Source organism: Ambystoma mexicanum, chromosome 5q (genome assembly GCF_040938575.1).
Source record: "Ambystoma mexicanum isolate Mex_15411 chromosome 5q, UKY_AmexF1_1, whole genome shotgun sequence".
In the NCBI taxonomy this organism is placed as follows: domain Eukaryota; kingdom Metazoa; phylum Chordata; class Amphibia; order Caudata; family Ambystomatidae; genus Ambystoma; species Ambystoma mexicanum.
In genome coordinates this window covers 1,076,988,947-1,077,842,467 of record NC_090933.1, presented here as the reverse complement: position 1 = coordinate 1,077,842,467, position 853,521 = coordinate 1,076,988,947, and the positions used below count along the sequence as shown (strand labels likewise).

At 47.4% G+C, this 853,521-nt stretch overlaps 1 protein-coding gene across 1 annotated transcript; it reads left to right on the top strand.

The window, feature by feature from the left end:
- Nucleotides 1–67,976: 67,976 nt before the first annotated feature.
- Nucleotides 67,977–818,300, top strand: ATAD2 (ATPase family AAA domain containing 2). Its single transcript, XM_069621583.1, has 28 exons — nt 67,977–68,296; nt 115,162–115,391; nt 156,126–156,169; nt 224,405–224,633; nt 224,713–224,833; nt 269,227–269,317; nt 271,421–271,603; nt 278,578–278,698; nt 293,855–293,965; nt 294,118–294,226; nt 302,409–302,524; nt 352,940–353,114; nt 353,209–353,297; nt 437,354–437,513; nt 474,330–474,420; nt 504,694–505,008; nt 547,538–547,676; nt 565,530–565,716; nt 571,938–572,123; nt 612,630–612,765; nt 641,302–641,498; nt 641,783–641,942; nt 667,051–667,173; nt 702,617–702,760; nt 720,435–720,851; nt 744,903–745,033; nt 770,642–770,770; nt 818,096–818,300. The coding sequence occupies exons 1-28, from the start codon at nt 68,132–68,134 to the stop codon at nt 818,129–818,131; spliced, it is 4,335 nt and encodes a 1,444-aa protein (XP_069477684.1). The 5' UTR covers nt 67,977–68,131; the 3' UTR covers nt 818,132–818,300.
- The last annotated feature ends 35,221 nt before the right edge of the window (nt 818,301–853,521 follow it).

Sequence of the window (853,521 nt, the reverse complement as noted above, 5' to 3'; positions counted from 1 at the left end):
TGTTTACATCCAAAACCCTCACATCGGGTACTCTCTTGCACGATAAAAGGCATAATCGCATTGCCATTTTGGCTGACAGAGCCTTTCTGGATAAATCCATGTTGTCCGTCCATGCCAAAAACAACCTCAACACCTTATCGACATCCCACATTTGGGAATACATTGACATAGGTGGTTTTAAGAGTTTTATCCCTCTCAGAAGGCTGCATATCACAGAGTGTTCTCCAACAGCTATCCCCTCTACTCGAGGGTGACCCGCTGAGATTGCAGTTCGTGCTGTATTGATGGTTCTATATGCCCTCCCTTGCACCGCCAACGGCGCTAGAAAATTTGCTACATGTACTACATCTATTCCAGAGGAATGCACGTTCCTCTCCATACACCAACTATGCCATTTTGCCCATGCTGATCAATAGGCCTTCATTGTCCCTCGGGCCCATAACTCCTCAATAATGCATTCAGCCTCACCTTATAAGCCTGGCCTAGCCCAGGAGCACCTGAAATTGCCCATGCCATCATGTTGAGGTTGCCTGCTCTGGCCAACGGGTGACTTCCTCCCGTGGGATCTGGCAGGATTCCTCTTTGGGAGAGCTATCGGGTTGTCTTGAGCCATCTCCAAGAGGTTGGTGAACCAAGTTTGGCCCCTCCAATCTGGAGTGATCAGTATTAGCGAGGCCTTCTGCCTCTTCGCCTGTGCCAACGTCATCACTATCATTGAAAATGCCCGACATGGGCCCCACCGTGCCATTAGTTCTTGGAATACTTCTACATCCAGCTTCCAGTCGCTGACGTCCCTGAGGAATCTGGAGTTTCTGGCAACCACTTCATTCTGTCGGACCGGAAGATATTCTGCTGTCACAACACCTGTCTCTGAAAGCATAAATGCCAAATTTCCTTCACCAATTCTACTAGCATTTTGGATCTCATGCCGATCAGTCTGTTTATGTATCCGACTGCGGACACGTTGTCCATCTTGAGGAGTATGCAACATTGCATCCTCTCCTGTGTCCAGCATCTCACTGCAAATGGCCCTGCTAGTAATTCTAGGCAGTTGATATGAAGCTCTAGCTCCTGTTCTCACCACCTGCCTCCTGTTGACATTGCTCTGCATGAGGCACCCCAGCCCCATCTGCTGGGATTGTACTCTATTACCAGGTCTGGGGATGAGCCAATTATTGCTCTTCCATTCCAGGCTTCCATATGCTGGACCACCACTCCAGTTCCACTCTCGCTTCTCTCGATATCGGAACCTCTTGCTTGTAAGATAAGTGCTTCCTGAGATGCTGTATCTTCAGTCTCTGCAGGGCCCTCTAATAGAGTGGGCCTGGAAATATAGCCTGAATTGATGACACCAACCACCCTAGCATTCTGGCTATCTCCCGTAAAGCCATCTCCTGTTTCGGCAGGGAGTGTCCTGATCTCTTCTTTGATGCTGTTCACTTTGCTCAATGGTAACCTTAGGGTGCCCCGGTTTGTGTCTACGACGAAACCCAAAAACTCCATGGTCTGTTCTGACTGTTATTGAGACTTCTCCCAATTCGCCAAGAAGCCCAGTTGTTGTAGTAGATCTATTGTGATCTCCACCTGTTTTCTTATCAACCTTTTGTCTTGACACATTATACATATGTCGTCCAGATATATGATTAACTGGACTCCCTGCTCCTTCAGGGAACTCACCACAGGTTTCCTCAATATGGTAAAGCACCATGGTGCCGATGCTAGCCCAAATGTGAGACATGGGAATTCCCATGCCTGATCCCCCCCACCCACCCACAAATAAATTTCAGCAATCTTCGGTGCTCTGTTGCAATGGGTATTGTTAGGCAGGTGTCCCTGAGATCAATCCTTACCATCCAGTCTCCCTATTGCAATATGTCTCTCAGGAGGTGAATGCCCTCCATTTTGAAATGTCTGTATATTATGAATCTGTTCAACTGTCTTTTGATTGATAACTGGCCTCAGTTTGTGTTTTCCTTTTACTAAAAACATTGCTTATAAAGCTGCCTGAGGTATCTGCTACCTGAACAATGGCTGCTTTTTTCTCTAGATGCCTTATCTCTGCGTCCAGTAGTAACTGATCTCCTACGCTCTGTACGGAGGGCCTAGGCTGCCTCGCTTGCACTGTAAGGGTATAGAAATCAATATGAAATCTCTCTACTGTGCCCAGCTCCCACATATCTCTGGATATCGGTCTCCATTATTCTAAGCATTGTGCCATTGCACCACCTACTGCGGGTCTGTCGCTTATTTTTTGTGTTTGCTTGCTTGCGCATGCTCTCACCTGTGCTATGCTGTTGCCTTTCGGGGTGCCGCCAGCCTCTGCCTCTTCCCCTCGAGGGGAAGAACGGGTTGGGTTTGCCGTCATCCTGTTCTTTCCAGTGGCTCCTGTCGCTGTAGGACTTGCCATATGAGTAGTGGCTGGCAGACCAGACCATGCCTTTGCCAGTTCGCCCAAAACCCTGTTTGCCAAAGACTCTCTTCAGCGATGCCTGTGATTTATTTAAAGCAGCAGAGCTATTGGCAAACCTAGTCAGTTCTTTTATGAAAAAGTCCCCAAATAGTTTGCCTTTGGCAGCAGCAGCCACCTCGGATGTGTCGAGCTCACTTAGTTTGGGGCCACTCTTGACCAGTATGGACCTCTGTCTTTCTGCCATGATTGCACTGTTGGCGTTACCCAGCAGGCAGATGGCTCCCTGATCCCACCCTGTCAAAATCACAGGGTCAATGTTCTCGCCTTACTCCTTAGCTTCCTCTGCCATCTGAAGGATCTTTGAGATTGGCCCCACAACGTCTAACTATCCTGACATGAGCACCAGGATCTATCCAGACCCTTTGTATTTTTTACATCTTTCACATATCTTCCCATAAAGGTGATCATCATTTCGTTTATCCCAGGGGTTTCGGCAATCCCTCGGGCAGATGTGGCCTCGGACACTCTTCTCCGAGTTTGTTTCTAGCTTCTTTAGCTAGTGGCGTCCTGAGCCTATTCTTCAGGTATGCTGCAATTTTTGTCGGCGGCTACCCCTCTGAAGACTATGGGTGAATGTGGGAATCCGGGTCAAAATCATCCCCGTTATCCTCATCAATCTCCATGGCCTTTCTTTTCTGTGTCTTACATCACTGGAAGATGTTATATTCTCCACCTCATCCTCTGTGGATTGTTCCTGCCAGTCTTGGTCCTCCTGCTCATCCGAGCTGCTCGGGGATATGTCTTGCCACCTGCTTTCCTTCACACTCAACCTCACTGCCTTCCTCTTGCCACCTTTCTTGCCACCTTTCACTTTCTTTGGTGTGCCCAGGGGGGCTTGGGCATCTCGTGCCTTACAGGCTTTTTTTCTTCCCCTTTCTCCCAGGCTCACCTGCTCCCCTGATCTCCCCCATGCCTCGGGAGAATGTCAGCCAGTCCTCCATGAGGGTTAACTGCTGAGAACTATGTCCCAGACTAGCTCGCATCTCTTTCTGAATTACTTGGCCCATGCTGGGTTGAATTCCTTTCTGGCTTACATGAGCTCTGCCCTCTTCGCTGGAGCTACTCATGTTCCGTGATATAAGGGTTTTAAAAACACAGTAGTCTTGGGCCTGTTCCCATCAGTAATTATATTTATGTGTACAGGCAGTGTAAGGAACTCTTGGTGGCAACAGTAAAGACATACACAAGTGATCACGATTCAAGGGTGTTTATTTAAACAATATGCAGGTTGGAACAACGCCTAACCTAAACCTAAATCTATGATGGGAGCAAGCTCCGACCATCAAATGAAAAATAAGGCAGTCCTTGTGGCGTCTTATCAAAGTAAAAAGCCCTATACTAAAAAAAAAACAATTGCCAAATCCTTACAACTAATTACAGAAATAGTGTGGGTTAGGGGTTTCAATAAAGAAAGACGTTTTCACAAATAATAAGTTAGGATGTGATTGCCAAGGCTCTCCCTTCCCCGCATTTTCAGCACAGGACAAGGTGGGTCTCCTGAGCACAGCACACACTCGAGCTTTTCCAGAACGAGCCGACAGTTCCATTCCAGCTATCAGGTTCCTTCGATGGTTACATCTCTTTTCAATAAAAAGTCTCTTGCCTTTGAAGATCTGATTTTTTTCAAACAAACAAACACAATATTCTGTTACATGTATGGCTTTGGGTGACAGTCTCACCCCTTGATCCCCCTCTTCCGGGCGCAGACCTCTCACAGTCGTACTCGACAACTCAGTTAAACAGTTCCTTTCTCAACAAACTTTGGGTGGTGCTTTTCAACCCTGTATCTCCCTCTGTCGGACTTTCCACCCCAGTCAACACACTTCTCATGGAAATTTAGACTCTTGCACTCATAAGTCTTACTGTCTTTTCAAACAATTCACTGTGGACTTGCCTCCACCGGGTTCACTCCTGTCAACACGATGTTCATGGGACTTCAGATTTCATCCCCTCTCGTTAGCATCCCTCTGCCAGGTTCACTCTTGCCAACTTTTACAATGCACTGCTCATGTACTACTTTTACCATGCGGGATTCGTCTCCCAATCATCTGTCGGTCAAAGACTTTCGACTGTACGGAGGATTTGACAAGACCCCTGTAGGGCCACTTTGACTGCCTTTTCCTAAGGCCTCCTGGTTTCTGTAGGTCAATAGCAGGGTAATCGCATAGAGTTTCTCGAGTGAACATCCACGTGGTGTTTGATTCTGCCTTGCTGGCTTTCCCCATTTCTTATAACAGTTCTTGTTCATTCAAAGTTCAGTTAGCTGCTTGCTACTTTCGTTTGACACAGTCGGTTTCTTTGTAGGCTCACCCCTCGACTCACGGGCTCTGATGAACTGCTTTGCTTTCTTGTCTGTGAAGTCAAGGCCGGTACCATTTGGCAATGCGTCTCTTTGGCCTGGTTGTCAGCGGAGGAGATGCCCAGGTACCGTGGACATCTGCTGCAGCACGCACTGGCTATTGTCCATGGTCTTACGATTCCTTCTCTTGAGGCTTCACGGGTCTCTGTCGATAAGGGCATGGTCACTTCTCCCCTTGGTATCCTCTCGACTTGTGCGGTCTGCCTTGCTCGTCCTGTGCTCTTGTGCTGCACCTTTTATCCCGGTGGGGAAGGGAAAGGGCTCTCAGGTGGGTGTGATTCTGATCAATTGCCTGACTTTGCCTGAACCCTTGTATTGGGACATGTCAGGTAAACGCCTCTGGTATTAGTACGTTGTCTTTCGTGTTGTGCCAAAGTGTTCTTGTCAGAAAAGGAGGGCAGTGTTTTGGAATATCCTACGTGGTAGGATGGGGAATGGTGTTTAAAGAAGGGTGATACCGCGTCTTACACGTCAGTGTCCCACTCTGACTCTGCATCCTGGATCCAAAAGCGATGGCTGTGTCTAGGCCACCTGGATGACAGATCCTTGGGGACCAGACAGGGAGACACCTTTAGGTTTCTCACAGCAGTATACCAAAATAGTGCATCAGGGTAAATTCTGTTACCTCAGCTGCTCAGTATAATTTGGGACGGTGCCTGTCACAAATTTATTTGACTAATTGACAATTACTGCCAGGAGGGGTCACTGCCCCGTTTGCGCGCTCCTTTCAGTCAACCTCCTTGAGGTAGTAATGCTCCACACGTTATCCATGTGTGTATGCCGGTAATACTGATTTACTGTAAACTTGCTTGCACTCTCCGAAAGTGCACTCTCACTTTGTTTGATCAACAGTCACGGAAGCGTGATCTGAAAGTGCTGTAAGCTTTTGAACCCTGCCGCGCTAATATCACCTTTCCATGACCACTATGCCCTCAAGCAGCTAGGCTGAAGTGTTGCGGAAGTCGGAGCCCGAGTTTCGACTGGATCGAAAATCACTACTCCGGATATGCTCCGCCTTCCCTCTCACACTCACTGCGCTTGCGCCAGCAGTAACTCCTTGCGCACGCATGGCTTTGAACAATAACAAATAAACACTGCTAACGGAATATCATATAATGCAACAAATGTGAAAGAAGGTATACTTAACTTGCTGCCCAAGCAGCAAAGAAAGAGGATGGGAACAGGAAGATCACAGTTTTTATGGGACTGAATAGGTGTTGATTGGTCATAAGAGACACGTGTTTGGAAAAGGACCAATAATATATGAACTACCAAAGACTCAAACCAGTTGGGAGTTGTGGTTTAAGTTTTGTTATGTATATATTATTGTTTTTTTTGTTTCATAATTTGTATTATTAATCATGTTACATAGATACAGAAAATGTGACATGTGAAAAGGGAACAGTATTCAACCAATTAATAATTAAAGGAACAATTAATATTGACTGCACAATTTAAAATATACAAAATTGCTGTAATGGTAAATGAATATTATTCGATATATGAGGTCACACAAAGGAGACAAACAACACAGAAGACGATAGGAAAGATAGCGGGAGGGGTAATTGATATGAGCATGAAACATCAACAGCAATGCTATTCACTATTAAGTATAACATGAAGACATTCCATTTCTTATTGAATGTGTGCATGGAATTAGAAATGTAGGCATGATATTGTTCAATACAATGGGTAGAGCAGATGAAATTCCACCAAGCAGAGAAAGACAATTTGGAGGAGTCTTTCCAACTGGAAGTAATATTATGAAATGCGATGTTAATAAACAAATTATATAAACATGGTGATTCAACCGATTGTAAATATGGATTGACAATAGTTACAATCATAAGATTGCACAGTGACAATGGATCTTGAAAATGAAAAATCTTTTGTACACATAGCCAAACATTTGTCCAAAAGGAATGTACACATTTGCAGTTATATATTAAATGAAGGAAGTCAGCATTCAGAATGTGGCAGGACCAACAATTGTTGTGCAAGTTAGTAGTAACTTAAGCAATTCTGGAAGGGATGCAGAATGCACGGTGTAGTATAAAATAGTGTATTTGAGTTAAGTTAGCTGCAACAGATGTGGAATAGTATAATATCCAGATTTTGGACCATGTGTCTGGAAAGGGTTAGAAGTTCCATTCTACTTTCCATTGCCTAGTGATATTGGAGCTAATTAAATTGCTAGATTGATTGTCATTTAAGAAGATATACCCTTTGTCGTCTTTGATGGAGGGTTTATAGATTAATGAAGCTAAAAGGGGTGATGGGGACTTTTGAATCAATGAAGGTAGTGATTTTGTTAACGATTTGATAAGATTTCGATGAAAAGAGAATCCGTTTCAGGGTTATGATATTGGTGACTAAGCTATGCGAAAGTTATTTCTATAGAGTTATAGAATAGATGTTTAATAAGCTTGATGCCTGATGAGTACCATCTGTTAAAGTTGTTAAAATTAGATTTGATTGGAAAGGACTTATTAAACCAAAACAAAATGTTGTCCATATCCACTGAAGAGAAAGAACTAGCAAGTAACTTACCCAAAATGGATTTAAACTAATGTAATGAAGGGTAAGAAGTGATGTTAGGCCAATTGGAGGCGAATAGAAAATGAGAAAGGTAGAGGGGGAACAGTATTAGCCTCAATATTGATCCAATTAGGATTATCACAAAGAAGATTTTCAAAGTAGATAAATGAGGTTAACTGCTTCAGTATAAAGGCTTTATAATACAATTGAAAGTTGGGGAATGTTACTCTACCAGCATATTTAAGAAGTCTTAATTTATTGATGGCGATTCTTGGAATTTTTTGATTTCAAAGAAATTTAAGAAGTAATGAGTCCAGTTTTTTTAAGAAGTTGGCGTGAATAGCTACGGGAATCATTGACAGAAAATAAAATATTGTAGGGCTAATAATCATTTTGATAGCGTCAAGACATCCCCACCATGACAAAAAGAGTGGAGTCCAACCGGAAATCATCTTGTTAACCTTCTCTAATTTGAAATTAGTGTTAGGTGTAACGGTAGTATGGATGTTTTTGTCAATATGCAGACCTAAATATTTAATATATGCGGGTTGCCACGTCATACCAAACTATGGTGTGTTAGATAGGGTACAGGAATTAGTGAGAGGCATGACTTCGGATTTGTCCAGGTTTAATGTGTATCCTGATACCTTAGAGAAATCATTTATAGTATTGATTAAGTGGTGAATTGAAGAGGTAGGGTTAGAAAGATACAACAAAATGTCATCAGCATAAGCAGAAATCGTCTCTTCCATATTTTTGACAAAGATACCTCTTTTACTAGGGTTAGATTTTATAATCTGCAGGAGCGGTTGTAACGCTAGCTTAAACAACGAAGGAGAAAGTGGGCATCCTTGGCGAGTACCGCTCCTTATTTGAAAAGGGGAGAAAGGGAGTTATTAATGAGGATTCTAGTGGAGGGAGAAGAATATAGGATTTAGACTAGGTTGATGAAGGGCGGAGTAAAACCGTGCCATTTTAAGGAGTGTAACATAAAGGACCATGATATGATAGTTTATTTATATAGCGCCTATACACAATGTGTTTCAAAGCGCTGACCATGAGATACGGTGAAACGCTTTTTCAGCATCTAAGGCAAGAAGGGCTAATGAGTCATTTGATTTTCGAGAGTGTGATGAGACATTAAATAATATCCTAGTGTTGGATGAAGCATATCGATCTTTAATGAAGCCGGATTGGTCAATGTGGATACGTTTGGGAAGAAAATTCTTAAATAGTTTAGCTAATATTTTTGTGAACATTTTCTAATCAAAGGTAATAAGGGAAATGGGTCTATAATTTTTGACAAGTGAAGGATCTTTATCAGGCTTAGGAAATAATATATTTATTTATTGTTTGCTTGTTAGGCGCTTATACAATAAGAAAATACTGTTTCAAAGCACCCACAGGGCAGGGAGCGGGGCGATGGTGGGAAATACATTACAACACAATATTTAAGAGCAGGGGGGAAGAGGGAGAGGGACAAACCTGCTATGCCCTGCAAGTATTCAGAATGTGCCAGTGCAGAAAAGAAGAGGGAAGAGGGGATAAGTTCCTGGGAGTCCAAGCTTGTGGGTGAGCCATAGACAAAGTGCTAGGAATGTTGATTGCTACACAGCATGGGCAACGGGAGGTGTAAGTGCGAGCCTCCAAAGCAGAGGGTGTGCAGATGCAAAGTGCTTGGATAGACAGGAGCTGGGAAGAATTGGTGTGGGTGGTCAAGGCCCCGAAGATGCATACAGGCCAAGGATGCCGATTCAGCAACTGTGGGTTTGGCAGATGAGAGAAGGAAGAAAGGAGGAGGAAAAGAGGAAAGTCTTAAGGAGCTTCCAGAATTTTAGAAGATCCTGCCCAAGGCGCTGGGGGAGGGGGAGGCTATTCCACAGGAGGGAGACCACAGAGGAAAGTCAGTGATCCCCTGCCCTCTGTTTAGCAAAACGCTTTACACAGAAAGAGTTGGTGCCAGAGGAACAAAGTGGTCTAGAGGGAGAGTGTTTAGTGAGATAAAGTTAAAGATAGTGTGGTCCTCGGGCCCAGACAGCCTTGTGGATGATGCAGAGGGATTTGAATTTAATTTGTGCAGCAATCGGGAGCCAGTGAAGACTTTTTAGTGCAGGAGAGATGCAGTCCCTGAGCTTAAGGCCAGGGATATGTCTCACTGCCCTATTTTGGGTAAGCTGGAGGGGTCGCAGAGTGGAAGAAGGAAGATTCAGGAGGAAGCTGTTAGAGTAGTCGAGTCTAGAGAGAACCAGGGCTTGATTCGCATTGAGCTTCTGAGGGAAAGTGAGAAAAGGTCAAATTCCTTTGAGAAGGAAGAGCTGATAGTTGGACTTCTTGGCAATGTCCTGAGTGCGAGAGAGGCAGGAAAGAGAGGAGGCAAAGATGACTCCAAGGTTTCTGGCTTCTGTTGAAGGTGTAGGGGGAGAGCCCAAGGAGGAAGGACAGAGTGAAGGGAAGAAGGAGGGAGCAGGGGTCCCAATGGGAAGGATCTAAGTTTTACATGCGTACAGGTAGATATCATTGGATGCGCACCAGGACTGGATGGCAGATAGTCAGTCAGGGATGATGGGGGGTGCAAGAGGGTTAGCAGGGAGTCTGAAGAAGAGCTGTGTGTCATCTGTGTAACACTGGAAGTTGGAGGAGAAAGAGGAGATGAGGTGTGCAAGGTGGATGTTAAAGAGCCAGGGGGAGAGTATAGAGCCCTGGGGGACACCACAGGTGGAGATGGAAGTAGGAGAGGAGAAGAGGTCCAGGACGACTTGGGAAGAGTGGTTAGTAAGGAAAGAGGACAGCCAATCCAGTGCCCGTTCCGAGATAGCAAGTGTATTGTGGAGCCTTTGTATGAGGATGGAATGGTTAACTGTGTCAAATGCAGAGGAGAGATTGAGAAGAATAAGGGCAGCTGGGGAGTTGGAGTCCAGAGATGGGAGCAGTTCTTCACAGGTGTTCAGAAGAGCAGTTTCCGTGCCTCTGGATGCTCAGAATCCAGATTGATGGTCGTGGAGGTCACCAACAAGTTCAGTGTGAGAGTTCAGTTGGGGCAAGGACAACTTCTCAAGCAGCTTCCACAGGAAGGGGGTGATGGGGATAGGGCAATAGCTGGCAGGGCAGGTAGAGTCAGATGATGGTTTTTTCAGGAGTAGGCACACAAGGGAGTGCCTAAGGGGGGAGGGGAAAGATCCAGTGACAAAAGAGTGATTGCAGAAATCAGCGAGAGCAGGGGCAAGAGAGCCAATGTTATCCTTGATGGTCCTGGATGAGCAAGGGGAGACCTGTTTAGAAGAGACCTTCATGGAGCGGACAACTGTGGTAACTTCTTCAGGTGTGACAGGAAAGAAGAAGGGGGAGGGGTAAGGGGCGGGGTTGTGGGATGGGCTGTGAGGGAGTGTAGAAAGGATGGTCAGAATGTCCTGCGTTTTGGTGGTAAAGTGTGAGGCAGGTGTATTGCAGAGGGCCTGGGAAGGAGAAGGGGAGGAGACTGCAAAGGGTTATTTTATTTGCACAGATGGCGAGTCTGTATTGCCTTTGGAGCAGGCAGTAGGCCAGTTTGTCAGAGGATGAGCCTGAGGTTAGCCACTTCCATTATGCTGCAGGTTCGGTGTCGTACCGCTTTGAGGCAGGTTTCAGACAGATCCTCATGACTGGGGCAAGAATGTCAAGAGTGTTGCTGATGGAAAGATGGAGGTTGCGGAAGGCAGAGTCAGAGGTAGAGTCAGAGGTGGGTGAATGAGGGGGTATGAAGGTGGAGGCGAAAGGCAGCCGCAGTCACTCGTTTCATCGGGCGGATGTTAGTGAACAAGGTTGGTGGGACTTTTGGGGGGGCCCAGAGAACACCCAGAGGAGAGAGTGGTCTGATCAGGAGGGAGGGGTGACTAATGGGGCGACTAGTGGGGGGAGACAGAGAGGTCAGAGTGTATGAGGACATCCAGAGTGTGTCCAACTGTGTGGGTTGGCCCGGAAGGGAGAATGGAGAGGGAAAGCGAGGTGCAGATGTCAGTGAATAGTGTGGATGCAGAACAAGGGGAGGCCGGTAGATGGTAGCAATGGTCAGGGCGAAGGTGGGAGAGGTGACCAACTTGCAAACCAGGCTTTCAAAAGAGGAATAGGGCTGGGTCGGTAAGATGGAAGCAGGTTAAGGTAACCCTCCCGCCAGTGCGGTGAGGATGAGGCTTGTAGATCTTGAAGCCGTCAGGGAGGAGGGAGTCAAAGGCAGTGACTGAGCTGGCATTGAACCAAGGTTCGGTAAGAGCAAGAATGTCGAGGTCAATGTCTTCAAGAAGGGGACAGATGTCAGAAGAGTGTTTGTTGGTTGAGTGGGTGATCAAGAGTCGCCAGGTGGAGATGGTTAGTGCTTTTGAAGGTTTTCTGAGGTGGGTTACAGGGGCGTGGTACACCATTCAGAGGAGGGAGAGAGAGAGTAGAAGGAGGAGATGCAGGCGAAGGAAGGAAGTTAATGAGATAAGGCAGGAAGTGGTCAAAGAGAAGGAGGTTAGGTTGTGGACCCTTATCCAGAATGGTGCCAGTGTGATAGACATTAAGAAGCAATGTGAGGATGCGAAACCGGCTAAGAGGACTTCCACTTGGCGCCACTCTTAATAGTGGAGTGTGTGTAAGGAGAGAGCGTGGCAATGAGATAGGGGGTCCAAAGATCAGGAGAGGGGACAGAGAAAAGGATATCAGTGAAAACCTTTCTAGAGGAAGTACCGCATATATATGTATATATATATATATATATATATATATATATATATTATATATATGTCAGTCCATACCATATATATATATATATATGGTGAGCCCCGCCAAAGGAGCCACAACTATGGCCAATTTCTGTAAAGTGGGAATATAATTGAAATAGTGTTTGGTAGAGTAAGTCGATTAATGTTTTATAAAAGTCGATGGAAAGTCCATCTGGACCAGGGGCTTTGCTATGTTTAAGGTCTAGAATAGCTTGTTTCATTTCTTGTAAAGAAATAGGTTCATTAAGGGAGGTGACATCAATGGAGTGAATAGAATTCTTGTTTCTTTCAAAAAAAGTGGAAGGTTTGGGCAATTTAATGGATGGGTCCGAAGACGACAGGTTGGATTAGTAATCTTAAAAAGCTTTAATAATATCAATTTGCTTAGTCAATCTACTACCATCCAAGGTTGTAATGTATGTAATATGTGATTTATCTTCTTTAAATAAGAGGCGAGAATTCCTCCTGCTTTGTTAGACCCACTATACCATTTAGTCTTGGATCGAAGAATGGTATTTGTGGTTTTATTGGTACTTAATTTGTTAATTTGTTAAATTCGACACATTTGTACATTAGAGAATTGGCAATATCAGAATTGGGGTTATTATAATAAGATCTTTCAAGGTTTTTAATGGATGATAACTCATTATGAATGGACTGTCATTTTTTGGAGGCAGTAAATTGGATAACAAATCCTTGCAGGGTAGCTTTGAAAGCATCCCGGTTATTGTGTACAGAAGTATGTTCTGGGCGATTATGGATACAAAAATCATCAATAAAAGAATTAGTTTTTTCAATGAAGAAGTTATCTTTTAGAAGGAAGAAATTATATTTCCATCTTGGGAAAATTTAGAGATAGATGCCCAACCCAAAGTGGTAAGAAGATGCTAATGGAGAATTAACAAATATGTAGCCTATTCCAGAAAAAGAATTGTGTGGGAGAGAAAAAGTATAGTCTCTCATATCTGGATGCAGAAACACCAAGAGTCAATCAAATTGAGGCGGTTTAACATATTAAGGAAATTATTGCGAGATTTGGAATTAACAGAATTGGAAGCAGATTTACGGTCCATAGTGAAGTCATACACTTCGTTAACATCACCATATAAAATAAGTCGTTCAGCATTTTTCTGTATAAGTTTCAGTTTGAGGTTAGATCAGAAAAGGGGGTGCAGGGCATTAGGAAAAAATACATTAACTATTGTAAGTAACTCATGGTGGCAACAGCAATGACAAACACAAGTGATCACAGTTCAAGGGTGTTTTTTTAACTTTATAATGGGTGAGATAAACACGTTCTCTAAACCTACATCTAAGATGGGAGCAAGCTACAACCATCAAATAATAATAAGATAGTCCTGGTGGCGTCATGTCAAATAAAAAGGGCCTATACTAAAAAAAAAACAATTGCCACTCCTTACTGCAAAATTACAAAAAGAGTGTGGGTTAATGTTCACCAGAAAAGAAAGAAGTGTTCACAAAATGAAAAGTCAGGAGGCTATGGCTGGGTCTCCCTTCCCCAAGTTTGAAGCATGGGACAAGGCGGCAAAGCACACTCCTTGGTCTCATCAGCACGAGGTTCACAGTTCAGTTCAACGTTATCTAAACATTCAGAGGCTAAGTCTCCTTCTTGCAAAAGTCTCTTGCCTTAGAAGGCCTGCTGATTCACAATGACAAACAAAAGTTCCTTCACTTCGCCACTATGATCCCCCTCCGCCGGGCTCGGATCCTCCTTTCATCTTGGGCTTCCCTCCGTCGGGTTCACTACGGCCTTTCTTTAACACAGTTCTTGAGTTGGTAATTTTCATCAGAAAGCAGGGTTTTCCTTCCCCTAGTTTTCTTTCGGCATCCCTCTGTCGGGTTCACACTTGCCTTATTCCACAGTTCACAATCTTATCAGAAAGCGGGGTTCCCTTCTCCTAGCTTTCCTCTGCCTTTGATGTCTGCTGCTTCGCACGCCAGCTGTAGCTCCCGGTTTTATGATTTCCCTTTCGGAGGCTTTGCAGGTCTGAGGTGAAAAGGGCAAGGGTAACTCCCCCTTCGTAGGCCTTCCAGGTCTCACCGCCTTTCTTCTCCGTTTGAACTGGCGGTTTGGTTTAGCTGTCTCCTCATGCGTTCGGCCTTGCTCGAAGTGTGCATTTGTGCTGCGCCTTTTATCCCTGTGGGGAAGTTAAAGGGCCGTCGGGTGTGTGTGGTTATTGTTAATTGCCTGACCTGTGTTTTGGGGCATGTCAGGTAAACGGCTCTGGTGTCAGTCCATTGCCTGTTAAAGTGCAAGAAAGTGTTTGTGTGGGAAAAGAGGGGGGGTGGGTAGAGCTTCTAAATATCCTACAGGGTAGGAAGGGGAAAAGTTGTTACGAGGAAGGGGATACCATGTCTCAACCTCGGTGTCCCACTTAGACTCCCCGAAGACCCCTCGCCCAGGTGATCCTCCCCCACTGGTTCACCCCCAGGAACTGGATCCAATAGCGATGGCTCCAGGTGTGCCTGGGCCACCTGGACAGATATCTCGGGGGACTAGCGGGTAAGACACCTTCAGGTTTCTCACACTATAGATACAGTATTACCCAAATTGGTCGTTTAAAATAGACTGTATGGTACAACTGGCCGAATTTGGCCAGTACCATTTGGACGTTTTTAAACAACCCATTTGGCTAATCACTATCAAACACGGGGAGCGGGGGTTGCAGGGGTGTCCTCTGCTCCCCATGTTTGGTAGTGATTGCCTTTTGGGGTAGCCGGGGTGTCCCCCGCTTTCGGAGGTCTGGAGGCGAGGGACCAAAAAAAAAGAAAAAACACAAATGATGAAAAGCGGGCCCTGCGTCATCGGATCTGACCCGCATAGGAGGGACGGATCCGACGCTGCAGGGTAGCAACAGTCACAGATGGCAAAAAGGTAAGTTGGGGGTGGGTGGGTGCATGCTTTTCATTTGGGTGGTTTTGGGCGTGGCTAAATTGGCTTTTCGGCCGAATTGACCAAAGTCAATTCGGCCGCGAACAATTGTGCCACGTCCAAAACGCATACCTCCATAGATATAGGTAGATTGTTGACAATTGCTTCGATAACGATCCTGCGGCCTTCAGAGTCCTTCCCTTCACTGACAATACAGAAGGCCACACGCTTATTGATCAGTATAGAAAACCTCCCTTCTTATTCAGTGCATTTGAAAATAGGATATGTGTGATCCATGAAACTTTCAATTTATTATTTTCGCTGTGGCTGCTAAGGTTAGTCCCTTGAAGTCATGCAATGTCAACCTTGAATTTAGTAAGTTGAGAAAGGACTTTACACCATTTGATGAGATGGTTTAAACCCTTAACATTCCAAGTGATAAGTTTAATAGACATAATGTGTCTATTAAACAATTCACCCAAATGATATGACCTTAATAAAAGGAAGGTAACTGAATATACATAGGAAATATAAGACATTGTATTAAACATAGAGCAAATGCAGTGTTAGCCTCCACGCACTGCAGCAGTGTAAGGATAAGAAGTATAAGCGGGTAAGTAGAGGAGGAAGGGAACAAAGACATTGGGAAAATGATACATATAAAAAAAGAAATGATAGTGACAGAGTTAATGTGGAAAGATGGAAAAGCAAAAATAGGATAGTTAAAAAGTAACCACATAAAATAACAGTAGTAGCTGATATCATGGGAGTTACAAGGATGCAACGATGAGCTGAGCATAAGAGACGAGAGCCTGCTAACAGGAGACAAGGATATCTAGCAATAATATAGGAATATTAGGACAGTATGCAAAGTGTTAAGTTTACCATGAAAGTGTAATGCAAAAAAAATGAATTTGGTATGCAGCTAATTTGCAGAAAGTCACAAAAAAAGAACAAGTCAGTGGATCTAGATTGAGCTCAAGTTTGTAAGGCTGTGAGAGCAGGCTCCATATTTTTAATAGGTGGCCTAGATTTGTCTCTGGATCCACAAGAGATGGATGAAGAATCCTGGAGAATTGATGAAGCAGGTCTATTTTGTGTAGAACTAAACTTGCTTAGTTTGTTCTTTTCTCTTTTATACAAGGGTTGTACCGAAAGATGGCCTGAATTGCCGGCGAGAGATGTTTGTTCGTAGGAAGATGATGTTTCCATTGGAGCAGATTGAAGCGACTGAAGCAAGCTATAGAGGTCAATAGGATCAGTACATTCTTTGGTGGGATCATCCGTAATAGTGAATATCATTTTGGCAGGATCAAGCAATCCATATATGATACCTGATGACTTCATGAGGGGTCTCAACTCTAGGAATTGTTTTCTTTTGGCTTGGATAGACTTTGAAAAGTCCGGAGAAATGAAGATTTTGGGACCCTGAAACATAATAGGGGACTTTTTCCTGGCAGCTAATACAATCTGGCATGCTTATTGATGTCTGAGGAAACTGGCAATAAAAGGTCTTAGCATGGAACTGTTGGAAGAGAACCTAGGTCTTATCTGATGGGCCTGTGGTAATTCCCAAGGGGGAAAGGTGATAGCTAATGTTGCAGAAATCCATTTTGTTAGGAAGTGAATGGCGTCTTCTAGTTCTATTTTCTCAAAGTCCATAGAAGCCTAGGTTGTCTCGATGGTTTCTGTCTTCTAATTCTGTGACTTCTAGTTCTAAATGAAGTATTCTTTGTTGCATGCTTTCTAGATCTTCCATTCTGTCCTCAACCAAAGAAATTCTTTCCTCAGCTTCATCTAGTCTGACTGAAACCATTTTTATATCTTTAATCTCTTCTTGAATATTAGAGGACTTCGAGTCAAGAGTGCAAATTGAAGAGCAAATACAACTTAGCTCCTCTAATATTTGCTCCATAAATGAGTTTAGTGAGAAATTTTCTAAAGCAGAAGCCTGTTATTAGTATTATCCATATTTATAGGTAAGTATAAATTGCCTGGGTTTATATGCACAAAGTTATCAATTAGGACGATTAAGCAGGCCTCAGCGTAACTTCTGAAGCCAGGGAGTTGTGTGATCCGTTGTTCCAGAAAAACAGACAGTGGAACGGTATAATGAGGAAAAGGCTACCAGCGGGTCGCACCTGCAATGCTGCAGGCTTGTAGTGGGTGAGGGAGCACTATTGAGTCGCTTGGAGACAGTGGAACGGTATAATGAAGAACAGGCTACCAGCTGGTCGCACCTGCAATGCTGCAGGCTTGTAGTGGGTGAGGGAGCACTATTGAGTCGCTTGGGGTCAGTAAAATGATTACCTCACAGGAGAGGAATGGCGTATGTAGGGCGCTCTTACCTACAGCGTAGTTTATCCCAGCCAATATTCTTTGCCACGCCGTAGGGCACTCAAAGCTTCTCTAGCCACCACCAGCCGGTAAAATATCTTCTACTGGGTCTTCCAGTTGGAGCATCGTAGTGAGAATCAGCTGCTCCTGAACGCCGCGGCTCCCGTCACCAATGTCGTGGTAAGCGTTATATATTGCACAAAACGCTATGGAGAGGCATTGAAGTGCAGTTGCTGCTGTTTTAATGTTGCAGCATTACTTTTATGTGCGATGAGTTATAAAATATTGTCCATATTTTAATTGAATCTCTATCAGAGAGAGCTCTCCGCCTATGCTGCAATCTCCAGTGCTGCCTAAGCCACGCCCCCATATATTGTTGTTTTAATGTGGGGCTGCTCGAGAAGTAAAGATGTGAGAAAGCATGATCCGAGCCTCTGGGTCTTGACATAGAATCTTAACACTCAGACTCTTTGTGTTCAAGCAATATTTCCAGAATGCATTATGCCATCCACAAAATGCACAAAACACGACAGGAATGTTACATACACATCTCTAAATGTTTCACAATAGATCAGTCCATGTCGTATAGTCTCTATTCGGCTTGTTAGGTCACAATGTCTGCATATACGTGCCTCCTCAGGAATCTTTAGCTCAGGTCCTTTGTTGGAAGGCTACCTAAGCATAGTAACAATACAAAACACCTAGCTTCGGGTCAGGGGAACAGAACCAAATAGTGCTTTGTTTCCAAAAATTGATCATTTAGTTCCCGGTAAGACATATACTGTTTCAATTTCCCCAGATGGCCATAGTTCTCGATCCAATCAAACTCGAAAATGTTTTATTTTCTTACAGTTCACGCTGGATATTAAGCTCGGTTTCTGACCAGTTGGATATCCATCTTATATAGAATATGGTTCTCTTAAGCCTGACCTGTCCTATCAGAGAGGTCAGACCAGGTTCTAGCCTTATACCAGCCATGGGAGCAGGCATTTCCACAGCCTGCCCTTCAATACAGTCAGCCATTCCCATTTCTCAAAAGCTGTACAGATAGATTCTAGCCCATAGGTTACTGCAAATCAAAAGATATGTTTGTACATGAGTAATGTACCTTTCATGCTAAAGCCAGCAGTCATCTGGGTCAGTTTACTAATCAAACATCCAAGCATAATTGCTTTCCTTTTCTTATCTGCAACCAACTCATCCAACCCCGTCTTTGGTGTTAAAGGCAGGCAAAGATGGCGATAGATCTCCGTTTGCTCAAGAGCACTAATCATAGTGTCTATTCTACATAAAGTTGGACAACATTTACACAGAGGTCGTTTTCTTTGGCATAATGGCATACTACATGAATTGAACGTTGTATCCATGATAGTGTGTGGTCCAGCAGGACGATGTAGTCTGCATAAAACGATATTTATGGAGGGGCTATCTCCATCTCTGCTGGGAACTGGAGAATAGTAAGAACAAACCCAAGTAGGAGTTGTTCCCAGGAGTTATTATTTACAGCCAATGTGACTTAGTCGCTTGACTGGACTGGCACCTCAGACACTATTTTGAACAACTCTGCTTGAAAGAATGAATGAATCAATCTTCATGTACATGATAATAATAAGGCAACTTTGAACAATTCAATTCAAACCTATTCATACAAATGTTCAAATGAACTTAGAAATGTACTCCCTGCAACCACAAAATGTAGCAACACATGTACATAAGGGAAAATAAAACACACGAGATTTAAACAACACACAATATATGTTCAGAAATCCAAGTGGACAAAAAGATGAAAATAACAGAAACATCCTTGCAAACAGCAAGGGATGTCAGGAAGCCACACCGGGCTTCAATCGTACCCCTTTGTCAACAATTCTGACCCTCTAAGTAAACAAAAGGGCTATGACCCCCTATGCTATAACTATTCTAGGGGAGGAAGGGGAATGTACCAACACCCTACTTGGAACAAAGTGCCCATGTCTAACATATTCAGCTACTGTGATGCATATTTTTCAATCTTTATATGCAACTAATGCAGCGATAGTCATGCATATTAACATTAGTCATTTAAATGGAGCATGTGCATGATACGAGTAGGGCCCTAGTGGGCATGCAAGGCTCCATGAAATTCTGGACTAAGCTGCCTCTCTCCCTGATGGGCAAATCAGCATTATTGAAAATGGTGGTGCTGCCCGACTGTTGCACTTCTTTGTGAATGCACCATATTATATACCACAGTCCTTCTTCAAAACGCTGGATAGTGTTAGTCGAGGTAGCACTTTCCATGCTACACAGGCCATATGAAGAGGGCGGCATCAGGGTCCTGCGCTTTGATTTATACTATATTGAGGGACAGCTGCAATTTGTGGTGGACTAGTTAGCAGATTACCAGACTTCGGATACATTGATGTTGCAACCAGTGGGGTCCAAGTATTACCTAAAGGAACTGGTGTGGAATAAGGAGCCCCGCAGGGAACAGGGATCGTACTTAGTGTCGTTGGGCGTGAGGATGCGGGATAGAGCATTAGTGGTAATAGGGTTTACAGACCCATTTTCGGTGAAGGTACCCTTGATTTCAATAACGGCTAACTTGTTGCGGGCGCAGCAAAAGATACAAGTACACTGGGAACCCCACGGAGGGGCTACAATAGTGTTTTATTGCAGGAGGCCTCATTTATTCCCTTTGCAGCGTTGGCTGACCACACAGGCTTGCACAAAGGCCAATATCTGTTGTACAACAAGAGGGAAATAATTTGGAGGTGGCCGGCATACAGTGAATTGAAAGAACAGCATGCCATGGTGGATATTTTGTATGACATAACGGAGCGTGGGCACACTATATCTAGGATATATGACTTCCTGTTAACCAGTCGGACTTCCACCACCATGGGAGGAGGACCTGGGTGCCCCTTTTACAGATGCACAATGGGCCGGGGTGCTAGTATATCACAAGAAGGTGTCGCGAAACGTGAGATTGCAACTGAGAGAGCTACAGATCACACATAGAGCATATATGACGCCCCCAGAGGATCTCACGGTTCCCAGGCGCCATAATGCAGGTGTGCCCTAGGTGCAAAGGGGAGGAGGCGGGCATGCGCCACATGTTCTGGACGTGCTCTATAGTGGAACAATACTGGCCGGGGGTAGCACGCAGAATAAATGGGGGAGGCGTGGTGTTGAACGTGGAGTCCCTGGTAGCAGGACGGCTGGGTCATTTCCCACGCCTGAAGAGGTGAAACATATTAACAAATTGAAGGATCTGGCGTATATCCTGGAAAAACGCAGAATTGCTATGGCATGGACGTCTCCCAGAGGCCCAGATGTTGACGAGTGGTGGCAGGACATGAAGAAATGGGCTGGAGCCGGAACAGCAGGGTGGGGAGCTGCAGCACAGCTCAGTCATGTAGAAAACAGAGAGGCAATTAAGGCCTGGGAGGCGGTGTTACAGGCCCTGTTCGTAGCACAGTCTAGTGAAGGGGGGAGGGGCGTAGAACCCCAGTAAAGCTTGAGGTCATGCACTCTCATTAGTAGGAATAACATAGACGCTGGATAAGGGGGTTGGACATGTGCGTAGGGAAGGGGTAGCGAGGGTGAGGGGAGGGGTGTTAGGTATAGAGCTAAGTAGTAAGGTGTGTTTAATATTGCTGATATTGCAAAGAGCATTACTTTGATAAGATATTCTTATTTGTTGTTGTGTTTATATGAAAATTAATTTAAAAATGTTAAAAAAAGAAATTAACATTAGTCATTTACAGGACACATTCCAAACGTTTTGTCGATCTTAAAACCTTTCTGCCTTCATCAGGACCGAGGAATACATGACCCAGGAAAACAAAACAAATGGTCCCAGATGTAATTCAATGGCGATATCCTCTATGAGGAAATCTGCAAAAAATGCACAATGGGCCCTGTCGGGGAGGACACAACGTGTCCAGCTACTAGAAGGATGCGGGCAGCATTGTCGTCAATTTAAATGCAATGCACGAAAAATAATATAGAGGGCGTTGCTCATTCGAGGATGCATGAGCTCCCCTGTCTGCTGGGAAGCTTGCAAAAGCGAAAAGTCTCTTAGATTCCAAGCCACGTCACAGGGGGCTGCAGTGTGAATCCTGCAGTAGTCCTCCTCTCCAAGCTGTCAAATGTTCCGCCCTAAGGGGTGACGAGATGCACACAATGCAAATCCGAACCAATTTACTGCATAAGACAACCATACTAAGCGGCAATTGCCAACTTTTGGGGAACAGTTATTTACCATGTGCAACCTTTCCGGAAAGTGTGCCAAATATATAATAAAGAGCAAGGGGGCAAGCATGCACCCTTGTTTTGAAACCCTTATCTGTAGGTATTTTGTGCATGCATGCTCCTCTGGCACTCAGGGGGACTCGCACACTGATATCTGGGTGCGGTTGTATCACCAAACTTAGAAGGGTTGGACGTGCCCCCTACGTCCACATTTTCTGCCACAAGCTGTTTCTGTTACCTGTATCGACCACGGCTTGGAAATCGATGTATGCCAAATATAGGGGAGGGCTTTCAGTTCCTTTGGCGGCTGAGGTCAGTAAGTTTAATACTAGTAGGTTATAGAAGTGGAGCATCCCTTACGCAAGCCCGTCTGCAGGGGGCTTAATATCTGCTTTTGCTCTAACATCTGCTTAGCTCGCATAAGAGCATTGAGGTAACATCTAATAATGATAGAAGCCTATAGTTTTTGGGGTCCGGTCTTGAGGTTTTTGTTAATAGATTGGTACCAATATGGCTTCTTTCCAAGATGACAGGACGATGCCCTCCCTGCATATCTTATGAAATAAAAGGGCTAATATTTATGTCCAGATTTTACCACTTACTAGCACCATGTTTGACAGTCCATTTGGGCCGGGTGCCTTTCTTTTTTAAGGTTTTTTATCGTGGCCAATATCACAACACGTTACAACTCAAATCCTAAGCAGACATTACATTCATACAGATCTTTCACTATATAGCTAACCTTCTTTTCAGTTCCAGTCTGCAAGAAACCAATATGTACACACCATTCGGTCTCACTTATGGGATTTAGAAGGGTCTCCTGGTGGCAGTTTCTGTACTGTCTTACTAGCAGTGGCGTCGCCAGGAATCAAATTTAGGAGGGGTATAGAGGGGGCCAAAGACAAAATTAGGGGGGCACAGACAAACGTAAGGGGAGAACATGGTCACTGCTCGTCTTAGGTGGGGGGGCACAGGGTTTCACAGGGGGGCCCCGCCCCCCCAGACGCCCTCCTAGAGACGCCACTGCTTACTAGTGACCACATCCTCAATGTTTCTACCATGCCCTGCCATTGAGCTCCAATGTAGTTCTCCTCTGTCTGCTTAACCCAGTTTCGATGTCTACATTTTAATTTCCTGCACATAATAAACATTTCCAACGTCCCTATGTCTGAACTTCTTATCTGTCGCAACTGCCTTCTTAGTAGCCATTTGGCGTCTCTTATCTTGCTGCCATAAAGATAATTGAGCGTCTTACCATCCCTAACACACAGAACTCCTCGTACTTCTTTCTGAGCTGTGAAGTCCTTAATCCAACCCTCCATCTCATTGGCCGTCACGGCACATATTTTTTCCCATTTCTAATGACATAGTTGTGCCACACAGCGACTCATTGCCGATATATTGCTATGTGACCAATATACGATATACACCCGTTACATTCAACTTCACCATGTTGCTCATTTTCAGGCTTAGCAACCATTTCTAAAGTTAGCTCGGTAGGAGAATGGTCACTGAACGGTGTCATGCTAACTTAATTTCTCTTACATTAGCTATGTACCCATGACTCACAAAAAATAATCTAACATTGACTTCCCAACCGCACTCTGCCACGTATGATCGCTGGGCAATTGCCAAAGGTTCTCTTGTTTAACATAAGTAGGTCACAGTCGGATAGCTACGTCCCTGAAAATTCTCTTGGCTCTGATACTGCTAGATTTTATAAAAGCAGTTTCTTCAATGATCATGTTGTCTCTACAATGGGCCATTGCCATTGCCAGTCATTGCCAAGGATATGTTCACTATATCCTTCCCCAGCCCAGTCCAGAAGAATGAGCAGGCGCTTCAGAAGATGATCCTCTAGGTGAGTGAGATCTGGCCTGAATCCAAGTTATCAGATGCATGAGCACCCCACATTTTAACAATATAGACTTTCAGTAGACTCAGCACAGAAAATACAGAAACAGACAATGCATCATATATTTGTTGCAGCTGTCCCAACTGTTATATATGTCCTGCAATGTACAGAACTTTTTTTCTTAGGGTGAGTAGAGTGACCAATCAAAACTGCGGAGCTCAACTTCCATTTATTTGCTCAAAAGGGTTTCTTACTGAACCATTATAAGACATGCTTCAAATTTAAAATTGTGGACATTTTCATGTTCCCATAATGCCCTTTGCTTGTATGCAAATTGCCAGGATTGGGTTCTATGAAGAGATACTATATTGCATGACCTAGCCTTGGGCCATGCCTTTTGGCCCCTGCACACATGGCCCCACTCCTTCAAGGATGAAAGGGTTCCCCCAGTAAATATTTTCCATTTCCAGAACTGTCTGCCTTGATGTCTACCCATTTGATCTAGCTCTAGCTCTGATTAGTCGGACAGATCTGTTAAAAAGGGAATAATGTCACTCACTCCATGATAGTTTCTCTACCTATAAGTCATTGTTTTTGTCTCTGTGTTCTTTTTGGACTGTCTCCCAGGTTCACTCTCCCTGATCAGGTTGTTTCTGGCGGCAATGGCTTGTGGTCAGTCATGACCATGATCAGATGGCCGAAGACATATAAATGGAAGTGTCTGCACCCCAACAGGACAGCCAATGCTTCTCTCTCTGCGACTATCACTGCTCAATAGCCAAGAGTGATTTGCTGCCATATGCCACTGGAGTGTGTACTCCCATCTGCCCCAGTTTGCACCAATACTTCCCCCAGACCCACTAGGCTAGCATCCACCCATATCTCTGATGACTTCTTCGGGTCAAAGAAGGCCTTAGCATTCCACCACGAACACTGCCTTTGACTGCTCAAAAGGCTGTTGCGCTGACGTAGAGCACGAGTACGGCAATTTTTTCTAGAGCAGAGCCCGCAATGGTTCTGTGATGGTCACCAGGCTCAGGACGAACCGCCCCCCACAGACGTTTACCATCCCCAAGTGGCTGCATACTTCAGAGGGGTTGGATAGCGGCTGTTAGTCCTGGATCGCTGCCACTTTCTGTGGGTCAGGAGCGATAACTTCCCCATGAAACACAAACCCAAAGAAGTGATCTCTGGACTGCAAAACGTAGCACCTTTGTCGATGTAGTTTGAGGCCCTTTTCACTCTGCGTTGAAACACTGCCGTGAGAATTATTATGGGAGTCTTCCTAAAGTCTACCAACGGGTGGGACTCCATAAAACTATCCATTGGTATACAGGCCCCAACTCTAAGTATAAGTCTGTACTACCCATTGGTTTGGTAGAATGGCAGAGCAGCCAGGATTATCTTATGTGGAGGAGGTGAGCTGTAGGTTAAGTACAGTGAACTCAGTAAAAACATAGGGCCAAAGTAACTCGTACACACTTGTAGTTATGGTAAAATAGACATTTATTTAATGTACACAAGGCAAAGTTATTTTCAGGTATATAAGTACTAATAAACTACATCAGCAATACTTGTTCAGGTGAGTAATCCACAAGTAATGGAATGTACCAGTCATGAACACAGTTCAAAGATAAATCTGTTCACTTATTAATGTCACTCAGACAATGGTCTGTTGTACTGAGAAAACATGTTATTCAGCCCCAGCAATAGCAAAAGACTACTGTGTAATACTTGTCAATGATTCCAATACTTTAGCAGCCCTTCCCTAACAAGTTAATAGTTCTTCAGTCACTTGAGAGGGGGCGGGAGGTGTGGGTGCAAAGTCATGTGCAGTAGCAGAAAAGGTACAATTCCACAGGATGATACTTCAATTACTTTCAAGTAGGATGCTTTGGTAGAAATAAGAAGTTATCAGGGGGCCTTGGAAAGGACTCCCTATAGGAGCACAAGCATTAGTGCTGGGCGATTGGTATGGGTGAACACCCAAACACTCGATACAGCACTCCAGTAACACAGGAGCGACAATTTGGCTTTAGGTAACTACTTCTCCAAGCCCCACAGTACCTGAGGAGGATTGAAGAAGATGCAGCTGTATTCTTTCCTATGCCGCAGCGGTGGACCCGGTCTCCTGTTCTTTGGTCGTGGTGATGAAAGGAGGGACTCTGGAAGGGATGTCACAGCAGCAGTCAAGAGAAAGGACCCAAAGCAAGGAATTCTTCATACTGCCACGTCGGTCTGTGGTTTTGGCACCTTTTTACAAGCTCCAACAGTGAACGATCATTCTCTGGAGGTACAACTGGAGCTCACCAAAGTTCTGGGAGGATTCGTTCATGGGAAGACGATGCACTGCAATTTGGTTGGAGATTCCCTGGTATTGGTGGTATGCAGCCCTGGAAGTCACATCACATTGGGGGGTGGCTCATTCAGCAGGTTATCCTATGGCTAGTTGTCCCACCAGCCAAAGGGAAGGAGTCGTCTTCTTCTAAGCTCCTCTGTCGATTTCAAAACGGGGTCAGGAAAATAGTGGTCTCTTTGCGGTTACTGGCAGGGTCTGCCGGCGTCTCTGGTCGTCTCCTGCTCCGGATTTTCTGTTCCAGTGGTCGACTTGCCTCCTGCCTCAGGAACCTCACCTTTTATCAGAATTTCCCATTCATCCTCTACCAGCTCTCCCTGCAGATTACAGAAAGGGGTGGGTGCCTGTCCAATTAGGACAGCTAGCCCCCCAGTGGGAACGGTTTCCTTTCAGGCACATCAGCAGACAAAGGATAGCATAGATTCGGAATACTCCCATGCTTCCTGTCCTCACAGACGGACTGGAGCCTCGGCGGGCTACATAAAGGGTTAACGCCGAAGACAACATTCAGATCAAGACCCCTCTCGCAGGATGGTAGATGAACCACACAAGAAATGGCAGGGAAAAAGGAGCCACCATGTTGGAACATAGGTGACCCTCCTGTGCATAACCACAACAGTGAATAAAGCTTGTGGTGGAAAATTGCACAACAGTCAGTAGAACAAGCCCACTGCCACCAGCTACATACATAGGGTTGTTACTGTAACTAAAAAGTTACAGGAGCAGAGAGAAGGGGGTTACTAGGTATTCCCTCAGCACTCCGCATAAGGTGGGTTGTGCTGATCTCTCAAAAGGAAAATCTAGGGAGGATAAAAAGTATCCCCCTTTCCTTAAGAACAGTAGTTCTTAAGGAAAATAAAATAATATAAAAAGGAGAACCCAAAGGGCTCCCAGCAACACTGCACATAGGGTGCTGTGAGCTGCAATAGTGAAACACATATGCCTTTAAAAGGTATGGAGGAAAGCAAGACTCCATAATATAAAATAAAACCTACAGGACAGGGTTCCCATGATTAGAGCAGAAAAGAATGAATGCGGGGGATAAAGGTTCCCCTCAGTCTGGAGAACAAGAAAAAGGTCCAATAGTGCTGGGGGTCTCACTAGGAGAGGGGATTAAGCATACAACTGATAAATCTTGCTAAAAAGAATGCATAGATGTTTTGTTTTGGTTCTCGACTAGATGAGGACATTGTCACTCACATTGATGACTCCCCTCAATCCCACCAGCACAGCCTATTCAGCGCGTATAGTGTGCTGGAAGACTTCAACGGCCGATGATATGCCAAAACTCAGTCTTTTGTCCTGAAACAGTCTAATGTGGGATGAGAATGTTGTGATGGAGCGCGACTCTTTGCGTAACAAGACTTGGTGATAGCCAGCCCAGAGATATATGCTAGAAAACACTGCTGCAGCCCGTGGGCCCGCCAATATGTTGGCGGGTGTGGGCATGGGATTGCATCTCCCTCCTGATAGCTTTGTTTGGGAGCTGCATGTCTATGCATATGTGCACTTCGCCTGGCTGTTTTGGCTTGGGTTCATTCACAATCTCGGACACCCAGGGCGCCAGGCTATGTATCCTTTCGATAATGTCTGCCTGTTCCATGCGCAGGAACCCTTCTTCCACCATTTTCCGCAGATGAAATGGAATGCACTTGTTATGCAGTTCGATGGGCTGAATGGTGTCATCGACATGCAGTCTCACCTCCTGGCCCTTCAGGCACCCAATGCTCTGGAACACATCATCATGTTCCTCACATAGCCAGCCTACATCTGTCAGGTTCACAGGGAAGGCAAAGTGTAAGAGTCTGAGAGTCTATGCTGTGACACAGCTCAAGATCGTGCCTTTGCTTCTTTGGTGGCATAGAAAGTCACTGGAGTACTCGTGTGGTCATGTTCCACACCCACATGAACTTGCCCCTGTACGTGTAGATGCTTATCCGAGGGTCAGACAGCCTTAGTAGCGGGCCCAACTGGAAGTACAGGGCTTAGGGCATCACGTGGACTGAAGCCCCAGTGTCGACTAGCACTGCAACCTGGGTGGACAATATGGTCACCTCACAGCGGGGCTAATGTTGTTTGCCCTCGGAGGTTAGGGCCAAAAGGAAAAACACCTCTTCCTTGTCGCTCATGTCCAGCGATGCAATTTCCACCGCCGGGTAGGTCTCGATGAGCAATGCACTTTCCGCTCCTGTATCATCCTCCATCGCTAACCTCGCCATCCTCCCCCGGTGGGTCGTTGTTGTCTTGGCTCCACCACACTAGGCCATGGTACCCGGCAGACGTGCGCAAAATATCCAAGTTTCCCACAGCAACCACATTGTTACCGGCCAGCCGTCGGCATTAGGTAAAACCCCTCTGCAGAACGTGCATGGACGTCTGTCTACCTCAACCCCTTTGGGGCTGCTGCAGAGCCTGAGGCTTTGCCTTTCTTTCGCTGGTTGTCTTCTGGGGCGATGAACTGATGGCCTGCTGCGGCTCTTGCACTTTCAGGCTCCAATGGCCTCCTCCATTTGTGTGTTCTGTGACATAGCTAGTACTTGAGCTCCAGGATTCTCAACAATGACAGTCATGCCTCTTTTAGCCTCCTTTAGAATTTGTTTCTGTAGCTGGTTGGAAGAACACTTCTGGATGATCCGACCACGCAGCTACCTTTCGTTTGGGAAACCACATGTCCAAGCCAGATGTCTTAACCTGGTGTAGAAGGCATCCAGGGATTTGTTCGTGCCTTGCACCGCCTGGAGTACCTGGACGCGTTCGTAGTCCACATTCACCACTGGAGTGAAGTGGTTTGTCAGCGCCCTGTCCGCTTCATCATATGACCCTGTGCCCTGTGGGAGAGTCTTAAACAGCGTGTCTGTCTCCAGCCTTTCCTGCCATAGCACCCACGTGAGACCTAGCGAAACAGGGGGCCCCAACATGTTGAATTCCAGACCGAGACAACACCCATGTACCTGCTCCCTGGCGTCCTGGATGAGGACACAATGTCCTCCTCTTCATCACCTTAAATCGCCTGTCCCTGTACATCCGGAAGGGTGTGGTCAGCACACACCTGGACACAGGACGTGTCCCCCTGGCTGGGTCACGTGATCTTCTGCCCCTACCCGGCCACCCCTCAGGGTCTGGGACGTCGGGCCTGGGCAGCGTCTCAATAGCCATGGCATAGGGTGGGTCCTGGCACTCTTCTATGCCAGAACCGCGGCCAGGGGTGCCGAGGTACAGCCTTGAAGGGCTCTCTCCATAACTCACTTGTGCTCAGGCAAGTGTCGAGAATGTCTTTGGTGGGTGGGGCCTGTCTGTATGAGCAATCTCATCACTGAAGCTGTAACCAGGCCTGTTCCCTCGCCCCCTCAACCAGAGATGGTGGCACACCTGCCACCAAGTTGTCGATGCTCGGGTGAGGCAACAGCTTGCGAGTCTTCGTCTGCCGCTTGGTGCAGGCCGCTTGCTCTGCCGACGAGTTGTCGTGGGCGCCGGTTTCCAAGCAGCATAGGTTAGGGCACAGAGGCCCCGGAATGTTGTTTGATCAGCACCGGTCACCCTCATGGAGCCACTGCTGCCTTACCACCAATTGCTTGTAGGATGCGGGGGGAGAGTGCACACACACAATAATGAAACACACGCTCAGTGTTTGCCTAGGACGTAGACTGCTGCCCTGGCCGTAAGATGCCAGTCCCTTTTATTATGTTTGTGACGTGTACCCAAGTGCCGTGTGACGTCACCACAGTTGGCACCTTTTTAAAATGGCCGACCCTACTAGTTGCCAGCGCCTGGCATTCAATGGTCCGATGTTTTAAACTTTCCACGGCCCCCTCTGGTTTATAAGAACTCTGTGTGGTCTTTCATTGGTAGCTAGCTGAGCACACGGACCTAATGCTGCCATAGTCTCTAGCAGGTTCAAACTGAAAAACATGAATGTATCTATTTAAAGTAGTGCCTGATCAAATATTGGTAACGCCATAAGATATTTTTCAGCTTTCGTTTTCTTTTCCAAAAGCTTCACATTTTGATTCAAATCCCACCTGCCTGCTTTTTGTCACTTTCTGATCTGCCCATGTCTCAGGCCGCACTGCCTGCAGAATTAGACACTTTATCTATTGCAGTCTGGCCTCTCCGTCCATAGTCGTCTTCTCATCTCGGATACAATGCCATCCTTTCCAAGTTCCATTTTCTTCCAGCCATAGTTTGTATATACTCTGTATATTCACTGCAGTGGAGACGCTAAGGTTGAGATTTGATTTTGCTAGAGGTGTTCCATCCCTCTGACAACAACCCCACCACCCCCATAAGACAGTCCCTCCTGAAATATATGTTTACTGGTTGTGTATTGTTTAATATTATGTTGCTTGTTAAGTGCTACCCAATGGTTTAAAACATAATAATGCGTATTTAGTCCAATTACTAAACTGGCAGTCTACATAGAAACCCCTCCACATATGCCAACATGCCTTGTTGGATTTAGGAGACACTAGTCAAATCCTGTTTTTTTGCTGCATTATTTATGCGTCTCGCTCTTCGTGTCTCACTCTCTATTTGTGCCCCATCCAGTCATGTTCTTGCCCTCTCTTTCTCTCTCTGTGCAAGTCCTTTCTATCTTTCCAAGCATGTGTCTTGGGGGCATGGTTTGTGGAAATCACTCAATCAGTGATGCCAAACAGAAGCTCACTATATTGGTGTAGTCTTAAACCATTCAGTGCAATTTTTATTCTGTCAGCCAGCCCTACAGATAAGGAGTGTACCTGCTACTTTTACTTCATACAAATAGGCAAAAACTCAGAAAAATAGGGAGTACAAATACTGCCAACAAAAAAATGAAACAGACGCGTAGGAGCCCGTCCCTCTGCTTTTACCCACAAAGCTCCATCGATTGATTTGAGCTAGTAGTACACGTAGGGCAATAGGAAGAAACTCTACTATGACTGTTTGATCCGAAGAGGAAAACTGTATCTTTTAATGTTCATGAAAAACGAGTTCCAAAGAAATATTTATGACAAAAACATTTCTGTTTTACAGTTAAAACATTTGTTGTGCTCATAAAATACTCCCACTGGGAATGGGACCTACTTTTTTACTCCCTAAAAATAATTGTTACTCCCAACTTTAAAGCACAGGGAGTACAATAGTCCCACTTCAAAATCTTACCCGGAGCACTGCTGTCAGTCTAATTCAGCCATCTCTCATATCCGAATCCAGCAGCTAATGGAAACCACTGACGATTTCCTTCCCGGGCCCCATAAGTAACAAACAAATTGTCCACTTTCTGAAAACCATCAGTCCTTACAATAAATGCGAGCACCGCCCTTACCACTATACTCTCATCACTAAAAGACACACCGGAAAATATAGTTTGTGCTATGGTCACCTGCCAAAAAGGGATTGTGTGGCACCTAATTGCAGCTTGTTGTTTTGCACAATGTTGGGCACATTTGAATAACCACATAAAAGGCAAACCCTTTCTTTTTTGGTGTCATACTCCACATATCCTGAATATAAACGAAGTTTTAAAAAGTTTGTTTTGTGTGTTATTGTGCTCACAGAAGGCACATTTGATAGGTAATTGGAACTATGTGTGGGCTTTCCCTTTAAAATTTCTCCGAGTGGCAATCACGTAACATTCACGCATTAGAAAAGCCACAGCTGTTAACAAGTCATTGCCAGGCCGTTCTTACGGTACTGGTCATGCAGGGGTATCCCGGACCCTTTATCGCAGTCTGTCCTCCCACGAAATCTCTGGAGGAGATCTCACAAGTGACAGGCTAAAGCCCAATGAGCCAGACACGGTTGCACGCCTGGTGAGTGCACGTGCAGCTCTGCGGTTGCACACACGGCTCTCCTTTTGTTCTGCGGGCCGGAGTGTGGAGGAGACATGAAGGGAGTGGGACAGACATTGCGTGTGGGGGAGAGAGGAGACAGCAGGCATAGCTTTCTGCAGTAAAGGCTGCAGGAGCTCACTTGTTGATTTTCGTACACGTTAAGGACATGTGTTCCTTAAACATTTAGATCGCATTAGATAGCAAAGGAATGTGTCCTTCGATCCCCCGGGAAAACAAATAAGGAGTCAGGCAGGTCAGCCAGAGCGAGGGTCACACAGGGAGAGGAAGGGTAAATACAGCCGGTCAAGGGGGAAACATGCAGCTAGCAAAAGGCAGGGGGGGGCGAAAAGGTCGGAGCTTTCAGAGAAAAATGAAGAAGCTGAACGTTACATTACAATAATGCATGTAGCACAGCCCCATTCCACCCTCCTCACGTGTGCCTACTACTGGACCTAACCACTCCGTGACTTCCACTGTTTTCATGAATAGGTTTGCTTCCATCTTGTAGTTCTCCACATGCTGTGAACCACACAGCCTCACCTTTTGCTTGACTAGTATCGCCTTCTCCTCGAGTTTGATGTCATGCATATATTCTTCTAATGCTCCTATCAATGGTTTAAATGCCTTTTGGTATTTTTCCTGTTTATTGTCATCACTTGTTACCTGGCATTTGGATCCAGTTTGATGCCCAATTTCCTTTGGCGTAGCCATCTCAGTATGGAATCTCCTTTCTACTACATACCGGGCCACACATTTTCCTATCTGTAAACGTTTTCAACTCTTTATATGTCCTATGAGTTCAATTGTGCTGTCCCCAAATCCTCTAGGGCTGAAGTTTACCGTTCAGTGGAGGTTCTTTCCATAGTATCTGCCACTTGCTGTGCACTGTTTAATTCACATAGCCTCCCTTCAATGGGCCTCATTACAAGTTAGCCGGTCCGGATATAGCAGTGCCAGTAAAACCGTACCGACACCGTTTTCCGGACCGTCTAACTACGAGCTCTGTAGCCGTGTGTTGGTACACCTGCCAGGTCTGACCTGGCGGGCGTAATGCCACATGGCCACAAATGGACACGGAAACACCGGCACCATTACAACATGGTGCCGGTGTTTCCACTTCCTCATTTAAATTATATTACCTTTTGTTTGAGGCTGCTGACCGAGCTAGCAATATCAGCATCCAAACTGCCACCATCCATCCATCAATTATTGGGGCCAATCCCTCTCTCTACAACAAAATAAGGTTCTCCACACTTGCTTCAAAGGGGGGCGGCCAGAGTACCACCAATTTCAAGAAACAAACCAAAATAATCCAGGCCAGGTGATGGGGCAAATCCAAGTGTTCCAAAAGTTCCCCCACATCCCCAAAAAAGACTAAGTGGCAAATCAATGGGTTCCTTCCTTTAGGAGGATGTGGCATAGGTTTACTCCAGCTGCTGACCCACAGCTTTCAGGCAACAAGATGTTGTTGGGGTCCTCCTGCTGGCTGCCTTCTAGTGGTTGGCTTTGGGGCACTCTCCTTACAGTTGGCAATGACTCCCTGCCAGGCTGGGCCAATGGTTGACACTTCAGGGTGGGTCTGATGCGCCATGGTGGGGTTTAGTGGAAAAGAGTGGCCCTACTTTCACTTTTTAACCCCTGCTCCTCTGTGTTTGCTCTGGAACCATTTTCCACCCAGACTACTACTCTGATATGTCCTTCCTGTGGCCTAGTGCAATTGTGCCCCATCGATCCTCCATCCACACCTGTACTCTCCCCTGGACATGCATGAACCACCCTATCCTTTCTACCTAAGAGGGTGGTTTCCTGTTCTCTCCCTGGCCTAAGATGATTTGTCTCTAGCCCCTCTCTAGCTGTTCAGTCCTTTAACCAGGTGGTATGTCTTTTTTTCCTCCCACAAACCACTAAACACCTCTTCCTTCTGTACTCCTGCTTTGCCTCCAAGTCATTTCCTTTCTCCTCTCCACACCAAACTTCTCCTCCTGGTCCACTCTTCAATTTGGTCTCTACTACTCTCTTTTCTGTAAAATGACTTCAATCCCTCCCTCGTACATTTGCAAGATGGTATCACCTTCTTTCTTCTCTCCAACTCATTCTCCTCTGTTTTTCTCTCCCTACACCATATCACTCTCCTCCAATGTCACTGTCTAAATCCATTTTCTATCATGTTCAACTTCCCCCCCTTCCTTCCAGATGCTGCCTGTTTCTTTCCTCTCCCAGATGATACCCCTCTATCTCTGCTCCTAATCAATTCCCCTCTCTCTCTCATCTAAGCAGCCAGGAACTCCCTCCTGCTCCACACATCTATTACACCTCCCTCTCTAAAGGGACATGCTCTTTTTCCATGCCAATCGCCCTGTCCTCCCTACACCGTGCTCCTGCCTCCTTACCATGCACCAGTTTCTCCTTGTTACTGGTGTCCACCGCCACACTCTCCTGCCAGGTTCACTGTTCTCCTACCAGCTCTCTGAAGGCTTGAAACTGGCTGAGTGGGCACCTCCTTCCAGAACACTTGCACATTGGGGCATCGCCACCACATATGGGCCAGTGACCCCCGCTGCCCGCAGTCTTTGGGGCACATGGGGGAAGCTCCTGCAAACATCCTGGACAGCCTCTGGCGATCCCGATGCCACGCCCATCAACATTTTAAAGTTATGTTCTACCGTGGAGGTGAACAAACCGCTCTGGAAGGCCATTCTGTAGATTCGTGTCCATTCCTCCACTGTGATCTCCTCCCCCACCAAATCTACCCACTACCTCTGGAATGTTTGTCTCCCCTCCAGACTGGCCTCATTCATAGCTCTATATATTCTGGACAAGATACCCTTTCTTGTGGTGGATGCATCAATCACTGTTTCCATTGTTGTTAACCCTCTCGTAAGAAGGCCTTCCCATTGTGTGTCTGTTAAAATGCCCTTGACGCAGAGGTTTTCGAACACTGTGATTGAATAACTCCCCGGTACCTCCCTACTGCCTCCACGTCCAGAAAATCATCCTCCCTAAATAATTGTTCCACCCTTTCAAGACCCATATCTGACCATGTCTGCGAGTTGGCCAGCCCCTGGCGCCCGAGGAGAAATGGGGGGGCCATATACCGATCCCATAGGGGAGGGTCATATGGAGTACCTACAGGGCGCCTCAGCGACTGGTCAAACTGACCAAAGAACCCCAAGGGTGGGACCTTAGCTTTTCCAGGATGGACCGGACTGGGGACCAGAGGTAGTCCCTCAGTTTCCGTGGGTGAGCAGCCAGATCCTCCAAGAAGGTCCAGTAGGTCCCCAATTCGTCCCTCATGTGCTCTAGCATCACCCTGTGTTGGGGCGTCTTATAATATAGACGAATATCCGGAAACTCAAACCCCTTCTTATCCCTTGGGCGGGTCAGGGTCACTATCTTCACCCTTGGCATCTTATTTGTCCATATACATTTGCAGAGTTCTCCCATTACTTCTAGGAGGAACTTCTCTGGGAGTTGACTCAGGATTGCATTGAACAGGTATAGCAGTCGGGGAGCACATTCACCTTTATGGAGGTCATCCAACAATACCACCTTAGAATGAGGGGGTCCCACCTGTTCAAATCCGTCGTCAATTGTGCCCGGAAGGGGTCATAGTTGGCCGAAACCATCTCCTCCAAGTTCCTAGTCACCCGGATACCCAAGTACTGAATACCCTTTTCATCAATCCTCATGCCTTGGTAACACTGTTGTCTCTCGAGGAGGGGGCTATGCTCTAATATCGTCACTATGCACAATTTTTCTACATTAATCTTCAGCCCCGAGAGACAGCCATATTCCGCTATCTGTGCCATTAGCGCTGGGAGGGAGTTTTGGATATTGGTGAGGTAAGACAGAATGTCATCCGCAAAGAGCAAGAGTTTGCACTCTAGGTCCCCCCCCCCCCAATACCCCTGATTTTCTCATTGGCCTGTATCGCAATTGCCAGCGGTTCCATTGCTAGGGCATAGGGTAGTGGGGACAGGGGGGAATCCTTCACTTGTACCTCTTGTTAGCATAAATCTCTTTGAGAGATCCCCATTAACACTCACTCTGGCTCTGGGTGTGTTATAGAGTTCCGGTACCCAATACAAGAAGTTTGTCCCCAAGCTCCTCCTCTTCAAGACCTTCATCAGAGACACCAGGCACGCGTCCTCTCCCCCCCTCTTGAGCGCAATGGATCAGGTTTATAGCCTTTTGAATATTATCTGGCCCTTGCCTCCCTCTTTTTAAAACCTACTTGATCTCCATGTACAAGTTTCGGCATTCCCGCCTCTAGTCGTGTTCCCAACACTTTCGCTAGGATCTTAATATCACCGTTCAAGAGAGAGATGGGTCTATAAGAGGACCACTGCATGCACCGTTCAAGAGAGAGATGGGTCTATAAGAGGACCACTGCATGGGGTCCTTCCCCTTCTTCGGGATCACCACGATCCTGGCCAGTAGCATAGTTGGTGATAGGGCCTCCCCCGCAGGCAAGCATTCAACACCTTTACTAAACATGGGGCTATCAGTGACCTGAATAGTTTGTAGAACCTCAGTGTGAAACCATCCTCCCCCGGGGCCGACCCTGACTTCATACCCTTGATGGCCTGCAGGACCTCTACTACCGTTATGGGAAGCTCCAAGTTGTAATCATATCCTGGGGGAGCCCCAGGATGGGCAGTCCCCTCAAGAATTCATCTATCTGCGCCTCCTCGCCCCTCCATTCTGAGGTATAGAGATTACCATAGTACCGTGCACATTTCTTCCCGATGTCTCTGGGTTCATGAACCTCTCCGCCCCTCCTCAGTTCGTATAGCTTCAATGGTTCTCCTCCTCCTCTCCTACCTCAGCCTCAATGCAAGGATTTTGTCCGCCCTGTCCCCTTTCTCATGATACTTTTGTTTTAGGAATGAGAGTTTTTTTTCTCTGTGTCCTGGGTCAATAAGGCATTCAATTGTGTTTTATACCACCTGAGCTCCTTCGCTTCCGGCGGGCTATGTACTTTCCCTGGGTGCCTCCCGGCTGTATCTGCACAATTTTTGCCCAGAGTTGACTTTTCTTCTCCCCACTCTCTCTTTTCTTCTTGTAGCCTATTTTTATCAGCATCCCCCCAATAGTCGTCTTGAAGCTCTCCCATACAAATTGGATCCCCACCTCTCCTGTGCCATGGAAGAGGAAATACTCCTTGATTCCCAGAAACAGTTCCTGCTGCACTTCTTATCCTTTAACAAGAAGTCATTCCACCTCCATCACTCCCACCCCGTGGCCCATAGACCGCCTCGTACTCACCATAACTCTCACTATGTCATGATCAGACCTTGGGATCAGGAATCCCTGAGATTCCAAAACCCGCTCCTTCAAGTTCGAGTCGACCAGCATTAAGTCTATGCGCGAATACGAATTATGCACGGCGAGTAAAAAGTGTATGGACTGTCACCATCCTGGAGGGAGTCGCTCAATACTAGAATGTGGTTCGCCCGTTGGAAGCGATCCAAGTCTCCCGCCTTGGCCCTCACAGGCCCCCCTTCCTACGGTCCCTCAGTGGATCTAGCACCACGTTGACGTCTCCCCCAACCACTAGCTGACCGTTTGCAAACTTAATCAGTTTGTCCCAGACCTCTTCCTAAAAATCATTTTGACCTACATCTGGGGCATAAACAGACCCAGCGTTAGCTTGGTGCTGTTAAGTTGTCCCTTACTAAACACGTACTTCCCATGAGGGTCAGTCAGAGCTGATTCCACCAAAAAGCCTAGTCGTGCAGAGATCAGGATCATGAACCCCAACCTTTTCTGCACACCTGAGGCCACAATCACCTTCCCCGCCTCTCTGGCTTGTAGTCGGAGTTCCCCACCCCTCTGACAATGTGTTTCCTGGAGACACATCCAGTCCAGTCGTGCCCTCTTAAATTCCCACAGTACGATTGATTGCTTACACTGCAAGTTGAGGCCCCGTATGTTGAGGGAGCCAATAATCATTTCAGCCTGCCCAGACATCTCCCCGTTCCCCGGACTTCACATTACTCCCCCCAAACTCCCCGAGACAGTAACCACAGCGGGCCCCTGCTGCCAGGGCCCTTGAAATAGCAAACCAACTTTGGAACATTGCACAAGGAACAGTACTAAACTCAACCAATCCCACCTCCTCCCTCTCCCCCCACATCATCCAACCCCGCCCAGTTTCATCACTGTAGACAGGATTGAATCACTGAATCACCAAATCTCCCCCCGGTCCCCAGACCCGCTCAACCCACCTCTTTTCCTCGAGCCCCCTTCCCTCACTGTGCGTCTCATGAAGAAATGAAACACTCCTCCCTTCCCTACTCATCCCCCTCCCCCGACACCTCATCCCCCTGTCTCACCAGCTGGCAGTTATCCCAACTCTCAAGAACGCCCTGCCGAGGGGGTTGCTCAGTTTCACAAATTTCCTTGAGCCTGGGATTTTATGCCGACTCAGCCCTTTCACATGCCGCCGTCTATCGCTGGGGCTTGTCTCCACCCCCTCTGCCATCGGTTCACCCACTCCCATCAGTTCACCCATGGCCCTCTGCATGTTGTCTTCCGTTACCAGTTTGTAATTATGACATCAACTTAAAAGGATATGGAAAAGGGGAATCCCCATCTGTATCTCACTCCCTTCTCAGTAAGCCATTTCATGAGGGGAGCACATAGACGTCTCTTTGTCAGTGTGCGCGGAGATATATCCTGGTAAACGGAAATGTTCACGTTGCCCAGGGCAATCATGCCCTGTCACTTTGCTTTTTCCAGGATGTTTTGTCTGTTGGGGTAGTTGTGGGAGCGCACGGTCCGACCTCTGTACCCTCCCTGCTACCCTGCTCTGTTTACCCTTTCAATTTTTGGTTCATCAATGTTCTCATCTCCATACAGGACCTTCGCCACCTCATGGATAGTTCTCCGCAGGTCCCTTTCCGATTGTCCCTCTCTCTTCGGGATCCCAAAAAAACCTCAGGTTATTTCTCCTATCCCGGTTCTCAAAGTCGTCCATCTTCAGGGCAACTTCCCCCTCCCTCCTCCCTCCTCTCCAGTTCTGCAAGCTGCATGTGCATCTGGGTCTCCGGTCTCTCTAGGGAGGTCTGGTTCTTCTCAACTGCCTGGAGTCTCTCATCCATTCTATTGATTCTAACATTTATTTTGTCCACTTTTCCTCCAATGCCAGTTCTCATTCCCCTTATCTCCTCAAGGAGTTAGGTAATGTCTTTCTTTGTGGACATGGCGTCACCCCCCCACTGCTAACATGGTTTGTTCAGCAATGTTACTCTCCTCTGGGCACAGTTAGTGTTCCCACTTCACTTACTGTATTGTGATGGGGTACACAGTGTTTTGTCTTCCCTCGGGTAGGACCCCCTGAAGGGAGGCCCTCTCCTAGGCGGGCAAACGCCCCCGGATCAATCCCGGGGGCCACCACCTAGCCTGCTGTTTGGATTTTCCAGTTATCCGGGGCCTGGGAAAGGCAGGGGGGCCACAGATGCCTCTTTTTCCTTCTGCCTCTACTGGGGGCCCCCACCTCCTCCAGCAGGGTTGCAGCGCCGAAAGACCCCCTCTAAGGGCCCTGTGTGGCTGCAGCCTTCACTGGCCTTTTTTGTGAGTTCTCCTGCTGTTCCTCGTTCCTCACTCCCCTCTCGAATGATATCACCGCCGTGGAGGGGAGGAGGGGGCCATACCGAGTTCTACCGAGGTCCCGGCTCGTCCCTCTAAGGCCTCCCTACCTCCTGCACCCCGCGGTGCTCCCGTGATATTTCGGGCTGCCTCTGTGGTTCCCTCAGCCAGAAGGATCACTTTCACTTTCCCACTGGCTGCAGCCACACTGCAAGCTCCGCTGTCCCTGGTCCGATCAGACCCGCGTTTTGACCGGGGTACTGCCTTGTGTCTAAGAGACACCTCAATCTCTACTACCTCCATCCATGGGGGTCCAAGTGTGGGCTCAGGCCACTTTTTCCTTCGGTCCGCCATGCCCCCTGGTGGCCTCCGGATCACTCCTTCTCAATACAATTATCATCTATCTCCAAGTGTTTTACTCTGCACTCTTAACAACAATACTCCCTTCCTCTACTGCTTCTCCACAAGACCAATATCCAGTCAGGACAGCTTCTCTGCTCTCATCTTTAAGATGACATTTCCCTCCTTTCTCTGAAGCTCAATATCCCCATCATCTTCCTCCCAGATAATGCCTCCCTCCATCTTCCTAACACGATCTCCTTCCAGCTTCCTCTGACAAATATCTAATTTCACCTTCAAGCAAACAAAATCTTCCTCCATCCTCCACAGCAATATCTCCTTTGGTCTCTAACACTCTCCTGTACTGCACTACTGCTATTCCTCTGTTCTAACAACAAAGTCTCATTTTCAAACAAAATTTCTTTTTCCTTACCACATACTAGTGTCTCCTGACTGACTAGACTAGCGAGTTTTTAAAGTGTGGCCTCTCTTCCCCTCGGGCAGATTTAGGGATTTAGGGATATGGGTTGCACCTGTGTAGTATGAACTATGTTGTGTCTTTGGATTGGGCAATGTGGGTCGGAAAGGGATTGGCCGAGGTTACATTAAGGCCTGTCACTATCTTTCAATTTCAGAAAGGCAATGGACATGAGTGAGGTCTCCTTCCCTTCCCCTTGATCCTCTGCTGGCATTGCATGATTTAGCCTTAGTTGTCCTGCTGTGTCAGCATGTACATCTACAGTTAGAAACTTCTCTGGTAAATATCTGCAACTTTGCTAGCAGGATAGCATTTGTTTATTTCTTCCTCAAATGGAAAACTTGAGTCAACGCCCCATTGTTCGAGCACAAGTTTGCATCCACTGGACTGACTGGGTGAGTATGGCTCATTCATAGAAAGGTTTCCCTGCGCATTGGTACCAAATAAATACGTTTATTTCCTTGGTCGTCTGTAACTTTGAAATGTTGCAAGTTTGTTGCCTTAAAGGGGAACGCTTTATTTTCTATGCTGGGTGTCTGGGTCTGGCTGGAAAGAGCTGCAGGCTCCTTCCATGTATGGGGGTTTCTACCTTCAACTTTCTCTAGGACTGGGGTTCTTGGAGTACCAAAGGGGCCCATAGAGGGCAATGGAAGCCTGTCTGAAACTGTCCTCTGAACATACAGGGGACATCATCACAAACCTAACATGCTCCATGACTATGAATTTAGTATGTTCTCTATAATTGTGATTCTCTCCCTATCCAGTGCATCATCTTCTGTGTGTATTCTCCAATAGCTAATGAGACCCTTTATTGTGAACTGATTCTATGATAATTTCTTCAGGTTTCATGTTGTGTAGTTTACAGAACAGAACAACCACAATTTGCTAATCAATTGTATTACTGTCTTTAATAGTTTCTGAGAAATAAAATAATGAAATGATTAAAAAATCTAAAATCTGTGTTAAACTGTTTCGTTTCCAACACACACTTCTGTTTCTGTTTCACAATGCTTTAATGAGCAATAATCTACTTTATTATACCAGACACCAACATCGCGGCCATGATCATCAATCTATTAACATGAGATACATTTGAGTCAGATTATCTGACATTGAGTGAGAGGTACAATAAGTATTAGCTCCCAAAATTCTAACAAAAACAAAAAACATTGATTTTATAATTGTAACAATCATATAAGCCAACAATTACCTTTGTATGGTATCAAAGCAATTCGTGAATTGTATGTGCACTAAACAAATCTGCACATAAAGGTTTATGTAATAATTTGGATAAACCAAATCTGGTATCTGTTAAACCTGGAACTGAGACTGGTTAATTGCAAAAATCAGATCTAAACAAAGGAACTTTATATACCGTGGAACACATGGCAACATGGCTGTTCTGGTTGACATTCGACTAAGCGTTTTTTGTTTCATGTTGCAACAAGTGTTCTCAAAGCATCATCCCCACGCCAGTAAAATTTCATTAGTTTATAACTAAAGAGAAATACACGGCATAGGAATTTATGCATTAAACATTTTTCCTGTTAAATGGTTAACAAGGTAGAGGAATAACTGGATTAAACACTGGATTACCATTTCCTGCTTCAAGGTAAAAACGTGGTTTTAGGACTTATTTTTTAAGCTAGTGCTCATATACACGGAGCACTTGCTGTTTCACTAGCAATTCACTAGCAATTCCCAGGGTTCTGAAACGATACCCCTGTATGTCATAACAATCATGAATAAAAAAGCTTTATCATGGCTACATTCTCACACACCCACACGTAGATAGATATATGTATGTGTATAAATGCATCAGGGGGCAAAATTTGCACTCGCCACTAGCAATTGTAAGGAACTCATGGTGCAACAGTAAAGACAGACACAAGTGATCACAGATCAAGGGTGTTTATTAAACTGTATGTGGGTTGGAAAAACGCCTAATCTAAACCTAAATCTAGGATGGGAGCAAGTGTCGACCATTAAATGAAAAATAAGGCAGTCCTAGTGGCATTGTGTCAAATAAAAAGGGCCTATACTAAGAAACCCATTGCCAAACCTTATAACTGATACAAAAAAGAGTGTGGGATTGTTTTCATGAAAAGAAAGAAGTGTTCACAAATAATATGTCAGCATTTGGCAGCTTGGATCTCCTTTCCCCACATTTTGAGCATGGGTTAAGGTGGGATCCTGGAGCACAGCACACTCTCGAGCTTCCCCCTGCACGAGACAACAGTTCCACCTGCAGCTATCAGGACCGTCGATGGCCAAGTCTCATTTCTCTTGAAATTTTCTTGCCTTCGAGGGCCTGACATATTCAAATAATAAAACAAAAAGTTCCTTCAACAAAATTAAAGTTTGTTTCCTGATTTCAGTTAGGGTGACGATTCTTCACCCCTGTGTCCCCCTCTTCTGGGCGCTGACCCCTCTTTACTTTCAGCCTCCCTCCACCAGGTTCACTATGGCATTTCCTTCCTTCACAATGTCTTTTTAAACAGTTCCAGTGGACATCCCTCGGCCAGGTTCACTCTTGTCAACACACTGTTTCTTCTGACTTTAGACTTGCTCCCTTTTCGTCAGTATTCCTCTTCATGGTTCAGTCTTGCCAACTTCACATTTACATTCGTTTTGAATGTTTGCGGAATTCACTTTAATTGCTTTCTCACAGTTCTTAGGTCAAAGGCTTTCGACTATATGGGGATTTTGCTTGACCTCCTTATGACCACTTTGACCTATCCTGGCAGCTCTCCTACGGCCTTCTGGTATCTGTAGTTTTACTCAGACGGGGATCGACCAGAGTTTCTCGGAGAAGCCCACGTTGTGCCGGTCCCCTTCTGCAGCTGGTCTCCCCTTTACAATGTTACAGGTCTTTACGCTTTTTTCACTTTGCCACTCTGCGACTTTCATTCACCACAGCCCGCTTCTCATCGGCTCTCCCCTCAACTCACTGTGATGAACCACTGGGCATTCTTCCTAACTAGCGTCAAGGCCGGTACCACGGAAGCAGGAGTCTCCCTCGCTCCAGCTTATCAGCATCGCTATGCTCCATGTACCGTTGACATCTGCTGCAGCACACTTGGGCTATTGTCCTCTGCCTTATGATTTTTTAAGCAGAGGGTTCACAGGGTTTTGTCAAAGAGGGCAAGGTTGTGTCTCTCCTCGTCAGCCTCTCGATGTTTGCCGCCTTTCTCCCCCTGCTCCTGAACAGCCGGGTCTCAACAGCAGTCTCGTTGTGTAGTCTGCCTTGCTCGTACTGTGTTCTCTTACTCCACCTTTTATCCCTGTGGGGAAGGTAAAGGGACGTCAGGTGTGTGGGATTCTGACCAATTGCCTAGCTTTGTCTGACCCTTGTATAGGGACATGTCAGGTAAACAGCTCTGGTGTTAGTTCGTTCTCTGGTGTGTTGTGCAAAAGTGTTTGTGTCGGAAAAGGAGGAGGGGCAGTGGTTTTGAATGCCCTACGTGGTAGGATGGGGAAAAGGTGTTGAAAGAAGGGGGACACCGCGTCTAACCCGTCAGTGTCCCACTCCCACTTCCCGAGGACCCCCCCATCCACGTGATCCTCACTCACTTGTCCACCCGCCGGAACTGGATCCAATAGCGATGGCCGTGTCCTGGCCACCTGGATGACAGATCCCCAGGGACTAGCTAGGGAGACACCTTCAGGTTTCTCACATAATTGACTAGCGATATTTGACTCTTGGTGAGTACGAAATTGTATGCTACGTGCATGTATATAATTGAGATGGTAAGTGACATTTTATGGCTAGCTAGTAGCTTGCAAAGTATTGCCACCGTATATATGTTGGAATGTAGAGGTGTTGCAAGGGGTGTGGGGCAGAGAGTGGTTGACTGCCCTATCCCCAACAACAGAAAAAACGGAGGGTGACTAAGGTTGCTTATAATGAGTCAACCAAATGTAAAATTACCTTATGAGGGTCGTTTTGAACATGTGGAACCACCAGATAACTATCATGCATTTTTTAGCAGACCCATTTCTCTGAGGAAATTTCAGGTGCGATTCTTCTGTGAAAAGCTCAAGACAAGAAATTCCTAGCTAAGGCACATGTTACCCTATACTAATAATGCTCATTGCAGAATTGTGAAATAGAAACAGTTCAACACAGAATTTCAATTACTTAATTGGGTATTTTCTTTCTCTGAAAATATTAAAAACAGTAATAAAATAATGTATGGCCGCAAAAAAGTGGTCTGTGCAAAACACCTAGTTTGCAATAGAAATGAATTTAAATTTTGAAAATTAAAGAAACCATTATCACTCAAATATATCAGATATATTAAATATTTTTCAAGTACCTACAAAAGTATTGTGCACAGCTGCAGAAGGAGCATTTTAGTTTTTCAAGAATAAAATTAGAATTTGGAACAATTGGCAAAATGGCAATAATTTAGAAGCAAGCAACAAATGGAATATCCGTCTACAAAGCGCCTGTCCCCATCTGCTACACATTCATAGTCCTGTCAGCTCTTCCAATGATGGAACCTGCTTGCCAAGAGCTCAAGGTGCACTTCTTAACCAAGTACTCACTGGGGAACTACTGTCGGCCTTAGGCTGGCATGCAGTGACATTTCTGTCAACACCTGCCAGATCCAAATACAAAGTTGAGCATCTGTGTTAGCCACCATGTATAGTGATGTGGAATGGTGGTGGTGTTGGAGCTACTGCCAGAACCACCTCTAAATTAGACACATACAGTTGGTTTTGCAGAAGGAGCTGGATGTTGGTCTGATTTTGCAACAGTCCCAACGCATTCCAAAGTTCTGCTGAAAAAATGCACACTATTGCAGTGCAATTAGTCAGGGCTCAAACAGACAAAGTGCAAGATATAGAGTGAATATTGTTGTTAACGTTTATGGCCTTGCACCCTGTTTGCATCAACTTATCACAAGGCAAGAGAACACAGTAGTAGTATTTGCATCAAGAAATTGAAGCACAGCTGAGCGAGTCTGCTCAGGCAAAAAGTGCAAGCTTGATCCAGGGGACCTCTAATCCAGATTATGATAAACAAAACAGGTAATTTGTGCATGAATTGGAACTGTGTGCCCCAAAAAGGTATAGCTACACCTTTATTTTCCACTAACCCAAAATGAAAGCATTTTCTGCGGAAATAAGAAGGCAGGTTTTCCCAGCTTAAGGTAAATGGTGCCCCATACATCATTGTGGAATGGGCCTTGTACATTAGCAATTTGTGCACCTCTGGCAGTATGGCTGGGTGTATGTTTTGGATGTGGAATTTTATTTTGAATGCTGTACGATTCTGGGGCACTGTGAGGTTCCTGTGGCAGCAGTTGCCAAGACTGAGATTCAGACTTGCGTGTCAATACTTCATGTGACTATTTTCTCAGTTTCTTCCCTTTGGAAGTATGCAGAGTACTTCAACAGCTGCAAACCATATCTATGATGACAGTGACACTGCGATTGTCGGGTGGCTCATGGCAGGCCCCCCAAGTTGTATGACATAATCAACCAAAGAAGTGCCTTAATAGGTGGCTCAGTGGGCCCCAGTCATATATGCATTCAAAAGTGCGTTTGAAATTTAACATCTTTGCAGTTTGCCTTACCAGTAATTGGATTTCACGATTTGCACATTCCTGGAACCGTGGTGCAGCGCAGCAATTATGGGGAAAGCAAGACTGGTGAAGTGAGAAAGCAGGCGAAGGTTTAGGTAAACTGTCATTGTCTTAACAAAATAGATAAGTTGCAGGAAGCAGGCAGAGGAAGTCACTCACTGCCGATCTGTGCTGGCTCACAGCTATGCTGTGCCCCTACACCTTTCCGTCGCCTGCCCCGCTGCATCGTCTACACTGCGCAGGGCGGGGTCAGATCCTCATACTGCATACTTCAGTTTCTTGCTACAAGATATAATCCCTGGTATACGTGGTTAATTGCATAATCACGAAACCTGCTCGTCATCCTTCTTCCTCTGGTCGGTCTGGTTGTGACCATTGGTTGGTGAAGGCAATCGTCATTGTAGATGTTACTTTCGTTGTACGAGATACAGTGGTCCTCTTTGACTTAGGGAGGGATGTGATTAGTCCGTTCTTCCGTTTCTGCAGAACTTTCCCCATTCTGCTTTAGTTCGGTCTTCATTTCTTCAAGTGCATCGTAATTGATTATCTGATTTGAGTGATCAATCCTGATATGTTGGTCTAAGGCTACTCTTCATTTTAGGTTGGTGGAAATGTTCATATCTTTTTTCTTTGTATTTCTTTTACTCTTCATGGTAGGGCTTCTATGATGATTCATTGATTCCAACGTCTAGGAGCTTTGACCATATCAGAAAGGAGTAAGCTGGCCAACCTTTTGAGTATATCTTGTATCAGTAAAATTTGAACAGATTGTTAAGTCACCGATTAGCAGGCTTGTGTAAGGGCCACTAATTCAGCCACCTGTGCTGACATCAATTGGGGCAGTTTGCCGCTCTCCACCACTTCACTGATTGCGCTTACCCCATACCCAGAGACCACCTGCCCATTTTGATTTCTAAAATATGACCCGCCAACAAAGTATTCGAGATCTGGGTCTGGCAGGGGTACATCGGAGAGGTCTGTGTGGGACATTACCAGACTGCACGTCACAGACACAATTTCACCCCACACAATCTTGTGTGGCTCTTGGTAACAGTGATGCTGGGTTCACACAGAGCTGGGTTCACAACAGTGCATCCAGTCAAAGTTCGATTTGATAAATTTAGTGAAATTATTTCATATTTGCTAGCTCTTGAGCGACATATCTTGTGTTTTTGTCTTCAATAATAATGACACCACTGCATGTAGAATAGCCAATTCAATGTTCTCACTTTGTTCAACTACTAAGGCTGCAGCCGCTACTGATCGCAAACAGGGCTGCATTGCTGCCTCAAACAGTTCTAACTCCATACAGTAATATGTAACTGCTCTATGATGGATCCCATGCTTCTGAGTAAGGGCAGCCAAAGCAAATCTCTTTCTCTGATGACAATACAAAATAAATCCTTTTTTATTTTTTAATACATCGGGCAGACCCAGTGCGTGTGTCTCCGCTAACCGCCTTTTTACTCTTGTGAATGACTCTTCTGCCTCTCGCGTCTACTGCAATGGTTCGATATTGTTCAATCAGCTATAGTCTTGGAGTGGTTTAACTATTTCGGCAAATCCAGTGATCCACTGCCGGCAGTAGCCTACTGCCCCTAGAAAAGCTTGCATTTGCTTTACATTCCGAGGTTTAAGTAGATTATAAAAGGTCTCTTTCCGTGAAGCGGACATCAGCCGACATCCCTTCATTATGTTATTTCCCAGGTAATGCACCCTAGGAGCGCATAACTGTAGTTTCTTCGAAGCCTTATTCCCCTTTCTGCCAACGCTCTTAACAAAACCTTGGTGTCTTCTTTACAAGCCTTGTATTCGGGAGAGGCGATTAACAAATCATCAACATATTGTAACAATACTGACTTCCCTGGTCATTTTATATCACTAAATCTTTCTTCAGGTGTTATAAGATGAGGGTTGGGGACTCTGTATATCCCTGGGGCAAGCAGGTCCACTGTGCAAGAATGAAAACCGGTACTGACTATCCTTGTGTATCAAAAAAGAGAAGAAAGCTGAGCATAAGTCGACCACTGTAAAATGTGTTGCTTCTGGTGGAACACACAACAGTATGGTTGCCGGGTTTGCCACCACAGGAAAGGAAGCTATCACCATGGCATTAATAGCACGTAAGTCCTGTACAAAATGGAATATCTCCTTCCTTGGCTTCTTCACAGGAAATATAGGAGTATTGCATATGCTACTAGTCTGAACTATTACTCCCCGACTCTGGAAAGATTCGATGACTGTGGTTATCCCTTCTGCCGATTTCGGCTTCAAGGGATACAGGGGTGTCTGTGGCAATCTTTTAAATGGGTCTACTTTTATCCTTACAGGTTCAGAAGTGTGTATATCTCTTACATCGTTATCATGGGTGGCCCTCAGACCCCCTGGCATAGAGTCAATCAATTCCTGTATATCTTCCGACTATTGCTACCTCTACCACTTGCCCCCCTTGTCTCTTCCCTTAATATAGCCATAATTGCAACTGCATTGTCGGAGGGTACACTTGAAAAACACTCTAACCAGAGTGGAATAAATAGTGCACCTCATTTTGCACAATAAGTCTATTTGCAATAAATTCACGGGCGATGTGGAACTAGAACTAAAAGGAAAAGCATGCCGATTGGTAATGGATATTAAAGTAACTGTAAGAGGCTCTGATACCTGGTGTATGACTGTGGAATTCGAAATGCGTAATGCTCTTACTGTCTCCCCTGATGGAGGGACATGAGGAAATGTATTCATTCTCAAAGCAGGTCGGTTTGCCTCAGTATCTACCAAACATGGTATTGATAGCCCCTGAACCCGACACTGTACGTACCGTCCCTCCTGATCATTGATGCTTCCAGAGTCTCTTCCCGGCTGTCAAAATCCATTTGGACCCGTCCCTGCCCTCTTGGGTCACCAGGGACTGCAGGATTAGTATTTGGGTTCAGAATCTGGGTCTGTTGGCCCTGCGGGAGTGGTCTGTCTCTGAATCTACCCTCCTGCCTGTGGCATCTCTGCATTCACGATAATGCCACCTTGTTGCTGTTGTCTCTGGGGATCTACGTGGGCACTCATTTGTCCAGTGTCCCTCTCATTTGCAATAATTGCAAATTAACGAGTTCTGTATCATGGCTATAGGAGCCTGCTGATTATTCCAATTTCCCTGTAACTGCTGACCCTGGGCTCCCCATGCCTGTTGATCAAACTGGCCCCACAGTCTTGGTTGCTGTCCCCCATATCCTCCTTGTTGCATCCGATATACTTGCTGACCCATCTGGCCTTCACCTCTACCTCTTGGTCCCCTACCAACCCCGGCCCATATTCCTTGGATATCGAGCCATCCCCTGGAGCTGTCCCCGAAGGCTCTGCATCGGCAGCATAATTATTTTGTTGTCAAACGTTTCCTTTCTTTGTTCTCGGCAGGCACCGCAACGATTCCCCCCTGCCACTAGCTCCGCTTAAGGCTTGGTCTGCCAGCCTATGCACACATTTTTAAGCTGCATTTGTATTTTCGGAAGTAATACTGCAACAAATATGTTTTCATTAGCTTCCGATGCTGCAGCTTCCAGTTTTGTAGAACCCGAGTGCTGAGTGAACACCACCTTCAATCTACCTAAATAATTGGATGGAGATTCACTTTTATTTTGTTTACAGTTTGATATCTTTGCCCAATCCATTTTTCTAGGGCATACATCTGTAACTGTCATCACTATTCTTTCCCTTGCCTGTACCGGGGTGTCCCCTGTGCTGGGTCGGCAACTGGCCAAGTTGTCTTTTCCACTAGTTGCTGTCTTACCTCTGGTGGCATCCCTATTCTCATGAGTTGGTCCATGTCCGCCCACGATGGGTAATAACAATGCATTACAGTTTGCGGTTCCTCTACAAATTGTTGTGGCTCTTCCCTTATATTGGGTAATTCTTTAGCCAATGTCCTAAGATCCCCTAGGGTCCGGGGCACATGGACACCAACTACTCCTTGGTGTTGGTCTCTGCCCTCATAACCCAAATTGTACTTGTCTGACGAGAGCCTGATAAACGTTTGAGCCCATCTTGTATACGGCACCTCCCCATGTTGTCATGGGGTAGAATGATGGTGGCAGCCCCCTTGGCATCTGTGCTCCTACAGACCCTACTCCACTCATTCTCAGCGCCCATTTTTGTACTTCTCTGAGCCCCGCGCCTGTTCGTTGTCTCATACTTGTGAAAAATCAATTACATCTTCTGGCGTCTCACTATCCTGGTCCTCTTGACCCTTATCTGATTTCTCTGGTCCCTTCGGACTTAACTTCTTCAGCATCTGGGGGCATAACCAAGCCCATCTCTATCTCTTCTACCCCTTAAAATTTGTAATTGTCCCCTTAGTCGGTCATTAGTGTCCTTCAGATCTCTAACCTTTCCGTTGCAGCTCCTAGCTGGGGCTCTTCCAGCCATGTAGTGAATGCTCTCCACTGTACTGCTGGTGTCTTAGCCCCTTTGTTTTCCAGCGCCCTTCTAAGGGCACCTAGTTGTCCATATTAAACGTTCCTTTAATTGGAAATTGTGTGTCTATTTTGTTGCGTTTTGATTGCTGTTTGACCATTTTCTTTTCCCTATTTAACTCTGTGTTCCCTCATCACTTTCTCTGGTAACCAAGCACCCCTGCGCTATACATTCTTTTGAGTCCACTTTTTTGCAGTAATGAGAGGGAAAAGGGTTCAGAACAACCAAAGACACTGCAAAATGGCCCCGACAAGGATAAGGGCACTTGTCATACATGCATCCCTCTGTCCCTATTTACTTCCTGGGTTTAGCCTGTACCCCCCCACCCCCCCCCCAACAGTTGAATTGGACTTCAAAAAGAATACTTTCAGAGAAATTGGACATTATTTTTCGTGTTTGCATTGTTGAACTTTTTGTTAAAACCTTGCTGTTCGAGAAATACTGTTAAGAGAAGAACATAATACTTGCTTTCATGTCTTTAATAGAATCATAACTTTCCTGTATGTTAGTATGCATAATCTGTATTGTCTCACTTTTGGAATGTGCACTTTTGGAATGTGGCATTGGTCCCTATGTTCTTTTTTTTTTTTTTTTTTGGCAAGAAGTAGCAGTTGGTAGAGTACAGGTTACAACAACGAAACACTACATATTGAAGCATGAATGATACAGCAAGGGTTATACAGAGGGTCATATGCAATCTTGACAACAATTGATTACAATAGAAGCATTTATCGTGTGGAGTGATCCGTCCCCTGATCCGGAGAAGGGGGGGATGACAGTAGCTCCAGGTCCACCTTGCAGTTCAAGTAGCTGAACTGTCCATATGTTTCGGGGGCGAGCATTACTAGGCAGCATGTTAATGTAATCCCCTTCACAGGATTGCGTCCAGGTGAGGGCCTTTAGCCACATTTCTAGGGAAGGGGGGGATCTGCGCTTCCAACATTGCAGGATGCATTTCTTAGCCACAATCGCCGCCACATTCAAAAATGTAGCCACCCGCTTCGCCTCAGCCCCCTCCCATAGCCCAAACAGAAGAGCCAAAGGTTCAGGATCCACACAGAACCCAACTATTTCGGAGAGGGTGTCCAGCACCGCCCTCCAGAACGGGGCCAGCGCCCCGCAGGACCAGAACATGTGTGCGTGGTCTGCTTCGTTAGATTTACATCTCTGACAAAGGTGGGACTAATCTCGGGCAAATTTCCCAATCGCGTAGGGGGTGTAGTACAGGCGATTGAGCATCTTGTATTGAATACACCTGACTCTGGAGTTAAGAGAAACCTTGCGAGTATGCATGCACATTTTGGTCCACATATCATCCGTAATGTCTAATCCCAGGTCACGGCTCCAGGCGTCCCGAGCCGTGTGGGGGGGTTCAACAGCACGCGCCATCAACATTTTATACAAGGAGGATACAAGACCTCTACCACCAGCGGAATTGGCAATATAGCAGACCTCGGGGGACTCAGTGGGTTCATCCGGATATGACGGCCACATGTCATGGACTGCCGCCCTAAGTCGGAAGTATTGCAGCAGCTCCAGTGAGGAGCTGGAGTGCCCTGGCCTCCAAGTGTCTGGGTGATGAATTTCCCATCAGGGAACAGGTCGGAGAATGATCTATATCCCAGGTCGGACCAGTGACGCATGAGGAGTTTATCCTGTGTGGGGGTGAGGCCAGGGGAAGCCATTTGTAATATGGAGGGGAGCCAGAACCAGGCGAAAGAATCTGCCGCCATGCCCTTATGGTGGAGGCCACTGGATCAGCAGGGGCCTGAGATCGATAGAAGTGAAAAAGGATCAAGGACATGACATTTACCTCTTCGGTCGCCAGGATTTCAAGTTTAACATGTGGGTAGGGGTCCTGATGATGGTACCAGTATGTAGCGTGCTGGGCCTGGGCGGCTATCCAGTACTGGGTGAGATCGGGTGCACAAAGGCCACCTCTCTCGTAAGGCAGGGTCATATGCTGCCACTTTCTGCGTACGGCCCCCAAGTGCCAAAGAAAACGGGCGCACCCCGCGTGCAGTTTCGCAAAGTACCGATTTCCAGGCCAGAGTGGAACGTTAGCAAATATGTACAGGAGTTTTGGGACAATTACCATTTTTATTAGGGACAGTCTCCCTGATAATGAAAGGGGGAGGTTTTGCCATCTCTCCATCTTGGTGTTAGCATATTGTGCGGCCGCCCCATAGTTATCGGACAATAAGCAGGATTTAGAGAGGGCTACCTGGACCCCTAAGTATTTGATGCCCTCGGGTGCCCACTTGAGAAGGAATTTGCAAGTAGGTTGGGCGGTTGTGGGAGTAAGGGGGAAGATTTCTGATTTAGAGTAATTTATGGTGAAGCCCGAGAATGTGCCAATTTTGATAATTTCCAGCATGATCAGGTCGAGGTGGGCTCAGGGGTCCCTAATATATAAAAGCACATCGTCGGCGTACAGTGATATAATCTCGGGAGTATCACGCAGGTGAATCGCTTAGCGCACGTGGTTGTTTCGTACACTGTCAGCCATGGGCTCGATGGCCAACGCGAATAACAAGGGAGAAAACGGGCACCCCTGTCGTGTCCCCCTGTGCAGGGAGAAGGGAGCCGACAGGTGAGAGTTAACCAGGACTCTGGCTACAGGGTTAGTGTATAATAGTCTGATGCAAAATACCATGTATGGACCTATCCCCATCTTCTCCAGAACCGCCCACAGGTATTGCCACAAGACCATGTCGAACGCTTTTTGGGCGTCCAGCGTAACGGCCACAGCGTCGGCTTGGGGGTCAATTCTAGAGATGACGTTAAATAATCTCCGAATGTTTAAGGCAGTGGAACGGGCAGGGACGAAGCCGCTCTGGTCTGGGTGAATCAGATATTTCATGATTGGGAGGAATCTATTTGCTATGATTTTAGCAAAGATCTTGGTGTTGGTGTTGATAAGGGATAGAGGTCTATAAGAGCCGCATTCATCCAGGGGCTTACCCGGCTTGGGGAGTAGAGTAATAACAGCCTCGCGCAAGGACCGAGGGAGGGCAGAGAGACGCAACGACTCCTCCCAGACCTCGTGAAGGCGTGGAGCAAGGAGGGCGACGTGCTCCTGATAGAACTCAGCGGTCAGGCCATCAGGTCCGGGGGCTTTACCCTTAGGGAGAACAGAGATGGCAGCGGTGATCTCGTTAAGGGTGAAGGGGGTGTCTAATTGTTCTTTGGTGGCCAGAGATATAAGGGACATTGGAATGCGGTCTAGGAGGTCGTCCAGATCCTGCGGGTTGTGCTCTGGTTGCTGGGCATAGAGGGCTGCGTAGTAGTCTGCAAAGGTCTCAAGAATGGGGAGGTCCAACCAATGTCGCAGTCCGTCATTGTCAATGATATTATCGATCCGAGCTCTACCTCCCTCGGCGCGGGCGAGGCGAGCTAAGGTCCGGCCCGGCATCTCACCTTTGCCATATTTACAGGCCTCACTGGGGCGGGCAAGGTATTTTATCTCATTGTGGGCGAAGGTTTCGAACCGGTCCAGCTCAGCTCTGATCTGTGCCAGTTTGGGCGGAGAGGGGGTAGTCGCATATTCGCGCTCTAGCTCCCCAAGTCTGGACTCAGAGCGGTGCAGAGAGTTTCTAATGTCCTTCAGGACCCCAGCCTCCCTGGAGATACACATGCCCCTGATGAAAACCTTAAAGGCCTCCCATCTCACCCCATCCGTTGTGTCATGGCGTTTGTTACTATCAAAAAACGAGGTGATGTCTGCGAGGATGTCAGCTTTAAAGACTATATCGTGCAGCGCGTCTGACTTAAACCGCCAGTGAGAGTGCTGGGGGGCGGGGCGGGTGCAAAGTAATGTCCAACGTGATCGGGGAGTGATCGGAGAGTGTGCGGGGCAGAATCTGTGTGGTAAGTGTTTTGCCCATGAGCCCGGCGGAGAGAAGGAAAAGATCAATCCTGGAATGACTGTCATGTACAGAGGAGTAAAATGTAAACTCTTTCGACATTGGGTGGAGTACTCTCCAGGCATCCACCAGACCGGCAGTGAGCATGTGTTCATGGAGACGTCGAGCGGCTCTGGACAATATTCTGGGTGCAACACCGGATCTGTCCAGGTCGGAGTCCAGAAGGAGATTCATGTCCCCCCCAGATGTTGGGAACCCCAATATAGCTCAGGAGGATGTCGAAGATGTGGTCGAAAAAATCAGGTACATCAATGCATGGGGCATATTTGTTGACCAGAAGGCATTCTGTGTTAGCAAGGAAACAGTGAAGGATCACATATCTGCCCAGGGGATCTATATGGCTGGTGCGAAGGGAGAATTCCAGGGATTTGTGAATCAGAGTGAGGACCCCTCTGGATTGTGAGGAGAACACAGTGTAGTATTTATTGGGACCCCATGCCGGGGCTAAAGAGGACAACAATTGTGCGAGAGCATGAGTTTCTTGTAAGAGAAGTATTTTGACCCCGTGCCTCTGGGCGTATGCCGTGACCCTGCGTGCCTTTGTGTAGTTGCTGAGCCCTCTGATGTTCCAAGACATTAGCCTAATGGCCATTCAGTAACAGTTTATGGGGGATCCGAGTAATGTGCGTCATATCTTGTTGAACCAGTGCCGGCCACCAGTACCGTGGCCAGAGGTGTCACACCAACAGCTACCATTGTCTCACCATTTTTGTAATTAAAACATCCCCCAACAACACCTCCACCCTCCCTCACTGCCTCCCCCAACACAGCAGTGCCCGAAAACCCACCCAAGGTTCCATGGCTATTGTGCCCAACCCAACGGGGCCGGACCAGCCCCCACACCAAACAGGAGAGCAGCCAATGAACAAAACAAGCCAAACTTGGCATTGCAACTGCAGCGGGGGAAACTGCTGCCGTGAGCCCGATAAAAGGAATTGAACGGTGTAGTACGCCAAATAAAGTACAGCAGTGACTGAGTTAAGTCTTAGGGGAGACAGCATGGCGGGGTACGGCAAGTAGGGGTTGTAGGAGTAGAGGATCACATTGGAGGTACAATATGCCGTAACCCGTGCAGCTGTGGCCCATGTTGTGTTTCATAAAACTTCACAATGCGTTACGACAATAGGTGAATATGCAGAGGAGAGAACACATGAGATTACAAGAGAATGCAAATGTCAAGCGTGGTAAAAGTACCACAATGATTCGAGTAACGGGTACATGGCAGGCTGGCTCAACCCTCATCCACAGGGTCACCATCCGGGCCAGGGCCGGGCATGTGGGCCTCAATAAATTTCACAGCCTCCTCAGGGACCGTGAAAAAGTACAGTTTATTACGGTGGGTGAGCTTCAGCCTTGAAGGGAACAACATGACATATTCAACTTTCCTCTCTCTGAGCATTTTTTCACACCATTAAATTGTCTGCGCTCCATTTGAACGCTGACCGAGAAGTCTGGAAAGATGCGAATAACCTCGGAATCAAGTCTCAGTTCCCCTTTTTCTCGGGCAAGCCACAGAATATGGTCTCTATCTCTGAAGCTGAGAACCTTGGCAATAATTGGTCTGGGGAAGTCGCCCGGCTTGGGGGGCGGGGCCAGTGAGCGATGGGCGCGCTCAATAGTAAAGAAGGGGGAGAGTTGGTGATCGCCCAGGAGGTCTCTCAGAAGGGTCTGAACTGCAAGTTCCATTTTGCCTTTAAGAGCTGTCTCGGGAACCCCCACAATACGGATGTTATTCCTGCTATCTAGATTCTAAATCGTCGCACTTCGCCTTGACCTGTTTCATATCTCGCACCAAGTCAAAGACTCTGTCTTGGAGCATGTGTACCTCATCCTCAGTGGCCCAGTTTCTGGTCTCGGCCTCCACCAGCCTAGTGCCATGCTGATCCAATTTCGTACGTAGTGAGGCTACATTGGCGTTAATATCATCTAATTTTTCATGAAATGACGCGAAGTTTTTGGCCATAGACTCCATGAGTGTCATGAGGTCCGGCTGAGGGGAACAGGAGAATGCATCCGGGTCGTCTTGAAGAAGAGCAGCCCCAGCCTGGTCTTGCGTGGCGAGCGATTTGGCGAACTTATCCATTGCCCCAGCCCTGTTGGCCCCACGTGCTTTGCCAGACATCTTTGAAGACATCTTTGAAAGCGCTTGAGTAGGCAGAGAGTGTGTTGTAGAAGGACAGCAATAGGGCCCAGGGGGTTTGTAGAGGGACTGGGCCCTTCATCAGCGATGAGTCGGCAACTGCCTAGGAGGCAGGAGCACTCCCACCCGGCGTGCTTTAGGGCAGTGGGCCCACTCTGTGAGCGAAGCGAGGTGTTCCAGCGGCAGTGCGGCCAGGGAGGGTCCGTATCCTGCGGCGCCCACCTCCAAGCCAGGAAGCCCAGGCAGAGGGAGCCGATAATGGAGGGCAGCGCAGTCAGGGGCGCCTGGTGCACCAGGGCTCAGCAAGCATGTGCGCAGACAGGAGAGAGGAGATTAATGGAGCACCCAGGGTGGCGCCAACATCAGGTGAGCGGTCGCAGGGGAAGCTGGTGTGCGTGGGGGGCCACTATCCCTAGTGGAACGGGACAGGCCCAGGATCAGGGAGACACAGACGGGCTCAGTGCGCTGCGAACCGCTCCCCCAACCTCCTCACCTCGGGACACTGCGGGGCGAAGTGCAGATGACCATCCGGGTGGTGGCAGGCCTTCCACCTGTAGCTGTGGATCCAGGAGCGGGGGCCCAGTCAATTGCAGGAGCAAGAAGGCGAGGCGGCTCTGGCATGGCCACCAGTCCCAGCAAACTCGGCGGGGATGACAGGATGTTGTCTGCGCGGGGGGCCACTCCAGCAGCCCCCGCTATATTCGAAGCGAATTCGCCCGTTCGGGGGCCGGCGCCGTCACCGCCACCCACTATCAGAAGCGGGCTGGCGGGAGAAGGCGCGCTGACAGGCCAAGATCCGAGGCGCACCCTCGCGGGGAGAGCGGGGGTGCGAAAAGCAGCGCCTCTTGGCTGCACACAGCGGAGAAGTCCCCCAACCTCCTCACCTCGGGACACTGCGGGGCGAAGTGCAGATGACCATCCGGGTGGTGGCAGGCCTCCCACCTGTAGCTGTGGATCCAGGAGCGGGGGCCCAGTCAATTGCAGGAGCAAGATGGCGAGGAGGCTCTGGCACGGCACTAGTCCCAGCAAACTCGGCGGGGATGACAGGATGTTGTCTGTGCGGGGGGCCACTCCAGCAGCCCCCACTATATTCGAAGCGAATTCGCCCGTTCGGGGGCCGGCGCCGTCACCGCCACCCACGATCAGGAGCGGGCTGGCGTGAGAAGGTGCGCTGACAAGCCAAGATCCGAGGCGCACCCTCGCGGAGAGAGCGGGGGTGCGAAAAGCAGCGCCTTTCGGCTGCACACAGCGGAGAAGTCCAGGGCAGAAGGGCGGCGAGGGGGGAACCTCCGTGCCTCAGGCGGCCGCACGCCACGCTGGCAGATGGAGAAGCCAGGCAGCCGGCCGCCGCCGTAAAGTGATCCCTCGGAGGGCGATGGGGGGGATGGGCAGCAGAGGATTAGCACGGCCCAGAGGCCTCAGCCGGCGGTAAAACAGTCCCCAAGCACCGATTTCGCCCCAAAACAGGGCAGGATGATGTGGAGGCGGCGGGCAGCAGAGTGCTCAGAGTCTCAGCAGCAATAAGTTTGTGGAACCGCTGATTGAGGCGGATTTGGAGCTAACGGGCCACAGAGCGTCAAAGCTAAGCGGCCATCTTGCTGGCTGCTCAACAGCACCCCCCGGTCCCTATGTTCAACCTCCATCCGTCTTTGGTGATGGCCGGCCCAATTTCTGCATACACATTGGCGAGTATTCCTACAACACACTCATTTCATTTATAAGGCTTCTACACTGTTCTCCTTTGCTGTAAATCTTGACATGCAATCCACTTGGCTGTTTCCATAATCCATAATCATATATATATATATATATATATATATATATCTTTTTTATTGTTATATCATTCAATATTTAACCATTATAACAATTTTTATTGGTTTTACAAACAACAAAAAACACCCCCGACAGTGTAAGTTACAAGCTTCACGACATCATGTACATTTACGTGTATTTGTCACTGCCATCTACTATCCCTACCCCCTTAACTCGAGCCTAATCCCCCGCCTTTTCAATTGTCATACCACAGGAGGCACTCCTGTGGCACTCCTTCAGTGACCCCGGCGGTGTCGTGTTAGCTTGGACTGGACTGGGTTGACCCAGATAGTGTTATGTTACTTTGCATTTATATAGCGCCTTATGTACCATTGGTATGGTCTCAAGGCGCTGGTAGGTTGAATATCCTCGGGAACCGAAGTTCAGGTCAGAAGAGGGAGTAGAGATAGTCAAAAGGTGCGTGTGAGCACTGGATAGGTGTGCAGCTGGTGCGGCATTCGTGTGATAGCTGCTTCTTAGCGGTAGGTGTGGAGGTTGAGGGATCAGGAGTATGTGTTCGTTCTGGCAGGTTGTTATCCAGACCGATTTTGGCTGCGTTAGGCCTGAGGAGAAACACCTAGGCTGGAGGGTGTGTAACCAGCAGTGTTTAGTTAGAGTGATGAGGAGCATGTGGCAAATGATGGTATGAGAACAGCTATACCGAATGGTGTCATAGTATCGCTGTGTTCTATTTGAGTGGTGGTGTAAAGGAGAGAGTAAGCGTGGGGATGTGAATATGGTGGTTTAATTACGTGCTTGAGAACGAGCCCACTCTAATAGTTCCATGTATTACGTCTGTTCCAAGTACTCCGACAGTTTCAAGCACTCCAAACCGTTCCTTTCAATGCTCTTTAAATGTTCTATCCTCTCCAAACCATTCCATGTAGGTCACGCCATTCTATGCACTCCAATCAGTTTCATGCACTCTAATGCATTTGCAACCGTTCCATGCACTCGCATCTGTTCCATGCAATCGCATCCGTTCCATACGCTCGCATCTGTTCCATGCACTCCACCTCGTTTCAAGCAATTCAACCTGGTCCAAGCACTTCAACCGTTTAATATACTCCAATCAATTTATGCACTGCTCGTTCATTCGTTTTAGCCACGTTATCCTTTCTCCATGCATCATCCATCCACATACGTCGTCTTCATACGTTCATCCACTTAGCTGGTTCCACCCATTTCACACGTTCTATCCACTTCACTCGTTTCACCCACTTCACTGGTTCCGAACAGATCACCCGTTCATCCACCTATTTCATTTATTCTGTCATTTCACCTGTTCCACCCAATTTACCCATTCTACATCAGTTCACCCGTTGTATACACATACTTCACGCATTCTTTCCACATAGTACACACTTTCCTTGCACATGCTTCACCCGCTCCATACACATACTTCACCCGACACACTTGACCCTTTCCATCCACATACTCCACCCTTTCCATCTACATACTTCACCGCTTCCGTCCACCCTGTTCACCGGTTCCACCCCCTTCATCCGTTCCTTTCCATCTACATACTTCACCACTTCCGTTCCGTCCACCCAGTTCACTGGTTCCACCCCGTTCATCCGTTCCACCCACATACTTCTTCCGTTCCACCAATTTTTCATGTGATCCATCCACTTCGTCCATTCCAGCCACATGCTTCTATCCACACTACTTTTGTCCACATACTTTACCCGTCTCGTCCATATATAACACCCGTTCTTCCAGATCAGACCTCCGTTCCTACCATCTACTTTACCCGTTTTCTTCGCGGTACTACCCTTGTTCCTTCCAACCACTTCACCCATTCCTTCCAACCACTTCACTCATTCCATCTTTATACATCATCCGTTTGCTCCACACTCGACATCTGCTCCGCTCCCTACATCCGCTCCTTGCTCGGGCATTCTACACCCATTTCTCGCTCTGCATTCTACACCCACGCCGCACTCCACACCCTCACCAAACCCTACATCCGCTCAACACCACTGGACCATGCATCTACTCAACACCCTAGATCTGCTCAACACCCTACATCTCCTCCACACCCACTCTATTCTATTATCCGCACACACCCTACATCCGCACCACAACCTATATCTGCTCCACGCACTCGTCCGCTCTACGCACTCATCCACTTTACGTGCTTCATCCACACCGCCGATTTCATCCACTCCGCTCACTTCGTTCATTCTGCATTATCGGTTCAGCCTGTGTCACTTGTCGCACACACTCGATCCGTTCCATGCTCTCCGTCTGTCCCATGCACTTCCCCATGTCCTCGGATTGTTTATTCTGTACTTTCCATTTATACCATGCACTCATGCATTCCATTCCATATGCATTCATCCATCTCCTCATTTTTCTATCCTCTTCACTTTGTTCCTTTCATCCATTTATTTCAACTGCTTTCGTACAACTTATTCTTTTATCCACTTCACTGCTTTGATCTACTTTGTCCTTTTCAATCCATTTTACTGCTTTTGTACACCAACTTATTCTTTTTATCGACTTTGCATGTTTGATTTTCTCTTTATTATTTTATACTCATTCTATTTTGTTTGTCCTTTTTAGCTAACTAATAGTGGTTATTAGTTTCCGATTTCTCGCTCGGATCATGATGCTGCATTGCTTTTTATGCTCAAGCATTTGACAAAGTCATTGCGGTGCTGTTATCCAGTTTGAGTTTGGGGGTGGTTTTAGGGGAAGAGCCAAGTTTTCAGTAGTTTGCGGAGAGACAAGAGGTCTTCAGTGAGTCGGATGTGGGGTGGGAGTGCATTCCACAGCGTGGGGGCCAAGGCGAGAATGATGATCCGTCTAACCTGACAGTTTGTTTTTGGTATGACTAGGAGGCCAGCTGAGCTTGATCTTAGAGTATGTGCAGGGTGATAGGGTTTTAGTTTGTTTTGAAGATATTGAGGTCCGGTTTTATGCAGTGCTCGGTGATAAATGCATAAGGTTTTGAAAGTCACCCTTCGGGCAACCGGAAGCCAGTGCAGAGTTTTGAGGGCTGGGGATATGTGGTCTCTTGGACCAAGCGCTAGTAGCAGTTTGGCTGCAGCGTTTTGTGCTCTTTGTAGTTTAGTCAGTTGGTATGCGTGGACTCCGAGGTAGAGGGGGTTAGCATAGTCCAATCTTGATATTAAAATTGATTGGACCGCGGAGAGTCTGTTGGGAAAGGAGAGGTATGGGAAATGCGTCTAAGAGTTTTAAGGTAGTAGTGGCAGGACTTTGAGATGTTGACATGGCGCGAGAGTGTTAGGTCAGAGTCTAGGGTGCAACCAAGGTTTTTTTACAGAATTGGATGGGGTCGGCGAGTTGCTTATGGCAGATGGCCCGGGTAGTGCGTGTGGAAGAAGTTTGGTGTTGCCACATACCATGATTTCGGTTTTGGAGGGGTTTAGCAGGAGGTGGTTTGTGGTCATCCAGAGCTCCATGTCGAGGAGGCAGGAAGCAAGGTCAGGTTGGCAGTTGGGTTTTGAGTTCAGGAGTTTTAGAATTAGTTGAGAAATCAGCGTAGTTGTAGCACAGGATGTGTGAGCGATTTATTTGTGGGAGGATGGCCATGTAGAGATTGAACAGGAGGACTAATAGCCATGCTCCTTGTGGTGGGACTCCTGTGTCAACTGGTCGGGCTTGGGCAGAGTAGGTAGAGAGTAGGGTTATTTGGGTCCTATTTTTGAGGAAGGATGCTATCCATTTGAGAGCGGTTCCACGAATACCTAGGGAGTGGAGGCGGTCAAGGAGGATTGAGTGGTTAATTGTGTCGAAGGCGGCAGATAGGTCAAGAAGGATTAATGCGGCGCATCCCGCAGAGTCTGCAGTGTTTTTAAGGTCATCCCAGATAGAGGTTAGGGTAGTTTCAGTTCCGTGTCAGGCTCTGAAACCTGATTGAGCGGGGTCTAGGAGATTGTTGGTTCCGACAAAGGCATTTAGTTGGGAGTAGGCGGTTCGGTCAAGTTTGGCAAGGAACCTTGCGTTTGAGATAGGGCGGTAGTTTTTGGGCTCGAGGGAAGGTTTTTTATTAGAGGTTTGACGTGAACCGTTTTGAATGCTTCGGGAAAACACAAGTTTTCTCCAGGCTACCAGTGATCCTGCTTCATCATCCACCACCCCCCCCCCCCCATTAGCCGCTTCGTACCACACCACCAGGACTTTGCAAGCATCAGTGGGCCCCCCACCCCCCCAAGAGATCTCACGAAACAACATGTCCTGCTTCTATGGTCCAATGAATGTCTAGCGGCATTTGAAATCCTGTCATAGCATCTGGGTGGTTGTAAACATGACATACTTTGACACGGTAAGAAGCACAAAGTTTATGGTGAACGCGAGCCTGATGGGATTAGGGCCATTATGGCCCTGGTTGATGAAAATGCATCCCAACGTCGTCACCTAGTTTCATATGCGAGTTGAAGCCCATCTAAAATGGAACTAGCATACTCCCAGGTCAAAAAGGAGAGTTTAGTGGTGGTGTGGGTGTGTGAACATTTCCACCTATTTTTGCATGAAAAACCTTTCACCATAATAACAGATAATCAGGCATTATTATTCATTAATGGCAACCCTCAGTCGAGGATGACCCTGTGGATAGTGAGGTGGAGCCTACGATTACAGGTCTATGAATTCAACATAATCCACTGGCCAGCAAAGGAGGATAATCCTGACAATTTCTTAAACTAACAGCTCCTGAAATCCGAGATCCGTGAACCATCAGTGGCAGAAAGATATATTCATTATGTGGTACACCAGGCCACTCGCACATGGGTGGATAGCTTACAGCTGCTACAGGAATCGGAACATGAGGTTTGTATTGTTGAGGGTCTTAAGAGAGGGCAATGGAAACATACAAAAAAGAATACAGAGTACGAATCTCCAGACGTTCAGAATGACATCAAGAGTTTCTTACTGGTGAAGGAGGAGCCTCCTATGTGCGAGGAGGGGCTACTGCTAAAAGGAAATAAATTCATCATACTAACAAAGCTAAGGTGACAGGTGGTGGAGTTAGCACTTGAGACATTTGAGCATAGACTCAACGCACTGGCTACTGAGGCAGAACGTGTGGTTCCCGCAGCTTGATGCTCAGGTAGAGGAAGTGCTTAAGTTATGTCCCACCGTCTGTGTCACAACTCCCCAGATTCTCTCCAGATGACACCAATGCCCGAGAGTCTGGGAAGAAGTGGCTATTGATTTCTTTGGGCTAATAGATGGTGGCCCTTATATGTTGGTGGCCGTGGATGAATACTCAAAAGATTTCATGAAGCACAGATGGTGGCGTCCAGGAATGCTCATTCTCCAGCATTGGATCTTTCATGGATTCACATGCTTAGAATATTCCCCGTCGTCGGGCTGGGAATCCCCGGTACATTATATAGACCCTTTCCCGTAGGAAAACTTTTTCGACGCTTATGCGTCCTATCCACCTCGTTTTTTATCATGCGTGCCTGCACCGTCAGGACGTCATGATATAAATACAGGACCCGCCCCCGCGCTCCCTCAGATTTCAACCGTCTTTCAAAGTAGTGGGATCCTCGTGATTACTGCTAGTGGAAACTAGGTTGTTTTTTCTGTTTCGCTTCGGCGACGTTCATATTCTGGAGAATTATCCCCCAATGAGCCCTGCTGAGGCCATCTGCTTGCATACTGATGGCATTTCCTGTTGTCCTTCGTCGCGAACCCATGTCGGGTAATTCTGGTGGCCCCGTACTGGGCCAGGCAGGTGTGGTTTTCAGACCTACTACACTTGGCGGTGGCGGAACCGATGAGATTCCAGAAGACCCCCGACCTTCTGTCTCGACAGGAGGGTGTCGTTTGGCATCACAACCCGGACAGCCTCAAGTTGACGGCCTGGCTCCTGACTTCGCCGAATTCGGTCGGCTAACGATTCCGGAGGACTGTCGGCGTATCCTGCAAGCGGCAAGAGCGCCTTCCACAAACGCCTCATACATGTACAAATGGAGAAGTTTCTGTCAGTGGTGTGAGGATCAACCAGGTTTGGCCCCGCAATCGATTAAGCCGGAACAGCTCCTTCCATACTTGCTGTTCTTAGCTCAAAAGGGCCTATCGGTATCGTCAATAAAAGTACACCTGGCCGCCATTTCCAGGTTTACTCGTCGACGGCATTCGGCACCATTGTTCAGCGACCGCCTGATTAAGCACTTCCTTAAAGGCCTCTTTCGGATTTTCCCTCCAGAGAAGAAATTTCCGCCGGAGTGGAGCCTCAATCTGGTCTTAACGTCTCTTATGAAGCCTCCTTTTGAGCCAATGTCATCAGCGTCTCTAAAGTTTTTGTCGTGGAAATTGGCCTTCCTGGTGGCCATCACTTCAGCCCGACGTATTTCAGAAGTTCAGGCTCTAATGGTAGACCCACCATACTTACGATTTTTCAAGAACAAGGTAACCCTTGCTACTAACCCACAGTTCATACCGAAAGCTCCTTCGGTGTTCCATAAACACTCCTCTATTGTGTTGCCTACGTTTTTTCCAGAGCTATGCTCGGGAGCGGAGCGCATGTTACACACATTGGATGTAAAAAGGGCTCTCAAGTTTTATCTTCATCGTACGCAACCATTCAGAGAAACGAGACAACTGTTTGTGGCCTATGGTTTGGGTGCTAGAGGAAAAGCCATTTCAAAGCAAGGACTGTCAAGATGGGTGTCATCTACCATTTCGTACTGCCATTCCAGGGCAGGGAAGCCTCTTCTACGACGACCAAGAGCTCATTCAACTAGAGCAGCGGCATCGTCGACGGCACTGTGGGCCGGAGTCCCTCTGGGGGACATCTGCATGGCGGCTACCTGGGCGACTACACACACCTTTACCCGCCATTACTGCCTGTCGCAGCAACATGCCGAAGATACCCGGATGGGACAGGCGGTGCTCCGACACCTATTGCAATAAGGTAAGCCCCGACTGAGGGGTTGCATCCTGTGGAATTTATGACTGTATGTGGTTCGTTTTCCTATGTTAACAATTACTAATGTATACATGATCATAGGGAACGGGCTTTGCGAAGAAAGTATATGGGTTTGCATGCACGCCTCCTCTCTTGTGGGTGTACTGCTATGTAATCTATTCTAAGCATGTGAATCCATGAAAGATCCAATGCTGGAGAAGGGAATAGTTTCATGGATTCACATGCGCCCACCTGCCTCCCCTGAACATGCAAACCGGTTTCCCCACTACTTTGGGGGCCGAAATCTGAGGGAGCGCGGGGGCGGGTCCCGTATTTATATCATGACGTCCTGACGGTGCGGGCACGCATGATACAAAAACGAGGTGGATAGGACGCATAAGCGTCGAAAAAGTTTTCCTACGGGAAAGGGTCTATATAATGTACCGGGGATTCCCAGCCTGACGACGGGGAATATTCTAAGCATGTGAATCCATGAAAGATACCAATGCTGGAGAAATGGAGTTACAGGTAAGAAACTATTCCCTTATCATGCTTGCACTGGACACAATGTTCACAGCGTTTGGCGTTCCATGCATGGTTAAATCAGACAATCGCGCCCCCCCCCCTTTATGAGCCAATACTTCCACTTCCGCAGAATACATGAGGTTTAGGCACAGAAGAATCACCCCACTGTAGCCTCAGGTGAATGGGACCATGGAGAGATTCATGGGCAATCTAAAAAGAGCACTGTGGATAGCGCATTTGACCAGCAAGCCATTTGAGTAGTTGCTATATCAACTATTGCAGGCTTATTGGAACACACCACAGAGGACTAGGAGTAAATGGCCCTCAGAAGTCACGTTTGGGCGCAACATAAGAACCAGGACACCATACATACCGAAGCCAACGGAAGTCTGCAAGAAGAGGAAAATATGAGATATTGAGATGGAAAAGCAAAAGAGAAGACGGAGACTTATGCGGATGCCAAGCAGGGAAATCATGCTTAGAGGTTGGTGATGCAGTAGTTTGTCAACCTATGACTCTAGGATCGATCAACTAAAACAAACCAGCACACAGTGACTGTTTTTTCCAAACAAAAGCTACAAACAGCACAGCAAAGCTTTCTTGGGCTTTTCACTTCTCAATCTCACTAAGTAACCCATCCCATCCCCCTTCCTTTTCAGATCCATCTGGGCACATGGAGACCATGAAAATGGCAGTGGTGTGCTGCAGAAATCACAATAAAATAACAGCACAACCTTCCATGCAGACCCTCTGGTGATCATTCTGAAAGGGTTTGATGGTGTTGGCGGAGGTAGACTGTCGGCAGGTGACCCGAAATGCCTCACATGCCAAGAAGTGGGGGAGGGAGAAGAGTAGAGGAAAGTATCCCAAAGGGACAGTGAAGCGGACACTCCAGATTCAGATGCACCTTACCAGGGTGGTGGTGAAGATTCAGAGAGTGATACAAGGGAGGACTCAGTACTGAAAAGGAAAACTCAGAAGCAGTTGGGAACACAGGAGTATTATAAGTCAAAACAAGGAGAATTGTCCTCAAATGGACTATTCAAGAACCTGATTATGGTAACCATTATTTACCCACACAATGAATTGAGTTACAGGCAGTTCGGGGCTAAGTCCAAACAAATGAATGTGACAGAACTTTTAATATACAAAATATACAGTTTTATTGTATTTTGGAAAAATTAATTGTCCATCAAATACAGGGTACTTATTCTATTATGAACAACATAATACAAACTGAAATAAACACATGGAGAACAGGGAACACAGTTTCCCACATAAATTGCCTATTTGGAAATAATTACACTTTCAAAAATGCTGTCTGGATAACCCTCTATCTTATAAAGACATGGAAATGAGAAAGAAAAACCATCCCCCATTCAGGTACTAATCTAGCGAATAAGGGAGTTGTTCGGAGGACCAGATGTAGAATGCCAGTAATAAATTGTTACTTCACAGCCTAAAGACACATCCCAGGTCGAGGACTGAGCTGGGAGTTTACCTGGATCGGGAATGATAGCCAGATCTGAAAGACCTAAAAGAGCAAGGGCCAGACTCCCAGCCCCCTTGAAGATATTGGGTAATGAGGACTGGTGGTTTAACTGGGGGAGGGAGTGGGGTTGTGCTTTCAATTGTTGGTTTTCTCCTCATTATAGCAAAGGGTGGGATCCGAGGGAAGGAACCAGGAAGCGACATAGGAGGGAAGAGGGAGTTGAGACAGGGCAGGCCACACGTCAAGAATAGACATGTTTATCCATCCCTCTATGTCTACACCTTATTCTAAGAAGGGGCACTGTGTGGGCAGACAACGGAGCTCAGTGGAGGTTCCACTGAGCAAGGCCACAACAGATGGAAACATTGTAACCCAAGTACATGTAGACTTGTAAATGCTTCGTCAATAAACCGATACCACCACCGAATACCGGAGGCAAAATAACATACTGGCGAATTATGTGCACCTAAGGCACACACCTGGATTCCTAAATCGATATTTATCTTTCCAGATGCAACGAGCAAAACGCGCATGTAAATTACAAGGCCCGGTCTACTAACTCGGCGATATAGAAGATAATAACAATAATACAGTTGTTTGCGGTTGAGAAGGGAGTTTGCATTATTTAAGGGAGCGGTTTGTTAACTTCCGCACTCTCTCGGTGTACAGATACAGAGTGCATAAAACAGCTACTTCAGAACGCGACCACCACGATGTACTTGCTAACAGCAAAAAAAGCAGCACTGGCGTCTCCCATCGCCACCGACGCCCGAGCCCGGCCAGGGGGGCAGCTGTACCAGGAAGAGAACGTCCCCAACCGCTCTATTTAAAACCTCCCGAGGCGGTGGGCGGGGCCACAAGCCATGGCTAGCCAATCCGCGCAGCGCGAGTAGCTGCTTAGAATTACACGCGCCCAAAAAATCTAAAAACAAGGTCTCACAAAGCTGAGTCTTCTTCCGCGGGTCAAGAACGGAGGTGGGCGCGATAGGCTAAAGTCCAACCTGAGGGTGGACACGGAGCCGCGCCGGTGCAGAGCCAACCCGGTGAATGTCCCCACGAGGCCACCGGGCGGAAGGTTGGGTTGAGGGGTCTTGGTTCCGGGAGGCCTGAGCGCACTATTTTGACGTGCGCCGAAGGCGGGATCAGTGCGCTGGGAGGGCTGCCGGAGCAGTGGCGCCAGAATTTGTAAGCGGCGAGTGGGGTGTCGTGGCGGGAAAGAGCTTCATTTCTGTCCGATCTTCGCGCGGACCCGTACAGTTAGCCCTAGATTTCGCGGACGCGGTGCCGCCGCCATGGTCCGGTTGCGCAGCTCGGCTGGTGGGGGAGACCTTGAGAGCCTGGACACGAGCTCAGAATTCCTAACCCTGGAATCTCCGAGGAAGAAGCAGCAGCAGCCGCCCCCCACGGGCAAGAGGGATAGGAGCGGCACCCGCAGCGGAGCCAGGGGCAATAACACGGTGAGCACACTCCCTCCTCCCTGTCAATGCTGGCAGCCGAGAGGCTGACACGACTGCCATTCCATCCCCACGACCCTCGTCCAGGGAGCAGTTCTCAACCAACCATGCCCCCCCCCCCCCAGTTTCTTCACTGCTCTCTGGTCCCTCCCTCACCAAGAGCTTGGCCAATTACCCCCCGATTGAAAATAAGGAAGCTCGATCCACTGTTAGGTCAGTTACATTATCACGTGGTACTGTTAGTATGTAAACATACATGTCACTGGTACACACAAAGTCGCCTACAAGGGACCTTCCAATTCTCGGTTGTCGTGCAACTGGTTCTGTAAACACACTACTCAGCCTCTCCTGTGTGCAGTTCCCTCTCCTGTGTGCAGTTCCATTGACCAAAGTGCCCTGGGTGTCAGGTTTAGTGGTGCCCCCTTAATTATGGTGTTTGTGTGGTGACATTGTAGTATGTGTAATACCTTCGCAGTCCGTTTGGCATGTTTGATACACTGTATGGCGTGTTCACTGTACGGCATACACTGTCCTTCCTGTTATCTGTGTCAAGTATACACAACATCGTTGGGACGGTAGCAGGTGTAGAGAAGCAGGCATGACGAGGGGGAGGAGTGTCCTTCCCATGACGAGTTCAGAGGGTTAATACTGCCTGTTCATCAAATAGAATAATAGGTATGGATTTTATTTTGGGTACATTCTGGGTCTGATTGGTAATGTAAACAGAGAGCGAACTTACTAACTCAATTTTCAAGTTATGCACAGAAAGCACGTGGGTGGTTATCTTTGTGTTCTAACTGTGATTAACTGTGACTTTGGTTTTGCCCATTTAACAAATGTCACTAGATGACTTGTTAATCGCACTGCCAGCTTGCACAATAAACGAATGTCTATCCCAATTAGAAATGTCATTAAGAGGCAGTTAAATGGAAATACTGAATGGCCACCACTGGTGTACTGTTTATGCATATTGCCATGGTTGCTGTTCTAACCGACAACAGAGAGCAACTTAGTCCAAGTTATTTCGTTGTGATCAACGTAATCTTTCTTGAAATTGTCATCTAAGTTTGCTACAGCGACGGCACCCTTATCGCATAGTTGGTTTCCTTCCCAATCGCACGTGTGTACGAGGTAGTTGCCTAAAAATGTACACTGAGCACTGCACCTGTTCTTCACCCACTAATGTCTTGTCAAGTACAGAGTGTAATCAGGAGCGCAAACATTTCCGAAAACTAGAGATATTTTTCTGTGCTATACGGCTATGGAATTGGTGGCTGTGATTGGTCCTCTCGGTTCCAGATGATTACCTGGTAGTCAATTCTTGCGTGTTTCTTGGAAAGCCTATTCATGCTGGTTCTGGGCTGATAGATTTAGCAAATGAATGCGTGCGGTTTATCCAGTTGTCTTGTGTTCCTATTTAATTAAGTGCCAAAAGGGTGTCTTCAGTCACTAGTGAATGCTTTCCAGTATGACATTTTAGATTTACTTTACAAAGTATCTGTGTAATCGGATCCAGCCAAGGTGTGAAATGCAAGTAATGCAGGAGCGTAGTAATATAATTCTCTCTGCAATTTAAATGCGTTAAAGTAGGTACAGGTTTTTTTGGTCTTTGTATAGCAACCCTGAAAACATATGTCTGGTGCAAATAGTTTTTGTAGCCTGCCTTAAGTGGCAATGATGGCATGACTACTTATCTGTACCTTCCTCTTGTGTACTACTAAGAACAATGGGAGGTAGCTACTTCTGCCTGCCACACCACTCGCATCTTTTTTGGGTCATCAGTGCATACTAAAGCGTTTTTGATCGAGTTAAGCAGTCCATTAATTGTTGGTGTTAAATGTGTGATAGCTTATTCAAAGTAACATTAGCTATTTTTTTGCTCTACATGATTTTGTAGACTGTTACAATTTGGAGCCTCTTTTGCCTATTAGTAATATTGATTGTTTCTTATATAATATCACTACACTCGGCATTTCTTTTAAAGTTGAGTATTTCTGCCTGATCTTATCTGAATGCCTTTTGGCTTGTCCCCCTTCCATGTCAAAGATGCAATGCTTTAATGTGAACTTTTGTTAATTTTGTCCTGCTGTTTTTTTCCTTGGTGATGGATGTGATCAAGAGTTCAGCCCCTTTGTATTTGTTTGCTGGCAAAGATGCATAGTACTATCACACTATGGCACAGCAGAAAAAATCGTGCAGCCCTAATGTGTTGTGTAAATCTACTTGACGCTGTGATCTACTTGCAACAAGTAGTCCTGCAAATAGTGATCTGTCTGCTCTTAACTCTTTAACAGCATTTGCCACTTTTTAAATATTTTGTTCTTCTGGATGAGTCGGCAGAAATTTTGTTTTTCTCATGTTGCATAAATTCATGGTGTTTCAGAGAAATTATGTTTCAAACTCGTCATACAATCTAATACCAAGAGCATGGATTTGTCCAGCACATTTTTGCAGTACACGCTGCATTTTCCCCCAATTTAGGGTACACCTAATGAAAATGGATTCCCAATCAGTTTAAGAAATGCATCCTATTTACTACTTCTCTACAGTCGTACCGTTTTTGGGATGCTACTTGATGCGGTATTCCTGCAATGCTTGATCATTTCAGATATATATTCAAGTATTGGTGCTGTAAAAAAAAAAAGTATCATGCAAGTGGCCTATAGTGCTATTAGGTCTCCTGAACCGCCAGTAGAATTTATAACTACTTGTGATGTTCAACCGTTTTGTCCTCCTTAGAGTGCAGAATTAATTCTTCTCAACTGTTTCCTTTATTAAAATATTCCATTTTAGGGGGATCTCACTGCCAAAACAAATACACTTGTGAAATTATGACTTGCTGCCATTCATGAATTTTTCAACATTGTCATGTCATCCCATCCCACAAAATTTTTATTGTTGCGTAAGACTGTCCTTGACTTGTCAAATGGCCTATTTTTTTAGTTCTTTCTTTCCTGGACACATTGCATTTCTCTTTTCCGAGCAGAATTTGAATACTGCAGCTTTATTCTTTCGTGTTTAAAAAAAAAAAACAAAAATCGAATTTGTGTTAAGCTTCCAGGTTGCAGCCATACCGTGCAAACATGTTTGCTTCTTCGGCTCGACCAGCCAAATACATTTGCAGTGCTCTCACTATATGACTGTTCCATATTACAAGAATAATGAATCTATAACTAAAAGCCAAAAGTGCAAAGAAATGTACAGTTCACTTGGCTGTTAGAACAATTGATCGCAAAGTCACGGTTTATACATTATATTACAAATGTGATATCACCTCTTTGAATCGCTTTCGTGCATGTTTTGTTGACGTTTCCAGAGGGGTAAAGCCAACTGAATTGATCTATTTATATGGTCAGCTGATACAGGTCAGCTGATACAATTGGCAGGATATATGCAAGTTTGCTAAAGCACTTCTTGACTTACAGTCCAGGTTGGAAAACACTTGTTTTCCCAAGTTAATTTTGGGAGTCATTAACCATTGCAGCATCTGGCCCGCCTGCAGATTATGTTGTTGGAGCATTCAAAATGAAGGAATGTGTTGTGTAGAAACCACGTGACGTCTACTTCTGAAGGATTTCAAATCTTTTGCTCTTCTGTTCACGTGATATTCTTTAAAAATGTTACTGTGGATTTAGACCATTGTAAAAAAAAAAAAAAGTGGTAGGATAATTTCTGTAGTGAACAATTAGGCTTGTATTGTGCAATGTTATCGACTGCAAGTCTTCTGTCGTGATGTTCTTGATAAAGTCATCAGTGTTGCATGAAGTCTTCATTTTCATCGCATCAGATGTGCCCTCAAAGAAATCAACTGCAGCACAGTACATCTTCCTTTCACAACGTGAAGTAGTACGTTTTGTGACCGAAAGACTACTGAGCTGCAGAAGTACGTGGATGTCCAGTTGCTAAGCTGCTTACTCGGCCCTCACACTACTATAAACCAACAGTGATCCCAATTATAAAGGTGAAATGGGAACAAATTAGAGGTATACCTCCATCTCCTTTAGCGTTAACATGAGCTGAGTGCAGGCTATACTCTCAAAAGGAGTGTGAATGTGGCTCTGTAGCCACCCAAACAGCATTAGTACAACAGTCCAAAGTAAAAATGTTCAATCAAGAATATATACTTTTTTCACTGAAAAATATAGTTAGTTAAGTTGACCAGAATTATCGTAACAAAACCCTTGAAATTCTGCAGATGTGAGAGGTCCTGACCGGCTTAACTCTGCACGCTCCCATTGTATGTCTTTGGGACTCCCTTCTCTTGTAATATGTATGTGCTCATGGGCTTTGCCACGGGAACGCAACTAGTTAAGCCGGTCATGCCACATCAGTGAATTTCAAGGGTTTTGTTACATCGTTTTTTTTTTTTGTGCCACTGATCCTGGTGTCCACTGTATATGTTCCCTCAATATGTTTAACACCCACTAGGTGACCACGATCTTCGGCCCTGGCCCTTTCCATGTCTTTCGTGGCATACTAGCTAGGATACAGGTCTGTCCTCGCCAGACCATTTGTTGAGCTTGAACGCTGACTGCTTGCGATCCCATACTTTTTCGGTCCCCATGGACCAGATGCAGGAACTCGCCATGGAGGTTGTTGCCCTAAAGCATGTTGAATCGTGATGCCTTGGTCCAGGAAGCTCCCTTCGCCAGGTCAAACGTGGAAACATATACAACTCCTAAAATACTCTTGAGAATTCTTAGATGCATGTACGGTGCATTATACCTTTTTAGACCCTTGTTATACACTGCCATTGTGCGAAAGTGAGGTTCTTAATATCTTGTATGACTGGAAAGACCATGGTGTGGGCTACTCCTTGGGTAATTTCTTCGGATCCCTTGTTGGACCACTATGCAGGGTGTGTATTTATTTTTAAACCACCTTCAAAGCCATGTTTGATCGACCAGACCAAGTTTATACAATCCAATAATCCCTTATTGGTTTTGACCAAGGTACAGAGGACCTACTTTTCTATAGAACCAAATTCAAGCATCTGGCCGATGAATCGGGGTGATCCGAGTAGACCTGTTTCACACTATAACTGAGAGGTTTACACAATTATTTGAAGGATGCTAGTGTTGACCCAGTTCCTTTTCTGCTCTTATCCCCCATCCTTCAAATAGACTACCTACTGCAGGAGAGATGCTCCGAGAAGCAGAGCAAATGACAGCTGTTCCTGAGAGCTACTCCTGGGATGACCTACCCTAATACATCGACTGCAGCGGATCCCAAACCAATGCAATTGGGAGCAACAACACTATCGCCTGAAGAAAGAAACCTGACGTATAAGGTCTATGTATGTATTGCAGTTTGAAGGACCATTTGTTTAGGGTGTCTGCGCTTGCACGGAAGCATGGAAATGCCAGCTCTCGTTCTTAAATGGTGCAAGGAAACGGCTACAAATACACTACTCCACCCTTTGTGTCTACTACAAGCCTCCCTCGGGCTTTATTAGTACTGAGCCTAATGTTTTCTGCCCAAAGGAACCTGTGTGGAATCCCTGACTCTGCTTGTCTCCGGTGCTGCCAGGTTCAGTTGTTTATGTAGAACCGTTGGCCCACCCACACAATATATACCTCAAAGCATTAACGGCCTAGTCCAAGCCATGGAAGCAATAGATATACAGCACTTATTCTCTAGTCCATTGACTGAACAGACACTCTTGATAAGAATGGACATGACGTTGGTGAACATACCAAGTGTCTTTCCTTTGATTGGATTATGGCTGCACATTTTCCAGTGTACTTGTCTTAACCATTGCTACAAAGACATTACTGCTTCACTAACGGGGCAGCAGGAATACTCTTTCTGGGGTCTGAGTTTTGCATACAACGCTGTTCCCTGGATGGTTCTGATCTGAGGAGGTCAAAGCCTTTCCGACATTTGATCAATCTTTCGTGTTTCTCCCATCTCCCGGGTCCCTGCAATATCAGGTCTTTTGTGATGTTTGCTCAGGGGAACTTTTAACACATTTACCACCTCATCATCCCGAGTAGAGTGCTACAACCCCAATCTAAAAAGTGAGTATGTCTCTTGGAGGAGCGTCAAGTTATTTAGTTCCGAAAAAATGACACAACTGAGTTCTGTGGCCTCAACCATTTCTCCATCTTTGATAAGTACCCCCTACCTCTCATTACAGATATTCCGGAGGTTCTCCGCGGTGCTTCAATCTTTTTGAAACTGGACCTCTGAGGGCCTACCACCTTATTCATAAAGTGGAGACTTGGAAGACAACATTCAGGACCCTCTTTGGGAACTTGGACTATCTTATAATTTGGTCTGATGACGGCACTGTATTTTTTATGGATCGTATATTTTCTGGCATTCTTTAACAATACGTCATTGTATCCCTTTGTTATTTTGGTATATTCCAGGCACTCTATGCATGTGAAGGAAGTGCTTTCGCGTCTTGAGGCAACATAAGTTGTCAGCCAAACCTCCGAAGTTCCATTTCAATTGGGATGCTATTTAGAATATTTCCTCTTTCTCTGGGATGTCCATGGATCCGAAGAACGTCTCTGCGATTCTGCACTGGCTGTTGTCCTCTCCTATAAACACATCCAGGGTTTTTCTTGGGCTGGCAAACCTTTACTGTAAATGTAAATGGCTGCCCATTACACGACTGCTTGTATGGATCTTAAGATCTGGTTTGTTCGAGCACCAATGCTATGTCAACCCGACAATACTTGCCTGTTTAGGACACGTTCCATGATGCCAGCATTTCAACCTTTTTGGCAGGAATCCAGTGCTACTAATAAATGGCAGCTACAACACAGATATGGTTGTTTATTCCATGGACAAAGAATCTACATCCCTGCATTGGAATTACAAAGCAAGGTGACCAGCCACTAGAGAATCGTGGCAAAGGGCAAGCACAAGGGATTGCAGACCACACTAAACGCTACTGAAAGCCATTGTTGGTGGTCAGCCTTGTCCTCGACTGTCCAAGGATATGTACGGTCTTCCAGTACTTGTGCTCAAGCGAAATGTCCCAAACTAAGGTCAGTGAGTTTCCTCTATATACTGACCTTAGCAACCATTCCAAGACCAGTAATATCTACAGATTTTATTGGGGGTCTGCCACCTTCATATGGCTTTGCCACCATCCTGGTTACTCTAGAAATGTTTACTAGACAGGCCCACATTTTACTGTTACCCAAGGTGCCTACATCAGCTGAAATGTTTTTGTCTGACATTTTTCACTTACATGGATTACCATAGACTTGTATTCTATTGTGGGACCCAATACGTGTCCCATTTCTGGGCCCCGTTATGCAAATTCCTTGGAATAAAAAGCACTCTCGTCAGGATATCTCCTTCAAAGCAATGGCAGCACAGAAAGAAAGAGCTAACCAGACACTAGAGCAATATTTGTATTTTTCATCAGTGTGCAAGGTGACAGGGCCTCTATTCTATCGGTAGCAGAATTGTCGTTTAATAATAGTAATAATAATTATCCATGCATATAGTGCTATGTAACCCTTAGGTGCTGGAGCGCTGAAATACCCATTGATATTATTATCCCACAGAATGGTACTCAATTTATTGACCTCCCCGCCCCCCTGAAGGATGAAGGGCAAAGTTGGACTTGCAGGCTGCACACAGATGTCAGAAACTAATGCTTAGCTTGCTGTGTTATCTGTCCGGCTATAACGCCACACATGCTTCAACTAAGTTCAGCCCTTTTTACAGCACTTGGTATTATCCTAACGTATTTCTTACGATAGGACCAGTGCCAACTTGAATACCTACGGTGGATCGCTGGAGCATGGGCCACCAACAAGCTCAGAACGACGTTGTTAAATTTCACTCTGGCCCTCAGTGCTGCATAGGAATATGCTGACCGTTGACAACCGGCACCTCCCTATGCTATCAATGACCAAGTATGGTTGTTTTACAAGGTCCTTCTGATAATGCACTGTCCAATGTGATGAGTCTGACGATGCCATCACTCTCCAGATGTAGCTTCTCCTCATGTGGCCAGTGAACGGCACTTGTACCTGATCCTGGGAGTGGCTATATGAGGGAGGAGACCCTCAGGGGTGGGGGGGGAAGAGGGATAGCGAGACCTTGTTAGATAAAGACACATGCCCCCCTAACCCTTTTAGGGATGTTCCATCTCTTCATTAAGCCCTAATGGCATATTGTAACCCTCTTCCCTCAAACCCATGCCAGATCTACTTCATAGAGTCTCCAACACCAGACAGGGAGTGATGTGTTAATACATTTTTTGTCTTTTTTTTTAAATTTATTTTTATTCAGTAAAATTGTTTCAGTTGAATAAACAACTTTTTCAATTATTTACTTTGTTTTCATCACAATATTCACGATCAACTAGTAGAAATGCAATTAAACATAAATTAGACATCACACTTAGTGTAATACATTAAAGTAGAGCTGCAATGAAGATTGCCTTATGCAACAAATTCTGCTGTATCAAAGAACTTATTCTCACCAAATAAAATATAATTCAGCCACTTCTCCTTTTTCAGAAAGATCCATTCTCATCAGTTTACCACATTTTAGGTATTCCAACAAACTGTATTAGTTTGAGCTCATGCAGAAACTGCGCGATGTCTATGATTAAGAGAGTATTAGAGGTATTAAATATTGATTCCCATAGTTCATCGTGAGTTAGTGACTGTGTTTAAAATGTCTATAGAGGGAACGCCTCCTCATGTCTAATAGCTTTGTGCAGTCGATCAAAAGATGTCTCGTTGTCTCAATTGATTCAGGCATTTCACAATAAGGGCATACTTTAGATAACTTTAGAGGCTTATTCAGTGAGGCAAGTTTGTCTTTCGTAGGAAGTAAGTTGAACCGAAAACATAAAGCATCCGCGTACCTTCTGTCTGGAAATTTGATCAAATATTGCGGTATAACATTCATCGCATGCAATTCAAAGGCGCCCAACTTAACCGCTTGATGCACTTTAATTTGATCCATGGTGTTTATCCAATCGCTTCTCCATAATTTTAATTTAGCCTTGTCCGGAAATTCGATTAGCTGGTCTAAAGAAATATCAGCTTGCTGTAAGATTCGGTTACATGTTTCTTTCCATTGTAGAAGTGGTGAAAATAATGGTTTGTTTAACACTTTTTTGATTAAAGGAAACCGGTTTTTACTTGCATCAGTCGAAAGTATGGACTTCCTATAGAGTGCTAATATCAGCCAAGACACTGAAGCATTCAGGGAAATGAGACCCAATTCATGTCTTATTAAAGAAATGGGAATACAACTGGGTACTGGAAGGATGCGTTTCCAGAATATACCTTCCAACACATCCCTTTTGACTGCCATGGAATTTCTTTGTTTGGCTGCCATATACTATTATTGGCAACACTTTCTGTAGATAAAACATTCTAGCTGGAATGATAGAAAAACTCCTGTAGTTACCCTGAATAGCGAGTAACCCCATTCGGGCTGTGAGTTTGCTTTTGTATGGAAGATCTAACGGATGAGTATTTATGTTCACACCCAAATATTTGTACTCATACACTTGGTTCAGATTGCTAGTTCCCAAATACCACTTGAATTTAAATTCATCTGATGGTCGGTGGTGTTGAAAAACTAGGATATTCGATTTTAGAAGAATTAATTATCAATTTGTTCACCTCAGCATATTCATGTAAGGCAGATAATTTTCTTTGGAGACCAATAGGTGTTTGGTCTAATATCAGATCATCAGCATACAACAGGTATGAAATTTCTTGATTGTCTAGTTTTGGTGGAAATGAACGGACAGAACTAAAGGCGTAATGAACATTAATATAAAAATTAAATAGAATTGAGGCAAACGGACATCCTTGTTTTAATCCTGAATTAGTTGCTATTGCTTGTGATAGCAGGCCATTGGATGTCAATTTGACTCTTTTAGTTGTGTTCGAATAAAATTTAAATATTAAAAATCTAATATACAACGGACACTCAACATCGTGAAGTTTTTTCCATAAGACTTGTCTTGACACTGAGTCAAAGGCTTGTTTAAAATCTATAAAAGCAATACAAATTGGTTGTTTTGATTGCTTGTTCCTTTAAAATAAATGGGTTTTGCATTGTTCCAATTCCTGGTACAAATCCTGATTGATTAACATCAAGAAGATTATTATCACAGAGCCACTTCGAGAAATCTTTCAGAATTAATTTAGCGAAGATCTTACCCGGGGCGTCGAGTAGGGCAATTGGTCTGTAATTGTTAGGATCCGACCGATCGCCTTTTTTAAATATAGGAATTATAATCGCCTGTTGCCATGAAGGTGATATTTGTCCCGACTTAATGACTCTGGTAAAGATCATGTTAAGCATAGAAGCCCACATCTCAGGATTTGCTTTAAGTATAGCATTTGTAAGCTGGTCAGGACCAGGAGCTCTCTATGAACTTAATTTCTTAATTAGAATATCCAATTCATCGAATTTGAGATCAGTTAGAATAGGAACATGTGTGATCTCAGAGCTGAACTCTATATTAGACTTTTGGAGAAGTGATTGAAAGTGAGCTATCCAAACAATTTCTGAGATGGGGTTCAGTAATATGAATCTGTGAGCAACTGCGGTTGAGGAATTAAGAACTTTCCATATTTCTCCAGAAGATTTACTCATTAATGCTTTTAACATATTTTTCGCTTGCTCTTGTTTGTGATTTTGATGTGTTAATAATTGAGATGAGGAAGAGGCAGGGATAAATGAAGGTTACTCCCACTGAGATCCATTGCACGCTTCCATAACATTATGCTAAAACGTGACCGCAACTGAGAGGAGAAAGAGGAGCAGGACAATGAAGATGACGCAAACTCTCCGGTCTAGTCTTTGGAAGTTGCTTTCTGCATGAAACTTTACATTCACGGTAGCTGGCAGACGGAGAGAGGAAGAAGTGCAGAAACTGGGTAATGCTGCTAGCTGACAGCACGCCATGGAAAGCGAACCCCGACAGTGTGAGAGGAAGCCGAATGACAGAGGGTGTGCTGCCTCTGTCAGTCAACAGGAGCCGTGCAAAGTGGAACCAAATGTGGTGAAGCTTCAGCGGCTGACAGGATGCACGCTGTTGCACAGAGGAAACTAAAAGGCGCAAGAAGCATTTAAAGCACCTGGTAAGCTCAGGGAGGACAGACTGGTTACAGGGGTGCCTAAAAATCCATACCGCTCCATGAAAGTAACAAGAGAAACACTGAATGAAACCCGTGAAGGGTTTAGCATGGTCTTAAGCCATACCACAAACTGGTCGCTGGGACCATACCTGAAAAGAGGAAATAAAAGCAGTACACGTGCGAATGTTGAAACAAACTTTGTGAAACCGGAGGTGATAAACCAACAGCAAGCAAATGGAAAGATATCTGCACAAGCTCTGGCATGGGGCGGGGGAATGAGGGGTGGGGGAGGTAAACCGAGCAAAGTAAAGCATTTGAGAGGAACGGAAGGGTTGAAAGATTACATAGACGTCCTGGCATGAGTATACCAGGCAAAATAAAAAGGTGTGTGATAAACTACAGTGGAAGAGAATCTCCAGCAAGACACATGCCCTTGAGATTGTGAGTTGTTTTCAAGGTGTAGAGAGAACCTGGCAGGGGAGTATACCAGGTGACCTGCGAGTCTGGGGTCCACACCCAAATTACGAATATTGGAAAAAGAAACCTATAGAGGATTCATGCCTTTTGGGATTTTGAGTTGTCTTGAATATAAGGAGGAATCTTGGAAGGGAGCCATCTCGTGGAAACGCGAGTGCACAGAGAGGAGTTACCCTCAAGGAACCTGCTTATTCTTTGTTTGAACTTTTGCATATTGGTGGAAAGGAAGCTGGGGAAAGGAGGCATTCCCTGGAGCTACAAACCGTGTACATATGACTTTTTGGTTTGACTTGTAACTTTTTCTGTTGGTGGAGGAAAAAGGACTCGGGGGGGGGGGGGGGGGGGGGGTGGGGGGGGGGGAGTCATTCCCTGGAATTGTGGATATACCAAATATCAATTCCATTGAATTCATCCGTGTTAGCCCGGTATCTGGTCCATTGGAAGGAGCATGCTGTCGTACACAGACGCCAGCACAGAACAAATCCTGGAGGTTGCACTTAAGTCGCCACGCCACTGCTCGAAGCTTCCAGTCACGACTGCTCATAAAACCATACTAGCCCCAACCAAGATGGCACCTGTAGCGTGCGGCATGCGCAGTTTACATTTACCTTCCAAGGTGATGGCGCACATCCACATTGCACCTCCCATTCCGGTGCTGAGCCGATATTCTGCTGGACTGCCTGTTAGCTTCGCGTCGCAACTCCAACTCCAGGTATTCCTTATCTGTTTCCATGCCGTTATTTTCTTTCCCTCATTCCTCTGTCCTTTTTGTGCTCTCCTCTAATCCCGGACCTTCCTCCTGTGCCTTTCTGCTTGCCACCACAACGGAGACACAGGTTCTAGATGAAAAAGTGTTGTGGTACGAAGGGTGTAGATCGATGGTTACCAGGGTTGGATTGAGCTTGGGTCGATGACTAAGCTGGTGGTGGTTTGAAGCGCTTTTTAGAGACGTGGTCCAAAGTCTTCAGCAGTGGCGAGCTTCATGGCAGACTGCCAAATCGCCATGAACAGCTGGTGCAGTTTAGCAGCAAGCTGGTTTAAGGAACAGAATCAGCAGAAGTGATTCGAAGAAGTGCCAAAAAAAGCACCCTGGGTGGTCCTGGTCAGTGTTAGAAATTTAGGGGAGCTGGGAGCTATTTAGCTCCTGCTTTTAGCCTGGTTAGCTTGGCATCAACCGCTACCAGGAGCTACTTTTTGTTCCCCCGGGCCAACTGATGCCAATCAAACACACCTATGTGAATTTAACTGTGCATTTGGGGCACTTTATAAATGAGCATTATAATGCATCTTTATGACATTTAAAGCATACCGATTCATAAAAAATAAGCAAAATGTTTCAATCTATATTGAAGTTAGATTTGCTGAGCGGTAGGTACTAGGTCCTGGTTCCCCAGTGGTAGCTCCTCCTCCCTGGTTAATGTCAGATACTCAATAGCTCATCTAATCTTAATTTTGACCCCTGTAGGTGATTGGAAGGCGTGCAAATTGGTTGACATTGGTTTGATGGTGGTTCGACAGAGTAAAATGCTAGCAACTGGCTGCTTTGCTTCTTCTGGTACTCTAAATCCCAATTGAGGGATTCTGCGACATGGTTGGTCCTGGTTCTCTTCACTCCCAACCTGGGGGCAGTTAGCAAGCAGCTGCAGGAATCCTTCACCTCCAGTGAGGAGTCTGGGCCAGACTGCTGGTAGAAAGGCAGGTCTTGCTCTCAAATCGGTTAACGCCCAATGTTCCCTGGGTATGCTTAGGGAGCATAGTTTGCCTTTGTGCAGTAGCACATTTTGAGCGTTCTGAACGCAGAATGGGATTACCATAATAAATGATCTCAGACCCAAATTACTGGACAGGCTCCAATAATATGGCAAAATAAAACTTTATTATCAGCTCAATAAAGTAAGAAATGTGGCGAACAGATTGTAGCTCACACACACTCATACCTTTCGGTTACACACAGGCTTTATACCTCGATGTGCGTCAGCTATGACGTCCTCCCAAATGGCAAATAAAACCTAACGGACGGAGGGATTGGTTAGGGGAACAGATATATTTTCACCCTTGCCCGCATTTGAGGCTGGCTGCCTGCAGTGTACCTCCCCATCCACCACGAGACTCCTGGACCAGCTGTAACATCGAGCATCAAGAAAACCTTTAGGTAAGCCCTTTTGACCTTTGCACAGTTCGAGGGGTGCATGTACCCTAAATAGAGTGCTGATTTCTTTTTGAGCAGTGCAGATCATTTTTGGGTAGGATTTAACCCTGTGTGCGCTCGCAAGAACTTCGCTGCAACACACCTGGGCCATACGTTTCTGGGACCTTGCATCCCTCCAAAATGGCCACCCCATACAATGGACACTGACAGATTGTCACTGATATCTTTTTGCTCCCCTCTCCAGATCTCTGGACTCCTCATCTTATCACCACTCTCCTCGCACACCTTTACCCATTAATGGTGACACCAGATGTGAAATGCTCTTAGCGGGCTTCTCAACATCCACGTTTATCTTTAATGTCGATCGCAATGGCACCATCCTGGCTCTGTGTCCTCAATCCAACCACCTCCTTTTCGACCGACTGCTGTCTATGAACTTCCTTCCCACACCTGGTACTCCTTGCTCTCTGCCCCCCCCCCCATTCATACGACTGGTGTACCACACCCCTGTATACCTCTTTGGAAACCTTTCAATGGCGGTGACGTGTTGCATCTCGCCACCCCTTATGCAAGCTCTACTATCAAACACTCTGCCGGCATCTGCCTCCTCCTGGAAGACATTGACCCAGATAATCCTCGCTCTTGCTGCGACATGGTTCAATGTCCGCTCAGTCACTGCTTTTGACTCCCTTCTCCCTGATGGTTTTAGTATCGTTTCCAAGCCTCGCCCTAACAGTGCTGGCGGCTGAGTGTCCCTGTTCTTCCCGATCTTCCATGTGTGTCCCTTCTTCCCTCATACCCACCCAGCCATACTCTTCCTTCGAATTGGTAATTTCGCCCACTTCCTCCATGACCATTGCCACCATCTGTCTCTATCACCTGTTGCTCTCTGAATGGGCTGGCTTTGCCCCCTCTCTCCTTGCATCTACCTCTAAACTCCTCCTGGGTGACTTCAACATTCACCTTGACTACTCAATCACAGGTTCCACTCTCTTCCGTGACCTCTGCACCTTCCTCTCCCTCTCCATCCTCCCCTCTGGTTCTACCCACTTGGCTGAACACATTTTCGATGCCTTGATTCATACTGATCTTTTGCTGTCCGCTCTGCTCACCATCCCACTCCCCTGGTCCGACCACTCCCTCCTCTCACCTTGGCCTTCGCTGCAATATGACCGCACCTCCCCCATCTGCCAACCTCGTTCATGGACATCAGCCTGATGAAAATTTCAGCTGCTACCTTCGCATCCACCGTCCCTCACTGCACTGCTCTCAGTAACCCCCATCTTGCCATCACTAACACTCTCAACATTCTTGCCCCAGTCATGAGAAGCCGCCTGAAACATGCCTCCAAGCGTAACGCCTGGTACGACTCTGAACTTGCAGCCCCGAAACGCATCTACAGAGTTGCGGAACAGAAGTGGCTTACCTCAGGCTCACCCTCTGACATTGCCCTGACGGACTGGCTTGTCGCCTTCTCAAAAGGCAACACCGACTCTCCACTCACTCCAAGAAAATGGCCCACATCCAGGCTTGCGTCTCTGGGGCATCCAACAACAGGGCTGAACTCTGTAAGGAACTAGCCAACCCTTCCGCGGTCTCCGCCCTCGCTCTTCTCTCCCATGCCCTCTGCAATGCATTGGCCACTCCTCTGTTAAAACTCAGGACATCTCTGACCTCCACCACCCCCCTGTCCTCCCGCCACCTATGTTCTCCCATTCCCCCTCTGCCTTTCTCTCCTCCTCTCCTATCACGCCCAATGAGGTCACTAGTTGTCTGCTCTATGAAGGTCTCCGCCACACAGGTCTCCCCCAGTAAGGACAATATCTGCTCTTGCCCCAGCACTTGCTGATTGTTGCATCACTCCTTTACTACTGGGTCTTGCCCCCTTTCCCTCAAGCACTTTCTTGTGGGCCCCTCCTGAAAAAACCTTCCGCAACCTCCCCACCCCCCTCATGTCTAACTACCGCCACATCTCTATCACTCTCTTGTAGAAGCTGGCCTTCTCCCATTTGACCCAGCATACTTAGCTTGTCGGTTGCCTACATGACATCAAACTGGATTCCGAGCACCAAGAGGCACGGAAACTACTCTCCTGAACACCTGTGAAGAACTGCTCGCATCTCTTGATTCCAAATCTCCAGCAGGTCTCATTCTTCTTGATCTCTCCTCTTCATTTGACACGGTTAACTCCCTCATCCCCATAAAACTGCTCCACGATAATCTTGGTATCGCTGACCGGGAACTGGACTGGCTGACCACCTTCATTAATGACCATCCCTCCCAGGTTATCTTGGGCTCTTTCTCCTCTCCCACCTCTTACCCCACCTGTGGCGTTCCCCAGGGCTGCAACATTTCTCCCTGGCTCTTTAACATCTATCTTGCTTCGCTTGCACACCCAATTTCCTCTTTCTTCCTTTTTTTTCCATTGTTATGCAGATGATGCTCAACTTCTTCAAACTACCCTCTGATTCTCCCCTGCCTCCATCATTCCTGCCTATCTGCCACCCAGTCCCTGCTCCCTCCTTTTTTTGTTTTTGTCCCCCCCCCCTCACTCTGGCCACCCTCTATGGGCTCCCCCCTTCTCCTTAATCTGAAGCCAGAAACCTTGGATTCCTTTTCGTCGACTCTTTGCTTCCTACCTCACATTCAGGACGTTGCCAAGAAGGCCCACTTTCAACTAGTCCTCAAAGGAATCCTTCCATCCTCTTTCCCCCAGAAGCTCAATATCTCGAGAGCTCTGGTACTCTCTAGGCTGGACTACTGCAACAGCCTCTTTCGCAATCTACTCTCTTCCCCCTTTACGTCCCCTCCAGCTCATCCAGAATATGGCTGCAAGATTTATCCTTGGCCTCAAGTCCAGGGACCGTATCTCTACAGCCCTAAAATCTCTCCATTGGCTCCCGGTTGCTGCAAGGATCAAATTCAAATCACTCTGCATCACCCACAAGGCTGTCTGGGGCCAGGGACCACACTATCTACAACTGTCTCACCAAATAATCTCCCTCTAGATGTTTACGTTCCTCTGGCGACAACGCCCTGCGTGTCAAGCGCTTCTTATTATACATTTTTGTTTGACATTTCAAATTTTACAATGAAACATTTTCCCTCTGCTTGCCCCTCCCCCTTGCCCAGCTGGATATCCACCCCACTACCCCCGAATCCCCTTGCATGGTACACATTTAAATGTTCAGAGAATCACTGAATGCCAAGAACACAAAAGTGCTGAGGACCGTGTTGAATGTTGGTCAGGTTGTAAAAGGTTAAGTGCCTCAGCCCAGTCTTTTGAGAATTTCAATCTCCTTGAGTCATATAAGTAATATATTCACATGCAACAAAGTTCCAGATTCTAGATAGCCATTCAGCCAGTTGCGTTGGGTCTTGATTTTTGTGCTAGCCCCAATAAAGCTGCCAGTTGTAATATAGCAAATGTTTTACGTTTTTGTTTCAGGCTACGTCTCATATTTGTCTCCAAGATCAACAATATTAATAGTGCTAGGTTTTATAGAGCCAAATATTTTCTTCATACAAACATCAATTTCTTTTTTAACTTGGTTTATTTTTGAACAAGGCAGGATGACCATTACACAACCACTTGCAACATCATTAAAGCATTTTAAGCGTGTTAACCCCCAGACACTTTCCCGTCCCCCCCCCCCCCTCCCCCAAGTCCGGGCTCCTCCCTCCGGGGCTGTCTGTCCCGCGCCCCGGCCACTATATGTCCCTTTCGGGGTTTTCTTGGTCCTTCAGGGTCCAGCGAGTGTTAATGGGTTTATAGGTCAGGGCTGGGAATCGCCGGTCATATTCCAGAACTGGGGCCCAGATGTTCTGCAATCTGTGTAGGGCACACTCTTTTGCCGCCGTTACCTTTTCCGCCACCAGTATGTCCCAGAGTTTCGTCCACCACTGGGCCATAAGGGGGTCTTCTGGGGACTTCCAGGCGCGGGCCAGGGTTGTTTTCCCGGCTAGTGGACACTGGGTCAGCAATTTTGCTCTATTGCCGGCCCATGGGTAGATTGTTGGGATCGGTGCTCCCAGCAGGGCGGGATCGCTGACCCAGTGATTTGCGCAATGGTCTCTAGGCATGTCTTCCAGAATTGCTGAATCCGTGGACATGTCCACCACATGTGGAAAAAAGTGCCTGGGTGACCGCACCCTCTCCAGCAGAGGTAGTCCACTTGGGGGTTCATGTGAGTCTGAGGGGCGGGTAATACCACCGTAGCATGATTTTGTAGGCGCTTTCCCTGTTTGTGATGCAGGTGGACGAGGTGTGCGTCCGGGTCCAGATGTCCGCCCATGTCTGGTCTTCTATCGGGTGACCCAGGTCCGCTTCCCATTGGGCCATGCAGCGCGTTCTTGTGCTCAGGAAGTCGCCTAAGAATCGCCTGTATAGGATAGATATCTTCCCGTGGGCCGGGAGGTCCCTGAGTGTCACTTCCAGGGCGGTAGGGGGGGGGGGGGGCATTGCTGCCTGCAGAGTTTGGGGGTGTGTGCACCAGTGACGCAGTTGAATATAAGTGGATCTGTCTCTTTCCTGGAGTTGGAATTTTTCTTTACATTGCTCGAATGTCAGGGGTGCCCCCTCCCCGTATAGCTGGTCTATGGTTTCAAGGCCGCCGTTTATCCAGTTTTGGAAATTGCGGGGGCTCATGCCAGGCGAGAAGGCCGGGTTAAAGAAGATCGGGGATTGAGGGCTCAGGCCTCTCAGGACCACCTTCCGTTTTAGCGCCCAATCCCAGGACTTTAAGGTGTGATTAGTTGCCAGGAGAAGGTCTCCCCAGTGTGTTCGAAGAGGGGGTGGGATGTGTGGCAAGAATCGACGTGGTAGCGGTATTCGTGACTGTTCCAGCTCCACCCATCTGGGGCGGTTTGTGATTGTCTGCCATGCGTGGATTTGCTCTAATTGGGCTGCCCCCTGTAAGCCTGTAGGTCCGGGACTCCCAGACCTCCCAATTTGGAACCCCCAATAGCGTTTTTAGGGGGATTCCCGCCGCCTTACCTCTCCAGATAAATTTCAACATCTTCCTCTGTAGATTTCGGAGGGCTGGAGCGGGGATCGCCACTGGGAGGGAGGCGCAGGCGTAAAGGAATCTCGGGAGGAGGTTCATCTTGCACGCTGTTATGCGCCCTAGCAGCGGGATCTCCTGTGTGATCCATCGTTTCAGGTCACCTTCCAGTTCCCCGAACAGCCGGGGAAAGTTTGCCTTGTATGTGTCTTTCGGGTCCGCTGAGATATAGACCCCCAGATAAGGGATCGCCCTTTCTTCCCAATGGGTTGGGCACATTTTAGCCAGTGGTTCCCTTTCTCCCGGGGTGAGGTCGATGCTAGGGCCGTAGACTTGGCGAAGTTTACCGAAAAGCCAGAAACCTCGCCATAGCTGTCTCTCTTCTAGCGCGTGTCGGAGGGATGAGCTGGCTTCTGAAAGCATGAGTAAGGCATCGGCATACAGAGCGGTTTTATGTTGCGAGGGGCCGACCCTCGGGCCTTTGATCTGATTGTTGAGTCCGATTCTTTGGGCAAAGGGCTCCATGGTCAGGGCAAACAGCAGTGGGGACAGCGGACAGCCCTGTCTAGTCCCGCAGGTCAGGGGGAGTGGGGCCGAATGGTGTCCATTGATTCTCTGGAGCGTCTTCGGGCCAGTATAGTTAGCTAGTACCATTGATTGGAATGTTGCCCCAAAGCCGAAGGCCCCCCAAGGTGTTTTTCATAAACGTCCAATCCACCCTGTCGAAGGCCTTGGTCGCATCTAGGGCCATTAGGACCAACTTCTGGGAGTTCTGGGCAGTAAGGCCCACCAGGTTAAGAGTTCTCCGGATGTTGTCTCCTGCCGCCCGATGTATGATGAAAGCTGCCTGGTCTGGCTGAATGATCCCCGGTAGGATGGGTCCCAGGCGGTTCGCCAAAATTTTGGAGTATAGGTTTGCATCAATGTTCAATAGAGAAATCGGCCTGTACGAGGCTAAGTCTTGTATGTCTTTCCCAGGTTTAGGCAGGAGGATGGTGGTCGACTCCTGCATCGAGGGCATTGCAGATCCTGTCTCCCTGAAGGAGTTAAAGAGTGTGACCAGGGGGGGGGACCAGTTGGGGCCTAAATAGTTTATAGAACCTTGCTGAGAATCCATCTGGGCCCGGGGCTTGTGTTTGAGTGACTTGATGGCCTCCTAAATCTCCTCCTCTGTGATGGGCGCCTTCAGCCCCTCCCTTTCGGTGTCAGAAAGCCGCGGAAGCGCCGCTTTACGTAGGTATTCCATTTGTTGCGGTTGGTTTCGTGGATTGGCCGTCATGATCTTGGCGAAGTAGTCCATCGCTAGCTGTTGCTTTTTGGATTCCGAGAATTGGGTAACTCCTTTGGGGTCACGTAGGCCCGTGATAAAGTTGGTCCGTCTTAGTTTGGCCAGTTTGGCCACCAAGATTTTACAAACATCAATTTCTGCCCAGTATCCTGCTAGAATCGGGCAGTTCCACCACACCAGTCCCCAGGAGCACCACATTGTCTCCAGCATTGCTCCGGTATAGATGCTCTGATTTTATGCATGCAGGCCGGAGTATATTGTTGGGTTAACCGTTTATACCAAAATTCCCGTATTTGCGTAGAGCGAGTGGATTTGGGAATGTCTTTCCATAGAATGGGAGGGGCTGTTTCCGAAATGTGTTCTGTCAGCGTTGGTTGTCATCGTTTTCTATAGTGTGGGGGTTGTTGGGGAGACCTAATTTATGATTTTGTGTAGGTTTGATATTGGAGCCTTATTCCCTGGGTAAGTGGCAGATTTTTCAAATTAGGTTAACTCCCTGGTTGCTACCTGTTTATTCGTGGGGGTCGGGGGAGCAATATTCAATGCTGGACCTGTAAGTACTGAAAGCAATCGGATTCATTCTGTCCCAATTCTAATTTGCATTGGGTAAAGGGCTTCAGGTCTATGCCTTGAAACCAGTCATGTGCAGCCTGCCTGTTACCATTTAGTAAATGCCTGAGGATCGAGGCCCGGTGTAAACTTGGAGGTAAGAAACGGCGGCATAAAGGGTGAGGGGGTGAGGGGAATGTCTTAAGTCGATATTGCTTAGCCGCAGTAACCCAAACTTCTTCTACTAGGCTTGTAATCCTACTCTTATTCTTATGGATGTTAGGGGGTCGATCTCTTTTGGGAAGCCATAAAATTTCACCAAGCTGCGGTCCTCCTAACACATGTTCCATCTGTAACCACCGTTTTTCAACATCTGCACCCCACCAGTCCTTATTCAGAGTTGAGCTGCTTGATAACGCTGTGAACCAGGCCTCCCTTATTAACGGGAATGGTTAAAACCTGGTTTTATTGTTCCATACATAAGCAGAAATAGTTTTGACACATTTTAAAAAGGGGGGCGTGACTCAAATCGAAGTGCGTGGAAAAAATAGTGATTTAGCAAGGATAATCATTTTCACCGCATTGATTCCAAGCCAGGAGGTTAACGGACCCCATTTCACTAGTTGGTTCGTAATGGCTTGCAATAGGGGCGGATAATTAGCCTCATACATCCCGGCTATTTCAGGGGTTATGGTGATGCCCAATAATTTAATTTGATTTTGTGCCCAGCTGAATTGTTTGAGTTTGCAGTGACTGTACTTCATTAAGGAAAGAGATATATTTTAGGATTTTCGACTTAGAAAGATTAGTTTTAAACCTGCCACCGCACCAGATCTCTTTTGCTCGCATTCTACTGCATGCAATGTTCTTACCGGTTGAGATATCACTAGCAACATATCTGCATAGCCTGTAACCTTGGGGCCCCCCTCCCCCATTTTATTCCTTCGACATCTCATGTTTGTCGAACCCTAGCAATAAATGCTCTAAACATATGGCATATAACAAGGGTGACATCGAACAAGCCTGTTTAGTCCCTCTTTGGAGAGCAATGGGGGGAGAAAGTTCAGTTGATCAATCAACTTGCTACCGGGAATTAATATTTTACCTTTATTTTCTCTATAAACTGCGGCATGAAGTCCATCTTGGCCATGGCCTGGAAAAAGAAATGACCGCTTGACCCGGTCACAAGCCTTTTGGGCATCAAGTGACAGTAGAACTGCTGATAAATCTCTTTTCCCGACCTTTTATAAGCTATGGCAGGTGTGCCTAATATTGTCGTGAGTTCGACAACATTTTATAAAGCTCGATTGATCTGGGTGTATGATTGTGGGAAGTAAGTGTTGCATTCGATTAGCCGAGTACATTTTAGCGTCAGGATTGATAGAACGCTAGGGTCCGTGTTGGGCTTCGGCAACAAAACTAGTTTTTCCTCCTCCATAGTTGGGGATATACAGCCTGACTTTGTAAACTTATTATATAGAGCTACGAGCTTCGGATCCACAACCCTGCAGTAATTTATAACCCTAATTACTACTTCTCGGTTGATATCCTTCTTAAGGTTTTCCCGATCTTCTGCTGCTATCCGGTAATGGTAACTGCTTCTAAATTGTTCGTCTGGATATTCGCAGTGATAAAGAAGGTATGAAATTGTGAAATATTTGAGGAGTTTGCATTACGGTGCCCCTTTCAGGTGATTGGATCGACTGAATAGTTTGTGGTGCTATTCTTTGGCATAGTTGTCCCGCTAGCAAGCGTTATGCCCTATTGGCTTTGACATAATATATCTGCCGAAGATGTAGAAGGGATTTTTCAGCCTTTTTTGATTCAAGCAGATTTAACTTGCCCTTTACTTTTCTATATGCTTTATCAATGGAGGGGCCTACTTTCGGTTCTGTGTTCCCCATTATTTGTTGTAGTTCTTGCTCCAATCTTTTGTTTTCGTCTGTAAGCAGCTTGTGCTATGAAGACTTGGCAAAGTCGATTTATAAACGCATCACAGGTTACATTTATGGAAGTTTCTTCCATCATAATAATTCAAAGAACCCAGCAATTTTGCTTTCAATTTTTCCCTTCAGTACAGAGTTCTGCAGAATTTCAGTTGGAAATCGCCAAGCCCATACCCTCTGGATTGCCCCTACAATATTCTATAATCAAAGGTGCATGGTTTGAAAGCGTGATTGCCTGGCAAGTGATTTGAGTGACTATTCAGAGAAGTGGTTTCGAGATCCAGGAGTAATCCAATGCGGGAAAAAGACTGGTGTACATTTGAATAGTAGTATATTGTTTGGTTTCCCCCATTAATGTTGGCCAGACATCCACCAATGTTAAATGTAAAAACTTTTGTTTTAGTGTTTTGGAAGGTACCAATTGCGTCGAACGGCTATCGGCACGCCGATCGCAAGTGGTCCCAGGCCAAATTAAAATCCCCTAGCATCATAATTTCCCCCCTCGCTAAAAGCATCCAATGTGTTGACTGATTTTAAAAAGCCTTACTGGCCTGTAACGGGAGCATAGATTGAAGCCACCGTTCTCTTTGGGCCTATCCCTCTTTGTGGATTTTTGTTTTGAGCGCTTTACTATGGGGAGCGAGCTTCAATGCTATCGTTACTCCTGTGACCTTTCCCACAGCGTTTGCCTGTAAGACCAGTGGGTATTGTTGCAGGTGAAATTTATAACTATCTGCCAAGCATGTATGTCTCTCTTGGGGTGCCATTAAATTCGGTTGGTGACGCCCCAAGAGCTTCTAGATTCCTGCGTTTCGCTGGAGCATTTAGACCCCTAATGTTCAACGTTAAACACTTGAACTATCCCAGTAATTCACTAAACACATTGAATCAGAAGATTGTACAAACACTCCCATTCTTGAGCTTCCCATCAAATACCATGCACCCCCCCCAACCCCAACCTTCCCAATGGAAATACCCAAACAATGTCCCCTGGTGTGAGCCAGGGTACCCAACATTACCCGGGGCACGAGATCCCAGTCCTGACTCAACTTTACTCTCAGGGCAACGTGCGGGGTATCCTAGTACCACCATCTGTTAGCTGAACAGATGATTTCCAAGATGTTGTGCCCCGTCTCTTCCTCCAATTATGACTATTAGTTCAATGCTTGATTCATTTGCTGCTTGCGATCTTGATAGATGTTTCCTTATTCTGGTGGTTTGGTGATTGGTACTCTCTCGCCTTCCAGTCCTCTTGTTTCACTTTCTGCTTTCTCCCATGGCGCGATGCAATCAACCACTCCCATGATTTAGTTGGTTGAGCCGAACAACCATTCTCTGCGTTCAGATGGGCCTTCCTTCTTATCAATTTGTAATGGGGCCATGCCTGACTCTGGTGAGGTGATCCTGTGCGGTCTACCTTCTAAAGAAAAAATAAATCCAAAAGGCAAACTCCACTTGATCCTTTGTGATTGTAGTGTTCTGAGCACTGGCTGCATTTTGGTCTTTTTTTGGAGGGAGATCTGGTAGAGATCCTGAGTTGGATCTCAATCCCGTTATAATTGATCGTGGACTGCTCCCGGCCTTCCTTAGTATTTGCTCCTTCTGTGATTATGATTGCGAGTATGACGTGCATGCTGCCAGGACATCGTGTGGATGAGCCCCCGGGTCATTTCTTTTCAGGCCAATTTTATGTAAGCGACCCAATAAGACTGTGGAGGTCTCTCCCGGGATCAAGAATGCTCTTCCTAACACTGCAGGAGCAGTGCATCGCCCAGGAGAAACTCCTAATGCAACAGGCTTCATTCTACAATTGCAGTAATTTTTATCTCCACCACTGTGGTTCGTGCTGGGCTAGCACCCGTAATAATACTGCTCCCATCGGCAACTGTAGTGCAGATGATCCTTCTTGGATCATCCACTGTGCGTCCATCAGTGCAGCGACCTACCATTATGAACCACAAGCTTCTTATATTCTAAGATGGCCGTCCGCCAAAACAAAACTGCATTACCTATCTGAACTTCATGCAAGTCTGACGACCAGATGCTGATTGGCTGATGCCCACCTTATCAACAGTCAACCAGAACCGGCAGGCATAAGCCGGCCCACCCCACGAAGGCTCATACACAAAGGCAACCCCTGTCCCGAGCCTGTCTGAGCTGGGAGGGACGAGGGGACGAAAGAAGGTATGTCTCTTAAACAGCACAGCACCTTCGATCTGCCTACTCTACCCTCTCCCACTCATCTAAGGTCTTATGTACTTTCACAAATGCTTGTAAATCTTGCGGCGGAAAGTAAAGCTATCCACCTCGCCCATTTACACTGGTGTCACGCCCCAACGCCATGTCCGCTCATACGTGATTACAACTACTCGGACCGCACTATCTCAACAACACTAAACTATAGGCTACAACACCAAGCCCGACGTCGGATATGGAGAACTTTGACATAAGTTGCCAGCATACAGCAATTAGATCTGTGTTGAACTACAGAGCACCCTGCTAGTTGATTGATGCTTCCGATTGCCGAAAATGCTTTATCTGTGTACGTGTAAAGTGCGCATGTTGACTGCCGTTTACCTCAATTGTGCCACCAGTGTGAATCCTGTTACGCACTATACTGTTATAATTATGGAAAGTAAAAAGCCTAGATAATCACTGTATGCCTATCTAGTGCACTTGAGCGGAAGTGTATTACTACGTTGCCATCACCACTATCGCTCCTTCTGTGTAAGACGCTAATAAGCACTCAATTGTCTCAACATTATTTACACGGCCTATGCACGTTACTGTACCTGCACTACTGCATTGCCTATATTGCCTAGTATTCCACTGCATTTGTCTTTGTACTAATACAGCATCACAGTATAGCAGTTGCTTAGTTTTGCCACTCGCTCTCACTGCATTCAGTACCCCACTATCTCTACTAAGTGCTTACCACCTTATCCTAACTTACTCAGGTGCTACACCAAACCATACCAGTAATGCCCCTAGCCAACCTGTTTACTTGTGACTACTTATACTTGGCCAAGTACTCCCAAAGTAAAATTACCCCATATTCACTGCCAGTACTCCTCTTCATAACTGATTAACGGTACAAGCCTATTTGACCTGAATGGAACCATTCTAGTGCAACTAGCCTATCGTGTGTGTATATAATCTTGCTAATCTGGGAGTAGACTATTTGATTAGCGAATCCCCCCCCACCCCAATGTGGTGAATCAGACCACCACCCAGGAAGAATAGCCTACTTTAGCCCCCATGTGTGTGCTATGCGGGACTAGCCCACCTAAGCTGAATATAACTATGCTATGTGGGACTAGCCTATTTTGATTGGCTATTTCCCTAATGTGGTGAACTAGACTACTACCTAGGAGGGACTAGCTCACTTTCTGCTCCCTTGTGCTATATTAGCCTATTTGATTGTTTTCTGCTTAGCACCTGCCTTACCCTTGCCCTTTAGCCCTTCTGATTGGCACAACCCTCGTCCCCCCCCCTTTGAATACCAAACACTGTAGCCAAACAGAACGATGCACACTAGAGAGCTCCAATTGCTCAATTTACGACTATCATTCCTTTACAATATCATAATAATGGTCTTCATCAATTTGATACCATGCCCCGGCTCCACGAGCCTAAGATAAACTGAATCGGACTCCAAAACCGCCATCTCAATAATTACTCTACCGACATAGATTGATATCGGCCTCAGAAGCCCTGCAAGAAACACAAAACCACACAAATCCCCCTCCCCCTCTTCATACGAGGACCAATCGCCGTAAACGCAGACCACTCCCTCCTCGAGGGCAGAACAATAATTCAACTTGGGCTTCAACGACCCTGAGGACAAATGGGCACATTACATTAAAGCAATCCTAACTGAACATGGGTAATGGAGTCGATTGACGCTGACCTTCACCTTCTGCAACCTAGTGTTAATTTCACATAAGTTCACTCATCATTGTAGATGTCGCATTTAGCAAGCGAGATAGAGGTACACACTCCAACCTCTATACTGGAAACATGTAATAAAGACTCTTTCGTACAAATGCGCCAAACTTGTCAAATAGGATCTCCAAATTAAGGATTTATTTGTGAGTGCCCTTCATGGTGACACGTGTTTCGGCAACATTAAATAGTGCCTTTCTCAAACCAGGGCTGGTAAATATGTTTACAAATTTGACATTGTAATTCGTCAAGTGCACAAACGAAAGAAAAACAGTAGATAATAAAGATTGACATTCATTTTCATAATTTGCCAATAATGATATTATGCATGTCACAAGTTAATTAATGGACAGAAAGCATAAGGAATGGGCGAAGGGGAGGATGTATAAGGTAAAGAGTATGCACAAAGAAAAAAAAAGAGAAAAAGACAAAATGGAAATAACGGTCAATAAGAATCATCATTTTGTTTGGGAATTATTTTTATATGTAACGTTCTGCACTTATATTTCTGAACTATTACTGTTTTCAGTTGGTTGTCTTACCACGTACGGAGTTCAATAATGTAATGGAAACCTAATCTTATATTCGTATGCTCTTGCTTTCCAACATTTGCATCCAAAATGTACGTGATAATGTCTAAAATACTCAAATAGTTGTGTCTCAAAGTACACTTAGTACCAATCATGAGTACTTCAACTTACTATGGGCAATAAACCTTCCAACACCATTTTAACATGAGTTGTACTAATGTTACCTGTTAACATGATGCAACTTGATAGTATCTTTCCGTCTGTTCTGGATGTATTAAACGGGTTAAATCCCTGAAAGGAAATGAGTCTTATTATATACCTTATTGCGTTATTTTATCCTCGGCTATTGGCTGATGTTGCCTGCCATTTCGGAATTTTATAAATAACTATAAGCGCATTGTTATGCATGAATGAATGTTACTGGAATAGTTTGACTATTTGAAAAAACACTGATACTATTTAGACAATGTTGCTTGCTTTCAGAGCATTAATGTCACATATTGCGTAAAGCTGCTTCGTCGTAGGCTGCCCAAAAACGCTAATTAGAACTTTTCATAACATCCGCGAGTGATGCAGAAAAGCCATGTATTACAGCCGTATACCGCGACATACGCGCGTGCACTCAATATCCAGTGTATAACCATCATAAGGTGAACACGCTTACCGTATCGTCGGGGGCGTCCAAGGTATAAGGATCAACCTGTATCCTGGCTGCATCGATACTTTTATGAAAACTCTGTGTTCGTGTTGATGGCGGAAGTTATGGCAACAATGTAGTCCTTCCTTGATTGCCATGACCCTGTCGGCCATCTTTTGGGCTACCTAGTATGTACTTGAATGGCAGAACGAGTTTTCATACTGCACTGTTACTTTGCGATCAGGTTGATAAGTGTGCACATTATGATTCATGCCGGTAATAAATAGAATATAAATGTGCGTACATCTTGTATTACTGATACCCATTTTTAATGTGTTAAGTGGCAACATTTTATTTCAGATAATCTTAGCCTTGCAATGTTGTTGTTGGTATATCGATAATTAGGACCTAATTGTCAAACATGCATAAATATAAATGCAATGTGCACTTGTAGGGGTCACAAGCTGTACGCATGTGAAAAGGAGAGTTGCAATCCACTCTCAAAAGCAGCTAATGCAAAACTCAACTGAGAAGAGCACAGCCAAAAGACAATGAGGCAAGTACCCCACGTCTCACCATTACCTCTGGTTTGAAGAAGAGTGGTCCAGCTGGATTCTGTCCCTTAGCAGCGGTGCAGACCCTGGGTTCCAGAGCCTCAGTCGTGGGGACAAGAGGGAGTATGTCTGGAGGGCTCCTGCGGCAGCAGTTTGGAGGTCGTCGCAGCTACGGGCTCTTTTCGGATCAGCAGCACTTCACGGTTTTCCGGGCATCGGTAAACGGCACTCTCTCGAATACCGGTTGGGTCCTGCACTCTGGTGAGGGGACTCAAGCTCTGGTCATCCAGCTTCTGGGGGTGTTCCTTGGACTCTAACTTTTGGCCGGATTTCAGACGTTGCACTCTACTATGGATTTCTAGACCCCTGGCACTCTGTTCTTGCAGCAGCGAAGAAGTACAGCTAATCTGGAAAGATGGTCCGGTGGAGTTCCTCTCGGGGTTAGTTGGTCCCACTAACCCAAGGGAAGAAGTCGTCCCTTCCGGAGCTTCTTTTGTCAATAGGAAAAAGGAGATTCAGCACAGCAGCAGGGCTTCACCGGGCAGTTCAATGGTCCAGGAGGATGCAGCAACCTTCGTTCGCGGTTTATTCAGGTATCCCTCCCAGTGGTCGACTCTGCTTCTAGTCCCCAAACCCTCTCCTTTTAAGCTGGTTTCTCCCATTTCATGCACAGCCTAGGCTGTCAATCGGACAGCAGGGTTGCTGTCCTGCAAGGACAGCCACCCAGCCATTCAGGACTGATTGCATTCATGCACTCCTAGAGACAAAGGAGGAGTTTCGGAAACCTCCCTCACCTCCTGCCTTAATTACCTGCATCTGAGGCATTTGTTGACCCCCTGCATTATGTTTGTGTTGTACCTTCATGTCGGTTAGCACCAAATATTTTAGCCACAAGTTGGTACCAAGAGGGATGATTATAGGATTGACTAACCAAAGATTCTTTGCACATTTTTGGAAACAGCAAGTGGACAATCTAGCGTGTTTGTGTTTGTATAGTGTCAAGAAAATGAGCCAGTGTTCCCTCTTCCTTGTGCCATCTAAGGGAGAGGTGTCCTAGCATGTTCTATGTTACTATGTACATTGTTCATTGTTCTGGCAAGGTGTTCCCGCTGCTGTTCCCCTTCAGCGTGCAGGCTTCTGTGGAACTTCAGGAACATCCACAGATTCCAGAGGTTTGTGAGCTGGGAGGTTCCAGCAGATAGCAGTTGGAGATGGGACCAGAAACTGCAGGAGGGATGGTAGCTCCCGGGGTTTGCAAGTAATGTCCTTTCCTGTAACTGGGAGGCATGAATAAACCTACAGCTGGTGTGAAGTGGCTCTTCGTCATTCGCCCATTTGTGAGTGGTATAGTGCATCATTTAAAAAAAAAAATGAATGTAAGTTATCTTCAATGACACCTTTATATAACTGCAGTAACCTTTGTGACTCTGTAAATGAGCTTTCAAATTGACTCCCAAAGGGAGCCATTTTAGAATGAGTCTTTAACACTGTTTGATAGTAACAAGATTGGATTGACTGCAAGCCTGACATCAAGTGAGGTGTTTTTATTTTTTTTTCTCAAGCACTTGGCGAAATGGATGCATTACAAATTCATAGAAATGTGCACATTTTTCCATAACCATGTACTTGCAGAGAGTAACAATTTGAATAGAAATCTAATTGGCTAGTTTCATTCCACTGCTTCTTTTACATGATGGAGTAGTTTCTGCCAAATAGGTTTGAATATCAGACCATATGTCTTTAGGTGGGCTGCCAGGCGGTAGCAAGGTAACGCATGTCTCATCCATACCACTAGCCCAGATACACTGTCTTTCTATTTCCATCTCAACCGTATAGTTCTCTTAGCAAGGAGTAGGCCCAGATTCAGAAATCTGTGCTTGTCACTTCCATTTTTGCCAACGTAGCCCAATATTCAGTCTTGCAGGGTTGACTCCAATTGTTGGCTTGCTATCGTGGAGAACTCCTGGCCTATCGCAGTCTAGTATTCTTGCAGTTTTGGGCATTTGGGCAGGCCATATGTGTATTAATGTGGTATTCTTGCAGCGACATCTGAGACATACACCCTCCCTATCTGTCTGAAATCGCTGTGGGGTGGTAGTGTCACCTATTAAAAAACGTAGTGTATTAAAAAACGGTAGTTGGAGTTAAGCGAGGTTCCTTAAGCTGATCTGCACATCGCTTTCCAGTCTACAAATGTGAATTTGAGCTGAAGGTCTGTACCCTAGTCCACCCTGGCTTTTGGCCCAGTCTGTCATATTGCTCTGTGCTAGTGTGTAAAGAGCATAGATGCTTTTCTTGCATGCCGTGTTATTGACTATGTATGTTAGACATGTATGCAAGGCCGTTTCCTCTGGGAAGGATGGCCAGTGTGCTCTAAATACAGCCGGCATGGCTGTAGGGGATGCTGTAGGGGATTGTTCAAGCTATGTCTTGATGATTTCCCATTCCATGAAGTGGCCTTCTGGGTATAAATCTCCCAAAGTTAGTATGTGAGAAGCACGCCAAGTCTCTACTTTGTCATCCATAGTGGGGGCCAGTGTTGGCGTCCCTACCCCCCCAGCGAGGAGGCACTCTCCTTCTGAAAGGAAATGTGGCCATATTGCATCACTACACGACCCAGTCGATTATGCATAATTACAGTACTGCTACTTTAAAACGCTCTTTTGACTCAAAGCTTTACAGTAAAAAGTAGGTTAGTGCATCTAAATCTCATAGTTTCAACTATATTTCATTTAATTGGGGAAGATGCATCACATTGACGAGTGACCACTTTTGAAACGGCCAAATGCTTTGGTGTAAAAGCTAGATATGTGACATGCTCGTTGCATACATCTGTGCAACTGGTGCTCAGCCCAAGAGCTGATCCCATACTCTTTGACGTTCCATCTTATCACCAGTTGCTTTATACCAGCTCTCTGAAAGTGAGATGGCAGAAAACTGCAATGCTCCCCTCCTTTTCAACTTCCCAGTTCTCTGCTTGCTATGCTATCCACTCTGCTTTCTCTTTCTCTCCTCTTATATAATGATTGCGGAAACATGTAGTTAGCTTTGTACAAAGTAGTGATCAATGGTTCTATTCAGACTGTAAATCTACAGATCTGCGGGAAAGCCTCAAAAGCTCGCTTTGCTCTATGATCATGATTGCATCTTAAGTCGCACCTGCGCTAGAGTGCTGGCCAAACTGTTTTCATAGCCTTTTTATCTTATTTGTTTGTGTACTTTCTTGCAGTTAACCTTTTACATTTTACAGACGTTCTTCCAGGGCTTGCAGTCTACTTGCCCACTCAAGTAGTTTTCATGAAGGGAGAGTATTTGCTGAAGATGTTTGCTACTTTTATTGTGGGGAGTTCTGTTATTATTTGGTCAAGGCTGCCCCTGGCTATAGATGAGGAAATGTCATTGTCGCCCATTGCTTTGCCTTCCTTTGGTTTGTTCAGCATGAAACTTGTATTTAACTTTTACTTTGGTTGCAGTAAATATCAAATAGTTTTCGCTGTGAATGGCTGGCCTCTGGGTGGCAGCAATTTGCCAAACCTAAAGTGGGTTTGTCGTGACATGCACCACTTGAAATTTGTCTGTTGCCATGGGTTGGGTGCATTCTCTTAGGCCGAGTAGGTAAACCAAGTTACTCGACTTGCAGATCTAGCAGAATTTTAAAGAATTTGCCAAGCCTGACTCATCTCACTAATGTCTTAAGCGGTAGACAAAAAGCCATATTGACCCTAGTTTTATATTTTGGGTACAAATAACGGCTGTCATTAAAAATATGAGTACAAGATTGCTAATCAAATGGGCTGGTTTGCTAATCAATAACGTTTTAATTGGCGAACTCTGCTACTCAATTTTTTAAAACTAATTTGTGCCTCGTGCGATGAAGTTTGCTGGGTGTCTTTGGGGGGAATCATAGTGGCCTATATTTACTTGGAGGCTATTGTCTATGTGCAGTTTATGATTTCTTCATAGATATGAATGGAAAATGATGCACAATACAACTCCTCCTTTTAATAGTCTCCTTTGTGCAGATTTTGTTATCTCAAAATTCCTCAAACATCGGTCAGTAGAAGCTAACCACCTCAGCAGCACATGTATTGTTTTGTATCCTTTTCACGCTATTGGCCAATGTACTCAGTCCTAGCTTTTTTTTCTTTCTCGTTTTGTTAGCAATTGATTTTGTTTCAATTGAACAATGGAACATTTAGTAAATCTCGCCAGTACTGCCTGCTGTACTTTCAAACTTGCATTTCATCTGAAGGCCTGCAATCTGATGCCCTATAAGCTTCATGTACGGTTGTACTTTTCGCTTATTCTGCCCACTTGACTGTAGGGGTGTCACGGTATTAGTTTTATGACGGTACAATAACCTTCTTGCCAAATGACGGTATATCATGGTTATCACGGTATAGCAGGTGGAGTTAACTAATCTTAACAAATATTTTCTAAAAGGTCATAAATTGTCAGATTTTTCATCACAAACAAAACCAGGCACCCAGGGCCAGAATTGGGCTTTTCAACATACTTTCCACTGAAATGCCACCCCTTGCTTCCACCAAACACAAACACGTGTGGAGAGGAGGAGGGGCGGGGGGAAGCCCTGCTGCGCCTGGCAAAGCAAACTGAATAGCTTTTCTTAAGTGGTCATTTCAGCTTTTAGCCCCCCCCCCATTGGCTACTGGTGAAGATGAACATGTTGCCATCTTGATAACCTGCATGCCACAGATCATTGGAGTCTGATGGTAGTATACGCTTGTGCGCATACACACACACACGCACTCTCTCTTTACGTTGCAGCCTTTAGTTTACTTGAGGGCCAAAAGGTGTTCAGTAATCACGGACATGTTACTCTTTGGTATGGCAGCAGGGAATACCCACAGAGATGAGTAAATTTCGCACTGTGACTTATTATATGTAAATTCAATGATGGAACCAGGGAAATCCCCCATTGTCATATGTTTAGAAAACATTATTCATTATAAATATATAAACCGCCAACCCAAAGTAAACCCTTTTCCTTCTTGGCACTGTATTCTTCCTATTGCTAACATATTGATTTTGTGTCAGGCATGTGTGGTTTATGGAATGGCATTAAAAACTGCTCCAACTGTAACTACTTGGCAGACGGCACATCCAACAGTGCAAGACCAAGACTGCGCAGCACTTGCTTACTGCAGCCTTTCCAAATCAGATTGAAAAGCACACTTAACGGTATGAACGGTATACCAGTATAAACAATGAAGAGTAATAGAAGTAGGGGCAGCTTGTCTATAATGGCTGACTTTGTCGAACTGCCAAGCCAGCCCAGTGAAGGCACTCCCTCAACTGCAACAAGTAGCCATGGGAGTGCTCCTGGGCTGATCAATTGGGACATGTAAGGACAATGGCATTTTGCTTCCTTAGCCTTGCCCATTGGGGATGCAGACTGGGGTACTGCAGTTCTGAATGGAGGAGTTGCCACACCTGCGCCTCCCCGCACATTCAGAGCTGCTAGGGTCTACTCCAGGGGCATCCCGGCTTCTGCACGCATGTGCCAGAACCAGGAAACTCCCTGCTTCCTGTTCAGTTTGTCTGGAAGCCAGCGAGCTGTTGCACGATTGGTTATGTGTTATACCTCTAGTTAGGTTACGTTTTCTTCCTGTGGCATGGCATTTTTACTGGGCAGCAAGGGTAAAGTAAACGTGAGTGTTATTACGTAGCTAGACTGTACTACATTGGTGCAGCTATGCTGGATATATTTTCTTAGTGCGTAAAGGCTTTTCTTCCCTCCTTTTTTACGGACTACATCAACAGAAACCTGTATCTTCTGGTAACTGACATATATTTGTGCAATCTGCATGGACATGTAAAGAACAGCCTGAAATTAAAATTTTACTACCCTCTATCGTGGGCAAAGTAATCCATGAAAATGTGTGTGAATGCTCTGCGCTGTTGGTGAGTTGCACCAATTGGATTTGTTTTAATTTGTTACCCTAAAAAAACCAAATGTAAAATTTATGGCATTTGACACAATTTTTCACAAATGCACAAAAGGTGTTTTATTTTATTTCTATTGACTTTTTAATACAACATAACATTTTTTAATTCCCCTCCCCCACACCCACCCAGTCTTGTCTCAACCTTGATCCTGTGTCCTTTTTCGTTTCCTCTTACCTCCTTGACTTGTCCTTCTCCCCCCAGTGTACTGTCCTCTTCATGGTCCCTGCGCTACTCACCCTGTTGACCCAAGGCTCCAATGTGGATGGTGTACCTTTTTTGAGTCGTATCACTCCCTACCGTCTCATTTTTCTCAGACACCAAGCTAGAAACTTTCTGTAGGAATTTCATTACTAGAGCCCAGTCTGTCAGAAATCCCTGATGATGATCTCCTTGTAGAGAATAAGTAACGCACTCTAGTGACGCCAAGTACCAGACCTGTCCCACCCATTCATGTTCTGTGGGGATCCCTTGGTTTCCACTTCTGTGCCACCCGTAGAGCTCTTGCCATCATTAAGATCACATTTACATTGCGTTGCGCTTTCATTGGTAACTCCCAGACCCAACATAGAAAGACCTCTACTGCCGTCTCCCTTGACCGCCAGGGTCTCTATCGCTTCTTGGATCTTTTCCCGGAACGGTTGGATAAGGGGACATTCCCACCAGATATGGCTCCATGTCCCTTCTGCCCTGCACTTGCACTCGCAACAGTTTTTGGGGACGGTATGCAATAATGTATGGAGTTTAACCTGGGTGAGATGCCAGTGACACATACTCTTTAACCATATCTCCTGCAATTGTACAGACCTAGCGAGCTTCGGGATATTCACCCACAATTGTAATGACTGTTCCTCCTCGAACGGGTGACCTATTGAGTCCTCCCAATTTGCCATATAGCACCTAGTCCCTGGTTCCTCTCCTTCCTTGATGTGACCGTAGATCACCCCTACTAGGTGTTTGTCTATTGGGTCTGGAAAAAATACATTTTTCAAAGGTTGTTCGCTCTTATTGCAGCCTTCTTAATATCTGGATTTAATAGCCAGTGTCTCAATTGGGTATATCCCCCCTCTTCTCTGCCATTAAACAGTCCCTTATTTTATGACATCTGCTGTCCTGCCATTTGCCAAACCCCAACCTCTTGCCGGACAGGGTAAATTGATGGTTGCAGAATATCTGGGGGAACGGTGACGGAAAGGTAGTTGGCCCTGCTAGTTTTACTGCTTCGTCCCAGGAATCTCCTACCAAGGACCCTATTTTACTGCAATACATGTTATGTGGCCTGTCTCTCTTGGGTTGCCAGAGCACCTCCTCAAGACACCCCCCCCCCCCCTACACCTCATTATCCATGTCTCTCCAGTTATTGTCCCGTCCTAATCATTTTAATCTGTGTGGCTAGATAGTATACCCTAAAGTCTGGTTCTCCTAGTCCACCCTTCTTTATTGTCCTAGTCATCACTCATCTCATTACTCTGGGCTTTTTATGGCTCCATATGAAAGATGATGTATGTCTTTGGATGGCTCGGGGAAAAGGATTTGGGCATCTTTGTTGGGAGTGTGATAAAATGATCTAGAAGCTTCGGGAGGATCAGGACATTAACCATTCCTGTTCAGGGTATTGTTAACGGGCCCCATTAGTTTAACATTTTCTTAATGGCCTTGGGGGTTGTTGGCGGCTGTTATGCTTTTGCTTGGCCACATGAGGAGAACACTTACGTTTCTCCAGCCCCAGGCAAAACGAGTTATTGGATGCAGACAGGCAAGAAATCACACAGACTAATTGTTATAGTAAAAAATGAAGATGGCTCGTTATAGGCCCTTTATTTGCACAATATATGAACTTAGCATACACAAACATACACTTAGATATATAGAATTAGATATAAATTGCTTCACCGTTAGCAAAGGCGCAGAAGACCCCTTTATCTTGGCTACTACGGCACTGCTTAGTCCCAGAGCAGATGGACCCCGGTAGCATGTCTTCGCCCTGAGGCGAGCGTCCTCCCTCTGCGAGACTGCATCACCCGGGGGTCCAAGTTCTAACTAACTTTGCCACAAAATGCCCTCTCTTTTGTGCAGCATGTCCCTGCCCTTCTCAGTTGTGTCTGCCTTCGGCCGAAGAGCAGATCACAAGTGGAAGGGGCTGAGAGTGGGGGGGGGGGGAAATCGGGAGTGGAAAACCCCCACACCCCTCCATTCATTCCCAGAACCCCTTATCGTGCACCTGCAGGACGTTCAGACTCCCTTCCCGTATTCGTCCTTCAGTGGACAATACCAGAACTATTCTCCACAGCAAGTCCTACTAGGAAAAAATATTTATGTAGTTGTGTGACCTTGCTCTGATTTCGCTACTGGAATGCTAGTTCATTCTGCGAGACTCGCGGAGACGCAGGCTTTTATTAATGATGGGAGATGAATGTCCAAAATGGCTGCGCACTGACGCCATGTTCTAGCTTGCATTACACTCCACGCCTTGGACACTCAACTACCAAAACCTGACAGGCGTGTAGGGGACACCCAAAAATCGTCGAACATTCTCCACAAATTATGAATACATGAAGCACAACAACAAAAATAAATCACTACCACAGCAAACATCCAAATCAGTGCAGAACGCAGTGCTTCAGGAATCCATGCAAACAAGTTCTCACCAATCCCCATCCTGATCTTGTGTTACTTGAGCAACCGTGTCCTTTATAACTTTTAATGTTTTTCAGTAGATTGGGAGTGATCACCCAGGTGAAAACACATCCCTTCTATCGTTTCACAACCCAAATTATGCTTCAAAAACAATCTATAGCGGCTCTATTTTGTAAGATGGCTTATCTAAAATGTCTAATATCCAGAAACAATTCAGTTAAAGCTTGTAAGGTTTTATTAAGCCCTTTAACCACCAGACAGGCTAACTTAATCATGGTTTTATATCCCCCAGCCGCCAAGCCCCAAATCTCGATAATGGACATAGCTAATGCTAATACCTCCATTTCAGAGAGTAAATGCACTTCAGAATTGCAGTCTGGCGCTAAGGCAGTATATGAAGCAGCATGTATAGAACGACCAATTGTAGGTTTTAAAGGATACATCATTAAAACAAGGCGTGTCAAAGCGCATGGGCCACCTGAAATGTTAGCAGGAATGTATGCGTAAGTGAAGTTTCCACAGGAAAACTACCAACCATGGGGAAGTTTTACATGGTTCAGGTGGCTAGCAGTGAAAACAGTAAAATTGCATATCATATTATTTGAAACATCAACACATAAACACTTATAGATCTTGTACATAATCGTTGCTCATAAGCAGTCCGTTTTACATTCACATTAATCTTTAGCTGCTGACACTTCCCAATGTAAAACTGATCACAAGTCATTTGATAAGACATCGGCTGTAGCAATGTCATGTGTCCTGATACGGGTCATGTTTCTCCATTTGTGGATAGTGTCAGCACAGAATTTACAATACTCGTATACTGAAAAAGATTTCTGGATATCCGATTGCTGAACCAAGGAATCATTAGACAAGACTCCAAATAACTGCTTTGAAATAAGGGCAGGCGTTGTTGTAATGGCCACAAGGCATGTGGAGATCAAATCTGGGGATCTATGCACATCAGTGGAGCAGAAATACGAAATGTTAAACTTGCTTGGCCAAATAGACCCACACGTTCTCAGGCTGTCTGACAAGGGCTGAATAACCATGATGTGAAAAGGACGCCGAAATCCCAGAAGGGGGTAAAAGCAAAGCATTGTCGCTGCCCCCGCCGTTTCTGTAATGCGCCACGATAAGCTGCAATAGACGCATCCTCTGGCATAACACTGGTAGGCAGAATCTGTTTTCATCTATATCCGCCTTCCACTTGGAGAATAGTGGTCTGCCACATCACCCGACATGTTTCCGGACCCTCCCGAATGGACTCCACCGTGCTGCACAAAGGCACTCGGCACGCTCATGATCTAAAACATAAGAATTCAAGTTATCAGAGGAGTACATCACTCGCGCAAATAACATTTGTCAGCTGGGGTATGGCTAAATTTCCTTTTTATCTGGTTCCATAACCAGTACTAATTTATCTTCCCCCAGCTGCGATTACATCCACTGGAAGAGGTGCACCAGTAGGTTTCTCGACCCATACATTTGCACTGGGAACCATCGCATCTGATGAGACAAAACCCTTGTCCCCGTGATTAGTTAGAACCGTGGGTGGCACCCCTTTCTTCACCATGGACAGTTTTATAGGTACTAGAATTAATTGGGCCACTCAAACTCCTTTATGTATCGGTAGCATTTTCTCACCACTGTTAATTCGAAAAATCTTAATCACACCCTGCTAGTCTGCATCCACGATACCTACCACCCAACACCTGAATGCCTTTCAATGCTAAACCCATCTTGGGGCAATTAATCAGATATGTGCAGACAGAATCTGTACTCTAATCCCTGTATCAATCACAGCAATACCTCATAGGTTCAAGACTAATTTCTTTGCTTGCATACAAATCCACCCCAGCAGAGTCTGGAGTGGAATAAGGGGCCAATGCATCGGGGGATATTTCCCAATACAACAAATTTTCCACAGCTCGGTTTGGTTTAAATTGCACTGTTCGCAATGGGACGGTTAGTCAAAATTTGAACAGCTTCTAAAAGACGTTCTCGCCAACCTTTCAAAGTACCATCACCTGTTTTGCACAATTGTTCTTTCAATAATCCATTCATTATCTCAATTAACCCAAAAGCCTCTGGGTGGTAAGGGACGTGAAAAATCAATCCGATACCTTTTTTCTTGACCGTATTCTAGGACCACTTTCCCTTTAAAATGAGATCCGTTATCACTTTAAATTTGCAAAGGGATGCCGTAGTATACGGCCACCTGATCCAATAATTTTATAGTATTCAATTGGGTAGCTCCTTTTTTTACTTGGTAAAACCACACAGTAAACAGGATACGTGTCCACAATTGTGACTCATATTGACATCCTTTACTAGTAGGCATAGGACCAATGCAATCGATCTGCCAAATCTCTCCAGGTAATTTACCTCGCTTTAATGTAACATGAATAATGTGAGGGACTGATCGACGTTTCCTGTGCTGACATGTTGGACATTGCAAGATTATCGTTTTCTCCATTTCTAACAGAATACTAATTCATCTGTCGTGTGCCCACCTGATAGTATCCTTCTCTCCGAGATCTCGACTTTTCTGGAGGGCCCATTTTGCAATTCCCTCCAAATCATCCTCCTCAGCCCTTGTGTCCATGACTGCAACTTTTGCATGTTTGTCTGCAACAGAATTGAACTACTGTTCCAATGAATCTGTTGCGCAATGTGCATCTACATGATATGCTGATGCATGCTACTTAACTATGTATCATGTATATCGGCAATGTCTTGCTGCAATTCTTTTCCCCACACCTCTCTCGCATGCATGTTGCACCTATTCTTTTTCCAAGTCGGGGACCATACTACCAACCCATTTGCCACTGACCATTAATCAGTATAAATATGACAACTTCCAGATGTTTCCTGCTTCAAAGCCTGATGCACAACATATAATTCAGCGAACTGACTACTCTTCGCTTTCCCTGAGGTGGCTAGCATCTTTTTCAGTTTGGGATTGTATGGCACTGCTTTACAGTGTCTTTAAATCCCCACATATTTGGGTGCACCATCTGTAAACCACGCATGCTCGACTTGTTCATCTTGTTGATCTGATAATTCTCCATACGGGATCCCCCATGTAACTGGAGATTCCTCAATAAGCAAATCTCCCTCCGGCTCAGGGTCTGAGTGAAACTCCTGCTACTTGCTCATGCAATTTTGCCATGCCACCTTTACCAGGCGTGGCACGAACTTGAATGTATCATTTCCACTTTGATACTAGCCTCTTATGCATGACCGATTCGGTGTGTCTTAGAGGAGCTCACTGCCCATTGCATGATTCGTAATTCAGGTTGAATCAATAAATCATGACCCACTGTCATTTGTTCCATATCGGAGGTACTCTGCCTTTCCTCTCCTTCCCCCAGAAGCTCATGGTCTCCCAAGCTCTGGTTCTCTCTAGGGTGGACTATTATAACAGCCTTTTTCTAAATCTACCTGCCTCTACTCTCCGCCCTCTTGAACTAATCCCGAACAGGACTGCAAGACTTGTCCTTGGCCTCAAGCCCTGGGATCATATCTCCAGCTCTGAAATCTCTCCATTGGCTCCCAGTGGATGCAAGGGTTAAATTCAAAACCCTCTGTATTGTCCATGGCTTTCTGGGTTTAGCTCCAAAATACCTTCAGCTATCCCTCCGCAAATACCTCCCCTCTCGAGCTCTTCGCTCCTCTATCTCGAACTCCCTCATGGTCAGTCGTTTTTCAAAGAAACGAACAAACTTCGGCTGGGGCCTCTCTCTGGAACAGCCTCCATGCCACTCTAAAACTTGACGAGAACCATCTCCGGTTCTGGAAGCACCTCAAGACCTTCCTCCTTTGCTTCTGCCTTTGCTCCCCCTCTCCCCTGCTGATCTGTTCCCTCTCGGCACCATGCACCTGGGCACCCTCTGTCCTCTGGGTCCAGGTACCTGCTCACCCTGCCACCCTACTGTACTGCCTTTGGGCCACCCCTTGCACTGGGGACTGTATCTGTACCCATACAGCCCCCCCTCCCCCTTTTCTTCCTGCACTTATCAGACCTACCCGGCCTGCTGCCTTAAACCCAGCACTTGCCAATTGCTGGCTGCACTACCACCGTTTGTTGCCTTTATTTATTAATTATAGGTTTCTCCTTTGCTCCGTACTTTCCACTTCTCCCCCTTCCATTGACTTTTCCTTTCCCCCCTCCCCTTTTCACTTGCGCGTTCTCAATGTCACTGGACCTACTAAGATCGTTGTTTTGTTCTCCCTTGTTCCCCCTCCCTTACCTTGTTGCGCTCTGAAACACTTGTGTACGAGCACAATAGAAATAAAATATCAATATCTACGAGTGCCCAGTAACCTGCCAGTAACTGCTTTTCAATGGGAGTATATCTGTCACCAGATCCAACACTGCATACCAAGTACCATCACATTTTTGTACATTTTCAATCAATGTCGCTGCATTCGGACAACGGAGGAGTATATTTATTTAATTCACGATAATGAACTGTCAATTCTGTTTGTACCGTCTGTTTTTTCAATAGGCTAGAATAGGATTGTTCAAGCTGTGGTCACTGAACGCAACACCCCAGCTTCCACATAACTTTTGATGGTTTCCAAAATTTCTTTCTGCCCACCGGAAATCCAATATTGTTTCATAGACGCTCTTTTTGTGGCTATCGGAAACCTGCACCCGAGGCATTTTCAATTGTCCAACAACTACGGGTGTACAGGTAAACGCACTCGCCCCAAATTGGTAAAATTTACCTCCTAATCCAAGGGCCAATCCCTCTAAAATATCAAATACAAAAATATATTCAGTAAGGGGAACAATTAACACCTGATGTCTCTTCAACTGACCAAATTTCATGTCAATTTCCGTTTGGACCGCTGAGGTTTCCTTATCTCCCAATCCCGTAGATGTCGTCCCTTAAATCTGGAAGGATTCCCCCTGTATTAATGAGGCCTCCGCCCCGGTATCAATTAAAGCCTGCACATCCTGTGTATTTCCTGAATGCCAAAATAATTTCATTTTCACATGAGGCTGTCTGTCCACCTTAACATGGGCTGTCTCTACCGGAGTTTGACACACATCCTGTTCGAAGTGTGTGTGTGTGTGTGTGTGTGTGTGTGTGTGTTTTTAGATTCCCTTTCCACCATCGCACTCCCCATCTTTCGTAGGTCGGCTGGGAAGGCACAGATTTGTCAGAGGACTGATAGTCCCCCTCCCCTCGGAGACGGACCGAAAGGAACCTCCGCCTTTTTCAGCTTATGTACTTCCTGTCGCTTCACTTGCTTATACCCCTCCTTCCCATCTAGGCCCTGTTTCTTATACAAGTACATTTCTCGTGTTTCAATTCCATCAGTATCTTCTTGGGGCACTCCATCCTTTAACAGGGCCAGAAACATGTCCTTTCTCAACACTCGAGAGTCCCTACTGTCGAACCTCCCTTTCTCTAGGTCGTTCATCTGGCTTTTCCCATTCTCCTAGATCTGCCAATTGTCTAATGGCATCTACCACTTCATCAGTTATTTTGCCCGTTATTCCTACCAATAGCTTCAAAGATATACCTTTATATGCCGGAGGGGCATTTCGAATAAGGGCATTTTTTTGTAGCAGAAACTGACCAGCCCCATATGCTCCGGGGTTTCCATATAAATGGCCTCCTTCATAACATGTTCCCTAACTCTTTGAACAGCTTCCTGCAACATGTACCATTTTGTTATCATTCGTCGGCCAATCCGACGTAGCCTGGTACTTGTGATTACATCCTCGGTACGCTAACTGTAAAAGACATGTCCCTCGTCACCATTAGCATCCCACTGCTGCTCGCTCAGCAACCGCCTGATACTTATCTGCCTTATGATCTAATTTCCTTTGGAGCGGCTGCATTAATGCATTTTGTTTTTCCGCAACAAATTCTTTTTCCAATTTTTCAACATTTGCTTGTAATTCTATGTTCTGTTGATGCATTATACGAAAGGCATGTATTAAAATCCAACCCCTTCTCCCTAGAGCCGAGCATTCCTTACACTTCTCCATAGAAACTTGATGCAAGCATTTCTCCACTTTAGCTGGGCTCGCTTCTCCTATACTTGTATCCCACGTCTCACGTAATCCTGCTCCACATGCCCAGGTTTGTACTAGTTTATCGTATGGGCTCTTAGTCCAACCTGGGATAGTTCCCTCAGGACAGTCTCTGCCAGCGGAGCTACCCTTTTTTCCTAAATAGGGAACTCATTATATCCAATGGATGTTATACCTCCCTCATGTTAAAAAAAACTTCGAGAAAGGCACACGCATACATCGTTTTCTCCCCCATTACCACTCTAAAGGAAGAAAGACAAAAGGGTGGGTAGGGGGTAGGAGTCATTTCTTTTTCTCACCGTTCCGAATCCAAAACTTTACCTTTGACAATAAAACATTATTTAGCAGGATCCTGTGGCATCAATATCGGCACAAAGACTGTGCTCCCAGCACCAACATGTTTTGCTTTTGCTTGGCCACGTGAGAAGAACACTTGCGGTTCCAGGCAAACAAGTTATTGGGGACACACACACGCGCGCGCACGCACACACGGTCTGAGGCGAAATGTTCTCCCTCTCGGCGAGACTGCATCACTTATGGGTCCAAGTTCTAACTAACTTTGCCACAAAATGCCCTCTTCTTTATGGGGGCATGTCCCCGCCCTTCTCAGTTGTGCCTGATTCTCAGCCGAAGAGCAGATCACAAGTGGAAGGAGCAGAGTGGAAAAAGGCCAGGAGTGGCAAATCCCAGCGCCCCTCTCCTCGCATTCATTCCCAGAACCCCTTCTGCACCTGCAGGACGCTCCGACTACCTTCCGGTATTCGCCCTTCAGTGGACAATACCACAACTATTCTCCACAGCAAGTATACTCGGCAACAATATTTATGTAGTTATGTGACCTTGCTCTGCTTTCGCTACTGAAATGCTTTTTTATTCTGCGAGGCCTGCAGAGGCTTTAATTACACTGATGGGAGATGAGTGTCCAAAATGACTGTGCACCAATGCCATGTTCTAGCTCGCATTTCGCACAAGCATTACCACAACGAATGAGGTTTTTGATCTTTTTGGTGATTCTGACCCCTAAGTGTTAGTTGCCTGCCCAGCTATATAGTGAGACCCAGTTCTTCACCCTCTGGTATTGTTGGGTTTGGTATCCAGTTAAATTGTCGCATGCTCATTTTCGAATGGCATTTTGTCAAAGAAATTTGCCCCGAAAAATTATTCCGAATCTTTTCTTTTTTTTATTTGATTTTTTTTTTCCGGTTTAGTTAGTTAAAAAAAGTGTAAATAAAAAAAAAAGGGTTTAGGGGAGGAACCCCCCAATACAAAAATAAAATACAAAAACACTTGAAATTTTTCCCCGGCATATTTCTGTTGATAAAAAGGCATTCAAAAATGTGACGCTCTTCGTCACTATTCCGTGGCGTTTAGCACCTCCTGATTTGTGCATATTGATTCTCGGACCTGCCACTGCCCCAAACTGATGCACCTCACTGGTCATTGCTCTAAGGGATTTTTCTGGACCTGTGAGCATGAATAACCTATCATCTGCAAATGCAGCTACTTTATGTTCCCTTCTCCCGAAATGGATTCGTTATTTCCCTGTTTGCCCTCACTATGGCCAACAGCGGTTTCATATGGATTGTGTATAATGGGACAAAGGGCAGCCCTGTTTTGTCCATCTAGTTACCCGGATGGATCCCAGACAGATGACCATTTATTGTCAGCGCAGCGGTTGACTGGTGTAGTTCACCTTTATCATAGCTATACATTTAGTTCTAAACCCCATTTCCCCCATAGTATGAAATGGAAACTGCCACTCCACCCTGTCGAAAGCTTTTTCAGCATCCAGGGCAATAAGAAGGGGCGGGATACATTTCTTGTTACTTTTTCTACCATATGTGCAATCCTCAGTTTTATCGCCTGTCTGCCTACCTCGAATTATGCCTGCTTGGTCTGTTGTTTTGCAAGAAGCTGGTCCAGGTGAGATGCTAGGATGTTATTTTAGCATCTATATTAATTTTCGATTCGGTTTATATGAGCCACAAATGTTCGTGTTCTTTTACCGGTCTTTGGCCGTAATATATCCTTTGCCTCCTCCAAAGTTGGCGTGAGCCCCCCCACCCCTTGACTTTCTGTAAAGGTTTTGTACAAGTCGGCTGTAAAGTGCCTGGAGATTTATTGATTGGCAAGGACACTAGCTTTATAGACCTCCTCTATTGTAATCATTTTTTCTAGCTTGTCTTTCTCATGTACAGCTATTTACGGGTAGGTCCCATTTATCCAAATATTCTATTTGGGACTGCACAAAAGGATTGTCTCATTTATAGAGTTCTTTGTATATAATTGGAGAATTGGCAGATTGTCTTGGGTTTCTGAGCTCTCGCCCTCTTTCCGTTTTAATCTTTAATATGGTTCTAGATTTTTCCTCTGTACTTAATAATCTTGCCAAGAGACAGTCCGCCTTATTTGCTTTTATTTAATTCTTCCGTTTGAGGTATGACTGTGAAAGCTCTGCTGCCTTTGTTTGTAAAATGTGTAATTGGCCTGTAGCTGCCCTATATTCCATCCTTACTCATTCCCCCAGCTCCACTAGCACCTACATCCATTACATCCATACGAGCCATAACTTGTTTTAATTTATCTTCCAGTTCCCTTTTCAGGAGTCTACTTTCTCTATTTCGTCCGGCTTTTATGCCTATAATCTTTTCTGTAATTGTGCCCTTAAACACTTCCCACAGCATAGGCTGGCTCGTATCCCCCTGTTTATTATATTGAAATTACTTCTCTATAGCAGCTCTGATCTCCTCTTTAAATATATATGTGGGGTATTTCCACTTCCGTAGCCCCAGAGAGCCTGCTTTCCTCAATCTAAGGGATACAGTAGAAGCATGAACAGATAAAGCCATTGCTCCCACCTCTACATCCATGACCAGACCCAACAATGATGGTGACCACCATATATAGTCTATCCTCGAGGTCCTATGAACATATGAGTAGTAGGTATAACCTTTCGCAGTGTCCCTCTTTTCCCTCCATGCATCTTCCAAGGAGAGCCTTGATCTACTTGTGTTCCTTCGAGGGATTGCCCTCGGAGTGTGCTGTCCCTGACCACCTGTCCACCCCCGGGTCCCAGGCCATATTAGTCTGCCAATATTATTTGACCATTGGCAAAAATCTCTAATTTGACCAGCATTGCCTGAATAAACCTGCCTTGTCTGGAATTGGGAGCATGTATAGTAGCTAGTGTACACTTCCTCTTGTCACTGAAGGACTAAAGCCAAATATTTCCTCTTGGTATCCTTCTCAGAGGCCATCAATGTGAGGTCAAAGCTGTTATAAATAAGCTATCAACACCCCTCCCTTCTACCCCGTGTTGTTGGACTGGAAAATGTGTCGGTATCCCTTTTATCCCAAGTTTGTTTATCTCTGATGTGTGCATGAATCTGCACAAATCACCTATCCAAACGCACCAGAAAACTCAAAACCAAGCCTTAAGGATAGCTGCTGGAGCCCCACCCTTCACAAGAACATCGGACCTGCATAGAGAGCTGGCCATCGAGGATGTTGGATGAACATCTAGCAAAGCTAAACCAGAATTTCTGCCAATGATTTGATCAGAATGCAAATCCTTTTGACAGCATCCACGGCCTATCGCTGAACTGACCCTGTCAAACCAACTCCATTGTGGTGATATAAAACGAATCAAGAAGCAACCCAAACGGTTTCTAAGCTTTCAACCAGAACATTTGGAGAGTCTCAGCCTTGGTGTCCATAAAGCCACGGACAGATCAAAAGACAAAGAATTGGGTGTCCTTCCAATTTAATGAAGTAGAAAAAAAAAATTCTACCGCTGCACTGTGATCTAGAAAGCAAAAAAAAGTATCGTAGTTGCTACTAATGGCATGCTCAGCGACCTACTGTTTACTTGTCTTGTTTTATCCTGTCTTTTCTGTTTGGTCAAGTGTTGCCCATGTGTTTGATATGCTGTAGGTGATTGCTAGAATTTCGGTTAGTGCTGAATATAGTTTGAGTAAACCAGTTCTTCTGTAGAAGTTTATAATACCCTTTTCTTTTATTTTTTCTTTTCTTATTCCCCAGGATGACTTTTCTGATGAGGAGAACTTTGATAGGCCCGCTTTGCGGTCCCCCAAGAAAGTCCTACGTTCCAGCCAAAGTTGTTTGTCTACTAATGAAAATGGCGGGCATGCATTGAGATCATTACGGAAAAGGCCTATAAATGGGCAGAACTCTTCCGACTCTAGTTTTGATAAAAGCCAAGAAGCTCCCACACGTGCAGAGAAGAAAGTGGAGGGGAAACGCTTTACCAGGTAATCCTACTTTGAATTTCAGGCTAAACTCTGGACCATGCCGTAGGTCCTAAGTTGATTCATGCATGGTTTTCCTGTTGCAGACCAGCTTCAATTTTGATCAGCATCCTTGAATTTCACACTCTGGTATCTAGTTGCTACCTGCGAAACTATACATTGAATAAATCATCCTATTTATTTTCTGTTTTTAGCTTCATTAATTAGACATGGCTAGTTTCTATTTGTTAAAATGCAACCACCCAAGGGGCAGACATTCAAGTTGTAACTAACTACCCAGCCATCAAAAAGTCACTTGCCACCTGAAATCTATATCTGGCCAAAGCACAACATTTCTTACTCGCCAATAGTAAACTTTCACTAGCCAACTGCAAGTGCAAATTTTGTGCCCCTTCTACCAACATTTGTCACTTTGGAGGTTTCTGTTTGTATATAATGGATTTGAAGGAGTGAGTTGGATAAATTGTATACTGAATCACTGCAAACTAAATTGCCTCTTTGCAATGTTGCTGGAATAGTGTGACCCGATAGGGTACAATTGTATTTGTGGCGACTCCCAAAGAGTCTGGTTTAGTTCGAGTTTAAAGGCAAATAGGCCGTGGTTGCTGTGGTATTGCCTGCGTCCTGGCACATGGTTTGTCTGGGAACCAAAACTCCAATGTTCCCAGTGGGTAAGTTGTCGAATGATTTGACAAACCTTGTATGTTAGTGGCCCTGGCGGGTGGCTTGTTAACCAGTTGTTGTAGCCATTAGTTAGTTAGATCTTGGATATTGAAATAATGGAGCTAAACTCCTGACTTGTCAACAGTGAAGGTTTTAATGTTGTGATACACATGAAACCAAAAGGCCTAGCGATTGGCTAGGTACAGGTGAGAGGGGAGCCAACGCGTGTTTTGACCGTAGTGGTATCAAGGCAGCACGATGATATTTGGTCCTGTATAGTGTTGTAGCGCCTGGTGATAGCTTCCCAAATCTTCTGGGGGGGGGGTGGGCTGGTTAGCCAATCTGAAGAGGTCGAATGGTGCTCCGTGCTGCGGTGTTCCGACCCTGTTGTGTAGAAGGTACACTTTTTCTTGATTAGGTTGTCCCCACCCTCTGAGGTTCCACCAAAACCCCCCCACCCCGTGCATTGGGCTGACTTTTCTATGTTTTTTTTACTTTGTTTTTCCCTCCCAGCCACCAGACCTAATTCAAAGCCCGACTGAGTGGCTCTATCTTTTTTGCATTGCCTTAGAAGTACCTATTGACACCTAAGGCAGGATACCTGATGTGGCCCAAAGAGCACCCCCTGCCACCAGTTAAAGATGGCGCTAGGCCGGTGGAAGCTTTTTCCTTTGTGTGGAATAGCGGGGGCCTTTTTTTGTGTGGGTTTTTTTTTTAAATTTTATTATTTTTTGGTTGTTCTTCTGCATCGCTAAATTGAGGTACCCTTTGTTTTCCTGAAGCAGTCATTGGTTATTCCTTATTGAAGGGTGAAAATATGCAGTTTCAAGTTACTACTTCGCTCGGTCTCCACATGCACCAAGCACACCATTTCTTACTCTAGCCGACTGCAAATGTTGATGTCTGCCTTGCTCTTCTTTTCCTGACGCAAATGATTGTCTGAGATAGAGTGGGTTCCCTTTCTTTCAGCCTGGGTGTGCTGGGGGGGGGGGGGACAAGGGGGAGGGAGTTGTTAAGCCGTTTGCTGACTACCCCTCTTTTTGAAATAATACTTGGTGTGCGATTGGGTGCAGTTTTCACTCGATGCCTCCTGCGGGGCTGTACAAGTAAACTAATCCCCCCTCCCAATTCACTCACCTGATCTACTGCTTTAACTCTACCTGCCCTTCTGGAAGCCCTGCTACTCGGAAGGACTGAAGCTTTACACCCACATCCTTTAACATTCCACTCAATCCATGGTGAAGCTATTCCTCTCCAGAAGACCAGAAGGTACTGACTGTTGCTCCTTCATTCTTGTCCAATGGACCACCCATCCGACTCGAAGATCCCATCTCCCTGAAGCTCCTGACCATACCTGCATTTGTTGGATCCAGACATGAGGACCACTTTGCTGCTCAGACCCTGAAGACTCTGCCATTTGGCCTTAGTTTCTTCATACCGGGGCATCAAGCAAGTGCCTTGGTTCTGTTCCCCACCCACCATCCATCCTACCACCACCTGACTCCGGGTCCCCCACCCCAGAAACGGGAAGCTCTAGGTACCTGTGCTGCGGTGTCCTAAAACTGTATCCCCCGTCTTGTTGCTGTGGGAGGCTCCTCAGCAGTGTGCCTCAACAATTACCTGGGCCAAGCAGACCCCTTCCAAATCCATAAAATGCCAGATCCTGAGCACAAAGTTGACTTCGCCGACTACCGGAGACTGAAACATCTTTGCGTTTCTGCTCCTCTGACTCAAATCCTTGACCTCGGAACCACAGAATTAGTAATATTACTTCCCTAAGTGTGTCCTCGCTGGAGCAGTCTGGTTACTTGCCAAAGGCCACAGTGCCGCCTCGGGAAACCACAAACCTCCTCTAAATGGTTTCTTGGACGCAGGGTACTGTTCTCCCCTCTCGCCAGTGCTGCTGGTGAGTCTTTTCTTGGGCTGTATCTAAATCTGTGGCAACTGTGGATCGTGGGATTCAACTGCTTCTTCCTGCAGGGTCAGCCTTTCCTTGTGAGGCTAGAGAGGTGAGGCCACTACGCAATATTCCCCCTAGGGGTGGCTGTAAGCGGAACCTCATTGGGAGAGACTCCCCTCTTGTGGACAAGGACTCCCGCTCAGTAGAGTAACTTACTAAAACCCTTTCTCGTGGACCAACTGTAATATAGGGGCTTCAGAACAAGCCACTGTTGGTTATTGTGCCTTTAGGACCCAAGATTCAATCTGAAGAAATATCTAGTTTTACTACTGTGAAGAATGAGCTAGTAATACTGATTGCGCAGTGGTTGGAAGCCAACAGTACTGCGACGAGTAAGAAAGAATGAGCAATAGAGTTCCCAACTAGAAGAGAAAAACACGAAGATCATAGTCCATCATAAGAAGGAAGGATCACTGTCAAGGGGAAGTGAAACCTGGGAGTTTTAAATCTGCAGTGTCGTGGAAGCTGACCAAGACCTGGAGTGCCTCAGCCTGGAGGAAGCAACCAGTTGTGTGGAGGAAGAGCTGAAAGAGCAGAAGGCCAAGGAGAACAGGAAGCAAACCCCAAGAGAGCTAGTCATGAGTGGCAGTGTTGACCCATGAGAGGTGGACACTGCAGTATGGCAACAAAGTTGAGAGCGCTATAATGCTGTCCCCGCGGAGCCACACAACGTCTGAGTGAAAGCCGAAGCCATCCTGACTTCAGTCCCTATCCTGACTTCAGTCCCGGTGATGCCAACCTGTCTGGAGCATGGTAACTGGGAAGACGGGAGACCCGGGAAGGATCACGTGGATAAAGAGTACCATCAGCCTACTCGTCCCAGTGAATAACCAAATATCAAGAGTCAGAATCATTCAGGGACATACCTACATGTTCCATTGAATGGCCTAATACTAGGAAGGGTGAAACCCATCACTGGAATCTGCTAACTCCACAGTGACACGAGGGAGAACCAAGAGAATGAGCATCATTACAGAGCTATTTTACTTGTCTCAATAATACACAAACTAGTCAAGAGGAACTATTAGGTCTACTATATTTGCCCCAAAGAGAAAATCGGAAAACCAGGCAAGGAGAGTCCTGACATCAGATATGTTATTCATAAGGAGCTGAAGAACCAGAAGAATATGGAGAACAGGAACAAAGTAAAGGGGCATCTTATAGTAGATATTGAGACTTTCAGTGACACTTAAGAAAACACTAAGTCAGAAACCGAGACGGCAGGGCAGGAGACGTTTACGAAGGGGAGTCAAAAACTCCTAGAGGAACTGTACAAGCTAGTTCAGGAGATGGTTTTTAGTCATCTGAAAAATGATCGCCCAAGGCTGGAGAAGCCTATCCAGGAGTCGCTCTCTTGGGTTTTTATTTTTGGCTTAAGTGGTAGGGTCAGTGTAGGTTCGTTTTTGAACAGGCAGCAGACTGTTTATTTTGGACTGCACAGTAGACCACTAGCACCCTGGTTGGTTTTGTTTGGCAGGGAAATCCCCAAATTAGGGATAGTAAAGCCTTTTTACTTATTATTTAAATATCAAATGTACAAGAATACCCAAAACTGCTCTGTCTCCTGACCTACAACCGTACCTTCTTTCACCAGGAGGTTCTTCTGTTGCTTCAATTCCAGATATGCTCCTTGGACCGTTTTGTGAAGGGTAACCTTTAACCGAAAGCCTGACTAAATCTACAAAACTGGTTGCCCATCGTATCTCTGAAAACATTATGCGCTCCATCCCTGATCGTCCTTTATGACTGGACTGCCTGTTCCTCCTTCATTGAACAGTTAAAAAAAATATATTTCTCAAATCCATTGTCTGACCACTCCTGCAGCTGACGAAACCCTTGCCTCGCTATGTCCATGGGGGGGGTCCAGACCGAGGGAGGATAAAGGGCATGGCCACGTCGACAATTAAGGCCTGTCTGTTTTCCTGTATAGGGACTATAAAACGCCCAGAGTCTGAGGCTTCCTTAATTTCTGGGACACCATATGAAGTGGGGCCCATAGTAAATCTCTTATCTAGAGGACCTCAAATCTCAACCTAAAAAGATAAGTCCGGGTGCTCAAATAGGATCCTCAACTGTGCAGCTTTCTAATCATGCTGGATATCTGGGTAGCAAAACATGCCGCAATCCCTGGGCAAAGTGACAGTTGAGTGTTTAATTCTGGGGACTTTATTTTGCCTAATAAATTGATTCTGCATACTCTGTAATTCTCTTAAAATAACAGTCTGGGATAATCTTAGACAAGGGCGAGAAGATTTTGAGCATTGACTTTCATGTGAACGGATATCATCTGACCGCACCAAGAGATCATCTGAGGGTGTTTGGGGGGGGTAGGTGGGGTGGGCATAGTAGGGAGAGGTGGTGGGAAGCTAGGTCTTCAGAGTCTGCGGCATGGGATCATAGTTAAAAGAAAATCGGATCTCTCTGGAGCTGAATGCCCAAATACGTGACTGCCAATTTCTCCACCCCCACAATTCATGAAATGTAAATCTTTCACCATTAAGTCGCAGAAAAAGTAAGTTAGAACATTAAACCATATCATGAAATATAAAAAATCCTGGGGGTTATGCAACCTTTGAATTGTTATGATGTATATGATTATAATATACATAAACTTCATTTATTGAATGAGACGTTAGTTGAACGTTGGATTAAAAAACTGATACAATTAGTTGATCTCTTAAATTATAGGAAGTATTGTTTCTTATTCATTGAAAACATTTTGAAATCTGACTGAAAGTTCCCTTTCAGTTAATTTAGGTGTGCAGGGGACGGGAGTGTCCACTATAGATGGGTAAGGCAGATACAGGCGAGGCAGTAAAGGTTGAGAGTAAAATTTGTATCAAGAGAATGATAATGTTATTTATATAGCGCCTTTATCCAAAGCGCTTTACAGCGCACATATCACCCAACCGAAATTGGTTCTCATTTATCGACCTTGGAAGGATGAAAGGCTGAGTTGGCCTTGCCGGGATTCAGACCTGCAGATCATGCTCCGATCGCAAGAGGCGAAAGAAAATGGGAGTCGAGAACAGAGAGAAAAGGGTAGAGTGTACAGTAGAGATGGAGGTTAAAGACCCCAAGTAATACAAGAGGAGTAGGACTAGGCAAGATATGGGATAGAAGATGATCAATATCATTACAGAAAGAACCAACCGGTCCAGGAAGACGATGAACAATAATAAATGAGATGGCGTGTGGTGTAGCAAAGATTTTGTATGTAAATTCAAAAGAGTAAAGGGGAATTATAGGGCGAGGTATAGAAAAGAAAGAAGGATGATAGAGAATGCCAGTGTACCCCCCTCCCTCCCACCCGCAACTAGTGGCTTGGGGGTGGTGGGGTGGGGAAAACGAACAGATGTCGTAAGAGTAGCAGCAACTGTAGTATTATGGGGTAAAATCTAATTTTCAGTAATACATAGGAAATGGATGTGGAGTTTTAAGGAATATGTCCAAGACCGCAGTGTATTTATTGCCCAATGACCTGGCATTCCAAAGGGCCAGGTCAATGGTGGCGCTAGTATTGCAAACCAAAGGATAGATGAGATTGGAGTAAACACGGGTACTTGAAGGGCTTTCAGATGACAGCGTGGATATTGAAACCAGTACCTTGATGGAAAAGCTGGTGCCAGGAAATTATTTGCCTGTGTGTTGATGGGAAGAAATTAGGATACAGGGTGTCGTGGCTACAGCCGCGTGTTGCCGCCGTGGACGGCCATAGACAGTACAGTGAGGCAGGGGGGATGGCCAATATTTTCTGGTGTTGTCAGGCAACGCAACGCAACTGAAGTTCCTCCTTGTTCCGGAGGAGCGGCTGACCACGAGATGAGCGGTGTAGTTGTCCGTGCCCTCACAATCTGGGCTGATGGTGTCAAACACAGAAAAGAAGCTGTCAGCACAGCCGACCGCACGGCGCATGCAATCACCTCAACAAAGCAGAGCTACCACATTTCAGGGGAACAAGGCCCACAGGCTATTGGACTCCAAATTGAAGTCAGGAACGGAATTGCATGCTTGCACGCCCCTCTTAACACAGACAAAGCAAAGAAATGTGAGGGAGTGGACACATACTTTTCCTAGCTGATGTCGGCTGGCTCTACAGACAACGCACAGCAAATCACACAATATATTAAGCAGGCTAATCTCCCTAGACTTTCTGACGAGGACAGGGTGCCCCTGGAATCACCTCTTCAATAAAGCTCCCAGTCCAGACGGCTACCTGGCCCACTTCTACAAACAATTCAAAGCCTTCCTGAGTACCCTATTAATAAATCTGTGCAATTCATTCCTAGCTTCAAAAACTGACCCCCCACCCCCCCCCCCCACAATGGCAGAATTGGCAATGATTGTCCTCCTCAAGCCCAGTAAACCGGTGGAAGTGTAACTTGTATCGTCATATTGCCTTGCTGAATGTGGAGGCGAACATATTGGGTAAGATCTTTGCACAGAGGCTGTCGGCGGTCCTACCCATCCTTGTATACCCGAATCAATACGGCATCACAAAAGGATCTATCCATGATAAAACTCCTAGAACACTAGGCAGACAGACCAAATTGGCTTTCTTGCTGGTGGCGCTGGATGCTAACCAAGCATTTGACAGGCTGGAATAGGGTTTTCTCGTGGACCTTTGTAATATCTGTTGGATTCAGCCATAATTTCAGAATGTGGGTCAGTCATTTGGGCGGCTCCCTTCATGAGGATTAAAGTTGATGATCACACAACCAATTTATGTTAAAAGGCGCATAAGTCCAGGCTGCCCTCTAGCTCCCCTCCTATTTGCCATTGGAATGGAACATCTCGCAAGCAATATTAGCTCACACAAACCCTTCATGGGATCGCAGTGGGTCCAACCACCCATAAAATAGCCCTTTACGCAGATGACATATTACTATTCCTTAGTACCACAGAGCAATCACTTCCTCAAATGATGGAGAACTTGAGGTTTTTGGTGGTATCATAGTTAAAAGAAAATAATCGTAACTCTCTATATCCCACGGCACTGAATGTTTCAGAATGAACGCATGGGATAAACCGCCTGGAGGGCGAATAACCCCTGCAATGGTTGAGTAGATCTCTGGAGTATCTAGGAATACATGTCACTCCATGCAGAGCCGTCCTCACTTCTTTTTCCGTCAACAAACTCTGCTCATTTGGCCAGGGAAGGGCCATTGCTCTTGGATCCCAACCATCTGGGTGGGGATGCGAGGGAGGATCACCTGGGAAGGGGAGACTTGGGGATGTCTTTGGGTGAGACACAGTATCCCCAATTTCCATTCCATGATGAACACTCAATGCCAGCTGTATTTATGGGATATTGCTACCCATTTCCCTCTTCCAGGGATACCAGAATACATACTCGACACAGGAATACTAGGAAGAGGGCAAAGGAGAGGTCCATAGACGAGGCATGCTATCCCCCCTTTTCTAAAGAGAACCAACCTTACACTTCCTTTATAGGCTATTGTAAAATTTCCCCTCATTCAGAGCATTGTAGTATTCAGATGAGAAGGGGGCCAGAGGACTGTTGTAAGGGGGAGGCATGTCCCAATAAATGGTCCGGCAAGTACAACAAAGTGTGCACACCTGCAACCTTTTCAATGGTTGCAGGTATATAAAAGGAGAGGGAAGCAGCAGACCAGGGAAGCAGCAGACCAGGGAAGCAGCAGACCAGGGAAGCAGCAGACCAGGGAAGCAGCAGACCAGGGAAGCAGCAGACCAGGGAAGCAGCAGACCAGGGAAGCAGCAGACCAGGGAAGCAGCAGGGCTGGAAAGCGTGGCCATCCGAGGTGGAGCAGGCAGTATATGGGCTGGGAAAAAGGGCGCTGAGAGAAGTGAAGCTAGGAAGACGGAGAGGCCATTGCAGGCCACAAGAGGGTTTGGAGCTGAGCGAAGCCCATTGCTGTGTTGCCCATTGGAAGTGGGGAGCACAGACGCTGCCAACCACTGCAGGAAAGATGGAGGCTGCAAGCTCTGCTCGCCAGAGCTCCTTGGGTGGGAGGGAGGGGTGCGAACAAGCACTTGGAGACACAAGCAGTGGCTGCACGCTGGTGAGTGATGGGGAAGGTTCACTCGGGTCTGGGCGATCCAAGGGGCGTGGTGTGGGTGACGGCGAATGCCGAACAAGCAAGAATACATGATAAAGGGGGCTGGAGACCAAAAAGTGAACTATTTAATACCGAACAATTCGACCAGCATGTAATCTGTTTGAATGCTAAACTGAAGGAAAGATGAGAATACCACATTAATGAAACTGAACGTGATGTGCATTTACGAACAAAATGTATTTAAAGAGAACATTTGCAAATGAAGTGAGAATGAGCAAAAAAACAACCCACTATTGGATAGTGTGAAAGTGAAGTGGTAACCAGGAGAAATACCACGAAGAAAGTGTGTGATAATCACATGTTGACAAAAGCCATTAAAAGTGCACCAGAAAAATAAGTGGACTTACTGTTGTAAAGCATCATGGGTTATCAGTTGCATGACCTTTGATGGGTGGACCGTGTAGTCTGACAACTACACCTAAACCGAGGAACCCTTCCTTGGAGTAAATACACCAAGAGAAGTCAAGAGGCTAAGGCTGGTCGGCCTAAAAGTTGTTCGAGTGATGGAAGCAAAATGTAAACTAAACAAGTTGTTTTGACTGTGAATTTGAAGCCTGAACTGTGAACTTCTTTAGCGCCTATACACCAACTTGGGGAAGAGAACCCCGAGACAATCATGTGGAACTGTGTTGTGATTAGTGAAGGAAACCCTGAGGTCCTTTTGTTGGAACTGTCTTGAAGTTGGGGAAGGGAGCGAAGGGCAAGCCTGGAGCTGGAAGTAGCTCAAAACTTTAGTTTGAACACAGTTTCTTTCATTACTGACATCCCTACACATTGTTTAGCTTTAGTTGTGAGGACAAGTATGTTTTGGACAGACTTTTAAGTTGCACTTACTGACTTAGACTATCCTTAGTTTATTTAGGTAGGGAAATCCCACCTTAGAATAGGTCAAGTTAAGCCAGACATCATCCTGGCGTTTGAGTTAATAGACTGTTTGTTGGAACTTGGAATCTGTTGCCTGTGCTTTGCTTCATGATGCCTTCACAGGAGAGATGGTTCCCCTTGGAGATCTCATGGCTAAGACGCATACATTCAGTTAAGATGAATGTCCTGCCAAGATTGTTCTATTTATCTTCCTATTGGCTTTCCTGCAGTTCCTGCTCATGAAGTATTCAGAAGATTTTCAGGTTTATATGGGGAGGTAAACATCCCAGGGTGTCTTGTAAAGCTCTTTTCCGGCCCATAGCCTTTGGAGGGCTGGGTGTCACAAATGTACATGGGTATCTTAAGGCAGCTGTTCTGGCACACCTAGGGAAATGGAGGGGGAGCCATACACATTCAGGGTGGCCATGCATGGAGCAAGCACTCTCTTCCCCCCCTGATGTCACCCTTGCGATTGAGGAGACATGAGCGGTCGCAAGGCGATTCACTCCTGGACTCTGAAGGAGACCCCGTTCTATTGGGTTGCAGCCCATAGATCCTGGGACATGCAGCCGGGCCTGGGCTCTTTCTCCAGTTTCAGGGAACCCGACCTTTGCTCCGAGACTGAATCCAAAAGCATTAAACCAATTGTTTGGGGGCACACCTGGCCAGTTCAGAGACTCTTACAACCGTGGCCTTTGAGGATTTTAAAGCTTGGTTTCCCTACCGGAAATGGACTACACTACGCCCCACCCAAACCATCTCCTTGCCACAAGTATCCTAGTTTTAAACCATCATGTATCTCGTCTGAGGGTCCAATAACGCTGGGGCAGAGGAGAAAAGAAAACCATCAGGATACACTACGCGTGACCTACATAAGTACCCCTTGGGACATGTCGCCAGTAGTGAGCGATGGAAGCCCCACCTAGAACAAAACCTGGATAGAGCTGTCGGCGGATCCGCCTCGTGGCAAGTGCATGTTTGTACAACATACCTTTGCCATTTAGTGCTCACCCCCCACCTCTTTTGCTTACTTTGTACTAGCTTTAAGTACTATTTGCTGCAATAATTATTTCATCTGTTAAACTATTCAACATATGCATTCTTTGTTTTAAAATTGCAATAAAGTTGAGTTTAAAAAAGATCTGTTCAGAGTTAACATCACTGAATGAGACCAGACTGAGTTTGTAATAGTGTTTTCATTTGCAATTAATTACATTTGTAAAGCGCCTTTTGCCAACGGCGAAATAGTATGCCACTTTGTAGTTTTAACACATGTAAAACTACACTACCCATTTTCCCTGTCCAGTTTGTAGTTGCCATGCTTAAAACGTATCCAATACAAACATTTTATAGTGAATTGGTCCTGGATTTAGATCTCTTTAACTTTTTGAAAATATAAATGCATAAAACAACTTTTTGATCAAAACTTGTTTTCTTAACGTTGTGAGGAAAACTATATACAGAGGTATTCACTAACAGTTGTACAGTCAACACCTCTCATATACATGATGCTGTTGAACATTGTCATCCTATTCTAGGGTTTTGGAAAAAGTGATTGCCCAATTTGCCTGTTCAATCTATGCCTGATCAATATTTCACACATATTTTGCGATAACCTGCTCTTCTTTTTCACATAATTGTCGTCCTCTCCAGAATCTAATAATATTCTACAGTGAAGGATGTACTGGCAACAGTTAAATGTAGCAAACGCCACAACATTTCGTACTTGTTCACTTCTGTCTGTTATCATTAAATATGCCTAAGGGTTCTTAAACATTTCAGAGTCTAAAACCAAACCAGCATTCATGAAGACCTGTAGGCTTGGCTTTGCAAATGTAGAGCATTGATTTTGTTCTTTGATGCCTCCTTTGAACTTTCTACATCTACAAAATGAGTTCTAGCTTCATAGTGTAAGGGAACTGCGACCTACTCTGCCAAACGGACCTTATCACTCAATGACACTATTTCCATCCATGTTGTATACCGCCCTTCGGCCCTATCCTCACATTCGAAGACTACCTTATGCGCATTATGGGCACTGACATTAAACCTACGTCTAGATCCATTTTACTAGGGAACCTGAATCTGGGTTTGAATGATGCGTCTGACCACAATGCCACTGCGGCTCTCTGGGATTCGAACACTGTATTAAAGATCCCACACATTCCAAGGGCCGAACAGCACTTGTTGAAGGCCGAACAGGGCTTTCAACAAGTTCTGATTTTTGAGGACAAAGCTCGTTTGCAATGTTTTATGGCATTTTGTGTGTCCTGGGAACAAAATCGGGATCCATTCCATGAGTATCCATGGCCAACACAAGTCAATGTCAGAACTTTCACAAATTCAAAATCCATATCCTGGTATATTGGCTTGGCCACCCTTTGTTTGCCTCGTTTTGTAAAGGCTATGAGGTAACTAAGCATCTCAAATGTTCCTGCAGTTTTTGCTTCTTCCCTCTTAACGTTCTCGTTGTGTGCAAGTACAGTCTAGTCTTGTTCTGGCCTCCATACCATCTATGCTGAAATGCAACCTTTTTGGGCCTGTACTTTAGGCACATATTATGGAACACCTCAAAATCTCCACTGACAGAATTCCGAGAGTCCCTTTAGGTCTCTTGAAAGCGTTTTATCATACACAATCTCATCAAGTGCTTTGTGTGTAGGGGAACATGGCACCAACCACTTCTTGCATTCCTGCTCCCTCGATAAAGGTCAGTGTGCACATTCGTGAAAATTTTGGTTTTCTGTCCATGAGTGTACGTTGGAATAATGAACGCCATTTTTCAGCTAGAGTTTTGGAGCTCCACCAAAGATGGTTGCTGATAGACTGACAGCACTTTAAAATATTTTCAGAACCCCTTTTTATTTTATTTTTTCAACCAGCAGCTGTAATTTTTTTATTGATTTGGCAACGCACCATGCATCAAATTGATGCTGAATATGTGGAAACTGCTCCCGTATGGCCTTGGCTATTGAAATGTGCCTGCCGGTGGCTATCGGGTCTATTTGCGTTCTCCTAGTTTCCAGATGTTCGATGGATTTAATGAAACCATGTTTCTCCATGGCCACAGATGATGTACTTCAGAGACCTGCACGATCACCGAACTTGCAATTATTTTCTTTTTACATTCCATGTGTTTAAAGTTGTATGTGCAGTACTTGGTGGAAAATCCTGGACTGTCGCACTGTACGTCGCGAGCTAGCCTGAAATGTTTGCCAGAGAATGTACTGTACATTGACATCTGTTCGACTTTCCAGGCATGACTAATAGCAGGGAATAAGAATTCCCTTTTGATATTTGTAGTACTGGGTATTCTGGAGGGAGGCACAGCTGGCCCGGATTTGGGCTTGATGCCTTGCAATACAAGAGAGACTCATTCACTAATGGCTCCCCGGAATATATTGCCTCTTAATGTTCACATTTCAGCATTTGTATAATCTCTAGTAGGCAGCTGTCGGATACTATGTATTTTTGCTCCTTTTAATAGCCAATCGCCCAGCGGTACTGTGTTTTGTGACTCGACAGTGGTGGACAATTCCCCTAAACTAGGCAAACTGAAGTCGAGATCTTGAGCAAAATCCTCAGTCAATTACGTTCACGCTTCAGCCTCTGTTAGTTCAGGCTGTGATGTTACCGTATTAATTGGAGAAACGGGTAACATTGAATGTTTGTGGGGTGGAAAAAGTTTAGAGGGGGGAACATTTTTTAGAGGGTGTAGATTGTGTCAAAGGGTCTACGAGCAATTGAAATGAATGGTCATTGTCTTCAGTTTCATCTGGTCGAGTTTGCACAAAGTAGCAATGGTCCATGGTAACTTTGTACGGTTTCCAGGTGAGATTCCATTCATTTTCTGGCCCCTGGACATATGCATCACAAGTCTGAATATTGAGTGGACCACGCTGCGCCTCAAATAGTAGTTAGTCCATTGTGAAATCGGTTTGGCAAGCGACATCTTTGGTTTCAGTTGTCTGTCTTTATACGCCTCTTCCTTCTGGGCCTCTATAGATTTTTAGAAAAACATGCTCAATGTTTAGCACACATACAGAAGATGGGATTTTCCAACTAAAAATATTACGACTAAAACATCCACTTAAAAACTTCACCAAAATAAACAGGTTCGTTCTTTACCCTTGTTTACTTACTTTGCTTCGAAACCGTGACCTTCTCTTGGGCGACCGCAACATTCAGCTGAAAAAGTGTTTTTGTATGGTGTAATCGAGCAAATTTCATTTCCATGCAAACAAACATAACCAACTTGACGGACTTGAAAACATTGCAACATTACAAAATTGTATTCCTAATGCAATGTGATGCCAAATTGAATTTCATGTTATGTATATGTCTGGTCCCTGTGCCTCTTCTAATTCCACATCTTGTGTACATTCCTTGAATAATCTTAAAATCTTTCATCGCGCAGAGCATTTCCGCACAAAGTACTTTAAAATGATCCCGAACCATATACTATAAGGTTTGTTGTTGCAACACAAATGGAACATTCGTATGAGCATACCCTCAAACAGTGTACATGATTTGGTCATAGGCATTCAAGATTTCACCTGATAACCTTCTGAGATCATCCTGCAAAAAAGTGATTTATGTCGGTTTCAAAAGTAGTTTGCTTTGTAATGTTTCCTTTGTAATCTATTCTGCATTAGGGAGGAAGTGTAACGTTGGACCCAAAATCAGAAAAGTTTGAAACCGTGAAAGGTTACATGCATTTCAGTCTCAAAGTATATCCTTTGTGTCATTTACTTTCATTCTAGCAAGGGAACTGTAAGTACGCATACCTCATACTCTGGACCTGTTGCGAAACTGATTGTAGTTCCAGCATCCCCCTATAAGCACAGTACTTGTTTTAATACGGATGAAAAAGCGCAATGAAGCTAAAAAAATGAGATGCAGACGATGTAGTACTTGGTGGCACACCCATGCATGCCACTTTGCACGTAGTTCAATTGCATATGAAGGACTATAATTACTTGATAGGTGAGTGAGGTTGATGTTGACTCTGGAAAAGTAATTGATGCAGAATCTTGCTCCTTCATTTTCAGCACATTCGAAAATAGTACAATGAAAAAAGTAAATTTAGTATTAGAAATGGGGCCACATCCAACGCTCTAAAATATAACTTTGTGCAAGTCGGTAGGGCTCACCATTGGGATACTAGACATGACGGTGGTTTTGTCACTGATGGTCGGTGCTTCCATTAGTGTGCACCACGTAAAGCATATGTCGACCAACACATCGAAAACATTATACAACATTTAACCCTTTAAGTGCCATGGGTATTTCTCCCCAGTGCCAGGGCCTTTTTTGGTGATTTTGGTATGTGGCCATTCAATGGCTTGTAACTTTTTTGTTACATGAGATATCTCGGCCAAATTTGGCTCCTTTTTTTCCCACATGTAGGCGGTCGTAACGCCACCCAGGAATCCCAAGTTGCTGTAGGGGGGGTGAGAGAAAATAAGGAAAAAGTGTGAGAATTTTTTTGGGTTTTTTCAAAAAATGCCAATAAAATGATGTACAAAGAAGCCTGTGGTTTTTTCCTTGTAAGAGCTAGGAACAAATGGTTTGCTGTGCTGAGTTCCCCAATGTCGTGGCTTTCAGGAAAAGGTTGAGTGGAAATGGAAAAAAATTATTTTGATGTGGTTATCAACCGTTTTGTGAGAGGTAGGCGATTTTTGCCATTTTTGCCAATTGGACATGCATGGACGGAATGCAGGAAAAGGGCAGGAAAGCCAAATTGGAGGACAGAAGGGCATATATTTCTGAAAAGTAGACAAAATTCCAAGTTTAGGAAGGGGTGATTTGCATAGGTCAGGCAACAACTAGGTAGGGGAAACTGCCATCGAATGGGGGAAAAGCGGGAAAATGACTGAAAAAAAAGGTATGTGTTGGACATGGTTGGCTTGGTACGGCAATGGCTTCTATGAATTTTGAGAAAAGCAATGCTCCGCTACATTCCCCCGACTCTTGCAGTTAGGAGAGCATACAATTTTTGTTGTGTTTTTACAAAACAAGCATTACCACAAGCCAAACACTGAGCCATGGTACACAGGAGTTTTACGCTCACGGCCTGACCAGACGCACTTAGCATGTATAAATTGGGAAAACCAATGTGGTGAGGAATGGCAGCCATACATTTTTTGAAAGAGCACAGGCAGACCTTTTCAAGAGTAGGTGACTTGTGCAGGTTACAAAAGTGTATGGTGGCTAAAGCAGCGACTAAATGTAGGTCACATTTGGGAAAAGAAGGGGTTGTGAGACAAAGGGCACCAGCAAATGGGTCAAAACGTTATGAAAACCACACAAACACAACACATGGCCTACCGTCCCGCGTTCCCACAGGTGTCCCGATGAAAACGGTACCTCACATGTGTGGGTGCACCTACCTGGCCGCCAAGGGGAAAGCCTAAAACACAAGTAACCCCAAGTCTGTTTGCAGAGGGAAATCTCAGACATTCTGCCGACCGGCACAATGTACAGATATGGGCCTCGGGTGTCCAAGCCACCAAGGAAAACAGGGAATCCCATGCATTTCCGAAAAGAGGACACCCGTGGGAATCCGCAGAGGTATGATTTGCGCACATCGCCCCAGAATTTATTAACCAGACACCCCCGCAAAGTCCAAAATGTGCCCCGGACTTTGCGGGGGTGTCTGGGTAATAAATTCTGGGGCGATGTGCGCAAATCATACCTCTGCGGATTCCCACGGGTGTCCTCTTTTCGGAAATGCATGGGATTCCCTGTTTTCCTTGGTGGCTTGGACACCCGAGGCCCATATCTGTATGTTGTGCCGGTCGGCAGAATGGCTGAGATTCCCCTCTGCAAACAGACTGGGGGTTGCTTACGTTTTCGGCTTGCCCCTTGCCAGCCAGGTAGGTGCACCCACGCATGTGAGGTACCGTTTTCATCGCGACACCTGTGGGAACGCGGGACGGTAGGCCATGTGGTGTTGGGGGCGTGTTTCGATGGGTGCGCCAAGCTAAATGTGCGGAAAATGCGTTTTTTTCCCCCACATTTCGGACTTGGCGGGGGTGTCTGGGTAATAAATTCTGGGGCGATGTGCACAAATCATACCTCTGCGGATTCCCACGGGTGCCCTCTTTTCGGAAATGCATGGGGCTCCCTGTTTTCCTTGGTGGCTTGGACACCCGAGGCCCATATCTGTATGTTGTGCCGGTCGGCAGAATGGCTGAGATTCCCCTCTGCAGACCGACTGGGGGTTGCTTGCATTTTCGGCTTGCCCCTTGCCAGCCAGGTAGGTGCACCCACACATGCGAGGTACCTTTTGTCGGGACACCTGTGGGAACACGAGAAGGTATGACATCTGCTGTTGGCGACGTGTTTCGGTGAGTGGACACAGGGAAATGTCTCTGAAATTGGCCGGAAATGAAGACAATTCTCAGACATTTCGCTCTGGCCACCCACCGAAACACACCGCCAACAACACGTGGCCTACCTTCCCGCGTCCCCACACGTGTCCTGATGAAAACGGTACCTCACATGTGTGGGTGCACCTACCGGGGGCGCAAAAGGAAAAGGGTAACCGACTGGGAACCCCAAGCCATTCGCCACTGCCCATTTTGTTCATGTGGGCAACCTACAGATTTGGGCCTAGGGTGTCGAAGCTAGCAAGGAAAACGGGGAACCCCATGCATTTCCCAAAAGAGGACACCCGTGGGAATCCACAGAGGTCTGACTTACGCAAATCGGCCCAGAATGTAATACCCAGAACCACCAGCAAAGACCCACATGGGAGAAGGGTGCCCAAGGCCAGGGATATTACCGCCGACTTTGCTGGAGCCCTGCGTTACAGCTTCTCCCCACCAAGGAGTCTCGGCAGTGTGCCAATACCTCCCCGAAGGGAAAAGCTGTAATGCAGCCCAGCCGCAACTCCAGGACAGTTGGAGGTGATCTGCCCAGACGGGCCATTCCCACCCACCCACACCACCAACAATCCAGCCCCAGTCTCACCCACCCCACTGACAGTGGGCCCTAACCATAGAATAATAAAAAACAGTACTCCCATAACGTTGCAGCTGCTCGGGTAGAAAAAGCTGTAAACAAAACAAAGAACATGTTACCTACGGTCACACTAGCAAAATGTAGCCCTCCCCGGGGGCAGATAAGGGGGGGGGGGCTGTCCTGCACTCCTCCCTGGGCTCAGGCGTCCGTTCCTAGGAGCAGATATCTGGTCCCAGGGAGGGCTGCATGACTTGGCACCCACTCCATTGCGGGTGGGGGGAGGGGGTCAACGCCCCATCCCATTAGAAAATTCCCTGACCCTTTGGGGTGCCCCACCGCCCCTCCTAAAAGGCGTTCCACCATTTTCATTTTTTTCCTTTGGTAACCCAACTCCCCTTGGTGCAGAGGGTCAAATTGGTGTGCCAATCTGGCGCCGGGGTGCCCAAACCTTACTGCCCCACCCACTGGGGGGGCCTGTCCCACCATTTTTGGGGGCCCTCTCCCCCCTCACCCCAAATGGCTGGCAGGGCCACCTCATGCAGGCATCCCCGGGCCTCCTACAAACAGCTGTGTGAGGTACACCCCACCTCCATTTGGGGTGGGGGGGAGAGGGCCACCACAAAAGGGGGGGCAGGACCCCCAATAGATGGGGCAGTAGGGTTTGGGCACCCTGGGGGCAGATTGCCACACTAATGTGGCCATCTGCACCAAGCGAAGTTGGGTAAACAAAAAAAATAATACAAATTCATAGGCTGCTTTTTAGGGGGGGGGGCTGAGGGGCACCCTAAATTGGCAGCGAATGAAGTACTGCAACGGGGGTTGGCCCTCACCCCCCCCACTCCAAATGGAGGGCCCCACCTCATGCAACCCTCCCTGGGGGCCGATATCTGCTCCTAGGAAGGGGCATCTGACCCCAGGGAGGGATGCAAGAGGTGGGGCCCCCCTATCTTCCGCCAGGGAGGGTTGCATGAGGTGGGGCACTCCATTTGGGGTGGGGGAGGGCTGAGGGCCACCCCCCGTTGCAGTACATCATTCGCTGCCAATTTAGGGTGCCCCTCAGCCCCCCTGAAAAGCAGCCTATGAATTTGTATTATTTTTTTGTTTACCCAACTTTGCTTGGTGCAGATGGCCACATTAGTGTGGCAATCTGCCCCCAGGGTGCCCAAACCCTACTGCCCCATCTATTGGGGGTTCTGCCCCACCTTTTGTGGTGGCCCTCCCCCCCCACCCCAAATGGGTGGCAGGGACACCTCATGCAGGCCACCCTGGGACTCCTACAAACGGCTGCGTGAGGTACATCCCACCTCCATTTGTGGGAGGGAGAGGGCCACCACAAAAGGTGGGGCAGTACCCCCAATAGATGGGGCAGTAGGGTTTGGGCACCCTGGCGGCAGATTGCCACACTAATGTGGCCATCTGCATCAAGCGAAGTTGGGTAAACAAAAAAAATAATACAAATTCATAGGCTGCTTTTTAGGGGGGGGGGCTGAGGGGCACCCTAAATTGGCAGCGAATGATGTACTGCAACGGAGGGTGGCCCTCAGCCCCCCCCACCCCAAATGGAGGGCCCCACCTCATGCAACCCTCCCTGGGGGCCCCCCCCTTCCTGGTGGCAGATAGGGGGGCCCCACCTCTTGGATCCTCCCTGGGGTCAGATGCCCCTTCCTAGGATCGCGTGCCCTGCGCCCGATCCGCGGGCAGCAATGCCTCATATGTGGTGTCCTTGGAAAGGGGAGAAAGTCCCCTTTCCAGGGACACCACTTTTTGATCAATCCCTGGTGGTCCAGTGGGCCCCAGGGCCCCAAACCACCTCCCCTCGATTTCTTTTTTATTTATTTTTATTTTCACCCCTGGGGGCAGTGATTATCTGCCCCCAGGGGTCTCTGGCGCTGTGGCCCCATGCCTTGGGGCCACAGGGGGAGGGGGGCCGCTTACCTAGTAAGCAGCCCCCCCGCGTCACAAACGGATCTTCATTTGATCCGTGACGTTGCTGCCCGCGGATCGAGGCGCCCTGCGCCCGATCCGCGGGCAGCAATGCCACACAATTGGTATCGTTGGAAAGGGGAGAATCTCCCCTTTCCAACGATACCTGCCTTGATCTCCGGCTTGAAATACAGCCGGAGATCGAGGCTGACAAAGAAGGGAACTCACCTTCTTTATCCACCGCAGCAGCCGAAAATGGCTGCTGCGGTGGATTTACTTTCAGTTTCACGCTGTGAAACTGAAGGTAATCCAGCCCCCTGGCAGTGAGGGGGGCCTCCCCCTCACATAGCCCGGGGGTTGGATTACAGTTTTGAGCGATCCCTGCTTAGCAGGGATCGCTCAAAACAAGGTGCCGAAAAGGACGAGCTATCTCGTCCTTGGCACTGCGTGTGCATGGTCAAGGACGAGATACCTCGCCCTTGGCACTTAAAGGGTTAAGGGCACTATGGCAGTTTTTGCTAAGGGTAACATTTCACTGATTTTATTATAGGCTCCCGAAAACAGGGATAGAAGTATACTAAGGTGAAACATTTGAACATTCTGTTGAATCTGGTAACTATGGAGTAATACAACTTTGCTGTTAATAAACACTGAAAGCTCTAAACAGTTCATGAAGTTACCTTTTCAATACAGTACTTTAAATAAATCGAGCTCATTGAGAGTACTTATTTATGCAATCGTCCTACATTCCAGGAAACATAACAAATTCATCGTCCACTACTCGCCTGATCAGTGTGTGCTGAAATTGAGTCAGAATTTCATTTGGAAGCAATTTCCAAAGAATTCTGGGTCGATGCTTTTTTGTGTACTTTGATAGTACATATCGTCGGTAAAGTGAAGGCTGCAGAGGCGGGATCGATTGGCCCTCACGTCGTCCAAGACAGCCTGCGCTCTACTTTCAATCTCGTCCACTGGAACACTGTAATTTGTAAGCCATCTTCCTAAAACAATATCCTTCGAGAATGCATACAGGACTGTGCCCTGAGTTAGGGCATGACTCACAGAAGGGCAACCGATAACGATACATGAAGGCATTCTTGAAGTCTGATCTGTATAAAAAATATAATTATAACAAATACTGTATGAATGTGAATAAAGGAATTCTAACACTGCTTTGTCTGAAATAATTGTTTTAAATAAAGAAAACCTGTGTAACCTAGTCAAATGAGCCCAGCGATAACTTTCGTATAGAATTGATATACCGCAAATCGTAACGTGTTACTCATCCGTTGAACAAACTTACAAGCATCAAAAGAAAACATGCTTGCAAACGTGGACCACGAAACATTCCATTCTATTACAATGCACAGTGATGCAATGTGCTATTTACTGAGATAAAAATACATCAAACATTCGATAATGGAAGTCTTTGACATAAATGAACATTACAATACTGGGTACATTAGGTGGAAATCAATAGAAACTTTCAGAGCCGGGATCGATGAACATGGGGGGGGGGGGGAGTAAATAGGTGACCTACCCTTATTTGGACGAACAAATGAGCCGATTCAGCAAGCAGGGGAACAAGTAGCCATTTAACAGGTATCCGGGGAACAGGTAGTTCAATGACAATATACCTTGAAGATCGCAGAGATGTTCTCCTGGTAAATGACATGGTGTTTTTAAAGGCTTAGAATAGTGGGTGTGTATGTGAATGTGTGACGTGTTCGTTGACACCTACTCAGCCTCGATGCCAATGTTTCACATCTGCCATACCCACCAAGTCCCCTTGCGAGCGCACAGGCCTGCTCGTACAGCCTATAGGGCAATAGGGCCAGGGTTCAAACGCAAACTCCTTGGATTTTAAACCATTTATTTTTTATGAAAGTGGTATACTTTTTTGGCCTATGTGTGCCAGCTTGATGAGTTACTTCAATATGCAGCTAGTAGTAGTGAACATTGTTGCTGAATATATATTTTTTTACATGCACAATTTGCATCACATTTTCATCAAAATACTCACCTTTGTGTAATATTCAATCCGTGCCCGAAAAGGAATAGCGACTGTGTGCCACGCTTTCATTGGTGCCCGAGACAATCTTATGGCTCTGTACGACCCTGTTCATAGGTGCCAACTGCCATTGATACGAGGGAGGAGAATGGATGGGGACGAGGTGAGCGCAGAAGGCCCGGAACACTGCTCAACGGAAGTTGATTGCAGGTATGGGGTCTTAAAGAGTGGAGTCTGGGGAAACTGGGTCTGGCCTGGTCATGTGGACAACAGTGATGATGGGCCTGGAAGGAAGCTGCCAGCAAGCGCTCACCAGACAAGATGTAGGTCCCCAACACATGGACCTGAGAGCCCACAATGGGGCCCGTCGGTGAGCTAAGGCGGGCCAGTTCCTGTTTCATGGTACAAGTGACCAAAAAGTACAGAACTAAAACGCTGCACACCTGTTGATTTGTGACAAATGCAGTAAACTGTTTTGTTTTGGCAATAAGTCTGTGGCTTCTATTAAACCTAACAATAATAAACCAAAGTGTCTGCATTATTTTGTATGATGCGTAATACATATTTTCAATGCTACAGAGAGGCTAGCTATTCAACAGCTTGTGGCACCTTGTGCGTCCACACCCTCCCAGCTGCCTTTCGAGCGCATGGTCTTAGGTGCGATCTGCCATTGATACTGGGGAGGGAGATGGATGGACTTGAACAAGGGAGTCTGGAAACACTGGGTCTGTGGAGGCCATGTGAACAATGGTTGCTGTGTGAAATAACCCTTTGAGGTGCACATGGTGTTTGGCAACTAGTGTTCCACCTACCCAGCCCACTTGGGAGCGCATGGCCATAGGCGTGAACTGCCATTGAGATTGGAGGTGGGGGTGGATGGGCATTAGATGAGCGCAAAAGCCCGGAACACTGCTGAAGGGATACAAACATAATTTTATTGCTGGGGCTGGGTCTTGAAGAGGGGAGTCTGGAGGATCCCTTTGCGTTGTACATGGTGTTTGGTACTTTGGCCGTTTCCACCCATCCCGTACCGGAGGGGGGGCACTGGAGGGGGGATGGATGTGGACAAGGTGAGCACAAAAGGGCACCAACCATTCTGTCGTGACCCTCCTGGACGATTGAGCGTGTTCTTGACTCACTGAAAAATTCAAACAACTATTCGTATGTTCTCATTTGTATTTTATTTCGTTTGGTGATGGTTGATGGCACAAACAAACTACATATTGTATACTTGAGGTTGCAGCACAGTTTGTGAAAATCCCCTGTATTGTCCGCTGTCACTGGGGAATTTGACGGGAATGGCTCGAACGACACTGATGGGTATTACTTGTCGAACGCGTAATCCAAGCATCCCATAAAGCCCCTATGTAAACGAACAATGGACCACCAGCCTGTACCACCTGTGAAAGGGAAACATACATATTTTAATTGAATGAACCTGATGAAGTGTACCACTTTATTTGAAAATTAATCCTAACTTCCATGTCATAGTTGCCCTTAGAAAAGTAACTTTCTGGAAAAATGAACTTGGGCTTTGAAGTCTTGACACATTACAAATTCAAGACCGAATGGTTTGGGCCCTAGAGAAATATTGTTTTTTAGTTGAAAGTGAAAGACACGTAAGCGATGAACACTGTGATTTCCAAAAAAGAGGGAAATGTATGTATTCAATTTACAGTCTAAATTCAGTGATCGATCAAAGTTATGACAATGTAGGAGAAAAACATGAAATGGTGGTCAAAATGACATCACATCTAGAGTATACTTACTCGTTATTTGGATTGCGAGTGAGAACTGTTGCGCAAAGTTCATGCATAAGCATCATCATAATCCTCAACACGCACCTTGTGAGGCAGGCTCTCTTGAAGTCATGCAGCTTGGTAACACATAGCAGTGGTGTCTTCTTCGGGTATGTAGGCCGAGCATCCAGCTTTTTCTTGGCAGCAGCAGTTCTCCACCTCAGTTGGCATGACCTCGCAATGATTGCAGGTACACCAGGTTGAAACGTCTTCCATGCGACTAGGCTCAGGCTCATGCTCTGGTGATTCATCTTCCCAAATATCTTGCTATTTTCCCATAGTTTCTGCATCTTTATCTTTCCATTAGTTCCACCTCAGAATACTCAGGCTTGTACTGGTAGGGCTGTATTATTGCCATTATACGACAAATATTAAAATTAAACGCAAGTAACGAGTGAAATCAGTTCTGCTAGTGTTGGTACCTGTTCAAAGGAGCTTCGTACTAGGAAGATAGCTGAACAGAGCAGAAACGAGTATCGGCGATCTAAACTAAATCGAGTGAAACGATTGACAAAGCAACTCCAATATTGTCTGATCAGAAAGGGTCTGTTTATACTTGTTGATGAAAGAGGCGTCCTGGCATTTCCATGGAGACATGTCAATAGCTTGCGCACAGGCAACGTTGATATGAGACGTGCATTGGCCTTGTGAAAAGGTCTGTGCGCGTCTAGTGATGGTAGCTTCAGGGGTGGGAGATCGGTGTTCTTGCCGCGAGCGCACTTGAACTTGGGGTGATGCATAAATGGATAAGATTAGCACAAGATACTGCGCCCAACCTGTTTTCATATGTGTAAAAGTGAGGAAAACCAAGGTAAGATGCATAGGAATTTTTATTTTTTAAGATCGATTACAATATGCTTATAAATACATGCCGAACGATCGGGACAATAACATTTTTGAACTTCCCCTTTAAAGCGCTGAAAATGTTATGCCTTTTGCATTTTATAGTTTTGCATTCAGGTTGCGGAGGAAAATAAAGGTACAATATTTTGCCCCAACATGCTGCTATACGGATTTACATGTCATGATGTTTTACTATACAATTTGTGTATTTTGCAAGTGAATGCTATAGGACAGTATTATTTTAGGTCTTGACACCCAAAACTTAAATATTTGTTCCAAGTAAAGCGTGGAAGAAGGTGCCGTGCCCAAATTGCAGAGTTGGTTAAAATCCCTGCTTTGCTGTTTAGCCTAAGTGTGTGATCCCAAGCAAATAATGCTGTCTCACCCTGACTTCAATTGCAAAAATTGGAGTGCTTATAAGTGTTTACGTTTACACACTTACAATAGCACAGTTTTAATACGTGTAGGGACAAATTGGTGTACCGTGGTGCTCCTCTGCTAGTGGCTCCAATACTGTCACATAGAATTGCGTTATTGCTGCCCTGGCCCTTCCCCAGTCTCGTAACACTTGTTTTGACAGGCAGATAGTCTCACCAGCCAGTCAATGCACCAGAGAGTCTAGTATAGCTGTGGTAGTACCAACATTACATTTTCTCCCCTGTTGCTCCCAGCCACTGAAGTTGCTTGCGCCGTCCAGAGTACTGCCCCATACTCTGTCCTGTTATGCTATGATATTGAGTCTTACATTGCACACCGTCTGCCATTTTCACACTTTCTAGGACCTTCAGGATCTGCAAGAAGTGGTTGTTTTCAGACTTAAAGGAGAGAGTTAACAGATTGTAACACATTGAAGCTGCACTAGAATAGTCTTATTACAATGAGTAAAGAAGTGATGCCCCTACACAAGTAAGTTTGCCACTCCTCCACCATCTCTGAAGTAAGCGCCTCTCCCAACATTGGAAGGGTTGGCCCCCACCTACATTTTAGCCTAGGTTCACTCCTTTGATGTGCGCACTTGCTTTTTGTTAGGCAGAGAGCTGAGGGAAGCCTGTTCCTGAGACTGGCGGTGTTATGGTTTTACTGTGTTTGTTCAGCAAAATATACTTGAACAAATGCAGTAAATCTTTAAAGCTGCTACTTTCAAGAAAGACTCCATCGACCTCTATTCATATTGTGCTTTAAAATATATTTGATAGTTGGTCCCCACACCAGACCATGGGGGCAGGGGGGGAATGGAACAGTGGGGGCGGAGCCTCAACGTGTGCCCCAATTAGTTCCTGAAGTGGCCCCTCCCATCACCACTTAGGCCCCCTAACCCCACCCCCTGAAATTTAGGTTATGTTGCGCCTCTGATGCGCATGCCTTAGTAACAGAACAATGCCATGCAACATGGGATTGATGCCGGCACTTAAAAGCTGGAGGAGTCCTGCATTAAGTGCAATATTATTGGTAATTGATAAATGTATAGCGAAGTATCACACCCCCCAGACCTCACGGAGTTTAGCCAGAAGTCCAGTTGTCTGGCTTGGCGGTATGTACCACATTGCCACATTAGAAATTGTGTTGGAAAGTCCTTGTAGTTTAGGCTTCATGGAGTGGATCAAACATCATTTCCCCTCCAACCCCCACCTCCTCCCTCATCACCCCTAGACCAGCCTAGTTTTTATGTATGTGGTTCTACAGTGACTTAAGCCCACCCATAAATGTATACTGAAGCACCCGGCATTCACGCTTTTCTGGTAGCAACATGTCATCGGGAGAGTCGGCGAGCTGAAAGCTGTTTCTAACCACCCATAGATAAGGTGGAGTTAAGAACACAATTGCACCAAAATGTATATTCATGTTAGCCAAACGGCAAACAGTCTTGCATGCTGCAGATTCACCACAGACTAGATAATGGCTCTGTAGCCTAGGCTCTCCAGATAGTTTGAACTACACCTCCCAACAGCTCTAGCCCATATAGTCAATGGTGAAGGATTATGGGGTCCATAGTCTAAAATGTTTCGCGAGCCAGATGTTTCAGACTCCTGCACTAGATTAAAGGAGTGCATTCATGTTTTATATGGATTAAACTGGACCTAGTCAGAATATACAGCATGTTTGTGTGTAGCCAACTGGCTGAACCAAAGATGATGCCCATCATTTAGACTGGTACTGCAAGATGTTTGGCCCACATATCCAAGAATGTTCTAAACAAGCAGCTGCGTGATAATCCAAACACATTCTACCAGAACAGGAGCTATTGTAGTGTTTGTTGCACATGCACTACTAGACACTACCTACAGAGCTGCTGCTTGAAGTTTGATACACCTATTCATTAAGCACAGCAGTTTAGATGCACAGAATGGCAGATTGTAATACTAAAACCTCTTTAATTATGTACCTACCACATACGCTTCACCAAGGTGGGGAGGGAGTGGCGTAGGAATGCTTGTAAAATCTATACATGGCTTGTGAATCTAAAATAGATCCCCCTTTTAACTTAAATCCACCCCTGGACTGAACTGCTTCAACTGTCGACACCACATACTCAACCTACGATTTCGATTTTGGATAGGGTTTGGGTCAAAACATTTCCCTTAGTTGTCCATAGTTTGAAGAAATGGAGTACAAAAACTGCTGAACTAATTGATCTAGAACTTATTAAAATGTTAGCTGGTGGATTCTGTGCCTACAGCATGGATGGTCATCCTCCAGACAGTGTTGATGGGGCCTGGCTGCAGGTTGTACCTAGTGAGCCATTTAGCTGGGATTACTATACCAGTGTCCACCAGGTTGCCATGCCTGTGGGCTTTGTTCCCTCTGGCATAATATCCACTGTGCATGGCTGCAGGCATACTCTGGGTGCATTTACGATACCAAAGGCCAAACCATAGGCACAGGTGCAAAGCCCATTAAGAACTGTGGTTGTTGTTTTGGCCCAGCACATCTTCTATTGTCACTATGGTATAGTAGAACTAAGAAAGTGTGCCTAATATCACTGTGGTATAGTTGAATTTACAAAGTGTGCCCAATAGCGTAATAGTGGCGTGGTTGAGTTATGTAATGTGCCTAATAGCATCACTGTGGTATAGTTGAATTTAGAAAGTATATCTAATATCGTAACTGTGGTATAGATGAACTTGAAAAGTGTACCTAATTAGCCTCACTGTGCTAAAGCTGAATCTAGAAAATGTGCCTAATAGCGTCACTGTGGTATAGTTGAATCTAGAAAGTGTGCCTAATATCACTGTGCTAAAGTTCAATCGAGAAAGTGTACTTAATGGCGTCACTGTAGTGTGCCTAATTGGCGTAACTGTGGTACAGCTGAATCGTGATATTACAACCAAGCCCTAACTCCGCCCATGCCACGCCATGAGTCCATCCTGCCCAGCTAGGTCCAGAGAAAGAGCCTGACTCTGGCACTCCTCCCTCCCCCTAATTGCCTTCCCCTCCTACCCCCCCTCCAGCACACTCTCAGCCCACTCCCTATCCAGCTCTCCAGTTAGAAAAACCCTCCCATCCCAAACCACCCCACCCTCCACCACGCTCTCACTCCACCCCCTATCCATACATCAAGCCAGAGGAGCCCAATGGCGAGCCGACCATCCTAAGACCCCTGTTCCTCCCATCGCTTCCATCCACCCCATCACGCCTGCACCCCCTTCCCCACCAGTAAACCACCCACCCTCCCAGACCCACCTAGCCCCGCCACCACTGCCTGCCCTTTCCTCACGTCAACTCCCTCTAATATCCTCCACCGATCCCATACCTTCTCCTCCCTAAAAACTGCACGTCTTCCCCTGGCAAGAACAGTGGCCGCATCCCCATCACCATCACCCTCTGACCCGCCCCCTCACCCTCTCACACACACCAGGTGCATTAAAAATCCTTGAAAAAAGGAAACCGACCCGGTCTCCTTCCATGTCTCACTACTCCTCACCCCTGCTATCTCGACCCACCACCTTAATCTCAAACATCACCACCCCCCCGCTTTGAACCCCACTCCATTGAATTTTCACCATCCACAACTAGAACCCCTAACCCCCTACGCTTCACCCTTGAACTCCCAGCCCCAAATCTGTCTTCCAACTGACCACCCTCACACCCGTCCAACCCCACCCTCCCCACACCCACCTCCTCCACCGCCCGCCTACTCTTACCAACCTCCATCGACCAACCTGCCTCTTTCACCTCCCAGATACCACTCACTCCCCTTCCCCCCCTACCACCACCCTCCCAGCCACTCATACACTCCTCCCAACCACCACCCCTACAGCCCCCACACCCTGCCCCTGTGCCGAAGTAAGATGCATCAATTTTAATGCCCGATCTGTAGCAAAAAACACACAGCATCTTTGTCCTTCTCGCCTCAGACAAGCCAGACCTGGTCTTTATCACAGAAACCTGGTTCTCCGACAACTTTGCCCCTATCGCCCATGAAGCCTCTCCCCCCCCCCCCCCCCGCACTACTCGCTCATCCCACTCAACCGATCCTCCAGACGAGGTGGAGTAGAAATCATTTTCAAGTCACACTTCTCCGTGTCAATCATAGACCACCAGACAATTGTCCCCTCCTGTGAATCGCTTCTTGTCAAAATATCCCTCCCCCAACGTTCTCCCACAGCTTCCTAATCATCTACAGACCCCTGGCTATGACAGACAATTCTCAAGCAACTTCTGTGATGCGATAGCCACCATCCAAATAAACCATCCCACCCTCACTCTTCTTGGGGATTTCACTATCTGGCTAGACATTCCCACCAACCCTATGGCCCACTCACTGGTCGACTGCCTAGATGCGCTTAACCTCCGCCTCCACATAAAGGGCCCAACCCACTCTAAAGGACACACCCTTGATGCCATCTTTAGCTTCCATGACCAGATACATCGAAGCCCCCTGCACCCATCATCTGGTCCGATCACTTCATTGTGTCTTTCACCATTCGCTCGCCCACCCGCCCCCATACTTGAGATAGAACTCCCAAATCAACGCAAATGATGGAAGAAAAAATAAAAATCCTCCGTGACCTAGCTGACGCTCTGCTTCAATCTCCTCCCTCCAACCACCCCACACAATGAACCCCTAACCACTGACGCCTTTGACTCATGGCTCAACATCTCATTAATCCTGCTCACCCCACTTGCCAATCCTCCGCCCGCCGTGGCCCATATCCCAGATGGTTTACACCAGAACTGAAGTCTGCAAAACAACTGTAAATCTCTCGAATGAAAATGGTGGAAAGATAAAACCAACCTGAGTAGATCCACCCTAGCCAGGCCCAATCGCCACTAAAAAGCCGAAATCCAAAAAGCAAAAAAGGTCCACTACAACTCTCAACTGTGAAAACCCCAGCAAGGAACTTCACAAAATAATTTCTGAATTCACCAAACCAACCTCTACCACCACCCAAACGACCCCATCTCGGTCACTCTGCAACTCACTCTCTCTCCACTTCTACACCACCGCTCTCGAAAGAGCACATTCTCAATAACAAACTGGCCCTCATGTCCCCGCCATGTAACCCACCCACCTTACCTGTCGCCCTCCCGCCCGCCACAACAATTACAAACCAACCCACCTTCGACTCATTCACACCAATATCAACAGACCAATTTCTCAAACTTCTCTCTGCCCGGAAACCATCCAGATCCCCCCTAGACCACTGCCCTGCCTCAGTCCTCAAAGAAATATTCTCATCTACTTGCGCAGGAGAATACGCACAAACCATCATAAATGACTACCTCTCCTCAGGAATCTTCCCAGACGCCTTCAAAACTGATCATGTCAAGCCTCTTCTAAATAAAATAACCTTCCTTCGACCCCAAAAACTACCGCCCCCATCTCAAACACCAGGTTATGATATATTTTATTTCTATCGCGCTCGTACACAAGTGTTTCAGAGCGCGACAAGTCAAGGGAGGGGCACAGCGGAGAACAAAACAGCAATCTTACTAGGCCCAGTGACATTGAGAACGCGCAAGTGCATGGGAGAGGGGGGAAGGGAAAAGTGCGAAGCAGAGGAGAAACCGATAAATAAATAAATAATAGAGGCAACAAACAGTGGTAGTCAAGCCAGCAATTTGCAAATGCTAGGTTTAAGGCAGCAGACAGGGTAGGTCTGAAAAGTGCAGGAAGAAAAAGGGGGGGGGCTGTATGGGTACAGATACAGACCCCAGTGCAAGGGGTGGCCCGGAGGCAGTGCGGGAGGGTGGCAGGGTGAGCAGGTACCTGGGCCCGAAGGACAGATGGTGGCCAGATGCACGGTGCCAAGAGAACAGATCAGCAGGGGAGAGGGGGAGCAAAGGCAGAAGAAAAGAGGAAGGTCTTGATGTGCTTCCGGAACTGGAGATGGTTCTCAAGTTTTAGAGTGGCAGGGAGGCTGTTCCAGAGGGGGACCCCAGCCGAAGACCCCCAGCTCGTTTCTTTGAAAAATGACTGACCATGAGGGAGTTGGAGGTAGCGGAGCGGAGAGCTCGAGAGGTATTTGCGGAGGGATAGCTGAAGTTATTTTGGACCCAGGCCCCAGAAAGCCTTGTGGACAATGCAGAGGGTTTTGAATGTAATCCTTGCACCCACTGGGAGCCAATGGAGAGATTTCAGAGGTGGAGAGATGCGATCCCAGGGCTTGAGGCCAAGGACAAGTCTCGCAGTCCTGTTCTGGATTCGTTGCAGAGGGCGGAGAGTAGAGGCAGGTAGATTTAGAAAGAGGCTGTTAAAATAGTCCAAGCTAGAGAGAACCAGATCTTGGGATACCATGAACTTCTGGGGGCAGGAGAGGAAAGGCAGAGTACCTCTGAGGAGGAGCAGACGGAAATTTGACTTTTTAGAGACCTCAGAGATGTGGGCGGAGAAGGAAAGGGTGGAGTCAAAGATGACCCCAAGGTTCTTGGCCCTACTCCTACCCCCACCTGCGAGGCTAAGGGAGGTCGGCCAGAGAGTGAGGGGAAAGGATGATGAAGGCAAGCCTGCAGATAAGGTGCATACTAGGCCTTTTTACGCATGAAAATCTTGTAAATATGACAGCTTTATTATATTCCTCTGTGCATTTACACACAGGTTTAGAGCAGAGGGCAGTGTAAAGGTCAGGTTACTTGACAGAATCCTGAAAGCTTTGAGATTTTTTAGCTACATGGATGTAATTACAAGCCACCTCTGAAACGGAATTCATTTCTCTGAAGCCTTTCAAAAAATGAAACTGCACACTGATAAAAGGAATGTTTTTCTTTTTTTCCATTCAACTTCAGAAGCACTGTCCATATTTTCCTAGAATGTTAGGATTGTATAATTATTAAGATGGAAAGCTAAGTTGCAATTGAGAATTCATATTTTGTAACAAATCATGCTTTTGTTTCCAGTGAAAGCAAACCATTATTGCATAATTGTATTTTGTTCCGGTGCTGTGTGCATGATCATGCAGAGGTGCATCGTTTTTACACTTATAATTTAATTTAACATCTAATTTTATTTATTTTTACATTTATGTAGCGCACAGACAGCCCAGGAGCATTACTGCGCTGTTACTTGCTGCAAACTTAGTTACAATATGCATAAGTTAAAACATTTGAGCGCAGAGATGTAGTACATGTGATACATAACATGACGAACATAGTGCAGATATGTGGATGTCGTGGCAAGGGTGTGGTGATCAGGCGAATAGGGTGGTTTTCAAGGTTTTGCGGAGAGTGAGGGTTCAGCTCGCAGGGCAGTGGGGAGGGCATTCCATTGCAGGGCAGCTAGGTAGGGGAAGCTGGCACCACCTGCTCTTGCTCTTTTTTACCATGGGTACGGTGAGAAGGTTGGCATAGGGGGTCCTAGTTGGTCTTGAGGATGAGGCAAGGTGGGTCCTTTGTGATAGGTAAACTGGTGCAGCGAGGTGAATGCATTTGTGGGTGAGGGTCAAGGCTTTGAAGATAATTATAAAAACAGTGTGTAAAATGATGACTATGCACAATCTAGTTTACATCCATTCAACCTTGCAGTCAATGGGGTACATTACTATAAATGATCAGTGGCAGCAGAGTCTTTGCTCAAGGGTGAGTGATTGTCATTTCACCAATCACAGGTGTTCTAGCCACTCAAGCCTTCAAGAGTAAAATTACAACATCCAAAACCAGACTCCAGGAAATGCAAGCACGGTTTAAAAACAAATTAAATTTACATTGGTAATTGAAATAGAAACTCAGCAATACCTGTCCCTGTGATAATCCAGATAGGTATTTAACTATCTAGCGCTTCAAAAATGGTTCATCCAACATCTAGGTACTGTGATTATTATACCTCAGTCGATACTCAGTTAACCGACCTGAAGGATGTTAGCCAATAAGATAGCTCAGCCGGTTGAGCACTCATTGCAATCTGTGCATGATCTGTAGGTTGCAGGTTCGAATCCCGGCAAGTCCAACTCAGCCTTTCACTCTTTCGAGGTCGATAAAGGAGTTCTGACTTTGGTTTGGTGATAATTGTGATAAATGTTCTATGTACAGCGCTTTAACAAAAGCGCTATATAAATTACCATTTGACCATTAGATTAGATATAGAATTCAGCATGGAGTCCTTGCCTCTCTGCACTGTTGTATGATAACATTGGCATACCATTTGGTAGTAGTAACTCCAGGAAATGAGGACTTTCATTAAACATCACAAGACAATTCTGCTATCGAACCTCAAAACACACAATACAATTCATGTTTGCTTTATGTACTTGCCTAGGTTTTTGTGATTTCAACATTTAAATATATACAGGAGAGATCAAATGGCCAGACCTTAGAGAAATAATGAAAGTTGTTTTCTGCTACAATGCAGAAAGCTGCCCCATCGTAATGATTTCCAGAGTTTTTGCACATGTCAGCCGGATGTCGCATACATTTTACTCTCTTGCAAAAGAGAAGATATTTCTAATCTCTTAAAATCCCATTTACTCTCAAAGTTTAAAAATAGGGAGTAAAATACTCCCACCTCCAAAATGTTATCTGGACCACTGGGTGAAGGTGTGCCGATGAGGAGGATCTCTGTCTTGCTGGCATTCAGACAAAGATCATTGGCGGCACACCAATCTTGAATGGCAGTTAGGCAATCGGAGATGAGAGAGGGAGAGGTGGCGGCAGAGGGCAGCCTGAAAATTAGTTGAGTGTCAGCGTAGCACTGGAAATTTGAGCAGAAAGTGGCAATGCAGTGTGTGAGAGTTGCCAGGTATTGGTTGAAAAGCCAGGGCGAGAGGTTAGACCCCTGGGGAACACCACAGGTAGAGAGGAAGATAGATGAAAGGAAAGACCCAAGTTGGACCTGGGAGGGTCGATCTGAGAGGAAAGAGGTCAGCCAGGCCAGAGCCTGATCAGTGGTACCCAGGTTTTCACGGAGATGGTTGAGCAGGATGGTATGGTTGACAGCGTCGAAGGCAGAAGAGAGACCGGGCTTATGGCGCTCTATAAATGTGTAAATAAGTAGCTTCCCCTCAGCATTAATACCTGTTCTGCACATAGTGCATCAATTGGCATCATGTTTTATGTGTTCCACTCCCGGCTCCTAAATTTCACTATTTTCAATTAATTTTGTATATCCTCCAGGCTAATTAATCGGTCCTCTGATTTGGATGTGTGACCTTGGATACGGTTAATCAGACTGAGGCCTTAAAGATGGCTGTTGGTGTTGAACCCTGACTGCAATTTGAACACTGTACCAGAGTCAGGTTAAACAGAGACGCCGTTCAGAGACGCCGTTCTTTGTCGAGGAACTGCGCCTGCAAATTAGACTGATTCTGAATGTTTATCAATTTAACTATTTCTGCATGTTAAATCCAAGGGAATCCCGTAACTTTCCTTCACTGCTTTACAATGGAGCACTTATTTGGAAGAAATGTATCTCGTTATTGTGTTTTTTTTTTTTCTTTTCCAGCATCACTGTCCACTGAAGGACAGAATTGGCTGTGCTTTTACAGTTGAAAGCCCACTCACCAGACATTTGAAACTTAATTGTAACTGTTCTGCTTAGTTTTCCTTTTAGTGTATGCTCACCTCCCCAATTGGTGATGGCAACTTATGAGCCATGCCAAATAGTTGTATGGCGAATTCTTCACCGCTATAATGGCTAACCAGAACGCTCCTCCATTGTGTTGCTACTTTCTGATCAGTATCGTAAGCCCTGCCTCTTAATGCTAAAAATCTTGGTACAGGGTTCCAAGATGGCGGCCGGCAGGGACGAACATGTGTGAGGTAGCTCCATCCCTACTGGGGCCTCATTCGAAGCAGACCGTAAAACAACGTGCTGAGGCGAGAAATCCAACCCCAAGGTATGCAGAGCAGCCGGTGCAAGCCTTGTTCAAGCTGCACCATTCAGGGACAGAAGAGCACTGCAATGCTGGCCTGTTGCCGGGGCGAATTGGCCCCATGCTCAAAGGTCTGCCAGTGAGACACTGCGGAGAACTGCAGTGCCGACCACTCGTAGGGGATTATCAGTGTGTGCCCCAGTTGAAGTTTGTATCTAGAGGCCCCTCCGTCTGACTAGAGGTGGGAGCAGCTGGCGGTAGGGCAGAGGAGAAGGAGTGGAGAGGGGGAGAGAAGCCGCACTGACCGCAGGCTGCGGTCGGTGGAGCAAAACATCGGGGGTACTCAGCAGTGACTTTGGGAGAGACCATCCACCCCCCCCCCACCGTTGATAGCGCATGCTCTGAGGTGTGGCCACAACCAGCACAGCACGTCTTAGAGCCACAGCACGAGCCAGTGGGCAGATTTCATAGAGCTCTGGAGAGGGTGTACACTCATCATTTGGTGCCTGCAAGCTAGTTCATTGTTTGGCTTGCAGTGCTGGGCGGAGTTTGAATACAGAGGTGCTCCGGAGAGGGTGTCCTGTAAAGGGGACAATATTTTATGGTCGCATGTGAGGGTGCCACAGACATAGTGCTTCATCATTGCCCCCACTGGCGGTTGGCCCAGGGTAAGTGAAGGGTCCCGGTCAGGGGCAAGCACCTACGTAGGACAAGGATCGGGTGCACACACATAGTGGGGATCGCAGGAAGGCTGGAACTGGAGGAAAGCTGGGGAGGCAGCCTCAGAGCCAGGACCGAGGTACTGAATTCCCCAAGGCGCAGCTATACATTAAAATCGGGTAAGGGGACGGGTCTCGACCTGGCACGGCCCACCGACAATCGCTAGATCGATACTCTATGGTCCCCATGCCCAAAGTCAAGGAAAAGGCAGGGGCTACTGGGCAGAAAACCCTCCGACACCAAGAGAACAGCATCACAAGACTCTTGGCCCCAGAGGTGGTACTGCAGCTAGGAGCTGGTCCAGGGGACCTAGATGAACCGTGATGGGCAAACCTCAAAGAATCTTCAATGGTGGTGCGTGAGGATGACCTGCAGCAATGGTTTAAAGAATTTCAGGATCAGTTCATGTTGACATTTCAATCTCAGTTTGCACAACTGAAAGAAAAGAAGCAGGTTATGCAAGAAATAAAAGTAAATGTGGCAAAATTAGAACGACTGGTGGACACTACAGAAAGGGCCCTGCAAGAGATGGTGGAAGATACAAAAAAGGATGAAACACTGGTACATATTATTGGCCGCCTGTCTCACAATCTAGAACTCCAATGCGAGAACCTAGAGCACAGAACCAGGAGCTCTTATATAAGGATTAAATAACATGGCAGAATCCATAGAGGAAAAGGACCAGAGGCACACGGCACAACTACTATTCGCCAACCTGTTGGGTGGGGATAAGGAGGTGTTTCACCTTGACTGCCTACGCATAGTGGGCCCATGAAGGTCTGATCCAGGGGCTAGACCGAGAGACGTCTCGTCAGCAGTTACTTCCTTTGCCCACAAGGAGCAGGTATTAAAAGTGAAATGCACATCTGGCCTTCTTTTCACCTGGGAATCATCAGCATAGGACTATGACCTGCTACCAGGCACTGTAGATCCTACAACTACAGGAGGATGAAACCTACACTGAACAGACTAGAGTGGTGTAGAGGACAATTAGTAAACCGTGGGAATGGAACACCGTGCACAGAGTAAAAAAAAAAAACAGGAAATGAGCTCTATCAAGTGGGAAAACCTATGGAAGGAACTTATTTTTTATTTGAAGTGGCTGCCAGTTGCCGAGACAATGAAGATATAATGGGTAGAACTAGAGCAAGTGGGGAGAATCAGGGAAGGGATGATATGTGCAAGGCCCAGCACAATCGAATGGATATGCGGCACATAGCGACCACAATTCAAACAGTGGTCCATAAGGAATCCAAGGTGAGGGATAGTATAACCTGCAAAGCCTCTGGGATCATTGGAGGGCCAATGGCGGTGGACCTATATGTCCGGCGCATGTAGGAACTCTGGCTCTCCCCAGGGAGGGGGTAGGGAATTTGGGAGGGGAGGAGGGAGGTAAGGGTGGAATTCTTATAGGGGATGGGATAGTTGGGAAGTTAATGTTAGATTGGGGGGAGGGAGTGGGGTAGGGATGGAACAGCCAGGGAGAACAATGGAAGTGGCAACAGGGAAGCGTGGGATAGGCAAAGATGCGACAAATGTACCAGAAAGATGACCATCTCTAAATACTTAATGTGCGTGGCATGAATACCTTTGTTAAAAGAAAAGAAATTGGAAGCATTTTTTAAGGGCCGAAAAGCCAGACATTGTAATGTATCAAACACATGTGCGGAAGAGGGACAGGGGGAAGACTCAGAATTAGAGGTTACTCCCAGATATATTAGGCTAACGCTAGGAATAAGACGGCATGGGTACTCGTAGCAATCCATGATAGGCTGCAAGTGCAGCTCCAGGACTCGCAGGCAGACACCGAGGACAGATATATTTTACCGTAGAGTCCTAGGTATACACATTGGCCACAGCATATGCCCCTAACATAGGACAAGATAGATTCCTGCGGGGAATGCTCCCGCAACTTGAGGGATTTACTAAAGGTCACATAATATTGACAGGGTATTTTAATATGGCATGGGTCACCCAGGAGTACTGGAGCACACGAGCTGCTCAGCACATACAAACACTGTTGAAAGCACCCAAGCAAAAGGTGGTGATGCTGGCACTACACAACGTCTGGTGGAAAGTCAAGGGGCAAACAAAAGGGTATACCCATCACACTCGTTCATTTTTCCTTCTCCAGGATTGATTACATTTGGGTCACAACTCCTATTGGGAAAATTAAAGAAATCGACCTGGGTGCAATTTGATGGTCTGATCACGCTCTGCTAAAAATAGGGTTTGACCTGATGGGCAGCAAAAGAGGGTTTATGGTAGGGGAGGGGTTCCCATCCGATATGTTGCACGAGGGAACATGGACATATGACATTGGATGTGGGCCTTAACACAATTTGGGATGAGTTTAAGGTGGTATTGAGAAGTCTGTTAATAGTCTTGAAAGCTGAGAGCAGCAAAGAAAGCTGATGGAGAAGGAGCTTGATGATCAACTAAAGACAATAATGGGGAAACTAGCTAAGAGTCAATAGAGCTTTACAGAGTGCTGAAACACACCCAGTGTGTTAGAATTACTCCATACGAAAAGGGCAGAAACCTCTTTGTTATATAGGAAACAGCAGTATTATACAGTATCAAATAAGGCAGACCGTTTGTTAGCAAGACAACTGAAAAAACAAAACGCTAGCCCATACGATTCTTAAATTGAAAGGAATTGATGGAGAAGTGGTCACAAGCAATCTAGCCATGTCGGCAATCTTTGAAAAGTGTTATGTTAAACTGCACTCTACAGATAAGCCAGATGGGGGATAAACCAGAAGTCTATATAAGCACAATCCCATTACCAAAAATAACCTGTTTGAGAGGGAAGAATTGGAGAGGGAAATTCAGGTACGTGAAATAATTGAGGCAATTAAATCCCTACACCTAAAATAAAGCTCCTGGACTGGACGGATACCCAGCAAATTTCTCTAAAAAATGTCAATCCAATCTGGTTCTGTGGCTTGTTAAATTGTACAATTCATTTAGGTCAACTGAGAATATAGCCAGGCCAATGAACGAGGCTGCCATGGTGGTGGTGTTCCAGAAAACTAATAAAGATCTGACACGTAAAGGCTCGTATGGACCTATTGCATTAATAAATATAGATGCTAAGAGTTGTATGAACATTTTGGCGAATAGGTTAACGGCACTCCTGAGTTATCGGGCCAGATCGGTCCGGGTTCATACCTACGCAGCAAACTCATGACAATATACAGGGATTTAATAGTAAAAACGGCAAATACACCATGCAGCCAGCCTTGTTGGTATCGTTTGCAGAAAAAGCATTCAACCGCATAGACGTAACAATGGAATATATGGGATTTGGATCAAGATTTCTTTAAATGATATAGGCCAACTACCAAAACCCCTCCATATGGTTAGCCACCAACGGCACACTCTTTAGAGGTATTGACATTCGGCGGGGCACGAAAAAAGGATGCCCATTGTTGCTGCTGCTTTGCCATTTATTTTTCTCCCCTGCTAATCAGGTTGAGGGTTACAGATCGGGTTAAAGGGATACATATGACTGGGGAGGATCATAAAGCTATAGCATTTGCAAATGACCTGCGATAGCAGAGCCGGAGACGTCATTACTGGCATTAATGGAGCAACTGGACGCATTTGGGACCGTGGTAGGGCTGAAGATTAACTGTCCATCAACAATTCTGAATTTGATGGTCCATCAGAACAATGTAAAGCAGCTAAGAGTTCCCACTCAAATTAAACTGGCACCTGCAGGGATTACGTATCCTGGAGTTAACATTACCAAACCATTCAGGCAATTCTATAGTGCTAACTATCCTCGATTGCTACAGAAGTTAAAAGCAGATTTGCATAGGTAGAGCCCTCTATTGGTGTCATGGCTGGGAAGGGTAGCAGTCCTTCTTCCAAGACTTTTATATTGCTTCCAGGCTGTACCAACACTAGTGTCAAAATCCTTTTTCTGCTCTCTTAATAAATTGGTCTCCAAATATGGCAGAACCAACCCCCTGCAGATTGCTATGAACGTCACAAAGGCATCAAAACAGCAGGTGGAATTGGGACTCCCACATTTTCGCAAATACTATGAAGCGTCAGTTTTGGGTGGTGAGGGAATGGTTAACCGGAGGCATAAAGAAAATCTGAGCTAAACGGGATAGGGCAGTGGCGGGGACGCCCTTATCAGGCCTCCTGTGGCTAAGGACTATAGACCACCGAACGTCCATATTTGTAATTGGTCTAACAACTGACATGGGATTCAGCGCTAGAAAGGGGGGCTCTTTCTATGATCCCATACCCTTTCTCACCAATGTGCAACAATCTGCAGTTTCTGCCAGAGAGGGAAAGGTACTTGTTTGGAGCATGGCGGCAGGTGTGATGTTTGAAACTTCGAGATATGTATTGAGGCCAGAAGCTTAGCTCCTTATAAGATTGTAAACCATCTTTAGGGGTCACGGAAGCTGATAATAGCTGCTATTGTCAATAGAGCCATTGGTTCTCCAACCCCAGCAGCAGCCTGTCAATTAACTCGGGATCAAGGAACATATTATCTTTTTACATATTGCTTAATGCAACCTCAACATTGGTACAATGGCGATGCATGAAGAGGTGAGAGGCCACATTTGGGGAAGCTAAGTCTATGGAAAGGTGGGAACATCTTTGGAGCAATAAACCAAAGCTAACTCGATCCATACAACGCCGAGAAATGTGGTATAAAATAATGTACCAGTGGCACTACACCCCGGAAAGGCTTAATGTGAGTTATCCCTAAACTTCACCAGAATGTTGGAGTTGTACGGTAAATGGAAGCTGGAGCCATGTCTGGTGTGATTACCCGGTACTTTTATCATTGTGGCAAGGGGTTACGTCGTAGATTAAGACAATTTTTCAAGGGGTGCAAAATGCAGACATGAGGGTATGGTTATGTGGTTTGTGGGACCCTGAGTGAATGAACTACACTAGGAGGAAACTGAGCGGGTATATGGTTCTTCTTATTGCAGCATGGTTAGTAATTGCACAGAAATGGAAATAAAACAGGCACCAACAGAATTTGATTGGTTACAAAGGGTATGGCATTGGAATGGGTAACCTATATGCTACAAGGAGATTGAGCAAACGTTCAAGAATGGGCGTTGTTCTGTAGCACCTTCAAAGTGATTATATGGTGCAATGGTGCCCACATAAACTGAGAATCCTGGACATTTTGTGAATGGGTGTAAAATGGTTGACATTCCATGCTTCAATGGGGGAAGGATCCTGTGTGCTTGATTTGGTCATGGGGGTTTGCAACGGAAGGGGTGGGGGGTTAGTGTAGAGGGAGTAGACATCAAAATTCATTTTTTCTAAATTTAAATCTTGGCATCGTTTTGTTATCGTACTTTCTTTTTTAACTTCTATTCTTGGACAAGCCAGGTTTGTTGTACTAAAGCTTACTATGCGCAAAGTATGAAAACTGATGCTTAATGATTGAACATTTCTTATTTTTACATTAGTTCAGGCAGGTTCCAGAACGTTATGGATTTAATGTTTCTTACCAGTTTGCGTTTCAGCACTCTGCATTTAGTGCGTTTATAACAATTACATTTTGAAAATAATTTTAATCGTTTTTTAGTATTGGGTTGGAACATTTTTAAATCGTTACAAATGTAAACATGTATCCCTTCTATTTTTCTAGGTCGAGGTTGCAGGCTGATGCCCAAACAAACGGGGATTTAAAAGGTAATTTGGAGACAGTGTTTTTTATTTTATGCTCTGACATTTGCACATCTTCAGATTACTTTGGGTTCTAGCATTCTGCATTAGCATTTCAAATAACCATTTGTAAATGGCTAGGTAACACTGACTTCAGACAATTTGTATTGTATATTTCTATAATTTGTATGCACCTTATCGCTATTAAAAAGGGGTTTTCATCCTAACTCTCAATACATTTATAATATTTACCGAAGGTGAATAGGATTTTGCACTTGAAGACCCTGAAACCTTTTTAGCACTTTTGAGAACATTTTATGTAAAAAGTAGCTCAAAGAAGATGGATTTATTATTTGGAGTTTGGGCTCAAGGGCTGACATTTTGGAAAAATCAGCCCATCTGTGTTCAAAAGTAACAGCTATAGCTTCACACAACTGATCAAGCTGTCTAAATGAGTGCATACGCCAATTGGTTTGCAGATTTCTTACTGTTGGGTTGAGAGTTGTGACTAATGGAACTCAGCAGTGAGCCCTATGTGCAATACATGTCAAGAACAGTTTCATGTTTGAATCCCTATTGTGGACAGATTTGAATTTCATATGTACAAATTCAGAGTACTTCTGTTAACAAAGTACTGATTTCTTTGCAAATCGCTACTAAGCCACATTGTGCCACCTGTCCAACCCCCCCCCCCCCCCTCCCATCTTTCTTGGGTGATTCACAGAATCTGAGTGATTTAGTGACTCACTGATTTCAATTGTTTATATATGAAATATTGTACCCGTTTCTTGGATGTACATTTCACCCCACTTCTACTACACAAACTGTGAGCCTCTCCCCCCTACAAATCATTGCACATTTATACTTTAAATAACGAGAACAAGTGAAAATGGGCAGATCAGTGGCACTTATCACAGTTTAATGTGAATTTGGGATTTATGTGGAACTCTGTTGGCCATCATAGAACTGTAGACTTTCTGCCATACCACAGGATTGATGACCTGGAGAAGAAAGGGTGTGGTACCACCAACAGCTTACAAGTCTGCACAAGAAATTATTTTCCAATGTAGGAAAACGACAACCAAGTTTCTCCTATATTTTAGCTGTTACGTGAACGGAGATCCCTCTCTGTGAGCAAAAATGATCATTAGCCTGTCGTATTGAGCACATTTTAGCCGTGTAAGCCTGCATTGTGGTACCCCGAAAGTGTATTTTATTAGCGTGGTATAAATAGTAAAGTATGAATGTTGCCTACGTCCTCTTTATGTGGGCTGGTTACCGACCAGTTTCTGCAAAGGGTGAAGCAAATGGCTCAGATTCAATTATCTACTTCTAGACCATGTTTTAACAAACCAGGCATCAATTTAATGCTAAGAAGTTCAAAAAGAAACTAATTCCCCCTATCAATTTTGGTGTAAAAAAATAGAAATTCCCCTTTAATGGTATCCAAAGTGTGGATAGTAACTATTATTTATTTGTAGTTGGTTATAACATAACCTTTACTAAATCAATTAAATAAATGGTTTCAAAAAGAAAACAGAAAATTTAAAAAGCTTAAAAAAAATCATATTAATAATCTCAAATATGAAGTAAATTAAAGCAAAAACAGACCAACTCAAACTAAACCAGACATACCAAACCAATCATTTTGTATCCAAAATCACAGTACTCATTGAAACAAAATCTAAAACACGTCGAGGATGATAGTAAACATAACAATCCTAAGATATATACTAAAAACCCACGTAGCACCAAACACATAGTAACTATATCTCATTCCTAATAATACTTTGTGGCAACTGATTACGGCCCAATATTACATTTTCATAAAGTATTCAAACATTCACGTATGGTTGACTTGGTTCCTACTGTGACATGATTATAATACTACAATCTAGCTGCATTTCTATTCATCCACTAATACTTCATTATCACTAGATGTTTAATTTACAGGTGTTGATCAAGAACCTAACTACGGCTATCTGCAAGGAATTCCGTTTTCCATGTAACATTTGCCATCATAACCTATCCAGATTGACATATTCAGTATTTGGTACAATTTTTTGAAGCATTCTATCCGTTCATTTCTCAAGGTCTTACAATCAATTAATAAATGCTCCAATGTTTCAATTGCTCCTACAGTGCCACAGAACCTACACAATGTTCGAGGCTCCGTCCTTCTTTCCCGGATGTCAGTAATTTCACGAGTTGGCCACACATTAAATCTAAAATGCATGAACCTTTGTTGCAGACTTTTGTGAGGAAACAGGGTCAGGTTCGGCTCCAGGGTCCCCCCTCGCTTGTTGTAAGAAACAAGTTGTTTATAAAGACGGGTTTCTAGTACTTTCCCCGTGGTAGCACTCCAATCCATCCAGTCAAAGTTTTTGGACCTTAACCGGATTGAAGATGAGGAGGTCCGGTGCAACTCCTAATTTATTTAAATATTCCAGGCATTCAACTTTGTTTTAATAAGTAGCCCGAGATAGTGGTATCACTACGATAAACCCTTCCCAGTAGATTGTACAAAGTGCCCTTCTGTGTAGTAAGTAACTTCCGAAAAAGTGAGACCCTTCGCCACATGACCGGGTTTCCTATGGATGCGAGTTCGAGGGGATTGTGTGCTCCGACGTATTCCACATCTATGACATGTAATGTCCACAGCTGTGCTGCTTTGGAAAATTTTCAGCAGAGGGCTTCCTGCGTCGAGCCGATGTCCCTCGAGGGTCGATGTCACTGGATGTTATATATAGGATGCACAACGCCTGTAACCTCAGTTCTGTTTTTTCCACAAACGTGTTTGCTTCGAAATCTCGGCACGCTCGATTCTTCTCTTCGAACAATGTCTGTCTTCCTCTACTAACCCGAGGACGGGCTTTAAAAAATATCAGGACTGCGGTTCAAAAATGTCCATCACGGACCCGCATGACCTATGCCTCTGGTGCCTTGGTGAAAGCCACGCCACGGACGACTGCGATGACTGCCAGCTCCTGACGTCTAAGTCCTTGCGGGAGCGTAAGGGGAAATTGAAGGTAGGTAGGGTGTCTAAGCCCGGTAAATCGAAGTCCGCTGGGCTTTCGACCGATGACTCGAGAGGAGACTCTCTGCGTTGGCGAAAATCCAGGAGGTCCCGGTCTAGGAGTGGTTCCTGCCATTCCTCTGCCTCGTCGAGGCATTCTAGGAAGCGCCGTCACAGGTCGCCGTCGAAGGAGGAGGACTCCGCCAAACTGTTGACTATTGTCCCAAGTCTTCGTCGCCAGCCCAATGGGATTCATTCCGCCAGCAAATGTTAGCGATTTTTTCAGTGGCAAGGCACAGTTCCATCCGTGCCTTCGAAAGAAGCTGGCAAGGAACGGGCTCGGTCCACCACTCGCACACCTTTGGGGTCAGGCAGTCGGCGCGATCCTCGGGAGCCGTCTAGGTCCTGTTCGGACAAGGACGATCGCCATAGCCGTGCCAGGTCCCAGTCCTTGACGCTATAGAGACCGTTGAAACCTGTGAAGCCTTCGAAGAAGGCGTCAACGCCATCGGTGCTGTGTCCGTCGAAGGACTCTCTCGGGGCTCTGACCTCGAAGAAGTTGTCGGCGCCTCGGTCAACGCTGATTCCCTCAGCGCCCACAACGCCGTTTGTGGAGGAGTTGCTGGAGGTGCCCTTGAGGGCTGTGGAACCTCTGAGGAAGGCTAGCAGTAAGTCTGTGAGGCCTCTTTTTGAGCCCTTCTATGTTCCTCCTCCTAGATTGGATTTTTTCCAACCTTTGCAAGAAATGTCAGAGGTTGATGAACTGTCTGATCAGGAGATGGACTTGACTGTACATCCTGAAGTCCCCGATGACCTTTTGTCTGGGCACAGTCAGATGGCAGAACTCTATGACGCTAGTGGCAATGACGCTAGTGGCCTCGACACCTCTCCGGAGGTGGAGTTTGGGCGGCCTGGGGTGCATGCGGAATCTTCTATCGGTGTCTCATGTCTAGGGTGACTGAGTACTTGGGGTGGTCTGCACCTCCTGTGGCGTTTGATCAGGATGATTTGACGGATATCCTGGATCAGGGTCCGTCCACTGACCCAGTATTGCTGTTTCACATGGCTTTGCAAAGGAGGGTGGCGGCGTCTTGGACTGCGCAAGAGAGTCTGCCGACTGTTAACAAGTAATTTCCGAAAAAATACCCCCCATCCAGTAGTGACTCCTGCTACTTATCAGCGCACCCTACTCCGGAGAGTTTGGTGGTGCAGGTGGCTATGGCCACCTCGAAGCAGGCTGCGTACCCTAGCATCCCTCCTGATGGGGACAAGTGCTTCGATGTTTGGGCTAGAAAGGTGTTTTCTGTTGGGAGTATGGTGTTAGTCGGTCAACTCCATTTGTGCCTTGGCGAAGTTTAAACACTCTGTGGAACTGTGAGTCTTTGGCGGCTGAGCATATTCCTGAGGGGGAGGAAAGGGATGTCTTTCTGGCCCTCGTGCAAGACGGCAAGGATGCTATGTGTGAATCCCTTCAGTCTGGTTTGGACACAGCAGACAGTCAGCCGGTCCGTGGCTGCGAGCACCGTGATCCGCAACCACGCAAATCTGCATAAGTCGGGGTTTGCCCCAGATGTGCAATCACGTCTTCTAAACATGCCCTTTGATGGCGTTCATTTGTTTGGCAGCAAGGCTGACGAGAGCCTTGAGAGGTTGCAGACCTCCAAAGCTGCAGCAAAATCTTTGAGCGCTGCAGTACGGCAACCTCTGCTTTTTCGTCCTAGGACAGCAATGTAGAGGAGGCTCCTTTCAGTACTACTCCTCCTTTGGTAGATCGAGAGGGGCTGCCAGTCAAAGGGGTCAGTGAAAAAGTACCAATGGTGGTCGGGAAATCGTGGTGCCAAATCCGGTCGGGCAGTTGCCTCTTTGCCATCAGGCACTGCCGCAGCCGCTGCATCTCAGTCATGAGGCCATTTCCCATGGTTCGCTGGTTGGAGGCAGGCTAGCACAGCATCTCGGAGAATGGCATACCATTAATTCAGATGCGTGGGTTCTGGATACCATAGCCCACGGCTACTGCCTTCCCTTCCTTCAGCAGCCTCATGACAATCCTCTTGGGAAGCTCTCTTTTGAATAATCCGGATCCGCTCCTTGCACAGGAAATCCTATCCCTGCTGGAGAAAGGTGCCATAGAACTGGTGCTTGTGGCGGAGAGGAACAAGGGATGGTATTCCCCATATTTTTTGATTATCAAGAAAGACGGAGGGTTGAGACGCATCATGGACTTGCGTTGGTTGAACAAACCTCTCCAGAAGGACAGGTTCAATATGGTTACTCTTTCTTAGGTCCCCCAGGCCCTCCAACTCCAGGATTGGTTGGTGTCTCTCGACCTCAAGGACGCGTACTTTCATGTGCCAATTCATCCCAAGCACAGGAACTATCTTGAGGTTTGCGGCTGCCAACTCGCACTTTCAGTTTCGGCTCCTGCCATTCGGTTTGACCTCCGCCCGAGGGTCTTCATCAAGCTCATGGTGGTGGCGGCAGCCTACCTCAGGCGAGGTGGTGGGGGGGGATTCACGTCTACCCCTACCTGGATGACTGGCTGATCACACGTGCTCTCCCGAGCAGGTGTTGGATCATCTCGGTCTCACCTGCCGCACCCTCCACAGGCAGGCTTCTCCCTGAATTTCAAGAACTCGCATTTGACACCTTCCCAACAGCTCCAGTACATCATTGCTATACTAGACACATCCCTGGGGAAGTGTTCTCCTCCCCAGGTCAGGGCTCATCACATTGTGCAGATGGTGGAGCAGTTTCAAAGTGCCCAGTGTCTCCCGGCTTTCGATTTCCTAAGGTTGCTGGGCCTCATGGCATCCTGCATTTTTCTGGTAACGGAGGCCAGACTGCGGATGAGATCTCTGCAATGGGCTCTCAAACTGCAGTGGTCCCAGTTCTCGGGCAAGATGTCGGATCCTGTTCAGATTCCGTTCTCGGTTGCACAGGATCTTCTGTGGGGGGCGACGAAAGGACCCTGCTGAAGGGGGAACGGTTTTGGCAACCATGGCCGGAGGTGATGATTGTGATGGATGCTTCCCTCTCAGGATGGGGGCTCATGCCAACGAGCTGACCGTCAGCGGTCTTTGGTCTCCGTCGGAGTCCAGACTCTACATAAACCTGTTAGAGCTGAGAGCCATCAGGCCTGCCCTGACGGCTTTTCTGCCGACTGTATGGGGGAAAAGTGTTCTGATCATGACGGACAACATAGTGGCCTTGCATTACCTCAACAAAAAAAGGTGGGGCAGGGTCACTGCCGTTGTGCAGGGAGGCGATGCAGCTCTGGTTCTGGGCCATCGAACAAGGTCCTTCGATCTCGGCAGTTCATCTGGCCAGAGACAATGCGGCGGCAGATGCTCTGAGCAGGCAGAGCGCAGTCTCTCACGAGTGGGAGTTGGCTCAGGAAGTCCTTCTGGAGATCTTAGCCTTTTGGGGAACCCTGCAAGTGGATTTCTTCGCCACCAGTGTCAACCGGAAGTGCGAGAGATTCTGCTCAAGGGAATTTCCTCCGAGAGGAGCCTTAGACGCGTTCGTGGTGGATTTGTCATTCCCGCTGCTGTAAGCGATTCCTCAAGTGTTGCGGAGGTTCGAGACCTGCCGGATCCTTGTGGCTCCGGATTGGGCTAGGAGAGAGTGGTACCTGACAATTCTAGAAGGTCCAATCTGTCCTCCACAATGCCTATGGTTTTGTCTTTTCTGCTTTCTTTAGCCCACAAGGGCCTTCAAGTGGGTACCATTAAGGGTTACCTGGTGGCGCTGTCCATATTTCAGTGCTCGCCTGAAGAGTGTTCTTACTTTGATACCTTTTTTGATTTTGTAGTTTCTAAAAGGGCTGACAAATGTGTTTCTACCAGCCCCTTTCCGGGTGCCGGTTTGGGATTTGAATTTTGGTTTTGAAGTTTCTGATGGGTGCTCCGTTTCAGCCCTTGCACTCTTGCCCTTTGAGACTGTTGACTTTCAAGATGGTGTTTTTAGTTGCGGTTACTTCCGCTCGCAGAGTGAGTGAGTTGCAGGCACTTTCGGCCAAGCCACCCTTTACTGTTTTCCATAAGGACAGGGTTGTCCTTCGGGTGCGGCCTTTTCTGCTGAAGGTCGTGTCTGATTTTCATTTAAGCCAGAAGGTAGTTCCAGCGTTTTATTCTCCTCTGCATCCTGGCAAGGATGAGGAGAGGCTCCATCGTTTGGATCCTAGGAGAGCTCTGAGCTTTTACATTTCACGGATGTCCCGGGTCAGAGGAGATCAGCTCTTAATTGGTTATGCTGGACACCGGTTGGGCTAGGCTGTTGCCAAACAGACCATGTCCAGGTGGATTATCCTCACTATTACTGAGTTACCGTTTGGCAGGTAAGGACCAGACCCTCTGGTAGGATTACATGCTCACTCTACTAGGGGTGTGGCTACCTCCACGGCCCTTCAGCAGGGTGTTCCTATTCTGAATATTTGTGAGGCAGCCACATGGGCTTCTTTACATACTTTTGTCAAGCATTACCCCCTGGATTCAATCCACAGGCAGGATTTGGCCTTTGGGAAGGCGGTTCTTTATTCTGCCATTTGATTGGGTATTCTAAATTTCTAAATTCTTTTCCCACCTCCATAGTTAGGTACTGCTTTGGGAGTCTGTCATAGACGCGGAATATGTCGGAGGACACAATCCCCTCGAAGAACAAGTTACTTAACATATCTGGTAACGTTCTTTCGATGGGATGTTCCTCCGACGTATTCCACATCGCCCTCCCAACCTGCCCCTCTGGAGAATTTCCTATGCGATTGCAGCTTAAGCTTCCGCAAGGCTATCTGCAGTCATACTGGCAGGAGATTTGTGCCACACGTTCTGGGGAAAAAACTACAACTGAGGCTACGGGTGTTGTGCGTCCTATATATAACATCCAGTGACGTCAACCCTCAACGGAGGCCCTCGAGGGACATTGGCTCGACGCAGGACGCCCTCTGCCGAACATTTTCCAAAGCAGCATAGCTGTGGACATTACATGTCATAGATGTGGAATACGTCGAAGGAACATCCCAATCGAAAGAATGTTACCAGATATGTTAAGTAACTTGTTCTTCTAGTTCATATCGTACTGCGGCCAAAGGAACACACTTCGGTAGGCATTTGAATACTGACCTCAACAAGCATGCTTCATACTTTGGTAGTTCTATGGCCCACAGGGGAAGTAACTCCAGACCATAGCAAAGCAGTGGTATTGTCTTGTGCTTATAATAGTGCAGGGTTGGCAAGAAGGAAAAGTTTCCACATTTTAAATCCACCTTTTTTAACTGCACCAGTAGGGCACTAACTTTTCCCTCTAAATAATGCCCGTAATATGCTTTCTGTCCCCATATATGGGGTACCCTAAATATTGCAAATGTGTTCTGACACCAGTTGTTCATGGTTCAGATACCACATATATTTATTTATATAAGGCCTGGGATGTAAACTAAGAACCATCTTTTTTTTGCATTGATCAGAAGACAGTTCTGAAGTGTATAGTCTACAAATTTACTCCACAAATGTTGCAATCCTCGTGGGGTCTGATCGAATAACAGTCATCCGCATATGTAGTCCAGCTAATTTGTACTACCTTCGCCACTGGGGGGGAGGCGAAAGCAGTGCTTTCCAATACTTCACTAGTGTCAAACATACAAATTGAAAATAGTAGGCGCAAACACACGCAGCCTTGTCGAAGTCCATTTGTGGCATTTATGAGCATGGATAGGATTACAGAGTTAAGTCGCACCTGCAACGTGGACCCCTCATGCAGGTAAAACCGTATTGAGAGTAAGGCAGATGGCATACCAATTTTGTTTTAATGTCACCCAAAGCAGACTTCTGTCCATGTAAAAAGACAATGTAAGGTCAATCCAAGCAATATAAATGGGTACACTACTAGCCTTCAAGGTTTTTTCTTGCATGAGATTTATCAAAAGGCCCCCCAAATATGTTCCCACGCTCTTCCTAAATCCAAATTGAAACCTATAGAGTATATTCACCCATTCCTGGATGTGGTTCGGAACAACACCGGAAAATATCTTCAGCATCCAATAAGGCGATGGGCCTGTAGTTTGTTGGGTTTGACCGATCACCTTTCTTATATATTGGTACTATTTAAGAGAAGCGCCAGGATGCAGGGATATTCCGGGTCCTTGCTATATCTTTAAATAGTGTATATAGCATGCCCACACTTGAATAGAATTGTGAATGTTGGTATGTCCACACTTGGATAGAGTTGTTGACCTGCGTCGCATCTGGATAGGACTTTGAATATTAGCATGTCCACACTTAGATAGAATTGTGAATATTGGCATGTCCAGACTTGGATAGAATCTGTGAATATTAGCATCTAAGTCCACACTTGGATAGAATTGTGAACATTGGCCTCCAGACTTTGAATGTTGGCATGCCCGCACTCGGGTGAAACATGAAGGTTAGCATGGCCACACTTGGATGGAATTGTGAATATTAGCCTGCGTCACATCTAGATAGGATAGGACTTTGAATATTAGCATGTCCAGACTTGGATAGAATTGTGAATATTAGCATGTCCACACTTAGATAGAATCGTGATTACTAGCATGTCCAGACTTGGATAGAACTGTGAATGTTAGCATGCTAAAGGTCAGGAAACCCACTAACCAATAAAAGCTCAAATTCTTCATACTTCTCTCTCAAAAACTCTCAACCATCTCTCGCACAACAAGCCGCACACACTTCACAACACTGCAACAACACATAAGCCGGAGCAACAGCACACGCGGACTGACACCGATTCAATACCCGCACCAACGATCAGTATCTGGTGTATACCGAGCTGAAGCTGCCAACAGAACACCACTCCTCTCACTATCCTACTCCCTCGTCACCTTACTAACCCATCCCACCTTATTTACAGATCTGCCAGAGCGCCTGGGGACCAATTCCGTTGGTGACGGTGCGCAGTACAAATACCTTTAACATATATAGAATTTCTGACCACAATTCACGGTTTCTTTTAAAGATAACGTTAGCCAGCCCATTTGTCGCGGCGGCCCTAGATGACGATGCCTTCTGTATCAAGGTTTTAATATCCTCCTGGTTGATTGCAAAATGCCATGCTGTGTCAAGAATGTGCATGGGGGGCTGCCCATTACACTTTACCGGGGTATATAGTGTGCCAAAATGTCCTTCCCATTGGTTCTCCGAGATGGCAGTAGTCTGCCCAGTAGGACCTGGGGATATTTAATAATTTATTAAAGCCCAGAATGATCTGGAGGTGTTATCCCTTTGGGCAGAAATCATGTTTTCACCGTCCAGTTGATAGTGTCGCAGAACGCCCCTTTATCTTATTCTTCCATTTATTGTTTGTTTCTTTTTTTTTTTTGCAACTTTTTCCGAGATCGATAGATTCTTTTTACACAGGTGTCTAAGCTCCCTCGATCTACAGTTCTTAAATTGTCTTACTGTAGAGTCATATGAGTGTATGTGATTAGTACTGCGGCTGCTAGCTCCTAAAGGTGTCGCCGTATTCTTATATTCTGTATATAATGGCAGAAAACATCAGTAGTTTAGAGTTAACTTCTTCCCAATATTGGAAGTATTGAAATCCGACAGGAAGACTGTTTGTCTTACACACATTATCCCCATGCCAGACAATTCTAGTTTTGGCTGAGTGGACCCTGAGTGCAGTCGGGCATAGTGCATGATTTTCTAATCCCCCTCCACATTTCAATTCTAAGGTCCTGTGATCACTACAGGCAGAACCTTTTTATAGTATACTCAATTACCAGTTGCAATGGGGATTCTGAGAAGAAGATATGATCAACTGCACTAGATTAATCACCCCTTGACCATGTAGTATGGTCAATAGTATTACCCATAAAGTCTCTAGCGTCGTAAAGATCCCATTCATCGAAGAAATTGCCCCAGTCTGCCCTGCATCGTTTTCGAAGTATGCCCCATAGGTAAATTGGTGCAGCTATTTTGGGGATTCAATATTATCCCTAATTCAATATCTACAGCTGCATTATCACTCTCTTGCCATGTGATTTCAAAATCAAAATCTCCTACCACCAAAGTCATTAATTCCGGGCAGATATCCTGACAATCCTCAAAAATGTTCCAACAAGTACAATGCTTCTTTTAGGTCAAGCTTTAGATTCATATATATATATTCTGGGCTATATAGCCATCCAATGCATATGACAGAGTTAACTACGTCTCCTGTAGACAAATAGAGCTCCTCGTTAACACTGAAAACATTTTGGGGGAGTTTTTGAGAAACCAATGGCCCGAGTGTTCCAACACACCAGGAACAATTTACCAAACTTGTTAACTATTAGGCTTTATTTCCTGCAGTTGGGAGATGGAATCAGAGTGTCAGTGCCAACCACCTAAGACTAGGTTCATTCAAACCGACCCCATCAGTGGACCTTCCATCATTGCATTTGTTTCTTTCAAGTTTCTATCCCTAAAGTCTTCCATTTGGGTTCCCATATCAGATGCACCCCTTCCTGCATTTTGAAGGTCATAGCCAAATCTATGAAACCACTCTGCCTCTTTAAGAACAGCCTCATATATAGTATGCGAGTAAAAAACTACCCGTGCAAAGTCGTATCTATTTGGATGAACATAGTCTACAAGCTTTGTCGCCTGAGGAGATTAATGAAAGACTAGGAATTTCGTTAAATAGTGCCAGAATTCTGCCATGATTTAACGTAATCGAACCACCATAGGAAAACATAGTGCAATATAATGCTTGCATTGTCTGGATATCGAGGGGGTCTCAGTTGTAATTCCTCCCCTGAAGTAGTAATTGTAGAATTCCTCACAATTTCAATAATCAAACTGGGGAGTGGTGGTCCAGTTAAGTGTTGAGGGGGGGGGTAACCTGTTCTCATTGTCACACTGCCAGGCCCAACAATGTTTTGGGTTATGGGTTTGTCATTTCTGGGCTGCATGGTTAAAACCTCTCTAGGTTCTTACATTAGTATTGTAGTCCCTCTGTTTTTATGGGTTGGAGTGCTCACAATGAGCAGCTGTTCATTGGGTACCTCAGGGTGTTCATCCAACATTATTCTCATGACCTTCCTTATAATCCGTTCCATCACCCCCTTAAACTCCAGCTCATGTTTATCTTCACACCACGTATACTGTTAACTCGGTCCCTCCAACACACACCCCTCCTTCCCAGGAGAAGCTGGAGTATTTAGATATTTTACCATACCAGAACCATTCATTTGTGCACACTATCACCCAAAATACTGGGGAGGGTAACCATGGATTTTCCTCTACCCTCTGCCTTATTTCCAGGGTGAGAGGACTTGTTGTCTTATTATTTCTACATGGTGTCGCTTTGTCACATGTTCAGAGGTTGAACCCCCGACATTAATTTAATTTTTCTGGTATCATTAGTAATGTTCGTACCCGATGGTGAGATTCCGGCTTCAGTATTTCTCGTCAAATCAATGACTGGTTTCTTTGGGAAGACATTTAGGAGGCTGCCCTTGGCGCACAGATCCACCTTAGGTGGCGGAGGGCCTTCATTAGCTATTGAGAGAACCCTTATTCTTCAAATTGTCTTTGATGGTATTACTGGCTAGGGTGCCCCCAGTACCCCGACACGCAACCTCATCTTCCCCATCAACATCCAGATTTGTCACTGTATGCAGGGTCATGATATCTTCTTTAATCAAATTTCACCAGTTCTTGCCATTCTTATTTACACCTTTCCCTTGCTTCATTTTATAGTTTTTTTGGGCTTTTAAAAAAATTATTTTGTATCTCATTTGTTTTTAGGATGGGACGACCATCATGCCCTTCATTGCTCCCATTCCCTGGATCATTTACCTTTTTGGAGCATCTGTGGTTTGGGGCAGTTCCACTGGCACTTGTGTAGGAATTACTGGCCGTAATGTGTTGATGTCAACAGTAACCCCCTCCCTTGTATTAAGCATGCTTATTTGTTCTGTGTTTGTTCCAATGAAGCATAGCACTTTCCCAATATTTCCACGAGTGCATTTTTGCAGTTCAACAGCTGTAATTCTATTCTTAAGCAATGTTGTGTGTGCACAATTCAGCTAGCATTTGGCTATTTAGAGTTTCGGCAGTCCCCTCATCCCAGTTGTCACTACGTGTCGGGTCCTAAACTGAGGTAATTTCCCACTCGGCCTCTCTACCTGCAGGATATTGTGACAGAGCAAGTAAAGAACGACCTATTTCTAATGGGGGAGAACCCCCATCTCTACGTTCTCATTGCCCTGTGTGGGAGACTCGGTGCACTTTAGATTCTTCACCCACACCCTCTCCCTCCTTCATATTCATCATTGCAATATCCATAGTGGACGGTGGAGATGGGGGAAGAGGTAAAGTGAGGGGCATTTTCATGGTTCCACGCACCGGGGTAAATACAAGTGGGGCGGACAAAATATCATAAGCCTGAAACCCTGCCATCGATTCCTGTTTTGTTACGGGGCCAGTCTTAGTATAGGTATATTTTATGTTTGTTGTTCTTCATAACACTGTCAGCAACATATACTACCAAAGCCACCAAATAAGTCAGTTGTGTTTCAAGCTCTGCTGAAGTATTTACTTGCCTAAAGTGGTAGTTTTAATACAGGCTGTTACCCCAGGAGAAGTAGATGACGTGAACGCACTCAATAACGATGAGGTTTCAGCACAATCCCCATGTATTGCATGCAGAAACAGACTAGTGGCGAAGAATAAACAATTACTGTCTGCATGTTGCCATTCTCACCATTGCCTTTTGCGCGCCGTGTTGCATACCTGGCTTTAGAAATTTTGAACGCTGCGTCCACATAGTAACAATCCAACCCAGTTTTTCAACATAAGAATAGATATATACTTATGCCTGCCCCCAGTCTAACGGCACAACAGCAGGCACACTTGGAGCACACAGCACCCAATACTTGTAGTGGTCCGGGGGGGCGGGGTAACAACACGCAAAGGATCTAGGAGGAGAGTTGGGAGAACGTACAGCGTTCACAGTAAAGCTAGTCTGGGAGCCCAGCACAAACTTCCCACCAGCACCGCACAGAGTTCCCAAAACGTGCTCACTGATATATGGGCGTTGCAGTCTTTAAAATGTTTAACCACCATTCGATAAGGTATGCTTCCTCTTGTCCTACAAAGTCACTGGGCATAAACGTTATCCAGCTACACTCTGGCAGGAGTCCACAATCCGACAGAGGTGCCCAACACAACAGCAGGCACACTTGGGGCACACTTGAAATGCCTAGTAACAATCGTACAAATAGCAAGCACCTGAACAAGAAAACAATCATGTAAAGTACGTATAGGTAAGATTTGTTGTTTGGTAAATCTCACAAACCCAGTTAGTGAAACAAAAATGTTGCAATCAATGAAGGTAATAATATACACAATTGTGTGTTTCTGGACTGTCCAGCCCCTTCCTCCGGGATATGCCCTCGTTTTTCATGAAACTAACCTAAATCGTAATGTTGTGTTTATAACAAATCCTCAATTTGCTGGTAAAACAATTTTCAGAAAGCAGAATATACTACCCAACCTTTAAATTTACACTTTTGCAGGAAACGCACCATTTAGCATGAACAGATCCACAAATACAATTTCTGCCTGTTGAATACTAAAAGGGTCAAGATAAATGAGCCATCTCAGAATTAATTATATATAAAACCACCACCAAACATATAGTGCCATTTAATAACCAGATCTACCCAAGCCTAGAAATAGAAATTCAGAAATGAACCGCAGCTCTCTGCCTGTTAGATCACTGAAGAGTAAACAAGAAGTAAAGATAACCAATAAGAGATTTTACATCCCTAAAAGAAAAAAGTATGCCTTATGGAGAGAGTCTGATCTGAAGCTGACCGGGAATTGCTTTGAGTAAGTTATTAAATATAAGCACAGATACAAGGGCAATAAATTGGCATAATTTCACAGGCAAAAATAAAAGCCTTTAGCAGAAACTGAGGCTGAGCTTACTGTTACGATCAGCAAGCCTGATGCTGTAAATTAGTAGTGCTGCGGAGCTAGTCCGTGGACTGCCAGCTTCATTACCAAGTAGCAATGAACAGTAAATTGCTTGAACTTTGGGTTCATTGAACCGAAGGATCACAGAGCGGTCTAGCCACCATGTTAGAGGGGTGAAGGATATATTAAGAATAACCCCGAATCAAGAGGGGGAATCGTATAAAAAAATGTCAGGTAACGCAAAAAATCAAAGGACCGTTAAACATAAAATGTACTCAACAATAAAAATAAAATGTACACAACAAATGAGAGAAAAAAAAAGCAAAACAAAGATTGGCACTCTGGTGCCACCGTGATGGGACACGCTGGGTGCCCGCCTCCCTAGGGAGCCAGACATCACCCACTTTAGTGGCACATCCAAGCAAGACTACAAAGGGAACCTGGAAAAGTATGAATTTAAATCTCAACCAAATGTCGAACTAAAGATCAAAGTGGAATTTTAAAAAAGGAGGTACAAGGTACCACACACTACAAATGAATAAAAAAATGAAATGAACGAGAAAAGAGAAATAATTTGTATTCAGCGTTGGCCATTAACATTCTTAAAACATCAATAAGTAACAGATAACGTTTGTTTAAAACCATAAAATCCTTATTTTAGAAATGGTCTGCCATAGATTTTGAGACCCTCCTTGACAAAATTACAAATATCAGATTCAGGTAATTAAAATTCATAGCAGTCATGGTATTCCTAATTACCAACTTAACAAAATGGTTAATGAAAGAGAAAATTATACACGCTATAAAGACAATATGTAAATGAAATCAAACACCTTTGGGTGCCGTTGCAGTGGGGGGGGGGTGCCGGGTGCCTGGTTCCCTGGGCAGCCAGGGATCCGGCATCTTTCAGTAAGGTAGTAGTAGATATGATCAGTGTCTGTATGATCTGCTCCATATATTTTGAAAGTGGCGCAAGTATACTATCCGTAGCTGCCACGATTGAACGACCAGGAGGGTTGATTAGAAACGCATGAATCTTTGGCAGTATGTAACAAATGTGAGTAAGAGGATCCTGGATGTCAAAAAGCTCCTTGTTTTAGCCAAAATTAGTTAATGTGCTGCTTGTCTAATATATCTTTGATAAGCTTATTGTATGACTTGTGTATGATCACACTGCAGTGATATGTAGGTATTGATGTCACAAAGTTGTCTTTCACATTCATGAATGTATTCCACTGCATTGAGTAGAACCAGGGCAACCCCTTTATATGCCGGTTTGAATGGTTCTACGTTCTAAAACCGAATCCCCAAAATACGAATTACAAAGCACACTTGTTCGCATTTTTTAATTCATGTTTTGGGGATTTTCTTTTTCCTGGCCATGTAATGTATGCGTGGGGGGGACACCCACGCAGCCCATAATATCGAACTAGGGGATCGGGAGACACTCCAGCAACCCCTGCTCCCCTTGTAGGGTATTATGGACTTTTTTTCTTTTGTTGGTAAAAGCTCAAGTTACCCCTGGACCTAGAACGTATTGATTTGAAGTTCTCTAGAACCTTTTGCTCAAAAATGTCAGCCGCTCTGTTGGGCACAGGTTGGTAAAATTAACTTTTCGGCATAAATTCAAAATATTCAGTCTTTTCTTCCTCTAGTGAGGAAGAAAATTCTGTTGTGGCAAATAAAACTTTAAGCCTAATTTTTCCATGAAATGTATGTAAGTCAGTGCATTCTTGTCGCAAGGCTGTATCGTGAGTCATAACGGATGATCATCCCAAGGACCACGTCTGTTGCTGGAATTTCGTTACTTAATTTTCAATTTTTGAGACATTACATTATTATGGGAGGGTTGCTTGCGGGGCAGGAGTTTTTATTCCGCCCTAGTCTGATAAGGGGAGCATTCTTTAAAAAAAAATGGACGTTGTCGAAGTTGTAATTCTCAGTCGTAGGAATAATCTCATCTGGGGCTGGAGTTGACCTCTCTATGGTAGTAGTAAGGGAATATTGTGCGTGGCGGAAGATTGTGCACGGCTGGTCAAAGTTGCTACTGTTGGTTATGGGCTATGTGGACCTTATGGCACGCTAAACTAAAATAGACTGAACACAAGTCACAAATTCGAACCCACACTCTCCAGTGGTGATGCATTTCCTGGAACAAACGCATTCAGTGGCGAAATTACATATTAGAACAAGTCCAGCTTTCCAAGAGTTGGGATCTTGAGCGACTATTACACCAACGCGAAACCTGATGTATTGAGACTTTCCTCTCTTCACCCCAACAGCGTGCACTTGGATTTTGATCTAAACTGCTTTATTTGATATTGGTTTATTGTATTTGCAGATGCTGCAATTTTTTGTGTTTCTTGCTTTAATTGGTTTAATGTTATGTTGTCAATTCTTATATAGCGCACGGTCACCCGTAGGCATCATGGCGCTTAAGGAGAGAGCAGACACCTAGGAGCATTAAAATAAATGAGTTTTGACCCTCTTTCTGAACTCAAGATAGTTGGAGATTTTTCTAATGCCAGTGAAAGTTTATTCCACAACTATGCAGCGGCAATCGAAGGCTCGACTGCCTACACATTCACGATTGTATCTTTTCGGCTGTGGCAGTTGCAGAGCGAAGATTGCGGGTGGGGTAATAGCGCGTACATTTGGCTAATATGGATATTCCACTCCCTGGTTATGAAAGGCATGATGGACGATACACAAGGCCTTTAACTCCACCCGCTGGGCCACTGGGAGCCAGTGCAGAGTCTGAAGCACCAGAGAGATGTGAGCTCGGTAAGGAGTATCGGTGTCCGCCCGAGCGGCTAGGTTCTGTAGTAGCTGCAACAGTTTTTTCAGCTTCTTAGGTTGGGCCAAATATAGAGAATTACAGTAGTCTATCCGCGATAGTACCAGGGCTGCAACCACCGGGGGACGCAGTGGGGCCGCAATCAGTGTCGGAACCTTCCTAAGAGTTTTTAATTGTAAGTGGCCGGCTTGACAAACCGCCGTAACCTGTTGGTCCATAGACAGAGATGCTGATAACAGGACACCCAGGTTTTTAACTTTCTTGACCGGGGTTGGTAAGCAACCCAAAGAGGGGGGCCAAAAGGAGGACACCCAAAGTGTAGGATTATGACGGTAACCCATCACCTCATCCAATCCCCCCACCGCCGCCAGACATCCCCGCAGGCACGACACCTCAGATTTATCAAGATCTAATCGAATTAATATCTGAGTGTCGTCGGCGTACGAGTAGCATCTGACGCCGAAGGAGCATATGAGATGCACCAAGGGCCAGATATAAATGTTGAACCGGATAGGCGACGAGGAGGAGCCCTGTGGTACCCCACAGCTAAGTGACAAGTAGTGGAAAGAAAGGGGGAGATTGTGAGGGTCTGTGTAGGATCCGCAAGGAACAACTTAAACCAGGCTAGTACCTGTCCTGAGATACCAAACTGGGCAAGGCGGGATAGCAGGATGGAGTGGTCGACCGTGTTGAAGGCCGCTGATAGATCCAGCAGGATCAGTGCCCCCACTCTGTGTCCACCAACCTAGTCATATCGTCCAGAACAGCGACAAGAACACACTCCATGCCTCCACCAGGACGGAACCTGGATTGTAGCCAATCCAAAAGATTAGTAGATTCAAGATGGGAAGAGAGCAGGACACCAGTGACTCCAAGAGCTCCAATGTCACTTTGTAGGATCTTGTGTTCATGACTACTCAATGCCTTTTTTATTCATTTCTTTTTCTTTCCCCGCCCTCATTTTATTCCCTTAAGATGTGTAGGTACTAGTTTGTGGGTTAGTCAGTCATTTTTTTTACCGCTGCTGATCACTTAACCTTTTCACCATTCCCTTTTACATTTTCACTTTGGACCCTCTTGATGCTTTCGATTAAGTTAAGGTGGGCTAGCCGCTGTTAGGGGTGATGCCTGGCTCCCACTGTGACGGCACACAAGCTTTTTCTGATTTCATTTACATATTGACTTTATAGTGTGTAATTCTTTTCTCTTTCTGTCATGATGCCTACCCCCGGAGCATCAGGCCAGGCCCAGCACCCCCAGAAGCAGGCATCATGCCCTCGGGTAAAAGCCAAGCGGCCCCTTATAGGGACTCTTTGGACTCGGTCCTGGCCCCTTTGGCGCCAGGCTCATGTTGGACATCAGTCCCGGCGCCATAGGTGCCAGGCTCATAAAGGGAGGTGTTTTGTGCACTTACCTGATGCAGACCATGCTGCACGCTTCAGGCCTCCCTGAGACCTGAAAGGGACTATTGTTTCATGGGGACTATTTTTTCACTCTGGCGTGGCCAGGGAAGGATACATACCTAGTTGGGGAAGGATACATACCTGGGACTTCTTTGGAGGCTATTTAAGCCATGCCCAGACAGCAGCTCATGCTTCGCGTTGTTCTGCTTCCTGCAGCTTAACGCTCACCGTGTCTGCTCCTGCTCCTGGACAACAGCCACGCCCGTCTTGAACCTGGAAGACCTGCAAGGAAGGAAGAGAAGAGAAAGGTGAAAACCAAGGATTATTTCAAGCTTCTTACCTGCATCCGGAATCTTCTCGCCAGCATCCCTGAAGGAAGACTTCAATTTAAAAGCAGCGCGTTGCTCGCTGCAGCGCCATGCTTCACTCACCTGTCCTGTCCTGTCCTCGAGACATCTCCCGGCTCTATCGCGGCTGTCGGCATCGGACGCCACATCTCTGCACCTAGGGGAGAGAGGAAGAAACAAAAGGTGAGCAGAAGGACACACAGAAGGAAAGCCTGATTAACAGCCATAATACTTACCGGCTTTTCTTCCACATTTCGGGTAGGCGCCGCCCCGTTGGCAGGTACCGTACCCCGGCCCCTATGGGGAAAGGACTAGAGACATTTCAGAGGAATGATAAGGACATCTAGAGGGATCACCCTCATTACTACTCACCTGGGCAGGTTAACCCCTCGACGCATCGCCTTCATTCTGCACCTGAAATAAAGGACAGATCACAGGTGAGAAAGACAGCATAAAGGGGGGCCTCACTTGAACTTTGAACTTTCATACTTACGGCGCATCGCTCAGGAAAGTCAAGTGGATTTTGCCAGCGCCATTCTGAAAACCAGTGAAGTAACTGGACGAACGCGCGCCCCTGCACCAGAAGCAGGATGGAGAGTTCAACCTTCCAAACCATAAGGTGAGCTTAAACCGGGTTTGGAGGAATAGAGAGGAACGGAGGGGGGACGAGGGGGGCTAGCACACCATTGTGCAGACTGTTAATCCCCTTTCTCATCTGCAGAAGGATATTCCTACGGGCCAAGGAAGCACGATTTGGAGGTCCTGTCCAATTGGTGTTCCGGGTCCTGCGCATCACGCTAGAAGGTGCCGCAGTAATCCAGACTAGATCAGCGCCCCCGTGGGAACCAGGTGGGCGTTACAGAACGCGAAGCCTCCCTACAAATTCCCACCCAGGGGCTATGGAAACTTCCGAAACTGACCAGTTGGCCCAACTACTGGGGGAATTACGGGCCGAGGTACACGCCGCTCGTCAAGAGACTAATGAGAAGTGATTGTAACAAGGGAAAGGACTGATGACCTGGCTAAACAGCTTTTGCAAGGTCAAGCTGGACAAACTCCTTTACCCGGTTCTGGGGGGAACCCCACTCCTGTGGTTTCCAGTAACCCTGTGCTGATTAATCTACCTGCAAACATGCCGCTGGCCCCACCCGAACGCTTTGCTGGGGACCCCAAACGATTCGCTGTATTCATGAATCAGTGTCGTTTGCACTTCCTATGCAGACCCGGGGCCTTCCCTAATGATCAGACCAAGGTAGCCTTTGTGTTGTCATATCTCAGCAGCTGTGCTGCCGATTGGTCAGTCCCACTGGTAACTCAAGATGACCCGATTCTTCGTGATTTTCAAGGATTTCAAACAAGCATGGAAAGGTTATTTGCTCGACATTCCCAGGGACAGCCTCTGGATGACGAACTTCTATCTCTGCGACAGGGCAATCAAGACCTATCCTACATTGCAACCTTCAATAGACTAATTGTGGAAACTGGTTGGCCAGAGGATAAAAGAATCACGTTATTCTATCGAGGTCTACGCGGAGAACTTAAAGATGTCCTGGCACAAATTGTAAATCCGCCCCAAGATTGCACTGAATATATAGACTTAGTGGTCCAGTTGGATCACAGGCTGCAAAACAGAAAAGCAGATCGGTCCAAGTTTGAAACCCGGGTGTGGGCCAAAACCCACGCTAACCCCAAGGGGGCTGATGCCTCGGAGCCTATGCAAATCAGAGGAGTTAAAGGACCCCTAACTCAAAAAGAACGGGAAAGAAGACGACAGATGCAATTATGCCTTTATTGTGGGTCCTCGGGACACTTTCTACGAGATTGCCCGGTTAAGCCGCCCAAGAAGGTGGTAGGAGCCGCTGATAAAATCCATGGAAACTCTGTATCGGGAAACGACCACGCCCAGAAAGCGTAGGGGTCCACTTGCCGAGCCTGAAAACTAACTCTCAGACCTCGCATTTCATTGTGCCAATGGTCCTCATAGATCCGGAACAGCCAAAACGGTTGCATGCTATAAAGGCATACATTGATAGCGGGGCTATAGGAAACTATGTGGATCGAGAATTGGTCTCTAGGATAAACCTCCCTCTGCGTCCTAAAACCAGCAAAGATGTCATCACCACTGTAGATGGAACCGAAATTGCCTCTGGACCGGTAACACATTCCACAGCTGAGGTGACACTTGTAGGTCCGGATGGCCATCGGGAGGCAGTTGTGTTTGATGTGATCAAGGCTCCACAGTTTCAGCTTATTCTCGGAGTCCCATGGTTAGAGACACATAATCCTCGAATTGATTGGCGAGCGAAGAGAATAACCTTCCCGGATTGTGCACAAACCTGCTACCCAGAAAATCCAAAGATTGATCTAGCATCAGTAACCTCTGTCCCCGTGCAACTACCTCCAGAGTACCAAGACTTTCAGGACGTCGTCCAAAAGGAACAGGCCAACACGTTACCTCCCCACAGATCGTATGATTGCCAAATCGATCTGGTGCCCGGTGCACAACCCCCTTGTAGCAGGATTTATGCCCTTACTGAACCTGAGAATCTGCATTTGAGACAATATTTAGATCAATACCTCGCCAATGGTTTCATTCGCCCGTCAAAGTCCCCGGCATCTTCAGCTTTGTTCTTCGTGCCTAAAAAAGAGGGCGACCTTAGGACTTGTATCGATTACCGCGCATTGAACCAGATAACTGTTAAAAATCGTTACCCTCTGCCTCTGATCCCTAAACTCCTTGACCAGGTGAAGGACGCTTGCGTATACACCAAGTTAGATCTCCGGGGGGCTTATCATCTGGTACGAGTAAAAGAAGGCGACGAATGGAAAACGGCCTTCCGTACAAAATATGGACTATTCGAATACCAGGTGATGCCTTTTGGGTTGTGCAACGCGCCTGCTGCCTTCCAATTCTTCATGAATGATGTCCTTCGGGAACTCATCGATGTCTGTGTTATAGTGTATATCGATGACATTCTTGTGTACTCCTCTTCGGAATCTGATCACAGAAAACATGTCGGGGCCGTCCTAGAGAAACTGCGCCAGCACAAACTGTTTGCCAAGCTGGAAAAATGTGTTTTCCATACCACCGAGGTTGAGTTTCTCGGATTCATCCTGACACCTAAAGGGGTCCGAATGAATTCACGAAAAGTGGATGCCATCCCCAAATGGCCATCACCTAGTTCAGTGAAAGGTGTCCAAAGCATGCTTGGTTTTGCCAACTTTTATCGCAAGTTTATCCCGGAGTTTTCACGTGTGGTGCAACCCATCACTGCACTCTTGTGAAAAAATAAACGTTTTGAATGGACCAAGGAAGCCGAACAGGCCTTTTAGGAGTTGAAAGCTAAGTTCACGTCCCCACCTATTTTGAAGCACCCGCGTCCTGATCTCCCATATATAGTCGAAACCGACGCGTCCAGCTTAGCCATGGGAGCTGTCCTGTCTCGGAGAGACCCTGAAACCAACCAACTGCACCCCGTAGCATTTTGGTCCAGAAAGTTCTCACCGCCGGAGATAAATTATGCGATTACCGATAAGGAACTATTAGCCATTAAGTCCGCCTTTAAGGCTTGGCGGCATTATCTCCTCGGCGCCCGGCATACCATCACCGTGATCACTGATCACCGAAATGTACAATATTTAAAAACTGCCAAGGACCAATCGTCTCGACAGCTCCGATGGGCTTTGTTCTTTGCTGAGTTCGATTTTGTAATCGCCTACCGCCCCGGTTCTAAGAATGGTAAGGCGGACGCTCTATTCCGAATTGGAATGGAAGAAATAGACACAAACTCAGAACCTGTGCCGATAATTCCCGAACAAAGAATTTTGGCAATAACCACTTTACAAACCCTTGAAGACATTCAAGCACGAGTAAAACAAGTCCTGGACTCTTCAGCCTTGCAGGATTGGATCAAAAAGGGGTCTAACTTTTCAGTCAAGGATGGCTTACCTTACTTCCAAGGACGCTTATTTTTGCCAGAAAAGGAATTGCAAGAACTGGTTATTTCCCGTCATCATGACACCCTGATGGAAGGACATCCTGGCATTGCCAAAACTGAGGAAAAGGTTAGACGACAATTCTGGTGCCCTTCCTGGCGAAAGGATATTAAATCTTTTGTGATGTCCTGTGGAGTTTGTGCCCAAAACAAAGGTCAAAAGACAAGACACGCCGGTCTTCTTCAGCCCTTAGACATTCCACCAGCACCTTGGCACACCCTGTCACTAGAATTTATCACGGACCTGCCCTCTTGCAATGGTTACAATACTATTCTGGTCGTGGTGGATTTATTTTCCAAAATGGCCCACTTTATTCCGTTGAAAGGATTACCTTCAGCCTTTGTTCTTGCCAAGGAATTCCTCGAATATCATCCGTTTGCATGGATTCCCGTCCATACTAGTCTTCGATCGGGGAAGCCAGTTTATTTCTCATTTTTGGAAAAAGTGTTGTCAGCTGGCACAAATCGACGTAAGACTCTCGACCAGCCACCACCCACAGACCGATGGTCAGACGGAGAGAACGAACCAGACCCTTGAACAATTTCTACGATGTATGTTGCACCAATCGGAGGGTAATTGGAAGGATATTCTGTGGGTAGCTGAATATGCTTTTAATAACTCGATACACTCTGGAACGGGTCAAAGCCTCTTTTTTACCCTATATGGACATCACCCGGGTACTTCAGACTTGGACTCACCTTCGAGCCTTGAAATGCCCGCAGTGGATCATTTGCATTCTACGATAACTCAAGCCTTCAAGGATGCAACTGCACATTTGCAACATGCGAAAGAGAAATACAAAAATAATGCGGATCTACATCGAAAGGAGGCGCCTCCGTACCAAATTGGGGATCAAGTATGGTTGGCTACCAAACACTTATCGCTCAAGGGACCTCGAACTTTTAATCCAAGGTATTTAGGCCCTTACTCAATCAAAGCTATAATTAACCCAGTAGCAGTCAAGCTCGATCTACCAGCCAACATGCGGATTCACCCCGTTTTTCATGTGTCACTTTTGAAACCAGTACAACCAGGAACCAGATTAATAAAGCCACCAGACCCAATCCTGATAGATGGAGAGCCAGAATTTGAAGTAAAGAACATTTTGGATTCCAAAAGCTTAAAATCAAAGCTTTTCTATCTAATTGATTGGAAAGGGTACGGGCCTCAGGAAAGGTCTTGGGAACCCAGTGATCACGTACATGCACCTCGGCTGGTAAAAAGGTTCCATCGGAATTTCCCAAACAAACCGAAACCTCCAGAAGGAGGGGCCTTGGGGGGGTGGGGGGGGGTGCTGTCATGATGCCTACCCCCGGAGCATCAGGCCAGGCCCAGCACCCCCAGAAGCAGGCATCATGCCCTCGGGTAAAAGCCCAGCGGCCCCTTATAGGGACTCTTTGGACTCAGTCCTGGCGCCTTTGGCGCCAGGCTCATGTTGGACATCAGTCCTGTCGTCATAGGCGCCAGGCTCATATAAAGGGAGGTGTTTTGTGCACTTACCTGATGCAGACCATGCTGCAAGCTTCAGGCCTCCCTGAGACCTGAAAGGGACTATTTTTTTCATGGGGACTATTTTTTCACTCGGGCGTGGCCAGGGAAGGATACATACCTGGGACTTCTTTGGAGGCTATTTAAGCCACGCCCAGACAGCAGCTCATGCTTCGCGTTGTTCTGCTTCCTGCAGCTTAACGCTCACCGTGTCTGCTCCTGCTCCTGGACTACAGCCACGCCCGTCTTGAACCTGGAAGACCTGCAAGGAAGGAAGAGAAGAGAAAGGTGAAAACCAAGGATTATTTCAAGCTTCTTACCTGCATCCGGAATCTTCTCGCCAGCATCCCTGAAGGAAGACTTCAATTTAAAAGCATCGCGTTGCTCGCTGCAGCGCCACGCTTCACTCACCTGTCCTGACCTCGAGACATCTCCCGGCTCCATCGCGGCTGTCGGCATCGGACGCCACATCTCTGCACCTAGGGGAGAGAGGAAGAAACAAAAGGTGAGCAGAAGGACACACAGAAGGAAAGCCTGATTAACGGCCATAATACTTACCGGCTTTTCTTCCACATTTCGGGTCGGCGCCGCCCCGTTGGCAGGTACCGTACCCCGGCCCCTATGGGGAAAGGACTAGAGACATTTCAGAGGAATGATAAGGACATCTAGAGGGATCGCCCTCATTACTACTCACCTGGGCAGGTTAACCCCTCGACGCATCGCCTTCATTCTGCACCTGAAATAAAGGACAGATCACAGGTGAGAAAGACAGCATAAAGGGGGGCCTCACTTGAACTTTGAACTTTCATACTTACGGCGCATCGCTCAGGAAAGTCCAGTGGATTTTGCCAGAGCCATTCTGAAAACCAGTGAAGTAACTGGACGAACGCGCGCCCCTGCACCAGAAGCAGGATGGAGAGTTCAACCTTCCAAACCATAAGGTGAGCTTAAACCGGGTTTGGCGGAATAGAGAGGAACGGAGGGAGGAAGGGGGGAGCTAGCACACCATTGTGCAGACTGTTAATCCCCTTTCTCATCTGCAGAAGGATATTCCTACGGGCCAAGGAAGCACGATTTGGAGATCCTGTCCAATCGGTGTTCCGGGTCCTGCGCATCACGCTAGAAGGGGCCGCAGTAATCCAGACTAGATCAGCGCCCCCGTGGTACCTTTACCTCCTTTTTCTTTTTATTTTTTTTATTCCATTTTGCTTTTCTTGAGTTGGACATTTGAGATTTAAATTCATATTTTTCCAGGTTCTTTTTTTTAATCTAGTTTGGGTGTGTCACTACTGTGCGTGATGTCTGGCTTCATAGGGAGCCGGTCACCTTGCATCTCCCATCACGGTGGCACACGAATGCTAATCTCTTTTGATTTCCCCTCTTGATTCAGGGTTATTTTTGATATATCCTTCACCTCTCCAACATGGTGGCGAGACCGCCCGGAGATCCTTCAGTTCAGTGAACTGCAAGGTCACTCAACTTCCTATTCCTTGCTACTTGGTAAAGGAGCTGGCAGGCCGGGGACTCTCTCCATGCCACTACTAATTTACAGCTTCAGGCTTGCTGATTGTAATTTCAGACTCTGTTTCTGCTAAAGGTCTTTATTCCTTTTTGAAATGATGGCGATTTATTTATTGCCCATGTATCTGCTTAATTGAATAGCTTACTCAAACAACTATTGGTCGGCTTACCCATCTGACTCTCTTCGTAGGTTATTATACGTTTTAGGTTTGAACGCTTTTTTGGCCTAGTGTGCATTTATTATGAAAACTCCTTTTTGGGTGCTCTTTACTTCTCGTTTACTCTTTAGTGATCTGACCGGCACAGAGCTTTGGTTTATTTCTGAACTTGTTTTTCTAGGCTTTTGTACATCTGGTTATTATAATGGCACTATAGGTGTGATGGTGGTTTTAGATATAATTCACTCTGCGACTGTTTATTTATATTGACCCTTTCAGGATTCAATGGGCAGAGATGGGGATAATGTGTGTCTGTCCATGCTAAAAGGTGGTTTTCCTGCAAAAGTGTACATTTTAAAAGTTGGACAGTCTATTCTGCTTTCTGAAAAATGTATTTTTACAATGCAAATTGAATATTGGTTATAGCACAACATTAATATTTGTGTTATTTTCAGGAAAAATTGGGGCTTGGCCCTGAGGATGGGGGATTGACGGTACCGAAATGCGTTGGATTCTGCATATTACCCCCATTGGTAGCAAAAATGTTGTTTCACTAACTCTGTGATTTACCAAACTACAAAGAATATTACTAATAAACCCTTTCACACTTTTGTTATATTTGATTAATCTGAGTGCAGTCCCCTGCCCTGTTTTTGTACCAACTAGTTTCTACCATTGTGTGGCTTAATAATTTTCTTTCAAAGGTGCGTTTGGCTCTTACTATGTCACCTCCATTTCCCCCACCACGCAATCCCTTGCCTCTAAAACTGGCTCTACCCTACACCTCATCCTATCCCCACTAATTCTAGCTCATTCATGCCTCCAATGATCATCCATACCTTCTGCTGGGGGGAGAGGGGTGCGGCAGGGTGTTAAAGGACCCTTGTGGTAGTCCGCCTACAACCGTGTAAACCAGGGCCAGTTATCACCCAGATGGTGAGGGAGATGGTAGGGCCCTAGAGCTGAATCCCCCAATCCCAAACTGTGCCTGATTTGCCACCTAATCCCTTACACCAACAATGCAGCGTTCCATTTTCACTTCCAGACTGCAATTACCAGCATGCAATTCGGCACAGAGAAACCCAGAGGACTGTGGAATGGAGCCGCAGTCGCCCTTTTACCCGTGAGGAATCAGAGTGCATCCTCACTTCTTTCCCCAGTATATCATCCCCACAGGTGGGCAGGGAAAGGCCGTCTGTATTGGATCCTGACCCTGGGGGAGGAAATATGAGGGAGGATCATCTGGTTGGAGGTAACTTGGTGAGTGGGGAATGGGGCACCCTTGGGTGAGACATGGTCCTCAATTTCCCTGTCACCATAAATCCAATGTCCCCCAAGCCTTTATCGGCCGTTGTCAATCCCTTCACTAATTTTCCTGTAAATCATTCCCATAAACACACCAGGTGTGTATATACTTGGACGAGGAAGAAAGCAACTAGGAACACAGTTTCCCAAACCAGCAATGAGCAGTCTAGTCTTTTTGTAACCAATAAGCCTGGCGGGAGTTTTAAAAGCAGGAAGAATGAAGAACAAGGAGACAGCTTTGGAAGCGGGTAACAGGACTGCTGTGCGAGAGCAGACCTCTCCAGGAAGGCGGCGTGACAGTGTTTGAGGAACCAGAGAAGATGAAGTGGGCAGTGGGGTTGTAGGCAGCTGGAGGCCGCTGGCAGAGTACGGAAGAAGTACCAGTGTAAGTAGGAGAAGCTGCAGAGTGAGACCTGAGCTGTGAGGGGTGCATTGTTTGCATGAGCCAAGCCGCAGAGAGCCGCTGTGGAGACGAAGCGTGGAGCTGCCCGAGAGTGTGAGTGTGTTCAGGACAGCCAGAATCCTCGCTGGAACACCGTAAGCACCGACCGGTGAGTCTGCCTAGAGAAAGGGACACCAGGAATGCAGGCGAGCATGTAAAACTTGCAAGAAAGTATCTTGAATACAGATTTAAATGAAAGCAAGTATTTTTAACTTTGAGTACCGATTTGAATGAAAGCAAACCAGGTTGAATACCTGAAGGTTGTTTTGTGGAATCAAAGGAACTGTGCAAACATTGGTAAGAGCCACATGGATCTAATTATGAACTGTGCAGCTTGATAGAACAAGTATTGACAAGAGCCATGAAAGTATGTGAAAGTGCTACAAGAGAATAGTGGCAAAACAATGGTAAAGCATTTTGAATATAAGTCCAAACGCCAATCTACAGGAGAGACGGAGGCAACGTGACCATGAAGTGGGAGCAAGAAAGGTGTGTTGGTTGTGTGACCTGTAATGGGTGGACCGTGTGAATCAACAACTGCGCCGAGACAGAGTTCACCCCTATATGGAAAAGACACTTAAAGCACCACAAAGAAACTTGTGATTGATTCAAAAAGTGAGGCTTTTGTTATTTGAAAGTAAGGAGTTGAACCCTATGACCTTGGTGAAAGATTATCTAGACAGAAGAGATGGGAAGGATCCCATGGAATTTTTGAAAGCTTGTGGAAGGGAACCCCTTGTTTGAGCTGTGAACTATTTGAACCTTAGGGAGGGGAAACCTTTTGAACAGGAGATGGATGAAGCTCAGAACTTAATTCAAACCCTTTTTGAGGCTGACATCCCTACACGTTGTATACAAGTAGATGTGAGGGCAAATACAGGTTTTGGACACATTTGCTTTGGACTTCCTGACACAGACTACCCTTAGTTTTATTTGGGTAGGGATCTCCCATCTTAGTTAGGGCCGTTTTTAACCTTCTTTATTTTAAATAAGTTTGTAGCCCAAACCTTTAAGTGCACTGTCTGTGTTTTTTCATGATGCCTTCACATACCACACACGCTTCCATGTACCTGGAGTAATGTTAGAAAGTGTGGTGGCGACGTTATATGATAATATGCTGTGGTACCCATCTTGCCCACCATGAGGTACAATGGGAAGGCTTACGGGTGTCGCGACTACTGTCGGGGGGGGGGGGGGGGAAACCATGGGGCAAGAGACCCTCCTGGGTTCATGGATGAGAAGAATGTCCACGATCGGGACATCCATATCCTTCCGAAAGCATCAAATCAAATGTCATTTACCTGGCAAAGGGGCTTAAACAAGTTGTTTATCGACTACTTTGGTGTATCAAGCAATTTATTGGTTAAGACTCTAGTACTCGAAGGCTGCAGCCCAGAGGGTCTACCTCCTTGCGTCTTGAAAGACGACTTGCTTTTGGGCCAATATACAAAAAAAAGTTTGACCATGTTTTTTATTATGAAAGTCATTCCATCATCATGGCTTGCTGCCATTATTATTCCCCTCCACTAGAAAGGTCCTATTGCAGATCCATCCAATTATAGGCCCATTGCCATTATGGGTACATCGGGCAAGGTATTTGCGATTCTCATTTTAAATGAACGTGAACGTCCTATTTCTTCGCACAAGACCCTTTCAAGTTGGGTTTTTGTAAATCCATGGGCACCGCTAAACGCAACATTTCTAGCACATCTGTTGGAGACTTCCAAAAACACTCAAGGAGGCCCTATTTATATGGCTGCACTTGACATGTCCTCTGCTTTTGACAGTTGTCAGAGTGCATCTTTGGAATAAAATGGTTTCTTTTGGTATTCCGTTGCATATTATAGGTCTAATTGGGATGCTTCACGCTAATATTAATTATAGAGTTTTCATTAATCTAGAGTGATTTTTAAGAGATACAATCCCTGCACCAGTGGGTGTTAAGCACCCAAGGATGCAAGCTAGCATCGATTTTCTTTAGCTTACAGTTGTGATTTAGATAAAATATGGAATACTGCGGACAACTTTGCAGTAAAATTGGGGGGGGGGGCTTATGGATTCACTGGTTGGCATTCGGCGACAATGTGAATTTCTTTTTTACCATACCCCATACAGACATCAGAATAAACTACGAATATTTTCCTCATATGCTGACAGGTGCAACTTGCAGATAAACCCTACTAAATCTAATATAATTATTTTTACGAATATAAAGAAAATGCAAACATTTAAATGGTTTATGGGAAGCTTTGAAATAGAGCGCGTCCTGTCGCTGTGTTACTTTGGTTACAATTTTTTAATCAAGCTTGTTAGCAATGCGGAAGAATTCATTGAATATAAAGGTTGCACCGTTGATAACTCAAGAGTTCTCAATCACAAACATTGTACATTTTCTATCAAGCCTGTTTTGGAATTTTATACCTTGAAAGTGGAAGCCATTGTATTATCTGGGTTGGATTTGTGTTTGTTGGATATTGGGAATATTCTGAATTCACTGCAAGGCAGGATATGGAAAACTGTTCTTGGGTTATCCAACTCTTTGCAAAATGTGATTTATCCTGCATGAACTTGGTCTTAATACTTTAGCTGCTAAACTTCAATGCAGGATGCTTGCTAATTCTACTAAAATGGTTATGCCAGCCAATTCACTGTATTAACATGTGTGAAAGATCCTCGTACACCGTATGAGGATCTTTCACACATGTTAATCAATTGTCATCCAGTCTCAATTGTGCAATTTAAGCGTAGAATGGTAGCCTTATTAGCACGCATAGAGATGACGCCTCTTGATCTTCGGTGTAGTGAATCCGTATATTTGCGTAGTTTATTATGGATGCAATGCATGAGGGGCCAGGAGTAAAGCTTTGATTGTCGCCAACTTGCTTATTGCATATGATTCAAGTATAACTGACTAATCGCGAAGTGGAGGACTAATGTCTGTTGCAATTTACGCTCTGATATATGCTGCAGAGTCAAATGCCTGTAAAGAGAAACTAAGCTAAAATGAAAAGAACCTTTTTTCAATTAAGGTGTCTATAATAACATTGATTTATTCTTTTAACATGTATTTCAAACAATGAAATTGACAACAGATGATTGGTGCGCTCCAGCAGTTGATTTTGAGTTCTTGATTATAGTCAATTCAAAAATAATTTCTTGCCAAGCAATCCTTTTCAAAGCAATATTTATTTTGACAGCTGGAAGTTCTGGCAATTGCTCTGTATTCCTTTCATACAAAACAATTATTTGTTGCATTTGATTCAAAAGTGGGTTTTTCAAACTTTTCATAGTATTGTTTTTGTAATAACTGAAAATGTTTGCTATTCAAAATGCCATTTCTAGGCAATGAAAAACTAGATGGCCCCTCTACACGTGTTTCTCCATCCAGTTAGGATGGTTAATCGGGAGGGTTATGATCTAGTTTGATCGTATTCGAATTCAAAGGAATATTGTGGCCTGCAAGTTAAGGGAACAAAAAATGATAAACTTAAATTACTGGCTCTGCCTATAGGTCGGCTCTGCCTATATGTCCAATTTGCATTAAAGAGCTGCAACAGTAGATGCACAGGGTAGCTTGTGTATTACTTACTTCAAAACCACATTTTGCTAATGTTGATCCAATCTGTTAACTTGTGATCCTTAGTACAAGTAATATGCCGTTAGGCTGATCTCTCGTGCTTTAGGCTTTCCTTAACAATCTTGGCAGTCATTGGCCCACTAAAAATAAACAATGTATTCAGCCAAGCATTGTAAGTCCCTATGTATGTTGGGATTATGTGTTGAATGGTCCTGTTTCTTACCTTGAATTTATGAGTTAAAGTTTCCTGATCTTTGTTTCCTTGGCCGCACGCGAGATCCGATCGTTGTAGACAATGCAGATTGTTAAAAAATGGCTGGCTATTTATATGCGTCATCGCGCTTTTGCGCGATGACGTTGTTGCGTGCCGTGTTGTGCAAGTGTGGTGACGTCACGACTTACATTGCGTGAGCACCATTCTTGTGTATGGCTATATTTTAGTTCTAAAGGACCCTATGGTAGCGATACTCGCCATATAGGCAGAGAATTCTTATATAAAGACTGTGGGAACCAAATCTGCGTGCAAATCTACTTATTTTCTATTTTTAAGGAACATTGAATTAAATATAAACATGATATATATTTGCTCTGAAGGTTTTTTTTCTGTCATATCTTTAGTAATTTCAGTAAGTATTGAAAAATGCTCAATTACAGGTTATAATAGTAATTCACAACATTTTTTTTAACCCAATTTCACTTTTGTGCGCAACAGTTATCTTCATATTAAGCGGGTCATGCAAATCATTCATTGATTTATCCGAGAAAATGTCCTAATTCTGTGTCAAAGTTCAATCCGCTATTGCAGCAGTCTAGATTGCAAATCAAGATGGCTTCCCTTTGACGTAATAATTTCTCTCTGTTCCCACCCCTTGGCGGTGATCAAACTATTTCCAAGCCAAGGAACCTGATGTCCTCTGTGCTGGCCTCTTTCCAATTCGAAGTGCTTATCCAAAGGATATCTAATGTCATGATTTTTGATCGTTCTTAAATGCGCTGATATCCTTGCTTTTAGTGCTCTTATTGTGCTGCCCACATATAGTTTCTTACAGATACATTCTATGGCATAAATTACATGATTGGAGTTACAATTTATAATATCTTTGATTTCAGGCTTTTTCCCATTCGGTAGATTTATACTCTTCTTGCCATTCTCTGAATATTTACAAAAGTTACACATTCCACATTTATAATTGCCATTAGTTTGTCCGTTGTCCACATTGTTTGTCTTCCTTTCTGGGCTGATTCTCGTTCAAAATGTGAAGGGCATAGAATCTGTTTTAGGTTTTTTGCTTTTCTGTTGGTTATGCTTGGTCGAACATCTTTTTTGATTTTATTTTATTTATAAAGCGCAAAAACCAGGCCCAACCGGGCGCATACTCTTAGTAGTTAAAGTGAGTTACGAAGAAATACAGCATATATACATGTACCGAAGGGTACCATTAACAGCGTATAATACAGGGACAGAGCAGAGAGAAAATGTATATTCAGTCCTGTACCCTACATGGAGTCTGGACTGTGTCAAGGTCTCATGAGTCTTGGGAGAGCAGCCATGTTTTAGCATTGTTCTTGAAGGAGTGGAATGATGGTTCAATTCTGATAGGTGTGGGCAAGGTGTTCCAGAGTTTGGAGGCCAGGACGGGGAAGCTCACCCCACCAGCTTTTTGGAGTTTGCATCTAGGCAGGTCGAGTGGCGGTGTGGCGTGAGAAGCAAGCGGACAGGTAAGGTGGGGTGTTGTTGCTCAGACATTTGTGAGTCAAAGCTAGGGTTTTCAGGGCAATTCTCTGTTTTACTGGGAGACAGCGTAAGTCCGATCTGACGGAAGAGATATGAGAGCGTCTCGGGATGTTTAAGGCTACCCTGAAGGCATTATTTTGTACAGTTTGCAATTTATTAAGGTTAGACTGACTGGTCCCTAGGTAGAGAGCACTACAGTAGTCGATTCTGGCCATAACAAGAGTTCTGGCGAGTGTGATACAGTTGGTGGAATTTAGGAAGGGTCTACAGGCAGTGATAAGTTTGCAGGTATAGGCCGAAGCTGACCTAACTGCATTTATTTGTCTGTTCAGAGAAAGCGAGGAGTCAAGATAGACCCCTAGCGTCTTAGTATCTTTGGAGACTTTAATGTCATTGCCGTCAATAATGAAGGACTTGTAGGTTTGGTCTAGTTTGTTGAGCCGATGATTTGATCCAAAAAGTAAGAGCTCAGTCTTATCGTTAAGGCAAAGTTTGTGCTGTGCCATCCAGGCCAGGATGACCGAGTAAACATCGTTAAGGGCTTTGGTGTCAGCTGTGTAGTCTCCTGTGATGGGGATGAGTATCTGGGTGTTCTCCAGCATGGGGTCTAGCATGGATTCACATGCTCATGAATATTCCCCGTCGTCAGGCTGGGAATCCTCGGTAAAGAAAAAACCAGTATCAGTTTCGTTTCTGATCTGTCTTTCGTAGTAATAACCAATCACTGGTCTCTGCGTCATACTGACCACAGCCAATGACTGCCCTCTACCTAAGCACCGCCTCTGGCAGCCATCTTCAGATTTTTACCGCACGTTCATGTGTTGGGATCCTCGTGCTATTGCTCTCGAGCGTTAGTGCTATTTTTTCGCGCTTTTTCACAAAAAACTTCGATTCTTTCGATCAAAAGAGCCTCAAGCTCCACCGATCCTACATCCGATCAACGGGGACCTGTGTCGGATTCGTCTGTGCCCCTCAAGGGTGAAGATTTCGTCGAGCTACACTTCGGAGGACTCCAGAAGCTTCTCAGGCCCGGTCTCGGAGATGGCCCAGGAGAAGGGAAGCTCGACGCCCGGAAAGCTGTTCAGGGTCTGCCCTGGATGCCAGCTGCAGAACGTCTTTAAGGAGGACGAACACTCTTTCTGCCTTTACTGCCTTCATGAGGACAAAACGCACGTGGAGAAGGACTGTGCGTTTTGCGGCAACATGTCGGAACGGACCATGAAGGACCGTCATCAACGTCTCGCCAACTGGCTGGAGGGTAAGAGCCCGTCTGGCGAGAAGAAGAAGAAATCCGAGCGGTCTTCTAAGACCTTTGAGGGCGCCCCGGCGACGGGGGCCCAACATAAGGCCAAGCACCGCGAGTCCGCTGGCACCGGGAGCGCCGAACGGTCGGGCTCTACGGGCGCCAGGCAGGGCGCACCCTCCCCGGCACCATCAACCACGAGCCAACGCTCTGGGTCGGGTAAGAGGAAGGCCGAGCACCCGGCGAAGCTCCTGGAGAGGCCCCGGTCGAGCTCTAAGGCAGAGGAGGAGCGTGGCAGTGCCCCCTCCCTCAAGGATAAGGCGGTGAGCGCACCTAAGGTGGTGAAGGCCTTGATCCATCCGACCAAGCCCTCTATCGAAACGGTCGCGGCGGCCCTGGCTCAGCCTGTGGAGGCTGCACCAGTGGTGGCGACCTCAGGGCCCAGAATCTCCCTGCCTCCTCGGAGGGAGTCTTCTTTTGTGCCCATCGATAGGACCCCCGTGAAACCCTCCGTGGGGAAGAAGGGGGGGGCAGGGCGTCGTCGTAGATTCGGCCTCAACCTCAGAAGAGGAGCTGATCGAGGTCTTAAGCCACGGCCTAGGCGTGGAACAAGGCCAGCCCGTCGGAATGGACCCCGACGCAGGTGACGACGACGACATCGTCGAGGATACCGACGGGGCCCCTGCTCGCCCGTCGGATTCCCCTCTGCCAGCGCCGCAAGACAACTCGGCGGCCATTTTGTTGGCCATACAGTCCTTATGCACCGAGATAAGGACGAGGCTACCGTTACCGACGGAGGAACCTCTCCCGTCGGGGGATCCAGAACCGGGACCTTCTGGTGTTCCCCCCTACCAAGAAAAGAAGGATCCATCCACCACCTCCTTTTCAACCGTCGCGCCCCGTCCAGCCCTCCTCCCCGTCCACCCGAGGGGATGATACGGGGACTGACACGGCAGCGACGGGTACGGACGACGAGGCATACGACGAGGAATTTCCGTCGTCGCCTCCCACCAGGGCTTCTCCGCCCGACGAGATCGGATCTTTCCACTCCATGATCTCCAGGGCTTCCGAGCTTTTCCAACTCTGCCCTGAGGAGAAGAAAAAGGAAGGCTTCCTTTATCAGCGGCGCGAGGCCAAGAGGAAGACGGTCCTCGCAGTGCCTCTGTTGGACGACATTTGGGATGAGGGCCTTTCCCTCCTCAAGAACCCTTCCACGACGCCAGCTAGAAGAGACCGGTACGAGAAAAAGTACCGGGTCCCGGACACGGCCCCCCTATGCCTCCGGGCGCAGCCTACCCCGGACTCCGTCGTCTCCGCGGCAGCCAGGAAGAAAGCGGGGGGGGGTGCGGCCTCCACATCGACTTCCCCGCCGGACGGCGAGGGAAAGAAATTGGATGCTATGGGACGTAGAGTCATCTCGTCGGCAGCGACGACGATTAAAACGGCTTGGCTATCGTGGCCCGCTACGACAGGGAGCTCTGGTACAAGATAGCTCCCCTGCTGGATTTTCTGCCGGACGACAAGAGGGCGGAGGCCCTTGAGATCCTGCAGGAAGGTGAAGTGGCTTCGGACCACGCCATCACCGTGGCGACGGACATCGCCGACACTGGGTTCCGCCAGCTGGGCAACAGCGTTTGCCTTCGACTTCGTGGATGGCTCAAAGCTACGGACTTTCGGCAGGACGTCCAGACCAGAGTCCTGGACATGCCCTTCGACGGGAACAACCTGTTAGGGAAGACAGTGGACGATTCCCTTCAGGCCATCAAGGCGGATACTGAGACGGCCCGGGCCCTTGGAGTCCTGCAGCAACGACGGACGCCCTTTCGGAGCGGCGGAGGCAAGGGCGCCTCCAAAGGTTCCGGCGGCGGTTTCGCTTCCTACCGTCAAGCGGCCCGCTCGTCGTCGCAAGAGGCCTACAGAGGACGAGGCAAGTCTAGCGGACCCCGCCGTCGTCGCCAAGGAGGTCAAGGCGGCAAGGCCGCGTCCAAGCAGGATTGAACCGGCCGTGGGGTCGGGCCCCCACCGAAGCACCCCGGTGGGAGGCCGGCTGGCGGGCTTCGTCAGCGTGTGGGAGTCCATCTCCACCGACCTTTGGGTGCTGGACGCCCTGGCCCGGGGCCACGCGCTCGAGTTTCAAAGAAGGTGCCCACGCGTCCCCCCCGTGGCCAGGAAAGAACTTCACGTCCCGCAACTTCTCCTGGAGGTAAAGGCGATGCTCAGAAAGGGCGCCATCGAACTCGTCCCAAAGAGGCTTCGGGGCTCCGGAGTCTACTCGCGATACTTCCTCGTGAAGAAGAAGACGGGAGGATGGCGCCCCATCCTATACCTGCGACGGCTGAACAAGTTCATCAAGGCGCAGAAGTTCCGGATGGTCACCCTCCAGCACGTCCTGGGTCAACTGGAGGAAGGAGACTTCCTATCGTCGTTGGATTTGGAGGATGCCTACTTCCACATTCCCATCCTAAAGGGGCACCGAAAATTCCTCAGGTTCGCGGTCCAAGGGCGTCATTACCAGTTCAAAGCCCTTCCCTTCGGACTACGGTCGGCACCCAGGGTATTCACCAAGTGCCTCGCACCGGTGGCGACGCAGCTGCGCCGCGAGGGGATTCACGTCTACCCCTACCTGGACGACTGGCTCATCCGCGCCAAGACGAGGGAGCTCGCCGTGGCCCACACGGCAAGGACCGTCCAACTCCTCACGGACCTGGGATTCTCCGTGAACTACGCCAAATCCCACCTGGTGCCCGCGCAAGTCGCACTGTTTCTGGGAGCGGGGCTCGACACAGTGTCCCTTCAGGCCTCCCCGTCGGAGGAGAGGACCAGGACCATCTTGGGCAAGGTGCAACGGATGTTGGTGGCCGACGCGGCCAAAGTGAGGTCCATCAAGTCCCTCCTCGGGATGATTCATCTACCTCATTCCCATGTGCAGGCTCCGGATGCGCCCGTTGCAAGAATTCCTGGATGCGCGCTGGATCCAGACGACTGGCAGCTTCGAGGAAAGGATCAAGCTCGACGAGAGTTTCCGACGAGCGATACGGTGGTGGGGCACCCGCGCGCATCTGACGGCGGGCATGGACTTCCAGACCCCAGCCCACCAGGAGACTGTGACCACGGATGCCTCCCTGGAAGGGTGGGGAGCGCACACCGAAAATCTGCACGCAAGGGGACTCTGGCGCCCGACGGAGAAGTCCCTGCATATCAACGTCCTGGAGCTCCGTGCAGTGTTTTGGGCCCTCAGGTCCTTCCTTCCGTCCCTCAAGGGCAAGGTGGTGAGGATCTTCACCGACAACACCACCACCATGTTTTACATCAGGAAACAGGGCGGAACCAGGTCCCCAGCGCTGTCCAAGGAGGCGCAGGACCTGTGGCATTGGGCCGTCGCCCAAGGGATTTTTCTGGTGCTGTTTCATCTGGCAGGGATAAAAAACACCATCGCCGACTCACTCAGCAGGGAGCTGCGCTCGTGCCACGAGTGGGAACTACGGCAGGATCTGGTGGATCGCCTCTTCCGACGGTGGGGCACACCCCAGATCGACCTGTTCGCGACGGCGACGAACACCAAGTGCCGGAGGTTCGCCAGCAGGTTTCCCCAGACGAGGAGCATGGGCGATGCTTTCTCGTTCCCCTGGGAGGGCCTGTTCCTCTACGCGTTCCCTCCCTTGCCTCTGCTAATCCGGCTCGTCAACCAGCTCAAGAGGTCACGGTGCAGGATGATCCTCGTCGCACCTGCGTGGCCGAGGCAGATATGGTTCCCGGACCTTCTGGACTTGTCAGCGTCCCTGCCGATCAAGCTGCCGGCGGACGCGGATCTACTCTCCAGGGAAGGAGGCGCCATCCTCCACCACGACCCGAAGTCGCTGAACTTGCAGGCCTGGCTCCTGCAGCGCTAGAGTTTGGAGGATACGACATACCGGCCGATTGCAGAGAGGTTCTTGCAAAGGCCAGGGCGTCCTCGACTCTTAAATGCTACGGACACAAATGGAAGAGGTTCTCTGTCTGGTGCCACGCACAGAAGATTAACCCTCTACGGATTACGGCTCCCCAAGTACTGCCGTACCTGCTGACGCTGGCCAAAGCTGGTCTGGCACACGCGTCCATCAAGATTCATCTTGCTGCGATCTCCCGATACACCAGAACCACGGGGCGGACGTCCTTGTGGTCTCATCGTCTGGTGAAAGAGTTCATGAAGGGACTGTTCAGATCGTTCCCGCCGGTGAAGGCCCCGGCCCCGGCGTGGGAGCTCAACGTGGTGCTGACCAAGCTCATGGGACCTCCGTTCGAGCCTCTGCACTCGGCCCCGTTGAAGTTTCTATCGTGGAAAACAGCTTTTCTTGTGGCCATCACCTCCGCACGACGAGTGGGAGTGATCCAGGCCCTTTCCTGCAAGGCCCCGTACTTGACTTTCCACGACACGAGGGTAGTGCTCAGGACGCACCCCTCCTTCATGCCCAAGGTACCGTCGGACTTCCATCTCAACGAACCCTTGGTGTTACCTGTGTTCTTCCCGTCGCCTTCGTCGCCGGCTGAGAGGACTTTGCACTCGCTGGATGTAGCTAGAGCGCTGAAGTTCTACGTGGACCGCACGAAGGGTTTTCGGAAGACGTCACAACTTTGTGAACTTTGGACCTGTCAATCAGGGGAAGGCTCTCTCGAAGGCTTCCATCTCCAGATGGCTCTCCGGCTGTATCATGTGCTGTCACCGGTTGGCAAACCGACCGCTGCCTGGCCGTCCGAGAGCCCATTCCACCAGAGCGATCGCAGCTACCACGGCGTTCCTATCTGGTGTACCCCTGCTGGAAATATGCAGGGCTGCTACGTGGAGGTCGACGCACACCTTCACGAAATTCTACTGCGTCGATCGGGATTCCAGGGAGGAGTCCAGGGTCGGCCAAGCAGTGCTGCGCAACCTGTTCGCCTGAGGTGAGCCTGGTGAGGAGGTAAGATGCTTAATGTTGAGTTGATGTGATGCTTAATGTTGAGCCTTTGCCACCTCCCGTGGTTGTGCATGTGTGTACTGCTATGTATTCTTTATTCATGAGCATGTGAATCCATGCCAGACCCCATGCTGGAGAAGGAACAAGTTACTTACCTGTAACTGTTGTTCTCCAGCATGGGTCTGGCATGGATTCACATGCGAACCCTCCCGCCTACCCCTCTGCGGCTCTTCACTTGGTCATACTGCCACTTCACGTGCTTCCAAATCTGAAGATGGCTGCCAGAGGCGGTGATTAGGTAGAGGGCAGTCATTGGCTGTGGTCAGTATGACGCAGAGACCAGTGATTGGTTATTACTACGAAAGACAGATCAGAAACGAAACTGATACTGGTTTTTTCTTTACCGAGGATTCCCAGCCTGACGACGGGGAATATTCTTGAGCATGTGAATCCATGCCAGACCCATGCTGGAGAACAACAGTTACAGGTAAGTAACTTGTTCCTCGTCCGCGTAGTTAGTGTAGCAGACACCCAGATAGTCAAGCACATCGAAGAGGGGCTTGGTGAATACGTTATACAACGTAGGGGATACACACACGCCTTGAGGAACGCCACAGTGAATGGGGGAGGGATCCGCTGATGCCAGTGGTGAGAAGACCCTCATGGATCTATTGCTCGGGAATGAGTGGATCCAGGCATTGGCAGAGTCGGAGAAGTGGGCTGCGGATTTGAGATGCTGGCAGAGTATTTGGTAGTTGACCAGATCAAAAGCCGCGGAGAGATTGAGGAGAAGAGCTAGCTTCCCATTGTCCTTCAGTGACTCCATCTGAGTTTTCAAGTCGATCAGAGCTGACTCCGTGCCATGTTTAGGGCGGAACCCTGATTGTCTTAAGCCCAGGAGATTGTTTAGTTCGAGGTAATCCTGAATCTGCAGGTAGGCTGCGCGGTCCAGGATCTTCAGCAGGAATGGGACCGTAGTGATGGGTCTGAAGTTAGTTGGGATGTTAGGGTCAAGGGAGGGTTTTTTGAGGAGTGGGATAACCCATGCATCCTTTAGGTTGTCGGGGACAATAGCCGTCTTGAAAGAAGCATTTATGAATGCTGTAATGAACGGGGCTAGCTCATGAGATGCTTCCTTGATAATCGGTGCTGGGCAGGGGTCGCCTTGGCAATTGGAAGGTTTTAAATTGTTTATGATGTTTACTACTTCGAGAGTAGTGAGTGGGGAGAAGGAGAAAGGTTCATGCGGATAGGTGAAATGTGTATTAAGTGTAGGTGTGGTTGGTCAAGCTGTAGGGATTTCCGTTTGTCCCTGATTTTAGATTGGAGGGTAGCAATTTTACCCAGGAGTGCTGACTGAATATTGGTGCACCAAGTGTTGTCTTTGGAGCAAGAGTCAGGGGGGCTGCAGGTGTCTCGAGTTCCTTAAGGATATTAAAGAGTTCCTTAGTATTGGACTGGGCTGACATAATGCGGTTATTATAAGAATCTTTTTTTGCCTGGAATACAGCTTCTTATTTAGTTAAGGGTGGCTATCGGAAGACTGTCATTGTGGGCGTCGGAGTGGTGACTTCTCCAGCGTGACTCTGCTGTGCGTTTCTCTTTGCGTAACACTCTAAGCTGGGGAGTAAACCACGAGTTAAGGTGTGCTTGTTGTTTGGGTTTCCTCAGTTTGAGTGGGGCGATGGAGTTGATGGCTGCAAGCGGTGACTGGTTATACATGTCGGCTATGTTGGTGGGGTCTGAGCAAGTGTCAGGAGCGTTTTTTAGTGTGGGAAGGATAAGGGGAGTAGTTTCTCTGTCGTAATGTTCTTTTTATATTTCTAGTGAGGGTGGCTGGGGCGACCAAAGGCATGGGTGGTGGGGCTGCTTCGATGCTGAAAGTGATGACATGGTGGTCAGACCACAAGCAAGGGGCGTTTGAGATTACCCTAATATTGCAATTGGTGTCACTAAGGCAGTCAAGGGACCGCCCTTTAATGTGGGTGGGTTCCTGTATGTGGTGAGTGAAACCTAAATCTGTTAAGGTATTATCTAGGTCGAGGGCTGCAGGATCATTAGGGTCTTGGTGTCCTAGATTGAGGTCGCCAAGAATGATGGTTTGGGAGTTGGATTTAGCATTGTTGAGTACTAACGTAGAGATATCATCCACAAAGGATGTGGGTGGACCAGGGGGTCTGTATATTAGGTGGATGGTAGCCGTTTGGTTAGCTGAGTCCGAGCTTGACAGAGTAACTCTGCAGTTTCCACCTTAGTGCTTGGGATGGTTCTAAGTCCTAATGAGTTTCTAGCGATGAAAGCAATTCCTCCACCTCTCGAGGTGCGATCACATCTGATGATGGAGTAATCAGTGGGGATGGCCAATGAGGGTGCCTGGCCGGAAGCCGCGTGCAGCCAGGTCTCGGAGATGGCGATGAAGTCAAGTTCCTGAGTTTTGATGAGATCAGCAGTGTCCAGAGCGTGCGCAGCTAGGGATCTTGCGTTAATCAGGGCAGCTTTAATTCAACCAACGTTGCTTGATGAAGCTGTGATGGTTTGAGGGTGATGGGGCGTGGGTGAGGTGGCCGTTTGTGGAGGCGGGCTGTGCGTATGAGTTTTGAGGTATGGGCTCAGGTACATGGGGTGTCCCTTCTTACCATAAGTCTAGATCCTAATCTTAGGTTTCTAAGAGTGATAGGACATGGTTGGTTGGGTGAGGGTATTTTGGCAAAATGGTCGAGCCATAGGGCCGGATCGTTGAGGTAGATGTTGTGGTATTGAGGTGCAGTACTTTGGTAGGTATCAGATCTGTTAGAGGTGGCCATGGATGAGGTGTGCAAGGAGCTAGGTGCAGCTAAGTTGGGAGGTGGCAGGTGTGACGACCTGGTAATTGACCACACAGAGTAGTACTTGTAATGAGAGCAGTGACCTTAGGGAGGACCAGCGTGGTAGCATGTTACCGAGATTAGAGAGGAAGGGCCGCTGGGTCTGTGAGGCAGTTATAGGTAAGGGTTACAGGCACTATTTGGCTAGGCAGTGCATGCTCTGTAAGAGCAATGCAGGCTAATGAGTTTAAGACCGGTTAAGTCTACTTATTCAGAGTCAAACAATGGGGGTGCATCAGATCAGGGTACACAGGCAAAGCAAATACCAAAGCTTGCATATACATTAGCATGTTGGGCAGGGAACAATGCAGAATGCAAGAAGCGTGATCTAATTGTAACGGTGCAACAATTCAGGCAGAGAAAACATTCTAGTGTTGGCAGCAAGTATTGGCAGATCAGGTAAATGTCAAGTTGAAAGGCACGGCAGAGTAAGGCAGGTACCCTGGAGTTAGCTTAGATCATGTGGACATGTCTTATGCGGAGCGGTGCAACATATGCAGGCATAGATCAAGGTGTGGCGCAGCAAATTAGGGAATACACAATGAGCGTATCAGGCAGGCAGAGTAGCATATATCATGGAGCTAACAAGTGAGCCCACGTTGCGGTTCTGAGCAAGAGCTCAATCATTTCAAAAGCGAGCATGGGGTTGGCAGCATAGTAATTTCAAGGCAAGCACAGGTGAACAAAGCTGAAAATGAAAGTGGTGCCGTGGTCATGCAATGGGAAGGTATGGGCTGGGCGGCAATGAGAACCGACATAGGCAATGCAAGCAAATAAGGCACTGAAATGGTGCAATCACTTGGTGGTAAGCAACCGCGAATAGGTAGCGACTAGGGGCTCAAATATGCAGTCGGCTCAGTTGATTAAAGTCAGGACGCTCGTAATAGATGTGCAGACTTAGTACAGAGGTGTGCATAGAGCACGTTGCCACAGCTCGTCAAGTGGCGTATGTGATTATATTAGCATAGTAAAGGCGTTATCAACATCAGGATAAATGGTATGTCAGCTAGTTCAACAGGCAGGATAAATGCTTGTAGGGCAGTAGGCACAGAGCGGACAACTTGTATAGCTATACTAGGTAGCAAGCTTGTGGGAATAAGCATAGCATTCGGAAGTGCTGAAATAGTTGATAACGTTACTAGTCTTACTTTCAGGATGATGAGAGCGCTAGTCCATAGGTTCACGAGGAGGAGAGTCAGCTGTGTAACCACAAGCAGGGATTAGTGCGAGGTGAAAAAGGGCATAGTGTCCAGGCGAATGGCGAGTAAGGCTGAGGACAGGCTAGGGCAGGAGTCAGCCTCGTTTCACTGGGACTTGGTGAGAGTGGGCCGGATTCGCCTGTCGGCTCCCGATAGGTAACTGAAGAAGGGTCCCCAGCCAATCGGGACTCAGCAGCGTCTGCTGGGTGGATTAGGCAGTGGATGCCTCAAATGGGTGTTGGGCGGCCATCTTTGAGTGTGCTGGGCTCCACATGGTGGGCAATGGTGGAAGCATGCACACAGTCGCAATTTCGGTCGGAAACACAGTGCCAAAGCAGATTTCAGTTGCAGGGACAGCAAGGGCATCTGGGCATCGTAGCTGGGATATTGTAATGCAGAGAATCCGTTTTGCACAATTTGGAGGTGCGCTTACCGGAAAAGGTTGTAAAATTCGGGGTGCCTTCCCTTTGGTAGACCACTGCTCCTGCAGGGTCACGGGAGCTCCTGCTCCACTGAAGAGGAAGGGGAAAATCTATATGGCTCTTTAAGTCGCTGTCTAATCTCAATAGATGCCAATGTTTTTTCAAAATGTTTTCCAAAATTGTGGTCTGCACTGTATGATATGAATCTCATTTTGTTTTGTGATTCCTTCTTTTTTTCTTTAGATTTGTTTTGTAGCAGTTCGTTTCTCGATGGTTTCTTAGTTTTTGAATATGCTTTCATCAATTATGTTTTTTCATAGCCTCTTGCTTGGAATTTAATAGCTGTTTCCACATGTTTGGTCATTTCACTCTCCCGAGTGCAATTTCTTTTGATCCTGATAAATTCTCCTAATGCTATATTGCAGATGATGTGTTTTGGATGGTTGCTCTCAGCATGTAGTATGCTATTTCCTGCTGTGGGTTTTGTGTAGTGTTGAATGAATTTTATTGTTGTCAATGTAGAGTTCCAGATCTAAATTTTTTATTTATGCAGGCTTTCTTCCGTTAATTGGAGATTGTAGTCATTCGTATTCAGAAACTTGTAATATTCTTTCGAGGACTTGACATCTCCTTTTCATATGACCAGAACGTCATCTATGTAACGTCCCCAGAAGACTATGTTGTTTGTGGTGAATGCATTGTGGGTCCAGGCATGCTTTAGTTCATAATACCCCATATATGTTTGCACAGGCTCCATGGCGGTTCCTTGCCTTTGCTTGTACGTTGTGTTGTTGAATAGAAAATAGTTATTGTTGAGTACAGAGTTGAGCATTTCAAGAATCATATTATTCTGATCCAGATATGATATTGATCTTGCTGTGAGGAAATAGCTTGTTGATTCCACCCGTTTCAGGTGTAAAATGCTTGTATACAGTGCGGCAACATCAACCGTAACCAGTCTGAAGTCATCTTCCCAATGAATATGTTCAAATGTGCTTGGTATCTTGTACATATGATGCTAGACTGGCCTGTATTTCGAACAATATTGGGTAACGGTGCAGAGCTTTTTGTTTGCACAATTATGTTACAGCAAACTCAATTTGGTAGGATGACGTTGTTCTATTAAGGACCACATGTATAGATTACATTGCACATTGCTAATATGTAGTTTACATTGTTACTTATAAATTAAGTGCTCATGTTGTGTATTGGTATAAAGCATATGCAATACTAAACTTTGAACGGGAAGGAGTGATTGAAGAGTGTTGTATAAGTTTTAGGAGAAGGACACTCACAAATCGAAACAATTTAGCAAAATGTTATTATTTTGTGTTTTAACATATCCGATGTTTGTATAGTGTTTTTGTTATCAATATTCATGTCAATGGTTTTTATACTTTTTGATATGTACTCGATTCAGTTATTGTGTGTTCTGTTTTGTAAAGGTTTTTGGTAACCGTATACAAATAATAGTTACTCCCCGGCCCTTCCCACCCCCGTGTAATGCCCTGTCCCAAGGCCAGGTTTCAGGCCAACGTCTATGGAATCTTCTTACCAACCTCTGGGAATGAATATCCTCCTCGGCCACCCGTGGTCTTTCCTCTGGGCTGTACCCCTTCCAATCCACCTTATACGGCAACCTTACCCGTACCACTCTAGAATCCAGAATTGTCTGCCCTGTGTACTCCTCACCAGAACCTTCAATACTCACTGGACTTGGCATCTGTTGTAACCTAGTACCCTCTCTACAAGGCTTTAAGAGATTTACATGGAAGGTTTGATGCACCTTGAGACATGAGGGTAACTTAACTAACTGGGGACTGGACTCGCTCGATCACAAACTGACCTATGTAATGTGGACTGAACTTGTTTTTCCTCTGAGCTATATTCTTAGTGGAAAGCCAAACCAACTCTTATACCCAATTAATCTGGAGCTGCTCTACGCTTGCAGACGCTGAATCTTTTGTAACTTAACTTACTCCTCTGTAAGGCCTTCATAGCCCTCTTGATATTCTCTACCGTGGTATTCTCGCCAAAGAGGAACCAACAGCCGGCCGTCAAATCTGGATGAAGATTTCCTGCTTCTGTAGGGTCCTCTGGATACACACAAAGTTTTGGCCGGGTTCGCACTTCCGAAGACGATGCACTCGATGATGATCAGGGGTTCCCGGGCATTGGTATTATGCTGCCTTGGAAAGTCACAGCAAGTCGGGGGTTGTGCCAAAATGAAACTTGTCTCAAGGCTTCTTGGTCCCACTAGCCCAAGGGTGGAAGTCATCCCGTACGGGTCTTTCCAGTTGAAATGAAAACATGGTCCGCACAGCTGCAGGGCTTCCCCAGACACTTTGTGGTCCAGGAGGGTGCTTCTGGTGTCTCTTCATGTCTTCGTCTGATGTTGTCCTCCAGTGGTAGATTCCGCCTCTAGTCCCAAAAACCTCACCTTTTTAAGCAATTTCCCATTCTCCAGCATTGGATCTTTAATGGATTCACATGCTGTGAATATTTCCCATTGTCGGCTGGGAAACCTAGGTAACTTTGACATGGCATTTTCCAATGGAAAATTTCGGCAGTCTCCTATCCACGTCCTTTTTGTTTGCTTTGGGCTGCACCAATAGGATGTCTAGTATAAATAGCCCAGTCCTTGCGGCTTTCCTTCAGATTTCAACCGTCTCCAAACTGTTGGAATCACCTTGTGTTTTCTCTCATGAGAAATTGCTCCTCTTGTTCTACACATGCTTTCGCTGGTTTTCTTTCCAGGCCCAATATGTCATCTGTGGGCCTGAAGAAATCGCTGTTTAGGCCATGTGCGACCTGCAGCCTAAGGAATGTCTACGATAGGCATGCGGACTGTCTTTATTGCCTATATCCCAATCATTCCACAGACAACTGAACTTTGTCAAGGCTACTTGCAGAAGACTCTGAAGGACCGCAATCAGCGATTGATTTGCTGGCTAAATGAGCGTTCTTACCCCGGGTCGGAGGTTTGTTCGGCCTGCAGGGCCAGTTCCTCTACTACGGCGAAGGTGTCGTCTTAGCTCCTGAGGACACGGTCGGCGGACCCTCACCGCCCCCACTCCTCTCCAAGAAGCAGCGCACGGCAGGGCCTGCATCGGAGGTGGGGAACGGCGGTGAGTGTCTGGCACCATGTCGGTGCATCAGAGTAGAGGGTTGATCCCTCTCAGAACAAGGCTCCCACGGTTGAAAAGTCAAAGTCTGAGTTCCAGGCTAGAGAAATCACGACGCTGTCGCACAAGTCCTTGGCGGCTGATAAGGATAATGATATGATATATTTTATTTATATCCCTCTCACACACAACTGTTTCAGAGCGCGGCAAGGTAAGTGGAGTGGGGAGAACAAAAACAACAATCTTACTAGGCCCAGTGACATTGAGAACGTGTAGAAAAAGCAAAATCAGCCTTAAGAACAGTGTTACCACCCCGAATTTAGGAGGTAAAAAAGGTTCAAATTAGAATGAACCGAGATGCTGCAACATAGGGATGCCACAGCGGCTGACCTGGGCTTGAACACAACTGAAAGTCGAGGCCCTACAGTAGCGCTTTTCTGTTGCAAAAAAGGATGAAGGAAGGTTTATTCGATTAGAGTAATGTAGAAGTTTTATTCTTTGAAGAATGGAATAGGAACAAATAAGAACAATTTTGAACAAAAAATGTAGTTGGTTCACTAGGCAAGAAAAAAAGAAACCAAGGTGATCCATCCTGATCTAATTGTATCAGAATGTTCTAATGTTCGTGATTCTAATTTAAATAAAAAATATTTGAGTCACAAGTTGGAGTTGACTCTGTTCCAAAAGTTAAAATGTTTGTGATTATTTTTTAGTGAAGATGGTCTAAATCACAAGTTGGAGTCGACTAAGTTCCAATCACTTGGTGAAGTGTTGAGTCGTTCGGTCTTGTTAGGCGATGCCTGTTTGGGCAGTGGTCCTTGGTGAGCAATAGCCGTCAGTTTGATAAACTCGCTTTTACCTTGTGGTCCTTGTGCGTGTTAATGAAGGATTGTGTCCTTAGCAATTTGTTGAAATTGGGTTTTTTTTTTTTTTTTTAAATATATTTTATTGGCATTTCTTAAACATTAACATTGGACTCAACATAGTCCCAAACTTCCCTTTCCCACCCCCCTCCCTCCCCTCCGGTATTAGTGTCTCTGCGGTTCTTCGAGTCCCATGTGTATTTCTGATTCAGCTTGTAAACATGTCTAGAATTCTGATGTTATGTGGGCACCATTGGAGCATGTAGTCACTTTGCAGGAATTCTATGGTGTCTCCCCAGTCTGTAGCGAATCTCTGTCTGTCCCCTTGGAGGTTATATGTTATCCTTTCCATCGCCACGTATGTCCATATCCTGTGGAGCCATTCTTGCGTGGTCGGGGGGGTCTTTTGTTTCCAATGTTGTGCTATTGCCAGCCAGGCGGCTATTAGGAGTCCCATAAAGTTACGTTTTTGTGTCCTGTTAAGTGTTTTGTCTGTGGGAGCCCACATGCCGCACATCCAAATCTCTTCTTCTAGGTTAGCCGTATCTTTGAATATTTCTTGCATCTTTTTTTTGACTTCTACCCAGAACTGTTGTAGCTCTCGACAGTCCCACCAGATATGTCTCCAGGTGCCTACTGAGTCACATCCCCTCCAGCAGTTATTTTGGGTTGTCGGGAACATTTTATGTAACCTTTCCGGGGTGTAGTGCCATTGGATCATCACCTTTGTCCATGCCTCCCTTGTTTGAATTGCTCGCGTCCACTTGGGTATTATATACCACAGATATGTCCACTGCGTTCTCGGGATTTGTTTTCCTAGCGTTGTTTCCCATTTTTTCATGTAGTACCATGTGATGTGTTCTTCTTGGACGTTGATGAATTTGTAAAGGGAGGAGACAAATTTCTTTTCTCCCGTTTGGGTTAGTATGTAGTTCTCAAACGGGGTTGGATCTCTGGTCAGTGCCTTCGTGATTCTGGGTGACATGAGCCAGTGGTGGATTTGCTCGTACTGATATCTGTCCTTCTCCGTGAGGCCTAGTATATCCTGGCAGTCTGTGAATGATCTTATCTGTCCACCCTCAAACATGTCGCCCACTTTCGTGCACCCTGCGTTTCTCCATTTCTGGAATGTGCCTTTTTCTACCCCTGGGGGGAAGTCTGGATTGTCGAACATCGGGATGAATGGAGCTGGGTCAATCGTGAGGGTTTCTCTTTTGGTGGCTCTGTCCCAGATGTCCATTGTGGTGCTCAGGATTTCGCTTCTCTCGATGTTTTGATGCCTGTGTGTGGGTCTCTTCCATAATAGATGTTGCAGGTTGGATCTCGCCACTGCTCTGTCCTGAGCCATCCACCATTTATCTGATGTGTCTGTGATCCATTCGTGTAACACCCACAGCTGTGCCGCTTCGTAATATTTCCTGAAGTGTGGGAGCGCCATCCCTCCGTCTGGTTTTTGGGCGGTTAGCGCCTGTTGTGAGAGTCTTGGTGTCTTGTTTTGCCATATGTATTTTGTGATTAGTTTTGTGAGTGACTTGAAAAATGATGTTGGGACTCTTATGGGGAGTGCTTGGAAGTAATAGAGCAGTCTGGGTAGTATCGTCATCTTAATGACCGTTATTCTGCCCCACCAGGACACTTTCAGGGGGTTCCATCTGTTGAGGTCTGATTTGACTTGTTCCAGGAGTTTCGTGTAGTTCCCGGGGTATAGGTCTCTTATCGTGGGTGTGAGGGTTACTCCCAGGTATCTCACTCCTTCCTCTGCCATTTGGAGACCTAGATCTTCCGTTATCTTGCGTGTCTCCACTTTGTCTCCGGCCAACGTCATTACCGACGATTTCTGCTTGTTTATTTTGAGGCCTGATATTTCTCCGTAATCATCAATCAGTTGGATAAGATGCGGGAGCGTCGTACTGGGTTCTGTGATGGTCATCATCATGTCGTCTGCGTAAGCTGCTGTCTTATGAATTAGACCTCCCATTTCCATTCCCTTGACTTCTGGCGTTACTCTGATTTTTCCCAATAGTGGTTCGAGGAATATTGCATAGAGAAGGGGCGACAGGGGGCATCCCTGCTTCGTACCCCTTCCTATTTTGATGGGGTTTGAGAGTTCCTGATTGACTGCAATCCTAGCGGTCGGTGTGTTGTAGATGGCTCGGATCATGTTTATGAATTCGTTCCCCATTCCCATTTTCTTGAGGGTTGCCATCAGCATCGTCCATTCGACTCGGTCAAATGCTTTTTCTGCATCTAACGATATTATTGCTGATGGGAGTTTCATAATGCCTGCCTTCTCTATGAGATGTATAATCCTTCTTATGTTGTCATGTGTTTTCCTGGTGGGGATGAAACCGGCTTGTTCCTGGTGGATTAGCGTGGGGAGCAGCGGCGCCAGCCGATTCGCTAGTGTCTTGGTATAGAGTTTGGCATCTATATTGATTAGGGCTATCGGGCGGTAGGAGCTTGGGCTCTCTGGGTCTTTCCCCTTTTTATGAAAGACCAGGATCTTTGCTTCGTTCATCGATGGGGTAATGTTATTTTGTAATTTGAAGGTGTTGAATAAGGTGGTCAGATGTGGGATTAGGGTTTCCGCATATGTTTTGTAAAATGCCGCGGTGAAGCCGTCCGGCCCCGGGGCTTTATTCTTTGGCAGGTCTCTGATTGCCTTCCTCACCTCTTCTGGCGTTATTGGCGCATCCAGGGCTTCTTTCTCTGACGGGGATATTGTTGGCAAGGAGATGTCCTTGAGGAAGGCCTCTTGTTCTTGCTCGTTCGGGTGTTGCGAGGAATATAGGTTCTGATAGTAGATTCGGAATACTTCTTTGATGTCTGTTGTTTGTGTTTTCTTTGTTCCTTGTTCGTCTTTTATGGTTTGTATCGTTTGTTCCTGCCTTTTGCCTTTCAATTGTCTTGCCAATAGTTTGTCCGCTTTATTGGATTTCATTGCATACCAGTGTTTCGTATATAACAGCTGTGTTTCTGCTCTTTTAGTTCTGATAAGGTCTATTTGGCTCTGTATGTGTCTGTATGCTCTTTTGGTCTTTCTGGAGGGGTTCTTAAACATTTCTTCTCTTGTTTCTTCCAATTTTGCTTCAAGTTCTTCTTCCCATTTGTGTGTGATCCTGTCTTTTTGCGCTTTTATAGCTATTATGTGTCCCCTCGTCACCGCTTTGAAGGCTTCCCATGTCATGCTTGGGGAGATTTCCGGGGTGATGTTGTCCTCGAAGTATTCCTCTATTTTCTCTCTGATGGTTTCTTTCGCTACTGGGTCTTGTATCACTTCCGCAGGTAATGTCCATCTCCATAGGTTCGATCTTTTCGCAAATTTTGGGAGTGAGATCCACAACGGAGCGTGATCTGATAGCGAGGTATTGCCTTTTTCGATGTCTTGTATTTCCCCTACTAGTGTTCCCGTTGTCCAGATATAGTCTATCCTGGAGCTTGTATTATGTACATGCGAGTGGTAGGTATATCCTTCTGTCGTTCCTTTGAGTCTTCTCCAGATGTCTTCTAGAGCTAGGTTTTGCATTGCCTCCTTTAGCGCCTGCTTGGGGGATCCTTGCTGGGAGCCTTTGGGGTTCGAGCGATCTTCTATGCGGTTCCATGCCAGGTTAAAGTCTCCGGTCAGGATTATCTCTCCCTCTGCGAATGGTTCTAGTTTGTTTATTGTGTCTTTGATGAAGCCTTCCTGGCCTGTGTTAGGCGCGTACAGGGTGGCTATTGTAAGTATGCGGTTATGTATCTGGGCCTTCGTGAATATATAATGGCCTTCCTTATCCGTTAGTGTCTCTTTGATCTTTACTTGCAAGTGGTTTGCAAAGGCAAGGAGTACACCTTTCTTTTTCCCTTCATTGTTTGATTGTAGGATTTGCTTGTAGCCTCTTAACCGGAAGTGGCCTCTCTTATTTTTCTGTATGTGAGTTTCTTGGAGGGTGATTATGTCGAATTTTTCTCGGTGTAGGAAATGTTCTATTTTCTTTCGTTTCACTGGTGAGTTCAGTCCTCTGACATTGTACGTTAGGATTTTCAGCCCCATTCTTTTTGGTTGGTTTGTTTCGTAATATTTCCACCTCGTGGGACTCGACTGCGTTCGTTGATACCGGTTTTGGGGTCCCTTCCCCTTTGAACTTTCCCTATTATTTTCTCCCTCTCCCACCTCCCCCCCCACCCCCCCAACTTTGTCCCTGAGGAGGGCACTGGGCCCTATGGTTGCTCTGGCGTTGTGCCTTTGCTCCATGCCCTCTAACTTCTCAGGGGTAACGGTTTGCAGGGAGTCCTAAACCCTGCTTGTGGAGTGGATTCCATGGCCGTCCTCCGGCCCGGCCGCGCTTGTGGTCGCCTCCTGCTCTGGCTGTCTTAATTTGCGGATAATGCCTTCCCCTCCGGGTGGTTCTCTCTCGTGTAGAGGGGTTCTAATGTCTCAGCATTTTTCTGGTTTGCGTGATTGGAGTCTCGTTTTCCGTTTCTCCGTTTGCCAGCCCTTCGGTTGTCTCTTTTGCCTTCGGGGTTCACTATCGTTTGTGGTCTCTGGTTCCTGGTCTCCCAGGATCTTAAGGCCGTCCTCGCAATTCGTTACTCGGTGTTGTCTTTCTTCCCAAGTGAATAGGATGCCGAATGGGAATGTCCATTTGTATCGTATTTGTTTTTCTGAGAGGATTTTTGTTACCTGACTCATTTCTCTTCTTTTTCTAAGCGTTGATTGGGCTAGATCTTGGAATAGCTGGATTTCTTTCCCGTTCATTCTTATTTGCCCCATTGTTCTGGCCTTCCTAAGGATTTGTTCTTTCTGTGTATATCTTGTCATGGCCACAAGTACGTCCCTTGGGCGGGATCCGGGTTCTCTTGTTCTGCGGGGCCCTACTCTGTGTGTCCTGTCTATTTGGATATCTTCCTCTGATCCCTCCTGTATGATTTCTTGGAACACTTGTTGTACTGCCGTTAGGAGGTCTTTGTCTTCTATTGTTTCCGGCATGTTTTTAATTCTGATGTTCGATCTTCTAGACCTGTTCTCCAAATCCTCGCATTGGGATTCTAGTTCCTGTGCCAAGCGGGCGAGTCTGTCTTGCGCTTCTGCTTGTTGGAGTGCCTCCTCATCCATGTTCTGGACCGTCTTTTCCAGATTGTCTGTTCTCTCTCCGAGATTTTCTATATCCTTTTTTAGTTCCTGTACTGCTTGCTTCATTTCGTCCTTCATGTTGTCAAATTGAGCCTGGGTGGATGCGATGAACTGGTCCTGAAAATCCTTGAACCAGGATTTCATATCGTCCCTCGAGGCCATATCTGCGTTTTCTACTTGTTCCGGTGTGTCGCCTCCTTTATGTTTTTGTTTGATTGGACGTTTGGGTAACGAGTGTCCCAGTCCCCAGATTTGGGTCAGATCTTGGTCTCGTCTGGGTTTGCCTTTTTCTGCCACCGTTGCTTGTGATCCACTCTTCGTTCTGGGCTTTGACATGTGTTTGGGCCTCGCTTCTGAGATTCCTTTAGCGGGGTTCTCCTTAGCGGTTATTCGTTTGTGTTGGGTGCTCTGCTTTCTCGTATTTCCCCCGTGGTCTCTGCTTCGTTTTTTCTTTCTCGGCTTTTTGTTACTTGCCGTGACCCGGGTTGGTCCCTGCCTGATGGCCTCCCCTTTTCGCGTTTGCGTTGTGCTTCTGCTGACTTTTGCCAGCCCGCTTTTCTGCCTTTTGCCGGGGGGGGGGAGGGTCTGCCGTGGAGGTTCCCTATCTCCCTCCCGCTTTGGGTGTTGCCCGTGGATTTGTCTCCCCGTCTTCCCCTGCCTCCACGTGTCTTTCTTTTTCCTTTGTAGTGGATGGGGGGGGGTCCTCGTTGCCGACAACCTTTGTGGGGGATATCTCCTTCCCGCTTCTCCCTCTGCCTTCCCCCCGCCTCGTACCTTTGATCCGTTAGTTGCTCCGGGGGCTCGAGGGCCTGCCGTTCTCCTCTTGGCCGCCGCGGGCTCCTCGCTCACTTCACTTCTCTGGGTTCGCTCAATTCCTGATGTGGGGGTGGGTCTCGCTGTCTGGTCCCGTCCTTATCGGTGTGCTTCCCGGCGTCGGGTCGGGGGCCGATCTTGCGCTTGCGGGGTGCGCCGGTTGAGGGAGTTGGGGAGCTTGCTTCGCTCCGCTCCGTCTGGCTGTGACTCGGCAGGTCTCCCTCTTTCCGCCCGGACTGGTTTTTTCGGCGGGAGTCGTGCCCCTTGATGTGGGACGATTCCTTGCTTCGTGCGGGGGAGGGGCAGGTCCGGGCCGGCGTTCGAACACTTTTGATGTTCCCCTACGTTCCGCAGCTTGTCGGAGGGAGGTTGTTCCCCCTTCCTCCCTATCTGGGGGGGGAAGTCTCCTCTCTGGTGTCTCGGTAGGCTCTCGAAGTGAGGTGCTTAATGTTGCGGCCCGAGCCGGGGGACGGAGCTACGCTCACGCACGTCCGCTCCGCTCGGCCGCCATCTTGGAATCCTGAAATTGGGTTTAATAGCAGTGGGCTCTGTGTTTTGAGAAAGTCCTTTTGAGATGAGTTCAAAGATGTGATAAAGGTCCTCAGGTCTATTTGGATTGATGTTTGTTAAAGTGCAGTAAGCTCTGTATAGGTCTTTGATAATAGGAAAAGATCCTCAACACGTGTTTCCCCACCGCGTGGTTGCGGTGGTTCGTCAGAAGTAAATGTGGGTATTTTGAAGAGTTCCAATTTGCTAAAGGCGATTGCTTACTTGAGTTTTAGGTTTCCATTATGTACATTGGTTGTAAGTTCTGAGAGGAAGAAATGAAGTTGCAAAGTGTTGTCTTGCACACTCTTATTTACAACAAGAAAGTATGTAATTTGGGAACTAGACAGATTATACTTGGTGTTGAGCATCTTTTGTCTCTGGGTGTTCAAATGGTCCAAGAAGACATGTTAGGGTTATTGCATCTGTTGTTGGTCCCATGTAATTCCAATATGGTTATCTAAAAGGAATCGATTAAATAGTGTGTTTTTTAAGATGTAAACGGGCAATGCTGAATGCATGAGATACCCTTCGTGACAAGATGTTAAAAAATGGGTCCAAACTAAGTCTAGTTTGCCTTATGGTTGTAGGTAAATTATGAGTTGGAAGTATCAAGGTTTCAAATGCCTAGTGTCGGTAAGAAAAATAGGAAGGCTAAATAAATCGGCAAATTAAGAAAGAGCAAAGCTTACCAATGCGTTATCAGGCCTAGTCACTCTCGTTCGTAGGAATGGGATATCTGCCATATTGTGTGTGTGTGTGTGTGTGTGAGAGAGACGGGAGCAGTATTTATAGCGCAAGAGTTGTACGGCAAGATAGCGTGCGCGTGGTGACGTCATGCGTCATCGCTTAGATACTGAGGACGTCATATGTCCAATAGTGGTCTGCCATCTTTGAGCGGTCAAAATCGTGATGTTCAAATTGTCACGAACCTTATGTTGCATAAAAGAAGGGGGTGGGGGCTTTGTTAATGATGCATATTGGCAACATGGCTCAATGATGTGTATGCGTGTATTTGGATTAAAAGCCGGGCGGTCTCGCAGTATGTAGAGAAAAGGGGCGATATCTAAAGAAGGTACTAATTGAAAAGGAAAAGATGTAAACAGATGTTTTGCATGCAGTATAATTGCAGAAACTACAGGTTGACATGGTCAGAGTTGTGTTTGTATTTATTTTGAGTGAGTTGGGTCATACAAAAATATACGTGGTGCAAGACATACTCTTATGTTCATATTAGGTTATGGCTGGTGTCAATATTTTAACTCGGTGAAAAGGTTGAGAGTTGAAGGGAAGGGGCACTGGATAGAGTAATAGGAAAGTTGAAGAGGTGATGGAGATGATAGAAACAGTAAATATTATTGGATTGGGTTGTTCAAAGGAAGTGACATAACTCTTGGTCTGTATTCAAGCCGGTATTGCAGGTGTCCATGAGGCAGATCCAACGACATTGAGAACGTGCAAGTGCATGGGAGAGGGCGAGAAGTGCATGGAAGAGGGAGAAAAGGAGAGTGCGGAGCGAGGAGAGAAAAACCCCATAAATTAATAACTAAGAGGGCAACAAACCATGGTAGTGCAGCCAGCAAGTGGCAAGTGCTGGGTTTAAGGCAGCAGGCTGGGTAGGTCTAAGTGCAGGAAGAAAGGGGGTGGGGGAACTGTATGGGTAGTGAGGCAGTGCGTGAGGGTGGCAGGAAGAGCAGGTACCTGGGCTCGGAAGACAGAGGGTGGCCAGGTGTATGGTGCCGAGGGAGAGCAGAATCAGCAGGTGAGAGGGGGGCAAAGGCAGAAGCAAAAAGGAAGGTCAAGTTATTAAAGACTGCGCTCTAGCATTGCCACCTTTCATTACAGCCCTCATCAATGCATCCTTCACCTCTAGCTCTGTGCCTGCCAACCTTAAAGATGCCTGGGTATTGCCACTCGTTAAGAAACCCGCATTAGGAAGTGGTGCTTCCGGAACCGGAGATGGTTCTCCTCAGGTTTGAGTGGCAGCAAGGCTTTTCCAGAGGGAGGCCCCAGCCGAAGACCCAGATCTACCCCCAGCTTGTTTCTTTGAGAAACTGCTGACCCTGCATGAGTTAGAGGAACGGAGGGCTCAAGATGGGAGATATTAGCTGAGGAATAGCTGAAGGTATGTTGGACCCAGGCCCCAGAAAGCCATGTGGACAATGCAGAGGGTTCTAAATTTAATCCTTGCATCCACTGCAGTGCGGGAGGGTGGCAGGGTGAGCAGGTACCTGGGCCCAAAGGACAGAGGGTGGCCAGATGCACGGTGCCAAGAGAGAACAGATCAGCAGGGGAGAGGGGGAGCGAAGGCAGAAGAAAAGAGGGAAGGTCTTGAGGTGCTTCCGGAACTGGAGATGGTTCTCAAGTTTTAGAGTGGCAGGGAGGCTGTTCCAGAGGGAGACCCCAGCCGAAGAAAGAGATCTACCCCCAGCTCGTTTGTTTGAAAAATGACTGACCATGAGGGAGTTGGAGGTAGCAGAGCGAAGAGCTGGAGAGGGGAGGTATTTGCGGAGGGATAGCTGAAGGTATTTTGGACCCAGGCCCCAGAAAGCCTTGTGGACAATGCAGAGGGTTTTGAATGTAATCCTTGCACCCACTGGGAGCCAATGGAGAGATTTCAGAGATGGAGAGATACGATCCCAGGGCTTGAGGCCAAGGACAAGTCTTGCAGTCCTGTTCTGGATTAGTTGCAAAAGGTGGAGAGTAGAAGCAAGTAGATTAAGAAAGAGGCTGTTGCAATAGTACAACCTAGAGTAGCAGGGCTTGGGAGATGGTGAGCTTCTGGGGGAATGAGAGAAAAGGAAGAGTACCTCTGAGGAGGTGCAGTAGGAAGTTTGACTTTTTTGATACATCAGCGATGTGTGCGGAGAAGGAAAGTGTGGAATCAAAGGTGACAGAGGTTCTTGGCCTCGCAGGTGGGGATAGGCGGCGGGCCAAGGGAGGCTGGCCAGAGAGTGAGGGGAAAGGAAGGTGATGGTGTGCCGATGAGGAGGATCTCAATCTTGCTGGCATTCAGCCAAGGATAGTTGGCGGCACACCAATCTTGAATGGCAGTTAGGCAATCGGTGATGAGAGAGGTGGAAGAGGTGGCTGAGGGCAGCCTGAAAATGAGTGTCCGCGTAATAGCGTACGGAATTTGAAGGCAGAGATGGTTAGATGATCTCTAGTGTGGTGAGAGGGGATTTTTCTAGTCCGTCTAGCGAAGAGATGGGGGGGGGGGGGTGCAGTGTTAGTCAGACATTTGAAACCGAGGGATACCGTTTTGAGAAGTATCCGATCGCTGATTTTTAACTGGTCTCTTCTGAAGTTGGAGATGTGCTCTCTGCGGTGTATGTTATGAGCTGCTCTCAGGGCGTTGTTTTGTAGTATTTGAATGTTATTTTTGTTGGCGTCTACATAAAGGGCATTGCAATAATCTAATTTAGACATAACTAATGCAGCTGGCTTTGGATAAGAAGGGTCTGCAGGCCCTGATCAGTTTACAGGTATAAGCTGTAGATGAAGCCATGGAGCCGACTTGTTTTTTTTTTGTGTTAGTGAGGCGTCAAGGGAGAAGCCTAAGGTTTTTACCTCTGTTACTACGTTGATAACGTTGCCATCAGTATTGAAAGCTGCGTAGCCGAGTTTCTTCAGGTTAGAGTCGGAGCCCAGAATCAGAATCTTTTTTCGTCATTCAGGCAGAGGCCATGTGAGGCCATCCATGCCTGAATGAGGAGGTATATCCTGTTTACCAAAGCACAGTCTTCGTCAAAGTTGCCCGATAGGGGTATGAGGATCTGGGTGTCATCAGCATAATTAGTATATGTGGTCTGTCCAGTTTGTTGAAGAGTGGCTTGGTAAAGATGTTATACATTGTCGGAGAGATGCATGAACCTTGTGGAACGCCACAGGTAATTTGGATTGGGTCTGCTGAGGCTGAGGGGAGAACACTCTCATTGTACGGTTAGCTAGGAAGGATTGTATCCATGGTATGGCATCACTTAAGAAATGTGCAGCTGATGCTAGGTGTTCGCATAATACAGCATGATCCACCAGGTCAAAAGCCGCTGATAGGTCAAGGAGGAGTAGCATAGCTGTTTTACCTTTTGTCCTTCAACTCGTCGATTTGTGTCTTTAGATCAGTTAAGGCAGTTTGTCCCATGTTGTGGTCTGAAGCCGGATTGGCGTGATCCTAGTAGGAAATTGGCCTCAAGGTAGCTTTGGATTTGGAGGTAGGCTACCCTGTCCATGATTTTAAGTAGAAATGGGACCGTTGTAATGGGTCTATAATTGGTGGGGATGGCTGGATCTAGGGTCTGTTTCTTGAGTGGTAACACCCAAGATTCTTTGAGTTTTCTTTGGTTATGGAGTCTAACCAACTCCATAGGCAATCTTTTACAATTGTCACAAAGCACCTTCAGTGCAGTGAAACAGGGTAGTCTTTCAGATTTCCCAAAGATTAAATACCTTCTCTGGGATCAACTATGGTTTCCCAGAACAGTGGAGTGAAATTGACTTCGCTTAGCCCTGTAAATTTCTAGACCCAGCACACCCTATCTTATAATAATAGTGCTGGAGGGGTTACTTAGTATCCCCTATGTCTAGTTACTCATGTAACAGTCAGATGCTACCCTTTCCTCTCAGAATGGCTGGTGGCAGTGGTTTTACAACAAACTACCATCACTTTTCCCGACCGCGAACTATTTGTAGCTCCGGTAACGTTAAATCGCGGGAGCCATGTTATTCAAGATGGCGCCCAGCCATCGTTGCTAAAAACAGGTCCTGGGCGTCTTTTTTCGCCATTTCTTTGTGGAAAGGTCCTAGAGTTTTTCTCTGCGCGCCAAACCAGGTTTGGTCTTTGTTCATTCGCCTTTGGCAGGCTTCAGGAGTGAAACCCGCCTCTGGCTCCAAGTGTCTGGGGTAGGCAGGAAGCGAGGGAGGTGCCCAAAACTCTGTGCTTAGTCTCCTAGGAGACCCAAATGTATTCTGTGCTAGTTAGCTGGCTGACTGTCCGGCAAGGACAGCCACCCTGCTCGGTGAGTGGCAGCTGGGCTGGAATTAATGGGAGAAAACTGAATAAAAGGCGAGTCTCCTGGCTTGGAAGGCAGTTGACCACTGGAACGAAGGAACCGAAGAAGAGCTTGAAGAGGACGGCTGCTGCAACTCTTGGACTGTTGGATTGCCCAGTGAAGCCCTGCTGCAGGTCCGAATCGCCAAGTTCACATCGACCGAGAAGCCCTGTTTAGGACGACTTGTCCCTTTGAGTTGATAGGACCAATCAACTCCCAAGTAAGCCACTTGGACACCCATCTCGGAGCTGGTTGCATTTCCTCAGTGCTGCAGAAAACCGTATAGCCAGGGAGAGGTACACCAGATTGTGTGCGTTGCTTGTAAGCTGGCCAAAAGCGTTTGGAAGATCCTCCGGACTCCCACGACGTCAGACCGACCGAGCTTGACCCTCCTCAGCTGAGTGCAGGACCTCGGAAGCAAGGACAGTCCACCTTGACAGCCAGGACTAGCGCTGTTACCAGTGTGGTAGTTGAAACGCGAAACAGCCACTGAAATTGAAGTTTGCCAGTTGCGAGCTTTGACCCATCCCAGTGCAGGAGTCCCCTGACATCCTCCCTCTTATCCCCATGACTGAGGACCAGGAACAATGAGATCTGCCGGAACAGAAGCCATCTGCTGCATCTTTTTCTTCATTATAAGGTACTGTAAAACAAGATGGACAGAACTTACCTCTCACTGTGAAAGTGCTTGAAACTTCTGCAACTCACAGGCCTAATCAGCTTGTGACAGAACGATTCTTCTTTTTACAAACTACTTCTAAGAACTTGTGCAGAGACTTTTCTGTTTAACCACCAGAACTGCTTTATCCTATCCAAGACTTTAGCCCATTGACTTTGGCCTAGCTTATTGAATTGACTCTTGTGGTGAACTCTTAAGTATTTGCACTGTCTAAGAATAATTGTATTCTTTCATTTTCTGATAACCTTTGCCTTTTACTTACTTTTTAAAGAGTGTACAGTATTGAAGTATATTTGTGTTACTATATGATTGCCTCATTCTAATGAGTGTTTTATAATTGAACTGATAAATTATTAACTGTTATAGAAGAAACCTTGAGTGTAGGAGTCTATTTGAATACCTGTAATTGTGAATATTTGTAACTCCACTACTGCTCATATTTCTCCTCATGAGATGAGCCTGGCTGCTCAATACGCTACCAAAACTGTGTAGTACAGACTTATACCAAAGGTTGGCTTGCTTACATCTGTAGTCCTAGTTGTGTGTAGTGTTCCCAAAAGGTACTGCATACAAACTTTGCTTAACAGTCCTTAGTGTGCTTTTCCTTCCTTTGGTGCCAGGCATTAGCCATTTGTAGCTGGCGGATCTTAGCAGACTTGTGCAGCGGCGCTGGCGTGTGGTGTTTCAACTGCCAAGCGTTGGGTCTGGAGGGGACTGCCTAGATGCAGCTCGGTAGTGCTTGGAGGGATCCCTTGAGTGAGACCATTTTGATTGGGAGGTCTTGCTCCATCTAATGGTAGAGTGGCGGAGTGGTGGCGAGCCCCCTCCCATAGTGGAGCGCGTCTATAGCAGGTGGTGGAGTGGAGTGCTGGATGGGGCATAACACTGGGCTGGTAGTGATAGCGGGAGGTGGCCCGGCAGTGTTCCTTGTCCGGGCCCAGCCACCACTGCTGCTCATCAGGTTGCGCACTGATGTGCGATCGCCGGGGAGGAGTGGTCACCCCGAGTGCCCATGAAGAGGCGCTTACATTAACCAGTGTTGGTTGGGGGTGCCCATGCAGACAAGATGAAGCGGCCACCCTGAGCTGCTGAATGCTCCCGGGGCAGAGGCAGGTCGGAGTGATTGGATCCGTATGCTGCCCCGGGGAGACTGCCCATGCCATGGGCTTTGTGTCCTGTGGCCACGAAGTGGTGGAATTCGCCTGGGCGCCGGCTATGCTAACGTGACTGGATCGGTGGGCTCTGGCTGTCCGATGCGTGCTGATAAGGCGTCTTTGGGGAGAGCTGCTGCTCATGTCGCGGGAGGTTGCAGGGTGCGTGCCCACCTCTGGATAGCCCTGCCGTCTGCCTCTGTTCCTGGTTAGCAGGGGTGCCTCACGCTGGTGCTTCTCTATTTTTGCCGTTCTGGATGGCGCAGCACTGTTTCTTTATTGGGATGAGTGTGCGGGGTTGGAGCTCAGCTGGCCACGTCCTCACTCATCCGTGGCCATCTTGGCATCATCGAGCTGTATTTTTAAGTCGGAGCTGGTGCCGTGCTCCGGGCGGAACCCTGACTGTCGCAGTTCAAGACGATTGTTGGCTTCGAGGTGCTGCTGGATTTTTAGGTAGGCAGCTTTATCCAAAATGTTAAGTAGGAACGGTACAGTTGTTACTGGGCAGTAATTGAATGTCGGGTCTAATGTGGGTTTCTTGAGGAGTGGCGATACCCAGGCATCTTTAAGGTCGGCAGGCACAGAGCTAGAGGTGAAGGATGCATTGATGAGGGCTGTAATGAAAGGTGGCAATGCTTGAGCGCAGTCTTTAATAACTTGAGCTGGGCAGGTGTCCCCTTGACATCGGGACGGTTTTAGTCCTTGGAGGAGTTTGACCGTTTCCAGTTCGGAGATTGGGTGGACCTCAAACTGTTTGATCTGTGAGGAATCCTGAGCAGGTTTCAGTTCAATTGAGTCTTAGTAGACTTCAGTTCGGCAAAGCTTGTTTCTTTACTCTAAGAGTTTATTCTGGAGACCAGAAATGTTGGTAAGTAGGGTATTTTGTATATTAGTGCACCATACAGTATCAATGGTGCAATTCGAGGGCGTTGGGGCTGAAGATTCTAGTTCTCTTAATATGGTGTAGAGCTCAAGGGAGCCCGGATTTGCTTTAGCAAGTATCAATAAAGGCAGAGTTTTTGGTTAAAAGTATGGCCTGTTTGTAGGCTTTGGACACTGAGGTAAAGTTGTCATTATTTGAAGGTGAGGGGTCCTTTTACCAGCAATCTCAGCAGCTTGCTTGGATGATCGCAGTGATTGAAGGCTTGGGGTGAACCAAGTGGCTTTTGTTTTCGATTAGTCAAAGGAGCTATTTCATTCATTGTTCATAGAAAGGTTTGGTTGTATAAGTCAACCATAATAGTTGGCTCAGTTGTTAGGGTTTGGACAGTTGCAAGTGGTTTCAGTAGCTGGAGTATGCGGTCGGTTGAGACATTTGGAATGTTTCTAGAACAGGTTGCTGGGAGGTGCCATTGTAGTAGGTACCTTCACTTGATTATTCCTGGCTAAGATAAATGAGATATTATGGTCTGACCACGGGCAAGGCTCATTGGAAAGGATGTCTATATTACAGTGAAGGTCTGCTAACCAGTCTAGGATTTGCCCCTTCTCATGGGTAGGGCTAGATATTTGCTGGGTGAAGCCGAGAGCTTCAATAGCGCTTGTGAGCGCCAGGACACCTGCGTCTAGATGGTAATTGAATCCTAGGTTTAAGTCGCCTAACAGCAACATTTTAGAGGATGGTTTGTCGAGAGATCATTTTCAAATTATGAAATGGGCACAGGTGGTCTGTAGATTAGATGTATGGCTGCAGTTGCATTGTTGGGAAGTGATAGTTTTGTTGATGGCAGTCACCCCATTTGCAAGGTGAAGTTGTTTGATTCTCGAAGAGGGAATGATTGCTACCTTGCCCCAAACGCCCCCCAAACCCTTGGCATCTTGCCTATCTTTCTTTTGGATAAGAGTAGTTGTCGGGTATGGCTAAGGAAAGGGCAGGACCTGCTTCTGCTGCATGCAGCCAAGTTTCTGTGATGGCTAATGGGTCAAGATCATTCTTGAAAAGGAGGTTGGTGATGTCCAGGGTATGTGCTATGAGGGACCTAGCGTTGATTAACGCTCCCTTAAATGGTCTGGGTAATAGGTGGTCAGTGGGTAGTGTTTTGAGCTGAGGAGGTTGGTGGGTTAAGTGGCGTTAAGGCTGCTGTTGCAATTGGGCAGTCTGGGGCTCGTAGGGTAGCTTTGGTGACAGTATTGTTGGTCTCATATATCTGGACTAGTGCCGTATGGCAGTCAGGCAGCGAAGGTAGCGCTATGGTGATGGCATCCGCTGTCAGCTTTACTTTTAACTTGGCTAGTCTAGGATGTGGTGGGGCCTCTTGGTCCGTGTAGCTATGATGGCAAATTATTTTCGGTTGGTCTTTTGCAATAAGCAACATACAAAAAAGATGGTAGGTGATTAATCTGCTACAGATGTCATGCTCTGTGGTTCCATTTCTAACATGGGCACGTTGGATGTCCTGATTGGAAGTGCTAACCTATTCTGAGGCAGCATTGACTGTAATACCATAGGAGCAGTAAGCTGCATCCGCATAGGTACTGGCAACAATGAGACAATATAGTGCAGCGTTGAGTTTGATAACAGGGGGGGGCATCGTAAGGAACATTTACATTATTTGAAGTTAGCATCAGGTGATAACGTGTTCATTGCATTTCCTTAGGTAGCCCAAGTTACTTTCCTAAGTTTGTTATGGTAAGTTCATGTTGAGTAAGATTTTCATATCAATGATTTTCCTGACTTGTCAACCCCAGAACCTTTTGGTTTGACTAGGTAACTATTTTAGCTTGTCCTTGGGTGAAGGGGAATCTCCCCCCTCTCACCTAGTCTTTTACTCTTTTTATGGGTGACCTTTTAATGTCTCTCGATAGTGTATGGTTGAAGTTAGTTTACGACAACTTTTGGGCTTAGGCTGGGTTGCCGCTATGGGCTCCCCTGTTAATTTCTTTCATGTGGTTGGGAGAACTACAGTTCCCAAGTAGTAAAGAGATTTCAACCCCCTTTACATTTTATATAGTGAGCCAGCACTACCCCGCCTTATGTGGAGTGCTGGGGATATAATGTATTCCCTTTCTTAGCTACAATTGTGAGTTTTACATAAATGGCTTGTGGCAGTGGTTGTACCTTAATGACTTTTAATCTTCTTTGCTCGCAGGCTGATTCTGCCTCGGTAATGCACACAAGGGCAACAATTTTCCTAAAATGGTGTGCTCCTTCTTTTTTTGCCATTTCTTGTGTTTGCTGTTTCTGAGGTAATTCTAGGCAGAAACTATCTCAGTGGCTGTTTGGTCTACAGCGGGAAGGGGTAGGGGGGATCCTGTGGAGTGTCTGGAAATGGCAGAAGAGAGAAAGGAGTCCAAAACCTCCTCCCCCACTTCTTATACACTGCTACACCTGGTTGTGACTTCACAAACTAGGACAATAAATGGCATTTATATATCACTAGTACACTTTGTAGATTCTGAGGTTTTGCAGAAAGGTAAAGGGAAGGAAAAGGGTTACAGGTTCTCCTAGCATGTGAGCACTTGAATCTTCCAATGAAGTCTAGATGAAAACCTTTCCCAGCAATAATAGTTAGAAACCAAGTCATCGCCTATGAGGGACAGTAAGTATCAAAGTCAAATGGACTAGAAGTGTCTGCAGGGAGCCAGGACAGCCAAAGTCAATTGGATCACAGTCTATGGAGCTGAGGCACTTCTTAGATATCAGTCTTGCACAAAGTTAGAGAGTTTGTTGAAGAAAACTCACTGTAGGATCACAAGCTGTTACACTTGTGAAGGGTAGAGCTGAAATCAACTCTAGCAAAGTGTCTACTGCAAGTTTCAACTGAGAAGAATGAAGCTAAAGACGCTGAGGTAAGAACCCCAAGTCAGAACAGTACCTTTTGGTTAGAAGAATAGTGGTCCAGCTGGCTTCTGTCTGGTTGCAGCAATGTAGATCCTGGGCCTCCGTCGGGGAGGGCGGATGTCTGGAGGACTGCTGCGGTAGCAATTTTGGAGGTCGGCAGCAGCTACGGGCTCCTTCAGGTCAGCGGCACTTCGCGGTTTCAGCCCTCGGTAAATAGCACCACAGCGGATCTTGGATACCGGTTGGGCTTCCTTCACTCCTGGAGTCCTGCACTCTGGTGAGGGGACTCAAGCTCTGCTCGTCCTGTTTCTGGAGGGTCCTTCAACTCCTGGAGCTTCTGGCCGGATCACGACTCGACTATGGATTTCCTGACCCCTGGCACTCAGTTCCTGCAGCAGCAAAGTAGTAGTCAGTTGGGGAAGAAGGTCCAGTGGAGTTCGTCTCAGGGTTAGTTGCTCCCACTAACCCAAGGGAAGAAGTCCCTTCCGGAGCTTTTCTTGTCAATCGGAAAACAGAGTTTCAGCACAGCAGCAGCGCTTCACAGGGATATTCATAGGTCCAGGAGGATGCAGCAAGCTTTGTTCAGTTTCTTTGTCGGGTGGTTCTTCCCAGTGGCCGATTGTCTTCAGTCCCAAAACCCTCACCTTTTTTAAGCATGTTTCTCCCATTCATGCACAGCCTAGCTGTCTTAAACAGCAGGGTGGCTGTCCTTAAAGGACCGCCAGAAGCCAAGCAGGACTGGGTACATTCAGGCATTCCTAAAGACAAAGGGCATGGGAGTTTCGGGTACCGCCCTCACTTCCTACCTTTCCCCCGGGAAAGGCGGGTTTCAGTAATGAAGACCGCCAAAGGCCAAACTAACAAATGGCTCAAACCTGGCTCAACGCACAGAGTAAAACCCAAGAAAGACCTCACAAACAGAAAATGGCGACAAAAGAAGACCAGGGCCATTTAGACAAAATGGTCACCCGTGGGTGCTATACTGCAGCTGATGATTCAGCATGCGGTAGAAAAGCACAATGGTATGAAAATTAAACCATTGCCACCAGCCATTTAATGTAGTGAGGGTAACGTAGAAAATGTTACATGAGTAGGTAGGTTAGGGGCTACTAAGTAATCCCCCAACACTCCACATAAGATGGTGTGTGCTGGAGCTACAAAGAGAAAAGGTAAGTAAAGTCAATTTCACTTTACTATTCTTAGTAATAGTAGCTCACGCAAGAAAAGGTATTTAAACTTTGAGAAATCTAAAGGATTTCTGACACTGCACTGCACTGAAGGTGCTGTGTCACCATACAAAAAGTAGATGCCTATGGAGTTTGTCAGACTCCAAAAATAAAGGAAACACATAATCCAAATCAGATCAAAACACATGAGAGAGTGAGGAAAAAGGGCTCACACGCCTCAGGGTTAAAATTTAAAAAGTCCTAAAGTCCAGCAAAAGAGCTGGGGCTCTCTAAGGTGGGAGGAATTGAGCACTAAAATGAAAATTCTCTGTAATGGTCTTTCGAAATATTACTGAAACTTTGTGGGCATCCTGCTGGACCTCAAGAGATGTGAATCAAGTCCATAAAGTCCTGTACCTTGTAAACGACGAGAATCCGACTAGCAATATTCTGTCTTCTTCTGTGCTCCTGAAAAAAGGCTCCATATCCAGAGCTGCATCCAGCCGCCTTCCGTGATCCCTGCTGCAAAGGTCCTGCCAAAGTCCTGTCTTCTAGACCAAGGAATCCATCAAGCAGGTTTTTGGCTGCATATCCTTAAGTCTTCCTGCTGCAATAAGTCTTCTGTGCTGAGTTGTCAGGGGTATTTACGTACCTTTTAGTCTCTTGCGATTCCTGTGTATCCTTGAGGTGCTCATGTGATTGGGAGTTCTCTCGTCCAGTTCACCCATGCCCACTGTTGAAATCCTCCTAGGGTTGCTTCTCTGAAGTCCCTGGACCCTGACTAACTTTCAAAGTGAACTACTTGTTTGCCCTGTCTTCCTCAGGAACTCGGACATTTGCCTGCAACTGAGCCCCATCTCACCCTGCCTACTGCTGGCTCCTAGACCACTAGGGTCCCTCTGCCTATGAGAGAATCTCATGTACTAGAACTGGGAAGGGTTAGATAATTTAAAGGGTCTTCCTTGAAAAGTAGAAGTGTTGAAAAGTATACTTACTTGTAAAAGAGTTTGTTGGTAACTTTAAACTGAGTGAATATTTACAAAATGTTACTTATCTTGGACGTGTTCTGCCATTCTGAAAAGTGTTTGGATAGGATTTACATCTTACCTTGAATAAGCTGTGTGCGATTTTAAATAATTCTCTAAGCCTTAATTTCCTTGCCATTCTAATAGCAAGTAGAGTGAAGGTTTACTTACTCACCTGTGAATTGGGTTCCCCTTGTCCCAAAAGTAATGCTGTTGGTTTTACTTTAGTATTCCCGTTGGGATAATTGTATGAGTGTCCCTCTTTACTACTTCTGAACTGAACATGAAGGTGAAATTATGAGCCCAAAAGTTGTAGGAGACTAGAACTTCAACCATACACTATGGAGAAACATGAACAGGTAACCCTTAAAAAGACTAAAATACTAGGTGAGAGGGTGAAAAAGACCTAGGGCCGAGGTAAAATCGTTACCTAGTCAAAGCAAAAAGTTCTGGGGTTGACGCATGTCAGATTTACCGTTGATATGAAAATATTACCTAAGATTTGTGTTGTACATACATTGTTGTATTTTCTGGATCAATTAATATTTCTGCTTGCTTTGTTGTAGATGAAGAAACTGCGGAAGAAACCATTGAAACTGCAGAAGAAACCATTGAAGACAAGACTGAAGCTGATATTCCTGTTTCCAGGTGCCTGAGGACAAGAAATGCAGAGAATGCTGGTAAAACGTCCCATGGAGAGAATGGGGATGTTGCGGTTCGCCGAAGTGGTAGGCTCAGGAGGAGCCGTTACACCACCACCAACCAATCAGTTCTGTTTGATAAACTTATTACAAAGTCAGTACACTTTTCTTTTTCTTTTTTATCTTGTCGAAAATACTTGTGCCCCTTTTCTTATATTGTAATATTTTTGAAGCACGGCAGAAGCTGTACTTGCGAAGATGGACGACATGAAGAAAATGCGTCGGCGCAGGATGAGGGAACTGGATGATCCTGGCGTGTTCAATGATACCGAAACTTTCAATGACACCGAAGAAGTAAGTTAATATTGCATTATGGTAATGTAGTGCTGATTCTAAACCTTACATTGGCTTGAGTTGTGCTACAGGTGGGGATGAAGTTCTGACCTCATGGTGTTGGGAAACAGCACCTTTCCTTCCATTTCAATGGACCCCAGCACTTTTTGCTTCTATTTTGATTCAGGCCTTGGGCTTCACTACACTGGCTTTTTGCTCATCTGTCATGGGGAAGCCGACATGTCCTTCAGGCTGTCTGTTCTGGGAAACATTGCTTCCCTTAATCTTGTTACTACGTTTTGGAAACTTACCACTTTATACAATGATAGCAAGTTACCAATGCATCTTACAATGCAGTACAACACTCAGAGGATATGTGGTTAGTGTGTGCTAAAGGGACAAGCTAGTGGCAGCATTTACTTTCTGCAATTTTTTTGGTGTATTTCATTTAAGCCTTACCGCGTTTGGCTACTAACTGTGGCTAGTGGTCAAACATGGCCATGCTATGAGCTTTTTACACCTGTTCTTTGTCCTTCTTGTCTTTAAACCTTCTTCCTGGCTTGTGAGGCCAGGAAATCCCTTACATGGACTTCCAGTGCTTGGGAAAGCAGAGGCTTTTAGCAGGCTTCTGGAGGGCCATGGGAGTTTGCTGCCAGGAAGTGGACTGGGACACTGGTCCCATCAACCAACTTGTTTCAGTGTCCTGAGTCGTATGCATGAGTTTTTCCACCATTGGTGCTGATTGGACCAGATCTGTCATTGGCAAGTGGGAGTTTTAGCGCTTACCTGGCTTTTGGGATACTAAGAGGACCCCTGCACCCACTCTAGAGAGATCCTGGAAGAAACCAAGAGGCCCAAGAATTCTGTCCACTTACAAGACTTGCAAGGAGACCGTGGACCCGTTGGAAGGCCTTGCGACCAACTTCTGCTGCTGCCCTGGTAGAGCCCTGTCTTTTGGAAGATCTCTAGCAGTCCCTCAAAGGAGCTGCAACCCTTGGGTATGGAGGGGAATCATCCATTCTCAATGTCTGCTCGGAGTCCTATGAAATACCCCAGGACCGCCCAGTGGCTGAGCAGCTCTGAGTTTGGGCTACAATGCTGGAGACCTCGCCGCTCCGAGTTGACGCCTGGAACTTGAGGGATCTTCAGCTTGTCCTATAAGACTCACCACTGCAAAATGTTGTGGTCCTAGCATCAAGGGGACCTGCCATGGGAGGTTAAGTCTGACTGCGGCAAGTGAATCCCTTTGCGTCGCTATGCATCGGTGGCCGTAGTCAAACTGCTTAGCTGCATGTAGTCCTGTCCTGAGAGTGGCCCTGCATTGAGTTCTTTTGCATTTTTCAACTGGAAGACCTTCCACCTTGTTTCATATGCATTTCCGGCAGGGCAGCTATGGGGAAGCCCCCGGGCGACATGAGCGCTACCCACACCACTTCCAGCAAACAGAAGTCCAACCGAGACTCGACTCGCACGTTGAGTTCTCGGCAAGAGGCACGTAGAGAACGGTCCACCGAGTCGGTGTCCTCTGGGCATTCGCCTCATGACACCAAGCAACCCTCCACTGTTGCTAAAAGTGCCTCGCTCCCCTTAGTGACTGAGGTTTGGTCGTCGGAGGACGATGCCGACCTCTACCCACAAGCCGCACTCCAGGAGTCGGTGTCTGCAGGCAGCAGCAAGGCTGCTACTGAATCCCCGACACTCTCCAGAGACAGGGACTCTACCCCTGAATTTCGACGCCAGGCATCGAAAAGCTCTGATAGGGCCCAAAAGTCGGGGAAGCACTCTTCCACCCACGGGGAGGGGGGAAAACAACGAAGTAAGCAGTCCCAGCCTACTTCCTCTCCTAAACTACATTCTACTCCACCTAAACAGATGGACAAGTCTCAGACCCCTGTCCTTAAGACCCCTGTTCAAACCAGTAGGTCTAGTCAGGATAAAACAGAGAAAGCACTCCAGGAAAGAGTTATTCCCAGTTCAAAGGAATGGTCCAGTGAGGACATAGAGTAATAAGGATGTCATCATTGGCAGATTTATATGCCAAGAACCTGGAACACTTTCTCTTATACACCAGAAGGGTCAACTCCCTCAGGCTCAAAGGATCCAATACCCCCAAGTAGGAATTCCCGGGGTGAAGCACCAACTCTAGCTTCAAACCCCTTCTATATACTGTCCTATTCTCAGGGGGAGGGGGAGGGGGAGGAGGGAGGAGGAGGAGGGGAAAGGGAGGAGCCCCACCCTGCTGGCTAGTTACAACTGCCATCAATGGGAAGAAGTCGCGGCTCTCATAGACTCCGCCCCAGAACCCTTAAAAAGCCAATTGGCACGAGTTTTGGCCGAGGGGAGAGCAGTATCGGGTTGCATTTTAAAATCAACCTTTGATGCCGTGGAAAACGCTGGCAGATTAATTGCTGAAAGCACGGTCATCAAGAGGCATGCTTGGCTACGGCAGTCTGGTTTCAAGGCCGAGACCAAGCATCATTGATAGATAAGCCGGTGGAGCCGGATCTGTTTGGAAAGGCGGTCGAGGACGCACTAAAGAATGCCAAGGACGAGTACGAGACACTCAAGTCCCTAGGGCAACTAACCAACAAACCCCCTAACCAGAGAGGGAATGGCAATTTTCCTCGGCCTCGCGGACAAAACTCCCAAAGAGGCTTTAACTATTCCCAAGGCCAGGGTACTACATGGGACACTAACCAGCAGTCTACCCAGAGTTATGGCAGGGCTAACAAAAGAGGTTGTGGTAGGGGTAGAGGCAGTCCCAATAAAGGAGGGGGCACACCTACACCAAAACAGTGACGCTCCATTCAGGGTCCCTTCTCGCGCATCCCCAGTAGGGGGACGCATTTCCATCTTCACCCAAGCTTGGGAAGGGATCACATCAGACAGATGGGTGCTGTCCACAGTGTCTGCAGGATACTGCATAGAACTCCTAGAGCGTCCCCGAAACCACCCTCCACGACAAAGAATACACTCCTTAGACCACCAGAAGATCCTACTCGAAGAGATCGAAATTCTTCTTGCAAAGGACGCGATAGAACTCATCCCGGGACACCAGGTAAACAAGGGTATTTATTCAACTTACTTCCTTGTGCCAAAAAAAGATTTGACAATGCGCCCAGTATTGGACTTACGGCCTGCAAACAAGTATGTCAAGCCCCAAAAATTTCGCATGACTACTCTCCAACATTGGATATGAAAGATGCCCATTTTCATATTTCCATGTTCCCAGCGCACAGAAAATATCTGCGCTTCAAGGTGGACAGTCAGCACTACCAGTTCAAGGTACTGCCCTTCAGGATAGCCTCGGCTACAAGGGTATTCACCAAGGTACTGGCGGTGGCGGCGGCACACCTACGCAGGGAGGCAATACCAGTGTACCCTTATCTGGACGACTGGCTCATCACGGGGTAGACCCCAGGACAAACATTCAAAGAACTATCGACCTCCTCTTCGAATTGGGCTTCTCCATAAACGAGAAAAAAAATCAAGTCTGGTGCCCAGCACCTCCAAGCTGTTCTAAATACTCAAGAGGGGGTTGGCTTTCCTTCAGAGGAAAGAATTCGGAATATACTACTGCAAATTCCGCAATATCAAACCGGTCGCCAGATAACAGTACGCAAAGCAATGCGTTTGCTGGGCATGATGGCGTCATGTATTTACCTAGTCCCCCACGCGCGCCTGCACATGCGTCCCATGCAAGAATGGTTGGCGAAACTGTGGTCTCAGGCAAGTGGTCAGTGGGACGATCTAGTGGTCGTTTCGCCAACACTTGTACAAAGCCTCCACTGGTGGACAAGAGACAATCTATCCAAGGGGAAACCCTTTTACGATCCCGAGATAGTGGGTAGTCACGACGGACGCATGCCTGACAGGATGGGGAGCTCACCATCTCCACCACACAGCTCAGGGTTTCTGGTCTCACACAGTGGCCAAGAATCACATCAACCTGCTAGAGCTTCTGGCAGTTTTCAGAGCACTTCAAGCGTTCGAGCCCCACCTATTGAACCTGTCGGTGCTGATCCGGACGGACCGCACGACAGCCATGTTCTACCTGAACAAGCAAGGAGGGACTCGTTCGCCAAATCTGTCCAGACTTGCCCAGAAAATTTGGATATGGGCACTCAGACGGAACATCTTTCTGTCATCTCAACATGTTCCAGGGGATCTCAATTCTCTAGCGGACGCTTTGAGCAGAGATCCCCTTCCGGAGGAGCACGAATGGTGTCTACACAGAGATATCGTAGAAGATCTCTTCTCTCAGTGGAGTTTCCCCACTATAGACCTATTCGCCACAAGCGAAAACAGACAGTGCCCAGGATTCGCATCCAGGTTTCCCCAACCAGACTCCCTGGGGAACGCCCTGTGGATGAACTGGTCAGGGATGTTTGCGTACGCTTTTCCACCAACGCCTCATCGGGAAGGTGGTGAACAAGATGAACAGAGAGTCAATGACGCTAACCGTGGTTTCCACACCTATCCAGACTCTCGGTGTGCGATCCCATCAAACTTCCGGGCTGGTATAACCTTTGTCCCAGCACCAAGGTCAGAAGGTGCATCCTCAACCCAACTCCATGAACCTAGCAGCATGGCTCCTGAGGTCATAGTTTGGACATCTCAATTTACCACAGAGGTGTATGGACATCCTAAAAGAGTCTAGGAAACCGAACACGAGGCATTGCTACTTCGACAAATGGAAGAGATTTGTTATCTGGTGCCAGTATAAACAAATCAACCCAGTTTGATTGCACTCCTTCCACAATCGTGACATACATGCTCCACCTGCCGGACGCAGGGTTGGTTTTCAACTCACTAAAGGTGCACCTGGCAGCACTGTCAGCGTACACCACCTCACATAGCAAGGTGTCGTGGTGGAAGGTACCCGTGGTTAAAGCCTTCATGGAGGGAGTAAAGAGACTTCATCCTCCTATATCTAACCCACCACCAGGATGGGACCTGAACGTGGTGCTATCTAAACACATGGGCCCCCCATTTGAGCCCATGCATAAGACCAGTCTCAAACACCTGACCTATAAGACTGCCTTCTTACTAGCCATTACATCCATAAGAAGGGTCAGTGAAATTCAGGCTCTGTCAGTGCAGGATCCTTTCTTTACTATTCATAAGGATAAGCTGGTTTTACGGACACACCCTAGGTTCTCACCTAAGTTTATTTCCAAATTCCATGTAAACCAGTCCATCGAGCTTCCGGCTTTCTTCCAAAACCCACAAAGCTCGGCTGAGGTTAAACTACACACCCTAGATGTGCGTAGGGCGGTCCTTTACTACGTAAACAAGACCAGACTGCTTAGGAAAACAGATCAACTGTTTGTCTCCGCAGCCACAGGCAAAGAGGGAAATCGCGTCTCTAAGGGTGCCATCTCCAAGTGGATTGTCAACTGTATCCAGCTGTTACTCTCCTTCTGACAAAACTTTGACTTTTACGCCCAGAGTCCACTCGACAAGAGGCATTGGGGCCACTCTGGCTTTCATTGCAAATGTTCCCCTTGACACCATTTGCAAAGCAGCTACTTGGAGCTCTATTCATACTTTTACTCAGCACTACTGCATTGACACCCATTCCAAGACAGATACTCAAGTGGGACAAGCGGTTCTAAGACATTTATTTGCTCGTGACCCTTCTCAAATCCCACCTCCTAACACTGCTCGCTAATCTATGCACAGCATGTGATCTAAGCAGATTCCACAAGCCTCAGAAGGGATACATTACTCACCGTAATCATATTTCTGATGCTTGTATCTGCTTAGATTCACATGCGACCCACCCTTCCTCCCCTCTGAGAGAAGGCGCATGGATGCTTGTAGTCTTACCTTATCTATCTTCTATCTGCTTGGATCATCTGTACTCGCGCTACTCCTCATGCTACCTCATGTCAGAAAAAATACAATCTGAGGGTCCTAGACGCGTGGGGGATCATGGGTACAATGGACGTCGTACTAGGGATAGTATTACTGGCACGCCCTGTGTCGACGCCCAATTTTCGAGTTTCGAAAAACAAACTGTAATACTCTGCAGCTTCCACTAGATGTCGGCCTATGCACAGCATGTGAATCTAAGCAGATACAAGCATCAGAAATACGATTACGGTGAGTAATGTATCATATATATATATATATATATATATATATCTGCTTAGATCACATGCTTTGCATAGGCTGACATCTAGTGGAAGCAGCAGAGTATTAAATTCCAAAAGGGATGTTGACAGGGCATGCCAGTAATACTGTCCCTCGTGTGACATCCACTCTACCCACGGTCCTTCACGCATTGAGGTTCCTCAGTTTTTTTCCGCCAACGTAGACGGATGCTATTTCACTGAGTTCTCCTTTCAGCATACCACCATTGATTTCTCTTTCTTTCCTTTACATTTGACATCATTGACTATCGAACATCGACAGTGGTAAAGAAACGACTGTCGAAGACTCGCATCGACGGATCCGTCTGCATTGGAAGGCTGTTCCGGGCTTTGGTCCGTACAGTAGGGAGAGGGGGAGGACATGATTTACCCCTTTTCGTACACTATTCTCGCCTAGCTGTGGTGTCTATCCATTATGGCTACAACCCCTTTCAAATTTTGCCCAAAGCGCAACAAAAAATTCCCTTGGGTCGACACCTGGTGTGTAACCTTTGTCTCCCTCAGGATCATGTTGACGGGACCTGTCGAGCCTGTAGGCTCTTTAAACCCAAGATGTTAAACAGACCCTCCAGAAAATTGCGGCATGAAATGGAAAATTTTGCGGCACAAAAAAGAAAAAAATTGCGGCACACAACTGCGTTTTTTGCGGCATTTTCTAATGTTGAAAAATATATCATTTAACATCTTTTTTATCCTAAAACCAAGTAATTGCAAGGCTTTTGTTAGTGAGGAACAAAATGTTGTGTTCTGTCTGGCCACGCTCTGTAAGACAGCCAGGTCGAGTCACCACACCCTAACATTTTGGATTGTGGTGGGGGAGTGGGGCTATAGCCTGATCAGCTCCATGGAAATGATGCTGCGCCACTACTTCCAGCAGACAAGTGGAAAGCAGATAAACAGATAGGCTTGAATTCAAAAGTGTAACCCTGGTTGAAGCCCATAGGTTTGCTTTTCGCTTGTCTTATGACCCCAGGAGAGAGGGGGAACAACTCTACACTTCTCCATGGAAGGAATCCGTGAGGCCCAAGACACAGGGGCAATGCAGTGGCAGTAACTGCAAGCCCATAATACCTAGCCAAACAATGAACTCTCTTGGGTGGTCATCATTCCTTGGTTATGCCACCCACACATGGTGACTTAACACACCCACAAACAGAAATGACATCACAACACTACCAGGGGTCAAGTCCTACAAATTAAAGTGGGGGACTCATCAACAAATGCAATGGCATGTGATGTCATCAGAAACTAGCATATCAAGGTGAAATAAGCATATATCATTAAATTGGCTTTGCATAACCACCAAAATTGCACAGGACGAATGGCATTTGCCTTTCATAAATTTAAACACCCAATTTTGTGCGTAATTGGTGTCATACAGCCCAGCCTTGATTGAAGGCTGGGCTGCATGATACAAACGCTCGTAGCTGTATTCGTTTCAAATTGCTTTACAATTTTTGTAAAGCAATTTGAAATGAATACAGCTATCAGAGTCTTCAATTGGAATCATGCAGCCCAGCCTTGATTCAAGGCTGGGCTGCATGATACAAACGCTCATAGCTGTATTCGTTTTCAAATTGCTTTACAATTGGTATCATGCAGCCCATGATACCAATTGAAGACTCTCGTAGCTGTATTCGTTTCAAACTGCTTTACAATAATTGTAAAGCAATTTGAAACGAATACAGCTACGAGCGTTTGTATCATGCAGCCCAGCCTTGAATGAAGGCTGGGCTGCATGATACCAATTGAAGACTCTCGTAGCTGTATTCGTTTCAAACTGCTTTACAATAATTGTAAAGCAATTTGAAACAAATACAGCTACGAGCGTTTGTATCATGCAGCCCAGCCTTGATTTCAAATTGCTTTACAATAATTGTAAAGCAAATTGAAATTAATACAGATACGAGAGTCTTCAATTGGTATCATGCAGCCCAGCCTTGAGGCTGGGCTGCATGATACCTATTGTAGACGAGTGGCAGAAAGCATTAAGTTTATGCTTTCTTTTCCGGCACTCGACAGGAAAGTAATTTACTTTCCTGTCGAGCGCCAGTAATGAAAACAGTCCAGTGGCCTCTTTGGGTGCTCTGAGTTGGGGGCAGATGAGCGGACAGACCAGTGCTTACCTGGCTACGCTTCACCAACTCTGTCAGCTCGGCAGGGCGGGCACTCAAAGAGCCTTGGAGGTGCCTGGGGTCACAGCCAAATGCTGTGCAGCTCCCAGGCCTGCGTGACCCTCCCCCAATCCTGGGCCTGCAACGCAGAGCCGGAGGTGTTAACCCTCAAGCTGCTGCAATCAGCAGTCAGCTGTGTTCGCTCTAAATCATTAAATGAGTGCGAAAAAAGACACACTAAGCCACCGTGTCTTTTTCGCGCTCATTTAATGATTTATAGCGGCAATTGCGGGAAATGGCAAATTTTGCGATTATTTTGCAAATCGCAAAATCGCCATAAGGTGGATGGTCTGGTTAAAGGACCATTTAACCAAGTGCTGGGTCCACCACGCCATGCAGGTCGAGGCCACCATGGACGTGGAGGGGACTTTCAGCGACGGCAGCAATGCCACGTTCTGCAAAGGCGATTGGGATACTTCAGTTTCTCAAGCGCAGGCCCCCCACCCCATCAATCGGGCCGGCTGCCTTGCTACAGGGACGACACCTGGGGGCAATGGCACTCGCAACCCCTTCCAGTAAGCACACAGCCGAGACTCGACCTGTTTGTTGAACAAAGGCCCACGCACAACTTCTAGGGAGAGGTCCGCAGAATCGCTGTCCTCTGGGCACTCGAGGTCTAGATTGCCACATGACGGGCTTGACTGACGGAACAGACGTCGTGACTAAATCCATTACCGAACGTCGCACGTCAGACGAGATTTAGGATTATTCCATAGCCGAAATTTGACTAGCTTCGTCAAACGGTAATAAAAATCCTATACAGGCGTGACTTGCCCATTTGCTTAAAAACACCCCAGAAGGCCTAATAAAGGGGAGGGAGTCAAAGAAGAAGTATTCTGAGACCCCTCACTGGGAAAGGTCCCATAAAGACGAGAGTAAAGACTCAGAGGATTCCTTGTCTTCAGCCATAAAGAAAAAGTGCCTGCCTTTTCCAATGCCAGCCACTACTCAAGATCAGGGGCTTCCATTGGACCCCATGTCCATTCCTAGCTCTGCCCAATGGAAATGTGAGGATATTGATAGGGTCATGAGAAGGATGACCTTCATGGCAAACTTTTTTTAAAAAAAGACCCTAATTACTTCCAGAGTTTTCAGTCCACTCCTCCCACTACGGCGCCCTCTAGTTCTCAGGTCCCTGTATCGCCCACTGCTACTCAACCACAGTCAAAGAGGTCTTGCCCTGATACCCTAACTATTCCATCGCAGCAAGACCCCTCAGTCATTGACATGTATGACCCGGACACTCACAATGAGGACCTCCTATGTAACCCAAGAAGCCGCAGACCCTTACTATGGTGGTGATGATGAAGAGCCAGACATCTATAAGAGCCAGAGCCTCTCCTGTCAACCAGGATCCTCCTGTGGCAGATTCTCCTATAGACAACCAGCCACTATTAAACGACATGCTCATCAAGGCAGCTGAGCACTTCCAGATAAAAACCCAGGAAACTCAACAAGACAAAGACTTTGTTGACAACATTTTGGGGGATAAGAAGGCTGTCACTCTGTTCATTCCCCTCCTGCAGTCTATTCAGCGACAGATTCAACCCTCGCTAGAAACACCCAATAGTGTTAAACCTTGAATCGAGATGCTCTTCTGACCTGCTCCATCAGACCCGCTCTATATCCGGGGACAGCTCAAACCTGACTCTCTTGTAGTTACAACAAGGAAGAGAGCGGGTACACCCCTAGCATCTTCTGAAGCACCTCCGGACAAGGAGAGCAAGAAGCTGTACATGATGGGGAGAAAAGTGGCTTCTTTGGCTGCCTTTCAGGCAAGAATAGCCAATAACGCCACTCTTCTGGCGAGTTTAACTGCCATAAATGGGATGAAGTATCGGCTTTATCAGCCACTGAACCCCTTAAGACCAATTTGGCCCTGGTGGCTGCAGAAAGCAGGGCAGTTTAAAGCTGCATTTTAAAGAGTAATCTGGTCGTTGCTGACAACGCGGGCAGGATTATTTCAGAGGGTACAATTAAGCGTCATGCTTGGTTACGCCAGTCCGGCTTCAAGCAAGAGACGCAAGCCACACGTCTAACATGCCAATTGAGCCCAACATACTTTTTGGAAAGGTCATTGAAGACGCCTTGGAAACTGCTAAAGAATACGATCCACTGAAGTCGTTGGGCCAGCTGACTAATAAACCCACTGGCCAGAGAGGCAATAGTAATTTTTGTCACTCACGTGGACAAAATTCAGAGGGGTTCGGGCTACAATCCGAATCAAGGTGCATTCTAGTGTAACAATCAAGGCCAGGACTCACAAGGTCACCCAAGGGGGCAGTGCAGATCCCGCGGCCGGGGGAGGTCTTCCTCATCCAGAGGTAGTACCACACCACAAACACTAACTGCCCGCTTCAGGTGCCCTCCCAGGTCTCTCCAGTAGGAGGGCGTATTTCAAACTTCACCCAACCATGGTAGGGAATCACCTCAGACAAGTGGATGCTATCCACTGTGGCAGTTGTGTGGAGCTCATCCAGTGACCCCCGGAACCATCCCCCACGCCAGAAGACTCACTCGAGGGAAGACAAACGCATCTTACTCTAGGAAATCGCAATGCTGCTCCAAAAGGACGCCATAAAAATCAACCCGGCCAACCAGGTAAACAAGGGTATGTATTCAATCTACTTCCTTGTGCATAAGAAAGATCTAACAATGCACCGAGTATTAGACTTACGCCCTGCAAACAAATGTCAAGCCACAAAGGTTCCGCATGACTACGCTACAAGAAGTAATCCCTCTGCCAAAGCGGGGGGAATTGCATGGCAACATTGGATATGAAGGATGCTTATTTTCATATGCTGATTACAGGGGAGACTCACCAAGTTTAAAGATAAAACCATCAAAGAACTATCAACCTTTTCTTTCAATTGGGCTTCTCAATAAACGAGATAAAAATCAAGCCTAGTGCCGAGCACTACCACAGTTCCTAGGAGCTGTAATAAACTCAGAAGAGGTGTTGGTCTTTCCATCAGAGGAAGAGTCCAAAACATGTCACTGCAAATTCCTCATCAAGTTGGCCGCCAGATAAACGTACGCAAAGCTATGCATTTGCTAGGCATGATTGCATCTTGCATTTACCTGGTACCACACGCGCGCCTGCGACCCATTCAGGAGTGGTTGGCGAAAGTGGTCTCAGGCAAGCGGTCAGTGGGACGATCTAGTGGTTGTTTCGTCAACACTAGTACAAAATCTTTGCTGGTGGACAAGAGAAAATCTGTTAAACCCTTCGACGATTGTCACAACAGACTCCTCACTCGCCGGGTGGGGGGCTCATTAACTTCATCACACAGGACAAGGTGTGTGGACTCTTGCTACGGCGCAGAACCACATCAATCTGCTGGAACTTGTGGCGGTGTTCAAGGCCCTTCGAGGTTCACCTAGTGACCCAGTCAGTGCAAGTCCTCACCGACAGCACTACGGGGGTGTTTTACATCAACAAACAGGGGGGGGGGGCATGTTCTCCAAATCTGTCCAAGCTAGCGCAACAAATTTGGAAATGGGCACTCGGATGGAAAATATTCCTAACGTCACAGCATGTTCCAGGGGAACTCAACTGTCTGGCAGACTCACTGAGCAGAGATCTCCTACCACAGGAACACGAATGGAAACTAGACACAGGGGTCGTAGAGCACCTCTTCTATTGTGGGAAAACCCCATTGAGCGACTTGTTTGCTAGAAGCAAACAGTCAATGCCCAGACTTCGCTTTCAGGTTCCCCCAGCCAGGCTCCTAGGGGACCGCCGTATGGATTTACTGGTGAGGGAAATTTGCTTACGCTCCCCCCTAACCCCCCCTCCACACCCCCCCCGACTTCTCTCATTAGCAAGGCGGTGAAGAAGATCCACAAGGAACAAGTGACGCTCATCCTAGTTGCTCCTATGCGGGCAAGACCACCTTGGTTTCCACATCTGCGCAAACTGGCGACGTGCTATCCCATCAAGCTCCCGTGCCTGACCAATCTACTCACTCAGGACGGAGGATTAACAGTGTGTTAAGATGGATTTCTGAACTCTGACCTGGAGAGGCAGAGGTTCAGAAGGCCAGCCTAGTTTCTTGGAACAGGGTAACCTCTGGACAAGCCAGACCAATCAGGGTAGCGATGGAGTCTCAAGAGGGGTGAGGGTGACGGAAAGACCTCAATGAGCACACAAAGCAAGGACACTTACAAATTACTCCAGGCAGGTGTTATATTAAAAATATAGACACATTTATTACAAGGTGTCGGGTAACTGAAGTAGTTGGATCCTGCAGGAGTGAAACTGGCCCACCTAGCCCCCTAAGCCTGCCTGCTCAACAATCCTGCTTCTTTAAAACTATTGGCCAGGCAAACCCAAGGGGAAAGGGGAATGGAGAAAACAACAAAAGACAAGAACTCCCACTGCAGGTACTTCAGACAGTCTTCTCGGAAAGTTTTGACTCAGATGGGATGTTCCTAAAAAGGAAATACAACTTTAAATGAATCAATCTTCTGATCACTACTGACTACTCTCTATTATATTTTCTCCATTTACATTTACCTGTTGCCTAAGCTTGATTTGCCAATAGGCTGCTTCAGAAAGATGTATGTTGACTGTAGATACTTAGTGATATCTCTTCTATTTGTCTTTCTGCTCTCTTGATCTCTTTAGTATCTGGTAATCTTTTTCTTTTAATAAAATATACCCAACAAAAAAATATTGTTACTATTGTCTATTATACCTATTGCCGTATGCTCTAGGAATCATGTACTCTATAAATATGTGTAGGTAATTACCTTTGGTATTCTGAAGAATCTTTGTAAAATATTCAGCTGTAAACTTTTTATACTCCAATTTCACATACGGAGTGCTTTTCAATAAATGTCTCTTGCTACACATGTATTTCCTCTGAATAAACTCTTAATTTAGGAGGACAACAATTGCTTGCAAAACGCTGTCCTTAAATTGTGTTCTCTTCCGTTACGAGCAACGAATAAAAAATGAGGAAAAACAATGAAAATCCAAAATGGCCACGACGCACGCGCAACGTTGTTGGGTCCTTTCCTCTAAAATCGCGCTTGCAAATCCACAGAAATAGGCGACGCAGGCTCAAAAACAAACGAACCTGAAGTTAGTTAAATATATATTAAGAATTAAGGTTAAATGTTTAAAACACGATACGCACCGCGCGCCTTATTAGTATTAAAGAAAAGATAAAATGTACACAAAAATGAGTTGCTGAACCTTCTTAATATATTGTTCATTAAAGATTCCTTGACTATTTCTTAATAAATAATATAAGGATTCTATTGTTCAAAAAACGAAATGTTCAATTAAAAGTCTTTAATTTACATTTCAGAATTATTAGAGTCTTCACTTAAAAATTCAGACGTCCACTTAGCTTATCAATGTTCATGGAACTAGACTCTTCTCTGGCTCAGCAAACAGAATCTCACTGGAATTCTTCTTCTGCAGACTTCTCCTGTTTCTTAACTACTATTACTACTATATTATTGGAACTCTTAAAAGGATATTATTCACCTTAAAAATGAAAACTTTAAATGAATTTAACTGGAGCTAACTAATATATGACCTACTCTGATGCATACTTTAATGAAAGGCAGTTGAGAATTGTTATTAACATTCTAATGACATCACAATGCTGCATGCTGTGAACTGAACCAATCACTGTTGTGAAAATGTTCCACCATCTTGGCTTGGGGGCATTTCATCTTTCTAATTGAAAGTTAGTTAAGGGAAATAGAACAAACTAAAAGAAATGCTCTATTCACAAAACAGAATTTATTTAATATTTCAACCACCTTCCCTTTCTAACTTTCCTGGAATGGTATTTGACATACCCTATTCTCCTAAGAACCTTGTCAAAGTGAGGTACAAAATGTGAGAACCTGACACAAGGCCTTTGTAACATCGACCATAGCAAAGAATCACGATAATACTAAAGTAAACCAACACATCACCATCAATACAATATATATACAAGACCACGGGGGTCTAAGGAGTTAGGAGCACGTAATATGTAGACCACCTAGATGGGGAGGAAAACAGGCAGTGCAAGTAATCATTAGACCCAGTTCGACATCTGAAATACACCTAACTAGGAGGAAGTCCGAGCCCTACGACGAGAGGAGCCTTATGCTCAAAATGACCTGCATGCGCTGGTGCCAATGGACAAAAGAGGGCCTCTTCAAGGATATCGGGCAGTTCAGAAAGGTGAATGAAGCGATGCAGAACAAGTCCTCGCTACTCAAGCAAGGCCACCACTTGTGGGCAGAGGCAGGGTGAGAGTGCGGGATAGAGCCGCTATTTCGCAACAGCGGTGGAAAAGAAACAGGCTCCTGCGCGAGGGGTCACCGGTTGGCGTATGGACTACTCACCAGTCCCCGACGTAGGCAGACCCAGACTTCTCCAGTTCATTTCATGTTGCTGGCAGGTTCAGCTGCGATGATCAGGACGTCTCGACGCCGTGTAGATTCTGCGTAGCAGGATGCAGGGTCGAGGGTGTCCCAAATGCAGCGGACGTGCGCAGGTTGTTACCACAGCAGGGCAACACAGTAACCGTGTTTACTCTGGTCGGGGCGCACTCGTGTCACTTCAGACCTGGGAATGCCAAGTGTACGAATTTGGTGTGAGGGTGCCGTGGACGCAGAGCAAGCAGTAAACCAAGTTTCGAGGGCTTCCCCGAAACGGCGGCGGTGACAGAACAAAGCGTCCTGCGTAAGCTGGTCAGCCCACTGGTTGGCCCAGGGACACTTCCGAAGAGGTTTACTTGCAGGGTTTGATGAAGGTGCCGGGAATAGTTTATCCCACTATTCCAATGGGTCGAAGCGTCCTTGCAGACCTTCTAGGACGATCAGATGCAGAGGGGTCTCGCAGGACGACAGCAGTTCAGGGTGCCAAACCTTCAGCGGGTCACCAGCGGTTCCTTGACTCAGCTTCTTGTTGCAGGATACTTGGCTCCTTATCCCTTGTTCGGTGTGAACTTAGGAGATCGACATGGTAGTGGTGTTTTCAGCCTCCTCTCATCCAAAGTTCTCTTGGCACCAAAACGGAGAGGGCCCAATCGGAGATCTGCTCACAAACACTCACACCATACGTGGACCTATCATGGACCACGGTGGTCCCAGGCATTCAGGACACTCTAGACTCTCTGGCACCCAGGATGTGTATTGGGAACAGACATCCCAGCCCACATCCTGGAGGCACACACAAGGCATGCAGAAACCTGTGAAAGCGTTGTTTTGCGGGAAAGTGCATGACCAAATAAGGACTGCCCTGGGTCGGCTCGAACTGGGGGAAGGTGAAGGGGCAAGACGGTCAGCGGCCAGGACAAAGAACCTCGTGGCATGGCCATTTTGGAGCCAGGCCACTCATTTGAGCCAAACGCAGTAAGCGTGGATAACATGGCGAAAAAGGGTTCAAAACACAAGAGAAACGATGGCTGCCACTAGTCCCGTCCGTGACACACTTGCACAGTTCATAAGTCCAGTGAGAGTTTCTAGGGCCTTTGGAATGACTAGAGACCCCAAGAGCGTGGTAATGTAAGTTACGGTGCACTCTTGTTTCATGTTGCACAAAAGCTGCAACATGAGGAAAGGACTAAGGGAAACAAAGTCTCCCAGTACTGACTGTCTTAAGGGCATGTCAGTTTCCCATAAGAATTGAGCGAAAGCCCAGAGGAGTGCGGCGGAAACTGCGCTTCTCTGGCAAAGTCTAGATCGGGGTGTAAATCAACAGCAAAAAGTTTGGGGGTTGCCACATGGAGGGAAAATTACATACAATATGAAATCTTTCCTAACACAGTGCCCCCTCAACCTCACTCATTGAACTTGGCAGCATGGCTCCTGAAGTCATAGAGTTCGGACATCTTAACCTACCACAGAGGTGTATGGATATCGTGAAGGAAGCACAAAAGCCTAAAACTAGACACTGTTATTTCGAAAAGTGGAGGAGATTTGTAATTTGGTGCCAATCTAAACTAACCCCATAGAATGTATCCCATCCAAAATTAAATGCTCCCCTTGTTAGACTCAGGGTTAGTATTTAATTCTTTGAAGGTCCACCTGGCGGCCTTGTCAGCTTACACCACCTCGCACAATAAGGTATTATGGTGGAAGGTGCCGGTCATCAAGGCAAAACCCGCCGCCAGGATGAGATATCAAAACAGTACTCGCTAAGCTCATGGGACCCCCTTTCAAGCCGATTGTCAAGTCTTAAACACCTGACTTACAAGACTGCCTTCTTAGTGGCTATTGCTTCCATAAGACAAGTTAGTGACTTGCAAGCATTGTCGGTGCAGGATCCTTTCTTTGTCATACACAAAGACAAACTGTCGTTACATACTCATCCTAGGTTCTCTTCTAAGTTCATCTCAAATTTCATGTGAATCAGTCCATTGAGTTTCCGGCTTTCTTCCAGAACCCAAAAAACTCAGCTGAGGTAAAACTCCTTACACTAGATGGAAGGAGGGCGGTCCTTTACTATGTAAGCAAGACCAGACCGCTAAGGAAAACGGATAAACTGTCTGTCTAGCCCCAGGCAGTGAAGGGGATCACATTTCCAAGAATGCCATTTCCAGATGGATAGTCTGGTGCATACAACTGTGCTATTACCTGTCAGACAAGACATTGCCTTTCACGCCAAGAACTCACTCCACAAGAAGCACAGGAGCTACGCTGGCATTGTTAGGCAAAGTTTGTATGCAGTACCATCCTGGAACACTACAAAATGACTACAGGTATAGGAAACCCAACCTTTGGTATAAGCTTGTACTACACAGTTTTGGTAGCATGTTGCAGCCAGGCTTATCTCAAGAGTAGTCCATGTGAGCTGTAGGGGAGTTTCACAGAGATCCAGTGACAAGTATTCAAATAAACACTTACACTCAAGGTTTCTTGAATAAACAAGTTATTTGTCAGTTCGAATAAGCCGTCAGAAGGGGGGCAATATAATAGCACACAAATACACTTCAGTACTGTACACTTTTAGTTTCTAAATCAGTAAAGAGCCTTTTGGGATGGCCCACAGTCAAAACCTACACCCTCGGGTGACTTCTATACCTAGGGTGCTGGGCACATTAATATTGTACTGTTGGCATTTAGAATACTGTTATAAGTTGGCAAAAGGAAAGGGTTATTAGAACAACAAGAGACCACAAATATTCTTAAGCGAGCAAGTACTTTTGGATCCCTACAGCAAAGTTATTCAGTATAACAGGCTAGACCAAAGTCAGTGGGCAAATGTCCTACATAGGATGAAGCACTGGTAGGTAAGTAGAAAAAGGCTTTACACAATGTGTTAGAAGTCTTTGAAGAAAATAATCAAATGTAGGGCCACATGCCCTTAGACTTGTGGGTAGTAGAAGATGCAAGCAACTCTACAGCAAGAGGTAAGTTCTCTCAGACTTTGTACAGTACCTTTTGATTTGATGAAAAAGTGCAGCAGATGACTTCTGTTCCTGTGCAGCTCTGCAGATCTCACTGTTCCTGAGCCTCAGTCGTGGGAACAAGAGGGAGGACTTCTGGGGACTCCTGCACTGCAATTGGACGGTCACTGTTCGCAACCAGAATTTTTCAAAACAGCGGCTGTTCAGTGTTTCAGCTCCTCACGTCTACCGCAAATGGCACCAATGCGGTTTCTGGCTGTCGATGGATTTTCCTTGTTTCTGGGGTCCCGCCCTCTGTTGGGGCTCAGGCTCGGTCAGTCCTTCTTCCTGGGAGTCCGGAGGATCTTTCTGAAGCTCTAGGCCTGCTTAAAAGCAACACACACAATCTGGTGTTCCTCTCCCTGGCTAAATGGTTTCTAGCAGCAACTCTGGAAATTGAACCAGCTCTGAGAAGGATGTCCAGATGGCTTAATTTTGAGTTGATTGGTCCCACCAACTCAAGGGGAGGAGTCTTCATTGCAGGGGCTTCTGTCGATACGAATTTCTAGTTTCAGCACAGCAGCATGGCTTCACCGGGCAAACCAACGGTCTAGGAGTTGCAGCAGGCGTCCTCTTCAAGGTCGTCTTCGGTTCCTTTGTCCAGTGGTCGACTCTGCCTTCCAAGCCAAAATCCTCGCCTTTTATTCAGTTCTCTCCCGTTCATTCCAGCCTATCTGTCAATCGCCCAGCAGGGTTGCTTTCCTTGCCGGACAGTCAGCCGGCCAATCGCTACAGAGTGCATTTGGGTCTCCTAGGAGACTAAGCACAGGGAGTTTCGGGCACCTCCCTCACTTCCTGCCCACCCCAGACACCCCAGAGCCAGAGGCGTGCTTCACTCCTGAATCCCGCAAAAGGCAAAGCAAACAATGGGACCAAACCTGGTTTGGCGCGCAGAGTAAATCTCAAGAAGGACCTTTACACAAAGAAATGGCGAAAAAAGACTCAGGGCCATTTTGACAGAAATGAAACCATGAGGTGCTTTACTGAAGCTGCGAAAGAAGCCCGCGATAAATGCACACCACGGTAGTTAAAACGAAACCATTGTCGCCAGCCATTCAGTGAGGAAAGGGCAACAAAAAATTGTTACATGAGAAGCTAGACAAGGCGATTCTAGGTAACCCCTCCAGCACCCTATTGTAAGATGGTGTGTGCTGTGTCTAGAAAGTTACAAATGTAAGTAAAGTCAATTTCACTTTACTGCTCTGAGAAACAGTAGTTTATCCCAGAGAAGGTATTTAAACCTTGGGGAAATCTGAAATACTCCCCTGTGCCACTGCACGGAAGGTGCTGTGTGACACAATGTAAAAGATGATGCCTATGGAGTTAGTCAGGCTCCATAACCAAAAGAAACGCAAAGCTTAGAAATCACATTAAAATACACTGTGTGCTCATTGTGGATCCCTTTCAAGCTCACCACCTCTTGAGACTTGGCCTAGACCACTTGCCTTGCTACCTTGAACTGGTTTGGCTAAAGCTCCCAGAGTTGTCCCTGTCCATACTAGGCTGGCCTTCTATACATCTGTCCACCAGGCCAGGGTATACAAAATTGGTCCTAACACATGGCACTGAGTCTCCCGCACAGCATCCCCACATCTTTCTTATGCATGTCCGCAACCACTTTTCCTTCTCTCCAATGACACTTTGCTCAGTTTGTGCAAGGATGCCATGAACGACCTACACGTTTTCTGTGTACTGTGAAGAAATCTAGCATTTACTGTTTTAGATCCTGTAGCTACAATTGCTAATATTTATCAAATCACAGAATGTTTCTAAAATTGAATAAAGATAATTCATTTTAAAGGAATAATATACTATACAAAAACATTTTAGTGCAAGTGCCACTGTCTTGTAATCAGGCCTGTAATACTCTCTCATATGACAACCACTACATTGGGTTATTCTTTAATTTAGGAAGATCTTAATGGTGCCCTAATCAACCACCTACTGCCGCAAGTCGGCAGCCATCTAGAGGGGCTCTTGGAACCTTTTTCTTGTAACGTTGTTATTGGAACAACAGATTTAAGTGTGTTGGGGAGATTTATTGTTTGTTTCATAGCCTCTCCTAGTGACACCCACAGCACTTTTTGTTGGACTTCTGGACATTCATTCTTTCCTGAATGAAGGGAACCTTTCTCCCCTCAGTCATTCTTATTTGCGCTGACTTTTTGGAATTCTGTTTTCTGTGCTTTACCTTTTTCTATGGAGCCTGCTTTCCTACATATCTCTAAAGGCATCTGTGTTGAATGTTTGCAGCACACAGCACCCTAAGAGCAGTGTTGCTGAGAACCCTTCAGGTTCTCCTTTGAGATTCTTTCACTATCCTCAACTACTGTTCTTAAGGATTGAGAGATACATTGTGTATCTCCTAAAACTGTAAACTATGAGGGATTTTCACACACCACCTTATGTGCAGTGGTAAGGGGATTCCGAATATTTCCCTTCCCTCTGTTCCTGTGACTTTGTAGTCACATCGACAACCCTATTGTTGCTGGCAGCAGTGGACGTGTTCTACCAATTATTGTGCTATTTTTTTGCGCAATGTAGTCCGTCTCGGTTATGCACAAAAGGTCACCTATGTTCTAACATGGTGGCTCCTTTCTTTGTGGTGGTTCTTTGTTGGCCCTTATACCAGTCTGGGATGGGGAGGGGTGTCTGTGTGTGATGCCATGCAGGAATCGTCGAGTGTCTCCTTGTCTGCTAGAGTGCATGAATGGCACTGGGTGGCCGGGCTTGCAAGCCTGATTGGACAGCCACCTGCCTCTTTCTGTAAAATGCTGAGTTTGCAAAGGTGTTAAAACCGAATGACAGCTGAGGTTCCTGAGGTGAAAGTCAAGTCGATCACTGGACGGAAGATCCAAAGCAGTGCCTTGATGCCAAAGGGCTGTAGTGCGCTTTACAAATCCAAATAAATAAAATAAAAACAGAAGAATACCAGACTCCCACAGACCCATCCAGTAACCGTGAAGCGACCACTGCTGTACTGACCCAGTTTTCTTATCGAAGGAGGAGCTCTGAGGAGGATGACTCCTTGGGACCAACCAGTCAAATTCCAAATCGAGCCATCTCCCAAGGTGCTGTCTCTCCAGATCTGCAGACCACGAATACCAGGAGACCTCCAACCCATTTCCAGTGCAACGTCTGTGCAAGGCTGAATCCGCCCAAAACTTTGAGCTCCAGTTGGACCTCAATAGGCACAATCCCACTCATCTAAGTCCCCTCACCAGAATGCAGGACTTCAGAATCGAAGATCGACTGGGTGAATACTGTCCTTTGTTGGAGCTGCTAAAAAGGCACCAATACCACAGACCAACCATGGAAAGTGCAAACCTAGGTAGCATTACGTTGTAAAGTGTCTTTAGAATGTATATGGCGAAAACAAACTTTGGGTTCTGCAGAGACGGTTGGAGTGGAGCTGAGACGTGAGGACTTGCTGGGGGCTGTCGCAAACCTACTTAATAAAGCGTTTAGATTTTGCCTGGAATGGCCTGGTCTTCATAATAAATACATTCAGTAACTGGAAAGAAGGAGCACATTAGAATCTTTTCTTTTAACACATCTGTGTGCAGTGGAGGCTTAATAGTCCATATATTTTAGGAAACGAGGGTCAATGATTTATCACTAAAAACCTATGCTTGTAAATCCCCTGGAGCTAGAAACAACCATTCTATAATGTTCGTTCACCAAATTGCATTCCCACATAAAAGGCTGAATGCAAATTGATTTTCAGCTGGATGTCGGATTCTCTCGGAATTCAGTCGCGCATTTGACCAATCTGCGGTACCACATCTAGAACAGCCACTGCCAAAGTATTGACTTTACCAGCTGCTTTGCATTTATATACCGCATTGGTCTAGTTTTAAGTAGGGGACCAGTTTAAAGAAAGCTGGGTTTTTTTCCGGGTTTTGATGTGCTTGGAAAGACCACGTTCTTTTATTTTATACCTTTTCCTCCATGGATTTCTTTGGGGCACAAAGACATCCATGGAGCTTGTTTTGAACCCTATCCTGCCTTTTTGAGGGTACGTAAAGTCTGTGCTTTACTGTGTTTGCTCATTCTAATGGGGAAACGGACTAGTCCCTAAGACTGTCGGTACTGAGAGACTAGATCTTTGTGGATTCTTGTATTTTCTTACAATTACACCTCACCTTCCAGTCAATTTCAGTTAGGATACTTTGTATCCTTATACATTTTCATGTAATGGCTGTTGAAGAAAACTGTCTGAAGTCCAACTAAGGGCTTAGTAAAACCATTCAACTGACAAGACTACACTTATTAGTATTAGGCTGTACCACCTGAGTTCATGGTAGCATAGGCAGTGCAGCCCTGTACAAATGAAATTGTAATACAAGTGGTCCAATGAAACACTATGTATTGTAAAAATAAATGGTTTATTTAAATTCAAGTAGGCCCATATACATCATGGGGGGGGGGGGGATAAGTACTATCACGTTATATGTAACCACAACTATAAAAACACAACACTATGCTTGAAGGTACACCTACCAAAGCATATAACAGTATTTGGAAGACCTAACAGGAGTTTAGTTAAGTCAAAATCAATAGTTACTTTTAGATGACTTTCAGTAATACCAGGGTAGTAGACCCTATCAGTTGTACTGTGATGCTTGGGAAGAAATCACATAGTAATATCAACTGGACAATATACCTTTCTGATCTAGTGATAGACAGGTTCTAGGAATAGTATAAACCTAGAACTCCGATTCAGGGTAACGGTTATTCTAGGGGGACTTGGACCTTGGGATAATATTCAATTACTTTTGCTTTTCAGTTCAGACTAACGGAAGCAATAACTCAAACTTATTTTAGGATAAGTTATACTCCAGTTAAGTGAAACATATACCATTTTTTTCAATAGCTATAAGCAACTTAAAGCAGGTATAAACACCAGACGTTTTGTGTCTGTCTAAAACGGACCAGGGAAAGCAAAACCCAATGTTACACTTTATGAATGACTCAAGGTGGTTCGAGGTATGTAAAACCTAAAGCAGACTTATTCTGGATAGGCTAACAGTAAGTCAGGGGAAGCAAGACACGGTTGAGGGACACTCCTACATTAATCCTAACGGGAATAGTGAAGTGAAACCAACGGCGTTACTTTTGGGTAGAGGCACAACCAAATCACAGGTGAGTAAAATAACCTAATCTACTTTTCAGAATGGCAGAACATTTATATGGTAAGTAATAACTTTTGTAACTGTTCACTCTGAGTTAGTTAGTTAGTTACCAACCAGCTCTTTTCCAAGTAAGTCACTTCTCTTTTCTAGGCAAAAGGCCCAATCCTTTAAATGTCTTTCCCTTATTCTTGGAGCATGAGTGTCACTCATGCAGAGAAGGGGGGGTGGTCATTAGGGTCTAGTGTCCTACAGGCACTGTCAGGATAGGTTCTTAAGGAGCAAATGTCAGAGTTCCTAAGGGAGACTAGTTGAGGATCCAGGGGCTTCATGGAAGACACCCTAGGATCACAGAAAACAACCCAAAACTACACAGGAATCACAAGCGTCTTAAGTAAATACTCAAGCCAGCACAGTACCTCAGCACAGAAGATTTTGCAGCAGGAGGACTTCAGGATCTGCAGCCAAAAACCTGGACGTTGAATTCCTTGATTAAGAAGACAGGACACTGGAAGGACCTTTGCAGCAAGGATCCTGGGGAAGGCTCTAGGTAAGGTTTTCCTCGCGACTTGATGCGGTTTTGTGGATTTGGCACATTTTCAGGAGCACAGAAGAAGAAAGAATATTGCTGATCGGATTCTCGTCGTTTGCAAAGTCCTGCATTCTGTTGAGGGTACTTTTTGGCTTGGAATCGTGCCTCTGGATATCCAGCAGGATACCCACAAAGTTTTAGCAAGATTCAGAATTCGGAAGACTGTGCACTGCTCTATGTCCCATGGTATTTGGGTATTGCAGCCCCACAAGGTCGCAAAGGCGAGGGATGGCTCAAAATGCAGGTCTTCTTGATTCTAGTGTGTCTTACCAGGATCGGGATTGTCGTTTTCAGCGTCACCGGGTCGATTGGACTGCAGGGCTACAGCAGGCTCTGGTTACACAGCAGGCTTTCGGAAATGGTTTCTGCTGCAAAGTCTTAATCTTACTCTTCAGTTTTGGTTCCAGTCGTCGACTACCTCTTCAGCTTCCAGGTTCTGACTTTTATGCAGGAACCCAACCAGTCAAACAGCCTCGCAACATTCAAGGTTTTGGCAGGGGGCTGGGGGGGGGAGAGTGGGGGAACGGGGGTTGGCAATACTTTCAGGACAGTCGACCTCTCAGTTTGAACTTGAATCTCGCACTCCGACTGGAAGACCTGCAGAGTTTTGGACTCCTCCCTCTCTTCCTGCCTTCGCAGACACACGGAAGATAAAAATCACACAAAGTAATTTCCTGCCTTGGATGTTATGGTAAGGAACAAGAATGGACAAGAAACACTAAAATGGCAAAAAAACAAGACCGGCACCATTTGGGTAGAATGAGCACCCATGGGTGCCTTTCAGCGGCTATGCAAACAGCCCACGGTAAAGGTGCACCAAATTAATAAAGGTTCACTGCCATCAGCCATTAAAGGTAAGTTTGTCCATGTAACATAAATGTTACTGAGTATCCCCTTCCTCATTTTAAATGCATCTCCTTAGCACTCCACTTAAGGTTGGGGGTGTTGGCCTTACTTAATACAATTTAAAAGGGATCCAAAGATCTTTCCTACCCTTGGGAACTGTGTTAGGGAGAATTCTCTGTGAGGCTAATTTCCCAAACCTAGTGAGTCCCCCAGCAGCTTTGCTGGATTTTTGGGGTTTATTTTTTTCTCTCCTGCTAAGGGTGAGATTCTTTTGCTCCCACTCTTAGACATTATTTGAGGTGTTCCTTTAACTTTCCATGTGTTTTATGGGCTATGGGGTCTTTTACTCCATAGGGTCTCATGTGTTTTTTTTGATGTGGGTTACACAGCACCCTCCGTGCTGTAACCCAGGGGTGTTGTAGCGACCCCCCAACATAGACTCCATACCCTGGGACTGACTACTGTCTCCCAGGGCATGTAAAGTCACCATTGGCTTTGCTAGTCCCAAATTATGAACAGAAACCAGTACAAACCATCATATTGTGGACATACTGGTCGGGGCAATTCGATTGCCCCGGGGTCTGTTGTTCGAGGGGGCACCTCTCCATCCCTGCTGATCGAGTTTTGGCTGGTGGCAGTGGATACTACTTTTTATATTCAACCGCAAATATATCGCTATGGGATTTTCCCATTGTTCGAGGCTACCAACTTTAATCATTTAATTCTTATAGCCTCGAACATACCGCCGGTTTATTTAAGTAATATTAATTCTCCGGTTGGTATTTTTTGCCAAAACTTGATTCTAAAATGGCGTTTGTGTTCTCTTCTGTGACTCCAACCCAAGTCGAGCCCTTTGTTCCACTTTTTGGCGGGCTTCTCCACAGAAGCCCTCCAAAGTGGTGCCACTCTGTCTGGGGTACGTAGGAGGGGTGGAGGGGGATTTAGGCACCCTGGACTGAGTTGCCTGATTGGCACCACTTAGCATGTTTTAGTGACAGCTAGGCTGAGTGAATGGGGGTTTTCTGCATAAAAGCAGGGCTTTGGGGACTGGAACTTCAGAAGTCGCCACAGGACCTAAGAATCCGATGAGGGTGAAGCTGAGCCTACCTGCCACGACACCACCACCTGTGGAGCCCTGCTGGACCGCCTCACCACTTTTCCCAACGACAGAGGAGATCTCCCACCGGAGTGTCTTCTTCCTTTGACTGGTGGGGATAACCAGTTTCCCCATCTTTTCGCCTTCCCGACGTACCTCGTGGCCGCCTTGCCTGTGCCCAGCACCCCGGCAACCGGGACACCACGTTTTACCACGACTGCGAAATAAAGGTACCACCTTTAACCAGAAAACTCCACGGCTGGTTTCTTCTCTGGTAGTGCAACGACCTTCATCTTTCCTCCAAGTCGCGATCCTCTCTTCCCCTGGACGACGACGCAACTTGCACCCACTACCAGGAACAACTGCCACCGCTGGAGGATCCTTCCCACTTAAAGTACCGTGTCCCGCCTGGCTTCCCTTGCAACCGACTGTACGGGGTAGATTTAGCCCCCGCCTTTTGAACCTGGGTTAGCCTGGGACACTCTGGCTAAACTTTCCTAAGCCTCTCTAAACTCTTTTTGAACCCTCTGCAAGACTTTCTAAGCCTAGTGTAACTGTGTGATCTTGGGCGCATTTGTGCTCTGCTCTCTCTAAGAGTGGGCCCAGCCTTTGGACTTTGGCTCACCAGTGACTTTTGCTCTTCTGCCTTGCTAACGGTGTTCCTGAATCTTAGAGTGGTGTCCCTTTCCATATTCTGTCTTTTTCCCTCCCTTTCTCACAAACTTATTGGAGTGCCATCTAGTTAAGCGCTCACCTCTGTATGAAAATAAGTGGTGTTTTACAGTGACTTATCTGATAAGGAAAAAGGGGTGTATATATTATAATAGTAACTGTTTATAATATTTTACAATAAGAGTGCTGGAGTGTTCAACAGTGTGTTATTAAATAAATAATTATATACTTTGATACCAAAGCTCTGGTCAGTGTTTGCTTGTATTGTTGTATCTGAGTGCCTATTATGTATACTTTGCATACTGCCTAACTCTTCTTGAGGGAAGTCTGACTGCTCAGCCACAGCTACCAGGTAAATCTGGGTGGTACAGACTGCTACCAAGTGGGTTTACTGCCAACACCTTTAGTCTTAAGTCTTTTGCAGTGGTCCCTAAGGGAACTGCACAGGTTTCTGCCTAACAAAATATAATCTATATTTTTATGTATATGTATGTGTTTCTTTGATGTGCATTACTAATTGGGTTCAGTGATACGAAGAGTTGGTGGGGGGCGGTGGGAGGATCTACAAACCATTGGGATAACTTACTAAAGTCTTGCCACCAAGTGGAACTTCAGGAAAACGTCCCCGTTAGGGAGAATTCTTAGAAATGTGCCAATTCCCTTCTACCTTAAAGACCCCCAGCTGTTTTGCTGGTCTTTAGGACTTTTACATTTTTCCCGGAGAGAGTGAGACCCTTTTCCCACTCTCCCGTATTTTTCTTTGATTTGCGTTTCTTTTGGTTATGGAGTCTGACAAACTCCATAGGCATCATCTTTTTACATTGTGACACACAGCACCCTCAGTGCAGTGTCACAGGGAAGACATTTGGATTTCTGTTAAGGTTTAAATACATTCTCTTGGATAACGACTGTTTCCAAGCGTTTTGAAGTGAAAATGACTTTACTTAACTTTTTAACTTTGTAGACCCAGTAAACACGATCGTACAATAGGTTACTGGAGGGGTTACTTGGTATCCCCTTTGTGTACTTTCTCATGTAACATTTTTATGTTGCCCTTACTACAATTTATGGCTAAGGGCAGTGGTTCACTGTTTCCTACCATTGTGTGTTACGCATACTAAATGCTCAGCTGCAGTATTGCACCCAGGGGTGCCCATTTTGTCAAAATGGCCTGGTTTTTTTTTGCCATTTCTTGTAAAGGTCCTTCTTGAGATTTACTCTGCGCGCCAAACCAGGTTTGGTCCCTTCGTTCGTTTTGTCTTTGGCGGGGTTCACTGGTGAAGCCTGCCTCTGCTCCAGCATGTCTGGCAGGGCAGAAAGTGAGGGAGGTTACCAAAACTCCCTGTGCTTAGCCTTCTTGGTTATAGGAAAGCACCCAAAGGTGATTGGCCGGCTGGCTGTCCTTGGAGGACAGCCACCCTGCTGTGAGTGACGGCTAGAATGCGAATGAATGGGAGAGACTTGCATAAAAAGGTGAGGTTTTTTGCAAGGAAGGCAGAGTCGACCACTGGACGAAGGAATCGAAGAAGAACTTGGAAGAGACGCCTGCTGCAACTCCTGGAACGTTGGTTTGCCTGGTGAAGCCCTGCTGCGGTGCTGAAGCTTCAAATTCACCTCAATTAGAGAAGCCCTACAAAGGACGACGGTTTGGTGCGACCAATCGACCCCAAGACTAACTCGACTGAAAACCCTCTCTGCTGGCTTTACTTCAATTGCTGCTGCAGGAACCAAGTGCCAGGGGACAGGAACATCAGAATCTAGTGCATACTTTTAAAGCCGGACCCGAGCTCCAGGAAGATCCTGCTGGCTTCCTCTAAGCAGGGCTGACCAAGCCTGAACCACCTTAACAGATTGATGGACCCCAGGAAGCCAGAAAAGTCCACAAGGTGTCTAAGAACAGCAGTGGTGCTATTTGCGAGTAGCTGAAACCGCGAAGTGCTGCTGATCTGAACTTTGCCTATTGCTGCCGCCGACCTTCGAATCGTAGTGCAGGAGTCCCCAGACGTCCACCCACTTGTCCCCACGAATGAGGCCCAGGAACAACAGGATATGCCAGACAACAGGAACAGAAGCCAGCTGCAACCATTTCTTCAGACCGAAGGTACTGTAAACTAAGGGGTACCTACCTCTTGTTGTGTAGCTTGCCTGCTCTGGGTTGAGACTTGCATTTGCTTCCTGTTGCAGAGTTGCTTGCTGCTTTGCCCTTCTCAAGCCTCCCAGCTTGTGGCCCAACAGTGATTTCTTTTTCAACAAAACTCAATAACATTGTGCAAGACTTTTTACTTAACTTCAAGAAGTGCCTCAGATCCCCTAGACTTGACAATTGACATTGCCTGTCCTGGCTCCCTGAAGACTCTTCTAACCTCTGACATTGTGTTTAACTATCCCTCCAGAAAGTCATACATACCTTACTTGTATAACTGGAAAAGGGTTAATCTACATTGCATGGGGGAGGGGGGTTTCAAAAGTGCTTACCTGTTTGAGAATGAGAAGCTTGTTAACCATTATTTCCTTCCCTAACCTTTTCCTTTTTGCCACAATTTCAGTATTACTTAAGTGTGAGAAGTGATGTATTTATGTCCACAGTGTCCTAGTTATTGAAGTCATCTGGGTGTAGGAAAATGTTTGCTCTCCCAAAAGGCTATCTACTTTATTGAACTGAAGGAGTGTATTTTGAAGTGTATTTTTATTGTTCCCAATTGCTCCCTTCTAAAGGCTTGTTTTAAAACGGACTGTAAAATTTATAAATAATTGTTTAATCAAGAAACCTTGAGTATAAGCGTTATTTGAATACATGTTTGTTTATTCATTTGTTAAGCGCACCAGACCCGTGAGTAAAAGGGCCCAGCAAAATGGAAATGCAAGACTTGCATAGTTTCGTATCCACAGGTTACAATATTTACATGATAGCAACATGTACAGCTTTTTACATGAATACAGGATATATACAATGTACAAAATAGGATGAAGAAAAAATGGCCAATTAAATAAATGAACAGTAGGCACTGTACAAAGGATGAATGTGCCACGTGGGGCCCTTTGTAAAATACTAGGCTCCCGAATGGATCACAATGCACAAGGTCTTTAGAGATTAATGCAAAACTCAAAAGTAATACGGTAGTCCGCTGTTACTGCAGGATGACCAAGTCTCTGTGGGAGTGGGCAAGTCCTCTGAGGGTAATGGGAGACTAAGGATCCGTAGCAGTGATATGTTTTATTAAATTTTTCCTGAAATGTAAGTAGGGTTGGTCTTCTCTCAGCTCCTGAGGCAATGAGTTACAACATTTAGCTGCCCTAACAGTAAAGCTATTACCCTCAATGGTAGTCAGCTTATATTTGGGAATAGTCAGGCAATTAGTATTCCCAGTTCTGGTAGGTCTGAGAGAAGTTCTTCTCTGGAGTTTATCTATGAGGTAGCTGGGGGCTGCGTTGTTAAGGGCTTTGTGTCAAGGAGAGCGTTTTTAGTAGTATTTTGTTAGATGTAGATAACCATTTATGTTGACGTCTCAAGGAGGAGATGTGAGTTTTCTTATTTATGCCTAGTGCTGCTCTTAGGGCATTATTCTGTAGTGTTTGGAGCTTTTGAATGGGAGATTTATTGGCACCACTATAGAGGGCATTGCAGTAGTCTATTCTGGAGAGTATTAGAGCTCTAGCCAGGATCAGACAACTATTGTCAGAGAGGAACGGTTTACCAGCTCTGAGTAATTTGCAGGTGCAAGCCGTGGCAGAGGTAAGGGATTTGACCTTTTTATCAAAGGACAGTGTGGAGTCCAAATAGAATCAAAGAGTTTTTACTTCCCTGGAAACTTTAATGGTGTTACTGTCAATATTGAATGATGAGAATTCTTGGCTTAGTTTTTTGATATTAGCCTGCAAACCCAGAATTATAAGTTCAGTCTTATCATCGTTCAGGCACAGGCCAAGAGTGGCCATCCATGCTTGGATGATAAGGTAAACTTTGTTCACTAAACCCATGCCCGTACCGTAATCCCCGGAAAGGGGGCGGGGAATCCGAGTATCATCTGCATAGTTAGGTGATACCCAGCTGGTCCAGATCGTCGAACAGTGGTTTAGTGAAGTTGTTGTAAAGGGTGGGCGAGACGCAGGACCCTTGGGGAACACTGCATAGGATGGGTGTAGGGTCGGCAGCTGCTGAAGGGGAGAAGACTCTCATGGTTCTCTCGCTCAGGAAGGACTCAATCCATTTGGCGGTGGAGAAGTGGGCTGCAGAGTCAAGGTGCCGGCATAAGACCTTGTGGTTGACCAGATCAAATGCGGCAGAGAGGTCAAGTAGGAGCAAGAATACTGTCCTTCCTTTGTCTCTCAGCTCGTCTATTAGGGCTGTCTCTGTTCTGTGTAATGGACGGAAACCAGATTGTCTGTTGCCTAGAAGTTTATGTAATTCCAAGTGTTTTTAAATTTGAATGTAAGCGGCTTTATCCAATATTTTTAGTAGAAATGGGACCGTGGTAATGGGCCGGTAGTTAGTGGGAATAAGCAGATCTACTGACTGTTTCATGAGGAGGGCTAACACCGAAGATTGTTTGAGGTTAGCAGGTATGGTACCTGTAGCAAATGAGGCATTTATCAGTTTAATTATGAATGGGGAGAGTTCTCTGGCAGCATCATTTATTAGCTGTGCTGGGCAAATATCGCCTTTACAGTTCAAGGGCTTCAAAGATAGGATAATTTTTTCTACCTCTAGGGTAGACATTTTAGCAAAATGGAAGGTAGTATTGTGTGCCGATGGTGACTCGTTAGGCGAGAGGGTGTTAGGCGGGTGCTGTAAGTTCAGAGCTTCTTTTTTTTTTGTTGAATTTTATTCTGGAGTGTGTCAATTTTATTCGCTAGGGCATGTTGGATGTCTGTACACCAGGATTTGTCCTTAGTGCAGACATCAGGAATAACAATTGGGGACTCTAATTCTTTGAGTATGCAAAAGAGTTCTTTCATACTTGAATTTCAGTTAGCAATATGCTCGTCGTATGAATTGCGTTTTGCCAGGCAGATTTCCTTCTTGTAGTGTGAGGATAGTGAGGTTAATTTGGCTTTGTTCTCGCTAGAGGGGCAAAGTCTCCAATTAGTTTCACTTTTATTCTTTAATGTGCAGAGGTCTTTAAGTTGTGGAGTGAACCATTTGTTTAAGTGGGCTATTGGTTTGCTAGGCCTAAGTTTGATAGGGGCAATTTTATCCAGTGTGGTGAGCATAATGTTGAATTCCTGAACTAGGCTACTAGGGTCAAGATTTTCAGGCAGTGCGTAGTGTGGGCAGAATGGCAGGGATAACTTTCTCTACCGTGATACTTTTTTTTACTTCTGGTTAAGCATGGTGGCGCTAGTGGTTGAGCCAGTGGGGTAGGTCTTAAAGTGGATAGGTGAATGGAGATCAGAGAATGGTCTGTCCATGCTAATGGCAGGTTGGATGAGATAGTGGCTGAGCAGTTAAGGTCCGCTATCCAGTCCAATATTCTCCCTTTAAGGTGGGTGGGCTTATTGACTTTTTGGGTGAGGCCTAGTGCTTTGATCGTATTGGCTATTTCAGTCACGTTTTTATCCATTTGGTCATTAAAGCCTAGGTTAAAGTCACCTAATAGGAGTAGTTGCGTGGTGGGTTTAAGGTTATTCATAATTATATTCTGCAGGTCTTCCTCAAAGGTACCAAGAGGGCCAGGTGGTATATATATAAGATGTATAGTAAGGGATTGCAAGTTATTTTATCTGAATTTTGGCAGTGATGGTTTCACATGATTGTGATAGCTGGGTAGGGACTAGTCTGAGGCCAAGAGCAGTTTTAAAGATAATAGCAATACCGCCACCTCGGGCATTATCTCGGTCTTGTCTGACTATGGTGTAGCCATCAGGGATAGCTAGCATAAGGGCAGGTCCTGCTGCATTATGGAGCCAAGTTTCCGTAATTGCGAGGAAATCCAGGTTCCCTACATTAAGTCGGCAATGTGAGACTAGTGATCTTGCATTGAGAAGCGATCCTTTGAGAGGAGGGGGGGCACCTCAGGTGTTTTGTTGACTCGGGTAAGTTTGTTGGAGATATTGCAGACTTTAGTCTTATAGTTATTGAGCCGAAGGGTATTTGCGTCCGACATGGACATTGGAGGAGGCAACTTAGAGTGGCTAGACGGTCGTAGGTTATGTTTATAATTAGTTTTGAGGTTGGTGGCCGGAAGGGCTCTTCTCAGTGGTTCATATAATTTGGCTAGTCTGGCGCGAAGTCTGTTATTTCTATTGGACGTGGCACATGGTAAAGAGGCGTAGGGTATTGTCTCTCGGGCCTTGTAGTGTATGGAGAGATTTGGTTGCACAGTATTTGAAGGGGTTAGTAGGCTAAGGTCTAAAGTAGGTACTGGTGACTGACCAATGTATTCTTGGCTACTAGAGTCCACCTACATGGCAACAGCCATGGTACAGAGCAGTATTGCTAAGTTTAGCATCCTTCCAATTCCAGTATCAGGATGGTATAGTATCGGAGGTGGGAGATTCCGTTACCACTAAATGGAGCAGATAGGTGGAACTGGGAGTGTCTAGCGTGATCTGGTCAGGAACATTAGGCGAAGCATAGCATGAGGCTCGTTAATGTTAGCTAGTGAGCATAAGGTAGAGCACAGTCAAAATGTAGTCTACTGGTGACCATAAGGCACGACACAGTTAAATGTGGTCTACTAGTGACCATAAGGCACAACACAGTCAAAATGTGTAGGGGTGAAACTCTGTTGCACCTCTACAGCTCTAATTGACCCCTCTTGAGATAAGCCTGGCTGCTCAGTCACACTACCAACTTGTGTAGTACGGGCCTATACCAAAAGGTTGGGTTACCTATTGCCAAGATGAGGAGGCTGTTGTAGTCTCCCACAGGGTTACTACATACAATCTTGTCTTGCATCCCCTAACACTTAACCCAGCCTAAACTCTCTGCAGCCACCCTCCTTGAACTTAACACCCTCCTATCTGCCCACTTCCTTCACAATCCACCTATTCACTATGGTGGTGTTAGGCAAGAATTGGTCTAGTAACCATGTGGGAGTCTACACAACCCTTGTCCTCCTTGGTACTCTTGGTATTCGGTAAAGGTAACACATGATATAGGCCTGTACTACACAAGTTGGTAGTGTGACTGAGCAGCCAGGCTTCTCTCAAGAGGGATAAATGTGCGCTGTAGAGCTGTAGCAATGAAATCCACAAATGCAGGTAGCCAAGTAACACTTGTGCTCAAGGTTTTGACATAAATAATTATCTATTTAACATCCGTTTATAAATAAGCATTCTTTAAAAAGGGCAATATATGTAACCATCAAATATACTTTTCTAGAATTGTTCCAAAGCTAGCAGATAATCTTCAGAGATGCTTCTTACACACTGCCTACACCCTGAGTTAACTTCACTAAATAGGACAGTAATGGCATTTATATATCACTTGTACACTATGTAGATTCTGAGGTTTTGCAGAAAGGAAAGGTTAAGGGAAGGAAAAAGGTCAAACAGGTACTCGGAGCATGAAAGCACTTGAATCCTCCAATGAAGTGCAGATAAAAAGCTTTCCCTGCAATAATAGTTAAAAACCAAGTTATCACCTATGAGGGACCGTAGGTATCAACGTCAAATAGACTAGAAGTGTCTCCAGGGAGCCAGGACAGCAAAAGTCAATTGGAGCAGAGTCTATGGAGCTGAGGCACTTCTTAGATATCAAAGTCTTGCACAAAGTTAGATTTTGTTGAAGAAAAGTTGCTGTAGGATCACAAGCTGTTACACTTGTGAAGGGTAGAGCAGAAATCAACTCTAGCAAAGTAGCTACTGCAAGTCTCAACGGAGAAGAGCAAAGCTAAAGACCCTGAGGTAAGTACCCCAAGTCAGAACAGTACCTTTGGTTAGAAGTGGTCCAGCTGGCTTCTGTCTGATTGCAGCAATGCAGATCCTGGGTTCCTGGGCCACAGTTGTGGGGACAAGAGCGAGGATGTCTGGAGGACTCCTGCGGCAGTAATTCGGAGATCGGCGTCAGCTACAGGCTCTTTTCAGGTCAGCAGCACTTCGCAGTTTCAGCGCTTTGTAAATGGCACCACCATGGATCTTGGCTACTGGTTGGGCTTTCTTCACTCTGAGTCATGCTCTATGGTGAGGGGATCGCGCTCTGGTTGTCCTACTTCTGGAGGGTCCTGGGGAGACTGCTGGAGCTTCTGACCGATCAGACGTTGCACTCTGCTACGGGTTTCTTGACCCCTGGCACTCAGTTCCTGCAGCAGCAAAGATGTACAGCCAGTCGGGGAAGATGATCCAGTGGAGTTTGTCTCAGGGGGCCTAGTTGGTCACACTAACCCAAGGGAAGAAGTCATCCCTTCCAGAGCTACTCTTGTAGATCAGAAAGTCAGCACAGCATTGCTTTACCGGACAGTTCAACGGTCCAGGAGGATGCAGCAAGCTTCGTTCACGGTTTCTTTGTCTGGTGGTTGTTCCCAGTGGTCGACTGTCTTCAGTCCCAAAACCCTTGTCTTTTAAGCAGGTTTCTCCCATTCATACACGGCGTAGGTATCGCCCAAACAGGGTGGCTGTCCTGAAAGGCCAGCCAGCTAGCCAATCGGGACTGGGTGTATTCAGTCATTCCTAAAGGCAAAACAGGGGAGTTTCGGGAACCTCCCTCACTTCATGCCCTTCCAGACACACTGGAGCCAGAGGCGGGTTTCAGTACTGAAGCCCGCAAAAGGCAAAACGAAGGGCTCAAACCTGGCTCAACGCACAGAGTAAAACCCAAGAAAAAGACCTCACAAACCGAAAATGGTGAAAAAAGACGACCGGTGCCATTTTGACAAAATGTTCACCCATGGTTGCCATACTGCAGCTGAGGATTCAGTATGTGGTAGAAAAGGACAATGGTAGGAAAATTAAACCACTGCCACCAGCCTTTTAAAGTATGGGGTAACATAGAAAATATTACTTGAGTAGGTAGGATAAGGGGATACTAAGTAACCCCCTCCCTCCCGTTCTCTGCCTCCCCCCTCCATCACTCCACATAAGATGGTGTGCTGGAGCTACAAAGAGAAAAGGTAAGTAAAGTCAATTTCACTTTACTATTCTTGGTAATAGTAGCTCACACAAGAACATGTATTTAAACCTTATGAGAAATCTAAAGGATTTCTCTAACACTGCACTGAAGGTGCTGTGTCACCAAACAAAAAATAGATGCCTATGGAGTTTGTCAGACTCCAAAAACAAAGGGGAAACATAATCCAAATCGGGTCAAAACACACGAGAGGCGCAGAAAAGGGGCTCAGTCACGCCAAGGTTAAAATGTAAGTCCTAAAGTCCAGCAAAAGAGCTGGGTGTCTAAGTTTGAAGGGAATTAGCACAAAAATGAGAATTCTCCCTAACGGATGGAAACCATCTTGACAGTCTTTCTCTGTACTTGGCTCTCTTCCTCTGACCTCTCAACCCCTCTCCTTCTGATCTCTCCATTGTTCACTCTATCATCTCTGTCCACCTCTAACTCCTCCCTCTATAGTGACCAAGAGGAAAATCCAGCAGCACTCTTGACCATTACCTTCATGTGGAGACCTGACTGTATCTCTCCTAGTCCTTCCTCTTCCGACTACTTTTTCTGTCTGTAGATGTTCACTTGCGTCTTCCTTCGATCAACACTATTTGCACGCACATATTCACACCTTTTCTTTCCTGAGCCCTGGTCACCGCTCCCCAGACCCTCAAAACAAAGTAATCACTGAACCTGCCTCCCACCTTATAACTCCCTCCTAGCCTAGAAAATATACAGATCTGCTCTAACCTCTGCATTGTGTTCTGTCAAACTATTCTATTTCAGACCTAATATCAGTTTCCCATCACCCCTGAGAACTTCAATCTACCCCTAAGCTTTTCTCAGACATCCCAATCCAACTTCCATTGCGTCCTTTCTGTCAATTGCTCACTGCATTGCCTCTATAATCTCTAAAATGTGCAACTCGCAGCCTCTCACACCCGCCTGTCCATTACCTCTTCCCTACCTCTTTTGCGCTCGGCTGCTCCCCCCCCTATTGCCAACACTTCTCCTTAGCATCGACAATCCATCTTGCGCTCTTGTAGACACAATTGCTCCTCAAATGGTGAATGACTTGGTCTGTCAGTTGCACTGATCTGTGAGTGATTTAACCGCTCCCCCTGCTGTACTCTTCCCGCTTCCTTCAAGTATGCAAATGTCCTACTCCTTTCAAAGAAATCTTTTGCTGATCCATAAATCTGGCAAACTATTCAGTTTACCTACATCCTCATTATTCAAAAGTCATTGAGCAGGTGTCTTCAACCAGTTCATGGAGTACATTGAGGATCATGGCGTTTGTTCACTACAGCAGCCATATTCAAGTTGCTCCCTATCCATTGTTGACTGCACTTGGCGTCTCCAACTTTCTCTCTAATGCTTACCACTCCAAACTCGCTTCTATACTCCTCCTTTTGCAGGCCATTTAGCTCTCCTCCTCACCCTCGAGTACATTGAGTTTTTCTGATCCGGTATCGTCTGGATTGTCCACTACCTGGAAGGTTGCGCATTTGCGCTCTTTGAAGAATCGCAAACCTTGAGTCCCCACCACCCTTCCTTTTTCCACCCTCACACAGGAATCAGTGGGCCTCTAATTTCACCTGCTATACTTCTGCCCTAAGAAGACTTCATCTTTTGTCTTTCACCATCAACTTTTTGTTGACGGCTTAAATCCGTCTCCTTTTTAATCTTCAACTAGATATCCCGAATCGTATTACTAACTGTATTACTGCATTCAGTTACTGGATGGCTCTCCACTGCCTCGTGATGAACTCAAGTCCTCTTTCTCCCAGCTTCGAACACATCCCTCCCTGCTACTATCCCCACCCCCCGAATCCCTGGCCAAGGCTTAAAACCTTTTGACCCTCTTTGATATCGACCTTAGATGGCAATAATTCATTACCACCTCTGCTGCTTGTGTTAACCTACCCAGCATTCAGAAAATTCATCAGTTTCTTACTACTCTGTTATGTTCTATGAATTTCGAGGGGATTGGGTCCTCCGACGTATTCCATATCTATGACCGTAATCACCGCAGCTGTGCTGCTCCGGAAATTCTTTTTGCCGTCCTACGTCGATGCGCCGTCCTCGAGGACCTCCTCCAATGGCCGACGTCACCCGATGTGATAAGTAGGACACACAACGCCCAAAGCCTCAGTTCCGTTTTTTCCATGAATGTGTTCGCTTCGTGAATCTCGGTACGCCTCGACTCTTTGGAGTTTCTGTTCTTGGTTCTTTGAACCTGTTTGTGTACGATTTCTTCGTGAAGATGTCTACCTAGTCTTCCACACCGCGTCCGGGCCAAGATGTCGGTCACGGACTCGCACAACGCCTGCCTCTGGTGCCTCGGGGAGGCCCATGACACAGATGACTGTGTCGACTGCCAGTCGCTCACGTCGAAAGCCTTGCGGGAGCGCAAGAAGTTTATCGGTAGGTAAGGTGTCCAAGCCCAGTAGTTGAGGTCTGCGGGGCTTTCGACGGACGACTCGAGGGGCGACGCTCTGCGTCGTTGTCAGAAGTCCAGTGGGTCTCGGTCCCGGGGTCGGTCTCGCCACTCCTCTGCCTCTTCGAGGCACTCCCGGAAGCTCCGTCATCAGTCGCCTTCCCCGTCCTCATCCGAGGACTCCGCCCGTCGTCTGGTCGCTTACCCCACCAAGCATGCGACACCGGAGGAATGGGCTTCCTTCGCGAAGAAAATGTTGGCGATTCTCGAATTGCACGGCACTGGTCCGTCCGCGCCCTTGAGCGGGGTCGGTCACGATCAGCCGAGAGACGCCGCTCGCATGCCTTCGGGCTCGGCTGGTCGTCGCGATTCGCGGGAAATGTCCCGCTCGGACAAGGGGAACCGTTCTCGGCATGCCCGGTCCAGGTCCAGGTACCGGTCCTTGACATGCTCGATCGCGTGAACCTGTGAAGTCTTCGACGAAGACGTCGACGCCGGTGGCGCCGAGGTCGACCGACTCTCTCGAGGCTCCGCCTCTGAGGAAGTCGTCGATGCTGTTGGCGCCCAGGATGTCGAGGGACACGCTCGGGGCTCCGCCTTAGAGGCCTGTCTCGACGCCGCATCTGTTGTCGACGCCGATTCGCTCGACGCCTTTCGGGGCTTTGTCGACGGGGGAACCACCTAGGAAGGCTCTGACCAAGGTCAAGCATGGCTTTGGTTCCAGTTCTGTGCCTTCTTAACGCCATTTGGAATTCATTTCGGAGGTGGATGAGTGCTCTGATGATGGCAAGGTGCCTGACACGGTGCCTGACGAGATTCTCTCGGGCCATAGCCAGTTTGAGGACCTGAGGCAGTCCCTACATGATGCTGGTGGGCTGGACACCTCTCCGGAGGTGGAGTTTTGTAGGCCTGAGCCTGGCACTCATGCCGATTCTTCGTACCAGCGACTTATGTCACAGGTCTCCGAGTACTTAGGATGGTCTGCTCCCCTGGGGAGTTTGTTCAGGATGACCTTACGGACATCCTCGACATTGGTCCACCAACTGACTGGCTCTGCAAAGAAGGGTGGCAGCGGCTTGGACTGCTCCGGAGATTCTCCCGGCAGTGAGCAAGTCATTGCTGCAAAAATACCGCCCAGCCAGTAGTGACCCCTGCTACTTGTCCAAGCACCCTACTCCGGAGAGTTTGGTGGTGCAGGTGGCTTCGGCCCCGCAAAGCAGGCGTCGTACCCTACCATCCCTCCTGATAGGGACAACAAGCGTTTTGACGGCTGGGCGAAGAAAATGTTTTCTGCAGGGGATATGGCGCTTCAGGCGGCCAACTCCATTTGTGCCTTGTCTCATTTCACGCACACTATGTGGAACGGTTTCCTTGGCGGCTGAACATATTCCTGAAGGGGATGAATGGGGTGGTTTTCTTGCCATGGTTCAGGATGGCAAGGATGCTATGTGTGAGGCCGTTCAGTCGGGTTTGGACATGGCAGATTGCGTCAGCCGGTCCATGGCGGCGAGCACCGTGATACGCAGGTTTGCGTGGTTGCGGAAGTCTGGGTTTGCTCCTGATGTGCAGGCCCGGCTCCTCAACATGCCCTTTGACGGGGAACATCTGTTTGGCAGCAAGGCTGACGAGAGCCTTGAGAGGTTGCAGACCTCCAAAGCTGCAGCAAAGTCGTTGGGCGCTGCAGTTCGACAACCTTCGCCTTTTCGTCCTAGGGGACAGCAATGGAGGGGAGGTTCCTTTTCGTTATTACTCCTCCTTTGGAAAGCGAGAAGAGCTGCCAGTCAAAGGGGCCACCGTAGGAGTGCCAGAGGTGGAAAACAAGGTACTCGAGGTGCCAAGGCCGCTCGGGCTGTTGCCTCTTTGCCCTCAGGCACCGCCGCAGCCGCTACAGCTCAGTCATGAGTCCATGTCCTATGGTTTGCCATTTGGGGGAAGGCTGGCGCAGCATCTTGCAGAGTGGCGCGCCATTACTTAAAATGTCGGGGTTCTGGAGATCATAACCCATGGCTACTGTCTTCCTTTCCGGCAGAGGCCTAAAGACAATCCACCAGGGAATCTCTCTTTGAAGAGTCTTGATCCGCTCCTTGCGCAGGAAATTCAATCCCTGCTGGAGAAAGGCGCCATAGAACTGGTACCTGTAGCGGAGAGGAACAAGGGATGGTATTCCCCTTATTTTTTGATTTCCAAGAAAGACGGGGGTGGGGGGGGATTGAGATCCATCATGGACTTGCACGGTTTGAACAAACTCCTCAGGAAGGACAAGTTCAAGATGGTTACTCTTTCTCAAGTCCTCCAGGCCCTTCAACTTCAGGACTGGTTGGTGTCTCTCGACCTCAAGGACGCTTATTTTCATGTGCCTATCTATCCAAAGCACAAGAAGTACCTGAGGTTTGCGGTTGGCGACTCGCACTTTCAGTTTCGGGTCCTGCCGTTCGGCTTGACCTCCGCCCCGAGGGTCTTCACCAAGCTCATGGTAGTGGTGGCAGCGCACCTCAGGAAAGGGGGGATTCCCGTCTACCCCTACCTGGAGGATTGGTTGATCAGGGCGTGCTCTCCCGAGCAAGTCCTGGGTCATCTGTCAGTCACCTGCCACTCCGTCCACAAGCTGGGCTTCTCCCTCAATTTAAAGAAGTCCCATTTGACACCAACTCTGAGGCTCCAGTACATCGGAGCAGTGCTTGACACGTTGCTGGTGCAGTGTTTTCCTCCCCTGGTGAGGGCTCATCACATTCAGCAGATGGTGCACAAGTTTCAACTTGCCCAGACTCTCCCAGCATTCGAGTTCTTGAGACTGCTTGGCCTCATGGCATCCTGCTTTCTTCTGGTGCCAGAGGCCAGGTTGCGGATGAGATCTTTGCAATGGGCACTCAAGCTCCAGTGGTCTCAGTCCTCCGGCAGGATGTCGGACCCTGTTCAGGTGCCGTTTTCGGTCGCCCAGGACCTTCTGTGGTGGGCCGAAGAAGGCAATCTGATGAGGGGGGCTCCATTTTGGCTGCCCTGGCCGGAGCTGATGATCATAACTGACGCATCCCTCACGGGATGGGGAGCTCATGTCAACGAGTTGACAGTCGGCGGTCGTTGGTCTCCGTCGGAGTCCAGACTCCATATCAATCTGTTGGAGCTGAGGGCTGTCAGGCTAGCCCTGAAGGCTTTTCTGCCGACTGTGTGAGCAAAGAATGTCCTGATCCTGACGGACAACACGGTGGCCATGCACTACCTCAACAGAAGGGGGGGGGGGCAGGGTCACTTCCTTGGTGCAGGGAGGCGAAGCAGCTCTGGTTCTGGGCAATCCAGCAGGATGTTTTGATCTCAGCAGTTCATCTGGCAGGAGACAAAAACGAGACGGCGGACGCTCTGAGCAGGCAGAGCGCGATCTCTCACGAGTGGGAGTTGGCTCTGGAGATTCTCCTGGAGATCTTCGCCCTTTGGGGGACCCCTCAAGTGGATCTCTTCGCCTCCAGTGTCAACCGGAAGTGCGAGAGGTTCTGCTCGCGGGAATTTCCTCCAAACTGAGCCTTAGGAGACGCGTTCGCGGTGGAGTGGTCATTCCCACTGCTGTACGCGTTTCCTCCAGTCCCCGTCATCCTGCAAGTACTGCAGAGGTTACAGAGGTTCGGTTCCCGGATGATCCTCATTGCTCCGGCGTGGGCCCGGCGGACGTGGTACCCGGACCTTCTCGACTTGTCCATCTGTCCTCCACGTTGTCTTCTCTTCCGAGACGATCTGCTCTCACGGGAGGGGGGGTCTGGTTCTCCATCCAGAGGTCAGGTCCCTCAACCTTCACGCTTGGTTTCTGAAAGGTTGAGGTATAAGGATTTGGACCTCCCTGAAGACGTGATGGAGGTGTTGCTTTCGGCCGGAAGGCCCGCAACAAAGTCCCTGTGCCGTTGTAGTAAGTTCTGCGACTGGTGCAGGGTTAAGAATGTGGATCCTTTTGCATGTGAAATTCCCATGGTTCTCTTTTTTGCTTTCTTTCGCCCACAGGGGCCTTCAAGTGGGTACCATTAAAGGTTACCTGGTGGCGCTGTCCATATTTAAGCGCTCGTCTGAAGAGTGTTGCTATTTTAAAATTCCTTTTAATTTCTCAGTTTCTGAAAGGGTTCACTAATGTGTTCCCTCCGTCACCTTTCCAGGTGCCCGGTTGGGACTTGAACCTTGTTCTCAAGTTTCTGATGGGTGCTCCGTTTGAGCCTTTGCATTCTTGCCCTTTGAGATGGTTAACTCTGAAAACTGTATTTTTAGTTGCGGTCACTTCCGCTCGCAGAGTGAGTGAGTTACAGGCACTTTCAGTTAAACCACCCTTCACTGTGTTTCATAAGGACAGGGTTGTCCTTAGAGTTTGTCCTTCTTTTCTTTCGAAGGTGGTGTCGGAATTTCATTTAGGCCAGAAGGTTGTTCTGCCGGCATTTTATCCTCCTCCACATCCTGGTAAGGAAGAGGAGAGGCTCCATAGGCTTGATCCTAGGAGAGCGTTAAGCTTTTATGTTTCACGCATGTCTCGGGTCAGAGTGGACGATCAGCTCTTTATTGGTTACGCTGGAAAGCGTTTGGGACAGGCTGTGACGAAACAGACTTTGTCTCGCTGGATTATTTTGGCTATCTCTGAGTGTTACCGCTTGGCGGGTAAGGACCCCCCCAATCGGCTTGCGGGCCCATTCTACCAGGGGTATGGCTGCCTCTACTGCCCTGCAGAGGGGTGTTCCTATTCGCATCATCTGTGATGCAGCCACCTGGGCTTCGGTACATACTTTTGTACGTCACTATTCCCTCGATTCCATCCGGGGGCAGGATCTGGCCTTTGGCAAGGCAGTCCTTTACTCAGCAATTTGATTGGGCATGCTAAATTTCTTTTTTCTAAATTCTTTTCCCACCTCCTTGCATTCGTACTGCTTTGAGAGTCTGTCATAGATAATGGAATACGTCGGAGGACCCAATCCCCTCGAAGAAAAAGTTACTCTTACCTGCTAACGTTCTTTCTTTGGGATGGTCCGACGATGTATTCCATATCGCTCCCTCCCTACCTTCCCCGCTAGAGAATTTCTTATGCGATTACAGCTTACGTTTCTGCAAGGCTTTGTGTCAGACTGGCAGAAGACTGGTGGCACACGTTCAAGAAAAAAAACTACAACTGAGGATACGGGCGTCGTGCGTCCTTATCACATCGGGTGACGTCGGCCGCCAGAGGAGATCCTCGAGGACGGCACATCTACGTCATCGACGCAGACGCTGACATTTTTTACCGAAGCAGCACAGCTGTGGTGATTACAGTCATAGATATGGAATACGTCGTTGGACCATCCCATCGAAAGAACGTTACCAGGTAAGAGAGTAACTTGTTCTTCTAAAGCGCAATATTCACCCGGAGGTATCTTGGCGCTAAGGTAGGCAGTAAGGTGCAGCAGTAAGTACTAGAACAAATGGGTCTTCAGGACACGGCGGAAAACCAGATGGTTTTCGCTGGCTCGGAGAGCGAAGGGAAGTCTGTTCCAGGGTAAGGCAGCCATTACGGAGAAAGCGTGACCGCCAATCCGAGACAGGCTAACTCGCGGAACAGCGATCATTAAAGCCAACTAGGAGCGCAAAGATCGGGATGGCACATAGCGGGAGACTTTTTCCTGCAAGTATTCAGTGCCTTGATTGTAAAAAGCGCAGTGTACTAGGCACAGGGATTTAAAAAGAAAGCGCTTCTCGGGAGCCAATCAAGTTGCTTGAGTAGCGGAGTCATGTGAGCACAGGGAGGAGGACGAATTGCCACCCAAGCCGCAAGAGTTTTGAAGCAGTTTAAGGCGCTCGGTGAGGTAGATAGGCTAGGCCAGGTAAAGAGTTACAGTAATCTGTGGTGCTGAAAACCAGCGCCGCCACCACAGGAGCCCGATGTTTGGCTGGAATGAAGGGGAGCACCTCAAGTAAATCTGTAATTTAAAGTGCCCAGATTTGCAGACAGACGCCACCTTGGGTGCCTTGGAAAGAGCAGATGAGAACAGAAAAACCATATTTTTAACTGAGGTCGCAGGTGTAGGTGCCTAGTGAGGTAGGCCAAAACTCTATAAACACTAATATGCACCCACTTGCTCAGCAATCCAACTGCTGCTTGTGCCTGATCCTTGGCCTTCCTATGTCTAGACAAAGTACTCCTTTTTGTTACCCCACTTCTGGCTAGCTTCACTATGGTGGTTTGTACTCCATTCACAACTGATCCATTTTCAAGTTGCTTCTCCTAATCTACAAAGTTATCAATGGTCTTGTTTCTCAGTACTCGTCCGATTATATCTCTGTATGCTCAGCATTTTATTCCCTCTATTCCTCTTCTGCACAAAATCTTTCTGTTGCATTACCCCCTGTGCATCCTTCTGCTCTCTCTGCCTACTTGCCCCACTCCATTGGGTACCGGCTGTCCATCGCAAAGCGAGCCTGACTATGTATCTCTTCAAAGCTCAGTGTAAACTTTGCTCCATTGCCAAAAAGGCAGCTGTTACTGCCCTCTTCCCATCATTGCTACCCGACTCTTCCCCTTACATCCCCTCCCCGCACTCCCTCCAGTGCATCGTAATGTAGTTTTGTATCTTTCTAGAGCACTCTTTAGTTGAAAGCATGTGCCCCCCCAGGTTAATATTACCAAGTAACCTTTTCTTTTGTTTGGTTTTGTATTGTCCCTAGCCTGTCAAACCCTCAAACTGGCTCATCACTTGTTTTCATCTTTGTACAGGTACCTTTCCGGGGTATGCTTCTGAAGTCTGTAAATGTATTAACGTCCTTGCTGATTGAAATCCCTGTTTTTCTAATAGGTACAAATACACATCCTAGTGTTTGCTTATAAGCACTTTCTTAATTGCTTTTGTTCTTTCCTGCAAATCCTTGATGGCTAGGAACATCTTGACATGTACTCGCGTGTAAAACGAAGAAGAAAACCTACTGTTGTTGATGAAGAAACTACTGACAATCAAGATGAAAGTGCAGGTGAGTTTTTTTTGTCTTCTTTTTTTTGTGGAGTGTCGTGTTTTTTTTAGTTTGTGCACTGTAATTGAAATGTTTAATTATGAGGGTTTTTCCATAAACTTACTAGGCTGATTTAACCGATCTTTCTGGGTGGAAGAATATTTTGTTTTCTGGGATCCAACTTTTATTTCATGCATGCACATGCCTTTTTTCACTGTTGGCTTTCATGAAAGCTGTGGGAAGTTATTCCTAGCACCATTCTTTGTATGTGGTGTAGGTTTGATTGTTTTGCTTGGTTAAAAAGGACCTGTATGCATACCAATCCAGCCAGACATCCTGGCAGAGGCAAAAAGAATTTGTGAAAATACGAGACCCCAATAGAAAACTGTCGGGTACAGACCAGCTTCCAGTGAAACCATATGCAGCACTACGAACCCACCGGTGCATTCAGTGGTGGTATCGACACATGGTGTGCTCAATACAATACAACTCCAATGCAGGGTCAGGCAGTGCAACACTTAGACCCTCGGGCAAACAAGAAAAGGCCATGGTAATGCAGGTAGGCGTGTTTACCGGATTATGAGGCGATCTTAGCAGGCTGCAACAAATTGTGCAAGAAAATGGAGGACTTTGTAGGGGACCTCAGAGATGAGGAAGGAACAATTCCTGACTTGGTTATGCGAGTCAAGACAAGTGGCCAACGACCTGTTTGAATCAGCAGCAGGTCATGTTGATACAGCGATGTTTGGACAGTTTTTCTGAAGTCCAACTAAGGGTTTAGTGAAACCATACAATCAGCCTTGAACCATTCAAACCTGGGAGAGGGGGGGCAGAGGGGGTGTTGGCAATAATTTCAAGACAGCCAGCCTCCCAGTTTTAACTGGATTCTCACACTCAGGCTGGATGACAAAGGGCTGCAGAGTTTTGGACTCCTCCCTCTTTTCCTACATTCACAGACAATCTGGAGCCTGGGCGGGGGGAGTCTGCAGGACTCCCGTAGAAGATAAAAATCACACAAAGGAATTTCCCACCCTGGAGGTCAGGGGAAGGAACATAGAGTACAAGCGCTAAAATGGTGAAAAAAGAAGACTGGGGCCATTTTGGTAAAATTAGCACCCATGTGTGCCTTTACCGGGGTTGTGCAAACGGCCCGCGGTAAAGGTGCACCAAATTAATAATAAAAGGTTCACTGCCACCAGCCATTAAACGTAAGTTTGTCCTTGTAACATAAATGTCTCATTTAAAATGAAAGGGGATACTCTATCGCCTCAGCCCTCCACACAAGATGGTGGGTGGTGGTCTTGCCTAATAAAATGTAAAAGGGATCCAAAGATCATTTCTACCCTTGAACTGTAGTTCTCACAAGGTTAGCCAGAGAAAGTTAACGGGGGAGCCCCAGGGGCAACCCAGCAACAATAGGCACTTTTTGCGAAAAAATTGTCAAGAGGATACCTAAAATGACACCATAAAAAGAGTAAAAGATTCTGGGTGTGGAAAATGGTTCCCACTCGGAGGTATAAGGAGAAATAATCCACCAGTAAAGCAAAAGGTTCTGGGGTTGACGCCGGTCCGGAAAATCTTACATAACATTCATCAAAAATAGTGATCCAAAAATTCTGATCTTAACTGCGTTTGGTGTTGGAGCTGTGCAGTTAGGGCATGCAAAGGTAAACGTTCATATGATAAATGTACATTCAGTGATTTTTCTTAACTGTGATTTGTTTTTTAAATTTTATTCAGTCGTTCATGCCCTTAATAAATGACTGTACTTTTATACATTCTGCCTAACTTGTATTAAGAGTGTTCAGTGTGTGCATAACTGCACCCTTCACCACTCAAACTATCTGAATTCTAAGCCTTGCTGCTCAGTCACACTAACTTGGTAGAGTTTTGCTAGGCATCGTCTGCCTTCTGATCACCAGAAAAGGGTGGACTCTAAGAATCTCTTTACAAGTAATAGGCATGCTTGCTTTGCCATTGTTGCTATCTCTGAACACATACAGGATTGGGAATAGGATGTGCTTCAAGATGGCAATACGCATTTTTGTTTTATGATGAGTTTGCTTTGTGTTATACTACATGGAAAAGTGAACCCTACTTATGCTCACTTGTTTTAATCTTTAGAATCATCTGAAGAAGGCGAAGACCAAGAGGAGGATGAGGATGACGAGGAAGATGAGGATGAGGATGAAGACGAGGACGAAGATGAAGACGAGGACGAGGATGAAGACGGAGAAGAAGATAACCAAAAACGTTATGACTTCAGACAGAGGAAAGAAGTAGTTCGTTATCAGGCTCCTTTGGAAGGTAATGTGCCTCCCCTGTATATGCAAAAGGCAGCCCATGGTGGTTTTTTGTGCAGTTTATATTTGGTGACGCATGTTGCTTTTGGATTTCACACCAATGTGATGCTGTTGGAGTGAGACCGGCAATTTTTCTGCTTGTGCCGATTCACAATTTTTCATAGCTAATACTCATCCAAGTTTTCAATGAGAGCGCAGCAATGTGTGATTGCTCCTTGAGACGTTAAGCTCTGAAAATAGGGGGCCAAAAGGTACTATTTTCATGTGGTAGTAAACTTCTCCAGCTAACTGCAAGAGTCCTGGAAGATGTGCACTGGGAGAGTCCGTGGCATGTGCCCCAAGCACTTAGAGTACATATTCGATTAAGGAACACATCTGCACTCTGGCAAAGATCCACTTCATACGATACATTAGAAACTCTGAAGGAGTTCAGCAGCTAAACGGGACTCCCTTTGTGTGAAAGGAGGTGGCCACATATGGTATTGGCCACCGTGAGCCCAGGAAGCCTGAAGCCAGGGCAGCCCAGACCAGATCTGGTGAGTTAGGATATCTGAAGTCCAGGCTTAAACCGTATTCTGTGTGTTTGCCTAGGAAAGTTTGAATCTGGCTACACCCAAAGGTTGGTTGGCTGCTGAATGTTTGAAAGGGTGCAATATTGCGTATGGAGTGTGAATTTGTAGATTGCTTCTAAACTAGTGTTGGGAAAGGTTTTCTTTGCAGCAGTCACTCCATTGACCTAAATGGATCCCCCAACATTTTGTTATTTTTTGATTGCTGTCAGACTTTTGAAAGTAATGCCTTTTACTTTTCTTGCTTAGATTATCTGTTTAAAGAGCAGCTGAAGTGAAGTGTGTAGGGGTACTTTGTAATCCTTTTTTTCTTTTAGTAACACTTTTTATTACTTACCGGATGTGTCCAAGACTGGCTGGTGGCATTTTTCGACTGCTTAACTTTTCACAAGTGATGTTTTGCATTCGATCGGATAATGCTTTGACTATTTATCTATTATTATGTGCCAAATACCGAGACCAATCTCATTCGAACCTATGTTGCTCTGTGTCTTGCTTTCAAGACATACGTGTTGCTCCTGAGCTATTCTCCCACCTGTATCTCAAACACAGTAAATTGTCATCCTTCCTGCCACTTCAATGGAATTTTAGGACAGCTAACAAAGGACTGGCCGTCTGAACAGGACTTGAAATCTGAAGAGGGCCATTTTGAGTATTTGGTCACATGAAGTGTAAAATCATGGCTGCAAAGGCTGCCCGGGAGACTTCGTCCAAAACATAGGTCAAAAGGTAAAACTGCTACTTGGAACATGCACTCAATGGAAGCTGGCTGGCGCTGCAAAAAGTAAAATACAAAAGTCATTTAAAAAGGGTCCATTCCTGCACTGGTGGGGTCTAGGCGCTCACCAGTTTATGCAAAAACACATTGCTAAAGGGACGCTATGGTCCCTGTCAGCACACTGCATAAGGTCGGGACTGCTACCGTAGTAAATTATGGGAGCCAAAACTAAGGGGATATTTTTCCCTTTTGGGGAGCTTTACTAAAGTCCACCTACGGTAGGCGTGTATAAGACTCTGCTTTAGTGTACAGGGCTCAAATTCTTAGATTTAGGCCTGCACGACCCAAAAGGTTTGGTAGCTATGGCTGAGCAGCCAGGTTTAGTCTATTGGGGAGCTCCTTTTGTAGAAGAGTTCTAAGACCTTTGGGCGCACACAAAGTCAAAAAGACACTTATGCTATGATTTTTCATTTTTATGCCAAACCTCCACCTGTGAGTCCCCTAGCACTTTTTGCTGGACTACTGGATTTTCTTGTCTGTTCGCCTTAGTGACTGGGAGCCTTTTCCCACTCATCTAATTCTTTTGCTCAGACTATGGGGACCCTTGTTCAATATTTTTGTATTTTATGGAGTCATGCAGTCCTGCATCTTTTCTAAGGCATCTGTAATTTACTTCTGCATCGCACACCTTTTGTGCAGTGTTGCTGGGAGAGCACCCTTTAAACACATTTTTCCTTGTGTGAACACGTTTCCAAGGATAGGGTGATACTTTTTATCCTTTTTCTTTTGTGAGATCAGCACACTCCACCTTATGTGGCGGGTGCACCGTCGAGGAAGAGCAGCAAGACGATGAGGGTCTGGGCTCCCAGCCGGTGCCACAGCTGCCTATTCCGCCTCCACCTCAGCTGCCAATCCCCCTCCCCAATTACCTCCTAGATACCTTTTGGTGGATATTCTCTCGGCACTGCATACTCTGGTCTCTGAGATACAGACCAGGATGCCTACTGCGCCAGCACCCGCAACGAGAGCCACCCCCACTGGCAACAGGGGAGCCTCCAGCCAAGAAGGAGAGTACACCTCCTTGCCACCCATCGCTCTCTTGCCCCCCCACCCCACCCCAAGGGCTGAGACGGATCCTGATGCGACGACTGCCACGGGTGACGGCGGGATAGGGGACCTCCTGTTGCCGCCTCCCAGATCTTCCCTGCCGGAGGAGATGGGCTCGTTCCACGCAATGATATCCAGAGCCTCGGAACTCTTACAGCTCGCTCCAGAGGAGGGATACTCATACCAGTGCCGCGAGGCGAAGAGAAAGACATCCTCTTGGTCCCACTCCTGGATGACATTTGGGACAAAGGTTTGTCTCTCATGAAGAACCCTTCTAGGGCCACTGCGAAGAGGGATCGCCTTGAAGTACAGGGTGCCGGACTGTGCACCCAAGTGCTTGCGGGCCCAACCGTCTCCGGACTATGTGGTGTCAGCGGCGCCAATAAGTAGTTTTCGGGTGCCTCTTCTTCGGCAGCATCCACCCCTCGGGACGGCGAGGGCAAGAAGTTAGATGCCATGGGACGACGGGTTATCTATTCTGCGGTGACGACCATCAAGGCCGCAAACGCCCTCGCAGCACGCTACGACCGAGAGCTGTGGTGCAAGATCGCCCCCATCCTGGACTTCCTCCCCAATGACAAGAGATCGGAAGCAATGGAAATTCTGCAGGAAGGTGAAGTGGCGTCGGACCACACCATCAGGGTGGCCACGGACATTGCAGTCGCAGGGGTCCGCCAAATGGTCAACAGCGTTGGCCTTACGTCGTTGTGGCTGGCTCAAGGCCACCAACTTTCATTAGGTCGTTCAGCCGAAGGTGTTCGATATGCCCTTCGACGGGGACAGTTTGTTTGGGAAGGCTGTGGATGAGTCTCCACAAGCCATGAAGACAGACATGGAGACAGCGCAGGCCTTGGGCACTCTTCAACTACGGAGGCTCTCCTTTCGGCACTCAGGCAGCAAGTCCCAAGGTTCTTCCAAGGGTTTCAGCGGGGGCTCTGCTGCTTACCGCCAACCCACCCGCTCTTTGTCCCAGGAAACAAACAGGGGCCGCTCCAAGGCCTTCGGAGGAGAATGTTGTCATCGCCAAGGTCCCCAAGGGCGGCCCTTCGACATCCAAGCAGGATTGAACCAATCCTGGGGTCGGCCCCCTCCACCCCTGCCCCCTGTGCACCCTGGTGGAAGACCGTCTGGCGAACTTCGTCAATGTGTGGAAGACCATCTCTGCCGACCGTTGGGTGCTGGATGCTCTCACCCATGAACGCACCCTGGAATTTGACACTGGTGGCCTGGCAGGAAAACCACGTCCCTCAGCTGTTGCTGGAGGTGCGGGCCATGTTAAGAAAAGACGCGATAGAGCTCGTCCCAAAGGGGCTCCGGGGCGCCGGAGTGTATTCAAGGTACTTCCTTGTGAAAAAGACCAGAGGCTGGAGGCCCATCATCGACCTCCGTTGACTAAACAAATACATCAATTCCCAAACATTCTGGATAGTCGCTATTCAGCACATGCTCTGACAGCTGGAAGAGGGGGGGGGCTTCCTGTCGTCACTGGACTTGGAGGATACGTACTTCCACATCCCCATTCATAAGGGGCATCGCAAGTTTCTGTGTTTCGTAGTTCAAGGGAAGCACTACCAATTCAAGGCCCTTCCCTAAAATTGAAGTCGGCGCCAAGGGTTTTCACCAAGTGCCTGGCGCCAGTGGCAGCGCAGCTGCGACTGCAGGGGATCCACGTCTACCCTTATCTGGACTGGCTCATCCTGGCCAGTTAAAAGGACATTGCTGATGATCACATGGTGAGGACCGTTCGCCTACTTACTGATCTGGGGTTCTTGGTGAACTATGCAAAGTCCTGCTTGACTCCATTGCAGGTCGCCACGGTGAGGTCCAGCAAGTCTCTTCTCAGCATGATGTCCTGCACCTACCTCATCAGGCTATGAAGGCTACGGATGTGTCAACTACAGGAGTTCCTCGATGCCCGTTGGGATAAAAGTGTCAGAAAGCTTTCAGGACAAGATTGCGCTCGACGAGAGCTTCTGTCAAGTGATAGTCGTGGGGAGTCCGCAAATCTGTCCGGAGGTGCAGATTTCCAGACCCCAACACACAGACTGTCACAACGGACCCCTCCCTGGAAGGCTGGGGAGCTCACACCGGAAGTCTTCACGCAAGAGGCCTGTGGCTACCGGAGGAGAAATCGTTGCACATCGTGTTGGAGATGCGGGGCTGTCTTCTGCGCCCTCAAGTCTTTCCTTCTGTCCCTCAAGGGCAAGGTGGTGCAGGCCTTCACGGACAATACTACCACGCTGTTTTACACCTGCAAGCAGGGGGGAACCAGATCCCTGGCGCTCTCCAAAGAAGCGCAGGACCTATGGCACAGGGCCGTCGCCCAGGGGATGTTCCTCATCCCGTTTCATCTGGCAGGAGTGAAGAGAACTGTCACCGACTCTCTCAGCAGGGAGCTATGCTCTCGCCACGAGTGGGAACTTCAGCAGGACCAAGTGGATCACCTGTTCCGCAGCTGCAACAGTGACAAACAAGTGCCAGAGGTTCGCCAGCAGATTTCCCCAGCTGGAGAGCATGGGGGGACACATTCTCGTTCCCCTGGGACAGCCTGTTTCTGTATGCGTTCCCTCCACTACCGTTGCGTCTTCAACTATCAATCCACTCAAGCGGTCCCGGTGCAGGATGATCCTTGTTGCACCGGCATGGCCGAGGCAGATATGGTACTTGGACCTTCTGAGCATGTCAGCGTCTGTCAAGCTTCCGATGGTCGCAGATCTACTCGCCAGGGAAGGAGGCGCAATTCTGCACCACGACCCAGGATCGCTGAACCTGAAGGCCTGGCTCCTGCAGCGTTAGAGTTCCGGGGTTACAATCTTCCAGTGGACTGCAAGGAGGTGCTTGCCAAGGCCAGAGCGTCCACTCTAAAATGCTATGGGAATAAATGGAAGAGGCTCGCCATTTGGTGCCGTGCATAGAAGATAGACCATCTACAAGTCAATGTTCCGCAGGTACTGCCGTGTTTTGCTGTTGTTGGCCAAAGCAGGACTGTCCCATGCCTCCATCAAAGTTCATCTGGTGGCCATCTCCCGCTACACCATATCTCCGGGACGGTAGTCATTATGGTCACACCATCTGGTTAAGGAGTTCGCCAAAGAACTGTTCCGTTCGTTCCCGTCGGTGAATGCTCCAGCCCCGGCGTGGGAACTCAATGTGGTATGGACTAGGCTCATGGGCTCTCCATTCGAACCTATGCATACAGTGCCGCTGAAGTCTTTGTCGTGGAAGACTGCATTCCTTGTGGCCAGCACCTCTGCACGACGGGTGGGTGCGATTCAGGCAATGTCCTGTAAGCCAACTTACTTGACTTTTCGCAACACGAGGGTGGTGCTGAGGACTCGCCCCTTCATGACCAAGGTGCTGTCAGCCTTTCATCCAAACCAGCCCTTGGTGTTACCTGTGTTTTTCTGACTCCTTCGTCGCCGGCTGAAAGGACTTTGCACTCGCTGGATGTGGCTAGAGGCTGAAGTTCTATGTAGACTGCATGAAGAGTTTCCGGAAGACTTTGCAGCTTTTTGTGAACTGTGGCTCTGTGAACCATGGGAAGGCCCTCTCCAAGGCTGCCATTTCCAGGTGGCTCTCCAACTGCATCACTCATTGTCACTGGTTAGCGAACCAACTGCTGCCTGTCCGTTCGAGTGCCCATTCGACCAGAGCGATGGCTGCAACTATGGCGTTCCTTTCTGGTGTGCCCCTGCTGAACATCTGCAGGACTGCAACGTGGAGGTCGACGCACATCTTCATGAAATTCTACTGCATCGACAAAGAGTCGCCCAAGCAGTGCTACGCAACCTGTTCACTTGAAGGTGTGCCTGGTGAGGAGGTAAGAGATGCTTATGTTGAGCCTTGCCACCTCCCATGGTTGTGCGTGTGTGTACTGCTATGTATTTTTTATTCATGAGCATGTGAATCAATACCAGACCCCATGCTGGAGAAGGAACAAGTTACTTACCTGTAGCTGTTCTCCAGCATGGCTCTGGCATGGATTCACATGTAAACCCTCCCATCTACCCCTCTGCGGCTCTTCTCTTGGTCCTACTGCCACCTAACATGCTACTAAATCTGAAGATGGCTACCAGAGGGGCTTGGGTAGAGGGCAGTCATTGGCTGGGGGCAGTATGACCCAGAGACCAATGATTGGTTGTTCAGAGAAAGAAAGGTTCAGAAATGAAACTGATTTTTTTTCTTTACCGAGGATTCCCAGCTTGACTGGGAATATTCATGAGCGTGTGAATCCATGCCAGACCCATGCTGGAGAAAAGTTGCAGGTAACTTGTTCCTTACTGCAGAATGCGTGATGAAGTGCTTAAAATGTTTAGTTGACATAGGCGATACAGAAACTGCCTGTCCACACCGTTTAAATTCTACTGCCTTGTAAAGTTCCTTTGAGCCTGAAAGAAGGGTATGCTTTGTTAAAGGAAAACCAAAAGGGGGGGTCAGGGTAATGTACATTTACCACTCGGCTTTGTCCAAAAAGCAGCAGTTTTGGTTATAGCAGTACTGGAAGTTAAACGTGCCAGGCAAGCAGGATGTGGTTGGCTTCTTCAGATTAAATTATAATTCTTCTCTGCAATGTTGTCTTTCTAGAACCCAGGCACCCAAGGAAGCCCAAAATATTTTATTCTGGCCCTTCTTCACCTGTAAGAAGAAGGTATCGCTTTTCTTCTGCTGGTCCAAGAAGCCCTTATTGCAAAAGGAGAAAGACCAGGTTAGTTACATGTTTCACACTGTTGGCCATTTGCAATGGCCTTTTGTGAGGGAAATGTGGCTTTTTGTGTTTCGAAGCTGCTCACTTTGGACAAATGTCTAGCAATTAGTCATGTGAAGAGTGAATCACTGGTCTATTGTTTTTTTTTTTTTTTTAAATTTGTTTATTGGCATTTTCTTATATTTGCAAACACTGCACCTCTTTCTGGTGCCAACTTCAGTATCAATAAACAAGACTGCATACTTATACAGCAACATGTCAAACAATAATTTCAAACAACAATGAACAGTAACTGTCTCCGGTGTCAATCCAAGTCCAGTTTCACTGGTGACCGACAGGGCGGATGCTCTTGTCGTGGGAAGGGGAGAGGACATGGACCAGACCAGGGGGTCATTGTGTCTCACTATGGACCTATTGAAGCTGGAGTCTTTTTTCGCAGTGGTTGGGCGTGTTTCCTGCGGGTTATTCAAGGAGGTTTATCATCAGGGGAGTGGAACAGTTTTGTCATGGTATCTTTCCATGCAACCAGCGCCATACTCGAGTCTTCAGTAGACCTGGTTACGCTCTCTTCCCAAGCCTTTGTTTCGGCGTTCGCCCATTTCTCCAGTTCTTTGCGCCACACTGAAAATCGGACCTGCGGGTTTTTTCCATGACATAGCCACAGTCCTTTTCGCCATTATGCATGCCAAATCCATTAGTTTGACTGTTTGAATTTAGCTAACCTAGGATAGGTGCCCAGGAGACACTCATGTGGGGTCCATTCGTACCTAGTGTGACCCGCCTCCTCGCACATTTGTTTTATTTTGGACCAGAAAGTCTGGGTCAGGTCCATAGCATGTGGATTAGGTCCGCGTTATCAGCTCCGCACCAAGTGCAGTTTGACGGCACATTGTTGTTGAATTTGGCCAGTCTACTCGGGGTCAGATAGGTGCGGTATAACACGTTGATCTGGATCAGTCGAAATCAGTGATTTCTAGAGACCTCCAGAGAATCATTGCCCTGTCCCATTCGCTATCTGTTAGTTCCAGCCCTATATCATTTTCCCATGTGGTCCGTAGTTCCACGCTTCGGGGGTTAGGTGTATCGCTTAGGTGGCCATATATTTGGGAAACCACTCTTCCACCCTCTCCCAAACTATAAAGCAGCGTTATAAAGGGGTTCATGTCTGGTTCCTCTGGCCAGTTTTCCCAATTCGTTCGGGCAAACAGTCTAATCTTCCGATACCATAGGTATTGACTGGAGGGAATATCATACTCCGCCTGTAACTCAGAGAACTCCCAAAAGGTCCCCCCTTCATACAGGTCTCCCCACGTGTAGACTCCTTTTCCCTCCCAGAGCCTGACACTATTTAGATCGATATCAGTCTTATTCAACCCCGAGAGTAGTGGCATTTCCGGGGAATATGTTTGCTTTAGTTTCATAATCACTGAGGTTCTGTACCATATTTTCCTACCCAGGGTCACCAGGAAGGGTGGGTTGCTTATCAGGGTCTGAGGGTCCCAAATCAATTCCTTCAAGCGTTACGGGGAGATCATGGACTGCAACAGAGGGGTCGCTGAAGTGACCTCGTCTGCTAACCATTTTGATACAAAGCCCAACTGGGCGGCCAGGTAATATTTCTCTAAATTAGGCAGTTGGATCCCACCCGATTTGTATGGTAAAACCAATGTGGACAGGGCCACCCGGTGCCTACACCTCCCCCATAGGAAATCCCGGATTATTGTATCCAGCAAACGGAAGAAAGGTTTGTTAATATAGAAGTGCACATTTTGGAACACATACAGGAACCTGGGGAGGACAATCATTTTGACTATGGAGGCCTTGCCCATCATGGATAAAGGCAGTTTAGACCAGAACCCCATGGACTTACGTAGCGCTGGGATCTTCGCCCTAGTGTTATAATCGTGCCTTAGTTCTGGGGTGTGTAGAATCTGAATCCCAAGGTATCGGAATGAAGTGATCTGCCAGGTTATGCCCACCAGAGGAAGGTCCGTAATGGCCTTTCCCTTCAGTCCCGTGAGTGGGAACAAGCAGGACTTGGCTCTGCTGAATTTTATGCCCAAGACCTTGGCGTAATTGTCTAAAACGTCCAGCATTGTTGGTACATTGAGAAGGGGATTATTGACATATCAGCACGTCATCAGCATATAAGGAGATGATGTGGTCTACCCCTCCAACCCGAATGCCTGCATCAAAGAATTGCTGCCTAAAAAAGAGAGCGATGGGCTCCAGGCCCAGTATATACAGCATGGGTGAGAGTGGACACCCCTGTCTGGTACCTCTACGGATGTCCCACGACGGACACACATCTCCCAGATTTTACTCGTGCCCTCGGTCCATTGTACAGTATTTTAATCCATCTAATGAACCCCTGACCGAAACCAAACCGCTCCAGGACCGTCACTAGCCACTCCCAATATATTGAATCAAATGCTTTAATAGCATCTAGGGACAGTAGTGCATAGCATTCTTTTCTTGTGTCGGTATGGGTTATTATATACTGGGGCCTACGCAGGTTCATGGTCGTATTACGACCAGGTACAAAGCCGCTTTGGTCCTCATGTACTAAGTCTCCAATTACTCTGGCTAGTCGGTTGGCTAGGATTGTGGTAAGTATTTTAACATCATCATTTATCATCGCAATCGGGCGGTAAGAGTCACACCTATCTGTGGGTTTGTCGGGTTTAAGTATGGGGACCACCAAAGTTTCTCTCATGCTAACAGGGAGTGTCCCACATTCATAGGATTCTAGGAAGACTTAAAGCAATAGTGGCGTCAAGGAGGGTTCGAATACCTTGTAGAACTCCGGTGGCAACCCAACACTGCCCGGGGTCTTACACGTCGCCAGGAATCTAATTGCTTCCGTAATGTCATGGGGTGTAATGTCCCCATCTAGAGCCTCAGATTGTGCTGGGGTCAATTTGGGTAAGCATATCTCATCTAGAGTGTCCTGTATTTGATCTCGGGGAATCTGGTCCGCATGGGAATATAATTGTTCGTAGAAGTTCTTAAAGGTGTCATTGAGACCATGTTGAGTGTTGAGTTTCATCGAGTTCGTCTTTCAATACAGTGGTTATGTCTGGCGTGTTCTTTTTTGCAAAGCCAAGCTAATAGTCGGCCGGGTTGATCTGCCTCAGCGTGTGCCCTATTGATTCTAGTAATAAAATCGAATTTTGATAGCCTGTTCCATGCATCAGTGCAGTTCTCCTTCAAAGTTCTAAGATCTTCTTCTCTCTTTGGGGTGTCTATCGGGGCTGCCTCCAATGCCGTGATTTTCAATTCTCCCTCGTCTAGCTCGCTGCGCAGAAGCTTCCTAATACCGCCCGCTTTAGCAATGACTTCCCCCCGCACCACTACCTTCAGGGCGTCCCATAGCGTGCTGACGTGTTCTAAACTCCCAGTGTTTTTGGTTATGAAATTGTCTATGGACTTGTGTAGCTCTTCCTTAAACGCCTGGTCCTCCAAGGCCTCCGCAGGCATCCTCCACATGGGGATGGGTGGTCTCGGGCCGGTGTGATTCCATTCGATTAATAATGGCTAATGATCTGAAATAGTTCTTCCTAGATATTGCGCACTCCCTATCTGAGGTAAGTGTTCCCTGCCCACAAAGAGGTAATTTAGCCGGGTATGGAGGGCATGTGGAGACGAGTAAAACGAGTAACCTCTCACCTGGATGCAGCTCCCGCCAGACGTCTGCCAGGTCCAATTTATTGGTCGTGGTTTTCAGGGATGTGGTAGTCGTTGAAGGGCCCTTCATTGTGGGGCTGGACCTGTCTAGCATTGGATCATGGACACAGTTAAAGTCCCCTCCCCATAAAAAGAAGGCATTTCTGTACTGTAGCATTTTGGAGCTCAGATCTTTCAGGTGCAGTGGGATATTGTTATTGGGGAAGTATGAGTTCACTATACACACTTCCCTTTGTTCAAGTGTCCCCCAAAGTACCACATATCTGCCTTCAGGGTCCTTATCCATCTTAGTGAGTTGAAAAGGTACGTGGGGTTCATCCAGGTTGCGACTCTGGAATAGGAGGCCCCAAAACCCTGTTCCACCCAGTGTTCGTTGAGCTTCGCCTCCAACTCGGCAGAGCAATGTGTCTCTTGTAGTAGAGCAATGTCCACCTTCCTCCGCTGCAGGTAGGACTTGATTCTATTTCTGCGAAGATATGTGCCCAGGCCCTGCACATTCCACGTCATTATCTTAATTTGTACAACCATGGTGGTCTCTTGGGGGGGGGGGGGGTCTGGGAGCAATCCCGCTCCTGCAAGGGCTGTATGCTGATGCGGCTGCGTCCCCATCTCTTCCCGTTTGTAGTAGGCTTAGGTCCCATAGCTTCAGTGTTTCCGTCCTCCCGTCCCTTGTCGTAGATTTAACCATCCGAGACTTACCAACCTTCGCATCCTCCAACGTGGAGGATGCATTAACCGAAAAACAAAACAATGAACTGCCCCCAGCAGTCGTTTTGAACTTGCGACGCTCAGGGGCTCCCGAGCCTCGGGGGCCTTGCCAGGCCTTTCGGTACAGGTGGTGTGTAGGCATTTGGCCTGCACTGTTCTAGACGTGGTGGGTCGTTGACGGTCTCGCGCTTGGGCCTTCGTGCTCCTGCCCAATCGAGACATCAACTTATTGCAGCGTTAAGTGGTGTTCCGCTGACTTTATCTCCAGCTTGTTGGTGCGGTCTCTTCCATGAGTAGATTCAGTCATTCCTTAGTCATATGGACCCCTTCTCAGGTTCTTCGGTGTCGTCGGCCAGGTTATTATGCTCAAGCCACATATTAGCGGCAGCTGGGGTTTCTAGGAAGACTGCCTTCCCTTTGTATAGTATCTTAAGTCTCGCCAGATACAACATATATTTCAGGTTGAGTTTCCGTAACCTGGCCTTTATAGGTATGAAGTAATTCCGCGATCGTTGCACCGTGGGGGTGTAGTCTGGGTATATAACTATTACGGAGTCATTCCTTTTTATCACCCCTCCCTCTCTTGAGAACCGCACTATCACTTCCTTGTCACGGAAATTCAGAATTTTTGCAATTATCGGGCGTGGGTATGAGCCCGGCGGCGGTCTTTTCTGGAGGGATCTGTGGGCCCGCTCCACTCAGAACCCCTGGGTAAGTGAGCCTGCTCCAATTTCTTGAAGCAGCAGCGTTTCGATGAATTCGGTGGGGTTTGGGCCTTCCATGTCCTCCGGGACCCCGAGGATACGGACATTGCTGCGGCGGGCCCGTCCCTCTGCGTCCTCTGAGCGGGATTCTAGTCTTGCCACTGTCAGTTCCAGTTCTTGGACTTTCGCCTTTAGCTCCCGTGTGTCTTCGCCGGTTTCTTGCAGGGACGTTTCAGTTCAAGTTACCCTTTCCGTCAGGTTGCGGGCATCTTGTCTCATCAGTTGTATATCTGACCTGATTTCTCCGATCATGCCTTCCATAGATGTGCGTAACGCTGCAATTGCCTGCAAAATTTGAGCGTCTCGGGGGTCCAACGCCGAGGGTGGCGGGTCCGCCGCAGGGATTGCGTCCTGCGGTAGTTGCTGCCTCGGGAATGCAGTTGTGAAAGCGTCCATCGTGGCGGCCTTTGATCTGTTCTTAGGAGGTGACATGGCCCTGTTGGAGAGTTCCAGATGGACAGGGCGGGCTGCAGGCCTTAGCTCTGTAATCCTAATCCCAGTTCCGCTGTCTGCCCTCCAGGTGCGAGGTAAAGGCCCAGTTGTATGTGTTAGGGAACCATGTGCTGTGTCGAGCCATTCGGGACTGCTCGTTTACCTGCCCGCAGGGTATGCGGCGCCCGTCTCCGCTCCTCAGCCGTCAGCAATCCTGGCGCCCCAGTCGACTGACTCAGCTCACCTCAATCGTCTTCGCCTTGCAGCGCCGAAGGGGTAGGTTTTTTCTTCCATCCATCTCGTCTTCCCTCCAGCTCCTCGGCAGGCTTCCAGGCTTCCCTCGATGTTGTCTGCCGGCGGGGGTCGCTCTCCCCTCTAGACGTGGGGTCTCAGCCCAGGACTCCGCGGTTCTGCCGTGCGTCTCGATCCGGAGGGCAAACGTTCACAATCTCATCTGCTTCCGCCCAGTCCGGCCCTCACAGTCCTCCGCCAGCCTCTGCGCTGGGAGCCGCCATCTTGGGTGCCATAGGGGAGCTTTTTCAAACGCTCCGTTATCCTCTTTGCCAGCTCCGATTTCCACTGGGATTTCAGCCGCGTGGAGCAAGAAGTTTCCGCTACGTGCCTCTTAGTTTTTTATAGCTGCTATTTCGATTCTGCCGCCGTAGTGTCGGCAGCTTCAGGATCTTGGGCAGGAGCACGGCGGATTCACGGCTTCACACCATGCGTGCAGACCACGCCCCCATCACTGGTCTATTGTAGTCAATCTGTGGTTTCAGCGGCATGACCTCATACTGTGGATAAGCTAGTAGTAGCTTTAGTTGAGAGCTTATCTGGAGTGCGTAGTGTGCTGATTTCAGCTATGCAGATGTGACTTTAGTTGGCTCAAATGTGGTGCAAAGTAAAAGGGGAGGTTGCGCTCAGTAGCGTAACGGTAAATTCCCAAAGAAAATACTCCCACCCCACCGCCCCCCATTAGCCAAAGTTTTCGGATGCATTACTTGACTAAATGTCATCTTTCCAGCCACTGAGTAGAATAGTGTAGTGGTTGCAGTGCTACCACACGTGGTCTACCATGGGGAATGTTGCATGCTTTTTGATCCCCATATGACTTCTGACTTGAAAGTTGTCACTAGGAAAATGGTGTGCCCTGACCTAGAAAACCGCATTGTCTCGCATCAAATTAAAAAATGAATGATTCTTGTTGAATCGCAAACTGTCTTGGGGTGCAGGTGGAGGTAATCTGTATTAAAGCAGCTGCCGTCGGTCCCCTTATGTGATGCCGAATACATGTGCACTGCCTCTGTGGGCATGCCTTCTCTCACTCAGTATCGAGGGGAGCGACCATCCTCTGGCGGCCCTGCCCCAAAATGTATTACTTTTGGTAGATGTGTTGCCTTGCTGCCATTTATTGTAATTTTTATGTACGGAAGTGAATCAGTATTATGCTGTTTCCCTATGGCTTGTCTCATGTGGACTGTTACAGTAGTTGATATTCAGAGCAAGCATATTAAATGTGCTGCTATAATGCGACCTGCTTTTCTCTGCCTTTCTCTTAGACTTGAACTGCCTGCTGGTAGAAACTACGCCCTGGGAACTCCCAGAACTGGCACGGTTTGTTAAAACCACCTACTCGGCAGCTCTGTGAATGTCGCCACTGCTTCATCTCTTCCTCAGTGATTATTCTATCATTAGTGCAGTGGTGGAAATGGGAACAAATTGGTGGGGAATTCCACAAGAGTGGGGCATAGTTTCGGGGGTGGTGCCCGAGGAGGCAGGGTTTTGGGGGGGCGGAGCTGGCAGTTGACCTCCAATCAAAGCAAATGTCCAAAATAATAGTCTAAACAGCGCTATTTCTTTCATGCTGCTTCTTTTCCAAAACTATATATAAATTCCACCTTAAACCACTTCCATGGCACTGGTGATGTGTTACTTCACTATGCGGATAATAGTTTTGACCAGTGTTGCTGAGTAAATCGTCTTTAAAATGCACAATTTTCATCCCATTTTATTAAAAAAACCTCCCCCTTGGGTACTATTCAAACAGGGTGATTTCTGTTCGACATAAGCAACATTTTTTTACTTGGACCACACCCCACATAGCTCCTGCAGCTCCCCTCTGAATGCAGTTGGGTGGCTGCATCGTGTGTGATAGGTTCAATGTTAATGGGGCTATTTATTTATTCATGCAATGTTTGTCGGATACCTGTATATTTATTTATGCAGATTTGTCGGATACAGGTATCCGACAAACATTGCATGAATAAAACCTGGTTGTGGCTGAGGACTAACTTCCTCTGGTGACCCCTTGCAAGGGGTAAGCAGAGGAAGTTTGCTTTTCATGCAGCTGTGACCTGTATCAAAGTCCTTCTGTGTACACGTAGGGGGCGGAGCCAGCTGAGCGCTCATGGCAGCAATGAGCTGCTCCGCCCCCCTACTCTGTGCCGTCACAGGTGCTTTTTTTCCCCTCAAAATTTGGGTTGTGCTGCAGCTGACTCAGGCCGGATCCTGAAATCCGACTACACGTATGGTGCCAGACCTCAGATCCGGAGAGAGCCGGCCCAATGATCAGCACTGATTGTGTGTTTAAACTCCCCCAAACATCAAAACATATTGCTGGTCCAGGGCTAGTTTAGTCTAGTACTGTTTCATTACACTTCAACAGCATTATTTTATTCAGTGAGCCACACACATACAGGATACCTTCAATTGTATGTTGAGGGGGTGGCTCCTTCGTACACCAAATATGAAGGAGCCCCAGGTGGTCACAGACCTAGTTGTGCAATCCCCACCAACTCCTCATTTCGCCTTCACCTGTCTTCTCACAGAACAGAATTCTGCTGAACCAGTTGTGCTTAAACCTTTGCAGGTTTCTTGATGTGACAAGGTAAAGCTCTTACCCCCTATTAGGTTAGAATTTTTTATTTTTATGCTAAATCTCCCTCCCCTTTGAGGCAGCCAGCATTATTTTGCTGGACTTGTGGATCATTTTTCTATGTTCCTGAGTGAGTGGGCCTTTTTTCTTTATTTATTTTTGTTTGTTCCCCAATCGCCCTTGCTTTTACTCTTTTATGGGTGTCTTTTTTTTTTTTTTACTCTTCATACTTTATTTTGGGAATTCTACTTTCCTATAATTTTTTTGGGCATCTACATTTTCCTGTTGCAGCACACAACACTGTGCAGTATTTCTGGGGTGCCCCATGTACTCCCCTTTTATTTTCTCTTGGGTTCCTTGTGTGAATTACTGTTTGTTGGGTAAGATTTTCATAGCAATGATGAATCTTCCTGTCCTGTGTCAATCCCAGAAATGTTTGCTTTCACTGGTGGTTTGTTTCCTTATAGCTCTGTGAGTGGGGGCATTTTTTCACACTCGCAGAATCTTTTACTCTTTTAATGGGTATCATTTTTTTTAGACTCTCCATAGTGTCTCTCAAGTTATCCTCTGACCACTTTTGACAATACGTACCTATTGTTGCTGGGTTGCCCCTTTTACCTTTCTCTGGCTAACCTAGTGAGACAGTTCCCAATGGTAGAAAGGATATTTGGATCCCTTTTACAATTTGGTGAGAGCAGCACCCCCACCTTATGGTGGAGTGCTGGGGAGATGCCGAGTATCCCCTTTCATTTTAAAAGTAACATTTGTTACAAGGACAAAATTACTTTCAATGGCTGATGGCAGTGAACTTGTTTTATAAATTCGGTGCACCTTTACCACGGGCTGTTTGCACAGCCCCGGTAAAGGCACCCATGGGTGCTAGTTTTCCCAAAATGGCCTGCCTTTTTTTTGCCATTTTAGTGTTGCTTGTCCTTTCTTGTTCCTTCCCCTGACCTCCGGGGCGGGACATTTCTTTGTGTGATTTTTATCTTCGCTGGGAATCCTGTGGATTCCCTGCCCAGCCTCCAGAGTGTCTAAAGGCAGGAAGCAAGGGAAGAGTTCAAAACTCCACAGCCCTTTGTTTTCCAGCCTGACTGCAAGAATCAAGTTCAAACTGGAAGGCTGGCTGTCCTGAGAAGACTGCCAACCCTCCTCCCGTGTATTTTAATGTGATTTTTGAACGGTGAGTTTCTTTTGGTTATGGAGTCTGACGAACTCCATAGGCATCATCTTTTACATTGTCACACAGCACCTTCAGTGCAGTGGCACAGGGAAGTCTTCCAGATTTCCCAAAGGTTTAAATACCTTCTCTGGGTTGACAACTGTTTCCCAGAGCAGTAAAGTGAAATTGACTTTACTTACATTTGTAACTATTCTAGACCCAGCACAAACTATCTTACAATGGGGTGCTGGAGAGGTTAATTAGTATCCCATTTGTCTAGCTTCTCATGTAAAATTTGTATGTTCCTTTCCTCAATGAATGGTTGATGGCAGTGATTTACTTTTAACTACCGTGGTGTGCATTTACCGCGCGCTGCATTTGCAACTGCAGTAAGCACCCAAAGTTGCCATTTTTTGGTCAAAATGGCACATGTTTTTGTTTTCGCCCTTTCTTTGTGGAAAGGTCCCTCTTGAGATTTACTCTGCGCACCAATTCAGGTTTGGTCCCTTTATTCGCTTTGCCTTTGGGATTCACGAGTGAAGCCTCTGGCTCCAGGGTCTCTGGTAGGGGCAGGAAGTGAGGGAGGAGCCTGACACTCCCTGTGCTTAATCTCCAAGGAGACCCAAATGCACTCTAGTGATTAGTCGGCTGAAGGACAGCCACCCTGCTGGGTGACTGACAGCTAGGCTGGAATGAATGGGAGAGAACTGTATAAAAGGCGAGGCTTTTGGCTTGGAAGGCAGTGTCGACCACTGGACGAACGAACCGAAGAAGAACTTGAAGAGGACGCCTGCTGCAACCCCTGGACCGTTGGTTTGCCCGGTGAAACCCCAGGCTGTGCTGAAACTCCAAATTCATATCTACAGAGAAGCCCATGCAAGGGCGACTTCTCCCCTTGATTTGGTGGGACCAATCAACTCCAAAGTAACCGACCTGGACATCCTCTCGGAACTGGTTGCATTTCCGGAGTTTCTGCTGGAAACCGAAACACCAGATTGTGTGCGTTGCTTTTAAGTTGGCCAAGAGATCCAGGAAGATCCTCCGGACTCCCAGGAAGCAGGACTAACCGAGTCTGTGCCCCTCGAAAGTGCGGGACCCCAGAAGCAAGGATAGTCCATCTCGACAGACAAACCGTGGTGTTGCTATTTGCGGTAGTCGCGTGTAGCTGAAACACTGACGTTGCACTTGTTTGAGAGGTTGCCGGTTGCGAGCGCTGACCGTCCCAGTGCAGGAGTCTTCAGAAGTCCTCCCTCTTGTCCTCACGACTGAGGCCCAGGATCGGTGAGATCTACAGAGCTGCACAGTAACAGTCATCTGCTGCACTTTTTTCTTCACGACACAGGTACTGTAAAGTCTGAGAGAACTTTCCTCTTACTGTAGATTTGCTTGCATCTTCTACTAATCACAAGCCTTAACAGCTTGTGGCTGTACATTGGTGGTTATTTTCTTCAAGAACTTCTAAAAACATTGTGCAAAGACTTTCCTTTCCTACCAGAAGTACTTCAGCTCATATAAGACTTTTGCCCATTGACTTTGGCTTAATCTGTATACTGAATGACTCTGCTTAGGGGATCCAAATGTATTTGCCTGCTTAAGAATATTTGTGGTTTCTTGTTTGTTCTAATAACCTTTTCCTTTGACCAAGTTCTAAAAGTATTCTAAATGCAACAGTAGAATATTAATGTGCCCAGCCACCCTAGCTATTCAAGTCACCCGAGGGTGTAGGTTGTGACTGTGGGACATCCCAAAAGGGTCTTTACTGATTTAGAAACTAAGAGTATATAGTTTCGGAGTGTATTTGTGTGTTGCTTTCATATTGCTTCCTTCTGAAGGCTTATTCTAACTGACTGATAAATTAATAATTGTTTTTTCAAGAAACCTTGTGTGTAAGTGTTTATTTGAATTTGTGTCACTGTGAATCTCTGTCTAACTCCCCTACAGCTCATATTGACCCCTCTTGAGATGGGCCTGGCGGCTCAACACATGTCCAACCTGTGTAGCACAGACTTGCACCAAAGGTTGGGTTCTTATTCCCAGGAGGTCAGGGTTGTTGTAGTGCACCCAAAGGGTACTGCATACAATTGTGCCAAACAGAGTATTTATCAGGAACTAAAGCACAACTTCGGCCATCTCTCACTGCACTTTACAGAAAGGGGCAGTCTGACTGTCTAATCGGGACAGCCAGCCGCCTACTGGGACTAGGTTCCTTTCAGGCAAGGTGGAAGACAAAGGGCTGAAGAGTTTTGGACTCACTTGCTTCCTGCCTTCTAAGACGCTCTGGAGCCTGGGCGGGGAATAAAAAGGATTCCCACCCAAGACAAAACTTCCACTGATGTCATTACCACTAGAATGGCGGGGGAAGACCTTGGAACGAACAATCACATGAAAAATTGCGAAAAAAGGAGGCCACCATTTTAGTAAAATGGTGGCCCTTCTGTGCATTACCGAAGCTGATTTAACAGCCTGCGTATAATAAGCCTAAAATGTCATAGAAGTAGTTGCATTGCCACCAGCCATTCAAGTAAACTTGCAATTGTAACAAGTCTTACAGGCATGTAAGAAAGGGGATACATTGTATCCCACCAGCACTCCACAGAAGGTGGGTTGTGCTTGATCAATTATACAAAATGTGAAGGGGGATGAAAATACCTTTTTAATACTTGTGGGGGGGGGGGAGTAGTTGAGTAGTTCACCCAAGTACATGAAAGAGAAATTCACGGGGGAGCCCAAAGGGGCAACTCAGCCTAAGCCCGAAAGTTGTAGGAAACTAACTTCAACCATACACTATGGGGAAAGATAAAGTCATCCATAAAAAATGAGTGAAATACTAGGTGAGAGTGTAAAAAGATTCACCTTCACCTTGGGACAAGGTACAATAGTTAAAAGTCCAAGCAAATAGTTATGTGGTTGACACAGGTACGATTTTTATATCGATGATGCATCTTCCTGATCCAACACCTTTGAATTGTGTTCCACTATTCTAAAATTAATATGGATGCAACTCATTCCTGAAAGAGGAATGTTGCATTTGTTGCGAGGTACTTACTTGTAACATTGTTGGTATAACTATATTATTCTTGAAACTGAATAAGCAACATAGTTTACTACCAATAAGTTCTCCTTACCTTGAATTACATACTGTCATTCTGAAAGTCTACAAATGTGCCCCCACCCCATCCAGCCTGTTAGCTAAGTGTTTTGGTTTTGGACTCTACAAGACTCATCCCTTGGTTTTAGGGTCCCAACTTCTAACATAGGCCTGTATTACCCAAGGTTGCTAGTGGCAGAGCAAGCCAGTCTTATCTTAGGAGGAATTTGCGCTGTAAATCAGCACAAAGAAATCTGAACGTACGCAGATCCAAAGAAACACTTGGACACTTGTAGTTATATCAAAAATACTGATTTATTTATATATACACAAGGCAGTTATAAACTAAAGGAATATTGTATCTTATAACAACATCGAATGTACATTTTAGAATAATAAGGAAAAATAAAGCAGGTGAGTAAATTGATATGTAATTTCCTATGGACACAGTGACTTCAGTCAGGTAAGTAAAAGCACTTATTTAAATTAACTCTGCATTATTAGGTTATAAGTAGGTTCCAAGAATGTAAAGGGCAACAATCACAGGTAAACAATACTGTAAGCAACTCTTCTAAGGTTTAGGCAGTCTTTTCCCTAACAAAGATTCCTCCAGTTCAGGTTTTGGAGGGAAATGAGCAATGCCCAAGCCAAGAGGAGTAGAAGATTTACTTTAAGGGAACCAGCAATGCCAAAGTCGAGAGGAAAGCAACAGTTCTGATGAAAATGTTCTTAGCACAGGTATGTAACAAGTTAGTTGGCGTTTGTAAAAAGATAAGAAGTCAGGAGTTTAGGAGAAGCCTTCCTTGAAGGACACAGGCAGCTGGGCCTGGGCGACTGAAAATGGGCTAACACCCAAACAGTGCTCCAAAGGCAAAGGAGCAACACAAATGGCTGCATGTAAATTTAGCAAGAGCCCCACAGTACCTTGAGAGTGAAGATAATGATGCAGCTGGATGCCTTATGGATGCACGGCTGCAAACCCGGTCTCTTAGTTCTTGGCCGGGGGGGGCCCTGGATGGGCTCCTGCAGCAGTAGCTGAGAGTGACTCTCCAGCAAAGAATTCCTCTTAACTGCTGCGTCAGTTCGTGGTTTTGGCACCTTTTTCTCTGCAACTGGAGCGAACGTTCAATGCCAGTTGGAATTTTCTGCTTTTCTCGGGCCTGCACTCTGGTGAGGGGGACTCTGAGGAGAGGATTCCTGCTTCTGGAGGTCCACACGGATGCCACCGACATTCCTGCGAGATTCGTCAAATGAGTGGAACTGTCATTTTACTGTGCTCATTACTGCCTCAAGCCCACTATTATAGAAGTAGTCACCTGAAAGTGTTGCTAATATTTTCTATTTGTGTTGGTTAATCTGAAATAGTATGTACTTACCTTGCGCATATAAAATGTATATTTTACTATAACTTTCAGTGTGTAAGTGTTTATTTGGATTAATGTATTTACTGGGTTCATTTTTACTTACCTACAGCTCACATCCTCATAAGAGAAGCCTGGGTGCTCTGCCATTCTACTAAACCTTTGGGTAGTACAGACGTATACTAAGACTTGGGATTTGTATATACCAAGGATAGTTTTCTAGAAGTCTCACATGCTGGTAGACTTCAGGAAAAATCCCCTAACAAATGTTCATCTTATAATTTTCAAATGATCTACTTTTACATAGCCTTATAGTTTATCTATGCTTAACGTCACTCTTACCGTCCCACCCAGCCCCCTCTTAGTTCGCCACATGCACCTAGGACATCATTGTTTATTAATCGGCCCATTTCCCCCATCCACCCCAAGCCTACTTCTGCAGGAGTCTGTCCTGATACATTCTGGTTTCACCATCACTGTCTTGTGGGCAATGCTGGATTTTAATTTGTATGGACTTCATTGATTCACAGTGCGTTACACTTTCTCAACTCTCATGCTGGACTTCCTTTGCAACTTGTACTCATGGTGGCCCTGAATCATGCTGTTCCCATCTTCATCTTGCATCCTGGCTTGCAACATTGTGTTACTACTGACTTCTGCAATTGTATTAGCTCTCCCCTCTTGGTTCTCCACTCTTTTTGATGCTTACTGTGTTCTCTCCTCCATTCTGTTCTCCCTTTTCCTACCTCCTCCCCTTACTTTCTTCTTACTTGCCACATGGCAATTATGGCTACCCATTGCTAGGGGAGTGCACATTTTTAGGCCTGTTAATACAATGCACATGTGCCACTGCACGTCTTTATTCCTTCCCAATTTGTCTACATCATTGTCTTTATGTTGAGATGGGTTGTCAAATGTAAGTGCCTTTGACAACTTGAAAGCATCCATTAGTGTTGTCTAGACATGTATGGCATTTCCAGGTTTAGGTGTTGTCAGTGTCAGGTTTTACAGACGGAACCCATCTTTGAAACCTTGTGAAGTTTTACCAGTGTATAACAAGTCTTCTTTACTTGGTGTTTCAGAAGACGACATGCCATTCACAGCAGTGATTCCACATCCTCGTCGTCCTCTTCTTCGGATGAAGAACACTTTGAGCGACGCAGAAATCGAAGCCGTAACAAGTCACTAAGCAGGTAAGCACCTAGTCTGGCAATTACAGTAATCCAAATGGTTGGTTGCTTAGTTTGCATACGTTAGCAACACGGACGCTAAATTTGAGGATTGTGGGAAACTAGAATGTACTGGTTGATGCATGTACATAATTGGTTTAACTTTTTCCAAATAGGTGTCTTCCTCTCAACCTACGGAAGGAAGACTTGAAGGGAATTCACAAAGATCGAATGAAAATTGGTGCTAGTCTGGCTGATGTTGACCCTATGCAAATCGATTCTTCGGTAGGTGACTAGTTTCCTTTGTTTCCTCAGTTGTTAACTTGTTAGAATTTCCATGTAAATGAAACATTGAGTGGGGGCAGCTGTTGTAGTTGCAAACTAGTCTCCACATGCTTGTTCTATCCCTTGGAGCAGTGGTTTCTAAACCTAGTGGTTGGTCCGGATTAGTCATTTACTTCTAAAGTAAAAGGATATAGACCAGTGTAACTGTCACACAAACCGCATCCTGTATGTCTCTGTATTCCTTCATGTGTCTACGCCCTCAGATTTTTGCCATTTGTTAGTCTCATGGGAATAAGTGCCGTAGCACTTTTTCAGCTTAAAAATGTACTTTTCCTATTACTGATTGTCGACTCCACGTTCAAACACAATACCTTGCAGCATCTGCATATCAAGCTCACACCGACTGGTAAAACTTCAACCCATCTGGTAACTAGTCTTGTGTGTACATTGGGGAGAGTGATTGTGGTGGTGGGGGGGGGGGTAAGGTGTTTAATGCTAGTCAGACATTGTGAATGCCTTTCGAGCCCAACACACCTACATTCCCATGCAACCTTTGTTCCACTTTACCATATTTAGAACTCCATTTAAGTTCTATCCCAAGTGCAAAACCATGTTCCCATGGAAGGACACACACACTAGGGTATGTAACAATTGCCTTCCAAGGGATCATGCTGAGGACAAATGCATAACAAAGGAGGTGATGGCTGGAAGGTTTGGAATTAATCCTAGCCTCTGGCATTGCTCTGGGCAACCCTCAAGACCATCATTCTTCCCCTGCAAAGCCATTACAAAAGTGGAAACACCATATGCAAATCGGCTTGGCCCCACCTCAAAAGGGGCGTTCCAGCCTGAACTGCTTGGTCACATTTCTTCTGCACGAGACCACAAGCATCCCCAAACATGTTTCAGCCTTTTTGGGCCTCATCAGTGAGGAGTAGCTTTTGTAATTGCTTGGCAGGCGAAGGATGATGGTCTGAGGGTTGTCCAAAGCCAGTGGTTAAGATTAATTTGAAACCTTCAGCCATCACCCATTTTGTTTTTGTGAGGACAGTTGCATGCAAGCGAAACGCCAAAGGAGCGTAGAGTGAAGCGCTAGATGGCCTATGCATTGCAAGCAGAATTGGAGCAGGAAAAGTCCCCCACCTCCGAAGAGGGCAGGGGCACAGGGGGTGGTGAGAGCCCTTGGAGTGGCTCCGAAGAGCCAGTGTTGGGAAGATTTTCTTTTGCAGATCTTACTCTGTCCACTATTGCTGGACCCACTGGGATTTATTTTCATTGACACTGAAGGCGAGCGAGTTCCTTTTACCGCCTTCACCTCATTCAATTACTTTTTGTTCTGGGGAAACTGGACCCTTTTCCTAAGAATCCACTGCCCTCTCACCTTTTTGTTTTGGCTTTCATGCTTGTCCTGTCCTTTGTTGGCCGTCCTTCCTTGTGTGGGTGTGGAGGGACCCCTCTTTTTATGCACCATGGCTGGCTTCTTGCAAGATGACTACAAATGCCTTATTTTGTGTGTGCTAGCAGGAAATGGGGAGAGGGCAGGTCTACCCAATCCATACTCCTCCAGGGGTTCTGGCTTTGCAGGTCAGATTCTCGGAGGCTAGCTGTCCACTATTGGACAGCCACCTCCAAGGTTGAATGCTGCAAGTGCCCTATTGGAGAGCTGGGCGTCATACCTAGACTCTGGAGAGCGACACCCAGGAACCAATTTGACCACTGAAAGTGGAGATCTGAAGATGATTGAGGAACCCCAGAGGACATCTGTAAGAACAATCATTCGTTCAGCCAATACACCACATCACAAACCTCTACCTAATCGACAGGGGTCTCACTAGGTAGAATACTCGGTCATCTTTTCTGCTTGAGGTATAGCACCGGTTTTGGTTTGTCGAAGCATGCTTCTTTGTATTTTCTCTGCTAGGCCTGGGTCCAGTTGTTCCTTGTGGCAATAGGAACCCAACCTTTGGTATAAGTCTGTACTACACAGGTTGGTAGTGTGGTTGAGCAGCCAGGCTAATCTCAAGAGGGTTCAACTTGAGCACTAGGGGAGTTGCACAGAGATTCACAGTGACAAGTATCCAAATAAACACACACAAGGTTTCTTGATTAAACAATTATTAATTTGTCAGTTTGAATAAGCCTTCTTCAGAAGGGGCAATATAATAGTAACACTCAAATACTCTTAGTTTCTCTAAATCAGCCAATACCCTTTTGAGATGGCACACACACTTCCCACTCCCTCAGGTGACTTGAATAGCTAGAACACTGTGGACATTAATATATCACTGTTGAATTTAGAGCAATACTTGGACGCATGTCAAACAAAAGGGTTATTGAATAAAACAAGGCTTCACACAAGTATTCTGAAGCAGGTAAGTACTTTTGGACTCCAAATGCAAAGTTAACCCCTTCCTGGGAGGAAAGGCAAAACACAATGTCAGAGGACAGAAGTTATTCAGGGAGCCAGGCCAGCCAATGTCAATTGGGCAAAAGTCTAGGTGTACTGAAGCACTTTGTGTAGGTGAATAAAAGTCTTGCACAATATTTTAGAAGTCTTTGTAGGAAAAGTAGAATCAATGTAGGGCCAAAAGCGCTTTAGGCTTGTGAAGTGAAGAAGCTGTGAGCAACTCTACAGAAGCAACCAAGTCAAGTCTCAACTAAGATCAAGTAAGGCTACCACAACAAGGGGTAAGTTCTTAGACTGTACAGTACCTTTTGGTTAGAAGAAATGGGTCCAGCTGGCTTCTGTTCCTGTGTGGCTCTGCAGATCGCGTTGTTCCTGTGCCTCAGTCGTGGGGCCAAGAGGGAGGACTTCTGGGGACTCCTGCAACACAAAGGGACGTTCGGGGACAGAAAAGGACAAACTTCTATTTAGCGGCACTTCGCGGTTTCAGCTCCTCGCGTCTCAGCAAATAGCACCACCATTGGACTCTCAGATACCACTTTGGGCTTTCCTTGCATCTGGGGTCCAGCACTCTGAGGTGGCTCAGGCTCGGTCAGTCCTGCTTCAAGGGAGTTTGGAGGATCTTCCTGGAGCTCTTGGCCAACTTAAAAGTGTTCCTCTCTCTGGCTCTTCGGTTCCAGCAGCAACTGCAGTGGAAATTCAACCAACTTCGAAAGGATGTCCAGGTGGCTTACTTTGGAGTTGATTGGTCCCACCAACTCAAGGGGAGAAGTAGTCCTTTGCAGGGCTTCTCTAGTCGAGGCGAATTCGGAGCTTCAGCACTGCAGCAGGAATTCACCAGGCAAACCAACAGTTCAGGAGTTGCAGCAGGCGTCTCTTCCAAGTTCTTCTTCGGATTCCTTCGTCCAGTGGTCGACTGCCTTCCAAGCCAAAAAGCCTTGACTTTTATGCAGGTTTCTCCCATTCATTCCAGCATAGCTGTCAGTCACCCAGCAGGGTGGCTGTCCTCGCCGGACAGCCAGGCGGTCAGTCGCCTAGGAGTGCATTCCTGTCTCCTAGGAGACTAAGCACAGGGAGTTTCGGATACCTCCCTCTTCCTGCCCCCTGCCAGACACCCTGGCGACAGAGGTGGTCTTCACTCGTGAATCCTGCCAAAGACCAAACAAACAAAGGGGCCAAACCTGGTTAGGCGCGCAGAGTAAATCTCAAGAAGGACCTTTCCACAAAGAAATGGCACAAAAAGACATCTGGGGCCATTTTGACAAAAATGGCACCCCTGGGTGATTTACTGCAGCTGCGAACGCAGCCCCTGGGGAAAAGCATACCACAGAAGTTAAAAGTAGACCACTGCCCACTGCCACCAGCCATTAATCGAGGAAAGGGTAACATAAAAATGTTACATGAGAAGCTAGACCAAGGGAATACTAAGTAACCCCTCCAGCACCCTATTGTAAGATAGTGTGTGCTGTGTCTAGAAAGTTAATGGAAGTAAAGTCAATTTCACTTCACTGCTCTTGGAAACAGTAGTTTAACCAAGAGAAGGTATTTAAACCTTTGGGAAATTTGTAAGACTTCCCTGTGCCACTGCACTGAAGTTTGTGACACAATATAAAAAGATGACTATGGAGTTTGTCAGACTACATAACCAAAAGAAAAAGTCCAAATCACAAATACATGAGTGAGAAAATGGTTTCACTCTCTCCAGGATTAAAGTCCAAGAATCCAGCAAAAAGATCTGGGGGTCTCTGAGGTAGAGGGGAATTAGCACATTTCTGAGAATTCTCCCCAACAGTAGGAAAAGGTAAACCACTGCCACCAGCCATTTAAGGTAGTGAAGGTAACCTAAAAATGTTACATGAGAATGTTGGATAAGGGGCTACTGGGTACCCCCCCGCCGCCCAGCACTCCACATAAGATGGTTTGTGCTGGACCTACAAAGAGAGAGAAAAGGTAAGTAAAGTAAATTTCACTTAACTATTCTTGGGAATAGTTACACAAGAAAAGGTATTTAAACCTTAAGAGAAATCTAAAGGATTTCTCGGTGACACTGCACTGAAGGTGCTGGGTGTCTGCATACAAAAAACAGACACCTATGGAGTTTGTCAGACTCCAAAAACATGTGAAAACACAAAATCCAGATTTGGTCAAAAGAGCTGGGGGTCTCTAAGGTTGAAGGGAATTGGCACAGAAATGCAAATTCTCCCTAATACTTATCCACGAGTTGCTTACTGCCCCTCTGAAAAGTAATTGATTAATTTATTGCTTAAATTGGAATGGTTTTCCACCCTTATGGAAAGTATTGTCTGTGTAACTATCATTCCTGAGAGATGAAGAAGTTACATATACCACAAAGCGCTTACCTGTTAGGTTCTTAGTATAATTGTATTATTCCTGGAACAGAATAACTTCAACAGGGCCCAGGTTTACTTGTAACAGTGTTTGTATTTCTTTATTATTCCTGAGACTTGAGTGTGAAAGGTTTACTTACTTTGAATTACATACTGCCATTCTAAAAGTCTACGGATATGGTTTTACTCCCCATGAGTAGCCTACCGCCAGTGTGTCAGTAGGTTTTACTCACCTTGAACTGATGTGTATAGGCGTGTTATAAATGCCATATCATAAGTGTTTCAAGGCGTGACGAGGCAAGCGAGGGGGAACAAAGGGAAGACCGAGGCAACGATCCTACTAGGCCAGATGACATTGAGATCACGCAAGTGCAGGGGTGGGGGGAATGGGGAAAAAGTGCAGTACATATGATAACAGTAAAATAAATAAAAATAAAAAACAAGTGCAGCCGGATGATGGTAAGTGCAGACATCAAGTGTCGGGTACTGGTAGGGGGCTGTAGGGATACAGAAAAACAGCCCCCGAGTACAGGGTACAACTGGCGGGGAGGGGACCTGGGCCCGAGAACAAGAGGGTAGCCAGGTGACCAGTGCAGTCTGTTTCAGCCAGGAGTTCAGCAGGGGAGAGGAGGAGAGAAAGCAGAAGCAAAGAGGAAGGTCTTGAGGTGCTTCCCGAACTGGAGATGGTTCGCCTCAAGTTTCAGTGAGGCAGGGAGGCTGTTCCAGAGGGAGGCCCCAGCTGTGGAAAGGTATCTACCACCAACTTGTTGCTTGGAGAAGCGACTGACCCTGAGGGAGTTGGAGGTTGATGAGCGAAGGGCTTGAGAAGGAAGATATTTAGGAAGTGAGAGTTGATGGTATTATGTCCCCTGGCCCCAGAAGCCCTTGCGGACAATGCAAAGGGTTTTGAACTTAATCGTTGTAGCCACTGGGAGTCAATGAAGAGATTTCAGGGCTGGAGAGATACGATCCCAGGGCTTGAGGCCATGGACAAGTCTTGCAGTCCTGTTCTGGATGAGCTGCAGAGGGCGGAGTGTAGATGCAGGCAGATTAGAAAGGCTGTTGCAATAGTCCAGCCTACAGAGAACCAAAGCTCTGGAGACAGTGGGCTTCTGGGGGGGGGGGGGAAGGCGAGGAAAGGAATAATACCTCTGAGGAGGTGCAGTTGGTAGTTAGACTTTTTTGAGACGTCAGAGATGTGAGGAGAGAAGGAAAGCGTGTAGTCAAAAGATTATCCCGAGGTTCTTAGCCTTGCAAGTGGGCATAGGGAGAGGGCCAAGGGAGGCCGGCTAGAGATTGATAGGAAAGGAAGGTGCCAGTGTGCCAATGAGGATCTCTGTCTTACTGGCATTAAGACGGAGGTCATTGGCGGCACACCACTCCTGGATTGCAGACAATCTGAGATGAGAGAGGGAGGAAGAGGTGGCAGAGGGGACCCTGAAAACAAGTTGGGTGTCATCCATATAGCATTGAAAGTTTGAGCAGAGATCAGCTATACGGTGAGTGAGCAGTGCCAGGAATTTTTTGAAGAGCCAGGGAGAGAGGTTAGATCCTTGGGGGACACTGCAGGTAGAAAGTGAGATAGGGGAAAGGAAGTACCCAAGTTGGACCTGGGAGGGTCAGTTGGAGAGGATGGAGGTCAGTCAGGCCAGGGCCTGATCAGTGATACCCAGATTATCACAGAGGCAATTGAGCAGGATGACATGGTTGACTGTGTCAAAGCCAGAAGAAAGATTGAGTAGGATGAGGACAGATGGGACGTTAGAATCAAAATTGGAGGGCAGGTCTTCAGATATTTAGGAGACCGTTTCTGTGCTTCTGCCAGTCCTGAAGCCAGACTGATGGTCATGGAGACAACCAACAGAATCGGTGTGAAGATTTAGCTGGAAGATGGCCAGTTTTTCCAGGAGTTTGCACAGGAAAGGAGTGATGGAGATCGGGTGATAGTTAGCCGGGCAAGAGGGTTCGGCTGTGTGTTTCTTGAGAAGAATGGAAAGCTCCTGAGGCGAAGGAGGGGTTGTAGAAGTCAGCAGGAGCAAGGGTGTTGATGTGGTCCTTGATGGTTTTGGACGAATAAGGAAGAACCTGTTTTGACGAGATTTTCATAGACCAGACTTGTCTGGCAATCTCGTCGGGGGAGAAAAGAGGAAAGGATGAGAGGCGGCTGCAGGGGGAGGGAGGGGCTAAGGTATCGGAGAGAGAAGGATGAGGAGGAGAGGACGAGATGGTGGACAGGATGTCCTGTTTTATTTAGATGAAATGTGAGGGAAGGGCTGTGCAGAGGGCCTGGGCGCTGACGGGAGAGGTAGAGACTGCAGCAGGATTGGCCAGCTCTTTGCAGATTTTAAGCCGATTTGTTAGATGCAGCAGACACAGGCTTGTATATGGGCTCTCTTAATGCAGACAAAGAGCAGGTAATGCCTTTGGAGCAGGCGGCATGGCAGTTTGTCAGAGGATGCATAAGAAGCCCGCCATTTCCTCTCAGCCACCCTACACTTGCGTTTAAGGTTTACTAGTTCAGGGTCGTACCAAGAGTTGCACTTGACTTTGGGCTTCAAGCAGATTGTCATGACAGGATGAAGAGTATCAGAGATGGAGTGGAGCATGGAAAGGGCTGTTTCAGAATGTGAATCAGCCAAAGGTGGAGGAGGGGGGAAAGAAAGTGGAAGCGAAAGCCTCAACTGACGCACGCTTCATGGGTCGGATGACTGAGAATGTAGGTGGCAGTGTTGGAGTTGGCTTAGCCTGAGGTTTAGTGAGGGAGAGGTGGGAGGAAAGGCGAGAGTGATCACTCCAGGAGATAGGAGTGGTCAGAGGGATAGAGAGGGGGAGGTCTGAAGAGGTCACAGCATCCAGAGTGTGTCCAGCAGAGTGAGTCGTGCCAGAGGGGAGAATAGAGTCGCAGAGGTTGCGAATGAGCCCAGGGGAGGGGCAGGAAGCATCCAGAAGGATGTTGAAGTCTCCAAGAAGGAGTTGAGTGGTCGAGGCCAGGAGGGAGGAGGAGAAGTCTGCCCACTCAGAGAGGGAGGAGGAGATCTGACCAGGTGGCCGATAGATGATAGACACAGTAAAAGAGTGGCCAGGAGAGAGAGAGCCTGTAGACAAGGCATTACATTGTTTTTCTTGCTATGTGTCTTGCCTATGTGGCTGGGTGGATGACTAAACCGCAATATGGTTACCTTGGGAATGTATGCTAAGCAACAAAGGTAGGTTACTCCATTCGGGCTGACACAGCCCTTCATCACTGTGAGGTTGATTGAATACCACGATTAGGTCATAACACTGATTATTGAGCACTTTAAAGTGAATTTGTATGGCTCACCATATTAATAAATACATTATCCTGACTTGCAACTGGCTTCTCCTTAGTTTTTGATGGATGGACTAGCAGTAGAAAAAGTGAGTCACCTGTTCCTTGTTACCCCATTAGGTGCGGTTCGACTCTATTGGAGGACTTGCTGACCATATTGCAGCCTTGAAGGAGATGGTCGTTTTTCCTTTATTGTATCCAGAAATCTTTGAGCACTTTAAAATTCAACCTCCAAGGTATGTTTTTATCATAGAAACTACAATCTAACTCGTCAAAATAAAAAAGTTAGAAATATAGTTGAAACGCTTGCAGAATATGTTTTAAAAGCTGATCTGCTAGGTACTATTGGGTGGAGTTGCATAGTTCGTTGGCGATCGATGTGAAATCCAAACATCCTAATTGAAAAACTGGGCTCCAACCAAATGTTGGTACAAATGCTTATGGTTAACATCTGTTGGGGAGATGTATCATTATTGTGCTTCATCCCCTCTCCTAGTGAGATCCCCAGCCCTTTTTACTGGACTTCTGGACCTTTTTCTTTTAATCCTGATTGAGTGGGGCTCATTCCACTCATCCAGTCTTATGGGCTCTGTCTTTTGGAACTCTATTTTTTTGTAACTCTACCTGTACTATGGGGTTGGTCTGCTCCATAGCTCTTAAAGACATCTGTGTTTCAATACTTCAGCACAAAGCGCCTTATGGGCAGTGTTGCTGGGAGCCCTTGTTATGAAAGATTGTAGTAAACCTGTGGGAGACTACACCAACCTTGTCCTCTTGGCAATAGGTAAGCCAACATTTATTATATGCCTCTACTACACAAGTTGGTAGAATGATTGAGCAGCCAGGCTCATCTCAAGAGGGGTTCAATGTGAGCTGTAGGGTTGTCTATATAAGTATTCTAATAACACTTCTACTTAAGGTTTCTTTTAAAATGATTATTAATTTAACAGTCCGTTTTAAAATAAGCCTTCTTTAGAAAGGGCAATATGCAAAACACACTTGCACACTTGCACACTTGCACACTTGCACACTTGCACACTTGCACACTTGCACACTTGCACACTTGCACACTTGCACACTTAGGTCGGCGGCAGCAATAGGCTTACTCCAGATCAGCGGTACTTCGCGGTTTCAGCTACTTGCAAATAGCACCACTGCAGTTCTTGGACACCTTGTGGGCTCCCCTTGCTTCTGTGGTCCAGCACTCTGTTGAGGTGGCTCAGGCAAGGACCCCTGCTTCGGTAGGGTCCTTGAGAGTTCCTGAAACTCTGGGTCTGGCTTAAAGGAGATGCGCTTGTTCCTGGCACTCTGTTCCAGCAGCAGCAAAGAAGTGCAGGGAGAGGGGTTCCAGTCGAGTACGTCTTGGGGTCAGTTGGTCCCACCAACCCAAGGGAAGGAGTCGTCTGTTCCAGGCTTCTCTAGTCGTTTGGAAATTTGGAGCTTCAGCACTGCAACAGGGCTTCACCTGACAAAGTGGGCAGCAAGCTTCTATTCCTGTTTCTTCTTCAGTTCCTTCGTCCAGTGGTCGACTCTGCCTTCCTTGCAAAAGACCTCGCCTTTTAGGCAGTTTTCTCCCATTAATTCATAGCCTAGTTGTCACCCTCATAGCAGGGTGGCTGTCCTTCAAGGACAGGCAGCCAGTCCCCTTTGGGTGCATTTTTGTGACCAAGGAAACTATGCACAGGGAGTTTTGGGAACCTCCCTCGCTTCCTGCCATGCCAGACACGCTGGAACCAGAGGCAGGCTTCACCTGTGAATCCAGCCAATGACCAAACTAACAAAGGGACCAAACTTGGTTTGGCGCGCAAAGTAAAACCCAAGAAAGACCTCACAAGCAAATGCCAAAAAAAGACTGGGGCCATTTTGAAAAAAGGGCCCCCATGTGTGCAATACTGCAGCTGCGAATGCAGCCTGCGATAAAAACGCACAATGGTATGAAAATTAAACCACTGCCACTAGCCATTAATTGAAGTGAGGGTAACGTACAAATGTTACCGAAGAAAGTAGACAAAGGGGATACTAAGCAACCCCCCAGCACTCCACATAAGATGTGTGCTGGGTCTACAAAGAGACAAAGGTAAGTAAAGTCAGTTTAACTTACTACTCTTGGCAACAGTAGTTTATCCAAGAGAAATCCAAAGGACTACTCTGACGCTGCACTGAAGGTGCTGAGTCACAATACAAAAGAGGATGCCTATGGAGTTTGTCAGACTCCAAAATCAAAAGAAACCGAGTCCAAATCCGATAAAAAATACTTGAGTGAGCAAAAGCTTCCGCCCACTCTAAAGTCCAGCAAAAGAGCTTGGGGTCTCTAAGGTAGAAGGGAATTAACACAAATGAGATTTCGAATGGATTGTGTCCTCCATTGTAGTCCTGCTCTGACCTGTAATGTCCACAGCTGTGCTGCTTTGGAAATTTCTTCGGCAGAGGGCGTCCTTGTGTTGATGGCGGCGGGTCGATGACCCTCGAAGGCCCCTGTCGAGTGTGACGTCATCGGATGTTATAAGTAGCACGCACAGTGCCCGTAGCCTCAGTTCTGTTTTTTCTGCAAACGTGTTTGCTTCGAGAACTCTGTGCGCCTCGTGTCTTCTACTTCGTATTGTGCGATTATGTCGTCTTCCACCAGGACGACCCTGCGGTCTGGCTTTAAGAACTGTCAAAACTGTGGGTCCGAGATGTCCATCACGGACCTGCACCAAATCTGCTTGTGGTTGCTGGGCAAGGACCACGCCATGGACGACTGCTCGAAGTGTCAGTCGTTGACTGCCAAGGCCTTGCGGTACCGTAAAGGGAGAAGGTAGGCCATGTTTCCAAGTCCCGTAAATCCGAATCTGCTGGTGTATGTCGACTGACGAGTCGGGCGTGTCCTCGTTGGAAGACATCCAGAAGGTCTAGGTCCCTGAGTGGTTAGCGTCATTCTTTGTCAAGGCGGTCCCAGAAACAGCGTCACTGTTCGCCTTCCTCATCGGAAGACTACCCCTGAGGAATGGGAGTCTTTTCAGGAGCAAATGTTGAACGTATTTAATTTCACGGCACAGTTCTGTCCGCGCCTTCAGTTGAAGCTGGCAAGGAACAGGCTCAGTCTGATGCTTGTGCGCCCTCGGGCCCGGGTAGTCTGCGCAATAAACATTGGGAGTCTTCGAGGTCCTGCTCGGACAAGGCATCAGGGGATCGCCAGAGAGGTTCCAGGTCGCGGTCTTAGTCCCCAACGAACCGTCGAAGTCTGAAGTTGTCAAAAAAGGTGTTGACGCCATTGGCACCGAATCTGTCGAGTGAGTGTCGGGGCCTTACCCCGGTCAGACCTTTGAATCATTTGACTCCTTTATCGGTGTTGATGCCATTGGAGCTCTTCATGCCATCGGCGCCTATTGGGCAGAATTTACCGGTGGCGCAGCCAAGGAAGGCTACTTCTAAATCTGTGAAGCCTGTCCCTGATAAGAGGTGTACTCCTTTCCCTAGGAAGGAGTTCATTCAGTCCCTCCAGAATATTTTTGAAGAGTAAGAGGGGTCTGAGGAGAAGGATGTGCCCTTTGGTCTTCCTTTTGGGACACCTGGGGCTCCAGAATGTCTAATTCGAAGAGATTGTGTCCCCCGACGTATTCCTTATCTTTGATAATTCGTCTCCAGCTTGCTGGCCTCGGAAATGTTTTCTCTGTAGAGGGTGCTGCGCGTCGAGGTCCGCCGAGTCGATGTCCCTCGACAGCCACCATATCGGCGCCGACATCACCATGCCCATAGATAGCCACGCGCGGAGTCCGTTGCTCTTTTCCGTTTTTCCGCGCTTCGTGGGGCCTCGGAATATCGTTGCTCAGTTCAGTCAGATAAACCTTATATTTCACTCGATAAAACCAACTCGTTCTCGATGGCTTCTTCATCCGAACCGACGACTCTGCGGTCCGGCTTCAAAAAATGTCGAGACTGCGGAAAGAAAATGTTGATAACGGATCCTCACAGGATCTGTTTGTGGTGCTTGGGAGTCGAGCACCATTGTTCGGAGTGTGAAGACTGCATGTCCATGACGGCGAAAGCCTTGAAGGAGTGCAAGGGGAAGCTCGAGCGAGGTAAGTCAGTCAAAACCTCCTTGAAAGTTTCTTCGATCGAGGCATTCGTCTCCTTGCCGTCAAAAGCATTCCCATTCTAGGTCTCGAAGTAGCTCCCACCACTCGTCGAGATCTAGACACTCAAAGAAGAGACGTTGAAGATCCCCTTCCTCGTCTTCTGTTTCCCCAGAAAGGGTCTCCTGCCCCACAAAACACAGCTCTCGGGCTGAGTGGGAGGAATTCGGGAACAAAATGCTAAGCGTCTTCGAGAAAGCGGCCTTGACCCGTTCGAAGACAGCTGAGGGTCATTGCACCCAGCGAAAGAGTCCACCCGAGAGCGCCACTGGCCATCGGGTAGGAAGGCACCATCTTCGCCGACGTCGAAGATCCTTTCGCCGCATGGATCGTCGCCATTGATGCCATTGTCGAAGGGTTCTTCGATGCATCGGTCGATCAAATCGACGCCGACATCGCTGATAAAAGAGAAAACCACGGCTACTTCACAGCCAACGGTTATACCCAGAGCCTCCAGCACGACGCCGAGAACATCGGCGACATCCTCGAGTAGGATCCCGATCCTCTCGAGTTGTTTGAGGCCTCTTCCAGTTTTCTCGATGCCTTTCTCGGTGCCTTCGAAGCCTTTCACATCGGCATCGAAGTTTTCTCACCCAATAATGACGAGTTTGGCTCCTTCTGCCTTAGAAATGGGTTTTACACCATTTTCGAGGTCAGAGTACCCCAGATTATCTTCAATCTATGAAGAAGGGGAGGATTCTGACCAAGAAAGACCCTTCAGGCTGCAGAGGACCACACCACTTGTTTCAGAGGATTTTACTTCAGAGAAAAGAAGGTTGAAAGACCTACAGGAATCATTACATGAGGCAAGTGGGCTGGACACTTCCCCAGAAGTGGAATTTGTCAAACCAGACCCAGGGGGAACATGCCGAAACCCCCTATAGAACCCTGATGGCAAGAAATATTGAATTCATGGTTTGGTCTGCGCCTTCTCCTGTTTTTCAACAGGATGACCTTACATACATAATAGACAAAGGTCCACAGGAGGATCCTGTGGTCCCCTTCCATACAGCCTTACCAAAGGAAGATTGCATCAAATTGGGAAACTCCTGAGGTTATCCCTGCAGTCAATAAAAGATTGTCAGCCAAGTATAGGGTAGCTGCGGCTGACCCTGAATATTTATCAAAACACCCGACTCCAGAGAGCCTGGTGGTTCAAGCGGCAAATTCATCAAGCAGCAGATCCGCTTACCCTACTGTCCCACAGGATAGAGATGAAAAAAGGTACGACTCTATGGTAAAAAGTCTTTTCTGCTTGTAGTATGGCGTTGAAGTCCATCAACGCCACTTGTACGCTCGCCAGGTTCAGTCACACACTGTGGGAGTGTGCTTCATCAGCGGTTGACTGCATACCAGAAGGAGAGGGAAAGGGAAGCCTTCCTTAACATCATTAAAGATGGCAAAGATGCCATGTTAGAATCTCTTCAAACTGGCATTGACTCCACTGACAGTATCAGCAGGGCCATGGCGGCAAGTACTACAATCTGCAGGCATGCGTAAGTTTGGCTTTGCTCCAGATGTACAGGCCAGACTTTTGAATATGCCCTTTGACGGCTCTTCTTTATTCGGTAAAAAGGCTGATGACAGTCTGGAAAAGTTGCAAACATCTAAAGCAGCAGCAAAATCTTTAGGAGCTGCAATCCGCCAAACTCCTTTTCGCCCCTCAGGAACCTCTGCAGAGGAAAGTCCTTTCGCTAGTATTCCGCATTAGGGAAAGGCAGAGGACAGCCGGCTCAAAGAGGCCAAAGGAGATCCACCCGAGGTGGACGGGCCAAAAGTACTAAGGCCGCAGCAGCAGCAGGTGCCTCTTTACCCTCGGCATCTGCATCAGCCGCCCCCAACCCACTCTGAGGTCTTTCTACACAAAACACCTGTAGGTGGCAGGTTAACTCACCATCTGACGGAATGGCAGGCTATTACGTCAGATGCTTGGGCATTGGAGAATGTTGCCCAGGGTTACTGCCTACCCTTTCTACATATCCCTCAGTCATCCACCGGGGAACAGCTCTCTAAAAGTTCCAGATCCGCTCCTCTTGCAGGAAATTGTAGACCTGCTAGAGAAAGGTGCCATAGAACCGGTACCTGTAGCGGAGAGGAACAAGGGCTGGTACTCCCCCCTACTTTCTCATACCGAAGAAGGATGGAGGACTGAGACCCATCTTGGACTTACGAGAATTGAACAAGTTCCTCAGGAAGGACAAGTTCAAGATGGTAACTCTCGCTCAGATCCTTCAGGCCCTCCAGATCCAGGACTGGCTGGTATCTCTGGACCTCCAGGATGCTTATTTCCATGTGCCAATCCATCTCAATCGCAGGAAATACATGAGGTTCGCAATTGGCGGCTCTCATTATCAATTTCAAGGTCTTCCATTTGGGCTGACCTCCGCCCCGAGGGTCTTCACCAAGCTAATGTCGGTAGTAGCTGCAAGTCTAAGGAGGGAAGGGATCCACGTCTACCCCTACCTGGACGATTGGCTGATCAGAGCTGTATCTTCGGAACAAGCTCAGATCCAGCTAGATTATGTCTGCCACTTCCTTCACAAACTGGGCTTCTCCCTCAATTTAAAGAAGTCACAGATGATACCATCACAGAGACTCCAGTTCATCGGAGCGGTCCTGGACACTTCCCTGGGAAAACCCTCACCACCAGAGGTGAGGGCTCAAGATATTCTGCAGTGGTCACAATATTCAGGAAGAATGACAGACCTCCTCCGGATTCCGGACAAGGTAGCCCACGACCTTCAATGGTGGGCCTATCCAGAGAGCATCTTGAAAGCAGAACTGTTTTGACAACCATGGCCGGAGATAACTGTAGTCACAGACGCCTCACTCAAGGGGGGGTAGCCCATGCCAATGACTTGACCATCAGCGGTCGTTGGTCTCCAAGTCCAGACTACACATAAACCTATTAGAGCTGAGAGCGATCAGACTAGCGCTGAAGGCTTTCCTGCCATCAGTACAGGGGGAGAGATGTCCTGATAATGACGGACAACACGGTGGCCATGGACTACCTCAACAAAAGAGGTGGCGTAGGGTCATTGCCACTGTGCAGAGAGGCAATGCAGCTCTGGTTTTGGGCAATTCAGGAAGGAATCTCTCTATCGGCTGTCCACCTAGCCGAGGAGAAGAATTTGACAGCGGACGCTCTGAGCAGGCAGAGCACAGTCTCCCACGAGTGGGAGCTAGCTCAGGAAGTCCTTCAAGAGATCTTCGCCCTTTGGGTAACCCCTCAGGTGGATCTGTTCGCCACCAGCACCAACATGAAGTGCGATCTGTTCTGTTCAAGGGAATTCCCCCCCAGAGGAGCTCTAGGGGATGCGTTCGTAGTGGACTGGGAGATCCCACTCCTTTACGCGTTTCCACCAGTCCCTGTTATTCCTCAAATGATCAGAAGGTTGAGAAGATTATGGCCCCGGACTGGGCCAGGAGAACGTGGTACTTTTTCATGTGGTACACCAACAGTGTTATCGTTTCTGCTCTACTTGACAAACTCAGGCCTTCAAGTTTGTACTGTAAAAGGCTATCTTGCAGTGCTATCAATCTTCAAGCGCACTGCGGAGGAACCATTGTATTTCAAACTACCCTTGGTAATACAATTTCTCAATGGATTAACTAATGTTTATCCTCCAAGACCATTCCAAGTTCCCTTATGGGACTTAAATTTGGTCTTAAATTTCCTAATGGGTACTCCCTTCGAACCACTCCACTCTTGTTTGCTGAGATTTCTCACTCTTAAAACTATCCTATTAGTAGCACTAACATCTGCTAGGAGGGTGAGCGAATTACAAGGTCTATCATGTAAACCCCCCCCCCCCAAATAACAATTTTCCATAAGGACAAAGTTATCCTACAGATGAAGCCTAATTTCCTCCCAAAGGTGGTTTCTGAATTTCACATCACTCAGAAAATTACCTTACCATCGTTCTACCCTCCTCCCCATCCGGGGAAAGAGGAAGAAAGGCTACATAGGCTGGACCTAAGGTGAGCTCTAAGCTTTTACATCAGCAGACCGGCTAGGATTAGGCAAGCAGACCAACTGTTTGTAGGATACTTGGGTCACAAGTTGGGACTACCCATAACAAAACAGACCATTTCCAGGTGGATTATTTTGGCCATTTTGGAATGTTACAAACTGGCAGGGAAAGAGCCACCCCAGAATCTTAGGGCTCATTCAACCAGGGGTATTGCAGCCTTTTTGGCCCTCCAAAGAGGGGTACCGGTCCGAGACATATGTGCGGCTGCCACATGGTCGTCCGCACATACATTCACAAGATTTTACAACCTGGATTCCTCCACTAGTCAAGAGACCAGATTTGGCAAAGCCATGTTACATTCGGTCCATCCCTAAAGGAATACATGACATTATTACTCCCACCTCCAATTACATACCACTGCTATGGGAGTCTATCAAAGATGAGGAATACGTCGGAGGACCCAATCCCTTCGAAGAACAAGTTACTTCTTACCTTGTAACGTTCTTTCGATGGGATGTTCCTCCGACGTATTCCTCATCGCCCCTCCCATCCATCCCTGCAGTAATACTTCCCTTGTGGTTGCAGTTTACGCTCCTTCAAGGTCAATAACCAATTCAGGCATGACTTATCTTATGCTACAAAATGGAACTGAGCAACGGACGCCGCGCATGGCTATTTATGGGCATGGTGACGTCCGCACTGATACGGTGGCTGTCGAGGGACATCGACTCAGTGGACGTCGACGCGCAGCGCCCTCTACAGAGAAATTTCCGAGGCCTGAAAGCTGGAGACGAATTATCAAAGATAAGGAATACGTCGGAGGAACATCCCATCGAAAGAACGTTACAAGGTAAGAAGTAACTTGTTCTTTCCGGGGAAAGTAGGATTGAGGATCTGTGTCAATCCTTGCATGATGCCAGTGGTCTAGGCACATCGCCTGAGATGGAGTTTGGGAAGCCTGAGCCTGGTGATCATGCCGAATCTTCCTATCGGAGGATGATGTTGTAGAGTACCTGGGTTGGTCCAGGCCTCTGGTTGCGTACGATCATGATGACCTTACCGACATCTTAGCTTCGGGTCCGTCCATTGACCCGGTGTTGCCATTTCATGTGGGTCTGCAAAAGAGGGTGGCTGCTACTTGGAATGCCCCAGATTCTATTCCGGTGGTTAACAAGTCGTCAAGGAAATGGCGCCATCCAGTAACGACCCCGGCTACCTGTCCACACACCCTACTCCCGAGACTTTGGTCGTCCAGGCGGCTATGGCCACCTTGAAGCAGGCAGCGTACCCTACCATCCCTCCTGATGGAGACGATAAACGCATGGATGGATGGGCACGGAAGGTATATTTCTGCTGGGAGTAGGGTGCTGAAATCGGCCAACTCCACCTGTGCCTTGGCGAAACTTTCGCACACACGGTGGAATTGTATTTCGCTTGCGGCTGGTCATATTCCTGAAGGAAAATAAATGGATGCCTTTCTAGCTATTGTGCCGGATGGCAAGGATGCCATGTGTGAATCTTTTGAGTCTGGGTTGGACATTGCGGATAGTGTTGCAAGGTCCATGGCTACGAGCACCGTGATCGCAGATTTGCATGGATGCGGTTGTCTGGTGTTTTTGCACTCGTCCTGTCTTCTCAACATGCCGTTTGATGGGTTGCATCTTTTTGGCTTCAAGGCCGACGAGAGCCTTGAGGGTGCAGACCTCCAAGGCAGCTGCCAAATCTTTGGCCGTAGCTGTCAAACAACCTCTGCCTTTCTGTCCTAGGGGACAGAAATGGCGGGGTGGTTCTTTTTGCTGCTATTCCTCATTTGGAAAGGCAAAAGGGATGGCCTGTCAAAGGGGCTAACATAGGTTCACTCATGGTGGACGAGGTAGAGGTGCCAAAGCTGCTCAGGCAGCTGCCTCTTTGCCATCAGGCACTCCCACTGTCGCTGCTAAACATCTCTGAGGCCAGATCTCATTGTTCTCCGGTTGAGGGGGGCAGGCTGTCGCAGCATCTCGATGAATGGCGAGCCTTTACTCTGGATACAATAGCCCACGGTTACTGCCTCCCTTTTCTCCAACTGCTTCACGACAATCCACCCGGGAAACACTCTTGGTTCCGGATCCGCTCCTTGTGCAAGAGATTTTACCCCTGCTGGAGAAAGGCGATGTAGAACCAGTGCCTGTGGCGGAGTGGAATAAGGGTTGGTTTGCCCCTTATTCTTTTTATACCCCAAAAGTACGGACTACTGAGACTTGCGTTACTTGAACAAGTTCCTCAGGAAGGACAAGCTCAAGTTGGTCACTTTCTCAGATCCTTCAGGCCCTCCAACTTCAGGATTTTTTGGTGTCATTGAACCTGCAGGATGCTTATTTTCATGTGCTGATCCATCTCAAGCACCGATAATACCTTGGGTTCGCAGTCGGCGGATCCCACTACGCGTTTCAGGTCCTGTCATTTGGGCTTAGCTCTGCCCCAAGGGTTTTCACCAAGCTCATGGTGGTGGTGATGGTGGCGGCGCATCTCCGGAGAGGGGGGGGGGGAGATTCATGTCTAACCCTACCTGGACGATTGGCTGATCAGGACGCATTCTCCCGAACAAGCCTTGTATCATCTCAGCGTCCCCTGACACTCCCTACACAAGCTGGGCTTCTCCCTCAACTTCAAAAAGTCGCGTTTGACACCATCCCAACGGCTCCAGTACATGGGGCAGTTTTTGACGCGTCCTTGGGGATGTGCTCGCCACCCAAGGTGAGAGCTAATCATGTTCTTCAGATGGTCACGAAATTTCAGCAAGCCCAGAGTCTTCCGGCTTTCGAATTCATAAGGTTGCTGGGCCTCATGGCATTCTGCATTTTTCTGGTGCCAGTGGCCTGCTTGAGAATGATATTCCTTCAGTGGGCTCTGCGGACTCAATGGTCCCAGTTCTCTGGCAGGATGACGAATCTCCATGTTCCACCTTCGGTCTTGCAGGCGCTTCTGTTGTGGGCCGACAAGAAGAATCTCATGACAGGAGAGGCTTTTTGGCAGCCGTGGCCGGATGTCAGTGGTGACGGACCCTTCCCAGACTGGGTGGGGGGAGCGCATGCCGACGATCTGTCCATCAGCGGTCGTTGGTCTCCATCGGAGTCCAGACTTCATCAATCTTTTGGAGCTGCGAGCCATCAGACTGGCGATGAAGGCTTTCCTGCCATCTGTATGGGGGAAGAATGTCCTGAAGATGGACAACACAGTGGCAATGCATTATCTCAACAAGAGAGGTGGTGTGAGGTCACTGCCTCTGTGCAGGGAGGCAATGCAGCTCTGGTTCTGGGCAATTCGAGAGGGAATGTCCCTGTCGGCGGGTCATCTAGCTGGCGAGGAGAACATGGCGGTGGACGCTCTGAGCAGGCAGAGCGCGGTCTCCCATGAGTTGGAACTAGCTCAGGAAGTCCTTCAGGAGATCTTCGCCCTTTGGCGAACCCCACAGGTGGACCTGTTTGTGACTGGTGACAACCGGAAGTGTGAAAGGTACTGCTCGAGGGAATTACCTCTGAGAGGAGCTGTAGGAGACGCGTTCGTCGTGGAGTGGCCCTTCTCGCTACTGTGCGAGTTTCCTCCGATCCCCGTAATCCCTCAAGTTCTCAGGAGGTTGAGAAGGTTCGGGACCCACATGATCCTCATTGCTCTGGATTGGGCCAGGAGAGCGTGGTCCCTGGACCTTATAGACATGTCAATCTGTCCTCCAATGCGTCTTCCCCAACGAGAGGACCTTCTCTCGTGAGGGGGAGGTCGGGTTCTCCATCCAGAGTTCAAGACTCTTAACCTTCACGCATGGTTTCTGAGAGGTTGGGATACACGGATTGGCACCTCCCGGATGACGTGATGGAGGTGTTGCTTTCGGCTAGGCGGCCGGCAACCAAGTCCCTGTAGCATTGCTGTTGGCATATGTTTTGCGACTGTTGCAGGGGAAAGAATGTGGATCCTTTTGAGTGCTTGATTCCGGAGGTTCTCTCGTTCTTGCTTTCTTTTGCCCACAAGGGTATTCAAGTGGGCACCATTAAAGGTTATTTGGCAGCACTGTCTATATTTAAGCGCTCTCCAGAGAAATGCTCTTATTTTAAAATTCCACTGATCACTCAGTTTTTGAAAGGCTCACAAATGTGTTCCCGTATAGCAGTTTCAGGCGCTGGTCTGGGACCTTAATTTGGTTTTAAAATTTCTGATTGGTGCTCTGTTTGAACCTTTGCACTCTTGTCCTTGGTTGCAGTCACATCTGCTAGAAGAGTGAGCGAGTTACAGGCACGTCTTCTAAGCCACCCTTTACTTTCTTCCACAAGGACAGGGTTGTATTGAGAGTACGTCCGTCCTTTTTACCCAAGGTTGTATCAGAATTTAATTTGAGTCAGAAGGTCGTACTCCCTGCTTTCTATCCTCCTCATCCTAGTAAGGAAGAGAAAAGGCTCCATAGGTTGGATCCTAGAAGAGCCTTGAGCTTTTCTCTCTCCAGGATGGTTAAGCTCAGAGTGGACGACCAGCTCTTTGTGGGGTATACTGGACACCGTTTGGGACAGGCTGTTTCTAAGCAGACCTTGTCTAGGTGGATTATCCTCACTATTTCAGAATGCGACCGGTTGGCTGCTAAGGACCCTCCTGAGAGTCTGCGGGCTAATTTCACATGGGGCTTTGCTACTTCAACAGCCCCCCAGAGGGGGGGTGCTGGTAAAAAATGTGACGCTGCAATGTGGTCTTCCATACACACGTTTGTTAAGAATTACTCCCTGGATACTTCCCTTGCTCAAGATGTTGCCTTTGGTAAGGCAGTGCCCTGCCTTACCCTGCCATTTAATTGGATATGTCTAAATTATTTTCCCTCCTCCAATAATTACTACTGCTTTGGGAGCCTGTCATAGATGAGGAATACGTTGGAAGACAGAATCAGTTTGAAGAACAAGTTCCTTACCAAACTGGTAACGTTCTTTCGACTGGATGTTGTTCCAACGTATTTCTCATCGCCCTCCCAGCCTACACCTCTCAAGAATTTCCCATGCCATTCCAACTTAACGTCCCGCAAGGCTAAGTGCAGTCGATGCTGTTTTTTGGGCATGTGTGCCACACATTGTGAGAGGGGGAGAAAACATGAACGGATGCTACCGGCGCTGTGCATGCTCCTTATAACATCCAATGACCGCACCCTCGACTGATGCCTTCGAGGGACATCGGCCCGACGCAAGAATGCCCTATGCCGGAAACATTTCTGAAGCAGCCCAGCTGTGGACTTTACATGTCATAGATGAGGAATACGTTGGAGGAACATCTAGTCGAAAGAACGTTATCAGTTTGGTAAGTGTTAGGGAGAATTCTCATAAATGTGCTAATTCCCTTCACCTTAGACCCCCAGCAACTTTGCTAGATTTTTGTGTGTTTTACATTTGTGTTTTTGATTATGGAGTTTTAGGCAACTCCATAGGCATCATCTTTTCATGTGTCACATTGCAACCTCAGTGCAGTGACACAGGGATGTCTTTTTAGACTTCCCACAGGTTTAAATACCTTCTCTGCGATAAACTGTTTCCCAGAGAATGTAAAGTGAAATTGACTTTACTAGTCTTACAAATTCCTAGACCCAGCACACATCATCTTACAATGGAGTGCTGGAGGGGTTGCATAGTATCCCCTGTGTCTAAATACTCATGTAGTAGTCAAATGCTACCCTTTCCTATTGTTAAGCCACTGCCACCAGCCTTTTCAAGAAACTACCATGATTTTTCCCGACCGCGAACACCGGTAGCTAAAAATCACGGGAGCCATGTTTTTCAAGATGCCGCCTTAAGCCCCTTTGTTTAAACAGGTCCTGGTCTTCTTTTTTTGCTGTTTCATTTTGGAAAGGTCCTTCTAGTGTTTGTCTCTGCGTGCCAAACCAGGTTTGGTCGCTTTGTTCGTGTGCCTTTGGCAGGCTTCAGGACTGAAGACCGCCTCTGGCGTCTGAGTGTCATGAGACCCAAATGCACTCTGGCGCGATTGGCTTGCTGACTGTCCGGACAGCCACCCTGCTGGCTGAGTGACCGCTAGGCTGGAATGAAAGGGAGACAACTCCAGCACATTGCAATTCTCAGTTTGGCCAGGATGTAGGCCCGGTCTTTCATTTTACTAATGTGCTTCAGGTTACGCTGTCTGGCGAACACCCCCAGCGTACATGCCCATACTGACTCCACCTCCAATACAATCCCCTTCTCTGCTAAGCGTAGCTTAATCTCTGTCCAGAATCTACCCACCTCCGGGCAAGCCCAGAACCTATGTATCAGCCCAGCTTCCGCCTACCCACACGTAGGCACTTTTGTACCGCTGGGTTCCCAAATCTGGCGATCCTACTGGGGGTCATATATGCCCTATGGGTGACATATAGCTGTATCTGCTGAAGCCTTGCGTTGCGGGACACCTTCTTGTGGTACTTTTGAACTCTGTCCCATTGTCCATCCCCTTCTCTGCTAAGCGTAGCTTAATCTCTGTCCAGAATCTACCCACCTCCGGGCAAGCCCAGAACCTATGTATCAGCCCAGCTTCCGCCTACCCACACGTAGGCACTTTTGTACCGCTGGGTTCCCAAATCTGGCGATCCTACTGGGGGTCATATATGCCCTATGGGTGACATATAGCTGTATCTGCTGAAGCCTTGCGTTGCCGGACACCTTCTTGTGGTACTTTTGAACTCTGTCCCATTGTCCATCTAGCAAGGGTTCTCACAGCTCCTCCTCTCAATCTCGCCTTAGTTGCAGCACCTCCTTACCCGTCCTGGTCATCAGTATCTCGTATATACGAGATTTCATGCCCTCCTTCTGAAATCTCGTACATTGTCTCAATAGCCATATCTGGTTGGTTCCGCAGACCATCTGTAAAAAGCCCCGTTGGTTCCCAATATTTATGGATCGCTATTGTCAATTGCGGGTCCTCCCCGCATACCGCTACCGACTGCACCTGCGGGGAGCATGGGGTTGGAATTCCCACCACCTGCCACCTTTTGTTCCAAATTTCCCAGCCCAGTGTCGGGAGTCTTGCCCTCCACCGCACCTTAGATTTTGGCAACCACACCACCTCCCTCAAATGGTTCTACGTTATTTCGCCGAACAAAATTTCATCGTGGAACTTTTCATCGCCGGCCCTTTCATCGCCAACATTTTTTTTATTTTATTTAAAACCCCCCTTACTTAAATAATCATACCCCAACCCGCACAAACACTCCCCCCCGCGATAAAAAGTCCCACAATGAAAAATACAATGAAATGCGTGTATACCCCTCAAATAGTAAGGGGCGGCGTCCTTGTACAAAAGCCTGGTTTCAGTGATCTCCTCTTCGGACAGCCATCTAGCCGCATACTGAAGATGCCCTGCCAGATAGTATAGCTCAATATTTGGTAGGTTTATGCCCCCTTTGTCGCACAGGTTTTGTAACTTCCATAAGGCCACCCTGTTTCTGGTGTTGTGCCAGATCAAGCCCCTGCATAAGCTGTGGAGTTTCCCGAAGAACCGTTTAGGGAACATCTATGGAATATTCATAAAGAAATGTAGCAGTTTCGGCAGGACCACCATCTTGATCAGTGCCGACCTACCCATAATGGCTAGAGGTAGCCTAGACCAGAACCCCATGCTGTTCTTAATGCCTGCCACTGCACGCTCCGTGGTGTTTGTCCTCGGCCAAGTGGTATATATCGATATCAAAGTCCTAATCTGCCAGGGTATCGGCAGGACCGGTAAGTGTTTCACATGCACCCTTCTGTATCTCCCCAAGGGGAACACTCGATTTCCTGAGGTTCACCGCTATGCACAAGAGGGTGGCATAATGTTCCATCACCTCCAAGACATATTGCATGTTTTCCTCCGGGAAGTGCAGGTATAGTAGGATATCGTCCGCATACAGTGATGTAAGGTGCGTCCCTCCCTTTGTGGGGATGCCGATCTCCACATACTGTTGTCTGAGGCAGATAGCCAGCGGCTCCAGAGCAAGGATTTACAACATGGGCGACCAGGGGCAGCCCTGTCTCGTGCCCCTAGTGAGTTGCCATTTGTCTGAGATTATAGCGCCAGTTTTTAACTCTAGCGAGCTATGGGGAGCTATAAATCATTTTAACCCACCTCAAGTACACCGGCCCCATGCCATATTCCCTCAGCGCCGCCAGCAACCACAGCCACCTCACCGAGTCGAACGCCTTAATGGCATCCAAAGAGACTATCGCCATTTCGCCCGGGTCCCTTTCGGTCTTCTCAATTATGTGGTGGAGTCTCCTGTGATTTGATTGTCTGTTATAATCCTGCCTGGAACGTACCATGTTTGAGCGGGGTGGACCAGTTTCCCAATGACACGTTTAAGCCTGTTTGTCAACGCGGCCGTAAGGATCTTGCTGTCTTGGTTGAGCATGGACAAGGGTTGGTAAGATCCGCAGTCCGAGCTTGACTTATCTGGTTTTAAGAGCGGGATGATCACCGCCCATCTGACCCCGGGGCCTTACACGCGAGTAGGTGCTGTACCACCGTCTCTAGTTCTTAAAGAGTGATTGGGGCATCTAGATCGTCCCGCTCCTGGTCGTTAAGCTTAGGCAGTCCTATGTCCTCCAAAGTTTCCTGGGTCTCCTGCCCCGTCTCCTCATATAGGCGCCTGTAGAATCTAAGAAACTCCTCATGGACTCCTTCTTGGGTATCCCAGCTCTGGCCATCTTCATCCTTTAATTCCCTGATCACTGGACGTGGCGTTTCATTCTTGTATAGCCATGCCAGCAGCCTGCCCGGTTTATCTCCCCCTGCATATTGCCTTTCAATGTATCTTTTGTAGTTTAACTTGCAGAGCCTGTCACAGTGCCCACTGCTAGCCGGCTGGAGTAGGTTTGCCCTTGCTGTAGCTTCCTGTGAGGTACTCGCCTTCTGTATTATTTCTTCCAGCTCCCTCTGTCTCCAGTAGCTCCCGCTCTATGCCCCCTTGGAGCTCTCTGGACTTGGATATGGCCACACCCCGTACTACCACTTTGAACGCCTCCCATAGGGTTCCCTTCGACTGCACACAAAGTGTTAATGTCAAAATACTCAGTAATAGCCTGCCTTAGATCCTCTCTGAACCCTGAGTCCTGCAAAGCCTCAGCTCTGAGTTTCCACATCAGGATTCTCGGGCCGGGGGGGGGGGGAGGGGCTGATGACTCCACTCCACCACCAAGCAGGAGTGGTCCGAGAGCACTCTGGCCTTCTATTCCGAACCTATCATTTCCCCAGCTATCCCCGAGGTTACAAACCTATAGTCCAGTCTCGTATATAGATTGTGGGGGGCTGAGTAGTGAGTACTGCCTGTCCCGTGTATGCAGCAGTCTACATATGTCTTCTAGCTCAAAGTCCCGCAGGAGGGCCAATAGTGCCTTCGCCGCTGGGATTGGGTCTCTCTAGTTTCTTGTCGGACCTGTCCATCCTGGGGTCTAATGTGCAATTGAAGTCTCCTCCCCAGATGGTTGCGATGTTTTATCATATAGGGCCCTGTAGTAGGCCGCTGTATCTTAATTGGGAGCATATGTTTACGATGCTTGCATCCCTATTCTCCAGCTTCCCCCGCACCACTAGCATTCTTCCATCTGGGGCTGGCGTGGATTGAAGCAGCTGGAATGGTACATGAGGTGCTACCCACGTGATCACCCCCCTGACAAACGCTGAGTTTGTAGCTCCTGTGGTGGTGGTCCTCCACTTTCTCTTGACTAACTCTAGTTTATTCCTGGTAAGGTGGGTCTCCTGTAGTAATGCTATTTCTGATGTTTGTTAATCTTCTTAGAATCACATGCTGTGCATAGTCCGACATCCAGTGGTCACTGCAGAGTATTGCATTTTGTTTTTCGTAGTCGAAAAGGGACGTCGACAAGGCGTGTCTGTAACACTATCCCTATAGTGACGTGCGGTGTACCCACAATCCCTCACGCGTCGAGGTCCCTCAGATTTTTTTTTTTTCCGCACAGATATTGGTGGCCTTTACGCGGAGCTCCTCGAGAGACATTGCAAATTCATTTACTCGACCTTGGTGTTATTTATTAATATCTATTTACATAAGATCCCTCCCTCGACGTAGCTGCGAAGCCTTTTCTCCGCCGAGTAAGAACTTTGACGGCAGGGACGAGACAGAGGAGATCCTTCGGCGCTGCCGAACATGTGGCCTGGCCTCGCCGGCCAAAAGCCAGTAGGGAGAGGGGTCGTGGGACATTTCTTGTTTCTCTCTAAGAATGCCTTTCCTTTTCCCCTCCCTTTCCCTCGGGGTTGTTATCACAGTGAAATATTTCCTCAGCTATGGAGAGGCCACCCTTTAGGTTTTGCCCGCGTTGCAAGGGCAAGTTTACCTGGAAAGACGAGCATAAACGATGTAACCGTTGCTTGCCCCTCGACCACAAGGAAGACGGCTGCGCAACTTGTCAGCTTCTTAAGCCTAAGACTTTAAAGGACCGCAGGGTCAAAAGGTGGGCGGCCTACGCCATTTCGAGGTCCGATTCCTCACCCGCCGCCGCAGAAAGTGACGAGGCATGTGATAACCCGACATCCGTTACGGAAGTCGTAGACCTCTCTAAGGAGCGCTCGCGCTCCTCCTCGTCTGTCCCCGGCCCCGACAAGTTCGGCTCACGCCCTGCTTATGTGGATGAACACCGCGGCGAAACTGACACACAAAAAACACTCCCATAAACACACAACCCACGGCTCTTCTTCGTCGAAGACGAAAAAACCATCCGCGCCAACGGAGACGCAGGTTCCACCGGCGGCGTCCTCAGACCGTAAGGGTCTTAAGCCCCCCCTCGCAACCGCAGACGCGACCAGCGACTGGGCTTCCCCCCAGATAAGGGCGCTAACCCCAAACCGCCAGACAAAGTGCTCCGTCGGAGAGCGCCCGTCGCCGTAGAATGCGTGACGCCCGTAACGTCAATACCAGAGCCCTCCACAGACAGATTAGTCGTCGAGAGCCTGGCGAGGATCGTTTCTGCCGATAGCCAGAAGCGGATGGCGAAAGGAACTGCCCCCTTCATCTAAAGGGACTCCTAGCCTACCAGAAGGCTTTTCAGATGGCGACGGGAGACCTTTCTTCAACGTTATGGGAGAGGACAAAATGTTTTCAGGCCAAAGACCCTTCCTCGCCCTCCCCTAGACCGCTCAGGGGTACCTCATGAGACCCTGGAGATACTCCAGTTCTGTATGGAGAAGATGGAGAGGTTTATGGAGACTCAAAACCTACCACCACCAAAGAGGGCAAGAGAGGGACCTCAGATGGACCCCAGGGCTAAATTCCCTAGGCTGTTTAATCCCTCCCAAGTGGATGTAGATTTATGACCTCACTGAAGAGGACCGCCACTTTCAGGAGGACTAATTTTTAGGCAATGAAGAGGAACAAAACCTAGAGGAGGAGGGTTTTGAAGAAAATCCAGATATAGGTGGGGGTGGGGGGGCTTCAGAGAAGACCCAGAGGAAGGTGCTTCACAGCCCTGGCAGTCCATCAGTGTTTTCGGACCCTGATTCACTAAACCTGTCGCCTCCCGAGGACTCGCCTAATAGGAACACGTCACCTATAGACGATCAACCTACATTTAATGCACTACTACGCAAGGCAGCAGCGCATTTCGAAATAGACACTGGGGAGATTTCTCCTGACATTGACTTTGTGGAGAAGGTAATCAAGGAGAAACCCCCTGTCCCCCAAACCATTCCCCTCCTCGCCTCAGTAAAGAGACGAATTATCCCTTCACTATCTACACCCGCGTTGGTCAGAGGGGTCAACCCGAGGATAGAAAAACTATTCCGTCCCTCTCCTTTAGACCCGTTATACGTCAGGGGCCACCCTGTACCAGACTCCCTAGTGGTGACAAATACAAGGAAAAGAGCAGGGGTCCCGCTGTCTACAGCGAAACACCACAGATAAGGAGGGTAAAAAATTGTATGCCCTGGGGAAGGGATCACAGCCTCCGCTGCTTTTTCCGCAAGGATTGCAAACAATTCCATGCTAGCAAGTTACGCAGATGCACAATTGAGCAAGCTACGTAAGGACGCCGAGGATGTACCAGAACCCCTACGTACACACCTTCTGGCCTTGATTACTGAAGGGACCCTAGTCCACCAAAGCATCGTGAAAAACACTCTGGATGCTGCAGAAACGGATGGCCGTTCCCTAGTCCAAGGAATACTCCTCAAACGCCATGTCTGGCTGCGTAATTCGGGGTTTAAACCTGAAACACAAGCATCTCTAATCAACAAGCCTATAGAAGATGCCAACCTCTTTGGAAAGGCGGTTGATGAGGCACTAGAAACGGCAAAGAAAGTTTGACACCATCAAAACCCTAGACCAAATTTCTAGGCTGCCTAACAAACGTGGCTATGGCAATATGCAGATTTTTGGATGCCAACGCAAGCAGCAAAATCAGCAGCAGCAATACTCTGCAAACTACTGGTCCTCTAACCAAGGCACCAGTGGCCAATACAACCAGAGAGGACAACGCCGTGGCAAAGGGAGAGGTCGGGGCTCCACCCCTAGAGGTTCCCAAGCCACCAACACCAAATGACTCGAAGATTCGGGTCCCCTCCAATGCATCGCCGGTCGGGGGCCGGTTAACATCCTTTCTTCCAGCATGGGAGGGAATAACTTCAGACCGCTGGGTACTATCAACCATAGCCCGCGGCTACTGTATAGAATTCAACAGTTCCCCCAACATACAGACCCCCAAGGGGACGACACATGAAACCAGAACTCCTCGCCATCCTTCTACAAGAAGTGGACCAGCTACTGGAAAATGGAGCTATAGAGGTCGTGCCTCTATCTCAGGTAACAGAAGGTATTTATTCAGTGTACTTCCTTGTACCCAAAAAGGACTTAACTATGCGCCCTGTATTAGATCTGCGCCCAGCGAACAAATTTGTCAAACCTCAAAAGTTTCGTATGGTGACCTTACAGGAAGTGATCCCCCTGCTATCACAAGGAGATTACATGACAACACTGGACATGAAAGATTCATACTTTCATATTTTAATGTTGCCAGCACACAGAAAATACCTCAGGTTCATGATAAAGGGCAAACACTACCAATTCAGAGTGCTACCCTTCGGGATAGCGTCAGCACCGAGGGTATTCACGAAAGTACTGGCAGTGGCAGCAGCCCACCTGCGCAGGTTGTCCGTCCCAGTATACCCTTCCCTGTTATGAGCCAATCGCCGAGGTAAGGGGATTCTTACGAAACATGCTTCTCAAATACCCAAAAGACTGTAGACCTTTTGTTCCAACTGGGCTTCTCCATCAAGAAGTCCAGCCTAGACCCATGCCAAGTCCAACAATTCCTAGGGGCTCTAATTCAAACAAAGGACGGCCTCGTCTTCCCCTCCAACGAGAGGGTCCAAAACATGCTGTTTCAGATCCCTCAATATGTAGCAGGTCGAGAGGTGACGGCACGCAAAGCAATGCACTTGCTAGGAATGATGGCGTCATGTATTTATTTGGTACCCCACGTGCGCCTGCGCCCAATGCAAGAGTGGCTCAACAGCCAGTGGTTTCAGGCCAGCGGACAATGGGACGATCTAGTGGTGGTCTCGCAGGCCTTGGTTCTCTCGCTACGGTGGTGGTCGAAGGGAAACCTGGTAATAGGGAAACCATTCGCCACCCCCGCAGTGGAAGCCACTCTAACCACAGACGCATCCCTCACAGGATGGGGGGGGGGGCTCACCTATCCCATCAGACTGCTCACGGAGTTCGGACTCCGAGCGTAGCTTCCAAGCACATAAACTTACTAGAGCTACTTGCTGTGTTCAAGGCACTAAAAGCCTTCCAGACACACCTACAAGGGAAGACAGTGATGGTCCTCATGGACAGCACCACAGCCATGTACTACCTCAACAAACAAGGGGGCACTCACTCTCTAGGACTGTCCAAGCTGTCCCAGAACATCTGGAAGTGGGCTCTCAAACGGATGTTCCTACTGTCAATCTGCTAGCAGACGAACTAAGCAGAGACTTCCCTCTGAGTATGAATGGCGTTTACAGGAAGACAGTCTTCGTTTTCACACAATGGGTATTCCCAGAAATAGACCTGTTCGCAACCCTGGAGAACTCACAATGCCTAGATTACGCCTCCAGGTACCCCCAGAACCAATCCAAGGGGAACAGTCTATCGATGCTATGGTCAGGGAAATTTGTTTACGTTCCCCCGCCCCCCCCTGTCCCCCCCGACTCCCCTTCTCAAAAGTATTGTGCACAAGATGCACCAGGAACTAGTGATACTAGTGGCCCCTATGTGGGCCCGGCAGCCATGATTCGCTCACCTGTTGATGTCTCTATCTCCTCCAGTGAAATTTCCCTGCCCGTACAACATGCTGTCACAGGATAAGGGCAGGACACTGCATCCATGCCCTCAGACCATGAACTTTGCAGCCCGGCTCCTGAGATCATAGAATTTGGACATTTACAACTCCCGCAGAGATGCATGGACATCCTCAGGGAGGCTAGACAGCCTAACACTCGTCACTGTTATTCTAGCAAATGGAAGAGATTTGTTATCTGGTGTGGAGGAAGAAACATCAACCCTGTTGACTGTTCTCCCACACAAATTGTTCTGTACCTGACCCATTTACTGGACTCAAGTCTAGTATTCAATTCTATTAAAGTCCACCTAGCGGGACTCTCTGCATACACCACTTCCCAACTTAGTGTCATGGTGGAAAGTCCCAGTTATTAAAGCCTTTATGGAGGGGGTAAAGAGAATACACCCTCCGATAGCAAACCCAGCTCCCGGCTGGGACCTAAATGTGGTACTTATCAGGCTCATGGGCTCACCCTTTGAACCCATGCACAAGGCAACTCTTAAAGACCTCACTCTTAAGACCGCCTTCCTAATAGCTATCACCTCCATTAGGAGAGTAAGTGAACTACAGGCTCTTTCTATTCTAGACCCCTTTGTAACGGTTCACAAAGATAAGGTGGTTCTACGCACACACCCAAGGTTTGCACCGAAATTCATCTCGAAATTCATGTCAACCAGTCAATAGAACTACCAACTTTGTTTCAAAGCCCTTCAAATTTGGGAGAGAAAAGCCTGCATACACTTGATGTGCGCAGAGTTGTCATGTTTTATATGGAAAGAACTAGACCCCTGAGAGACTAATCGGTTCTTTGTCTCGGTGGCAGCACGAAGAGAAGGAGATGCAGTCTCAAAGTCCACTATATCTAGATGGATTGTTCAATGCATCACTCTCTGTTTCTCTCTTGCTAAGAGAGAACTACCCTTCAAGCCAAGAGCATACTCTACTCGAGGCACTGGTGCATCCATAGCATTCATTGCAAATGTTCCCCTTCAGTCCATTTGCAAAGCGGCAACCTGGAGTTCTGTACACACCTTTACAAAACACTGTCTAGATGCCCACTCTAGATCTGATTCCCAGGTGGGACAATCAGTATTAAGACATCTTTTGTCTACTGTTCCTTCTCACAACCCACCTCCAACTCCGGGTACTGCTCGCTAGTCTATGCGCAGCATGTGATTCTAAGCAGATTAACAAACATCAGAAGACAATGCATTACTTACCGTAAAAGCATTTCTTTTGGTTCTATCTGCTTAGATTCACATGCGCCCACCCTTCTTCCCCGCTCGGATGGAAGGAACATGGACATCTTTTTATATCGTTTCTGTACTCCCTCATGTCTAGAAGGCTCCCTCAGGGCAGAAAAAATACAGAGGGACCTCGACGCGTGAGGGATTGTGGGTACACCGCACGTCACTATAGGGATAGTGTTACAGACACGCCTTGTCGACGTCCCCTTTTCAACAACGAAAAACAAAATGCAATACTCCGCAGTGACCACTGGATGTCGGACTATGCACAGCATGTGAATCTAAGCAGATACAACCATCAGAAATGCTTTTACGGTAAGTAATGCATTGTCATCCACTTTCAGGCTTCTCAGGTACATCACTTTATTTTTCTCCACACTACCACCACTATTAATCTCCCCTTTCCACACTACCACTACTTTCCTCCCTTTACTGCAACTACTCTCACCTTCTCACTCCATTAGCTTCAATTACACACCATGCATGCACACTCACACCCAAGTACCACTTTCTCCCACCAACCAATACCTTGGCTTGCGCATTACTTCAGCAATCCTTCTCCGTGCTCTCCTTCCTCAGCTTGCTCTTTTTGTCTTCATTCTCCTCCCTGAACCCCACCCGCACAACCCACATCTTCCCATTTCACTTTGTATCCTGTCGTTCCTCCTCAATAGGCTCACTTCCTTAGCTTAGGTTTTCTGGGCCAACCGCGGTCTGTCTCCCCCAAAATGGATGGGATTACAGGAAAGCAAAGTCATGTAATGGGCGTTGCCTTGCACCTTTTTGAACGGGATTCCTCTGCTATTCGGAAATGGCGGCCTGCTCCCCACACAGGAAATGTCTGCTTGTATTTTGACCCCCACGTTGATCTGTGACCCCATTGCAGGCAAAGTGAAGGTCTGTGGCACATAGACTGCTGGGATTGCCAATTTCGTTCCTCTGCACGGTTGCAGGTAATCTGCAGTTGCGTATCATGTAGAGCACTGGAATGGTTGCTGTGATGCAATGAAGGCTCTGCTGGTCTATCGTTTCTTGCGTTCTCTTGCTGGATTGGGCTGTACATTCTTTCTTCCACCACAATGACTTCTGGGGAAGGTAATACAAGGGACGAAAAGACAGACCAGGAATGTGCAGTTACAGGTATGGGTTAAGATAAGGTGGTACTCATTTAAAACATGCAGGCACATGGAGAAGGGACTAGGGCTTGTTTTTCTAAAGTCCAACTAACGGCTTTGTACTGCCATAGCTGAGGCAATACAAAACTCCACCCTTTGTATAAGGCTGTACTACCTGAGAATATTTGGCAGCGTAGAAGGCAGCCAGGCTCATTTTAGGATGGAGAGAGGGTTGTAGCTTGGTACAAAGAAATTGTAGCATACATCTGGTCCAAAGAAACGCAAACACTATGTATTGTAAAAATAAAAAGGTTTATTTAAATAAGTCGACCAAGATGCATCTTGGGTAAGTAAGTACTATAACATATCATATAAACACAATTATAAAAAACAACTCAATACTTTTGGCATACAAACCAAAGTATTACCTTATTTAGATCACAATAAGCAGTCCAGGTAAGTCAAACCTAAACCACATTCAGAATGGCATTATGCGATTCTTGGGCAATAAAACCAGGCTAGGTTTAATTTTAGATCACATTAAGTAAATTATGGGCAGGAGACCCTATTGGTCATAATATACAGTGTTATTCAATTATAGCAACACTTGATCAGACCAGCACTGTTGCAAGGATCTTTCAACAAATGTAACTCATCGGTATGAATGGTTACAGTTACACACCAATGCGACTTTATAGAACACAGGTCAGAGGGAGTAACTTAACTTGCATAATACCTAGAGGCCTAAAGCTATTCAGGGATAAGTATACACACACCGTGAAACTATTTTCGAATACCCTAGGGCAATTAAGGTAAAGCACAACCCTGTGTTACTGTTGGGTGAGTTTTTCTAAAGTCCACTTGGGGTAATATTTCATATACAGGTCCCCAATTCTTAGTATAATGCTGTACTAAAGGAACCATGGTAGAGTGGCATAGCAGTCAGGCTTATCGTAGGAGGAAGATGGGAGCTGTAGAAAAGTACACTAAAGCCTGTAAATACAATAGTCCAAAGAAACACTCTTAAAATGTTTTATTCAAATATATATTATTTAGATTTACTCAAGAAAGGTAGTTAAATACTTAGTTCAATAACTAATTCTCTTAGGAATACTTAATCACAAGTTTCAAAGGCCATTGCTTCAATGGTAGTGTCTCTGTTACAATTATTAGAGTTTGACACTAATGACAGTTTTACCGTATTATTAGTAATACCACATACTCCCGTAAAGACAAAGATGTGCAGTAATTGTATTTAGTTAACAAAACCACAACAATAGTCTTTTTGGAAGGAAAAGGGTTGGGTAATCACACAACAGTGGAGCTTAACGTTCTAGAGACACTTTTTCGGACAAACAAATGCTTTAAAACTACAATCTCAAACTATACACGAAAGTCAGTTTGGAGGGGCTTCAAAATCTTAGGTAGCAGAAGAGCAAAAGTTCCTCAGGATACTTTCAGTCTCTAGGAAAAGATACTTCGAAATTCAACACAGTGATGGAGACCCTGCAAAAGGACTCAGAAGGGGCACAAACTGGCAAGCTTGTGAAAGGGGTAGAGTGGACACTCTGGACACACCTTCACACACTCCAGTCACTCTGGAGCGTCTTCTTGGTGCAAGGTAAGTTTATCCTTTTCACCCCACAGTACCTTAGGTTAAAATAACTGCTGAAGGCGCACCCCTGCACGCTCACTCTAGAAAAAATACAACCCGCTAGTGAAAAAAGACCCAAGTCACTGCTTGCAAAGATAACTATTTCTTTCTACAACAAACAAATGCATCGGCAAAGAACTCTGCTGCCGCCGAATGTTCTGACAAATTGGGGATGGGCAGCAAGTTAAAAAGGATGCCTGGCGTTATGGCTGTCATTGTATACAGTAAAATACTTTGAGGCTGGTTGGAGTGACCCTATACATGAACGGCCCACTCCATAGGGGATTCTAGGCCATTGGTCCCAGTCTTCTTGCCCGTCTCCGTGGGTGCTGCTGGGCTCGTCCTCCGCGATAAAACCGGCACAGGAAGCAATTATTTAAAAAACAATGCCACTCTATCACTGTAATGGTGCACCTGGAAGATGGAGATGAGCCCATGGAGAGAGTCAAGGTCATACCAACTTGCATACTTCTCGCTCTCAGATGTGCCAGTAGCCTCCACCCTCGTTTTGAGCTATAATTTCATCCCTCCCTGGCACCTCGCAGCACAAATCAAGTGACCCAATTATGAAGGCAATTGTTGGGGAGAATTCTCATTTCTGTGCGAATTTCCTTCAACTCTTTTGCTGGACTTTAGGACTTATTAATTTTAACCCTAGAGTGAGTGAGACCTTTTTCTCACTTATGTGTTTTGACCTGATATGGATTATGTGTTTCCTCTGTTTTTGGAGTCTGACAAACTCCATAGACATCTACTTTTTGTATGGTGACACAGCATCTTCAGTGCATTGTCACAGAGAAATAGTTTGAGTCCTCATAAGGTTTAAATACCGTTTTCTTGTGCCAACTACTGTTCGCAAGAATAGTAAAGTGAAATTGACTTTACTTACCTTTTTCTCTTTGTATGTCCAGCACACCCCATTTTATGTGGCGTTCTCGGGGGGGGGGGGTGTTTACCTAGTAGTCTCTTATCCTACATTCTCTTGTAACATTTTCTATGTTACCCTCACTACTTTAAATGGCTGGTGGCAGTGGTTTAATTATCCTATCATTGTGCTTTTCTACCGCACGCTGAATCCTCGGCTGCAGTACAGCACCCATGGGTGACCATTTCTGTCAAAAGGGCCCTGGTTTTCTGTTTGTGAGGTCTTTCTTGGGTTTTACTCTGCGCGCCAAGCCTAGTTTGAGCCCTTTGTTTTGCCTTTGACGGGCTTCAGTCCTGAAACCTGCCTCTGGCTCCACTGTGCCTGGAAAGATTGGATGTGAGGGAGGTTCCCGAAACTCCCCTGTCCTTTGTCTCTAGGAGTTTATGACTACAGCCAGTCCTGAACGGCTGGCTGTCCTTCCTTTCTGGACTTTCATCCTGCTGAGTTATTGACAGCCTAGGCTGTGCATGAATGGAAGAAACCTGCTTAAAAGGCGAGGGTTTTGGGACTAAAGGTAGAGTCGACCACTGGGAGAAACACTCGACGAAACCGTGAACAAAGCTTGCTACAACCTCCTGGACCTTTGAATCGCCCCGTGAAGCCCTGCTGCTGTGCTGAACTCCTTTTTCACCTCGACAGAGAAGCTCTGGACGGAACGACTTCTCCCCTTGGGTTCGTGGGACCAACTAACCCCCGAGACGAACTCCACTGGTCCACCATCCCCGACTGGCTCTGCTTCTTTGTTGCTGTAAGAACCCAATGCCAGGGGGTAGAGTGTCTGTAGTTGAGTGCAACGTCTGCCGTGGAACGAATCCAACTAGAGGCTCCAGGGGGCTCGTAAGGACCACCCCGAAGCAGGACCTCCAGATCCAGAGTCCCCTCACCAGAATGCAGGTCTGAGGGAGCAAAGAGTCCAACCGGTATCCAAGATCTGCCACAGCGCTGTATGCTAATCACTGAAACCGTGAAGTACCATGTTAGGCAAGATTTGGAGCAGTACCCTTTTGGGTGGACTACAACAACCTTGTCCTCCTGGCAATAGGAACCCAACCTTTGGTATAAGTCTGTACTACACAGGTTGGTAGTGTGGCTGAGCAGCCAGGCTTATCTCAAGAGGGGTCAATGTGAGCAGTAGGGGGGTTGCACAGAGATTCGCAGTGACAAGTATCCAAATAAACACTTTCATGCAAGGTTTCTTGATTAAACCATTAATCTATTTAACAGTCAGTTTGAATAGGCCTTCACAAGGGGCAACATAATGGTAACACACAAATACACCCCAAAATACACTTAGTTTCTCTAAATCAGCAAATACCCATTTGGGGTGGCACACACACACACACACACACACACTTCCTACACCCTCGGGTGACTTAAATAGCTAGGACACTGTGGACATTAATATAGAGATCACACAATTATTCTGAAGCTGTAAAGTACTTTTGGACCCCCAATGCAGAGTAAGTTAACCTTCCTCGAAGGAAAGGTAAAACACAATGTCAGAGGACAGAAGGGTTGTTCAGGGAGCCAGGCCAGGCCAAGGTTAATTGGGCAAAAGTCTAAGTTAGCTGAAGCACTTCTTGTAGGTGAATAAAAGTCTTGCACAATGTTTTAGAAGTCTTTGTAGAAAAAGTAGAATCAATGTAGGGCCACGAGCCGTTTAGGCTTGTGAGTTAAAGATGTAAGCAACTCTACAGAAGCAACCAAGACCAGTCTCAACTGAGATTAAGTAAGGCTACAATAAGAGGTAAGTTCTTGGACTTTACAGTACCTTTGGTTAGAAGAAATGGTTCCAGCTGGCTTCTGTCTTGTGCAGCTCTGTAGATCTTGTTGTTCCTGACCCTCAGTCGTGGGGACAAGAGGTAGGACTTCTGGGTCTGGGGACTCCTTCACTGAAATAGGACGGTCAGTGGCAGAAAAGGACAAACTTCTATTCAGCGGCACCAGCTACTCGCGTCTCAGCAAATGGCACCACTGCGGACTCTCGGATACCAGTCTGGACTTTCCTCGCATCTGGGGACCAGCACTCTTTTGATGTGGCTCAGGCTTGGTCAGTCCTGCTTACTGGGAGTCCGGAGGATCTTCCACAAGCTCGGGGTCTGACTTAAAGTGATGCACTCCAATCTGGTGTTCCTCTCCCCGGCACTTCGGTTCAAACAGCAGCAGCAGTGGAAGTACCGCCAGCTCCGAGAGGATGTCCAGACGAGTTCACTTTGGAGTTGATTGGTCCCACCAACTCAAGAGGAGAAGTCGTCCTTGCAGGGCTTCTCTAGTTGAGGTGAAATCGGAGCTTCAGCACAGCAGCAGGGCTTCACCGGGCAAACCAATGGTCCAGGAATTGCAGCAGACGTCTCTTCCAAGTTCTTCGGATTCCTTCGTCCAGTGGTAGACTCTGCCTTCCAAGCCAAAAAGTCTCACCTTTTATGCAGGTTTCTCCCATTAATTCCAGCCTAGCTCTCAGTCACCCAGCAGGGTGGCTGTTCTTGCCGGACAGCCAGCCGGCCAATCACCTAAGAGTGCATTCCTGTCTCCTTGGAGATTAAGCACAGGGAGTTTCAGGCACCTCCGTTGCTTGCTGCCCCCGCCTGACATCCTGGAGCCAGAGGCGGGCTTCACTCGTGAATCCCGTCAAAGAGGAAACGAGCAAAGGGACCAAACCTGGTTTGGCACGCAGAGTAAATGTCAAGAAGGACCTGTCCACAAAGAAATGGCGAAAAAAGTAGACCGGGGCAGAAAAATGGCACCCTTGGGTGCTTTACTGCAGCTGCGAACACAGCATGCGGTAAAAGCACATGACGGTAGTTAAAGTAAACCACTGCCACCAGCCATTCGAGGAAAGGGTAACATAAAAATGTTGCATGAGAAACTAGAGAAAGGGGATACTAAGTAACCCCTCCAGCACCCTATTGTAAGACAGTGTGTGCTGGGTCTAGAAAGTTACAAATGCAAGTAAAGTCAATTTCACTTTCCTGCTCTTCGAAACAGTAGTTTATCCAAGAGAAGGTATTTACATCTTGGAGAAATCTGGAAGACTTCCCAGTGCCACTGCACTGAAGGTGCTGTGTGACACAATATAAAAGATGATGCCTATGGAGTTTCAGACTCCACAACCAAAAGAAACAGACAGAAAACAGAATTGGTACAAAGTCCCATAGTTCATCAAAAGAGCTGGGGGGGTCTCTAAGGTGGGAGGAATTTAGCACTAAACTGATAATTCTCCCTAACATTCAACAAGTAACTATTGGCTTTAGATTCTGTTAAGTGTTCAGGGATTTCACAGAAGGCTCCTTACGTTCCAGCGTTAGACCTAGGGGAATGGTATGGCCAGACTACCAACCACACAAATCTCTCCCTCAGCCTCACAGGATGCACACCAGACTTCAGGCAAGCATAACCCAAGCCCACACAGTACCTTAGGCAAAAAGATCTTCTGGGTAGATGTCTTCAGGATGCAGCAGCACAGCACCCGGTCCCTGCATTCTTGGTCTGGAGACTGAAGAAATGGACACTGGATCGGAGCTTGATGCAGCAGTTGCCAGAGGAGGCTTCCAGCAAAGGATTCTTCACGGTTCCTAATGGCTCTGTGGATTTAGTCTTTTTACAGGAACAATATGAAGGATGACTATCGCCAGTTGGATTCTCTTCAGTCTCTTGGTCCTGCACTCTGGCGAGGGGACTTCAGCGCTTCAAATTGTCTCTGGAGGTCCATCAGGAGTCCACCAAACTTTCAGCAGGATTTGGACTTTTGTAAGACCATGCACTGCACTCGCGTTCAAGGTCCGCTGGTATTGGCGTTTTGCAGCCCACCGGCCTCTGGATAGGAGTCTGCGCATTCGGGAGCCCCAAGTCGCTTGGAAGGAAGGGTTACATCAGGCTCCAGTTGCTTCGTCTTCCTCTTTGGATTTGGTTCCATTGGTCGACTTTCCAGCAGCTTTGAGTTTCAGAGTATTTATCAGGAACTACAGCACAACGCCTGCAATTCCTCCTCCAGTTTACAGAAATGGGCAGTCTCGCTGTCCAGTAGGAGAGCCAGCCCCCCAGTGGTAACTGGTTCCTTTCAGGCAAGGTGAATGACAAAAGTTTTGGACTCCTCCACCTTCTGAGACACTTCGCACCCTCTGCAGGGAATACAAAGGATTCCCGCTGGAGATATAACTTCTACCAAGATCGTTCCCGCCTAGAGTGGCAGAAAAGACCTCAAACGAGCAAACCAGAAATGGCGAAAGGAGGAGCCCACCGTTCTAGCAGAATGGTGGCCCTCCTGTGCATTACTGCAGCTGTTTCGACAGTCTGTGAGTAATGACTAAAAGTCATAAAAGTAGTTAAACTGCCACAAGCCATTAAAGTTAACTTGCAATTGTAATAAAAGTTACCAGGTAAGTAAGAAAGGGGATACATTGCATCTCCCCAGCACTCTACATTTTATGTAGTGAGCCAGCACACCCTTCCTTATGTAAAGGGGATGTGAATACCACTTTACCTCTTAGGAACTGTAGTTCACTCAAGATATAAGAAGAGAAATTACAAAGGGAATCCCAAAGGGGCAACCCAGCTTAAACCCAGAAGTTATAAGGAACTATTAATCCAAACACACACTATGGAAAGCCATAAAGGTCACCCATAAAACGAGCAAAAGACTAAGAGAGGGAAAAGATTCGCACTCCTAGAGACAAGGTAAAATAATTATCAAATACAATTCAAAGGTTCTGGGGTTGACACAGTACAGGAAGATTGTTCACATTTATGAAAATCTTACTTGACGGTCCTCTCATTTCCCTCTGGTAAAGGACGGTGAAAGTACGTGTAGGCTGTTGGGTAAGAATTGGTGTAGTCAGTCCAACTGGTGAGGACTACACAAGACTTACCTGCTTGGTATTATGTAGCCCACCTTTTAATATAGGCCTGTATCACACAAGTATGGAGTTCCTATGGGGAGAGGGAGAAGGCTAGTGGTGAGGTACCGTTGGTCCCAATAGTCGCCCCATGGAGGACACAAGACGTACTGAAAAAATGTATGTACTCCTTATTATAGGGAAGTGCTGGGAAAGATTTCTTTTTGCTTCTTTCCTCATATAGACTTCTATGGGACACCTTTCCTTTTTGCTTGTTTTGACCCCGTTCCTGATTTTTGTAAGTAAAGCCTTCGACAGGATTGGGTCCTCCGACGTATTCCATATCTTTGACAGTAATCACCACAGCTGTGCTGCTTTGGAAAATTTTTCGGCGTCCTGCATCGATGACGTCTATGCGCCGTCCCCGAGGACCTCCGCCGACGTCACCCGATGTGATAAGTAGGACGCTCGACGCCCATAGCCTCAGTTCCGTTTTTTCCGCGAACGTGTTCGCTTCGGAATCTCAGTACGCCTCGACTCTTTGGAGTTTCTGTAGTAATCTTCTCGGTTCTTTGAACCTGTTCGGTTTTGTGAAAAAGCCTGTTCGTGACGATGTCTAACTCGTCTTCAACCCCAGCGTCCGGGCTTCAAGAAATGGTGGGACTGTGGGTCCAAGATGTCGGTAATGGACTCGCACGACGCCTGCCTCGGGGAGGCCCACGACACGGACGACTGTCGACTGCCAGACGCTCACAGCCAAGGCCTTGCGGGAGCGCAAGAAGTTGTCGGTAGGTAGGGTGTCTAACCCCCGGAAGTCGAGGTCTGCGGGGCTTTCGATGGATGATTTGAGAGGCAACTCTTCGCATCGTCGGAGGTCCAGTGGGTCTCCTTCCAGGAGTCGGTCTCGCCACTCCTCTGCCTCTTCGAGGCATTCCCGGAAGCGCCGGCATCGGTCGCCTTCCCCGTCCTCTTCCGAGGACTCCCACCGTCGGCGGGTCGCTTATCCCACCATGCAAGCGACACCGGGGGAATGGGCTTCCTTCGGGAAGCAGATGTTAGAGATTCTCGAATCGCAGGGCACCGGTCCGTCCGCGCCTCCGAGTGGGGTCGGTCGTGATCGGTCAAGACACCGCTCGCACGCCTTCAGGCTCGGGTGGTCGGCACAGTTCGCGGGAGAGGTCCCGCTCGGACAAGGGTAACCATTCTCGCCATTCCCGTTCCAGGTCCCGGTCCTCGACGCTCGAGACCGCGTGATCCTGTGCAGTCTTCGAGGAAGACGGCGACGCCTGTGGCGCTGTGGTCGTCGACGGTCTCTCTCGAGGCTCCGCCTCCGAGGGGGTCGTCGGCGCCTAGGTCGTCGAAGGACACGCTCTGAGCTCTGGCTTCGAGGCCTGTGTCGACGCCGGCGCTGCGGCTGATGTCGACGCCGATTCGTTCGGCGCCTTTCGAAGCACGGGGAAGCTCCTAGAAAGGCTCTGGCTAAGGTCAGGCATAGCTTTGGTCCCCAGGTGTCTTCCTCTCACCGCCTGGAGTATATTTCAGAGGGTGATTAGGGCTCTGATGAGGGCTTGGTTCCGGTGCCAGATGAGCTTCTCTCGGGCCATAGCCAATTTGATGACCTGAGGCAGTCACTGCATGCCAGTGGACTGGACACCTCTCCGGAGGTGGAGTTTTGTAGGCCTGAGCCTGGCACTCGTGCCGATTCTTCGTACCGGCGCCTTATGTCTCGGGTCACCGAGTACTTGGGATGGTAGGCTCCCCCAGGGAGTTTGTTCAGGATGATCTCACGGACATCCTCTATCTTGGTCCCCCCACTGACCCGGTACTGCCGTTTCATATGGCTCTGCAGAGAAGGGTGGCGGCGGCTTGGACTGCTCTGGCAGTGGGCAAGTCTTTGTCGCGAAAATACCGTCCAGCCAATAGTGACCCCTGCTACTTGTCCAGGCACCCCACTCCGGCGGCTACAGCCCCGGCAAAGCAGGTGTCGTAACCTAGCATCCTTCCGGATAGGGACGACAACCGTTTTGATGGCTGGGCGAAGAAAGTTTTCTTCAGGGGGTATGGTGCTTCAGGCGGCCAACTCTGTATGTGCCTTGTCTCGTTTCACACACACTTTGTGGAACTGTGTTGCATTAGCGGCTGAACATAGTCCCGAAGGGGACGGTTTCCTTGCTATGGTGCAGGATGGCAAGGATGCCATGTGTGAGGCTGTTCAGTTGGGTTTGGACATGGCAGATTGTGTCAGCCGGTCCATGGTGGCGAGCACCGTAATACGCAGGTTTGCGTGGTTGCGGAAGTCGGGGTTCGCTCCTGATGTGCAGTCCCGGCTCCTCAACATGCCCTTTGACGGTGAGCATCTTTTTGGCAGCAGTGCTGACGAGAGCCTTGAGGGGTTGCAGACCTCCAAAGCTGCAGCGAAGTCGTTGGGCGCTGCAGTTCGGCAACCTCCGCCTTTTCGTCCTAGGGGACCGCAATGGAGGGGAGGTTCCTTTCGTTATTACTCGTCCTTCAGTAAAGCGAGAGGAGCTGTCAGTCAAAGAGGCCACCGTAGGAGTACCAGAGGTGGAAAACAGGGTACTCGACGTGCCAAGGCCGCTTGGGCAGTTGCCTCTTTGCCCTCGGGCAACGCCACAGCCGCTACCACTCAGTCATGAGGCCATGTCCCATGGTTCACCGTTTGGGGGATGGCTGGCGCAGCATCTTGTAGATTTGCGTGCCATTACTTCAGATGTGTGGGTTCTGGAGATCATAACCCACGTCTACTGTCTTCCCTTTCGGCAGAGGCCTCGCGACAATCCACCTGGGAACCTCTCTTTGAAGAGTCCGGATCCGCTCCTTGTGCAGGAAATTCAAGCCCTGCTGGAGAAAGGCGCCATAGAACTGGTGCCTGTAGCGGAGAGGAACAAGGGATGGTATTCCCCTTATTTTTTGATTTCGAAGAAAGACAGGGGATTGAGACCCATCATGGACTTGCGCGGTTTGAACAAACTCCTCAGGAAGGACAAGTTCAAGATGGTTACTCAGTCCTCCAGGCCCTGCAGCTTCAAGACTGGGTGGTGTGTCTCGACCTCAAGGACGCTTACTTCCATGTGCCCATCCATCCCAAGCACAAGAATTACCTGAGGTTCGCGGTTGGCGACTCGCACTTTGTTTCGGGTCATGCGGTTCGGATTGACCTCCGCCCTGAGGGTTTTCACCAAGCTCATGGTGGTGGTGGCAGCGCATCTCAGGAAAGGGGGATTCACGTCTACCCCTTCCTGGACGATTGGTTGATCAGGGGAACTCTCCTGAGAAAGTCCTGGATCATCTGTCCGTCACCTGCCACTCCCTTCACAAGCTGGGCTTCTCCCTCAATTTAAAGAAGTCCCAATTGATGCCAGCACAGCGGCTCCAGTGCATCGGAGCAGTGCTCGACACATCCCTAGGGCTGTGTTTTCCTCCCCAGGTGAGGGCTCTTCACATTCAGCAGATGGTGCACAAGTTTCAACTTGCCCAGACGCTCCCGGCGTTGGAGTTCTTGAGGTTGCTCGGCCTCATGGCATCCTGCATTCTTCTGGTGCCAGAGGCTCTTCTGCGGATGAGATCTTTGCAGAGGGCACTCAAGATGCAGTGGTCGCAATCTTCCGGCAGGATGTCGGACCCTGTTCAGGTGCCGCCCTCGGTCGCCCAGGACCTTCTGTGGTGGGCCGTCGAAGGCAACTTGATGAAGGGGGCTCTGTTTTGGCTTCCCTTGCCTGAGGTGACGATCGTGACGGACACATCCCTCACGGGATGGGGAGCTCATGCCAACGAGTTAAGTCAGCGGTTGTTGGTCTTGGTCTGAGTCCAGACTCCAAATCGATTTGTTGGAGCTGAGGGCCGTCAGGCTAGCCCTGAAGGCTTTTCTGCCGACTGTGCGAGGAAAGAGTGTCCTGATCCTAACGGACAACACGGTGGCCATGCACTACCTCAACAAAAAGGGGGGGGGGGGCAGGCTCACTTCCTCTGTGCAGGGAGGCGATGCAGTTAAAGTTCTGGGCCATCCAGCAGGAAGTTTTGATCTTGGCTGTTCATCTGGCCGGAGACGACAACGAGACGGCGGACGTTCTGAGCAGGCAGAGCATGATCTCTCACGAGTGGGAGCTGGCTCAGGAGATTCTCCTGGAGATCTTCGCCCTTTGGGGGACCCCTCAAGTGGATCTCTTCGCCTCCAGTGTCAACCGGAAGTGCGAAAAGTTCTGCTCGTGGGAATTTCCTCCAAAAGGAGGCTTAGGAGACGCATTCGTGGTGGAGTGGTCATTCCCACTGCTGTACGCATTTCCTCCAGTCCCCGTCATCCCGCAAGTACTGCGGAGGTTGCGGAGGTTCGATTCCCGGATGATCCTCATTGCTCTGGCGTGGGCCCAGAGGACGTGGTACCCGGACCTTCTCGACTTGCCATCTGCCCTCCATGTCGTCTTCCCTACCGAGACGATCTGCTCTCACGGGAGGGGGGGTGTGAGGTTCTCCATCCAGAGGTCAGATCCCCCAACCTTCACGCTTGGTTTGTGAAAGGTTGAGGTATAAGGATTGGGACCTCCCTGAAGACGTGTTGGAGGTGTTGCTCTCGGCCAAACGGCCGGCAACAAAGTCTCTGTACCGTTGCCGTTGGCGTAAATTCTGCGACTGGTGCAGAGTTAAGAATGTGGATCCTTTTGATTGTGACATTCCCATGGTTCTGTCTTTTTTGCTTTCTTTGGCCCACAGGGGCTTGCAAGTGGGTACCATTAAAGGTTACCTGGCGGCGCTGTCCATATTTAAGCGCTCGTTTGAAGAATGTTCCTATTTTAAGATTCCTTTAATTTCTCAGTTTTTGAAAGGGCTCACTAATGTGTTCCCTCAGTCACCTTTTCTGGTGCCCGGTTGGGATTTGAACCTTGTTCTGTTTCTTATGGGTGCTCTGTTTGAGCCTTTGCATTCTTGCCCTTTGAGACTGTTAACTCTGAAAACTGTATTTTTAGTTGCGTTCACTTCCGCTCGCAGAGTGAGTGAGTTCTCCAGCATGGGGTCTGGCATGGATTCACATGCTCATGAATATTCCCCGTCGTCAGGCTGGGAATCCTCGGTAAAGAAAAAACCAGTATCAGTTTCGTTTCTGATCTGTCTTTCATAGTAGTAACCAATCACTGATCTCTGCGTCATACTGACCACAGCCAATGACTGCCCTCTACCTAAGCCCCGCCTCTGGCAGCCATCTTCAGATTTTTACCGCACGTTCAAGTGTTGGGATCCTCGTGCTATTGTTCTCGAGCGTTAGTGCTATTTTTTCCCGTTTTTTTCTCAAAAACTTCGATTTTTTTTCGGTCAAAAAGAGCCTCAAGCTCCACCGATTCTTCCGATCAACGGGGACCCGTGTCGGATTCGTCTGCGCCCCTCAAGGGTGAAGATTTCATCGAGCCACGCTTTTGGAGGACTCCAGAAGTTTCTCAGGCCCATCTCGGACATGGCCCAGGAGAAGGGAAGCTCGACGCCCGGAAAGCTGTTCAGGGTCTGCCATGGATGCCAGCTTCAGAATGTCTTTAAGGAGGACGAACACTCCTTTTGTCTTTACTGCCTACATGAGGACAAGACGCACGTGGAGAAGGACTGTGCGTTTTGCGGCAATATGTCGGAGCGGACCATGAAGGACCGCCATCAACGTCTCGCCAACTGGCTGGAATGGAAGAGCCCGTCGGGCGAGAAGAAGAAGAAATCCGAGCAGTTTTCTAAGACCTTTGAGGACGCCCCGGCGACGGGGGTCCAACACAAGGCCAAGCACTGCGAGTCCGCTGGCACCGGGAGCGCCGAACGGTCGGGCTCTACGGGCGCCAGGCAGGGCCGTTCCTCCCCGGCACAATCAACCACGAGCCAACGCCCTGGTTCGGGTAAGAGGAAGGCCGAGCACCCGGCAAAGCTCCTGGAGAGGCCCCGGTCGAGCTCGAAGGCCCCATCGGAGGGAGAGCGAGGCAGTGTCCCCCCACCCCCAAGGAGAAGGCGGTGAGCGCACCTAAGGTGGTGAAAGCCTTAATCCACCCAGCCAAGGCCTCTATCGAGACAGTCGCGGCGGCCCTTGCTCAGCCTGTGGAGGCTACACCAGTGGTGGCGACCTCGGGGCTCAGTCTCCCTGCCACCGCGGAGGGAGTCCTCTTTTATGCCCATCGACAGGACCCCCGTGAAACCTCGAGAAGAAAATGGGGGGGGGGGGGCAGGAGGTCGTCGTGGATTCGGCCTTAACCTCTGAGGAAGAGCTGATCGAGGTCTTAAGCCACGGCGTTGGCGTGTAAGACCACCAGCCCGTCGGGAGGGATCCCGACGTAGGAGACGACGATAACGTCGAAGGTGCCGATGGGGCCCTTGACCTCCCGTCGGACTCCCTTCAACCAGCGCCGCAAGACAACTCGGTGGACATTTTGTTGGCTATACAGTCCTTATACTCGGAGATAAGGACGAGACTGCCGTTACCACCAGTGGAGGAACCGCTCCAGACGGGGGACCCGGAGCCAGGCCCTTCTGGGAGCCCTCCCCCTAAGAGAAGGATTCATCCTCCACCTCCTTTTCAGCCATCGCGCCCTGTTCAGCCCTCCTCCCCGTCCACGACTCGTGGTGATGATACGGGGACTGACACGGCCGCAACGGGTACGGACGACGAGGTTTACGACGAGGATCTGCCGTCGTCCCCTCCCACCCGGGCTTCCCCGTCCGACGAGATTGGATCGTTTCACTCCATGATCGCCAGGGCATCCAAGCTCTTCCAGCTCTGCCCGGAGGAGAAGAAGGAAGGAAGGAAGGTTTCCTTTATCAACGGTGCGAGGCCAAGAGGAAGACGGTCCTCTCCGTGCCTCTACTGGACGATATTTGGGATGAGGGCCTCGCCCTCCACAAGAACCCATCCACGACGCCGGCTAGAAGGGATTGGTACGAGAAGTCGTCTCCGCGGCAGCCAGGAAGAAAGCAGGGGGGTGTGCGGCCTCTACGTCGACTTCCCCGCCCGACGGCGAGGGAAAGAAATTGGATACGATGGGACGCAGGGTCATCTCGTCTTCAGCGACGACGATTAAGGCGGCCATCGCCTTGGCTATCGTAGCCCGCTACGACAGGGAGCTGTGGTACAAACTGGCCCCCCTGCTGGACTTCCTACCGGATGACAAGAGGGCGGATGCCCTAGAGATCTTGCAGGAAGGAGAGGTGGCGTCGGACCACGCCATTACGATTGCGATGGACATCGCTGACACTGGATTTCGCCAGTTGGGCAACAGCGTGTGCCTTAGGCGGCGCGGATGGCTCAAGGCTACTGACTTCCGTCAAGACGTGCAGTCTTGGACATGCCGTTCGATGAAAACAGTGGGCGATTCCCTTCAAGCCATCAAAGCAGACACGGAGACGGCCCGGGCTCTTGGGGTTTTCCAGCAACGGCGGCCGCCCTTTCGGAGCGGCAGAGGCAAACCGGGTGCCTCCAAAGGTTCCGGCGGCCTATATTCCACCTACCGTCAAGCGGCCCGTTCGTCGTCGCAGGAAGCTTACAGGGGACGAGGCAAGTCAGGCGGACCCCGCCGTCGTTGCCAAGGAGGTCAAGGCGGCAAAGCCTCGTCGAAGCAGGACTGAACCGGCCGTGGGGTCGGGCCCCCACCGAAGCACCCCGGTGGGAGGCCGGCTGGCGAGCTTCGTCACAATGTGGGAGTCCATATCCACCGACCGTTGGGTGCTGGATGCCCTAGCCTAGGGTCACGCGCTCGAGTTTCAAAAAAGGTGCACGCGCGTCCCCCCTGTGGCCAGGAAAGAACATCACGTCCCTCAACGTCTCTTGGAGGTAAAGGCGATGCTCAGGATGGGCGCCATCGGGCTCGTCCCAAAGAGGCTTCGGGGCTCCGGAGTTTACTCAAGATACTTCCTCGTGAAGAAGAAGACGGGAGGATGGCGTCCCATCCTGGACCTACGACGACTGAACAAATTCATCAAGGCACAGAAGTTCCGGATGGTCACCCTCCAACACGTCCTGGGTCAGCTGGAGGAGGGCGATTTCCTGTCGTCGTTGGATTTGGAGGATGCCTACTTCCATATTCCCATCCTAAAGGGACACCGAAAGTTTCTCAGGTTCGTGGTCCAAGGGCGTCACTATCAGTTCAGAGCCCTTCCCTTCGGACTAAGATGGGCACCCAGGGTGTTCACCAAGTGCCTCGCACCGGTGGCGGCACAGCTGTGCCCAGAGGGGATCCATGTCTACCCCTACCTGGACGACTGGCTCATCCGAGCCAAGACGAGGGAGCTCGTCGTGGAGCACACAGCAAGGACAGTCCAACTTCTCACGGACCTGGGATTCTCCATAAACTACGCCAAGTCCCACCTGGTGCCCGCGCAAGACGCACTGTTTCTGGGAGCGAAGCTCGACAGTGTCGCTTCTGGCCTCTCCGTCGGAGGAAAGGACGAGGGCCATTCTGGGCAAGGTGCAGCGGATGCTGGTTGCGGACGCGGCCAGAGTGAGGTCCATCAAGTCCCTCCTCGGAATGATGTCTTCTTGCATTTACCTCATCCCCCTGTGCAGGCTCCAGATGCGCCCGTTGCAGGAGTTCCTGGACGCGCGCTGGATCCAGACACGCAGCTTCGAGGAGAGGATCACACTCGACGAGAGTTTCCGACGAGCGATCCGGTGGTGGGGCACCCGCGCACATCTGACGGCGGGCATGGACTTCCAGACCCCCGGCCACCAGGAGACAGTGACCACGGATTCCTCCCTGGAAGGGTGGGGAGCGCACACCGAAAATCTGCACGCGAGTGTCATGATCTCTGCTTCCAAAAGATCAGGACTTGCCCGACTCCCTTGGAAGCAGACCCATAACCCCGGTTCCGAGTGCCAGCCAGTCCCAATTGGGACCTTTTGGACCCTGTCCTGGCGCCAGTGGCACCAGGCTCATAAAGATGCCCAGTCCCAGCGCTGGAAGCACCGGGCTCGTAATGCTTGGGTGGACTTACCTGCAGCATACCATGCTGCTTACTTACCTGCCAGTTGAACCCCTGATCCTCTTCTGTGTGGGACTACTTTTCCTGTTTGGTGGGGCAGGAGCCACTCCCTAGGTTCAGAACACGAACTCTTCTGGAAAGCAGGAACTCTTTTCTTACCTAGGCGTGGCTGTGGAAGGATACACCTAAGCACTACAGGAGGCTATTTAAACCACACCCGATGGATGAATCTTGCTTTGTGTTATTCTGCATTCTCTGCAGCAGAACGCTCATCGTGTCTTCTGCTTCTGATCCTGGGCCTAAGGGAACAAAGGCTTACCATCCTGGAATCCAGTCTTCAGCAGCACCTGTAAAGACAAAGAAAGAACAGGTTAGCACTACGGTCTTCAGTGGCAGCGCATCTCTTACCTGGTCCATCGGCTGTCACCAACGCCTCGCGCTGCATTCTGAAAAGGCTTACCTACTCTTCGCATGCTCCGGAGGTCTTCGCACTGCATTCCGGCATCTGAAAGACAAAAGCTTACCAGCTCTTCGCACGCTCCGGAGGCCTTCGGCGCTGCATCCCGCATCTGAAAGACAAAAGAAGGTGCGTTTAAAGACATTGGGCAACTTTATTACTCACGTGCCATTACTCCTTCCCACGCCGAATCCAGTGGGTATTCCAGCACCCTTTAGCTTCTCTAAAGCTCTGAGCTTGTACCTGCAAGATAAAAGGGACAGTTAGTGCGCATCGTGAAGCAGGCTACAAGCGGTTACTTACGTGCTTCCAGGCGCTTCTATTCCTCACGCGGGTTCGATCCTCAACTCTCATCAGCCCGCCATCCACCATCGCCGGAACCCTGCAAAACAAGAGATATCATTACAAAAGACTTTTAAGACATTTGAAGTGCCCAGAACTTACCGTTCGTGCAGTTAACGACGGAAAGCAGTCCTCTGAGGTCAAGAGGCCTGCACCCTTATCCAGTGAAGAAACTGGTTACGGCACCCTGCCCCGAGGCAGATGGAGAGCTCGGCGTTCACTTACCTAAGGTGAGGGCGTTAACCTTTGGGGTTCTACAGGAGAAGAGAAAGGGAAGAGGAGAGAGGCACCCAATAACCCCAGTTCATTAATCCCATATTTTCTATCTGCAGACATCTTACTCTTCGAGTCAGACATACAGTGCACAGAGGTCCAGCCCAAAGAGCCAACCGTGTGTTACACATCACCTTTGAAGATACGGCATTCACCCAGTCAAGACCGGCGCCTCTGCGGGAATCAGGTGAGCGTTACAGCGAGAGGCCTTTGGCTCCCGACGGAGAAGTCCCTCCATATCAACGTCCTGGAGCTCCGTGCAGTGTTTTGGGCCCTCAGGTCCTTCCTTCCGTCCCTCAAGGGCAAGGTGGTGAGGATCTTCACCGACAACACCACCACCATGTTCTACATCAAGAAACAGGGCGGAACCAGGTCCCCAGCCCTGTCCAGGGAGGCGCAGGATCTGTGGCATTGGGCCGTCGCCCAAAGGATGTTTCTGGTGCCGTTTCATCGGGCAGGGATAAAAAACACCATCGCCGACTCACTCAGCAGGGAGCTGCGCTCGTGCCACGAGTGGGAACTACGACAGGATCTAGTGGACCGCCTCTTCCGACGGTGGGGCACACCCCAGATCGATCTGTTCGCGACGGCGACGAACTCCAAGTGCCTGAGGTTCGCCAGCAGGTTTCCCCAGCCGAGGAGCATGGGCGATGCTTTCTCGTTCCCCTGGGAGGGCCTGTTTCTATACACGTTCCCTCCATTGCCATTGCTGATCCGGCTCATCAACCAGCGCAAGAGGTCACGGTGCAGGATGATCCTCGTCGTACCTGCATGGCTGAGGCAGATATGGTTCCCGGACATTCTGGACTTGTCAGCGTCCCCGTCAATCAAGCTGCCAGTGGACGCGGATCTGCTCTCCAGGGAAGGAGGCGCCATCCTCCATCACGACCTGAAGTCGCTGAACTTTCAGGCCTGGCTCCTGCAGCGTTAGAGTTTGGAGGATACGACATACCGGCCGACTGCAGAGAGGTTTTTGCAAAGGCCAGGGCATCCTCAACTCTTAAATGCTACGGACACAAATGGAAGAGGTTCTCTGTCTGGTGCCACGCACAGAAGATTAACCCTCTGCGGATTACGGCTCCCCAACTACTGCTGTACCTACTGACGCTGGCCAAAGCTGGACTGGCGCACGCGTCCATCAAGATTCATCTTGCTGCGATCTCCTGATACACCAGAACCACGGGGCGGACGTCCTTGTGGTCTCATCGTCTGGTGAAAGAGTTCATGAAGGGACTGTTCAGATCGTTTCCGCCGGTGAAGGCTCCGGCCCCGGCGTGGGAGCTCAACGTGGTGCTGACCAAGCTCATGGGACCTCCGTTGGAGCCTCTGCACTCGGCTCCGTTGAAGTTCTTGTCATGGAAAACAGCGTTTCTTGTGGCCATCACCTCCGCACGACGGGTGGGAGAGATCCAGGCCCTTTCCTGCAAGGCCCCGTACTTGACTTTTCACGACACGAGGGTAGTGCTCAGGACGCACCCCTCCTTCATGCCCAAGGTGCCGTCGGTCTTCCACCTCAACGAACCCTTGGTGTTGCCTGTTTTCTTCCCGTCGCCTTTGTCGCCGGCTGAGAGGACTTTGCACTCGCTGGATGTGGCTAGAGCGCTGAAGTTCTACGTGGACCGCACGAAGGGTTTTCAGAAGACGTCACAACTCTTTGTGAACTTTGGACCTGTCAATCAGGGGAAAGCTTTCTCGAAGGCTTCCATTTCCAGATGGCTCTCCGGCTGCATCATGTACTGTCATCGGTTGGCAAACCGACCCCTGCCTGGCCGTCCGAGAGCCCATTCCACCAGAGCGATCGCAGCTACCACGGCGTTCCTATCTGGTGTGCCCTTGCTGGACATCTGCAGGGCTGCTACGTGGAGGTCGACGCACACCTTCACGAAATTCTACTGCGTCGATCGGGATTCCAGGGAGGAGTCCAGGGTCGGCCAAGCAGTGCTGCGCAACCTGTTCGCCTAAGGTGAGCCTGGTGAGGTAAGATTTGCTTAATGTTGAGTTTGATGTGATGCTTAATGTTGAGCCTTTGCCACCTCCCGTGGTTGTGCATGTGTGTACTGGTATGTATTCTTTATTCATGAGCATGTGAATCCATGCCAGACCCCATGCTGGAGAAGGAACAAGTTACTTACCTGTAACTGTTGTTCTCCAGCATGGGTCTGGCATGGATTCACATGCGAACCCTCCCGCCTACCCCTCTGCGGCTCTTCACTTGGTCATACTGCCACTTCACGTGCTACCAAATCTGAAGATGGCTGCCAGAGGCGGGGCTTAGGTAGAGGGCAGTCATTGGCTGTGGTCAGTATGACGCAGAGATCAGTGATTAGTTTCTGATCTGTCTTTCGTAGTAGTAACCAAACTGATACTGGTTTTTTCTTTACCGAGGATTCCCAGCCGGACGACGGGGAATATTCATGAGCATGTGAATCCATGCCAGACCCATGCTGGAGAACAACAGTTACAGGTAAGTGACTTGTTCCTTACAGGCACTTTCAGTTAAGCCACCCTTCACTGTATTTCATAAGGACAGGGTTGTCCTTCGAGTTCGTCCTTCCTTTCTTCCGAAGGTGGTTTCGGAATTTCATTTGGGCCAGAAGGTTGTTTTTCCGGCATTCTACCCTCCTCATCCTGGTAAGGAAGAGGAGAGGCTCCATGGGCTTGATCCTAGGAGAGCGTTGAGCTTTTATATTTTACGCATGCCCTGGGTCAGAGTGGATGATCAACTCTTCATTGGTTACGCTGGAAAGCGTTTGGGACAAGCTGTGACGAAACAGACTGCCTCGTTGGATTATTTTGGCTATCTGAGTGTTACCGCTTGGCGGGTAAGGACCCACCGGCTGGCTTGCTGGTCCATTCTACCAGGGGTCTGGCTGCATCTACTGCCCTACAGAGGGGTGTTCCTATTCGTAACATCTGTAATGCAGCCACCTGGGCTTCTGTAAATACTTTTGTACGTCAGTACTCCCTCGATTCCATCCGAGGACAGGATCTGGCCTTTGGCAAGGCAGTCCTTTATTCCGCAATTATGCTAAATTTGTGTTCTAAATTCTTTTCCCACCTCCTTGCTTTGGTACTGCTTTAGGGGTCTGTCAAAGATATGGAATATATCGGAGTACCCAACCCCCTCGAAGAACAAGTTACTCTCTTACCTGGTAACGTTCTTTCGATGGGATGGTCCGACGACATATTCCATATCGCTCCCTCCCTCCCTAACTTCCCCGCTGCAGAATTTCTTATGCGATTGCAGCTTACGTTTCCACAAGGCCTTGTGTGTCTGACTGGCAGAAGACTGGTGTCACACGTTCTGGGGAAAAAACTACAACTGAGGTTACGGGCGTCGTGCGTCCTACTTATCACATCGGGTGACGTCAGCCGTTGGAGGAGGTCCTCGGGGACGGCGCATCGTCGTCATCGACGCAGGCGCCGAAAATTTTTCCGAAGCAGCAAAGCTGTGGTGATTACTGTCATAGATATGGAATACGTCCTCGGACCATCCCATCAAAAGAACGTTACCAGGTAAGAGTAAATTGTTCTTCTGCTTTACTTACCTTGCCTGCTGTTGGGTAAGATTTTCATATCGATGATAAATCTTCCTGACTTGTGTCAACCACAGACCTTTTTATTTGAACTTCGTTTTACCTTGTCCCTAGGTTAAGGGGAATTATTTTCCCCTCTCACCTAGTCTTTTACTCGTTTTATGTCTCCATAGTGTATCGTTGAAGTATTAGTTCCCTATAACTTTTGGTCTTGGCCTGGGTTGCCCCCATGGGCTCCCCTGTTAATTTCTTTCATGTACTTCGGTGAACTACAGTTCCCAAGTAGTAAAGAGGGATTTTCACCCCCCTTTACATTTTATATAGTGAGCCAGCACACACCAACGTATTTGGAGTGCTGGCGGGTGATGCATTGTAATCCCCTTTCTTAGTTAGCTGGTAACGTTTTGTTAAAATTACAAGTTTCCTTGAATGGCTGGTGGCAGTGTAACTACTTTTGACTTTTTAGTTTATTACCTGCAGGCTGTTAATTCAGCCTCGGTAATGCACAGAAGGGACACCATTTTTCCAAAATGGTGGGCTGATTCTTTTTTTGCTATTTTCTGTGTGCTTGTTGTTTCTGGTGTCTTCCCCTGCCATTCTACGCCACAACCACCTCAGTGGAATTTTTGTCTTTGGTGGGAATCCTTTAGATTCCCCGCCCAGCCTTCAGAGTGTCTGGAAAGGCAGGAAGCGAGGGAGGAGTGCAAAACTCGGCAGTCCTTTTGTCTTTCACCTTACCTGAAAGGTACAAACTCCCAGTGGGGAACTGGCTCTCCTAATTGGACAGCCAGACCACCCCTTGCTTTAAAATGCAGGGAGAGAATGCAGATGCTGTGCTGTAGTTCCTGATAAATACCTTGAAGCTGCTGACAAGTCGACCACTGAAGCTGAAACGGAAGAATATGAAGAAACGAAGGCCATAGTGATTTCCAGCTACCGGAGAGCCTGCTGTTTAACTGGACCCTGCTGTGATCCTTCCTTCCTATCGACCTGGGCATCCCGAAACAGACACCCCCAACCCAGAACCTAGTGAAAGCCACTAGACTCGAGAAGACCTCCATTTTGAGCCATCCAACATCATGCTGCGACTTTGCGGGGCTGCAATACGCTAATATCATGGAACCTCAATCCATTGTGCGGGTCACGGTCTTCTGAATTCCGAATCGAGCTGAAACTTTGGCATACTGCTTAATCTCCATAGAGACGATTTGAGTCCTAAAAGTTCCCACATCAGTGTGATGGACCTAGCAAACGACGAGAATCGGACCAGTGAGATTCAGTCTTCTGGCTCATGAAAAGGGCGCCAACACCACAGCGCTGCATCCAGTCGCAGGAAAATTCTTGCCTGGACCATTCTCCTGTGATCCCTGCTGCCAAAGACATTCCGTGCTGAGGTGTACTGTGTTGGCTGGGGTATCTACTTACCTTATGCCTATGTGATTTCTGTAAAGGCTTTGTTTTTTCTGTGATTGGGGATCCGCTCATTCACTTCCCCCAGACCCACTGCTGGAATTCTCCTAGTGTCTTCTCTGAAGTCCCTGGACCCTAACTAACTTTAAAGTGAACTACTTACTTGTTCGATCAGTCTTCCACAGGAACTCTGACTTGCCTGCAGCGGAAGCCTATCTGACCCTACCTACAGCTGGCACCTAGACCACTGGGATCCCTCTCCTACTTCAGAGTGAACTTATGCAATAGAATAGGAAAGGATTCTGTCTTGAAAAGAGTAACTTGTGTTTGATAAGTACATACTTGTGAAAGTTAGTTGGTAACTGTAACTCGAAGTGAGCAGTTACAAAGGTTCTTATTTTGAGTGTGTGTTGTACCATTCAGAAAAGTGTGTGTATATATACAGTTAATTTACTCACCTGTGAATTGGTTGTGCCTCTTTCACAAAAGTAATGCTGGTGGGTTCACCAACTATTTCTTTAAGAGAATAGGTGTAGAAGTTTCCCAACTGGGTCTTCCCCTAAATTGCTGTATAGCCTGTTTTATAATGTCTTTCTTAGGTTTTACCTACCTAGAATAACTGAGTCATTCTTAAAGTGTAACATTGGGTTTTGCGTTCCATGGTCTGTTTTATACAGATGCTGAAACAGTCTTCGGTCTGTTCATACCTTTAGGTTGCTAATAGCTCCTTTAAAAAGTATATAGGTTTTACTTGCCTTGAGTTAGCCGTGTGCCATCCTAAAATAAGTTGGAGATATTGCTTACCTCAGCCTGTGTTCCAGTTATCTGAAAAGCAACTGCAATATTATATTACAACATTAGGTTTTACCTGCCTAGAATAGCTGTGTGCCATTCTTAAGTGTTCTTTCGGTGTAGATGAACTTGTCTGCCTGGTGCAATCCTAAATTAGTGTAAGAGTTCTTGCTTATCCCGTTCTCCACTGAGCTGAAAAGCAACTGTAATTGTATATTACACCAAAAAGGTTTTACTCGACTAGAATAACTGTTATCGCCAAAAGTAGTTATAGGTATATACTGTTCCTCGAATGTGTGTTCCACTATTCAGCAAAGTATCCTGCTAACAGGGTTGGTTGATTATGTGATTTCTATGCCAAGTGTCCCTGCATAACTGACAGGTTCTACAGAAAGTAATCTAAAAGTAACTAATGGCGTTTACTCCCCAGGAATAGGTGTGGCCTATACTAAATGTGTATGATAAGGACAGACTTCCCTAGAAATACTTTTAAGTATTGTGAAGGTTTTATGCTTTGGTTGGTTTACCTTCAAGCGTTGTGTTTTTATAAATGAGTTTATATGATCTGTGATGGTACTTATGTCCCCCAAGATTTCTCTGGGCTTACTTGTATTTAAATAAACCCTTTATGTTTACAATACATAGTGTGTATGTGTTTCTTTGGACCATACGTGTTGTACAATTTCTTTGTACTGATTCTACAGCCCTTGCTTACTCCTAAAATAAGCCAGGCTACTCTGTCTACACTACCATATACTCAGATGGTATAGCCTTATACTAAGCGTGGAGTCTTGTACTGTCTCACTTCAATGGTTTTACTAAGCCCTTAGTTGTACATCAGAAAAACTGTCCTAACGCTGTGTGAAGGTGAACAGGGTCGGGTCGGGGTGGGGGTAGGGAACAGGGGTGAGGGGTGTAGTATTTCTCATTCTCCCCCATTCCTCTGGAGTCTCTTGCCAGTTCCAGATTTGATTGCTGCCCCACAGGTACTCAATAGTCTTGGGGTGGGTGCTAGGTGTCTCCTTTAGTTCTGGATGGTGGAACTCCAGCCCATTTTCATTTGGGTACCGAATACATTCCTCTGGTTCCAGGCTGGGTTTTGTCTGTTGCACTCGGGTGTTCCTGTCCCGGTGTTGGGAAAGATTTGTGTTGCTTTCCCTCTATGAAGGCTTTTTTACTTCACCTGCTCCTCTGTTTTGGTGTCACTGATCAGTCCTTACGACTATCGTGCAGGAGGACTCTGGTCTCCATTGTAAAATTCTGTTTATTGCCTGCACATATTACCTTGTTGTGAAGTACGGTAGAGACAATTTGTGTACCTTTATTTGTAACTTTATGGTTACTTGCATGGTTTGTCCAGGGCGGACTGGTGTCAGTAATTACTTTGACAATTTTCGTTTTTTTGGTTGATTTAATTGTCTTGTGCACTTTACATTCTACTGCTCAGTGCCATTTAGAGTACTGTTTGCTCTAAAAGGTCTGTGCCATGTGATTTTTGTCAGCCCTTTGGTGATCTTGGATGTGTTCGTGGCTTGATTTGGGGGCTGGGACTGTCTGGTCCCCGACCAAATCCACACCATAATCTGTTGCTGGACAGCCCGTACCAGTTAGAATGGTGCAGATCAGCTCAGGTGCAACTCCAACTCAAATATTGGTTCAAAAGGGTGACTTGTGCAGCCAGTCGAGAGATTGTCGTTTGAGCAAAGACCCCTGTTAAGACGAGCATCCTCCTAAAGACCTAGAACTTGTTGGATGACGGCCATCATTGCTTAGTTAAACTATACTGGCAAAGCCCTTATTTGCTGTTATCCAGCAGGCCTTCATTGTTTCGAACCTTGGACCTGTGGGAATAACTAGTCTCGACCCCCTGCTTGGGTATCCTGCCTGTGAGCCTTCGAAGGCTTCTCAGAACCATCCTGTGGCCTAATCAGCTTCTTCCCGAGCTACCTTGCTGCATTGGTCTTCGTCTCGAATTCAGCTTTGGTACTCTGCAGATCCTCAACTTGTGAAACGAGAAGCCTCCCCATGCAGTTGTGATTCCCCAACACAGACTGGCCTTGCAGGACCAGTTCCTTTGCTTCCACTATGAAGGTTGACTCATTTGTTTTTGAATGGCCCGCACTGAATTTCACCTGCGTTGTCTGGGAGAGGGGCGGAGATTGTCATGTGATGTTTTTGCCAGATTGGTATGCGTTTCTTACACCTTACAAAGGTGTACAGCTGCCCAATTCACAGATTTGATCCATTGAAGCATGGAACCGCAGCCTAGCCAGACCCAAAAGTGACCTCTGCACCCAAGGCCCCTGGGCCGCACCTCCTCCTACCCCCATTGGCGTCTTAAGCATGTGTTTCCCCACTGCCCCGCATGGTTGGTGTCTCTCGTGCATGCCACCACACCTGTCAACTCTAAAAATGTGGCAAACCTCTCCTGTATAGCTATTTACGCTCCATAGACACTTAGTCTTGCCTACATTTATTACAATCTATGGGTGCAAATTGTACTTTGGTATAAGCCCACCAACAGCTAAAAGTGGAGCCTGACTGCTCTGCTACCTATTGAGAGTTTTGGTGCACACCTTGTTACTTAACCCAGAATAAGTCTCTTGACACCCCGCCCCAAAAGGCTTTTGCAATACCTTAGTATTCTGTGGCAAACTGTAATGCTTTGTAGCTTCACAATGTCATTTTGTTTCTTGAAACCTGAAAGTGATGTTATCTCCACAGAGGCTGTTTGTTTTATGGCCCTCCTGGCACTGGTAAAACCCTGGTTGCCCGAGCACTTGCCAATGAATGCAGTCAAGGGGATAAAAAAGTTGCTTTCTTCATGAGGAAAGGAGCAGACTGTCTGAGCAAATGGGTGGGAGAATCTGAAAGACAACTGCGTTTACTGTTTGACCAGGTAAGGTATAATGCATGTTTCTGTTTGCAGGTATGGGTATCTCATTGAAGCTCCCCTTCACCTGCCTCACTTTCTTGTTTTGTTTGCACAATAGGCTCACCAGATGCGCCCATCGATTATATTCTTTGATGAGATTGATGGGCTTGCCCCTGTCAGATCTAGCAGACAAGATCAGATTCACAGGTGAGGATCATCTGGTATTCCAATGTGCTGACCTTTCCTTTTGCAAACTATTCTTACAAGTCAATAATGCATTCAATTTAATATGGAGGAGGGGGAAATGGTATGTAAACTCCTGTGGTTTTGTAGTGTGCCCCCTTCTGTTCAAATCAAGATAAGCTTATACAACCAAAGTATGTGTGGGAAAATTGGGAGTACCTTGGTATTTACTCTTCTTCACTGTTGCTTTTCTTTATCTTTGAAGCTTGCCCTTTTTTGTTATGCGGCTAAACCAACCTTGAATGTAGTGTTAGAATAGGTAACTGCAACAATATACAGCAATAGCTATAGGGCAAATGGTGCAGAAATGTTCAGTGATAGCTTTAGGGGAATCGGTGTGTGTGATCACTCTGGTAAGTGAGACCCTGAACAAATCGAGCCCCGCACCTAGCGACAAGCATCTGTGGAAGTATCTTCCTCAGGCCAGTGCAATGCCAGCATATGCTTTATCCAATGTGTATATCAATGTAAGATAACTAGTGTGCTTGTGGTAAGATACATCAATAGATAACTCAGAGAACTCTTTATGCTGTTTTCATTATAAATGGGAGACCAGGGATTGAGAGTGCATTTGCTGCCACAATGTGCATAGTGTGTTCTGTATACTTGGAAAACCTTGTCTGGAATTAAAATTCCAGCATTATTCATCCATTCATGGTTAATTGAATCTTATACGTTGCTAAGCATATGTGCAACCAAAGATAGTCCTGTGTCAAAGTATAAAGTTAAGCCCCACAAATGATTGTTCTACAGTATGGGTATTATTAGGAAATGTATTATTTTTGCTGCTTTCCTTCCACACACTTCAATGGGACATCCTAGCTTTTTTCTGTGGTCTGCATCCTGTCCTGACTTTTGAAGGTACGTAAAGTCCTCGGTGTTAGGGATAATTTTCATTTGTGCCAATTCCCTTTTAACCTTGGAGACCCCCAGCTCATTTGCTGGACGCAGGGCTTTTTAAATTTTACTACTAAGTGGGACCTTTTTCCTCACTCACTCGTGTTTTCCTGGTGATGATTTTCTATGCTCCTTACTGTTTTATGGAGTCTAGTAAACTCCATAGGCATCTGCTTTTGCTTTGTGACTATTGGGTAAGATTTTCATAGAAATGGTAAATCTTGCTGACCTGGGTCAACCCCAGAACTTTTTGCTTTACTAGTGGGATATTTTTCCTTAATACCTCTGTGTGGGGACCCTTTTGCACACTCACAGAATCTTTTACACTTTTTATGGGCGTTATTCTTTTGACTCTCCACAGTCTTTTTAAAGTTATTCTTTTTAACAACTTTGTGGCAAAGTGCCTGTTGCTGGGTTGCCTTAGGGGCTCCCCTTTTAACTTTTGCCAACCTTGAGAGAAATACAGTGCAGAAGGGTTGAAAGGATCTTTGGAACCCTTTTACATTTTATTCTGTGAAGCCAACACCCCCCCACCTTACGTGGAGTGCTGGTCAGATGCAATGTATCTCCCTTCACACTGATACTGTAACAATTCTGTTACAGGGACAAGCTTACCTTCAATGGCTGGTGGCAGCGATACTTTGTATTCATTTGGTGCACATTTCCCGCTGGCTGTGTTCACAGCAGCAGTAATGGCACCTAAGCGTGCTCATTTTACCAAAATGGCCCGGTCTTCTTTTTTCACCATTTTACTGTTTCTTGTCCTTTCTTGTTCCTTCCCCTGACATCCAGGGTGGGAAATTCCTTTGTATGATTTTTCTTTGGCGGGAGTCCCTGCCCAGGCTCCAGTCTGTGAAGGCAGGAAGCGAGAGAGGAGTCCAAAACTCCAACAGCCCTTTGTCTTCCTCCTTGCCTGAATGGGGACAAATTCCAGTGGGGGGCTGGCTGTCCTGTTTGGACACCCGGACCGCCCCTTGTTCTAAACTGCAGGGAGAGAATGCAGAAGTTGTGCTGCAGTTCCTGTTAAATACTGCGAATCTGGAAGCTGAAGACAAGTTGACCACTGGAACTCAAACCGTAAAAGGATGATGGAAAAGCGGTGGAGGCGATTTCCAGCGACCTGAGAGCCTGCTGTGTAATCGGAGAATGCTATAGCCAAACCACCTTGTTCGCCTGATCACCCCACCTTCTGATAGGACATCCATCCCTTCCACGAGATACAGCGAATTGTGTACGCTTTTATGCAAAACATGTATAACATCCATGCTCCACTGAACGTATGCTTACTGTAACTAAGTCTCCTACAAGTAACAGCCCCACAATGCCCCTGGGCTGTCTGTGCGCTATAGAAATGTAAAAAATAAAATTAAAATAAATAGCCCTTACTTCCAATCGACCTGGGGACTCCGAAAACGACGACCCTGGCGCAGAGCTTGGTGAGACTCGCTAGACTCAAGAAGATCTGCATTTTGAGCCATCCCACGTGTTGCAGCGACCATGCGTTGCTGCAGTACCCTGGGACCTCGAGCCACTGTGCGGAGCACGGTCTTCCGAATCCTGAATCTCGCTGAATTTCATGGGCATCTTGGTGGATCTCCAGAGACACGAATAGAGTCCGAAAAGTCCCCTCAACGAGTGCTGGACCTTTGTAACAATGAGAATTCAACCGCAATTTTCTGTCTTCTGTGCTCCTTTAATAGGCGACGACATCTGCAGAACCGCATTCAGCCGTGAGGAAAACCTTGCCTAGAGCTTTCTCCATTGATCCCTGCTGCAAAGTTCCTTCTGAGGTCTTGTTTTCAGTCACCACGACAAGGAATCCACTGACCGGGTATTTGGCTGCAGATCCCGAAGTAGTCCTTCTCCAAAATCTTCAATGTTGAGGTACTGTTGGCTTTGGTATGTACTTACCATAAGTGGGTTTAGGATTTCTGTGAAGCCCCTGGACCCTCTTCTAACTTTAGAAGTAAAAGTGTATTTACCAGTTTGCCCAGTCTTCCTAAGGAACTCTGACTTTTGCTAGTTAAGAACCCGAGAACATTCACGCTCCAAGAACCAGGGAAAGACTTTGACGGGATTGGGTCTTTTGCCTAGAAAAGAAAATTAGTGTTTAAAAGTTACTTCCTTGTAAAGAGTTGGTTGGCAACTGTAACTCTAAGAGTGAAGAGTTACAAAAGTTCTTAATTATCTTGGATGTTTGATGCACTATTCTCAAAAGTATGGTTAACATCTTTCTTTACTTTAGAAACCGTTTTTCCATTCTAATTGACAGTAGATGTGAAGGTATATTACTCTCGTGATTTGGTTGTATCTCTTCCCAAAAGTAATGTTGGTTTCATCAGATGAGTCCTTTGAGGATAATTGTATGAGTGTTCCCCAACTGGGTCTTGCTTCCCCAGACTTGCTGCTAGCCTGTCAAGAATAGGTCTGTATTAGGTTGTTTCCTATCTAGAATAACACTGTCATTCAGTAACGTGTAACTTTAGGGTCTGCTTTCCCTATGCTGTTGTAGACGGACACAGAGGGTCTGTGGTTCTAACTGCCCCTTATAAGTCATACATCAGTTACCTGTATAGCTGGGAAAGATCTAACCTGGACTCCTTGTGAGATTGAAAAAGTATTTGGGTTTTACCTACCTTGAGTTAGTTGTGTGCCATCCCAAAAATAAGTTACAAGAGTTACTGCTTATCTCAATCTGTTTCACTGATCTCAAAAGCACCTGTAATTGAATATTATATCCTTAGGTTTTACGCACCTAGCATAACTTATCACAAAAGTAGTTATAGGTTTTTACTGTACGTGGAATAAGTGTTCCACTAGTCACAAAGTATTTTGTACAGTTGACTGATTAGATGATTTTTACAGAGTCACTGTACAACTGCTAGGGTCTACCACCCTTGCATTACTGAATGTAATTGTGAAAGTAAACCTTGTTTTTTACTCCCCAAGAATAGGAGTGACCTATACTGAATGTGTATGAAAAGGTTTTTACTTCTCTAGAACTACTGTTGAGCGTTCCCAATAAGGTTTATACTTTTGTCTGTGTACCTTCAAGTATAGCGTTGTGTTTTTAGAATTGTGATTACATATATTGTGTGTGAGTACTTATTTAACCATAGATTTATCTGGGCCTACCTGTATTTAAATCATTTATTTTTACTTACATATGGTTTCAGTGTTTATTTGGACCATATGTAATACAATTTCATTTGTACTGATTTCTACAGCCCTATCACCCTCCTAAGATCAGCCTGACTGTTCTGTCTACATTACCATGAACTCAGGTGGTACAGCCTTACACTAAGAGTGAAGTCTTGTACTGCCTCAGTTGAATGGTTTTACTAAGTCCTTAGTTGGACTTCAGAAAAACTATCCTAACAATGGCACACAGCACTTTTTGTGCAGTGCCACTGAAGTCCCTTCGACTTCTCTTGAATGTTTAACTACATTTGGGTGAACTACTGTTCCCAAGAATAGTAAGATGACCCCTGTCCGTCTTACTTTCCTTAATGGGTCCAGCACATACCACCCTATGTGGAGTGATTGGATTCCCATAACCCATTCATAGTTTAATATTTTGTTACAGTAACTCACTTTAATGGCTGGTGCCAGTGCTTTCTTTTTTACTACCTAGTGACATGTATCTGCAGGCTTATACCTCGGCTGCAGTGTTGCACACAAGGGTGACCATTTCCCAAAATGGTTCCAGTCTTCTTTTTTTCGCCATTTCTTAGTTTCTTCTGGGCTTTTACTGTTTGCATCAGGTTTGAGTCCTTTGTGTAGTTTGCCTTTGGCGGGCTTCAGCCCAGAAGCCCACCCAGGCTCCAGTGTGCCTGAAAAGTATATCTCTCCACCTTATCTACAGGCCCTCTAGGATCCTTTGAAGATCATCTCACTAACATCCTTTCGGATAACCTCAAAACACATCACCAAGTCTTCTCCTAGAAGATTTTAATCTTGGCTACAAAGACCCCTCAGATCCTAATGCCACACAGATCAACGACTCCATCGAGGAATTGGGCTTGGCCCAAAAGGTAATGGGCGCCACTCACACTAAGGGCAGAACCCTGGATTGGATAGCGAAACACCATTGTGTAACGTCAATCAATGCCATAACACCCATGCCCTGGTCTGACCACCACCTGATCTTTCTCCCTTGAAGTCACAGCCCCCGATCATACCATCAGTATAGCTCCTGCTATTCCTACAAGGAATAAAAAGAACATTACAGCCGACAAACTAATTCCTCTGATCATCCCTACCTTGTATTCTCTCCCTGACTCTGCAGACCCATCTATCTTGGTCGAAGAGTACAATAAGGTAATGTTATCCGCTTTGGATACCATAGCACCCTTGAAAATCAGAAAATGCAAACACAAAAAAATATTAATTCATGGTTCTCTCCCCACCTAAAAGCCATTAGACTTGAGAAACGTAAATGTGAACAGATATGGAGATTGAACCCTTCTGAAACTAACAACCTACCTCACAAAACTAGCCTCCCTTTACAAAAGAGAAATAATCCTAGCTAAACAAGAATCCTACAATTTTCGTATCACCCAAGCTAACTGCAGTACAAAAGAATTATTCACAATCTTTAAAGAATTGGAAACACCTATCCAAGCCCCTGACACCTGCCTTAAGGACAAATCCTGGTGCACCAGCATTCAGAGTGTCCTAGCTAATAAAATAACGACCCTGCCGGCTAAAATCAACAACAAAAAAGAATCCCTCCTCCTCGCCTCCAACTCTAACAATATCACAGCCCCTGTTCCCTCGAACACCTCACCTCTCACCCTGTCCGAACTACCTAAACCTCTTTTCAACTTTAAGAAAGTATTCATTCTAGAAGTTGAAAGTTATTTTAACTCTCAAACCTTCCAACTGCCACGGCGACCCTTGCCCTGCACAAATCATAAAGAATGCCACTAGGGACCTTGCCCCATTCATAACCAAACTTATAAATGCCTCATTCTCTACGGGTACCATTCCCAACAATTTGAAACCGTCGTGGGTCCTCCCACTTCTAAAAAAAAACAAAAAAACCCCACACTTGACCTGTCTGTTCCCACTAATTATCGTCCCATTACGACAGTGCCATTCCTGCTTTAAATTCTGGACAATATAGCGTACCTCCAAATTCAACAATATCTGGAATGTAACCACCTCCTAGGAGTATGTCAATCAGGTTTTAGACCGCAACACGGAACGGAAACTGCATTGATCGACCTTAAAGCACAAATAGATGCCCCGAGAGACAATGGTAATACAGCACCACTTCTGCTGCTCGACCTCTCAGCGGCATTTGACTTGGTTGATCAGAAGACTCTCTGCCACCACTTAGACTTGACCACCCACTTCTCACAAAAAGCCATAGGCTGGATTCAATCCTTCTTAGATAATAGAACCATGCGGGTCTTCGCACCTTCAGCAGCCGCTGACCCTATTCCTATCGCTTGTGGTGTGCTTCAGGGCTCTTGTGTTTCGCCCACTCTATACAACATCTTTACAAAGCCCCTTTTTGATGATCTAGATGGCCTGGGTATCACCTACACTAACTATGCAGATGATACACAGATCCTCATCCCATTCACTGGAGATTACGATAAGGATTTGGCCTTTGTGAACAGAGTAGATCTCATCATCCAGGCATGGATGGCCTCTCATGGACTATGCCTGAATGATGACAAAACTGAACTCCTCATTCTGGGCACCACGGCTAATATCAATAAATTAGGCCATCTATATTCTAACTTCACCATAGACGACAACAACATCCCAGTAGCCAAGGAAGTGAAAACTCTTGGCTTCTACCTTGACTCCACTCTCACCTTCAAAAAACAAGTAAACTCCATGGCCTTGGCCACCGCTTACACGTGCAAGCTAGTTAGAGCAGCTAGGCCTTTCCTTACACCTAATAACTGGATTACTCTAGCAAGAGCCTTGGTATTATCTAAACTGGATTATTGCAACACCCTTTACATAGGCTGCAACAAATAACATTACCAACAAGATCCGAATATTACAAAATAATGCTTTGAGAGCAGCCCTCAACATTCCCAAGAAAGTCCACATATCTGACTTTAGAAGATCCATTAACTGGATCTCCACCAAAGATAAAATTCTCCTTTAAATCAGCCTCCCTAACTCATAAATACCTACATATGGCCGCCCCTCAATACCTTCCAGATTCCGGAGACAATCCACTTACCGCCCTTCCAGAACAGCCAATACTAACCTACTTCAAGTGCCTAGATTCAAATGTATAAAGACAGGTGGTAGTAGCTTCCCGGTCAAAGCTGCCCAAAAAAGGAACTCGCTCCCACCGCATTAAGAGAAGACATGCCCTACCCACGCTTCAGATCTAACCTCGTCCAATGGATTAAGGAGCATGACATTTGACCTTCTACCACACTGCCTACCACTGTCCACTACTCCGTAGAATTGTATATATTGTATATAACTTTTGCTCTCTGCTACCATGTTGTTCATTTGTAGGATATATGCCAGCACTGTTTTTTAATATTTGTTTTGTAACGCACAGCAATGTAAACTAAGCAGAACAATCCTCTTTTCCTTCTTCTGCGCCCTAATGCCCCTGGGTCTGGTGCGCACTATAAATAAACATACATTACTAACGATGCAACTACCAGGGATCGTAGGTGGTGAGGAAAGGAATGGTAATACTATATGAAACACTTTGAGAAGAAAGTGACCCATTTTACAGACCTCACCCATGATTCTCCCGGACTTTTTGCTAGACTTGCAGATTTTTGCGTGGGAACCCCAACCCTTGCCCTCCCCACGTGTCATTTCAGTGTCTCTCCATACTTTATTGTTGCTTTCCTCCAACTTTCTAAGGCATCTGTAATTTACTATTTCAGCACCTTTTATGCAGTGTTGCTGGGAGCCCCTTGGGCTTGCCTTTTTATTTTCCTTGTGGGAACTTATGTTCCCACAGGCAGAGGATACTTTTTATCCTTTCTACATTTTATACTGTGAAATCAGCACACCCCACCTTATGTGGATTGCAGAAGGGTTACACTGTATCCCCTTACTCACTGCTTCTGTAACATTTGTGTTCGTGACAAGCATACCTGAATGGCTGGTGGCAGTGGACGCGTTGGGAGGATTTCAGTTTTATAATTAATCCCTGTTAGGGGGATTTATCATTTTTTTGCATCATCCCCTCTCCTAATGGGAACCCCAGCAACAGTTTGCTGGACTTCTGGATCCTGAACGAGTGGAGATTTTTCCACTCATTCATTCTTACAGGTGCTGTCTTTTGGAATTCTGTTTGTATTTTTTACGTGTCCTATGGCGTATATTTTATTCCATAATACTTAAAGGCATCTGTATTTCACTACTGCAGCACACAGCACCTTAGGGGCAGTGTTGCTGGGACACTTGGTGTGCTTCTTTGAGATTATTTTTCTTTATCCTTGAGTAACTACAGTTCTTCAAGATGGAGTTTTAGTATCTCTCCTAAAACTTTATAGATTGGAACACACCACCTTATGTGGAGTGCCAAAGGGATACCTAGTGTCCCCCCTTTTCTCGCTCCTATGACGTTTGTCCCATAGACAATCTAGTTATGGCTGTTGGCAGTGAACGTGTTCTAACTATTGTGTGAATTTATAATTTCTGGTCCAATAGTGCAAATATAAGAAGAATTATGCACTCAGACAACTTTATTCTCCAGCATGGGGTTTGGCATGGATTCACATGCTCATGAATATTCCCAGTCGTCAGACTGGGAATCCTCAGTAAAGAAAAAATCAGTTTCACTTCTGAACTGTCTTTCTCCTAACAACCAATCATTGGTCTCTGGGTCATACTGCCCCAGCCAATGACTGGCCTTTACCTGAGCCCCTTCTCTGGCAGCCATCTTCAGGTTTTTACAGCACGTCTAAGTGTTGGTAGTCCTTGTGCTATAGCTCTCAAGCTTTCACTGCATTTTGCGCTATTTTTCTTTTCTTTTTTTCTAAGAGTCAATCAAGCCTCAAGCTCCATCGATCCATCTTCTGATTAACACAGACCAGTTTTCGGATTCTTCAGCACCTGTCGAGGGCGATTTATTCTTTTTTTTCTTTTTTTTTTTCCCCATCGAGTTTCTTCTTGGAGGATTCCAGAAGCTTCTTCAAGGTCTATCCGGGGTGAGATGGCAGAGGAGAAGGAAGACTTGATGCCTCTGTTCAGGATTTGTCCAGGATGCGGCCTACGGATCATCTACTTGGACGATGGGCATTCGGCGTGCCTCTACTGTCTGCATTCAGACCAAACGCGCGTGGATGATGACTGTGCGTTTTGCCAGGAGATGGTCTCCCGCACCATGAAGGACCGGCGCAGGCCCCTCACTGAGTGGCTTCAGGCAAAGGCCCCTGCTACGGGTGAGTCCCGGGAACATGCCTCCCCCAGCCACAAGAAGAAATCTGAGCAGTCTTCTAAGACCTTTGAGGGCACCCCGGTGACGGCGGCCCAACATAAGGCCAAGCACAGTCTGCGGGCTCTGGGAGCGCCGTTGCGAAGGGCTCCCCGGCAGCCAGGGTGAGCATAGCGTCTCCGGTACCTTCGACCACAAGCCAACGCTCCAGTTCGGCTAAGAATAAGTCTGACCACCCGGGTAAGCTTCTGGAGAAGCCACGGACGGACCAGTCGGAGAAGGCCAAGAGCGGGGCACTGACACCCCACCACCTCACCCCCAAGGTGAAGGCTCCTAGCTCGACCAAGGTCGTTCAGGCCCAGATTCACCTGGCGAAGCCTTCCATTGGCATCTCTAGCGAAGGCTGTGGACGAAGGGTTCGCAGGGTACGGTCCCCAAGGCGAGAGTTTCCCTGCCTGCCAGGAGGTAATCGTCGTTTCAGCCCATACAGAAGACACCGGAGAAGGTGATGCCCAGATGCCCATCATCTCCCGAAACAGTCTCCCCTGATCAAAAAGAAAGCGGGGGGGGCACAGTAGTCCTGCAGGGCATGGACATCTCCTCTGAGGAGAGGAGCTTTCTACTCTCCTGACCCTTTTGGAGGAGAAATTGGTCGAGGCCAAGGCCTACGGGAGGGACCCCCGACGAGGGAGACGTCTAGAGTGGTGACGAGACTGACAAGGAGCAGGACGTGGAGGAGTTGGGGAACCCTATGCTGCTGCCTCGGCAGCTCCCACTTCTGCCACCTCAACCCCCAGCGGACATTTCGGTCGATATCCTCCAGGCACTCCACATCTTTTGTTTGGAGATTTGGACCAGGATGCCCCTTCCGCCGACCGAAGGTACCACATCACCGGGGCCATCAGGTGTGCCCCTACCAAGAATAGGAGACTTCACCCTCCAACAACTTTTCACCAGTTTCCCCACTCCTCTCCACCGAGGGAGGATACGGACATGGCGACGACTGCAACGGGCACGGATGACGGCGGGTTAGACCGCTCGTCTTCGCCGCCCAGAGCCTCACCACCCGACGAGATCGGCTTGTTCCATGTCATGATCTCTAGGGCCTCGGACCTGTTTCAGCTGACCCCCGAGGAAAAGAGGGTTTCCTGTACCAACACTGTGAGGCAAAGTGGAAGACTGTGCTGTTGATTGCTCTATTGGACGACATTTTGGACAAGGGACTGTCCCTTATGAAGAACCCGTCCTCTGCCCCGGCGAAGAGCGACCGGTACGAAAAGAAGTACAGGGTGCTGGACTTTTCACCCAAGTGTTTGAGGTCCCAGCCTTCCCCGGATTCAGTAGTCTCGGCGGCGGAGAGGAAGAAATCCTCTGGCTCTGCTGCATCGGAGACCTCCTCCCAACCCCTGGACAGTGAGGGGAAGAAGTTGGACACCATGGGACGACGAGTCATCACATTGACAGTGACGACCATCAAGGTGGCCCTCGCCATCGTGGCGTGCTACGACAGGAAGCTCTGGTTTAAAATCTCTCCCCTCCTGAACTTTCTTCCCAATGACAAGAGAGCGGAAGCGTTGAAGATCCTGCAGGAGGGCGAGGTGGCATCGGACCATGCCATCACAGTGGCAACGGACATTGCTGACACAGGATTCTACCAAATCTGCAACAGCGTTTGCCTTCGTCGGCGGGGAGGGTTGAAGGCCTACTTTCGTCAGGAGGTGTAGTCGAGGGTATTGGACATGCCCTTCGGGGATAATTTGTTCGGAAAGACTGTGGACGAGTCTCTTCAGACCATCAAGGCGGATACCGAGACTGCTCGTGCCTTGGGCGAGCTGAAACAGCGATGACCGCCCTTTCGGCCCTCCGGAGGAAATCCCAAGGTTACTTCAAGGGCTTCAGCGGGAGCTAATAGTCTTACCGTCAACCCGCTCTTAGGCCCAGGAGGCCTACAAGGGCCGCAGCAAGTCCAGAGGAGGTCGCTGTCGTCTCCAAGGTCCCCAAGGCGGCGGCAAAGCAAGATTGAACCGGCTGTACCCCAGTGGGAGGCCGGCTGGCGAACTTAGTCAGCATGTGGAAGTCCATCTCCACCAACCGTTGTGTGCTGGACGCTCTGGCTCACGGACACACCCTGGAACTCCAATGAAAGTGTATGCACGTACCACCCGTGGCCAGACAGGAAATCCACATGCCTCAGCTTCTGCTGGCAGTAAGGGCCATGCTGAAGGGCACGATAGAGCTTGTTCCAAAGAGGCTCTGGGGCTCTCGAGTTTACTCTTGGTACTTCCTTATCAAGAAGAAGACTCACGGTTGGAGGCCCATCCTGGAACTCCGCCGTCTGAACAAGTACATCAGATCCTAGAAGTTTCGGATAGTCGCCCTTCAGCACGTGCTGGGACAGCTGGAACAAGTGGAATTCCTATTGTTGCTGGACTTGGAGGATGCCTATTTTCACATCCCCATTCACAAGGGACACCGCAAGAAGGATGAAAGGGATGCGCAGGATGCGTCACTGATAATGAAATAAAATTTCTGGACTTATCGATCTGCTTCAAAAATGGAAAGCTAGTATGTGATCTGTATCGAAAAACAACTGCCCGTAACACTCCTTCACTACACCAGTAACCACCCGGCACATGCCAGAAACAATTTACCATATGGACAGTACCTAAGAATACGCCGGAATGGCTCTTCCCTAGATGACTACAAGAACCATGCTCAGAGCTTGACCACACGCCTCAAAGCGAGGGGCTTTCCCAAGAAACAGCTAGATTTAGCGAATAAGAGAGCCCGGATCTGCAACCGCGAAACTCTTCTCCAATTACAAGATAACGCAGACCCTTCGGATAAACAGCCAACATGTGGCGCCTTTGGAGCCCACACTTCAAAAATCAAACAGATTAACAACAAGCATAGGCACATCACTCGCTTGAACATGCCTGAGGACCTGCTCCCAGATTCGCATATAAACGAGGAAAAAACCTAAAAGAGCACCTCGTACATTCACTGTTTCAACCTGTTTGAAACACCACCCGCATCCTTCGACCTCTGCAAGGACACCACCCGTGTGGTAACTGTGTTGCCTGCAAATTTACCAAAAAGATGAGTTCCTTTCAAATTGGTACACGCAACTGGATACTCGGAGACCTGACAAACTGCAAGAGCCAAAATGTAGTTTACTGCATAGAGTGCCCATGTGGCCTTCGATACATTGGCCAAACAACACAAGCCATTAACACTAGAATATCGGAACACAGGACAAAAAGTAGGTGCAAAAATATAACTGCACCCCTGGTTGAACATTTTCTGGACTTTAACCATACCCCCAACAACCTTCTGTGGTGGGTGATTGAAAAAGTCAAGGGAGGACCTGATATCCACCAGAGCCTCATGAAAAAGGAAGCACAATGGATTCACAGGCTGGACACTTATCATCATGGCCTAAATGAAATCTTCCAACCCATTACCCAACGACTCATAATGCTGGCCGAATACTCTCTCAACCTTATATATATGCACAATCGCAATAGGTCTTGAGCAATGTGTCTGTGGCCCTTCGGGTCGGAGATCAGTGATTTAATTTCCTAATTAATTCCCTAACCTGACATATGAATCGAACTGCGATATGCCTTACACACGCACGAGTCATCAAGACTTGGAATTAAGCAAGCATTGCTGCACTGAATTGTGCGTGTAAGCCTCTCTGAATCTGACCAACCATTTATTTTTCAACACAAACCAAATTTGAGAACACGCATTGATGCAGTATCCGTTCTTGACCTACCACTATAGTGGTTAACAATTGTAAGTGATGTCCACTGTTGGTAACGAACTGGAATTCCGTAGTCAAACGCCAGCAAGTGAGGGGGCATGCGCACCGTGGAAACACTTGCTTTGTCAATAATGACAAAGTTCCCAGTGCGCATACGCTGGCGTTCCTAGCAACGACCAGTTCGCTTTCCCTGCGGACGGACCTCTCCTTCCGCATTCCTGCCAACACACGTCTCGCCGACTCACCCGCGGCAGAGACCTCGCAGACTTCAGCAGCGGCACAGCATGACTCAGCGCTGGAACAACAAGGTGAGCCTGGGGCCGCTGACTCGTACGCGTTCACGTGTCTGTCTGACCCTCCAGCTAACGACACGTGTGCGCGCTGATCCAAGAGCGATTCCCGGCACACCGTACTAATTCTCTAGCCCAGCATCTAACCATGAACACACCAGCACCAAACTAGCATGCGGACAGTATGCCTTGAACACTAACTTGTCTACTCTTTTTATTAATGCTGGTAAACAGGACGCTTTATTCTTCACCTTTTCTTTCTTTTTGCTGCCACTTGAATTTTTCCGAATCACGGCGGCAAGCGCAACCAGCACCAATCTTTTCACACCGTAATAAGATTTTCTTCATAGGGTCACAGCCTCCAACTGCTCACAGTTTGCAAGCTGCACCTAAATATACGGGTATGCCACGTGGCACCCAGCTTGCAAATAAATAATCCAAAATAATAACATAAAAATAAAAAAGATATGTTCCCAACTGCACCATATTCCATTTGCCGCCTACAGCTAAAGCTTAATAGCGGCTTCTGTGCATGACTCAACCAGTAACCCCTGGAACAGTAACTAAACTGCGGATTCCTTGGATTGGAAACGGTCTAACCGTACCTGTTCATTTTATACAGCCTCGAGACCACTCGTGAACATTCTGCCATTTTTGGGAAGCTTGCAAATCTGGACTGGGTACCTGCATTCATGGTCCCGGCATAAAACGGTCTCCTCCTTTCCACGAACTGTGGCGACACCAATGCGCTTGAGCAAGCGCACACTGGCAAGTAAGTTTATAAACCGGTCGCCATGAGAACAAATTTAGCTGTAACCTTAGCCCCATTAATTGGGACTCCCCTGGTATTATAGCCACTCTCAACAACACTTATGTCACCCCTTACAGGGTCCCTGATTTTCAGCCCTGATGAAGGCGGACTCTACCTCAACCCACTACCGCCGAAACGGGACAACTACAGGGAAAAGTGATATACCTGTACAATAGCCAAGTTGAAACCTCCGCTACCAACCAACTTTTGATCACGTTGGCTAATGATCGGATATCTTGTGTCAAAAGACCCTGCATCATTCATTGACTTTTTTGAAATAACTCTCCTAAACTTTCTAGCACTAAATATGGGAATTTATGATGCATTTGAATCACTAGTAAAACTACACATGCATCTATAACTTGTTCCCTACTTGCAGACAAACTTTGAAGCACTACTCGTCTAGAGATATTGGACTTAATTATCTCATATTATGTTGATTGCACATGTTAACTGTTCTCAATTTGTTTTCACATGCTAATTGTTCTCAATTTGCCCCCACAATGTGTTGAATGTCTTTCTCGAATGTAAAGTCATTCAGAACAGTATTATGTTTGTTATTGTATTTTCTGTACTTACATATTCTAGCCACTCACTTCACAAAGCAGTAAAATATATTTTATGTATTGCTTGTACATCTCATTTCTTTACAAATTGTATAAAAAGTTTTGTTTTGAGATTATGGTAATATATACCTAGTGGTTGATTCATTCCGTGATTGCTAAAATAAGGCAAGTGAGCAAAAGCAGTGCCTGCGAACTCTCAATGTGGTTAATAACCGCTGAACAGGTTATCAAGCCTTGTTCTTCCGAGAGAGAGGCACCCGCTACCTTTGTAAACTAAAATAAGGCAACACACATCTCGTCCTCTTTAAACAACCCAAGAGAAAAGGCCAAACACTCCGGTTGGCCTGTTTCTCTTGAAACTTTGTGGTTACTGCAAAACAGTAAAGGTACACACCTTGTTTCACATGCTACGTGAAAGTGGACACACACCTTCACGAGATTCTACTGCATCGACCGGGATTCATGGGATGAGTCCAGATTCGGCCAAGCAGCGCTGCGCTATCTGTTGGCTTGAACGTTAGCCTGGTGAGGAGGTAAGAGATGCTTAATGTTGAGCTTTGCCACCTCCCGTAGTTGTGCATGTGTGTACTACTATGTATTTATTCATGAGCATGTGAATCCATGCCAGACCCCATGCTGGAGAAGGAACAAGTTACTTGCCTGTAACTGTTGTTCTCCAGCATGGGTCTGTCATGGATTCACATGCAAAGCCTCCCGCCTACCTCTCTGTGGCTCTTCTCTTGGTCCTACTGCCACTTTACGTGCTACCAAATCTGAAGATGGCTGCCAGAGGAGGGGCTTAGGTAGAGGGCAGTCACTGGCTGGGGGCAGTATGACCCAGAGACCAGTGATTGGTTGTTAGGAGAAAGTCAGTTCAGAAGTGAAACTTTACCGTGTTCCTTATCCATACCCCAAACAGAAACAATGAGGATAAACCTGGTGTGCACCAAGGATCACGGAATTTACGTCATTAAACCTATGACATCATATAGTTGTATAAGAGACAGGGTAAAAATATATTTTTCCAGAATAGAATGGGGTCTGGCATGGATTCACATGCTCATGAAGGGAATCCTCAGTAAAAGAAAAATGTGCACTTGCAAATTGTATTTCTCCCCTAAACCAACCAGTTTAGGGGAGAAATACAACCAGGTCATACTGCCCCCAACAAATGACCCTCCCCCTAAGCCCCTCCTCTGACAGCCATTTTAGTGCACGTTCAAGTGTTGGGAGTCCTCGAGTTTTGCTACGTGAGCTATTCTACAGGTTTGTGCGCTTTTTTGAGAGTCATATTTTTCTCAAATCAAGCCTGTGTGCTTCTCTCTCTCCATCGGCTGACAAGCGGGATCTGTTTGTGAATTTCATTGGCCCATAAGGGCAAGGATCGTCGAAGCTTCCAGAAGGCCATCGGGCCTACTCGGGGGGGGGGGGGGGGGGGGAGGCCCCCGCCCCAACTAGGTCGGCAGAGAAGAAAGAGGGAAGCTCCCTTGTCGAGCTCTGCTCCAGATGTGGATTGCGGAACGTGTTTGTGGAAGACCAATACCTTCAGTGCCTCTGTCTTCACTCAGATCATAGAGAACAAGATTGCAAAATCTGCCTCGGTTTCTCACAGAGAACAAATAAGGATCGTCACAGTAGACTGGCGGCGTAGCTCAGTACAAAGGCCTCTGGCTTCAAGCAGGGCCGTGCCTCAATCTGGACCGGCCAGTCCGAGGAGCAGGCTTCCAAGTCCTTTGAGGGCGCTCCACATGTGGGGGCCGAAGATTAGGCCAAGCACTGCAAGTCTGTTTACTCCTCCGTCCCCTTTCCTCCATACTTATGGGACATCTCTCCGTCCTGTGGGACGGGACCAGAGCACTTTGTAAAAAGCATACACATTTTTTTCAAAAATGTGTCCTCCCTCTTTCCTGCGTGGGGCCCGGCATGCGGCCGTAACCCCGCCCACCTTGGCTCCGCCCCTCGCATCGCCCATCAGTCCTTTTTCTCTGCACGATCGGGGCCGGACGCACTTGCATCCTCGGAAGATTTTCTTCCCTTTTTCCCCTCTCTGGCTCTCGCTAGCGTTAGTTTACTAGTCTGTCTTTTAAACTAGATTTTCCAGACTGTTCATCGTGTCACCGTCGCTTCGCGAGGGCGGATCCCCATCCTCTTTGTTTAGAGTGTTTGGGTCCGGAACACCGTTGGGACTCCTGTTTTTACTGTGACTCCCTTTCAGTCCGGGCACTTCAACGTCGGTTGGAGCGGTGGGAGGAGGTGTTCGGACGGACTCCTCCTTCGCATTTTCAGGTGGTCATCGACGAGAATTAAAAACGCCCGGTAAGTTCTTTAATTTTCAGAGCACCCCGGCTGGGGGATACCTTCCCGGGTTCCTCTGGAGCCGGGAGGGGCGTGGATCGCTCTGTTACCGGGGTTCGCCCTGAGGTCCCTGTCGGGCCTAATAATTCTACCGGAGTTTTCTCCGAGGGTCTACGTAAGGGGCCTGTGAACACCGGAGTACGCTCCGAGGCCCCTCCTGTGGAGGTTGGTTGTAGACCCAGTTCTACTGAGTTGTGGGGTACCGGAGCTTGCTCTGAGGCTGCTCTTTCAGCTTTCCTCAAAAACAAAACCGGGGTGTGCCCCGAGGTCTTGGATGGGCTTGAGGTTACCGAACGGATGTTCGAGGCCCGTGCCGATAAGGCTTCTACCGGGCCGAGGTCCCTCGTACAGAGGCTAAGGATACCAGCAGTTCTGAGGGGTAGGGCAAGGCCCTGCCGGTGACAGCGCACCGTTCCTGCTCTTGTGGTGACACCAGATCTGTTGAGGGGGTAAAGAAGGTTTCTTCTTTTACCGGCAGTACCGAGGCTCTTCCTTCGAAGGCTCAGTTGGCGGTTGGTATGTCGCAGAAACATTCCAGGCCTCATAGTACCGGCTCTGCAGAGGTTCCTTACGTTAAGGCTAAAATTAAGACCCCTGACCCATCGATGGGGACCCCTGCCTCACTGCCTCACGTGACGCAGTTCCCCTCAGATGAGGAAAAAAAGGCGGCCGTTCCCGCCACGACCACGGCAGCCATTTTAGGTACTACCCCTACAACTACGCCATCGGCCCCTGGTGTAGGGTTCGGTCCTTCGGGTGAACCTAAGGTCCCCTGTGTGCATCCTTACCGGCCGGTTTATGATTGGAACGCCCGGATGCCTCTTCCGCACAATGTTTCGTTGCCCGCAGGGGCTGCTGCCTTGATTTATGTGGATACATCTGCGGAGGGGCCGGTGTGGCACCCTTCCCCGTTATGTCCCTGGATTTGTCCACCTCATGAGGCCGCCTCAGGTTCCGAAACAATCTCCTGAGGACGCCCTTTTCGGCAAATTTCAAGCGCTTATGCGCACCGAACCCATGAGGGAATATTTCAAAGGGCTTTTCAAGGAGATATGTCCACCCACGCCCCCGGCTCCACCCGTTCCAACAGTGGTTCCGCCGGCGCCTCCCTTGCCCGTGGTGACTCCCCCTGCGCTTCCGCGGTGTGCCTTATTGACACAGCTCAGCAGGATCCTGACCTGTCAGATGACCCTCAAGGCGATCAGGACAACGAGGACCTTCCCCGCTCTACCAGAGCTTTCCATGACCGGGTACTGGACATGAGTTTCTTGGATGTTCCGGTGCCCAAGGCACCTGCTCCGCAGGAGGGCGTGCTTTCTGGGGCTTTCATCTTGTCTCCTTTGGAGCATACCGGGCTGTTCTTGCAGAAGGACGTTCTGGCCGAGGTCCAAAGAGTTTGGTAAAAGCCACACTCGGGACTTTTTGTAAATAAAAAGATTGACGCGAGGTACAGGCTAGATTCCTCGGAAGAAGTGGCCTTGTCTTGTCCGCCTCCCTCCTCCACAGTGGTGGCTGCGGCTACCTTGCAATCCAGACCTGCAGCATCCTCCTCCGCGTCGGCTACTCAGGTCTTGGGAAAGTACAAGCTCCTGGACTCCCTAGGGAGGAAAACCTTTGTCAATTCGGCCTTGCAGCTCAAGCAGGCCAATGCAGGATTGATTTTGGCGGGAGCCAACATGCGGATGTGGAGAGGTCTGTCGGAGTTTGAGGCGCACATTCCGGTTGAGGTTGGAGGATTTCAGAGGGCTTTCCGATGCCAAGGTCTTGGCCCAGGATCTCCTGGAGGCTGCGGCTCATCACGTAGACACCTTGGCTCGGGGTCTGATGCTTGGGGTTGATACCTCGCGGCAAGCGTGGCTGCATGCCACAAAGTTCTCGAAGGAGGTGCAAGACAAGGTTCTGGACCTTCCATTTGATGGTAAGGAGCTTTTTCACTCTTCTACTGATGTAGAGCTCACCAAAGACCGCACTCAGACGGCCAAATCATTGTCTGTTCTGGTTAAAGCTCCCTTCAAGGCTCAAAGGCTGTTGTCGCAAGGGCGACCTTCCTCTGGTTTTAGGGGCTTCCTCGACCACAGATCTTGCAGAGTGGATACTCCTGCAGGGAATAACCACCGTAGACAACAGAGTACGCAGTATTTCTCCCGCTCCTCAGCCTCCTCATCAGGTTCAGGTGGCATCGCCACCGATAAACCTGCCAAATGAGGGTTTTCCGTGCTCGCACGAGATCCCGGTGGGAGGATGCATTGCGTCTCATTGGGAGGCGTGGCAGGCCATCACAGAAGACAGATGGGTCTTGTCAGTCGCTCGAGCGGGCTTCCGCTTACCTTTACCCCCTACCTCAACCCTCCTTTTCAGCTGTCGGGGCCCACCCTCCCCCACCCTTCCTCAAGGCTGAGGTTCAGAAACTTCTGCTCCTCAGAGTTGTGGAACCCGTTCCCCTTGGGGAGCGAGGGGAGGGCTTCTACTCCTGGCTGTTTACGGTGCCCAAACCCAACCAGGCTGGCCTGCGCACCATCCTAGACCTGTCCCAGTTCAATCTTTTCCCTACCCTAAGAGAAATTAAAGATGATCACGCCCGGCCAGATTCGCTCCCCGTTGCAGGATGCGTACATGCATATCCTGATTTGGAATCCATACAGGAGATACCTCCGTTTCTCTTTGGGAGAGGAGCACTTCCAGTTTCGGGTGCTTCCTTTTGGCCTCAGTTCGGCGCCGCGTGTCTTCTCGAAGATGTCGGTGATTGCGGTCTATCTTCGTCTCCAGGGTATCCATGTGTATCCCTATTTGGATGACTGGCTCCTACGCAGCCCTTGTCCGTTGGCAGCAGGAGGCAACCTCCAGTCTCTCTTTCAGCTCCTGTTCCATCTTGGGCTGTCGGTGAACTGGCGGAAATCCTCCATGACGGTCTCACAGGATCTGACTTTCCTGGGTTTTCGTTGGAACACGATAGACTGCTGAGTGTATCTGACCGGGGACAGAATGGCGGATCCGTTGGCCACGTGTCAGATGTTTACGCAGTCGGAGAGCATGGCGGCCTGGTGGTTCCAGAGGCTTCTGGGCCTCATGGCCTTGTGTGTGCTGGCTCTTCCTCTTGCTCGTTTCAAAATGAGAGGGACCCAGATGGCTCTTAGGAGTTTCTGGCGTCAGGCTGTAGAGCCGGATTCCAAGCGGATAATGATCCCGGATTCCATGAGAGTGGACCTGGACTGGTGGTCATCTCTCAGCAACCTGTCAGTGGGGTTCCAGGACCCAGCCCCCATGGTGACTATCACGACAGACTCCTCCCTTTTCGGGTGGGGTGCGACGTTAGATCTTCTTCAGGTCTCGGACCTCTGGTCACCTCAGGACAAGCTCCTGCACATAAATCAATTGGAGCTTCTGGCGATTTTTCTGGCGCTCAAGGCGTTCAGACCTCTCATTGTCAACAAGGTGGTCCGCATAAGAACGGACAATGCAGTGTCAATGCACTACATAAACAAGCAAGGGGGAACAAAGTATCCCCCTCTCGTGGATCTGTCCATCCAGATTTGGGAGTGGGCCGTGCCTTCATGGGGTCTGGTTGCTTGCAGTGCACATCCCGGGCCGGCTGAATGTCACCGCGGATACCCTCAGCCGGCGGACAGTGGTCAGCTACGAGTGGGAGTTGAAGGCGGAGATCCTCTCATGGATTTTTTCGCGTTGGGGCACACCGGAGGTAGACCTCTTAGCCACGGCGGTAAACAAGCTTCCTCAGTACGCCTCCTCTCTGGGGGACGCACTTGAGATCCCATGGCACAACATGAGAGCTTACGCCTTCCCGCCTCTTCCTCTGGTTCATCGAGCAATTTGGAAGTTGAAGAGCTCTGTCAACTGTTCTCTTCTACTGATAGGTCCGTGGTGGCCGGCCAGGTTTTGGTTCCCAGAACTTCAACACCTGTCGGTGTGTCCGCCGATCAGGTTACCAGTAACTCCCGATCTTCTTCACCAAGGGGAACAGCAGATGTGGCACCCCTCCCCACAATCGCTCAACTTGGCGGCATGGTGCCTGAGTTCATGGCTCTAGAGCATTTGGGTTTGTCTGCGGATAACATGCGCATTATCAAGGCAGCCAGGAAACCCTCGACCAGATCCCAATACAAGAGTAAATGACTCAGGTTCTGTCATTGGTGTTTGGAGAAAGAATTGGACCCGAGGGTGGCGACGATTGACACAGTTCTGTCCTTCGTATCCGCCCTAGCAGAGTCAGGGGTTCATGTCTTTTCCTGCAGGACTTTTCTCTCTGCGATTTCCGCCTACCTCGTTACAGACCGGTGTTCTTATTCGTTAACTAACCCGGTGGTGAAGAGACATTTTGCTGGTTTGACACGCATCTACCCTCCGGTTTGTAGTCCGCACCCGCCTTGGGATCTAAATGTAGTCCTGACGGCGCTGTGCCATAAACCCTTTGAGCCAATGGCTACGGTTGACCTCAGGTACGTGTCCTGGAAAGTCCTTTCTGGTAGCCGTTACGTCAGCGAGGAGAGTGTGAGCTCCAGGCATTGTCGGTGGAGCATCCTTTCTTTGTCTTTCACAAGGACAAGGTAGTCCTTCGGACGAACCCAGCTTTCCTACCAAAGATAGTGACCGAATTCCATCTGAATCGGTCGATTTCCCTTCCGGTCTTTTTTCCGAACCCTGCCTCGGAGGCGGAAAGGGTTCTACATTGCCTGGATGTCCGAAGAGCTCTTAAGTTCTACCTGGACAGGACTTCCGAGCTTCGGAGCTCTTGCCAACTGTTTGTGACCTTGGGTAAACCCCAGGGCAGGCCGGCGTCTAAGGCATCCATTTCCAGATGGATTGCTGCCTGTATCACGGAATCTTTCACCGTCCAAAAGCTGAAACAACCTAAAGGTATCCATGCACATCAGGTGCGAGGCAAGGCAGCCGCAGTTGCTTTTCAGAAGTATGTTCCCTGGGAGTCCATCGCTAAAGCGGCTACTTGGGCCTCCCCATCTGCTTTCTGTAAGCATTACTGCCTCGATATGAGCTCTAGAGCTGACGCTCAGTTCGGCCAGGCTGTGCTGAAGAACCTGTTTCAGTAAGTGTTATTTCCATCCACCCATAGTTCCTGTAAGGAGTGCTTGGGAATCTCCCATAAGTATGGAGGAAAGGGGACGGACGTAGGAGTATTACCAGGTTACTCACCATAGTGACCACCTTACTCCTAGTCCATAGTCCCTGTTAGGCAGAAACCTGTGCAGTTCCCTCTGGGACCACTGCAAAAGATTTAGGACTACAGGTGTTTGGCAGTAAACCCACTTGGTAGCAGTCTGTACCACACAGATTCACTTGGTACCTGTGGCTGAGCAGTCAGACTTCCCTCAAGAAGAGTTAGGCAGTATACAGAGTATTCACAATAGGTCAAGAAAACACAGTAGAACAAGTAAACACTGAGCAGGGCTTGGTGTAAAAGAGATATAATTATTTATTTAAAACCACATCTAGAAAAACACACAGGCACTAATACTAAGCAATCCAAAAACACGGTCACTAAAAGATAAACACTCCCTTAGAGTATTAGACAAGTCTTAAGTAAAGCCCCACTTATTTTCAGACAGCATTGAGCGCTTAACGTAGATGGCACTCTAATAGTTTGTTTTAAAAAGGGAGAGAAGAGCAGAGAACAAGTTGAAACAGATCCCAACACTTATCAGAACATACAAGAGGGAAAGGCAAAGTAAAACCGTGAAGCTAGAGTTCAAGCGGCCGGATCCACTTTCAGAGGATCCAAACGAAATGTGTCCAAGGTCACACGGTTGCAGTGTACAAAAGTCTTGTAACGGTTCAAACTGTTCAAAAAGGAGTTGGACCAAAGAAAGGGACCAGTTAGGGGGTCAGGCCCAGTCCAGAAGGTTAAGGGGTTATTATTACCTTGTAGCAATCTTTAGAAAGGGAGGCTTGGCGGAAATGGTACCTTAAAGTGGTGAGAATGCTCCAGCAGGGGAAGTTGTTCTTGGCAGCGGGTGCAAGTCGGTGCTTCGTCCATGGGAAGAGGGGATCTCGTCGTGGAGGAAGACAGGAGTCCGTTGCACTGCCAGGGAAGAAACCAGCCGCGGAGTTTCTCAGGTCCAAGGAGCGGTCCAGTGATTCGCGGTTCAGTGGTGAGTGGCTATCCGGCCGCCGGGGTGCTTGGCACGGGCAGTTCGACCACAAACCGGTCTGGGGTGCGAAGAAGGAAGGTAAAACTGGTTGTGCCCACCAGTCGGGGAAAGAAGCCTCTCCAGCCGAGAGATCTTCTCTGTCGTCGGGAAGTGGTGAGTCGGTTCTGCAGGGCTCCACCGTTGTTGTCGTGGTAGGTCGGCTCAGCTTCTCCCTCGTCGGATTCTCAGGTCCTGTGGCGACTTCTGAAGTTCCAGTCCCCAAAGCCCTGCTTTTATGCAGAAAACCCCCATTCACTCGGCCTAGCTGTCACTCAAGCATGCTAAGTGGTGTGCTGGCAGGCTCACCACTTGGGTCAATCAGGACGGAGTGCGACTTGAGTTACCAAGGTAACTCAGTCCAGGGTGCCTAAACCCCCTCCCACACCCACTGTGGTACCCAGACAGAGTGGCACCACTTTTGGAGGCTTCTGTGGAGAAGCCCGCCAAAAAGTGGAACAAAGGGCTCGACTTGGGTTGGAGTCACAGAAGAGAACACAAAAGCCATTTTAGAATGTAGTCTTGGCAAAAAATACCAACCGGCGAATTAATATTAATTAAATAAACCGGCGTTATGTTCAAGGCTATGAGAATTAAATAATTAAAGTTGGTAGCCTCGAACAATGGGAAAATCCCATAGGGAAATATTTGCGGTCGAATATGAAAAGTAGTTTCCACTGCCACCAACCAAAACTCGATCAGGGGGGATGGAGACGTGCCTCCTCGACGAACAGACCCCGGGGCAATCGAATTGCCCCAACCAGTACGTCCACAATATGATGGTTTGTACTGGTTTCTGTTAATAATTTGTGACTAGTAAAGCCAATGGTGACTTTACATGCCCTGGGAGACAGTAGTCAGTCCCAGGGTATGGAGTCTATGGTGGGGTGTCGCTGTGACACCCCTGGGTTACTGCACCGAGGGTGCTGTGTAACACACATAGGAAAAACACATGAGACCCTATGGAGTAAAGGACCCCATAGCCCATAAAACACATTACCAGTCAAAGGAATACCATAAATCATGTCCAAGAGTGGGAGAAAGAGTCTCACTCTTGGCAGGAGGAAAAATCCAGCAAAGCTGCTGGGGGACTCACTAGGTTAGGAAATTCAGCCTAAAGAGAGAATTCTCCCTAACAGTCCCTTTTCCTCCATACGCCTGCCCGCCGTCCCCTCTAATAGGGTTCCTCTGTTATTGCTAATGGGTCTTGACCCTGCGATAGAAAAGGACTGATGGGCGATGCTCGGGGCGGAGCCAAGGTGGGCGGGGTTACGGCCGCGTGCCGGGCCCCGCGCAGGAAAGGGTGGAGGGACACATTTTTGAAAAAAATGTGGATGCTTTTTACAAAGTTCTCCGGTCCCATCCCACAGGACGGAGAGATGTCCCATAAGTATGGAGGAAAGGGGACTATGGACTAGGAGTAAGGTGGTCACTACGGTGAGTAACCTGGTAATTCGTCTGGGTCACTGCGCGAGCTGGTCCTGCGATGGGCAGTGCACCATCAACCTCCCCATCTGCCTCCATCTCTAGCCATTGATCCAGCTTCTCAAAGAGGAAATCGCCCAACCCGGCTAAACTGCGGGAGAGGCCCGAGAAGCCTAGGGTGGAAGAAAAGGCAGCCGGCTGACCCAGTAAAGGTAGCCCCAACCGCGCCCAGGTGGGAGACCTTGGCTGTGAAGACACCAGAAAAGGGGATGTCGTCGCTGAGCCCAGCTCTGAATACTCGGGATGAAAAAAGGGGGAGGGCGAGGAGGCCCAAGGCTTGCCACAGGCCGTACATCAAGACACTGTTTTTTGCTTGGATGAGTAGGACTAGGAGTCCACGCACACGTGCCAAGAGAACGTGGGGGACGACGGCGGAAAACACCAGCGACGACTGCGCGGGGCCTAGTGCTCCAACACTGCCGAGAGATATATCGCTGGATACCTTTTCCCTACACATGTTGGAAATCCAGAAAACTATGCTGCAGGCCCCGGTAGCTCCGGTGAAAGAGGAAACTCCATTCAACGTCTCTACATCATACCCATGCCACACTGGCCCCAATTCTGGCGATCCTGCATGCCAAGCGGGTGGAGACGATAGCACTCCTTCAGGAGGGGAAGTGGCTTCGGACCATGCCAACACGTTGGCGCCGGACATCGTTGACGCAGGTTTTACAGATTGGGAATGGTGTCTGCCTCAGTCGAGGCTGGCTGAAGACAAATTTCCAAAACCATGTATTACTACACAGTAGCCCAAAAATGCAGTGCTTATACAGAAATATCAATATGTAGAATCACAGATTAGTGTAGGTCGTTAAGCAGTATTCATATATATTCTAATCGGAAAACATTCATAGGTGAAAACCAAACATTTATAATCACCATTAACATCAAAAGAATGTTACTTCAGATAATTTTGAACATAGAACGAGCACATGTATTAGCATTGCTCAATGCAAAAAAAAATCCCATGTTAGCATAGGTGTGTGGTGGCCATCGGCACAAACCGGGCTATCTATGTAAATTAGACACATTCCAGTGTTTACACTCTTCACACTAGGACATAAACAAGAATTATAACAAAGTCACAAACTTTACTAAAGCTCCTTTGGGGTGTCTAAATGACCAACGCATCTCGGATTCAAGATCCATCTTCAGAGTGGGAGCTATGTGTTCCTTTTCAATCTTTCGCATATGCGAGACCCTATGGGGTTACAAAGGATGCGTATTAGGTATGGGAAACTAATGTAAGTAAACGCTAGAATCTACTAGCATATTGAAAAATCAGAATAAGAGTACACTAACCTTCACAATCTTCTCAGGATTCACAAACAGTTTGCCTAAAATGTCAGATGAGATTTGAGAGTCCCATAAGAACATATTTGCATGAAACAAAAACTGGTGTTTATCTGGCATCCAACCAGAAACTGTAAAGGACTACTTACCCAAACCCTTAGGTGTAGACTGTCTATAGTAGAGTTTGGCGGTGGCAGAGTAAAACGAATCTTATCTAAAACAGTAAAAAAACGGGTCATTGCAGCTAACAGTTTAGAGTTGGAAGACCCAAGGGGTCAAGAAACACTCATCTGACTTTATAACAATGAACTTAACCCAAGGTGAAATAGGGTATTGCTCTCTCATGACCCATATCAGCATGCACATATTAACTGATAGTATAATACCAGCATTGTGGTATGCTGGCAGGGGGAAAGAGCTCCTTCAAGTCTGCAAACTCAACTGCCAACCCAATGTGGCTGAGATTCTCCACTGATTGGGGACAACATTCAGCTCTCTAGGGTATATGTTAACCGCTTGGAAATGACCACGGAAGTAATTGGCCCGACATGCTGTGTTAGGAAGCAAAAGAATAGCCTCCTTTAGCCTCCATTTGATGGCTTGGAAGTAACGTGAAGAAATGCTTTTGTAAGCGACCACAGAGGAGATGGACCTGACATGCTGTGCTAGGCAGCAAAAGAACCGCCTCCTTTTGCTGCCTTTAGAGGGATTGGAAGTGACGTGCAGAAATACTTTGCAACTGGTGTCCCAAAGTCAAAGAGACACTCAATTTCTCAAATTCTGTATAAGTCTTTTGTTTTTCTGTTTTGGTTTTTTGCTGTTCAGATTTGTCCCAAGTGGCCTTGTGACTTTAGCCCATTTGCACCTGAAATAAGCTTACTAACCTATTAAGGACAAGTTTTGAAGTCTATTGTATGCTTTTCGAATTGACGCACACATCCCTCTCCTGAGGGAGGTAGTACATCCCAGAACCCCCTTTTCTCTGAAGGCCAGTTTCTGCCAGGAGGTCCACACGAGGGTGATGGACATGCCCTTCGGGGTTAACCTCTTCGTGATGGCTGTTGACTAATCCTTGCAGGCCATCAAGACGGACACGAAGACGGCCCGTGCCCTGGGTACACTCCAGGTACTACTTGCTCAGAAAGAAGGTGCGGGGGGTGAGGAGGAAGAGAGCTGCAGGCCCATCCTAGATCTGTGGCGTCTCAACAAGTATATTAAGTCTAAAAAATTCAGGATGATCACGTTACAGCACATGCTCAGCCAACTGGAGGAAGGAGACTTCTTGGTGTCGCTGGATCTGGAAGACACCTACTTCCACGTCCCCATTCACAGGAAACATCGAAAGCTCCTACGCTTCGTAGTGCAGGGAAGTCACTAACAATTCAAGGCCCTCCCTTTTGGCCTACATTCAGCACCCAGGGTGTTCTCGAAGTGCCTGGCACCAGTAGTGGGCGATCTTTGTCTACGAGGGATAAACGTGTACCCATAACTCGACGACTGTCTCATCGGTGGCAAATCAAGAGGTAGCTGGTGAGAGGACGGTCCAGCTATTGACTGAGCTGGGGTTTTCCATCAATTATCCAAAGTCCTGCCTGACGGTTGCCAGTCAAAGGATCGAATCTAAAGGGTCGACAGGTCAAAGGATCAAATTTTTTGGGTGTGGGGGGGTTCCCGACCCCCTTTTTTTGCTAAAAACCACTTTTTTTTCCCTAAAAGAAAACCTAAATAAATATAATTTAAAATAAAATGTGATCCTTTGACCTGTCGACCCTTTAGATTCGATCCTTTGACTAGACACCCTGCCTGACGCCGTTGCAGAAGGCTCTATTCCTGGGAGCCAGGCTCAACACTGTCGCCAGCCTAGCGTCGCCCTCAGAGGAGAGGATAGCAGCTGTGCTGGGAAAGGTGCAACAGCGGTTGTCACTGAATATCTCAACAGTGCGGACATCAAGTCTATGCTCAGCATGATGTTGTGCATCTCTCTAATTCGACGCTGCAGGCTGCGGATGCGTCCTCTTTAGGAGTTTCTGGATGCCCGCTGGATACAAGTGTCGGGAAGCTTCACAGACAAGATCCCATCGACGAGGAGTTCCGTCACGCGATAAGATGGTTGGGTGTACTCCTACAACGCCCAGGGCACAGGGTTTCAAAAACTCCCTTACCAGGAAACGGTCATAACAGATGCTTCCCTCGAGGGCTGGGGAGCCCACACCGGACGTCTGCACGCCAGAGGCCTGTGGCTGCCGGAGGAGAAGGATCTCCACATCAATATCCTGGAGCTGCGGACAGTGTTCTGGGCCCTCAAGTCTTTCCTACCGTCCCTGAAGGGCAAGGTGGTGAGGATCTTCACGGACAGCACCACTACAATGTTCTACATCAGGAAGCAGGGGGGGCACTTAATCCCCAGTGCTTTCCAGAGGTGTGCAGAACTTGTGGCACTGGGCTGCCGACCAGGAGATGTTCCTCATACCCTTTCACCTGGCAGGGGTCAAGAACACAATCGCCGACTCCCTCAGCAGGGAGTTGTGCTCCTGCAGTGGAAAGCATTTTCATCAAGTGGGGCAGGTCCCAGATTGGTCTGTTTGCGACGGTGGCGAACACGAAATGCCAGAAATTTGCCACCAGGTTCCACCAGCCGGGGAGCATGGTGGACCCGTCATTCTTCCCTTGGAACGGACTGTTCCTGTATGCGTTTCACCCACTGCCGCTCCTGCTGCGAGTCATCAATCAACTCGAAACAGTGCAGTTGCAGGATGATGTTCGTCGCCCCGACATGGCCATGCCAGATTTGGTACCCAGACCTTCTCAGCCTGTCTGCATCGCCTCCGGTGAAGCTGCTGGTGGTCACGGATCTGCTCACCAGAGAAGGAGGTGCAATCTTGCATTGCGACCCAGGATCGTTGAACCGAGTGCTTGGCTCCTGCAGCCCTAGAGTTTGGAGGATACGAGTTGCCAGCGGACTGCAGGGAGGTCCTTCTTAAGGCCAGAGCGTCATCGACTGTTAAGTGCTACGGTCACAAGTGGAAGTGATTGTTAGGCAGAGATTGCATGCAGTACCCTCTGGGACCACTACACACAACTATGAGTATAGGTGTAAGCAAAACCAACCTTTGGTATAAGTCTGTACCACACAGTTTTTGGTAGCGAGCTGAGCAGCCAGGCTTATCTCGAGGGAATGTGAGCATGTAAGGGTGTTGGACAAAGGTCTACAATGACAAGTAATCAGACACTTGTACTCAAGGTTTCTTGGTAAAAACACTTATTAATTTGTTACACAATCATTTATAAAGCATTCACTAAATGAGGCAACCAATATCGCACAAAAATTGTACTACAATACTGATTACTAAGCAGTTGAGTTCCCTTGAAGTATGAGCCAAATAGCATTGAAGTAGGAGCAAAAAGGCATAAGTTAATAAAACAAATATTAGTTACTCTAAAACAGTTAAATTAGTTTGAGCTCACCAGAGCAGTTGATTAATGCAATAGGTAGGTCAAAGTCAATGGGTTAGTGTCTTGAATAAGTAAAAACAGTTCTGGTATTTAGAACGGAAAAGTCTTTGCCACGGATCTTAGTAGTAGTTCACGGAAGAAAGGTTCATATGTCGGGTCACAAGCTGACTAGGCTTGTAAATTGCCAAAGATCCACAAACTTTCGCTGTGAGAGGTAAGTTCTCTCGGTCGGGTTTTCACAGTACCTTTATATTGAAGAAAAAGATGCAGCTGAAGACTTCTGTTCCTGGGTGTTCCTGCAGATCTCGCTGTTCCTGAGCCTTAGTCATGGGGACAAGAGGGAGGACGTCGGGGGACTCCTGCACTGCACAGGGACTGGTCACAAAGCTGGCAAATTGGCAAATCTTCGATTCCGGTTGCTGTTCAAGCACACAAGCTGGTGGCATTCCCCCCCTGGTTAATCCTAACCAGCTCCGAGAATGGTATCCAGGTGGCTTACGAGTTGGACCAACTCAAAGGAATAAGTCGTCCTTGAAGGGGCTTCTTTTTCGAGATTAACTTGGCGATTCGGACGTGCAGCAGGGCTCCACCGGGAAAACCAACGGTCCAGTAGTTGCAGCAGCCATCCTCTTCCAGCTCGTCTTCGGTTCTTTCGTTCCAGTGGTCGACTCTGCCTTTCAGTCCAAGATACTTGCCTTTTAAACAGTTTTCTCCCATTCATTCAAGCCTAGCTGCACTCGCCCAGCAGGGTGGCTGTCCTTGCCGGACAGTCAGCCAGCCAATCGCGCCAGAGTGCATTTGGGTCTCCTAGGAGACTAAGTACAGGGAGTTAGTTTTGGGCACCTCCCTCACTTCCTGCCCGCCCCAGACACTCGGGCGCCAGAGGTGGTCTTCAGTCCTGAAGCACGCCAAAGGCATAGAAACAAAGGGACCAAACCTGGTTTGACGCGCAGAGACAAACTCTCGAAGGACCGTTCCAAAAAGAAATGGCGAAAAAAAGACCACAACCTGTTTAATCAAAGGGGGCTTAGGCGTCATCTTGAAAAACATGCCTGCCGTGATTTTTAGCAGTCTGGGAAAATTCATGGTAGTTTGTTGTAAAACCACTATGTAGTATCGGAGATGGTAAGAAGACATCTGGATTCAGGTAAGACACAGGAGACCAGTATATATAAAAGGAGTAAGTTTATGGTTTAGTTACAGGGCTAGTTGGTTAGAAAGGCAGGGAGATAAATACATGACATCCTTTCAGTAAGGTACGCCCATCCTGTGTCCCCAACTGTAGCTCTTGGAACTCTCAGGTCCCATAACATTCTATGTGACACAACTATATTCTACCAGCAGCACTGTGTGCACACAGTGCAGATAGATAACTACAATACTACACATCTCCCTCTCTTCAATTGAACACACAAACGAGATATCACAACTGCATCACACCCAACTTCATCACAGTAAATCACACCACCATCCATCTCAGAAACACCTGTCATTTGCGCCATCCAGTATTAATTCACATACACACCCTGCCATAGAAAACACTGAAAAGTAGGAAAGGACAGAAAGAAAACTCACAAAAAAAGATCACATTAACACAAAGCAGCTGGGAAAGAACAGCGCGTGAAAACACTACGAAAGAGACCGGTAAGATCTGAATCCAGGAGCAAATTGATCTTTCAAAAATATATATTCAAAAAAATTGTATGCGTATACGCAACATTCATGTCACTTTTACATGGCATCAGAACGATGTAGTGCCACTGTGCCATTACAATATCATGTATTCTATGGTAGAGAACGATGCTGTGCCACTAATGTTGCACTTTTACATGGCATCAGAACGATGCTGTGCCACTGTGCATTTAAATGTATACATGTGATTACCATTAGGATTTCTCACAACAATATCCATATACATGCTGTGCATAGGTCCGACATCCAGTGGTCACTGCGGAGTATTGCATTTTGTTTTTCGTAGTCGAAAAGGGGACGTCGACAAGGCGTGTCTGAAACACTATCCCTATAGTGACGTGCGTTGTACCCACAATCCCTCACGCGTCGAGGTCCCTCAGATTGTTTTTTTCCGCCCAGCTTCTGGTCGCCTTCACGCGGAGCTCCTCGAGAGACATTGCAACTCATCGACCTCTGGTCGTGTTTTATCTAATATTTATAACCCATCCCTCGACGCAGTTGTAAGCTGTTCTCCGCCGAAAAGAATCTTCGACGGAGGGTCGAGCGGAAGAAATCCTTCGGCGCTGCCGAACACGTGGCCTGGCCTCGCAGGCCATATACAGTAGGGAGAGTGGGGTCGTGGGACATCTCTGGGTCTTTTCTGAGAATGCCTTTCCTTTTCCCCTTCCTTTCCCTTGGGGTGTTTATCGCGATTTATTGCCTCGGCTATGGAGAGGACACCATTTAGGTTTTGCCCACTTTGTAAAGGCAAATTCACTTGGAAGGACAAGCACTCACGGTGTAACCGCTGCTTGCCCCTCGATCACAAGGAGGAAAGGTGCGCGGCTTGTCGGCTTCTTAAGCCTAAAACTCTAAAAGACCGAAGGGTTAAAAGGTGGGCGGCCTACGCAATGTCGAAGGCCGAAGGTTCACCCGCCGCTGCTACCACCGACAGTGACGAGGAACGCGATAACACGACCTCCGCTACGGAAGTCGAAACCCCCTCTAAGGAGCGCTTACGCGCTTCGTCGTCTGTCCCCGGCCCCGACGGGCTCGGCTCACGCCCTGCTTATGGGGATGAACACCCCGGCGACACAGACGCACAAAAAAATCCACATAAGCACACAACCCACGGCTCTTCTTCGACAAAGTCGAAAAGACCTTCGGCGCCCAAGGAGACGCAGGTTCCACCGGCGGCCTCCTCGGACCGTTCGGGTTCGAAGCCCCTCTCGCAACCGCAGCCGCGACCCGCGACTGGGCTTTCGGCAAACAAGGGCGCTGCCACCAAACCATCGGCCGGTGCGCATCAACAGAAAGCGCAGACCGCCGTAGAGCGTTCGATACCCATAGCGTCGAAAACTCAAGCTTCCGCCGACAAACGAGTCACCGATAGCTTAGCAAGGATCGCTGTAGCCGACGCCCAAAAGCGTACGCCGAAGATTTCGTCGAGCGTTACGCATAAGTTAAAGGATACGCCGAAAAAGCCCGAAGGGAAGCAGGGACTACCCCCTTCAGACAGGGAGTCTCCCGACACACCGGAAGGTTTTTCGGAGGGCGACGGGACACTTTCCTCGACGCTTTGGGAGAGGTCGAGCCATTTTGAGTTAGATAACCCTATGTTTCCCCCGCCAGACCGCTCTGGGGTACCCCATGAAACTATGGAAAGACTCCACCTCTGTATGGAGAGGATGGAAAAGTTCATGAGCACCCAGGCCTCTCAAACACACAAGAGGACCAGAGAAGGCCCTCAGGAGGACCCCAGGGCCAAAAATCCGAGGCTAGTCGATCCCCAGCAGGACACAGCCTCAGACTTCCAAGATGTATATGACCTCACTGGGGAGGAGCAAGACTTCGAGGAAGAAGATGATTTCATGGACAATGAAGAACAGAACCAGGAGGAATGTCTGGAAGACAGAACAGACATTATAGAAGAAGGCTTCGGGGTTAACCCAGAAGAGGGACCTTCACACCCCTGGCAATCACCATCAGTGTATTCCGACACTGATGTCCTAAACCTAACTCCTCCGGACAATTCTCCAGTTAGGAACACGTCTCCAATTGACGATCAGCCGACGTTCAATGCACTGTTGCGCAGAGCAGCAGCGCATTTCGAACTCGACACCGGGGAACTCTCTCCAGAATTGGACTTTGTAGAAAGAGTGATTAAGGAAAAACCCCCGGTCAGCCAGACCATTCCACTCCTCGCTTCAGTGAAGAGAAGGATCATACCTTCGCTGTCCACTCCCGCTATGATCAGAGGGGTCAATCCACGGATTGAAAAACTTTTCACTCCTTCACCCTCAGACCCCCTCTACATTAGGGGACATTCCATTCCTGATTCCCTAGTGGTTTCTAATACTAGAAAGAGGGCAGGGGTACCACTTTCCACCAGTGAGGCACCCCCTGACAAGGAGGGCAAAAGGCTATATGCCCTTGCAAAGAGAGTTACTTCCTCGGCTGCCTTCTCAGCAAGAATTGCCAACAACAATTCCTTGCTTGCAAGCTACGCAGACGCGCAGTGGGCCAAACTGCGAAAAGACGCCGAGGAAGCACCGGAGCCTTTACGTACGCGCCTACTGTCAACTATTGGCGAAGGAACCCAAGTGAACCAGAGCATTGTTAAAAACTCTCTGGACGCGGCAGAAACAGCAGGACGTTCCTTGGTACAAGGAATACTCCTAAAGCGCCATGTATGGCTGCGCAACTCAGGCTTTAAACCAGAGACACAGGCGTCTTTGATAAATAAACCTGTCGAGGACGCTAACCTCTTCGGAAAGGCGGTAGATGAAGCCCTAGAGATGGCTAAAAAAGAGTTCGACACTATCAAGACTCTCGACCAAATCTCTAAGCCCACTACCAGGCGCGGCTATGGCAACAAACGCTTTTTTCGTGGCCAACGCCAACACCAACAACAAAATCAACATCAGCAATACCCTGCCACCAATTACCAAACCAATAGTGGGCAGTACAGCCAAAGAGGCCAACGCCGGGGCAAAGGGAGGGGTCGGGGATCCACCCCCAGAGGCTCCCAAGCCCCCAACAACTCCAAGTGACGCGAAGATTCGCGTCCCCTCCCATGCAACACCGGTCGGGGGCCGGATAACATCCTTTCTTCCTGCATGGGAGGAGATAACGTCAGACCGTTGGGTACTGTCCACCGTAGCCCACGGATACTGTATCGAATTCAACAGTTCCCCATCCTACAGACCCCCGAGGGGACGTCGCATGACACCGGAACATCTTGCCATCCTTCTCCAAGAAGTACAACAACTGCTGGAAAAAGGAGCCATAGAGGTCGTGCCTCTATCTCAGGTAACGGAAGGTATTTATTCAGTGTACTTCCTTGTACCCAAAAAGGATCTAACCATGCGCCCTGTATTAGATCTGCGCCCAGCGAACAACTTTATCAAACCCCAAAAGTTTCGTATGGTAACCTTACAGGAAGTAATCCCACTGCTTTCTCAGGGAGATTACATGACAACATTGGACATGAAAGATGCATACTTTCATATTTTAATGTTGCCAGCGCACAGAAAATACCTCAGGTTCATGATAGAGGGCAAACACTACCAGTTCAAAGTGCTACCCTTCGGCATAGCATCAGCACCAAGGGTATTCACGAAGGTGCTGGCAGTGGCAGCGGCCCACCTGCGCAGGTTGTCCATCCCAGTTTACCCTTACCTCGACGACTGGCTCATAACAGGGGATTCTTACGAAACATGCTTCTCCAATACCCAAAAGACAGTAGACCTTTTGTTCCAGTTGGGCTTCTCCATCAACGAAAAGAAGTCCAGTTTAGACCCCAGTCAAATCAAGCAATTCCTAGGGGCTCTAATTCAAACAGAGGACGGCCTCGTCTTCCCCTCCAAAGAGAGGGTCCAAAACATGCTGTTTCAAATCCCTCAATATGTAACCGGTCGAGAGGTGACGGTACGCAAAGCAATGCGCTTGCTAGGAATGATGGCGTCGTGTATTTATTTGGTACCTCACGCGCGCCTGCGCATGCGCCCAATGCAAGAGTGGCTCAACAGCCAGTGGTGTCAGGCCAGCGGACTATGGGAGGATCTAGTTGTGGTCTTGCAGGCCTTAGTTCTCTCGCTACGGTGGTGGACAAAGGAAAACATGGAAAAAGGGAAACCCTTTGCCACACCCGCGGCGGAAGCCACTCTAACCACAGACGCATCCCTCACAGGATGGGGGGCGCACCTATCCCATCAGACTGCTCACGGAGTGTGGACTCCGAACGTAGCATCCAAACACATAAATCTACTGGAGCTACTAGCTGTGTTCAAGGCGCTAAAAGCCTTCCAGGAACACCTACAAGGCAAAACAGTAATGGTCCTTACAGACAGCACCACGGCCATGTACTACATCAACAAGCAAGGGGGCACCCACTCTCCAGGCCTGTCCAAGCTGGCCCAGAATATATGGAAGTGGGCTCTGAAACAGAACATGTTCCTACTATCACTACATGTACCCGGGGAACTCAATCTGCTAGCAGACAGCCTCAGCAGAGATTTCCCCCTGCCCAAAGAGTACGAATGGCGCCTGCACGAAGACATCGTCTTCAACGTCTTCACACAATGGGGATTCCCAGAAATAGACCTGTTCGCAACCCTGGAAAACTCACAATGCCCAAGTTACGCCTCCAGGTACCCCCAGAACCAATCCAAGGGGAACGGTCTGTCGATGCAATGGTCAGGGAAATTTGTTTACGCTTTTCCCCCGACTCCCCTTCTCAACAAAGTGGTGCACAAGATGCACCAGGAACAAGTGACCATGATACTAGTGGCCCCAATGTGGGCACGACAACCATGGTTCGCTCACTTGATGGAGATGTCTCTATCCCCCCCAGTAAAACTCCCCTGCCCGTACAACATGCTGTCTCAGGACAAAGGCAGGACGCTGCATCCATGCCCCCAGAACATGAACTTAGCAGCTTGGCTCCTGAGATCATAGAGTTCGGACATCTACAACTCCCGCAAAGATGCATGGACATCCTCAGGGAAGCCCGAAAACCGAACACTCGCCACTGCTATTCTAGCAAGTGGAAAAGATTTGTCATCTGGTGCAAGAGTAAAAGCATCAACCCTATTGACTGCTCTCCCACACATGTGGTCCTATACCTCACCCACCTATTGGATTCAGGTCTAGTGTTTAACTCCATTAAAGTCCACCTAGCTGCACTTTCTGCATACACCACTTCCCAACTCAAAGTGTCGTGGTGGAGGATCCCTGTTATAAAGGCCTTCATGGAAGGAGTAAAGAGAATACACCCCCCGATAGCTGACCCAGCTCCCGGATGGGACCTTAATGTGGTACTCACCAGACTCATGGGCTCTCCATTCGAACCCATGCACAAAGCATCTCTTAAACACCTCACGCTTAAGACTGCTTTTTTAATAGCTATCACCTCCATCAGGAGAGTAAGTGAACTTCAGGCTCTTTCTATTCTAGACCCCTTCGTTACAGTTCACAAAGATAAAGTGGTTCTACGCACTCACCCTAGGTTTGCTCCGAAATTTATTTCTAAATTCCACGTAAACCAGTCTATAGAACTACCAACGTTCTTTCAAAATCCTTCCAATTTGGGAGAAAGGACTCTGCACACACTAGATGTACGCAGAGCGGTCATGTTCTACATGGAAAGAACCAGACCACTGAGGAAGACTAATCAGTTCTTCGTCTCGGTGGCAGCAGGAAGAGAAGGAGATGCAGTTTCAAAATCCACTATTTCTAGATGGATTGTTCAATGCATCACTCTCTGCTATACTCTTGCTAAGAGAGAACTGCCCTTTAGGCCAAGAGCACACTCTACTCGAGGCACGGGGGCATCCATAGCATTCATTGCAAATGTTCCCCTTGAGTCCATCTGCAAAGCGGCTACCTGGAGTTCTGTGCACACCTTTACAAAACACTACTGTCTAGATACACACTCTAGATCTGACTCCCAGGTGGGACAGGCAGTATTAAGACACCTTTTCTCTACTGTTCCTTCTCATAACCCACCGCCAACTCCGGGTACTGCTCGCTAGTCTATGCACAGCATGTGATTCTAAGCAGATTAACAAACATCAGAAGAGAATGCATTACTTACCGTAAAAGCATTTCTGATGATTGTATCTGCTTAGATTCACATGCGCCCGCCCTTCCTCCCCGCTCGGATGGAAGGAACATAGACTTCCTTTATATATCTCTTTTCTGTACTCACTCACGTCTAGAAGGCTCCCTCAGGGCAGAAAAATACAAACAGAGGGACCTCGACGCGTGAGGGATTGTGGGTACAACGCACGTCACTATAGGGATAGTGTTTCAGACACGCCTTGTCGACGTCCCCTTTTCGACTACGAAAAACAAAATGCAATACTCCGCAGTGACCACTGGATGTCGGACCTATGCACAGCATGTGAATCTAAGCAGATACAATCATCAGAAATGCTTTTACGGTAAGTAATGCATTCTCATATATTAATATTTCTGAGGCTTGTGGAATCTGCTTAGATCACATGCTGTGCATAGGCCGACATCTAGTGGAAGCTGCAGAGTATTAGTTTGTTTTTCGAAACTCGAAAATGGGCGTCGACACAGGGCGTGCCAGTAATACTATCCCTAGTGTGACGTCCACTGTACCCAAGATCCCTCACGCGTCTAGGATCCTCAGATTGTTTTTTTCCGCCATACTGGTCGGAAGCATTTTGCGGAGTCCCCTGGCCTTAGCCATACTTTTGCTAAAATATTAATTTATTTACATCCTTCCCCATCCCAACTTCGACACTCGATGCCGGCTGGAGAAGAAATCGACCGTCTGCTGCTGCACGACGGATTTGGGCCTCGGCCCGGGCCTTGGAAGGCCTCTGGCCTCGGCCCTGCAAGTAGGGAGAGTGGGGGGTTGTACATACTCTACACTCTTGGTATATAGGTACACCTTATACATTTCCTACACTTAACAGCCCGCTGCCTCAAGGTGCATATGGAGGGTACCCCTTTTCAATTCTGCCCCAAGTGCAATCGCAAATACCCTTGGGTCGACAGGCACGCCACGTGCAATCTCTGCTTGCCGAGGGACCACCTCAAAGCGAACTGCAGAGCGTGTAGTAGGTTTAAACCTAAGACACTTAAGGACCGTTCGATGAAGCGTTGGGCCCACCACGCCAGGCAGGCGGCCATGGCGGCGGAGGGCGCCTTCAGCGACGGCAGCGACGCCGTACTTTCGGAAGGCGAGGGAATTACGGCGTCGAAAGACAGCCAAGCGCAAGTCCCCGACCTCGGAAAGGTCGTCCGGCAGGGCGGCTATGGGGAAGACCCCCGGCGACACAAGCACTTCACACACCACACACACCACACACACTAAACACACGAAGTCCAACCGAGACTCGACAACGTCGAGTTCTCGGAAGGAGGCACAAACAGAACGGTCCGATTCGGTGTCCTCTGGGCGTTCTCGATCGAGATCGCCGCATGACTCCAGGCAATCATCCACTCTTGCCAAGAGTGCCTCGCTCTCTAGGCTAACAGAAGTTCGATCGTCGGAGGACGAAGACGACTTCCACCCCCATACCGCACTCCAGGAGTCGGAGCCCGCAGTCAAAATCAGCGAGGCCCCATGCTCGAAGGACAGGGACCCTACCCCCCATCCTCGACGCCAGGCGTCGGAAACCTCCGGAGCCACAAAAGGACAGGGAAAACATTTTTCCACTCACGGGGAGGGGGGGAAAACAGCAGAAGAAGCAGCCTTTGCACTCTTCCACACCTGTGAAACACACCACTCCCCCTAAACAGACAAGACCAGGTCTGCTGATATGTCTAAAACCAGCAAATCTACTCAAGATAAATCCCCGAGACTTGCTGAGAGTCATTCCCACTTCCAAAAAATGGTCGAGTGAAGACATAGATAGGGTCATGTCAAGGATGTCATCTTTGGCTGATTTTTACGATAAAAATCCAGACCATTTCCTTTCGTATGATCCACAAGGGGCAACACCCTCAGGCTCTAATGATCCTATTCCCCCCCCCCCACCCCCCGAGTAAGAAGCCCCGGTTTGAAACACAGATGAGGTCTACAGACCCCTTTGAGGTACAACCATACTCAAGACCATACTCACTGTATCAAGGAGAGGCTTCCTTTGGTGAGGACCAAGAATTTGGCATGGTAGAAGAGCAAACCGGGACGGCCTACTATGGGGATGATGATGACCAAGAAGAGGAAGACCCTGAAACCTACAGAGTAGATTCCCCGGTAGATAACAAAGCCCCGGTTACCGACTCCCCTGTCGATAACCAACCCCTCCTAAACGAGGTTCTCGCACGTGCAGCAGAACATTTCCATATTGACACCCATGGTGTCCAGGAGGAGAGGGACTTCGCAGAGGAGTTAGTGGGAGAAAGGAGGCCTGTTGCCCAGACCATCCCTATCCTCGAGTCCATTCAGCGAAGAATAGACCCGTCCCTGGTGAATCCGAACCTCACCAGAGCAGTCAATCCCAGGGTTGAAAAACTTTTCAGGGCAGCCCAGTCTGACCCTCTCTATATAAGAGGACATCTGAAGCCAGACTCCCTAGTTGTCACTAACACTCGTAAGAGGGCTGGAACACCCTTGTCATCGTCCGAAGCTCCTCCCGACAAGGAGAGCAAAAAACTATATGGTTTCGGCAGGAAAGTAGCCTCAACGTCCGCCTATCAAGCAAGGATTGTAAACTCCACCACCCTGTTGGCCAGCTACAACTGCCATCAGTGAGAAGAAGTCGCGGCACTCATAGCCTCTGCTCCTGAACCTTTAAAGGGCCAGTTAGCTCGGATTTCCGCAGAGGGTAAAGCCGTGTCTGGTTGCATTTTGAAAGCAACCTTTCACGCCGTGGACAACGCAGGCAGATTGATAGCAGAAGGGACTGTTATCAAGAGACATGCGTGGTTACGGCAGTCTGGTTTTAAGGCAGAAACCCAGGCATCATTGTTGGACAAACCGGTGGAAGCCGATCTGTTTGGTAAGGTGGTCGAAGACGCACTGAAGAATGCCAAGGACGAATACGAGACACTCAAGTCCCTTGGCCAGTTAACCAATAAACCCCCTAACCAGAGAGGGAATAGTAATTTTCGTCGCCCACGCGGCCACAATTCCCAGAGAGGATTTAACTATTCCCAGGGCCAGGGTACACAGTGGAACAACAGCCAACAGTCTACCCAGGGTTACGGCAGGGGTAATAGGAGAGGTTGTGGTAAAGGCAGAGGCAGCCCCAGCAAAGGAGGCGGCATGCCTCCACCAAAGCAGTGACGCTCAGTTCAGGGTCCCTTCTCATGCAACCCCAGTAGGGGGACGCATTTCCAACTTCACCCAGGCTTGGGAAGGGATCACATCAGACAAATGGGTGCTGTCAACAGTATCCACAGGGTACTGTATAGAACTACTGCAGCGTCCCCGGAACCATCCTCCACGACAAAGAGTACACTCTTTAGAACATCAGAAGATTCTCCTCGAGGAGATCGCCATTCTGCTAGAAAAGGACGCGATAGAACTCGCCCCGGGACACCAGGTAAACAAGGGTATTTATTCAACTTACTTCCTTGTGCCAAAGAAAGATTTGACTGCGCCCAGTATTGGATTTACGGCCTGCCAACAAGTATGTCAAGCCCCAAAAGTTTTGTATGACTACGCTACAAGAGGTAATCCCCCTCCTAAAAAAGGGGATTACATGGCAACCTTGGTGTCATGATCACTGCTTCCAAGGAGTCAGGAACAGCCCAACGTCCTTGGAAGCAGGCCCCTAACCGTTATCTTAGGCACCAGCCGGTCCCCACTGGGACCTTTTGGACCTTGTCCTGGCTCCGGTGGCACCAGGCTCATCAAAGCCATCGGTCCCGGCACTGGAAGCGCCGGGCTCATAATATGTATGAAGATGCTTGGGTGGACTTACCTGCAGCAGACCATGCTGCTTACTTACCAGCCACATAGGAATCCTCTGTGAACAGGAACTACTTTCTTACCTGGGTGGGGCAAGCTCCACTCCCTGGATACAACACGGGAACTCTTCTGGAACTGGAACTCTTTTCTTACCTAGGCGGGGCCGTGGAGGAAGACGCCTCATCACTCCAAGGCTATTTAAACCACACCCGATTGAACAAACGTGCTTCGCGTTATCCTGCATCTGCAGCAGAACGTTCAGCGAGTCTGTTCCAGCCTTTCTTCCTTCCGATCCTGAACCTGCAAGAACAATACTTACCACTCCTGTATCCAGTATTCAGCAGCACCTGCAAAGACAAGAAACAGGTTAGCACGGCAACCTTTACACGCAGCGCTTTCCTCACCTGATCCATTGGCAGCGAACATTTCTTCACGCTGCACCTCCGCCTGTGAAGACAAAAGCATTGTTATTACTTACCGGCACTCCGCGAATTCCGGATTTCTTCAACGCTGCAACCCAGCATCTGAAAGACAAACGAAGAGACATTAGACAGGTATTTACTCACGTCCATCGCGCTCGCCACAATAGAACGCCTGCAAATACTCCGGCGTTTTCCAGCATCTCTTCAGCACGAACTCACAGCTGCAAGGGAAAAGAGACAGTTAGAGCGCTTGCATTTACTTACGCATTTCCAAGCGCTTCATTCCAAGGCTCTGGCTCCAACTTCGGCTCTCTTCACACCATCTCCTATCTCAAGAGCCCTGCAAGACAAATAGGAAAAAGCATTATACAGAGTCCTGTTCTATATTAACGTGCCCACGCACCTAAAGACTATAAGGACTAAAAAGGTGTCCGGAAACTCACCGCTCGTGCAGTTAACGACGGTAGCGTTCCTCTGATGTCAAGAGGCCTATGTTTCACCAGTGAAGGAACTGGCAACGGCACCCTGCACCAGACGCAGATGGAGAGTCCAGCATTCACCTATCTAAGGTGAGCACGTTGACCTGGGGGCTCTACGGAGAAGCTAGAGAGAGAGAGAGGGACATTCAACAACCCAGATCATTAACCCCCATATTCTTTCACCTGCAGAAATCTCACTCTTCGAGTTCGACACACAGTGCGAAGAGGTTCGGCCCCAGAAGCAAATAGAGTCCTGCACATCACTTTTCGGGTCACAGACACCTTCCTGCCAAGACCAGCGCCTCCGTGGGAATCAGGTGACCGTTACACTTGGATATGAAAGATGCTTATTTTCATATTTCCATGTTCCCAGTGCACAGAAGGTACATGCGCTTCAAGATGGACAGTTGACACTACCAATTCAAGGTACTGCCCTTCGGGATAGCTTCAGCACCAAGGGTATTCACCAAGGTACTGGCGGTGGCGGCTGCACACCTACGCAGGGAGGCAATCCCGGTGTACCCTTATCTGGACGACTGGCTCATAATGGGGGAAACCCCAGTAATTTGCAGGACAAACATTCAAAGGACTATCGACCTCCACGAGTTAGGCTTCTCAATCAACGAGAAAAAGTCAAGCCTGGTGCCAAGCACCTCCAAACAGTTCCTAGGAGCAATCCTAGATACTCAAGAGGGGTTGACCTTTGCTTCAGAGGAAAGAATTCAGAATATACTACTGCAAATGCCGCATTATCAGTCCGGTCACCAAATAACGGTACGCAAAGCAATGCGTTTACTGGGCATGATGGCGTCATGTATTTACCTGGACCCCACGTGCGCCTGCGCATGCGTCCCATGCAGGAATGGTTGGCGAAACAGTGGTCTCAGGCAAGTGGTCAGTGGGACGATCTAGTGGTCGTTTCGCCAACACTAGTACAAAGCCTTCACTGGTGGACAAGAGAGAATCTCGCACAGGGGAAACCCTTTTACGATCCCAAAGTACAGGCAGTAGTCACTACCGATGCATGTCTGACTGGGTGGGGAGCTCACCATCTCCACCACACAGCTCAGGGTCTCTGGTCTCCCTCAGTGGCCAAGAACCACATCAACCTGCTAGAGCTTCTGGCAGTATTCAGAGCGCTTAGAGCGTTCGAGCCCCACCTACTAAACCTGTCGGTGCAAATCCGGACGGACAGCACGACAGCCATGTTCTACCTGAACAAGCAAGGAGGGACTCGTTCGCCAAATCTGTCCAAGCTTGCCCAGAAAATTTGGATATGGGCACTCAGACGGAACATCTTCCTGTCATCACAACATGTTCCAGGCGAGCTCAATTCCCTAGCGGATGCTCTGAGCAGAGGCTCCCTCCCAGAGGAACAGAAATGGGTTCTACACAGAGAGGTCGTAGAAGATATCTTCTCTCAGTGGGGTTTCCCCACTATAGACTTATTCGCCACAAGCGAAAACAGACAATGCCCAGGATTTGCATCCAGGTTCCCCCAACCAGACTCCCAGGGGAACGCCCTGTGGATGAACTGGTCAGGGATGTTTGCGTACGCTTTTCCACCAACTCCTCATCAGGAAAGTGGTGAACAAGATGAACAGAGTCGATGACGCTCGTCCTAGTTGCTCCCATGTGGGCAAGACAACCGTGGTTCCCACACCTACGCATGATGGCGGTGTGCGAGCCCATCAAACTTCCAGCCTGGTACAACCTACTGTCACAGCACCAAGGTCAAACAGTGCACCAGTAACCCAACTCAATGAACCTGGCAGCATGGCTCCTGAGGTCATAGAGATTGGACATCTCAATTTACCACAGAGGTGTATGGACATCCTAAAGGAATCTAGGAAACCAAACACAAGGCACTGTTACTTTGACAAGTGGAAGAGGTTCGTTATCTGGTGCCAGAGTAGACAAATCAACCTTGTTGATTGCACTCCTTCCACTATTGTTACATACATGCTCCGCCTGCTAGATGCAGGATTGGTTTTTAACTCACTGAAAGTACCCCTGGCAGCCCTGTCTGCATACACCATTTCCCATAGCAAGGTCTCGTGGTGGAAAGTACCAGTAGTTAAAGCCTTCATGGAAGGAGTAAAGAGACTTCACCCTCCTATTTCAAACCCACCGCCAGGGTGGGACCTTAATGTGGTGCTAGCCAAGCTCATGGGACCCCCTTTCGAGCCCATGCATAAAAGCAGTCTCAAACACCTGACTTATAAAACGGCCTTCTTAGTAGCTATTCTATAAGAAGGGTCAGTGAAATTCAGGCTCTCAGTGCAGGATCCCTTCTTTACTGTCCATAAAGACAAACTGGTTTTACGCACACACCCTAGGTTCTCACCTAAGTTTATATAAAAATTCCATGTAAACCAGTCCATCGAGCTTCCGGCTTTCTTCCAGGACCCTCAAAGCTCGGCTGAGGTGAAACTACACACCCTAGATGTGCGTAGGGCGGTCCTCTACTATGTAAATAAAACCAGACCGCTAAGAAAAACAGATCAACTGTTTGTCTCCGTAGCTACAGGCAGAGAGGGGGATCGTGTCTCTAAAGGTGCCATCTCGAAGTGGATTATTAACTGTGTCCAGCTTTTACTCACTCTCTGAAAGTACTCTGCCTTTCACGCCAAGAGCCCACACTACTAGAGGCATTGGGGCCACTCTGGCTTTCATTGCAAATGTACCCCTTGACACCATTTGCAAAGCAGATACTTGGAGCTCTATTCACACTTTTACTCAGCATTACTGCATTGACACCCATTCCAAGGCAGATACACAAGTGGGACAAGCGGTTCTAAGACACTTATTTGCTCATGACCCTTCTCACATCCCACCTCCTTCGGGTACTGCTTGCTAATCTATGCACAGCATGTGATCTAAGCAGATTCCACAAGCCTCAGAAGGGATCCATTACTCACCGTAATCGTATTTCTCATGCTTGTATCTGCTTAGATTCACATGCGACCCACCCTTCCTCCCCTCTGAGAGAAGGCGCATGGTTGCTTGTAGTCTTACCTTTCTATCTATCTGCTTGGATTATCTGTACTCACGCTACTCCTCATGCTACCTCATGTCAGAAAAAATACAATCTGAGGATCCTAGACGCGTGAGGGATCTTGGGTACAGTTTACATCACACTAGGGATAGTATTACTGGCACGCCCTGTGTCGACGCCCATTTTCGAGTTTCGAAAAACAAACTGTAATACTCCGCAGCTTCCACTAGATGTCGGCCTATGCACAGCATGTGAATCTAAGCAGATACAAGCATCAGAAATACGATTACGGTGAGTAATGTATCCAATATATAATCCAGAATTTGAAAACCTGAAATTCCTATAAAATAAACTTTTTTCTTTCTTTGTGTCGTGTGTTGGTTGTTGTAATTCAATATGTATAGTTGTGCATACAACATGCACAAATTGCCTTCTCAGCCAGGCACACCAATTATGCATAAACATCCAACCTCATTAAAAATTGCAACCACAGCGTCATTCCTAGTAGTGCATTTAAGTAAATACTCAAAATATATATCCATGAATCCAACATACCAATTGTCCATGAATAGCACGCAGAATTAAAATTGCAAAGAAATAAAATGACTATCAGAGTAAAACTCGATGTAGTCCATGAATTTCACGAAGAACATAGATGGCAGTCAAGCCATAAAAATACATAACATTTCTTTTATCAATGCATGCAGAAAGCATATCTAGTGCTTCCCACACGTAATATTTTCAATCGCTGCATGTATAACAAATTAAACAAAACCGTACAGTGCAGCATCAACCTGCCAAATAATTGAGAAAATGAATCACCAAATGTCAGCATTCTTCATATTCTTAAAACAGCATAAACTCTGCACCACAAAGAACCAAAATAAATTCTTCCTGATAATGCTGTCATGCCGCGCATTATTTCCACACTTAGAAGCTAATAAAATAGATCCCCGTAATGCACAACTGTGCATTTAAATTTCTCAAGTGCTTTTAAGAAGATTAATAGTCCATATACTGCAAACTTCACCAAAGCATCATCAAAGCAAGAACTTGCTTCCTTGACAGTGCGCCCTTCAAAAATTACAACTTTCTTAAATGCTTGGCAGCATTTAAAACACATGCTTAACAACCGCATCACTAACTTCACCAAGTAGTCCTTTAAAATAATGTCACAGCATTCAATACAATCTTGCCCGCACCCAAATCCTAACAAATACAACATGGAAGCATTGGTAGCACTAAAAACCGCTTAACCGTAAATATTATAACATTTCATCACGGGAAACAATAAGAAATATTTCATGCATTTCAAATCCTTTCAAATTTGAGAAACATCACTTGTATGAAAACTGTAAATTGTCCATGAATTGCAAGAAAAAATCAAACACAGCAAAGACAAATTCAGAACATTGCTCTTTGTGCATTTTCTATGCGGAAACCAATGCTAATGCCCATAGTGCTTCCATTGATGTAAAATGGTTTTGTCAAAGTGAAAGACATTGTTAATGCCACACCACATTACAACAAAATTAACTACAAATTAATGGTGATTCAATCCCTACAATTACGGCAGTGTTACATCATCAATAAAATAGTACCTGTGGCATCCTGTGTTTCCTTAAACACAGAAATTGTACACTGGAATTGCTGTAGGTGGAAACACATACTATCCCTTGTGTCATGGTAACCATTACTATTGTACCTTCATATTATTATTGCAGTATTCAAACTGCTAAAACCATAAAGATATGCATTCTATATTTTGATTTTGAATGTATGTCATGAATCACAGATTGACTAAATTCCAGTGCTTTCAAATTTGTATAACACTTTGCACAGGAACATAAACCATGAATATCACATTAATCCATGAATTTCACGTAGCAAAAGAACCATAACATGCCTATAAGGACTAGCGCCAATCAACTATAACATGGCAGTATCAGCATTAATGGAAGTATTAACTAGGCAACACATTTAATTTTGTTACTACTAAAATATCAAACATTTACTGCATTTATAAAACAATGTAAACAAAATGGATCACTGTGCAAACTTATTTACAGTCCATAATTTGCACGATGACTAACTCCATTTGAAGCACATGAGAAAAGCATAACATTTCCTTTTATCCATACATGTGGGAGGCCTTACCAGCATTCCCCACCATTTTGCATTATTAATAGCTGCTGGCATGTTCATTATGGATGCATTTAACACACAGTACCTTTTTACTCAGCAGAACAGGAACATTTCTGATGCCCCCACGTCCGATTACAATTAGTTGCTGTAACATAGTTGTGTCTCCATACACGCTGCCCCCTTCGCAGCACCACGACTGATGAGAAAACATTAAACCTCTCACAGGTAGCTCCAATTTCGGGACCATGGCCGAATAACACAAGAATATTTTCATCTGTGAGATCCGCCGGTGGCGTATCAACTTGCTTGCATTCCTTCCTGTATCGCAAAATCTGAGGTGCCGTCATCACGTGAGTAACTCTAAACGTCCTTTCCTTGTAATGTATCTTCCGCTCAGCATAACAGGGAACGGAGACTACGACGCTGTCCAGCAACGGAAAAGGAACCTTCAGAGAGACAGCATTCAGGCTTACGCCATTCCCTACAGCCAAGGCATTGCATCATCATTAAGACAAATGCTCTCAGGCCGCACAGTCACGCAATTGTTCCAGACAGTCGCCGCTATGCTTCAGCACTCTTTGATGGCCCAATTCAGTCACATCCATATAGTAAAAAGCCAAATATTAAACGCTGCTGTGTGCCCACAATTATTTTCTTTGAAGTTGATATTGCCGGATTATAAGCATTATATTGCCGGCTTATAAGCATTTAAAAGAAACATAATTCTCTATGGAAAACAGGATGCGCCAACAGCTTCCAGCGCGCAGAACAACAATTCAGCTGGCCCATGAGCACACGCTGTGATGAGCATTTCATTCACAGTAATGTATCAGCGACCGCATTACAAGGGAATGTAAATCCTTCTCTAGCCCTGTAACTTAGTCATTGTAGATGACATCCCTTATTTTAACTATTGCTGCAACGCCTCATCTGAAAACACAGTACCTTAAAGTATGGAAGTAAAAAACTTCTCCAGCAGATGCTGCGTATTGGCTGCCTGCCATAGATTCATAGGATTTACACATTGCACAGATGATTCATTCAGTCACCTCACATGGAAGCTGGCGCTGAGCTGTGCCACTGCTGGGCTCATCAAAGACCTCTTCCATAAGCATTTCCATCATGTCAGGAGACAACAGAACCTCTTCAGTGGGTCCTTTTAACTTGGGCTCAACAGGCAAATATATATCCGTGCAACAGGAACCAGCAAGCACCTGTTGATCCCATCCTCGTCGCCATTTGTAGTATCGGAGATGGTAAGAAGACATCTGGATTCAGGTAAGGCACAGGAGACCAGTATATATAAAAGGTGTAAGTTTATTGTTTAGTTACAGGGCTAGTTGATTAGAAAGGCAGGGAGATAAATACATGACATCCTTTCAGTAAGATACTCCCATCCTGTGTCCCCAACTGTAGCTCTTGGAACTCTCGGGTCCCATAACATTCTATGTGACACAACTATATTCTACCAGCAGCTCTGTGTGCACACAGTGCAGATAGATAACTACAATACTACACACTGCCACCAGCCATTTCGATAGAAAAGGGTAGCATTTGACTGCTACATGGGTTTCTAGACATAGGGGATACTAGGTAACCCCTGCAGCACTCTATTGTAAGATAGTGTGTGCTAGATCTAGGAATTTAAAAAGACTTTCTCTGGGAAATAGTAGTTTATCCCAGAGAAGGTATTTAAACCTTGGGACAGCCTAAAAAAGCGTCCCTGTGTCACTGCACTGAGGGTGCTGTGGGACACAAAAAAAAATGCCTATGGAGTTGTCTAAAACTCCATAACCAAAAGAAATAAACACAGAAAACAAACGGAATTAAAAAGTTCAAAGCCCCAAAGTTTAGCAAAAGAGCTGGAGGGCTCTAAGGTAGAGGGAATTTGCACATTTTTGAGAATTCTCCCCAACAGCATTTCATTACGTGGTGCCGATCACAGAAGATCAGCCCTCTGAAGGTCACAGCCCCACAGTTTCTTCCTCACTAGTTGTCATTGGCCAAGGCGGGGCTGGCCCATGCCTCTATCAAGGTGCATCTGGCGGCCATCTCCCGCTACACCATGTCTCCAGGACTATCTTCTCTGGTCACACTGTCTAATCAAGGAGTTCCTCAAAGGACTGTTTCAATCTTTCCTGCCGGTGAAGGCTCCTGCCCCCTCGTGGGAACTCATGTGGTGCTGACTAGGCTCATGGGACCCCCCCTTTGAGCCTATGCATCAGGCCCCTCTTGTTCCTCTCGTGGAAAACAGCTTTCCTCGTGGCCATAACCTGTGCCAGGATGGTGGGGGAAATCCAGTCCCTATCCTGCAAGAAGCCATATCTGACTTTTCACAAATAAAGGGTGGTACTACGAACGCACTCCCTCCTTCATGCCACTGGTTCCGTCGGAATCCCATCTCAACAAGCCTGTCGTGTGTTCTTTACGAAACCTTTGTCACTGGCTGAAAGGACCTTGCACTCTCTGGACAAACTGTTTTCGGAAAACGTCTAAACTGTTTTTGAACTTTGGTCCTGTGAACCATGGGAAGGCCTTGTCCAAGGCTTCCATCTAAAAGTGGTTCTCCAGCTGCATCATGCACTGTCATCGGTGGCCGAGAGCCCATTCCACTGATGCAACGGCTTTCCTGGCTGGTGTGCCCGAGGGGTGCTACGTGGAGGTCTACGCACACCTTCACAAGATTCTACTGCGTTGACAGGGATTCCAGAGAAGTCATTGTCGGCCAAGCAGTGCTACACAACCTGTTCACTTGAAAGTGAGAGTAATTGCTTCTGTTAGCCCTTGCCACCTCCCGTGGTTATGGAATGTTGTACTGCTATGCATTCTTTATTCATGAGCATGTGAATCCATGCTGGAGAAAGAACAAGTCACTTACCTTTAACTACTGTTCTCCAGCATGGTTCTGGCATGGATTCACATGCAAAACCACCCTCTGCGGCTCGTCTTGGTCATACTGCCATGTTATGTGCTTACCAAATCTAAAGATGTCTGCCAGAGGAGGGGCTTAGGGAGAGGGCAGTCATTGGCTGGGGGCAGTATGACCCAGAGTACAATCATTGTTTGGTATAGAGGGGAAAGACCGATTGTAAGTAACTGTTTTTCTTTTACTGAGGATTCCGGGTCGGACTGGGAATATTCATGAGCATGTAAATCCATGCAGGACCCATGCTGGAGAACAATAGTTACAGGTAAGTAACTTGTTCCTTTATTATGTTGTAGCACAGACATTCGGCTACACTGTGTTTAGATATGGACGATGTTACTCAATCGACTTTAGACATCAGAAAATTGGTAGTGCTAAAATACATTCCCTGACAAAAGGATGTGACCACAGCAGACGTCCATGATCTTAACATGGACTCCATAGTTTGACTTGCAAAAGAATAAAGGCTTGAAGTATAATGGGAGTTTACAAGTGTTTAGAAGGACTGAAAACGCAGAAATGTAGTGATGTGTGCAGAAAACGGAGTGCTTTGGGAAAAACCCAGGTTACAGTGATATGGCAGAAGCAAATGGCAGAATATGATTTTCAATGGTGTGACTCACGAAACTGGCGTACAGTCAAAAGTAGATGAGCAGGGCAAGATGGCCTGGTATAGAATGTACTTGAAGTCTGAAAAGTAAATGCGTCCTTTTCTAAACTTGTTTTCGTCCAGTTTAAAGGCTGCAACATATGTCCGATGATTCAGGAATTGGGAAACTACCTAGTCATGTTAATTAGCATAAGTCATGTTTTTCAGGAAGTTTGTCCAATAGAAATCAAGTTGTGTTTGACGCTTAAGTAAAATGGCCAATCGAAAACCTATTGATATATACGGTTGATATTAGCATGAACGATTGTGCAATCTGTTGTCATTGTATAAACTGTGATTTATGCAGTACAAAGATTTCCTTTTTCAGCTGTAAGAAACAGTGATTAAACGAGTGTACTCCCAGCCGGGTGCCTAGATGTCTTTTTCCTTGCACAAAAGTAGATTTATTTTCAGCGATGGCTGACTGCTGAGACTTCTGGCTGAGAATTAATCTCTTTAAAGGCTATGTCCATAGTGCATAATAGGGGCTCCCACGTACCAACTTGGGGCATCACCATTCTCCCCCTACCCCCCATTACTAGTGTGGTTGTTCTTTGTTAGCCCTTATACCATTCTGGGAGGGGGAGGCCTGTGTGTGGGTTTTGACTTTAACGGGAACTCTTGGGTGTACCCGCCTAGGCTCCAGAGTTTCTGGGCAGGCAGGAAGTAGGGAGGAGTTTTCTACCCCCCTGTCCTTTGTCTGCCAGTGTGCCTGAATGGGTCTAGCTCCCACTGGAGGTCTGGCTGTCCTGAATGGACAGGTAAATGCTCACCCTTTCTGTAAACTGCTGAGGAAGATTGTAGAGGAGCGAGTGCTGGAACTGTATAAAAGGTGGGGCTACTGGCGTGAAAAGCTAATAGACTACTAGAAGCTGAAGTAACCGAAGATGACGACAACCAGGGACGCATGCAGACCCTTTGCAACACTGTGAAGCAACCACTGCTGTCCTCGCCCTGTTTTGTGTGCAACAGATTAACTTGAAGGACGTCTCCTCCTTCCCTTTGACTGGTGGGAACATCCAGTCCCAAGAATAACTTTGTTTTGAGCTATCTCCCAAGGTCCTGTGAGTTTCCAGAGCTGCGGAATCCCAATATCAGGAGATCTGCTGCCCATTTTTGGTGCATCGCCGTGGAAAGCCCGAAACATCCAAGTCCTTGCTGAGCCCTCAAGGACACTAGAGACCCAATCCAACTCGACCAGACCCCCTCATCAGAGTGTTGGATTGCAGGAACCAAAGAATATTGACCGGGGAATTGCGTCCTTTGTTAGTGCTGCAAAGGCGCCAAATCCACAGTGACTGGTGAGCCAGCCCACCAGCAAAGGCACACCTCCAAGGCTTGTATCCTGTTGTGAGCCTGTCCTCACTTCAGTGTTCGTTTTTTCTCTGGGGGAGCAGCAGCCCTCCCACAGTGCAGGAGCAGTGTCCGCTGCTTAGTGATGTCCCTGAACCATTTTCTCATCACAAGATATCCCAGCAATCTGTGGCATTCGGCTACCTATTGCTTTTTGACTGGATCTCTTTTCTGTGTCTCGGCTCCTGTATCATCAAGAGACTGTGCTATGACTTAATGGTTATGAATATGAAAAATGAAGTATATCCCCTGAAGAGGGTACTTTGAACCGAAACGCGTCGGCCTCTTTTGTTATATTTAAATATGAGACTTCATTTGTAAATTGTTGAATGGTTGAACCTATGCATTTAGAGCTTTGTAAACTGTAAACTGCTGTACAGATTTGCAATTGTGCTTCTCTATACAAGCTGTTTTCTATCTACGCCGTTTGTTCCCACTTGTGTTATATGGAACACCCACAAGTGCGCTTTCCATATGTAAATAGAGTACACTGATCGTACTACTTTTTGTTTATTCATGTACGACTTATTGGATTAAAAGGATTAAAATCCAAAGTTAACTCTAATGTCTTGGTTCTGATTGTTCCATTCATTTCACACCTGTGTTTACAATTTATCCTTATTAACACCGTTAAATTGTGTAATGACATTTTCTTTTGGAAACTAGAGAAACTTAGGCGGTGTTTGTACTCCGTAGGATATACGCCCTGTTGGCGCCAAATGTTTAAATGAATTTTGATTTAAAATAGAGGGTACTTATTGTCCCTGTTGAGTGCATCTGGGCTTGCTGGGTAGCAATACACAGCTTTGGATTTGTTTGACTGGTGAAGTTGCTCAAAGCCGTGCAACTGCTGCCGAGAGATCCGTCCATTGTCCTGACTGCCTTCATTAGACCAAGGAATCCATAGGTCGGGTGTAGAGCAGCAACATCTCAGCGCATCCATCAATCCTTCAAACCTACTGTGGGGAAACGGGGATTGCTTACTTTATTCCACAAATTTGCTCCAGAGTGTTGGCGTGTTCGTAGAGGTGTCCAGGGCAACCCCCTCTTACCTCCGACTCAAGCCGCTGCTTGTGTCACTTTAGCGAGTCCTTTAACAGGGCCTCCAACGCTGTTAAGCCTTGTATTTTCTTTCCTAGAGACTAGAAAGTATCCACAGGATCTTTTGATTTTGACTGCTTTTGCAACACTTAAAGCCACTACGAACTGCTTTTTCAGCTAGGGTTGCATTTTCTACTTTGAAAGACTACAGAACCTGAAGCTCTACTAGGTTAACCCTAACCAAAAGTTTTCCTTCCCAAAAATCACTATTTTATGTGTATGCTGACTAAATGCAATTACCATATTAATTTGTGGGTGTGCGTTTTCACAGATAGTACAGTAGACCGATCAAACTCCTGTAACAATTGTGCATGTTCAGCAACTACCAACTAAGAAGTGGCCTTTTGAAAGTATTGTAAAGTATACCTATGTGTGTTGATTTATTGTGTCAAGTTTTTAACAGTGACTGTTGTGCAAATATAATTATCTAAGCGTTTCTTTGATGTGCATTACTAGCTAGGTTGAGTGTACGCATCTTCCTCTTAAGATAAACCTGACTGCTCTGCCACACTACCAAGGCCTCTGAGTAGTACAGACTGATATTAAGAGTTGGGAATCTACAAACCACTGGAATGGCTTACTAAAGTCTTACCTCCATCTTACCGCACTGGCACCACGGCTACACTGAGCCCCATACAGCTCGATGTTGGCTACATCAACTCCCTATCTAGTATTACTTGTGACACTTAGACCCGGACTACTCTGTAACCAAATCCCGTCTGTAACTACTTCTGATAGCTCTGACTAGGACCACACTGTAACCCACATGTTACGTATGGTATGTACTATTGTCCTTCAATTGTATATGGTGTAACCTCTAAATCTGTTCTACAAGTAAATGCGCCCAGTTACCCTAGGGTTTGTTTGCGCTATACAAATAAATTAAAAAAAACTAAACCTCCAAGTGGGTCTTTAGTAAACCCCTCCCCTCCCCTAAAAATACTCTCCTATTGAGACCCTGTGCACTTTTTGCTGGACTTCTGTACCCTTTTCTTCTCCTGAATGAGGGGACCCACCCCTCATTGTTTTCTGCTTTAACTATGGGAATTCTGTATAATATGTTCTACTTCATTTTTATGGAGTCTTGCTTTCCTCCATTGTTAAGGAGAATGTTCAGTTTCTGTGTTAATTCCCTTTAACCGGAGACCCCTAGCACTTTTTGCTGGACTCTGGGATATTTTTATTTTATTTATTCTCCTGAGTGAGTGGAACTTTATACCACTCATGCTTTTGCTCTGAATGGGAATCAGATTTACTACTTTTTGTGGAGTTATGCTTTTCCCCCATATGTTTAATACAGGCATCTGTGATTGACTTTTGTGACATACAGCACCTTCTGTGCAGTGTCACTGAGGAGTCCCTTGGACTTCTATATATATATTTTTTTAAGAAATTTTTATTAGGCTTTGTAATGGAGAAATACAGGATATAAAACCATTCACCATTATAATACAACATAATACTTTCTAACCAATAGTCCAAGATACAAATTTAAGTTGAGTTAAGAATTAAAACGCACAACATAGTGTATCAAGGTTACAATAAATGTAGAGATGCACTGAAAGTTCCTTGCAAAACTAACATCAGAATTTGAGGCAATATGAGAAATATATATCTGAAAGGACTACAAAAACACAAGAACAAAACCGAGAGGACAATACAAGACACAAGAGAAGTAAGAACAGACAAACTGAGGCAACAAATTAAAAGGACACTGCTGAGGAGGTATTAAGATATTGGACTCCACTTTTGATTATCTTTACGTGAGTCAATTAGAGAAGTGGCACAGCCCTTTTCTATTCTGTGAATGTAGCATATATAATTCCACCAAGTAGCATAGGATAAGTGATCAAAACATTTCCAGTTAGAAGGTATTAGATGAAAACTAATGAACACAAGTAGGTGAAATAATCTGGGAGAGGAAATATTAGTTAAATCAGAGTAACCATGCGGTCCAATAATTAGATTGTCAAGATGGAGTTGTGCTGTAAAATGAAACATTTTTTGTAGTTATCCCTTCACTTTTTATTTTATTCTCTTGTGTGAACTACAGTTCCCAAGAGTAATAACTTTCATCTTACTTACCTTGCCTTTTGTGGGACCAGCACACACCACCTTATGTGGGGTGCTGGGAGGTTACACTGTAACTCCTTTCCCACTGCTCCTGTAACGTTTTGTTACAGTAACTAACCTAAATGGCTGGTGGCAGTGGATACTCTTTCTACCTTTTTGTGCAGGATACTAGTGGGCTAATTTCTCATCTGCAGTACAGCGCCCATGGGTGACCATTTTCTCAAAATGGCCAGTCTTTTTTTTTTTCTCCATTTTCCGTTTTTAGGTTCTTTCTGGGCTCTCCCATACACAAAGCAAAAGAAACACACTAGATATGCAGCAAGTAATAGTAACATCAAGTAGAATTTCAGAATCTGGTTATTCAAGCAGCAGTAATGCAAGTGAGTAAATTAGCCATTAGAACACCATACACACAGACCAGTTCTACCAAAATTCAAGCTTCCCAGTTATAGCAGCGAAGCAATGTAACTCCCTCCCACTCAAACTCTGATCAGAGGGCTCCTACTGGGCTTTCTGCAAAGCCCTCAAAACATGGCTCTTCAATTAACCCTCCCTGATTATCCGACCGCATCCTGACTCTGTAGTCCCATGCATGTACTCCTATGACGGTAACGCATGTACCTCTGACTGTATGTTACAATCTTAACTATGTATACTACCTATTGTGCCTAAGGGCCTCTTGTAACTGGTTCGCACAGCGCCCTAATGTCTTGTGTTAGGGAGAATTCTCAGAAATGTGCTAATTCCATCCACCTTAGAGACCCCCAGCAACTTGGCTGGATTTTGAGGACTTTCCTTTTTTTTGACCTGGAGAGCGCGAGACCCTTTTTCCCCACTCTCTCGTGTATTTTAATGTGATTTCTGGACTTTGTGTTTCTTTTGGTTGTGGAGACTGACAAACTCCATAGGCATCATCTTTATATTGTCACACAGCACCTTCAGTGCAGTGACACAGGGAAGTCCTTCAGATTTCCCAAAGGTTTAAATTCCTTACCTGTGATAAACTGTTTCCCAGAGCAGTAAACTGAAATTGACTTTACTTACACTGAATGGCTGGTGGCAGTGGTTTCATTGTAACTACCGTGGTGTGCGTTTACCGCGGGCTGTGTAAAATGGCCCCGGTCTTCTTTTTTCACCATTTCTTTGTGGAACGGTCCTTCTTGAGATTTACTCTGCGTGCCAAACCAGGTATTGTCCCATTGTTCGCTTTGCCTTTGGCAAGATTCACAAGTAAAGCCCGCCTCTGGATCCAGGGTGTCTGGGGTAGGCAGGAAGTGAGGGAGGTGCCTGAAACTCCCTGTGCTTAGTCTACTAGGAGACCCAAATGCACTCTGTAGTGATTGGGCGGCTGACTGTCTGGCTAGGACAGCCACCCTGCTAGGTGAGTGACAGCTAGGGTGCAATGAATGGGAGAGAACTGAAAAAAGGGCAAGGCTTTTGGCTTGGAAGGCAGTCGACAATTGGACGAAGGAACCAAAGGACTTGAAGAGGACGCCTGCTGCAACTCCTGGACCGTTGGTTTGCCCGGTGAAGCCCTGCTGCTGTGCTCAAACTCCAAATTCGTATAGAGAAGCCCCTGCAAAGACGTCTTCTCCCCTTGAGTTGGTGGGACCAATCAACTCCAAAGTAAGCCACCTGGACATCCTTCTGGGAGCTGGTTGAATTTGCTGCTGGAAACCGCCAGGGAGAGGAACACCGGATTGTGTGCGTTGCTTTTAAGCTGGCCAAGAGCTTCCTGAAGACCCTCCCAACTCTCAGGAAGCAGGACTGACCGAATCTCAGCCCCCTCAACAGTGTGCAGGACCCCAGAAGCAAGGAAAGTCCATCTCGGCAGCCAGGAACCGCAGTGTTGCTGTTAGCGGTAGTCCCGAGGAGCTGAAACACCCAAGTGCCACTTGTTGGAAAGATTGCCGGTTGCGAGCGGTGACCGTCCCATTGCAGTGCAGGAGTCCCCAGAAGTCCTCCCTCTTGTCCCCACGACTGAGGCCCAGGAACAGTGAAATCTGCAGAGCTGCACTGGAACAGAAGTTATCTGCTGCACCTTTTTTTCAATACAAAGGTACTGTAAAGTCTGAGAGAACTTGCCTCTCATGGTAGAGTTGCTTGCATCTTCTACCACTCACAAGTCTAATCGGCTTGTGGTCTTAAATTTGATTATTCTTTTCTTCAAAGACTTCTAAAACATTGTGCTAAGACTTTTCTACTTACCAGAAGTGCTTCATCCTAATATAAGACTTTTGCCGAGTGACTTTGGCCTAGCCTATTGTACTGAATGACTCTGCTTAGGGGATCCAAAAGTATTTGCCTGCTTAAGAACATTTGTGGTCTCTTTTTCTAAAAACCTTTTCCTCTTACCAACTTCAACAGTATTTTAAATGCAAACAGTAAGATTAATGTCCCCACCACCCTAGCTATTGAAGTCACCTGAGGGTGTAGGTTGTGTCTGTGGGCCATCCCCAAAGGGTCTTTACTGATTTAGAAACTAAGAGTGTGTGTTTTGAAGTATATTTGAGTGTTACTGTTATATTGCTCCCTTCTTAAGAAGGCTTATTCGAACTGACTGATGAATTAATGATTGTTTCTTGAAGAAACCTTGTGTGTAAGTGTTTGACTACTTGTCACTGTGAATCTTTGTATAACTCCTCTACAGCTCACATTGACCCCTCTTGAGACAAGCCTGGCTGCTCAACACGCTACCAGAACTGTGTAGTACAAGCTTATACCAAAGGTTGGATTTCCTATACCTGTAGTCAGTTGCTAGTAGTGTCCCCAGAGGGTATTGCATACAAACTTTGCCTAACACCTTTTGTGCATTATAACAAATGAAAATACAAAAAGAATGTATTTATTTTAAAATCTATCCGGAGTGACATCAATCCAGGTCAGTAGTAGCACTTCTGGTAAACTATACAATATTCAGTTTGGAGGGAAAGTGTTAAAGTACAATAGAACACTGTAGCACTGGAACTATAGTACTCTTTCCCAGAGGGATGTATGCAGTCTTTTCCCCAGCAATAATAGTGTAAAACAATTAAAATCTTTATAGGGAACAAGCACTGCCCAAGCCAGTAGGGTTCTGAACGTATGCCTTTAGGGAGCCAGGACAGCCAAAGTCAATAGGACAGTTCTAGTTCTGATGCAACCTGCTTAGAAATAGTTAGTTGAACAGTCAATATTTCAGTGAAGAATAATTTAGGAGCTTGTGAGCCTACCTCAAGTGAGTCTACCTCAAGTGCACACGCTGTTAGTCCTGCACAAGTGAAGTGCAGTAATTCAAAAGGATAGAAAGAAGCACTTCCGAAGCTAGGAAGCTCTATATTTGGCTATAGGTGGCTAAACCCAGAACCCCACAGTACCTTAGAATTGAAGCAGGTGCTCCAGCTGACTTCTTTCTTGATGCAGCAATGCCGACCCTTGTTCCTGGACCTTGGTTGTGGCGACGAAAGGAAGGACGTCTTGCGGGCTTCTGCGGCAGCAATCTCGAGAGGGACTCTGCAGCAGTGGATTCCACTCGTTTCAGCGGCTTTGCGATTTTGGTGCCTTTTCCTCGGCACCAAAGAGAAACGAATATCCCTGTTGGAAGGTCCTCTCTCCCTCGGTCCTGAACTCTGGTGAGGGGACTTGGGACGAAGATTTCCTACTTCTGTAGACTCACATGGATGCCTGCAAAGTTTCAGCCGGATTCGTCCTTTGGAAGACATTGCACTCATCGATGGTCCAGGTACCCCAGGTTTTGGGAAATTTCAGCCCAGGAAGGTCGCTGCGACAGAGGTTGGCCTAGAATGAAGCAGATCTTGAGGCTAGTTGGTCCCAGCCTAAGGGAGGAAGTCTGTGGCAGAGCTTCTCAGTCGAAGGGGGAAACGGGGTCAGCACAGCTGCAAGGTTTCATCGGTGCTTTCGCGGTCCTGGAAGGTGCTGCTGGCTTATCTCTGTCTTCTTCGGATTTGATGTTCCAGTGGTCAACTGTCTGTAGTCCCAAACCCTTACCTTGAATGCAAAATCCCATTCCTTCACAGCACTAAGCTGTCAATCACACAGGGGTGGGGGGGGGGCGTCCTCTAACAGCAACCTGCCCAGTTGGAACTGGTTTCGGACAGGCATGCCTACAAACAGAGGGCAGTGACGTTTCGGGCTCCCCCCTCACTTCCTGCCTTCCTAGACACACTGGAGCCTGCGTGGGATGCGGGGCTGAAGCCTGCCAAAGGCCAAACACACAATGGACTCAAAACTGACCTAAACAGAGGAACAGCCTAGAAGGAATTAACAAACAAATTGCGAAAAAAAGACTGGGGCCATGTTGGTAAAATGGGCACCCTTGGGTGCTGTATTGCAGCTGATAAATCTGCCTGCAGATGCATTGCACAAAAGGTAATAAAAAAGAAACCACTGCCACCAGCCATTCAAGTTAGTGTAACAAAAGGTTTCATGATGAGCGGAATAAGGAGTTTCCAGGTAACACCCCCCCCTCCATCACTCCACATAAGGTGCTGTGTGCTGGACCCACAAAGGAAAAAGGTAACCCAAACGTTGTCCAACTATTCTTCGGAACTGTAGTTCACACAAGAAAATATATTGAATCATGTAGTCCAAGTGACTCCTTAGTGGCACTGCACAAACGTCTGTGTATCGCTATACAAAAAGCAGATGCCTCTGGAGTTTACCAGACACCATTAAAACAGAAGGAACACAAAATCCTAGAGGGAAAAGGCATGAGTGGGTGGCAAAAGGCCCACTCACTTGGGAGGTTAAAATCAAAAAGGTCCTAGATTCCAGCAAAGGGCTGGGGGGGGATTGTGGGGGTTGTAGGGGTGGGGTTTCTACGTTTAAAGGGAATTGGCACAGAAAATGAAAATTCTCTCTAAGAACTGCAGAACATATATCATACATATGATACAGGATATCATAGGGGTAACTGGTCCCGGAGTGCATCGTCTTGCAATCCATGAATCTCGCGGACACTTCGCAGGCACCCTTGTGGACTGCCAGAACCTGAAATTCTTCTCTAAAAGTCCACTCACCAAAGTTCAGAACGGAGAAACCGAGGAGAATCTGACCAGCGATATCCATTCCTTCTGGACGTTAAGAAAAAAGGCACCAAAACCACAAACCCCCACTGGAGTGAGCTTAAGCCTTTGCTGGCAACCCCTTTTCTCGAGTGCTGCTGCAGAAGCCCCCTATTGCCTCCACCTCCCCTTTAGTCACCCCGACCAAGGAGCAGCAATCCAGGTCTTCATCGCTACATCAAGAAGGCAACCAGCTACATTTTAAACTTCACTCTTCAGGTACTTTGGGGATTGGGCTACACTTACCTTAGGCCATTTTCTGTGCTAGTTTAGTATATGAAAAGTTACTCAACTGCATTATTTCTCCTTTTCCAATCTTATTCTGTTCTTAATTGGATTTTATTAGTAGGTGCTGCATTTTAAATTTGTGTGCCTTGTGTATATATACATAAATACATTTTATGTAAGTGTTTCCTTGGATCTGTGTACGTGTTTATTTCATTGTACTGCTCTACAGCTCACATTACCACATCCTAAGATAAAAGTGGCTGCTTGCCCACTGTGCCGACTTGTGTAGTGCAGGCTTATATTAACAGTTTGGGCCCTAACATCAAGAGAGAAGTCTAATGAAGTCTAACTCCAGTTGGACTTTAGAAAAACTGATCCAACATTCATACCTTCCAAAGGCATCTTACTTTTTCTGCACTCTATATGCAGTGTTGCTGGAAGCCCTTTGGTTTCTCCTTTTTATATATGCTATTTTCCTTCAAAACTACTGTTCCTAAGGGTAAGGGGATATTTTTGTATCCTCCTTGGCTTTTAGGTTTGAGAAATCAGCATACCCCACCTTATTTGGAGCATTGAGGTGATTACTAGTATCCCTCTTCTCTGCTCCTGTAACGTTTTGGTTTCAGTAACATCCCTATAGTTATGGCTGGCGGCAGTATGTTTATTTATAATGCGCACCAGACCTGAAGGTATCGGGGCGCAGGAACAAGAATATTTTCAGCTTATAATGTAGTGCAAAATACAGTACAAATAATGTTACAAGAGACAATGAAGTACTACTATAGTGACAATGAAGAAGTGCAGTTAGAGAGTAGTGGCAAACTGAGAAGTAATGTATACAATTCATATGATACAGGATATCAGTTAACAGGTGCATGGTTATAGGAGACAGTGCATTACAGAAATGCAGTAGCTACATCCAGTGCAGCTAGACACAATTAGGTAGGCGAGAGAGTCTGCCATATAAGTATGGCAGGGCAGTAGGAGAGATGGGGGGGGGCATATTATGGTTATTGGTCACAGTGGATGTGTTCTACCGACTTTTATGCAATTTTTCACTGCAGGCAGTATTCACAGCTGTGGTTATGCACATTAGGGTCACCCATGTTCCAACTTGGTGGCTCCTTTCTTTTTCCACCATTTCCTGTGTGGTGGTTCTTTTTTGGCCTTTTCATCCTGGGAGGGGAGTGGTCTTTATGCAAGTTTGGTCTTCGGCGGGAACCCTTTGTGTAGCCCGCTGAAGCTCCAGTGTGTGTGAGTTCCGGAAGCATGGGAGGATTCTGAAACTCGCCTATCCTTTGTCTGCTGATGTACCTGAATGGAACCAGTTCCCACCTGTGGCCTGGCTGTCCTGATTGGACAGCCACCCGCCTTTTTCTGTGAAGTGCAGGGAGAGTTTGCAGAGCATTGAATGGGAAATCCTGATAAAAGGTGAGGTTCCTGAGGCAGAAGGCAAGTCTACCATGGGAACAGAAGATCCAAAGCAGAAGACTTCGAGAGACGCCGGCAAACCCTTCCAGTAACCGCAAGGAGACCACTGCTGTCCTGACCCAGTTTGTAAATCGACGAAGGAGCTCCAAAGAGGACTCCTACTTCCCTTTTGGCTGGTGGGACCAACTAGCCGTAAAACGAGCTGCAAAACAAGCCATCCCAGACGTGCTGTGACCTTACAGGGCTGCAAACCACCAATACCAGAGGACCTCGGACCCAATTGCAGTGCATAGTCTTCCTGTGTACAAACCTCCCCGAACTTTGAGCTCCAGTTGGATCTTCAGAGAGACGATCACCCTCAAAGTCTGCAGAATCGAGGAACATAGACCAGGTGGTAACCATTCATGTTGAAGCATTTAAAAAGGCACCAAATGTAACGCTCACCTGGTTCCCACGGGGGCGCTGGTCTAGTCTGGATTGCTGTGGCCTCTTCTAGCGTGATGCGCAGGACCCGGAACACCGATTGGACAGGACCTCCAAATCGTGCTTGCCTGGCCCGTAGGAATATCCTTCTGCAGATGAGAAAGGGGATTAACAGTCTGCAGAATAGTGTGCTAGCTCCCCTCTTTCCCCCTTCGTTCCTCTCTAACTTCCTCCAAACCCCGGTTTAAGCTCACCTTATGGTTTGGAAGGATGAACTTTCCATCCTGCTTCTGGTGCAGGGGCGCGTGTTCGTCCAGTTACTTCACTGGTTTTCAGAATGGCGCTGGCAAAATCCACTTGACTTTCCTGAGCGATGTGCCGTAAGTATGAAAGTTCAAGTGAGGCCCCCTTTATGTTGTCTTTCTAACCTGTGATCTGTCCTTCATTTCAGGTGCAGAATGAAGGCGATGCGTCGAGGGGTTAAACTGCCGAGGTGAGTAGTGATGAGGGCGATCCCTCTAAATGTCCTCATCATTCCCCAGAAATGTCTCTTGTCCTTTCCCCATAAGGGCCGGGGTACGGTACCTGCCAACGGGGCGGCGCCGACCCGAAATGTGGAAGAAAAGCCGGTAAGTATTATGGCTGTTAATCAGGCTTTCCTTCTGTGTTCCTTTGCTCACCTTTTGTTTCTTCCTCTCTCCCCTAGGTGTAGAGATGTGGCGTCCGATGCTGACAGCCGCGATGGAGCCGGGAGATGTCTCGAGGACAGGTGAGTGAAGAGTGGCGCTGCAGTGAGCAACGCGATGCTTTTAAATGGAAGTCTTTCTTCAGGGATGCTGGCGAGAAGATTCCGGATGCAGGTAAGAAGTTTGAAATAGTCCTTGGTTTTCACCTTTCTCTTCTCTTCCTTCCTTGCAGGTCTTCCAGGTTCGAGGCGGGCGTGGCTGGAGTCCAGGAGCAGACACGGTGAGCGTTAAGCTGTAGGAAGCAGAACAACGCGAAGCATGAGCTGCTGTCTGGGCGTGGCTTAAATAGCCTCCAAAGAAGTCCCAGGTATGTATCCTTCCCCAACTAGGTATGTATCCTTCCCTGGCCACGCCCGCGTGAAAAAATAGTCCCTATGAAAAAATAGTCCCTTTCAGGTCTCAGGGAGGCCTGAAGCGTGCAGCATGGTCTGCATCAGGTAAGTGCACAAAACACCTCCCTTTATGAGCCTGGCACCTATGGCGCCAGGACTGATGTCCAACATGAGGCTTTTACCCGAGGGCATGATGCCTGCTTCCGGGGGTGCTGGGCCTGGCCTGGTGCTCCGGGGGTAGGCATCATGACCGCAAATCCGCAGATGGACAGAGTATGAATTCCTTGCGGAGGGTACTTTTTTGTGACTGCTGCTGTGACATCCCTTTCAGAGTCCATACTTTTTTCACCACGACCAAGGAACAGGAGACTGGGTGCTGCCTAGGAGAGCATACAGTTGCATCTTCAATACTCCTAAGGTACAGTGGGGCTCAAGGTAGTACTTACCTCAAGCCAATTCGTCACTCCTGTGCCACTAGAGTGCTGTATCCAGAGTTTGGGTGTTCACCCATTGTCCAGGCCTAACAGCTTGTGCACCTACAGGGAGTCCTTTTCAAGCACCCTGTTATTTATTCCTCTGAAGCATCCTACTTGGAAGTAATTAAATGTTGCCTTTTCTGCTGCTACACATGATTTTGCACCCCTCCTCAACTGACTTTGAAGAAATCTTAATTAGAGAATGGACTGCAAAAGTATTGCTATCATTGGAAAATATTACAAAGAGGTATATAGCTGTTGCTAGTGCTGAATAACACTTTTCCCTTACAAGAGAATATTGAGTGACGTTAAAGTGAATTGATTTATCATTTACCTATGTTCATGACTGGTGCAAGCCACTACTATTGCAACAGTCACCTGAACAAGTGCTGCTTAGGTTTTCTATTTGTGTTGGTTAGTCTAAATAGTATCCCGGAGTTCCTCAGAGTGCTGTTTACTGCCCGGGCATGCTTTTTAGACCATAGGAAATTGGTCCCAAAGTTGGATAAACGTTCTGTTGTACACACGCTGAAACCACACCCACAAACAGTAGGCACAGTACTTTGAGCACAGGCTGCGTGCATCCCACAGTGCCAGAATGCTGTTCGCTGGGCAGGTGGGAAGAGGGAACATAGTAGCTGCCTAGTAGCTAGTTACCTGCTTGCTTCTCAATATAGGCTCGCAGAGGGCTGCAGTCTTGTGCACACATGTTTAATTTCGAACCGAGACACTGATTATTGGCACTGACCGTAATAATACTGTAATTCTCCAGCATGGTGTCTGGCATGGATTCGCTTGCTCATGAATATTCCCCGTCAGGCAGGGAATCCCGAGTAAAGAAAAAATCAGTTTGTTTCATTTCTGAATGGTCTTTCTCCTAATAACCAATCGCTGAGCTCCAGGTCATACTGCCCCAACCAATGACTGCCCTCTACCAGCCATCTTCAGATTTTTACCGCACATTCAAGTGTTGGGAGTCCTTGTGTTTAGCTCTCAAGCTTTTACTGCATTTTTTGGAAGAGTGTTACACCTATTTTTTGGTCAATCGGGCCTTGTGCTCCATCGATCAACCTATGCCTTTAACGGGGACCAGTTTTCGGATTCTTCCGCACCCCTCAAGGGTGAATTTCGGCGAGTTTCTTTGTGGAGGCTGCCAGAAGATTCAGGCCTATGCCGTGTCGACCATGTCGGAAGAGAAGGATTCAACTCCCCTGTCCAAGATCTGCTGTGGCTCGCGGAATGTCTTCTGGGACGACAAGCATTCAGAGTGTCTTTACTGCCTGTTCCCGACGCTTAAGGAGGATTGTGCGTTTTGCCATGAGATGGTTCCTCACACGATGAAGGATCGGCACAGGCGGCTGAACGAGTGGCTACAGGCCAAGCCCCTGCTCTGGGTGGGTCACAGCAGCATGCCTCTCCCAGGTCCAAGAAAGCTGAGCGGGCTTCTAAGACCTTTTGAGGGTGCCCCTCATGTGGGGGGTCCAACAGAAGTCTAAGCACCATGAGTTCACTGTCACCGGGAGCGCCGTTGTAACGGGCTCCTCGGCTGCTAGGGCGTGTTCGACATCTCCAGCCTCCGGCACCAGTCAACGCTCAGGATCTTCGGCCAAGAGGAAGTCTGATCATCCGGGCAAACTGAAGGAGAGACCCAAGTCCGCCCTACCGGAGAAGACCAAGGAGGGGATTCGGGGTTCGGACCATCCCCCTAAGGAGGAGCTCACCGGTCTGCAACCCATCCAGGAGGAGGTAAACTTGAGGAACAGGCCCTACGACGAGTGCGGCGACTAAGGTGACTGAGGACACAGTCGAGTAAGAACAGCAAGGCGACGGCTGCCTATTCCACAGCCACCTCAGCTGCCAACCCCACCTCAGCTACCTCCTAGAGACCTCTCGTGGACATTCTCTCGGCTCAGCATACACTGGTCTCTGAGATATGGACAAGGATGCCCTTTGTGCTGGCTGCCCTGCCCGCGACCCTACACCTCCTTGCCCCCCTTCGCCACCCGCCCCTCCCACCTCCCTGAGGGATGAGACCAATCCTGACACGACCACAATTGGCACGGACGACGACGGTGGGATAGGGGAGCTCCTGTCTCCGCCTCCTAGGTCTTCCCCGCCGGACGAGATAGGCTCGTTCCACTCGATCTCCAGAGCTTTGGAACTTTTTCAGCTCACCCCAGAGGAGAAGGAGGGCTTCTTATATCGGCTCCGTGAGGCGAAGAGAAAGACCATCTTCTCGGTCCCGCTCCTGGATGACATCTGGGACGAGGGTTTGTCCCTCAAGATGAACCCTTCCACGGGCCCAGCGAAAAGGGATCACTTTGAGGGGGAAGTACAGGGTGCTGGGCTCTGTGCCCAAGTGCTTGCGGGCCCAACCGTCTTCTGAATCAGTGGTGGCGGCCATGGAGTCCTCAGGTGGCTCTTCCTTGGCAGCAGCCACTCCTCCGGACAGCCAGGGCAAGAAGTTAGATGCCATGGGACGACAGGTCATCTATTCTGCGGCAACTACCATCAAGGCCGCCAACGCCCTTGCCATCGTAACGCGCTATGGCAAGGAGCTGTGGTACAATATCGCTCCCCTCCTGGACTTCCTCCCCGACAAGAGGTCTGAGGCGCTAGAAATTCTGCTGGAAGGTGAGGTGGCGTCGGACCACGGCATCATGGTGGCCACGGACATCGCTGATGCAGGGTTCTGCCAAATGGGCAACAGCGTTTGCCTTCATTGTCGTGGCTGGCTCAAGCCCACCCAACTTTCGTCAGGAAGTTCTGTCGAAGGTTTTGGACTGAGACAATTTGTTCGGGAAGGCCGTGGATGAGTCTTTGCAAGCCATGAAGACGGACACTGGGACAGCTCAGGCCTTAGGCACTCTTCAACGGAGGCTGTCCTTTCGGCCCTCAGGCAGCAAGTCCAATGGTTTTGGCAGGGGCTTCACTTCTTACCGCCAGCCCTCCCGATCATCTGCCCAGGAAACAAACAGGGGCTGTTCCAAGGCCTTCAGGGGAGGACGTTGTCAGGGTCTCCAAGGAGGCCCTTCGACGTCCAAGCAGGATTGTACCGACCGTGGCGTCGGGACCCCACCCGTGCACACCAGTGGGAGCCCGGCTGGCGATCTTTGTCGGCGTGTGGAAGACCATCTCCAACAACCTTTGGGTGCTGGAAGCTCTCACCCACGGACAAGCATTGTAATTTCAACAGAAGTGTCCCCGTATAGCACCGGTAGGCCGGCTGGCGAACCGTGTCCCTCAGCTGCTTCTGGAGGTAGGGCCTCCTAAAAAAAAAAAGCCGACAATGGTGCTGTGCTCGTTGCTACGAGGTCCTGGGTCTCCGGTGTACTCCATGTACTTCCTCGTAAAAAAAATACCAGCAGCTGGAGGCCCATTCTAGACCTCTGTCGACTAAACAAATGCACGCAGTCCAGTTTCCGGATGATCACGTGCTCGGACAGCTAGATGAAGGTGGACTTACTGTCATCACTGGACTTGGAGGATGTGTACTTTCACATCCCCAAGGGGCACTGCAAATTTCTACACTTCATGGTTCGAGGGAAGCCCTACCAATTCGAGGCCCTTCCCTTCGGATTGAAGTCGCTGCCAAGGGTTTTCACCAAGTGCCTGGCACCAGTGGCGGCACAGCTGCGGCTGCAGGGGATCCACGTCTAGCCTTATCTGGACGACTGGCTCATACGGGCCAGTTCAAAGGACATCGCTGCCGACCATACGGCGAGGATCGTTCGTCTGCGGATGGATCTGGGTTTCTCAGTGAACTATGCAAAGTCCTGCTTGACTCCATCGCAGTACGCGCTGTTTCTGGGATCCCGACTCCACGTGGCTACCGGAGGAGAAAACGCTGCATATCAACTGGAGCTGCGGGCAGTGTTTTGGGCCTTCAGTTCTTTCCTTCTGTCCCGCAAGGTGGTGCGGGTCTTCGGACAATACCACCACAATGTTGTACCTCAGGAAGCAGGGGGGCACCAGATCCCTGGCGCTCGCCAAAGAAGCGCAGGAACTGTGGCTCTGGGCCGTCACCCAAGGATGTTACTCATCCCAGTTCATCTGGCAGGGGTGAAGAACTGTCACCGACTCTCTCTCAGCAGGGAGCTGCGCTCTTGCCACGAGTGGGAGCTTTGGCAGGACCAAGTGGATCGCCTGTTCCGCAGATGGGGCAATGCCCAGATTGATCTATTTGCGACAGCGACAAACCCCAAATGCTGAGGTTCGCCAGCAGGTTTCCCCAGTCGGGGAGCATGGGGAAGGCATTGTCATTTAATCTGGGACTGCCTGTTTCTGTATGCGTTCCTTCCATTGCTGTTGCTTCTTCGACTAGTCGATCAACTCAGACGGTCCCGGTGCAGGGTGATCGTCGCACCGGCGTGGCCGAGGTAGATCTGGTACCCGGACCTTCTAGACATGCCGGCGTACCTTCCAGTCCAGCTTCTGGTGGTCGCAGATCTTCTCGCCAGGGAAGGAGGCGTGATTCTGCACCACAACCCAGGATCGTTTAACCTGAAGGCCTGGCTCCTGCAGCGTTAGAGTTAGGATGTTGTGATCTCCCAGCGGACTGCAAGGAGGTGCTTTCCAATGCCAGAGCATTGTCTACTCTTAATTGCTATGGGCATATTGGAAGGGTTGCAGTTTGGTGCTGTGCACAGAAGATTGACCCTCTACGAGTCAGGGCTCCGCAGGTGCTGCCATATCTGTTGGCCAAAGCAGGATTGGCCCATGCCTCCAAAGTTCATCTGGCGGCTATCTCCCGCGACACCAGATCTCCGGGACGGTCGTCATTATGGTCAAGGTCTGGTTAAGGAGTTTGTCAAGGGACTATTCCATTTGTTCCCGCCGGTGAAGGCTCCAGCCCCAGCGTGGGAACTCAATGTGGTATTAACTAGGCTCATGGGCCCTCCATTCAAACCAATGCAGATAGTTCCACCGAAGTTCTTTTCATGGAAGACGGCATTCTTCGTGGCCATCGCCTCTGCACAAGGAGTGGGAGAGATTCAGGCCCTGTCCTCTAAGCCACCTTACTTAACTTTTCACGACACAAGGGTGGTGCTGCGGACGCACTCCTCCTTCATGCCCAACGTGCTGTCGGACTTTCATCTAAACAAGCCCTTGGTGTTACCTGTATTTTTTTTTTTCCGACTCTGTTGGCTGAGAGGACCTTGCACTCGCTAGATGTGGCTAGAGCACTTAAGTGCTACGTGGACCGCACAAAGAGTTTCTGGAAGACGTCACAACTTTGAAAACTTTGGTCCTGTGAACCATGGGAAGGCCCTCGCCAAAGCTTCCATTTCCAGGTGGCTCTACGGCTGCATCACCCATTGTGACCGGTTGGCAAACCGACCGTTGCCTGGCTGTCCGAGAGCCCATTCGACCAGAGTGATCGCTGCAACTACAGAGTTCCTGTCTGGGGTGCCCCTGCAGGACATCTGCAGGGCTGCTACGTGGAGGTCGACGCATACCTTCACGATATTCTACTGCGTCGACGGGGATTCCAGGGAGAAGTCCAGACTCGGCCAAGCAGTGCTGCACAACCTGTTTGCTTGAAGGTGAGCCTGGTGAGGAGCTAAGAGATGCTCATTTTGAGCCTTTGGCCCCTCCCGTGGTTGTGCATGTGTGTACTGCTATGTATTCTTTATTCATGAGCATGTGCAGCCATTCCAGACCCCATGCTGGAGAAGAAACGAGTTGCTTACCTGTAACTGCTGTTCTCTGGCATGGCTCCAAATGCGAACCCTTTGCCTACCCCTCTGCGGCTCTTCTCTTGGTCCTACTGCCACTTTACGTGCTACCAAATCTGAAGATGGCTGCCAAAGGGGCTAAGGTAGAGGGCAGTCATTGGCTTGGGGCAGTATGGCCCAGAGCTCAGTGATTGGTTATTAGGACAAAGACAGTTCAGAGATTGTCTCTTTACTGAGGATTCCCAGCCTGACGGGGAATATTCATGAGCATGTGAATCCATGCCAGACCCATGCTGGAGAACAGTTACAGATAAGTAACTTATTTCTTCTGTCAAACAGAATGAAACCGAACATGAGAGGCCGTAGAGAAAAACCTGTGCTGGTTGCTCACCAACATATTTTGTCAGCACCACTCTTATTTACTTCCTGGAGAAATAGCATGTCAAGAGCTCTGATGTTCCCCCTACCAAGATGGCAGAGGTTCTGTTGGATCAGTGTGGGGTGAGCTGTCGCCACTGCTCCTGGACTCTGAGGTCTTCCCAGCTTCGGCACCTCCACCTGCAGAAAAAGAAGTATTTGAGCAAGTCCTCATTTCCACAAATTTGGTGGACTTGTCCTTCTTGGACACTCCGCCCATTTTTGTTGCGGGTGAAATTTCTGTTAGCTCTGTCCCAATATCCTTTGAGACAGGACAAGGAGCTGGATACTTCTTTCCCCTCAGCTCAGGTGCCCACCTTAACTCAGGAGGAGGGGGCCAGGGCAACGCGGGGGGGGGTCCTCAAGAGATGATTCTGAGTGAATTGCGGGAGCATACTAAGTGCCTCTGGGCAATGACCGTTCAATTGATTAACCTTAATGCTCGAATCGGTGACACAAATAGTATCCCTGCTCCTTCTGCTTCTGACACAGAAGGAACAAAGTTTAATACATTATCTAGTGAGCGAGCATTATTGGCAGGGAAGACAGTGTTTAAAGCGTCTTTTTTGGCATTTTGATATAACGATTCCCAACATCCTCACCCTGTTTTCCCAACCCCAAAAAAAACCCTCTTCCCCCAAATGTCATAACTCAACCAACATCACCCATGTTTTCCCCTAACCTCCCCTCCCACCCAAATCCCGTATGAATGCTCTTGTCCATAAGGCACAGCAGACGAGCATCAAAAGTTCCTAGTCCGGTGTAGTTAGACACTTCCTCTGATATACCCATCTTCAAACCTCCCCCCCCCCCCCCACACAGCCTACCCCCAGCATCCCTCCCTTCACGGTGGGCGTAAGTCATTTACTCCCATGTCCCGTCCCCTTTCCTCCATACTTGTGGGACATCTCTCCGTCCTGTGAGACGGGACTGGAGCACTTTGTAAAAAAAAATCCAAATTTTTCCCAAAATTTGTCCTTCCTCTTTCTTGCGCGGGGCCCGGCTTGCGGACGTAAACCTGCCCACCTTGGCTCCGCCCCACGCATCGCCCCTCAGTCCTTTTCTCCGCTCGATTGGGGCCGGATGCACTTGCATCCTCGGAAGACTTTCTTCCCTGTTTCCTTCTCTGGCTCTCGCTAGCGTTCGTCTTCTAGTCTGTCTTTTAAATTAGACTTTCCAGACTGTTCTTCGTGTCATCGTCTCTTCGCGAGGGCGGATCCCCATCCTCTTTGTTTAGAGTGTTTGGGTCCGGAACACCGTTGGGTCTCCTGTTTTTACTGTGACTCCCTTTCGGTCCGGGCTCTTCAACGTCGGTTGGAACGGTGGGCGGAGGTGTTCCGACGCACTCCATCTCATTTTCAGGCTTTCATCGACGAGAAGAAGAAACGCCCGGTAAGTTCTTTACTTTTCAGAGCACCCCGGCCGGGGGATACCTTTCCTGGTTCCTCTGGAGCCGGGAGGGGCGTTGATCGCTCTGTCACGGGGTTCGCCCTGAGGTACCTGTCGGGCCTAATAATTCTACCGGAGTTTTCTCTGAGGGTCTCTGTAAGGGGCCTGTGTACACTGGAGTAACTTCCGAGGCCCCTCCAGTGGGGGCTGTGTGTAGACCCAGTTCTGCTGAGTCACAGGGTACCGGAGCTTGCTCTGAGGCCTCTTTCGGCTTCCCTCAAAAACAAGACCGGGGTGCGCCCCGATGCCTTGGCTGGGCTTGTGTTTACCGAACGGATGTTCGAGGCCCGTGCCGATGAGGCTATTACCGGGCCTAGTCCCGAGGTCCCTCGTACAGAGGCTAAGGCTACCAACAGTTCTGACGGGCCGGGCAGGGCCCTGTCGGTGAAAGCGGTTTCTCACCGTTCCTGCTCTTATGGTGATACCGGATCTGTTGAGGGGGCAAAGAAGCAAGGTTCTTCTTTTACCGGCAGTGCCGAGGTCCGTCCTTCGAAGGCTCAGTTGGCGGTTGGTATGTCGCAGAAACATTCCAGGCCTCACAGTACCGGCTCTGCCGAGGTTCCTTATGTTAAGGCTAAAATTAAGACCCCCTGATCCATCGACTGGGACCCCTGCCTCACTTACTCACGTGCCGCAGTTCCCCTCAGATGAAGACAAAATGGCGGCCGTTCCCGCCACGACCACGGCGGCCATTTTAGGTACTACCCCTACAACTACGTGTGGGGTAGGGTTTGGTCCTTCGGGTGAACCTAAGGTCACTTGTGCGTATCCTTACCGGCCTGTATATGATTGGAACGCCCGGATGCCTCTTCCGCACAATGTTTTGTTGCCTGCAGGGGCAACCCCTTTGATTTATGTGGATACGTCGGCGGAGGGCCCGGCGTGGCACCCTTCTCCGTTACGTCCCTGGGTTTGTCCACCTCATGAGAGGCCTCCTCAGGTTTCGAAGCAATCTCCTGAGGACGCTTTTTTCAGTAAATTTCAAGTGCTTATGCGCACCGACCCCATGAGGGAGTATTTCAAAGGGGTTTTTAAGGAAATTTGTCCACCAGCGCCCCCGGCTCCACCCGTTCCTCTGGTGGTTCTGCCGGCGCCTCCTTTGCCCATGGTGCCTGCCCCTGCTCTTCCGCCTTTGCCACCGTTGTCCCCAGTGGACAAGGCAGAGCCTGACAAGGTTCAGCAGGATCCTGACCTGTCAGATGACCCTCAAGGCGAGCAGGACAACAAGGACCTTCCACGCTCTGTTAGAGCTTTTCATGACCGGGTACTGGACATGATGAATTTCTTAGATGTTCCAGTTCCCGAGGCACCTGCTCCACAGGAGGGCGTGCTTTCTGGGGTGTTCACCCTGTCTTCTTTGGAGCATACCGGCCTTTTCCTGCAGAAGGATGTTTTGGCCGAGGTCCGAAGAGTCTGGGAGAAGCCACACTCAGGACTTTTTGTCAATAAAAAGATTGACGCGAGGTACAGGCTACACTCTTCGGAGGAAGTGGCCTTGTCTTGTCCATCTCTCTCCTCCACAGTGGTGGCTGCGGCCACGTTGCAGTCCAGACCTGCAGCATCCTCTTCTGCGACGGCTACTCAGGTCTTGGGAAAGGAGGACAAGCTCCTGGACTCCCTAGGGAGGAAGATCTTTGCCAATTCGGCCTTGCAGCTCAGGCAGTCCAATGCCAAATTGATTTTGGCGGGAGCTAACATGCGGATGTGGAAAGGTCTGTCGGAGTGTGAGGGGCACATTCCGGTCGAGAAGTTGGAAGACTTCAGAGGTGGCCTTTCCGATGCCAGGGTCTTGTCCCAGTATCTCCTGGAGGCTGCGGCTCATCACATAGACACCTCGGCTCGGGGCATGATGCTCGGGGTTGATAACTCGAGGCAAGCGTGGTTGCATGACACTAAGTTTTCGAAGGAAGTGCAAGACAAAGTATTGGACCTTCCATTTGATGGTAAGGAGCTTTTTCATTCGTCTACTGATGTAGAGCTCACCAAAACCAAGGATAGCACTCAGACGGCTAAATCATTGTCTGCTCTGGTTAAACCTCCCTTCAAGGCTCAAAGGCTGTTGTCGCAAGGGCGACCTTCCTCTGGTTTTAAGGGATTCCTCGACCGTAAGAATCGCAGAGTGGATACTCCTGCGGGGAATAACCGCAGTAGACAACAGTGTACGCGGTATTTCTCCCGCTCCTCAGCTTCCTCATCGGGTTCAGGTGGCACCGCCACCGATAAACCTGCCAAATGAGGGTTTTCCGCGCTCGCACGAGAGGGCGCATTGCGTCTCATTGGGAGGCATGGCAGACATCACAAAAGACAGATGGGTCTTGCCAGTCGCTCGGGCGGGCTTCCGCTTGCCTTTACCCCCTACCCCACCCCTCAACCCTCCTTTTCAGCCGTTGGGCTCGCCCTCCCTCAACGCCGAGGTTCAGAAACTCCTGGACCTCAGGGCTGTGGAACCCGTTCCCTTTGGGGAGCGAGGGGAGGGCTTCTACTCCCGGCTGTTTACGGTGCCCAAACCCAACCAGGCTGGCCTGCGCACCATCCTATACCTTTCCCAGTTCAACCTCTTTCTACCCCAAGAGAAATTCAAGATGATCACGCCCAGCCAGATACGCTCCTCTTTGCAGATGGACGACTGGCTCAGCGTAGTGGATCTTCAGGACGCGTACATGCATATCCTGATTTGGGCTCCACACAGGAGGTACCTCCGTTTCTCTTTGGGAGAGGAGCACTTCCAGTTTCGGGTGCTTCCTTTTGGCCTCAGCTCGGCGCCGCGTGTCTTCACGAAGATGTCGGTGATTGCGGCCTAACTTCGTCTTCAGGGTATCCATGTGTATCCTTATTTGGACGATTGGCTCTTATGCAGCCCTTGTCCGCTGGCGGCAGCGGGCAACCTCCAGTCTCTCCTTCAGCTCCTGTTCCATCTTGGGCTGTCGGTGAACTGGCGGAAATTCTCCATGACGGTCTCTCAGGACCTGATTTTTCTGGGTTTTCGTTGGAACACGATCAACTTCAGAGTGTACCTGACCGGGGACAGATTGGTAGATCTGTTGGCCACGTGTCAGATGTTTGCGCAGTCGGAGAGTATGTCGGCCTGGTGGTTCCAGAGGCTTCTGGGCCTCATGGCCTCGTGTGTGCTGGCTCTTCCTCTTGCTCGTCTCAAAATGAGACAGACCCAGATGGCCCTTAGTAATTCATGGCGTCAGGCAGTGGTCTCAGACTCCATGCGGATAATGATTCTGGATTCCATGAGAGTGGACCTGGACTGGTGGTCATCTCTCAGCAATCTGTCTGGGGGTGTGGGGTTTCAGGACCCGGTCCCTATGGTGACGATCACGACTGACTCCTCCCTCCTCGGGTGGGGTGCGACGTTAGATCTCTTTCAGGTCTCGGACCTCTGGTCGCCTCAGGACCAGCTCCTGCACATAAATCATTTGGAGCTTCTGGCGATTTTTTTCTGGCGCTCAAGGCGTTCAGACCTCTCATTGTCAACAAGGTGGTCCGCATAAGAACAGTGTGGTGTCAATGTACTACATAAACAAGCAGGGGGGAACAAAGTCTCCCCCTCTCGTGGATCTGGCCATTCAGATTTGGGAGTGGGCTGTGCTTCATGGGGTCTGGCTGCTTGCAGTGCACATCCCGGGCCAGCTAAATGTCACCGTGGATGCCCTCAGCCGGCGGACAGTGGTCAGCTACGAGTGGGAGGTGAAGGCGGAGATCCTATCATGGATTTTCTTGCGTTGGGGCGCACCGGAGGTGGACCTCTTCGCCACAGCGATGAACAAGAAGCTTCATCAGTACGCCTCCAGAGGGGGGCTGGGAGCCTCTCTCTGGGGGACGCACTCGAGATCCCATGGCACAACATGAGAGCTTACGCCTTCCCGCCTCTTCCTCTGGTTCATCAAGCAATTTGGAAGTTGAAGAGCTCTGTCAACTGTTCTCTTCTACTGATAGCTCCGTGGTGGCCGGCCAGGTTTTGGTTCCCAGAACTTCAACACCTGTCGGTGTGTCCGCCGATCAGGTTACCAGTAACTCCCGATCTTCTTCACCAAGGGGAACAGCAGATGTGGCACCCCTCCCCACAATCGCTCAGCTTGGCGGCATGGTGCCTGAGATCAGGTCTTTAGAGCATCTGAATTTGTCTGCGGATAACATGCGTATTATCTAGGCAGCCAGAAAACCTTCGACCAGATCTCAGTACAAGAGTAAATGGCTCAGGTTCTGTCACTGGTGTCTAGAGAAGAAATTGGATCCAAGGAGGGGCCACGGTTGACACGATGTTGTCCTTCGTGTCCTCCCTAGCAGAGTCAGGGGTTCATGTTCTGTCATGCAGGGCTTACCTTTCAGCGGTCTCCGCTTATCTTTCTACGGATCAGTGTTCATTTTCTCTGACTAACCCAGTGGTGAAGAGGCATTTCGCTGGTTTAACACGCCTTTACCCTCCAATTCGTAATCCGCACCCGCCATGGGACCTCAATGTTGTCCTGACAGCACTGTGCCATAAACCCTTTGAGCCAGTGGCTACTGTGGACCTCAAGTACTTGTCTTGGAAAGTGTCCTATTTGGTCGCCGTCACATCGGCAAGGACAGTGAGTGAGCTCCAGGCATTGTCGGTGGAGCATCCTTTCTTGGTCTTTCACAAGGACAAGGGCGTCCTTCAAACTAATCCGGCTTTTCTGCCGAAGGTAGTGACCAAATTCAATTTGAATCAATCGATCTCCCTACCGGTCTTTTTTCCGAACCCCGCCTCTGAGGCGGAGAGGGTTCTACACTGTCTTGATGTCCGAAGAGCTCTTAAGTTCTACCTGGATAGGACTTCAGAGTTTAGAGGTTCTTCTCAACTTTTTGTGACTTTCGGCAACCCTCAAGGCAAGCAGGCGTCTAAGGCAACTATTTCTGGGTGGATTTCCGCCTGCATCACCGAGTCTTTCACTATCCAAAAGCTGAAACCTCCTAAAGGTATTCATGCACACCTGGTGCGGGGCAAGGCAGCTGCGGTTGCTTTTCAGAAGTATGTTCCCTGGGAGTCCATCGCTAGGGCAACTACTTGGGCCTCTCCGTCTGCTTTCTGTAAGCATTACTGCCTCGATATGAGTTCTAGAGCTGATGCTCAGTTTGGTCAGGCTGTGCTGAAGAACCTTTTTCAGTAAGGGGTATTTCCATCCACCCGTAGTTCCTGTAAGGAGTGCTTGGGAATCTCCCACAAGTATGGAGGAAAGGGGACGGGACAAGGTTCCTCTGTTATTGGTAAAGGGTCTCTGACCTGGCAAAGAAAAGGACTGAGGGGCGATGCGCAGGGCGGAGCCAAGGTGGGCGGGGTTATGGCCGCGTGCCGGGCCCCGCGCAGGAAAGAGAGGAAGGACACTTTTGGAAAAATTTGGATGCTTTTTACAAAGTGCTCCGGTCCCGTCCCACAGGACGGAGAGATGTCCCACAAGTATGGAGGAAAGGGGACTATGGACTAGGAGTAAGGTGGTCACTACGGTGAGTAACCTTGTAAATCTTTTGTAAGGTCATTCAGCAATGGCAGGGAAGACAGTGGAAGTATGTATGGATACATACAAATCAGTTTTGGCAACAGTCCCCTCAAATTCCAACTGTGTCCGCAACCATGGATATGGAGGAAACCAACTTCACCAAAAAAGGCCGGAAAAGAATACAAATGTATAATTTGGACACAATTCTTGGGGAGGGGGCAGTTGCACCTCACAACTCACCAGAACTCCAACTACTGAATGAAATGACTTTGGAGATGGGCCTGGGGGAATAAAGTGGACGCCATAGACTCCCGCACTAGTGCTATGAAGCATAAATGTAGGGGGAAAAAAACACTTATGACTGGGAAGGAATCCTTTTACCATTTATTTAGTTTTATTTATTTGCATTTATAAAGCGCACAACAGCAATCTGGCATCGCAGCGCTGAAGGCTTACTTTTGTATGTTTTTGCAAGCACTTATGTCATTGTTTGCCTAACCCCATGTTGCAGGATGACGGCAGCATACAAATTCATAGACCGTTTTGACAGGCGTGGCTTGGAGGAGAGGGAAAAGAGGGGGAGGAACAGCGGAAGGGGGTGGTGCTCACACAACACAGGCGACCATAGGGAGGGTGGGGGGCACCCGCAGCACACAGGCGACCATAGCGTACATGTATCGGACAGGTAGCTGACAGGGGCCTTGGGTGTGGTCCTTGAGGGCCGGCCAAGCCTGCTGGCTCTCCAATAGGCCAGTTGAATGACACTCCGACCAATCGGGTCGCAATATAGCATGTCCCCAAGCACTCCGGTGCACAAGGCATGATATGGGACAAGGAATTTATGACCCATTTTCAAAAAAGGGAAACTGGGACGAGGGGGTGGTGATCCACAAGGATACTAATGCAAGGTCTCCGAACGCCCCAGGTAGTGGTTGCACCGCGGGGTAAGGGGAGAATTCATGTGTGTCTGGGGAGGAAGTTGTTGTTACCAAGGGAATTATCAAAATGATTAGGTCTACATTAATTAATGGACATGATGGGTGCGTGGGGTGGAACTGAACCTCTAACTGAAAAGGCCCCCCCCCCCAAAAGGTACTTGATGCTCAATTGAACCTAAAAGACACACTTGGAGACCTAGATGGAAAAATAACTAGAGGCCGGGGAAAAAATGTTTTCTGGGATCACTTCCACCATTGGCGGGAGCTCAAAATCATAGGGACCTACCAAATCCAACTGGTTTGCAGAGGACAGTAAATGTAAGCCTCCAGAATATTGATAAGGACATAATTTATAAGGCGCAAAGTGGCCCCTTGCAACATCACACATCAACCTACCCCCCATCCCCATGGAGCCTAGGCTGCCAAAATCAGTTTTTAACAGTACTTAGTACCGTCCAATGGAGGAATCCAGGTTTCCTGGACAATCCAATCCTGGTATTGTATTGCATATTCAGGTACGGGGGACTTAATAGGTGGAGAGTCCCAGCTTTGTTAAATAAAGTGCCAAGTTTAAGACTCGTAACATCTGGGTACCTTAAACTGGTAATCTTCATTCATCCAGATTGGTGCGACCAAGTACAGCTGTTTTCACACTCCTGTGTAGTGTACGAAGCACTGCTAGCGGAGCTAAACCATCTAAATAAATTGGCATATGATCCCTCTACCTTTTTAGCAGTGGATTTAGCCATGTATATCATGGCAATCAAAATTATCCCCTAAGGCACGTACAATGAGGGCAATGAGAAACAGCGAGTGGGAGGGTTTGAGAGATCGCTTAGAGGAACACCAGAACTGGAGATGGCTTGCTCGCTGAGAGAATCCATTTACAAGGCCTAAAAACTTAGCTTTAGCCGGACTCAACAATTTTCTATAACACCATGTAATTCTAGAGGCTTTATGAACTTAAGTTCTTCTACAGAACTATACCTTGGCTTAAATTAATTTTCAATTATCCGTCTTCATGAAACATGGCTGACCACCATCCTGAGTTTTGATGGATATGAAGTCTGAGTTGAATTAGCCATTAAGGGGGCAAAAGGGGGCCAGGTGGTGGGTTCGTAGTAGCAATAGAAAATGGGCATGATATAACGGGATTAACACTTTAAATGTTGTGATAGGAGTGCTAGCTGTCATGCTAGAGCTTCCCCTAAAGTATCCGTGCCAAGACCTACTGTAGATTAATATATATTGGAACCCCTTGTCAAATCCTGGCGAGACTCTTAGAGTAATAAGTTGCTTGATTGAAGACTGAATGACTAACACACTAGGGGGGGTTTCAGATAATTATAGTTGGAGATCTAAATTTAGAATGCCAGTTGTCAGCTATAAATGACAGTCATTGTTCTGAGTTGGCATTAACATCGCTGATGACCAATGAACCTAAACATTTAAATGTTCCCCTTTTGTGCACGAGTAAGACTCTTCAAGGACAAATCTGGCTAGATATGTTTGTCAATTGGGATTTATAATCCCATAAATGTGCTTCTGGTCTCCAATGTGAGCTCCGACACATGGTCATTCGGCAAGCCCACATCAAACATTGATTATATGCTTCTGTCGAAGGGTCTTTTTGACCAGGTCAAAGAGTTCAAAATAAGACATTACGTTTAGTGATCACAAGATGCTACAGGCCCTTCTATATGCATCTGTAGGAGGTAACACAAGTAAACACTAAATGGTACTTTTGAGTGTGAATACCAAGAAAGTCAAGATTGTCAGGCATAAAGGAAATGTTGCTAAATTACTCTTTTTTTATGACTGATTTAATTTGCTCCACCATGGATACGAAACTGATTACATATTCACACACATCCTTCGCTCCTTATATCCAGTTGCTAATTTAAAAAATGTGAAAGACACGGTAGTCCGTCCGGCAACAAAAAAGCATAAATCTGGGTTTGATTTGATAGTACAGGATATCAAGAAAATGTTGCAGAGAAATACGTATAATAATAAATAACCCAATATCTAATGACTTAAAACATAAGGCAGTAAAGGAGGCTAAACAAAAATGTAGAAACTGGACTAAGGGACACCGTGCGCTTATATACCAAAATTACATGAACATATGATTTCAGCCCTGAAAGATGGCAACACCAGACAATTCTGGACCTTAGTAAACGCTGTGGAAACGTCCCAGTTCATAAACAAAAGCATTTATTTCTGAAGGGGTTTAATGTGTTTTTCATGTGATCAATATTATTTGCAAATACTAAAGGTCTTTTTGAAAATTATAATTTGCAAATGTAAAATAAGCCCTTATTTGAAAGACGAGGGGGATCATCGAAACACGTGTTATTACAAAGGGCACTGTCAAATGCACAATAAGAAAAATGGGAAAGAAAAATAAAAACCAATAACATATTGAAACACTGAGGAAAGAGGCCATTTGCCTTTTCTGAGCAAAACGTGGGCACCTGAGACTAAGTCAATGTAACTGCAAGACTTTGTTCTAAAGTATATTGAAGAATGGTGTACCCAAAACAAACAGCGGTTCTCCTGTCTATATTCACTTGCATGACAGGTCAAAAATACAAATACATATGAGCCGAGAGGGGCTTCTATCCAATGCTTTACGGGCATAGAATGGTCTCTGGCAAGGCTCTAGATTTGCCCCAGCCCAATTCAACTTATATATGGCTGATGCAGGAAGCGTATTGGATGTGGCAGCCTTTGTACCTCCCAAGATCAAGGGGAAAAAATGTGCTGGTCGTCCTACGTGGACCATTTCATATTGTTGAATCATACCCCTATAAGACTCTAACTGCTTTCAAGGACTATATTGGGTCGAAGTTCTTGAAGGTAAATCCGCGAAAGACAGTTGTAATGAGGTTAAGTAAATGTACTACTTAAATAGGTTTTACTTGGTTCTTAAATAATGTAAAATTGGTGGTGAAGACATCCATGATCTATTTGGGTTTTCCTATCTTTAAGGTGCTTAAAAAGTGTAATTACCGTAACTTGAAAAAAGTAAGGCTCGCAAACTAATTGCGCAAATGAAGAAAATGGACACGAAATACGGTAAATTCTCTATGCTCCTAATTTTACGCTTTTATCATTCAAAAACCATACCGTGGCTTTGCTATGTTCTAGAATTGTTCCCTGTGTGGGCAGGTGGAGAGATTAATAAATATGAAGCCCTTATTTGGAGGTCTCTACTATACTGATAATGGCACATACTTCGGTAAACAGTAATCAGTTACGTGTTAGGACTACAATCTATCAAAAGTATAGTGGAATGGAGAAGGTTCGTTGTGCAGAAACCTGTTCATGAGTACGAATGAAACCCTAGACTAATTACTGGGTAAGGGGATACATGAAGGATTGCCTCAGGCAGGCTTTATTAGTTTGTTCTATGATGAAGGCTTATTGTCCTTAATTAATCAGGGTTCAACCTTAGAAACTATGCTCCAATACCCATTGAAGGCGAAAGTCTCTGCAGCAAAATGATTGAGCTCGAACTGTGGATGCAGTGTCAAGTACTAAATTGTACTCTCGTATCAATAAAAGATGGGTTGTCCAGAACCATATTTGGTAAAGTTCCCTGATCAGAATAAGTGCCAAAATGTTGTGTTAGATTCACTGTTCTCCCGACAAGGGAGATCTTGTTGGCAAGAGGCGAGATAAGCAGTGAAAAGGCTGTCAATTATGTAATAACTGTGAGCAAAGGGAAACATTATAGCATTTGACGGAATCCGAAGCTCTGAGGGGGCAGCGTATAATCTAGTTTAAAAACTTTGTGCGCAATCTGGAACTTGTTTACACAAACTGTGGTGGGACATGATGCACTGCAACTCAGTTTCTATACAATTGGCAGTAAAGCGATTTTTCTCAGACGTGTGCACTTTATTTTAATACAGAGCAGTTATACTTATAATCATGAACCTGAGCATCTGCCATATTAAGTATTTCTATTTTGTTTTTATTAATGTATGTATTTTGGGAGATTGGTACTGTAATGTAGATATTTAATGCATGCCCTGTATTGTATTATGTATTTCTGCTAAAGCATTTTTTCTTTTGTTATTTCTATTTAAGAAATGTAAAGGTTTTTAATTAACCCAAACAAATAATTAAAAAAAAAATAGTATTTACTTATCTTTGCCTTGTGTTTATAAAATACATGTATATTTTACTTTTACAAGTGTGTGAGAGTTTCTTTGGACCTATGTGTTTGCTGAGTTCATTGTACTGACCTTCAGCTCACATCCTCCTCATAAAATAAGCCTGGCTGCTCTGCCATTCTACCAAACCTTTGGGTAGTACAGACTTATACTAAAAGTTGAAGCCTGTATACCAAGGGATAGTTTTATAGTTTCTCACCTGCTGGTAGACTTTAGGAAAACTCCCCTTACATCGGTGCGACCAACTTTTGTGTAATTTCTACTCGCAAGCTGTTCTCACAGCCGCAGTAATGCACAGAAGGGTCACCACTGACCCAAAATAGTGACTGTTCAATTGTTTCACCATTTCTTGTTTGCTTGCCCTTTCATTGTCCTTCTGCTGCTCTGGGAGGTCCCGGTTTGAGTTTGTCCTTTGTAAAATCTGCCAAGGCACCAGTGTGTCTGAGTACAGGAAGCGGAGGAGGATCCCTAAACTTCTCTGGTCTGTCTTCTAGAATGCCTGCTTAGAACCCGTTGCAATGGGAGGCTGGCTTCCCTGAAAGGACAGCCACCCCCCAAAGTTGGAATGTGGCATAACTGCTGATTGGCTGGGTCCTGGATAAGAAACTAGATTCCTGGTGCACAGACAGTAGACCACTGGAACCAGTTCCAAAGAGATGTCTGCAGCTGCTTACAGTGATGCCTGCTGAGTGGCTGCTGCTGTGCTGACCCTTTCTTCCATGATACGACAGGGTGGGGAAAATGTCCTCTTTCTTCCTCTTTCTCTCTCCCTCAAAAATTAAATTGGAACACAAAGGGCTGCATAGTTTCGGACGCCTCCCTCATTTCAGACACTCTGGAACCTCTGCGGTCTACACAAAGGGTCCCCGCCGAAGACAAAACTTCAACCAGGACCTCCCCTGCCCAAGACGGCAGAAAACCCAAATCGGTTAAGCACACTGCAAATGGTGGAAAAGAAAAGCCACCATTCTACGAGAATGGTGACCCTTCTGTACATTAAAGCGGCTGATTTGACAGCCTGCGTGCAAGAACACAAGTCATTAAAATGTCCACTGCCACCAGCCATAGGAGTTAGCTTGTCACAGTAGCAGAAATGTTAAGATACTTACAGGTAACCCATTCCCCTTTGTAAAACGTTTGTATGTTTTGTATCAGTTTGGCTTTGTCAGTACTTGCTCGCGTAAGTCTTCTGAAACTTGAACAGTTTTATTGGCTAGAACTCTCTACTAACTTATGGACACATCTTCGAGTCCCCAGAACTGTTACCCTATTTTTTTCCCGCTCTTCAAACTATTGGTGAACTTTGGTCACAAGGCCCCATTCATTTTAGGGCTGGATTGATAGGATAAAGATTGCTGTGGGCTGTTGGTGCTAACCCCATACAATTCCTTTTGAATTATCGTGCATTTGTTTTGTCTGTGCACCAACTAATGTGATTGTATATATGTTCTACGGGAATAATGCATGTGTGATATCACCGGATTGTAGTACTTTACACTGTTTTTCTGGGCCTGTAACAAATATTTTTATTTTAAATACTGTCTAATGGTAATCCTTGGGGTTTCACTGTCTGGACTCATTGGTGACCCCTGACCCCACTTACCCATTCTGAGATTTAGCCTTACTCTGCTTCAAGCTACCCCAAATTGGTTTGGATGTACTGCCAGATAAGGGTCCCTGTATTTCCAGGAAGGGTGGCCTAAGCATCTGTCCACCAGAGTTTAGAAAAACATTCTAATAGCTACTGACCTGGGTTGTGTTTCGAATTTGGTTAAAATATAGCTTTATTGGACCTTAGGATCAGTGTTTTGAATGAATTTCATGTTTATAGACGCAAAGGGTAATCCAACTGAGGGTTGGTAGTTTAGTAGTGACTGACTCGTGTCTTTTAAAATCTGTCCTTTCTCTATAAACAATAGTCCTCTTGTATCATCTGTTAAGTCTTTGTAAGCAGTAGCTCATTTTTGTCATTCAAGTTGATTAAAATTGAAGCCAGTGTTTTTTTTCCGTCTTAGCTCTATAGTATCAACGCTCCTGGCTCTGATGGATGGCTTAGATTGCCGTGGAGAAATCGTGGTAATTGGAGCCACCAATAGGCTGGATTCCATTGATCCTGCTTTAAGACGGCCTGGCCGCTTTGACAGAGAATTCCTTTTTAGTTTGCCGGATAAAGATGTAAGTAAAACCTGATGCTAACTGTTGGTAGCAGATGTGAAATTGTGTTGAATAATACTTAAATGTACTGCTGATGTCCTATTTAAAAAAGAAATGGTTTACTTTATGCCTTTTTACTTGAGGCATTGTGAGATTTATGTTGACCATATACAGCTTTACATGCCCCCCTGAGGGGTGTGAGAATGTCTGCTAGTTAGACTTTCCTTCTTTAGTTAAATTCTCCCCACTTTGAGAGTCCCCCAGCCTTTTTTGCCAGACTATTGTATTTTTAGACTTGTTCTTCCGAGTAAGTGGGAGCCTTTCTCCACACATTTATTCGGTATCCAGTCAATATATCTAAAACATTACCGAGCGGTATATTTCAGAGTGGACCATAACACTGAAAAACAATGCAAACATTAAATAAAGGGTAGTGGGTAAAGGGGTTAAAATGGGTCAGGATGGAGTTGGGGTGGTGTTGCAAGGATAAAAAAAAGCAGGGCTTGGGGGTGGCCCTCCCAAATGTAAAATATATATATTTGGAGTTCGGCTGAAGACTGCGCCGTTTTACGGTGCAGAAAATGGATATTTATATGTATATATATGTATATATATGTGTGTATATGTATATGTATTCTGTGTTTGTTATTTTGTCAGTGATTAAATTTTAATTGTGGTCGGTAAGATCATATATAACCATTTATTCTTTAACTCCAACCATCGTAACCCGTTATAGCTCTTATTGGTACTTTCTAATGGAGTTATGCTTTCCTCCATCTACTCTTTAGTATTGCAGCTCACAGCACACTGTGCAGTGTTGTTGGGAGCTCCTTGAGCTTATTTTTTTATTTTACCTGGGGTAACGCATGTTACCGGGGCAGGGGTACCCTATTTAGTCCACCGCTATCCCTGCATTATTTTTTATTTTTCGAGATCAGCACACCCCATTTTAAGGGGAGTGCTGAGGGGAAAACTGGTCTCCCTTTTGTGCCCTTTTTCAGTAACTTTTAGTTACTTAGAAAAAGAGGTATGGGCGCTCTTCTGCGAGAACGAACACGGCCTAATGACATGTTCTATGGGAAGGTACCCACTTGAGAGTCTGCACCCACATTTTAGCTCACTGTACATTTCACAAAGGAGGAATACACATTTGCATATCAGTCTTTGGACTGCTAAAGTGGGCGGGACAAAGGCACAACTCCACCTCGAGGCCCGACTAGGCCCAAATGTGTCTGGGGTTGCTGTTGGTACTCTTGTTGGTACTCTTGTTGGTACTCTTGTTGGTACTCTTGTTGGTACTCTTGTTGGTACTCTTGTTGGTACTCTTGTTGGTACTCTTGTTGGTACTCTTGTTGGTACTCTTGTTGGTACTCTTGTTGGTACTCCTGTTCAAAGGAGGCATTGCCTAGCGTTTCGGTGCTGGACTGCTTGTGTGGGCGGGGACAAAGACTGATATGAAAATGATTATTCCTCCTGTGTGAAAGGTACAGTGAGCTAAAATGTGTCTGCCGACTCTTGAGAGGGTACCTTCCCATAGAACAGGTCATTAGGCTATGCTTGCTCTCAAAGAGGGGCACCCGTACCTATTTTTCTAACTTGAAGTTACTGTTCCAAGTTCCTCCGACAGGCTGGTGGCAGTGTAACCTTTTGCACTGCTTTTTGTGAACTTTTGTTGAAGGCTGCGTTCGCAGCTGCGGTAAGGGACACCAGGGTCACCATTTAACTATAATGGTGGCTGTACTTCTGCAAGGCCCGTTCTTCCTTTTGCTTTCTACCGGACTGGGTGGGGGAAGTCTTGAATGGTCTCTTGTCTTTGACTGTTTTCCCTCAGAGTGACTGAAAGGACATGGAGTGGGGGAGGTGACCGATCCAACCCGTGATTTTCGTCCTGCAATTTGCCTGCCTGGAACCAGTTTGTGCTGGAGGCTGGCTGTCCCATTGAATATCCACTCCCCAAGTTTGAATGGATGCATGTCTGGTGATTGGTGGGCTCAGGCTGTTTTCCTGCATAAAAGGCGAGGGTCCTGAAGTAGAAACTCATTCGACGACTGGACTGAAGATACAAAGAGGAATTTGTAGAAGGATATCCCCAGCAACTGCTAGAGCTCTTGAGTGACCGCTGCTGAACCAACCTTGATTTCCGAGCGACAGGGAAGAGCTCCCGAAGACTTTCTCCCCTGGACTGGTGGGCCTAACCAGTCTCAGGACCACCTGCATTCTGTGCCGTCCCTTGAAGAGCTGCGACCTCCCGGGCCTGCAAAAAATGACCAATACCCTGGGACCTGTGCCATTTTGCGGTGCATCATCTTGTGAAACAGTTGTTGGGCAGAATTCTCAGTTCTGTGCTAATTCCCTTCAACCTTACAGACACCCAGCACTTTTGCTGGACTCTGGATTCTTTTTAATTTTAACCGCCTGAGGGAGTGGAACTTTTTGCCACTCGCCCATGCATTTGTTTCTGACTGGGATTTGTTGTTCTTACTGTTTAATGGAGTCTGGTAAAATCCACGGACATCTGCTTTTTGCTTGGTGACGGACAGCACCCTCTGTGCAGTGTCACAGAGGAGTCCTTTGGACTCCCTAAGTGTTTAAATACATTTTCTTGCGAGAACTACAGTTACCAAGAATGGTAAGTTAACTTCAATCTTACTTACCTTTTCTTTTGCGGGTCCAGCAGACACCACCTCATTTGGGGTGCTGATTTCTCAACTGCAGTACAGCACCCATGGGTGACCATTTTCTCAAAATGGCCCCTGTCTTCTTTCTTCGCCATTTTGTTGTTGGTTCCTTTTGCGACTTTATTCTCCTTTTAGAATAGGTTTGGGTCCTTTGGGTGTTTTGCCTTTGGCGGGCTTCAGCCCTAAAGCCCGCCCAGGCTCCAGTTTGTCTGGGATGGCAGGAAGTGAGGGAGGAGCCCATAACTTCGCTCTCCTTTGTCTGTAGGAATGCCAGGCTGAAACGAGTTCTAACTGGGCGGATCGCTGTCCTGGAGGACAGCCACCGCAGGTGATTGACATGCCAACTACTTGACTGTGAATAAATGGGATCCGCATAAAAGGTGAGGATTTTGGGACTACAGGCAGTGTCGACCACTGGAACAAGTAATCCGAAGCAGAAGACTAGCAGAGACCCCAGCAGCACCACCTTCCAGTACTGCAAAAGCACCAGTGAAGCCTTGCAGCTGTGCTGACCCAGTTTTCACATCAGGGAATACCCGCCAAGGACGTCTTACTCCCTTAGGATGGTGGGACCAACTAGCCTCAAGACCTGCTTTGTTTTAGGCCGTCCCCGACTTGCTTTGAATTTCCTGGGCTGCAATAGCCCAGTATCAGTGGCCCCTGGACCATCAAGTGCATAGGCTTCTGAAGAACGAATCAGGCTGAAACTTTGCAGGCATCCATGTGGACCTGCAGGAGCGCTTCGTCAAACCCCAACCAGAGTTCAGAACTGAGAGACAAAGGAAAATCCAACCGGGGGTGTTCGTTCCTTCTTGGCGCTAAGAAAAAGGCGCCAGATCCACAAAGCCACTGAAGCAAGTGGAATCCATTGCAGCTGAGTCCCTTTCCAGAGTACTGCCGCAGAAGCCTGCCAAAGGACCCCCCTTTAGTCACCATGACTAAGGAGCAGGAATCTGGGTCTGTATCAATAAGGAAACCAGCTGCAAATTCTGCTTCATCTTTAAGGTTCTGTGGGGGATGGGGTATAATGTACCTTTTGCCTTTTTCGGTTCTTCCTTTCTTGGACATTGTGCAGGCCCTACACCTTGTGCCCTAGAGGGTAGGTTTTGGGGGAGAATTCTCGTTTGTGTTAATTCCCTTCGTCCATAGAGACCCCCAGCTCTTTTGCTGGCCTTTAGGACTTTTCATTTTTATCCTGGAGTGAGACCTTTCTCTCACACTCGTATTTTTGATCTGATTTGGACTCTGTGTTTCTTTTGGTGTTGGAGTCTGACAAACTCCATACGCATCACCTTTTGTATTGTGACACACAGCACCTTCAGTGCAGTGTCAAAGAGAGTCCTTTGGATTTCTCTTAATGCTTAAATACCTTCTCTTGGGTAAACAATAGTAAAGTGAAATTGGTGTTACTTACCTGTTTTTCCTATGTAGGTCCAGTACAGCCCATTTTATGTGGAAGTACTGTGGGGGGGGGGTTACTTGGCCCCTTTTCCTACTTACTCATGTAACCTGTTTTGTTACCCTCACTACATTTAATGGCTGGTGGCAGTGCTTTAATTTTCCTAACATTGTGAGTTTTTACAGCAGGCTGAATTCTCAGCTGCAGTATTGCACCCATGTGTGCCCATTTTGTCAAAATGGACCCGGACTTGATTTTTCACCATTTCTAGCTTGTTAGATCTTTCTTGGGTTTTACTCTGCGCCCCAAACCAGGGTTAACCCTTTTGTTCATTTTGCCTTTGGCAGGCTTGACTGCTGAAGGTCGCCTCTGACTCTAGTGCGTCTCGCAGGGCAGGAAGCAAGGGAGGTGCCTGAAACTACATGTCGTTAGTCTGCTAGGTTACCTAAATGCACCCAAAGGTGACTGGCTGGCTGTCCTTGGAGGAGAGCCACCCTTCTGTGTGAGTGGCAGCTAGGCTGTCCCTGAATGGGAGCAACCCGCATAAAAGATGAGGTCTCTTCAACAGAAGGCAGTCGACCACTTGACGAATGATCCGAAGAAAGAAACTAAGGGAAGCTTGCTGCTCCCTCCTGGACCGTTGGTTTATACGGTGAAGCCCTGCTGCAGTGCTGAAGCTCTGAATTTCGTATCGACTAGAGAAGACCGGAACGGATGTCGTCTTCTTCCCTTGGGTTGGTTGGACTAACTGACCCCAAGCAAACTTTGCTGGAACACCGCTCCCTACTTCCTTGCCTTTTTGTAAAGTTTTTTTCCTCGAATTTGCTCAGTCTGTAATCAGATATTGATGACTAGTTTCAATATTACAGAAGAAACTAGTCATAAATATCAAGAAACTATTATTAATATCTCTGAGCAAATTCGAGGAAAAAACATTACAAAAAGGCATTTCATTTGTCCCCAGCCACAGTAGTTCACTCTTAAAAGAAAACATTGATTTCTTTAAATTGACTTTGAAGATGAAACTTAAACTATTCTTTGACACATGTGAATGGGGACCTCCGAAAGAAGATTGCACATTTTTAGAAATGAATTCAAAAGCACATTTATGCCACCAATACAAAATCCTATGATTGAATTATTCCAAAAACAGGTTCTAAAAGATCTGGAAAAACTGAATTATCGAAAAAGAAGCAAAATGAACTTTACACAAAGGGAGCAACAAGTGCTGAGAAATCTATGGCAAAATCCAAACTTAATATTGAAACCAGCGGACAAGGGAGGCGCATTGGTAGTGATGAACTCAGAACAATGTAAAATGGAAATGGAAAGACAATTAGCAGACGTCAACACTTATCTTGAAATTTTTGAAAATCCCACAGAAAAAGTTCAGAAACTCATCAACATCACACTAGATGAAGCTGAAAATGATGAACTAATCAACTACCGTACAAAAAACCTCTTGACGAATATTCATCCATCAATGCCTATAATATACACGTTACCAAAAACACACAAAGATCTGAGAAATCCGCCACGAAGACCAATCATAGCTGCCAACAACAGTTTACTTGAGCCCAAGACCGGGCAATACAACCTTCGATTCACAAATTCAAGACCTACATTAAAGATAGAAACGATTTTCTGAACAAATTAAAAAACATCGAAAAAAATGAAGAACATGACATCCTCTTCACGATGGATGTTGTAAGTCTTTATACCAATATCACCCACGAGGGTGGACAGGAAGCCATGGAGTGGTTATTTTTAAAATCAGACACAGATTGTAAAGCAGACAAATTGTTCCTAAAATTGTTAGAAATCGTTTTACAGAACACATTTTTTATGTTCGAGGACAAGTACAATTCATACAAATGTCAGGAACATCAGTGGGGGCCGCTATGGCTCCCAGCTATGCCAACACGTACATGGCATACCTAGAAGATACCAATATCTTCAATGAAGAAAGGTGGACGAAGCAACTAAAAAGTATTTACCGCTTCATAGATGGCATATTCGGCATCGGGAGTGGCCCTTCAGAAGAACTAGAGATATATTTTCAACATTTGAACAGAATAGCACTGAGGATAAATTTACCAATGAAGACCAGCAGAGAAAAAATTGAATTCTTAGACGTACAAATATACAAGAAAAGAGGCAAACTTGAAACTACAATTTACACAAAATTAACAGTCTTCTACATGCACACAGCTTTCATCCTCAGAGAACAATAGAAAGTATACCATTCAGCCAATTCTTAAGATACAGACGGATTATTTCAGAAGATGAATACAAAAACAAGATAGGTCCTCAAAAGCAAATTCGAAAAAAGTCTATTGTTAGGGAGAATTCTCTTCTAAGGCTAATTTCCCAAGCCTAGTGAGCCCCCCAGCAGCTTTGCTGGATTTTTGGGGTTTGTTTTTTTCTCCTGCTAAGTGAGACTCTCTTCCTTCCACTCTTAAGCATGATTTGAGGTATGTCTTTGACTCTTTGTGTGCTTATGGGCTATCAGGCCTTCTACTCCATAGGGTATCATCTATTTTTTGTGACACAGCACCCTCAGTGCAGTAACACAGGGGGGTCATAGTGACCCCCAAACATAGACTCCAGACCCTGGGAATGACTACTGTCTCCCAGGGCAGGTAAAGTCACCATTGACTTTACTAGTTCAAAATTGTGAACAGAACCAGTACAAACCATCATAGTGTGGAAGTACTGGAAGGGGGTAATTAGATTGCCCCAGGGTCGGTTTTCAATGGGGCACTGTGCAGTCCCCTCTTGTCGAGTTTCTGGCTGGTGGCAGTGGTTACCACGCAAAATATTCCACCAGAATATTTCCTATGGGATTTTCCCATTGATTTTAAACGCACCACTTTTTGGTGCAATGTTAAAGATACCGCCGGTTTATTTATTTAATATTAAATAATCGGTTGGGTCTTTTTGCCAGAACTCTTTTCTAAAATGGCGTTCGTGTCCGTCTCTGTAACTCTGACCAAGGTCGAGACCTTCCACTTTTTGGCGGGCTTCTCCACAGAAGCCCTCCAAATGGTGCGAGACTGAGTTCCACAGGATGGGTGGGGAGGGGAATTGGCACCCTGGACTGCGTTGCCTTAGCAACTCATGTCGCACTCTGTTCTGATTGGGTCATTGGTGAGCCGCCCGGCTCACCACTTAGCATGTTTGAATGACAGCTAGGCTGTTGAATGGGTTTTTTTCTCCATAAAAGCAGGGCTTTTGGGACTGGAACTTCAGAAGTCGCCACAGGACCGAAGAATCCGAAGAGGGAAGAAGCTGAGCCATCTGCAACGACGACAATACCGGTGGAGCCCTGCTGCAACTACCTCACCACTTTCCCGACGACGAGAGAAGATCTTCTGCTGGATGAGTCTTCTTCCTCTGAGCTAGTGGGACCAACCAGTTCGCCATTTTCGCCTTCCAAAGACGTCTCTTGGGTCGAGTCGCCCGTGCCAAGCACCCCGGCGGGCGGATAGCCAATCTTCACCACTTTGACCGCGAATAAAAGGAACGCACCTTTTATCGACTAACTCTGCGGCTGGTTTCATCCCTGTGCAGTGCAACGACTCCACGTTTCCTCGACGAGATCCTCTCTTCCCCTGGTCGAAAGAACAAACTGCAACCACTGCTAGTAACAACTGCCACCTCTGGAGCTTCCTCTCTGTTTAAGGTAGTGTGTCCTGCCTGGCCTCCCTTTCTTCGGTTTGTCCAAGGTGACCCTTAAATCCTTGGCCTGCCAACTGGGTTGGCCCCAGACCTTCTAACTTTACCTTCTCGAATCACCCCAACCTCTTTTGAACATTCTGCCAAGACTTTTAGTGCATTTCAAACCGTGTGATCCTGGGCACATTTCGCTTTGCTCCATTTAAATTGGGCCTGGCATATGAACTTTTGCTCTACAGTATATACTGCCTTTGTTCCCTTGCTGAGAACTCCTAAAAGTGTTGGGACCTGTTTTATTTCTATGCTCTGTCTTCTTCTCTCCCTTTAACTATTGGAGTGCCATTAGGTTATGCGCTCACATCTGTTTAATAACTCGTGGTGTTTTAATTCTGACTTGTCTAATAGTTATTAAGGGAGGTGTGTATACTTTGCCTGACTGTGTTGTAACTTGCTTTTGATTTAGAGTGCTAGTATATTGCCTAAAGTGTGTTTTTGTTTTAAATAAATTATATACTTTTTATACAAGGCTCTGGTCAGTGTTTGTTTGCTCTGTGTTTTTAGCCCTATTGTGTATACTCTATATACTGCCCTACTCTTTAGAGAAGTCTGACTGCTCAGCCACAGCTACCAGCTAAATCTGGGTGGTACAGACTGCTACCAATTGGGTTTACTGCTTATTCCTGTAGTCTTAATCTTTTTGCGGTGTTCCCCAAGGGAACTGCACAGGATTCTGCCTAACAGCTATCAACCAATGAACATAAACATGAGTGCTGATAAAGTAAGCAGGATCAGCAGAGAAGAAGCATTGAAACCGAAAGAAAAAACAAGTGGAGAAACTGGTATATGTTACCACCTACTCCCAACAGAGTCCAAAAATAAAGAAAATCATCAAGAAGAATTGGACAACTCTCACACTTGATTCTGTGATGAAAAGACTCTTTCCAGAACCCCCACTTTTTGCCTATAATAAAAGTAAGTCAATCAGAGAACATTTGGTCAAGGCTGATTTCTCCGCTGAAAGACGGACTCAGGAAAATTTTCAAAGGTACAACACAATGTCATAACTGCAATAACCTGATTACAGGTAACACCATCACGCATCCTCATAAAGAATACAAGATAAATCGCCATCACTTGTCTACATGCGACTAAAAATGGAGTTAAACAGGGTTGCCCCCTCGCGGCGTTACTATTTAAATTGTACATCGCAGACATTCCATCAGTATTTAGAGACGTCAATTGCTTCTCACCAAAGGTGAATGGGCAAAAGATTAGCTATGCAATCTACGCCGACGATATTGTGTTAATGGATCTTACACAAATCGGGCTTCAGAGGTTGCTCCGTAGCTTCCAAACTTATTGTGAAGCAAATGACTTAACAATAAACGAAAAAAAGATGATCTTGGCAATTGGAAAGGTTTTCACTAGGAAGGATCGTGCATTTAAATGGTCCATCAGTCATGAAAACAATTGAAATTGTCTCTTCCATACGTAATGTGGGAATACTTTTTAACAACTCAATAAGAGAGGCGGACTAGATGACGGATCTAAAAAATCGTATGAACATCTACGCTCTACAAGGAGCCCGGATTCACGCCGACTATGGTAAATTTACAACACTCCCTGTGTTCACATTCTATAAACAGAAGGTGGTTCCTGCGATCAGCTTCGGCGCAGGAACTGGGTGGAATCTGAGCGCAAAGTGCTGGGAAACACTTAAAGGCAAGTTCTGGAGACGTGTACTTGGTCTTCCTGCACACGTCTCAGTAAAATCAATTAGACATGAGCTGGGCCTTGACTCCTTATATACAACAATGCTATGGAGATCAATCGGTATGGTTGGGAAAATAGATCTGACCGATCCAGCACCGGCTTATAAGATTTTGTCTGCTTCAATGCTACGACCGCATGAAGGGCTGCTGAGCTGTTGGATCAACAAAATAAAGCAAATTGTCGACTCTGCCGACATCAAGTGGGAAACAGTGATGGCTACTCCACAACTAGCCAAAATAAAATTACGTCAATGGAGTTAGATACTGAACTCAGAAAACCGAGCTGGCTTGAAGACCGCGTTGGATTTAGGACTAGCAGAAAACAGCTTGGATCATTTACCCAAATATCTAAAGCAATTACCCTCCAGATTTCACCGAAATAAATTCCCGCGTCTACGGTTAAATATATATAATACAAATGATGTGCTTTGGGCTAGACACGCCGAAAAAACAAGGGACAATACTTGTAGATTTTAAGTGTCAGTACAATCCTTAAAACAATTAATAATGGAATGTGAGGAGTTGGCGGAAGCTCGTTCACTGTTTTTAGGAAAGTATGCTCCTGTAAATGACAATGTTGACGATTGGTGGTCCAGGATGCTGTCTAGCAACAATGTTCATTTAACATGCGCGTTGATTAATTTCTTGCAAACGAAGTAATGAAATCACCAATAGAATAGGAAGAACATTGTTTTGCTTTTGCTGCATCATAATTATCTGTTTTCTGTTTCTGTGTTCTGTGTTTTGTATTGTAATAAAAGTTTGAATAAACTACAAATTACAACAAAAAAAACATGCGACTCCAAGAATGTAATATACGGCATAAGATGCCCCTGCGGTCTATATTATGTGGGAATGACAACAAGGAAAGTAAAAACAAGATGGTCAGAACACAAGTCCAACATAAGAACAGACGCCATCAAATCCCCAGTAACGCAACACTCCAAAAAAGAGACACAATATTGCCCAAATAAGATTTATTATTTTTGAACAAATAAAAGTACCAAGGAGAGGAGGAAACCTCAATAGGATGTTACTACAGAAAGAAACATACTGGATTGAGAAACTGAATTCCATGCAGCCGAATGGCATGAATGCTGATTGGGACCCAAGTTGTTTTTTATAACATCTAAAGATGTTTTGAATAAAATTGCTGCATTACGACTTATGACTGTTGAAATGCACACTTCATTAACCACAGCGTGAAGCGTTTTAGGATGAACCGTAAATGAGCATAAGTCACTTGAACAATGATTGCCACCCGAAACAGTTGGTTTCCAAGATTACAAAACTCTGCGAATATAAGTGTCCATCTAATAAATATCAGTCGGAGCCCTGTAAAACACCAGCAAAGCAGTTATAGACACGCATTATGAGAAAGAATCAGTATCATCCAATACCGCAACTCGTCATCAGTAGTCTCTACAAGATGGCGCGAGGTGAAAACCACAGAAATAGGTACTCGTGTCCACATGGAAAGGGGACCAATTAGAACATGGTTGTCATCACAACCAACAAAACCACTGGAATGCGATTAGCAAACCCGGACGACACAAAGAATTCTTCCTCCGCTGCCAGGAACGCCACGAAAGGACGAACGAACCAAGGAGTGAACAAACACTATCAGACTGGAGGCAAGAACGCTAGACGGATTGGCGAAAGGAAACGCAGCCACCCGGGGAAATGATCAGACAGAGGTGAGCAGCCCCAACCACACAGACATAAAAACATGCAATATACTCTAGAATCAGTTAATCAGGGTTTTGCGACTGGGGCACAGCGCTATGATCTAGCGACTGTTCCCAGCACAAAATCCACACACAACAGAGCCACAGACAGATCAAAAAATGAACATTCGTTTTCCTTCACAGACCGAAAGATCGACCGGTGCTTTGAGGAAGAGCAATCATAGAGCCATATTCAACTGCAAAAGCAGCACTGACACGTTTGAGATGTTTTTAAGAAGATAAAATCTTCAGAATTAAAGATTTTTGAGGTCCAAAATCAATATTGCGAAAAAATTAGACTAGCAACTATGATGACAATATTTGCTGAATAAACAATGATGAAGGAACTGAATAGAAATGTTATTTTTAATTTTCAGAATTCAAATCATTGATATGAGGTACCGATCTGCACTTGATGAAGGGCATTCAGAGCTCGAAACGCGCAGTGCATTAGAGAAACCCTCAGACAAAAGAACGATTGGCTTGCTAGCCAACTACAAGTTTGATATATGGACTTTCTCTTAGAATATTAGGAAATGTACCTATAGATGAAGAAAGTGTTACTTTGTTGTGTGAATTGTGACTTATATGGAAATGTTAAGTATTCTTTACTTTGATACACTGTTAAGCATGGAGTAATGCTAAAAAATGTGTTTTAACAATTTGTTTGGAACATTAATTAACAAACGAATTGGGTACACTAGTTACCACCAAATAAACTTTGTTTTAATTAAAATTGCTGTAAATCGTAAGTACAGTATTTATTTTTGCATAGTTGTATGCTCAAAAGTGTGCACGGAGCCAAGGTCATTTTTGCTGAAGTGATCCCAAAATTGTTCCATGTATATTAGATTCTGTAGTCCAGAATCTGGCTCTGTTAGCACCTAAAAATTGTGCGGAATAGATTTGAAATGTATGCACCAAAGCGAGTAAGCCCATATAAGAAAGGTGTGCTCCTCTACATCACTGTTAACATTGTGTAGACAGAGCCGCCAGGCGTATCTTTGGAGGGAGGAGAGAGGGCTGTAACTTAGTCCAAAGAAATTCTAATAGAATTATGGTCCAAAGAAACACTATTTATTGTAAAAAAATAAATCGTTTATTTAAATACATGTATGCCCAGATACATTTTGGGGGAAAATGAGTACCATCACAGATCATATTAACACATTATGAAAACCACAACACTATGCTTTAAAGCTTACAGAACAAATCAGAGCTTATTTAGGAAACAAACCGTAGTCTAGGGAAGTTAAACCTTTTCATACACTTTCAGTGTAGGTGTCACCTATTCTTGTGGAGTAAAAACCATTGTTTACTTTTTAGATTACTTTCAGTCGTACTGTGATACTCCACAAAGAAATCGCATAGTAAATCTGGACAATATACTTTTCTGAATAGTGGAACATGCATTCATGGAACAGTAAAAACCTATAACTGATTCAGGATAAGTTATTCTAGGGGAATTGGACCTTGGGGTGTAATATACAATTATACTTGCTTTTCAGCTCAGTGAAACAGTCCAAGATCAGTCAGTTTTACACTACATGAGGATTGCAGCATACATACCAAGATTGGCGACGCCTAAAGAACACTTTTTTTCAAGAATGGCACGCGGCTATTCTAGGTAGGTAAAACCTATATACTTTTAGAAGCAATTTAAGGATCAGTATAACAGAAGGCAGACTTATTCTGGACAGGTTAACAGCAAGTAAGGGAAGCACGACCCAGTCGGTGGCACTCATACATTTATATCCTTACTGGAACAGTACAGTGGAACCAACAGCATTACTTTTGTGAAGCGGGGGACCCAATTCACAGGTGAGGAAATTAACCTTCTATTACTTTTTTAGAATGGCAAGACAGTTTCCAAGAGAATTAAAATAACCTTATGTATGAAGGGGCGTGGCTACCGCGCGGCAAGATGGCCGCATAGCCGAGGAGCTCCACTCCGGCATGAATCCTTGTTAACTTTTTTTATCCGGAACCAGAGTGCGCCGAACCCCCAGACTAGCTGAGCTGCTTCCCGCCACATCCAGACTCCACTGGGGAAAATCCTGGCTGAAATCGGACATTGTAAGCCCACGGACGGGTGAGTCCCGTGGTCTCGCTCGCCTTGCCCGCCGCGCGGCTCCGCGGCCTATCGCGCAGGAACCGCGGCTTGGGACCGCCCAGACACTCCTACGCAGAGACCATTGTGGACGTGAACAGTCATCCGCTGAGCTGCGACTCGGTCTCCTAAACCAGATCCTTCGATACGAGGCGAGGAATCGATCCCTTGGCGCGGCCCTGGGACCGGAGAGAACGAGGGTGGACCGAGCTGCGCCGCGGGCGCGAGGTCGACGGACAAGCTCCTGAGTGCCGATCCAGGAACCCTAGTGGACTGTGGGCCCTGGCTCTGCGCCGCTGCGCGGGAAAGCGATAAAACAACACGCTGAGAGGTGCTTCTGTGCCGCCACCACTCCGAGCGGCGTCGCCGGAGATCGCGGTCCTGGCGCTTGGCTTGGTGTAGGCCTGTCGCGGCGCCTGCCCTCCGCCCCGGGGTGGGGCTGGGGAGATTCTTCTATAACTCGCGTCAGCGGTGGCCGAGAGGCGGCCTGCACACAACGGGCCATACCTGCATTGGAATCGGCCGACTGTGCCCCGCCGCGGCTCGGCTCCGGGGCGGTGCCGCCAGTCCCTCCAGCGGCACGCTGAGCCGTTAACATCAAACTCCTGTTTACCCCACAACATGCCTGGTAAGAACTCGAATAAGTGCAGAAGAACCGGCCCTATGGATTCGTTCACCAACTCGCAGACGCCTTCTGTTAGCTCTGACACACCACCCTCCACCACATCTCCGTTGTCGGAGGACTCTAAATTCGACCACCTGCTCACCACGGTCCAGAGCGGATTCCTGGCTATAAACGTCAAACTAGACGATATCGTATCCACAATAGGCTCACTGAAGGCCCGAGTGGACAAGGAAAGTGCCAGGATCACTGAAGCAGAGGGAAGAATTGGTTCGAACGAGGACTCTACCCGGCGAAACGCGCAGGACATTACCCTTCTGAAAAGGGAGATGGACACGCTTCGTAGTAAATGTGACGATTTGGAGTCTCGCTCCAGGCGGAACAACATCCGTATTGTCGGCCTCTCTGAATCGTTTTGTAAGGGGCCAATGGAACTTCGGATTGAAGACTTGCTGAAATCTCTCCTTGGGGAAGAGGCCTTCTCGTCTCAATTTATGGTGGAGAGGGCCCACCGCTCCCTCGTGCCGCCGCCTAGGCCTGGGGCCCCACCCCGCACTGTCATAGCGAAATTGTTAAACTACAGAGACAGGGATACCATCCTGCGGCTGGCCAGAGAGAAAGGCCCCCTAAAGATTGGAAATGATCGCATCCACGTCTACCCGGACTTCTCAGCAGGGGTCCAAACTCAAAGACGATCCTACGAAACAATTAAACGTCAACTGCGGCTGCGACAGGTCCCCTATGCACTCCTCTATCCAGCTAAACTTAGAATACAACATGGCGGAAGAGCACATTTCTTCGAATCCCCTGCGGCCGCCCTATCCTATATGGAGGCTTCGATTCCTCTACCGCCTGGAAGACAGGGCGCTGAACATGATGACTTGCAACAGCCGGTGTAACCTGAACATTCACCTCACATTGAGTACACAGTGAGTCTGGCGGACATGTGAACTTTGTATGGCAATGGACTGGGGTAGAGACGCACCTCTGCTCTTAATTCTGGTATGTAGCCGGTCTTGCTGCGGTACACGACCCCTACCTTTTGGGTTCTCCCACAAGTTAGTACTGAGTAAAGGGATCATCATCAAGTTGGGTGCGATGGTGTGGGTGGGGGTGGGATATGGCGATATGGGTTGCCAATGGGTATTGTTGGCCATTGTTGAGGCCTCTGGATGCCCCTGTTGGGCACTTAATGCACAGCTTACATTAGTGGTTATGGGTTACGTTTGGTTAAAAGTGCACTCACTGGCTCACTCGCTGCCCCTCCTTACAGAACTATTCTCACTTTTACATGTTATCATCATGACCACAAATGGCACAAACCACTAAGACACCCCAGGGGCTCCGCCTGAAACTGCTCACGTGGAACATTCGGGGGTTAAATAACAGAGCAAAAGCTAGTAAGGTAGGCGCTTACATCAACAGGCACCATCCGCATATTGTAATGCTTCAGGAAACCCACGCGCTGAAGTCTACACACGAAAAAATACTTCGGCAATGGGGTGGTAATAGACATTATACGGAATATTCTTCAGAGTAGAGGGGTCATCACACTGATACACCCCTCCTTGGGGTTCTCCACCGACAAATGCAAGACAGACCCACAGGGGAGATACGTAGTGGTCTGGGGTAGCCTGGCCGGGGTAAAACTCGTCCTGATTAACACGTATGGCCCGAATAATGACGACCCGCAGTTTTATGTACAACTCCTTGCTATGATAGGCCTCACAGCTAACGCCTGGGTCCTCTGGGGAGGAGATCTAAACACCATTCTCGAAACTACATTAGACAGGTCCTCCAGTAGACCTAGAACCCTCACCAAAGCGGCGAATGTTATACGACATGCCCTCGAAGAGTTCACCCTGTCTGATGCCTGGAGGGGTATTCACCCTACGGAGAGGAAATACTCATTTTACTCCTCAGTGCACGACACTGAATCTAGAATTGATTACTGGCTTATCTCGTCCCCTTTGGTTAACTACACGGAACAATGCGAAATCCTTCCCCGCACGCTTTCAGACCATTCCCCGATCACCTTGACCACGCTGCTCCCTGGCATAGACCGCCCAACACGACGATGGAGAATGTCCCCCAACTTATTAAAAGACCCGAATGTCGTGGAGACTCTCCACACTGATATAGAGGAATTCTTCCTTCTGAACCATGGCTCCGTAGACAGATGGGCGACTGTGTGGGAGGCGTTTAAGGTGTGGGTGAGAGGGGTATTGATGTCCAAAACGACTGGTCTCCTCAAAGCCGTGAGGAACGAACTAGACACTATAGAATCACACCTGCAAATACTCGAAACTGAATATAGCATGACACATGACAGACACACCCTAGCCGACATCAATGCACAGCTCCATACCTTCAATGATCTGGCGACTAAGGAACAGCAGTACATGGCCATTCCCATCAGAGCACGCAGATATGGGGAGGGCAACAGAGCAGGCCACCTCTTAGCCCGCATGCTCCGCAACGAACACTCCCATACCCCAATCGCGAGCATCTTGACAGAGGAAGATGTAGTTGTCAACGGCGACAAAGAAATAAATGATGTATTTCTGCGCTATTATACTGACTTATACTCCAATCGTGATAATAGTACACAAGAAGGAATTCGCAAATACCTGAGCAGGATTGACCTCCCCAAATTAAACCTGGCAGATCACCAGATCCTTGAGCAGCCAATTACCAGTGACGAAATAGCCGAAGCCATCAAAACACTAGCTTCAGGTAAAACCCCGGGACCTGATGGGCTAGGTGCCGAGCTATACAAATCCTTCTCAACGATCCTTGTCCCTGTCCTCACCCGTGTATGGGAGGAAGCCATTAACACTGGCTCGCTCCCGGACTCGATGACAGAAGCTGTTATAACAGTACTCCCGAAGCCCAGACGTCCAGCATATGATCGCTCCTCTTATCGCCCCCTGTCGTTGATAAACACGGATGCTAAAGTCTACGCAAAAGTTCTTGCAAATAGACTGCTCCCCAAGATGCCCACACTGGTACACCCCGACCAATGTGGATTTATACCCACGAGATCCACTGCGCTAAACTTGCGCAGACTGTTCTGCATCCTAGCACAGATCAAACCTCAAGCACAGGCAGTAGCGATATCCCTGGACGCAGAAAAAGCGTTCGATTCAGTCTCCTGGATGTATATGTTTGAGGTTCTCCATAAATTTGGATTTGGCCCCTATTTAACCAGTTGTATTAGGCTCCTGTACTCGTCTCCTAAAGCCAGGGTACTGACTAATCAAACGCTCTCCAATCAATTCTCACTACACAGAGGGACTAGACAGGGATGCCCATTCTCTCCCATACTATTCGCTTTAACAATCGAACCAGTGGCGGCAGCAGTGAGGGCAGAACAGGAACATCGAGGCATATATATGTCAGGAGAATACCAGGCCATCTCGTTATATGTGGACGATGCTCTGCTATATGTTCGAGAACCTGAGAAAAATCTGGGTCCCATACTGGCCGTAATAAACGACTTCACCCTACATTCGGGGTACAAAGTCAACAACACCAAATCTGAAATCTTCCCGTTAACCGATACCACCAACTGTCCCACAAACACACGTGGACTAGCATGGGCTCCTGCACACATTCGTTATCTGGGAATACAGGTCTCCCGTGACGGCGCCTCCCTGTATATAGATAATCACGAGACCATTTTACAAAACATACATTCAAAACTTCAGATCTGGGCTAAGCTCCCCATATCCCTGGCTGGCCGTATTGCAGTGCTCAAGATGACTGTTCTGCCCAAGCTCCTTTATATTTTCTGCAACGTCCCCATCTGGCCGGGCAGATCATTTTTTGATAACCTCAGATCCATGGTTATAACCTTTGTGTGGAACGGGGGGGCGAGCAGGATAAGCTGGACCAAGTTGGTCGAACCTTATGATAAGGGGGGCTTCGCGGCCCCGGACTTCGAACTATATTGGCAAGTAGCACAAGCCCAATACGCGAAATTCTGGCAAAACCCCCTGGACACGACACCACATGTATCCATAGAACGCCGCTCAGTCCGCCCAACAGACTTGCGCTCAGTCATCTACTCGAAAAGACACAGAGATGACTGCAAATTTGACCCAACCACATGCACGATCACAGCATGGAAAGCTATCATCAAGCGACTGGACATAGATGTCCCGTATGACTCACAAGCTCCGCTTTGGAACTTCCCAGACATCGCACCCACGTACGATACTGGCATTCAAAGAAGTTGGCTCCCAGAATATGAGTTCACAATGAAATCCATGTTCCCAAACGGTAAATTTGTAACTCCCGAAGACTTTGCAGAATCGGTCGGCGAGACTCCCCTAAAAACCTTGCAGTTCCACAGAATGAAAGCAGCGTTCAAGAAGCGCTGGCCCACATTTCCAGACGAACCTCCAGAGCACGCATGTTTTCAATCCTTACACTCCCAGTCTGGCATAGGGGTGTCCAAACTGTATACCTTGGTCCAGACCCACACAGACGCCTTGAGTACCATCAAGTCAGCATGGGAAAAAGATATGGGCACTGTCATCGAGGCGGGAAAATGGTCCAGATACTGTCTCCTGTCCAAAAAGGTATCGTTAAACGCGGGCTTAAGACTAATACAGTTCAAGATCCTGAACAGATTACACTTCACCCTGGCAAAAATGGCGAAGTGCTACACCAATGTGCCCGACACCTGCCCAAAGTGCCACACCCCCGGCGCAGACTCCTACCATATGTACTGGGAATGCCCTTTCATAGCAAAATTCTGGCGGGAAGTAGCGACCACCCTAGAAGGCATTACACAAATCCCTGCTAATCTTAACCCCCCGAAATACCTGTTTGGAGACATCGGAAAGGTGCCCGAAAAAATTAGGAGACTGTTCAATGTCGCCTGTGCAGTTGCTAAGAAATGCATCCTGCAGAAGTGGAAAAGTACACAGCCTCCGACATTGGAGCAGTTTCTCTCCACACTGATATATGTGAATGAATGTGAGGAAAAGTATGTGGGACTGTTACCTACCCCATGCAAACCAAAGGACATCTGGGCACCGCTCAGGAAGTACCTAACCGAAAATTCCTCGGATTCAGAAAGCTCTGATGATAACAGTGCGAACGAACTTTAAGGTGTCTTAACCCTGTATGGTGCCCTACTTCTTCCCATACATACTCTTATAGATGTACGCCCAGGCCATTAACTGTTAAAATTACGATGCCAATTGGTAAAAATTGATACGGATTTGGATGAATATAACATGGTTGTAAAGTATATATGTAATTCATGATGTGACAGCTGTGATGTGCAACAAAAATAAAGTTTTAAAAAAAAAAAATAACCTTACGTATAATTTTACAAGTGATAGGATACTTTCAAGGTAAGTAAGAACTTACTTTTGTAACTGTTGACTCTCAGAGGTACAGTTGGCAACTAAATCTTTTACAAGCAAGTAAACTTTTCAACACTTGTTTTACTTTTCAAAGCAGACCCTTAAAGAATCCAGCCCTTCCCAATTGTAAAACATGAGTTGTCTCAGAGGCAGAAGAGGGCCCCCAGTGCTGTAGGAGCCAGCTGTAGGCAGGTTGAGAGAGAGGGCTCAGTTGCAGGCAAAGTCAGAGTTCCAGAGGAAGACTGTTCAAACAAGTAACTATTCTACTTTCAACGTTGGTTGAGGTTCAAGGGACTTAAGAGAAGACACCCTGGGAGTCCAGAGTACACTGGACGAGAGGACTCCCAATCACATTAAAAAAAAAACAAAGCTACACAGCAAGAACAAGAGACTTAAGTTGAGTAAAACCCAAGCCAACACAGTACCTCAGCACAGATGAGTTTGCAGCAGGATGACATCAGCCAAAAACCCCACACTGCATTCCTTGTCATGAAGACTGGAGACGGGTGTTGGGCAAGAATCGATGTAGTAATGCTGTGTGAGACTACACAAAACCTGTCCTCTTGGTATTGGGGTAACCCACCTTTTGGTATAGGCCTGTATTACCAAAGTTGGTAGTGTGACTGAGCAGCCATGCTTATCTCAAGAGGGATAATTGTGAGCTGTAGAGCTTTAGCAATGAATTTCACAAATAAAAGTAGCCTAGTAACACTTTTGCCCATTGTTGTGTGAAATTGTTCCTCCAGGCCCTGTGTGTTGCCTTCCCCTTACCCGCTGGTGTCTGAGCTCGCCCCCCGCTCTGATTGGCTATCTACCTTCCTCATTGGAGTCTAGCGACTCGTTGCCCAGCTTCCCCCTCACTTTAATCCATGCATCAGGTAAGGCCCTCCGGTCCTGCAATCCCATTTTTGCCCATTCTTGGGTGAAATCGTTCCCCCGGCCCTGTGTGTTGCCATCCCTTCCCCGCTCCCCTGCCTGGTGTCTGAGCCCACCCCCCCCCGCTCTGATTGGCTATCTACCTTCCTCGTTGGAGTCTAGCGACTCATTGCCCCAGCTGCCCATGCCTTCCCGACCTCACATCCAGACCGTGACTGGCCCCACTGTGGTCATAACTGACCTCTGCAGGGCAGCCCTTTGCCCGTGCATCCCCTGCGGCTAAGGGGTGGCTCCAACAGAGGCGGCTCCAGAAAGTGTCTGCAGGTGTCCACAGGGGTAGCCAATGAAGCCAGCAGCGAACAGACACCAACAAAACTGTTAGTGTGGCATGGGTGGGGTGTAGAGCAATTACTCTACTCCAGAAAGCCCCCGCCACTTTACCTTACCTTCCCATAACGTAAACTGGCAAAGACTTACACCATGCTTACCTAGCGGGATCTGACCAACCTAATTCAAGGCTGGACTATAAATGTTGTACTGCATAACATACTTGCCAATTATAACTAGTGCCCCTCCCAGACACAATGGTGAAAATTAGCCAGCCTCACATTGAGACAGGTTTAACAAGGTTAGCATTTGCCACACCTAGATGGAATTGTGAAGGATAGTATGTGCCACACTTGGATAGAATTACAATTGGTAGCATATCCCTCACTTGAATAGAATTATGAATGATGGCATGTCCCACTCTTGGGTGGAATTGCGAATGAGAGCATATCCCTCACTTAGAATTCAAAATGAAAGCATGTGCCACACTTGGACAGAATTGTGAAGGGTAGCATGTGCCTCACCTAGACACAATTATGATTGGTAGCATATCCCTCACTTACTTGGAATTGTAAATTTTACCATGTGACAAACTTAGATGGAATTGTGAATGATAGCATGTGCCTCCTCTAGATAGAATTATGATTGAAAGCATACCTCTCACCTAGTTAGAATTGTGAATGATAGCATATCCCGCACTGGAATAGTTAGAATGAATAGAGTGAATAAAATAGGTGGAATAGATGACATAGATAACATAGATGGAATGGATTGAGTAGACAAAACAGAAAAATGGTCTTGAGTAGACTGAGCAAGAATAGAATGAGTGGAGCCTGTTGAAACTCGCCCCACGCGTTGCATCACTGAGCACCTGCTCCCGTGTTGTTGCAATATATCTGTATCCCCCTATATATCTGTATCCCCTTAGATATTTGTATCCCCATATGTACCTGTAACGATCCCAGCCTTATAAATCCATGTGTCTCTATGTATGTACCCACTGTCCTGTTCATGTGCCTGGTCTCAGGCACTTTACAGATAACCAACATTTCATACCACTACGCTTACTCTCAACTATACACCATTATTCAACCAGAACACAGCTATACCCCTGATAATTCGGCCTAGCTGTCCACATACGAATACGACCCCACAAACACCTCATCGCCCTAATAAAACACAGCTAGGCAAGCACATTACGTCCAGCTGCTCACATAGGTGTTCCTCAGGCCTAACGCAGCCAGAACCCAGTCTGGGTGTCCACCCACTGAACTGCACACATCCAACTGATAACTTCAGCACCACACCTATCGCTAGGAAGCGGCTATCATCCGACAACTACACCAGCTGCACATATATCTGGTTCACCCACGCACCATATAACAATATCTCTACTGACCTAAACTACGGTTCCCGAGGGCGTTCAACCTACCAGCGCTTTGAGATCATACCAATGATATAAGGTGCTATATAAATGGCAAGTAATATAACATAACACTCAAGGTTTCAGTTATAAATCGTTTTTTTAACATCCGTTTTAAAATGAGCATTTTTTTAAAAGGGCAAGATGTGTAACAATATATTTTAAAAAAAAAAAACTGTTCCAGAATTAGCATTAGTTTAGTAGATAGTCTTTAGTGATGCTTTTTACACACTTCCTACACCAAGTGATGACTTCATTCACAAGGACAGTAATCACATTTATATATCGCTAGTACACCTTGCAGATTCTGAGGTTGCAGAAAGGAAAGGTTAAAGGAAGGGAAAACGGTTAAACAGGTTCTCTGGGTATATGAGAATACTTGGGTATATGAGTATACTTAAATCTTCCAATAGAGTCTAGACAAAACCTTTCCCAGCATAACGGTCTCCTCTAAGGGACTGAAAATATCAGTCAATGGACTAGAAGAGTCTGCAGGGAGCCAGGACAACCAAAGTCAATTGGAGCACTGTCTATGGAGCTGAGGCACTTCGTAGTTAATAAAAGTCTTGCACAAAGTTTTGTAGAAAACCACTGTAGGTTCACAAGCTGTTACGCTTGTGGAGGGTAGAGCTGAAATCGACTCTAACAAAAGTAGCCACTGCAGGTCTTAACTGAGAAGAGCAAAGCTGAAGACACTGCGGTAAGTACCCTATGTCGGAACAGTATGTCTGGTTTGAAGAAGTGATACCGCTGGCTTCTGTTCTGTTGCAGCGCTGCAGATCTTGTGTTCCTGAGCCTCAATCGTGGGGACAAGAGGGGAGGACTCCTATGGCAGCAGTTTGTAAGTCAGCGGCAGCTACAGGCTCTTTTCGGATCAGCGGCACTATGCGATTTCAGCACGAGTTAAACAGCACCACTGCGGATCTTGGATACCGGTTGGGATTCCTTCACGCCTTGAGTCCTGCACTCTGGTGAGGGGTCCTTGAGCTGTGGTCATCCTGCTTCTGGAGGGCCCATAGACTCCTGGAGCTTCTGGCCGGATCAGAGATGTTGCTCTCGACTACGGATTTCTCACCCCTGGCACACTGTTCCTGCAGCAGCAAAGTACAGCCAAAGGGAGAAGAAGCTCTATTAGATTTTGCCTCGGGGTTAGTTGGTGTCACTAACCCAACAGAAGAAGTCCCTTCTGGAGCTTCTCTTGTCAATCAGAAAAAGGTGTTTCAGCACAGAGCAGGGCTTCACCGGCCAATTCAAAGGTCCAGGAGGATGCAGCAAGCTTTGTTCAGTTTCTTCTTTGGGTGTTCTTCCCAGTGGTCGACTAGGCCAAGGCCTAGGCTGTCACTCAAACAGCAGGGTGGCTCTCCCGAAAGGCCAGCCAGCCAATTAGGAGTACGTGCATTCAGGCATTCTTTGAGACAAAGGACAGGGGAGTTTCGGGAACTTCCCTCACTTCCTACGCTTCCAGACACACTGCAGCCAGAAGCAGGTTTCAGGACCGAAGCCCACCAAAGGCAAAACAAACCAAGGGCTCAACCCTGGCTTGGCGCGCAGAGTAAAACCCAAGAACGACCTCCCAAACATCCATGGGTGCTATACTGCAGCTGAGGAGTCAGCCTGCGGTAAAAAAGCATAATGGTAGGAAAATCGAACCACTGCCACCAGCCTTTTAAAGTAGTGTGAGGGTAAATGTTAAAGGTATTTGTATTGCGCAGTGTGGTCCCCAGGCACTCTTGCTGATTTGCTAACGAGAAGCCGGGATGAGTTAGTAGGGTGAAGAGATAGTAGGATAGTGAGAGGAGTGGTGTTCTGTTGGCAGCTTCATCTCGGTATACACTGTGCGCTGAGCTTTGGTGCGAGTATCGGGCAATGTCAGACCTCGTGTGCTGTTGGTGCGGCTTGTGTGTTGCGGTGTGGTGAAGTGCATGCAGCTTGAGGTGCAAGAGGTGGTTGTGAGTTGTTTGAGTGATTTAAGTATGCAGACTTTCTTTTGGGTTAGTGGGTTGTGTTTTGCAGCCACTCTTCACAGCGTGGCTGAGTGTTTAGATTTCGGGTGTCCTGCATGGTGCAGCAATGGCTAGATTTGAGAGTCCTACACAGCGGACTTTGAGTACCGTACACAGCTGGATCCGAGAGACCATTGAATAATTCATTACAATCCTAAAACCCAGCTAGATTTGAGTCATGCCCAGTGTGAGAGGGGCCCACGCCCAACAGAACAATTTGAGGTTTTACTGCGGCACTACCCTGTTGTATTCTAATGGACTTTGTATAGCATTGTATTCTAAAGAACTATGTGTAGTCTGGAATTAGTGTCTATTGCCCCCTTGGGTGTCGTAGCAGGCGTAGTGGTGTCCTCTCTCCCTGATTTTGTCTGATGGAACTTCGGGTGTACTATCTCGTCCCCTTTGCTAGATGGGATCCGACACTGGTTAAAAGACCATCCCACAGAGCTTGTGCGGGTAAAAGCACATTTGACTAAGGGCCTGCCTTATGTCCAAGGGTTATTCTAGTTACCAGACGCTCGAACTCGACTCCTTGCTCTAGAGTGGTCCCATGACACCCAGCTTGCAAGCCATCTGGGCCTACGGAAAACCTATGACCTGTTAAACCGATGGTGCTGTTGGCCGCACATGAGAAATTACGTTAGAGTATGTCCCTAAATGTGCAATCTGCGCTCAGTGCACGAACATGCCCGGAAAACCTATGGGTCTGTTGCAGAAAATGCCTATCCCACAAAGACCCTGATCCATGGTTTCTATGGATTGCGTGGTGGAAATGCCCCAATGCAAGGAATGACCACTATCTGGGTTGTGGTCGATGCATTCACTAAGATGGTGTGCTTCATTCTATGTCATTGAATCCCCACGGTATCCATGCTGGCCATGCTGTTTTTTTCCAAATATTGTCTGGTTCTTTGGATTAACCTCTATTATTACAGACAGAGGGTTGCAGTTTACCTCCCGTTTCTGGCTACCCCCGACAAGATCCCTGGGCATTGATGCTCGCTTCGGTTTACCATCCGCAAACCGATGTACAGACAGAGCGAGCTAATGCCACTATGGAACAGTTACTTCAGTGTTTGTGTTATCAGTACCAACCTGACTGGTTGTCGGACTTGCATATTTTATTTTTACATGAGTAGGTAGGATAAGGGGGCTACAAGGTAACCGCCCAGCACTCCCCAAAGTGTGTGCTGGACGTTCAAAGAGAAAAGGTAAGTAAAGTCAGCGTCACTTTAATATTCTTGGGAGCAGTAGTTCACACAAGAAAAGGCATTTAAACCTTATGACAAATCTAAAGGATTTCTGTGACCCTGCACTGAAGGCGTCACCATACAAAAAGTCGATGACTATGGCGTGTCAGACTCCAAAAACAAAGGAAACCTAATCCAAATTAGGTCAAAACAAATAAGTGAGAAAAAGGTCTCACTCACTCCAGGGTTAAAATTCAAGAATCCTACAGTCTAGCAAAAGAGCTGGGGGTTTCCAAGGTTGAAGGGAATTAGCACAGAAATGAGTGCTCCATATCGCTTGTCCCTGTGTTCAGTGGAAAAATCAAACCCTTGGAGGCTGATTGACCACCTTAACAATGTTGGATTTTTCCCCCTTCATCTTCATTAACCATCCCAAGGGTTGGTGGTCTGTTTGAATATTGAAAGTAGAACCATACAAGTATGGCCTAAACTTCTTCGGAGACCACACAATGGCAAAACATTCACATTCTATAGTTACCCACCTTGTCTCACGGTCTTTCAGTTTCCTACTGATGAAGCTGGTCGGCTGTTACCTGCCTTTATCATCCAGCTGGCTCAAAACTGCACCTATCCCTGTGTTAGAAGCATCTGTTTGTACAATTAAGTATTGGTTGTAGTTGGGAGCTTGACAAAGGGCTTTCTTCAGTCCTTCAAAAGCCTTTGTGCACTCCTCATTCCACCTGTCCTTCTTGGGGAATTTGGGTGAGGAGATTATTCAAGGGAGAAGCTAAGGTCCTATAGTTCTATGAAGTTCCTATAATACCCAATGAGACATAGGAAGGCTCTGAGTAGTGTCATACCAAACTTCAAGTTGACGCAGGAGCTGCTAACTTTTCACGTAACTGGAGCGGCCACTAGGGAGCGGCTGACAAGATAAGCAAAACGTTAGAGACCGTCCAAGCTCTTGTCTCTAACCCAAACACATGCACAGAAAAGTCAATGTATTTAACTCCTTAGAAACCAGGAATCCACTAGAGTAGTTTTGCCAAGGCTTAGGAAAGTCTATTTATGTGGCAGAGCAGATTAAAGATTCTGACTAAAGGGTACTTGGCTTGCAGTTGATCATCGAAAACGAGTAGATCTTCCTTTCTTCAAAGAGGACTTTTCTTCCTAGGATGAAGCTTGAATATTCTCTTGTCTCTTCAAGTTACTGATGATTCCTCTTGAGAATCTAGGGCCTAAACACAGGAGCAACAAGAAACATGACCAGCAAACATAGATTCTTAAATGATAGGGAGTTTAGAATGTTTGGGCTGGTCCTTTGTTTTCCCATCCACCAATCACGACTCCTGTTACTTTCCTCCATCTTGGGCTCCCACCAGGATTCTGAAAACTAAAGTTGAGGCCCAAACAACTCCAAGGAAACTAAACTGATAATTGCAAATAATAAAACAATATTAACTCACTAAAGATAAAGTAAGCACCAGGCAAATAATGTATGTAGGCATGTTGGTAATCCTCCCAAAGGCCTGAGTTTACTGGTCATTTTCCCAGGGACCTGAAAGTAGTAGGGGTGTCCCAGTCTTGTACAGCTTGTACTTTGCTAGGCAATGGCCTTATTTCACCTCCTCCTACCTCTTGTCCAAGGTAGACCACTTTGCTCGGACCATTTTGACATATGCTAGCCTTTATGGTCAGATGGGCCGGTTCAAGAGCCTGCAAAACCGATCTTAGGTGAAGATGCTCTTCCCAAGTGGGGCTGAACACTGCAATGTCATCCAAGCATGCCATGCATTAGTCCTCTAACCCATTCAGAACTTGATTCCTCATCCTTTGAAATGTAGCCGGTCCATTTTTGAGTCCAAAAGGCAGAACATTAAAATGGTATTGGCCTCCTGGGATGGAAAATGCAGTGTTCTCCTTGTCACGGTCTGTCAGTTATTTGCCACTAGCCTGAGGTCAGGTCAAATGTACTGAGTAACTTGGCTGAATCAAGTTTGTCCACCAGCTCATCTGTCCTGTGTAAAGGATGGGCATCAGTCGCAGTGACTGCATTAAGAGCTCTATAGTCCACACAGAATCCCAACTCTTTGGTTCCTGCTTTTGGTACTAGTACAACTGGACTAGCCCATGGACTTGTAGATGGCTCAATAACCCCAAGATAAAGCATCATCTTGACCTCTTCCTCTATGTGGATTCTTATATGATCTGACAATTTATAACCCCTTCTTTTGAAAGGGAGACTGTCCCCAGTGAGAATCATCCTGGCCCCAAGGGGGTCAAGCCTGGTGTCGGTGAAAACAGGGAGGAAAACTGATTTAACAGAATTGCATTCCTCTAGTGCAGAGTGAAATCTGAAGGGTTTTACTCCTTCAATTGTCTCATCTGAGGGTTGTCCCCTGAAAAGATCAGGGAGAGGCTCACTCTCCTCCTTCGCCTCTTGATCAGAGGCTAGAAACAAAGCTCCTAGTTCTGGTCTGGAAACGTAATCCTTCAGACGGTTAGTGGGATAGACCCTAGCGGCCTCCTTGGGGTTGCTAAAGTCCACTAAACGATTCACCTCTCTTGAAGGGGCCAAACAATTTGTCCTGCAAGGCCCTCTGCCTTGTAGGTAACATAACCAAGAAAAGCTGGTCTGGAGTGAACTCCATCATGTTGGCCTTCTGATCATGCCAATGTTTGACCAGAGCCTGACCAGCTTTCAGGTGTTCAGAAGCCTCTGTCGTCATGAGTGCCATCCTCTTGCTGAGGCCTAGCACATAGTCAGTGACTTTCACTCGCTGTAAGGAAGGAACACTCTCCACCCCTTCCTTGATCTGGGCCAAAGGGCCTCTGGCCGGATGACCATAAAGAAATTGAAAGGGGCTGAACCCAACCCCTGCTTGAGGGACTTCTCTAGAAGCAAAGAGAAGGCATGGCAGTAGGTCTCACTTTCTTCTAAGGGGTTCCTCTAAAGCACCTATCATGCTCTTGATAGTTCTGTTAAACCTCTCCACCAACCCATTGGTTTGGGGATGGTAGGCTATTTTATTTTCCACATGGTAAAACCCATTGGTTTGGGGATGGTAGGCCAGTTTTTCCACATGGTCTGCATGTAGTGGGGATATAAAATGTGACCCCCTGTCAGAGATGACCTCCTTAGGAAAACCTACACTGATATTGATATTTTATTTCTATCCTGGTCGTAAATAAGTGTTTCAGAGCGTGGCAAGGGAGGGGGAATAGGGGAGAACAAAACAACGATCTTACTAGGCGAAGTGACATTGAGAACACGCAAGTGCATGGGTGAGGGGAAAAGTGCATGGAAAGGGGGAGAAGTGGGAAGTGCAAAGCAAAGGAGAAACATTAATAATAAATACATCAATAATAAATGCAATAAACAGTGGTAGTGCAGCCAGCAATTGGCAAGTGCTAGGTTTAAGGCAGCAGACATGGTAGGTCTGATAAGTGCAGGAAGAAAAACAGGGGTGGGGCGCTATATGGGTACAGATACAGACCCCAGTGCAAGGGGTGGCCCGGAGGCATTGCCGGAGGGTGGCAGGTTGAGCAGGTACCTGGGCCCAAAGGACAGAGGGTGGCCAGGTAAAGAGTGCCAAGAGAGAACAGATGGGCAGGGGAGAGGGGGAGCGAAGGCAGAAGAAAAGAGGAAGGTCTTGAGGTGCTTCTGGAACCGGAGATGGTTCTCCAAGTTTTAGAGTGGCAGGGAGGCTGTTCAGAGGGAGGTCCCGGCCGAAGACACAAATATACTTGTAAATATACCATGGAGGGCCTTAGCCACTGCCTGAGAAGTAACAGTTCTCATAGGTATTGCTTCAGGATACCTGTCAGCATGCTCTACCACAACCAATCTAAATCTGTTGCCTGAAGAAGTTGGAGGGTCTAGGGGACCAACTATGTCAAGCCCGACCCTCTCAAAACGGACCCCCCCCAACTGGGATGGGCACTAAAGGTGCCACATTTTTGGCTCCACTCTTGCCAGAAGCCTGACCAGTGTGGCAGCTCTTACAGAATGTGTCTACATCAGCCCCTATCTTGGGCCAGTAGAAATACATAGATAAACTCTCTTTGGTCCTCTTGAAACTCAAGTGGCCAGCCAGAGGGCTCTCATGGGTTAACTGTAAGAACTGGTCTCACCTGCTGGGGCACTACAATCCTCCTGTGGTCTCCTGGGGTAGATTCGGTAGGTTCACTGTAACAGAGGCCATCCTCCCAGTAAAGCCTATGCATCCTGGCTCTTGCCCTTCCAGCTGGGAAGAGTCTGTTGGCGAAGACCTTCTAAAGAGGGATACTCTTTGACCTCTGCTGAGGTCTCCCTTAGAGGGTCCACCTTCTGTAAGTAAATTCTGCAGCTCAGGATGGTCTTTAGGAACCAGATCTCCAACATAGGGAAGGTTTTCTTCCAGCTCTTTCACCAGTAGCTGACTCTTCTGAGTTTGGTTGGTCTTCCCACTCGGCCTCAGCTGGGTAAGGGGTCACTGGGGTGACCTGGGACTGTATTCTCTGGGATGTCCTTGCCATTTGAACAGGTTTAGGTGTATTACCTTTCTTTCTCCCAGAGATCTTGGGTTTCCCCTTTGTCTATTTCATTACCTTGAAAATAGAAGGGTGTTCTTCCTGTGGACTGGGGGGGTAAGAGGAATCTCCTTAACCTCCCACTGAGTCATCCAAATGTGCCTCTGGCCAATCTTGATTGCTCCTGCTTGCTCCTACTGGGAGGCCTGGGGGTACTAGATACAACTCCAAGAGTTTTCAAATCGTTCCCCAACATGACTGTTCCTGGCACTTCATTCTGTACACTGACAGGTATTCTAACAGTCATATTATTGCACTAGATGAGAGCTGGCAGAATAGGAACCATTTGGATTGGGCCTCCAGCAAGTTTAGTTAGGCCTTTGGGTGACTTGGCTACATCCTCAGCTTTGATAAAAAGGTTCACCAAACACTGTAATGCTCGCCCCAGTGTCTCTAATGGCAGGAGGTGGGAGGTCTCCTGACCATTTACAAGTACACTGTCCTTCTCTTTTCAGGTATGGAGTTGTACACATCCACATTTTGTTGTTCCCCCATACCCAGGGACACTTAAGCCAGTAATTGAAAGTTACCATTTGCCATATGAACTTCTCCATCAGGGATGAAGGGTAAGGAGGCAGTCTGGACCCTTGAAGGTTTACCCTTGCATCTGGGATCCCTTTTTACATGATCAGTAGACCCGCATACAAAACATTTCCCAAATGTTCTCTGGAATGGGGGTTTCTGCTGACCTCCCTCTGGTTTGGCACTAGAGGTTTCACTAGACTTTCCATAGGACTTACCCTTATTATGTGTGGCCCTCTTTTGGATGGTTGGAATTAGAATTCTCTTTTCCATCTTGTGCAGCTTCCCCACATCCTTTTTGTGAGTTGCCTCAGAGTCCTTGTGAGTGGCTCTGTTGGCTACCTACAAGTCAGCAGCCTGAACCGGAGACTTCTAGCCCTTTAAGATGAGGTAGCGATACCCTTGAGATGGATGGGGATGCAGAAATTATTCAAACCTCGATAATAGAAACAACTCAGGTAGTTGGCAAAAGGATAACTGTTTTAATATCAATTATCTAAAACGGGAGTACAACGGACATCAACATAAGAACTTTTCACATGCAAACATTTCCGTCGCAGACTTTTCCTGGTCAGAAAAATCCTGCAGATCCGGGTAATGTATCCCATATATAGGCTCATGCTGCAATAAAGCTAGCCTTAAGAATACTTTGTCTGCTTGCATTTCTTTTGCATCTGTAACACGTGTAAACTGGGTTGATAGCTTCATCCATTCTATAGTATAAGTTTCTTCATCTTGATCCCAAGAGGCCACTTATATTCGACACTTTCTCGATGCCTTATAGAATATCTGCATTCTTTGGTCTCTGCATCTTTTATGCATGTCAGCTTGACTCTGCATGACGTCCCCATTCGTCTTGGCCATTCGTTTGCTCTGCTTCTCACGGGATTTCATTCAAATGGCCATCATACTGTCTCGTATGCAGGTATGGTTTCGTCAATGGGAACCTTGCTTCCAGGATTCTCCCTGGTATTTGTATTTTCACTGGTACTGCACGTCTCACACTCTGGTTCCCAACATATAGGCAAGATGGGTGAGGTGATTGAGGTGGGGGGGTACTTGGATACTTCTCTACAAGCCTGTGCTAACCTTTTGGGATCAATCTCTCTTGAGTCAGCCAAGTGCTGTCTCCGCCCAGGAGAGCAGGCATCAAAAATAGATTATAACAAAAACAGATTTCTCATTCCTTCAAAGATGTTCACTCTGTAACCCTTAACCCAACCATCTATGTTCTTAACACTCACATACCCAGGTAGCCCAAGGGGTGCCATCAGGCTTGAGGGTCCTAAACCTCTTAAGGTACTGGGCAGGAGTGTTCCCAAATCTGGCTATTAAGGCCAGCTTCACGGATTCAAAAGCCTTTCTCTCATTGGCATCCAACGCCATTACAACATCACAGCCTTTCAGGGGGACCCTAGACATGAGCCAATGGATTACATCATACCCACTGATTCCTTGAAGGCCATAGGTGTATTCAAATGTACCCAGCCAATCCAACACATCAAGTTTTGATTCATAGATGCACACTGGTTCTTTGGGCAGGTGAGGTCTATTGGGATTTGCAGACCTAGAGAACCCTGGAAGGGAAGTAGATTCAAGAGACAGTCTTTTCATATCTAGTTCATGTTGCATTTCCAACTTCCTGAGTTTTATGTCTTGATGTTTGGCTTCAGCTTGAGCGATCAACTCTTTGAACTCCAATCTCATTATCTCAAGAGAAACATATTCTGGGCTTAACATTGGACTTTGTGGGGGTCCCAGTGGAAATAGGCTGAGGCAGAAGGGCAGGCTCGCCTCCCTTCTCGAGCGCTTCGCTCCTCTGCCTCCAAATCCCTTGGTCAGTCGTTTTTCAAAGAAATTAGCTGGGGGTAGATCTGTCTTCGGCTGGCGCCTCCTTCTGGAACAGCCTCCCTGCCACTCTAAAACTTGAGGAGAACCATCTCTGGTTCCGGAAGCACCTCCAGACCTTCCGCTTTGCTTCTGCCTCCCCCCCACCCTCCTACTAATCTGTTCTCTCTTGGCACCTGGCCACCCTATCCTCCAGGCCCAGATTCCTGCTCACCCTACGACCCTCCCACACTGCCTCCGGGCCACCCCTTGCACTGGGGTCTGTATCTGTACCCATACAGCCCCCCTTTTTTTCATCCTGCACTTATCTGACCTACCCTGTCTGCTGCCTTAAACTAAGCACTTGCCACTTGCTGGCTGCACTACTTTTTGTTGCTTTTATTATTTATTCTGTTCTCCTTTTGCTCCGCACTTTCCACTTCTCCCCCCTTCCTTGCACTTCTACCCCCTCCCATGCACTTGCGCATTCTCACTGTCACTGGGCCTAGTAAGATCATTGTTTTGTTCTTCCCTTCCCTTGCCTCGTCGCGCTCTGAAACACTTGTGTATGAGAGCGATAGAAATAAAATATCAATTCAATTAAATTCCCTTTCTGAGACTCCTCTACCTCCTCTTGCTGATTGGCATAGACGCTAAACTGTCATCGTTCTCATCATTTTCCACATTACTTTGGCTAGTTGGTGTTACAGGCCTACTAACCAAACTTTGGTGATTCAACAACCTTGCAATTAATTCACATTGCTTTACTCTTACAAGCAGACCTCTGGCTTTGCACATGTCTATTCGTTGATCTACTGTCAGAATAACAAGGGCTGACACATATAAATTATCCATATTTGGCATTTTACAATTGCTTCTCTTTTTGATGGAGCTTGGCCTTGTGGCTGGTTTAGTTGGACACGAGTACGGCAAATACTCAATGTAACCACTCGACACAAATCCTCACCGCCTGCCGCCAGTGTTAGGCAAGATTGTATGCAGTAACCCTGTGGGAGGCCATACCAGTCTTGTCCTCTTGGTATTAGGTAACCCACCTATTGGTATAGTTCTGTACTACACAAGTTGGTAGAGTGACTGAGCAGCCACGCTCATCTCAAGAGGGGTAATTGTGAGCTATAGAGCTGTAGCATCGAAATCCACACATACAAGTATGCAACACTTTACACTCCAGGTTTTTCCGTTTATTTAATGGGCGGTTTTTGAAATGAGCATTCTTTAAAAAGGGCAATGTGCAACAATAAAAATACACTTCATAACACGTTCTCAGAATCAAGATCAGCAAGTAGATTTGAGATGCTTCATACACGTCTACACCCTGAGATTACTTCAGTTACTAGGACAGTATTGGCATTTATATATCACTTTTGCACTTGGTAAAATTCTGAAGTTGTGGTAAAGGAAAAGTTTGGAGAAGAGGTAAAAGGTTAACAGATTCTCAGAGCATGTGAGCACTTTTCAATCTCCCAATGAAGTCTAGATCCAACCTTTCCCAGCAATACTTGTTAAACCAATGTACCACCTTTGAGGGACAGTTGGAATCAGTCAGTGGGTCAGAAGAGTCTGCAGGGAGCCAGGATAGCCAGTCAATTTGAACAATGTCTATGGAACTCAGGAACTTCTTAGATGGCACAAAGTCTTGCACAGATTTAGAGAGTTTGTAGAAAATCACTGTTGGGCCGCAAGCTGTTAGGCTTGTGAGGGGTGGAGCTGAGATCATCTCTGCAAAAAGCAGCTACTGCAAGCTCAAGTGAGATAATGCAAGCTACAGACAAGAGCTAAGTACCCCTTAGTCAGCACAGTACCTTAGGTTAGAAGAAGAGGATGCAGTGTTGCAGATCCTGGGTTCCGGGACCTCAGTCGTGGGGACAAGAGGGAGGGCATCGAAGACTCCTACACTGCAGTTCTAAGGTCAGCGGCTACGGGCTCTTTTCAGTTCAGCAGCACTTCGCGGTTTCAGCTAACGGCAAATAGCACCACCGCTTACCTTGGACGCTTGATGGGCTTACTTCACGCCTTGAGTCCAGCACTCTAGTGAGGCGACTTGAGCTCGCGTTGTCCTGCTTCGGGAGGGTTGCCAGGATCTTCCTGGATTTTGGTCCGGCTTAAAGACATTGCACTCGACTATGGATTTCTCGACCCCTGGCACTCTTTTCCAACAGCAGCAAAGAAGTCCAGAGTTCATCTTGGGGTTAGTTGGTCCCACCAACCCAAGGGAAGAAGTCATCCGTTCCTGGGCTTCTCTAGTCGATTTGGAATTGGAGCTTCAGCACAGCAGCAGGGCTTCACCGGTCAGTTCAACGGTCCAGGAGTATGTAGCAAGCTTCTCTTCACGATTCCTTTGTCGGATGTTTCGTCCAGTGGTCTACTCTGCCTTCAGTTCAAGAAGCCTCGCCTTTTATGCAGGTTTCTCCCATTCATGCACAGCCTATCTGTCACTCACACAGCAGGGTGGCTGTCCTGCAAGGCCAGCCAGCCAACAAATCAGCACTGGGTGCATTTATGTAACCAAGGAGCCTAGGACGGAGTTTCAGGTACCTCCTTCGCTTCCTGCCAGACACACTGGAGCCAGAGGCGGGTTTCAGTACTGAAGCCTGCCAAAGGAAAACAAACAAAAGGGTTAAACCTGGTTTGGCGCACAGATTAAACCCCAAGAAAGACCTTAAAAGCAAGAAATAGTGAAAAAGGACGACCAAGGCCATTCTGACACAATGGTCACCCATGGGTGCTATACTGCTGCTGAGAATTCAGCCTGCGGTAGAAAAGTACAATGGTAAGAAAATTAAACAACTGCCACCAGCCATTTAAAGTAGTAATGGTTACATAACAAATGTTACATGAGTAAGTAGGAAAAGGGGCTACTAAGTAACCCCCAGTTCTTCCACATAAAATGGGGTGTGCTGGACCTACATAGGAAAAAAGGTAAGTGAAGTCAATTTCACTTTACTATTCTTCGGAACAGTAGTTCACCCAATAAAAGGTATCTAAACCTCATGAGAAATCTAAAGGACTTCTGTGGCGCTGCACTGAAGGTGCTGTGCGTCACAATACAAAAGGTAGATGCCTATGTAGTTTGTCAGACTCCAAAAACGCAGAGTCCACATTATATCAAAAATACATGCTGAGAAAAAGGTCTCACTCTAGGGTAGAAATTAAAAAGTCCTAAAATCCAGCAAAAGAGCTGGGGTCTCTAAGTTTGAAGGCAATTAGCACTGAACTGAGAATTCTCCCTAACACTGACCTACAGCCCTCTCTCCCTCCTAAACTAAGCCTGGCTGGTCTGTACATGCTACCGCATTTCAGGTGGCACAGACTTCTACGAAGAGTTGGAGATTCTGTGTTGCCTAAATGGTCTTGTTTTATGATATTTTATTAGTATCGCGCTCGTACACAAGTGTTTTAGAGCACGACTATGAAGCCTTTAGTTGGACTTTAGAAAAACTGTCCCTAGCACCCTACCAAAGTAATTGTAAACTCTCTGGCTTCTTACTCAGTTTCCCCCAAAATTTCCCGTATAATGCACTATTTTAACCCAGTGTTAAAAAAAAAAAAAAAAAAAAAAGTGGTGTGGGTTGGATTGGCCTCCCTTGCTACACTTGGTTGCTCTGGCATATTTGAGTGAACTATTTATGCGCCTTCAATTAAATTTCACCAACTGCCACTGGATTTAAAGTAACCATTACTAGTAATTATAGGACAGCATGTCTATGCCAGTAATGGTCACTTTAAATCACATGCACGAAGCTGCAGCCACAACCGATCCATGCCTCCTGCACGCAATTTACACGCTCCATTACTGGCATGAATAGGTTGTGGCTGCAGCCTTCTGGAAATGGTATAAAGCGTGTGTATGTAGTGTACTGTTGATGACTTGGCATTTACCTGATATTTTTTTTGTTACCCGATAGAACAAACTGTACATTGTATGGCTTTTTACCTAATTCTTACAAATTGTGCTGCACAATGCAACAATTCCGTACATTTAAAAATAAATCTTCATTCTTTTGGGCTCCCTCACTGTGCTTGTTTGCTCGGTCCAATTTGAGGAAAATGTAGGATCCACTTGAAACAAACTAATCAGCGAGGGCTTACTCATGAAACTGGGTGCTCCTTTAGGAGCTATGCGCGCCCCCACCCCGGCACCAAAAGCTGCCTCTGCCACTGCATCAGTGTGGTTTGTCTTGACGTGTAGACTCATTGTACCTTTTGTCAGCCTGCTACCCCTACCTGACGGTTTATTCTTGTTGCTCTATCCACATGATCTACCTTGAAAGGTTTGGCTTCCTTTTCTTGTCAGGTGTTAACCTTCCCGTATGATTGGTGATTGTAGCATCATCAACATAGGGTTGAACAAAAACTGCCTTTAACAAAGGTGTTTGGATTAAAGCTTGCCTAAAGTAGCTGCGATCATAAAAGGATGATGGTACATGAAGTTTAATGCACTAAGTAATCGTGATCTTTAAGATCAAGAACTGGAACAGCATCTGTGATCAATGAGATCCTAGTGCTGCATCATTTGGAGCTCTGCAAAGAATGGTCCCTGCAGCATGCAATGCGCATTTTGACTGAGAAATGTACAAGAAAAAGCTTTATATTGATCTTAATTTTTTTGGCTAGAACACAGCAACGAAATACAAAATTAGGGTGCACAAGTAGAAAGCTAATGTTGTTTTCCCCCTAAATTAAATAAATGGGCTATTTTTCATTTTAAGGCTCGAAAAGAAATTCTCAAGATTCATACAAGAGACTGGGACCCTAAACTTTCGGACCTCTTTATACAAGAGCTGGCAGAAAAGTGTGTAGGTGAGAGACATTTTTTCATTTTCGTTGACTCTTTGGTTTTGAGCATTGAGTGGTGTGAACACCTAATGCATTTTCTTTTATTTGCTAATAGATCGTTGTGGTAGAATGTTTGTTTTTGTTGCCTTGAAAATGTGATTGAATTCATTCTGTGTGCACTTTGATTTTCATGCTTTCATTTGTGTGTGTGTGTACTCCTCTGCTCCTGTCCGAACTGGGCAGCCTTGCTTAATGCCCTCTTTTAGAAGTGTCACTTTGTGTAATGTAAAAGGAAAATGTCCTGGCTTATGTCAACATGACAGGTGTGATTTTTTTTATTTAAATTTTTGTTGAATTTTTTTTTTTATTCATTAAATGCAAGGTTTCACATCTCGTGCTACACCACTGGTATTCAAACCTTTTCATACTGAGTCCCCCTCCCCTGCTAGGGGACTCCAGGAGCTTTAAAATATAAGCAGATGTTCTGGTGTGGGACTACACAAGACTAATCATCTTGGTATTGGATATCCCACTTTTTAATAGGGGCCTGTACTACACAAGGTGGTGTGTGACTGAGCAGCCAGGCCTATCTTAAGAGGGGTAATGTGAACTGTAGATATGTACAATTGAAATCATTAAGTACAAGTGTGTATATATATATATATATATATATATCTCTTTCTTTAGGTTTAAATAAGCATTCTTTAAAAGAGTTAACTGCTAGTAACATTCAATCAGATTCAGTTTCTCAAAGACACAAGTTGGTAAAGACTTTTCTTATGATAACATGTTCCAGCACATGGTGACTTCAGTAAAGGTCAGTATTGCACTTACTGTTGTTACCAATTCAGTTATTGAGTTGTTAAAGGAAAGGATGGAATAAGATTTATAACATACTTTCAACAGTTTGTAAAATAATTACAATCTCCTAAATGGAGGCAATAGACTTTTATCCCAGCAATAATTGTCAACCATTAAAACCTATGAGGGAACAAGTACTACCAAAGCCTATAGGTTCACAAGAGTGCCTTTAGGGAGCCAGAACAGCCAAAGTGAATGGACAAAGTCAACAGTTCTGATGCCCTTCTTAATAGATAACGTCTTGACAAAGTTAAGAAAAAATCACTAACTCAAGTGAGCTACTTTGTAGAGAACACAATCTGTTGGGCCAGTGCCGGTGAGTTGAGAAACTCCCAGGAAGCACAATTTATGGATAAAAGGTGAATACCCCAAGCCCCACAGTACCTGTGGTTTGAAGGAAGTTGTTCCAGCTGGATTACTCCCCTTACAACAGCTTGGCAGACCCTTGTTCCTGGACCTTGGTCATGGTGACGAAAGGGTGGACGTCTGGCAGGCTCCTGCAGCAGTACTCTGGAGAGGGACTCCCCAGCAGTGGATTTACTCTTGTTTCAGCTGCACTTGACTGTTTTGGCAACTTTCCTCTGCACCAATGAAGAAATAAAAGCTCCGGTTTTAAGTGGCTTGCTCCCTCGGTCCTGGACTCTGGATCAAGATTTTCTGCTTCTGTAGGGTCCTCTGGTGGCCCACGAAGATTAGAGTGGATTCAGGCTTTGCAAGACGATGCACTCATCAATGGTCGTAGGACCTCTGGCATTGGGCTTCTGCAGCTCTGGTGAGGCACAGCAAGTTGGGCGTTGCACCAAATGGAAGATTGTCTTGAGGCTAGTTGGTCCACCCAGCCTAAGGGAGGAAGTTGTCCTGTGCGGGTCTTCCCAGTCGAACTGTGTAGCTCAGCTGCAGGGCTTACTGGGCACTTTACGGTCCAAGAGGGTGCTGCTGGCATCTCTTCACGTCTTCTGCTTCGTATGTTGCTCTCCAGTGGTGGACTCTGCCTCTAGTCCCAAAAACCTCGCCTTTTATGCAAGTTTCCCATTCATTCACAGTCTAGGCTGTCAATCACATAGTCATTAGCCACTGGGTTCACTCGGGTACTCCTAGAGACAAAGGACCGTGAAGTTTTGGGACCCTCCCTCACTTCCTGCCTTTCCAAACACACTGGAGTCTGGGCGGGCTTCAGGGCTGAAGCCCGCCAAAGGCAAAACACACAAAGGATTCAAACATGCTTCAACTAACAGGGTAAAAGCCAAGAAGGAACTAACAAACCGTAAACGGCGAAAGAAGACGTGGGCCATTTTTGAAAAAATGGTCATCTGTGGGTGTTATATTGCAGCTGAGGGTTCAGCCTGCTGTAAAAAATGCGCACTGGTAGTAAAAGTAAACCATTGCCACCAGCCATTTAGTGTATGTTAGTGTAACAAAAAATGTCACATGAGAAGTGAGATGGGGAATACTCTTGCGTCCCGTCCCCTTTTCTCCATACTATAAGGGCGTCTCTTCCAAGGGACGGGAGACGGAACAAAAAACCTTCTTCCCCTTTAAATTAAGAAGGGTGCGGCCCAGGGAGCATGAGCTGCCCTGACTCTGCCCTCCGGCGCCACACCCCAGTCCCCTTTTCCGTGCCGACGGGAACAAGCTGAATTCACCAGTGCTCCTTTGGCCATGTAATTCTACGCGCGGATACTTCTTCTCTTTGTCTTTAGTCTTTGTCATTCAGGTACTCGGTCCTCAGGCGTCGCGCTTCTCCCCGGCGCATGTCGACTTCTGCAGGGTTCAGCAGGTGTCCAGCCCGCAACAGGCTCTTCCCAACTTCAGACCCCCACGCCCTCTGCCTAGGTTGCCTTGGCCCAGACCACGGTTGGCAAGCTTGTTCAGCGTGTGGCTCGCTGTCCTCAAAAGCGCTGAAGAACAGACTAGCCAGGTGGAGGCTGCTACTTCGTGAAACATCGAGCCAAGCCCAAGGTAGGGCCGATATTCTCCATCGCACCCACAACGGAGACTCCATCCCAGGGACTCTTGCGTGGGAGGGACTGGTCAGGTCTTTATATACCAGCACGTGCACCAAGGCTGCTGCAGATACTGGCCTGCGGATCGAGGGATCCTAGAGTCCTCCCGGTGACAGTGTTGAGGGACCGGAATGTCTTTTGCCGGGTCTTCCCCCGAGGGGCTCCGTCCTTTTACTGGCACCATGGCCGAGGGGGCTACACCTTAATACTGGCAAAACGTCCGAGTGGGGGCGCCTAAACGCAGTTCTACCAACCCCCAGGTCGAGGTTGCCACACCTACTGGGCCTAGGCAAATGCAAGAGTCTTGGACGCGGCCGGTCCCAGTGGGTTGAGCAACACGTCGCAGGCAGCTTGACAAAATGGCCGCCGTGCCAGACGGAGGCACCTGTCTGATGCCATTCCACGAATTCGCCGAAGAACGAGTGTCCAGGTGGGACTGGCCTCAACCAGGTACATGGCCTTACCCCTCTTTTGCACAGGGCAGCTTTCCTTTGCGTCCATATGGGCAGGGTATGCAGCGGCTCCAGCAGCTCCCTGCCACCCCGTCGGCACCCCCTGCCACCCCGTCGGCACCCCCTGCCACCTCCTTGGTCAGTGAAGAGGTCTTCTTCGAGAGCTTCCTCGGCCTCGTGAAGTGACCTCAGATGTGGTTTATCCTCAAAGACGCCATCAGAGAAGTCCTTCCCACAATGCTAGCGGCACCCAGACGCCTCCGTCGGCGCCTCAGGTCCCGGCGGAGCCACCTCTTCTGGCTCCCCAGCTGAATCCTCAGGCGGCTCCGTACCAGCCTCCGACTGTGGGTCCTGTACCTGTGTTAGGGAGAATTCTCTGTTTAGGCTGAATTTCCCTACCTAGTGAGTCCCCCAGCAGCTTTGCTGGATTTCTGGGGTTTAATTTTTTTCTCCTGCCAAGAGTGAGACTCTTTTACCCTCACTCTTGGACATGTTGAAGTGTGTTTTCTTGGTTAAACCTTGTGTTGAATGGGCTATGGGGTCTTTTACTCCATAGGGCCTCATGTATTTTTGTGATGTGGGTCACACAGCACCCTCTGTGCCGTGACCCAGGGGTGTCCTAGGGACTCCCCAACATAGACTCCATACCCTGGGACTGACTACTGTCTCCCAGGGCATGTAAAGTCACCAAAGACTTTGCTAGTCTTGAATCCTGAACAGAACCAGTACAAACCATCATATTGTGGACGTACTGGCTGGGGCAATTCGATTGCCCCAGGGTCTGTTAGTCGAGGGGGCACGTCTCCGTCCCCCCTGATCGAGTTTTGGCTGGTGGCAGTGGAAACTACTTTTTATATTCGACCGCGAATATTTCCCTATGGGATTTCCCATTGTTTTAGGCTAACACATTTAATTATTTATTTACGGTAGCCTTAAACATACCGCCGGTTTATATATTTATTTTTATAACTCCGGTTGGGACTTTTTGCCAAAACTTGATTCTAAAATGGCGTTGGTGTTCGCCTCTGTAACTCTGACCCAAAGTGGAGCCCTTTGTTCCACTTTTGGCGGGCTTCTCCACAGAAGCCCTCCAAAGTGGTGCCACTCTGTCTGGGGTACTTAGGAGGGGTGGAGGGGGATTTAGGCACCCTGGACTGAGTTACCTTGGTAACTCAAGTCGCACTCCGTCCTGATTGGCCCAAGTGGTGAGCCGCCCGGCTCACCACTTAGCATGTTTGAGTGACAGCTAGGCTGGGTGAATGGGGGTTTGCTGCATAAAAGCAGGGCTTTGGGGACTGGGACTTCAGAAGTCGCCACAGGACCAAGAATCCGACGAGGGAAGAGCTGAGCCGACCTGCTTCGACGACACCACCCGGTGGAGCCCTGCTGAACCGTCTCACCACTTTTTCCCGACGACCGAGGAGAACTCTTAACGGAGTGGCTCCTTCCCTTGACTGGTGGGGACAACCAGTTTTCGCCTTCTTTCCGTCCTTTTGAGGTATCTCGTGGCCGCCTTGCCTGTGCCAAGCACCCCGGCATCCGGAATACCACACTTTACCCCCATACCGCGAAAGTCGGTACCAACCCTTGAACCGGAGGACTCCGCGGCTGGTTTCTTCCCGGGCAGTGCTACGACCTTTCTCTTCTGCTCTTCAGCGAGATATTCTTCTCCCCTGACCGACGTCGAGCCTTGCTGTCGCTGCCTGGAACAACTGCCCCCGCTGGAGGATCCTTTCCGCTTAAGGTACTGTGTTCCGCCTGGCTTCCCTTGCTACCGACTGTACGGGGTAGATTTAGTCCCCGGCTTTCGAACCTGGGAGTGCCTGGGACACTTTGGCTAAACTTTCTGAGCCACTCTAAACTCTTTTTGACTCTTTGCAAGACTTTGAATCTCTAACTAACAGTGTGATCTTGGGCACATTTTCGCTCCGGCTACTCTAAGAGTGGGCCCTGCCTAGTGACTTTTGCTCACCTGTGACTTTATTCTTCTTTAAGCCTATTGCAAGTGTTCTGGACCTTAGAGTGGTGTGTCTAACCTATTTCTGCTTTTTCTCTCCCTTTCTTGGAAACTACTAGAGTGTCATCTAACGTTAAGCACTCACCTCTGTTTTAATTAAGTGGTGTTAACCTAGAGTTGTCTAGATAGGAGAAAGGATTGAATTTACTTTCAGTATAACTGTGTTGAAGTGCTTTTACTATATTTTTGCTAGAGTGTTTTTAACTTATGTGTATTTTAAATAAATAACTATATACTTTTGAAACCAAGCTCTGGTCAGTGTTTGCTTGTGCTATTGTGTTTTGGTACATATTGTGTATACTTTACATACTGCCTAACTCTTCTTGAGAGAAGTCTGACTGCTCAGCCACAGCTACCAGGTAAATCTGGGTGGTACAGACTGCTACCAAAGGGGTTTACTGCTCTACCTGTAGTCTTAAATCTTTTGCAGTGTTCCCCAAGGGAACTGCACAGGTTTCTGCCTAACACTGGTGTACAGCGGTGGGATTTGTATTGAGTATACATTTTATTGTGCTTTAGATACCTTAGTGCAACTAACCACAAAGCTTAGCACTGAAAAAGTAAAACCTCTAACATGTCAGTTATAGAAAGCTATAGTCAAGAGTCCCTTGCAGCCAAAACTGCTGATTGTTTAAGAGTGCTCTGTAAACATAAGGATCTCCTGACTAAGGGCAAGAAAATGGAGCTGATTGAAAGATTGTTAGCTAACCAAAGTCTGGGTGATGGTTCAGAGGAACCTACCACTCCAGCAACTGTAGATGACAGTGTTGAAGTTAACATGGAACAAAATGTTGATGTTTCTGAGGAAGAGTCAGAAGAGGAGGGTGAGGCTGTTGTAACTGTCCCCCCTAGGCCTCTGCCTGCTCTACCTGCTGTGCCTACTGGACCTTTACCAGGTCCCACATTTAGTCCCCAGTACTTTGAACTAGAGAAAATGAAGCTAGAATTGGAGTATAAGAAACTGAATGCTCAAACTGACAAAGAACTAAGGCTAAGGGAAATGGAGCTCAAGTATGACTTAGAAATGAAGAAATTATCTGTTGAGAATGTTTCTCTCTCTGGCTCCTCTAGAAGTTCCAGTCCTAAAAGACCCCGGATGCCTAAAGAATTGGTTGGTATGTATGAGCCTAAGTTGGATGTGTTGGATTGGTTGTCTCTGTTTGAATATAATCATGGGCTCCAGAACATCACAGGAAATGACTTACTCACCTGGTTGTTCTCTAGGCTTCCCCCTGTTGCAACTGATGTGGTAATGGAGATGGGGGAGGAGGATAGGAAGGACTATGAATGTGTGAAACTAGCTTTGATAGCTAGGTTTGGGAAGACCCCTTCCCAGTATCTTAAGAGGTTTAGGAGCCTCAAAAAGCATGATGGTACCCCTTGGGCTACCTGGGTGAGTGAATGTTTGAAAAACTTAGAGGGATGGATTAAGGGTTACAAGGTGAACACTTATGAAGGTATGAAGAATTTGTTTATGTTGGAGACTATTTATGATGCCTGCTCTCCTGAGCTCAGACAACACTTGGCTGATTCCAAGGAATTAGATTCCCGGAAACTAGCTAAGGCTGCTGACTTGTGGGTTGCCAACAGGGCCACTCACAAGGATTCTGGGGTAACTCAGAAGAAGGATGGGGAGAAACAGCCTAAAAAAGACTCCAAAGAGAATTCTAATAATTCCTATCCCAAAGAGGGCCCCAAACCACAAAATAACCAGGGTAAGCCACATGGGAAACCTAGTCAGGCTACTGTACCTTCTGGCCACAAGCCAGAAGGAGGTCAGAACAAGCCACCCTTCCATAGAGCATTTGGACAATGCTATGTCTGTCAGGGTACTGACCATATCAAAGGAGATCCCAAGTGCAAGGGTAAACCTGCAGGGATCAGCACAGTCTCCTTAGCCTTCACTCCTGAGGATGAAGTACAGATGGCTAGTGCCCACTTTGAACTCTTTGCTGAAGAACCCTTGGGTCTTCAAGCAACTGTAAACTTAGAGCCTATGGGTCTGGTTAGTCCCCAGAATAGGGTTGTGTATAACTCCCTACCTGTTAACTCTAAGGTGTATTATGTGGACAGTGTTCTTGTCAATGGCCAGGATACTCCTGCCAGGAGAGACACTGGGGCCAGCAGAACAGTAGTGGATGAAAGCTTCTTTCAACCTGAAGATGTGGCCAAAGCACCCAAAGGTCCCACTAGGATGTCTGGAGGCCCTGTCCAAATGGTTCCTATTCTACCAGCCCTCATTCAATGTAACAACATGACAGTAAGGATCCCTGTCAGTGTTCAGGCTGAGGTACCTGGGAAGGTCCTGTTAGGGAATGACCTAAGAACTCTAGGAGTAGTGTCACATACCCCCAGGCCTCCCAGTATGGAGAAGCAGAACTTAACCAAATTGGCTAGAAAGGCTACCTTGAAGGACCCTTCTAAGCCTGTGGGACCCTCTACTGAGAACCCCACTACAAGCCCTGGGTTTAGTAAGTTGACCTCTGACCCAGGCACCTTTCCGGATAGTATGCTAGGAACATGGGAGCCCCAACCAAGCTCCATCATTGTTCCCCTAGTCTCAGAGTCTCTGACTCCCCCTGCTTCTGAGGAAGAGGTGGATAGACCAACTAGGCCCCTATCTGGACCCGAGAGAACTGGTAATTCTCAGTGCTGGTGGAAAACCAGAAAAGAAAAGTCTAAGGCCAAAAACCTTCAGACTGTTGGACCTTCTACTGAAGACCCCAACTCAAATCCTAATATTAGGGGGGGAACTCCTAAAATAGGTAAGGGTAGATCTAAGAGGAAGGGGAAGCAGGTACATTGCCTAACCCCAACCCCTCCAACCAAGAGGCCTAAGACCCAACCTGCTCCCACAAGAGAGGTGGTGAGGAACCTTGGAGGCCCCTCTAGATCTAAGGGAATCCTTTATAAGGACCCCTTGAAAAAGCCTAACATAGGTTCAGAAGTTGTACCAACTTCTGAGGGACTGGTCAACCAGATCCCCTATAACAAAAAGACTGATGTTCCTCAAAGGGTCTGTAGGTCCGTTAGCTTACAAAAGAAAACCTTTGAGTTCACCATTGAGCACAGGTCAGGGTGTCACCATCAAAATGCTGATGGACTCTCTAGGATGTATATCATCGACTAGAGGTATGAGGTTCATCCAGGAGTGGATTAAATCCTCCTGTCCCTTAGTCTGGGGGGGGCGAGTGTTAGGGAGAATTCTCTGTTTAGGCTGAATTTCCCTACCTAGTGAGTCCCCCAGCAGCTTTGCTGGATTTCTGGGGTTTAATTTTTTTCTCCTGCCAAGAGTGAGACTCTTTTACCCTCACTCTTGGACATGTTGAAGTGTGTTTTCTTGGTTAAACCTTGTGTTGAATGGGCTATGGGGTCTTTTACTCCATAGGGCCTCATGTATTTTTGTGATGTGGGTCACACAGCACCCTCTGTGCCGTGACCCAGGGGTGTCCTAGGGACTCCCCAACATAGACTCCATACCCTGGGACTGACTACTGTCTCCCAGGGCATGTAAAGTCACCAAAGACTTTGCTAGTCTTGAATCCTGAACAGAACCAGTACAAACCATCATATTGTGGACGTACTGGCTGGGGCAATTCGATTGCCCCAGGGTCTGTTAGTCGAGGGGGCACGTCTCCGTCCCCCCTGATCGAGTTTTGGCTGGTGGCAGTGGAAACTACTTTTTATATTCGACCGCGAATATTTCCCTATGGGATTTCCCATTGTTTTAGGCTAACACATTTAATTATTTATTTACGGTAGCCTTAAACATACCGCCGGTTTATATATTTATTTTTATAACTCCGGTTGGGACTTTTTGCCAAAACTTGATTCTAAAATGGCGTTGGTGTTCGCCTCTGTAACTCTGACCCAAAGTGGAGCCCTTTGTTCCACTTTTGGCGGGCTTCTCCACAGAAGCCCTCCAAAGTGGTGCCACTCTGTCTGGGGTACTTAGGAGGGGTGGAGGGGGATTTAGGCACCCTGGACTGAGTTACCTTGGTAACTCAAGTCGCACTCCGTCCTGATTGGCCCAAGTGGTGAGCCGCCCGGCTCACCACTTAGCATGTTTGAGTGACAGCTAGGCTGGGTGAATGGGGGTTTGCTGCATAAAAGCAGGGCTTTGGGGACTGGGACTTCAGAAGTCGCCACAGGACCAAGAATCCGACGAGGGAAGAGCTGAGCCGACCTGCTTCGACGACACCACCCGGTGGAGCCCTGCTGAACCGTCTCACCACTTTTTCCCGACGACCGAGGAGAACTCTTAACGGAGTGGCTCCTTCCCTTGACTGGTGGGGACAACCAGTTTTCGCCTTCTTTCCGTCCTTTTGAGGTATCTCGTGGCCGCCTTGCCTGTGCCAAGCACCCCGGCATCCGGAATACCACACTTTACCCCCATACCGCGAAAGTCGGTACCAACCCTTGAACCGGAGGACTCCGCGGCTGGTTTCTTCCCGGGCAGTGCTACGACCTTTCTCTTCTGCTCTTCAGCGAGATATTCTTCTCCCCTGACCGACGTCGAGCCTTGCTGTCGCTGCCTGGAACAACTGCCCCCGCTGGAGGATCCTTTCCGCTTAAGGTACTGTGTTCCGCCTGGCTTCCCTTGCTACCGACTGTACGGGGTAGATTTAGTCCCCGGCTTTCGAACCTGGGAGTGCCTGGGACACTTTGGCTAAACTTTCTGAGCCACTCTAAACTCTTTTTGACTCTTTGCAAGACTTTGAATCTCTAACTAACAGTGTGATCTTGGGCACATTTTCGCTCCGGCTACTCTAAGAGTGGGCCCTGCCTAGTGACTTTTGCTCACCTGTGACTTTATTCTTCTTTAAGCCTATTGCAAGTGTTCTGGACCTTAGAGTGGTGTGTCTAACCTATTTCTGCTTTTTCTCTCCCTTTCTTGGAAACTACTAGAGTGTCATCTAACGTTAAGCACTCACCTCTGTTTTAATTAAGTGGTGTTAACCTAGAGTTGTCTAGATAGGAGAAAGGATTGAATTTACTTTCAGTATAACTGTGTTGAAGTGCTTTTACTATATTTTTGCTAGAGTGTTTTTAACTTATGTGTATTTTAAATAAATAACTATATACTTTTGAAACCAAGCTCTGGTCAGTGTTTGCTTGTGCTATTGTGTTTTGGTACATATTGTGTATACTTTACATACTGCCTAACTCTTCTTGAGAGAAGTCTGACTGCTCAGCCACAGCTACCAGGTAAATCTGGGTGGTACAGACTGCTACCAAAGGGGTTTACTGCTCTACCTGTAGTCTTAAATCTTTTGCAGTGTTCCCCAAGGGAACTGCACAGGTTTCTGCCTAACAACCTGTGCCTCCGGTGCCAACTACTCCTCCTCCACAGGATCCCCCAGATCCACAGCATACGGATGAGGAGGATCCAGATGCGCCATCCTCAGCCAGGGCCTTCCACAAACGTCTTGCTGGGCTGGCTGAGTGTCTGGGCCTACCCCATCCCGAGGTCGAGCAGCCGGCAGAGGGGGTTCCGGCGGAAGTCCTCACACGATGCACCTCTGCCAAACCGGGGATTCCTCTGCAGACCGATGTAGTCTCCCTGGCCAAGAAGGGCTGGCTCAAACCCCACTCAGCCCAGCTGGTCAATCGACGCCTAGACGCCAAGTACAGGCAGATGGAGGGGATACACTCTTGCTCCCGGTCCATCCTCAGCCACACCCCTCAGTGATCGCTGCAGCATCACTATACTCCAAGCCTCAGTTGTCCTCAGCCGCCGCCTCTGCGGCACTGCTAGCCAAGGAGGAGATCTTGGAGGCGTACGGCAAGAAACTCTATTCCAATGCGTCCTTACATCTTCGTCAGGCCAACGCAGATGCCATGCTGGCTGTCGCAAACCAAAGATTATTGCGGGAAATTGCAGACTTCCTTCTGGAACTTTTTTGTAGTTCCTACTTTTGGCCTTTTTCTGGTCATTGCCTCTCTGGTTGTTTTCTGGGGTATTTTATTATTAGAGTGCAGGTGACCGAATAGTGGTCTGACTATATGCAGGGTTTGGTTTTGTAGTCCTTAGTTTCAATGTTGGGAATTATCCAATCCAGCTGGTTTCCATTCTCCATGGTAGGGGCTGAATTCAGAACCATGAAGTCTGTAAGGGTTTTTTCCAGAAGTGTGGCTTCTTTATCTCTTCGGTCCCCACGCCATCCGTTAAAATCTCCCAGTATTATTGTGGCAGTGTTTTGCCCTTCAAGGGATTCATTTGCTGTGTTATATCTTCATTGAAGTCGGAGGTTAGTGATGGTGGGGATGTAGAGAAGGACGAAATTAATGCAACTATTAGCAATTGGCGTATGTTTTAGGTGCAGTATTTTGCACACAGCACTTGTAGTAGTAGCTGGAAACATTTTGATGCATTCCTTAACTATCATTGCTGCTCCTCCCCTGTTCCAGCCTCTCTGTCCTTAGGATGCATTACTTAGCCTTGAGGCACTGCTTTTAGGCATGTTGGCCCTATAGGTTCCTGTAACCAGGTCTCGGTAATACAGGCAATGTCTGTCGTCTTGTATGTGCGTGCTTGTTTAGTGATCTTGTGCTTAAAAGGAAAAGTTTCAGTTGTCTAGTTTCTTCCTTAATACTGGACTTCCTGTTAGTATTGGAATTGGCGGTTGTATACTTTGGCATTTTTGGATTAGATTTACGTTTTTTAGAAGGTCTTGAGGTATGGGCTGGCGTGGGTAAGTGACAAAACGTAACCCCTTTTGGTTTGTCTTCTAATGCCAGACGCCCAGCCATGCGCGCATATTCAGTGCGCACCTGTTGTATGAAGTCACATTTTTGGTGTTTCCCATCTACCTCCCTCAATCTTAACCTTGGCAGGTAAGTTTTAGTAGCTGGTGGTGGAGTCTGGTAGCAGAGATCCAGGGCCTCTGGCTGAACGCTGTGGACTTAGAGGACCTGCAGAAGACAGTCAGTCCACAAAGATATGTCAGCACGCAAGGCACACAAGTGATTAAGGATTCACCCTCATACAAGTGATTAAGGTGATCAAAGTTTTTATTTATAGTGAAATTAGCCATATATACACAAGAAAAAAAGGACAACAGATAAAACAATTAATGACTTAACACTATTTACACAAAACAAATCAAACTATCAAGAATTCAGATGAACAATCAAAAAAGAAGGAATTGATAAAACAATAATGCAGAAAAGAACTAAGAGACCTCCAAGTATTCATACACTAAATAAAAACAAACCATGCAGCTAAAGTACTAACTAACGAAGTCCTATTTGATTTTAAATGAAGAGCAAAGATTTATCAGCGAACTTACAGTTGGGAAGAAAAATTGTTTTTGATATTAAGAGAGGCCGACGTGTCCATGCCGCAAGTTCTCCAAATTCCGCAAGTTGCCAAAAAAAAAGTTCTGTCAATTGAACTGGATTGTCAACCTCGAAAAGCTAAGGATGCTGGCTTCAGCAATAGACTTGGGAACCTCGATGCAAAAAAATGGGTGAACTCCAAAAATACTTGTCCAAATATCCCTCGTGGTATCATCGTGATCAATTTATAAGATTTCGCCTAAACCTTTATAATATGAATGAGATTTTGAAGAGAAGAGATCTGGCAACAAAGTCCAACCATTGTCGATGCTGTATGAGTGCTGTGGAATCCATAAAACATCTAGTGAGCGAGTGTTCCAAAATTGCTGTACAGCATTCCTTACATTTGGGCAGTTGTCACCGAAAAATGGCAACATGAATGTATGGTGGAGCGATCTTATTTCTGGAACTAATGCTGAATTAACTTGCTCCACCATTAATTTTATGGACATGATCTTACTAAATGAATAACAGTATCTGTTTTAGATTTTCTTCTTTTACTTTCAGCTTTAGGGCAAATTGATATTGATGGAAACATGTCATGACAAAAAAGGTTTTTCTTTTTCTAAACTGTCAATAAAAAAAAATAGGCCTAACTAGAGGAACGTGCCCTCAAAGCACAGTTTAGCCAAAAAGCACTGAGGCATTATTGACTTTGAGGACTCTTCCCGCCTAAAATGTTAAAACTGCAACAAATTCAAACATCACAAAAGCTTCCTCTCCCGATGATGATCGTTCCCAAAAAATATCGGAGTTGAACCACCTCTCATTGTGAACAAATCTCCGAAAACGAAAGACTTTTAGGGCCACGTTCCGGAACATTGAGAGTAGGTGGTAAAGGGACTGACTTTCTTTATCACACTTGTTACAAATAGCAGTAGGAAAATCCTCTTTCTTATTGCCATGATTTCCCGAGTAGGAAGTAAATTCAACCAAAATCTCAAGAAAAAAGATCCAATATCTGAGTCCGATGACCAATTCAAATAATGGGGCAGACAAGCGGTCTATTGGTCTGATTATGTGAAGCGGAAAGCTTTGCTTGCCTCATCTTGTCTAGTGACTTAATCCAGTCCGCTCGCTGAATACGCATTTTAACTTTTATGGGATTTTGGATAAGTAATTCCACTGAACAATCTGAGGCGACCAAAGTTTCTTGACATCTTACCTCCAAATTACTGAGGAAGATGTTACCACCTCTTTGTCTGGTCAGTGCTACATCTTCCTACAGTAAGCCTTTGGGGTGGGGGGCTTCTAGAATCAGCCTGCATAATGATATCCATATCCACTCCATAATTCCCCTCAGTGAGGTAAGACCTAATTCACACCTTAAACAACTAAAAGGGACACAGTTGGGCCAATTTAACGGCATTTTAAGCAGTTTGGCCACAATTTTATCCCAAACTATGTTGAAAGTTAAGAGATTGGTCTGCAAACCAAACACAATAATCGGAATTACTTTACCGACATAGAACTTGATCATGGGCTGAGTAGAGAACTTACAGAATTTGTAAAGAATCTTTTTCATCTGTGCCCCAGATTGAGAACCTTAAGGTCAATTGATGCAACCACATGGCCCATAGTCGGAGAGGATTAGACATAGCCCCTAGGTGGTAGATCTCAGTTACTACCTCAACAACCCGATTCTCCAACTCCCAAGAGAAAGACTTCACTTTTTGAGATGTTTAAATACAAGAATCTTTACACTTGGCATAATCTGCTAAAGCCGATAGTAGGCGCTGAAGGCCCCCTTCAGTGGGAGCCAAGACTACCACGTCACCGGCGTAACCTAACCATCCAGTTTTTAGATCACCAATTTTTGGGGACACCAGACTATCGTGTAACCACAGTCAGATCTGAGATGAAAAGAATAAACAGAAAAGGGGCAATCGTACACCCCTGGCGGACTTCTCGTTTGATCTTAATTGGGTCCGACAGGGCGCCAGCTCTCGAAAGCCTGACTCGCATAGAGGAGTTATGGTGAAGTTCAATTAGAAAGAACAGGAGGTGAGGTGGGTGCCCCCCAGGTGTTCTGTTTTTTCCAAAGCATATTTCGAGGGGATTTGGTCCCGACGTATTCCGTGCAGGGACTGACGCAGGTCCTCAATTTGGCTATGGCCCAAGAGAATCTAATCTGGCACCATATCGGGAACCATGCCATCATCAGAGCCCTCATCCACCTCTGAAATGTACTCAGGATGGCGGTAAGAGGGCACAGAATGGGGAACAAAGCCATGCTTGACCTTGGCCAGAGCCTTTCTAGGGGCTTCCACCGTGCCCCAGGGTACCCCCGTCGAAACAGCCTCGAAAGGCATCGAGTGAATCGGCGTCGAAGCCGAACGCGGCGCCGACAGCTTCAACGGCGTCGACGCAGGCCTCGAGGGCAGAGCCCCGAGCGTGTCCCTCGACAGCCTGGTCGCCGATGGCAGAGCCTCGAAAGAGTCCGTCGGCGACCTTGGTGCCACAGGCGTCGACGTCTTCCTCGAAGACATCAGAGGTGCACACGGTCTCGAGCGCGTCGAGGACCGGGACCTGGAACGGGCATGACGAGAATGATTCCCCTTGTCCGAGCGGGACCTTTCCCGCGGATCGTGCCGACCACCCGAGCCCGAAGGTGTCTCGACCGATCACGACCGACCCCACTCGGAGGCGCGGACGGACCAGTGCCCTGCGATTCAAGAATCGCTAGCATTTTCTTACCAGAGGAAGCCCATTCCTCCGGCGTCGCAAGCTTGGTGGGCTAAGCGACGTGACGAGCGGAGTCCTCGGATGAGGACTGGGAAGGCGACCGATGACGGCGCTTCTGGGAGTGTCTCGAAGAGGCAGAGGAGTGGCGGGACCTACTCCGGGACCGAGCCCCAATGGACTTCCGAGAACGATGCAGAGAGTCGCCCCTCGAATCGTCCGTCGAAACCCCCGCAGTCCTCGACTTCCGTGGCTTGGACACCTTACCTACCGACAGTTTCCTCTTGCGCTCCCGCAGGGCTTTGGCCGTAAGCGACGGGCAGTCGACACAATCATCTGTCTCATGGGCCTCCCCGAGGCACCAGAGGCAGGCGTCATGCAAGTCTGTCACCGACATCTTGGACCCACAGCCCCCGCACTTCTTAAAGCCCGGACGCGGGGTGGAGGACGAGGTAGACATCACGAAGGATAAAGAACAAACTCCAAAGAGTCGAGGCGCGCCGAGATCTCTGAAGAGAACATGTTAGCGGAAAAAAAGGAACTGAGGCTATGGGCGTCGTGCGTCCTACTTATAACATCCAGTGACGTCGGCCGTCGGATGACGTCCTCGAGGGCGGCGTATCGACGCAGAACGCAGAAAGATTTTCCAAAGCAGCACAGCTGTGGTGATTACTGGCATAGATATGGAATACGTCATCGGACCATCCTATCAAAAGAACGTTACCCGGTAAGAGAGTAACTTATTATTCTATTAATACTGTTGAACACTTGGGAGAGATCGATCCAGCCTCCAAACAGGGGCAGCCCTTCTTTCACCTTAGATTGCGCACTTAAGCAGCTCAAAACCAAACCATTAAGCTAAGTCCACAACCCCCATCTGAAGCCAGTTTGTTGTTTAGAAATAATTCCTTTTAACTTAGCCCAGGACTCCATTTCTGCCAGAATCAAGCCTACAAAGATTTTGCTATTCGCTTCTGAAAGATATCGGACAATAATTCGAGGCTGCTAAGCGGTCCCCCTTTTTTTATAAATGGGGATCACCACAGAGGATCTCCACGATTCTGGCAGTTCTTCGGCCATCAGGATGTTATCAAATAAGAGTTAGGAGCTGCGCCCACAGGGGAGGGTTACTTTTTAGAATAGTTACTGAGTCCATTTGGGCCAGTCGCTCTAAAACTAGACGACTTCCTAATCGGGCATTCAATGGTCTCACAGGTAAAAGATAAGGACTAAGCACCCTTAAAATCGGTTCTTGCAATTGAGGTATCCGAATAACCATACACCTCTGTACAGTGCCTGACCCACACCTGCTTCTGTAAAATCATTTCTTGACTAGCCAACAGTTGGCCGTCCAAAGAACCTACTATTGCTCAAAAGATTCTAGAATTTTAGGGATAAGGCCCTCAACATCTTTTCCCCGTCTTGCTGGTAAATTGGATGTCTATGCGAACGTACTGCGTTCCTATAAGCATTATTCACACCTCTAAGATGTTTATCAAGAAGCTCTTTATCCAGGCCCATTTTCTTCAACCTGGCCAAGTGATACCGTTTCAGCTTCTTTTGTGCCTGGAAATGAGAATCCTAGATATGCTTGTGGGTCACCTGTTTCTTATTAATGCCGATAGATTGAGGGCTTAATTCCCACAAGAAAGCCTGGAAGTTAGCAGGTGCACAGTAGCGCGAGAGTTGACCATCTGACAGCTGTTTTACTCACCCAGACAACTTATCAATTAAAGGCAAACCCCCTCTGTCACATTTTCTTAAGCGATTACCTGCAGAGTTTACTGCCACCTCTTGATAATTTAGTTGTACCAAGGCCCTTTCTCGAGACACTGTGGCAATCAACATGTCGTGATCTGTGTTTCCACTAATGACGACAAATTTCAGACAGCTGTCGAATATCTTTCTGGTTACAAAGAAATAATCTAAGGTAGAGAAGGAAGCGCTTCTATGCAAGTCGGTTCACCCAAAAGCTCTCGCCACATTCCCATTCAATAACCAGAGCCCCCTATCCCTCATGTATTTTAACCAGATTTTTCCATTCCTTGTACTTGTTTTAATATTGCCTGATATTTTATCCACAACATCAACACATTGGGAATTTAAATAACCTGCTATTAAGAGTTGATCTGCCGGGAATAAAGCATATTTAACAAGACTGTCAAAAAGAGATTTGAGACCACAGGGTTCCAATACAAGTTGACCACCAACCAATGCTCATCGGCCCTTTTAACAGATAACCCCATGTTAGGTAGAAACCTGTGCAATTCCCTTAGGGACCCAAAAGGCTGAGGACTACAGGTGTTGGCAGTAAACCCAATTGGTAGCAGTCTGTACCACCCACATTTACCTGGTAGCTGTGGCTGAGGAGTTAGACAGTATATAGAGTATACAATATAGGTACCAAAATACAGTAGCACAAGCAAACACTGACCAGAGCTTGGGTATAAAAGTATATAATTATTTATTTAAAAATACACTTTGTAATATACACTAACACTAATATGGCAAGCAAGTTCAAACCCAGTCACTAATATACATCCCTGATTACTTATTGAACAAGTCTTAGTTAAAACACCACTTCTTTGCAGACAGAGGTGAGCGCTTAACCTAAGATGGCACTCCAATAAGTTAGTTAAAAAGGCAGAATTAGGAAAATACACAATACCAACACTTTAAGAGAACCAGAGCATGTCAGAAAAGGCAGAGTCTACTGAGGAGCAAGAAAGTCATAGGCCAGGCTCTCTCTTGGAGAGAGCAAGGCGGAATGTGTCCAAGATCACTCCGTTGAACAGTACTTTAAAGAGTCTTTGCAGATAGTTCGAAAAGGGTTGGATCAAGTCAGGAAAAGTTAGTTTGCAGGTCCCAAGTCACTGCAGGATAGAAAGTCAAGGATTTACGGGACACCTTGAACGGTCTGTTGCAAGGGAGACCAGGCGGGACACACTACCTGAAATGGTGAGAAAGCTCCAGCGGGGGCAGTTGTTCCTGGTAGCGGGTGCAAGTCGGTGCTTCGTCCAGGGGAAGAGGAGATCTCGACGTAGAGGAAAGCTGGAGGTCGTTGCACTGCCGGGGAAGAAACCAGCCGCAGAGTTTCCCGGTTAAAAGGTACTACCCTTTTATTCGCGGTAGTGGTGAAGCGTGGCTATACGGCCGCCAGGGTGCTTGGCACGGGCGATTCGACCACAAGACGATCCAGGAAGGCGAAAAAGAGGGCGAACTGGTTATCCCCCACCAGTTCAGAGGTAGAAGACTCTCCGGGGTGAAGATATTCTCTGTCGTTGGAAGAAGTGGTGAGACGGTTCAGCAGGGCGCCACCGGTGGTGTCGTCGTTGCAGGTCAGCTCAGCTTCTCCCTCTTCAGATTCTTGGGTCCTGTGGCGACTTCTGAAGTTCCTGCTTTTATGCAGAAAACCCCCATTCTTCAGTCCTAGCTGTCACTCAAACATGCTAAGTGGTGAGCTGGGCGGCTCACCACTGGGCCAATCACACAAGAGTGCGAGTTGCCGAGGCAACTCAGTCCAGGGTGCCTAAACCCCGCCACCCCCCCCCCCTCACCCATCCTGTAGACCCAGACAGAGTGGCACCACTTTTTGAGGCTTCTGTGTAGAAGCCCGCCAAAATGTGGAACAAAGGGCTTGACGTGGGTTGGCGTTAGAGGCAAACACAAACGCCATTTTAAAAGAGATTCCTGGCAAAAAGACCCAACCGGGGAATAAATATTAAATAAATAACCCAGCGGTATCTTTAACATTGCACCAAAAAAAGTGGTGCGTTTAAAATGAATGGGAAATCCCATAGGAAAGATTCCAGTGGAATATTTCGCGTGGTAACCACGGCCACCAGCCAGAAACTCGACGGGGGGGGGGGGAGGGGACTGCACAGTGCCCCCTCGAAAAAACAGACCAGGGGCAATCTAATTACCCCTACCAGTACTTACACAATATGATGGTTTGTACTGGTTCTGTTCACAATGTAAGACTAGTAGTCCCTCGACAGCCTGGTCGCCGATGGCAGAGCCTCGAAAGAGTCCGTCGGCGACCTTGGTGCCACAGGCGTCGACGTCTTCCTCGAAGACATCAGAGGTGCACACGGTCTCGAGCGCGTCGAGGACCGGGACCTGGAACGGGCATGACGAGAATGATTCCCCTTGTCCGAGCGGGACCTTTCCCGCGGATCGTGCCGACCACCCGAGCCCGAAGGTGTCTCGACCGATCACGACCGACCCCACTCGGAGGCGCGGACGGACCAGTGCCCTGCGATTCAAGAATCGCTAGCATTTTCTTACCAGAGGAAGCCCATTCCTCCGGCGTCGCAAGCTTGGTGGGCTAAGCGACGTGACGAGCGGAGTCCTCGGATGAGGACTGGGAAGGCGACCGATGACGGCGCTTCTGGGAGTGTCTCGAAGAGGCAGAGGAGTGGCGGGACCTACTCCGGGACCGAGCCCCAATGGACTTCCGAGAACGATGCAGAGAGTCGCCCCTCGAATCGTCCGTCGAAACCCCCGCAGTCCTCGACTTCCGTGGCTTGGACACCTTACCTACCGACAGTTTCCTCTTGCGCTCCCGCAGGGCTTTGGCCGTAAGCGACGGGCAGTCGACACAATCATCTGTCTCATGGGCCTCCCCGAGGCACCAGAGGCAGGCGTCATGCAAGTCTGTCACCGACATCTTGGACCCACAGCCCCCGCACTTCTTAAAGCCCGGACGCGGGGTGGAGGACGAGGTAGACATCACGAAGGATAAAGAACAAACTCCAAAGAGTCGAGGCGCGCCGAGATCTCTGAAGAGAACATGTTAGCGGAAAAAAAGGAACTGAGGCTATGGGCGTCGTGCGTCCTACTTATAACATCCAGTGACGTCGGCCGTCGGATGACGTCCTCGAGGGCGGCGTATCGACGCAGAACGCAGAAAGATTTTCCAAAGCAGCACAGCTGTGGTGATTACTGGCATAGATATGGAATACGTCATCGGACCATCCTATCAAAAGAACGTTACCCGGTAAGAGAGTAACTTATTATTCTATTAATACTGTTGAACACTTGGGAGAGATCGATCCAGCCTCCAAACAGGGGCAGCCCTTCTTTCACCTTAGATTGCGCACTTAAGCAGCTCAAAACCAAACCATTAAGCTAAGTCCACAACCCCCATCTGAAGCCAGTTTGTTGTTTAGAAATAATTCCTTTTAACTTAGCCCAGGACTCCATTTCTGCCAGAATCAAGCCTACAAAGATTTTGCTATTCGCTTCTGAAAGATATCGGACAATAATTCGAGGCTGCTAAGCGGTCCCCCTTTTTTTATAAATGGGGATCACCACAGAGGATCTCCACGATTCTGGCAGTTCTTCGGCCATCAGGATGTTATCAAATAAGAGTTAGGAGCTGCGCCCACAGGGGAGGGTTACTTTTTAGAATAGTTACTGAGTCCATTTGGGCCAGTCGCTCTAAAACTAGACGACTTCCTAATCGGGCATTCAATGGTCTCACAGGTAAAAGATAAGGACTAAGCACCCTTAAAATCGGTTCTTGCAATTGAGGTATCCGAATAACCATACACCTCTGTACAGTGCCTGACCCACACCTGCTTCTGTAAAATCATTTCTTGACTAGCCAACAGTTGGCCGTCCAAAGAACCTACTATTGCTCAAAAGATTCTAGAATTTTAGGGATAAGGCCCTCAACATCTTTTCCCCGTCTTGCTGGTAAATTGGATGTCTATGCGAACGTACTGCGTTCCTATAAGCATTATTCACACCTCTAAGATGTTTATCAAGAAGCTCTTTATCCAGGCCCATTTTCTTCAACCTGGCCAAGTGATACCGTTTCAGCTTCTTTTGTGCCTGGAAATGAGAATCCTAGATATGCTTGTGGGTCACCTGTTTCTTATTAATGCCGATAGATTGAGGGCTTAATTCCCACAAGAAAGCCTGGAAGTTAGCAGGTGCACAGTAGCGCGAGAGTTGACCATCTGACAGCTGTTTTACTCACCCAGACAACTTATCAATTAAAGGCAAACCCCCTCTGTCACATTTTCTTAAGCGATTACCTGCAGAGTTTACTGCCACCTCTTGATAATTTAGTTGTACCAAGGCCCTTTCTCGAGACACTGTGGCAATCAACATGTCGTGATCTGTGTTTCCACTAATGACGACAAATTTCAGACAGCTGTCGAATATCTTTCTGGTTACAAAGAAATAATCTAAGGTAGAGAAGGAAGCGCTTCTATGCAAGTCGGTTCACCCAAAAGCTCTCGCCACATTCCCATTCAATAACCAGAGCCCCCTATCCCTCATGTATTTTAACCAGATTTTTCCATTCCTTGTACTTGTTTTAATATTGCCTGATATTTTATCCACAACATCAACACATTGGGAATTTAAATAACCTGCTATTAAGAGTTGATCTGCCGGGAATAAAGCATATTTAACAAGACTGTCAAAAAGAGATTTGAGACCACAGGGTTCCAATACAAGTTGACCACCAACCAATGCTCATCGGCCCTTTTAACAGATAACCCCATGTTAGGTAGAAACCTGTGCAATTCCCTTAGGGACCCAAAAGGCTGAGGACTACAGGTGTTGGCAGTAAACCCAATTGGTAGCAGTCTGTACCACCCACATTTACCTGGTAGCTGTGGCTGAGGAGTTAGACAGTATATAGAGTATACAATATAGGTACCAAAATACAGTAGCACAAGCAAACACTGACCAGAGCTTGGGTATAAAAGTATATAATTATTTATTTAAAAATACACTTTGTAATATACACTAACACTAATATGGCAAGCAAGTTCAAACCCAGTCACTAATATACATCCCTGATTACTTATTGAACAAGTCTTAGTTAAAACACCACTTCTTTGCAGACAGAGGTGAGCGCTTAACCTAAGATGGCACTCCAATAAGTTAGTTAAAAAGGCAGAATTAGGAAAATACACAATACCAACACTTTAAGAGAACCAGAGCATGTCAGAAAAGGCAGAGTCTACTGAGGAGCAAGAAAGTCATAGGCCAGGCTCTCTCTTGGAGAGAGCAAGGCGGAATGTGTCCAAGATCACTCCGTTGAACAGTACTTTAAAGAGTCTTTGCAGATAGTTCGAAAAGGGTTGGATCAAGTCAGGAAAAGTTAGTTTGCAGGTCCCAAGTCACTGCAGGATAGAAAGTCAAGGATTTACGGGACTCCTTGAACGGTCTGTTGCAAGGGAGACCAGGCGGGACACACTACCTGAAATGGTGAGAAAGCTCCAGCGGGGGCAGTTGTTCCTGGTAGCGGGTGCAAGTCGGTGCTTCGTCCAGGGGAAGAGGAGATCTCGACGTAGAGGAAAGCTGGAGGTCGTTGCACTGCCGGGGAAGAAACCAGCCGCAGAGTTTCCCGGTTAAAAGGTACTACCCTTTTATTCGCGGTAGTGGTGAAGCGTGGCTATACGGCCGCCAGGGTGCTTGGCACGGGCGATTCGACCACAAGACGATCCAGGAAGGCGAAAAAGAGGGCGAACTGGTTATCCCCCACCAGTTCAGAGGTAGAAGACTCTCCGGGGTGAAGATATTCTCTGTCGTTGGAAGAAGTGGTGAGACGGTTCAGCAGGGCGCCACCGGTGGTGTCGTCGTTGCAGGTCAGCTCAGCTTCTCCCTCTTCAGATTCTTGGGTCCTGTGGCGACTTCTGAAGTTCCTGCTTTTATGCAGAAAACCCCCATTCTTCAGTCCTAGCTGTCACTCAAACATGCTAAGTGGTGAGCTGGGCGGCTCACCACTGGGCCAATCACACAAGAGTGCGAGTTGCCGAGGCAACTCAGTCCAGGGTGCCTAAACCCCGCCACCCCCCCCCCCTCACCCATCCTGTAGACCCAGACAGAGTGGCACCACTTTTTGAGGCTTCTGTGTAGAAGCCCGCCAAAATGTGGAACAAAGGGCTTGACGTGGGTTGGCGTTAGAGGCAAACACAAACGCCATTTTAAAAGAGATTCCTGGCAAAAAGACCCAACCGGGGAATAAATATTAAATAAATAACCCAGCGGTATCTTTAACATTGCACCAAAAAAAAGTGGTGCGTTTAAAATGAATGGGAAATCCCATAGGAAAGATTCCAGTGGAATATTTCGCGTGGTAACCACTGCCACCAGCCAGAAACTCGACGGGGGGGGGGGGGGGAGGGGACTGCACAGTGCCCCCTCGAAAAAACAGACCAGGGGCAATCTAATTACCCCTACCAGTACTTACACAATATGATGGTTTGTACTGGTTCTGTTCACAATGTAAGACTAGTAAAGTCAATGGTGACTTTACATGCCCTGGGAGACAGTCGGTCCCAGGGTATGGAGTCTGTTTGGGGGTCACTGACACCCCTGTTACTGCACTGAGGGTGCTGTGTAACACACTTACCAAAAATGCATGAGACCCTATGGAGTAAAAGACCCCATAGCCCATAAAACGCATTACAAAGTCAAAGGATATCTCAAATCATGTCTAAGAGTGGGAGAAAGAGTCTCACTCTTAGCAGGAGAAAAAAAGAAACAAAGCTGCTGGGGGGACCCACTAGGTTTGGTAAATTAGCCTTAACAGAGAATTCTCCCTAACACCCCACTCTCACAATCTGAATTCCCTGTCTCCCTATAGATAGCATTTCCGATTACATGAAAATATTGTTTTGGCATGCAGCAAGGAGACCCTCTGCAGGCCTTCACCTTCACCCCCCACCCCCATGCCCGATTGCTGGGCCAGCTGCTGAAAAGTTGAAAAGCCATTGATTCCCACAGTGTACATCAAGTAAGTTTCCTGAAGAAGAATCGGATCAGAGCTTTGGATGGTGTGCAGTCTCAGAGGATCAGAGGACAATGAATTAAAACCCCTGGAGTTCCAGGAGAGTAGATTGAGGTGACGATCAACTAGAGTCTCTGCTGCGAGATGCCCAATTTCAAAAGAACTTGAGTGATAATGTCTGGGACCAAATCCCACGCATTCAGTGAGGAAGGAAGCAAAGCAGCTGGGCCTATTGAAGCTGAATTAGATCCCAGACTAGGGAGAACAGATGGATATGAAGTCATCAACTGAGGGCACAGTTCCAAGATTAAACCCTGCTGATTCCAATCCTCTTTTACCCCATAATCATTTCTTTACCCAGTCTTGAGTATAGGGTCAATTCAGCTATATTAGTATTTTGACTGAATGGAAAAGTCACCAAGTTAATATCTGCTGTCCTGAAATACTTCAAGAAAGTAATAGATTTCATATCCATCAAGATCGCAGAACAGTTTATAGGTGAGTTTCCAATGTCATTCGACACCTTTCATGAGAGAGAGACTTTAAGCTCCCTCTTTAGTCCTGCTGATTTTGGCTCCGACTGTCGAAAATCAGCCGCATTACTTTTCAAGGGTACACCCGACTCGGGAGCAAGAGACCCACCATTCACTGGGCCCACAAACTGCGAATTACCAGGATTAACTCCAGAAGGGGCTAATTTTTCCTGGTGGAACAACTGGATCTGTCTGAATAGCCACAACGCTGGTTGATTTCACTGCCGCCTCCACAGGCGCTTCCTCCTGCTTATTCTGAGCTTTTATGGAAGCGTTCACCTTTTTTCCTTTAGTGGCGTTGAGGGGGGGGGGAGAGGGTGCGGGGGGGGGGGGTTTCTCGAGTACTCTACACCACTAGCTGCTATAGTCTTAACCCTTCAGATTTTTTATATATAACTATTTGTATCTGAGGATCGGTTCTTCTGCTTTGATTTCTTCAATTTCTTACCCACAATGGCCAGAGAATCAGTTGTGGAATCATTAGCTTTTTTTACTTTCGCTTTTTAGATTTCCCATTTCTTTCCTTTAGGCTCTTCCACCAACTCCACTTCCCCTGAAGTAATAGGTTCCCCCTCAGAATGTCATTAGGCAACTCCAAATCCTCCACTTGTGCTAAATGTAGGAACTCCTCCATGACTGATGCAGAAAGCGGAGTATCACTTATTAGCCTCCAAACTCTTTTCTAAGACGGGACTGGCGGTGTCAGAAGATTGAGACCAATGATCTATTTTCTCAGATGGGGACCTAATCTCAACCTTGGTATCAGTCCATCTGTCATAAAGATTGTCCAATTTAGTTGATTGCGAACTGGATGTGGAGCGCAATTCTCCCAAAATGTCAAAAAACGGACTCATTCAGAGCAGTTTTTATGGCCACCATAGTAATTTCACTCCACTCCAGATCTTTTGTGATTTCCAATAGTGTTCCAGATTGCTGCTGCACTTCAAGTTTAAGGTTTTCAAAGACCTTAACCAATGAGGTCGAGACAAAATTGAGCCTTTATTGTGTGAGGCAACAGTTCGTTTGATTTGCTCAAGGACGTGGGCCTGAATGTCGTTTCTGAGTTTATTATTTTTTCCGGGGATTGGACCGAAGGGTTCTGGGAGACTACTTCTTTTTCCCCAGTTGTAGGTACTGCATTCAGTTCAAACGAGGATTCGATAAAGTCACGACTTGGAATTTCTAACAATTCTGCATCGAGAGGCTCTTTCCCATTGAAGTCCTTTTCTGACAAGTCCCCTTCCTGAATGGGCCTGGCTAAGGCATCACTGCAGAGCCCAGTTCCTGTTAATTGATCAGCTCACTCACATAATCTGATAGTACAAAGATACAAGCTAAAAAGAGCTGGAGGAGCCAGCCTCCCAGTGCAGACTGCCTAACGATGGAATTCCATTCCCATCCCTTTCGGACAGGAACCCTCATTCCTCACCTTCAAAGCCAATATAAAGAATTGGCTGAGCAGCAAGTCTCTTCCTCAGTAGACCGCTACCCTGCATACGTACCATTGTGTATTGAAAACTGTATTTAAGAATTAACTCATCTTGTGTTCTTCATATTCGTATTTGACTCTGCTTCCTTTCTTGAGCACCGACCCACCTGTAACCAGGGTCCTTCATCGTTATCTTTAATGTTTGAATTATGCCTGCACCTTTGTACATTGCCTATAAGTTTCTCAAGCACCCAGATACCTCAGCGTTTGGTGCGTGATACAAATAATAAACAAATACAAATAAACTATTTTGCTTCTTGGAAACATAGTTCCAATGGTGTTTTTCATTGATGACGTAGTAGGGTATAGTTCAAGTTCACCACATGTAAATCTCGAATTGGGCGACTAAGGGGTGGAGATCCCACAGCAGTGTTAACATCACCTTGCAGCCCTGTAAATCCTGAGCAGGTAGGTAATTGCAAATCAGCCGGGGAAATGCCTTGGGGGGAATAATTCCCCCACCCCCCAGATTTATAGCGTTTAAAAGTACTCTTCGCCACCCCTTTATTTGTCAGAGGTAATTCCAGCGCCCTTTCTGGGGCTAGGACAATAGAATCCTCCTCTTGAGGTGCACTACGTAGATTATACGTCTTTGACAGAACTCCCCTAGAGGTACATGTTCTAATTTGAATGATTCTCGTGGGTCAAAGGTTCAAAACCTGCAGTCCCCACAGCTCCTCACTCCAAAACCAGAGCTTTAAGCACCTCCACAACAGGGCACAAAACCCAGCCAAGTACAAAAATAGACATACCCCAACAAGCCTCCACAAACGCATCCAATACCAAAGCGGCCGTTGTTGAGTGCCCTAAACTTACCAAAGCACTATTAAACACAGAATAGATGCCGTGAAGCACATTTTGTTTATACACGTTCAGTGCTTTGCCCCTGACCAGTCAACTCTCTGGACTACGATCTGCAGTCAGCGTGTTTGCAAAAGAGTGCTGCAGCACATTTCCGTTCGTGCTCGGAAAGGTATTACCCAGTGTACTTGCTTACCGCTTAATCTCCTGCCGCTTACCATTTTTCTTGCTGATCGCGGCTCACAGCTCTGGAGTTGCACGCCCGCCCCCCGCTTTCCAGCCTGTAAGCAGCCTTCAATTCTGTGGTCTCTGGTCTGCTGTCCCCGCAGTGGCTCGTAACGAGTAATAGGCGGCTTTTGAGCAGCAAGCGGCAAACGGCTTCCGTGGGCAGCAGCTACACTGTGCTAGAGGAGAGAACCTAGTCATGTCACATGGAGCGTCAAACTGACGCTGCTAGGCAATCACTGAAAACACTAATGGCTGCTTCCGACACTCACTCTTACACACGGAATGTCTTAAAATAATTAGATATAAGTGCGAGACTCCCTCTTTGGACTTCTGTACTAACTGGGTTCAGTATACTTACCTACAGCTCACAGCTTCCTCTTATAAGTCTGACTGCTATACAACTCTACCGAGTTTCTCTGCAGACCTCACTGTTCCTGGTCCTCAGTCGTGAGGACAAGAGGGAGAACTTCTTGGGACTCCTGATCTACAATGGGACAGTCAACGCTCCTAACCGGCAATCTTCAAATCAGTGGCTGTTCAGTGTTTCAGCTCCTCGTATCTACCGCAAATAGCGGTTCCTGGCTGTCGAAATTTCTTTCCTTGCTTTTGGGGTCCTGCACCCTGTTGAGGGTGCTCAGGCTCAGGCAGTCCTGCTTCCTGGTAGTCCGGAGGATCTTATTGGAGCTCTAGGCCAGCTTAAAAGCGATGCACACAATCTGGTGTTCCTCTCCCTGGCTATATGGTTTCCAGCAGCAACTCTGTGGAAAATTCAACCAGCTCCAATATGGATGTCCAGGTGGCTTACGTTGGAGTTGATTGGTCACACAAACTCAAGGGGAAAAGTAGTCCTAACAGGGGCTTGTCTGTCGATACGAATTTGGAGTTTGAGCACAGCAGCAGGGCTTCACTGGGAAAATCAATAGTCCAAGAGTGGCAACAGGCATCCTCTTAAGTTCTTCTTTGCTTCCTTCGTCCAGTGGTTGACTCTGCCTTCCAAGCCAATAGCCTCGCCTTTTATTCAGTTCTCTCCCATTCATTCTAGCCTAGTTGTCAGTCACCTAGCAGGGTGGCTGTCCTTGCCGGACAGTCAGCCGGCCAATCAGCCGGCCAATCGCCACAGAGTGCATTTGGGTCTCCTAGGATACTAAGCACAGGGTGTTTCGGGCATCTACCTCACTTCCTGCCTACCCCAGACACCCTGGATCCAGAGGCAGGCTTCACTCGTGAATCCTGGCAAAGGTAACAATGCGACCGAACCTGGTTTGGCACGCAGAGTAAATCTCAAGAAGGACCTTTACACAAAGAAATGGGGGAAAAAATACCAGGCCATTTTGACAGAAATGACCCCCTTGGGTGCTTTACTGCAGCTGTGAATGCAGCCCGCAGTAAATGTACACCATGGTAGTTAAAACGAAACCACTGCCACCAACCATTCAGTGAGGAAAGGGTAACATATTTTTTTTTTTTACATGAGACGCTAAACAAAAGGGATACTAGGTAACCCCTCCAGCACCCTATTGTAAAATAGTGTGTGCTGGGTCTCGAAAGTTCCAAATGTAAGTTAAGTCAATTTCACTTTACTGCTCTGGGAAACAGTAGTTTATCCCAGAGACGGTATTTAAACCTTTGGGAAATCTGAAAGACTTCCCTGTGCCACTGCACTGAAGGTGCTGTGTGACACAATGTAAAAGATGCCTATGGAGTTTCAGACACAACCAAAAGCAACAGAGTTCAAAATCACATTTAAAATACACGAGAGAGTGGGGAAAAAAGGGTCTCACTCTCGCCAGGTAAAAAAACAAGTCCTCTAAATCCAGCAAAGTTGCTGCGGGTCTCTAAGATGGAGGGAATTAGCACATTTCTGAGAATTCTCCACAACAGCCTTACGAGTCAATGCACCACGCATCCATTAAACATCTTTCCTGGAAAACAGCGTTCTTGGTGGCAAGAACTTTGGCCAGGCGAGTGGTTGAAATCCAGGTGTTTTCCTCGAAACCACCTAATTTGAGGTTTCACGAAGACCAGGCTCCTCTACATACTAACCTGAACTTTATGCCCAAGGTGCCATCCTCTTTCCATCTCAATCAGTGGGTGTTTTTGGCTGTGTTCTTGGGCAAACTGATTTCTCCAGTGGAGCAGACTCTGCACACGCTGGATGTAGTGAACGCATTCAAGTACTAGTTGCTCGCAGAAAGTCATTCCAAACAACAGATCAACTGTTTGTTTTGTTTGGACCTTCGGGCCCGGTAAGGTTCTTTCAAAGTCCTCCATTTCAAGATGGATTGCAGCCTGCATCTCATTCTGCCATCAACAGGCAACTTCTGGCAGGCCCCGGGCACACTCCACCAGAGCAGTGGCTGCAACCACTGCTTTCGTCTCCGGAATACCACTGCCTGACATCTGCCGTGCAGCAACCTAGAGATTGGTGCATACATTCACCAAGTTGTCGACAGATTGTGCAGAAGGCTAGAGTCTGCCATCGGTTTTGCAGAACCTTTTTGCAAGTTCAGTAAGTCTCCATTGGTAAATTATGTTGGGAGCTCAACTCCTCCCATATGTATTGTTGTAATATTGCTTTATAATCCATTTACTGCATGTGAATCTATGAAAGATCCAATGCTGGAGAAGTAAGTTACGTCCCTGTAACTCCGGTTCTCCAGCATTGGTATCTTTCATAGATTCACATGCGACCCTCCCATCTACCCCGCATGGCTCGTCTTTTTGTTCTAACTGCAACTCACTTGTGCTTGCCAAATAGGAAGAGGGCTGACCGGGGAGGAGTTAAGGGAGGTATTCCTATTGACTGTGGGCAGTATTACCCAAAATGACTAATAGAGTACAAAAGTGACTGAACGTTTTCAGTTTAAGTTTAAACTGCTCGGTTACCGAAGATTTCCAGCCTGACGGGGAATATTCACAGCATGTGAATCTATGAAAGATGCCAATGCTGGAGAACCGATTGTAGGTAAGTAACTAATTCATTCTATGAACTATAGGTCCTTTCTTTTGTCTTAAAGCATGGTTCATTACGAGAATGAATAATCTACCTGGATGATAACTGCAACATATAATCTCACTGTTTTGGTGTCAGGCTTGCGAGAACTGTTTAATAGATGTTGATTGTTTTTCTTTTAGGTTACTGTGGGGCAGACATCAAATCTGTGTGCGCTGAATCTGCTATTTGTGCTCTCCGCAGACGCTATCCACAGATCTATACAACCAGTGACAAATTACTGCTTGACATTTCATCTATTACTATTACGGCTAAAGATTTTGTTACGGCTATGCAGAAGATCGTCCCAGCCTCGCAGAGAGCTGTAGTTTCACCAGGGCAAGCACTTTCTCCAATCATCAAACCTCTCCTTCAAAATGCATTGGACCAGATATTGGGCGCATTACAACGGGTGTTTCCACATGCAGAACAAGGCATCAAGAAAGTGCCGCAATCAGGTATTCATGTGCATTTAGGAAATACATGTTTTGGATTTACTCTGTGGTTGTTGGGCATGATGAGTAATTGGTCATGCAAACAGCTTTCTTACTCTCAAATGTGAGATCTAACTTTGGTAGAACTTGTCAGGTCCTAAACCATGTAGTTGTGACAGATTGTGAAGTTGCAATCCTTCCAGTATTTCTCATGAACCGTAGACCAATACTGCAAGCTCACATTGCAACATTGTTTACTCAAGTACTTCCTGTGTTAGGATGTAAAATGTTCTTCTGAACTTTAAAATGCCTGAACTGGTTTGTGTTGTAGAAACGTAAATAAGCACTACTGTTGCCTAAACATGGTCATTTTACCATCCACACTCCTGGTCAGCTTCCACACCTCTTCCACGTCCCCACCCCCTAAGGTGGGGTGGAGCAGGGTGTTTGCATTATGCCCCTTTTTTAACTTGTTCATCACCGGGTCCAATGGGTCTTGCAGAAATCTTCAGGTGACATTTAGCCATGTTTTTCTGAAGCCACCTAGTGATTGCACAGAGGGAGCGTGCAGGCTTGTTCAAACTCACTCAACATGAGAAGCAATCTTGATTTATTCTTGGGAGAAGAGGGATGGTACCAAAGCAGTTTGTCTTGCTCAAGCACACACAATACACCACACAGTATATACTCCCATATATGTATTCCTTATTTCTGATGCTTGTGGATCTGCTTCGAATCACAATCTGTGCATATAGTCCAGTTGGGAATATTATCATTTTTATGCTTCATCCCCTCTCCTAGTGAGACCCCCAGCACTTTTTGCTGGACTTCTGGACCTTTTTCTGAAACCCTGAATGAGAGGAGCCTTTTTCCACTAATTCATTATTGTGGGCTTTGTCTTTTGGAACTCTGTTCTTTGTAGTTTACTTGTCCGATGGAGTCTATTTTCCTCCATAACACTTATAGGAATCTGTAATTTACTAATGAAGGACACAGCTCATTATGGGCAGTGTTGCTGGGGACCCTTAGGGTCCTCCTTTGAGATTCTGTTCTTTATCCTAGAGTAATTACAGTAGAGAGAACTTAGTATCTCTCCAAAAACTTTATAGTCTGAGAGACATGCACACACCACCTTATGTGGAGTGTCAGAGATACCTAGTATTCCCCTCATCTCTGCTCCTGTGACTTTTTTTAGTCACATAGACCATCTCCTAGTTATGGCTGGTGGCAATGGATGTGTTCTACCAACTATTGTGTAATTTTTCTACAGCAGGCAATGTCCATAGCCAGAGTACCTGGATAGAAACAGCTCACTTGGGGTCAGGCTGTCCTGATTGGACAGCCAAACGTCCCTTTCTGTAAATTGCTGAGAGAGATTTCAGAGAAGAGTGCTGGAACTGTATGTGAAAGGCGAGGCTCCTGGTGTGAAAAGTAAGTCGACCACTGGAAGCTAAAGTAACCGAAGAAGACAACGACTAGAGATGCATGCAGACCCTTTGCAACACTGAAGCGACCACTGCTGTCCTGACCCTGTTTTCAGTGCGACAGAGGAACGCCAAAGAGGACTCCTGCCCTTTGACTGGTGGGAACAACCTATCCCGAGACACACTTTAGCCATCTCTCGAGGTCCTGTGAGTTTCCAGAGCTGCAGAAGACCTGCTGCCCATTTCTAGTGCATAGTCCTTTTTAGGCAAGGATTGGAGCAGTACCCTTTAAGTGTGCTACAACAACCTTTCCCTCCTGGCAATAGGAACCCAACCTTTGGTATAAGTCTGTACTACACAGGTTGGTAGTGTGGCTGAGCAGCCAGGCTTATCTCAAAAGGGGTCAATGTGAACAGTAGGGGAGTTAGATATTCACAGTACCAAGTATCGAAATAACCACTTACTCAAGGTTTCCTGAGTAAACAATTATTCATTTAACAGTCAGTTTGAATAAGCCTTCTTCAAAAGGGGCAATATAACAGTAACACACACATACACTCTTGGCTTCTCTAAATCAGTAAGTACCCATTTGGGATGGCACACACACTTCTTACACCCTACCATGCTGCTGATATCTTTCGTGTGGACAGCAGTCAGTGAGAGGAAGGCACAAGTTGTGAAAGAGGCGAAACGGCTATGAGGATAGCAGGACTAGAAGTAATAACGGATGTCTTTGTCCATTGGACTCTTTGCTGAACAATACATCCCTTTCTTCCATGAGTTCATGTGGGAGCTCTTTGTCCCTTTTCTTTCTTGTTGCAGAGCGTGTTTTTTCTAGTTGGCTCCGCCCCCTGTCCCCACGCTGCATAGCCCCGGTGGGCTTGCGCGCACAGGCACCCAAGTGGTCGCCAAGTGGTGCTGTTTGGATGTGCGACGGGTGCTCCGAGCCCGCTGATTAATACCTTTAGCATTTTAAGCATGGGTCTCCGTGCTATTAACGTTGGAGTTTAGCGGTGAGCAGCACTGTGTGTGAGTAATACGGGAACATAACTTGTGTGCTTTAACCATACGTTGTTACACTGGGTCTTGAATGGTTGTTCTCCGCTTTCAATCTAGTCTTGAGAGATGAAGGCTTCAATTTCCATATGTACAAATCCGGGCTTAGTTTGCAGGTTAGATTAGTGCCAGTTGAAGCATACTCTGTTGTATCGATCATAATTGCGGGAGTGAAGAGGCGCGGCTTAGTTGTGGTTTGTACTTCAGATCAGTAATTTTCAGCAGCAGATTGTTGCTTGGCTGTGCTTATTGTGCTATAGTCAGCCCTGTTCAGGGAGGATGTGGGACCTATTGGATTTTTATCATTTTAGGGTAGATGTCCATTGCCTTTGACCCTTTTACAGCTGAGTAGCTGTCTATACATCAGAGGTTATCACATTAGGTGACTGTTTCGAAATAAAATGTAGTCGCAGCGATGTCACGATGTCGGAACAGTATTGAATGTGTATTCCCGGGCTAACTCTGCAGGCCCGGCCACAAGCTCTACAGTTCAGGGCACAAGACTGACATATGCCCCTTTGATTTTTACACTGGTAAAAAACACGTTAAGGATGGCTATGAACTTGCCCTTGCCCCCCTCTCCGCCATAGCCTAGTGATTCCCTTCTATTGGACGCTGAGGTAATGGCATGCTCCTCTATGCTATCAGTGGGTGATAATGTGCAGGTTTTGCAGGAGGAAGCATCTAGCTCTAGTAAATTTGGAATTGTACCCAAGAAGGCCATTTCCGTTTTACAGGAGATGTCCTGTTTGGATACTCCTCCACACTTCTTCAAGGCAGACGCGGATCTGCAGGATCTGTCACAACATCTTCAGGATATACCTTGTTTCCCATCCTCCCAGCAAACTGGTCAGACTTCAGAAATTGGGGGAGGGGGGCTTCTCTCCTCAATATTACAAGTAGTAAAAGTTCACTCTACGGGGTTTATGGAAATTAGAATACTTATGGAGAGACAGATCTCCCAGGCTAAAACCTGTGTAGAAGTAATGGATCTCCTGCCTACAAAAATAGTGACCAGAATCACTGTCTCTGGGAATACCAATCCACAAGGAATTGGATGGAAAACTAATACCCAACGTTCCCCTCTCGAACTCATTGGTTATTCCCATGGCAAAGTCAAGTGTCCCTGAGTTACTGGCTACAAAAAAAACCTGGCATATTTGGACACAGAATTCAAACATGTTCCATGGAGGAAACTGTGCCTTTTAGATTTCCCTAGCATCTTACTGTATCCTTCATTCGATTGCGGTATGCAACGTGCACGTGTAACAGGGCGTTACAAATCTTCAATGGTATTCCCTCTTTGGCAAACCTGACTTCGACTGACATTAAAAGTGTGGGTTTCATTCACCCCCAGTGCTTTGATCACGTGGGAAATGTTTTTCATTCAAAACTGGTATTTCAAAATGTCCTAGCAGTTATAACAGTTTAATAAGAGGAGGGGTTTTGATATACTGATTTTTGGTGATGGGCTGCAACAGCAAGAGGGATACATTCATAATGAATTGTTGGGATTGGGACACACAGGAGGACAGAACCAAAAAAAAGAATCATTTCCAAGGGACAGGACTCAAGCTGGAGATGGCTTGCCCTGAGCCTTCGAGACACTATTTCCCAGCTACAAAATCTCAAACAACAAATATAGTTCCGGATAACACATTTTCTATACTTTCCTGGAATTCACACCTGTTTTCTTCCTTAGGACTATGCTCCTTATTGCGTACCATAAATATCCTGTGCATTCAGGAAACATGGATGACTTCCCACGCGCAGCTTGATGGATTTGAGTGTCACCACCTTTTGGCCACTAAGGGTCGGTTAGGCCGGCGAAAGGGGGGGGGGGTTTACTCTTAGCAGTTTGGAGTGGACATTCACTTGATGGAAATCTTAACAATCCCTGCCCATGTTTTGGGGGCATTGGTAAAGGTGGACAGTATCTCGTATATACTAATCTGGAATATCTATTGGTCGCCAGGAATCCAATCTATACGAGGGGATCACAAAGATGGAAGAGATCATGGAGAAGTGTTTCTTCAAATATGTTGGGCTGCAAACTCCATTGATGGGGGATTTGAACACTAACATGAACTGTGGAACAGAAAGTGAAGGGATCTCATATGTTGTCCCAATGAATGTTATGGGTGAGCATTTTGGGCATCCCGATCAACAATCTTTGAGCACGACATATAAAAAATGTGATCTAATGGCTTGGAATATACTGTGTAAATCTTGGGACCTCAAATCAGTTCATCGTATAATCAAACCAGAGGAACCTTATATAACCTGGTCATTGGAGGCAGGACCTCAGCAATTGATTATATTTTTGTCTGAGTATATTTTTAATTTGGCAGAGACTTTAACAGTTCGACCTACACAGATGAGTGATCATAGGATGCTTGAACTGAACTTGCTTATCCCTAGACCTAAGGTGATATCTGAGCAGATGCCCAGTGATTTGGTTCTGAATATGGGCAATAATAGGTTTCTCCAGCATTGGATCTTTCATGGATTCACATGCTTGGAATATTCCCCGTTGACAGACTGGGAACCCTCGGTAAGCTTATAAAGCCGTTTCCCATAGGACACAAGTGTCGAACGTTTTCCTATCTGTCATTTTGGGCTGTGCACGCATGCCCCACTAGGAAGTAGCTGTATAAATGCCCCGCCCCCGTGGCTCCCTTCAGATTTCAACCGTCTCCAAAGTAGTGGGAGCACCTTGTGTAGTCTATTTTGTTGGGTTGTGCTGTTGCAGTTTTTCTCCTGATGTCAGGAAAAGTGCTGTTCTGCCCGTGCGCTATTTGCGGGTTGAAGGTGTACAAGGGGGACGGACATATGGACTGCATATACTGTCTCCACCCTCATCATTCGGGAGACAAGTGCGACATATGTAAGGGCTTCTCCCAGAAGACTCTTAAAGATCGGAGTCGAAGACTTGTGGCTTGATTGAACGACGGAGCGGGCCATACCTGCCTTCGGAGGTGGGATCCACGCGCAGCGCGGCCTCAGTGTCAAAATCTTCAGGGGCCCCGCACCGCTCAATGTCGTCGGAACCCCCGGTGAAGAAATCGCGACCGGTGGAGAAAGTATCATCGGAAGGCCATTCCAAGGACTCTTCGTCGAAGAAGGCCTAGTCCTCCTCATCTTCAACGAGGAAAGACAAAAGAAAAATCTAAATCCTCCTCGAGCGATCGTCATAGATCGGCCTCGGGTCGAGATGCAGAAAAACGCAGGTCGAGTTCGGAAAAGGCGGGAACGCCTCATAGGCCTGCACGACCACCACCACCGTCGTCGACTGTAGGGCAGTCGCCGACTACTTCTCTGCCGCTGACGTAGTTGGCCTCAACCGTTCCTGGACCGCAGACGACGACGTTGTCGATGACGGAGCCGGCTATCGCTTTGTCGACGGAGGTCCCGCAAGAGGCGTCCAGAGGTATACGACCCAATTTTGCTGGAGACACTTCTGCAGCAAGAGGCCTTGTCGGTGTCCTCGGAAGACGAGGATGTGAGAATAGCTGGCCCTGCAGACCTAGGGTTACAAGGGGTTGCCAGGCCTTTCCGGGTTCTACCCCTCTGCTCAATCCACAGTCCTTTTTGTCATTGGAAGTGTTATCCACGTTTCAAACGTTGCTGAAGACACTGGATGACAGACTATCTCGAACAACTCTGGCTAGGTCGGTCATCGACGGCCCGGGCCCGTCTAGTCGACCACTGCAGTCAACCCCCGCGGCAGTGCCGCCGGATGCAAACCTCTCGGCCCCACGCCGCGAGGAAGGGGAGCTGATGGATTCGGACTCGGACAGCAGAGCCTCGTCAGTTGTCTCCCTCTCCCCCTCCAGGGATCCAACCTGGGAGTCCGAAGCAGAATTGGAAACCCTGAGAAGCCAGGCTCAGCCGTCTCCCCCAGACGATATTGGGTCATTTCACACCATGATGGCCAGGGCTTGTACAGAATTCGGGCTGGCCCAGGAAGAAGAGAAAAAGGACTTTTCTTTTCGACCACATGGGGAAAAGGAAAAGGTCAGTGTTTTCAGTTCCCATCCTGGATCATGTGTGGAAGGCAGGATTGCAGACCATGCGCCACCCTTTATCGGAACCAGCGATAAAGGGTCGTCTAGAGAAAAAATGTAAGGCTCCGGACTCTACTCCCAAGTGCCTTTCCTCCCAACCAACTCCTGACTCAGTGGTATCGGCGGCGGCGAGGAAGGCACGGGGCCAGCACAAGTGCACAACCCCACCGGAAAGTGATGCCAGACGGCAGGATGCTTTCGGCAAAAAAGTGCTGTCGGTAGGTGCTACCACAGTGAAAGCGGCCAATTCTCTAGCCATAGTTGCCAGATACGACAGGGAGATGTGGCACCGGCTGGCTCCTATACTGGAACACCTTCCGGATGAACATTGCAAAGCGGCTATGCTGCTGGTCAGGGAAGGTGAAGAGGCTTCCAATCATGCCATAAACATCGCAGTGGACCTCGCGGAGTCCGGGTTTAAGCAGGTGAACAACGATGTGGTTCTCCGACGGCAGGCATGGCTAAAATGTACCAACTTCCGACCGGAGGTGCAGTACAAGGTACTGGACATGCCTTTTGAAGGAGACCTCTTCGGCGAGAAGGTGGACGAAGCCCTGAAGGGCATGAAAGAGGACTCGGACACGACGCGTTCCTTGGGGGCCCTCCAGAGTGGTCGGAGTTTCCGGTCTTTTCGTCCCTTCAGGGGAGCATCGGAAATTCCAGATTCTCTGCATCGAGGGACAGATCCTTCAGTAGGCCAGCATACCCCTCCCAGGTATACAGACTGGCTTCGCAAGCGGCTAAACGTCGCCGGGACTACCAGGCCCCCAAGAAGATAGCCGGTTACTCGTCGACGAGGGATAAGCAGACCAAGGACCAGCAATGACGGGCATCGGAACGTTCTGGGTGGCAGAGTATCATGTTACATCAACGAATGGGAGCAAATAACGGATCAATGGGTGTTGGACACCATAAGATACGGACATTCCCTGCAATTCAAAAGAAACCCTCCGCACATTCCACCGCCGTTTGTAGCTCAATCCCATCTGAGCGTGTTGCAGCAGGAAGTAGCACTTATGCTACAAAAAGGTGCTATAGAATTGGTTCCGTCGTCACAAAAGGGTCAAGGAGTTTATTCACGATACTTTGTGGTGAAAAAGCCAAACGGAAAGTGGCGGCCCATCCTAGACCTGCACGAGCTAAACAAATCGTTGAAAAGCATAAAGTTCAAGATGCTCGCGCTCCAAGAAGTGATCCGGTCAGTTCAAGGAGATTTTCTGGCGTCTCTGGACCTGCAGGATGCGTACTTCCACATACCGGTGTGTCGTCGACACAAGAAGTTCCTAAGGTTTGTGGTAGGGCGGACTCACTACCAGTTCACAGTACTTTCCTTTGGACTGAAATCTTCTCCCAGAACTTTCACGAAATGTTTGGCCCCGGTGGCAGCCTGGCTGAGAAGGCAAGGCCATCATGTATACCCGTATCTCGACGACTGGTTGGTGAGGGGTTCCTCCCCTATGTCGACGCACAGAAGTCTACAGGCCACCATGAACCTCTTACAACGGCTGGGGTTTGCGATAAACTTCGAGAAATCCTTGTTAACACAGTCAAGAAGCTTGGTGTTCCTGGGCGCACAGTTCGAGACCCAGTCAGGGTTAGTGAGGCCATCCCTCGACAGGATCACCAAACTCAGTCGATTGGCAGGTCAGTTGAAAATCAATACCAGACTGTCGGTGAGAAAATCTGTCGATCCTGGGCGCTATGGCGTCCTGCATTCCTCTGGTGGGCAACTGCCGCCTGTTCATGAGGCCAGTGCAACAGTTTCTGGCGGACCGATGGACGCAGGCTCAAGGCCTCTGGTCAGACAAACTGACCGTCGACGACCTCCTACTAGCTCTTCAGTGGTGAAAAAGCGTCCAGAATCTATCCAAAGGAGGAGCCGGAGTTTCGGTTAACCATAGTGACGGACGCGTCCCTAACTGGCTGGGGGGCACACATGGGCACTCTGCACACAAGGCTGTTGGTCTCAGAGGGAATCTCTCCTGCACATCAACGTTCTGGAACTGAGAGCAGTCCGCTGTGCCCTGAGGGCGTTCCTGCCTCACATCAGAGGGTACACTGTGAGAGTTTTGACAGACAACACCACGGCGATGTTTTACTTGAGGAAGCAAGGCGGCACACGATCCAGAACCCTTTCCATCGAGGCTCAGAAGGTGTGGCACTGGGCTCTGAAACACGATATATCCATCATAGCTCATCACCTTCCAGGAGTAAGGAACGAACAGGCGGACTCGCTCAGCAGAAATATGGACCAGATTCACGAGTGGGAAATAGACGCCGGTCAATTGTCAAAGGTCTTCGAGAAATGGGGGCGGCCTCCAATGAATCGCCAGAAGAGGAACCAGAAGTGCGAGATGTATGCCAGCAGGTGGCCACAGGAGGTTTCGCTGGGGGAAGCGTTCTCCTTCCCGTGGACGGACAAGTTCCTCTACGCCTTCCCTCCGTTTCCTCTGATAAGGAGAACTCTGCAGTGGATACGCAGGTACAGGTGCCGAGTCATCCTGTTAGCACCGTGTTGGCCAAGGCAGCCGTGGTTTTCCGACCTGCTTCACCTGTCAGCGGATCATCCGATAACGTTCCCGAAGATTCCCAACCTCCTGGCCCAGGACGAGGGAACAGTGTGGCATCACAATCCAGACAGTATCAATCTCACAGCTTGGCTCCTGACTTTTCAGAATTTGGTTCCTTGAACATTTCCTCGGACTGTCGGAGGATCTTACAAGCTGCGCGCGCCCCTTCCACCAACAAGTCCTACAGGTGTAAGTGGAGAAGATTCTGTGCGTGGTGTCAAGGACAGACGGGAGTGCAACCTCTGAGGGTTACTCCGGAACAGCTTCTTCCGTATCTGCTACACCTAGCAAAAAGCGGATTGTCCTTTTCATCACTAAAGGTTCACCTGGCGGCCATCGCTAGGTTCACAAGAAGAAGGAAGTCCTCTCCCTTGTTTAGCGACAGGTTAGTGAAACACTTCATGAGAGGTTTGTTCCGGACATTCCCTCCGGTTAAATGTTTTCCACCTACGTGGAGCCTGAATATAATGCTGGCAGGGTTTAAAAAACCACCCTTTGAGCGAATGGCCACATCGTCGATTAAATTATTGTCATGGAAAGTGGCTTTTCTAATAGCGATCACATCAGCCAGACGGATCTCGGAGTTACAAGCGTTGGTCATAGACCCTCCGTACCTAAGATTTTTTCAAGCACAAAGTGATTCTGTCAACTCCTCGTTTCATCCCAAAAGTTCCTACAACTTATCATAAGCATTCATCCATTGTCCTGCCCACCTTCTTCGCGACCCCCTCATCTGCTGCGGAAAAGGTCCTATATACCTCGGATGTCAAGAGAGCTCTAAAATTTTACCTTCATCGAACTCAACAACTTCGATCTACGCAGCAACTCTTCGTTGCATATGGCCTTTCGGCAAAAGGGAAGGCAGTTTCAAAACGCATATGGCCTTTCGGCAAAAGGGAAGGCAGTTTCAAAACAGGGACCGGCCCGATGGGTCTCGTCGACGATTGCCTTCTGTCATTCAAAAGCGGGAAAACCGCTACAAAGACGTCCGAGAGCTCATTCAACCAGGGCGACTTTGTCGTCGACGGCATTGTGGGCAGGGGTACCACTGACGGACATTTGCCAGGCGGCAGCATGGTCAGTGCCTCACACATTTGCCCGCCACTACTGCCTCGAACGACAGCATGCGGACGAAATACAAATGGGAAGACGAGCCTTGCGACATAAGGTAAGCCCTTTTTCAAGAAGGGTCTATGCTGATTTGGACATATATATGTATGGATATGTGTATGTATGTATATGTGTTTATGTATTTATACTGTTATAGCTTTATATGGATATTGCTCAGTGCAGTTACTATGGCACACTTTAAATTCGAATCTTATGTAAGTGTGGTTCGCTATACGCAGGATTGGGTGGGTGCCGGTTGCATTCACACCTGCTTTTTTCAGGATCACTGCTGTACATTCTATTCTAAGCATGTGAATCCATGAAAGATCCAATGCTGGAGAAGGAAATAGTTTCTTACCTGTAACTCCATTTCTCCAGCATTGGTATCTTTCATGGATTCAGATGCGCCCGCCGGCCTCCCCTAAATGCAATCGTCATGTAATTCTTAGTTTCACCCCATTCTGCTTAGGAGGGGTCGAAATCTGAAGGGAGCCGCGGGTGCGGGGCATTTATACCGCTACGTCCTAGTGGGGCATGCGTGCGCGGCCCAAAACAACGTAGAAATGACACGAAAGTGTGGAACATTTTCCTATGGGAAACGGCTTTATAAGCTTACCGAGGGTTCCCAGTCTATCGACGGGGAATATTCTAAGCATGTGAATCCATGAAAGATACCAATGCTGGAGAAATGGAGTTACAGGTAAGAAACTATTCCCTAATTTGGCATTCGGGAAATGTACAATTGTGTAATAACTTATTCTGCAAAAATCACGAGGATTCTACCTTTCAAGAAAAGAAAATTAGGTTTTCTCATGAGCTTTTTGGCCAGTATGTCAAAACCTTGATTGAAAGTTCAGTAAAAACAATTGGGGAAAAAAACAGGTTAATAACAAGCACCGTCCTGAATATGACTGTATTGTGCGAGCCAGTAAGGCTCTTTTACGTAGATCATTAAGGCAACTTAAATTATTGAAAATATCTGAATCTTCGCGGACTGAGGGTGCCAAATATCTGAAACAAACTCATAGAAATTGGCTTAGAGGCTATAAATGCAAGATGTTTCAAGTAGATAACGAGGAAATGTTGTCCTTTCTGAAAGCAAATTCAGTAAGACAAGTCTGGCAACTAATAAATAGAACCTCCAAATCCGAAGTAGAACGGAATCTTAACCCTATTGGTGAACATATATGGGTGGGACATTATAAAAATGTGTATGCAAGTAGCGAGAGGACAGAGCAATCATCTTACTTGCGTATAGGTCCGCAGTGGAAATATAATTATTCGATTGAAACGACCAGAGAGAGGATCGTTAAGGCTAGCTCTTCTAGAGCTGCGGGGCCAAACAGGCTTTCAAATGCTCTCTTTAAGGGCAATCCTGACAAGTGGTCAAAGGCTCTATTTCTCATCTTCCAGGATATAAACAGTACTAAGATAATTTCTAGCCCATGTAACATGAGTTATATAATCCCGATCTATAAGAAGGGGGATAGATCCTTGCCGTCAAATTACCGTCCAATTGCCCTTTTGGATTCTGACTCTAAAATATACGCGTCTTACTCTGCAACAAATTGAACAATGGGCAGTCAAAAACCAGATTCCATCACCCTCTCAATTTGGCTTTAGGAAAGGTATTGGCACCATGGCAGGGGGACTTTTGATCTCCCCATTACAAGAATTGGGATGGAAAAAAGGGGCAAATCCATGCTAGCCAAATAAACCAGATCTCTCCCTTGCTTTTGACTTGGTGAATCTCTCTATACTTTGGAAAAAATTGCATGTATTGGGTCTACCACAAGATCTTTTGGATATCCTGATTCATTTACATGAAGGATCAATCATACAAATTAGATTAAATAATGAAGGCCTCTTATCCACGCCAATTAAGACGTCTAATGGCCTCAGACAAGGCTGCATCTTTGCTCCAACTTTATATAACCTGTACACATCTGACATTGAACCATCGTTATTGAAGGCCTCATTTATTCAACCTAAGTTAGAAGGAAAAAAAAAGTGTTGATGCTCCTATGCTGATGATTTTGTATTGTTTGGCATGACTCCAGTGGGGCTCAAGCATTTGTTAACCGCCTTCGGAACTTATGTCATATAATAGTCTAGCAGAAAATCCTCAGAAATCGCACATCTTGTGCTTTAGCGAAAAGAGAAAAGTCCCTCTAAATAGCCTGTTTTTGAATAAGATCAAATTGGGAGTTAAACTCAATGATATATTTAGGTTTTCTTGTGAGTGCTAAATCAAATATGGCTCAAGTGCAAAACCATTTTTTGTCAAAGTTAAAGTATGTACGACACAAATGCGTATAGTGGACTGCAAATTTGGTGGATTTTCTTATACTCCATATGTAAGATTTTACAAACAAAAAACAATTCCTAAAATGTTATATGGTACTGAAATTCCATTCATTATGGGTAAATTGGACATTGACAAACTAGAGGCACAGATCCGTAGAGAAACTATTTTCTTCCTACCGAAATGCGTCCCTTTAGTTGCTATCCGCTATGAATTTGGCTTACAATCACTTAATAGCATTTTAGAGTGGAAATGTTTGCTGTTATTTCGCAACTTCATTTCTCAAACTGAAAATAATTTGTATTATGAATTGGCGGATTTGCTCAAACAAGGTATACCTAAATCGGCATTGCTGAAGAAATAAATGGAAATTTGTAAGACTTTGCTTAGTTCTGTTGGCGTATCCTTGAATACACTAATTTTCAATGTTAAAGTGAAACAATTACTGCAAAATGATTGGTCCAATACAACTTCGAAATTGTCTCAATATAAGGTTGTATTATCATATGGTGTCCCATTATAAATGTATGGGATCCATGGAACCCTATCTATACGTATTTCCTAATAGAGGGTGGAGAAATCTGTACGAGATTGTTTCAACGTTTTGCTTACTGGAGAAATATTGGCTGCAAGAGTAAAACTGCCAGCCTCCATCATATTGTGTAGATTCTGTAAGGATCCGGAAGTAAAAGAAACATTGAGACATTTGCTTCTAGAGTGCTCGATTCTGAGCACGAAGGGACACCATTATTTCTCTAGTTTCGTCCCTGATGTATCAAAAGTTGACTTGGATCAGGTGTGGAAATGCATGTTTGATAAAAAAATTCCATTGCAATTAGCGGTTGTAAGTTTCCTTACGACAGAGTGTGGCCTCTTTTAGTCCTTTACATGGGGGTTTGTCAGCAAAAAGGATTTTTTTTCTGTCTGATCTTGTTATAAATAGGCTGACGCACTGTATTATGAATTCGAGTATTAAGATGATAATTATTGAATATTGTACTTCTGGCCATCTTTTAGCTTGTTTTTAATGAAATGATATTGAATTTTAGATGAAATTTTGTATTCTTTGTTTCGGCTTTCGCAATCTTGTAAAACTGTCTTGCTGAATTTTAGATGTGAAATTCTGTATTAGGTCGCTTTGTGTATATTTACTTGGGAAATTGTTTATTAATCTTCCTATTTTTGTTCAATTTTGTAAAAGTTTTTTTAAAACAGCTGGCTTCTGTTCCTGTGCAGCTCTGCAGATCCTGTTGTTCCTGGGCCTCAGTAATGGGGACAAGAGGGAGGACTTCTGGGGACTCCTGCATAACAATGGGATGGTCAGCAACAGCAAAGGCCAAACTTCAATTCAGCGGCACTTTGCGGTTTCAGCTTCCCGGCACTCAGCTAGTAGCACCACCGCGGGTTCTCGGATACCACTCTGGACTTTCCTCGAATCTGGGGTCCAGCACTCTGTTGCAGTTGCTCAGGCTTGGACAGTCATGCTTCCTGGGAATCCGGAGGATCTTCCAGTAGCTCGGGTCCGACTTAAAAGTGATGCACTCCAATCTGGTGTTCCTCTCCCTGGCACTTCGGTTCCTGCAGCAGCAAGGAAGTACAGACAGCTCAGAGAGGATGTCCAGACGAGTTCACTTTAGAGTTGATTGGTTCCACCAACTCAAGTGGAGAACTGGTCCTTGCAGGGCTTCTCTAGTTAAGGCGAATTTGGAGCTTCACTACAGCAGCAGGGCTTCACCGGGCAAACAAACGGTCCATGAGTTGCAGCAGGCTTCTCTTCCAAGTTCTTCAGATTCCTTCGTCCAGTGGTCGACTGCCTTCAAAGCCAAAAAGCCTTGCCTTTTTTGCAGGTTTCTCCAATTCATTCCAGCCTAGCCGTCAAACAGCAGGGTGGCTGTCCTTGCCGGACAGCCAGCCGGCCAATCACCTTTGGGTGCATTCCTGTAACCAAGGGGAGTAAGCACAAGGAGTTTCGGGCACCTCCCTCACTTCCTGCCCCTGCCAGAGACTCAGGAGCCAGAGGTGGGCTTCACTCGTGAATCCCATCAAAGACAAAACGAACAAAGGGACCAAACCTGGTTTGGCACGCTGAGTAAACCTCAAGAAGGACCATTCCACAAAGTAATTGTGAAAAAAGACTCGGGCCATTTTGACAAAAATGGCATCCAAGAGTGCTCTACTGCAGCTGCGAACACAGCCGTGGTAAAAACACACCATTGTAGTTAAAAGTAAACCACTGCCAACAGCCATCAATTGTAGAAAGAGTACATAAGAAACTAGACAAAGGGATACTAAGCAACCCCTCCAGCACAAGATAGTGTGTGCTGGGTCTAGAAAGTTACAAATGTAAGTAAAGTCAATTTCACTTTACTGCTTTTGGAAACTGTGGTTATCCAAGAGAAGGTATTTAAACCTTAGCTGAAGTCCAAAGGACTTCTCTGTGACACTGCACAAAGGGTGCTGTGTCACAATGTAAAATGATGATGCCTATGGAGTTTGTCCGACCAAAAGAAACGGTGTTAAAATTAAAGAAAAATACACGAGACAGTGAGAAAGGTCTTACTCCCTCCAGGATAAAAATCAAAAGTCCTAAAGTCCAGCAAAAGAGCTGGGGGCTCTAAGGTAGAAGGGAATTGGCACATTTATGAGAATTCTCGTTAACACCTATAAACGACCAGATCAACATTCTGAAGAAAGTTGCTGATCACGTCAAGATTACCCCCACACAAGCTGTCCCTGATTTGGACTTGGGTGAACCCCTGTGTGTAGAATGTTCCGCCCAGCTCCCTCAAACCTGCTCTACATTAGGGGCCACACCAACCCAGACTCCCTGGTTGTCACCGCTGCTCATAAAATTGCGGGGGTACCGCTGTCATCAGAATCTCCTCCTGACGAGGACTGCAAAAAGTTGTATGCCCTTGGAAGCGTGTTACCACCTCGGCAGCGTTTTTCACCAGGATTGCAAACCCCACGCTCATTGCGAGCTATAGTGACGTTCAATGGGGCCTTGTCCAATACGTCCTTCAGGATGTCCTCGAACCTACTTGCACCTGCCTTTTTAGTGGTGCTCACAGAGGGCAGACCAGTATCTCAGAATATCCTCAAGAACACCTTGGACTCTGCTTTAACTGCGGGGCCAGTCCTCACCAGTGAACCCTACTTGAACGCCACACACGATTGAAGAATTCAGAGACTCATGCTACTTTGATCAACAAGCCAGTGGAGGAAGCCAGCCTCTTCAGGAAAGCGGTTGATGATGCTCTGGAGCCAGCTAAGGAGCAAGAGACCCTGAAGTCGTTCAGACAGATCTCGCCTAAACCCTTTGTCCAGCGCGGCACCTCCAATGCCCACCGCGCCTTTCGAGGGCAGTCCTTCTCCCGCTCTCCCCATGCATAGTATGGCTTGGGTGGATCCAACTGGGCCTCAGGACAGGGCTCCTCCATTAACTTCCAATCCCAACAGAGGTTTTCATCAGGGAATGGGCAGGAGCAGAAATTCTGCTTCCAGAGGATCCCTGTCCTCCGCTTCCAAGTGACTCGAAGGTATGGGTCCCCTCCCACAGTTCCCCGGTTAGGGGACGTCTAACATAGATTGCCCACGCATGGGAGGGGCTCACCTAAGATCAGTGGGTACCCAAGACCGTCGCCCACAGGTACTGCATTGAGTTCCTCCGGCCAACCCACTACCATCCACCCAGAAGCAGACTGTCATCAGACCATCTGTGCATCTTTTTGGACAAGGTCCAGGCCCTGCTGTAAAAGGGCACCATTGAAGTCGTCCCTAATCTCCAGGTAAACAAGGGTATTTATTCAGTGTACTTCCTTGTACCCAAAAAGGATCTAACCATGCGCCCTGGTTTAGATCTGTGTCCTGCGAACAAGTATGTCAAGCCACAAAAGTTCAGGATGACAACTCTTCAGGGAGTAATCCCACTGCTTCGGCAGAGGTACCACTTGGCCAAATTGCACATGAAAGATGCATACTTTCATATTTCAATGTTTTCAGCGCACCGAGTACCTCGGTTTCATGATGGAGGACACACACTATCAGGTCAAAGTTCTCCCCTTTGGCATTGCCTCAGCCTGTTTACAAAGGTACTGGCGGTAGCAGCGGCTCACATGGGCAGACAGTTCATCCCTGTGTATCCCTACTTCGATGACTTGCTCATAACAGTGGACTTGTACGGAACGTGCCTAGCAAATGCCCAGGCGACAGTACTCCTATTCAGCTTGGGATTCTCTATCAACGAGAAGAAATCAAGTCTGGTCTCCAGCCAAGTCGAACCTTTTCTGGGGGCCCTGATTCGGGCAGAAGACAGGCTTGGCTTCCCCCTCCAACGAGAAGGTTCAAAACATGCTGTTCCACATTCCTCATTATGTAGCCAGTCACAGGGTTAGCATTTGCAAGGTCATGCGACTGCTGGGGATGAAGGCTTCCTGAGTCTTCCTAGTGTAGAGGAGGAGCAAAGTACCCCTACTCCAACTACCCCGCCTAAATTACCTGAGAAGTATGAACCAAAGTATGTGACATATACTACACCAATCAAAAGGCAAGAAGAGCAACGACTCTGTGCAGTGCCCATAAGAATACCTATACCTAAGAGAATATGGGAAGTGAAGTATCCATTAAGGAAACCATACCTACATCCAAGACAATATGATGGCCATTTGAATGTGATTCCTGATGAAATAAAGAAATTGAATGACCAGGATGAATGGTGACGTCATACGAAACCAAATCTATTCCATATATAGAAGATAACAAGACCAGAGAGGCAGACGATTACGAAGAATGAAGAAGTACGAAGGATAAGTGACATATTGACATCAAGATCGAGATTTATGCCATAAGCATGATGAAGATACTTAGTTTAAATGTGTACAGATATAATGAAACGCAAGCAGCAAAGCAATCATGAAGCTAGCCAAATGCTTATAGTAAATAGATTGCGGCAAGCGCCAACATATATACCTCAAAGATACATCTGGATTGAATAAAGAATGAAGGTTCCACTACATATATAGCAGTCTTGAACAACGAGGAATGCCTCAAATCCAGTCATTTACAAAAGCAATTGAATTAAACCGAATATATTTCAGCTAAGGTGTTGGATGAGCAAAAGAGCCAAGGTCTTATCACAACTAAAATTGGCTGACATTAGATGCAATTAACGTGAAAGAACAGAACCTCGTGTTAAAGAAGGTCAAGTGAAAACAGATGTCAGAAGACTATTGAGGAATAAAATGAAATACACGAAAGACTCAAATCGTGGTGTCCAGACACGTGATGGAAGAAAATTGGATGCATGAGGAGAGCACACCTACGCACGGAAGCCAGACGGAACCCATACTCCATTAAAACATTTTTTTTTTAAAAATCCCAGAGAACAGTACAGGCTAGAGGCCAGTTTCAAACACTAATTGACACAAATATTGAGGTGATGAAGGAAATGTACTTTTAATTGGTGGGAAGCTGGTATCAAGACACGCTCACCTGCACCTGGTTAAGTCTGCATGCTGATCACGTTGGTGGAAAGTTATTGAGGGGGGTTAGAAGCCAACCAATTGTAGAGGACCACGTAGTTGGGGGTCCTATAGTTGTGTAACCAATGGGACGTCGTACATTTAGTGACGTTCAAAGTGGCCATTTTGAAGGGAGGGCTTAGTTGTCCCACCTGTTGTTGAATACCCAATTATTTCGCTCTGTTATGCTATACAGATATTACACCTATGCTTAATAGTTCACTTAGAGCAAATCCTGCTTCCCAATAGGTTTTAGAATTTTGCCACGTAGGAGGACGTTGGTATTGACTCAGGTCTACACGTCAGTAATGACACATTTGGTCTAGAAAAATATTGTTCTTTCTTAAATAAGTTGATTATCGAGCGATTGCTGTTGATAGTTATACTTCCTTTTTTACTTAATTACATTAAAACAGACTAACTTTTTGCCAAGTTATTTGTCTGAATTATTGATGTTTGATTACAATCAGCATCCCCATCCATTTCAAGGATATTGCTACTAATATTAAAGGGCTGGAAGTCTCCAGTTCACTAGTTCCTCACGCTCTTCTATGTGTGCGCATGGTGCAGGGGTGGCTCTCAAGCCAATGGTGTCAGGCCAGTGGGACGATCTAGTGGTTGTCTCTGCAGCCCTCGTTCAGTCTCTGCAGTGGTGGTCAAGGGAAAACCTGCAGGTGAATACCTTCACCACCCCCGCAGTAGAAGCCACTCTCACCACAGACTCATCTGACAGGCTGGGGGGTGGAGATGCTCCCCTCCATCAGAGGGCGCCTGGCGTGTGGTCCCCGGCGGTAGTATCCAAACACGTAAACTTGTTGGAACTACCATCAGTGTTCAAGGCCCTGAAGGTCTTAACACACCTTCAGCGGAAGACAGTTCTAGTCCTCACGGACAGTAGTACGGCCATGTATTAAACAAGGGGGCACTCACTCTCTAGGGCTGTCCCAGAACATATGGAAGTGGGCTCTCAAACACAAGATGTTCCTCCTGTCACATGTACCAGGGGAACTCCAACTTATGATATGGCATTTGTAATGCGCCTATACACAAGTGTTTCGAGGAGGGACGAGGCAAGGGAGGGGGAAACAGAGGTAGGAAAGACAGCGATCCTACTAGGCAGGTGTCATTCAGATCGCGCGTGCGGGGAAAGGGATAAGTGCGGGGGAGAGGAGGAAGTGCAGTACATGGGATAATAGAATAAATAAGATGATAGAACGGCCGGATGGTGCCAAGTGCAGGTAAGAGCAGACCTAAGTGCTCGTAGGGAGGACTGTAGGGATACAGAACAGTCCCCAGGTGCGGGGGTTGCAAGGGAGGCAGTGCATGTGTGCAATTGGCGGGGCCAGGGCCTGAGATCAGCAGGGCTGCCAGATAGCCAGTGCAATTACAGACAGGAATTCAGCAGGGGCGAGGGGGGAGAGAAAGCAGAAGGAAAGAGGAAGGTTTTAAGGTGCTTCCAGAACCGGAGATGGTTCTCCTTGTTTCAGAGAGGCAGGAAGGCTGTTCCAGAGGGAGGCCCCTTCCGAAGATAGAGATCTACCACCAACTTGTTTCTTGGAGAAGCGACTGACCCTGAGGGAGGCGGATGAGCAAAGAGCTCGAGTAGGAAGATACTTGGGAAGAGAGTGTCTAAGGTATTGCGGCCTCAGGCCCCAGAAAGCCTTGTGGACAATGCAGAGGGTTTTGAACTTAATTCTCGCAGCCACTGGGAGCCAGTGCAGAGATTTCAGTCCTGGAGAGATACGATCCCTGTGCTTGAGGCCATGGACATGTCTCGCAGTCCTGTTCTGGATAAGTTGCAGAGGGCGGAGAGTAGAGGCAGGCAAACCCAGATAGAGGCTGTTACAATAGTCTAGTGTAGCGAGAACCTGGGCTCTGGAGATGGCGAGCTTCTGGGGGAAGGAGAGGAAGGGAAGAATACCTCTGAGGAGGTGTAGTTGGTAGTGTGACTTCTTAGAGACGTCAGAGATGTGAGGAGAGAAGGAGATTGTGGAGTTGAAGGTGACCCCAAGGTTTTTAGCCTTGAAGGTGGGAGCAGGAAGAGGGCCAAGAGAGGCCGACCAGAGAGCTGCAGGGAAGGAGGGAGTGGGTGTGCCAATGAGTAGAATCTCGGTCTTACTGGCATTAAGGCAGAGGTCATTGGCAGGCACACCACTCCTGGATGGCAGACAGTCAGAGATGAGGGGAAGGAGAGGAGGTGGCCGAGGATAGCATGAAAATGAGCTGGGTGTCATCCGCTTTGCACTGAAAATTGGGGCAGAGAGCAGTGATGCAGTGGGCTAGGAGTGCCAGGTATTGGTTGAACAACCAGGGAGAGAGGTTAGATCCCTGGGGGACACCACAGGTAGAGAAAAAGATATCGGAGGAAGGACCCAAGTTGGACCTGGGAGAGTCGGTCGGAGAGGAAAGAGGTCAGCCATGCCAGAGCCTGGCCAGTGATGCCCAGATCATCACGAAGTCTGAGCAGGATGGCATGGTTGACCGTATCAAAGGCAGAAGAGAGATCAAGCAAGATGAGGACACACAGGGTGTTGGAGTCAAGGTTGGAGAGCAGGTCTTCACGGATGTTCAGGGGAGCAGTTTCCGTGCTTCTGGCAGCTCTGAAGCCAGAGTGATGGTCGTGAAGACAACCAAACGATTCAGTGTGGAGATTAAGCTGGGAGATGGGCAGTTTCTCCAGGAGCTTGCCGAGGAAAGAAGTGATGGAGATTGGGGGATAGTCGAGCAGGAGGGGTCGGCAGAGGGTTTCTTAAGGGGTGGGGGGTGCACAAGGGAGTGCTTCAGGGGAGATGGGAAGACTCCAGTCGCGAAGGAGTGATTGCAGAAATCAGCCACCTGTTTCGACGAGACTTTCATAGATCAGACTTGTCTAGAAACCTCGTCAGCAGAGAAAAGGGGAAAGGCAGAGAAGGAGGGAGGGGGGGTGGCTGCAGAAGGGCCAGAGGAAGAGCAAGGCATGGAGGGAGGCGATAGGAGGAGAGAGGACAGGATGAAGTGAGAAGCCAGTGTCGTGCAGAGGGCCTGGGAAGATACAGGAGAGGGAGAGACTGCGGCAGGATTGGCTAGTTCCTTGCAGATTTTAAAGAGTTAAGCCAAGTTGTTAGTTGCTGCAGAGATGCAGGTTTGGATACAGGCTCTCTTCTTGGTGAGGACAGAGAGCCGGTATTGCCTTTGTAGCAGGCGACAGGCCAGTTTGTCAGAGGATGAACATGAAGCACACCATTTCCTCTTGGCCACCCTGCACTTGCGTTTTAGGGTGAAGAGATCTGAGTCATACCAGGAGTTACACTTGGCCTTGGGCTTCATGCAGATTCTCATGACAGCATCAAGGATATCAAGAGTATCAGCTTTGGAAGAGTGGAGCAGGGAGAAGGCTGTGTCAGGGTGAGAGTCAGCCAAATTGGGGGGTGGGGAGGTGAGAAGGTGGTGGCGAAAGCCTCAATTGACACACGCTTCATAGGTCGAATAACAGAGAAGGTGGGTGGCAGTGATGGTGGTGGCTTGGCCTGGGGGGGGTAGGGAGGGTGAGGTGGGAGGATAGGAGAAAGTGATCACTTCAGGAGAGAGAGGAGTGGAGAGTGGTACAAAGAGGGGAAGCTCAGAGGAGATCAGAACATCGAGAGTATGCCCTGCAGAATGAGGCGGGCCAGAGGGGAGAATGGTGAGTGAGAGTCGCAGAGGTCGCAAAAGAGTCCAGAGGGGGGACAGGAGGCATACAGGTGGATGTTGAAGTCTCCAAGAAGGAGGAGTTAAGTGGTTGAGGCCAGGAGTGAAGAGGAGAGGGCAGCACACTCAGAGAGGATGGAAGAAATCTGACCAGGTGGCCGATAGATAGTAGCCACAGTAAGGGAATGGCTTGGGGAGAGAGCAGGCAGAAGAGGAGTAAGTCTGCGTAAGGGTAATAGACAGTAATCCACTCAGGGAAGAGAAGGACAACACCCACACCAGATCTGTTGTGCCTGGGCACAGAGAGGATCTTGTAGCTGTCAGGTAGGAGTGTCAAAGCTGGTGATGGAGCTGGCCGTGAACCATGTCTCAGTGAGACCGAGGACATAAAGTTAGAGTTCTTAAAGAAGGCGGCAGATATCAGAGGAATGTTTGACAACAGAGCGAGAGTTAAGTGTGGGAATGTGAAGAAGGTTACCATCCTTGAAGGACTTCCGGGTACGCCCTGCGGAGGTGTAGAAGGAGCCCGAGAGTGGGCAGAGAGGTGGGAGGCAAGGTAGCCGAGGAAAGGGGAGGGGGGCAGCAGGAGAAGAGAGGAAGTTGATGAGGCGCGGGAAGCGCCTATCGAAGAGGTGAAGGTTGGCCTGAGGGCCTTGGACCAAGACGGTCCCATTAGAGTTGACATTAATGTGAGGAGTGGAAGGAGGCCAAGAGGACATCCCAGCGGATGCCACCATTAATGGGAGAAGAGGAGAATGGAGAGAGCACAGACCATAGGAAGGGTCCATAGGTCAGGTGAAGGCACGACAAAGAGGATGTCGCTGAGAGTTTCCTTGGAGGAGGCACTGGTGTAGGTGTCAGCAATAGGGAGGCCTGGGTTGGAGACCAGGGTGTTCTTTTTACACTTCTTCCTAACAGATCTAGTGAGGAGAGCAGGATAGTCCATAGAGAAGCAGTTAGAAAAGATCGGTAAAACAGCACCATAGAGTAGAAGGGATAGAGGGGAGACGCTTGCGAGAGTAGGCAGACAGATAGCTTTGCACAGTAGGACAGACTCAGCGTTAAGCGCTCAGCAATGCTTACTTTTAGAACCCGTGGAGAAGCCACCTAGGTTTGAGAATCCTGCAAGTGTAGAAAAAGCCTAGTTTTTTACAGTGCAATCTTCTGGCAAATGTACTCTGTAGAGACTTCCCTCTACCCGTAGAGCATGAGTGGACGAGTGGCGGCTACAGGAAGACATTGTACTCAACGTCTTCGAAGACTGGGGCTTCCCAGAGGTCTACTTATTCGCCACTCTGTAGAACACCCAATGCCCAGATTATGCCTCGAGGTACCCTCAGAACCGCTCCAAGGGGGAACGGTCTCTGGATGCTGTGGTCAGGGAAATTTTGTCTACACTGCACCGCCCACCCACCCCCCATCCCCTCCCCCCACCAGGAACCAGTCGGGATGTTTCTGTTGGCTTGGATGATTCAAAATAATGCCATCAGGGCAGCCCGAAACATCCTGAAGAAGTCTCATATTTCTGATACCAGACGTAACTTGCGCTGGCTTCCAGTTGAGCACAGAATAACACTTGCTCTCATACACAAAGCTAGGGCTAACCTCACTTCAGCCTATCATACCAACCTACTTACTTCACATACGTCGTCAAGACCAGTTAGAGCTGCCCAAGCTCACACAATGGCCATACCGAGACTTAAACCTAATAACTCGGGTGGGGGAGAGGGGGGGAATGCTAGCTTCCCATTTTTGGCGTCCAAGTTATGGAACACGCTCCCTGCCTACCTCAGATCAGAACTTTCTTTCCTCTTATTCAAGTGTAATACGAAACGCTGGCTTCAGGACTTGGACTCAGCGACTGCCTAACTTCCTTAGAGAGACTTCTGAAGTAAATCTCCATTATACTCGTTTATAGTTCCTTCTAAATACTATGTATTGAATGAGTATCCTGTGCACTACTCTGTCACTTTACAGGTGTCTTTGTAATCTATTATGCTATTCTATGCTCCTATTTAACGCTGCAACTTGTTGTAAAATGTCTCTCTTATGCTGTGTAACTGGATATATATATGTGCCCAGCTGCCCCAGGGCCAGGAGCTCTTTACAAATAAAATAAATACAAAATACAAATATCTATGCCCTCAATCTCTCAATTTAGCAGCCTGGCTCCTGAGGTCATAGAGTTCGGCACCTCCAACTCCCTCAAAGATGTATGGACATGCTCAGAGAAGCATGGAAACCTAACACCAGGCATTGCTACTCCAGCAAATGGAAGCGCTTTGTCATCTGGTGTGATGGCAAGGGCATCAATCCTATTGAAATCACACCTAAACATAATTTCCATACCTAACCAACCTGTCCAATTCAGGTCTGGTTTTCTATTCTCTAAAGGTCCACTTAGCTGCACTTTCGGCGTACACCACTGTTGGATAAGATGTTCATAGTAATGGTAAATCTTCCTGACCTGTTCAACCCCAGAACTTTTTTGCTTTACTAGTCTGAGATTTTTCCTTATACTGCTGTGAGTAGGAACCTTTTTCCACACTCGCAGAATCTTTTACTCGTTTTATGGGTGTCATTTATTACACTCTCCATAGTGTATTTCGAGGGGAAGTGTGTCCTCCGACGTATTTCACCTCTTTGACAGTCATTACCACAGCTGTGCTGCTTTGGAAAACTTTTTGGCGTAGGTGTCCTGCGTCGATGACGTTGATACGCTCCCTTGAGGTCCATGGTTGACTTCACCAGATGTTATATCTAGGACACACGACGCCCGTAGCCTCAGTTCCGTTTTTTCCGTGAACATGTCGGGACTGCAGTTCCAAAATGTCCATTACGGACCTGCACAACGTCTGCCTCTGGTGCCTCGGCAAAAGCCATGCCACTGACGGCTGCGATGACTGCCAGTCCCCGACTTCGAAGGCCTTGTGGGAGCGGATGAAGTTGACGGTAGGTAGGGTGTCTAAACTCTGTGTTGAAATCTGCTGGACTTTTTACCACTGACTCGAGGGGCGACTATCCGCTTTGGCTTAAGTACAGGGGGGGGGTCTTGGTCTCGGAGTGGTTCCCACCATTCCTCTGCCTCTTCTAGGCATTCGCGGAACCGCCGTCACCGGTCGCCTTCCCCGTCCTCGTCAGAGGACTCCGCCAGACGGCAGGTAGCTTGTCCCACCAAGCATTCAACGCCGGCGGAATGGGACACATTCTGCAACAAGATGGTGATTTTTGAATCGCAGGGCACCGTTCCGTCTGCGCCTTCGAGAGAAGCCGGCAAGGAATGGGCTAGAGCCACCGCTCGCACGCCTTCAGGCTCGGGCAGTCGGCGCGATCATCGGGAGCCGTCAAGGTCCCAATCGGACAAGGTTGATCGCCATAGCTGTGCCAGGTCCAGGTCCCGGGCCTCGACGCCGTTGAGACCCTCGGAGCCTGTGAGGCCTTCTAAGAAGGCATTGACACAGTCGGCGCCATGTCTGTCGAGGGACTCTCTCGAGGCTCCGACGCCGAGGCTGTCGAAGGACATGCTCGGGGCTCCGGCTTCGAAGCCGTTGGCGCCTCAGTCGACGTAGACGCCAATTCCATAGACGCCTTTTGAAGAGGATTTACCGGAGGTGCCCCGGAGGGCTGTGGACGCTCTGAGGAAGGCCTTCAGTAAGTCAGTGAGGCCGGTCTTTGAGCCCTTTTCTGGTCATCCCCCCAGGCTTGATTTATTCCAGCCTTTGGACTATATTTCAGAGGTGGAAGAAAGGTCAGATGAGGAGGGGGGTTGTACCTCCTGAGGCTCCCGATGACCTACGTCAGTCCTTGCATGACGCTAGTGGTCTGGACACCTCTCCGGAGGTTGTTTGTCAGGCCAGAGCCTGGTACACATGCTGAGTCATCGTACAGGCGTCTCATGTCGAGGGTGATGGAGTACTTGGGGGGGGGGGGGGGGGGGGGGGGAGGGTGGACTGCCCCACCTGTGGCTTTTCTGCAGGATGATCTGACAGATATATTGGACCAAGGTCCACCCACTGACCCGGTGTTGCCATTTCATATGGCCTTAAAAAGGAGGGCGGTGGCGGCTTGGACTGCTCCGGAGAGTCTCCCGGCAGTGAACAAGTCGCTTCTGAAAAAATACCATCCAGCCAGTGGTGACCCCTTCTACTTGTCTACGCAACCCACTCCTGGGAGTTTGGTGGTGCAGGCGGCTACGGCCCCAGCAAAGCAGGCTGCGTTCCCTACCATACCTCCTGATAGGGACGACAAGCGCTTTGATGGTTGGCCGAAGAAAGTATTTTCATCTGGGGGTATGGCTTTAAAGGCAGCCAACACTGTTTATGCCTTGGCAAGATTCACTCACACTCTGTGAAATTGTGTATCTTTGGCGGCTGAAAATATTCCCGTGGGGGGGGGGGGAGACGGGATGGTTTTCTAACTCTCGTTCAAGATGGCAAGGATGCCATGTGTGAATCCCTTCAGTCGGGTCTGGACGTGGCAGACTGTCAGCCGGTCCATGGCGGCGAGCACCGTGATGCGCAGGGTTGCGTGGTTGCAGAAGTTGGGGTTTGCTCCTGATGTACAGTCCCGGCTTCTGAAAATGCCCTTTGATGGTGTCCATCTTTTTGGCAGCAAGGCTGACGAGAGCCTTGAGAGGTTACAGACATCCAAAGCTGCAGCGAAGTCCTTGAGCTCTGCAGTACGTCAACCTCCGCCTTTTCGTCCTAGGGGACAGCAATGGAGGGGAGGCTCCTTTCGATACTACTCTTCGGTAGATCGAGAGGAGCTGCCAGTCAAAGGGGCCAGCGTAGGAGTACTAGAGGTGGAAAACAAGGTACTCGAGGTGCCAAAGCCGCTCGGGCAGTTGCCTCCTTGCCCTAAGGCACTGCCGCAGCCGCTTCCGCTCAGTCATGAGGCCATGGCCCATGGTACGCCGGTTGGCGGAAGGCTGGCACATCTTGTAGAATGGCGTGCCATTACTTCAGATGTGTGGGTTCTGGAGATCATAGCCCATGGCTACTGTATTCCTTTCCGGCAGAGGCCTCACAACAATCCACCGGGGAAGCTCTTTGAAGCGTCTTGATCCGCTCCTTGCGCAGGAAATCTTATCCCTGCTGGAGAAAGGCGTCATAGATCTGGTGTCTGTAGCGGAGAGGAACAAGGGATGGTATTCCCCATATTTTTTTTTATTTTTTTTCCCGAAAAAAGACAGAGGATTGAGACCCATCATGGACTTGCGTGGTTTGAACAAGCTCCTCAGGAAGGACAAGTTCAAGATGGTTACTCTTTCTCAAGTCCTCCAGGTCCTTCAACTTCAGGATTGCTTTGTCTCTCTCAACCTCAAGGATGCTTACTTTCATGTGCTGATTTATTCCAAGCACAGGAAGTACCTGAGGTTTGCGGTTGGCGACTCGCATTTTCAGTTTCGGGTCCTGCCGTTGGGGATTGACCTCCGCCCCGAGGGTTTTCACCAAGCTGATGTTGGTGGTGGCAGCGTATCTCAGGAAAGGGGGGGGATTCACGTCTACCCCTACCTGGATGATTGGTTGATCAGGGCGCGCTCTCCCGAGCAAGTCCTGGATCATCTGTACGTCACCTGCCACTCCCTTCACAAGCTGGGCTTCTCCCTCAATTTAAAGTCGTCCCATTTGACACCAACTCGGAGGCTCCAGTACATCGGAGCAGTGCTTGACACATTCCTGGGGCAGTGTTCGCCTCCCCAGGTGAGGGCTCATCACATTCTGCAGATGGTCAACAAGTTTCAACGTGCCCAGTGTCTCCCGGGAATTAGAGTTCTTGAGATTGCTCGGCCTCATGGCATTTTACTGGTGCCAGAGGCCAGGCTGCAGATGAGATCTTTTCAGGGGGTGCTCAAGATGCAGTGGTCACCGTTCTCCGGCAGGATGTCGGATCCCGTTCAGATTCTGCCCTCGGTCGCCCAGGACCTTTCGGTGCTGGGACGTCGAAGGAAATCTGTTGAAAGGGGCTCTGGTTTGGCAACCGTGGCCGGAGGTGGCTATCGTGACGGAGCATCCCTCGCGGGTTCTGGAGCTCATGCCACCTAGCTGACAGCCAGCGGTCGTTGATCTCCGTCGGAGTCCAGGCGCCACATCAATCTGTTAGAGCTGCGGGCTGTCAGGCTAGCCCTGAAGGCTTTTCTGCCGTCTGTGTGGGGGAGGAATGTCCTGATTATGATAGACAATAGAGTAGCCATGCACTACCTCAACAAAAAGGGGGGGGGGCAGGGTCACTCCCACTGTGCAGGGAGGCGATGCAGCTCTGGTTCTGGGCCATCCAGCAGAAAATTTCGATCTCGGCAGTTCATCTGGCCGGAGACGAAAACGCGGCGGCGGACGCTCTGAGCGGGCAGAGCACAGTCTCTCACGAGTGGGAGCTGGCTCGGGCAGTTCTTTTGGAGATCTTCGCCCTTTGGGGAACCCCACAAGTGGATCTCTACGCCACCTGTCAACCGGAAGTGTGAAAGATTCTGCTTGCAGTAATTTCCTCCAAGAGGAGCCTTGGGGGACGCGTTCGTAGTGGAGTGGTCCTTCCCATTGCTGTACATGTTCCTTCCAGTCCCCGTCATTCCTCAGGTGTTGCAGAGGTTACGGAGGTTCGGTTCCTGGATGATCCTCATTGCTCCGGCATGGGCCAGGAGAGCGTGGTACCCAGACCTTCTAGACATGTCCATCTGCCTTCCACGCTGTCTTCCCTACCGAGACGATCTGCTCTCAAGGGGGGGGGGGGGTCGAGTTCTCCATCCAGAGGTCAAGTCTCTCAGCCTTCATGCTTGGTATCTGAAAGGCTGAGGTATAAGGATTGGGACCTCCCCAAGGACGTGATGGAGGTGTTGCTTTCGGCCAGAAGGCCTGCAACAAAATCTCTATCGTTGCCGTTGGATGAAGTTCTGCGACTGGTACAGGGTACAGAATGTGGATCCTTTCCTATGTTCCATTCCTTTGGTTCTGTCTTTTTTTGCTTTCGTTAGCCCACAAGGGCCTGCAAGTGGGTACCATTAAGAGTTACCTGGCGGCGCTGTCCATATTTAAGTGCTCCTCTGAGGAATGTTCTTATTTTAAGATCCCTTTGATTTCACAAAACAGCAAGTGTCCTCTAATAGCATTGTTCCTAAGTACACTAAATTACTGTGAATCCAAGCAGATGTCCATGGCCAAATGATGTTATTGTATAGCACTTATGCTTAAGATCTTTTTTATAGAACAAATATGCATACAATATCTGTGTTGGTACTCATTTATCAAAGGCTTTTTGAAAATATTAAAAAAATGGAGATTTATTTATTTTCTTCCAAACCGGCCCAGGCATGGCCAGAAACCGGCCTCCACTCCCCAGGGACGATTTCGGCCCAGCCACAGGCCGAAAGGATGGGGGGCCAATCCGACCCTGCTGCTGAGACTTATCCTTTAAGACTCTATTTTTAGTCTCAGAGTGAGTGAGTTGCAGGCACTTTCCGCCAAGCCACCTTTCACAGTGTTCCATAAGGACAGGGTTGTCCTTAGGGCTCGTCCTTCTTTTCTTCCTAAGATTTTGTTGGAATTTCATTTAAGCCAGAAGGTGATTCTTCCGGCCTTCTATCCTCCTCCGCATCTTGATAAGGAAGAGGAGAGGCTCCATAGGTTGGATCCTAGGAGAGCTTTGAGTTTCTATCTCTCACGGATGAGATCAGCTCTTTGTTGGTTACGCTGGAAGGCGTTTGGGTCAAGCTGTTTCCAAGCAGACCTTGTCCAGATGGATCATCTTGACGATCTTTGAATGTTACCGGTTGGCGGGTAAGGACCCTCCAGTAGGCTTACGGGCTCTCTACTAGGAGTGTGGCTGGTTCTACAGATGGGCGTCACGATTTGCAGTATATGCGAAGCAGCCATATGGGCTTCTGTCCATACCTTTGTGAGACACTATTCCCTGGACTCTACCCATGGGAAAGATATGGCCTTTAGTAAGGCAGTCCTGTACGCAGCAATTTGATTGGGCATTCTAAAATTGATGAAATTATTAATTCTTTTCCCACCTCCATCACGTTGGTACTGCTTTGGGAGTCTGTCAAAGATGTGGAATACGTTGGAGGACACAATCCCCTAAAAGAACAAGTGACTTATTTTACCTGGTAACGTTCTTTCGATGGGATGTTCTTCCGACATATTCCACATCGTACCCTCCCAGCCTTCCCCTCTACAGAATTTATTATCCGATTGCAGCTTACTGTAGATGAGGTCCCAGATGTGGCCTGCACTCCAGTCACCCATTTCGAAATACCAGGGACATACTCGCCGAGATATGACGTATGAGGAGCAAATAAACCAACAGAGAGCCACACTGGGGCTCTGCCCAGTGCCCATTAGAAGAGCAATACCTGTCAAGTGCCAATAACCAGACAACCATGGGCTGCACGGTACCCATTGAGACAACCGTACCAGCAGCTGACTCAAAATGAAGACTACTTACAAACTGTCCCTGAAGAGACCCAAAGGGCCCTAATTGAAGGCGAATGGTGATGAGACAATGGCCCGGACAGACGGTCAGATGAACGAAAAACGACAATCAAAAGATGACACAGCGATGAAATATGAATAATCATGTAATGGACATAGAAGAAGAAACAATATTGAAATATAAATGAATGTAACCATAAAGCAGGATGGAAATATGCAACTGGCTAAATACCTGTAAATAGGCTTCGAACGCAAGAGCTAAGGAAAGGGTACTGCCTGCTATGTTTAGTAGAAGAATAGAGCGGCAAGCGCCACCTATATATCTACCTCAAAGAAGCACATTATAAAAGTGCGACTCCATTTTACAAAAGCAGAATTAAGCCCAGAATGGTAGGGGTCAAAACAAGCCAGGATTCGTATACCAGCACAAAGCCAGACGAAAGAGCGGAATTGAAACTTAGCAAGAAGCAGCTCACGCCTGGGAATTCGAGGTCACCCAAGAGAGGGAGGAGAACGGCAACTTCGAAGAAACAAAACTTGAGAGCATAGCAGCCTGCCAGTGAAGGTCGAGATGAGGAGGCCCAGGCAGGTGGCAAAGCTAAAGGAAGAATCATATACACAAATAGAGGGAAAATGAAGCAGATTCACGGTGTACTGACACGTGACCAGCCAAGCGCGAAGAGGTAACCACTTCTGATGTTATCCAAACCCAGAGGATGCCATAACTTCTCCTGATAAGAAGCTAGTTTCGAGGCCATCCTCTGCCAACCAATTGACACGTAGCCCTAAAGCGCTGATTGATGAAAGGGAGGCAGGGTGAATCTTGGGGCACACCGCATCTGGGTCCGTTCTGCATGCTGCTAATTAAAGTGGAGATTTATGTCTAGGGGTGTAACTTACCAAATCACAATAGACCAAATAATCTAGGGTCCTATAGCTAGTAGAACCAATGAGACGTCGTACTTGTAGTGACGTCTATCACAAGTGATGTAGAGGGATGGGCGTAGACGCCCACCTGATAAGTTATCCAATCCTCACACTCTATTACCATATACAGATATAGCACCTATACTTAATTTACCTTTTCTGACCAATAGAATTGCATGACAAACTTTTGAGTTTTACACGTCAATGATGACGAGAAATTGCTATAACTATTGCTGTCTGAATGAAGAAGTTGGGAGTTGAAGCGAGACGGGCAATCGCATCACTGATTTACATTGTTTCCCCGTTTTTTGTACTAGTCACTAAACTGACTTCCCTTTGCCAAACCATTAAGTTGTCCTTATTGATTGGTGTTGATCCTGCACCCCATCCTCAAGGTGCAGCTATCTCGCCTTAAAGTACTTGAGGGTGAGCTCTGATCCCATGGGCCCGTTGGAGGTCGCTGCGCCCTCCTGTACATTACGTTTCTGCAAGGCTTTCTGCAGTCATACTGGCAGGTGATTGGTGCCACACGTTCTGGTGGAAAAAACTACAACTGAGGCTACGGGCGTCGTGCATCCTAGATCTACATCCAGTGACATCGACCGGGGTCCTGGAGGGAACGTATCGACTGAAGCGGCACAGCTGTGGAAATTACTGTCAAAGATGTGGAATACGTCGGAGGAACATCCCATCGAAAGAACGTTACCAGGTAAAATAAGTAACTTGTTCTTTTAAAGTTATCCTCTTTGACACCTTTTTGGCAATAAGTGCCTGTTGTTGCTGGGTTGCGCTGGGGGCTCCCCCTTTAACTTTCTCTGGCTAACCTTCAGAGAACCACAGTTCCCAACGCTAGAAAGGATCTTTGGATCACTTTTACATTTTATTTGGTGAAACCAGCACACCCCACCTTATGTGGAGTGTTGGGGAGATAAAATGTATCACCTTTCACACTAAAACTGTAACAATTATGTTACAGGGACAAGCTTAATGGCTGGTGGCAATGATAATTTGGTTCACATTTACTGCATGCTGTGTTCACAGCTGCAGTAAAGGCCCCCAAGGGTGCTCATTTTACCAAAATGCCCCTGTCTTGTCTTTTCACCATTTTAGTGTTTCTTGTCCTTCCTTCCCCTGACATCCAGGGTGGGAAATTCCTTTGTATGATTTTTATCTTCAGGGGGAGTTCCCTGGATTCCCTGCCCTGGCTCCAATCTGTCTGTGAAGGCAGGAAGCGAGGGAGGAGTCCAAAACTCCACAGCCCTTTGTCTTCCTCCTTGCCTGAATGGGGACAAATCCCAGTTGGGGGCGGGGGGTTGTCCTGATTGGGCAACCAGACCGTCCCATGTCGTTAAATGCAGGGGGAGAAAATGCAGAGGTTGTGCTGTAGTTCCTGTTAAATACTCCGAACCTGGAGACAAATCGACCACTGCAACCAAAACTGGAGAGGATGATGAAGGAAAAGCGGCTGAGACGATTTCCAGAGACCGGAGAGCCTGCTGTAGCCCTTCCTTCCAGTCGACCTGGGGACTAAGAAAATGACGTCCCCGATCCAGAGCCTGGTGAGACCCACTAGGCTCAAGAAGACCTGCATTTTGAGCCATCCTGCTCCGTGCTGCGACCTTGCAGGGCTGCAATACCCTGGTACCCCGAGCCATTGTGTGGTGCACAGTGTTCCGAATTCCAAATCTTGATGAAACTTCATAGGCATCCTGGTGTATCTCCAGAGACCCAAATGAAGTCTGAAATGTCCCCTCACCAGAGTGCTCGACCTTTGTAACGACGAGAATGCAACCAGCGATATTCCGTCTTCGGTGCTCCTGAAAAAGGCGCCAAATCCAGAGCTGCATGCAGCCGTGAGGGAAATCTTTTCTAGAGCCTATCCTGTTGATCCCTGCTGCTAAGTCCCTTCCAAGGCCCTGTTTTCAGTCACCTTCACAAGGAATCCATAGACCAGGATCTGCAGACAAAAACATGAAGTCCTCCTGTTGGAAAATCTTCCGTACTGCGTTACTGTGCTGGCTTGGGTATTTTACTTACCTTAAGTCTCTTGCGATTTCTGTGTAGTTTTGGGGTGTTTCCTGTGATTGGGAGGCCTCTCATCCAGTCCCAATGCTCGAATCCTCCTAGGGTGTTTTTTGTGAAGCCCCTGTCCCCTCAAATTAAAATACTCACCTGTTTAAACAGCCTTCATGAGGAACTCTGACTTTTGCTACTTAAGAACCTATCCTGACACTGCCTGTTGGAACTAGACCCTAGTGACCTCCTCCTCTCCCCCTTCTGCCACTGAGAACACTCATGCTCCAAGAATAAGGAAAAGACTTTTAAGGGATTGGGCCTTTTGCCTAGAAAAGACCATACATGTTTAAAAGTTACTTGTAAAAGAGTTGGTAACTGTAACTCGGAGCGAACAGTTCCAAAAGTTCTTACTTACCCTGTATGTGTATTGCACTATTCTGAAAAGTATATGTAACGTCTTTCTTTCCTTAGAAACTGTTTTGGCATTGTAAAAGAGTAGATGTAAGGGTATATTACTCGCCTGTGGTTTGGTTGTGCCTCTTCCCGAAAGTAATTCTGGTGGTTTCAATTAACTATTCCTGTATGATAATTTGTATGAGTGTCTCCCAACTGGGTCTTGCTTCCCCTGACTTGCTGCTAGCCTGTCCAGAATAAGTCTGCATTAGGTTTTACCTACCTAGAATAACTTTGAATCATTCAGTAAAATGTAACATTGAGTTTTGCATTCCCTGTGCTGTTTTAGACACTTGCTGATGGCTCCTTGAAAAAGTATATGGGTTTTATTTACCTTGAGTTAGCTGTGTGCCATCCAAAAATAAGTTACAAGAGTTGCTGCTTATCTCAATCTGTGTTTCACTGACTTCCAAAGCGCCTGTAATTGAATATTACATCCTTGGGGTTTACTCACTTAGTATAACTTATCACAAAAGTAGTTATAGGTTTTTACTCTACCTAGAATACGTGTTCCACTATTCACAAAACGTATAGTGTCCAGTTGACTGACTGTGATGTTGCTGAGCGTCACGGTACAACTGGTAGGGTCTCCTACCCTTCAATTACTGAATGTAATCTGAAAGTAACCATTGGTTTATACTCTCCAAGAATAGGTGTGAGCTATACTGAATGCGTATGAAAATGTTTGCCTTGCCCTAGAACTGTTAGGTGTTCTAAGTAAGGTTTATGCTTTGGTCTGTTTAACTTCAAGCATAGTGTTGTGTTTTATAATTGTGGTTCTGATGCTTGTTAATCTGCTTAGAATCACATGCTGTGCATATAGTCGGACATATAGTGGTAACCACAGAGTATTGCATCTTGTCTTTCGAGGATCATGTGATGTACTTCCCCCAGGATTTAGCTGGGCCTACTTGTATTTAAATAAAACATTTTATTTTTTACAATACATAGTGTTTCAGTGTTTCTTTGAACCATTTGTATTACAATTTCATTTGTACAGATTCTACAGCCCTCTCTCCCTCCTAAAATGAGCCTGATTCTCTGTCTATGCTACCAACGAACTTGGGTGATACAGTCTTATATTAGGACTGGAGTCTTGTACTGTCTCAGTTGAATGGTTTTGCTAAGCTCGTTCGACTTCAGAAAACTGTCTTAACAACCTGTCCCAAAGAAAGGTTTTGTGGTGAAAAATTCCAGTAATTAAAGCATTTATGGAAGGATAAAGAGGCTTCATTTCCCGTTTTCCAACCTAGCTCCTAGGTGGGACCTGAAAGTTATTACCATACTAATGGGACCTCCCTTTGAACCAATGCACACTGCTAACCTTGAAGCACTCAACTACAAGACCGCTTTCCTGGTGGCGATCACCTCTATAAATTGAGTTGGTAAACTGCAGGCACTTTCAGTTCAGGATCCATTTGTCACGATTCACAAACATAAGGTGGTTTTGCGCACACACCCACGCTTTGTGCCTAAATCTATCTCAAAGTTCCATGTAAACCGATCCATAGAACTACCACATTTTTCTAGAACCCCACTTACGTGGGGAAATAATCCTACACACACTGGATGGGAGGAGAGAGGTTATCTACTATCTGTAAAAAAAATAAAAGCCACTAAGGAAAACAAGCAAGTTCATTTCAGTGGCAGCTGGCAGAGAAGGGGACCCTGTCTCTAAATCGGCTATCTCAAAGTGGATGTAACTGCATCACACTGTTGCACCCTTGCCAAGAGAGATCTACCCTTCACTCCTAGGGCACACTACTCTGGGCACTGGGGCTACCATAGCATTCATTGAAAATGTTCCTCTTTAGTCCATTTGCAAAGCAGCAACCTGGAGTTCTTTACACAACACTACTGCCTAGATACACTGTCTGATTCTCAGGTGGGACAAGCAGTGCTAATACATCTTTGCTGCTGTTCCTTCACGCATCCCACCACCATCTCTGGGTACTGCTTGCTTGTCTGTGCACAGCATGTGATTCTGTCAGGTCCAGTCTTGAATTTCCCTGCACCCCCCCCCCCCCCAACTCCCCCATTCCCCCCCCCAACTCCCCCCCCCCGCAGTCTGCCTGCCTAACAGTCGCTCAGCAGACATTACTACCAAGTTGGCAAACCCAAGGGGAACGGGGAATGGAGAAAATAAAAAAATGCAGATATTCACTGGCTCTCACTGGCACCCGTACTCTCACGTACTGGATTAGATGCCTCAGTGATATCTAAAAGACAAAAATATGTATGTTGCGATCTGTTCAACCTTACTCCAATAATAACTTAATAATTTGCCACCCTCGTCCTTCATACCTGCTGCATATTCTTGCTTGCTGATAGGCGTCTTTAATTTGTTGCAGTTGAATTACAGTAGCCCCTTTGTTCGGTACACTCTATAATATGGAATCTTTTCTGTAAATCTTCTTAATAATCTTCTCACACTTGTGTTGAAGATTTCTCCCTCACTCTTATAAGTGGTGAAATTCAGTTATGTCTTCAATTGTGTTCTTTCTGCTTCTCTTGCTAAATTTCTTGATAGTGTCTTCATATCTGTACTTTAACTACTTCTTGCAATTTAACTTCCTGTTTACCTTGTTTTCTGATTAAATTGCTAAGTGAACTGATAAGATAGACCTTTAAACAATATTTCAATTTTTACTTCTTTCCTTGTTGACTAACTCAAAACTATAAATCTGCAGACTGAATTTCTTCCGTGCTACATAAAATATAAATGAACATTCCGACAGCCGCCGGCACTAAAACGCAGTTCGGTTAATTCTGATTCAGACGTCTTTTTACGGATTTGTACGATGCTTGCGCTACACGTAGACTGTGCGAAGGTCCTTTCCTCGAATGAAGCCCCGAACAAGGAATTTGCGAGACGAAAGTAAACCGTTTTAACAGATTTAATAAAACTAATAACTGGGTTAGTGTTTGATGCAAAGTACTTTACTCGATTGATCGCTGACACGTAACTATTTATACTTTGCCCACGCGACTGTTAATACGGGCATATATTAAATCATTACACGCGCACTCAGCACTACTAAAACAGTTCCATATTTACACACGCACAATTGCAGATTTCAAAGTTGCTCACACAAACTTTTTAGTTACAAATTCTTGTATTTAAAGTATTTTCCTTAAGAAATGTCTTACTTTAAAGTTCAGAACAATTTTACTACTAATAATCAGTTCTTGAAAGTTCAGTAAAAGAAACGTAGCTTGCTTCGGTTATCTTCCTTCTGCTTCTCAAAATGACCCAAATGTCACTGGCATCTTCAGTAGATTATCTTCTCATTTGGTTTTTCTCTGGTTCTAAGCTTACTGGGTTACTTTTGTAAACCTATATACAGAGCTACAGAAACTGCGACCTGTCTTTAGTGAAACTCGAATGAAAGGCAGTTTAGAACTCGTTAGAATTCTAAACTACCTCACAATTCATCTCCTCCAATCATTGTTGCTGAATGGAAACTCCATCTTGCTTTGGGGAAACAAAGGCCTCCTGCTAGTTTCATTAAGGAAAATGTACATAGTCTAAATCTTATCCAAAACATAACCCCAAACATCACTTTGCAAAAGTTTTCATTTAAAATGTTTTATTGATTAATCTAAAAGTGAATATTTACATGGACCTTTTAAGTGAGTGCTTTCTGCAAGTAAATGCTTTTGGAATTCCAGAAATGTACCATGGGGTGCTTTTGTAAGCATGTGCTTTTGAAACTTTAAAACTAAACCATGGAAACCTGACGGATTCTAAGTAGATTCACAAGCATCAGAAGACATGCATTACTCGTCGTAATAGCATTTCTGATGATTGTATCTACTTATTTTAACATGCGTCCAACCTGCCTCCCCTCGTGGAGTAGAAGGAACATAGACATCTTACACCTTCTCACTTCTGTACACTCTCACTATAAGGCTCCCTCATGGCAGAAAAAACACCAGAGGGACCTCGACGCGTGAGGGATTTTGGGTACACTGCACGTCACGTTAGGGATACTGCTAGCCACGCCTTGCACCCATCCCCTTTCGATCTTTGAAAGAAAGATGCAATAATCAACTAGATGTCAGACAATATGCACAGCGTGTGAATCTAAGCAGATACAATCATCAGAAATGCTATTATGGTGGGTAATGCATGATTTATGCCTTGAAAAATGGCTTGGGCATTTCCTATGGGCATATTTGAAAGTTGATATCAAACACATATGTGTTTGGATGACTTTGTTTGCAAGCGTGACGCCTTGAACTTAAGTCATAAAAAATATTAATTGCGAATTTGTTTTTACAATTGCATAAGACATTGGTTGAAATTTGTTTCGTAATAATGTATGAAGTAACAAGGCAGTTACTTAACTAGTACTATAAATCCCAAAAGTGGGGCTTTATTGTTCATTCCTGTGTGAATAGTACACTTTAACTGTAAATGTACTGGTAAGAATGTGTATTACCCTTGAAATGTCAGGAAGGTAACTTACTGAAATGTTTTTTGCTATAGTTTACCAGGGTTCCATCCTCTGTGGCTTGTTATTGGTGGGAAACTGGGCATTCATACTGTTATAAGTCACTAGGATGTCACAATTTTTAAGGCCTATGGTTTTTTTAACCTGTCTTTCCTTGGGGGGCGGGGGGGACTGTTTCTTTTTAATCCCGTACCGTGCCATGTGTTTGGTTCTGATCAGGCTTAGGGCCTGCTACATAGAATAAGGTTGGCGTGTGCCTTTGTGACGCTACGCCTAGTAGTGCAGGCTGCGAGGTACTTAAAAGGGTGTATGGTGGTATGGTTCCTGCCCCCACCCCTTTTCTAAACTGATAGTTTAATATGTGAGACTTCATTAATGTATGTAGTTTTCATTGTAGTGCATGATTAAGACTGGTTTGGTTTCCCTTTCTTGGCTGGTGTTTTAGCCTTCCACATAGGGTCACAGCATACATTAAAAAAAATAGTAACTCAATGTCTACAATTAATCTAAATTGAGCTACTAATGCAGTACATTGGCTTGTGCCCCTGAAGCCAAATCTAAATTACAGCTGTTGCCAGCCTATTCCCTAAAACAAATGGAGGTTAACTGAAAATTAAATATTGGTTGCTTAAAAAATAAAACTTGAAGTAGAAGGGGCCTCTACTGAAGTCCCTAAGAACTCATAGGGAGGTTAAAATACCCCCAAAAATACAAAGGGAAAACAAAGTTTAGCGGTACCATAAAAAGGTCTGCTGAACACCCAAAAATGTAGTTCTGCACAAACACTGAGCCTGGTCAGAAGTTAATAGAAAGTCGCTGAAGTGGGCGTGTGATTAGAACTGCACGTTTTGGGGCACACATTATTGGCCTTTTTGTTATGCTGTATTTCAAAAATCTTACTTGGGGGTGGATTTTGGGAGGATAACATTTTGTGTTGAACAGAAAAGACACTAGGTTCTATCCAAACCCAGTCAAGGTAGTTGGCAGAGCTGTAAGGGCTAGACTCTGGAGTGAGGGCTACAGTGGGTCCATGCAGATCAACACATATAATTCCAGTAAAATGGGCAAATACAAACATATACATGTATTTATTAGGCATTTAAAATGCACACTAAGCAATGAAACATGTATGCAAATATTGTCACACACTTAGTATAAAACAGATATATACATTTACCCTTGGGAGAAGAAACCATGCATTTGATTCAATAACCAGTGTAAAACAGGTAAGTAATGAGATGCATAAAGTTCAGTAGAGATACTTTGAATGAACCTCAAAACGGTTCTCTTACAATTAGTAACTGTAGCCCTAAAATAGTTTGGAGTCTTGTGCCCTGAAGTCATAGTTTTCAAAATTCTACTTATGCGATTGGATGATGCTAGTTGTGATTGTTGTAGGGCTCAAAATAAGATTGTATAAGCAGGCACTACAAACAGCTCCTGGGTACACAGCAGTAATCTGTCACCAGGAGCTAGCACTGGGGAACAAGGCACTAGTACTTGGTGTTACACATGTAATATATTGTATTCATTATTTATGACCCCCTTATGCTTCAAATGCCATACTGATGTGTCCTAAAGTTTATTTTTGGATTGGCCCAAATACAGAGTTAACTTCAAATTGTTAAATTCACATGGTTGTTTTCGTTCGGCATCAGTTGGCCTGGGGAGACAAAAGTAGCTCCTGGTAACTGTTGGTTTTAAGCTAACCATGCTTTTCGGGGCTAGCCCTCCTCCTTTTCGAACCCTGTTTTTGCAGCATGGACCTTATTCAGAGTCCTTCTGCAGGTATTGACAAGGATTCTAAATTATGGGAATCTCAAGGCACGAAAAGTTACCAGAACGCTACATTATCACTTAGGCAGGTTAGTACGTTTCTCTGCTAGTGGGATACGACGTGCAGAATTGTGACTCTGCGAAGGTTATTCCTGCTGTGACACCCAGGAAAATTCTTCTTTTGGCTATCGGCAGTAAAATAAGCTGCATTACACCAATTGCCGATCAATAAGGATCTCATTGATCATACATCTAGAGCCATTAACTTCTGTTTGCATATAAATCGTATTGTAGGCACACGTACCTTGTGACCTCTTCTCTTAATTCCGACTATTGAGCTGGATTTCCAAAATCAACCCTGCGGTTAGATTTTGGGTAGCCTATCTATTATGGTGAACAGTAAAGGCACTGAAGTCTAGCCATATCCAGTAGTTAAGATAAGTAGTAGAGCGGCAACGCTAAGACTATGGAGGGGTTTGCGAGTGATCTAGGGATACAATGATACCACAGTGAGCAGCACAAGAATTCCAATTCAAAAGGAAAGTACAAAATTATACAATCATTTACTAGGCCTTTAAAGTGCACACTAAACAGTGAAACCTATAATAGTCACCCACCAAGTCAGACTCATAAAGCACAGTAGAAACACTTTAGAGCAACACTAAAACAGTTCCGTATTAGTTAAGCCCAACCCTGAGATGGTTTGGGTCTAGTGCCACCAGTTCCCAAAAATACACTTCTCAGGTAGGTTTATTATATGACTGGGCGGCGCCAGTGGTTGCGCCTCAGAGTCCTAGAAAGTTAAAGAAGTTCAGGTAAATGGCTCTCTCAATCACCTAAGAGGGGATCCTTGACCAGATCACTGATCTAAGTCAGGAAAGGGAGCTGGGGACAGGACTTAATGCCCATGTAACCCTATGGGGAATAGGGATGGGGAGGTGAGAAATGGGTATGTTCACCTATCCCCCTGCCTCTAATTTGTTCAGAGACCACTGCTGAGGTTCCAAATTCTGTTGGGTGAATGCTATTCTGTGCTTTGTATCTAAACACCTGTGGGACGAAATGAAGAAGACCTATGCGGAGCAGGTGACCTCCGGACACCACCTCGATGTGAGTTAGACTTCTTGCAGCTAGAGTCACCATGGTGATAGTGAGACAGGTGATCTTCAATGGACGAACTAAGGAAAAAGTCCAGCACAGCTTCTGTTGATGCAAGAAGGCTGGAAATACAGCATCAGATGTCTTGTAGTACAACCGGAACATCCTCAAAGTTCCAAGGATGCACTTGGAACAGTGACTGCTGCAGAGAGGTAGCCCAGGAGAGGGCTGGTCAGTCCACCAGTTGGACCAGCGCTCAGAAGGCACAGATCTTCGAGTAGGGGTCGAGATTGGTTGTTCTCACCTGTCCAGAGGTTGAAGCACTGACACAGATCTTCTTGAGATTAGGCAAAGGAGCAGGGCTTTACCAGGACTGCACTGGAGTGGAGTTTGGTCAGCTGCAAAGATGGTCCTCTCCTCGTCAGCGGCTGCACTTTATTCATAAGGTTTTTTGGCTCCAACGATGATCTATTGGGTTGTAGGTGAAAGGATCTAAAACAAAAGGATCAAATGCCTTTTTTTCGACGCCAAAAGTGCTGTAAAAAATAGTTTCGAATGGTTTTTGTTTTTTTGTTTTTTTATGGAGGGGCTCCCCCCAACCCCCTGTTTTCCTTTTTTATTAAAACTTTTTTTATGCATACTAAACTAAAAAATATATAAATAAATATAAAAGCATTCAAAAAAATGTTTTCCCGGTCCTTTTGGTTTCGGAAAAAAGGGAATTCCATCCTTTGTTTTCGATCCTTTGACTGGACACCGATCTATCGAATGGCTGCAGGAGCTGTCCTTTTAGCGAAGTCTTGGACTGGAAGCTCGCCCAGATCTGCAGAATTCATACTGGTTGTGGCTATCCAATCGTGGCCATCATATCCACTGGCCATGCAATCTGTCTAGCAACAGACACCAAGCTGTGGACTGGCACTTTAAAGACTGAGCCCCTCCCTCATCCGTGCTAACACACAGACCTCCACTTTGCCCAGGAAAGCGGCAGCTTTAAAGGGCTTCCCATATGTGGCCATTCCAGAGTCGAGAGGGCAAAAGACAGGTGATAATCCTGTGTCACAGCTATCTTTGAGACATAGCTACTCTTAACAGCCACTTGTGTAATTACAAATGTACAAGAGTAAACATTTCAAAACACAGTAGAAAATCTGCTGCACCACCTAATCCTGGACACAAAGTAAATACACCCAAGTTGTAAGAATACCAAGTATATGAACGGCAGTTCACATTAGGGTAATTTATGCAGTTATAACAATACAAGAAATTCACTAAAGGAGACAGTCTCCCGTTTCTAATAGTTTTATGCACTAATCAATTTTCCCATAAGGATGAGGGAAGTAAAGCAAAAGGCTTTATTCCAAAAGTCAGTTCAGGAGTCAAGACAAAGCATAAAGAAAGGGTGTCCTTAGTTATGCTTCACTAGACTTCGAATAGTTGCTTTTGCAGTTCCACACATGTTCCATGGTTTCCCCAGCCTCGCACAAGAGGGCATTTGAATAGTTTAGTTACTTTGCCAATAACTACATAAAAGATTTTGCCTGTAGCTTTCTTTGCCGTTATACGGGTAAGTAGATTACTTTCCAGCATGTGTCTATGAATGCCTGTCACCCAAACACGTTTTATACAGTGAGCCCCATCTTCCTGGACTGCACACATTCATGAAACCTTTTCTTTTAGATGATTTAAATAACCTGTTGCCGAACGATCTGATGTACAGTGATGATGAGGGGCCGTCCGTATTTGAGAATGGACCATTACCAAAGGTAGTGAATCCTAAGCAGAAGGAAAACAGTCAACCTTTTCTTCAGTTCAGTAGGTAAGTGTTTACACCTATAATGCCGACTACTGAAGTATTAGACATTCTTTAAACATTAAAGATCAAAAAGTATCAGTGCTGCTTTAACTTTACAATGCAAAATATATACGGGCATCTTACTTTAGGGAGACCAGTGAGTCAGACTGCTTGTTGGGTAAGATTTACACAGAACTGGCAAATCTTCCTGCCCTGGGTTAACCCCAGAACTTTTTGCTTTTTTTAGTGAGATATTTTTCCATAATACCTCACTGAGTGGGAACCTTTTTCCACATTCCCATAATCTTTAACTCTTTTTTTTTTTTATGGGTGTCATTTTTAAGAGACTCCATAGTGTCTTTTTAAAGTTATCCTCTTTAACAACTTATTGGCAATAAGTGGTTGTTGTTGCTGCGTTGCCCTAGGGGCTCCCCTCTTAACTTACTTTTGCTAACCTTGAGAGAACTACAGTTTCCAGGGGAAGAAAGGATCTTTGGATCCCTTTTACATTGTATTCTGTGAAACCAGCACACCCCACCTTATGTGGAGTGCAAGGGAGATGCAATGTATCCACTTTCACCTTTAAAACTAACAATTCTGTTAGTGACAAACTTTCCTTCAATGGCTGGTGGCAGTGATACCTTGTATTCATTTGGTGCACATTTATCGCGGGCTGTGTTCACAGCTGCAGTAAAGGGACCTAAGGGTGTCCATTTTTACCAAAATGGCACCTGTCTTCTTTTTTCACCATTTTGGTGTTTCTTGACGTTTCCTGTTCCTTCCCCTGACATCCAGGGCAGGAAATTCCTTTGTGTGATTTTTCTTTGGTGGAGGTCCCCTGGACTCCCCGCCCAGGCTCCAGTCTGTCTGGAAGAGCAGGAAGTGAGGGAGGAGTCCAAAACGCCACACCTCCACAGCCCTTTGTCTTGCGCCTTGCTTGAATGGGGACAAATCCCAGGGGGGGGGCTGGCTGTCCTGATTGGACAACCAGACCGCCCCTTCTTGTAAAATGCGTGGAGAGAATGCAGAGGTTGTGTTGTCATTCCTGATGAATACTGCGAACCTGGAAAAAAAGTCGACCACTGGAACTGAAACCTAAGAGGAAGATGAAGGAAATGCGGCTGAGATGATTTCCAGCGACCGGAGAGCCTGCTGTGTAACCGGAGCCTGCTGTAGCCCTTCCCTCCAATCGACCTGGGGACTCCGAAAACAAGATACCCCGACCCAGAGCCTGGTGAGACCCACTAGACTCAAGAGGACCTGCATGTTGAGCCATCCCACACGTTGCTGCGACCTTGCCTTGTTACAATACCCCAATACCCTGGGACCTCGAGCCACTGTGCGGTGCACGGTCTTCTGAAACTTCGTGGGCATCCTGGTGGGTCTCCAGAGACACGAATCGAGTCCGAAAAGTCCCCTCACCAGAGTGCTGGACCTTTTGTAACAATGAGAATTCAACCGCGATTTTCTGTCTTCTGTGCTCCTTGAAAAGGTGCCAAATCCTCAGATTTCTGTGTAGCTCTGGGTTGTTTTTCTGTGATGGGGAGGCCCCTCATCCAGTGCAACCAGTCCCACTGCTTTAAACCTGCTAGGGTGTCTTCTGCGAAGTCCCTGGACCCTCTTCTAACTCTAAAGTGAAGTACTCGCCTGTTTGCCCATTTGTCTTAAGGAACTCTGACTTTTGCTACTAAAGAACCTATTCTGACACTGCCTATTGGTCACTAGTCCTCGTGAACCCCTTTTCCCCCCCCTACTGCCACTGAACACTCCTGCTTCAAGAATAAGGGAAATACTTTGAAGGGATTGGGCCTTTTGCTTAGAAAAGAAAATTAGTGTTTAAAAGTGACTTGTAAAGAGTTGGTTGGTAACTGTAATTCTAAGAATGAACAGTTAAAAATGTTCTTACTGATCTTGAGTGTGTGATGCACTATTCTTCTTAAAAGTATGGTTAACATCTTTTCTTCCTTAGCAAATGTTTGGCCAGTCTAATAGAAAGTAGATGTGAAGGTATTTTACTCTCCTGTGATTAGGTTTTGCCTCTTCCCAAAAGCAAATTGTTGGTATCACCAGATTAGTCCTTTGATGATAATTGTATGAGTGTCCCCCAACTGGGTCTTGCTTCCCCTGACTTGCTGCTAGCCTGTCCAGAACAAGTCTGTATTAGGTGGTTGCCTACCTAGAATAACTGAGTCATTCAGTAAAGTGTGACATTGGGTTTTAATTTCCCCTTCGTTGTTAAACAAAGTATGTGGGTTTTACTTACCTTGTGTTAGCTGTGTGCCATCCAAAAATAAGTTACAAGAGTTACTGCTTACCTCCTTCTGAGGTTCCCTGATTTCACAAGCACCTGTAATTGTATATTACATCCTTAGGTTTTACTCATCTAGTATAACTGTGTGTTATCACAAAAGTAGTTGTAGGTTTTTACTGCACCTAGAATAAGTGTTCCACTATTCACCAAAAGTATATTGTCCAGTTGACAAAGTGATTTGTGTTAGGGCGAATTCTCAGAAATGTGCCAATTCCCCCCACCTAAGAGACCCCCGGCAACTTTGCTGGATTTTGAGGACTTGATTTTTTTTTTAACCTGGAGAAAGTTTGACCCTTTTTCCCACTTTCTCATTTACTTTAATGTGAATTTTACCTGTTTCTTTTGGTTATGTAGTCTGACGCACTCATAGGCATCATCTGGTGTCACACAGCACTTTCACTGCAGTGGCACAGGGAAGTCTTTCAGATTTCCCTAAGGTTTAAATACCTTCTCTGCGATAAACTGTTTCCCAAAACAGTAAAGTGAAATTGGCTTTACTTACCATTGTAACTTTCTAGACCCAGCACACACTATCTTACAATAGAGTGCTGGAGGGGTTACTTAGTGTTCCCGGTGTATAGATCCTCATGTAACATTTTTGTTACCCTTTCGTCACTGAATGGCTGGTGCAGAGTTATCTTTGACAAAATGGTTGCCGGTCTTCTTTTTTCACCATGTCTTTGTGGAAAGGTCCTTCTAGAGATTTTCCCCGCAGGCCAAACCAGGTTTGGTCTCTTGATTCATTTTGCCTTTGGCGGGCTTCAAGAGTGAAACCCGCCTCTGGCTGCAGAGTGTCTGGGGTAGGCAGGAAGTGAGGGAGATGCCCGAAACTCCCTGTGCTTAGTCTCCTAGGAGACCCAAATGCACTCTGTGATGATTGGCTGGCTGGCTGACTGTCCGGCAAGGACAGCCACCCTACTGGATGAGTGACAGCTAGGCTGGAATAAATGGGAAAGAACTGAATAAAAGGCGAGGCATTTTGTCTTGGAAGGCAGAGTCGACCACTGGACGAAGGAATCCGAAGAGAACTTGAAGAGGACGCCTGCTGCTACTCCTGGACTGTTGGTTTGCCCGGTGAAGCCCTGCTGCAGTGCTGAAATGCCAAGTTTGCATCGACATAGAAGCCCCTGCAAGGACGACTTCTCCCTTTGAGTTGGTGGGACCAATCAACTCCAAAGTAAGCCACCTGGACATCCATCTCGGAGCTGGTTGAATTTCCAGAGTGCTGCTGGAAACCGTATAACCAGGGAGAGGAACACCAGATTGTGTGCATTGCTTTTAAGCTGGCCTAGAACTTTTGGAAGATCCTCTGGACTCCCAAGAAGCAGGACTGACCAAGCCTGAGCCCCCTCAACAGAGTGTAGGACCTCGTTGTTGCTCTTTGCGAGGAGCTGAAACGCAAAACAGCCACTGAAAGTGAAGTTTGCTGGTTGCTAGTTTTGACCGTCCCAGTGCATTGCAGGAGTCCCCCGATGTCCTCCCTCTTGTCCCGACGACTGAGGCCCAGGAACAGTGAGATCTGCAGAGCTGCACAGGAACGGAAGTCATCAGCTGCATTTTTTCTTCATTGCTAAGGTACTGTATAACAAGTCTAAGATAAATTACTTCTTGCTGTAGAAGTGCTTGTAACTTCCACAACTCAAGTCTAATCAGCTTGTGGCCCTACATTTGATTCTTCTTTTCATCAAAGACTCCTAAGAACTTGTGCAAAGACTTTTCCATTTACTTCTCAGAAGTGCTTCATCCCATACAAGACTTTAGCCCATTTTCTTTGGCTTAGCCTATTGAATTGTATGACTCTTCTAAGAGGATCTAAAAGTGTTTTGCCCCGCTTAAGAAATTTGTGATCTTTCGTGTTCTAATAACCTTTGCATTTTACCAGCTTTTCTAACAGTATTCTGAATAACAGTAAGATATTAATGTCCCCAGCACCCTAGTTGTTGAGGACACCTTTGGGTGTAGGTTGTGTCTGTGGGCCATCCCAAAAGGGTATTTTCTGATTCAGAAACTCAGTAACACCCAAATACACTTCAATGCTGTACACTCTATTATATTGCTCCCTTCTAAAGAAGGCTTTATAACTGACTGATACACTTAAGGTTTCTTGCATAAACAATGATTAATTTAAGTCTTTTTGAATACCCATAACTGTGAATCTTTGTGTAACTCCACTACTGTTCACATTTCCCCCTCTTGTGATGAGTCTGGCTGCTCAACACGCTACCAAAACTGTGTAGTACAAGCTTATACCAAAGGTTAGGTTGCTATACATGTAGTCATAGTTGGTTGTAGTGTACCCAGAGGGTACTGCATTCAAACCTTGCCTAACAATTTGTACTGAGTATCATACAACTGGCCGGGTCTAATGCCCTTGCATTGCTGAATGTAATTGTAAAAGTAACCATTGGTTTTTACTCCCCAAGAATAGGCTTGACCGATAATGAATGTGTATGAAAAGGTTTCGACTTTCCCTAGAACTACTGTTGGGTATTTCAAACAAGGTCTATACTTCAGTCTGTGTACTTTCAAGTATAGTGTTGTGTTTTTATACTGTGATTTCATATAATGTTTTGGTGCTTACCCCTAGTTTTATCTGGGCCTACCTGTATTTAAATAAATCCTTTATTTTTACAATACGTGTTTCAGTGTTTCTTTGGATCATTTGTATTACAATTTCACTTCTGATTCTACTGCCCGCCCTCCTAAAATAAGCCTGGCTGCTCTGTCTACCCTACCATGAACTCAGGTGGTACAGCCTTATACTAAGAGTGGAGTCTTGTACTGCCTCAGTTGACTCGTTTTACTAAGCCCTTAGTTGGACTAAACAAAAACTGACCTATCACTGCTGTGTTAAAGTAAATAAAAGAACGCTGCCCCTTGCAGGTACCATGCTATTTCAACTTCGTATCATATATCGGACTGACAGTTGATTTTTTTTTTTTCCTGATCTGTGCAGTCGGGGTCGTTAACATGGCTTCAAGGGTGTTTGTGCTTTATTTGATGGTCTGCAGTGTTTTCTCTTTAGAAGTAGTTTTGTGGAAGTAAGGACGTATTTTCCCGATTGACTTCAACAGGCCGAAGTAAAATAAGTCAGAAAATGTCATTCTAATGTGTGCGTTCCTCCCACAGATTCCTCATTTTTGAAGTTCATCCTAATGCAGTCTACTCCAGGAAATATTTTAATTGACCAACTGAGGGGGTCTGTACATTCATGGCCCCTTCGTGACGGAAGTATATATTGACCCATATATATTAATAGCTGTCGGCCCCATTTTCCTCAGTTCAGTTTTTACATGGTCTGCTTGAGAACATTTGGCCACTTGAGACCAGTTTTTGATGCTTTGGAATTGCCTCCACTCCACTTTATAGCATGTCACGAATGCCACTGTACAATGTCAGTTACTGACCTGCACGCCACAATTTTTTGTATTTATTTGGGTTTTTTTTCATCTCTGGAAAGACAATGGCATAGAGGGTTGCAATTGTTTAATCTTGGCCTCGTCCAAACCATGCCTGGGGGGAAAAAAAACATGGTACTTTTAATATTTCCTGCCTACCATCTTCGCCCCACCCCCCCACACTGGACTAGTGACCTACAACTACTGGTCATATATACAGAAGTAGGAATAGAAAAATAAGGGGGAAGAGTCTCCCTCCCATACTCACCCCAGCTCTTCCTGCAAACCCGTTTGAAGGTGTCAGTCTGACAAGGAGGCGCTGCAGGTAGTAAGTTGTTAGTAAGTTAAACTCCTGCCTTCCACACATCTCCAACGCTGGAGTGGGAGGTCGTAAGTGTGGCAATGCAAAAGCTTTTATCTGGTCCTGGAAGATGTTAAAGCTCTGGTTTTAGCTGCTACTCTCTATGATAGTACTGGTGGCCCAGTATGCAGCACACCCATGAGCTAAGGACTGTGCCACTGGCGTCCCACAGTTTTGTGCTATCCTTTGTCCGATTCACCCTTTTTCAAACACTCATTCTTTCACTCTGATCTTGGGAACCTTTTTTTACCTCCTTTTTGGTATTGTTTTGCAGCCATGCTTTCCTCCACATTTTCTGGCATCTACATTTGACTGAAATGGCCCACAGCGCTTTGTGCAGTGTTACTGAAAGCGCCTAGAGCCCCCATGGTTTCTTTATTTTCCCTTACAGCCCCCATGGTTATTTCCCCTTAGTTTACTCTGTTACCAAGACGGGGGGGGGGGGGGGATACTTTTTATCCACCTTATGTGGAGTGCAGAGGGAAAACATTGTATCCCTTTTCTCACTTCTCCAGTAACTTTTTAGTTACTGTGACAAGTCCCTCTATTCAGGCTGGTGCCAGTGTACATTTTACACAAATTCTTGGCGGACACAATGGTCACCATTGACCCAAATGGGTGGCTATACTTTAACCCCTTAACTGCTATGGGTGACCCCCTGACCCCCAATAAAATGATTACAAAGTACAAAGAAGCCTGTTTTTTTTCCTTGTAAGAGCTAGCAACAAATGGTTTGCTGTGCTGAATTCCCTGTTTTCCTGGCTTTCAAGAACAGTTTGAGTGGAACAAAAATGCATTTTGATATGGTTATAAAGAGTTTTGTGAGAAGTAGGCGAATTTGGCCTTTTTTTTCCAATAGGACATGCGTGGACGGAATGGAATAAAAGGGTAGGAAAGCTGAATGGGAGGACAGAATGGCAAACATTTCTGAAAAGTAGACAAAATTCCAAGTAAGTTTAGTAAGGGGTGATTTGCGCAGGTCAGGCAACTACGTACGGAAAAAAATGCCATATTTTGGGGGGGAAAGCGGGAAAATGACCGAAAAAAAGGTATGTGGTGGACATACTTGGCCTGGTACGGCAATGACTTCTATGAATTTTGAGAAAAACATTGCTCTGCTACATTCCCCCGACTCTTGCAGTTAGGAAATCACACATTTTTTGTAATGTTTCACAAAAGAAGCAATACCACAAGTCGAAAAACAGAGCCATGGTACACAGGAGTTTTGTGCTTACGGCCTGAACAGGCGTACTTGGCATGTGTAAATTAGGAAAACAAATGCAGTGAGGAAGGGCAAGCATACATTTTTTTTGAAAGAGCACAGGCAGACCTTTTGAAGGGTAGGTGACTTGTGCAGGTTACAAAAATGTATAGGGTCTAAAGCAGCGACTAACTGTAGGTCACATTTGGGAAATGAAAGGGTTGTGTGACAAAGAGCAGCAGCAAATCTAATACTTAAACAAAAGCAAAACGTTTGGCTTTGCCAATGTTTGTTTTTAACAGGACTTCAGTGAAGGGCATGCATAGTGCTTATAAATCGAGTGGCTGAAGACAGGCCTGGTTGAGGCATTTTTATTACACCAGTAGCAGATATACAGCTCCAACTAAGTCATTAACTCAGAAGACTGCACTTCGAATGCAAAGTTTGATGGTAAGGCGTGGTCTAAGCAAGCTCAAAGAGTTCCCATGAGGAGTTATTTTGGGGTGGGGATCGGCAGGAACTGGGTGGCAATGGGCATAGGGATTAGCATGTCCATGGGCAGTCAATGGGTGGGCAAATAAGCAATCACCTACAAGCTGTGCCTCCCTTCTCATATGCCTTGTCGCCCTATCTGTACTCTAATGAAATTGTTTCAGCTTACAGGTCCAAACTAATGAGGTTCCCAAAATGTAAAACAAAGTGAAGTGTGAAATAGTTAGAGGGAATGTATCTGTGTCAGAGTCAGGGCTAAAAGCGCTGTTAGTCGTATGCAGCAGAGTGCTCTGGCATGTCAGCAGGCATAGTAGCCCCAGATAACCACTGAATCGTGGCCCTGCTTTCAGAAGTACTCTTATGCACTTATCTCTTGTGCAGTGTGCGTTGGCTCTTATTACGGCTCTACTGAGCACTGCTCCATGGTGCCACAGGAGTCCCACCTGCGGGGGAAATTATATAGCTCCAGACAACTTACAACCAATGTAAGTGTGTAAACTGCCTGACGAAATCATGGCTGATAAAGTAACCCCATGGCATCAATGACGCCTACAGCCAATCCTGTTTCGTCCAACTGCCCATTGCATTCTGGGACTTGCAGAAGTGCCCTTTCATTGTGTGTTTGGGCATTGCTGGCTGAATATCCAGGACTGGTTGCATGCATCACCTATGATATGGGACTATTTGGCAGTTCTGCAGTTTTGATACCCCACACAGGGTTGTACTGAGCGGGGAAAGGGGTGAGCTCTTTCAATAGCCAGACCAGGACATTTGGCAGCGGGACAACTCTCCCTTTCGGGGAAAGGTGTCCAGCTGACAGGACAATGAGGGTGCAGAGGAGAAGGGTGTTCCTGCTCAGCACTTTAATAGTCCTGGCAGCAGGTCACCATTCGGGTTCGGCACCATCATTGTTAGTGAGGGTGCCGAACAGGTGAGGTGTGCCTCGGCCAGGACAATGTCGTGAGGAGCGAGCTACTGGCAGCAGAGCAGCTCTCCTGAGAACCTGACACGTTGCTCTGTGTCAACAGAGCATTACAATGTGAGCCATTAGGCACTGATGGGAGGCAGGGGTGACTATTAGCACAGGGATTGGGGTGCGAATGAGAGTATGACATCACACGCACTGCATTTGGGTGGAAAGTAGCAGGACTTTTTTCGTGGCTCGCCCCATTCCCTGCCCCACTCTTGCAATGCTGGATAGACCCCTGACCCCAGGGTTAACAATCACACAAGCATGCACTCCACAAGGGACAAAGAACACGACGACAGTTCAGGGGAGCAGATGAAATATGCTCCTATTCCAGGTGGATCCCTCATTCTGTGAGTCGTTGATATCAGAAAAGGCAGGGCAAATGGTGCCCAGGTGATTGGCGGCTCTCTGGAGTGATCCAGGAAGGGCTGTAGGCAGCACACGTCTCCGAGGGGAGGATCCAGGCCTCCTCCCATGATCTGAGAGCATTCTGCTAGGTCTAGAGCTCACCTGGTAATAGGATCTGGGATGTAGTTCCTTGAGGAATACAAGTCAAAAAAAGAGGGTCAGAACGGAGAGCTTGCCTGTAGGGAAATGGGGAGAATTGTCAACAGGATGGTGCCCCTGCAAAAGCCGTGGAGTTGGAGAAGAGTAAACCACGTACCGGCTTTTGCATTGCGGTAAAGGTTATATGGTGGGCTGAGCAGTCCCGTTGTTGGCCATTTTAAAAGAGCAGAGCAATAACGTAATAAATGATACATAGACCCATGGTGGAGGGGGGGGGGGGGCATTAGGAGCGGGCTCTACTGGCTGGCAAGGGGCACATTCATACATTTAAACAATCTGCAATATGTAAAACTAGACTATTGCAATGCCCTCCTAGCAGGCACATCCACAAAACATCTTAACCGACTCCAAGTCACGCCAAACAATATCCTAAGAGCAGCATTGAGCCTTCCCAAATGGGAACACATCTCCTGTGCCAGACAGGAAGCTCACTGGCTCCCAGTTCAAGAGCGCATCACATTTAAAATCCTCACTCTCACCCACAAATGTCTTAACCTCACAGCACCTTCATACATGGCAGAAACTATAAACAAATCCATCTCAACACGACCCACTAGCTCTTACTACGCCAACCTACTGCACATCCCATGCATCAACAGAGCCAAAGTCGGAGAGCTGGGTTTCCCGTACATAGCTGGCAAGTTATGGAATGCCGTACACTCAGATATCGGAGCTGAAAACTCTCTCCTTGCCTTCTGTAAAAAAATATCAAAACGTCCCTTTTATCTAACTCTCTGTATGTTTTTCTTACCAGTGTAAAAGATTCCATGCAAAAATGTATGTATGTAACTTAAATGATTGTCCTCTGTTCCTTTCCTGTAACTAAGCTTACTCTGTAGCAAGCGCCACGATGCCTCGGGGCTGCTGCGCGCTCTACAAATTTAAATGAATAAAAATAAATAAATCGGTCAAAATGTTATGAAAACCATGCAAACGCAACAAATGTCGTGCCTTCCCGCGTTCCCACAGGTGTCCCGGTGAAAACGGTACCTCACATGTGTGGGTGCACCAACCTGGGGCAAAGGGAAAAGGCTAAAACACGGGTAACCCCAAGACTTTCGGCACAGCATATTTTCAGGAATTCTGCTCATGCGCACAACCTACAGATTTGGGCTTAGGGTGTCGAAACAACCAAGGAAAACGGGGAACCCCATGCATTTCCGAAAAGATGACACCAGTAGGAATCCATAAGTCTGACTTGCGCAAATCGGCCCAGAATTTATTACCCAGAACCCCCGGCAAAGTCCAAATTTTGGTGGGGAAAACACAATTTCCGCACATTTCACTCTGGTCACCCACCAAAACACGCCGCCAACAACACATGGCCTACCGTCCCGTGTTCCCACAGGTGTCCGGCGAAAACAGTACCTCACATTTGTGGGTGCACCTACCTGGGCACAAAGGGGAAAAGCCTAAAACACGAGTAACCCGAAGCCTTTCCGCACAGCAGAATTTCAGGAATTTGGCTCATGCGCACACCATACAGATTTGGGCCTAGGATCTCCAAGCCACCAAGGAAAACTTGGAACTCCATGCATTTCTGAAAAGAGGACAGCCGTAGGAATCCATAAGTTTGACTTGTGCGAAGAGGCCCAGAATGTATTACCCAGAACCCCCGGATTGTGGATAATAAAATCTGGGCCATTCACACAAGTCAGACCTCTGTGGATTCCCATAGGTGTCCTCTTTTCAGAAATGCGTGGGGTTCCCTGTTTTCCATAGTGGCTTCTACACCTTAGGTCCAAATCTGTTGGTTGTCCGCATGAGCAAAGTTCCTGCAAATCTGTTGTGCCAAAAGGCTTAGGGTTGCCCGTGTTTTAGGCTTTTCCATTTGCGGCCAGGTAGGTGCACCCACATACGAGGTACTGTTTTCGTCCGGACACCTGTGGAACGCGGGAAGGTACAACATGTGGTGTTGTCGGGGTGTTTCAGTGGGTGAGCAGCGTGCAATGTACAAAAATTGTGGGTTTTTTCGCCACATTTCAGACTTTGCCAGGGGTTCTGGGTAATACATTCTGGGGCGATTTGCGCAAATCAGACCTCTGTGGATTCCAACGGGTGTCTTGCCCAAAAATTCTGGATGGTCACGTTGCAGCACGGAAAGAGACTACTTGACGTCGATGGATCTGGAGGAAGCGTACTTCACCGTCCCCATTAATGTGAAGCATCGAAAGTTCCTGTGCTTCGTAGTTCAAGGAAGGCACTACCAATTCAAGGCCCTTCCCTTCGTGAACACCCTGCGTGCCGACTTCAGTACGAAGTGCCTGGCAACAGTGGTGGCCCATCTGCGCCTACAAGGGATGCAGGTTGACCTGTACCTCAATGACTGGCTCATCCGGGCCAAGTCAAGGGACGCAGCCATTGAACACACTGGCAGGACCGTCCGGCTGCCGACAGATCTGGGATTCTCTGTGAACTATCTAAAGTCCTGCTTGATTCCATCGCAGAACGCGCTGTTCCTGGGGGCCAAGCTCAGCACCATCTCATGCCTGGTTGCCCCATGGGAAGAAAGGATAGCAGCCATGCTGGGCAAGGTGCAACGGCTGTTAGCAGTGAAGACCGCCATGGTGCGGACCATCAAGTCACTGCTCAACATGTCGTCGTGCATTTACCTGATACGACTGCAGGTTGCAGATTCGACCCCTTCAGGAATTCCTGGATGCTCGGTGGATCCAGGTGTCCGGAAGCTTTGCAGACAAGATTGTTCTCTACGAGGAGTTCCGTCGAGCGATAAGGTGGTGGGGTGTGCGCTCCAACATCACCCGGGGCACAGACTTCCAGAGCTCCCCGTACCAGGAGAAGGTCACCACAGATACTTCCCTGAAGGGCTGGGAAACCCACACCGGACGTCTCCACACCAGGATTCTGTGGCTGCCGGAGGAGAGGGATCGCCTTATGTTATAACATTTGTATAGCGCCAAAAGCCCTAGGGTGTCCAGGCGCTCACTTACAAACAAGAAACAAAAGAACGGCGGCAGCTATGATAGAAGCTTACATAAACATCAATGTCCTGGAGCTGCGGGCAGTGTTCTGGGCCCCTCAAGTCGTTTGTTCTGTCCCTCAAGGGCAGGTTGGGGAGCGTCTTCACGGACAATACCACCATGATGTTCTATATTAGGAATCAGGGGGGGGGGGGGGGGGCACCAGATCCCCAACGCGCTCCAGAAAGGCGCAGGATTTGTGGCACTGGGCTGTCGCCCATTCCTTTTCACTTGGCGGGAGTCAAGAACACCATTGCTGACTCCCTCACCAGGGAGCTACGCTCTTGGCACAAGTGGGAACTTTGACAGGATCAAGTGGAGAGCCTCTTCCTCAAAGGGGGCAGACCCCAGATCGATCTGTTTGCGACGGTGACAAACTCCAAATGCCGGAGATTCGCCAGCAGGTTCCACCAGCCGAGGAGCATGGGGGGGGTGTTTTCCTTCCTGTGGGGACAGTCTGCTCCTGTACGCTTTTCCTCTATCACCTCTCCTGCTGCAAGTCTTCAGTCAACTTAAACGGTGCCGATACAGTTATATCCTCGTCGCCCCAGCATGGCCGAGGTAGATTTGGTATCTGGATCTTCACAGCCTGTCAACATCGACCCAGGTCAAGCTGCTGGTGGTTGCGGATCTGCTCGCCAGAGGAGGACCCAATTCTACATCACTACCCAGGGTCGATGAACCTTTAAGGCATGACTCCTACAGCCTTAGAGTTTGGAGGGTATGAGCTGCCAGCAGACTGCAGGGAGGTCCTTGCCAGGGCCAAGTGCTACATGCACAAGTGGAAACATTTTGCAACATGGTGCCGGACCCAGAAGATAACCCTCCGAGGGTCAGGGCCCCGCAGATTCTCCCATACTTGTCCTTGGCCAAGGCGGGGCTGGCGCACGCCTCTATCAAAATGCATCTGGCTGCTATCTCCTGCTACATCAGGTCTCCAGGACGGTCTTCTCTTTGGTCCCACCGTCTCGTCAGCGAGTTGCTCAAAGGACTGTTTCGATCGTTCCCGCCAGTGAAGCCTGCCCCTGCATGGGAACTCAACGTGGTGCTGACAAGGCTCATTGGGGGGGGGGGGGGGGGGGGGGGGGCTGCGGGCCCTTCGAGCCTATACATCAGGCATCTCTCAAGATCCTCTCATGGAAGACGGCTTTCCTTGTGGCCATCACCTCTTCCAGGAGAGTAGGTGAGATCCTCGCGACACAAGGTTGGTGCTGCGGACGCACCCTTCCTTCGTGTCAAAGGTTCTGTCGGAATTCCACCTCAGCGAGCCTTCGGTGTTACCAGTCTTCTTTCCGAAACCTTTGTCGCCGGCTGAAAGGACTTTGCACTCGCTGGATGTGGCTCGTGCTCTGAAGTTCTATGTGGCACACACAAAGACTTTCAGGAAGACCTCTCAGCTGTATGTGATCTTTGGTCCCGTGAACCATGGGAAGGCCTTGTCCAAGGCTTCCATCTCCAGGTGGCTCTCCGGCGGCATCACACACTGTCATCGGTTGGCAAACCGACCGCTGCCCGGCCATCCGAGAGCCCATTTCACATGAGAGATTTCTGCGACGACAACGTTCCTGTCTTGTGTGCCCCTGCTGGATATCGGTAGGGCTGCTACGTGGCAGTCCACGCACACCTTCACAAGATTCTACTGCGTCGACAGGGTTTCCAGGGAGGAGTCCAGGGTCGCCCAGGCAGTGCTATGCAACCGGTTCGATTGAAGGAGAGCCTGTTCAGGAGGAAAGAGTAATTGCTTCGGTTGAGCCTTGCCACCTCCCGTGGTTGTGTAATGTTGTACTGCTATGTATTCTTTATTCATGAGCATGTGAATCCATGCCAGACCCCATGCTGGAGAAGGAACATGTTACTTACCTGTAACTATTGTTCTCCTGTCCCCTCTGCGGCTCTTCTTGGTCATGTTGCCACTTTACGTGCTTACCACATCTGAAGATGGCTGCCGGAGGCGGGGCTTAGGGAGAGGGCAGTCATTGGCTAGGGTCAGTATGACCCAGAGCTCAGTGATTGGTTTAGAGGAGAAAGACATTTTGTGAGTGAAACTGTTTTTTCTTTTACCGAGGATTCACGGCCTGACGAGGAATATTCACGAGCATGTGAATCCATACCAGACCCATGCTAGAGAACAATAGCTACAGGTAAGTAACTTCCTTCTTTGGATCATAAGTATTCTACAGGTTTTATTGTACCCAACTACAGCCCTCTCTTTCTCCTTAGATAAGCCTGGCTGCTGTCCAAGGTATAGTTTAAGCACCTTGGGTGTGTTGGGTAAGATTTTCATAGAAATGATAAATCTTCCTGACCTGTCAACCCAGAACTTTTTGCTTAACTGGTGGATTGTTTCCTTATCTCTGAGTGGGAACCTTTTTCCACACTCCCAGAATCTTTTACTCTTTTGTATGGGTGTCATTTTTTAGACTCTCCGTAGTGTCTTTTTTAAAGTTATTCTCTAACACCTTTCTGCCAATAAGTGTCTGTTGTTGCTGGGTTGCCATAGGGGCTCCCGTTTTAAGTTTCTCTGACTAACATTGAGAGAATTACAGTTTCTAAGAGTAGAAGGGATCTTTGGATCCCTTTTACATTTTCTTTGGTGAAACCAGCACACCCCAACTTATGTAGAGTTCTGGTGCGATGCAATGTACCCCCTTTCACATTAACACTAACAATTATGTTACAGGGACAGGCTTACCTTTTAATTACTGGTGGCAGCTAGGGGTGCACATTTTACCAAAATGGCCCATGTCCTCTTTTTTGCCATTTAATGTTTCTTGTCCTTTCTTGTTCCTTCCCCTGACATCCAGCGTGGGAAATTCCTTTGTGGGATTTTTATCTTCGGCGGGAGTCCCTTGGACTCCCCGCGCAGGCTCCAGTCTGTCTGTGAAGGCAGGAAGCGAGGGAGGAGTCCAAAACTCCAGTCCTGTCTTACTCCTTGCCTGAATGGGGACACATCCCAGTGGGGGGCTGGCTGTCCTGATTGGACAACCAAACCGCCCCTTCTTATAAAATGCAGGGAGAGAATGCAGAGGCTGTGCTGTAGTTCCTATTAAATCCACCGAACCTGGAAGCTGAAGACCAGTCGACCACTGGAACTGACACCGAAGAGGATGATGAAGGAAAAGCAGCTGAGACGATTTCCAGCGACCAGAGAGCATGCTGTGTAACCTGAGCTTGCTGTAGCCCTTCCTTCTAATCGACCTGGGGACTCCGAAAACGACCCTAACCCAGAGCCTGTTGAGACCCACTAAACTCAAGAAGACCTGCATTTTGAGTCATCGCACGTCATGCGGCAACCTTGCGAGGCTGCAATACCGTGGGACCTGGAGCCATTGTGCAGTACGGAGTCGAATCTCGCTGAAACTTCATGGGCATCCTGGTGTATCTCTAGAAACGCGTATCGAGACTGAAAAGTCCCCTCACCAGCGTGCTGGACCTTTGTAATGATGAGAATTCAACTCCGATATTCAGTCTTCTGTGCTTCTGTAAAATGGCGCCAAATCCACAGAGCCGCATCCAGCCGCGGGGAAATTCTTGCCTAGAGCCATCTTCGTTGATCCCTGCTGCAAAGTGCCTTCCAAGTTCCTCTTTTCAGTCACCATAACAAGGAATCCACTGACCAGGTTTTTGGCTGAAGATCTTGAAGTAGTTTTGCTGCTAAATCTTCAATGCTGAGGTACTGTGTTGGCTTGGGTATGTACTTACCTTAAGTGTCTTGTGAGTCCTGTGAAGTATGGGGTGTTTTCTGTGATTGGGGGGCCTCTCGTCCATTTCACCCAGTTCCACTGCTGAAATCCTGCTAGGGTGTCTTCCGAGAAGCCCCTGGACCCTCCTCTAACTGTAGAAGTAAAATACTCACCTGTTTGCCAGTCTTCCTGAGGAACTCTGACTTTTGCTACTTAAGAACCTATCCTGACACGGTCTGTTGGACACTGAGAACATTTGTGCTCCAAGAATAAGGGATTGGGCCTTTTGCCTAGAAAAGAGAATACGTGTTTAAAAGTTACTTACTTGTAAAAAAGTAATTTGGTAACTGTAACTCTGAGAGTGAACAGTTACAGAAGTTCTCTCTTACCTTGGATGTGTGATGTACTATTCTCAAAACAATGTGCAACATATTTCTTTACTTAGAAACCGTTTTGCCATTCTAATAGAAAGTAGATGTTGAGGTATGTTACTCATCTGTGATTTGGTTGTGCCCTTCCCAAAAGTAATGTGTTGGTTTCACCAGATTATTCCTGTTAGGATAATTGTATGAGTGTCCCCCAACTGGATCTTGCTTCCCCTGACTTCCTGTTAGCCTGTGCAGAATAAGTCTGCATTAGGTTTTACCTACCTAGAATAACAGTCATTCATAAAGTGTAACATTGGGGTTTGCTTTCCCAGAGCTATCTGACCCATTGACTTTGGTTCGAACTGTCCCTTCATAGGTGGTACATAAGGTTAACTTGTATTGCTGGGAAAGATCTAACCTAGACTTCATTGGGAGATTGAAAAAGTATATGGGTTTACTTGCCTGGAGTTGGCTGTGTGCCATCCAAAAAAAAGTTACAAGAGTTACTGCTTATCTCATTTTGTTTCACTGATCTCAGAAGCACCTGTAATTGAATATTACATCCTTGGGTATTTCTCACCTAGTAGAATTGTGTTATCGCAAAAGTAGTAATAAGTTTTTACTGTACCTAGAATAAATGTTTCACTAGTCACAAAATATATACTGTCAAGTTGACCGATAATGTGATTTGTGCCAGAGTGTCACGGTACAACTAGTAGGGTCTAGTGCCCTTGAATTACTGAATGTAATCTGAAAGTAACCATTGGTTTTTACTCCCCAAGAATAGGCGTGACCTATATGTGTATGAAAAGGTTTGACTTCCCTAGAACTACTGTTTGGTGGTCCAAATAAGGTTTATGCTTTGGTCTATGAACCTTCAAGCTTAGTCTTTTTATAATTGTGATGACTAATGTGATAGTTATTTCCCCCCTAGATTTATCTGGGCCTACTTGTATTTAAATAAACCATTTATATTTACAATACATAGTGTTTCAGTGTTTCTTTGGACCATTTGTATCAAAATTTCATTTGTACTGATTCTACAGCTCTCTCTCCCTCCTAAAATAAGCCTGGCTGCTCTGTATACACCACCATGAACTCACATGGTGTACAGCCTTCTACTGAGAATGGAGTCTTGTACTGCCTCAGCTGAATGGTTTTACTAAGCCTTTAGTTCAGATAAACTCTTAACAGGGTGGACTTAAGAAAAACTGTCCTAACATACAGGAATCTCGCATAGGGAACCAAACCCTCCTGCACGGTCAGCCATATGAGCTGAGCAGTTGGTAGATGGCATTTGCCATCATACCTACTCATCAAACTGGCATTTCTAAGACCTAAGCCGTCTAAGTTGTTTAAAATTGTTGTACCCATGTTTGCATTTGCTTTTTTGTTTTTATATTGGCACATGTTATGCTTTCTTAATTTCATATTGTATTAACTTCTCACGATCTGTCTTGTCTTTTTTTGGGTTGGTGGAGTTTTCAGATTGGCCATTTCCTAGTAGTTAGTAAATGACAACTTTGTCTTATACTTCATCTTTAGAAGTGCTCATCGCCAGCCGACTTCATACAGACCAAGACTGCTAATAAGTGGTGACCCAAACCAAGGTCAGGCATCTCACTTGGCCCCGGCTGTTTTGCACACTTTGGAAATGTTCACAGTCTACACTTTAGACCTGGCTGTACTGTTTGGAGTCAGTGCGACGTCACCCGAGGAAACTTGTGCGCAGGTATGAAACAGCATTTTCATGGCTCGTTGGGTAAATGTCAAGCAAGCGGATGGAATAGATAGTTGATGGAATAGGTGGAATTGATGGAATGGATAGAATGCAAGAAATAGAGTGATGAAGTAGAAGGAAGGGACGGAATGAGCAGAATTCGGCCCACTCGTGTATCACTGTGCACCCTGCCTCCCTGTTCCCCATGCTGTTGCTATACATCTGTATACCCCTATATATGCTATATATCTGTATCCCCCTATATATCTGTATCGCCCCCTGTCTATAAGTGACTGTCGCTATGTTCCCACCATCCTGTTCACGTGCCTGGTCTCAGGCGCTCGAAAGATAACCATCACATCACTACTCTTACTCTCTACTATACACCATCACTCAACTAGAATACAGCTATACCCCTGATTAATTTGGCCTAGCTGTCCACATATGAATACAACCTCATCACCCTAATAACATGCAGCTAGCCGAGCACATTCCGGCATAGTTGCTCACATATGCGTCCTTCAGGCCTAACGCAGCCACAGCCCAGTCTGGATGTCTACCCACCAGACTGCACACATCCAACTGACATCACTAGCACCGCACCTAAATGCTAGGACACAGCTGCCACCTGGCAATTACACCAGCTGCACACTTATCTGATGCACCCATGCACCCTACGACACTATCCCTCTCTACTGACCAGAACTACGGTTCCTGAGGGCGTTCAAACTACCAGCGCTTTGAGGTCAAACCAATGATGTATAGAGCGCTATATAAATGCCAAGTAACATAACATGTACATTTATGAAAGATAATGCGGGAGAGTTATTCCTACAGGTATTGTTTCCTTGAACCAGTCACGTGGTTTTGAACCAGGTGGCTGTGGACCACTAAGGCACCGCCTACTGGGACCCAACATGGTTCTTGCTTGGAGAATTTTACCTTACTCTGAAAGGTGATCTTAAAAAGAACTTAAATGGACCCCCTAGTCTGTTGTAGAATCGCAATTTGGCACTTATTTGCCCTTGATGCAATATAACAAAAACTCTAGCCTTCTTCAAATATTAAGCTTGAGGGTTGCTTTGACTAGTGGGGATCTTATGATAGCATTCCACAAGCTTTTTATTACCACAATGGCTAGTTCACATTTCCAGTTGCAAAATGGTTTCAAGTGTCCTTTTTTTGTGAGTTTAGCCGTGACTTCATTCCGGAGTAAAATAAAATGAAACGTTGGCGATCTCCCTTGACTGAGACGGGGGAGGGAGAGACCTCTTAACGGAAAGGCATAGACAATGTTTGTGGAATTGTTTGTTGGGTAAGAATTTAAGTTTGGTGCCAAATCTCACTCATGTGAGACCTCCAGAACTTTTTGCTGGACTGTTGGATTATTTTTCCTTATACCTCAGTGAGTGGGAACCTTTTTCCACACTTGCATATTCCTTTACTCTCTTTATGGGTGTCATGTTTAAGACTCTATCGTCTATTTGATGTTATCCTCTTGTACACCTTTTTGGCTTATACATCCTATTGGTGCTGGGTTGCCCCTTGTGCTCCCCTTTTAATTTTCCCTGGCTAACATTGTGAGAACTACTGTTCCCAAGGATAGAAAGGATATTTTATCCTCTATAAACTTATTTTGGTGAGACTAGCACACCCCACCTTATGTGCAGTGCTGGGGAAATAGGGGATACACTATCTCCCTATCACTGTAGCATTCCTGTTACAGTGGCAAATTAACCTAAATGGCTGGTGGCAGTGAACCTTTTTCCTTATTTGGTGCACCTTTATCGTAGGCTTTTGCCACGGTAAAGGCACCCAAGGGTGCCCGTTTTTCCAAAATGGCCCGTCTCTTTTCACCCTTTTAGTGTTTCATGTCCTTTCTTCATCCGTCACCCTACTCTTCAGGGTGGGAAATTCCTTTGTGTGGGTTTTGTCTTCAGCGGCAGACCTTGTGCAAGCAAGCCCAGGCTCCATAGTATCTGGGGAATAATGAAGCGAGGGAGGAGTCCAAAACTATGCAGATCTTTTGTCTTCCGGCCTGCCTGCTAGGATCCAGTTCCAACGAGGATGGTGATCCTGAAAGGACTGCTACTCCTCTCAGGTTTTAATGTTGCATGGCTGTCTGATTGGCTGGTGTGAAAACCTGAAGGTGTTCCGCGACTAAGTCCCTGGAGATCCCTTATTCAGGTGGATCCCAACCCTGGGTTGGACAAGCGTGGGAGGAATACCTGGGTAGGGGGTCCTCAGGGAGTGGGGAGGAGACCCCACAAGGTGAGACATGGTATCCTGCATTGCCTGACAGTTATTTTCCTCCTCCCATAACTCCCATAATCAGCCCAACTACTGGGACGAGGAAGAAGACTGAGACTAGGAAGATTAGCACTAATAACATGTACTGGCCTTGTCCCTCTAATAAGGCCAGGCAAGGTCAGGCACTCAGTCACAATCACACACACCAGAAACACATTGACCGTTTTTCAAACTGTAAAAGGTGGAGCAAAAAGACACGGGGAGCTAGGCCGAGACCAAGAAGGAAGGCAAGCCTGGTGGCGAAATCGAGGAGCAGCTGGGACGGAGCAGCAGAGAACCAGGTCAGAGAGAACGGGACACAGATGCTGACCGACTGCGAGTTGAGGCAGGAGAAAGTGTGGCGAGGGAGCTCTGTGTCCAAGAAGCCAGGAGAGTTCAGAGAAGCCGGCCGAGCGGCCGGCTAGACCCTCTGCTCCGTACATCAGCAAACTGCTAGTTTACCCCCCTGGCCTGTGAGGCTGCCCGGGAGTGTCTGAGGGGCAGGTGGCCAAGACTCTGACGAGTTGAAAATAAGACGTGTGAAGGCAATCGCAGCTGATTTCAAATAAAGGGAGAGCCCGGTGCGGGATACGCACAGTTGTGGAAATCTACAGTGTAATACTCAAGGTTACGCGTTGGAGAGTAAAGATATTGAATTTAAAGCTTGAATGTATTTAGCAGAACGTATAGCAATGTATAGCAGAACAGTGAATAATGAAAACCATGTTTTGAAATCCATCGGAGGGAAGGGCATGAGGGAAAGTGTGCAGAGATCCCGAAAGGCTAACATGAAAGTGAATGGACATTTGTCAAATGAGGCAGTGGCCGAGGGCCCGTTCTGCTAAACCAAGTGCACCCTATTGTCAGTGGTCATGCATAGGGGTGAGAATACTGTGTGTTTGCGAAGGTCTCTGACAGATGAACATTGTGAAAGAGAAATAGAAAGGTAGGGGGAGGGAGTTCTCCCCGAGCTCTGAGAAGCAGAGCTGTTTAGCTGGAAAGTGTTTCAGCCATGTTTAAGTGTTTGAAGACAGGCTAGGGCAGCCAGTGAAAGTTACTAAGAAGGAACTTTGTGTAAATATCTGTTTGACAATTGTAGAGCTGGGTGAGGGAAACCCGAAAGAATCCATTGAAGAGAACTGTGATGCATATTGAACTGACATTGAAATGGGCGAGGGAAGCCTAACCAATTTATGGGAAATCTTTGTACTGTGCATACTACTCACCTCTTAGGATTTTTTTTAAAACCCCCATTGAACTGAACTCTGAGAAGGGAGTGGTGAGACTTTTAATGCCATTCTGACATTCTTTTAATATACTCTTTATTTTCATCCATTTTCCCACACTTTGTTATTGTGAAACGTTAGGGCAAGTATAGGTGGCTGACAGACGTTTTCCTTTTGACTGACTTGGACCATTTTTGTTTTTTACTTTGACGGTCGAGACTGCTCCCATTATAAAATTGGGGCCAGTTAGAAAGTCTCCAACCTACAGTCAAACTTAATAAAGGTGTTGAAACTTGTACCTTTTTGTGTCTGTGTCCTTACTTGTGATACCATGCCTGCCTCACACTGGGTTCCTGTATAAAGGTCCAATCCTGGAAGCTGAACAGGTAGGTGACCACTGGAACAAAAACCAAATAAAAAGATGAAGAAAAACCAGCTGAGACGATTTCCAGCGACCAGAGAGCCTGCTGTGTAACCGTAGCCCGCTGTAGCCCTTCCTTCCAAGTGACTTGGGGACTCCAAAAACGACATCTCACATCATACTGTGACCTTTTGGGGCTGCAATGCCCAAATACACTGGGCCCTCGAGCCAGTGTGCAGTGCGCTGTTTTCCAAATTCTGATTCGAGCTGAAACCTTGGTGGCATTCTTCTGGACCTCCAGAGACTGGAATAGTCCGAAAAGTCCCCTCACCAGAGTAGTGGACCTTGCAAGTATGAGAATCCGACCAGCGATATTCTGTCTTCTCCTGGCTCCTGAAAGGGGTGCCAAAACCACAGAACTGCATCCAGCCGCAAACAACCTCTTGCTGGGAGCCTTCCCTGTTGATCCCTGCTTCAAAATCCCTTCTAATGTCCTGTCTTCATGACGAGGAATTCGACTGGTTTTTGGCTGCAGATCCTGAATACGTCCTGCTGCAAACTCTTCTCTGCTGCGTTACTGTTGGCTGGGATATTACTTAACTTAAACCTTGTGTGATTCCTGTGTAGCTTTGGGGTATTTCATGTGATTGGGAGTCCTCTCATCCAGTCACACTGCTGGCATCCTCCTAGGGTGTCTTCTTTGAAGTCCTTGGACTCTTGAAGTACTTCCTTATTTTCAAGTGACTTCCACAGGAACTCTGACTTTTCCTACATCTGAAAAATGTTAATGTTAAAGGTTATTTGTACCGCGCACTATCACCACCGAAGTGGTCCCCTGGCGCTCTGGCAGCTCTGAAAAAGGGAGGGGGGTGAGTTGGTGGAAATAAGCTGGAAACGTGCAAGAGAGCAATCATGTGCTGTTGGCAGCCTCTGCCCGCTGGGTCCGTTGACTGGGCTTGAGGTGTTTTACGGTCGGTAGTCGTGTGCTGTTGAGAGTATGGTTAGTTTTGTTGCAGTGTAGTGAAGTTTGTACGGATTGTTGTGTTGTAGGCTTGTGCTTGTTTGGTTAGAGTTTGAGAGGTGTTTGCAGAGGGGTGAAATTGTTAGTGGATCCGTTAATTGGCATTGCTGTCCTTGCAATTATGTCTAGGTGTGATGCTTGCTATCATTCACTATTCGATCTGAGTGTGGCACTTGCTAATCTTCAATATCCCATCTCTAGATGCGAGGCAGGCTAGTGATCACGATTCCCTCTAAGTGTGGCACTTTGTAACATTCACAGTTTCATTTAAGTGTGTCACATGCTAACATTCAGAATCCTATCTAGATGCGATGCAGGCTAAAGTTAAAGGAACAGTTACAAAAGTTCTTACTATCCTTTGAATGTGTTTTGCAATTCTGAAAAGTATATATAAGGTTGTCTTACTCGCATGTGAAATAGGTCCCCCTTTTCCCAAAAGTAATGCTCTTGGCTTCACTTTAGTAATCCTTTTAGGATATGCGTGTATAATTTCACCAACTGGGTCTTGCTTCCCCTGACCTGCTGTTTAGCCTGTCTAGAAAAAGTATACCTTGGGTTTTACCTACCTTGAATAGCTGTGTGCCATTCTTAAAAAGTGCATTGTATGTTTTGCTAACCTTGGTCTGTGTTATGCCTTCCGAAAATAGTGTAATACGTTATTGCTTTAGTCTGTGTTCCACTGATCTGAAAAGCAACTTACACCAAAAGGTCTTACTCATCTGGTATAACTGTGTGTTATCCTGAATGTAGTTATAGATTCATACTGGTCCATGAATGTGTTTTCACTATTCAGAAACGTATCCTGATAACAGGGTTAGTTTACTAAGTGATTCCTTAACTGAGTTTCACTGCATGATTGACAGGGTCTACTACCCTTGGCTCACTGTACAGTATTATAAATGTAACTGGGGGTTTTACTCCCCCTGAATAGGTGTCCTATCCTAAATGTGTATGATAAGGTCTGAGTTTCTTAGAAATACTGTTTGTTTTCTAAACAAGCATTATTCTTTGGTCTGTGTACCTGAAAGCATTGTGTTGTATTTTCGTAATGTGTTTGACTCTATGACAAAGTACTTTCCCCAAGACTGAACTTCGACTAATAATATTTCTGTTGGGCTATTTGTGTATGCTACAGGTTTTGTACTTTCCTAAAGCCCTGTCTCCCTCTGAAGATGAGCCTGGCTGCTCTGTCTATGCTACCAAATGCTCAGGTGCTCCAGCCTTATACCAAGAGTGTAGTTTTGTACTCTGTTGTATGGTTTTACTAAGCCCTTAGTTGGACTTCAGAAAAACTGTCCTAACATTTTTTTTTCTCTCACTCTGCACTATTTCACAGATGTTCCGTGAGGCCAAGAGGACGGCACCAAGTATACTATATATTCCCCATGTTCACATGTGGTGGGAGACGGTGGGATGTACTCTAAAGGCCACATTCATCTCTTTACTGAAGAACCTTCCTTCGTTCACACCAATCTTGCTGCTTGCAACATCTGATTCACCCCTTTCGGATCTACCGGAGGAGGTATGTGCCTCTTGAAACGTAAAGCATTTGTTGATGGTAGGTTATTTATCATCATTGATCTGGGGGTTTAGAGACAAGGATGTAGTGGACCTGCAAGGTTTTTACAGAATTTAGACCAAACTTGCTTGTAGATGTGACTGAGCAATTATGCTTCATTCTTTGGGGGGGTGCAGTGGGACGGGGGTGCACACACTGGTAACGATTACCCATATGGAAAACCAAGAAAGACTGTCCGTGCATTATACAGAATGCATTTCTGGGGCTTGTGAACCAGTTTAGATTCACATGCAATGCATATTCCACCATCCAGTGGTTTGAGTATTTTGTTTTTGTACTTCAAAAAGGAATGTAGGCATTGACGGGAGTGTTTCAGCCATACTATCCATATCCTATGTATGTAGGTTCCTATAATGTGCCTCTGCACTGTAAAGAAGGCGTGGTATCCTGAATGAAGACTACACAAATGAGGCACAATTCAAGGGTGTTTATTTAGCAAAGGTGGGGTTGTAGAATGCCTATCTAGCACTCCATAGATGGGAGCAAGCTCGACCATCAAATAATAAATAACGCAGTCCTAGTAGTGTCTTGTCAAATTAAAATGGCCTACACTAAAAATAAAACTATTGCCAATCCTTGCGCTATAACAAATGTGTTTAGGGGGGGGCTGTATGCAAAAGAAAACTGTTCGCAAAAGTGTGTTTCTGAACAGTGAGGACTGAACAGTGGGGTTCCCTTCCCCACATTTTCAGCACGGGACAAGGTAGCACACTCAGGCTTTGGAACACTCTCTGGCTTTTCCGGCTCGAGTATGCAGTTCTGGAGATAAGTTGGGGCCTTCTGCAACAGTCTTTCCAAAACAGTCTCATTCGCAGAATGTATGGGCACACACAAAACAGAGTTTCTTCTCTTTAGGATCTCAAAGTTATGTAGGCTCGGGTTCACAGTTCATACTGGGTATCCATCGGTTGGGCTTGGACGCCTTTTAAACACAATGTTTGTTTATAGGTCTCCCTCAGCTGGGCTCAGACCTTGCACTCAACACTGGTAGGGGATTCCTTCCCCTAAACTACAAATCCCTTCAATTCAGTTTCTCACAGTCTTAAATGTTCATCTAAACAGACTTTCGATTGGGCACTTTCACTATGCCGGACCACTCTTACTCTGTAGCATCTGTCCACGGTTCACAAGTTATATGCAAGGTGCAGATGTCTTTTGTGGTTGTATTTGCACTAATGTCCCATAATGCATCTTTTCTTACAGTTAAACGTGGATTTCATGCTCACAAGAAAAGGTCCTATATTTCTGACAAGTTCCTGCTTCAGCCTCATACGCGTGCCGGTTTCCCCTCACTCGGAAACTCACTGGCCAGGCGATGCTGACGGGGGGAGAAGAGTCGCTGCTCTCAGGTCTGGGGTCAGGGTCTCGCCACCTGCCCCTCTTTCTCCCTGAGGATCAGTATCCACCCAGTGAAAGCAGCACTGGCCTGCTGCGAGCAGCTCTTTTTGCTTTTTGGCTCTCTCCATGCTGCAAGCTTTCAGCCTCACCGGGTTCAGCGTTCCGGCTTCTCGCTTTTCCTTGGCCCAAGTAGCTAGTGGGGCTGGGATTGAGAAGGCATTGCCTGCTGGACTCAGCCACGCATCCTTCCTTCAGTTCTCCCAACTGCTGCTCCCTGTTCTGCCAGGAATTCCACCTTTTTATACACTTGGGTTTCTTTAACAGGCTGCAGGTGAGAGTTCTGGGCTGGGTCTGCCTGTCCTTGCCTGACTCTATTAGTAGGACAGTCCAATATTAGCAATGGGAGTCTGTCTTCTGTCTCTGTGTGAGTAAACTTTATTCTTCTTAGTCTCCTCTTAGTGATTTTTGAAATTCGGGAGGGGGGGTTGTGGTGGAAAATTGTCCTTTAAAGGCAGAATGGGCGTTATTGTGATTGATCGCTTGACCTTGCTTGGTCTGTCGGGCAGGGCCACTGCATATTGCTAGAGGTATTCTTTCTAGTTGTAGTACATGGGTAACTCAGTGGGGTAAGGGAATTATGGAAGTTGTAGGTTCCTGTTGTGACGATAGATAGCTCGTGTACGTACACATCAGAAAAGGAGGGATGCATTGAATGCACTCTGGGTTTTTAAGAGGGAGGGACTAGGTTACTTTTAAGAGTCAAGATAGTTTGATTTCCCATGGTGTTTTCTCTTTTCTTTTCTAAGTGAAAGAATTGGAGTGCGACAGGATTCTGCTGTCATCCCCTCTGTCTTTGGAGGATATTATCTGGTAGGGGCGTATCGGACAAAAGGGGGCGGGGGCACCACGTCTCACCTAAGGGCAGTCTTCCAACAGTCCGCAGGGACCCCCCTGCCCAGGGGATCCTCGCAGTGGAAAGAATCCCTGGGGTCTATGTGAAACCACCCTTTGGTTTCTCACAGCACCTACACCCTCATTGTTTTCAGCCATTGGATAGTCAAAGACCTAGCCAAAAACGAAGTTTGAACCTTTGCCTTACCAACTTCAGGGGCATTGATCTGCCACCAAATACAGGCCTGGCATGCCTGTTTAAGGGCAGCTCGAATAAAAGGCGTTGTGCGCATGTTCATAGAATTTGTTGGTGTAATTACCCATTCCCTTTCAACTGCAATGGAGAAAGGTGTGACTAACCGCTGCCTTCCCTAGGACGTTAAAGAGGCTTTAAGGTCCCTGTTAAGACAGAATTCCTAATTTTGGGTATTTTAGGACCACTTTCCAGGGCCTTTAAATGTTTTGCTTTTCAGCCCTATTTTCTGGGATCACAGGCTTATTTTTGGTAGTCAGGCATTGTTGGGGAGATTAATCAGTTTTGTACTTAATCCCCTCTCCTAGTAAAACCCTGAGCACTTTTTGCTTGACTGCTGCAACTTTTTCTTTCTATCCTGAATGAGGGGAGCCCCCCCAAATTCATTCGTACTTGATCAGACGTTTGGGAACTATGTTCTATGTTTTATATTCATTGAAGTCTACTTTCCTCCATATCTCTTTAAAGGCATCTGAACTTTTGCAGCACACAGCACCCTGTGTGCAGTGTTGCTGGAGACCCCTTGTGTTCTCCTTTGAGATTTGTTGACTAGCCTTAAAAACAACTGTTGTTCAGCATGGGGGTCTGGCATGGATTTACATGCTCATGAATATTCCCCGTCAGGCTGGGAATCCTCTGTAAAAGAATGTTTCACTTTCACTTTAAAACTGTATTTCTCCTCTAAACCAATCACTGTGCTCTGGGTCATATTGCCCCCCATCAAATTAGTCCTCTCCCTAAGCCCTGGCTCTGGCAGCCATCTTCAGATTTCTACTGCATGCTTCAGTGTTGGGAGTCATCGAGTTGCTCTCTGGGCTATTTGTACGTTTTTTCCAAGTTGTTTCGCTGAAATATTAGATTTTATTTTTCCACCAGAGCCTGTGTTCTTTTCCTCATCGGCCGGCAACTGGGATCTGTTGGTGAAATTTTGCGCCCCTCAAGGGCCAAGATTCATCAATTCAGGAAGGCCGTCTTGGGCCTACTTCGCGCCCTCTGACCATGACGGAGGAGAAAAAGGAGAGAAGGACCTCTTCAGGCCCTGCACCAAATGGCGAGCTATGGAACATCTTTATGGAGGACAAACCTCTACAATGTCTTGATTTTCTGCACCCGGACCACATGCAGGTGAAGGGTGAGATATGCCTGGGCTTCTCGAAGAAGACGATGAAAGACCGGCACAGCAGGCTGGTGGCATGGCTCAATTGGAAGAAAGCCGCTGACCTGTGCTTCGAGAAGGGGCATGCCTCTCACAGGACCGGCCGGTCCAAAGAGCGTTTTCCCTCTGGGAAGAGGTCAAAGTTCTTTTTAGGCTGTCCAAGATGAGGCCAAGAACAGCAAGTCTGTTCCACCGGGTTCGCCGCTGATGCGGATCCCAGGTTGGATGGGCCGCAATCACTATTGCTGTCCGCCTCCAGAACCAGCCTGCCATCAAGCTCCTCTTCGAAGAGGAAGTCATCCACCCCGGCCAAGTTACGGGAGAAATCGGGTAAGCCCAGGGCGGAGGATGAGAAGGCTGCGCAGAAGGGGTGTGGCCTGAGCTGGTGTGAGGCTGCGTTCGACTGGAGCTCCTGCCGAGATCCTTACAAGATCCTACAAAACTCATCAAAGTCGTCCTGAGAAGACACACGCATACCTGTGAGCACTGCAACCGATTCCCTGGCCCTGGGGAGAAACCTATCTGGAAAACTGAGGATGGCTGCTGAGGGAGACGGTGGCGAAGTGGGGCCCCTGTGCAACCAAGATGGCAGATACGACTGACTCGGCAGTGAGGAAGAGCGGCTGGTGCAGGCAAGGCTGCGAGACGATGCTGGGTGCCTCAACACAGCGGACGGACAGTTGCTGAAAGCTTGGTGCCGCACACGGGACAAAACGGAGCAGCAAGGAAGCCCAGCGCACCGCGCCCAGCATTGCGGTTACTTGAACGCTTCGAACCCTGAAGGGACGTGCAGCGGCGGCGGCGCGACAGAGCGGACGTGCCGACCTAAAGTTGCACACGGACTACCAGAGAACTGGAAGGTGAAAACAGCGGCACAGATCAGTAGATGGCCCCTTCTGGGCTGCAGGACCACGCAAGAGAACAGACTAAGACAACAGCACAACAGTACGGGCAACGGTTGCCCAAGGAAAGGGCCTGCCAGGGGAGCACGGAGGCCAACGCAGGCAAGGAAATGGAAACATAAGCCTGGAAACGCAAGACCATTGAGGCTAGGTCCCATAGGAGGCACCGTGACTGGCAGAAGGTAGGCAGCTATACCTAGCGAAGCTGGCCTGTGGGGCTGCATCGAATTGGACCGGGGGTGCGAGGCCTGGTCTCAACATCAGGAACACCACCTTGAGGGCACATCTAAAACAAGTGGAGCGCTGGGTACAAAAGGGACGTTGCTTTGGTCTGAGGAAGGGTAATCACGTCCCGCCACATCATGGTGATCACAACATAACCCAAGCACAGAGCCGAGGCGAGCACGAACAGTGCCATTAGTGAAATGCTGCAACACCACAAGCAGAGCCAAATCCCCACAAGCTGTGGTTGGTGCATGGAACTATAAGCTTAGAGACGCACAAATAGCCGGGTGCCAAGTCACTGAACTGATCTGATGGACCCCCCCACGAGAGGGACAACAACAAGCGGTGCGTGCACCAAACGGACTGCACTCACTGCATAGCTGGGCGCCATCACAGACATGCCCTCCACTAAAAATAAGGAGGACTCCACGATCATGGACTCCTTCGACGCTGTCAAACAGAAAGGGCAATCACAAACTGCCTCAGAGACACAAGGTGCGCAACCAGAAAGACAGTCACTAAAGATGAAGTGCTCGAAGCAATCGTAGCTCTAAGATCCTTCATAGATACGAAAATTGAGGTCAAATCAGATGTGCAACTGATGAGTCAAGATGTTCGGCAAACTTACAGAGAGTCACAGCGGCTGAAATGGAGCTAAAAGCGACGACGGAAACCACCAAAGACCTGGAAAAAGATGCTGACTGAGCTAGAGAGGAGGAATGCGACACTGGAGACGAGGACGGAGAAGGACGCCCAGCGCAACAACATACGCCTGCTGGGAGTTCCAGAAGGGATGGAAGGATCTAACCCTACGGATTTTGTTGAAAACCTAATACTGCAGGAAATAGTGGCAGGAGTACTATCAGAGGGGTTTGTAGTAGAGGGGGCCCACAGATCCTTGCAGAAAAAAACGCCACCGGGCTCACACCCTTTCCCCATGATAGAAAAAATACTATATTTTCGCGACAGACGATCTTGAAATTTTCCAGAGAAGCCGGGGCGATCTGCCGAGATAACGCCAACATAGCCATATATCCGGACTATATACCCGCAGTGCAAAGGGCAAGAAATTCATTTGTTCCAATCAAGTTAAAGCTCAGGAAATTGAACCTACAGTACATGTTGATGTACCCGTCTAAGCTTAAAGTAGTCTATAAACGACGTGCTGTTTTTCTGGAAACACCGGCAGTGGCCACAATGTATTTGGAACATAACTTGGACAATGGAAAAGAGGCGGTGACATGAGGAGCAGCCGGCCCAAAAAGAGAAGGAGGGGAGGGACGAACATGCCAACAGAACGGCCTGCAGTTGAGAGATAAGTTAAAATGGAGTACTTTGTTCTGACATACAGCAGGAGCGGGGTAAGCACCTCGAACAGAGCGAATAGACACACCCTACAATTTGGTTGGCGTCGGCCAGTTGCTGATGCACCATATCCCGCACGCTGTGGCCCGGATGGGTCAAGCAGATGCGGGGGGCGCTCGAGCGCCGCAAACAGAATGTGGCCGCTGAGCGCAGTTTTCTAGTTTTGGTTTGAAGTTTGTAAAGTTTTGAATCCTACACAAGGTGAGATATGTGCCAAATGTGTTCATATGTGTTTTTTGTGTGATTGGAAGGGTGCTGCCTGTGGGGTGTAGCACCTAGGTAAATTTAAATTGGGATTATGGGACCGGATGGACAGGATGGCTGGTGAAGGGAATCCATATTGGTATGGCCAACGAAATCAAGGTGTTAACATGGAATGTTCGGGGCTTGGGAACATATGCGTAGGAACCGGGTGAAGTCCTTTCTCAATAGGAAAAAAGTGGCCATTGCACTGCTGCAGGAGACCCACCTGACTTGGCAAACTATGGCTGCGGTCACAGAACACTGGGATGGACAATGCTATAGTACTCCCTACTCAAAATATGCCCGGGGGGTACTCGCCTGGATAAATCCAACGGTCCCCTTTAAACTACTGAGCGGGGAGGCAGACCCAGAGGGTTGGTACCTGATAGTAAGGGGGATGTGTTGAGCAAGTGGAAGTTTGTATAATACACTCGTACTTCCCCAACCTGGGATCCCGAAACACCGGGACGCACTGGGTGCCAAGCTAGCCCAATGTAGAGAAGGTTTCTTTATATGGGGTGGCGACCTCAAATGTGTGAGAGATTGGGAGTTGGGCAGGTCTAAACCAACGGCAACCAGGAATGAGGCAGCAACAGGGGCATTAAACGCACTGATGGATGCTTTGGACCTGGTGGATGTGTGGAGGGAATTGCACCCTACAGACGGGGGTTACTCATACTTCTCGTCACACACCCTGCACACTAGAATTGACTGCCTGTTTGTAGCTAAAAATTACCAAACACGAATGGAATCGGCACATTACTTGGGTAGGTCAGTGTCGGGTCACTCGCCACTGCTGATGACCTGGATAACACAAGGCCCCAGACAACCCATACTATTGTGGCGCATGGCACCAGACGCCCTAACGGACCAAGCTTTCACAGAAGAGTTGCGAGGCAAGAATATGTAGAGAAACGTAGGTAGCATTGAAAGATGGGGCACAGTCTGGGAAGCACTGAAGGTGGTGGTGAGAGGGGAGGTCATTGCGGGAGCCGGGGGCATATGGAAAACAGAGATCATAACTGGAGAAACTGGAAGACGAGATAAAGCTCAGAGTCCAACACACAAGGGACACAGGAGGAGAAGCTAGAGTTGGCAAACCTGCGGGGGAACTGCCAGGAAGCATGGGGGAGGCTCGCCAAGTTTGACTACTCGGTGAAAACAGCCAAAGCGCACTAAGAGGGCAACAGACCAGGCAGACTACTAGCTTGGTTATGTAGGAGGGAACATCCACGACTTCCGACTGCGGAGCTCAAGGACACAACGGGTACAACACACAAGACACAACAGGCGATTAATGACACATTTCAGGATTTTTACTCTCACCTATACAGCCATGACCAGCAGGTGGCACAAACTGATATACTAGACACACTAGATAAGATAGGGCTACCCAAAATAAGCATAGCACAAGAAGAAATCTTGGAGGCGGAAATAACAGGGGAGGATATTACAGAGGCGATGAGGTCACTTGCATCGAGTAAAACTCTGGGAAGTGATGGTCTCCCTCCGGAGTTCTATAAAACATACAATGGCAGTTTTGGCTCCGGTGTTGCTCGAGGTTTTAGGAGAAGCATACTCTAAAAGGGTGCTACCAGAGTCCATGAGGGAAACTCTAGTCATACCAATATCCAAACCAGGGAAACCTATGGACGAATGCGACTCTTACCACCCACTGGCAATGTTGAATTACGACGTCAAGGATCCTGACCACAAGACTAGCCAAGCACCTGAGCAGGGTAATGGGGCGGCCTAAGCCACAGTGACCAGAATGGTTTTATCCCTGGGCGCAGCACTGCGCTGAACCTACGCAGACTGCCACACATCCTTGCGCAAACAGTGGGATCCCAAGAAGAATATGCCTTCTGATGTTTGTTAATCGGCTTAGAATCACATGCTATGCATATGGTCTGACATCCAGTGGTAACCGCAGAGTATTGCATCTTGGCTTTCGAGAATAGAAAGGGCACGTCGACATGGGCATGCCTGTAACACTATCCCTACGTGATGTGTGGTGTACCCAAAATCCCTCACGCGTCGAGATCCCTCTGTTTTTTCCGCCCACCATGCTGGTCGACTTGATGCGGAGCTCATCAAAGACTTTGCTTATTGTCCCATCGCCCTTTGGTCGAATAGTTATATAAAATATCCCGATCACTCTATCCGTCCCTTGTTTCGACGGCTGTTACAGCTCTCCCACGAAGACCTTAAAGATCTCGATGGACGGTGATCTAGTCGGCGCTGCCGACCACGTGGCCGGTCCTTCCGCAGGCCTATACAGTAGAAAGAGTGGGGCCGGGGTGGATATTTCTATAAAAATTGAGAATGCCTTTCCATTTCCTTCCTCTTCCTCTTTCCCTTTCGGTCTTCGTCACTCTACCCATCCTCAGCTATGTAGAGGACTCCATTTAGGTTTTGCCCTAATTGTAGGAGCACATTCCCTTGGGAAGATAGGCACAGACGGTGTAACCGGTGCTTGCTGCTCGATCACAAGGAGGAAGGATGCATGGCTTGTAAGCTCCTCCATCCTAAGACATTAAGGGAGCGTAGAGTCAAGCGGTGGGCGGCCTACAGTATGTCGAAGGCTGAATTTTCTCCTGCTGCTGCAGCCACCGAAGGTGACTACGACGGGAGTGACGATCATACCTCCGAACTGGAGATTGTTGACCTTTCGACGGACTTCAGCGCCAACGGGTAAACCGGAAGCTCCAGCGGCAACCGTCGGGCTCGGCATCCCTCTCCGCAGCTGCAATTGCACCTAGCGACCGGACAATCGAAAACTAAGGGCGCTACCCCCAATATCAGGTCCCCCAGAGACGCATCGCAAGAAGGCGTCCGGCGACGATAGGGTTCCGGTTCCGCCGAAGGCGGCGGTCGCAGAAGACAAGGCCCCGGCACCGCTGAAAAAGGCAACCATTGAGGACAAGGCCCAGACACCGGCTAAGAGGACCCCCTCGCAGGCTGAAGGTATGCGCCTCCCCACCGCAGAGGACGTCGCCGGCAGCTTAGCCAGGATTGTCGCCGCTGATTCTCAGAAGCGGCAGGCCGGGGATGCGCCGAGGTCCAAGGATGGCCTACGGGGGGGTACCGGAACCCACCCATAAGGAGAAGCAGAGAGGATGACATTCAGGCCGATACCCAGGATGAGGAATTCATCAACCCTGAGGACATGCATGAGCCCATAGAGGGCTGGGGAGAAAGCCCAGATGTGGGTGCCCAAACCATGGCAATCCCCGGATCATCAAGACCCTGATGTCCTGTCTCCTCCCCAGTCCACTCCCACTAGGCAACAACCATCGCCAGTGGATGACCAATTGACTTTTAACGTAATGTTATGTAAAGCAGCTGATAATTTTAAGATTGCTACGGATGAGGTGGTCCTCAGCCAGGCCATTCCCCTCCTCAATTCAATTAAACGTCTGGCGCCATCCTTATTGACACCTGCTCTCACAAGAGATGTCAACCCGCGAATAGAAAAACATTCGCCCTTATCCATCAGACCCTCTTTATATCGGGTCATTCCACCCCAGACTCCCTGGTGGTGACTACTACGCGAAAGCGGGCAGGGGTCCCTTTGTCAACCGTAGAGGAACCCCCTGATAAGGAAGGTAACAACTTTACGGCCTTGGAAAAAGGATCACGGTTGCGGCCTCGTTCTCAACGCGCATTGCCAACAAGAATACCTTGTTGGCTAGCTATGCTGATGCCCATTGGGCTTTACTACAGGAAGGCATACAGGAGGTTCCCGAACCCCTACATACTCGTCTCCTCTCCACTAGCTCTGAAGGCAGACAGGTGAACCAGAGGATTCTTGAGAATACTTTGGATCCCGCAGAAACGGCTGGTCGATCCCTGGCTCAGGGCACACTCCTAAAAAGCCATGCTTGGCTACGGAACTCTGGATTTAAGCCAGAGACGCAAGCCTCACTATTAAACCCGTGGAAGAATCCAACCTGTTTGGGAAGGCGGTAGATGAGGCCCTCGAAACTGCAAAAAAGGAGCATGACACCTTAAAAACGCTGGACCAGATTACACAAAGACCCTCTACAAGAAGATGATCTGGGCCCAAACTGCTCTTTCGTGGCCAACGTTTCCCTCAATATTCACCGGGAAACGATTGGAATTCTACACAGGGAAATAGTGGATACACCACCCCATATCCCCAAAGGGGTCAACGCTGTGGCAAAGGAAGAGGCAGGATCTCTACCCCCATAGGCTCCCCGGGCCTCAGGCTCAAAATGACCTGAAGATTTGGGTCCCCTCCCATGCCTCCCCGGTCGGGCCCGGCTAACATTGTTTCTTCAGGCATGGGTGGAGAGAACTACAGACCAGTGGGTGCTAAAGACGGTAGGCCCGCGGCTACTGTTTGTGTTTTTTTTATTTATTTTTTATTCGTATTTATATAGCGCACAACAGTCCGAGGACATCGTGGCACTTGTTACAGTAGAAAGCTTAGTTACATAGTCATTAGCAATATATATACAGGGTACAATATAGTTATATACATTTGTGTCATATTACAATAAGGATGGCCAAAGTGGAGGAGGATGTAGCAATGCTAATTGAGGAAAGTGGCTTTGAGGTTGTTGCGGAAGACAGAGATGTAAGTTTCAGCTCTAAGGGTGGCCGGGAGAGAGTTCCAGAGTTTTGGTGCAATATAGGAGAAGGCTAGACCTGCAGCAGTAGCTCTCTTTATGCATGGTATGTGTAGCTGGTTGGAGTACTGAGCTCTGGTGGAGCTTGTGGAAGTGTTCCTGGATAATGCTTCAGATAGATATGTTGAGGCGGTTTAATTGATGCATCTGTGTGTGATGGTGAGGATTTTTAGAGTGATGCAGTGTTTGACCTGGAGCCAGCGTGCTTCATGTCTGGCGTGGGATATATGGTCTCTTCTAGGGAGGCTCATCGCGGCTCTAAGTGCATTGTTTTGTGTGGTTTGCAGTCTGTGAATATTTTTGGCGGAGGTGCCAGCTAGGAGAGCGTTGCAATAGTCGAGTTTGGCGCCTATAGTTGCACTAGCTATGGCCAAGCGGTTGGGGGTGGATAGGAAGGGTTTAATGGCATTGATGAGTTTGGTGCTGAATGCAGAGGCTATGGCGCTGACTTGTTCATCGATAGATTTGCGTCAATGTGAACACCTAGAGTCTTGACAGAGGATGAAACAGCGATGGTAGAATTGTCTAAGCCCCCAATACGCTAACTTCAGCGTAGATTTGTTGTATTTGGTAGGCCAAGGATGAGGATTTCAGTCTTCTCCCCGTTAAGACACAGGCCATTGATTGCCATCCAAGCTTGGATAGTGGCATAGATGTTGTGAAGGGCTGTGGCGTCTTGGTGATAGTCCAGATAGGGGTATAAGTACTTGAGTGTCGTCTGCATAGTTGGTATATGCAACACCCCTAGAGTCCAGTAGGTCGAAAAGGGGTTTTGTGAAGAGGTTATAGAGGGTGGGGCTGTACAAGATCCTTGGGGCGACACTGCAGTTGATGGTGGTAGGGTCTGCGTTTGCTATGTCCGAGTAGACCTTCATGGCTCTTCCTTCAAGGAAGAATGTGATCCTGGATGCTGCTGGTTTAGAGAAATTAGCTGCATGGGTGAGGTTAGTGGTAAGTGTTTGGTGATCTACCAGGTCAAATGCAGCTGATCGAGTAGGAGGATCAGTGCAGGTTTGCCTGTGTCCATGATCTGTGAGATTTGATTTTTTAGGTCTAATAAGGCGGATTCTGTTCCGTGCCCGACACGGAAGCTGGATTGTCTTTTGCCTAGTATGGCGTTAGCTTTTATGTATGATTGGATCTGGTTGTGAGCTGCTTTGTCCAGGATTTTTAATAGGAACGGGACTGTCGTTATCGGTCTGTAGTTGTTGGGTCAAGCGTGGCCTTTTTTAGGAGTTGTCTTACCCATGCTTCCTTTAGATTGTCTGGGACAGTTCCTGTTTGGAAGGATGCGTTAATAAAGGCAGTAATCGGGGGAGCTAGGTCATTAGCACATTCCTTGATGAGTTTGGGAGGACAGATGTCTGCTTTGCAAAGAGATGGTTTGAGGTTTTTGAAGAGATTAAGGACCTCCGGTTCAGTGACGTCTCTGAAAGTGAATTGAGCGTGATTGAAATTACTACACTTGTCTTGTGAAGGGCGGTTGGTGTTTTGTTTTGGGAGGGCTTTGCAATGGTTTTGGATTTTGTTCTGGAGGAGTTTTATTTTGTTGAGCATGGCGGACTGAATGCTACCGCAACAGGCTTTGTCTTTGGTTATCTTGTCAGTGGTAGCTGAAGGAGTGACTAATTCATTGAAGATTGCGAATAATTCTTTAGCTTGGGAGTTGGCCTTTGAGATCCTATCATTGAAGGAGTTAGATTTTGCTGCTAAAATGGCTTTTTTATATTGGAGAGCTATTTGTTTGCAAAGGTTCTTATTTAGGTCGCTGGGATTTTTTTGCGACTGACACTGAGATCGGAGGTTTTGGAGATCATCCGAGAACCAAGAGTTGCAGTGGAATATTTTTTTTTCTTGTTTTGAAGAGGGGCTATAGAATTTATGGCATTGGTGAGAGTATCATTAAAGATAGCTGATGGTATGTTTGGGTCCTGAAAGAAAGGTGGTGCTAGGCAGGGGTTTTTGAGGTGGGGACGCAAGTTGTCTGCGTTGAGTTTTTTTGAACTTGTTGTGGCAGGTGGTACGTAGGTGAGATTCTTAGGTTTAGGGTTGGTGGGGATAAGGAATTCTATGCATGTGTGGTCCGTCCATCGGAGGGGAGTATTTGAGGTAATGTGGGATGTACAGTTGTGGTCCAAGACCCAGTCAAGGGTGCAGCCTTTGGAATGAGTGGGGGTGAGGACTCCTTGGATGAATCCTAAATCTGCGAGTTCTTTCGCTGGGGTTGTAGCAGATTTATCCTTATGATCATTATATCCTAGATTAAGGTCTCCTAGTAGAAGGATTTTGGAGGACTTTTTAATGTTGTTGCTGATCCGGTGGGAGAGGTGCTCTTTAAAGTCTGCTGGGAGTCCGGGAGGTCTGTATAGGATGTGGATATTTATTAGGTTATTTGGGGAGAGCGTAAGCTTGGCTGATAGGGGGCGGGGGGAATGCTGATATCCTATGTACTAGGGTCTGCTAGTCTGATGGACAGTGAGCCTTTATGGATAAGGGCGACTCCCCCTCCAATCTTGTCATATCTATCTTGCCTAAGGATGGAGTAGCCTGTGGGTAGTGCTAGGGCGATGGCTGGGCAGGAGGCATCATGGAGCCCGGTTTCGGTGATCCATAGTAGGTCCAGATTGAGTGTGGATAGGAGGTAATTTATCTCTAGGGCATGGGCAGGTAGGGAGCGGACGTTCAGTAGTGCACATTTAAGAGGTGGGTATTGTGTGCCTTTGATATTTTTGTTTTGTGTGGTAATGGGGGACTTAGTGCGATGTAGAGTAGAAGCGGGTTGGATTGGTGGGGGGAGAGAGGCAGTGCATTTGCTCAACTTGGTGTGGGGGAGTGGTGCAGTGCGGGAGCCTAATCTGGCATTTCTAGTCGTGATAGGTGTGGGTGAGCAGGGTAAATATCTAGGAAGTGATTGTTTTCTGAGATTGCAGAGTCTGGTAGCTAGGCTAGGTGGCAGAGACTGTGTGATGTTAACGTCTGGTGCTGTGGCATGTGAATATGGTGCCGGGTGCTGAGTGAGGTGTGCTGGGTATGTGTGGGGAGGTGTAGAGGTCATTATAGTGAGGGCTATAAAGATGCCTATTAGGCTGGCTCAGCGGAGTGTGGCAGGGAGAGTGAGTCTGTTGTGATAGGGAGGTGGACTCTTGGGCAGCATGGTAGAGGAGTCGCTGTGTGTGCGTGCAGCTGTTGTGTGATAGGATATGACCGGGAGATCGTGTGATTAGTGCTGAGTGGAGGCAGGTCGCAGTAGGTGACACCTCAGCAGAATACAGTGCCTAGAATCAATTTCCTAAGTGGGGGCAGGCAAAGGCTAAAATGGTGGTAGGATACAATGGGCATAAATTCACAAATTACAATGCCTAGATGCAAATTTCTAGGTGGGGGCAGAATCAGTATGGTAACAATCTGTATAAGTATGGGCTAAAATGCAATGTGCAAACATGTGGGAACAGTTATGGCAACAGGGTCCTTGCGCCTATGTATAAATTCTACCAAGTGCAGGCAGGCAGGGTAGAGCCAAGGTTGCATGTGGGCAGCACAATGAGAGATGCACAGCGCTTAGATACAGTTCTACTAAATGCAGACAAGGCAAAGTGGTGGCATATCACATAAAGTAAGTACACAGCACTTGGGTGCAATTTCTACTGGATACAGGCCAGACAGGGTATAGGCAAGATCACAAGTAGTGACGGGAAACAGTACAAGAACAAGGTACAAGCATTGAGGCTAGATGTACTATGCGTGTTCTAAGTAACATCAAGCAATTAGCTGTATACAGTGTGTGGGGGACAAATCACAAGCTAGTAGAGTGGTGAATAATAGTTCTTACATGGCTCAGAGTTCGTTGTCGGGTACAGTTTGCAGGACGATGAAGCTGCCATGAGTTGCTTCAAGATCAGGATTTGGCAGCGGGTGCAAGGTGAACCATGGGGTGAGAGGTGAATGGTGTAAGGCTCGTGGCCCTGGGCTCCGAAAGGCTCCAGACAGGCTCACGACAGGGAAGGTGCCTTATTCTGTGTCCCTTGGTGTGTGGGCCGGCTTGAGCCTGCCGGCTCAAAATTGGACAAAATAAAGGTGCCGTTGTCCAATCAGGACGCTTCTTAGCCTGTTGCTGTTCACGCAAAGAGAGTTTCGGAAAAACGCCGAGCGGCCATTTTTAAGTGGCTTTGTGCCTCGTGGCAAATGCTGTAGTATTTGCACTAAAAGCAGAATTATGGCCAATTGCAGTGCTTTTAAAGCGCAGAGGGGCAGCAGGGCAGCAGGAACGAGTTGAGGCAAGGATCCAGTAATTTTGCATAGAGTTAAACTATATAGAGTTAAACCGGTCCCCAACATTCAGACCTCCACGAGCAAGACCACTGACACCAGACCATCTTCGCATTCTTCTGCAGAAAGTAGAAACACTACAGGAGAAAGGAGCCATAGAAATCGTACCTCTGGCACAGGTAAAATAAGCTATTTGTTCAGTGTACTTCCTTGTACCCAAAAAGGCTCTAACCATGCGGCCTGTTCTAGATCTGCGCCCAGCGAACAAGTTTTGTAAAGCCACAAAAGTTCTGCATGGTCACACTGCAGGAAGTAATCCCACTGTTAAAACAGGGGGATTACATGGCAACACTGGACATGAAAGATGCATACTTTCATATTTCAATGTTGCCAGCGCACAGAAAATACCTCAGATGTATGATACAGGACAAGCATTATCAGTTGAAAGTACTACCCTTCGGCAGAACATCTGTACCAAGGGTATTAACAAAAGTACTAGCAGTGGCAGCAGCACATCTGCGCAGGCAATCCATCCCGGTCTATCCTTACCTCGACGACTAGCTCTTACGAAACATGTCTGTCAAATACACAAACGACGATAGATCTTTATTCAATCTGGGATTCTCGATCAACGAGAAGAAATCCAGCCTATACCCCAGTCGGGCAAACAGTTCCTAGGGACTCTAATTCGAACAAAGGGCAGTCTTGTCTTCCCATCCAACGAGAGGGTCCAAAACATGTTTCAGATCCCTCAATATGTAGCCAGTCGAGAGGTGACTGTAAGCAAGGCTGTGCCACTACTAGGAATGATGGCGTCATGTATCTACTTGGTTCCTCGCCCGCGCCCAATGCAAGTGTGGCTCAACATCCATTGGTGTCAGGCCAGGATGATCTAGTGGTCGTCTCTCCGGCCCTCGTTCTCTCGCTGCAGTGGTGGTCGAGGGAGAACCTCTTGAAAGGGAAAGCGTTTACCACCCCTGCAGTGGAAGCCACTCTAACCCCACACACACAAGTCTCTTACAGGGTGGGGAGCTCACCTGATGCAACAGACAGTGCAGAGAGTTTGGTCGTCGGGCATAACATCCAACCACATAAACCTGTTGGAACTGTTGGCAGTGTTCAAAGCACTAAAAGCTTTCCAGACACAACTGCAGGGGAAGATGATCCTGATCCTCAGACAGCACCACGGCCATGTACTATCTGAACCAACAAGGGGGCACTCTTTCTCCAGGGCTATCTAAACTGTCCCAGAACATTTGGAAGTGGGCTCTCAAACACATGTTTCTACTATCACAACATGTTCCCGGGCAACTCAATCTTCTGGCAGACGTACTCAGCAGAGACTTTCCGTTTCCCAGGGAGTACGAATGGTGATTACACGAAGGCATCGTCTCCAACGTTTTCGCAGAATGGGGCTTCGTAGAGATGCATCTGTTCGCAACTCTGGCGAACGCTCAATGCCAAGATTATGCCTCCAGGTACCCCCAGAACCACCCTAAGGGGAACAGACTCTGGATAACGTGGTCGGGGAAATTTGTCTATGCTTGAGCCATCCCCCCCACCCTCCCCCTGACATCCCCCCCACCCCCCCACTCCCCTTCTCAACATGATTGTGCGCAAGATGCACCAGGAACCAGTCACACTGATACTGGTGGGCGCCGCCAACCCTGGTTCGCTCATCTGATGGAGATGTCCCTATCTCCTCCAGTCAAACTGCCTTGCCCTTACAACATGTTTTGTCGAAAGACAGACTGGAGACGCTTCACCCATGTCCGCAGACATTGAACTTGGCGGCTTGGCTCCTGAGGTCATAGAGTTTGGACACCTGCAACTCCCTCAGAGATGTATGGACATTCTCAGGGAGGCAAGAAAGCCGAACATCAGATACTGCTATTCCAGTAAATGGAAACGGTTTGTCATCTGGTGCAACTCAAAGAGCATTTACCCGATTAACTGCTCTCCCACACACATTGTTATACCCAACTCATTTACTTGACTCAGGCCTGGTCTTCAACTCCCATAAAGGTACACCTAGCTGCACTTTCAGCCTACACTACATCACAACAGAGTGTCATGGTTATTAAAGCTTTCATGGAGGGAAAGAAAAGAATTCACCCTCCCATTTCTAACCCAGCTCCCGGATGGGACCTAAACGTGGTGTTGACTAGCCTTATGGGGGCTCCTTTTGGAGCCCATGCACAAGGCAAGTCTTAAAGACCTCACCCTTAAGACTGCTTTTTTAATAACTATTACCTCCATCAGGAGGGTAAGTGAACTACAAGCGCTCTCGATTCTAGATCCCTTCGTAACAGTTCATAAAGACAAGGTGGTTCTGCACGCTCACCCTAGATTTGCGCCTAAAATTAATTTCAAAGTTCCATGTGAACCAGTCAATGGAACTACCAACGTTCTTTCAAAATCCTTCAAGACTGGGAGAAAGAACCCTGCACACAATGGATGAACGCAGAGCTGTCATGTTCTACATGGAAAGAACTCGACCACTTAGAAAGACTAATCAGTTTTTCGTTTCGGTGGCGGCAGGAAGAGGAGACGCAGTCTCCGAATCCACTATCTCTAGATGGATTGTCAAATGCATTACATTCTGCTACAATCTTGCTAAGGCAGAACGGCCCTTCAAGCCTAGAGCACATTCCACTTGAGGCACTGGGCGTCCATAGCATTAATTGCAAATGTTCCCCTTGAATCTAATTGCAAAGCAGCAATCTGGAGTTCTGTGCACACCTTTATAAAACACTATTTCCTAGACACTCATTCTAGGTCTGATTCTCAGGTGGGACAGGCAGTACTAAGACATCTTTTCACTACTGTTCCTTCTCACAACCCACCTCCAACTCCGGGTACTGCTCGCTAGTCTATGCACAGCATGTGATTCTAAGCAGATTAATAAACATGAGAAGACATGCATTACTTACCGTAAAAGCATTTCTGATGGTTGTATTTGCTTAGATTCACATGCGCCCACCCTTCCTCCCCGCTCGGATGGAAGGAACATAGACATCTTACCACTTTCTCTCTTTTCTGTAATCACTCACGATAGTCACAAGGCTCCCTCTTTGCAGAAAAAATACAATCGGGGGGATGGAGGCCCTCGACGCGTGAGGGATTTTGGGTACACTACACGTCACGTAGGGATAGTGTTACAGGCACGCCCATGTCGACGTCCCCTTTTGATTCTCAAAAGACGAGAGGCAATACTCTGCGGTTACCACTGGATGTCGGACCATATGCACAGCATGTGAATATAAGCAGATACCACCATCAGAAATGCTGTTATGGTAAGTAATGCATGTCATACTCTCCTTAGATGCAACAAAGGCGTGCGGCTCAATAGATTGGGAGTGGCTGGTGGCAGCACTAAAAGAATTCGGTTTTGGGGAGGGATTTATTAAATGGGTGCGAATACTGTATACAAACCCAATAGCTAGGGTAAAAACTGGGAGTTTAGTATCAACAATCTGGGACATACAGAGGGGGACCAGACAGGGCTGTCTGCTGTCCCCAATGCTGTGTGTGCTGGGCCTAGAGCCACTAGCAATATACCTCAGGAAACGGTATCTGGATGCTGGCATCTGTGTTGGAGGAGTGAAGCACTTACTCTACACTGATAATGTGTTGCTATATGTGAGAAATCTACACCTAAATGTCCCAGTGATCCTGGATATACTTGATAATTATGCTAGAGTATCAGGAATCGGCTTCAGCAGAACCAAATCTTGTATATTCCCGATAGTTGGGCTAAGGGGGAGTAGTGTCGGTGAGCTACCAGTGTTGGGACTCGGTTGGGAGTTGGACTCGTTCAAATACCAAGGGGTAAACACAAGACATACGCCAGAACAAACGCATGAGCATAACATGGCAAAAGTGGTGAATGGTCTGATGAAATCTATGAAATTTTGGTCCAAACTGTCACTGCTAGGTAGGGTGTAGCCATCACCAAAATGGTTATTCTGCTGAGATTTCTGTCTTATTTCAACAATGTGCACTTCTATGTTAGGGCGTCCTTTTTCCGATCACTAGACGTGCTGCTCCGAGAATTCCTGTGGGGCACCGCCCGCCACAAACTCTCGGTCGCAACACTATATCTACCATATGACAAAGGAGGGGTGAAACTGCCAAACCTCGAAAGGTACTATCTGGCAGCCCAAGTCAGTCACGTAATTAAATGGCTGGCAGACAAGTCTACCTCAGAAATTGAACTATTGGTGGCCCCCATTAAGCTAGAAGAAATACTGTGGTTGATGCAGGGAGGGCTGGAACACACCCCTTTGGTGGTGATATTGGGGAAAAAAGGTTTGGAAGAGTACAAATCTTGCTGAAGCTGGTAAGCCCCTACTCACCAGAGGTGCCGATGGCGGCGGACATATGCAAAGATAGCACAGACATGGTGGTGGTGAGAAGTTGGGAGAGATGGGGAATATACACCTGGGGTGATGTATACGAAGACGGGATCTTCAGGGAGTTTGACTCCATGCAAAGAAAGGAGGGGGTGTCGGGCAGGCAGTTTCGTTGGTAGCAAAGAATCCGGAAGGTGGCCAAGGAAAAGTGGGAGGGTTGGCCGGAGGAACCACCGGCGGACCCAACGCTGACCAGGATGTATAATTTGAATGATGGCTGGCGGCCGTATCCAGGATATACAGCATGCTTATAGATGCACCCAACCCCAAGGGCATAGCTCTGAAAGGGCAATGGGAGACGGATCTTGGAATGGACATAACAGAGAAGGAATGGGAGAGAATACTGGGCTTCCCCAAAGCAGTATCAGGAAACCATTGTTTCAACCTAGTACAATTGAATGTGCTGTATCTCACATATGACCACGCACAGGATAGCCACGTTCAACAAAGACGCAAGCCCACAATGCCCATGGTGTGGGGATGGGGAAGCTGACATAATACATATGTTTTGGGGGTGCGTGCGTGTGAGGGGCTTTTGGACAAGAATAGAGCAAGCCTGTAGGGAGGCTGGCGTAACAAGGTATGAGTGGTCACCGAAAGAATGCCTGCTCGGTGCCTACCCCAGACTCAGAAAATATAAACACGTGGTCAAGTTTATGGATATGGCTTGCATATTGGCCAAGAGAACCATCTCCATGTCCTGGAAATCTGCTGGGGGGCCGCAATATGTAAAATGGCGCAGGGAATTTGAACGATGGGCAGAGGCAGAGACCAAGGCCTGGATGGAAGGGGCTAGCAGATTGGAGTCCGACAGCAACCATAAGTGTGTGGCATGGAAAGTGCAGGTCTGGGACATGTTCCACCCATCCGACGACAAACCCCCCTGAACGTGCCCCCCAAGGCAAGGGACACTCATCTCTTAACCGAACAATCACCCTAACGCACTTCGCTGATAATGGCCATCCATAGGACACAAAGTGGGAAAGAGAAACTGAGCCTCAGACAATGAGGCGCTCGCTCCAACTGACAATATAAATAAAATGCAAGACATGTGTAGGAAGTTTATTGTGGTTATTACATGCACTGATATAAATGCATGACGCGAACGGAAAGCGAAGTATTGAAATGCATGGTTATATTTATACAAATGCAAATAAAACTGTTAAAATTAAATTAAGAAGGCCGCACAGCCCAAGCCGGCTGAACCAGCTCAGTCGATATCTGCATCAACCACTTCGACACCTGCTGTGACGACCACGGCAGAGATAGGTACCAATCCAACGAGAGTGGCTCCTACGTCCCAAAGGGTTTCCCTGCGTCCAAGGCGCGCAACATGACCTCCGAAGCCTGCCAGCACCCCTGGAGGGAAGCGCATGGGGGGATAAAGGCCACCGGTCCAGATTTCGGTTCAAAACCCTCCAGGAGGAAAAGGGGGCTAGTGGGGTAAGGAGGCCCTGAAACAGCCCTCCCAGGTTGGTGTTCAGCCGATGGAGATCTCACCCACGTGTGACGACCAAGAGTCCGTCCATACGGTCCACGGGGACATCACAGGGCCTAGTGCACCATTGTTCCCTTTGCAGCCAAAAGACATATCCATGGACATCCTGTCAAGTCGTCATACCTTGACGATATCCAGCAGATGTTGCCCCCCAGCACCGACACCTGTGGTCTGTGGTGCTGCAGGCCCCCCGACCAGCCTCCACATCGGCCTCCACCACCACGTCAGGCCCCTGACTCAACCAGCAGACGCGGACACTGGTACGGCCATGGGAAACGACGAAGATGAGTTAGATGGTGAGGCAGACGATGAATCATCGCACCTGGACACTCCTAATAGTCTCTCCACTAGACAAAGTGGGATCATTCCATACAGAATCATTCCACACAATCTCCAGGGCCTCCGAGCTGTTCCAGCTGGTGCCCGAGGAAACCAGGAAAGGGGGCTTCTTGTATCAGCGGCGAGAGTCTAAGAGGATGACTATCTTGATGGTTCCCTTCGTGGACAACATTTGGGAGGAAGGCCTTAGCCCTCATGAACCCATTCACGTCTCCAAACAAGCGAGAAAGGTTGGAGAAGAAATATAGGGTGCCGGACTGCGCGCTCAAGTGCTTGAGTTGCCAGACTCTGTAGTGTCAGCTGCAACTAGGAAACGTTCGGCCAACCCGGCTTCATCATCAGTTCCTCCAGACAACAAGGGGAAGAAGTTGGATGCCATGGGGAGGAGTCATTTACACGGCGGCATCCACAGTAAAGGCGGCTAATGCTCTGGCTATCTTGGCCGGATATGACCTGGAGCTTTGGTACAAGCATGGCCAGATCCTAGAATTCGTCCGTGATGACAAGAAAATGGAAGCTCTCTGCCGCTTTCAGGAAGGGGAGGTAGGGTCGGACCATGCCATTACGGTGGCAGTGGACATCACCAACACAGGTTTCTGGCAGATGGGGAAAGTCTGGCTTCGTCGGCAGGGATGGTTGAAGGCTGCAAACTTTCATCGGGACGTTCATGCAAAGGTGCTGGACATGCCCTTCGGGGAAAATCTGTTCAGGAAGGCAGTCGATGAATCCCTCCAAGCCATAAAGACAGATACAGAGACGGCACGTTCCCTTGGCACTCCAACTGCATCGCTCGTTTTTTCGCTCCTTCAGGGGTGAATCGAGCAGATCATCCATGGAATTCCCCACATCATACAGACATCCTCCACGCAGGAAGCCTACAGAGGTCATGCTCAGGCTTACAATAGCGGAAGTCAGCGGCGCCCAAGTAAGCCTGAACTGGCTAAGACGTCTGGGCCCCCCACTCATGCACCCTGGTAGGAGGCCGGATGACTAGGTCCGTCAGCGAGTGGAGAAAGATCACCACCGACAGATGGGTGATGGACGCTCTTTCCTAGGAACACACCTTTGAGATCCAACACAGGTGCCCACGTATTCCACCAGTTCCATGTCCGGAGCGTCACACCCCTCAGCTCCTGGAAGAAGTGCGGGCCATTTTGCAGAAGGGGACGAGAGCTTGTTCCCCAACAGGGTGGGGGTTTGGGGGGGGGGGTTGTATTTGGAGACTCATCCTCGACCTGTGCTGTTTAAACAAGTACCTAAAGTCCCTAAAATTCAGGATGGTAACATTGCAGCACGTGCTTCTGCCAACTAGAGGAAGGGCATTTCTTGATGTCATTGGACCTAGAGGACTCATACTTCTGTGTCCCCACCAACAGGAAACACAAAGTTCCTACGGTTCGTGGTGCAAGGCCAGCCCAATCAGTTCAAGGCCCTACCATTGGGCTTGAAATTGGCCCCAAAAGTGTTTACAAAATACCTGGACCTGGTGGCGGCCCATCTGCATCTGCAGGGCATACACGTATAGCCGTACCTGGCCGTTTGGCCGGTACGTTCCTTCTCCCTGGAACTGGATGATGAGCACACAAAGGAGACCGTCCAGCTACTGACGGAGCTGGGGTTCTCGGTAAACTATCCGAAGTCCTGCTTGATGCCATCGCAGAGTGCGCTGTTCCTCTGTACCACACTCTACACAGTGGCTGCAGCCATTCAAGGGAAGGTGCAACGTCTGCGGTCAACGAAGACGGCCATGTGTGGGCCATCAAGTCGTTGCTGGGTATGATGTTGTCCTGCTTCTACCTAGCCAGTCATTGCAGGTTGCAGATGCGACCCCTAAAGGAATTCTTGGATGCTTGTTGAATACAAGTGTTCTGGAGTTTTGCAGACAAGATCCCTCTCAATGAGGAGTTCCGGCGGGCAATAGAATGGTGAGGGGTGCGCTCCCACATCGTCCAGGGGACTAGATTTCAAACCCCGCCATACCAGGAGACTGTCACCACGGATGACTCTCTGGAAGGTGACATCTGCACGCCAGAGATCTGTCGAGCAGGATCTGCACATCGTCATGGAGCTATGGGCAGTGTTCTAGGCCCTCAAGTCTTTCCTGCTGTCTCTTAAGGGCAAGGGGGTGAGGATTTTCACAGACAACACCACCACCATGTTCTACATCAGGAAGCAAAGGGGCACTCCATCACCAGCGCTCTCCAAGGAACTTGTGGCACTGGGTCTTCAGACAGGGGATGTTCCTCGTCCCTCTCCACCTGGCAGGCGTCAAGAACACAATCGCAGACTGCCTCAGCAGGGAACGGCGCTCCTGCCACGAGCGGGAACTTTGTCGGGATCAGGTGGACCGCCTGATCGTCAAATGGGGCATACCCTGATCAATCCTTTTGCCATGGTGGCGAACTCCAAATGCCAGATGTTTGCCTGCAGATTCCACCAACCGAGGTGCTTGGGTGACGCGTTTGCCTTCCTGCTGGAAGGTCTGTTTCTGTACGCTTTTTCCTCCAGGTTGCTCTCATGATATGTCATTAACACACACTGTGTCGATGCAAGATATAATACTCAGCCCGGCGTGGCCGAGGCAGATTTGATATCCGGACCTACTCAGCCTTTCAGCGTTGCCTCCATTCAAGTTGCTGGTACTTCCGGATCTGCTTGCCTGAAAGGGAGGTGCAATCCTTCATCACAACCCAGAATCGCTGAACCTGAGGGCATGGCTCCTGCAGCCTTTGAGTTTGGAGGTTAAGAGTTGCCAGCGGACTGCATGGCGACTTTCTAACCTATGCATCAAGCCCACCCAAGTTACTCTCGTGGAAAATGGCTTTCCCTGTGGCCATCGCCTCTGGCCAGACATGTGGGTGTGTTTCAGGCACTAACTGCAAGCAACCGTATCTGACTTTCAACGAATCGATAGTTGTGCAGTGTGCACACCCCTCTCTCATGCCGAAGGTTCAGTCGGAATTCCGCCTCAACGAACCCTTGATGTTGGCGGTTTTGTTCCCGAAACCTTTGTCGCCGGCGGAGAGGGCCTTGCATTCACTGGGCATTGCTCGGGCCTTAAAGTTCTACCTAACACGTACAAAGAGTTTTCGGTAGACTTCTCAATGGTTTGTGAAAGTTGGCCCTGTGAACCATGGGAAGGCCTTATCCAAGGCTTCCATTTCAAGGTGGCGCTCCGGCTGCATCATGCAGGTCATCGGCCGGCGAAGCGGCCTCTGCCGGGTCATCAGAGCCCATTGCACCAGAGCGACAACTGCGTTCCTTTCTGGTGTGCCCCTGCTTGACATCTGCAGGGCTGGAACTTGAAGGTATGCGTAGACCTCCACAAAGCTCTACTACGTCGATTGGGGATTTGTCAAGGGCTTGATTTCTAGGACGTTGTTCACCAGGTCCTGGCTGTGAAGGTCCTTTCCCATTATTGGAGGCACTGGATCTATGCTGGCTGGTGACACAGCCCCCTTCCGTCCCAAGCGGATGTGAACCTTGTAGGATCGGGACTGGTGCCCCCACACCGCAGGCTATACCGAGTCCCAGATTTGTGGTGCAAAGCAGTGGAGCCAGAAGGGTAGTAAATGTTGCAATCCTTTAGAGAAGCCACTCTGGCAGAGGTCTAATAAGCAATAAGGATTAGAGAGAAGCAGGCAGAGCAAGAACTGAATGGCAGGAGAAAATGTAAGGAACTAGAGGGTGATAAAAGCTGAATTAGGCAGGTTTGCAGAAATCAAAAGGGTCGAGCAAGTCGTTTGGCAAAAAAGTAAAGTAGAACCCCAAAGAACCATGGAGAGGCAAGGAAACAGACCTAACACATGGGAGCCTTAAAAGACGCACGCACATAGACAAGTAGAGGACACGGCAGCCTTTTATACTGAGCGCAGTGGTTCTCCAGCATCAGCAGTCTCCTAGGATACCGAACACAGCCCTCTGAAAGAGTCACATGATCAGAGCATTGAAGGCTGCGTCGTGATGAAAGCAATGCGCGCCCCCGACCCGGTAGCATCCACTGAACTGAGACTCCCCCATGGGACATGCAGCCAGTGCCTTCCTGTGCCCGCACACATCCCAGGGTATGCAGATAGCAACGCACTCGCCCACACCGGGGATACAATCACCAGGATACATCAGGTATGTGTTGCAGGCGGCGCAGACACTGATGGGCACGATGCGTAACAGGATTCCAGGGAGGATTTCTGAGTCGGCCAGGCAATGCTACGCAACCTGTTCCCTTGAGGTCAGTCTGTTCCAGCGGTAAGTGTTAATGGCTTCTGTTGAGCCTTGCCACCTCCCGTGGTCGTGTAATGTGGTGGTGCTGCTGTGTATTAGTTATTCATGAGCATGCGAATCCATGCAACACTCGATGCTGGAGAAAGGAACAAGTTACTTACCCCTAACTATTGTTCTCCAGCATGGGGTCTGGCATGGATTCACATGCTCATGAATATTCCCCGTCGTCAGGCTGGGAATCCTCGGTAAAGAAAAAACCAGTATCAGTTTCGTTTCTGATCTGTCTTTCGTAGTAATAACCAATCACTGGTCTCTGCGTCATACTGACCACAGCCAATGACTGCCCTCTACCTAAGCACCGCCTCTGGCAGCCATCTTCAGATTTATACCGCACGTTCATGTGTTGGGATCCTCGTGCTATTGCTCTCGAGCGTTAGTGCTATTTTTTCGCGCTTTTTCACAAAAACTTCGATTCTTCGGTCAAAAGAGCCTCAAGCTCCACCGATCCTACATCCGATCAACGGGGACCTGTGTCGGATTCGTCTGTGCCCCTCAAGGGTGAAGATTTCGTCGAGCTACACTTCGGAGGACTCCAGAAGCTTCTCAGGCCCGGTCTCGGAGATGGCCCAGGAGAAGGGAAGCTCGACGCCCGGAAAGCTGTTCAGGGTCTGCCCTGGATGCCAGCTGCAGAACGTCTTTAAGGAGGACGAACACTCTTTCTGCCTTTACTGCCTTCATGAGGACAAAACGCACGTGGAGAAGGACTGTGCGTTTTGCGGCAACATGTCGGAACGGACCATGAAGGACCGTCATCAACGTCTCGCCAACTGGCTGGAGGGTAAGAGCCCGTCTGGCGAGAAGAAGAAGAAATCCGAGCGGTCTTCTAAGACCTTTGAGGGCGCCCCGGCGACGGGGGCCCAACATAAGGCCAAGCACCGCGAGTCCGCTGGCACCGGGAGCGCCGAACGGTCGGGCTCTACGGGCGCCAGGCAGGGCGCACCCTCCCCGGCACCATCAACCACGAGCCAACGCTCTGGGTCGGGTAAGAGGAAGGCCGAGCACCCGGCGAAGCTCCTGGAAAGGCCCCGGTCGAGCTCTAAGGCAGAGGAGGAGCGTGGCAGTGCCCCCTCCCTCAAGGATAAGGCGGTGAGCGCACCTAAGGTGGTGAAGGCCTTGATCCATCCGACCAAGCCCTCTATCGAAACGGTCGCGGCGGCCCTGGCTCAGCCTGTGGAGGCTGCACCAGTGGTGGCGACCTCAGGGCCCAGAATCTCCCTGCCTCCTCGGAGGGAGTCTTCTTTTGTGCCCATCGATAGGACCCCCGTGAAACCCTCCGTGGGGAAGAAAAAGGGGGGGGCAGGGCGTCGTCGTAGATTCGGCCTCAACCTCAGAAGAGGAGCTGATCGAGGTCTTAAGCCACGGCCTAGGCGTGGAACAAGGCCAGCCCGTCGGAATGGGCCCCGACGCAGGTGACGACGACGACATCATCGAGGATACCGACGGGGCCCCTGCTCGCCCGTCGGATCCCCCTCTGCCAGCGCCGCAAGACAACTCGGCGGCCATTTTGTTGGCCATACAGTCCTTATGCACCGAGATAAGGACGAGGCTACCGTTACCGACGGAGGAACCTCTCCCGTCGGGGGATCCAGAACCGGGACCTTCTGGTGTTCCCCCTACCAAGAAAAGAAGGATCCATCCACCACCTCCTTTTCAACCGTCGCGCCCCGTCCAGCCCTCCTCCCCGTCCACCCGAGGGGATGATACGGGGACTGACACGGCAGCGACGGGTACGGACGACGAGGCATACGACGAGGATTTTCCGTCGTCGCCTCCCACCAGGGCTTCTCCGCCCGACGAGATCGGATCCTTCCACTCCATGATCTCCAGGGCTTCCGAGCTTTTCCAACTCTGCCCTGAGGAGAAGAAAAAGGAAGGCTTCCTTTATCAGCGGCGCGAGGCCAAGAGGAAGACGGTCCTCGCAGTGCCTCTGTTGGACGAAATTTGGGATGAGGGCCTGTCCCTCCTCAAGAACCCTTCCACGACGCCAGCTAGAAGAGACCGGTACGAGAAAAAGTACCGGGTCCCGGACACGGCCCCCCTATGCCTCCGGGCGCAGCATACCCCGGACTCCGTCGTCTCCGCGGCAGCCAGGAAGAAAGCGGGGGGGGGGGTGCGGCCTCCACATCGACTTCCCCACCGGACGGCGAGGGAAAGAAATTGGATGCTATGGGACGTAGAGTCATCTCGTCGGCAGCGACGACGATTAAAGCGGCCAACGCCTTGGCTATCGTGGCCCGCTACGACAGGGAGCTCTGGTACAAGATAGCTCCCCTGCTGGATTTTCTGCCGGACGACAAGAGGGCGGAGGCCCTTGAGATCCTACAGGAAGGTGAAGTGGCGTCGGACCACGCCATCACCGTGGCGACGGACATCGCCGACACTGGGTTCCGCCAGCTGGGCAACGGCGTTTGCCTTCGACGTCGTGGATGGCTCAAAGCTACGGATTTTCGACAGGACGTCCAGACCAGAGTCCTGGACATGCCCTTCGACGGGAACAACCTGTTTGGGAAGACAGTGGACGATTCCCTTCAGGCCATCAAGGCGGATACTGAGACGGCCCGGGCCCTTGGAGTCCTGCAGCAGCGACGGACGCCCTTTCGGAGCGGCGGAGGCAAGGGCGCCTCCAAAGGTTCCGGCGGCGGTTTCGCTTCCTACCGTCAAGCGGCCCGCTCGTCGTCGCAAGAGGCCTACAGAGGACGAGGCAAGTCTAGCGGACCCCGCCGTCGTCGCCAAGGAGGTCAAGGCGGCAAGGCCGCGTCCAAGCAGGATTGAACCGGCCGTGGGGTCGGGCCCCCACCGAAGCACCCCGGTGGGAGGCCGGCTGGCGGGCTTCGTCAGCGTGTGGGAGTCCATCTCCACCGACCGTTGGGCGCTGGACGCCCTGGCCCGGGGCCACGCGCTCGAGTTTCAAAGAAGGTGCCCGCGCGTCCCCCCCCGTGGCCAGGAAAGAACTTCACGTCCCTCAACTTCTCCGGGAGGTAAAGGCGATGCTCAGAAAGGGCGCCATCGAACTCGTCCCAAAGAGGCTTCGGGGCTCCGGAGTCTACTCGCGATACTTCCTTGTGAAGAAGAAGACGGGAGGATGGCGCCCCATCCTAGACCTGCGACGGCTGAACAAGTTCATCAAGGCGCAGAAGTTTCGGATGGTCACCCTCCAGCACGTCCTGGGTCAACTGGAGGAAGGAGACTTCCTATCGTCGTTGGATTTGGAGGATGCCTACTTCCACATTCCCATCCTAAAGGGGCACCGAAAATTCCTCAGGTTCGTGGTCCAAGGGCGTCATTACCAGTTCAAAGCCCTTCCCTTCGGACTACGGTCGGCACCCAGGGTATTCACCAAGTGCCTCGCACCGGTGGCGGCGCAGCTGCGCCGCCAGGGGATTCACGTCTACCCCTACCTGGACGACTGGCTCATCCGCGCCAAGACGAAGGAGCTCGCCGTGGTCCACACGGCAAGGACCGTCCAACTCCTCACGGACCTGGGATTCTCCGTGAACTACGCCAAATCCCACCTGGTGCCCGCGCAAGTCGCACTGTTTCTGGGAGCGAGGCTCGACACAGTGTCCCTTCTGGCCTCCCCGTCGGAGGAGAGGACCAGGACCATCTTGGGCAAGGTGCAACGGATGTTGGTGGCCGACGCGGCCAAAGTGAGATCCATCAAGTCCCTCCTCGGGATGATGTCTTCCTGCATCTACCTCATTCCCATGTGCAGGCTCCGGATGCGCCCGTTGCAAGAATTCCTGGATGCGCGCTGGATCCAGACGACGGGCAGCTTCGAGGAAAGGATCATGCTCGACGAGAGTTTCCGACGAGCGATACGGTGGTGGGGCACCCGCGCGCATCTGACGGCGGGCTTGGACTTCCAGACCCCAGCCCACCAGGAGACTGTGACCACGGATGCCTCCCTGGAAGGGTGGGGAGCGCACACCGAAAATCTGCACGCGAGGGGACTCTGGCTCCCGACGGAGAAGTCCCTGCATATCAACGTCCTGGAGCTCCGTGCAGTGTTTTGGGCCCTCAGGTCCTTCCTTCCGTCCCTCAAGGGCAAGGTGGTGAGGATCTTCACCGACAACACCACCACCATGTTTTACATCAGGAAACAGGGCGGAACCAGGTCCCCAGCGCTGTCCAAGGAGGCGCAGGACCTGTGGCATTGGGCCGTCGCCCAAGGGATTTTTCTGGTGCCGTTTCATCTGGCAGGGATAAAAAACACCATCGCCGACTCACTCAGCAGGGAGCTGCGCTCGTGCCACGAGTGGGAACTACGGCAGGATCTGGTGGATCGCCTCTTCCGACGGTGGGGCACACCCCAGATCGACCTGTTCGCGACGGCGACGAACACCAAGTGCCGGAGGTTCGCCAGCAGGTTTCCCCAGACGAGGAGCATGGGCGATGCTTTCTCGTTCCCCTGGGAGGGCCTGTTCCTCTACGCGTTCCCTCCCTTGCCTCTGCTAATCCGGCTCGTCAACCAGCTCAAGAGGTCACGGTGCAGGATGATCCTCGTCGCACCTGCGTGGCCGAGGCAGATATGGTTCCCGGACCTTCTGGACTTGTCAGCGTCCCCGCCGATCAAGCTGCCGGCGGACGCGGATCTACTCTCCAGGGAAGGAGGCGCCATCCTCCACCACGACCCGAAGTCGCTGAACTTGCAGGCCTGGCTCCTGCAGCGCTAGAGTTTGGAGGATACGACATACCGGCCGATTGCAGAGAGGTTCTTGCAAAGGCCAGGGCGTCCTCGACTCTTAAATGCTACGGACACAAATGGAAGAGGTTCTCTGTCTGGTGCCACGCACAGAAGATTAACCCTCTACGGATTAGGGCTCCCCAAGTACTGCCGTACCTGCTGACGCTGGCCAAAGCTGGTCTGGCACACGCGTCCATCAAGATTCATCTTGCTGCGATCTCCTGATACACCAGAACCACGGGGCGGACGTCCTTGTGGTCTCATCGTCTGGTGAAAGAGTTCATGAAGGGACTGTTCAGATCGTTCCCGCCGGTGAAGGCCCCGGCCCCGGCGTGGGAGCTCAACGTGGTGCTGACCAAGCTCATGGGACCTCCGTTCGAGCCTCTGCACTCGGCCCCGTTGAAGTTTCTATCGTGGAAAACAGCTTTTCTTGTGGCCATCACCTCCGCACGACGAGTGGGAGAGATCCAGGCCCTTTCCTGCAAGGCCCCGTACTTGACTTTCCACGACACGAGGGTAGTGCTCAGGACGCACCCCTCCTTCATGCCCAAGGTGCCGTCGGACTTCCATCTCAACGAACCCTTGGTGTTGCCGGTGTTTTTCCCGTCGCCTTCGTCGCCGGCTGAGAGGACTTTGCACTCGCTGGATGTGGCTAGAGCGCTGAAGTTCTACGTAGACCGCACGAAGTGTTTTCGGAAGACGTCACAACTCTTTGTGAACTTTGGACCTGTCAATCAGGGGAAGGCTCTCTCGAAGGCTTCCATTTCCAGATGGCTCTCCGGCTGTATCATGTACTGTCATCGGTTGGCAAACCGACCGCTGCCTGGCCGTCCGAGAGCCCATTCCACCAGAGCGATCGCAGCTACCACGGCGTTCCTATCTGGTGTGCCCCTGCTGGACATATGCAGGGCTGCTACGTGGAGGTCGACGCACACCTTCACGAAATTCTACTGCGTCGACCGGGATTCCAGGGAGGAGTCCAGGGTCGGCCAAGCAGTGCTGCGCAACCTGTTCGCCTGAGGTGAGCCTGGTGAGGAGGTAAGATGCTTAATGTTGAGTTTATGTGATGCTTAATGTTGAGCCTTTGCCACCTCCCGTGGTTGTGCATGTGTGTACTGCTATGTATTCTTTATTCATGAGCATGTGAATCCATGCCAGACCCCATGCTGGAGAAGGAACAAGTTACTTACCTGTAACTGTTGTTCTCCAGCATGGGTCTGGCATGGATTCACATGCGAACCCTCCCGCCTACCCCTCTGCGGCTCTTCACTTGGTCATACTGCCACTTCACGTGCTTCCAAATCTGAAGATGGCTGCCAGAGGCGGTGCTTAGGTAGAGGGCAGTCATTGGCTGTGGTCAGTATGACGCAGAGACCAGTGATTGGTTATTACTACGAAAGACAGATCAGAAACGAAACTGATACTGGTTTTTTCTTTACCGAGGATTCCCAGCCTGACGGGGAATATTCATGAGCATGTGAATCCATGCCAGACCCATGCTGGAGAACAACAGTTACAGGTAAGTAACTTGTTCCTTCTCCAGCATGGGTCACACACGGTCATTGGTTGGCAAACCGACCCACCAGACGGCGTTCCTCCCTGGTGTGCCCCTGCTGGACATCTGCAGGGCTGCTACGTGGAGAGGTTGACTCACCCCTTAATGAAATTCTGTGTGTTTTTATCACGGGCTGCATTCACAGCTGCAGTAAGGCATCCATGGGTGCCCATTTTGCCAAAATGGCCCGGTCTTCTTTTTTTGCCATTTCTTGCTGGAAAGGTCCTTCTTGAGATTTACTCTGCGCGCCAAACCAGGTTTGGTCCCTTTGTTCGTTATCTTTGTCGGGATTCAGGAGAGAAGCCCGCTTCTGGCCCCAGTATGTCTGGCAGGGCCAGTAAGTGAGGGAGGTGGCCGAAACTCCCTCTGCTTAATCTCCTTAGTTACAGGAATGCACCCAAAGGTGATTGGCCGGCTGGCTGTCCTTAAAGGACCCTGCTGTGATTGACAGCTAGGCTGGAATGAATGGGAGAAACCTGCATAAAAAGGGAGGCTTTTTGGCTTGGAAGGCAGTCGACCACTGGATGAAGGAATCTGAACAACTTGGAAGAGAGGCCTGGTGTAACTCCTCGACGGTTGGTTTGCCTAGTGAAGCCCTGCTGCTGTGCTGAAGCTCCGAATTCGCCTGAACTAGAGAAGCCCTGCAAGGATGACTTCTCCCCTTGGGTTGGTGGGACTAATCAACCCCGAAGTGAACTTGTCTGTACATTCTCTCGGAGCTGGCTGTACTTCTGCTGGAACTGAAGTGCCAGGAAGAGGAACACCAGATTGAGTGCATCGCTTTTAAGTCGGACCCGAGCTCCAGGAAGATCCTCCGGACTACCAGGAAGCAGGACGGACCAAGCCTGAGCCACCTCAATGGAGTGCTGGACCCCAGATGCGAGGAAAGTCCAGAGTGGTAGCCGAGAACCTCAGTGGTGCTATTTTCTGAGATGCCCCCAGAAGTCCTCCCTCTTGTCCCCACGACTGAGGCCCAGGAACCACATGATCTGCATAGCTGCACAGGAACAGAAGCCAGCTGGAACCATTTCTTCTAACCAAAGGTACTGTAAAACGAAGGGGACTTACCTCTTGTTGTGTATCCTTGTTCTCAGTTGAGACTGGTTTTGGTTGCCTTGCAGAGTTGCTTGCAGCTTTGCCCCTCACAAGCCTCCTAGCTTGTGTCCCTACATTGATTCTACTTTTTCTACAAAGACATCTAAAACATTGTGCAAGACTTACTTGCCTTCAAGAAGTGCTTCAGCTCCCCTAGACTTTTGCTAAATTAACATTGGCTGGCCTGGCTCCCTGAAAGACTCTTCTTACCTCTGACTTGGTGTTTTACCTTTCCTCCAAGAAATGGTTAACTTAATTTGCATTGGGGTGTTAAAAAGTACTTATCTGCTTCAGAATATTTGTTTAACCATTGTTTTATTCTTGAACCCTTTTCTTTAACACCCATCTCAGTATTGATCTAAATATACCAGTGATATATTAATGTCCACAGTGTCCTAGTTTATTAATGTCCAGTGTGCTAGCTATTTAAGTCGCCTCCTTCTGAAGACGGCTTATTCAACTGACTGTTAAATTAATAATTGTTTAAGCAAGAAACCTTGTGTGTAAGAGTTTATTTGAATACTTATCACTGTGAACCTCTGTGTAAAAAACATACTGCTCACATTGACCCCTCTTGAGATAAGCCTGGCTGCTCAGCCACATTACCAACCTGTGTAGTACAGACCTGTACCAAAGATTGGGTTCCTATTGCCAGGAGTCAAGGTTTCTGTAGTCTCCCAAAGGACTGCACATAATCTTGCCTAACAGTCACAGTGACAACCCTATAGTTATGGTTGGTGGCAGTGGACGTGTTACACAAACCTTTGTGCTATTTTCTACTGCAGACTGTATTCACAACCTTGATTATGCACAAAAGGGTCAACTGTGTTTTAACATGGCGGCTCCTTTTTTCACCATTTCTTGTGTGGTTGAGAGGTGTGTTGGGGGGGGGGGGGAGGGGGTTGTCCTGATAGGACAGCCACCCGCCCCTTTCTGTAAACTGCTGGGAGAGTTTGCAGAACAGTGAATGGGAAAACAATAAAAGATGAGGTTCCTGAGGAAGACGGCAAGTTCACCGCTGGAACAGATCCGAAGCTGAAGACTACCAGAGACACCTGCACACCCTTCCAGTAACTGTGAAGCAACCACTGCTGTCCTGAACCAGTTTGCTTATCAACAGAGGAGCTCCGAATATGACTCCTTCCCTTTGGCTGGTGGGACGAACCAGGCCTAAGACGAACAGCGGATCGAGCCATCCCTCAAGGTGCTTTGACCTTGCAGGGCTGCATACCGTGAATACCAGAGGCCCTTCGACCCATTTGCGGTGCAATGCAACATCTGTCCGGAGCAATCCGCCCAGAACTTTGAGCTCCAGTTCGACCTCCAGAGGCACGATCCCACTCATCCAAGTCCCCTCAGCAGAGTGCAGGACTGCAGCATCGAGAAAGATCGACTGGGCGAAAACAGTCCTTTGTTGGAGCTGATAAAAAAGATGCCAAAACCCCAGACCGGAGGCGAATCCCTTACTGAGGCTCCTCTCTCGCGACTGCTGCTTTGACAATCCATTCAGAGTCCTTCCTTTTGTCGCCAGACCGAGGACTCGGGTGACCGGGCCCGTCGATGCTGCACAGGAGAGAATCAAGCTGCATTTTCATCATCCACTCTAAGGTGCTGTGGGTCTCAAGGTAGTACTAAACTTTAGCAGAATAGTTGCTCCAGTGTGACTGGAGTGCGTTACAAGGTGTTTCGTGTCCACCCATACCTCTGGCCCAGACTCGACAGCCTGCGCGCTAGTAGGGAGTCCTTCGCTGGGTTCCTATAACCTGTTCTCTTGCTGAGCATTTTTTATTAACTAAAGTATCAACTTTACCTTTTCTACTGCTGCATAAGACTTTTGTTCCACTCCTACACTGACTTTGATGAACTCTTGGATAGTTATGGATTGGACTGACAAAACATTAGAAGCCTTGAAAAGTGTTACTACAATTTAAAGTATTGCTGTGTTGAATAACCCTTCTTTTGCTTGCTACAGACTGTCTGAAGTGACTTTAGTAAATGAATGAATTCATCATTTCTCTTTAACAAATGCGGGTACGCATCACTGCCATTTATAAGGTAGAACTTTCAGTGTAATTTTCTGTAACAATTGTAAGCACAAGCAACTACAATTGAATCAGTCACCTATGAAAAGTATTGTTAATAATTCCTATATGTGTTGGTTGCTCTAAATAAGTATTTATCTACCTTGCCTTTTGTATATAAGATCAATGTAGATTTTAAAATAGCTTTCAGTGTCTAGAAGTTTCTTTGGGCTATTGTATTGACTGGGTTCAGTGAAATTACCTACAGCACACATCATAAGATAAGCCTGCCTGCTCTGCCAGTCTAACAATCCTTGGGGTAGTACAGACTTGTACCAAGAGTTGGGGACCTGTATACCGAGGGATTGTTTTATAGAGTCGGAACTCCAAGTGGACTTTAGGAAAGAAAACTCTCCTAATAGTCTGACTTCTGCTGAAGTCCTCCTGTCACCTCTATGCTTTACTTAAGATATTTGGTGTTGGGTCCCTGATCAGGCTCCCTCACAGTACCAGGGGTGCCACTCTGGCATCCAGTTTTGCCCAGGGGGATTACATCACCTGTTGGGTACGAATGTGTACAGTTTAACTGGTGTGGGACTTTACAAGAATTCTCTCTTGGTATTGGGTAACCCACCTTAATGTAGGCCTGTCCTACACAAGTTGATAGTGTGGTGTGACTGAGCAGCCAGGTCTATTTTAAGAGGGGTAATGTGAGCTGTAGAGCTGTACAATGAAATCAGTAAATACAGGTATCCAAGTAAACACTTAGACACTTATAGTATACATATTTATTTATGGTATACAGTCTTTATTATGAAAATGTTTTGTAGAATGCACATAGCAAACATTTTATAACGAAAAAAATAACAAATGTGGGTGGGTAAAGGGGTTAAATCTTGTGGGGAAATGGTTGGGGTGGGAAACGGGGGGCTTTGAGCGCACACCCGCCCAAAAAAGGACAAAAAAGGTTTTGTCTCTAAAATTTGTATGTGCATTCTCAAAAAATGTGTTATAGACATGTAACCTTTATTAAAATATACACAGGGATAATTAGACAAGCTTTAAAAAGCAGCAACTAATAGGAACATTAATCCCAAAGTTAGGATTTAATTTCAAAAAGAGCAATACAGCAGGTGAGTAACTTTTCATGTTATACATATTCCAGCCCATTGAGTGACGTAATTTGAGGTCAGTAATGACACTTATTTGTGATCACCTTTGCAATATTGAATTAAAAGGAGGGAAGAGTTCTAGTTGGACCAGAACATACTTTGTACTTAAACAGATTCTCCCAGAGGCATGTAGGCAGTCTTTTATCCCAGCAATGATAGTGTTCAACAATTAAAACCTGTATGGGAGCAAGCACTGCCAACTCCAATAGTTTCGGAGGAGGGCCTTTAAGGAGCCAGGACAGCCAAAGTCAATGGGCCAGTTCAATGTTCTGATGCTCTCTTCTTAGAATTTTTTTTTAAATAGTCAGTAGTTCAAATAGAAAATCACAGCAGCTCAAGAGGAGCCACCTTGAGTTGAGGACAACTCAAGATTGTAACATAGTACTCCTCTAGTACCTATGAACTGAAGAATTAGTGCCAGCTGGATGCCTTCCTGTTGCAGTGTAGCAGACCCTTGTTCCTGGCCCTTAGTCGTGGTGACAAAAGGGAGGATGTCTGACGGGCTTCTGCAGCAGCACTCTAGAGAGGGGGCTCTCTGCGGCAATGGATTCTCCTTGATTCAGTGGCCTTTTGTGGTTTTGTCACATTTTTCTCAGTGCCAAAGAAAGAATGGCTCCGGTTAGAAGTTACTTGATCACTCGGTCGTGGACTCTGGTGAGGGGGACTCTGTATGATGTCCTGCTTCTGTAGGGTCCTCTGACTGCCCACAAAGTTTTGGCCGGATTCACACTCCCGAACACCATGCACTCTATGATGGTCAGGGGCCCCCGGGCATAGGGATTCTACAGCCTTGGAAAGTCACAGCAAGTTGAAGGTTGTGCCAAAATGAAGCTCATCTGAAGGCTAGTTGGTCCCATCAACCAACGGGAGGAAGTCGTCCCGTACGGGTCTACTCAGTCGGAATGGAAATGGGGTCCGCACAGCTGGAGGGCTTCACCTGGCACTTCGCTGTCCAGGATGGTGCTGCTGGCGTCCCTTCACTTCTTCTTCGTCAGATGTTGTCCCCCAGTGGTCGACTCTGCCTCTAGTCCCTAAAAGCTTGCCTTTTAAGCAAGGTCCCATTCATTCGCAGCCCTAGGCTAGCAATCGCCCAGTAGGGTGGTTGTCCTCCCGGACAGCCAGCTGGCCAATCAGAACTGGTTTCACTCAGGTACATCTAGAGACAAAGGACCAAGAAGTTTTGGGACCCTCCCTCACTTCCTGCATTTGGGAAAATTGTCACCCTTGGGTGCTGTACTGCAGCTGAGGAATAAGCCTGCAGATACATGGCACAAGGTAGTAAAAAGAAACCACAGCCACCAGCCATTCAAGTTAGTGTAACCGAATGATACATGAGAAGTGTGATAAGGAGTTACTATGTACACCTCTCCCCCCGCCACATAGCGTGGCGTGTGCTGGACCCACAAAAGAAAAGGCAAATAAGACTTTCATCTTACTATTCTTGGGAACAGTAGTTCACCCAAGATGTAGTTAAACATACTGAGAAGTCCAAGGGACTTCTCAGTGGCACTGCACAAAAGGTGATGTGTCACACAATGCAAAAAGCAGATGCTCATGGAGTTTACCAGACTCCATTAAACGGTAAGAAACAGAAAATTCCTAGTCACAAAAACTAAAGCAAGAAGTCCCACTTAGGAGTTAAAATTAAAAAGCCCTGAGTCCAGCAAAAGTTTTGGGGGTCTCTATGGTTAAAGAGAATTGGCACAGAAATTAACATTCTCGCTAATATCGCCCTAGATTGGTTTTAGTGACCAGCATAGTGGAAGCTGTAATTTAATTTTGGGATCATGCATTAATAGCTCAATTTACCTTTTTGGTAACTGTTGGGGTACCAAATGTATTTTCAATTCCTGCTTTTGGCCATTTCTTTTTAGGACAGACTTTGTTCAGGACAGCCATGTTATAGGCCTCTCTTTGTAAGCCCCAACCAGTTGTCTAAGCCCGTTTATGGGTTTGAAAAATCCTCCTTCCCAAAACTTGGTCCGAGATCCATGAAATAGATGTGAAATACAAAATATTTTCACATCTTTTAACAGTGGTACATTCAGGCCTGGACCACTGGAGCCGCTCCTTCTTGTAGGGCCACCCTGAATCCCTTTACCCTAATTGGAGTGTTTTGATTCATCAATTGTCATTTGTGGGACTTCAGAAGAGCGTCCTCCAACATCACTGAAAGTTTTCTATAATCGTTTATTAGCATATTTATTGAGCACAGACCTAGCTTCGGGAAGCAACACATTACTTTATCATCATAGGGGGAAGAACAAGGTTAGGGAGCAGAGAAACAAGGGAGTGGGCAGCTAACAGGGGAGGGAGAGCATTTGTCATCAACGGGTCTAAAAGTAACCAGGGTAGGAAACAGTGGGAATCAGATCACTAAGTCTCTGGTAAGGTGGGCTTGTGGATGTTGTATGGATTTTGGATGTTGAAATGGAGGGTCTTGAGCTCCTGTCTTCACCCAGACTTCTTCATTGGCTCTGCTTGCAGACCCCTGCAACAAGTTGTGCTGTAGCCAAACCTAAAAGCCAATGCCAGTTCGGACCTCTGAATTGGAGATTTCTGGGCTTGAACTTGGGTCTAGCAGCTTGCCTCGCATACCTGGGGTCTTCTGTCCTCAGTCTCCCACTGGACCTAGTCTCCAAGGTCTTGCTTCATCTTTAGTCTTCCTTGAAGCCCCCTTCATCATAACATCCACCTCAGCAAGGCTTGGCTCCCTCTGCAATCCTTCTCCTGGCCTCTGGTCATCAATCATGGGCCTAGAACTCTTCTAGTCCGAGGCGTAGGCTCGGTAGGGCCAGAGTGGGCAAAGCCCAACCAAAATCTGTAAATGCTGACTCAGCAGCGCTGTGTGGGCATTTACAGATGTTAATGCCACTGCAGTATGACCAACTACATTAGCTTCAGGCCCCACTTGTTCGACAATCCTGGCTACGACTCTGCTTCTAGTCCTCCAGCCTCATCAGACGGAAGATACTCTTCTACAGCTCTCCCATAACACTTAACTATCCTTTTAGTATAAAGTCAAGCAACCTAGGGAAGTTGGCCTTTTAGTCTTTGGCCAAACCTTTAGGACTAAACTAAATCTGCTTAATTGTTATCTACCTGTGAAATTGTATTTAACTCTTAATGTTGGGATTTGTGCGGCCAAGGGGTCACTGATTAAAAAAAAATTTTTTTTAAAGGTTTGTTTGATATTGAACACTTTTACAGTATACTAGCTTAGACAGTTTACTCATGTCTAAAACTGATTTTAAATCACTTTTAGACATTTTCAAGTTTTTACAATACTTGACTTGTTGAGTACTTAGCTGAATTGTAGATATTTCTTGACGCTTGACCTAGTATATTAAGTAAATGTATAGTGGCGACAGGCCTTTGTGTGGTAAAGTGTGTAACTTTACCTTCGTGCCAACCCTCTTCCAATCTTAAGGTGAGAGTCGGGGCTAACTTGGTGGAAATCCTGTACATGCACTGACTAAAAATCTCCCAACTTTGATTGTCACAAACAGAATGTCAGTGTTTTGTGTGACTAAGCAATGGAAAATGTGTGTACTTCAGTGGTGATCTTGCAGTGGGAATGTTTTTGGGCTTACAACCATGGAGTATTCATTTAACCCGTATGCACAGAAGAAACTTGCAGGTACAGATCATGGCAGTGTGAGTCCTGTAGTTCAAGGAGTAGGTAATTGTATTGTCTGTGCCAATTGGTACATTTTCAAATGTTTGCAATTTTTGTTTAAATATGCTGATCTGGCTATTTCTCAGCACAAGGGATGCGTTTGTTGCTAGCTCTTCAGTTAAGTAGATGGAAGTCTTTATTCATAGTGCACATTATTCAAAGTATGTGTGGGGAGATGAGAATCCAATGAAAATCTGGGACGAATAAGTAGACCCACATCTCTTGTATTTCTAATTTTATTACATGAGCTTTGCAGAATTCTGGTAACTTGAGTGGGTGGGAAGTCTCCAGTTGACATGTGTCAGCATTACTGGTTAGAAAAACATTGTTCCTGCCCAAATCTCCGGACAACTGTGAAGATTTAAATTACTGTCATTGCTTGCTTGTAAACCATTTTGCTTTATTGAATGTTGCAGGTGCAGGATTTATTTGCGGATGATTACGGTGAAGTGTTCCAAGTTCAACCCCCTGGCAGTGAAGAGAGACGAGCATTCTTTGAGGATTTGATTCTGAATCAAGCTGCCAAACCTCCTTCTTCAAAAAGAAAAGCAGGTACAGTTCATTTGTTGTTGCTGCCGGTTTTGCCATCCTGCTCCCTTAAGTTCTTCTTTTATGATGCAAAATGAGACCAGAGGCCCGCTCGTGCAACTCTGCCAGATTGCTTTCCTCCTAATTCTAACTTTAGTCAAGGTTCTTGTCATTGATTTAAAAATGATCACCTTGCTTTATGCTCAGATTACTAGATCTTGTGCCTCAGATTAGTGCCATTGGTGGAAAACACTCAGGTCTTGCCGTAATCTCCATGCGTACCAGTTCAAATTACCCATGGAAAAGTAATCCTGTAAACTTAAGGGTCTTAATTTTTCATTGGCAGCAAATCTATATGCCCCACTGAAGGACGCCAAATTTTTCAGCAGTTTAAATGCTCCTGGCCATCCATACCATAGTTTTTGTCTCTGATGCCTAAAGGTCCCAATATTTGTGTTAATCTTTAAGACTGTGCTTGGCAAGTCGTACAACCGAAAAGATGAACCATGCTTCTGCTGAGGTGGATGACCCTGACAAGGTGTTAGGTTTTCACTACTGGCGTAGGGTTCTGGGAATCAGACCTGATGGACCTCTTCACACAAAGATCTAACCAAACTCAATTGGGAACAAGGCTGAGAAATTGGGTTTCGACCTACAAGATCAGGGTTTTGGTGGGAAGTGGTTAATTGACAAGTAATAGAATGTCATAAATATGTATGTGCACATATACTCTTTATGAAGACCACACTTGCATTAAGATAAAAACACTACAAGCTAATCCAAGCACTATGTACATGTACACAAACTGCTTTGATACCCCATATGGTTTACACGTTACAAGGTTTTTATAAAGTCCACTACCAAGTACTTCATAATACTCTCTACTTGGCAATACAGAGCTCCAACTTATAGTATAGGCCTGTACCACTCAAGGTAAGCGTAGCTATGGCAAGAAAGCCAGGCCTATTGTTAGGGAGAATTCTCAGAAATGTGCTAATTCCTCTCTACCTCAGAGACCCCAGCTTTTTTGCTGGACTGTAGGACTTTAATTTTTTACCTGGAGAGTGAGACCCTTTTTCCCCACTCATGTATTTTTTTCTTTGATTTGAACTCTGTTTTTCCTTTGGTTGTGGAGTCTGACAAACTCCATAGGCATCATCTTTTACATTGTGTCACACTGCACCTTCAGTGCAGTGACACAGGGAAGTCTTCCAGATTTCCCAAAGGTTTAAATACCTTCTCTGGGATAAACTACTGTTTCCCAGAGCAGTAAAGTGAAATTGACTTTACTTACATTTGTAATTTCTAGACCCATCACACACTATCTTACAATGGGGTGCTGGAGGGGTTACCTAGTAGCCCCTTTGTCTAGCTTCTCATGTAACATTTTAATGTTACCCTTTCCTCACTGAATGGCTGGTTTACTACATTACAGGATTTTACCCCGGGCTGCGTTCGCAGCCATGATAAAGCACCCATGTGTGCCCTTTTGTCAAAATGGCCCTGGTCTTCTTTTTTTGACATTCTTTGTTGAAATGTCCTTATTGAGATTTACTCTGCACGCCAAACCAGATTTGTTCCCTTTGTTTTGTCTTCGGCGGGCTTCACGAGTTAAACCCGCCTCTGGCCCCAGAGTGTCTGGCGGGGCAGGTGTAGAGGGAGGTGCGCAAAACTCCCTGTGCTTAGTCTTCTAGGAGACCCAAATGCACTCTGTAGTGATTGGCCGGCTGACTGTCCGGCAAGGACAGCCACCCTGCTGGTGACAGCTAGGCTGGAATTAATGGTAGAAACCTGCATAAAAGGTGAGGTTTTTTTGGCTTGGAAGGCAGAGTCATCCACTAGACTAAAGAATCTGAAGAAGAACTTCGAAGAGACGGCTGCTGCAACTCCTGGGCGGGTGGTTTGCCTGGTGAAGCCCTGCTGTTGTGCTTATTCGGATCGACAGAGAAGCTCCTGCAAGGACGACTTCTCCCTTTGAGTTGGCGGGACCAATCGACTCCAAAGTAAGCCACCTGGACATCCTCTCTGAGCTGGTTGAATTTCCACAGAGATGTTGCTGGAAACCGGATAGCCAGGGAAAGGACCACCAGTTAATGTGCGTTGCTTTTAGGCTGGCCAAGAGCTCCAGGAAGATACTCCGGACTCCCAGGAAGGACTGACCGGGCCTGAGCCACCTTGACAGAGTGCTGGACCCCAGATGCAAGGAAAGCCCAACTCAACAACCTGTCGCCGACTGGCCCGTTGCAGTGCAGGAATCCTCTAGACGTCCTCCCTCTTGTCCCCGTGACTGAGGCCCAGGAACACAGGATCTGCAGAGCTGCACAGGAACAGAAGCCAGCTGGAACCATTTCTTCTAAGCAAAGGTACTGTACAGTCTAAGACCTCATCTCTTGTTGTGTAGCCTTGCTTCTCCAGCATGCTGGCATGGATTCACTTGCTCATGAATATTCTCCGTCGTCGGGCTGGGAATCCTCGGTAAAGAAAAAATCTGTTTCACTTCTGAACTGTCTTTTTCTTAACAACTGAACTCTGGGTCATACTGCCCCCCCCCCCCCCCCAGCCAATAACTGCCCTCTACCTAAGCCCCTCCTCTGGCAGCCATCTTCAGATTTATACCGCACGTTCAAGTGTTGGGTGTCTCGTGCTTAGCTCTCGAGCTTTTACTGTGTTTTTTCACTTTTTAGAAGAGTTTGCTCTGTTTTTTGGTCAATCGAGCCTTGTGCTCCATTGATCAACCCTCAGATTAACGTGAACCCATTTTTCGTATTCTTCAGCACTCCTTAAGGGCGAATTTCGTAGAGTTTCTTAGTGGAGGATTCCAGAAGATTGTTCAGGGCTACGCTGCATGGACCATGTCGGAGGAGAAGGATTCGGCCCTCTTTTCAAGCTTTACTCAGACTACGGCCAATGGAATGTCTTATCGGATGACGGGCATTCCCAGTACCTCTACTGCCTGTACTTGACGCGGAAGGAGGAAGATTGTACGTTTTGCCAGGAGATGCCGTCTCTCACGCTGAAGGATCGGCATAGGCGGCTGAAGGAGTGGCTACAAGCCAAGGCCCCTGCTCTGGGTGGGTCCCAGCAGCATGCCTTTCCCGTTTCCAAGAATGCCGAGCAGGCTTCTAAGACCTTTGAGGGCGCCACTCCCGCGGGTGTCCATCAGAAGGCTAAGCAATGCGAGTCCACTGCCCCCGGGAGCGCCGTTGAGGCGGGCTCCACGGCGGCCAGGGTGCGTCTGACGTCTCCAGCGACTTCAGTCACCAGCCAGTGTTCAGGATCATCGGGCAAGAGGAAGTCTGGCAAACTAGAGGAGAAGGTCAAGGGGGATCGGGGCTCGGACCCTCACCCTAAGGAGAAGGCCATGCAGGACAAGGCGTCTGGGATGCCCAAGGTCAGACATGACAAGGGACCGGTCCTGACCGTGAAGGCCCAGCCTTCCATCGAGGGGGTGGTAGCGTCTCTTGCAAAGGCAGTCGAGACGGCTCTGCAGGGCACAACCCAAAGGCAAGGCTATCCCTTCCTCCCAGGAGGGAGGCTGCGTTCTGGCCCATAGAGAAAACACTGGAGAAGGTGATGCTGGTCATCGCCCGAGACAGTCCCCTCAAGCAAAGAAGGGGGGAGGTGTGGAGGCCCTCAAGGATATGGCTATCTCCTCAGAGAAGGAGCTAATCTACCTGCAAACCATCCAGGAGGAGGAAAGCGTAGGGTCCAGGTCCTACGATGAGCTCAACGACGGAGGGGATACCTTCGAGGAAGAGCAGCAAGGCGACGAGGGCCTGGGCGCCCTACCAGTGCCCCAGCTGCCTATTCTGCCTCCCCCTCAGCTGCCACCTAGAGACCTCTTGGGGGACATTCTCTCTGCACTGCATACTCTAGTCTCTGAGATGCAGACAAGGATGTCTATCGCGCCGGCGGCCTCAGTTCCGGCCGACCCGCTGGCAACTGAGGAACCGCCTGCCAAGAAGAGAAAGAAGCACCCTCTGCCTCCTTACTACTTATCGCCTCCCCCCAAAATCCCCCCCAGGGATGAGACGCACCCTGATACGACAATGGGCACGGACGGTAGGATGGGGGACCGCCCATCACCTCCCCCAGATCCTCTCCGCCAGAAGAGATTGGCTTGATTCGCTCTATCTCCAGAGCTCTTCCAGCTCACTCCAGAGGAGGAGGGCTTCTTATGCCAGCACCGCAAGGCGAAGAGAAAGACCATCCTCTCGGTTCCACTTCTGGATGATATTTGGGAAGAAGGATTGTCTGTCCCTTATGACTAACCTTTCTATGGCCCCGGCAAAGAGGGATCGCCTTGAGAAGTAGTACAGGGTGCCGGTCTCTGCGCCCAAGTGCTTATGAGCCCAACCGTCGCAGGACTCCGTGGTATCGGCAGAGGCCAAGAAGTCGTCTTCGGGTGCTTCTTTCTCGGCAGCGTCCACCCCTCCGGACAGTCACGGGAAGAAATTAGATGCCATGGGATGACGAGTTATCTACTCTGCGGCCACTGCCATCAAGGCCGCCAACGCCCTTGCCATCGTAGCGCGCTACGACCGAGAGCTATGGTCCAAGATTGCTCCCATCCTGGGCTTCCTCCCTTACGACCAGAGGTAGGAAGCGTTGGAGATTCTGCAGGAAGGCGAGGTGGCATCGGACCACGCCATCACGGTGGCCACGGACATCGCCAGCGCAGGGTTCCGCCAGTTGGGCAACAGCGTTTGCCTTCATCCTGGCTTGCTCAGGGCCACCAAATTTCGTCGGGATGTTAAGACTAGGGTTTTGGACATGCCCTTTGACGGAGACAACCTCTTCGGGAAGGTTGTGGATGAGTCTCTACAGGCCATTAAGACTGACCTTTTCTCACTCATGTATATTTTTTTTAATCTGATTTGGACTGTTTCTCTTTGTTTCTTAAGTCTGACAAACTCCATAGGCATCAACTTTTTGTATAGACACACAGAACCTTCAGTGCAGTGTCACTGAGAAGGTTTAAATAACTTTTCTTGTGTGAACTACAATTCCCAAGAACAGTAAAGTAACATTAACTTTACTTACTTTTTCTCTTTGTAGGTCCAGCCACACCATCCTATGTGGAGTGCTTGGGGCTAACCTATTAGCCCCTTATTCTAGATTATCCTGTAACAATTTTGTTACCCTCAGTAGTTTAAATGGCTGGTGGCAGTGGTTTACTTATTCCTACTATTGTGCTTTCCTACTGCAGGCTGAAATCTTTGTCAAAATGGCCCATCTTCTTTTTTCGCCATTTTCTGTTTGGGTTATTTCTTGGGTTTTATTTACTCTGTGCGTTGAGACAGGTTTGAGCGCTTTGTTTGTCTTGCCTTTGGTGGGCTTCAGCCCTGAAACCCCGCCCCTGGCTCCAGTGTGTCTGGAAGGACAGGATATGGGGGAGGGTTCCAAAACTCCCCTGTCCTTTGTCTCTAGGAATGCCTGAATGCAACTAATCCTGATTGGCTGGCTGGCTGTCCCTTTAGGACTGCCAGCCTGCCATGTGATTGACAGCCTAGGCTTTGCATGAATGGGAAAAACCTGCTTAAAAGGCAAGGATTTTGGGACAACAGGCAGTCGATCACTTGGAGAAACACCAGAGGAAACCGTGAACAAAGCTTTCCGCAACCTCCTGGACCATTGAATTGCCCGGTGCAGCCCTGCTGCTGTGCCAACCTCCTTTTTCACCTTGACAGGGAAGCTCTGTACGGAACGACTTCTCTCCTTGGGTTAGTGGGGCCAACTAACCCCGAGACGAACTCCTGGACCACCATCCCGACTGGCTGTGCTTCTTCATTGTTCTGAGAGGCCAATGCCAGGGGTCGAGTGAATGTAGTCAAGTGCAAAGTCTACTGTGGAACAAATCTGGATAGAAGCTCCAGGAGACTCCTAAGGACCATCCAGAAGCAGGACCTGCATATCCAGAGTCCCCTCACCAGAGTGCAGTATCGAGGGAGTGAAGAGAGTCCAAAAGGTGTCCGAGATCCGCATTGGTGCTGTTTGCTAAGCGTTGAAACTGCAAAGTGTAGCTGAATCGAAAAGAGCCCTTAGCTGCTGACAACCTTCCAAGTACAGCAGCACGAGCCCTCCAGACGTTGTCCTCTTGTCCCCACGACTGATGCCTTTAGCAGCGCTCTTCCCACTTGGGAATTGCATTGGCTTACCTTTTTAGAGTCGATTTCAACTCACTTAACATTTAAACAGCTTGTGGCCCTACAGGTGTGAATGCACCAATGCTTGCCTAACAGTCTGTAGGTGAGACATGGTATCCCCCTTTCCCATATGAGAATGAGTCCTACCCTCCCTTGCCATCGTAGGGTATTGCAAGTCTTTTTCTCTTACACACACGCTCAAATGTGGAAGAAGCAACTAGGAGTAATCCACACTTGTCAATTCCACCACTATTTCACTGAGACGAGGAAGATGCCTATGGAAGGTCAGGCATGTCCAGTTCATTGGTGCAAGTGGAATCATGCAACGGGCTCTCACCTGAAACCCATTGACGGGCCACAGGTGCTTAAAAAGAGGGCCCAGCAATGCAGAAGGAGGGAGAACCTGCCTGGAGAGAAAGCAACAGCAGCAAGGCGAGGAGCAGGGCTGGCAGCGAGGATGCTGTGTGTAGTCAAGGGAAGCAAAGGTGCTGCGACCCGAACAGGACGTGAGGGCCAAAGCCCCAGCAATTCCCTGAGCTGTGTGTTCCCAGCCCGAGCCGGGAAAACGGAAACCTCCTAACTGCCGCGGGACACTGCGAGAAAGGTTCGCGAGCGACGCTCGCTGGAGCTCCTGATGCGTTCCCGAGAGGAAAGATGAAAAGAGCAGGCGGAAGATGCCCAGATGAGAAGACCAGCCCCAGTGAGTGTGAGGAAGGGAACACTTGTACCGGGGGTAATCAGGGGCAGGAATTGGGCATTAAAAGTTAATGAGATAACAAAAACAGAATGGGGGTTTGGAACCCAAATGAAAGAACATTGAATAATGAACAAGCGGCCAAGCATTTTACAAAATACCAAACTAATGAGAAAACATGAAATAACGTGACATTACTGCATGAGTGGAAAGTGAATGATGTGCTATGGTGAATGTAATGAAGCCTGCTAAAACGCATTGATGAACAAAGTGAAAGCCTGTAATGAGTACTTATGAACTAAGTGAAAAGCAAGTGTGAATTGAACCTGAATGAACAAAGTGAAAGCAAGGTGGTGGAAGAGGATAGACACCACAGAATAAAGTGAATACAAGTTGTGATACAACCACTAGATTGCCCATATATACAGTTGGGGCAAAACCCAAGAGCCTGACAGAGAATATTAATAACATTGATAACTGACAGAGGTTCAAAGGGAAGGGCATGTGCTAGACAAAGCTTGACAGAGGGTCTGAAATACAAATAATATCAAGACCACACAGGGAGATTGAACAAAAGTGGCATTAAGTGGTGACACATGATACTGATTGTTAGAGAAGATACCCAAGGCAATGAACGAGCATCCTGGGGTCATCAGTTGCATGATTTGTAATGGGTGAACAGTGGTTTAACAACTGCACATAAACGGAGTGACGCGCTCTCATATGTTGGAACGAGCCAAAGAAAACCAATAGCATCATGTCTTATCAGTTGTTTGACCTGTGATAGGTGGACCGTGTGGTCTGACAACTGCGCCCAGACCTAGTAGCCCAACTTGGGGAAGAGGCAAGAGAAGCCAAAAGACAAATTCTGTGTGATACAAGTGCTGAAGTCAAAGAAAGCATATGTGCTACTGGAATCTAAAGGATTATAAAGTAAAGCTGGAAGCATACCCTGGAACTGTGTTGTACTTGGAGGAAGGAACCCTAAGCCTTTTTGTGGAACTATTTGAACTTGGGGAAGCTGAAACTAGCCACAGCTGGAAGATCAACTTTAGTTTGAACATGGTTTCTTTTGGTACTGACATCCCTACACATTGTATCTTTAGTTGTGAGGGCAAGTATAGGATTTGGACGCACAGACTTTTAAGTTGAACTTACTGACACACAGTCCGTATTTTCTTTAGGTAGGGAAATCCCATCCTGGTGTAGGACAAGTTGGGCCTTACTCCATCCTGACACACAAAAAAAAGTCATTTTGTTAAGAGAAATGCATTTGTTGTGTGTCTTGTTTCCTGGCGCCTCCACATATACAAATCAAGTATAACCTTGTTAAGAATAGCAATCATCAGTTCTAGCTGAGTCAAACCTATAGTTATACATTCAGAATGGCAATCTGCAATTCTTGGGGAATAAGATCAAGTTAGTTACTTTTAGAATACCTTAAGTAGTTCAAGTGCAGCGGACCCTAATGGTCAGAACAGTTATTCAGTTTAAGAATCACTTAATTAGACCAACACTGTTACAAGTACATCTTGCAACATATGTAACTTTTTTGTTATGAATGGATACAGTTATACACCAATGATTGTTTTTAGAACTGTTTAGAGGGAGGAACTGGACTTCTTTACTTTCAGGGGGGCGGGGGGCTTAGGCTACTCATGGACAAGTAAGAACCTCACAATCTATTTAAGAAGTGCACTAAAGCAATTCAGGGAATTCAAAACCCAATTAGTTTAAGCAGAGCAACAGCTATTCAAGGTCTGTATAACCTATTGGTATATAACTTTTACATTATTACTAACACAGGAATAGAGAGTTGAACCAATGATTGTAGAAGTGTCAAACAAATCTAGGATAAATAAGAACTCTTAGTAGACCTTTAAAAAGGCAATGAGCAGTTAAGGGTAAGTAAGGACCCATATACCTTTCAGAGGGGCTACAAGCAACTCAAAGACAAGTATCAACTCTCAGACGGTTTTCGATCTTCACTGTTGTAAGGGCAGTAGCCCCATCCTCTGCAGCTGCCGGAGCGGCCCTGCCTGATGCCTACATGCTGAGAAGCTGCCGCGAGTGTGAGCCAAGACCCACGCTGCACCAGCTAAGCAGAACGTGGTGATCTGCGTTTTAATCAGCCACTGCGCACCTACTTTTGCTGCATTAGCAGCTTTGTGCTTGAAATCCATGTGGAGCACCTCGACTCGTGTATGTGTCACGAACCGTATCCAATATCCCCCCCCCCCCCCGGCCACCCCATGGGCCAGGAGGGGCCTTGGATCGGGTCTCAAACTCGGGCATCCTTTGCTGAAGCCCTGTTGGCGCCAGGCTCATACTTCATGAAGACTTGTCTTTTGGGACTACTTTATTCCAGTGCCAGCCAACATGGAGGCACCCACATAGCTTGGTTCCTTTGGAACGAAGCTATGCGGTATAGTGTCTTGGGTGTGGTAGCCTAGGAACTACTTTACCTGGACTACTTTTCTGAAGCTATTCAAACCACACCGACTTGAAGAACACGCTTCGGGTTACTTTACAATCTTGCAACGTGACGCTCATTGTGTTCAGTGCTACCTGCGAACCTCGAAGAACAGCATCTGAAAAACAAAAGGACATTGTTAATAGCAGCAACTTACCTGTGATTCCATCGCTAGCTGCCTCCACTCCTACAAACGACATCCAAGGATCAGCATGCCTCCCGGACCGACAGATCTGCAAAAAGGTGAGAAACAGGACATTAGACATTTTACATTCGTGCAGGAAGCTTACCTCACGAGTCGCCCATCGACCAGCATCGCCTCGAGACTTCTTGCTCCGGGTGAGCACCGCAACCTACGGGGGAACAAAAAGTCAACAGGTTAGCAAAGGCAAGGTGTCATAGCGCTGCGCATAGCGCCTACTTACCCCATCAAGGCGCTCCCGATGCACCATCACCTACCAGCGAGACCCAACTCGGCCAACGTTCCACAGCGAACTTCCGTGCACCTAAGGAAAGAGAAAAGACATTACTTAAAGAAAGGCATACAAGTATAAAGTAATAAGACCTACCTGAAAGACTCAAAAGGGCCGGCATCAGTGAAGTAACTAGATCGCACTCGCCCATAAAGGACAACGCGCCCCTGCCAAGAAGTCAGGACGGAGAGCAAGCCAAAACCCATAACAAGTTGAGGAAAGGTCCGGGGAGGGGCTGCAGGCTTACGGGGTGTTGGGAGGCTCTTACCCCAGTTGCCCAGTCTTGAACATTGCCCACCTGTATTCCAGGCAGAACTTCTCCACTGATCATACCTGGGAGTGGCTGAGAAGAATACCAGAGTCCCCACAGCTGGGTGGTGTCCCCGTGGATACCAGGTGAGCGTAACAGTATGATCCCCTGGCACCAGCAAGTTCGATCCATTGTTGCTGGGCTAAGATGGCTGCCGCACTTCTGCGCTCTTCTAACACCATTGAGTAAGTGTTTACCAGGTTGCTAAGCAACCGACTTCATCACGTCACCTGCTTAACTAATTGAAGAATGCAGTTGGGAAGAAGCCGCCCCCACGCCGAAGGCCCCCAGTTAGAGGCCCTATCCCGAGCCTGTCTGAGCCGGGAGGATCGGAGAACCGTACTTCACACTTTTGCCCATTCGAACTGTTGCCTCGAACCCTTTTTCACAGGTTTGCATGCAAAGCACCTGCTGCGACCTGTCCAATACAACGGATGGACATTGCTGCTCCTTTATACCTGCTAATGTCAACATGTGCTCACTTTACCTTGCAGTAAAATTGCTCACACTTCATTGGAACAAGTTGTCTTGAATTTGCCTGCCAGTTCCCCAACTCTAGCACGCTTAAGCGCACTCTACCACCTGCATCAAACTTACCTCTGCCACTGCGCTGACAATCTGTGTGGCCATTGTTTGAGTTGACGTTCGTTGTCATCAAACTTTTTTATTGCTATTGTATTATGTGCCTGATGGCCCTGACCTCGATTATTTGTAAATACTACCTGGGACAATGTTAGGAATATGTCTGAAGGGACTTCGTCATTTTACAACTCAAGTCAACATCCAATCGGGTTGAATCATCCACTGTGTATCTATACTTTTTGAATATGTCAATTAGGCGACTCATAACCGATTTTAAAACTATTGCCTACATAATTGTTCTGTATGCTCTTATTGCCTGCACTGACACATAGATTGTGTAGCTAGCTGTCTCTCAGAACCCCCTGCCCCCACCCGCCACCTCACTCGTATTTACACTTGATCTCCAAATCTCGGTTGCATGTAGCCCTCTTACCATTGATCTTCATGGCCAACTTACTGGCTGTCTCGCTCGCCATGGCCACTTTATTAGCACTTTTCAACCCCATTACACCCACCAAATTCCTCCCCCCTCTTGTTCCTAGCCATTTGCCTAGACTTAATATTGCAGACTCAGTGAGAGCTCATCAACGCTAGATCCCTGATTGCTCATGCGCTAGATATAGCAGACCTCATCTCTTAATGAACTTTATTTTTTAGTAGTCACAGAAACCGGTCTTCACCCAACAGCAGGACCCTCCCTTACGCTAGCACTACTCGAAAACTAGAGCTGACAGAAAAACCAGTAGAGGTGGTGGTCGCATTCATTGGCAAAAATCAACTTGGCCTCAGAGAATTCGCCAGCCAGTCGATCTCATCAGGAGAACTCTGCTCCGTCAAACTCCCCCCATCAACTGCTCATACACTACTCATCCACCTCATATAGAGACCACCTGGCCCTTTGTCCTCCTTTCAGGAAGACATTACACATCTGCTCGCCCAGAACACCAAACCTAGCTCACAAATCATGTGTAAAAGTTCAGATCACCTAAAAACAACACCCAAGATGTCAATGCCACAGCCTTAGAAAACTCACAGAACTAGGCTTCTCACAGCGTATTTCCGAACCATCGCACAGCAAAGGCAGAACCCTTAATTGGGTAGCTGATCTAAATTGTAATACAGATATCCTCTCAAACTCCCTGTTTGCCTGGTCAGGCCACCACGTCCTATCTTTCGAGATCCTTGACATCAGTCGCCCACTACTTAGTGTTAAACAAGTCCCCCCTGCCCTAACCAGAAACAACTGCCTGATCACTTTGGAGAACATACTCCCTCTACTCCAGACTATTACGAACCCCCACAAGGACTTAGACAAGGACCCTGCTAACCTGGTGGACCTCTACAACCAGAATTTACTCTAAGCCCTTGACGAAATGGCTCTGCTCAAATTGAGAAAAGCCAAGCCTTCAGCACATTTAAACAAATGGTTTCCACTAGACCTGAAAGCCTTAGGCAAATCCAAAAGATATTCAGAAGCTAGCTGGAGAAGAAAACTCCGTCCAGAATAAGGACAATTTTAACTGCTTCCAACATCTACAAAGCCGCCATCTTGAAAACGAAAAGTGTCACTTTGAATAATAGAATTTAAAATGCCAAGTCCAGCTCCAAAGAGCTCTTCTCCATCCAATGAGCTGGAGTCACCCATTTCCCCTCCAGATTTGTGCAATAAAGACGCTCTATGGTGTGCCAACCTCCAAAAGTCACTTCTAGATAAAATTGCACTATTACAAACGAAAATTGAAGCCAAAAAACTCAGCCTTGCACCAAGTGCCAAATCAAGTAAATTCCACTCTCCTCCTTACAACTCCTGTAATCTATTTGAATTCTCCCCAGCCACGACCAAAGAGGTAAAGGCTATAATGGCGAGCCTTAAACCGTCTTGATGCCAGGGAGACATCTGCCCAGCTACAATTATAAAAGAGGGTGCCAAGGAATTTGCTCCCTTTATCACATCCTTCATTCATTCCTCTTTCGCCTCCTGCTCTGTCCCAAAAAATCTTAAGGATGCCTGGGCCATGCCACTCCTCAAAAAACCTAATCTCGACCGTAGCATTCCAACCAACTACAGACCACTAACAGCGTCCCTTTTCTCTTGAAGATACTGGATAAAGCTGCCTATATCCAAATTCCGAACCACCTCAAAACTAACAACCTTCTTGGCCTCCGGCAATCCGGATTTAGACCAAGACATGGTACAGAGACAGCCCTCTTGGACTTAAAAATCCAGATGGATGAAGCCAAAGATAATGGAAATCCTGCCTTACTTCTCTTACTCGACCTATCAGCAGCTTTCGATTTAGTTGATCATAACATCCTAACCCCACATTTGACTACAGCAGCCTCATTTTCCCCTAAAGCCGCTGCTTGGATACAATCTTTCCTCTCAGACAGAACAATGATGGTCTTTTCTCCTTCAGCCTCAGCAGAGCCTTCGCCAATCGCATGTGGAGTCCTGCAGGGCTCCTGCGTCTCTCCAACCCTATATAACATCTTTACAAAGCTTCTGTTTGACCACCTATACGACATGGGTGTCCCCTACGCGAACTATGCGGACGATATGCAAATTCTCATCACTCTCTCAGGTTCATACGACAAAGACTCCACACTCTAAACGAAATCTACCTTACATTTCAAGCATGGATGGCCAAGCATGACCAAGCATGGTCTCAATGACAAGACCGCGTTACTGCTTATTGGCTCGAGGCACCGCCTCAAAAAGCTAGATCCCCAACACACCTCATTCAACATTGAAGGGAACAACATTAAAGTGTCAAAGGATGCCAACACACTTGGAGTCTACTTAGACTCCACCCTCTCCCTTTCCAAACGCAGCCGCTTCAGCTACTGCCTATACTTCCAAATTAATAAAGCATGCAGACCCTTCCTGTCCACTATCGGCTGTATCACGCTTACAAGAGCACTACTCTCTAAATTGGACTATTGTAACACTTATACTTGGGCACCAGCAAACGAAACCTAAACAAGTTACAAGTGTTGCAAAACAATGCCCTCAGATCGGCTCAAAACATTCTTCGTTCCAACCACATCTCACAAGCAAGACTTCATACTAACTGGCTTCCGATTTGAGACAGGGTTACATTCAGAACTCTAATGATCACACACAAATGCTTATCAAACTCGGCCCCTAAATACTTGATCGATGTATTCTCTAAAAAGGAATCCTCTAGACCCACTAGAGCGAACTACCTTCATTGCCTTAATATCCCAAAATTCAAATTGCTGAAGACTGGCGGGTGTAGCTTCCCAGTGCTGGCAGCTAAAACCTGGAATGCTCTTCCCCCTGCTTTAAGAGCGGAACAATCCTTCCCGTCCTTCAGAAACAAGGTAAAATCTTGACTCTTCTCCCAACTGAATTTCAGGACATGTCGCCACTACTCACTCCACACTTTATGTGCACACTATGTACCTATTTTACACTACAAACAAGGGACCTGCGCCTTGATATGCAACACTAGGTGTTTTCCTTGTTGATCTTATCCTAAAACTACTTCTATTTGTATAGAACTCTGTATATAACTGTACGTTACTTTCCAAGTCATATTTAACTTGCAACACTGCATTTTACTGTATAATGGTGTCAATGTTTGAGATTACTGTGTGTTCCCGTATGTAACAATTGTTTTATATGTAAGCAGAAGCGCCTAGATAACTTTTGGGTTTGGAGCTCTATACAGGCAAAATAAACTAAGCTAAGCAGATCAGGGAATGCAAAACCCAACAATACACTTTAAGATATTCAAGGTAGGCAAACCCTATTGGTAAGCTTTTACAATCATTCAGTTAAGAATAATAAAACAGTATCAATGCTATTACTTTTAAGAAGAGTGAAATACCATTTCAAAGTAAGTAAACACTTCATATACTTTAAAGGAGCAATCCAACTTAAAGGGTAAGTATGAACTTAAGGATACTTCCTAACATATTCTATTACAGTGATAGTTACCACACTAACCTCTTTAGCAAGTAAGTACTTTTCACACTTGTTATATTTTCGTGACAGAAGCCATTTCGTTTAAAGTCCTTCCCTAGTATATAGCTCGAGTTTGCTCAGAGGCAGAAGCAGGGACCGTAGTGGTCTAGGAGCCAGCTGTAGGCAGGTCAGCAAAGACCGAGTTCCAGAGGATATCTCTTCAGAGAAGTAAGTAGTCACTTTAGAGTTAGTTGAAAGTGTTCAGGGACGTCACAGAAGGCTCCCTATATGCATTCCAACATTAGGCCTGGGCGATTGGTATGGGAAAACTCCCAAATACTCTAATCAGCCTCACAGGATTCACACAAGACTTGAGGTAAGTATTGCCCAAGCCAGCACCGTACGTCAGCAGAAAAGGCAAGCTTCTGGGTGAATGTCTTCAGAATGCAGCAGCACAGGACCTCGGTCCCTGGATTCTTGGGCTGGAGACTAAAGCAACAGACACTGGATGGTAATTTGCACCAGCCGTCGCCAGAGGAGGCTTCCAACAAAGGATTCTTCATGGTCTCTCGCAGCCCTGCAGATTTGGCGCCTTTGTACAGGAACCGGATGAAGAACAAATATGGCTCTCTTCACTCTAAGGTGAAGGGAATTGGCACATTTATGAGTATTCTCCCTAACAGGGAGGTGCCTGAACTCCATGTGCTTCGTCTCTTAGAAGACCCACATGCACTCTGTGGTGATTGGCCGGCTGACTGTCTGGCAAGGACCACCACCCTGCTGGGTGACAGACATCTAGGCTGGAATGTGGAGTAAGCTGCATAAAAGTGAGGCTTTTTGGCTTGGAAGGCAGAGTCGACCACTGGATGAAGGAATCCGAAGAGGACTTGAAGAGGACGCCTGGTGCAATTCCTGGACCGTTGGTTTGCCCGGTGAAGCCCTGCTGCTCCAAATTCATATCGACCGAGAAGCCCCTGCAAAGACTACTTCTCCCTTTTGAGTTGGTGGGACCAATCAACTCCAAAGTAAGCCACCTGAACATCCTCTCGGAACTGGTTTAATTTCCAGAGTTGCTGCTGCAAACTGAAACGCCAGGCAGAGGAACACCAGATTGTGTATGTTGCTTTTATGCTGGCCAAGAGCTCCAGGAAAATCTTCCGGACTCCCAGGAAGCAGGACTGACCGAACCTGAGCCCCCTCAACAGAGTGCGGGACACCAGATGCAAGGAAAGCCCATCTTGACAGCCAGGAACCGCAGTGTTGCTATTTGCCGTAGACGCGAGGAGCTCAAACACCGAAGTGCCACTTGTTTGAAGATTGCTGGTTGCGAGCGGCGACTGTCCCATTGCAGGAGTCCCCAGAAGTCCTCCCTCTTGTCCCCACGACTGAGGCCCAGAAACAGTGAGAGCTGCATAGGAACTGAAGTCATCTGCTGCACTTTTTCTTCAACCTAAAGGTACTGTAAAGTCTAACAACTTCTCTTGTTGTGTAGCCACGTGTCCTTGTTGGAGATTTGTCTTGGTTAGAATTGTAGAGTTGCTCCCAGCTTCTTTACCTCACAAGCCTAATCAGCTTGTGGCCGTACTTTGATTTATTCTGTTCTACCAAGATTATTTAAACATTGGAAAAGACTTTCTACTTAACTGCAAGAAGTGCTTCAGTTCACCTTGACTTTTGTTAACTTAACATTGGCTGGCCTGGCTCCATGAATGACTCCTCTCTTCTGCTAGTGTTTTGCCTTCCTTCCAGGAAAGGGTTAACTGACTTTGCATTGGGGGGTTGTTTTGAAAGTACTTACCTACTTAAGAATAACTGCATGAATACTTGCTTTATTCTGAACTCTCTTCTCTTTAACCCTACTCTTAACAATATTCTAAAAGCAACAGTGATATATTAATGCCAACAGCACCCTATCTATTGAAGTCACCTAAGGGTGTAGGTGGTGCCTGTGTGGCATCCCAAATGTGTCTGCTGATTTAGAAAACTAAGAGTGTGCATTTTCTGGAGTGTATTTGTGTGTTGCTTTAAATTGCTCCCTTCTAAAGAAGGCTTATTCTAACTGACTGATAAATTAATGATTGTTTAATCAAGAAACCTTGTGTGTAAGAGTTTATTTGAATACTTGTCACTGTGAAGCTCTGTGTAACTCTCTTACAGCTCACATTGACCCCTCTTGAGATGAGCCTGGCTGCTCAATCACGTTACAACCTGTGTAGTACAGACTTATACCAAAGGTCGGTTTCCTATTGCCAGGAGGTCAGGGTTGTATTGCACCCAAAAGGTACTGCATACAATCTTGCTTAACAGAGGACATCTTGTTTTTCGAGAGAAGTGCAGGGTCTTCATCGAAGGAGAGCAAAGTGCCAGGTGGCCTGTAGATGGTGTGGATGGTTAGTGTAGCAGTTGTGGATAGAGATAATTTGATCGAGAACAGTTCTCCGGAGGGAAATACTTGGCCAGTCAGTTCTCTGATATCTAGGTGATTCTTGGCTATGACGGCCAAACCGCCTCCTTTGGAAAGCATTCCGTCCTTGCGGAAAATAGTGTAGTTGTCAGGGATGGTGAGTGAGAGGGAAGGTCCTGCGGCTGCATGCAGCCAGGTTTCTGTGATGGCTATTGGGTCTAGGTTGTTTGCCGTGATAAGATCAGAACTGTCGAGGGCATGGGGCAGGAGGGATCTGGTATTAATGACTGCTCCTCTGAAGTGTGTTGTAGGTGCAAATGTGTTGGTTTCATAACAGGGATGGCCTTGGTTGTTACATTAGGGTTGCAAGTGAGGGTGGTAGTGGGGTGTTTGCTACGTCCGTTGTGCCTTGCAAATGTGGTGACCTCTGGTGAGTGTTAGGCGTGTCCATTAGCCAGGGTGATGGGTTCTAGGCTGCTTGAGGCAGTAGGGGTTGTTTGGATAATGTTCTGTGGTGTGCGACTAGTCTCGGGGGGGGGGGGGGTGAGTGAGTCGTGGCGGTGGGCAGCTGAGTGGCTCTGTTAGTAAGCAAGGTGGGGGTACTGGGCTCCGGCATACAAATGGAAGCAGGCATAGTGGAGACACTAGACATATAAATAGCAGTAGGCATAGTGGAGGCACTGGGCTCTGGCATACAAAAGGCATGGTGGCTGCTCTGGCATACAAATGGTAGTAGGCATAGTGGGGGCAATAGGCATATGTAGGGCACTAGGCTCCAGCATACAGATGGCAGCAGGCCTAGTGGGGGCACTAGGCTCCGTCATACAGCATGCATAGTGGAGGCACTGGGCTCAGTAATAGCAGGCAGGGTTTTGTAGTCTTGCTTAAAGGTGAGCGATAGGTGGTACTAATGGAAGCGTATAGTGTTGACAGGTCAGGAGCCTATGTGCTTGCATTTCTGTTAGCAGTGTGTACAGCACGCTCCGAAGTGCATGAGCGCTTGATGATCTGCGTATGAGAGCGGGTGTGTAAGGGAGTCTGAAGTTAGTTGTGCTCATGGTTAGTAGACGGCCTGAGCTCGAGGCCTTGAAATAAAAATGGCTTGTAGGCTTTGATTTGTATATGGTATTGCCGCTGGTAGGACCTGCAAGGAGTTCTGTGGCTGTGGCCTTACAAGGAGGCTTCACATAGTACCGGTGTAGCTTGGGGTGAAAGCTAAGCTTGTGAAACAGGCTGTCATGATGCCTGCCCCCGCGAAACCAGATCAGGCTCAGCAACCCCGAAAGCAGGCATCATGCCATTTTGAGCGCGCCCAAAGACCCCAGCTAGGGCCTGTTTGGGTGCAGTCCTGGTGCCTATGGCGCCATGCTCATAGTAGAAAAACCCACCTGATGCAGACCATGCTGCATACTTACCTGATGCAGACCATGCTGCATACTTACCTGGTGCAGACCATGGTGCAAAAGGCCTCAAGCCAAATGAGGCTTAGGAGGGACTATTTTACCTGAGGGACTACTTTTTACTCGGGTGGGGCTATGGAAGGATACTTACCTGGGACTTCTTCCAAGGCTATTTAAACCACGCCCGAACAGCAGCACACGGTTATTCTGCATCCAGCAGCGTAACGCTCACCGTGCCTGCAGCAGCTTCCAGTCTTCTGCCACGCCTGCTTCAAGCCTGGAGCTCCTAGAAATAAGAAGAAAGAAGAAGAGGTTAGAACAGGAACATCACAGTAATCCTTACCTGAATCCTTGATCCATCACGCACTCGAGCTGGAAGCAAGAAGTCACACGTGTGTCGCCTCGCATCTCGCGGCGCCGCGCAGAACTCACCGGCCTTCGCTGCATCTCTGCATTCCATCGCGATCTTCAGCATCTCCCGGCTGCTCGCCGCCACCTAGGGAGACGAGAACAAGGTGAGCTAAGGGAAAACAAAAGGACAAGTAAGCAAACTACCCCCCAAAGACTTACCTGATTACCACAGAGGGTGCTTAGCTCATCTCGGGTCGGCGCAGCTTACACTGCATCTTCGCCGTACCCCGGCCCCTAAGGGGAAAACAAAGGACTATAGGGGAAATAGACTTACCTAAATCTTACCGGTTGCCACGTGGAACTCTTCGTGACGGCAAACCGGAAACTTGCAAGGAATCGGACAGAGTGAAGATCAGACATTTTGAACTCTTTCTACCTACCGTCTCACGGCGCCTTGCCTGGATTCTTAGAGTCAGTACCGCTCTGGAACTCGCCAATTCCTCCACACCAGTGAAGTAACTGGTCATCTACGCGACCCTGCGTTCGATACAGGATGGAGAGCTCATCCTTCCAAACCATCGGGTGAGACTAAAGAGGAGATATCAAGAGTGATCTGTGGGAAGACCACAGGGGGTGGGGAAGGTGGGTTAACGCTCAATTCCACGGGTGGTTAATCCCCTTTCTCCTTTGCAGAAGGATATTCCTGCGAGCCAGACAAACTAGGCTCAGTGGGCCAGTCCAGTCAGTCATCTCGGCGCTACGCGTCACGCTGGTGGAAACATCAATGGCCCAGTTCCGATCGACTCCCCCGTGGGAGCCAGGTGAGCGTAACACAGGCTGCCGAGGGGATTGTGACTCGGTAGGCGGTGTCAGAGCAGCTTAATTGGGGGCAGCAATGGCGCTTCTGCCTTTGCGAGATGTGCAGTGTTTTTTGACACTGGGGGGTGGGGGCGGTTAGGTTGTGGGTTTGCATCAGTGAGGCAGTGGTGGATGACGGGCGACAGGTAGCTGTGGCACTGTGGAATGGTACAGGCTGTTCTTCGAAGGAGATGCTGCGTGAAGCGCGGTCTTAGGCGCGTGTTCCTTTGACTGAAGTAGCATGGGTTTGCAGGCCCCCGGTTGTGCTGGGACATGGTAACTGGCGTAGTGGTTGCTCTGGTATGGTAGGGCGTCCAGAAGGAAAAACCAAGGTGATATCTTCATATGGTCTGGTATGGAGGGCGACATTGTCGGGGAAATAAGGCAGTGTAGATTACCTTGGTGCAGTCTGGCGGTGCTTACGAAGATGGTTGGAGTCTTGTCTCTCTAGCAGGGTAGACTATGCTTAGATGAGGTAGGGTGTGCAGGGTTGGGGTGTTCCTTTCCTATCGTTAGACCCCGGATGCGGGTTGGGTTAGGCGGAGAGCTGCAGAGAGCCATTAGCCTTAGGTACAGCCTTTAGCGTCGGCCGGCTCCGCCTGCTGGCTATTTGCTGGTATTCTAGCCAATTGTGCTGCTTTGCAGGAACCTGTGCTCCCCAATTGCACTTGCCAGAGCATGAGCAGCCATCGTGATGGGTAAGTCGCGCCTACACGGCAGACCGGGTGTACATGCTCCTGCATGCACGGCAGCGTTCCTGGCAATAATCTGCGTCACAGCGGAGCTGCAGACTGCTGTTAGCCTTAAGCTTATGGCCTTTAGTATTCCAATGGAACTGTAATTGCAAACGGAAAAGCAATCCTGCTGCAGGTGACGGGGCATTAGTGAGTGCTGGTGCCCAGCCGTTCTCAGAGAGCAATGATTTGTAATAGAAACACTGTCTCACTGCACTGGCCTGATATTCGTTTATTAGACACAAATGAATGATTGGGGTAACCTAACCCGTGACAAATGCTTAGTATAAGAGCAAACAGGAGTTTCGAAACTCTGGGTCTTTTTCTAGGCGAAATGAACCAAAACTAATACAAATTTGAAATTATCTGGATATTGCTGCATTGTGATCTTTTCCCAAAATGTATTTGATCTTTGCGTCTTTCTAATCTGATGACTATGTCTGAGATCCTCTGGTGTATGTGAAGATTTCCTAAATGAATGTACAGTTTAGCCCTGCAGGGCAAATTAAGCTTTGTTAACCCATCTGTACTTACTTGCAATGTGTTGGTGCTGTAACTGATTATCTCTGAAATAGAGTAAGTTACACATGTTCCAACGTTCTTACTTGTGAATTGCCGACATCCATTCTGAAAAGTATACAAAGTTATCTACTTGTTTGTTTTATTATTTATAATGCGCGAGCGTACCCGGGGGTATCAGGGCGCAGCCTTTACAAGAATTTTCGAAGCTTGGTTACAATACACGAGGAATATACATAATACAGAAATATGTACACAAATGTTATATACAATATATACAAATCAGCAGTAAGGCCAACATGCCGTAATGTAATATACAGGTAAGCAAGAGGCACACGTGGTTACAATGTGTGCGTGTAACGCTGGACACTACCTAGTCTTAGTGGGTCTCCAGTTTCAGCCAGGAGGCTAACTTGGAGCGGAAGTTCTGATAAGGCAGGTCTACTCTAAGGTTTGGAGGCAAGGAGTTCCAAAGCTTGGCAGCTTTTACCGGGAAGCTGTTGCCTCCTATGGTGGCCCGTTTGTAGTGGGGAACAGATAAACAATCTTTGTATGCGGTTCTGACGGGTCTTGAGGAGGATTGTTTGTGGAACCTGTTGATCAGGTAGGTTGGGGCTGCGTTGTTAAGAGACTTGTGGGTGAGAGATGCCGTTTTTAAGAGAATTCTATCTCTGGTGGAGAGCCAGTTGTTCTGTTGGGTGAATCCTGTGATGGGTTCTCTTCTGGAGATGCCCAGAGCTGCTCTGAGAGCGTTGTTCTGAAGGGTTTGCAGTTTATTGGTGGTGGCCTTAGTGGATCCTAGGTAGAGGGCATTACAATAGTCGAGGCGAGACAGTATGAGGGCTCTGGCGAGTGTCAAGTATCCGACAGGAAAGGTTTGGCTGCACGGATTAATTTGCACGTGTAAGCCGTCGAGGATGCAAGGGAGCTCACTTGTCTTTTGAGGGAAAAATTGGAGTCTAGATAGAATCCCAATGTTTTCACCTCCTGTCCGACTTTGATGTTGTTCCCGTCAATCATGAAGGAGTTATAAGCCGGGCCAAGTTTCTTTATACTGATTGTGGTGCCTAAGATGATGAGTTCTGTTTTATCATCATTCAGGCATAGTCCATGAGTAGCCATCCATGCCTGGATGATGATGTACACCCTATTTAGCAAGGCCAAATCCTTTGCATAATCTCCTGAAAGCGGAAGGAGGATCTGACTATCATCTGCATAGTTAGTGTAGGTGATACCGAGATGATCCAAATCATCAAAAAGGGGCTTGGTAAATATGTTGTATAATGTGGGGGAGACACAGGAGCCCTGGGGAACACCGCATGTGATGGGTATAGGGTCTGCTGCCGCCGTGGGAGAGAAGACCCTCATAGTCTTGCCGTTAAGGAAGGATGTGATCCAGGTGATGGCCTCACTGGAGAAGTGAGCTGAAGTGTGGAGGTGTGAGCAAAGGACAGAGTGATCGACCAGATCGAAGGCTGCAGATAGGTCAAGGAGGAGGAGTAGGGCGGCTTGCCCGTTATCTCTGAGCGAGTCGATCTGCGCTTTCAAGTCAATAAGGGCGGTTTCGGTCCCGTGTTGGGGGCGGAATCCAGATTGTCTAGAGCCTAAGAGGTTGTGTTCTTCCAGGTGCTTCTGTATTTGTAAATAGGCAACCTTGTCCAGAATTTTTAGTAGAAAGGGAACAGTAGTTATGGGTCGGTAGTTTGTGGGTATGACTGGGTCAAGTGTGGGTTTTTTCAGTAGAGGTAGTACCCAGGATTGTTTTAGGTTGGTAGGGATGGAGCCAGTGGCGAAGGAAGCATTGATCAGTTTTGTAATGAAAGGGGAGAGGTCGCGGGCAGCATCTTTAATGAGCTGTGCAAGGCATAGATCTCCCTGGCAATTAGACGGTTTCAGGGACAGGATAATTTTTTCGACTTCCAGTATGTTGACTTTGGCGAATTGGAAGCGGGCTAGGTCGGTGGGCATGGGTTTGTCCGGAATTTTTGAGTTGAGGGTGTCAATCAGGGATGTTCTTTTGCTGGAGATTTTACTTTGAAGAGTCACAATCTTGTTTGCTAGGGCACTTTGAATTTCTGAACACCAGTTTTTATCTTTGGTGCACGTGTCAAGTGGTGCTATGGGGGTTTCTATTACTTTAAGGATGGAGAAGAGTTCTTTCATGTTAGATTTAGCTTGGGATATACGAGAGTCAAAGGAGGCTTGTTTGGCCAAGTAGATTTCTTTTTTGTAGAGTGCAGCTACTTTGGAGAGTTTTAGTTTGTTAGAGACTGAGGGGGATTTTTTCCAGATGGCCTAGCAGTTTCTTTTTTGTTGTCTTAGTTTTTTGAGGAATGGTGTGTACCATTTGTTAAGGTGCGTTTTCGGTTTACTGGATCTCAGTTTAAGGGGGGCAATGCGGTCCAGTGAGGTGGCCATAATCTTGTTATATTCTTCAACCAAGGACTCAGGGTCCAGGTTATCAGGAAGTGAGTTGAGTGTGGGGAGTAAGTTAGGGATAAGTCTTTCTACTGTCATGTTCTTCTTGTTTCTGGTGAGAGTGGGTGGGGCCTTAGTGGTAGGCAGGGGTGGAGGTCTGTCGGTGGAGAGCATGAATGATACCAAGTGGTGGTCAGTCCAGGCTTGGGGTGAGATATTTGTGATGTTCGCTAGGCAGTTGTGGTCGGCCACCCAGTCAAGTGTTCTGCCTTTCGTATGCGTGGGTGTCATACATCTTTGCACAAAGCCTAATTCAGTAAGAGTATTAGCTATGGTGCTAGCGGGATGGTCTTCTGGGTCATTGTAGCCCAAGTTAAAGTCTCCTAAGGTGAGAACTTGAGTGGAGCTTTTGAGGTTGCTGGATAGGATGGAGTTAAGGTCTTCATCGAAGGTGCCAATGGGGCCTGGCGGGCGGTAGATCAAGTAGATGTTAAGAGTTTGGGAGTTAGTGAGTGGTATTTTGACTGCTAGTGATTCGCAAGAGAGGGCATCGGTCGAAGTAGCTAGTCTCATGGTAAGACTGCACTTATGGATAAAGGCGACACCACCTCCTCTGGAATTAGGGCGGTCTTGTCTCAGGATAGAATAGTTATCTGGGACTGCCAACATAAGCATAGGGCCTGCTGCTGGGTGTAGCCAAGTCTCAGTGATGGCGAGGAAGTCAAGGTCTTCAGTGAGGATTAAGTCTGCAATTTCTGTAGCATGAGCTACTAGCGACCTGGCATTGATCAAGGCTCCCTTGATATTAGGGTTAACTATGTTTTTAGAAGTAGTGGCTATGTTTTTTGAAGTAGTAGTATGGCGCTTGTCTTGTGTAGGTTTAGGGGTACCCTGGTTGCGGGGGTTCTGAAGGGTTTGTAGTGGGTTACTGGTTTGTGTGGAGGTAATTGGTCGCGGTGGCAACGTTCTAGAGTTTGGTGTAGTGGGCAGTGAGCGGGCAGGGGGTTCATGGATTTTGGCTAGTCTAGCTCTAAGTCCTAAGTTCCTTTCTGTAGTGGTGCGAGGGTGACTGGAAGGTAGCAGTACCTGAAAGTCGTTTAAGTCTAGGTATGGTACTTGGTTGTTAAGCCTAGGTAGGGCTGGCATGTTGGGTAGGTGTGGAGCCATCTTGGTCGGAAATGTGGTATTGAGGCAGATCAGGAAGTAAGCAAGCAAGACTGAGGTGAGTAGACACATGCTAAATGGTGGGGTCGAGAGTGTTATGAAGCGCTAAATAATACCTGAATTAAGGTGGCCACGCGTGGTTGGGATGGTCTATGTAGCCCCTAGATAAGGGTAGTTGATAGGGCTGTGATGGCGGGGGCGGCCTGGGTTAGAAGTGTAGGGCAAAGTTACTGATAATACGTTGAATAACACCTGGGAGGTAGGACAGGTATGGCAGGATAGCTGCAGTGCCTGGGTGGGCAACTAGGTGGAGGTGGTGTAAGTTGGCTAAAATATGAATGACGCCTAAATTAAGGCCGCATAGATTGGCCACAGTACCTGAGTACTAGCTTCGAGGTATGGCAGTTTGTCTAGAAAGCATGGATAGGCTGCTGGATTCAAGATGAGGCAAATTGGCTGGAATGCATGGATATACAGTTGGAAGTCAATCAGGCAATCTGGTGCCACTTAGCAGGTGACATTAGGATCAGCATATTCACACAAGATAAAAATGCAGTAATTCAAGTGCAGTTCTATGCAGAACAGATTTGCAGGCAGTCTGGATGCAATTTCAGCAAATGAGGTTAGAATCAGAATAGTTGCAGCTTAGCAGCTTAATATAGTCAGATAGGCAGAAGTCATTGTAAGACTATACTGGAGGTCGTGCTAGCATCTAAGTGGTAGGTTTAATGTGTGTAGAGGGAGCTTCAGTGCTATGCCTAGCAGATGCTAGTTATGGTTGGAACCCTTCTAAGCTAAGCAATGCAAGAAAAACACAAGTGCAATTGTGGCGCTAGGCCCAACTAGACTGGTCAAATGTGAAAGCACACATAGGCTAAATGCAATTGTGGCGCGAGGCCCAACTAGGCTAGTAAAGTGTAAAAACACACACAGGTTAAATGCAATTGTGGTGCGAGGCCCAACTAGGCAAGTAAAGTGTAAAAAACACACATAGGCTAAATGCAGTTGTAGCGCGAGGCACTTTAGGCTAGTTAATACAGTAACACACATAGGCTAGATGCGATACACAGGGCATATCTAATGTATGTTGTGGGCAGACATGATGCTTGGGTAGTAAATAATGAAACTAAGCTATTATCAACAGGTATGAAGTACTGTAAGCGGGCTGTGCAGTGATGTAGTGAGTGAAGCTCCGGCTCTCGTGGGCGAGGTGGGGGCTTCCTACTCGCATACTAATCCAGTGCTGTCAAAGCACATGTGCTGCTTACAACATGTAAACACCTATTTGCAAATGAGATGAAGCAGTTGAGTAAGTGTGTGCATAGTGAGTGAACAATTAGTGGCATTCGGTTATCAGACAGTATAATGCTAAGCGGTTTTGGTCGAGAATCATCAGTCCGAGTGTTAGCAGAGTGTGACCAAATTATGAATGGGCATATAGTCTCTATAAGTCGGTGCATGCGCACGCTTATTGATGGTGGAGCAGTTTGCAGGTTACCTTATGTGGAGGCAGATCGAGACGTGCAGGGGGTCTGGCAGACGGCAGGCATGAAACAGGCACTAGCCTTGTTTCTGTGGGCCTTGGAAGAGGTGGGCCGGCTTCGCCTGCCGGTGCCCAATCAGAGGGAAAAAGAGCTCGGCAGCCTATCAGGATGCAGTGCCTGGTTCTAGTTAGGCACTGGAGGCACACAAAGGAGTGCAGGCAGCCATCTTGGAGCACCTTGGTACCTCGTGTACCAGACTGGCGTTAAGGTGCTGTGGCAGAATTTCTCAGCATGAAAGACGGTGGGGCAGGCTGTTCCGCATTCCGTTTGCAACGATCCAACAGCTGATAATAAAGAGGTGAAAAAACGAACGATTTTCGTGAGGAGCGCATCCGATGTCAGCACTTACCTAAATGCTTCAGGGGTGGCATGGACTTCATGCTGGGGGGCCCGCTGCTCCAGCAGAGGCGGATCCGTGACCTGGAGCTCCTGCTCCTAGGCTGGGTGGGTGGGAGTGGATCCAGGCATGAAACGGGCACTAGCCTTGTTTCTGTGGGCCTTGGAAGAGGTGGGCCGGCTTCGCCTGCCGGTGCCCAATCAGAGGGAAAAAGAGCTCGGCAGCCTATCAGGATGCAGTGCCTGGTTCTAGTTACTTATCTTTCAATTGTGTTGCACTATTCTAGAAAATAACATAGTTAATAACACTATTATTCCTGAAACTGAATAAGTTTAAGTGTACTGCCAATATGGTTTTACTCGCCTTGAATAGCATATTGCCATTCTAAGAAGTAATTCATGTTATTGCTTATCTCCACTATTCTAGTAATGCGGGTGTAACTGTATCATTCTAAAAGAAGGCGAAGTTACATATGTTACAAAGTGCTTACCCTTTGGGTTGGTAGTGCAATTGTATTGTTCCTGAAGCAGAATAACTTGCATAAGTGGCCAGGTACTTAATTATAACATTGGTAATACTAGAATATTCCTGAAACTGAATAAGTAACATAGTTTACTACCAATAGTGTCTGCTTACCTTGAATGACAGTCATTCTAAAAGTTACTAATGAGGCTGTACTCCCCTTGAATAGCATACTGCTATTCTAAATGTGTTTATGCTTTGTTTACTTACCGTAAGCATTGTATTGGTTTTTGTAATGTGTTTGACTCTAATAGTACTTACCTTTCCAAACAAATTCTCTTTGTGTGTGTATACATTTTTACAAGACATCAGTGTATACATGTTTGTTTGGACCATATGCAGGCTACATATTTTGTGCCCGCTCTCCCTCCTAAAATAAGCCTGGCTGCTCTGTCATTGCTACCAAATAATCTCTGGTATGTACAACCTTATACTAAAAGTGGAGTTTCTGTATTGCCTCAGATATAGTTTTATGAAGCCCTTAGGTTGACTTTAGAAATACTGTCTGTAGTGGAAGTGCATTTGGAAGATGACTACATGGCAATAATTGGGATATATAGTTTTCGGAGGGGGGGTGGGGGCGGGCAGTTTGTTGGATGGATTACCCCAAGTGTTAAGTTGCTCTAGTGGAGGTAGATGTTTGCAGTAGTAAGAACAAGAGCAAACTGGTTTACTGCCCTATATAGGCAATGGGAAGATGAAGCAATTGTAGGGGCTCAATCTTTGTCATTGATCCTGCTAAAACATTACATTTAAATAAACAAATGGGGTTATAATAAACAAAGCGATGGGCTGAAGCCCACAAGCATGGAGTCTATGGCACGAGTTGGATGGATCTTAGATCACTAGAGTGTACAGAGTGGGATGTAGCCTGTTGCCAATTGGATATTGCTGCAATTGAGCTACTGGTTTAGTTTGGGCACTTTGTTCTCATTATGGTCACTCAAAACGAATTATCAGTGTGAAAAATAGCTTTCACTGCCACAAACCTTTTCATGATGCATACAAAATGTTACTTATAGAAAAGTAAAGGGGACACAGTGTCCCTGCTACATTCCATGTGGGGTGGCTTGCGCTACCCTACTAAAAGAAGTGGGAGATGCTCTCCTTCCACTGGTAATCTTACATGCTGACCAATGCACCCCAAACGCTGCAATTGCGATTGATGCTAAGAAAAAAATACCTTGCCTCAAAACTGATCCAGTAACAGGTATGTCGCAGATTCCATTGAAGTCCACGGAGAGATGCAAAAAAGAAAAACATTCCTAACACCAGGGCCGGGTTGTACTGTTGCATCACATCATCTTTAAGCATATGCCACACTAAGCATGTTAATCTCTCCTTCAGAGAAATTTCCTGCAGCCATCGCATTCCGACCTCTCACCTGACTTTGTCGTGCTTAGTTTTAACTTCAGGTGGGCACATCCACCCTTTGTTCGTGTGCATGCTATGTCTTGGTTAGAATTATTTTGAATTGAAAAATATGCATCCGCTTCCTTAACTTCTCCGTCAGATCTGAATTAAATAAAAAATTAAGCCATTCAACATTTTCACCAATTTTTAGTCTGTGGATTTTGGTTCAGATTTTCACTTGGTTACTTATCGATCCATAATGATCAGCTGCAGATGTGACATATGCTCTTTGTCAACTGGCAGAAACTACTTTTTTCCATCATGTTTTGCAATTTTGTTTCCACTAGTGTTGCAAGCACTGGAAGTTTTGCCTATCGCACCCCCTCCGACACTTCGACCTTTGACAACAGAGGAGATAAAAAGACTGGAGGCAGAAGAAGAGGGAACATTGCGTGAACTCCGCCTCTTCCTGAGAGACGTTACACACAGACTTGCGATTGACAAACGTTTCAGAGCATTTACCAAACCAGTTGATCAAGAAGAGGTAAGCTTGGGTTTTCTAGCACCCATTGCCACAATGTGCAGCATTTCATGTCTTATGCTTTGCTTGGCTCCTGTCATGAAATATGCATACATCATACAAAATTCCTCTACTTGATCATTCTGATGGTGTTCAATAGGCAATTGCTCAATTGGTTGTTTTCTGAGCAGGAAGTGTTGAGCCTAACAGTCTTTGGCAAGTGTTACTGTTCAGCAAATCACTTCTGAAGTTAGTATGGGAGCGTAGAACATTTAGGCATTCACCATGTACCAATGTTTGATTTATAGGTTCCAGATTATGTCATGGTTATCCGACAGCCAATGGATCTTTCAACAGTCATCAGTAAGATCGACCAGCACAAATATAACACTGCGAAAGATTACTTAAAGGATATTGACTTGATTTGCTGCAATGCCTTGGAGTACAATCCTGACAAAAACCCAGCAGGTGAGACATTAATGTTGCTTCCATATGATTTCATTTTGCCAATACTGAGTGGTGTACTTTGTATCCCACTTGTGGCTAATCTACCTATGTCTGTTTCATCAGCTAGACAGTACTGTAAGTGTATTCCAATTTCAGCCAGACTAGGTGGGGACAAAAGCTCTGCTGGGGACAAATAGAGAAAATGTAAATCTCAATTTGGTCGGGACAAACCTCTATCTGTTCATTGTGAAAGAAATCTGTCACTACTCAAGTTTGTTGAACCATCTATACAGGAGACACCACCTGCTCTCTTCGGAATAGCTGAGGCCTGCATGTGCAAATTTACCATCATTTCACTTGAGGATGCCTTGCTGTGTTGTATACCCCTTGGACACAAGAAGTACAGATTATGGGTTGCCAGTGTCCATATATATGTAAACCACAGAAATAAGATCATATAGGTCCAGAGTCCAGCCCATGTACCTCCAGAGGTCAGATGGATGGAAGCTGCCGTTCTTGAATGGAATGTGCAATCCTGTAATGCCTAACTAAGGAGGGATATTTGTACCACTCTCTGAGGGCACTACAATCACTAGCTCTAATGATATGTGAAAACACCTGACAGAGGGAAGCCAAACCTCTTATGGTAGGTAAGGTGGACAGAGCGCCACGGTCAGCCTGCTACTCCTACCTAAGTTAAACCAAGGTACAATGAGTCCAAATAGATCTCTAGAAAATACACCACACTGATGTACTGAAAAAATATATACTTATGTCTCTCTCAAACTATCGGGTGAAAAGAAGTACTTCTGATATAATACACCTTATTAAAAAGATACCAAGTATATTATGAAAATAAACGGTGTCTAAACTACTCTCCTAACCCCACTGTCTGTATGTGGGCCCATTACCACAGGTAGGCACCCAACATAAATGAATAGGGGGTAGGAAGAACAGGGAACCACAAATCCTAACCAGCAGCTAAAGTCCCTCTTATGGGCCTGCACAATTCTGAACAGTGTTTTAGAGGGACAACCCACCCCAGTGGTCTGGACCAAACACATGCCAGTAAAGGGTAGGCAAGAAGGGACCTTGGCATTTTTACTCACGGATGAATAAATACTTCAAGATTTCCTACGGCCTATGTTAGAACAGTTTTTCAAAAGTCCAACTAAGGGCTTCATAAAACCATATTTGAGGCAGTACAAAAACTCCACTCTTAGAATAAGACTGTACCACCTGGTAATGTTTGGTAGCATGGACATAGCAGTCAGGCTTATCTTGGGAGGGAGGTGGCTGTAGCTTGGTACAGAGAAATTGTAGCATATATATGGTCCAAAGAAATACTGAAACACTATTGCAAAAATAAAGGGTTTATTTAAATACAAGTAGGACAAGATAAAACTTAAGTACTATAACATATCGTATAAACACAATTCTAAAAACCAACTCAATACTTATGGTATACAAACCGAAGTATAACCGTATTTCTCCAGCATGGGGTCTGGCATGGATTCACATGCTCATGAATATTCCCCGTCGTCAGGCTGGGAATCCTCGGTAAAGAAAAAACCAGTATCAGTTTCGTTTCTGATCTGTCTTTCGTAGTAATAACCAATCACTGGTCTCTGCGTCATACTGACCACAGCCAATGACTGCCCTCTACCTAAGCACCGCCTCTGGCAGCCATCTTCAGATTTTTACCGCACGTTCATGTGTTGGGATCCTCGTGCTATTGCTCTCGAGCGTTAGTGTTTTTTTTCGCGCTTTTTCACAAAAAACTTCAATTCTTTCGGTCAAAAGAGCCTCAAGCTCCACCGATCCTACATCTGATCAACGGGGACCCGTGTCGGATTCGTCTGTGCCCCTCAAGGGTGAAGATTTCGTCGAGCTACACTTCGGAGGACTCCAGAAGCTTCTCAGGCCCGGTCTCGGAGATGGCCCAGGAGAAGGGAAGCTCGACGCCCGGAAAGCTGTTCAGGGTCTGCCCTGGATGCCAGCTGCAGAACGTCTTTAAGGAAGACGAACACTCTTTCTGCCTTTACTGCCTTCATGAGGACAAAACGCACGTGGAGAAGGATTGTGCGTTTTGCGGCAACATGTCGGAACGGACCATGAAGGACCGTCATCAACGTCTCGCCAACTGGCTGGAGGGTAAGAGCCCGTCTGGCGAGAAGAAGAAGAAACCCGAGCGGTCTTCTAAGACCTTTGAGGGCGCCCCGGCGACGGGGGCCCAACATAAGGCCAAGCACCGCGAGTCCGCTGGCACCGGGAGCGCCGAACGGTCGGGCTCTACGGGCGCCAGGCAGGGCGCACCCTCCCCGGCACCATCAACCACGAGCCAACGCTCTGGGTCGGGTAAGAGGAAGGCCGAGCACCCGGCGAAGCTCCTGGAGAGGCCCCGGTCGAGCTCTAAGGCAGAGGAGGAGCGTGGCAGTGCCCCCTCCCTAAAGGATAAGGCGGTGAGCGCACCTAAGGTGGTGAAGGCCTTGATCCATCCGACCAAGCCCTCTATCGAAACGGTCGCGGCGGCCCTGGCTCAGCCTGTGGAGGCTGCGCCAGTGGTGGCGACATCAGGGCCCAGAATCTCCCTGCCTCCTCGGAGGGAGTCTTCTTTTGTGCCCATCGATAGGACCCCCGTGAAACCCTCCGTGGGGAAGAAGGGGGGGCAGGGCGTCGTCGTAGATTCGGCCTCAACCTCAGAAGAGGAGCTGATCGAGGTCTTAAGCCACGGCCTAGGCGTGGAACAAGGCCAGCCCGTCGGAATGGACCCCGACGCGGGTGACGACGACGACATCGTCGAGGATACCGACGGGGCCCCTGCTCGCCCGTCGGATTCCCCTCTGCCAGCGCCGCGAGACAACTCGGCGGCCATTTTGTTGGCCATACAGTCCTTATGCACCGAGATAAGGACGAGGCTACCGTTACCGACGGAGGAACCTCTCCCGTCGGGGGATCCAGAACCGGGACCTTCTGGTGTTCCCCCTACCAAGAAAAGAAGGATCCATCCTCCACCTCCTTTTCAACCGTCGCGCCCCGTCCAGCCCTCCTCCCCGTCCACCCGAGGGGATGATACGGGGACTGACACGGCAGCGACGGGTACGGACGACGAGGCATACTACGAGGATTTTCCGTCGTCGCCCCCCACCAGGGCTTCTCGCCCGACGAGATCGGATCTTTCCACTCCATGATCTCCAGGGCTTCCGAGCTTTTCCAACTCTGCCCTGAGGAGAAGAAAAAGGAAGGCTTCCTTTATCAGCGGCGCGAGGCCAAGAGGAAGACGGTCCTCGCAATGCCTCTGTTGGACGACATTTGGGATGAGGGCCTTTCCCTCCTCAAGAACCCTTCCACTACGCCAGCTAGAAGAGACCGGTACGAGAAAAAGTACCGGGTCCGCAGCCTACCCCTGACTCCGTCGTCTCCGCGGCAGCCAGGAAGAAAGCGGGGGGGGGGTGCGGCCTCCACATCGACTTCCCCGCCGGACGGCGAGGGAAAGAAATTGGATGCTATGGGACGTAGAGTCATCTCGTCGGCAGCGACGACGATTAAAGCGGCCAACGCCTTGGCTATCGTGGCCCGCTACGACAGGGAGCTCTGGTACACGATAGCTCCCCTGCTGGATTTTCTGCCGGACGACAAGAGGGCGGAGGCCCTTGAGATCCTCCAGGAAGGTGAAGTGGCTTCGGACCACGCCATCACCGTGGCGACGGACATCGCCGACACTGGGTTCCGCCAGCTGGGCAACGGCGTTTGCCTTCGACGTCGTGGATGGCTCAAAGCTACGGACTTTCGGCAGGATGTCCAGACCAGAGTCCTGGACATGCCCTTCGACGGGTACAACCTGTTTGGGAAGACAGTGGACGATTCCCTTCAGGCCATCAAGGCGGATACTGAGACGGCCCGGGCCCTTGGAGTCCTGCAGCAACGACGGACGCCCTTTCGGAGCGGCGGAGGCAAGGGCGCCTCCAAAGGTTCCGGCGGCGGTTTCGCTTCCTACCGTCAAGCGGCCCGCTCGTCGTCGCAAGAGGCCTACAGAGGACGAGGCAAGTCTAGCGGACCCCGCCGTCGTCGCCAAGGAGGTCAAGGCGGCAAGGCCGCGTCCAAGCAGGATTGAACCGGCCGTGGGGTCGGGCCCCCACCGAAGCACCCCGGTGGGAGGCCGGCTGGCGGGCTTCGTCAGCGTGTGGGAGTCCATCTCCACCGACCGTTGGGCGCTGGACGCCCTGGCCCGGGGCCACGCGCTCGAGTTTCAAAGAAGGTGCCCGCGCGTCCCCCCCCGTGGCCAGGAAAGAACTTCACGTCCCTCAACTTCTCCTGGAGGTAAAGGCGATGCTCAGAAAGGGCGCCATCGAACTCGTCCCAAAGAGGCTTCGGGGCTCCGGAGTCTACTCGCGATACTTCCTCGTGAAGAAGAAGACGGGAGGATGGCGCCCCATCCTGGACCTGCGACGGCTGAACAAGTTCATCAAGGCGCAGAAGTTCCGGATGGTCACCCTCCAGCACGTCCTGGGTCAACTGGAGGAAGGAGACTTCCTATCGTCGTTGGATTTGGAGGATGCCTACTTCCACATTCCCATCCTAAAGGGGCACCGAAAATTCCTCAGGTTCGTGGTCCAAGGGCGTCATTACCAGTTCAAAGCCCTTCCCTTCGGACTACGGTCGGCACCCAGGGTATTCACCAAGTGCCTCGCACCGGTGGCGGCGCAGCTGCGCCGCGAGGGGATTCACGTCTACCCCTACCTGGACGACTGGCTCATCCGCGCCAAGACGAAGGAGCTCGCCGTGGTCCACACGGCAAGGACCGTCCAACTCCTCACGGACCTGGGATTCTCCGTGAACTACGCCAAATCCCACCTGGTGCCCGCGCAAGTCGCACTGTTTCTGGGAGCGAGGCTCGACACAGTGTCCCTTCTGGCCTCCCCGTCGGAGGAGAGGACCAGGACCATCTTGGGCAAGGTGCAACGGATGTTGGTGGCCGACGCGGCCAAAGTGAGATCCATCAAGTCCCTCCTCGGGATGATGTCTTCCTGCATCTACCTCATTCCCATGTGCAGGCTCCGGATGCGCCCGTTGCAAGAATTCCTGGATGCGCGCTGGATCCAGACGACGGGCAGCTTCGAGGAAAGGATCAAGCTCGACGAGAGTTTCCGACGAGCGATACGGTGGTGGGGCACCCGCGCGCATCTGACGGCGGGCATGGACTTCCAGACCCCAGCCCACCAGGAGACTGTGACCACGGATGCCTCCCTGGAAGGGTGGGGAGCGCACACCGAAAATCTGCACGCGAGGGGACTCTGGCTCCCGACGGAGAAGTCCCTGCATATCAACGTCCTGGAGCTCCGTGCAGTGTTTTGGGCCCTCAGGTCCTTCCTTCCGTCCCTCAAGGGCAAGGTGGTGAGGATCTTCACCGACAACACCACCACCATGTTTTACATCAGGAAACAGGGCGGAACCAGGTCCCCAGCGCTGTCCAAGGAGGCGCAGGACCTGTGGCATTGGGCCGTCGCCCAAGGGATTTTTTCTGGTGCCGTTTCATCTGGCAGGGATAAAAAACACCATCGCCGACTCACTCAGCAGGGAGCTGCGCTCGTGCCACGAGTGGGAACTACGGCAGGATCTGGTGGATCGCCTCTTCCGACGGTGGGGCACACCCCAGATCGACCTGTTCGCGACGGCGACGAACACCAAGTGCCGGAGGTTCGCCAGCAGGTTTCCCCAGACGAGGAGCATGGGCGATGCTTTCTCGTTCCCCTGGGAGGGCCTGTTCCTCTACGCGTTCCCTCCCTTGCCTCTGCTAATCCGGCTCGTCAACCAGCTCAAGAGGTCACGGTGCAGGATGATCCTCGTCGCACCTGCGTGGCCGAGGCAGATATGGTTCCCGGACCTTCTGGACTTGTCAGCGTCCCCGCCGATCAAGCTGCCGGCGGACGCGGATCTACTCTCCAGGGAAGGAGGCGCCATCCTCCACCACGACCCAAAGTCGCTGAACTTGCAGGCCTGGCTCCTGCAGCGCTAGAGTTTGGAGGATACGACATACCGGCCGATTGCAGAGAGGTTCTTGCAAAGGCCAGGGCGTCCTCGACTCTTAAATGCTACGGACACAAATGGAAGAGGTTCTCTGTCTGGTGCCACGCACAGAAGATTAACCCTCTACGGATTACGGCTCCCCAAGTACTGCCGTACCTGCTGACGCTGGCCAAAGCTGGTTTGGCACACGCGTCCATCAAGATTCATCTTGCTGCGATCTCCCGATACACCAGAACCACGGGGCGGACGTCCTTGTGGTCTCATCGTCTGGTGAAAGAGTTCATGAAGGGACTGTTCAGATCGTTCCCGCCGGTGAAGGCTCCGGCCCCGGCGTGGGAGCTCAACGTGGTGCTGACCAAGCTCATGGGACCTCCGTTCGAGCCTCTGCACTCGGCCCCGTTGAAGTTTCTATCGTGGAAAACAGCTTTTCTTGTGGCCATCACCTCCGCACGACGAGTGGGAGAGATCCAGGCCCTTTCCTGCAAGGCCCCGTACTTGACTTTCCACGACACGAGGGTAGTGCTCAGGACGCACCCCTCCTTCATGCCCAAGGTACCGTCGGACTTCCATCTCAACGAACCCTTGGTGTTACCTGTGTTCTTCCCGTCGCCTTCGTCGCCGGCTGAGAGGACTTTGCACTCGCTGGATGTAGCTAGAGCGCTGAAGTTCTACGTGGACCGCACGAAGGGGTTTCGGAAGACGTCACAACTCTTTGTGAACTTTGGACCTGTCAATCAGGGGAAGGCTCTCTCGAAGGCTTCCATCTCCAGATGGCTCTCCGGCTGTATCATGTACTGTCACCGGTTGGCAAACCGACCGCTGCCTGGCCGTCCGAGAGCCCATTCCACCAGAGCGATCGCAGCTACCACGGCGTTCCTATCTGGTGTGCCCCTGCTGGACATATGCAGGGCTGCTACGTGGAGGTCGACGCACACCTTCACGAAATTCTACTGCGTCGACCGGGATTCCAGGGAGGAGTCCAGGGTCGGCCAAGCAGTGCTGCGCAACCTGTTCGCCTAAGGTGAGCCTGGTGAGGAGGTAAGATGCTTAATGTTGAGTTGATGTGATGCTTAATGTTGAGCCTTTGCCACCTCCCGTGGTTGTGCATGTGTGTACTGCTATGTATTCTTTATTCATGAGCATGTGAATCCATGCCAGACCCCATGCTGGAGAAGGAACAAGTTACTTACCTGTAACTGTTGTTCTCCAGCATGGGTCTGGCATGGATTCACATGCGAACCCTCCCGCCTACCCCTCTGCGGCTCTTCACTTGGTCATACTGCCACTTCACGTGCTTCCAAATCTGAAGATGGCTGCCAGAGGCGGTGCTTAGGTAGAGGGCAGTCATTGGCTGTGGTCAGTATGACGCAGAGACCAGTGATTGGTTATTACTACGAAAGACAGATCAGAAACGAAACTGATACTGGTTTTTTCTTTACCGAGGATTCCCAGCCTGACGACGGGGAATATTCATGAGCATGTGAATCCATGCCAGACCCATGCTGGAGAACAACAGTTACAGGTAAGTAACTTGTTCCTTAGATTACAATAAATATTCAAGGCGAGTCAAAACCTATAACACGTTTAGAATGGCACTAAGCTATTCTTGGGAGTAAAACCAGGTTGGGTATACTTTCAGAATACAATATGTAATTCTAGGGTAGTAGAACCTATTTGACACACTTAATTGGACTGTTAGGTTTTTCTAAAGTCGAACGAAGGGCTTCATAGAACCATACAACTTAGGCAATAGAGAATCTACAACTCCTAGTAGAACTCTGTACCACCTGGGATGTGGGGTAGCATGAACGGAGCAGCCAGGCTTATTTTAGGCGGTGGAGAGGGCTGCAGGGCAGTGTTAGAGGAGTTTTTCTAAGTTCACTTGAGGTTAGACCTCATAAACCTACCCCTTTGCATACAGGTCCCCAACTCTTAGTATATGCATGTTCTGTGCAAGGAACCTTGGTAGTGGCAGAGCAGTCGGGCCTATCATAGGAGGAAGATTTGAGCTGTAGAGACGTGCACTGAACCCAGTTAGTACAGTAGTTCAAAGAAACACTTGCACAGATCATTTCATATTAAAATGTATCATTTATACTCTTATGGCCCGTCCCCTTTCCTCCGTACTGCATGGGCATCCCTTCCAAGGGACGGGAGTATGGAGGAAAGGGGTCTAAGGACTAAGAGTATGTTGGTCACTGCGATGAGTAATTTAGAATTTCTTGCCTAACAGCTGCCTGATAGTTATACCCAGTATACTTTTCTTAAGTGTATAATAGTTTTCTAAGGTAAGTAAGAACCTAATGACTAGTTTAGAAATGCTCTAAAGCAGTTCTGGGAAAGCAAGACCCACACATACACATTAAGAATATCAATCAAGGTAGGTAAAACAAATTGGTAAGCTTTTACTTACTCATTCAATGTAGAAATGATAAAACAGTACCAACACATTAGTTTCCAGAAGGGTGCGGGCAACACCATTCAAAGTAAAATAACATAACTTTTAAAGGAGCAATATGCAACTCGAAGGTAAGTATAAACTTAATGACACTTTGTATCTTTGTAATGGAAGAAGTTAGTTACTACTCTAACTTCTTTAGCAAGTAAGTACTTTTACACTGGTTATATTTTCAAAAGTCCTTCCCTAGTGTCTAGCATGAGTTTCCGAGGCAGAAGAGGAACTCTGGTGGACTAGGAGCCAGCTGTGGGCAGGCCAGGATAGGGTTCAGATGCCAACACAGTACCTTAGGGCAAAGGAAGAGCTTCTGGGTGTATGCCTTAAAGTTGCAGTAGCACAGGATTCGGTCTGTGGGTTCTTGGTCTGGAGAATGAAGAAGTGGACTCTTCGGTTAGATGTTCATAGTAATGATGCATCTTCCTGACCTGTGTCAACCCCAGAACATTTTGCTTTTCCTGGTGGAATTTATTTCCTTATACCTCTGAGTGGGAACCTTTTTCCACACTCACAGAATCTTATTATTTTTATGGGTGTCATTTTTAAGACTCTCCGTAGTGTCTTTTAAAAGTTATCCTCTTTGACAATGTTTTGGCAATAAGCACCTATTGTTGCTGGGTTGCCTGAGGGGCTCCCCTTTTAACTTTCTCTGTGAATTGTAGTTCTCACAAGGTTAGCCAAAGTTAGAAAGGATCTTTGGATCCATTTTACATTTTATTGGGTGAGACCAGCACCCCCCGCCTTATGTGGAGTGCTGTGGCAATACCGAGCTTCGCCTTTCTCATTTTAAATGGAACATTGATGTTACAAGGACAAACTTGCCTTTAATGGCTGGTGTCAGTGAACCTTTTTATTAATTCTGTGCACCTTTACCGTGGGCTATTTGCACAGCCCGGGTAAAGGCACCCATGGGTGCTAATTTTACCAAAATGGCCCCTGTATTCCTTTTTTCACCATTTTAGCGTTGCTTGTCCTTTCTTGTTCCTTCCCCTGACCGCCAGGGTGGGAAATTCCTTTGTGTGATTTTTATCTTTGATGACAGTCCTATGGACTCACTCACCGCCCTGGCTCCAGAGTCTGAAGTCGGGAAGCTAGGGAGGAGTCCAAAACTCTGCAGTCCTTTGTCTTCCACCCGCAGTGTGAGAATCTGGTTCAAACTGGGAGGCTGGCTTTCCTGAAAGGATTGCACCCCCGTACCCCTAAGTTTAAATGTTGCATGGCTGTTTCATTGGCTGGGTTCCTGCATAAAAGTTTGATCCTAGAAGCTGAAGAGGTACCCAGGGACTCTGAAAATGAGTACCCTGACCCAGAGTAGAGCCTGGTGAGAACCACTAGACACAGGAATACCTGCATTTTGAGCCAACCCACATCATGCTGCGACCTTGTGGGGGTTCAATACTCTGGGACATCGAGACATTGTGCGGTGCACGGTCTTCCTAATTCCAAATCTCTCTGAAACTTCATTGCCATCCTGCTGGATCTCCAAAGGCACAATGCCAGTCCGACAAGTCCCCTCACCAGAGTGCTGTACCTTGCAAACAACGAGAATCTGACCAGGGAGATTCTGGCTTCTGTGCTCATGAAAAAGGCACTAATTCCACAGACCCTCATCCAGCTGCAAGGAAAACCTTCCCTAGAGCTTTCCCCTTGATCCTTGCTGCAAAAGTCCTTCCAGTGTCCTGTCGTCTAAATGAAGGATTTCAATGACCTTGGTTTTGGCTGCACATCCTAAAGTCCTCCTACAAAATCTTCTTCTGTGCTGAGGTATGGTGCTGGCTTGGGTATTTGCTTACCTTAAGTCTCTTGTGATTCCTGTATAATAATAAAGTTATCACAGTGGCTGTGTGGGCAACAAATGGCGTTTTGTCCCAAAGCTTTTAATGCATAAAATAGTCTTCAAATCGGTTTTTCAAAGCAGGCCACACATTGATAAAATTCTGTACACAATCCACAAATGTTCGGTCCAGTTACATTGAGTGGTGTTGAATACAGGTGAACATGTATCATCCCTTACAAAATCTAGGAAAACAAGTACATAAATAACAGGTATAGTGCAAAAATGTCGCCCTCGTTTGTGCGCCCCCACAGTCACTGCGACTTTGGAGGTGCACAAAATGAGGGTGACATTAACTGCGCCCAAACAGAGCGGGGGTGTCCCCCGCTCTTCCTGGGCGCAGTAATGGGGGTCCAGAGGTTGCGGGGGGGGTGTCTCCCGCTTACCATTCGAAAGCGGGGGGATACATAAGAGAAAAAAAGCACCCTGCGGCGTCAGCTCCAACCCACGTTAGTGGGAGGAGCTGACACCGCAGGGATCGTAGAGTGCGGGCGGCACACGCAAAAGTGTGCTGCCCTAAAGGTAAGTGGGGTGGAAGGGGTAATGCAGGCCAGGGGAAGCGGGCACAGTGATCCATATGATCACTGCGCCGCAACTGCCGTCAGCATTTTCGGCATCGCAGTTGCGGGCAGCGCAGTGATCACATAGATTCTAAATGACCTGTATCTGGAGTACACAATTGACCATACAAACAGAAGAAAAAATAGGTAGTCGACACTACTGTGTTTCGGCCAAATTCATCAGCCATTCAATAGAGCTGGCAAGTGGTTGGCCTTCATCAGGACGAAAAACAGGTTGAACTGGACATGTCCTACTGTTCTCTGTCAAAGAAATGACAAGAGATATGTGGTTCCATTATTGGCATTATTTAATGATTCCTGTGCAGATTTGGGGTGTTTCTGTGATTGGAAGTCCTCTCGTCCAGTGACCCAGGCCCCTGCTGGAATCCTCCCAGGGTGTCTTCTCTGAAGCCCCTGGACCCTCAACTAACTCGAAAAGTGAAGTACATTCTTGTTCTACCAGTCTTCCTTAGGAACTCTGACTTTTGCTACTTAACTATCCTGACCTGCCTGTTGGACACTAGACCCTAGTGGCCCCCGTTCTGCCACTGAGAACACTCATGCTTCAAGAATAAGGGAAAGACTTCTAAGGATTGGGCCTTTTGCCTAGAAAAGAGAATAAGTGTTTAAAAGTGACTTACTTGCAAAAGAAGTTGGTTGGTAACTGTAACTCTGAGATTGAACATTTAAAAAAGTTAATAAGTTATTACTTACCTTTCAGAACGGCTGAATATTTCTAAGGTATCTGGAAGGTTATTTTACGTACATTAATAATGCTCTGCCATTCTGAAAAGTATTTGTCATCTTTCTTTTCTTAGACACTGTTTCGCCATTCTAATGGCAAGTAGATGTAAGGTTATTTTACTCACCTGTGTATTGGCTGTACCACTTTCCCAAAAGTAATGCTGTTGACTTCACAAACTATTGCTTTCAGAGAATAGGTGTATAGGTTTCCCAACTGAGTCGTGCTTCCCCTGAGTTGCTGTTATCCTGTCCAGAATAAGTCTGCGTTAGGTTTCACCTACCTAGAATAACCTTTAGTCATTCATAGTGTACAACTGGATTTTGCTTTCCCTAATCTGTTTTAGACACACAAAAACAGTCTGCGGTTTATACCTGCCTTTAAGTTGCTGATGGCTCCTTTAAAAAGTATAGATTTAACATATCTTAAGGTAGCTGTGTGCCATCCAAAAATGAGTTACAAGAGTCATTTCCTATATCAATCTGTTTTTACTGATCTCAAAAGCACCTGTAATAGAACATCACATCCTTAGGTTTTATTCACCTAGTAGAACTGTTGGTTATCACAAAAGAAGTTATTGGTTTTACTGTACCTAGAATAAGTTTTCCACTATTCACAAAGTAAATTGTCCAGTTGGGTTTACTAAGCGATTGCTTGCTGAGCATCACGATACAACTGCTAGGGTCTGTTAGGTAGGAATTGCTGCAGTCACTCTGTGTGAGACTACATAACACTTATCTGCTTGGTATTAGGTAACCCACCTTTTGGTATAGGTCTGCACTACGTGTTGGGGAGAATTCTCATTTCTGTGCGGATTCCATTCAACCATAGAGACCCCCAGCTCTTTTGGTGGACTTAAGGACTTTTATTTCTACCCTGGAGTGAGTGAGACCTTTTTCTCACTCGTGTATTTTTTTTTAATCTGATTTGGGCTCTGTTTTTTGTTTCTGGAGTCTGACAAAACTCCATAGGCATCTACTTTTTGTATGGTGACACACTGCAGAAATCCTTTAGATTTCTCTTAAGGTTTAAATGCCTTTTCTTGGGTGAACTACAGTTCCCAAGAATAGTAAAGTGAAATTGACTTTACTTATTCTCTTTGTAGGTCCAGCACACACCATCTTATGTGGAGTGCTGGGGGGTTACTTAGTGGACCCTTTTCCTACTTACTCGTGTAACAATTTTTATGTTACCCTCGCTGCTTTGAATGGCTGGTGACAGTGGTTTAATTTTCCTACCCTTGTGCGTTTCTACTGCAGGCTGAATCCTCGGCTGCAGTATAGCACCCGTTCTTGTTTGTGAGGTCTTTCTTGGGTTTTACTCTGCGCCCCCAACCAGGTTTGACCATTTTGTTAGTTTTGCCTTTGGCGTGCTACAGTACTGAAACCTGTCTTTGGCTCCAGTGTGTCTGGCAGGGCAGTAAACAAGGGGGGTGCCCGAAACTCCCAGTCCTTGGTCTCCTTGGTAACCTGAATGGCTGAAAGCTAAGCTGTGCATAAATGGGAGAAACCTGCATAAAAGGCGAGGCTTCTTGAACTGAAGACAGTCAACCACCGGACGAAACATCCGACAAAGGAATCATGAAGAGAAGCTTGCTGCATCCTTCTGGACCATTGAACTGCCCAGTGAAGCCCTGCTGCTGTGCTGAAGCTCCAGTTCCAAATCGAGTAGAGAAGCCCCGGATTGGACGACTTCTCCCCTTGGGTTGGTGGGTCCAACTAACCCCAAGATGAACTTTGCTGGAATACCTTCCCCAACTGGCTGTACTTCTTTGCGGCTGCTGGAACCGAGTGCCAGGGGTCGAAAAATCTGTAGTCTAGTGCATAGTCTTTAAGCCGGACCGAAGATCCTGAGGACCCTCGCGAAACAGGACGACGCAAGCTCAAGTCGCCTTACCAGCATGCTGGACTCAAGGAGTGAAGGAAGCCCATCGAGTGTCCACGATCCGCGGTGGTGCGGTTTGCCGGTAGCTGAAACCGCAAATTGCAGCTTAACTGAAAAGAGCCCGTAGCTGCTGCCGACTTGTCCCCACGACTGTGGCCCAGGAACACAGGATCTGCAACCAGAACAGAAACCAGCTGGATCATCTTCTAACCTAAGGTACTGTTCTGACTAAGGGGTACTAAACCTCTTTTTTTCTGTAGCTTGCTTGTCTCAGTTGAGATTTGCAGTAGGTGCCTTTCTAGAGGTATTCTAGCTCATTTCCACAAGTGTAACTTGTCAAACAGGGGCTTAGTAAAGACGTTATACATGGTGGGAGACACACATGATCCCTGAGGTATGCTGCAGGCGACTTGTATGGGATCAGAAGCTGCTGAAGGGGAGAAGACTCTCATTGTACGGTTAGCTAGGAAGGGCTGAACCCAGGTTATGGCATCACTTGAGAAATGGGCAGCCGACCTGAGGGGGTTGCATAAGACTGCGTGATCCACCAGGTCAAAGGTTGCAAATAGGTCAAGGAGTAGCATAGCTGATTTCCCATTGTCCTTAAACTTGTTTCCGTACCATGGAGAAGGCGGAAGCCAGACTGGCGTGATCCTAATAGGTGGTTAGCTTCTAGGTTGTCCTGTATTTGCAGGTAAGCTACTCTATAGATGATTGTAAGTGAGAAAGGGACTGTGGTGATGGGTCTGTAATTAGTCGGGATGGAGGGGTCTAAAGTTTGTTTTTTGAGCAGTGGGATCACCCAGGGTTGTTTGAGGTTTTTAGACACTAGGTTCGTCTTGAAGGAGGCATTGATGAGCTTTGAGATGAAAGGGGCTAGGTCTCTAGCTGCATCATTTATAATTTGGGCTGGGCAGTTGTCTCCTTTGCAGGTTTTAGTGAAAGTATGATTTTTTTCTCTCATTTTCTTGAAGCTGAAGGGTGGGGTGGTATTGTCTGGTGTGATTAGAGGGGGTTGCTGCTCAGGTAAGAGAAGTGAGGCTTTCTTTTTTGGCTATTTTAATTTGGGGGGGAGGGGGAGTAATTTAGTTCGCTAGAGCATTTTGTATGCAGTTACACCAAGCCTTGTCCTTAGGAGTGTTGTCAGCCTGTGTTATTGGTGATTCCATTTCCCGAAGGAAGGAGAATAGTTCCTTGGTGTCCGACTTCGCCTTGAATATTCTGTCGCTAAATATATTCTTTTTTGTGCTAATTATTTCATTCTTGTATAGTTTGGAGAGGTTTGTTAACTTGGCTTTATTCACCTCAGTAGGCGAGTGGCGCCAAATTGATTGAAGCTTTCTTTTTGGGAGTCTTAATTCTTTAAGTTGGGGTGTGAACCAAGCATTAAGGTGAGATTTCTGGCTACCTTTACATACTTTGACAGGTGCAATAGTGTCCACGGCCTTGGTCATGGTGCTGTTAAAGACCTCCACTAGTAGGGTGGGGGACTGTATTGCTGGCTAAATTGTTGATAGCGGGGAGAAGATGTGGGAGTGACGTTTCCGCTCTAATGTCCTTTTTTCTTCTAGTGGGGAGTGGTGGTGCCATAACTATGGTTTTAGGGAAGATGAGGTCGAGAGTAGCAGTGAAGGTAATTAGATAGTGATCAGTCCAAGATTGCAGTGTGATGTTTGTGATAGTAGTATTACAGTGCAGGTCGGCAACCCAGTCTAGGGTCCTTCCTTAATGTGGGTAGGGGTGGTGACTTTTTGTGTCAGCCCATGATCCTTCAGTAGTGCAGCAACTGATTGGGCATGTTTGTTATCGATGACGTTAAAGCCAAGATTGAAGTCTCCCAGGAACAGGATTTGTGCATGGTGTTTGGTATTATTGGCTAGGAGGCAGGTGAGGTCATCCTCCAAGGTTCCTAATGTTCCTGGTGGTCTGTATAACAGGTGGATGGTAAGAGTGCTGTTATTAGAAAGGGGAAGTTTGGCTGCATCTATCACAGGATTGGTAAGATGGAGAAGTAGCAGGTCCGATGGGTAGATTAGTTTTAGAGATGATGGCTAATCCACCGCCTCTGGCGTTTGGTCCATCAGCTCGAAGTATCTGGTAACCACTGGGTACAGCTACCATAAGGGAGGGTGCTGCAGCCTCGGGGAGCCAGGTTTGGTTATGGCAAGCAAGTCCAGGATCTCATTAGTTAGGATGTCTGCAATATCAGCGGCATGGGCCACCAGGGATCTGGCATTAATAAGCGACCCTGATATGGATAGGGTGCTTTTAGGTTTGGTAGTAGGTGTATATTTGTCTGTGTCTTAGCTCTTCAGGGGGTTTTTGGCGTTGTGGCAAGATATGCAGGGGTCAGATTATTGGAACTGTACTGCTGTACACTTTTAGTAAGATAGTTCTGTAAGTTGGGCAGCATTGTGTAAGGGGCATCTACTGGTATCATTTGTTTTGGGTTCGTAGAGGCAGGGCAATCTTGATCTCAGTCTCATGTTTCTGTCCTTAGGTGATCATGTGGCCGATGAGGCAAAGGCCATTATGGCAAGGAGGCCTAATAGAAGTTGGGTTATCTGGGTCCTTGGGATTTTGCTCATGATCATGGACTTCACTGGGACAAGTTATCGAGAGGAAGACTATTTGGATAGCCACGGGGAGGCTATTTTCAGTAGAATTGAGGTCATCACAGGGTGAGCTAATGTAAGTATGGGCAAATGTCACTAGCATCAGAATAGGCTAAGATCAATTTCAAAATAGACAATCACTTTCAGGTAAAGACTAGGATCAATTGCACAACAGTAGGCTGAAAACAGTTTGAGTCGGCTAGTGTCAATTTAGGGGATTAGGCTAACGTCACTAGGCAATATGAACAAGTTCAAAAGGTATAGACCAAATCAAAAGGAGGACTATTTTTGGGTAATATAACTGTGTATTGCCCAATTTCGTTTTCACACTAATAATAACAGTTATATCGAATAAAAATGACAGAGCTGCTTTACGAGACTAACAACTGACACCTGATGTCATGTATAAGCCCTGATGAATGTGGCCCACTTATTTGCACCACAGAAACCGGTCGGCTAGGAGAACGACTCTAACCAAGTGCAAAAAACATACCGCACAGTTTTTGTTCGTTCCATTTGGGATTACCCTGTTATAAGTATCCAGGGACCCTCTCTTTATCTGAAACGACCTACCTCAAGAGAGACCTTCGCTGAAGAAAATTCTCCACAATTTTAACTAATTTGCATCTGCACCTGCCTACCCAGAGAAAACCTAATAAAATTAATGTTTATCTTCATTTGGGGGGCAGTTAACACATGCCTAAGTCAAGGTGATAGAGCATGTGTCTTTTAGCACACCACAAGTGCAAAAAGAGACTATTCGGAAAGCGCAATTAGGCATACTGGCCTTTCTTTGAAAAACTCTCTACAAATCGATATAACTGTGTTATTATTAGTGTGAAAACAAGTTCAAAAGGTACCGGGCGAGTGGCCAGTCACATAGCAAGAGGGAGCAGGGGCGCGAGGCGAATGGGCAGAGAGTCATGCAATATACTCTAACCTGGGTTATGCAGGCATTAATCAGCCAGGTATGGCTACATTTGGGTGACATGGTACGGTTGTATAGATGTGCATTAAGGAATACAGGTTACTTGATGAGTCGCACAATCGGGACAAGCAGGAGTACAAAGGCATATTATCATTTGCAGTGTAGCTAGAGGATGGTGCACATAGGTAAACAGCTAGGCAAATACGGCACATTCCATTCAGGACACAGCAATTAAGAATACTGATGGTGCAAACAGATACAGTAGTCCAGGACAATTGGGCGCAGAATGATAACAGTTAGGATTGCTAGTGGTTTAATGAGGTACCAGCAACCTGGAGGCAGTTGAGCATAGTCGGGTAAAGTCAACTAGGATTGCTGGAAGGCAGCAATGGGCATTGAGCACAATCCGATCACTAATTGTTGTTGGTGCAAAAAGGTAGAGAGGACCAGAAACATAGTTATGGGTGGTGACAGGGCAGAGGGCAAAATGCAGTCAATTAACCAGCAGATGGCAGCAAGGCTGTACGGCTGGTAGTGCCCACTCAATCAGTGCACGCATATTAAACCGATGGTATACATACAATAATATGCATGCCAAAGTTGAGCGGTGTATGCGACAGAAGTGATTATGATAGGAATGATTACCAAGAGCGTAATACAGTAAAGGGGCACACTTAGGAAGCGGCTGTAGAGCTGTTATAGGTTAAGCCAACGTCAATGGGCAAAAGTTTATATGAGCTGAAGCACTTCTGTTAGGTAAGTAAGATAAGTCTTTGCACAATGTTGTAGAAGTCTTTGAAGAAAGAAGAATTAATGTAGGGCCACAAGCCGTTTAGGCTTGTGAGTAGTAGAAGATGCAAGAAACTCTACAATAAGAGGTAAGTTCTCTCAGACTTTACAGTACCTTTTTGGATTGAAGAAAAAGTGCAGCAGATGGCTTCTGTTAAAGTGCAGCTCTGCAGCTCTCACCGTTCCTGGGCCTCAGTCGTGGGGACAAAAGGGAGGACTTCTGGGAATTCCTGCACTGAAATGGGACGGTCACCGCTCCCAACCGGCAATCTTCAAACAAGTGGCACTTCGGTGTTTCAGCTCCTTGCCACTACTGCAAATAGCAACACAGTCGTTTCTGGCTGTCGAGATGGACTTCCTTGCTTCTGGGGTCCCACACTCTGTTGAGGGTGCTCAGACCCGGTCCGTCCTGCTTCCTGGGAGTCCAGAGGATCTTCCTGGAACTCTTAGCCAACTCTTAGCCAACTTAAAAGCAACGCACACAATCTGGTGTTCCTCTCCCTGGCTATTGGGTTTCCAGCAGCATCTCTGGGAAGATGTCTAGGTGGCTTACTTTGAAGTTGATTTGTCCCACCAACTCAAAGGGAGAAGCCGTCCTTGAAGGGGCTTCTCTGTCGATACGAATTTGAAGTTTCAGCACAGCAGCAGGGCTTCACCGGGCAAACCAACGGTTCAGGAGTTACAGCAGGCGTCCTCTTCAAGTCCTCCTTCGGTTCTTTCATCCAGTGGTTGACTCTGCCTTCGAAGCCAAAAGCCTCTCCTTTTATTCAGGTTTCTCCCATTCATTCCAGCCTAGCTGTCAGTCGCCCAGCAGGGTGGCTTTTCTTGCCGGACATTCAGCCGGCCAATCACTACAGAGTGCATTTGGGTCTCCTAGGAGGCTAAGCACAGGGCACCTCCCTCACTTCCTGCCCCCACCAGACACTCTGGTTCCAGAGGCGGGCTTCACTTGTGAATCCTGCCAAAGGCAAAGCGAACAAAGGGGCCAAGCCTGGTTTGGCGTGCAGAGTAAATCTCAAGAAGGACCATTCTACACGGAAATGGTGAAAAAAGAAGAGGAGGGCCATTTTGACAAATATGGCACCGATGGGTGCTTTATTGCAGTTGCGAACGCAGCCCGCAGTAAATGCACACCACGGTAGCTAAAAGTAAACCACTGCCACCAGCCATTCTGTGAGGAAAGGGTAACATAAAAATGTTACATGAGGAGCTAGACAAGGGGGGATACCAAGCAACCCCTCCAGCACCCTATTGTAAGATAGTGTGTGCTGGGTCTAGAAAGTCAATTCCACTTTACTGCTCTCAGAAATGGTAGTTTATCCCAGAGAAGGTATTTAAACCTTTGGGAAATCTGGAAGACTTCCCTGTGCCATTGCATTGAAGGTGCTGTGTGACACAATGCAAAAGATTCCTATGGAGTTTGTCAGACTCCAAATCAAAAATCACATTAAAATACATGAGAGAGTGGGGAAAAAAGGGTCTCCCTCTCTCCAGGTTACAAAATCAAGTCCTCAGAATCCAGCAAAGTTGCTGGGGTTGTCTAGGGTGGAGGGAATTGGCACATTTCTGAGAATTCGCCCTAACAACAAATACTACCGCTCTACAGCTCACATTTACCCCTCTTAAGATAAGTCTGGCTGCTCAGTCACTCTACCAACTTGTGTATTTCAGACAGACCTATAACAATAGGTGGGTTCCTAATACCAAAGAGGACAAGATTGGTGTAGTCTCCCTCAGGGTTACTACATAAAATCTTGCCTACCAGGCAGTTCTCTAGGTGTTAGTTTAAAGTCAATACTGTATGTGTGGTCTCATCTATCCCCCTCTATCGTGCAGACATCATAGTTTGTACCAGCTAATTGCAAAAGAGCTAGTGGGGGAGGGGGAGTTCCATGTGATAATCACGGCAAAAATGCCAGTGGACGCAAAATATTGTGGAAAAAAGGCTGTGGTTTTGCCGCCGCAATCCATGTAAAGGATGCGTGGGACAACCCCCAGACCCATTATACCATTAACCCTTAACTGCCATGGGTATTTCCCCCCCAGTGCCAAGGCCTTTTTTGGTGATCTCGGTATGTGGCCATTCAAAGCCTTGTAACTTTTTTGTTACATGAGATATCTCGGCCAAATTTGGCTCCTTTTTTCCCACATGTAGGCCGTTGTAACGTCTAGGTTGCTGTAGGGGGGTGAGAAAAAATAAGCAAAAAGGGCGAAAATTTTGGGTTTTTTAAAAAAATGCCAATAAAGAAAGAAGCCTGTGGTTTTTTCCTTGTAAGAGTTAGGAATTCTACTGTGCAGAATTCCCCAATTTCCTGGCATTCAAGAACAGGTTGAGTGGAAACGAAAAAAAAATATTTTGATGTGGTTGTTAACTGTTTGGTGAGAGGTAGGCGATTTTGGCCATTTTTGCCAATTGGACATGCATGGAGGGAATGGAAGAAAAGGGTAGGAAAGCCGAATTGTAGGACAGGAAGGCATATATTTCTGAAAAGTAGAAAAAAATCCAAGTTTAGGAAGGGGTGATTTGTGTAGGTCAGGCCACAACTAGGTAGGGGAAAATACCACAGATTGGGGGAAAACCGGGACATTGACTGGAAAGAAAGGTATGTGTTGGACATGGTTGGCTTGGTACAGCAATGGCTTCTATGAATTTTGAGAAAAGCAATGCTCTGCTACATTCCCCCGACTCTTTCAGTTAGGAAAGCACACATTTTTTGTAGTGTTTTACAAAACAGGCACTTGCACAAGCCAAACACTGAGCCATGGTACACAGGAGGTTTATGCTCACGGCCTGAACAGATGCAGTTAGCATGTGTAAATTGGGAAAACCAATGTGGTGAGTGTTAGGCAGAATCCTGTGCAGTTCCCTTGGGGAACACTGCAAAAAGATTTAAGACTACAGGAGTAAGCAGTAAACCCAATTGGTAGCAGTCTGTACCACCCAGATTTACCTGGTAGCTGTGGCTGAGCAGTCAGACTTCTCTCAAGAAGATTAGGGCAGTATATAGAGTGCACACAATAGGGCTAAAAACCCCAGTAGAGAAAACAAACACTGACCAGAGCTTTGTATAAAAAGTATATAATTTATCTAAAACACACTTTAGGCAATATACTAGCACTCTAAATCAAAGGCAAGTTAAAACACAGTCAGGTAAAGTATACACACTCCCTTGATAACGATCAGACAAGTCAGAGTTAAAATACCACGATCTGTTAAAAACAGATGTCAGAGCGTAACCTGATGGCACTCCAATAGTTCAGTAAAAGGGAGAGAAAAAGGCAGAGCATAGAAATGACAGGTCCCAACAAGTTCTCAGCAGGGGAATAAAGGCAGTAGACAATGTAGAGCCAAAGTTCATAGGCCAGGCCTACTTTAAATGGAGCAAAGCGAAATGTGCCCAGGATCAGACGGTTTAAGATGCACTAAAAGTCTTTGCAGAATGTTCAAAAGAGGTTGGGGCGATTCAAGAAGGTGAAGTTAGGTCTGGGGCCAGCCCAGTTGGAAAGCCAAGGATTTAAGGGTCAGCTTTGGCAAACCGAAAAAAGGGAGGCCAGGCAGGACACAGTACCTTAAAGAGAGAGGAGGCTCCAGCGGTAGCAGTTGTTCCTGGCAGTGGTTGCAGTTCGTTGTTTCGACCAGGGGAGAGAGGATCTCGTCGAGGAGGAAACGTGGAGTTGTTGCACTGCACAGGGATGAAACCAGCCGCAGAGTTTTGTCGGTAAAAGGTGCGTTCCTTTTATTCTCGGTCAAAGCGGTGAAGCTTTGCTATCCGGTCGCCGGGTGCTTGGCACGGGCGATTCGACCAAGAGACGTCTTTGGAAGGCTAAAGGGGCGAACTGGCTGGTCCCGCCAGCTCAGAGGAAGAAGACACGTCCAGCAGAAGATCTTCTCTTGTTGTTGGAAAGTGGTGAGTTCGTTGCAGCAGTGCGCCACCGGTGGTGGTGTTGCAGATGGCTCAGCTTCTTCCCTCTTCGGATTCTTAGGTCCTGTGGCGACTTCTGAAGTTCCAGTCCCAAAAGCCCTGCTTTTATGCAGAAAAACCCCCATTCAACAGCCTAGCTCTCACTCAAACATGCTAAGTGGTGGGCCGGGCGGCTCACCACTGGGCCAATCAGAATAGAGTGCGACTTGGGTTGCTAAGGCAACGCAGTTCAGGGTGCCACTTCCCCTAACCACACATCCTGTGGAACCCAGAAAGAATGGCACCATTTGGAGGGCTTCTGTGGAGAAGCCAGCCAAAAAGTGGAACAAAGGGCCCGACCTTGGTTGGAGTTACAGAGACGGACAAGAACGCCATTTTAGAAAAGAGTTCTGGCAAAAATACCACACCATTGATTTAATATTAAATCAATAAATTGGCGGTATATTTAACATTGCACCAAAAAGTGGTGAGTTTAAAATCAATGGGAAAATCCCATAGGAAATATTCCGGTGGAATATTTTGAGTGGTAACCACTGCCACCAGCCAGAAACTCAACAAGGGGGGACTGGACAGTGCCCCCTTAAACAGACCCAGGGACAATCGAATTAACCCCTTCCAGTACTTCCACAATATGATGGTTTGTACTGGTTCTGTTCACAATTTTGGACTAGTAAAGTCAATGGTGACTTTACATGCCTTGGGAGACTGTAGTCAGTCCCAGTTACTGCACTGGGTGCTGTGTAACACACATGAAAAACAGATGATACCCTATGGAGTAAAAGACCCCATAGCCCAAAAGCACACAAAGTCAAAGACCTACCTCAAATCATGCCCAAGAGTAGGAGGAAAAGTCTCACTCTTAGCAGGAGAAAAAAACAAACCCCAGAAATCCAGCAAAGCTGCTGGGGGGACTCACTAGGTTTGGGAAATTAGCCTTATAGGAGAATTCTCCCTAACAGTGAGGAACGGCAAGCATCCATTTTTTGAAAGAGCACAGGCAGACCTTTTCAAGGGTAGGTGACTTGTGCAGGTTACAAAAGTGTATGGTGCCTAAAGCAGCGACTAAATGTAGGTCACATTTGGGAAATGAAAGGGTTGTGTGACAAAGGGCACCAGCAAATGGGTAAAAACATTATGAATACCACACAAACACAGCAAATGGTATACCTTCCTGCGTTCCCACAGGCTTCCCGATGAAAACGGTACCTCACATGTGTGGGTGCACCTACCTGGGCGCCAAGGGGAAAGCCTAAAACACAGGTAACCCCAAGTCTGTTTTGACACTTTCTCCAGACAAGCACAACATGCAGGTATGGGCCTTGGGTGTTCAAGCCACCAAGGAAAACGGAGAACCCCATGCATTTCCGAAAAGAGTACACCTCTGGGAATCCGCAGAGGTATGATTTGCACAAATCGGCCCAGAATGCATTACCCAGACACCCCTGCAAAGTCCGAAATGTGGGAAAAGAAACGCATTTTCTTCACATTTCACTCAGCGCACCCATCGAAATACACCGCCAACAACACATGGCCTACTGTCCCGCGTTCCCACAGGTGTCCCGATGAAAACGGTACCTTACATGTGTGGGTGCACCTACCTGGGTGCCAAGGGGAAAGCCTAAAACACAGGGAACCCCATGCATTTCCGAAAAGAGGACACCCGTGGGAATCCGCAGAGGTATGATTTGTGCAAATCGGGCCAGAATTTATTACCCAGAAGCCCCGGCAAAGTCCGAAATGTGCCGAAAAAACCCAGATTTTTCACTTTGTCGGGGTTCTGGGTAAAACATTCTGGTCCGCTTCATGCAAGTTGGACCTCTGTGGATTCCTAGTGGTGCCCTATTTTCAGAAATGCATGGGGTTCCAAGTTTTCCTTGGTGGCTTGGACACCCCTATGCCCAAATCTGTAGGTTATCTCCCCAAACCCTTTTGTGGTTACCAGTGGGTTAGCTGTTTCCCTTTGCGGCTAGATTGGTGAACCCTCACATGTCGGGTACCGTTTTCGTTGGGACACCTGTGGGATGGTGTCCTGTTTGCCCCCAGATGTCATTATTTATGTGCCCCCATGCTTTGGAGGTCTGGGGGGGGGGAGGGCTGCTTACTGGAAGTAGCCCCCTCCCCCCATGTCACAAACTTTCCCCTGGTAGTCCAGTGGGCATTGCTGCCCGCTCATTGAGCGCCCTCCGCCCGATCCGCGGGCAGCAATGCTGTCTCACAGGGTGTCGTTGGAAAAGGGAGGATCTCCCCTTTCCAACGACACCTCCCCGATCTCCGGCTTGAAATACAGCCGGAGATCGAGGGGGAGAAAGGTGAACACTCACCTTATATTTTCACCGCAGCAACGTGAAATGGGTGCTGCAGTGAAAATTACTTTCAGTTTCACACCGACGTGCTTTACGTACGCCGACTTGAAACTGAAGGTAATCCAGCCCGCTGGCCGTGAGGGGGTCCTCCCTCTCATATAGCCCGGGGGCTGGGTTACAGTTTTAAGCGATCCCCGCTTTGCAGGGATCGCTCAAAACAAGGTGCCAAAAAGGACGATATCTCGTCCTTGGCACTGTAGGGGTTAAATGGAAGCGGGGGACACCCCCGCTCCCTTTAAATGGTATAATGGGGTATACCTTTACCGGGTCAAACCACAGCATTTTTGCCGCGATTTTTTACACACGTGACATCTTGCCACGATTTTATCACTGCATACCGCAGGGGGAGGGAGGATGTGTGCTGGGTGTAAGATGGCCAATTTTAAATTCGCTTTTTTGTTGATTTAGGTTTATTTGGTTTTGGCTCTTCCATTTGTCACCTACTCTGCTGTCCCCGGACAAAGAACACACTATGCTACAACCAACACTGTGTAGTGGTGGAAGAAAACCTATGGAACTGTGTAATGCAGTTTGAGGTGCACCGGTCGAGTGCCTAGGGCCCTGCACGCAGTGGGATTCATGCGTGTTGGGGGCCCTTCTGGTCAAAGTCTGCTTAAAGAGACAGTCTGTTTTGTCAGCTTTCCCTGACACGCCTTCGAATACAGGTTGTGACGGATGAAAAGTAAGGACTTGTGAAAAACAACCTTCATGAAGACTAGTTATTTGTTGTAATGAAAGCTTTGTTCAGATATCCCACTCGTAGGAGCATCAGTTGAATGTACATTAACATTCAAAGCCCAACCATATTCATGAATTTAATGTCTATGCCAATGATGATGAAATGTACTTCCTTTTTTCTGCAACACCATACAGTACCAAATGTTTTTCCAATGAGAGATAATTGCTGTACTAAATTCGTATCTGTAGCTGATGCTTTTTGATTGTCGATTCAATACAAACCAATTAAAAGGTGAGCATTTTTTAAACCATTAAATCTCTCCATCCTCAGATCGCCAAATCCGACATAGAGCTTGCACACTGAGAGATGTTGCATATGCAATAATTAAAGACGAGTTGGATGAAGATTTTGAAAAGACCTGTGAAGAAATACTGGAGTCTAAAAAGAAAAGGGGTATGTAATCAAGATGCTATATAAACACTAAATATTAGAAAGGTGCCCTTTGCAATCCTACTTTTTCATATTGTGTGGTGAAATACTAGTCTGTGCTCAGCAACCATGCGTACGTATACATACCTATCTGGTTACCATGAAAGGCTGACTCGGTGCACTTCTCTTGTCTTTAACCACTTCCCGGTGGGAACTTCATTCTGTTTATATTTTTATGGCTTCTTTCCCCGCTTCCTTTATTATGCTGGGTAAAGCGTTGTTCTCGGTGTGAAAACAGTATTGCATGTCATTCTCTGTGGTTGACTGTTGGGTAAGATTTTCATAATTCTGATAAATCATCTTTACCTATGTCAACCCCAGAAATTTTTGCTTGGACTTGGTAACTATTTTACCTAGTGTTGTGGAGAGTTTTCAGTTTCTTTGCTAATTTCCTTCAACCTGAGACCCACCAGCACTTTTGCTGGATTTTGTACTTTTTTAATTTTAATCTCCCGAGTGAGTGGGATTTATTACCACTCACTGATTCTTTTTCACTAACTGGGATTTTTATTTTTTACTGTTTTATGGAGTCTGGTAAACTCGATACGTTGAATACAGGCATCTGCTTTTTGCTTTGACACCCAGCACCCTCTGTCACTAAAGTCCCTTGGACTTCTCTTTATGTTTAAATACATTTTCTTGTAAGAATTACAGTTCCCAAGAATAGTAAGATAACTTTTATCTTGCCTTTTCTTTTGTGGGTCCAGCACATGCCACCTTATGTGGGGTGCTGGACAGGTTACATTTGAACTCCTTCACCCACTCCTCGTGTAACATTTTGTTCTCCAGCATGGGGTCTGGCATGGATTCACATGCTCATGAATATTCCCAGTCAGGCTGGGAATCCTCAGTTCAGAAACAAAACTGATTTTTTCTTTACCGTCTTTCTCCTAATAACTAATCACTGGTCTCTGGGTCATACTGCCCCCAGCCAATGACTTCCCTCTAACTAAGCCCCTCCTCTGGCAGCCATCCTCAGATTTTTACCGCACGTTCAAGTGTTGGGAGTCCTCGTGCTATAGCTCTCGAGCTTTTACTGCGTTTTGGGATTTTTCAAAGAGTTTAAGCTCATTTTTTCGGTCAATCGAGCCTCAAGCTCCACCGTTTCTACTTCCTATCAACGGGGACCCGTTTCGGAATTTTCTACGCCCCTCAAGGGCGAAGTTTCGCTTCTTGGAGGAGTCCAGAAGATCTGAGGCCTACCCCGCGTGGACATGGCCCAGGACAAAGGAAACACGACACCCGGATCTAAGCTGTTCAGGAGCTGCCCTGGATGCGGATTGCAGAATGTCTTCAAGGAGGACGAGCATTCCAGAATCCTCTACTGCCTTCACGAAGACAAAACGCACGTGGAGAAGGACTGTGCGTTTTGCAAGAACATGTGGGAGCAAACTATGAGGGATCAGCGTATCCGCCTCACCAACTGGCTGGAAGGGAAGAGCCCAGCGGTAGGTGAGAAGAAGTCCCGGTCGATCGCAATGGAGACAGCCGAGGGGGAGCGAGGCGGTGACCCTCCCCTCAAGGTGAAGGCCTCGAGCACGTTCAAAGTCGTGGAGGCCTTGATTCAAACGGCTAAGGCCTCTATCGAGGGAGTTGTGGCGGCCCTGACGAAGCATGTGGAGGCTACCCCTTTGGAGGCGACCTCAGGGCCCAGAGTTTCCCTGCCACTGCAGAGGGAATCCTCTTTTCACCCCATCGATGAGACCCCCGTGAAAACCCCGGTGGAAAAAGAAGGCGGGGTGGCCATCACGGACACAGATACAGCCTCTGAGGAGCTGGCTGGAGTCGCGCAGATCCTGAACAGAAAGTTCAAGGAGGCCGGTCCCACGGGAGGGGATCCCGATGAGGCGGACGAAGAAAGTGATGGTGGTGCCGACAAGGGCCCTGTGGAGGAGGAGGATTCCACCCCCCCCCCCCCAATGCCCCCATCCCCCAGCCGTTGCAGCCGACACCTGGGGCACAGGACAACTCGGGAGCAATCTTGATGGCGATCCAGGCCTTGTACGGAGATGAGGATGAGGTTGCCCTTGCCTCCAACGGACAATCCAGCGGAACCTGGACCGTCTTGAAGTCCTCCAAGCAAGCGGAGGAGAACTCATCCCCTCCTCTCCCCCACCCTTCCAGCCTTCACGGCTGTTGCAGCCTTAAAGTCCTTCCCCTGACCCGAGGGAGGACAGACGGCCACGACGGGGATGGATGACAGTGGTGACGGGATGGGCCTTCCATCACCGCCTCCTCGGGCCTCCCTGTCCGACGAAATTGGCTCCTTCCACACCATGATCGCCAGGGCATCCAAGCTCTTCCAAGCTCTTCAAGCTCTTCCCCGATGAACAAAAGAAGGAAGGTTTCATCTATCTACGGCATGAGGAGAAAAGGAAGACCATTCTCTCGGTCCCAATGCTCGATGATATCCGGGACGAGGTGCTTTTGCTCCTGAAGAACCAGTCTACAACTCCTGCCAAGAGACTGGTACGAGAAGAAGTACCGAGTCCCAGATTCCGCCCCATGTGCCTTAGGGCGCAGCCGACCCTGGAATCGGTCGTCTTGGCAGTGGCCAAGAAAAAAGCGACAGGGGCGACGGCTTCAACTTCGACCTCCCCGCCGGACAGCGAAGGGAAGAAACTGGATGCCATGGGACGACGGGTCACCTCGTCAGCAGCGACGACGATCAAAGCGGCCAACGCCTTCACAATTGAGGCCCGCTACGACAGGGAGCTGTTTAAGATCGCTCCTTTGCTGGACTTCCTCCCAGACGACAAAAGGGCTGAGGCCCTGGAGATCTTGCAGGAAGGCGAGGTGGCGTCGGACCACGCCATAACGGTGGCCACTGACATTGCTGACACCGGTTTTCGCCAGATTGGCAACGGTGCGTGCCTTTGCCGACGTGGTGGTTAAGGCAACAGATTTCCCCCAGGACGTGCAAACCAGTGTTTTGGACAGGCCTTTCGACGGGAACAACCTGTTCGGCAAGACAGTGGACGAATCACTGCAGGCCATCAAGGCTGACACGGAGACTGCCCGGGCCTTGGGAGTTTTGCAGCAACGACGGCTGCCCTTTCGGAACTCTGGAGGCAAGCAAGGTGCCTCCAAAGGATTCAGCAGTGGCTCATCGACGTACTGCCAGGCGGCCCGCTCCTCATCGCAGGAGGCCTACAGAGGACGCGGCAAGTCAGGAGGATCTTGTCGGCGGCAAGGCTGCTGCCAAGCAAGACTGAACCGGCCGTAGTGTCGGGCCCCCACCTGAGCACCCCGGTGAGAGGCCGGGTGGCGAATTTCGTCAGCGTGTGGGAGTCCATCTCCACTGACTGTTGGGTACTGGAAGCTCTGGCCCGTGGACACACTCTCGTTCCTCAAGAAATGTCCCCGCATTCCACCCGTGACCAGGAAGGAAAACCACGTCCCTCAACTGCTGTTGGAAGTAAGGGGGATGCTGAAGAAAGGGGCCATCAATCTCGTCCCAAAGAGGCTCCGGAGTTTACTCTACATACTTCCTCGTAAGAAAGAAGACTGGCAGGTGGCGACCCATCCTGGACCTTTGTCATTTTAAACAAATACATCAAGTCCCAGAGGTTCCGGATGGTCACCCTCCAGCACGTGCTGGGGCAGCTAGAGGAAGGAGACTTCCTATCGTCGCTGGACTTGGAGGATGCATACTTCCACATCCCCATTCTAAAAGGACACCGAAAGTTTCTCAGGTTCGTGGTCCAAGGGCGCCACTACCAGTTCAAGGCCCTTCCCTTTGGATTGAAGTCTGCGCATAGGGTATTCACCAAGTGCCTAGCACCGGTGGCTGCGCCTGCAGGGGATCCACATCTACCCCTATCTGGACGACTGGCTCATCGGAGCAAGGACAAGATTACTCGCCGTCGAGCACACAGCGAAGACCGTCCAACTGCTCAGGGATCTGGGATTCTCCATCAACTTTGCAAAATCCCACCTGGTTCTGTTGCAGGTCGCCCTGTTCCTGGGAGCCAACACAGTGGCACGAGTGGCCTCCCCGTCGGAGGAAAGGACAAAGGCCATTCTGGGCAAGGTGCAGCAGCTGTCGACCATGGACATGGCCAAGGTGAGGTCCATCAAGTCCCTTCTCGGCATGATGTCCTCATGCATCCGATGCGTCCACTACAAGAGTTTCTCGATGCCCGTTGGACACAAGCGATGGGCTGCTTCGAAGACAGGATCTCTCTCGAGACCTCCCGCCAAGTGATCCGGTGGTGGGGCACCCGTGTACATCTGGCTGCGGGTATGGTCATCCTGACCACAGCACATCAGGAGACGGTGATGACGGACGCCTCCCTGGAGGGATGGGGAGCGCACACCGGAGATCTCCACGCAAGAGGCCTTTGGCTACCGGTGGAGAGGTCACTCCACATCAACATACTGGAGCTCCGGGCGGTGTTCTGGGCCCTCAGGTCGTTCCTCCCGTCCCTCAAGGGCAAGGTGGTGAGAATTTTCACCAACCACACCACCACGATGTTCTACATCCGGTAGCGGGGAGGTACCAGAGCCCCATCCAAGGAAGCACAGGATCTGTGGCACTGGGCCGTCGCCCAGGGGATGTTTCTGGTGCCCTTCCACCTGGCAGGAATAAAGAACACCATCGCCAACTCACTCAGCAGGGAGCTGCGCTCGTGCCACGAGTGGGAACTGCGGCAGGATCAATGGATTTGCTATTCCAACGATGGGGCAATCCCCAGATCGATCTATTCGCGACAGTGACTAACACCAAATGCTGGAGGTTCGCCAGCAGGTTTCCCCAGCCGGGGAGCATGGGCGATCCCTTATTCCCCTGGGACGGCCTGTTACTGTATGCGTTCCCGCGTTGCTGTTGCTGCTGCGACTCGTCAATCATCTCAGACGGTCCTGGTGCAGGATGATCCTCGTCGCACCGGCGTGGCCGAGAGACAGATCTGGTTCCCGGACCTTCTGGACATGTCAGCGTCCCCCCTCCCCCCCCAGTCAAACTGCCGACTGACGCAGATCTCCTCTCCAGAGAAGGAGGCGACATCTTCCACCACGACCCGGGGTCGCTGAACTTGCAGGCCTGGCTCCTGCAGCACTAGAGTTTGGAGGGTACTATATCCCGGCGGAATGCAAGGACGTGCTTGCAAAGGCCAGGGTGTCCTCGACTCTCAAGTGCAATGGACATAAGTGGAAGAGGTTCTCTGTCTGGTGCCGCGCACAGAAGATTAACCCTCTGCGGATTACGGCCCCCCAGAAGCTGCCGCACCTACTGTCGCTGGCCAAGGCTGGGCTGGCGCAAGTCTCCATCAATATACACCTAGCGCCGATCTCCCGCTACACCAGAACTCCGGGACGATCATCTCTGGTCCCATCGCCTGGTGAAGGAGTTTATGAAAGGACTGTTCCAATCATTCCCGCCGGTGAAGGCTCCAGCCCCGGCGTGGGAACTCAACGTGGTGATGAGCAGGCTCATGGGGCTGCCATTCGAGCCTCTGCATTCGGCGCTGTTGAAGTTCCTGTCGTGGAAGACAGCGTTTCTTGTGGCCATCACCTGCGCACGACGAGCGGGAGATATCCCAGGCCCTCTACTGTAAACCTCCATATCTGACTTTCCACGAGACAAGGGTGGTGCTGAGGACGCACCCCTCCTTCATGCCCAAGGTGCCGTCGGACTTTCATCTCAACAAGCCCTTGGTGTTACCTGTTTTCTTCCCGTCGCCTTCGTCGCCGGCCGAGAGGACTTTGCACTCGCTGGATGTAGCTAGAGCGCTGAAGTTCTATGTGGACCGCACAGAGTTTTCGGAAGACAGCGCAGCTGTTTGTGAACTTTGGACCTGTGAACCAAGGGAAGGCCCTCTCGAAGGCTTCCATTTCCAGATGGCTCTCCGGCTGCATCATGCACTGTCACCGGTTGGCAAACCGACTGTTGCCCGGCGGTCCGAGAGCCCATTCGACCAGAGCGATGGCCGCTACCACGGCTTTCTTGTCTGGTGTGCCCCTGCTGGGCATCTGTAGGGCTGCTACATGGAGGTCGACACACACCTTCACGAGATTCTACTGCGTCGACCGGGATTCCAGGGAGGAGTACAGAGTCGGCCAGGCAGTGCTGCGCAACCTGTTCGCCTGAAGGTGGGCCTGGTGAAGGGGTAAGAGATGCTTAATGTTGAGTTGATGTAATTGCTTAATGTTGAGCCTTGCCACCACCCGTGGTTGTGCATGTGTGTGTACTGCTATATATTCTTGTATTCATGAGCATGTGAATCCATGCCAGACCCCATGCTGGAGAAGGAACAAGTTACTTACCTGTAACTGTTGTTCTTCAGCATGGGTCTGGCATGCATTCACATGCGAACCCTCTCTCCTACCCCTCTGCGGCTCTTCACTTGGTCCTACTGCCACTTTATGTGCTACCAAATCTGAGGATGGCTGCCAGAGGAGGGGCCTAGGTAGAGGGCAGTCATTGGCTGGGGGCAGTATGACCCCAGAGACCAGTGATTGGTTATGAGGAGAAAGGCAGTTCAGAAACGAAACAGATTTTTTCTTTACTGAGGATTCCCAGCCTGACAGGGAATATTCATGAGCATGTGAATCCATGCCAGACCCATGCTGGAGAGCAACAGTTAAAGGTAAGTAACTTGTTCCTTACAACTGACTAACTTAAATGGCTGGTGGCAGTGGTTACTTTTTACTACCTTTTGTGCAGGTTACAATCAGGCTGATTTTTCAGCTGCAGTACAGCACCAATGGGTGACCATTTTCTCAAAATGGCCCCCGTCTTCTTTTTTTGCCATTTTTCATTTGTCAGTTCGTTCTGGGTTTATCTTCTATCATTTAGATTAATTTTGGCTTCAGCACTTACTCCTGCCCAGGCTCCAGTGTGTCTGGGAAGTCGGGAAGTGAGGGAGGAGCCTGAAACTTCACTGGTATGCCTGTCTGAAACCAGTTCTAACTTAGAGGAAAGCCAATCCCCAGTTGATTGACAGCCCTGAGTATGAATGCATGGGATCCTGCATAAAAGGGGAGGACTTTGGGACTACAGACAGTCGACCACTGGAACAAGGAATCGGAAGCAAAAGACGAGCAGACGCCAGCAGCACTTTCGAGAACTGCCTAAGCACCGATGAGGCCTTGCAGCTGTGCTGACCCAGTTTTCACATCGACTGGGGAGATCCGCCAAGGACGACTACTTCCCTTAGGCTGGTAGGACCAACTAGCCTCAATAACACCTTCATTTTAGACTATCCCCTTACTTGCTGTGATTTTCCTGGGCTGAGAATCGCTGTACCTCGGGTACCTGGACCATTATGGAGTGCACAGTCTTCCGAAGAAGATGAGCCAATGGGACTTGATTATAGTTGCATTAAATAATGTGAATCTGGCTTGGAGCCTGACGAACTCCATAGGCATCATCTTTTACATTGTCACACAGCACCTTCAGTGCAGTGGCACAGGGAAGTCTTTCAGATTTCCCAAAGGTTTAAATACCTTCTCTGGGATAAACTTCTGTTTCCCAGAGCAGTAAAGTGAAATTGACTTTACTTGCATATAACTTTCTAGACCCAGCACACACTTTCTTACAATAGGGTGCTGGAGGGGTTACCTTGTATCCCCTTTGCTTAGCGTCTCATGTAAAAAATAAAAAAAATGTTACCCTTTCCTCACTGAATGGCTGGTGGCAGTGGTTTGATTTTAACTACATTGGTGTTCATTTACTGCAGGCTGCGGTCGCAGCTGCAGTAAAGCACCCAACGGTACAATTTTTGTCAAAATGGCCCCAGTCTTCTTTTTTCGCCATTTCTTTGTGGAAAGGTCCTTGAGATTTACTCTGCGCACCAAACCAGGTTTGGTCGCATTGTTCGCTTTGCATTTGGCAGGATTCACAAGTGAAGCCTGCCTCTGGCTCCATGGTGTCTGGGGTAGGCAGGAAGTGAGGGAGGTGCCCAAAACTCCCTGTGCTTAGTCTCCTAGGAGACCCAAATGTACTTTGTAGTGATTTGCCGGCGAACTGCCTTACAAGGACAGCCACCCTGCTGGGTGACTGACAGCTAGGCTGGAATGAATGGGAGAGAACTGAATAAAAGGCAATGCTTTTGGCTTGGAAGGCAGAGTTAACCACTGGAAGAAGGAACCGAAGAAGAACTTGAAGAGGACGCCTGCTTCACGCCTGGACCGTTGGTTTGCCCGGTGAAGCCCTGCTGCTGTGCTGAAACTCCAAATTCGTTTCAACAGATTTCTTCGAGTGGTTGACTCTGCCTCTAGTCCCAAATACCTCGCCTTTTAAACTGGTTTCTCCCATTCATGCACAACCTAGGCTATTGCCCATACAGCAGGATGGCTGTCCTAAAAGGACAGCCAGACAGCCAATCAGGAATGGTTGCATTCATGCACTCCTAGAGACAAAGGACAGGAGTTGCGGGGGCCTCCCTCACATCCTGCCTTTCCGGCGCACTGGAGCCAGAGGAGGGCTTCAAGGCTGAAGCCTGCCAAAGGCAAAATGTACAAAGGGCTCAAACCTGGTTTTGCGCAGAAAATAAAACCCAAGAAAGACCTCACAAACAGAAAATGGCGAAGTTAGACTACCAGGGCCATTTTGGCAAAAATGGTGTTATGCAAGATTTGGAGTAGTACCCTTTGGGTGCAATACAACAACCTTGACCTCCTGGCAATAATAACCCAACCTTTGGTATAAGTCTGTACTACACAGGTTGGTCGCGTGATTGAGCAGCCAGGCTTTTCTCAAGAGGGGTCAATGTGAGCTGTAGAGATTTAGTGACAAACTCTTACACTCAAGGTTTCTTTATTAAACCATTATTAATTTAATTCAGTTGAATAAGCCTTCTTCAGAAGGGAGCAATATAATAGCAACACACAAATACCTTCAAAATACACACTTAGTTTCTCTAAATCAGTAAACTCCCATTTGGGATGGCACACAGACAATTCCTACACGACTAGGACACTGTGGACATTAATTTCTGATGCTTGTTAATCTGCTTAGAATTGCTTGCTGTGCATATGGTCCAACGTCCAGTGGTAACCGCAGAGTATTGCATCTTGTCTTTCGGGGACCGAAAGGGGACATCGGCATAGGCGTGTCTGTAACACTACCTATCGTGACGTGTAGTGTACCCAAAATCCCTCACACGCCGAGGTCCTCGAATTGTTTTTTTTTCCGCCCAGATAACTGGTCGCCCTATAGCAGAGCTCTTACATAAGAGACATTGTTTATCGTAAATCGACTTGACTATTATTTCCCCTTTAAGTCATTTCGCTGCCAAGAACAACTTCGACGGAGACTAGGGGGGACTTGTCTAAAGCGGTGGATTTCGGTGCCTACGATGCAGCGGCTGAGGCATCCACGTGGCCGCGCCTTCTGGCTGGCCTTTACAGTAGGGAGAGGGATTGATTATTTTATTTCTATCGTGCTTGTACACAAGTGTTTCAGAGCGCGACAAGGCAAGGTAGGGGAACAGGGGAGAACAAAACAGCGATCTTACTAGGCCCAGTGACATTGAGAACGCCTAAGTGCATGGGAGAGGGGGAGGGGAAACGTGCATGGAAGGTGGGAGAAGTGGAAAGTGCGAAGCAGAGGAGAAACAGATGAATAACAATAAATAAATAATAAAGGCAACAAACGGTGGTAGTGCAGCCAGCTAGGTTTAAGGCAGCAGACAGGGTAGGTCTGATAAGTGCAGGAAGAAAAGGGGGTGGGGCTGTATGGGTACAGATATAGACCCCAGTGCAAGGGGTGGCACAGCGGCAGTGCGGGAGGGTGGCAGGGTGACCATGTACCTGGGCCCGAAGGAAAGAGGGTGGCCAGGTGCATGGTGCCAAGAGAGAACAGATCAGCAGGGGAGAGGGCAAGCGAAGGCAGAAGAAAAGAGGAAGGTCTTGAGGTGCTTCTGGAACCGGAGATGGTCCTCCAGTTTTAGAGGGGCAGGGAGGTTGTTCCAGAGGGAGGCCCCAGCCGAAGACCGAGATCTACCCCCAGCTCGTTTCTTTGAAAAACGACTGGCCATGAGGGAGTTGGAGGTAGCGGAGCGAAGAGCTCGAGAGGGGAGGTATTTGCAGAGGGATAGCTGAAGGTATTTTGGACCCAGGCCCCAGAAAACCTTGTGGACAATGCAGAGGGTTTTGAATTTAATCCTTGCATCCACTGGGAGCCTATGGAGAGATTTCAGAGCTGGAAAGATACGATCCCGGGGCTTGAGGACAAGGACAAGACTTGCAGTCCTATCCTGGATTAGTTACAGAGGGCGGAGAGTAGCGGCAGGTAGATTTAGAAAGAGGCTGTTACAATAGTCCAAGCTAGAGAGAACCAGAGCTTGGGATACCATGAGCTTCTGGGGGAAGGAGAGGAAAGGCAGAGTACCTCTGAGGAGGTGCAGTCGGAAATTTGACTTTTTAGAGACCTCAGATGTGAGCGGAGAAGGAAAGGGTGGAGCCAAAGATTACCCCGAGGTTCTTAGCCTCGCAGGAGGTGGTAGGAGGATGGCCAAGGGAGGCCGGCCAGAGAGTGAGGGGAAAGGATGGTGAAGGTGTGCTGATGAGGAGGATCTCCGTCTTGTTGGCATTCAGACAAAGATCATTGGCGGCACACCAATCCTGAATCGCAGTTAGGCAATCGGAGATGAGAGAGGGAGAGGAGGTGGCAGAGGGCAGCCTGAAAAGGAGTTGCGTGTCGACAGCGTAGCACTGGAAATTTGAGCAAAATGTGGCAATGCAGTGGGCGAGAGTTGCCAGGTATTGGTTGAAAAGCCAGGGCGAGAGATTAAACCCCTGGGGAACACCACTGGTAGAGAGGAAGATGGATGAAAGGAAGGACCCAAGTTGGGCCTGGGAGGGTCTATCTGAGAGGGAAGAGGTCAGCCAGGCCAGAACCTGATCAGTGATACCCAGGTTTTCAGAGATGGTTGAGCAGAATGGTATGGTTGACCGTGTCGAAGGCAGAAGAGAGATCGAGGAGGATGAGGACAGAGAATGTTGGAGTCAAGGTTGGAGAGCACCCTCTAAGTCTGGTCATCTTCCCCTTTTGCTATGGAAAGTACTCCTTTTAGGTTCTGCCCTAAGTGTAGGGTCAGATATCCTTGGAAGGACGAACGAAGGACGGGCAACTCCGGTCTCCCCTTAGATCACGACGAGAAGCGGTGTGCGGCTTGTAAACTCCTTCGTCCTAAGACCCTTAAGGAGCGCCGTGTAAAGCGGTGGGCCGCGTATAGTATGTAGCGGGTGGAACCCCCTTACCCCACCACCACACCCGGCGAAAGTGACGGGGGTACCGCTGATGACCAAACATCCGTTGCAGATGTGATGGACCTCGAGGCGGACACTTCTAGGTCTGCCACGCCCGTCCCCAACCCTTTAAGGCCTGACTCTGATCTGGCTTCAGGGACAACACCCGGCGACAGGGGCGTACATTCTCATTACATTAAGCACACAACCCCTACACCTATTTCGACGGTTACGTCGAAAAAGGTGAAAGTGCCAGCAGGGCCATCAAAACTTTCGCCGGTTTCCTCGGATCGTACAGATCCAAAGCCTTCCCCGCATCCGCAACAGCGTCTTCCGACTAGGCATTCAAAAACTGGCGCTACCCCTAAATTGGATTTACACACAATTATTGGTTTTTCTGAGAATCCCGCCCCAAAAAGATCTCTGGGAGAGCCTAATCTTCAATCTGCTGCACATTTACAAGATCAGCCTTCTGTCCCCGTCCAGCATGAAGACATTGTCCAGATGGACAATTATAGAGACATTTACAGTGAAGAAACTTCCTTTCTACAGAATTATGATGAGGACCAGGCGGATGCCACAGACAATTGGAAAGAAACCCAGCAAGTGGGGGCTGACCCATGCACGCTTTCTCATCAAGATCAGGACATTGATGTATTGTGCCTGGATTCCCCTCCGTCCACCCCGGCTCGTCAAGCCTCGCCCGTAGACTACCAGATGTCCTTCAATACCATGTTAAAGAAGGCAGCTGAGCATTTTCAAATCTCTACCCAAGAGGCAGTGTCTGAGCACTGTAGAGGATATTCGTAAGGAAAAACCTCCCTCTAGCCAGGCCACTCCCCTCCTTAATTCTATTAAGATAAGATTGGCTCCCTCCCTTGTGTCACCAGCTCATACCCAGGCAGTGAAACCAAGAGTTGAAAGGTTATTTCGGCCTGCTCCTTCGGACCCACAATACATTAAAGGACACGCCACCCCCGATTCTCTGGTAGTGACTACCACCCGGAAACTGGCAGGAGTACCTCTTGCCACGTGGGAGGCACTTCCGCATAGGGAATCCAAGAGACTGTATGCCTTAGGCAAGCGTGTCACCTTGGCTGCCGCACATACCATGCGTATAGCGCATAATACTACGCTGCTGACGAGTTATGCTGATGCTCAGTGGAACGTACTTCAGGAAGGCCTCCAGGAGGTCCCAGGACCCGTCGAGTTCAAGCTTCTTTATTGTGGCTGAAGGAAGGCAGGTGAACCATAATGTAATAAAGAACACTCTGAACACAGCTGAAACAGTAGGCAGGTCTCTGGCCCAAGGATCCTTACTCAAAAGGCACGCTCGGCTGCGTACCTCAGGGTTTAAGCCCGAAACACAGGCCTTGTTCATCAATAAACCGATTGAAGAAGCTAATCTCTTTGGAAAGGCAGTTGATGAGGCCCTAGAAACAGCCAAAAAAAGAGCATGAGACTCTTAAATCTCTGCAACAAATCACTCAAAGACCTTCCCCCTAGAGAGGAAATAATTCTCAGCTGTCCATTCGGGGGCAGTCCCGTGCAAGTCAGAAAAACTGTGGCACGGGAAACTTCAATACCAGACAAACATCAGAAAACCCTGCATATACTAACCTGCAAGGGGTCAGCGACGCGGAAAAGCCAGGGCTATAGGCCCCATTCCTAGAGGAGCCTCAGGTCAGAAATGACCATCATATCCACGTCCCCTCCCATGTCACCCCGGTCGGGGGGCGATTGACATCTTTCCTCACGGCATGGGAGAGTATACCTTCAGACCAGTGGGTCATAAAGACGACCGCCCATGGGTTCTTCGTGGAATTCGCCAGACCTCCACAATTCAGACTACCGCGCTTACTGCGCCTTTCACCAGACCATCTGGAGATCCTGAATCAAGAGGTGGAAGCGCTGCTGGGAAAGGATGCCATAGAAATGTCCCTATTCTTCAGATAAATGAGTGTATTTATTCAGTGTACTTCCTTGTACCCAAAAAGGACCTCACATGCGCCCTGTTTTAGACCTGCGCCCAGCGAACAAGTTCATAAAACCTCCGAATTTTCGCATGGTAAAACTACAGGAGGTGATTCCACTGTTGAAACCGGGGGACTACATGACAACACTGGACATGAAAGATGCATACTTTAATATTTCCATGTTGCCAACGCACAGAAAATATCAAAGGTTCATGATAGAGGACAGTCATTACCAATTCAAGGTACTCTCCTTCGGCATCGCCTCAGCGCCAAGGGTGTTTACAAAGGTTCTGGCAGTAGCTGCAGCATACCTGCGCAGGTTATCCGTCCCAATTTACCCTTACCTAGACTTCGAGGGAATTGGTTCATCCAAAGTATTCCACAACTCTGACAGTAATATCCACAGCTGTGCTGCTTCAGATTTTTTTTTTCAGTGTCCTGCGTTGATGACATCGATACGCTATCCCTCGAGGACCTCCGTCGAGCTGAGGTCACCGGATGTTATAATTCGAGCGCACGACACCCATAGCCTCAGTTCTATTTTTTCCGCGAACCTGTTAGCTTCGGAATCTCGCCGCACCTCGGTTCTTCTACCTTGTGTTTGAGAATATCTTCATCTACCCCGAAGTCGGGCTTCAAGAAGTGTCGGGACAGCGGTTCCAAGATGTCACTTAGGACCCGCGCGATGTCTGCCTTTGCTGCCTCGGCGAGAGCCACGCCACCGTTGACTGCGACGAATTCCAGTCTTTGACGTCGAAGGCCTTGCGGGAGCGGAAGAAGTTGTCCGTACGTAGGGTTTCCAAAGGAAAACCCCAGAAGTCGAAATCCGCTGGGCTCTCGACAGACGATTCGATGGGGGACTCTCCGTGCCGGCGTAAGTCCAGGGGGGGTCTTGGTCCCGGAGTGGTTCCCGCCATTTCTCTGCCTCTTGTAGGCATTCAGGGAAGCGCCGTCACCGGTCGCCTTCCCCGTCCTCGTCGGAGGACTCTGCCAGACGCGGGTTGCTTGTCCCGCCAAGCATTCATCACCGGCGGAATGGGACGCCTTCCGCAAGGAGATGATGGCAATTTTCAAATCGCAGGGCACCGTTCCATCCGTGGCTTCCAGAGAAGCCGGTACGGAGCGAGCTAGGGCAACCGCTCGGGTGGTCGGTGTGATCACCGGGAGCCGTGGCGGTCCCGATCGGGCAAGGTGGATCGCCATACCTAACGTTCCAGGTCCCAGTCCTCGACGCCCTCAAGACCGGTGGAGCCTGTGAGGCCTTCTAAGAAGGTATCGATGCAGTCGGCGCCATGTCAGTCGAGAGAGAGTCTCGAGGCTCCGGCTCCAAGGAAGTCGTCGACACCACTAGCACTGAGGCCGTCTATGGACACGCTCGGGGCTCCGGCCTCAAAAGCCGAAGTCGTTGGCGCCTCGGTCGACGTCAACGCCTATTCCATCGGCGCTCTCTACGCCTTTTGAGGAGGATTTACTGCAGGTGCCGCGGAGGGTGTAAACTCTGACGAAGGCCCTCAGTAAATCAGTAAGGCCTGTTTTTGAGCCTTTTTCTGTGCCCTGATCCAGGGATTTATTCCAGCCTTTGGATTACATTTCAGAGGTGGAAGAAAGGTCCGATGAGGAGGAGTTTGTACCTCCTGAGGTTCCTGGTGACCTGTTGTCTGGTCACAGCCAGTGGTCTGGACACCTCTCCGGAGGTTGTTTGTCAGGCCAGAGCCTGGTACACATGCTGAGTCATCGTACAGGCGTCTCATGTCGAGGGTGATGGAGTACTGGGGGGGGGTGGGGGGGTGGACTGCCCCACCTGTGGATTTTCTGCAGGATGACCTGACCGATATATTGGACCAAGGTCCACCCACTGACCCGGTGCTGTTATTTCATATGGCTTTACAGAGAAGGGTGGCGGTGGAGAGTCTCTCGGCAGTAAGTCGTTACTGAAAAAATACCGTCCAGCCAGTGGCGACCCCTGCTACTTGACTACGCGCCCCATTCCGGAGAGTTTGGTGGTGCAGGCGGCTTCAGCCCCAGCAAAGCAGGCTGCGTACCCTAACATCCCTCCTGATGGGGACAACACGCGTTTTGATGGTTGGGCGAAGAAAGTATTTTCATCTGGGGTTCTCTGTTTGTGCCTTGGCAAGATTCACTCACACTCTGGAATTGTGTATCTTTGGCGGCTGAAAACCCGAAGGGGAGGAACGGGATGGTTTTCTAGCCCTCGTTCAAGATGGAAAGGATGCCATGAGCGAATCCGTTCAGTCGGGTCTGGCGGTGGCAGACTGTGTCAGCAGTTCCATGGCGGCAAACACCGTAATGCGCAGGCTTGCGTGGTTGCGGAAGTCTGGGTTTGCTCCTGATGTACAGTCCCGGCTTCTCAACATGCCCTTTGATGGTGTCCATCTTTTTGGCAGCAAGGCTGACGAGAGTCTTGAGAGGTTGCAGACCTCCAAAGCTGCAGCGAAGTCCTTGAGCGCTGCTGTACGTCAACCTCCGCCTTTTCGTCCTAGGGGACAGCAATGGGGGGGGGGATTCCTTTCGATACTACTCTTCCTTTCGTAGGTCGAGGGGAGCTGCGTACCAGAGGTGGAAAACAAGGTACTCGGGGTGCCAAAGCCGCTCGGGCAGTTGCCTCCTTGCCTTCAGGCACTGCCGCAGCCGCTTCCGCTCAGTCATGAGGCCATGGCCCATGGTTCGCCGGTTGGGGGAAGGCTGGCGCAGCATCTTGTAGAATGGCGTGCCATTACTTGAGATGTGTGGGTTCTGGAGATCATAGCCCACGGCTACTGTCTTCCTTTCCGGCAGAGGCCTCACACCAATCCACCGGAGAAGCTCTTTGAAGCGTCCGGATCCGCTCCTTGCGCAGGCAATCCGATCCCTGCTGGAGAAAGGTGCCATAGAACTAGTGCCTGTAGCAGAGAGTAACAAGGGATGGTATTCCCCATATTTTTTGATCCCCAAAAAAAGATGGAGGATTGATACCCATCATGGACTTGCGTGGGTTGAACAAGCTCCTCAGGAAGGACAAGTTAAAGATGGTTACGCTTTCTCAAGTCGTCCAGGCCCTTCAACTTCAGGATTGTTTGGTGTCTCAACCTCAAGGATGCTTACTTTCATGTGCCGATTCATCCCAAGCACAGGAAGTACCTGAGGTTTGCGGTTGGCGACTCGCATTTTTAGTTTCGGGTCCTGCCGCTCGGATTGACCTCCGCCCCGAGGGTCTTCACCAAGCTAATGGTGGTGGTGGCAGCGTGTCTCAGGAAAGGGGGATTCAAGTCTACCCCTACCTGGACGATTGGTTGATCAGGGCACGCTATCCCTGGCAAGCCCTGGATCATCTGTCCGTCACCTGCCACTCCCTTCACAAGCTGGGCTTCTCCCTCAACTTAAAGAAGTCTCATTTGACACCTACCCAGCGGCTCCAGTACATCGGAGCAGTGTTCGACACATCCCTGGGGCAGTGTTCGCCTCCCCAGGTGAGGGCTCGTCACATTCTGCAGATGGTGGACAAGTTTCAACGTGCCCAGAGTCTCCCGGCGTTCGAGTTCTTGAGGTTGCTCAGCCTCAGGGCATCCTGCATTTGACTGGTGCCAGAGGCCAAGCTGCTAATGAGATCTCTGCAGTGGGCTCTCAAGATGCTGTGGTCACAATCCTCCGGCAGGATGTCGGATCCCGTTCAGGTGCCGCCCTCGGTCACCCAGGATCTTCTGTGGTGGGCCGTCGAAGGCAATCTGATGAGGGGTGGAGCATTTTGGTTAGCCTGGCCGGAGGTGACGATCGTGACGGATGCATTTCTCACGGGATGGAGAGCTGATGCCAACGAGTTGACATTCAGCGGTCGTTGGTCTCAGTCAGTCCAGAATCCACATCAATCTGTTAGAGCTGCGGGCTGTCAGGCTAGCCCTGAAGGCTTTTCTGCCGTCTGTGTGGGGGGGGGGAAATGTCCTGATAATGACGGACAATACAGTGACAATGCCCTACTTTAACAAAAAGGGGGTGGGGGGGGGGGCAGGGTCACTCTCACTGTGCAGATAGGCGATGCTGCTCTGGTTCTGGGCCATCCAGCAGGAAATTCCGATCCCTGCAGTTCATCTGGCCGGAGACAAAAACACGGCGGCGGACGCTCTGAGTAGGCAGAGCACGGTTTCTCACGAGTGGGAGCTGGCTCAGGAAGTTCTTTTTGAGAACTTCGACCCTTTGGGGGGACCCCACAAGTGGATCTCTTCACCACCGGTGTCAATCGGAAGTGAGAGATTCCGCTCGCGGGAATTTCTTCTAAGAGGAGCTTTAGGGGATGCGTTCGTAGTGGAGTGGTTCTTCCAGTCCCCGTCATTCCGCAAATGTTGCGGAGGTTCGGTTCCCAGATGATCCTCATTGCTCTGGCGTGGGCCAGGAGAGCGAGGTACCCGGACATTCTAGACATGTCTATCTGCCCTCCACGCCGTCTTCCCTACTGAGATCTGCTCACACGGGATGGGGCGGGGGGAAGTCGGGTTCTCCATCCCGAGGTCAAGTCCCTCAGCCTTCATGCTGGGAATATGAAAGGTTGAGGTGTAAGGACCTCCCCGAAGACGTGATGAAGGTGTTGCTTTCGGCCAGAAGGCCTGCAACCAAATCCCTGTACTGTTGCCGTTGGAGAAAGTTCTGCGACCTGGTGCAGGGTACAGAATGTGGATCCTTTTCAATGTTCAATTCCTGTAGTTCTGTCTTTTTTGCTTCCGTTAGCCCACACGGGCCTGCAACTGGGTACCATTAAGGGTTACCTGGCGGCGCTGTCCATATTTAAGTGTTTGTCTGAGGACTGTTCTTATTTTAAGATTCCTTTACTTTCTCAGTTTCTTAAATGGATAACTAATGTGTTTCCACCATCCCCTTTCCAGGTGCCGGGATGGGATTTGAATTTAGTTCTAAAGTTCCTAATGGGAGCTCCCTTTGAGCCCTTGCATTCTTGTCCATTGAGACTGTTGTCCTTTAAGACTGTATTTTCAGTTGTGGTTACTTCCGCTCGCAGAGTGAGTTGCAGGCACTTTTCCGCCAAGCCTCCTTTCACAGTGTTCCATAAGGACAGGGTTGTCCTTGGGGTTAGTCCTTCTTTTCTTCTGAAGGTTGTGTCGGAATTTCATTTGAGCCAGAAGGTAATTCTTCCGGCGTTTTATACTCCTCCGCATCCTGGTAAGGAAGAGGAGAGGCTCCATAGGCTGGATCCTAGGAGAGCTTTGAGTTTCTATCTCTCACGGATGTCCCGGGTCAGAGTGGACGATCAGCTCTTTGTTGGATATGCTGGAAGGCGTTTAGGTCAAGTAATTTTCTAAGCAGACCTTGTCCAGATGAATCATTTTGATGATCTCTGAATGTTATCGTTTGTCGGGTAAGGACCCTCTGGTAGGCTTACGGGCTCATTCCACTAGGGGTGTGGCTGCCTCTACTGCTCTGCAGATGGGTGTTCCCATTCGTAATATCTGTGAAGCAGCCACATGGGCCTCTGTCCATACTTATGTGAGACGCTATTCCCTGGATTCCATCCACGGGCAAGATTTGGCCTTTGGTAAGGCGCTCCTCTATTCAGCAATTTGATTGGGCATTCTAAAATTCTAAATTCTTTTCTCACCGCCAGGCGTTGGTACTGCTTTGGGAATCTGTCAGATGTGGAATACGTCGGATGAACCAATCCCCTCGAAGAACGAGTTACGTTCTTACCTGGTAATGTTCTTTTGATGGGATGTATATCCGACGTATTCCACATCGAACCCTGCCCCTCTACAGAATGTCTTATGCGATTGCAGCTTACGTTTCTGCAAGGTTTTCTGTAGTCATACTGGCAGAAGATTGGTGCGACACGTTCTGGGGAAAAAACTAAAACTGAGGCTACGCGCGTAGTGCATCCTACTTATAACATCTGGTGACGTCTGCTCGACTGAGGCCCTCGAGGGACAGCTTATCGACGTCATCGATGTAGGACACGACGCCGGAATTTATTTTTATGAAGCAGCATAGCTGTGGACATTACTGTCAGATGTGGAATATGTCGTATGAACTTCCCATCGAAAGAACGTTGCCAGGTACGAAAGTAACTTGTTCGACTGCCTCATAACAGGGGACTCGTACGACACATGCTTTTTGAATACCCAAAAAACCATGGGCCTTCTCTTCAGTCTGGGGTTCTCTATCAACGAGAAGAAATCCAGTCTAGTCCCCAGTCAAATAAAACTATTTCTGGGAGCTTTGATCCGGACAAAAGACTGCCTCGTCTTCCCCTCCAACGAGCGGGTTCAGAACATGCTGTTTCAGATTCCTCAATATGTAGCCAGTCGGGAGGTGATGGTGCGCAAAGCCATGCGCTTGCTAGGAATGATGGCGGCGTGCATATACTAGATTCCCCATGCTTGGCTGCACATGCGTCCCATGCAAGAGTGGCTTAACAGCCAGTGGCGTCAGGCCAGCAGACAATGGGAAGATCTGGTAGTTGTTGTAGCCAGCCCTCGTTCTCTATTCAGTGGTGGTCAGGAGAAAACCTCTTGAAGGGGAAGAACTTCACCACCCTTGCAGTGGAAGCCACTCTCACAACAGACACATCTCTCACGGGGTGAGGGGGCTCACCTGCTTCAGCAGACAGCACATGTAGTGTGGTCTCCAAATCCTGTCCGTACAATGCAAAATTGCAAAAATAAAAGGTCTCACTACCACCCACTGACCAACAAACTAGTTAACCTTCGCTGACTAGGACAACCACACCCTTTAGATTCAAGACTATCTCCATAATTGAAACAGAAAAAATAATACTCTACCTCAAACCTTCTAAATGTAAAGGCGACACGTGCCCAGCACAGATAATAAAGGATGCAGCTAGAGACCTAGCCCCTTTTATCTCCAAGTTCATAAACTCCTCATTTAAAACTAATACAGTACCGGCCAATCTTAAAGAATCCTGGGTTCTACCATTACTTAAAAAAACAAACTCTGGACCCCTCTATCCCTACCAATTACAGACCCATCACCACTGCCATTTCTACTTAAAATTTTAGATAGTCCTGAATTTGTATATAAGCGGCTCTATCTAGAAGCCAACCACCTACTTGGCTCACGACAATCGGGCTTCCGCCCTCTCCATGGCACTGAAACAGCGCTGTTGGACCTTAAGACACAAATTGAAGAACTAAAGGATAATGGAAAAATAGCTTTACTACTCCTACTGGACTTGTCGGCAGCGTTCGACTTGGTGGACCATGCAGTATTATGCAACCACCTCCAATTTGCCGCCAACTTCACCAAAGATGCTGAAGCTTGGGTCCAATCCTTCTTAGCTAACCGGACCATGATTCTTCTCTACTTCAGCCTCTGCCGAACCCATTAAAATAACCTGCGCGGTCCCACAAGGTTCCTGCATCTCCCCTACTATGTATAATATCTTCACCAAGCCTCTGTTTGACAAGTTGGATAGACTGGCTGTCACCTACACTAATTATGCAGATGACACACACATCCTCATACTCCTTTCGGGCAACTTCGAGACTGACTCAGCCTTGGTGAACAAAATATACACCCCGATTCAGGCATGGATGGCATCCCATGGCCTCTGCCTGAATGACGAAAAAACAGAATTACTAATCTTAGGTTCTGAAGCTAATATCCAAAAACTCAGCCCAAACTACACATCCTTCAACATTGATAACAACCCTATCAAGAGGATGTCTGTAGTTAGAACTTTAGGATTCTACTTGGACTCCTCTCTCACTCTTAAAAAGCAAGTCAATTCCCTTGCCTCATCCACAACGTACACTTGCAAACTCATCAGAGCTTCCAGACCATACCTCTCGAGAGAGAGCTGCACCACACTAGCCAACGCTCTTATGTCAGGATTACATTACTGTAATGCCCTGTACTCGGGAGCCAACAAATACATTACAGACAAAATCCAAAGACTGCAGAATAACGCCCTGAGGGCAGCATTGAACATCCCTTACAGAGAGCATATTACCGAATTCAGGAAGGAGGTTAACTGGCTGAAAATAACGGACAGAATTATCCTCAAAACAGCATCCGTCACCTCCAAATGCCTGAATAACCTAGCACCCCCATACCTTATGGATAAAATTACCAGGAGAACAGCTACCTGCCCTACGAGACCTGCTAACTCATTTATGTTAGCGATTCCTAGGTTCAAACGCTTGACAGCAGGAGGAACCAGTTTCCCTGTTAAAGCGGCACAATGTTGGAACAAATTACCAGTTGACCTCAGACTAGAACAACCCTACCCTATATTAAGACATAAGATACTCAATTGGCTACACACTAAACACCTAACTGCCGAACTACACTTCTACCTCTCCAGCCCCTACACGACCCTTTGTTCCCTCAAACTACACTGTAGATTAGTTAACTATACACGCATGGTCGTCTGTTCTGTCATATTTGCATGCACCATGGATACACGTTAACGTAGACATGTAAGGTTGTATATAAATATCTGTATATATTTGTGTGCATATATTACTCGCGATAATGCCTCCTTGACTTACCAAGACCATTGCTTTGCATTTAATGTATCTTGTACCTGTATTTTTGCTCCTACTGCAATCACTGCTCCATGTATTGCTACCTTGTACTGTAACTAAGTTTTAAGATTTCTTGTTTCTGTTGCGCCAGTCTACCTAAGGGCTTGGTGCGCATTACCAAACAAATAAACAATCAAGTAGCGTCCAACCATAAAATTTACTGGATTTATTAGCGGTGTTCAAGGCATTAAAAGCCTTTCTGATGCAACTACAAGGGAAGACAGTGCCGATTCTAACAGACAGCACTACAGCCATGTATTACCTGAACAAACAAGAGGGCACTCACTCTCCAGGGCTATCCCAAAACATTTGGATATTGGCTCTCAAACACAAGATGCTTCTGTTGTCCCAACATGTTCCAGGGGAACTCAATCTTCTGGCAGACTTGCTCAGCAGAGATTTTCCTCTGCCCGAAGAATACGTATGGCGTCTGCACGAAGACATTGTGTCCAACGTCTTCACAGAATAAGGCTTGCCAGAGATCGACCTGTTCGCAACTCAGGAGAACGCCCAATGCCAAGACTACGCCTCAGGGTACCCACAGAACCGCTCCAAGGGGAACGGTCTCTGGATTACATGGTATGGGAAATTTGTTCTCACTCCCATCCTGACCCACTCCCCCGACTCACCTTCTCAACAAGATAGCGCACAAGATGCACCAGGAACCAGTCACCTTGATACTGGTGCCACCCATGTGGGCCCGCCAAACCCTGGTTCGCTCATCTGATGGAAATGTCCCTCTCCCCACCAGTGAAACTGCCCTGCCCGTACAACATGTCTCGTGACACGGGGGAGACCTTACACCCATGCTCACAAACTCTGAACTTAGCAGCCTGGCTCCTGAGGTCATATAGTTTGGACACCTTCAGCTCCCTCAGAGGTGCATGGACATACTGAGGGAAGCTAGTTATTGCTATGCCAGCAAATGGAAATGGTTTGTCATCTGGTGTAATTCCAAGGGCGTCAATCCCATCGATTGCTCACCCACACACACATTGTGCTGTACCTTACCATCTGTTAGACACTGGGTTGGTCTTCAATTCCCTAAAGGTTCATCTGGCTGCTCTCTCAGCCTACACCACATCACAACAAAAGGTGTTGTGTTGGAAGATACCGGTGATTAAGGCTTTTGTGGAAGGGGTTAAGAGGATGTGTCCTTCCATTTCTCACCCAGCTCCTTGGCGGGACCTAGATGTGGTTTTGACCAGGTTCATGGGAACTCCCTTTGAGCCAATGCATAAAGCAACTCTAAAGGACCTGACGTATAAGACAGCCTTCTTAGTGGCTATCACTTCTATTAGAAGGGTTAGCAAACTACAGGCTCTTTCTGTTGTAGACCCCTTTGTGACAGTCCAGAGGGATTAGGTAGTTCTGCGCACTCACGCCAGGTTTGTGCCCAAATTCATCTCGAAGTTCCATGTGAACCAATCTATTGAACTACCTACTTTTTTCCAGAATCCCACTAGCATGGCCGAAAGAAGCCTACACACACTAGAAGTGCGCAGGGCAGTCATGTTCTACCTGGAAAGAACTAAACCACTGAGGAAAACTAACCTATTTTTTGTTTCAGTGGCAGTTGATAGAGAAGGGGATACTGTCTCTAAATCAGCTATCTCAAGGTGGATTGTCAAATGCATCACACTGTTAAACTCTAAGAGAGAATTGCCATTCAAGCCTAGAGCACATTCTACTCGGGGCACTGGGACATCCATAGCATTCATTGCAATTGTTCCCTTTGAGTCCATTTAAAGAAGCGGAAACCTCCAGTTCTGTACACACCTTTGCAAAACACTATTGCCTCAACACTCTTTCTAGGTCCGATTCCAAGTGGGACAAGCAGTACTAAGACCTCTTTTCTCTACTGTTCCTTCTCACAACCCACCTCCAACTCTGGGTACTGCTCGCTAGTCTATGCACAGCATGTGATTATGTGAACCATAATAGCATTTTTGATGATTATATCTGCTTGCATTCACATGCACCTTCCCTACCTCCCCGCTCGGGGTGGAAGGAACATAGACATCTTACTACATCTCTCTTCTTCATGTACTCAATCACAATAGCCTTGGGCTCCCTCATGGCAGAAAAAATACAATCGGAGGGACCTCAGCGCGTGAGGGATTTTGGGTACACTACACGTCACGATAGGGATATTGTTAGACATGCCTATGCCGACGTCCCCTTTCGGTCCCCGAAAGACGAGATACAATACTCTGCAGTTACCACTGGATGTCGGACCATATGCACAGCATGTGAATCTAAGCAGATGCAATCATCAGAAATGCTATTACGGTTAGTAATGCATGTCATATCACTAACAATTAGAGCAATACTGAGATGAGTGTCAAAGAAAAGGGTTATGTTGGGGAGAATTCTCAGAAATTTGCTAATTCCTCTACCTTAGAGACCCCCAGCTATGTTGCTGGACTCTGGACTTACATTTTTTTACCTGGAGAGAGTGAGACCCTTTTTTCCCACTGTCTCGTGTATTTTTAATGCAATTTGAGCTCTTTATCGAGTCTGACAAACTCCATAGGCATCATCTTGGCACAGGGCAGTCTTTCAGATTTCCCAAAGGTTTAAATACCTTCTCTGCGATCAACTACTGTTTCCCAGAGCAGTAAAGTGAAATTGACTTTGCTTACATCTGTAACTTTCTAGACCCAGCACACACGGTCTTACAATAGGGTGCTGGAGGGGTTACTTAGTATCCCCTTTGTCTAGTTTCTCATGTAACATTTTTGCGTTACCCTTTCCTCAATGAATGGCTGGTGGCAGTGGTTTACTTTTAGATACCGTGGTATGCATTTACTGTGGGTTGCTTTCGCAGCTGCAGTAAAGCACCCAAGGGTGCCATTTTTGTCAAAATGGCCCCAGTCCTCTTTTCTCGCCATTTCTTTGTGGAAAGGTCCTTGAGATTTGCTAGGCACGCCAAACCAGGTTTGGTCCCTTTGTTCGCTTTGCCTTTGGCGGGATTCACAAGTGAAGCCCGTCTCTGGCTCCAGGGTGTCTGGTGGGGGTAGGAAGTGAGGGAGGTGCCCGAAACTCCGTTAGTCTCCTAGGAGACCCAAATGCATGTAATCATTGGCCGGGTGACTGTCCAGCAGGGACAGTCTCTCTGCTGGTTGACTAACAGCTAGACTGGAATGAATAGGAACAAACCTAAGTTGAGGCTTTTGGCTTGGAAGGCAGTCGACCACTGGACGAAGGAACCGAAGAAGAACTTAAAGAGGACACCTGCTGCAACTCCTGGACCGTTGGTTTGCCCGGTGAAGCCCTGCTGCTGTGCTGAAACTCAAAATTCGTATAGACGGAAGCCCCTGCAAGGACGACTTCTCCCTTTTGAGGTGGTGGGACCAATCAACTCCTAAGTAAGCCACCTGGACCTTCTCTCAGAACTGGTTGCATTTCCACAGAGTTGCTACTGGAAACCGAAAACGCCAGGGAGAGTAACACCCGATTGTGTGCGTTGCTTTTAAGTTGGCCAAGAGCTCCAGGTAGATCCTCCAGACTCTCAGGAAGCAGGACTGACCGAGCCTGAGCCCCTTCAGCAGAGTGTGGGACTCCAGAAGCAAGGAAAGTCCATCTTGACAGCCAGAAACCGCAGTGTTGCGATTTGCGGTAGTCGCGAAGAGCTGAAACACCGAAGTGGCACTTGTTTGAAGATTGCTGGTTGCTAGCGGTGACTGTCCCATTGCAGTGCAGGAGTCCCCAGAAGTCTTCCCTCTTGTCCCCACGACTGAGGCCTAGGAACATTGAGATCTGCAGAGCTGCACAGGAACAGAAGTCATCTGCTGCACTTTTTTTTTTCAATCCAAAGGCAGTGTAAAGTCTGAGAGAACTTGCCTCTTATTGTAGAGTTGCTTGCATCTTCTACTGCTCACAAGCCTAAACAGCTTGTGGCCCTACATTGATTCTTCTTTTCTTCAAAGACTTCTAAAAAATTGTGCAAAGACTTTTCTTACTTACTTGAAGTGTTTCAGCTCATATAAGACTTTTGCCCATTGACTTTGACTTAACCTGTTGCACTGAATTACTCTGCTTAGTGGATCCAAAAGTATTTGCCTGGTTAAGAATATTTGTGTTCTCTTGTTTGTTCTAATAACCTTTTCCTTTGACCAAGTTGTAAGAGTATACTAAATGCAACAGTAAGATATTAATGTCCCTACAGCAATTCACAGACGCAGAATGGGAAACCATCACTAGTTACCACAAAAAAGTATCTAGAAACGCCAGGTTTCAGTTAATACAATTCTACATAATGAACAGAGCCTTCCTCACTCCGGGGGTCATCTCTAGATTCAGCGAAGCCAACACCATGGGATGCCCCAAGTGCTACGAACCCCAGGTGAACATGACCCATATGTTCTGGGGGTGCCCCGCTATACAAACCTTCTGGGCACAAATTAAAACCACAGTTGCCGAGGCCGACATCACCCTGGAAGTGCAAACACCCATGGCATGCATTCTGGGAAGATACCGCAGGAACAGTAAAAATAAGCCGCTTAATAGGCTGAAGGACCTAATGTACATACTTGTGAAAACGACGCATCGCCATGTGTTGGAAATGCCCCCAAGCACCGAGCTTAGCCACATGGTGGGAAGACCTCCGTAAATGGACACAGGCCGAAACAGTAGCCTGGGAGATCGCCCAACGTCAACAGGGACAGGACACCTCTAATGATCTACTACAGTGGGTGGAGCTCAGTGACGCTATTCAGCCCCAAGATGGTGGACTCTTCGAGCAAAAGCACGATCTTTCCAGAATGAAAAGTGGAAAAAAAATATATACCTTACGGTGTAGTTTGCAACGGTCTTGGTGGGAGGGAGGCTAAGAAGGGAGGGAGGGTTTCCTAAGGGAGTTATGAGGCCGGGTTAAGGCCCTGTTGGTTGTATTGTTATATAATGCAATAAATAAATTTAAAAAAAAAATAAAAAAAGATATTAATGTCCCCAGCACCCTAATTATTGAAGTCACCTGAGGGTGTAGGTTGTGACTGGGCCATACCAAAAGGGTCTTTACTGATTTAGAGACTAAAGGTGTATAGTTTTGGAGTGTATTTGTGTTTTGCTTTAATATTGCTCCATTCTGAAGAAGGCTTATTCTAACTGACTGATAAATTAATAATTGTTTATTCAAGAAACCTTGTGTACGTATTTATTTGAATACTTGTCACTGTGAATCTGTGTAACTCCCCTAAAGCTCACATTGACCCCCTCTTGAGATAAGCCTGGCTGCTCAACGTGCTACCAACCTGTGTAGTACAAGCTTATACCAAAGGTTGGGTCCCTATTGCCAGGAGGTCATGGTTGTTGTAGTGCACCCAAAGGGTACTGCATACAATCTTGCCTCACGCCCCTCAAGCACACCCTGCTTTTCATTTTACTAGTATTACAGAGGTGGAAGTTATATCGATCTTAAAAGGTATGCAACCATCGAAATGCAAGGGCGACATCTGCCCAGCCCACATCATCAAGGAATGCTCGTATATCTTAGCGCCGCTCATTGCCGCATTCATCAATGCCATTTTCCTTTGGTCTGGTCCCTTCATGTCTGAATGAAGCTTGGGAACTCTTCCCCTCATCAAAACAAACCCTTGCTAGACCCTTCCATACTGAATAATATCGACCCATCACCACTGCCCCATTTCTACTGAAGTAGTTGGGCAGAGCAGCCTACATTTAAATACAGCACTTCCTAGAAGTGATCAGCTGCTGGGGTATACACCATTCTGGATTGTGCCCAGGCCATGGAACCGAATCTGCCTGGCTAGGCTTGAAAAACCTGCGAGATGATATTGTGGATGAGGGGAAGCCAGCCCTCCTCCTCTTGGACCTCGCAGCAGCCTTTGACCTGGTTGACCACAATATTCTGTGCCACCATCTGATTACGGCTACATACTTTTCTTCTGGAGCTACTGCCTGGATTGCCTCTTTTCTAAACAGAACCATCAGTGTTTGCAGAGAACACTAGTGCCCCCCTTCTCCCGTTTCCTGCATGGTACGACAAGGTTCTTGTGTATCCCACACCCTCTACAACATCTTCAGCAAGCCCCTCTTCAACCTTCTAGACTCCATCAGTGTATCTTACACCAATTACGCGAATGATACACAAATCTTCCACCCCTTTCTGGCAACTATCTGGTAGACTCTGCCACTCTAAACTGTTTACGTAACCATCCAGGCAAGAATGACCACGCATTCTGTGCCTAAACGGCAACAGGACCAAGCTTCTCATTGTAGGTTCACAAGCAGTGATCAAGAAACTCAAAGTATGATGTGCCTCTTTTAACATTGACAGCAATACGATCCCTGTCTCTTCATTGAAAACTTTAGGAATCTACCTGGATGCGACGCTCTCCGTGCCTTGGCCACTGCCGCCTCCGCGGCCCACACCATAAAACTGATTCATGCTTCTAGACCTTTCGTATCCCCCGATAGTCGTCTTGCTATTACCCGTACAGTCATCGGATCTAGGCTGGACTACTGTACCGTTCTCTTTGCAGGCACCTCAGCCCACAACTTACAGAAGATGCTGGTGATCCAAAACAACACTTTACGAGCATCCCTCAACATACCCGAAATGTAGCACATTTCATCAGCAAGAAGAAATGTTCATTGGCTTCCAATAAGGGAACAAATTACTCGCAGGTGCTGCTCGAAAATCAGGAAAGTGCAATCCTCTAGGCCAACTAGTTCTACCCATATACACTGACTCATCCAATCGAAATTCGAAAGCACAAACACTGGAGGCTCAAGTTTCCCCACGGTTGCTGCAAAACACTGGAACTTTCTCCCGCCGGCCCCACGATCTGAACAATCTTATTGGGTTTTCAGGAGAGCCTTAACAACTTGGCTCTTTGCGTAAACATTTTCTGAGAAACCCTGATCTAGAACACTCTTGTGCCTCAACTTTCGTGTAGCATGTCTTGTAACGGCGCCCTGATGCCCCTAGGTTTGGTGCCCTCTACAAATGCAAAAATTAATAAGAGCAGTGTGGCTTGGAAGGGTGTTGATCCAGCACAGCAGTACCACTGCACAACCAAATGTGGCAACATCTGGTGGAGCTCTGGGGATGGTACAGCAGGGTTAGTTGAGCACCCGACACTGACGGCAGCGCTGTGAAGCGTCCAACTGCACCTCCTTGTGAGCGTAAAGCCTTAGGAAAAAGCCACCTTCGATTCATACCATGGATCCATCAAACATCTGTACTCCAGAGGAGTCTATCTGGGTACGTGGTGGATTCCAGTGGTTAGACTGTGCTCATAAACCGGGCCAACCTTAGAGTTAAGCAGCATATCAGCAAATACTCAAAGCAATAAAAATGTGTACCTTTTTCCAGCAAATAAAATGGGACACAGCAAACTGATTGGAGCGTGGCCCCTGTTTCTATCAGCTCCACAGTATAATAGTTATTTATATAACGCACAAGATTTTCGAATGCAATGTATTTGTACCCTACTGCCATTTTTACTCTGCCAATTTTGCTCGCGATTGAATCTGTGACTAGATCTAGCACAGGTCGCCAGAAAGTTCTGATCAGGGGCAGAGGTGGATTTAACAGTCGCCAGGCAGACAAATGGCGAGCGTCCCCTGTGCTCCTTCCCTTCCCAGTATCTCTGACTGACACACGCCGCAGAAGATCCCACATTCAGAAGTGGAAGTATAATATAAATAATTGGTACGCTGTGCGTACCACTAGTACGTTTGCTTTTTACAGTGCATAGTAGTACTCTTGCCATGTAAAGTCACACCTATTCGCATTTGCCGCCGCGTTTTTCCCTGATGTATACATTTCAGCAGTAAAATACAAACGTATCTATCATGAGGCACCAATGCGTTTGAGGTTTCCTACATGCCAGACCGCCCCATGGCGCTGCACAAAGACGTGAAATGGTAAATTGCAGCAGTCACTGTGCTTAGAATTGTGATGTGTTTGTGCTAAAAGTTAACCTTTGCAAACTTTGAAAGGAGAGATTTCAAAAACATTTTACATGAATGCTAGAAAAAAACTGAGGTTAAGCGTGAAAGTGAATTTTGCTTCATTCTGCATAATGAGTACAAAGTGAGATAAACGTGTCATTGCGTTTCATAGCCACCCCAGCTGACCAGGTTGAAACCACCGTCTGAGGGAGACGGGGATGGTTATATCTCTGATGGTGTGTTTTTGTGAGTGAAATCTGAATCCACGGTTTACTGTATTAGACAGAACCATGCTGTTGCTGCAGCCAGGCAGAAGAATCCTGTACAAATCCGATAAGTGGTATAAGATGTGCAAACAGAGGTTTCTGCAGCGAGCTAGGCAGAAACCACCTGGCGCATGTGGCAGAGATTGTATCCATCAATACAGCAGCTGGGCTGAAATTATAAACGGAGCTTCTTTACATCACGCTTCTTTTAATGCATACATTTCTGCTGTCACTGACACCCCAGGAAAACCACTAACTACACAAACTAAGGCTAACCATTATCAGATATCCACCCATGTTGCTGTGACCTGGGCACTGGGGGTTTTATGGCCGGGCCCCACGACCCATCCCTTGGGGCCCCTGCCCTGATTTCCTAGCATTTCTTCTCCTTTCTAGCCCCCGCTGCACCATTCTCCCCCAACCCCTCCGCCCCCCCCCCTTTCTGGTTCACTTGCCCGGGTTGATTATCTCATTCCCTTGGTGCCCTCTCCCGATGTTTGGGCATTTGTTTAATACTCTGAGCCCCCCCCCCAATTCCCCTGTTCCCGACCTCGGGGGGGGGGGGGGGTGATATTTTGGCTGGGCGCACAACTGTCGCTGGGGCCCTGCCCAGATTTGCCAGATTTGTCTGTCCAAGCTGAACCCCTTCACCATCCATTCCCGGTCCTTGGGGTGGGGGTGGGGGACTTCCTTTCCCAGCCTTTGTGCCCCACACTGTAAACCCCACACCCTCCCCCCCGTAATAATTATCATTAACTAGCATTTAGTGACTTTTGAGAGTACTGAAACAGTAAGGTTAGAGGTATGCCAGATCGTGGTAGCGCTCGGGCCAATCAGATTCAAAAGATGGAAATGTACAATTTACTAGCGGCTGCACGGAAGTGGAACTAAATGGGCACCTCCAACCTATTCAACATAGACAACAGGACCAACAAGGGTTATGATATGGCCATTTGTAAGTTCCACTGGTGGTTTGCGCTGCTAGATTCAGGTTATTGCGTGGAACTGCCAATAAAATAACAATATGAAGTCCAATAGAATACGAATCACACAAATGAATGTCCAATGAATTTTGTATTCAGGTGATTTTCATTAACCAGAGTGATTTGCCGACACGTGTTTCGACCTTCTGCGGTCTTTCTCAAGGCAAAGTTCTAATGTAAATGCCACTGGTACTGCTACTGTGCTAAGATTTATTTGAGAATATTCCGGATGTGGTATCCAAATGACCTGCTGATAGAAGGCTGTTGAGCCTAACAACAAAGTTTGTAAGCATCGGTTCACTGTGCAACTGTGAGCATTTCCTGTTGCCAAGATCTCAATAAACTGACGTCATACAATGGATATAGAGTCCTCATCCCCGCATAATGCTGCTCGATACCAATAACATATTGGTACCCACCAATACACCTACCGAAACACACCGCCAACAACACATAGCCTACCTTCCCGCGTCCCCACGAAAACGGTACCTCATGTGTGGGTGCACCTACCTGGGGCGCTAAAGGAAAAGGGTAACCCACTGGTAACCCCCAAGCCTTTCGGCACAGCACATTTTGTTCATGTGGGCAACATACAGATTTGGGCCTAGGGTGTCGAAGCCAGCCCGGAAAACAGGGATCCCCATGCATTTCCCAAAATAGGACACCTGCGGGAATCCACAGATGTCTGCCTTGCGCAAATTGGCCCAGAATTTATTACCAAGAACCCCGGGCAAAGACCCACATGGGTGAAGGTTGCCCAAGGCCAGGGATAGTACCGCTGACTTTGCTGGATCCCTGGCTGCCCTGCGTTGCAGCTTCTCCCCACCAGGGAGTCTCTGCAGTGTGCCAGTACCTCCCCAAAGGGAAAAGCCACAACTCCAGGACGGTTGGAGATGATGTCCCTACCCTGGACATCCATGGTCCATGTGGGTGTACCATCCCCTAAGCACAGCAGCAGCTCCAGGGAGCCCCGGCAGGATCCCCATGCCTCCCCGGAGGTGACATCTGTAACCTAGCAAAGCCAGAGGTGGAGCCTGGGCTTGCAGACGGACAACCCACATGGGAGGGATCCGCTCCCAGGGAAACACCAATGTTCTGCTGGCATGGGGGTAATTTGTGGCCTGCCCCTGCAATTGTCCCAGCCCACCAACAGGTCTGTCCAGACGGCCCATTCCCAGCCACACCACCAACAATCCAGCCCCAGTCTCACCCACCCCACTGACAGTGGCCCCTAACCATAGAATAATAAACAGTACTCGCATAACGTTGCAGCTGCTCGCGTAGAAAAAGCTGTAAACAAAACAAAAAACATGTCACCTACGGTCAAACCAGCAAAAACAAATAACCCCTTGCAAGCCATCCCTGGTGGTCTACTGCACCTCACCCCATCACCCCCCACGGAAAACCCATTTGCCCCTTCTTACGGGCAGATATCTGCCTCCAGAGAGGTACCCCTGCCACCTAATTTCGGTGAGGGGGGAGAGGGCCCCCAAAAATTGTGGGACAGGCCCCCCAGTGGGTGGGGCAGTAAGGTTTGGGCACACCGGGGCCAGATTGGCACACCAATGTGCCCCTCTGCGTCAAGGCAAGTTTAGTAAACAAAGAAAATAATTCAAAATGGCAGGGGCTGGGGGGCACCGTACACTGCTGGGGAATTTTCTAATGTGAAGGGGGGTGCACCTCTCCACCCCAATTGGAGGGGCGGCACATCTCACTCAGCCCTACATGGTGGCAGATAAGGGGGGGGGGCTGTCCTGCACTCCTCCCTGGGCTCAGGCGTCCCTTCCTAGGAGCAGATAACTGCCCCCAGGGAGGGGTGCATGACCCCAAGTCCATTTTGGGTGGGGGGCAACCCCTTTCCATAATTCCCTGGTGGTTTTTTGCCCCCCACCCTTGGGGGCAGATGGTCACCCATCCGCCCCCAGGGATCTCCATACATGTGGCCCCATGCTTTGGGGGAGAGGGGGTGCTTACCTAGAAAGCTGCACCCCCCCTCCCACCCACCCGCCTCTATAACAGATCCCTGGTGTCAAGTGGGAATTGTTGCGCCAATCCTGGAGTAGCAATGCTTACACAAAGGGTGTCATTCAAAGGGTGTCGTTGGAAAGGGGAGAATCTCCCCTTTCAAAACACCCTCCCCCAAAAAAGTCCCTGGTGGCTAGGGCCCCCAAACCCCTTCCCCCTTCCATCACATTTTTTTTATGCCCTTTGCCCGCACCCCTGGGGGCAGATGGTCACCTGTCTGCCCCCGGGGGTTTTTTTGTATGTGCCCCCATGCTTTGGGGCCTCCCCATGCTTTGGGGCCTCCCTAGTAAGCGCCCCCGGCACTGTAAAGACATCCCTGGTGTCTAGTGGGCATTCCTGGGTGTGGATAGAGTGCTCGGCACCCTCTCTGCGTCCAGCAATGCTTTCACACAAGGTGTCGGAGAATTTCCCCTTTCCAACGACACCTCCCTCGATCTCCGGTTTGAAATACAGCCGGAGATCGAGGGGGAGAAAGGTGAACACTCGCCTTGCATTTTCACCGCAGCAGCCCGAAATGGCTGCTGCGGTGAAAATTACTTTCACTGGCATGTCGGCGTACTGATTGCACGCCGACGTGAAACTGAAAGTAATCCAGCCCGCTGGCAGTGAGGGGGGACCTCCCCCTCACATAGCCGGGGGTTGGATACAGTTTTGAGCGATCCCTGCTTTACAGGGATCTCTCAAAGCAGAGTGCCGAAAAGGACGAGCTATCTCGTCCTTGGCACTACGGAAGTAATTCAAAGTATGAGATGGCTCGCCCTTGGCACTGAAGGGGTTAAAGGTTTGATAATCAAAAAGAGAAATCATTATTTGTCTAGCAATGCCTTGAAGAGTACACATCACATAATAAATTAACCTGACAATATATATGCATTATAGACACAGGTCGAGCAAAAGAATGTGATTATACGTTTATTTCCCCCATCGTGGATGCCAGGTTTTCAAATGTAAACCAAGAGCATTTTGAGGCGTGCAATATATGAATGGACACTTTATTATTTAACAACCCTATAGCTTGGGCGCACGCCTTCCATTACATCTGTGATGTTTAATGATATTTCATTTGTGTGGGTTAAGGACACAGGCGACATGCACAAAATGGATCTGCCATTGCCTTGAACCCATCTTTTTCCAACATTAGCTTCAGGCTTGATCTTTTAATATTACCACCATTGACTGCAAAACCTGGCGTGGAGCCCCAGCTGTCTCTAGCTATAGTTGGACCCCTAAACACAAACTGTTAAAAAAAAACAAAAAAAAACACAACTTAACTACGGATACTTTATTAATTTAAAGTTCATCATTGTGCAACTCCACCCACTCTAGGCTCCGCGTCCATGACTCGCCCACGTGGGGCCCTGTCATTTTTGCCCACAGGGCCCTTGACCTTAAATCTGCCGCTGATCAGGGTTACCAGCAGATAAGTGCTGCAGGAATACTCTCTAATATTAATGCATGTTCTGCAGAGAAACTAAGGTAAAATAATCATACTTTCACTTGCATTAATCATTGGCTGCAAAGCAGTATGTATTACAAAATGTTAACCAGTAAAGAGTTCAAATTAATTAGAACTTTCATTAAAAAAAAATGGGTGCCACTGTAAGTGTCCGACGCTTTGGGCACAGCAATAACTTATATACATTTAATGAAGATACCCAGGGTGTTGAACCAGCTATAAACTTTTGTTTCCTGGTTAAGTAACTTTACACATTGGGCATTATTTTGAAGGGTGGATATAGAAATACTGGTTCAGGTTGTGCATTTAAATGTCACTAGCAACAAATTTGATTGTACATGCGAATAAAACAGTCTTCCATACTTCTGTTTCTGTATCCAATAGGTGCAGCTTTGTTTTTGTTACTAGTTTTCCTGTCAAATCTTATGAAGTATTCACATTTGTGATGTGCATTTGTGGTCCATTATTTAGATTTTATATTTCAGGTGCAAGAAGAAAAATGTAACCTAAACGTATTTCAAGTGACTTAATATGTTAGACTAAAAACAGGGTAGATATGGTACAATGGGGCAGAGAAAAAGCGCACGAATAAGAAATGATTGATGAAAAATTGTGTTTTCAGTGTTAAACATTATATTACAATTGTTCTCTAACCTAGTTTTCTTTCTAACTTTTTTTTTGTTGTTTTTAAGCACTTGACACTCCATGCTTTGCCTTTTGTTGCCCTGAAAACAGGTTGTTGCTATAACCAAACAAAGGACCAAAAGTGGCAGCCTTTGAAATCTAGTCACATGAGATGGTTAAATTGAGAGATTTTGGATTACCTGTACTTTAGTTACAGCGGTAAATGTCTTTTTAAAACCAGTTAAGATTGATCTAGTTGCTCTCACCTGACAACTGTGACCAGATGTGAATCCCTGCAGGGCTGACTTGGTAGTAACAAACACCAGCTGTTAAGCGTCAAGATAACCGGTTAATTTGTGGTGTGTTCTGTATAAATGGTAAATGATTACTAAGATTTCCTTTCAACTTCCTTAAGGTGGCTCATCTTCAAAGTATGCTCCATCCTATTATCATGTAAAGCCAAAGCACACTGCCACTGGTGAGGGTAAGAAACCAGAATCTGAAATGAACGGAATCAGGGCCTCTGCAACACCTGTGCTATGCAGCACACCGGCTGGTGGTAGGTGTTTTTAAACTGCATGTCAACACTATATGTTGAAGAACCTCAACCTTTGCAGTGAATCTTGGCTGACCCTAGCCCCGCTCCTCCCTTGATAATGTAGATATGTGAATTTTGTGTCTTGATTCTTTATACATTTCTAAAGTACCCTTGAAGGACCTAAAATGGGTATCACAAGTGCAATATTTTATCTCATATGAAGGGACCAATATTTTACTGTATAGTTTCTTCCTAAACCCACCTGTACCAGAGTTGAACACAATAGCTCCATATGGAATGCAATGCATTGAAGTTATTGTGCATGCGTGTAGCGCCTTATGTACCATTGGTATGATCTCAAAGCGCTTTGGGTTGAACGCCCTTGGGGACCAGGTCAGTGGAGAGAGTAGGGTAGCTTGGGTGCACTCAGTATATGTGCAGCCAGTGCAGTTTGCGCAGAGAGTGGCTGCATTCTAATGCTGGGTGCGGTGGTTGTGAGATTAGTGGAATGTGTACAGCAAGGTAGATGGCCTCCAAGTCTGCATTCTGGCAGCTGTGGAGCCTGTGTATGAGATTGTGTGCAGCTAGGCCGGTTTTGTTTGTGGGGTATAACTGCGTTCTAAAGGACTGTTGACGTGTTCGGGGAGTAGTGTAAATGTGTGCAGCTAGGCCGAATTGATCGAGGGGTATAGCTGCGTTCTATTAGTTGGTGTGAAAGAGAGAGGGAGGATATTGGTACGAGTGTGCTTAATGGTAAGAGGCCCCTATTCCTGGTTACTTTCAGAACCCAATGAACTGACCATGTCTGTTATGGTGGTGTTCATGGTAGTGGCTCTAGGAGATATTCTGACGGTTGTTTCCTTGTTTAGGAGGCTCTTCTAAGTGCCAGTGGGCCATTTTCCGGGTCACGGTCATTATTTATAATGGGTGGCTGGGTAATTCTGAGAGGTTTATGGTTTCAGGTGTGGCATTATACCGCAACAACTTTGTCCCTTCCGAGAGCAGGAGTGCTAGAGAGCTGATCGAGTGGAGGCCGTAGTGCATATTCTCAGGACATAAGAGCAAGTCCAACCAAGTATAGTTGCTATATCGTCTTGTAAGAGAGAGTTCATTGCGTTATTCCTTGGTAGGCGAGGGTAGCCTTACTTGATCATGTCACCTATCACAAGGCGGTATATGATGTGGCCCAATCGTAATGTTTGAAACATAAGTGCTTAAGGCTCTGCGGTAGTGGCTCTATGTGTTAATTCCCAGGGTGGCAGTGAGCAAGCCTGGTGACAGCATATGATTATGGTGATGTCAAGTCTCAGGTTTGGAGTCGTGAGTATTTGTGATTCGAGCACTGGGGGGGGGTGCATGGCCATCTTGTTTGGCACATGGGGGGGCTGCTAAGCCATTGTAGTGGTGCAAGCAGCTGCCTAGCCCAGGACACCTGGATCTCTTGAGCTGGTGTCCGTTACTCAACTGCTCCTACATTTTTCGTGATAATGCCGTTCTAGCCAAATGTTTGGCCATTGGAGGATGGTTTAGTGGTCCTAGGTGATCCCTTGCATGGTTTAAGGAAAAGGCCAGGTTTTCAGTGATTTACAGAAGGCCATGTAGTCTTGATTGTGTGGAAGCAGTGAGTTCCACAGTGTTGGCGCCAAGGTTGAGTAGGCGGACCCTCCAATCCTGGATGACTTGAAGGCTGGAATTACTAGCAGGAGGGTTGTGCCTGACCTCTCGGTTCATGTTGTGGGGGGGGGGGGGGGGGTGTATAATCTTTTCTTATAGATATGCTGGGCCGGACATGTGCACTACTCAGTGGGTGATGCATAGGATTTTGAAAGTAGCCCTTCGTCCAATAGGGTGCCAGTGAAGGGTGCAGAGAGCAGGTGAGATCTGATCCCTTAGCTGCCAGACTCCTCCTTGCACTGGGACTGAGTTTTGGACTCTTTGGCGTTTAAGTTGGTAGGCCCGAGCATCCAAGTAGATGAAGTTCGTATAGTCCAGTCTGAACATTACAATGGACATAATTGCGGCCACTCTGTTGGGGTTGGTGAAGTAAGGGAAGATGTGACTCAGGAGCCTAATGTGGTAGAGACAGGATTTGGATACATTATTGATCTGGGGGGACAGGGTTCAGCCAGAGTCCATAGTCCAGCCAAGGTTTTTGACTGTGGTGGAGGTGGGGCGATACCGATAGAAGGGGGCCATGGGAGTAGTTGTGGTAGTAGAACTGTTGCTGCACATCATGATCTCTGTTCCAGGGTTCAGAAGGAGATGGTTACTTGTCATCCATAGGTCTATCCCTCTGAGACCTGCTGCTATGAATCGGAGCTCTGTTTGGGGATTCTCAGGATAATTTGGGTGTTGTCAGCATAGTTGTAGCAGGTGAGGTTATGCGAGCGGATGATCCCTGGCAGAGGGTCATGTAGAGGTTGAATTTGAGAGATGAGGAGCAGTTGCCTTTGAGGGGTAGTGGGGGGAGTTCTCCTGTGTTCACAGGGCGAGCAGTGGAGAGAGGAAAGTGATTTGTTTTCGGTTTAGGAAAATGGTAATCCAGTTGAGTGCTGAGTCTCGGATTCATAGGGAGTGGAGTCAGTCCAGGAGGATTGAGCGTTTGATAGTGTCAAAGGCTACTGTAGATCAAGGAGAAACAGTGCTGTGCATCCCTCGGTCTGCAGGGACTTTGAGATCATCCCAGATCGAGATCAGTGTGATTTGTTCCGTGGCGCGGCCGAAAGCCTGATTGAGCGGGGTCTAGGTTGTTGGATTCAACAACATTTTTGCCCGGAGTGTGCAGAGCGTTCAATTTGTTTTTTAAAAGAATTGGGGGTTGGAGATGGGCGTGTGATTGATTGGCTTGAGGAGGTTAAGGCAGGCTTTCTTTAGGAGGGGTTTGACATGCGCTACTTTGAAAGATTCAGAGAAGATAACAGAGGTGAGGGAGTCGTGGAGTATGAAACTCGCCCGTTCTCCTGCACAGGTGGAGGTGAAGATTTCTTTTAGTAGAGCAGCAGGACAAGGATCATGGCGGGGGATATGGGAGGGGAGATCCGGAAGGCCTGCTGCTGGAAAGTAGTTTGAGGAACTCCTCGCTTGAGATAGGTTGAAAGATGGCGTTAAGGGGACGGGGATGGTGGAATATCAAGGAGCGGATTTTGGGCAGGGGGTGAGGTTGGATAGTTTGGCATTAAGGGTGGCCGCCCTGTCCTGTCCAGTGCTGTGCAAGTGTTCGGGAGGGTGGGGGGAGTTGCAGAGCGATTGCATGTACGCGGTCGGGGCAGTGGTACAGGAGGGCTTCACGAATTCTGTGATGATCCTGTGGAGCTCTATGCTGGTCGTGCCGCAATTCAGGATTCTTTTATTGTATGCTTTTTTGGCCTTTCGGATCTCAAATTTCTAGTTATGGTGGTGGTAGGTGAAAAATTACTTGCTATGAGGAGTTTTGGGTGCTAGAAATTTGCGCTCTAGGGAGCAATTGTGGGTTTTGAAAGTCTTCAGGTGGGGGTGAACCATTTGGAGGTAGGTCCTTTGCAGGTGGCGACGGGAGGGGGTGAGGGAGAGAGGTGAGAGCCGCTAAGCCAGGAGTCAAAGGATTCGACGGGTAAGAGTTTCTGTGGCGGGGAGTGCCGGGAGTTTGCGTAGCAGGGCTTCCGCCAGGTCAGGTAGTACCTTGACCTTGTTCCAGCATTTGTGGTCATGTGGTGAGACCGAGCAGGCCTTGGGAGGTGGGGCCGGAGTGTGGACAGTAAAAGGTATGGCTGAGTAGTCTGTCCAGATGAGGGGTTTGGGGGCTGGACACTGAAACAAGGTCGGAGGAGCAGAAAATCGCATCAAGGGTGTGGCCTATGGTAAGCCAAGCAAGGTCGAGTGCCTCAAGACTGTCGACCAGGGGTGGTTAATCGAGTTGTTTGGCATGTCAAACCAGATGTGGTGTCCAAGTAGGGCGAGTGCTGGGTGGTTAACCAGAATTGTAGCTAGTGAGTCGCAGACTGTTGTCAAAATGTCTGTCGTAGCCAGGTGGACTGTAGATGAGTAGGAAGCTGTGAGAGAGTGGGCAACAGGGGGAGTTTACTAGAAGGGATTCAGTTAGCCGTGAAGGGCTGGGTTTCGGTGAGTGACATGGAGATGTGAGGTTTGTGGAGAATGGCTACTCCTCTGGAAGGTCTGTTTAGGGTGACGAGTGTTAGGGAGAATTCTATTGAATGTGCTAATTCCCTCTACCTTGGAGACCCCCAGCAACTTTGCTGGATTTTGAGGACTTGATTTTTTTTAACCTGGAGAGAGTGAGACCCTTTACCCCACTCTCTGCTGTATTTTAATGTGATTTGGAACTGTTTCTTTTGGTTATGGAGTCTGACAAACTCCATAGGCATCATCTTTTACATTGTCACACAGCACCTTCAGTGCAGTGGCACAGGAAGTCTTTCAGATTTCCCCAAGGTTTAAATAACTTCTATGGGAAGAGCAGTAATTTGAAACTGACTTTACTTACATTTGTAACTTTCTAGACCCAGCACACACTATCTTACAATAGAGTGCTGGAGGGGTTACTTAGTGTATCCCCTTTTTCTAGCTTCCTGTGTAAAAGAAATTTCTGCTGCTTGTTAATCTGCTTAGAATCACATGCTGTGCATGTAGTCCGACATCCAGAGTATTTCATCTGGTCTTTCGGGGACCGAAAGGTGACGTCGGCATAGGCGTGTCTGTAACACTATCCCCATCGTGACGTGTAGTGTACCCAAAATCCCTCACGTGCAGAGGTCCCTCAGATTGTTTTTTTTTTTCGCCCAGATAACTGGTCGCCCTACAACAGAGCTCTTACATAAGAGACATTGTTTATCTTTAACCGACTTGTCGGTTTCCCCGTTAAGTCATTTTGGCAAGAACAACTTCGAAGACGGCGGGGGAATTGTCTACGGCGATGGATTTCGGCACCTAAGATCCGGCGGCCGCAACTTCCACATGGTCAGGCCCTCTGACCGACCTTTACACTAGGGAGTGGGGTAGGGGTGGCCATATTTTCGATATGTCTTTCCTCTTTACCCTTTAGGTCTGGTCATCTTCCCCTTTTGCTATGGAAAGGACTCCTTTTGGGTGCTGCCCTAAGTGTAGGGCCAGATATCCTTGGAAAGACTAGCACAGTACGTGCAATGCCTGTCTCCCCTTAGATCCCGAAGAGAAGCGGTGTGCAGCATGTAAACTCCTTCGGCCTAAGACCCTTAAAGTGCGCCGGGCCACGTACGGTAGGTCTTGAGTGGAGCCCCCTTCCCCCACCGCCACACACGCCGAAAGAGACGGGGGGGGGGGACTTCTGATGACCAAGCATCCGTTGCAGATGTGATAGACCTTGAGGCGAACACTTCAAGGTCTGTCGTGCCCGTCCCCGACCCTTCAAGGCCTGACTTTGGTCTCGCTTCAGGGACAACACCCGGCAACAGGGGCGTACAATCGCATATTACTAAGCACACAAACCCTACACCTATTTTTGATGGGTATGTCAAAAAAGGTGAAGGCGCTAACAGGACTGTCAAATTACGGCAGGATTCCTCACATCATACAAATCCAAAGCCTTCCCCGCATCCACAGCAGTGTCTTGCGACTAGGCATTTTAAATCAAACGAGGGCGCTACCCCTAAATCTGGTGCACACGTCGAAACGTGGAAATCTGACGCTATGACTCTCCCGAAGGCTGCAGTAGGCCCAAAAATCACGATTACGCCTCAAGTCGAAAAAACCACCGATAGGCCCTCTAACGCCACAGAAGGCAATAAATCTACTGCTAGTTCTTCGGAACCTTTGTCTCGCGCGGATTCAGTGATTATCGAAGAAAGCGTCGAGAGAATTACTTCGGCAGTTGGGCTTATTCCCGTTCTGCCGAAAAGCATGGGACAGGCCACAGATATGCCATGGCATCCAGATTCTCACAATTACTATGAGGACAGTCAAGAGCCTCTTTCTAACACCCTAAGAGACAATTTTTGGCGCCGTAGGGCGGAAGATGACGTTTTTCCACCCATAGGCCCTTCTTGGTCCTCTAAATGGACAAGGGGAAATTTGAAGTGTGTATGGACTGCCTGGAAAGAATTATTAGTTTTTTTGCGCATCCTTCCCCGAAAAGAACTCGTGGAGAGCCTAATCTTCAATCAACATATCTACAAGATCAGCCTTCTGTCCCCGTCCAGCATGAAGACATTGTCCAGATGGACATTTATAGAGACATTTATAATGAAGGGGAAGAAACTTGCTTTCTACAAAATTATGAGGAGGACCAGGCGGCAACCACGGACAATTGGGACGAAACCCTGCAGGTGCAGACGGACCCATGGACGCTCCCCCAACAAGATCAGGACACTGATGTATTGTGCCTGGATTCCCCTTGGTCCACCCTGGCTCACCAGGCCTCACCTGTAGACAACCAGATGTCCTTCAATAGCATGTTAAAGAAGGCAGCTGAGCATTTTTAGATCTCTACACAAGAGGCTGTGCCTGAACAGGACTTTGTAGAGGATATTCTTAAGGAGAAACCTCCCTCTAGCCAGGTCATTCCCCTCCTTAATTCTATTGCGAAGGTTGGCTCCCTCTTGTGTCACCAGCGCAAACATCGGGCAGTGAACCCAAGAGTTGAAAAGTTATTTCGACCAGCTCCTTCAGACCCACTATACATTAAAGGGCATGCTACCCCTGATTCTCTGGCAGTGACTACCACCTGGAAACGGGCAGGAGTACCCATTGCCACGGGGGAAGCACCTCCGGATAGGGAATCCAAGAGGCTGTATGCATTGGGCAAGCGAGTCACCTCGGCTGCTGCATATACCACGCGTATAGCAAATAATACTACGCTGTTAGTGAGTTATGCTGACACTCAGTGGAACCTACCCCAGGAAGGCCTCCAGGAGGTCTCAGAACCCGTCAAGTCCAAACTTCTCTCTATAGTGGCCGAAGGAAGGCAGGTGAACCAGAATGTGATAAAAAAAAACACTCCGGACACGGCCGTAACAGCAGGCAGGTCTCTGGCCCAAGGAACCTTGCTCAAAAGACACGCTTGGCTGCGCATCTCAGGGTTTAAGCCCGAAACACAGGCTTCGCTCATCAATCAGCAGATTGAAGAAGCTAACCTCTTCGGAAAGGCAGTTGATGAGGCCCTAGAAACAGCCAAAAAAGAGCATGAAACTCTCCCTGCAGCAAATCACTCAAAGACCATCCCCCCAGAGAGGAAGTAACTCTCGGCGGTCCTTTCGAGGGCAGTCCCGTGCAAGCCAGAACAACTATGGCACGGTAAATTTCAATACCAGACAAGCATTGTGAAACACTGCTTACTACCCTCAAAGGGGTCAGCGACGCGGCAAAGCCAGAGGTAGCTGCGGCCTCTGGTCAGAAATGACCATCAGATTCAGGTCCCCTACCATGTCACCCCGGTTGGGGAGCGATTAACATCTTTCCTCCCGGCATGGGAGGGGATAACTTCAGACCAGTGGAATTCGCCCGACCGCCACAATTCAGACCACCGCGCTCATGGCACCTTTCACCGGACCATCTGGAGATCCTGAATCAAGAGGTGGAAGCTCTGCTGGGAAAGGACGCCATTGAAGCCGTCCCTATTCTTCAGGTAAACAAGGGTATTTATTCAGTGTACTTCCTTGTACCCAAAAAAGGACCTAAACATGCGCCCTGTTCTAGACCTGCGCCCAGCGAACAAGTTCATAAAAGCTCAAAAGTTTTGCATGGTAACGCTACAGGAGGTGATCCCACTGTTGAAACAGGGGGATTACATGGCAACATTGGACATGAAAGATGCATACTTCCATATTTCAATGTTGCCAGCGCACAAAATATCTAAGGTTCATGATGGAAGACAGTCCTTATCAATTCAAAGTACTCCCCTTTGGCATCGCCTCGGCGCCACAGGTGTTTACGAAGGTCCTGGCAGTAGCTGCAGCACACCTGCGCAGGTTATCCGTTCCGGTTTGCCTTTACCTCGACGACTGGCTCATAACAGGGGACTCGTACAACACATGTTTTTTGAATACCCAAAGAACCGTGGACCTTCTCTTCAGTCTAGGGTTCTCTATCAACGAGAAGAAATCCAGTCTAGTCCCCAGTCAAACGAGACAATTTCTGGAAGCTCTGATCAGGACGAAAGACGGCTTCGTCTTCCCCTCCAACGAGAGGGTTCAGAACATGCTTGTTTAGATCCCTCAGTATGTAGCCAGTCTGGAGGTGACTGTGCGCAAAGCCATGCGTTTGCTAGGAATGATGGCGTCATGCATATACTTAGTGACCCATGCGCGGCTGCACATGCGTCCCAAGCAAGAGTGGCTCAACAGCCAGTGGTGTAAGGCCAGCAGACAATGAGAAGATCTGGTAGTTGTCTTGCCAGCCCTCGTTCCCTCTCTGCAGTGGTGGTCCAGGGAAAACCTCTTGAAGGGCAAGACCTTAACCACCCCTGCAGTGGAAGCCTCTCTCGGGCTGGGGGGTGGGGGGGCCTCACCTGCTTCAACAGACAGCACATGGAGTGTGGTCCCCTCAGATAGCATCCAATCATATAAATTTACTGGAGCTATTAGCGGTTTCAAGGCACTAAAGGCTTTTCAGACGCAATTACAATGGAAGACAGTGTTGATTGTAACGGACAGTACTACAGCCATGTATTACCTGGACAAACAGGGGGGCACTCTCTCCAGGGCGATTCAAGCTGTCCCAAAACATTTGGATATGGGCTCTCAAACACGAGATGTATGTTGTCCCAACATGTTCCAGGGGAACTCAATCTTCTGGCAGACATGCTCAGCAGAGATTTTACGAATGGCTTTTGCACGAAGACATTGTGTCCAACGTCTTTGCAGAATGGGGCTTCCCAGAGATCGACCTGTTAGCGACTCAGGAGAATGCCCAATGCCAAGACTACGCCTCCAGGTACCCCCAGAACCGCTCAAAGGGGAACGGTCTCTGGATAACATGGTCGGGGAAATTTGTCTACGCTCCCCCGACCCTGGTTCGCTCATCTGATGGAAATGTCCCTCTCCCCGCCAGTAAAACTACCCTGCCCATACAACATCTCAGGGCAGGGGGAGAGACCCTGCACCCTTGCCCACAAACTCTGAATTTAGCAGCCTGGCTCCTGAGGTCATAGTTTGGACACCTACATCTCCCTCGGAGGTGCATGGACATACTCAGGGAAGCTAGAAAACCTAACACACGTTATTCATATGCTAGCAAATGGAAACGTTTTGTCATCTGGTGTAATTCCAAGGGTGTCAACCCCAACGATTGCTCACCCACACACATTGTGCTGTACCTTACCCATCTGTTAGACACTGGGTTGGTCTTCAATTCCCTAAAGGTTAATCTGGCTGCGCTCTCAGCCTACACCACATCACAACAAAAGGTGTTGTGGTGGAAGATACCAGTGATCAAGGCCTTTATGGAGGGGGGTTAACAGGATTTATCCTCCCATTTCTCACCCAGCTCCTGGATGGGACCTAAATGTGGTTTTAACCAGGCTCATGGGATCTCCCTTTGAGCCAAGGCATAAAGCAAGTCTAAAAGACCTGACTTATAAAATGGTCCTCCTAGTGGCTATCACTTCTATCAGAAGGGTTAGCGAACTATAGGCCCTTTCTGTGCTAGACCCCTTTGTTACAGTCCACAGGGATAAGGTAGTTCTGCGCACTCTACCCAGATTCACGCCTAAATTTATCTCGATGTTCCATGTGAACCAATCGATTGAACTACCTACCTTTTTCCAGAATCCCACTAGCATGGCCGAAAGAAGCCTACACACACTAGATGTGTGCAGGGAAGTCATGTTCTACCTGGAAAGAACGAAACCACAGAGGAAAACAAACCAATTTTTTGTTTCAGTGGCAGCTGGTAGAGAGGGGGGATCCTGTCTCTAAATCAGCTATCTCATGGTGGATTGTCAAATGCATCACTCACAATGTTTCTCTCTTGCTAAGAGAGAACTGCCCTTCAGCCTAGAGCACATTCTACTCGGGGCACTGGGGCGTCCATAGCATTCATTGCAAATGTTCCCCTAGTCCATTTACAAAGCGGCAACCTGGAGTTCTGTACACACCTTTACAAAACACTATTGCCTAGACACTCATTCTAAATCTGATTCTCAGATGAGACAAGCAGTACTAAGACATCTTTCCTCTACTGTTCCTTCTCACAACCCATCTCCAACTCCGGGTACTGCTCGCTAGTCTGTGCACAGAATGTGATTCTAAGCAGATTAACAGGCATCAGAAGACATGCATTACTTACCTTAATAGCATTTCTGATGATTCTATCTGCTTAGATTCACATCCGCCGTCCCTACTTCCCCACTCTGGGTGGAAGGAACATAGACATTTTACTACTCTCTCTCTTCATGTACTCACAATAGCCTTGGGCTCCCTCATGGCAGAAAAAATACAATCGGTTGGACCTTGGCGCATGAGGGATTTTGGGTACACTACACGTCACGATGGGGATAGTGTTACAGACACGCCTATCCCGACAAGATGCAATACTCTGCGGTTACCACTGGATGTTGGACCATATGCACAGCATGTGAATCTAAGCAGATACATTCATCAGAAATGCTATTACGGTAAGTAATGCATGTCATCTGAACTGCTTTTACTTGCCCAAGTTGTTTTGACTTTAACTTTGCCTAGTGTGTATATATATTTCTGAGGCTTGTGGAATCTGCTTAGATCACATGCTGTGCATAGGCCGACATCTAGTGGAAGCTGCAGAGTATTAGTTTGTTTTTTCGAAAATGGGTGTCGACAGAGGGCGTGCCAGTAATACTATCCCTAGTGTGACGTCCACTGTACTAGGACCCTCAGATTGTTTTTTCCCGCCATACTGGTCGGAAGCATTTCGCGGAGTTCCCTAGCCTTAGCCATACTTTTGCTAAATATTGTTATATTTACCCATTTCTCCACCCCAACGTCGAGTCCCCGAACTGCCACACTCGACGCCGGCGCGGAGAAGAATTCGACCATCGACGGCTGCACGACGGATTTGGGCCTCGGAAGGCCTCTGGCCTCGGCCCGGGCCTTGGAAGGCCTCTGGCCTTGGCCCTGCAAGTAGGGAGAGTGGGGGTGGGCATACTCTACACACTTTTGTTATATAGGTACATTTGTGTATATATATATTCCTACACTTACCAGCCCACTGCCAGAAGGTGCGTATGGAGGGTACCCCTTTCCAATTCTGCCCCAAGTGCAACCACAAGTACCCTTGGGTCGACCGGCACGCCACGTACAATCTCTGCTTGCCGAGGGATCGCCCCGAGGCGAACTGCAGAGCGTGTCGTAGGTTTAAACCAAAAACACTTGAGGACCGTTCGATCAAGCGTTGGGCCCACCACGCCAGGTGTCAGGAGGCATGGTAGCGGAGGGCGCCTTCAGCGAAGGCAGTGACGCCGTGCTTTTGGACAGCGAGGGCAATATGGCATCGAAAGACAGCCGAGCGCAAGTCCCCGGCCTCGGAAGGTCGTCCGGCAGGGCGGCTATGGGGAAGACCCCCGGCGACACAAGCGCTTCCCACAGCACTTCCACAAAACACATGAAGTCCAACCGGGACTCGACGCGCACGTCGAGTTCTTGGAAAGAGGCACATAAAGAACGGTCCGAATCGGCGTCATCTGACTGTTCTCGATCTAGATCGCTGCATGACACCAGGCAATCATCTACTGTTGCCAAGAGTGCTTCGCTCCCCAAGGTAACGGAAGTTCGATCGTCGGCGGATGAAGGCGACTTCCATCCCCAGACCGCACTCCAGGAGTCGGCGCCCGCAGACCGCGTTACGGGGGCTCCTGAGCCCCTACCTCCACGTTCGAAGGATAGGGACACTACCCCCGAACCTCGACGCCAGGCGTTGAAAGGCTCTGAAGGGGCGAAAAGGCAGGGATAACGCTCTTGCACTCATGGAGAGGGGGAAAAACAACAAAGGAAGCAGCCTAAGCCTCTTTCCACTCCTCAGAAACACACACAGGTCCAAGTCTTCTGCTATCACAAAGACCCCTGCTCAGACCAGCAAGTCTAGTCAGGATAAGCCAGAGAAACTTCCAGAAAGAGTCATTCCCAGTTCTAGAGAATGGTCTAGTGATGACATAGACTGTCATGTCAAGGATGTCATCATTGGCAGATTTTTACACAAAAAACCCTGAACACTTTCTCTCTTATACTCCCGACGGGTCAGCACCCTCAAGGATCCAATACCTTCAAGTAAAAAGTCCCTGTTTGAAACACCAACACTGTCTTCGGACCCCTTCTATGTACAGCCCTACTCTCAGTATCAAGGAGATACATCCTTTTGTGAGGATCCAGATTTGGGCATGTTGGAAGAGCAAACTGGTACAGCAAACTGGTACGGGCTACTATGGGGATGATGAGCACCAAGAAGAAGAAGAGGAGGAGGACCCTGAAACCTACAGAGTAGATTCCCCGGTAGAGAAGGAACCCCCGGTTACCGACTCCCCTGTCGACAACCAACCTCTCCTGAATGAAGTTCTGTCTCGAGCAGCAGAACATTTCCACATTGACACCCAGGGTGCTCAAGAGGAGAGGGACTTCGCCGAGGAGTTAGTGGGAGAAAGGAGGCCTGTTGCTCAGGCCATCCCTATCCTTAAGTCTATTCAGAGAAGAATAGACCCTTCACTTGTAAATCCTAACCTCACCAGGGCAGTGAACCCCAAGATTGAGAAACTTTTCAGGGCAGCCCAATCAGACCCACTGTAGAGAAGGGGACATCTGAAACCGGACTCCCTGGTTGTTACAAACACCCGTAAGAGGGCTGGAACACCCTTGTCATCGTCTGAAGCTCCTCCCGACAAGGAGAGCAAGATACTGTATGGTTTGGGCAGGAAAGTAGCCTCCACTTCAGCCTACCAGGCAAGGATTGCGAACTCCACCACCCTGTTGGCCAGCTACAACTGCCATCAGTGGGAAGAAGTCGCGGCACTCATAGACTCTGCCCCAGAACCCTTAAAGAGCCAGTTGGCACGTGTTTCGGCGGAGGGAAGAGCTGTGTCCGGTTGCATTTTAAAAGCAACCTTTGATGCCGCGGATAATGCCGGCAGATTGATAGCAGAAGGAACTGTTATCAAGAGACACGCTTGGTTACGGCAGTCTGGATTCAAAGCTGAAAACCAAGCATCATTGTTCGATAAACAGGTGGAGCCGGATCTATTGTTTGGAAAGGCGGTCGAGGATGCGCTGAAAAATGCCAAGGACGAGTATATGAGACTCAAATCCCTAGGCCAACTAACCAATAAACCCACTAATCAGAGAGGGAATGGCAATTTTCGTCGCCCACGCGGCCAAAATTCCCAGAGGATCGAACTATTCCCAGCGGCAGGGTACACCGTGGAACAATAATAACCAACAGTCTACCCAGGGTTACGGCAGGGGTAATAAGAGGATGTGGTAAAGGTAGAGGCAGCCCCACCAAAACAGTGACGCTCCGTTCAGGGTCCCTTTTCACGCAATCCAAGTAGGGGGACGCATTTCTAACTTCACCCAAGCTTGGGAAGGGATCACATCAGACAGATGGGTGCTGTCCACAGTATCCGCAGGGTACTGCATAGAACTGTTAGAGCATCCCCGAAACCATCCTCCACGACAAAAAATACATTTGGTGGACCACCAGAAGATCCTCCTCGAGGAGATCGTCAATCTGCTAGCAAAGGACGTGATAGAACTCATCCCGGGACACCAGGTAAACAAGGGTATTTATTCAACTTACTTCCTTGTGCCAAATTATTTTTTAACAATGCGCCCAGTATTGGACTTACGGGCTGCAAACAAGTATGTCGAGCCCCAAAAGTTTTGTATGACTACTCTCCAGGAGGTAATCCCCCTCCTAAAAAAGGGGATTACATGGCAACATTGGCCATGAAAGATGCCTATTTTCATATTTCCATGTCCCCAGCGCACAAAGTACTTGCGCTTCAAGGTGGACAGTCGGCACTACCATTTCAAGGTACTGCCCTTCGGGATAGCTTCGGCTCCAAGGGTATTCACCAAGGTACTGGCGGTGGCGGCAGCACACCTGCGCAGGGAGGCAATCCCGGTGTACCCTTAACTGGACGACTGGCTCATCACGGGGGGACCCCAGTAATTTGCAGAACAAACATTCAAAGGACAATCGACCTCCTCTTCGAATTGGGCTTCTCAATAAACGAGAAAGTCAAGTCTGGTGCCAAGCACCTCCACACAGTTCCTAGGAGCTATCCTAGACACTCAAGAGGGGTTGACCTTTCCTTCCGAGGAAAGAATTTGGAATATACTGCTGCAAAAATTCCGCAATATTAGTCCGGTCGCCAGATAACGGTACGCAAAGCAATGCGTTTGCTGGGCATGGTGGCGTCATGTATTTATTTACCTGGTCCCCCACGCGCGCCTGCGTCCCATGCAGGAATGGTTGGCGAAACTGGTCTCGGGCAAGTGGTCAGTGGGACGATCTAGTGGTCGTTTCGCCAACACTTGTACAAAGCCTTCACTGGTGGACAAGAGAAAATCTGCCCAAGGGGAAACCCTTTATCGATCCCGAGATACAGGCGGTAGTCACAACCGATGCATGCCTGACAGGGTGGGGAGCTCACCATCTCCACCACACAGCTCAGGCTCTCTGGTCTCACTCAGTGGCCAAGAATCACATCAACCTGCTAGAGCTTCTGGCAGTATTCAGAGCGCTTCAAGCGTTCGAGCCCTACCTGCTAAATCTGTCAGTGCAAATCCGGACGGACAGCACTACAGCCATGTTTTACCTGAACAAGCAAGGAGGGACTCGTTCGCTAAATCTGTTCAAGCTTGCCCAGAAAATGTGGATATGGGCACTCAGACGGAACATCTTCCTGTCATCGCAACATGTTCTAGGGGATCTCAATTCTCTAGCGGATGCTCTGAGCAGAGACCCCCTCCCAGAGGAATACGAATGGTGTCTACACAGAGAAGTCGTAGAAGATATCTTCTCTCAGTGGGGTTTCCCCACTATAGACCTATTCGCCACAAGCGAAAACGGACCATGCCCAGGATTTGCATCCAGGGTGCCCCAACCAGACTCCCTGGGGAACGCCCTGTGGATGAACTGGTCAGGAATGTTTGCGTATGCTTTTCCACCAACTCCTCATCAGGAAGGTGGTCCACAAGATGAACAGAGAATAGATGACGCTCGTCCTGGTTGCTCCCATGTGGGCGAGACAACCGTGGTTCCCACACTTACGCAGATTAGTGGTGTGCGAACCCATCAAACTTCCGGCCTGGTACAACCTACTGTCCCAGCACCAAGGTCAAACAGTGCATCCTCAACCCAACTCAATGAACCTGGCAGCATGGCTCCTGAGGTCATAGAGTTCGGACATCTCAATTTACCACAGAGGTGTATGGACATCCTAAAAGAATCTAGGAAGCCAAACACAAGGCACTGCTACTTTGACAAATGGAAGAGATGTGTTATCTGGTGCCAGAATAAACAAATCAACATGCTCCACCTGCTGCATGCAGGACTAGTTTTATACATGCTCCACCTGCTGCATGCAGGACTAGTTTTTAATCTGAAGGTATACCTGGCAGCTCTGTCGGCATAAACCACTTCCCATAACAAGGTGCCGTGGTGGAAAGTACCAGTAGTTAAAGCCTTCATGGAAGGAGTAAAGAGACTTCACCCTCCTATTTCAAACCCACCACCCGGATGGGACCTTAACGTGGTGCTATCTAAACTCATGAGCCCCCCCATTCGAGCCCATGCATAAAAGCAGTCTCAAACACCTGACTTATAAGACGGCCTTCTTAGTAGCAATTACACCTATAAGAAGGGTCAGTGAAATTCAGGCTCTGTCAGTGCAAGATCCCTTCTTTACTGTCCATAAAGATAAACTGGTTTTATGCACACACCCTAGGTTCTCACCTAATATTTCCAAATTCCACATGAACCAGTCCATCGAGCTTCCGGCTTTCTTCCAAGATCCACAAAGCTCGGCTGAGGTGAAACTACACACCTTAGATGTTCGTAGGGCGGTCCTCTACTATGTAAAGAAGACCAGACCGCTAAGGAAAACAGACCAGCTGTTTGTCTCCGTAGCTACAGGCAGAGAGGGGGATAGCGTCTCTAAAGGTGCCATCTCCAAGTGGATTATTAACAGTACCCAGCTGTATTACTCCCTTTCTGAAAAAACTCTGCCTTTCACGCCGAGAGCCCATTCTACAAGAGGCATTGGGGCCACTCTGGCTTTCATTGCAAATGTACCCCTTGACACCATTTGCAAAGCAGCTACTTGGAGCTCTATTCACACTTTTACTTAGCACTACTGCATTGACACCCATTCCAAGACAGATACACAAGTGGGACAAGCGGTTCTAAGACATTTATTTGCTCATGACCCTTCTCACATCCCACCTCCTTCAGGTACTGCTCGCTCTATGCACAGCATGTGATCTAAGCAGATTCCACAAGCCTCAGAAGGGATACATTACTCACCGTAATCGTATTTCTGATGCTTGTATCTGCTTAGATTCACATGCGACCCACCCTTCCTCCCCTCTGAGAGAAGGCGCATGGATGCTTGTAGTCTTACCTTATCTATCTATCTGCTTGGATTATCTGTACTCGCGCTACTCCTCATGCTACCTCATGTCAGAAAAAATACAATCTGAGGGTCCTAGACGCGTGAGGGATCATGGGTACAGTGGATGTCACACTAGGGATAGTATTACTGGCACGCCCTGTGTTGATTCCCATTTTCAAGTTTCGAAAAACAAACTAATACTCCGCAGCTTCCACTAGATGTCGGCCTATGCACAGCATGTGAATCTAAGCAAATGCAAGCATCAGAAATACGATTACGGTGACTAATGTATCCCATATATAGGCATATTTTTTTTATAGAACTACAGTGTGGAAGTATTTCCTTCACTGTCTGCTCAAAGGTCTTTGTACTCACCTACTGCCTTTCTCCCGCCTAAGACGAGCCTTGCTGCTCGGCCATTGCTAACAAAATAATTGTGTAGTTGGAACCCTGTGCCCAAAGTGCGAGTCTTCTAGTCCTAGCACAGGTGGACTTTAGTAAAACTACCTAACAGAAACCGTAATGCAATAAAGGTTTAAAGTGTGGTTATGTCCCATTTGTGACTCTTAAATGTGATTGTGTTTGTGTATATTGTTATACTAACCTTTAAATGCTTTCATTTAAGGCATTTGTTAATGGGTTTTTATACCTGTCTGGACAACGTATTGCTCGACAGGCGTTCTATGTGGTTTCATCGTAGTAAACTACTTTCTGATATTTCACTTTTCTGAAGTTACCTTCCTTCCTACTCTGGCACCCTTCCTTCACCCTTGCCCTGTGCCCACTACCCCAAAAGCATTAATAGCTTTTTATACAGCCAGACTTAATTTTGGTAAAGATAATTATTATTTAATGTTATTTACTGTCACATAGCAGTGTATAATTGAACAAAAACCTGGATATGTTAACTGTACTTTGCACAAAATACTTGATCTCCTTAATCTAAGCCTTACTGCTCACCCTCGATACTAAGTAAGATTTGATATACTTTTGTGGTGAATCTTTGCAGGTCCACCAGTAGCGGTTCTGAAAAATCTTGCAACAGAGGTTTAATCTAAAAATATCCCTCTATGAAGACCCTGTAAGGGTTTTTGTTGCCATTTTTTGTTTATTTAATTGGTATTTTTTCTTTTTTTTTTTTAATAGCTCCATCAAAAAGGCGGAAACCTCGCAGAAAAAGCAAGTGGAGCTCAGGATGCATTTCGAAGAAAAAGAGAACCTCTACCACAAGTAAAAACGACAGTTTAATTTCAATTGAAGAGGATGAGGACGAGAGTGATTGTGCCCATGACAATCAGTACTCTAGTGTGGATCAAAGTGAACTAGAAGTGCATTTGGACTCCTCAATGGACACTGAAGGTGCCACTGCTGTTCAGGACCCAACATGCAATGGATCTGAACAGTCCAGGGTTGAAGTCAAAGAACCAGTTGTTGAGACTGTCGCTGGCAGTCAGAATGTTAGTGATGCTGTGAGTTTGGACTTAAACAAAGACACTGAAGTATCAAATAGTGAAAATACCAACTCGCGAGTTACTGTAAATGGACATAAACCTGACGTGCAAGGTAGGTGGAAGAACAGTTTGCCAAACCGTAGCACTCGCTTTTCTTGGCATGTGGCCCAACAGGCCTTAGAATTCCACTTGGTGCAGTTCTAAGGTCTTTGCTGTTATTAAAGAAGCCAAGCTTTTCCTACGGCTGTTCTGGGAAAATACCATTTACGAAACAAAGGATATGTACTGTCCTGTGATCTGCCTATCTAGAACGCTTACACAGATTCCTTTGTGAGGAGAGCTCTGCCTCTTTAAACCCAGTTTTAGAGGTGTAGCGTTTGCAGACAAATGTGTACTTCTTGCCTGTGGCCATCTAAATGTACTGTAGCATGGTAATTGTTAGCTAACGGAGTAGCTATTGGGCAACGTAAGCATAGTTCACTCTTTGGGTGTTTTGATGAACTGGACTTGGCAACTTTGCTTTTGAAGTTGAACTGTTTTCTAATGATTGTTTCTCAAAATGTCCCCTAGCTGGCATTTAATTGCTAACCGGTAGCAGCCCAAGATGATTTTAGCTCCTTTAGGAGAACTCTGAGCCAAGGCATATTTCACATGTTCTTCTCATGGCCTAAATGACTGCCTTCTGCCTCAGACTACATGTATGCACTGATGGAAAGGTATCGATAGTTAAAAGAAAGTCGTTGAGCGGCTCCAAACTACTGCCATCACTGCCTTAAACTCATTAGTTCTGTTCCAAAGTATTTTTGATCTGCGCCACCTTGTTGGGATCATAAACTGGTTCTTCTGCTGTTTTGAAAGATTGTCCAGCTGGTATTAATGCTGCATGTCGATTTCCTCTAATTTCCAATTTATTAAGCTGCTTAATGTGAATCTTTTTCAGTTATAATCTTGGCTTTGCTCCAGTTTGTTTTATTTTAGTATGTCACGGATTTAAAGACACGACACACTACAGACCAGGACTCTTTCTACTGTCCAGGAATGTGGCGCACAATAAATATGCGTTTAAGTTTATTAAATTCAGATTCTGTTTGAAAAGGCAGCCAACCCGTCTCATACCCCTCCTTGACTTATACCCTGTGTTGCAATGGACCATGAACCAGGCCGGTGTGTAATAATGAAATATTTATTTTTAAATTCAAATAACAGTCCATGTAGGGCAGCAATCAACAGTGTGGTGATAATTGCACAGCAAAATGATAGGATACCCTTAATTTAACTTTATAACTTCAGACACATCAATGCAAAGGTGAATGAAAGCAAGATTACTTTTTGGGAGTACTTTTAAATGACACAATGGTTAGGCACTCCCCCTGCAACACTTACCCAAACCCTGGTTAACCAAGTTTTGTGTGGGTGGAGAGAGTAGCAAGCCGTCAAGTATCATAGGCAAAAATCAGAGTGAAAATCCGACCTACCTCTGCACCAACCCCCGCCCCCCTTTCCCATATCCCCCCTCCTGAATGGGAGGCCAAAATCAGATTGAAAACCCTTAAAAATGAGCAAAATAGCACTACTCGGAATTCAATTAATAGTTATTTTACATGTGCGGTTGAATGAATAAGACAGGAATGTGTGTAGCTAGGCTAAAGAAGCAAGAACGCTTACAACCTACAAGGCAAGATATTCAACATGAATACAGGTGAGCAAGTCATTTTTGGGAAGGAAAACAGTGCAGCAGAAAATCACACGTGGTAGAATTGCAATTTCTTAGTTTTCACAACTTAGTAAATGAGCTAAATAGTTGAAATGGGTTTTACTGAAGAGGTACAAAGGCACATAACAGGTATGATACTAAAGTGAAAGGATGACTATGGGTGACGGGATGGAATTCTTTATATGAAAGGAAAAACGGATTTTAAACAGGAAACAATTTCACGGGCAAACTCGGTTTTGCTAGCAAAATTATTTGTTCTGAAATTGCAGGGTAACAGAATGGTGTATGCAGCTTTTTGGTTCTGGGGAAGGGTGATACTTAAAAATACACTTAGGTGGGGTAGTTTGGACAGCTAAGCGGGTTTCTGGACAGTGGGACAAGGATCTGGTCACTGCGCACTGACGGCCAATCCTATAAGGGCACAGCGGGGCAACCAGGGTCTGGTCACAGTGGACAGCGGGGTGCATCACCTGGGTAAAGACAGGTCTGGGCACTGTTGAAGGTCTGGATTCTGAAGTTTAGATTTTTGAATGCCCTGACTCTCTATGCTTCCTCCTTTTGTAAGCAGGATGGCATCAGAGAATTTTTACTATGTAGGCAGAAATAACCTGGACATAACTCTAGGTTAGGATAAGTCAGGCTGTGGATGTCGCCGCCTCCCTGTAAGCAGATTGGACCCAGGGAAGTGACATCAGTTTTAGGGTATGTGTTTTCTGATGTGCTTTGTCATACCACAGTTACTTTTACCAAAATCAGTTATGACACAAAACCCTTAGATTTACAATTATTATCCTCCTGAAAATTAGGTAGACAGACCCCATATTTTACAAGGAATATGCCGTTCCAAATCCCAAGTCTGTGCGATGCTGTTTAGTCCTTCTGGCAATCTTTCACCATTTCTATAGAAAACGTTTCATCTAAAATTCTATAAATGGCTACATATGAGCCTATCAATGTCAGGCTAATTTCCATTACATTTTTACATCTGTGCCATGTACGCGATCTTCAGAAATGCCTCTGCCATTCACGTCCCCCACATGCTAGGATAACCCTACATAGTCTCTTATTACTGATATAAAAATTAGATTAAGAACCATCATAGTTTCACATTACTGCTTATTAAAAGTGGGCAGTCTTTCCAAACTCCCCCCTCCCCTCCAGCCAAATGTCTTTCCTTGGTCAGCTGAACAGGGTTACCATGACTTTCATCCCAGGCAGTTGAAGTTGAGGAGAGGTGTCAAAGGAAGTCACACTTCCTTGCGACAAGGCCAGTTCCCCTTGATCCATTGTCCCTGACTGCTAAAGTGCCAGCCAGTCTGACGAAGTCGCTACTTCCCACACCTCTGCGCCTTTCATAATTGTAAAGGGGCTTCCTTTCCCAAGGGGCTGGATATCTTTGACGTGCCAGCCCAGTGAAAACTGGTTCTGCTGCTTTCAAACAGCTTTCAATCGTTTTATTTTGTTTCCTTTCTTTCACAAAAGCCAGTCTTTTTGTAAATAAATATATTCTACATTTAAACCACCCCAGTCCCACACATGTATACTGTTTCTGTGTGGGTATTTGGGATGATTTCACATTTAGCTTTCAAAGTGTAATTTCACTTCTTTGCCAAACAGTCTAACACGGGTTCATTTAATTTTCATGTCCATTTAAAAATGTGTTTTTCCTTGCATTTTTCTTTGTCAGTTTTCATAGCTTTGGTCAATGTCGACCCACGGGGATATGTTAAAGAAATGGGTCCTTTGGAACTAACATCAGTAACATGAGAGAGAAATCTTCTTTTGAAGTGCTGTGCGTGTGTTTAATTTGTTTCCAAAGTAAATGTGTGTGGCCTGAAATATAATTCCTGCTTTTGATAGACTTTGACACTCCAATGCCATTCAGGGAGGAATGGCCCTCATTTGATGGTGTTCAACCTGAATATAGATGGACATGGCTGGGTTTTGCTGGAACCAAACTAGGTGGCGATTGAAGATGAAAATAGCACCAGTGCAAGGTTGTTTTAATCGCAGAAAATTTTCTTTGTAGTTTTACATTTTCGAGGTGACAGCACAGCAGCGCTAAGACATTCTGCCTTTGAATGCCTCTTTTTGGGTGCACATGAAGAAAATTGCCCCATATGTGCTCAGCAGACAGAGCGCAGCCATGATTTCTGTAACTGCTAAAATGCAGTTTTGTGATGCAGGGATTTCTGCTGGGCTGGTAAATGTACCCCACAAGCATAATTGGCACCACAGTAGACTTGCCAGTTCTGCAATTGTGCACCCACAAGAAGGTTGTTGGTGCCACATGATGGGTCGGTGATGCTATGTAGTATTCCAGACATGACGTGTTTTGCTTTATGGTTTGATTTTATTCAGTCTATGACCTTTGTATTTTGTTAATATATTGGAAAAAAAAGTTAGCCAATAACTGTATAAAGGGCATATGGATGGTTAGAGAAGTTCAAGCGCTAGGTCGTTTTACACAGTCATCGTGTAGTAGTTGATATATTAAACCAGGTGGTGGTGAGGAAGGAGTGGAGAGCTGCAACCAGACCGATAAATAGCTTCAACTGTAATTATTATTTCTGATGCTTGTTAATCTGCTTAGAATCACATACTGTGCATATAGTCCAACATCTAGTGGTAACCGCAGAGTATTGCACCTTTCTTTCGAGGATCGAAAGGGTACGTCAACATGGGAGTGGCTGTAACACTATCCCTAACGTGACGTGTAGTGTACCCAAAATCCCTCACGCGTCGAGGTCCCTCAGATTTTGTTTTTCCGCCCAACTAGTTGGTCGCCTTATGCGGAACTCGAAAGAGATAAATTGCAAATATAGTTACTACTTTGTCCCACGACCGATGGTCGTCTAGTCTTTGACTTTCCTGCTTCAGCGGCTACTTCGTGGACCCCTACGTCGAAGACATCCACTGCTGTTCGGTGACTGGTGCATCTGTCTCGGCCCTTCAGCCAGGCCTATACAGTGGGGAGAGTGGGACCCCGGAATTGATTCTTCTGAGAAGGCATTTCCTTCCCCTCTTTCCCTTTGTGGTCTGACTGCCGCTTTTCACCTCTGCTATGAAGAGGACTCCATTTAAGTTTTGTCCGTCTTGCAACGGAAAATACCCCTGGAAGGACACCCATCGCCATGTTTACCTGAAAATAACGGGGGCACTCACTCTCCATGGCTATCCAAGCTGTCTCGGAACATATCAAAATGGTCTCTCACACACAAGATGTTCCTCCTGTCACAACACATTCCAGGGGAACTCAATCTACTGACGGACGTTCTCAGCAGAGACTTCCCACTACCCGTAGAGTACGAGTGGCGATTGCACGAAGATACTGTTCTCAACGTCTTCGCAGACTGGGGCTTCCCAGAGATGGACTTGTTTGCAACTCTGGAGAACGCACAATGCCCAGATTACGCCTCCATGTACCTGCAGAACCGCTCCAAGGGGAACAAACTCTGGATAACATGGTCAGGGAGATGTGGGCCTGCAACCCTTGGTTCTCTCATTTTATGGCAATGTCAGTCTCTTTGCCATCTGTACCTTCTCACAACCCACCACCTTCTCCCGACACTGCTCGCTAATCTAAGCATAGCATGTGATCTAAGCAGATCCACAAGCCTCAGAAGGGATACATTACTCACCATAATCGTATTTCTGATGCTTGTATCCGCTTAGATTCACATGTGCCCACTCTTTCTCCCCTGTGGAGTACAAGGTGCACAGATTTTTGGCTTGAGCTACTCTTATCTGCTTCATTACATCTGTACTTGCGCTGTACTTCGTGCTATCTCATGTCAGAAAAAAAAACAATCTGAGGGACCTAGACGCGTGAAGGACCAGGAGACGTCACATTATGAATAGTAATACAGGCATGCCCAGTCGTCCCAAAAATGTAATACTCTGCGGCTACCACTAGATGTCGGCCTATGAATAGCATGTTAATCTAAGCGGATGCAAGCATCAGAAATAAAATTACCGTGAGCAATGTATCCATATATTCTCCAGCATGGGCTCTGGCATGGATTCACATGCTCATGATTATTCCCCGTCGTCAGGCTGGGAATCCTCGGTAAAGAAAAAATCAGTATCAGTTTCGTTTCTGATCTGTCTTTCTTAGTAGTAACCAATCACTGATCTCTGGGACATACTGCCCCCAGCCAATGTCTGCCCTCTACCTAAGCCCCTCCCCTGGCAGCCATCCTCATATTTTTACCGCACGTTCAAGTGTTGGGAGTCCTCGTGTTTTAGCTCTTGAGCTTTTACTGAGTTTTCGCGCTTTTTCAGGAGAATTTTCTCATTTGTTCGAGCCTCAAACTCCACCCTTTCTACTTCCGATAACGGGCACCCGTTTCAGATTTCTTCTACGCCCCTCAAGGGTGACGTTTTCGTCGAGTTATGCTTCTTGGAGGATTCTAGAAGATCTGTGGCCCACCTCAAAGGACATGGCCCAGGACAAGGGAAGCTCGACGCCTGGATCCAAGCTGTTCAGGAGCTGCCCAGGATGCGGATTGCAAAATGTTTTCAAGGAGGGCGAGCATTCGAGATGTCTCTACTGCCTTCATGAGGACAAGACGCACGTGGAGAAGGACTGTGCGTTCTGCAAGAACCTGTCGGAACGGACCAAGCAAGATCTCCGTTCCCGCCTCGCCGCCTGGCTGGAGAAGGGCACAGCAGGTAAGAAGGTGAAGAAAAAGTCTGAGAGGTCTTCTAAGTCCTGTGAGGGCGCCCCGGCGACGGGGGCCCAACAGAAGGCCCCCAACGAAAGGTCGGGGCTCCTCTGCTGCCAGGCAGGGCGCGACTTCCCCGGCACGATCAACCACTAGCCAGCGCTCTAGTTCGTGGAAGAGGAAGTCCGAGAACCCGGGTAAGCTTCTGGAGAGGCCCCGGTCAATCTTGAAGGGAGCCGAGGGGGAGCGAGGCAATGACCCTGCTCTCCTCCCCCCCCCCCCCCAGTGAAGGCCCAGGACGCACCTACGGTGGTGAGGGCCTTAATTCACCCGGCAAAGGCCTCTATCGAGGTTGTCGCAGCAGAGGCTACACCAGTGGAGGCGACCTCGGGGCCCAGAGTTTCCCTGCCGCCACAGAGGGAATCCTCTTTCCAGACCATCCTTAAGACCCTGGCTGAAAGAGGGGGGGGTGGCCATTACGGACTCGGATTCAGCCTCCGGGGAGGATCCGGTGGAAACCGTGAAAGGCCTCAACGAGAGGTTCAAGAAGGTTCGATCCCAGGGGACGGTTCCCGCTGATGTGATCGACGAGGGCCCAGTGGAGCAGCCATCCCGTCCGTCGCAGCCATTACCCGAGCCCCAGGATAGCTCGGCGGCCATTTTGTTGGCAATCCAATCCTTATGTACTGAGATGGACGAGGTTACCACGGACCCCGACGGAGGATCCAGAACCAGACCCGTCGGGAAGCCCTCCGAACAAGCGGAGGAGAGTCCACCCCGCTCCGCCCTTCATGCCCGCGAGGCCTGTGGACCCCTCATCCCCCTCGCCGGACCCTAGAGAGGCGACGGATACGGGGACGGACGACGACAGCGGCGATGACACAACGGACATCCTGTCATCACCCCCCAGCCCGCTCGGGCTTCTCTACCCAACGGAATTGGCTCTTTTCATGCCATGATAACCAGGGCATCAGAGCTCTTCCAGCTCTGCCCTGAGGAACAGAAAAAGGAAGGGTTTCTTTACCAACGACGAGAGGCGAAGAGAAAGATGGTCCTCGCGGTGCTGTTGCTTGACGACCTCTGGGACGAGGGGCTGGCTATCCTCAAGAACCCTTCCACAACACCCGCCAAGAGGGACAGGTACGAGAAGAAGTATCGGGTCCCCGATGCCGCCCCCTTGTGCGTCAGGGTCCAGCCCACGACAGACTGTCGTCTCGGCAGCGGCCAAGAAGAAAGCAGCGGGTGCGGCGGCTTCAACTTCCACTTCCCCGCCGGACGGCGAGGGCAAGAAGTTGGACTCCATGGGACGAGTCATCTCGTCGGCGGCGATGACGATTAAGGCGGCCAATGCCTTAGCAATTGTGGCCCGTTACGACAGGGAGCTTTGGTTCAAGTTAGACTTCCAGGCCATCAAGACAGACACCTAGGAGTCCTTCAGCAACGGCGGCTCTTCTACTTACCGCCAGGCGACCCGCTCCTCGTCCCAGGAGGCCTACAAAGGCCGCGGCAAGCAAGGAGGGCAAGGCGGCAAGGCCTCTTCCAAGCAGGACTGAACCGGCCGTTGCGTCGGGCCCCCACTGAAGCTTCCCGGTGGGAAGCCGGCTGACGAAGTTCGTCAGCGTGTGGGAGTCCATCTCCACCGTCCGTTGGGTGCTGGACACCGTGGCCCGTGGACACTCGCTGGAATTTCAAAAGTGTCCTCTCATTCCTCCCGTGGCCAAGAAGGAGAATAACGTCACCCAACTGCTGTTGGAGGTAAGGGCGATGCTCAGGAAGGGGGCCATCAAGCTCGTCTCCAAGAGGCTCCGGAGTATACTCAAGATACTTCCTCGTCCGAAAGAAGACAGGCGGTTGGCGCCCCATCCTGGACCTGCGTCGGTTGAACAAGTACATCAAGGCACAGAAATTCAGGATGTTCACCCTCCAGCACGTGCTGGGACAGCTGGAGGAGGGCGACTTCCTATCGTCACTGGACCTGGAGGATTCTTACTTCCACATCCCCAGTATAAAAGGTCACAAAGTTCCTCAGATTCGTAGTCTAGGGGCGTCACTACCAATTCAGAGCCCTGCCGTTCGGATTAAAGTTGGCACCAAGTGCCTCGCACCGGTGGCGGCGCGGCTGCGCCTGCAAGGAATCCACGTCTACCCCTACCTGGACGACTGCCTAATCCGTGCAAGGTCAAGAGAACTCGCCGTCGAACACACAGCGAAGACCGTCCGCCTGCTCACGGAGCTGGTATTCGCCATCATCTACCCCAAATCCCATCTGGTCCCGTCGCAGGTGGCACTGTTTCTGGGAGCGAAGCTCGATACAGTGAAGCGATTGGCATCTCTGTCGGAAGAAAGGACGAAGGCCATTTTAGGCGCTGCACCTTGCCCGTTAGCCACGGAGGTGGCCAGAGTGAGGTCCATCAAGTCCCTCCTCGGGATGATGTCCTTGTGCATCTACCTTGTGCCCCTTTGCAGACTTCGGATGCGTCTGCTACAAGAGTTCCCTGATGCCCACTGGATTCAAGCGGCGGGCTGCTTCGAAGACGGGATCCCGCTCGACGAGGAGTTCCGTTGGACGATCCTATGGTGGGGTGCCCGTGCGCACCTCTCGGCAGGCATGGACTTTCAGGCCCCAGCGTATCAGTAGACGGTAACGACGGACGCCTCCCTGGAGGGATGGGGGTCCCGCACCAGAGATCTCCACGCAAGAGGCCTCTGGCTCCCGGAGGAGAGGTTTCTTCACATCAACATCCTGGAGCTACGAGCCGTGTTCTGGGCGCTCAAACCGTTCCTTCCATCCCTCAAGGACAAAATGGTGAGGATCTTCACCGACAACACCACCACAATGTTCTACATACGGAAGCAGGGAGGCACCAGATCCCCAGCCCTATCCAAGGAGGCCCAGGATCTGTGGCACTGGGCCGTCGCCCAGGGGATGTTTCTGGTTCCCTTCCACCTGGCAGGAATAAAAAAACACCTTTGCCGACTCACTCAGCAGGGAGCTGCGCTCGTGCCACGATTGGGAACTACGCCAGGACCAGGTGGATCGGCTCCTTCAACGGTGGGGCAAACTCCAGATCGACATGTTTGCGACGGCAACGAACTCCAAGTGCCAGAGGTTCGCCAGCAGGTTCGCCCAGCCGAGGAGCATGGGCTATGCTTTCTCGTTCCCTTCAGACGGCCTGTTCCTGTACGCGTTCCCCCCGTTGCCGTTGCTGCTCCGTCTCATCAACCAGCTCAAGAGGTCCAGGTACAGGATGATCCTCGTCGCACCGGCATGGCCGAGACAGATCTGGTTCCCGAACCTTCTGGACTTGTCAGCGTCCCCCCCTATCAAGCTGGCGACGGACGCGGATCTTCTCTCCAGAGAAGGAGGCGCCATTCTCCATCACGACCCGGAGTCGCTGAACTTGCAGGCTTGGCTCCTGCAGCACTAGAGTTTGGGGGATACGATATACTGGCTGACTGCAGAGAGGTTCTTGCAAAAGCCAGGGCGTCCTCATCTCTCAAATGCTATGGACATAAGTGGAAGAGGTTCTCTGTCTGGTGCCGTGCACAGAAGATTAACCCTCTGCGGATTACGGCCCCTCAAGTATTGCTGTACCTGCTGTCGCTGGCCAAAGCTGGACTGGCTCACGCCTCCATCAAAATACATCTGGCTGCCATTTCCTGATGCACCAGAACTACAGGACGGGCGTCCTTGTGGTCCCATCGACTGGTGAAGGAATTTATGAAGGGACTATTCCGATCGTTCCCGCCGGTGAAGGCCCCTGCCCCGGCATGGGAGCTCAACGTGGTGCTGACCAGGCTCATGGGGGCCCCATTCGAGCCTATGCCTTCGGCGCCGTTGAAGTTCCTGTCATGGAAGACAGCATTTCTTGTGGCCATCACCTCCGCACGACGAGTGGGAGAGATCCAGGCCCTATCTTGCAAGCCTCCATACTTGACTTTTCATGACACAAGGGTGGTGCTGAGGACGCACCCCTCCTTCATGCCCAAGGTGCCGTCGGACTTCCACCTCAACGAGCCCTTGGTGTTGCCAGTTTTCTTCCCGTCCTCTTCGAAACGAAAGGACTTTGCACTCGCTGGATGTAGCTAGAGCGCTGAAGTTCTACGTGGACCGCAGGAAGAGTTTCCGGAAGACGTCACAGCTGTTTGTGACCTATGGACCTGTGAATCAAGGGAAAGCTCTCTCGAAGACTTTCATTTCCAGATGGCTCTCCGGCTGCATCATGCACTGTCACCAGTTGGCAAACCGACCGCTGCCCGGCCGTCCGAGAGCCCATCCGACCAGAGCGATCGCTGCTACGGCGTTCCTGTCTGGTGTGCCCCTGCTGGACATCTGCAGGGCTGCTACGTGGAGGTCGATGCACACCTTCACGAGATTCTACTGCGTCGATCGGGACTCCAGGGAGGAGTCCAGGGTCGGCCAAGCAGTGCTGCGCAACCTGTTCGCTTAAGGTGAGCCTGGTGAGGAGGTAGGAAATGCTTAATGTTGAGTTGTTGTATTGCTTAATGCTGAGCCTGTTGCCGCCTCCCGTGGTTGTGCATGTGTATACTGCTATGTATTCTTATATTCATCAGCATGTGAATCCATGCCCGACCCCATGCTGGAGATGGAGCACGTTACTTACCTGTAACTGTTGTTCTCCAGCATCGGTCTGGCATGGATTCACATGCGAACCCTCCCTCCTTCCCCTCTGCGGCTCTTCACTTGGTCATACTGCCACTTTACGTGCTACCAAATCTGAGGATGGCTGCCAGGGGAGGGGCTTAGGTAGAGGGCAGTCATTGGCTGGGGGCAGTATGACCCAGAGATCAGTGATTGGTTACTACTAAGAAAGACAGATCAGAAACGAAACTGATACAGATTATTTTCTTTACCGAGGATCCCCGGCCTGACGGGGAATATTCATGAGCATGTGAATCCATGCCAGACCCATGCTGCAGAACAGTTACAGGTAAGTAACTTGTTCCTTCTCTGCATTAGCGCTGCATGATTGGGAATGTGTATAAAGGCGCATCGGGACAGGTTTATAACACTTTTATAGCAGAATAGGTCATATATAAACAACTGTTTATATATAACGTGGAATTTAGTTTCTAGTGTGCTTCAAATCTATCTCCTCGTTCTCCAGCGATTACGCCTGCTTACTGGTTGACCCAGGAGCTGCTATATCTCCTGCTCCGCCAATCCATAGATGGATCACTGATGATAGTAAGTAGTTTGTGGGATAAGTTCACTAGGCATGTATTTGAAAGGGTGTGGGGTCATGGAGGGTATGTTGTGGGCAATGGCATTATCTCACCTCCTCCTACCTCATGTCCAAGGTTTACTCAGACCAATTTGACATTTACTTGCCTTTATGGTCAGATTGGCCTGCTCAAGAGCTTGCAATACATATCCTAAGTGGTCAATATGTTCCTTCCAAGTAGGGCTGAACACTGCAATGTCATCCAAGTATGCCATGCAGAAGTCCTCCATCCCATTCAGAACATGATTCACCATCCTTTGGAATGTAATAGGTGCATTCTTTAGTCCAAAGGCATTACCTTACACTGGTAGAGGCCTCCTGGGGTTGTAAATGCAGCTTTCTTCTTGGCATGGTGTGTCAGAGCTATTTGCCAATAGCCTGAGGGTAGATCAAATGTACTGAGGTACATGGCTGAACCAAGTTTGTCCTCCAGCTTGTCTGTCCTAGATAGAGGATGGGCATCAGTCGTGGTGACTGCATTAAGGGCTGTATAGTCCACACAGAATCTCAACTCCTTGGATCCTGCCTTTGGTACTAGCACAACTGGACTAGATCATGGACTTGTAGAGGGCTCTATTACCCCAAGATCAAGCATCTTGTTGACCCCTTCCTTTATGTGGGTTCTTACATGGTCTGACATTCTGTAACCCCTGCTTTTGACAGGTAAACAGTCCCCAGTGAGAATCTCATGCTGGCCCCAAGAAGTGAAGCCGGGTGATAGTGAAAACAGAGGGGAAAACTGATTTAACAGAATTGTGCACTCCTCCTGTTGTTCCAGTGTCAGATCAGAAGAGCCTAACTCCTACCTTCCCCTCTAAAGGTTGTCCTCTGAGGAGGTCAGGTAGAGGTTCACTCCTCCTCTTGAGCAGAGGCTAGAAGCAAAGCTCCCAGTTCTGGTCTAGAGACATAGGCCTTTAGGCGGTTTGTGTGAAAGACCCTGGGCGCCTCCTTAGGTATGCCTAAGTCCACCAAATAATTGACCTCCAAGTTTTCCCACAACCTTGAAAGGTCCAATCCATTTGTCCTGTAAGGCCCTCTGCCTTGTAGGTACCATAACTAGAACTAGCTGGTCTTGAGTAAACGCAACCATGTTGGCCTTTTGGTCATGCCAATGCTTCACCAGAGCCTGACCTGCTTTCAAGTTATCTGAAGCTTCTGTCATCATGTGTGTCATTCACCTTCGGAGACTTAATACATAGTCGGTGACTCTCACTGGCTTGTGGGAAGGAGCACTCTCCAACCCCTCCTTGATTAGGGCCAATGGACCTCTAAACGGATGACCATAGAGAAGCTCAAAGGGGCTGAAGCCAACCCCTTCTTGAGGGGCTTCTCTATAAGCAAAGAGAAGGCATGGCAATAGAAGGTCCCACTTTCTTCTAAGGGGTTCTTCTAAAACACCTATCATGCTCTTTCTGTTAAACCTCTCCACCAACCCATTGGTTTAGTGATGGTAGGTTGTTGAGAATGTGTAGGTCACTCCAGTTTTTCCACATGGCCTGCGTGTAGTGGGACATGAAGTTGGATCCCCTGTCTGAGATAACTGTCTTAGGAAAACCTACTCTGGTAAAAAATACCAAGTAGGACCTTAGCCACTGCCTGAGCAGTTACATTCCTCATAGGTATGGCTTCAGGATGCCTGGTAGCATGGTCTACCACAACTAATGTAAATCGGTTGCCTGAAGATGTTGGAGGGTGTAAGGGACCAACAATGTCGATTCCTACCCTCACAAAAGGGACTCCCACCACTGGGAGAGGCACCGAAGGTGCCACATTCTTTGCCAGACGTCTGACGAGTGTGACAGCTTCTACAGAATTTATTTACATCAGACCCCATCTTGGGCCAGTAGAAATAAAGAGAAATCCTTTCCTTGGTCTTCTTAAAGCTTAAGTGACCAGCCAAAGGAATCTCATGGGCTAACTGTAGAAACTGAGGTCTTGCCTCGTGGGGCACTACAAGTCTTCTGTAGTCTCCTTGGGGTAGATTCATTAGGTTCACTGTAGAGGAGGCCATCCTCCCAGTACAACCTGTGCTTCCCTGGCTCTTTCCCTTCCAGCTGGGAAGCTGCCTGTTGGTGAAGTCCTTCATGAGTAGGACACACTCTTTGACCTCTGCTGAAGTCTGCCCTACAGGGGCCACCTCCTACAAGCAAAGTCTGCATCCAGTTCTCCAACAGGGGGGTGGGGGGAGGTCTTCTTCCAGCTCTCATCAGTACATCAGTAACTGATTCACCATCTTCTGGTTGAACCTCAGATGGTGGAGGAGTCACAAGTGTGACTTTGGACTGTCCTCTCGGGGATGTCCTGTTTTGATACACAGGAGTGCTATCTATCTTGTTTTGTGAGGCCTTGGGTTTCCCCTTTGTCTATTTCTTCATGGAAATAGAAGCTTGTTCTTCTTGTGGTCTGGGTGGTAGGTTCTTCTGTAACAACCCACTGACCGTCATTTAAAGTGAGTTCTCTGGCCTTCTTGTTTGCTCCTGCTTCAGTTTACTGGGAGGCCTGGGGGTGCTTGATAAAACTTCCCGCAGCAGAACTCTCACAGGCACCTGAATTTGTACACTGACCGGTATACTTAGTCATATTGTTGCACTAAGTGAGAGCTGGTAGTATTGGAACCATCTGGATAGGGCCTGCAGCAAGCTTAGTGGTGCCTTAGCAACATCCTCGGGTTTGAAAAAGGTTTCATCCACCACTGTAATGCTGGCCCCAGTGTCTCTTAATTGCAGGGGTCTCATGGCCATTAACAAGTACCCTGTCCTTGTAATATGTTGTATTATCTGGTATGGAATTATACACATCTACATTCTGCTGTTCCCCCAGACCCAGGGGCACTAAAACACTGGCAGAGACTCCAATGGGGTCTTCAGTCAATAGTTGAACGTTTCCACTTGCCATATGAACTTCTCCCTCTCGAATGAAGGCTAAGGAGGCAGCGTGGACCCCTGAAGGTTTACCGTTACATCTGGGATACCATTTCACATGGTCAGTTGACCCACAAGCATAACATGTAGCAAATGTTTTGACAAATGGGGGATTCTGCTGACCTCCCTCTGGTTTAGCACCAGAGGTCTCACTAGACTGAGCTTGTTTCCCAAATGGCTTACCCTTTATGTTTGTGGCCCTCTTTTGGATGGGAGGATTTAGAATTCTCTCATCTTTCTTGTGCTGCTTCCCCTCATGCTTTCTATGAGTGGCCCCAGAATCCTTCTGTTTAGCACTGTTGGCAACCCACAAGTCAGCAGCTTATGCTAGCTTCTTGGGATCAATCTCTTTTGAGTCAGCCAAGTGCTGTCTCGGCTCAGGAGAGCAGGCATCAAAAATAGACTCCAACAAAAATATTTCTCATTCCTTCAAAGGATTCACTCTGTAACCCTTAACCCAACCTTCTAAGTTTATTCAAACATTCACACACCCAGGTAGCCCAAGGGGTACCCTCAGTCTTTTTGAGGGTCCTAAACCTCTCAAGGTACTGGGAAGGAGTTTTCCCAAATCTAGTTATCAAAGCTAGCTTCACATTTTCATACTCCAATCTTTCAAGTTGCCCCACCTCCATGACGGCATCAGTTGCGAACTGGGGGAGCCTAGACAAAAGCCAAGGAATCAACTGATTCCCTGTGAAACCCTGAATCCCATAGTTGTATTCAAAAGCACCCAACCAATCCAAAATATTAGGTTTAACATCATACATACTCATTGATTCTTTAGGCATGCAAGGTCTCTTTGGACTGGGAGACCTAGAAGACTCTGGGATAGAAATATTTTCAAGAGACAGTTTCTTCATTTCCATTTCCCTTAGTTTTATGTCCTGATGTTTGGTTTCAGCTTGGATTTGTAATCTCTTTAATTCTAACTCAAGTCTCATTTTCTCAAGAGACACACATTCTGGACTCAGCGATGGACCTTGTGGCGTCCCTGTGGACACAGGTTGAGGCAAAGGGGCCTGTTCAGGTAAAGAGGGGCTCTTCCCGAGACTCCCGCCTCTTCAACAATATTAGTTGGACTCTGAATTATCATCCTCATTATTATTTGCCACATTTCCTGGGTTAGTAGGTGTGACAGGCCTACTACCCAGACTTTGATTATTCTACAATCTTGAAATTAGTTCATTTTTCTTTAACAGGGAGACTCCTGATTTTACACATTTTTCTCTACTGTTAAAATGATCAGCGCTTCCTGTCTGAAGTTATCCATATCTGGCATGGTACAATTGCTTTTCTAGTGGAGCTCATTAGCCTTGTGAAGGTTTTTAGTTGAACAAAAGCAAAGTACATTCTTAGTGTAACAACCCTACAATGTATCCTCACCGCCTGCCACCAGTTTTAGGCATGATTGTATGCAGTACAATTGGGTGCACTACAACAACCCCGACTGCTGACAAAGTCTACTACACAGGTTGGTAGCATGTTGAGCAGCCAGGCTCATCTCAAGAGGGGTCAATGTGAGCTGTAGGGGAGTTACACAGGGATTCATGGTGACAAGTATTCAAATAAACTTACACACAAGGTTTCTTGAATAAACAATTATTAATTTATCAGTCAGTTCGAATAAGCCTTCTTCAAAAGGGGGCAATATAACAGTAACACTCCAATACACACACTGTAGAGTTTGTCAAAGAGAAAGGTTATTATGACACAAAAGCTCTCACAAATATTCTCAAAGCAGGTAAGTACTTTTAGTAAAAATAAACCAATGTAAAGTCAGTTAACCCTTTCCTGGAAGGAAGACCAAACACATTAACTGAGGGAAGAAGAGTCATTCAGGGAGCCAGGCTAAACCAAAGTCAATTGAGCAATAGTCTAGGTGAAACTGAAGCACTTCTCAGAGGTAGGTAAAAGCCTTGCACAATGTTTTAAAAGTGTTTGTAGAAAGAAGAATTCAAAGTAGGGTCAAAAGTTGTTTAGGCTTGTGAGGTAAAGAAGCTATCTGCAACTCTACAGAGCAACCACCACAAGTCTCACCAACGGAGAACAAGTGTAGTTACACAACAAGAGGTAAATTCTCTCAGACTTTACAGCACCTTTAGATTGAAGAAAAATGCAGCATATGACTTCTGTTCATGTGTGGCTCTGCAGATTTCACTGTTCTGGGCATCAGTCGTGGGTACAAGAGGAAGGACTTCTGGGGACACCTGCACTGCAATGGGACGGTCACTGCAAGCAACCAGCAATCTTCAAACAAGTGGCACGTCAGTGTTTCAGTTCCTCATAGCAACACCGCGGTTTCTGGCTGTCGAGATGGACTTTCCTTGCTTCTGGAGTCCAGCACTCTGAGGTGGCTCAGGCTCGGTCAGTCCTGCTTACTGGGAGTCCGAAGGATCTTCCTGAAGCTCTTGGCCAACTTAAAAGAAACGCACACAATCTGGTGTTCCTCTCCGTGGCGTTTCCGTTTCCAGCAGCAACTCTGTGGAAATTCAACCAGCTCAGAGAGGATGTCCAGGTGGCTTACTTTGGAGTGGATTGGTCCCACCAACTCAAGGGGAGAAGTCGTCCTTGCAGGGCTTCTCTGGTCGATACGAATTTGGAATTTCAGCACAGCAGCAGGGCTTCACCGGGCAAACCAACGGTCCAGGGGTTGCAGCAGGCGTCCTTTTTAAGTTCTTCAGTTTCTTCGTCCAGTGGTCGACTCTGCCTTCCAAGCCAAAAAGCCTTGCCTTTTATGCAGGTTTCTCCCATTCATTCCAGCCTAGCTGTCGGTCATCCAGCAGGGTGGCTGTCCTTGCCAGTCAGTCAGCCGGCCGATCACCACAGAGTGCATTTGAGCCTCCTAAGAGACGAAGCACATGGAGTTGCGGGCACCTCCCTCACTTCCTGCCCCCACCAGACACCCAGGAGCCAGAGGCGGGCTTCACTTGTGAATCCCGCCAAAGGCAAAGCGAACATAGGAACCAAACCTGCTTTGGCGTTCAAAGTAAATCTCGAGAAGGGCCTTTCCAGGAAGAAATGGCGAAAAAAGACGACCGACAAAAATGACACCCATGGGTGCTTTACTGCAGCTGCGAACGCAGCCCGCGGTAAATGCACACCACGGTAGTTAAAGGTAAACCACTGCCACCAACCATTCATTAAGATAGTGTGTGCTGTGTCTAGAAAGTTACAAATGTAAGTAAAGCCAATTTCACTTTACTGCTCTGGGAAACAGTAGTTTATCACAGAGAAGGTATTTAAACCTTTGGGAAATCTGAAAGACTTCCCTGTGCCACTGCACTGAATGTGCAGTGACACACAATGTAAAAGATGCTTATGGAGTTTTTCAGACTCCATAACCAAACAAAAGTGTTCAAAATCACATTAAAATACATGAGAGAGTGGGAGAAGAGTCTCACTCTCTCCAGGCTAAAGAACATAAAGTCCTCAAAACCCAGCAAAGTTGCTGGGGTTCTCTAAGGTAGAGGGAATTGCCACATTTCTGCGAATTCTCCCTAACAATAGTAACCCCTCAGCACTCCAGGAAAGCCCAAACGGCTCCCCAGCAAAACTGCACAAAGTGCTGTGTGCTGCAAAAGTACATTACAGATGCCATAGACACTTGGCGGAAAGCATAACTCCATGGAAAAAGAATAAAAAGGATACAAAAGGTTCCCACGGACAGAGTAAATGAATGAGCGAGTGGGAAAAAAGATTCCTACTCACTCAGGAGACTGACCAATAAAATCCAGAAGTCCTGGTAAAAGTGCTTGGTGACTTGCAGGTGGAGAAGATTTGGCAAAAAATGAAAAATATCCCTAACCAGCGGTTTCATGGCAACTGGGCCTATTTAGTCAGGCCTTTAATTCTCCCCAAAATTGCAATATAAATGTCACTATTCATCAGGGCATCAATGGTTTCCTTTTTATTGCATCTTCATCAAATGTCATCCAACCATATACTGGAATAAATAGTTTACTATCTTGCAGCAACCTAACCATATATACTGGCCCGAAAGAACAGACCGCAGCATCACGCTCAAGGTGGTGGTGGTGACTAAAGGTTTTGCTTTGCCGTACTCCTACGTCCCTTCCCCTTTCCGCCATCCTTGTGGGCATCCCCAGAAATGGGTATGGTACCAAAACCTCTGGCAGCGAAAAAAGAGATTCCCCTTTAAATGCAGTTTCGTTTGTTGGACTGCTCGGCTCCGGCACCTCACCCCAGTCACTTTTTTTTTGGTTGGCTAAACAAGTTCACCTTTCAAAACAAGTTAATAAAATCTGCTTTTCAAAACACTATAAAAATGTTATAAAATATTTATTTTCTCAATTATTACACATTTCTTTGTTACAAGTTCATTAGTTGTAATCACTTATTCATAATTAACAAATGTCTTAATAATTCATTTTCTATTAACAGTATGCATGATATTACGATCATTCAGACTCCCTTGGGTAGGCGCAGGCATAAGCCATGTTTATTCAAATAGTTGGAGAATATTTCGCGCCAAATATCAATTGTTTTCGGGAGCTGTGTGCCCAACATAAATTTGGGAAAGTAAGCATTCAACTATGAGATGTTTCAAGGTTTCTTTAATGTTTTTATTTTTACAGAACTGGCAATGTCCTATATCAGAGCCAGTTATGCTTCTTACTAACACCTCATTAGTAGGCCATAAATTTGGCCGCAGTCTTAAGATTTTAGATCTAACTTGATGTGACGGGCATTTAACAAGATAATCTGCCATAGTGCCGAATTATTTGTGGCCAAATAAAGCTCTGTCAAAGTCTACCAATGAGGCACTTTTCGGTCCTGGTGGCTTGCAGGGGCAACATTTTAAGTTCTGCGCGCTCTTCCATGTTTTTCTTTTTTCAATCATTTCACCTCCCTTCGGTGTCTTGTCTCCCCTGGCGCATGTCGGTCGCAGGAGGCTTCAGGAGGTGCGCATCTTCTCACCGTTTCTTTCCGGTATCAGACCCCAGTGCACTCTGCCTGGGGCCCGAACACCGCTGGGACCTCTGTGTGGCTCCCTCGCTCCTTGAGAAAGACTGTCTTGCTGGAGGGAGATCTTCCACACTTCACCTTCAAATGTTCTGAAGGACTTTGTGTCAAGGGCTTCTCGCCATTAGAAGGTAAACCACTTGTTCTCTAAGGCACACCAGCCCAAAGACTCCTTACCGGAAGGCCCTAGGCAGTCAAAGCTACCAGCGCCGAGGAGCCCAAGGCGCTTTTGGGCCTGTCACTGAGGGGCATACCAGCTCTAGTTCCGCAGTGGGGAGCAAGGGGTCTTTGGGGCTCTGGTTCAAGGTGCAAGCCTGAGGCGCAGTCCCACACTAAGATTACCAGCTCCACAGCAGAGGACAAGGGGCCTCCTAGAACTTTCTCGAGGGTGTTTCCATTAGGGACAAGTTTACTACCAGTTTACCGACTGAGGGCCTACAGCCTACTAGTGCCCTTTGTGGTTGGCGCAAGCACTTCAGGGTCGGCATGCAAACAGACCCTGGCGAGGACCACCCACCTACCGGATCCTGGGCCTTCGTGCCTTGCCTCTCAAGGTGTTGCTCCAATACACAAAATTGTGGATAACCATGTGCCAGCGCCTGGACGCTCGGTGGCCTTTTTAGATACGGAAATCCGGCCTACGGCGGCTCCCTCTCGGTCGGAGTGGGTGGATCAGAGCGGACCCAGCCCTCACTCCTTGGGACTCTGCTCCAGGCCACAGGCTTCCAGTAACTGGTCTCTGCAGGGGTATGCGTATACCAGCAAGCCTTTTGGGTACCCTTTGCAGGTTCCTAAGCATCCCAAACCAGACAAGGGCCAGTGTGTCCGAGGGCCTGGCTCTCCCTCCTTCCTTGCACTCATACCCTGTGGCGTGTGAAGATTGATTCTGTGAACACTTCTTACTTCCTATGTTCTTGCAGCAAATGGGTGGGGTTCTTGAAGGAGCTCATCAAAGAGGTGGCGTTAGGCAAAGTTTGAATGCAGTACCCTATGGGAACACTACAAACAGCTATGACTACAGGTATAGGCAACCCAACCTTTGGTAGAAGCTTGTACTACATAGTTTTGGTAGCGTGTTGAACAGCAAGGCTCATCTAAAGAGGGGAAATGCCAGCTGTAGAGGAGTTACACAAAGATTCACAATTACAGGTATTCAAATAAACTCTTAGACGCAAGGTTTCTTGCATAAAGAATTATTTATCAGTCAGTTATAAAGCCTTCAGAAGGGAGCAATAGAATAGTAACACACAAATATACTTCAATATTTTACACTTTGAGTTTCTGAATCAGACGAGGCCCTTTTGAGATGGCCCACAGACACAACCTACACCCACAGGTAACTTCAGTAACAAGGGTGCTGGCGACATTGATACCTTACTGTTGGCATTCAGAATACTCTTTAAAAGTTGATTAAAAGCAAAGTTATTAGAACACAAGAGACCACACATTTTCTTAAGCAGTGCAGATGCTTTGAGTTCACTAGAAGAGTCATTCAATTCAATAGGCTAAGCCAATGTCAATGGGAAAAATTCTTGGATAGGATAATGCACTTCTGGTAAGTTCTTAGGAGCCTTGGATGAAAAGAAGAATGAAATGTAGGGCCACAAGTTGATTAGACTTGTGAAATTTACAAGCACTTCTACAGTAAGAGGTAAGTTCTCTTGACTTATTTTACAGTACCTTGGTAAAGAAGAAAAGATGCAGCTGAGGACTTCGGTTCCTGTGCAGCTCTGCAGATCTCGCTGTTCCTGGGCCTCAGTCGGGGGACTCCTGCACTGTCAAAACTGGCAACCGGCAAACATTACTTTCAGTGGCCGTTTCGCGTTTCAGCTCCTTGGGGTACAGCAAATGGCAATTAGCGCGGTTCCTGGCTGTCAAGGTGGACTGTCCTTGCTTCTGGGGTCCCGCACTCTGCTGAGGGGGCTCAGGCTTGGTCAGTCCTGCTTCGTGGGAGTTCAGAGGATCTTCCAAAAACTTTAGGCCAGCTTAAAAGTAACGCACACAATCTGGTGTCCCTCTCCCTGGCTATAAGGTTTCCTGCAGCACTCTGAGGAAATTCAACCAGCTCCGAGATGGATGTCCAGGTGGCTTACTTTGGAGTTCATTGGTCCCACCAACTCAAAGGAAGAAGTCGTCCTTAGAGGGGCTTCTCTGTCGTTGCGAACTTGGCAAGTAGTCACTGCAGCAGGGCTTCACCCGGCAAACCAATGGTCCAGGAGTTGCAGCAGGCGTCGTCTTAAAGCTCTTCTTTGGTTCCTTTGTCCAGTGCTCGACTCTGCCTTCCAAGCCAAGACTCACTTTTTATTCAGTACTCTACCATTCATTCCAGCCTAGCTGCCACTCACCCAGCAGGGTGGCTGTCCTTGCCGGACAGTCAGCCAGCCAATCACCACAGAGTGCATTTGGGTCTCCTAGGAGACTAAGTACAGGGAGTTTCGGGTACCTCCCTCACTGCCTGCCTACCCCAGACACTGGAGCCAGAGGCGGGTTTCACTCCTGAAACCCTGCAAAAAGGCGAAATGAACAAAGAGACCAAACCTGGTTTGGCGTGCAGAGAAACTCTCTAGAAGGACCTTTCCACAAAGACATGGCGAAAGAAGACCGGGCACCATTTTGGATGGCTTGACGCCATTTTGAAAAAGATGGCTCCAGCGGTTACTTTACCAGAGCCGCAAACGGTCATGGTAAATGCAAACCAAGGTAAATTAAAACGAAACCAGTGCCACCAGCCAGTCAATTGAGGAAAGGGTAACATAAAAAATTTGACATGAACTTTTAGACACAGGGGATACTAAGTAACCCCTCCAGCACTCTGTTGTAAGATAGGGTGTGCTGGGTCTAGCAAGTACAATGCTAAGTAAAGTCAATTTCACTTTACTGCTATGGGAAACAGTAGTTGATCCCAGAGAAGGTATTTAAACTTTGGGACGTCTGAAAGACTTCTCTCTGCCACTGTACTGAGGGTGCTTTGTGACACAGTTGTAAAAGATGATGCCTATGGAGTTGGTTAGACTCCATAACCAAAAGAAACGAACACAAAAAAAAACATTGAATTGAAAAGGTTGAAGACCCAATGTTTAGCAAAAGAGCTGGAGGGCTCTACTGTGGGTGGAATTGGCAAACTTTTGAGAATTCTCCCTAACAGGTGGTCACTCAGATGCCATCTCAAAGGCCTTCCACGCTTGGGCCTCCGTTGCTCCCTCCAGGGGTTCTGGGCCCCCACCTTCAGGCGGCTCTGTTTCCAGTACCCCCTCTGGCACCTCTGCTGCCCTTGCAGCAGGCACCCGCAGTACGTCCCCAGCCTCCGCAGGGTGATGGGGAGGACCCAGTACCTCAACAGGCACCAGACTCCTCTCCCCCCTGACAAGATGTCAGGGATGATGATCCACAGGATGAGGCAGCTTCTGCCCTGTCAGAAGCGATTTGTATTCATCTTTCAGGGCACAGCAATGCAGAGGCCGAAAGATTGAGCCGTCTGAGCTATAACACTTACGAGTGGGAATTGCACATAGTCTCCTTGTTGCCTCTTCCAGAGTTTGGACTTCCCGGACCTAGTCCTCTTTGCATCCCTGCAGAACTCCAAATGCCCCCTCTATGCATTATGGGCAGGGCAGTGTTCCTTGGGGGACACGTTCCAACTCTGCTGGGACGGCTGCAAATGCTATGCCTCTGCTCCCGAGGACCCTTCCCAAGTTTCGGAACTCTGTAGGATGCACTCTAATTCTAATTGCCCTTCACTGGCCGTCAAGGGTGTGGTCCTTGGACCTTCTCCACCTGAAATCACGAGGACTGGTCAATCTTCCAGTCATCAGCAGGGGCTTCCTCACCCAACAGCACGGGGCACTGTAGCACCTAGACCCGGGCAGGCCGTCCCTCTCAGCTTGGCTCCTGATCAGCTAAAGCTTCGCCCTGAACACTTCTCAGCGAGCAATTGTGATATTATCCAGGAGACCAGAAAACCTTCCACTTGCTCTCAATACAAGTAAATGGACGAGTGTCAGCCATTGGACGCAGGAGGAGGGCGTAGACCCCCTTACGTGCACCCTTGATGTGTTTCTTTGCGCATCTGACCCATTCCAGGGTCCAAGTGGATACTTGCCACACTCATTTAGCAGCGATCAGGGCCTACAAGAACTCTAAACTTTCTCAGTGGCTAACCCGGTAGTGAAGGCACACCTCAAGGGCATAATATGATTGTTTCTAACCCAACCCGCCTCCAAGTCCCCTTCTCCTTCTATTCCCCCATGGGCAGGTCCCTCATAATAATATAGGTCACATCTGTTTGACCGCCCTCACCCCAACGTATAACAATGTTCATTGTGTACTTTTTTGTAGTCCCACTTCCATCTTGTGTCTTGAAGGTGACTGGTGACCTGTTGACTAGGGGTATAGTAGGGCCTACCGTGATGAACTTATCAATGTTTATAGTATGTTTCTGTTTCCAACCTGGGAGCCAGGGAGGGCTTTTCTTTTAATTAAAAGTAGTGGCTGCTGGATCTCAGTTGGTAGGGGAAGGGGGTACAGGGGTTTAAAAATGTTGGTTTATGAAAATGGCAATAACAGTCTACATGGAAAAAAAAGTAGTGGCTGTTAACTTCTGATGCTAACCCAAAGTTATTGATCCCTTCCCAGATGTTGCTGTTCGGATGACACGTGCTAGGCATTCCCTAGTTGAACAACAGCATTTAATAAACGTTGAAAAAGCTATGCAGATTCTATCTGAGCCAGTACCGCCTTTTCATGTGGACCATGACCAGCTAAAGGTAGGTTTCAGCGTATTTAGGCTCTACTGCCAAATTTGTTGGGTGGGGGTTCCTGACGGACATGAGTGGATTATTAAGCCTCTGCATTCTAGATTTGTGGTATTCCAGTGCAGGGATTTTCTGTTGCGTAGGTCAAACCATATTCAGTATTTCTACCATCTGATGGGAAATGCCAGAGGGAATTAAAAAGCCAAACATTACATCAATTTAACAAAAATGAAAAGTTCTACCAATATTGCTGCATGGGATGCGCTACAGGAAAAATCATATTTGAGCTCATAAGTAGAAAAATGTTGCTTTTGTAGACCTTCACTTGTCATTTAAAAGGCGCAATCCTATTTGCAAGAAGTTATGTGAAAAAGACTTGAGAAACTTGCACAATAAACTTTCCTGAAGTCTGATTTGTTCATGTCTGAAGGTAGATACCAATGAATAATAAAGGATTTTGCTTAAAACAGCACTTTGTGGATCATTCTGCTGTTTGTTTGCACTGTAATGTAATCTTATTTATTATTTTATTTATTTATTTATTTATAATCGGTTGTTACCCAGAGTTAGTTGGACTTTGCTTCCAAGTTATCCCTGCAGGGTTTCATACCTTTCGACACATTTATACACAGAGCTTTCAACCAAGTGCTTAACCGGGAGCTAGCTTGACCAACTTTCTTTGATTTACTCTATAACTTTATTCGAACATTGGGGTGCAACGTTGGGAATTTTCATCAGAACCAATTTTCTTCTAGTAGTGGCACTGCGGTTTCTTCATCAGTTAACTAGTGGTGTTTGGATATGATGTACATTGCGTAATGAATACCTTGTTCCCACAGAGCCAACTTTGGAAGCAGGCTGCCATGTGCAGATAATCTCAGAATGAAGCACTGCACTTTGACTGTCACATGTGACGCTTGTAGCGCCAGCAGAAATGATGTTTTCATATAGTAAGAGTTGCTTGCAGACATGCTAGTTCCCACTTCCTGCACACCTGTTAGAGAATCCCATCTGCTTGGGCGAAATAGTTTTAGCTTTTTAAAAAAAGGTTTTAGAAATGATGCAGGTAATTGTTTCTGAAAGTGAGTGGTACTTTCATAATGCTCTGTGCTGAAAAGTATGATGCGCACATGTACCTTGCTGCGACTGTCCTGAAATACCCGGCAATTGCCCTGTGTTAGCAGGGCAGATTAAAAGGTTACATGTGAATTCCTGTACAGAGCTGCTGGCTTGCAAACTGTATGCATCTCTGGTTGAAAATGATTGTGTATGTGAGCAATCCTAGTTGCAGATTAATTTCTGAATATAAGCCATGCTGTCATGATGCCTACCCCGGAGCACCAGGCCAGGCCCAGCACCCCCGGAAGCAGGCATCATGCCCTCGGGTAAAAGCCCAGGGGCCCCTTATAGTGGCTCTTTGGACTCAGTCCTGGCGCCATAGGCACCAGGCTCATAAAGGGAGGTGTTTTGTGCACTTACCTGATGCAGACCATGCTGCACGCTTCAGGCCTCCCTGAGACCTGGAAGGGACTATTTTTTCATAGGGACTATTTTTTCACTCGGGCGTGGCCAGGGAAGGATACATACCTAGTTGGGGAAGGATACATACCTGGGACTTCTTTGGAGGCTATTTAAGCCACGCCCAAACAGCAGCTCATGCTTCGCGTTGTTCTGCTTCCTGCAGCTTAACGCTCACCGTGTCTGCTCCTGCTCCTGGACTCCAGCCACGCCCGCCTCGAACCTGGAAGACCTGCAAGGAAGGAAGAGAAGAGAAAGGTGAAAACCAAGGACTATTTCAAACTTCTTATCTGCATCTGGAATCTTCTTGCCAGCATCCCTGAAGAAAGACTTCCATTTAAAAGCATCGCGTTGCTCGCTGCAGCGCCACGCTTCACTAACCTGTCCTCGAGACATCTCCCGGCTCCATCGCGGCTGTCAGCATCGGACGCCACATCTCTGCACCTAGGGGAGAGAGGAAGAAACAAAAGGTGAGCAGAAGGAACACAGAAGGAAAGCCTGATTAAAGCCATAATACTTATCGGCTTTTCTTCCACATTTCGGGTCGGCGCTGCCCCGTTGGCAGGTACCGTACCCCGGCCCCTATGGGGAAAGGACAAGAGACATTTCTGGGGAATAAGGACATTTAGAGGGATCGCCCTCATCACTACTCACCTCAGCAGTTTAACCCCTCGACGCATCGCCTTCATTCTGCACCTGAAATAAAGGACAGATCACAGGTTAGAAAGACAACATAAAGGGGGCCTCACTTGAACTTTGAACTTTCATACTTACGGCGCATCGCTCAGGAAAGTCAAGTGGATTTTGACAGCGCCATTCTGAAAACCAGTGAAGTAACAGGACGAGCCCCTGCACCAGAAGCAGGATGGAGAGTTCATCCTTCCAAACCATAAGGTGAGCTTAAACCGGGGTTTGGAGGAAGTTAGAGAGGAACGAAGGGGGAAAGGGGGGAGCTAGCACACTATTCTGCAGACTGTTAATCCCCTTTCTCATCTGCATAAGGATATTCCTACGGGCCAGGCAAGCACGATTTGGAGGTCATGTCCAATCGGTGTTCCGGGTCCTGCGTATCACGCTAGAAGAGGCCACAGCAATCCAGACTAGACCAGCGCTCCCGTGGGAACCAGGTGAGCGTTACACATGCCTGGTATTTACATGGTGGATACTAAGAAGAGACCATTATGCAGCCACAGGTATTTGCCATTTGTCTACATGGTGAACAGCGATTCATTCATGAAGGGGCCTGTTGTGTATTAAGTTGTCTTGGTAGGGTGTACCCACAGCAACCATGTCGGGTCCAGCTCAGGAAGCACCCTTTGATCACCCTGAGAAGGGTTCCACCTTCCTCTAGGGTACAGGGAAACTTGGAGGTCCTCTGGGAACCAGTACTTCAAAGACTGTCCTCCGAAGACAGTCCTCCAATCACAATGGCCACCTCACACCGGGTGCTGATTACTTGAAAACTTTTGATGTAGGCAGACCGAATAAGAGGTGAAGCTAGAGCATCCCGGAGGAGAGCTTCAGACTGTTGGGAAAGATTTTCTTTTTGCAACTTTCCCTCCATAGTTGCCTATGGAGAACCCTTCTTTTTGCTGTTTTTTTCCTGCCCTGACTTTTTTGAAGAGGAAGTAGAGCCTTCAGCTTCACTTCATTTGTATTTTGTGCATGATCAGTCCTTTGAATCTTTGTTTCCCTTTTGAATTCTTGTATTAACATCGCACCCAGTATCTTACAATGTAGTGCAAGGGGGATACTTTTGTTATCACCCTAGCTTTTTACACATAGGATTTATGGGTACTTTTGTACATAAAGTACATTTTTACATTTGTTTGCATTATCTTTAGTGTGCACATTCAGGTTTACTGCATATGGCTTCTAAATGTGTCTAGTACATTAAAAGGGCCATGCCACCAAATTTTAGGGCCTCCCTTCCTGCAGTCTCAGGTCATGGAAGTCCTTATAAAGTCATGTACCTGCACGGGAAAGCTGCAGATTTCATGGCTAGTGTGCCTTTGTGTGTGGCCCAGGAAGGGGGGGGGGAGAGAGTGTCTATTCCCAGTCTTCATCCTTTGTGCCAGAGTCTCTGCTGCTGGGGCGGATGTGAAATAAATAGTTGTCCCTGCTTGGACAACTACTGGCTGTTTGGTGCAAATCCTTACCATTGGTGGGCTTGGACTTGCTTCCAGCTTTAATCTTGGTTAAAGGACACCTCTGCAGCCATTCTTCAGATCTACGTTGGAGCCAAGAATCCCTTGAAGAGCACCCTGCTGAAGATCCAAAGACAACTACTGAAGTGGTCCAGTATCCCTTCCTTTGTCCGGCTTGGTGAAGCCCTGCTCCTCTGCCTGATCTCCGAAGACTGTGAATAATGCTTCAGCCCTTGGACTAGTGGGACCAACTAGTCTAGGCCCCTTGTTTAGGATCCAAACCTTCAGAGCCTTTGGAAGTGTCCCTGGACTGCTTGGTGGACTGACCAGCTCTCATGGGTTACCTCGCCAGAATTCTCTGTTCCACGATCAAGTCTAACTTTGGAGGTCACCAGCTTGGGCCACAAGGAGAAGGCGACTTGAATTCCAACTTCACTTTCAAAACTGTCCTGGAGCAGCTGCTGTGACTGTGAATAGGACACCGGTCGTCACCTGCAAACGGTGATAGTCTCTGGAACATGGTACAGGTGGTAACGCTGGCTTACCTGGAGCGGTGAGGGCAGAGTTCCTGGCCCCTGGCTCCTATGGCTCCGAACAGGCTCTCAACAGGCCTTTGTATGGCCTTCGTAGGGCCGCCGGCACATCCGCCTGCCGGCGGATGTAGTGATCTGGATAAGCGAGGCTTAGCCTCGTTGTGGCGCCGCGATGCGCCCGGCATGCGGGGGTCAGGCAGGAAGTGGGACAAGGCCAGGCAGGCCTTCGTTGCAGCTTACCAGCTGTTGCGGGTTCCAGCGATGGGGAAAGGGCTCCTGCCCTCTTCCCTTGGATGGGACGACGAAGTGGGGCCAGACAGGCTCTCAACAGGCCTTTGTATGGCCTTCGTAGGGCCGCCGGCACATCCGCCTGCCGGCGGATGTAGTGATCTGGATAAGCGAGGCTTAGCCTCGTTGTATTATTGTACCATATCTCAAGTAGTGATATAAATGTGTCATTATCAGTCTCCCTAGGCTCATTAATTTACACACATTTTCATTATGTTCTCAAATAAAAAAACAGTCAGAAAATAGTGCGACTATTCAAATGAACCGCGTACATTTATGTCCTCTTTTCAGGGCATTTTTTACGAGGATGACAACTTTGGGCTCGAGCCCATGGGTTTTCCTCGACCCCCTAAAGAGTTTCAGGATGAGGAAAGGGGGTTATCAGATTTAGCTTCAGCCCTTCACAATGCAAGTGACTTGGATACCTCTCCTGAGGTGGAATTCCCACACAGAGATCCTAGAGCCCATACGAACATGGTTTACAGGAAAAGCATGGCAAAAGTAACAGATGCATTTGTTTGGGGTCCCCGCCTGGCGAAATAAAAGAATGTGACGTAACCAATATTCTGGACAAGGGCACATCCGGTGAGCCAGTTCTCCTGTTACTTAAAAAATCCCCTCTTGGAGCTATGGAAGACTCCCTGCTCTGGTCCAACAGTCCATAAGGAGTTTGCCAAAAAGTATAAACCAGCTTTATTTGACCCAGAGTTCCTAACAAGACATCCGGCGCATGACCGTCTGGTGGTACAGGCTGCAATTGTGAGCAATAAACCAAGTGCCTATCCATCCTTACCACATGACGAGGATGACCAGCGTTAAGACGCTTTGGCGAAAAGGGTATGTAACTCAGGCAGTATGGCACTTAAAGATGTTAATGCTTCATGTGCTCTGTCAAAATACACACACTTTGATCTGTGATCGCTGAGGCAGCCAAGCCCATCCCTGAAGGTGAAATGAGGATGGGTTTCGTCAACATGGTGGAGGAAAAGAAGCAATGCAACAGTCCCTACAGTCGGGAGGCGCCTGTCACAACAGTCTCAAGAATGGTGCGCCATTACTTCAGATGCATGTGTGCTTCAGGTACTCTCCCAAGGTTACTGCCTTCAATTTATTTTATTTTTTTTTATAACATATTTTATTGGTGTTTTAAAGACAATTAAACAATCAATACATGCACATTGCTGGTATGGGTTACTGGCTGTCTCCGATTGATGTACATATAATGTTGCAAAAAAAAGGGGGTCAATTTTGTCCGAACCCGGGGGCAGCAACCAGCTGCTTTATCCTGCGGGCATCATGAGCATCAGGGGGGGGGGCGCTTTTCGATATATCCCAATGGCCAATTTCCCTGTGTTAGCCCTCATTGGGCTTCTTCCCATTTCTGCCACACTTTCGGGGCTTTAGCCGGGCATCCTCTGGCTGAGTATACCCTGTATTCCGTTGCGACACAAATATCCACATCCGTCCTCCATTGTTCATAGCTCGGTATTTGGTCCGAGCCCCATTTCTTAGCAATGTTCCTTTTCAAAAGTGCAGTAGTGGTGAACAAAAGCAATTTTTCATATCTAGATAAGTCAATTTCATCATCTATCCCCAACAGTAATAGCTTAGGGTTTCTGGGAATTGTTTTCCCCATAACTCTGGAGAGTTCCACACAACATGCCTCCCAAAGTGGTTGGATGTGTGTGCAATCCCACAGGATGTGGAAGAAGGGGCCTTCTTCTGTTTTGCATCGCAGGCAGTTCGGGTCATTTATCCTTCCCCATCTGTGTAAGGCTACCCTAGGATAGTATACTCTGTGTAGTATCTTTAACTGGATCAGTCTAAGTCTCGATGATATTGCTATCTCCCTAGGGAACATCAATGCTATGACCCATTCCTCCGGTAGTATGGCCCCCACATCCGACTCCCATTTGGTCCGCAGCGACAGCAGATCTGGTGTGCCAAAGGAACTTATGGCACTGTACAGAACCGATGTCAATCTATGGGTGATTTGTTCCAGGAATAAGTTTCTTTCGATGGGGGTGAAGTCTGATAGAGAGATCACTTCGGGGAGAATGTTCTGTAATGCGTGTTGAAGTTGGGCATAGTGGTAGTGTTCAGTTTGGGGAAGTCCAAATCGGAGAGCCAACTCCTCAAAAGGAACCATAGTGTTATCTTTCACAACTTCTCCCAGTGTGAGTGATCCATGCCGAGACCAGTTCGGCCATCTGGGGAGCGTGTATACACCGGGAAGGTTCCTGTTATTCCAGAGGTTGCGTCTGCGATAGTTTGTCGCCCCATCCCACGAATTTATGTGCATCTATCCAGATTTATCTGTGCTTGCATGTTGGGAGTGGCCGCGCGGTCTCTTTTCTTGTAGAGATATAGCATAATGGGTTTCCCGGGAGTGTTGGGTTCTAGAGATCTGTTATGTGGTGCACCGGTGTCGCCGTGTAGTTGGTTATTCACTTTCATCAATTGACTGGCCCAATAATACGTTTGCATTCGGGGTAGTCCTATTCCGCCCTCCCATATGAATCTTTGGAGCGTGGCGAGAGCTATACGTGGGTGGCCGTCTACTGCCTTCAATTTTTAAAGCGCCCGGTGGAATGCCCCCTTCTGGCCAGACCACCACCGGTTCCAGACCAAATGCTCTTGCAAGAAGTTTCCACTCTTCTCGAGAAGGAGATCATAGAGTTGGCACCTATTTGGGAAAGGAACAGGGGGGTGGTACTCCCACGATTGTTTGGTCCCAAAGCAAGACTGAGGTCTGCAACCGATCTTGGACCTAAGGCGCTTGAACAAGTTACACAGGAAAGACCAATCCCAGATGGTAACACACTCTCGCAGATTCTCTAGGCCCTAGAAATTCAGGAATGGTTGGTGTCATTTGACCTACAGGATGCTTACTTCCATGTACTGATTCATCAAAAGCACAGGAAGTACCTCAGGAGGTTGTAATAGGCAATACTTCATAACAGTTTCAAGTTCTGCCTTTCGTGCTTTCCACCGCCACAAGGTTCTTCACTAAGCTGTAGGCGGTAGTGGCAGCCAGTCTCAGTAAGGCGGTGCGGGGGGGGGGGTGGAGGCTCGTGTCTTTTTTTAACTAGACTATTGGTTAATCAGGGCACTGTCTCTGGCCCAAGTCCTGGATCATCTCAGATCGCATCTGCCACCTCCTCCACTCTCACAGCTCTGGATTCCAGGCACAGGAATGGCACGAACCAACCACCCCCACTATGGTCTGGGCACCTGCAAGACTGTGCTTACACAGGCCTCCGAGACCCCAGCAGGGAAAGAGGGGGTTAGGATCTCGTTGGTTGGATAGGTCTCGAACAGAGGGTAACCGGAATGAGGGTTAGGAAAGGGGGAGTGGACAGGCAAGGGAACAAATGGGGAAAAAAAAAGTAGTACAAAACACTTGCCCCCAATCATACACACAGTGCTTTACAGTAACGTTTGATACAAAAGAGGCACTTAGCTCTGGGGGTGAGTGCTGGCCTCCTGCCTGCGCACTCTCAGGTCCGGAGATCGGAGCAGTTCAAATGCTGCAAAAGAGTTTTAGCATTAGTGACCTGTTAACTCACATAGGTTCAATACAAGCAACAGACATACAACAGTGTGGCCTCCACCCCCCTGGGTTTGGTTAGTGCTGGCACATGCACGTTAAATGTTAATCTGCTCATGCTCCCTAGTAACTGCCAAACTAAAGTTGTGCAGCGGTGCCCGCCACACACAGCTTGGTAAGAGATTCAGAACCTGTGGCCCAAGTTCGTCGCACGTGGCTCAAAAAAGAATAAGATCCATCATGCTGCCAAAGTTTGCCGCACGTGGCTGTGATCATGGATTTAAATGCAGCGAAACGCGGTTAGGCACTTAGATTTGCCCCCAGCAGGGGATGTGATGTGGCTGGGCTGTGCCCCTCTGAGGATTGGGAGCCCCATTGCCTTCCCCTTGCTTGTGCACTTTCTCCCTGCTGCTGCGCGTCTAAATCCAGCGTGGGTTCGTTTGCTGGGGTTTTGCTGTACTTATCTGGCATGGGAGAGGGGCCGGAATGCGTGTTTCCTGGGGCGTGGCCCCTCGCGTGATCCCCGTCAGCTGGAGCTCCGATAGATGCGGCCGTTATGGTCGGGAGCTTAAGCACAAGCCCCGTGCCTTTGTCCTGCGCGTGTGCGCGAGCCCCTCTCAACCTGGGAGTACAAAAGTAGTTCCCGGCCCAGAGGCTGCTGGGAGTTGTGGTTCGTAGGCCTTCCTGCCTGCAAAAGGGACAGAGAAGCCTCCGATAAGGCTGGAGGCTGTTCCTTTGGGTCTGTTTTGCTTTGGGTTCTGTTGTCCTGCGCCTGAGGCCCTTCACAGAGCCCTGATAACACCCTGCACCCTGACGCACACTGGGCTTCCCCCTCAATTTAAAGAAGTCCCAGCGGATACTTTCTCAAATACTCCAATTAATCTGAACGCTCCAGGATTCTCACTCAGGCACCACTGTCCCCTCCTAGGAGAGTGCTCTCATCCTACAGATGGTTGCCAAATTCCAGCATGCCAAATACCTGCCAGCTCAGACTTCCTAAGGTTGCTCGGCCTTGTGGCATCCTGCATCTTCCAGGTGCCAGAGGCTTGTTTGAGAACAATATTGGTTCAATGGTCACAGTTCTCTGGCTGATGATGGACTTGATTGAAGTCTTGAGCAGAGTCACTCAGGATCGCCTATGGTGGACTTGCACAGTAAACGTGATGGCGGGAGAGGCATTTTGGCAACTGTGGCCAGAGGTGACAGTAGTGACAGACGCATTGCTGAAAGGCTGGGGCACTCACCCGAATGAGTTGTCGGTGAGTGGGTTGTGGTCCTTGGCTGAGCCCAAACGTGCCATAAACCTATTGGAGCCAAGGGCGATCAGCCTGGTGCTGATGTACTTTTTGTCCTCCTTACAGGGGAAGACTGTCCTGTGAAAGGAAGGCATGCTATCAACAGTAAGACTCTCACAAGTGACCACAGTTCAAGGGTGTTTATTGAACTTGCTCAAGGAAGTGATAAACGCCTATTCAAACCTAAATCTACAGATGGGAGCGAGCTACGACCATCAAATAATAACGCGTCCTAGTGGAATCTTGTCAAAATAAAAGGGCCTATACTAATAAACCTTTTTTCAATCCTTACCACTAATTTAGAAATCATGTGGGGTAATGTTCATGAAAAAGAAGTTCACAAAATGTCAGGATGCTCGTGCCGATGGCCTCCCTTCCCCACATGTTCAGCATGGGACAATGTGGGTCACTTGAGTTGAGCACACACTCTGGCTTCTGCGGAATGAGGATATAGTTCCAGTTTCCCAGTTCAGGACCTTCTATGTCCAAGTGTCTTCACTTCTTGCAAGTCTTTTGACGCAGAGGGCCTGCTGTACCAAAAACAATATGCAAATGTTCTTTTCCTTTCCCCAGTATTCAACTTGGGTATTGACCCTGGATCCCCCTCTTCCGGGCTAGGATCCATTCCTTTCCTTCAATTAGTCTCCCTCGGTCGGGCTCAGACCAAATGTGATGTACATTAAACTATCAAAGACTTTCAAATGTGCACCGGGTTTAGCCTCACCCATTGCATGACCACTTCGATCTCAATATTTCTTTCTCACACTCCGCATCAGTTGGATACCTAACAGACTTTCGAATGAGCACGCACGTGGCACTGGACCACTCTGTATGTTCTCTTTTCTTGGCTTCTCAAAGTTCAATTCTAAAGTTTAAATTATGTTTGGCTTCCAATTGTATTTGTGTAACCCTGTCGGGTTTCGCCGTCTTTGTCGTATTTAACTTCCATCTGAGAACTGCTGTTTCGTCTGTTTTGCCTCGCTCAGAGTGTGCTTTCATGCTCCGCCTTTTATCCGTGTGGGGAAGTGTGATGGAAGTCAGGTGTATGTAATGATCCGTAATTGCCCGACCATAGTGGTGGGACATGTGGGGTATATGGCTCTGCGGTTAGTCTGTCGCTTGCAGTGAACTGTCTGTGAGAAACTGTTTGTTGGGGGAGGGCGGAGTCCTAGGTATCCTACCTGCTAGGATGGGGAAAAGTTGTTGCAAGGAAGGGGATACAGGGTCTCCCCCTCCGGGTGTCCCACTTCCACTCTCTGAAGACCCCTCATCCAGGTTATCCTCCCGCACTGGACCACCCCCAGGAACTGGATCCAAAAGCTATGGCCATATCCTGGCCACCTGGATGACAGATCCCCAGGGACTAGCGAGTGAGACACCTTGAGGTTTTGCACACCTGCGCTACATCAACAAGATGGGGCTTAGGGGTCACTTCCCCTTTGCAGAGAGGTTATGCAGTTCTGGTTCTGGGTGTTAAAGAACAAGATCTCCCTAACCGCAATTCACCTCGCCAGGAAGGAGAATACGTCGGCAGACCCTCTAAGCAGGCAGGGCTCGATCTCCCATGAATGCTAACTGTGACAAGAGGTTCTTCTAAGAGATCTTCGCCCTTTTGGGAACCCCTCAAGTGTATCCGTTTGCCTTGAGTGTGAACAGGAAGTGTGTACTTTTCTGCTCCAGGGAATTTCCTCCGAGAGGAGCACTGGGGGATGCATTGGCGGTGTACTGGAACTTCCTGCTCCTGTAGGCATTCCCGCCGATTCTGGTCATTCCTCAAGTGATCAGGAGGTTGGAGAGGTGTGGAGCAAATGTGATCCTGATTGCCCCGCACTGGGCCAGGAGAATGTGGTACTCGGACCTTCTGGGCATGGCCATCTGCCCTCTACATCATCATCTTCTCTGGATGCCGGACCTTCTCTCTCAGGAAAGGGGCTGGTTCTTCACCCGAGCGTATATGCACTCGACCTGCATGGCTGGCTAATGAAAGGCTAAGGTACAGGGATTGGGACATTAAGGAAAACATGACGGTGGTGTTACTGTTCGCCAGAAGGCCTTCAAATAAATGTTTACACCGCTGCCAGTGGAAGATATTTTGCAGCTGGTGCAGGGCACATGATGTGGATCCTTTCTGTAACACCCTAAGGGTGTTATCCTTCCTTCTTTTTTTGGCAAGTCGGCGGCATCAGGTCTCCACCGTCAAAGGCTATTTAGCGGCCCCTTCTATTTTCAGGCACACGTCGGAACGAGGATCATACTTCTCGATCCCCCTTGTGGGCCTGCCTAAAACTTTCCCTTTGACACCTTTCATGGTCCCGGCATGGGATTTAAACTGTTAACTTTTTTCATGGCTTCCCCATTTGAGCCATTAGATTAGTGACATCTGAGCCTATCTTGGAAGACTGCGTTTTTGGTGTCCCTTTCCTCCACCTGCAGAGCAATGGCAGGCCCTGTTCTGTAAGTCACCTTTTCCAGCATCAAGGTGACTCTTCGAGTGTGCCCCTCATTCCTCCCAAAGGTCATATCAGCATTTAATCTGTCAGACAATCTGTCTTCCAGCCTTCTATCCACCTCCTCATCAATCCAAGGAGGAAGAAGGGCTACATAGGCTCGACCCCAAGAGGGCTCTGAGTTTCTACACCACCAGTACAGGACAATTCAGGCTGGAAGACCAGCTGTTCATTGTATATACAGGCCGGGAAACAGGTAGAGGAATAACATAGCAAACCATCTCTAGATGGATAGTGCTTTGTGTGTCTAAATGGTACACTAGAGTGGGTAAGGGAATCACCGAAGGCTTGGTAAACATTCCACTAATGTGTGGCAGCTACCTCTGCTCTCCAAAGAGGGGTACCTGTAAAGGAGATCTGTCAGGCTGCAACGTGGTCTTGCAACACAAGTTTGCAAAACATTACTGTCTGGACATAATAGCCATGGAGTTCGCTCTTGCCTTCCTGCATGATGGTCTTACTGCTATGGGAGTCTAAGATGAGGAATCCGTTGGAGGAATCAATCCATTAGAAGAGCAAAGGACTTAATTCTGTAATTATTCTTTCTACTGGATGTTCCTCCCATGAATTCATCATTGCCCTCCCTATGGTTACGGAGCACTCTAATACAATTTTTTGACTCTCCTTTAACGCTGAACATTGTCTCAAATCTCTAACTGTGCTGTGCAATGAGGAAACAAACGACAACTGGGGTCACAGAACGCCAATTGTGCTATTTGTACTTGCATCAATGTGATGGAGATGACTCCTCAACGGCCATTGGCGCCAGTGCATGCGCACGACCACTGCTGGGAGAAAAAGTTTCAGAGAGCTGTGTTAGGACCGTTTTTCTGAAGTCCAACTAAGGGCTTAGTAAAACCATTCAACTGAGGTAGTACAAGACTCCACTCTTAGTATAAGGCTGTACCACCTGAGTATATGGTAGCGTAGACCGAGCAGCCAGGCTTATTTTAGGAGGGAGGGAGGGAGGGAGGGAGGGCGGGCTGTAGAATCAGTACAAGTGAAATTGTCATACAATTATCCAAAGGAACACTGAAACACTATGTATGTAAAAATAAAGGATTTATTTAAATACAAGTAGTCCCAGATAAATCTAGGGGTAGGTAAGCACTAAACATTATATGAAATCACAGTATAAAAACACAACACTACACTCGAAAGTACACAGACCCAAGTATAGACCTTAATTGAAGTACCTAACAGTAGTTCTAGGGAAGTCAAAACCTTTTCATACACATTTACAATAGGTCAAGCCTGTTCTTGGAATAAAAACCAATGGTTACTTTTTACATTTTCTTTTTACTATTTACAATTACATTCAGTAATGCAAGGGCAGTACAGTTGTATGATTCTTAACGCAAATCACTTAATCATTCAACTGGACAGTATACCTTTGGTGAATAGTGAAACACTTATTCTAGGTGCAGTAAAAACCTATAACTACTTTTGTCATAACAGTTATACTAGGTGAGTAAAACCGAAGGATGTGATAAACAATTACAGGTGCTTTTGAAATCTGGGAACCCCAGATTGAGGTAAGCAGTAACTAAGGTAAGTAAAACCCACATACTTTGTTTAACTTCACAATGGAGGGGGCAAGTAAACCCCAATGTTACACTTTACTGAATAGTTATTCTAGTTAGGCAACAACCTAATGCAGACTTAAGGACAGGCTAGCAGCAAGTTAGGGGAATCAAGACCCAGTTGGGGGACACTCCTACAATTATCCTCAAGGGACTAATCTGGTGATACCAACACTTTACTTTGGGGAAGAGGCACAACCTAATCACGGGAGAGTAAAATACCTTCACATCTACTTTTTATTAGACTGGCAAAACAGTTGCTAAGGAAGAAAAGATGTTAACCATACTTTTAAGAATAGTGCATCACAAATTCAAGATCAGTAGGAACTTTTGTAACTGTTCACTCTTAGAATTACAGTTACCAACCCTTTTCAAGTAAGTAACTTTGAAACACTTATTTTCTTTTCTAGGCAGTCCCAATCCCTTGACAGTCTTTCCCTTATTCTTGGAGCATGGGTGTTCTCAGTGGCAGAAGGGGGGTGGGGGGGTGGGGGGTCACTAGGACTAGTGAACAACGGGCACTGTCAGAATAGTTTCTTTAGTAGCAAAAGTCAGAGTTCCTTAGGAAAACTGGGCAAACAGGTAAGTACTTTAGAGTTAGAAGAGCCTCCAGGGGCTTCTCAGAAGACGCCCTAGCAGGATTATAGCAATGGGAATGGGTGTACTGGATGATGGACCTTCCAATCACAGAAAACGCCACATAGGTACACAGAAATCCTAAAAGTCTTAAGGTAAGTACATACCCAAGCCAACACAGTACCTCAGCATTGAAGAAGCTTTTGCAGCAGAAGAACTTCAGGGTCTGCAGCCAAATACCCGGTCAATGGATTCCTTGTCGTGGAGACTGAAAACAAGACCTCCGAAGGGACTTTTTAGCAGGGATCAATGAAGGCTCTAAGGTTTCCCTCGCGGCTGAATGCCGTTCTGCGGATTTGGTGCCTTTTTAAGGAGCACAGAAGTAGACGGAAATCGCGGTTGAATTCTCGTTGTTTTAAAGGTCCAGCACTCTTGTGAGGAGACTTTTCTGACTCGATTCGTGTCTCTGGAGATCCACCAGGATGCCCACGAAGTTTCAGTGAGATTTGGAATTCGAAGACCGTGCACCGCACGATGGCTTGAGGTCCCAGGGTAGGTTGCAGCAACGCGTGGGATGGCTCAAAATGCAGGTCTTCTTGAGTCTAGTGGGTCTCACCAGGCTCTAGATTGACGTTTTCGGAGTCCCCAGGTCGATTGGAAGGAAGGGCTAGCAGGCTCTGGTTACACAGCAGGCTCTCCGGTCGCTTGAAATAGTTTCCACCGCTTTTCCTTCGTCATCCTCTTCGGTATAAGTTCCAGTGGCTGAAATGTCTTCAGCTTCCAGGTTCACATTATTTATCAGGAATTACAGCACAACCTCTCCATTCTCTCCACGCATTTTACAAGGGGCGGTCTGGTTGTCCAATCAGGACAGCCAGCCCCCCCTCTGGGATTTGTCCCCATTCAAGCAAGGTGTAAGACAAAGGGCCGGGGAGTTTTGGACTCCTCCCTCACTTCCTGCTGTCACAGGCAGACTGGAGCCTGGGCGGGGAGTCCTGCGGACTCCCGCCGAAGACAAAAATCACACACAGGAATTTCCCGCCCTGGATATCAGGCGAAGGAACAAGAAACGACAAACACTAAAATGGCAAAAAAAGACTGGGGCCATTTTGGTAAAAATTGACACCCTTGGGTCCCTTTACTGCAGCTGTGAACACAGACCGCAGTATCGGTGCACCAAATTAATACAAGGTGTCACTGCCACTAGCCATTGAATGTAAACTTGTCACTAACAGAATTTTTAGTGTGAAAAGGGATACATTGCATCTCCCCAGCACTCCACATAAGGTGTGGTGTGCTGGTTTCACTAAATAAAATGTAAAAGGGATGCAAAGATCCTTTCTACCCTTGGGAACTGTAGTTCACTCAAGGTTAGCACAAGAAAGTTAAAAGGGGAGCCCATAGGGCAACCCAGCAACAACAGGCACATATTGCCAATAAGTTGTTAAAGTTGATAACTTTAAAAAGACACTATGGAGAGTCTTAAAAATGACACCCATAAAAAGAGTTAATTATGTGAGTGTGGAAAAAGTTTCCCACTCACTGAGGTATTAATGAAAAATATCCCACTAATAAAGCAAAACATTCTGGAGTTGAACCAGGATAGGAAGATTTACTAGTTCTCTTACTTAACAAGCTGCAAAGCAGAAGAATAAATATCTAACATGAGGAATCCGTGGGAGGAAAATCACGGGGAATAAAGAATATTAATAGGAGTATGTAATTATGATATGGTAATTGTATTTAGTTGGCAAAACCACATAAGGTAATGACTTTTAGGAGGGAAAATAGTTGGTTAGTGCAATACTATCAAGGCTTAAGGTAATAGAGGCAGTTTCTTCGCACAGCATGGCTTCCTAAGTCCAGAACGCAACCCTAGCTAAAGGCAGTTTGGAGAGGTCTTGACAAGCAGCAGAACAACAAAAATTCCTGCCGATATTTTCTAATCTCTACGATGCTTGAAGGTGCAACCAGCATTGGAAACCCTGTTAAAGGACTCGCTAAAGGGACACCGGCAGCAAGCTTGGGTCAGAGTTATTGGGGGGGGGGGTTGCCCTGGACACCTCTATATGCACTAAAATGCTCTGGAGCAACTTTTCGGATTAAGGTAAGCAATACCCTTTTCCCCACTCTACCGTTGGTTGGAAGAAATGTTTGGCTGGATTCTCCTCGATGTTGCAGCGCTGGACCCGACCTCTGAATTCCTTGGTCTGGTAACGAAAGGCAGGACAATGGACTGGATCGCTCACCAGCAGTCTTGAGGGAGGACCTCTGACACGGATTTCCGTAACTTATCTGGTCACACTGTGTGGTTTTGGCGTCTTTTCTGCAGCTTCAACAAAGGACACGATTCGCTTGGTCAATCTTCGATTCCTACAGTCCTGCACTCTGGTGAGGGGACTTGGACGCATTGCATTGTGTCTTTGGAGGTTCACCTGGAGCTCAGCAAAGACTTAGACGGATTTGGCCTTTCAAAGACGATGCCCTTCGGTTTAGTTAGTTCTCCTGGTATTGGGGTTTCACAGCTCTGGAGAGGCACAGCTCCTCGGGAGATGGCTCAGGCTGGAGTTAGTCTAGTGACTGTTTGTTACCACCCGCGAAGGGAAAGTGTCCTCTTCAGAGTTCCCCAATTACACAGAAAACGGGATCAGGACAGCAGTGGTTCCTTCAGTGTTGTACGAAGTCTACAGGCATCTCTGGTCGTCGTCTTCAGTTACTTCAGTTTCTAGTGGTCGACTTGCCTTTTACCTCAGAAAGCTCACCTTTTATTCAGTTTCAGCACACACTCCTCTGCAATCTATCAGCAGTTTACAGAAAGGGGTGGAGGGGTGGCTGTCCAATCAGGTCAGCCAGACCCCAAGTGGGAGCTGGTTCCGTCCAGGCACTCGGGCAGGGGACTGAAAAACTCTTCCCCACTTACTGCCTGCCCAGACACACTGGAGCCTAGGCAGGGGGGGGGGGCACTCAAGGGTTCCAGCCAAAGGCAAAACACACATAACATTCCCCTCCCAGAATGTTAGAAGGGCTAACAAAGAACCATGCTAGAAATGGGGGAGGGGGGGAGAAAGAAGCCCTCAAGTTAGTATTTAGCACTTTGAATAGTCTGCGGAAAAATATAGCACAATAGTCAGTAGAACATGTCCCCTGCCACCAGCCCTAACAAGAACGTTGTCTGTGTGACTAAAAAGTCACAGGAGCAGAGAGAAGGTGATACTAGGTATCCGTTTGGCACTCCACATAAGGTGGTGTGTGCCATCCTCTCAGAATATAAAGGTTTAGGAGAGATACAAAGTATCTGTCGAACAGTAGTCACTGTAGGATAAAGAAAATAATCTCTAAGTAGAACCAAAAGGGTTCCCAGCAACACTGGCATTTGTGTGCAGTAAAAACGTGCAAGCAGTCCTTCAGAGAGGATGGTGATGGTACTGTTCTTTGATTTCAAATCATCAAATAACCAGGGTATCAAATGGAGGGAAAAGAGGGACAGAGAGCAGCAGCTAACTTGCCCTACCTGATTGCAACTGGCCCTAGGTTGTGTTGATAAGCCGCCTATCTAAAAGTGGATAGGTTTAGAAAATAAAGTGCGACCTGTATTCTCTTCTCGGATCTTAATTATGTTGTATTCCATCACCATACCTCTTCAACCTCACTCCCACATTTGCAGGCAAAGCTGCAATTGAAAATATGTGGGACCCAGAATACGATCCATGGCAAATCCTTGTATTCTTTAATTGCCAGTAGTCTGAGAACACAAGCTTCTATAAACAGTTTTTCCGTTTTATTACAAGATGAATTGATACTTAAAGACCAACTTGTTCTCCTTGTTGGGGTCTAGTGTACTTAGCCCCTCAAGAATCAAGTTTAGTGTGGGTCGTAGCTTTACTCAGGAGCCATTGCCACCTTGTCGACCAGTTTCAGTGGGGCAGTATTTCTTTTTCCACTTTTATAAGGACGGTCTAATAGTGTAGTTGCAGCAATACCTACCGTATTTAGAATCCTGCTCAAGAAATGTGCTGCACTTCTGTGAATCTGAATAGGATAAGTTCCAAAGATCTTTGGTAAGGCAAGATTGTATGCAGTATCCTTTGGGTGCAGTACAACAACCCTGACCTCCTGGCAATAGGAACCCAACCTTTGGTATACAAAGGTTGGTAGCGTGATTGAGCAGCCAGGCTTATCTCAAGAGGGGTCAATGTGAGCTGTAGGAGTTATATTTACAGTGATAAGTATTCAATAAAACCCTTACACATAAGGTTTCTTGATTAAACCATTATTAATTTATTGAACAGTCAGTTTGAGTAAGCCTTCTTCAGAAGGGGCAATATAATAGTATTGCACAAATACACTCCAAAATGCACACTCTTAATATTTCTAAATCAGGAAGTACCCTTTTGGGATGGCACACACTTCATACACCCTCAGGTTACTTTAGTAACTAGGCTTCTGTGAACATTAATATACTACTGTTTGCATTTAGAATCAGACTTAAGAGTAGGTCAAAGAAAAAGGTTATTAGGCCAAAACAAGCGATCACACAAATATTCTGAAAGCAGGTAAGTACTTTTGAAAAAAATGAACAATGCAAAGTTAGTTAACTACATCCTGAAAGGAAGACCAAACGCAATGTCAGAAGAGTCCTTCAGGGAGCCAGGCTGGGCCAAATCAATTGGGCAAAAGGCGAGGTGAGCTGAAGCATTCGTGGAGGTAGGTAAAGGTCTTGCACAATGTTTTCGAAGTCTTTGTAGAAAAGAAGAAATAGAAGCACGGCCACAAGCAGTTTAGGCTTGTGGAGTAAAGAAGCTGTCAGCAACTCTACAGAAGCAACCACAACACGTCTCAACTGAGGACACGTGCAGTTACACAACAAGAGGTAAGTTCTCTTGGGCGGTGCAGTACCTTTCTTTGGTCAGAAGAAAAGGGCTTTGGCTGGCTTATGTTCCTGTGCAGCTCTGCAGATCCTGTGTTCCTGGGCCTCAGTCGTGGGGACAAGAGGGAGGACGCCTGGAGGACTCCTGCACTGCAAGGGGACGATCGGCGACAGAAAAGGACCAACTTCTGTTCGGTGGCACTTCGCGTTTTCAGCTCATCGCGTCTAAGCAAATGGCACCCCCGCAGACTCTTGTCTGTTGAGATGGGCTTTCCTTGCATCTGGGGTTCAGCACTCTGAGGTGGCTCAGGCTCGGTCAGTCCTGCTTCCTGGGAGTCCGGAGGATTTTCCTGGAGCTCTTGGCCAACATAAAAGCAACGCGCACAATCTGGTGTTCCTCTCCCTAGCTATTCGGTTTGAGCAGCAACTGCAGTGTAAATTCAACCAGCTCTGAGAGGATGTCCAGGTGGCTTACTTTACACCACGGTAGGTAAAAATAAACCACTTCCACCAGCCATTCATCGAGGAAAGGCTAACATAAAAATGTTACATGAGAAACGATACTAAGTAACCCCTCCAGCACCCTATTGTAAGAAAGTGTGTGCTGGGTCTAGCAAAGTACAAACGTAAGTAGTCAATTTCACTTCACTGCTTTTGGAAACAGTAGTTTCACCAAGAGAAGGTATTTAAACCTTTGGGAAATCTGAAAGACTTTCCTGTGCCACTGGACTAAGGGTGCTGTGTGCCGCAATTTAAAAGATGCCTATGGAGTTTGTCAGACTCCACAACCAAAAGAGAAACAGAGTTCAAAATCACATTAAAATACATGAGAGTAGGAAAGAGTTTCACTCTCTCCAGGTAAAAAAAACTAGTCCTAAAATCCAGCAAAGTTGCTGGAGGTCTCTAAGGTAGAGAGGAATTTTCTGAGAATTCTCCCTAACGCTCTTTATTCAAATTATTTTTAATTATTACGTGAGTGCACACTCACATCTCAATGGAAATCTAGTGCTTCTCCTCTCAATTATTACGATGTGTGTTGGTGTTCCTGTTTTCCCGGTAATTAATGATTTGAATAATTAAAGACAATGTGTTAAGTGTAGACACCGAAAAGAGCCAGCATTAAATAAGATTAATCCTTCCTGATTCCTAACAAGATATATTGATAATACTTGAAGTGCAAAAAGGCGTGACTTTGTTTTTGGAGGTTCTCCTATATAGAGTCCCGGAAGGGCAGCACGTCTTGTGCATGATACTAAATGCGTTAATTCAAAAAACTTCAACCAAGGGCATTCCCCTCTAGAATGGCAGAAGACCTCAAATGTGCAAACAATATGGTGAAAAAAGGAGCCCACCATTCTAGCAGAATGGTGACCCTCCTGTGTATTACTGCAGCTGATTTGATGGCGTGCAAGTATTAATGACTAAATCCTAAAAGTAGTTTCACTGCCACCAGCCTTTCAAGTAAACTTGCAAATGTAACAGAAATGTTACCAGGTAAGTAAGAAAGGGGATACATTGTATCTCCCCAGGACTCCACATAAGGTGGGGTGTGCTGGCTCACTATATAAAATGTAAAGGGAATGGGAATCCCACTTTAGCTCTTGGGAACAGTAGTTCACCCAAGTACATTAAACATAAATTACAAAGGGAAGCTCAAATGTTATGAGGAACTATACATCCACACACACACTATGGCGAGACATGCAAAGGTCACCCATAAAGATTAAAAGACTAGGTGAGAGGAGGGAAAAAGATTCCCACTCACTTAGAGACAAGGGAAAATAATTACCAAGTCCAAGCAAAATGTTCTGTGGTTGACACAGGCCAGGTAGATTTATCATATTTATGAAATTCTTACCTAGCATGTTCCTCACAGGAACAGGAGCCTTTATCCCCAAAAGGGAGTCTGTCTCTCTGAGGTCCCACTTACCTCTACCCCTGGGGACTGTATTGTGGAGCCTCACAGGGTAGGGCTGGGGTGGACTCCCCCTTGGAGAGAATGGTCGATGTCCCTCGATTCGTTGCAGTACTGTGCCAATCACAACAGGTTTATATTGGGCAGCAAGGACCCACAGTGGAGGTTAACTGAGCTTCCATTAAAATTGGTGAACCATAGAGAAAATTGAAGAATTTGGAGGAAGTGCTAAGGGCAATGCAATGTCAGTAAACTTCGGAAATGTGGGCTTTTGATTTGTATATACCTGACAGAATAGAAGTCAGTGGCGTGCTGGGGATTGGGGGGGGGGGGACGGAATACTGTATTAGAGACCAATGCTTGTGGTGTCTATTCGGATGGCTTTCAAGATCAGCCCTGTGGACAGATTGAGAGGCCACACCATTCTGGTAAACCGGATAAGGCACTGTCTAGCCAAACTATATCAAGGTATTGTGACTGAGCAGTGTTAGGTAAGATTTTCATAGAAATGGTAAATCATCCTGACCTGGGTCAACCCCAGAGCTGTTTGCTTTACTGGTGGATTATTTTTCCTTATATTATTTTTCCTTATTGAGTGGGAACCTTTTTCCACACCCACAGAATCTTTTACTCGTTTTTAAAGTTATCCTCTTTAACAACTTTTTGGAAATAAGTGCCTGTTGGTGCTGGGTTGCCCTAGGGTTCCCTTTTTAACTTTCTCTGGCTAACCCTGAGAGAACTACAGTTCCCAAGGGTGGAAAGGATCTTTTAGATCCTATTGTACATTTAATTCTGTGAAACCAGCACACCCCACCTTATGTGGAGTGCTGGGGAAATACAATGTATCCCCTTTCACATTTAAACTGTAACAATTCTGTTACAGGGACAAGCTTAACTTCAGTGGCTGGTGGCAGTGATACCTTGTATCAATTTGGTGCACCTTTACCGCGGGCTGTGTTCACAGCTGCAGTAAAGGCACCTAAGAGTGCTCATTTTACCAAAATGGCCCCTGTCTTCCTTTTTTATGCAATTTTAGTGTTTCTTGTCCTTTCTAGTTCTTTCCCCTGACATCCAGGGAGGGAAATTCATTATTGTGATTTTTATTTTCAGCAGGAGTCCCCTGGACTCCCCACCCACGCTCCAGTCTGTCTCTGAAGCCAGGAAGCGAGGGAGGAGTCCAAAACTCCACAGCCCTTTGTCTTCCTCCTTGCCTGAATGGGGACAAATCCCAGTGGGGGGGAGGGGGGGGGCTGCCCGTCCTGATTGGACAACCAGACTGCCCCTTGTTGTAGAATGCAGGGAGAGAATTCAGAAGTTGTGCTGTAGTTCCTGGTAAATACTGCGAACCTGGGAGCTGAAGACAAGTCGACCACTGGAACCGAAATTGAAGAGGATGGTGAAGGAAAAGGGGCTGAGACAATTTCCGGCGACCGAAGAGTCTGCTGTGTAACCGGAACCTGCTGTAGCCCTTCCTTCCAATAGACCTGGGGACTCTGAGGACGACCCTGACCCAGAGCCTAGTGTATCCCACTAGACTCAAGAGGACATGCATTTTGAGCCATCCCACTCGTTGCTGTGACCTTGCGTTGCTGCAATACCCTGGGAACGCGAGTCACTGTGCGGTGCACGGTCTTCTGAATTCCTTATCTCGCTGAAACTTTGTGGGCATCCTGGTGGATCTCCAGAGACACGAATAGAGTCCAGGAAGTCCCCTCAACAGAGTGCTGAACCCTTGTAACAACGAAAATCCAACCGTGATTTTCTGTCTTCGTCTGTGCTCCTTGAAAAGGCACCAAATCCGCAGAACCAGTCCTGTTGCAAAATCTTCAATGCTGAGGTACTATGTTGGCCTCGGTTTTACTTACCTTAAGTCACTTAGGATTTCTGTGTAGCTGGAGGGTGTTTTCTGTGATGGGGAGGCCTCTCATCCAGTGCACCCAGTCCCCCTGCTAGAATCCTGCTAGGGTGTCTTCTGTGAAGCCCCTAGACCATATTCTAACTCTAGAAGTAAAAGTACTCGCCAGTTTGCCCAGTCTTCCTAAGGAATTCTGACTTTCGCTATTTAAGAACCTATTCTGACACTGTCTGTTGGACACTAGATCCTAGAGCGCCTATCCCCTTCTGCCACAGAGAACACTTATGCTCCAAGAATAAGGGAAATACTTTTAAGGGATTGGGCCTTTTGTCTAGAAAAGAAAATGAGTGTTTAAAAGTGACTTGACTTGCTTGTAAAGAGTTGTTTGGTTGGTAACTAACTCTGAGTGAACAGTTTCAAAAGTTCTTGAATGTGTGATGCACTATTCTTAAAGTAGGTTAACTTCTTTCTTTCCTTAGAAACCGTTTTGCCATTCTAATAGAAAGTAGATGTGAAGGTATATTACTCACCTGTGATTAGATTGTGCCTTTTCCCAAAAGTAATGTGTTGGTTTCACCGGAATATGGCTGTTGTGATAATTGTGTCTCCCCCAACTGTTGGTATCACCAGATTACTCCCGTTAGGATAATTGTATGAGTGTTACAAGGGTCTTGCTTCCCCTGACTTGCTGTTATCCTGTCCAATATATGTCTATTAGGTTGTTACTTACGTAGAATAACTGAGTCATTCAGTAAAGTGTAACCTTGGGTTTTGCTTTCCCTGTACTATTATAGACTGACATAAGAAAAGTGTTTTGGTTCTGTCTCTAAGTCATACATAAGTTACTTGTATAGCTGGGAAAGATCTAACCTGGACTCCATGGTGAGATTAAAGTATATGGGTTTTACTTACCTTGAGTTAGCTGTGTGCCATCCCAAAAATAAGTTACAAGTTACTGCTTATCTCAATCTGTGTTTCACTGATCTCAAAAGCACCTATAATTGAATATTACATCCTTGGGTTTTACTCTCCTAGTATAACTGTGTATTATGACAAAAGTGGTTGTAGGTTTTTGCTGTACCTGGAATAGGTTTTCCACTTATCACAAAACGTATATACTGTCCAGTTGACTGATTGTGATATGTTAGTCACTGTACAACAGATTACTGCCCTGGCATTACTGAATGTAATTGTGAAAGTAACCATTGTTTGTTACTCCCCAAGACTAGGTGTAACACATACTGGATGTGTATGAAAAGGTTGTGACTTACTTAGAACTACTGTTAGGTGTTCCAAATAAGGTTTATGCTTTGGTCTGTGCACCTTCAAGCATAGTGTTGCCTTTTTATAGTTGTGATTACATATGTGTAATGGTACTCATGTACCCCTAGATTTATCTGGCCCTACCTGTATTTAAATAAATCATGTATTTTTACATATAGTGTTTCAGTGTTTCTTTGGACCATTTATATTAGAATTTCATTTGTACTGATTCTACAGCCCTCTCTCCCTCCTAAAATCAGCCTGGCTGCTCTGTCTACACTACCATGACCTCGGGTGGTACAGCCTTATACTAAGAGTGAAGTCTTGTACTGTCTCAGTTGAATGGTTTTACTAAGCCCTTAGTAAACTTCAGAAAAACCTGGCCTAACAAGCAGTAAGGCGTAGACATGGAGAAGTGAAGGGTGGTGAAGGGCATTTAAGTACCCAGATCACTCTTAATAATACAAGTTGTGTAGAATGTATACTAAAATATAGTTGTTTCTTAGGCCTTGAACAAACTGCTAAACAAAAATACACTTAACATATGTAAATCCATCTTTACTTTACTTTTCAAACAATTAGGTAAGTTTAATAGAGTACTGTAATGTAATAAAATACAGCAAGCGATGATACACCAGTTAGAAAACAGGTAGGCAATTCAAAGAGTAGAAGACTGCAATAAATTTGCTTTACACAGAAGAGGCCCTTTTTTCTTAAAAGGACCTTGCCTACTAAAGAAGATGAGGCTTTGTGCCCTGTCGGGAGTCCCAAAGCTAGCCCTTTGTAGAACGTTGCCGTTTAAGCAAGCAGAAATGGGGTTCTCAAAGCCAACATATAGGTGCACGTGTCTCAAGTAGTGAAGAACAAAGTTCTTGGGTGTTCTTCTCCCAACACCTTGGGGGATGCCCTGGTGGGGTCGGGACGATTGCTGACCAGAGCGCTAACTATCGTGGCCAGTCTAGGGAGATGCAGGGTTAGGATGTTGTGCCCATTAAACCCTATGGAAGGAAAGGGCGGGATATCAACCGGTATGTAAGCTCACCCCCTATACATGGATTCTGTCAGAAACCAATTCTGAGGCTTCTGAACCGCTGGGGCCACTACCTTAGTCCCTTGGTTCTGTTGGAGGGGGTGACTGGTGCAGGGGGTCCCCTTTGGTGGTTCTGCACTCTGGTGCAACTGTTCTTGAGACCAGACAGCTGGATGGCCCTGGCATGATGGAGACCACCATGATGTCAACTACCTCAGTCCTCCACCCACTCCCCCCCCAGGTCACAATGAAGGTAATAGACCGCATTGAACAGAGATCAGATGCTGTCCAGCAAAGCCCCTCTTCATGCTGCATACCTGCAACTGCTGGGAAGGCCCCTTTTCTGCAAAGTCCCTAGCCCATACAACAGCAACCGATGCATTGCGGTAGCCAAGGTGTGAGCTGGTCGGTTCTGGGACACCTCGGAAATCTTCAAACAGCAGGATTGTTGCAGCGGGGTTGAGACTAACGTCCTTTAACAGGTTGATCTTTCTAACTAACCCCTCAGCAGAGGACATCTGTAAAAATTGTCGTAAAAGTAGATATGCTGTAGACGTATGACATGCCTATTTTTGGTACCTAAGTCTCAACAGTGTCCACAGAATGTTCAAATGGGGGTTGACTGGTCACCTGAACTGGACTAAGATATTTATGAATTTGATGTACTTTAAACATTGTCTGTTTCATCAACAGAATCTGTTGGATAGAGTAACCCAGAAAAGCGAAGAATGCAATGTATGCCAACTGGAAAAACTGTATGCATTGCTTGGGCAATGTATCTACCGGCATCGCAAAAGTTACGACAAGACCAAGTTAACAGAAGTAAGCATTGACCTTATTTTGTTATTTTGGCAGAGACATTTCATTGTAATGCTGTATTATACATCATTCTCCTACTTGCGTCCTCGATAACTCCAATTGTCAATGGCCCTGTGCAGATCTGTTGAAAAACCCTTAGCCACCAGGCTGGAACTCCAGAAAGGTATTCCTAACTGCATTTATTCTCTGGTACCAAAAGTATCCTCCATACGTTGTCGGTATTTGTTAATCCCAAACATTAGGATTTTTACATGCTAATCATTCATTTAAAAGCTTTAATCAGTTTTCGTCTTTTGATTTTTGCAATTCCTGGTAACTGTACAATCCAAGCAGGTTACATTGTGTACCTTTGTGCTTTTCTGCTCTAATGGTCTCGGAGTGGAAGGAGAGTGTGTCCAAGTTAGACCAACACTCTCATTGGGGAAATATGCAGCAAAGCAGTCAGGCTTCATTCTCGAGGGGGTACGATGGGGGGTGTAAAACTTTGGATGAACCAACTTATTGCTAAAAAAACCTATGCAATTCGGTGGGTGTGGGAAGTGACCAGTCATAAGTCACCCCTGTAGATGTCACCCGTGATGTAATTTTTGTATCCCTGTTGTTCCCTCGTGTGATCTGAACAGGTCAAGGGGGGTGTCTTGGTTAAGATTTTTGTCATTTCCCACACTCGCTGGATTTCATTTTTCACTGAAGTGCGAGGGTTTTATTATGGTAGATCGCCTCCATTGCCCCCTCTAGAGTAAATACAGATCTCATCAGCTTTGTATATTGTCCACATTTCACCAATTCAGCTAAAGGACCAGGCAGTAGCCCATATGCCCGTTACTACTAAATATCCAGAACCTATTGGCCGTGGTGACAAATGGGCTAAAAGACTACAGGCAATGGCCTGTACCAGGCTCCCTCCACCTTTTTATTTATGTGATCGTTTCCCCTGGCAATTTCTCACAGTAACCTACCCACTATCACCATGACAGTACCCTGTGCTGTGCAATAATAATTTTCTTGACTACAGCAGTAATGTGCAAATGCTTGAAAATAAGTGACTTCCTCACTGCTTCTCTCCATGTGCACTTACTTTAGAGTACACAAACAATGCATCTATATGGAAAGCGCAGTAAAGGGGATCGGACGTTAATTCTATTTCACTCCATGAAACCCAGCAAAAGTCTAACCTAACTGGTCCATCCTATGCCATTTGTGCCAGAAATAGATGAAACTGCAACTCAAGTTATATAACGCAAGAGCCAGCCGACCGCAAGTAAAAATAGAAATATAATACTGTGCCTTAATATGTCCCAGTTCACCCTTAGAAATACAAACCTCCTTCACAACTTTAATTTCCCCTATATGAATGTAGGGTCCAGCACCTTTTCACAAAGAATCTCGGCATCACTAAAGGCACACATCCTGGCTGTATTCATCTCCCTCATTGATCCTTACCCTTGCATTGGAGGCCCTGGCACAGGCTATCTAGGGAAGCACTGGCAATAGCAGTCTATAATGCAGTGGCATTTCACATAAATTGTCACTATATGCAGATATATTAGCCCTTTAAAACATTGGTTCCTGATTGCCAGCTGCCGCAGCGGCCCTGAAATGTTTCTGGGAGGAATCTTGTTCGCATTTATTCAAAATCCAAAGTATCTAACATTATGGAATCTCTTGAAACGATTGTCAGATTAGCAGCATTGTCCCCATTTAAATGGCAATCTGATTTCCAGGAATACCTGAGCACTAAAAGTGTGCGAGCATGATTCATAATGGTGGCACCCGCAAGCGATTTCATGGTTGTGCTGTATTTCTGAAGTCAAAATGGCCCTGTGTCCAAGATTTCGGTTTCTTGGTCACTGCCTGTCCTTTTTTCAGCCATTGATCGCTAGCAGAGTACATTTTTCAGTTCTATAGGATAAACCTCAGAGGGTTTCTCAAAAGCATACAGGCCACTCTTCATGGGGAGGACTGTGTCTCTCCTGAATACAAAGATCTATCATTTAGCATCACAGATTAGCTGATCGTGGACTGAACCCTAGATGCTGGGTTCATACTATGGAGAGATGTTAGGAAGCCATACCATCAGGAGCCCCACTGTTGGATTCGACTAGTTTGTTGAGGTGAATGTTCATTTCTTGTGCCAGTTCCCCTCAACCTAAGACCCCCAGTACTCTAGACTTATGGGTTGATTTGCTTTACTCTCCTGAATGAGTGTGACTTTTTAACACTCACTCATTCTTTTTGCTCTAAAATGGAATCCTAGTTTTTCTGCTACTGTAGTCTATTTTACTTTTAATTGAGTCATGCTTTCCTCCATGTATTTCACTACAGGCATCTGTAATACATTGTTGCAGCCCTTGGGCTTCCCTTCCTATTCTTTATAACCTTTTCCTGAGAACTACGGTTCTCAGGGATAGTAGGCTACTTTTATCTTAACTTTCTTTTTGTGGGATCAGCGCAAACCATCTTATGTGGAATGCTGCTGGGGCGGGGTAGGGGGGTTACATTGTAACTCCTTTCCCACTACCCCTGTAACCTCGATAGTCACAGAAACAAACAAACCTAAATTGCTATTGGCAGTGGATACCATTCTACCAGCCCCCTTGGGTGACCATTTCCCCAAAATGGCCCCAGTCTTTTATTGCCATTTTTCGTTTGTGTTCCTCCTTTGCCCTTCCACCATTCCAGGTGGGGGTGGTTCCTCTGAGTTTTGCCTTTGGTAAACCCTTGTGAAGCCCGCCAAGGCTCCAGTGTGTCTGCTGAGGCAGGAAGTGAGGGAGGAGCCGGACATTCCTCTTGCCTTTGTCTGAAGGTATTGCCAGCTGAAACCAGTTTGAACTGGGTAACTGGCTGTCCTCCAAGAACTGCCACCACCAGGTAATTGACAGGTGCATAGGACTGAATGAATGAATACATTAATGAGTTCCTTCATAAAAAGCAAGACTTTTGGGACAGAAGGATAAGGAGACTACTGGAACTGAAGCTCATTAGAAGACTACCAGAGACACCTGAAGCACCTCAATAACCGCAGAAGCACCACTGAAGGTACTGTTGCTGTCCTGACACCGTTTTTAATTGAAAGGAAAACTCTGCTAAGGACGACTTCCTCCTCGGCTGGTGGGCATAACCAGCCTCAAGACACACTTTGAATTTGAGCCGTCCTGCGACCTTCCCGAGCTGCAGAATCCCAATACCTGGGGTACCTTGAACACCTTGGAGTGAATTGCCTTGCCATTGATCTCTTTGGAACTTCATGCAGAGACGTCCTTTATGGAAGGGTGAAAGGGGCACTTGCCCTGGGCCCCTACCTTGGATGGGACCCCACAAGGCTGCCTACTCTAAAAACAAAATCAGTTCACATTGTTTATCCGACTTAAATAGCACATTTCAGGATATTTAAAGGCTTGCTGCTGAGACTCCAATCCTCTTGCCTGACTGTTGAAAAGAACATTCTGCTTTGATCCATTAATCACGTAATGATTAGTATTCACTGTGATATTCATAGTTTGTGTGCTCGCTAAGACACAATTCTTGCACCATTCTCACCTTTCTGTTGTGATTATATTGATCATGTGCAATAGCCAAAGTTCAAATGCTTATTGATACATGTGAGTACTCCAATGGTTCAGAATATAGCTCAGTGTTAAGCACTCATTATTTATTTAATTTAAATTTATTTTTATTTATAACTCGTCGAAAGCCCGCAGGCATCAGGGCGCGATAAAGACACAAGGACAGTGTAGTGACAGAACAGTAAAAGGGAAGGATCAGGCTTTGCATGGCCGCAGAATAGTAAGTGATAGATTACTTACTTGAATAGCGTGGTTTTCAGCTGTTTCCTAAACAATAGCAAATTGCTTTCGAGCCTGAGGTTGCGAGGTAACTCGTTCCAGTAGGAGATGCCTAGACCTGTGGATTTTGCTCTGGGGTGACTAGGCTTGAGCAGTCCTTGTTTCGCGGATCTCAAGCTTTGTCCTGGCTCGTACCAGTTGAACGTCTTCTTCAAGTAGACTGGAGCCGTTCCATTAAGGCAGCGGTGAACCAATGTCAGTGATTTGAAGATGATGCGTTCAGTCACCGCCAGCCAGTGGAGGTCTTTTCTATCTGTTGTAATGTGTTCATGTTTGGACTTTCCCGCAATAGGCCGGACGGCATTATTCTGGATGATTTGACATTGCTTTAAGCAGCTGCTACTGGCACCCAGTAATGCGTTTCCGTAGTCCAATCGTGACAAGATGGTGGCTCTAGCTAGTGTGGCACTGTTTTTGGTGTCAAGAAAAGGTCTAATGCGGCAGAGGAGCCTCTGGTAATATTGACAGTTCTGTTTTAGGTAAGCGGTTTGTGCTTCGGAACCTAGAGACGATTGTAGGTAAATGTCGAGTGTTTTTACTTTATTAGACACTGCGATAGACGAGTCTTTTATGCAGAACAAGGAGTAGTCGGGGTCTAGGTTTTTTAAGGCTTTTGTGGAGCCAAATGTGATGAGCTTTGTTTTAGTGCTATTAAGGCACATCCAGTGTGATTTCATCCATGTTTCTAGTGTTATAAATTGCTGATAATCTGTTGTCAGAAGTACGGTTACCACACCGTTCCAGGATGAGCTGTGTTGTCTGCAAAATTGGTAAAGAAGATCTCTAGATGTGCGAGAAGGTTGCAGAGACATCGAATGTACAGATTAAAAACTAAGAGAGAGAAACTAGCTCTCTGTGGAACACCACAGTCCACTGGGCTAGAGTTCGTGGAATGTCCTCCCCAAGTCCAATAGAGCAGATTCGGTACTATGAGCACTTCTGAAACCTGATTGTTGGGGATGCAATAGACAGTGCTTGTCTACATATTCTTGTAGCTGTTTTGTGACAATTCTATCAAGGGTTTTCAATAGAAAATTGCAGTTGGTGATAGGCCTAAGGTTTGTTGGGTCCTGTTGGTCTAGACCAGGTTTTTTTTACCAGTGGTGTAACTGACTGTTTTTATTCCAACAGGGACTTTCCGATCCCTGAATGAGCAGTTTGTCATGCGACATAGAAAGGGAGTGAACACATGTGTTTAGAATTAATTTAGGGGGTAGGATGTTTTCAGAACATGATGTACAGTTCATGGATGAAAGCATATCCAGCATATCCTCTACCGATACAGGTGAGAAGTGGAATTTGGGAATGTTAAGTTCTGGAATCCCCTCCCTAGTTTGGTCCAACGGTAGCGTTTCTGATAACTAACAGTTAATTATGTTATCGCTGGCTTTTGTGATTTTGTTGGCGAACGCTGTTTGGACCCGTTCGCAATCTGCTAGGGTAGGTTGAAAAGGTGGTGATAGTCAGGGGTTTGTCAATAGATTTTAAGATTTGAAACAGTTTGCCTGTCGAGTTAGAGGTCTGCAGAGGTCTGTGTTCTTATGCAAGATTACAGGAACAAATCCCAGCAAGGTCAACTCAGCATTTCCTATATCTGAATCTGATAACACCTGTGTATATGTATTTGTTTTTTAGCACATCAGGTGCTATTATTAGCAATGTACCTGCACCACGTAGTGGTTGCTGTAAAAGCAAACAAAGCATCAATATGGTGAAGGTCTAGAAATCGGTTTGTTCAGATGGGGTTTTCTAAAACCTAGTCAGCCACCCCAAATGATGAACATAAACTGGTAGGTTCTAGAGGTGAAAAGCTATCCATGTTCAAAAATGTGGAACCAAATTGTTCATGCTTGTATCCTGGCTATGCCAGAAGACGTTATAGTGATCCTGGAGAAATCATTTATATCACTGACATTACTGTAGTGTCTTCTGTGAAAAGCAATGCATTTTCAAATGCTGGTGGAATTGTTTAGCCCATTACCTGATCATTCTTTTATGTAGGCCACTTGTGTGGAAGGGCTTCTAGACCAGGGAGAGGACCAGATATTGAAGGCAAAAAAAGGTGTTGAAGTGCAGAAATTGCAAAGTGGGTAGAAATCCCAGCTTCATATTTTAACAAATGTGTGATCCTAGGCATCCCATTCAATCTTGTATTGCCTAACCTATCAAAATTGCCAGTCTCTAAAGCTTTCAGAATTGGCGGCATTTAGTAATTTCGATAACTGGCTATACTGCTGCTTCCGCTTTATAAAATAGTAGGCATTGATATACTGCGCACTAAATCCACTTGTTTCTTTGCTACATAATGGTAATTCTGCTTGAAAACTGTGTCCTTCTTATGATCTCTATCTTTCTGGATGAGGACACCTCTCTGGTAGCTTCTAATCTCCATCCACTATCTACTACATGGTATGTGTAGCTTACTCCTTGCATCCAATGTGTCGCCTATAGCTATGCCAGAGCACTTTTGCATTCTGTGAGACAGCTAATCTGAGTAGTCTGTCTATTCTGGAGTATGTGCAAATATTTGATATCTGTCTCACATTTATACTATGGCAGGTATACCTTCCTCGTGGCAGCTATTGATGAAAAGTGTACTATACTTATGATGGACTATAAGTACCATCATGGACTGCTAATGTTGGCCTTGAAATGCTACTTGTTTATCATTCTGATTTCAGCAAGCATAAAGAGGGTAAGAGGACTGAAAGGGTACCCTTGCCTATTTTGATCGCTGCGAGGCAGCATATCAATCTGTGTGTTGGGGGCGCGTCCAGGTACTCGACACCCCTTCATTTCTTGGGTTCAGGGAGGCGGGACCCCAAAGGTGTCTGTGCCCCAGTCCCCAAAAGTGCTTAAGATGGCCCTGACTTCATGGGCATCTTTGTGGATCTCCAGAAGCACAACTCCTCTCCCAAGAGTTCCCTCACCAGAGTGCGGGACCGAGAAAACAAGACGATTCCAACCAGCGGTGATGCATCGTTCTTGGTGCTGATAAAAAGGCACCAAAACCACAAACTGACGTGGAAGTGAGAATAATTCTTTGCTGGCGAGTCCCTCTCCCGACTACAGCTGAAAGAGCCCATTCACAGTCCCCCCTTTCATCATCACGACTAAGGATCAGGATTCCGGGTTTGCAGCCGTGCATCCAGAAGGCGTCCAGCTGCATCAACTTCACTCCCAAGGTACTGTGGGGCTCTTGGTAATCTTAACTTAAGCCATTTGTGTTGCTCCTTTGATTTTGGAGCACTGTCTGTTTGGGTGTTCTCCCCTTCTCAGTCACCCAGGCCTAACTGCCTGTGGCCCCTCCAGGAAGGCTTTTCCTAAGCTCCTGACGTTTTTTTTTTTTTACAAAGACCAACTAACTTGTTACATACCTGTGCTGAGATTTTCTTCACAACTGTTGCTTTCCTCTTGGCTTTGGCAGTGCTTGTTTCCCTCCAAAACCTGAACTGAAGTTTTCTTATTAGGGAAAAGACTGCCTAAGCCTTATAAAAGTTGCTACAGTATTGCTTACCTGTGATTGTTGCTCTTAAACCATTCTTGAACTTACATAAACTTTAATACTGCAAAGTTGATTCAAAATAAGTTCTGGTTTCTTTGTACTGCAGGGATAAGTCTTGTAGAGTCCGATACAAATTGGACTTTAAACAACCCTACCTAACATAGTTGTATCTTAATTGTCTGGGAGAAGGATCTACAGTTGTTTGGTACCCCCAGGAAATGGGTCCATTGTGCTCTGTGGTTTCTCCCCAGTGATACAGAAAAGTGGAATTATAAATGGTGGGAAATCCAACGCCTAGAATCGGAGTGATTCAATTACTCGGACAGAGGCATTGGATTGCTCACAAAGATATTAGTTGTAACTCTTACACCAAAGGAGCCTGAAGTAGTCTTGCAGAAGGAATGTCGTTCAAACTCCTCTCCCAGTGTTATACACTCAGTTTATCCCCCCTACTGAAAATCTCACACTTCTTGCTTTGAGTGGGAGCTGGCATTATCTGTTGTCTTGGGCCCACATTTGGGGGAGAACCCATAAAGCTTCAATATGCATAGATGTCAAAGAATGTGCTTGAGGTATGTTTATGTTGGTATATGTGCTCCAGGAGGCTGAATAACATCTACCTGGACTCCCCAGAGTAATTGTGGGGTAGATGGGGCATAGCATTTGTTGGACCTGCCCCAATGCCCGAGCATTTTAGAAGGAAGTTCTATGCCACAAAGAGATTCTGGGGCTGCAACGGCCTCTTGACCCAGTAGTGGTGACAATGAGAAACGTAGATAACTGGCTCAATTGCAACGCTAATATCTCACCTAGTGAATGCAGCCCGATTGACTATTTTGCCGTTCTCGAAATCATCACAGCGGACCATTATAACTTAGTAGTGGGTAAACATTTGGGTTGTTCTTACAATGGAAACTATCACCACTGTTATTACAAACCGGATCCTGAAATAAATATATCACAATAGGAACACTGTTCATTGATTACCTGAAGGATAAGGTTTCTCTGCTTTCAAACTAGATCATGCAGCATTGTGTTCAAAACCTTTGAGCAGAGGCTTTTGCCATGCTGGGATTCTATGCAAGATATAGAGGCATGTTGCCTACCCTAATGGTTGTGGAGCAGCTGTCTTTGCCCTGTGCATTGTTTCACTTTTGTTTTGAAAGGTTGAGAATTGTGGGATGGGTTTACTATGCTCTAGCTTTGATGTTGAGACCTCTGAACCAAATAAAGCATTACAGTAAACCATTAAAAACAAATGGACAATGCAACCCCAATTCATTCCTATGGCATTAGGTAAACTCCAGTAAAATCTATAATCAATCACTGGTACACTCTAAAATGAGTGTTCTAAAACACCATGGCCTGATGGAGGCCAGCTACCAAATCAGCACTGGTACTCCCCGCATTGATTGCAGAGAGTTTTTCCCTGGAACGTCAGGGGAATAGGTGAGTTAGGAAGCTAGATAGCAGCGCTTGGTGGCTCAGAGTAGGGGGACTCCAACGCATAGCCTAACCTGGAATAGCCAAAGCCCCCACAAAGAAAAACACTGAAGGTATGAACCAAAAGGTAGAACATTCTGCAGCAACGAAAATGCTGCTGTTGTATGAGAGAACCAAGTGAACGCCTCAAGCCAGCTCAGGGGAGCAAGAGATGCAGTCAGCCATCCATCAACCACTTTTGAGTGTTTGACATCCTAAATTGCTCATCATGCCTTGAGAGAGTTTAAGATTATTTGCAATGTGGAATGCTTGAATTATTTGGGCATTTGTTTGCAAAGAAATAGCATCCTATATCCGCAAACTACAGAAAGCATACGTATACTGGGTTGCATCGAATTTTCTGCCACGTTGCTATTTTTATTAGACAACCATTCTAAACCCCTTAAGCCATAATGTGTTCATATTTGGCTGCTGGTCGAACGCTGCCTTAAAAGAGTGACTGCGGGCTTGCCTTGGAGCTCTCGTTTGTTGCAATTTATTGCATTTCAGCATTTATCTAAGTTAAGACCATGAAGGATTCTGATTCAACCTTGCCTAGATTTACCTTGGGGCACACGGGGACAGGAAAGTGACTCTGGGATTTTCTTCTACATCTTCTGTGGTTATCTGTTAAACAGAAACCATGGTTAGAACACTACGCAGCAAGGTTCGGGTGGGGGATATTAGCTGTTGCCAACCTGTGGCCGCTTCAGCTCGCGTTAAAACTGCTGTAAATGCTGCACTGCTACCACTGTCCCCATGTACTATGCTGCGGGGGGCTGCCTGGGTGAACCTGAGGGGCGTTTTTCATCTGTGCGCAATGCGGAAGCAATTACTCATGCACAGGTTTTGGCATCGGAGTATTTGTTTAGCCACTGTGGTTCCGTTGGCCAGCACGTTTGTATCCCTCCTGCCCCCCAACATGGAAATCTTGTCTTCTGAACAGGCGCAAGCGGTGCGCTTTGACCTTGCTCAGCCGAAAATCGGGGATAGGTCCCCCATTCTCGAATCATTTTTGCGGTTATGTAACGATAAGGAGATCTCTAACCTGCTACGTGGAGAACGATCTCGCAAAAACCCTGCAAGAACTAAAGCTACTGACCTACCCGAGGCAAACGACCCAGAAAGGTTTTTCTAAGGAGAACTGTGTCAACTTCAACCTATTTACACCGAAAAACATTGAGATGCGTAGGCAATCCAACATTCTGCCAAGAGTTGACATGTTGGGCCCTGCGTCTATTTCAGCCCTTAATTTGGTTTTGGAGTCATTGCTTCGCCTGTACGACAACATTAAGGACATTGTAACTTTTAATGCAACAAAACTCAATGTAGTGGAGTCATATATTCTTGAATCACATTTATCTAATAAAGATGGTCTACCTCAGCCGGACTTTATGGATTACCACCTGATGGTGGGGACATTGTGTTGGTCACCAATCCGGCTCGTAATTCCCAGTCTCAATACTCCTGTTTTGGTTGAGTTGGCATCAATATTAAGCGTTTCACCTGTCCTTTTTGAGTCCCCTAAGCCTGTATCATCGAATGCAGCGGTCGTGAATGCGAGCATTCTTAGTGCTGAGGTGGAGGGTGGCCATTTTCAAGACCTTCTGATCAACAAACCACTTGACAAAAAAAAGCATCAAAAAGGGGAGAAAAACGAAACATGCCAGTCATGAAGTCGAAGCGCTCTGCTCTTAAATTGTTGCGTCAGCTGCCCGTCAACGATAGCATCATTGAGTTGGGTTCACAGAGTAATCTGGCAAGCAAAGTGGTTGCTGCTGGGAACGATTCTGACAAACCTAAGGAAGGTCCCAACCGTTCTTGTGAAGTTAATTCTTGAAATTTTCCAGGAGTCGCCATGCAAAAATTACAACTTTTCTACAGCTTCCAAGTGATTCCAGTTCAGTGTCAAATGTCACTCCCTATGTAAGCGAGCCCAAAGCTTAGAGCCAACCTATAAATGTAATCAACTACAACCCAGGCTGGGGTCCACCATCCTCTGAATGAAACGGCTCATTTGAACCAAGGGGTGGCTATTGAGGAATCTAATTTGTTTGGTCATGCAACAAATAGATCCTCCCTATCTTACCTTTAGAATGTTGGGCTGGGAGAGCAATATCAATCGCAATGCCCAGAAGCGGATGAATCGTACCAACATTTTGGTGATCTTTAAACAGATTACTCCTCTGAGATCCCTCAATTTGGATGACATTGACTTGATATCTCTACCTTTGTTAAACATCCAAATGGTTTGCTCCTTTCACTCTGAAATTGCCCCTACTATGGTCTCGGAACAAAGAAAAGAATCTGCTTTCCCTGGGTTTCAACATTTCGGTGATCAAATCGAAAGATGATCCTGAAGTATTTTTGTCTATACCCTACTCCCCCTTGCAATGTCATTAGTTCTGTGGTTACTACTTTAGGAAAAGTGACCCCTAATGTTAGAGACACGACTGCTTTCGGATTGCGTCCAAGGAATGCAGCAGCAGGACCACCTTCTTCTAGCTGGGCTTCAAGGTGAGTATAAAGTTTCGACTTCAGCGCAGATCAGTGTTGGATTTTGCTACATTTTTGGTTTGATGTGCATGCCTATTTAATAGTATTAACTAAATTGATCATTATCAATTGTAATGCTGAAAATATTCCCCTTCTATGCTCTCCAATCCACCAAACACCCACACACCTCTCACCAACACACATCTCACCAACTCCCCATAACAACTTGCATTCCTGAGCCTCTCACTCTGTCATACAAATACTGACGTGCTATGTCACACTGTCAAGTCACAATTTCCACTGCCCAGCTCCGCCACACTCCACATCATACTCCCAACTCACACTTTACACTCAATTCCTCCCGCAATATACAGTCCGTCATTTTTTTTGTGCTGCTTCTGCATCTTGCATCCTTTCTCCCATTCTATCGCACTCTTCCCTCATCCTTTTTTCCAATCTGCAGCTCACTGCCTCTTTCCGGACAACCGCTTCCTCTCTGCTTTCTGACTCACTGACCACACGCTCCCTCTACTTTCTGTACCTGTGCTCGCTCTCAGATTTCGGGCCCACCGCATCACTGCTTCCTCTGCTCTCTTGTGCACTGCTTCCTCCTATGACCCACTGCTCTCCCTCTGCTTTCTTGTCTCACTTCACATCTCACGCATCACTCTCCCTCTCTCCTTTCCCTCTCATGTAACTATTTTTTTTTTTTTAATGTAGATTTTGACCCAGATCCTCAAAAAATGGGGCATTTAAAAATAGAGCCGAGGATGTGCTATTTTTAGACAATCCATTTTAGGAAATGAGCAGGTCACCTTATTCTCAAAGGTGACCAGCGCATTTCCACAGGCTTGAGCTGTAGAGCAAATTGTGTGCTGGCCAGCTGCCTTGAATGGTGTTCTGGGTTGTTTGACCGAAGTGTAATTATTTGGGGCAGAATTGACGTAGCCATTTCGCCGCAAATTGATTTGCACTTCAGCCAAACAACCCAAAATGTACCTTTCACCACCACCCCCTCCCCTACCTAACTGCTTGGTCGCTGCCGCTTGCCCTGCAACCCTGCTTCGTCAGATCCGTCCCTCTAACGTGGGTCGGATCCGACTCTGCAGGGTCCCTTTTTCGTTGTTCTCATTTTTTTTCGGTCCTCCCCTCCAATTTTGAGGAAGTGGGGAACACCCCTGCAGCCCCCTAACTATGTTACCTAACACATGTTCGGTTTTAATAAAAATCGATCGAATAGTACTGGACGAAATGGGTCAAATTGTACCATTCGATCGATTTGTGTCATCAAAATGGGTAGTACCTTGAATAGAATCGCTCTCCGACAGTGTTCTGCAAGCTCCCAGTGCCTTTCACAGGTACAGGCCCTTCAGGGGCCTGCCACTGTAAAATGCGACCCAAAAAATGCATGTTTATCCTGTTTGAGGAACAGAAATGCAAGCGACACAGCAGCGGTTCATACCTTAAAAGAAATGCATACGGTCAGGAAAGGCCCTGTCATGCAGCAGCACCCCCAACTTAAAAGAAATGCATATGGTCAGGAAAGACCCTGTCATGCAGTAGCACCCCCACATCCGTGCACGTAGCGTTGCCTACAATTTCTGTACATTTAAAAGTGCATCTTGCTTGGAAATGAGTGATGTGATTTTAAATTGGCAGAAACGCCACTTTATTTGATCAAGGAGGTGAAAAGGGCCATCCGAATGGGCGCGCATACAAAATTGCCCATTCATGCGTCCATTGTGGATTGGGCTGCTCTTTTTTTTGGGCGCAAGCGATGAGGTGTGTTGGCGCATTTCATTTCTTGCGTCAAAAAAAAGTTGAGAACCTGACACCCTGAGTAATTTTCTTTGGACAGTCATTTTTGCAGTTTACTTTTTTTAAAAAAAAGATGCTGTTTTTGCACACAAAGGCTGTTTTTGCAGTATTTTGCAGGATCGCTATAAGCTGGAGGGTCTGACTCTGGCAACAAATCATTCAGAAGGCCATTCAGGCAGCCAGCCAATCAGGCTCACAGTGCATTCAGGCCATTCACTTCCCTCCAGACACTTGCAACAAGGATTGTGTATTGGGACATGTACCCAGCCATTCTGCACTCAACACTGCATTCATACCAGTCTCGGGCAGGGCTGTCTCATTCATTGTGTCGCACACTAGAAACCAGACACCCATAACATGAAGTGCATATTGGTCACACACTCCATTCACCCAAGTCCCACCCACAACATAGTCATTGGGAAGGCTCCAGCCAGTCTGGCCTGGACTTCCCCGTAATACCATATATAGAACTTCCACCCAACACCAGTCAGGGGAAGGGACAGAGTCTGGGCTTCTCAGGTTTTAGGGAAAACAAGGTAATAGGCAATAGAAAGCAGGGCAGACCAATGGGGTTCCCAAACCAGCAATTGGAAACCTTGGCAAACCGAATAAGGATTTACTCATTTAAGCATTAATGTGTTGGTAGACCCAATGGGGTTTTCAACCAAATAATAGGAACATTGGAAAACCGAATAAGGACGTACCCATTCAAGCATTGATGCTTTAACATTGAGATGTTTTGTTTTGTTGTACTGTTTAAAACAGAAAACTTATACTTGGCATTTAGAAAATTGTCATCTGCTTTTTTTTTTAAACAAATAATGGTTTTGGCACAATAAGGCCTCTGTAATCTGTTTGAACTCTCCGCTTTATTTTTTTTTTCTTCCTTTCTCTCTAGCTATTTATGCTAACATTACGGGGTTTACTCAAACTTTGCCTCTCACAGTCGGTCTCATCTTTCCAGAGTCCATTCCTACTTTTGCCTATCTACAAGGTTTCATTTTAGATTAATCCCAAACATGACAAATGATTTGTCTATTTTCCTTTTTTTTTCTCCACTGCATCTTGTTGCAGGACAAGGAAAACACATCTTTTAACCTGTTCAGATTGTTGTGTGTTGTTTTCCTGTATGTTTGTAATTTTCAAATTGTTGATGTGGAACAATAATCTGGTTTTGATTTTGTTATACCAAACCAAGCTGTGTGTTTGTGATTCTTTTGGCATATAATATATGTTCAAACTGGGATTTGATGTTGCAAAGGCCCACAGCATTGATACCCCCCTAAATGATTTATTTGTAAAGCATCAGCACCCGACGTATCAATATTTGGCGCTATTGTTTCTCCATTTGATATAATAGAAAGCAAGAGGCCACAGGAGCCGTCTTGTCTTCTATCAGGAATCAACTGATTCCAATGGCAGGCCCTGGGTATTCCAAAATGGAGGATACTCGGAGCACCTGTCAAATTCAGCATGGAGCTGTCATCAGCCCCCACCCTGCTCTGTGAGCCACACACGGGTGCCCAAAAAATACACTAGGGGTACAAGGCTGTACCCCCCCCCACCCATGGGTGCCATAAGGGTATCCCAAGGGTCTGTTCACCAAACCAAAAAGAGGAGGAGCTGCACTGCCAGGAGTTCATCATGGACTACTGTGCAGAAAATAACTCAGAACACACGTGATAAAAGGGATACAGGACAAGGACATGGAGGCCCTGTCCCTCCTATGCCTTGCCAGCATCACAGTGCAGAATCCAACATCTGTGGCCCCACACCATCTGTCCACAGGACATTTTACCATATTTGCTGTCGCTGGCAAAAGCAGGTCTAGCACACTCTTCTGTCAAGGTGCATTTGACTTTGATTTCCTGATAAAAACTGGTCACCTTGCGTCCCTTCCCTATGGTGTCGCGGCTGGTGAAATAATTTTAGCTTCCTTTGTTCAGGTCTTTCCCACCTGAAACATCCAGCTCCAGCATGGGAATTGAACGTTGTTGTCCTGTCCAGACTGATCAGGCGTTCCTCATATGTCTCCATATGTCTTCTGGAAGACTTTCTTTTTGGTAGTCCTAACATCGGCCAGGAGAGTGGGTGAGATCCAAGCATTGTCTTGCAAACCTCCTTACTTGACATTTCACATGCCTAGTCGTACTACGCACAAATCCTACGTTTATGCCTAAAGTGCTGTCCACCTTAATGAACCAGTGGTCTTACCAGTGTTCTTTGGCACGCCGCCATCACCTGCCGAACAGTCATTACATTCTTTGGACATGGTGTGTGCCCTTAAGTACTATGTCGCTCGTACCTAGTCTTTTCGTCAAAAAGACCAACTTTTCATGACATTTTGGCCATCTGGACTGGGAAAGGCTTTTTCAAAACCTTTGGTATCGAGGTGGATTGTGGCTTGCATGTCCTTCTTCCATCAACAGGTGGGTAGGCCCTGAGCACACTCCACCAGGGCAGTGGCAACTAATGGCTTCATCTCTGGGATTCCGCTGCTGGACATTTGCTGTGCAGCCACCTGGAGATCGGTGCACACGTTCACCAGATTTTACTGTGTCGACGGATTCTGCAGCAGAGGCCAATATTGGCCAGTCAGTCCTTCGGAAACCTGTTTGCGTGCGTTTAGTCTCCATGGGTACGTTTTCTGCATTGCGTTTGCCCAAGCCCTTCTGTGTGGTTTTCATACTGCTTTATTTTATAGTGCGCGCCACACCCGGAGGTATCTGGCCGCATTACAAGAATATTCATAATCATGGTTACAGAAAGAACAGTGCATACAAAATGTGCACAACATGCAGGTTACATACATAGTGATACACAACAAATTGGGCAGGGTATGTTCATAGGGAATACACCAAAATTGAGGAGAGAAATATACATGTAGGCACACATAAAATATGCAACAAAAATAAGAATAGCAATCTGATACAAGGGAGATACAATATTATGGATGAGAGATATATATACATGTGAGGTAATCCAATAAACGTGCATGGCGTTGTGGGTCTGCAGCTGTGTGGATTTGGAGATAAACAAATTCAGAAAAGATACCAAACAATGGTTAAAGGATTGGTCTGTATGTAGAGTGCGGGGGTAGGGAATTCCATAGTTGAGCCGCCATTACTGGGAAACTGCTACCCCTGCTATTTTTAGATTGAACCTTTGTAATCTATTCACTTTGTGAACTTTGTGGTCCAGTCACAGTGTGTGAAATCATAGATTCACAGCAACCCTCCCACCTACCCCTCTGTTGGTCTCATACGCCACTCGCGTGCGCTTGCCAAAATCTGAAGATGGACGACAGGGGAGGAATTAAGGGAGCTGTTCCTATTGGCTGTGGACAGTGTGACCGCCTTCGGCTTTAAGGATTATTGGGTATGTTTTCTAATGTCCAACTGGTGTGGGACTTCATAAGACTTATCTCTTGGTAGTTACCCAACTCTTAATATAGTCCTGCACTACACAAGTCGGTAGAATGGCTGAGCAGCCAGGCCCATCTTAGATGGGATTAATGTGAGCTGTAGAGCAGTACAAAGAAATATGTACATAGACCCAAGAAAACACTTACTCTTTTAGTTACATTAAAATATATTTATTTTTCCGAGGCTTGTGGATCTGCTTAGAATCGCATGCTCTGCTGGGGAGTATTGCACATGAAGTTTTTCGAAGCTCGAAAAGGGACGTCGACAGGGCGTGACTGTAATACTATCTCTAGTGTGACCTACCCATGATTCCTCGCACGTCGACGTCCCTCAAGATGAATTATTTTCACCATCGTGGCAAGTTATTTCGCAGAGTTTGTAGTTTGAGCTACTTTGAACTCATCCAAAACTCTTCTGTCGTTTGCGTTGGCCGCACTAATTCGACTGCTGTTTCCCCAGAACATCTCGACGGCTGATCCCAGCTTCTGAAATAAACGTTCTATTCCGACGACCGGCTTGAGCCTAATCTGTAGGGAAAGTGGGGGGGACTGATCCTTCTTTTTTAAAGAATGCATACCCCCATTTCCTACCTCTACTTCCGGAGTGCACCGTCTGTAAGTTCTGTCCCAAGTGTAACAGAACATTTCTGTGGGTCGACCAACAGTTTGCAACCACTGCCTTCCATGCGGCCACCTCGAATCATGTTACGCAGCGTACAAGCTCTTTAGCCCAAGACCCTAAAGGTGTGCTGAACCAAACAGTGGGCGGCATATGCCATGCCGGCGGAGTCAGAAACAGCCGTTGGGATATTTGCCAGACCACGAAGGCCGAGGCAGCCGAGACGCTAGATTCGGAGCTCGTGGACACTACCTTGGAACAACCTAGTTAATGGAGACGCCGGTGTACATGCACACAATTCCTCCCATAAACACATACCCCCTAGCCGTCCCTCAACGGGGCGTTGACTGAGGGCAGCACGCCGTCGGTTGGCGCCTCCCGGCCCACGACTTGACACGACTGTGCCCACTGTGGTTGCACCGATGAGCTTACCACAAGGGAAACATGCAGACACTCTGGCAAAGGGCGCGCATAAACACTGCTTGACGGACGTCGAAACAGCCACCGAAGACGCACAAATCACATTCTTGCCCAGAAAAACACCACAAAGAGCCTACTGCTCAGGGTAAACCAGCCTCTCAGGCCCCTCATCTTTCTTCCACCCTCAACAAATGGGAGAGTCCCGAAGACACCGCTGGAGCAGATTGCCAGGTAGTAGCACCTCCTGTGGCCCCAAAGGTCACTGATCCATCCTGTCTTGCGCCCCCTGAACCTAATCACAGTTTGAGGACACCATGTTTGTTTATTTTGCATTTATATGGTTAAAATGTCATTCTTTGTGGAATTCATGAGTAAGATGCCACCACTCCCTCCAGGCCTGCTATACTCCCCCCCCCCCCCCCCCCTGTGTCGGCAACACCCTCTCCCTGCCCCAGCCCTGCCACCCGGGAGCCTTCACAAGGATCTCTTTATGGGGACATGCACACCACACCACACAAGTGGACCAGGACATGTGGGTGGATATTCAGTGTCCCTGGCCAAGAGGGTGAGGACACCTACTTTCAGGACCAGGATGACCGAGACCTTCATCTTTGTCAACCCGGTTGATCCGTTCGTGGTTGAGGGCGGTCACTCTTCTGCTATTGCAGACCAACCTCTCTACAATGAGCTGCTGAAAAAGTAAAGCAATTTCTGTGGGCACTAATCAAAACAGAAGTCGTTCTAGTCTACCCCTCCAAAGACAGGGTCCAAAACATGCTGTTTCAAACTCCGCAATACGGAACAGGTCATCGGGTGACGGTATGAAAGGCAATGCGCCTGCTGAGAATGATGGCTTCATGCATCTGCCTAGTGCCTCACGCAAAGCACATTCTCCTGGGCTGTCAAAACTAGCCCAGAAAATCTGCCGGTGGCTACTGCATCACATGTTCCTAGTGGCACAACATGAACCAGGGGAACTCAATTCTTTTGCAGACGTCCTAAGCTGGAGTACAATGCTCCCCTCCGAGCATGAATGGCAACTGAACACAGACTTGCTAAACAACGTCTTCTCAAACTGGGAGTTCCCAGAGATGGACCTTTTCGCAACCCTGGAAAACGCACAATGCCAAGATTATGCGTCCCAAGAAATTTGCATAAGCTTATCCCTCTGCCCCCACGCCTCTTCTCCACAAAATAGTCCACAAACTACATCGGGAACAAGTAACACTGATCCTAATAGCTCCAATGTGGGCCCGCCCTACCCGGATCTTACACCTACAAATGATGTCCCTGTGTCCTCCCATGAAACTACCCTGCGCAGACATCCTGTTGACCCAGGATCAGGGAACAACGCTGCCATGCCCTCAGAAGCTGAACTTAGCAGCTTGGCTCCTGAGGTCATAGTTTGGTCCCCTTAACATAAACCAAAGGTGCATGGAAATACTCAAGGAGGCATGGAAGCCTAACACAAGGCACTGCTATTTTAAAAAATGGATACTCTTTGTGTTATGGTGCAAGACACAGTCTCTCAATCCAACCGACTGTTCTCTGACCAATATAGTTAACTACCTACTTGACTCAGGATCAGTCTTTTAATTCACTCCAAGTACACCTAGCTGCTCTCTCTGCTTACACCATGTCTTAGAATGGAATTTTGTGTTGGAAGGTGCCCGTAGTTAAGGCTTTAATGGAGGGTGTCAAAAAGCTGTACCCTCTGTTAGGCAAAATTGTATGCAGTACCCTTTGGGTGCACTACAACAACCCTGACCTCCTGGCAATAGGAACCCAACCTTTGGTATAAGGCTGTACTACACAGGTTGGTAGCGTGATTGTGCAGCCAGGCTTATCTCAAGATGGGTCATTGTGAGCTGTAGGAGCGTTACACAGAGATTCACAGTGACAGGTATTCAAATAAACTATTACACACATTGTTTCTTGATTAAACAATTATTAATTTAACAGTCAGTTTGAGTAAGCCTTCTTCAAAAGGGTTAATATAATGGTAAAACACAAATACACTCCAAAATACACACTCTTAATATTTCTAAATCAGTAAGTACGCTTTTGGGATGGCACACACTTCCTACACCCTCGGTGACTTTAGTAACTAGGACATTGTGGACATTAATATACTACTGTTTGCATTTAGAAGCAGACTTAAGAGTAGGTCATAGAAAAAGGTTATTAGGACAAAATAAGAGATCTCAAACATTCCGAAAGCAGGCAAGTACTTTTGAGAAACACCCCCCCTCCCCCATGCAAAGTTTGATCACCCCTTCCGGGAAGGAAGACCAAACACAATGTCGGAGGGAAAAAGTCATTCAGGGAGCCAGGTTAGGCCAAAGTCAATTGGGCAAAAGTCTAGGTGAGCTGAAGCACTTCTCAGGGATAGGTAAAAAGTATTGCACAATGTTTTAGAATCTTTGTAGAAAAGAAGAAATCAAAGTAGGGCCACATGCTCGTTAGGCTTGTGAAGTAAAGAAGCTGTCAGCAACTCTACAGAAGCAACCACAACAAGTCTCAACTGAGAACAATTTAAGTTACACAACAAGAGGTAAGTTCTCTTAGACTGTACAGAACCTTTTGGTTAGAAGAAAAGGGCTTTGGCTGGCTTCTGTTCCTGTGCAGCTCTGCAGATCCTGTGTTCCTGGGCCTCAGTCGTGATGACAAGAGGGAGGATGTCTATGAAAAGGACCAACTTCTTTTCAATGGTACTTTGCGGTTTCAGCTCCTCGTGTCTCAGCAAATAGCACCACCGCTGACTCTTGGCTGTTGAGATGGGCTTTCCTTGCGTCTGGGGTCCAGCACTCTAAGGTGGCTCAGGCTTGCTCAGTCCTGCTTCTTGGGAAAACGGAGGATCTTCCTGGAGCTCTTGGCCAACTTAAAAGCAACGCACACAATCTGGTCCTCTCCCTGGCTATTTGGTTCCAGCTACAACTGCAGTGGAAATTCAACCAGCTCCGAGAGGATGTCCAGGTGGCTTACTTTGGAGTTGATTGGTCCCACCAACTCAAGGGGAGAAGTCGTCCTTGCGGGGCTTCTCTAGTCGCAACAAATTTGGAGTTTCAGCACAGCAGCAGGGCTTCACTGGGCAAACCAACGGACCAGGAGTTGCAGCAGGTCTCCAAGTTCTTCTTAAGATTCCTTTAGTCCAGTGGTCGACTCTGCCTTCCAAGCCAAAAAGCTTCACCTTTTGATGCAGGTTTCTCCCATTCAGTCCATCCTAGCTGTCAGACACACAGCAGGGTGGCTGTCCTTGCTGGACAGCCAGCCGGTCAGTCACCTAAGAGTTAATTTTCTGTCTCCTAGGAGAGTAAGCACAGGGACTTTCGAGCACCTCCCTCGCGTCCTGCCCCCACCAGACACCCTGGAGCCAGAGGTGGGCTTCACTCGTGAATCCCGCCAAAGGCAAAATGAACAAAGGGACCAAACCTGGTTTGGTGCATTGAGTATATCTCAAGAAGGACCTTTCCACAAAGAAATGGTGAAAAGGGAAGACCGGGCCATTTTGACAGAAGTGGCACCATTGTGTGCTTTACTGTAGCTGCGAATGCAGCCCGCGTAATCTCACATCATGGTAGTTAAAAGTGAACCACTGCCACCAGCCATTCATCGAGGAAAGGGTAACATAAAAATGTTACATGAGAAACTAGACAAAGGGGATAATAAGTAACCCCTCCAGCACCCTATTGTAAGATGGTGTCTGCTGGGTCTAGAAAGTTACAAATGTAAGTAAAGTCAGTTTCACTTTACTGCTGTTGGAAACAGTAGTTCATCGAAGAAGCTATTTACACCTTTGGGAAATCTGAAAGACTTCCCTGTGCCACTGCACTAAAGATGCTGTGTGACACAATGTAAAAGATTATGCCTATGGAGTGTCCGACCCCACAACAAAAAGAAACCGAGTTCAAAATCACATTAAAATACATGAGAGAGTGGGGGGAAAGGGGCTCTCTCTCTCCAGGTTAAAAAATTAAAGTTCTAAAATCCAGCAAAGTTGCTGGGGGTCTCTAAGGTAGAGAGGAATTAGCACATTTCAGAGAATCCTCGCAAACACCCTCCCATCTCGTATCCTACTCCCGGCTGGGACCTCAATATCATACTCGCAAAAGGCTCATGGTGGGGGGCCCCCTTCGAACTTTTGCACTATTCCCAGCCTTAAATATTTGACGTACAAGATGGCTTTCCTCATAGTCATTACCTCTATCGGAAGGGTTAGCAAACTACAAGCTCTGTCAGTAAAAGACCCTTTCGTAGTTATACACAAAGACAAGGTGGTGCTACGCACACATCCTTGCTTCTCACCAAAATCCATATCACAATCCGTGTCAATCAAACTATAGAGCGTCCTGTGTTTTTCCAAAACCCAACAAACGCAGCAGAACAAAGTCTACATACACTGGATGGACGCATAGCTGTTATGTTCTACCTTCGGAAGACAGTCGATCAGGATGACAGATTGTTTCTTTGTATCTGTAGCCGCTGGAAGAGTACCCTCTCTAAAGCAGCGATTTCTAAATGGATTGTCAACTGCATCCAACTCTGTTACTCTTTTGCCAAGAGAACATTGCCCTTTAAGCCCAGAGCACACAACTCGAGGCACTGGGGCAACTTTAGCCTTCATAAAAAATGTGCTTGTAGATGCCATTTGCAGGGCTGCCACTTGCAGTTCAGTACACACCTTCACCCCACATTAATGTCTGGACACACATTCCAGAGGTGATACACAGGTCGGACAAGCTGTGCTGAAACATCTCTTTGCAGCACTACCATCTAATAACCCACCTCCTTCTACTAGTACTGCTCGCTAATCTATGCAGAGCATGTGATTCCAAGCAGATCCACAAGTCTCAGAAGGGATACTTTATTTAATTTGTAAAGCGACTGCTGTTAGAGTGACAGCCTAGGCTGTGCATGAATGGGAGAAACCTGCTTAAAAGGCAAGGGTTTTGGAACTAGAGGCAGTGTCGACCACTGGAAAGAACATGCTGCATCTTCCTGGAACTTTGAATTGCCCGGTGAAACCCTGCTGCTGTGCTGAAACTCCTTTTTCTGATCGACAAGAGAAGCTCCGGAAGGGAGGACGACTTCCCTAGGGTTAGTGGTACCAACTAAACCCGAGAATAACTCTACTGGACCATCTTCCCCGACTGGCTGTACTTCACTTCTTTGCTGCTGCAAGAACCGAGTGCCAGTATCTGCATTGCTGCAACAGAACAATATCCAGCTGGACCACTCTTCAAACCAGAGGTACTGTTCAGACTTGGGGTACTTACCTCAGTGTCTTTAGCTTTGCTCTTCTCAGTTGAGACTTTCATTGTCTTCTTTTGCTGATTGCAACTCTGCTTTCCACAAGTGTAACAGCTTGTGACTCTAACTTTGAGCAAGACTTTTATTAACTACGAAGTGCCTCAGCGCCATAGACAGTGCTCTAATTGTCTTTGGCTGTCCTGGCTCCCTGCAGACTCTTTTAATTTTTTTTTTTTTTTTTTTAGTCCATTGACTTTGATCTTTTTTGTCCCTCTGAGGTAATAACTTGTTTTTAGACTGTTATTGCTGGGAAAGGTTTTGTCTAGACCTCATTAGAAGATTTAAGTATACTCTTATGCCCTGAGAACCTGTTTAACCTTTTTCCTTCCTCTAACTTTTCCTTTCTGCGATCTCAGAATCTGCGGTGTACTAGTGATGTATAAATGCCGTTACTGTCCTTGTGTGAATGAAGTCACCTCGGGGTGTAGGAAGTGTGGAAAAACAATCTCTAAAATACTTTTCCAGAATCCGCATATATCTTTTAGTGGATACTCTTTAAAGTATATTTGATTGTTACATAAATTGCCTTTTTTAAAGAATGCTTATTTAAAAATTGATAAATAACTTTCTGATGCTTAGGCAGTATACAGAGTATTCACAATAGGTCAAGAGAACACAGTCGAATAAGTAAACGCTGACCAGGGCTTGGTGTAAAAGAGATATACTTATTTATTTAAAACCACATCTAGAAAAACACACAGGCACTAATAGTAAGCAATTCAAAAACACGGTCACTAAAAGGTATACACTCCCTTAAAAGAATATTAGACAAGTCTTAAATAAAGCCCCACTTATTTTCAGACAGTGGTGAGCGCTTAACGTAGATGGCACTCTTAATAGTTTGTTTTAAAAAGGGAGAGAAGAGCAGAGAACAAGTTGAAACAGATCCCAACACTTTTATCAGAACATAACAAGAGTGGAAGGCAAAGTAAAACCGTGAAGTTAGAGTTCAAGAGGCCGGATCCACTCTCAGAGGATCCAAACGAAATGTGTCCAAGGTCACACGGTTGCAGTGCACAAAAGTCTTGTAAAGGTTCAAAAAGGAGTTGGACCAAAGAAAGGGACCAGTTAGAGGGTCAAGGCGGCCAGCCCAGTCCAGAAGCTTAAGGCGTTATTATTACCTTGTAGCAATCTTTAGAAAGGGAGGCCTGGCGGACACGGTACCTTAAAGTGGTGAGAATGCTCCAGCGGGGGCAGTTGTGCCTGGCAGCGGATGCTTCGTCCGGGGGAAGAGAGGATCTCGTCATGGAGGAAGACAGGAGTCTGTTGCGCTGCCAGGGAAGAAACCAGCCGCGGAGTTTCTCAGGTAAAAGGAGCAGTCCGGTGATTGGCGGTTCAGTGGTGAGTGGCTATCCGGCTGCCGAGGTGCTTGGCACGGGCAGTTCGACCATAAACCGGGCTGGGGTGCGAAGAAAGAAAGATAAACTGCTTGTGCCCACCAGTCAGGGGAAGAAGCCTCTCCAGCCGGGAGATCGTCTGTCGTCGGGCGGTTCTGCAGGGCTCCACCGGTGGTGTCGTGGTAGGTCGGCTCAGCTTCTCCCTCGTCGGATTCTCAGGTCCTGTGGCGACTTCTGAAGTTCCAGTCCCCAAAGCCCTACTTTTATGCAGAAAACCCCCATTCACTCAGCCTGGTTGTCACTCAAACATGCTAAGTGGTGAGCCGGCCGGCTCACCACTTGGGCCAATCACACAAGATTAACCAAGGTAACTCGGTCCAGGGTGCCTAAACCCCCTCCCACACCCCCTGTGGTACCGAGAGTGGCACCACTTTTGGAGGCTTCTGTGAAGAAGCCCGCCAAAAAGTGGAACAAGGGGCTCGACTTGGGTTGGAGTCACAGAAGAGAACACAAACGCCATTTTAGAATCGAGTCTTGGCAAAAAATACCATCCGGAGAATTAATAATTAAATAAACCGGCTGCATGTTCGAGGCTATGAGAATTAAATAAAGTTGGTAGCCTCGAACAATGGGAAAATCTCATAGGAAAATATTCGCGGTCGAATATAAAAAGTAGTTTCCACTGCCACCAGCCAAAACTCGATCAGGGGGGATGGAGACGTGCCCCCTCGACTAACAGACCCCGGGGCAATCGAATTGCCCCGACCAGTACGTCCACAATATGATGGTTTGTACTGGTTTCTGTTAATAATTTGGGACTAGTAAAGCCAACGGTGACTTTACATGCCCTGGGAGACAGTAGTCAGTCCCAGGTTATGGAGTCTATGGTGGGGTGTCACTATGACACCCCTGTGTTACTGCACGGGGGGTGCTGTGCAACACACATAGGAAAAACACATGAGACCCTATGGAGTAAAGGACCCCATAGCCCATAAAACACATTACCAGTCAAAGGAATACCATAAATCATGTCCAAGAGTGGGAGAAAAAGAGTCTCACTCTTGGCAGGAGGAAAAAAACAAACTCCAGAAATCCAGCAAAGCTGCTGGGGGAATCACTAGGTTAGGAAATTCAGCCTAAAGAGAGAATTCTCCCTAACGTGGACAAAGGCAAACCGGCCCTGCTCCTCCTTCTCGATCCATCAGCTGCTTTTGACCTGATAGATCACCAAACACTTAACAACCACCTCACTCTTGCAGCCCATTTCTCCAAACAAGCAGCATCTGGATCACTTCCTTCCTCGAAGGAAGAGCCATGAAGGTCTACTCTGACGCAGCAAACGCAGATCCTACTTGCGGTGTCCCCCAAGGTTCTTGTACAGCCCCTTCCCTCTATAACCTCTTCACTAAACTCCTTTTCGACTTACTTGACTCCATCGGCGTGGCATATACCAACTATGCAGACGACACTCGAGTACTCATACCCCTAACTGGACTCTACCACCAAGACGCCACTAACCTCAACAATAACTATGCTACAATCCAAGCATGGATGGCAATCAGTGGCCTCTGTCTCATAGGAGAGAAGACTGAAATCCTTATTCTTGGGCCAAAAAACACAATAACGAAGCTTAGCCCCCAATACGCCAATTTCAACATAAACAACTCAACCATATCTGTATCATCCTCCGTCAAGCCCCTATGTGTTCACATTGACGCTAATCTATCAATGAACAAACAAGTCAGCGCCATAGCCTCTGCATCAGCATTCAGCACCAAACTCATCAATGCCATCAAACCCTACCTATCCGCCCTCAACCGTGTGGCCATAACTAGAGCAACTATAGGCGCTAAACTAGACTACTGTAACGCTCTCCTAGATGGCACCTCCGCCAAAAACATCCACAGACTGCAAACCACACAAAACAACGGCCTCAGAGCCGCTATGAGCATCCCCAGAAGGGGCCATATATCTCATGCCAGATGCACAGCACGGTGGCTTCAGGTCAAAGACCGAATTACGCTGAAAATCCTTAACAGCACACACAGATGCATCAACACTGCTCCCACATACCTATCTGAAGCAATATTAAGGACCACCTCCACCTGCCCTACCAGAGCTCAGTACACCAACCAGCTACACATACCACGCATCAAGAGAGCTACTGTTGGAGGCTTAGGCTTCTCCTATATTGCACCACAACCCTGGAACTCTCTCCCTGCCACCCTTAGAGCTGAAACACCCATCTCTGCCTTCCGCAAAAACCTCAAGTCCACATTCCTCAACTAGTACCACGACTGCCTCCTCTACCCATGCCATGTATATTGTAATAATGTATATAACAGTTGGAATACAATCAGAAATGCAATATAACTTTATTGTAACGTTGTATATATACTGCTCATGACTATGTATAAGCCTGTACTGTAACAAGTGCCGCAATGTCTTCGGGCTGATGTGCGCTGTATAAATGTTAATAAAACAAACAAAAACAAACAAACTGCAGAGTATTGCATCTTGTCTTTCGGGGACCGAAAGGGGATGTCAGCATAAGCGTGTCTGTAACACTATCCCTATAGTGAGGTGTGTAGACCTTGGGGCAGACGCTGCTAAGTCCGCCATGCCCATCCCCGCCCTTTAAGGCTCGACTCTGGTCTTGCTACAGGGACCACACCCGGCGACAGGGGCGTACAAGCGCATCACACTAAGCACACAACCCCTATGCCAATTTCGACGTCTTCATTGAAAAAGGCGAATGCGCCAACAGGGCCGCCGAGAACTTCGCTGGTTCCCTCGGATCGTTCAGATCCAAAGCCTTCCCCGCATCTGCAGCAGCGTTTTGCAACTGGGCAATCCAAATCAGCTAAGGGCGCTACTCCGAAACCTACACTTCTCCAGCATGGGGTCTGGCATGGATTCACATGCTCATGAATATTCCCCGTCAGGCTGGGAATCCTCGGTAAAGAAAAAAACAGTATCAGTTTCGTTTCTGATCTGTCTTTCGTAGTAATAACCAATCACTGGTCTCTGCGTCATACTGACCACAGCCAATGACTGCCCTCTACCCAAGCACCGCCTCTGGCAGCCATCTTCAGATTTTTACCGCACGTTCATGTGTTGGGATCCTCGTGCTATTGCTCTCGAGCGTTAGTGCTATTTTTTTCACGTTTTTTCTCAAAAACTGTTTTTTTTCAGTCAAAAGAGCCTCAAGCTCCACCGACTCTCCATCCGATCAACGGGGACCCGTGTCGGATTCGTCTGCGCCCCTCCAGGGTGAAGATTTCGTCGCGCTACGCTTTTGGAGGACTCCAGAAGTTTCTCAGGCCCGGACATGGCCCAGGAGAAGGGAAGCTCGACGCCCGGAAAGCTGTTCAGGATCTGCCCTGGATGCCAGCTCCAGAACGTCTTTAAGGAGGACGAACACTCCTTTTGTCTCTACTGCTTACATGAGGACAAGACGCACGTGGAGAAGGACTGTGCGTTTTGCGGCAACATGTCGGAGTGGACCATGAAGGACCGCCATCAACGTCTCGCCAACTGGCTGGAAGGGAAGAGCCCGTCAGGCGAGAAGAAGAGGAAGAAATCCGAGCGGTCTTCTAAGACCGTTGAGGACGCCCCGGCGACGGGGGTCCAACACAAGGCCAAGCACCGCGAGTCCGCTGGCACCGGGAGCGCCGAACGGTCGGGCTCTACGGGCGCCAGGCAGGGCGCACCCTCCCCGGCACCTTCAGCCACGAGCCAACGCTCTGGGTCGCGTAAGAGGAAGGGCGAGCACCCGGCGAAGCTCCTGGAGAGGCCCCGGTCGAGCTCGAAGGCCCCATCGGAGGGGGAGCGAGGCAGTGTGACCCCCCCCTCAAGGATAAGGCGGTGAGCGCACCTAAGGTGGTGAAGGCCTTAATCTATCCGGCCAAGCCCTCTATTGATACTGTCGCGGCGGCCCTGGCTCAGCCTGTGGAGGCTACACCAGTGGTGGCGACCTCGGGGCTCAGAGTCTCCCTGCCACCTCGGAGGGAGTCCTCTTTTGTGCCCATCGATAGGACCCCCGTGAAACCCCCGGCGGGGAAGAAAAAGGGGGGGGCAGGGCGTCGTCGTAGATTCGGCCTCAACCTCAGAGGAAGAGCTGATTGAGGTCTTAAGCCACGGCCTTGGCGTGGAAGAAGACCGGCCCGTCGGGATGGATCCCGACGCAGGCGACGACGACATTGTCGAGGGTGCCGACGGGGCCCCTGATCGCCCGTCGGATTCCCCTCTGCCAGTGCCACAAGACAACTCGGCGGCCATTTTGTTGGCTATACAGTCCTTATGTTCAGAGATAAGGACGAGACTACCGTTGCCGACGGAGGAACCTCTCCCGTCGGGGGATCCTGAACCGGGACCTTCTGGTGCTCCCCGCCCAAGAAAAAGAAGGATTCACCCTCCACCTCCTTTTCAGCCGTCGCGCCCCGTCCAGCCCTCCTCCACCCGAGGGGATGATACGGGGACTGACACAGCAGCGACGGGTACGGACGACGAGGTGTACGACGAGGATCTACCGTCGTCACCTCCCACCAGGGCTTCTCCGCCCGACGAGATTGGATCGTTCCACTCCATGATCGCCAGGGCATCCGAGCTTTTCCAACTCTGCCCTGAGGAGAAGAAAAAGGAAGGATTCCTTTATCAACGGCGCGAGGCCAAGAGGAAGACGGTCCTCGCGGTGCCTCTACTGGACGACATTTGGGATGAGGGCCTCGCCCTCCTCAAGAACCCTTCCACGACGCCAGCTAGAAGAGACCGGTACGAGAAGAAGTACCGGGTCCCGGACACGGCCCCCCTGTGCCTCCGGGCGCAGCCTACCCCGGACTCCGTCGTCTCCGCGGCGGCCAGGAAGAAAGCGGGGGGGGTGCGGCCTCCACATCGACTTCCCCACCGGACGGCGAGGGAAAGAAATTGGACGCTATTGGACGCTATGGGACGCAGGGTCATCTCGTCGGCAGCGACGACGATTAAAGCGGCCAACGCCTTGGCTATCGTGGCCCGCTACGACAGGGAGTTATGGTACAAACTGGCTCCCCTGCTGGACTTCCTACCGGACGACAAGAGGGCGGATGCCCTGGAGATCCTACAGGAAGGCGAGGTGGCGTCGGACCACGCCATCACTATTGCGACGGACATCGCCGACACTGGGTTTCGCCAGTTGGGCAACGTCGTGTGCCTTAGGCGGCGTGGATGGCTCAAGGCTACGGACTTCCGTCAAGACGTACAGACCAGAGTCCTGGACATGCCGTTCGATGGGAACAGCCTGTTTGGGAAAACAGTGGACGATTCCCTCCAGGCCATTAAAGCGGACACTGAGACGGCCCGGGCCCTTGGGGTTCTGCAACGACGGACGCCCTTTCGGAGCAGCGGAGGCAAGGGCGCCTCCAAAGGTTCCGGCGGCGGTTTCTCCACCTACCGTCAAGCGGCCCGCTCGTCGTCTCAGGAGGCCTACAGAGGACGAGGCAAGTCTGGCAGATCCCGCCGTCGTCGCCAAGGAGGTCAAGGCGGCAAAGCCTCGTCGAAACAGGATTGAACCGGCCGTGGGGTCGGGCCCCCACCGAAGCACCCCGGTGGGAGGCCGGCTGGCGAGCTTCGTCAGCGTGTGGGAGTCCATCTCCACCGACCGTTGGGTGCTGGACGCCTTAGCCCGGGGCCACGCGCTCCAGTTTCAAAGAAGGTGCCCGCGCCTCCCCCCTGTGGCCAGGAAAGAGCTTCACGTCCCTCAGCTTCTCCTGGAGGTAAAGGCGATGCTCAGGAAGGGCGTCATCGAACTCGTCCCAAAGAGGCTTCGGGGCTCCAGAGTTTACTTGAGATACTTCCTCGTGAAGAAGAAGACGGGAGGATGGCGCCCCATCCTAGATCTGCGACGGCTGAACAAGTTCATCAAGGCGCAGAAGTTCCGGATGGTCACCCTCCAGCACGTCCTGGGGCAGCTGGAGGAAGGAGACTTCCTGTCGTCGTTGGATTTGGAGGATGCCTACTTCCATATTCCCATCCTAAAGGGGCACCGAAAATTCCTCATGTTTGTGGTCCAAGGGCGTCACTACCAGTTCAAAGCCCTCCCCTTCGGACTACGGTCGGCACCCAGGGTATTCACCAAGTGCCTTGCACCGGTGGCGGCGCAGCTGCGCCGCGAGGGGATCCACGTCTACCCCTACCTGGACGACTGGCTCATCCGAGCCAAGACGAGGGAGCTCGCTGTGGAGCACACGGCAAGGACCGTCCAACTTCTCTCGGACCTGGGATTCTCCGTGAACTACGCCTAGTCCCACCTGGTACCCGCGCAAAACGCACTGTTTCTGGGAGCGAAGCTCGACACTGTCCCTTCTGGCCTCCCCGTCGGAGGAAAGGACCAGGTCCATCCTGGGCAAGGTACAGCGGATGTTGGTTTCCGACGCGGCCAAGGTGAGGTCCATCAAGTCCCTCCTCGGAATGATGCCTTCTTGCATCTACCTCATTCCCATGTGCAGGCTCCGGATGCGCCCGTTGCAGGAGTTCCTGGACGCGCGCTGGATCCAAACGACGGGCGGCTTCGAGGAGAGGATCACACTCGACGAGAGTTTCCGCCGAGCGGTCCGGTGGTGGGGCAACCGCGCGCATCTGACGGCGGGCATGGACTTCCAGACCCCAGACCACCAGGAGACAGTGACCACGGATGCCTCCCTGGAAGGGTGGGGAGCGCACACCGAAAAACAGCACGCGAGAGGCCTTTGGCTCCCGACGGAGAAGTGCCTCCATATCAACGTCCTGGAGCTCCGTGCAGTGTTCTGGGCCCTCAGGTCCTTCCTTCCGTCCCTCAAGGGCAAGGTGGTGAGGATCTTCACCGACAACATCACCATGTTTTACATCAGGAAACGGGGCGGAACCAGGTCTCCAGCGCTGTCCAAGGAGGCGCAGGACCTGTGGCATTGGGCCGTCGCCCAAAGGATGTTTCTGGTGCCGTTTCATCTGGCAGGGATAAAAAACACCATCGCCGACTCACTCAGCAGGGAGCTGCGCTCGTGCCACGAGTGGGAACTACGGCAGGATCTAGTGGATCGCCTCTTCCGACGGTGGGGCACACCCCAGATCGAACTGTTGGCGACGGCGACGAACTCCAAGTGCCGGAGGTTCGCCAGCAGGTTTCCCCAGGCGAGGAGCATGGGCGATGCCTTCTCGTTTCCCTGGGAGGGCCTGTTCCTCTACGCGTTCCCTCCTTTGCCACTGCTAATCCGGCTCGTCAACCAGCTCAAGAGGTCACGGTGCAGGATGATCCTCGTCGCACCTGCGTGGCCGAGGCAGATATGGTTCCCGGACCTTCTGGACTTGTCAGCGTCCCCGCCAATCAAGCTGCCGGTGGACGCGGATCTACTCTCCAGGGAAGGAGGCGCCATCCTCCACCACGACCCGAAATCGCTGAACATGCAGGCCTGGCTCCTGCAGCGCTAGAGTTTGGAGGATACGACATACCGGCCGACTGCAGAGAGGTTCTTGCAAAGGCCTGGGCGTCCTCGACTCTTAAATGCTACGGACACAAATGGAAGAGGTTCTCTGTCTGGTGCCACGCACAGAAGATTAACCCTCTACGGATTACGGCTCCCCAGGTACTGCCATACCTGCTGACGCTGGCCAAAGCTGGACTGGCACACGCGTCCATCAAGATTCATCTTGCTGCGATCTCCCGATACACCAGAACCACGGGCCGGACGTCCTTGTGGTCTCATCGTCTGGTGAAACAGTTCATGAAGGGACTGTTCAGATCGTTCCCGCCGGTGAAGGCGCCGGCCCCGGCGTGGGAGCTCAACGTGGTGCTGACCAAGCTCATGGGACCTCCGTTCGAGCCTCTGCACTCGGCCCCGTTGAAGTTTCTGTCATGGAAAACAGCGTTTCTTGTGGCCATCACCTCCGCACGACGGGTGGGAGAGATCCAGGCCCTTTCCTGCAAGGCCCCGTACTTGACTTTTCACGACACGAGGGTAGTGCTCAGGACGCACCCCTCTTTCATGCCCAAGGTACCGTCGGGCTTCCATCTCAACGAACCCTTGGTGTTGCCTGTGTTCTTCCCGTCGCCTTCGTCGCCGGCTGAGAGGACTTTGCACTCGCTGGATGTGGCTAGAGCGCTGAAGTTCTACGTGGACCGCACAAAGTGTTTTCAGAAGACGTCACAACTCTTTGTGAACTTTGGACCTGTCAATCAGGGGAAGGCTCTCTCGAAGGCTTCCATTTCCAGATGGCTCTCCGGCTGTATCATGTACTGTCATCGGTTGGCAAACCGACCGCTGCCTGGCCGTCCGAGAGCCCATTCCACCAGAGCGATCGCAGCTACCACTGCGTTCCTTTCTGGTGTGTCCCAGCTGGACATATGCAGGGCTGCTACGTGGAGGTCGACGCACACCTTCACGAAATTCTACTGCGTCGATCGGGATTCCAGGGAGGAGTCCAGGGTCGGCCAAGCAGTGCTGCGCAACCTGTTCGCCTGAGGTGAGCCTGGTGAGGAGGTAAGATTGCTTGATGTTGAGTTTGTAATGCTTAATGTTGAGCCTTTGCTACCTCCCGTGGTTGTGCATGTGTGTACTGCTAGGTATTCTTTATTCATGAGCATGTGAATCCATGCCAGACCCCATGCTGAAGAAGGAACAAGTTACTTACCTGTAACTGTTGTTCTCCAGCATGGGTCTGGCATGGATTCACATGCGAACCCTCCTGCCTACCCCTCTGCGGCTCTTCACTTGGTCATACTGCCACTTCACGTGCTTCCAAATCTGAAGATGGCTGCCAGAGGCGGTGCTTAGGTAGAGGGCAGTCATTGGCTGTGGGCAGTATGACGCAGAGACCAGTGATTGGTTATTACTACGAAAGACAGATCCGAAACGAAACTGATACTGGTTTTTTCTTTACCGAGGATTCCCAGCCTGACGACGGGGAATATTCATGAGCATGTGAATCCATGCCAGACCCATGCTGGAGAACAACAGTTACAGGTATATAACTTGTTCCGAGTGCGGGAGTCTGACGCTTCGACGGTTTCTAAGGCCTCAGTAGGCCCAAAAACTACAGCTAGCCCTCTACCCAGAAAACCGACCACTAGGCCCTCTAGTGCCGCGGATGGTATTACAACTGACGATAAATAATCAGAGCCTTTGTCTCATGACGATTCGGCGACTATCGGAACAATTACAGCGGCGGTGGGCCTTACTCCAGTTCCGCTTAAGGTTATGGGCCAATCCGCGGAAAAGATTTCTGCAGATTGGGTTCCCGATTCAGGTGAGTCTTACGAAGATAGTCGAGAGCCTCTTTCCGACACCCTGAGAGGTTCCTTTCGACGCTGCAGTGCGGAGAACGTCGTTTCTCCTCACGTAGGCCCGTTTGTGTCCTCTAAATGGACTACAGAAAAATTCGAAAAGTGTATGGATCGGCTGGAGCAGATTATCAGTTCTTCTGATCATCCGCCCCCAATAAGGGCTCGGGTAGACCCTAACCTCAAAATTCAGGAAGATCATTCTCATGTTTTCCAACAGGAAGATGTGGTCGGGATGGACACATATGGAGACATCTATAATGAAGAAGCAGCTTCTTTCCTGCAAAACTATGAGGAAGATCAACATGATACTACGGACAACTGGGAGGAAACCCAGCAGGATGGTTAAGACCCATGGACACAGCAAGGTCAGGACTCTGACGTTTTGTGCCCAGACTCTCCTCCGTCCACCCCGGCTCGCCAGACCTCTCCTGTCGATGACCAAATGGCATTCAACGCCATGTTGAAAAAAGCAGCTGAATACTTCAAAATTGCCACTCAAGAGGCGGTTCCTGAGCAGGATTTTGTGGAGTATATCAAGGAAAAACCTCCCGGCGAGTCAATCCATCCCCCTCAACTCTGTTAAGAGATGGGTAGCTCCCTCATTGGTGTCACCTGCTCAAACATGGGCAGTGAACCCGAGAGTCGAAAAATTATTTCAACCTTCTCCCTCCGACCCTCTATACATCAAAGGGCACGCCATTCCAGATTCACTGGTAGTAACTACCACTCGAAAGAGGGCAGGGGTACCCCTTGCCACGGGAGAATCACCACCGGACAAGGAGTCTAAGCGGCTGTATGCCCTGGGCAAACGTGCCACATACGGGTTGCTAATAATACTACTCTATTAGTAAGCTATGCTGATGCCCAATGGAATATGCTCCAGGAAGGCCTCCAAGTGGTTCCTGACCCGCCAAGTCAAAGCTTCTCTCCATTGTAACGGAGGGAAGACTAGTTAACCAGAATGTGGTGAAAAATGCACTGGATACTGCAGAAACTGCAGGCAGGTCTCTTGCACAGGGAACGCTACTGAAAAGACACGCTTGGCTGAGTACATCAGGATTCAGACCTGAGACTCAGGCCTCTCTCATTAATAAACCCATTGAGGAGACTAACCTCTTCGGAAAAGCAGTAGATGAGGCTTTGGAAACGGCCAAGAAGGAGCATGAGACTATTGGATCTCTGCATCAAATTACAGAATCCCTCCTCCCAGAGGGGTAATAACACTTGGCGGTCCTTTCGAGGGCAATCCCGTGCTGGCCAAAACAACTACGGCACGGGTAGTTTCAACACAAATCAAATCTCTGGAAGCCCCATTTACTACCCCTCAAGGAGTCAGAAACGCGGCAAAGGTAGAGGCAGAGGCCGCAGTCCCAGAGGAGCCACGGCCTCTGACCACCAAGTCCCCTCCCATGTCACCCCAGTCGGGGGGCGATTAACATCTTTCGTCAGGGCATGGGGGGGAGGGGATAACTTCCGACCAGTGGGTCTTAAAGACGGTCGTCCACGGTTACTGCGTGGAATTCGCCCAACATCCACAGTTCAGACTGCCGTGCTCACGATGCCTTTCACCGGACCATCTGGAAATCCTGATCCAAGAGGTGGAAGCACTGCTGGGAAAGGACGCCATAGAAGCCGTCCCTATTCTTCAGGTAAAAGAGGCTATTTATTCAGTGTACTTCCGTGTACCCAAAAAGGATCTCACCATGCGCCCTGTTCTAGACCGGCGCCCAGCGAACAAGTTTATAAAACCCCAGGTGTTTTCCATGGTAACACTGCAGGAAGTGATCCCATTGCTGAAACAGGGGGACTTCATGGCAACATTGGACATGAAAGATGCATACTTTCATATTTCAATGTTGCCAGCGCACAGAAAATAACTGAGGTTCATGGTCCAGGACAAACATTACCAATTCAAGGTACTCCCCTTTGGCATCGCCTCGGCGCCAAGGGTGTTTACCAAAGTCCTGGCAGTGGCGGCAGCACACCTGCACAGACTATCAGTCCCAGTTTACCCTTACCTCAAAGATTGGCTCATCACGGGGGACTAGTTTGACGCTTGTTTTTCGAACACCCAAAAGACAGTAGATCTCTTCAGCCTGGGTTTCACGATCAACGAAAATAAATCCAGGTTAGTCCCCAGCCAAGTAAAACAATTTCTGGGAGCTCTAATTCGGACGGAAGACGGTTTCGTCTTCCCCTCCAGTGAGAGGGTTCACAACATGCTTTCAAAGATCCCTCAATATGTAGCCAGTCGGAGGTGACGGTACGCAAAGCAATGCGCTTGCTAGGAATGATGGCGTCATGCATATACTTGGTTCCCCACACGCGGCTGCGCATGTGCCCATGCAAGAGTGGCTCAACAGCCAGTGGTGTCAGGCCAGTGGACAATGGGAAGATCTGGTAGTTGTCTCGCCAGCCCTCGTTATCTCTCTGCAGTGGTGGTCAAGAGAAAACCTCTTGAAGGGGAAGACCTTCACCACCCCTGCAGTGGAAGCCACTCTCACGACGGACACATCTCTCACAGGGTGGGGAGCTCATCTGCTTCAACAGACAGCGTACAGTGTTTGGTCTCTTCAAGTAGCGTCCAATCATATAAACTTACTGGAGCTGTTAGCAGTGTTCAAAGCTTTGAAAGCCTTTCAGGTGCAACTGCAAGGGAAGACAGTGCTGATTCTGACGGACAGTATGTATTACCTGAACAATCAGGGGGGCACTTGCTCTCTATGGCTATCCAAGCTGTCCCAGAACATTTGGATATGGGCTCTCAAACACAAGATGTTTCTGTTGTCCCAACATGTTCCAGGGGAACTCCATCTTCTAGCAGACATACTCAGCAGAGATTTCCCTCTGCCCGAAGAATACGAATGGCGACTGCACGAAGACATTGTATCCAATGTCTTCGCAGAATGGGGGTGCCCAGAGATCGACCTGTTCACTACTCAGGAGAACGCCCAATGCCAAGACTACGCCTCCAGGTACCCCCTGAACGGATCCAAGGGTAACGATCTCTGGATAACATGGTCGGGGAGATTTGTCTACGCTACACTCCCCCTCCCCCCGAATACCCATCTCAACAAGATATTGCACAAGATGCAGCAGGAACCGGTTTCCATGATACTGGTGGGCCTGCCCCAACCCTGGTTCGCTCACCTGATGGAAATGCCCCTCTCCCCGCCAGTCAAGCTACCCTGCCCGTAGAGCATATTGTCTCAGGACAGAGGGGATAGACCCTACACCCATGCCCACAAACTCTGAATTTAGCGGCATGGCTCCTGTGATCATAGAGTTTTCGCACCTGCAACTCCCGCAGAGGTGGATGGACATACTCAGGGAAGCGAGAAAACCTAATACACGTTATTGCTATGCCTGCAAATGGAAACATTTTGTCATCTGGTGCAATTCCAAGTGCGTCAATCCCATCGATTGCTCACCCTCACACATCGTGCTGCATCTAACCCACCTGTTGGACACTGGGTTAGTCTTCAATTCCCTAAAGGTTCATCTGGCTGCTCTGTCAGCCTACACCACGTCACAACAAAGGGTGTTGTGGTGGAAAATACCAATGATTGAAGCCTTTATGGAAGGGGTTAAGAGGATTTATCCTCCCATTTCTCACCCAGCCCCTGGATGGGATCTGAATGTGGTTTTGACCAGGCTCATGGGAGCTCCCTTTGAGCCTATGCATAAAGCAAGTCTGAAAGACCTGACTTATAAGACAGCCTTCTTAGTGGCTATCACTTCTATCAGAAGGGTTAGCGAACTACAGGCTTTCTGTTCTAGACCCCTTTGTCATAGCCCACAAAAATAAGGTAGTTCTGCGCACACACCCCAGGTTTGCGCCTAAATTCATCTTCAAGTTCCATGTGAACCAATCAATCTAACTACCCACTTTCTTCCAGAACCCTACCAACATGGCCGAAAGAAGTCTTCACACACTAGACGTGCGCAGGGCAGTCATGTTTTACCTGGAAAGAACGAAACCACTAAGGAAGACTAAACAATTCTTTGTTTCAGTGGCAGCTGGTAGAGAAGGGGACCCTGTCTCTAAATCCGCTATCTCAAGGTGGATTGTCAAATGCATCACACTGTTACACTCTTGCTAAGAGAGAACTGCCCTTCAAGCCTAGAGCACACTCTACTCGAGGCACTGGGGCATCCATAGCATTCATTGCAAATGTTCCTCTTGAGTCCATTTGCAAAGCGGCAACCTGGAGTTCTGTACACACCTTTTACAAAACACTATTGCCTAGAAAATCATTCTAGGTCTGATTCTCAGGTGGGACAAGCGGTACTAAGACATCTTTTCTCTACTGTTCCTTCTCACAACCCACCTCCAACTCTGGTTACTGCTCGCTAGTCTATTCACAGCATGTGATTCTAAGCAGATTAACAAGCATCAGAAGACATGTATTACTTACCGTAATAGCAGTTCTGATGATTGTATCTGCTTAAATTCACATGTGCCCTCCCCGCTCGGGGTGGAAGGAACATGGACGTCTTACTACTTTCTCTCTTTATGTACTCGCTCACTATAGCCTTGGCCTCCCACATGGCAGAATAAATACAATTGGAGGGACCTTGGCGCGTGAGGGATTTTGGGTACTACACACGTCACAATGGGGATAGTGTTACAGACACGCCTATGCCGACGTCCCCTTTCGGTCCCCGAAAGACAAGATGCAATACTCTGCGGTTACCACTGGATGTCGGACCATATGCACAGCATGTGAATCTAAGCAGATACAATCATCAGAAATGCTATTACGGTAAGTAATGCTTGTCATTTATAACTGAAACCTTGAGTACAAGTGTTACTTGGCTACTTGTATTTGCAAATTTCATTGCTACAGCTCACATCTACCCCTCTTGAGATGAGCGTGGCTGCTCACTCACACTACCAACTTGTGTAGTACAGGCCTATACCAAAAGGTGGGTTACCTACTACCAAATAGACAAGTGTTGTGTAGTGTCAAACCATGTTACTACATCAGTTCTTGTCTAACAATGGTTTCAGGTTTTTGACCATCTTAAGGACTTCTATTTCAGAAAGGTCTCTGAAGAAGAATTGGGTGGTGGTGGGGGAGATGGGAGGAGGAGTGCAGCTGATACAAGTGGTTATGGGATGTTTGGTGAAGGTAGCTTGTTGAGAGGATTTTCGAGTTCAGGGTATCGATTTTACCTAATAGTGCTGCCTGGATGTCTGAGCAGCATGTTATGTCTTTAGTGATGATGGTACGAGTTTGGGCAGGAGATTAAAGTTCTCTAAAGATGTAAAAGAAATCAGAGTTGGTGTTGCTGATTCTAGAGTTGAAGGAGTTTGATTTGGCTGCAATAGTGGCAGATTTGTAGCGTCTCGATATATTGTTGAACTACCGTAATTGTATTTCTGATGCTTGCATCTGCTTAGATTCAGATGTGCCCGCCCTCCCCTTCTTGGAGTAGAAGATGCTTGGTAAAGCAGTATAGATCTTTCACACCTCATGGTCTCTACCTACACTTCACGCTTACAACTTACACTCCCTCTTGTCAGAAACAAATAATCTGAGGATCCTCGACACGTGAGGAATTGGGTACAGGGTACGTCACACTGGGAATAATATTAGTCGAGCCCTGTCGACGTCCCTTTTCGAACTTCAAAAACTTTCTGTGCAATACTCTGCCGCTTCCGCTAGATGTCTGTCTATGCAGAGCGTGTGAATCTAAGCAGATACAAGGATCAGAAATAAGATTGCAGTGAGTAATGTATCCCATATATATACAAGCAAATCTAAAATTCAGCGACTAACGATGACATTTAATATAGAAATGGAATCAAATTATAAAAGGAACAATAGTGCAGGTGAGTAACTTTCTACGCTTTACATATCCAGCACACAGTGACCTCAGTTAAGGTCAGTAACAGCACTTGTATATCACCTTTGCAAAATTGAGATTGGAGGGACAGTTTTAAAGTTAGACAGAACACAGCTAGCAACTGTTAATAACAAGTTAACTCTCCCAGAGAGATTTAGGCAGTCGGTTTACTAGCAATGAAGGTGTTCACAATTAAAACCTATGGAGGACCAAGCATTGCTAAAGCCAGTCGGATCAAGAAGATGGACCTTTGGGGAAACCGGCACAGCCAAAGTCAAATGGACCATTCTAGTTCTGATGAAGATCTTAAGATGAAAAGTTAACCAGTCAGTGGTTCGTGAAGAAAACACAGGAGCTAACGGGGGGGGCCTTCCTGATAATACACAGGCTGCAAGGCCTGGACAGAGGTGTTGAGGTAAACTCTCGCTTGAAGACAGCACTTCCCAACCAGGAAGCACCGAAAATGGCACAAGGTAATTAAACCCAAAGCCCCACAGTACCTTTAAATATGAAGAAGAAATTGTAGCTGGCTTCCTACTAGGTGCAACGTTGCAGACCCTGATTCCTGCTCCTTGATCGTGGTGACGAAAGGGGGTGGGGGGGCTTTGGTGTGGTTCTGCTGTAGCATTCGGGAGAAGGTTTCTGCAGCAATGGGTTCAGCTCACCTATGCAGCTCTTTGTGGTTTTGGCACCTTTTTCTCAGTGCCAGGAATAAACTAATATTGCTGGTTGGATTATCTTCGATTACTCGGTCCTGACCTCTGATAAGGGAACTTTTGGTGAAGTCCTGCCTCTGGAGGTCCACACGGATGCCTCCAAAGTTTCAGCCGGATTCAGTCTTTGGAAGACAATGCACTCTATAATGGTCTCGGCACCCCCGGGTATTGGTGTTCTGCGGCCTGAGAAAGTCGCAGGACGTCGGGGGATGGCCCAACATGAAGGTCTTGAGGCTAGTTGGTCCCACCAGCCTAAGCGAGGAAGCCGTCCTTGGTGGGTCTTCTGTCCCGGAAAACTGAGTCAGCAAAGCTGCAGGACTTTACTGTTGCTTCTGCGGTCCTTGAAGGCGCTGCTGGCGTCTCTGCTCCGGATTCCTTGTTCCAGTGGTAGACTGTCTGTATTCCCAAAATGCTTGCCTTATATGATGGAACCCATTCATTCACACTCAGAGCTATCAATCATGTTGGGGGTTGGCTGTCCTCTGCCAGCTGCCCATAAGAACTGGTTTAAGCCAGGCATACCTACAAAGGACCGTGAAGTTTTGGGCTCCTTTTTCACTTCCTGCCTTACCAGACACTCTGGAGTTGGGGCGGTCTTCAGGGCTGATGCCCCCAAAGGCAAAACTCACAAAGGGCTCAAATCTACTCTAAGGATAGAAGAAAAGCCAGGAAGGAACTGACCAATGAAAAATGGTGAAAAAAGACTGGCCATTTTGAGAAAATGGTCACCCATGGGCGCTGTACTGCAGCTGAGAAATCAGCCTGCTAGTAACTTGCACAAAAGGTAGTAAAAAGTAACCACTGCCACCAGCCATTTAAGTTAGTCGGTGTAACAAAATGTTACATGAGGAGTGGGAGAAGGAGTTGCAATGTAACCCCCAGCACTCCCCATAGGGTGGTGTGTGCTGGACCCACAAAAGAAAAGCTAAGTAAGATTACTTTTATCTTACTATTCTTAGGAACTCTAGTCCTCACAAGAAAAGGTATTTAAACATGGAGGAGTCCAAGGGGCTCCCCAGTGACACTGCACGGAGGGTCCTCTGTTGCACCAAGCAAAAAGCAGCTGCCTGTATTAAATAGAGGGAGCTTAACGGACTTCTAAAAACAGTAAGAATACAAATCCCAGTCGGAGTAAAAGTTCCACTCACTCAGGTTAAAATCAAAGTCCAGAGTCCAGCAAAAGTGCTGGGGGTCTCTGCGGTTACAGGGAATTGGCATAAAAACATTCTCCCAAACGCGCATCGTACCAGAAATTAATTCCTAAATGTGGACATGTCTGTGAAGGATCTCCTCTTTCCAAAACCAAAAGCTTACCCCTAAGGTTTAAGCAGTGTGGATGTACTGGTCTCTCTTGCTTGCTGTGTTCCCACAAAACCATTATATGTAATCCATCCAATTTTCTGATTAATACAGAGATGGATGCAGCATCAGACCATTGTTTTTTTTTTATATATCTTACCACCAATACATATATGGCATATTTCGATTGAAAAGAGGTCTTCTGCAGATGCTTTTGCACAGAGCCCCTCTACTTGCAACAGCCCTCTTCTAACCCTTTATAACATGGGAGAAACCAACCTGGCCTGGACGGTTTGTACAGATGAAGAGTCTACGCTCCCTTTGCAGGGTTCCTTTCTGATTAGCATACCTCGGAAAAGATTTTGCGGTTATTTTGTGAAAAATGAAACCATCACCATTTCAAACCAAGCATGCACCAGAGAAAAGGGGGAGTGCATGCTTGGTTGGTGTAACCAGAGGGCGCATATGGCAAGACTACCAGAAACAAAAATGCGGCATTTGAGCGGGATCTGGAAGACTAGAGCAGGGGGACGGGGAGGGGGTGAGGGAGAGGGCTGGCGGTCGCACGAAAAGGAGAGATGGGACAGGGCCGTTGGTTGGGTTGGGGGTGAACTGCAGAGACGTGACTGGTGAATGTAGTGGGAATGTAGGTGCAGCTGAGAGGGAGAAATGTGGTGTTTCTAACCAGGGATACTCTTGAAAGGAAGGTCATTCAAGGGGTGAGGTGATGGGCTGAAACCTGCACGACAACCCTGATCAAACCCTGCAGGTCATGGAGCCGGTGAGGGCAGGAGCAAAAGGAGGTGGGGTTCAGGGGCTCTTCAAAAAACAGGGGTTTTCAAGAAGCATGGGGGTTGGGTGGGGGAGTATGATGTAAAAGAAACTGGCACAACCATCAAATAGAGAACCTCGGTGCAACGATACTTGTACAGTGGAATCATTGCACACATGGCACTTCTATCTCCTCACTCTCTTCAAAATTCTCAGTTTTATTACATGAAGTGCAAATCTGCTAGAAAATGGGTGTGTTTGTACCAAGAGAACGCCACATGGAATTTCCTCCTAAACAGACCCTTCAGGATTTTGTGGTATGAAATGGCAAATTTTGCTGCATAAAATTGCACATTTTGTGGCACACACCTTTTATTTATGGCGGCATTTTTGCACCGCAATTTTTATTGACTGGAGGGTGCAAGATTGGTACATTGCAGGAAAGAGGCCGTGTGCAAGGCTACAAGAGAGCCAGGGTGTCAATATATGTATATTTTGTATCAAATAGGAAGAGTCCTAGATTTCTCTGGCTTGGCAGAACAGTGTTTGTTTTGGCTACATTTTTTGGTTTAACGTGCATGCCTATTTAATAAGTTATTAATCATTATCAGTTGCAATGCTGAAAATGTGCCCCAATTCAGCAAACACCCACACACCTCTCACCAACACACCTCACACGTCTCACCAATTCTCCATCACAACTTGTAATTTTTGAACCTCACTCTGTCATACACATACTCACATGCTCTGTCACACTGCCAAGTCACAATTTGCGCTCTCTAGTCCCTACCAAACTCCAAATCACACTCCCAACTCACACCGTAAACTCCCCAATTCCTCCCGCAGTATACAGTCCTTCATTCCTGTATGCTACTTCTGCATCTTTCATCCTTTCTCCAATTCTATCACACTCTTCCCTCATCCTTTCTCCCAATCTGCAGCTCACTGTCCCTTTCCGGCCAACCCCTCTCTGATTTTGGCCCACTACTACCCCTGAGCCCACGTTCCTTCCACTTTCTGTACCTCTGCGCTCTCTGATTTCTGACCCACTGCATCCGCTCTGCTCTCTTGCCCACCACTTCCCCCTCTGACCCACTGCTCTCCCTCTGATCTACCTTTGCTTTCTTGCCTACCATGCCACAGCTCACCCATCACTCACCCTCTAACTCCTTTCTCTCACATATTGTGACCATTTTTCAATTTTTGAATTAAACTGTAGATTTTGACCAGAAAAAAATGGGGCATCTAAAAATAGAGCAGAAATGTGCTGTTTTTAGATTACCCATTTTTGGAAATAAGCAGGCCACCTTAATCTCAAAGGTGACCTGCGCATTTCCATGGGGCAGAGCTGAAGCGCAAATGATGCACTGGCCAGCCACGTTGAGTACTTTTGTGTTGGCAGCACTCTCCTGACAATGGTCTACAGGCTCCCTGTGCATTTCACAGTACTGGCCCTGAATGATCCTGTCACTGTAAATTGCACCCCAAAAAAACACATTTCTATCCCATTTGGGGAACAGAAATGCAAGTGAGACAGCAGCTGTCACACTTAATGTTTTTTTTTTAAAAAAAAAGTTTTGCATGAGTCAGTAGGGTCAGTAAAGACCCTATAAAGCAGTGGCACCCCTCGCGCATTTATTTAAAGTGGGCGCATAGGGTGGCCTACAATTTCTGCACATTTAAAAGCACATCTTGCTTGTCAATTTGGGGTGCACTTTTAAATGCGCAGAAACGCCCCCTGATTTGCGCAAAGGGGTGAAAAAGGATATCTGAATGGGCGCATTATAAGAAGCGTCCATTCAGATGTCCTTTGTGGATTGGACTGTTGTTGTGTTTTTTTTTTTTTTTTTTGGCTCAATGGATGAGATGTGCTTGCGCATTTCATTTGAGTCCAAAAACAAAGTTGAGAAACTGGCCACTTGAGTATATTTTTTTTTCTTTTCACAAGCGACAATTTTGTGGTGTTTTCGCAAAAACAGCAGTTTTTCACTGCATTTTGCGGGATCGCAAAATCGCTATCAGCTGGAGGGTCTGCCTAAAGCAGTGTAGTGTCACCAATCCCATACATGTATGTTGCCGAATGTGCATATTCCAAAGTAGTAACACTTGGCTAGGGTTATCCGAGGGACCATTTTGCCTGCGGCTCAATTTCCTGTTCTTGGGCTTTCATTTAGTAATACGTTATTGTGAGTTATCTTTAAGCAGTTGAGCGAACTAAATGGTTACAGTGGTCCGTAAAGAAGTACTAACCCACATTAGCCAATAAATGGCCTGGACTAACCCTGCTGCCAGCTCAAGTGTATTGTCGTTTGCAGGACATCTTTCAATTACAGTATAGAAGACACACAGAGATTGTGGGGTTATCCAAGTGTTCCCAAAATTCTGAAGCTGATGCGTTCATTAAGTCTCAAAACTAGTCTTTAAAGAATCCCTGTCCCTTCAGAGACAACTTTGTCTATAAACGAATATACCAAAAGTGGTGGCCAACAGAAAAGTCCTACCTACTCATGTATTACTAACCTTTTGCTTATAAAAGAAATGCTTGCAATTCCCGGCTACAAAACATCTACAAACCTAGCCCATCAATGTCCATCCCTAGTCTGAAAATAAACACAAAAGATGGTTCCCCGGGAGATCTGCAGGAAATGTTCATGATTTTGACCTTTCCATGGTCTCTTGGTGCTGGCTTACTGCAGTTGGACCTACCCACAGGTTTTGGGTCTACTTGACCGTATCACATTTGATCGGCTTTTTTGACCTTTTATTTTGGTCTAAAATGTGGGGAGGGAGACCCCCCGCAACCCTGTCCTCTACTTCCCCCTCAACCTCCAAATCTATGCCCTTACCCACCCCATGTGTATAAAAAGTCAAACAAATGTAATCAAATGTTTTAGGTCCGTTATGCTAATACCACCCACAGTCTTGCGTTATCCAGACCTTACTACCTTTTAGTTGCTTCTTGGCACTGAGTGTTCTTATAGGCTGGGAAACTTGTCTCCCTCACCAGCCTTTGGAATTGGGGTAGGGATCTCGCTCTCCCCTCGAATTGGAATCCTTTTCTATTTCATTGCCTATAGTGCAAACCTAGGACAAGAGCAGGAGGGTGCCGGCATTGTACTAGGCATTTTATACAGTCGCACAGTACTGTTGATGGAGGGAAAGGAGGTTAAGGATGGTGGGATTATAATCAAGCCTCTGCTGGATGGATTGAGTTCCATATGGTCAGGGAATGGCAGAATGACTGCTTGCAAGTCTTCTCTTTAAGGGCTAACTTGGACCTTTTGATAGTTTTGCTAAGATCCTCCCAGAGGTGCAGAGTTTAGCCAAATATGTTGGCGTTTCCGTTCCAGACTTGCAGTGATGCATGTAAATTGGAATCTAATCCTGGTGGGGAGGGGGAATCAGTAAAGCTTGTGCAATGTTGGAGATAGTCTAATTTGCGGGCATCCTGTAATGAGGGGTCTGCGGCGTGGTTGAGCAGGGTGAGGTGTGCACTTGGAAGCCCTGTCTAAGATCATGAGCGCTTGGACCCCTGTCCGGACGTCATGTGGTGGTGGTGGGGGAGTACATGGTGGTGTTTTTGAGAGTGGTGAGATTTTTAGCTATGAGGTTTGTGCCGTTTTGGCTACGTACTTATTAAAGGAAAGGTTACTGTCTGCAGTGAAGCCCAGAGATTTGACAGCTGAGGGGTGAATCCTTCCAGGCACAGTCATCCAGCCATTGTTGCACGAGTTGTTTGGTAGGGGGACCAATGAGGATGCATTTGGTCTTTGTGCGGTTCAGCTTGAGGTACAAGTTTGGCTGGGTAGCCATGCATTTGCGGAGATGAGCAATGTCCTTGATTCCGTGGGCCTTAAGGTACACAGAGTGTCTTCAGTGTACTGATGAATGACTATGTGGTGGTCATTTAAGAGAGCTCTGCTGGCTGGCAGATGGGGGACATTTCCTCGGGATTCTTTCCACAGAGGCCAGTCGTTGGGTCCTCCAACTTCCTCCAAGTATTATAATCCAGCTCCACCTGAACACCACTGGTCATCATGACTGCTTTCTAACTTGTCTGACAGAGCTTCTGGTGTATGGGTGACAGCAGGCTGGCTACCTAGGTCGAGGTCTGTGTTGACAGGCAGCGAGGGAGTAACTGTTTCCTCCCCGTGTACACCTGTTAGAGGCTTCCTCTGGTTCTTTTTATACAGCAGGGCGATGGGCATTTTTGTAAGCCTGCATGAGATGGGCTTTACCTTGGACAACTTGTCTCGGGTTAGTCCCTTCTCCATTCTTTCTGTAACCAGCTCTTTATTCAATTAGTTGTTCTGTTCCTATTGGGTAGGAGGTAAATTGACTTTATTATGCCGGTCACGCAGCTTTAAGTATGCCCCGTGACATTGGGGCTATCTTGAAATTACCTGTTAATGGCTCCATAGTGTTCAGCAGCTGCTGGTGTTTGCTGGGCGATTGGGAGCTGCGACTTCTGACAAGGTGGTCTAGAATATGCCTTCTAATGTGCCGATAGTTGATAATCAGGTGCACATATAATTAGCTGTATTCGAAGTAAGATCATACTTGGAATATACTATTACTGTTGGGCAAACACCATAGTGAATCTTTAGTTAAGCGACAAGAATACCAGAATTTATAATCTGAATACTCTCCAAGAAAATAAGTGATTGTTTGCAATTATATTAACATATTTTCTGTGTCCTCACAATTACAATGCCACCTCTTTCTTGGTTCAGGCAGCATCCCACATTTTTATTTTTCTCCTGGTAACTGTTGAGATGTATTTGGTCTGGACCTGTTGTTCATGCACCAGTGCACCGTTCACTTCAAATAAGTTTATGAAAAATGTTTCCTTGATGGTAATGGTTGCCAATGCAAATGTTAAACCAGAGTATTCTCTGGCAAGTCTAAAGTCTATGAAAGCACTCCTTGAGGCTGGGTAGTAGCAATTGAGAAAGTAAGCCAAGCCTATTTTCTATGCTAACCTGCATAATTGTCAGTTTATTGTTGCTCTAGTATGAACCTAAGGCTTGTAGATTGATTTTTCTTGATAAAATACTTCTTTGGTAATATCTTCTGCAAACTAGTTGTCACTTAGGTGTGTTCCATAATGTATTTCTAACATTTGTGTCTCCTTTCAGGAACTACGAGAAGAAATCGAAAACTTCAGAATTTAAGAATGAGTGCCAGAATTTATAGATTTCTTTTAAATAAGTTAATTTTTTCTGCAAATGTATTGTATTTTCTCTTACTGTCTTTTAGGCTTATTCAAACTTGGATTGTTTTATAAGAGAGATATATGTATACTTATATATATGATCAAATAAAAATTGTTAAGGGTTTGTATTTCTTTTGTCTGTAAAGGAAAACTAAAATGAATCTGCAAAGGCAACCATTTTGTCTTTGCTGAAGTGCTGAAGGGAACTGCCTGTGTTCCCGCTAGGGGTTTGATTTTGATCGCAATTGTTGGTAAAGACCAGTCAGAAATAGTAGCCATGTTTAATCAAAACATGTTTGAGCTGTCCTTTCATGAAAATAAGAACTTCATGTTACAACATAAGCAGTTCATTTTGTAATTTTAGCTGCCCGGTATGCACCATTCAGCTGTACATTTGGTGTAGAACTATGGCACCCATGTTATGTATGTTCTTTGAACAGTATAGCAGTGCACTCTGCCCCAATTGGTAATATAAAGTATACAAAACGTCAATGAACACATGCTCACAGGTGATGTACTCTGGCATGGTCATGTGTCAGGCCAGCACATGTGACTAAATCTTTCTGCACTGATCAAGCTTGCATGTAGGCCAGCAAGCTACTCATTGGGAGATGTGGTGTAGTGAGTGTCTCAGTAATATTGTTTAGACTCATTTTAGCCACCTTATCGCAATGAGGTCCTCAACAAGTTCCCTTACCTGCTAATATTGGGAGCTCTTAGAAATGGACTTTCATGTTGGCAGCAAAGTATAATGAAGAAAATAAATTTGAGTGGATTCATGTTGGAACCAGAGCAGCCAATGTATGTTTGTTGCTTGTGTTTTTGGTGTGTTGATAGGAAACTTCTTGAAGGTAAATGCTAGTACTGCATACATCAAATAACCTGACTTCCGAAACATACTTGGAAACCTTAGGTAGCATATGTGCGCAAATATTCCACCGACTTGTTATTTCTTTGTAAATCTTTACTGGGTTTTCAAACATCCACCACACAGTGATAGTAAACATTTATAGGGCAATCGTATGTAATTCCCTAGCTAATGAGCACTGTTAAGTGAGTACCGGTAGACATGAATTCAGTAAGATGCAATGAAGTTGGTTTTAAAGCATAATCCATTCTTATCATGGCTAGTAAGATGTTTTTGGGCTCACCAGTCTGCAATGTTAAGCAGCGTAAAATCAGAGGGATACTAAACAAAACTAAATTGTCCCACATAAATATAATGGACCAAAATCTGCTTAACTCAAATCCGCGACCATTGTCTGAAGTAGATCATTTGATACTAGTTTTGCCACAATGATGGGGATTTGGATACTTCCAGTTACTAGATTTTTCAACCATACCAGGCCTAGCTTAATAGGCCTAGATGTTGACTTATCTTTTGTGTGCAGTTGAACTTTGCCTAGCAAACACTCAGTGACGTGTCTACCTCCCATTCATTTGTCTCAGATAAACCACTCCGCAATGGCCCAGGGCTTCTGTGGGTTCACATCCCCACTCAATGTGTTTAAAAGTAGCCCTGGGGCTATTGCAACATGGGCATTAACAGTCGTAAGCGACATGCGATGCTAGTTTCGATTTTCTTTTCTCGTGTCCCAGATATGCCTAAAGAGAAAGTAACCACCTCTCCACACAGTCCACGGTGTGGCACTGGCTGAAAGCGTGCTGGCCATGTGTATGTTTTTGCACAAGCAGAGTGCAAGGTATGGAGATGTTTAGAGCTGGTGTGCAGTTTTCTTGGCTCTACTCACACAGCGTTGCATTGGCAGATGGGTATGCCATAGCCCTCAGAATGAGGAGCAGTCGTGTGAGCTGGGTTCAAATGCCATGCATTTTTGGCCTTAACATTTATCTTTATTATTACAGAACTGTACATTTAAAATAAGCAGGCTGGTTTCATGGGCAATAGAGTATGCACCTAATTGCGTCTTGGATGGTTTAAACATTGCGCATGGGCTAACAGTTCCCCTCTGTTCTCATCAGAGCTCCCTTGCAATCCAAATATATATATATATATATATATATATATATATATATATATATATATATATATATATATATTTCTTTATAGTTGCACATTCTGCCAGCTATTTTCTTCTACGCTGCTTATTATAATGGTGTCACAGGCAATAACCGTACACTGGTGGTCTGTGTATAATTCACAGTTCAATGCTTCTCCACAACCAACGCCACTTTTTAAAAAGCCAAGCTACTCTTAGGGTAGACTTCATTTCTTTGAGCGCTCAAGCTGTCCTTCCCTCCGTCACCCTGCCCAGCAGTTCACAACTGACAGTAACTGGATCCAATGTGAAACGGTGCGATTGGTGACTTAAGCACTATGCAGGAGGTTAACCTCTCCATTTTGTGACGGTACTGCTGTAAGAAAGAAGACTGGCAAAAAGGCAGTCCAAACTTTAGCACACATTTCAAAAGTGACAATCTATGCAGCACGCAAGGCTCATTGCCACTCGGATCCGTTCTGTTTACACTCTTACGAAGGCAACCCGAATACTCATTAACAACGCTAGATTTGGCTTTTGTGCGTTGGTCTGAAATCCTTGACCGTCCTAAAGTTTGACTATTATGCAGCACCAGAGCGTCCTTTTTTTTTTATTCCACCATTTATTTTATTTATATGGTGCAAAAATGCACATGAAGTGTCGGGGTGGGGGGAGTAGGGGGGCGGTTTGGGAGTGGCAGGGACCATTCATGCGTGGTGGGCAATGAGGTTTGGTCGGTCCCTCCCATGATCCACATTACTTGCATTCTGTGATTCGCTGACACGAGGGTATGCTTGGCATATTCTAAATGTCTCCATTTGTCTTAGTCAATGAAACCATGCAGTCCAAAAAAGGTCCCTACCAAGTAGGTGGGACTGAACTATTGATTTGTGAATGAAGAAAGATGTCCCATTTCAAAGGCCATCAGTGATGAACTTCTACCATCACTACAGATGCTCTGCTTTTTAACGCCAATCAGATGCATAGTCCACTCTGCAGTGGGGATAAATCCAATGGGAGCAACCATGCATGGAAGTAAGGTAGAGCAGCAGCTCAGAAAAAAGTGTACTCTAGTCTAATGATCAACCTTTAAGAGCGGTTGTCTTGGCCAGCCCAACTCTCACCGAACATCATCTGTTTCTACAAGTGCTAGCTGAGAACAGCCAACTAACGTCTATTAGCAAGTTGATTGGAAACCATTGGCAGCTCTGATATCTTGGAATTACTAAGGGGTTGGTAGACGGATTAAGTTATGTCGTGTGATTGCGTTACTTTGCTGTGAGAGGAGAACGAATTAAAGTGCACCGTAGGGTGCATGGGCAGCAGTGAGGTAGGCGGACAAAACTAAAAAGTGGTGTCCTGCCCTGTGTAGCAGAGTTCATTGTGACATATAGAGATGGGTTGATTCTCCAACGCTTGTGTATACTTGGAGCAGCAATTGCCACGGCAGCGTCACTTGCGAGCTGAATTAGTCTCTGGACAACAAACGTCTTTGGTTTTGAATCCAAATGGGGCAGCCTTTTTATTTATTTTTTTAACCTCTACATTGAAATGTATTGTGCTATGGTTTGGTCACTTTATTTCTCCAGCATTGGATCTTTCATGGATTCACATGCTTAGAATATTCCCCGTCGTCAGGCTGGGAATCCCCGGTACATTATATAGACCCTTTCCCGTAGGAAAACTTTTTCGACGCTTATGCGTCCTATCCACCTCGTTTTGTATCATGCGTACCCGCGCCGTCAGGGCGTCATGATATAAATACAGGCCCCGCCCTCGCGCTCCCTCAGATTTCAACCGTCTTTCAAAGTAGTGGGATCCTCGTGTCTTACTACTAGTGAAAACTAGGTTGTTTTGTCTGTTTCGCTTCGGCGAAGTTCAAATTCTGGAGAATTATGTCTGGAAAAGCGTTATTTCGCCCGTGTGCAACCTGTGGCCTCAAAAAGGTTTATGAAGGTGATGGCCACATGGACTGTATCTACTGTCTCCACCCGCACCACTCGGCGGATACATGTGAAATTTGTCAGGGTTTCTCCCAAAAAACCCTTAAGGACCGAAAAAGAAGGCTGGTCGACTGGCTTAATGACGGAGCAGGGGCCTACCCGGCTTCGGAAGTTGGCTCCACGGCCTCCAGGGGTAAGTCGGAACCTCCATCGAAGAAGGTACGGCCAGCTGAAATGCGCTCTGAGGACAAGCATAAGAAGAAACAGGATGGTTCCTCCTCATCACATAAAAAGTCGTCCTCCTCATCATCTAAGACGGAGAGGCTAGCGCTGTCGAAATCCTCCTCAGGGGACCGTCCCAGGTCTTCCATGAGCCGGGAAGCCTCAGCCGGGAAGTCGGCATCCAAATCGACGACGAAGTCTAAGGGCTCGACGACTTGCTCGTCGCCCTCGGTGTCATTGACGATGCCTATTACCGTTCAAGCAGCAGCGGTGGGGATTCCCCCGTCGACGGAGACTCAGTCCATGGCTTGGCTGCCCGAGGCCTATGACCCGATCCCCCCGGAGGTTTTACTGCAGCCAGACACGGCCGGCTCGGCGGAAGGAGAAGGTGATCTGGTTTTGCAACCATCGGATTTAGGCTTACGGCCTTCCACGTCAACTACGACGGCGACGAGTGCAAACGGGGGTGTGGTACCGATATCGTTCACGTTATTGACCCCCCAGACGGTTTTGTCTCTGGATGTGCTTAATACTCTTCAGAAGCTCCTGCAGCGGCTGGATACGCAGTTCCCTCAGCCCGGGACGTCATCGTCACTTCTGTCTGTACCTTCCGTCGACGAGCAAATTTGTACGGCTCGATCGACGACGAAACACCCATCGGCTCCCCAGGCAGTAAAAGATCGTCCTCGAGCACAGGGGGAGGGTGATTTGTCGGAGTCCGATTCTGTACTGGGTGACTCAGGGTCAGACATCTCCCTGTCACCTTCGAGGGACCCAACATGGAATTCGGATGTAGAGGTAGAGTCTACGAGGAGCCAGTCACAGCCATCTCCCCCGGATGATGTGGGAGCCTTCCATGCAATGATGGGGAAAGCTTGTTCCGAATTCGGCTTGATTCCGGAGGAGCAGAAGAAAGACTGTTTCCTTTTTGACCATATGGGTCAAAGGAGAAAATCGGTTTTTGCCATCCCAATCCTGGACCAAGTGTGGCAAGAAGGTCTCAAAACGATGCGCCATCCGTTCTCGGAGCCTGCCATAAAGGGACGGATCGAGAAAAAGTTTAAAGCTCCGGAGTCCACTCCAAAATGTCTAACATCACAGCCTCTGTCTGACTCGGTGGTGTCGGCGGCAGCGGCTAGGAAGGCCAGGGTCCAGCAAAAATGTTCAACGCCACCTGAAAGCGAGGCTAGGAGGCAGGACGCCTTTGGAAAGAAGGTGCTCTCGGTCGGAGCGACGACAGTAAGAGCAGCCAATTCCTTAGCGATCGTGTCACGATATGATAGGGAAATGTGGCACAAATTAGCCCCTATCCTAGAACACCTGCCAGACGAACACCGGAAAGCAGCTATGTTACTGGTGCGGGATGGTGAAGAGGCCTCGAACCACGCTATCAATATCGCAGTTGACCTAGCAGAATCTGGGTTCAAACAAATCAACCATGGAGTAGTGCTTCGTCGGCAAGCGTGGCTCAAATGTACTACTTTCCGTCCTGAAGTACAGTACAAAGTCCTTGACATGCCATGCGAAGGGGAACACCTGTTTGGCGAAAAGGTTGATGAAGCGCTGAAAGGGATAAAAGAAGACACAGATACTGCTAGGTCCCTCGGCGCCCTTCAAACGGGTAGAAATTTTCGTTCTTTTCGCCCCTTCAGGGGTGCTTCTGGAAACTCCCGCTTTGGAGCCTCGAGGGACCGTGGATTCAACAGGCCCTCTTACTCTTCACAAGGGTTCAGACGAGCGTCCCAGTCGGCACGTAGAAGCAGGGATTATCAAGCCTCCAGACGGCGAGGCTCAGGTCCGTCGTCAACGAAGACCAAGCAAACCAACAACCAATGACGGCCTTCGGAACGTCCTGGGGGGTCGAGTCTCTCATCACTTCGACCGATGGAAATGCATCACACAGATCGATGGGTCCTAGACACGATTCGCATGGGTCATGCGCTGCAATTCAAAGACAAGCCTCCGCGTCTTCCTCCTTTATTCTCGACACAGCCCCACCTCCGAGTCCTACGACAAGAGGCAGCGCTTATGTTGCAAAAAGGGGCGGTAGAGAGAGTTCCTGTAGCACAGGAAGGACAAGGAATTTATTCCAGGTTCTTTGTTGTAAAAAAGCCAAACGGCAAATGGAGGCCCATTCTCGACCTGAGGGTACTCAACAAGTGGCTAAAGAGCCTAAAATTCAAAATGCTAAAGCTCCAAGAGGTTATCAGGTCGGTGCAACCCATGGATTATCTATCATCACTAGACCTTCAAGATGCTTATTTTCACATTCCAATACGCCCACGACACAGGAGATATTTAAGATTCGTCGTCGGGAGAAAGCATTTTCAGTTCAAGGTCCTCCCTTTCGGGCTCAAGTCCTCCCCCAGGACGTTCACCAAGTGCTTGGCCCCTATAGCAGCCCATTTAAGGAAGGACGGTCATCATGTCTATCCATATCTAGACGACTGGCTGGTCAGAGGTTCATCCAAGGAACAAACACGAGACAGTCTACAAGCCACAATGTCCCTCTTACAGGAACTGGGCTTCGCAATAAACTTCAACAAGTCCTCCGTAGAGCCTTCGAGGACCTTGGTCTTCCTAGGAGCGGAGTTTCATACACACACAAGCCTGGTGAGACCATCCAGCGAAAGAATTCAGAAACTTCAAAACAAGGCGTCGGAATGGAGAGGCGGTACCAAGGTCTCAGTGCGCAAGTACATGTCCCTGCTAGGGACCATGTCGTCCTGCATTCCGCTAATAAACAACTGCCGTCTGTTTATGAGGCCTTGCCAGGAATTTCTAGCGGACCGTTGGGCGCAGAGCCGAGGTCGCTGGTCCGACAGACTGGTCGTCGACGAACAACTAGTTCAAGCAGTCGGCTGGTGGAGAGTGTCTACTCATCTAACGAAAGGGATGCCGCTACTGGAACCAGAGTTTCAAAAGACGATGGTGACGGATGGGGAGCTCATCTGGATATGTTACAGGTACAAGGCCGGTGGTCCTTGCAGGAGTCCTCCCTGCATATCAACCTGCTAGAACTGAGAGCAGTGCGATGGGGTCTAAAATCTTTTCTTCCGCAACTGAGGGACTCGGTGGTGCGTGTCATGACGGACAACACCACTACGATGTTCTACTTGAGAAAACAAGGAGGGACACGTTCCAGATCCCTATCGACGGAGGCACAGAAAATCTGGCATTGGGCCCTACAACACAACATGAAAATCTTAGCGTTCCACCTACCAGGCGTGAGAAACGTGGAAGCAGATGCCCTCAGCAGAGAAATGAACGAAGTTCACGAGTGGGTACTGAACGACCAGCAACTACAACAAGTATTCAAGAAATGGGGACACCCGTCCATAGACCTGTTTGCAACGAAGAACAACAAAAAATGCCATCAGTACGCAAGCAGATGGCCTCAGAAGGGCTCTCTGGGGGATGCGTTCTCCTTCCCATGGACGATCAAATTCGTGTATGCATTCCCTCCATTTCCCCTGGTCCGGAGGACATTGCAATGGATCCTCAGGTACCCATGTCGTGTAATTCTGGTGGCCCCATACTGGCCCAGACAGGTGTGGTTTTCAGACCTGCTACACTTAGCGGCGGCGGAACCGATGAGATTCAAGAAGACCCCCGACCTTCTGTCTCGACAGGACGGTGTTTGGCATCACGACCCGGACAGCCTCCAGTTGACGGCCTGGCTCCTGACTTCGCCGAATTTGGTCGGCTAACGATTCCGGAGGACTGTCGGCGTATCCTACAAGCGGCAAGAGCGCCTTCCACAAACGCCTCATACGCGTACAAATGGAAAAGTTTTTGTCAATGGTGTGAGGATCAACCAGGCTTGGCCCCGCAATCGATTAAGCCAGAACAGCTCCTTCCATACTTGCTGCTCTTAGCTCAAAAGGGCCTGTCGGTATCTTCAATAAAAGTACACCTAGCAGCCATTTCCAGGTTTACTCGTCGACGGCACTCGGCACCTTTGTTCAGCGACCGCCTGATTAAACACTTCCTTAAAGGCCTATTTCGGAGTTTCCCTCCAGAGAAGAAATTTCCGCCGGAGTGGAGCCTCAATCTGGTCTTAACATCTCTTATGAAGCCTCCTTTTGAGCCAATGTCGTCATCGTCTCTAAAGTTTCTGTCGTGGAAATTGGCCTTCCTAGTGGCCATCACTTCAGCACGACGTATTTCAGAAGTTCAGGCTCTAATGGTAGACCCACCATACTTACGATTTTTCAAGAACAAAGTAGTCCTAGCCACTAACCCGCAGTTTATACCAAAAGCTCCTTCGGTGTTCCATAAACACTCCTCTATTGTGTTGCCTACGTTTTTTCCAGAGCTATGCTCGGGAGCGGAGCGCATGCTACACACATTGGATGTAAAAAGGGCACTTAAGTTTTATCTCCATCGTACGCAACCGTTCAGAGAAACGAGACAGCTGTTCGTGGCCTATGGTTTGGGTGCTAAAGGAAAAGCCATTTCGAAACAAGGACTGTCAAGATGGGTGTCGTCTACCATTTCGTACTGCCATTCTAGGGCAGGGAAACCTCTTCTACGACGGCCGAGAGCTCACTCAACTAGAGCAGCGGCATCGTCGACGGCACTGTGGGCCAGAGTCCCTCTGGGGGACATTTGCATGGCGGCTACCTGGGCGGCTACACACACCTTTACCCGCCATTACTGCCTGTCGCAGCAACATGCAGAAGATACCCGGATGGGACAGGCGGTGCTTCGACACCTATTCCAGTAAGGTAAGCCCCGGCTGAGGGGTTACATCCTATGGAATTTGTGACTGTATGTGGTTCGTTTTCCTGTGTTAACTATTACTGATGTATACATGATCATAGGGAACGGGCTTTGCGAACAATGTATATGGGTTTGCATGCACGCCTCCTCTTTGGGGGTGGTACTGCTGTGTAATCTATTCTAAGCATGTGAATCCATGAAAGATCCAATGCTGGAGAAGGGAATAGTTTCTTACCTGTAACTCCATTTCTCCAGCATTGGTATCTTTCATGGATTCACATGCGCCCACCTGCCTCCCCTGAACATGCAAACCGGTTCCCCCACTACTTTGGGGACCGAAATCTGAGGGAGCGCGGGGGCGGGGCCTGTATTTATATCATGACGCCGTGACGGCGCGGGCACGCATGATACAAAACGAGGTGGATAGGACGCATAAGCGTCAAAAGTTTTCCTACGGGAAAGGGTCTATATAATGTACCGGGGATTCCCAGCCTGACGACGGGGAATATTCTAAGCATGTGAATCCATGAAAGATACCAATGCTGGAGAAATGGAGTTACAGGTAAGAAACTATTCCCTTCCTTTTCTAAAAGTACCTTTCAACTTTGGCTTTTGGTGGCTGAGGGCTACCTCCTGCACAGTGCACGTTGCGGCTCTGGGCACTTTCAGTGTGTTTGCAACCTCCACCTTTTACATGGGTGTCCATTGTGAGCAACGGAGGGAAGGTTGAGCTGAAGCTGAATGCTTTTGAATACAGTGTTTGTAGTAGTCGTTCAACTGTAGATTTGTGTTGTAGGCAGTACATATTAATGCAATATACCGCCAATGCATTCACTATGTACTGGAAAAACGGGCAGGAATGAATAAAAATAAGCATTGCACATGTTTGCTGGTGCTTATATCCTGCACCCAAAAAGTCGATAAAAACAAAGTAATAATGCCACAGCTGTAAAATGTTCAATTGACCAAACTCAATAAAAATGACGACCATGGAGGTAGATTGAATCTTGTGACCCAGTTGGTTTTGGAGCACCGAGTTGATGAGGTGTACACCAGCTTGGAAACCTATCCCCTAGTTTAGCATGGGGGTTCTCCGGATAGGCTTTCAACCCTGCAGCTACTGCTACAGTGAGCGATGACCTCTGAAAGCCTGTGTGCTTGAAAAGGGGTACATGTTGCGCTTTCTACTGCACTTGTGGTCAGAACCATTTCTTGAAAAGGAGTGTGCTTCCACCAATATTGAATGGCAAGGAGCCACCTAATGTTGAAACGAACACAATCTCAAAAGAAATGTGAATATTTTATGCAACTGCTCATGTATATTACTTTTGCTTGGACTACCCATCCTAGAGCAGTGTCTCTAAATCTCTCCCATACTTCCCTAACTTACTTTTACAAAAGCAACATCAGGCTTGATATTTTTATACAAGCTAGTGATTCCTTCCTCTCACCATGCCTCCCGTGAACCTGTGTTTCAGAGCCACCAGTTTGCTACTCATCTTAAAAGGCTGAGGTTATTCAGTTCAATTACCCTGGAGATTTATGGGGATGCAGAAGTTACTCAAACATCAATAAACAAAATGACAGTTGGTAAAAAGGATAACTGTTTTATTTTCAATTGTCTAAAACAGGGAGCACAACTAACATGAACAAATTCGCTCGGTCCTCTTACTCAACGAGTTTCATAAAAAACAGAACTTATATCAATGATGATGTTGACCTACATCATCCTACGTGGCAAACTACAAAACCTAATAACTATGATAGGCTATAAGTGGATATTTAAGTATATGATCCATACTAGTATGGGATAGTAAGTGAAAGTGATAGGTTTCTTAACATCAGGTGGGGCAACTAAGCCCTTCTTTCAAAATGGCCACTATGAACATCACTAAATACACTATGTCCCATTGGCTACACAAACTATAGGTCCCTTAATTACGTGGTCCCCTACAATTGGTTGGTACTCTAACCTCCGTCAGTACTTTTCCACCTATGTCTAGCAGCACACATATTGGACCTCCAGGTGCTGGTGAGCGCACCTTATCCCCAGCTTCTCACCAATTAGCATATCAATCTATCATCACCTCAGTGGTCAGAGTAGTTGATTAGGCTTTGAAGCTCGGCCTTCAGTTTGTTCTGTACTGTGGAGAATCGGGGGAGTGAAGGCAGCTCTGCTCGTCCAGGTTCATCCTTCCCTGTGACTATAGACCATGATTTTAATAGACCTCGGACATCTTCCTTTTGTTCATGCCCTCTGAACAGGAGCTGTTCTTTCACACGATTCTGTCTCCAATGTCAGCTCACTCCAACCTGATAAGACCTTTGCTTCTTGGCTTGGCTTCATGGCTCATCCAGCCTCGTCTTTTCGAGATTCACTTCTAATTCATGTGTTTTCTTACTGCGCCACACTGAGAATGAGGCATTCATTTTTAGTCCAACTCTGCTTTAACACGTAGTGGAAACATCCACCCTTTACTCTTTATGCATATATATATTTCTGAGGCTTGTGGAATCTGCTTGGATCAAATGCTATGCATAGGCCGACATCTAGTGGAAGCTGCATAGTATTACAGTTGTTGTTTTCGAAACTCGAAGGGTCGTCGACAGGGCGTGCCAGTAATACTATCTCTAGTGTGACGTCCACTGTACCCATGGTCCTTCACGCGTTGATGTCCCTCAGATTGTTTTTCTGCCATCGTGAGCAGTCGCATTAAGCAGAGTTCAATTTCGGCTAACGCCATTTGCTTCTGCAAAGTTTAAAGATAGTTTCTCTTTCTGTCCTTTTACGACTGACGCCATGCTCTCAACGCGGTGAAGAACAAGGAAAAGGACAAGCTTCCGTCGGACAAAGTCAACTTTCGACAGACCCCTTTTGGCCTTAGAAGGCCCAACGGGCCTAGGTGCTTATAGTAGGGAGAGTGGGGGGCGGTCATTATGCAATGTATTTTTCCTCCCCTTATTGCCCGGCTGCCTTCCCCAGACATGGAAAAGACACCCTTCAAATTCTGCCCAATTGTAATAAAAAATTTCCGTGGATCGACAAACACAGGGTCTGTAACCTCTGTTTGAACCACGGCGAAGGGCACTGTCGAGCTTGTAAGCTCTTTCGACCCATGACCCTCAAGGATCGCAGAATGAAGCTCTGGGTCCATCACGCCATGCAGGCCGAGGCCGCTATGGACGTGGAGGGAGCCTCCAGTGATGGCAGCGACACCGCCTTTTCGGGCGGCGAGGGTGACGGGGAAGAGTCAAGTTCCCAAGTGCTAGCCCCCGACCCCAGGAGACAGGCCGGTGGCTCTGTTGTGGGGACTACACCCGACAGCCAGAGCACTAAATCTTCCCACCACACTAAACGCACAACCCGCGGCTAAGTGTCGGCTCCGCCAGACAAATGTCGATATTCGGCGTCTCGGGTCGGATCGGTAGATTCCCTGTCCTCTGGGCAGTCCAAGTCAGTCGCTTCATGACAGACCCCATAAGACTAAAGACGCCTCCCACAAAACTTCCACAACCGAATGTCGGCTGACGTGGCGAAGGCCCTTCCCAGTGCCGTAACTAGATGCGTTTCGTTGAAACCAGCAGGGAAGCCTAAAGATTCAGGGTTATCTCACCCGATTCAAAAAATCTTCCTCTAAAAGCCCAAATCATACGGACAAGTCCCAAAAAACCAAGACCCATAAGAAGTCTCAGAGGGTGGAGGACACTGTAACTGCCCCACGAGAGGAGGAAGAGTGTGTCCCACAAGATAAGGGGGAGGGCCCATTAAGTCAAGCTTTACATAGTAAAGATCCTACCCAAACACCTAGTGTACCATTTTCTGGGGTCTTCCCTAGCTCTGCTAAGTGGTCATCAGAGGACATAGTTATGTCTAGAATGTCTTTCTTTGCAGACATTTTTGGAACAAAATCCTAATGCTTTGGAAAGGTTTCAAAATACACCTCCAACTGATCAGGCCTCAAGCGCTCAGCCCAGGGCTTCCACTTCTCAACCCCTATTTTCATCCCAACCTCCAACTACGAGGTCTTGCACTGCAGACCTTTGTGACATGCACGCAGATACGGAGGAGGATGAATACTATGACGGGATGATGATGATAATGACGATGAGTCAGAACTTTACACTTTAGACTCTCCTATTCCTCAAGACTTCCCCTTACGCGAATCCCCAGTGGATAATCAGCCAGTCTTTAATGATCTATTAACCAAAGCAGCTGAGCACTTTGGAAATTGAAAACCACGAAACTCAGCAGGACAAGGATTTTGCAGAAGATATCCTTGGGGACAAAAAAGCTGCCACCCAGTTCATACCCATATTAAAGTCTGTTGAAAGGAGGATCCAACCCTCTCTTGAAAGGCCCAGTCAATCCACAAATCGAAAAACTATTCTGGCCAGCACCGTCTCCATTATATATCAGAGGACAGCTTGAGCCAGATTCACTGCTAATCGCAACTACCCGTAAGAGGACGGATACACCTCCAGCCTCTTCAGAAGCTCCCCAAGACAAGGAGAACAGGAAGCTCTACACCTTTGGTAGGAAGGTGGCAACTTCAAGTTGGAATCACCAACAATTCCACACTGTTGGCGAGTTATGACTGCAATAAATGGGATGAAATTTCGGCCCTTGACGATTTCTGCTCCAGAGCCTCTACAAAGTAAACTTGCCCTTGTAGCAGCTGAAGGCAAAGCTACTGCCAGCAGTCTGCTGAAGAAGAACTTCAACGCTACAGACAATGCCGGACGCATAATTGCTGAAGGAAACATTCTCAAGCGCCATGCTTGGCTTCGCCAGTCCGGTTTTAAGGTGGAGACACAGGCAACGATGCTCAACATGCCAGTGGAACCAAATGTTCTATTCGGCAAAGCAGTGGAGGATGCTGTAAAGTCAGCTAAAGAGGAGTATGAAGCTCTCAAATCTCTTGGCCAACTTACCAACAAGCAAACTGGGCAAAGAGGCGGAACCAATTTTCGTCGTATTCGCTGACAAAACTCCCAAAAAGGTTCGGGCTATTGTCAAAACCAGAATTCTGCATGGAACAGCAACCAGAGTCAAGCGTCCCAGGACTATCCTAGAGGCCAGTGCAGGGGCTGCAGCAGAGGGAGAGCCTCAACTTCCAGAGGTGGAGGAACGCCTCCCAAACAATGACAACCCGCTACTGGTCCCTTCCCTTGCCTCCCCAGTAGGGGGACGAATTTCAAACTTCACCCACGCATGGGAGGGAATAACCACGGACAAGTGGGCGTTATCAACAGTAGCGGTAGGTTATTGCGTAGGAACACCATCAAACCTCCCTCCGCGCCAAAGGAAAACATTAAATGAACAACTCTGAATAGAAGAGGTCCACGCGCATCAAGATTGTGCCATACAATGAGGTAAACAAGGGTATTTATTCAACATACTTCCTTGTTCCAAAGAAAGATCTGACAATGCTCTGTAAACACTTATGTAAAGCCACAAAATTCTGCATGACAACGCTACAAGTAATCCCCCTGCTAAAACTGGGGGAATTACATGGCAACATTGGATATGAAAGATGCCCATTTTCATATTTTAATGTTCCCAGCGCTCAGAAAACTCTTGTGGTTCAAAGTAGCAGACCAGCACTACCAATTATAGGTGCTGCCCTTTGGAATAGCATCAGCTCCAAGGTACTGGTGGTGCACTTGCGCAGGGAGGCAATCCCAGTGTACCCCTATCTGGACGACTGGCTGATCACAGGAGAGACTCCCCACCTTTGCAGACTAAACACGCAGAGAACCATAGATCTACTCTTCCAATTGGGATTCTCGATAAACGAGAAAAAATCAAGTCTTGTACCAAACACTTCAAAACAGTTCATAGGAGCTGTATTGGACACAGGTACAGGCTTGGCTTCCCCTTCCGTGGAAAGAGTGCAAAACGTGCTTCGGCAAATACCCCAGTATCAAACTGGTCTCCAGTTAAGCATACGCAAAGCTATGCATTTGCTAGGCATAATGGCATTGTGCATATATCTTGTCCCACACGCACATCTGCGCATGCGAACAATGCAGGAGTGGTTGGCGAAACAATGGTCTCAGGCAAGTGGTCAGTGGGACGATCTAATGTTAGTTTCGACAACACTAGTACGAGCCTATGCTGGTGGTCAAGAGAAAATCTGTTAAAGGGAAAACCCTTCCACAATCCGGAAGCGCAAGCGATTGTCGCAACAGACGCATCACTCTCCGGGTGGGGGGCTCACTATCTTCACCACACAGCACATGGTCTGTGGACCCAGGTCACCACACAGAACCAGATCAACTTGCTGGAACTACTAGCAGTACTCCAAGCATTCGAGGTGCAACTGACAAAGCTGTCGGTTCAGATTATTACAGACAGCACAACTGCGATGTTCTACATCAACAGGGGAGCACACAATCTCCGAGTCTGTCCAAGTTGGCATAGAAAATATGGAAATGGGCACTCAGACGAGGAATATCCCTATCCTCACAACAGGGGTACTCAAAACTCTAGCAGACTCTCTGAGCAGAGATCCCCTACCAGAGGAACACAAGTGGCAACTAGACTTGGGCGTCGTAGACCACATCTTCTCTCAATGGGGTTACCCTACAATAGACTTGTTTGCTACAGAAGAAAACAAGCAATGCCCAGACTTCACGTCCAGGTTCCCCCAGCCAGACTCCAAGGGGAACGCCTATGGATGAACTTCTCAAGGAATAGGGACCCCCCCCCCCCATTAATGAGCATGATAGTGAACAAGCTACACGGAGAACAGATGACTCTTATCCTAGTTGCTCCTATGTGGACGAGACAACCATGGTATCCACATCTGCGCAAACCGGCGATGTGCGATCCCATCATACTCCCATGCCTAACCAACCTGTTAACTCAACACGGGGGAACAATAGTACACCCTCTACCACACTCCATGAACTTGACAGCATGGCTCCTGAAGTCCTAGAGTTCGGTCACCTTAATTTACCACAGCCTTGTTGGATATCCTCACGGAGGCAAGAAAACCTAACACTAGACACTGTTATTTCGACAAGTGGAGAAGATTCATAGTTTGGTGCCAGTCCAAACAAACCCCATAGAATATACTCCTTCACACATTCTTAACTATATGCGCCACTTCTTAGACTCTGGGTTAGTATTCAACTCTATAAAGGTCCACCTGGCGGCTTTATCAGCTTATACCACCTCTCAAAGAAAGGTATCGTGGTGGAAGATTCCATTCATTAAGGCATACATGTAGGGAGTCAAGAGACTCCACCATCCCACCACCAGGATGGGATCTCAGTGTAGTGCTAGCAAAGCTCATGGGGCCCCCATTCGAGCCTATGCATAATTAAGCTTTAAACACCTGACATACAAGACTGCCTTCTTAGTGGCTATTACTTCCATAAGAAGAGTAAGTGAATTGCAAACATTGTCAGTGCAGGACCCTTTATCATTTATGAAGATACATTGGTTTTACGTACTCCTCCTAGGTTCTGCCCTAAATTAATTTCTAAATTTCACGTGAACCAATCTATTGAGCTTCCGGCTTTCTTTCAGATACCAACTAGCTCAGCGGAGGTAAAACGCCACACGCTGGATGCGAGGAGGGCGGTCTTTTATTACGTAAACAAGACCAGACTGCTTAGGAAAACAAACTATTTGTCTCCATAGCTCCAGGCAGAGCAGGAGACCGCATTTCTAAAAATGCCATCTCCAGATGCATAGTAAGATGTATTCAATTGTGCTATTCATTATCGAACAAAACTCTGCCTTTTACACCAGGCGCTCACTCCATAAGGAGCACTGGAGCTACTCTAGCTTTTATCGCAAATGTCCCCTTAGCATTTGCAAAGCAGCTACATGGAGCTCAGAACACCCCTTTACTCAGCACTACTGCATTGACACACATTCCAAAACAGATGCACAGGTGGGACAAGCAGCTCTGAAACATCTATTTTCCACTACTCCTCATGACCCACCACCTTCTCCTAACACTGCCCGCTAATCTATGCATAGCATGTGATCTAAGCAGATTCCACAAGCCTCAGAAGGGATACATTACTCACCGTAATCTTATTTCTGATGCGTGCATCTGCTTAGATTCACATGTGGCCACCCTTCCTCCCCTGAGGGATGGTGCATAGACGTTTGAGCTTTCTGACTAGCTGCTTGGATACAACTGTACTTGCACTACACTTCATGCAACCTCATGTCAGAACAAAACAATCTGAGGGACCTCGACGTGTGAACGACCATGGGTACAGTGGACATCACTCTAGGGACAGTATTACTGGCACGACCGGTCGACGTCCCTTTTCGAGTTTCGAAAACAACTGTAATACTCCGCAGCTCCCACTAGATGTTGGCCTATGCATAGCATATGAATCTTGGCAGATGCAAGCATCAAATACGATTACGGTGAGTAATGTAGCCCATATATTGGCGCATGCCGCAATCTATTTGCTATAAAGCTTGCCTCAAGAATACTTTGTCCACTTGCTTTTTTTCTTTTGCATCTGTACACAAGTAAACTGACTTGATCCCAAGACGTCACTTATCCTTGATACTTTCTTGATGCCTTATAGAATATCTGCATTCTCTGGTTTCTGCATCTCTTCTAGGCACGTCAGCTCAGCTCTGTGTGACATCATCATTCATCTAGACCGTTCATTTGCTCTGCTTCTTCCGGGATTTCATTCAAACGGCCTTCATATTTTCTTGTATACAGGTACGGTTTTCTCAATGGGAACCTTGCCTCCAGGATTCTCCTTGGTATCGGTAGTTTCACTGGTACCGCACAATTTTCACATCCAGGCTGACAGCATATAGGTGAGGTGGGGGTACTTGGCTCCTATTCCCCCCCCCCCCCGAGCGATTTATTGACCACTCTCATCATCCAGACATCTTGGTCTGAAGAAGAGCTTCTTTGGGACCCATATCTTTGACTCCCTTCAGGCATCCTGCTGATTTCACATGCTCATCTTTGTTCCATGTCATTAGACTGCATTGCCCACTGCAATAGATCCATCTTCCCACATATTTCTTACGATTCTTTGGCTACAGGAACTTTGTCCCCTCAGGTGCATGGATACTGGCCTTCACAAAGTCTCTAATTTCTTCATCTGTCAAGTCTTTGGCCTTCCACCCTGGTTCAACATCGATCATAATCTTCATCCCTCTGGCTTTTTTGGCTGTTTTCCTGCATTGGGAGATTATTATCTTGTTCACACAAAATCCAAGCAATATCATTAGTATCAGTGCTCCAAGGAACTTAAAAATATCTGCCCTCCATTGGGGACCCCAAGAGAAGAGTGGTCCAAACCAGCTGTCATCAGTAATATCTTCTACTTAGTCGATCATCTGGCCGTGGAGTTTTGTCACCATACCTATGACCTCAGTCAAGGTTCCATTCTTGTCGTCATGAGAAGGTATGAATGTGCAACATGATTCTCTGATTTTTGCACAAACCCCTCCATCCATAGCTGTGATCATGTCCAAGACACATCTGTTCTGGAGAGTCATCAGTCGTATGTCTCAACTCTTCTCTGATTGCATTGAATCGCTTTATGGTTGTTTTGATTGTCAGTAGCAATTCCCATCTGGTAATCTGCAGCCATTTGCTCCAACCTGGACACTTGGCATGAAGATCAACGAAAGCACTGAAGCTGTCTGGCTAAATAGTCTGTGCTCATAGGCAATAACATCAAAAGTGTCTATAGATTTTGTTGAGAAATGGTTCTCTCTTCATTCTTCTTATCAGCTCCACAGATCTCTTCTTTCTCAGGTGAGCATCTGCTTTCGGGAAACTGTCAAGGTTTAAGTCACTTTTTGGAATTGCCAACACTGGAACATGAACATTCACCATGAGCATCGTCCTCCTCAATCCTTGGGTAGCCTCATATAGGCTCTGGATCCACAAGCCCAATAGGGATCCATGATTACTGTTGTTCCAAGTACCATTCCTGGTAAATCAAAGATTCAACCATAGTTCTGATTTTTTTTCTTCTGCCATTATTTCTGAAGCATAGATTTGCACTTTCCAAGGGCACTATCTGCAAGGGTCCTCACCTGTTTTCGTCCCAGGTCAGTAGTTTAGCAAGTCTTGGCCATAGTGGCTTACAACCATTCTGTACTATGTCAATGGCAAAGCCCCAGCCATATGAAAGAAGAAAAAACCGAAGTGCTAAGTCAATTTTTACAAGTACCAGCACCAACAGGAACCCACAAATGTGGGAGTTGTGGAATCTGTGACCAAATGGAAAATGGTGTAAAAGAGATAAGGTTACCAAATGGAAAAATTCGCAAACTAAAGCAATTTATTAATTGTAACACGAAATATGTGATTTATACAATTACATGTATATGTAATAAGAAATACGTGGGAAGTACTATCAGAGTACTGAAAATCAGATTACAAGAATATATTAGAGCCATTAAAAATAAGGACACAAGATACCCTATGGCAATTCATTTTGATCAAGAACATAAAGCAACGGATATTAAGGGTATCAAGTTCCTGGGTATAGAAAAAATTGAAAGCATGGAGAGAGGAGGCAACAGAGCTACAATTAAGGAGAAGAGAAGCGAAATGGATCTGTATTTTGGATACTTGCAATACAGGGCTAATTTCAGACAATGAAATGAGTTTTTGGTTGTAATGATTTGTTTTTTGAAATTCTGTTTGAAATTTAAAAATTGTTTGGGGGTTGTGAAAATGTCTAAATTTAAAAGAATTGCTGATATAGTGTAAAGTAAAATCAGAACTTACTTTTGGTAAAGTGCCATGATCTTGAATTAGTGTCTTTGAAATAAAGTAAAAAACATAGTTTATTCAAACACTAAGATGGTCGCCGACCGTGTAGGAAAAACGCATGACATCATTACGCAACGTAACGCATGATGTCATCGCGTTGCGCGGTGTGATGAAGTCACACGTAGCGGGCCCGCAAGTATAAATAAGAGGATTCAAAACACTTTCACAGTAGCATGGACTGAGAAGGCTTGAAGGCAATCGTACCGGGATAAATAAGTTGAGGAGAGCAGACTAAGGGATACTGTATGTTACCAAAACCATAGGGATTATTTAAACTTAACCTAAGCTTAAAAACTTTGTTTATTTTATTTCTGGTTTTCACAGAAATCCCATATAATTTTTCTGGAAGATAAGAAAGGATAAATGTTTGCTATAAATGAAAAAAATAACTTTAACAAAAGGATTTAAAAGTTGAGAATATTTTCGAATTTGAAAAAATTGAAAACTCTCCTGATGAACCACGTGCATTAAACGTGGAGAAACACGTTTTGAGAGACAAAAGGGATATGGTTATTTGAAGAAGAAAGTTTGTTTGAAAGGAAATAAAAAACAAAGATGTGCATAACCAATCAAAGATGTATCTTTGTATGATTTAAAAGTTCAGAAAAGGAATACCGGAAGCGCACTCCAAGAAGTGTACAGTTAAAAATAATTTTATGGCAATGGCAGGTTTATAACAACCAAAAACCACCCAGACTCTGCAGATGACCACTTTTTCTTCCTATCCATCTGGTGATAACTGATCCCCAGATCTGCATTTGGCCTCTGTTCCATCTACAAATTTCTTCTGCAGATTTTCCTGGACACTCCAGTATTTTGTTTATTTCCCATCTGATTCCAGCTCCTTTCACTCCAGTCTTCTCGTATCTAATCACATGGTTCTTGGTACGAGCTCTGTTTCTTGTTTCTGTGTCCTGGACATAGTCATCTGTATCTGTCCATTCAGTTGCCCATTTGAGATAAGCATCTCGACCCATGAACTGGCCTCTCGTTCTGCAGAGTGCTATGTGCGAAAGACAATGTGCTGTCTGAACATCTATTTCAATAGTTTGTAAATATTTTTATTAGTTTCATAACATACAAACAGTGCACCTTAACATGGCGCATAAACTACTCAAACCCCAACACTCAGCTTATCCTTGTCCTCCCCAAAGTCCCCATAAGGAGGCCAGCACGGTTCATTAGTCATAACTGTCTCTTCCAATCCATAATCGAAGGAGCTATCAGTGTCCAGTTCTTCGGGTCCCAGGCCCGTCGGATGCAATCATATGTTGCCATGCGATTATTGATTCGGTTTCCTCCTCACCCCCTCTACATGCTGCCTCCCTCCAGACCACTGTTTCTGCCTCAGCCCATTGCAAAAGGTCCACAAAGAGTCTACCATTAGTTCAATCCCCTTGGAAGCCAGTCGATCCGCTATTTCCCTCCAATATCTCTCAATTTCGGGGCAATCCCAGAACGTGTACCATCCCGGCATTTTCCCCCACATTTCGAGCATCGCTGTGTAGCTGCATTAGCAAACTTAGCGATTCTCTTGGGTGTCATATACGCTCTGAGTGGTATACAATTGGAACTGTTGTAATCTGGCATTCCTTGACACTTTTTTGTGGTACCTTTGCGCGTTCTCCCATAGCCCATCACTTATTGTTTCCCCGCTTTCATTTTCCCAGTCCCGCCTCGTCTGAACCACCTCTTTTCCCACTTTAGACATCAGTATTTCGTAGATTCTGGAGACCTCATGACCTCCCTCTGATACCGTTTGGAACATTTCTATACCTCGTCTGGCTGTTGGGTTAGTTCTATTTCTGACCACGTCTTGTTTATCATTGCCATTAGCTGCACGTACGTGATGTACTGCCCGCTATCTAGGCCTGTGGTCTCGCTTAAGCTATCAAACTCTATTCTGCCATCTCCTTGCCATACATCCCCCACTGTTGTCACCCCCACCGGCTCCCAGTATTCTCTTATGGCGCGTCTCAGCTGGTAATCTATCCCCTTTAATGTCGCCAAAGGGACCTGTGGGGAGCACAGTGTCCGGCTTCCTAGTATCACGCAGGTCCTCTGCCAGATCCTCCTACCCAAAGTGAGTAACACCGCTGTTCCATTTTTCGGGGGCTCAGTTACCCACATCCATTAATTTAAGAAATATGCTGTACATTCTGCCCTCAATAGTCTGGACTCAAGTGGTATCTTCGGAGAGCCATCTAGCTACATGTTGTAGCTGGCTCGCTAGGTAATACACCTCAAAGTTGGGTACTTTAATACCAGCTCGGTCATGTGGGTTTTGTAACTTCCATAGGGCTACCGGATTTCTAGTATTACGCCAAATGAACCCTCTACACATGTTGTGGAGTGTATAAAAAATCAGTTAGGTATCAGGTACGGGACATTTGCAAAGTTGTGTAGTAGTCTGGGCAATGCTATCATTTTAAGTAGTGCCGTTCTGCCCATCATGGCCGGGGGCAACCTTGTCCAGAATGCCATACTGTGTTGAATCCCTTCTATTGCTTGCTCTGTATTCCTCTTGTGTTCATCTCCAGCTTTGTGGTACACATTTATCCCAGGTATCTAAAGGTGTCCACTGCCCATTCAATCTGTAGCACTGGTAACCTATCTCGAGGCACCCCCACATATCTTCCTAGTGGGAATATCAGGGACTTCCGTGGGTTTACTGTTATACCCGATATTAATGCATATCGATCTAATACCTCTAGTATATATTGTAGGTTTTCTTCAGTATACCTTGGATACATGTCATCCGCATACAGTAATAACAAGTGCTGTCCACCTTTCGTTGTAATGCCTACCTCCCCATATTGATAACTGAGGTATGCCGCAAGGGGCTCCAGCGCTAAAATAAACATTGGAGACCAAGGGCATCCCTGTCTAGTCCCTCTGCCTAGCCTCCACTGTTCTGATATCACTGACCCTGTCCGTACTCTGGCAATCGGCGCACTATACAATAGTTTCACCCATTGCAGATACACCGGTCCAATCCCAAGCTTCTTTAAGACCGCTAGTAGCCAGGACCATTTGACTGAGTCAAAAGCCTTGACTGCGTCTAGTGAGACTATCGCCAATTCTTGGGAGCTACTCGCGGTCTGATCTATAACATAGTGCAGTCTCCTTAGGTTATCAAAGATGCTCCACTGGGTGACCTATCCTGTCTGGTCGTGGTGTATTAGGGCACTTATCAACAGTTTCAATCTGTTTGCCATCACCGCAGTGAGGATCGTGCTGTCCTGAATTAACATTGACAACGGTCTGTAGGATCCACAATCGGCATCTATTTTGCCCGGCTTGAGAAGTGGAACGATGACCGCTTCCCTTAGGGTCTCCGGCAGCCTACCCCATTCGAGCGCCTCATTTAACATAGCCAACAATAGTGGAAGCAGATCTTCCATATATGTAAAATTCACTTGGGAGGCCATCAGCCCCCGGCGCTTTATTGGTGGGGAGGTTACGGATTACATATTCCAGTTCCTGTGCCGCCTCAAGCTGTTCCCTGGCGACTATCTCTCGTCTGGGTAGGACGATGTCCTCCAGCACTTCGTTTATGTCAATTTCTTCTGCTTCCGTATTATCGGTGTACAAGTTGCGGTAATATCTCTGAAAGCACTCATTGACTCCCTATTGTGTCTACAAGTGTGCCGTCCTCCCGGCACATCTCCCGGATCACCTGTCTCGGGGTCTCGTTTTTGCATAACCAGGCTAATAATCTGCCTGGTTTGTCCCCTCCTGCATGCTGCGTCTCTATAGATTTCCTATAGTTGAGTTTACATAATCTCTCCCAGTGGGATTTACTTTTTTCGGTCAGGTGTTTTATCGCTTTATTCTTATCTATGGAGTCTACACCCTCTTGCATTTTAGCCTCTATCTCATTTTCTGTGGTTTGCAGCTCTGCCTCTGTTTCCTAGCAGCCCGGCCGACTTTGATATCGCTGCTCCTCTTATCACTACCTTAAATGCTTCCCAGAGTGTGCCAGCTGACTCGACACTCCCAGCATTTAGTTCAACGTATTCCTGTATTGCTTCCTTTAGGTCTTCTCGGAATGTGGTGTCCCTCAGTGCCTCGGTACAAAGCTTCCATATCAGGATCCTAGGCGGCGAGATCTGCCATATGACCATCAGTGGCGTATGGTCTGACGATACAGGGGCTTTGTACTCCGCTTCTTTAATCTCTTCTACCATGGAACTGGACACTAGTATGTAGTCTAACCTGGTATATAAATCATGTGGGGCTGTATAATGTCAATACCCCCTACTTATGGGGTGGAGCTTCCTCCATATTTCCGTGATTTGGAATTTGCATATGAGTGTGGTCGGGGCCCTTGCAGCCAGGCTGGGCTTAGGTCTTTTGTCTGACCTATCCATTTTGGGGTCTAATGTACAGTTAAGGTCCCCACCCATTATGACCGCTCCTTCCATGTATGGGCCGACTGCGGCATACAGATTCCTGAAATAAGGTGCAGTATCATTGTTTGGGGCATAGATATTAATCAAGTTGACCACTTTGTTGCCCACTATCCCTTTTACTAGTACCATTCTCCCATCTTCTTTTACTTCCTGTTGCAACAGTTTGAACGGGACGTGGGGCGCAATCCAGGTAAGGACCCCCCTGGCGTACGCTGAGTATGTGGCCTCAATAATGGTCCCTTTCCACTTCCTCTTTGTTAACTCTAGTTTCTCTTTAGTTAAATGGGTTTCCTGTAGCATTGCCATATCGATTTTTTGCCAATGTAAATACAACATAACTTTGTTGCGCTTAAAGTATGTGTTTAATCCACGTACATTCCAGGTCACAATTCTAAGGTCCCCCATTTCAGCTATATCCTAATCTGCCCATCCACCTCCCCCTCCTCGTCCTGTCTAGAGTTAGTTGCGTTTGTAAACCTTCCGTGTTGAACTCCAGTGTCACCTCGATCACTCCCACATCTCCCACCCCCAAACCAAAACACCCCTCCAACTACCCCAACACCCCCCTCCCGTACCCTTCCTTCCATCCCCAACTGATGCCCAGCTCCATCCCTGGATCTCAGGCTATCCCGCATCTAGTCCTACCAGTAGAACCCAGCGGAGGTCCATCCTAGTGATGTCCCGGCTAATCTAACTTCAGGGGGTAAGAACTTGCTGTTGCTCCCACTTGAATGGCATAATGCAGCTCATATCTATTTGACACACGCTTACTTTTTACTATGTCAGTCTAATAATCGGGCTACTGCCAGGTACCTCCCAATGGTCATAGTTTCTACATTCTATCCCTACCCAGAGAGTTCCGCCAGGCCTCCCCCATCCAAATGGCTGAGTCATGTTAAAAAAAAAAAAATCTCCTTTCCCTAATTTAGCTTCAGTCACATTTCCCCTCCCCCTCTCCCCTGCAGCTGCTTCACTTATCTTGTCCGTTCTGATCTCAACCTCCTGTGTCCGCCGGACAGCCCTGTGCGTCCAGCCAGTTCACTGCTTCCTCCGGTGTCTCGAAGAACAACGCTTTCCCTTTGTGCAGGATTTTCAGTTTCGCCGGGTATAGCAGCATGTATTTAAAGCCAGATTCCTGCAGCTGCTTCTTGACGGCCACATAATGTAATTTCTGCCTTTGTACCTGCATGGTATAGTCCGGAAACGCAGTGACAGTGGCCGCTGCTCTGCTTATCGTTCCACACTTAAGGAAGTATTCGAGGATCTTCTCTGTCTTTGTAGTTTAGAATCTTGGCTATGATTGCTCGGGGTGAGCTACCCGTTGGGGCCTCCTAAGCAGGGCCCTGTGTGCTCCACCGTGAACCCTTGTGTGAGCACCCCCGCTCCGACTTCCTGTATTAGCATGTTCTCCATGTAGTTTGTGGGGTCCGTACCTTCCTCCCCTTCCGGCAGGCCCACCACTCGTATGTTGTTGCGACACGCTCGCCCTTCTGCTTCTTCAGCTCGGCTTTCCAGGTTATGCACCTGTTGCTGCAATACGTGCCCCTCCTTGGCATTGGCTGTGCTGGTCTCTGTATTAGTTTGTACTTTCTTTTCCAGGCCACTCGTACATTCTGCTGACTTCCTGACGTATTTTCTTAAAAGGTTCACGTCCACGCTAACCGCGTCAATTTTGGTTCGAGTGCAGCTTTCAGTTCCGCCATGGCCGTGTCAATTTTACTTCCCCATGCCGTCTTCAATTCCGCTATGGCTTCCAGGATGTGGTGGTCATCTCGAGGCGGGGTGCTCCTATCTAGAGTGGCTTCTCTTACTGGTGCCGCTGCCTCTGGCAACTGTGCTTGTTTGGTGAAGGTGTCTATTGTTGGTTGTTTCACTTTGGCTTTATTATTCTTCGCCGCCATGTTTCCGGCCCCCACACTGGCTTTCCCGGCGTTTTATCTGTTTTCCCACGCTCCGGTCAGGGCCTATTATGCCTATTAATGTATTTACATGGTAGATTGTTGCGCCTCTGCTTCCCCTCCCCCGCCGGAATGGTGCCGGTAGGGTCAAGTGGTCTCTTGTCACTTGTCTGTGTGCATTCCCATTGCCTGTCCTCTGGCTGTGTTCACAGCAAGCCTGTCCTGTATGCTATAGAGGCGCTTCCTGCTGTGGGAGAATGCTACTTTGTTGGAGTTTCCCCAGCAGCTGTCCTCTATGAAGCCGTCGTTCAATGCATGTTTGTACGGCCCAGTGTTGTGTTGGACCAGGGTATACCGGGCCTATATTACAACCCTGGGGCGAGGCTCCATCGAGTCAGTTCCCCAGAGGTTCCGGCTCTTGTTGTTGGGAGCAACAATCAGGCAACAGTGTGGCAATCAGGTGCTGGAGTGAAACACTGTTTCACTCCAGCACCTGATTGCCACACATGTAGCATAGATTGCAGCCAGTTCGCCTCTTTATCCCTGAGGCTCTGCCCGCTCCTGCTCCACTCTGGTCATCGCTGCTGCGCTGGTGAGGGGGGGGGGGCAGGTGCCCTCTCTGTGGCAGGATGTGTTGGAGTCCTGCCCCAGTTGTTTATTATGACCCCATCCGACTTGGGGCACCGCCGGTCGGCTTAACGCTCTTTACATTCAAGTCAGCCCCGCCGCACACACTATTCTGTTAGGAGCTGTCGTGGGCCCCTCCGCACTTTTGAATCAGGCTCCGGGGCTCCCAGGGCTCTGTGTTCGTATTTTGGGTCGCAACCCACTGGTACCTGGGTTCCGCGACGCTGGGGCACGCTCCGCAACTCTATCGGTAGATCCCGACTATGCATGCATGCCTCAAATCAGCAAGAGGTTTGTTGTGTTCAGTTGCGGCAGTGTTTGTTTTCTCTGGCCGTCCCCACTTTGCTTCTCTGGTCACCGTGTGTTTCTGCCATTGTACACCAGCCTCATCCTTTGTCTAAAAACGGCCACCATTTTGTTTTTCTTTCTCCGGGGTATCCGGTGCCGTTCGTGTATCCGTAACTTCAGTTTCTTCACTCTATCCCGCTCCAGGAAGGGATCGCAGCATGCTCGTCCTATTCATGCAGCTGTAGATCCATTTTTGCACTGCCAACACAGTCTCAGTTTTTAGTGTGTGTCAGGATCGTTCCAGGATCCGCAGGAGCGCTCCGAAACCACGGCTCATTCCATGGCTATCAAGCCACGCCCCGTCTATTTCAATAGTTAGGAAGATCTTGGAGTCCCCATACTATAAGGCAGGAGTGCACATACAAACCATTCCTCCTTTGAGGTTCTTCTTTCCACTTTCCTCATATGTTGATACCATATATTTACTAAATGTGCTGTACTATCCAGGTAATCATTTAGCTCAGTCATCCCCCCTGGTGTCTTTTAGGTTGTATTCTCTTATGATCTGCTATGATTATCTCATACAACATTTCAGCAGAACTCCTAACTGGACCAATCTCAGGAACACTTGTCAGTGGACTAGGTGTGTTTGCATGCATTAATTGAGTAGGTTCTTCTTGCAATACCCATTTCTTTTGTCTCCCTTGTACAGCCTGCCTCTGGTGTCCGAAAATAATCTCCAAGACACTTTTTGCCTGCGACTGACCATCAGTAACGTTTAACTCAGACTTGGGAGATTCCTCCTCATTCTTTGGAACAGAGTTGACTACATAGGTTCTTGTTTGCCTAGTAGTTGCCACGTTTATACCCTTCTGCTTAGGAAGATTCTCATGAGTTTTTGCTCCTTGCACATCTATGTAATAGGAGGTACACACAGTAAGTGAAAGCAATATTATTATGAATAGAATACAAGCATAAATAACAGATACGAAAGTGTACAGCATAGATTTTTTTTTTTTTGCACAACGTGGCCGTCTCTCTGGATCTGGCATGACATTGCTACTAAAACTGCCCATTTTATTACATAAGGAAGGAAAAATGAACTTTAATTTGGCACCATGATGTACTGCTTCTGAAACTGCTGATCTCACTCGACCACCTTCCTTGGTCAACTGACTGCTTACTTGACGATGAACACGAATTCCCAGTGGACTCCTCGAATCGGCCTTTCACTAGATTACATGATTTTCTTTCAGCATGAAACACGGGTTCTTTTAAGCCAGCAATTCCTCGATCTGTCCCTAGAAGAAAAAGCCTCATTCAGATCTGAGTCCTCGGAATAAGCATTTACTTGAAATATCTCTCAAAATCTCATTGAATGCTGCATTATTTCTCGGATCCCTTAGGAACGTACGAACATCCATGTGTCTTCCAACAAGATGTGGACACTTTTCAACCAAATATGTGTGCATTGTCAGCTGGTGGGGGCATTTGTACTTTCCCCACTGTATTCAGGAAGCTGCAGAATTTGTTCAGTGATAACTATAAGCAATCTTCTCACAACTGGGCCATTTTTAGGATCTTGCAGGAAAATAGGGATGCTAGTATTTCTCCCTACAAGCAAAGGGTATGCGCGAAATACGAACTCGAAAAAAGAAAGAATAATCTTCGAAACTTTTTCATTGGGTACCACCATGACCAAATTCAAACAGGAACTCAATGAGGAATGAATTCGAGTACTACACCCTCTTCCAATTGTCAAAAACGAAATCAAAATCTGGCATATTTTCTTCTTATCAAGGTTTAAGCATGCCTCTGCACAATGTTACAAACTCTTGTGGCTCAAGAACAAATATCTTCCCTTAACTCTCCTCTTAATGACTGAAAAGAGTGTTCGAAATAAGCCAGAGTCCAATGTACGCTTTGTCTTTACTCGACAGCTTCTGCGTCCTTCCTCATAGACCGTGTCTGCACGTGCTTAGGTTCTTCCCCGATGCTTGCTTCCGAAGGGTGTGGGGGTGATGGGGTCTCTCTAGCATACATTTTTACGTCTCCTAGAAAAGTCCAAGCGCGTCTGCCCTGCACTCTGACTCCGGACGGCGTGACGTCTTCTACAATAAAAGGACCATTGAAGCGGGTCTCGTCCCACTTTCTTCTCATATGGTTGCGGATTAGGATTGCATCTCTGGGGAACACTTTAGGAACACACAGTTCTTAAAGTCCACTTGTTGAAGCATCTCCTTCTGTGTTCTGCGCTGCCCCACACCCTCTTTGCTGTAGCTGGCCTGAAATGGCAGAGCTACTTGAGGTCATACATGTAAGATAGTCGCGTAACTCCATTCCAACCAGTTCTGACGTTGCCTGGGCATCAATTCTAACTTTGGATGGAGGGGTGAGGTGTTCTCACTCGCCTCCCTGTCACTATTTCATGTGGAGTAAGATGGTGGTCCGAACCTGGTTGGTTCCTTAATACATACAATGCCAGTGGCAGGCAATGCAACAACCATTTCTTCAAGGTAAGCTTCAACTTGGCTATTCTTTCTTTAAGCAAGCTGTTGAGCCTCTCTTAGATCCCATTTCCCTGTGGATAAGCCGAAGAAAACGTGTGCTTCATACCAAGCAACAAGCTAATCTGTTCAAAAGTTTGATTCACAAAATGAGCACCATTATCTGATCTTAATACTTCACATATTCCCCATCTAGGAAATACTTCTCGCACTAAGAATTTTGCAGCACAGGTAGAATCTGGGTGCGTACTTGGACCAGCTTCAATCCATTGTGAAAAGGGACAAGCTACTACAATCGTATCTATATCCATTACATACTTGCAGCATATCAACATAGTCGATGTGCAAATGCTGAAAGGGACCATTAGGTCTCGGGATAACTCCTCTAACCGTGCACAATGTGTGCCCAGCGGGGAACATTTGACAAACTATGCAATTCACTACATAGAATGCAACGTGTTCTAACAAATTTGGTACAAACCAATCCTCTGGAATAATTGTAGCAAGGTTTTCCCTAGTTGTGTGCACAGTATAGTGTAGCTGTTCCAGCGCCACCTTTAATAAGGCTACAGGCATCACCGGGTTACCAGTGCTGTCTTGTCGCCACAATGCTTCAGAGGGGTTTAAAGAACACCCTCTTCGCGTCCACAGGTCCTTCTCATCTTGAGGTGCTTCTCCCTAAACCTCTATTAATTGTCTTTGAAAGATTACTATATGAGTCAGACACACTCATCACCACCATTTTTTCATTTACATTAGGCATATCAAAAGACATATTTTCTGAACATGCAGCACGGTTGGCTTTGTCTGCTGCCGGATTTCCACGTGAGAGAAAGTCTGTCTTTTTGGTGGGAGCTGCGCATTTAACAAATACAATGGCTTCTGGGAGTTGCAGGGCCTCAATAAGCCTGTCCAGTATAGTGGCATGCTGCACTCGAGTGCCATCCGCTCTGAGGAAGCCCCTCCTTTTCCAATGTGCTAATTCTGCGTTCACTGTTGACGTCAGATAGGCAAAGTCGCTGTACACAGTTACTTCCTGGTCTGCATGATTCTCAAGCATGACTATCAGCGCCACTAACTCTGCAGTCTGTGCTGAATAGTGAGACGGGAGTCGTGCCCTTACCACTGTTTGAAACTCCCCATTGGCCATGTGTTTAACCACAGCGGCACCTGTATATCTCTGCCAATCATTTTGATCGATCCTTGAAGAGTCAATAAAAAAAATGTCTCCCCCTGCTAAAGCATTTTCTTTTATCCTAGGGATTTCATCAATGAACTCTTCATAGTTTGCACAGACATGTGCATGCTCACCCTATGACAGTGGTTCAGCTACAAACCTGGCAGGATTCACTAGCTTGCATCAAACTTTAATTGCTGGATTGTATATGACTACTTCGTAGGCTGAAGCCCTTTGAGAAGTCAACGTCCCTTTTGGTTTCTCCAAGATGGAAAATAATGCATGTTCAACGAATAATGTCATAGAGCATCCCATCACTAGACTTGCAGCCTTTTCAATGGCGAACGCAGCGGCTGCCAAAGATTGTTCACACAGAAAATGACACTTCATTGCTGGGTCCAGAATCCCACTGTAATATGCAAGGTGTTTGTACCCCAATGTGGTTCTTTTTGTAAGGACTGCTGTCATAACTGTACCATCTGTATGCAAGAATAAAAAGAATTCCTCAGCATAATTAGGAATCCCTAAAACTGGAGCTGTACAAATTGCCTTTTTCAATTCATCAAACCCTTCTTCCATCTCCTCGGTCCAGACGATTTTCTCTTGTTACCTGTGCTTTCTTTAGAGCTTTTAATAAAGGCCTTGTATATGAACTGTAATCAAAGACCCATGCTCTGATATAGTTACATAGTCCTAGGAATCTTTGCATGTGCTTTATCGTGTGTGGCTTTGTGGTTTTCAAAATATCCTCGGTTCTCTCGAGAGTAACTCCTTCATGCAAAATCAACTGACCTATGTACAACACTTCCTGTTGACAATACAGTAACTGCTCTTTGTCAACCTTATATCCTTTATCAGCAAGTGTAATCATCAACTGACTAGAATCACATCTGCATCCTTCCTCTGAAGTGCTGCAAACTAAAATGTCATCTACGTATTGCAACACACTTTCCAGATCAATATTGCTCGGATCCATCTGGAGAACCCTATACCCTTGAGGTAATCTCGTGCTTTTTAACTTGGTCTGTCTGAACGTAAATGAGGTCAGATCCTGCAAGTCTTTATGTAAGGGGATTGAGAAAAATGCATTCTTCAAATCAATGGCAGTAAAATATCATGCTTCAACATGTATGTTGCATAAGATTGTAGCAGGATTAGGAACTAGAGGGAACTCGGCCTCTACAATCTGGTTAATTGGGCGTAAATCTTGAATTAGCCTCCATGACCCCCTGTAAAGACTGGAGGGGAGTTATCTGTACTCCTGCTCTCTGTGGCAGAGTAGAGGCACAGAGCACCCCAGCCAAGATTCTCTATTGTTGGTAGCAATGGACGAGCAATCAAGGTTTAAGCTCTCAGGAAGTGATGCAGGCTGGTTCTCAAGTATAGTGTAGACCCAAGCACCCACAAAGGAATGTCCACACACTGCTAGTGATAAGTCTTTATATAAATAAGGTTCAAGGTTATATACACAATCACAATAACGCACTTTGTACTCGGGTTAATCTACAATGGCAAATATAAACAGTTTCAATGTGGTACCACAATTATGGTTTGATTCCATTAAAATGCATTAACTGTACTCAGTTCAAATGTCATACAAATCAGTTATTAAAGTGAATCAACAATAGACTTGGGAGGAAAGCAGGTTGGTTAAAGCAATAGGCAGAATACTGGCCCCATTACATAGACACAGTTCTGGGCAACCTGTAAAAAAAGATATAATACAAACCCAGTCCATATATTGTTTCCACGAGTCTTATTTCCTTTTAAAATAGTTCTACCACACCAATGTACCTGGAATAGCAGTGTTCGACATTGGGTCGTCGACAGATCCTTCTTGAGCGGCTCCCTTTAAGGCAGGAGCCACAGATCGTCGAGATCCCTCGAATAAATGATGAACAAAGGTGTTGAGGCGACAGCTTCGGTCCTGGCGGTGCTAGTCGGCCACGCCCTGCAAGGATGAGGCGTGCGGTGCACCTCAACGACGATAGTTTGTTGCCGCAAAGAGTCACTGAAGAACTTTGGCCCAGCAAGGGCGTTGAGTTGTCGGCATCTCTGCGGACTTCGGGTGGCGGGAAACCCACCGGTGGATGCTTGTCGTCGGCCTGGACTTTCTCCGGTGGGACAAAGCAGTCGGCGGGACTGGCGAGAGCATCCGTGAATTCAAAGTGTCTTAATGGAGCGTTGGGTCTCTGGTCGTCAACGGCTCGGCGTCAAGCGGTTCCCACTCCTGTGCAACACAGCTTCAATGGGCCTGCAGCGGTTATAGCAAACCTGCGAACCCTGGTTGAGGACGGTGGATGGCTGTCCGGTGCTTCTCTTCGTTATCCTCGGCGGTCCCCGTCTCCGGTTGACAGTCTTTCAAAGGCTGGCTTCCAGGGCGCTTTGGCGAAGGTTAACGGTGCACGATGGTCCTTTGAACCTCGGGAAGAGGTCTCCTAGCCAGGTCCTCTCTTGGATCAGTTTCGATGGCACGGCAGCTTTCGGATTGCAGTGAAGGCAACAGCAGTCAACAGTCTTCTTCGGGCTGGGCTTCAAGATTAAGCATCAGTTTCGACTTCAGCTTCTGAACGATTCCTAGCAGTGCGAGGCCCCCAGATATACTGCTATTAAGTTGTGACTTCTCAAGACTGCGCCAAATGAGAAATCACATGAAAATTCAGTTAGTTATCATAGTTTTATTTTTTTCATTTATGTTTTGTGATGCCCTTAAGCTGACACGTGTTTCGGCTGCTTCCAGCCTCTCAAAACTGGGCATAATCAAGATTGAGCAGTATCATGTTTCATGGGTTAGATCCCTCATTATCTCGCGTCTGGTGAAAGAACTCGTGAGCGTTAGTTCGAGCTATGCTAACTAACTGAATTTTTTTGCGATTTCTCATTCGGCGCAGTATTGAGAAATCGCAACTTAATAGTAACTACTAGCGGTTTCTGGCTACATCCGCTTTTCTTGCAAGACGCGACAAACCATTGAGTACAACTACAATGTATTGACGTAATTAATTAAGCACTGTTTTGTAACAGTCCTAAACGGGAGTCACCGCTCGACCAGCTCTTTTTAAACCCAGCCATACCCTGCTCTGTGTGCCACACACAGGTGCCCAAAAACATACAGTAGGGGCACAGGGTTGTACGCCCACCCATGGGTGCAATTGCTCCTAGCTTCAATTTAATCTTCACTTCTCCAGCCCCCTTCAATAGGCCTACGCCATAAGGGCCTGTAGTCCATAAAGAAGCTGGCGCTTTTGCCAAGTCTGTCTCAAAATATTCAGGACGCTTTTGTGCTATCATCATTTTTTGAGGAACATCTTGTTTGTTGGCTCGTACCCAATAAGTAATGCTAAACAAACGTCTCCTGCAAACGCCCTAATGAATTCACTCACGTTTAAATAATGCATTCCTGGTGTTGAACACATATACCTTTATCGGTAAACGAGATTGTCATATTCAACTCATTATCTCGCGTCTGGTGAAAGAACTCGTGAGCGTTAGTTCGAGCTATGCTAACTAACTGAATTTTCGTGCGATTTCTCATTTGGCGCAATCTTGAGAAATCACAACTTAATAGCAACTACTAGCGGTTTCTGGCTACATCCGCTTTTCTTACAAGACGCACCAAACCATTGAGTACGACTACAATGGATTGACGTAATTAATTAAGCACTGTTTTGTAACAGGCCTAAAGGGGAGTCGCCGCTCGACCAGCTCTTTTTAAAGCCAGCTTTCTCTGTCTTTCCCAGATAATACTGTTCTCTCATTCACTCTGCTGGGTCAAACTCAGGCAACCAATCACTCAAGGGCATTTAACAGGCAGCCAATCAGGCTCACAGTGCATTCAGGCCATTATCCTCCCTCTCAGACACTCACAACAAGGAATGTGTATTGCGACAAGTACCCAGCCATTCAGCACTCCACACTGCATTCATACTGGTTTCGGACGTGGCTGTCTAATTCATTGTATTACATACCAGAAACCCATAACAAGAAGTGCATATTGGTCACACTTCATTCACCCAGGTCCCACCCCAAGGGCGTACCCACAACATACAGTCACTGGGAAGGCTCCAGCCAGTCTGGCCTGGACTTACCCACAATACCATATATGGGACTTCCACCCAACAGCCAGTCAGGGGGAAGGGACAGGACTTTGGGAAAAACAAGGTAACAGGCAATAGAAAGCAAGGGGCCACATGGGCCATCTTGTCTCCTATCAGGAATCAACTGATTCCAGTAGCAGGCCCTGGGTATCCCCAAAATGGAGGATACTCAGAGCACCTGTCAAATCCAGCATGGAGCTGCCACCAGGCCATACCTTGCTCTGTGTGCCACACATAGGTGCCCAAAAACAAACTAGGGGCACAGGGTTGTACCCCCACTCATGGGTGCAATTGCTCCTGGCTTCAATTTAATCTTCACTTCTCCAGCCCCCTTCAATAGGCCTACGTCATAAGTCCATAAAGAAGCTGGCGCTTTTGTCAAGTCTGTGTCAAAATATTCAGGACGCTTTTGTTTTATCATTTTTTGAGGAACCTCTTGTTTGATGGCTCGTACCCAATAAGTAATGCTCATTTCAAATCTGACGGATGATCTCTAACATGTCTTCATCAGTAATGTACGTCAATCTGTGACCCTCCCCAATGGCGATTACTGTGCACCATCATCTGCCATCATGATCATTCCCATCAAGCAAAGCCATTTCCCCTCGCACTATGGCTGCTTGTTATTCTAAAGTAACGATTTGCCCTTCTTCATCC

Bases quoted from the DNA above. Each gene is read 5' to 3' on its own strand.
- ATAD2 (XM_069621583.1), top strand. From the start codon at position 68,132: ATGGTCCGGTTGCGCAGCTCGGCTGGTGGGGGAGACCTTGAGAGCCTG. The intron at 474,421-504,693 runs GTGAGAGACATT...TTTTTCTTTTAG, and splicing joins GCTGGCAGAAAAGTGTGTAG to GTTACTGTGGGGCAGACATC. The intron at 612,766-641,301 runs GTACAGTTCATT...TGTTTCCACTAG, and splicing joins TTCTTCAAAAAGAAAAGCAG to TGTTGCAAGCACTGGAAGTT.